The 1,153,433-nt window shown below is 36.7% G+C and overlaps 4 protein-coding genes and 2 pseudogenes across 13 annotated transcripts; 3 read left to right on the forward strand and 3 right to left on the reverse strand.

Annotated features, from left to right (window-relative positions):
• Positions 1-4,365: 4,365 nt before the first annotated feature.
• On the forward strand, positions 4,366-781,006 carry LRBA (LPS responsive beige-like anchor protein). Of its 4 annotated transcripts, none has more exons than XM_061192552.1 (57): positions 4,366-4,429; positions 5,031-5,465; positions 94,426-94,657; positions 94,875-94,975; positions 99,948-100,043; positions 110,413-110,534; positions 110,622-110,748; positions 111,452-111,571; positions 113,382-113,528; positions 133,953-134,150; positions 134,326-134,459; positions 136,431-136,539; positions 136,847-136,999; positions 140,933-141,101; positions 143,524-143,603; positions 144,897-144,959; positions 146,813-146,910; positions 154,734-154,826; positions 156,052-156,160; positions 156,954-157,035; positions 159,610-159,733; positions 160,035-160,227; positions 179,897-180,958; positions 181,929-182,104; positions 182,954-183,107; positions 183,515-183,695; positions 187,155-187,282; positions 187,760-187,867; positions 191,863-192,022; positions 195,113-195,560; positions 210,577-210,707; positions 223,555-223,633; positions 225,599-225,732; positions 232,719-232,780; positions 262,890-262,954; positions 298,686-298,794; positions 370,011-370,177; positions 469,695-469,819; positions 477,722-477,868; positions 480,376-480,512; positions 553,682-553,799; positions 555,934-556,036; positions 569,570-569,685; positions 580,118-580,230; positions 609,031-609,171; positions 610,213-610,332; positions 630,626-630,778; positions 705,719-705,886; positions 731,382-731,471; positions 736,250-736,442; positions 740,911-740,973; positions 745,967-746,122; positions 751,825-751,992; positions 767,151-767,252; positions 770,600-770,796; positions 775,255-775,406; positions 779,770-781,006. In XM_061192552.1, exons 2-57 carry the CDS (start codon positions 5,250-5,252, stop codon positions 779,858-779,860), a joined length of 8,583 nt encoding a protein of 2,860 aa, XP_061048535.1. In that variant the 5' UTR covers positions 4,366-4,429; positions 5,031-5,249; the 3' UTR covers positions 779,861-781,006. The 4 variants fall into 4 exon arrangements, with proteins under 4 accessions (XP_061048535.1, XP_061048534.1, XP_061048536.1 ...); XM_061192551.1 differs by having other exon boundaries at positions 4,372-4,687; XM_061192553.1 differs by having other exon boundaries at positions 4,372-4,687; positions 770,603-770,796.
• LOC133092485 (large ribosomal subunit protein eL31-like) lies at positions 306,915-314,303 on the forward strand (annotated as a pseudogene).
• On the reverse strand, positions 484,536-485,615 carry MAB21L2 (mab-21 like 2). The gene has a single exon (XM_061191605.1). The coding sequence runs from the start codon at positions 485,613-485,615 to the stop codon at positions 484,536-484,538; it is 1,080 nt and encodes a 359-aa protein (XP_061047588.1).
• LOC133092335 (ubiquitin-conjugating enzyme E2 D2) lies at positions 558,399-560,084 on the forward strand. Its single transcript, XM_061191606.1, has one exon. It carries the CDS (start codon positions 558,692-558,694, stop codon positions 559,133-559,135), a length of 444 nt encoding a protein of 147 aa, XP_061047589.1. The 5' UTR covers positions 558,399-558,691; the 3' UTR covers positions 559,136-560,084.
• Positions 781,007-787,264: 6,258 nt separating the features above from the next.
• Positions 787,265-936,939, reverse strand: DCLK2 (doublecortin like kinase 2). Of its 7 annotated transcripts, XR_009701134.1 has the most exons (18): positions 936,117-936,939; positions 918,529-918,863; positions 847,338-847,440; positions 844,037-844,138; positions 843,095-843,145; positions 839,353-839,447; positions 822,250-822,325; positions 821,039-821,147; positions 819,348-819,405; positions 808,841-808,960; positions 808,221-808,367; positions 801,673-801,806; positions 801,184-801,261; positions 795,318-795,414; positions 794,603-794,683; positions 793,349-793,465; positions 790,526-790,607; positions 788,355-788,437 (listed from the first exon to the last, which is right to left on the reverse strand). XR_009701134.1 is itself a non-coding variant. In XM_061192556.1 (17 exons), the coding sequence occupies exons 1-17, from the start codon at positions 936,535-936,537 to the stop codon at positions 788,252-788,254; spliced, it is 2,307 nt and encodes a 768-aa protein (XP_061048539.1). In that variant the 5' UTR covers positions 936,538-936,939; the 3' UTR covers positions 787,265-788,251. The 7 variants fall into 7 exon arrangements, 5 of the variants coding, with proteins under 5 accessions (XP_061048539.1, XP_061048538.1, XP_061048541.1 ...); XM_061192556.1 differs by lacking the exon at positions 790,526-790,607 and having other exon boundaries at positions 787,265-788,437; positions 822,250-822,322; XM_061192555.1 differs by lacking the exon at positions 790,526-790,607 and having other exon boundaries at positions 787,265-788,437.
• A 23,982-nt stretch (positions 936,940-960,921) lies between these two features.
• On the reverse strand, positions 960,922-962,334 carry LOC133092336 (heterogeneous nuclear ribonucleoprotein A3-like; annotated as a pseudogene).
• Between the last annotated feature and the right edge of the window lie 191,099 nt (positions 962,335-1,153,433).

Here is a 1,153,433-nt window from a genome sequence, read left to right on the forward strand (position 1 = left end):
TCAACTACGCTAAATACTTCATTAATATTTTATGTCTTAAAACATATGTCTTGGCTAGCATACCTACTGAAAGTAGAGTTGCCCTTTTCAAAGTCTTTATCCCTTGTGTGACATACACAAGGGAAACAAGAATTTAAAAATGCCCCAAACTGGACTTCCCTGTTGGTCCAGTGAGTAAGACTCCATGCAATGCAGGGGGCCTGGGTTTGATCCCTCGTAGGAAAACTAGATCCCGCATGCATATCACAACTAAGAGTTTGCATGATGCAACTAAAGATCCCGTGTGCCACAACTAAGACCCAGTGAAGCCGAAATAAATAAATAAATAAATAAATATTTAAAAATGCCCCAAACGTAATTAACTTCATGTGGATCATTTTGAACTTCTAGATATTGAACAATCGTGTGAACTTTCAATCTTAAACATTTGAGTTTCCAACTATAAGGGTGGGCAATGTCTTTTCCTCTTAAATTGCAATTGTTCCCAGAGTCTAATGCCCAATAAAAGTGTCATTAATAAAGATTACTAACATTCGAAATTTTACTTAACATTAGTTAAGATTTACTGAATAGTAAAAGCAATGTTTGCCTTTCTTGTGAGGAGGGTGCTGCAAGCCAAGGCCATGAATTTCCAGCCTATGATATAAGCTACGCTGAATAAGAATTTGAAGAATTCTCCAAATTCTCTAGGTGCAGAGCAAATCATGTAGATGGTACCTTTTCCCTAAATTATCATTTAATCTACACCTTAGCAAAATGCCAATAAATTACAATTGGGTGGATTGGGTGTACTTTCTGGTAGAAACAAAGAAAAATTCCATCCTATCTTTGTTATCAAAATTTTCTTTTCTTTGCATATAGGTAAAGGCTTGCAGATCAATAATCGTTTTGATTTCACCATGAAATTACATTCTCTTTGCTTGAGTTCCTTTGAGTTATGCACAAGGCTTCCTGTTCTGAATCCACTCTTTTCTTTTCCTCTCTATTATGATGTCAATGTATGCTGAAGGCAAGTAAAGTTATGAAAACCTTTAGTCCTTACTTCTGTCAAGGTGGTGATGTCAGAGAGAGATATAAATTAGATGGTGATGAAAAATTTTAAGTCTGGATTTATAAAAGGTAATTTTTCCCCCCCATTCCTTCTTTTTCCATTTTAAAACAAAATTTTTTTTGTCTTTATTCTCCAAATTTAGGTGTACTTCCCCCTCAGAATTCCAATACATTTTTTTCTTTCTGTTAATGAAGACTTGTGAGGATCTGTTTTCCCTTTCATCTTAGAACATTTTGCTTTTATGTTTCTTTATGTGATGTATACAATTCATGTAATTGTTTTAGTTGGTGTTTCTGTTGATCTTAGACATGAGGAAGGTCCAAGTGACACAGCTGATGTCAGGGTATCCGGAAAGCTTGAATCCATCCATAAACTCTTCAGCACTCATAGGTCGGTTAGTGCCCTGCTGGTTTTGGAGACCCTGGATGGGGGGGGTGGTGCGTGGACAGCTGCGGCTCACCCTGGGGACACAGACACCGGTGGCAGCCATATTCGGGAACACTCTACTGCCCTTTTCCTTTTTTTCTTCTCTTTTGTGTAGCAGTTGAGTGTATGATACAGGGATACAAGTACGGAAGTCCTATAAAATCATATGCTGATAGTTCATATGAAGTCTTTTGACTAGAAAACTTCCATAATGGTACTAAAATGTAAACAAATTTTAACAAATGGTAAAACTGCTTTCCATATTATTATTACTTTATTTTTTATTTTTGCCCACGCCGCATGGCTTGTGGGACCTTAGTTCCCCAACCAGGAATTGAACCCGGGCCCCCGGCAGTGAAAGCGCTGAGTCCTAACCACTGGACCGTCAGGGAATTCCCAGCTTTCCATATTAAAGTAGCCTTTTATACCAGGATCTTCCTCTCTCTAACTGGCAATAGTTGCATAGACTCAAGCAAGGGTTTTCAGGCCAGAAAAATTAAAGCAAGTAATTTTAGAGTTTTAACTCAATCCAAATAATATGTACTCAGTACCTATAATGTTCAAAGTATTGTGCCGTGAAGGAGCTTAATAGCTGATGAACAGTTTACCTGAAGTACTCCATGGCTGTATTCTTTACACCTAAACAATAATCCACAGCTATTGTATTTTAACTGTGACTTGGCTAGAAGTGAAGTTTCCTTATGCTTCCTTCTGCAGTGAACCTCTGATTTTTGGCAACTATTTTACTGTAACCAGGGGCAAAGTAAAGCAGGAGGTTGGATAATTCTGAAAAATTGTAAAAAACAGTTGGATTATTGTCTTCCATCTCCTTTTGTTCCATCAGTAGAACAGCATTAACGGTGAGATGGCAAATCCATAACAGACATAAACCTTAGCCCTAGGTCATTTAGACTGAATAACTGTGACCACACTGTGTTTAGGGCATTTCACTATCATCATCTGCTTCTTCTCAATGGAGAACATTTATTGATTAACAAATACTCTACTAGCACTTATATGCCAGATATATTAACATACTCAAGGTTAGACTATTTGCCCAAATCTGAAGCAGCAAAATGCTATGAGAAGCCTTTCATTGTTTAATGCCTCCCTTCCTCCCTCCAGATGTGTTCACAGTGAAGTGAAAGTTGTCTCTCTCCTCCTGGCACACCCACTTCTCCTTATTCCCGACTTCTTCGTTTAATGATTTAAAATATAAACCTGACGTGTTTAAATTTTCAGCAATGGCAAGACGTTGATACTGCCTCTTACCCTGGTAATGCACAAGTCACCATTTCAGATCTTGAGAAAAATGTCTGCCTCATCTTTGTAATATTAAACCCACTTACAGAAAACAAATCTTAAACGTTTGCAACCATGAGATGTGGTACAGCTGAATTCATTTAGTATTTTAAAAAGGTGTAAGCTTTTAAAACTTTTCTGAAGAAGACGCTCCTGTGCTTCTTGTCTTTTCTCATGCCACCCCCCCTCCTCCCAAATTTCCATTTGCTAGTTAAAATCCAGTTCATTTTCCAAGCCCATCTCAAATAACCCTTTCTCTAGAAAACTATTTCCTCCCTAAAACCAATATAATTTTTCTTCTGACTCTCCCACAGTACTTCCTAACTTTGACCCCACTTTTGCTTGACTTTTAAGTGCGAGTATTTTAACCATTATATATGTTTTAAGGCCTTACGGTTTCAAATAGTACCATAAGGGTGAAAAGCCACTTTTCTCTATAATATTTGTTTTTCACTAATGCGTCAGGAAGAATACTGTTAACCGGGGGTGGGGGGGGGGCACGGGACACAGATTATGATGATCTGTGCTGGTTTCAATCCTAATATAATTGATCTCTTAAACTAATCTGAGAATGAGGCGAGCCTAACTTTCACACTGGAAAATCCCGAGAGGAAAAACACGCCTCCGAGATCTACAGGCAAAATGCACCCCGCCTCCACGCTGCTTGGAGCAGCTGTCTCAGGAGTCCTCCCTTCCTTAGAACGTGGGAGAGGTTTGGTGGGGCGGCAGCTGCAAGGAATCTTCCCCGTTCCTCGTCCACACGATCTCCCCGCCCCACACCCCGCTCCGAAAGCAAGGTGGCAGCTGTCAGGGAATCCCAGTGGAAATCTCTTTCCGAGTCTTCGCCGAGCGCGGCGGGCGGGCGGCAGCTGAAAGCTGTCAGGGGTGGGGACTCTTTGCTCCCTTAGGTAAGGACAGCAGCCCCGCTGGCACCGGAGCTGCCACCTCTCTAGCTCGTAACGGTCCCTCAGGTGTCCTTCTCCGAGTCCAACAAGACACCTTGGCAACGTGGGGCGAGTTCCTTCCGCGCCAGGAGGCCCTACGGTAACTTAATAACAGAAGGAGCGTCAGAATCACCGCCTCGGCACTTGCCAAAGCACCTTCTCAGGTCGGGGAGTGGGAGGTGGGGGAAGAGTCGGCTTCTGAAAAGAAAGGTCTTTTCTGGCCGGGCCGGGAATACACCTGGTGCTACCTGCGTAGCGCGCCAGCCCTCTTACGCTGTCCTACCAGCAACCCCGCGCCCGGCGCCCCCGCCCTCTCCGGCCCCCGGGGCCGCCCGCGCTTCCCCACGCCGCCGCGCGGTCGCCTCCGCCTTCGCGCCCGCCCGGCCGCTCGCTCCCGCTTGCTCGCGCTCGCGCTCGCGCACGCGCACGCCGCGCCCGGCCGCCCTCGGCGCTGTCATGGCGGCGGGGAGCAGCTTCAGTGGGCACGCGGACAGCCGCGCGAGCCGGGGAGGGGCAAGCTGTGGCAGTAGCATCCTCACCGCCCGCAGCAGCCTCAGCCGCGGCGTCCGCAGCGCCGGCAGCGGCTGATTTTGCAAAGGCTGAGCGCAGGGGTGGGGTGGGGTGGGGCGGGCCAGGAAGCCATGGAGTTCTGTGCAGCCGCGGACTCCCGGGGAGCGGACTAGGGAAACTTGGAGGCTGCGATCAGGTGCACTGACCTCTCTCTCCTCCCTCCTCTCTTCGTCGTAGCCGCCGGGACTCCCCTCCCTTCTGGCCACTACACACACCACCCCTCCTCTGCCCGTCGAACCTCAGGTGCCCGAGAGGTGCTCCACTCCTCCCCCTGGGCCGAGCGTTGAGAATCATCACCGCCCCCTTCCCCCGCCCTTTCCTGCCCTGGATCTCAGCCGCCACCTCCGTCTCGCGGCTGCCTGGCGGGGGGCAAGGACGAGTCCGGAGTGTCTGGGTGAGGAGGAACTTTCTCCCTCTAGGGTAGCTTGGGGACCCCTGCTTTCCTCCGACCCCCCCCACCCCCTTTCCCAGCGACAGCTTCCTTTTCCGTGCACCTGTGAGGAGAGGTTGCCCTGCGCCTGGAACCTGCGAGAGTGTGGGGGAGGAGTGAACCTGTTCTCGGGCCTCTGGAACCCGCCTTCGCTCAGAACCCCGCTTCTCAAGGCGCGGGGAAGCGGGTGGCTGGTAGCGGGGTCCTTTGAGGAACTTATTTGACGGACACTAACTACTCCCTTCTCTCCCCGAAAAACCCTAAACCAAAACCTAGCCTATTTAACATTGATTTAATCTTCCAATAGGGTTTGGCGTTGTTGTCAGCCTCGGGGAGAGACATTGGACAAATATTCTCCAAGAGGAGGAAGGCGACGCCGAGGACTTTCCACATCAACTGCTTTTGGGGTTTCTCCACAACTTGAAGAGTGACCCTTTCCGTTTTGCGTTGCGTCTGTGTGCTTATTACTAGCGCAGCGACTGCTGTCCCAGAGTGACTCCGAGTGGTCCTTTATCGTGAACTCGCAATGGCCAGTGAAGACAGTATTGCCCCTTCCCCGCCAACAGGTGATGACGGAGGAGGTGGAGGGAAAGGAGAAGAACCCCCTGCCGAAGGGGGTGCCTTGTCTCTGAAACCAGGGCTCCCTATCAGGGGCATCAGAATGAAATTTGCCGTGTTGACGGGGCTGGTTGAAGTTGGAGAAGTATCCAATAGGGATATTGTAGAAACTGTCTTTAACCTGGTAAGTAGATCTCTATTTCACGAGCATATCTTCTTCTCAGTGGGTTGGGGAACAAGACGTTAGCGCTGGAACCATGTGCTTCACTCAGGCTGATGATAGAAACAAAATTCTGCTGACCTAAATGAAACAATTTCTTGTAAGGGGAATTAGGTAAACTTAGATGCTCCAGGTTTTGAGAAAGTGAACAGATCACTTTGGTCCTAAGGAAATAATTGTTGCTATGTAAGTATTATGGAGGATTCCAGTGGAGGAGTTTTATTCTATAAATTTTTTTCCCCCTTGGGATGTATATCTAAGTGTGCATTTACGGACATTTTAAGTAAGTTCTTTTGACCTTTTTTTGGACTTGAGAAATAATGTCCTACCTACTCTTTCGAGTCTGCCTAAGTTATGTTTTGCCATAAATTTTGAACAGAAAATTCTTGTTCACAGGGCTGATGAAAGATTAATTTGTTGCAAAGTTAGCATTTATATTTAATTTTGACTAGTTTTATTTTTAGACATAATTAACAAAAGTCAAATTTTGGAGTGAATTTAGGGTTACATCTTGTGAATATTGAAAGGCAATTTAAAAAGAATTGCAGCAGATATAGTATAATCTTTATTTCATTTGTGAATTCACGTCTATCAGCAAAGCATATTTGGTCATTGGAAGTTGCTGGTTATACTACTATGAGCTATGAATGTTATTTTTAAAAGGTGGATATGCGATACATCCCTTTTTCTCTAGTCTTAGAAATGGTTATCATTTCTAATGGAGACTTTTTAGATTTCTTTATTCCGATCTCCGTTGCCCATCAACGTAAAATATAAAAAGTAAATTTGGCCTTTAGATATTTCCCCTTCTTCCACCTATTCACCTGTGTTAGAAGATAACAGATGGGCAATGAATGTGCAATAGTTGAATAACTGTTTATTACCTTTCCCCTTTGCCTCTATTTTTTCAAGGTTAGGCTTGTTTTATTCAGGGCAGTTAATTATTTCCTTAACTAGACCTTTATTAATGGACTGGTCACCTGTGGTACAACTTCTAGAATGAGAAAGTAGCTTGATGAAATTCACTTACCTATGGAATAAGAAAATTTTGAACAATTGGTATTTCTCTACCAGTTTGTTGTGTTGGGAGTTTTTATACAAATACACACACGTATACATTTTTTAAAAATTATGTGTATTTTGGAAATGTTCAGGTATACACAAAAATAGAACAGTTTAATGAACTCTGGTGTCTATCATTCAGTTTCAACAGTTATAAACATTTTGGGGATCTTGCGTGTATGTGGACTTCAAAAGTTTGTGAATCTGAAGGAGGTAAATGGCAAATCTATGTATCCCTTTGTCTCCAAATAGACTTGAAAACTTTCCTTCTCAATTTTTTTCTTTTTCTTTTTTTAAACCTCATGTATCTTGGATGTTAAAGAGAAATCTGTGGTAGGGATATAGTCCATCATTAGTTGTTTGTGTGTGAAACACAACATTCCTCTGACAGAAGGAGGATTCCAACTCCTCTGTTCTTTAGAATGTCTTCTGTGGAGGTGGATGACCGAACATGAGGCACTTGCATTTTATCATTAATGAAAATCCAAATTCTGTAGTAATAGTTCGTTCATATGCTGCCTAGAACTGTACACCTGGTAGAGATTTTAAGGTGACTGGTTAAGTCTTTCATAGCTACATGTTTGCAGGTCAGTAGGTGTCTGGGTAGAAGGAGAGGGAAAATCTGTTCAATTACACTTCCTCTTCACCATCCTTCTCCTCTCATGTAGGGCAGAGAAAGTTGCTGAGAGGATTAGGTTCTTTTCCTTCCCTTCTCCCTTACAAAACTTTTCATGCTCCTACAGATATCAAGGGTCTTGGCCAGTCTTTTGAAAATCTTGGGAACTGAAAATCTTGGGAATCTGGTAAACTAGACCATTTCAGTGTTAGTACTGCTGCACTTAAATATTTTCTAATTGATAGTTATCAGCCTTAGTCTCAATTCTACTCAAAGAAAGAAGTTACATTAACTAATAATAAGTGTGATTTAAAAAAAGTTACAATTTACTATGTGCTAGGCAATGGGCCAGGCGCTTTACATATGTTTTTAAATTTTTCCCTCATTAAGTGTTTAATACATAGAGCTCATTATATAGTTAAGGAAACTGAGAGCCTGAAAGGTGAAGCAGATTGGTGATTCTTAGAATGACAACCCTTCTAGGAATACATCTGTCTCTTGAGTTGATGTAGAGTTGTTTGCTTCCCTAAGCAGATATTTATAGCTTAGGCATAGCTTTCCCCAATGTAAGGGCAGAAAAATCATTGGTCCTGCTAAATATGAATGCTGAAACCTTGTTCAGTTTTCATATCTTCTTATTGACCATTCAAATAGCTTTCAAAAAAAAGACTTTAAAAGTAAAAAAAAATTTTTTTTCAGGTTATTCAGTCAGTTTTTTCACTCAGAATGTAGATGCAGAAAGTTGATTATTAAGTTTTTTTACAGTCAGTATATTGGATTAAAATGTCTAAAATTGTGAAAAATAGGATACAGACAAAAGAATGTGTGACATGTATAAGTAATGAAGTATTATAATATGAGCCCTGTGAAACTTTATTTAACTTAAAGAACCAGCATATTACCAGTATCACTGAATCCTCATGCATGCTCCTCCTTTATCCTTTCTTCATTGGATTTTTCATTAGTAAGTTTATTATATTATATATATTATATATTATGCTATATATGTATTTATTATATATATATGCAGCTATCATAACTTTTTCCTACTTTTCAGGCATTTTATTAAAATAGATTGTATGCTACCGATTCTCTCTTATTGATTATATATTAGTTACTTTAAACCATAAAGTTTGTACTGTTAAAATTAAACAACCTCCCCTCCCTGAGAGCTGTCCAAATAGTAAGAGGTAGTAGAGCCATATAACTTCAGAGTTCTTTCTTTACAAAGTGCTGCCTCCAACTTTGCTAATGTACCTTGACCTTACACTGTTATAAATTTCTTTTTTTTTTTAAGATTTATTATTTTATTTATTATTTTATTTTTGGCTGCGTTAGGGCTTAGTTATGGCACGCGGGATCTTCCCTGAGGCATGTGGGATCTTTTGCTCTGGCATGTGGGCTCTTCATTGTGGTGCGCAGGCTTCTCTCTAGCTGTGTCGTGTGGGTTTTCTGTTCTCTAGTTGTGACGCGCAGAGTCCAGGGTGCATGGGCTCTGCAGTTGTGGCGCACGGGTTCCAGAGCACGTGGGCTCTGTAGCTTGCAGCACATGGGCTCTAGTTAAGGGGCACGAGCTCAGTAGTTGTGGTGGGCAGGCTTAGTTGCCCCGCGGCATGTGGGATCTTAGTTGCCTGACCAGGGATCGAACCCCCGTCCCCTGCATTGTAAGGCGGATTCTTACCATTGGACCACCAGGGAAGTCCCTGTTATAAATTTCTTTGGAATTTACCACCCTTCTTGTAATTTCTTTTGCAAATCTGTTTTATAGGTAAGTTTTGATTAATAGTACACCTGTGTATTCAAGTGTTTCAAACTTCTGGTCAACTTTACGTTTTTCTTGTTGCAATTTAAAACCATTTTTATTTTGTCTCCATCTGTATGCTAAAGTAATTTGTCAACTTTTGGACCCAAATAATTATATTGGCATGTTTTCAGGAACTCACTGCTGAGTTTAAGGCTTCCACCAGGTATTTATAGGTGTTCAATGCTATTTAATTCAAGAATAGTGTTTCCCGTGGGCTGGTGACAGATACATGTTTTCATGAAATTTTTTTCTTCAAAAAGTAACTGTACCATTTTAATTAAACTGTTAAAGCTTAGGGAGTTCCCTGGCAGTCCGGTGGTTAGGACTCAGTGCTTTCACTGCCATGGTCGGGGTTCAAACCCTGGTCAGGGAATTAAGATCCCACAAGCCACACAGTGTGGCCAAAAAAAAAAAGAGTTAAAGATTAGAAGATGGAATATAATTTTTCATTACTCATTATGTGGCATTGATACAGGTTCTGCGAGATATTAATGGTGCAAACTCTTAACACCTATAGAAGCTGAGCAGATCATACAGAGGTTCCGTTTGTATTGACTGTGCAGAGAGTATACTTGTGGGGCATCTACTGTTCCATTTTAGCTGATTGTTGTCCTGCAGTAACATGGGCCCAGTGACGTGTGAACCTTTTGATTTTTTGGGAAGAATTGGAAATCTAGATTTAAAAAAAATAACATTTAAAATGTCAAATTAAAATATTAAAAAATACTGTGTGGGACATAAAATTGCAGGCAGTTTCTTTTCAAGCTTTTATATGAACATTTATTAGAAAGGTAATCATTCATCATGTTTCTATTTTGATGTGTGTATCTAGAATTATTTCCTCCTTAATACCTGACATCATAATTTAAAGGTTGAGTAGTCTATTCTAGAAACATGCTTGTTCATGGGCTTCTCCTCCATATCAGTTTGTATTGATACTTCATGTTATAATAGAAAACTCAAACTGGTTTAAACACAATAAAAAGGATTTATAGGCTCATTTATCAGGAAGTCCAAAGGTAGGGCAAGATTTATAGGAAATAATATTAAAGACCAGTTTCTTTCTGTTGCTGTTTGCCTTTCTGTAATGTCAGCTTTAGTCCATTGCTGTTCCCCTCATGGTAATAGGATGGCTGCCAGTGGTACTTGGGGCCATATGTATTCTTGTTCAGATCTCTTGGGAGAGAGCCTCTCTGTCCTAACATTCTAAACAAGAGTCCTGATTGGACTGCTGAAGCAATGATTGTGGCCATTGAAATGTGCTGATTGGCTTAAGCAAACCAGGGCCAACTGCTGTACCTAAGAATGGGGTCAATTTCCTCTAAAGTACTTGGGCTGTATGGGGAGGGATGGATACACAAAGATCTGGGTAAGAAATTCACAGAGTGAGTGGATGCTGGATAGGCAACCAGTGATGTCCACTACTCTCCTTTTCAAATGCATAATAATATAATAGTAATGTTAAAGATATTTGTGTAAAGAGAAAAAAAAATCACTCTCTTAACCCCCTGTTGCGATCTTGAGCAAGTTTTTTTTTTAATTCTTTTATTTATTTATTTTAAAAAATATTTATTTTATTATTTATTTGGCTGCATTGGGTCTTAGTTGTGGTATGTTCATTGCAGCATGTGGGATCTTTCGTTGTGGTGTGTGGGCTCTTCGTTGCGATGCGCAGGCTTCTTTCTAGTTGTGGCGCGTGGGCAGTAGTTGCGGTGCGCAAGGCTCTCTAGTTGTGGCACGTGGACTCTAGAGCACGCAGGCTTAGTTGCCCTGCGGCATGTGGGATCTTAGTTCCCCAACCAGGGATCAAACCCGCGTCCCCTGTGTTGGAAGGCGGATTCTTAACCACTGGACCACCAGGGAAGTCCTTGAACAAGTTTTTTTAACTTCTTTGTGCCTTGGTTTCCCCAGTTCTACAATGGGGAAACTATATTGTAGAAAGGATTAAATGAGTAAATACTTGTAAAGCACTTAAAATAATGTGTAGCACATTAAGTGCAATTATAACTATTTGCTATTATTGTAGTATTTGCAATTTTAGATAGTTACAATCATCATATTCCAACCTTATAATTTTTTTGTTTCTATATAGTCATTATTAGCCTATTGGCTCTGCAATATACTACTTCATTCTTATTTTGGGGTTTATTTAATAGCCATTGTCACTTTTAGAGGTGACTTGATTTTAAACATCTTTATTGAGGTGTAATTTACATACCATAAAAGTCACTTGTTTTAAGTATGTAATTCAGTGATTTTTAGTAAGTTTCCAGAGTTGTGCAAGCATTACCACAATCTAATTTCAGAACATTTACATCCTGTGTTCAAGACATTTTATAGTTTTAGCTCTTACATTTAGGCCTATGATCTATTTTGAGTTAATTTTTGTATGATGTGAAAGAAGGGTAAGATAAGGGTCTAAATTCATCTTTTTGTCTCACTGCCATTTGTTGAAAGGCTGTTCTTTCCCTTTAAATTGCCTTGGCATCTTTGTCAAAAATCAGTTGACCATAACTGTAAGGATTTATCTGAACTCTTAATTTTGATCCATATGTCAGTTCTTACATTAGTACCAAACTGTCTTGATTACTGTAGCTTTGTAGTAAGTTTTGAAATAGGGATGTATATCCTCTTTGTTTTTCTTTTTCGAGAGTGTTGGCTATTCTAGGTCCTTTGTATTTCCATACGAATTGTAGGATGAACTCGTCAATTTCTGTTAAAAAAAATGGAATGTATTTCCATTTATTTAGATCTTCTTTCCTTTCTTTCATCAGTGTTTTGTACTTTTCAGTGTATGAGAAGATTAATAACTTTTGAGTAAATGGTTTTGTTTTGTTTTGTTTTTGTGCTGCTATTAAAATGCTTCTGTAGGCATCTTTGTGCATTGAAATTTCCAGAAGAGGAATAAATGGTTTAAAGTATATGAACATTTATATAGCTCATGGGTAGATATTGTTAGCTTATTTGTTAATGTTGAAAATTAAAAGATATTTGGGTGAGTTGGTATATTTTAATAACTTATAGTTTCTTAGAAGTGATAGAATTGCTAACTTAGGCCCCTGCAGGTATGCAGTCTTGTTTCTATTTTGAATATGTCCATTTTGAACTGGGAAATCATTTGGGAACTGAAAATTCAGAATTTTTTTTTGTTGTTCCCTTTCATAGAAAGGGAAACTGAGTAAGCTTTTTGTTTCTCATACCTTTTGTTTCTCATACTGACCTAGCTGAACTAATGAAATATATTTAATTTTTATATTATAAATTATCTCTTTTCATATGTAGATTCTTTAAAATATTTGTAATAGTTTTGTATGTTTGCAAGAAAAATGTCCAGAATACATTTGGTTTTATAGTACTTACTTAGATAACAATAAATTGTTTTGTTTACCTTTGTACCTCCAGAACTTTTCAGTGTTTCTTGGTACTTTAAAAGTGTTTGTTAAATTAAATGGAAATGCCTTAATCTCCTCATTAAATAAATTACATTCATTAGGAAGTCTAGTATCTATTATTCTTTTCTGCAAAAGGTATGTTGTTAAAACCTTAATACATATTTCTTTTATTATTTTCTGACTATTTCTTATGAAGATACTTGTCAGGCAGCTTGCATTTTTCATTATATAATTTTGAGTTACTTCAATATCTGTTTTACCCCTAAGAAGAGCAATTTCATTATTTTCAAAATAGTCTCTTATAATGTGCTCTTAAAGTAGTTTTTCTCTTTTACTCTAGTATTTCATATGCTCTCATCTAATGGAGTATATACTCAGAAACCTACCTGTGAGTATATTTCCAGTGAGTCTTTGGCTTAAAAGCCGTTGGGACAACATAAGAAGTAAAAAACAAAATAAAAGGAAATGGTACAAAGGAAAACACTGTTGAGAGTACACAAACTCTTTTTAATTGATTACACTAATTTCATAAAACACTCTGAGTTTTAGATTTTAAAACTTTTTTGATGTGTGTGTATCCGTTTTGATTCCTCAAAGATTTAATTGGATTTGTCCCAGAATAATACATGTGATTGAAATGTGCTTTGTAAAGTAGAGAATTTCTTGTTGCTGGAGATTTTAGAAGTTTGCATATTGGGGATATTACAGAGTGGATTCTTGCTTTGGGTAGGAAATTAGACACCAAATGACTTCTAAAGTTATGTAACTATCTGATGTTCATGCTCAGTGTTTTGCTGTCTGTTACACCTGGGTTTTTGCATTTACTTAGACTTCTCTTGAGCAGACTAATTTAGTAATTTATGTTCTATAAAAATTACAGTTTTAGAGAGAGGTGAGGGGCTGGATTTTCTCTATAGATTCTTACAGAAAGATGAAAAACTGATGAGGTCTCAATTAACTACTTTTTTTAAAAAAAATTTTTATTTATTATTTATTTTCGGCTGTGTTGGGTCTTCGTTTCTGTGCGAGGGCTTTCTCTAGTTGCGGCGAGCGGGGGCCACTCTTCATCGCGATGCGTGGGCCTCTCACTATCGCGGCCTCTCTTGTTGCGGAGCACAGGCTCCAGACGCGCAGGCTCAGTAGTTGTGGCTCACGGGCCCAGTTGCTCCGCGGCATGTGGGATCTTCCCAGACCAGGGCTCAAATCCGTGTCTCCTGCATTGGCAGGCAGATTCTCAGCCACTGCGCCACCAGGGAAGCCCATTAACTACATTTTGTTAGAGGTAAATCTATTGCTTGAGAACTGAAAAAAATTTTCACCTTGCCTAATAGGATCTTTGTTCATGAATAATGACTTAAGTGGTGTGGTATTTTTATTTATAAACTATAGTAAATCTCTTAAAGCTATGGCCTCTGATGAGGTATGTAGATTTTGTTGTTTCTAGTGAAAATACTTTTCTCATAAAGTAATATAAATATATTATCTTAAACTCTATATATAGTACCTAATTGAATCCAGTCTTCATCATCTTTGGACTTCAGTATCTTTTTTTTAATGTAAATTTATTTATTTATTCATTTATTTATTTTTGGCTGTGTTGGGTCTTCGTTGCTGCGCACGGGCTTTCTCTAGTTATGGGGTGAGTGGGGGCTACTCTTTGCTGTGGTGCGAGGGCTTCTCATTGTGGTGGCTTCTCTTGTTGCAGAGCAGGGCTCTAGGCATGCGGGCTTCAGTAGTTGTGGCACGCGGGCTCAGTAGTTGTGGCTCGCGGGCTCTAGAGTGCAGGCTCAGTAGTTGTGGTGCATGGGCTTAGTTGCTCTGCAGCATGTGGGATCCTCCCGGGCCAGGGCTCAAACCCGTGTCCCCTGCATTGGCAGGCGGATTCTTAACCACTGCGCCATCAGGGAAGTCCCTGGGCTTCAATATCTTGAATAAAAATAATCATTATATCTCAGAGCTTATGAACACACACACACATATAAAACTTTTTACACAGAGTATTTTTTTGAAAGTGTGGATTTGATGTTAATACATGAAACTTAAAAAGTCAATCCTGATAGTAATATGGTAATTAATCAGTTTAAATGGGATATCAACAAATCTTTTCTAGAAACAGAGTAAGTACCAATGAGGCTCATTGGTATCTAAAATGGAGAAAATATTACTTATTAAAGAAAATTATATAAAGATATTATAAAATTATTATTAACAGTATCACCAACTTGTTTTCTTAGATAATACTACTGTGAAATTAATAAGTATCAAGCAGACACAAAATCCAAAGCATTTCAGAATAATTTTCCTTACTGTAGGTGACTTTCTTGTCAGTGCATGGGTGAGACAGTGCCTGTGGCCAGAAGTGTGAGTGGGTTATTTTGTTAGTTTACTAAAACATTTGGTGGGCTTATGGTTCTTAATCTGTTTTCAAACTTTTTGGGTGGTAAGTTTTAATTTTCAGTGATGGTGAGATGATCTATGGCTCTTGAGGTTGGGGGAAAATATATTGATAATTGGTGTGCTTTTGAGGTGAAGTTAATTCATTATTTTGGGTTACAGTAGGTAATAGCAATAGCTAAGATTTATTGAATGTGCCAGGTTCCGTTTTAAATGTGTATTAACTGCATTTACTTTTTACAGTTCTCACAATCAGGTGTAGGTCTTTCTGCCAAAATGTCTTGTGTTCTACAACAGTGGACTAAAAATAACAGGGCTTACGGGGGTAAAAATAGGAATGAGGTGCCCCATTCAAAACCTCTGGAATTTTGTAACGAGAATATTAACAAAATCAGTAACCTTAATGAAAATACTAGCAAGGTTAAGTCTCTACTGATATTTTCACCTTAGCATCACAGTCACTTTTGTGGTATTAAACCTGGAACCTGTGCTTCCTTCTTTGAGATGTAGATCCGGTTTTTTTGTTTTTTGTTTTTTTAGCTTCTGATGCTTTCTTCATTAATTCATTGTTTTAAATCAGGGGGAAATGTCTTTGCATTTCTTCATCTTTACTTGTAGATTGTCAGATACTTAATGTTGTGGGAAAAGCGTAATACAGTTGACACTTCAACAACATGCGTTTGAACTGGGTGGATCCACTTATATGTGGATTTTTTTCAATAATAAGTACTACGGTAATCCACGATGCATGTTGGTTGAATCCAAGGATGCAGAGGAATCTCATATATGGAGGGCCGACTATAAGTTATATGTGGATTTTGGATTGCAGGGAGGGTTGGCCCCCCTAATCTCCACATTGTTCAAGGGCCAGCTGTAGTTCTTGCAATCATTAAACCAAGCACTATTTGCATTAAAGGAAAGCAGTTCTGTAAATTTTCATGTTTTCTTCAGATCTTAATGTATTGTGAAGAATTTCCCTTTAATTCTTTTGGAAGAAACTACATATGAACCAACATCACTTCCACACTATACCTGCATTATTCTGCTCTTTAACAATCTTGTAGGAGGTGATTCAAGGCAAAGATATAAGTTATAGCAGATTGGACTGTGCTATTGTAATATTCACTTTATAAATGATGAAACTGAGAGAGAGGCTAAGTAACTTGCTCACGTCACTGAGCAAGTAATGTTGCTGAGATTCAAACTCAGGGAATCTACAACCTGAGCTCTTAAACACTAAGCCATATATAGAACCTTAAACTGGAAATAGTGGCTTAAGGCATCTTTCAATCATGTAATTGATCAGTGTCTGGAAAGATATCTAGATTGTTTAAAACTTGCCTAACATAGTCAAGATTTGGCTTGAGGCAGGTAGGGTTAATTTGTTTGTTTTCCCCTTTAAATAACTTAAAATGTGTAATAGGAAAAGGGAGTTTTTAAGGAATGTGATATTCAAATTGGATGGAATTAATGACATAGTTAATCATTTTGAAAGGTGCTGGAGTTTGCTTTTTTACTCTCACAGTCAAGATTTAGTTGGCTTATTTAGTTTGCAAGATCGAAATGACCTTGTATATTGATCCTATAAAAAAGTGAAATTTTAATCACCTTTTTTTGTCATTTATATATTGACCACATCGAGCACTAAATAGGAAAGGATGATGCTTTTATTAATCAGTTACAGAAGAGAATACCAGGTGTTGTCTTTCATATTTGTCAAGATGTATTAGTGGGCCTCTAGTATTCAAATGACCTTTCCTTGAAGTTGATTTGCTTCCATCATAGATTTACTGAATAAATTTAGGGGGCAAGATTATTCTTTTTTCCTATGGATTAGAGTGTGAATTTAACTAGAGTTTAGCATTTAAATTTTTAAGACGTCAAAGTCAAAGAATCAACTTGAATAAGATTTTAAAGTGGAGCATTTTTACATATTGCTATTTTGACTAGACTTATGACTTAGTAATATGACACTACTTCTCTTTTATGAAACAAGTAAATATTTCCAGTGGGACTGATCCATTCATTCATTCAGCAAATATTTATGGGGCAGAAATAGTTTTTCATTCTCTTCTGGATAAAGGCAGGTTCTTTATTATGATATACAAGTAATTTGGATCTTGGCTTATCTCGTGCCATTCTCTGCCTTAAACTTCATTTGTACAATATTGAACTTGGATTGCCCTTGAAAGGAAAAGAGAACATGATGAACCATGTGTAATGGCTCTCGTAGCTTCCGCTCACAGTGACATGTCACTTCCATTCATGTTTCATTGACTGAGGGAAATCACATGTCCTTGCTTGTGTTTATCATACTATTTGTGAGTTTCACAGGGTAGGTATATATAAGCCTCTTGCATAGAGGGGCACTGAATATTGGAGAACAAGGAAGATTGTATTTCTTCATAGTTCTTAGATTTTCCGGTATGTTTACTAAATGGTTGGCTCAGGTACATCTTGCATTCTCACTCTTTATTTCTTGGTTCTGTTTCTTTCTGAAGTGTATTCTTTAGCAGTTCTTTTTTTTAAAAATTAATTTATTTATTTTATTATTTATTTTTGGCTATGTTGGGTCTTTGTTGCTGTGTGCCGCTTTCTCTAGTTGGCGGCGAGCGGGGGCTACTCTACATTGCAGTGCGTGGGCTTCTCATTGCGGTGGCTTCTCTTGTTGCGGAGCACGGGCTCTAGGCATGTGGGCTTCAGTAGTTGTGACTCGCGGGCTCTAGAGTACAGGCTCAGTAGTTGTGGCGCACGGGCTTAGTTGCTCCGCGGCATGTGGGATCTTCCTGGACCAGGGCTTGAACCCGTGTCCCCAGCATCGGCAGGCGGATTCTTAACCACTGCGCCACCAGGGAAGCCCTTTAGCAGTTCTTTTAATGAGGGACTTTGAGTGGTAAACTCTCTCAGTATTTGTTTAAAAATGTCCTTATATTGCCCTTGCTCTTGAATATAGTTTAGCTGGGTGCAGAATTCTAGTTGACAGTTATTTTCTCTTACTATTTTGAAGATACTATTCTGTTCTCCTCTAGTCTCTTTTGTTGTTTTTAAAATTGTCACGGTTATCATTCTGATTTAACTTTACAGATAATCTGTCTCTGTGGTTGCTTTTAAATTTTTTCTTTGACTTTGGGGTTCTGTAGTTTCACCATAACTTGTCTAGGGGTGGCTGTGCTTCCTGAATCTGAAGATTCATGTTTTTCATTAGTTCTGGAGAATTCTCATGAATAATGCCTTTTCTTTATTTTACCTACTTGCATTTTGGAACTCGTAATACATGACATGTTGGGGTTTTTTTTTTTCTTTCTATCCTTCATGTCTCTTTTTTTTGTAAGATTTTTTGATGGGGACCTTTTTTTTTTTTTTAAGTCTTTATTGAATTTGTTACAATATTGCTTCTGTTTTATGTTTTGGTTTTTTGGCCACAGGGCATGTGGGATCTTAGCTCCCCAATCAGGGATTGAACCCACACCCCCTGCATTGGGACTGCCAGGGAAGTCCCTCCTTCATGTCTCTTAATCTTTAATATTTTCAATCTTTCCTGTGGCTAATATCTTTTCTTCTAGTTTATTGTTCATTTCTTTATCTCCATCTTTCTTTCTTCTTGCCTCCCTCCCTCCCTCCTTCCTTCCTTCCTTCCTTCCTTCCTTCCTTCTTCAGTAGCCCAGCCAAAGACTAGTAATTTGTAATTTCCCTGTGCCAGTGGATGGATTTTTTTGGGGGGGTGGCGGGGCAGGTTGTGGGAAGGATCTGCTTTTTTACCTTTTGAGAGTCCCATGTTTATATGGAGATTTCATTCCTTGAATGGGCACCACACTGTATTTTGTGTTTCTACATAGGCATTAAAATTTAAGTCTCTAGCTTACTAGCTTCCCCTCCTGAACCCCTTCAACAATTGTAATAGCAGTTCAAATACTTATTGTTTTCCTGTTTCTTCTTCATTTTGGTCTCTTGGCGTTGCCTTTTCTTTCTTGCAAGTTCAGCTCTACACTGAAAAGTATTTTTTGTTATATTTATCTAATATTTGTAGGTATTTGTGAAGTGATAGTTTTTAGGTTATCTTAGTCTACTCACTGTCTTGCTGGAACTATAAGGTATAACTATAAGGTATAACAAAGCAATTGGTATATAATAGCCAGTGAATAAATTATAGTACCAATTTAGGCTACATTAGACCATGGTTTTTCCTATCTGGCAATAATTTGGAAGATTATTACCTTAGATAAATCCAGATAATGGAGTTCTATTGTAGATCAACGAAGAAATTGTAGGTAAAGAAGATTTGTCATTTTTCACCTTCTTCAAATTCTTGCCTTTATATATGCAGGCAGTTGAGCAGTTTTTATGTTAGAAAGCAACCCTATGTTTCCAAAACCAAATATAGATTCTTGGGAAATTTTGTATATGGACGTAGTGTTTTAAATTTTGGTATTTATATGAGTTTTCTGAGATTTTAGAATTATAGAATGTTGTGGGATGGTGAAAGGAATTCAGTTTTTTTCTTCCAACCCCTACCCACTTAAAACAAGCAACTTAGAACAATACACTACTATTCTTTGAATCTTTTTTTTTATTATTATTTTTTATTTTATTTATTTTATTTATTTATTTATTTTGGCTGTGTTGGGTCTTCATTTCTGCGTGAGGACTTTCTCTAGTTGTGGCAAGCGGGGGCCACTCTTCATCGCGGTGCGCGGGCCTCTCACTATCGTGGCCTCTCTTGTTGCGGAGCACAGGCTCCAGACGCGCAGGCTCAGTAGTTGTGGCTCACGGGCCTAGTCGCTCCGTGGCATGTGGGATCCTCCCACACCAGGGCTCGAACCCACGTCCCCCGCATTAGCAGGCAGACTCCCAACCACTGCGCCACCAGGGAAGCCCTATTCTTTGAATCTTAATTCTTTGTAAGTTCTTAATCATTTAGCTGGAATGGTAATAACCTGCATAGAAATCTCGTTTGTATTAACAGGGAACTTTATAATTTTACTATTTTTAATATTTTCATCTGCCCAAGGATGAACTTTTGGAATAAAATAGCAGTAAGCAAGGCAAACGATGACCATTTGTTTATTTGTTATTATTTTTTAATGAGGTATAGTTGATTTATAATATGTAAGTTTCAGGTGTACAACATAGTGATTCACAGTTTTTAAAGATCATAATCCGTTTAAAGTTGTAAAATATTGGCTATATTCCCTGTGTTGTGCAGTATATCCTTGTAGCTTATTTTATACCTAATAGTTTGTACCTCTTAATCTTTTACTCCTATATTGCCCCTCCTCCCTTCCCTCTCTCCACTGGTAACCACTAGTTTGTTCTCTGTATCTGTGAGTCTGCTTCTTTTTTTGTTATATTCACTTGTTTTTTTTTTTTTTTTTTTTTTGGCTGCATCGGGTCTTAGTTGCAGCACGTGGGATCTTCATTGAGGCATGCTGGATCTTTTGTTGCAGTGTGCAGGCTTTCGTTGCAGTGTGCAGGCTCTTTGTTGCAGGGCAAGGGCTTCTCTGGTTGCAGTGCAGGCTTCTCTCTCTAGTTGTAGTGCGCGGGCTCAGTAGTGGAGGCGCACGGGCTCTCTAGTTGTGGTGCGTGGGCTCAGTAGTTGTGGCTTGCAGGCTTAGTTGCCCCTTGGCATGTGGGATCTTAGTTCCCCAACCAGGGATTGAACCCGCATCCCCTGCATTGGAAGGTGGATTCTTAACCACTGGACCCCCAGGGAAGTCCCCTGTTGTATTTTTTTTAGATTCCACATATAAGTGATATCATACAGTATTTGTCTTTCTTTAATGTTTTTCACTAAGCGTATTACCCTCTAAGTCCATCCATGTTGTTGCAAATGGCAAAATTTCATTATTTTTTATGGTGGAGTAGTATTCCATTGTGTGTGTGTGTGTATGTATCACATCTTTATCCATTCATCCGTTGTTGGACACTTAGGTTGCTTCCATATCTTGGCTATTGTAAATAATGCTGCCATGAATATTGGGCTTCATGTATCTTTTCAGATTAGTGTTTTTGTTTTCTTTGCATATATACCCAGGAGTAGAATTGCTGGATCATATGGTGGTTCTATTTTTAGTTTTTTGAGAAACCTCCATACTGTTTTCTACAGTGGCTGCACCAATTTGCATTCCCACCAACAGTGTATAGAGTTCCGTTATCTCCACATCCTCACCAGCATTTGTTATTTGTGGAACCATTTGTTAATCTCTTAGGAGCTACACTTAAATTGACAAGATGGCTTTTGACATAAAAATTTTAGGAGCCATTTCTATTTGTCGGGACTATTTTGCTGATTTGTTTAACTTAACTGTTTGAAATAAAGAAAATTCCTTAGTTTAGTCAAGTTAAAAATTCAGCATATCATATAGTTCAAATATTTTTCTAGTTTAGTTTATATAAATAGTTTATATATTATTAGACATTGACTTTTATTCTGTGGTGCTAAATATGCTGTGCATGAACAGTTATATCAAATTATGCAAGTGGTGCTCCAGAAGGAAAGATTGAAATTAATGCTTTGTCCTGTGATCCATATATAATAGGGGTGAAACTGGATCTAAGTCAGGCTGTGTGACTGAGTCTGTTGATTACATGTAGCCAACATAAGTGTTTTTTACAAGTATTATCTCATTTAATCTATACAACTGTTTGAGGTAGTACTTTATTAAACTTGTTTTATAATAAGAAAGTAGGATTGGAGAGGTTAAAGATGCTCAAGTCCCATAGTTAGTAAGATGGGATTTGGGCCCAGGTTGTTTGAGCCTGAATCCTGTACACTATATTATACTGTGTGACTATTAATTTAAGGTGGGTGCTCATATTAGAATTGTAGAAAATGGCCACTTAACTAAATTTCTCAAGAATTGTATTTATTGAAAAACTAGTTCATGATAACTAGAAACATAGTAAAGAATGATAAGCTTTGAGAAAATGAATTATCTTAAAACTTTCTCATTGATTTAACAGTGCATACTTTGATTTTTTTACATCAGTTTCCCTGTGTGTCAAATGGTACATGGTTACTCGTATATGTTTAAGATATCCACCAATCAATTTTCTTCTATTCTGATAATCAGGAAAAAAATGAAATGACCAACTCTTTAATGTTTAGGGACTAATCATACATCTAATTTGTGATTGATAAATATTATTATTAATCTGTATTACTCGTGTTTTGCTCTTGGTTTTGTTATGTAGTACCTTAGCCTGAGGGCAGAAGTATGGAAGAAAAGAAAAATTAAATTAGTAATTTTCTACTTGTCGTTATAGTATCTCTTGAAAAGACTTGGAAAAAGTTTAACATTAAATCAAATAGTTAAAATGAAAAATTTTGGCATGTGTTTGGGAGTTTCATTTATTCTAAATTCTCATTGCTATGGAATGGAATTTTTTTTTTTTTTTTACTGGTACTTTTTTTGTTAATTAATTTTTATTGGAGTACAGTTGCTTTACAATGTTGTGTTAGTTTCCACTGTACAGCAAAGTGAATCAGCTATAGATATACATATATTCCCTCTTTTTTGGATTTCCTTCCCATTTAGGTCACCACAGAGCATTGAGTAGAGTTCCCTGAGCTATACAGAAGTTCTCATTAGTTACCTATTTCATACATGGTATCAGTAGTGTGTATATGTCAATCCCAGTCTCCCAGTTCATCCCACCCAGCCCTCTTCTCCCTCATGGTGTCCATACATTTGTTCTCTATGTCTGTGTCTCTATTTCTGCTTTGCAAATAAGATCATCTATACCATTTTTCTAGATTCCACATGTATGCGTTAATATAAGATATTTGTTTTTCTCTTTCTGACTTATTTCGCTCTGTATGACAGTCTCTAGGTCCATCCGTGTCTCTAAAAATGACCCAATTTTGTTCCTTTTTATGGCTGAGTAATAGTCCATTGTATATATTACCACATCTTATTTATCCATTCGTCTGTCGATGGACATTTAGGTTGCTTCTATGTCCTGGCTATTGTAAATAGTGCTGCAATGAACATTAGGGTGCATGTGTTTTTTGAATTATGGTTTTCTCTGGTTATATGCCCTTTAGTGGGATTGCTGGGTAATATAGTAGTTCTGTTTTTAGTTTTTTAAGGAATGGAATGGAATGTTGACTTCACTTGTGAAATTTTTGAATACTGAGAGGATGTCCTAATTAATAATAATTGATACTTAAGTTTGAAATGACAATTTTAATGGATCCTTTTCTTCTGTTGATCATTGTTGCCTCTGGATATTTATCTTATGAATCACATGGGGATACTTTTCCATTTTCCTTCTTCTCTACCTTGCTCACACAAGACCCAGATTTCCTTTTTGACATTGAGACTACTGCTTAAGACTCTTCCCACTTCATAGAAAACCAGTGTTTTCTTACTCTCTTCTGAACCTAATTGGGGTCTTCTAGAGCTCTGCTCTGGCTGCTATATGTGATGCTGAAATGGGAAAGAAAAAAATGACTACTTCCATTATCTAAATTTTCCCCATAGAATCTATGAGATAATAGCTAGTATTTATTGAGTGTTTTTGTGACCTACTAAGTAGTACTTCTTTGTCCTTATTCTACTCTGGTTTAGTCCATTCTGGATGCAGGGGCCCCTTTACTCTTGTTTTTCCCTCTGCCTAGAATGATCTCCTCTCAGTTATCTAATAATATATATCAATAAACAATATACTATAATATAAATATAAATTATAATTTTTTATATCTTGAACTTCTGTTTGATTTTTTCATATTCATATTTTTATAGTTTCTTTTCCTTAGTCATACTTCTGATATCTCTTTTATTTCCTTAAACATTAACATTTTAATATTGTGTATATGATCATTTTTATTTTTTTCAGTGTTTGGAGTCTGTTTCTATAAAGCTTGTTCTGCTGGTTCTTGGGGGTTTGTTTCTTCATTATTTTGTGATATTAAAAAAAAATGAGCTTTTGTTCTATGGATTATTATTATAATTATTTTTAAATGTGGCTGTATTTGGAGATGAGGCCTTTTAAAAAAATATTTATTTATTTTTTTATTTATTTATGCCGGGTCTTAGTTGCAACAGGCGGGCTCCTTAGTTGTGGCTCCAAGGCTCCTTAGTTGTGGCATGCAAACTCTTAGTTGCAACATGCATGTGGGATCTAGTTCCCTGACCAGGGCTCGAACCCGGGCCTCCTGCATTGCGAGTGCGGAGTCTTATCCACTGCACCACCAGGGAAGTCCCTGTTCTATGGATTATTATTTTTGAGTATAGTTTGAGGTCTCGTTTAAAGTGTACTCCTCCTGGTGGTTTGGTGTTTGCTTCTGTCATGCTCCAGTGTCTTCATATTCTGAACCTCTTGAAACTAAATTTTTAGTTTGAGTTTTGTTAGACCTCACAGGTAGTATGAGTTCTGGTCCCAAATTGGAGTGAGAGGAGGGAGACTTCTTTTTTTCTCTTCTACTCAGGTTGAGACCGGCAAATATGTCCACTTGCTTATGATGAGCGTGTCCTGTCCCTGTTACCACACCTGTTCACCCACCGACAGTGTTGCCCTTCAGATTCCCCACATTCTTTAGGCCCCAAGTTTTTGTCCTTCTCCCCCTTAGCAGTCCCTTTAGACTCAATTTCTAAACCAGAAGAGATTGGTGGATGCTCCCAGGGCAGATACTGGCCTCAGTGCTCTCTGAAACTCGGTTGTTTTTTACCTCCAAAGATTTTCCTTGGTTTCTCTCTAGTTCAGCCATTCATGAAAGTTTTTTTTGTTTGCTTAACAATCAGCATTTTAAGGAATTCTGAACAAGTGTTTTTCTGGACACCTAAGTCTTCTGTATTGCCAGAAATGGATCTGATTTCTTCCTCTAGTTATCTATATGACTCTCTCCTTCATTCCCTTAAGCTCTCTGTTCAGATGTTACCTTATTAGAGAACCTTTACCTACTACCAAACGGGTACCCTCATTGTCACTCTATCTCCTATATCCTGCTTTATTTTTATAGTATTTATCTCCATCAGATATTTTGTTTATTTTGTTTTTCCTTATATTAGAATGTAAGTTCCATTTTTTGGCTTGTTTACCACTTTATTGCCAGTGCTTAGAATAATGCCTGACACATAGTTGGTGCTCAGTAAATATTTGTTGGATGAATGAATGTGCTTAATGCTTTAAATGATTATTTCTTTCAATCCTCGTGGTAACTCTGTGAGGTAGGTGATATTATCATCTCCATTTTAAAGGTGTGAGGAGTCTTAGGCTTGCAGAGTTAATTAAGTTGCCCAAGGTCACACAGTAAATGGCAGAGGAGATAGAAGTTGAACCCCAGGCAGTTCAGCTTCAGAGCAACCTGTTCTAACCACTGTGCTTCGGTGGTGGTAGTGAAGTTGGTTCTTTAGCAGGTTTGTATAACACTGGTATAATTCTAGAATTCAGCTATACTTTGTATTCCATTTTTTCTTTGGGAAAATATTTTCTAGATTTCACATAATTGATTTTCAAATAAAAATTTGGACCCTAATATGTAACTTGGAAAGCTTACGCAGTACAGCGGCCCCCCCCTTATTTTCAGGGTTACGTTCCAAGACCCCAATGGATACCTGAAACTGTGGATAGTACCAAACCCTATTTACTAAACCCTATTTACACTATGTTTTTTCCTATACATACATACCTGTGATATACTTTAATTTATAAATTAGGCACAGTAAGAGATTAACAACAATAACTTATAATAAAATAGAACAATTATAACAATATACTGTAATAAAAATTTTGTGAACGTAGTCTCTCTCACTCTCAAAATATCTTGTACAGGCAGACCTTGTTTTATTACACTTCACAGATACTGCATTTTTTAGAAATTGAAGGTTTGTGGCAACCTTGCACTGAGCAAGTCTATCGGTGCCATTCTTCCAAAAGCATTTGCTCAGTTCATGTTTCTGTGTCACATTTTGGTAATTCGCACAGTATTGCAAACTTTTTCATTATTATATTTATTATGGTGATCTGTGATCAGTGATCTTTGATGTTACTTCTGTAGTTGTTTTGGCATGTTTTAGCAATAAAGTATTTTTAAATTAAAGTATGTACTTTTTTTTAGACATAATGCTATTATTGCACGCTTAAGAAGCTGTAGTATGGTGTAAACATAACTTTTATATGCACTGGAAAAGCAAAAAATTCTTGCGACTCACTTTATTGCAGTATTTACTTTATTGTGGTGGTCTGGAACCGAATCTACACCATCTCCTAGTTACGGCTGTACAAATTTAATGCTTTTTCCATCTTAACTAAGCACTTACCATGTACTGTGGTCATAGCTTTTGCAGTTTGAGGTGTGACTGCAAAACAAGCATGGCTCTTTTTTTCCTTCTTTGCAGTTTTGTGGATAGAAGATTTGTTCTTACCATAGATCTTAGCAACCTTCGGCATATGATTTTTTTTCTTTCCTTATTAAGTCGAGGACTTTCACCTTTTTGCTTAAAGTAAGCATTTTACAGCTTTTCTTTGGAATATGCAAATTGCCAGCAGCACTACTCTTGCACTTTGGGGCCATTATTAAGTACAATAAGGGTTACTTGAACACAAGCACTGATACCTCAACAGTCGATCTGATAACCTAGATGGCTATTAAGTGACTAAAATAGTGGGATATGCTGGACAAAGGAATGATTCGTGTCCTGGGTGGAATGGAGCGGGATGGCTTGAGATTTCATCACTCTACTTAGAATGGCATGTAACTTAAAACTTATGAATTGTTTATTTCTAGAATTTTCCATTTAATATTTTTGGACCATGGTTGACCTAGGGTAACTGAAACTGTGGAAAGTGAAACCATGGATAAAGGGGGAACTATTGTATTTAAATCTGATAAGTTTTTCCTCTTCTAATTTCATTTCTTTCATTCTTTAAATTTTTTTAAAAAATTTTATTTTTAAAATAACTATTAGGCTGCTGTCTCTTAAGACATTGTAAAGATTCTGGTGAGGTTATGCTGTGTTGCCTCTATTTCCCACAGTTATTTTATAAAGTAGTTCAAATATATAATTTATAATAATCAATTTTAGTTACAGGCAAGTAACCTAATTAGTAGATAGGAAAACAGAAGCTGATGATTCCCTCCTAAGATTATCAAACAAACCTGTATTTCCTTTTGAAGTCCTCATTTCAATGCTATTACTTTCCTTTTACCAGAAACTTGACTTAACCTTGACTTGCCTTCCTTCCTCATTCCCACAATCACTGTGACACCAAATAGTCTACCTCTTAATTTCAACCCCAGGTATCTCTTGCTAGTATTATTTTAAGGCCTTTCAAACTGTTCTTTTCCTCTGCCATGCCATTCCACAGCATGGTCTATGAAGCCCCAGCTCCTCCTGCACTTTCTTTCCTCTCATCATGTTCACACTATATACCATATTCAAGCCTTACTGAACTTTTTCTTATTCTTTTAATAGGTCTTGCCTTTACAACCTCTGTGCTTTCTTTCAACTCTTCTCTCTACTTGGATGCTTTTTTTCCTTTTCTGCCTATCATAGTCATGTTCATATTTTAAGACAGCTTAGATATCATCTTCTCTAAGAATCCCAACTCTTTGCCCAACTCTGAGACAGATGTTGTTCTCCTTCCGTTCCACGACAGAACTTTTTTCATAACTTATAGCATTTACTTAGCTCCATTATAATTATATGTTTATATATTTCTCCCACTAGACCATGAGCTTGAAGCCAGAGATTATACCTTTATTATCTTCTTTTTTAAAGTCAGGTTTATTAAGGTATGATATACATAGAATAAATTCATTGCTTTTAGGTGTAGAGTTTGATGTACGTTGTCCTGTAACCATCATCATAGTTGAGATGTAGGATATTTTTATCACCCCAGAAAGGTCTCTTCTGCCCCTGACTACATCAGGTCTCTCTGCCCCATTCCCAAACCCTGACAAACACTCATCTGATTTCTGTCCCTATCATTTTGTCTTTTCCAGAATGTCAAATAAAAATGAAATCATGCAGTGGGTAGCCTTTTGTGACTAGCTTCTCATACCTAGCATATTGCGTTTGAGAGTCTTTCATGTTTTTGCATATATTAATAGTTTGTTTCTTTTTATTGCTGAGCTGTATTCTATTTTATGGATGTGCCACAATTTGTTTATCCAGTGACCGTGTGGTTTCCGCCTGGCTATTATGGCTAAAGCTGCCTCCAAACATTTGTGTACTAGTCTTTGTGGGGACATGTTTCCATTTTTCCTGGATAAATAGCTAAGAGTATGTTTGCTGGCTCATATAGTAAATGCATTTTAAATTTATAAGAAATTGCCAAACTGTTTTCCAAAGTAGCTGTGCTGTTTTGCCTTCCCACCAGTAATGTTGAGTTCTCGTTCTCCATTCTTGACAACACTTGGTATTGTCATTGTTTTTAATTTTAGACATTCTAGTAAATTTGTAGAGGTGTTTTGTTGTGGTTCTTCATTTTTTTTAAACCTGTAATATTTAACATAGTTTCTGGCATATTCAGATGGAATAACAAAATATTTACTTATCTTTGACCAGGCAAGTGTCTTATAGTGTTCTATGCTGCTGTTCATCTTAAGCTGCATCACTTTAAGCGAAATCATTTTTAAGCTACAATGGCTTGAATTAAGACATAAGAATAAGAATCATACTCAGTTCTTTCTGTGGTTGAAGTGATGTTCTCTGCAAGCTCTAACATATGTATTTAAAAAGAATTAAAAGCCACCAAAATTTGTTGGTAACATTGTTTAATCCTCTTGTGGGATGTGAATTTAGTCAGTCAGTTACTTAAAATAGTCTCTAATTTTTCCCTTCTAGGTTCTATCCTTGAGATGATTGTCCTTTGATTTTTCATTTCTGGTTCTTGACAGTTTCTCCCCTTCTTAATTAGCCTTAATGTATTGTTTTGTTTTGAGCTAGAGGCATACTTAGGAGATATTGCACATTCAATTCCAGACTATCACAATAAAGTGAATATCACAATAAAGTGAGTCACACAAATTTTTTGGTTTCCCAGTACATATAAAAGTTATATTTACACTGTAGTCTATTAGGTGTGCAGTACTATTATATCTAAAAATAAAATGTACATACCTTAATTTAAAAATACTTTATTGATAAAACATGCCAAAACAATTACAATAGTAACATCAAAGATCACTGATCAGAGATCACCGTAATAAATGTGATAATAATGAGATTCCTAGAAGAGTTTCTGGCCCTAGAAGAGTTTTCTGAACCTTGACTGGGGTGAATGGCCTGAGGCTTTGCTGCTCTGAGGGTGATCCCTGCCAGGCATCAGTGATGGCAGAAGCCTCAAATGGGACAGCTCCATTTTTGAAAATGACACCCAGGAGCAACGATGGAGGAGCAATGATTTAGAAGGAATCTAAGTCCCTGAGTGACCATGAGGAGCGGAGTTGCACTGCTGACCTCACCTTTTACACTATTAGAGGCACGAGAAATAAACTTTTTTATTCATTAGGCCATTGCAAAAAAAAAAAAAAAAAATATATATGTATATATATATACACACACACACACATATATATATATATAAAATAATAATGAGAAAGTTTGCAGTATTGTGAGAATTACCAAAATGTGACACGGAGACATGAACTGAGCAGATGCTGTTGGAAAAATGGCACTGATAGACTTGCTTGGTGCAGGGCTGCCACAAACCTTCAATTTGTAAAAAATGCAGTATCTGCAAAGCGCAATAAAGTGCATACAATAAAATGAGATATGCCTGTATTTGCATATCTTAGCTTGTTACAGAACCTGTTATAGCCTGTCAGAGCATGGAAGGAACCTTAGAAATAACACTCTAATCTTCTCAATTTTTAGGTGAGGAAATTGAGGATCAGAGACATGTCCAAGGTAGGCCAGCTGGTTAGGGCCAGAACTGGTTCTGGAACTCAAGTTTCCTAAATTCTCATACATTTCTCTTTTTACTTAGATATTAATGGTTTTCAATTTAGTGAATCAAGTGTTATAAATCCTTTTTTCATTTGAGGCAATTTTTTTTTTTTGGCCGCGTGTCATGTGGGATTGTCTTCAACCAGGGATCAAACCCTGCAGTGGAGGCACAGAGTCTTAACCATTGGGCCACCAAGGAAGTCCTGAGGCAAAAGTTTTCAATTTTTCTCTTGCCTTTCTCTTTCTTCAGATTTACTGACACTCAAATAAAAAGCTCAATCTTATTATAGTTGTTTATATGTAGTTTCTAATTGATTATGTTTCTGGAGACCAGTGGTCCATAATAGAATTAGCATTTTTCTACTGTGACCTTAGAGACAAATTGAGGAACTAGGATTTTGTCAATTAAGATGTGAGAAAGGAAATTAGCATTTTTTGAGGTCCATGTACTTTAGAATGGATTTTTATACTTAGAGTTATTACTTTTAGATACTTGCCTTAACCCTGGAGGATTGGAGTAATGTATCTGCACAGTGATCTTAAAATATATTTATGAGTATATACCAAAGTTTTCTGGATTACACAGTACCACTTTAAATATGTTATGACACTTTTTCAGAGTCTTTTCTTAATTTATTCTGACTTGTGGTTAGGTAATTAAACAAGGTTTAGGGTAATTTTGATATATACGTGTGTGTTTTTTTTTATGGTTACTAGCATGGCAGAAATGGAATTTCTTCAGGATCTAGTATATTGGAGCTAGAGTAAAATACACAAATATTTGCATAAACAGCATAATTACAGGTATTTTATTTTTATTTTTTTATTTTAAAAAATTCATTTAATTTTTGTCTGCTTTGAGTCTTTGCTGCACGTGGGCTTTCTTTAGTTGCAATGAGTGGGGGCTACTCTTCGTTGCGGTGCGAGGGCTTCTTATTGCAGTGGCTTCTCTTGTTGCGGAGCATGGGCTCTAGGCACGCGGGCTTCACTAGTTGTGGCGCGCGGGCTCTAGAGCTCAGGCTCAGTAGTTGTGGCGCACGGGCTTAGTTGCTCCGCGGCATGTGGGATCTTCCCAGACTAGGGATCGAACCGTGTCCCCTGCATTGGCTGGTGGATTCTCAACCACTGTACCACCAGGGAAGCCCCAAGGTTTTAAAATTCAGTTGTATTTTTGTCTTTTTTTCCTTGAATACTTGTCATTGAATAATAAAAGAATCTTAACTTGTGGAGTTTTCTCTAAATTCTATTCTCTGATTTTGTCTTTTGTGTATTACTGCAATGGTGTTTTTCTTTTCCCTTTAACCATCCTATTGTCTGCTTTCTTTTTTTCCTCCCCTCTTCTCTCTTTTTCCCTCCCCTTTTTTGGTTGTGAATCTCAGTTAAGCTTATTTATGATCCTGGGCAAGAAAATTTACTCCTCTAATTCTTAATTTTCTCTTATGTAAAATAGGGCTGATTCTGTCTATCTCATAGGGGTTGTTATGTATTAAAATCCCTACTAGGCATTTAATGCTAGTTACCCATTTTTTTCCTACCTACAGTTTAAAAACATTTAACAAAAACTCACTTTTTGGGGTTTAAAATTTGACCTATTGGCAATCAATAAAAATAAAACAAATTTATCATGGAAAATTTCAAACATATATAAAAGCATGAGAGAACTGCTATGCACCCATCAGGCAGCTTCAATTATTAACAGTGTTTCATTTATTCATATGTTATTTTAACTAATGATATATGGCTTCTATATTTTTGTTTTCTTTAGCTCTCTATAATTTGTTCCTTGGCTTTAATTACGATTACTAACCTTTTTAAAAATTTTATCTATCTATCTATCTGTCTGTGGCTGTGTTGGGTCTTTGTAGCTGCACTCGGGCTTTCTCTAGTTGCAGAGAGCAAGGGCTACTCTTTGTTGCGGTGAGCGGGCTTCTCATTGTGGTGGCTTCTCTTGTTGCAGAGCATGGGCTCTAGGTGTGCAGGCTTCAGCAGTTGCAGCATGTGGCTCAGTAGTTGCGACACACGGGCCCTAGAGTGTGCGGGCTTATGTAGTTGTGGCTCACAGGCTTAGTTGCTCCCCGGCATGTGGTATCTTCCCAGACCAGGGATTGAACCCGTGTCCCCTGCATTGGCAGGCGGATTCTTAACCACTGCGCCACCAGGGAAGTCCACGATTTGTAACCTTTGGGGAGCAATTTTCTAGGAACTTAAAGTCTGCTGCCAAAGTTTATAAAAAATTGATGAGATAGTATCCATGGTATGTTGAATGTGGTAGTTCTGTGTTCAATAACAGGATCCAGTGTGTGCTGTACTCTTGTGTTTTGAGAGCAGTGGTATTTTGCTTCTTTGTCTCTTCAAATGATTATATGTTTAAAATTGTCTAGGGTCACCACGTGTCTATACATGGGACTTGACTTTATTTTTTTCTTCTGTATTTGAGATAGAAGTCAATAATCTAATTTAAGATAACAGATACTGCTTTGGGTTTGGTATTATAGGGACAGTTTTCAGTAAGGTGAGTGAACTTGTTGAATTGGCGTTTGTCCTATCTGGTAGAGATTTATATGCATAGTCTCCTAAGTACCTTATCATTAGTAAGCTTGAATGTATTAGCACAGTTTCTCTAATATCTGTATTGGTGTATTTTTGTTTTAGCTCTTGTCATTACTGGAGTGGGGGTAAAATATTCTTATTGCAGATTACTGTCCACTGTAGTCCCAGGAGCCTCTAATCATTGGGACTGTTGTATAATTTAAGTTCTTTCTGTCTGGAAATGCCAATTTGCTGATATGGATGAGGCAAACCCTTCCTGTATAAATCTGAAGACATGAAAACTTGCTGTGGAACAAAATTTTAAGAATATTTTTGCCTAAGGCAAGTCAAATTTTGACTCTTAATAAGAATGTTTTCAGCTAGCTTCTCTGATCTCTGGCCCCACAGGGTATATTGTTAGTTGATTGGTACATCCTATTATTTTTTCTTCCTTTAGAGGAAGGTGGAAATTTCCACAAAGATCCTTTTCTTTTCCTCTACCTATGGCAAGTAGAACCGTCATTCCCCTTTCTCTCCTTGGGCTGCCTCTTCTCCTTGAAACCTGTATTCTGTTCTTTTCAAATTGGAAACTTGTATTCCTTAGAGTTTGAGTCAAACCTAGATGGAGGTGGTATTTCCTAAGTATGAAGTGTTATTTGGTGTTTTTTACCATTAACCTCCTCATACATGATTTTGGAATTTCTTTTAGGGCTCCATCTTGTTTTCTAGTTAGAAAAAAAAAGCCCACAAAAAACAAACCCAAAACACAAAACGAATTGTGTTTCTCCTCATTGCGTTTATAATTACTTTTGAAGTAAATTTGAAATAGTGGAACATTACCTTTGATATCTTTTATCTTATATTAAATTTAACCCAGTTTAGTCCTTTTTAAAATACAACTTTTAGATTCTGGCTACCTGAAAGCACTATTAACAGACTACTCAGTTCTACGTTGCATATAGGTAAATATGCCTGTGTAACTGTAAAGAGTATGCTTTTATACATTTAAAATGTACTCAGTTATAAAATTTATATATTCAGTATACAGTGTACTGGAGAAAATTTGGTGTTGGTTTAGTAATTGGATTAGTGAAGAGTCATTTGGACTTTTAGATGTCATTCTTGAGTATCATTTTCTTCCCCAACAGGAGGATGTAAAAATATGTCCATTAAAATTATGTGAATTCTGGATTTCAACATGTATAGATTAAATTTTTGTCTTGGCTAAAATGCTAAATAAAAACACTTTAAAGTATGATTTACATTGACCCAACTAACATAAAGTAGTTACTTTGATTTTATTAGTTCCATAGTGGAGCTTATCTCACAGGATTTATTTTGGAAGTAAATAAGTTTGTTTAAAAAAATCCTTTAGTTTAAAACTTAAGCTTTTTTAGACTTATTAAACATAAGATTACTCTCTGATGAGTAAGATAGCTAGGTACACAAATGAATGTTAGAGAATTTGATGCTGCTAGCAAGAAAGGTTTTGTAATTTGTACATTGTAGTTATGCTACCACTTTTTTGATTTCATTTACTTCTTCTCTACTTCTTTCTTCCATGTTAAAGTGTGAGTATATTAAAATAAAAGCCAAAGCCTCTCTTTTTGTTTGCCTGTCTCCCTGTTACACACACAGACACACACAATTTGAAATTTCTTTGGGAAATCAAAGCACAATAAAGAAGAAAATGTGTATGTTAGAATATGAAGGAAGGTTAGTGTTTAGGGTGAAGATTTATAGCAGATTATCATTTTAAGTTTTTAGTGGAAGATGGCATGTCAGTTAAGAAATTGTGTATTTATTTTGGAGTATTAGATAAAATAGCAAATCCTAATTATTAAGTCATTTAGAGTGCAAAAAGTTTCTTATATATGGCATGTATTTCTCTCCTACTGAATGTTAACAGGTTGTATGTAATTAGCTAGTTTTATTGGCAGTTTCGTTGTGGTTCACTTTCATCATCTTATGATTCAGGAAAGTTTGAGCTGCCTTTGAGCTATATAAGGGAGCAATATAGGGAGTGAGGCTTATGACTTGCATTAAGATGTCTTCTCCAGAGGCTGGAAAGAGCATGGACTAAATAAATATTTGTTAAATAAATGAATAAATAATGCATACATAAATGAAAACTTTTCAGGAGTAGAGAGATGGACATGGCCATACATCGTTTCTTTTCCTAGTGAATATCTTGAGTATTCAGATGACTAGTCTGTAATTCTTACCCATCAGCCATTTGTAGCCTTTTGAGAATCCTAGCTACAGATTTAAGAATACAGAGAACCATCATCTGGGTGAGGGTCCTGGGGAAAAACTTCCTACATGCCTGCAGTTTGCTTATGGCAGTATTTCAGCACAAAATAATCAGGAACTTTTGCTTTATGGAATATTTATGTATCACCCAGATAAGAGAATTTCAAATACTTGACTTTAATACATTGTATTTATTGTATATATATATATATATATATATATTTTATTATATTTTTAATTGAAGTATAGTTGATATACTAATATACTTTATTTTAAACAAATTTTATGCCATGGAGAGAGAACTGGTTTTAAACCTAATTTTTCCACTTCCAAGCTAGATATGACCTCATCCTAATCACTTAATCACTCTTAACCTCCTCATTTACAAATAATTTAACCTTATTGGAAAGAATTCACTTATTAGCTTGAATAATTGTTATACAGTTTTGATAACATAATGATGCTCTTGAGAGCTGTTGAGTTAAGTAGTATAATTTACCCTTTTGCTGAATATCTGGAGATTATTAGATTTTGAGATCGTTAGTCTGATTTTTATAGGATTTTTTTTTTTACTTATTAATGTTGGGTTATCAACTATTATTTTCTTTTTCTCCCTAATTTTAAAAATTGTGTTGGGACTTCTCTGGGGTTGAAGTGGTTAAGACTCTGTGCTCCCAATGCGGGGGGGCCCGGGTTCGAGCCCTGGTCAGGGAACTAGATCCCACATGCGTGCCGCAATTAAGAGTTCAAATGCCACAGCTAAGGAGCCCATGTGCCACAACTGAGCTGGAGAGCCACAACTAAGGACCCTGTGTGCTGCAACTAAGGAGCCCACCTGCTACAACTAAGACCTGGTGCAACCAACCAAGTAAATAAATAAATAAATAAATATTAAAAAAAAATTTTATCAAAGTTAAATTTGTTGAATAATTGAAGTTGATAATTGTATTTTGGTTATGGCATTAAGGGCTAAACTGCCAATATACTCAACTTACTTTCAAATGTCCAAAAGAAACTGTATACGCATATATAGAGAGAAGCAAGCAATGAGAAAGCAAATGAGATGGATTATTGATAATAAATGAATCTAGAAAAAGAATATGAAGATGTTCTTGCAACTTTTAAGTTTGCAATTATTAACAAATAAAACTTGTTTTAAAAGTCAGTGATAAGAAAGCATTGTTTCATAGTTTAATAAATAACGTTTTTTCTTTCTTGATGATACATGAAATAATGATGTATCTTAAAATTAATAGCATCTTAGAGTCAATAAAAAATAGTAAGTGGATAGGCAAAGAAAAAAACGAAACCTCAGTAAGTTTTCTTTATCCAACTAACAAGCTCTTAGGGAAAAAAGAAGACCCACCACGTACACTAAATTGAGACTACTTGAGGTACTTAGTGTTGTCAATCTGGTCTTCAAGCAATTTCATTATTTCTTAAGTTTCATTCTCAAATATGTGTGCTTACTTACAATCGTAAAAGTACCTACATATATAGTGAGGAAATCAATGTATAGCTGTTTTAAATATGTAATATGTTTTAAATAGGTTCTAAATGATCAAAAATTAAAATGCCCCTTGAAAACTAGGCTTAGAGGTTACCTAAAACTGTGAGATTGGTTAATTAATAGGTGACCACCCAAAATTAAATGTTAATAAAGGACAAACTAAAAACAAGGGAAAAAATATAAGATTACAGTACATCTAGGATTCAAATATAGTAAGTGGTAAAAACATAATTCAACTGTCAGAAAAAAAAAACCCATAATAAAGAGATAAATGCTAGGATTGCCAGAGATTTTTGCTTTCATCTGCATGCTACAGTGTATTTGCCAAAAAGAAAAGCCCACAGAGTTGAAAATACAGGTTACTTTTGTAATTCACATGATTTTTACCACTGCATTTCTACTTCTGGAAGGAGCTAAAGAAAGATCACTAAGATGGGTCAAATAAATGGCTACAGAGGACAGATAGTGAACAAAAGAGCCACAGAATGTAGGGCAATGCTTATCAGTATAACAAGTGAATCAGGAGACTATGAATGTAATGTTAGAAATGTAGGCAATTCACTGAGCTGGGAAAACAATCTGAAAACCCACACTGTGACCTGTGTATTTATACAAATGACAGGTGCAGAACTGAGAAGTGGGAGGAAAAAACTGTGTACTAAATAATTTCCTAGGAATTATCTAGTCTGATGATTTTTCCACTTAAAATTTTTCCATTCCAACTTACAGCTATCAATTGTGAATTCAATAAACATCCTTTTTATTTTTTTAATGCTTTTATGTTGAACTGTCAAATGTAGAAACTGAACTGAAATAACACTGTCACAAATGGTACCTCCAAGTATGTCACAAATCATTCACCATAAGTTGGTCCAGCATTATTACATTTCCTCTAAATTCTTCTCTAAAATGTCAAAAACTGAAATCTGTAGTATCATGAAAATGTATTTCTCCACTTTGTGTTTTCGTTATTATTAAAAAATAATTACTTGATTAAAAGAAAATGATTCATAGAGACAAAGTAGAATGGTGGTTGCCTGGGGCTAGGTGTAAGGGGAAAATGTGGAGTTGTTATTTAATGGGTAAAGAGATTCAGTTTGGGGACTTCCCTGGCGGTCCAGTGTTTAAGACTCTGCGCTTCCACTGCAGGGGGCACAGGATCGATCCCTAGTCAGGGAAGTTCCACATGCCGTGTGATGTGGCCAAAAAAAAAAGAAAAAAAAAGATTCAGTTTTGCAGGACAAAAAGAGTTCTGCAGATGGATGGTGATGATGGTTGTGTACAACAATATGAATGTACTTAATATCCCTGAACTGTATGCTTTAAAAATGGTTAAGATGGTAAACTTTATGTTATATATATTTTAACACAGTCTTTTAAATATGTATTTATTTATTTGGTTGTGCCGGGTCTTAGTTGCGGCTCAAGGGCTCCTTAGTTGCGGCTCACGGGCTCCTTAGTTGCAGCTTGCCAGCTCCTTAGTTATGGCAGGCGGGCTCCTTAGCTGCAGCATGCATGTGGGATCTAGTTCCCTGACCAGGGATCAAACTCTGGCCCCCTGCATTGGGAGCACGGAGTCTTATCCACTGTGCCACCGGGGAAGTCCCTGATAAAATGTTTTTAATACACTATCCATACTTCATTTTTGTCAGTTGACTCGATAATATCTTACACTTTTTTCCTCCCTTTCTATCAGGTTCCAGTCTAGGGTCAGGTATTGAATTTACTTGTTGTGTTTCTTTAGTCTTTTTTAATCTGGAATTTTTCCGTATTCTTCCTTTGTCTTTTATGATGTTGGTAAGTTGAATAACCTTTTTTTTTTAAATTAGAGTGTTCCTCATTTTGAGTTTTTCTGATATTTGCTCATGATTAGATTCAGGTTATGCATTCCTGATAAGAATTCTACATAAGTGATGTTGTTTTTTTCTTAGGGCATCAAATCTGGAGTCCAACAATGTTCATTTCGTCTTCCTTGGTTATAGTAAATTTTATTGCTTGAGATGTTGTGTGATTTCTCCACTGCATAGCTATTATTTTTGCCCTTGCAATTAATAAGCAATCTGTGAGGAGGCAGTTTAAAACTATGCAATTATCTTGCTCCTCATCAGAAATTTTCCTTAGATTTAGCATCCATGGATGATTCTTGCCTCAACAAATCTTTATAATGATAGTTGCAAAATGATAATTTTTCAGCTCTAACATTCCCTTCATGTTTACCAACCTTTGGCATTCTACCTTAAGCAAGAATACTCTGTTCTCCTCCATTTATATATTTATCTATTGATATTATTGATATAAACTTTTGAATTCCTGTTTTTTCCTAGTTGTTTATAATTCATTACTGTCCTTAATTATTTTGATGCTCAGATTTTGATGTACTGCCATACATTCTGACATAATAATATGTTCCAGGCTATTCTTTTTTTAAAAAAAATCTGTGTACTGACTTATTTAAGTGATTTACTTTCCAGTTGTGGTTTTCTCTTTCCTATAGATTCTTGCTTATTTCTTTTAAGATAGGTTTAGTATTGCTGTATTCTTTTAGTTTTTGCTTATTTGAGAAATTCATTCTCTCTCCTTCTATTATAAATGATAATCTTGCTGGGTAGATATCCTAGGTTGCAGGTTTTTCCCTTTCAGGGCTTTGAGTATATCTTGCCACTCCCTTTTGGCCTGCAGTGTTTCTGTGGAGAAATCAGCTGATAGCCTTATGGGGGTTCCCTTATGATTAAGTCTTTGTTTTTCTCTTGCTGCCTTTAGAATCCTCTCTCTTTTTTTTTTTAACATCTTTATTGGAGTATAATTGCTTTACAATGGTGTGTTAGTTTTTGCTGTATAACAAAGTGAATCAGCTATATGTATATGTATATACCATATCCCCTCCCTCTTGCGTCTCCCTCCCACCTTCCCTATCCCACCCCTCTAGGTGTTCACAAAGCACCGAACTGATCTCCCTGTGCGATGTAGCTGCTTCCCAGTAGCTATCTATTTTATATTTGGTAGTGTATATATGTCAATGCTACTCTCTCACTTCGTCCCAGTTTACCCTTCCCCTTCCCCATGTCCTCAAGTCCATTCTCTACGTCTGTATCTTTATTCCTGTCCTGCCCCTAGGTTCGTCAGAACCATTTTTTTTTTTTTAAGATAGAATCCTCTCTTTATCTTTAACTTTTCCCATTTTAATTATATGTCTTGGTGTAGGTCTGTTTGGATTCATCTTGTTTGGGACGCTCTGTCCTTCCTGTGCCTGGATATCTGTTTCCTTTTTTAGGTTTGGGAAGTTTTCATCCATAATTTCTTTTTTTTTTTTGGCCGTGCTATGTGGCTTGTGGGATGTTTGTTCCCCGACCAGGGGCTGAACCTTGGCCGTTGGCAGTGAAAGCGTGGAGAACCAACCACTGGACTGCCAGGGAATTCCCCATAATTTCTTCAAATACATTTCAATCCCCTTTTTCTCTTTCTTGTCCTTCTGGGATCTGTATTATGTGTAGATTGGGATGTTTTATATTATCTCATAGGTCTCGTATTTTGCTTTCATTTTTTTTTTTCATTTGTGTTTCTGTCTGCTGTTCTGATTGGGTGATTTTCATTATTCTATCTTCCAGATGTCTTGTTCGTTCTTCTGCATTATCCAGTTTGCTATTTATTGCCTTTACCTCAGCTTTTGTCTCAGCAAATGAGTTTTCTCATTTTAATTGGCTCCTCTTTATAGTTTCTAGTTCCTTTTTACAGTAATCTGCATTTCTACTGATAGCCTTTCTTAATTCCTTCAGTATTTTTATTACCTCCTGTTTGAACTTGGGTCTGGCAGACTGTAGATGTCTGTTTCATTGTTTGTTCTTTCAGGGGAATTCTCTTGGTCTTTTAACTGGGAGTGGTTCCTCTACTTCTTCATTTTATTGATATTTCTCTGACTCTATGAGTTTAGGAGAAACAGTTATCTACTGTGGTCTCAAAGGGCTATTTTTATGTGGGAGTGTCCTTTGTGTAGCCTGCGTGAGTCTTAATAGCTTTGGTGAGAGGGCTGTTTTTAGTATGGATGCCTACTGCGTCTTTCCTCAGTGTGTGCTGGCCATTATCCCCTTGATAGGGGGTGTACTGGTGTTGTGGTGAATCAGAGCCTACACTGGATGTTGAGCGGGACCTCCTCTTTGCTCTGTGGTTGTCACAGCTCTGTTGGGGGCTCACCAGTTGTTGGAGTAGATACTCCCAGATACGTTTCTGAGCTGCAGTGTGAGGTAGGTAGAACCGGAGCATTCCCGCTGGGAGAGGAGCCACTGAGTTTTCCTCTGCAGGAGCTGTCCACCAGGAAGTGCACTCTGATGTCACCTGTCACCTGTTGTGTGGGCTCACAAAGTACACTGTTTTTGGCACTGCCCTCGGCCCTGTCTCAACCATGGAAATTCAGGGAGTCGGCCCAGGTGTTCTTCAGGCGCTGTGCTTACAAAGCCACCAGTGCAGATCCGTAGGCACAGATCCACTGAAGTCAGGTACCAGGACTGCGGTAGTTGCATACCTGGACCCTCCATGGGAGATACTGAGTCAGCCCAGACCCTGGCCCCACCTCCGAGTGTGCACATCCACAGAAACCTGCAGTCATTGCTCCACCTGCCCCATCCACGGGAGCACCAGTAATCTGCTCGCATGTCCCGTAGGCACTGAGTTTTACAAAACCACCTGCGGCGCTTAAATTCACGGATCGCACAGTTGTTGGGACACTCAGATTTCAGCCCTGTTTCCAAAGTTGCAGCCCCTGGGGATCGGCTTGGATTTCAACCTTGCCTCTGCATGTGGGCAACCTGCTGGCGCTTGTGCACTCCCAGAACTCGTAGAGGCCGCGCGCACTGTGAACACACCAAGAATGAGGCTTCTCTGGTGAACTCTGCCCCTCCCTTTGTGCATGCGTGTTGACAGTGGGGTTTTAATGGCAGACACGGGCTCCTTCCTGCGTACACCCCTGGGCTTGGACCATACCGCTGGTTGTGGCTTGGACCATACTCCACCTTCGGCCTGTCTGCACACAGCCAACCCCAGTCCTCTCCCTGAGTCTGTCCTCTGAAGCCTGAGTTTCAGCACCCAGCATCCCCCGCAACCCCCACTCCCTGCACCAGCAGACATGCATCTTGGGCCGGGAACTGCAGTGAGATGACCAGGACCTTCTATGCAGGTCTCTCTCTGTTCTGTCTGCCACAAGCCAGCTGCTGTGCTCTTCTCCGAACCTCTGAAGCTCCCTTTCTGTCCTGGCTGATCTCTCCACTGGTGAAGGGGCTTGCCAGGGTGAGGGAACCTTTCTTCTTTCACAGCTCCCTCCCAGGGGTGCAGGTCCCATCCCGATTCCTTTTTTCTTTTTCTTTCATCCTACCTGGTTATGTGGTTATCTTTCTTGCAATTTTGGTTTTATGAGATCTTCTGCCAGCGTTCAGCAGGTGTTCTGGGACAGCTGTACCACATGTAGATGTATTTTTGTTGTATTTGTGGGAGGAGGTGAGCTCTGTGTCCTTCTTTCCACCATCTTGATCTGTTCCCATTCCAGGCTAAGATTATACCTATTCTGGAATGAGCCACTTTTCTGAGAAACTTAGGTTCCTTTGTGGAGAATGGTCTTAGAGACCAAGATTTGGTTGTTAGGTATTCTCATTATCCCTGAAACATCTTTGCTTCTGGGTTCTTTCAGTTGACAGAGGAGGAAACATATGCATATATTTATATATGCGAATGTGAGTATATGTACTTGTATGCATACACATTCATATTTAATTTTATATGTGCTTACATGTATGTGTACATAAACATATACATATTGTAGAATTTATGAGTTCACACTGACCTCCCCAAATCAAGTCCATCCCTATTAGATTCTTGCTCATCTCCCCTCAGGCTATATGTATATGTCTCCTTCACAGTGAGAACCCTGGCTTCCAAAAGTATCTACATATCCCATTTGCTTAGAGTAAAATACTTCTTAAATAGTTTTATAATTGCTGTGCCTCTGCCAGTACCACACACCAAAAGCTCACCTACTAAAAAGAATCAGAATTTGTTTGCAGTTCAGCCTCCTACTCCATCTAAGAATGAGGGTTTATATATATATGTATATATATATATATGTCACACACACGCGCACACACACACACACACAGTCAAATAATGTGTTCACAAATTACCTGAGTTAGCTCTTTCTCTCCCTTTTGTATGATTATGGTGTTAATTTGAACTGCAGTTGAATTCTTGGTTTTGATTTTATTTTTACCCCCTTTTTATCTTTCTTGATTTAAATAAAATTTTTGTTGAATATGTGTTGTGAAGATGTTGAAAACATCTTCTTTTCTCTTTCTTGTAGGCAGTCAGCTTCATTGTTTTCTGATTTACCTTTCATTTGCTTATTTTTGTTAAGCAAAGCAGGTATGTGTATGTTTTCTAATTTTCTCTTTCTTACACAAAAGGTAGCATATGCTTTTTTTCCCCTAATTTTTTTTTATTGTGGTAACATGTATGTAACATAAAATTTACTGTCTTAACCATTTTTAAGTGTACAGTTCAGTGGTATTAAATACTTCTATATTGTGCAACTATCACCACCATCCATTTCCAGAACTCTGTTCATCTTGCAAAACTGAAACTCTTTACCCATTCAACAATAATTTCACATCTTCTCCTCCCCCAAGTCCCTGGCAACCTCCATTCTACATTCTGTGTCCATGATTTTGACTACCTCATGTAAGTGGGATCATACAGTATTTGCCTTTTTGTGACTGGCTTATTTCACTTAACAAAATGTCCTCAAGATTCATCCATGTTGTTATATATTGCAGAATTTCCTTTCTTTTTAAAGCTGAATAATATTCATTGTATGTATATACCATATTTTGCTTATCCTTTCATCCACTGATGGATACTTGAGTTGTTTCTACATTTTAGCTCCTGTGAATAATGCTGCTGTGAACATGGGGTACAAATATCTCTTTGAGACCTTTCATGTTTTTTTTTTTTTTTTGGTATATACCTAGAAGTGGAGTTTCTGGATCATGTGGTAATTCTATTTTTAATTTTGCCCATCAGTGTACAAGTGTTTCAGTTTCTCCCCATCCTCACTAACACTTCTTACTTTCTGTTTTTTTTTTTTAAATAGTAGCTATCCTAATGGGTGTTCCATTTATACTTCCCTAATGATTAGTGATGTTGGGCATGTTTTCATGTGCTTATTGGCCATTTGTATTTTCTTTTTCGGAGAAGTGTTTAAGTCCTTTGCCCATTTTTGAATAAGGTTGTTTGTTGTTGAATTTTAGGAGTTCTCTGTAGATTCTAGCTGTTAATCTCTTATCAGATATTATGATTTGTAAATATTTTCTCCCATTCTGTGGGTTGCTGTTTTACTCTGTTAATAGTGTCTTTTGATGCACAAAATTTTAAAAATTTTCATGAAGTCCAGTTTGTCTGTTTTTTTCTTTTGTTGCTTATACCTGTGGTGTCATATTCAGGAAATCATTGCCAGATTCAATGTCGTGAAGCTTCTGCCCTGTGTTTTCTTCTAAGAGTTTTACAGTTTTAAGTCTGACATTTTGATCTTTGATTCATTGTGAATTAATTTTTTGCATATAGTGTAAGGTGTAAGGGTGTAAGTTCATTCTTTTGCATGTGGATATCCAGTTTTCCCAGCACCATTTATTGAAAAAACTGTCCTTTCCCCTTTGAATGCTCTTGACACCCAGCATATACTCTTTTGAACTTTACTATTTTCACCTAACACTTTCTTACGGAAACCACTCCGTATCATTCCTTACAGATCTTCCTCATTATTTTTTACAGCTGCATAGTTTTCTTTTGTGTGTATGTTTCATCATTTATTTAACCAGTCTCCTATACGTGGACATTTAGATAGTTTGCAGTATTTCTAAATAATGCTATAATAAATAACCTCATTCAAATCTGTTTGGTATAGTTGGAGGTGTATCTCCAGGATATATTCCTAGAAGTAGAATAGCTGGGTAGGAGCACAAATGCATTTGTGGTTTTGTTAATTATTAGAAAATATTCACCTTCATGTGGGTTGAACCATTTTGCATTCCCACTAGCAATATATGAAAGTGCCTGTTTACTCACAGTGTGTACTGTCAAGCTTTTGCTGTCTTTTGCTAGTCTGGTGTGTGAGAAATAGTATTTCAGAATAGTTTTAATTTGCATTCCTGGGACTTCCCTGCTGGTCCAGTGGTTAAGGATCCACCTTCCAATGCAGAGGACGTGGGTTCAATCCTGTTGGGGAGCTAAGATCCCACATGCTGCGGGGCACCTAAGCCCATGTGTTGCAACTATTGAGCCTGCAAGCTCTAGAGCCCGTGTGCCACAACTAGAGAGCCTGCACACCGCAACTACTGAGCCCGTGTGCTGTGGAGCCCGTGTGCCACAACAAAGAGGCCAGGTGCCGCAACGAAGATCCTGCATGCCGCAGCTAAGACCTGACGCAGCTAAATAAATAAATAAATAAATAAATATTTAAAAAATTTGCATTCCTTTTATTATGAGTGAATTTTAATGTCTTTTCACATGTTTAAGGACCATTTTAATATCTTTTTGTAAATTGTATGTTCATTTTTCTATAGATTTTTAAAAATCTTTTTTCCCTCATTTAAAAAATGTTTTTGCATGTGAGGGATATTAGCCTTATATCTATATTGTATGTTGCAAATACTTTCTCTCAGTTATTTGTCTGTTAGCTTTGTTTATGGCATTTTTCCATGCAAAATTTTTATTTTAATATAGTCAGATTTAATAATCTTTTCCTTTTTTGCAGCTGGATTTTTAATCATAATTGGAAAGGCTTTTCCTAAATTTAGCTTACATAGAAATTCATCCATGTTTTTTTCTATTACTTGTATAATTTCATTTTTTACATGTAGATCTCTGATCCATTCTATGTGGTATGGGGAATGGATCCAATTTTGTCTTTTTCCAAATGTCTATTCACTTCTCCTAATACTAAAGACCAACCTCACCCCAGTGATTTGGGATACCACCTTTTTCATATACTTGATGTTTTATATCATTGGTCTATTTCTGGACTTTTCTATTCTATTTATCTGTCTATTCATGCTTCCATACCACACTGTTTTAATTTTAGAAGCTTTATAGTACTTTTTATTTTTTATTTTTTTATTTTTTGGCCATGCCACATGGCTTGTTGGATCTTAGTTCCCTGACCAGGGATTGAACCTGGGCCATGGCAGTGAAAGTGCTGAGTCTTAACCCCTGGACCACCAGGGAATTCCTTATAGTACTATTTTTTTTTTTTTAAATGAAGTTTATGTATGCTATTTATTTATTTATTTAGCTGCATCAAGTCTTAGTTGTGGCATGCGGAATCTTTCATTGTGGCATGTGGGCTGTTCATTGCTGCGGGCAGGCTTCTCCAGTTGCGGCACACGGCTTCTCTCTAGTTGTGTCACACGGGCTCCAGAATGCGTGGGCTCAGTAGTTGTTGTGGCTGGGCTTGGTTGCCCCTCGGCATGTGGGATCTTAGTTCCCTGACCAGGGATCGAACCCGCATTCCCTGCATTGCAAGGTGGATTCTTAGCCACTGGACCACCAGGGAAGTCCCTCCTATAGTACTTTTTAATATCTGGTAGGGTTTGTCTTCATAGCTCTTACTTTTTAGTGTTTTCCTAGCTAATTCTTGTAAATTTATTTTTCTATATTAATTTTACTATCCACTTGTCTAATTCCATTATAAAGTTCATTGGTATTTTCATTGGGAACACATTACATTTATTAAATATCTTAGGTAGGGCTGATATCTTAATTACGTTGAGGCATTTTCATCTAGAATGTGGGACTTCTTTCCATTTGTTCAAGTCTACTTTTATTTCTTTCAGGAAAGTTTGTTATTTGCTTTATATAGATTTCTTGTTAAGTTTATTCTTAATTATTTTTCTCTTTTATGTTTCCATTGTAAATGGGGTTTTCTCACCCATTATATCTTCTAACTGGTTATTATTTGTTACCAGTGAGATAGTTTATTTATACTTATTGAAAGTACTCTTTTAGACTTATTTGCATGTGAAAATTTTTACCATGTCACTCCTATGTGTATATATAAAGGAAAATATAAGCAAAATAAATTGTGTAAGGTATATCTAAAACTGTTTGATATTCAGAGTCCAAATCTTCTGAATCACTTTTTGATTAAGAGTTCTTGATATCTGTGTTAACTACCCAATATTATTCTCTTGGCCATTAAAAATATTGATGATGTAGCATTTTTAAGAGTGCTTCATTATCATCTCAGATTTTCTTCCAAGCCACTGTCACCCATTTTGCAAATTAAAAAAAAAAAATTATTTTTGGCTGTGTTGGGTCTTTGTTTCTGCCTGCGGGCTTTCTCTAGTTATGGCAAGTGGGGGCTACTCTTCGTTGCGGTGCATGGGCTTCTCATTGCGGTGGCTTCTCTTGTTGCGGCGCCTGGGCTCTAGGGTGCGTGGGCTTCAGTATTTGTGGCATGTGGGCTCGGTAGTTGTGTCTCGTGGGCTCTAGAGCACAGGCTCAGTAGTTGTGGCGCATGGGCTTAGTTGCTCTATGGCATGTGGGATCTTCCTGGACCAGGGATCGAACCCATGTCCCCTGCATTGACAGGCGGATTCTTAACCACTGTGCCACGAGGGAAGTCCCCATTTTGCAAATTTTGATGCTGGTGTTTTCTTGATTTTATCAGAAGGTGTTATTGGAAGATTTTAAAGACAAACAACTAGAACTCATGTTTTTTTTCTCAAATGATACTTGAGTGGTTTCTTGACATGAATGGTTGCATCATCCAGTCATACCACTAGAAATAATCACCAAATTTCTACAGGACTGATGCCTGACTAAAAAAGATACCACTGAATATAATGAACTTTATTTCAGAGACACTAAAATATGAAAATTAAAAGAGCCTTAGAATTGATGAACTATGGTATCTACTCCTATGTTTCCTTGTCTATTTATATTTTAAGTTAACAGCTCTTTCTTCAAAACCATGGTTTATTTGATTGAAATTTTCCTTACTAAGAATTGAAATTTCATTATTGATAGGTGTGATTGCGAAAGTGGGGTGAAGGAAGGAAATAACAGCTTCTAGATTTTAAAAATCATGTCCTTGGGCTTCCCTGGTGGCGCAGTGGTTGAGAGTCTGCCTGCCAATGCAGGAGACACGGGTTCGAGCCCTGGTCTGGGAAGATCCCACATGCCGCGGAGCGACTAGGCCCGTGAGCCACAACTACTGAGCCTGCGCATCTGGAGCCTGTGCTCCGCAACAAGAGAGGCCGCGACAGTGAGAGGTCCGCGCACCGCGATGAAGAGTGGCCCCCACTTGCCGCAACTAGAGAAAGCCCTCGCACAGAAACGAAGACCCAACACAGTCAAAAATAAAAATAAATAAATAAATAAAAAATTAAAAAAAAATATTGGTATTAGTATTAAAAAAAAAAAATCATGTCCTTTTAAATTTCAGTTTTGGTGCATGTATTTAAATGTATTTACTACATTAGTAAAGTATTATATACTGTATTAGTGATATACCACAGATGTAGAGGTCAGACTTTGGGGAACCTTGACTTACTGAAAAACAACCCTGAGGCAGATGGTGTTTTCCAAAGATGACAGCAACAGTATCTCCCATCTCACATGTTCTTCTCACATGTGAGGTCTCTGTCCCCTCCCTTTGAAACTAGAAGGGTTTTTGTGGTTTTCAACCTATAGAATATGATAGAGGTGACATGATGTGACTTTTGAGGCTAATTGAAATGCTTGTACTTGGGGCCCTGAGCTGCGATGCAGTTTCAACTGTTTGAGACCATCAAGTTGTGAGGAAGCTCAGATTAGCCCATGCAGGGATATCATATGGAGAGGCTCTGAAACTATAGAAGAAAGAGATGTCCAGCCACCATATTCTCCAGCAGTCCCTCTCCCTCAACTGTTCCAGATCTAGCCACTGTGTGACTTCACCTGACCCAAACTGGAAAGTGAGAGCACTTGAATATTTAGCATAGAGTTGTAGTCAAACTGCGTTAAGAAATAAATGGCATTATTGACTCAATATTTTAAATTTTTATTATTTTTATTGAGATGTAGTTCACATATCTTAACCAACCAACCATTTGAAAGCCCACAGTTCACTGACATTTAATGTATTCATAAGGTTTTGAGACCCGTACCATATCTACATAATTCCAGAATGTTTTTGTTACCCCAGAAAGAGATCTTGTAGCCATTAACAGTCATACCCCATTCCTCTTTCCCCCCAGCTCCTGGCAACCACTAATCTACTTTGTCCCAATTATCACTCATATTTAACATTTAATTTTTAAACTTGCTTGTCTAATTTTTTTCCCTTAGCACATTTTAAATAATACACTAGAAGGATCTTGAGAGTGCTTTAGACTGGTTTAATTATAGCAGAAGTGACAGCTGAGAATGTAACAGTATGGAGGAACCAGAATTAAAAAACAAACTACAGTGCTTTATTATTCAAAGAATAGTAATAATATGACTAGTGAATGAATCTGTGTCATTTCAAGAAAAAGTTATATTTAGTTCTCTTTTTAAGAAGCCAGGGAATTCTGCATTTCTTATTAAAAAGTATATGGGGAAAATACCGCAAATTAAAAGGGGAAATAAAATTAGGAAGAGTACTTTATTCCATCTCTAATCTCTAAAATGAAAAAAGTAGATTTTAATCTACTCTCTGTATTTCAGGGCTGTTAACAGTAAAAGAAATCTTGTCAGAAAGAGGTATATGCTATTAGTTATTCTTAAAAGGTTCATATAAATTTTATCCTACTTTCAAATACACATACATATATTTAGCTTTTTTGATTTTTGAGAAAGATATCCAAGCCATCCATATATTTTCCCTTTGGAAGGTTAACACTTGGTAAAACTTGGATTATAACTTCAAACTTAGAAACAATCATTTTCTAATAAAATATGGGAGCAACCATAGTCTCCAAAGTGGGATGCTTAAGATGACTCACAAAAGTCATTAAGAAAGTATTAGAATTTATATTCATTTTCTTAATGAGTAATAAAATGATAAGAAAAAATTTTAGCTTTACAGTGGTTACCCTCATTCTGTCTGATCGTCAAGTGAGATTTATAGCTTGGGTGGCATCCTGAGGAAGCCTGGTGGGGGTGATAATAGAAACGTCACCTAAGTGTTTCCTTTCAGTTTATTGTAATACGTTTACTTGTGCCTGGGTGAGTGAAATTAAAGATAACATTATTTTAATAATAGACTTTTAACAGTATTTTGTGATGAGTGATTATAAAAATCTTTTAATACTCAAAGTTTCACAGTTATAGCATGATAGAGTATCTAAACTTAAAATTTAAAAAGTGAGTTATGCATTTTCCTATTACAGAAAGAAAAGTCTTCTAAATTTATCTTTTCTAACTAATTGTCAGTGTTATTTTTATAAATCTAAACATAATGTGTCCTTCAGCTTTTAGCTGTGAGTGAGAAAGTAACTTCTTTTTGAATGAAATTTGTCCTGTGAAAATGGATATTTGGAAATATTTACATTATTTTCTAACCTTGTTTCTGAAAAGAATGTGTCACTTAAAAAAGTGGTTATATTGGGACATCCCTGGTGGCGCAGTGGTTAAGAATCTGCCTGCCAGTGCAGGGGACACGGGTTCGAGTCCTGGTCCGGGAAGATCCCATATGCCGCAGAGCAACTAAGCCCGTGTGGCACAACTACTGAGCCTGTGCTCTAGAGCCTGTGAGCCACAACTACTGAGCCCGCATGCCACAACTACTGAAGCCCGTGTGCCTGGAGCCTGTGCTCTGCAACAAAGAGTAGCCCCTGCTCGTCGCAACTAGAGAAAGCTCGTGTACAGCAGTGAAGCCCCAACACAGCCAATAAATAAATAAATAAATAAAAGTGTTTTACTTAACTAAAACAGAGGGACAAAATTTTCTAATCCATTATTTTTTTTCGGAGTTGTAATGAATTTTGAATTTATATTTTAAAAACAAAACAACACTTTATTTTTTTAAATCTTTTTTAAAAAATAAATTTATTTATTTTTGGCTGCGTTGGGTGTTTTGTTGCTGCACGCGGGCTTTCTCTAGTTGCGGCAAGCGGGGGCTACTCTTCGCTGCGGTGGACTGTCTTCTTATTGTGGTGGCTTCTCTTGTTGCGGAGCTTGGGCTCTAGGCGTGCGGGCTTCAGTAGTTGTGGCACGTGGGCTCAGTAGTTGTGGCTTGCAGGCTCTAGAGTGCAGGCTCAGTAGTTGTGGTGCATGGGTTTAGTTTGCTCCGCAGCATGTGGGATCTTCCTGGACCAGGGCTCGAACCTGTGGTCCCTGCATTGGCAGGCGGATTCTTAACCACTGCACCACCAGGGAAGCCCCAAAAACAACACTTTATAATTAAGTTTGTAAGAAAAACTGGAAAATTATACCTGAATTTCAGCAAAGCCAATGTATCCCATCTTACAATTGGATTTACATGTATTTGTGTCTTCCTGTTTCTAATTTATTATGACATTAAAACCAAACTTAGACCTTCTGATTGCTATTTCACAAACTATTTAAACCAAGATTTAAAAAAAAAGCATATTCATTCACATTCCTTTCAATTAAAAAAAGCAATAAAGAAGAGAATACAAAAGGTTTTTTGTATCAGTATAAAAATTTTAAAAATTATCTCTTTACCTCAGTTTCTTTTTATTTTTATAACATAGATTACTATTCAGTAGTCCATATATAATTTATGCATTAATATGTCTATGATCTGACTACTTAATTTTTTACTGAGAGGAATGTGTAATCTGAGGTTTGGAGATCGTTAATCCAGATTACTGTCTGCTATTACAGGGGAGAAATTTGAACTCTACATCACTAATGAAGTGCTTTTGCTTGGAGGGCCACTATTCTGTTAGCCTGTGTAAAGTTTGAGCTCACGATGATGCCGTATTCAAAGTAATTTGTGTTTCACCAAGTCTGTCAAGTTTAGTTAAATATTTTTCTGCCTCAGTCTCTTTCTGCTCTCCTGAGTCTCCAATGACATGTACATTAGACTTTTTGATACTGTCCCATGTGTCCTGGAGACTATTCATTTTATTCAGTCTTTATCCTCTCTGTTCTTCAGATTGGATAATTTATTTTGATTTACCTACATATTTACTGAGTATTTCCTCTGTCATCTCCATTATGCAAGTGAGCCTCTGCAAGCTCAATATATTTTTCAATAGATCTTTCACTTCAAATATTTCTCTGCTGAGAACCTCTATCTTTCCATTCATTTCGCATTTCTTTATCTCCTGAAGCTTAGTTATAATAGCTGCTTTAAAATCTTTGTCTGATAATTCCAACATCTTGTGGGTGTCTTTTATTGTCATTTTTATTGAAATTCATCACATTTTCCTGGTTCTTGTTTGTCAGGTAATTTTGAATTGTATCTTAGATTTTGTGAATGTTGTGTTCATAGACCTTGATTTCTGTTATGTTCCTTGGAGAAAGTTGATTTTTTGTTTTAGCAGGTGATCAACTTGATTAGGGTCAGACCATGGGTTTTGTCTTGCTTTTTGTATATGGTGATTTCAATATCAGTTCAGTTTTCAAGACCTTTGCTTCTTTGTGTCTGTGTGTCCTGTGCATGTGCCACTCAAGGATTAGTCTGAGACTTGATCATGCTGGCTTGAATGTGTCATGTGCATAGCTCAGGGATGTGTCTGAGACTTGTGTGGGTTCATAGCAAGCTTTCTTCTCTCTATGCCTCCTGTACCCTCTGAAGCCTATCCCAGTCTGTCTGGGACAGGGTTTCTATCAGCATTTTAGCTACCCCTTCCATTGCTGTGCTGTGCAACTCCCTCAAGGCAGAGTCAAGGCTTGTTTTTTAAATATTGCTATGGTGGATATAGAGTAACCTTTACTCTAAGAATAGTTCAGCCGTACTACTAAGGCTTGATCCTTTTGGAATCTCTCCTCAAAGTCTTGGCTGTTCAAGATCTTTCTGCTTTAATCAGAATTCAGACTTCTCCCAGCCCTGTGCAATCTGTTAGAATTTTTTAAGCTTACAATCCCCAGGAGTTATTCTCTTAGGGTGGTGTTCTGAGTTACACCCTATGCCTGTGCAGCTTAGTATTCATCCAAATATTCAAAGGGACCACTATTTAGATTTCTGGAGCAGTTGCTCAGGTAATCTTTTCCTCTGGTGCCCTACTCCTTAGACTTCTGGCTGCCTTAGTCTACCTGAGTTCTGATCTATGTCTCTTCAACTCTTGAGATTGTCTCCTTAGCTCAGTTAGAAAAAAGTGCCACCTTTTCAACTCTTTGAAACTTCTGTGCTCTGCTTGGGTTCTCCTTCCCTGTTTAGTAGTTTAAAAAGTGCCTCTAGGCACAAGATTGGCAGAAGTCTTACCTTGTTCATTTCCCTTTTTTCAGGGATCACAGACCAGTTCTGCCTATAGTCCAATGTCTGAAAATCGTTGCTTTATATACTTTGTTTAGTTTTCCAGGTGTTTATGGTGAGAGGTTAAATCCAGTATCAGTTAACTCTGTTGTAGCCAGTGGGAGATGTGTTGTCCTGTTGTTTTTGTTTGTTTTGTTTTTTACTATAACAACTTACTAAATAAATTTGTGCTACATAACAAATTAACCCCAAATTTAGAGGCTTAAGACACACACCCAAAATCTCATACCATTACAGTATCTCAACAAATTCCAGAATCTCAGCATCTAGTCCAAGAATGGATAAGACTCCTTAGGTGTAATTTCTTAAGTAAAGCTTTTTTTGGACAGTTCCTCTAGCTCTGTAGATTTGTAAAACTAGAGACAATTTATCTGCCCCCACTCCAACATAAAATGGTGGACTAGTGTTGAATAACGGCTTCACACATTCCTGTTTAAAAAGCAGGGGGGAATACATAAGGGAGCCACTAGTCTATAGTATTGAAATTCAGCCAAATGTTGAAAGTTCCTTGGTTAAGTCTCAAGCTGGAAATAGTTTTCCAGGGCTCTTGGTTTACCCTCTAGGTTCTTTGTTCTGCCATCTGAATCATGTTCCCTTTTTCAGAAAGATAGCATATCTTTACAGCTGAGCAGAAGCCTCAACTTGCTTCCTGCCGGTAAGATTCTGGGAGTCCAAAGGCCTCTCCTCAGTCTGTCCTGTCTCTAGTAGCTTCCTTAGTCCAAGCTGGCAGTGTTTCGGCATATATACCTTTTTTAAGAATTTTGTGGGTCTCCTGTGAGTCTTCTTGGCGTTGACTCCATTGGACAAAGCCTCACCCATAAATATCTTCTAGGTGTGGATTTGTTAAGGAGATTTGACTGTACCTGATTGTAGGAGCCAGTTAAACCCTATAGTCTAAGTAAGGCTCTTGTCTTTGTGTCTGATTCTGGAGTTTGAAGTTCATGAGGCAAGGGGTCAGGAAGAGAAGATGGATGTAAAGTAGAGGAGAGCAAGAGTAAGCTGGAGCCCACAAGTACAAGTTGGAGCCCACAAGGACAGACTAAAACCAGTGTCAGGTCTTGCTTGTTGCCTCTGACCTTGTTGGTGTGAGTGTCTTGCAGAAGTTGTGTTCCTTTGTCATGAAGCTTAACACACACATCTGGTCCAGAAGTATAAGAAGCCAAAAGGAAATGAAGGGGAAGGTGGGGCACTGCTAGGCCCAGCCACTGTGTCACACCATGCAGATGAGCCATCAGATAAGTGAAAGTGTGTGTGAGCTACAAAATGGCTGCTACCTTGACTCCAGCCTCCATATTTCCCACCACAATCTTTCCTGTGGGTTACCCTAACTATATGAACAGGGAGGGAATTCTGGGAAATGTAGTTCAGCCTAGATAAATTGGAACATTATAATGCCACCACTGTTAGATGTCTAAGTTGTTTGTTTGTTATATGCACTGCAACAACTAGTGTGTATAAAGTACTTTAAATATTTTGGTTTATTGGGATAGATTTCTATAAGTCCAATTGCTGGATCAAACGGTATGAATTTTTCCTTAAGGCTTTTGAGGCTTTTATACTATATTTCATTCCATAATGCTTGTATTAATGTATAATCTCATGGTGGTATATCAGGTTTACTGTCCTGTTGTATACATATATGCATTTATACATTTATTCAAATATCCTTTTTGTGTCATCCATTGCATTCAGATAGACGCAAAGAACAGAATTGATTAAGGAATGGTCTGTCAGTTTTTTCAATTTGGTATTTAAGACATTTTTATGCCATTGCTTTACTGTGAGTAATATATGTGTTTGGTTCTATGAGTTTTTTTTTTTTTTTAGTACTTTATATATATCTCATTGTTAATTTTGCCCACTGAACATGAATATTATCCCAAATCAATGTATACATCTTGTACTTGATCTTGTGCATGGTTGCTGCTTGATTAATGCTTGTTGATAGATTCATTTGCAGTGACCCATACTTATGTCTGCTCTTCTAAACTTTTCTTCATTGCTGATACTTCAAAACATTTCTGGTTAATTTTTAATTTATCGCTACTGAAGATTGATTGAAGCTGTCATATTTCAATGTGGGCAGGGTAAATGCAGTTAGTGCTCTCATTTTGGATAATGAAATTTTAAATTCCCATAGCACAGGAAGATCAGCTCGGTGCTTTGTGACCCCCTAGAGGGGTGGGATAGGGAGGATGGGAGGGAGACGCAAGAGGGAGGAGATATGGGGATATATGTATATGTATAGCTGATTCACTTTGTTATACAGCAGAAACTAACATACCATTGTAAAGCAATTATACTCCAATAAAGATGTTAAAAAAAAAATTCTCTTTTGGAGGGTTATAGGAGGTAGATGTAAAGATAACTTTCATTAATGTTAATATTTTCAAACAGTCTTTTTTATTTTATGTTAACTTAAAAATGTTAGAAAATATAAAGGATTTTGTTGGCTTTATTACAAACTTTTAGTACTCAAACATCATAATTAACATAATGTGCAACCACATCTGAGTAATGTGAGAGTTTCCCCTGCTTCCCCTTTAAATTTGTAAATACTTCAGTATCTTTAAAAGATAAAGACTTTTAAAAAGTGAGTCACACCACAGTACCATCATCATTCTTATAAACAATTCATCAAATACTCAGAATTCAAAATTTCCTCATGTTTTATTAGTTTTTTTTTTTTTTTTTAAATATAGTTGGTTTATTTGAATCATGAACCAAATAGTATATACACATTTCATTTGGTGCGTGTCTCTTAAATCTTTTTCAACTTATAGGTTCCCCTTACCTCCCTTTTTTCTTGCCATCTATTTTTTTTTTTTCCATAGAATTGCATCATTTTTTTCTATAGAATTTTCCACAGTCTGGGTTATTTTCTGTAAACTGGTCAAGGCTTGATTGGATTCAGATTCAATTTTTTTGTAATGAGGATTCTTTATAGGCAGCATGTGTACTTACTATTGCATCTTGTCAGGAAGTACATAAAGTCTAGTATGTCTCTTTCTGTGATGTTAAGATCGGTGGGTGTGAGATTACTAATCCAGTGGGTTTAGGTTTTGATAGCTCTATTTTCAAGTTCCTTTGAACCTTTTACTTTTTTTACCTAGTGGCTTTAGCAGTCATTAATAATTATTGCTTAAATCCATTATTTCATCAGGGGTTCCAAATGGTGGTGGTCTAAATTTATCATTTTCCACATTCATTAGCTGGAATTTTCTATAATGAAGAACTTTATGAAATCAACAGGAAAAAAACGGTAAATGCTTGGTTCTTTCCCTTTGTTTTACGTATTTCAGAATAATGAGTTGGTTTCTTTAAAGGGAATTGACTAATAGCTTACTTGGCAAAAATTCACACAAATTTTCATTCAGACATCTTTTTATCTTAAGTCTCATCACATAGTTGTGAGAACAGAATTATTAGATGTTTTTAATCTTATGTTATAAGAAGTATTGATTTATACATTTTGCTTCTTTTGAAATAGTAATGTAGAAAAAGATTAAACTTGATAAGACCAATTATTGATAGCTTTTTAAAAATTACAGTTTTTGTCCTGTAGGTTTGCCAGTCCTTTTAACAATATAAGAAGACACTTGGTCAAGCTATTAACTTACAGAAAGTGAGTCCATGTAATCTGAACTAAGAGAGAATTTGATACTGAAAGGCTTCAGTGAGTGTATATTGCTGTTGGATGAAATTTCAGGTAGGAAATAATTGCATTATTTGGTATCAGGTAGTCAAGTTAGTATATTCCACTTGATTGCTTTTGGAAAATGAACTTTTATTGTACATGAGGGGGTCAGAGAAGCTTTAGCAAAAATTGCTTTAAAGTACTTGTTTCTCTTTGAATGGGAAATTCCTGTATTTTAAATGCACAACGTTAGAAATGTGAAACTTTTTTTTAAAAAAGCATTTCTTCTGACTTTGTTTTTTTATTTTGATAGAAAATCTTTTAGTGGCTACAAGAAAGGATCAGTTTATGTTACTTTACAGAGTTGCTAAAGCCATCTAAAGGTTCACCTTGTTTAATCCTGTTGTATTGTTTTCTTTTGTCTCCCAGTTTGAGATTTTGCTTCTATTTAACTCTTCTACAGTGTTTATTTTATATTTGTCATTGAGAATCATTTTTTAGCCCTTACCCTGATATTTGTTGAAGCTATTTGAATACTGACTTAACTATTTTTCCTGTTTATTTAAACCATTTGCTAACTTTTCGAGATATATGTACAAAATTTGAAATTTTCAAAGAAGATTTTATAATCAAGCCTTTACTAATAGCCTGACTTTTTAAAGCCATTGCAAAGGCCGATTTTATATTACTTCAAATGCCCATGAGATGGTGCTCATTTGTTTCATTTTGATAGTATTGATGTTTTGTAAGATGCTCATAAGAGAATCTATAAATATATTGTGCTGTAAACTTCTACTTTCTTAGTAATTATTATTGTATGGAGGTACATTATGCCAGTATGATATAAATCTGTTACTCATCTTAGTCTAATCATATTTATATATTTCTTCCTTAACCTGTTTGTTGGCTAACATTATACATTGATTTGCTGTAAGTCTTCAAATGAATGATACCTTAGATGCATCTCAGTTTAATAAAAATTATTTTATTTTATATTGGAGCATAGTTGATTAAAAATGTTGTGTTAGTTTCAGGTGTACAACAAAGTGATTTGGTTATACATATACATGTGCCTATTCTTTTTCAAATTCTTTTCCCATTTAGGTTATTACAGAAAATTGAGCAGAGTTCCCTGTGCTGTACAGTAGGTCCTTGTTGGTTATCTATTTGAAGTACAGTGGTGTGTACATGTCAATCCCAAACTCCCAATCTATCCCTCGCTGCCACCCTTCCCCTCGGTAACCGTTCTCTAAGTCTGTGAGTCTGTTTATGTTTTGTAAATAAGTTCATTTGTATCATTTTGCATCTCAATTTTGACCTTCTTTACTGTAAACTTCAGATTGTATCTTTGTATTTTATAATGTGTAAATTCTTTTCCATTTCCTCTTTGGGCTAAACCAGAAACAGTACATGAAATTTAGAGCTCTTATTTTTTTTTCACTTGCTGGGGTTATTTGCTAAATAAACTTCAGTATATCTTATGATTAGGAAGAGAATGGTATTTTGTGATCTAGGCCCTCTAAAATGAAAGCATTCTACTAGTTCTTTGACCTTTATTTTTTGAATATGTATTTTAGTAAGATGTGAGGAACAATGATTGACATCCCTACCAGGACTATATGAAGTCAGGAAAGAGTCCCCCAGAAGAACCAGAGGAAGGGGAATATGAAAGCATGTTTGCCAGAGAAAGGTGTTAGTAACTATAAAACATCACCTTTAAGGGTTGCTACAAAGATGAAATAAGTGGATAAGTGAGTACACTTTGAAAATATGCTATATACTGTAGAGTTTTATAACAGTTTTGAATTTTTTTTTTTTTTTTTAGAGACAGTGTCTTGGACAGAATCAAACAGACTTCAGTGTGATTTCCTAACTCTGTCACTTCTTAGGCTTGTGATCTTGGGCAAGCTATATAATCTTTTTGATCTAGTTTCTGTATCTGTAAAATGGGAATAATAGTACCATCTGTATAGGGTTGTTGTTAGAATCTTTGGGAACAATGCCTGACACGTAGTTCTTTCTACAGTTTTCCTTCTCAGGAGTTTACAGTCTTGATGGAGATAAGACTCATATTAAGATAACTAATAATCCAAAGCAGTAAGCGTGAACTGCACGTGCTTTGCAATAGACAGGCTTTGACAAGTCAGAGTGGGGAATCATTACTTCCTCTTTGGTTTCATCTGGATATATCTTTGTAGAGGTGAGAATTGAGCTTTGAAGGATGAACAAAGGTAAGGAAGTAAAATGTTAAAGCTTGTTTTTGGTATAATAAGTAGTCTGCACTGGCTTGATCCCTAAGATTATATGGGGACAAAATGGGAACTGAGGCTTTTTTAGATTTTGCGGGGTAGACCAAGTGATTGGAAGTTTATTCTGTAGGTAATGAGCCATGATGACTTCTGTGCAGGGGTTATTACATGGTTAAAATGCTTGATATAGTGGTCATGACATGATATTGAATTCTGAATTAAATTGGATTATTTTTCAGTGAGAATTTTTTTCATGTAGTTAATATTTTACTGATTTTAATTCCTATTTATTCAAATTAAATTAGGCTTTCATTAAATATCAGTGTTAGTTGATATTTTAGTTTGCTCAGTGAATAGTAGACCTCAAATAGCTAATAGGAGCTAGACGAAGGCGTATATTTCTGTGTTGTTTAGATTTCAAGGCCACAAGCTTGTCTCTGGCCTCAGCTGGGGATTTCTGATGGCAAGATACTGAGGAAGTCATTTAAATATTAATTCTTGCCAAAGCTGTCTAATTTTAACCCTATTCTTTGTACTTGTTTGTTTATACTGATAGAAAATGTACAGTAACAGATGTTTTGGGAAATAACAGGTTCATTGACTTTAAGGTGCTCTTGTTTGGGAATATCTGTTAGTTCTGTTAAATACTTCAACTTCTAGCACTGTTTACCTTCCTGGTTTTATAATGTGTTAAGCTATCTAGAAGAATCCTGATTTAGCGTTTAGCCAATTTGTACAACTAAGAGTGAAATATCAACATGAGAGCAAGAAAGAAAAGCTTAGCACTTTTGAGAATAAGATTCAGAAATACCACTTGGATATTTTGCTTTTAATGCATTTATTTTGTAAGTAGCTGATTCATTAAATTCTCCTTCCCTACCCATCTTCCCCCACCTCCATTGTGCATTTCCCTTTCTTTGGCAGTAAAATACTCCATGTAATACTGAGATGAAAAAGAAAATGAAGATGGATCATGTATTAAAGGCCATCTTTTTTTTTTTTTTTAAATTAATTAATTAATTTATTTTTGGCTGCATTGGGTCTTCGTTGCTGTGTGCGGGCTTTCTGTAGTTGCAGAGAGCGGGGGCTACTCTTCATTGCAGTTTGCGGGCTTCTCATTGCGGTGGTTCTCTTATTGTGGAGCACGGGCTCGAGGTGCGTGGGCTTCAGTAGTTGTGGTGCATGGGCTCAGTAGTTGTGGCTCGTGGGCTCTAGAGCGCAGGCTCAGTAGTTGTGGTGCACAGGCTTAGTTGCTCTGCGGCATGTGGGATCTTCCCAGACCAGGACTCGAACCCGTGTCCCCTGCATTGGCAGGTGGATTCTTAACCACTGCGCTACTACGGAAGTCCCTAAAGGCCATCTTTATTGATACTAACATGTTAGTTAGCTGTAGAATCTAATCTAGCATTAGTGATCTGTGGGATCTTATTTTTCCAGGATTTTATTGGCTATCAGATACATAACTTTTTTTTTTGTTTGTTTGTTTAATACTTTATGTAGGTAATGTAATAATAGTTCAAAAAAAAAAGGAAAAGAAAATGTGGTAATATATACAATAATATTAGCCACAAAAAAGGAATGAAATTGGGTCATTTGTAGAGACGTGGGTGGGCCTAGAGAGTGTCATACAGAGTGAAGTAAGTTAGAAAGAGAAAAACAAATATCGTATATTAACGCATATATGTGGAATCCAGAAAAATGGTACAGATGACCTTATTTGCAAAGCAGAAATAGAGATACAGGCATAGAGAACAAATGTATGGATACTGGGGGGGGGCGGGAAGGGGTGGAGTGGGAGGAATTGGGAGATTGGGATTGACACATATATACTACTGATAGTATGTATAAAATAGACAACTGAGGGGAACATACTGTATAGCACAGGGAACTCTACTTAATGCACTGTGGTGTCCTAAATGGAAGGGAAATCCAAAAGGGAGGGGATATATGTATATGTGTGGCTGATTCATTTTGCTGTGCAGTAGACGCTAACACAACATTGTAAAGCAACTATACTCCAATAAAAATTAATTTAAAAAAAAGTCAGTAGAATGGCTTATCTCCCTTGCACCTCTGTCCCCCATGTTTTCAATATACCTTATCCCTGCCAAATCCTCTCTCATAACAAATTAAGTCAGTTACTGCTAAGGAAAACCTAAAAGATAACTATTATTATCATATTATATATCCTTCCAAATTTTCTATAGGTTTTTATAAACAAATATAAAATGTATGTTTAACCTCTTTTTTAAAAAAATTAATTAATTAATTTTATTTATTTATTTTTGGCTGCGTTGGGTCTTCCTTGCTGCGTGCATGCTTTCTCCAGTTGCGGTGAGCGGGGGCTACTCTTCGTTGCGGTGCGTGGGCTTCTCATTGCGGTGGCTTCTCTTGTTGCGGAGCACGGGCTTCGGTAGTTGGGGCACGAGGACTCAGTAGTTGTGGCTCGCAGGCTGTAGAGCGCAGGCTCAGTAGTTGTGGCGCACGGGCTTCATTGCTCCGCGTCGTGTGGGAACTTCCCAGACCAGGGCTTGAACCCTTGTCCCCTGCATTGGGAGGTGGATTCTTAACCACTGCGCCACCAGGGAAGCCCTGTTTAACCTCTTTTTAAATGTATATTTCCAAGTTTATATGTGCAGAATTGAAAAAAGTGGTCTGAGTGGAATATTTTAATGTTTAATCCATAAGTAGTTTATTTACCCGTTTTAATTTCTTATTTATTAAAATATTTTTTTCATTGTGGTAAGTACACTTAACAGGAGATCTACCCTTCTAACAAACTTTTAAGTGTCAAATGTAGTATTATTAACTATAGGCACAAAGTTGTACAGCAGATCACTGGAACTTATTTATGTTGCATTGGTTTTTTTTTTGTTTTTTGTTTTTTTAAAACCCGAATGCCCTTTTTGGCCAACCCAATCATTGGTGATGTTGAGCAGCTTTTTTTTTTTTTTTTTTTAATTTATTTATTTATTTTATTTATGGCTGTGTTGGGTCTTCGTTTCTCTGCGAGGGCTTTCTCTAGTTGTGGCAAGCGGGGGCCACTCTTCATCGCGGTGCGCGGGCCTCTCACTATCGCGGCCTCTCTTGTTGCGGACCACAGGCTCCAGACGCGCAGGCTCAGTAATTGTGGCTCACGGGCCTAATTGCTCCGTGGCATGTGGGATCTACCCAGACCAGGGCTCGAACCCCTGTCCCCTGCATTGGCAGGTGGATTCAACCACTGCGCCACCAGGGAAGCCCCTGAGCAGCTTTTAATGTGCTTGCTTACTTACTTACTTACTTACTTACTTACTTACTTACTTATTTATTTATTTATTTATGGCTGCGTTGGGTCTTTGTTGCTGTGCGTGGGCTTTCTCTAGTTGTGGCGAGCGAGGGCTACTCTTCATTGCGGTGCACAGGCTTCTCATTGCGGTGGCTTCTCGTGTTGTGGAGCATGGGCTCTAGGCATGCGGGCTTCAGTAGTTGTGGCACACGGGCTCAGTAGTTGTGGCTCGTGGGCTCTAGAGTGCAGCCTCCGTAGTTGTGGTGCATGGGCTTAGTTGCTCCACAGCATGTGGGATCTTCGTGGACCAGGGCTCGAACCTGGGTCCCCTGCATTGGCAGGTGGATTCTTAGCCACTGCGCCACCAGGGAAGTCCCTCATGTTGCGTTATTGAGACTTTATGTCCGTTCATTAGCAATTGCCCATTTCCCCCTTTCCCTAGCCCCTGGCAACTACCGTTCTACTCTCTGATTCTAGGACTATTTTAGATACTTCATATACGTGAAATCATGCAATATTTGTCCTTCTGTGACTAGCTTATTTCACTTAGCACAGTGCCCTCAAGGTTCATCCATGTTGCAAGATTTCCTTACCATTGTATTTATATACTATATCTTCCTTATCCATTCATCTATCAATGGACATTTAGATGTTTCCACATTGTGGGTATTTGAATAGTGCTTTAATGAACATTGGCGTGCTAATATCTCTTCTATCTCCTGATTTCAATTCTTTTTTTTTTTTTAATTTATTTATTTTATTTATTCTTTTTTTTTTTTTTTTGGCTGCATTGGGTCTTTGTTGCTGTGTGCGGGCTTTCTCTAGTTGAGGCCAGTGGGGGCTACTCTTCCTTGCGGTGCGTGGGCTTCTCATTGCGGTGGCTTCTCCTGTTGCGGAGCATGGGCTCTAGGCTCACGGGCTTCAGTAGTGACTCGTGGGCTCTAGACCGCAGGCTCAGTAGTTGTGGCTCATGGGCTTAGTTACTCCACGGCATGTGGGATCTTCCTGGACCAGGGCTTGAACCCATGTCCCCTGCATTGGCAGGCAGATTCTTAACCACTGCGCCACCAGGGAAGCCCCTGATTTCAATTCTTTTGAATAAATACTTAGAAGTGAGATTGCTAGATCATGATGATAGTTCTATTTTTAATTTTTTGAGGAATTTCCGTACTGTTTTTTATAGTGGCTGCACCATTTTGTATTTCCACCCGCACTGTACAACGGGTTCCAGTTTCTCCACATCCTTGCCTATACTTGTTGTCTTTTGCTTTTTATTTGTTTGTTTGTTTTTTGGATAATAGCTATCCTTTTACATGTGAGGTGATATCTCTTTGTAGTTTTGATTAGAATTTCCCAGATGGTTAGTGATGTTGACCATCTTTTCATATAACTGTTGGTCATTTGTATGTCTTCTTTGCAGAAATGTCTGTTCAAGTCTTTAGCACATTTCTTAATTGTATTATTAGTTTTTGCTATTGAGTTGTAGGTGTTCCTTATATATTTTGGAAATTAACCTCTTATTTGATATATGGTTTGCAAATATTTTCTCCCATTCCATAGGTTGCCCTTTTATTTTGCTGATTGTTACCTTTTCTGTGTGGAAATGTTTTAGTTGATGTAGTCCCGCTTGTTTATTTTTGCTTTTGTTGCCTGTGCTTTTGGTGTCAAATCCAAAATATAACTGCTGAGACCACAGAGCTGAGACCACGGAGATTTTCCCGTAGGTTTTCTTCTAGGAGTTTTATAGTTTCACATCTTAACATTTAAGTCTTAAATCCATTAAATCCATTTTGAGTAGATTTTTGTGTTTGGTGTAAGCTTAGGGTCTGATTTCAGCATATGGATATCCAATTTTCCCAACACTGTTTGTCACAGAGACTGTCCTATATCCATTGTGTATTTTTGGTGTCTTTGTTCAAGATCAGTTGATCATATATGCATGGATTTATTTGTGGGCTAATTCTGTTCCATTGGTTTATGTGTCTTTTTTTGATGCTAGTACCATACAGTTTTGATTACCGTAGCTTTGTGATGTAGTTTGAAGTCAGTAAGTGTGATGCCTCTAACTTTGTTCTTCTTTCTCAAGATTGCTTTGGCTATTTTTGTTGTTGCATTTGCGTTTTAGGATTGCTTATTTCTATGAAAAATGCCATTGATAGGAATTGCATTGAATCTATACTTCACCTTGGGTAGAATGAACATTTTAACAATATTCCAGCCCATGAACATGGCATATCTTTCCATTTATTTGCATCTTCTGCAATTTCTTTCATCAGTATGACATTGGTCTTATGGTTTTCAGTGTACCGATCTTTCATCTTTTGGGTTAAATTTATTCGTAAGTATTTTATTCTTTCTTTTGCTATTGTAAATGGGATTGTTTTCTTAATGTCTTTTTAAGATACTTCCTTGTTAGCATATAAAAATGCAATTGAATTTTTTAATGCTGATTTTTTTATGCTGCAACTGCAATGAGTTCATTTATTAGTTTTAGCAGTTCTTCGGTGGAGTCTTGAATTTTCTATAGGATCATGTTATCTGCAAACAGAGATAATTTTATTTCTTCCTTTCCAATTTGGATGCTTTTATTTCTTTTTCTTGCCTAATTGTCCTAGCTAAGCCTCCAGTAATTGTCTTGAATCATGGTGGTGAGAGTAAACACCCTTGTCTTATTCCTGATCTTAGAGGAAAAGCTTTCAGCTTTTCACCATTGAGTATGATCTTAGCTGTGGCCTTATCATGTTTGGCTTTTATTATGTTGAGGTACATTCCTTCTATACCTAATTTTTGGAGAGTTTTTATCATGAAAGGATGTAGAATTTTGTCAGATACTTTTTCTGCATCTATTGAGATAATCATATGATTTTCCCAGGTATAAATCTGACGTAATCATGATGTATAATCCTGTAAGAGTACTGTTGAATTCAGATTGCTAATCTTTTGTTAGGAATTTTTGTATTTATGTTCATTAGGAATATTGGCCTGAAATTTTCTTTTTTTGTGGTGTCTTTGTCTGGGTTTGGTGTCAGGGTAATGGTGGTCTTGTAAAATGAGTTTGGAAGTGTTCACTCATCTTCAGTTTTTGGGAAGAGTTTGAGAAGTATTGGTATTAATTCTTCTTTAGTATTTGGTTGAATTCATCAGTGAAGCCATCTGGTCCTGGATTTTTGTTGGTAGGGAGATTTTTGATTACTGATTCAATCTTACTCGTTATGGATATGTTCAGATTTTCTGTCTTCATGATTCAATCTTGGTAGGTTGTATGTTTCTAAGAATTTAGCCCTTTCTTCTAGGTTTTCCAATTTGTGTGTTCATAGTAGTTCTCATGATCCTTTGTATGTCTGTGGTATCAGTTGTAATGTCTCTCTTCTTTCAGTTCTGATTTTATTTATTTGAGTTTTAACTCTTTTTTTCTTAGTCAAGCTAAAGGTTTTTCAATTTTATCTTTTCAAAATATCAGCTCTTAGTTTCATTGATCTTTCTATTATCTTTCTAGTGTATGTCTCATTTCTTTTCTGATCTGATCTTTATTCTTTCCTTTCTTCTTCTAACTTTGGGCTTTTTTTTTTTTTCTAGTTCTTTGTGGTATAAAGTTAGGTTTTTTATTTGAAATCTGTTTTCTTAAATAGATGTTTATTGCTATAAATTTACCTCTACGAACTGCTTTTGCTCTATCACATAAGTTTTGGTATGTTATTGTTATGTTTCCATTTTTTGTTTGTCTCAAGATATTTTTTGATTTCTCTTTTTTTTTTTTTTAAAAGGTGGTTTCTCTTTTTTTTTTTAACTTTGGGTTTATTTATTTATTTATTTATATTTTATTTTTAGCTGTGTTGGGTCTTCGTTTCTGTGCGAGGGCTTTCTCTAGTTGTGGCAAGTGGGGCCCACTCTTCATTGTGGTGTGCAGGCCTCTCATCATCGCGGCCTCTCTTGTTGCAGAGCACAGGCTCCAGACGCGCAGGCTCAGCAATTGTGGCTCACGGGCCCAGTTGCTCCGCGGCATGTGGGATCCTCCCAGACCAGGGCTCGAACCCGTGTCCCCTGCATTGGCAGGCAGATTCTCAACCACTGCGCCACCAGGGAAGCCCTGATTTCTCTTTTGATTTCTTCTTTGACCCATTGGTTGTTCTGGAGTGTTTTGCTCAATCTCCACATATTTTTGAATTTTCCAGTTTTCCACCCATTACTGATTTGTAGTTTCATACCATTGTGGTTGGAAAAGATACTTGATATGATTTAAGACTTCTTAAATTTGTTAAGACTTGTTTTGTGACCCAACACATGATCTGTCCTGGAGAATATTCCATGTGCACTTGAGAAGAATGCTTATTCTGCTGCTGTTGGAAGGAATGTTCTATATCTGTTTGTTAGGTCTATTTTGTCTGAAGTTTAATTCAGGTCCACTGTTTCCTTATTGATTTTCTGTTCATACTTTGTTTTATTAGGAACTTTACCAAGAGTTAAAAATCATGTCTAGTTGGAATACAATAGAGTATGAGTATCCAATGCACTTCTTAATCCGTGTGCTTAGCTATTGTCACATACATTCATATAGATTCTTTATTTAGGTGGTCATTAACAAGGATTTGTATATTGAAGAAATATTTTAAATTATTTTTGTTTCTCTTTTATTTTGGTTAGGGTACTGTATAATTTTTTTGTTGTTGTTTCTTGGTCAGTTTTATTGTCTGTTGCATTTTATCAAATCTAAGATGCCATCAGTTGAAACATTTCCCATTATATTATTGAACATTAAGGAAAAAAACTGTTAGTTATAATTTATGATGCCACTGATTGTAAGACACATTCTGATTTTTGAGTTTTTTTTTTTTTTAAGAAATGATGAAATCCTGTATATGAAATTTATTTCAGGTAATATAGGAGTGTTAACAAAGTATTTTTTTTTAAATAAAAATAAGGCATTGGGTCTAATGTAGTTAGACTGTTAGTAGGGAAATATGGATGAAAATGAAATATTTCATTTAAAAAAATGGCTGTATTATATACAATGTATTCGTGTGCTAGTTTATGCTACTAGTTCATATGTAGTTCAGCTAGTTTCTTCTTTTTGAAATTAGTCTGGACTTCTTTTGGTTATAGAGATAGAAACTTGTAACAAACTAGCTTAAGTATAATGGGGGTTGATTGGACTGTAGGACCAGGATAGATCATTGAGTGAGGTTGTGAGAACCAAGGGAGCTCTGGAACCAGGTGCTGGAACTAGGAAGTTGATGCCACTAGAACATTCTTTCTGTGGGTTTCTCCGTACACATGGCAGGGAAGATGTCTGCTAGAAGCCACCAATTTTTTTTTTTTTCACACACACACACTGTATTTTATTTTTACAAGAGATAAATAGACTGACACCAAGCATTGTACATGGATGACCACAACAAAAGCAACAATGATTGCAATTACCAAACATGAAACACACTCATACTATGTCATAATATTGACATTCAGTCCAGTAATCCTCCACTGTAACAGCTCCTTTACTTTGCAGTGAAAATTGATTTGTATATTCTTTGCCTCTGAGTCCTTGTGGGATTTTTTTTTTTTTTAATTTAAACAGTCACAAAAATTATACTCATCCTCATCAGTTCACTCAGTCCCATGTAATTAATTTTTTTTTCATCTTGATCTTTTGTTAGCACTTTTATGAGTTCATCAGTTTTTCATTAGAGTTCTGAAAATGCTTATTCATTCATTTCAGCAGTACAGTCAGTTACCAGAAACGTGTACTTGTGAGAGTCTTTTCCATGAATTTCTTGCAGATGAAATCGTTTTATAGGAACATATTTGCAAAAGCATCAGAGTACACCCAGAACTGTCTGTAAATGACAAAAGACTTAACAATGACCACAGTTAAAGATTTGATGAAAGTTCATAATAATGCAGTTGACAAGAAAATTAGTTATTTCTGAGATATACATTTTAAAGTAATAACTAGGATTATGACTTATAACATTATACCAGAACATATAAGATTTTTAGAAATTTCGTGTAATGTCTGAAACATTTATATTAACATATTTCCATACAAATAACCCAATGAAAGTTTAGTATTAGTTGTTTTGTTTGTTTTTTTATACTGCAGGTTCTTATTAGTCATCAATTTTATACACATCAGTGTATACATGTCAATCCCAATCGCCCAATTCAGCACACCACCATCCCCACCCCACCGCAGTTTTCCCCCCTTGGTGTCCATATGTCTGTTCTCTACATCTGTGTCTCAACTTCTGCCCTGCAAACCGGCTCATCTGTACCATTTTTCTAGGTTCCACATACATGCGTTAATATACGATATTTGTTTTTCTCTTTCTGACTTACTTCACTCTGTATGACAGTCTCTAGATCCATCCACGTCTCAACAAATGACTCAATTTCGTTCCTTTTTATGGCTGAGTAATATTCCATTGTATATATGTACCACAACTTCTTTATTCATTCGTCTGTTGATGGGCATTTAGGTTGCTTCCATGACCTGGCTATTGTAAATAGTGCTGCAATGAACTTTTGGGTGCATGTGTCTTTTTGAATTACGGTTTTCTCTGTGTATATGCCCAGTAGTGGGATTGCTGGATCATATGGTAATTCTATTTTTAGTTTTTTAAGGAACCTCCATATTGTTCTCCATAGTGGCTGTATCAATTTACATTCCCACCAACAGTGCAAGAGGGTTCCCTTTTCTCCACACCCTCTCCAGCATTTGTTGTTTGCAGATTTTCTGATGATGCCCATTCTAACTGGTGTGAGGTGATACCTCATTGTAGTTTTGATTTGCATTTCTCTAATAATTAGTGACGTTGAGCATCTTTTCATGTGCTTCGTGGCCGTCTGTATGTCTTCTTTGGAGAAATGTCTATTTAGGTCTTCTGCCCATTTTTGGATTGGGTTGTTTGTTTCTTTAATATTGAGCTGAATGAGCTGTTTATATATTTTGGAGATTAATCCTTTGTCCGTTGATTCGTTTGCAAATATTTTCTCCCATTCTGAGGGTTGTCTTTTCGTCTTGTTTATGGTTTCCTTTGCTGTGCAAAAGCTTTGAAGTTTCATTAGGTCCCATTTGTTTATTTTTGTTTTTATTTCCATTACTCTAGGAGGTGGATCAAAAAAGATCTTGCTGTGATTTATGTCAAAGAGTGTTCTTCCTATGTTTTCCTCTAAGAGTTTTATAGTGTCCAGTCTTACATTTAGGTCTCTAATCCATTTTGAGTTTATTTTTGTGTATGGTGTTAGGGAGTATTCTAATTTCATTCTTTTACATGTAGCTGTCCAGTTTTCCCAGCACCACTTATTGAAGAGACTGTCTTTTCTCCATCGTATATCTTTGCCTCCTTTGTCATAGATTAGTTGACCATAGGTGCGTGGGTTTATCTCTGGGCTTTCTATCTTGTTCCATTGATCTTTGTTTCTGTTTTTGTGCCAGTACCATATTGTCTTGATTACTGTAGCTTTGTAGTATAGTCTGAAGTCAGGGAGTCTGATTCCTCCAGCTCCGTTTTTTCCCCTCAAGACTGCTTTGGCTATTCGGGGTCTTTTGTGTCTCCATACAAATTTTAAGATGATTTGTTCTAGCTCCGTAAAAAATACCATTGGTAATTTGATAGGGATTGCATTGAATCTGTAGATTGCTTTGGGTAGTATAGTCATTTTCACAATGTTGATTCTTCCAATCCAAGAACATGGTATATCTCTCCATCTGTTGGTATCATCTTTAATGTCTTTCATCAGTGTCTTATAGTTTTCTGCATACAGGTCTTTTGTCTCCCCAGGTAGGTTTATTCCTAGGTATTTTATTCTTTTTGTTGCAGTGGTAAATGGGAGTGTTTCCATAATTTCTCTTTCAGATTTTTCATCATTAGTGTATAGGAATGCAAGAGATTTCTGTGCATTAATTTTGTATCCTGCAACTTTACCATATTCATTAATTAGCTCTAGCAGTTTTCTGGTGGCAGTTTTAGGATTCTCTATGTATAGTATCATGTCATCTGCAAACAGTGACAGTTTTACTTCTTCTTTTCCAATTTGTATTCCTTTTATTTCTTTTTCTTCTCTGATTGCCGTGGCTAGGACTTCCAGAACTATGTTGAATAATAGTGGTGAGAGTGGACATCCTTGTCTCGTTCCTGATCTTAGAGGAAATGCTTTCAGTTTTTCACCATTGAGAATGATGTTTGCTGTGGCTTTGTCATATATGGCCTTTATTATGTTGAGGTAGGTTCCCTCTATGCCCACTTTCTGGAGAGTTTTTATCATAAATGGGTGTTGAATTTTGTCAAAAGCTTTTTCTGCATCTATTGAGATGATCATATGGTTTTTCTTCTTCAATTTGTTAATATGGTGTATCACATTGATTGATTTGCGTATATTGAAGAATCCTTGCATCCCTGGGATAAATCCCACTTGATCGTGGTGTATGATCCTTTTAATGTGTTGTTGGATTCTGTTTGCTAGTATTTCGTTGAGGATTTTTGCATCTATATTCATCAGTGATATTGGTCTGTAATTTTCTTTTTTTGTAGTGTCTTTGTCTGGTTTTGGTATCAGGGTGATGGTGGCCTCATAGAATGAGTTTGGGAGTGTTCCTTTCTCTGCAATTTTTTGGAAGAGTTTGAGAAGGATAGGTGTTAGCTCTTCTCTAAATGTTTGATAGAATTCACCTGTGAAGCCATCTGGTCCTGGACTTTTGTTTTTTGGAAGATTTTTAATCACAGTTTCAATTTCATTACTTGTGATTGGTCTGTTCATATATTCTGTTTCTTCCTGGTTCAGTCTTGGAAGGTTATACCTTTCTAGGAATTTGTCCATTTCTTCCAGGTTGTCCATTTTATTGGCATAAAGTTGCTTGTAGTAGTCTCTTAGGATGCCTTGTATTTCTGCGGTGTCTGTTGTAACTTCTTCTTTTTCATTTCTGATTTTATTGATTTGAGTCCTCTCCCTCTTTTTCTTGATGAGTCTGGCTAATGGCTTATCAATTTTGTTTATCTTCTCAAAGAACGAGCTTTTAGTTTTATTGATCTTTGCTATTGTTTTCTTTGTTTCTATTTCATTTATTTCTGCTCTGATCTTTATGATTTCTTTCCTTCTGCTAACTTTGGGTTTTGTTTGTTCTTCTTTCTCTAGTCTCTTCAGGTGTAAGGTTAGATTGTTTACTTGAGATTTTTCTTGTTTCTTTAGGTAGGCTTGTATAGCTATAAACTTCCCTCTTAGAACTGCTTTTGCTGCATCTCATAGGTTTTGTGTCATCGTGTTTTCATTGTCATTTGTCTCTAGGTATTTTTTGATTTCCTCTTTGATTTCTTCAGTGATCTCTTGGTTATTTAGTAATGTATTGTTTAGCCTCCATGTGTTTGTGTTTTTTACGTTTTTTTCCCTGTAATTCATTTCTAATCTCATAGCGTTGTGGTCAGAAAAGATGCTTGATATGATTTCAATTTTCTTAAATTTACTGAGGCTTGATTTGTGACCCAAGATGTGATCTATCCTGGAGAATGTTTCGTGCACACTTGAGAAGAACGTGTAATCTGCTGTTTTTGGATGGAATGTCCTATAAATATCGTTTAAGTCTATCTGGTCTATTGTGTCATTTAAAGCTTCTGTTTCCTTATTTATTTTCATTTTGGATGATCTGTCCATTGGTGTAAGTGAGGTGTTAAAGTCCCCGACTATTATTGTGTTACTGTCAATTTCCTCTTTTATAGCTGTTAGCAGTTTCCTTATGTATTGAGGTGCTCCTATGTTGGGTGCATATATATTTATAATTGTTATATCTTCTTCTTGGATTGATCCCTTGATCATTATGTAGTGTCCTTCCTTGTCTTTTGTAACATTCTTTATTTTAAAGTCTATTTTATCTGATATGAATATAGCTACTCCAGCTTTCTTTTGATTTCCATTTGCATGGAATATCTTTTTCCATCCCCTCACTTTCAGTCTGTATGTGTCCCTAGGTCTGAAGTGGATCTCTTGTAGACAGCATATATATGGGTCTTGTTTTTGTATCCATTCAGCAAGCCTGTGTCTTTTGCTTGGAGCATTTAATCCATTCTTGTTTAAGGTAATTATCGATATGTATGGTCCTATGACCATTTCCTTAATTGTTTTGGATTTGTTTTTGTAGGTCCTTTTCTTCTTTTGTGTTTCCCACTTAGAGAAGTTCCTTTAGCATTTGTTGTAGAGCTGGTTTGGTGGTGCTGAATTCTCTTAGCTTTTGCTTGTCTGTAAAGCGTTTGATTTCTCCATCAAATCTAAATGAGATCCTTGCCGGGTAGAGTAATCTTGGTTGTAGGTTCTTCCCTTTCATCACTTGAAGTATATCATGCCACTCCCTTCTGGCTTGTAGAGTTTCTGCTGAGAAATCAGCTGTTAACCTTATGGGAGTTCCCTTGTATGTTATTTGTCGTTTTTCCCTTGCTGCTTTCAATAATTTTTCTTTGTCTTTAATTTTTGCCACTTTGATTACTATGTGTCTCGGCGTGTTTCTCCTTGGCTTTATCCTTTATGGGGCTCTCTGCACTTCCTGGACTTGGGTGGCTATTTCCTTTCCCATGTTAGGGAAGTTTTCAACTATAATCTCTTCAAATATTTTCTCTGTTCCTTTCTCTCTCTCTTCTCCTTCTGGGACCCCTATAATGCGAATGTTGTTGCGTTTAATGTTGTCCCAGAGGTCTCTTAGGCTGTCTTCATTTCTTTTCATTCTTTTTTCTTTAGTCTGTTCCGCAGCAGTGAAATCCACCATTCTGTCTTCCAGGTCACTTATCCGTTCTTCTGCCTCAGTTATTCTGCTATTGATTCCTTCTAGTGTAGTTTTCATTTCAGTTATTGTATTGGTCATCTCTGTTTGTTTGTTCTTTAATTCTTCTAGGTCTTTGTTAATCATTTCTTGCATCTTCTCAATCTTTGCCTCCATTCTTATGCCGAGGTCCTGGATCATCTTCACTATCATTATTCTGAATTCTTTTTCTGGAAGGTTGCCTATCTCCACTTCATTTAGTTGTTTTTCTGGGGTTTTATCTTGTTCCTTCATCTGGTATATAGCCCTCTGCCTTTTCATCTTGTCTATCTTTCTGTAAATGTGGTTTTTGTTCCACAGGCTGCAGGATTGTAGTTTTTCTTGCTTCTGCTGTTTGCCCTCTGGTGGTTGAGGCTATCTAAGAGGCTTGATGGGAGGCTCTGGTGGTGGGTAGAGCTGACTGTTGCTGTGGCGGTCAGAGCTCCGTAAAACTTTAATCCACTTGCCTGTTGCTGGGTGGGGCTGGGTTCCCTCCCTGTTGGTTGTTTTGCCTGAGGCAACCCAGCACTGGAGCCTACCTGGGCTCTTTGGTGGGGCTAATGGCAGACTCTGGGAGGGCTCACGCCAAGGAGTACTCCCCAGAACCTCCGCTGCCAGTGTCCTTGTCCCCACGGTGAAACAGAGCCAGCCCCCGCCTCTGCAGGAGACCCTCCAACACTAGCAGGTAGGTCTGATTCAGTGTCCCCCAGGGTCACTGCTCCTTCTCCCGGGTCCCAATGCGCACACTATTCCGTGTGCGCCCTGCAAGAGTGGGGTGTCTGTTTCCCCCAGTCCTGTCGAAGTCCTGCAATCAATTCCCACTAGGCTTCAAAGTCTGATTCTCTATGAATTCCTCCTCCCGTTGCCGGACCCCCAGGTTGGGAAGCCTGACGTGGGGCTCAGAACCTTCACTCCAGTGGGTGGACTTCTGTGGTATAAGTGTTCGCCAGTCTGTGAGTCACCCACCCAGCAGTTATGGGATTTGATTTTACTCTGATTGCGCCCCTCGTACCGTCTCACTGTGACTTCTCCTCTGTCCTTGGACGTGGGGTATCCTCCTTGGTGAAGTCCAGTGTCTTCCTGTCGATGATTGTCCAGCAGCCAGTTGTGATTCTGGTGCTCTCGCAAGAGGGAGTGAGAGCACGTCCTTGTACTCCGCCATCTTGGTTAATCTAGAAGCCACCAATTTACCTATCTTTCCATCTTTTGGCCCCAAAGGCCAAAAAGCCTCTTTTCAACTCCTAATTAAAAAAAAAAAATTCTTGATAATGATTTTGATTGGCCTGACCTACACCACATATTTGCCTGTGGTTTAATCACTGTGACCAGGAGAATGGGGAACTATATGTGCCAGACCTGAGACTGGCTTGTGCCAGTCTCTATGCCCTGGGTGTGAGGTATTGTGACTTTATTGCCTGGAGAATGCTACGAATTGAATGGGGAATTAAAGGAAGAGTGAGTGCAATATAGACAGAAGCAACAGATGTGTATTATAGTGGACATTTAGGTTGTTTCCAGTTTATTCCTCTGCTTCTTTTTTCACATCTGATAAATCTTCCTACTTAAGAACATTGGTGTGAAATTATTAAAAGTTTCTAAAAGTCCATCTTTTGTGGAGAAAAGTTAGTAATGTAGAGCTCTCTTTTATGTATTCTAAATTTTGCTATTCCTCAAAATGGGATTTGTAGAGTCTTCAAATTATAAACTATGGAATTTAACAATGTATTTTAAAATAGCTTGAAGGCACTGAGACAGTGATAACGTAATACAACTAGTCTTGTTAAAGCTATAAGGGATCTTAAAGTGCATGTGATGCTGTAGTTTTAAACAGTTATAAACATAAAATCAAACTCAAATACTGAAGTAATTGATTTGATTATAGACTGCGTGATGTTTTGCTATCTTTTTTATATCCCATGATGTTTTGATTCCAAATAATGTAAGTTCAGTGGACTTGTGACTGGTTGTCACACAGTGACAGATTTCTGAATTTTAAAATATGTCATTGCTGTAAATCACTAGTTTGCTAGATTGAACTAGCAAGCTATTAAAGAACATGGCAGTATTTACTGTAGAGAAATGCAAATTTAAAAAGGTTCTGTGTATGAAGGTTTAAATGATTTATTAGCCTTCAGTGCACATACGAATCTTAAGTTATGTAATAGATTAAGAAAGTTTCATTTCTTGTTTGAAGGTTTGAATCTGCATGTTTATTCTATAATGCAAGTATTTGATCTAAGTAAATAGGATACATAGTTAAACTATGTGATATCAATATATGCTTAATCCTTTTTTTGTGTATTATGTGGCAACTTTTTTTAGGTGTAGGGTAAGTGATTAAGTATTATACCAACATTCTTTTTTTTTTTTTAAACTGGGGTGGGGAAGTAGGGAGAGCTAAAGAAACTGGCACTATATGTCTTTAGGTGGCCTCAGAATTTGTACTCACAGGAGTTTCTTGAATGCCCTTTAATTTGGCTCTCGTTTCCTGCCTATGAGAGATTCCTCTAGGTTAGTACAGTTGTCTTTTCAATGGGAAATAATCAGTGAAACAGCTAATCCTATGACAAAGTTACACTTCAGATACATTTGATTATTTTTTTAAGTTAAACTTTATTTTGAGATAATTGTAGATTCACATGTAGTTGTAAGAAACAATACAGAGATACTCCTTATACCCTTTACTCAGTTTCATCCAGTCGGAAAATCTTACAAAACTATAAGTACAATATTGACATTGATATAATCAAGATACAGAAAATTTTCATCACATAAGGCTCCCTTCTGTTGCTCTTTTATATTCACATTTACATTCATCCTTGCTGCACCCCTCTTTAACCCCTGGCAACCACCAATCTGTTCTTCAGTTCTATAATTTTGTCAGTTCAAGAATTTTATATAAACGGAATCATATACTGTATGACCTTTTGTTGTGTTTTGTATTAGTCAGCACAGTTCTCTGGGGATTCATTGAGATTGTTGCATGTATCAGTAGTTTTTTTGTTTTTTAATTGTTGAGTAGTGTTCCATAGTATGAATATACCAGTTTGTTTAACCATTGTACCTATTGAGGGACATCTAAGTTGTTTCCATTTTTTGGCTATGTTGAATAAAGCTACTGTAAACATTTGTGTACAGCTTTTTAAAAAAAATTAATTAGTTAATTTATTATTATTTTTTGGTTGCATTGGGTCTTTGTTGCTGCACGCAGGCTTTCTCTAGTTGCGGCGAGCAGGGGGCTACTCTTTGTTGCCGTGCGCAGGCTTCTCATTGCGGTGGCTTCTCTTGTTGCGGAGCATGGGCTCTAGGCGTGTGGGCTTCAGTAGTTGTGGTTCACGGGCTCTAGAGCGCAGGCTCAGTAGTTGTGGCACATGGGCTTAGTTGCTCTGCAGCATGTGGGATCTTCCCGGACCAGTGCTTGAGCCCGTGTCCCCTGCATTGGCAGGCGGATTCTTAACCACTGTGCCACCAGGGAGGAAGTCCCTTGTGTACAGCTTTTTGTATGAATATAAGTTTTCATTTCTCTGGGAAATATGCCAGGAGGGCATTAGCCAGATCATGTAGTAGTTGCATATTTAGTTTTTTCTTTTTAAGAACGTGCCAAACTCTTTTACAGTGACTAAGTAATCTTACATATGAATTAGCAACATATGAGTGATTCAGTTTCTCCACATCCCTGTCAGCATTTGATGTTTGTCACTATTTTTTATTTTAGCCATTGTGATAGATGTGTAATGATATCTCATTGTGGTTTTAATTTGCATTTCCCTAATGGCTGATGATGTTGAACATCTTTTCATGTGCTTATTTGTCATCTACATATCTTCTTCTGTGAAATGTGTGTTCTTGTTTTTTGACAATTGGATTTTTGGTTCTAGTATTCTAATTGGATTGTTTGTTTTCTTTGCTGTTGAATTTTGAATGTTTTTTAGATATTATTCCTTCATCAGACGTGGTTTGCAAATATTTTCTTCTAGTCTGTAGCTTATCATTTCATCCTCTTAACTGGATCTTTTGGAGTGCAAAAGTTTTTAATTTAGATAAAGCCCAGTTTATCAGTTTTCTTTTTATGTGTCTTGCTTTTCACGTCAAGTCTAAGAACTCTGCCTAGTCCTAAATCCTGAAGATTTTCTCCTGTATGTTTTCATAAAAGCTTTATGTTTTACATTGAAATCTGTTATCTGTATTGAGTTAGTTTTTGTGTAAGGTATGATACTTAGGTAAAGATTCTTTTTTTTTTTATGGATATCTAATTGCTCCAGCACTATTTGTTGAAATTCCTCCACTGAATTGTTGAAACTCAATTGGGATATTTGTGTGGGTCTAATTCTGGATTCTCTTTTCTGTTCTGTTGATTTACATGCCTGTCACTCTGGCAGTACCTCGTAGTGTAGCAATATAAGTCTTGAAGTTGAGTAGATGAATTCCTCCCACTTTATCTTTCTTTTTCAAGATTTTTTTTTTGCTATTCTAGTTCCTTTGGTTTTCAATATAGATTTTAGAATAATCTTTCTATATCTGCAAAAAATCTTGCTGAGATTTTGATAGGAATTGTATTAAAGCTATATATCAGTGTGGGGAGAATTGATGCCTGTACTGTGAACACAGTATGTTTCTACATTTATTTAGAGCTTTTTTTGTTTCTTTCATCATCATTTTATTGTTTTCAGCATTCAAGTCCTGTACATGTTTGGTTAGCTTTACATCTAAAAGTATTTCAGAGTTTTTTGAATGATTGTAAATAGTATTACATTTTAAATTTCATTGTCTACATGTTTATTGCTAGTATGTAAAAATACAATTTAAGAAATACAATGGTTTGTGTATGTTATTACCTCTGACCTTGCTGAACTCACTTATTAGGTCTAAGTGGTTTTTTTCTTTTTTCTTTTTTTGTGAAATGCCTTTGGATTTTCTCATAGATAATCATGTTGTCTACAAATAGAGACAGTTTTATTTCTTCCTTTCTGATTTGTATGCCTTTTATTTCCTTCCTTTTCCAGTAATTGCCCTGACTGGAACTTCCAGCATTGTATTGAATGAAAGTAGTGAGAGCACAGATCCTTGCCTTGTTCCTGATCCTAGTGTGAAAGCATTCAGTCTTTTACCGTAATTTCATATACATGCTTCTTATCAAGTTGAGGAAGTTCCCCTTTTTTCCTGTTTTTTTCTGAGAGGTTTTTATCATGAGTGGGTGTTGAATTTTTGTTAAATGATTTTTTTTTTGCATTAACTGATATAATCATGTGCTTTTTCTCTTTTTAGCCTATTAAAATGATGAGGTACATTGATTTTTGAATATTGGAACAATGTTGCCTCCCTGGGATAAAATCCATGGTGTATAATTCTTATATATTGCTGAATTCTGCTTGCCAATATTTTGTTAAGAAATTCTGGGTCTATATTCATAAGGGATATTGGTGTATAGTGTTCTTTTTTTAAATGTCTTTCTCTGGTTTTGGTATCAGAGTAATAGTAACTTCATAAAATGAGTTGAGAGTGTAAAATTGTTGTTAATTCTTTTTTAAACACTTGGTAGAATTCTCTAGTGAAACCATGTGAACCTAGAGATTTCTTTGAGAATTTTAAAATTATGAATTTAATTTCCTTAACAGTTATAGGGTTATACAAATTATGTATTTCATATTGGGTAAGTTGTGGTAGCGTGTGCTTTTTGAGGAATTGGTCCATTTAATCTACATTTTGTCATATTATGTATTTAAGTGGTTTGTGGTATTATTCTTTGTGGTCTGCAAAGTCTGTAGTGATATTCCCTGTTTCATTCTTGATTGTGGTAATTTGTGTCTTCTCTCTTGTTTCTCTGTCAATCTTGCTAAAGTTTTCTCAATTTTATTGATTCTTTTCAAAGAACTAGCTCTTTATTTCATTGATTTACTCTGTTGTTTTCCTGCTTTCCATATCATTGACCACTGCTTTTCTCTTTGTTATTTCCTTCCTTCTGCTTGCTTTTGATTTATTTTGCTCTTCTACTAGGTTCTTAAAATTGAAGCTTATATTACTGATTTAAGACTTCTCTTTTTTCCTAATATATGCATTTAGTGCTATAAATTTCCCTCAGAGCACTGCTTTAGCTATGGCCCACAAATTTTGATATGTTGTATTTTAATTTTGATTCAGTTCATGGCATTTTTAAAGTTCCTTTGAGACTTTCTCTTTGACCCATTATTATTTAGACGTTTAATTTTTACTTTTCAAGTGTATGGAGATTTTTCTGGTATCTTTGTTTTTCTGTTATTGAGTTCTAGTTTGATTCCACTGTGGTCAGAGAATCCACTTGGTATGATTTCAATTCCTTTAAATTTGTTGAAGTTTGCATCATGTCCAGGATACAGTCTAATTTGGTATACGTTCCATGGTCACTTGAAAATAATATGTATTCTGCTTTTGTTGGGTTGAGTCTTCTATAAATGTGAATTAATTCCTGTTGGTTGATGGTGTTCTCTGTTTCTTCTTATCCTTGCTGATTTTCTGTATAGTAGTTCTATCAATTATTTAGGGAGGAAGAGTTACTTTTATGACACAATGGTACTTTTTTCCCTAAGAATGAAGGAGAAACCCATGGGAGAGATGGAGTTTTGGGCACTTTAATAGAATATAGATCTGGGTGGGATTTTCCTCTTGGAGGAAAATGATTGAGCATCCAGTGGAGAAGATAAGATTACAAATCTCCATCTGGGGAGAGAAGAGCAGTGGTGCCAAAATGGAGAATAATGCACAAAAAATGATGAGAATATAGCATAGACACACTTTACAACACTATTCTGAAATGTGAAGATGGTAGGACATTTGTATACCTTGGGATGAAGTATATCTAAGGTACTGGGACAGTGATGTGGAGTGTAATGTGGTGGTGATGATAGTAGAGGTAGTGTGTTAGTTAAATTAATAATAGTAAAGGGGTGATGGTATGAGAGAGTTATGATAAAGGCATTGAGGAATGGTATGTGTCTTTTTTGTTTGGTGTTGAAAGGTTTTAAGGAATACAGTCATATGGTTAAAAATGACAGGAATGGGAATTCCCTGGCAGTCCAGTGGTTAGGACTCTGTGCTTTCCCTGCCGAGGGCCCGGGTTCAATCCCTGGTTGGGGAGCTAATATCCCACAAGCCACGCAGCGTGGCCAAGGGTTGGGGGGAAGACAGGAACAAAGAAAACTTAAGTATGGATCATATTGTCATATAATGAAGAAGTGACTTAGAAATCAGAATGATAATAGCACAACAGGAAGGGCTGTCACCTTTAGCTTACCTTGATGTTAAAGTAGTTATGTTAGTGCATTACATTAGGGTGATATTTTGTTTTAAGTGGAATATGCTTTTTCTTTTGATTTGTTTATTTCCAGTTTGTTTTCAGTTCACTCAGAAGAAAGACTGACAGACCATAGCTTTACCATGACTGTCAGAGGAAGTTATTCTTCTTTTTTTTCTTTAAATTAAAAAAATTTTTTATTGGAATATAGTTGATTTACAATGTTGTGTTAGTTTCAGGTGTACAGCAAAGTGAATCAGTTATACATAGACATACATCCACTTTTTTTTAGATTCTTTTCCTATATAGGCCATTACAGAGTATTGAGTCCCTGTGCTATACAGTAGGTTCTTATTAGTTATCTATTTTATATATAGTAGTGTGTATATGTCAATCCCAATCTTCCAGTTTATCCTTCTGTGCCCCCGCCCCAATCCCCTTGGTAAGCATAAGTTTGTTTTCTACATCTGTGACTCTACTTCTGTTTTGTAAATAAGTTCATTTGTACCCTTTTTTTAGATTCCACATATAAGTAATATCATACAATATTTGTCTTTCTGTGTCTGACTTACTTCACTCAGTATGACAATCTCTAGGTCCATCTATGTTGCTGCAAATGGCATTATTTTGTTCTTTTTTATGGCTGAGTAATATTCCATTGTGTATATGTACTACATCTTCTTTATCCATTCCTCTTTTGATGGACATTTAGGTTGCTTCCATGTCCTGGCTATTATAAATAGTGCTGCAGTGAACATTGGGGTACATGTATCTTTTCAAATTATGGTCAGAGTGGCCATCATCAAAAAATCTACATACAATAAATGCTGGAGAGGGTGTGGAGAAAAGGGAACCCTCCTACACTGTTGGTGGGAATGTAAATTAGTACAGCCACTATGGAGAACAGTATGGAGGTTCCTAAAAAAACTAAAAATAGAACTACCATATGATCCAGCAACCCCACTCCTAGGCATATACCCGAAAATATTATTCTTGAAGTGAGAATTTTAATAGCAGGTGGAAGGAAGTGTTAGTTCCAGTATCCTCATCTAAGAGGATATGCATTAACGAAGATATGTATTAGTTCATTTAATCTTCACAACAACTTTAAGAGATGGGTACCATTATTACCCCAGTTTTACAGATGAGGAAGTGAGCCATAGAGAGGTGAACTGTCCTGCCCATGCCCATGCCCTTGGTGTCTGGTAGACCCAGAAGTCAAGTCCAGATAGTCTGGCTCCAGAGCTGATGCTCTTAACTACTGTTTCTCGTTAGACAAACTGTATTTCTGAAAACTCTCAATGTATAATTGTTTATGGTTAAGGATCTTGGGCAAAATATAGTTTGGGAGTGTCCCATTAAAGCACTTTACTAACATTAAAATTAAGACATCACACTGAAAGGTAAATAATGATATTTTACTCATCTTTCATTGGTAATAATTGAGACTGTACTCCTGATTTTCATTTCACATCATTGTTGCCAGGAGCTCTCTTTCCCTCAATTTTGATGGAAATGCATACAATTTGATTTGTTACAGATAGTGTACAAACTAAGAAGCATAATTTTTCCTGTCTAGTTTTACACATAAATGTTCAGTGCATTTTGAAAAGATTAAGATGCTATGTTTTTCCCTTTGGGTTCAAAGAAAATATATACATATTTTGAAAAATTGAAATGTGTCATGAATGTAGGATTTTGAAAGTGAAATCATTTTATAACCCCATTCTCCAAACTATCACTAACAGCCTGGTGCATATTCTTCAGGCTTTTTCTATAAAAATACTATCATACATGCATAAATACAATATGTGTATGTTAGAGATGTACAAAATAGACCTTAGCTGAATGAGAAAATGCATATGAGACTGAAACCAAATATCACCATCTTAGAAGGAGCTTTTGAGATATAAGAATACTTGTAAAATTTTATTAAAAATTTTAATTTATTGAAAATTTATTATTAAACATTTTAGTAAAGTTTTGTACCTTTCATATCCTAATTCAGAGAATACTTTCTTGGTGCCGTGAATTATTACATTGGTCTTGTGGTCACTGAATAACACATTTGTAAGCCTAAATAGCCTCTTTTTCAGCGGATGTTGATTGGGGAATAAGATACTGTTTTGGCTAACTCTCTCAGTAAGGGGTTGATGAAAAGTAAAAGATGATGGTTATGTTCCCACCTACGTGTTGAACTTTCTTTCTCTCCACTAGTAACTGTCTTAAGATAAAGTTTTATTACATTTTGTTCAATGTTAAGAATGATCTTAAACCAAAGGCTTATACACTAATTAAATTATAATGGAATCTAATCTTTTACTATTATTTTAATATTTATTACTTATATACAGTGAGACTCTACCACAATAAAACATGTGGAGTCTAAAAAATTCACTTGTGTAAAATTTGAGGATTGGATTATTTTGAGATTAGTTAAATGTAGTATTTTTTAGTCTATGTTGTCTTAAAAAGCACAAAAGTAAAATAACAGTGAAATTTAGTACTACAGAGATTTGGTATATTGTGCTGAATATTATTCTTTTGCTTATAAAATATGTACTACTAGAATTTTTTTTTTAATTCAGTGAAAGATTAGTGCTTTACAATTTTCAAAGGTTTCTCACATGTGATTTTATATAATCCCATAATAACACCTTCCGCCCCATACCCTCTTACTTACAGAGCTTTCATTGTTTTGTTTGAATAAATTTAATACCCGAAGTGTTTACCTTTTGATTCTAGAATATCCATTGATACCTTTGTATGTGAAAACTTGGTATTATTATATCATTTATCTCATTAAAATTAACTTTCTTGAACTATTTTATTATTTAGACAAATGCAATAAAATAGCTACTATTATTTATCCAGAGATACTATATTTCATAAAACAGGAATTGCTGTTCATCGTTTTTACTTCTGTTGTGTGTAGTCAGTTTAATTGTGTTTGGTTATCACTTTGTGATAGAATTTTTCTAAGATACAAAATGAACTGTAGTCCCTTAAATTAAAACACACGCTTTTGAATCATATTAAAAACAAAGAGTTTTTGTGGTGTAGCTAAACAAGATAGCTTTTTCTGAAAACCCACTCATTCATTTATGCACCATTTGTTGAACCTCTTTATGTTAGTTAGGTTTGTGTTCTGCTGAAAGTAGCAGAATACACATCTAATAGCAATTTCATGAAATATAGGTTTTATTTTTCTCACATAACAAGGAGTTTGGAAGCAGGCAGTTGCTGGCACTAGTGGTTCTACTTAATAATGCTTCAAGAGCTACATACTTTCTGCCTTTCCTTTTACCATTCTTTTTTTTTAACTGCATTGGGTCTTCGTTGCTGCACGTGGGCTTTCTCTAGTTGCGGCAAGCGGGGGCTACTCTTCATTGCAGTGTGCAGGCTTCTCATTGCGGTGGTTTCTCTTGTTGCGGAGCATGGGCTCTAGGTGTGCGGGCCTCAGTAGTTGCAGCATGTGGGATCAGTAGTTTGGTGCGCAGGCTTTAGGGCACGCAGGCTTCAGTAGTTGTGGCACGTGAGCTCAGTAGTTGTGGCACGTGGGCTCAGTAGTTGTGGCTCACGGGCTCTAGAGTGCAGGCTCAGTAGTTGTGGTGCATGGGCTTAGTTGCTCCGTGGCATGTGGGATCTTCCCGGACCAGGGTTCATACCTGTGTCCCCTGCATTGGCAGGTGGATTCTTAACCACTGTGCAGGGAAGTCCCCTTTTTACTATTCTTAATGTATTGGCGTTTTGTCTGTCCTTGTGCTTGTAAGCCACATGATAGCAAGATGGCTACTGTACCTCTGGGAATCATGTCTGTGTTCTAGGGAGGGAAGAAGGTAGAGGGCAAAAAAGCTACTCCAGCTATATCTGTTTTCTTTTTATCAAGTGAAACCCTGGTTCATCCACCTTAGTGCCTTGTGAGTTTGTGTGTTACTTATGTTTTAGTTCCTCATCTATTAAGTGGAGATATTGTGGTGGTGGTATTGTTATTTTTTTTTTTTTTGTGAGAGGTAATTAAAAATTATAATTCATGTAAAGGGCTTGGCACAGTACGTAGTTCACAGTAATCACTCCATGTATGTTATTATTGTTTTATATTATGTTATTAGTAATAGCTTGTATTTTTATTACTTGTATTTTTATGTGATTAGCTCACAGTAGTCACTCAATACATTTATGCTATTATTGTTTTGTATTTTTAATCATTATTATTTATTTTATTTTGTATTAGGATTCAAAAAAAAAGCACAGAAATATATAGGGTAAAAAAGTTTTCCCCAACTACTATTAACTGTTTGATTTGCAATTATATTATTTATTGCTGTGTAACAAATTATCCCCAAACCTTGCAACTTAAAACAGTAACAAACATTTTTTTAAAAAAATTTATTTTATTTTATTTATTTATTTTTGGCTGTGATGGGTCTTTGTTGCTGCGCGTGGGCTTTCTCTAGTTGCAGCGAGTGGGGGCTACTCTTCGTTGTGGTGCACAGGCTTCTTATTGCGGTGGCTTCTCTTGTTGCAGAGCACAGGCTCTAGGTGCCCGGGCTTCAGTAGTTGTGGCACACAGGCTCCGTAGTTGTGGCTCGCGAGCTCTAGAGCATAGGATCAGTAGTTGTGGCGCACGGGCTTAGTTGCTCCGTGGCATGTGGGATCTTCCCAGACCAGGGCTTGAACCCATGTCCTCTGCATTGGCAGGCAGATTCTTAATCACTACACCACCAGGGAAGCCCAGTAATAAACATTTATCAGCTCACAGTTTCTGTGGGTCATGAACTTAGGGGCAGGTTGACTGGATACTTCTAGGTCAGGGTCTCTCAGGAGGTTGCATTTAAGATGTTGGCTGGGGTTACAGTCATCTGAAGGCTTAACTGAGGCTGGAGGACCTGCTTCCAAGGCTTCTTATGTGACTGGCAAGGTGGTGCTGAATATTGGTGGGAGGCCTCTGTTCCTCTCCAAGAGGGTCTGTCACAGAGCTGCTTGAGTATCCTCATGACATGGTGGCTGATTTTCCTCAGAATGAGTGACACAAGGGAAGCCATAAAGTCCTTAATGACCTAGCCTTGGAAATCACACATTACTTCTGCTGAACTCTGTTGGCACACTGAGCAGCTCTAATTTAATGTGGGAGATCGTCTGTCTTGCTTGGCTTTTAGACTGAATTGTTCATGAAGGGATAGGGGTTCATTAAAAAAAGTATATATATATATATATATTTATTTATTTATTTGGCTGCATTGGGTCTTCATTGCAGCATGTGGGATCTTTTGTTGTGGCGTGTGGGCTCTTCGTTGTGGTGCACAGTCTTCTCTAGTTGCGGCGCACGGGCTTCTCTCTAGTTGTGGTGCACAGGCTCCAGAGCACGCGGGGTCAGTAGTTGTGGTGCACGGGCTCTCTAGTTGTGGCGTGTGGGATCCAGAGTGCGCAGGTTCTCTAGTTGTGGTGTGCGGACTCTCTAGTTGTGGCACGTGGGCTCTCTAGTTGTGGTGTGCAGGGTCAGTAGTTGTGGCGCACAGGTTTAGTTGCCCCATGCCATATGGGATCTTAGTTCCCCAACCAGGGATCAAACCCGTGTCCCCAGCATTGGAAGGTGGATTCCTAACCACTGGACCACCAGGGAAGTCTCGATAGGGGTTCATTTTGATGGATTTTGATTGCTCATATTTTCTTTTCCCTTGAAGTAATCTTAATTTAAGATGTCTCTTTCTTTGTCTAATTATTAAATTCTATAAATCGTAAAAAGAAATCTATGAAAAATAAGTAGGTTGTTTAAAACATTTACCTAAAAATGTGAAAGGCCCTCTAAATGTTTGTGTAAACATAGTTAATTCTGTCATACTATTCATAGCAATAAACTTCAAGAACACAATACATTATCCTGTGTTTCTCAGAAAAGCTTTTGTAGAATGCTATTACTGTGAAAAGCTCTTGTCAAAAAAAAAAAAAAAAGTTAAAAGAAAAAAGAGATTTGTTTCATTGTCAGATAAGTTTTGGGAAGTCCATACATTGGTTATACATATTTTTGACATTTATAATGCACAGTGGCATATTAAAGCTCTGAGAATTTTATCGTGTAAACATGTCTTGCCTTGTTTAATCCAGTGTTTCTCAGGCTTATTTAATCATAGAAACTTTTTGCTTAATACTGGTTTTGTATACATGCCATAGTGCAGTGAAAATTTCTAATTCTTATGAAAGGTACAATGAACAATGTGAGAGGAGAGGTTATATGCTACTTTCTGGTACATTTGGGGATTTAAAAAACTATAAAGGGGCTTCCCTGGTGGCGCAGTGGTTGAGAGTCTGCCTGCCAATGCAGGGGACACGGGTTTGAGCCCTGGTCTGGGAGGATCCCACATGCCGCGGAGCAACTAGGCCCGTGCGCCACAACCACTGAGCCTGCGCGTCTGGAGCTTGTGGTCCGCAACAAGAGAGGCCGCGACAGTGAGAGGCCCGCGCACCGTGATGACGAGTGGCCCTCGCTCGCCGCAACTAGAGAAAGCCCTCGCACAGAAACAAAGACCCAACACAGCCAAAAATAAAATAAAATAAAAATAATTAAAAAACTATAAAGATGATAATTTATTATCAGACATGCGTTTTGACTAATTTCCTATAGATAGTGAAGTTCACAAATTTTTCAAATACTGTAGCTCAGTATATAAAGAAACTTTAGAAAACCCAACTTAAGTGTTAGATTATTAATGAAGATGTAAGGAAAGCATAAGGCTAGGAGTCAGATAGTCTGATTAGAAGTTTTGGCTGTGAATTAATACACAGTCTTTTTGTTCCTGTATAAATAGATGTGAAATAATTGATATATATGACTTACCTCGTTCTTGTAAGGATTAGTTACAATAGTAGAAATGGAAATTTTATATCAGTATAAGTGTGTTGGTAATATTACTGAAACTACTGATGCTTTTGGGCATTCTAACAAATTAATGAAAGACCCGAAAGACAGTAAGTGGAAGAAGGAGGACAAAACACTCAAAGGGAGTAATTTTAAATGGCTGACAGGAGGTTATAATTGTTCCTTACGGAGTTTACTTTCTCTTAATTTGCATATTTGGAATTTTATGATTGTAGAAAATCTTGATAATCTTTGTTGATATATTAGTGTAAGGCCTCCAAGCCCAGACCAGTCTCACTGTGAGATTATGGTATAATTCTATTCTTTTTACTCTTCCCGGGGTATTTGTGATTGTAGTATACATTACAGAATGCTAAGGATTAAAAATTTCTGTTCACCTCTTCTAATTTCCTTGTATTCCATGTCTTCTCCATCTGAATTCTACATTGTTGCCTCTAGTCAGTGGATTTTACTTTTCTCTTACATATGATATAAATGACTTGAGCTTGTTTTTTTAGATGTATTTTAAACCGTAGGTTTACTAAGACATACAGTAGAATTCACCCTTTTTAGATGTACGGTTTTATGAAGTTTGACGGATGGATTTGCTTGGGTATCCAGTACTGTAATCAAGATATTGAAAATTTTATCATCCCAAAGAAGTCCCTTCATGTTTTTCTGTCGTTAATTCTGTCCCTCCTTCCTCAGCCCCTGGCAACCACTGATCTAACTTCTTTCCCTATACTTTTTTCTTTTCCAGAGCATCATATAAATGGTATCATACAATATGTAGCTTTTATGTCTAGCATCTTTGACTTAGTATTATGTTTTTGAGATTGATTCATATTGTTAATGGTATTGGTAATTTGTTCCTTATTATTGCTGATTAGTTTTCTATTGTATGGTTGTACCACAATGTGTTTATCCATTTACTAGTTGATGGACATTTGAATTGTTTCCAGGTTTTGGTGATTATGAATAAAACTGCTATAAACATTCATGTACAGATCTTTATGTGGACAAATGCTTTCATGAAATGGGTTGAGCTTTTTCAGGGATCTTAATACTTCATTATTTTATTGTTAAAACTTTAGTGCCTACTTTATCTTTTGGAGAGAGATTAAGATACTAGAAGTAGGACTTCAGGTTTCTTGCTTATTGCACTGGGATATAGTAAGAACTCAAATTTGTTTCTTTAATTTTTAAATTATGAAAATAATGAATAATATTTAAACCTAATGGTATATATACTAAGGATCCATTACATGTCAAACATAGTGCTAAGATTAAAAAGGATAAAAAGTATTTTTTGAAATGGTTCCTATTTTCCGGGATCATCATTTATGCTCTTTGAGTGGAAAAGATTTACGGGAAATAATTGAAGAAGAAGTGGGGGACTTCCCTGGCGGTCCAGTGGTTAAGACTTCACCTTCCAGTGCAGGGGATGCGGGTTCGATCCCTAGTCCGGGAGGTAAGATCCCACATGCCTTGTGGCCAAAAAACTAAAACATAAAAAACAGAAGCAATATTGTAACAAATTCAATAAAGACTTTAAAAATGGTCCACATCAAAAAAATCTTAAAAAAAAGGTGATTAAAATTTGTGATACGAAAAAATAATGTATGATACTATTGAAATATTAGGTTAAATCATATGAAATTGTTATAGTCAGAAACATTTGAATATTGGTAATATAATATGGGTCATCCAGGTTTATTGTAAGCTGAAAAGGTCAGAATGGTTCTCAGAAGAGACAGGTCTTAAGAAAATGTTAAGATACAGTTCTTCAAACGATACAGGAAAGTGAGAAGCCAATCGTAGAGAATAGCAAATTTAACCTAATTTTCTGAAATGAGAAATTTCTTGTATTAGACTAAATATTCTGTAATTCCTAGGACCTGGATATAGTTTTTAAAAATCATAGTTTTAGAAGGGACAAGGGAGAATCAGAGTGAAGTGCTAAAAAGAAAATTTGTTTAATCCAACCCTTACTGTTGAAGGTATTTTATAATTAATATTGGATCCTAAAATAGCAGATTTGATTGCCAGTACCTAAAAATTAGGATATATTTTAGACTCTTATATTTGTGTGAAATTCTTTGGATGGGATATGTCATTTTACTAAGGGTCATAATTACTGTAATTCATAATGAACTTATTGCCTTTTCTTACTTGTATTGCATCTAGTTCATAATTATTTCTACTTATATCTATAGCAGTGAGAGAAACACCTTGCTGTCTTTACTTACATAAATTAAAATTCCAGCAGAGAGAAATATTACTATCCAGGAAATTTCCGATCTGAAAGTAGACCTGACATTACCAAAATAAGTCTGATTATATTACTATAGTATCTGTAGTGTTAAATTTTGTGTAAGAATTGGGGCTTTTTGTGTTCAAGTTCTGAGGATTCACAGTATTGATGACTACTAGAAAGGGCTCAGTTATTATAGATGAATATACCATCTTTCCTTCCTTTACTTTTGGAACTTCCTATTAAACAGATGTTTGTCGTTGTATTATCCTCTATGTCTCTCAACCTCTCTTTCATATTGCCTCTCTCTCTTGCCTTCTGGGACTTTGCTTAGCTCTTTTAGTTCCCAGATTTTTTTTTTTTTTTTTGGCTGCACCGTGTGGCACATGGGATGTCAGTTGCCCAACCAGGGATCGAACCTGTGCCCCCTGCAGTGGAAATGCTGAGTCTTAACCACTGGACCGCCAGGGAAGTCCCTCAACAATATATTTTTTATTTTTGAAAAACTGAGAACAAATTACAGAACTATTTCTGAAAGGAAAGTGAAGTGCTGTCTCTATTAAATGAAGGTGCTGGGAGGAGGTAAGCTGAACAGAGTTTCTAGGTCATGGTCTGGCTTTTTAAAGAGTTATATGAACCCTTACTGGGATATTTAGTAGGCATCATCAAAAATGAACCCTAGGGAATACAGAGGTGTATCAGTTTGCTAGGGCTGCTGTAGCACAGTACCAAAAATTGGATGGCTTAGACAAAATATAGGAAATATCTAGTTAGGGGCATAAGCTGCGATTGTCCTCTGTCCAGTTTCTGCTATACTGTATTCCTGCTACATCTTTGAGGAAAAATTTAGCAAGTTTCCAGGGAAAACATAGCTTTACTTTGAAGTATTAGAATTTTCTATGTATGATAGTCTTTCCAGTTTTATAAATCTTTTGAAGAGAAAATAATTATTTTTGGTCTATATTTGTTTCTTGGTTTTTTGAAAATACAAGTGACTTAGGTTTAATGACTAATTTCAGCTTAAAGCCTTTTATTAATGTAACCGTTGTGAAGAAAATAATCTTTGTGCCCAATTAAAGTCCTAATACAAAACTTGTAAAGGTTTATTTAGATTCTTTGAATAATACACTTTAAAATTTCTATAATCTTGTACATTAAACTATAACCTATAGAAAGCATGTTATGCCACCCTGAAGGTGGCTATATAAATTGTTTATGAGGTTCAGACCAAGACTAAAATATGTTGAAATGGAGAGTTTTGAAAAACGTTCTGTATAGCAAAGGAGACCAAATCATGCTAAAATGCAGAAAAAGACTATACATCAGTTTCCAGGCTACATTATTCAAAAAAATACAACCATAAAAAAGGTAATAAGATTACATTTTCACATTTCATGGCTAGTAAAGTGCATTAGGCTGCTCAGATATTCATAACTTACTGTGACATTTGGGAAGATTACATTTTGTAGTGCACAGCCATTACTACAACTCACGTAATAACTAGCCAGTGCCTAGACTTGGATTATGATCCCTGTCATTGGAAACAAATTTGTGTTTTGAAGGTTGATCAGTTTCAAATAACTATTAGAAAGGGTTAATGTGACATACTGTAGACCCTGTGCATGCTTTTTAGGTATAATAGATATGCATACATATAGTATATCAAATATGCCACATATTTGTATGTACCAATTCCTGTCCTCAATTTTCTCCTTGAAAGGCATATTTTATAATATTTAAAGCAATGGAGAAATATTTAAAACACCTGTCTGGATACTGCTCTCACAGTATAAACTCAATTTAAAATCTGGTGAAATATTTAGAGGTTTTTTGGAAATTACTTTCAAAAATTAATTCTATAGCTTCTTGGAAGTGTGGTTACTGATGGTAATAAACACAGATCAAAATGAAAGATTGATGTAAGTAATATTAAGGGGAAGGTAAGGTAACTTAAGTTAGTTGCAACTAGGCTTTTTAAAAATAATAAATTTATTTATTTATTTATTTAATTAATTTATTTATGGCTGCATTGGGTCTTTGTTGCTGCGCACCGGCTTTCTCTAGTTCTGGTGAGCGGGGGCTACTCTTTGTTGCGGTGCACGGGCTTCTCAATGAGGTGGCCCCCCTTCTTGCGGAGCACGGGCTCAAGGCGCACCGGCTTCAGTAGTTGCAGCACGTGGGCTCAGTAGTTGTGGCTCGCGGGCTCTAGAGCGCAGGCTCAGTAGTTGTGGTGCACGGGCTTAGTTGCTCTGCGGCATGTGGGATCTTCCTGGACCAGGGCTTGAACCCATGTCCCCTGCATTGGCAGGCGGATTCTTAACCACTGCGCCACCAGGGAAGTCCTGCAACTAGGTTTTTGACCTATTCAGATCTGTGTGGAGGATGTCCAAAAGTGTATGTGTACTACAAACTCTCCCCTGGCCCTCATTCCCCAGATGCTCAGTTACCTCTTCAGAGGCAGTCACTATTTAGTTTCTTGTGTATTGTTCTTAGGCATATGTCTGTATGTATATGTTTTACACTCAAATTGTAGCCTACTGTCATGCTTTTTTCCACTTCAATTTTCTCACCTAAACAATGTATTTTAGAGATCTTTTTCTGTCAAATGGAACTCCCTCATTATTTTCAATGGCTGCATCATGTTCCATTATATGGTTAAACACAACTTTACTTTATAATGTGTTTTTTTGGGGGAGGTATTGTTTCTTCTATTTTCTATTAAAATGCTAAAATGAAGTTCTTGTATGGAACATCATTACCTAAGTATATCTGTGGAATAAATTTCTAGTTGTTAAGGTAGCCATTTGTGCTTGCTTCTATTTAGCATAATTCTTTTGAGACTGATTCATATTGTTAAGTGTAATCAGTATTTTCATTACCAAATAATTTTGTCATTTATAGTAATTTTTCAGTTTTCCAGATATATATCATATCATCTGAAAATAATTGGAATTTAAATCCTCTGTTCTGATATTTATACATGTTGCTGCCTTTTGACCAAATGTGACTTCTGTATCTCCAGAATAATATCAAATGATAGTAATGATAGTGCATCCAAGTCTTATTTCTGACTTTCATGAGAATCATTCCAATTTTCCTATATGGACATAATGCTGGCCTTTTGGGTGTATTTTATTATTAAAGGAAGTCTTTTAAAATTAATAAATGTAGAAAGTTTCGTGGAAATATAAAACCACCATTTAGCTATGCCACAGTATTTACAGTTGCAGGTAAGATCCATCGATGGACGCTAAAAAGTATGGTGAGAAACAAGATATTTGTATAGTCTCAAAGTATTCTTTACAAGAATGCTTAATAATTTAAAAATGAAAGATAGTCACTTTAAAATGGAAAAAGTTTGACAGACACCTCTTTAAGCAGGTGATCAAAGCTAACTTCACCAATAGCGAGACATACTGACTTCAGGTACTATCCGAAATGATACACTGAGAAGGACACACATCACTTCTGGGGTGTTTTTACCAAAAATGCATAGGCTGAATTTAAACATGAAGAAATGTTCAGATTGGAAGACAGTCTATAAAATAACTGGCAAATACACTTCAAAAGTGTCAAATTCATGAAAGTCAAAGTTGCCTGTGCAACTGTCTCGGTTTGGAGAAGACTAAGGGGATGCTGATCCTGGATCAGAAAAAGGACATTAGTGTGACAAGTGTCAATATTTGAGTAAGATCTGTAGTATTGTACTTGGTTTTAATGACTGTATTATGATGATGTAATATATTCACATTAGGGGAAGCTGGTTAAAGGGTATACAGGAACTGTATACTATTTCGCAATTTTTGAATGTCTGAATTATTTCAGAATAAAAAGTTAAAGACAAAACAAGCAAAAAATAGTCACAAATAATCACAAAATCAAAAAAAATATCTCTATTAGACTTGTTATGTAGCTTACAGAATTTTGGGGAGCACTTAGGGAACCAAGCACGTATACTTCATAGCCAAGACCGTGTAGCTAGGAGAATTGGCCCAATCACACCAAGGGACTCTTTTAGCAGAAACCCATCTGTCATCTCCTTATGCCGCATGTTACTGATTATGCAAAGAATTGTACACTAAAATCTCTGCCAGAGCTTTCCTAGAAAAACCAAAAGCCTTTATGACTGTGCTTGCTAGGAATTCTTATCTCCCTGCATGCAGATACTGCCTCCTGTTTTTCATTTTTCCATTTTTTCTTTCTCATGCCAGTGTGTATCTTTGACAGAACCTGGGACGCATATCAGTCCCTGGCTGCAAGGAGTTTTAATTGATTTCCTAGTTCTGTACCATCTTTGCTTTTCTGAAGTAAACTCTACTTGGTCATGTCTATTATTCTTTTTTTTTTTTAAATTAATTTATTTGGTTGTGCCTGGTCTTAGTTGTGGCAGACGGGCTCCTTAGTTGCGGCTCATGGGCTCCTTTAGTTGCGGCTGGCAGGCCCCTTAGTTGCGGCTCATGGGCTCCTTAGTTGTGGCTTGCCAGCTCCTTTGTTGTGGCACATGGGCTCGTTAGTTGTGGCAGGCGGCCTCCTTAGTTGTGGCATGTGAACTCTTAGTTGCAGCATGCATGTGGGATCTAGTTCTCTGACCAGGGATCGAACCTGGGTCCCCTGCATTGGGAGCACGGAGTCCTAACTGCTGCGTCACCAGGGTAGTCCCTGTTCCTTTATGAGCTGTTGGATTTTGTTTTGTACAATTCACTTTCTCCTAATTCTTGCCTACCTTTTAGGTTTAGGAAAGCATAATGAAAAATGAAGGTGTATTCAGAAGGACAGGAGTGTAGGTGAATCATGTATGTAACTGTTCTGACAGAGATCTTTAAAAAAATCTAGTTAAAAAAGATAGGCCTGCAAAGGTAATTCTAAAAGTATTTTAATTCCTTTAAACAATTGGGGTTTGTTAAAATTAAAAAACTTTCCCTCTGTGAGGATGCTATTGGTGAGATGGCAGGGTAGGAATAGGTCAGTACATCTTTCTCTGGGTGGATTTTCTGATAGCAAAATCAATGAAATAAATTTTCTTGATTACTGACTTTGAGTGTGTGACTAAGTTTAAGTTATGTTTAAGTTATCCTGATTATTGACAGGGGGTATCAAAGTGGATAGGTGTAATAAACCAAGAATTTGACAAATAAAAATTACATGTTTTATGTCCACTCTAAGCCTTTTTCAGCTTTTCATTTTTGCTATGAGCTCATACATGTATAAGTAGCAAAGGACATTTAGGTTGCTGTGAGTAGCTCACAGATTACCTAATTCATAAATGAAACATTGAATTAGAAGCAATTATAGAGCTAAGTTAGATCTTTATTAGTATCAGGGCAGTGGTAGTGATTTACCCAAACATCCTCCATTTGTTGAAAATACTTCCATTTTTATATTCTAAGTCTCGCTTGACTTTGTGCTATCTTAAATTGAAGATTTCTTTAGAAGCTTTATTTTTTTAGAGCTGTGTATGTTTGTGTGTGTGTCAGTGTGTGTGTGTGTGTGTGTGTGTGTGTGTGTGTGTATTAAAGATCTTTTTATTGTTGTAGGGGGTAGAGAAGAATGTGTATGGGAGCACTGAATCCTAATCACTAGACTACCAGGGAAGAGAAGAATGTATATGTATAGTTACTGTGAATCTAAAGCTTAGGAGTGTACTCTAGTTATATTGAAGAAGTACTAATGCTTTTAATGTTTTTTGTTTCTTTCCCTCCTTCCCCCTGCCCCTGGAAGTTGGTAGGAGGGCAATTTGATTTAGAAATGAATTTCATTATTCAAGAAGGTGAGAGTATCATCTGCATGGTGGACCTATTAGAGAAATGTGATGTTACTTGCCAAGCAGAAGTCTGGAGCATGTTTACAGCCATTCTGAAGAAAAGCATACGAAATCTTCAGGTCTGCACTGAAGTAGGCCTTGTTGAGAAAGTGCTTGGGAAAATTGAAAAAGTTGACAATATGATAGCAGGTATGACTTTCCATAATACAATGGTTGTGAAGAAATGAAGTTTGATTCTTAAGTACTCTATTTTTCTTATTTAATAATATTTATTAAATAAATATTGAGCATCTAACATGTACCTGGAACTTTAGTGTCCAAACTGTTAAGTAAGCACCATATATTTTAATCTTTCAAGAAATATAAGTAGCCTAATTATTTTATTTTTTGCTTTCTTTGTTTCCAGATCTTTTAGTTGACATGTTGGGAGTGCTGGCTAGCTACAATTTGACAGTTCGAGAACTAAAGCTGTTCTTCAGTAAACTTCAAGGAGATAAAGGACAATGGGTAAACTTAAATACTCTTTGATATTTGAAACTGTTCCCCTCCCCAAACATATTAGTAGCTTTTAAGCAATTGATATTGTTGCACAGGGGGTAAATGTCAAATTGAGGGGGAGAGATCAGTTAGAATAGCATTTAGCCCTCTACAGCTACTTTTGCCATCACCTGACACAGGTGTGGACTAAGAGAACTGGGTGTTCCAGGCAGGTTGGTAATTTGGTCCTTCAAATGTTTTAAATAATTTTTATTTTTTTAAAATTTCAACATTTAAAAATTCAACATAAAAATTCAACATTAATTAGAGGAAAAGGGTAAGGACAGAGAAATAAAAATGTTGGGTAGCAGCATCTAGCTTCTCTTTCTATCAGTCTGAGTAGTTCAAACTTGAATAACCCACTCAGTGAACAAAAGCCCTGTGGTTAATTGGATCCACCCTCTTTAGATGCAATTTCATGGTCCTTTGCAATGGGTGGTAGCGGTCAACTGATTTTGAGCTCCAGGTGCCTTATCAAACTGTTTCTTCCTACTCTTTAGTTACTTATACCTTAGAGGAATATTAGTAAATATTTTCTCCATTTTTGTTGCACTTCTAGGCTTGTTTTAGAGCTCTTTAGAAATCATTGCCTGCAGCAACTACTCAGCCGGCTGATCCTTAATCTGCCTCTGTTTAAGTATATCTAAATTTGTGCTCTGCAATTATACACTCTAATTTATTGTATTAAAATGATTGGACTCTTTAGCTTCTTTGTATTGAACTCTAGTTCTCTGCCTGCTTTTAAGATTTTAATCACTGATTTGCAGTGATTTTATTATGTTTCTTGGTGTGGTTTACCTTGTATTTATCCTTATTAGGGGTTCTTGCATCTGTGGGCTTATAATTTTCATCAAATTTGGAAACATTTTGATCATTATTTCTTCAGATATCATTTTCTTGTCCCTCTCCCCCTCTTTCTGGGACTCCAGTTACATGTTTTTTGATCTTCTTGGTAGTGCCCCTTAGGTCACTGAGATCTGTTCACATCTTGTTTTTTTTTTTTAGTCTTTTCTCTTTGTGCTTCATTTTATTTTATTTATTTTTTAAATAAATAAATAAGTAAATTTATTTATTGGCTGCGTTGGGTCTTGGTTGCTGCGCCCGGGCTTTCTCTAGTTGCGGTGACTGGGAGCTACTCTTTGTTGTGGTGCACAGGCTTCTCAATGCAGTGGCTTCTCTTGTTGTGGAGCACGGGCTCTAGGCGTGCGGGCTTCAGTAGTTGTGGCTCATGGGCTTAGTTGCTCCATAGCATGTGGGATCTTCCCAGACCAGGGCTCGAACCCATGTCCCCTGCATTGGCAGGCGGATTCTTAACCACTGTGCCACCAGGGAAGTCCCTGTGCTTCATTTTAGATTGCTTTTATTGCTGTATTTTTAAGGCAGTTGATCTTTTCTTCTGTAATGTGTTAACAGCCATTAAAATTTTCAGATTTCCGATACTTTAAATCTGTCAATTCTATTTGGTTCTTTTTAATATCTTTCATTTGTTCCCTCATTCTTGTTTTCCTTTAAATCATTGAGAATATGTAGCATATTAATAGTTGCTTTAATGTTCTCATCCACTAATTCTGTCATCTCTGTCATTTTCTAGATCAGTTTTTTGCTCACTCATTCTGCTTTTACTTGTAGGTCATATTTTCCTGGTTTATACTAGTGATTTTAGACATAGTGATGTTAGTCATAGTGAGTTATTCCCTGTTGAGTGCTGGATTCTGTCATAGTTCTTTTAAGATTGTTAGACTGCTTTTGCAGGCAGGTAAGTTACTTGTGGATTAACTTTATTCTTTCAGTCTAGTTTAAAAGTTTTTTTGGTCAGCCAATCTAGGCTGTTACTCTAGGGCTTATTATTGTTAGGGCAGCCTTATTCTGGCCTGACTTCTCTAGGGTCTCTGTGAATGACCCTAAGTCTCAGACATGAGGCAAACAAGACTGTGGTCTCTCCATAGTGCCTAGTAGGGTCTCAGCAATTCCTGGCTCTATATTTGCTCTGGGAATTCTTTGACTTATGGCTGTCAAAATCTTGGCCACCCCACCTTGTTGAGTTTTAAGGTAGAAATGAACAGTTTGGTATTATGCCAAAGGGTCAGTGCAGATTTCTGGAGTTTCTTCTCTGCATAGGTCCTTCCTCTGTAGTACTCTGCCCTGAAGGTTCTGTCCACCTCAGACTACCCATCCTCTAATTTCTGCCTCATCAACTCAGTGAGAATTTCAAGTTCTATTTGGTTTCCTTCTCCCTGTGCAATGATATGTGATAAGGAAATTGACTGCAGGTAGAAAGTCTGGGTAATCTCATGACTCATTTTGTTTCCCTTTCTCAAGGATCACAGTCTTGAGCTAGTCTGAAAACAGTTTTAGTTTCATACATTTTGTCCAGTTTTCAAGTTGATTATGGTGAGTTGGAAAGTGTAGGTCCTGTTACTGTGTCATGTCCAGAAGAAGAAGTATACTGGTTTGATTTTGGTTTTTATTTATATTCAAATAATTTATTTATTCTGAATATGTAATTAGAACATTTTTTGTTATATTGGTGAATATAGAAAACTATAAGAAAATAGGAAAGGATATGAACAGATATCTGTTTACAGAGAAACCCCACAATCAAATAAACATTAAATCACTAATAATTACAGATGTTCAAATGAAAGCAGTATTGATATGTCACCTTACATCATTAGTATCAAGAATTATAGAGTTGGATAATAGCAAGTATAATTGGAGGGATAGAGTTATTTTAAAGCTGTGTGCTACTGGTTGGAATGAACACCAATGGAGCCAACCTCAAGAGTAATCTGGTACTAGTTAGTCACTTAAATTATACCCATATCCAATGAATTAGTAGTTTGCTCCTGAGTGCATGTTCCAAGAAATTCTCACATAGTTCTGTAAGGAAATATGTATGAGGATGTTCACTGAAGCATTATTTTTGATGGCAGTGAATTGTCAACATGTGTTTATCGTTAGGAGAATAGGTAGGTAAAATGTATTGGATGCATAGAATAGATTATTATATAGCAGTTAGAATCAATGAACAGAGTAATAAGAATAGATACCAAAAAGCAGGAAGAAAGTAAGAAATAGAATGATATATCTAACCCAACATCATTTAAATTTTAAGTATAGTCACACAGAAACACATTTTTAAAGGAACACATATAAAAAGATTAAGCATGTTAATGTAGCTGCTTATGGGAGGGAAAAAAATAATGAACTATTAATAAAACAAGAGCAGGGCCTTGCTCAGAGCTTATGTAGCTTTTGCTAGTATATCAGTGCAGTGAAAAATCCCTGTATCTATATCTGTGTCTGCTTTTTTGATTATTACTTTAGCACAGATTTTTATATGTGGAAATAGTGTATCAATGGGTGAACATTTTTAAAGACTCTTGAATTATTTTCTGAAAGACTTTCTTAGTATACAATCCCCTAGCAGTATCTGTGGATTAAGTCCTTGTCTTAATGTATTCTTTTTGATTGGTTTATAGAAAAGGAAATTTTGAGGATTGATTTCCCTAGAAATGCTACAAAGTTATATTTCTGTTTTTGACTGCATATTATTTTTGGTGATTTCATTTTAGAATTTATTTTAAAAAATCATTGTGATTGTAGTAACTTGTTATTACACTTTTGTAATTGAACAGTGTGGTTAATTGAAAATTTCTTGATCACTTACGAATGAAGCTTTCCACTTAACATTTAGGTAAAAGATTGCCAAACTCTTTTAGATAGTTATTAATGATAATTTAGAGCAGCTACCAGATAAGATGAAGGCAAGCCAGTGATTTCACTTGTAGTTTGACACTGTTTTGAACTTTTAACTTTTAAGAGGAATGTACTACACTTTATCTTATTTGCTTGTAAACTGATTGAAATGATAAGGTATATCTGATTGTCCTTTGCTTTTCCTAAATGTAAATGTGCCTTTTCGTTTTAGCTGTTGGTTGTTTAATGTATTAGAGGAGACTTGTGGGTCAGAGGCATTAATCAAATAAATGTAATGTTACAACTTCTATACATGCTGTATAGTAGAGATATATTGTAGAATGAAATGTGATAGGGAGATTTGATCCATTCTTAGAGGTCAGGGAAGACTGCCCTGAGAAATGACCATTAAGATGAATTTCAATGGATGGGTAAGATTTATTTAGTTAAGGCGGAGGAGGGTGGGGAGGGGGGAATAGGCCTAGTGAGAACATTTTAAGCAGAAGGAATAGCTTGTGCTCAGGCCCTATTATGGGAAGAAGACAGAGAAGGCATTGTGGATAGAGTGCAGAGAGAGGCAAAAGAGGTTAAGGAGATATGTAAAGTATCTTGTGGGCCATGTTAGGGATTTTGGTCTTTATTTTAAAGACAGTGGGAAGCTATAGGAGAGATAGAATAATGTAACAGTGAAAGTGTAGTAATTAAAAGCATGGACTCTGGAGTCAGACCGAGTTCTGATCCTATCCTTGTCACTTACTACCTGTATGACCTTGGACGTGTTCCTCTGCCTCAGATTCCTCCTTTGTAAAATGGAGTGATAATAACCCCTAGTGTGGTTATGAGGCTAAAATATTTTATTGTTTTTAAAGTGCCTTTAACAGTGGGACTTGGTAAGCATTATTTTTTGGTGAAATTAAAAAGTGCTTTAAAAAGGGATGGGTAGTGGGTTGATGTAGTTTGTAATTTTAAAAGGTCAATTTTGCTGTAGTGTGGAGAAGAGTTATGTGTCAAATGCTGTTGGCTCATATTTATCCAACGCCTCATAAAAAAAAGTGGCATAGAGTGCATTGTTTATTTCTTTAAGGTAGTTGAAAATAACCTTCCTTTGGTTATTTTATATGCTTTTTAGCTTACAGAATTATTTAGTTATTTGGGGGTATATTAAAGTATGTCTGTACTAAAAGTAGGTATTTTTGTTTTATGGTGAATAATGTGGTTAATGAATTGTTGATTATTTTCATAGCCTCCACATGCTGGAAAGTTGCTGTCTGTGTTAAAGCACATGCCACAGAAGTATGGTCCCGATGCCTTTTTCAACTTTCCAGGAAAGAGTGCTGCGGTAAGTAAATCTTAACGAGGAAATCACTTGAAGTTCTTTTTTCTTTCTTTTGCTTCCTGAAAGTATGGCCCTGTAAACACTCCTGACAGGTTCTGTGTTAGGTGGAAACTTCTTTGCACAGCCTAACTTAATCTTTACAGCAATTGTGCATGTTACTTTTTCTTGACTGTTTTGGAGGTGAAGAAGTAGAGGCTCTAAGAAGTTAAGAAAGCTGTCCACTCATCCCTTGGGGCCTCAGTGGAATAAGAACCCAATTCTTTTCAACATAAGCCATTTTGTCTTATGAATTTTATCTCTGCATTCTCAAATAGAAATTTATGGACTTGAGGACATGGGGAGGGGGAAGGGTAAGCTGGGACGAAGTGAGAGAGTGGCATGGACATATATACACTACCAAATGTGAAATAGATAGCTAGTGGGAAGCAGCCACATAGCACAGGGAGATCAGCTTGGTGCTTAGTGACCACCTAGAGGGGTGGGATAGGGAGGGTGGGAGGGAGACACAAGAGGGAGGGGATATGGGGATATATGTATACGTATAGCTGATTCACTTTGTTATACAGCAGAAACTAACACACCATTGTAAAGCGATTATACTCCAATAAAGATTTTAAAAAAAAAAAGAAATTTATGTGTAACACTTTCAGTTTTATCTTTCTGAAAATATTTCTTTAGCCTTACATTTCCTGATTCCTGTTTCTTTTGCACCTGAGAGTTACTCTTGGAAGCTTTCTAGGCAAGTTTTTCTAACCTGTGTGTTTCCATATAATATCAATCTCAGCATTCTTGTAATCTGTTAATCAGTTTATAAATAAGACAGTTATGTATGGCAGTAATATCTGTAATGTTTCAAAATATTATAGTATTATATTATATAATGTATATGTGTTATTTATGGAAGCTTTTTTACCTCCTCATTATTACATTGGTGTGCCTGTTACAAGCATACATTTTTTGAAGATATTTCAGCCTATTCTTCTTCTGAGGTTACCTTTTATTCATTTTTTACTTTTGTTCTCATAATATCCTACTTGCTTGTGGCCCCTATGTAGCCAGGCAATACCTGCAGAAAGAAGAGAGTGTTTTGAAAGGATATTTGTGATATTTGAATGCTTCACACAAAATACACAGTTTTCTTTGGAACGTTTTATTGCTCATATTATTTTTTTCTTTATAATTTTTCCTTAATAACCATTTTAGATTTGAAGCTTTCTAGAATAATTGTACTCTGTTGGCATTGAGCTTATCGTTTGTCTCCAACATAAAAAAGTATTCTTGGGACTTCCCTGGTGGCGCAGTGGTTAAGAATCTGCCTGCCAGGTGACATAGGTTCGAGCCCTGGTGTGGGAAGATCCCACATGCCGCAGAGCATCTAAGCCCGTGCGCCACAACTACTGAGCCTGCGCTCTAGAGCCCTCAAGCCACAGCTACTGAGCCCATGTGCCACAACTACCAAACCCACGTGCCTGTAGCCTGTGCTCTGCAACAATAGAAGACACTGCAATGAGAAGCCCGTGCACCACAACGAAGAGTAGCCCCCGCTCGCTGCAACTAGAGAAAGCCCGTGTGCAGCAACAAAGACGCAGTGCAGTCATAAATAAATAAATAAATAAATAAATAAGAAAAAACCTTATCCAGATCCACCCTTTAAATATATATATTTAAATATATAGTTTTTTTAAACATCTTTATTGGAGTATAATTGCTTTACAATGTTGTGTTGGTTTCTACTTTATAACAAAGAGAATCAGCTATACGTATACATATACCCCCATATCCCTTCCCTCTTATGCCACCCTCCCACCCTCCCTATCCCACCCCTCTAGGTGGTCACAACGTACTGAACTGATCTCCCTGTGCTATGTGGCTGCTTCCACTAGCTGTCTATTTTACATTTGGTAGTGTATATTTGTCAGTGCTACTCTCTCACTTCGTCCCAGCTTACCCTTCCCCCTCCCTGTGTCCTCAAGTCCATTCTCAACGTCTGCGTCTTTATTTCTGTCCTGCCCCTAGGTTCTTCAGAACCATTTTTTTTTTCTTTTTTAGATTCCATATATATGTGTTAGCATACGGTATTTGTTTTTCTCTTTCTGACTTACTTCACTCTGTATGACAGACTCTAGGTCCATCCACCTCACTACAAATAACTCAATTTCATTTCTTTTTATGGCTGAGTAATATTCCATTGTATATATGTGCGACATCTGCTTTATCCATTCATCTTTCAATGGACACTTCGGTTGCTTCCATGTCCTGACTATTGTAAATAGTGCTGCAGTGAACATTGTGGGACATGTCTCTTTTTTAAATATGGTTTTCTCAGGGTATATGCCCAGTAGTGGGATTGCTGGGTCTTATGGTAATTCTATTTTTAGTTTTTTAAGGAACCTCCATACTGTTCTCCATAGTGGCTGTATCCATTTACATTCCCACCAACAGTGCAAGAGGGTTCCCTTTAAAAAATATTCTCATGAGATTAATCTCTTTTTCATGCATGTTATAGCTTTATTATTTATAATTCTTTGAGATTGTAATGTGTCCATTCCATTTACTTATATGTATCTTGAAAGTGGGGCAGTTCAACTACACAGCTTTTGGAGCTTTCAGAGAAAAGGTGTTTTAAATATATTCAGTGACTCATTTTTTCCCTTAAGCATAGCTTTTAAAGGGAAGTTAAAGTATTTATGGGTAAATTATTTTTACAAAGCTTTCACATCCTTTGCTCTCATGTTTCAGTGAGAGAGAACATATGTATACAGTGAATATGTATTCTTCTATTTTTCTTTCTTAGTGCGACATTCATTTTATTTTACTTTATTTTATTTTATTTGTTTATTTGGTTGCACTGGCTCTTAGTTGTGGCAGGTGGGCTTCTTAGTTGCGGCACATGGGGTCCTTAGTTGAGGCAGTCAGGCTCCTTAGTTGCGGTTTGTGGGCTCTTTAGTTGCGGCTCGCTGGTTCTTTAGTTGTGGCATGCGAACTCTTAGTTGCGTCATGCATGTGGGATCTAATTCCCTGGCCAGGGATAGAACCGGGCCCCCTGCATTGGGAACTCGCAGTCTTAACCACTGAGCCACCAGGGAAGTCCCCAACATTCATTTTAAATCAGCCTCTTGAACTCTCAATTGTGTTATTACATAAATTTGGCTCTATGATTTTTTCATTTTTTATGGAATATCTTATACATATAAAAGAATATATGTGTATGTATGATGTCGACATAAATGCCTATGTAAATTATAATAACAAGAAATTGTAAATTATAAGTAACAATAATTATTGTAAATTATAAATAACAAGAAAACAAAAACTTTGTAGTATGATCTTTTTTTAGCAGCTTTATTGAGTTATAATCCACATATCATACAATTCATTCATTTAAAGTGTGCAATGAATGGTTAACTGTGTTCACCAAGCTGTGCAACCATTATCACAATCAATTTTAGAACTTTTCATCACGCCCAGAAGAAACCCTGCACTCCTTAGCAGTCACTGCACATTTCACTGCAAACTCCCAGCCCTAGGCAACTGCTCTTCTACTTTCTGTCTATATGGATTTGTCTGTTCTGGACAATTCATGCAAGTGGGATCATCTGATGTCTGGACTTTTGTGATTGGCTTTTTCTGCTTACCACTACTGTTTTCAAGATCCATTCATGTTGTAGTATGTATCACTGCTTCATTACTTCTAATGGCTGAGTAATATTGAAAGAATATAGCACATTTTGTTTAATTATTCTTTAATTAGTGGATATTTGAGTTGATTCCACTTTTTGGGAATGCTTTATGGGCTTTTATGTGCAAGTTTTTATGTGGACTTATGTTTTCATTTCTCTTGAAAATGAAGGAGTGGAATTGCTGAGTCATATTGTCTATGTTCAACCATTTGAGGGACTCCCAGTTTGTTTTCCAAAGTGGCTATATTTATTTTATAATCCCATCAGCAATTTGGGAGGATTCAAGTTTCTCCACTTGCTTGCCAACACTTGTTAATGTCTGTCTGTTTGATTATAGCCATCCTAGTGGGTGTTAAGTAATATCTCATTGTGGTTTTGATATGCATTTCCTTCATGACTGATGATGCTGAGCATCATTCCATGTCCTTATGGCCATTTGCATATCTTCTTTGGAGACATGTTCATTCAGATCTTTTGCCCATTTAAAAATTGCATTTTTCTATTTATTATTGAATTGTAAGAATTCTTTAAAAAAATTTTTTTTTAATTTAATTTTATTTATGTTTTTATACAGCAGGTTCTTATTAGTCATCAATTTTATACACATCAGTGTATACATGTCAATCCCAATTGCCCAATTCAGCACACCACCATCCCCACCCCTCTGCGGCTTTCCCCCCTTGGTGTCCATACGTTTGTTCTCTACATCTGTGTCTCAGCTTCTGCCCTGCAAACCGGTTCATCTGTACCATTTTTCTAGGTTCCACATACATGCGTTAATATACAATATTTGTTTTTCTCTTTCTGACTTACTTCACTCTGTATGACAGTCTCTACATCCATCCACGTCTCAACAAATGACCCAATTTCGTTCCTTTTTATGGCTGAGTAATATTCCATTGTATATATGTACCACAACTTCTTTTTCCATTCATCTGTCGATGGGCATTTAGGTTGCTTCCATGGCCTGGCTATTGTAAATAGTGCTGCAATGAACATTGGGGTGCATGCGTCTTTATGAATTATGGTTTTCTCTGGGTATATGCCCAGTAGTAGGATTGCTGGATCATATGGTAATTCTATTTTTAGTTTTTTAAGGAACCTCCATACTGTTCTCCATAGTGGCTGTATCAATTTACATTCCCATGAACAGTGCAAGAGGGTTCCCTTTTCTCCACACCCTCTCCAGCTTTTGTTGTTTGCAGATTTTCTGATGATGCCCATTCTAACTGGTGTGAGGTGATACCTCATTGTAGTTTTGATTTGCATTTCTCTAATAATTAGTGATGTTGAGCAGCTTTTCATGTGCTTCTTGGCCATCTGTATGTCTTCTTTGGAGAAATGTCTATTTAGGTCTTCTGCCCATTTTTGGATTGGGTTGTTTGTTTCTTTAATATTGAGCTGCATGAGCTGTTTATATACTTTGGAGATTAATCCTTTATCCGTTGATTTGTTTGCAAATATTTTCTCCCATTCTGAGGGTTATCTTTTCGTCTTGTTTATGGTTTCCTTTGCTGTGCAAAAGCTTTGAAGTTTCATTAGGTCCCATTAGTTTAGTTTTGTTTTTATTTCCATTACTCTAGGAGGTGGATCAAAAAAGATCTTGCTGTGATTTATGTCAACGAGTGTTCTTCCTATGTTTTTCTCTAAGAGTTTTATAGTGTCCAGTCTTACATTTAGGTCTCAAATCCATTTTGAGTTTGTTTTTGTGTATGGTGTTAGGGAGTGTTCTAATTTCATTCTTTTACATGTAGCTGTCCAGTTTTCCCAGCACCACTTATTGAAGAGACTGTCTTTTCTCCATTGTATATCCTTGCCTCCTTTGTCATAGATTAGTTGACCATAGGTGCGTGGGTTTATCTCTGGGCTTTCTATCTTGTTCCATTGATCTATGTTTCTGTTTTTGTGCCAGTACCATATTGTCTTGATTACTGTAGCTTGGTAGTATAGTCTGAAGTCAGGGAGTCTGATTCCTCCTACTCCGTTTTTTTCCCTCAAGACTGCTTTGGCTATTCGGGGTCTTTTGTGTCTCCAAACAAATTTTAAGATTTTTTGTTCTAGTTCCGTAAAAAATACCATTGGTTATTTGATAGGGATTGCATTGAATCTGTAGATTGCTTTGTGTAGTATAGTCATTTTCACAATATTGATTCTTCCAATCCAAGAACATGGTATATCTCTCCATCTGTTGGTATCATCTTTAATGTCTTTCATCAGTGTCTTATAGTTTTCTTCATACAGGTCTTTTGTCTCCCTAGGTAGGTTTATGCCTAGGTATTTTATTCTTTTTGCTGCAGTGGTAAATGGGAGTGTTTCCTTAATTTCTCTTTCACATTTTTCATCATGAGTGTATAGGAATGCAAGAGATTTCTGTGCATTAATTTTGTGTCCTGCAATTTTACCAAATTCATTGATTAGCTCTAGTAGTTTTCTGGTGGCATTTTTAGGATTCTCTGTGTATAGTATCATGTCATCTGCAAACACTGACAGTTTTACCTCTTCTTTTCCAATTTGTATTCCTTTTATTTCTTTTTCTTCTCTGATTGCCATGGCTAGGACTTCCAAAAGTATGTTGAATAATAGTGGTGAGAGTGGACATCCTTGTCTTGTTCCTGATGTTAGAGGAAATGGTTTCAGTTTTTCACCATTGAGAATGATGTTTGCTGTGGGTTTGTCTTATATGGCCTTTATTATGTGGAGGTAGGTTCCCTCTATGCCCACTTTCTGGAGGGTTTTTATCATAAATGGGTGTTGAATTTTGTCAAAAGCTTTTTCTGCATCTATTGAGGTCATCATATGGTTTTTATTCTTCAATTTGTTAATATGGTGTATCACATTGATTCATTTGAATATACTGAAGAATCCTTGCATTCTTGGGATAAACCCAACTTGATCATGGTGTGTGATCCTTTTAATGTGCTGTTGGATTCTGTTTGCTAGTATTTTGTTGAGGATTTTTTTTTTTTTTTAATTTTTTTTTTTTTTTTTTAAATGCTATTCTTGTCTGCTTACATTCTTTTTATGTATGTATGTATGTATGGCTGTGTTGGGTCTTCATTTCTGTGCGAGGGCTTTCTCTAGTTGTGGCAAGCGGGGGCCACTCTTCATCGCGGTGCGCGGGCCTCTCACTGTCGTGGCCTCTCTTATTGCGGAGCACAGGCTCCAGACGTGCAGGCTCAGTAGTTGTGGCTCACGGGCCTATTTGCTCCGTGGCATGTGGGATCCTCCCAGACCAGGGCTGGATCCCGTGTCCCCTGCATTGGCAGGCAGATTCTCAACCACTGCGCCACCAGGGAAGCCCTGTAGGTATTTTTTGACTTCCTCTTTGATTTCTTCAGTGGTCTCTCAGTTATTTAGAAACGTATTGTTTAGCCTCCATGCGTTTGTGTTTTTTACGTTTTTTCCCCTGTAATTCATTTCTAATCTCATAGCGTTGTGGTCAGAAAAGATGCTTGATATGATTTCAGTTTTCTTAAATTTACTGAGCCTTGATTTGAGATCCAAGATGTGTGATCTATCCTGGAGAATGTTCTGTGCACACTTGAGAAGAAAGTGTAATCTGCTGTTTTTGGATGGAATGTCCTATAAATATCATTTAAGTCTATCTGGTCTATTGTGTCATTGAAAGCTTCTGTTTCCTTATTTATTTTCATTTTGGATGATCTGTCTATTGGTGTAAGTGAGGTGTTAAACTCCCCCACTATTATTGTGTTAGTGTCGATTTCTCTTTTATAGCTGTTAGCAGTTGCCTTATGTATTGAGGTGCTCCTATGTTGGGTGCATATATATTTATAATTGTTATATCTTCTTCTTGGATTGATCCCTTGATCATTATGTAGTGGCCTTCCTTGTCTCTTGTAACATTCTTTATTTTAAAGTCTATTTTATCTGATATAAGTGCTGCTACTCCAGCTTTCTTTTGATTTCCATTTGCATGGAATATCTTTTTCCATCCCCTCACTTTCAGTCTGTATGTGTCCCTAGGTCTGAAGTGGGTCTCTTGTAGACAGTATATATATGGGTCTTGTTTTTGTATCCATGCAGCAAGCCTGTGTCTTTTGCTTGGAGCATTTAATCCATTCACGTTTAAGGTAATTATCAATATTTATGTTCCTATGACCATTTTCTTAATTGTTTTGGGTTTGTTTTTGTAGGTCCTTTTCTTCTCTTTTGTTTCCCACTTAGAGAAGTTCCTTTAGCATTTGTTGTAGAGCTGGTTTGGTGGTGCTGAATTCTCTTAGCTTTTGCTTGTCTGTAAAGCTTTTGATTTTCCATTGAATCTGAATGAGATCCTTGCCGGGTAGAGTAATCTTGGTTGTAGGTTCTTCCCTTTCATCACTTGAAGTATATCATGCCACTCCCTTCTGGCTTGTAGAGTTTCTGCTGAGAAATCAGCTGTTAACCTTATGGGAGTTCCCTTGTATGTTATTTGTCGTTTTTCCCTTGCTGCTTTCAATAATTTTTCTTTGTCTTCAATTTTTGCCAGTTTGATTACCGTGTGTCTCGGCGTGTTGCTCCTTGGGTTTATCCTGTATGGGACTCTCTGTGCTTCCTGGACTTGGGTGGCTATTTCGTTTCCCATGTTAGGGAAGTTTTCAACTATAATCTCTTCAAATATTTTCTCTGTTCCTTTCTCTCTCACTTCTCCTTCTGGGACCCCTATAATACGAATGTTGTTGTGTTTAATGTTGTCCCAGAGGTCTCTTAGGCTGTCTTCACTTCTTTTCATTCTTTTTTCTTTAGTCTGTTCCGCAGCAGTGAAATCCACCATTCTGTCTTCCAGGTCACTTATCCGTTCTTCTGCCTCAGTTATTCTGCTGTTGATTCCTTCTAGTGTAGTTTTCATTTCAGTTATCATATTGGTCATCTCTGTTTGTTTGTTCTTTAATTCTTCTAGGTCTTTGTTAAACATTTCTTGCATCTTCTCGATCTTTGCCTCCATTCTTATTCCGAGGTCCTGGATCATCTTCACTATCATTATTCTGATTTCTTTTTCTGGAAAGTTGCCTATCTCCACTTCATTTAGTTGTTTTTCTGGGGTTTTTTCTTGTTCCTTCATCTGGTATATAGCCCTCTGCCTTTTCATCTTGTCTATTTTTCTGTGAATGTGGTTTTTGTTCCGCAGGCTGCAGGATTGTAGTTCTTCTTGCTTCTGCTGTCTGCCCTGTCAAGAATTCTGTATATATTCTTCTGGATATAAGTTTCTTATCAGATAAATAACTTGTAAATATTTTCTCCTATTCTTTTGGCTTGTCTTTTCACTTTCTTGCTGGTATCCTTTAAAGCACAAAAGTGTTTAATTTTAATGAAGTCCAATTCATATATTTTTTCTTTCATTGCCTAATTAAGAAGGATTTATCTAACTCAGTGTCACGAAGATTTAACCCTATTTTTTCTTAAAAGAGTTTTATATTTTTAGCTCTCACATTTAGGTCTATCATCGATTTGGGGTTAATTTTTTGTGTGACACGTAAGGAAGTGGTCAGCTTCATACCTTTGCTTGTAAATATTAGTTTTCTCAGCAAATTTGTTGAAAACACTATTCTTTCCTCATTGAACTGCCTTGACACCTTGTTGAAAATCAAGACCACAAATATAAGGGTTTATTTCTGGGCCCTCAGTTCTATTCCATTGATCTTTATCTCTGTCTTTATGCCTATATGGTAAAATCTTCATTACTGTATCTTTGTGTTGTATGTTTTAAATTTGGTAGTATGGGTTTTCCAACTTTGTTCTTCTTTCTCAAGTTTGTTTTGGAGATTTGGGGGCCCTTACAGTATGTACTATGATGTTTTAAATAAAAATTTAAGCCAAGTGGTAAAATCATTTATATAGTGACTTATGAATATAATTTTAAAATGTTATGAAAAAAGTTATGAACGAATCCTCTTCCGCTTTATATTTGCTGTTAAAAAAATTATATTCCAGGCTTTTTCCTTAACTTTTTCTTTCCTTTCTTGTCCCTCTTTCTCTCTTCTGTTACCTTATGTAACATTTCAGCAACAAATTTCCAATTTGATATCACTGCCTACCTCTTTTTTTAAATTTTATTTTTAAATTTTTAAAATTTATTTTAATTTTGGCTGCATTGGATCTTCATTGCTGCGGGCAGGCTTTCTCTAGTTGTGTGGAGTGGGGGCTACTCTTCTTTGTGGTGTGCGGGCCTCTCATTGCAGTGGCTTCTCTTGTTGTGGAGCACGGGCTCTAGGCATGTGGGCTCAATAGTTGTGGCTCACGGGCTCTAGAGCACAGTCTCAGTATTTGTGGCACATGGGCTTAGCTGCTCCGCGGCATTTGGGATATTCGCAGACCACGGATCAAACCCATGTCCCCTGCATTGGCAGGTGGATTCTTAACCACTGCGCCACCAGAGAAGCCCACTACCTATCTCTCTTAATAGGAATTTCTTTGGACATGTTTATTGTAAGAAATGAAGCACTTATGATTAGTGCATGAAACAGGTTACTTGGAATGTTTCCATTGTTTAATTAAATTAACATCATTACTATATATTTTGGAATATTTAGAAGTTATTAAAGTCTTCTTTCAGATAAAGAGACTACTGCATATTTTAATCATGATGTAGAATAATATCTAGTAGAAATATATATAGCATTGTAAGGTCTCATTTTCATGATTTCAGTAACAAAATTTTTCATTTTGTGTCAGTAACTCAAAGCTTTTTTGTTTAGGCTATTGCATTACCTCCTATAGCCAAATGGCCATACCAGAATGGTTTTACATTTCATACCTGGCTTAGAATGGATCCTGTAAATAACATCAATGTGGATAAAGATAAACCATATTTGTATTGGTATGTATTTCTGTAATTTAGTGTTGTTACTTTACTTTGAAAATGAGAAGAATATTTGGAGATGAAATGAAAACTTATATTTTATAGTTTCAGAACCAGCAAAGGTCTTGGTTATTCTGCACACTTTGTTGGGGGATGTTTAATTATAACATCAGTAAAGTCAAAAGGAAAAGGCTTTCAACACTGTGTGAAATTTGATTTCAAGCCACAAAAGGTATGTGATCTTACTGAGTCATAGTTATGTTACCAAGCTATTCTAACCTTCAGAATGCTTTGCTTTAGTGTTATTGACATAATATGTGGTAAATCATAGCTCTGTGTTTATACTGTTTTAGAAAATGAAGTGTAGATCACTGGACAATTGTTAACCTCTCTGATTTGGATAATAAAAAGAGTGAATATTTAGTTATTTGTAGAGTTTAAAGGAAATAGAAGGGGAAAATATCAGTGGCAGTTATTTTAGTAGTAGTAGTAGTAGTGGTAGTAGTAATATGTATTTTCTTTTGTACCTTAAAATTTAGAGATTAATAAACTGTTTATTAACAAAATGTACATCTATATATATGTAGATAGTTAAATAGACAGATAGAACAGATATGACAAAATGTTGACAGTTGTGGAAGCGAGATGGTGAGAGAGTTTGTACTAAACTTTTTACTTTTGGGGGTATATTTGAAAATTGTCATAATAAAAAGTTTGAAAAATAATTTCATGGGAAGCTGTTATTTGTTGAGGGTTCCCTTGAATCAATATGGTTCCAGAGGTAGAATATTGAATTTAATAAAGGTAGTCTTATTTTATTTTTAGGTTTAATTGTAATTTAGCATTTAATTTTTACTTGTTATTATCAATGTGGTTGAGTTATTGGAAAGATCATTATCTTTATCTTTTTTTTTTTAACTGTTTTGCTTATTCAGTGGTATATGGTAACTATAGTGCACATTTATAACCGGTGGAAGAACAGTGAGCTTCGATGTTATGTGAATGGTGAGCTTGCTTCCTATGGAGAGATAACATGGTTTGTCAACACCAGTGATGTAAGTAGTTTGAGAAAGTTACAGAGAAATAAGAAAAATATATTTTACATTTAATATAAATTTTAGAATACCACAGTGGTGGATTTTTATAATCATAGTTTGGCTAGCATGTTAATATATTAAGAGAGTAGAACTGTGCTAATATGGCACATATTACTCAGTCCTTGTTATAAAATTATTCTGGAAAGGGTAGAGAAGATTCATAGGTAACAGTGGGTATATCTTGAAAGTATTTGTGTCATTGGTCCATTGATCAAATTAAACCTGAGAGCTCTACTACAGGCTTCTGATAATTTTTATGAATGAGTTAGATGATGCATGCTTATAAATTTTCCATAAAATTCGTAGCTGCTATAGATAACTATTATGTTATAATATTTTCAAGATTCAAAAAGAGATCCATAGGTTAGAGTTAAATTCAAATGTTCTCCCCCCACCACCCCAATTACATTTTTAATAGAAATCTTGAAAAATACAGATCAGGAAAATAAATACAAGCTTGTAACACTCATTTACCATTAACTCCTCCTTTCATACTTTATTCTATACATATTTACATATTTTGAAATGCTGACCTTAAGAGCCCAGGTTGTTATAAAAGATAGACTTAGGTTTGAATCCCTTACTGACTGTATGACCTTACTTAGTCTATTAGGCCAAAGTTTGCTCCACCTAAAAATGGGTGTAAAATAGTATGTATCTCAGAAGGTTGATTAAATGAGATACTGTTCACAAATTCATTAGCAGAGTGCCTTGTACAGAATAAGTGCTCAATAAATGTTAACTCTAATTTTTTTAAATATAAAAAAGGGATCAGATATGTATACTGCTTTTCAACCTTTTATTTTCCTTACATTAATCTTTATTGAGTACTTATTGTATTCCAGGCATTGTAATAAATACCTTTATTTTCTGTAAGCCCCAACCTTGCAAGATAAGTACTGTTGTAATCTTCATTTTACCAGTGAAACTGAGCACAGAGAGGTTAAGTAATTTGCCAAAATCAGCAGCGTGGGAAGCAGTGATTTGATCTAGGTGGTTTGTCTTCAGAACCCAAATGTTAAAAATTTTTTTGTATTCCTTAATGTCAACACATACATATTTTTCAACATTCTTCCTAATAGTTTCATGGTATAAAATGATACTTTTAAAGAGATATGGATACTTTTTTTCCTCATTGTATACATGAGTTTTTAAAATGTGGTCTTTGCAACCTGGATGTTATTAAGAGGAATTTTTTGTCTGAAGAAGAAAAACATACACCTGTTTTTCTTGATTTACACATTCCTTTTGAGAGATTGCATCTACTCCATGACTTTACCCATTATTTGTATCTTGATGTCTACAAAAAGTTACAGTCTTAACTTCTCACCATACAGAACCCTGTTGGCAATTGCTTCTTCATCCACATTAGTTACAGAAAAGATGCATTCATTATATGTCCCACATTTAACTCATGATTTTCCTCATTGCTCCAAAGCCTGCTCTTCTGTCTGGTTCTTTGGTTGACCAAGTATGATCCTTCAGAGTCCATAATGATTTCTCTGGCTCTGTTTCCTATATCCACTTTGTCATCAGGTTTTGTTTATTGCGCTTTGGAAAACTTGTCTTACCTCCTTTCTATGATGTCTTTCCTGATCTCTACACCAAATGGGAATGAATGAAGTGAAATGCTAAATGAATTATTTTAATCTATTCAGATTATATTTTTGAGTGGGGAAAATATTTATACCAGTATAGTTTGTTATTATTTCTGGAGGAGATAATTTTTTGTTTTTTCTCTAATAAACTTTTCTGTTTTCTTTCACAGACCTTTGACAAGTGTTTCCTGGGCTCATCAGAAACAGCAGATGCTAATAGGGTATTCTGTGGTCAGATGACTGCAGTTTACCTTTTTAGTGAAGCTCTTAATGCAGCTCAGATTTTTGCTATTTATCAATTGGGCCTGGGATACAAGGTACTTCACTTGCGGTTCCCTGCTTAACAAGTGTTAGTTGAGCTTGATTTATAGGTGGGTGGTGCGTGGGGCAGCTTACGGCTTGGGTTACTAAACTGTATGTGAAAGTAACCAGAGGCACCATAGGGAAGTCACAGGAGTCCCTCCAAAGGGTATTTTAAAGTTTTGTGGGAAGCATAGTATACTTGTCATATGTGGGGCACTGTGCAAAGTACTAGCTCAAGTTTCAACTTTAATTTATTCTGCATTTCTTTTGGTGATATCATATCCTTGCACAGCTAAGTTTTTAATGCTCGCTGTGGTAAAGAGCAAGTACCATGTGAAAATCAGTGTGGAACAGGAAATGAGGATGAGCTATGAAATCTGATTCCAAAATTTGAGAATTTTTGCAGTACCCAAGACGCATATACATCCCATTAATAAATAATTTTACTAATATAATAATGATGGAAACATTTTTTTTCAATTTGTGCATTAAGTTTTTCAAATGGCTAATAAATTGTTAAGTTATAAGGTTAAAATACAAAATATAATTGTTAAAATATAAAATATAATGTAGTTGGGTCAAACTAATAAACAGAAATGTTCAATATTTATTTTGGTCTGGAACACCATAAAAAATTACTGTGAAGCTAAGACTGTCATGAATCAAGGAAGTCTGGGAACGTTTAGGTTAAGCCATTGTTAATCTAGTTTGGTTTCAGGGAGTGATTTAATGTCTGTTATGTTCCTTTGAAAACAAAATCAACTTGCGTTAATTTACATACTGTTGGAGTCAATAAAGTATACATATTTTAATTAGTTTTGACAAAAGCATAATGCAGCAATCAAGACATAGAACATTTCTATCACAGCAAAAGGTACCTCTCTGCTCTTTCCTAGTCAGTTGCTTGTGCTTCTCTAACCCCACCCTGTTTCTGTTGACGGGCAACTACTGATCTGTTTCTGTCACTGTCAAATAGATTTGTTTTTATTAAGGTTTTATGTAAATAGAATCATGCAATGTGTGCTCCTTGGAGTTTGGTTTCTTCTTAGCATGTTTTAAGATTCGTCTATGTTGTTTTGTATTAGTAGTTCCCTCTTATTTATTGCTAAGTAGTGTTCCTTTGTATGAGTATATCACAACTTTTTAACCGATTCATCTCTTGATGAATATTTGAGTTGTTTCCAGATTTTGGCTATTATGAACAAGCTGCTATGAATATTGGTGTACAATTCTTTGTGTATTTCATAAATATGTAAGAGTGGAATTGTTAACTGGTATGGCAGCTGAAACTGCCAAGCTCTTTTCCAAGGTAGTTGCACAATTTTACATTTCTACAAGCAATGTATGAGCTTTCTACTTACTCCACATCCTGTTAACACCTGGTAGTGCTGGTCTTTTTAATATTAGAAATTTGAGTGGGTCCCTAGCAGTTTCTCGTTCTGGTTTTAATTTGCATTTTTGTAATGCCTAGAGATGCTGAGCATCTTTGCATTGCTTATTGGCCACTTGTGTATCTTCTTTTGTTAAGTGTGTATTCAAATCTTTTGCCCATTTTTTGTTTGGTTTGTTTTCTTATTGTTGAGTTTTGAAGTTTCTTTATATATTATGGATATAAGTCCTATATAATAAGTCCTTATAACTTATAAGTCCTTTATAAGTTTCTTTATATATTATGGATATCGGATGTATGAGTTACAAATATTTTCCCCCCAGTCTCTGTCTTGCCTTTTTGTTTTCTTAATCTGGCTTTTGAAGAACATAGGAATTTAATTTTTATGGATTCCAATTTAACAGTTTTTTGTATTATTCTCATGATTTTTGTGTCTTATCTAAGAAATCTTTGCTGATTCCAAGGTTAGAAAGATTTACTCATGTTTTCTTCTAAGTATTATATTTTTAGCATTTATATCTAGGCCTGTGATCCATTTTCAGTTAATTTTTGTGTATGGTATGAGCTAACTATCAAGGTTTATTTTATCTTTTGTTTTTCATAAGGATACCCTGGTGTTCCAGCACTATTTGTTTTTTAAATACTATTCTTTCTCCATTCATTGCCTTACTGTGGCATCTTTGAGGCTCTATTTGATTTCAGTTACTTACCTGTCTTTTTTTAATGCTAATACTTTACTGTCTTGATTATCGTAGCTTTGTAGTAAGTCTTGAAAACCGGAAGTCTAAACCATCAACTATTCTTTTTCAAATCCTTTGCGATTTTCTAAGTCCTTTGCATTTCTAGATGTATTTTAGAACCAGCTTATCGCTTTCTACAAAAAAGTCTACTGGGGTTTTATTTGGTAATGTATTAACATATAGATCAGTTAGAGGATAACTGACATCTCACTAATACTGGATTATCCAATCTGTGACCATGATATCTCTTTATTTACTTAGGTCTTTATTAATTTCTCCCAGCAATGTTTTTTGGTTTTCATTGTACAGGTCATGCATACATTTTGTTAAATGTATTTTTAAGTATTTCATGTTTTTTAGGTAATATCTTAAGTTGCATTTTTTAAAAAGTTAATTTCCAATCATTTGTTCCTAGTGTATAGAAATATAGTTGAGTTTTATTGACTTTTTAATAAGACCTTGCTGAACTTGCTTATTAGTTTTACTAGTTTTTTGTTGTTGCTGTTTTAGTATTTTCTACATACTTGTTTATGTAGACTGTAAGCTTTACTTCTTCATATCCAATCTGTATGCCTTTTCTCTTTTTTCCCTTATTGTACTAAATAGGACCTCCAGGATATATAGTTAAAATAGAAATGACAAGAGTAGACATTTTTGCCTTGTTCCTGATTTTAGAGGGAAAGCATTCATACGTATTTTATAGACGGTTTTTCAAGTTGAGAAATTTCTTTTCTATTTCTTGTTTTCTGAGAGTTTTTATTAGAAGGATACTGAATTTTGTAAAATGAATCTTGCTTTTTTATTGAGTCAGTCAATCTCTGCCTTTCATTGGAATGTTCACATAATTTACATCCAATGTATCAATAAGTATAGATATTGTGTGACTTAAATCTACTGTCTTGCTATTTGTTTTCTATTCCTTTCATCTGTTCTTTGATTCTTTCCTCTTTCTCTGCTTTGATTTAGATTGCCTATTATTTAGTATTTCACTTATTTCTACTATTGGTTTATTAGTTTTTTTTTAAACTTTAACTTATCATAGTCTACCAATAAATGACATTGTACAGTGTAAGACCCTTCCAACATAATCCTGCAATTCCCCGTCCTGTCCTTGGTTTTGTTATTTTCGTAGATTTTACTTCTTCACATATTATGGTCCTTTTGATACATTTTTATTATTTTTGATTCATTCATTTATATTTTTAAAAAAATAAAAATGAAGATCATATACTTTGTATTTATCTCTGTATTTATCTATGTATTCACCATTTCTAGGATACTTCTTTGTGTAGATTCATGTTTCTGTCTCATATCATTTTCCTTCCATTTGAATTGTTTTATTATTTCTTATAATGGAGATTTACTGTCAGTGGCTTTTCTGAGGTTTAATTTGTCTGAAAAAGCCTTTTTTCTTCTTTCAGCTTTGAAAAATAGTTGTACTGATTATAAAATTTTAAGGTGACAGTTTTCTTTTTTGAGCTTTTTAAAGATACTCTTTTGTTTAACTGACTTGCATAGTTTCTAACAAGAAGTGTGTGGTCTTCCTCTATATGTAATATGCCTTTTTTTTCTCTTGCTGGTTTTAAGATTTACTCTTGTCATTGATTTTTAGAAAATGAATATAGTATATGTTGGTATGGGTTTATGTGTGTGTGTGTGTGTGTGTGTGTGTGCGTGTTTAGCCTACTTTAGATTATTTGAACTTCTCAGTTCTGTGGGTTTATGGCTTTGGTGAAATATGAAACTTTTTGCTATTATTTCTTTAATATATTTTCTGATATTTTTCTTCTTCTAGAATTCATATTACATTTATTTCAGACCTTAGATATAAGCAAACAGAGCATTGAGATGCTATTTTTTGCCTGATTTATAAGAAATGTTTTGTTTTGGATTGTTTTCATGGTATTATCTTTATGTTCACTAATCCTTCTTTATCAAATGCCTTATTGCCGTTAATTCTGTCAAGCGAATTATTCATTTCAAATATTTTTTGTCTTGATAAGTTTTGATAATTTTCATTATCTATTTTTCTTCTTTCAGTGTTGTCTTAAAAAAAATACCTGACCATAGTTGTAACTATTCTAATGTCTTTTTCTTCTAATTTCATCATCTGTATTTCTGGGTTTATTTTTATTTACTGATAGTCTGCTGGTTATTTCAGACTTTGTTGTTTGTTTAGTAATTTTGGATTAGATATTGGACATTATGATTTTTACCACGTAAATGTTTGGATTTTGTTGCTTTTCTTTTTTTTTGAAGATCGTTGGGCTTTGTTCTTCTAGTCAGTAGATTACTTTCAGTTAAGTTTATTTATTTGAAGTTTGTTTTATTTTGCCATTTATTTTTTATTTTATTTTTTCTGTATTTTATTTTTACAAGAGATAAATAGACTGACACCAAGCATTGTACATGGATGACCACAACAAAAGCAACAATGATTGCAATTACCAAACATGAAACACACTCATACTATGTCATAATATTGACATTCAGTCCAGTAATCCTCCACTGTAACAGCTCCTTTACTTTGCAGTGAAAATTGATTTGTATATTCTTTGCCTCTAAGTCCTTGTGGGATTTTTTCTTTTCTTAAATTCAAACAGAAAGTCACAAAAATTATACTCATCCTCATCAGTTCACTCAGTCCCATGTAATTAATTTTTTTTTTTCATCTTGGTCTTTTGTTAGCACTTTTATGAGCTCATCAGTTTTTCATTAGAGTTCTGAAAATGCTTATTCATTCATTTCAGCAGTACAGTCAGGTACCAGAAACCTGTACTTGTCAGAGTCTTTTCCATGAATTTCCTGAAGATGAAACCCTTTTATAGGAACATATTTACAAAAGCATCAGATTACACCCAGAACTGTCTGTAAATGACAAAAGACTTAACAATGACCACGGTTAAAGATTTGATGAAAGTTCATAATAATGCAGTTGACAAGAAAATTAGTTATTTCTGAAATATACATTTTAAAGTAATAACTAGGATTATGACTTATAACATTATATCAGAACATATAAGATTTTTAGAAATTTCATGTAATGTCTGAAACATTTATTTTATTTTTTTAAAATATCTTTATTGGAGTATAATTGCTTTACAATGGTGTGTTAGTTTCTGCTGTATAACAAAGTGAATCAGCTATACGTATACATATATCCCCATATCCCCTCCCTCTTGTGTCTCCCTCCCACCCTCCCTATCCCACCCCTATAAGTGGTCACAAAGCACCGAGCTGATCTCCCTGTGCTATGTGGCTGCTTCCCACTAGCTATCTGTTTTACATTTGGTAGTGTATATATGTCTATGCCACTCTCTCACTTCGTCCCAGCTTAACCTTCCCCCTCCCCATGTCCTCAAGCCTATTCTCTACGTCTGCGTCTTTATTCCTGTCCTGCCCTTAGGTTCTTCAGAACCATTTTTTTTTTTTTAGATTCCATATATATGTGTTACCATACGGTATTTGTTTTTCTCTTTCTGACTTACTTCACTCTGTATGACAGACTCTAGGTCCATCCACCTCACTACAAATAACTCAATTTCATTTCTTTTTATGGCTGAGTAATATTCCATTGTATATATGTGTCACAACTTCTTTATCCATTCATCTGTTGATGGAAACTTAGGTTGCTTCCATGTCCTAGCTATTGTCAATAGAGCTGCAATGAACATTGTGGTACATGACTCTTTTTGAATTATGGTTTTCTCAGGGTATATGCCCAGTAGTGGGATTGCTGGGTCGTATGGTAGTTCTATTTTTAGTTTTTTAAGGAACCTCCATACTGTTCTCCATAGTGGCTGTATCAATTTACGTTTCCATCTGCAGTGCAAGAGGGTTCCCTTTTCTCCACACCCTCTCCAGCATTTATTGTTTGTAGATTTTTGGAAGATGGCCATTCTGACTGGTGTGAGGTGATACCTCATTGTAGTTTTGATTTGCATTTCTCTAATGATTAGTGATGTTGAGCATCCTTTCATGTGTTTGTTAGCAATCTGTATATCTTCTTTGGAGAAATGTCTATTTAGGTCTTCTGCCCATTTTTGGATTGGGTTGTTTGTTTTTTTGATATTGAGCTGCATGAGCTGCTTGTATATTTTGGAGATTAATCCTTTGTCATTTGCTTCATTTGTAAATATTTTCTCCCATTCTGAGGGTTGTATTTTTGTCTTGATTATGGTTTCCTTTGCTGTGTAAAAGCTTTTAAGTTTCATTAGGTCCCATTTGTTTATTTTTGTTTTTATTTCCATTTCTCTAGGAAGTGGATCAAAAAGGATCTTGCTGTGATTTATGTCATGGAGTGTTCTGCCTATGTTTTCCTCTAAGAGATTTATAGTCTCTGGCCTTACATTTAGGTCTTTAATCCATTTTGATTTTATTTTTGTGTATGGTGTTAGGGAGTGTTCTACTTTCATTCTTTTACCTATAGCTGTCCAGTTTTCCCAGCACCACTTATTGAAGAGGCTGTCTTTTCTCCACTGTATATTCTTGCCTCCTTTATGAAAAATAAGGTGACCATATGTGCGTGGGTTTATCTCTGGGCTTATTATCCTGTTCTATTGATCTATATTTCTGTTTTTGTGCCAGTACCATACTGTCTTGATTACTGTAGCTTTGTAGTATAGTCTGTAGTCAGGGAGCCTGTTTCCTCCAACTCCGTTTTTCTTTCTCAAGAATGGTTTGGCTATTTGGGGTCTTTTGTGCTTCCATACAAATTATGAAATTTTTTTTTCTAGTTCTGTGAAAAATGCCAGTGGTAGTTTGATAGGGAGTGCATTGAATCTGTAGATTGCTTTGGGTATTTTAGTCATTTTCACAATGTTGATTCTTCCAATCCAAGAACATGGTATATCTCTCCATCTGTTGGTATCATCTTTAATTTCTCTCATCAGTGTCTTATAGTTTTCTGCATACATGTCTTTTGTCTCCTTAGGTAGGTTTATTCCTAGGTAGTTTATTATTTTGGTTGCAGTGGTAAATGGGAGTGTTTCCTTAATTTCTCTTTCAGGTTTTTCATCATTAGTGTATAGGAATGCAAGAGATTTGTGTGCATTAATTTTGTATACTGCTACTTTACTAAATTCATTGATTAGCTCTAATAGTTTCCTGGTAGCATCTTTAGATTTCTCTATGTATAGTATCATGTCATCTGCAAATAGTGACAGCTTTACTTCTTCTTTTCTGATTTGGATTCCTTTTATTTCTTTATCTTCTCTGATTGCTGTGGCTAAAACGTCCAAAACTATGTTGAATAATAGTGGTGAGAGTGGGCAACCTTGTCTTGTTCCTGATCTTAATGGAAATGCTTTCAGTTTTTCACCATTGAGGACGATGTTGGCTGTGGGTTTGTCATATATGGCCTTTATTATGTTGAGGAAAATTCCCTCTATGCCTACTTTCTGCAGGGTTTTTATCATAAATGGGTGTTGAATTTTTTCAAAAGCTTTTTCAGCATCTATTGAGACGATCGTATGGTTTTTCTCCTTCAATTTGTTAATATGGTTTATCACGTTGATTTATTTGCGTATTTTGAAGAATTCTTGCATTCCTGGGATACACCCCACTTGATCATGGTGTATGATCCTTTTAATATGCTGTTGGATTCTGTTTGCTAGTATGTTGTTGAGGATTTTCTCATCTATGTTCATCAGTGATATTGGTCTGTAGTTTTCTTTTATTGTGACATCTTTGCGTGGTTCTGGTATCAGGGTTATGGTGTCCTCGTAGAATGAGTTGGAGAGTGTTCCTCCCTCTGCTATATTTTGGAAGAGTTTGAGAAGGATAGGTGTTAGCTCTTCTCTTAATGTTTGATAGAATTCACCTGTGAAGCCATCTGGTCCTGGGCTTTTGTTTGTTGAAAGATTTTTAATCACAGTCTCAATTTCAGTGCTTGTGATTGGTCTGTGTATATTTTCTATTCCTTCCTGGTTGAGTCTCGGAAGGTTGTGCTTTTCTAAGAATTTGTCCATTTCTTCCAGGTTGTCCATTTTATTGTCATAGAGTTGCTTGTAGTAATCTCTCATGATCCTTTGTATTTCTGCAGTGTCAGTTGTTACTTCTCCTTTTTCATTTCTCATTTTATTGATTTGAGTCTTCCTTTTTTTCTTGATGAGTCTGGCTAATGTTTTATCAATTTTGTTTATCTTCCCAAAGAACCAGCTTTTAGTTTTATTGACCTTTGCAGTTGTTTCCTTCACTTCTTTTTCATTTATTTCTGATCTGCCCTTTATGATTTCTTTCCTTCTGCTAACTTTGGGGGTTTTTTTGTTCTTCTTTCTCTAATTGCTTTAGGTGTAAGGTTAGGTTGTTTATTTGAGATGTTTCTTGTTTCTTGAGGTAGGATTTTATTGCTATAAACTTCCTCTTAGAAATGCTTTTGCCGGATCCCATAGGTTTTTAGTCGTCGTGTTTTCATTGTCCTTTGTTTCTAGGTATTTTTGATTTCCTCTTTGATTTCTGCAGTGATCTCTTGGTTATTTAATAGTGTATTGTTTAGTCTCCATGTGTTTGTATTTTTTACAGATTTTTTCCTGTAAGTGATATCTAGTCTCATAGCGTTGTGGTCGGAAAAGATATTTGATATGATTTAAATTTTCTTAAATTTACGAAGCCTTGATTTGTAACCCAAGATATGGTCTATCCTCGAGAATGTTCCATGAGCACTTGAGAAGAAAGTGTATTCTGTTGTTTTTGGATGGAATGTCCTATAAATATCAATTAAGTCCATCTTGTTTAATGTATCATTTAAAGCTTGTGTTTCCTTATTTATTTTCATTTTGGATGATCTGTCCATTGGTGAAAGTGGGGTGTTTAAGTCCGTTACTATTATTGTGTTACTGTTGATTTCCCCTTTTATGGCTGTTAGTATTTGCCTTATGTATTGAGGTGCTCCTATGTTGGGTGCATAAATATTTACAAGTGTTATATATTCTTCTTGCATTGATCCCTTGATCGTTATGTAGTGTCCTTCTCTGTCTCTTCTAATAGTCTTTATTTAAACATTTATTTTGCCTGATATGAGAATTGCTACTCCAGCTTTCTTTTGTTTTCCATTTGCATAGAATATCTTTTTCCATCCCCTCACTTTCAGTCTGTATTTGTCTGTAGGTCTGAAGTGGGTCTCTTGTAGACAGCATATATATGGGTCTTGTTTTTGTATCTATTCAGCCAGTCTGTGTCTTTTGGTTGGAGCATTTAATCCATTTGCATTTAAGGTAATTATTGATATGTATGTTCCTATTACCATTTTCTTAATTGTTTTGGGTTTGTTATTGTAGGTCTTTTCCTACTCTTGTTTTCCTCCCTAGAGGAGTTCCTTTAGCATTTGTTGTAAAGCTGGTTTGGTGGTGCTAAATTCTCTTAGCTTTTGCTTGTTTGTAAAGGTTTTAATTTCTCCGTCAAATCTGAGTGAGATCCTTGCTAGGTAGAGTAATCTTGGTTGTAGGTTTTTCCCTTTCATCACTTTAAATATGTCCTGCCACACCCTTCTGGCTTGCAGAGTTTCTGCTGAGAAATCAAATGGTAACCTTATGGGGATTCCCTTGTATGTTACTTGTTGCTTTCCCTTGCTGCTTTTAATATTTGTTCTTTGTATTTTGATAGTTTGATTAATAGTTGTATTGGTGTGTTTTTCCTTGGATTTATCCTGTATGTGACTCTCTGTGCTTCCTGGACTCGATTAACTATTTCCTGTCTCATATTAGGGAAGTTTTCAACTATAATGTTTTCAAATATTTTCTCAGTCCCCTTCTTTTTCTCTTCTTCTTCTGGGACCACTATAATTCGACTGTTGGTGCGTTTAATGTTGTCCCAGAGGTCTCTGAGACTGTCCTCAATTCTTTTCGTTCTTTTTTCTTTATTCTGCTGTGTGGTAGTTATTTCCACTATTTTATCTTCCAGGTCACTTATCCGTTCTTCTGCCTCAGTTATTCTGCTATTGCTTCCTTCTAGAGAATTTTTAATTTCATTTATTATGTTGTTCATCATTGTCTGTTTGCTCTTTAGTTCTTCTTGGTCCTTGTTAAACGTTTCTTGTATTTTCTCCATTCTATTTCCAAGATTTTGGATCATCTTTACTATCATTATTCTGAATTCTTTTTCAGGTAGACTGCCTATTTTCTCTTCATTTGCTTGGTCTGGTGGGCTTTTACTTTCCTTCTTCATCTGCTGTGTATTTCTCTGTCTTCTATTTTGCTTAACTTAGTGTGTTTGGGGTCTCCTTTTTGCAGGCTGCATGTTCTTAGTTCCCGTTGTTTTTGGTGTCTGCTGCCAGTGGGTAAGGTTGGTTCAGTGGGTTGTGTAGGCTTCCTGGTGGAGGGGACCGGTGCCTGTGTTTTGGTGGATGAAGCTGGATATTGTCTTTCTGGTGGGCAGGACCGTGTCCGGTGGTGTGTTTTGGGGTGTCTGTGACCTTATTATGATTTTAGGAAGCCTCTCTGCTAATGGTTGTGGTTGTGTTCCTGTCTTGCTAGTTGTTTGGCATGGGGTGTCCAGCCTTGTAGCTTGCTGGTCGTTGAGTGGAGCTGGGTCTTAGTGTTGAGATGGAGATCTCTGGGAGAGCTTTTGCTGTTTGATATTACGTGTAGCCGGGAGGTCTCTTGTGTTCCAACGTCCTGAACTCGGCTCTCCCACCTCAGAGGCTCAGGCCTGACCCCTGGCCAGTGCACCAAGACCCTGTCAGCCACACAGCTCAGAAGAAAATGGTAGAAAAAAAAAGAAAGGAAGAAAGAATAAAGAAGTAAATAAATCAATAAATTAAATAAAGTTATTAAAATAAAAAGTTAAAAAATATTATTAAAAATAAAAAAGTAATAAAAAAAGGAAAGCAGAGAGCAACCAAACCAATAAACCAATCCACCAATGATAACAAGTGCTAAAAACTACACTAAAAAAAAAACCAACAAAACAAACAAACAAAAAATGGAGAGATAGAATCCTAAGACAAATAGTAAAAGCAAAGCTCTACAGACCTAATTAGACAAAGAAGGATACACACACACACTCACAAAAAGAGAAAAAGGAAAAAAATATATATATATTAAAAAAAAAGGAAGAGAGCAACCAAATCAATAAACAAATCTACCAGTGATAATAAGCTCTAAATATTAAACTGAGATAAACATAAAACCAGAAATAAATTAGATGCAGAAAGCAAACCTCAAGTCTACAGCTGCTTCCAAAGTCCACCGCCTCAATTTTGGGATGATTCGTTGTCTATTCAGGTATTCCACAGATGTAGGGTACATCAAGTTGATTGTTCAGATTTAATCCGCTGTTCCTGAGGTTGTATGGAGAGATTTCCCTTTCTCTTCTTTGTTTGCACAGCTCCTGGGGTTCAGCTTTGGATTTGGCCCCGCCTCTGTGCGTAGGTCGCCTGAGGGCATCTGTTCTTCGCTTAGACAGGACAGGGTTAAAGGAACAGCTGATTAGGGGGCTCTGGCCTACTCAGGCCGGGGGGAGGGAGGGGTATGGAATGTGGGACAAGCCTGCGGCGGCAGAGGTCAGTGTGATATTGGGCAGAGGCCAGTGTGATGTTGCAACAGCCTGAGGCCTGCCGTATGTTCTCGCCCGGCAAGTTGTCCCTCGATCACGGGACCCTGGCAGTGGCTGGCTGCACGGGCTCCTGGGATGGGAGATGTGGATAGATGTGGATAGCCTTGCACACAGGCTTCTTTGTGGCTGCAGCAGCAGCCTTAGCGTTTCATGCCTGTCTCTGGTGTCTGCGCTGATAGACGCGGCTCGCGCCTGTCTCTGGAGCTCGTTTAGGTGGTGCTCTGAATCCCCTCTCCTCACGCACCCCGAAACAATGGTCTGTTGCCTCTTAGGCAGGTCCAGAGTTTTCCCGGACTCCCTCCCGGCTAGCTGTGGCGCACTAGTCCCCTTCAGGCTGTGTTCACGCAGCCAACCCTAGTCCTCTCCCTGGGATCTGACCTCCGAAGCCTGAGCCTCAGCTCCTAGCCCCCACCCACCTCGGCGGGTGAGCAGACAAGCCTCTCGGGCTGGTGAGTTTTGGTCGGCACCGATCCTCTGTGCGGGAGTCTTTCTGCTTTGCCCTCTGCACCCCTGTTGCTGCGCTCTCCTCCGTGGCTCCGAAGCTTTCCCCCACCCACACTGTGTCTCTGCCAGTGAAGGGGCTTCCTAGTGTGTGGAAACCTTTCCTCCTTCACAGCTCCCTCCCACTGGTGCAGGGCCCGTCCCTATTCTTTTGTCTCTGTTCTTTCTTTTTTCTTTTGCCCTACCCAGGTACTTGGGGAGGTTCTTGCCTTTTGGGAAGTCTGAGGTCTTCTGCCAGCTTCTGCCATTCATTAGGTGTTTTGTAGGAGTTGTTCCACGTGTACATGTATTTCTGATGTATTTGTGGGGAGGAAGGTGATCTCCACGTCTTACTCCTCTGCCATCTTGAAGGTCTCTGAAGTTTGTTTTACATTTAAGCTGTGTTAATTGGTCCCAGAACAGCCTTTACTCTGAATGAGTTTTTTAAAGTAGAAGTTTTATTGAGATATAATTCACGTATCTTACCATTCGCCCATTTATTATATATAATTCAGTGATTTTTATTGTATCACAAACTTGTGCAAACATTACCACTCTCTAATGTTAAAGTATGTTCATCCCCCAAAGAAATACTATACTTATCAGCATTCCCTCCTGATTTTTCCTGCTTCCCAGTACTCTAATCTAATTCTATTTGTATAGATTTGTCTCTTCTGGACAATTCATGTAAAGGAAAGTATACAGTATGAGATCTTTTGTGGTTGACGTTTTTTCAGTTAGCATAATGTTTTCAGGGTCCACCCATGTTGTAGTATGCATTAATACTTCATTCCTTTTTGTTACTAAATAATATTGTGTGGGTATATCACATTTTATCTATTCGTCAGTTGATGGTCATTGGGCTGTTTTCACCTTTTGGCTGTTATGAACAATGCTGCTATGAACCCTTCTGTACAAGGTTTTATGTGCACACATGTTTTTATTTCTCTTGGGTATGTACCTAGAGTGGAATTGCTGGTAATATGGTAACTCTCCACTTAACTTTTTAAGAAATATCAAGATTGCTTTCCAAAGTGGCCACATCATTTTACATTACCGCAGCTGTATATGAGGATTTCGATGTCTTCATATTCTCTTGAACACCTTTTATTATCTGACTTTTTGATTATAGCCATTTTCGTGGGTGTGAAATGGTATCTCATTGTGGTTTGGTTTTGATTTGCATTTCCCTCATGACTGATGATGTTGAAAATGTTTTTGTGTGCTTATGATAAGGCTATTTGTGTGTCTTTTTTTGAGAAATGTGTATTCAGATCCTTTGCCTGTTTAAAAACTGAGCTCCCTTTTTATTTGCTAAATTTTAAGAGGTTTTCAAAAAAAATACTTAATTGTGGTAACATACACATAAAACTTACCACTTTAACTATTTTTAAGTGTACAGTGCAGTAGTGTTAAGTATTTTTACGTTGTGCAACCTAGCTGCAGAACTCTCTTCATTCTGCAAAACTGAAACTCTGTACTTATTGAACAACAACTCCCCACTCCTCCTCTCCTCAGCCTCAGTTTTAAGAGTTTTAAAAATATATTCTAGAAACAAATCCATTATCAGATATATGATTTGCAAATATTTTCTCCCATTCTGTGGCTTGTCTTCCCACTTGCCTGATGTTTTCCTTTGAAGCACACATTTCAGTTTGATGAAGTCCAATTTGTCTATATTTTCTCTTATTATTTGTGCTTTGGTGTCGTATCTAAAAAATTATTTCCTAATTCAATTTCATGAAGATTTATTTCTGTGTTTTCTTATAACAGTTTTATACTTTTAGCTCTTACATTTAAGTGTTTGATTCATTTTGAGTTAATTTTTGTATTTGGTGCAACTTTATTCCTTTGCATTTGGATTTTTAGTTGTCTCAGCATCATTTGCCGAAAAGAATATTCTCTCCTTATTGTATTTCTTGACAGCTTCACCAAAAATCAGTTGATCATAAATGTAAATATTTGTGGACTCTCGATTGTGTTTCATTGAACTGTATGTCTGTTTTTAGGCTACTAGTACAGTCTTGAATACTGTGGTTTTGTAATGCATTTTTTGAATTAGGAAGTGTGAGTTCTCCAACTTTGTTCTTGTTCAAGATTGTTTTGGCTGTTGTTGGTATCTTGCATTTCTGGATGAATTTAAGATACATTTGTTAAGTTTTACAAAAAAAAGTAGCTAGGATTTTGATAGATACTGCCACAAATCTATAGATCAATTTGGAAAGATTTGTCATCTTATGAATATTAAATCTTCCAATCCATGAATATGGGATATTATGCCATTTATTTAGGTCTTCTTCAATTTCTTTTTGTAGTTTTCAGTGAACAAGTCTTGCATGTATTTTGTTAAATTCATTCCTAAATATTTTCTTCTTTTACGTGCAACATCAAATGGAATTGTTTCTTAATTTCATTTTCGGGTTATTTGTTGCTTATGTATGGTAACTAAATTGATTTTTATATTTTTATCTTCTACAGTACAACCTTGCTGTTCTAGTTTATTAGCTCTGATAGTTTGTTTTTTTGTGTTTGGATTTCTTGGCATTTTCTGTATTTAAGATTCTATATATAAGATGATGTATTTGTAAACTGCCCTCGTTTTAGTTCTTTCTGGACACTTTTTATTTCTTTTCCTTGCTTAGTGGCCCTGGCTAGAACCTCTAGTACAGCATCTTGAGGACATTATGCTATGTGAGATAAACCAGCTACAGAAGGACAAATACTACATGATTCCAATGATATGAGATAAAAGCAAAGTCATAGAAACAAAGAGTAGAATGGTGGTTGCCAAGGGCTGGGGGAAGGGAAAAAAGGAATTACTAGTCACTGGTACTAAATTCTTAGTTATGCAAGATGAATAAGTTCTGGAGGTCTGCTGTACAACATTGTGTTTATAGATAATAATACCTTATTATCTGTTAATAATTATCTTATTATCTGTTAATAATTATCTGTTAATATCACTTAATATCTGTTAATAAGGTCGATCTCCTGTTAAGTGTTCTTACCACAATAAAATTAAAAAAAAAGTGTTGAAAGCAGACATCTTGTCTTTTTCCTGACCTTAGGGGAGAAAGCATTCAGTCTTTTACCATCAGCTTAGGACATTAGCTGTCAATTTTGTTTAGATGGTTTTTGTTTATTGAAGGAAGTTTACTTTTTATTCCTAGCTTGTTGAGTGTTTTATCATGAAGAGTTGTTGGATTTTGTCAAATGCTCTTTGTGCTTCTACTGAGATGATCATGTGATTTTTGTCCTTCATTTTTATTAATGTAGTATATTACATTGATTATTCAAATTTAAACCAACCTTGCATGTCTGGGATAATCCCACTTGGTTATAGTTTATTTTCTCATCCATTTAAAAGACAAAAGCAAGAAAATTTTCTGAATCTTTGTTAATAGATGCACAATATAAAAAAATGTAATTAAAAAAAATTTATTTATTTATTTTTGGCTGTATTGGGTGTTTGTTGCTGCTTGCGGGCTTTCTCTAGTTGTGGCGAGCAGGGGCTACTCTTCATTGCTTTGTGTGGGCTTCTCATTGTGGTGGCTTCTCTTGTAGTGGAGCATGGGCTCTAGGTGCACAGGCTTCGGTAGTTGTGGCTCGCGGGCTCTAGAGCGCAGGCTCAGTAGCTGTGGTGCACGGGCTTAGTTGCTCTGCTGCATGTGGGATCTCCCTGGACCAGGGATTGAACCCGTGTCCCCTGCATTGGCAGGCAGATTCTTAACCACTGCGCCACCAGGGAGGTCCCAAAAAGATGTAATTTTTGACATCAATGATATATAGTGGGGGGAAGTGGAGAGATAAATGAGTAGTTTCTGTTTGTGATTGAAGTTGTTATCAGTTTAGAGTATTGTAACTTTAAGTTATTTTACATAATTTCCATGGTAACCACAAATAAAATACCCATAGAAGTTACACAGAATAAAAGGAGGAAGGGATCAAAGCATATAAATACGAAAAAAGTCAATGAAATACAAAGGAAAACAATTAACAATTAACAAATTACAATGAAGAAAATGGCAATACTAAGTCTTTCCCATTCAGTTATTACATTACATGTGACTAGATTAAGCCTCCAACTGAAAAGAAGTAAATTGGCTGAATGGATTCAAGAAACAAGGTGTCAACTGTGTTTTGTCTAGGAAAGACACACTAAGGAAATACATAGGCTGAATGTGAAAGGATGTATAAAGATAGTACATGCAAATGATAACCAAAAGAGAGCAGAGGTAGCCTTACTTATAATCAGAAAAGATAGACTTTAAGTCAAAAACTGTTACAAGAGGCAAAGAAGGAAATTATATAATGATAAAAGTGTCAGTTCACCAGGAAGATATAACAATTAAAAATATATACACCTAACATCAGAACTCCCAAATATATGAAGCAAACATTGACAGAACTGAAGGAAGAATTATGCAGAAACACAATAATAGTAGGATACTTCAATATAGTGCTTTCAATAATGGACAGAACAACCAGACTGCAGATCAGTAATGAAACAGAGTTCTTGAACAATATTGATCCATTGCACCGAACAGACATATATAGAACATCCTGCCCAACAATAGTAGAGTGAGTACACATTCTTCTCAAGCTCATATGGAACATTCTTTAGGATAGACCACGTATTACCACGTAACAAGTCTTAACAAATTTAATAATATTGAACTCATACTAAGTATCTTTTCTGACCACAATGGAATGAAATCAGTAGTAGAAGGAAACTGGAAAATACACAGATATGTGGAAATTAAGCAACACAGTCTTAAAAAACTAATGGGTCAAAGGAGAAACTACAAGGGTAATTAGAAAATATCTTGATACAAGTGAAATCTAAAATGACATACCAAAACTTATGGGATGCAGAGAAAGCAATACTAAGAGGGAAGTTCATAGTGATAAATGCCTACTTTAAAAAAAAGAACGATCTCAAGTCAATAACCTAATATATGCTTCAAGGAACTAGAAAAAGAAGAGCAAACTAAACCCAAAGTTAGCAGAGGAATGGAAGTGGTAAAGATTAGAGCAGAAATAAATGAAATAGAGACTAAAAAAGAAATAGAAAAACTCAACAAAACTGAGTCAGGTTTTTTTGAAGAAGACAAAAAAAAAACTGAGAAATTCTTAGCTAGAATAATTAAGGAAAAAAGAGAGGACTTTAACTAAAAGCAGCAATGAAAGAGTAGGCATTACAGCTAATGCTATGAATATAAAAAGAATTATGAGACTACTATGAACAATTACATGCCAACAAATTGTATAACCTAGAAGAAATAGATGTTCCTAGAAACATACAACCTACCAAGACTGAAGAAATAAAAACCTGAAGAGACTATCGCTAATAAGGAAATTGAATCAATAATCAAAAACCTCTGAATGAGGAAAAGCCCAGGACTAAATGGCTTCACTGGAGAATTCTATCAAACATTAAAGAAGAATTAACACCAATTCTCCTCAACTCTTCCAAAAAATAAAGAGGAGGGAACACTTCCAAACTCATTTTCTGAGTTTAGCATTGCCCTGAAACCACAGCCAGACAAAGATCATCAAAGGTCATACCCTATGACCAACTGGGATTTATTCCTGAAATGTAAAGCTGGTTCAACATATGAAAAAAAGTCAGTGTAATACGCCACATTAACAGAGTGAAGGACAAAAACTACACTATCATCTCAATAGATGCAAAGAAAGTATTTGACAAAATTCAACACCCTTTAATAATAAAAACACTCAACAAATTACAAATAAAAGGAAACTTCCTCAAAATAATAAGACCATATATGAAAAGCCCACAGCCAACATCATATGCAACAAGAATCGGTTGTATTTCTACATACTATCAGTGAACAATCCGAAAAGGAAAATAAGATAGTAATCCCATTTATAATAGCATAAAAAGCAATACTTAGTAATAAACTTAACCAAGGGAGCAGAAGACTTGTACAGTGAGTAAGAAGTGTAAAACATAGCTGAAAGAATTAAAGAAGACACAAATAAATGGGAAGATATCTTGTGTTCATGGACTGAAGGACTTAAAATTGTTAAAAATGCATGCTACCCAAAGTGATCTACAGATTCAGTGTAATTCCTATCAATGTCCCAATGGCATTTTTTTGCAATAATGAAGAAACCACCCTAAAATTTACATGGAATCTCAAGGGTCCCCGAATAGCCAAAACAATCTGAAAAAGAATAGCAAATTTAGAGGTCTCACACTTCAGGAGTTCAAAACATATTACAAAGCTACAGTAATCAAAACATTATGGTACTTGCATAAAGAGAGATACATAGACTAATGGAACAGAATAGAGTCCAGAAATGAATCCTTGTATTTATGGTGAAGTGATCTTCTATAAGGATACAAAACCATGCAATGGGGAAAGATTAATCTCTTAAGCAGGACTACCCTGGTGGCGCAGTGGTTAAGAATCTGCCTGCGAATTCAGGGCACACAGGTTCGAGCCCTGGTCTGGGAAGATTCCACGTGCCGCGGAGCAACTAAGCCCGCAAGCCACAACTACTGAGCCTGCATGCCACAACTACTGAAGCCCACACGCCTAGAGCCCGTGCTCTGCAACAAGAGAAGCCACTGCAATGAGAAGCCAGTGCACCGCAACAAAGAGTAGCCCCTGCTCGCTGCAACTAGAGAAAGCCCGTGCGCAGCAACGAAGACCCAACACAGTCATAAATAAATAAATAAATAAATAAATAAATAAATAAATAAATAAATAAATAAATTTAATCTCTTAAGCACATGGTGTTCTAAAAAATGGATACCCATGTGGAAAAGAATGAAGGTGGATCCTTACCTTCCATACATTAAAATTAACTCAAAATAGATTAAAGACTTAAACATAAGATCTACACATAAGATTTCTGCATGAAAACACATGAAGAGCTTCATGACATTGAATTTGGCAATGATTTCTTGGATATGACACCAAAAAAAATAGGAAACAAAGACAAAAATAGACAATGAAATGAGACTTCATCAAGCTTAAAATCTTTTGTGCATTGAAATTTTTGTGCATCAAGGAACAGTGTAAAAAGGCAACCCATGAAATGAGAGACAATATTTCAAACCAAATATCTGATAAAGTGTTAATAATATCCAGAGTATATGATGAACTCCTACAACTCAACAACAAGAACAACAAACCCAACTAATTGAAAAAGTGGGCAAAGGACTTGAATAGAATTTTTTCCAAAGATAATATATAAATGTGTAACAGCCATATGAAAAAATGCTCAAAGTCACTAATCATCAGAGAAATGTAAATCAGAACCACAGTAGATAATCACCTTACACCCATTAGTGTGACCATTGTTAAATAAAAATAAGTGTGGTTTAGGGTGTGTGGAGAAATTGGTACCCTTATGCACTGTTGGTGGGAATGTAAAATGGTGCAGCCTCTATGGAAAACAATATGGTGATTCTTCAAGAAATAAAAAATAGAATTACCACATGATTGAGCAGTCTTACTTCTATGTATATATCCAAAAGAACTGAAAGCAGGATATGAAAGAGCTATTTGCACACCCATGTTCATTGCAGCATTATTCACAATAGATAAGAGGTCGAAGCAACCTAATTGTCTATGGATGGATGAATAAAGAGAATGTGGTATGTATTTACAATGGAATATTATTCAGCTTTAAAAAAGAAAAAAAACCCTGACACATCCTACAGCATGGGTGAATCTTAATGATGTTATACCAGTCACAAAATGACAAATACTCTGTGACTCCCCTCGTTTGAGTTATATAAAGTAGTCAAACTCATGGAATCAAAGTAGAATGATGTTTGCCAGGGTACGGGGGGAAGTGGAAATGAGTTGTTATTCAACGGGAATTTCAATTTCACAAGACATAAAAGTTCTAGAGATTTGTTGTACAATAGTGTGCTGTAGTTAACAACACTGCACTGTACACTTAAAAATGTTTAAGATGGTAAATTTTATGTTATGTTCTTTTTACCAAAATTAAAAAAAAGACAATACAATAAAAAAACGAAACATGCAGTGTAGAATATTAATTTTACATTTTTTAAATGTAAGGTTTTAATGTCAAGTTGACTTGATTTCCAGTATATCTTTAAAATGAATTCAGTCTACTTTAGAAGTAACTAAGCATGCAAGGCTTCTCTTAATTGACATTGTTAGGAAAATGATCAGTGTTCTACTTAAATTTTTATATTTCTGGTGATTTGTAGTTAATTTTTCTTTTTGTGGCCTATCTTAACTGTTCTACTTTTTATTAATTCTTAGGGTACATTTAAATTTAAAGCAGAAAGTGACCTGTTCCTTGCTGAACATCACAAACTTTTATTGTATGATGGCAAACTCTCTAGTGCCATTGCATTCACATACAATCCACGTGCCACAGATGCCCAGCTCTGCCTCGAATCATCCCCTAAGGACAACCCTTCAATTTTTGTTCATTCACCGCATGCACTCATGCTCCAGGTACTAGCGGTAATCTTTTAAGAATATTTTTAATGGTAAATTTTGATGTATTATTGAGGTGTATTTGGTAGCTTCTGACATGTAATGTAACATTTTATTGTTCTTGTTATGTTTCATTTTGAATTGTTCTGGAAAAGAATCATTGGAATCCTTACTGTGTCTTCTGTTTTACAAGGATGTGAAGGCGGTTTTAACACATTCCATACAAAGTGCCATGCATTCAATTGGAGGAGTACAAGTGCTGTTTCCACTTTTTGCACAGTTGGATTATAGGCAATATTTATCTGATGAAGTTGACTTGACTATATGGTGAGTGCTTTTCTTTTTTCTTTCATTTGATGTGAGAGTTGTTTTCATCACTGTTGAGCTGCACAATATTTTTTTCAAACTTTAAAATTTGTTGTAGGGTTAAAAGAGAATATAAAGAAATTTTTGAACTATAATTATTATAAATTCAATTCAATAATAATAATATTAATTTAAGTTGTTTATCAGTAGGAAGTATGGAAGTTCTAAAAAACATAATAATGTTTCTTAAAATAATTAATTAATTTATGGCTGCGTTGGGTCTTCGTTGCTGGGCGCGGGCTTTCTCTAGTTGCGGTGAGCGGAGGCTACTCTTCGTCGCGGTGCGCTGGCTTCTAATTGCGGTGGCTTCTCTTTGTTATGGAGCATGGACTCTGAATTCGTCGGCTTCAGTAGTTGTGGCACGTGGGCTTAGTTGCTCCGCAGCATGTGGAATCTTCCCAGACCAGGGCTCGAACCCGTGTCCCCTGCATTGGCAGGCGGATTCTTAACCACTGCGCCACCAGGGAAGTCCCAATAATGTTATTTTCGAATAAAGTTAGACGTAGTGATAATAGATTTATCAGAAATGTATGTATTTTTGTCTAAAATATAGTTTTAAAATATTTTAAATGGTTATGTGGCAGTGATTTCTTATGGTAATTCAGCTTTCCATAGTTAATTATTATTGATTGCTAGTAAGTAATTGAAATCTAAAATTTTTGATTATGTTACATAATAAGTGATATGGTTTTTAAAAATTAGATCATATATTTGGCACCTTTGTCTCCTTTGTTATAGTGTTGAGTGTAGAAAAGGAAGAGACATGAATTCTAGGACAAGTTATTACAATGTTGGAAAGGATGTCTAAGTGAATTTTCCATGGCTGTATAATTTAGTGAATCTATTTATAATAAAGTAATTATGTTTAATTATTTGAGTAATTTTAATGTTTTTCATTCTCCTTTTTTGAAATTCTCTTTCTAATTTCTACTTTTACGTGCAACTTGAGGTTTACTACCAATGTATATATTTAATGATGTAATAATTTTTCCAGATTATTTTTAGGCAATGGAATGACTTTTTTTTAAAGGAATTATGTATCAAAGCTAGTATTGACTACATTTAAAAAAATTAAAATAATATTATCCTTGACATATTGCTACTTCATAAAATTTTTTGCATTCTGGTCTAAAACCTTTATAACAGGGCTTAGTTTTTTTTTTTATTAACTTTTCAACATTATTGGAATTGCTGGCAGTTAAAAGTACTTTTGTGGAGGAGGTTGGCTGTTCTCCCTTTCTTTGTGGGAATCTCTCAAAACTTTTGAGAAGGACGTAACAGCCAACCTTATTCCATTCCATTTTGAGTATCTACAAGTTGTGAGGTTGGGAGCATGGCTGTAGTCTTACTACTTTACAATTTTTCTGTTGGGATAATGAACAAAATTCTTAAATTATTTGTCTACAGCTTTACTTTCTTATTTTCCCCTTTATGAACCCTATGCTCCATTCAAATTAGGCCAGTTTGGAGCCCTAACACATTTGGGGGCTATCTATCCTAGTCTGTTTGCTCCACATCTTTTCCTTCTATTTGGCCTCTAACCCTCCAAAATTGAATATACTTGCTCATCTAAGTTACATCCATTCTTTAGGGCTTTAATATACTTATGTTAGCCATTTTATTACTTGTTTTTGGACATTCCTAATTTTGCTCTATTTCATGCATGTTTTTCATATTATTTCTAAGTGATTCATTTATTAATATATTTGTGATAAAGGATATGAACTAAATATTCGAGTAATAAATCCTAATCTTACATTAAAATTTTAGTCCTGAAATAACGTTGGAGGCAGTTTTAGTAGAGTGTCAATTTCCTTGGAATAGAAACTTTTTATTAAGGTAGATGAAAGACTGCATCTATTTAACCCCCCTCCCCCCTTTTTTAAAAATAGAATATGTTTTTTCGAACCGTTGTCTTTTTTCTTATTCCAGTTCAACTTTGCTGGCTTTTATCATGGAGTTGTTGAAGAACTCAATTGCTATGCAAGAGCAGATGCTAGCCTGCAAGGGCTTTTTGGTAATAGGATATAGTCTTGAAAAGGTAAAGTATCAAATGCTTTACATTTTTGATTCTTAATTTGCAGGCCATGAAACTTAGTCTCCTAAGTGGTTGAGAAATTCTGTCTGCAAGTGTGTCTCCTTGGTTATATAAAATTACCTAAATTAAAATAACCTTTTGTTGTTTTAACTTGCCCCCACTGCTTTATTAGAGGAATGTGGTATTGAGTCTCATGGCATCTTTAACTTTGAGCATAATTTGTGGACCTACTTTTTCTGGTATTGACAGCCTTTAATTTACTTACCTTGCCTTGTGTTGGTAGTGACCTTTGAAATATCTTCCTCTGCAGTCTTCCAAATCCCATGTCAGCAGAGCAGTACTTGAACTTTGCCTTGCATTTTCAAAATATCTGAGTAATCTGCAGAATGGGATGCCCCTACTCAAGCAATTGTGTGATCACATTCTTCTTAACCCAGCTATATGGATTCATACCCCAGCCAAGGTAATACATATATTGACTTTGTGCTAATATGTTCAGTAAGTTTTTGTACTTGAGAAGAGTGAAAATTATGAGGATTTTCTTTTATCCTTTTACATGCTATTATGTAAGATTTCAGTGGAATGCATTTTTTGACTAAATATACTTTTGCAAGTCAGTATTTCTTCCCTCCCTTCCTCCCTACCTATTTCAGGTATTTCTTTTTTAAAAAAGCTATAGTCTTTATTTTCTGTTGTTAAATCAAATAAAATTTTATTTGAGAGAGACTTTGATTTATATTTACTAAACCAAAGTTGGATAGTTCCAGTGTAAGTTTCCTATCAACTGTAGCTCTGTTCTATTGCAAATATACATACATATATATCTATGTATCCATATGTATGTATGCATACATATATATAAATACATACTCACTGTGCTCTCTCTCCGTCTTTTATACACACATATTCCTTCCACCAACGTGATGAGCTCTTGAGTTTAATTTTTACAGGAACAGCTGAAATATCACCCTTTCTTGAAGGCTTCCATGCTATACAGGTCACATTTAATCATTTTAATTTCACATTAATTCAAATTATTAAATGCAGTTATATTTTACACAGTAATTTATTTAGTACTGTAACAGGAAATCACATTAAGTGAACATAAGTGAATTTGTGATAAAATATATAAATAAAACCTTTGATAAATCCTAATGTTCTATTAAGTTATCCTAAAAATTTGATTTCCTCTCTCCCCCTCTCTCTTTTGGTTCACTTGCAAGTGTTTACCATTGTTCAGGTTGGAATAACACATACTTACTCTAGTTGTCAGAAAAAAATGTCTGCAGACTTTTTTACTTTTCTGGAGTCATAGTATCTTACTTTCAGCTGCTCTTTTCAAATGTTAAGGAGAAAAACAGCTGCTGACTCTCATTGCCATTTGGAAATAATCAAAGGAGGCAGCTGGAGGTTGTAGCTTTTTATCTCTGGGTTCAAATTTGACCTCTTTCTCTTCTATGACCCTCAGTCTTATTTCTTTTCAAGGATTGTTTCAAGTTACTTTTTAAACCTTTACTAAACACTTCTTTGTCTTACTAAGCAGCGTATTTGTAAGGCTTTGGGCCTCTTTTGAAGTGGTCAAAAAGCCTCTTCTTATGAGATACTTACTTGTAGGGGAATATTTAAAAATTTTCTATGTATCGTTTCCTTAAGTCCATCATATTATTACACTCTATTTCTTACCTTTTCCTTGTTAATAATTTTCTTTAATTTCCTCTTCAGAATTTGCAGTTGATTTGGTAATATTAAAGTTAACTTTTGTTTCAGCCTTCTGCTTTGTGTATCCATGAGGGGTTATATCTAATTTTATTATAAAGGTAGTTATAACAAAAGGCAGATGCAAAGTTTGTTTTGACCCGAAGGTCATACAATTTGGGGGAGGAAGGAGCTTTTTAAGAAAAAGAGTACAACATACTGCATGCAAAATTAGGTTTAGGGTCTTGGAAGGAGCATGTCTAGATGAGTGGGCATGAAGTTTAAGCTTCATTAGCTTCATGGTAAATTCACCTCTGGTTACCAAAGTTGAGGGTATGGATGTATGAATCAATCTTTGCTTTTGGAAAAGGGTGCTCACAGTCATTTATAATATCCATTTAAGTTTGATCTGCTCAGAGACAGGCTTTGAAATGACCTAACAAGAGAGATGAATTTTCTTGTAGGTAGCAGTCTTTCATTTGCTGAGTGGCTACTTTATGCTGGGCACTGTGGATACAGTGGTGAGCAAGACAGATCTGATTCCTGCCCTCATAGAATTTAGGTGTAATGGGAAAGACAGATGTTAATGTATAATTTGTGTGGTTATTAGATTATATAAAGAGTGAAAGAGGAAAGGTTTATTCATAATTAGAATATGAATAATCTTGAGGTCTCCAATATGTTGCTGTTAAAGCCTGTTCATTTTTCTTTAACTATAATATTATTCTCGGTAGACTGACTTTCTCCACTTTTCCGTATCTTAATTTATCACTCTTCGTCAGAATTCCTTTATGCTTTTAACATATCACTCTCATCAGATCATTTCTTAGCCTCCAAACTTGTCATGGTTTCTCGTTGTTTTCAGAATAAAGCATTAGGTCTTCACACCAATTCTTTCTAGGCTTTCTATGTGAAAAACTCACTTGTCCTCAATGGCTAGGTGGGTACAAAAGGTTATCCTAGAGCAGTGGTTCTTAATCTTGGCTGTCTATAGAATTAGTTGGGAGAGGTTTTTTGTTTTTTGTTTTTTTTCAAACAAAACAAGACAAAAACAGAATCCCACTCCCTCCACCCTAGATTCTAATTTAACTGGTCTGGGACAGGACCCAGACATCGGTATTTTTAAAATGTTTTTCAGGTATTTTAATGCACAGTCAAGAATGAGGATGGTTGTTCTAGATTTGGCGAAACTTTTTGTATCATCTACCATTTTCCCTGTTTGAAATTTCCTCTTTTGTTCTGTCTACCTATTGTTCTACTCATCTTCAAAGGCTACCTTAATACCGCCTCTATTAGTGAAACTTTTCTTGACTATTTTAGCTTACCCTAAAATAATTTCTCTGGCCTCTGAATTAATAGTATTTAATAGCTGTATGGCACTTGTTTATTGCCACATGACCTTTCTTATGTTTCAATAGGTGAGGTGTCTTTATTACCTTTTATTTTTTCACTTAAATTTATGTATTTTTTATCTTCTCCATTAGATTTTCAGCTACTGAGGGACAGTGTCTATGCCACTGTATTTTCAGTAATACAGTGCTGCACATATAGGTGGAGGTAAATATTTTCTGCATGACTGAAATAGCATGGTTAAGAATTTGAACCATGTCGTAGAAAGTGCTATGTATCCTCAGTAACAAGTAAGCTAGGCCTATCTGTTTGAACAGCAGTAGCTACATCAAAGTAATGTTATCTTTCAGCAAGTCTGTAGATTATAGCATATTTATGGTTTTCTAAACTACAGTCATTTTCCAAGCCTCAATTTTAAGTGGTTCAGAATCTGCCACTCTTTACCATGTATGATTACTGATCGACTCCCTAATTCATTTAACCTTGATTGTTTATAGGACATGTGGAAGATACACAACTAATTTTTATCTTTCAGGGTTAAAAATGAAAATGCCCTCAGTGTCTGGGAAGGTAACATAAATGTTCAGTTGTAAATGATCAGGAGTAGTGTGGGTTTGGCCAAATTTAATGCCGTACTTAGTATTGTTTAGTTTATAAAGTATTCTTGATTTCGATATGAAAGTAGACCAAAAGTGGTCCTTACTTTGTGCTGTTATGAGTACTAGAGTATAATTGTTTGTGAATTTTAGAGACTATAATTTTATAATTACAGTCTTTATAGTAATGAGTTGTTATAACAGAATTCTATTTTTCTAATAAATATTTCTTAAGGTAGGCTTTACATGTTTTTATATGATTTTCTTTCTTTTGACTTTTTCTTACTTTTTTTTGTTACTTCTACTTTTTTTTTTCTTTTGAGTTATTCCAGCTGCTAATTTTCTCTAAAACAAAGACAATTTCTAGCTTTTGAAAACAACTATACATAGCATAAGTAGTAGGTTTATTATAAAGAAGTTACATAAGTTCATGAATAATTGCTGATTGCTAAATAGAAACCAAACAGTTTTTTCCATGGAATAGTGCTGCAAAAATTTGATATATTTGGGGGTGTTTACTTTATAGTGCTACTGTAAAAGAAGCATTTGCCTGCTTTTATTTTATAAGGAGTATGTGTGCTTGTATGTGTCAGTGGATATGTGTTATCTGTTAACATGAATGTTATTATCAAGCTAAGCAGCTTGCTTTTTGGAACAAGTATGGTCCAAGTAGAGCAACCTGAGGGTACTCCTGGAAACAGGGGTAAAATGCTGGTCAGCTTCTTTGATTTGAGCTCTTCATTTTGATTCTCTAGGTTCAGTTGACACTCTATACTTATCTGTCCACGGAATTCATTGGTACAGTCAACATATATAATGCCATTCGGAGAGTTGGAACAGTGCTTCTCATCATGCATACACTGAAGTACTACTATTGGGCAGTGAATCCTCAGGATCGGAGTGGTATCACCCCAAAAGGATTAGGTATATCATCTCTGTATATTACATTATATATACATGGCAAATCAGGATTTTCTCTCTCTCTCTCTCTCTCTCTCTCTCTTTCTCTCTCCCTCCCTCCCTCTCTCTCTCTTTCTCTTTCTTTCTCTCTTCCTTTCTTTATTCTTCCTTCCTTCCTTCCTTCCTTCCTCCCTCCCTCCCCCCCTTTCTTTCTTTCTTTCTTTCTCTTTCTTTCCCTCTTTCTCTCTCTCTTTCTTTCATTCTTTCTCTCTCTCTCTTTTTCTCTCTCTCTCTCTTTCTGTCTTTCCCAATACTATTACACTCTTCTGGAAGTTTTCCTAAATCTCATCATGGTAAAATTTTAAATCTCGTTGATAATTTTAATAGTTTGTCCTAAATCGTGGTTGCCAGAGGTTAATAACTCGCTACTTTTATAGAAGAAAGGTACTTTTGCTAGTATGAGTTGTTTGAGGGCAAATATGACTAGGATGATTTTTAAGGCATTGAGAATGAGAAGAAATTCTATATTAGCCACTGGTATTGATGTTGAGTCCAGTTATCCCAATGAGAATCATTGACAACAGTGTTGTTTGGGAGATGGAGATTTTTTCCAGGGGTAAGGAGTATCTGCTTCTAATAAATATAATGAAACTACAGAATTTCAGTAATTATTTTCCTATATAATCAGGACTAAATTATTGGAAGGATAGTGTTCATTGATCATGTCAGTAGTTCTTGGAAGGGGTCAAAATAAAAAGTTTCACAAATGGTGGCTCTTTTGGTTTTAAGTATTGCAAAACCTGCTTCAAATTGGCTTATATCATAAAAGAGGGTTAACCAGCTCATATAAACTGGCAGTTTCAGTAGGACTTGGTGCAGGGGTTCAAAATACAGCCTTTGGACCCAGTTTGTCTCCCTCAATTTCCCAGTTCTTCTGTGTTGGCTGTTTTCATATAATCTCTCTCTTTGCAGAGTGGCAGACAACCACTCTACCTTCACATCCTCACAAATTTAAATCCAGCAAAAGAGCATCTGCCTATATTGAGCATTTCCAGCAAAAGTTCCTTTTAGTCTCTTTGTTGCTCGTTGGCTCGTTTGTCCATCTGTGTGGCAGGTATTCTTCAGATTGCCCAGGCACGGAGGCCCTTCTTACCTCCAAAACACATGATCTGAGCGTGAAGATGGGTTCAGTCCCTTTATAAAAATTGAGAGCTGTTGCTTGAAATCAGGAAATAGATGCTGGAGAGTCTAACAACATACATTCTGATTTTACTCAAAGGGTTTGGTTGTTCAATGATTTACAAAGACGAGGTTTCATATTTGTATAATACTTTTTCTATCCCTTTCAAAATAAACTCGATTTATTCTCAGACAATATGCTAGCTATAATTTAGAAAGCTTTGAGGACATACAGAAGTTACATGATCTGTTTAAGCTGGAGAGGTTGTGGCAGATCTAGAACTAGGCTATAATTTCCTTCTGATTATTTCATGGTGCTGTAGGTGTGTCATGTACTGTCCTAGGTGTTAGTATTATATTCTGGCCTTGATTTTATAACTGATTAGTGACCTTGGGAAAGTCTTATACTTCAAGTGAGAGAGCTGCACAAACTTTGCAATTGTATTGTAACTCTGTAACCTATTCTTTGTCTAAGAATTGTCATGTGGAACAAATTTTAAACAATTTTCTTCCTATTTTAATTGATCTGTTCAAGGCCATGGTGGTCCTATGCTTTGGTGGTCCAGGAACTAGCTGTAAATAGTGATTAGTGGGGGGAAAATTGCAGAAAATATGAGGCAGACAAGTACCTAAATTAGGATCTTAGGACAATGGGTGTTTGGTTTCAAAAGCTTTCTACTTGGGAATTGTATGTTTGAGACATGAAAATTGACTTTAATGTGAGCCATGTGTGACCAAGCACTTTTTCAAGAAGAGGAGGAGATGTCAGAGGAGGTCAACACAATGTTTCCCTTCTTCATGAACGATACTGTGTTGAGGTGTACTTTGAGCTTTTTGTATTAGCTTATACAATGGTAACAATAGAAAAAAGTGTTTTCATACTAAATACACATATAAAGTTTAGATTTTCTTTTGCTTTTTTCTTTGTAAACTTATGTTACCATAGTAACATTCCAAGAGAGTCTTTTAAAACTAAATATAAATTTGTTACCTCATTTTTATGTTTTAAAATTCCTTTGACCTTACCCAAAAACAAACAGTTTCATTGTGGTTTCTACATAACCCATTTTGTACATTTGGAGCATTGTATATACAATTGCATGTGAGATTGAATACTCATCCTTCTAGAGGCATTAAACTCTTCAGGAAACTGACCTTTATGTTTCTTATAAATAGGTGGAAAAACTATTGGGAATGAGAATTTTATACTTAACTTTGAGGTTTTTGAAATACTCAGTGTGTGTGTATGTGTTTGTCTTTTTAAAAGATGGACCACGACCTAATCAAAAAGAAATGCTTTCTCTACGAGCGTTCTTGTTGATGTTCATTAAGCAGTTAGTGATGAAGGTGAGTTCATATTTCTTACCCTATAGCATGTGTGTATTGAACTTAAAATTTCACATAAAATACAATCTTGGTTTGTTTACTCTTTGCTCTATTAATAGGTTTACACAGTGGAAAAAACTTTGAAAGATATTTATTTCCTTGTTTGTTTTTTCTCCTTAGGCATATAATTGATAAACATTAATGCAGAATTAGAAATTGATAATCATAATATGTGTTATATGAATTTCTGTTGGAGTTCAAGTGTATTCATTCTTTCATTCAGCAAATATTTACTGAGTTTCTATTACTTCTACTATTCTTAGAACTGGTGATGCAGTAGTCAACAGAGCTCCTCAAGGAGGTTTCAATTTTAGAGATTCCTTGTACCTGACATTCAGATTTTGAAAAATAATTTTCCTGTATAAATATACCAGATAGAAATGATTACATTTTGTCCCATTTCATTCCACTATTGGTAAAGTAAAATTTAAAATTATTTTTAAGGACGGTGTTTTGGTTTTATAAGATGCCAATATATAAGTATATTTGTTGCCAGTGTTTTTATTCAGTATTTTCCTATGTCATTTTATTTCTTATTCTTTACAGTTTAATGCTTTATTAGCTGTCACATAATATTATGGTAAATGGACCTGTTAGTATATCTTTCAGAATCAGATATCTTATTTCCATTTTTAAAAAATTTAACCTTTAAATTGCCTGTTTTTATTCTTTCCTAGTGTGTTTTGTTTCCTAATTCCTATTGTTATTTTTTGAGATTTCAGCTTTGTTTTATGATTAATAATACAGTAGTTTGAAAATTTTCATAATGCATTCATATTTAAAAGTACAGTGTTTTTCCCAGTGAAATTACTACTCAATTTTTAGTACCTGACATTTTAACTTGGTAATTTTAGAAACTGTTCATTTTACTGTCCAAATTTAATAGAAGAAAATAAACAGAAAAATTGTCTTCTGTATTTAGAGGAGTGATAGGTGTTGAGTAATACCCTTTTACTTGTTCTTAATTATTATTTTTGCTTATGTCAGGATTCTGAAGCTTTACCAGATAGGTTATCATATAAGGTGCCAAAAACAGGATACTGATGTCTGATCTCTTTTGACTTCTACACTGTGTTGCATACTGCATGTCTTTAGTGCTTCCCTGAATTTTTATTTTAAATTTAGATTTTTATATTACATTATCTTTTTATATTTATAGCAACTCACCAAGTTGAGAAATCTGTGTGTATAATTTCCCTTTTCAAAAATGTTTTATATATGTAAGCATAAGATACTTGTCTTATGTTTTTAAAGGATTCTGGAGTAAAGGAAGATGAGCTACAGGCCATTCTTAATTATCTACTCACTATGCATGAGGTAACATTTGAATTTTATATGTTGGGATTTTATTTTTTGAAGTTGCATTATGCGCGTTTTTAAAAGTAAAATAGTTAAAGAAATCTTTCATTAATGATGTAACTATAATGGAGAGTAAATGTATCTAGGAACTAAATGTTAGCAATCTTCATTTAAATATCCTTTATTACCACAAGATGCCTTTGCGAATAATCATGAAAGGCTTTTAAAAAGTGTTAAAATTAGATCTCATTGACCTAGTAATAAACTGTACCAAAGAATACTTTCAGTTTATTTCCAGGAACCAGTGTAAGAAATGGAAAAATAGATAATGAAAATGACTAAAAATCATTGGATTTTTAAATTCATAACAGTCTTCCCACTGATTTTGTATAATCAAATACCGTTAAGTTAAACAACTCATTTATGGTTGATTTAAAATTATATGGTTGAAAATAAATAGGTTGAAATGTCTGGAGTTTTTTCCTTTATTTTTTAGCATTGCAAAAATGTAATATATGCCAGATGTAGTCTAAATAAATAATCTGATTAAACATGTTTTAAATAAGTCGAATCTGAAATTAATATCATATAAAGCACAACATTTATATGATAATTTACATTCCTGTGTTATAATTCATTTTTTCTGAGTTCACATATTTGTTACAGCATGAAATAGTGCCTTTTAAAATCATTAATAAATGAGAGATATGGTTTGGACCTATCTTTGTTAAATGGGGCAGAAAAGAATGGGTTAAATTTCTTGATTGGATCATATTTGACTCAAACATTAATGATTGTGATTTCTTTTTCTTCTTGAGTAGGATATTCTATTTTATTTTTAGATTTTCTTGACCCTTAGGGACCAAAATATTTCATAAGAGAGAAACTGGAAGTCACAGTGATCTTCTGTTTTCTCTGAAACTATTAAATCAGGGATTTTTCAGGTCCTTCAAATAAGTTTTCCAAAGGCTCAGTGCCCTACTTCTAGATCATTTACTTAGCGTATTGAAAATTAAATATTCAAGTAGCTTCCACAGCAAAAGTTCAAAAGCAGTGAATGAAAACCTGGAAGCAGGGCACCATAGAGATGACTAACTGCTGCTTCCCTTTAGTCTTTGGATTTGTAATGCCCAAATAGGCCCTAATGATATGCAACAGAGGTTGTAAAGGATTTTCCTGAAATTTTTAGATTTCAGTACTCATATGTGCTTGCTCCTGTGCTATTATGCAAATGTTATCAAATTATACCATATACAGTAGCATGTTGACACAATAAACATTTATTTATCATCTATATCTTTAATACTGACAACAGATAATATAAGAGAACTATCCAGTTATCATTTCCCAAAAGGTCTTCTTTCAGAACTAGTTTCTTGAGAGGCTTAGTGCACAAAGTGGTCCTAGTTAAATAAGTTTAGAAAGTGATACACAGTATGTTGTCCCCAGCACTACTACCATATCACAACATCTATTAGCATATTAAAGCTTCAATATGTCTTGCTGTAATAAAAAGAACAACCTGTTCTTCCTCCCCCCTGCCCAATTTCTTGCTGTATAATCCTTCCTTAAAAAAAAAAAAAAATCTGTAAATCAGTATCTATTATATCAATGGAATATGTTTTAGGAAATCTTGATATAGTATAAGAGACATTTTATATCTTTGATTAAGAAATTATTTGACTATTTGGTGTTGTGTATTTTGAGTTATGCAGGTGAATATGTGTATATAAAGAATGTTTGCTTAAAAAAAGTGGATTCATATAGATGTCTACTAATTTTTTTTTAAGTTAAAATTCATTGTTTGAGAAATAGTCATTGTTCAAATAAGTTGTTTTTCTTTATTTAAAAAAATTCTAAAATAATTTTAGGATGACAATCTAATGGATGTCCTACAGCTGCTTGTTGCATTAATGTCAGAACATCCTAATTCTATGATACCTGCTTTTGACCAAAGGAATGGGTTACGGTAAGAGTTTAACATTTCAAGAATTTTAATATATTTAATAGAAGAGATCAGTTTGGAAATGACAGATTCTTAGATATGAAAATTATTACTGGATCTTATAAAATGATTTAAGATATAAGAGGTTTTTATTTCATGTCTTATGTTTTTTGAAAAGATCTTTAAATATAGAGGCTGTGTTACTATTTAGTATGTGAGGACAGATCAGGCAAATCATTCCAGTATTTTGTATGGTTAGTGCTATTATACTGCTATTGTAAGGTCGAATTCTTCAGCAGACTTATCTTTAGGTCCTAAAACAAAAATATTCAATTGTGATCCAAGAGAAGATCTCTATCTTCCCTTTAAAACATAACCTCTTCCAACCCCAATCCCAAATCATCATTGTATTAGTCCTCTCGGGCTGCCTTAACAAAATACCCTAGACCAGGTGGCTTAAACACCAGAAATTTGTTTTCCCATAGTCCTGGAGACTGTAAGCCCAAGATCAAGGTGCCAGCAGGGTTGGTGTCTGGTGAGGGCTTTCCCTTTGGGTTGTACACAGCCACCTTCTTGTTGTGTGTTCACATGATTTTTTGTGTGTGTGCACGAACAGAAAGAGAGAGAGAGAGAAGAGAGCAAGCTCTTTAGTCTTTTTTTTTAATAGGGACGCTGATCCTATCGAATCAGGGACCCGCCCTTATGACCTCATTCAATCTTAATTGATTTCTTATAGGCCCCATCTCCAAACATAGCCACTGTGGAGCTTAGGGCTTGAACATGTGAATTGAGGAGCACACATTCAGTCTGCAGCAATCATCGTAACAAAAGAGAATACTTTTGTTTTAAACCTTTCATTTAATGAGAAGGTTTTTGGGCTACAAAAGTTTAACAGCTACTTTGCTGGATGATCAGCTACAGTAACTAATTTACTGATTTAGTTATAATAAATTTCCCATATCAATCCTCTATTACAAAGTTTTTATTTGTTACCTTTCAGTACTCATTCTCTGTAAGATAGAAGATGACTTTATACATTATACTTAAGGAATGTATTTTCAGAGATTCGCAGAGAAACAGAACCAAAAGGGTGTGGGTGTGTGTGCATATGCGTGAGAGAGAGGGAGGGAGACAGAGAGAGAGAGGGAGGGATGGAGGGAGGGATATTGAGATTTATGTTAAGGAATTGGCTCATGTGATTGTGGAAGCCTCCAAAATTTGCAGGCTGGCAGGTGGAGACCCAGATAAGAGTTGATGTTGCAGTTTGAGTCCAAAGGCAGTCTGCTGGCAGTATTCCCTCTTCCTCTAGGGAGGTCCTTTCTTTTTTTCTATTAAAGCCTTCAACTGTTAGGATGAGGCACCCACATTATGAAGGGTAATTTGTTATATTCAAAGTCTGCTAATTTAAATACCAGAGTAAGTGCTGACCTCATAGAATGATTTGGGAAATATTCTCTACTCTTTAATTTTCTTGAAGAGTTTGTATAGAATTATTATTATTTATTCTTGAAGTGTTTGCTAAAATTTACCAGTGAAGTTAGCTAGGAGTGGAATTTTCTTTGTAGGGATGTTTTTAGCTACAAATTCAATTTTCTTAATAGATATAGGGCTGTTTAGGTTATCTGTTTATTCTTTGATAAGTATTGGTAAGTTTCTTACCAAGTATCTATCAAGGAATTATCTGTTTCATTTAAACTGTGAAATTTATTGATGTAAAGTTGTTCCTTTATTTTCATTTAAATATCTGAAAAGCCTGTAGTGATTTCACCTCTCTCATTTCTGACACTAATAATTTTTCTTCTTTCTTTTTTCCAAATCAATCTGGCTAGATGTTAATCAAATTTATTCATTGTCACTGTTTTGAGATCTTTCTTCTTTTTGAATATAGGTATTTAGTGCTTTAAATTTCTTCCTAAGCACTCTCAGTTTAATGTCATTTTTATTCAGTTTGAAATACTTTTTTCATTTCTTGTTTTATCCATGTGTTATTTAGAAGTGTGTTCCAGAGATCTTTTTATGTTTGAATTTGAATTTTTTTTTTTAATCGTTAATCCCTGGGCTTCCTATGCTAACTTGGCCTTGGGATTCTTTTTTTTTTTTTTTTAATATTTATTTATTTATTTGGCTGCATATGGTCTTAGTTGCGGCATGCAAACTCTTAGTTGTGGCATGTGGGATCTAATTGCCTGACAGAGGATCGAACCCTAGCCCTGTGCATTGGGAGCGTGGAGTCTTAGCCACTGGACCACCAAGGAAGTCCCTGTTTGAATTTTAATTTAATTCATTTTGGTCTATGAGGATCTTTGTATGACTTGAATCCTTTAAAATTTATTGAGACTTGCTTTATGGTCCAGCATGTGGTATATCTGGGTAAATGTTCCATGCGCACCAGAAAAATACATGTATTTTGATGTTGTTTTGATGTTTTTGGATGGAGTGTTCTATAAATGTCAAGTAGGCTAAGTTGGTTGATACCGTTTTTCAAATCTTCTGTGCCATTACTGCTTCTTTGTCTACTTGCTCTGTCATTTATTGAGATATGATTATTGAAATCTCTGACTATAAATATGCTTTTTTCTCTTTTCTTTCTTTGTATTTTTATCATTTTTTGCTTCAGGTATTTTAACTCAGATATTAAGTATATCTATATTGAGGATTTTTATGTCTTGTTGGGGAATTAATGCTTTTATAATTATGTTTTTTCCATTTTTTCCACCTGGAAATGTTTCTTGATCTGAAATCTACTTAGTTTGATATTTATATGGCTAATCCAGCTTTCTTTTGCTCTGTGTTTGCATGGTATATCTTTTTTTCCATTTTAATTTATATCTTTATAGTTAATTGAATTTCTTATGTACACAGTATGATGGCTAATTTTGTGTCAACTGGCTTGGCTGTAGTTCCTTGATATTTGGTCAGACATTATCCTGGATATTTTTGTGAAATCATTTTTTGAATGTGGTCAACATTTAAGTTGGCAGACCTTGAGTAAAGCAGGTTACCATCCATAATGTGGGTGGGCCTATCAAATCAGTTGAAGGCATTAATAAAATAAAAAGGAATTCTGCCAGCACAATGCCTTTGGACTTGGGTTGTGTTTTCCTCAATCTCCAGAGTACTTGTCGATCCTGCAGATTTTGGACTTAGCCTCCATAGTTGTGTGAGCCAGTTCTTTAAAATAAATATCTGTCTCTCTCTGTGTATATACATAACCTGTTGGTTCTCCTTCTATAGAAAACAATGACTGATACACACAGTGTAGTTGGATGTTTTATTTTTTAAAATGTACTCTGAGACACTTAGTCTTTTCATTGTGTTTTGACTATTTACTTTTAATGTAATTATTGATATAGCTTTATTTTCATCTAGTGTTTTATTATTTATTTGTCTCAGTATAATTTTTCCTTTGTTTTTCCTTTGCTTTGTATTTGAATTCTTTTAGAATTCTTTGAAAATTAATTTCTATTAGGTTTTGGATCTATCTCTTTGTGTAAATTTTTATTGGCTGCTTTAGAGATTTCACAGTATACCTAGAGTTAATATTCTGCATCTTCAAATAAAATATAGAACCACTGCAAGTATATTGATACCTTTAAGTTCCACCATTGTTCCTTTTTGTATCTAATGCATCATAAGCCTCTCTAGACAATGTTATAATTTTTAATTTCACTTGTAGTATGTAGTTTAAAGAATTTAAGAGGAGAAAAAACTTATGTTTATTCAGATATCTACAATTCTTTTAATTCGTGAAGGAAGCATTTCTTGTTTAGTAGTTTTGCTGGAAACATGATTTCTTAGTTTTTCTTCTGAAAATGCTTTTATTTGGTGTTCGCCCAAGGATATTTTTGCTGCATGTAGAATTCTGTGTTTCTAGTTTTGTTCTTTCAATACTTTAAACTATTTTCCCGCTGTCTGCTGGCCTCCATGATTTCTAAGAAGAAACCTATGATAAATCAAATCTTTCTTTGCTAAATATAATGTATTAGATTTTTATATTTGCTTTCAGGACAGGTTCTTTCATTCTCCCCCAACCATACTCCCTGAAATTTCATTTTCTTTGTTTTTATCACCAAGTCTGAGAAGCTTTATGCTCTTATTTTAAAATATTTTTTTGTTTCAGGTGTATCTTTCTATTTCATTTTGGATTTCTAGTGACTTGAATATTAGAGGTTTTAATGCACATCTCCCTCAGCTTCTTTTTAGTTTATTTCAATCATTTTTGTCTCTGTTCTTCAGATTTGATACTTTCTATTGATAAAGAAATTTGACATGTATGATAAACTTGATCTTCAAGTTTATAAACTTTTTCTTTGTTTTTTCTATTTTGATGTTGAGCCCATCATGAATATTTCAGCTCTTGTACATTTCAGTTGTATAATTTCAATATAGTTAATTTTTATACTTTCTTTCTTTTGATGAGAACTTTATTTTCTGATCCACTTAGACTGTGTTTACCTTTACCTTCTGGAGCATAGTTATAATAGCTTTAAAATGTTTGTGTGATAATCGCAAGAATTGCCTATCCCATCAGCATCTGTTCATTGTGTTTTCCCATGAGAAATTGTCACATTTTCTTTGTTCTTTGTACATTAAGTGTTTTTTAATCTATCATGGATGTTGTGTTATCTTTTTTTTAAATCAACTCTGGGACTTGTTATGATCTGTTAACAAATGTTGATTTTTTTTGTTTTGTTTTATTTTAGCAAGAAGGGTCAGACTGCAAGTTCTACCTGTCCTTTGTGGATGGTGGTTCTGATGGCACTTCATTTTTAAAACCTCTCTTGTCTTGCTTTGGGTTTTTCTTGTACCTGCACTACTCAGGGATTAGGCTGAGAATTGGGTGATAATTCAGGTCTTCTTTCAATTTAGAATATTAAATTATTATTCTGGTCTGAGTCTGCCCCATACATTGCATCTCTTGGGTCAGTTTAGGGCTTTTGCAGGTTTTTACACAGATTTTGATGATCCTTCTCTCCTGTTTGCTCCTATTCATGACTCTCTCTGGCCTATAAGGACCCATTTTCTTAGTTCCTCTAACCAGAAGGACAGTTTTTCTCAGAATATTAGCTACCTGAACTTCTGACAGAAACGAACTCTGAGACAGGGACCCACTTATGGGTGAGATTTACAAAAGAAAATTGAAAATTGAGACTCTTACCTCTGAAATGGGTAATCTGCAAGTATTAACTCCCCTACACCAATGCACATACTTTTGTTTAGTCTTTGGAGTACTTAGGAGGTTGCTTTTCATGTTTTTCTATAGTTGTGGTTCTAATACACAAGATAGAAAGGCTGTATTATCCTTACTCCATCTTGGTTAGTCAAGGTATCTATTAAGTTCTTTGGCCTATTTTTTAAAAAATCCAGTTGTTTGTTTTCTTATTGTTGAGTTTTAGAGTTCTTTGCGTATTTTGGATAACAGTGCTTTATCAGATGTTTCCTTTGCAAGTGTTTTCTCTTAGTCTATGCCTGTCTTCTAATTCTCTTGATACAGTCTTTTGCAGAGCAGTTTTTAATTTTAATGAAATCCAGCTAATCAGTTATTTTTATTGTGGATCATGTCTTTGGTGTTGTAAGTAAAAAGGCATCACCATACCCAAGGTCATCTAGGTTTTCTCCTCTGTTGTGTTCTAGGAGTTTTATGGTTTTGCATTTTACATTGAGGTCCATTTTGAGTTAATTTTTTTTTTAATTTAATTTAATTTATTTTTTAATACAGCAGGTTCTTATTAGTCATCCATTTTATACCCATCAGTGTATACATGTCAATCCCAATCTCCCAATTCAGCACACCACCACCCCCACCCCCTGCAGCTTTCCCCCCTTGGTGTCCATATGTTTGTTCTCTACATCTGTGTCTCAGTTTCTGCCCTGCAAACCGGTTCCTCAGTACCATTTTTCTAGGTTCCACATATATGTGTTAATATACGATATTTGTTTTTCTCTTTCTGACTTACTTCACTCTGTATGACAGTCTCTAGATCCATCCACGTTTGAGTTAATTTTTATGAAGGGTGTAAAGTCTGTGTCTAGATTCATTTGTTGGATGTGGATGTCCTGTTGTTTCAGCATCATTTGTTGAAAAGAATATCTTTGTTCATTGTCTTGCTTGTGTTCCTCTTTTGTCAAAGATTGGTTGACTAGATTTATGTGGGTCTATTTCTAGGCTCTCTGTTGATCTATTTGTGTACTCTTTTACCAGTACCACACTATCTTGATTACTGTAGCTTTACAGTAAGTCTTGAAATCAGGTAGCATCAGTAGCACTAATATTCTGTAGGGATAGCCCTGCTTTCATTTCTGATATTAGTAAATTACATCCTTTCTCTTTTTTCTTAGCTTGGATAGAAGCTTACTGATTTTATTGATCTTTTTGAAGAAGCAGCTTTTGGTTTTGTTGATTTTCTCTATTGATTTTTTATTTTCTATTTTATTGATTTCTACTCTAATACTTATTATTTTTCTCCTGCTTACTTTGAATTGAATTTTCTCTTCCAGGTGTTCTAGAGTGAAAACTTATGTTATTGATTTCAGATCTTTCTTCTTTTCTAATATATGCATTCAGTGCTATAAATTTTCCTGTAAGCACTGCTTTTGCAACATCCCAGAGATTTTTATAAGTAGTACTTTCATTTTCATTTCGTTGAAAATACTTTTAATTTTTTGAGATTTCTTCTTTGACCCACATGCTATTTAGAAGTATGTTGTTTAATCTCCAAGTATTTTGGGGTTTTTCAGTTATCTTTCTGTTACTGATTTCTAATTTAATTCCATTGTGGTCTGAGAGCAAACTTTATGTGATTTCCAATCTTTATATTTGTTGATTATGTGTGTTTTATGGCCCTGGATGTGGTCTACTTGGTGAATGTTGCATGTGAGCTGGAGAAAAATGTGTATCCTACTATTGTAGAATGAAGTAGTCTATAGATGTCAGTTATATCCTGTTGATTGATGGTATTTTTTTTTTTTTATAGCTACTTTATTTATTTATTTAATTTATTTTTGGCTGTGTTGGGTCTTTGTTTCGTGCGAGGGCTTTCTCTAGTTGCGGCAAGCAGGGGCCACTCTTCATCGCGGTGCGCGGGCCTTTCACTATCGCGGCCCCTCCCGTTGTGGGGCACAGGCTCCAGACGCGCAGGCTCAGCAGCTGTGGCTCACGGGCTTAGTTGCTCCGCGGCATGTGGGATCTTCCCAGACCAGGGCTAGAACCCATGTCCCCTGCATTAGCAGGCAGATTCTCAACCACTGTGCCACCAGGGAAGCCCAATTGGTGGTATTTTTGAGGTTAACTATGTCCTTACTGATTTTCTGCCTGCTGGATCTGTCCATTTTTGAGAAAGGAGTTTTGCAATCTCCAACTATGATAATAGATTCATCTGTTTCTCCTTGCAGTTCTGTCAGTTTTTGCCACACAGTTTTAGGCTCTATAGTTAGGTGCATACATGTTAAGGATTGTTATGTCATATTGGAGAATTGACCCCTTTATCATGATGTAATGCCCTTCTTTATCCCTGATAACTTTCCTTACTTTGAAGTCTTCTCTGTCTGAAATTAATGTAGCTGCTCTTGCTTTTTGATTAGTGTTAAATTAACATGGTATATTTTTCTCCATTCATTTACTTTTTATCTATATGTGTCTATATTTAAAGTGGGTTTCTTGAAGACAACATGTAGTTGATAAACAAGTTTTTAAATGTCAGAAATGTATATTAAATTCACCCATATCTTACTTGAAGTTAGGTTTAAAATTATGTGACTATATGAAAAAATATACACGAGTATATCTTAGGTATTTACTTTTGAAATATATACTCATAGTAATTTGGTTTTAATTTTTATTTATTCAGAGTTATGTATAAACTTATGGCATCAACAAGTGAAGGAATCAGAGTACAAGCTCTCAAGGCAATGGGCTATTTTTTAAAACACCTGGCCCCAAAGTGAGTATGCATGAAATCTAAAATGGACTGTTGTATATTACATATTTATTTTATAAATCTTGGGAATAGTATTTACGTTCTGTGGTTCCTCTAGTCTATCTTTTATTTATTTTTATTCATAAAATGCTATATAAATTTAATCCCATTTCTACACGTTAAAAATAAAGTAGGGAACAGGAGTATATTGTTTATGTTTTTATTTAAATTTTCCCTTTTTTTTGTTTATTGTAAGAATACATTTGTATAAGTTGAATTCTAGGTAAATCTAGGTAGGGACTTCATTTCAGGTGGCTTGATAATTATTTGCTTTATACTATAAAGCTAACATAGTAACCTGGTTATTTGTCACATACTGTGTTCTGCTATATGTGTAACTAAAAACTGAAACTCCCATGTTTCCTTTTGTCTTAGCTGAATGCAGATATTCATGTCCTACCTATTGTTCCTTATACCAGAAATGGACACCACCAAATTTGTCCAAAATGAACAATTTTGGTGGTAGAAAAGTATTGGTAAACTTGTAATCTTTATTTTGAATCCAGCTGGCTGACTGTAAATAAAGTTTCATTGGAACACAGCCACAATCATTTATTTGCTTGTTATCTATGGCTGTTTATACATTATAACAGCAGTGTTGATTTGTTGCTACAGAGAACATATGGTCCACAAAACCTAAAATATATAGTATCCAGCCATTTGCAGAAAACATTTGATAAACCCAGGGGTAGAATTAAGTTTGTGATCCTTCAGTTTCTAAAGTTTTGCTTGGAAGTTTAATTTTAGTATTGATATATTTATCTTCACAGTATTCATTTAAAAATTCTTTTGCATGTCTTCTACCTTTTCTTCCACATTGTTTTTCTACTTTACTTTGTCGTCTTTAGATTATTATTTATGGTAGAGCTTAGCTCATGGCTAATGGAGAGAAGCAGCTAGTTAATAAATAATTGTTTTGAAGATTTTGGTGACAGTTTTTGCTGTGCTGTGGCATAGCCAGTCATATTTTTTTAAAACTTTAGTTGTGCCTGTATATTTGTAGTTTGTATTTCTCTATTAAAGATTTTGTGGCCTTATAAGTTCTAGGTCTAAGAAAATTGGGGGCATTACTGAGTTGGAATTTGTTAATAATGTGAAAAACATTTATGTGTCTCCTTCATCAGCATGCATACTAAATAGTGAATAATAAAACTCTGCATTTGATTTTCTTTTTTCTGTGTAATTGCAGAAGAAAAGCTGAAGTCATGCTTGGACATGGATTGTTTTCATTGCTAGCTGAAAGACTCATGCTTCAGACAAATTTAATCACAATGACCACATATAATGTCCTATTTGAGGTAGGAATGTAGTTAGAATTTAACCTTCCTAATTTCTTATGAAAATACCTGTATAATTGAGTTGGTAGTGTCTAGATGAAATAAGATCATTTAGGTTTGATGTACAATTTTGAAAGTAGTTATATAAAGGAAATGTGGCTGCATCTTAATAAATCTATTATTCGGTGAATTTCTAGGCAGTGTGGACATCTCTGTTTAAGTATTTTCTCCATTGTATTGACTGTTTGATGTCTGTCTTTTTAAAAATATTTATTTATTTATTTATTTATTTATTTTTGGCTGCATTGGGTCTTCGTTGCTGCATGCGGGCTGTCTCTAGTTGCAGCAAGCGGGGGCTACTCTTTGTTGCGGTGCACAGCCTTCTCACTGCAGTGGCTTCTCTTGTTGCGGAGCCTGGGGTCTAGGTGTGTGGGCTTCAGTAGTTGTGGAGCGCGGGCTCAGTAGTTGTGGCTCATGGGCTCTAGAGTGCAGGCTCAGTAGTTGTGGTGCACGGGCTTAGTTGCACCTCAGCATGTGGGATCTTCCCGGCCCAGGGCTCGAACCTGTGTCCCCTGCGTTGGCAGGCAGATTTTTAAGCACTGTGCCACGAGGGATGTCCCGATGTCTCATTTTATAATCCAGTAAAAGTAGAGTTATAGTGTTGAAATTATTTATTCCATATAATGCAAGAGATATTTAGCATGACAATACTGGACTGTATACTTAATGTTGCTTAGTGTTGTACTTAAAGTTCATAAATAGTGATGGTAATACAGTGATTATGCTAATACAATCTATTGTTTCACTTCTGTAGATTCTTATAGAACAGATTTGTACTCAGGTGATACATAAACAGCATCCAGATCCTGATTCTTCAGTTAAGATACAAAATCCTCGTATGTATTTAACATACTTTTATTTATTTTTTTGATATTTGCTTTTTGTTTTTCCACCTTTCTTGTAATATAATTGACATAGAACATTGTGTACTTTTAAGGTGTACAGTCTAATAACTTGATATATGTATATGTTGTGAAGTGATTACCACAGTAAGGTTAGTTAACACATCCATCACTTCACACAGTTATAATTTTTTGTGTGTTACGTGTAGTGAAAACTTTTAAGATCGACTCCCTTAGCACCTTTCAGATACATAATACGGTATAGTTAACCGTGGTCTCCAGGTCATACATTACATACACAGAGCTTATTCACCTTATAACTGGAAGTTTGTACTCTTTGAGCACCTTCTCCCATTTCTCCCACTCCCTTCCTTTTTATACTTTTATAAGTAGATTTTGCTACTAAAAAGGAAAGTCACTGAAGAACGTGAAGTTGGTATTGTTGAAAACACATTGTTCAAATAATATTTCATTATAGCCATTAATATAATACTAGTTTTATTTGTGTTTGATGTTGAATATAACGTCACATTGACTTTAGGTTATGTGGAAATGTTTATATAGAGGTTTTGAAGAATTATATGCATAAGATCTTGGTTTTTTAATATATGTTCAGAGTTTTGGTAAAGTTTTGATTGCACTATTTAGTGATGTCAGGCTAAGTTACATGGACCATGAGGTAGCTTTCATTTTAAATTACTGTCAAGTTAAGAATACCAAGTTTGGAATTGAAAAATTTCCGTCGTCTTTATTGTTTATGCACTTAGTCTTGGTTAACAGTCTTTTCTTTTGATATTTAGAGTTCTTAAGCACTTATAAAATGTGTACATTTCTCATCTTGCTTTTTTAAGATTATTGATATTAAAATAACTGATTTGTAGAGTTTCAGAATTTAATTACTTTTTGTGTGGTGAGTTATGGTCATGTTTGTGGTACTCTATTTCAGTACTAATTTTAAAAACACATGTCACATGGTTAATTTTTCTCAGCCTTTAGGGAGATGTGATGTCATTATTTTAGAGAGTAAAAAGGGAAAATACCTTTATTTTATTTTATTATTTAAAAAATATTTATTTATTTATTTGGCGGCAACCGAGTCTTAGTTGCGACACACGGGATCTTCATTGCGGCGTGTGGAATCTTTTAGTTGGCATGTGGCATCTTTAGTTGCGGCATGTGGCATCTTTTAGTTGTGGCATACAGGATCTAGTTCCCTGATCAGGGATCGAACCCAGGCCCCCTGCATTGGCAGTGCAGAATCTTAACTGCTGGACCACCAGGGATGTCCCGAAAATACCTTGATTTTATATATATAATATAAAATATATTTTATGTAGCTATGGAAAAATGACTTATTAAAGTAAGAATTTTAAAATATATCATCTATGTAATATACTGGCAGAAAAGGTAGGCAGTGTAATGTGGTGTTTAAAAACATAGGACGTCTAGCTTCTCAATCTTGTCTACATGTCTTAATAGTTATGTGATTTTTGGGTAAATTAATTAATTTAGGTGTTCCTTAGTTTTCTTGTCTCTAAAATGGGGATAATAATAGTATCAACCTATCATTGTATAAGGATTAAATGTATTAATACCTGTATTTTCTTAAATATTGTGTCTCACAATAGTATATCCTCAAAATTAGTGGCTATTATTATCATCATTATCATTATTATGATTATCATCTTTGTAATCATTGTGCAGGTAGAGAAAATTTGAATTTGTCATTAGAAGAATTCAGAAATTGCTCCTAAAATATCATTAAATTTTTGATAAAGTAACTTCATATCTGATATTTTGAACTTGGTGCTTCAGAATCACCAAAAACCTTGGCAAAATGCTGGTTTAGAATTCCTCAATTTTTAATTGGGTAAAACTTTGACATATTATTTAATTTTAAATTCAGGGTTATAGCTGTTTTTGTTTCTTTAAAGTTCCGTATCTCAGTATTAAAAGAATTTCTTTTCTTAAAGTTAGTACTAGAAATTTATACAGCATTATATTTAAGACCATTACGGTAGCAGTTTTATTTGTTCAGGGTGTTAAAGAGGTTTTAATTTCCTTTTGTTTTTTTTGTATCTAATTTTAGATTTAGAATTATGGAAGCAAATCTTGATAGCTCTTAAAATTCACAGTGATAAAGGAAAGAGTATGTGCATAGTATAGACTTTGTTGAAGAAGCTGAGAATTTTTTCTCTTTTTTCTGAGATTTTGATTATATACATATATTTTTAAGGTCAGTTTTACTAACTGGCAGAGATAAGGGAGAGATGTCTGCAATTTTACCATCATTTAATCATTTATAATTTAATTTGATTTATTATAACCTTTTAAAATTTAGCTTTACACATTCTAATGACGAAATTAAAAAATCCCTTTCTTGTTTATGGATGTTTTCTATGTATTGTCAGTCTTGGCTGCAGATGATTTTTTTTATAACACAGAAGAGGATGTTTTCAGTAGACATTTATGTCAGGGAAATGAAAGAAATTGAAATATACTGATGATATTACATTATGAATTTTTTGTAATGTTTTGTTTTTTACTAGTTTATGAATTGTCTTACAGAGATACTAAAAGTAATTGCAACCCTACTTCGAAATTCTCCCCAGTGCCCAGAGAGCATGGAAGTTCGCAGAGCCTTTCTTTCTGACATGATTAAACTTTTTAATAACAGCAGAGAAAATAGAAGGTAAGCAGGATCAGAAAGCATTTATTTGCAATATTCAAGTCTAGATTTGAATAAGCCCATTTTTTCTAAGAAAAATTGCTTTAAATCCCATGAAATGAATTTTCTATATGCTTTTTTCATTAAGGTATACAAGTAATGTACCATACAGTTAATTGAGCTTTCAATACCACATTGTTTAATTGTTTTCGATGCATAATAAAGCTGGTTGTTTTGTTTATTTTGTTTTAAACTTTTACTTTTTTAGAATTCTTTCAGGTGATTTATTTTTTTAAGTAATTCCAAGTCCTCTTACAATTTTCAGGAGCTTGCTACAGTGTTCTGTGTGGCAAGAGTGGATGCTTTCTCTCTGCTATTTTAATCCTAAGAATTCAGATGAGCAAAAGATAACAGAAATGGTATATGCCATATTCCGAATCCTACTTTACCATGCAATCAAATATGAGTGGGGTGGCTGGCGTGTGTGGGTAGACACCTTATCAATCACACATTCAAAGGTAAGTTTTTTAAAATGAAAGTGTATTTTAGCATTTTAAATGTCTGTAATTTTGAGTTTTATTCTTCAACAAAATTTTATACACTTAAAATCAAGGAAAAAAGGCAGATTATTCTCTGGAAATGAAGTGAACAACTAAAAAAGGGAATAACTAAAAAGAAATATAAAGTATTTCCAACTTCTTCTCTATCAAAATAGTTTTTTTCCAAATGTCATTTTCATGCGTGCTTAAGTTGATAAAGTGAAACCTTATAACACAGCATGAAGGAATTTATATTTTCAAGTAGCCATTTTCAAGATACGGTTCTCTGAAATTTGTAGTATTTTGAAGCTTTTTGAACACAAGGTGGCGCACAATATTCAAAGATGAGAAGTTATTTTAGTAGTATAAGGTGATTGACGAAACAGAAAAAGCTCTGGCTAATTTTGCCTTTGCTCATGTTGCAGTCAGTTAAAGAACTGGTTTGGAAGAATCACTAATCTCTCTCTTTTTTTAAGCTTAAGCCGGTGTTAGTTAGTTATTTATGTATAGCTTTTGTTTAAAAATATTAATGAAATGTCCTAGACATACAAAAAGGTATAAGGAATAATGTACCTACCAGTGTTTATGGAATTGGGTTCCCTATCCCAACTGCTTTGTCTACCATTTTCAACCCCTCTCTCTTCTTCCACTCACCTGAATTTGGTGTTTTCATTATTTCTATGTCTTATTTATGTTTTAACTATACAAACACACAGACACACAGACAACACACTAAAGAATTTTATTTTTCTTGTGTATACTTAATATGAATGGTATTGTATTAAATGCATTTTCCTGCAACTTTCTGTTTTTACTTATCATTGTTTGAGATTCATCCATACTGACCAATGTAGTTGGTCAATTTTCTCAATTGTATGTATTCCATGGTATGACTTTATCTGCTTACCAGTTGATGAGCATTTTTGATGCGTTTTGTATATATTGGGAAGTTTCTCTCTCTATATGTTCCTAGAAGTGGAATTGATGATTTGTAGGGTGCAGATGTTAAACATTACAAGGTAATACAATTCCTTTTCCAAAGTGGTATATCAGTTTACATTCTTGCCAGCAATGTATAAATTCTCATGGCTTCATATCACCTTATCACTTGGCTAGAGTTTAAAAAATTTTGCAAATTTGATGAATTTTAAATGCTGTGTTTCCATAATATTAATTTTCATTTTTTTGTTGTTTTGTGGGAGTTCTTCATGTATTCTTGGTCTTAATCCTTTGCTACCTATATTGTTTATGAATGTCTTCTGTCAATTTGTTGCTTGTCTGTTTATGTTTGGAGTTTTATGTTTGTGTCTTCTGAGGAAATTTTACATTTCAAATAATTAATGTAGTAAAATTTATTAGTTTCTATTATGGTTTATGGTTTTTACATCTTGTTTAAGAACTCTTTCTATATATACACAGAAGGAATATAGTTAACAAATAAATATTAATATTAATTATAAATTGACTAGAAGGATAAAGAACAGAATTGATAAATTTGGTATATCTTTAAATGCTTTATTGACTATCATAGTTATTACTCTGGAATATTTTGCCATTCTATTGGAATACATTGTCATTTCCTCAATATATGTTTTTGGGTGTTTGAATAACTTTTAGCTATTTGTAAGTACTTAAAAGAGTTATTCATTCTTCTTCCTCCTTCAGTGAGAGGAAGGTGTGTTACTATCATAAGGATTTACAAAGATATCTTAGATTGGAAGATATTACTCTACAGATTTATGTTTGAGAATAATCCAGTGCTAAATGAGGCAAAGATGTGATTTTATAAAATGGTTTTGTTTTAGTCACTACATTTTAAAGCTGACCAGTTTATTCTAAGGCAGGGTTCAGCCAAGCATGGCCTGAGGGCCAAATCTGGCCTGGCCTGTTTCTGTAAATAAATTTTTATTGAAATACAGCCACCTGTATTTATTTATGTATTTTCTAAGACTGCTTTCATGTTAAAAGCATTGAGTATTTGTGACAGAGACTCTTTGGCTCCCAAGCCTAAAATATTTACTATTTGGCACTTTACAGAAATACTTTGCCACCTCTTGTCTAACTTATTTTAGTTTGTGCTGATGCCCAGTTATTCTGGTTTTGGTTGTAGTGGGCTATTGCAGTCTGGACTGATTTTCTGCTAGTATTATTTTTCCCTTTACAAGAGATAATGAGAAAAACGGTTGAGTTTTGGTTTCACGTAATTTGGATTGGGCTTCAGGTATATCTGGGAGAATTCTCAGTTAAGGAAGTGCCCATATAAATTAGATTTAAAAAATTTTCTACATATTCTATGTTAATTCAACACTTTTATATGCACTCCAGTTTGTCCCGTCCTTGGGAAGAATGGCTAAAGGAATGTAACCTTTAGATCAGTAATTCTTGAAGTACAGCCTGAAGACCTTGGGAGCCCAGGAGACCATTTCAGGGAGTGGTGAGGTCCTCCTTTTCCAGCTACATATCTAGTTAGAGGATGGATTTTTTTCATGTACTGCAACCAAAACAGTATAATACAACAGATTGAATACAAAAACAGATACTAGAGTGTAGCCATCTTCTATTAAACCAGAATTGAAAGAGATTTGCAAAAATATGAAATAATAGCATTCTTCTCATTATTATTATTATTTTTGTTTTGAAAAAGTCATTTTTCAAAAAATATGTTGTTTATATTAACATATACTGGGTTTATTGCTTTTTTGAAATGAATATTTGTAAAATTTCGTAGTTTTAATTTCTAATATGGTAACTAGTAATAGACATACCCCATATAAATAAAGATTTTTGGGAGGTACCAGTACTTCGGATCCTGAGACTAAAGTGCTTGAGAACTGCTGAAATCATAGGCTATTTAGGTCCAATAGCCTAGTCTCATCCACAAAACAAATGAGTCGGACTTGGAGAAATCTCAGGCACCTTTGAGCTATTGAGCATTTATGGCGAAATATTATATCCAGTCACCAGTCTATTTGTGTAAGTAATGAAGAGAACATGGGCTTTGGAGACAGGATAGTCCTGGGTTTGAATTCTGATTTATAGTAATTTTTAGTTGTGTAAACTCAGAGAAGTTTCTAAACTTTTCTTAACCATCGATGTCTAATCTAAAAATGGTAAATGTGGTAATATATGTGTATATCTGAAGTTAGGAGTTAATGAGTGAAATCACAGAAAATAGAATTAAATGACTATTTTCCTTTGTTACAGTTCTGTCATTCCTCCTGTTAATTCTTTTGTTCTCATTCTTACTGCCAGCCTACTAGTTAAGGCCCTAGTCACTTCATGTTTGTTATAAATGCAGCTTTTAAAATGAAGAATTAATTACATCCAAAATAATTTGCATGGCATATATGCTATGAAGTGTTATAAAGGAAACTATGTGACTACCCAACTTAAAAAAGGTTCTCCCTTTCTAACACCCACCCTCCTCACCCCAAATCTAATCACCATTTTGAATTAGTGTTTATTATTCCCTTCTTGAAAAAGTTAAAAAAATGTATTCCTAAATAATATAATCTCTCATTTTACTTGTTTCTGTATTTTATGAAAGGGACGTCATACTGTGTGAACTCTTGTGTTACTTATTTTTTCTCATCAAACCTTTTGTCTCTAAGATTCTTTTTTATTGTTACATATAGCTTTGCTTCATTCATTTTCACTGCTATGAATAATTCAGGTGCTCAAAGGCAAAGGTTTTAATACCCCCCCTTCTCTCTCCTCTCTCTCCTTCTCCCCTACCCTCTCTCCCTCCACTTCCTCACTCCCTCTCTTCCCCCTACCTTCTCCCTCTTCCCAATCTCCAGCTAATCACCACCCAACCCCCTGCATTGGCATTGACTGTGGGTATCTGGTGCAGTCTGTGCTACCCTCTATCACTGCCTAGCTAGCTTGCTCCCTCTTTGCTTATTTCTCTTTTTCTTCTTTTAGCCACCATCTCCTTCTTTCCCATCCCTCTCCTTCTCTTTCTTTGTTTTTTCCTTCCAGTGTTCCTTCACCCTTTCTGTACCCCCTATCTTCTCTCTCCCCACCCCTCCCCAACCTCTTCTTTTTCTCTGTTTATATTTGTTTTTTCTCTGCTTCCCCCCCCCCCCGCCCCCGCCGTCTGTTGGTCAGACCCTCCATGGGCTCTCTTGCTCATTTTCAGTCACTCTGTGTCTAGGTCTTATTCCAGTTGCCCACCTCTTTTCTTCCCCTTTCTACCCTTATGTTTCCTCTTTTTGTTCTTAACACTCCTCCCTTTTGTTTTTCCTGTCTTCTTCTAGTTGAGTACCTTCAGGTTTACTACGAAAGATAGAAAGATGAATCAGGAACAGATCTTATCCTGAAAGAAGTTACTTTCTAATATGGGAGATAATACATGTACTGAAAGACAGGGCAGGAAGGAATAAGTGTCCTAGAAGAGAGATTCACAGTGAAAGGAGAGGGCCTTTGAGAGGTTTGTAGAATGGATGTCATTTGACTACAAGCTTGAAGGGTAATAAATAAGATTTGGGTATGTAGAGACTGGGGTGATGAGAATCACTGGGGGAGGAATTGGCATAAGCAGAGGTGCGTAGATGATGTCATTGAGGGAAAAGCATGTGGAATTGTTTGGTTTGCTTGGGGGAGTGTAAAGTACATGAAGAAGAGCAGTAATGTGTCATATAGGAAATGTAGACTAGTATTTATTTAAGCAAGTATGATCCTGTAATAGCTCTCATATTATATTGTTGGTCAAAAGTGGCTGTGAATTGTAAGCTCTCAGCAGGGATGAAGGGTTTTATACTTCGTCATATCTCCCGTAGCTGTGCATAGTGCTGAGTGCTTGGCAGTTGCATGTTAAATATTTGTTTCAGGAAGGAGGAGTAAGAACTACACCATCATTGTTTAGGGCTATTTGGTTCCACTGTCATGTGGCGCCATGCCACCCTGTGTGTGCCTTAGCGCCTCAGTCTTCTCTTATCCACGATCCAGGAAATAGCCGTAGCAGCTGTCTTTAAATTACTTATGTCAGAATCTATGTCTATGTCTATCTGAGTCTATGTCAGAATCACACACAGTATGTTTTAGGGATCATCTCATCAGAGGAACTTGGGATGTACATCTTATAGTTTCTTGGACCCCACCTCAGAATCTTAATCTGAATCTCGTGGTATGTTCCTGGAAATCTGCATTTTAAAATAAGTCCTTCTTATGCACTCTAAATTTTGAGGGCCCCTCAGATTGTACAGGGAAAATTATTTTGACTTTTATAAAATTATCCCCTTCCCACTTTCACACTAAGATGCTAATAATAATATACTCTTTAGAAAGCATAATGAAGATAGAAGAATTCTATGTAAATTAAATATGGACCCCAGTTATGACCCCTTAATACATTTTTCATGATAAAGGAAAATGTATTTTTTCTTTCTGGGAGCATATTTTACGGCACAGAAAATGTTAAAGGAAGAAATATAAACTACTTTTCTTATGAAGTATCTGAAATCAGTATTTTTTAGACTCAAATTTATACACAACAAACCCAAAACAGGCTTTAAGTTTTCTGTGTGAATTTATATATATATAAAATTAGTTCATATTTTTCTTTACTCCAGTGACTTAGGGCTTTAAACAGATCTTAAAACCTTTGCAAGGAAAATAGTTACTTTACGGAGAGGCTTCTTTTGCCTACTTTGAGCCAAGAACCAGTCTTTGACTCAAGTTTTAGGATTACAGTTATAAAATGGAGTAAACACTGATTAAGTTCATTGTAGAGTATTTTGTCTGAGTAAAACTGCACCTGTCCCTTTTTGCTGTTAAAGTATACTTTAAAGAATAAGTGCTAAAGCTTTACTTTACTCTATGAGGGGGAAAAGAAAAACTTAAAGTTAAAAGTTGCTTCTTGTGATTTTCACCTTTAATTTTAATGTTTCATAAATGTCTTTCAGTTTTATTTCTCTTGTATGAATTTTCTTCATTGATTAAAAAGCTTTTTTTCTCTTTAATGAAGTTTATATAAAGTAATTTGAATGTAGCTATGTTAATTTTTTTTGAATTTTAATATCTTGATACCTGTTTTTAAAGTAAAATGGAAAACTTACACTCTAAAGCTCTTCAAATCAATATTTAATAAAGTTTAGGATGGAGCCGAAGTGATTCAGTAAGTAAGTGAACAATTTGTAGCATGCTGTTAAAAGTTCTGTTGAAATTATTGGAACCAAATTTTTTTCTCTGAAGATATTAATTCTAAAGGTTTACAAATATTTTAATGCATATAATACTGAAGTAATGTATATTTTTTCCTTTTTGCAGTCATTTAAAATCTTAGTATCACAAATTTATAACATGGTTCTTCATAAAGAACTGGTGTGTAAAAAACTAACATTGCAGAATTGGATAGCTTTTGCAGAGTTACATCAGGATACATGTAGCTGCTATAAAAAGCCAAAGAAACTCAATTGCAATTTTATTGTCCAGTTTGATAGATATCCTGCCACCTTTGTAGCAGGGAAGCTGTTTGTCACTGTATCCCTTTCCTCCAACAGCTGAACTAGGTTTTATAAGCAGTAATGGGCTCTTCTAGTGTAACTGTACTTTGTGTGTTTTCTAGGTTTTTATTATTCCTCTTCTTCTTTACCTTTTTTTAATGCTTCAAATTGAACATTATCTTGAGTAATTAAATAACACTGTTTTCACTTGGTACGCTAAAATGCTTCTACTCTTTAAATGAAATTTAGATTAAGGCATTTAATATATTCTGAATTGTAAGAACTGTCCAAAAACATTTTTTTCTAAACAGATAAAACTAAAACTGTGTTTTGTCTAGGCGGCCTATATTGCCAAGGTAGAATCGATCTATGACTTAAAATAATCAACAAGTGAAAGTTTTTTTCACTTGACTTAAAGATATAATATGACTTAGATTTTTTTCCCCAGATGATAAATTTGGGGTAAAGTATTTAGCTATCTTGGATTATTTAAATTATCTTTAGATATTATTTGCTGTTAACAGTCTGATGAAATGGCTTAAACATAAATGTCAGTCATTTTATATAAGAAGAAAGTACAGTTTAGGTTGGGTAAAAAGCATGTGGAAATCAGTTTTGTTAGAATTCTGTAAGTGGTTTCTTAAAAGTATTTTTAAAAATCACAAGCTATAAACTGGCAAATATGAACATGCATGTGTTTGTATGTGTGAGTTTATGGTGTCTATGTAATAAAATTAAAAGCTACGTATTCTTTTAAGAAATTTCAAGAGTTATAAAATTTTCATATTTCATGGATTGTCAGTATTTTATACTTAATTGCTACAGTATTCGTTGGCTTCAAATTTTTTAAACAAATAGTATTTATTGTTTTTTTATTTTTACAATAATATGTGCTCATTGTAGGAAATGTGGAACCTACTACAAATGTATACACACAAAATCCAGAAATCACCTCTTATCCAGTCACCTGTGCATGACTTAATATTTTGGTGCAAGACTTTCCAGTCTTCTGTTCTGTATATAAATATACACATACATATAATTATTTTCTTATAAAACTATCATACTTATGATATTTTACAGTACTCTTTCAATTAATGATATACTTCTTACATGAATTTAATGGCTGCATATTATTAGGTATATGTATATTGCATAATATTATGGAGAAGTAAAGTTAAGAGCAAAAGCTGCAGCTTTGATGTGACGTCTGAATGCTATCAGACCACATGTAATTCGAGGAAGGAACGATTGAGTAAATGATTCAAGTTTACTTTTCATATTCTGGCGTTCTCCAAAATTTTATTTGGAAAAATTGGTGGAGGTGATATTTTAAAAATCTACTGAGTTGTATTATAGTGTATTGCATATGCACTATAGTTTAATTTTCCCTTGTTTTTGAGCAGTGATGAACCTGCTCCTGTATAACTGTCTCTTATTTTGTAGGATAAATTCCTAAAATTTGAGAAGAAGGAGTCTGCACATGTTTTTAAAAGTTTTAGTAGGTATTGCTAAGTTGCTATCTAAAAACTTGTGTGTGAATTTATATTCTAGCTTTGCAGGAGAGTACCTGTCTGGATTGTTCTTAAGAAAATAAAATTGGTCAAGATTAATCTTTGTAAAAAAGAAAAGATAAGTAAGTTAGTAGCTGTGTGATATTATTTTATGTCACTATGCTTCCTCTCTTCATGCATATAAAATGAGGGTTATACTACCTGTCTTTTTAGGGTTGCTCTGAAGATTGTCTCAATATATGCCAGATGCTTAAAATAGTATACAGTAAGCATTCTGTGTATCTCAGCTGTTGTGCAAGTATTTAAAAACATATCTGGTATTGCCCATCAAAATGAGCTTAACGTAGTATTTATTACATGTATATTTTTAGGCATGTTGTGGAATAGGGAACAATTATTGATTAGATGGACATTTTCATACTTTAAAGAAGTTGGAGGGAAGAATATTTCTTTAAGTAAATTTCTTTTAAATTAATTCTAGAATGTTTCCATGTGTTAGTATTATTTATAGAGATTAAGAGAATACTAAGTTGGTTGGAAGGCTTTTCTTTAAATTGCATCCTCACTTGGTGTTAATAAGGAAGTGTCGTTTAAAAATCATTTTATGAAAGAGTAAAGTTTGTTTTTATATTTACTAGCATTGCTTACTAAAAGGGGTGAGCTTCAGACCAAAAGTTGCAACTTTGATGTAACATCTGAATATCAGACCACTTAAAATTCTGGGAAGAAATAATTGAGTGAATTAATTTGCTTATATTCTGGATTTCTCTAAAACTCGGTTCAGAAAAATTAGTGGAGGTAATTTTTAAAAAAAATATATTGAAATTAATTTAAAATGTAGTTGAAGAGAACCAGAGTCAGACAATAGTTAAAGCAGTAAAATTAGATTTTATTCAGGAACTCTTGTAATAGGGGGAAAAAAGACCTGAGTGTAGAGATTGGCTTAATTCTGAATACAACAAGGAGAAATGGGGATTTTATAGCCACGGAGCAAGGTAGGAATGGGGGGAAGGGCTTCAGTAGATGGAAATTTAATAAGAGGAAACATGTGGGGTGGGGGAGATTCTGGTTAACCGGACTTTAACAGGACTCTTGCTGAAGACAGGCCAGGCTGATTAGATATCACCTGGGAGATGGTGGGCAGTGAGGAACTGATCAGATGTCAGTGTGAACAGATATTGAGGATGGGGGATTCTCTCTAAAGTGACCTAGGATTCTTGCTGAAACTCAGAGCTATAGGTCTGACGAGGACAGAGGGCCCAGGTGAGACGAGGATTCAGAGCAACCTTACTAAAATTTGGTTCCGGAGAGAGTGTTGGTCAATATAAACAAAAATACAATTGTATTACTTTTAAATTTGTTTTTTCCCCTTCCTTGGCAGTTTGTATATAGGTATGTCCCATTTTTTGTTTTTCATTATTTTTTTTTTTGTAGTGGGTTTATTTTAAGCTACATATAAGTGGAATAGTAGGATTTACAAGTCAAATTCATTAGAAAATAATTTTTTAATTTGTGTTAAATCACATAGTTGCCTTTTAAAAAGAATTTTTATTTATTTATTTGGCTGCGTTGGGTCTTCGTTGCGGTGCGCGGGCTTATTGCGGTGGCTTCTCTTGTTACGGAGCACGGGCTCTAGGCGCATGGGTTTCAGTAGTTGTGGCTCGCGGGCTCTAGAGTGCAGGCTCAGTAGTTGTGGCGCACGGGCTTAGTTGCTCCTCGGCATGTGGGATCTTCCCGGACCAGGGATAAAACCCATGTCCCCTACATTGGCAGGTGGATTCTTAACCACTGCGCCACCAGGGAAGTCCCACATAGTTGCCTTTTAAGCAGTGAATAAATAAAGCTTGCCCTTACCTGTATGATAAAATTTTGATCCCTTCTCATGGTTCACAAAGCCTTTAGTAGTCCGTGACCTCCTTGCCGTTGACACTGCTTACACTATTTTTATTGCTCATCACTCCTAGAAATGCTTTAATGTTACTGCTTTACCATATAACTTCAGTGTCTTAAGTGAACCATGTTCTTTCACCCTCCATTCTTACACGTACCTTCTTAAATTCCTTCTGCATGGCATCTCCCCTTGCTCTTAATCCTTTTGTTTCCTCCATGAGTAATCATTAATGAAGACCAAACTTAAATGTCAGCATCTTCTTGGTACTTCCATTTATTTCTAGGTACAATTAAGTAATTTCTGTATACTGCCAGTAGTATCTTGTATATATCTCTAAATTACACTTTGAATTACTTGAAAAAGTCTTTAAAACATTCCCAAAGGGCACACAAAAGGCATGAACAAATGGAAAAACATATTTCCTAGAATAGGAAGACTGAACATCATAAAGTTATAATAACTTAACATTTCTTTAGGTTATTTTATAAAGTTAATGAAATACCAAGAAAATACTAATTAATCATTTTTCTTTTGGTGGAGAAAAAACAGAGTAAGCTAATTATTAAGGAAATGTAAGACAAAATAAACAAGTAAAAATATCCAGGAAGACTCTGTAAAGAACAGTGAGGGGGACTAACTCTACTGAATACTAAAATACATTACCAAATGTCAATAATTAAAAAAATGTAGTATTGACACATGAAGAGATAGGCTGACCAGGGGAGTAGAAGAGAAAGTCCAGAAATATACAAAGTTCCATATAAGACTTTAGTATATTATAAAGGGAAAACTTGAAGTATTCCATAAATATTGTTGGGATAATAGAGGATTCATCTAGGGAGAAAAAAAAGTTGGAGTACGAAGAAATTTAACATATGGATCAATTAAATGGGCTGTGATGGGGGTGGAGGGAGAAACAAAAGTACTTGAAGAAAACACAGATAATTCTTCTGTAACCTTGGAGTGTGTAAGGATTTTCAAAGTATAATTTAGAATCTAGAACCATTAAAGAGAAAAAAAAGACTAATTTTTTTACTACATTAAAACATACAAAATCCTTTGTAACCAAAACCCGAACAATACCATAAGCAAAAGTCAAAAGGCAAATGACAAATTTGGGAAAACTGTTTAGGACCAGAGCAAAGATAACATTCCTAATATATAAAGTGCTCCTAGAAATAGATACGAAAAGACAAACTAATAGAAAAATGAATGAAAGACATGATCAAACAACCCATAGAAAACTAAGTAAAAAGTACTTTAGATTTATGAAAAGACACTTCGTAAGGGACTGTAAATTAAAACTATCCTGAGATAGTTCACCAAGATATATTAAGTGACAAAAGAAAGTGTGGAACAGTGTGTATAGTGGATATTAGTGAGTTAAACAAGTGGGAAAGTGAGAATTTGTATTTGTATGTATATGCACAAAAATACTCTGGAAAGATACATAAGAAATTAATAACTGATTACCTGATTGTTGGGGAATTGTACAGGTGAGGACCAATGGTGAGAGGGAGACTTTTACACTGTATACTGTTTTGTATTTAAATCATGTGAATTGTAGGACTTTCCTGGTGGCGCAGTGGTTAAGAATCCGCCTGTCAATGCAGGAGACACGGGTTTGAGCCCTGGTCTGGGAAGATCCCACATGCTGCGGAGCAACTAAGCCCGTGCGCCACAACTACTGAGCCTGCAGCTCTAGAGCCTGCAAGCCACAACTACTGAGCCTGCGTGCCACAACTAGTGGGCGTGTGCGCCTAGAGCCTGTTCTCTGCAACAGGAGAAGCCACCACAAGGAGAAGTCCGCACACTGCGTTGACGAAGAGTAGTCCCCGCTCACTGCAACTAGAGAAAGCCCACGCACAGCAACGAAGACCCAAGGCAGCCAAAAATAAAAATAAATAAATGAAAAAAAACATCATGTGAATTGTAGAGGAGAAAAACTTTTCCTTGACTGTCTTAAGGTCCCTGGCAGGACATGAAAATTAAACTAACAAAGAGAGATTATTAGGAGAAAAGCATGTGAATTTATTTAATATGTTTTACATGAAATGGGAGTCTTCATAAGGAAGTGAAGACCCAAAGAAACGGTTAAGCCTGAGCGTTCTTATACTAGGTTTGATGAAGGGTGGAAAGTCGTGGCAAAGCGTGGGAGGACAAAGGGTATGAACTAAGAGTAGTAAACTGGGGGAAAATCATCAAGGCCTGTTTATTCGGATTCCTCTCGGTGTACTTCTGTCTTTGAGATAAGGGTGCTCTTTTCCTCTGGGCTATAGGCACCTCTCACTAAGAAACTTCAGGGAGAAGGGGGAGATGAGTCCTTCTAGAACCTGGTGTTTCTATGATTTGCTTCAGGGAGGATGAAAAGGTCAGAGAGTCTTTTCTATACCTAACTGTTTCTCAAATTCCTTCATCTTAAAATAGTGTGCCAATGTGCCATATTTTGGGGTAGTGTGTTCTGAATGCAAAGTATACTACCTATTCAAAAAATGTTTTTGAGCTTATTACATGATGAGTGTATAGTGCTTATTACATATGTGACTTGTTTTCCTCACGGGATTGTTTCTTTTTGTCCTTTGTTATCAAATGTATAATGTTGTTTTCATAACTAATTCTTTTAGGCAGTTTTCTCAGGATAACCTAGGCTATATGCTTGATATCCGTCCAGTCAGGTCATATTAGGGTAGCATTTAAGTGCTTAGGTTTGACCAGAACATTTAGATTTGTAACCAGGGTACTTTGCATAAAATAGATCAGTTAATATGTATAAGCTTATAAATATTTATAATTTGATTTTAACTGTTATATCTTTTATACCATTATTGTTGTAAGCTGTTGCAACAGAGTCTCTATAAAAGATCTCCTGTTGTGTGGTGGTGATCATTTTGAGCTATGCTTATTGATATTCCATATGGGAAGATTCAGCTATTTTTATTTTTATTATTTTTTTAATATTTATTTATTTGGTTGCACTGGGTCTTAGTTGTGGCAGGTGGGCTTCTTAGTTGTGGCATGCGAACTCTTAGTTGCAGCACGCATGCGGGATCTAGTTCTCTGACCAGGGATTGAACCCGGGTCCCCTGCGTTGGGAGCGCCACTGCGCCACCAGGGAAGTCCCTCAGCTATTTTCAAAGAAAAATATATCTTATTTATCAACTGTGGAAAACTTGGTAACCTAAGAATTAGAAGTTAGCATATCATATTCAGCTGGTATTTCCAAAGGAAAATAACATACAATGAAAGAGATGTATTTGCTTCCAAAAAGAAAGCCAGTTCCTAAACATTGCTAACATTTAAAACAGTCTAAATTTTACAGGTTAAATTTTTTAATACATGGATTAATAATGTTAATCTCTTGATATATTGCATTCATCTTTTATCTCCTAATCAGTAAATTTGAATGTCAGTTAAGTTGAAAGTAATGGCTGAAGAAATGTTATAGTTATTAGCTCATGAGTATCTTTAGTAGTTTATAGAAGTACTTTCCAAACATTACAAACAGCTATAGATTAGCTATCTAATGATTGTGATCATTAATAACTAGTCTTTTAGCTGAGTAATTTAGAACAGTATCTGGTAATTAATTAGGAATTATCAGTCACAAATACCTTTAGGAGAACGGTATCAAAAAAAATAACAAGGGTGATAATTACTCAGTTGCCATTTTAGCTTTTCGACTATTGGAATAAGTTAAAAGGAGATTTAAAAATCAACTTCAAAAATGTAAAAGCATTTCTAATATTCATATTTACAAAAGAAAGAGTTGGTCTGCTTAGGAAAGACAAAGCACTATTTTGGAACAGATTTGACTGCAAATCTGTTTATCACAAAAGGAAATATATTCCTTGTGGCACATTAAGAATGTACTTTATGAAACTGTACATTGCTTTGAATTGAAATATGTATTATAGAAACCATCTTCTTGTGCTTGAAAAATTAATGTTAAATACTATCTTTTAACCTACCTATCTTTTCAAATGGCCAGTTGAAAGTTTGTCTGCTGGTTATGAATGTAGTTAGAATTGAGAAAGAAATATATTACACAGACTTATATTTCACCTTTAGAATGAATGGTCTCTTATCAAATGGTTGAAAGACTAGCTATGATGACAGTCATGGAAGTTGTAACTTAAGTGAATACTAGTAAGAGCATCATGGAAACAAATCGTTAAGAGAGAGTTTGTGATAGCAAAAATATGTATCTTCTTTTGGCCCTGCAGGGGACATGAAAATCCAAGAGGAATTCCTCAGACTGTTTATAAACCAGCAGGAAAGATCAGTTCTTTATAATTGACTATATGCTATTGCTACAGTAAGGTATTATGAAACTTTTGTTTCTATGATACCACTACGTTAGCAACCTTAATAAAAGCATTAACATAAAAGTGTGAATGAATTTTTTTAGGACTCTTATCATTTTACACATTTTTTTCTGTTAAGTTTGTATCCTATTACCTAATAATAAAAAAATATATATATAGTAGTATTTAGACATAAGTTTTGGAAATGTCCATTAAATCCCTGTTGTACATCATTTTAGGATGATGATTGACATTCATCATAAAAATACATTGGGCAGGTATAGTCATAGGATTTTGAAATTTTACTGTACTGTTTTAACATCCTGAATGAGTTTTATAGTGGCAGTAGTGTAGGTTCTAACTCTTCAGTTTCAAGTCTGTTTTATTCATTCTTTAAAACAGTGCTTTAGTATTGGAGCATACTTGGTTTTGAAATGGATTGCAATGTTTTTGCTGATAACTTTCTTTTGTGATAGTTATATTAGTTGAACTAGGGAGGTGGCAGTCCCCCTTCACATTAGGAGTATCACTTGGTCTTGTCATAGGATGAAAAGTTATCCTTACTCTACTAATTATCCAATGTCTCAGTTTATTTAGATTTATTTTTAATTTCAATCACTAGAAGTTTTATTTTTTTATTTGCGTTCTGCCGCTTCAAACTGTTGATTTTTACTTATGTGTTTTTCCAGACATTTGCAATGGTTCTGTTTCTATAACTTGGTACTTTGTGATGTTGGCTCAGAATACACTTACATTGTAAAAACATTTGTGATTCTTTACACTTAATGCCGCTGTTTCATCTTTCATTATTATTACTATTATTATTTATAAATTTATTTATTTATTTTATTTTTGGCTGCGTTGGGTCTTCGTTGCTGCGCACGGGCTTTCTCTAGTTGCAGCGAGCGGGGGCTACTCTTTGTTGTGCTGCTTGGGCTTCTCATTGTAGTGGCTTCTCTTGTTGTGGAGCCCAGGCTCTAGGGTGCGTGGGCTTCAGTAGCTGTGGCATGTGGGCTCAGTAGTTGTGGCACGTGGGCTTAGTTGCTCTGCGGCATGTGGGATCTACCCGGACCAGGGCTTGAACCCATGTCCCCTGCATTGGCAGGCGGATTCTTAACCACTGCACCACCAGGGAAGTCCTCATCTTTCATTATTTTTAAAATTTATTTATTTATTTATTTATGGCTATGTTGGGTTTTCGTTTCTGTGCGAGGGCTTTCTCTAGTTGTGGCAAGCGGGGGCCACTCTTCATCGCGGTGCGCGGGCCTCTCACTATCGCGGCCTCTCTTGTTGCGGAGCACAGGCTCCAGACGTGCAGGCTCAGTAATTGTGGCTCACGGGCCCAGTTGCTCCGCGGCACGTGGGATCTTCCCAGACCAGGGCTTGAACCCGTGTTCCCTGCATTGGCAGGCAGATTCTCAACCACTGCGCCACCAGGGAAGCTCTCATTATTTAAATGTAATTGATTCAGTCTTATTTCCACATGTCTGTGATCATCCAGAATTATTCTGAGTAGTTTTTCGGATGTTCAGAGGTTACATCTTGGAGCCAAGCACATAGGCTTAAACTCTCACTGAGACAGGAGACAGGGCACCATCATTCTTGATGTTCATGTTTGAGAGAAATGGCTCCAGTGCCCCCAGGAAAGATATCCTAGGGATGCTAAACTAGAAAGAGGCTTATTATCATTTAAAAAGATTTACATACATCTCCAGTTACCAGAGAAAGTATTTCCAACTTCAGGTTTTCTAAAGGAAATGCTAAAGAAGAGAGAGGGAGTCTTCTTTCCCTTTTTGCACCAGGGATAATTTAAAATATGAAATTTTCTAGGTTTGTATTTACCCTTGTACTATCCATTTTAGAGAGGAAAAATATGAGCAGCAGAGAATTCAAGTGACTAGTGTAGAATCACATAAGAGAAATGAAAAACGTGTTTAAGAGTTAGATGAGGAGCTCTTCCAGATAGTAGAACCAAAACACAAAGGGATGAAAAATAGAGAAATGGTAAGAAAATTAGAGGACCAATCAGTGCAATCTCAAAAAATAGAAATCCCGGAAAGGGAGAACAGGGGAAAAAGAGGGGAAGAAGGTATAAAGTATTCAAGAAAATTTCCCAGAACCAACGGATATTTGTTACTAGACTGGAAGGGCCCAGTGGGTATATTTAGCACAGTGGATCAAAATAGACCGGTGGCAAGAATCATTGTGGAATTTCAAAGCACTAGGAACAAAGAGAAGACTTTATAAAATTTCACGAAAAAGAACAAAATAAGTCATATGAAGGATCAGGAATCAGAAAGATCTCTGACTTCCCAACAGTAAGCAAAGAAATAAGAAGGCAGTGAAGAAATACCTTTCATATTCTGAAGGTAAATGTTTTCTGACCTACAGTTTTATCTGACTTTTAAGTATAAAGGTAGAATAAATTTACTTTTAGGTCTCAAAAGTTTCAAGCAGACACTGGAGGATATATTGCATCAAAAGGAGAGAATAAAACAAAGAGGAAGATATGGGATATAGGAAACAGGAGAGAAATGAAGGGGATCTCCAAGACTGTAGTGAAGGGAGGTCCCAGAATGGCAGCTATGTAGCAGACATATGACAGTCCATCTAAACTGGAATAGTTTGACTTAAGATACAGATACAGGGAGAGCTATTATTATTGAAATGCCAGATGCCTTTGTAACATCTTTTTAAAGCCTGAGGACAAATTACCCACATGAGATGGGCTCATGTTCTCATGACTACTTGTCTTCACCATGTGGTGATCAGTTCCTGTTCTCTCTAGTCCTGCTGCCTGGATCACCTGAAGATTCTCACTTCACCCCTCAAAAATGTGGTTTGCTTTGTTCTGCTTCTGAGAGTAGAATAGTGAGTTTACAATTGGAAAATACAATATAAAATAGTTTTCTTCTTGGACCTTATTTATGCTAAATACACTCTACCTGGCCCCCATTAGGCCTCATAGATTCTCTTATCCTGTATATTTCCCAGTGTTTCCTAATGACCTTGCCTATAGACTTCCCAGAAATAGCCTTATATATCCTCTTAGAGAAGCTGGAGCCGGCTCCAATACACACATTCTGTGTAGCTTGTCTTCTCCTTGGAGCCATTCTTTGTTGTGGCAATATTGGCCTTTCTTTTACAAAACTAGCTAGGTTTATGGTATACTTAGTTTCTTAGTTTTTAGGTAGTAAACTATTAAAAAACAAGTAGGAAACAGTTAATAGAAATGCCAGGATACTGATTTCCTCTTGATAGGGGTGGGGAGATTGGGAGCACAGTTGGGCATGGGCAGATAGGGGAATTGTGAGGTAGTAATAGTGTTCTGTTTCTTGATGTGGGTATAGGTACATGGGATTAAAAAATTACTCTTTAACCTGTACCTATAGATTGTATATATTCATGTTTATTGATACATTTTATAATAAAAATTTAAAAAATCCTTAATTTGAATAAAATCAAACCCAATGATTATTCAAAACTAGACTCATTCTATAAGACTGTTGTATTATACATTATATGTGTATCAGAATAAAATTCAGTCTTTAACATAGTCTATACTGCTCTATAATCATGATCTAGCCAATGGCTGCATCTTTGACTTTATCACCTACAGTTCCCTGTGTGCTGGGTTCTTATTGTTTCTCAAACATACTGAGCTTATTTTGGCTCCAGGGCCTTTGCATTTGTTCTTCCTTCCGCCTGAAATTCTTTTCGTTACATGATATTCATGTAACTTGCTCTCTCACTTTATTCTTGTCTCTGTTCAAACAACATCTCCAGAGACCTTTCCCAGTTACCCTAGTAAAATATACTCTCCCATCTAGACTGTCATCTTCAGTTATTGTCTATCTCCTTTTTGTCTTCAAATCTCTTACTATTACTTGACATTATCTTATATACTTGCATGTTTATTTTTCATCTACTCCATTAGAATATAAGCACCATGAAGGTAGGAACATTTTGTTTTTCATCACACAGTGTCTGGCATACTGTAGATGTTTAGTAAAGTTTTCTTGAATGAATAAATGAGGAATTGGTCAATTAAAATAAAGAACATAGTTCAAAGAAGATATCAGCCTTCTGGGTGTAAAAGAAATTGATATTTTGTTAATGTTATTGTGCCATTTTACTCTTTAGTGTTGAATACATGCATTTCATTTTGAAATATTCAAAAAAGTTCCCCATGTATTTAAAATTAGGAAAATGTTTATTTCCTAAACATTTTTATTTTTAGCTATACCACATTATGGCAAGAATGTACTGTATATGTAATGAGTAAAGGCTAGTTAATAGCTATGGAAGGAACTGTGCATTGTGCATTATTTATAATTTTGTTTGCCTTGTACCCACGTGGATACATATCTGTGATTCAAAAAGGCCTGTGAATCTTTGGGCATGAAAAATCATCTTTTCTTCTTTTGTTATCATCTACTACCATCCTCCTATACTAGGGCTCAATAAAAGTTTGTTGACTAAAAGGTTCAATTTACTATGTATGTTATAATAATATAGGTTACATAAACAAACAATTCTAGCATTGATAAACTGTAATTATGCTTATGCCTTCTTCATGTATTATACTTTTATTTTTTTGAGAGGTGTTCCCATTGAAATTCAGTAGCAGCAGTCACATAATGGTGGCTATAATATAATAATGCTTGATGACATAAGAAATTCATAAACCTTTTGACATTGAAAATCACAGCACTGTCTTTTATACTTTAACCGTAAAAGTTTTCCATTTATTTGGGTAAAAGTCTAATAAGCATGATATGGGGATGTTCACAGTGCTGAATACATAGTGATCTCTTACATACAGCATACAAGTGGAATGAATGGTTGTGTGGATGGATGAACTGGAACTTTCAGACCATTTGTGATCAGTTCAACTTTGAAAATTATGGTTGACCTTTGGGGAAGGGTTCTTTGGCTTAGTAGGAGAAAGTTTTAGTAGCTTAATAAATACATAGGGAGCTGCTATAATATATATAATATCTAAATGTGTGATTTGCATCATATATTAAGTGAACATAATTGATATTTTTGATCTCTGCTGAGGACAAATCATGGGGAAATGGGTTTTCGTTGCATTTGAAACAATGTATTACGTAGTGCCCAAAGCACTTCCCAGTGGTACATACTTAGATCCTGGTACAAGTTATAGAGGTCAGTAGAATAATGTACTCTTTTCCTATATTATATATCTTTAAGAATAGGCTGAATAACTATATTCTTGTTATTGTTTGATGCCATGCTACCTGTTAGCATTAAGATTAGCTATAATTTTTTGACTGTTTAGATTTTTGTGATTGACTTACCTTTTATTTATCATTTTATAAATAATTATAGGAAAACTGTCTTACTGCATTATATAAACCATATATTTGAAAAATTAAATATTTTAATTTTATGTTCTGTATGCTCTGTGCTTTCTTTCTTTCTTTTTTTTTTTTGCATGTTTTGACTGCTTGTATGTTTTTCATGTAGGTCACTTTTGAAATACATAAAGAAAACCTTGCCAGTATATTTAGGGAACACCAGGGAAAAGTTGATGAAGAAATAGGGCAGTGTTCTTCAAGTCCAATTCAAGCAGTCTCTGGCATTAGCAGGGATGTTAATGTTTCAGTAGGATCCCAGCAATCGGATACAAAGAATTCTCCTCCTCCTTCTCATATCACCAGAACTAGTGATGAAAAGTCAAGCATTGGGAAGACAAGGTCAGTAGAATCTGCATCCAATGTTGAACTGCAAACTCACAATACGTCTAATGAAGAAGGGACAACTGTGCAAGAAAATCAGGAGTTACTGGATGAAGTCCCTTTAGAAGAAACACTGATAAATGAAACAATTAATGCAGAGAGTTTAGAAGGATCTTCTGACATAATAGAAGCTGTGACTGTTTCCTCTGATTCTTTTAAAACAACTGGCAAAGATATAATGACTGTCAATGAAGTAACTGCTTCCATAAGTTCTCCTTCAGAAGAGGATGCTTCAGAGGTGCCAGAATTATTGGATAAGTCTGTAGTAGAGGAAGAAGAAGATGATGATTATGTAGAACTGAAGGTAGAAAGTATTCCTACTGAGGAAGCCAGTCTACCTACAGAGCTCCAAGATAACAGTTTGTCTCCAGCTGCTTCTGAAGCCAGTGAAAGAATGGACATGTTTAGTAATGACCACAAGTTAATATTTCAAGAGGAAGAACCTGTAAGTAAGAAACAAACTGACACTGAAACTCGAGATCCTAAAGATTCTGCAGTCTTGACTATGACAGCATCAGGGTCTTCAGCTACCTCACCAAGAACTACTGCTTCCCAAGCAACTGTTCAATCAGATGTTGGTCAGATGCTGGAGGTAGGGGAGAAAACTAACCTCTCTGGAGAAACCAAACTACATAGTGATTCTCATAGTAGTATCTTCGAGTCTCCTACTACTTCTGAGCAGAGGATTGCTAAGTTGGATGTTTCCAGTGTTGCTACAGATACTGAGAGATTGGAATTGAAGGCCACTACAAACATGGAAGCATCTCAGTGTCATCAGCCTGTGCTTGAGGTGATTATATTTATTATCTTCTTGAAGTGTATTTGCATTGAGTTGAAATAGAACAAGTGTATAGACTTAGATTTTATTTTATTTTATTTTGGAATTGGTTTATAACCTATTTGCAATTACATAAATGCAGTGAATGTGAAGATCATTATCTTTAGCACAGGGTATGGCTTTCAGTATGAGTTTGTTAAATGGCAGCTTTTATTATTATTTTCAACACAGTATCATCAAAAGTTACTACTTTCAAGTTTCAGTGTTAGTGTATTTTTAGCTTATAAAGCAAACATTGGAAATACTTTTACCCTTTATTTGATGACCCAGTCATAGTTAGGACATTAGTTTTTCAGCAGAATCTAGGACTACCTTCCTGCAAAACCACCTGCCAGTGTATAATTTTATGTACAAAGTATATGGTTTAACATTGTTCCATGAGGTCTCTTTACTTTTGTAAGAGACAGGAGCCTTTGTGCCATCCAGAGACACAGCTTTCTTCCTTACCAGTGTCTCAGAGAGATTCCTGACACCACTGTGGTTGCATGTTGTCATTTCCCACTTTATTCAACTCTTATTGCTCCTCCTCCTTTTTTTGTTGGTTTGGTCTTCATTCTGTTGTCTTTATTTTTGTTTTTTCTTAATTCTAGCCAATGTATAAACCAGCTATGGCTTTTCTTTTATGTCAGTATTCAAAACCAAAAGCTTCTTGACTCCTTTATAAAATGTTGCATTAGCTGGTGATAATACTAACATGGTTCCTGACCAGTTACTGCTGCGTTGTGCTGATTTCGCATTTTTTATATCTTTGCTTTAAATGTATTAATGTTATTACTCATTGATAATTTTTCTCTGATTTAGTCCCTTAGTATCTTAAAATGTGAGTATTTGTTAGATGAATTACATAGAAGCTATTAAGTTATTAATGTTTACCTTTAGAAGTTGAACTTATTTTATTATGCTTTTTAACTTTCTCTATTAGATGTCAAGGCAACAGGAGCAGCCAGGGCAAGGAACAGCACCAGATGCAGTTAACGGACAAAGGAGGGATTCCAGGTCTATGTTCCGTATTCCAGAGTTCAAATGGTCTCAAGTGCATCAGCGTTTGCTCACTGATCTATTATTTTCAATAGAAACAGACATACAGATGTGGAGAAGGTTTGTCCATATGTTTATTATAGAAGATGTATATAAATTTTAGGGTTTGTTTTCAAAGAAATTTATATAGTTGACATTTTGCAATTAATTTCAGTCATTTGCTTAAAAAGGATATAAATTATTTCTGTGGTAGGGTTTTATTGAATTAATGTTTATTCTCATATAAATGAGGTACCATATTTAGAGTATAAAAACTTGAAAATTTTTCTTTTAAAAAATTTGCTGCATACTTTACAGCATATAATATAGCATATAATTTGCCTGAATGTAGGTCTACCGAGTGGGTTTATTTCTAGAAGTAGTAAAAAAAAGAAAATTGGGGTTTATGTAAAACGTCTAATTTTCCAATGTATTTTTAGTATAAAGAGTCTGTGTATTTCAGATTATCCTCCATTGTATGATTTATGATTTTAAAAGTGCCTAATGTGTGTATTGTTATTTGATACTACTCTTATTCTGTTTAAAAACATTTCATGGCATTGTCTAAGAAAATGTTATTAGAAAATTCATTTTTAATAGCACATTTAGCACCATTTACCTCTTAATTTTTGTCACTTCTTAATTTTGTTCCTAGTTAAGGATAATTTAGTTCAACTTTTATATTAAGTGTTAAGATGAATAGTGTTTATATTTCAGCACTGAAAAAGGGCATGTATAGTAACTACTGATATGGAATGGTCTACATCTTCTAAGGAAGTATACACCCTCCAAAATGCCTGCTGCATCATTATCTTTCCTCAGCTTTCAAGATGAAGCAAAAGCACCTTCTTATCCTCCCTCCCCTCAAGTAGGCAAACTGTGATTTCCTTTCTTTAGCTTTATCAGTAAACATCATTTATCTTTGGACAGCCATTCAACAAAGACAGTTATGGACTTCGTGAATAGCAATGATAATGTCATCTTTGTACACAACACAATTCATCTCATCTCTCAAGTGATGGACAATATGGTCATGGCTTGCGGGGGTATACTGCCATTGCTTTCAGCTGCTACATCGGCTACAGTAAGGACTTAACTACTATATAAAGTTGGTGTGAAAACATGACTTATGCATTCTTATTGATTAAAACTTGAATGTGGTTGTTACTGTACATTATAGGTTCTGTAATTCAAAAGCAACAGAATCCTTTTATAATTACTTGAAACGACCTTAGAATCTGTTCCAGGAATGAAGGGACTAAAAAGAATGTTTAATTATTAGGGACGAATGAGTTAGTGAAGAATATGACTGACAGTGTTTCACCTGTATGTATGCTTTTTTTTTAGATGAAATGATAAGGAAATCCCTCTGTTGAAGTAGATTTGTGAAAGCCTGGCTTTTTGTAAAATTTAGAAATCTGGGGAATGTATCTCATAAAACTGGATTTTTATCAGAATATAAATGTAAATGTCAAACTTTATTCCTTACAGCATGAGCTGGAGAATATTGAACCTACTCAAGGCCTTTCAATAGAAGCCTCTGTGACATTTTTGCAGAGACTAATCAGCCTTGTGGATGTTCTTATATTTGCAAGTTCTCTTGGCTTTACTGAAATTGAAGCTGAAAAAAATATGTCATCTGGAGGAATTCTGCGGCAGTGTCTCCGACTGGGTGAGCTGTTAAAGCCCATTACTTAGGAACTTACTTAAAAAATTTTCAGTGATCCAGACATATTAAATTGAACATTTTCTTTTTCCTGTTGGTGGGAAAAAGTGTGCTAGGCAATTTGTCTTATGCTACTTTTCAACCTCCAAAGAGTGAAGGACTGTGTATGTACTGTCTATAGTAGTACTTGTGAAGGTAATAGATAGAGGAGGAGGACGTGTTTTGAAAATTCTGCATTGATTCTGGTCAGCGTTACTTCTTCTCCACCCACCCCCCCCCCCCAATCTCTTTTTGCTTTAAAGTAGTGCTTCTCAAATTTTAAGATGATTCATACACATGGATCACCAAAGGATCTTGTTGAAATGCTGATTAGATTGTATAGGTCTGGGTTGAGACCTAAAATTGCCTTTCTAGCAAGTCCCAGGTAATGTTGATGCTGCTTCTCTTACAAACACACTTGAGTAGCTAGGTTCTAAACTAGCATCATTCAAGTATAGCCTTTATCCAAATAAGCTGTGATAATTTGTTAAAGCAGTTAGTAAGATTATTAAATCTCTGTTCTTCTCCTGGAAGCAGTTCTTCCTTAGGTGAAAGTTAAAGTAAATCAAACGAAGTTTTAGTGATATCTGAACTTCCTTAGGTGAAGAAGAAAATTTTTTCTCTATGCAGAAGGTGTCCTGTATCTAGTCGTAAATACTGAGACTTTGTTAATGATTTGCTTATTAAATGGAGAGAAGTAGGTGGAGATACGGGGACCAAAAAATGGAAGCAAAATCTTTAGGAACCATGGCCATATGAAGACAAATTAGAAATAAGGCACCTATGAAAATATAATACCAACAGTGGAAAATCTAATTAGTTAATGAAGTATTTCCCCATATTTAGCAAGAATATCCGTTACATAAACAGATGTACTTAGATTTTTTTTGGTACAGTAATTATTTTTACTCAAAATGCTATTCAAAGTACTTTTTTTTTTTTTTAAATAATGTGAGTTTTTTTTTTTTTTTAGATTATTATTTATTTATTTATTTATTTTTGGCTGTGTTGGGTCTTCGTTTCTGTGCGAGGGCTTTCTCCAGTTGTGGCAAGTGGGGGCCACTCTTCATCGCGGTGCGCGGGCCTCTCACTATCGTGGCCTCTCTTGTTGCGGAGCACAGGCTCCAGACGCGCAGGCTCAGTAGTTGTGGCTCACGGGCCTAGTTGCTCCGCGGCATGTGGGATCTTCCCAGACCAGGGCTCGAACCCGTGTCCCCTGCATCGGCAGGCAGATTCTCAACCACTGCGCCACCAGGGAAGCCCTATTCAAAGTACTTTTAAACTTAGGATGCTCTAAAGAACTTGGTATACTATTTTTAGGGAGTTTTAAAAAAATTTTAATTGAGAGAGATTGAAATGGTAAGCACAACAAAACAAAAGCTATCATTTATTGACTACTGTCATATGTCATTGCTGATTTTAACGAGTCACCAATCATTTTCTTCCAGCCATTCATTCATTTGTATTTTCTTCCTTTTATTCATGAGGAAAATTGAGATCAAAGAAATTAGGAAATTTGCCAAAAATTTAAAAGCTATAAATTGGTAGAGCTGGAATTTGAATATAGTTTAACTAATGTTCCTACTCTTTCTGTTATAGGATACACCCTTAAACTTTATATCAGTAATATAATTAAAATATTTAGAACCCATTGCTTTTGTATATGCCATTTTAAAAACCTTTCCACTTTCCTAAAAAGAGTGCACTTTTGGAATTGAAAGTACAAGACTACACTAACAGTGCTTCACTATACTCAAGAAGTATTAGATTCAGAAGCTAGGGGAATACTGTATCTCCCTCATTTTCATAACTGTAGAAGAAAATAAAGAAATAATTCAGTGTACTCCAGCACCACATGTTCTCCTTGTTCAGGATCACTTAATAGAATATGGTAAGCTTGGTAAACAGTCCAAATGTTTTTGTTTTTTAAAAATAATTAATTAATTAATTTTTTTATGGCTGCGTTGGGTGTTTGTTGCTGCGTGTGGGCTTTTCTCTAGTTGTGGCGAGTGGGGGCTACTCTTTGATGCAGTGCGCGGGCTTCTCATGGTGATGGCTTCTCTTGTTGCAGGCTCTAGGCTTCAGTTGTTGTGGCACGCAGGTTCTAGAGCGCAGGCTCAGTAGTTGTGGCGCACGGGCTTAGTTGCTCCGTGGCATGTGACATCTTCCCAGACCAGGGCTTGAACCTGCGTCCCCTGCATTGGCAGGCGGATTCTTAACCACTGCACCACCAGGGAAGTCCCAGTCCAAATGTTTTGATCCCTGGTCTCCTCACTCCTGTTTTCCTGAAGTTGGGGTTGAGAAGGTAGGATGGCAACAGTAAGAATAAACTGTGCTACTGAGATTGGTTGATACTAGGCATTCGAATGTGGTTTTTAACTTTGTAATGCAGACCCAAACTTGATTTTATGCAACCTGTGACAAAAGTAGTGGAAGAGTTATTTTCCTGGGCCTGACTCCAAATTTGACAGAGTTGTGTTCCATATTCTCTCTCCCTCCCTTCTTCACTGTGTTCCTTCCCTTTTCCCAACTGCTGTTGCTCTCTTTCAGCACCTTTCTCGATACTTTCCCTTTTCAATTCTGTGTGTGCTAGCCATATGATAGTCTGGTGGCAGTTAAGGTCGTTATCACTTAAGTTTGCTATTTTGTTCCTAATTTGCTCTCACTCTTGTTGAGACAAATACCTTCAGTGCTACCAAATTGGTTGGGAATTGAGATGATTACATGATATCAATCAATTCATAGTCAATTGTGTATTACCTAATTTGTTAACTTAAAATTCAAAATTAATTTCTAAATAACTTGAGTTAACTGCCTAAGTGAGATGTTTAGAGAGGTAATTTTAGACTGTGTATTAATCACAATCTCTTTTTTGTCCTCCGCCTTTTAAACAGCTTTAATGAAAGCCAGTAAAAGGTAGATCCTATAAATATTCCTTTTAATGCTATACCCTCTCTCAGTCTCTATTAATATCATGCTGTAATGATAAAAATTTTAAGAAAAACATGCAAATTTCTAGTTTAACTATTGTACTTTAATGAAGGTAATAGAAGGTTATTTTACCCTGGACTAGTTGATGGCAATGTGATTTACTTTCTACTTTCTTACACCTTTAAAGAAAATTCTTTTCTTCACTCTTTTCATGCATAGAAGATTATTTCAAGTAGCTTATGTGAGACCTAAGAAACAATACAGTGTTTATTAAGGTTCCTGAACTGATTTTTTTTTAACAGTGGGCCCTAACAGAGTAGCTAACAAAGTCAGAAAACAAACAGTGGGTGATAAAGCCCAGGGACATTTTAGAAATTTGCTGAAGGTAATGTTTCAAATAAAATCTTATGTAACTCGTATAGGTGAGTTTTGTCAGTCTCATAATCTTAAATATAATTTTTTCTTGCCCAATTTTTTCCTTAAAATAAATTATAGTGTGTGCAGTGGCAGTAAGGAATTGCTTAGAGTGTCAACAGCATTCACAGCTGAAAACTAAAGGCAAAGCAGGAAAAGTCCAGAAAACAACACACAGCCTGATTCCCATGGGGAAATCTGCAGCAAAGGTAAGCATACAGAATAATTAATTAAATAAAAAAGCATTCTCTTATTTTACGATTAAGATCTTAAATTTATTTGTTCATTTCAACATAAAGTTAAATAAATCTGACAGAGGTCCTAAAATAGTTATTTTAGTCTGTGGACATAACCTTCAAATATTTGTGTTTAAGTATACAGTAAAGATTTGCTTATACTTAATCTTGTCTGCTTTTCCAAATGTTTACTTTCCTTGTGTCCATGATACCTTTTCCTTAAGTATGTCAATTTGTGTTTCACGTACTTGGTGAGTTAGCATGCAGTTTCTTTTTTCCTTCATGACTCCCTTCTACACCCCCCACCCCCGTCCTGACACCCAAAAAAAGAAGACAGAAAGAAGTAGGAAAATAAACTGGGAAAAACAACATTATAGCCTATGGAATACTGTGTTTATTTTTTAAAATGTCTGTGTAATGTATATATTTATATTTTTTTGTCTTAAATAGAGTCCGGTGGATATTGTAACTGGTGGTATATCTCCAGTAAGAGATTTTGACAGGCTCCTACAAGACATGGATATTAATCGACTTAGGGCAGTTGTCTTCAGAGACATAGTAAGTTACAGTATTTCTTTTACATATTCTCTTAGCTGATACATATTTCCTCTGAGGCCCAAAGTAATGAGAGTGAACACTCTTTGTGACATAAAATAGTCAGGTAGAAATAAGAAGGCCTAGATACCAGTTCTCTTGACAATGATTTTAGAATCTTAGAATATTAAAAATATTGTTTATATAAATGGAGCTAATATATCAGAGTATTGCTACCAAAAAGAATAACACATTATTACATAGTAAGCATTGTAAGTGCTTCATATGTTCTTATTCATTACAACAACTTCTTGAGTTGTGTACTTTGTAATTCCCATTTTATGAATGAGGAATTTGAAGCACAGAGAGCTTGGGTAACTTGTTCAAGCTAATGGAGCTAGTAAATGATAGGATTCTAACTCCAGAATCTGTGCTCTGAAAGTTTTATATGATATAAAAATACACGATGAAATGTTGTGTGTGGTGTTTTAAATTTTTTAAAGATTAAAAATAGTTTTGTTTTAGCTAATTTTGATATATAATATGACAGAATTTCATGTAGGAATTATAAAGTCATACAAAAAAAGTATAAACATGAAAATAAAAATCACCAGGATTTGGAGTATTATCATTAATATTTATTGAACACTTACTGCGTGTTTAGTACTGGCTGCTCTATATTACATATACTTTTTTAAAAAATAAACTTTGTAACTTCAATTTTTAACTTTCCCTTCTCTTTCTCCAGTGTTTTAGTCCTCTTTTGATTCTTCACTAAGCTTTATACAAGTATACAATTTGTTAATAGTAGTTATAGGTAATAATTATTAGCTATAACTAATAATTTATTTCATATTAAGCATATAACTGGATGATTTATATGTATTATCTCATTTAATTCACAGAATAATCCTATGAGAAAGATAACAGTATTAGCTTAAATAGTCTGCTTAAAATCCTACAAGTAGTGAGAGTTTGAAGTGGATTAAGGACCTAGGGAGTCTGATTCTTGAAAGTTTGATCTTAACCATTGTACTATAATGCCTCCCTGGATCTCAATTTTTTGCTTTTTGGTAGCTGTTATTATTCCTTTAATGAAGAAACCATCACTTTTGTTTTTTTAGAACCCACTGACTGTGGTCCACTTTGGAACCAAATATTGCTGCTTCCTTCTCTCCCCATTCTCTTTCCTTGAGCAGTTGTTGAGTCTATTGCCCCATAACTTTGTATTTCCTAGAATGAAGTTTCAAAATCTAGAATAGATGATGTAACTCTTTGGCTTAAAAAATTCTCTAATGGAAATGCAAATCAAAACTACAATGAGGTGGCACCTCACAGAGGTCAGAATGGCCATCATCAAAAAATCTACAAACAATAAATGCTGGAGAGGGTGTAGAGAAAAGGGTGACCTCCTGCACTGTTGGTAGGAATGTAAATTGATACAGCCACTATAGAGAACAGTATGTAGGTTCCTCAAAAAACTAAAAATAGAACTACCATACAACCCAGCAATCCCACTACTGGGCATATACCCTGAGAAAACCATAATTCAAAAAGAGTCATGTACCACAATGTTCATTGCAGCACTATTTACAATAGGAAGGACATGGAAGCAACCTAAGTGTCCATCGACAGATGAATGGATAAAGCAGATGTTGCACATATATACAGTGGAAGATTACTCAGCCATAAAAAGAAATGAAATTGAGTTATTTGTAGTGAGGTGGATGGACCTAGAGCCTGTCATACAGAGTGAAGTAAGTCAGAAAGAGAAAAGCAAACACTGTATGCTAACACATATATTTGGAATCTGAAAAAAAAAAAAGGTTCTAATGAACCTAGGGGTAGGACAGGAATAAAAACGCAGACATAGAGCATGGACTTGAGGACACGGGGAGGGAGAAGGGTAGGCTGGGATGAAGTGAGAGAGTAGCATTGATATATATATACACTACCAAATGTAAAATAGATAGCTAGTGGGAAGCAGCTGCATAGCACAGGGAGATCAGCTCGGTGCTTTGTGACCATTTAGAGGGGTGGGAAAGGGAGGGTAGGAGGGAGGGGATATGGGGAAATATGTATACATATAGCTGTATATGTTATACAGTAGATTCACTTCGTCATACAGTAGAAACTAACACAACATTGTAAAGCAACTATACTCCAATAAAGATGTTTAAAAAAAAAAATTCTCTAATGGCTTCCCATAGCACTTAAAATGAAATCACAACTCCTCACCCTGGCTCTGTATGATTTGGCTCTTTGGCACTTTCTGTTTGGTTATTATATCACGATATTTGGACAGAGAAATAGAGTGTCTCCTGTGTCTACCGTGTTCATTTCTGAAAGTAACAAATAACTTTAATTTTTTTGGTAATTTTAAAAGTTATATAATCACCTTACAAGAATTTTAGAAAAGAGAAAAGACCATGTTTCCCAAACTACGTCCCAGAGCCTCTCTAGCATAAGCAACTTTGAAGAAAAAGGAAATGACCTAAGACTGGGGCTATAAATAAATTATTACCTTGAGGTTAAAAGCTAAGGTTTTTAATCAGTCTAATCTGAGTTCAGATTTGCTTTTTCATTTACTATATGCCCTTAGGTAAATTACTTAACTTCTCTAGGCCTCATCTTATTTAAATGGGTTAATGAATATAGCACAGTTCCTGACTCACAGTAAGTATTCAATAAATGACAGCTACAATTGAAAGTAAATTTGTTTCAGGAGTTAGGACTTAAACATAAGGATCTATGGGATATTTTTTATTTGGGCACAGATCAGGCATACACTGTAAACTTCATACTGTAGTTAGTAAACACTGAACATATTAATGGGCTAAATAAAGATTAGATAGGTGTAAATAACTTATAAAAGATTAAGCAGACCAAGCAAGTTATTTGCCTGCATTTTTAATGTTGATACCATTAACAGCAGTTATTATAATAGATGGTAGGACTGTGTGGCAGAGGAACAGAGGAGTTTCTGGAGAAAAGGGATGGTTAATAAAAAAAGGAAAAATGTACATATATCTTTTCCATCAAGACTGATAAGGTCTTACGCATGAACCTAGAAAGTACCATAGATTCTTGTTAGATTATACATACAATACGTCTAATAATCCTATCAAGTAGATATGTTCAGTAGACTCTGAGATCTCATTTTTTCTCTGAAATTGTGTCCAAAACTTGATATTTGTTAATTGTTAACCTTTAGTTTCATTTGTGCCAGTTGTTTCCATTTATTTATCTGCTAGGCAACCGTGTTCTTTGTTTCACTTATCCTAAATTTAGCTGCTACTTGAGGTACCTTTAGTTTTCAGGATTTGCTGGAAGAATTTGAGTTTTTCCTTTAAATTAATTAAGTTCAAACCTATTTTGAAAAGTTATCAAAATTAGTGATGCGTACAATGTTCCTTTGAAAATGGGGAATTTGACTAGGTGAACTGGTCATTGATGTACAGATATGTAAGTGATCTGTAGTGCTGAGATGAAGCCTGGACCTCTTTAGAGGTCAGTCTAGTTTGTCCTTTTCTTTCTGGCAGACACTATATTTTCAATTGTGGACACTTGAGTCTGTTAAAATACTCTTGAGAATTTCTTTGGCATCCTGATAACGTTACTTTAAAAAATCTTGAATGTCTTTTAGGAAAACTGTTATTCTGATTTTTTAAAACATTTTAATTCTTATGGTTGGAAGTAAAAATAGTTGTTCATATATAGTGATAATTGCTATTTGATTAATCTTACAAAGTATATTAGGACATATCTCTTCAGATTTAGTTAATTTAAAAAAACAAGCCAGCTTCTCTCTTTTCATGTTTCACAAGCATAAAACCTAATATTTACAGGCATTTTTCCAAGAGTATTTGCCTAATCTTTGCTCAGGTGAATTCATTACTGTTTTCTGCGTATATTGAAAGATTTGTGAACATGTTTTCTATTTGAATGTTGTCATGTAAAGTAAGATTCAAACATGTTATTTAATAGTGGCATGATCAACTCCTTTTATTTTTCCCCAGGAGGATAGCAAACAAGCACAGTTTTTAGCCTTGGCAGTTGTATACTTTATCTCTGTTCTTATGGTCTCGAAGTACAGAGACATTTTGGAACCCCCAAATGAAAGGCATAGCCAGTCTTTTAAGGAAACTGGTAGTGAAAGCGGGAATTTATCACTCCCTGGTAAGTTTCTGTATTTTATTATCTGGCATCCAAAGTTCAAGTAAAACATTACCTACTTATGACAGTTAAAATATTGATTCTGGAATTTATGTATAAAGTGAGAGTATGTATTTAATTTTACTAATAACCAAATATTTTAAGTACCGTGTAGTTAATTGCAATTGGGAGATGGTTTCTGTTCTTTAAGTGAGCCATCTATTTGAAAGATGAGAAAATGTTATTCTTTTTTAAAATAAATAAATTTATTTATTTATTTATTTATTTTTGGCTGCGTTGGGTCTTCTTTGCTGCATGCGGGCTTTCTCTAGTTGCAGCGAGTGGGGGCTACTCTTTGTTGCGGTGCGCGGGCTTCTCGTTGCAGTGACTTCTCCTGTTGCGGAGCACGGGCTCTAGGCCTGCGGGCTTCAGTAGTTGTGGCTCATGGGCTCTAGAGCGCAGGCTCAGTAGTTGTGGCGCACAGGCTTAGTTGCTCCGCGGCATGTGGGATCTTCCCTGACCAGGGCTCGAACCCGTGTTCCCTGCATTGGCAGGCGGATTCTTAACCACTGAGCCACCACGGAAGCCTGAGAAAATGTTATTCTTTACAAATAAAATATTAAACATTTTTGTTTAACTCAGCATTTGTTGTGAAGAATAAATAACATATCCTCTTATGAGACAGATTTGTTAACAAATAGCTGTAATAATTGGAGTTATAAAATTAGCTGCCAGTTATAGGGAAAGTTATAACATTAGCTGCCAGTTATAGAGAAGCAGGTATTGTAGTTATAGAAGTAGCTGCTACCCAACAGAGGTGATTTATTTATCCAATCAATATTCATTCAGTACCTCCTAGGTACTTGTTCATTATTAATGAACAAAAGAAAACGAAGTCTCCCCTCCTGGAGCTTGAATTCTAGTGACAAGAAGTAGAAAATAAGTACAAGTAATAAATAAATTGTATAGTATTGATTATTTTAGAAGGTGTTAAGTCCTAAGAAAAGAAAAATTGAATGGGGAAAATTATCAGGAATGACCAGGAGAAAGGGGATGTAGATTTTCACTCTAAGGAGAATGAGAAATTATTGGAGGGTTTTGAGTACAGGAGTTAGAATTGATGTATGTTTTTAAAAGTAACACTTGGGATTCTGTATTAAGAATACCCCCTACAGGGCAAGAAAAACCAATGTTTTAGTTATGTACTGCTGTGTTACACGTTACCTTGAAGCTAAAACTCACAACTGTTTTAGTCTTGTTATCATGATTCCATGAATTTGATTCAGATAAGTCACAGTGGTAATGATTCATCCCTGCTCCAGATGTTGTTTGCTGGGGTTGGAAAGTCCGAAATGGCTTTTCTCCTCATTAATCTAGTGCCTCAGCTAGAATGGCTCCAAGAGCTAGGGCTGAATGACTGAAATGGCTAAGCTGGGGTTGTATGTGTGGGGCCTTGCTACTTGTTCTCAGCTGAATTCCTTGGTTTTACTCCATTAGTTTGGAGGTACTCTATCTCTTTATATGATTTCTCTACATGTTCTCTCCAACCAGGTAGCCAGATTGTTTACAGAGGTGTTCAGAGATTCTAAGAATGCACAAATTGCCAGATCTTAAGCTTGGGCACAGAACTAGCCCACTTCTACCACATTCGGTTGGTTACAGTGAGTCAGGCCCAGCCCAGACTCAATGACTTCTCAAGGGGGAATACCAGGAAGCATGGCCAATAGAACCATTAATGTAACAGTCTTAACATAGCCAGTTAGGAGGATATTGCAATAACCTAGGCAAGAGGTAATTTTGGGGATGCACTAGGGTGGTAGCTGTAGGGCTAGTGAGAAGCAGTCAGATTCTGGATATATTTTGATCGTGAGGAAACAGGATTTTAAAATATTAGCTGTGGATATGCGAAAGATGGAAGGTAGTCAAGAATGATTATAAGGTGCACTTGGATAGACTGAAGGTGAAACATACTAAGGGAAGAAGATAAGAAATAAAGTTTCCGACATGTTGAGTTTGCGATGTCTTTTAGACATATAAAAGACGATGCAGAGTAGGCAGTTATATATAACAGTCTGAATTTTATTTATTTGTGTATTTATTTATTGAAATAGTGGTATTTAAAACTTTGAGAGTTAATGAGACCACTAAGGAAATAAATGTTGATAGAGAAGATAAAAGGATTAAGAACTGAGTACTAAGTCCCTTCAAGTTAAGAAATCCAGGAGAAAAAGAAGTGAAGGAGGTAAGGAAGGAACAACAGTAAGGTAGTAGATGAAAAACCAGAAGAGCATGGTATCCTGTAAGCCAAGTGAAAAAAGTATTGTCACGTTGGAGAGAATAATCAGTTGCTGCTGCTATGTCAAGTGCTGTTAGGACTGAGAACTGACCATTGGATTTAGCAAGATGGAGCATTTTTGTTGGAATGGAGTGAACACCTGATTGGAAGGAATGAAAATCAAGTAGAAAAGGTGATGCTCCCTGTTGAACTAGATTTTAAGGACCATTGAATTATTCAAGCATTTAGGAGTGGTAACAAGTGTTCTAGCAGTAGAAACCATGATTGAGGTAGAGGTAATTATTGGTGTTGTAAAGTATTATGTGTTATGCCATGAGTAGCAGGAGATAAAGTTGGAGATGAATAGTCATCTGAAAAATACTTATTGACTACCTACTACTTGCCAGGCATTGTTGTAGGCCCAGGCATTGTCATAGGTGCTGGAGATGAAGTGTTAAAGAACGTAAATTCCCTGCCCTGATAAAGTTTACAACTTAGCCGACTCATATTATTGAAGAACCTTGTACTTTATCCTAAGGATTTTGGACTTTTTCTTATAGGCCAATGGCTTTCATCCTTATGTTGCTACCCATTGGTATGTCATATTCACTTTGGGATTTTCTAAAATATTTTGTTATTATTTATTATTATTATATTATTATTATTTTATTAAACCATCTAATTATTTACTGAGTACATTTTATAGATTATTTAATTTGTTTTTTACCTTTTAGAACATGCTGTATATTTCATAATTTAAAATAATTAGGACTGAGTGTACCTTTTTAAAATGAGTTGTAAATTTTTTTATTCATAGTTTTCTTCTTTTTCTGGGTAAGATATAGAAAACTCACCAGCAGCATTCAGTCCATTAACTCCAGCATCCATGGAAGAATCTGAAAGTGCATCATCTGCTCGAAGGAGGGACTCAGGCATTGGGGAAGAAATGGCTACTGGTTTAGGAAGCAACGTGGACGTAGCTCCTCCTGTAGCACCTCCAAGTGTCAGTGCAGGCCCAGATGCCATCAGTGAGGTGCTGTGCACTCTTTCTTCAGAAGTCAGTAAATCTCAGGAAACCAAAAGCGATGGAGAAAATGAATTGGATAAAAAGGCTGCACCATCAGTTCCAGTTTCAAAAAATATCAATGTGAAGGACATTCTCCGAAGCTTGGTTAACATACCAGGAGATGGAGTCACAGTGGATCCTGCCCTTCTGCCACCAGCCTGCCTTGGAGCTCTTGGTGATCTATCTGTTGAGCAACCTGTGCAGTTCAGATCTTTTGACAGGTACTGTAAATAGTCTTTAAATATATAAATATAAGGATTTAAATATATGTTATAAGGATTTAAAGGTTATAAATATATAAATTTATAAATATATAAATTTATTGGAGTATAGTTGCTTTACAATGTTGTGTTAGTGTATACTGTACAGCAAAGTGAATCAGCTATAGGTATACGTATATCCCCTCTTTTTTGGATTTCCTTCTCATTTAGGTCACCACAGAGCACTGAGTAGAGTTCCCTGTGCTATACAGTAGGTTCTCATTAGTTTATAAATATATAAATTGTAAGGATTTAAAGATTAAACAAGAATTTAACTTTGTTAAATTTTGTAGCTTCAACATTAAAAAGGGATGTTTTGATATAGTTTTAAAAATTATAAGGATATTTTGTTGTATGGTTTGTATATCATTTCAAATTTTTATTTATCAGCATAATTATTGATTGTTTAAGAATAATTTTAATATTACATTGGCAAGTTGTATATTAAATAATTTTTTTCTTCGTTTGTTACAACTTAGAAATCACCTGTATTTACAAATGGTTACCTTTCATTTCCCTGCTGTCGGTATTGTGCCAGCCTTTGTGAAAAAAAGTGGGAGTCTGTGGATTCCGACAGATTCAGGAATTCAACAAAGTGTTCAGAGTCTTGACAGCTTGAGAAAGCTAACTATAGATTCCTGACTTTGTTGGTTCTGCTGTCCTAAGAAACCTTTGGCCAATTTGCTTGAAAATTTTCTTTATATTAAATTTTCTGAAATTCTGCCTGTAAGACATGTATGTATCAGAGTTGTTAAGCATATTCTTTTTCAAAAATCAATATTTTTATCTGAAAACAATCTCTACCTTATAGAAAAGTTGCCAGTTAAAAGAAATTTTATTTTTCCTGAATCTGTTGAGGGAAAATTGATACAGTACTCCACCCCTTTTGAATATTTTATTGTATATTTTCTACATAACCACAATACATGCATCAAAATAAGGAAATTAGCATTGATATAATATTAATACTACCTTCAAATCTTGAAACACCTTTCAAGTTTTACTAATTTTCTCGGTAATGCTCTTTATAGTAGAAGGATTGAATTCAGACTTATGTGTTGTATTTTGTTGTGTCTCTTTATCCTCCTTCAATTTGGAAGAACAGTTCTTTAGTCTTTCCTTAAATTTAGTGACCTCGACACTTCAGAAGATGAGAGCCCAGCTGTTTTGTATAATGTCCCTCAGCTTAGATTTGTCTAATTAGTGTCCTGGGGATTAGATTCAAGTTAAAGCATCTTTGGAAGTAATATCACAGAAGTGATGCTGTTTCTTCCTGTTGTATTCTAACAAGTGGCACATGGTTTTATCTCATTACTGGTGATACTCATTCTGATCATTTATAGAAATGGTATTTTCTGAGTTTCTCCACTGTTAAGGTACTCCCTGGGAAGAGGGGTTTAGAAACTGTTATCCTCCTCACCAAATGAATTCAGTACATTCATCATATGGCCTTACGGTTTCATACTTTATAGAATGAATTATAATATTATTGTTGTTGTTTATATTGATGCTCAAATTGTCTCTGATTTGGCCAGTGGGATTTCCTTCCAGTTGGCTTCTGTTTTCTTTTGACATATCCTCATCATAATTTCCCTCTGTCGGGTTATTTATTTCTTTGTGTCTCCTGTTCTCTGTATTTCATCTCATCTCCTAGTTTTCCACTTCAGACTTGCTGGCACATTAGATATCCAAGCTGGTTAAAATTATTTATATAATTAAGATGCTGTGAAAGGACACAGGGAATATATAATTTTAATGGAAAATCTTTTTGCCATCATCCTCTATCATCTTACTCCCTCTACCTCTGTTTAAAGATTAGGTCAATGTCCTGGAATGATGAGATTGACAGAGTCTAAATTCCAGGTAAATAGCATATTGGTATATGTCTAATGTGACATTATAGATATAGTGGCTGCTAGATTCAGATGTCTTTTTCTTTTTTCCTTTTTATTAGGCTTTATAATATAGGAGTTAGAATATTGACTCTAGAAATCAGATGAAACTGTGTTTGAGTTCTGGCTCTATTACTTATTAGTGAATTTGGACAAATTACCTCATCCTACTGAGCCTCAATTTCATTATCCTTACACTGTGCAATACTATACAGCTATTAAAGAGAAAAAAAGCAGAACAATAAGTACTGGTGTGAAATGATATTGAAGATATATTAATCTATAACACTTAGCATGAAGAAATCCAGAAATTTAAAAGATGATACCTAGTCTTAATAAGGGTATGAAGAAACACTTTTATATTGTTGAGAGGCCATATTGGTACAATTTATCTGAGGGGAAATTGGCAGTTAATTAAAATTTAAAATATGTAAACCTAATTATGTAAGTTTATACAGAAGATATATGCAAGTATAAAATGTTTTCTTTCTGCAAGAGGAATTTCATAATTAAGCTAATACCTATTGAGCTTTTACCCTGTGAAGGTGTATTAAAGTGCATTTTTTAGATAGATAGGTAGGTAGGTGGATAGATAGATACTGTTTTTATTCTTACTTTACAGATGATGAAACCTGAGGCACAGGGAAAGTAAATAAATGCCTTAAGCTTTTGCGCTAATAAATGGTGGAGCTACAATTTAAACCATGGCCAGTGGACTCTAAATCCTGTCATTTGGCTGTGCTATGCAAACGTAGTTGCCAATTTATTAAGAATTGGTTACATGTGTTGTTTCCTATGAATATAGGAAATACTATGCAGCCACTAATGAGAGAAAAGCACAATTGATGTATTGATGTAAAATGATGTTGAAGATATATTATTAAATGGAAAAAGCAGAGGACAGTTTAGTTTGGAATTTATGATCTTTTGAAAAAATAGATATATATGTTCCCATATGCTTCAAAAAATTTATAACATACTGCAATGGCTATATTTTGAGGGTGAGAAGAGGTGTAAATGATTAGGTTTTTTCTGATATTCACAGTTTTTATAGATTTGTTTAAATTTGTATTAATCTTAGATTGAATAGTGAGAATAACTTAAGGGTAGATTTTTACATTGAATAAATCTTACTAATATACTCAAAGTTGTTTCCTTATAAATTCCCCGAATTTCATGTATTTTGGGATTTATTTCTTTTTAAATAGCATAGAAATTGTCTATGCCTTAGTGATACCTTCAGTGAGTAGGTTACAAACTTATTTAGGAAACTGTGCACAGGGAATACATTTTAAAGGGGTTTATTGAAATAGGAAACAAAGGGGAATTTTGGTGATAGCATTTTTCAGGAGGTTATTTGGAACTTACATGTCTGGTATGCATTTAACATACTATCTGATGGCAAGCAAACTGGTCTGTGTTTCCCCCCTCTTTTTCTTAGCAAGAGACACCTTTTGAAAAACTATTTTCATGCAGCTTTAGACCAGAGGAATATCTTTGAGAATTTCAAAGCATCCTTCTGATCATGTATTTATCTCTGGAATGCTGTGTCAGAAGTCACAACTCTCCTCATATCTTAAGAATTATCAACTTCCAAGCAATAGCTGGAACGTTTAGAGTAACAGCTACATGAGTGGAACCTTGCTGAAAGGCTGCCAGGTTGTGGGCCTTTGTGGATGGCAAGGTGTTTGTGTTCATTCCCATGCCAAAATTCTTGCTCTTATCTAATTTGAAGATCCTCTCTGGTGATTAGCGGATGCCAGGGATTTATCATGATAAAGTTCAAGGGCTTGTCTGGCTTTTCAGCTAGATCCTTAGGGACTAAAGCACTAGGCTTAAAATGCTCTTTTCTCCTTTAGTGAACTATTTGCATGTTAAAGAAAATAGCATTTATGTGAAAGTTTGTGATAATTCAAACTGATATAATTCTGAAATGGAACTTCTGAACCTTAGTGATCTGGGAGACATTGTTGCTTTCTGTCCTTACTCAATAAAAAGAAATCTTTAAAAAAGTATCCCTAGTTCAGGTAAGAAAAAAAAAGTCAAAAGTGTTTACACTTTCTACCTCTGGAGGCTTAGGAAAATTACTTCTTTCTCATCTGTAAAATGGGGATAATAATATGTAGTACTTACCTCATGGGTTGTTATAAATATAAATAATTCCCTCATAGGTTGTTATAAATATAAATAACATAATTCATATATGCCCTTAGCATAGTGCTCACAAATACTAATTATTCATTAAAGTTGGTGAGTATAAAGAAAAAAGCAATAATATGTGAAATTTTATACTTTAATATTTGGTTTTTAATTGAAAGTTTGGAAAAATAGCTTATACAACTAAAAGACTTAACCTGTCTTCCAAATTTTTTATGCCAAAAAAGTTTGAAGTGCTTTTTGTTAAAATTGATGGCTGATATTAAAAATTCAGTAATTTGTTTCTTGAAAATTAACAAGAATTTCAATTTGTCTTTTATTTTTTTATTTTTTTTCCTAGATATCTTATTTTTTATTGATTTCTTCTTTTTTTTTTCACACACACACACTGTATTTTATTTTTACAAGAGATAAATAGACTGACACCAAGCATTGTACATGGATGACCACAACAAAAGCAACAATGATTGCAATTACCAAACATGAAACACACTCATACTATGTCATAATATTGACATTCAGTCCAGTAATCCTCCACTGTAACAGCTCCTTTACTTTGCAGTGAAAATTGATTTGTATATTCTTTGCCTCTGAGTCCTTGTGGGATTTTTTTTTTTTTAATTCAAACAGAAAGTCACAAAAATTATACTCATCCTCATCAGTTCACTCAGTCCCATGTAATTAATTTTTTTTTATCTTGATCTTTTGTTAGCACTTTTATGAGTTCATCAGTTTTCCATTAGAGTTCTGAAAATGCTTATTCATTCAGTTCAGCAGTACAGTCAGTTACCAGAAACCTGTACTTGTCAGAGTCTTTTCCATGAATTTCTTGAAGATGAAACCCTTTTATAGGAACATATTTGCAAAAGCATCAGAGTACACCCAGAACTGTCTGTAAATGACAAAAGACTTAAAAATGACCACGGTTAAAGATTTGATGAAAGTTCATAATAATGCAGTTGACAAGAAAATTAGTTATTTCTGAGATATACATTTTAAAGTAATAACTAGGATTATGACTTATAACATTATACCAGAACATATAAGATTTTTAGAAATTTCATGTAATGTCTGAAACATTTATATTAACATATTTCCATACAAATAACCCAATGAAAGTATAGTATTAGTTGTTTTGTTTGTTTTTTTATACTGCAGGTTCTTATTAGTCATCAATTTTATACACATCAGTGTATACATGTCAATCCCAATCGCCCAATTCAGCACACCACCATCCCCACCCCACTGCAGTTTTCCCTCCTTGGTGTCCATATGTCTGTTCTCTACATCTGTGTCTCAACTTCTGCCCTGCAAACCGGCTCATCTGTACCATTTTTCTAGGTTCCACATACATGCATTAATATATGATATTTGTTTTTCTCTTTCTGACTTACTTCACTCTGTATGACAGTCTCTAGATCCATCCACGTCTCAACAAATGACACAATGTCGTTCCTTTTTATGGCTGAGTAATATTCCATTGTATGTATGTACCACAACTTCTTTATCCATTCGTCTGTTGATGGGCATTTAGGTTGCTTCCATGACCTGGCTATTGTAAATAGTGCTGCAATGAACATTCGGGTGCATGTGTCTTTTTGAATTACGGTTTTCTCTGGGTATATGCCCAGTAGTGGGATTGCTGGGTCATATGGTAATTCTATTTTTAGTTTTTTAAGGAACCTCCATATTGTTCTCCATAGTGGCTGTACCAATTTACATTCCCACCAACAGTGCAAGAGGGTACCCTTTTCTCCACACCCTCTCCAGCATTTGTTGTTTGCAGATTTTCTGATGATGCCCATTCTAACTGGTGTGAGGTGATACCTCATTGTAGTTTTGATTTGCATTTCTCTAATAATTAGTGATGTTGAGCATCTTTTCATGTGCTTCGTGGCCGTCTGTATGTCTTCTTTGGAGTAATGTCTATTTAGGTCTTTTGCCCATTTTTGGATTGGGGTGTTTGTTTCTTTAATATTGAGCTGAATGAGCTGTTCATATATTTTGGAGATTAATCCTTTGTCCGTTGATTCGTTTGCAAATATTTTCTCCCATTCTGAAGGTTGTCTTTTCGTCTTGTTTATGGTTTCCTTTGCTGTGCAAAAGCTTTGAAGTTTCATTAGGTCCCATTTGTTTATTTTTGTTTTTATTTCCATTACTCTAGGAGGTGGATCAAAAAAGATCTTGCTGTGATTTATGTCAAAGAGTGTTCTTCCTATGTTTTCCTCTAAGAGTTTTATAGTGTCCAGTCTTACATTTAGGTCTCTAATCCATTTTGAGTTTATTTTTGTGTATGGTGTTAGGGAGTATTCTAATTTCATTCTTTTACATGTAGCTGTCCAGTTTTCCCAGCACCACTTATTGAAGAGACTGTCTTTTCTCCATTGTATATCCTTGCCTCCTTTGTCATAGATTAGTTGACCATAGGTGTGTGGGTTTATCTCTGGGCTTTCTATCTTGTTCCATTGATCTTTGTTTCTGTTTTTGTGCCAGTACCATATTGTCTTGATTACTGTAGCTTTGTAGTATAGTCTGATGTCAGGGAGTCTGATTCCTCCAGCTCCGTTTTTTTCCCTCAAGACTGCTTTGGCTATTCGGGGTCTTTTGTGTCTCCATACAAATTTTAAGATGATTTGTTCTAGCTCCGTAAAAAATGCCATTGGTAATTTGATAGGGATTGCATTGAATCTGTAGATTGCTTTGGGTAGTATAGTCATTTTCACAATGTTGATTCTTCCAGTCCAAGAACATGGTATATCTCTCCATCTGTTGGTATCATCTTTAATGTCTTTCATCAGTGTCTTATAGTTTTCTGCATACAGGTCTTTTGTCTCCCTAGGTAGGTTTATTCCTAGGTATTTTATTCTTTTTGTTGCAATGGTAAATGGGAGTGTTTCCATAATTTCTCTTTCAGATTTTTCATCATTAGTGTATAGGAATGCAAGAGATTTCTGCGCATTAACTTTGTATCCTGCAACTTTACCATATTCATTAATTAGCTCTAGTAGTTTTCTGGTGGCAGTTTTAGGATTCTCTATGTATAGTATCATGTCATCTGCAAACAGTGACAGTTTTACTTCTTCTTTTCCAATTTGTATTCCTTTTATTTCTTTTTCTTCTCTGATTGCCGTGGCTAGGACTTCCAGAACTATGATGAATAATAGTGGTGAGAGTGGACATCCTTGTCTCGTTCCTGATCTTAGAGGAAATGCTTTCAGTTTTTTACCGTTGAGAATGATGTTTGCTGTGGGTTTGTCACATATGGCCTTTATTATGTTGAGGTAGGTTCCCTCTATGCCCACTTTCTGGAGAGTTTTTATCATAAATGGGTGTTGAATTTTGTCAAAAGCTTTTTCTGCATCTATTGAGATGATCATATGATTTTTATTCTTCAATTTGTTAATATGGTGTATCACATTGATTGATTTGCGTATACTGAAGAATCCTTGCATCCCTGGGATAAATCCCACTTGATCATGGTGTATGATCCTTTTAATGTGTTGTTGGATTCTGTTTGCTAGTATTTTGTTGAGGATTTTTGCATCTATACTCATCAGTGATATTGGTCTGTAATTTTTTTTTTTTGTAGTGTCTTTGTCTGGTTTTGGTATCAAGGTGATGGTGGCCTCATAGAATGAGTTTGGGAGTGTTCCTTCCTCTGCAATTTTTTGGAAGAGTTTGAGAAGGATAGGTGTTAGCTCTTCTCTAAATGTTTGATAGAATTCACCTGTGAAGCCATCTGGTCCTGGACTTTTGTTTGTTGGAAGATTTTTAATCACAGTTTCAATTTCATTACTTGTGATTGGTCTGTTCATATATTCTGTTTCTTCCTGGTTCCGTCTTGGAAGGTTATACCTTTCTAAGAATTTGTCCATTTCTTCCAGGTTGTACATTTTATTGGCATAAAGTTGCTTGTAGTAGTCTCTTAAGATGCTTTGTATTTCTGCAGTGTCTGTTGTAACTTCTCCTTTTTCATTTCTGATTTTATTGTTTTGAGTCCTCTCCCTCTTTTTCTTGATGAGTCTGGCTAATGGCTTATCAATTTTGTTTATCTTCTCAAAGAACCAGCTTTTAGTTTTATTGATCTTTGCTATTGTTTTCTTTGTTTCTATTTCATTTATTTCCACTCTGATCTTTATGATTTCTTTCCTTCTGCTAACTTTGGGTTTTGTTTGTTCTTCTTTCTCTAGTTTCTTTAGGTGTAAGGTTAGATTGTTTACTTGAGATTTTTCTTGTTTCTTTAGGTAGGCTTGTATAGCTATAAACTTCCCTCTTAGAACTGCTTTTGCTGCATCCCATAGGTTTTGGGTTGTCGTGTTTTCATTGTCATTTGTCTTTAGGTATTTTTTGATTTCCTCTTTGATTTCTTCAGTGACCTCTTGGTTATTTAGTAACGTATTGTTTAGCCTCCATGTGTTTGTGTTTTTTACGTTTTTTCCCCTGTAATTCATTTCTAATCTCATAGCATTGTGGTCAGAAAAGATGCTTGATATGATTTCAATTTTCTTAAATTTACTGAGGCTTGATTTGTGACCCAAGACATGATCTATCCTGGAGAATGTTCCGTGCACACTTGAGAAGAACGTGTAATCTGCTGTTTTTGGATGGAATGTCCTATAAATATCGTTTAAGTCTATCTGGTCTATTGTGTCATTTAAAGCTTCTGTTTCCTTATTTATTTTCATTTTGGATGATCTGTCCATTGGTGTAAGTGAGGTGTTAAAGTCCCCCACTATTATTGTGTTACTGTCAATTTCCTCTTTTATAGCTGTTAGCAGTTTCCTTATGTATTGAGGTGCTCCTATGTTGGGTGCATATATATTTATAATTGTTATATCTTCTTCTTGGATTTATCCCTTGATCATTATGTAGTGTCCTTCCTTGTCTCTTGTAACATTCTTTATTTTAAAGTCTATTTTATCTGATATGAATATAGCTACTCCAGCTTTCTTTTGATTTCCATTTGCATGGAATATCTTTTTCCATCCCCTCACTTTCAGTCTGTATGTGTCCCTAGGTCTAAAGTGGGTCTCTTGAAGACAGCATATATATGGGTCTTGTTTTTGTATCCATTCAGCAAGCCTGTGTCTTTTGGTTGGATCATTTAATCCATTCACGTTTAAGGTAATTATCGATATGTATGTTCCTATGACCATTTTCTTAATTGTTTTGGGTTTGTTTTTGTAGGTCCTTTTCTTCTCTTTTGTTTCCCACTTAGAGAAGTTCCTTTAGCATTTGTTGTAGAGCTGGTTTGGTGGTGCTGAATTCTCTTAGCTTTTGCTTGTCTGTAAAGCTTTTGATTTTCCATTGAATCTGAATGAGATCCTTGCCGGGTAGAGTAATCTTGGTTGTAGGTTCTTCCCTTTCATCACTTTAAGTATATCATGCCACTCCCTTCTGGCTTGTAGAGTTTCTGCTGAGAAATCAGCTGTTAACCTTATGGGAGTTCCCTTGTATGTTATTTGTCGTTTTTCCCTTGCTGCTTCAATAATTTTTCTTTGTCTTTAATTTTTGCCACTTTGATTACTATGTGTCTTGGCGTGTTTCTCCTTGGGTTTATCCTGTATGGGACTCTCTGTGCTTCCTGGACTTGGGTGGCTATTTCCTTTCCCATGTTAGGGAAGTTTTCGTCTATAATCTCTTCAAATATTTTCTCTGTTCCTTTCTCTCTCTCTTCTCCCTCTGGGACCCCTATAATGCGAATGTTGTTGCGTTTAATGTTGTCCCAGAGATCTCTTAGGCTGTCTTCATTTCTTTTCATTCTTTTTTCTTTAGTCTGTTCCGCAACAGTGAATTCCACCATTCTGTCTTCCAAGTCACTTATCCGTTCTTCTGCCTCAGTTATTCTGCTATTGATTCCTTCTAGTGTAGTTTTCATTTCAGTTATCATATTGGTCATCTCTGTTTGTTTGTTCTTTAATTCTTCTAGGTCTTTGTTAATCATTTCTTGCATCTTCTCAATCTTTGCCTCCATTCTTATTCCGAGGTCCTGGATCATCTTCACTATCATTATTCTGAATTCTTTTTCTGGAAGGTTGCCTATCTCCACTTCATTTAGTTGTTTTTCTTGGTTTTTTTCTTGTTCCTTCATCTGGTATATAGCCCTCTGCCTTTTCATCTTGTCTATCTTTCTGTAAATGTGGTTTTTGTTCCACAGGCTGCAGGATTGTAGTTTTTCTTGCTTCTGCTGTCTGCCCTCTGGTGGTTGAGGCTATCTAAGAGGCTTGATGGGAGGCTCTGGTGGTGGGTAGAGCTGACTGTTGCTGTGGCGGTCAGAGCTCTGTAAAACTTTAATCCACTTGACTGTTGCTGGGTGGGGCTGGGTTCCCTCCCTGTTGGTTGTTTTGCCTGAGGCAACCCAACACTGGAGCCTACCTGGGCTCTTTGGTGGGGCTAATGGCAGACTCTGGGAGGGCTCACACCAAGGAGTACTTCCCAGAACCTCCGCTGCCAGTGTCCTTGTCCCCACGGTGAAACAGAGCCAGCCCCCGCCTCTGCAGGAGACCCTCCAACACTAGCAGGTAGGTCTGGTTCAGTCTCCCCCAGGGTCACTGCTCCTTCTCCCGGGTCCCGATGCGCACACTATTCCGTGTGCGCCCTGCAAGAGTGGGGTCTCTGTTTCCCCCAGTCCTGTCGAAGTCCTGCAATCAATTCCCACTAGGCTTCAAAGTCTGATTCTCTATGAATTCCTCCTCCCGTTGCCGGACCCCCAGGTTGGGAAGCCTGACGTGGGGCTCAGAACCTTCACTCCAGTGGGTGGACTTCTGTGGTATAAGTGTTCGCCAGTCTGTGAGTCACCCACCCAGCAGTTATGGGATTTGATTTTACTCTGATTGCGCCCCTCCTACCGTCTCACTGTGGCTTCTCCTCTGTCCTTGGACGTGGGGTATCCTCCTTGGTGAAGTCCAGTGTCTTCCTGTCGATGATTGTCCAGCAGCCAGTTGTGATTCTGGTGCTCTTGCAAGAGGGAGTGAGAGCACGTCCTTCTACTCCGCCATCTTGGTTAATCCTCTTGATTTCTGCTTTTTTCTCAATTTGTCTTTTAAATAGAAACTTAAGCTGTAGCCTGAGAACAATGCCATTTTATTAAAACTTTAAGACATGCTTTACTAGTTTAGATTTACGCTTTCATACATGATAAATATGATAGCTTAAAGATCCCCCTGTGTTGAAGATTTTAGTCTTGTACACAGAAATTTTATAATTTAGCAATAGTAAAAACAGTTGGAATGAAAATATCCTGAAATCTGCCTAGTGCTTAATGTCCTTTTAAGTGAATATTTGTTACTGAATTTTCTTTGTTTTTATGTGGCCCAAAGGTAAAGTATTATTATGTTACTTCCTCAGTGATGATTTGAATCAGTCATTGAATTTGGACATTGATTAATTTTATTTTTCTATTATGTACTAAGTACATAACTGGGCTAAAGAATGCAATTTTTCCATTTCTGAGTGGATATATTTTTGTATTTTAGTAGTAGTAGTACATGTATAATTTTGTATCTTGGAAATCTTTATTACCATTGCTTATAGATGATTATAATATAGAATTACCTTTAAATGTTAATATGATTGTGATGATGGTTGCTCAATTCTATGAACATTCTAAACACCATTTAATTGTATACTGTACACGAATAAATTGTATGGAATGTGAATTATATCTCAATAAAACGTAAAGGTCAGTATGAGGAAACAGTTCAAATTAGAGGCTCTTGTTTAGATAAACCCAGAATTGTGACACAGTTCTGCCATTTACCTTGGCAAGTTACTTTACCTTTCTGAGGTTTACTTTTTAAATTTTGTTAAATGGAGGTAATTTGTATGTTAGGATTGTTTTGTGAATTGAGTAATAATTCTTGGCATATTGTCAGTGCTTAATCGTAGCATTCATTAATAATTTATTAAGTTTATATAATAGGATCATGTAGAAGCACAAAGAATAGTGAACTCTGACTTGGCAATCTGGGGAGGCTTACCTTTGAGTAAGGATTTGAAAGGTGAGAAGGAAGTTTGCTGGCAAGCAGGACTAAGAGGAAGGCGTCTTGGTAGAGAAATAGCACATACAGAGGACTGGAGTTGTGAAAGCATGTACATGCTCAGTTCAAGAACCATAACAGCATATTGGAGTAGTGTGTAAGGAGTGCTAGTTAAATGTAAATTCATATAGGAAGCCACACTTCAGATGTGTCAGGAATGAGAATATGTGAAAGATATTGGACAATAAATATTTACTGAACTGAAATAAAGTATAGCTATTATTCATGGTTGAAAACATTATTAATGGCAGTTGTTTAAAGGAATAGAAATGAGGTCAAGTTCTTTTGTTATCTTTTATTAACTGTGCCATCTTGGACAAATAGAGATTGTGCATATTATGGGACTATCTGTGGTAAACATTTTTTTTTTTGTTACCAGCTTTCCAACATTTTATTATGAAAATGTTCAAACATACAGAGAAGTTACAAGAATTGTACACTGAACACCCAGAGACCCACCACTGAGATTCTGCAATTAGCCTTTAACTGTTTGCTTCATCATACAGTTCTCCATATAGCCATCTCTCTATTCATCAGTCATTCTTATTTTTTTGATGCATTTCAGAGTAAGTCGCATACATCAGATCACTTCACTCAAACATTTCAGGCGCAGATCTCTAACCAGACATCAATACTGTTTTTAAGGTAAAATGTACGTACAACAACAGGCACAAATTTTTAAGTGTGCCATTTGATGAGTTTTGACAAATTAAACACCTGTGTAACCTAAATTTCCAATCAAGATATCATCAGTCTTGAAAGTTCCTTCATGCTCCTTCTCAGCCAATGCCTGTCTCCACCCCCCACAGGCAATTATTCTATTTTTTTTTAAACAATAGATTAGTTTTGTCTTTTCTAGAACTTCATGTAAAAGGAAATACAAAATTTATGTTCCTCTGTATACGGCTTCCTTTACTCAACATAATGCTTTTGAGATTCATATGTGTTATGTTAATCAGTAGCTTGTATCTTTTTATTGCTGGGTATTATTCCATTGTAAAAACACACCACCTTTTTTTTATTCATTTTTCTGCTTAAAAGATTCTGGGCTATTTCCAGTTTTTGGCTCCTATCAGTAAAGCTATCTGAATGTTATTGTACCTATTTTTTGTGGACTTCAGTTATCTGGAGGAAATTTCTAAGAGTGGAATTGCTGGTACATAGGGTAGGTTTATGGCTTAAGTTTCAAATATAGAAAAAGCAATTTCACTTTTCTAAATGTTAATTTCTATTGCTCCTATCAGTACTTGCCTGTTGTATGAGTAAACTAAATCGTGCTAGTTCTTTCTTTTGTGAACAAATGTCAAAGTAAATTCTCCATATTCCGCCCCCCACTCCCCCCCCGCCCCCGTCCCCCCAAAATAGGTTGCTAGGAAATAGGTAGCTAGAGATTTTCTTAAACAATAGGCTTGTAAATATTTGCCCCATGGTAGGTAATATACAAATTACATTTTTTATTGTTTTCTGAATGTGCTACCAGCACACGTATACACACACACACACACACACACACACACACACACGCATGCACAGTGGGGGTCATCTACTCCCCCTAAAGTCAATAATCTTCATCCGATATAAGCTACCATGATTTAAGCACACCATTTTGGATTGAGGGCTCAGGTGGCTGTTGCTTCTATTTTTTAGTGTATAGTTAACATTGGCAGTCACCCTTATAATGATGTGACACCAGCTACCCCCAAGTACATTGAATAAGCCATGCCTAGCACAAGAGAACTTGATTTAATTGGCAACAGTGTTTGCTCTCACATGATAGGCACTGAAGTAAAAGGAAACCTATTTCACTTTGTATTATCTCTTTTTGATGTAACAATAAAAACAATGTATTTTTAAAGTACTGGAATTATATAATTTTCACTGTTGAATACATATATCAGGATCAAGTATCTAAGTAACTTTATTTAGGAACTGAATACTTTAAAGCTGTTAAGGGAGTACTTGAAGCTTGCAGTTACAATATTGTCAACAAAAGATGTGATTAAATAAATTGAATGTTGAAGACTTTAGGCTTATGGTTAATACCAGGTAATTAAAAGTAAGCACTGCTGTGGGAGTGCATTATATATCAGCTGTCCTCTTTACCTCATTAACTGGGTTTTTGCATGTTTATGGAGCTAACTTCAATTAAAAATGCCTTTTAAGTTATGCCTATTAAGGTCTTTTAGTTACTATTTTGGTATAAAGTATTACACTTTAATTGAAATTGGTATATCGTAAATACCTATGTTTGAGTAATACCCAAGATGAACAAATCTGATTATTTGATATTTTTACATCTAGGTTTTATGCCTATGCATTGTTTTTTCTATGTAATATTATCATTAGACAGTCTTCGAGAGTTAAAAGGTAAAACTTTGGTTGTATACATGTTAAAAAATTGTTCATACCTGCATTTTCTTACCTTATAAGATTTCTAAGGTTTTATCATTTCAACTTAGTGGTGCTTTAAAATCCTTACAGAAACATGTTGAGTTTTCTGCTTCACTTCTGAGGTTAAGAAAAAGTTAATTAATTTTCCACTTGAATGCCAAATTCCTTTTTTCCTATATACCTTTGGTTATATTTTAAGGTGGATAATTAAAGATGATCCTAAATTTAAAGAATATTGTAAATATAAATTGAAATGTTAAAATTGATTATTATATTTCTGTAGAACATTGTCTTGATTCTAAAAAAATGAAGTATAAATAACTGTGAACACCACTGAAGAGATTTCTTACTGAGAGTATATTCTAAGTTGTACATCAAAATAGAGATAAGAAAAAATTAGGAAAAAGAAGTTGGTTTCCTATTTTCTGTTTTGAAATTCATGTAATTAACTTGAGTGATCTTCTGTATTTTAAAATTTATTTACTTTCTTTATTACAGAAGTGTCATCGTGGCAACAAAAAAATCAGCAGTCTTACCTTCCACACTTACAAGTATACCTACCAATGCTGTCAGTGTGGTTTCTTCAGTAGATTCAGCCCAAGCCTCAGATGTGGGGGGAGAATCACCTGGTGAGTTTGTTATCAGCTATTTCAACAAAAAAGTTCTTAATCCCATTGCAAAGCTTAGGATTTTTGATTAAGTTAAGAAGTTTTGTTAGGCATATTTTAAATGATTATGCTTTTGTATTATGTTAATTATTTGATGATTTTCTGAATAAATTTGAGTAATATGAAATAAATTAAATCAAGGATTTTAATACTTTCTCCACTTAAACATAGTAGTGTATGACAAATTGGATGCTGCTGGTTGGGTGGATGAATGAATGATAGATTTATTAAAATACTTTTTTCCTTTCCTTTCACTTGAGAAGATGTGTATAGATAGTGGTTAATATGAGAAAGTTTTGCTGACATTTGGTCTTTTAATCTGGTTATCAGTTGCCAAATATTTATGTGGTATCCAGTACTTTGCTTTCTCTTGCATAGTTTTTGAATTAGACGCTTGGAATGCTGCCCTCAAGTCTATCATCATTCTAGCATTAGTCATAGTAGTTCAATAACTCTTACTACAATTTGATTTTTGCCCTGTCTCTCTCTCTCTATTCCTGCCAAATGTAAAAGCCTTTTGGTGCACATGTATGGGTGTAAGATCCTAAATCCCTAGATGTTGATTGGAAGCTCAGTGATAATAGCAGGGGAACTTGAAGAGTATGTGATATTAAAAAGACCAAATTAGGACAAAGGGAATATTATTTTATATAAGTAGTATTTTCCTAAGTGTTGTGCTATTTCATTAAAAAAAAAAAAAATTAATCCCCCAAAGGATTCATTCTTTCTTATTACTCTAGGATGAGATTAATGAAAAATAAAAGGAATTTTGAAGGAATGACTAGGTGGATTATGTTAAAATCAGAAATAATGTTTTTCCTTCATCTTTTGAGACATCTCAGGCCTCCTATCCAGTGTTCTACCTTTATTTGGTAAACTAGTATATCTCAGAGAGTTTTGCTGCTAACTTGATGTTTCTACTAGCCAGTTGTCAGGGACATTTAATTTTTCCTTTCTGTGTACTATATATCATGTGTTCCAGAAACAAAGACTAGGATTTTTTTAAAAAAAATTTATTTATTTAAATTTATTTGGTTGTGGGTTTTAGTTGTGGCAAGCAGGCTCCTTAGTTGTGGCATGTGGGCTCCTTAGTTGTGGCATGCGAACTCTTAGTTGCGGCATGCATGTGGGATCTAGTTCCCTGACCAGGGATCGAACTTGGGCCCCCTGCATTGGGAGCGTGGAGTCTTAACCAGTGCGCCACCAGGGAAGTCCCAGGATTGTTTATTTCTTTTGTCTTCCCTGTTTTTCTTTTTCCTTTCATTGTAGTTATTTTACTTGTGCTAACAAAAACTTTTTTTTTCAAAGTTTTAAATGTGATTAATTCTTTACAAATTTCTTAGTGTTAAGTGATAATAGAAAATGCTCACAGTAGGTTAAGTAAAAAAAAATTACATGCAATACTTTACATGCTATGTAATCATAACTATGTGAAGTATGTATATACTTTTCATACATGGAAAAAGCAAGGAAATGTACTCTGAAGTTACTTGATTATCTCCATGAATTAATGGAAATTTTGATTTTCAAAATTTTTAATTTTAGTATATTTTCCAAAAATTTATCAGTAATCCTGTATTATTTTTATAATTAGGAAAAAATAGTTGTTGAAGAAAAATATCCACAAGGAAACCAAAAGCTGCAGTGGTAGTAGACAGTTTTGTGCTGCCTTGTTTTTTATTTTATTAAAACATTAAAAAAAATTAATAGACCTTATATTTTAGGTCAGTTTTAGGTTATAGAAAAATAGAAAGGAAAGTAGAGATTCCCATATATGCTCTCAACCTCACCCTCTCTGCATTTCTCTGTTGTTAACATCTTGCAATAGTGTGGTATATTTGTTACATTTTGTTTTTCATCATTCATTGTCTTAGAAACAATAAAGGAAAGTAAGTGTAGAACTCCAGCAAAATTTCCTCTTCTTTATTTTCTCCTTCTTTATTTCCTTCATTATTATACTCTGATACTTTTTTGTTTTTTTATTTTTTTACTTTGGAGAAGAAGCAATTTGGGGATCTATTTTGGGCTGGTTACGTAAATTTCTGTTCTTCCACCTCCATCCAAAGGCCTTAAAAAAAATCAACTGTGATTTTTCTAGAGGAGCCCCTGTTGGGAAAAAGGCAGATGTTACTAATATCTATGAAACTTTCTGCTGTCTTTTAAATTCAATAATAGTGAATTCCTAATAACTTCCCAGAGCATATGTAGTAAATTCAGAGGTTCACAGTACACTGAGTAAAATATTATCATTTTACTTTGAATATATTACCCTTTAATTTCAGTTTATGGGACAAGGTAAAGAGGATCCTCTGATTGCTTTTAAATATATTTTTCAAAATTCATGCAGTCTTTGTCTGACTTATTTCAATAAAGCCAGAAAAAATGTTAAACAAGTAAATAACATTGGTACAAGGGAAAGAAAAAAAAATCATGCGGTCTTCAGAAGAGATAAGAAACAGAAAGAAAGCTGATATATGAGTAATATTTGATATAAAACAGTATAACAAATTTCTTTCTGAAGCCATTGTATATTTTCCAGTAAATTCATTATAATGTAAAATACCCTGAAGAACCATATGCAGAATTACAAAATAATTTGCTATCTTGAAGACTATCGTATTTATTGGTAAAACCCCACAAAACCCTGTATCCAGCCCATAATGTACCCTTTTCCCCCTCTTATTTAAATTTTGTATAATTTGTGGTGGTAGTGTTTCTCAGATAGTTCCTAGTTTTTTCTATTTTGGAGTAGAATTTGTAGTTCATTTCCTTTATCTAGCTCCCTTTATTTTAAAAAAAATTCGTTCCTTTTTAAAAATGACTTAAGTCATTCTAAGTTGTTCTTGTGATGATGGTCTTTATTTTTGTCACTTGTTTTGATTTCCATACCTGACTTTTCCTTTCCTCTTCCTCTGTCACTAGGCTCTTGTTGTTACTTATATGGTGTCTCGATTTTAGTTTATTACTTCCATTCCATTGATTGCTGCCATGAACATTACTGCCTTGATAAGAAATCTAACCCAGTTGAGTGTTTTCAGTCATCCTATTTCTTACTCTCCTACAGCACCATTTTTCGTGCTTTTGCCTACCATACTTGCCCTTGTAGTCTGTTCTCTTTTCACTTGGAATCCAAACAGTTATCTCTCTGTCATCAATATTTTTAGCTGATAGATTTTTGTTTTCTTTTTGGTAGATCTCTTGATTTAAGTTATTTGCCATTAAAAAAAATAGGCTATACAGTATATCAAAGCTTATTATGCTGCTTCTGGTTCAAGCAGGATTTGGAAAAAATGATTTTTGGATGAATTGATTGTTATTGTGATTACATGCTGAGCTGGGCAGTTTATTCTTGCAGATCTGGGTAAGTTAGGTATTATTCTTGGTTTGATCTTGGATTATTTTTTTTATATGAAAGTACAGTTAATATCTGTCTCTGTGGACCATAAACCTTTGTGTCTTGGGATGACTTCAGTTCTGAATTTTATAGTGAATCAGCAACAAAAAGTGAACTGCTCATATTTAGTAATAGATTATTGGTTAATAAAAAAATATACTTGATAGTACATAGTAATTAGCAAAAATGGGAACTTCCTTGGAAGAAACCATGTGAATAGAAAACATAAAATATGAGTTTTGTAGCAGAAAAGTTTAAACTATTTGGAAATTTTGATACCAAATGGGATTTCTATGTTTTATGTGTGGCACAATTAAAGACAAACTAGGACTGGATCCCAGAAAAAGAATGAGAACTTGTCAACTTATGTGAGGTCAAAGATTTTTCTGTCAAAACATTACCACCCAAATAATTTTATAATTTTGTGAAAAAATTAAGGATTTGTAAATACATTTTGTTTTTATTTATTTATTTATTTTAAAATTTTTATTTTTTATTTTTATTTTTGGCTGCGCCGGGTCTTTGTTGCTGTGCGTGGGCTTTCTCTAGTTGCGGCGAGTGGGGGCTACTCTTTGTTGCGGTGCGCGGGCTTCTCATTGCAGTGGCTTCTCTTGTTGCGGAGCACGGGCTCTAGGTGCGCTGCCTTCAGTAGTTGTGGCATGCGGGCTCAGTAGTTGTGGCACGTGAGCTCTAGAGCGCAGGCTCAGTAGTTGTGGCGCACGGGATTAGTTGCTCCGCGACATGTGAGATCTTCCCGGTCCCGGGCTCAAACTCTTGCCCCCTGCATTGGCAGGCGGATTCTTAACCACTGTGCCACCAGGGAAGCCCTGTAAATACATTTTAAAACAGTGTACATTATTAAAACTATGATTGGTATTCAAGTTTGACTCTCATACAAATTTCAGATTTTAGTTTGAATAATGTTTCTTAGCTTTTGTAGCATTTTATTAGCAAAGAAGTGTAATATAATAATAATGGAAAGCCTTTCGTAAGAAGTGGTAAAAGATTCATCAGAAAAAACAAGGTTTGCCCTTTGTGTACGCATATTTATTTATAAAGAACACTAAAAGAGAAAATAGAGTTTTTAGTAAATATATCAAAATCTGTAAATTTTAGTTACTCATTAGTAAAGGTTTAATTGTCCGGACTACAATATGTGTTAAGATGCAGTTACTCTTTTTTCATATATCCTGTGGTGTTTTCAAATATGTTTGATTTGCAAAGCATAAACGATTAAAACAAAATTGAAGCTAACCCAATGAAGGAACTAAATAGACTGTTCTTAAGTAATTTATGTGCTTGAGTGCTTGCTAATTTGCAAAATTTAACAGTTAACACTACTTACCAGAGTGTTAGGTTCTACTGTGTTTATCAGAGCCATGCATTTTATAAATTAGTATGTTTATTTTTAATGTTGAAGGAAAATTTTGATTCTTTGCTTTATATAATCTTTGACCCAAGAGGCTTATCTTTACTTATCCAATAAAAGTTTCTTTTATTTAATGAAGATTTTAACTGGGCATATAGACTATCCCTCCCTTAATTGGTCTGGAATGGGTGGGGAGGGAGAGAGGGAGAAAAGGAGAGAGAGGGCAATTTAAAAAATACCGTGTTTAGGGATTAAATATTGGCATTTGTATTAATGGTACTTTTTTGCAAAGGGCATCATTTATGTAGACCCTTAGGGACCTTGAATTAACAATCGGCTATTCCCTGGATAGATGCTAGACAGATGATCTATTTACATTTTCCCTTTTGTTCTTTTGAGTGTCTGGAAGACTGTCAGTTTGAAGGAGCCAGTTTATCAGTGCAAGGATAAGGAAAAGATAAGTCAGTACCATTCCATATGTTGGAAGTAGCTTCTGAATTTACATGTTTGATCACTTGTTGAAAATATTTTTATTGTTAAATTAATTAAAAACAAATTTGTCATAAATTTATCATTTTTAATCTGAGTTGAAAAAATGCTGAATGTATCTGGAAGTTACATTTTTCTGTCTGGTAGGAATGAAGGTCAACCTGGTGTGAAATTACTGATATATTTAGTTTATTTTTTATGTGATTTTTTTTTCCCTTAAAACAATTGCTAGTTGATTCACTTATCTTCGTTGGTAATGTATCTTCTTATGATTTGAAAAGATCAGTTTTTAAAAATCCCTTTCTGCTATAGTCTCTTTAAGGTTTGAAAATTGGCATTATTTCTAGGGTAGTGTCAAGAAAGCATTTTTGTTACTGTTTTATTTAGAGCCACCAATGCTCCTTGACTTTTTCAAATTTTGATATATATATTTCAGCTCATTAAAATTAGTCTCAATTTGTGCAGTAAAAGCTAATGTTTTAAACTACTGTCTGAAGCCTCATACAAACATTTTCTTGCAATTTATTACTTCTATCTCTTTTTAAGTAGATGGGGCCTTATGTGTTCCTTTTCGTCAACTTCAGAAAAGCTCAAGAAAAAATACCAATTAGGCCTTTTAGAGAAAATATCTGATATACTGTAAATAAATATGGTCTTTAAAAAACTACCACTAGAAAAATAAAGCTCAGAAATACTTCATTAATTACTGGTAATAAAAGTCAGTAGCCAACCGTGGTTCAATGATCTTATTGCTGTCAAGAATTTAGAAAATTGCAGGTGTCATTAACTGAGTGTAATAACACTATTTGGTCTCTGAAGTACTTCATTGAGTGTAGTGTAGGAATAGGAGGATTGGTCCTGACTGTCAGAAATACCACATACTGAAGAGTGAAAAAAATTTTCAATTTCACCTTGTCTTGCCCTCTAGTTTGAAATTTTATTGTGAGAAATGCACAAATGGAAATCTTTTAATGGTGAAATGGGAATTGATATATGTACTTTAAAAAATTGTCAGTGCGAAAAAATGTGTACATACTTTAACTTCATTTTAAAATTAATCCTATGCATTAGGATAGATTCCATTCAGTTTGTTAGAGTTTTTATGTATAATTAGCTCTTGCTTGAGCAGGATGGTAAGGATGGGTGGAAGGTCAGCAAGAAGCTATAATCCCAGTAAAAAGAAGAGTCAACTCTAATTATCAATGGAAGGGGAAGAAAATGTGTTGAGGAAAAGAGAGATTCACTGTGGATAAGTTCATCTTGTTGTGGGAATATGCTCACTCTAAGAGGTAGGCTCAGTAATTACGCAGAGGTTAATTGTGGAAGATTGCTGCAATGCCCTCTCTCCAAAGGAACCAAGCCTGTGGGGGATAAAATAGTCCAGATTTCCAGATCCTTCTGTTTGGCTGAGAACTGTAATCAGAACTGCTGATTATTGATCAAATTCTGCCTAAAGACCAAGCATGTTTCAGGGAAGGTCAAACTGTCCCAGATCTTTGCTGTTTCTTAATCAGTTAAATCTACAAAACCCCTGATTAGAGCCTGGCTTTGTTTATCTATATCCAGAATTAACTTTGCCTTAGTTAAAAGAGGCAGTTGAATCAAAGTGCCCAGATAAAATTGAAGTGAGCCTTAGAAAATTGTGGGAGTGGTGTGAGGCAGTGACAGGCTGTAGAGGACAGTGGCTAGGTTTAGCAAATGTTTATGGCCGTGGGTTATTTTATACCAATCTGATAAATGAAGCTGTTAGAAATCCACTTTTTATAGAAGTTAAATCCGGGATTGGTTTCTAGACTTCTCAAAAGAATTTACCTTTGGTTTCTTTCTTAAGTTTTTATGGTGAATTTTTTAAAAGGCACTTTATAAGCTTCATCTCATTTAAGTTACCTATGTTTAATGTCATATGAATAATTGTTGAAAATTTGGGTGTCTTTTCAGCCTGAAGTACAGACTAAAGGGAAACATGATAACTTCCTTTCAATATTTTAAAGGCAATCCTAGAGTAGCAGGGTAGGAAGGGAAGCTGTCACTCTCTGTGTGTTTACTGTGGTACAGGCTCTAAGTACGTTAATCCTTGAAATAATTCGGTGAAGTAAGTATCGCTGTTAATTTTACAGATGAAGAAAATAAGGCACAGAGAGCTTAAGTAACTTTGCCCAAGGTCACATAGCTAGTAAATGGCAGAACCCTTACTGTTTCCCGAAACATTTCAACCCTATAACCTCTTAAGGGTAGTTATTATCAAAGAAACTGGTCTGATATTGATAGAGCTAGGATTCAATTTGAAAATGGTTTAGTTGTGAGTGGCTGATGAGGAAGTGTTTTCTGCTAGTGTAGAACACCTTTTCTAAAAAAAATGGTAATGGAAATTATGTGAGAATTTGATGGTTGAGGTAGCTTGAGAGGTTAGCAGGATTTCCTTTAGATGTGGAAGAGAAAGGCTCTGGTCTTGGATGACCTGGCATTTCTGTTTGAAAGCAGGAAGAGAAATAGGTTTCAGGCTGAGACAAGTGGAGGAACTTTTTATACTTATTATGGGAATTTAATAAGTTAGTAATATATAAATAGAAGGCTCTACTAAAAATGGATAGCATGAATCACGGATACATAGTAGGATCACTCAGAAGAGCTCTAGACTTTTTTTTTCTGTAGTACCTTGCAGAAATGTGGGAAAGTAACATTGGAGAATCTTCTTTATCTTAGGTGCTTTACATTTTAAAATTTAAATACCCTAACAACCCTGTTAAAAATTTGGTGATATTCCTATTTTCTGTATCATGCTGGTATAGATGGTTTAAAGGCAAGATTATAGAATTCTCTGTGGCAAAAAATCACTACAAACTTAGGAAGAATTTATAATGAACGATAAAAGCTAACTATCATAATTATATAGAATGAATAATTACAAATCATAAAGAAAAAGATTCTAATGAAAATACTCAAAAGGTCAGAACAGTCATTTATGTTTCCTGTTTTGTTTCCAGTAAATTGGGAAAATATGTTCACTTTTATTAGTAATCAAAGAAGTGTAAATTTGTTTTTTCTTTCTTCAGGGTAATTTAGCAATATGTATCAACATTTATTAAAGTGTGTGTTTATTGACTTCTAGGAAGTTACTTCAAGAATATAAAGGAGTGTATATAGATTTATATAAGTATATACAAAACATTGTTTATTGTAAAAAATTGGGAACAACTCAAATGAGCATCCCTGAATTTGGGTTGGTCTGATGTTTCCTCATGATTAGAAACAGATATTTCTTTGGTAGGAATATTATGGAACAGACAGAGAATCTAATCACATGGCACACAATTTTGATTTGTCAAAATGCTGATGGTGACCATTTTCGTCACTCGATTAAAATATAACTGCCAGGTTTCTATATTGTAAAGTTATTCTTTCCCTTTTGTAATTAATAAGTGTTTTGTGGAGAGGTATTTTGAAATTATCTAAATATCCTGTTCCCCAGACTGTTAATTTATCATATTGGTATGGCCTCATGGCTTCCTATTTTATTAGATGTGTTACAGTCAGTTACTATCATTATTTATTTTGATGCTCAAATTGTCTCTATTTTGGTTGGTGGGAGTCCCTTGAAGTTGGCTTCTGTGCCATCGTGACATATCCTATCATTCCTTGGACATTTCCTTGCTTTCTACAAAAGAAAACTAGATGTTTCAAACTCATTTTGTACTTTTCTTCCATGGTTATTGAATTAGCTATTTCTGATTTATTTATTTAGTGGAGAATAGTATTTAGAAGCCAATATCTGGACATTAGGTGTTAGGGTATTGCTGCTCCCAGGTTTTCTCAGTGGACAGAGCTAGCGACTATATATATAGGTATGTATGTGAATGAGAGTATATATTTTATATACAGGCATACCTTGGAGATAATTGTGAACTTTAGTTCCAGACCACCGCAATAAAGCGACTATCACCAAGTGAGTCACATGAATTTTTTTTGTTTCTCAGTGCATGTATAAGTTGTTTGCACTATGCTGTAGACTATTAAGTGTGTAAAGCATTATGTCTAAAAATACCATGTGCATACCTTAATTTAAAAATACTTTATTACTAAAATTGCTAACCATCATCTGAGCCTTCAGTGAGTCATAATATTTTTGCAGTAGTAACATCAAAGATCACTGATCACAGATGGCCATAATAAATATAATAATAATGAAAAAGTTTGAAATATTGTGAGAATCACCAAAATGTGATGCAGAGACATGAAGTGAGCAAATGCTATTGGAAAAATAGCACTGATAGACTTGCTTGATGCAGGGTTGCCACAAACCTTCAATTTGTAAAAAACACAATTTGTTAAAAAAATGCAGCTATTGTGCTTCACTTAATTGTGCTTTGCAGATATAGTGTGGTGTTTTTTGTTTGTTTTAAGAAATTGAACGTTTGTGGCAACCCTATGTCGTCAGATGATTTTGTATGCACTGGGAAACCAAAAAATTTGTGTGACTTGCTTTATTGTGATATTCACTTTGTTGTGGTCTGGAACCAAACCCAACATATCTCCGAGGTATACCTGTATTCAGACAGTATATTTATATTAATTATTCAACCGTTTTTCCTTTAGTTTATGTAATCTTGAGGTTTTACATTGGCAAAATAATGAATTCAAAGAGTTACACAATTCCTCCTTCTTTAGTCATTTACCAAATTTCAGATTTGATTCTGCTGCTGCGTTCTTGATTTTATCCACTGTGTTTTCTCACAATTAGATTTCAACTTCTGGCTGACTACAGTTGCTAAGATGCCTTTGTAAAATGCATTAATTTGAGAGATGTTACCATGTAGAAAAATGTGCATCTTACCACGATGAAATAGGTTGTCTGGAAAAGAATTCTTACTTAGAGATTTATTAAATCCTGGTTCTTTTAAAATAAGCCCATGATTGCTATCTTTCTCTGCCCAACTTCATCTAAAGTCTGTGTCAATATTCTCCAACCAAAGATCCCAGTAGTAAACCTTTGGTTGAATAAGTCAGTGAGGGAGAGTGCACACAGTGAAACTTGGGGCATCTCAGGAATAGTGTTAGAAAAGATTTATTATAGGATTTGAGCTTGCATGTAAGTGCAAAGAACAGAGTCTGAAAGGATATATTCCAAATTGCTGATGGTGGCTTCCTTTGGGGAGGAACTGGGACTAGGAGGGTTTGTGCAAAACACCGCTGAATTTAAAAATACGGATGTATTTGTGCTCTGGGTAATTAAAAAATAACTAGAAAAAAAATGATGATTTTGGGGAGGGGTTAAGGAAGTGGGGCTGTCTTCTGAATTGGATACTGTCAGAAAGCATGGGTAATTCTATGATTAAGTATCCTAATAAATCTTACCTAGAATCATGGAAGACTTGAATGAGGCTAAAGCTCTAATTTGTAAAGAAACAGCAGTCTTTCATATTAAGATTTGGGATGTTTGACCATCTTTGTTATTTGGCTGGAGTTCATGTTTTTGTCTGTTGGGACATGATTACAGAGTGGTATTGTTTTATGTTGATTCATCATGGTCATGGCATGGCTTTGTCTGATGTTGCTGTTTTATGAAATTGTTTATATTCAGGGAGAGAATAACAAGACCTAGCTGTGGGTTCTAAGCCAGCTCTTTACAACACCAGGGCCTAGTTGACATTACAGGGCCAGCTCCCAGATGTCAAAGAGGCTGCTTTTCTACCTTCTCATCTGTTTCTACCATCTTTCTTTCTACATCCTAGATGAACATTTCTTCTTCTATCTTTCTTTTATCTATCTTTCTGTCCACACCACTTTGTCTGCTTGAGGTGTTTCCAGGCTACCCATGCCTGAAGTTTTAAGAATAGATCAAAAGCATCTGACCTCTGATAGTGCATCCTGATAGGTTCCAGAATCCTTTGAGGCCCTCTTCCCTCCTTGTCTATAAGCTTTGCATCTTTGTTTCATTTGCTTCAATATGTTTGCTGCCTTTCTTGGTCTACCTTTCTATAGAATTGTGATGGGATCTCAGTCTGCTCTAATTCTAACTTGGTGCCCTTTTAGGACACTACTTTTAGAAATAGAAACTTTACTTCTTGGATTGCAGCTGTAAGCAAGTTGTGCACACCTCCTTTGCCTATACTGTCCAGGTTGTTAGGATATCATCCCAGTTGGATTCCAGTGACTCTTATGGTCCCTGTATCAGAGAGGGGCATTTGACACTGTGTGTGTGCCCATTCTTTTCTTCCTTCTCCCTATTATTGTCCTTAGAAAGAAAATGGCTCTTCTGTTTCTTCAGGTCCTACTCCTAGCTTAAATTGAATGCTTTTCTATCCCATATATCCTGATTCTTAAATGGGAACTTTATTTTTCCCCTGCTTTCTTGGGCTTTTTAGAACTCTTCAAGCCTCAGTAAATTATCCTCCAAATTAGTCTTCTAGACTTTTTCAATACTTCTCTTAATGTGTGTTGTTTCTGTACCTATCCATTCTTTGACTCTGTCAGAGTTAATTTCCTGGTAATTATTTTTCTCTTGCCAAGTAAAATTTATAAGCACAGTTATTTGTTGAAAACATAAAGGAGGTAGCTCTTGTATAGGGCAAGGTAGTTTGAACATTTTGTGCTGTAAGACGGTGAGTTCGCATTTAACAATACAGATATACAAGAGTAAGGACATCTGGGAGTGTTCATTGGAGAGTAAAATAAGATCACATGGTGGAAATTAATTTTACAAAGTAGTTTGAACAAAGATAGGGACATAAAATTGTAGGAACTAGAGAGGGAAGTAAATACCAGGTGGGAAGATTGACCTACTAAAATATGGGAGATGGAATGATTAAGGGAATCATTTCTGCAATTAACATAAATTGAGAACCTTGTATTGTGTCAGTTTGTCTAGGTGCTAGAGATTGATGGATGAAAAAGATGAGATCTCTGCTTTCAAAAAGATTAGTATACTAGGAAAAAGGACATTTAAAAAACCAATTGAAATACAATGTGACAAATGCAAACAACAGGTTATTTACTAATTACAGTGAGGACACACATGAGGGAGTGTATGTTCTGCTTGCATCATTTAAGAAAGGTTTCTCAGGTGGTCATTGCATAATGTTTGCTGGACTAGACTCAGAAGCATTCAGGGTATAGCAGAAGTTATTTGGTGGCTGAATAAAGACAGTTTTTATGGTTAATGAGGCATACCTATTTAAGCTAAATTTGGAGTTAGCCGTTTCTGTTTTTTGCTTCAATTAAAAAAGTTTCTAATTGTAAATCTCTGTTGCCACTTGATGTTCAATGGAAGGAATCATGACCCCAATTTAGTGAGTCAGAATTTACTTTTCTATTACGTTTTCAGCTGATGGGTGGAAGGACTGCTTGGTGTGATAATTGAACTGGTAACTGAGATTTATATATTAAATGATTCAAGAAAAACCTTGTTAATTGGTAGATTTTAATGTTATCCAAATTAATAGGCATTTAAAAATGCAGTATAGTATGTTTTTTGGTGACTTGCTATCAAGATATCTTTTTTGTTTGAATTCTTATATCTAAAAACAGAATATCCCCTAAATGGTTATTTTCTTTTATAGGTGGTAGATCATCTAATGCAAAATTACCTGCAGTTCCAACAGTTGGTTCAGTTCCACAAGACCAAGTTTCGAATATGAGGTATTCAAGCTACTAACTTGGATATTTGTGATTTATTCCTTTTGATGACTCTTAAAAATGTCTAGCTACAATTTTTAGAAAAATTTACTTTGTTTCTTTTTTAAAAAACATGCATGATGTTTAGAGGCCTGGGAGTATTTTAGAAGCTCCTTCTTAAAGATTATGAGATGTAAAAGATTCCCGAGAAGTAGCTTTTTGTGATTAATAAATGTGGAATGCATAACAAATATTTAATTTCACAGGTAGTTAGTAGCTTATGGCTTATGTTTCATATGATTGTAGATTGAACATTTGGAATTCATTGTTCATCTTCCCTAGAAATGCTGAAATAAGTTTATATTGATACTGAATTATAGATTTTTACTGTCAGTTATCTTGTTTAATTGGGTATATGAGTTTCAAATTCTAATTTGGAAGGCTGTGAATATATTCCACCACTAGGGCCTTTGTGGCTAGAGTTCTTGATCTGCCTTATTACAATTGGAAAATGCATAACACTTTAAAAATAAACGTACTTGGGTGCTACAAGTGTAGGCTTGTAGTTGTGCTATCATCCAGGGATGAGGATCCATGAGATAAGTAGAGAGAAATAGTTTTATGGATAGCACCTGGGAAGAGATGGTCATTGAGCACAGAGATTTCCAGCAGCTTACCAGTTGATAGTTTCAGTAGCATCTCTTGTTGGTTGTATGAATAGAAAGTACTCTTTGTAGGAGTAGTAAATAAGTAGTGGCTGTTTATATATATGTTTGGTTCATATGTTAGAAACTGAATTTCCTGAAATGCAGAGGGCTTGTTTTTTTTTTTAACTCATTAAATATATATATATGTATACAGCTGGATATGGATCCAACCAACCACAGATTGAAAGTATTAAAACAAAATTTCCAAAAAGTTCCACAAGGCAAAAATTTGTCTCACACTGGCAACTATTTTTTTGATGTTTCTTTTTTTTGTAGTTTTCTTTTTTTTTAATTTTTAAAAAAATTTTATTGAAGTATAGTTGACTTACAATGTTGTGTTAATTTCTGCTGTACAGCAAATTGACCCAGCCATACATATATATATATATTCTTTTCCATTACAGTTTGTAGGACCTTGTCGTCCATCCATTCCACACACGATAGTTTGACATTGGCAACTATTTATATAGCATTTACATTGTATTTACATTGTATTAGATATTATAGGTAATTTAGATATGATTTAAAATATAGGTTATATGCAAATACTATGCCCTTTTACATAAGGGACCTGAGCATCCACAGATTTTGGTATCTGTAGGGAGTCTTGGAACCATTCTACTGTGAAAACCGAGGGACAACTGTGTGTGTATATACGTATGGGTTTATGTGTGTATACATATATATAAGAATATATGTACATATAGTCACAAAGAGATATATTGAATAAATTGAGATCATTATAAATGTGCCATTATACTATTTGCAAGTGAGAAGTTGTTCAGATTGCATTAGAAAGAAACTGTTTATAGAGATAGATGTTAGTGAAAAAGAATGTAGACTGATTCTTTCAGTTTATAAACATTATTGAGTTTGTAATATATGCTGCAGCTGAGAACTTAGAAGTGAAGGCATAGTTCTTGATCTGAAGGTGCTCATGGTTTAATGGTCAATAGAAAATTTGTTAAGAGATTGATAGTTTGTTTAGGTTGTAATGGGGCTAAAATCAAGTGCTCTCTACTGGCCAGTTAAGCCTTCCAGTAAGAGCTGATGTTTGGAGTGGTTGTTAACCAGGTTGTTTGTGAGGGCTAGGGCTGGCAATATACAACAGAATAAAAAAGGATATTCCAGGCAGAAGGAATGGTGTGCATAGCAATAGTGAATCTTTAGGTAATTTTAAAATTTTCACATAACTTTACAGTTCTATGAAAACTCATTTTAAAAACTAGAAAACTGATAAATACTAATGAATAGTACAGGTAACTTAACATCTTTCTATTAGTATTACAGAGAGGCTCGAACATGCTTTGGAAAAGGCAGCTCCTCTTCTGCGAGAGATATTTGTAGATTTTGCACCTTTTCTTTCTCGGACCCTTTTGGGTAGCCATGGACAAGAACTGCTTATAGAAGGAACAAGTAAGTGATTTTTCTTTCTTCATATATATATTTAAATTACAGGGTTGAAAACTGAAATGAATAATAAGAGATGCATGGAGTTTTATTGTTTGTTTTCAACCTTTGACAAGGCTTCTCAAAGAGTCTGTACATATCTTTTAAAGAATATGGCATGGCTGCTATTCTAATCTGTTCAAGGTTTTTTATCAGTGATTTGCATGAGATTTGTGTGCATTAGATTTATTACTGTGTGTTTTGGGGAACAATTAAAAAAAAAGTATTGAATGAAAGAACTAAGAAATGTTTTAATACATTAAAATTAACTATGAGAATTGAGAATTGGAGAGACTGGTGTTATAGTAATAAGTGGGGTATTTACCTGAGATTTTACTTGAATTTAAGATCTATATAAACAATAGTGTATTGCTACATATTAGGAAAATGAGGAATGCATTATTTGTCTCTGTTAGTGGAATTCTCTTTTACAAATAAGTAGAAAAACCAGTAGTATTTTACTCTATCTTGCTTATATCATACATAGATTACTGGATCTTTTCTAGGTAGGGTACTTTGAGATTGTGTCAAACTAGATAACATGCATAATAAGTAAGTTGTTGCATGGATTGGAAACCATGCTATTTATGGAATGCATGGAGGGGTATTGGGACTTTTTTTTTTACATGAAGCACTTGTCAAATAGTAAGTGTCTTCTAATATTAAAGAGGTTAACTCAATCAAGTGAAAGTAGACTTACCCTGAATTTCCTCTGACAGCAGGAATCAGTTGAATAGAGATCAACTTTTCAAACGATTAGTTCTATTTAGAGCTTAACAGACTGACTTCAAAATACAAATCTTCATTCCCATAGCTACAATTTTTTTAAGGAGAAGCTAGAGGATTTTCATCAATGATAATGTCAAATTGATTTTTTTTCATTCAAAAGTGTTTGGACTAGATGTTTGCTAAGTCTGGCTTGTCTGTATCCATATTTGATGGTTTAAGGATAAGACACATATTCTCCTAAAGCTGAAAAATCATGGGAAAGCGTAATTATCTGTATGCAAGTATCTTTAAATATCAACTTACAGCTTTAGTTATCACGACTTTTTGTTGGTTATCAGTCACTAGATGATCGCCTAAGGAATTTCTTAAAACTCATGAAAAAAGCCCCTCTTTTTATAAGAATAAGGATATAATGGTAATCAAAGTTATAAATAGGTTAATGTTCAAGATATCTGTATCTAAGTGTTAACTATGGGATATCAGCACTTTATTTGACTCTTAAAAAATGTATCTGTAAGAGTCATTAGCTAAAATAATAATTTCATTATCATCCCTGCTGTAAATTTATGTGGAGTTGGTGATGATTGATATCATTTCCGTATAGTCAAAGAATAGCATTGAATTTATTTGAAAGAAAGTTCAGGTTTTAGAAATACTGAACTAAGTTTATGGTGGAAATTTATTTCATCTGCTGAAGGATATAATTGTTTAGCCAAGGACTATTTGACCTAATGAAGTAATAAAATTTGAAAGGAAGTGAATTGATACATTGAAGGACTTCACCCTAATTTATGTTTCACGTATCAAACATTTATTCTTTTAAAGTGGTGTGACAACTTATTAACAATATTTCATTTTGTAACAGTAAAGTGAATGTATTAATTATAGCCTTTCAGTGTAGCAAGACATTTTTGCTACGTAGTTGATCTTTGAATTTTATAATAGACCCAGCAAAATAGGATCACCTTAGATACTCAGAAGTATTAAACTTGCCAATTCTAGATCCTGGAACAAAATTTAATTTAGAATCAATTTCTTATTGGTAAATTCTGATAAAATGATAAAAAAGAGGATGATGCACTATTGCTCATCTATAAACTCAAGCAGTGACTCCTCATTGGTCTGTGTTCATAAAAATAGCAAACAAATCTAAGAGTTTTATATAGCTTATGTATTTTAAGTTGTGAGGAATCCTTTGGGTGGTGGTTTTATGCATTGTAAAACAGGAAAGTTTTGAGGGGAGGTGATCGCAGCATAGTTCTGTTCAAAAAGCATTGTACTAAAAGGCAGGATACCTCAGCCCTTGTCAGTCACTAGCTGTGTGACCAGGTACTTGAAAATTTATTACTTTTAAATTTTAAAAGTGATTTTTATTAATAATTTTTAAAGAACATTTAAAATATTTACAAAGTAGGAATTGTAATATCCATGAACTTATTTTTGGCAACTACCCAGACCATCTTTGTTTTGCCATAATTGTTATATCCACCTCCCTTTGTTTTGCTTTAGTGTTTCAATCAATCCCAGACATCACGTTGTTTCACCCCTAAATAATTCATAATTCATATAAAAAAGATGTTTTCTTACATAATCATAATTGCTATTATACCTAATAATATTAATAATAATTCTGTAATACTCAGCCCATATTCATCTTTATTTAAAAGGTTTTCTTATATTGATTTTCTTCCAATTAAGATCCAAAGTCAATTTTATTGCATTTGATATATCTCTTAAGTCCATGTTAATGTCAAATAGTTTCCCCCTATTCTTCCTCTGTTTTCATGTTATTGACTCATTGAAGAAATATGGTTGGTGGTTCTGTAGAATGTTATACATTTTGGCACTCTGTGGCTATTCTTGGTGATGTTATTTAACAGTTTCTCTATTCTGTGTATTTTCTGATGGCTTGAAGTTTAATTTAAAAGTTTAATTAGATGTAATACTTCTTGTTACATCATGCCTAAAGTCACATATTTTCTGATTGGCTCAATTTTAGTGATATTAACCCCCTTTTTCAAGTAGTTATAACCTGTTGTAAGAATTGATGTTTTATCACTTTTATTTTTTAAAAGAAGTCTTCCAAAAACAAAGAGACGATTACTTTTTTAAAAAGTTTGTTTTATCTGACAATTACCTTAAGTGATTTCATTGGACACTTTTTATAAATCTAAGGTTCATTATGAGGTCTTTGTGATCTTAATTTTCCTATATCTTAAAACATTTTGCTAATTATCATTACTCATCAGTTATTTCTAGCTATACTAAGGACTAAAATAATGAGAAAACAAGAATACTGGAATTGCCCCTAGAATCATGGTGCACTAGGAAAACAAATCATCACTCTTGGATCACCCTCAGTTTTCTTACTGTGTTGGCCAAAGTATTGCATTGTATTTTAAGAAGATATAAATTTGTTTTCTCAGGGGGATCAAAAACTGGTATTTGGGGAGGGCAAAAGTATCTTAGACATTACAGTGGTTTTTGACCTTCTGATGGACAACAGTACATCTGTACAGTTTATCTTTAGCATTAAAATTTCATGGGAGCACAGTTAAGAAAAAATGGTCTGAAATGTTCCTTAGGCTCCTCAAAAAAGGTTGAGAAATATTGGTATAAAAGAAGTCTGTGGATACCATCTTTGTGGTCTTATTTTTAGCTTTCACTGAATATAGTTAAGAATTCAGAATTTTTTATTTTCTGCCCATAATGGTGAGGTGAAAAAAATTGACAGGAGAAGACATTTTATAATTACTAGACCAACTGTGGGTGAATTTGAAGAGACAGGGAGTAGTACTCATAATTTTTATCAAATCAGGACTTCATTAATGCACAGCATATTTCTGTGGACAAAAAGGAAATTGGTTTTCTCAGCATCATGTCATTCAATAGGAGGAAGGACTTCATTCTACAAAATTTATACAATGTTTTGTGACAAGAACTTGGAACATCTCATTTTGCTAAGAAGGCGTGTGACAGTGTTCATCCATCGTTCGTGATGACTGTGCACCACAATTTACTTGGTGCAGTTCTAAGTGAATAGATACTAAAGCAGGTATATGCACGAAGACAATTGGAAGGAAAAGTTCATATAGAAATGAAAAAATTCAGTTGATTAATCATTCTAAATGGTGTTTATAATCTAAAGAAGAAAATATTTTGGAATTGGAGAGGAAAGAAAATGGCTGTTCTCTCTGCAACAAAATTTTGAATAATCCAACTTTTCAAAGTGTTGCATTTGATGATGTTAGTTCAAGAAGAAGGACCAGAATTAATGATAAAGTTGCACCTATTAGAATTTTATTTGAAATTTAGAATCAGTATTTTTAAGATGAATATCATGTTTATAGATTCATGAGGAGCAGTTAATTATATCCAAATTATAGACAAATACTTTCAAAACCTGGAAAACAGGGAAAATAATTTTGAGTTTATTATGCTTAAATTCTTACTGAAACTTATAATAATGTTTACACCATCGCTTTATCTTTTTGTAAATTATTTAAGGTGACTTAAGATAAATAAATAAAACAAAAAACAGGGTTCTTATGTTCCAGACAGTAAATGGTCATGACTGTTTTTCATGGTACACTTGAGAGTTTAGGTATCTCAGTGCGTTCAGATGTTGATAGCTTAATATCTGGTAAGCCATTTAATACTTCTGAGTTTAATAGTATGGAAAAACAGTGGTAATAGAGGTGGGATAAATAGTCTCTGGTGGAGAAATTGAAGTGGTCTTTGGTTGTGAAACACCAGAAGAGTATAAACCTCTTGGTTTTGGCATTTTCAGTTTGTCTTTTTTGAGGAGACTAAAATTCCATATTGTTGAAAAATCAATCAAAGGTAAAACCAAGAAAACTGAACCCAAGGGTCAGATTATGAGGCTAGTCAGATCTCTGAGCCTACAGTACCTTGTTCACTTTCTGCTAAGTGGGACAATAATAGGATTTGTGTGTGTAAAATGAAAATTGATGCTTCTGCAACAACTTACAACTTCACTCCAAGTGTTGTTTTAAGGCCTTCCTTTGGGTAATCCTTAGAGTCTGAATGTAGATCTGAAGACAGATTTACTGATTTATAAGTCATTTCTTGCTTTTTCATCCATGCAACCAGTGTCACAAAACAATTTAGGCCATAGAGAGATGTGATTAAGTTGTGTAATCTGATATCAAGTCCCTTATTGGGATTATTTCCTGTTTATTTATTCCCAAGGTTATATATTTTTGTTTGCAGTATTGATGCCCTTTAGGCAGGAAGCTTAGTATTAGAGGTCTAATATAAGCTCTTTTTTTGTCTTCTGAAGCCCTTTCTCATGTAAAATCCACCTTCGCCCCCTACCCATGCTTTACAGATCTATAAAACCTCACTCCAAAAAACACATGAATTGTTCTAATCAAACTATAAAATGTTATTTGACATCTTACTGTCCTTGAACACTAAACCCACTGATCAGTGGTTGTATCAACCTTCCTCTGGTTTTCTAATCTTTATTATTGAGAAATAAGACTGAAATAAGTAATTTTTTGAAAGTACGGGTATTGAACTATCCTACAATATGCTGTAGAGAGACAAAGGAACATCTAGAAATCTTTCTAACTTTGGACGGCCCAAGGCCCTTTTAATCATTATTGTTCATTATCTGAGTGGATATAAAAGGCTGAGCCAGATCGGGGCCCAAATGCTTTGCCAGAAAAGGAAAGGTGGTAGGAATTCTGGTTCCTCTAGAATCAAGCAGTAAGGAATAATGTCCTAGTTGTAGAAAGACCTGAATTTACTTGCTGCAAGTAGTGGCTTTTGAAGTTGAAATATATGGAACTTCCTGTAGTTAGGTAACATTTTATGAAAAGTGACAGGTTTTCAGACCAACAAAGGCTACACCAGCAGTAAGAGATGGAATATTGCTGTGCCCTTCCTTTCAGCCTTGGCATTAGCCTGAGGAGGTATGGTCATCTTAGCTCTATAGAAACAATTTAGTCTAGTTAATGCCCTGTTTGCTTAATGCAGCATGTAGATGTTCTGTAGCTAATTTTCGTGCCAGTGCTGACACTGTTACCATCATTTCTATGTTACACATTTTTTCAGACATGGAGAAGAATGGTTCTGACTTTTCTAAAAAGTGAAGGGGGTGAACAACCTGTTTAACTTGAATACTATTTGTAAGGCTACAGAATGCCAACATGTGCCGTCAGCAGGTATGAGGCATCATGACTAAAAGAGGGAAAGAGAAAGAACTACAGAGCAAGAAGATTAAAGAAAGGGAATAGGATGGGATAGGATGCCCACAAGAACTTTAATGTGGAGAAAGAAATTAGGTAATTCTGTGGGGTGTGTGAGGGCCATGAGGAATTATTTTAGTTGTTATACTTAGTTTACTTTGAACTTAAGCTTACGTTTGCTTAGAAAAATATAGAATAAAAAATTTTAATTTTTCTAATTATTACTAGTATAATTTAGTAATTTAGTGCTTTTAATTATTGGCATTGCTTTTTTAAGATACTGGTTATAAAATGTTCTTTGAATGTTCTTTAAAGTAGTTACTTTATATTTTACTGTTAATCAAAACTAAAGAATTCTTCAGATAGTTATTAACTATATAAAACTTCCTTCCTGAGATATTTTTGGTGAACCCAAATGAAACATAAAAGAGAAAATATAAATGCATTTATTTATAAAAAAACAAGAATATATAACAGACAACGGCTTGCACTTCTGTTAAGGTTTAGAGTGAGGTCACAGGTCAAGGTACTAATAAGAGTGTTTGGGATGTCTGCTGCCATGAAACAAAATGGAAACTTGATTGATAGCTAGAGGGTTGAAGGGAGAGAGTGTGGTGGAGAAAGCAAAGGTCAGGGAGCCATTTCCCTTCTCTGCATGTATAACAATCAACCCTCTCCAAAACAAAATTTAGGTGATATTGGTCAATATGGCATATGTTGTGCACATTTCTATGAGTATTGTGAAATGTCATTATATATGAAGTTGTAATAAATGTTTTAGTAATTTGAAAGCTGAAATGAAATTGGCTACAAAAAATTGTGGTGGTTTTGATGCCAAGTTTAAAGTAATTACAGAATGTTTTGTTTACACATATGATCAAATATGTATAGGTTTGGTTCTTAGCAAGAAGTTAAATTTTATTTTAAAACCAATTTGGACAAAGTTGTATAAGAAATAAATCCCTTGTTTTTTACTTTGTAATTTAAAAAAAATTCTCTTTGATATAGGTCTGGTTTGCATGAAGTCTAGTAGTTCAGTTGTGGAATTGGTTATGCTACTGTGTTCTCAGGTGAGTGACAAGAATAAATGTTGAATTAAAAGTAAATTCTCAAGTGAATTCATTTTGTAAGAAAGTTAAAATTGATTAGAAATTTTTGCTACAATAGTTTTGTGTTTGCAGTTTTAAAATAATTTATTTGTATTGCAAAAGGGTTACTTCTTGTGTTTGTTGCTAACAGTTTATTTCGAAGTGAGTGCTGAGAGAAATAGGATAGATGAATGAGAAATAGAGGTTTTTCGAGCCACATTTAAAAATGTCCAGATCAAATGGTCTTGAGATGGCTAAATTTCTTTGCCTTGCATATTAAGGTTACAGAAACAGATTTATTTCTATACCTCGTGGAGTGCCACTCTGACTCCCATGGGAATAATGGGTTTACTTCCCTTTTGTGCAGAGGTTATAAAATGAGTGATAAATAATTTTGAATTCTTGTCATTGCTAATTATTTTTGACATACCTAGTAGATATGGGAAAACATCAACAAAAATATGGCAGCCATCATAATAAGACGTAGTGAATAAATTCCTAAAAGCGAGATTACTTTCATTGTTCAGAAACCTTATACCCCATGTGGTAAACTTCAATGATTTTTTTTTAAAACTTATGTAAAAATCATGTATCCTGTGATATTTTCTTTTCTCTTTAGCAGTTAAACAGATGAATGTTTTTATTGAGAGTTTTTTTTTGTAGTCTTTTAAAAATGATATCTTGCTGGTAGTAAATTCCCCTACTTAAAACTTTAAAATAGCCTTTTTTAATAGGGAGAGTATTGGTCTAGAGGTCAAGGGTTCTGACCCATTTCAAAACCTTTGACCTTCATTTAAAACTCTCCTGGTTTACTTGCCTGACGAATAAGGATAATGCAAAATTAATGTTTCTTTTCATCGATTTATTCATTTTAGTGCCTATATTGCCAAATTTATTTAGACTGTGCTGATGGACATTTCATGAATACAAATTAAAGAATCATAGAAGGTGTGAAAAATCAATACTATGCATTGTCAATAAAATGCAATAAGAACAATTATTTCTAGAGATTACATCTAATGGATTTTTATAATGAACTTGTGAAGAGTAGTTATGTTTGTAGTGGGCTTATTATTCTTAGATTTAGTGAGAGTCATGTTTTTAAGTTAATTATCTACTTTAGAAAACTCCCATTCCTTTAAAAACTGACTGGATAAAATTTCCCATTTAGTAATCTGATTTGAAATAATTGGTTGTTTATTTCTTGAATGGAAATTGCCATATACCATTCTTATACTGACATGAAATTACCCTTACTTTAAGAAGCATTTGCTTACAGTTTTATATGTATACTCACAGCAGTATGAATTTATTGTTTATAGTGATATAATTGTTTCATAGGTGAAGTTTGATAATGAAGTTTCACTTTCTAGGTTAGAAGAATTTAATGTATTCTTGATACATAAAAGCTGTTTTAAATATAGTATATTACACAGTGGAATGTTAGAAGCTGAAAAGATAAAGAATGACATGTTTTAAGACACCTATTTGTCATGTATGTCACAGTGCTGTTTAATGCTATTCCAATCAAATGGGAATATGAAAATCACTTAGAGTAAGTTGCAAAAGTCAGATCATCTCAAAGTTTTGTTTAAATAAAACACATTATTGGTTTATTTGAAGTTCTTAACCTTTTTTATGGGTTCTCCAAAAGTTCCATGGCATCTCTATAAGATGTAGCACAGTGCAAAAAATGACGTGAAAGATGAAGCCAGAATTAGCTCCAGATGTATACAGATTGTTCTGGGGTGATAATTACATTTTTCACTTTGAATTTTCCTAATTCAAAGAGGTCAGATTGGCAATCACAAAAGTGATTTATTTTGTTAAAAAGTGAACTGTCTTTTTCTACGTGAAAGCTTAAGAGAGATGAAATTGAATTTGAAGTCGACATTTTGCAGATATTGGGTGGCTATGGCTTGAGTTTGACTGATAATTTGTTTTAGTCTGAGATAGGGTGGGAAGTAAAAGGCTAGCATCTTGCTAAAATTTTAATCAATTTTTTAAAGAAGAGATATAGTGGATTGAGTGCCAAAGATCGAAAGATCAGGTCAAAAACTCCTTTTTAATCACATAAATAATGGGATAGGCTTATGAACTTAACATCTGCAAATTTGATTTAAAACTTTACAAATTAGTTGATGTTAATTTCATGACAATCAGCCATGTTCTGATTATTTTTCTTGAATCCATTCAAAACTTATTTTTTTTTGTATTCTTCTTAACAAAGTGTTTAAATCTGCCGTATTTTATTACAGAAGAGAGTTTAGAGCCTGAATTTAAGAAATGAGGAAATGATCACGTTTGGTTTGCTGTCATTAAGACCAAGTAGATCACTATATATTTTGTTAAAGCTTCAGCTAGGATTATATTTTTCAATATCCACTCATTCATTAATAGGTTGATTAGATACCATGTCATATTTTATCCCATTTAAATTTTAACATTTTAAGACAAAATGTTATTATTTAGAGTTGAAAATCTTTCTTAAAATATTTAGCATATTATTTTTGAGTAAAGTTATATATATATATACTTACGGTTTATTAAGTTATGTTTATTCCTATACTGAAAATAATTCAAGAGCTATTTAAGCTCCAAAACCTGATTTAAGTCTTCTTTACTTCTTTGAAATAAGACTGTATACACTCTTCAGGAAACTGTATATTCTCTGATGCACAGAAAATAATCGAACAACTTCTTAATTATATTTCAGATTCAGTTTTTCAGAAGCATGTAACTTATTTTTGCCCAATATTTGTTGTGTATGTATATAAACCTTGTAGAAATCCATATGAATTTAAAGAAAATGTTAAATAAATATTTCAAGTAATATTACTCCAGCATTGTGTAAAGTGTTTGTATCCTGCTTATTTGACATTAATATCATTTTTGAAGGAATTGACATTGTATTCAAGGCCACTTTATAAAAGTGTTGTGTTGCTCATCCTAATTCAGTCTGACATACATTCCAATAACACTACCTCCCTTCTTGGGTTTAAAGCTAAATTTATGATTGTGCATTGTGAAGTGCGTCATTTAAAAATGGTTTCAACCCAAAACATCTAATAAATAAATAATGTGTATGGCTACTCAGTAGTAGACTTTCTAGACTAGAAATCATTCCATCGGATACTCAACAGTCCACTATCGGAGAGGGCTGTCAGATAAATCTTATGGTAGCTGCATTCATATCCTGTAAATCACATATTATTGTCTGAGCCTTCTGCCAGGTCATCTATTCTTTTCCCATTTATCAGAAATGCATAGAGTATATAGAAAAACTAGAAGCACCATGTAGTCTGACCTGGCATCCTGTGTGAGTAATTAATTAGCAGTAAAAGTTAATTTAAAAATAGTGTTAGTCTGATTTTTCTTTAATACATTTTTCATCAAAATATGTAGATTGTTGGTATTTTGGGAAATATTTCCTTTGCATGAAGGTAATAACAAAAGGTTTGGTCATTTCTTTCTATATCTCTGAATTATTAATTTTAAAACTATAATGTTCATAATAAGAACCAGTTACCACCATTCATATGATTCTTTAATGTCTGTTTCGTGTTTGAATTATTGCCGTTTGAATTTTTTCCTGTATCTTCATAGTAAAGTGTTCCTCTTTTCCATCACTCTCCTCTAATTTCTTTTTTCTAATTCCTGTTTTCTTCTCCCTTTTGAGTTTATTCCTTCTAAATATGTGACATTAATGTTATTGCTCTTGGCTTTTTATTTCATGAGCTTTTCCTTTTTATAGTTGTGATGAGTATTTTGGGTAAAGTAGATAATTAAAAAAAAAACAAAAACCCGAGACGGGTGGGGGAAAGCAAACCAGCTCTATACCATGGCACAAAGGCATCTTTCATTATTAGGCCTCTCTTACTGTTTGGACCTCATTTCTTATCACTTTGTTTTTGTAACTGTTCTCAAGCTATGTGAACTATTTAAAGTTACCCAAATGTGCCATCATAATTTTGTGTCTTGGCGTAGGCTTTTTCTTTCCCTATAATTTCCCTCCTTCAAATTTGGTGAGTCTAATTGTTGGCTTCTTCTCATCACTCCGAACTCAGCTTAATTATCCTCTTCTCAGATCATATCTATAGTTGGTATCTTTTTTGCGTGTCTTCATCTTAGCACTCATCATATCACAAATTTTAACTATGCCTGTGCTAGTTTGCTACTTTTGTATTGCCAGTCTCCCTCTCTCTACTCTAGGTCCTATGAAGGTTACAACTATTTCTGTTTCATATACCTAGTATACTAGGTAAACTGTGAAGTGTGCCTAGTACCCAGCACAGTCCCTGGCATCTGATGGCTGCTCAGTGAATATTTATGGAATAAATAAGTAATTCAACTCCCAGCTAAATTGCAGTCTCCTCTGGAAAGCTTTCTTTGACTGCTCTCTTCCCCACAACTCTAAGCCTAGGTGAGGTATACATCCTAAGCACTCACTGACCCACCTTATAGTAATTTCATTCTTCATTTAAATTGTCTATTATTTTTTTTTCTTTCCCGTTAGACTTTAAGTTTCTTAAAGGTAAGCACAGTGTTTTGTTTTCTATTGTATCTCCAACATTCAGCATAATTACTATTCAACCAAATATTTATATAATTGTACAATTAATAAATGAATGGTAACATTGATCATAAACACTGTATTTTGGGCTTTTACCTTTTGGTCCTTTTTATTATGAAACATCCTCATTCTTTTGTGTGTTATTAAGTGTGTATTAATTGTTCATTTTTATTGTCAGCTGTTTTGTCATTGCCAAATATTGTAATCATGTACATTTATAAATAAGAGTCTTAACTTTTTTCATTTTCTTTTGGCTTAATCAGATTTAATTCTTTTTAAAAAATCAAAGTTATTGAAGCATAATTAGCATACAATATATATGTAATATTTTACAATATTATATACAACAGTATATATACAATATCTTTTTTAAAAAAAATTTATTTATTTATTTATTTATGGCTGTGTTGGGTCTTCGTTTCTGTGCGAGGCCTTTCTCTAGTTGCGGCAAGTGGGGGCCACTCTTCATCGCAGTGCACGGGCCTCTCACTATCGCGGCCTCTCTTGTTGCGGAGCACAGGCTCCAGACGCGCAGGCTCAGTAATTGTGGCTCACGGGCCTAGTTGCTCCGCGGCATGTGGGATCTTCCCAGACCAGGGCTCGAACCTGTGTCCCCTGCATCAGCATGCAGATTCTCAACCACTGCGCCACCAGGGAAGCCCTATATACAATATCTTAAGGGTACAGTTCAATGCATTTAGATATATACACAACCATGTAGCACCCATTTCAATCCAGAAAGTTCCCTGTGCTTCTGTAATCAATCCCTACCCGTATCACCTCAAGTTGCTACTGATTTGATTTCTGTTACTGTGCATGCGTTTTACGTATTGTAGAACTTAATATAAATGGAGATTTACTTCATTTAACTGTGGTGCTTAGCTCCTCAGAGTGTGCTGTATATAGGGTACACGTCAACCTTTTAAACTAAAACTCACTCTCTAATATTAAGAAAATTGTGTGGTTTTTAAAAAGAAATAATTGAGTCAGTAAAACATAGGGTTATCTTTTGCTAACCACAAAATAAGAATTTTGAGTTTAAATTGCTCATTGGAAATATAAATGTCTTCTTAACTTCCCTATGCATTTTTTTTTTTACCTATAAGGAAATCTTATGGTATGGACCTTTTATGCAGCAGTATTGTGAGGCCCTGAACTATACTTCTAAAAAAAAACTTCTATGTTTTTGTTTTCACTGTCTGTCAGGCTCAGTTCAAATGCTATCTCTTACACAGAGCTTTGTGTCAGTTTATTTGCCCTGAGTCCTCCTTAGTGTGCCTGTTTGTGGTATTTCTTTATTTATTTAGCAGACATGTACTGAATGATTTTAAGACAAGTCTCTCCTTTTAATCTAGTAAGAGAGACAAATAATTGTAATACAACATAGAATTTTTATGAGGACTTTAAGAGAAATAGAAGCAAATAATAGGGGCAGGGAGTAGAATTAGGAATGGGGCATAAAAATGTATTTATTAATCCCTGTTTAACTCTAATTTTATTTCTGTTCATGAATAGATCATTTCAGGCTCCTTTGCCTTTCAGTCAAAAATTTTTTTCTGGGTTCCATCTATGTTTTTTAATAATTTCATCGAGATCAATAGATATTAAAGTTCTTAAAGCATTTCCTCTACTCTTTGCTGTACCTATAATTTTCCTTGTTTAGATTTGTGGTAGCCGGCTACTTGTTTGATCAGTTCTCACTGTCCAAAATTTCCAGTACAGCAAATCCTAGTGTGTACTGTGTGATGAAAATGGATGTTCTGTGAGAAAAGCACACAGTGGTAAATAAGCTTGGAAAATGTTCATTTAAATTTAATTAGGATCTTTACTGGAGGGCTCCTCAAGGCCTTTAGTCAATACATGTGTGTATGTGTGTGTATGTGTATAAAAAATATATATATATAATAAAGTGTATTGTTGAATCTGTTATGAGAATAATATTAGTATATTTGATCACAAAATGCTTTTTATGGCCACAGTGTGTATGGATAATTTTTGTAAAATATACTTTAGGAAAAGCATCAGTGTTGAGACAGTGAATAATGCAGGAAATGCCTCTTTTTGTATTCTGCTTTTGGTTTTCTCTGCTTCTCCAATCACAGTGATTACAGAAAATCAGTAGATTTGCAAAAGTACAGCTGTTTTTTTCATGAAGCACTGTGATTATTTTTACTTCATTCAAGAACTATCTCAATTACCTGTTCTCTCTCCTTTGTAGGTAATTTGGACTCAATTTACATGTTGTTTCTGAAGGGATAGATGTTCAGAACTGATTATAGTAAGATTTGGTATTCTTTCTAGAACAACTTAAGTTTAACCAGGAGTGTGTGTGTGTGTGTGTGTGTGTGTGTATTTTTACACACACATATATGTATTTTTACAATATTTATGTAGAACTAATCCAAGCTTAAGAATAAATTCAAATATTTTGACATCAATTGATTATATAGCTATTTCCTACATTGATTGAGTGAATCCCATTACATTTTTAGTCAATATTGTGGCAGTTTATGCTCTGTAATCATGTTTAAGTGTCTGGCATAAAGTCTAGAAACCAGGGTCAGAGTATATTTTATATTAATGGGATATTACATACATCGTTAGTGACCCATTTGTAAAATCGAACTTCGTTATGCACTTAAAGAGGTGCAAGAGGTCCAAATAAAATGAAATTAATCTGTATGTGACTGTCATATGATACAGTGTCTGGTGAAAGAAATTTTCAGTATTTGTCAAATAAATGAGTAAAATTTTAGCAATAAAATTTTAACAATTTTTAATAGAATAAAGATTTAGTGAGGGCTTCCCTGGTGGCGCAATGGTTGAGAATCTGCCTGCCAATGCAGGGGACACGGGTTCGAGCCCTGGTCTGGGAAGATCCCACATGCCGCGGAGCATCTGGGCCCGTGAGCCACAACTACTGAGCCTGCGCGTCTGGAGCCTGTGCCCTGCAACAAGAGAGGCCACGACAGTGAAAGGCCTGCGCACCGCGATGAAGAGTGGCCCCCGCTTGCCACAACTAGAGAAAGCCCTCGCACAGAAACGAAGACCCAACACAGCCAAAAATAAATAAAAATAAAATTTATAAAAAAAAAAAAAAGATTTAGTGATAGTTTATAGTTACACAGCTAAATTATACAGTGGCTGTTGCTCTTCTTAGGTCATCCATTTATCCATTCAAACAATTAGGATTTGAGATAGCTTGCAATCAAGACCTAGACATAATAAAAATATGAAGTCATTATTAAAGAGGTTAATTGGGTTAAAGAATTTATAGTCATGAAATGACTCTGATGCCTAAGTCCAGGGGTTTTCACTAAAATCTGTAGTGTTTTTATGTTTTTTTTTTTTTTTTAATATAATTTGTATATAAGGCATTTCCTAAAGTTAGTAGACAACAAAAATCTATGTTGATGATCCTTAACCCTGAGAAGTGAGGGAGAATGGAATGCTGGTAGCAAATTCACCCAGGTATATTTAGGAAGATTCATTAAATTAATAGATGGGAGAGGAATTTACTCCTCTTCTGATATGGTCTGAAGAACTCTATCTTTGACATGTACAGATATTTTTGGCATAAGAACATATAAAAATCTTTCTGTGCATATATTGTGTAATAACAAAACTCATTTAATGTGTGGGTTTTTTGCTTTTACTATAAATTAGAATAAAAATAGTTCTAAATCCTATTAACTCTTATTAATCTTTATTTCTTTGCTTAGATGCCCCCAACATTGGATTATAAGTTGTGAATACACCACTTTAGAGAACTCCATCTTAGAGTTAAATTTACAGAGATAAGTGCTAAAGAAGAGTTAAATTTATACACATAAGAGCTATTTTCATACTTATGCTATATGATAAGTTTTGTTTCTTTTGTTAGACTGAAAACTCCTTGAAGTCAGGAAGCCATTTCTTATTGTCCATTTTGTCTACATTGTTTATTAGTGTCAGATTATAATAAAATAATCATTTAATAGATATTTGTTGAATAAATCAATATATTTACCTTATTTAAGTAAAGTTCCCTTTAAAATTAATTCTTGAGTTTTTGATTCATTAAAAAGTATTTATTTTAGTTAAGGAACAGACACCATTCTATTTAATACTTTTATTTCTTCTATTCAATTTTATCTTAATCTGAAAGGCAATTTAGCCCTTATATAGAGGCTTCAAACCCTAATTCTGAACTCTTACCCTATGCTTACTTAAATGTTTTAAAGTAAGAAAATGATACATTTTAAATCCCTTTCACCTGATCAGCTTTGGGTCTCAAAAAGATCCGTTAAAAGAGTCACAAAAGGACCTGTTAAAACAGTCTCAATTGATGACCTCTTATGAAGAAATCACTTTGTGCATGTAGATTTTCCTCTTTCTGTAGAATTATTTCTATCACGTTTAAGTCACTAGCTTCAAATAACTCATCATTCATTTCAGGCACCACAGCTTCTGCTAACAAAGGGAATATGATAAATGTTGAACCTCTGGCTCTTAAAAATGATGTTTACCCAAATATTTTAGCACCTTGTACGTGGAGGTTTCTTAAAAGAGACAAATCTATATCTGAGTAGAAAGATTGCTAAAAGTGCTTGCATGGCAACAAATTTGCAAAGTGTATTAAATGTTTAAATTTATACTTTGATATGCTGTCAATAAATCATTCAACTTTCTTTGTAACCAGCCTTCCTTTTTCCAATGTAAATGGGACTTTAGGGGCAATTGGATTCTTTAAGACCAGGTTATATGTAGCATGGTCCAACTAGGATCAGTATAATTTAATATTTCAACCTTTTCTCAATGTTACCTCTCCTTTTATTTTATTTTGGATGCCTTTACTCCTCATCCTTAGAATATATTTATAGAAAATTAGTGAATGTAAATTGATTGTCTCTGATTTGTTATTGTCAGTGCTTATGGCCTTTTGATTGCGAATGGATGAGAATCAATATGGTAATGATTAACATTGGGTTCAAAAAAGTAGGCTTGCAGTACAATCACCTATTTTTATCTTAGAGCTGCTGTGAATGCTTTGTCCTTATAATGTACAAAGGCTGTGAGCATAGGTGCTCTGTATTGAAGTGCTCAGAATTAACTTAATTTTGTGTGCAATCAAAATATTTGACCTTATGAGAAGGAACTAGAGACCTTTGAAGAAGCATGATGGGAAGTCTGGGGGAGTTGGAGAGGGTAGTTTAAGATTCAAGCTATATTAACCGATCATGAACATCTTAAATGCACTAACAGTTGTGAAGCATTTGAAACCAGCTTAATAACTGCACTTTATGCTAATATGGAAAAAAAATTTATAGTTTTACTTGATTCAGATTTTTATAACTTGCTTTTATAAGGTGGAATCATTTGTCTTTAAACAGTAGCAAAAACATTAACAAAATAAATCAGACTGAATTATTGCATTTCACTTTTAAAAAATAAAATATTTAACTTGATGGATTAGTGAACATGAATTGATCTTTATTTGAATCTGGATGACTTAATACCTTTCCAGTATTAATTTAAAGTGCTTTGTAACCAAAGAGAAGCATAATTTAACTTTAGCGTAGGATTTATTCTGAAATACAGGCATCCTGTTGATTCACTAGCGCACTAGGATTTAGAAAACACAACCTTTTAAGGTAAATTTTGTGGAACTGGCAGTACACCCTGTGGCTTGGCAGTCTAGTCAGAAGGATGGTACCATGCTGACTATATAACTAGATCTTTGAACGTTATTCTCAAGGGTGGTAGATGCAAAACAAAGTAATATCAACTGGCACTTAATTCTGAAAGTTCCCTGCTGATTGGGGTATTCAGAGAAATGGGACTCTTCCTGACAGGAAGTCAGCCTATGAGTATGGAGACATCTGAAAATAAAGTGTGCTTTAATTTGGCACCCCACCGTTTTACAGCTGGTCTTTTAAATTGGGATTAGGCTGTGAGTTAGAAGAAAAGGGGAATGCGTGAATGGAAATATTATAAGCATAGTGTTTTCCTTTGGTTTTAACATAGTTATGATTACAGCTCGGTTTCTGTGTTTCTCAGCTTTTACTGCTTATTGTTTGGTTTTGCTTAGTCCTTTCTTTTTTTTCTATTACTTCAAATTAATCCACTGAAGTTAAAGTATTACAAAAAAGCTAGATTAAAAGTGTAAAGCTTGAGATTGTCTTTGTTTTTATACCAAACTCTCTGATAACTTTGTTTCATAAATAGTATATAATTTAATAGTTTTTAAGCAGAGTAATCAGAGTTCTTAGGATCTAGTTTTAAGTTTTGCTGTCAATTTTAAAGTGTTTACACTATTTGCCTCAGTTGACTGAGTTTAGTACTTTAGTACAGTTAGAATATAATAGCATTATGTATACATATATATATATAAAACACAGTATAGTTTAGGGAGGGACAATTATTATATATAAGTAGTTGCCCGTATATTCCATATGTTATGCATCTTTTAGTCAGGCAGCTGTTTTTAGTCAAGCTGCCATTTTATAATATGAGCTTCCAGAAGCATGCATGCAATTTTAACAAAACCTGAAGTTTGCACTTTGATTTAGGCCTGAATAAAGCAAGAATGAGAAGCCTGAAGGCTATTTGTTTTTCTAGTAGTTACGTCCTCAGTTGCTGGAGATGGACTTTGTAGAGGTGGCTGTTGTCTCCATCACGGGTAACAAGAGGAGAAAGGGAAAAGTCACTTTGGAAAGGATCTTAGGAAGAGACTGAGGTCAGGAAAATGCTGTGATGATAGATTTTTGAATTTTAATAAATGTTTTTCCCTCTACCACTTGTTAACTCTGTGACCATGGGCAAATCACTTCACTTGCTTGAGACTCAGTTTCTTATTGAGTGAAATGGGTGTAATAAAGATTATATTAGATAATATATGTAAAAGGATGTAGAACAGTCCATAGAGCAAAGTAGGTTGTAAATTAAAGTTATTAGTTTCTGAATCTAAGTGTTTTTAACAGCACACAAAATCCTCTCTTTATTCAGTATTTTTAGTGCCTCTTATTTTCTTTTCATGAAATTAGATTTTTCATATCTTTGCTTTAGTCCACCATTGTTTTCTGCAGTGTCTCTTTCATTATTTTCTCTTCTTTCTGTGATTATATGCCCAGTCTAGTCCGTTTTCATCTCAAACCATACATTATTAGATCTAGGAGATATCCCATAAATTTGCAGTTTTGGGCCATTTTCATGTAGGCAAGGTTAATGGTTAACATTCATATTTTCCATAGGCTTCCAAAGGTGATCCCACTGTTTCCTGTGCTAGCTATAGTGATCACTCCTTTGGAAGTCAATAAAGTATACCTGAAAACAAGTGAGATGGATGTCATTTTAGGGATTAGTACTCCAATGATTTTCTTAAAGATGTCTTCTGTATATTTCAGTGCTTTTTATTTATACTACATTACTTTCAACACACCTCCTGTGTTACCATATTTGAGAAATGCTTTTATAACAGTTAACCTAGGTCACTGATTATCAACCTTTTTTTTTTTTCTGGCCAGATACATCATCATTAACAGTTGCTCATTATGATGAGTCTCACCCTGAGTGCTGTCAGAATCGGGGAGACAGGCAGGGACAAAAGGAGGTATCATTTGAAAAAGGTCCCGTAAAGAATCAGAAATTCTGATCCAGCTTATTCCTGAATTAGGGAAATGGCCTTTTCCTTTGTGTTGATTTTTACCTCTTTCAGTACGTACTAACAAGTTTACTTTCCTACAAGAGTCTCTGTAGTTCCTTTCCAAGAGAAGCTGTAGTTTACTGTCTTATCAAATTCACACCCCACTGCCTTATTTTAAAGCTCTCTAATATCTATTTTATTTTAGTTTAGTTTACATTTATTTCTCTGCTGCTTTGTAAGTAGCATTCAGGTATTTGACATATGTGTTATATGTATCATGTCATTTTCTGGGTATTTTACCAGAAAAATCAAACAGCCTAAACCCGAATCTGTTCTGACATTCTTCTGACATCTTCCTTTCCACAAGGTGCTTTTACATATAGTGAGTATGAAAATGCATGCCAATATCCTAAATACTGGATGCATAGGGCATTCTTTTTGATAATAATTATGTATTTTTGAAAAATTTTTGTTGGAGTCTCAAGTTTTCATTAGACATTCAGTTAAAACAGCGGAATTGTCTTGTTCGGTCTGTTGATTTGTAATGTTATTCTTATTGTTAGATACTACATAATTGAGAGCAAACTTAAGTCTGGTTTCTTATTGTTCTTTTTTTCAGAGGGGAGATAGTCTATTCTTTTACCTAAGAAAGCTTACAGCTTTGCTTAATCTTTCAGAGTTGTGTCCTATTTATATGTATTGAAAAGATTCACTATTGTTTTATAGCACTAATTTGTAGCTTAGTTTGTGAGCATAGGTTTCTATTTTTCTGGTACTGTAAGTTAAGGAAGAAAAAAGGAGTTTGATCATTGGCAGTGAGAAAGTAAAACAATGGGAAAGTTGTTTACAAAGAAGTTTCTAATTCTTGTTAGTATCTTAACCAAGTCTGAATTGCTGCCTTACTTATTTGGACATTTGGCAGTGCTGTCATTGCTTTTCTGCTAATTATTAGGAGTTGTTCTTAATGATATCTGCCTGTTACCTGTATCTTCTATCTCAGCTGCCCAGATTTGAGTTTCTTGTAGCCTGGTAGCTGAATTTCTGGAACTGGAAACAAAACCAATCACAACTCAATCACTGTTAGAACCAACACTTGTAGCACAATTTAACTTGCTTAAAAACTTTTCCAACTCTTGCCACAATATACTAATTTTTAAAAAATGCTTTTATTTCTTTTGAATCTTTTGAATTTTGTTGAACTTTGTAGTAAAGTTCACTTTTGTTCAACTAGCTCTTTCTGTTCTTTTAATTTGGTTTCTCTAGTATGATAGGCTGAAAAATGGCTCCCCAAAAGATATCCATGTCAAATCTCTGGAACCTATGAATGTTACCTTATTTGGAAAGAGGGTCTTTGTGTGATTATGTTAAGGATTTTGACATGAGGGATACTCCTGCATTATTTGGATGGGCCCTACATGCTGTTATATGTATCCTTATGACAGAGTCAGAGGGAGATTAGAGATAGGTACCCAGAGGAGGAGGCAGTATGATGACGGAGCAGAGAGCAGTGTGGTCACAAGCCAAGGACTGCTGACAGCCACTAGAAGCTTGGGAGAGGCAAGGAGCAGATTTTCCCCTAGAGCCTCCAGGAGAAGAGCAGTTTTTGATTTTGGCTCAGTGAAACTCATTTTGGACTCCTGGCCTCCAGAACTGTGAGAGACCAGACTTCTAGTAATTTAAGCCACCAAGTTTGTGACGATTTGTTATAGCGGCCACAACAAGTGAGTAATCTGTCTAGTGAGTGTTCTTAGTGCCATGTTCCTCCCTTCTTCACCTAACAGTGTTAAATTATGGTGTCTTTAACAAACATTTGAATGTTTGTTATAAGGGAAATTGAGTCAGGTACTGTTGAGAACCCCAAGAGACAGGCATCACTACCTTTAAAGAATTTTACTGTAGTTGAGACAAATTCCAATTTGTAAAGTTATTGACCCAGAAAAAAAAAGGGCAAAATAAGCTAATATTGCATATATTTCTAATGGAGATGAAATTGATATGAATAAAATACTGCCAGAGAGATGCACCACTGATTATTTGTGCAGCAAAACCAGGGTATCAAGTATTTCATGTCACTGTTTTAGTTACGTTGTAGTTCAAAATGACCTACATGGTAATGTTTATCCATAACATGTTTTAGGACTCTTGCATTGAACTTAAAGTTTATACCAACTAATATCTCATTAGGTACATTGATAAATATTTGAAAGAATTATGGAATCATTCTGGACTGAAAGGTCTTATTCCTTTTCATTGGGAAAGTCATTAAGCATACTGTGATTGGCTATAGCTTGTGGCTGTTGACAACTATAACATGCTACTGCAGCACGTAATGTATGTGTCTTAGATAGTATACTGTAAAATTAGGACCAAAGCTTTATTGGTAGATGTAGTATGAGGTTTGGAAAAATTTGATTCTGAAGATATAATTTCATAGCATAAACATAAATGATACTTTATTTTCTCCTAATGAATACATTTCACAGTTATTTACTTTTCATTTGATGTAAAATTTTGAATACTGAAATTAAATCTCACTTTGTATTAACATTAAGAATTTATTCAATGAGCACATAGTATCAGTTTACAGTGGTCACTGTTCAGAGTGGGAGACTCCAAATGGTTAAACAGCAGGGGAGTTTTCTGCTTTTAGTTAAAAACTGCTGTTTTCTATATGCCTTATTTACTACATTTTAAATTCTTAATGTTGTGTGCTGTGGGATTGGGCATGCAAAAGTCAGCAGAAAGAGTTCTGGTTTTTTCATCTAGAGCTATTACTTGCTGTACAATAATAAAAGCACTATTTTATTGGGTTACTTGTAATTAACTTCAGCACTAGGCATTCATATAAATCATTCGTAATCTGTTTTCTTTAGATTTTTATTCTTTTAAACTGGTTTAATGTACTTGCTTTCTGTTATCTTTTTACATATGGATGGAGGTTGTAATTGCTTTTTGGAATTAGGCTGTCAGAAACCAACATATATGTGAATTCAAGAAATGACTGAGGCAAGCTAATGAATTTTATATAACATTTTATAGAGATTTGTTACTGAAGTATTCTCTAGTAGCATTTGTTTTGTTGCAAATTTAATAAATAACTATACTCTCAAGTTAAAAAGTGTCTACAGATTTAGAAATTTAAAATGGCAACAATTATTAATTAGAAAATATATTTACTATGTTTTTCAAAATCCTGAGATAGCAAAGACATGAAATTTCTTTGAACACTTGTCTGTCAATTTATTGACATTCTTCTTTTAATTTTAAACATTTGAATCTTCATATATTTTCCATAATATTATCTGGTAAATGCCACTTCATAGATTAACTAGTATGTAATTTATATTATTTTGTGTTTACAACTTTTTTATGATTATTAGTTTAAAATTGAGTGAAAATGAAATGGAGCCTTTTTGAGTAAAAAAAAAAAGAGGCATCTAAAAAGAAACACATATGTATGTCTGGCTGAGTTTAAGTAACAATATGTATTATTCAAAATTAATATTAGAAAACAAAACTTTGTCTCTAAAATTACCTTCATTTTATATATGTTTACAGTGATCTGTAGAAAGAGTTTAGAGGTATAAGGTAGTTTTATTCTCTCCCAGGACACCAAAAGCTTGACTTGATGATCCCTATAAAAGGAATGTTAGGTGTATTGAGGTGAGGGATGGGAGGCATGAAGAATGTACCCATGTCCTGAAAGTAGTGCTTTTAAAAATAATTCAGTTGGTAAATACTTTTTATTGTAGCTGAGTACATGAGATGGTTTAAAAATCTTTTTAAAATAAGTAGCTGTTTTATATAGTTTTAATGGAAGTCTTTCATGTTTCCTCTCCAGCAGTCTCTAATGAACGCTCCTTGTAATTTCAGTGCAGGCTTTGAGATTCCCTAAAGACTTGACTTCAGACCTCAAAGGGCAGCATTTGCCACATGTCTGGAGAACTGGAGTTGCCAAACAGATTGACCATGTACTAATAGGACACATTTATATAGCTCCTGAATGTGAAGCCCTGATATAAGCTTAATGATGATTGTCTGTTGAGAGCTTGTTGCTGGAAAGGGTTAGAGCAACTTTTGTCACCTTTATTGAAATCAAGCTTTCTTTATTGATTAGTGAAAGATCTTGACTATATTGATGCCAGTTTGGAAGTTATTTGAAAGATCATTGTTGACTGGAGAATATGTTTTTTCTGACAAAGTTTAAAAACAGATTTTTAAAGAAACTTGCAAATATATTAATTTTAATGTATGCTTAAACACAACACCAGGGGATTATTGTTTTTTTGATTATTTACAAACAATTTAAAACTATATAGTAATCACATACTTGATTGCATGGTTATCTCAACTTTTTGGATTTTTAAATCCTTGCATTATTTATTTTGTCAATCCTATAAATAGTTATTTTCTCAATATTCAATTCCTTGCACATAGTAAATATCCAAAAGCATTTGTTAAATAAGCAGTTATGAAACTGAACCATTTGCTAATCCAACTTTAATAGAATTTTTCTTTCTTTTCTCTCTTTATTTTGTAGTTATCTGTGTATATATTTTATTTATAAACTGAGCCATAATACTTGTACAAACTAGGTGTACAATTTAGATGTACATGTTCACAAAAATCATCAAAACCAAAACTTGCCAAAAGGTAAAATTTTATTTTGATATTTCATGTAATGATTTGTTTTACCCTCTACAGAGACAATGGAATAAAACCTGTTCTTTACTATTATGCTATAGTCTTTCCTGGTATGTGGTTCCTCAAGTTTCTGTTAGATATGCTGTTGAGAGAGTGCTGACACAAAGTGCAAACACTGTTGAAAAGTTCTTGATAGTTTACTTTGAGCACTTAAGATTACTATATCATGACTATGAACCAGTTTTCTCTGGTTTTGACCTTTAGTCCTGTGCATAATGTGGTTCTCAGTTTTGTGTTAATACATTCCCTTCCTCATTTGAGCTCTCCTTTGTGGCCTACTCCCTTGACTCCTAATAGTGTTTCTGACATGTATTTAGGTACTTGGATCTATATCCAACCAATTTGATTTATTTTACAAAGGCATAGATAACTGTAACATCTCAAAATATTAATATTGATATTTCATTGAAGAGCAGAAGCCTTTAAATTTTTAATTTTTTATAAGAAAAATGAAATAATTTGATATGAGTTTAGGTTTTTGTTAACAAATTATTCTTCATTCCTTTTTTTAAGTTAAATTATGTTTGGATCCTTAGGTCAATACTTAAAAAAAAGGAGAATATTTTATTGCCAATAGCAATGAAGTTAATTTTATTTGGTAGGATGTAAAATACTAACTTTTAAAAAAATAAAAATTCTTAATAGTTTATGATACATTTACATTTTCCTAGGTTTTTCTTTTAACATCTTTATTGGGGTATAATTGCTTTACAATGGTGTGTTAGTTTCTGCTTTATAACAAAGTTAATCAGCTATACATATACATATGTCCCCATATCTCTTCCCTCTTGCGTCTCCCTCCCTCCCACCCTCCTTATCCCACCCCTCTAGGTGGTCACAAAGCACCGAGCTGATCTCCCTGTGCTATGCGGCTGCTTCCCACTAGCTATCTATTTTACGTTTCGTAGTGTATATATGTCCATGCCACTCTCTCACTTTGTCCCCGCTTACCCTTCCCCCTCCCCGTATCCTCAAGTCCATTCTCTAGTAGGTCGGTGTCTTTATTCCTGTCTTGCCGCTAGGTTCTTCAGAACTTTTTTTTTTTTTATATTCCATATATGTGTGTTAGCATACGGTATTTGTTTTTCTCTTTCTGACTTACTTCACTCTGTATGACAGATTCTAGGTCCATCTACCTCACTACAAATAACTCAATTTCGTTTCTTTTTATGGCTGAGTAATATTCCATTGTATATATGTGCCACATCTTCTTTATCCATTCATCTGTTGATGGACACTTAGGTTGCTTCCATGTCCTGGCTATTGTAAATAGAGCTGCAGTGAACATTTTGGTATATGACTCTTTTTGAATTATGGTTTTCTCAGGGTATATGCCCAGTAGTGGGATTGCTGGGTGTATGGTAGTTCTATTTTTAGTTTTTTAAGGAACCTCCATACTGTTCTCCATAGTGGCTGTATCAATTTACATTCCCACCAACAGTGCAAGAGGGTTTCCTTTTCTCCACACCCTCTCCAGCATTTCTTGTTTGTGGATTTTTTGATAATGGCCATTCTGACAGTTGTGAGGTGATACCTCATTGTAGTTTTGATTTGCATTTCTCTAATGATTAGTGATGCTGAGTATCCTTTCATGTGTTTGTTGGCAATCTGTATATCTTCTTTGGAGAAATGTCTATTTAGGTCTTCTGCCCATTTTTGGATTGGGTTTGCTTTTTGATATTGAGCTGCATGAGCTGCTTGTAAATTTTGGAGATTAATCCTTTGTCAATTTCTACATTTGCAACTATTTTCTCCCATTCTGAGGGTTGTCTTTTCATCTTGTTTATAGTTTCCTTTGCTGTGCAAAAGCTTTTAAGTTTCATTAGGTCCCATTTGTTTATTTTTGTTTTTATTTCCATTTCTCTAGGAGGTGGGTCAAAAAGGATCTTGCTGTGATTTATGTCATAGAGTGTTCTGCCTCTGTTTTCCTCTAAGAATTTTATAGTGTCTGGCCTTACATTTAGGTCTTTAATCCATTTTGATTTTATTTTGGTGTATGGTGTTAGGAAGTTTTCTAATTTCATTCTTTCACATGTAGCTGTCCAGTTTTCCCAGCACCACTTATTAAAGAGGCTGTCTTTTTCCATTGTATATTCTTGCCTCCTTTATCAAAGGTAAGGTGACCGTATGTGCGTGGGTTTATCTCTGGGCTTTCTGTCCTGTTCCATTGATCTATATTTCTGTTTTTGTGCCAGTACCATACTGTCTTGATTACTGTAGCTTTGTAGTGTAGTGTGAAGTCTGGGAGCCTGATTCCTCCAGCTCCATTTTTCGTTCTCAAGATTGCTTTGGCTATTCAGGGTCTTTTGTGTTTCCATACAAATTGTGAAATTTTTTGTTCTAGTTCTGTGAAAAATGCCATTGGTAGTTTGATAAGGATTGCATTGAATCTGTAGATTGCTTTGGGTAGTAGAGTCATTTTCACAATGTTGCTTCTTCCAATCCAAGAACATGGTATATCTCTCCATCTGTTTGTATCATCTATAATTTCTTTCATTAGTGTCTTATAGTTTTCTGCATACAGGTCTTTTGTCTCCTTAGGTAGGTTATTCCTAGGCACTTTATTCTTTTTGTTGCAGTGGTAAATGGAAGTGTTTCCTTAATTTCTCTTTCAGATATTTTGTCGTTAATGTATAGAAATGCAAGAGATTTCTGTGCATTAATTTTGTATCCTGTTACTTTACCAAATTCATTGATTAGCTCTAGTAGTTTTCTGGTAGCATCTTTAGGATTCTCTATGTATACTATCATGTCATCTGCAAACAGTGACATGCTTTACTTCTTCTTTTCCTATTTGGATTCCTTTTATTTAATTTTCTTCTCCGATTGCTGTGTGTAAATCTTCCAAAACTATGTTGAAGAATAGTGGTGAGAGTGGGCAACCTTGTCTTGTTCCTGATCTTAGTAGAAATGGTTTCAGTTTTTCACCATTGAGAACGATGTTGGCTGTGGGTTTGTCATATATGGCCTTTATTATATTGAGGTAAGTTCCCTGTATGCCTACTTTCTGGAGGGTTTATATCATAAATGGGTGTTGAATTTTGTTGAAAGCTTTTTCTGCATCTATTGAGATGATCATATGGTTTTTCTCCTTCAATTTGTTAATATGGTTTATCACATCGATTGATTTGCATATATTGAGGAATCCTTGCATTCCTGGTATTAACCCCACTTGATCATGGTGTATGATCCTTTTATTGTGCTGTTGGATTCTGTTTGCTAGTATTTTGTTGAGGATTTTTGCATCTATGTTCATTAGTGATATTGGACTGTAGTTTTCCTTCTTTGTGACGTCTTTGTCTGGTTTTGGTATCAGGGTGATTGTGGCCTCGTAGAATGAGTTTGGGAGTGTTCCTCCCTCTGTTATATTTTGGAAGAGTTTGAGAAGGATAGGTGTTAGCTCTTCTCTAAATGTTTGATAAAATTCACCTGTGAAGCCATCTGGTCCTGGGCTTTTGTTTGTTGGAAGATTTTTAATCACAGTCTCAATTTCAGTGTTTGTGATTGGTCTGTTTATATTTTCGATTTCTTCCTGGTTCAGTCTCGGAAGTTTGTGCTTTTCTAAATATGTGTCCATTTCTTCCAGGTTGTCCATTTTATTGGCATATAGTTGCTTGTAGTAATCTCTCATGATCCTTTATATTTTTGCAATGTCAGTTGTTACTTCTCCTTTTTCATTTCTAATTCTATTGATTTGAGTCTTCTCCCTTCTTTTCTTCATGAGTCTGGCTAATGTTTTTTCAATTTTGTTTATCTTCTCAAAGAACCAGCTTTTAGTTTTATTGATCTTTGCTATTGTTTCCTTCATTTCTTTTTCATTTATTTCTGATCTGATCTATAAGATTTCTTTCCTTCTGCTAACTTTGGGGTTTTTTTGTTCTTCTTTCTCTAATTGCTTTAGATGTAAGGTTATGTTGTTTATTTGAGATGTTTCTTGTCTTTTAAGGTAGGATTGTATTGCTATAAACTTCCCTCTTAGAACTGCCTTTGCTGCATCCCATAGGTTTTGGGTCATCGTCTTTTCATCGTTATTTGTTTATAGGTGTTTGTTGAGTTCCTCTTTGATTTCTTCAGTGATCTCTTGGTTATTTAGTAGTGTATTGTTTAGCCTCTATGTGTTTGTATTTTTTACAGATTTTTTCCTGTAATTGATATCTAGTCTCATAGTGCTGTGGTCGGAAAAGATACTTGAAATGATTTCAGTTTTCTTAAATTTACCAAGGCTTGATTTGTGACCCAAGATATGATCTCTCTGGAAAATGTTCCATGAGCACTTGAGAAGAAAGTGTATTCTGTTGTTTTGGGATGTAATGTCTTATAAATATCAATTAAGTCCATCTTGTTTAATGTATTATTTAAAGCTTGTGTTTCCTTATTTATTTTCATTTTGGATGATCTGTCCATTGGTGAAAGTGGGGTGTTAAAGTCCCCTACTGTGATTTTGTTACTGTCGACTTCCTCTTTTATGGCTGTTAGCATTTGCCTTATGTATTGAGGTGCTCCTATGTTGGGTGCATAAATATTTACAATTGTTGTATTTTCTTCTTGGATTGATCCCTTGATCATTGTGTAGTGCCCTTCTTTGTCTCTTCTGATAGTCTTATTTTAAAGTCTATTTTTCTGATATGAGAATTGCTACTCCAGCTTTCTTTTGATTTCCATTTGCATGGAATATCTTTTTCCATCCCCTCACTTTCAGTCTGTATGTGTCCCTAGGTCTGAAGTGGGTCTCTTGTAGACAGCATATATACGGGTCTTGTTTTTGTATCCATTCAGCCAGTCTGTGTCTTTTGGTTGGAGCATTTAATCCATTTCCATTTAAGGTAGTTATAGATATGTATGTTCTTATTACCATTTTCTTAGTTGTTTTGGGTTTGTTATCATAGGTCTGTTCCTTCTCTTGTGTTTCCTGCATAGAGCAGTTCCTTTAGCATTTGTTGTAAAGCTGGTTTGGTGGTGCTGAATTCTCTTAGCTTTTGCTTGTCTGTAAAGGTTTTGATTTCTCTGTTGAATCTGAATGAGTTTCTTGCTGGGTAGAGTAATCTTGATTGTAGGTTTTTTCCTTTTATCAATTTGAATATGTCCTGCCGCTCCCTTTGGGCTTGCAGAGTTTCTGCTGAAAGGTCAGCTATTAACCTTACATTTTCATAATTTTGATATCAGTATTGTGAAACTTGAATGCTTGTTCTATTGTTTAGAGATATTTTAGAATAATTTTGCATAAATACCTATTTTCCAGTTAGAAAAATATTATGTGCATTTTTATTTCTCTTTTCTATTCATTTACTATTCCTCATTTAGAACATATGATTTTTAATATAAATTTTATTTTTTATCAAAGAAAGCATATATTATTTCACAGATCTAATAATAGTATAAAACTTAAACTGAAAACAGCAGTTCCCTGCTGCAATTCTTCTTCTTTCCCTTGATTCTTCCTTTCTGGAAGGAGCCACATTCAGATCTCTTAGCTGTTGACTCTGCTAGTTACTTTCATATTTCTAAATGATAGCTATTTCTGGATTTTTCTGTTTTAGATATTATCTTATGTCTTCTATGGAAGATGACTATTGAGTACTTACATTGCTGTCGCTTTTCATTTCATGTACTCTCTTGTTTCCAGGACAGTTATATCATAATATTTAGTTAAAACCATACCTAGGTTTTCCATTTTCGTGACAATGTAAATATCCGTGTAGACCTACAAAATGTACCATGCTTACCCAACCACCTTGCCTCTCCTTCCTCCCTCCTTCTTTACTTCCTTCCTTCTTTACTTCCTTCCTTCCTTCCTTCCTCCCTCCCTCACTCCCTCCCTCCCTCCCACTTGTTTGTCTCTCTTTCTTTCATTCTTTCTCATGGAATTAGTAATTTCCTACTTTTTTTGTTAATTTAAATTTCTGTGTACCCACCACAAATTTATTTCTGAATTTTCCACTGAAGTCATATAACTTCTACCAATGTAATGAATACACTTGGTATCTATTGGTTCAATTCTTTTTCTTGGAGATACAGTACCTGGAGTTCTCTGTTTTCGTGTTCTCACCTGGATTGGTTACTCCTTAATTGTGTAGAAAGGTGTCATTTGGAGGCTTCTTTTATCATCAACCTAGATGTTTCCTCTTCTCCCTCTTATGCTATAGTGTCTATTTCCTGTGTCCTATAGTGGCCTTCTTTTATGAAAGATACACTGATTCAACATTTATTGATCACTTATTCTATATGTGCTGGTCACTGACCTAGCACTGGAATATAGGAGAGAATAAAACAAAGAGAAAAGGAAAAAAGAAATCTAATTGGCAATAAGTATGCCATGGAAAAATTAAAGCAGAACTGGGATGGAGGATGATAGTGGGGTCTCTGTATTAATTTTGATGAGGCATGTCCTTTGTAATTTCTTAAAAAAGAATGCATGACGGTAGAATTTTTTAGACCTCGCTTGTATGAAAATGTCTTTTTTTTTTTTTAACCTTTATATGTGATTGGTGGCTTGTTGGGATATTAGTATTACAGGCTGAAAATTGTAATCTTTCCAATTATTTTTTTCTCTGTGAGAGCTTTTAGTATTTTTATTATTTTAAAACGTGTTTGTTGTTACTGGATTGTACCTTGATGTGGGTGGATCTTTTAAAATCCATTGTCTTTGATATTTTATGTAAACTTTTTCAGTCTGAAAAAGTATGTACTTGTATTCAGAGAAGTTTTCTTTAATTATATCTATGGGAATTTCTTTCTCTGTATTCTCATTTCTGTTTCCAGAACTCCTCTTAGTTAGATGTTGAACTGTCTGGATTAATTATCTAATTTTCATATCCATTCTCACCTGTTTTTTCTTCATTTTATCTTTTATTTTACTCTCCTGAGAGCCTTCTTCTACATCTTCCAGTACTTCTTTCAAAATTTTTGTTTGTTATTATACTCTTAATTTCTAATAGCATTTTCTAGTTTTCTGAGGTTTTCAGGGGAGATGGGAGGGGAGAGCTGGATGGTTAATTTTATGTCAAATTGACTAGGTCATGGGGTATCCAGATATTTGTTCAGACATTATTCTGAAAGTTTCTGAATGAGATTAACATTTAAATCGGTAGGCTGTGTAAAGCAGGTTGTCCTTCCTGATGTGGATGGGCCTCATCCAATCAGTTGAAGGCCTGACTAGCACAAAAAGGCTGAGCATACCCTGAGTAGAGAGAATTCTACTTGCTTGACTGCCTTGGAACTGAGACATCACTTTTTCCTGCCTTTGTCCTCAAACTAACATGTTGGCTCTTTTTGGGTTTCGAGCCTAGTGCCTTTCAGTCTGGAACTACACCATTCATTTTCCAGATTTTTAGGCTTTTTGACTTGGAGTAGAATTACAGCATCAGCTCTCCTGGTTCTTCTGCTTGCTAACTCGCCCTGCAGAGACTTGTCAGCCTCCGTAATTATGTGAGCCACTTTCTTAAAATAAATAAAATACGTATCTCTGTCTTGTTGGTTCTGTTTCTCTGGAGGACTCTGTTTTTCATACAACGAATTTCATCTGTTGTGCAAAGAGAGGGTTATCTGGCTCCCCAGATGTTCTGGGCTCCAGTAAGACAGTCCATTTTACAACTCCTGCTCCAGTTCTTCTTAGAGATTAAAGGAGCTCCCAAGGCCTGTGATCATGGGCACTGATGAGGGCCACAAACTCTTGGCTTGGAGAACTCTTAATACAGAGGCAAAGAGGTACCAGTGAATAAAAAAGTATCCCTGCCCTGAATTTTTACATGAAAGTTTTTACCTTTCTGATGGTATTAATTATACTTTTCTTTAGTCTTCCTCTTCCTACCCTATTAACAATATTTTTTAATATTTTAATTTGTTAATATTTTGTCCATTTTTAATAATTATTTTTTTTCCTGCTTGTTTCTTTGGCGTCTGTCATTCATATGAGTCTTTCCTCTAATGACTAGTGACCCTTTGTGCTCATGTTTAAGTGTATTGCACAAAAGTCTATGTGCCTATGTATGAGCTGTCTGCTGGTGATGAATGAGCTTTATTTTAAATGTTATCATGGCTTCTCATTTTTCTCAGAGAACACTTCTCTAATATTGTTTGATGTCTCATGGTTCAGTAAGCATACTTTCAAGTTATTTTGTTTTTTACAGTAAGGCTTTTTAAAGTGTTCAGAGGTTTACTCCTCTGGAAAGTAAACTTCCAGTCTCTTACCATGGTGGGGATGGCCATCGACATGGGGAGAGGAGCTCAGATTCTGTGTTTTTTATACCAGCTTTTATTCATTTAAACTCTTTTCATCCCTGTCCCTCAGCCATCCATATATGTAATCAGTGCCTTCAATTCTTGGCCTTTCTAAGGGTTTTGTAACAAGCATTTATCTGCTTCTTCAAGTTATTTCCCTTCAGGTTGTAGAGAAATTTTTTAACCCTCTCTCATTACTCTTGTCCTCTCTTTATTATTTTTGTTCTTGTTTTTTGCTGTTTAACCAAAGTCACTCATTTTATACCTTTTTTATTTTAAGAGTAGAACATGGTTTAGTGATTTTCTAGCCCACTAGAATAAAAAAAATTGATATACATTTAATGTCAATATCGATGGCTTGGCTAAAAAAGAAAAAAGGTGGCAGCATGGAGTATATGTAGTCTATCTTGTCAATCTGTAGCTTGATTTTATTTGCTTTAGAGCATGGTAATATTTGGGCATTACTTTTAAAATTTAAATAAATTCATGTGCTGTACTCAAGACACTAAAATATGTTGTAGGAGATTATCAAATTTATAGGAAGCTGTCAAGTTCACTTTAGGGAAGTTAAAGTTGTATTAAAATATTATAAATTAATATATAGCACATTTATTGGTGCCCTTTTTCTCTATATTTGTTGATGGTGGGGAGGCATAGAATTAATTTAGTTGATGAAGTCTTTTTTTTCCCCCAACCCAAGTTTGGTGGACTTTTACCACCAAAAGCACATGTTTGAAAATTGGTGTAACTGTTTATTTACTAGATTTCACTAATATATACTATCACTGTTGTTGTTGTTGTATGACTTAAGAGCATTAGTAAGCTAAGAGTATATTTTAGTAAAAATTGACTAGTCAACAGTTATGGCCTTAGGAAGTGATAGTCAATTAAATACAGCTTAGAACAGTATGAAATTATTGACTCAGTTGTGTTTTGAGTCCTTCCTCTCCAAAGTGCTGAAATGTGTTTTAAAATTACTTAGCTGCATTAGTGGTTGGATTTGAGGCTTTTAACATGTTTTTCATCAATACCTCTGGGAAAAGAATAACCAAGACCTTTAAATGTATGGTGCATTTTGCATTGCTATATAATTGTAAATACTATGATGAAATATTGAAATGATCATGAGAGAGGATAACCATTAAGCTTTTCTTTCAACTGTTAAAACTCACTAAAGGTTATTTTGAGCTGTGGTTTGTGAAATTGTTTAGACTAACACCTTCTTTAATAATGGTCTCAGAAGTGCAGAAAATGCTTTAGGATAGCATGAATCTTCTTTGTAGTTTTGGTGACTTCCTTAAGGATTGTAGTCAGTGTTTTAGTATGGAGAAAACTTGTTGGCTTTGACTAACAGCTGGGTTTATTAAAACAAATTAATTTCCTGTTCTCATGGGTTGCAGCTTCTTTTTACCTGGGTTATTAATTCCTATCAGTATATCTTTATGTACCTGGTATGTGATATTTTATTAAATGTTAAATAGTTTATAATTAGGAACGGATTATAGGCAAATTAAAACTCTGATATCTTTAAGAATTGTAAGATTTTTATAACTACCCAAAACGTAGGTAAGATTTGTATTTTCACTTCATTTCTCATTTTGTCTAATTTTTTTAACTGGTGAAAAAGTTTTATTCCAGGTGTTTAGATAGCTGTTACTACAAGTTAAATAATATGAGTTTATAGATGATGTTTGAGAAAACAAGAATCCAAATGTATTAGCAGTCATAAATATGTTTCTGAGCTTTTGTAAGAAAAATTGGAGTCTTCAAGTTCTATGTGTATCTTCATGTCTAATTTGTTTATAGTTTAAAAGAAAAAAATTGTGTGGCATACCAATTTAAGTTGAGGTCATAAAATTTTTAGATGGTAATGTTTTTATAGTTACACTAACTTTAACTAGTTTTCTATCTGACCTAAATCATGCTGTTTAAAATCTTTGTGAAATTTAAAATCTTTGTGAAATTTAAGTTTACATTATCAGTAAAAGTCAGTTTGTATACATAAATGAAAATAAAATCAAAATGATGTTTACGTGTATACTTAAAATTTGAGTGTCTCTACTGTTACCTATGTTTTTCATGTGGGGTTTGAGTTTTATATGACATAAAAATCCCCACCTGTTGCAGTTTTAAATCAGACAAAATGGATTTGAGAAAAATAATACTAGTAGATACTTTTTAAAATAAAATGTCTGATCTAAAGAATTATATATGGGGTAACCTCTTGCCTTTCTTCCTAATTTCTTTTTTTCTAGCGAGAAAAGTAACTTTATTTTCTTTTTACTAAATTTAATTTCCCTTTTGAGATTTTTCCCTCAAGTAAGTGATCTAAAGGAAAACTCAGTTTAAGGTCTTGCCTCCTCACACTCTGGTGCTGTATCAGATTTCCAGGTGGCTTGCTGAGAGTGCTCTGTTGGGCATAAGAGCTGAGGAGTGAGATTTTGCTTCTGTTCCTTGGCTAGGGCATCCCTCTGTTACCATCCTTTCTGATTCCCTGCTGTCTATCAACAAAGGTCACAGCTGTGTTTTCCTCATCCCCTCAAAGCCTCAACTATGTGTACATCTTTCTGTGATAATTTTCTGACTCCTCCAAGGGCATGAGTTACTGTGAGGCTGTTTTAGGTCCATCTACCATTAAATCTGTCTCTATCTACTCTTCCTGTGCATTACTAGGTTTAGGGCAGCTCTTTGAGACTTGGCATCTCCCTGTGCTCTGCCTCGGAAGTGAGGTGTGGAACCTTCTGGACCAGGGTCAAAAAACTTACCTGCGGTTTCTGCTTTTTTCTCTTTTCTTCCTCCTATTTCTGAGAAGAGTGGAGGGTATGACACATCCTCTTCTCTCAGAGATTTACTTCTTCATGGAGTTTGATTGCTTTCCTTTGTATTGTCTGTCTGTTTACTTCATTTTGCTGGAAAGAATAGGATTTTAAATTAGATGGGTATTTCTATTTATCCTTGACTTGGTTTACCTTATTGAAAGAAATATAAGATCTCTATTTTGTTGTTTCAGTTTGCTGGCTGTTGTGAATTTTGAGAGTATATATTTTGGACTTATGAGCCACTAATTTCTAAATGTTTGTAAGTTGTTGAATCATAAAATCACACATCTTTTAAGAATTTTTTTAAGGGGGTATTGAGGACCTAGAGATGTAGAGTGATCTGTTTATGTACATATCCTGTTAGTGTCATAGTCAGTTTGAGAACATAGATCCCATGACTTCTTGTTTTTCAGCAACACATTGCTTTATCTTCTCACCTAGTCCTAACCAATTACTGTAGCCTCAAATGTCTGACTGACTTTATATCTACTTTTCATTCTACTGTATATGTTCTGTTAGTATGTTCTTGCTGACACTATTCATGAAATAGAACTCTATAACAAAATTATGGCAAACAGCCATTTCAGTCCTGAGGGCCACCTTGGGTTTTTCAAAACATGAAAGTAATAAATACTGGGGATAAAAAGGAGAAAGTAGCTGTGAAAGGATGAGGCTTAAAACTAAATCAGAATTTGGCATGACACAGAACAGTCTTCAGGGGTGAAATTACATGGAATTAAAAACTCTTAAAGGTGTTAGATTCAGAATATATGAATACTGCTTATGATAACAGTGGTAAGGTCACTAGTACTGTCTCTTGTTTTGACCATTATAAAAGGACAAAAAAAGATTAGTTGAGGGATATTACGTAGGTGGAATATAAGGGCTCTTTAGTTTTAAGGAACATAAAGATTATGTATATATGTCTAGTTCTTTAAAAAATACACACACGCATGCATTGGCATTTCTCAAATCTAGCTACATTTCAGTTCATGTGGGCCCAGCTTTATTGGATTAATGCGTATTTTATATCTGTTTTGAGATGAGGATTAAAAAAATTCATTTCTGTATATATTACTGGTTAATTTTCTTCTGAGGCTTTTTTAAGAAAATATTTATGTATTTACTTTTTATTTTTGGCTGAGTCAGGTCTTAGTTGGGGCATCGGGGATCTTTCGTTGTGGCACCCGGGCTCTTCATTGAGGCGCCCGGGCTCTTCATTGAGGCACGTGAGCTCTTTGTTGCAGCACGTGGACTTCTCTCTAGTCGTGTTGCGCGGGCTTGTCTGTAGCTGTGGCGCACAGGCTCCAGAGCATACGGGCTCAGTAGTTGCAGCGCGGGGGCGCTCTAGTTGTGGTGCGCAGGCTCCAGAGCATGTGGGGTCTGTAGTTGCCGCACACGGGCTCTCTAATTGTGGGGTGCAGGCTTACTTGCCGTGCGGCATGTGGGACCTTAGTTCCCCGGCTAGGGATTGAACCCAGGTCCCCTGCATCGGAAGATGGATTCTTAACCACTGGACCGCCAGGGGGCGATTTAATGGATAACTTATTCATAAAGAACATATTAATAATTTTATACCTCTTTTGCTAATTCATATGCTAGTAAATTATAGTTTTTCAGCTTACAAGTAGTCTAGCCAAATTCACTGATCTCTCGTCTCTTTCTCAATCATTAATCATCAATTTTTGTAGAATGTGTGCTATTTATTAAGTTTAGGGAGCTACTTAATTCCATCTTCCCCTCATTTGGGGTAATGCATCTCTTAAAGAAACAAAAACAAAACCTCTGTCCTTGGTCTTCTTTGCTGCCTTCCTTTCAAACTGTTTCAGTTAAATTAGTAGGATATAATGGTACAGAACTAAAAGGGCAATATAAATATAGATAGGCTCATTTAGTTTATCTAGAATCAAATTGTTGCTAACTTGTTTACTTTACTTTTTAATGTCAACTATTTATGTGTTCATGGGGCTGCATTGGGTAGACAGCATGTTTAACAAAACTTTTCCATTAAGATCTTTTGGAAATTAATTAATTTCCATTAAATCAATTTCAATTAAGTATGAAATTGATATGGGTGACGTTTTTCATAATTATTGTTTTAAAGAAATAACCTACTGAGTGAAATTTGTTCAGCTATTTTCTGCTATTTTTTAGGAGTGGCAGAATTCTATTCAGAAGAATGCAGGCCTTGCTTTTATTGAACTTGTCAACGAAGGAAGGTAATCTATTTTATATCCATGTATATTTTACTTTAAGATGTTATTGTATTTTTGCCATCGGAACTGATATTTTTGGCACTATATTGTTTTTGCAGTCAGTGATATAGTGAGCTTAGATATTAATTATTATAAATATTTCAATATTTAATCATTTTGTTCTCTTCATGGTTAGGTACTTAATGATAAAGTCAGTTCTTTGTTTTTCAGTAAGTAAACCTTTGGCAAAAGTATACTGATGATTCTGTTAGCAAATATAAGGAAAACTGATACTTATTTGGACTTCCTAGAAAATTCTATTATATTTGTAGAGCCAATAAATAGACTAGTATGGTCTATATTATCTCTCTTATGTCATGGCCTGGGCAAAAGGGAAGAAGAATTCAAGGAAAGAATAGTCAGTAGTAGGAAAGAAAAGTGAAGTACAGAGATAGAAAGATACAAGGGAAAAATAGATTTAAGAAAGTGAGAGAATTAAAGGATAAGAATAAATTGAGGAAATGATGAGTGGACTACTTTGGGTCTGTTTCGTGGCAGTTGATTTTTTCTTTTTTTCAAAAATAAATTTATTTATTTATTTATTTTGGCTGTGTTGGGTCTTCGTTGCTGCCCGCGGACTTTCTCTAGTTGTGGTGAGCGGGGGCTACTCTTTGTTGCAGTGTGCAGGCTTCTCATTGCGGTGGCTTCTCTTGTTGTGGAGCACGGGCTCTAGGCGCGTGGGCTTCAGTAGTTGTGGCTCGCGGGCTCTAGAGCACAGGCTCAGTAGTTGTGGCACAAGGGCTTAGATGCTCCGCGGCATGTGGGATCTTCCCGGCCCAGGGCTCGAACCCGTGTCTTCTGCATTGGCAGGTGGATTCTTAACCACTGCGCTAAGAGGGAAGCCCGTGGCAGTTGATTTTGGATTACTTGGACTGAAGACCCAGGGTATAGATTAAAAGGTGTGATTGGCTGCCATTGGAAATAGCATTCTGAACAAAATTATTGTTTAAGAATGTTTTATATACTGTTCTGTCTAGAGTTGAGAGACTGACACCATCACTATAGGAATAATTTGAACTAGTAACTAGGAATTTAGCCTCTGTCTCGTTAATGTTGTAGAAGAGGGTACTGTTAACTTTATTTTATATTAAATGCTACTAAAATTATTTCACTCAGTAAATAATTATAGGTGCTCACAGACTAGTGTTGAATACAAATAAATAAACCTGCAACTAATGCCATATGCTAAATTCTGTGCTAGAAATATTTACATATAGGTCATTAAGGTAGGAATGTGAAAAAAGAGAAAGACTCCACAATTTAGTTCAGAAGAATTAGGTAGAACCTCCCCAGGGAAACATGATTCCTGAGATGTATTTTCAAGGATGAGTAAGGTTAGTAATGTAGACTTTGGAAAAGTGGGGATTATGGATAAGTTGGAGGACATATGTGTGAAAAGCATTCTGAATAGAGGGAATAGAATATCTGAAGATACTGTGATGTGGGAAGGTGTGTATGTACGTGTGTGAGTGTGTGTGCATGTGTATGTGTGTGAATTATTGGAATAGAATTGGTTATCTGGACCATAAAAGGTCTAATGTGGTGTATTCGGATTTTCATCTAAAGGCAATGGGAAACCTTGAAATGTCTTAAGAAAGTATTATCATTGTGATACTTGGGTTTTGGAAGGATAACTAGCAGTGATGTTTAGGATGGGTTGAAGGAGAGGAGACCTAATTGAAATCAAGAACAATAACAAGGCTATTGCAGTGATCTATATGAGAAACAGAGCTAAATTGTAGTCTGGAGTCTGGAAAGTGTTGGGAAATCAATAAATATTTCTCAATGAGTGAATGACTAATAATTTAGTCTTACTTTTAGCAAAAATTTCAAAGTGCTTGTTCATCAAAAAAATAAATAGCTCTTTGGCTGAATTTCAACACTGAGGTATTAGATGCTTTTAAAGTTTATATTTAGAAAAAGAGTTAAGTCAGTGCTGTTGATCGAATATGTATTTGTTCTACTTAATGCAAAACACTGATTAATACTAGTTCTTTTTTTTAAGAGAAGTGGTTATAAAAGTCTATTTTGCAAATGAAGCAACTGACAAAGGATTAATCTCCAAAATTTACAAGCAGCTCATGCAGCTCAATATCAAAAAGCAAACCCAATCCAAAAATGGGCAGAAGACCTAAATAGACATTTCTCCAAAGATGTACAGATTGCCAACAAACACATGAAAGAATGCTCAACATCATTAATCATTAGAGAAATGCAAATCAAAACTACAATGAGGTATCACCTCACACCAGTCAGAATGGCCATCATCAAAAAATCTACAAACAATAAATGCTGGAGAGTGTGTGGAGAAAAGGGAACCCTCATACACTGTTGGTGGGAATGTAAATTGATACAGCCACTATGAAGAACAGTATGGAGGTTCCTTAAAAAACTAAAAATAGAACTACCATACGACCCAGCAATCCCACTACTGGGCGTATACCCTGAGAAAACCATAATTCAAAAAGAGTCATGTACCACAACGTTCACTGCAGCTCTATTTACAATAGCCAGGACATGGAAGCAACCTAAGTGTCCATCAACAGATGAATGGATAAAGAAGATGTGGCACATATATACAATGGAATATTACTCAGCCATAAAAAGAAACGAAATTGAGTTATTTGTAGTGAGGTGGATGGACCTAGAATCTGTCATACAGAGTGAAGTAAGTCAGAAAGAGAAAAACAAATACCGTATGGTAACACATATATATGGAATCTAAAAAAAAAAAAAAAAAAAAAAGGTCATGAAGAACCTAGGGGCAAGACGGGAATAAAGACGCAGACTTACTAGAGAATGGACTTGAGGACACGGGGAGGGGGAAGGGTAAGCTGGGACAAAGTGAGAGAGTGGTAGTGTAAATATGGACATATATACACTACCAAATGTAAAATAGATAGCTAGTGGGGAGCAGTCACATAGCACAGGGAGATCAGCTCGGTGCTTTGTGACCAGCTAGAAGGGTGGGATACGGAGGGTGGGAGGGAGGGAGACGCAAGAGGGAAGAGATAAGGGGATATATGTATATGTATAGCTGATTCACTTTGTTATAAAGCAGAAACTAACACACCATTGTAAAGCAATTATACTCCAATAAAGATGTTAAAAATAAAATAAAATAAAATAAAATAAAATAAATGAATTTATAAGCTGAAAAAAAAAAGTCTATTTTGTTTAGGTTCTACTAAGTCTAAATGCCCTCAATTATGCAAGTTAGTGTTACATTTAGTAGATAAGGCAACATGCTCTTGTGATATTAGTTTTAGCTTTGAAGTTAGCCTTGGGTTCAAGTTTCAGCTTTGATATATGGGGAGTACTTTTACTTCTGTGAGCATCCGTTTCCTCATCTATTCATTCAGCCAATATTTATTATGCACTGACTGTGTACCTTGACTTGTCCTTGATTCTGGGGATACAGCAATAAACAAAACAGATAAAGATTCTTTTTTTTGTAGATCTTACATTTGAACAGTCATTGGCAGACTATGAACAATAAACAAAATAAGTAATGGATTATATATGAAAGGTGGTAAGTTCTTTGGAAAGAGATAATGTGAAGCAGGTTGAGGGAAATGGTGATTTTTAAAGGAAATATAAAGGTTTGATACGGTTTGTAGTTTAAATAGAGTGGTTATATTACAGATCACTGAGCAAGTGACATGTAAGCAAGCACTTGAATGATGTGAAGGAGTTAAACATAGGGGCATGTAGGGGAAAAGCATTCCAGTCCTAGGGAACAGCCAGTAAACAGATGAAAGCTTCCCTGGCATATCTGAAGAATGAGGCCAGTATATCAAGAACAAGTGATCAAAGTGGAGAGAAGTAAGAAATGAGGTCAGAGACATAGGGCAAGATTTGTGTAGAACCTTTGCAATTCGTTCTGCAGGAGATAACAATCATTGCAGGATTTTGAGTAGAGGAGGGAGACAATCTGCCTTATGTTTTAAAAAAGGCTGATTTATATAGGAATTTAAGGATAGAAGCAAAGAGATCAACTAGGGAACTACTGTAGTAATTCTAGTTAAACATGATGGTGTTGTGGACTAGGACAGCAGCAGTAGAGGAGGTAAGAAGTAGTAGGATTATGAATATATTTTGAAGGTAGAACTGATAGGATTTACTAATGGATTGGATGTGGATTGTGAGACAAAGCTAGGAGTCAAGTATTACTCTTAAGATTTTTGGCCTCTGCAGCTGAAAAGATGGTGTTTCTATCAACCAGATGGAAAAGGCTGTGGATAAAACAGTTATTGGGGAAGATCAGGAGTTCAGTTTTGGAAATACTGATTTTTATATCTCTAGTAGACATCCAGGTAGAGGCAGTTGTTAATTATTTCTCCAGATTAGAGATCTAAACTTGAATGTTATAAGAATATAGATGATATTTAATGCCTTGAGATTAGATGAAATCATTAAGGTGGTAGGGTGATGACTGAGATTTGACCACGGGCTCAGAAGTTGTTTCTGACTTGGTCAGGAGTAGTTTTGGGAGAGTGGTGTGGAAAAAAGCCTATTTGCAGGGAATTTAGAAAAGAAGAAGAGAATAAGAGAATAGGAATTATAGAATATGTATAAACAGTTCTTTAGAGGAATTTTGCTACAAAGGGGAGCAAAAATAAAATGTAGTGGGGGGAACAGAGTCAAGGGAAGTAGGGTTTTTAAAAAATGAGAACAAGAGAACAGTTTCATGGTAAGGAGTGGGGAAATTAATGTAGAAGAGATAGGTGAGAATTTCTGGAGTGATGTTTTTAAGTTGTTTTGCGAGTGGGTGAATTTGTATGCAAATGGGGGTTTGGCTTTAAAGTAGAGCATGGATGGGTCATTTACAGTAACCTGGGAAGGCATTTTATGTAGTTGCAGAGTCTGGGAGGTAAATATGGAAGTAGAGTTAGAGTTGGGTTTCAATGGGTTTAGGTTTTGCCAAGTGAATATGGGGGAGAGAAGGACAAGGGAGTCTCTTTGTGCTAGAGACTGATTGTAATCATTGACCACAGGATTATGATTATTAAGCTAGGTAAAGAGGAGAGTGACTGTAAAGAAAACGATAGGATGGATGGATTGGAGCTCTAAGCACTGTTAGAGTTGTGATAGTAATAGAATGAGTGAGCTATAAACATGAGAGGTAGTAGTTTAGAGAGTGGGGCGAGTAGAACCAAGGCCATTCAGTTATTGGAAATGATGAGGTCTGGCATATGACCATGCAATAAATGGCTGAGGTAGGGTGGAAGACAAGCTTGGAGAAGGAGAGGAGTTCAGGGAACTGTCAGACCAGGATCTCAGTCAGCTTGGAATCTCATGTTTGTAGACTGTATCGCTTACCATCCCTCATCAGTGGTGTCTCTACATACCCCCAAATAATTTCCATTTATTTCTCATTGCTTTTAGTTTTTGGATCACTGTCACTTTCTCCAACACTGTTCTTATAGTAATTCCTGGTGCTTTTACCCATATTTTGGCATGTATCAGTATTTTGTTCCTTTTTACTGATTAATAGTGTTCCATTGTACAGATATACCACATTTTGTTTATCCCTTCAGCAGTCAATGAACGTTTGGATTGCTTTCTGTTTTTGGCTATTATAAACAATGCTTCTATGTGTGTTTGTGTACAAGGCTTTGTGTGGACATATGTTTTCATTTCTCTTGGGTAGATACCTAGGAGTACAATTGCTCGGTGGAATGGGAAGTCTGTGTTTAATTTTTTAAGAAACTGCCAAGCTATTTTCCTAGTTAGCCTAGTAGGTATCTTACTCTGGTTTTTGTTTGCATTTCCCTAATGGCTAATCCTGTTGAGTGTTTTCTCAGGTGCCTTCTTTGGGAAAATGTCTGTGTACATTTTTTGCCCATTTAAAAATTTCATTCACTGTATGAGTTCTGACTTTTAAACAGTAGTTTATATATCAGTATTTCTGGATATAAGTCTTTTGTCATATACATGATTTGCAAACATTTTCTCTCAGTCTGTGACTTGTCCTTTCATTTTCATTGAAGAGCAAAAGTTTTTAATTTTGATAAAGTACAGTTTACCTATTTTTTTCTTTTATGGATTATGACTTGTTGGCAAATTCAAGAAATCTTAGATCAAAACAAGTACTAGGGTTTTCTTTTCTTTTTTTTTTTTTTTCTAGAAGTATTTTTTCATCCCTAGAAATTTTGTAGTTTTAGCCTCTACATTTAGGTCTGTGATTCATTTTGAGTTAATGTTTTTGTATGGAGTGAGATAAAAGTTTAGCTGTTTTGGATCTTCTACATAGATAGTCATGTAATCTCTGAACAGAGATATTCTTAGGTGTTCCTTACCAATCTGTATACCTTTTATTTCCTTTTCTTGTCTTCTTGCTTTAGCTAGGATTTCTGGTACGATGTTGAAAAGGAGTGGTGAGAGGGGCATCCTTGCCTTGTACTGATCTTAATGGGAAAGTTTCCAGTTTCTCACCATTAAGTATGATGTTAGCTTTTGGATTTTTTTGTAGATATTCTTTGTCAACTTGAGGAAGTTTCCTTCTATTCTTAGTTTACTGAGAGATTTTATCATGAATGGGCATTGGATTTTGTCAAGTGCTTTTTTGGTATCTGTTGATATGATCATGTGATTTTTCTTTTTAGCTTGTTTATGTATGATGGAGTACGTTAATTGACTTTGGAATGTTGAACCGACTCTGCATACCTGGGTTAATTCCTGCTTGATCGTGGTATATAGTTCTTTTTATAGTTGTTGGATTTGGTTTTATTTGTTGATTTTTAGAAGTTACTTGCTTGGGCTTAATTTGCAGAATTTGTCTCTCTTGTGGTAAGGTGTTCTTAATATTGTTGCTTAGCTGTTTTAGAATTCTTCTTCTTCATATTTTTTTTTTTTGGTCTGGCTTTTAAGGGGTCACGCCTTTTTCTCCATAGCTTTGAGGTCAGTGAATGATAAGAAGTCTTTCTGAAACCTTTGACCATGTATGGCTGGTAGATCTGCGTTTGGTTTTGATGGACACATTTAAATTTGAAGTAGTTTTCATCTTCTAGCTTTTACTCCTTGTTCATCTTTTTTCGAGTCTGCCCTGTATCTGCTCAGGGACCCAGATAGCCATGTGTGAAATTCTTATTAAGCTAGTTTATTTCCAGGATCTCCCTCTCTAATTTCTGGTTTGTTCTCTGGTCTCCTGCTCACCCTAACTTCAAATATAGTCTCACTCTAGGAGAGCTATAGGTTTTTCCAGTTTTCGGCTTGGCATGCATTTTCTTCATTTTCTGTCCTCTCTTTCAAATCAAGTCAGCCGTCTCTGGCAGTGAAGTTGCTGGTTTCCATAAGCAGCCAGAGACCGATGGAACTACCACACCTATGGTGTCTGGGCGGGGAATTCCCAGAAAAGATTGCCACAGACTTCGTTTGTTCTTACTTAGTGTTTAGCACAGTTTTGTGAATAAAATTATTATGGATTTTGTTGTTTGCTTTTGGTCAGATTTCAGAACACTGAAATGATTGTTGTTCTATACTTGTTTTTCTGGGAAAGGATTTGTTGGACTCTTTATTTCACCATAGCTGGAAGATCTACCCCCAGATCTTTACATGTCTGTTTCATTATGGTTTAAGTCCCAGTTCAGATGTCACCTTGTCAGAGAAGTCTTCCCTGAAACCTGTTGCCCAGGTTATTTTTACCTCATTTCTTAAAATTTTTTCCCCATATCTTTTATTCTTTCCCCATGTTTGTCTTTATTGTCTGTCTCCTCCTGTACAGTATATGTTTAGTGAGGGCAGTCCCTCTGTCTCTCGCTTATTGTTATATCCCTGGCTCCTAGAGAAGTGCCTTGCAAAACCAGTAGATATTTGTGTTTAATTGATATGATACTTTCTCTGTAAGTACATTGTTTTTATAGTTTTTATTTCAATTATTTATATTTTTCATGTAAATAACATTCTTTCTTAAACAGAAATTTGCTTTAACAGATAATCTTGACAATAGTCAAGTGATATTTCTTTGAAGATTATTACCAAGAGAAAAGAAAATACATATACGTATAATAAATATTTTACATTAAAACTTTTCTCTGTCTTGTGAAGAAATAAATTTCATGTTATTCTCAAATATTTTATCCAGAACAGCTGCTTCTTATTATTTCTTATTGGAGAAAGAATTATTTGAATAACTTATTTGTTTTTATATCACATGTAATTGTAGGTTTTATAATAACTTTTTCCTGATTTCTTATCTATGTTTATCTTACTCTGTTTGGATTTGTTTGCCTCCTGTCATTAGAAACTGTCTTCTTTACCTTAGTGCTTAGCCTATAGAAAGTACTTTAGCCTTTGTCTTTTAAGCAAATGTTACAAAGAAACAGTGGTATAAAGAGAACTAACATTCTTTAGTGAAATAGTGGAGGTAATATTTGAAATTTTTATTCTCTCGTTCTTTAGAGAGTAGAATATATTTTAAAGGGACAATTTAGAGATTTATTTTTCTAAAATCAGTAGGTTTGACTTTCCTTTTATAAATATTTAATACATTGAGGTTAAATGAGTTTACATAGCAATGGATGTATTTGTGTAGCAGTGTTCAACTACTGGACTTAATCCCAGGGGCAGGAAGAATAAGTAATAAGGGTTTTCTTTTCACTGCAGAGACCAACCTTTTTTTTTCTTTTTATGTAAGTCTGACCTGCCTTGACCCCATTTATAGAGTAGCCATAAATTTGGTCCTTGATTAATGTTTTATTAGTGTAAATAACATGTAGACCTTTACAGACTGAGAGAGACTACAGCATAGGGTTTATCAGATTTGATGGGTATCATTAGCAAATCAATTAACTTAGGTCAGACATAAGTAATTGTTGTTTGGTAGAAATGTTTCTCTTAACTTACCTGTTTAATTGATTAGATACTTTCTCTGTAAATACATTGTTTTGATAGTTTTGAGATGAATTATTTGTATTTTTCTTGTAAACAACATTCCATTTTAAACAGATTTTTTATAGAAATAGAATAATCAGTAATCACTGACATAATCAAGTTATGTTTCTTTGACAGTTTTTACCAAGACAAAGTAAAATATATAAACGTTAATAAAAGATATAAATTAAAAAAATTAAATATCCACATTTTGTGAGTAGTAACATTGTTATTTCTGGATCATAATTTTTGTTTATGGATATTTTGTGGTATATTGAATCATCATCATCAATTGACTTTTCAAATACGCAAATAATTGATCTAAAAGTGTTTTATTTCTTCTGAAAGACACAGGTTTCTTTAAACAGTTTTAAATTCTTTAAAGAATATTAAAGCATTCTTTTAGAATGTTCTGTGATGCTGTGGCACCACATTAATAGGGAATAGGAGAATCTGTTCTAAATTCAGGCATGGTAGGTAACATTATTATGTATATAGGGCTTCAGTTGACTTATTTGTGTACTCGATTTCATTTTATGTTAGTTGCTTTTTCTTTCACCTTAAGATATACTTAATTGAAAAATGAATTTAATTAAACTAATGCCAGTAGAACTGTTGCTTATATATTTAAATTAAATTCTTTATCAGTGAACCTTAAAAGTCTTTTCTCATTTGGATAAAGGGGTTTAGATTTCATATTTTGCCTTTCTTCTTATTCCTATTATCTCTTAATGATTTTATTGATCTCTCTTCTAAAAATTTTAGTATCTCAATATGGGTGTTAGTTTTGCCAGCAGAAATAGATCCAACTGCTAGGTAGCCTTCTTTCTTCCTGCCAGCCTGCCTGCCATCCATCCAACAAATATTTTTTCGAGTATTTTAAGCCCCTGATGTTGTTCTCGGCAGTTTTGATCAAGGTAGCTGCTCTGTGAGCATTACTAAGTCTTATAACTTCACTTGTTTGACTTGTGTTAGAAGGAACAATGTAATGGATAAATATTGATTATCTTGCACATTCTATATATTTAGGTGGTCCTGTTTTTGTTTTTATACTCTGAGATTCTGAAAAATCAGTGCAGATTCCCTGTAAGTAAAATTTTTTTTTTTTTTTTTAAATCCTGGATTTTATAGTGGAGCATTTTTTTTTAAAATTTATTTATTTATTTTTTAATTTATGGCTGTGTTGGGTCTTCGTTTCTGTGCGAGGGCTTTCTCTAGTTGTGGCAAGCGGGGGCCACTCTTCATCGCGGTGCGCGGGCCTCTCACTATCACGGCCTCTCTTGTTGCGGAGCACAGGCTCCAGACGCGCAGGCTCAGTAATTGTGGCTCACGGGCCCAGTTGCTCTGCGGCATGTGGGATCTTCCCAGACCAGGGCTCGAACCCGTGTCCCCTGCATTGGCAGGCAGATTCTCAACCACTGCGCCACCAGGGAAGCCCAAGTAAAATTTTTATAGCTTAAAATGTCAAGGGATCTTCTCTTTGTTAAGCAAATTTTTAATTTGTCTCCTCATTTATAAAGTTGAAAAGAGACATGATTCCATTGGCTAATCAAAGTTTTAAAATTTTTGATGGTAAAAATCAGGAAAGTAGTAGACTGTGGAACCTAGTTTAAAGGAATAATATCTGTTAAAAATTTTAAGGTATAAATTCGCATTTTGAATTATAATATTTTAAATAGATAAGTGATTATAAAATGACCTATATTTAAAGTATTGGGTTTTGTTTATTAAAAATACATTTTGAGAACTTCTGTAGCCTCCTAGGATCTTATTCTTAAATTTCCTCCTAGGACTCTTTCCTTTTCACTGGACTTGAAAAGCACAGAAAGGGCAGATTATCCCATATACTGTTGGACACATTGCTTAATTATCCCCTGGGGATGGTCAGTATCTGCTTATTACAGCAATAATTCAGACTTGTATCCAAGTATGTTAATAGCCTCATAAAAGACATAATGTTTCTAGTACTAATACACTTGTCTGTCTCTTCAGAATTCAACTGCTTAGATTGCAGTTGTGCTTTCTGAACATTTATTTAGTAGCTCTAGCATTTTCTTTCACTCCAAGAGTCATAGATTCCTAATAAATATGTATTGAATAAGTTAAGAGAAGACTGAATGGAAGGGAAGGTAAAGAGGGAGAAGGGAGGACAGGAGAGAGGGCAAAAACACATTTCATTTTATTCTGACCCACTTGGCTATTATTTGGGTTATATTTTGGTAAAAGACCAAGGTATTTGTTGCACTTACGTAAACAGTGTAGCTAAGATACATTCTTATCTGAGCCAACCAAAGATATAGTTTGAATCAAAGTAATCTCTTGGAAACTCGGGAGTGTTTCTTAAAGAGCCATATGCTTTCCAGTTAAATTTTAAAATTATATGTGTAGTAAGATTCCAATTAAATATTATGAACAGTTGTTTGGATATGATCTTATTTTGGGGGTAGAGTAAAAGGTGATTGTTTCAAAGATTTGTTGAGAGGAGGCTTTCATCTCCATTTACTCTAGATTGAATTGATGTAGAAATTTGTGTGGAGTGTTTAGAAAGAGGTATGTGCTGTTCTTTCCTCTTGAAGATTAGGTTATTTAAATTACTGTTTATTACTTTTGAAAGTTTAATGGCTTATTAAAGAGGACTAGAATTTTCTCCCCTTAATTAGGATACACACATTTTTCTTATTTCATTTCTTCATGTGTTTTGGTTTAAAACAGTCATATGGTCAAATTATTTTTCACTTTTAATTTTCCAGCTTGATCTCAGTTTTCTGTGGTTACTTTTTAGGCTTGTTTTGTTGTGATCAATGTAAAATAATGGTGCTGCATTTAAATTATGTTTTTCACTCCATAAAAATGCTAAATTGCACTAGGTTTAAGGGCTTTATGTGTTTGGCATTGCAGTTGACCATTCTCAGCAAGGATAAGTATATAATTTTCAGAAAATGTGGTGTGGATTCAGAATGCCTGTAGAATATGCTTGTGTTTGTATAGAAGTTTCATAACCTTATGCATTATTAAAAACTACAATGGTTTATATATAAATGGAGTCATTTGCTATATTAAATGAAAATGAGTATAGAAAAAGAGAGGCAAATTAGGGGTGGGAGAAAAAGAAAAGACAGCTAAACTTTGAGAAGAATTAAATGAAAATAAGATGAAGACAGAGTCAGTTCACTTCATTCATTTAGAAAATATTTATGAATGCCTGCTATATGCTGTTCTGGGGGTTCAGCAGTGGATACAGTAGACATTCCCACCCTCTTATAATGTGTTTTAATTGGTATAGATAGACGATAAAGAATTTAAAAACTTCATATTAGGTCAGAAAGTGATAAGTGCAATGAGAAGATTAAAACATTCGAATTAAAGAGAATAGGTACAGTGTGGGGCAAGGGATGTTGCAATTTTTTTTTCTTTCAGTTTTCAAATTTTATTTTTATTTAAAATTTTGGTCATAAAAGGTTCCTATTAAGTTTTTTAAACAATATTTAAATTAGGAAGTGAAAAGTCCTCTGTTTTCCCCATACTATAGTTGGTTATTATATATTCTTGCAGAACTTCTTCCACGTGTTAAGATTTTTCTTTTGTTTTCCTTTGTTGCTTTTTTTTTTAACATCTTTATTGGAGTATAATTGCTTTACAATAGTGTGTTAGTTTCTGCTTTATAACAAAGTGAATTAGCTGTACGTATACATATATCCCCATGTCCCCTCCCTCTTGCGTCTCCCTCCCACCCTCCCTATCCCACCCCTCTAGGTGGACACAAAGCACCGAGCTGATCTCCCTGTGCTACACGGCTCCTTCCCAATAGCTATCTGTTTTACATTTGGTAGTGTATGTATGTCCATGCCACTCTCTCACTTCGTCCCAGCTTACCCTTCCCCCTCCCCGTGGCCTGAAGTCCATTCTCTACGTCTGCATCTCTATTCCTGTCCTGCCCCTAGGTTTTTCAGAACCTTTGTTTTTTTTTTTTAGATTCCATATATATGTGTTAGCATAAAGTATTTGTTTTTGTCTTTTTGACTTACTTCACTCTGTATGACAGACTCTAGGTCCATCCACCTCACTACAAATAACTCAATTTCGTTTCTTTTTGCAGCTGAGTAATATTCCATTGTATATATGTGCCACATCTTCTTTATCCATTCATCTGTTGATGGACACTTAGGTTGCTTCCATGTCCTGGCTATTGTAAAGAGCTGCAATGAACATTGTGGTACATGACTCTTTTTGAATTATGGTTTTCTCAGGGTATATGCCCAGTAGTGGGATTGCTGGGTCATATGGTAGTTCTATATTTAGTTTTTTAAGGAACCTCCATATTGTTCTACATAGTGGCTGTATCAATTTACATTCCCACCAACACTGCAAGAGGGTTCCCTTTTCTCCACACTCTCTGCAGCATTTGTTTGTAGATTTTTTGATGATGGCCATTCTGACTGATGTGAGGTGATACCTCATTGTAGTTTTGATTTGCATTTCTCTAATGATTAGTGATGTTCATCTTTTCATGTATTTGTTGACCACTTGTATATCTTCTTTGGAGAAATGTCTATTTACGTCTTCTGCCCATTTTTGGATTGGGTTGTTTTTGTGGTATTGAGTTGCATGAGCTGCTTGTATATTTTGGATATTAATCCTTTGTCTGTTGCTTCATTTGCAAATATTTTCTCCCATACTGAGGGTTGTCTTTTCATCTCGTTTATGGTTTCCTTTGCTGTGCAAAAGCTTTGAAGTTTCATTAGGTCCCATTAGTTTAGTTTTGTTTTTATTTCCATTTCTCTAGGAGGTGGGTCAAAAAGGATCTTGTTGTGATGTATGTCATAAAGTGTTCTGCCTATGTTTTCCTCTAAGAGTTTTATAGTGTCTGGCCTTACATTTAGGTCTTTAATCCATTTTGAGTTTATTTTTGGGTATGGTGTTAGGGAGTGTTCTAATTTTATTCTTTTACACGTAGCTGTCCAGTTTTCCTAGCAACAATTATTGAAGAGGCTGTCTTTTCTCCACTGTATATGCTTGCCTCCTTTATCAAAGATAAGTGACTATATGTGCATGGGTTTATCTCTGGGCTTTCTATCCTGTTCCATTGATCTATATTTCTGTTTTTGTGCCAGTACCATACTGTCTTGATTACTGTAGTTTGTAGTATAGTTTGAAGTCAGGGAGCTTGATTCCTCCAGCTCCGTTTTTCTTTCTCAAGATTGCTTTGGCTATTTGGGGTCCTTTGTGTTTCCATACAAATTGTGAAATTTTTTGTTCTAGTTCTGTGAAAAATGCCAGTGGTAGTTTGATAGGGATTGCATTGAATCTGTAGATTGCTTTGGGTAGTATAGTTATTTTCACAATGTTGATTCTTCCAATCCAAGAACATGGTATATCTCTCCATCTGTTTGTATCATCTTTAATTTCTTTCATCAGTGTCTTATAGTTTTCTGCATACAGGTCTTTTGTCTCCTTAGGTAGGTTTATTCCTAGGTATTTTATTCTCTTTGTTGCAGTGGTAAATGGGAGTGTTTCCTTAATTTTTCTTTCAGATTTTTCATCATTGGTGTATAGGAATGCAAGAGATTTCTGTGCATTAATTTTGTATCCTGCTACTTTACGAAATTCATTGATTAGCTCTAGTAGCTTTTTGGTAGCACCTTTAGGATTCTCTGTGTATAGTATCATGTTAACTGCAAACAGTAACAGTTTTACTTCTTCTTTTCCAACTTGGATTCTTCTTATGTCTTTTTCTTCTCCGATTGCTGTGGCTAAAACTTCCAAAACTATGTTGAAGAATAGTGGTGAGAGTGGGCAACCTTGTCTTGTTCCTGATCTTAGTGGAAATGGTTTCAGTTTTTCACCATTGAGAGCGATGTTGGCTGTGGGTTTGTCATATATGGCCTTTATTATGTTGAGGTAAGTTCCCTCTATGCAGGTTTTTTTTTAATCATAAATGGGCGTTGAATTTTGTTAAAAGTTTTTTCTGCATCTATTGAGATGATCATATGGTTTTTCTCCTTCAGTTTGTTTATATGGTTTATCACATTGATTTATTTTCGTATATTGAGGAATCCTTGCATTCCTGGGATAAACCCCACTTGATCATGCTGTATGATCCTTTTAATGTTCTGATGGATTCTGTTTGCTAGTATTTTGTTGAGGATTTTTGCATCTATGTTCGTCAGTGATATTGGCCTGTAGTTTTCCTTTTTTGTGACGTCTTTGTCTGGTTTTGGTATCAAGGTCATGGTGGCCTCATAGAATGAGTTTGGGAGTGTTCCTCCCTCTGCTGTATTTTGGAAGAGTTTGAGAAGCATAGGTGTTAGCTCTTCTCTTAATGTTTGATAGAGTTTGCCTGTGAATCCATCTGGTCCTGGGCTTCTGTTTGTTGGAATATTTTTAATCACAGTTTCAATTTCCGTGCTTGTGATTGGTCTGTTTTTATTTTCTATTTCTCCCTGGTTCAGTCTCAGAAGGTTGTGCTTTTCTAAGAGTTTGTCCATTTCTTCCAGATTGTCCATTTTATTGGCATATAGTCGCTTGTAGTAATCTCTCATGATCCTTTGTATTTCTGCAGTGTCAGTTGCTACTTCTCCTTTTTCATTTTTAATTCTATTGATTTGAGTCTTCTCCCTTTGTTTCTTGATAAGTGTCGCTGATGGTTTTCTTTTTTTTAAATATCTTTATTGGAGTATAATTTTTTTACAATGGTTTGTTAGTTTCTGTTTTATAGCAAAGTGAATCAGCTATACATATATGTATATCCCCTTATCTCCTCCCTCTTGCTTCTCCCTCCTACCCTCCCTATCCCACCCCTCTAGGTGGTCACAAAACACCGAGATGACATTCCTGTGCTATGTGGCTGCTTCCCACTAGCTATTTATTTTACCTTTGGTAGTGTATATATGTCCATGCCACTCTCTTAATTCATCCCAGCTTACGCGTACCCCTCCCCGTGTCCTCAAGTCCATTCTCTATGTGTGCATCTTTATTCCTGTCCTGCCCCTAAGTTCTTCAGATCCATTTCTTTTGTTTACATATACATGTGTTAGCATACGGAATTTGTTTTTCTCTTTCTGACTTACTTCACTCTGTGTGACAGACTCTAGGTCCATCCACCTCACTATAAATAACTCAGTATTGTTTCTTTTTATGGCTTAGTAATATCCCATTGTATATATGTGCCACATCTTCTTTATCCATTCATCTGTTGATGGACACTTAGGTCGCTTCCATGTCCTGGCGATTGTAAATAGTGCTGCAGTGATGGCTGATGGTTTGTCAATTTTGTTTATGTTCTCAAAGAAACAGCTTTTAGTTTTATTGATCTTTGCTGTCATTTCCTTCATTTCTTTTTCATTTATTTCTGATCTGATATTTCTGATTTCTTTCCTTCTGCTATCTTTGGATTTTTTTGTTCTTCTTTCTCTAATTGCTTTAGGTGTAAGGTTAGGTTGTTTATTTGAGATGTTTCTTGTTTCTTGAAGTTGGCTTGTATTGCTATAAACTTCCATCTTAGAACTGCTTTTGCTGCATCCCATAGGTTTTGGGTCGTCGTGTTTTCATTGTCATTTGTTTCTAGGTATTTTTTGATTTCCTCTGATTTCTTTAGTGATCTCTTGGTTATTTAGTAGTGTATTGTTTAGCCTCCATGTGTTTGTATTTTTTACAGATGTTTTCCTATAATTGATATCTAGTCTCATAGCGTTGTGGTTGGAAAATATACTTGATACGATATCAATTTTCTTAAATTTACCAAGGCTTGATTTGTGACCCAGGATATGGTCTATCCTGGAGAATGTTCCAAGAGCACTTGAGAAGAAAGTGTATTCTGTTGCTTTTGGATAGAATGTCTTATAAATATCAATTAAGTCCATCTTGTTTAATGTGTCATTTAAAGCTTGTGTTTCCTTATTTATTTTCATTTTGGATGATCAGTCCATTGGTGAAAGTGGGGTGTTAAAGTCTCCTCCTATGATTGTGTTACTGTCGACTTCCCTTTTTATAGCTGTTAGTATTTGCCTTATGTATTGAGGTGCTCCTATGTTGGGTGCAAAATATTTACAATTGTTATATCTTCTTCCTGGATTGGTCCCTTGATCATTATGTAGTGTCCTTCTTTGTCTCTTGTGATAGTCTTTATTTTAAAGTCTATTTTGTCTGATATTTGAATTGCTACTCCAGCTTTCTTTTGATTACCATTTGCATGGAATATCTTTTTCCACCCCCTCACTTTCAGTCTGTATGTGTCCCTGGGTCTGAAGTGGGTCTCTTGTAGACAGCGTATATACAGGTCTTGTTTTTGTATTCATTCAGCCAGTCTATGTCTTTTGGTTGGAGCATTTAAACCATTTACATTTAAAGTAATTATCGATATGTATGTTCCTATTACCATTTTCTTAATTGATTTGGGTTTGTTATTGTAGGTCTTTTCCTTCTCTTGTGTTTCCTGCCTAGAGAAGTTCCTTTAGCATTTGTTGTAAAGCTGGTTTGGTGGTGCTGAATTCTCTTAGCTTTTGCTTATCTTAAAGGTTTTAATTTCTCTGTCGAATCTCTATGAGATCCTTGCTGGGTCGAGTAATCTTGGTTGTAGGTTTTCCCCTCTCATCAGTTTAAATATGTCCTGTCACACCCTTCTGACTTGCAGTGTTTTTGCTGAAAGATCAGCTCTTAACCTTATAGGGATTCCCTTGTATGTTATTTGTTGCTTTTCCCTTGCTGCTTTTCATATTTTTTCTTTTTTTTTTGAATTTTCTTTTATTTATTATTTTATACAGCAGGTTAATAATTTTTCTTTGTATTTAATTTTTGATAGTTTGATTAATATGTGTCTTGATGTGTTTCTCCTTGGATTTATCCTGTGTGGGACTTTCTGCACTTCCTGGACTTGGTTGACTATTTCCTTTCCTATATTAGGGTAGTTTTCAGCTATAATCTCTTCACATATTTTCTCAGTCCCGTTCTTTTTCTCTTCTTCTTCTGGGACCACTGTAATTCGTCTGTTGGTGCATTTAATGTTGTCCCAGAGGTCTCTGAGACTGTCCTCAATTCTTTTCATTCTTTTTTCTTTATTCTGCTGTGTGGTAGTTATTTCCACTATTTTATCTTCCAGGTCACTTATCCACTCTTTTGCCTCAGTTATTCTGCTATTGATTCCTTCTAGAGAATTTTAAATTTCATTTATTGTGTTGTTCATCATTGTTTGTTTGCTATTTAGTTCTTCTAGGTCCTTTTTAAATGTTTCTTGTATTTTCTCCATTCTATTTCCAAGATTTTGGATCATCTTTACTATCATTCCTCTGAATTCTTTTTCAGGTAGACTGCCTATTTCCTCTTCATTTGCTTGTTCTGGTGGGTTTTTACTTTGCTCCTTCATCTGCTGTGTGTTTCTCTGTCTTCTTATTTTGCTTAACTTAGTGTGTTTGGGGTCTCCTTTTCACAGGCTGCAGGTTTGTAGTTCCCGTTGTTTTTGGTGTCTGCCCCTAGTGGGTAAGGTTGGTTCAGTTGGTTGTGTAGGCTTCCTGGTAGAGGGGACTGGTGCCTGTGTTCTGGTGGATGACGCTGGATCTTGTCTTTCTGGTGGGTAGGACCACGTCTGGTGGTGTGTTTTGGGGTGTCTGTGAACTTAGTATGATTTTAGGCAGCCTCTCTGCTAATGGGTGGGGTTGTGTTACTGTCTTGGTAGTTGTTTGGCTTGGGGTGTCCAGCACTGGAGCTTACTGGTTGTTGAGTGGAGCTGTGTCTTAGCGTTGAGACAGAGATCTCTGGGAGAGCTCTCACCAGTTGATATTACGTGGGGCCGGGAGGTCCCTGGTGGTCCAGTGTCCTGAACTCAGCTCTCCCACCTCAGAGGCTCAGGCGTGACACCCAGCCAGAGCACCATGACTTTGTCAGCCACAGGGCTTTGTTTTAACCCTGCAATACCAGTGGTTTAGATCACTGAATTGAGGCTCTTTCAGATGTAAAGGGGATTACCTGGTGCTGCTCCGGCCCTCCGTGGGCCCCGGATTCCGGCCGTGGTGTGTGAGCTTCTTTCCTCCTCCGCTGCTTTCCCGGCTGTGGATGTTGCAGTTTTAAATAAGGTGGTCAAGGTGGCATCTAAAAGAGTGTTTTCCTATGAAATGATATGCAAATGCAACTAGCAGTGGTGACAAAGGCAGTTACAGGAAAATAGAAGATGGTAGATATTTTGTAACAGAGAAATCCTAAAGTGGATTCCAACTGGGGAGTAAGCAGAGTGGTTTCCCTTGTTGTTTTTGCTGTTTTATATAAGACTGTCTTCTCTCCCAGTTTATACACATTGAGAATAAATATTTCATAGTCCTAAGAACTTGTTTCGTCTAGAACATGCCACCTTGCCAACAGCCCATCTGCTTCCTTTCTAGCCTCTCTACTACCATGAATTATTGTTTTGAAATGCTCAACTAGGGATTTCTGTACAAAATACGTTTGGAAAAGTAGATTCGTATCAGGCTATGACATTTATGTTAAATTTGAAACTTATATTAAGTTACTGAGTTCTTACATTTTCAGGAGAAATAATTTGTTCTTTCCATCCCAGTTGTAGTAAAGTGTATTGATATAGTCCTCCTGATAAAGGTTATTAGCCTCCAGAAGTAGGTACCACCTGGACTATTTCTAAACTGAGAAAGGTCTAGATTGGCTTTAAATACGTATGAAGCCTGTTAAAGAATACTGAAAAGTTTATTTAAAAATACTCTTTAGTTAGTGATCAGTCTGCTCTTTCTCAGACTTCAGGCTTGTGTATTCTATGATGTTAGACCCTTTGTGTCTCTTACTCAAAGTTGTTACTGAGGGCTTTACCTCAGAAAGGAGCAGAGAGGTATCAATTTAAGGATTTTTGTGATAATGATTTATTGGCTATCGTGTGTGTGTGTGTGTGTGTGTGTGTGTGTGATGTGAGCAAAGAGGTAGTTACACGGAGAGTTATGTAATACTTCTACAATGTCAGAATAAAGAATATGTTGATAAATGAAATATAGTCTGAGAAGTGAGGTTTTATTAGTTGTGATAATACTGAAGGAAGACTTTGGAAACAACTTTTTCCTCTCAGATTTGGTTTGTGTCAGTTCTCTGTAGTTAATTCGAAAGTAATTACAATGTTAGAGAGATTGCCAATTCAGACACATTGCTTCCATATTCTCAGTTGTTAGGGTGCAGAAAAGTGGTAACTTTCCTTTCCCATCAATGGTAAAGATATTTAGTAGAGAAAATCTGACAGTTGCTGCTAATGGGGGGTCACAGAAAGCCCAGGAAACCCAAGGTCTAGACTAGTATAATCAGATGTGGACAATGGGCTGTAATGTAGTTATGGGAGATGGTTGTCATCATTACTGTTATTTATTGAGCTGCTAGCATGAATCTTTCCTAGTTGGTCACTTGATAGGGCTGTTTGTTTCCTAGGGCTGACACAAGCACTTTTTATTTCTCCTTGTGTTGTAGGTATAAATTATACATAGTTTTTCTTCTTAATAATAAAATATGTGAATCATTTTGTGCTCTGCATTTAGAGATTTAATTTACTAAATAGTAAGCTTACTATTTTGAGACTGCTTATTATAATTAAAAATTTAACTCACCTGTAATTCTTTGTTGGCTAGAATAGTTTTCACAACTGTTAGATAACATTACAGTTGCTAAATACTGTATAATTTGTATATTTGAGAAAATATGCACATAGATGGAAAATATTGGCCCCTTAGAAAAGCAACAATTCTTTATTCATTTAGATATCTTATTACTTATTTTGTGAAGTCATTTCTATATTTTCCATAATAAAATGAAAAGTCATATTTATGTGTCCAATTTCAAATAAATGGGAGGCATGTAGTGAGGGCCTTCTGAAATTTTGGATTTTAAAATCATTTTTTAAATTATGAAGGAAAAATATTTATGCTTCCTTTTTTCTTTGGAAGTAATAGTAATTACTTTATATACATTCTAATCAAATTTTAAAATATTCTTTTAAATAAATAAGGTTAGACAGTAATATTTTGTATTATGTAGTGAAAATTTTTCAAACTTGTATTTCTGACATAGTTGTTTAATGTAAAATCTCTAGAGTTTTACTTTAAATTACCTAGATACATTTAGATAGTTGAGTATCTTTAAAGCATTGTCACCAACTATCCGTTTATCAAATAATGATTGAGTACAGCAGTGGTCCCAAACTGGTCCGCAACCTGTTAAGAACTGGGCCACACAGCAGGAGGTGAGTGGCGGAAGGGCGAGCGAAGCTACATCTGCCGCTGCCCATCGCCCCCCATCGCTCCCCATTGCTCGCATTACCGCCTGAACCATTGGTAGCATTACTGCCTGAACCATCGCTCGCATCCCCTCCATCGCTTGCATTACTGCCTGATCCATCGCTTGTAGTACCGCCTGAACTATCACACCCCCCATCCCCACCCCCCATGGAAAAGTTGTCTTCCGCGAAACCGGTCTCTGGTGCTAAAAAGGTTGCAGACTGCTGGAGTACAGTCTACCTGAACAGTACCTCTTAGGTATTATGGTTGATTAAAAAAGAAGAATAGGTAAAAGATGTGCTTCCTTAATCACTTGTGGTATGATACAGAGGATAGAGTAATATAGGTAGCAATTGAATGGAATTTTTATGATACTGTGTAAACAAGTAAAATATCTGCTATGTATATAATAAGCATTAGGTATAAGTTGGCATAAAATAAAGGCCTGTATAGAATTGTGGAATATTCCTTAGAGGGAAAGAAGATTCAGTTGGATGTTATGGAAATTAAGACTTTGGATGTAAAGAAAGGACAAAAAATAAATTGTGGGTGGTTTTGGCACTCATTTTCCATCATTCATTTAGTACTTATTTATTGATTGTAGTCTATGTGTCAGGCACTGTTCTGGAGACAGAAGATGTAGCTGTGAATAAGACTCTCCTGACATAGAGGAGAGGACAAATAATAAAGAAATGAATGAACAAATAAGATAATTCAGATAGTAATAAATGCTTACAAGAAAACAATACAGGAAAAGGTTATGAGAGTGAAGAGGGGAGAGTTTATAGGGAAGCCAATATAGCATGTCTAGAGGAGATTTGTGAAGAACTGACACTTGATTTGAATGAAGAGAAGTAGCCAAACAGTTTGAGATCTAGGTCACAACTTTTTAAGGTGAGGAAATATCAAGAACAAAGGCCTTGAGGAGGGAATGATGTTTGTGAATTATTGAAACAAATAAAAGGCCTGAGTGGCTGGAGCAAAAAAGGAGAGAGTGAGGTTTGCAAATGTCAAAAGTATCCATGTTTCTGATCACATAGGTCCTTGTAGGCTGTGGTCAGAAATTTGGTTTTAATTTTCTTTGGTAAGAATATGTTGCAGAGTTTTAAACAGAGGAGTGGCATGATGTGACTTAGGGTTTTATGTTTCATTTTTTTGATGGTGACATTTAAGTGTTTATTTTTTAGGTTTTAATTTACTTATTTTTAACTGTGGTAAAATACACATGATATAAAACTTAACCACTTTAACCATTTTAAAGTGTACACTTCCGTGGCATTAAGTACCTTCACTTTTACATGCACAGCCATTGTCAGCATCCATCTCCAGAACTCTTTTCATCTTACTATACTGAAACTCTGTACCCATTCCTTCCTACCACTGGCAACCACTGTCGTACTTTCTGTCTTGATGAATTTGACTACTCTAGGCATCTCATATTAGTAGAATCATACAGTATTTGTCCTTCAGTGTCTGGCTTTTTTTCACTTAGCATAATATCTTTAGGGTTCATGCATGTTGTAGCACATATTAGAATTTCCTTCCTTTTAAAGGCTGAGTAATATTCCATCATATGTATGTACCGCATTTTACTTATCGTTTCACCCATTGATGGACACTGAGTTGCTTCCACCTTTCGGTTTTTGTGAGTAATGCTGCTAGTCCCTGCTTTGGATTCTTTGGCTGTATACCCAGACGTGGAATTGCTGGTCATATAACACATGTATGATTCATATGAGATACGGATCATATTTTAATTTTTTAAATTAAATATGAAGAACTGCCATACTGCTTTCCTTAGTGGCTGCACAATTTTACACTCCCACCCACAGTGCACAAGGGTTTCAATTTCTCCATATCCTTGCCAACATTAATTTTCTGGGTTTTTTTTGATAGTAACCATCCTAGTGAGTGTGAGGTAGTATTTCATTGTGGTTTTCATTTGGCATTTCTGTAATGATTAGTGATGTTTAGCCTCTTTTCTTGTGTTATTAACTATTTTATATCTTCTCTAGAGAAATAACTATTCAGTAGTTTGCCCAGTTTTTTTTTTTTTTTTTTTGTTTAAAGCCTACTTTATTCCAGGAACTGTTCTAGGTACTGAAATTGATTTTGTACCAATTATCTTGAGAAATATATTCCCCCTTGGTCTATGTTTAGTGTCTACACATTTGATAGAAGCGTGATTACAGAGAAATGTTTCCTTTCTATGAATATAATGATAGAAGCCTGATGATAATGGATAATGGATCCTGCAGTGATGTCAGGAATTCCATAGTGGGTGGTAAGGATTTTAGTGCACTGTAGTGTCTAATGACAACAATCAGTTGTTGACACACAGAAAAACATAAGCCAAAGCCTGTCAGATCATCTTGTATTATTTTCATATTTTTTGAGAAGACAGACCTCCAGATTTCTTTTTATGTGAACCCACCAAATTTTCTTTCTTTTTTTTTTTTTTTTAAACATCTTTATTGAAGTATAATTGCTTTACAATGGTGTGGTGTGTGTTGAATTGAGTTATTTATTTTTTATTGTTGTTGAGTTGCAGGAGTTTTTTATATATTTTGGATATTAACCCCTTATCAGGTATATGATTTACAAATATTTTCTCCCATGCTGTGGATTGCCTTTTTACTTTGTTGATTATGTCCTTTGATGCATAGAAGTTTTAAATTGTGATGTAGTTTAATTAATTTTTTTCTTTTGTTGCCTGTGCTCTTGGTGTCATATCCAAGAAATCATTGCCAAATCAGAGGTTATGAAGCTTTTCACCTATGTTTTCTTCTAAGAGTTTTATATTTGTAGGTATTATATTTAGATCTTTAATCCATTTGAGTCAATTTTTATACATGGTCTAAGATAAAGGTCCAACATCATTCTTTTGCATGTGGTTATGCACTTTTCTGTACACCATGAGCTATGTTTTTAAAAGAATGAATGAATTGTGGTGAATTCCCTGGCGGTTCAGTGGTTAGGACTCCACGCTTTCACTGCCGAGGGCCCAAGTTCAATCTCTGGTCGGGGAACTAAAATCCCGCAAGCCACACAGTGTGGCCAAAAAGGGGGAAAAAAAATAAAAAAATAAAAAAAGAATGAATTGTGATAGGGTCAGGGTATGGGGCAAGAATGGAAGCAGATATATCAATGAAGATACTACTGAAATATTTCAGGCAAGAGGTGAAGGTGGCTTAGACTGATGTGATAGCAATGGTGATATGTGATATATTTAAGAGTTAAAGCAGTAGAACTTGCCTTCATGATTTGGATTTGGAGGTGAGGGAAAGATAAATCAAGAATTAATCCTAGGGTTATACTTAAGGGGACTTAGGAGCTATTTATTGAAGTAGGAAAAAATGAAGTAGAGATAGGGGAAGAGTTTTTATTGACAGTGGGTAGGTAAAATCAAGAGTTCTGTTTTGGAAAGTTAAATTTGAAATGCCCATTGGGTATACAAGTGAAGATTTCAGTTCGACAGTTGACTATGTGGGTTGAAAGTACAGGGAACCAAGAGTAGGGTTAGAGATATAGGAATCAGCAGCATGCAGGTGAGATTTGAAGGCTGTAGGATGGATGAAATAATTTAGATAGAGGAAAGGGAACAGAACTGAGCTCTGGGAAACTACAAAATTTAGAGGTAGTATAAGAAGGAGGCAGTAGGAAAGGAGACAGTGAAGAAGCAGCTACTAAGGAGAAGAACCAGGAATGTGCTATATCGCATTGAAGAAGATAAGAGAAGAAAATGTTTTAAGAAACTTAAGGTACTTATAACAGTTACTTTGCTATTTGCATGTAGTCCTAACTTCCTATGTTAGATTGTAAACTCCCTGTGGACAGTTCTATGTATCTTTGTATGCCTCGCATATAGTAGCCTAGAATTGCCTGGCATAAGCAAACGTTCAAAGAGTTTATTTTCAAAGAGCTTATTTTCCACGCAAGCACTGCTAGTCCCTGAGCAGTGATCAGGCACTGTTCTGTATCTGGAGATAATAAGGATAATTTACTCAAGGTTGGTGCAATCTGGAATGGAAAACAGACTTCTAAATATATAATTGAGATGGTGTCAAACAGAATGATACAGTGTAATAAGTACCACAAAAGAGGCATATGTACCTTTTGTTTTTTAGTTCTGTGGAAGGAAAACATATGTAGGATCAGAAAAGGTTTTATGTAGTTAAATCTTGAGTTTAGCTTTGAAGGATTAATAAGATAAGCAAGATGCAATAAGAAGTGATGTGTTTCCTGGCTGAGAGAATAGTAGGGACAGATGTAAAGCGGTATAAAAGTACAGGTATAATGTTTGAGAAAGCAGTCTTACGGTATAAAGGAGTAGCAAAATTTATGGAGATCGTGGGAAGGTAGTTAAAACTTTAAAAAAGTGTACAGTGACGATCAGGTTTTCATTTCAGAAAAATGACCCTGATGAGGCATTGGCTGGAATAATGAGATTAATGGAAGGACATTTGATTGGAGGCTATTGTAAAAATTGAAGCCATGATGTTGAGTGCCTGAAGCACTGGAAAATGTTACAGAGAGAAACAGCTTTTAGAGTTATTGCAGAGGTAGAATGGACAGTACTTGGTCTATTGAAAGTGAAGGATGATGAGGAAGGAAGAGTCATATATGACTGATATTTCTAGCTTCAGTAACTAGGTAAATAGCAATGATGTTAGCAGTCAGGGTAGAGGAGGAAGGAATGCATGATCTCTGAATAAGGGACTAGTTTCATAAATTATGTTACATTCCACCCTCAAAAGTTCTCTGTATGATAATGGTGCACCATTAAGTAAAATAAATAGCTTGGTATAGTATGACTCCTTTACACATGTGTACATAAATATTTATATACACATATACATATTTACTATATATACACATGTATACCACAGATACCATGTATGTTTTTATAAATTTAGAAAAATGTAAGGACAGGAACATAAACTGTTAATGGTTGTGTGGATTATTCTGAAAAATGGATAGGAAAGGGAGTTGGGGCCTTTCCATTATTGCTTCATTATTTAAGTGTTGCATGATTTTTTTTTTTTTTACATTATATGTTACCTTTATGCAAAGCACCAAAACAAAACAAAACAAGACAGTATGATCTGTCTATCTATCTAGATATCTGTACATTGTGTCCATCTTGAAAAAAAATGTCAGGAAGGGGTGTTTTGGTTCTCTTCAAAATATAACACATTTTTTCCCCTCTTCATAACTTTGTTCATGCTGTTGTCCACAATGACATTTCCTCTTCTTTGTGCTTTTGCCCTTGATTTAAGGCTCATCTTTATGCTCTAGCTCTCTGTTGGTGCTTTTTTTTTTTTATCTTGAGGAGCTCATAGGGATCTTGGCTTCTACTGAATTATGATAGCACATGTATTCTTATGTCCTAATTGTATTTGTATTTCTTATATATAGGTACATAACAAATTCTTACAAACGTTGCAGCTTGAAACAACATACATTTTCTATCTTATAATTTCTTTGGGTCAGGCATCTGGGCACAGCTCAGCTGGACCCTCAACTGAGAATTTTACAGGTCTGGAATAACGGTATTAGACAAGCTGTGTTCTTCCCTGGAGGTTGGAGTCCTCTTATAAGCTCACATGGTTGTTGGCAGAATTCAGTTCCTTTCACCTTTAGGACCGACGTCTCCATTTTCTTGCTGGCTGTCACTAGGATCTGATCTCAGCTCCTAGAGGCTATCCTAGCCCCTTGTCACATGGCCCTCTCACGCCATGGCAGCTTACTTTTTCAAGGCTGGTGGGAGAATCTCTTGTCAGCCAAGGCAGAGCCTATATAATGTAACATATCACAGGAGTGTCTATCCCATCATCTCTGCTATAGAAAGTAACCTAATTAAGGAATTTCTATCCCATCATCTTTGCCATATTCTATTTCCTAGAACCAAGTCCAAGATTCTGCCTAGGTTAAACTCAGTGGAATGGGATCATACAAGACCTTGACTCATTGGAGGTCACCTTAGAGTGTGTCCACCATAGCACATCTATTCGTATTTAAAGCTGGAAAGGACCTCAGAGTATTCTCTTCCTCTCCAACTAAAATATAAGGAAAGTTCATCTCCAGTGCTTAACATCTTTATAGCATAGTAGGTATTGAATAGATATTTGACAGTGATTCAAAAGGCAGAGGGAATCGTGCACAAAAATGTTAATAGATCAGAGTAAATACTCAGAAGACTTATTCAGTTATATTGTGTATGAAATGGTTAAGGGTTGATATTTTAGGGCATGGTGAAATTGAGAGCATAAATTAAATCTGGAAATATTACGGAGGAGATATTGGCAGTATTTGCTGATTGATTAGGGACCTGGAGGAAGGTGGTAGCGAAGAGGGAGGGACTAGAATAACTTTGAGGTTGCTTGTTTGGGGACTGAGAGGCTGGTGTGCCAGTGACTAATCAATTCAATTAATATTTGAGTGCTGTGAGGCAGTATATTGATGTTAAATTCACAATGTGGTTTTTGGTCTCTAGAGAGTAACTAAAGCACAAACCAACATCTACACTATGAAAGCAGTTGCTTTCTCTATCTGTAGAGTCATAGGAAGTTATTCATTAGCAGGTTTTAAAATTGCACTAGGGATTGTTTTTATCTATAATGCCTGAATGTGTACTGTTTACCCTAATGATGTTACCCAAAAATCATAGATAGGACATTGCATTAGCTTCTGAAGTGACTGGGAGACAGTTTGGGGTTAATGGAGAGGGTCTGACAGACCTGGAATCAAATTATTAGTAGTGTATATGAACTTAATACAGATATGGAAAAAGTGGTAGGAGAGCAGGAAGCCTTTTTATTTTCCTTAGGGATTTTCTCTTTTCCTTTCTTTTAATTATTGCTTGTTGTAAAACTTAGAAAAATAGGGAAATATGAGGAGGAGGACATATAGCCTAACTTTCTAGAGAAGGGGGTGGAACACTTTTTTTTGTAAAGGGCCAGATAGTAAGTATTTTAGACTTTGCAGGCCATATGGTCTCTGTCACTACTACTCAACTTTATGTAGTATTATAATGTGATAACAGCCATAGATAATAGTTAAACAGATGGGCATGGCATGGCATGGCTTTGTTCCAATAAAACATTATTAACAAAAATAGTTGGCAGGCCAGATTTGGCTCACATGCCATAATTCTAATAATTCTGACCTTATTCTCAATGACTGGAAATTTGGTATATTTCCTTTCATATTTTTCCCAAACTCATATTGTACATAATATTCTTCAAAAATTTTTTCCACTTAATAATATATTGTGGAAAAACTTCTGTTGTTAAGTCAGAAGAATCTATCTCATTATATGATTGTATATTTTGGTTCTTTCAGTTTTTCACTCTTATTAAGTGTTATAGGGAACTTCCTTGTACACACACACATCTTTCTGCACTTGTGAGAACATATTCATATGGCAGGTTACTAGGATTGCTTTGTATCAAAGTCTATGCATACTTAATTTATACATATTTTTAAAATTAATATTTATTGAAGTATACAGTAGTTGATTTACAATGTTGTGTTAGTTTCAAGTGTACAGCAAAGTGAATCAGTTATACATATACATATATCCACTCTTTTTTAGATTCTTTTCCCATATAGGTCATTACAGGGTATTGAGTAGAGTTCCCTGTGCTATACAGTAGGTCCTTATTAGTTATCTATTTTATATATAGTAGTGTGTATATGTCAATCCCAATCTCCCCATTAATCCCTCCCCCCTCCCCTTGGTAACCATAAGTTTGTTTTCTACATCTGTGTTAATTTATATTTTTGAGAAAAATGTTGCTACAGGGACTTCCCTGGTGGCACAGTGGTTAAGAATCCACCTGCCAATGCAGGGGACATGGGTTTGAGCCCTGGTCCGGGAAGATCCCACATGCCGCGCAGCAACTAAGGCCGTACACCACAACTACTGAGCCTGCGCTCTAGAGCCCACGAGCCACAACTGCTGAGCCCACGCACCACAACTACTGAAGCCTGCGCACCTAGACCTGTGCTCCACAACAAGAGAAACCACTGCAATGAGAAGCCCGCACACCGCAACAAAGAGTAGCCCCAGCTCGCTGCAACTAGAGAAAGCCTGTGTGCAGCAACGAAGACCCAGTGCAGCCATAAATGAATAAAGAAATAAATTTATTTATTTATTTATTTTTAAAAAGTTGCTACAAAGAGATGCAAGAACCCCATGGAATGTCTGTAGACATGCCATTGTTGATGACTGTTGGGTCTAACTTTTATAGGTGGGCATTATCTAATTGCAGTTTAGCTGCTCTTGCTATTGACATAAAGAACATAATCGTAGCCCTGCCCATTCTATCTCTCCAGTTCCTTTAAAGAAGGGAGTTTAGAAGACTTTTATATAACATATTCCAGAAGACTGCCATTTCGATAAAATGATCATTCTGTTGGTATTTATGGTAGGTGAATGGTATTATGGAAGCATTTACCAAGAATGGGTCAATCGTTTATATATTCAGGGTATTTTTTTGCAATGTTTAAAAGTGTATGATCATTACTAGCGTTCAGTATGAATCATTATATGGAGAGGTCTGTAGTATCACCAAAGTTAATCATCTGTTAAACTCTTGACTTCTATTACCATAAATTTGTTAAAAAAACATTTTTTTATAGAGAAGATTTTTAAAAATATTTATTTTATTAGCATTTATTTTTGGCTGCATTGGGTCTTCATTGCTGTGTGCAGGCAAGCGGGGACTACTCTTCGTTGGGGTGCGCCAGCTTCTCATTGCAGTGGCTTCTCTTGTTGTGGAGCATGGGCTCTAGGTGTGCGGCCTTCAGTAGTTGTGGCACGCAGGCTCTGTAGTTGTGGTGCATGGGCTTAGCTGCTCCGCGGCATGTGGGATCCCCCTGGACCAGGGCTCAAACCCGTGTCCCCTGCATTGGCAGGCGGATTCCACCACTGCGCCACCAGGGAGGCCCCAAAAAATATTTTTTTATACAAGATGATTCATATGGTATATATTTTTTGGTGTGCCTTTGCTTAACACTGTTAGTGAAATTAACTTTGTTGTGCATAACAGTAGTTGTTTCTTTTTAGTGTTTTATTATATGAATATTCCACCATTTAGAAAATTCATTTTATTCTTAATGGGCATTTGGGTAGTTGCTAGTGTTTGGCTGTTATAAATAAAGTTGCTGTAAACATTCTGTTAAGTATATTTTGTGATTGTGAGAGTCCCTGTAGTTTCATATCCTTGCCAAATTTTGATACTAGAGTCTTTTTTTTTTTTAATATAGTGTTTCTGGTGGGGTGTAGTATATTTTTTATGGTTTTAATTTGTATCTCCCTGATGATTAGTAATCCTGAACACCTCAACACCTTTTCATGAACTTATTTGCCATTTGGAAATCTTTTGTGAAGTGCTTATTTGTGTATTTGGTTGTTTTTATTTACTGTGATTATTTCCTTTTCTTTATTTCTAAGATTTTCTTATGTATTTCAGATATAATTTCCTTGTTGACTATAAGTATTCCAAATCTCCCTTACTAAAGTTTGCCTTTTAATTCTCTTAATGTTGGCTTTCATAAGCATAAATCGTTAATTTAATCAATTTTCTTCTTTATGGTATGTGTACTTTATATTTTGTTAAAGAAATCTTTATTTTAACCTAAGTCATGAAGATACTCTCTTATGTAATCTTCTTCTAGAAGTGTTTAGGTCTTGTCTGTGATCCATTTAGAATTGATCTGTTTGTATGGTTTGAGATAGTAGTCAAGGTTAATTTTGTCCACACGAACATCAGTTGATTGATGCAGGACCAGTTCTTGAAATACTCCATCTTCCTCTTATTGCAGTAAATATGGAATCTGGTGTAAAATATAATATATATATTTGTATATTAAATATTTATATAAAAATATATTTCCATATTAAATATTTATATATAACATTTATATAATTATTTATATATTAAATATATATATATTTGTTTCTGCACATTCTTTTCTGTTTCATTGGTCTGTTCATCTGTCTTTGCCCCAGTACCACATTGTCTTAATTGCTGTATCTTTATAATAAATCCTAATATTTGATAGTGTAAGTCCTCTATTAGGATTATGATTATTATTCCTCCTCTTTTCCCTTCTTCAAGAGTGTCTCAGATATTCTTTGTTCTTTACATTTTCCTATAACTTTTAGAATAAAGTTGCCAAATTACACAGAAAGACCTGCTAAGATTGGGATTGGGATTCATTATGATGCCAAAAACTTGGCCTCTGTGCACTGGAACTGAATCGAATCTCAGAGACAGAGTTTTGGGTGAAGTAGAAAAGAATAGCTTTATTGCTTTGCCAGGCAAAGGGGGACACAGTGGGCTCCTGCCCTCAAAAACTGTGTGTCCCAACCTGGGAGGATTTGGTGAGGAGTTTTTATAGCAGTTGTTCAATGGCAGGGTCACTGATAAGATCAGGGTATGCACAGGCCTCTTTAATCTGGTCTCTGGTAATTTCTTGATGAGCTTCTCTGGTTCCTTTAATCTGTCCACTGGTGCTCTTCTCTGGAATGAAGAATGCCCACATCTTCCATTTGTTGGGGGTTTTAGTTCTATAACGAGCACAAAAGATATTGTTCTGTATATCCCTTGAGGCAGAACCAGGACCCTGCCCCAAAGCTGCACTATTGTTTTTCGGCAGCTCCTCTCTTGTATCTGCATCCTCTCTCTTACCTGATTAGCAACTGCTTCAGTCTCCCCTTTGGAACTCAGGGAAGGCCATGGAGGCTGGAGTCTGTTCCCTACAAACAAGGAACGGGGGACACAGGAAGGCTTCCGTACCCAGGAGCACCACAGGGTCCTGCTTGGTTTCACTATGAAACTTTACTATCTTTGTTGGAAGATTTTTAATCACAGTTTCAATTTCATTACTTGTGATTGGTCTGTTCATATTTTCTATTTCTTCCTGGTTCAGTGTTGGAAGGTTATACCTTTCTAAGAATTTGTCCATTTCTTCCAGGTTGTCCATTTTATTGGTATATAGTTGCTTGTAATAGTCTCTTATGATGCTTTGTATTTCTACGGTGTCTGTTGTAACTTCTCTTTTTTCATTTCTAATTTTGTTGATTTGAGTCCTCCACTCTTTTTCTTGATGAATCTGGCTAAAGGTTTATCAATTTTGTTTATCTTCTCAAAGAACCGGCTTTTAGTTTTATTGATCTTTGCTGGTTTTTTTTGTTTGTTTCTGTTTCATTTATTTCTACTCTGATCTTTATGGTTTCTTTCATTCTGCTAACTTTGGGTTTTGTTTGTTTTTCTTTCTCTAGTTCCTTTAGCTGTAAGGTTAGATTGTTTATCTGAGATTTGTGTTGTTTCTTGAGGTAAGATTGTATTGCTATAAACTTCCCTCTTAGAACTGCTTTTGTTGCATCACATAGGTTTTGGGTCATTGTATTCTCATTGTCATTCGGTTCTAGGTATTTTTTGATTTCCTGTTTGATTTCTTCAGTGATCTCTTGGTTATTTAGTAGCATTTTGTTTAGCCTCCATGTGTTTGTGTTTTTTACGGTTTTTTCCCTGTAATTTATTTCTAGTCTCCTAGCGTTGTGGTCAGAAAAGATGCTTGATACGATTTTAATTTTCTTAAATTTACCAAAGCTTGATTTGTGACCCAAGATGTGATCTATCCTGCAGAATGTTCCGTGTGCACTTGAGAAGAAAATATAATCTGCTGTTTTTGGGTGGAATGTCCTATAAATATCAATTAAAACTATCTGGTCTGTTGTGTCATTTAAAGCTTGTGTTTCCTTATTTTCTGTTTGGATCATCTGTCCATTGGTGTAAGTGAGGTGTTAAAGTCCCCCAGTATTATTATGTTACTGTTGATTTCCTCTTTTATAGCTGTTAGCAGTTGCCTTATGTATTGAGGTGCTCCTCTGTTCGGTGCATATATATTTATAATTGTTATATCTTCTTCTTGGATTGATCCCTTGATCATTATGTAGTGTCCTTCCTTGTCTCTTGTAACATTCTTTATCTTAAAGTCTATTTTATCTGATATGAATATTGCTACTCCAGCTTTCTTTTGATTTCCATTAGCATGGAATATCTTTCTCTATCCCCTCACTTTCAGTCTGTATGTGTCTCTAGGTCTGAAGTGTGTCTCTTGTGGACAGCATACAGGTGGGTCTTGTTTTTGTATCCATTCAGCGAGCCTGTGCCTTTTGGTTGGAGCATTTAATCCATTCACATTTAAGGTAATTATATGTATGTTCCTGTTACCATTTTCTTAATTGTTTTGGGTTTGTTTTTGTAGGTCCTTTTTTTCTCTTGTGTTTCCCACTTAGAGAAGTTCCTTTAACATTTGTTGTAGAGCTGGTTTGGTGGTGCTGAATTCTCTTAGCTTTTGCTTGTCTGTAAAGCTTTTGATTTCTCCATCAAATCTGAATGAGATCCTTGCTGGGTAGAGTATTCTTGGTTGTAGGTTCTTCCCTTTCATCACTTTAAATATATCATGCCACTCCCTTCTGGCTTGCAGAGTTTCTGCTGAGAAATCAGCTGTTAACCTTATGGGAGTTCCCTTGTATGTTATTTGTTGTTTTTCCCTTGTTGCTTTCAATAATTTTTCTTTGTCTTTAATTTTTGCCAGTTTGATTACTGTGTGTCTCGGCATGTTTCTCCTTGGGTTTATCCTGCCTGGGACTCTCTGCGCTTCCTGGACTTGGGTGGCTCTTTCCTTTCCCATGTTAGGGAAGTTTTCGACTATAATCTCTTCATATATTTTCTCGGGTCCTTTCTCTCTCTCTTCTCATTCCGGGGCCCTAAAATGTGAATGTTGGTGCATTTAATGTTGTCCCAGAGGTCTCTTAGGCTGTCTTCATTTCTTTTCATTCTTTTTTCTTTATTCTGTTCCACAGCAGTGATTTCCAGCATTCTGTCTTCCAGGTCACTTATCCATTCTTCTGCCTCAGTGATTCTGCTATTGATTCCTTCTAGTATATTTTTCATTTCGTTTATTGTATTGTTCATCTCTGTTTGTTTGTTCTTTAATTCTTCTAGGTCTTTGTTAAACATTACTTGCATCTTCTCGATCTTTGCCTCCATTCTTTTTCCGAGGTCCTGGATCATCTTCACTATCATTCTGAATTCTTTTTCTGGAAGGTTGCCTATCTCCACTTCATTTAGTTGTTTTTCTGGGGTTTTATCTTGTTCCTTCATCTGGACATGGTTCTCTGCCTTTTCATTTTGTCTGTCTTTCTGTGATTGCGGTTTTCGTTCCGCCGGCTGCAGGATTGTAGTTCTTCTTGCCTCTGCTGTCTGCCCTTTGATGGATGAGGCTATCAAAACTTTACTATATTTATTTTCTGTGCGTTGGCTTCTGTTTGGTTTTCATTCACTTGGTGTTGTCTCTTATTTTACCTGTTCACTGGTGATTTTTAAAAAAATATTTTATTGGAGTATAGTTGATTTACAATGTTGTGTTAGTTCCTGCTGTACAGCAAAGTGAATCAGTTATACATATACATATATCCAATCTTTTTTAGATTCTTTTCCCATATAGGTCATTACAGAGTATTGAGTAGAGTTCCCTGTGCTATACAGTAGGTACTTATTAGTTATTTATTTTATTATATAGTAGCATGTATATGTCACGTTCATTTGTGATTGAATGTTGGACATTGTATTTAATAATGCAGGAAATTGTATTTAACAGTCTCTAGATGGTGTTATCTTCCTGTAGAGAGGATTTCCTTTTGATTTTTGATTAATAGTTAAATTAGGTGCCAATTATGTTAATTTAAGACTGAGCTGATTCAAAGGTGGAATTTTTAAAATCTTTGTGAGAGTTTGCCTTATTTACAGTTTGCCTACTCCTATCTCACAGCCCTTCTAGGTTTTCTTAAAGCCCAGGGTTTTACAATGAGTCTACAGCACTGTTCTTTATGGTTTTTTTTTTTTTCTTCTCACCGTATGAGATTCTGAAAATTTTGTTTAGTTATTTGGCTGCCAGTTAATCTACGTGCAAATCCCATAATGTTGTTTGAGGGTCTGTTTTCATGTTTTTGAGAACTGTTGTTTGTTTCCTGGGGTATACTTGGACTCCTTTTGTAAGCCTCGGTAAACTACTAGGATTCCTCTACCTTGACAGGTTATAAAATTCAATTTTTGTCCCAGCTCTATAAGACTTATAACAGCTCTGTTTAGCTTCTCTGTTCCCGCCTGTGAATAGCAAATGTGTCAATGGGAAAGGTCATGCTGAACATCTTCTCTAGGATCCTGGCTGTTTAAATCTTGGCTACCTTGGAAACTCTCCAATACCTTAAAAAAGATTAAAAGATAAATTTAATCTAGCATTTTCAGTTGCTTTTCTTGGATAGTTAGTTTGATAAAAGCGAATCTGCTGTTGCCAGAAGGATAACTTTTTGCTGTTATGTTCTTCAATTATTTAGTGTAAAATAATGGTCCTTCATTTGGTATGATGTCAGAAAAGGAGAGTAAATGTTCTTCCCTCTCCCAAGTAATAAAATACACCACTTTTGAGCAATGAATAATCATATATGTCGTGTGTATACATATATTTATTTGACGATGTTTATCTCTTTATAGGTTGCTTAGCCAAACCATGAAGGATCACCTAGTAAGAGTAGCAAATGAAGCTGAATTTATCCTGAGCAGGCAGCGAGCAGAGGATATTCACAGACATGCGGAATTTGAGGTAGGTTAAACCTAGGAGTGGTGTGAGGAAGGTACCATTTTAAAATGTTAGTCATGGGAAACTGTGTAGGTAAAATGGCAGCATGGTCTTAGCAAACATGTATTATCAAAAAATTAAAAATAAATTTGTGAGAGAATCATGGGCATTCTAGGCAGATAGTGCAAGACTCTGTAGCCTTGACTTTGATAGTTTTCCGATAAAGTAAAATAGTGAAGGATTTTTGCCCTCTCTAGGCAAGACAGAGCTAGTTAACTGGAAATGAAAACCCCTATGATAGATAAGATCCTTTAGTTTCTAGAGAGAAGCTGAACAAGCGGCATAAAGTTTCTTTAACCTTGAGGTGGTAGCTGAGGAACTGAGGGAGAATACAGCTTTCTTCTTGGATCCTCACGGGGGGACCAAGTGAAAGACCCATCCTGGGCCAGTGCTTGTCTCAGCAGTTGCTTCTGAACATTTGTAACTAACGTGAATTCATAGAGGAAATTAATGGTGTTATAGCTGTATAAATTACAAAAATTCACACTGAAGGTGAACTAGAAGCATTTGACAGGAAAATTTGTTAAAAATTTGGAAAAAAAATTAAAAAGCACCATCTGGGTTCTTTCTAACATATTAACAGTGGATAATTCAAATGTTGCTGATATTTCTCTGGTACATTAAAAATGATGAAAACCTCTCCCAGTTCATTTTATACACCCTTCATAGTATGAAAAAAGGTACTGGAAAAATAAAACTGTAGAAGACAAACTTCAGTTAACAATATAGGCACAAAATTCTAACTAAAACTTTAACCAACATAATCCAACAATGTAATGAAAGAACTATACAATTGACTCTTGAACAACAGAGGTTTAAACTGTGGGGGTCCACTTATCAGCCAATATTTTTGATAGTAAATACTAGAGTACCACAGAGTCTGCGGTTGGTCGAAATTACAGATGTGGAGGAACCTTGGACATGGAAGGCCGACTATAAATTATATGTGTATTAACTTCCATGTTTTTCAAGGGTTAGCTGTATAGTGTGGACTGCTTATAATTTATTTATGGATGCTAAAGATTTGATATTAAGATATCTACCTATAAAATAAATTATATCACCAAATTAAAAATAGGAAAATCATGTGAAGATATCAATAAATGTAGAAAAAAGCATATTACAAATTTTAGTATGCAGCCCTAATGAAACTGAGAAAGAAAATGTATATCAGAAAACAATCTAAATATGATAATGACTATTTACTAAATATTATTTAAAATGTTTAAAGCCGTTTCTATTAAAATCAGGAAAAAAGAGTGATTGATATCTTCTATTAACATTAACAAAATTTTTTAATGTTTTTGCAAGTGCAAAATATTGTTAATATAATTGGTAGATAAAGAAGACGTAATATTACTTTCAGATTGCTCATGCTCTGATCTAGGAAAATCTAAGAGATTCTTGAACATTTTTCTACCAGAATTAATAGGGACTTTAGTAAGATTATTGGATATAAGATAAATATGCAGACAAATTAATAGATTATCTTTTGAGTAGCAAGCAGTAGCCAGCTAAGAATGGAAATCAGAAATGTATACAGTTAGGACAAAAGTACTATTTTGGGTTGAATTCTCTAAGAAATGTACAGACACTATTTGTAACAAAAGTATAAAATCTCATTAATACAATGCAAAATATAACCTGCTGGAGAATCATTCCATGCTGGGTAGTGTATCTTGCTCTGTGTGTGTAAGAGAGAGAGACAGCAACAGAGACATAGAATCCTTCTTTTATTTTGAAATAATTTGAGACTTATAGGAGGGTTATGAGTAGTACAAGAACTACTCTTCAACATTCTCCTAGATTCTGTAATTGTTAAAAGTTTAACACATTTGCTTCTCTCCTCTTTTTCTTTGTTTTTCTGAATTTGAGAGTAAGTTGAAGCCATGATACCCTTTTACCCCTAATTACTTCAGTGAGAATTTCCTGTGCCCATTCTCTGTTTTAACCTTGTACAGTTACCAAATCAGAGAATTAACACTGGTACAATGCTATTATTTAAATATAGACCTTATTCATATTTTTCCAAATGTCTTCATAAAGTTCTTTATAGTCAAAAAGAGAAAATATTACTGCCCCAAAAGATGTCAGTTTTTCTCAAATTAATATGTAAATTCAATACAGTAACATTAGCATATCATTACATTAGAATAACAGTGGAGTATTTGAAATTTAAATATACCTTTAAAAATATCTAAATATCAAAATCTTCCACAAAATATATTTGGATATGCAAATATCCAGTTAATGTGGGAAAGAAATGCATTAGTGTAGCCCTAAGATTTATGAAATAAGAATATTGAGGATGTACTTGATTTCCCAGATAAACAATACTAATTTAAACAATACTATGAAGACAATATATATTAAAAAATCTTCCAGATGGAGTAAAGATATAGGATGAAAGATGACATAGTAAGTATTTTAGAAACAGATTTGGAAAACTATAAAAGCGGCACTGAGGCATATGGGAGAATTTTTAAACTAAGACAGGCCACTTAGAAAGTATAAAAAGTAAACGTCTGTTACTACATATAATATTAAGCTGAGGAAGCATACCATCAACAACATGGAAAGACATAATGGAACATGGAAAGACTGATAAATTAGTATGTTTACTATATTAATAATTCTCATGAAATAAGTGAAAAATTGACCCAACAGGCAAATATTCAGAGGACAGGAATAGGGATTTCACAGAAGAATGTAAGTTACCAGTAACATTTAGAATGCTACTCAAATGATTGAATATTTACACAAATATTTAGGGAAATGTAAATTAGAGAAATCATGATATAACTTCTCTGTTCTCAGGTTGAGAGAAAGAAAGAGTGATAGCTAGTACTGTTGAAGGAGATAGGGGAGATGAGATGGGCAATGGTATTCTCATATTTTTAGTGGAAATGTACATTTTTGTGTTATGGGAAGGCAATATGTTCATATGTATTTTAATAATAATTATATAGGCATGTGCACACACACCCATTTACTCAATAACCCTATTCTGTGAATATATCTTTAAGAAAAAAGTAATAGTATATAAGCATAGATATGTAAACCTGCTTATTGTAGTGTCGTATGTAAATTTAAGAAAATAAAAACAACAATAGAAAAACAAGGAAATGTTTCTTTAACAAAAGAACCATCATTTTCTCAATGAACAGGACGTTAGTAAATTATCAAAAAATGCAGAGGTTGATGGCTTGATTTTTTTTTAATAAGAGCTTTATTCATATCTTTGTTTTTTAAATTGTATACTTTAATCCACAACCTGCTATGAAAGTTGAAGATATTAGTCCTCTCATAATTCTTTTTCTTTTTTTTCTCTTCAACTTCTAATTTTTAAAGTTGTATTTTATTTTTCATATTGTCTAAATATGTAACACTTATTTATTTTAACCACAATTCTGATAGTACTTGAGTGTTTGTAATATATTTAAGTGAATTCATTACCCCACCCCCTCTTTTATTAGTCATAATAATTTCTTAATTTCCCCCAGGTTCTTTCTTTGGGCTCAATTCTTTTTTTTTTCCCCCCAGAAAGAAAAGTAGGAGAAACATTTATTTTACCATTTATTATGCTCTGTTTAAATTTGACTGAAAAAAATACACATATAGAAATGTGCACATATCAGTAGTGTGCAGTTCAATGAATTTTCACAAACTGACCACACCTGGGTAATCAGTCCTCAGATTAAGAAATAAAATATTACCAGCAGTTTAGAGCCCCCTTCTAGTCTATAACCTTTTAAGGACCACTACTATCCTGTCTTCCAACACCATAAATGAATTTGTATTTTATATAAATGTAATAATACAATATATATTCTTTTGTGCCATCATTTTTTCACTCAGCATTGAGTTTTATGTTATTATGTTTTGCTACTAGATTGTTCCCTCTTATTCCTATAGTATTCCACTGTGTGAATATTGACTCAATTCTTAATTGGCTAGGTTTCATCTCCTCCCCTCCCCCCCAACAAAGGGTTCATGTGTGCTGTAAATTTAAAATTCTTTCATGTTTAAGAATATTTGCCAGCTGTCATTATATCTGAATGACATCCTGATGGATTGAATATTCTTGGCTAACCCTTGCATTCCTTTAGAACTTTATAGACATTGCTTCATTGTATTTTGGCTTTGAACGTTGCTTTCAGAGAAGTTTGAGGCCAGCCTGCTATTTTCCCTTAGTTGATGATTTGCTTGTTTTCTGTCTGAGATTTATTTGTCCATGGACTTGATTTCTTAACAGGTATATGACTTAGTATTGAGCATTATTTATCAAAAGTTCCTGGAGCATAGTTTTTTTGTTATAATCTGCAAATTCAGATTTTTCCTTCAGTTCTTAGTAATTTCTATAAATTAAAATGTGAACTATCTTTTGCATTTTATTTTCTTTTTCTTTACTTAGTGATGCATAAATCTATGTTAGATATGTCTGTCTTTCATATCTATTAGTTATTTCTTAATTGCTTTACTTTCTTTGATCTCCAGCCATGAGTAAGTTTTTAATGTTTTATTTTCTCTGTTTGTGGTTTGCCTATAATGATTGTTTTGTTCTTCATTTTGTTTATTTAGATCTTCAGCCTCTCTACCTTTTTCTCTTATTTTGACTTTTATTTTTTTGTTTTTTTTTGAGTTATATTTTTATGTTGTTTTTTAGAAGAAAATAATCATGAGTAATTTCCTTTCATTTTTTGTTATATATTCTTTGTCTTTTGTATAGAATCTTCCAGTTTTATTTAAATATTTTATTTGTTTTTTATTTATTCATTGATTGGCAATTTATGTTTACATAACTACTGTTTGGCTTAGACAGACAGAATATCTTAGTGACTCCTTCCCTTCTCACTGTCTATAAAGCTAATTTTTTCTGTCACTGAGCTACACTTTGATGTTTGAAATTTGATTTTTGCCCAGTTTTGTTTGCCTATCATGAAGAGAGGGAGAGAGATCTTCGACATAGGTGAGGAGGCCTTCATAGCACACCTAAGTCTTGCTTTCTCTTACAAGATTTCGTTAAATATTTTCGACCAAGTTCATTCCATCTTATTAGAAACTATGGACAATTCTCATCAGGGAAAAATGTGCTTAGGCTGTGAATCATTATCCGTCATTTCAGAGAGTACTCTGGAGTCTACTTCTGCCCTGGGAAGTCAACCCTATTTTTCACTTCCTTGTTTCACCAGTTTTTGCACTGTAGGTTTTTCTAGCATCTTCAATAAGAGGAAACAAGAGATAACAATAGCTACTCGGTTTGTGTCTCTCCATATATGAAGGCATTAAGAAAAATTATCAGAATGTTGTTAGTTTACTGACATTGCTTCAGGGACATGGTTAGGAACTGAGCTTACTGCAACCCTAGTTCTGATTCCAGTATGTTTTAATTTCCCCAAGGTAACCAATTTTTTAATGTTTGGTAGTTGATGTTATGTTTCTTTTGGTTATTTTTGTTAGGTTTTTTTTGGTTGTTGTTCAATATTTTTGTTTTTGATAATTTTTTTAGGATTTGAAGGAAGAAAAAACTTTTAAAATTGCCATTTCAGCCTAATATCCTAACCTGGAACCTATTCCTTAGTGTCCTTTCTAATTGATTATGGAGAAGTTCCTTTGTAACTCTGGATTGAGATTGCAGTTCATTCTTTTAAGTTTTAGTGATCATGGTGCTGGTGATATATGTGTTCTTATGTGAATGAATGTGAGAGAATGAGGAAGGAGAAAACATGTGGAATTGAAAAGAGGAAAAATACTTCTAAAACACTGTGCAATACAAGAAATTAAATTGATCTGACCCAAATGGTATATACATTTGCAATTTAGATGAGGGATAATAGTGACAATTGTAGCTTATATTTCATGAGTCCTTATGTTGGGTCAGGAACTGTCATGGGTGCTTTGTAAGTTTTAACTAATTTAATTCTTACAATAAACCTCTGAAGTAGTACTGTTATTATCTCTCATTTTATAAATGAGAAAACAGCATAAAGAGGAAATGACCCAGAATTAGAACTGGAATCCAGATCTAGGCAGTTTATCTCTTAAACACTAATCTGTGTATTTGTTTCACATTTTATTAGATTTCCATAGAATGTGTGAATAGGATTTAATCCTGGCATATACAACAGCTGTATTCTAAGCTAATTTAATTTTACGCTTTCTACTACAGTTTTTCATTTTAATGTTTATAATCTTGCTATGAGATTTATAGTATTTATAGTAATATTCTAAAGCATGATTATAAAATATCTAAATAAAAACAAATATTTACAAACCGATTTTATTGTTACTTGAATTTTTAGTGGAGAAAATGTGTTTGACTGTTTCACATGAGAGTCAATTTTAAGAGAGCAAACATATTTTTAATATTTTCTAGTCTTCTATTTTCATAGAAATAGAATTCCCTTTATTTATACCACAGAGCCCCAATTGATTGAGGCATGTTCATGTTTAATATATTTCTAACTACATTGGTCTTAAATCTTAAATAATACTCTACAAGATGAAACATATTTTTTCCTAGACAGCTTATATTCTAAAGGTTATCTATATTCAGCCTTGAATTCATGTTGTGCATTCTTAAATAATACATTTGAACTTTAGCTACTGCTAGTTACTTCCTCCTGCAAAAAAGAGATGTTGTCATGTATTTAATATACCATTTGTGGTTGTAAAGTAGCTGACTTGTTTCATTTATTATCAAGGGATTGATGACAGTGTAGATCTGAAATGCACATCTCTTTAGTTCATTACATGATTATCACTGGAGTGGGATATCCTTGACATCTTCTGCTTTTGATTTATGTAGATGTTCCTTGAATGTCATGACATCATTGATTGGGTGCACATCTTAACTTTATTATTTAATCTTACAGCTGTAAACAGAATGTTTATTAAAAAACTATGTTGTGCAAAACATTGTACCCTGTCTTGTAAGTGTAGTGTATGTGTGGGTGTACACAATTCATGACAATCTTTTGTTAAAAAGTTGTCTATCAAAGTTTAGTTTATTTAAACTGATGTGTTATATCTGTAAAACATGTGATCAAGATTATCATTTAATAGCTTTATTTTTAGGAATCTGTGTAAGTTAAAGTCCATTTCATTAAGAATGTCTCAATGCCCTTTTGTCTGACGTTGCTTTGAATTTCATCTATTATACAGTAGAACTCAATTCTTATTAGCTTCAATGGAATGGTAAAGTAGGTGGCCAGTCAGCTTAGTTGAAGTAATAAAAACAGTCTTTTTTATGAAATAAAAGGGCATGAAAGCACTTGATTAATTATTAATATAGCAATCTATATATTTTTCTTTTAGTTGAAGGATTTCAAATATTTTTTCATATTAGCAAACGAAATATTTTTCAGTAAAGTAGTGAATTTTTTTTGCCATTTAAGTACTTTTGCATTTTTTTAATATATTTTATTTATTTATTTTTGGCTGCATTGGGTCTTCGTTGCTGCACATGGGCTTTCTCTAGTTGCAGCGAGCGGTGGCTACTCTTTGTTGTGGTGTGTGGGCTTCTCATTGCAGTGGCTTCTCTTGTTGCAGAACATGGGATCTAGGCACGCGGGCTTCAGTAGTTGTGGCTCACGGGCTCTAGAGCGCAGGCTCAGTAGTTGTGGCGCATGGGATTATTTGCTCCACGGCATGTGGGATCTTCCCGGACCAGGGATTGAACCCGTATCCCCTGCATTGGCAGACGGATTCTTAACCACTGTGCACCAGGGAAGTCCCACTTTTGCATTTTTTAATATTAGTGAACACTTCTATGACAGCACTTATTTATGTAGGCTGTTAACAAGCAAAAAAAAATTCTTTATATCAATTCTTTGATGTAAATATTGTTATTATCATTATCTTGGGTTTATAGGTAAGGAAACGTGAAGCACAGAGAGGTTAAAGGATTTGTTCTAGGTCTTATAGCTAATATATGGTGAAGCTAGGATTCAAACCCAAGTCAAGTAGTCTGATACAAAGTTAGAACCAACTAACTTTTTTTTTTTTTTTAACATCTTTATTGGAGTATAATTGCTTTACAATGTTGTGTTAGTTTCTGCTGTACAACAAAGTGAATCAGCTATATGTATACCTATATCCCCATATCCCCTCCCTCTTGAGCCTCCCTCCCACCCTCCCTATCCCACCCCTCTAGGTCATCACAAAGCATCGAGCTGATCTCCCTGTGTTATGCAGCAGCTTCCCACTAGCTATTCATTTTACATTTGGAAGTGTATATATGTCAGTGCTACTTCCTCACTTCGTCCCAGCGTTCCCTCCCTGCTCTGTGTCCTCAAGTACCTTCTCTATGTCTGTGTCTTTATTCCTGCCCTGCCGCTAGGTTCATGAGTACCGTTTTTATAGATTCCCTATATATGCGTTAGCATACGGTATTTGTTTTTCTCTTTCTGACTTACTTCACTCTGTATGACGGAATCTAAGTCCATCCACCTCATTACAAATAACTCAATTTCGTTCCTTTTTATGGCTGAGTAATATTCCATTGTGTATATGTGCCACATCTTCTTTATCCATTCATGTGTCGATGGATGTTTAGGTTGCTTCCATGTCCTGGCTATTATAAATAGTGCTGAAATGAACATTGTGGTACATGTACCTTTTTGAGTTATGGTTTTCTCAGGGTATATGCCCAGTAGTGGGATTGCTGGGTCGTATGGTAGTTCTATTTTTAGTATTTTAAGGAACCTCCATACTGTTCTCCATAGTGGCTGTATCAATTTACATTCCCACCAACAGTACAGGAGTGTTCCCTTTTCTCCACACACTCTCCAGCATTTATTGTTTATAGATTTTTGATGATGGCCATTCAGACCAGTGTCAGGGTATAACCTCATTGTGGTTTTGATTTGCATCTCTCTAATGATTAGTGATGTTGAGCATCTTTTCATGTGTTTGTTAGCAATCTGTACGTCTTCTTTGGAGAAATGTCTATTTAGGTCTTCTGCCCAATTCTGGATTGGGTTGTTTGTTTTTTTGATATTGAGCTGCTTGTATATTTTGGATGTTAATCCTTTGTCAGTTGCTTCATTTGCAAATATTTTCTCCCATTCTGAACGTTGTCTTTTTGTCTTGTTTATGGTTTCCTTTGCTGTGCAAAAGCTTTTAAGTTTCATTCGGTCCCATTTGTTTGTTTTTATTTCCATTTCTCTAGGAGGTGGGTCAAAAAGGATCTTGCTGTGATTTATGTCATAGAGTGTTCTGCCTATGTTTTCCTCTAAGAGTTTGATAGTGTCTGGCCTTATATTTAGGTCTTTAATCCATTTTGAGTTTATTTTTCTGTATGGTGTTAGGAAGTTTTCTAATTTCATTCTTTTACATGTAGCTGTCTAGTTTTCCCAGCACCACTTATTGAAGAGGCTGTCTTTTCTCCATTGTATATTCTTGCCTCCTTTGTCAAAGATAAGGTGACCGTATGTGCGTGGGTTTATCTCTGGGCTTTCTATCCTGTTCCATTGATCTATATTTCTGTTTTTGTGCCAGTACCATACTGTCTTGATTATTGTAGTTTTGTAGTATAGTCTGAAGTCAGGGAGCCTGATTCTTCCAGCTCCGTTTTTCTTTATCAAGATTGCTTTGGATATTCGGGGTCTTTTGTGTTTCCATACAAACTGTAAAATTTCTTGTTCTAGTTCTGTGAAAAATGCCTTTGGTAATTTGATAGGGATTGCATTGAATCTGTAGATTGCTTTGGGTAGTATAGTCATTTTCACAATGTTGATTCTTCCAATCCAAGAACATGGTGTATCTCTCCATCTGTTTGTATCATCTTTGATTTCTTTCATCAGTGTCTTATGGTTTACTGCATGCAGGTCTTTTGCCTCCTTAGGTAGGTTTATTCCTAGGTATTTTGTTCTTTTGGTTGCAGTGGTGAATGGGAGTGTTTCCTTAATTTCTCTTTCTCATCTTTCGTTGTTAGTGTATAGGAATGCAAGAGATTTCTGTGCATTACTTTTGTATCCTGCTACTTTACCAAATTCATCGATTAGCTCTAGTAGTTTTTTGGTAGCATCTTTAGGATTTTCTATGTGTAGTATCATGTCATCTGCAAACAGTGACTGTTTTATTTCTTCTTTTCCAATTTGTATTCCTTTTATTTCTTTTTCTTCTCTGATTGCTGTGGCTGAAACTTCCAAAACTGTGTTGAATATTAGTGGTGAGAGTGGGCACCCTTGTCTTGTTCCTGATCTTAGAGGAAATGGTTTCATTTTTTTCACCATTGAGAATGATGTTGGCTGTGGGTTTGTCATATATGGCTTTTATTATGTTGAGGTAGGTTCCCTGTATGCCCACTTTCTGTTGAGTTTTTATCATAAATGGGTGTTGACTTTTGTCAAAACTTTTTTCTGCATCTATTGAGATGATAACATGGTTTTTATTCTTCAATTTGTTAATATGGTGTATCACATTGATTGATTTGCATATATTGAAGAATCCTTGCAGTCTTGTGATAAACCCCACTTGATCATGTTGTATGATCCTTTTAATGTGCTGTTGGATTCTGTTTGCTAGTATTTTGTTGAGGATTTTTGCATCTATGTTCATCAGTGATATTGGCCTGTAATTTTCCTTTTTTGTGACATCTTTATCTGGTTTTGGTATCAGGGTGATGATGGCGTTGTAGAATGAGTTTGGGAGTGTTCCTCCATCTGTTATATTTTGGAAGAGTTTGAGAAGGATAGGTGTTAGCTCTTCTCTAAATGTTTGAGAGAATTCATCTCTGAAGCCATCTGGTCCTGGGCTTTTGTTTGTTGGAAGATTTTTAATCACAGTTTCAATTTCAGTGCTTGTTTTGGTCTGTTCATAGTTTGTATTTCTTCCTGGTTCAGTCTTGGATGGTTGTACTTTTCTAAGAATTTGTCCTTTCCAGGTTGTCCATTTTATTGGCATATAGTTGCTTGTAGTAGTCTTTCATGATCCTTTGTATTTCTGCGGTGTCAGTTGTTACTTCTCCTTTTTCATTTCTAATTCTGTTGATTTGAATCTTCTCCCTTTTTTTTCTGATGGTCTGGCTTATGGTGTATCAATTTTGTTTGTCTTCTCAAAGAACCAGGTTTTAGTTTTATTGATCTTTGCTATAGTTTCCTTCATTTCTTTTTCATTTATTTTTGATCTGATCTTTATGAGTTGTTTCCTTCTGCTAACTTCGTGTTTTTTTTTTTTCTTCTTTCTCTAATTGCTTTAAGCATAAGGTTAGGTTGTTTATTTGAGATTTTTCTTGTTTCTTGAGGTGGAATTGTATAGCTATAAACTTTCCTCTTAGAACTGCTTTTGCTGCATACCATAGGTTTTGGGTTATCATGTTTTCATTGTCATTTGGTTCTAGGTATTTTTTAATTTCCTCTTTGATTTCTTCCATGATCTCTTGGTTGTTTAGTTGAGTATTGTTTAGCCTCCATGTGTTTGTATTTTTTATAGTTTTTTTCCTGTAATGGATATCTAGCCTCCTAGCTTGTGGTCAGAAAAGATGCTTGAGACGATTTCAACTTTCTTAAATTTACCAAGGCTTGATTTGTGACCCAAATGTGCTCTATCCTGCAGAATGTTCTGTGTGCACTTGAGAAGAAAGTGTATACTGTTGTTTTTGGATGTAATGTCCTATAAATATCAATTAAGTCTATCTGGTCTAATGTGTCAGTTAAATCTTGTGTTTCCTTATTTATTTTCTGTTTGGATGATATGTCCATTGGTGTAAGTGTGGTGTTTAAGTCCCCTCCTACCATTGTATTACTGTCGATTTCCCCTTTTATGGCTGTTAGCATTTGCCTTATGTATTGAGGTGCTCCTGTGCCACCTAAGCTTGTTTTGTTAGGCCATTTGTATACTAAGTGGTGTAACACACATTTTCTCTTTTCAACATCACAACAGATCTGTGAAAGTATGCACGATAGATTGAGAAAATATGATTTAGCCTTGGTCACATAGCTAGAAAATTGATAATTTTAAGCCAGAACTCAGGTCTCCTATCAATAACCCAATGTAGTCTCTGTCTTCATATCCTCTGTTGACCCCAGGGTATTACATGAAGTATTTTGCTGTTGAGAAAATATATTATTCAACATATGTTTGACAGTTCTGAAGGAGTGTGAAGCAGATTAAGAAATGTAATATTAGACACTTGATCAATTTTAGGGTTATGATGAATTATCCAGTTTACCTCTTTAATATGGGCATTTTTTGTGATTGATGGTCATTTGCTTTTCTTTAGTTAAAATAAGTGTTTATTTTCCTAATTATAGAATTATAATTAGGAAATACATATTTAATACATATTTAATACAATTAGGAATATATACATATATGATACGTATTTATTATAGAAAGTTTAGAAAATAAAGAAAAATATAAATAAAAAGCATTCATTGTTTAGCTTTAACAATGGTTTTATCTCTTGTTTTTATTTTAACTTTAACTTGAAATAATTATAGAATATAAGAAGTCACAAAAGTAGTACAAAGGTCCCATGTATCCTACTGTCTTTTAAAAATACACATATACTCATTTACTCGTTTACTGTAAGTACGCACTTACCAAATTAGAATCATAAGGATGCTTTTAAAAAGCAGGGAATACAAATATGTCATGTGTCATTTTTCATAGATGAATGCATAGTATACACATTTTTGCACCTTGTTTTGTGTGTGTGTGTCTGTGTGTTAGTATATACTGAGCTTCCTCATTTTTTTGGTTGCTGTATATAGTATTCCATTGTATTTTTGTATGTTTCTGTATATATAATTATTATTATAGTGCCAGACTTCCATTATTAGACATTTATGTTTTTTCCATTCTTGTCATATTATGAAAAGTGCTGCACTTTATAATTTTGTACTCTGCATTTTTTTGTTATGTATTTCTGTAGGTGGCTACTGAATTTTCTGTTTCACTTTCATCATTGTCTTTAAGATTATTATGTATTTTATTATAAAATCTGTAGAAATTATGCTGTATGTTAATAATTTTTTTTAGATTCTCTAATAGCAATAAATCCTACCAGGTTGAATATTTTAAAAAACGTAACCAATTCTAACTTTTTAAAGGAGTTTTATAATCATTTACAAGTGATGTTGATTTCCTTTTTTTAAAATTACTATTGTCAGAAAGTAAAATATATGTATTAGCTTTTTTAAAAAATCTTTCAGAGAGTCAAATGTTGGACTTATTTATTGATTGGTTGAGTTAATTGTTTTCTAATTCTCTTGCATGTTTTGGCAAATATATTTTTTTACCTCCCCTTGCATTCTTTTTTTTCTTGTTTATTTGGAAGCATACTTTTATTCCTTTCTAAGTAATGAGAACAAAAACAATAATATTAATATTATTCTGAGGACAGCAGTGGTGTCATCCTATTGTTTATTACATGACATACTCATTTTTCTTAGTTTGTAAACTTTTAGTATACTTTTTGATCTGTTAGTTATTTAATAGTCAAGGGATTTGTCCTTTATTGTTTGTTCAAATTTTGTTTTTTTACTGTATTATGAGCAGATAGTATGGTATGTGGAATTACTACCTTTGAAATTTATTGAGGATTTCTAATTGGCCTAATTTGATATTGAGCTTATATTTACAATCTTTTTTCTCTGATAAACAAACAAATAACCTAAAGCACACAACACTCTGATCTATAATCATAAGAAAATTTCCAGTAGGAATTTTTAGACTCAGATAAATGATTATCAGTCCCATTTGAAAAGATAAATATATATACTAGGCTGTTTTGCTTGATGTTCAGTAAGACATGAGTAGCTGTATGAAAATTATATATGGAAATTGTTTTAGGGATCAAGAGCAGAATACAACATAATAAATTTTTGAAATTTCTGAAGAGGATAATTTTCTGGAGTTTCAAAACACCAGGCAATCTCAAAGGAATATATTTATGAATTCTCACTGTAGACATTGTATGACCAAAATAACAAATATTAAAATTGAAAATTGGAAAAAATTTAGAAGAATTATGAGGTATTAGTATTTAAATATATAAAAATATAAATTTTGAAAATATCAAAACTGTAATGGATACGTGGGGGAAGGATGGAGACTGGAAAGAGAGTACCGCTTGTCAGTAATGGAAAAGTGCAAATGCAAATGGCAAAACCATTAAAATTCTTTGTACCTGGTATGCTAGTAATGCTACTCATTACATTATAACTTGAGCACAATTCGTTTGGAAATCATTTTGAGATGAGTCCTATCGTTGACTTAATTTTTATTTAGATTTTTTTAATGTAAATAATTTAGAAGAAAAAAAATCATGTCCTTGAAAATGTCAGTTATTATGATAATTATAGCAGAAGAATATTGGAAAATGTCTTAATGTCATATTAACAATAGTTAACAACAGTTAATTTATTAATAAGAGTTAATGAATAAGTAGTGGCAGGTTTACTTTGTGGAGCCTTGAGAATTAATAAAAATACCTGCATTATTACTTTAATTTTTGAAATATAGGACTTGAAATTAGGCCTTGTGGTTATAGCTAATGCATCAATATTCTCAAAGTTTAGAGTGAAACTGGAGAAATAACACAATTGTTCATTTAGTATTTTTTTCTTTTACTAATTTTTTTTTCTTATAAAGCTATGATTTAAAAAATGATAACTAAAATTTAGGGAGAAAAGAAGGAGAGATTACATACCACAGTTCATTCAGAAAGATAAAAAATTCAAATATTTTGGATATTTCCAACCTGAATTACATCTTACCTGCCCCATGCTCAGCTCTCTTTTCATCATAGGAGCAGTAATTCTTCCAGTCTTCCAGAATTTAAAAGTGATAGTCACAACCAAAAAAAAAAATAGATAAATTGGACTTTATAAAAATTAAGATTATTTGGGGTTCCAAAGGCACTATGATGAAAGAAAAAAGACAATCCACAGAATGGAATAGCAGATTGTAAATCTTATATTTGATAAGGGTATAGTATCTAGAACATACAAAGAACTTTTACCACTCAACATTAAAGAGAGATCCCCTTCCTCTTGCCTTCAGGCAACCCGGAAGTTGTGCTTGCCATGCTGCTGTCCTTTTCTCAGGGTACTTTGTGCTCTTTCTTTTCATCCTGGGCCCAACAGAATGGCTCCTACAAAAAGAGTGGCAAGAAGAAGGGCTATTCTGCCATCAACAAGGTAGTGACCAAAGAATACACCATTCACATTCACAAGTGCATTCATACTGAGGGCTGCAAGAGGCATGGCCGTCCAGCATTCAAAGAGATCCAGAAATCTGCCATGAAGAAGATGGGAACTCCTGATGTGTGCATTGACACTGGGCTCAATAAAGCTGTCTGGGCCAATGGAATTAGGAGTATCCCTTACCTTATCTGGGTGCTGTAGCCCAGAAGATGGAAAGAGGATGAGGAATCATTAAACAAGTGCTATCCATTGGTTACCTAGGTACCTGTCACCACTTTCAAAAATCTACAGACAATGTGGATGAGAACTAACTCTTGATTGTCAAGTAGTCATAAAACTGCAAAAAAAAAACCCCAATAAGGAGACATATAACACAATTTAAAAATAGGCAGGGGCTTCCCTGGTGGCGCAGTGGTTAGGAATCCGCCTGCCAATGCAGGGGACACGGGTTCGTGCCCCGGTCCGGGAAGATCCCACATGCCGCGGAGCGGCTAGGCCCGTGAGCCACAGCTACTGAGCCTGCGCGTCTGGAGCCTGTGCTCCGCAACAGGAGAAGCCGCGACAGTGAGAAGGGCGCGCACCGCGATGAAGAGTGGTCCCCGCTCACCGCAACTGGAGAAAGCCCTCGCACAGAAACGAAGACCCAACACAGCCAAAGAAAACAATAATTAGTTAATTAATTTTAAAAAATAGGCAGAGAATTTGAGTAGATATTTCTTTGAGGATGATATACAAATGACCAATATGCACATGAAAAGATACTTAACATTGTTATCAATAAGGAAATGGCAAATCAAAAACATAAGATACCATTTCATACCTACTAGAATGGTTTTCATAAAAAAAGTCAGCTAATTACAGGAGTTAGTGGGGATATAATAAAATTAGAACACTTGTATGCCAATGGTGGGAATGTGAAATGGTGCAGCCATGTTGGAAAACAGGTTTTCAGTTTCTTAAATGGTTAATTATAGAGTTACCATATGACTCAGTAATTCTACTATTAGATACATACCCAAAAGAATTGAGAACATACGTCCACACAAAACCATATACACGAATGTTCATAGCAGTGTTGTTCATAATAACCAAAAAGTGGAATTAACCCAAATGTCCATCAACTGATGAATGGATAAACAATATCTGGTATATTCATACAGTGCAATATTATTCATCCATATAAATATGTACATGTATAATGTATATGTACATATTTATATGGATGAATATAACATTTCATCCATATAAATGAATATTTATATATTGTATATCTATATATTTACATATATGTATAAATTCCCAGAGTTGAAATCACAAGTTAAAGAATAAATATAGTTGTTACAGAGACAAATAAAATTCTCCAACGAGTATTCTTTTTAATAAGAATTATCTATAGTGTATTCATTTAGCATCAGTTGTGCTTTAATTGGTTTGTCTAATTAATGAAAAATGGTATTGCTTGTTTTATGTTTCATATTCCATATAAAGTAACCTTTATCAAAATAATAGTATATCTTCTGTGTTAAAATTGTTTTTAGTTTTACTACTTTTTTGTTGGGCTGACACTATACTGATGCCAGAAGCTTGGCTTCTGTGCATTGGTGCCAAATTGAAACTCGGAGACAGAGTTTTGGGTGAAGTTGAAAAGAATAGCTTTATTGCTTAGCCAGGCAAAGGGGGACACAGCGGGCTCATGCCCTCAAAAACAGTGTGTCCCAACCCAGGAGGATTTGGTGAGGAGTTTTATAGCAGTTGTTCAAGGGCAGGGTCGCTGATGAGATCAGGGTGTGTGCAGGGCCTGGCAGGGCCTGGCAGGGCCTGCACTCCTTTGATCCGGGCTCAGGTAATCTCTTGATGAGCTTCTCTGGTTCCTTTCATCTGGCTTCAGGTGGTCTTCTTTGGAATGAAGAATGCTGACATCTTCCATTTGTTGGAGGTTTTAGTTCTGTAAAGAGCTCAAAGATAGTGTTATGTGTATCCCTTGAGGGGGAACCAGGACCCTGCCCCAAGGCTGCACTATTGTTTCTTGACTGCTCCTCCCTTGTCTCTGCATCCCCTCCCTTCCCTGATTAGCAACTGTTTGAATCTGCACTTTGAACTCAGGGAAGGTCATGGAGGCTGGAATCTGTTCCTTACAGACAAGGAATCTGGGACAGGTAAAGGCTTCCGTGCCCAGGAGCCCCACAGGTCCTGCTCAGTTTCAATACTGTATTCTCACACCATAGAGTTTTGGGGATCATATACATTATCCATACATTCTTTAAATCTAGGTTCATGATTATCAGTGGATATTGAAAATTTCTTGGTACTTTTACATGACTTCCTGCATTCATTGTAAATCCTGTTTGGCAGCTAGCTTCTCTGCATGATTTCTCTTCAGTAATTAAATTTAACATTTCCAGCTGCTTAAAAATTTGTTGGCCTTTCCTGTTCATTTGTGTTTCTTCATGTAAAACGTGGGACATCCACATAGTTTTACTTCTTTTAAAGTGCCATTTTATAGTCTGGGTTTGGCAGTTATATACTGTGAATGGTTTACTTTCTTATTCTAAATATGAATCTAAAATTTTAATTTTAAATGTTAATCTAAATATCAATGTGATGTATATCAGATATGTGATTGCCCTAAGTGACTTGCTTCTAGTAATTTATACATATTTATATTTTTTTTCTTAGAATGTCAGACTAGGTTATTTGTAATGATGTATAATTTCAGCCACCTGTATTCTTTAAGTACAGGTATAAGCAGTTACACAGAACTATAAGTTGGGCTAATTGCCATAGGATTTAATGAATCTTTTGGTTATAATACAGCAGAATAATTTTAAACATAAGAAATCTTGTGTCTCTTTTTTTAACAGTACTTTACAATTATATTTGTGTGAGGGATATTTTTTGATATAGGTAGTTTGAGAAGGTGTTTCCTGGTACTACTGAGCCACATATCTGTCTTCAGAGTGTATCATGCTTGTAATTCAAGGCCCATTATTCTCCATTACTGGAGAAAGCACTTTTCATAGGTAAAGTAGTTCCTTGTAATAAATTATGAGCATCTACCTACAGCTTACTATTTTTAGATGTCTCAAATGGTCATTCTTTAAAATATTAATGAGTTCATATGTGAACAGCCAATAAAAGTCCTGGTATAATCTTAACTTGTGGACTTACTTAGAATTATAGTATTCAAACTGTTAATATTTCAGGTCCTTTATTGAGAATCTGATTTTACAAATGGATGTATGGTGTATGGTTGATTAGGCAAGTTAAAATATTTACCAGCCTAATTCCCCAAATCTGTTGTGCTATTTTATTCTTCATCTTATATTACATTCTTAAATAAAATTTGCTGACATAATAAATTGATAAGGCATCAGATAGAGGAGTGGCAACAATACAGATGTTTTTGTTTTAACTGGTAATTATCTTTGATTGTTCCTTGTTTTCAGCAGAGTATTAGACCATAGAATATAATTCACTAGATGAAAGTTTTAATTTGAGAATGAAAAATTGCATCTAAAAGTAAATGGTGATTTAAAAAATTATTTTAAAAATTGTTTATTACTGAAATTCATTTGGAATTGCGAGTGGCCCTGAGTAGCCAAAACAGTCTTCAAAGAAAAAAAAGAACAAAATCAGGAGCGCTCAAACTTCCTGATTTTAATATTTACTACAAAGCTATAATAGTCATGGTACTGGCACTATTATAGACACGTATAACAGAAGAATAGAATTTAGAATCCAAAAATAAATTTGTTCATATAAGGCCAGTTGACTTTTGACAAGGGTGACAAGGTAATTCAATGAGAAAAGAATAGTCTCTAAAGCAAATTGTGCAGACATAACTGGATATCCACATGCAAAAGAATAAAGTTGATCCTTACCTCGTACCATATATACAAATTGACTCAAAATGGATCAATGACCTAAACATAAGAGTGAAATCATAAACTCTTAGAAGATAATATAGTGGTAACTCTTCATGACTGTGTATGTAGAAATGGATTCTTAGATACGACACCAAAAGCAAAAGAAGAAAAGAAAAAATGGATAATTGGATGTCATGAAATTTAAAAACTCTGTGTATCAAAGGACATTATCAAGAATGTAAAAAGATAACCTATAGAATGGGAGAAAATACTTGCAAATCTATATCTCATAAAAGGGTCTATTATCCAGATGTTAAGATTTCTCTCAACTCAACAACAAAAAACCAAACAACCTAAATGAAAAATGAGCAAAGAACTTAAATGGACTTTTCTCCAAAGATATACAAATGGCCCACAAACCCATGAAAAGGTGTTCAGCATTAGTCATTAGGGACAAGCTAAAATAAAACAAGTAGGGAATAACAAATGTTGGCAAGGATATGGAGATATTAGAACCTTTATACACTGTTGGTGGAATGTAAAATGGTATAGATGCTGTGGAAACAGTTTCGTAGTTCCTCAGAAATGTAAAAGAATTACCATGCGACCTAGCAATTCCACTCCTAGTGCCATATCCGAAAGAACTGAAAATAGTTACTCACACAAGTACATGTGCATGCATGTGTAGTTTATCATGTGTGTCAGCTTGAGTAGGATGCCCAGATTGCTGTTTTAAATATTATCTCTGGGTGTGTCTGGGAGGGTGTTTCCAGAAGAGATTAGCATTTGAATAAGTAGAGTGAATAAAGAAGATCAGTGCCAATGGGTATCATCCAATCCATTGAGCGCCTGAATAGTGCAGAAAGGTGGAGGACGGGTGAATTCATTCTCTCTACTTTAGCTGAAACATTTATCTTCTCCTGACCTTGGACATTGGTACTCCTGGTTCTCAGGCTTTCGGACTAAGACAAGGACTTGCACCATTAGCCCCCCAGTTCTTGGGCTGAATTACACCACCAGTTTTCCTGGTTCTCCAGCTTTCAAATGGTGGATTGTGGTACTTCTTGATCCCATGAAACAATTGCTTTAATAAATCTCCTCTTATATATATGTCTCTGTATCTTATTGGTTCTGTTCCTCTGGAGAACCCTGACTAACACAATGCATGTTCATAGCAACACTATTCACAATAGCCAAAAGGTGGAAACAGCCAAAATGTCCATCAGTGGATGAGTAGATATACAAATTGTGGTATGTACATAAAATGGAATATTATGCAGTAATAAAAAAGGAGTAAAGAGTTGATACATTCTACATAAACATGATCCTCAAATCTTAATGCTGAATGCAAGAAGCCAAACACAGAAAAATATATTGTATATATCATTTATATGAAATATTCAGAATAGATAACTCCATAAAGACAGAATGCAGATTGGTGGTTGCCATTGGTTGGGGAGTGGAGAATGGGGAGAAACTGCTAAATGGATAAACGGTTGACTTTGGTGTGATGGAAATGTTTTGGAACTAGATATATGTGGTGGTTGTACAACATTGTTAATGTACTTAATGCCACTGAATTGTGCAGTTTAAAGTGGCTAATTTATGTGAATTTCACCCTAATTATTTTTTAAAATATTTTTTTAGTATTTGGACCTATTGAATATTGCAAAAGGCTTAAAAGAGTTTATTTTGCCTGAGTTGCTAGATACTATAATCCTCTTGATTAGGAAATTAGGAGAAAGAACATGTTGGAGGGAAAATTGAGAAGAGTAGTTTAGAACATATTGAGGGTTTGGTTTTTGGAATGCTGCAGATGGACATATCTGATAGCAATTCGGAAATACAGATTTAGTGCCTAGATAAGATATATTTGGATATTTGAGTTATATTTGGATGTTTTTAGCTGATTCATAGTAATTGATGTGTCACTCTTATTGAGCCACCGATATAGTGGATAAGAAGAGTACCAAGGCATCTTAACCATTGAGTGTTATTGCATCTTTTGGCAAGTACTCAGTTGAACTAATTCATTTACCATTACATTCATGCTTTCAAACTTTAGGCATTTAGTAATTTCCAGTCATCCTATTAGGTTTCTCTGGGAGGCTTTAATTCCCATACCCCAAGTAAGTTATTTCATTCATACTTTTCCCCCCTCCTCAAAACCAAGTGCCCCACTCTACCCATATTGTCAGCCAAAGCCCTTAACTCATATTTATTGCAAAAGTAGATTTCATCAGAGTGGCATGAACACTGAATCTGTCCATCACCAAGCTAATCAATATATATATTTGTGTGTTAATTCTCTCGCATCAGAGAGCGGCACCTTTTTCAGTGGCAAATCTGTTCGGCTGTTTTTTGGGGCCCTTCCTCACTCCCACTTCTCAAAACTTTATTTCACTTATCTCTTCTCTTTCCTTAATCAAGCTTCCTTTTCCCCTAGGAAAGAACAGGAACATGTTATAATATATTCCATCTTTAAATAAACTAAAAACAAACTCAGAACCTTCTCTTGACTTTACTTTCCTTCCTCCTGTTTTTCTGTCAGTCTAGTTGTCAAGCTTTACATTGTTTTTCGACATATATTCTCTCTCTTTCCTCTGAGCTTCCTCGTGGCATTTTGGCTTCTTGGCAATCAGGCTTCTACCACCACCACTATTCCCTTGAAACTTCCTGGGATTACCAATGACCTCAGTGTAATCAAAACCAGTATTTACCTCTTTTGTTTTTATTTTAGTAAACCTCATCTCAATATGTAATGCTATTGACTGCTCTCTGCTGTCTTGACTTGTTGTCAATAGTTTTTCTAGCTTCTTTTCTCTGCGTAGCCTTTAAATGGGGAAGTCCCTTGGGCCTTTATCCTAAGCCTTCTCTTACGTGTCTGTGTTCCATTGCTAAGTAATGTAACCTGTTTTCATAGTTCTTAAATACTATCTTTAGTCTGGTAATTTTGGTATTTATGTCTTTGGTCCAAGTTCCTTTTCTGAATGCCAGACTTATTTATTTAACCTTATTTTACATATCCACTTGGATTTTTCACAAACATCACGGTACTCCATAGCCTGAGTTTTACGAGCTTCATCTCTAGATTCAAATAGCCAGGTTTTGATATGGACTCTAATACTCAGTATTTTAACCTTCGTAACTTCTCAGTTCTTGAGTCCCTCATTTGTGAAGTGAGGATTATAACAGAGTTGTGAGAATTAAATGAGATCCATGTAGAACATTAAGAACAATGTCTAGCATATAGTAAACACTCAATTATATGTGAGCTGCTATTATCTTATTACATCATACTTAATATGTTTTAAAAGGGCTCTTGATTTTCCTTTCCTACCAACCTACCAAATCAGAAAGCTGAGAGTCATCCTTGAATTCTTTCCCTCCTCTCTGCTGTACATTCAAACATCCTGAAGTTCAGTCTTTATAATTTGTCTTGAAATTATGTACTTGTATCATTTCTCTCTCCTTAGCTTAGACTACCATCATTCATCTGCAGGACAGCAACAGCCTCCTATTTTTAATCTTACTCCATTCTCATATGTTTTCTACATATCAGTCCAAATGATCCTAAAACATGAATGGGGTCATATCATCTCCTTCCTTACATAACATTTCAGTGGTTTTTTATCACGTTTTTAAAAAAAAAAATCCAAAGCACTTATCATAGCTTTTGAGGCCCTGCGTGATCTGACTTCTACTTTTTTCCCATTTCATCTTCTGCTACTCTCCCCATGTTATTTTGCATTAATCACACTAATCTTTCAACTCTTCTAACATGTTGATCTCTTTCTTCTTTCAGAGTCTCTATACATTCATTTGCTTAAGAGATATTTATTGAGCATTGACTGTGTACAAGACACTGTTCTGGGCCTGAGAATAAAAGAATTTCCAAAACTGACATAAATACCTGATCTCTTAGAACTTACTTTTGAGGGAAAACAGATTATAAACAGTAAAATTAAGGTGTTGATTCTAAAGATAGACTGTAGAAAGTGCTCTGGAGAAGAAAACAAATGCTGTGTGGCCATTTTAAATAGGGTGATAGGAAGGCCCTGAAAAGACAACTTAAAGGAGATAAAGGAGTAAGGGATGCAGATGGCAGGGGCAAGCGTGTTCCAGACAGAGTGAACACATGGTACAAAATCTTTCAGGCAGATTGATGCCTGGAACATTTGAAGGATAATAAGAAAACCAGTATTTTTGGATTGGATGAGTTAATGGACAAATAGAAGGAAATGAGGATAAAGAGTTAATGTTGGGCTAGATCATATAAGACATTATAAGCTATTACAGTGAATTTGATTCTTAACATTTGGGAAACTCTTGGAGGGTAATGAGCAGAGAAGTGACAATCTGAGTAAAATTTTAAGTGCTTCACTCTGGCTGCTGTTTTAGGAAGAGACTGAAGGGAGGCAAGGGCCTAAATAGGAAGATCAGTTACTGCACTAATTGATGTAGGAAATGATTACTTGGACTAGGCTAATGGCAGTGAAGGTAGTAAGAAGTGGTTGGATCTTAATCTATTTTATTTTAGAGCTAACAGGATATGCTGATGGATTTAATGTGTTAATGTTGAGAGAATGAAGGGTATTAAGGCTGACTGGAGGGTTTTGGTTTGAGCAGCTAGAAGAATGGAGTTGCTCAGGTGATAAGACTTTAGAAGGAGCAGGTTAAGGCAGTGAGGGAAGGTCAGGAGCCCAGTTTTGAACATGTTAGGTTTGAAATGCCTATGGGCCATCCGAGTGGAGATGTTCATCAGGCATTTGGGTATACAAACTTGAAATTCCTGGGAGGAATGTAGGCTCAGGATACAAATTTGGGAGTCCCCACTGTAACTGGTAGTATTTAATGCCATAATCAGGATGAGATCACCACGTGAGTCAGTAGCAACAGAAAGTTGTTCTTGCTGTGGGTAGATAGAAGGCCAGAAATCATTGGTTCTGAAAGTATAGTTTTAAAAGTTTTGGAAAGAACAATAAACTGTCAAAGGATGCTGATATGTTAAGAGTAGGACTGCTCATTGACCTTTTGTCTTCGCAAAGTGCTTTTTTTTCTGCTTTTTACTTGTTTAACTTCCAGCCTTTATCTTCCCCTTTCTAAGTCATCTCCTCAGAGGCCTCCAGGGACCATCCTACCGAAGTTGGTAACTCTTCCCTTCTGCAGGTTATATCTTAGGCCACCCCCCTTTTTTTTATTGACTTCATAATGAACAACTTTATAAGGTTACTCCTTTATTTACACATCATTATGTCTCATAATAGTGTAATTTTCAGTTCTTAGTTACAGATACATAATTGATGTCCAGTTAATATTTGTTTAATGGATAAAAGGATAGAACCCTTGGAAAGTCTATTAGATTTAAGAGTGTGAAAATAAATTTTTAACTTGGCATTTGCTTCTTTGCCTTATTGGTGTTCATACATTAATAACTAATATTTGTTGAGTGTTCATTGTATGTCAGTAAGCATTAGAGTATGCTGGTTGATTCTCTATAATACCTTAATTTGACATTTGAGTCTAGTATAAACATGAATATTTCTTTCCCTAGTTAATATTTTGTAGGATTGGAAGTCTCTGTAGATTATAGTTGGGTTATATATGGAGTTGGAAGTTATTTTAATAAGTAGGGAGAATGATTTTCAGAATACAGAAAATGTTTATACCATTCAGAGATTCCTCAACTGTTCATGCCTGCAAGGGTTGTATGCTGGTTTAAATAACAAGTTAAGGTCAGCAGGAAAGAAAGTTCATTCTTGGTTACTACAGGCAATATCACTTAAATAATCACTTCTTTCCTTTAACATGAACCCTTCTTTTTCCCCCCCATTCCAGGCAGTCTTAGTCTCTTTCTGAATTCTCATTGACAGACAGTGCAGGTGTATGCTTTATGTTATAGTTATTTGCTTCATGTTTTAATCTCCTCATGATTTCTAAATGTAGGGCTGGACTTCCATCCCCCTAAAGCTCCCAGCGTAGTGCTTTTCACATAGCCTTTGCTCAGTCAGGTAAGTTGAAAGAGTTGATGTATGTAGCATCTTTGCTTTTAGGAATGTGTACCTCTCTTCACCCTGTCAGACAATTTGTGACCATATCTTGCAGGTGAGATGGGAGAATTTGATCAATGGAGATGCAAATGTTTTGGCTCAGAACTTTATTAAATATCTGAAACTATAGTGTAGAATACTCATCCAGAATTATACTTTGCATGTGCACCTACAAAGGTTTATTTAAGGAGAAGGCAAATATTTGATTCCATTTTCAATATCTCTATTTTTTTGGTTTGTGGAATTTCATTCAGTGGAGGTTGAAGAAAGAAGATGAGGAACCATCCTGTCACTTCTTAGTAAATGCAAGCCACTAAAAATGAGGAAATTTAGATCGCATTTTTTACCTTTTAAATGCTTTTTTTGTTCAGTTACAGCAAGAAAAAAAATTTCTTTGTAAATAATATATGGCATTTATTCATGCATAAGAATACAGCACATGCATATTATTTTATCTCTATATTACTGAGAAGATCTCTTTGAAGAGAGTTATAATGGCATGATGTCTGGGTAATAATTTTTAGATGACTCACTCTGTCAAATCATAGAAAAGCATTTTTCTAATAAGTCAGTATTAAGTGAAGGCACTGTCTTCTATAGAAAAGCAGAATATTTTTCCTTTGTGGGAATTTAACATACACATGTAAAATTTGTAAACATACGAATTTAACATACACATTTTCCTTTTAAAAGAACCCAAGTAAGTTATTATTTTAAAAATTAAATTTTTATATGTGTTGTATCATTTAGACAAGCTTTGTTTTTAGTTTTTTGTTATTTATATACTTTTTTATACAGCAGGTTCTGATTAGTTATCTATTTTATACATATTGGTGTATATATGTCAATCCCAATCTCCCAATTCATCCCACCACCACCACCGCCCCCCCCACCCCGCTTTCCCCCCTTGGTGTCCATACATTTGTTCTCTACATCTGTGTCTCTATTTCTGCCTTGCAAGCCACTTCATCTGTACCATTTTTCTAGATTCCACATATATGTGTTAATATATGATATTTGCTTTTCTCTTTCTGACTTACTTCACTCTGTATGATACTCTCTAGGTCCATCCACGTCTCTACAAATGACCCAATTTCGTTCCTTTTTATGGCTGTGTAATATTCCATTGTATATATGTACCACATCTTCTTTATCCATTCATCTGTCGATGGGCATTTAAGTTGCTTCCATGACCTGGCTATTGTAAACAGTGATGCAATGAACATTGGGGTACATGTGTCTTTTTGAATTATGGTTTTCTCTGGGTATATGCCCAGTAGTGGGATTGCTGGGTCGTCTGGTAGTTCTATTTTTAGGTTTTTAAGGAACCTCCATACTGTTCTCCATAGTGGCTGTATCAATTTACATTCCCACCAACAGTGCAAGAAGGTTTCCTTTTCTCCACACCCTCTCCAGCATTTGTTGTTTGTACATTTTCTGATGATGCCTATTCTAACTGGTATGAGGTGATACCTCATTGTAGTTTTGATTTGCATTTCTCTAATAAATAGTGATGTTGAGCAGCTTTTCATGTGCTACTTGGTCATCTGTATGTCTTCTTTAGAGGAATGTCTATTTAGGTCTTCTGCCCATTTTTTGATTGGGTTGTTTGTTTTTTTAATATTGACCTGCATGAGCTGTTTATATATTTTGGAAATTAATCCTTTGTCTGTTGATTCATTTGCAAATATTTTCTCCCATTCTGAGGGTTGTCTTTTCGTCTTGTTTATAGTTTCCTTTGCTGTGCAAAAGCTTTCAAGTTTCTTTAGGTTGCATTTGTTTATTTTTGTTTTTATTTCCATTACTCTAGGAGGTGGATCAAAAAATATCTTGCTGTGATTTGTGTCAAAGAGTGTTCTTCCTATGTTTTCCTCTAAGAGTTTTATAATGTCTGGTCTTACATTTAGGTCTTTAATCCATTTTGAGTTTATTTTTGTATATGGTGTTAGGGAGTGTTCTAATTTCCTTCTTTTACATGTAGCTCTCCAGTTTTCCCGGCACCACTTATTGAAGAGACTGTCTTTTCTCCATCGTATATCCTTACTTCCTTTGTCATAGATTAGTTGACCATAGGTGTGTGCGTTTATCTCTGGGCTTTCTATCTTGTTCCATTGATCTATGTTTCTGTTTTTGTGCCAGTACCATATTGTCTTGATTACTGTAGCTTTGTAGTATAGTCTGAAGTCAGGGAGTCTGATTCCTCCAGCTCTGTTTTTCTTTCTCAAGATTGCTTTGGCTATTTGGGGTCTTTTGTGTCTCCATACAAATTTTAAGATTTTTTTGTTCTAGTTCTATAAAAAATGCCACTGGTAATTTGATAGGGATGGCATTGAATCTGTTGATTGCTTTGGGTAGTATAGTCATTTTCACAGTGTTGATTCTTCCAATCCAAGAACATGGTATATTTCTCCATCTGTTTGTGTCATCTTTGATCTCTTTCATCAGTGTCTTATAGTTTTCTGTGTATATGTCTTTCACCTCCTTAGGTAGGTTTATTCCTAGGTATTTTATTCTTTTTGTTGCAGTGGTAATGGGATTGTTTACTAATTTCTCCTTCTGATCTTTCATTGTTAGAGTATAGGAATGCAAGAGATTTTTGTGCATTACTTTTGTATCCTGCTACTTTACCAAATTTATTGATTAGCTCTAATAGTTTTCTGGTGGCATCTTTAGGATTCTCTATGTATAGTATCATGTCATCTGCAAACAGTGACAGTTTTACTTCTTCTTTTCCAATTTGCATTCCTTTTATTTCTTTTTCTTCTCTGATTGCCATGGCTAGGACTTCCAAAACTATTGAATAATGGTGGTGAGAATGGACATCCTTGCCTTGCTCCTGATCTTAGAGGAAATGCTTTCAGTTTTTCACCATTTAGAATGATGTTTTCTGTGTGTTTGTCATATATGGCCTTTATTATGTTGAGGTCGGTTCCCCCTATACCCACTTTCTGGAGTTTTTATCATAAATGGTTGTTGAATTTTGTCAAAAGCTTTTTCTGCTTCTATTGAGATGATAATATGGTTTTTATTCTTCAATTTGTTAATAATGGTGTATCACATTGATTTGCCTATATTGAAGAATCCTTGCATCCCTGGGATAAATCCCACTTGATCATGGTGTATGACCCTTTTAATGTGTTGTTGGATTCTGTTTGCTAGTATTTTGTTGAGGATTTTTGCATCCATATTCATCAGTGTTACTGGTCTGTAATTTTCTTTTTTTGTAGTATCTTTGGTTTTGGTATCAGGGTGATGGTGGCCTCATAGAATGGATAAGCTTTTTATGGTACGTTTATATATATCTTGTTTTGAATGTCAGTGAACAACAATGTAACATTTTTAATTTGTTTAAAAACTAGTAAACTTGCCCTAACAGGAGCTGTGAAAAGTATTATAATAGTTTTTTAGCCTATTGTTAGAATGAAGGTAAACATTTTAAATTCAAACAAATACTCTCAGTAGCAAGTAGCTTGTTCTAGATTATTTGCTATGGAAAGAGTTTTTTTCTCCTGATTCCTCTCACTTAACACAGTACTTGGCAGATAATAGATTGGTTGTTTACAGAATTAAAGACGACTGCTTTAAATTGTAATGTGACATGGTTTTTCTTTCGCTTTCTGTAAAAGAGAGAAATTTTTACTTGGAAGTGAGATACAAAAGCAGGGAACCCATGTGTATTTCCTAAATTGCATCATACCATATTAACCAATAATTTACTCCATCTAATTCTATGTTCCATTTCCTTTTTTTATCCTCTTGACCAATGCAACAGGCATGATTCATTTTTCATTGTTTATCCTCCTGTTAGCTGATAAGGTTTATCCTCTTGTTAACTAAAAAAATTAAAATGAGTAGGAGCAATGAAAATAGATAATAAGGAAATCTTGTAGAGAATGTACAAGCTTCTAAATAATTGGTCTTTTATTTTAGCTTGATGTGATTCTTGACTTCTACATTTTAACTATTTTCCAAATCTTATTTTTTAATACAGCATTTTATATAATATTTTCTTATATTTAAACCCATGCTTTTATTATGTATTATGGACTATAAAGTTTAAATTGTATGCAATTATGTTTAATATAGACAGTGATATTCTTATTTCAATAATAGTGCCTAACATTTACTTAGTGCTTAACATGTGCCAGTGTCTCAGAGTGCTTTGCATGGCTTATCTGTTTTATCTTTAGAACCCTAAAGTTGTTTTAAAGAGGAAGGCATTACTATTAGGCCCACTATACAGAATAAGGAAACTGAGGCTAGAGAGGCTTAATAATTTCCTCAGAGTTATACAGTTAACATGGGCGTCAGACTCTGGATTTGAATCCCTTTTTTTTTTTACTTTGTACTTATAATTCAGTTATGTCAATTATTGTCTTATTTTAATTATTATTCATGTTACAGTCAAATTGAAATAAAATATTTGTAAATTAAAAAAAATCATAGAGGTTTGAAGGAATTAACTTCATATACAAATAATGACTGAACTATGAGAAATTCAGGTATTTGACTACATATATTACCCATTGTATCAAGGAATCAGTAAATGCCTGCACTTTTATTTAGGTATAATATTTTTATTAAGACTGAAGATATTTTGTTAAATTCAGCTTAAATACCTTTCTTTCCCCTTTTTACAAACTTACATTCTTTTCCTATATAAAAATCTTTAAGATAATTGAGTCACTGTTATGGTGGAAGAAATGTATTATTTAAGGTAAAGGTTTTCCTCAACGGAAAATAGACATGATAGTCAATTACTTATTGTTTATCTTACTGTAGTATAATAAGTTAACAGAGTGATGGCTTCCTTAGGAAGAGAAAACTGGGACTTGGAGGCACTCCCAAATCACAGGGCAGTAACCATAATAACCCTGAAACCAACGGAGTCAGTTACTTGGCAGTTTTGATGTTATATCAGTTTTGTACATTTGTACTGTCCAACATGGTAGGCACTTGCCCTGTATGGCTATTAATCTCTTGAAATGTGGCTAATCTGTACTGAGATGTGCTGCAAGAGTAAAATACACATCATTTTCAAAGACTTAGTAAAAAAATTTTAAATTCTTATGAATAATTTTTGTATTCATTTTCTCAGACCTGTCTTCCATTTTACAAATTCTTCTGTTTAATTCATTTCTGATTTTTAAATTTCAGTGAACATCCTTTTCATTTGTAGAACTTTTAAAAAATTCTTTTCCATTTTTTCATTTTTATAAATAATACCTTAATCTTTATTATGTATATAATCTTTTACATCTTTAATAATTTGAAGCATACTCATTTTTTTAAAGGCTTTTTAAAAAATTTATTATTTTTAAATTTATTTTTTTATTTGTTTGGCTGTGTCAGGTCTTAGTTGTGGCACGCAGGATCTTTGTTGCGGATATTTCGTTGTGGCGCGTGGGCTCTCTAGTTGTGGCACGCGGGCTCCAGAGCACATGGGCTCAGTAGTTGTGGCCAGTGAGCTATCTAGTTGTGGCCTGCAGGCTCAGTAATTGCCACGCAGGATTAGTTGCCCCAAGGCATGTGGGATCTTAGTTTCCTGACCAGGGATTGAACCTGCATGCCCTGCATTGGAAGGCAGATTCTTAACCACTGGACCACCAGGGAAGTCCTGTAGCATATTGATTTTATAGCTTAATTAATAATATAATATTGGTAGAGGGGCCGTGTAACCTTGCTGTTTGTTATGTCTTCTGAGTATAGTTCATTGCATAATTGCGTAGTGCATTGTGAATTGTGAATGTGGTTCATCTTCAAAATAACCTTATCAGTGAGGATTCATACTTTGTCTGAAGGTGTGTCTCTTCAGAGGTGTGTCTCTTTCATATTTGCTTCTGCCTTATTTCCTGGGCAAATTAACAGCCAGTACTGCTTTAACATTAATTTCTTAAATTGGACCACAAGCCAGTGTATGTGCAGGCCCATGATTATGAACTCTCAGGTTACATGTTTCCTCCACTCAGAACAGGCAGAGAGATACAAGGTTGTTATCTCCCTCAGCTGGTTGACATATTTCCTTTCAGTGAGAGTATACTTTTAAAGGTAATGGGTTTGTGACGATGTCTAAGTTTAAACTCCCTACCTTACACTGGCCTAAGGCGTGTCTTCTATCTCCATGCGGTCATTAAACCAAAGCCCGTTGGTCTTCAATGAGAACCCTCTCACAACATGCATCCACATAGATACACTTGCTCAAACTCTTAGCTAAGGCAGTGATAGTACCTGATTATTCTTACTTCTTTGGTTTTGAAATCTTCATTTGATTTTTGTCACAGAGGGTTTTCTTTACTTTCTTTCAAGTCCAACTCTGCATTTAAGACAATTTTTTTCTGTGTTTTAGTTAGCACTTCTGGATGTTTTATAGTGGTTTATTTTGGACAATATTTGCCAGAAATGTTAGTTATCCAAGTAATTGTCTATAAGTAAAGAATTGATTATGATTCATAATTTAGATGAGGAGAAGGAGCTCTGTCTATTTACAGAACAGCCATATAAACTCAAACCATATAAAACTGCAAAATTAATTTACATTAATTTTTCAAAAGAACTATTTCCTGAGGCGCCCCTAAAATGTACATTCCTTCATGTAAATGAAGGAATTTTTTGAGAGAATACTGGGGCATTTTCATTACTTTAGGCATCTGTATAGTAAAAGCTATATCCTATCATAATTAGGAATAGGAGGGTTGTTAATATGTTTTATCTCTAAGTTACTGGCTTGTTTTGCTTCTTTAACTATGAGTTCATAATTGATAAAAATACAAATTACATGATTAGGAGAAAAAGAGTTTAAAATTATATAGTGACCTAAACTAGTACTTTTCAAAATGTGGTAAAAGACCAGATTTTTTTAAAGCTCAAATTCATCATAGGTATGTAACTTTTCTAAAATAAAATAAAAATATATTACTAGATAAAATAAAAAGAAGAATATAACATAACTGATTTTTTTGCTGTTAAAGTCAAAGGGTATAAGAGGGTTCTATTCAACAAATTGAACAAACATAACATAGGAAAAAAGAAAAGAATTACAGAAGCACTGAAAGAGTGCAGTTGATACAAAGAATTGAAATTCTGCCCATGACTTCTGGTTGTTCCATAATTGTAACTAAACAAAAAGTTGTGAAAGAAATAGCAGTTCTTTGTATTAAATGTCTGACACATGTACACTTTGAACAAACACCATTTATTACAGTATTCAAAGTTTTGAACATTTTGATTTTTTTAAATACTCAAAGTTTTTAATGTGGCAAATGAGTTTGCTTTTTCAAAACTTACTTAAAGTCTGCTTTGGATTGAATATAATATTACCCTCAGGGAATAATGAAATTGTCTCATTTTTTAATTTTAGTAGTATTAATGGTATTAATAATAATACTAATAACTTAGAGTTATGTTAATGAGAATGGAAGAAGAGATTTTTTTAAAGCAGTCTCAACAACTCACGATACTCATTTTCACCTTTTATCCAGAGTGAAGCAAGAGGTGCTCTATTTTCAAAATTCATTTTCATTTCTTTATCATAACCAGTTACACCAGTTTGCTCTATAAATTCATAGTTAAATTTAAATGATCTTTTGATGAAATAAATGGATTTTACAGCCATGAATTTCCTATGTATAGATATTCTTCTGTTGGAAAAAATTTCAAAACATTGTTATGTATTTCAGGTGTTTTATAATAACTTTTCACACATGTGCACTATCAAGATCATCATCTACTTTATTGATCACAGTCATCCTTTGATATCCTTGGGGGATTGGTTTCAGGACCATCCCTTGGATTCCAAAATCTGAGGATGCTCAAGTTTCTTATGTAAAATGGTGTAGTATTTGCATATAACCTAAGCATATCCTCCCATTTCCTTCCTTCCTTCCTTCCTTCCTCCCTCCCTCCCTCCCTCTCCCCCTCCCCCCTCCCCGCCATCCCCCTCCCCCCTCCCCCTTACCCTCCCCTCCATCCTCCCTCCCTCCCTCCCTCCTTTCCTTCCTTCCTTCCTTCCTTCCCCATCCTCCCTCCCTTCTTTCCTTCCTTTTTATTGAGGTGTAGTTGATGTACAATATTATATAAGTTTCCGGTGTACAACATAGTGATTCACAGTTTTAAATTGTGTATTCCATTTATTGTTATTATAAAATATTGGTTATATTCCCTGTGTTCTACTATATATCCTTGTAGCTTATTTATTTTATACATAATAGTTTGTACCTCTTAATCCCCTACCCCTATCACGCCCCTCTCCCCTTGCCTTTCTCCACTGGTAACCACTAGTTTGTTCCCTGTCCTTGAGTCTGTTTCTTTTTTGTTATATTCACTAATTGTATTTTTTAGATTCCACATATAAGTGATATCATACAGTATTTGTCTTTCTCTGTTTGACTTATTTCACTTAGTGTAATACTCTCCAAGTTTATCCATGTTGTTGCAAATGGCAAAATTTCATTCTTTTTTATGGCTAATATTTCCCTGTGTGTGTGTGTGTGTGTGTGTGTGTACATCACATCTCCCACATACATTAAATCATCTCTAGATTACTTATAATACCTAATAAAATGTAAATGCTGTGTAAATAGTTGTATATACAATGTAAATTATATGCAAATAATTGCTGGCACATGGCAAATTCAAGTTGTGCGTTTTGGAACTTTCTGGAATTTTTTTTTTTTAATATTTTTGATCTGCAGTTGGTTGAATCTGTGGATGCAGAACCCATGGATATGGAAGGCCGACTATATTGTTAAATTATGGAATGTGTCATAAAAATCTGTATAAACTCTACTTTTCTAAGCTTATAATTTTTTCTTTCCAGTCTTATCTGACACTTAAAAACATGTAGTACGTAGTATTAATGTAATTAAAAATACTACCGATATCAGTCACGTGGCCAATTGACATTTTTAAAAGTTGTGATTCAGTCATTCTGTCGAGACATGTTTCCCTTCATAAACCGTCATACATATACATGCATGCAATAACAGTTGATATCACCTTCCATGTTACCACATAATAAAGAGAAAAATCTCAAAATTAATGTTAAGCTTAAGGTAATTCTCAGTTTTTATTTCATCACTAAATACACTATAGTTTAGGTGACTTTTTTTTTATGGTAGCAAGAGTTTCTAGATGAAGCAAACTGGCCCAAGATTTTAAATCTTCTTAATTATCCCAGAATGTTTTCTTAAGTGTTGGAGTTAGGCTGTAAGAAAATTTCCTAAACAAAAGGTAAACTCCATAGCATATTTGATGATGATATAATTCTTCAGTTTTATAGTTTTCAGAGCTAGTGGTGTTTGTCATTAGTGAAGCTAAAAAAAAATTTTTTTTTTTTGTTAATCATCATGTTAAAATTTCACTTATTCTAAAAAGATTGTCATGTTAGCAAAATCTATATAATTTCAAGTTGTACTGAAAAATACTTAGCTACTTTTTTTGGTTCTGTTAGTAGATCTTCATTAACTAGTTCTTGAATACATTAAGCTCTGGTCTCTTTGGAAGGTGAACTACCTTCTTAGCTGCAATTTGGCAGTATTTTGTAGCAAATGTCTATGATGTAGTCTTTCACTAATATCTTGGCAATTATGTGTGTATTCATGTACATACAGTTGACCCTTGAGCAACATGGGTTTGCACTGCCTAGGTCCACTTATATGGGGATCCTTTTCAATAAATATGGTATTACATAATCTAAGTTTGCTTGAATCTGTCTATGGAGAACCATGGACAAGGAGGTCTGACTATGGGACTTGAGCATCAATGGATTTTGGTATCTAGGGCAGGTCCTGGAACCAATTCCCTGCAGATGTTGAGGGAGAACTGCACATGTGTTTTTGACTGTGCAGGGGCTGGTGCCCCTAATTCTTGCGTTGTTCAAGGGTCTACAGTATTTACAAATAAAATATATATATTTAAGTTTTGGTAATATGTGCTACTTCATAATAAGTCTGCTAAATAATGTAGTTTTTTTTTAAAATTTTTTGATTTTTTTATTGGAGTATAGTTGCTTTACAATATTGTGTTTGTACTGTATAGCAAAGTGTATCAGCTATACACATACCTATACCCCCTCTTTTTTTTTTAATTTAACATCTTTATTGGAGTATAATTACTCCCCTTTGTTTTGGATTTTCTTCTCATTTTGGTCACCACAGAGCACTGAGTAGAGTTCCCTGTGCTGTGCAGTAGGTTCTTATTAGTTATCTACTTATACATAGTATCATTAGTGTATATATGTCAATCCCAATGTTCCAATTCATCCCACCCCCCGTTTCCCCCTTGGTATTCATATATTTGTTCTCTATGTCCATGTCTATGTTTCTGCTTTGTAAATAAGATCGTCTATACCAATTTTTTCAGATTCCACATATATGCATTAATATACGATATTTGTTTTTAATAATGTAGTTTTTATGTGAAATATTGCACATCTGTTCTGTTGGCTTTTTAATTCAATATTCATTCTTTCTACTATCTCATTTGGCTTTGAATAACAGTCTTTGCATTTTAAACTTAAACTGCTTAATTTTGGTGCTTTTATTATTTTTCAGTTATTACATATTTTTTAATAACCACATTGTGGTTTTAATCCTTCATCATTTGTGGCTACACAACTGCTGCCACCTGCGAACTGTCCAAAACACCATCAGAATCACCTTTGGTGTAGCAAAGCTAGGTTTAATATGTACCACAGTGAATGGGAGTGCCATCTTGACAGAATCTCATAAGTGTCTCGGGAGGAGGAGGTTGGGGTGGGTATTTATAGTTTGAGGTATGAGCTCAGTTGGTTTACAGTGGGTTTTTCCATGTGGGGATCTGATTAGGTGGGGTAAAATTTGTCATATAATGGTTTAGGATTGGCAGAAAGGGAGGCAACAGACTTGAAGCAAGTATATTAGTAAATATTTGGTTGATAAGTGAGCATTTTGCCCAAGTGAGCAACTTGTTCTGAAAAGGGGACATTTTGCCTAGATGAGCCATTTATTGTTCAAATAAATTGGTTTCTGTATCTACTAATGAAAATTGTGAAGTTATTTATTGGTTTGCAGTCTTACCTTCCTGGACTAGAATTTCCTGGGACAAAATAATGTTGAACATATAGTGAAATAGTGTTGACTTGTGTGCCCTCAGTTTTTAGTCGTGGTTATTATGTTACAGCAGTCCCCCCTTATCCGAGGTTTTGCTTTCTGCGGTTTCAGTTACTAGCTGTCAACTGATGTCTGAGAATATTAAATGGAAAATTGCATAATTAATTCATGAATTTTAAATTGCACACTCTTCTGAGTAACATGATGAATCTTGGTCTGGCCTGCTCCATCCTGGACTTGAAGCATCCTTTTGTTCAGTGTATCCCACCTGTTAGTCACTAAGTAGCCCTCTAGGTTATCAGATTCAGATGCAGAGTTATCTCAGTGCTTGTGCTCAAGTAAACTTCATGTTACTTAACAGTGGCCCCAAAGGCCAAGAGTAGTGATCCGGCAATTTGGACATGCTAAAGAAAAGCTGTAAAGTACTTACTTTAAGTGAAAGGTTAAAGTTCTGTACTTAATGAAAGAAGAAAATCGTATGCTGAGGTTGCTAAGATCTATATTAAGAATGAATCTTCTATCTGTGAAATTGTGAAGAAGGAAAAAGAGATTTGTGCTAGTTTTGCTGTTGCACCTCACACTGCAAAAGGTACAGTCACAGTGCATGATAAGTGCTTAGTTAAGATGGAGAAGGCATTACATTTGTACAGTAAGATTTTGAGAGAGCAGGAGAGAGAGAGAGAGCACGCACCTTCACATAAGTTTTATTACAGTACATTGTTATAATTGTTCTATTTTATTATTAGTTATTATTGTTAATCTCTTACTATGCCTAATTTATAAATTAAACTTTATCATAAGTATGTATGTATAGGAAAAACATAGTATATATAAACTTTGGTACTATCCACAGTGTCAGGCATCTGCTGGGGGGAGGGGGTCGGGTCTTGGAATGTAAATAAACCCCACGGCTAAGGGGGACCAACTATATATGGATGCAAATGGTCCTGTTCTCAAAACTGAATTTAATATGTGAAACGTAGAATAATTATTTGGAAATTACTTCAGTTGTCATCATTTAATTTACTGCTATTGCCACTTTATTAAAAGACATGTCTTTTTCTTGAAAAGTCCAGTGAAGTTTGTTACTCTAATTGTAAATTATTATTAAAACTAAATAAGAAAAATTGCTTCGCTTAGGGAGCTAATATTGTTACACCATGCATTTAAAAGAATAGGTTTAAAAAATAAATAAATAAAAGAATAGGTTTTATTGAAAGTTAAAAATAATTGTAAAATAAGTTGTAGAAATAAGTAAGTGCTTACATTTTGGATTACAAATTATAAATTGATCTTAAAATATCATGAACAGTACGTCATCCTTCTGTAAATGAATACTGTGCATATCATGGGAATTTAGTAACACATAAACTGTTCAGATGAGTCTGCTGATCTTGTGTTTGTATGTTTTGACCATGTCTACTTGGTATACAAATTTCTAAATATTTACTCTCAGTATCTATAGTTATCTCATTGTAGACTGTAAACAAACAGTTCTCAAACTAGCATCCAAAACATGGATCAGTCATACTTGAAAGGCACTGATGTGAACTATCATACTGGCTCACAAATAACTTGAACGTCTTTGTCAAGAGCATGCTCATCTCATCTTCATCAGTAGCAACAAATGATCAAAGTTCACTTCACATGTGCCGGTAGACCTTTCTGTTCCTCTTGTATCTTTGGTGTTATAGGGGGAAATGTTTAATAATTGTATTTATTGATTGAATTTTTTCTGTTTCACCTTTAGCATTGTAAACCCCTTTAACTTTTCTAAAATTTCATTAACTGGGAAAAGATATATTCAAAACCTGAGTTTTATAGTGTTAGGAGTTCATCTGTGGTATCTCAGGGATTTCTAGGATCAGGGTAGGCCACGTGAATTTTTCCATAATACATGCTTGGTTTTCCAAGTAACATTTTCATGGTAAAAAGCATACTGTTGAAAAGGACAGCTTGAAAAACAATTTATTGGACTTTTAAACTTGTTATTTGATTTTTGGGGCTGCTTTTCTGAGCTCCTATGTTGCTCTTCATAGGAAAAATTGTGAGTAATGTTCCGTCTTGAAAGTAGGACAGCAAAATGTAACGTGCTAATTTTTTTCTCCATTTATATAGCAAATAGTGCTCTTTACAGACAATGACTGATGAACTGAAAAGTCATTGATTATAGTTCTTTATAGAATTGATTATCATTACATCAATAAAATGTTATTATTTTATTGTATAGAACTGTTATATTGTGTGAGTTGTCTTTGAGGATTTTTTTTTTTTTAATAAATTTATTTATTTATTTTTGGCTGCATTGGGTCTTTGTTGCTGCGTGTGGGCTTTCTCTAGTTGCGGCAAGCAGGGGCTGCTCTTCATTGTGGTGTGTGGGCTTCTCACTGCAGTGGCTTCTCTTGTTGCGGAGCACGGGCTCTAGGCGCATGGGCTTCAGTAGTTGTGGCACGCGGGCTCAGTAGTTGTGGCTCACGGGCTTTAGAACGCAGGCTCAGAAGTTGTGGCGCACGGGCTTAGTTGCTCCACAGCATATGGCATCTTCCCAGACCAGGGCTCGAACCTGTGTCCCCTGCATTGGCAGGCGGATTCTTAACCACTGTGTCACCAGGGAAGTCCCAAGGATTTTTCTAAAATGTAATTTTTTTGCGTGTTTTCCTATGATTGTCTATATGAAGTAGTATTTGGTAAAGAACCAGTCTTACTTCTACTTATTGTTAGGAAAGTTTTTTTCACTTTGCCGTGTTATAGCTTGGTAATATACTTTGAGGCTTTTTATGTATGTTGCTGTTTTCTCTGCTATGTATGTCTTGCTCAGAAGAATTGTCATCATGAGCATATTTTTTGGCAGTAAATATTTTGCTATATGCAAGAACTTTTTTGGTGCCTCATTCTTGCCCATTGATGTGAAATTTAGTTCTCAGATGGCAGTTAAGAAATTTTCTAAAGAAGGAAAATAAAATATATACATTACTTCTTAAGAGAAAATTATAAACTTTTACCTTAAATTAGATTTTGATTAGAAAAATCTTTGGTGGTACTGTAGACTTTTAGGTTTTTTAAACTCTAACAATTGAGATCATATTTTATTTTTTTCCTATAGTGTAATCATCAGCATGTTAGTGTATCTGGACTGTCTTAAGTACTTTGGAATCATAGCCATTTGTTCTTAAAGAATTACATACGGTGTACCCAAGCATTAAGGATGGGGATAATAACAACAACATTAATAATAGCTATGATTTATTGCATGTTTATTATGTATCAGGGACTATTCTAAGCACTTTTTCATACCATAATTCATTTACTTCTCACAACAACCTATGAGCTAGATGGTCATTTTTTATTATCCCCATTTTACACATGAGAAAGACAAAGAGTTAATAAGTTGCACAGTAGATTACAACTCTAACCTCCAAGTTCTGCTCTTCTAACTACTAGTGTATTACCTTTCCTTGAATTGCACAAAATAAGATGAATGAAAAGATTATTTCACTTCCTAAATTATAAGAAATAGATTAGGTAAGGTATCATTGTAGCATGATGTACTTTGTTAACATTTCTAAACCTTGTAAATGTAAATGGGTGAACTTTCACATTAGTTCAGAAGAGACCTGTGGATAACACTGATCCTCTTTTGCTATTATTACATCTTTTCCTATATTTTTATGTTGCACAAATAATTTTTAGTTTGACACATTGATGTCCAAAATACCATTACTCTAGTAGTGTTTAATAGTATAGATTATGTAGAAATGTGTTTAAAAATAATTTTTACAAGTGCTGGATGAAAATGAAGTACATTTTTACTTTTTTTACATATTCTCTTAAAGATAGTCAGTGTTACTAAACATGACATTTTGCTTTTACATACCTGAGAATGCAGTTTTTAGTGCAACTCTTGAAGTTACAATGTGATTGAAAAATTTAACTTCTGGGATTTGACTTTCTATTTTGGTGTGTTTACTATGTTATAAATGAAAGATATGATTTAACCACCAACAGACCTCTTTGTGGATATAAATGTATCATTACTGACTTCTAGTTAGTAAGGTGTTCAGTAAGTCAATTTTCTTCTCATTGGGATTTATACTAAAACACTAAAATTTTTTTCGTATAGCTTTTCTTTTAAGCTAGAACTTATATATGAGAAAGCTACTTGGAATTAGTGGTACAATCCATGTTCATGAAGTCACGTTTTTGGGAGATGTTTCACTCTCAGTCTTAGAGCTAGAACTATAAACTTAGCCTCGGTAATAGTATGTGTTAGCCAACTGAGCTAACACACTGAATTAGGCAGAAACTTAAAAAATTTAGCTCTAAATAAACAAGGGCCTCTTTTTCTCCTAATTAATGAGTCTGCATCTGCCATCACATTATTGGTACATGAAGATAGATTGCCATAGAAAGTAAAACACTCATTCTTCAATGCCTTATTAGGGTGAAAGTAATTCACATGTAAGTGATATATAAAGACTATCTAATTGTCTGAAAAAGAGAAAATTAGGAAATGAGGTAGATCTTTTTTCTTGTGTTTACTGCCTGTTATCAAGAGCTGGGCTAGAATATATGCCTTTCTGTGAATAGGGAATGTTCTTAGTGTATAATTTTATGTTTCATAACTCTAAAACAGTAATTATTTTACTTTTTCTTATCCAATATTTCTGAAGACCTTCTTCCCCCATTTTCTTAGCACATATTTATTATCTCCAGCTTCCTGATTTTTAAACTCTGATTTCTCTTCTGAGCCTTAGACCTATATAGTGTAGAACTATCTACTCTTCACCTCCACTTGAAATTTCTTGTAAGCAGCCCCACTTTTGAGGGAAGAATTTCCAAAACTGAAATTCTCTCCTATACTCTGTTCCTCCATTTTTACCCATCTGAAGAAATATCACCCATTTACTTACTGCTCACACAAGTCAGTCATCACCCATTTTTCCCCCCTTACACCACATTTGGTGTCTGTCATCGAGTTCTGTTTATCTCTTAAATGTATCTGCTATCAATATTGTTAGTTCTTAACCATCACATCTCTATCCAAAAACCTGAAATAATCTCTTATTTGGTCTTTTCCCCCCCACTGATGTCTCCTTCATTTTCCACAGAATAGCCAGAGTAGTCATTCTGAAACAATTGTTTCAAAATGTTTATGCTGGTCATGCATAAAACCATCCAGTGCCTTCCTGTGTTAAGAGTAAACCTACAATCGTCAATACAATCCACAAGACCCATTATAATGTGGCCCCTACTTACCATTCCCACCTCATATCAAGTACTATACTCCTTTTAACTTACGCTCTAGTCACAATACCCTTTCATTTATCTTGACTTCTACACATCTTGCAGATCTACCTTTAGATGTCACTTTTATACAGAAGCCTTCTCTGCTCTTCTCCTCTACCTTCATCAGTCATCCGATGTAAATCTTAAATCACATCTTTCTTAACCTCCCATAGCATTTACTAATGGTTTGTAATTATATATTTACTTGTGTGGTTGTTCCCTGCTCTTCTGTGTGCTTCATGAAGGCAAGAACTCTGTGTCTTATTCATCACATATTCATAATGCCTTACACATAGTGCTCAGTAAATAATTGGTCAATAAATGAATGTTAATTACAGCCTACACATTCAGTTTCTTTTTCTTTTTTTCTGATTAAAGGTAGGAATGTGTTTCTTTATGGAAACAGAAAAGATTCAATTCAGCGAGAAAGACCATGGCAGAACTATATTCTACCTATTATCAGCAAAGGTGATATTTTGTAATAGTGTCTCAAATTACCATGATTGGTGGCTTTCAAATTACAGTTTTGAGTTCCTTCATCCAAAAAGTACTAATTGTGATTGAAATGAAGGAATAGGCAGGTTGAACTATAAAGTACAGGTTAGCACATTTTATATTAACAAATTGCAAGGAGCATTGTTGGCCATATTCTTTGAACTTCTCTCTGGTGTCCAAAAGTAATGTAAATTTGAAACTGTTAACAATGTTGGGGAGTTCCCTGGTGGTCTAGTGGTTAGGATTTGGTGCTTTCACTGTGGTGACCCAGGTTCAGTCCCTGGTTGTGGAACTGAGATCTCACAAGCCACTTGGCACAGCCGAAAAAACAAAAACAAAAACCAGTTTTATAACAGGAACACGGGGTGTTAGAAAACATGTTCTGATTCTCAGCTCTACAGTTTATTAGTTGGAAAGTATTGGGAAGAATTCCCTGAACCTCTCTGAGTCTTAGTTTTCCTCCTATAAAATGGATATAATAAAACCTTAATCAAAGGTGTTATTATGGAGAGTAAATTTTATATTTTGTGTTTTTATATTAAATATTTTTATTTTATATAAAATAATTTTATATAAATTTATAATGGTTAAATAGTTATGTTTATTAACTATTTGAATTTGGATTAGTTTATTTTCTGAATAATCTTTGTTATGTATATTCCAAATTAAATTAAGAAACATAAACTTACAGGATTTCTGAGACATTGCCCTTTATTTTAAGTTAGTTTTTTTTTTCATTTCTGTTATAAAATGCTGGTTTAGAATACAGATAAGAAATACATTACTTTGTGAGTAATATTATTTAAGCTATTTTGTTATTGCTTTTTTTGGAGAATGAATTTTCTGATATTGTCTTTTTAAAAATATGCTTTACTAAAAGCTATTCAAGGATGAAATAGTTGAAACAGTATTTGTGCAATCATAAGTATCCTCTGATTAATAGTATTTTTTACCTGAACTCCAACTATTACATATAACTATAAATACAAATTGAAACTTAAGGTAATATACCAATTCTGTACATCAGTAGTATTTTGTGTGTGTTTTTAAGAGTGATTAATTCTTTTTTTTTAAGTCATGGAAGCCATTTCAGCTGACTTTATAACTGCAGACCATATATTTGTCTCATGATTTCTTCCATCAAAGCATGAAGAAGTGAATTATTGAAAAGATAAAAATAAATTTGTTTGCTTTCTGTCAGAGTTCATATCCACAGCCAACCTTGATAGAAGACCAGAATGATTTAGACAAGTTTGCTTTGGAGATTCATAACATATGCTTGCTGGACAGAATTGAGTTATCTCTGCTCTGGAGAGTAAGTTATTGTAGCAGGAGTTGACAGAGATGAAGATAACTGAGGGAAATTCAATTACCTTTTAGTGTTTTTTTTCTAATAGGATTCTTAATGTGAAAAAGATCCTTAGATGATGTGCCCTTGTTATGTGTGAGATCTTCCTTGATACCTGTTTCCAGAATACTATGAATGTTCAGTTCCAAGTTGTCATTAAGCATGAAATAGGCAGCTTACTGTTAAGAGTAGTTTTGATCGAAAGGTCTAATTTTTACTTGATGTCATTGGTGATCATTACAATCATTGACTGCCCTCTGTGGTTTTCTTTAACAAAATATATATTATTTTGTCTGAGTTTATTATTTAATATGTTAGGAGGGTTTTTTTTCCCCCTTCCTTTCAAATGACCCTTTCTGGAAGTATCCTATAGCTCCTCAGTGTTGATATAATTGATATCTCTCTGTCTAATTATCATATACTGAGGCTTGGCAACCTTGTGTAAATGCTGTTAGAATTCTCAAGCCTCCATTTTCACTTTGCTTTGTCATTCTGCCAGACTTTTTGCTAATGGTGTCTTTACTTTCTTACTCCCTTTTACTGTTCAGTGTCTTGCAGCCTGGCTTCTCTCCTTTCCTTTTCATCTACAATCCTGGAACAAAAATATTACAAATGTTCTCTTGATATGATCCAATTATATTACCTGTTGACTCCTTTTTATTCTTCATGTTCCTTGATCTCCGCATCATTTGACATTGATGATCAACCCTTCCATTTTGAAATTCTTGTTTTGTTTGACTTTCTTACCAGGTGCTTTCCTGGTTAGCTTTTTACTTCTCATAGTTCTCCTTCTAGTTTCATTTCTATCTCCATTTCTTATTTCTTTACCAAAAGTATAAATCTTTCACAAGAATATCTCATTGGTACTTTAAAAAATATATATATATTTATTTATTTATTTGGTTGCGTTGGGTCTTAGTTGTGGCAGGCGGGCTCCTTGGTTGCGGCTTGCCAGCTTCTTAGCTGTGGCACGTGGGCTCCTTAGTTGTGGCAGGCAGGCTCCTTAGTTGAGGCTCGCTGGCTCCTTAGTTGTGGCATGCAAACTCTTAATTGTAGCATGCATGTGGGATCTAGTTCCCAGACCAGGGATTGAACCCAGGCCCCCTGCATTAGGAGCGCAGAGTCTTAACCACTGCGCCACCAGGGAAATCCCTCATTGGTACTTTTAACTTTTGTGTTTTTTAATAATTTCATATAATGTCATCATTATATAAAACCTCTATATAGAAGACATTAAATGTTTTTAAATTAAAAAATTTTATATTTATTGTCTTCTATAGCTAATTTAAATTTTAACAATTATGAGAAGGCACAGGGTGAGACATACCTTTCTAATCTCCTCCTGGATGCCTTCCACCTCCTCACCTTTGTAGGAAGCCATTGTTAGTTTCTTGTGAATCTTTTCAAGGTTTCTTTATGCACATATATACAAATAGGAATATATATTCTCATCCCCCTTTCTTTATACAAATGTTAACATATCTATAAAGTTCCAAACTTTGCTTTTTAAACTTAATATTATTTTTTGGAGATTTTTTTACATTCCCGTCAGCAGCATATGAGTATCTGTTTCCTAATAGAGTGTGTTATCAAACTTTTAGACTTTTGTCATTCTCATAGATTATGCATGATCGTATGTAGTTTTCATTTGTTTTTCTCAGTATAGTTTTAACTTATATTTCTGATTTTTATGCCTTTTGTATTTCCCTTTGTAAAAAATATCCTTTGCTTGTTTTTCTGGATGTTCTTATTTTCTTCCTGATTTGTAGAAGTTCTGCATATATTAAGGAATTAACTCTCTGATATATGTTGTAAGTATTTTTGCAGTTTGTTGACTTACATATGGTGGAATTTTTTGTGTCCTGCAGAAGCTTTTTACAAAATGTTTTTGTTGTTGAATTTATGAATTTTTTTTTTATGACCTGATTTTTTTGGTTGGTAGTTGGAAATGTTTTCTACATGCATAGATTATAAAGGCATTTCTCCATGTTTCTTCTAGTATTTCTGTAGTTTTATTGTCTTATGTTTAAATATTTCATTTATTTGTAATTTATCTTAGTATATGAAGATAACTGGGATATGACTCTAACTTTATTTTATATGACAATCTAATTTTCTCTGTACCATCTGCTACATAGTCCAAATTTTCTCCCTTGATTTGAGATGCCATTGTTATCAAATATTAAATGCCTATGTTTTAGGCATTTTTTTTTTTATAATCTATATTTCCCTATTAGTCTCTGTGATTTCATGTATTGGTGTTAATTTTTATTTAAATTATTGAAGCTTTGTAATGCGTTTTAATACTAGTAGGGCTATGCAGTCCCTTCCCCTCATTGACTTTTAAAAATATAAAATTTTGAGAATTGCTGTGGCTAGTCTTGTTTAGCTAATAACGTTAAATTCAGCTTGTCTGTTTCAAAAAACTATTTTCATTTGATTCTCTTGAGCTTTTCGGGTATATAATCATTTCATGTGCAGATATTGATAGGTTTTACATCTTATTTCTGATTTTTATTCTTCTAATTGCTTTTTCTTATCTAATTGAATTGGCTTATTCAATTATTATTATTGAGTATTAATAATAATTATTGGCTGCCATATTCTGTTAACTAATGTTTTGTTATTTTACCATTCTGCTCTCCATGAGTTCAACTTTTTTTTGTTTTAGATTCCACATAAAAGTGAAAATATTCATTTAGTTCTGTTTCATCGAATTTATTTTTTTAATGAAAAATTTATCCAATTTTGTCATCCTTAAGTGGAGCTGTAGAGTTGATAGTATGCTTTTTAAATGTTAGATATTCATGGATTGACATTAGATATTCATGGATTGACTGATTCCATTTTAACATAATGATAGTCCAAATTAATGCTTATCAGGTCATTATAAGTTATACTCTTTCACTCTAAGCAGTCATAAATAATATAAATTCATTGATTTTTGTGGTGATGCTTGAAATTAATTTGTGATTAATTTGATTATAATTGTATAATAGCTATGAGTGTGTGAAATGCTTCTACGTATCTATAATCCAGATAATCCCAAATCTATTTTTATTGATTTGTTTGGATTATTATGGAAATAAAAACAACAACAAAAAAAGTGTCATTTAAAAGTAGAATTCAGATATATCCTAGAAGACTGACCTGGGAAACCCTGACTTAAGAAAAAATTTTTTTTAGAATTTTGTTTGTAATTTATCTTAGGATAAACTGTGGTATGAATCTAACTTTATTTTATATGACAACCTAATTTTCTCTGTACCATCTGCGACATAGTCCAAATTTTCTCCCCTGATTTGAGATGCCATTGTTATCAAATACTAAATGGTTCTTTTTAAAATTTTTTTATTTAAAAAATTTATTTATTTATTTATTTTTGGCTGTGTTGGGTCTTTGTTGCTGCATGTGGGCTTTCTCTAGTTGTGGTGAGCTGGGGCTACTCTTTGTTGCAGTGCGCGGGCTTCTCATTGCGGTGGCTTCTCTTGTTGCGGAGCTCGGGCTCTAGGCATGCGGGCTTCAGTAGTTGTGGCTCACAGGCTCTAGAGCGCAGGCTCAGTAGTTGTGGCACACGGACTTAGTTGCTCCACGTCATGTCGGATCTTCCCGGACCAGGGCTCGAACCCGTGTCTCCTGCATTGGCAGGCAGATTCTTAACCACTGCACCACCAGGGAAGCCTGGTTCTTTTTTTTAAATGCAAAAAAAAATAGTATTAATCTGAAGAATACATTTGGAAGAAAAAGGGAAAAAATGTAACAATAAAGAATGGTGTAAAGTAAAAAGAGAACATTCTCCAGTATCTTTTCCCTTACCATACTCCCAAGATAATGGTTTGGCACAAAAGTTTTTGGACTTTTTATTATTAATGTATACTTTATGTATAATTGTATGTATATATGTTCCATACATAATACACATTTGACCAAATATGGAATTATATTATGTAGAATGTTATGTATTTTCAGCCAGTAGTTCTTATATGTTTATTTGCCTATGGACTCTTGAGAATCTGACCTTGAGATATTTATAGAAATATAACCATGCAGTTTTACCTGTAATCTTTGGAGGTTTACAGATTCTGACTTGAGAGTATCTTATGTAAGGGTCTGTGTGGTTTGCATATATCACTTCTCTTATAGCAGTCATGTAGGGGAAATAGAGGCTAACTTTTCACTGATATTTCTCTTTGTTATGGATATTATGTTTTCAAATTCTGGATTACGTTATTCTTATTGGAGACTCTGTGAGAGTTACTTGTATCTGTTAAGAATGTTTCAAAATTATTTGTCTACTGAGGGAAACAAACCTTAGGTATTGACCCCTTTATAATAGGATATGTTCATTTTAATTTCAGTTCCTAGTATAGGCTTGGAACATAGGAAGTTCTCAATAAAATATTGTTAAATTAACGAAACTATCAACTAATAACAAGGTAGAATATAGGATTAATGAAGGTTTTCATATCCAGCTAACAAAAATTTGGGGATTCAATCTTTTCATGTGAGATTCTAGATTCTTTTAGCTTAAGAAAATGTTCTGTTCATATCCTGGTAGAAGCATAAAGAAAAATAGTAATCATTATGCTCCCTTGTATTTTTTATTAGATTGCCACTGTTTTTCTTTTTTCCCCCAGCTTTATTGAAGAATGATTGACAAGTAAATATTATATATATTTAAGGTACACAACATGATATTTTCATATATGTGTATATTGTGAAATGGTTACCACAGTTGAGCAAATTAACATATTCCATCACCTCACACCATTGTTTTGTGTGTGTGGTCGACCACTTGAGATCTACTCTCAGCAAATTTCAAGTATACAACATATTCTTATTAACTATTGCCACCATGCTGTACATTAGATATCCAGAATTTACTAATCTCAGAAAAATTCTGTACCCTTTGATCAATATCTTCCCTTTCTCCCCACCCCTTAGCCTCTAGCTATATTACCATTCTACTCTCTTACTATGAATTCGACTTTTTTGTTTTTCGATTCCGCATATAAGGGAAATCATGCAGTATTTGTGTTTTTGTTTATGGCTTATCTCACTTAGCATACTGTCTTCCAGTTTCATCTGTGTCATCACAAATGGCAAGATTTCCCTTTTTCTGAGGTTGAATAATATTCCAGTGTATATATACCACATTTTCTTTATCCATTTATCTGTCAGTGGATACTTAGGTTGTTTCCATATTTTGGCTAGTTTTAATAATGCTGCAAGGAACTTGGGAGTGCAGGTATCTATTCGAGGTAGTGAGTTATTTCCTTTGGATATAAAGAAGTGCATTGCTGGATCACATGGTAGCTCTATTTTTAACTTTTTGAGAAACCTCCATACTGTTTTATATAGTGGCTGCACCAATTTACAATCCCACTAACAGTGCACAGGGGTTTCCTTTCCTCTACATCCTCTCCAACACTTGATATTACTTGTGTTGTATTAGAGTATCACCTGTGTAATAATCTCTAAATTTCCTTTCATTCACTTTTGTAGAAAATTTTTTAAACTAAAACCATAAACATGTTTTTTCTATTTATTTTGCTCTTTCTAGTGACTTTATATATTTGTTCTTATCTGCGTGTAAAATTGGTAGAGTGCAAAATAAGTCTGAGCTATTTAAAGATTAGTTGAAGGACAGACTTTTTTCATCTTTGTCCACTTCATTTTATATTCCCATTACTGAATTGAATTCCCCATTTTCTTTCAGTTAGTGGTTGAAATACCGGGCAAATGAAATATAATGATACTGTGTTTCTTCTTACTAACTTTAAAAGTAAACTTGTAATTATGACACAGTGCAAAGCATTTTCAAGCGAACCTCCCAGTTTTGCTTTCCTATTTGTCTTTCCTTCAGGGAAATGGTAAGTTTGACAATATATAAATTTTTTAACTGTAGCTTTTGTCGTTACTTTCTTTAAGTTAGATAAAAATGATGTTGATAAATAATCATGAGAGTGATGGAATACTATCTTAGTTAAGTAAAGGTGTATTATAAGTCCTTTTAAATGTTAAGATCACTTTACTTTGAGCACCCAGCCAGTGAGACCACATGATTACTATGTTGCAGTTTCACATAGCTCTGACTTTCCAGTCAGATAACCATGTGCATTAATCTTGGCTCTGCCATTTACTAGCTGTGTGAGCTAAGACAGTATTATTACCTCATGTTAAAATCAGGATAATAATGGTGCCTACCTGTAGTAATTTTGTGAAGAGTAAATGGGATTTGATATGTGTAAAGTGCCTGTTACTGTGAGTCCATATTAAGTGTTTAATGATGCAGCTATTATTGTTACTTTAAAAAGGGGAGTATTTTTTTTATTCTAAGTAATCTCAAGGATTATCCAAGGAATGCTTACATGTCCCACACTTCTCTTCTGGAATGCTTACCTCTGCCTTAGGGCCTAGATCCAGTCTACTGCTATGTCAGAAGTCTGGAAGCTACCTCTTACTCTCATGCAAGTGGCTTTCCAGAAAGTAGCTGTTTTTTCTTTATCCTGTTGCTCAAAGCATGGACATAGGCATTTCTTTTTCTCATTTGTAGGCCTAGCAATGGTAGAAGGACATCACAGTGCAGAAAGGGAAAATAAAACTCATTATTGAATATTGCGTCTCCTAATTCATAGGCCATGCTCTTGCATAGGCGGTTTTCTCTTGATTTTTTCTTGACCTCTGTCTCTCTATCCCTTCGCCCGGTTGCAGGGGCTTGTTCAGTTTCCCCACATCTCCTTTGACCACATTTCTCCTCTTTTTTAGTCCAGGCCCATTTGTCTCCAGTCTTAGAATGAAAAGAATGTTGGTTCTTAGTAAGTCCAAGGTTTGCCTTTTTCCTTCCTCTGGTTGATTGACAATGGGACCATCAAATTCCTTAAGGGAAAGTCTCACCCCAGTTTATCATACATGTTCTGGTATATCTTCCACACCTGGACTCTGCAATCATAATATTTCTCAGTATATTTCCAAAGTGTGCTGTATTCATTCTGTAATGCACTATTTTTAGAGATTCTTCTAGGATGTGTTTTAACTTGTCTCACTTTCTATTTTAGCTTCTTGATACTGGCCAGATTAAGAGCTAGGCTCATGACATTTTCTGCTGTCAGTCTTCTGTGGGTAACTTTTGAACAGAAAATATGCATACCTACACAGGGCCCATGTATACATGCACTTATTTTTAAAACTCCTACTTTTTAGAGTTATATGTGAAGCTAAAAAAGCTATCATTGTTGGGGCAAAGAAACCATTCTAAAGTAAGCTGATGTTTCTGCCCTTGTTTGAAAATTATAAGTAGTGCTTCTCTAGCTTCAAAAAACAGAGCTATATTACTGGGCACACTGTTAAAGATAGGAAGCTAGAAAAAAGCAAAGGAACTATAGCACAGTTAAAATTGAATTCATACCTATGAGCAGTGCTGATCAAATTAAATCCAAACTGAAAAATATATTTTTCTTCATTATCTTCTCAGTGTATTCTGATAATGTAAAATATATTCTTGATAGAGAACTAGATCTCTTACTGCTATTGAAAACTCTCTTCTAAGAAAAGGTCTGAATATACTCCTTATAGATAGATCAAGCCTGTATTTAAAGTTTCAATTTATGATATATCCTAGTTATCTTAACAGTTGACCAGATCAACTATTTATATGTTAAATGATTTATAAAAACCTTTGCGGAATGATTTTTTTAATGGAGGAAATGGATAAAAATACATTAGGCACCCAGCGAAGATATAAACAAGCGTGTATTGGTGTACTTAAAGAGAGAGCTCTGGTATTTACATGTCTTATTCTGTTATTCTTATTTATTTAAAACAACAGTCTTTTTAAAATATTTATTTATTTTATTTCTTTTCTTTATTTTTTTGGGTGCGTCAGGTTTTAGTTGCGGCACGCGGGGTCTTCCTTGAGGTGTGTGGGATCTTTTCGTTGTGGCGCGGGCACTTCGTTGTGGCCAGTGGGCTTCTCTCTAGTTGCGGCGTGTGGGTTTTTCTCTGTCTAGTTGAGGTGGGCGAGCTCAGTAGTTGTGGCATGCAGGCTTAGTTGCCCCGCAGCATGTGGGATCTTAGTTCCCTGACCAAGGATTGAACCCGCATCCCCTGCCTTGGAAGGCGGATTCTTTACCACTGAACCAGCAGAGAAGTCCCACTTTACTTTTTTTTTTTTTGGCTGCATTGGGTCTTCGTTGCTGCAAGCGGGCTTTTTCTCTAGTTGTGGCCAGAGGGGGCTACTTTTCGTTGCGGTGCGCATGCTTCTCATTGCGGTAGCTTCTCTTGTTGTGGAGCATGGGCTGTAGGTGTGCGGGCTTCAGGAGTTGTGGCACACGGGCTCAGTAGTGGTGGTTTGCAGGCTCAGTAGTTGTGGCTCGTGGGCTCTAAAGCGCAGGCTCCATAGTTGTGGTGCCCGGGCTTAGTTCCTCCACGGCATGTGGGATCTTCCCGGACCAGGGCTTGAACCTGTGTCCCCTACATTGGAAGGCAATTCTTAACCACTGCGCCACCAGGGAAGTCCCCTCGTATCTTTACTTTTAAGAAAGGTTTTTATTTGAGCTGTTCTCTTATTTTTTTTTTTTGCCTTCTTATTTTGCTATATTTTATTTTTTCTATCTTAAATGAGCCCTTTCTTCTTGGTGAACAGTTACATAGCCTGTAATTCCTTTGTGAAACCCTCCCTGGTTCTGAATAGTTCTTTCTTGTTCTTTCCAAACACACCATGAATATCTTTCTTAGCAGGTATCTTATATTCTAATTATATTTTCTCCTGTATCTTTCAACTACATTGAGATGTTGGAAGAGAGGGACTGTTTGCTGTATAGTTGGTTAACTTCATGACTGAGTCTACAGTAAGTGTTGGGTGTTAGTATATATGCCTGTCAGCCTTCTGATTATTTCATGTCTCTTCTTATTGGATCCTTATGAGAAGCACATCACATTATGTCCTTTTTATATGAGGAAACTGAGGCATAGGGAGATTAAATACCTTGCCTGAGCATGAATGTGTCAGCGCCAAGATTTAAAGTCAGGTTGTATGGTTCTAGAGTCTGCTCTTAACCACACTGTTAACTATGGTTTTTTAAAGAATGAATTAATCACTTTTTGAGTTGTTGGTTTTCATGCTTGTTCTTGAACTACTTTTATTTGAAATTTAAGCATAAGACTTACCTATTTGTAGTCGTAGTAGTGTGTGTGTGTGTGTGTGTGTGTGTGTGTATACATATATCTCCTTTTAGTCTAATACAAGTAAGACACCCTAGTTTTGTATGCTTTTCAAAGAATCTAATGGTTAGCTAGATATGTTGAGTTAAAAGATTATAGGATTTACTTAAGATATCCAGCTCTTGTGCAGATTAGCAAAAAGTAAAGTTTAAAAAATTAAAACTTCTTGATTTCTCTCTCTCCTTCTCTCTCTCTCTGTATATGTGTTTGTGTATAATCATATAATCTTATGCAAAGATATATTTGTCTCATATTATGATTTTTAAAAACAAAATTATTTGAGTTTAACCCTATTTAAATTTCATGTTAATTTTGTTGATCACAGATTGTAACCACATTTTACTTTATTTACCAAGCTGATGTATGATGTATGCAGGCATTGTTAAAGAAATCAGCTTGTCTTTATGGAAGGTGTTTTGTTATCTACTTAAGAATTTTGTGATTTTCATTGTTAATAAGTAACTCTAATGAAGTAATGAAATAATATAAACAATGTTGTGTGTGCAGTTGACATACAAGTGGAAACTGTAGCCCTCTTCTTAGTGTTGACTTTACAAATATGTAAAAGCTTTTAAAACAAATTTTTTATTATCTAAGGTAAAATATTAGAAGTTATATTAATCCTCAAATTATTTAAAAATACTGTGTGAAGTCTGCAGTTGTAGAGATAAGAACCCAACACATTGTATCCAGTCCATTAAAATAATAAGAAATGGAAGCGATACTTTGATAAGTGCTCTGCCTGTTTTAACCTTGAATGCTGTTATCGTGGGGATGATGCTATATCTGTTTCATTGGCGTAGCCTTTTTCACGCTGAGAGAAATCAATACTTTGAGGCGTTGGATGACAGAGGAATCACTTTAGAATTAAAGGTGGCTGTCACACATTGTCATTGGCTGACTTTCATTGGCTATTGAGGTTTTTAAGCTTTCATTTTTCTAAGTCTTTTTCAGGAGTCATTGTAAGATTCCCAAGGACAACTTTTTTTTTTAATGATTAGTCTTTACATCTGAGTTGAGATCAAGTACAAAGACCTCCAAAATTGCAGTATTGAAAAGCTTCTTAATTTGTTGTCCCTTAGGTGATTTCCCTTTTAAATTGTTTACAATGAGACAAGTAATTTATAGTGTAAGTGATTTTGAGATAAATTGGGACATAAGGTAGTACTGTTAAAAGTGTTTACCAGAAGGTATAGTTAAATAAAAATACAGTACTCTGTGTGTAGCCGTGAAAAAGAATGAAGATAGAACTATATGTCCTGACATGGAATGATGTATAGTTTGATTCTATTTATATAGGCACTACATCTTACTGTTAACAGTGACTACCTCTGTAGAAAACAATTAGCCAAACAGGGAGGAGGTGGAAGAGAGAACTTTCTTTTTATTTCATATAAGTCATTACCTTTTTATTTGAGTGTAAGTTTGTTTTAAAAACGGAAACACAAAACTTATAAAACCAACACATTTCAATTGCTTCATTAAAATTAAATGTTACTAAATTAGGCGAAAGGGTTATATAATATTTAAAAGATTTTAGCCTTGAACTGTTTTTTTAAAAAAATTTTATTTATTTTTGGCTGTGTTGGGTCTTCATTGCTGCGCACGGGCTTTTCTCTAGTTGCGGTGAGCGGGGGCTACTCTTCATTGTGATGCACGGGCTTCTAATTGTGGTGGCTTCTCTTGTTGCGGAGCACAGGCTTTAAGCGCGTGGGCTTCAGTAGTTGTGGCATGTGGGCTCAGGAGTTGTGGCTTGCAAGCTGTAGAGCACAGCCTTAGTAATTGTGGTGCATAGGCTTAGTTGCTCTGCAGCATGTGGGAATCTTCCTGGATCAGGGCTCGAACATGTGTCCCCTGCATTGGGAGGCAGATTCTTAATCACTGCGCCACCAGGGAAGTCCCTTTAGCCTTGAGCATTTTAACTGGAATTTATTTTTATTTCACAATATTATGCAAATTTCATGAAAATTTGCTTTATAACCTCTTTCTCATAAAATATACTGCAATTTAACTCTAGAAAAAATGTGCATTTAACATTACCTCCTTTCCCTGTTGCTGAAAGAAAGTGATTGTGAGAAGCCTTGTATGCATGCTCCATTAAGCTAAATAATGTTATTTTATGAAATGACTTATTTGCTTCTGTTTTTTCTTTCAACACTTAAATATTCTTTTTATCATTGTAATTTCTTTTTCAGTTTTTGAACTTTATATTAATGGAATCAAAGTTGGTTTTGTCTGGCATTTTTAGTTCAACATTATGTTTGTGAGATTCATTTGATTTGTTTTCCTATTTCATTTTCAATGCTGTATGGTATTCTGTTATATTAGTAGGGCAGTAGTTTTTCACAATCTCTTCTGCTATTGATTGGCAATTCAGTTGTTTCCAGTTTTTAACTGTTACGAACAATGCTGCTTTGAACATTTTGTAGTCTTTTGGTGTACACGCTCATGTATATCTGTAGGGTGGACTTGACTCTAAAGTATTCATGTTTTTAGTTTTAATAGATACTGCCAAACTCTCTTGCAAAAGTGTGTAACACTCCCAACATCAGTGTATAGCTGTTCTCATTACTCCAAATTTTCATCAACAATTGGTTACCACTTTTAATTTTAGCATTCTGGTAGTTGTGTAATGGTAATTCATTGTGTTTTATTTTGGACTTTATTTACAAATTCAACTGTACATCTTTTCTCCTGCTTGTTATGTATTATCTATTTTTTATTGTACTTTTGTGAAGTACCTGTTTATCTTTTACCCAGTTTATTACTTATCTGTCTTACTGGTTATCTGTCTTATTGATTTATAGGGGGTATTTACCTACTTGGTATATGAGCTAATTTTTCAATAAGAATTTTTTAACTACTTTCTTCTCAGTGCCTTGTCTATTCATTTTTTAAAAACTTCTTAAATATAATTTATTGAATGAAGTATAGTTCATATGTAATAAAATACACCTATTTTAAATATACAGTTTGATGAGTTTTGACAAGTGTATATACCTTTGTAACTGTCCTAATCAAGATATGGAAAATTTCTGTCATCTCAGAGAATTCCCTTGTGATTCACTGTGGTCAGTTCCTCTCCACATATACATACCCAACCCTAGGCAACTGCTCATCTGGTTTCTGTTATTATAGATGCTTTGGCGTGGTATACAATTTCATATAAATGGAATTACATAGTAGCTACTCAAATTTCTGGATTGTTTTTGTCAGCATAAAGTTTTTGATATTAATCCACATTGTTGTGTGTGTGTCACTCCTTTGTTTCATTTTATTGCTGAGCAGTATTACTTTGTTTATCCATTCATCTATAGGTGGATATTGGGTATTTCCAGTGTTTGGCTCTTATGATTAAAAGCACTATGGGTATATTCATACAATACATTTTTGTGGAAATATGTTATCATTCATTTTGAAGAAATACCTAGGATTGGAATTGCTAGGTGCTGTTGCAAGTTTATATTTAGGCTTAGAAGAAACTGCCAAACTGTTTTCTAAAGTAGTTGTAGATTTTATACTTCATCTGGCTAGTTGGTAGTTATGAGAGTTCCATTTCATCCACAACCTTGCCAGTGTTTGATATTGTCAGTCCCTGTAATTTCAGCCCTGCTAGTATGTATATAGTGATACTGTATTGCGGTTTTTATTTAAATTTCCCTACTGACTAAGCATTTTTTCACATACATATTAGTCATTTGTATATCTTTTGTAAAATGTCTGTTCAAATCCTTTGTTTATGATTTTAAATTTGTTTGTCTTATTGCATTGTAGGAGTTCTTATCCTGTAAGGAAATCTTTTGTTAATTATATGTATGGTGAATATTTTTTCTCATTGCCTTTTCTTTTGCATTTTCATTTTCTAAATGGTGCCTTTTAAAGAGCAGATTTTATAAATTTTGGTGAAGTCTAATTTGGCAGTTTTTCTATGGTTATGATTTTCTTTTATGGTTTCCAGTCTAAGAATTTCAGTCTAGATATTCTCTGCCTACACCAAGTTCATCAGATTTTCTGCTACTTTTTTTTCTAGAAGTGCTGTAATGTTAACTTTATATGTAGATCTTTGATTCATTTTGAATTAAACATTTTTTGTATGGTATGAGGTGAAGACAAATTTCTTTTTTTTTTTCCCCTGTGAGTGGCCAGATGTTTTAGCACTAGTTGTTGAAAAGATATTCTTTTTTCATTTAATAACCTATGCTCTATTGATTTCTAATTTTTAGTGTGATTCAAAGAGTATAAAATTCTACCATTTCATTTCTCTTTTGTAAAATTGTTTTACTATTATTGTTTTCTTTTTTGTTCAGGTATATTTTGGACTCACCTTGGCAATTTCCATAAGAAAGCCTGCTAAACTTTTTTTTTTAAAATTAATTAATTTTTGGCTGTGTTGGGTCTTCGTTTCTGTGTGAGGGCTTTCTCTAGTTGCGGCAAGCGGGGGCCACTCTTCATCGCAGTGCGCAGGCCTCTCACTATTGCAGCCTCTCTTGTTGCGGAGCACAGGCTCCAGAGGCGCAGGCTCAGTAGTTGTGGCTCACGGGCCCAGTTGCTCCGCGGCATGTGGGATCTTCCCAGACCAGGGCTCGAACCCGTGTCCCCTGCATTGGCAGGCAGATTCTCAACCACTGCACCACCAGGGAAGCCCAAGCCTGCTAAACTTTTAATTAAGATTGGGTTGAATCTATAAAATCAATTTGAAGAGAGTAGATATTTTTAGAAACTGAGTTTTTATGTATTTATTTATTTATTTATTCACATCTTTATTAGAGTATAAATGCTTTACAATGTTGTGTTAGTTTGTGCTGTAAAACAAAGTGAATCAGCTATATGTATACATATATCCCCATATCTCCTCCCTCTTGAGCCTCCCTCCCACCTTCCCTATCCCGTCCCTCTAGATCATCACAAAGCACTGAGCTGATCTCCCTGTGCAATGCAGCAGCTTCCTACCAGCCATCCATTTTACATTTGGTAGTGTGTATATATGTCAATGCTACTCTCTCGCTTCATCCCAGCTTCCCCTTTCCCTGTGCCCTCAAGTCTGTTCTGTACATCTGCGTCTTTATTCCTGCCCTGCCACTAGGTTCATCAGTACCGCTTTTTAAAATCCCATATATATGCATTAGCATACAGTATTTGTTTTTCTCTTTCTGACTTACTTCCCTCTGTATGACAGACTCTAGGTCCATCCATCTCACTACAAATAACCCAGTTTCGTTCCTTTTTATGGCTGTGTAATATACCATTGTATATATGTGCCACATCTTCTTTATCCATTCATCTGTTGATGGACATTTAGGTTGCTTCCGTGTCCTGGCTATTGTAAATAGTGCTGCAATGAACCCTGTGGTACATGTATCTTTTTAAATTACGGTTTTCTCAGGGTATATGCCCAGTAGTGGGATAGCTGGGTCATATGGTAGTTCTATTTTAGGTTTTTAAGGAACCTCCATATTGTTCTCCCTAGTGGCTGTATCAATTTACATTCCCACCAACAGTGCAGGAGGGTTCCCTTTTCTCTACACTCTCTCCAGCATTTATTGTTGTTTTTTTTTTTTAACATCTTTATTGGAGTATAATTGCTTTACAATGGTGTGTTAGTTTCAGCTTTATAACAAAGTGAATCAGCTATACATATATATATATATATATATATATATATATATACCCCCATATCTCCTCCCTCTTGCATCTCCCTCACACCCTCCCTCTCCCACCACTCAGGGTGGTCACAAGCACCGAGCTGATCTCCCTGTGCTATGTGGCTGCTCCCCACTAGCTATCTGTTTTACATTTGGTAGTGTATATATGTCCATGCCACTCTCTCACTTCGTCCCAGCTTACCCTTCCCCCTCCCTGTGTCCTCAAGTCCATTCTCTATGTCTGCATCTTTATTCCTGTCCTGCCCCTAGGTTTTTCAGAACCATTTTTTTTAAAGATTCCATACATATGTGTTAGCATACAGTATTTGTTTTTCTCTTTCTGACTTATTTCACTCCAGATCTATCCACCTCACTACAGATAACTCAATTTTGTTTCTTTTCATGGCTGAGTAATATTCCATTGTATATATGTGCCACATCTTCTTTATCCATTCATCTGTCAATGGACACTTAGGTTGCTTCCATGTCCTGGCTATTGTAAATAGAGCTGCAGTGAACATTGGGGTACATGTGTCTTTTTGAATTATGGTTTTCTCCGGGTATATGCCCAGTAGTGGTATTGCTGGGTCGTATAGGAGTTTTATTTTTAGTTTTCTAAGGAACCTCCGAAGTGTTCTCCATAGTGGCTGTATCAATTTACATTCCCACCAACAGTGCAAGAGGGTTTCCTTTTCTCTACACCCTCTCCAGCATTTCTTGTTTGTGGATTTTTTGATAATGGCCATTCTGACAGTTGTGAGGTGATACCTCATTGTAGTTTTGATTTGCATTTCTCTAATGATTAGTGATGCTGAGTATCCTTTCATGTATTTGTTGGCCATCTGTATGTCTTCTCTGGAGAAATGTCTATTTAGGTCTTCTGCCCATTTTTGGACTGGGTTGTTTGTTTTTGTGGTATTGAGCTGCATGAGCTGGTTATATATTTTGGAGATTAATCCTTTGTCAGTTGCTTCGTTTGCAAATATTTTCTCCCATTCTGAGGGTTGTCTTTTCATCTTGTTTTTGGTATCCTTTGCTGTGCAAAAGATTTTAAGTTTCATTAGTACCCATTTGTTTATTTTTGTTTTATTTCCCTTACTCTAGGAGGTGGGTCAAAAAGGATCTTGCTGTGATTTATGTCATAGAGTGTTCTGCCTATGTTTTCCTGTAAGAGTTTTATAGTGTCTGGCCTTACATTTAGGTTTTTAATCCATTTTGAGGTTATTTTTGTGTATGGAGTTAGGGTGTGTTCTAATTTCATTCTTTTACATGTAGCTGTCCAGTTTTCCCAGCACCACTTATTGAAGAGGCTATCTTTTCTCCATTGTATATTCTTGCCTCCTTTGTCAAAGATAAGGTGACCATATGTGTGTGGGTTTATCTCTGGGCTTTCTATCCTGTTCCATTGATCTATATTTCTGTTTTTGTGCCAGTACCATACTGTCTTGACTATTGTAGCTCTGTAGTATAGTCTGATGTCAGGGAGCCTGATTCCTCCAGCTCTGTTTTTCTTTCTCAAGATTGCTTTGGCTATTCAAGATCTTTGTGTTTCCATATAATTTGTAAAATTGTTTTTCTAGTTCTGTGAAAAATGCCATTGGCAGTTTGATAGGGATTGCATTGAATCTGTAGATTGCTTTGGGTAGTATAGTCATTTTCACGATAATGATTCTTCCAGTCCAGGAGCATGGCATATCTCTCCATCTATTTATGTTATCTTTGATTTCTTTCATCAGTGTTTTATAGTTTTCTGAGTACAGGTCTTTTGCCTCCTTAGGTAGATTTATTCCTAGGTATTTTAATCTTTTTGTTGCGATGGTATATGGGAGTGTTTCCTTAATTTCTCTTTCCGATCTTTCGTTGTTAGTGTATAGGAATGCAAGAGATTTCTGTGCATTAACTTTGTATCCTGCAACCTTATCAAATTCATTGATTAGTTCTAGTAGTTTTCTGGTGGCATCTTTAGGATTTTCTATGTATAGTATCATGTTATTGGCAAACAGTGACAGTTTTACTTCTTCTTTTCCAATTTGGATTCCTTTTATTTCTTCTTCTCTGATTGCTGCGGCTAGGACTTCCAATACTATGTTAAGTAATAGCGGTGAGAGTGGACATCCTTGTCTCGTTCCTGATCTTAGAGGAAATGCTTTCAGTTTTTCACCATTGAGAATGATGTTTGCTGTGGGTTTGTCGTACATGGCTTTTATTACTTTGAGATAGATTCCCTCTGTGCCCACTTTCTGGAGAGTTTTTATCATAAATGGGTGTTGAATTTTGTCAAAAGCTTTTTCTGCATCTATTGAGATGATCATATGATTTTTATTCTTTAATTTGTTAATATGGTGTATCACATTGTTTTATGGATACTGAAGAAGCCTTGCATCCCTGGGATAAAACCCCACTTGATCATGGTGTATGATCCTTTTAATGTGTTGTTGGATTCTGTTTGCTAGTATTTTGTTGAGGATTTTTGCGTCTATGTTCATCAGTGATATTGGTATATAATTTTCATTTTTTGTGATATCTTGTCTGGTTTTGGTATCAGTGTGATGGTGGCCTCATAGAACACGTTTGGGAGTGTTCCTCTCTCTGCAATTTTTTGGAAGAGTTTGAGAAGGATAGGTGTTAACTCTTCTCTAAATGTTTGATAGAATTCTCCTGTGAAGCCATCTGGTTCTGGACTTTTGTTTGTTGGAAGACTTTTTTTTTTTTTTTTTTTTTTTTTTTAAACATCTTTATTGAAGTATAATTGCTTTACAATGGTGTGCTAGCTTCTGCTTTACAACAAAGTGAATCAGTTACACATATACATATGTTGCCATATCTCTTCCCTCTTGCATCTCCCTCCCTCCCACCCTCCCTATCCCACCCCTCTAGGTGGTCACAAAGCACCGAGCTGATCTCCCTGTGCTATGCGGCTGCTTCCCACTAGTTATCTATTTTACATTTGGTAGTGTATATATGTCCATGACACTCTCTCACCCTGTCACATCTCACCCCTCCCCCTCCCCATATCCTCAAGTCCATTCTCTAGTAGGTCTGTGTCTTTATTCCCATCTTGCCACTAGGTTCTTCATGACCTCTTTTTTTTTTTTTTTTCCCTTAGATTCCATATATATGTGTTAGCATACTGTATTTGTTTTTCTCTTTCTGACTTACTTCACTCTGTATGACAGACTCTAACTCCATCCACCTCATTACAAACACCTCCATTTCATTTCTTTTTATGGCTGAGTAATATTCCATTGTATATATGTGCCTGTTGGAAGACTTTTAATTACAGTTTCAATTTCATTCCCTGTGATTGGTCTGTTTATATTTTCTAATTCTTCCTGGTTCAATCTTGGAAGGTTGTACTTTTCCAAGAATTTGTCCCTTCCTTCCGGGTTGTCCATTTTATTGGCATATAGTGGCTTGTAGTAGTCTCTTATGATCTTTTGTATTTCTGTGGTGTCAGTTGTAATCTCTCCTTTTTCATTTCTAATTTTCTTGATTTGAGTCCTCTCCCTTTTTTTCTTGACGAGTCTCTCTAAAGCTTTATCATTTTGTTTATTTTCTCAAAGAATCAGCCTTTAGTTTTATTGATCTTTGCTATTGTTTTCTTTGCTTCTATTTCATTTATTTCTGATCTGATCTTTATGATTTCTTTCCTTCTACTAACTTTGGGTTTCCTTTGTTCTTCTTTTTCTAGTTGCTTTAGGTGTAAGGTTAGATTGTTTATTTGAGATTTTTTTGTTTCTTGAGGTGAGCTTGAATTGCTGTGAACTTCCTTCTCAGAACTGCGTTATGTTTTGGATCGTCATGTTTTCGTTGTCATTTGTTTCTAGGTATTTTTTGTTTTGCTCATTGATTTCTTCAGTTATTGGCCATTTAGCGGTGCACTGTTTATCCTCCATGTATTTGTGTTTTTTACTGTTTTTTTCCTGTAATTGATTTTTAATCTCATAGCGTTGTGGTCGGAAAGGATGCTTGATACGATTTCAATTTTCTTAAATTTTCCTAAGGCTTGATTTGTGACACATGATGTGATCTATTCTGGAGAACATTCCGTGTGCACTTGAGTAAAGTGTATTCTTCCAGTTTCGGGTGGAATGTCCTAAAAATATCATTTAAGTCTATCTGGTCTATTGTGTCATTTAAAGCTTGTGTTTCCTTATTTATTTTCTGTCTGGATGATCTGTCTGTTGGTGTAAGTGGGGTGTTAAAGTCCCCCACTATTATTGTGTTACTATTTCTCCTTTTATGGCTGTTATCATTTGCCTTATGTATTGAGCTGCTCCTATGTTGGGTGCATAAATATTTATAATTGTTATGTTTTCTTCTTGGATTGATCCCTTGATCATTATGTAGTGTCCTTCCTTATTTCTTGCAACAGTCTTTATTTTAAAATCTATTTTATCTGATATGAGTATTGCTACTCCACCTTTCTTTTGATTTCCATTTGCATGGAATATCTTTTCCCATCCCCTCACTTTCAGTCTGTATGTGTCCCTAGGTCTGATGTGGCTTTCTTGTAGACAGCATATATAAGGGTCTTGTTTTTGTATCCATTCAGCCAGTCTGTGTCTTTTGGTTAGAGCATTTAATCCATTTACATTCAAGGTCGTCATCAATATGTATGTTCCTATGACCATTTTCTTAATTGTTTTGGGTTTGTTTTTGTAGGTCCTTTTCTTCTCTTGTGTTTCCCACTTTGAGGAGTTCCTTTTGCATTTGTTGTAAAGCTGGTTTGGTGGTGCTGCCCTTTCTTAGCTTTTGCTTGTCTGTAAAGCTCTTGATTACTGTGTCGAATATGAATGAGATTCTTGCCGGATAGAGTATCTTGGTTGTAGGTTCTTCCCTTTCATCACTTTAAATATATCCTGCTACTTCTGGCTTGCAGAGTTTCTGCTGAAAGATCAGGGGTTAACCTTACGGGGATTCCCTTGTATGTTATTTGTTGCTTTTCCCTTGCTGATTTTAATGTTTTTTCTTTGTATTTAATTTTTGATAGTTTGATTAATATGTCTCAGTGTGTTTCTCCTTGGGTTCATCCTGTGTCGGACTCTCTTTGCTTCCTGGACTTAATTGACTATTTCCTTTCCCCTCTTAGGGAAGTTTTCGACTATAATATCTTCAAATATTTTCTCAGACCTTTCTTTTTCTCTTCTAATTCTGGGACCCCCCTTAGTTGAATGTTGGTGCATTTAATGTTGTCCCAGAGGTCTCTGAGACTGTCCTCAATTCTTTTCATTCTTTTTTCTTTATTTTGCTTCTTGGCAGTTATTTCAACCATTTTATCTTCGAGCTCACTTATCCGTTCTTTTGCCTCAGTTATTCTGCTATTGATTCCTTCTAGAGTATTTTTAATTTCAGTTATTGTGTTGTCCATTGCTGTTTGTTTGCTCTTTTCTTCTTCTAGATCCTTATTAAATGTTTCTTGTATTTTCTCCATTCTGTTTCCAAGATTTTGGATCATCTTTACTATCATTACTCTGAATTCTTTTTCAGGTAGGTTGCCTCTTTCGCCTTTGTTTATTTGGTCTTGTAGGTTATTACCTTGCTCCTTCATCTGTAACATATTTTGTTGGCTTTTCACTTATTTATTTTTATTTTTTGATGGCTAGGGCTTTATTTTTGTGTTACTGGTTGTTTGGCCTGAGGTGTCCAGCACTGGAATCTGCAGGCAGTTGGATAGAGCCGGGTCTTGCTGCCTAGATGAGGACCTCTGGGAGACCTCACTCCGATTAATAGTCCCTGGCGTCCGAGTTTCCCTGTTAGTCCAGTGGTTTGGACTTGGAGCTCCCACCACAGGAGCTCCGGCCTAACCTCTGGCCTGGGAACCAAGATCCTGCAAGCTAAGTGGTGTGGCAAAAAAAAAAAGAAAAAGAAAAAGAAAAAAAGCAGTACAATAACAAAGAATGGAAAATGAAATAAAATGAGAAAGATAAAAAATATATTAGGAAAAATAATATAATTGGAACAACTGCAACATGGTAAAACAAAACCACTACAGAAAAAAGAAAGAAAAAGCAGAAAAAATAAATAAAGGGGGAACAAGCCAAAAGGGGCAGAACAATAACAAAGTATAAAGGATAAATTAAAATTAGAAAAATGAAACATTTAATTGAAAAAATAAAGATTTAAATGAATCAACAACTGTGAATCAACAAGTTAAACAGAACCCCAATCTAAAAGAAAAAAAAAAAAGAGCCTTTGCTCTGGGGGGTGGAGTTTAGGCAGGGGTGGAACTTAGGCAGGGGTGGGGTTTAGGGTGGGGTGGTACCTAGGCTGGTGGGTGGGTGATGTTTGATCATGGCCGGGGCCTAAGCTCAAGACCCACATAGTTGGAAAAGGCCCTGGGGGCGGGGCCTAGGAAGGGCGACATTCAAGCTTGGAGCGGGGCCTCTGCTTAGGACCTGCGTGGAAAGGGAAAGGCAGCACGTCTAAAGGAGGACCTCTGGAGTGTGCAGTTCTGGGGTTTGGAGGTAGGGCCCTGAGTGAGGGGTTGTGGCTGGGGTTTAGGCCCAGCACGTTGGAGGGGGTTTCAGAGGGGGTCTCCAAGTGTAGAGGTAGGGCCCTGGTGGGGGTATAGGGGCGGGGCTGGGGTTCTGCATGGCAGGAGGGAGGCTCTGAGGGCATAGGATTTGGCCGGGAGCCCAACAGGCTCCCTGGTGCCTAAGTGGACAGGGAAAGCACTGACCGCTTCCTTCCGTTCCTCTGCCGCCCACCCACAGTGTGTCTCCCAGGGTCTCCCCTGTCCCCACTGGACCCCTAACCATGGGTGGGTCTCACTGGGTGTAGTAACTCCTCCCCTCCCCCTGCCACCCCTCAGGGGTGCTGGTCCTGTAGGTCCAGCCTTTACTGTTGCTCCGCCTTCCCTCCCTCTCACTCCCTCAGGATCTGCCTGGCTGAGGGGGCCTCGGTGGGTAGAGGATCAGGCCCGTGATCTCAGCAGGCTCCCGGGGACCCAAGTGGGCAGGGGAAATCTGGAAATGCTCCGTTTTGATCCTCTGCCCTCCCAGTGATCCCCCAGTTTCCCTCTTCGGGTGTGGGATCCCTTCCCCTCCCCCAGCCACCTCTCAGGGGCACCAGTCCCGTCCGCCTCCACTTGTCGTCCCCCTTCACTCCGCCCATGCCCCACATCCTACCAGGTCGCTGGGGATTCCTCCCATCCCCTTAGGTGTCTGTGGCCCCCCACCGGTGCCTGGTAGGTGCACTAGTGCGGAGACGCGAATGCTGCGTCCTCCTGGTCCGCCATCTTGACTCCCCCCGAAAAACTGACTTTTTAAATCTATATACATTGTCTATATCCTAACTTATTTAATTTCACTTAGCAATGTTTTATGGTTTTCATTGTGTAGATTTGAATATGTTTCAATATATTGCTAAATATTTCATGTTTTTAATGCTGTTTTTAATAGTAGTGAAAAAAATTTATTTTCCAGTTGATATTGCCAGCATGGAGAAATATAATTAATTTTTAGTATATTAACCTTGTATCTAAGAGACTTGTCAAAGTTACTTATAAGTTCTGGTAGTTTTTCCCTAGAACCCTCAGGATTATAACATACAGGAACATAACTACAAATGAGGAGTCTGTTACTCTTTCCTTTTCAAACCATCTTTTTATTTATTTATTTATTTATTTATTTATTTATTTATTGTCCTCATTGTACTGGTTAGGATCTCTTTTATAATATTGAATAGAAGTCATGAGAGAGGGCATACCTATTTTATTTACAGTTTTAGTTGAATGAGTTTTATAGATGCCCTTCCTAAGGTTTAGGAAGTCTCTTTGTGTTCCTAGTTTGTAGAGTGTTTTGTTATTTAATTAATTAATTTATTTATTTTCATGAAATGGTTTTGAATGTTAATTACTTTTTAAAAAAAATCGATTAAGGTGATATGTTTTTCTCCTTTTCTGTTTTATAGTGAATTATACTGATTGATATTTAAATATTAAACCAGCTTTGTATTTCATGGATAAACTCTACTTCATCCTGATGTATAATTCATTTTATAGGTAGTATTTTGTTGAAAGTTTTTGTGTTTATTTGGGCAAATTATACTAGTGTTTAGTTTTCTATTCCTTTAATGCAAAATTGGATGCAATGTATTCCTTAGCTTCTGTCATCTGATTTTAATATTTGTATTATTTCTTCCTTCAATATTTAATATTTTCTAATATAAAATTTAAAGCTATAAATTTTATTTTAAATGCTGTTGTGGCCAATTCCCACAAATTTTTCTAATTTTCCTTCTGATTTCATCTTTTTTCCATATTTTGTTGCTTGGAGATGAATTGCTTAATTTCCAATTATTTTGGAATTTTTCATATTTTGTTCCATTTTTATATTCAGCCAAAGAATCAAAAGTATCTATTTCTATATCTCTTTCTCTGCATGAGTTCCTCTTCTCTAGTAGTTTGTCATTCAAATTCCCATCTTACCTTCTCAATAGACATCTTTATACTTGTTTCACCTGTAAAAGGTATAGGAGAAATATACTTTCTGGGTCTTGAAAATGTCTTGAGGATATTTCGGGAATAGTGTATAATCTGAGTGTATCTGGCATATAGGATGGATAGACAGGCATGTAAAAGATTATATGCCATGTTAGTGAATTATAAGAAGGCCACACACACACAGATCTAGCTAGTAAAATTAGGTTCTAATTGTTCGACATTTTAGACAATCATGTATTTTTTTGAGGATGGGGTATATAAATATATCTGTGTTTTACCAAAGTAAATTCTTCTAGGAACAATTCTGGGACTGCTCATAAAATGACAGAAGATTATTTCGAGAGCTGAGTTGTGAGCAAATAAAGATCTACGTTAGGACAGTGATAAGAGTGGTTAAGAGGTTTTGCTAAAATGTAGTGGTGGGATATGAAGTGAGGGAAATTGAGAAGTCACAGATGACAGAAATAGAAAAGCTTTCCCTTTTCAGTTTAATAGCATGTTTCGGATAAAGGTGGTAGGTTCAGTTTTGTACATTTTTAATTTTAGGTACTTATTGAATGATTGGAGACTCCTACAAATAGAAATGTGGGTCTGAACTTCAGCTGGGTTAGATATGAAATATTTGACAGCTAGATCTAAGTTGATAATAATAGATGATATGGGAGTGGATGATATTGCCAAGGGACATATGACAAAGCCTTGAGAAAATGCCAGCATACTGGGAAATGATGCAGAAAACGTCTGACCACCAAGAAAGGTGATCAGAGTGATAGCAGGAGGATAATAGAAAAATCTGCTTAATTTTAAGTTCACTCCTCTCTGAGCTTTCATAAAAAGGACACATAGTAAACTTAGGTAGAGACATAGCATCTGGAAGGAAAGACTGAATGTGGTATTGTCTTCATTTCTTTATTTACATTTAAAGAGCTAGAATAGTTACTTGAATTATAAGTGTTCAGTCTAAATTGTTTCTCTCTTTATTTTCGCCCTGCAAGTAAGTGAATGTTTTTTCAAAACTAGGTGTATTTATCTTATATTTTATTAATTCTATGCTAATAAATCTTAGATTTCTTTAGCAATAATCAAATATATTTGAATTAGTAGTTTCCAAAATGCTTATTTCTTTTGTTTTTAAGATTCAGATTTTTGGGGGTTATTGTTGTGACGTCATATTACTTAGTTTATGTGTTGCTTAAAATAGGAATATAGAAAAGTTGATGTAAAGTAAAATTGAATGCAAGTACTAGACCTGGCCCTTGATTTTATTGATAGATGGTACATTTTGGCAAGGTCTCTTGGGGTACCTCCACTCAAACTTTAAACACAGCACACACACACAAATATATATACTCCTTCAATAAGTAACGTGTGTTTGATCTTGAAGCAGATATTCCTCATCTGTACTTGACTTTGAGTGATATGTCATATGTTGAATTTGTTATTGGTTTTTAATAAGAATATATTCAAATTCCATTTTAAAGTTGTTTTTAAGAATAGATACAAGTTCATTATATCTTTACAAAACATTCTTCTTTGGTTTCCTTTTATCATGTTTTAGGGTTACATGTGACTATAATGTTCCACAATGAGACAGAGATTGATAATCAGGAAAGAATAGCACTTTAATGTGATTTATATCTATAGATTTTATGTCAGATATGAAAAGTTGCTGTTTAAATTGTAAAGGAGGATCCATTAAAGAACACTTTAAACCATTTTACTATTTAACATACCTTGTACTCTTCTTTTTAGAATTATGCCTTTTAAAGCAAACTTTAGTTGCTTACCAAATGTTTGCAAAATATGATTTGATAAAGTTAAATTATTCTAATATTAATAAAATACAGAAATAATAGCCTTTTAAATAGTACATTTAACATGAAGGTATCTGGTGTTTCAGGGGAGTATAGAAGCCAGTTATTTTCTAATTTCCATCAGTAATTTTAATTTCCTCTTGTCAGGTAAGGTTAGACAAGGGTAGACTATGTATATAGTAGGGAATGGTGAAGGTATAAAAATTCTTCAGATGTCTGCCATTTTGTCCTGTTGTCCTATTGGTTTCAGTGTATGGTTGGGTTAGATGTGAAATAACCTGTAGGTTGCTGCCTAGTTCTGGGATGAATCTCTGAAAATATCACATAGCAGTTGACATTTTTGTTTCAATGGAATCATTCCCTAGTTATCTTCACTTAAACTACTCCCCTTCAAGTATTTCTTAATCATATTTTCTTTTATTTGCTCAAATCATATTTTTGACAAACTGAATTGTCCTATGGTTTGGCTCAGTCTTTTAATATACTATCCAGCATTTGCCTTTAATTTCTTATAAATCTAATTTCTAACATGATTTATTTTCTTCATGTCAGTGTTTAGGTAAAAGAAGTACTTTGCCTTTACCAGTGTACAAAAACTAACCTCTTAGAGGTTGGCCAAAATCTTCCAATTGTACAATTCCTAGAGCTAATATAATCCTCTCATTGTGCAGATGAAAGCAGTTAGACCTAGCAAGGTAAAGTGAGTTAGTTGCCCAAGACTGACAAGAGATACTACCACGGGTGATGCTTTAGTCTGGTTTTTGATTTGCTTCCCAATCTTATGTTTATTCATATGCATATGTAATATATATTCATATATATTGAATATAATATATATTATATGATATGTGTGAAAGGGACTTAAGCATCTGCAAATTTTGGTATCCATAGGGGTCCTGGATCCTATTCCCCCCACCCCATAGCAAGGGACTACTGTACTTTTATTCCCACTTCCCTCCTCACAATCTATAAGGAGTGAGGATTCTCCATGGCAAAGGCTATCAAGCTAAGTCAACTTTTTATCCCTATAGCCTAGTGTTTTGCACAGACTAAGAGATATTTGATTCCTTATGCATGTACATAAACACCATATCAGTTGGGTTGCTTATGGTGTTAGGAGCAGAAAACCCACTTCACACTGGCCTTCAATGACTGAACAGGAGCTTACAGGTTCTAGTAAAAAGTCTTAGGAAAAAAAAAAAAAAGGTCTCACAGAAAGTGTAAAGGTAGGCTGGTCTTTGATCCAGAAGTTCATGATTCCATTTGGAATAAACTCTTACTCTTACTCTTTATTTCTGTAATTCTCATAGCTCTGCTCCCTTTGGGTTTTGGCTTCATCCTCAGGCTTGCTTCTCTCCTACAGAAGGAGCTTTCAATACTCCTGGAATTATGTACTTCCTCTTTTACACCCTAAGAGGAAGGAAGGAATTACCCAGCAAAACTTCTGACCTTTCCTCTTAATTGCACCAATTAGATCAAGTGCTGTTCCCTCAGACAGTTTGTCAGTGTGGGTGTGATTATTACCCTCACTGGTTTAGGACAGTTAAGGCCCTCTCTTATTGCTGGGACAGTGCTGGGGATAGTGTATGGCAACAATCTATCTAAACTGGTATACAGTAGGAAAGGGTTCCAACATCAAATTTTTATTACTCATCATAGGTTGTGTATACATGTGGATGTATATGTGAGCTTTCATTTGGAGGTTAAGGGAAAGGAGCCCAATAGACTCTGTGACCAGAATTAAGTATTAAGTTTACATTAATTGTTTTTAAAATTTTAAACAATTAATTAACTAGGTAGTATAGCACCATAAACATGACACCACAAGTGTCTGAATTCCAAAAGAAAAGAAATAAGCAACTTGGAAACTAATGATTGTATTGTATCTGATTATTGCTAAAGAATCCTAAAATTTTTTGGCAAAATTGATATCTAAGAAAGTACTTTTCAAGCTTTAATGTATAAATCACCTGGGGATCTCATTAAAATCCAGATTTTGATTTAGTAGGTGTGGAGTGGGACCTATAATTCTGCATTTTTAATAAGTTCCTAGGTGATTCTAGTGCTGGTGGTCCATTTTACATAGCTAGGGTTTAAAAGACCAAACTGTTTTTGTCATTTTCTAAAGGTGTTGAGAACCGGCTCAGTTTGCTATTGCAGGCCACCAGCGTCTCTTTTCTGGACTTGTGCAGTAGCCTTGTAGTAGCCTCCCTCCTTTACCCCCTTGTCCCACTACAATCCATTCTCTAAATGGAGCTTCTAGTGATCATTTTAATATGTAAATCAATCACATCACTCCCATAATTAACCTTCTAATGGTATTCCATTGCATTAGAACAAAATCTAAACTCTTTACCATAACTACACTGTACTAAATGATGCAGCCCCTGCCTGCCTCTCCAAACTCATTTCATACCACTCTTCCCTTTATTCACTTTGCTTGAGTGCTTTGCAACCGCCCTTCATGCTGCTTGTAATGTGGACCCTGCATCTTCACATGACTGGCTTCTTCTCTTTATTCAGGTCTCTGCTTAAATATTAACCACTTCTGAGTGTATCTTATGAGTGACTTCAGAGAAATAAATTCTTGGGGGATTGTTGTACTGAGAGTAGATCACCAACTCTGTCAATTCAGTTAATGAGTGATGTAAAAGTTACTTTAAATTTTTGGTTGGTTCAGTTCATATTAGAGATTATTTCATAATGCATTTAAAGGGTTTGTTTCCATATTTTTATAGTATTAATAGATATTTCTTTTTCCTATCCAAGTCACTGTGTGCCCAGTATTCAGCAGACAGACGAGAAGATGAGAAGATGTGTGATCATTTGATTAGAGCAGCCAAATATCGAGACCATGTGACAGCAACTCAGCTAATCCAGAAAATTATCAACATTCTCACAGACAAGCATGGAGCCTGGGGAAATTCTGCAGTGAGGTAAAGTTATACCTTTAGGATTTGGCCACTGATTTTCTATAGAAGTCCTTGGTTTAGATAAATGGCTTTGGATATGATCAAGGCCAGATGAAGAACAAAGTAATTTAATTTTGTATTTTATCTTCTACGATGAATTTAAAGCAAAGGGGAAGGAGAAAATCAGTATGGGTATAGTTATGGATCTTTGTGGATATTTCAGTTCCCTTCAACTACTTCTAAAAGAATAGTTGCTCATATATTTATTCATTTTGAAGTGAACTGTTAAGGGAAGTAGTTAGTGTAAACTGCTTTTACTAGTTGCACTTACATCTGAATTTATACAAGTACAATACTTTATTTTAAGAAACTATTCCCTATTTTACACTTTTGAGTTTTTAACACATAAATTTGAAAACATAATAATATGTGTTGTTTTCTTGAATTTTGTTGCAAATTACAGGGCTATGATGAAAAAATACCATCTTTAAAATTTTATTTACTACATCTACCTCCTTTTAAGATTACCAAACTGAAGGTGCAATTTTTTATTCTAATTTTAGAAACAAAATATTTACTTTCTAGGACTAAGGAACTTAGATAAATCTTAAAATTTAATCTTTTTGGAATATTTTATTCTACAAGTCTTAGGAACATGTTTTGACTCATTTAAGTAATGTTAATGAAAAACATTAATGTTAATGTTAATGTTATTTTCCCATTAGAAAGATATTTTTTAATTCCTCATTTCTGCATAACTTTTTCTAGAAGACAACAACCACAAAAGAAAATAGAAAATTACTTGTATATTAGATATAGGCGTAACTGGTTTCTGCTTGTGTTTTAAGCAATTCATGTGTCTAGCAGACATCAAAGTCTAGTTTTAGAGATTTTCCAGTAAACAGAAAAAGATTTTAGTTTTTTTTTAAGCTGAACTTTAAACTAGTTGAGTTGAAACCTATCTGATATGGGATGTTTTTGTTTTGAGTACAAGTATTCACTAATATAGAGTACATATATCTCATCATGCTTATTGTGGAGAATACTTAAAATGAATTATGTTTCTGGGCATATCATTTTTGGTGTTCAGAGGAAGGAATGCAGGTCAAGGTCTTGAAGGCAAAAGGACTGAGTAAAAGCAGAAACCATGTTTGTTTGTTTGTTTTAATTACTATTCCAGCTGATCTCAGCTGCAAGAATGGTCATGGGAATGACATGAATTACTGAGTCAGGACTCTCTAGTGCCTTATATTGCAACATCTAAAAACCCATGGGTGTGTGTTTGGAGGGGACTGGGGAAGGGGAGTTGTACTGAGGATTTTAGAGTTTCCAGATACTTTAATGTAACAGATTTGTTATAGTCATTTTGACACCTGGTACTGAATAAATTAGAAGATTACTTTGATGTACAGTGCTTGGCACATACTGGGGACTAAATATGTGTTTGTTACATTTTTTTTTTTAGGCTTAAAATTTTTTTTTTTTTGACCTAAAAGGAGTTTTACAATTTTAAAATGAAAACCTTTAGGCAACTTATGCCAAAGGGGTCATTTTTATAAGATCAAAATTCTTTCTTGTGATAGCTATACCATTGTATAGCTCAGTATACCTGTGCTGTCAACACGAAAGCGTTTTTCTGAAGTGATTTTGGTGTAATAAAGTATCTTGGAGAACTAAATGGACTGTGAAATGTATTTGTCTAGAAATAATTAGTGTTTCTGTAATAGAGTTGTTCAAGGGTTTGACTCTATTATTCTATAAAGCCAGAAAAAATTGAATTCTGAAATTTTAATATTTCCCCAAATTTACAGAACATTTTTTACTTTTTTGCTCCCAAGTAAAAATAGCTGTCAAACTGTTTGCTTTTAAATGTGTACATTTTTAATTAAGAGCAACAACAAAGGATGCGTCATTGAAAGGAAAATTGATATTAGTGAATTGATATTTTCCTCTTTATAAATCTCATAACTTACTTAGATTTTATTAAAAACAATGCTTAGCAAAGCACATTGCCTCCATGCTGATATTTTTGTCGTTGTATTTAGTTCAGTGTCACATTCAACTGTTACTTATTTGGAATACCTGGTTGCTCCCTAATGCCTTTAATACAATTATCTTAAAGTAGACCTTTTCAGTATTAATTCCAATTAGAGTGGATTTCTAGACCTTGGTGCCCTTTTTTAGGAAGCTATGTAAGAAAATGTAGTTGATAAAACGTATGCTGGCTTACCATTCTTTGAGAGTGGTTAACTATTCTGATTTCCCTTGTATGAGGCTTGCATAATCAGCTTGTAAATCATGGACATGGTTATAATAAATGAGACTAACACAGTGTACTTTGTTCTTCACTTAGCATAATTCTAGAAAACATAAATGGCATTAGAGAGAAATCAGAGTCATACTGTAGCTATAATGCATTTAACTATCCTAAGCCTGTTAAAAGAAATATGCACAATGAGCAAAATTCTAGTAAAGAGGATTAAATTATTTTAAGTATAATTCCTTTGTGTTTTATCTTAAGAATTATAGTAGCATTTTGTCTTATAAATTCAATCATATTAGAATATATAGAAATTTCATTTGTGGCATTTTTTATTTTGACCCTCCTTTGGAATCCACATAATTTCCTTGTAGCCATGGCTATGTAGGCCTAATACTTTCCCATTAATGTCATTTGTTTTGTTTCACTATTGATGGCTTTCCTAATGCCACACGATCAGCGGGCTGCAATCCTGGCAGCTGGCCTGGGATCGGCAGTGGTTTTAATAAATCACAATCAGACCCATGCCATTACATCAATATTTTTAGTCAATTATAGAGAAGGTCAGGTGCTACATTCAGTATAGGAGCCTCAGCATGTGGCATTTGAGAAACATCTGGTCCTGCAACAAAACTGCAAGCCGGGAAAAAAAGAATCCAATTTATCCCATCTAAAGAGACCAAATGAAATCTGCTGCTTTATGGATAACACAATGATGATTATAGCCATTTTGAACATGTTATACTTGCTAGACTTAATACCCTTTATAAAGACATATTCCCAAAAGTTTCCATTCAATAAAAACTGAAAATGAAAATATTATTTTCTCAGAAGCAGGTGGGAATTGTTGTTTCCTCACAGCAGGCATCTAATATCTTTTGACACCTAGTGACCTGCCTGAATGCAATTTGTGTCTTAATATCCCGCTTATACCAGCTTTTGCCACAAGAGAAAGAGAGAGGAGCTCTCTCTCTTTCTCTCTCTCTCTTCTTTCTTTGATGCCTAGACTATTGCATTGGCAGGTAAAGAAAGTATTCCTCCCTTAGAGCTCTTATAACTGTGTGCCCTTTACTGTCATTGCATTTTTTCAAATGCTTAGAGATTTCAGGAAATAATGGGACAGACAAGTACCTGTTCATCCATACATTACTGTCACCTGGAGTGAGGCTCAGGTGAAAACAGAGAGAGCTTGATAAGAATAGTGGAATAAGCAAGAAAGAGGCCACAAATGAACAGAGTGGCAGAAGTAATTTTTTTCCGGTGCATGGAGCAGGCATTGTGTTTATTTGGGTCAGGAGACAAATCATCTTTCATGTAGATGACACCTGGTAAAGTGGCTGAATGTAAGAAGGATGAGGAGAGATGATGGAGAACACAGGATGGAAGTCTCAGAGGACATACTACCCTTTTCTCATATCGTCCTTCATTGCATTCTAATAGGCTGACTAATGTACCATGGAAATTCGCTCTTGGTATTAGTCCGGGAAAGAAGGTGGTTCTCTTCTCCTCTGAAAAATGCATGGATAGAGCTAGAAACATAAATTATCTTAGAAGTAATAAGGTTTAGGAGTTTTTAAGAGAATCTCTTATCAAGATTCTTGAATGCTTTTGATTAGTTTAGGAGACTGTATTTAGGTTTAGATTTCTGCTGCTTTAAGAAACTCCGTTTCAGATTGCTTGAATGTGTTCTAATGGATGCCCTCAAGCTAGAGGTGTCTCTTCCTGAAAGACATTCATCTTTTTTCTGTGTCACAAGCTTGCCGGTAAAATCTTTGTGATGCTCTCTCCAATTTTTCTTCAGTAAATCAAATCTTCCTTCTTTCAGAAAGATGAATGCTGTAAGGTTGGAGTGTTATAAAAAAAAAAATCAATGCAGGCAAAATTGAAACAGTATGCCTCTGTATTGATTGGCCTTGTGAAATCGAAACTAACAGCTTTGTAACTGTTCCAGTGGACAGTTAGCTGACCTGTAATGGGCAAACTATCAATATTAACATTACTGTTTTATCTTGTACTATGTCATTTTAAAATCCAGAGTCCAAGGAAAGGAAATGCCTAAAGAATTTTTAATCTTTGTAGGAAATATCCCATTTTCTTTTTATATGCCATTGTTTGAAGAAAGCAGTAGCTAATGTACATGACCTATAAAAAACTAAGATTAGGGCAGTGTTGGTTTTATATCAGTTACTCTTTTTAAAACACAACAAAAAAAAAACCTTGATTTTTTTGAAAATAATTTCTGATTAAAAAAAAAACTTTCGCTGGTGAAATTTAATATTGAACTCATCTTTTTGGATGTGTTTCCCATTTCAACGGAAGTGCATTATGTCTTTTGAAAACATTCTTCATCTCCAGTTTTTTATTAAGTAGGTAATACCAGTGAATTTCTAGAGAAATTAAAGTGCTAACACACTTTCCTTATCAAGAGTTCATTTTAGGCATTTGATTTCATTGTAGTACGTGGGTAATCAAGCAGATGTCTAGTCATAGGTATAATATACCCAATCTTATTCTTTCAAATGCTTTTGTTTTTATTCCTACCCACCCCTGGGAGCTAGTACTTGACATCAGTACAAGCACCACTCATTGCTCTCTCTGGAGCTTTGATGATGCTAGAAATTCTTTATAACCAATCCCGACAATAACATTGTAAGATGGCTTAATAAACTGAACATTTTTCCCATTTACCCCCTCCTTGTTCCCTTTCTTAGAAAGGAAAGAAAAAAATCAATAGCTTACAAAACAAATGGAAGAATCTATGGAGATGTCAGTTAAAGAAAACAGGTGTATTTGAAAGTGTTTACATGAAAAGAATAGTTTCAAACACTAAGCACATTAAATACCTATGACCAGAACATAATGAGACTTGTTCATGTTCTTAGTTTTGTGATAAGTTGATATTTTTAAAATTTATTTTCTTATTGAAGTATAATTGATTACAATGTTGTGTTAATTTCTGCTGTACAGAAAAGTGACTCAGTTATCCATATATATACATTCTTTTTTATATTCTTTTCCGTTGTGGTTTATTACAGGATATTGAATATAGTTCCTTGTGCTATACAGTAGGACCTTGTTGTTTATCCATCCTATTTATAATAGTTTGCATCTGCTAACCCCAAACTCCCGGTCCATCCCCCCCCCACCCCAACTCCCTTTCCCCCTTGGCAACCACAAGTCTGTTCGCTATGTCTGTGAGTCTGTTTCTGTTTCGTATATAAGTTCATTTGTGCCATATTTTAGATTCCACATATAAGTGATATTATGTGGTATCTGCCTTTCTCTGTCTGACTTACTTCACTTAGTATGATAATCTTTAGTTGCATCCATGTTGCTGCAAAGAAATTTCTGGTATCAACCTATCATGAAGACATGTTGATGTGTCAGTACTGAGGAGCAGTTCTTTTTCCCTCATATTTTATGGCCACGGTGTAGATGTGTTATATAGTTATACATGCTTATGATACAACTTTTATTATTAGTCAAATCTAACAGTACACTGAATGACTTATTAGAAATGTATGACTGTTATGTTTTGTAAATCAGTGATGCTGAGTATATGAGAATTGAATAGCTGTATTTTCTAATAATATAAGGCAAAAACTACATAATTTTATAGGCAATTAACATGTCTTACAATATTCAAAATGAATATGTTCTTATAATAATTTTGGGTAAAATATTTTTGGTACAAAGTAATTTTAAAGAAATAAGCAATAAAATAAGTTGTGGTATTAAGTACCGACAATTCAAAGTTAATAAGTTGCAACCATAAAAAAAAAACACATTGAAAAAGAAATACAAATTATTGCACGTATGTTCACTAAAGACGCCAAGAAGTTTGTGTACATTTTTGCAATCCCCTTTCAGTTTCATTATTCAGTGAAGTCTCTTCCTGTTTTTCTTGATAGTCTTTCCTCCTAAGTTCTCTGACAGTTATGCACAATGTATGCTGCAGAATTTGGTACCTGACAGTATACTGTGTTGTTTGTTTTGTGTGTAGATTATAAGATGTTCACCTTATGTTATTGCCATAGTTCCTAGCTTAGTGATGAGCCTGTAGTATATCCTAAATAATTTTTTTTTTAATCAGGTAGACTACTTGTCTTCTTTCATAACTTATCTTAAACTTATCATTATGCTAGGTATTAAATCAGATAAATTTCTTTCAACCAAAGCAGCAAGAAATTTAAACAGTAAAGTTCAAAAATATTTTTATCACAACTGGTGGTATTTTATGAAGGATGATATTAATTCAGAAATTAAGAAAAATGTAGTAGAAATAGAATATATCTGAAAAGAGATGTACTGTAGATAATAGTTACAGACTTGGGAATTTTGGTTTCTATCTGTAAAGAACACTTTTCTGTAACAATTTACTTTGAATATTTCGATTAGAAAAATTTGAAGCTCAATAGGTAATTTTAAGTTGTAACTTGGGTGGGGAGTCCTTGAACTTTAATAGTCCCTGGTATAATTTTTGGTATAATCAAAAATTTTCAGAAGTATCTTAAAGGGTTGGAAGCAGATGAAATTATTTAAGGAATTTGAGAAAATTTAGTGGTTTCATATAGATCTGGAGAGGGAACCATGCAATCTGTGTTTTTAACAAGTACCCCAGTACAAAAATCACTTGAAAACCACAGCAGTAGTTTAGCCAAACTTGCAATTTGTTGTCAGGGCTGCCTTCCACTTAAGACTACTGTAGGCTATTCTTGTAGCTGATACTTGGCTGTTTCAAGTTTTGTTTCTCCTGCCTATTGGAGCACTTTTTCTATTCGTATTTATTTAACACCAGCTGTGCATCATTTACTGTGCACAGTAAGGCACTCCAAAAACCAATATGAGTAAAACAGATATGTCTCTTGCCCTCATAGAACTTTCTGTCTAAGAGAGGCAATGGGAAAGTGAACAGAAAATTATAAATAGCTTAAAAGCAGTGATGATAATTTCTCACTGTATATAGCCATAAATAAGGAAATAAAAGCCTTTTTTTTTTTTCATCCATCTTTAGTCTTTCTTTGGTAAAAGATCAGTGTGATTTCGTGGAAAGAACTCTAGTGTGACATCTGTATTTCTATTCCTGACTCTTTCACTAACTGGTTATGTGACAATGAACAAGTTAAACTAACAAAATCTTATTTCATATGCATTTTATTTATTTCAGACAGATTACCTGTGAGAAGAAAGCAACAATAGTTGGTTTGCATTAGAGCCTGAGACTTAAAGGAAGAGGGAGATGTTAACACAAATTATTGCAAAGATGGCAAATGTTACTATTAAAATAAGTTGATTAAATATAAAATAGATAGCTAGTGAGAAGCAGCCACATAGCACAGGGAGATCAGCTCTGTGCTTTGTGACCAGCTAGAGGGGTGGGATAGGGAGGGTGGGAGGGAGACGGAAGAGGGAGGGGGTATGGGGATATATGTATACCTATAGCTGACTCACTTTGTTATACAGCAGAAACTAACACACCATTGTAAAGCAATTACACTCCAATAAAAATGTTAAAAAAATTTTCTCTTTCTGATATTTAATTGCTAGTGTATAGAAATGCAACAGATTTCTGGTTATTACTTCTGTATACAGCAACTTTGCCGAATTCATTGATGAGCTCTAGTAGTTTTCTGGTAGCGTCTTTGGGATTTTCTATGTATAGCATCATGTTATCTGCAAACAGTGACACATTTACTTCTTCCTTTCTAATCTGGATTCCTTTTATTTCTTTTTCTTGTCTGATTGCTGTGGCTAGGACATCCTAAACTATGTTGAATAAAAGTGGTGAGAGTGGGCATCCTTGTCTTGTTCTTGATCTTAGAGGGAATGCTTTCAGCTTTTCACCATTGAGTGTGATGTTTGCTGTTGGTTTTGTCATATATAGCCTTTATTATGTTGAGGTGTGTTCCATGTATGACCACTCTCTGAAGAGTTTTTATCATAAATGGATGTTGAATTGTATCAAAAGCTTTTTATGCATCTATTGAGATGACCATATGGTTTTTATTTTTCAGTGTTTTAATATGGTGTATCACACTGATTCATTTGTGGATATTGAAAGATTCTTGCATCCCTGGAATAAATCCCACTTGATCATGGTATATGATCCTTTTAATATATTGTTGGAGTCAGTTTGCTAGTATTTTGTTGAGGATTTTTGCATCATGTTCATCAGTGATACTGGCCTGTAATTTTTGTGTGTGTGTGGTATCTTTGTCTGGTTTTTATATTAAGGTGATGGTGGCCTCATAGAATGAGTTTGGAGGTGTTCCTTCCTCTGCAATTTTTGGGAATAGTTTCAGAAGGATAGGTGTTAACTCTTCTCTAAATGTTTGGTAGAATTCACCTGTGAAGCCATCTGGTCCTGGACTTTTGCTTGGTGGGAGTTTTTAAATTACTGATTCAATTTCAGTACTGGTAATTGGTCTGTTCATATATTCTATTTTTTCCTGGTTCAGTCTTGGGAGATTGTACCTTTCTAAGAATTTGTCCATTTCTTCTAGGTTGTCCATTTTATTGTCATATAGTTTCTCTTAGTAGTCTCTTATGATCCTTTGTGTTTCTGTGGTGTCAATTGTAACTTCTCTGTTTTCATTTCTGATTATTGATTTGGGCCTTCTCTTTTGAGTTAACATTTGAACCCAGGTAGTCTGACTCAGAGTCTGTACTTATAACCATTATGTAACTTCTTAATGTTAGTAATTGGTACTAGGTTTTTGAGTGCTTACAATCTGCCAGTCACTGGCTAATTCCTTTACAAAACTTTCATTGGATCTTCACAATAACCCTGTAAAGTGGATACTATTATTCCTAGTTTGCCTTGGAGTAAATGAAGGCTTAGAGACGTTCATGACTTTTCAAATAATAAAGCTTGTATTTTTACACCTTACAGTTTGCTACTTCAGTCAACATTGAAAGGTTTATCCATGTTTGATGTTTTGTTTCAAGAAGTACAGGTGTGAGTGTCACTCTTATTTTTTGGGAATTTGATTTTTCATTTTCTACACTTTCTACCTACCTTTTACTTACTTATTTTTTTAGTTTTACTTATTTAGCTTGCTTGTGTCCAAACTTTTTTTCATGCAAAAATCAAACCACCATAAGCCTTATAAATATTGTTCTTAATTAGAACCCAATATACAATATAGATAAGAAGGGTCCCATCCTAGTTGACATCAAGAGATCATGGGTTTGTTACTCATTGCTCTACAATCATCTCATGATGTGAAAATCACTCCGCAGCCTGCAAAGGGAATATTGGTCCAATGGAAGCTTGTTAGAATAAAATCAAAGTGGAACCTAACCTCCTAATTTATAATCTAGGACTGTTTCTAGCTTTCTGCCCTGGCCCCCTATATCTCTCATCATCTTATATTGGGTTATTTTTTTTTAAGTGTATTGAATTTTTAGTAAATGATACGTATCAGTGTTCAAATATTACTTACATATGAAAGTGATGTTTGATTGGACCTGGATCAAAACAACACCACATAAGCAGCTATAAATATTATTGGAATAATTTGAATATAGATTCAATATTATATGTAATATTGTATTAATAGTTAATTTCTGAATAATTAATACTATTTCTGAATAATAATTGTATTGTTTTATAAGAAAATATCATTGTTGTTCTTAGGAGATACGTTTGCTTAAGGGTTGAAGCGTCATGCTGTCTATAACTAATTCTCAAGTGGTCCAGCAAAAAATAAATAAATAAATAAACATGGGGGAGAGAGATTGAGTGGAAGCATGATAAAGCAAATATAGCAAGATAAGTAAACAAGGTGGTTTAGGCAAAGGTATGTAATTCTTTTCGATATTCTTCTTGCTGCTATTCCATAGGTTTGTAACTTTTGCTGGGAAGAATATACTTCTGAGGAAGTACTGAGCGATTGTCTCTTGGGTTTCCCTTACATTGTTTCCCTATAGCTGTGGATAATTGAGAATTAAAGCTTGATGTTAAAAATAAAATTTTTTGGTTGCATATTCAGAATTAGAAAATTTTTTACTTTACTTTCAGAGTTCAGTAAATTCTTACCAAATGCTTTCTGTGTCTTAGAAACAACACGTAGGTTAATGTATTATGCACTTTCCTTGAAAACACCTGGTATAGTCATATTTAACACTGTAAGGTATGGTAGGATGCGCCTAATCTATGCCTTACCGCATTTTATAGGTGAGGAAACAGTTGTTGAGAGGTTAAATAATTTGTTGGAGATTGTACAAGTGATCTCTGACAAAACAAGACTCAAAATCTTCACCATTTTGAGCTTGACTGAATGACTTTCATGAAGTCATTTAGTTACTCATTCGTCAGTCATTCCAAGTGTCTTTTTCTTTCTTCCTCCTTATTTCTTCCTTCCATCCTTCCTTTTATTGATGTTTTTCTGATTAAGTTTTCAGAATTGGTTAATTTTGGAACTAATATTTGTTAAACACTTATTATGTGTCAGGCATTGTGTTAATTGCTGAGGCTATAACAATAGAAAAGACAGACATGGGTACTGTCCTCATAGAACAGAATTTAAGAGATTGTTACTTCTTTGTGAGTATGTCCTGGGACTTTCTGGCTCTGCTGGTATCATGCTAAAGCAGTCTTATAGCATTTTCTGTTTAGAATACTTTCACTTTGTGCTTCATGCTCTTCTCAGTGTTTGTCCATCTTGCCTCTAAGCCTCTACGTATATATTCTGTTTCCTTCTCTAGTTTAGGTGTCCTGCCATGTCTCCTATAACAACCTCTACTTCCCATGTTACAGCCCTTGTGTCAATGAAGAGTAATTGCTTTTGAATCGCCCCAGACTCTTAACATATAAATGCCATTAGGGAAATTATTATATTTATTTTTGTTCATTAAAATGTGCTGGGAATATTACCTGGAATATTTTAAGCAGTTAATAAGTGTCTTTTTAGTGATTGAAAAAAGGAAGTATAGATTTCAAAGTTTAAACATATGGTAAAAATAGAAAGGAACTGGAAAATCAAGTTTGTGGTTTGGAATTTGTTTTATCATTCTCTCTTTTTCATGAGACCTAGGCCACATGCCTAATTAAAAACCAAATAAAACAAAAAACAACAGTGGATTGCTCTGTGCACACTGTCTGTAGCTTGTCTGGTCCCAGCCTGTGTTTAGTATGATTTGGTAACACTAAATCATTCCCAAACCCAAGATTCACTTGAGGTCTTTTTTTTTTTTTTTTTTTTTTTAAACATCTTTATTGAAGTATAATTGCTTTACAATGATGTGCTAGCTTCTGCTTTATAACAAAGTGAATCAGTTATACATATACATATGTTCCCATATCTCTTCCCTCTTGCATCTCCCTCCCTCCCACCCTCCCTATCCCCCCCCCAGGTGGTCACAAAGCACCGAGCTGATCTCCCTGTGCTATGTGGCTGCTTTCCACTAGCTATCTATTTTACATTTGGTAATGTATATATGTCCATGACACTCTCTCACCCTGTCACATCTCACCCCTCCCCCTCCCCATATCCTCAAGTCCATTCTCTAGTAGGTCTGTGTCTTTATTCCCATCTTGCCACTAGGTTCTTCATGACCTTTTTTTTTTTTTTTTTTTTTCCCTTAGATTCCATATATATGTGTTAGCATACTGTATTTCTTTTTCTCTTTCTGACTTACTTCACTCTGTATGACAGACTCTAACTCCATCCGCCTCATTACAAATACCTCCATTTCATTTCTTTTTATGGCTGAGTAATATTCCATTGTATATATGTGCCACATCTTCTTTATCCATTCATCCGATGATGGACACCTAGGTTGCTTCCATGTCCTGGCTATTGTAAACAGAGCTGCAATGAATATTTTGGTACATGACTCTTTCTGAATTATGGTTTTCTCAGGGTATATGCCCAGTAGTGGGATTGCTGGGTCGTATGGTAGTTCTATTTTTAGTTTTTTAAGGAACCTCCATACTGTTCTCCATAGTGGCTGTATCAATTTACATTCCCACCAACAGTGCAAGAGTGTTCCCTTTTCTCCACACCCTCTCCAGCATTTATTGTTTCTAGATTTTTTGATGATGGCCATTCTGACCGGTGTGAGATGCTACCTCATTGTAGTTTTTTTTTTTTTTTTTTTGTTTCCAAGTTCTTTAATTACTATCTTTTTTTTTTTTTCACACACACTGTATTTTGTTTTTACAAGAGATAAATAGACTGACACCAAGCATTGTACATGGATGACCACAACAAAAGCAACAATGATTGCAATTACCAAACATGAAACACACTCATACTATGTCATAATATTGACATTCAGTCCAGTAATCCTCCACTGTAACAGCTCCTTTACTTTGCAGTGAAAATTGATTTGTATATTCTTTGCCTCTGAGTTCTTGTGGGATTTTTTCTTTTTTTTTTAAATTCAACCAGAAAGTCACAAAAATTATACTCATCCTCATCAGTTCACTCAGTCCCATGTAATTAATTTTTTTTTCATCTTGATCTTTTGTTAGCACTTTTATGAGCTCATCAGTTTTTCATTAGAGTTCTGAAAATGCTTATTCATTCAGTTCAGCAGTACAGTCAGGTACCAGAAACCTGTACTTGTCAGAGTCTTTTCCATGAATTTCCTGAAGATGAAACCCTTTTATAGGAACATATTTACAAAAGCATCAGAGTACACCCAGAACTGTCTGTAAATGACAAAAGACTTAAAAATGACCACGGTTAAAGATTTGATGAAAGTTCATAATAATGCAGTTGACAAGAAAATTAGTTATTTCTGAGATATACATTTTAAAGTAATAACTAGGATTATGACTTATAACATTATACCAGAACATATAAGATTTTTAGAAATTTCATGTAATGTCTGAAACATTAATATTAACATATTTCCATACAAATAACCCAATGAAAGTTTAGTATTAGTTGTTTTGTTTGTTTGTTTATACTGCAGGTTCTTATTAGTCATCAATTTTATACACATCAGTGTATACATGTCAATCCCAATCGCCCAATTCAGCACACCACTATCCCCACCCCACCGCAGTTTTTCCCCCTTGGTGTCCATATGTCTGTTCTCTACATCTGTGTCTCAACTTCTGCCCTGCAAACCGGCTCATCTGTACCATTTTTCTAGGTTCCACATACATGCGTTAATATACAATATTTGTTTTTCTCTTTCTGACTTACTTGACTCTGTATGACAGTCTCTAGATCCATCCACGTCTCAACAAATGACTCAATGTCGTTCCTTTTTATGGCTGAGTAATATTCCATTGTATATATGTACCACAACTTCTTTATCCATTCGTCTGTTGATGGGCATTTAGGTTGCTTCCATGACCTGGCTATTGTAAATAGTGCTGCAATGAACATTCGGGTGCATGTGTCTTTTTGAATTACGGTTTTCTCTGGGTATATGCCCAGTAGTGGGATTGCTGGGTCATATGGTAATTCTATTTTTAGTTTTTTAAGGAACCTCCATATTGTTCTCCATAGTGGCTGTATCAATTTACATTCCCACCAACAGTGCAAGAGGGTTCCCTTTTCTCCACACCCTCTCCAGCATTTGTTGTTTGTAGATTTTCTGATGATGCCCATTCTAATTGGTGTGAGGTGATACCTCATTGTAGTTTTGATTTGCATTTCTCTAATAATTAATGATGTTGAGCATCTTTTCATGTGCTTTGTGGCCATCTGTATGTCTTCTTTGGAGAAATGTCTATTTAGGTCTTCTGCCCATTTTTGGATTGGGTTGTTTGTTTCTTTAATATTGAGCTGAATGAGCTGTTTATATATTTTGGAGATTAATCCTTTGTCCATTGATTCGTTTGCAAATATTTTCTCCCATTCTGAGGGTTGTCTTTTCGTCTTGTTTATGGTTTCCTTTGCTGTGCAAAAGCTTTGAAGTTTCATTAGGTCCCATTTGTTTATTTTTGTTTTTATTTCCATTACTCTAGGAGGTGGATCAAAAAAGATCTTGCTGTGATTTATGTCAAAGAGTGTTCTTCCTATGTTTTCCTCTAAGAGTTTTATAGTGTCCAGTCTGACATTTAGGTCTCTAATCCATTTTGAGTTTATTTTTGTGTATGGTGTTAGGGAGTATTCTAATTTCATTCTTTTACATGTAGCTGTCCAGTTTTCCCAGCACCACTTATTGAAGAGACTGTCTTTTCTCCATCGTATATCTTTGCCTCCTTTGTCATAGATTAGTTGACCATAGGTGCATGGGTTTATCTCTGGGCTTTCTATCTTGTTCCATTGATCTATGTTTCTGTTTTTGTGCCAGTACCATATTGTCTTGATTACTGTAGCTTTGTAGTATAGTCTGAAGTCAGGGAGTCTGATTCCTCCAGCTCCGTTTTTTTCCCTCAAGACTGCTTTGGCTATTCGGGGTCTTTTGTGTCTCCATACAAATTTTAAGATGATTTGTTCTAGCTCTGTAAAAAATGCCATTGGTAATTTGATAGGGATTGCATTGAATCTGTAGATTGCTTTGGGTAGTATAGTCATTTTCACAATGTTGATTCTTCCAATCCAAGAACATGGTATATCTCTCCATCTGTTGGTATCATCTTTAATTTCTTTCATCAGTGTCTTATAGTTTTCTGCATACAGGTCTTTTGTCTCCCTAGGTAGTTTATTCCTAGGTATTTTATTCTTTTTGTTGCAATGGTAAATGGGAGTGTTTCCATAATTTGTCTTTCAGATTTTTCATCATTAGTGTATAGGAGTGCAAGAGATTTCTGTGCATTAATTTTGTATCCTGCAACTTTACCATATTCATTAATTAGCTCTAGCAGTTTTCTGGTGGCAGTTTTAGGATTCTCTATGTATAGTATCATGTCATCTGCAAACAGTGACAGCTTTACTTCTTCTTTTCCAATTTGTATTCCTTTTATTTCTTTTTCTTCTCTGATTGCCGTGGCTAGGACTTCCAGAACTATGTTGAATAATAGTGGTGAGAGTGGACATGCTTGTCTCGTTCCTGATCTTAGAGGAAATGCTTTCAGTTTTTCACCATTGAGAATGATGTTTGCTGTGGGTTTGTCATATATGGCCTTTATTATGTTGAGATAGGTTCCCTCTATGCCCACTTTCTGGAGAGTTTTTATCATAAATGGGTGTTGAATTTTGTCATAAGCTTTTTCTGCATCTATTGAGATGATCATATGGTTTTTATTCTTCAATTTGTTAATATGGTGTATCACATTGATTGATTTGCGTATATTGAAGAATCCTTGCATCCCTGGGATAAATCCCACTTGATCGTGGTGTATGATCCTTTTAATGTGTTGTTGGATTCTGTTTGCTAGTATTTTGTTGAGGATTTTTGCATCTATATTCATCAGTGATATTGGTCTGTAATTTTCTTTTTTTGTAGTGTCTTTGTCTGGTTTTGGTATCAGGGTGATGGTGGCCTCATAGAATGAGTTTGGGAGTGTTCCTTCCTCTGCAATTTTTTGGAAGAGTTTGAGAAGGATAGGTGTTAGCTCTTCTCTAAATGTTTGATAGAATTCACCTGTGAAGCCATCTGGTCCTGGACTTTTGTTTGTTGGAAGATTTTTAATCACAGTTTCAATTTCATTACTTGTGATTGGTCTGTTCATATTTTCTGCTTCTTCCTGGTTCAGTCTTGGAAGGTTATACCTTTCTAAGAATTTGTCCATTTCTTCCAGGTTGTCCATTTTATTGGCATAAAGTTGCTTGTAGTAGTCTCTTAGGATGCTTTGTATTTCTGCGGTGTCTGTTGTAACTTCTCCTTTTTCATTTCTGATTTTATTGATTTGAGTCCTCTCCCTCTTTTTCTTGATGAGTCTGGCTAATGGCTTATCAATTTTGTTTATCTTCTCAAAGAACCAGCTTTTAGTTTTATTGATCTTTGCTATTGTTTTCTTTGTTTCTATTTCATTTATTTCTGCTCTGATCTTTATGATTTCTTTCCTTCTGCTAACTTTGGGTTTTGTTTGTTCTTCTTTCTCTAGTTTCTTTAGGTGTAAGGTTAGATTGTTTACTTGAGATTTTTCTTGTTTCTTTAGGTAGGCTTGTATAGCTATAAACTTCACTCTTAGAACTGCTTTTGCAGCATCCCATAGGTTTTGGGTTGTCGTGTTTTCATTGTCATTTGTCTTTAGGTATTTTTTGATTTCCTCTTTGATTTCTTCAGTAATCTCTTGGTTATTTAGTAACGTATTGTTTAGCCTCCATGTGTTTGCGTTTTTTACGCTTTTTCCCCTGTAATTCATTTCTAATCTCATAGCGTTGTGGTCAGAAAAGATGCTTGATATGATTTCAATTTTCTTAAATTTACTGAGGCTTGATTTGTGACCCAAGATGTGATCTATCCTGGAGAATGTTCCGTGCGCACTTGAGAAGAACGTGTAATCTGCTGTTTTTGGATGGCATGTCCTATAAATATCAATTAAATCTATCTGGTCTATTGTGTCATTTAAAGCTTCTGTTTCCTTATTTATTTTCATTTTGGATGATCTGTCCATTGGTGTAAGTGAGGTGTTAAAGTCCCCCACTATTATTGTGTTACTATCAATTTCCTCTTTTATAGCTGTTAGCAATTGCCTTATGTAATGAGGTGCTCCTATGTTGGGTGCATATATATTTATAATTGTTATATCTTCTTCTTGGATTGATCCCTTGATCATTATGTAGTGTCCTTCCTTATCTCTTGTAACATTCTTTATTTTAAAGTCTATTTTATCTGATATGAGTATAGCTACTCCAGCTTTCTTTTGATTTCCATTTGCATGGAATATCTTTTTCCATCCCCTCACTTTCAGTCTGTATGTGTCCCTAGGTCTAAAGTGGGTCTCTTGTAGACAGCATATATATGGGTCTTGTTTTTGTATCCATTCAGCAAGCCTGTGTCTTTTGGCTGGAGCATTTAATCCATTCACGTTTAAGGTAATTATCGATATGTATGTTCCTATGACCATTTTCTTAATTGTTTTGGGTTTGTTTTTGTAGGTCCTTTTCTTCTCTTGTGTTTCCCACTTAGAGAAGTTCCTTTAACATTTGTTGTAGAGCTGGTTTGGTGGTGCTGAATTCTCTTAGCTTTTGCTTGTCTGTAAAGCTTTTGATTTCTCCATCAAATCTAAATGAGATCCTTGCTGGGTAGAGTAATCTTGGTTGTAGGTTCTTCCCTTTCATCATTTGAAGTATATCATGCCACTCCCTTCTGGCTTGTAGAGTTTCTGCTGAGAAATCAGCTGTTAACCTTATGGGAGTTCCCTTGTATGTTATTTGTCGTTTTTCCCTTGCTGCTTTCAATAATTTTTCTTTGTCTTTAATTTTTGCCACTTTGATTACTATGTGTCTCGGCGTGCTTCTCCTTGGGTTTATCCTGTATGGGACTCTCTGCGCTTCCTGGACTTGGGTGGCTATTTCCTTTCCCATGTTAGGGAAGTTTTCGACTATAATCTCTTCAAATATTTTCTCTGGTCCTTTCTCTCTCTCTTCTCCTTCTGGGACCCCTATAATGCGAATGTTGTTGCGTTTAATGTTGTCCCAGAGGTCTCTTAGGCTGTCTTCATTTCTTTTCATTCTTTTTTCTTTAGTCTGTTCCGCAGCAGTGAATTCCACCATTCTGTCTTCCAGGTCACTTATCCGTTCTTCTGCCTCAGTTATTCTACTATTGATTCCTTCTAGTGTAGTTTTCATTTCAGTTATTGTATTGGTCATCTCTGTTTGTTTGTTGTTTAATTCTTGTAGGTCTTTGTTAATCATTTCTTGCATCTTCTCAATCTTTGCCTCCATTCTTATTCCAAGGTCCTGGATCATCTTCACTATCATTATTCTGAATTCTTTTTCTGGAAGGTTGCCTATCTCCACTTCATTTAGTTGTTTTTCTGGGGTTTTTTCTTGTTCCTTCATCTGGTATATAGCCCTCTGCCTTTTCATCTTGTCTATCTTTCTGTAAATGTGGTTTCTGTTCCACAGGCTGCAGGACTGTAGTTTTTCTTGCTTCTGCTGTCTGCCCTCTGGTGGTTGAGGCTATCTAAGAGGCTTGATGGGAGGCTCTGGAGGTGGGTAGAGCTGACTGTTGCTGTGGCGGTCAGAGCTCTGTAAAACTTTAATCCACTTGACTGTTGCTGGGTGGGGCTGGGTTCCCTCCCTGTTGGTTGTTTTGCCTGAGGCAACCCAACACTGGAGCCTACCTGGGCTCTTTGGTCGGGCTAATGGCAGACTCTGGGAGGGCTCACGCCAAGGAGTACTTCCCAGAACCTCTGCTGCCAGTGTCCTTGTCCCCATGGTGAAACAGAGCCAGCCCCCGCCTCTGCAGGAGACCCCCCAACACCAGCAGTTATGTCTGGTTCAGTCTCCCCCAGGGTCACTGCTCCTTCCCCTGGGTCCCGATGCACACACTATTTTGTGTACGCCCTCCAAGAGTGGGTTCTCTGTTTCCCCCAGTCCTGTCGAAGTCCTGCAATCAATTCCCACTAGGCTTCAAAGTCTGATTCTCTATGAATTCCTCCTCCCGTTGCCGGACCCCCAGGTTGGGAAGCCTGACGTGGGGCTCAGAACTTTCACTCCAGTGGGTGGACTTCTGTGGTATAAGTGCTCGCCAGTCTGTGAGTCACCCACCCAGCAGTTATGGGATTTGATTTTACTCTGATTGCGCCCCTCCTACCATCTCACTGTGGCTTCTCCTCTGTCCTTGGACGTGGGGTATCCTCCTTGGTGAAGTCCAGTGTCTTCCTGTCGATGATTGTCCAGCAGCCAGTTGTGATTCTGGTGCTCTCGCAAGAGGGAGTGAGAGCACGTCCTTCTACTCCGCCATCTTGGTTAATCCTCTCTCATTGTAGTTTTGATTTGCATTTCTCTAATGATTAATGATGTTGAGCATTCTTTCATGTGTCTGTTGGCAATCTGTATCTCTTCTTTGGAGAAATGTCTATTTAGGTCTTCTGCCCATTTTTGGATTGGGTTGTTCGTTTTTTTGTTATTGAGCTGCATGAGCTGCTTGTAAATCTTGGAGATTAATTCTTTGTCCGTTGCTTCATTTGAAAATATTTTCTCCCATTCTGAGGGTTGTCTTTTGGTCTTGTTTATGGTTTCCTTTGCTGTGCAGAAGCTTTTAAGTTTCATTAGGTCCCATTTGTTTATTTGTGTTTTTATTTCCATTTCTCTAGGAGCTGGGTCAAAAAGTATCTTGCTGTGATTTATGTCATAGAGTGTTCTGCCTATGTTTTCCTCTAAGAGTTTGATAGTGTCTGGCCTTACACTTCGGTCTTTAATCCATTTTGAGTTTATTTTTGTGTATGGTGTTAGGGAGTGTTCTAATTTCATACTTTTACATGTACCTGTCCAGTTTTCCCAGCACCACTTATTGAAGAGGCTGTCTTTTCTCCACTGTATATGCTTGCCTCCTTTATCAAATATAAGGTGACCATATGTGCATGGGTTTATCTCTGGGCTTTCTATCCTGTTCCATTGATCTATGTTTCTGTTTTTGTGCCAGTACCAAACTGTCTTGATTACTGTAGCTTTGTAATATAGTCTGAAGTCAGGGAGCCTGATTCCTCCAGCTCCATTTTTCGTTCTCAAGATTGGTTTGGCTATTCGGGGTCTTTTGTGTTTCCATACAAATTGTGAAATTTTTTGTTCTAGTTCTGTGAAAAATGCCAGTGGTAGTTTGATAGGGATTGCGTTGAATCTGTAGATTGCTTTGGGTAGTAGAGTCATTTTCACAATGTTGATTCTTCCAATCCAAGAACATGGTATATCTCTCCATCTATTTGTATCATCTTTAATTTCTTTCATCAGTGTCCTATAATTTTCTGCATACAGGTCTTTTGTCTCCTTAGGTAGGTTTATTCCTAGATATTTTATTCTTTCTGTTGCAGTGGTAAACGGGAGTGTTTTCTTAATTTCACTTTCAGATTTTTCATCATTAGTATACAGGAATGCAAGAGATTTCTGTGCATTAATTTTGTATCCTGCTACTTTACCAAATTCATTGATTAGCTCTAGTAGTTTTCTGGTAGCATCTTTTGGATTCTCTATGTACAGTATCATGTCATCTGCAAAGAGTGACAGCTTTACTTCTTCTTTTCCGATTTGGATTCCTTTTATTTCTTTTTCTTCTCTGATTGCTGTGGCTAACACTTCCAAAACTATGTTGAATAATAGTGGTGAGAGTGGGCAACCTTGTCTTGTTCCTGATCTTAGTGGAAATGGTTTCAGTTTTTCACCATTGAGGACAATGTTGGCTGTGGGTTTGTCATATACGGCCTTTATTATGTTGAGGAAAGTTCCCTCTATGCCTACTTTCTGCAGGACTTTTATCATAAATGGGTGTTGAATTTTGTCGAAAGCTTTCTCTGCATCTATTGAGATGATCATATGGTTTTTCTCCTTCAATTTGTTAATATGATGTATCACGTTGATTGATTTGCGTATACTGAGGAATCCTTGCATTCCTGGAATAAACCCCACTTGATCATGGTGTATAATCCTTTTAATGTGCTGTTGGATTCTTTTTGCTAGTATTTTGTTGAGGATTTTTGCATCTATGTTCATCAGTGATATTGGCCTGTAGTTTTCTTTCTTTGTGACATCTTTGTCTGGTTTTGGTATCAGGGTGATGGTGGCCTCGTAGAATGAGTTGGGGAGTGTTCCTCCCTCTGCAATATTTTGGAAGAGTTTGAGAAGGATAGGTGTTAGCTCTTCTCTAAACGTTTGATAGAATTCGCCTGTGAAGCCATCTGGTCCTGGGCTTTTGTGTGTTGGAAGATTTTTAATCACAGTTTCAATTTCAGTGCTTGTGATTGGTCTGTTCATATTTTCTATTTCTTCCTGGTTCAGTCTTGGCAGGTTGTGCATTTCTAAGAATCTGTCCATTTCTTCCAGGTTGTCCATTTTATTGGCATAGAGTTGCTTGTAGTAATCTCTCATGATCCTTTGTATTTCTGCAGTGTCAGTTGTTACTTCTCCTTTTTCATTTCTAATTCTATTGATTTGAGTCTTCTCCCTTTTTTTCTTGATGAGTGTGGCTAATGGTTTATCAATTTTGTTTATCTTCTCAAAGAACCAGCTTTTAGTTTTATTGATCTTTTCTATCGTTTCCTTCATTTCTTTTTCATTTATTTCTGATCTGATCTTTATGATTTCTTTCCTTCTGCTAACTTTGGGGTTTTTTTGTTCTTCTTTCTCTAATTGCTTCAGGTGCAAGGTTAGGTTGTTTATTCGAGATGTTTCCTGTTTCTTGAGGTAGGCTTGTATTGCTATAAACTTCCCTCTTAGCACTGCTTTTGCTGCGTCCCATAGGTTTTGGGTCGTCGTGTCTCCATTGTCATTTGTTTCTAGGTATTTTTTGATTTCCCCTTTGATTTCTTCAGTGATCACTTCGTTATTAAGTAGTGTATTGTGTAGCCTCCATGTGTTTGTATTTTTTACAGATCTTTTCCTGTAATTGATATCTAGTCTCATAGCGTTGTGGTCGGAAAAGATACTTGATACGATTTCAATTTTCTTAAATTTACCAAGGCTTGATTTGTGACCCAAGATATGATCTATCCTGGAGAATGTTCCATGAGCACTTGAGAAAAATGTGTATTCTGTTGTTTTTGGGTGGAATGTCCTATAAATATCAATTAAGTCCATCTTGTTTAATGTATCATTTAAAGCTTGTGTTTCCTTATTTATTTTCATTTTGGCTGATCTGTCCATTGGTGAAAGTGGGGTGTTAAAGTCCCCTACTATGATTGTGTTACTGTCGATTGCCCCTTTTATGGCTGTTAGTATTTGCCTTACGTATTGAGGTGCTCCTATGTTGGGTGCATAAATATTTACAATTGTTATACCTTCCTCTTGGATCGATCCCTTGATCATTATATAGTGTCCGTCTTTGTCTCTTGTAATTGTCTTTATTTTAAAGTCTATTTTGTCTGATATGAGAATTGCTACTCCAGCTTTCTTTTGATTTCCATTTGCATGGAATATCTTTTTCCATCCCCTCACTTTCAGTCTGTATGTGTCTCTAGGTCTGAAGTGGGTCTCTTGTAGACAGCATATATATGGGTCTTGTTTTTGTATCCATTCAGCCAGTCTGTGTCTTTTGGTGGGAGCATTTAATCCATTTACATTTAAGGTAATTATCGATACGTATGTTCCTATTCCCATTTTCTTAAATGTTTTGGGTTTGTTATTGTAGGTGTTTTCCTTCTCTTGTGTTTCTTGCCTAGAGAAGTTCCTTTAGCCTTTGTTGTAAAGCTGGTTTGGTGGTGCTGAATTCTCTCAGCTTTTGCTTGTCTGTAAAGGTTTTAATTTCTCCATCAAATCTGAATGAGTTCCTTGCTGGGTAGAGTAATCTTGGTTGTAGGTTTTTCTCCTTCATCACTTTAAGTATATCCTGCCACTCCCTTCTGGCTTGCAGAGTTTCTGCTGAAAGATCAGCTGTTAACCTTATGGGGATGCCCTTGTGTGTTATTTGTTGTTTTTCCCTTGCTGCTTTTAATATGTTTTCTTTATATTTAATTTTTGATAGTTTGATTAATATGTGTCTTGGTGTGTTTCTCCTTGGATTTATCCTGTATGGGACTCTCTGTGCTTCCAGGACTTGATTAACTATTTCCTTTCCCATATTAGGGAAGTTTTCAACTATGATCTCTTCAAATATTTTCTCAGTCCCTTTCTTTTTCTCTTCTTCTTCTGGGACCCCTATAATTCGAATGTTGGTGCGTTTAATGTTGTCCCAGATGTCTCTGAGACTGTCCTCAGTTCTTTTCATTCTTTTTTCTTTATTCTGCTCTGCAGTAGTTATTTCCACCATTTTATCTTCCAGGTCACTTATCTGTTCTTCTGCCTCAGTTATTCTGCTATTGATCCCATCTAGAGTATTTTTAATTTCATTTATTGTGCTTTTCATTGTTGCTTGGTTCCTCTTTAGTTCTTCTACGTCCTTGTTAAATGTTTCTTGCATTTTGTCTATTCTATTTCCAAGATTTTGGATCATCCTTACTATCATTATTCTGAATTCTTTTTCAGGTAGACTACCTATTTCCTCCTCATTTGTTAGGTCTGGTGTGTTTTGACCCTGCTCCTTCATCTGCTGTGTGTTTTTCTGTCTTCTCATTTTGCTTATCTTACTGTGTTTGGGGTCTCCTTTTCACAGGCTGCAGGTTCGTAGTTCCCGTTGTTTTTGGTATCTGTCCCCAGTGGCTAAGGTTGGTTCAGTGGGTTGTGTAGGTTTCCTGGTGGAGGGAACTAGTGCCTGTGTTCTGGTGGATGAGGCTGGATGTTGTCTTTCTGGTGGGCTCGTCCACGTCTGGTGGTGTGTTTTGGGGTGTCTGTGGCCTTATTATGATTTTAGGCAGCCTCTCTGTTAATGGATGGGGCTGTGTTCCTGTCTTGCTAGTTGTTTGGCATGGGGTGTCCAGCACTGTAGCTTGCTGGTCATTGAGTGAAGCTGGGTCTTGATGTTGAGATGGAGATCTCTGAGAGATTTTCGCCATTTGGTATTACGTGGAGCTGGGAGGTCTCTTGTGGACCAGTGTCCTGAAGTTGGCTCTCCCACCTCAGAGGCACAGCCCTGATGCCTGGCTGGGGCACCAAGAGCCTTTCATCCACACGGCTCAGAATAAAAGGGAGAAAAAATGGAAAGAAAGAAAGAAGGAGGATAAAATAAAATAAAATAAAGCAATTATAATAAAAAATAAGGAAAAAAATTATTAAGAATAAATTTATTAAGAAAAAATTTTTTTTAATTTTTAAAAATAGATTTATTAATTTTTATACTAAAAATAAGAAAAATTTATTAGGAAAAAATTTATTAAGAAAAAAATTTTTTTAATTTTTTAAAATAAAAAATATGAAAAAACTTATTAAAAATTTTTTTTTAATTTTTTAAAAATAGAAAATAAGGAAAAAATTATCAAGAAAACATTTATTAGGGGAAAAAAATTTTTTTTAAGTAAAAAAAAAAAAAAAAAAAAAACGGACGGACCTAACCCTAGGACTAACTGTGAGAGCAAAGCTATACAGACAAAATCTCACCCAGAAGCATATACATATACAGTCACAAAAAAAGGAAAAGGGGAAAAGTTAATATATCCTGCTCCCAAAGTCCACCTCCTAAATTTGGGATGATTCGTTGTCTATTCAGGTATTCAACAGATGCAGGCACATCAAGTTGTTTGTGGAGCTTTAATTCGCTGCTTCTGAGGCTGCTGGGAGAGATTTCCCTTTCTCTTCTTTGTTCGTACAGCTCCCGGGGTTCAGCTTTGGATTTGGACCCGCCTCTGCATGTAGGTCCCCTGAGGGCGTCTGTTCCCCGCCCAGACAGAACGGGGTTAAAGGAGCAGCTGATTCGGGGGCTCTGGCTCAGTCAGGCCGGGGGGAGGGAGCGGTATGGAGGAGGCGGTGCGAGCCTGCGGCGGCAGAAGCCAGCGTGACGTTGCAGCAGCCTGAGGCGCGCCGTGTGCTGTTCTGGGGAAGTTGTCCCCGGATTACGGGAGCCTGGCCGTGGCGGGCTGCACAGGCTCCCGGGAGGGGCGGTGTGGAGAATGACCTGTGCTCGCCCACAGGCTTTTTGGTGGCGGCAGCAGCAGCCTTAGCGTCTCATGCCCGTCTCTGGGGTCCGCGCTGATAACCGCGGCTCGCGCCCGTCTCTGGGGTCCGCGCTGATAGCCGCGGCTCGCGCCCGTCTCTGGAGTTCGTTTAAGCGGCGCTCTGAATCCCCTCTCCTTGCACGCCGCGAAACAAAGAGGCAAGAAAAAGTCTCTTGCCTCTTCGGCAGCTGCAGACTTTTTCTCGGGCACCCTCCCGGCTAGTTGTGGTGCGCTAGCCCCCTTCAGGCTGTGTTCACGCAGCCAACCCCAGTCCTCTCCCTGCGATCCGACCGAAGCCCGAGCCTCAGCTCCCAGCCCCCGCCCCCGCCCGCCCCGGCGGGTGAGCAGACAAGCCTCTCGGGCTGGTGAGTGCTGCTTGGCGCCGAGCCTCTGTGCGGGAATCTCTCCGTTTTTCCCTCTGCGTCCTTGGTGCTGTGGGATCCGCGCTGATAGCCGCGGCTCGCTCCCGTCTCTGGAGCTCGTTTAGGCGGCGCTCTGAATCCCCTCTCCTTGCGCGCCGCGAAACAAAGAGGCAAGAAAAAGTCTCTTGCCTCTTCGGCAGCTGCAGTCTTTTTCCCGGACTCCCTCCCGGCTAGCACCGAAGCCCGAGCCTCAGCTCCCAGCCCCCGCCTGCCCCGGCGGCTGAGCAGACAAGCCTCTCGGGCTGGTGAGTGCTGGTCGGCACCGCTCCTCTGTGCGGGAATCTCTCCGCTTTGCCCTCCGCACCAATGTGGCTGCGCTCTCCTCCGTGGCTCTGAAGCTTCCCCCCTCTGCTACCCGCAGTCTCTGCCCACAAAGGGGCTTCCTAGTGTGTGGAAACCTTTCCTCCTTCACAGCTCCCTCCCACTGGTGCAGATCCCGTCCCTATTCTTTTGTCTCTGTTATTTCTTTTTTCTTTTGCCCTACCCAAGTACGTGGGGATTTTCTTGCCTTTTGGGAGGTCTGACGTCTTCTGCCAGCGTTCAGTGGGTGTTCTGTAGGAGCAGTTCCACGTGTAGATGTATTTCTCATGTATCTGTGGGAAGGAAGGTGATCTCCGCGTCTTACTCTTCCACCATCTTGCCCCTCCCCTCGAGGTCTTTTGATACCTCTCTCGCCCTCCAAACCCACCAAAGAATTTATATTGTTTTAAAGTCAGCCTAGGGAATAGCTTATGTGAGTTTTCTTTCAGGGTTTTCAAAGGAGGCTCTAAAGATTGGGCACAGACTGAATTTTGGACTTTATTCCACAGGAATAAATATCCAGTGAGTTGTCTTTCATATGTTCTCCCATTCCCAAAGAATCCATTGTTTCCATCAATATCAGGAACTTTTACTATATGCCTAATTAGACTGAGCACTTATTGTTGGGAACAAAGAACCACATTGACTGTAGAGCCTGTATTAGTCTCTCATTGCTACTGTAAAAATTACCACAAATATAGTGGCTTGAATAACAGTTGTTTTTTAGGTTCAGAAGCCTAAATTTGGTTAGCAGCGCTGTGTTTCTTCTGGAGGCTCTGGAGAATACATTTTCTTGAGTTTTTTGAACTTCTAAAGGATGCCTGCATTCCTAGATTCTTGGCCCCTTCTTCCAGCTTCAAATTCCCCAGCACAGCATCTTCAAATTTTCAACTCTGCTTCTGTTGTCTCCTTCTTTTTCTTTGTTTTTATCATCATTTGCCTTCCCTCACTTTAACCCTCCTGCCTCTCTCTTATAAGGACTTTGTGATTACATTAGCTTACCCAGATAATCCAGGATGATTTCCTCATCTCTACACCTTTAATTTAATCACACCTATAAAATCCCTTTGCCATGTAAGGCCATGTATTCACAATTCTGGGGATTAGTATGTCGACATCTTTGGGGGCCCTTATTTAGCCAATTGCAGCACCTATTCTTTTAATTCTTTCTTTGAGATGATATACTAATATTGTATAGCTAGTGATTTAGTTTGCATCTCTTTTCTCACTAGATATATAATATTGGCAGAGCACTTGGTTATTAGTTATTTTTCTTCTTTTCTTTTTTTGACCACACCACATGGCTTACTGGATCCTAGTTCCCCGACCAGGGATTGAATCCGCGCCCTTGTCAGTGAAGGCGCGGGTGCCTAATCACTGGTCTGCCAGGGAATTCCCTAAAGTGTACAGTTTTTATGTTTATATATATATATATATATACACACACATATATATATATGTGTATATATATATGTATGTATCTCCTTCAAATCATCACCGCAATCAAAAGATTTCCTCCTGCCCTTTTGTGATTCCTTCTCTTCTACCTTCCCTACCCCCAGGCTTCCACTGATCAATATAGACTAGTTTACATTTTCTAGAATAACTTGTCAATAGATTTACCCAGTTTGTGCTCCTTTCTTTTCCTGGTTCCTTTCACTCAGCATAATTATTTTGAGATTGATCCATGCTGTTGAATATATTCATAGGTCATATTTTGCATGTGAATATCCATTTGTTCCAGCACTATTTATTAAAAAGACAGTTCTTTATCCACTGGATAACCTTTGCACCTTTGTCTAAAATCTGTTATCCATCTATATATCAGTTTATTTCTGGACTTTGTCTTCTGTTCTCTTCATCTCTTGACTATCCTTCTGCCAGGACCACATGGTCTTTGATTACTGTAGCTTTACAAGTCTTGGAGTTGGGTTGTATTAGTCTTCCAGCTTTATTCTTTTTCTGAGTTATTTTGGATAGTATAGGTCTTTGGAATTTCCAAATGTAGTTTAGAATCAGCTTGTCAGTTTCTATCCTGCTGGGATTTGATTTGATTTTGTTGATGAATTTTGGGGGAATTTACATCGTAATTATATTGAGTCTACTAACCCACGAAAAAGGAATGTCTCTACATTTATATAGTCTTTAATTTCTTCCAGCAATGTTATGTAGCTATCAGTATATACATATTGCCCATCTTTTCGGATATATACCTATGTATTTCATATTTTCTGTTGGAAACATTTTTACTTCAGTTTCTGAGGGTTCATTGTTGGCAGATAGAAATACAGGATTTTTTGGATATTGATCTTGTATCCTGCAGCCTTATTTAACTCAATTATTCTAGTAGATTTTTGTAGTTTCTGTCTGATTTTATATGTAGGCAATTATATCGTCAGCAAAAAAAGACAGTTTACTTCTTCCTTTTTTTTTTTGCCGCACTGCAGGGCTTGTGGGCTCTTAGTTCCCCTACCAGGGATTGAACCCTTGCCCTCAGCAGTGAAAGCTTGGAGTCCTAACCACTGGACCACCAGGGAATTCCCTACTTATTTCTTTATAGTTTGGATTTTTTTGAGGAGGGTGTTGTTCTTTTCCCTTGCCAGATTATCTAGCATAATGTTGAATAGAAGTGATGAGAGCATAAATCTTTGTCCTTATCCTGATCTGAGGGGTGAGGGAGACATTTAGTCCTTTATCATTAAATATGATGTTCCTGTAGGTTTTACATGGATACCTTTTATCAGATTGAAGAAGCTAGCTTCTGTTCCTAGTTTGCTGAGAGTATTTATCAGGAATGGTTTTCTCTTATTAGTTTAATTTGGTGTTTAATGTTAAAACAATAATTTTTGGATGTTAAACCAATCTTGCATTCTGATGATGTACTCATCTTGGTCATGAAGTATTATCCTTTTCATATATCATTGAATTTGTTTGGTAAAATTTTGTGTAGAATTTTTACATCTACATTCATGACTAACATTGGTCTATGGTTTTCTTTTAACACCTTTGACAAGTTTTGGTATCAGGATAATGCCAGCCTCAAAATGAGTGGGAAGTCATTCCTCCACATCATAATCTGAATAGTTTATGTAAAATGAATATTTATTTCTTAAATGTTTTATAGAATTTGTTAGCCAAGCCAAGTAGGCCTGGAATTTTGTTCGGTGAATTTTTAAGCTACAAAGTCAGTTTTTTTAATACTTCAGAGCTCTTTTCATTTATTATCAAAGTTGTCCAATTTAGTGGCATCAACTCATTCATAATATTCCTTTATTATTCTTTTAATGTTTGCAAAATATGTGGTGATGTTGCCTGTCTTATTTCTGATCTTGGTAATTTGTGTCTTCTCTCTTTTTTTGCTTCACAAATTTTTCTTTCTCTTTTTTCTATTTCTTTGATTTTCATTGTGATTTTTATTATTTCCTTTCTTCTGCTTTGCGTTTTATTTACTATTGCTTTACTTGAGGTCAATGCTTTTTAGACTTTTTCCTAATATAGGCTTTTAGTACAATAAATTTAGCTCTAAGGTACAGCTTTGGCAGCATCTCACATATTTTGATGGGTTGTATGTTCATTTTGTTTCTGTTCAAAATCTAATTTTCTTTTGACTTTTCCTTTGAACCAGGGATATTTAGAAAGATGTTACGTAGTTTGCAAGTAACTGATGTTAATTTTTTGAAATTTGTTTTATGCCCCAGAATATGGTCTGTTGTGGTGAATGTTTCAATTACACTTGAAAAGAATGTGTATTGTGCTGTCATTGGGTATAGTGTTCTGTAAATGTCAATTAGGTCAAGTTGGTTGATAGTGTTGTTCACATCTTATATAACCTTAATGATTTTCTGTCGACTTGTCCTATCAATTATTGAGAGAGGGATACTGAACTCTCCCATTGTCGTTCTTTCTCTGGCCTTGGGTAGTTTCCTTACATGCTTGCAGTGAGTGGTGCTCTACAGAATACTTGAGGGCAACCTCCTTCACATCTCTGGTGTTCTTTCTCTTTTCAGCCCTCTCCTCTTCAGTACTTGGTCCTAAGAACTCTCGCCACCTTCTCTCAGACACTTAGGTCTGTCTCTTCAACTCAGAGAACTGAACTGGACTGGACTTTGCTTAGCTTCCCCCTCCCTCTGTTTTGGGCTACAAATCTTAGAACAGTGAGCCTGGGAAACTGTAGGACTCCTTGTTTTTTCCCAACTCTAAGGGATCTTTCTCTTTAGTTTTCTGAGGTCTAGTGTCTTAAAAACTGTTGTTTCTTTTATTTTATTTGGTGTTTTCCATTGTTTTATTTTGTAGGGTAAATTGTAGTTACTCTGTCTTAGCCAGAGTGGAAGTTCTCCCCTTATTTACTTTATTTTAGCAAAAATTGTTCATTGCTTGGTATGTGGCACCGTCTGACATGATAAAAATTCAGAGCTGAATAAGTCATAATATTATCAAGGAATTCAGAACAAACAAGGAAACAGATACATATAAATAACCATGACATCAGATAGTAAATACTATTCAAACTCTAGTATTATGAACTAAGTGATATGACAACAGTAAGGAGTAATCATTTCTAAATTTATAGGGGAAACAATGACATTTAAACTGAATTTTGTTAGATGAGTGAATTTTGCTATGTGGAAAAGCATTTTGGCATATGCTTTTTGTTATGTGATTACTCACTCAGCCAATCAGATTTCTTCTTTAGTGCCTGCCTGGAGTTATGAGAAAACCACTGAATATCTCTATTTCAAACTATTATGGAACTTTTACACATTGCTGATGGGAATGCAAACTAGAATAGAATGCAAATGGCATTGCCACTTTGGAAAACTATTTAGCAGCTTCTTAAAAGTTATCATGTAACCCTAAAGTCCTACTCTTAGATATTTACTCAAGTGAAATGAAAATATAGTTCACAGAAAAAAAAAACCCCACTATTCTGAATGTTTGTAGCAGATAAAAATATCTGTGCTATATCTGTACAGAGGATATTATTTAGCAATAAAAAAGAACAAATTACGGAGACATGCAGCAGTGTGGATGACTCTTAAGTGCATTGCACTGGAAGAAGCGAGACTCAAAAGGCTCTGTATTATGATTCCATTTGTGTGACATTTTGGAATAGGCAAACTTAGGAGTAAAAGTCAGATCCGTGGGTTTGTAGAGGTTGACTATAAAGGGGTACAGAATATTTTTGTGTGTGATGGAACTGTTGTTGATTGTGTTTGTGGTTACACAACTGTGTAGAAAAGAGTTAATATAGCAGACTCATATCCTTAGAAAGAGCTGATTATAAGACGTATGGGAACTTCAATGGTAAATAGTTCCTTATACAAATAAAAACTTTCTGTAAATGATAAAAGTAGCTCAGTTTGCCTAGACTGTTTGTACAAACAATGTAGTTTATGCTAAACATCAGTTTTTATTCTGGGAGTCTGGAATTATGGTACATGCTAGGTAGAGGATACCTTAACAACCACCACCAAATAAAAACCTTGGGAGCTGAGGCTCTAGTGAGCTTCCCTAAATAAACATTTCACACATGGTCTCACAACTCATTGCTGCAGGAATTAAATACATCCTGTGTGACTCCACAGGGGGAGGACTGTTGTAAACTTGTGTGCCTGGTTTCCTCCAGACTTCACTCCATGTGCCTTTTCCCTTTGCTGATTTTGACTTGCATCCTTTTGCTATGAGAAATTATAGCCGTGAGGATGACTGTATGCTGAGTCCTGTGAGTCCTCCTAGTGAGTCACTGAATCTGAAAGTAGTCTTAGAGATCCTGACACAACTATGCATTTATCAAAACTGATAAAATTGTGTATGAGTTATGCCTTCAAAAAGCCCTTATATCATGTTTTAATTGTGTTTAAAAAGACAAAGGTCCAGAAGTTGTTAGGCTTCTTAAAGTTGTAATCTATTCATGACTACAAGTAATTATCTCATGAAGTAATTTTGGCCTAGAAGAATGAACATGGGGGCTTCCCTGGTGGTGCAGTGATTAAGAATCTGCCTGCGAATGCAGGGGACACGGGTTCAAGCCCTGGTCCGGGAAGATCCCACATACCGCGGAGCAACTAAGCCCATGCGCCACAACTACTGAGCCTGCGTGCCACAACTACTGAAGCCCATGCACATAGAGCCCATGTCCCGCAACAAGAGAAACCACTGCAATGAGAAGCCCGCGCACCGCGATGAAGAGTAGCCCCCACTCGCCGCCACTAGAGAAAGCCCGCACGCAGCAACGAAGACCTGATGCAGCCATAAATAAATAAATAAATAAATAAATAAATAAATAAAAAGAATGATCATGGGATTTGGCCTCATATAGCTCTGGATTTGAAAATCAGCTCTTTTATTTAGAAGATTTTTTTTTTTGCTAAGCCTCAGTTTTCTCAACTCTTACATGGCAGTGTTAATTCCTGTCTTGCATATGAAATGTTATAGAAAAGCTTGATGGGGATAAAGTTTAAGAAGGGGTCTTTTAAATTAGATGTATGCCAAGAGAGCAAATCCTGTGGACCTGTAACATGAACTCTAGATTGCATGTGATTAGATGGTGTTAAAGTGGAAAAAAAGTGAAAAGTTAGTGACAAACTATTATGTTTTAGGCTATACTTGTATTAACTGATGCATTCATTTATATCATAATCCATTTTAGATAAAATGTCAAGTCACAATTAGGCATTTGTTGAAAAGAGAAAACTCCAGGGTCTGTTCTAAAATCAGAACAGCTTTCTGTTGTTCATATCAGCTCTACCTGTATCCCATTTTAATAATTGGTTATGATTATAACCTAGACTTGTTGAAAAAGTCTTGGTTATAAAAGTCTGCAGGTAACCTACCAAGTGATTTCCTTGCCTGCAGTCTCTCTTAATAGTATTGCAGCTTCAACGTATTATTAGTAAACTCATTCTCTGTGGAAAAACTTAAGATATGACATTCAAGGCCCCTTAGTGCCAGTCCTTAAATCCGCCATCTTTTCCATGTGTCTTTAGCCACACCAGGCAACTTGCATTTCAAGCACATTTTTCTTTTTTTTCCTCATGTTCTTTGTGTCTTCAGTGCTCTTCCCATCTTATTTGCTTAGTGAGTTCCTATTTATCTTTCAAAATGCATCTGAAATGTGTCTGCCTCTATGTACTTTACCAGCCTTTGTCTCTTCTTTTTCTCAGAAGCATTACCTGATAGATTATTTCCTTGCTCATGTATGTTATCATAGCACTTGATAAATGTATATTTCAAAGCACTTGTTGGTTTGCAACTTCCAGAATTCCCAGGTGACATTCAAAACTGGCCCTGTACACGGAGGGCAAGGAGAGACCAAGGAAGAGGCAGACCACTCCAGATTGGTAGGTGGCAGTTTAAATAAGCAAGGGAACTTACACATGAGGCTTGGCTTGGGCAGCTGCTAGATGAGTATATCTCTGCACCCACCCCGAGAATCTTAAGAGTTTATGCAGAGGCCTTAATGTTATTTATACAGGCCAGATAGTTGCAATGACATGTTACACTCTCAAGGCTGTGTCCTTGAAGTGGCTCCTGTGTGGGAACAGTGGGCAGAACTTACATTCCAAAGACATGGAGGGAGTAAAGAGCCTCCAATTGCCATGGTCCAGTTTGTGCATCAACCAGCAGTCACATCCTCTTGATGACCTTCTCCAAAAGCACTAGTACACATTTCATATTTATATATTTATATATTATTGTACACATTTTCTGTTTTTCCCACTATACTAAAAGGTATTTAGAGAATGGAAGACCATAATGTCTTCATTTTTGTATTCTCAATCCTTGGACCAGTACTTGGCATATACTAGATATTCAGTATTTGACACTAAATGAAGGAAAGAACATTGACATTAGAATGTATGCATGTTTCTTCTTACATTCTTATTTTTTTAACAGGAGAGCGTTGGTTGGAACTATCCTAAGTTGAATGGGAAACACAGGAATAAACTCCATATTCACGGATGACATTTATTATACTCAAAATAGTTCTTGTACTTTTACATCATATTTGCTATCCTAACAGATTTTTGTAGGTAATAATGGAGATGATACTCATTGGCATACCTTCTCTCATCAATATGACATGCTTTTGCTATCGTATTGTACCCTGGTCTTATCTAGACTCGTTTGCCTTCATAAGTATACAGCGCCTTCAAAGTTTTCTCTAGAAATTCAAAATCTACATCCTAGATCGCTTTATTTTCTAAAATGACCAATTCCCTCTAGATAGTCAAAATTTCCATTATCTGAGTGTGACTTATTAAAGGACATGGCTGTGTCCTTGAAGTGGCATGTACTAAGTATTCAGTATTTGACACTAAATGAAGGAAAGAACAAATACATTATGTCAAGGTACACATAAGAGCAATTCAATGAATTGATTCAAGTTGTATTTGCATTTTTAACAGTATTTGTTCATCTAATTAAATTGCTAATTTATAAAGATTGTTGGGGCTTTCCTCTAATCCATCTCCCTTCATCCTTTGGAGATTTTGGAGTAAATATAATCACCTTTGTTATCAAACAGTATTCCCATTTCCATATCTTGCATTGCTTCTTTTTGTCTGTTTCTTTCAAACTTTTTCACGTTTTCAAACAGATATAGCAATAGTTCTCAACCATGTCTACATTTCAGAATTTGGGAGAGATTTAATTGGTCTGAGGCTTGGCTATTTATATGAAATTTTTAAGCTCCCTAGGTGATTCTTTTATCCTAACAACTTTGTACTTTGGGAGGGATCAGATTGCTACAGCCCTGTAGAACAAAGGTGATATACTGTGTTTTCATGTAGTATTCCTTCTCATACTGACATTTTGTAAAATGGCATTTTGTACTAACTGTCATGTATTCACTCTCTTATCGTCTGCAATAGTGATATTATAGTATCAATACAAAGTCTAAACTTCTATAAAGTTTAATTTTATAATCTTTTACATTATAGTAATTTATGATATTTTATAGATTATATTTGCAATAACATAAGCCTCTGTGAAAAGAAAAATTTATTAGAATTTAGAATAGATTTTGCTTTTCTCTTAATTATCTCTTACAGGCTTTGAAGTATGTTTTATGTTTTAGATACTTGCCTTTTTAGTTACAGATACTTTATATGCAGTGTCCAAAAACACCAGACATTCTGTATTATGTAATTTGAAAATGAAGGGAAATAACTCTACTTTTTGATGCATTTTAATGAATTTTAAAACTTTTTAAGGTAATAGGAGTTATTCTGAGATACAGTCTAAGGATTTAAAATAAAGTATGACACATTACATTAAGATAATTCTAATGTGATTATCCTATAAAATCATTTTGTAAAATATTTTGTGGACTTAAAATTTCCATTTATTTTAAAAGTTTCTTTCTGCTTGCTTATTATATAGTCAAATCACTTGCTATTTATTAAATATCTAGTTCAGTATGTATACTGAAATCTCTTTTGGAAATTTTAATTTTGCGATAGATTTTATTTTTTCTGTCTTTGGGATATGTACCTGTCATGTGTTAAGTATTATGATAACTTGGTAACAGCTAATTGTTTATGTAATAACGAAATAAGGATTTCAGTAGGTTTTTTTCCTCATAGGACTGTCATTATAATAGAAATGTGTTAAATATCCATTTGAAAGAACAATCCAGAGATAGAAAGGATTTATGTGTTTCATATACCTTTTTCAAAAAGTATTGCTCTTCCAGAATAAGGTCAAGATAAGTCTCTGATCCATATCAGAAGAAGGGGGGAATCTATTTTCAAACTTTTTTAGAATTCAATTGTTTTTGAGAGCACACTATCTGTGCAGTATCGATTGTTGGGGTTCCGTAGTTAGTCAAAGGCTATCTCCTTTGACTCACCCCTTCGTGTGGTGTCATCCTCCTTCATGTGATAAATTGTTACAATCTCAGGCAGTGTAATTACACACTAGCCAAGTGGGTCATTTATTTCTTTACCTTCACCATTTACCAAAAATCTCCTTTATCTTTGGGAGCCAGATCTTTCTTTTGCGGTAAAAGCAAAATAATGGCACATAAAACATTACACGTAAGAACTAAGCACCATAAAATTATTAAGAGAATAACTTTAAAAGAGCAAACTGTTACATTTTGTATTATTAATTCTGTGATAAGTGTATGTAAAGCACTTAGAATAGGGTTTGGCACATAGTAAACATACATTGTTTATTATTATGATCATTATTAATAAGTTAAAATCTAAATATTTAGTATTTTTGGATAATAAAACATAGAAATACTTCGTTTTACTCTGTTATACCTAAAAAATGCTTAAAATCATCCTTTAAAATATTAATTTTAGTGTTCTGAGAAAGTATACTATTAATGTATCTTTAAAAAGTTTAAGCCATGTTCCTTGGGAACTTAATTATTTTTTCTATAATATGAGGTATTAATCTTCAGAATAAATATTCTTCTTTAACTTTACATATAAACACAATGTTAAATGCTTCTATATATCAGAAACAAGTCATGTTAATAATAAAATTATAACCCATAGAGATTGTTATTACTAGAAAAATACCTATGTGTGCTCATATGACCTTGAAGCATTTTAGCATAATTATTAAATATAAAGGAGAAATTATGTTTTCTTTTAAAGTACAGTTTAAACTTAAAATGTGATTTGTCTTTAAAAAAGGAGAACAAAACTCATCTCCTTCATAAGTGAAGTCTGTCTTCTCATGGATTGCTTCCCAGCCTTTCCTGATTTTGTGTATTTGCTCACATCATTCCATCTACCTGTACAGCTCTCCTCTGTACTTTTCTGAGTCCTACTTTTTCTTAAAAGCCAGGTGTGAGTGGATTCTTCCACTGGGTCATGGTATTTGAATTCTATGAGCTGTTATAATATTGGTAGTCAGTACCATTCCTTTGGCTTATACGTTACACATTTGAGCTTTTATTATTATTTTTTTTAAAGTTGATTGATTGGTTGATTGATTGCTGCGTTGGATCTTTGTTGCTGCACTCGGGCTTTCTCCAGTTGCGGCGAGCAGGGGTTACTCTTCATTGCAGTACACAGGTTTCTCATTGCGGTGGCTTTTCTTGTTGCAGAGCACGGGCTTTAGGCACGCAGGCTTCAGTAGTTGTGGCATGTGGGCTCAGTAGTTGTGTCACGTGGGATCAGTAGTTGTGGCTCGTGGGCTCTAGAGCGCAGGCTCAGTAGTTGTGACGCACAGGCTTATTTGCTCCGTGGCAAGTGAGATCGTCCCGGACCAGGGCTCGAACCCATGTCCCCTGCATTGACAGGTGGATTCTTAACCACTGCACCACCAGGGAAGTCCCTTGAGCTTTTAATATATATGTAACCTATCCCAACCAGATTAGCAGTTCTTAAGGGCAGAGACTGTTTCTGTTCATAATACTTTTATGGTACCATATATATAACGTCATTTATTTATTTATTCATTCAGTAAATATTTATAGTAATTATTGAGGGCTGCTTGTAATTAAAAGTCTAGACCTTTCACATGGGAAGGTGAGAAGCATGATAGAAGATAAAAGCAGCACCAAAAATTAAAAACAGAAACAAAAACCCACGAGTTGGAGGGGCACTGGATCTTAGCAGCAATGGCAGCTGCAATTAGGATTGGTGGTGTGGATTGCAAAAAGATATCTTGTAGGCAGAGAAGTGAGAAATTTGACAAACATAAACAAAAAATGACAGAATCTTATCCTCACAACCCCCTCTCCCCATTATGAAAAGATCCTACAAGATAGTCTCAGTTTGGGATGAGAAGAGAATACAAAAATAGTTTGAGGAGTGACAGTTGGCATCACTCCCTGAACAACATACCAGTATATATCTTTCAGAGAATAGCTATTTGGAAACCCTTGAGGTTCGATGTCACCAAGATTTTTATTGAATAGAATTTGATATTTTGAAATCATGTGAGAATCTAATTATTAGACAAAAAAATGAATCCTGAAGGATAACTAATTTTTATTAGCATTGCTAGCTATTTTTTACTGAGTGGAATAAATAGGTAAGTGTTGCTTTTGGCAGTGGTGTGAAAAATGGAAACAGCATATTTACTATTTCTAGTATATTTGTGTATCTCAACAGCAAACTTTTAGTTTAACATATGACAGTTTTTGTGGCAATGCTCATGGAGTGTTAAAAAGGCATACATTAGAAAATGCAAAATTATATAATTCCTATGGAGGGCAATTTTGCAGTATCTACCAAATAATATATGCATTTATTCCCTGAATCCAATTTTAGTAATCTATCTTAAATAATCAATGACAAAAATAATTGAAAAGATGTTTTTACCAGGGCTAGTCATCACAGCACTATTTGTAATAGCAAAAGATAATAAATGGTCAAAATGCCCATTCATTATAGGAAACACTGAATAAACCGTTGTGAATCTACACAATGAGGAACATCTGTATAAACTGCTTTAGAAATGGTCATTGGGATAAATGAAGAAAACAAGGTAGAGAAAAATATGTATAGTATGCTACCATCTATCTAAGGAAGTGGGCAGCAAATATATATATAAATATCTATACATATATATAAATATATTTGCTTATATTTTTAAAAATGGAAGGTTTAACAAAAAACTAATAAAAAAAACTTTAAAAGGGGATAGAGGAACAAAGAAGAAAAGCAGAAATTGAAAGTAGACTTCTGAATATAACTTGTATCATATATGGAAATTTTTATCCATAATTATAAAAAAGTTTAAAGAATTAATGGCTAATTTGGAAGCCAAATGAAATAAATCAATTGGGTATTTTATACTACATATATAGAGTGATTATTTCAAGTGACTTTTTAACATAGTAATTTGAAGATTTCTGCTGGGGACTTTTCCTTCTTCCTGTCTCTCTACCCACCTCACGCCCCACCAACATACATATGCTAAGGACAAAGAAAAAGCTATAAAGAAATCTTAAGCTGTTTTTGGTTATCTTATTGATAGTAGTATAATTGAAATTGTTATTCTGAACTTAATTCTTATAATTTTCTCAAAAGTGGTAGCCTTTTTATTAATTCATTCTCTTATTTAATTCTCAAATACTTATTGAGTGATTTTCTAATATATGCTGAAATATAATTATGACCACACAATTCAAAGCCAATAACTAATTATGTTAATGCCATTAGGAACTAAGATTTTTCAGAGCAAGAAGAAACAGAAACATAAAAATTGAGGAAGTTAAGTAAAAATCCTGTTATCCTTAACTTGAATTGAAATATCTATATGAATTCATGTTTTCTTTATTAAAAAGTATCTTTTCCAGTTCTGCCCACTGGAAAAGCCTAGAAACAACAAACAATAAGGTAACAGTAAGCACCCTTTAACCTAGATTGTGGTCTCTAAATACCATTTTCCAATAAAAAGAATCAAGGCTCCTTGGAGAAATGCCTGATTCCAGGACTGGCAAGATCAGTCTGGAGGTTCCTGGTGTCAAGTAAAAAGGTTTCAGGAGCTAAAGTGAAGAGACTTCCATTGGCCAAAGATGGGACTGTCTGAATATCTAAAAGAAAAATAACTATTAGATTGAAGTGCAGCAAATTATGTTTAAATCCATGAGTTTATAATAATAGTCAAAAAAATCTTTATAGCTTACCTTCAGAGGATTCTAGGGAACCAGCCTATAATTCTCAAAACTCATTGTTATAGGGGAAAAAAATCACACATTCATCCCATTTTTAAATATAACTTGTACCTCATGGTAACTACATTGTTGAGGGAAAGTTTATTTTTACTTGAAGAATTGCACATAATAAATGCAGAAGGAATAATAGAGTAGCAAAACTGAGATCTGGGCATGATCATCAATGGCTACTAAAACCACTATGTAAAAAGTTATGTGGAATTTTTTAATGTATGAACATCAGAATTCACAGACCAATGTTAAATCATAAAAAAGAGACAATTAGACATTATATGACAAACCTCCATTTCGTTAAGTCTTGATATCTGTGCAGTGTAGTATGGCAGCCACTTATCACATGTGGCTTTTGAGAATTTGAAATGTGGTTAGTCTGAACTGACATGTGCCAAGTGTAAAATACGTACTGGATTTGGAATGAAATCCAAGTGAGAAAAGGGTGAAAATATGTAAAGTATGTCATTTTTAAAAATATTGGTTACTTGTTGAAATGATAATATTTTGTATATACTGGGTTAAAAATAATTTCACCTGTTTCTTTCCCTTTTCTAATGTAGCTACTAGAAGATTTTAAATTCCATGTGAGGCTTGCATTATATTCCTATGGGACATTGCTGCTGTAGATCTAAAAACCAGTTTATGAGAAACCAAGGGGAATGGGAACATGTTAAGTGATGATACACGACTACAATTAGGAAGATTGAGAATGTGGAAAAATCTGTAGTATAAACAACTCAGTTTCTTCAACAAATAAATGACCAAAACAATACAAATAAAAAGAGAATTAAGAAATATCTCAACAGGCACAATAAATGGAGCTGATTTGGATCCTGATTTTTAAAAACCAACAGTAAATAAATAAAGATAATTAGGGAAATTGAATATTAACTGGATATTTAATACCTGAAGAGATTTTCCTCTAACTTGCATGGATGTGAAAATGATAATGGGGTACCGGGGAGTCCTCAGTTAAAAGAAAAGAGCAATCCATGGGAGCTACTCCATGACTTATATCAATTGTACATGTGGGCTTATTGTTCTTTAGACTGTAGTATTTTGCCTACTGAAGAATATGATGTCCCAGGAAATTTCAGTCTGTAGTAATATCCTTTTTGTTTATGTATTCACTCACTTCCTCACTCCTTTCAGAAATATTTATTGACTTCCTTTTTAAAAAATTGAGGTATAATTGACATAACATTGTATTAGTTCCAGGTGTACAACATAATATTTAGATGTTTGTATATATTGCAAGATGACCACTTCAGTAAGCCCAGTTAACATTTGTCTCCATACATCGTTACATTTATTGACTTTTTGATATGTGCTGGGTACTATGATACAGTTAGAAACAAGACAAACTTGGTTTAGGCTATCATGGAGATATTGTATATAAAATAAACAATTATATAAACAGTTTTAAATATCTGTAATATAGGAAGTGCTTTAAAAACCAATCAGTAAATGAACTGTGTGGTAACATTTGAAGATCCAGAACCAGAAAGTGAATAATATAAATAAATCACAAAAATATTTCCATTTTCTCCCAAATAATTTCTTCAGTAAATACATAAGTATGTACCTATGCCAAATACTGAGATGGTGTTGGGGATTCGGGGTTCGCAGAATTGTCATGCTTCCATCCTTGTGGAACCTACAGTTAGTGGGATATTCTAGTACTGTAGCTCTGTGAATTTGCAGCAGGAGCCCATGCTGGCTTCACACCCCATGGTGTTTTTCGTTTAGTAAAATAATTAGTCACTGTATCACCTAGAATTTGATATTTTATTATTTATTGAGCCCATAGTAAAGTACATACTAAACATGTGCTTTACAGTATAATAATTAGCATATAATTTTCACTGTTTCAATGAACTTTTGCCATAAAATTTAAGAGGATTTTAATTGCAAGTAATAAGGATTGCTTGTTAATAGGCTGTAGATAATTAGGGAGCTATTTGCATTCTCTCCCCACAAATTTTCTTAGTGTTCTGAGCTTCACTTAATTCATAACTTTATCTCATGAGGATTAGTTAATCCCATTTAGTCACAGTAGTAATAGACATGATGTTTTCTCCTCTTTACCTCTCTCCCAGAGTTCTAATGATTCTTTGGAAAGATTATAGCATTGATTAGTTTTATTTATTGTAAGTAGAAGTAGAGTATTTTTCTCAGTCTTTTACTCTAATGAAGTAAAACATCATGGTAAGTGGCACTGACATTCACGGCAGTTAATTTTAGTTTTGCTAATGTAAATTTTACTATGGCATTTTAATATAAATTTCATTTCAAATATTAACAGATTAGTATTTGAACAGAAACCGTTACAGAAAAGTCCTAGCATGAGTGAGTTTGTACAATTGATGCATTTTATTGTATCCTTTTGCTGTATTTTAAAATAAGATATTTACAATACTATTCAACTTCTAGTTTGAGATTCCTTACTGTATTTGGCATTTTGTTACTTAATATATAATTTTTTCAGTTTTTTTCTGGAAACAAATTTCACCTCAGATGACAACTTTTAGGGCCCCAACCCCCAAATCTACTTGAGGATATTAGGAAAAGCAGAATATTTTCTTGTTTATTATATGGCATGTTACATTTGTTAGACTTCCACTTACTTAATAAAACAAAAAAAAGGGAAATGTAAGCCTAAATTTGTTTTTCTTTCAGGCTGAGGCTCCTTGGGCCTTCTCACTAAGTACTATAGAGTAAAGGCTTTTAAGTCAGAAAGTTTGGATTTCTATGTATTTTGGCTTTGGAACTTTGGCCTTGTGACATAACCTCCCTAAGCCTTGGTCAGTGAAAACATCTATTCAGTGAAAGTATATATTCTAAAGGATTTGTTGAGAATGTAAATAACATGTGGAACGTGCTGTGCGCATTGCCTGGCAACTAGAAAAGTGCTCAGAGTAAATTGTAGTGGTTAATATTACATTATATTTGAAACAACCTCTTACCTATGCTATGCTCTTTTCTTACATATTTTTGGAGCTCTTCCTTTGGTTCACTTAAAGTGAAACATATTTATATATTTGTAAACGTTTAGATTGATACTTCATCTTGGAATAATCATTTATTAATTTTAAAATATTTATTGAGTATTTGCTAATCTATGTAGTTTTCTTAATTTTTAAGCCCCTACCTGCTTTTACATGTATTAGATTTAGATAACCAGTAGAGTTGTTGAGAAGATATAATGTAATGTATGTAAGTGTCTAATATTAGTGCTTAGTAAATAGTAGCTGTTAATGAAATTTATAGGGGAGGCAGGACATTTGTATGAAAATATATAATACAGATTTGAAAGTCATGTAAAAAGTATATACTTAAGAACAAAAAAAGGTACAAATAAGGTGCTTTGAAGTTCAGGAAGGATAGGGCTATTGCTTACAGCTGGGAGATAAGGGATGACTTCATATTGGAGTTATAATCCAATTTTTGAGGAAGATCTGGATATATGATCATGCAACAGTAAGGCATTACTTTTAGAAGAAAGGTAAATGAGCAGACAGGGACAGGAGCTAGAAGGGCATGTCGAGAGAATATTCAGCAGTTCTATTTGTTTGTTTACAGTGAGTGATATGTAAAGCAGACCAGTAAGAACTAAGACTAGAAAGATGGGCTAGGACCTGATTGTTAAGGCTCTTAAATATTGGAGACAAGAAATTTGGCCTTACACTGTCAGCTATTTTAAAGTTTTTGAGCCAGGAAATGACTTAAGAACTGTGTTTCAGTAAGGTGATCTTGTTGTCTTTTGTAAAATGGATTAAGTGTTGGAAGAGATTGAATGGAAGGCAGAGACAAGAAGTATTTTAGTATTACAAGAGTGAACAAGTGGGGCTTCCCTGGTGGTGCAGTGGTTAAGAATCCACCTGCCAATGCAGGGGACATGGGTTCAATCCCTGGTCCGGGAAGATCCCACATGCCACAGAGCAGCTAAGCCCATGTGCTACAACTACTGAACCTGCGCTCTCGAGCCCGCAAGGCACAACTACTGAGCTCACGTGCTGCAACTACTGAAGCCTGTGCAGTCTAGGGCCCGTGTGCTGCAACTACAGAGCCCACTTGGCATAACTACTGAAGCCCGCGAGCCTAAAGCCCATGCTCAGCAACAAGAGAAGCCACCGCAATGAGAAGCCTGCACACCGCAATGAAGAGTAGCCCCTGCTCGCCGCAACTAGAGAAAACCTGTGCGCAGCGTCGAAGACCCAATGCAGCCAAACAAACAAAACCAAACCAAACAGTGAACAAGTGCCTGAAGAAGGACAGTGCTAGAAGAATAAGTGGTTTTAAGAAGGAGCATGTTCAATGATAGAGGGTGATAAAAAACCAAAATTATCTAAGAAAAAGACTTTAGACTTGGCAACCAAGAAGGTATTAGTTGTCTTAGAACTATTTTGGTAGTGTAGAGATAGTGGAGGCCAGATTATAAAATTTAGGGAATGAGTGAGTGGTTAGTAAATTAAGGTAATGAGAAAAGGTCTCTCTCATGAAATTTGATGATGTGAAGAAAGCAGAAAGCCTTACTTGAAACTATAATGTGTTAGGTTCTCTTAGCAGATAAACTTATCTCTGAAAAATCAGAGGCCCTCTGGTACAAACTCGTTCACCTATTCCCCCAACATACTGTCTCTCTCACGTATATTTCCAACATTTTCCATAATGCTAAGAAGCTTCTTCTTTTCAACCTATAGTAATGGTCTCATGGGAAAGAGGCTCTTGTTTTAGCATGAGTTGGCATCTGGGGTCATTTAGAAATTGTGGTGGGTGTTTTTGGTTGTCACAATGACTGGAGAGCTTACAGACATTTATTGTTAGAATCCAAGGGTCTGAATATCCTTAGAGCAGTTTTCAGGACAAGGAATTATCCTCCCCACCAAACACCGGTAGTGACAGTTTGAGAAAGATTCTTGGCTAGGAATCCTGGCTAGATTCTTTCTTTCTTTCCTTCATAGTCAGGCTTCTCAAAGAGTTTTGAACTTTCTCATTCTCATCCTATTCATTTCTCAGCGTATGGCAATCTGTTAAAAAACTGCTGTGGCAGAAGTCTTGTGACTTCATTGTCAAAGCATGGGAGTACAGTTTTTGTTTGATTATGACATTTGTTGAGGTAGATCACTCCCTTCTTAAGTTGTGTTCTTCTCTTGGCTTCTGCCACATACTCTTTCCTAGTTTTTCACCTACTTCTATGATGTTTTCTCCTCAATTATCATCACCATTCACTTTCTCCTAGCCTGTAAATATTGATACTCCTCTGGAATCTCCTTTTCTGTTACTCCTGTATGTTTTCCTATGTTCCAGAAGAAACGAAAACAGCTACTATTTTCAGAAGATTGAATTACAATTATTTGTTTGTCTTTCCAATAAGAAGACAGATACCCTGGAGACCAGATACCATGTCTCATACTTGTATTCTAGCATCTAGTACTTTGGCTTTTTTCCCCTTGCTTTGTTTGTTTATTTTCCTTAAAAACTATTCCAGTGCATCTGAGGTTGATTGGCATGGAGCAGAAATGAAGGAGGATATTCAATTTTCATACCTAATTCATGCCTCTTCCTTGGTCATCTGTAATTTATGTCATATAATGTACAAGTATTAGTTTTTAAATTGCACACTTGTATGTATTTTACTCCTCTGGTCTTCTGCCTTCTTTTAGGTCCTCCACTTTTTATTGCTTAAAGACTCTCTTAAGTATTACGCCTAGGTAGCTCTTTCCCTGAATCTTCTATCCTACTTTCTCTCTGTATTCAAGGTACTATTTACACTCTCTATTACTCATTTGGCAATTGAAATCAATAAACATTTATTGAACCTAGTACAGGACCCTGCTCTCAAGAAGGATATTTGCCAATGGAAGAGAAAGACATGTTAATGGTAAGTATAATACAATATGATAAATCACAATAATAGATAAATTGAAATATCCAGAATATAATGATGTCTTTGAAAGTAATGACTAATTAACTTTCTTAATTATGTTGAGAGTGTGATGCCAGGGATATGATTCAGCATCACATCTTTAAGGAACTTTGAGTAGTTCAGTGTAAAGGAAGACAATGTGAATGATAATCTGCAGAAGGGCTTTTATCTTTGGTCATAAAACATGTTCCTATTTTAGATTAATTTTTCAGGATTGAGTTCCAGAAATATAATTACTAAGTCAAAGAACATGAATATTTCTAACAACTGTTGATGCATGCATATAGACACATTCTGCAAGGCATTTGCCAAGGTTTTGAGAATTGTCCTTATGCACGTTATGGAGAAACATGAGCTGGATCACTGCTACTAAAGTCCATTGAGTTTACTGATTAATGTATTAAAGGATAAACATTTCTGGTGCTGTAGGACTCTGTCCTCCATTATGTTTTGTTAATTATTTCTTGCCTGTACCTTGAATAAATGTATAGTTAGTATTTTTTTAATTGGCATACGACACGATTGATCATTTTCTCCTTCTAACACTTTCTTCATCTGACTTCAAGACAGCATAATCTCCTACCTCATTACGCTTTACTCCATAATAGTTACCTTTGCTGGATTATCTTCACTTTTCTAAAGTTATAGGAAACTTGAAACCTGAATGTTATAATGCCCCAGGGCCCAAAATACTTCTTTATTTACCAGTAATTGCTGGTGATCTCATTCAGTTCCAAGTTTTAAAAGCCATCTATTTGCCAATTTTACATCTCCATCTCCTGTGAACTCCACACTTCTATATCCAATTGCCTATTCCAATTGCCTATTCCATTTGTCTGATTGGTAAATATTTCAAACTTAACATGGCAAAACTGAACCTCCCCTAATCTGTTTTATTCATTCTTTCCCCTCATTTAATGTCATTATCTGTTAATCCTTCCATCATCCCAGTTGCTCAGGCTTAAACCCTGAAGTTATCTTTATCTCCGTTCTTTCTCTCACACCACACAGTATCACTCAGGTAATTTTATTGGCTCTTCCATCAAAATATACCCAGAATCTGAACATCTCCCGTCACCTGCTTTGCCTGGTTCAGAACAATATCGTTGTTTTCTTATATTAGGAGTTGGCACACTTTTTCTGTAAAAGACCAGTTATAACCATGCTTACAAGTCAAATGGCAAATTGAGGATTATATATAGTCACATAAGAGAAAAACAAGTTTCTTCATATTTTTAATAATTATTTAGTGTAATTTTCTGTAATATGATTGCCTAATGATAAGAATGACCTTTTGGCGGGGGTGGGGGAGTGGAATATTTCACTTAATTGGGGTTTAAAGTTAGTGTTCCCTACATCAAAATCAATTGCATATTTTCATCTGTTAATGTGATCTATAATGAGATTTTCTGTATTTCATCTTTGAAAGTGTCTTTTCACATAGATAATTATTACCGTATACTAATATCAGTTCACAGACATATGTTGATTGAGCATATTTATCTGTAAGAGGGCATTTATATAAGTCTATTAGATTTTTCTCTTTATTTGCCTTTTAGCATGTCATTACGTTACAGATTAATCACTTCCAATTGAAGGTCAAGTGGAAGTTCCTTAATTGTCTATTTAAATGAATTCTGAATTATGAAATTCACATTGTATTAACGTTGAGGTCTGAAAAGTACTTCTTGGACTGGAATTTGAGCTGGAAAATATATATGCTGCAGATTTGTATGGTAAGGCCAGATGTATGGCCATGTATAAATGGCCTTCCTTGCTTGCTTAACAAACAGGCACTCAGAAACATACTTTGGTTCCAGCCTTATTTTTATTTTTTTTATGAAGAAATTCTTTTGTAATGAGTTAATCTGTTTTAAATTTTCTATTTTTTTCTGACTGTTGCATGCCTGTGCTTTGAGAGTATTATATTCAATTCTTTATCTGGTAATGTTGATGTATATTGTATTCTTTTATCATAGCTATAGTATCATTATGTAATAAACAAAATGCTTTGTCATTTATTTCTAAAACAAATAATCCACACTCCACTGAAGTTTTTTTTTTTTAATTAATTAATTAATTTATTTATTTATGGCTGTGTTGGGTCTTCGTTGCTGTGCGAGGGCTTTCTCTAGTTGCGGCAAGCGGGGGCCACTCTTCATCGCGGTGCGTGGGCCTCTCACTATCGTGGCCTCTCTTGTTGCGGAGCACAGGCTCCAGACGCGCAGGCTCAGCAACTGTGGCTCACGGGCCTAGTCGCTCCGCGGCATGTGGGATCTTCCCAGACCAGGGCTCGAACCCGTGTCCCCTGCATTGGCAGGCAGATTCTCAACCACTGCGCCACCAGGGAAGCCCTCCACTGAAGTTTTAAAAGCATGACATTCAAAGTCCACCTTCCTTTTTTTTCTCTCGTTTTGATGTGATAGATACACATGGTAATAAAAAATAAAAATAAAAGTTAGTATGGCAATATGCGTGACACTCAAAACACTGTCAAGTTAAAACTGTTTCACTGTGACCTGTAGTGTGCTGAGCAGCAGTGTGAAATGATGAGGCCACCACATACTCTGCTGGTGTAGTGCAAAAGCAGACTTAGCACATAAATGCATCAGCATGTCTGTGTTCCAGTAGCTTTATTTATGGAAACTTCGATTTGAATTTCATGTAATTTTTACATGTCCTGAAATAATCATCATCATTATCACCATCATCATCTTCTTCTTCTTTTCAATTACTTAAAAAATTTAAAACCATTCTTATCTCAACAGGCTATACAAAAACAGTTTGCTGATCCCTGTCTTAGTCTCCTAACTAATCTCCCCAATGCTACTTTTATCCCTTTGTCCCTGTTATGTACCTGTAATATTACAGCTAAATGATCTTTATTTGAAATGGACAAAGCTCTGGATGATCTGACCTCAGACTAATACTGGATCACTTTGCTCGGGCCACACCGAGCTGCTTGCTTTTACTTGAGTGTACTTACCATGCTCCAACCTTAGAGCTGTAGCACCTGCTCTTCATGCTGGAACATTCTTACTCATTAATATAGCTTACACTCTCTTCATTCATGGTCTTAATCACATGTCATCTTTGCCCATCCTTCTTTGACTGGCCTTCTTAATCAGCCTTTTCTGATCATCCCATGTACCTTCATCACTATCTCTTTACCTGCATCAATAGGGTAAAGTTATTTTCCTTCATCGTATCTTTTATGGCATTCTATTATAAATTAATTTTTTCTATGATTATTTGCCCCCCTCTTCCATGAGTACAGAAACTTTGTTTTATTTACTTGTGTTTCCCCAGTGCTTGGCACATAGTAGGCACTCAGTACGTATTTGTGGAATGAATAAATGATCTCTAATGGTCTGTGCTTTCCTAAAATGCAGTAGGTATTTAGGACAGGTTAATTTTTTTCTTCATGTAGGTTTCTCAGCCTAGAATGGATTAGTGGTGGATGGAGGTTGTTATTTGAAAACTTTATGTTCGATGAAAGGGATAATGGTTGGATTATATGACCTTCAAATTTCCCTTCAAGTGATTCATGGAAAAAATTATTCTGTGGGCCAAATGATAGGTACAGTCTCTGCCAAATCACCAGTACATTGATTTGAAAAAATACCATGTTATGAATATCTTAGTTTCATTTTGATATAATTACAGTTTTTTGTTCCATTGCTTCAGAATGTGAAAATCCTTTCTTTGTAGGCTACCTCTTCTACTACCCCCTTCTGTGTTATGATTTGTAGTTTTAATACACAATTAACTTTTACTTTGTAAAACACCTTCAATCCAGTGTAACTCTTATGTGAACATTTCTTTGAAGTGATTTGACCACAAAAGATTAATTTTGATGAAACTTTGATATGTCATATCATTGAATTCAACTGAAATACTGTTTCTTTTATGAAGGTTGTTATATATAGAGCAACATGAGGATATAACAGAGAATTGATCTTTGTTGTGATTTTGCCTTGTGTATACTTCCATGTTTCAAATAACCCTTCGTCTACTTACATTCTTTATTTTGGGATTTATTTTGAAACAGTAATATTAGTTTTACCATCAATATGTTTCTGTATACTCCCCAAGTTATTTTGTCTGTTTCATCAGTTTCACATGTTACTGTATAACTTAGAAAATGAAAATATATAAAACTCCAAATATGTTAATTTATGGAGAAGCAGTCTACTATTATCTTTTCTTTGGGAGGGGCAGAAAAAGTTTTCCTCCATCCTTTTAGGGTCCTGGGCTGGGTTTGAAATGTAAACTGCCAAAGACAGATTAACAGGAGAAAAGCATACAGATTTTTTTAATGTAAGTATTATGTGACGTGGGAGCCTTCATAAAGAAATGAAGACCCGAAGAAACAGGCTTGTACACTTTTATGTTAGGTTTGATGAAGAGTGAACAGTGGTGGAGGAATATGATAGGTTAAGGAGTATGAGATAATAGTAATAAACTGGGGGAAACTTAGCAAGGCCTGTTAGGATTCTTTTTGGCTTTCCTTTGTCTTCAGAGGTAAGGATGCTCCTTTGCTCAGGGTATAGGGAGGACATCTCTTGCTGGAAGGTTTTGTAGCCTTTTTCGAGGAAGAAGGGTGGGAGTGGGAGGGGGTGGCAGGGGAAGATCAGAGTGACCTTTCTGCTTCTTCTGTTTACTCAGACTCCTTCAGCTTAAAATAGTCAATATGCCAAGGTGCCATATTTTGGGGATAATATGACCTGAACCCCGTCATGTTCATAAAAGAAAAACAACTACTTAAAAACTTACCTTTTTTTCTTTATTTGATGGTCTAATATTTTATACCTACCTTGCTTTCCCAAACCTTCCCCAATTCTCTAGCTTTTATCTGCAAGAGAAATACTATGCAGAAATAGCAAACAACAAAACCGACTAACAACAAACAACAAAATCAAACTTTAAGTTGCGTGCAGAATTTACATATTAATGTATTCTTTGTGCTTTTGAATTGTTTGTTGGTGACTCTTGGTGCCAAAGTGAGGTTTTATTTCCACAGCATATGAATCAAAATGTCCTGGGCAATTTTAATTTTTTTAATAAAACTTAGAGTAATAAATGTTATTTGCATTAATATAATGTAGTGCTGTGAATTAAATTTGATCCAATATGATTTAAAATATGATAGTGTCAGAAAATTTTTTTATGAATCAAGTTTATATAGCAAATACCACCTAATGTGTAAGTAGATAAACATTGATATTAACCTTTATTCATGAAAAGCAGTAATAGCCTAATGCCTCACTTAACTCAGTACTTTCAAAACATTTGCTTGATATGATAAATTATGCAGTCTTGCATTTTGACCTCATGACCCTTTAGAATTTACTTAAATTGACTCTGTATTCGCCATATTATAGCATTATGACTGTAACTAATTCCAGTACTCCTAAACTTGATTTTTTTCCATTGTGCATATAAAAAAGAGCATATAAAGATATTTATTGATGTTCTGTGATGTTTAGATAGTTCCCATTGAATGTAAACAATCAAGGGCTAGATTTTTTTTTCTAAATCTTTTTGTTGCAAAGGAAAAAAATAGGCAAATGAAGGATTGCTTGTGAATTTATTTTCCTCTTTTAAGTGTATAAAAGGTGCTGAGATGTTATTTAAAAAGTAAATGACTGTCAAGTCTAGCTACATATTTCTGTCATAACATATTTAGAAGAAGAAAGTAATAACTTCTGTGGAACTAATTTGAATTGTGTCATTATGAATATTTAGTTATTTGGCTTATGTCTAGAATTTCAGAAAAGATAGAATTTGAGAAGAATGGAAAATTAGTTAAATATTCATTAAATCAACAAATCTTGATTAAGGACCATTGATAACAATTATTTATTTTGGAACATAGAGACATATTATTGGGTTTGAAAATATTGTGGTTTAATGATAAAGTCATACATATAATTAATTACATTACAATGGAATATGTATGGCAAAAGATCTGAAGGTTTGCTTTCAGACTTCTGTGAAGCACGGTGTGGATTTGGGGAGGGACAGGAGTGTTAGGATTTCACACAGTATATGAAGTCCAGAGAGACAAAAGATGGGGTGGGAGTGATGATGAGAAGTCATGTCAGAATAGGGAAGAGGTTATGCAAGGAGCTGCCGTGAAACATGTTGAAATTTTGAGAAAGTCCAGAGAGAAAGCATGATTTGGAACTCAGGATATGTGGTAGGGAGTGGTTGTAGATAAATCTAAAACCAATGAAAGCAGATCATAAAGAGGTCCTAAATTCTATGGTGGAGAATTTGGACTTTTTCTGAAGGAGATAGGAATCCAGAAAAATATTTTGATACTGTGCACATCTTGGACAGCAGTGTCTTCAAAGGAAAAGCAGTAACATTTCTGGCAATTTGAAAATTGCCAGGGAATTGGAGGGAAGGTTCAAGTGATGGAGACTAGGTAGGAGGCTGTCAAAAGAAATTAGAGGACCAGAGACAGTAGGAGTATTAACTGTGGCAACTGTGGCAGTGCCAGTGGGTATGGTGAGAAATGGACAGATTTAGGAAGTAGTTACCGTTCTTAAATTTAACACTTTCTTTATTTATCAAATATTTTGTAATTTTCCATTATTTATGAATTTTAGTTTCAAACAGTAAATAGACCTTTCCTAGATAAATATTAAACAAATCAACAGAATGCCCAAAATGCCAATTAAACAGAAATAAAGTGAAAATAATTTAAAATAAGTAATATTTCAATGTTCAATAAGTACTCCAGCATGATGATGCTAAAAGACATAATGAAGTACTTGGATGCTTGCATTCATACATAGATTTACTGTGACTGTGACAGCTACAAATCAGACTGTTGGAGGTAGGGCATATAGTCAGTCTATCGTGATACCATGAGCGTATGACTGGCTATGATGTGACTTTCTTAAATGGTGAAAAACTGTTGGTATAGTACTGGACAAGAAAAAGTTCAATTTTTACCTTAATTTACACAGCAATTACTTGAAAAAAAAGAAGCAAAAATATTTGGGGCACGGGTTCAGATAATCATCTAGTTATCTACTTTCATGTCTACTGAGATCCAGTAGAACATTCTAAAGTCATACAGGATCTAAGACCATTATTAACATAATACTGTTCTACTTCTTGTAGGATCTTTTCCTGACCATTCTTCTGCCCAATAAATCATAGTTACATCCTTCGTCATTGTGACAATCAAAACTTTCCTAACAAATTTTCATAGTTCTCTCTAGGAAACAGTACTACGCTTATTGGGAACCAGTGGTGTGGTGCAAACAGCACTATTTTTAGTTTCAGAGATACCTGAGTTCAGATTTCATTCTTCCCATTTTTTGCTTATGTGACCTTAAGTAACATAGTATCTGGACCTCAGTTTTATCATCTTAAAATTAAATTTTATTGTTAAAAGTAAATGAGGTCCCTCATAAACATAGATGCAAATATTTCTAATAAAATATTAGAAAAAATTGAATAACTTATAAAAGTGATAGTATACTGTTACCCAAGTAGAGTTTACCTGAGGAGTGCAAGGTTAGTTTGGCATTCAAAATCAGGTAATATACCGTATTAATCAAAGAATGGGCAAAACTTCATGATCACTTCAACAGATACAAAAAAAGGATTTGTTAAAACCTATTCATAATAAAGAAAAACTATCCAGGAATTAGGAACAGAAGGAACCTTCCTCAAGCTGATAAATGACACCTATAAAAAACTTACAGCTAACAGCATTCTGGTGAAACTGAATGCTTTCCCCCTAAAACTGGGAAAAAGGCAAGGGTATCCTGTCTCATCACTTTTACTCAACATTGTTTTGAAGGTTCTATGCCTTGCAGAAAAACAAGACAAAGAAATAAAAGGCATAGGGATTAGAAAGGAAGGAAAGAAATGTCCTTGTTTGCAGACAATATGATATTGCATGTAGAAAATCCAAGGATTCTACAAAAATATTACTAGAACTAAAAAGCAAATTTAACAAGGCGTGGGAATGCAAGAACGATATACAGAAGTCAGTTGTATTTTCATATACTAGCAATGAGCAATCCAGAATGAAATTATGAATACAATTTCATTTGCTGTAGCAACAAAAAGAATAAAATATTTTGGAATAAAATACTGGGAGGTATAATGCCTATACATTGAAAACTGTAAAACATTAGTGAGAGAAATTGATAGCAATTTAAGAATTTCTAAATAAGTGGAAGATTATTATTGAATATAGTGTTAGTACACTAATACTCCCCAAAATGGTCTATAGATTGAATGTAATCCCATCAAAAGTCTGACAATTTTTTATAAAAATTGATAAGCTAATCTTAAAAGATATATGGAAATACAAAGGGCCTAGAATATTTGTGGTTAGGTATCTATTGCTGAGAAGCAAATTATCCCAAAGTTTAAAACAACACACATTTATTATTTCATAGTTCAGTGTATCAAGAATCTAGGCACTGTTTAGCTGGGTCCTCTGGTTCACCATCTCTTATGAAACCATAGTAAACATGTCACCAAATGGGGATCTCATTTGAAGGCTCAACTTATTATTGGTCCACTTCCAAGCTTATGAAGTTATCAGAATTCAGTCCTTTAAGGGCTCTTGGACTGAAGACCTCAGTTCTTTGAGATGGGAGCTCTCCAACATGGCAGCTTACTAGCTTCATCAAAGCCAACAAGAGAGTTACCTAGCAAGGTGGAAGTCACAGTCTTTTGTATCATCATGAAAGTGGCATCCCCTCAATGTTGCCATATTCCATTTGTTAGAACAAGTTACTCAAGGGGGATTATACAAGGCCATAGATACGCAGAGGTGGGGATCATAGGGGACCATCTTAGAGGGTCCGCCTCAATAACTAATACAGTTTTGAAAAAGAACAACAAAATTGGAGAACTTCCACTACCTAATTTCAAAACTTAATATAAAGATACAGTAATTAAGACAGCATGGTATTGGCATAGGATAGATATATAGACCAGTGGAAAAGAATAGAGAGTAAACCTTCATTTTATGGTGAACTGATTTTCAATAAAGGTACCAGTTTGATACAGTGTGGGAAGAATTTAACTTTATTTCTAATGTCAGAGATCCATATGTTACCTAATACATTTATTAAATATATAAATTATAAAAGTAATACATTTTTACTAAAGAAAATATAAATATGTTTAAGACAGACCAACAAAAAGTTACCTCTAATTAAGCCATTCTCTCTGAGCCACCATTGATATTTTAGTCTAGTTGGTTCCAGACTCATACTGGGCTTTTTTTTTTTTTTTTTCCCCCGGCCGCACTGTGAGGCATGCTGGATTTTAGCTCCCCAACCAGGGATCTAACCCGTGCCCCCTGCAGTGGAAGCGTGGAGCCCTAACCACTGGATCGCCAGGGAATTCCCTGAGCTTCTTTTTTTTTTTTTTTTTATTGTAGTAAAGTAACAAAATTTATCATCTTAATCATTTTTAAATATACAATTCAATAGTGTTATGAAAGCTTAGACTTAATAAAGGGTGCTGCAACAATTATATATTCATATAAAAAAGATTTTAAACATTACCGCATATTATATGAAAAAATTAATTCAAAATTGGTCATAAGCCTAAATGTGAATGCTAAAGTTCTAATACTTCTCAAAGAAAAAAAGACAGGAAAAATATTTGTGACCTTCATTAAGTTACACACAGAAGAAACAGCCACAAATACAGAAGAAAAAAGATAAATTGGATGTCAGTAAAATGAAAAATGTTTACTCTCCATAGAACATCATTAAGAAAATGAAAAATAAAAGGCCAACCACAGACTGGGAAAAAACATTTGCAAATTATATATCTAATAAAGGACCTATTTCTAGACTGTATAAAAACTCTCAAAATTCAGCAATAAGACAACACAATAAAAATGGTAAAAGATATGAAGAAAAAGTTTTTACCAAATATATATATATATATATATATATATATATGGCTAATAAGCTCATGAGAAAATGCTCAGCATCATTAGTGGTCAGGGAAATGCAAGTTAATACCAAGTGAGAACTACTACACACTCAGTAGAATGGGTACAAACCAAAGGTCTGACGTTATCATGTGCCAGCAAAGATGTAGAGAAGCTAGAAACACACACTGCTGGTATGAAAGTGAATTGGTAATCCACTTTGGGAAATATTTTGGCAATTTCTTAAGAAGTTAAACATGCATGTACCAGCAATTCACTGCTAGGTATCTCCCCAAGAGAAATGAAAATATATGTCCACATAAAGTCTCATGTGCATGTATTCATAGCAACATTGTTCATAATCGACACAAACTGGAAACAATTCAAATGTTTAGCAATTAGTGAACGGATAAATAAAGTGTGATATAACTATTAAATGGAATATTACCTAACAATACAAAGGAAAAATGACTGATAGATATCACAACATGGATAAGCCTTAAAAACATGCTGGGTGAAAGAAGCCAGACATAAAAAAACTATATATTGTATGATTCACTTTTTATGAAATTTCTAGGAAATTAAATAAAGATAAAAAGCAGATCATTATTTACTTGAGTTGGTGGGGGGTAGCAGCAGAGACGATCTCACATGGGCACAAGGGATCTTTTTGGGTGTGGAAACATTCCAAAAATGGATGACGGTGATGATTGCACAAGTGTATAAATTTACCTAAAATCATCAAACCGTAAGTTTAAAATAAGTTAAACAAACAAAAAGTATAATATCTTCTTCCTCTTTTTTTTCCATTTCATTTCTTAGCAGTTCAGTCCAGAAAACACTGGGTGGGCTAAAAAAGGTTGGTGTCTACAACAGAAGGTAAGGCCAGCAGGGTGGCAGTACCTGGGCCGGATGAGGAGGCTGTCTGTGCAGAGCAATACCTCAGCATAGAGTGTTGGAGCCCAGGTGGGTTAAGGAGGATGTCCATAGTGGGGGGTGGTCAGGAAGATGAAGGATATCAAAGTCTGAGTAGAATGAGGAGGACGTCTGTGTCTGAGCGATCCAACACAGGATGTTGGAGAGAGGTGGGGTGAGGAGATGTCCACGTAGTGAGGAAGCCAGTGTGTGATGCTGGGACCTGAGAAATGTGTGGAGAGCATCACTGCAGAGTGCCATGCACTTGCCCTGCACTGGACGATGAGCCCAGGTGAGCTGAGTAGAGCATCTGTGTGTGCCAGGAGGCTGCTGTGGTGGTGAGAGGAGTTTGGTCACTTTCACAGGAATTGATCAAATAATATGTTAAGAAAAATAGTAGCCAGGTTTCTCTCTGTTAAATAAGGGAATTGCAAGTAAGGAAAGGGAGAAAACTGGAATGAACCCTGTGGTTCATTCTTGGTTTGGTTTTTCATTATCTATCTATCTATCTGTCTATCTATCTATCTATCTATCTATCATCTATCTCGAATGATAGATAGATAGGTATATGCATATAGTTATACAGATACTGAAATAAATGCAGATAGATAGGCATAGAAATAAATATAGAAGTGTATGTGTGTGTAAACTTAGCTATATTCCCTAACTCCATTGAGAGGGCCTGGGAGCAGTGACATCCCAATAGCAGTGAATATACCTTGAGCCCTGAGCTTGATTTTGAAATAAGATTCCGCATTGAAACCAGGGCTCTGTGGATTAATGGGACTTTCAGGGCCTTGGCAAGGGAAACTCTGAAGATGAGCCTGAAATACCTTGTGGTAGAAAGTGAAGAAGTGCTGAAAGAATGTCGGGACATGTTAGAACGAAAAAGAATTAGCTTGAAAGACTCTCACTGGCTAAATCGCGAGATTTAAACATCAAAATAAATAATGATAGAAACAGATTATAACCCACTGAATAAACTAGGAGACCAAAAATTCATACTAGATGAAACTACAACACAGAGCTTGTAGTTTCAGAAAGGGTAAAACCATATATATATAATTATAAAATAAATGCATAACTGCTATGATACAGGAAGTACGGGTTGCTGAGATCAAAATTACCTATAGGAGCTGACGTCTAAGCTGAGAGTTAGTTGATGGATGATACTTGTTAGCAGGTAGCTAGGGAGCTCCTGAAGAATAAGAGACAGAGAGCATGGAACAGAAAGTACTTCACTGTGGCTGAAGAATGCTGCAGGGAGGTCCCAGGACTAATTGACTGTTCTCATTCTTTATCTTACTTGGCTCAACTTCTCTGCTTCTGGTGCTCTTCCATTTTGATGGCTCTGTCTCATTCTCATATTAATTAGTCATTCAAGAAAATTTTTTTGAAAACCTACTCTGAGCAAGGCTTTTTGCAAGACCACTTTCTTGTCCCTGAATCTTACCTTTTCCTAATTCCACTTCTTAGAGTCATCCCTGGAAAGTTCTGTTGCTGATATATATATATATTTTTAATTAGTTCTTCTGTGATCTTCATCTTTCCTAGCACTTCAACTATCGCTTCTATGCAGATATCTTACACCACTGTCTGTGGTTCTTACCTCTCTTGTAAGCCCCACATCTCCATTTTCAAGGACCTTCTAAATGTTTCCATGTGGGTATACTTCTGGCCCCTCAAACTCAACACCCAAAACTAAATTCACCTTCTCTTGTAAGCTTTCCTGTATTTCATGTTTTTGTTACTGGAATCATTTTTGAAATCTAAGCTTAAAGCTTTGGATTCATATTCAGCATGTCCTCTCTGTCATATTCCTCACCTGTAAGTTTGGCAAAAATTAATAAGGCCGATATTCCTCAGTGCTGATTACTGTCAGGAAACAGACACTCTTACACAATTTTGGTAGAAGAGTAAATTGGTAGTATCTTTTTGGAGGGTGATTAAGTAATATCTATGGAAATTAAAAACAATTTATTCTCATCTTAAAACCTCTGCATATATGCTACTCATCCAGAGGGTCCTGTTGCTTTGCTGCAAAATGAGAAATCCATTTTTTCTTTAAAGCCCACCTTGTTCTCAGATTGGATACTTTCAACCTCAGTTTTCTTAAAAGTTACACCAAAGATTTTACCCTCTCTTCCAAGAAACAAGTCCCTTTTTGTCTACTACTGCTAACAATGTTATGGGTGGTAGTAGTAGCAGCAGCAACTTCTATTACTAGTTAGAGTTTCCTTTACTAAGTTCATAAGCCTTATTAGTTATTTTGTGAGGTAAATAGTATTAGCCCCCGCGTTTACTAGTTTAAAAAAAAAAACCGAAACACAGAGCAGGAATAGTCTAAATACTGTGAATTCTCTAATACTGAAAGATTGTCAGTCTGGGAAATTAAAAGATGAACTAAAGCTGAAGAGAATATTTTAAAGGCAATTTTATTATTTAATTGTACAAAAACTTTTGGTTCTTTTCAAAGATGGATATTACTATTTTAATATTTTTATCAAATGTGTACAAAACTCTTTGAAACCGTAGGTTAGGAAGCTCTGCTGGTTATAAGTTGTTTTAATTAAGGGTAGAAATTTGTGAGTTTTCATAGGTGATACAAATAGATTTTAGCAACAAAAATCACATAATGATGGGAATATTTCTAAATCTGTTTCTATAGTATGTGTTTTTCAAAAGTAGTTACTTTTTTCAGTTAAAATGTCACAGTTATGTCAAAGGGATATGTTAGATGTGTTTATTTTCAAATAGCTGCTATGTAGCTTATTATTGCCACAGAAAAGTTCAGCAGCTTTGCAATGATTGTCTTTTTTCAACAGAAATGAGCGCCATCATCCCATTCAACCATTATCAGTTATATTTTAGTCCTTTTCATTTTATTACAAAGTATTTAAAATATTCTACTGTTTAAGATAGTGAAATCTGTAAACATGTTCAGCCAAGCAGAAATAAACTACAGTATGTCTCAATATGGTAAGATTGCATACCACATAAGACATGATGCCTGATACTCAGATTGAGGAAAAATGGTAGAATTCAACTATATATATTAAACCTTAGTAAAGCTTAATTTCTTGCTTTTTTTTCCCTGCAAGTAAATATAAATAGAGGTTGTACCTTTACCTTTCAGCATACAAATGAATTATCTTATGTATCTCGTGGGTACACATAACCTCACAACTTTGGAGATCACTGTTCTAAGGGATGGGGTGCTATTGAAGTGTTCAGAAAAAGCCGTTGAGGTCAACAGATTTTCTTTTTAACAGATCATTCTGGCAGCTCTTTTTGATTATGGATTTGAAGAAGAAAAATATTGCCAATAATGAAACGATAGAAAAGTATCACAGTAGCAGTAGCCTAGGCAAGAGAGATGTTTTTTCTGTAGTAGTGGGCGTGGATTTGAGATTTTTTAGGAGGAAAAGTGTTTGAGGTTTGATTTGTGTGAAGGTTAAGGAGAGGGAGGGATCAATGTTGAGAGCCAGGCTCCTTCCCTGAGTAACTGCATGGATGATGCTCAACATTAGAGTTAGGAAACAGCTGATTCTGCAGTTTGTATTTCTCTATATACCTTTTTTAAAAAGCCCTATTTTATAATTGGTGAACCATTTTCATTTATGTTCGCACTCTGTTTTAAAGTTGACAGAATATAGTTATAAAGAAACAGTATTGGAATGTTTTCCTTCTTTTCCTTCCCCATGACACTGACATTTTCTTGAAGATTTTGAATGCAATGACTTATATACATGTATTAATACTTGTTATCCATTAAAAATTTAGTGTTAATTATCCAACATGGCTGGAGGTTAAAAAATGACATTAATAGTAGCTTAAAAAAGGAACAGAGAAACCAAGTACATACTTTTGAAAGAGGTTTTATTACCCTATGATATATCCAACAGAAGTAACAGGTTAAAGAAAGAAGGATGCAAAATGATAACAAGTACTTAATGTCTTTCTTTCAAAACTTTAACACTTTACCACGAACATTATAAATGATTGTTTTTCCTTTAGAAACTGACTTGCTTTAAAATGATGTATGAAATAATATGTGTTTTGCATGTCCTGTTGTAATGATAAAGGTCATATAGTATCATTTACATAATCTCTAGCCAGAAATGAACTCAGTAATATCCTTGGTATAACATATACATTATCTGAGGTTTAAAACTCTCATTATTCATGAAAGTTAATTTTACAGTGGGTGTGAATGATCTATCTTATGGCTGGTTTTTTGATCATTCTATAAAATAATATGGAGCAAAGCCTGCTCAAATAACAGGAAAACCAGTAAAGAATGATGCATTTGCCTGACTCTCTGTATACCCGATTGGATCTTGATTGATGGCAATCATTTGTCTTTGTCAAAAAAAGGAGAAAAATTCAGACATTGAAATAGGAGTGCTATCAAACTTTCTACAGTGGCAGAAAGATTCTATTAATGTGGCCTTAGAGTATTAACTGTCTCTGTTGGGTAGTGATAAAGAATGTTAATTTTTTTCCTTGAGCATATTTAAGTATAAAATACATTGTTTTGTCTACTGTTGGAATTAAAAGAATACTTTTGATTTATGGCAGACTAGAATTGATGAAAGCAAAAAAAAAAAGCTTAAAACGATGAAAAAGGAAATAGATCTTAATCCTTTTTATTATTATTATTATTTTTCTCGATGAAATAATAAAAACTCAGCATAGTATCATAAGATCCTTACTGCTGCATTCCAGTTGGTAGTGGACCTTGAAAGGTTGACTTCAAAGATGGTTAGAGTAGAATGGAAAACATATTTTTAACTGACTGCCTTTTCTTTGGAATTCTTCTTTCTTCCCAAATATTAGAGCAAGAAGATATTCCAGATAAAATTATTTATTATTTTTAAATCTAAAAAAATGATCTTGTTATGATCTAGAAATGGAAAGAGAATGTTAGAGCTGTAATATAATAAAAGACACAATTAGGTAAATAACATTTTGCATCAAGACCAATTCTGACTTTTCATAATTTCTTACAGTGATAAATATATCTTATATATTATTACATAAATACTTTATGTTATGAGGGCTGAATATACTTTGTGTTTAATTTTGAATATTTGCTTTCTTTTAACTACAGTATTTTAGATTGTTAATTTGGCCTTAATTTTAAACTTATGTTGAAAATAATTAAAAATGCAAATTATATTCTGAAGAAAATAATTTTAAAATAAAATAGCTTTGTGTTTATATTCATAATTTGAAATTTATATAAAATGAAATAAAGCTTGTTATATGTTATTTATTATAGAATTTTCTTTGTCAAAGTACTTTGGAATATTGCACTGTTTTATTATTTGTATATCTATTGATTAATTTTCAGTGTACAGTCAGGCTCTCATTTTCTGTGGTTCCGTATTGGAACTGGTAATGCTGAACAGCCCCAAATTATTTATATCTAGCTTTAAAGTGTGCTTTAATTTTTTTTTTTTTTTTTTGAGAAAGATTTTTTTTAAAATCTAATGGGAGATGAACATAAGTTTATGTTTTCACAAAACTGTATGGTTGAAACATTTGAAGTTGATAATTTTGTTCTAATAAATGAAAGGTGATTTTATATTTTAAATTAACAATATAGATTTTGCCATCTTTAAAATCAGAAAAATTATTATAGCTATAACATTTTAAAATAGTACTTTCTTTTATTGTCTTTCTGTTCAAATTAAATTTGAGTATGTAAATCTCAAATTATATGCACTTCAATTAAATTTTTTGAAACTCTTCATTTGGGTTTTCATTCCTTTCTAATGTTAATCCCATTCTAAATATTCAAGTGGAAACAATTTAGTGCTTGTGTAATATGGGGCAATGAAATGTTGATTTGTTAAAAATGGCTTTGTTGGTTGTTTCTTGTGAATAGTTTTTGACATGTGCATTTAATTGCTTAAGTCTAATGCCGTTATTATCTGTAAATTAGTTGTTGATTTAGATGAAAACAATTCACGTGAAAACTATAGTCTCTTATTTATGTTTTTTGGTGTCTTTTGCAACAAAGAATAAATGTTAATGATGTGTGATACTGAAAGTGTGCTCCCAGAGTGTAACGATGATTTCAGAATTTTTAGTGAATGATAGGATTTCATAGTAATTTACTTTTTTCTTTTTTTTCCTGTTATTTTTTCCAGTTTTATTGAGAAATAATTGACATACATCACTGTGTAGGTTTAAAGCATACAGCATGATGGTTTGATTTACATCATTGTGAAATGATTCCAGTAGGTTCAGCTTTTCATGTAGATACAATAAAAAGAAAGAAAAGAAAAAACAATTTTTCTTGTGTTGAGAACTCTTAGGATTTACTATCTCAACAACTTTCCTATACATCATACAGCAGTGTTAATTATAGTCATCCTGTTGTACATTATGTCCCTAGTACTTATTTATCTTATAACTGAATACTTGTAACTTTTGACCACCTTCCTCCAGTTCCTCTTCCCCCCACGCTCCTCTTCTGGTAACCACAAGTCTGATTGATCCCTTTTTCAGTGAATTTGGATTTTTTTCTTGATTCCACATATAAGTGAGATCGTACAGTATTTGTTTTTCTCTGACAGACTTATTTCACTTAGCACAATGCCTTCAGGGTTCAACCGTGTTGTTGCAAATGGTAGAATTTCCTCATTTTTTTAATGGCTGAATAAAATTTCATTGTGTGTATATATATATATGTGTATATATATATATACACACACATATACACCACAGCTTCTTTACTCATTCATCCATTGATGAACACTTGGGTTGTTTCCATTCTTGGCTATTGTAAATAATGCTGCTGTGAACATGGAGGTGCAGATATCTTTTTGAGTTAGTGTTTTTGTTTCCTTTGGATATACTCCCAGAAGTGGAATTCCTGGATCATAGGGTAGTTCTATTTTTAATTTTTTGAGGATCCTCCATACTGTTTTCCATAGTGGCTGTATCGGTTTATAACCCCACCGACAGTGCACAAGGGTTCCCTTTTTTCCACATCCACAGTAATCATTTCTTCTCTCTTACCTTTTTGATGATGGCCATTCTAACAGGTGTGAGGTGATATCTCATTGTTTTAATTTATATTTCACTAATGAATAACGATTTTTTTGAGCATACTTTCATGTACATGTTGGCCTTTTGTATATCTTCTTTGGAGAAATGACTGTTCAGGTCATTTGCCCATATTTTAATTGCCTTATTTGTTTTTTTTTGCTGTTGAGTTGTATGAGATCTTTATACATTTTGGATATTAACCCTTTATCAGGTATATGGTGTGCAAATATTTTTACCCACTTTGTAAGTTGTCTTTTCACTTTGTTGATGGTTTCTTTTGCTGTGCAGAAGCTTTTTGGTCTGATGTAGTTTTACTTGTTTATTTTTTATTTTGTTGCTTGTGCTTTAGGTGTCATATCCAAAAAATTATTACCAAGATCCATGTCAAGGAGTTTTTTTCTTATGTTTTCTTCTAGGAGTTTCATGGTTTCAGGTCTTACATTTAAGTCATTAACCTATATTGAGGTAATTTTTGTGAGTGAGGTGAGGTACAGGTTCAGTTTCATTCTTTTACATGTGAATATGCAATTATCCCAGCACCATTTGTTGAAAAGACTGTCTTTTTTTAATTGAGTATTCTTGACTCCCTTGTCAAATATTATTTGTCCATATATGCTTGGATTTATTTCTGGGTTCTAAATTCTGTTCTGTTGGTCTGTTTGTTTTTATGCAAGTACCATACTATTTTGATGACTATAGCTTGAAATCAGGAAGTGTCATACTTCCTGCTTTATTCTTCTTTCCCAAGATTTTCAGCTGTTCAGGGTCTTTGGAGGTTCCATATAAATTTTAGGAGTGATTCTACTTTTGTAAAAAATGCCACTGGAATCTTGATAGGGATTGCATTAAATCTATAGATGGCTTTTGGTACTATTTACTTTTTTAAAAAAACTTAAAAAAAATTTATTTATTATTATTATTGTTGCTGTTATTATTATTTTGGCTGCGTTGGGTCTTTGTTGCTTCAAGCGGGCTTTTCTCTAGTTGCAGCAAGTGGGGGCTACTCTTCGCTGCGTTGCACGGGCTTCTCATTGCAGTGGCTTCTCTTGTTGCAGAGCACAGGCTCTAGGTGCGTGGGCTTCAGTAGTTGTGGCATGCAGGCTCAGCAGTTGTGGCGCACAGGCTTAGTTGCTCCGTGGCATGTGGGATCTTCCCGGACCCGGGATCGAACCCGTGTCCCCCGCATTGGAAGGTGGATTCTTAACTACTGTGCCACCAGGGAAGTCCCGGTATTGACATTTTAACATTATTAATTCTTCCAAACCATGAACACGGGATACCTTTCCATTTATTTGTCTCTTCTTCAATTTCTTTCATCAATGTCTTGTAGTTTTCAGAGTAGAGGTCTTTCACCTCCTTAGTTGAAATTTGTCTTAAATATTTTATTATTTTTGATGCTATTGCAAATGGAATCGATTTATTTATTTTTTAGAAAATTATTTGTGTGTAGAAATGCTACTGACAACTTTACTGAATTTATTGATTAGATCTAATTGTTTTTTGGTTAAGTCTTTAGGGTTTTCTATATATTATATTGTGTCATACATAAATGGAGACAGATGTACTTCTTCCTTTCCAATTCTGATACCTTTTACTTTTTGTTCTTGTCTGATTGCTTTAGCTAAGACTCCTAGTACTGTGTTGAATAGCAGTGGTGAAAGTGGACATCCCTGTCTTCTTCCTGATATTAGAGGAAAAGCTTTCAACATTTGACCACTGAGTGTGATGTTAGCTGTGGGCTTGTTATGTATGGCTTGTTTATTTTGTTGAGATCTGTTCCTTCTGTGCTTAAATTTTTAAGAATTTTTATCATGAATGGATTTTCAATTCTGTCAAATGCTTTTTTTCCCCTATATTGAGATGATAGTTTTTTTCTTTACTTTCAGTCTATTAATATAATGTATCATATGGATTGATTTGCATATATTGATACCATCCTTGCATCCCAGGGATAAGTCCCACTTGATTATTATTATGAATGATTCTTTTAATGTGCTGCTGAATTCAGTTTGCTGGTATTTTATTTAGAATTTTTGCATCTATATTCATCAAGGATATTGGCCTGTAGCTTTCTTTTCTACTAGCATCCTTTTTTGGTATTGGTATCAGGATACCAATGCTGGCCTCATAATGAGTTTACAAGTGTTCCTTCCTCTTTCATGTTTTTGGAAGAGTTTAAGGATCGGTGTTAATTCTTCTTTAAATGTTTTTTTAAAATTCACCAGTGAAGCTATCTGGTCCTGGGCTTTTCACTGTTGGGAGATTTTTGACTACTGATTCAGTTACCGAACTAGTAATTGGTCTATTCATGTTTTCTATTTCTTCCTGATTCAGTCTTGGTAAGTTGTATGTTGCTAAGAATATTTCTTCTAGGTTGTCCATTTTGTTGTTGTATAGTTGTTCATAGTAGCCTCTTATGATTCTTTGAATTTCTGTGGTGTCTGTTATAATGTCTCCTTTTTCCTTTATAATTTTGTTGATTTTTTTTTCTTTTTCCCTTTGTTAGTATTGGTAAAGTTTTGTCAATTTCATTTATCTTTTCAGAAAACCAACTCTTAGTTTGGTTAATTTTGTCTGTTGTTCTTCTGTTCTCCGTTTCATTTATTTTGCTCTAATATTTATTATTTCCATTCTTCTAATAACTGTGGGCTCAGTTCTTCTTTTTCTAATTCCTTAAGGTGTAGAAGTTAGGTTGTTTATTTGGGTTCTTTCTTGCTTCTCAACTTAGGTATTTATTGCTATGAACTTCCCTCTTATTAATAGATATGCTTTTGCTGCATCCTGCAAGTTCCTGGTATGTGGTTTCCATTGTCATTTGTCTCAAGAAACTTTTTTATTTCCCCTTTAATTTCTTCTTTGGTTTTTGGGTTGTTCAGGAGGGTGTGGTTTAATTTCCATGTGTTTGTGAATTTTCCAGTTTTCCTGTTGTTATTGATTTCTAGTTTCATGCCATTTGGTGAAAGAAGATATGTAGTATGACTTCAGTCTTCTTGAATTTGTTATGACTTGTTTTGTGACGTAACGTATGGTCTATCCTAGAAAATGTCCCATGTATTCTTGAGAATTTGTATTCTGCTGTTTTCAGGTAGAATGTTCTAAATATATCTGTTAAGTCCATTTGGTCTTTTCAAATCCACTCTTTTCTTATTGATTATTTTCCTGAATGATCTACCCATTGTTCAGTGGGGTATTAAAGTCCCCAACTGTTGTATTACTGTTTGTCAGTTTTTGCTTTATATGTTTAGGTGCTACAGTGTTGGGCACATAAATATTTATGGTTGTTATATCTTCTTGGTGCATTGCCCCCTTTATCATTATACAGTGACCTTTTTATCTCTTTTACCATTTTTAGTTTAAAGTCTATTCTGTATGATATCAGTATAGCTATCTCTGCTTTATTTTGGTCACCATTTGCTTGAAATGTCTTCTTCCTTTTACTCATCTCAGTCTATGTATTTTAGTCTAATGTGAGTCTACCTCTTATAGGTATCATATTGTTGGATCCTGTTTTTTAATCCATTCAGCCATTCTCTGTCTTTTAATTGGAGAATTTAACCTCTTTATATCTAAAGTAATTATTGATAGGTAAGGGCTCTACATTTCTTGTAAGGCAGGTCTGATGATAATGAACCCACTCAGCTTTTGTTTGTGCAGGAAAGTCATTATCCTTCCTTTCTTTGTGAAGGACAGCTTTGTTGATTATAGAATTCTCGATTGCCAGTTATTTTCCTTCAATATTTTGAATATGTCATTTAATTCTTTACTGCCCTGACAAGTTTCTATTGAGAAATCCACCAGTAGTCTTATGGGGGTTCCCTTGTATGTAGCTTCTCTTTTCTCTTTCTGTTCTTAACATTTTTTCTTCATCTTTGACTTCTGACAATATACTGTGTCCCTGTGTAGCTTTATTTGGGTTCATTCTGTTTTGGGTGCTTTGGACATCATGTTTCTGGATGTTCATTTCTCTCCCCAGATTCTGGAAGTTTTTAACCATTATTGCTTTAAATATACCTTCTGTCACTTTCTCTATCTTTTTTCCTTCTGGAATTCTTATAATTCCAGTATTTTTTTTTTATTCTTCATTGTGTTCCATAACTTCTGTAGGCTTTCTCCACTCTTTTTTTATTCTTTTTTGTTTTTGCTTCTCTGGGTAATTTCCAATGTGGTATCCTCCGTGTTGTTGATTCTTTACTTTGCATGGGTGAGACTAGTTTTGAAACTCTCTGTTGAGTTCTTAAGTGCAGTTATTGTGGTTTTCAACTCTAGGATTTCCATTAAAAAAAAATTTGTTATTTCCTTGTCAAGGTTATTGTTTTGTTTAGTTGTCTGTATTTTCTTGTAGTACACTAAACTTCCTTAAGAGGATTATTCTGAATTTTTGATAGTTCATAGATCTCCATTTATTTAGGGTCAGTTATTGGAGCTCTATTAGTTTTCTTTGGTGGTGTTATATTACCTGATTTTTTTTTGTCATTCTTGATTCCTTATATTGGTAACTGCACATTTGAGTAATTGGGCTCCTTTTCCAGACTTTAAAGGTTTGCTTTCGCAGAGACAGATCTTCACCTGTCAGCTCAGTTTGGGTTTCTGGGCATATCTGCATGTAATATCCATAGTCAAGTGGGGCCTGCTATTATTGTCCTTTTTTGGGTGAGGCAACTGTTTGACCTCTGTGGACATGGATGGAGGTGCATGCCACTGGCTGAGAACAGTTGGATAGGACTGCTTGCTTGGTTCCTTACCCAAGTGAGGCTGAAGAATGGGCTCTGCAGTTACCTGGATTCTCTGGTCAGGCTTCTGGACGGTCAGGACTTGGTACAATATTCAGTAGTAGATAGGGCTGTCAGTTAGCTTCCCTGTCCTGGTAGGGAAGCAGGACAGGCTACACAGCTTCCAGGTGCTCTCACCAGCCCTTCTGATCAGATGTGCCTGGAAGACAGTCTCCCCAGGGGCAGGGCTGTGATTCACCTCCTTGCCTGGGTGTGGGCACACCGGGCATGAGGGCTGGCAAAACTCCTCATTTGAGGATTCAAATCAGGCAGATCTGCACCCTTCTGAGTCCCCTGGTCAGAGTTCGTCCTTGACTTGATTCTGCAAATGAGCAAAGCTACTGTTTGGTGTTGCTGCTTGGGAACTGTAGGAATGAACTCTGTCTGCCATGGCCCTTGTGCTGGTAGTTGCAAGCCCCTCCTTACCTCTCTGTCACAGTCAGATTCATAGTGGTTGAGACTCTCAGATTCCCCTGCAGTCTTCTTGGGGTGAGATCAGAGGAGGGGCTTCTGTAAAGCGACCCGCAGTGCTGAGTGGGGGCTGATTGTCCCCCACCCCTCCCCCGGGTTCTGTTTTCCCCCTGGAGGAACTAGGAGATCTCTCCGAATGGTGCTCAGTGGCCTGGGGGAGGGCCGTGCAGTCAACATGCAGCTGCTTCTCTTACCTTCCAGTGAAACCTGTCTTCTCTGTTGGGCGGGGGTTGCTTCAGCCTCAGCCCTGTGTTTTAGGGTTCTCTCAGTGGTGAAAAAAATATGAAAAATGAAAAAAATACATTTGTATTTTTGTATCAGGCTCCCAACCCAAGAGATACTGATTGGGCATGGATATTTTTAAAAATTTCCCAGATAAATCTAATGTTCAAGCAAGATTGGGAACCACTGAATAATTTGATCTCTTTCTGTGGAGCCCAAAATAGTTTGTGATCATTATGGTGGGTTTTTAAGTTAGATTAAGATTCTGAGCAGAGCTACATACAGTATTTTGCAAGTAATATAATATAAAAACTGGTGATTTTATGTTAGTATCTAAAAGTGGGTTTTTTTTGTTGTTGTTGGTATTTTACATAAAATATAATTCTGGTCACCCCCTTTAAAAACTTTAAAGGCTTGGCTTTTTAAGTTTATTAGTCACTTGTTGAAAGCAATAGTTTACATCTAGTTACTGTCTCCACACTGATCAGTTGTGTGGCTTATATCTATTGGTAACTTTGCTCGTAGGAAATCTCAAAAGGTAAGAGTGGGGAGAACAAGTAGCCCATACAGTTTGAAAAGCTCTTCTGAATATTTTCATCTTTTCCCTGTTTGACATGACACTCTCTACGCACTGTTTCCCACTCCCCATAACTGTTCTAAAGCATTAAATTTATACATGTTTCAGTTTATAACTTCCAAAACTCTATTTTCTGGTTATTTTCCTTGATTGTAAGGAGCTCTTACAAATAAGTAATAAAAAGTCAGTCTAATAAAAAAGTAGTGTTTCTTATTGAAAATCAATTCAGGATCATTTGTTTGAGGTTTTTTATTCTTTCATTATCTAAAAGAATTTAATTTTAAACAATATGTTTGACATGTTTTTAGTTCCTTATCTTTATCTAGTTTTGTTTAATTAACATGTTTTTATGTATGCATTAGTTGTATAAACATGACTCAAAGTCTACTGCTAACAAACATTTAAACAGATTTGTTGGTCAAAATTATATGATAGGATTTTTTTCCTTCTCTTTGTATGTGTGAGTAACTCTAGGTTTGATATGTTGTTCCTGTCCACTTGGCAGCAAGGGAGAGAATAAGATTCTTGTTGGGGAAAGCAAAGATTACTGAGCCCTTTTTAGGAGTAAGAAAAGGATATAGTGTTTGCGGGTCTTAATTTGATAATAAGGAAAACTAGGAGAGTAGGAGTACAAGTCAGTTGTATGGGGGGATTTTCATTGATTGGAGTTGTTTTTACTAATATCTATCTTTTCTTCCCTCCTCTTTATAAAGAAAAAAGAGAAGCAACAGTAATTTTAAATAGTATAAATTACCTAAAGGAATAAATAATTTAATTGCAAGTCAGGAAATCTACAAAATGAACTAAGTGATTTAACCTATTTACATATATAAAGTATAGCATCTCTACCCTACCCTAAGATCTTGTAACTTCATTGTTATTGGTATATCATTTTATTAGAATAGTATTCTCAAGTTTCTAAAAATGTGTTGGAAGTTGAGTATTGAATGATTTTTTTGTATTCACAAATCCTGTAGGATTTAGGTAAGAATTAGTAAAGAACTCTAATGAAAATAAAAACTTAATATACATGATATAGTTAATCATTCACCATCCTTTTGTTTGCATTAGTGATATTGTTCATTGAGGCATGGTAATATCCAAATATATATATAATGATAGCTAATATGTTTTACTTTGTGTCTGTAATCTGCCAAGTACTTAACTACACCATCTAATTTTTATTACAAATCTGTGATGTAAGTGCAACTTTTGTCCCTACTTTAACTTTGAGAAGCCAACAGTTAGAGAAGCTAAGTCTCTTTCTTTTTTTTTTTTTTTTTTTTTTTTTATTTAAACATCTCCATTGAAGTACAATTGCTCCACAATGGTGTGCCAGCTTCTGCTCTACAACAAAGTGAATCAGTTACACATATACATATGTTGCCATATCTCTTCCCTCTTGCATCTCCCTCCCTCCCACCCTCCCTATCCCACCCCTCTAGGTGGTCACAAAGCACCGAGCTGACCTCCCTGTGCTATGCGGCTGCTTCCCACTAGTTATCTATTTTACATTTGGTAGTGCATATATGTCCATGACACTCTCTCACCCTGTCACATCCCACCCCTCCCCCTCCCCATATCCTCAAGTCCATTCTCTAGTAGGTCTGTGTCTTTATTCCCATCTTGCCACTAGGTTCTTCATGACCTCTTTTTTTTTTTTTTCCCTTAGATTCCATATATATGTGTTAGCATACTGTATTTGTTTTTCTCTTTCTGACTTACTTCACTCTGTATGACAGACTCTAACTCCATCCACCTCATTACAAACACCTCCATTTCATTTCTTTTTATGGCTGAGTAATATTCCATTGTATATATGTGCCACATCTTCTTTATCCATTCATCCGATGATGGACACCTAGGTTGCTTCCATGTCCTGGCTATTGTAAACAGAGCTGCAATGAATATTTTGGTACATGACTCTTTCTGAATTATGGTTTTCTCAGGGTATATGCCCAGTAGTGGGATTGCTGGGTCATATGGTAGTTCTATTTTTAGTTTTTTAAGGAACCTCCATACTGTTCTCCATAGTGGCTGTATCAATTTACATTCCCACCAACAGTGCAAGAGTGTTCCCTTTTCTCCACACCCTCTCCAGCATTTATTGTTTCTAGATTTTTTGATGATGGCCATTCTGACCGGTGTGAGATGATACCTCATTGTAGTTTTGATTTGCATTTCTCTAATGATTAATGATGTTGAGCATTCTTTCATGTGTCTGTTGGCAATCTGTATCTCTTCTTTGGAGAAATGTCTATTTAGGTCTTCTGCCCATTTTTGGATTGGGTTGTTTGTTTTTTTGTTATTGAGCTGCATGAGCTGCTTGTAAATCTTGGAGATTAATCCTTTGTCCGTTGCTTCATTTGCAAATATTTTCTCCCATTCTGAGGATTGTCTTTTGGTCTTGTTTATGGTTTCCTTTGCTGTGCAAAAGCTTTTAAGTTTCATTAGGTCCCATTTGTTTATTTGTGTTTTTATTTCCATTTCTCTAGGACCTGGGTCAAAAAGGATCTTGCTGTGACTTATGTCATACAGTGTTCTGCCTATGTTTTCCTCTAAGAGTTTGATAGTGTCTGGCCTTACACTTAGGTCTTTAATCCATTTTGAGTTTATTTTTGTGTATGGTGTTAGGGAGTGTTCTAATTTCATACTTTTACATGTACCTGTCCAATTTTCCCAGCACCACTTATTGAAGAGGCTGTCTTTTCTCCACTGTATATGCTTGCCTCCTTTATCAAAGATAAGGTGACCATATGTGCGTGGGCTTATCTCTGGGCTTTCTATCCTGTTCCATTGATCTATATTTCTGTTTTTGTGCCAGTACCAAACTGTCTTGATTACTGTAGCTTTGTAATATAGTCTGAAGTCAGGGAGCCTGATTCCTCCAGCTCCATTTTTCGTTCTCAAGATTGCTTTGGCTATTCGGGGTCTTTTGTGTTTCCATACAAATTGTGAAATTTTTTGTTCTAGTTCTGTGAAAAATGCCAGTGGTAGTTTGATAGGGATTGCATTGAATCTGTAGATTGCTTTGGGTAGCAGAGTCATTTTCACAATGTTGATTCTTCCAATCCAAGAACATGGTATATCTCTCCATCTATTTGTATCATCTTTAATTTCTTTCATCAGTGTCCTATAATTTTCTGCATACAGGTCTTTTGTCTCCTTAGGTAGGTTTATTCCTAGATATTTTATTCTTTTTGTTGCAATGGTAAACGGGAGTGTTTTCTTAATTTCACTTTCAGATTTTTCATCATTAGTATACAGGAATGCAAGAGATTTCTGTGCATTAATTTTGTATCCTGCTACTTTACCAAATTCATTGATTAGCTCTAGTAGTTTTCTGGTAGCATCTTTTGGATTCTCTATGTATAGTATCATGTCATCTGCAAACAGTGACAGCTTTACTTCTTCTTTTCCGATTTGGATTCCTTTTATTTCTTTTTCTTCTCTGATTGCTGTGGCTAACACTTCCAAAACTATGTTGAATAATAGTGGTGAGAGTGGGCAACCTTGTCTTGTTCCTGATCTTAGTGGAAATGGTTTCAGTTTTTCACCATTGAGGACAATGTTGGCTGTGGGTTTGTCATATACGGCCTTTATTATGTTGAGGAAAGTTCCCTCTATGCCTACTTTCTGCAGGACTTTTATCATAAATGGGTGTTGAATTTTGTCGAAAGCTTTCTCTGCATCTATTGAGATGATCATATGGTTTTTCTCCTTCAATTTGTTAATATGATGTATCACATTGATTGATTTGCGTATATTGAAGAATCCTTGCATTCCTGGAATAAACCCCACTTGATCATGGTGTATAATCCTTTTAATGTGCTGTTGGATTCTGTTTGCTAGTATTTTGTTGAGGATTTTTGCATCTATGTTCATCAGTGATATTGGCCTGTAGTTTTCTTTCTTTGTGACATCTTTGTCTGGTTTTGGTATCAGGGTGATGGTGGCCTCGTAGAATGAGTTGGGGAGTGTTCCTCCCTCTGCAATATTTTGGAAGAGTTTGAGAAGGATAGGTGTTAGTTCTTCTCTAAATGTTTGATAGAATTCGCCTGTGAAGCCATCTGGTCCTGGGCTTTTGTGTGTTGGAAGATTTTTAATCACAGTTTCAATTTCAGTGCTTGTGATTGGTCTGTTCATATTTTCTATTTCTTCCTGGTTCAGTCTTGGCAGGTTGTGCATTTCTAAGAATCTGTCCATTTCTTCCAGGTTGTCCATTTTATTGGCATAGAGTTGCTTGTAGTAATCTCTCATGATCGTTTGTATTTCTGCAGTGTCAGTGGTTACTTCTCCTTTTTCATTTCTAATTCTATTAATTTGAGTCTTCTCCCTTTTTCTCTTGATGAGTCTGGCTAATGGTTTATCAATTTTGTTTATCTTCTCAAAGAACCAGCTTTTAGTTTCATTGATTTTTGCTATTGTTTCCTTCATTTCTTTTTCATTGATTTCTGATCTGATCTTTATGATTTCTTTCCTTCTGCTAGCTTTGGGGTTTTTTTGTTCTTCTTTCTCTAATTGCTTTAGGTGCAAGGTTAGGTTGTTTATTCGAGATGTTTCCTGTTTCTTGATGTAGGCTTGTATTGCTATAAACTTCCCTCTTAGAACTGCTTTTGCTGCATCCCATAGGTTTTGGATCGTCGTGTCTCCATTGTCATTTGTTTCTAGGTATTTTTTGATTTCCCCTTTGATTTCTTCAGTGATCACTTCGTTATTAAGTAGTGTATTGTGTAGCCTCCATGTGTTTGTATTTTTTACAGATCTTTTCCTGTAATTGATATCTAGTCTCATAGCGTTGTGGTCGGAAAAGATACTTGATACGATTTCAGTTTTTTTAAATTTACCAAGGCTTGATTTGTGACCCAAGATATGATCTATCCTGGAGAATGTTCCATGAGCACTTGAGAAAAATGTGTATTCTGTTGTTTCTGGGTGGAATGTCCTATAAATATCAATTAAGTCCATCTTGTTTAATGTATCATTTAAAGCTTGTGTTTCCTTATTTATTTTCATTTTGGATGATCTGTCCATTGGTGAAAGTGGGGTGTTAAAGTCCCCTACTATGATTGTGTTACTGTCGATTTCCCCTTTTATGGCTGTTAGTATTTGCCTTATGTATTGAGGTGCTCCTATGTTGGGTGCATAAATATTTACAATTGTTATACCTTCCTCTTGGATCGATCCCTTGATCATTATATAGTGTCCGTCTTTGTCTCTTGTAATTGTCTTTATTTTAAAGTCTATTTTGTCTGATATGAGAATTGCTACTCCAGCTTTCTTTTGATTTCCATTTGCATGGAATATCTTTTTCCATCCCCTCACTTTCAGTCTGTATGTGTCTCTAGGTCTGAAGTGGGTCTCTTGTAGACAGCATATATATGGGTCTTGTTTTTGTATCCATTCAGCCAGTCTGTGTCTTTTGGTGGGAGCATTTAATCCATTTACATTTAAGGTAATTATCGATATGTATGTTCCTATTCCCATTTTCTTAAATGTTTTGGGTTTGTTATTGTAGGTGTTTTCCTTCTCTTGTGTTTCTTGCCTAGAGAAGTTCCTTTAGCATTTGTTGTAAAGCTGGTTTGGTAGTGCTGAACTCTCTCAGCTTTTGCTTGTCTGTAAAGGTTTTAATTTCTCCATCAAATCTGAATGAGATCCTTGCTGGGTAGAGTAATCTTGGTTGTAGGTTTTTCTCCTTCATCACTTTAAGTATATCCTGCCACTCCCTTCTGGCTTGCAGCGTTTCTGCTGAAAGATCAGCTGTTAACCTTATGGGGATGCCCTTGTGTGTTATCTGTTGTTTTTCCCTTGCTGCTTTTAATATGTTTTCTTTATATTTAATTTTTGATAGTTTGATTAATATGTGTCTTGGTGTGTTTCTCCTTGGATTTATTCTGTATGGGACTCTCTGTGCTTCCAGGACTTGATTAACTATTTCCTTTCCCATATTAGGGAAGTTTTCAACTATAATCTCTTCAAATATTTTCTCAGTCCCTTTCTTTTTCTCTTCTTCTTCTGGGACCCCTATAATTCGAATGTTGGTGCGTTTAATGTTGTCCCAGAGGTCTCTGAGACTGTCCTCAGTTCTTTTCATTATTTTTTCTTTATTCTGGTCTGCAGTAGTTATTTCCACCATTTTATCTTCCAGGTCACTTATCCGTTCTTCTGCCTCAGTTATTCTGCTATTGATCCCATCTAGAGTATTTTTAATTTCATTTACTGTGCTTGTCATCGTTTCTTGGTTCCTCTTTAGTTCTTCTATGTCCTTGTTAAATGTTTCTTGCATTTTGTCTATTCTATTTCCAAGACTTTGGATCATCCTTACTATCATTATTCTGAATTCTTTTTCAGGTAGACTACCTATTTCCTCTTCATTTGTTAGGTCTGGTGTGTTTTGACCCTGCTCCTTCATCTGCTGTGTGTTTTTCTGTCTTCTCATTTTGCTTATCTTACTGTGTTTGGGGTCTCCTTTTCACAGGCTGCAGGTTCGTAGTTCCCGTTGTTTTTGGTATCTGTCCCCAGTGGCTAAGGTTGGTTCAGTGGGTTGTGTAGGTTTCCTGGTGGAGGGAACTAGTGCCTGTGTTCTGGTGGATGAGGCTGGATGTTGTCTTTCTGGTGGGTTCGTCCACGTCTGGTGGTGTGTTTTGGGGTGTCTGTGGCCTTATTATGATTTTAGGCAGCCTCTCTGTTAATGGATGGGGCTGTGTTCCTCTCTTGCTAGTTGTTTGGCATAGGGTGTCCAGCACTGTAGCTTGCTGGTCGTTGAGTGAAGCTGGGTCTTGATGTTGAGATGGAGATCTGTGAGAGATTTTCGCCGTTTGGTATTACGTGGAGCTGGGAGGTCTCTTGTGGACCAGTGTCCTGAAGTTGGCTCTCCCACCTCAGAGGCACAGCCCTGATGCCTGGCTGGAGCACCAAGAGCCTTTCATCCACACGGCTCAGAACAAAAGGGAGAAAAAATGGAAAGAAAGAAAAAAAGAGGATAAAATAAAATAAAATAAAGCAATTATAATAAAAAATAAGAAAAAAAATTATTAAGAGTAAATTTATTAAAAAAAATTTTTTTTTAATTTTTAAAAATAGATTTATTAATTTTTTATACTAAAAATAAGAAAAAAATTATTTAGAAAAAATTTATTAAGAAAAAAAATTTTTTAATTTTTTAAAATAAAAAATATGATAAAACTTATTAAAATTTTTTTAAAAATAGAAAATAAGGAAAAAATTATTAAGAAAACATTTATTAGGGAAAAAAAATTTTTAAGCCAAAAAAACAAAAAACAAAAAAAAAAAAACAAAAAAAAAAAACAAAAAAAAAACAAAAAAAAAACGGACGGACCTAACCCTAGGACTAACGGTGAGAGCAAAGCTATACAGACAAAATCTCACCCAAAAGCATACACATCTACACTCACAAAAAAAAGGAAAAGGGGAAAAGTTAATATATCCTGCTCCCAAAGTCCATCTCCTAAATTTGGGATGATTCGTTGTCTATTCAGGTATTCAACAGATGCAGGCACATCAAGTTGTTTGTGGAGCTTTAATCCGCTGCTTCTGAGGCTGCTGGGAGAGATTTCCCTTTCTCTTCTTTGTTCGTACAGCTCCCGGGGTTCAGCTTTGGATTTGGACCCGCCTCTGCATGTAGGTCCCCTGAGGGCGTCTGTTCCTTTTGGGAGGTCTGACGTCTTCTGCCAGCGTTCAGTGGGTGTTCTGTAGGAGCAGTTCCACGTGTAGATGTATTTCTCATGTATCTGTGGGGAGGAAGGTGATCTCCGCGTCTTACTCTTCCGCCATCTTGCCCCTCCCCCCAGTCTCTTTCTTAAGATTGTTTAACTAGTAAGTTGTTGGGCCTGAATAAGAAAAATGTTAGGATTCTGTGTTATTTACAAAAATTTACTGTAGAATTGCTTATGCAACAAACTTAGAGAACTTTACCAAAACTTGACAGTGTTTAGCAGAATTTTCCTATGAGAAAATCTGTAAGTTTTTTTTCTACTTATTTAAATCCTATTTAGAATTATCATAATGTTTGAATACATAGGTAATTTAAATAATGATTAGTGTTTGTAATAGAAATGTAAAAAGGATTCCCACTGATGATGAACTTACAAAATATCCTTGTCCGTTGTTGATTTTAAAGCACCTTTTTGATAGCTTTCTTGAAAATGGGTGAAAAAGTCTGTCAAGTATGAGGTATGAATGCCTACTAGTGTCAGTGACTTTTTGTGAGTTAAAGACAAAAATATTTTTTAGGATAGTTGTAAATTTTTGTTTCAGATTTTTCTTGCTTGGGAGACAGAATCAGCGTTATGGTACAGGAAAGGCATGTGAATGACTGCGTTTTAATATTCTGAATTCAAACTGCTTGAGCAACCCTGAAGGTTTCCAAACATGTATGTTTCTTGGCTTTTTCATTCTGCAGTAAGAATGCAGAATGAGCACATAGCTGCCATAAAATAAATATTTGCATTAATGACATTTAAACTCAAAGAAGATTCAGAGTTTTAAAACATTTTACTTGAATACGTTCACAAAGTGGAAACAATAATGTTCTCTAATTCCTATAGCTTTTTGGTATATGCGTGCTGTGGAGGGCAGTCCTGTTGTTTATAACATGCTAAATTTAATAGAGTGCTATGGACATTGTTTCAAAAACTATTGATATTATTAAATTTAATAAAATCTTATATAGGTGGGGAAGATTTTTCTCAGGTCAACATTCCAATTGGCAAACTTTATTTTCTTTTAAAATTATATAGCATGTATTGAAGTACATTCTCATAAAATAGTCAATCATTCTGTGTAATTCCCCTTCACTACCTCAGCCTACCCATGAATCCTACTTTCCTCCCAGTGTGGAGGAGGTAAATAGTTTGATCTATATTCTTCTCACTTCTGCATTCATAAACACATGTAATTTTTAAAAATATAATTCTAAATGTTTTATTTAACTACTTACCCTTTTCACTTGTATTCCATGCTGTTTCACATATATCATTCTTTTTAACAGGTAAAAAATATTTCACAGTATGAACATTCTGTAATTTATATCAGCTTTTTCTCCTGGTGAACATTTAGCTTGCTTCTAATATTTACTGATTATGGAAGTGCTACAATCCTGGCAGATTCATCTTTGTGAGTATGTGTGAGCATTTCCATAGGATACATATCTAGAAGTGAAATTTCTATGTCAAAAAGTATTATATGCAATAAAAATTTCATTAAAATTGTCAGAATGCTACCTCCTTATGGTGCTGGGGAAAGGCTGCCAGGCAGGGTTCGTTGGTAATTGACCTGCCAGCAGGAGCTTTCTACTCTTTCTTGTCATCATTGGCTAGCTAGGGCTCTGCCTGTCTTCTAACTCAAGAGTCCATACCTTTTTAACCGAGAGCAGGCAATTGTATTGCCTGCTGCCCCAAAGAAGTAGTGGGAGGAGAGAGGTGAAATCAGCCTAAAGATTGTCTTAGGTGACCATCTCTACCCACTGCTTGTATCTGTTGCCTTAGACTGGAGCTCTCCCTGTTTCTCCTTCAGAGGACTCCTCTTCTGCGTTGTCTGGGTTTGATCCTGTCAGCTTTCTCTGTTTTAGGAATTCCTAATTTCTCCTTTATTGGTTATATACTTATTTTCATGTACTAAGTATACGTCTCAAGTGCCTATCTAACTATTCAATACAATGGACATTGCATTATAAAACAAGGTGAACTTGTTACCTCATCCCTCAACTTCAGTGTCCTTCTAGCCTGTGGCATTCAACAGGGTGAAGAAAAATAAAATGCTACCACTGCCTTCCCAATATACTTACCAAAGTTTAATTTACCCTTACTTCTTCATTTACTGTATGTCCTACAGTCTTGGGTGGCAAGGGGAAAGAAAAAGTTCATCCCAGTGTTCTTGGTTTCCATCTAGGAGTGTTCATCTATGCTAGACCTCCTTTTCATGGATGAAAAAGGTGCAGCATTTCCCTCAGTAAAAGCTAAGACTTACTACAACTGCACAAATAGACATATTTTATTGCTTTCTGCCCTCCCTACTCCCAAGAGAAATATGTGATTATAAGGAAGTAAAATAATTAATTCCAGGAACTTCCTTGCCCTTAAACAATATTCTTTGAGATTTCTGAGGAACTGGAATAATAAGATTTTGAGCATTCACAAAGAGAGGTGTGTGGAGTACTCTAAGAGTAGAATATATTTTTTAAAGTATAATAACAAAATAACAGCATTTTGAGGATGGTAGAGACTTAACAGATTATTAAATTCAACCCTCTTATTTTATAGAAGAGGAGACTGAGGCCCAAATAGATTAAACAGGTTTGCTCAGGATCCAACAGCTACTTAATTATGAAGTTAGAACTAGAACCTAGATATTTTTTCTCTCCATCTGGTACTGTTCTTCACACCATCTTGCTTTTACAGTAGTATTACAGAGTGACATAATTAAACTGTGTTTTTTTAACATATGTATGGAAACAACCTAGAATATGTAAAATTTGCTAAGGAATGAAGAAAAAGGTAGTTAGAAAGCCCACAGTTTTTCACAAGTGAACTTGGAAAAATTTTTAAAAATAACAGTTTTAATAATCGAAGAGGTCAAGTGTAAGAAGAGCATTTGAATCACCATAAAGTAACATCTTTCAAAGCATATATTTGGAGACCACTTATGGCAATAATTTCCATTTTCATGCAATGTTTTTTCAGTCGCTTTTCCTGAGAGTTGTTCTTTAAAATCCTTTGCCTTTTTCTTCCTTTGTTAGATTGTATTTTTATCCAAAGTAGAGAAAGAAGTTGGAGGGGAAGGAGCCAATACATAAGAGGTTGCTTTTGGGTAGCTTTAACAAACAGAGTAAAGTTAAATTCCTTCAAAGAAAAAGCAAAACAAATATGTGTTTTTTTTTAGAAATATACTGTCTCAGTTTCTTTCTTTAAGTCTGATATAATTTTTTTTACATTAATGAAAACTTGACTGTTTTTAATGTAGACATTCAAACATATGTCAGTTATGTCTTAGCAAATCGCCTTTCACTAATAGATATACAGTAATTTTTTTAAAGTTAAATTACGTTAAATTAGGAATTGTATGCATTAGTAGTGGAGCACAAGTTATCCAATTTGTGCTGTATTGTATAAAATTGAGGCTCCTTTAAAAATTGTAGCTCATTTTTACCTTGATTTTGAGAGTAGAATCATTTAACTTTGAATATATAAACTTCATTTTAGGTTTAGGAAAGAATGATTAAGATAAAGAAATTACATATTTATCTTCTTGGTGGACTTTTTAGAGTGTGTACTAGATGCATTGTGGTAGAAGCTGAGTATTCATACATAATGGAAAAAAAAATAGACCCTGCTCCCTTATAGCCTAATGGTATTGCAGATGTACATGTAGTTGATTACAACCTACTGTTACAATCCTAACAAAAATGATACAATTATGTTTGAATATGTATATCAATAAGAAATAGACTCATTGAAAAAGAGTTAAAAAGTATAGAAATTACAGTATAAACACACTCAAATATATAGGTATGACCTATTGTGCTAAGCTTGTAAAAATATCTTACACTTAGGAATAAGTGTTTATTGTAAGCCCTCATTATGAGATGCTGAAGACTCACTAAATTTTTTCTAAGTAATTGGAGTTAAACAGGTGTTAAGCTTTGCTATACTTGATAAAGATCTATTTCATTCCCCTTGAGAATGATTCAAATCTTCCTGGAGAGAAAAAAAAGTCACATCAGCTTCCAATTGTCAAAATTCAGTTTTAAAAAACTCAAGTCTTTTTCCCAATGGGTTTCCAGGTTGAAAAACATATGGACTCTATCTTCTGAGTAAAATACTTTCATTTTCCGTTTGAATTACTTTTAAGGCTTCACCCTGATATGAGAAGTGTAAAATGAAACCATAAGGTATTTAGACATCTACCTCTCTGTGATTTTTTTTTTCTTTTTGAACTTGGATTGATAATAATTTTATAAAATTTAGAAATAATGCTTTCTCTTTTAAAATGAAATGCATTTTTTTACAGGTACCATTGCATTTATTTTTCCAGGAGATGAAAACATATAGGTTATTCTCGGTGTTAGTCTCTAATATGATTATTTTATTGATTTTAGTGGATTTTAGGTAGATACTTAATTGGCTTTTGATTTAGACTGCTGGCTTGGGATATATGTCATGTTTGTTGTGAATTTACTACATGATTGAAATAAACAGTATTTTTAATACTTCTGTGACCAAAGAAAATGCTATAGCTGACTAGGAGGCTTTTCTCCATATTTGCAGTAAAACTAATAAGCTGAATAGGACATAACAAAAGAAATTTAATCAGCATAGCTTATTGCTATTTGAGGAGAGTAGGACTGAAAAAATTGGTTTGTTATTGAGAAGATGCAACTAATTTCTTTTAAATAAATTTATTTTAAACTTAGGGGCTTATAGCTTTTAACTCTTATCTTTTTTTTTTTTAATTAGTCACTTTCCCAAATATTGGAAGTTGAAAGGGAAGAGCCACGACTCAAATAATTTAATTTTCCTATTTCCTAGTGAAAACAAGGTTAATGGAATCTCTTGAACCATTTGGAACATTTCTACCTTTCATTATATTTTTGTTAGCATGCATCCTAATTTACTAAAAAATGTGGCAAGATCTTTTTTGGGATACAGTCATTCAGATTGACAAGTGCATAAATGATATGAGAATAGGGTCTTTGTTTGCTTTTTCTTCTTTTTTTCCCATGCTGTATCTCTAGTCCAGCACGAATAACCAAATGAATGCAGTATAATAAAAAGTAAAGTTTTAACTACAATAATTTGCAAAAGCTGATTATATGGGTTTAAAGGCAAGAATATAAACTCTCAGTGGAGAACCTTCTAACAGTGCCAGTGCATTTTATTCTATTTTGTTTTATTTTATTTATTTATTTAATTATTTTTGGTGTCCAAGCAGTATTTATTCAAAATGTATTAATATGACAACTCATAACATTAATAGTCAAAATCATTTATTTAACAATCTTTTCTTTTCTCACTGATCTGAAATATTTTACTCTAATGATATGCTATACTAAATTATTTTATATCCTTGAGTTTCAGAAATGTCTTTTGTTTCATTGATTTTTCTATTCCTGTGCCAGTGCATTTTAATGTGGTAGTGTTCTAATATGATTAAGAGGTTTAGTCGCTATACTAAAGAACTTTTAGAACAAAATGGATGTGCAGCATCTCTCTCTCTATATATATACCGCCAATTAGAATGTATAAAAGCTCTGACAAAGACATTAAGTTGTCCAGGTTGGTAGTGCTGTTTGTTATTCATTTTAAATGTACAAAATTCTACTTTTCTTCAATTTATAGCCTTTTTTCTCAATCTGTATTAATAATGTAATTATATAGGATTTGATGTCTTATTATTAAAACTTATTTGATTCTTTGTGGGTTTTTTTGAGACAGTCCATATTTTAGTTACTGAAATTAATGGAGATAGTAATGTTGCCTATTGGAGCTATTTCAGCTCTAATTAATGAATTTTTAAGAACCATTTTCTCTTAATCTTTCTCTTCCTATTCAAAGTTGAATATTGTTACTTTCATATCAATATTGTTACTTTCGTATCAAGCCCTAGTTAACAAACTTGCCAACACAGTGCGCTAAAATCCTTGCCTCTGAAGATTAATGAACTGAGCGTGAATGAACCCTTAGATGTCTATGCAGCCTTTGTGATTTTGACCTTTTGTCTCTTCAAATTATACTTATCCATACCTAGGGTATTCTACTGATATGTCCAGGTCTAGTAGAATCTCCTCATGTTGCAAAATTCCATGACATTTGTATAGTGTTATTTGGTAGGACTGTTTGTATTCATGGTGTTTTTCCCACAAATGTACTGTGTACAGTATAATGTACTGTGTACAGTATAGAATGTAAATGGCTTCTTTGCTACAGTTAAAGAACTCTGAAAGATTTGTTTCTACTTGCTGAGTTTCTCTTCTCTCATTTCTCTCTGGAACTCACTTCACTCAGGCTTTTGTCTCCCCATTCTATGGAAGCTGCACTTTTCAAGGTCATCAGTGAGATCCATATTGCTAAATTAAACAGTAAATTCTCAACCTTCATCTTCCTTGACTTATGGATACCCTTTGATATGGCTGGTAACTGCCTCCTCCTTGAAATACTTTTCTATTTGGTGTCTGCAACACCATATTCTTCTGATTTTCCTCCTGCAAATGGCCGCTACTCAAAGTTCCTTGCTTGTTTCTCATCTTTTCAACTTCTTTATTATTGGGGTTACTCAGGCCTTAGTCTTCGGCATACTACTTTTTCCTTCTTTGGTGCTACTCACTTTAAGGTTTCAGTCAGTCCACACCTGTATTATATAAACATGATAAATTAGTGACTCCCACAGTATATATCCTGACAGGTGCTTTCCTTTGAATTCCACACTCATATATTGTCTACTCAACATCTCTGTTTAGATATCTGTATTGCTTGTGCAATACAAGCTGCTTTAAAAAAATAAATCCCAGAATCTCATTCAGTGGCTAACCATAATATAACTTTATTTCTTTTTCATATAAAGTACATACAAATTAGATGTTTCTGTTAGGTGATTTATTCCATCTTATAGCTCTATTATCTTTAGTTCTTGGTTTCTAAGATTGCCGAATTTATCTGCCTCAAACCAGTGGAAGACGCATGGACGATTGTGTATAGAAACGTTTTATAGGCCAGGTTTGGAAGTGGCTCATATCACTTCTCACACTTCACTGTCTAGAGCTCAGTCATATGGCCACACTTAATTGCGAACGAGATTGGGAAAAGTGGTCTAGTTGTGTGCCTAGATAGAAGAGGGGAATGGGTTTGGTGAAGAGTTAATCCTTTTCTGCCACAGATTTCTAGTAGGTACCTCACACATAACATGTTAAATCCAAATTCCTGACCTTCCTTATCAAAACCTATTCTCGGGAATTCCCTGCCAGTCCAGTGGTTAGGACTCCATGTTTCCACTGCAGGGGGCATGGGTTTGATCCCTGGTCAGGGAACTAAGATCCCTCAAGCTGTGCGGCCAAAAAAAAAAAAGAATCACCAAAACCTATTCTCACATTCTCTTCCATTTTTGTTAATTCTATTCCTCCAGTTTCTCAGGTAAAAAACTATGGCCTCCTCTCCTCTCATACCCCATATATGATTTGTTAGCATGTTCTTTTGATGACTAAACCTTCAAAATATGTTCAGAATTCAGTGACTTTTTACCATTTCCATTGCTTCCTCTTGTTCCCAGACATAACCAGCTTCTGGATTGTTACAGAAGTCTACAAACTGGACTTCCTGTTTCTACGATCACCCTCCCATGTATACCAGTGCTCTTGCAGCAGCCAGAGTGATCACCTTAAAACGTTGCAGATCATGTTTCTTCTCTGCCTAAAATATTCTAATGTTCTCCTCATCCTCAAAGTAACTGTTTGATCTCTACTTATACTGAGACTCTTCATCCATTCAAAATGGCCTCCTTGCAATTCATTGTCTTAATTGTGTTTACCTCAGGGCCTTTGGATTTAGTGTTGTCCTTGCCTGAAATTTTCTTCCATATGCATAACTGCACCTCCTTCAGGTCTTTGCTCAAATGTTACTTTCTCTTGAAATCCTTCCCTAATCATCCTATTTAAGATATAAACATGTCCTCTGCTCCCTTCTTGGTATTTTCTATTCCTCTTTCGTGTTTCATTTTTCCTATGGCACTTCTTGTCCTCTGTGGCAGATACGGCTAGCTGATCATCATGGTTTCATGCTGTCTTTCACGTGTAGGTTTTTGCTGGGAGATGGCTACCCGGCCAGTGACCCCATTTCCCATGTGGAATCATATGATTTGGTAAGACCCGTGGAATGTGAGTAGAGGATGTGTATGTCATTTCTGGGCTGAGTTGATGTAGCATCTACTGGACCATTCCTATGCTCTTTACCCATTTCTTCTCTTAGCTTCAGGACTTTGATGTGTACTTTAGTTCTAGGCCTCTATTACTCCATGTAACATTAATTAGCTTTTTACATCATATGTTTTGGAACCCATTTTATTTTGAACAAACTGCCTTGTATCCTTGAAATTTTCTTTTATGTGTTATTCATTTATTGCCTACACTGTATTTCAGAGAACTTTAGGCAAATTTCAATAACACATTAATAGGCTAAATCAGAAAAATAGGAAATTTAAAAATTAATGATGAAGACCCTCATCTTGTTTAAATTATTTCAGTAATATACTTACTTGTGTCCTTATTTCAGATATTTTTTTCCCTCTAATCTAATTTTTGTATATTTCCAGAGTTATTGTTCTGCAGTCACAATAGCCACTTAAAACTCATTCAGTATTTCCCCATTGCTGCAGGATAAAACCCAAACTCCTTAGTATGACATGGCTGGTGTCAGGAGCTAACCTAGCTGGGAGAGATTGTTGAGCTAAAAGGTGTCAGGGTAGCTGATTAAAGTGACAAACCAAAATGAAAGAGTTAAGCCTTTAATTACTTAACTGCAGTGGAATAAGCAAGAGTTTAAAACTGCAGGACTCCCCTTGTTCCATTTTCCTCCTGGAATATTGAACCAGGGGACAGTCAGATGAATCAGCGTGGATTGGTTTAGATTAGTGTAGAAATGGGGGTGATCTCACGGTTGAGGGAGTCCTGAACAAAAGACTCCAGCAGTTTTATGGACTCTTGAGTTTGGAAGGAGGCAAAGGGGAAGGGCTCAAGTGGACTGAGTGAGAGTGGGGAAAAGTGTCTTCACGATTTCCCCTTTCTCCTCTAGTAAGAAGGCCTCACCAAAGGCACCTGAGGAGGACCAGTGCCAAAGCTTCAGATAAAGAAACCTAGGGATGAAGGTGCAGAGTCTAGGAATGCAAGCATGTAAAGAGCATGACTGGCCAGTGGAGTCTGAGTCCCTGTCTGTAACTTTGTTCAGAGACTGCAATGCACTGGCTATATACCAAGTCTGGTCTGAGGGGAAGGGCAGCTTTCCCCAAAGATGCCTGGCAGGTTAAAGTCTTTGTAATTGTCTGTGGTTAGGCCTGAAAAAAAAAAAAAAAATTCACACATAGTCCAGGAGTTGGACTCCTCAGATGATTCTCCATGATCTGGCTTCAGCCTATTTCTGTAGCCTCTTCTTTGGCCACTTCTTGCCTTATACCCTCCAAAAGTTCTGGAAACACTTAACTTTGGCATATATCTAATTATTTCTTACTTATTTGGCTTTGCTAATGCTATTCCTTCAGGAAGAATGCTTTTCCTTTTCTTATTCTCCTGGTTAGCATCTGTTAACTCTTAGACTCAATTTGCATGTTATGGCCTTCCAAGTAGCCTTCTGTTACTTTGGATACCGCCCCTCCATTGTGTTTTCAAGGAATGTTTTGAATATATTAAAAATTTCTCTTCATATATCTGTTTCTTCCTTTGGACAGTGAGGTCCTTGAGGATAATGACTCTATCACCAAATGACTCTTTAAATCTCCAGTAGCTGACACAGATCCTCGTGCATCATTGGTGCTCAGTAACTGTTTGTTGACTAAGTAGGTGAGTGAATGAGTGAAATATAAACTCATTAGTTTTTCATCCCTAGTCCTTTACAGTATGGCCAGGCCCCAACCTTTCTTTTATACCTCATTTCCTACTGGGACCAACCAAATAAGATTGCTTAATTTTCTGACCTCTGTACTTTTGCTTATGCTCTCTTAAAAGCCTACAGTGCCATCTTCTTCCTTGTATATCAATTGAAACTTGACCCCTTCTTAAGGATCTTTCTCAAAAATCTCTTGCTCCTTAAAGCATTTCCTGATCCCTTTAAAACATATGTGATCACTTACTCCTTTTTCTGAATTTCCAAAGCTCTGGATTTTTACTTTTCTTATGGTGTGGATCTTATGCCATATAATTCTTTGTTTGCTTATTTTATCCCATTTATTAGATTGTAAGCCTTGAGATTAGAGACTCTGTTTTCCTCATATGAGTATATCTTCTAGCACCTCAACCAGTGCTTTCCAAATAGTAGTAGACATTCAAAAAAATATTTGTAAATGAATATAATTAAGCCAAAGCAGAACCGGTTATTAAGAGCCAGAAAAAAATGAGTTGCAGTAAAGAAAGAGGGGAAAATAAATCACTTCCGAATGTGAATAATTGCTTCAAAATTGAAAGTACTAGAAAGTTTCTAGGAGATGACAGCAACTATTGAAAGAACTGGCTTCCAACTGTCTTAAAAACCTGGAAGTGTAACATAATAAGCCCATTCTCCCCTGTGGATAAGGAGCACATACTTTTTGCTAATTTATCTAGCTTGCAAAGCACAGTGTATATATTTTTTCTTTTATGCTAGTTAAAATCAGTTGTTTGCTTTTACCAGTATTTCCCTGAGAGTTTTGGATTAAAGGCAGGAAGTGTTGGATTATGCTGGGTTGCTGATGCATTTCAGCCTTTAAATTATTTATTTAAATATATCAATGTCATACAATGGAGGCTGATATTTCTTTGCATTTTCCTTCTCTCCCTGTAACTTGTAAACTATCTTAAGAACAACAACAACAAAAATGTGATATAGGGCCCGAGTTTGAGAGAAATGGATGTCCTCAGTGCCAAAGCAGTGTTCTTTGCTATGAGATTGGGCTCATATACTATATATGGTTATAAACCATGTACTTTTTATACATTTGGGGCAAGGGATAGGAGTTACTAGAAACAGTCAATGAATATTAATAGCTTGCAGACTTTTCAGTTACGAATGCTGACCTGCACTACACAATACTTAGTATTTACTTTAATTTTACTTATCTAATAAAGAGCAAAAGAGCTTTATAACCCCTTCCCCTACTTACCAATCTAGTAGCCTTGCTATTTCAATTTTGGGTGATGCTAATGCTGGAAAAATTACATATTTTTAATTGTTCTTTATTGGAATGTGTGCTAATAGTTTGTCATGTAATTTATAAAAAAATTAGGTCCCATTCTAATCTGTCATTTTATAAAAGGGATGTTAAAACTCATACCAGTACAATAAACTGTCATAATGAATATATTTATGGGACTAATATGAATATCTTACCTAAAATAGCACGGAAGTAGCATTACCAAAACCCTTCGGTAATGGAGAGTCACAGATGTGAAGTCTATCTATGTTTCTTGGTAGCTAAATTACTTGACTTCTGAGTCTCAATTCTGCACCTGTTAATTTGGGATTATATTTCTAATTTATAAGGTTGTTTTGAGAATTAAATGAGATCACATGTAAAATACTTAGTAGAGTGCCTGATACGTTATTGGCAATCAGTAAATTTTAGTTCCCATCCCCTTTCCAGGAGCATAATGTAATATATTTCTCAAGAGAGTGAGGTCCTATCTTCCTGAGGCTTCAGATTGTTCTCTGTGTGCACATTGTCCAGCCCTGTGACTATTTACTACCATGATCCTGAAGCTTGAAGACTGAAGACAGTCTCCAAATACAGCTTAAGCCTCCATTCTTTCATCTGAGGCACGTTTTAATACAAATTGAAAATTCATAACAGCATCAAATAGAAGGACTAGATACACTGATTAAACATAATATTGATTAATTAATTGGGACACCAAATTATCATCAATATCAGTGACTTGGAAAGCAGGTTAAATTTGGTTTCCCAATGAATCAATGTATAATAAAGCTTACATTTAATTTTTTATTTTATTGAGGTCCAGAAAGATCATGCATTTATCATCCTTACCCATCCCAGACATTCTCACCATTTTCTTACTCATTTTCCTTTACCTTCCTTATTTTGGCCTGGCAGCCAAATTAGTCCTAAATCTTGAGTGAATTTAGCCAAGTGCTCTTTTTACTCCTGCTGTTAGGTTGCTGAGTATAGCAGGGGGTGGGGAGGATCACAGTTGTACAGATTAGTGCCACTATAGACGAATGGTTTCCAATCTCTGCTAGACCTTCCTAACTACTTAAGTCATCCTTAACCTTTCCTATAGTCAGCTTTCTTTCATATTCCCCAAGACAACTTTTCTGAATTTTACCCCTCTATTCTATTCTTTAATCGAAACCCTACTATTTAATAACGGAAATAGAAATACTCAGACCAAAATCAGGCCTTCAGTTTTTCTTCTCTTTAACCCTAAACTTATTTATTAAAATGCAGAACCTTACAGCTTTCCATCTTGCCACAGACAAGGAAGTGACTTTGTTTACTTCCAAAGTAATCATGCTCTTTTCACAGGATCGTACCTCTTATCTCTTTCTAAAATTTGTTCCTTCCCTCCTCCCCCCCTTTAGACTTTGTCTTTTCCACCTGCACATATGCTGAAGTCTGTTCTTTACCCTCTTTAAATTACCATCATATCTCCCTCATTCCTTTCATTGCCCAAAATTTTTAAAACAAAGTCAGTATTAACTGTCTCCACCAAAGCATGAATTCATTACTTCCTAGTTTTCTTTCACAATGGTAATCAAATGGCTAATGGCATCACCAGTAATCTTTATATCTGTTAAATGGTTTCAAAGGCAAGAAAACCTGACTCTAACCGAAGTGAACTTCCTCACTTAAACTGTGAAGAAGTGTATTATCATTCAGAATAAGCAGTGTGGGTATGTAAAGGTGTTGGGGCAGGTCCTCAGCTCCATTTTTCTGTAGTTCTTTCAGTTTTGTGTCCCTGGATGTGTAAACTTTTCCCCAGTCTGGCTTCTTTATGGTTGTATTATAGCTGCCAGCAGCTGAGTCTAATATTTCCTCGTTCCAGTCAATCAGGAGAAAGGCAGAATTACTGTCCCAACTACTGAATAGAAGTTTTGCATTTCAGATTGGTGAAAAAATGATTGCCAGGAAATTTAAGCAATATTTGGCTTAAAGCTAGATTCTGGAACCAATCACTGGAAGAATGACGGAATTATCGTAATTGGCTTAGAGTCAGCTTTCTATAAGTCATTGAACCATCCATGTAAGAAGTGATAGATATTACAATATTACAAAATTGTAATTCTTAGGAAAGAGTAATTAGGAAAATTGCAATTCTAAGGAAAAGGGAGAGGATTGACTGTTAGATGAGTAACTGAGTACTTAAATTTTGTAATCATAAAACCCAGAGATCCCCTTAAATGGAAACACTTCAAATGTCCATGAACTGATGAATGGATAAACAAAATTCGACCCTTGAGCTTGAGGGGGTTAGGAGCTCTGACACCACCCTCCCTTAAGTTGAAAACCCATGTACAGTCATCCCTTGCTATTCATAGGGCTTGGTTCCAGGACCTGTGCTGGACACCAGAATCCAAAGATGCTCAAGTCCCATAGTCCACTTCCACATCACTGGGTCAGCATCCACGGATTCAACCAACCGCGAAATTGTTCAGCGATGTATTTATTGAAAAAAGTCAGCATACAAGTGACTCACGTAGTCCCAACCCATGTTGTCAAGGGTCATTTGTATATCAATACAGTGAAATATTTTTCAGCAATAAAAAGGAATGAAGTACTGTTACATGCTACAACATGGATAGACCTCAAAAACATTACGTGAAGTGAAAGAAGCCAGAAAACTCTACATACTGTATGATTCCATTTATGTAAAATATCCAGAATAGGTAAATCTATAGAAGCTAATCATTGCCAGGGGCTGTTAAAGGGCTTTTAATCTTTTTTTTTTTTTTTTTGAATCACGTTTGAAGTCACTGGTGATATCGCTTTAAGCACATGTTTTATCAAAGTAAATGGCATCTAGAAGTATCCAAACACTTAATTTCATTATTAACTGAAAATAATGCCTTATATTTACATAGCATTTTTCTGTTGTTAAAGCAATTCCATAGACTTCATTTCATTTGATTCCTCACAACAGCCCTGTTGTAACTGAACAAATTACAATTATTTTATTAAAGCAATGGAGGCCCAAAGATGATAAATGATTTATGCAGGTCATAGATCTAGTACATGGTACAGCTAAGGTGATTATCTTTACTTTAAAAGAAATGAAGACAAAATATTTTTATATCATATCCAGAAATTTTAAAGACTAGTGGTTTTTAATATAAATTACTTTGAAACTTTAGCTGCTGTATATTTTATACTATGAATTAGTTATAAATTTGATTTTAAAGAATCTCCCTTAAAAGATAAATTAGACTCAGTTCTTTGGTATTGGAGATAGAGATATTGGAAATGTTAAAGAAAAAATGCATTCTCATAGTCCTTAGGCTCTCCAGAAAGTTCCAAGACTAATAAAAAATGCCTTTAATCAGTCACTTACAATTTGACTTGTTTTAAGACTGGTCCAAACTTCAGAAGCTCCAGGCCAAAGCAAACACATTCACCTACCTTCTAACCTGCATACTGTGAAATCCTGTACATATCCATTCCCAAGGAAGGGGGAATATGGGCTGACTGGGAGTGGGTATGGGATTTCTTTGGGGGAAAAAAGCATTTTAAAATTAGATTATGGTGATGGTTGCACAACTCTGTACATATGTTAAAAACCATTGAACTGTACACTTAAACAGGTGAACTTTATGGTATATAAATTATATATCATAAAACTGTTTAAAACACAAAAACAATCAAAAGCTTCTCTCCATTCTTCATCCTTCTGGACATTTTTATGCAGAATTAAATGTTGCTGGCCACTCACTGCTTTGAAGAGTCTTCGCTTCTTTGTCTTTTTTGGCACCATTCTATTTTGGTTCTTCTACTGTCTTATTGATTGTGAGAGGCAATTACTTCCTTCCCTATTTATTTCTTTCCTCTTTTGCAATTTTTTAAATACTGGAATTTCCCAGATTTCATTTTTACTTTTTCCTGTCCTTTCAATATAGTTTTCTCTGGATCTAGCACAATACCTAGCTAATAGTAAACACTCAATAAATTTTTGTTCGACAAATACCTGAATCCATTGACTTCCAAGGCTAATCAATCTCCCAATTTTATATCTCTAGCCCAGGCTGCTTTTCTGAGTTCCCAAGTTATATTGCTTATTTATTAGACATACCTACCTAGACATTATTAGGTATCCATGACATGGTTATTCTCCCCAACCATGTCTACTTAACCTGCATCATTTCCATTAAATAGCATCTTTTTCCCCTCATTGCCCTGTTTTGTCACAAACCTCAATTTTATTCTCATTATCTCCTCTTTTCCTCACCTCCCATGTTGAATGTCTCATCAACTCTTATCTATTCCACTTCAGATATGTCTCTGAAATCTTAGCCTCTACACTCCATCCCCACTGCCTTATTTTATATTGCTGCCATGTAACATACAAGGCTGATCATAAATAATCCGGTGTTAGGAAAGTTTGGTTGTCTCTCTGTTGACTATAAGATCTAAAGGTAACTACTTTAGTTAACTATACAGTGACTTTTGAAATCTTGATTCTAAACCTGTGTTTCCTACCTTAGCTTTTGCCACTCTGAAGCTGCCTTGAAATGATCTTTCTTACCCAAACTCCCTTAGATAGAAGTGCCTTTTTAGGTCTCCATGCCTTTGCTATTTCTTCTGCTTGTAATGCCTTTTCCATTTTGCCCAGCAGACTGCTGTTTATCATTTAAGTTTCTTTTAAAAAGTCATCTTGTTCATTCTTTAATTGATTATTTATTAAGTTCCTGCTTTGTTTCAGTTACTGTGCTTCTTGATCAGTGAATTACACAGACACAAACTGTTGTCCTCATGGAACTTACAAAATAGACCCTCATTGAAAGCTTAATGAAATCTTCAGTCCTCCCAGGCAGGGTTAATTAGGACTTTCATCATAGCTATAAGAGTATCCAAAAGAGTTTCTAGAGGAAATGGCATGTGAAAAGCTCACTGGCTTTGAAGTCCATAGACTCTTATTATTTACTACTGATGGATAAGACTTAGTTTCTTCATCTTTAAAATGAAAATATCAGTATTAAATCATGGCAGGGTTGTTGTGAGGCTTGGTGATAATGTGTATAAAAGAGCATGATGTCTAGCACACAATAGCCTAATGCAGTAAATGCTGTCTACTTTAAAGTTGTATTATTATGGATATTTGATAATTTTCTTATCCTGATTATAATATAAAACAAATTCTAGGCTGAACCTAGCATAGTTTATTTGTATGTACCAAGATCTGGTACATAGTTGGCATTCAACTGGTGTTTGGTGAATTAATTTTTAAATTAGGTTTTTGGGGAAGGTAGAACAGTTTTGTGCAAATGGAGTGGCTACTGAGGTAAGTTTTAGGGCTTCTTGAATCCAACAATACCATTTATTTTAATTTTTTTTTTTCAGTTTTCTATTGTTAGAGTTTTAACTGGTAGTACAGTTAACACTAGATTTTAATTTTCTCGTAACTTACTCCTGGTAAAAATGCTAAGTGAATAAATAAATGGTTAACAGGCTAACAACAGCCAGGAAAACCTTGGGATTATTTCTTGAATAATTGACTTTGTAGCAAAATTATATTTTTAAAAAATATCCAAAGTAATAACTAATTGAATGAAGATGGGTTGCTAGTTATCTCTTCAAGCAAATAGAGAAATACACTGAATAGTACCATTGCAGAAGTTCATAACTACATAAAATGTAATTTTACATAATTAAATAATATATACGATGCTCTTACTGACTCAGTGTAATATAAACTCTCTATGTCAGGCCTCAATAAAGAAAGGATTCTGCTTTGGAAGATGTCCCAATTGCTGGATTCCATACAACTGAAGGATCTTTTTCCTTTTTGTTTCTTTTTTTTCATTAAGACAGCACAGTGCATAGATCACCTGCATTTGATTTATAGTTGGTACTTGGTAAACAGAGGTTTTAGTTAATATTCTTTCTGTCTATCTGCATGAAGGCACAATAGATTTCAGTTTGTGAGATAAAGCATTCTTTTATATTGTACGATATCCAATAGTACCTGCACATTATTTCACCAAGATTTATGCAGAAAGTGAAACCCTTCTAGAACTTAAGCACTTTTATCTTCTAGCTGACAGTGCACTGAAAATGTTTACTGTACTTCTTTTAGAGGTTACCATTTATTTAAGTTGTAGCTAATGTCTAGCATTAATTTTTAATCTAAAACTATAGAAACAGAAGGTAGCCAGATATAGGAGTTAGAAAAACAGGTCGTATACAAATTTAAGAACAAAATATGAATACTAAAATTTTCTAGGATTTAGAACTTTTTTCTGGCCAGAAGAATTTATTACTGACTTCTCTTAAGGTCATCAAGATTTATCAGGTATTGTCACAAGAAAATAGAGGAAAGCTGGAAAATAGGAAATTTTTCTAATATACTTGAATTGTGACTAACAATTCTTTTATTTTAAAAGAATTGCTAGTTTTTAAAACTAACAGTTCTTTTATTGATGTAGATCCAAGTTACATTAAAATAACACTAAATCCAAAGGGATGACAAGCATGCATATATCTGACTAATTTGAATAATGTGTCAATACATTTAGATTATGTAATAATTAGAATATTTATATAGCTACTATTCATTTCAGTAATTAACATTGTTCTACTTTAATAGAATTATAGTAAAACATAATATACCGTGATAAAGTTAATATGAATTTAACGACTTCAGTGAAATAAATGTTAATATTTCTCTTTTGTTCTCTATTATTTTATTCTGCATATTAAATTTTGCTTGTTTTTTGACAACCATACCTATTTGTGGTCTGAACACCTTTTCCTACATCAGGGAAATACGAACTGTGTGACTGCTACTGATAACATCTGGAGAGCCTTGTTCTGTTCCCTATTCTGAAGATTAGATTTAGCTCGAGGAGAGAAAAAGGAGCCTGAGCAAAGAAAGGAGAGGGGAGAAGATAAAGTGTTCTCAGAGCACCGAATCATTCTCATAGGGTGCTTATGCAGCAGTGCAAAATGAGCATTGCACAACTCCAGGAGTGCCATTTACACAAATTTTGATGTAGACAATGCTCCTTCTAGTTGTGCAGTTTAATGGCCATATAGTAGAGCTCCGCTGTATTACATATTTTTTTGAATTCTTATTTATTTTCACATCTGTCTTCTCCCGAGGTCGGAGACAATATCTTAATAATGCCTGTATCCCTAGCTGCTGACTCAAGGTAGAGTCAATCATTATGATTAGAAAGTATTTTAGGAGTCTAATTCAATATCCATCCATTCAACACTGTTAATAGGCTGATTAGATTGCCATACTTTCTCTGAGGAAAACTGAACTTTAAAAAGTCTTATAATTTACATGTGGAAAATAATATATTATTTGAACCGTTCAACTGTTAGAGGAAACTGTGGATCATCCCTTACTTACTGATTCTCTGTTTTAATATTTCTTCCTTTTCCAACTGATTGTCTTTTGGCTCATTCTTATTCATTTGTTTTACTAGATCAAATCACTGACCAGAGTGGGCCCAGGAGGAGAACAAATAGCCTATCTATTGATGCTTGAGTTGTATTTCCTTCTAAGATTTATTTCAACAATCTATCTGATTTTGTTCTTGTGGAAACAGAAAGACATATTCTGTAAATAAAAATGGCATTGTTTTATATTATTTTATGTAGATTATAGCAATGTGTTAAAAGTTTTATGTGTACAAACACATAAATGTGAAGGTTTTTTAAAAAGTGGATAGATAATTAGATGATTTATGCTTAGACTTTGAAATAGACGATTAGACCTATATTGTCATTTTAATCTTAGACTTTGAAATTAGGCCAAAGAAAGGGAGAGAAATAATTAGAAAGAAAAGTTAGAGCATTTAATTTCAGTGTCATCCTCAACTTTTCAAAGACAAATATATTCCTGTTAGTCAAAGGTTTTAGTACTTGGAGCTTGTATACTAACAGGGGACCTAACTACTAGACCTTTTATAGAGAAGGCTTTATTTCCAGATCTAACAGAGCCTAGGCTTACATCCTGAATTTGAAAAGTTTTGGGGATCTTAGTTTTAATTATTAGTAGAAATGGATATAGATGAAGTTTGTGAATGTGGCATCATGTAGTACTAATGTAATTTTTTTGATAGATACAGATATATAGAGGTATAGGTATATAGTGATCTAGATATATATTTCTAAGGTCTCAGAATAAGTGATTTCTCATCTTATCCATGCATGTATTCAGTCAAGAGTCTGTTTCTGAATACATGGAGTCTTTTAAATTTTTCTAGCCATACCATGGTGATAACTCCAAAAATATATAATAACTTATTTAATTAATTCATAAACTTAAGAGTGTTGGATTGATTTCACAAATTTTCCAATTTTGTATCCTTTTTCCCCTAGAAGGGGCTTTTGGAGAGGGGGTGGCAGTATTTCCTAAATAAGAGTGAAATCTTTATATGAATAATCAAAACTTACAGTAAGTTGATGATTGAAACCTACACATTCCCCTTTCCAGTATTGTTCACAAATTGTGACTCATTTTCTTGGTGATAGAGCTTTATACTGAGACTGTATGTTGTTGGAAGGAGCAGAGTTGGGAGAAAACAGTGAATTTTTAGGTCCTAGTCTCTTTCTATGTAAATGACTTTAAACATGATAGTAATTATCTTCATCTGAAAAAAATGAGTATGCCTTTTTTTTTCAAAGAACATGTATTACTCTAACCATAAGAAATTGGATGATAAATGCTATTTTTTTCAAATGAGGTTAATAACTCTTCCATTTTGAGTAAATTCCTTGAAGGTTTGTATTCTACATCACCTGGAGAGACTTTCAAAAGTGTATTGAAATTGTTGTTTTCTCTAGTTGATTTTTGTAATCTGTTCTAGATCTGTGATCTGAAATGAGTGATTTTGCTTTGTCTTGAGACTATTTTAAGTTGTTGTAACAGGAGGTAGACTACTTGTCATGAGAAGATAGTCTGAGATGTAGTTTCAGGGGGGGTATAAAGATTATCATGGTTAGGTATAGATTTCTTTATTTTATTTGGATGGTATCTTTTTAATATTTTGGGTAGAACATTCAAATTTGAAGGCAGAAGTACATAATTAGGGTAAGTAAAACTTACCTCAAAACTTTTTCTACTATGTGAACAATTTCTCAGTTTCTAATGTATCAGTGCTTTTGTTTCAGCCAAATGTCACCATTGTGGCCATTATTTGTTAGTGTCAAAGAGCATAAAAAGAAATATTATAGTTCTGTTTCCTCCTAATTTTGATTATTATTCTCATAGATATTATCTTTGAGTTTCTGGCAAATTTGTGACTGATTTTATAATTCCTCTGGTTTTTCTACTGTATGACAAAAATTATTACACACATTCTTTAATAACCATCAGATTTGACTTCACTCTCGAGCATTATACTAGAATCTATTGTTACCTAATTTAGTAATAATTTTATAATAGCAGCTTAACATCTCTTACAATTTTAGTTGTTATCAAGAAGAATGACATCACTTAATTTGACTCAGAATTCAGAAGGATGGATGAATGAAAAATTAATAATTTACCACCTTTGCATAATACTGAAGCATAGAATATTAGAAGGATTGATGGCAGAAAAGGTTAACAAATTTTAGCAGCTTTCATTAGCTTTACACCGTCATATGTTTGTGGTGCTGACTGAAATAGGCTTTGTAGGAGATCTCAGTCTAGGGAACTAATTACTTGTGCCGATTGCCGCACTGATGAATAGACCCTCATTGTATCAGTCCCCTGAAGACGAGGAGCAGCCTGTGATTCACGACTGCATCCTGGCTGATATTTGATAATAATTTTAACAGATAAATGTAGGTAGGCAGAATGATGAAGTGCCTATCCAAGCTTCATGACTATCAAAGCCATACACATAGCCATCTGTGTACCGCCTTTCCCCCACTCACCTAAGGAGAATTTTATATTATTAATTGAGTTCAAACAACTGTTTTCTTTTGCTTATATGTGTCTTCTGTATGTATTTCTTATTTAATTTAAATGAAATCATAATACTAGTTTTCATTTAAAATGTGGACAGCAAAATAAGAAGAATAAAAGAGCTTTTTAATTTTTCTTTTCGAGGACTGCAATTCTTACACTTTTTTGTATGCCATTTAGATTACTTTATATTTCTTCCTCTTTATGCATGATCAGAATCAACAAAGGAAATCTTTGCTGTTCCCTTGTCTCCCCAGCATTCTCAGAAAAGAGCATAGGATTCCTACTGTTTTTTAAAACTATCTTCTTTAAATAATGCACTATTTGTTATCTGTGCTTTTATTAATCAGATAATTTTTAATCACTGAAGTACTTATTTACACATCTATTTTTGAATTTTTAAAGGTAGCATCTTTAAAACATCAAAATATGGGTAACTTTTATGTAGGTATTTTGGGACTATCAGTTGGTCAAGGCTACTAATTTGTCAAAGCTGACAGGTACAATTTTATTAGCTCATGAAATACAAGTGAGATTTTACTTTGCATTAGTCATTTTTTGCAGAAGTTTTGATTATGAAATTTTTAATTTCATTATTGAAACTTACAGGTTTTCATGTTGTGTACCTTTAGTGAATAAATACTTTCTGCGGAGATTTTTTTTAAACTGTAACTGGAAAAACTTCATATTAGTATTTTCCTTAGAAAATATTTTTCAACATGCTAGATCACGATTAGTTTATAGGAAAGAAAGTTGACATTTATATATTGCCATGTAAAAGATCTACATAATTGGGGAAAATATAGTAGAACTTGAATTGTGTGAACCCTTTAAAAAATACATTTCTAAAAGTATGCTTTTGATACAGCAATTATTGCACATCATATAGCATGTAGTTTTTAATTAAATATAAAAACAGACTACATAAAACAGAAATCCAATCTGATTTGCTTGAATATAGATTGCTGTTTCACTCTATAGGAATGGTTTATTTAAAAACAGTAAATGGAAAAGAAATGCATTTTCTTGTGTTGTTCTAAGCCTCAGGGGCTAAATGTAATGAATATTTTAAGAGATTATTTTAATTAAATTCCTGCACATCTAAACAGAGTAATATTTTATTATCACATGCATAACCATGTAACTGAGATATTCATTAAAGTTAACACTTTCTGGACCAAGAATTCACGGTATGATTTACTGACCTTGTGCAAAAAGGCACAAATTAGGAAGAAAAATGAAGGGGGACAGACTTTGATTAATATAGGTAATGCTATACCATATTTATAATAGCCTTTTCCCTATTCTGGTTTATAAATGCAGCCACAGAGAAAGGTGCCCTGCTGAGGCTGAAATGAGGCTGAAATCAGAGCACATGCCACTAGAGTGTGGGGAAACTGATCACACTGTCAGCAATTCATTTCAAAATGATGTATTTAGTGCTCATTTCACCTTCCAAGAAAAAGGAAAAGGAGTTCCTTAGACTGGAAGGTGATATTGTTATTTTCAAGGACATACCTAAGTTAAAGATTGCAGAAAGGGGAGTGTGAGGTGGAGGGAGAATTAAGAGGAATGGGAGGAAAAAAAAGGCAGAGCAAACAAGGAGAGCTTTATGCAGAAATTCAGTGCTACCACGCTGTTTGATAATTGCTAACATATGTGGCTTCTCTGTTTCATTGTAGTCGTCCTCGTGAGTTCTGGCGCCTCGACTACTGGGAAGATGACTTGCGGCGCCGGCGACGATTTGTGCGTAACCCTCTAGGATCGACACATCCTGAAGCGACACTAAAAACAGCCGTGGAACATGGTCAGTGTATAAACCACTCCTTGCCAATAGCAGCAGGTACAGTACTTGGTAATGAAGAGCATAACTTCATTACTACAAGGTACTGTAAAATGGTCCAGTGCCACATTTCACAGTTATTCACCCCAGAAACAGAAGTTAAATTTTTTATAGTTAGTGTAGGGTCCTATTAAATTATGGTGTCAAGTGTATTTATTTACTATGTTACGCATGCAAAACTTACTTAACATAGACCCTTTGTTTCAGAGTAGGAAGATAAAATATTTCTCCTTTTAAGTGACACATTCAGCTTTGAGTAAATTAATCCAGGATGCCTGTCTTAAATCCATGAATATCAGAAAGACAGCATTTACAAACCAAATACGTTTCTAGGTTCTGTTGTGTGTATATGGTTTTCCCTCAACTATGGTATTTTAGCATGAGATGATGAAGCGGGAGAGCTGGTAATAAATGTCCAAGTGCCTAGATACTTTCTGAGCCTTGATTTGTAGATGGTTGTGATAGACGCCTCCTGGAAAAAGAGAATAGACATTATTTTCATATGTTCCTGTTCTGCATCATTTTGTTATCAGAGCTTAACAAAACATTTTCCGTTTTTTAATATAATGCATAGCACTATGATTCAGTTTAGGTAGAAGCCTGATGAGCAAACTGGAAAAACTGAAAAAGTCCTTTGGATTTGATAATATACTCTCTTTGATCATAGGGTTTCACATAATGTTTTATAATTTTTGAAAGCCAGTTAAGATTTATTGATTATGGGGGAAAATGTACCTCTCCATATTAAATTGTTTTTGATTTTATAAAATAAATATTGGTTAGTTTTAGTAAGATGAGAAATAGTTTTAATTTCCCTTTTTCAGGGTATTAGTTTAACATGCAGCAGCTTATGGTTAAATGATAGTATGTAGTATACAAAGTAGATGTTAAATTACTTTCAAGAAGGATATTAAGAATTTAGATTACAAGTCTGTGATCTTAGGTTTGGCCTCAGTCAGGCAGCTTAACCTCTTGCACTCAGCCTTAAAGAGCCATTTCTGGAAGAAAATGTCCACAATATGTCATCAGATATAACACCAAATGTGACATCAGTCCTTTAAAATAAATGATCATACAGAGAATAGTCAATAACAAAGTGATCTAAAAGCAATAATAGTTGCAGGGCCCTGCATCTTCAACTACAGGAGGTGGAGTAGGAGAAATAAGATGTAGAATTAATTAGGCCACTTTTGCCTTTAAGGTTCAAGTACTTTTTACGTGATGCTATACATTTCAGAGTTATATATCTATTTTTATTTTTCTTTCATTTTGTTTTTGTCTTTTTGGCTTTGGTTAATGACCCTTACATTGAAAAAAATTAGCCTTTTTGTAGTTTTATTCTTTTTCAGTCAAAAAGATGTTACCATATGCACTTAAAATTTAATAAGTATCTTTCTGTCTTATTAACTGTCATTTAACATTGAGTTGTGAGTTCTGAAGTCTATGAATGACAATAAAAATATTTTTATGAAAAATTTTCCTTTTATAGCTGGACAGGGGGACTGGGTTTCTAAAACTGCATATAGGCAAATTGTTAGTCCTTTATCCTGAAAGAAACAGCAGTAACTGAATTTAAAATTTGTTGTATAGATTTAATACAGAGCTTATTAAAATCATTTCAATCAAAAATAGTACATTTAACTTTGGGGAATTATAGGATTTTTCATAATGAATAAATTTTAATTTTGTTGTTGAACTTTACCTTTTAAAATGACATTATATCAACTGTTTTAATGCTAAGAGTCTGATTTTAAAAAAAGATATTTATTAGTAATGCTTACTGTCATTGAATACTTAAAATCCTGTATAGGAGCAGATTTCACTGTAATTACTCTAAATAGTAATTGAAAGTTTAATGTAATATTAATGATATCTATGTTTTATTATGCACTTTTAAATTAAGAGAGAGAAGTAAAGTTTAACATTTTATGTAATTCCATTCTATTTGGTAATATTTTATACTAGTTTCATAATGATTAATATTTAAAGCACTCTGAAAGATTAAGAATATAAATTTAAATCTGAAATATATTTTTAAAAACTAAATGTGTAGTAGATGCCTCCAATTAAGGGGATATGTTATATTTAATATAACATTTTTTTGAAAAACGGTAAAAGCTCTAACTAATCATATTTTATATACTTTTAATTTTAAATAATAAAGAACTATTAGTTTTGGAACTCAACACACAGATTGTAGTGTGGTATTGTTTGATGTCGGCGTAATTTATGCTAATACATTAGGTAGGTGAAGAGCTTAATTTTTTAATGCTTTATTAATTAGAGTATCTTGTAGTTGACATTCAATTTTAATTTTGTGTTAATTGTGAAACTCTTTTTATCCTAACTTAACTACAGTAAGGAAGCTAATAAAAATAAATATATTAAGAATCAAGAAGGCAAAACAAAACAGTTAATGTGATCAAAAAGCAGGTGAAATCATAGAATTTATTGTGGATGAATACTATGCTTCAATGTTGAATTTGAATAATTAAAATAGATATTACTGAGGATAGTATGTTAGTTTCATACTATTTTATGACTTCTCACTTTTATTTGTAGTTGATTTACAAATCAGGACAGGAGACAGGACATTTTGAAAACGCAGAATCTTAAAACATCACGAACTATATTATTATTATCAAAGGAGGACATCTAAATAGAAATACTGTTGGAGATTAGCTATGTATTTTAGTAGTACAAGCCATCTATTTTATAGATTGATTTGATTTGAAGGAAAGCCTCTGGTGTAAGGGTGGCAGAGTAAATACCTGAAGAGTGATGTTCTCTGTTCAGGCGATCAATACCAGCCCCATGACTCTACTTCTGGCTACCTTCTAGTTAAAAACAAATTTTTTAATTCTGACAATTTAATTGCCCTTCCCAAGTTCACATTAACTTGCTTGGGGAAAAGAGCTTCAGGTAATTTTTCAAAGAGAGACCCTCCAAAGTGGTTATTTATAAAAGTCATTTTGTAATGGGAGAATTCTTTAACTTTGTAGAAACTGAGTCATATTTTTAAATTAAAATTAATACTTCCTCTTATGATTAAATATCCTTTATGGAAATTAACAGCAGGAAGCAGAGGTGCATATGTGATTCTTGAGGGCATTTTCTCCAATTTTATAGTTTTAAAATTTATTAGAAATCAGTTTTAATGATTCGTAACATTCTCCTAATGCACAGAGACCAGTTTGTCAGTTATTTATTATCAGAGCATCTTAGATCTGAAAAGAACCTAAGGCTAAAGTCTAGTCTAACTTTATTCTTTACAGATAAGGAAACTGAGGAAACAAAAGTCCAACATAATTCTTGGTAGATATAGAGCTAAATCCCAAGTTAACTGATGACTAGTCAGATTTTCTTATCATTGTGCTATGCTGTCTTCTAAAATTCATTGTTAAATATAATGGGAATTTTATATTCAAATTAAAGCCATGTAAAAAATGTTTTAAATGGTGGAAAGATTGATTTTAATTCAAATGCTAAAGCAGTTTAGCACTAGAATCCTATTGAATTTAAGACATTTTTATTTTGTAGAGAATGTGCATGCTAACAGAAGTATATGAGGAGTATTTAACATAGTTTTAAAAGTATCTTGCAATCACATGGAATGATACAAGTAACTCATTTGATTTTCTAGGAATGACAGACCATGTAAAGATCCTAAATCATGTCCTTCTCTCATGTCTTCAATAATGCTAGATACTACTGCTTCCTTCTTAGGATCAAATACACTAGTTTCTTTATCTAAAACTTTTGAGAAACCCATGATCATTAGGAGATGAACTTGGCTTGTTCTCCTAATTATCCTTTGTAGTTTCACTAATTTTTCTAGAGTAAATTTTCTTGACTTTGGAAATTGCATAAACTATAAAGGGGAATTAGTTGAGGGCAATAGTTGTATATAAGGTATTCTTTATGTGTCGTGTTCAGAATAAACAGTTATGGTATGTATTGCACGTCACACTAAGTGGACACTCATATTTATTTTATGTACAATTGAGGTCACTTTGTTATCCCACTAGTTATCTTTTTTTTTTTCAATTAACAAAGTGGCTAATTCTTAATGTATCAGTTTTTTTTACTATAATACGGGCTATTGATAATTCCAGTTCACTTGCACAGTGGACTTCTAAAAAGGGATTTATATATCATAGGTAGTACAGTTTTCTGTGTTCTTTTTTCTGTTTTAATTTTACCTACCTAGTCTGTGTTGCATAGATAAATCAACTCATGCCCAGAGCTAGCTCTAAAGAACTTGAACTTTACATTTTGAGGACCAGCTTTTCTCTGAGCCCTCTCATTGCTCTTAGCCTCAGTGAATCACAAGTTACATTTCAAAGAAAACATTTTTTACAGATTTCTCCAATTTTATGTAACAATTGCAGTTTAGTTATTAAGTTAGGATAAATATTAAATCCGAATAATATATGAGATTAATGAAGGCAGTTTGTTGATAGTGATATGAAATATTTAAACAGTTACCATGTTTGGCAATAATTTCATTAACCAGAAAAGATCTGAATCAAGCTTTAAAATTGAACCAGAAGTATATTTTGACTTCAATTAACTTTTATACAAGTGTAGGATATATTCATAGAAAATATTAAAATAATTGATTCTTGTTTTAATGGTTGATTGAGTATAAGACAAACAAAATTTAAAAATACGCTTTTCCCAGCACATATAAATATGATAATTATCTTTTATTTTATGCTTGGGACAGTTTTGTTCTAATTTTGCAAAAAAAAAAGTTCTTTAGCAGAAAGCTATTAGACCACTGAGAATTGAACACCAGCGCATGTGGTGTGTATTAGAGTACTGTTGGTAATTTTACTGCTGCTAACTTAAAATCCTCAAGGGGGAGTTAATTACAGGAAAACCATTCTAAATATCAGTAAGCTGCATATTTTCCATGACAAGAGCTTTTTCAGTTGAGGTTGAACAATTCCAGAATCTGAGCTTGTAAAAATAAGTAAATAAATAAATAAAAGTGGTGTTTGTATGCATACAGTAGACCTATAGTACTTAAAATTTTTTTCATAAAATTTTAATTCAAAAGCTATTGTGTTTTAATTTGTTGTCAGCATGATGAGAACATATTTAAAAATTTAAAATTTCAGTTGGAAGGGATAAAAATTTATTTTTACTGGTCATTGAAATGAATGTAATTTATTTACTGAGCTATTTTAAACCATTGTGTATTGCCACTGACTACTCTTACTGTCATTTTTTGTAAATGTTTTCAGATTAAAGAGTTTTTTCCTTCTTTTATCCTTTCAAATAAGCTTGGTGTACTTCAGGACATGTATGGCAATAATCAGAGAAAGTTATGATCGAGCTGTTGAATTTAGTTTTTTCTGATGTGTTTGGCCTGTGCTCATCAAATTTAGGTTTGGAAATGAATATGTTTTTATTCTGTACTTATTTATTATAATCCTGACTTAAGCTTTTAAAATGCATTATGAGAAACATAAGAATTAGTAAACTATCCAGTAAATTACATATATGGATGTCATATTTGTATATTGGTTATTTTCATTTTCTATGGCATAGTGGTTAGAAGCCCAGATGCTGGTGCCACACTGACTGGATTTGAATCCTGACTCTACTTATCACCAGCTGTGTTGCCTTGAGCAAGTTATATAACCTCTCTGAGCCTGTTTGCTCATGTGAAAAGGAGAATTTAGCAGAGGGTATATGAGAATTAAATGAGTTAAATGTGTAAAGTGCTTTGAATACTTTGGCACATGATAAGTGTATTTAATATTAGCATTATTATTATTATTATTTCTGCTTTGATGAAGGAATTATAAACCCAGGAAATGAGAATGTAGCATACTGATTTTGTACTAAAATCTGACTGGCAACTGTTAATTTATTACAATTTACGTTGTAACGAACTATAGAAGATGGTGATTTCTCTTGTGTTTCTCAGTGACCAATTTATTTTTAGTAAAATTGATAGTAAATTGAAAAAGATCTTGTTTGGGCTAAGAGCAATGTTTGTGATTTCAAGGTAAGGAAATATAAATGCTTGAAATATAAACAATGATATAAAAACTCATACTCCTATTTTCCTAAAAATTAGTGTTTTTTGGGTATATTTCTTTATAGCATTTAAGAAAATAGAGCCATTTCAATTAGCTACTTTTAGTTCTTTTCAAATATTTATTGAGACCTTCATATGTGTGCAGCATACTATGCTGTATGTGGGTATGAAGGAAAATAAGATTTTATTCATCCATAGAGGGTATTCAAAGCTAAATATAGAAAGCCCCTTCCTGTGACTTTCTTATTTAATAGAAAGCTTCTGTGTTCTTTTAAGTAGTGCCATAAGTATTACATATAAATGATATACATGGTGAACTTACAATAAATATGATAAAAATAAACTTTTACCTTTAACATTATCAAATAACCATACCTATTAAACTCAGAGAAGCTTTGATTTGTCTAGTTAACTAGGTAAGATACATGTAGTTTAACTATTTAGAATAAATTATATAGATAAATATTAGTCATGTTACTGAAAACTGAGTGCTTTATCCTTTCTGGGTTTGGGGCCTTATGCCTAGGCTGATACTGCAGTGGAGCAAAAAGCCTAGCCATCTTATTTCTATATCAGTAGCTGTTGCCTGGTGGATCAGGTGCTTTACCTCTGGAATTTCCCTAGCTGGAGACTGGGCATGTCAGTCATGTAATGAGGATTCTGAATTTCCCTTATGTGACACTATGCGCTTTAAAAAATCCTAGTCCAGAAGTTAGTATCTGCTTTTATGTATTTCTTAAGGAGAAAGCTGCTCAAAGCAATGGGAGTCACCTTGGAGGGATATGGGGTTTTGAAGTCAGAATTTTGAGTTTCAGTGTTGACTCCTTTCAGCTGCCCCCCTGCTCCTCTTTGTGGTTCCGTTGGTGGCTGTAGGTGCTCCGCAGAGCTGCTTCTTTCCTCTCTATATTTGCTGTACCCTTTTCCTCCTTCCTTCCCTTCGGCTGCCTGGTCACAGTGCCTTTGAGTCTGGCGTTGCTGCTCTCCACAGGCTGCTCCAGTTCAGGCGGTGTGAGGCTCTTTGCCCAGATGCCTCTCATCCCAGGCTTTCTGTTATGTTTGCCCCCGGGGTGTCTTAGCCCTTTAGTTTAAACACATGGAGGAGGTAGTGTTTGAGCCTCCACTTAGTTTCCACACTGCCTTGCTCTTGGAGATTTGTATAAGGGCTGGAGTAGGGGTGTGGGTGGGGTGAAGTGTGGGCAAGGTTAGTGTGAAGGAAAGAGGGAGGATGGAGTAAGAGGAAGAGCATGCCGCTTCTAAGAGCTGCTATAGCTTTATCAGTGTCAGATATGGCTTCAGAATCTCGCCTAAATCCTCATTGGCTGTGGATCTCTCTTAGCTCTGTATTTATGGATTCTCCTTCACAGCCACACCCCAACCATTTCAGAATGTTTGTCGTTATAATATTATTCACAGGAATAAATCAGTATTCCTTGTTTTTCAGTGTTAAGCAGGTATTGTTTCCAAAACTAAGTTCTGATTTTTTTTTTCTACTAACAAATTTCAAAAAAATGTGCTGCTTTTGAATCCTCTTCTGCCCTAAATATAAGTAAATAAAAGGCTTAGTGAGCAGTGCAAGGGTCAGATTTAATGGGATTAGGGTTCTTGTTCAAGGTAACATTAGACTAGGTTCGGGGAATCATGGTTGTCAGAAGGAGCGTGTGGGCCATCCTGATCACTTTCCCCACCCTGGATGACTCTGGGTAAAAACAATTGACCATCTTGGGCCACCTATCCTTACCTCAGTTCCCTGCCCCTCGGCCAGGGTGCTCTTCCCAGACCTGATGGACAGCTTTGTTTCCTTTTCATTTCAGCTGCAGATGAAGATATTCTTGCTAAAGGAAAACAGTCCATCAAGAGTCAGGCTTTAGGAAATCAGAACTCGGAAAACGAGATCCTCCTGGAAGGCGACGACGATACTCTGTCATCCGTGGACGAGAAAGATTTAGAGAATCTCACCGGTAAATTCAGGGGTCGTGCATGTACTTCAGCTAGCTCTGAGCCAACGCGCATCTAATTACTTAGTTTTTCAGCTCTGCCTGAAAAAGCAGGACTACCAGCTTTACACCCACAATTACATTAAATGAAGACTGTTTTTGTTCTTCTAAACATTTCCCCCCAATCTTCAATAGTTTCCCTGTCATTTTTCTATTCTGTTTACCCTACTCATCTTTTTCTTTCATGAATAATCTTTACTGAAAAAGAAAAAAAGTACAAAAACAGCAACAACAAAACAAACTTGCTTCACCCATCTAATGGGAGTTACCTAATCTCTACAAAATGAGAGCTGTAAGTAAAATTATGCCAATTGCTTTGTAAATAAAGCTTGGAGGTAGATGAGCTATTTGCTTTGATATACAGGTCTTAGGGAACATGCTGCACATACATTTAACTCTCTCAAAAAATCCATTCCAAGAATGCTATGGCTTTTCACAGGATTCACATATTTTATCTGATGTAGCAATTTTTGATTTGCGCTCTGCAGATTTTCAGTTTTACTTCCCTTATGGGAAAAATTCTCTTGTTTAACTGGAAATTTTAGTCATTCATTAAATGCCTTTTTTTCTTTAATGCCTGTGGCTCTGTCCCTCAAGGAGGAAAGTCTGAAAGATTCTACAGCTTCTGTAGATGAAAGTTACATAATCTACTATTTTGATAATTTTAATTTAAAAGGCATGAAAAATCTTTTATTTAGTGACATATCCACAACCATGAAATGAATGATAATGAAAAGCAAAAACAGATGATGGCATCTTCTCTGATGGCTGTAAATCTCTCTGTAAAGTAAAATAAAATTAATTGGAGCTTACTGTTAAGGGATTTGGGGCAGGAGTAGAGAGTAAGGTGGACACTGCTATTCTCTGGTCTTTTCCTTCACATCCATTTACTCATTTCCTCCTCCTTTATTTTGCTTCCATTCTTGCTACTAGTAATACATTCATACAGTAATAGAGGTGAAAGGGGCGTTTAATTATATAATCTTGACAATGGAAATAGGATTAAGAAGTAATCCACACTAATAAAGTGGTGTGGGTTAGAAATGAAGTGGAAATTGTCAGGGGTCTTCTGTAGGACCTAGGCTGCCCTAGCTCCTGCAGCTGTCTGCTTACCCTGTAATTGAATGTCTGAGAATGATTGAAAAAATGTTATTTCTTCTCAGGATTACATGCTAATGTACGGAGGGCAAAGGAGACAGCAAAAGAACACATAGCTGCTTATTTCATCCATTTATAGGGATGAGCTTTGGGAAATCATGGCTGTTCTGCAGTTATCTGCTGCCCATCTGCAAACACAATGTATTTGTACATTGGGAATAGAGGGCAAAACCTGCTCTGATCTCTGCAGAGCATCCCTCCTATTGTCCCGCTGGCACACATTAAGATTGATGTGAGATTAAGGACCAACACCCTTCTAACAATCGATGGAAATGTCAATTCATCTGAATTTTGAAACACTTATTCACCCATTGATTACCTGAATAGGTGTACCGTGTTTATAGGCACTATATTAATTCAGAACTATAAATGCCAATCTTGTCTTGCTGTTTTCGTCACCTATCGGATTTTTACAATGAGGAATTTACATGGGATTTCAAAAACTTACTTCATTTCTCTCTACATAAATATGTGTATGTATAATTATTATTTTTAGTCCTTATTTTAGGTTTGGCTCTAATATACTTTATGCTCTTCTATCTATAGTGAATCTATTGTTTTCAGTAGCAGGCTGATTTGTCTTTTTGATAAGCCCTGTGGAGATTTGATTATTCCAATAAAAATTCATTCACTTGGAAACCCACCCTCCAGCTGTTTACTCCCAGAGTCCCTGAACTACACTAATACTAGATTTGGACGCATTGAACAATATTGAACAATGGAAAGGCAGGCTTGGAAAAGAAGTATTTTTACCAATCTTTCATGGGGTAAAGTTGTTATGGAAGAGGTTTTGTGCCAACCTGGCACAAAATCTTTATCAGAGAATATGGTTTAACGTTTCGCACTTCATTAATAAGCTAGTAATCTTTTTGTAATCATGCCTCAGCCAAACTCTAAGCTAACCTCTGGCCTTGGAAGCCTATTGAGTCTTCCTTGCTCCTGGTTGTTTTTCTGTGTTGTTTGATAGCCTGAGGCTTGTTTTCTAAATGGAATGTGGATGGACTTATTTAGGCAGAGCCACCTTCTAACCAGGAGATTAGACCAAAGCTAGGCCGACTACCTATAAAATAATTGAATCCTAGTTTACTGTTATCATTAACCGCCTATTATAGATCTCTTAGTATGAGAACCCTAACTTTGCATTTTCAGAGGGAGATTTGGGGTGGACAGAATTTGTAAGTGTAAAAGGCGTAAGCAGGCAATTTGGTGCTAGAGGTGAGAATTTAAAATTAAATGAAATTTCTGCCTGAATCCACTTGATTTTTTGAAAAATATCATTCCAACTTGTTTGGCTTGTCTTTTCCTTTTGGCAGGTCCTGTTAGCCTGAGCACACCAGCTCAGCTTGTGGCCCCCTCTGTTGTAGTAAAGGGCACTCTTTCTGTCACCTCCAACGTACTCTATTTTGAGGTGGATGAAGAAGACCCTAACTTCAAGAAAATTGACCCCAAGGTGAGGAATGGGTTTCATTTTTATGGATTTTTTTTTTATGGTGGGAAAGTGGGCTGCTGTTGGGTAGGACTGACATTAATAAACTCTGATAGAAATAGTTTGAATTTCTTGATGAATTGCTTCTGCCTATATGCAAGGCAACTATCTCCTTTAGCTTATGAATCCCTTACCAGCTAGTTAGATTATTGAAGTTCATTTAGATTCAAAAACAATTTCCATTTAATTGCATTTATCATTAGCTCATTCAGGGGTGGGGGGAGAACCTCAGGGAATATCGTCTATAAAATATATTTTGCCTCAAAGGGTCCAGGGTGAATTAAGCTACAAAATTCAGTGAGATTGAGAGTGGAATTATTTTGTTTAGCCTTTATATTTTTCTGGATATAATACCAATATATCACTCTCCTTGCTTTGTCCTCCTGACTTACTACTCTGACATGCATGCAAGCATGGCTTGTATGTGTGAGATACCTCTTTTTCCCATTACCTGTAGTCGATTTTACAAGGTACTGCATAAATTCCTATTCTTAAATGAAAATGTAATTTCCCCTTTAAAATGTATTTCTGATTACTTTTCAGACCTTGGCAACTTTATTTTACTAAGAGACATTTGTGGCATAGCCATAAAGCCAAAATTAGGTTTATTTCATGAAAGTGAATGGTAGAATTTGTTCTGAGTCTCTTTTAAAATTAGCAAAATAAGCAACCTGTAGAAAGAGAAGAGGTTTTAAAAAATGGAGTAATTTCTTTTACAGGCTGTTAGCTAGTGTGTGTGTGTGTGTGTGTGTGTGTGTGTGTGTATGTGTATGTCCACACACACACGTAATTTTTTTTCTGAGTTTATTGGTAGGAAATTCTTTGATTTTGGAATCATGTGAATTATTAAATTTTAGTGACTTAGAAGTATTTCAAAGTCATTCTTAATGAAAATGTTATAATTTTATGAAAAACTTTACAAACAAATCATATCTTGTCTTATGCATGTTTTTAGCACTTGGGTTCAGCACTGCTGCTTTTATTAAGACTGGACTTGGTAGACTATATGAAAGGAAGTCTGTGCTGGAACTGATTGTTTTGAGTTTGAGAATGTAGCTAATCCAATGTAGAGAAAACTTTAATTCTGAAATTATATCAGCTAGAAAAATTTTCTACTTTGTTGTATGGCTGAAATGTCTGAAAATGTATTTTAGTTTCTTTAGGAAAGGAAGGTAACCAAAATTACTCAAACTCTCTAATTTATTGTTATTTGTGAGTTAGGCCGAAATTTAATTCAGAATACTATTCTACTATGCTTTTAGACATACATGGCTTAAAATCTAAAATGTGATTTATTTTAAACATATCTAATGAATTGTCCTCGTTATTAAAACCCCTGCCAATCTTTGTGATTAGGATCTTTGAAGTTATTGACTCCTTTGGGGAAAGTTATAACTTCTATTTCTGTCTGATCTTATTCTGTGCAGCATCATTAAATTAATTTTTTTCCCTGCTGCTTGTGCAATACAGGACCTTTGAGCCTAGACACAGAAATGGTCTGTACCGCTGCAACCTGCCTAATGTTACAGAAATCAAAACTTCTGCTAATTTATATTCTCAAAATTTTTTCAGCCCATTATTGGAAGAATTTTTGATTTTGTATAGACGTTGGTGCTTTAAGGTATTTTGTAAATGAGGATACTGGAGTGTTTTTCTTTTTTTGTTGGTGATACCTGCATTAAATTAAATAAGGATGGAAAAAAAGATATTGAATTGGGGAATTTTTATTTCTCCTTGTCAAGACTTAAAACTTTTTCTCTGGGATAGTTGGAGGGAGATACGTGTCTAATGCTTTAAATACTTCTGTGAGTGAAAAAATGGTCATTTAAAAATGTCATTTATATCTTTTAAACTAAACACTGTACCCTTAAGTAATTTCTTTGTAAATGTAAGCACCTACTACTTGCTTTGAAATTGTTCTTAAAAATCAGAACATTTTCTCTAAAGAATAAGTTCATTTGTATTATTCAAAAAATTAGTATATTTGTCTGAACCAGTTAGTATTACAGTGAGTTTATTCTACATCTGCAGGAAGAGAGACCTGAAAAAGATATAGTATAGGTTGAAAGAGTAGAGATGATTTCAGAAGTGACAAGATCACAGTTTATATTTCTAACTCAGAACTATTTTTACTATGGAATTTTTACCTAGGAATCTTAAAACTTAAGCCTGTTTTATCAAGAGAGCTAGGCACCAGAGCTCTGAGCAGCTTCCTTGTTTTTCATCCACCTCTGCTATCCTGCTGCTCATCCCTCCATACGCTGCCTCCCCCACTCAGACTTCTTCCTCTGATCTTTAAAATTGCTTTTTAGCACATTTTTCTTTGTATCTCTCATTCCTGGATTTTCTCAGTAAGTTAAAAAAAATGGGCTAATTCAAAGAATAAATTTTAAATATTAAAGGATAACATCTGACATGTATTCGGTACCTGTGCCTCTCATTAACATATCTAATGGAGTATAGTTACCTCCAGCCTAAAGAAGAGGAACTAGTTCCTTTGGGATGCTGTCAGTTTTACTAATTATTTTATTTTTGTAATCAGATATTTCCTTATATTAAAAAGAAACATTTGTTAAAGTTGAAACATTGAAATGAATACACTGCATTGTGACCTTAGAAAAGCAGAAAGAGGAGGAACATACTTTTCTCATATTTAATTTTTCTTTGGTCGTAAAATAGTATTAAAACCTTTTTTATTTAAATTGACTATAAGCTACTTCTGAATAATTCTGGGACTTTGATTAAAAAATGATCATAGTTACAGCATTTATAACTAGCCATTTAAAAACTTGAAGTAATTTATAAATCTGGATTGTTCATATCACCATTTGCTGGGGAAAAGGAATATCGCTATATCCATTTTATCCTCTTTTAATGTTACTGATTTAATTGTTAAGTTTTCTTATTTAAAACTTGAAGAGGACAAATGATTGAAGGATGAGTATAACTCATTGTGTTAACTATTCAGAAAAGATCCATAAATGTTTCTTTTATAATTCAGACTCAGAGTGCATTTTTTTTAGATTATGGCATGAGAGAGCAAATATCTTAATTTTTAACGTGAAAAAACTTTTCTTTTAAAAATTAGGAGCAAAATCAGTTCTTCCATACAAAATCTGTTCTTTCAAGTGTGAAATAAGATATTACTTTTAGTCTTAAAATCTACAGAACAAACATATTATAGTTGTGTAAAATTAATATTTTCTCTTTTCTAAAGATTTTGGTGGGAACTTGAATCGTTAAATCTACAGAATGTGCTGCATTTGTAAATTTTGCGAACTAGAGTTAAAATGGAAGCTTCTTGCATTCCTCAAGTTCACATCTTTATATTGTAAATAATAAATTGTGATCTCACCTTCCTTCATTTAAGAACAATCCACAAACAGTCATTTACAATGTAAAGTAATATTTTTATTACTGTTTTCAACAAGACTGCTTAGGGTGAGGGAAGAGGTGCGGGAGAGGGAGGGGCACATCTGACATTGGCACTGAGATACATTTAACATCAGCAAAACTTTGTTTAAAAGAGAAATTTTACATATAATTAAATACTTTTTTTCACTTGGTGACAACATTCAGGCAACCCAAAACAAATTGGAGAGAGAGACAGAGACAGAGACAGAGACAGAGAAAGAAGAGGGGGAGAGAAGGAAAAGGGAGAAACTACTATATTTTGATTGAAAATGTACCTTGGGTTTCATTTTGTTGTGGCAAAGCCCGATTGCTTCTGTTGTGTGACCTTTTAAATTCACATTGTTTGGAAGGAAAGGATCACTTTTGTGCAAGAATGTGATTTTGTGTGTTTGGTTGGTTTGCTCTCCTTTTGTTTGCTTGTTAATTAAGGAAGTCTTCTGCCTGGTTCCCGTTTCTCGTAGGTGGCTTACATAAAAGTCTGTGTCTGGAGTTTCCGCGGTTTGTCGCCGAGTTGTGTGTTGTGTGTTTGAGAGCATTCCCGTTTGTGTCGCTTTTCAAGCAGTCCCCAGCACCCTATAGTTTGTCCAGGCTTTTGGGATTGGTGAGAATTTCCCTGGCCAACCTCCAGGTCTGCTTGGCAGCGCTCTCCAGGGCCGAGTGGGGCTTGCCCTGGAAAAGGTCGAGGTTGGGCAGAAAGTAGTGAGGGCAGCGGCGGCACTGCAGGCAGGAGATGAGCTGCAGCAGGATGCCGTTGAGCCGATCTCCGAGGCACGCCTCGTCCCAGTCCGTTTCCCGCGGGTGCTTCTCGCACTCGTACAGCAGCAGCGTCTTCATGTGGTAGTTATTGAGCGGCTGGCCAGGCAGCTCCAGGTGGCGGTCCCGCAGCGTCTTCAGCACCGAGAGACACTTGTTTCGGCAGCCGCCCATCAGCAGGCGGTTCTCAGCCTCTCCGAACTGCAGCACCCAGGCGTCGCTCTCCGCAGAGCTCTGCTTGCCGGTCAGCGAGTAGCACTCCTTAGAGAGCAAGTTGAACCCTTCGGCCTTGACCTCCGCCACCCGATTGGGGCCGGGCCAGGGGATGTGGGGCATAGGCCACTGTGCAGCACTGCGAGGCCAGATACCGGTGCACTTGAACGCCGGAGTGATTTGCACCACGTAGCGCTCCCTGATGCGCAGCTTGACCTCGCTGGTATCCGCGATCATCTTGACCACATCCCGGTAGCTGCACTTGTCCACCGCCTGAGCCACCAGCGTCTGGAAACGTGAGCGGATCTTGCGCGCCGAGAGGTAGCCGGACGCTGTGATGAACTCGACCCAGAGAGACATGCTCCGCTTCCGCCCATCGCTCAGTTTGAGCACCGCGCAGCCGGGCAGCGAGCCGTCGTCCACGAAGTTGAAGACGCCCATCTGGTTTAGGTAGAGCACCACCTCGAATTCTGTGGGCGAGATGACCTCCAGCCCCTCGTAGCGGGCATCGATCTCGCTCAGGGAGCTGATGAAGCGAGGCTCCTGCACCTCCACTTCCTTTAGCACGTCCGAGACCACCTTACAGACCTCTCGGATGGTCTTGGCGATGGCCGCCTTGCGCGCTTGGCAGCGCTCAGTGTAGTATTTATTGAGCTGGTAAACCAGCTTGGCCTGAGCGGCGATCATGTTGGGGCACAGGTCCGGGCTGTACACCGGCGTCTCGCAGTACGTTGAGGGATCCAAGGCTCACGCGCTGGTGGTGGCCCTGCGGCTTGCGAAAGAGGCGCTGCGCTCCCCTAAGCCCCACTTTCACTCTTGTTTCCACCTGGGCTGCCCGGCTGATGCTTCAGCCGTCTAGCTCTTTCCTTCCCCTCTTTTGAAAGCTTTTTTTTCTCCAGAAAATAAGGAGGGGGAAAAAAAAAAAGATGATCTTTGAAAAAGAAAAGTACCTGCTGGGACTTTTTTGCTTTCTCTTGATACGTGAAATAAAGATGTGCCTGCGGGCGAGATGAAGGGAGGGGGGTGGGGAGACAGGGTGAGAGAGAAAAATTCAGGTTACCAAGAGGTTAGGCTTAGACGTCTGCAGCGGAGATGGCCCAGAAATCTGGAAGTGAGGTCTTTTAAATGCCAAAGTAAATTTAAAAATAAAAGCGAAACATTCAGTGTTTCATTCTTAAACTTCTCTCCCACGGTGGTAGCACTTCTTTATTCAGATTGGGTGAGTGGTTTTCTCCTCACCCTCCCCCAAATGGAAGGTGAAGGGTGTAATTAATGTCCAGAGAGCGGCGAAGTGCAACTCAGTCCGCAGCACACTCAGAGGTTCGCAGATGCCCCGCACTCTCAGCGTGTAGGTCTGGTCTCTTCTCAGGGGGTCCTCTTGTAGCGGTTTTCCTCTTTTCCTACTGGAGGCGTTGTTTGGACTGGGTTGGTTGGTTTGCAGTGCGTTCTTCTTGTCTTTCTCTAGGTGCAAACCGCTGGAAGTTGTTTGATACTCATTTCTGCTTCGTAATTTATAATTTTGGCTGTCACAAAATCTATTTTCGTGTGACGAAGTCGTTGCTTGCGTTGCATCTGGGGTTTAGTTATAACGATTCAAGGGTTTTTCTTCTCCTCCCCCTTTAGGTTGCTTGTGCAGATTCCACTTTCTGAGTCGCCTCTCCCTCCTCCCCTCCGATGTCTCTCTCTCTCTTTCCCTCTCCCTCCTAATCTCTCTTCCTCTCTCTCCCCCTCCCTTCCTTTCTCTCCCTCCCTTTCTCTTTCCCTCTCTCCCTCTCTCCCTCTTTCTCTCTCTCTCTCTCTCTCACCCCACCCCCCAGCACCTCTCTCTCTCTCTCTCTCTCTCTCTCTCTCTCTCTCTCGTTGCTGTTTCCTGGAGTTATTTAGTTTATGAATGGTCCTGGGCCATCATGAGGGGGGTGGAGCTTCAGTTCCTACAATCGCTGTCGGAGCTGTCAGTGCTTTAGCCAATCCGAGAGAGAAGACAGGCATGCTTGGCAAACGGTAGCAGCCACCGCTGCACTTGATAAAGAAAGGGGGTAAAGAGAGAAGTAAGAAAATAGGAGACAGTAGAAGTCAAATGCTCACACACATTTTGCAGCCCCCTCTTCTTTATCCTCCTCTCTTATCAATTGCAAGGAAGAAAAAGAGAGTGTATAGAGAAGGGACTTCTTGGAGATGGCTGGAATGACTCAAGGGAGAGTAGCAGTGGTTCAGAAAGGTTCACTTTTTTTTTTTCTATCAAAATTGTGAAGAAGGTGCAAACGCTAACAAAATTACTTTCGCTTGAAGGCAAATGGGAGGAGGAAGGGAAATCTGGGAAAGGACCTGAATTTTTCTAGATTTTTTCCTTAGGCAAAGTCTTCCTCCCTTTTCTTCCCCTCCCCTCCCATTGTTGCCAAGAGCCAGAGCAATTGCTGTATATGTGCGCCAGTTGGGGGGTGGGGGGAGTGGACATGGGGTGAGAGTTTATAATCATAAATCTCTTTTCAGTAATTTCCGTATGCTGTTGAAAAATGAGGCAGGGCAAAAATGGTACAAGCACCTTGTTTGATAATTACTTCATAATTAAGATTCAGATATATTTAATGTTATTACTTTATTGTTACAAGGAGTAACTTGTTATCAGAGAGAAAATATGTTTAAGTTGTGAGAAATGGTGCAGATTTATATATGGTAAAATTTTGTTGGATATACTTTTAAAATAAGCCACTAAAATTATTTTAAACTTAATAAAAATGAAGGGATGTAAATACGAGCCTGATTTAAAGTTTTCTTAAAATGTTAATGTTGTAAGTCTAATTTTGAGTATATTTTCAGGCAGTACAAAATTTCACTTGTAAACTCATTTTATTTTCATAATTGACTCTTGCTTTTAAAAGACTTCACTGCTGCAAAAATCTATAACTATCCTGTTATTGATTACACAGATGGCTTCACTCCTCCCTTGGCATTTCAGTGAAACTCATGCATGTGCTTTTAGTATATGTATTATACTTTCGAGCTGTACCATGGTAGCCTTTAGGTACTTTTGGTTGAAAGAGCTGTAACAGTGTTTCTGATTTGCTTAGAATTTATGTTTGAACCTCAGGTGTGTGGATTCTGAGTCTTTTTAAGACAAATCAAGTAGATGGGAATGTTTTTAGTTAGAGTTTGGACGTTATGTACTCCGATAATGCTGTAACAAAGAAAATCTATGAGCCGGTTGTGCGAAGACTTCATTTTGCAAAACCTGGTATGCGGCTTTTGCAAAACCCCGTGGGAAGGCTTGCCTTGCTGTCTTAAGGCTGAACCAGATGAACCTGAATTCAGTTGCATAGGGAAAGTTTGTTTCATCAGGTACTTGATGTCAGACGCTTGGACCTCCTTAGTTCGTTCTTACACATCTGGTGCAGACCACTGGTATCTTGTCACCCCTTCACTCTCGTAGCTACATGTCTCTTCCTAAAGAACTTTGTCCTTTTTTCCTTCTTTTCATCAAGTCGGATTTGTTGCCAGGGATGTCTTCAGTGGCCAGGAGTTGAGACGAACGGTCGCGTCCGCGGGACTCCGGGACGCAGAGCTGTAGTGACTTATCGGGAGTCGCAGCGGCGCGGGCGGCCTCGAGCTGCGGCGTGCGTGCGGCTTGCTGGCGTCGGACCCCGGGCTGCAGGAGGACGGACGCGAGCCGGCGCCTTCAGGGTCCGCGCGTGTGGGACGCCCAGGCTCTGCCGGCACCCCGGCGATTGGCCACGAGGCCACAGCGGCGCTCTGGGAACTGTTACTGGCAGGAGGGGCACTTTGCGGCGGGGAGTGGTGGGAACGCCAGAAGAGGGTCCCGCGCGGCTTCTCCCGAGGGCAGTTACTGGGCGGAGACTGGTGGCGGGGTGAGAGGGTGAGGAGCTTCCCTTCCCCCTCCCCGACCCTCGATCCTCGCCCCCGGTCGGAGCCGCTGAGGCCTCGCGCGTGGACCGGCCGGGCCCGCGACGCCCCAGGGAGTGTTTGCAGAAGGCCCCGGGGTGACGGCGTCATCCCTCCTCCGCGCTCCCGCGCCCGCGGGCAGGCGCCCAGCGCCCTCCGTCCGCACGCCCTTCTCGGGTGGGGCGGCCCTGGCCACGCGGGTCTTGGCGCCACCACTTGCCCGGCACCCCGCTCCTCCTCTCCTTCCTGCTCTGTCAGCACGACCAAGCTTCGTCCCACCCTTGTCGCCTCGCTTCTCCACTTTTACGTACTGAGGCCGAGGGAATGATAAAATGTTACAAATGTTTTGATTTAAAAACAATTCATTACCAATTTACCCTGTCCAAGGTAGATGCTCTAGTAAATAATAAATCAGTTAAACAAAGGCGACTTTAATTTATTGCCGTGGTACTAATTAGAAACATCATTTGAGCAATAAACTTAAACACTTCCAGCAAATAATGCTCCCTCTTGCTGGTTCCCTTCCTTCCCCTCCCCCACCCCAACTCACTCTGGCTGCCTCTGCTCTAAGAGCTGCTTCAGCTGTGTGTTTGCGGATCCGCTCTTCCTCTGGTTGAATAATTGAAGGGGGAAACGGTATCCGAGGAGGCTGTAATTGAAGAGCCCCTGTCACCTCTGCTTTTATGTATGTTAGTATAGAAGTCCATCAGCAGCTCCTTGATGGTGTATTAAAACGAAGTGGCAGCCCCTTCTGCAGGAGATACCATGTTCTATTAAAGGAGACCAAGTGAGAGAAAGAAACTCTAGAGGCTAAAAGCCACTTCAAGTCTTCAGACCGATTGATCTGTATTCTCTTGTTATAATCCGTCTCATCATACTTGAGTTAATGAGGCAAAAGAGGGGGAGCGAAATCTGATGGTCCTTGACAAATTCATTAGGGAGGCTGCAGGACATTTTATGTGACTGTTAAACATCTTGTTTGTTTGGTTTAGGCAGTGCCAACATCAGCATGCTTCTGCCCAGACCTATCATGTTGGTCTGACTACAGACATTACTAAAAAGAGAAAGAGGACATTCAGGGTGTGATTTGAATATTTTGGTTTGGATTTCATGAAGCCCATAACCTTCAGACTTCTCTAGGATTTACCTTCACGGTCCTTACACTTAGGAACATTTATGAGCATTTAGATGATGATAGTGAGGTGGGCATGTTTTTAGTTACTATAAACTATGTATGTTTAAACTTCAGTCTGAAAAGTTCCCATTTCCTTAAAAAAATTGAGTCAAGTTACAGAAATTACTGTGCTAGTTTTTGAAAAATGTGAATGTTTAAGCTCCAGAAGAGTAGCCAGATCATACATTAGATCCTATCTTTACTTGATCGTTGTTAAATAAACTTTTAATTATTAATTGAATTTCCTTTTTCAGTGAAACACTTATGGGTACAGAAACTTGGAAATCAAAATGTTAACTATACAAGTACGATGTTTTTGAAAGAAAATGTGTGTATTTTAATTTGAACACCTTTTTATATTTAAAATTAGAAGCAGAACCAGGTGCTTTATGAATGGCGCTAAAATAAGGTGATGAGTTGACAAAATACTTAAAAAACTGAAAATATTTCTAATTGAAGAATAATGGGCAGCTAAGTTAGAATGCTAATCTTGTAATATGTTATTCTAGGATAATAACACAGTACTTGATTGTTTTCAGTTTCTCCAATTATGATACTTTCTTGCATAGAGAATTCAGTCATATTTTCTTTCAGCAATTGACTTAAACATCCTCAGCTTAAGTGCTTTGAGAAAGAACCCTGTCTTCCATTTACAGGCAAACAGTATGAGAGAAAAAAGAAAACTCATGCTCTTTGCCTGTCATTTTTATACATTCTTGCACTGCTGATGAAGCTTGAGCTGCTGCAGGGAACGTATGGATTTGAAAAGAAATGATTCAGTAGTTCATGTTGTGTTTCTCAGAAGCAAAACCAAACTAATGGCTGCAGTCAGTGCTTCTGTACGTCTGACAGTTGTAATCCTGTTTACATTTCCAGAGAATACAAAATGCTTAAACTGTTTTATTTTTTGCTGATCTTTACTTAGAAATGTGCTTACTGAGTTAAACTTCAGTGCAGTTTTTACTTTATCATATCACTGGGACTTAAAAGATATCCATTAATTATCTCTAGAAATGGCATACAGTATTTCAGTCATCTTTCCTAAAGAGTATACAGATTTTTAGATTATATGATTTTGTTTTCCAGGAAAACATTTTAGAATTATTCAAAAAATAATCAGGTTATTGACTTAAAAAAAATCAACTCTCTGAAGGATTTATACTTTTTGGAAAACAAAAGACCACGTGTTTACCTGTATGTATTCTTATCCTCTAAAATCTAACTTTAAAATATCTGTACAGTTGCTAAATGTTTGGTTCTTATATGCTTAATCATTCAATATATTTATAAAAATATTTTTTAAGAAAAAAATTCTTTTTTAGGGGGTCAAGATGTAAAGGGCAATAAATAACGATTAAATTCTCTGAATTTAAGAACTATTCCAGTAAAAACAAGAAGAAAAGTAAATAACCCAAATACAATTTGTTAGTGTATTAGTTGATGAAATTTTATTGAAGTAATTATATTAAACTATCTGTAAGAAGCTTTAACAGCACCAACTGTCAGGATTATACTATGCACATTGTATTAAAAGTCAGAGTAAAGCCGCATTCTCTTCCATTCTCTGTCAAATGATCTAATTTTCCAAATCTCCTAAGTATCATAGAAATTGCTTATAAGCTATTGATAATTATTATTCTGGAACCAATCAGGAGAATAATCAGTAATAGAATGTTTTCTTTGAGCAGTTCACCATAGTGCCTGTTAATTTTAAATGGTCAATCATGCTGCTAAAACAAGTTGTTTTTTTAATTTCTTTCACAAAACAGCTTTAAAAAAAAACTGAAAAAAACCCCAAACCTTGTAATCACTTTGATTGGTAACCCAAGGGTATTGTCATTTGAACAGTTTGAACTTAATGTTCTGTAAGGTCAAAGCAATGGCTTTAACTTTGCATTACTGAGCCTCAAACTGTACTGAAAAATAAATGCTTTTATGTACTTTTGAATATTGTTTTGTGGGATTAAGTTTGTTTGGGTTACCTTGGATAATGTATTTGATTAGTGATATTTACACCTATTAAACTTTTACAAGTCTAATTCTTGTATAATTTAGTAGGATGAGAGAATTGAAAGTACAATAGATGTTTGTTTTTTCCCCAAGTTTAGTACCAGCTGTGTATATGAGTACTTTATTAAGCTATACATAAGCTAATATCATCAAAATGGACAGTGATAGAGCAAAGAACTTGTACTCAGGAGAATGGAAGTGAGCAGCTTTTAGCCTGACTGGAATGTAAATATTCTTGTATTATTGAGCTAGGATATACAGTGTTAAGACAATCTGAGTTAATTCAGCAAGTATTTTTCATTGAATTTACTATATTTTCATTTATGTCTTTTGACTTTGCCAAGAAACATTTAGCTTTTTCTCATTTTAGAGAAACACAGTTTTGAGTGGTAGCAGTCACATTCCTTTATTTCTGTACGACAGTTGAACAGTTCTGAAAAGTTAAATAAGATTCTACCTTTCTGTCTTCTTTCCTTCCTTTTTAACAATTTTAACTTATTAACATACTATGAGGTATATATTATATTTTTTCTGTTTAATAACTTTGGCTTTCATGACTCACTATAATTTTCAACAAATGAAAGGGTGCTTTTAGTAGAAGCCAACACTTAACTATTTACAGGATGATTATGTAATTAGTGGATTATTATTTGTGTCTCCTCCACCTTTGAGAAACAAATTTTACTGGTCTTTAATATCACTTCCACAAAATAGACAGAAAATCAGGATTATTGGTATTAAACTTGATGCTAAATAAATCAAGGCTCTTGATTTCAATTTCATTCATTTCCATTCGGAACATTGAATTTTATGCTTTAAAGAAGATGTGGTATCCTTAGTTTAATAAGATAATACTACTGACTCACATGTAGAATATGTTTCTTGGGATTTCAGAGCCATTCCCACTCCCATTTCCACTTTCCTTTGCCATCAGTGCCAGACATTTACAAAACAGATGATTGAGATTAGGGATGTAGAGTATGCCTGTACTGAGCTGTACTTAGTTCAAAATATAAGACTTGGTGTTACATTCCATATTTCTTTCAGGCCATACGAGACATTTTGTGGGCCTATGTTTAAAATTATCAGTTAAGCATATCGTAGGTAAGTTTTTGTTACACTTCAGGAAAACTAGCCCTTTTAAACATCTTAGTTTCTCTTGAAATATACAGGTTCTGCAGCACTCCATCTATAATATTATTAGTAGTAGTAATTTTGCATCAATCTTCTGCTAAGATTACAGGAAATTTTTAATAAGCTTGTGTTATTTTTAATGAAAATGTTAAAAAAAAATCTACCCTGTTCCTTCCTTTAAACATTGTGAATTAGAGTAAAAGTGATGTGCTGAGAGGTTTCTCTGATTCCTGGTAGTGGTTGAATAACAACAACAAAAATCCTTCATTGGCTGTAATCTACGTATAGAAGACATCTGTGTAGTATAAATGAAATAATATTTGATGATCTAAGGAATGGAAACTTTTCCTTTAACCATGTGAAATAAAGCTAGGATATAAAACAGCTGTCTTGGCCTATGTATATCAAGGTTCTGCCAGTCTGTTTCTTTTCTGAGTTTTCCCTTTCTCTCTTCCCTTGTTATCTTTGGATCCTAAAGAGTCACTCTCTTATTTTCTGACTGGTTTTGTCTGTAGACGAAACCTGGGTTAGTAGGTTTAAATCAGCCAAGATAGAGTGAAAAATCTTTGATCTATGGCTATGACTGTTTCCAAATGATTTGCTTGCTGGGACCAGACACTATCCATGCCCTTTCACTTTGCTATCAGATAGGTGCACACAAAGGACCTGAAAGGCTACCAGATGCACAGTTAATCATCATATTAGATAAGTAAAGGGTTCCAACCGTACTTAATTAGATCTTCTATTTCTAATAGTTATTTGTTCTATAGTACCTTGTTGGTTAAATGCTCTACAAATCTAATCTTTTCTTCAAATTAGTTAAAACTTTCTATAAATTGTAGCATCAATTTAAAACAAATGATACAAAGCTATGTATTTATTTTAATATAAGTTTGTTGCTGTCACATAGCTTACCTGCATAGATAAGATAAAGAAAGGGAGACAGTATGATAGCATTAAAGAGCATTAGTCTAGGGGATAAAAAGCCCTGAATTTTTATCCTAGCTTGGCTACAAACCGTGTGAGTGACCTTGATCAAGTCACTATCTCCACTCACTATTTTCTCAATTGTTAAATGGGGGGATAGATGAAGAGTTTTTTCTACCTCTTCTAGATAGACAGAAATCTGTAATTTTCTACACTAACATGTTTAAAGTTGTTGTTTATATCTTTATTCATTGATTTTAAATCAGAAATCTTTCTGCACACATTTAGAATTTCAGTGCTGTTCTAATATATGCATATGAAAGTTTTCAACATGAAAAAATCACAGAAAGAATAAGCTTACAAATCGTTATATTCCATATTTTAGACTTAAGGGGAAAAATGCAAATTATAGATTGGAGACAGTTGTGAGGGACAACCCATTAGCAAGTTGGAATAGATTCTAAGAGTATACTAATTATTCTTTGATAGGAGTTGGATCATAAAAATATGAAAATGAAACAGGCTGTGTATTCTTGTATATTCAGCAAAACCATATGTGTTTAAAGGTGTGCGCAAGGTTGGCAGGTGTGTTGTTGTTTTTTTTTTCTCAAATTGTTGAATTGTCTTTCAGTGTTTCTGATATTTTCACTAAGATTAGCTATTCTGTAAATATTAGTTCGTGGAGCCAAATAAGTTCAAGTTCATAATTAACTTAAAAAAATTTTTAAAAAAAGGAAAGGTCAGTCTCCTCTTTAGAGACATGACACTGCTTTAAGCAACTATAACATTACCGTATTCACGTTGTGTTAAAAGATAGACCCAAGCAGGGAAATGGTTTTCAAAACATGAGTCACTAAAGTAAGTTTTATACTACTTTCTCATGCTTTTAGCTTGTTTTCATCAGAAGACCTGACAAGCATAAAAGTGTTAACATCTTTTATTTTACAGATGTTCTTAGTTTTCCCTCAAACTGTAAAAGATGCTGTATCAGAGTAGCATGGTAGGAAATAATTTCAACACCTCCTTTCACTTGTGCGATAACTTATTATTTGTCTGAGCTTGTGGATATTTTTGGAGGGAGGGAAGTGAGACAGGAAAAGACAACATATTGAGATCTAATTGTTCTCATTTTGAGATATAGATCAATCAGTCTGTCTGCTGTATTATAAATTCTCTCTAAAATACCTTTTCAGTGGGCATAGTTGAGTTATTTTTACTTCTGTATTGTGTTCCTTGGAAGTCTGTCGTTAATGCAATAGGCGTGCCAGGTGACCACCGAGAGAGTTGTTGATGGACACTCTGTGGGTTTGCAGAGTGCAAACCTAAAAGACTAAGAGATGAGAAAGGCATTGCTATTTGTGAATTTATGTTTTATCTCACTTCACTTGAAAATTTATGAGTAGCGTGGCTTAAGGGTGCTGGAGTTGTGTGTTCCAGGGCTTGCCCCTACTGATAACACCCTTGTTGGCGTGAAAGTGCAATGCAAATTATGACAGTTACAACCTTCTGTTTTGTTTAACTTGTCAGTAGATTTCCTGGCTCAGTGCTGAGGGCAATGGTGTGTTCAGCTAGTCCATATTCACCTAAACTTAAAAGGTCAGGTTTCTACAGGCAAGCCTAGTCAAAGCCTAATTGATGAGGAGGGCAGAGAGACAGAATTTACTGTTCTGTTGGCTAGTTTCATATCGTTAGGTTGTCCTGAAAGCATCAGGCAGTCACAGCCCCTTTCATGTAAGTGCTGACCCTAGACAGGAGCTGACAATCAAAGGAGGCAGCCACAGGAACCAGTGCAAGTAGGCTATTGATTTTTCAGTTAGGTCTAAGTAGTTTGTAGTATGGGTAATGGGTGACAGAGGCAGGTATGTCATTATCAATGAGCTCCAGAACAGTAGCGACAACCCTCTCTCATATTTCCTTCAGCACTGACAGTATGCATCCAGGGCCGGTCAATAAATCGCCCAACCCTTAACTGACAAGTGACTTGGAGGTTTAGGTTGAGGGGTGGAAGTTACAGAGCTAAACTTCTCTACTTGAACACATACTGGATCTAGCAATAGAGTCAGTAACTATATTGTTGTAAGTTTTTGAAGTTTTGATTTGGAAAAGTCAGTGCAACTATGAAAATCAGAGTTTACTTTTAAGCTTTTGAGAATTTAAGAAGCGTGTTTACTTAGTTAAGAAATAAAGAAATGAGCTAATCATTTGTAAAGATACTCTGCAAGCATAATTAAGTTAGGTTATTATTGTATGGTTTCGCTTTTAATTTAGACTAGATCCTTATTTAATCACGATATCTTTGAACTTATAAAAGTTTAGCAGTTAGAAATTCTCTTAAAATCCTTTATAATTCCTAATCTCTTCTTAAATGTTTTAACTGCAGACTAATTTTAAGTAGAAAAAAACTTGAACCATTTGTAAATGTTAGGTATTAGCCACTAAGCAGTTACTATTTGACCTTCAAATTCGTTTTATATCACTTTTCACAATAAAATAGTCAGGAATTGAACATTTAATGATTGAAGTTTGATGAATTATGGTTGCTTCTGAATTTTAAAAAGCAATGAGGCTGACTTGTTTTAAAAGCATTTCATATGGATATTTACATTTAAAGGTAGATGTAGTTTGTATTCACATAAACACAAAAGTGTAACAGGTTTTGATTAGAAGTACACATGTTCTAAAAGGGATATAAAATAATTGAGAAATATTTTAAATTTAAACCAATCTCTATTTTGTTACAAAATGTAAGTAATATAAAGAGAAAATAGTATTTATAACTAGAAGTGGGAGTTTGGGTTGTACCAGGATCCTTGCAAACTATCACATGCTTACATTTTTTGAAAACTTTAAACAAATTGAAATAAAACAGAAAAGTAAATGTTTTTTAAAACTTCCTTAAATAACTTATCGCTATGATATCTTGTTTAACACTGTGATATTGTACAGAACCAGAGTTTAAGTCTGTAGTATCATCTAGCCGTGGGGTAGCCTGCCTGACCACATGAATCATTTTCATTTGTCCAATACAACTGAAAATACCCCCCCCCCTTTTTCTTTAACTAACAACAGCAGGTTAATGCACACTGAGGGTATGGACGCTTAAATATTTTCTTAAGTTTGCAGTGACATGTCTGTGTGAATACCCATCTTCCTTCTTAAGAAATGAGAGAATGCACATTTGAAATGTAGTGAAAGATGACTGCTATGGAAATATGATAGTCTTAGTTTTAAAGAAGCTTTGGGCTTATGTAATTAATATTTAGAGATATTTTATTCAAATCTCTTGCTTTAGTCACCTTTTGAGGCTTATAGATTCTTAAAGCAAGATTCCTTTTAGAGTCAGTGTTTTCCCCCTCTTGTTTATTAATCATTCACTTAATCTGTGTTTTTCTGTTGGAATAGATAAAATATTTAGCTGGAAATCTTGTAATCTTTATATTGTTAGCTATATTATTGGTGCAGCTTCTTCTGCTGTATTTGATGTCTTTCCTGAATACAGTGTTTTTTCAGGAATAAAAAAAAAAGCTGAAGAAAGGGGGACAAATTAAATTTTCATGAAAGAAAATCCTAATCAGCAGTGACAGTGTAAGAGAAAGATGATTGCCACTTGGTCATTGTGGAGAGGCACTTAGATTTGGTGTCAGTGCTTCTGTTAATGATGACTAATGTCTTTCTCGGAGCAAGTGCATGCTCCAACATACTGCTACAGCCAGAGAGAGGGCTCAGCAATAGACACCACTCAGCAAAAGCATTAGGTGTCCTAAAACAAAGGCTTTTTAATGCAATCAGTTTGACAGTCTCTATTATTAGAAAAATGCAAACGTAATTCTAAGGCATTTATCAACACACTTTAAGCTGTTTTATGTCCAGTACTAAGAGATATTATTTTAAAATTAAAATCGAACAATATTAATAAGATGTGCTCTCTACTTTGTTACTTACAGGAATGGGCACATATATTGCCATTGCACAAAATCACTTGTGTTTAAGAAAAGTTTTAAAAAGAGACAAACATGCAGCAGATTTTTTTTCATACTACATTGCTGTATCCTGAATAAATGCTTTATAGTTACAAAAAGAGAATGAATGACTCAAAAGATCATTTTAGATCTTTTAATCTTAAATATACTGCTTACAAAAAGATGACATGTGTTATTTCTTCAGTTTTCCCCCAAAGTGTAAGACCTTTCAGAAGGGCATTTGCAATGCTTGTCATATTTTTTCATATGCATCTTATTGGCCTGACGTGTCTTGAGAACCATGAGAACACAGATGTCATTGCATTCAGACAACACTAATTACTCTGGGATTTTTGCAGCCTCAGTGCCTGCATGTAACTGTCGACTATGATTGTTCATGCAGCCTACAGTGGGGACATTTTGCACATGAAAATAGTGAGACACAAAAATTGTACGACAGGTCTTTTAGTCCCCTATTGTTCTCCAGTAGAACTTGGAAGAAAAAAATTCCTGACACATCAATTTCATTCAGTATTTTGCATTTGAACCATGTTTTGGCAACATTTTCCTTTCTAAAGTAAGAGTGTTATGCTTTAGTGTTCAGTGAAATCTATTATCCATCTGTTCCTTAACCTTCTTGTACAGCCTTCTACATTATTTTGTCTTCAAGCTTCATGGGAAATTTCTTTATGCAGCTTATAGTTTGAGAGAAGCACTAATTGTGATATGAGTCTTTCCAAAGTGACAGTGCAAAACAATAAATATGTATGATGTGTTCTTCTGGTGTGCAATTTCATGTTTAATGAGAAGCTGCAGCAAATATGGTTAGTCTCAATGTCGATAAGTCCAATCATCTTATGCTTTTAACACAGGTCAGTTCTTTTCTTTGTTTAATTTTCTCTGTAATGTTCTGGATTTCAGTTGATGATTCATGGTGTTTAGGTGGTTTCAAAGTATCAGAGGTCAAATGGTGGTCAGATCTGGGCCCTCACTACTAAATGTGAAGACCAAGTATATGTTTTGATAAAAAAGCATAATCTGTGATTGAAAATAAAAAACTCCAGTAATGTAACTTCATATGCTGATGAAGCAGAAATTGAAGCAGCTTGATCAAAGATGTATGATGAGATAAAACTGCAGTCTCTGCTGTACAGTTATAGTAATTATGACTAATGAACCGTCCAGTCTGGATGAAATGGCATGCCCACAGGGACTGTGTCCAATCAGTTGTGACTTATGCAAGCTGAACAAACCATTGTGATGGGGTTCCATATTCTATATCATAAGAAGTATACTCTTCATTATTAGTATAACTTTTGTTAGGGTAATATAAAGTGATTGGAAGTTATCTAAATTTTGTTAAATATAGATTATAATTCTTTTTCTCTTTCATATACTTATTTAAAATTAAACACATTTATTGTGACCTCTGGTTTACCTCTCCTTTCCTAAACACACTTAAGTCACTAACACAATTCTGTGACTTCCTACTTGTTTTTCTGTTGTGCTACTCTTGAACACTCCCTCTTTTTTAGAGCTCTTGTTTACTTTTGTCAGGAATTATTGTTCACTAACTGGATATTGGAGAGATACTTTTACAATAATAGTAAGACGTATGAGGCAGTTACTGTGTGTAAGCACTTTTCTAAGTGCTTATGTTATGTTAACATAACAGGTTATGTTAACCTATGTTAACTCAAAAATTCTTTCTTACAACCCTTTGCGGTAGTTGCTATATATATATTATCACCATTTTACAGATGAAGAAACTGAGATGTGGGAAGGTTGAAATTTGCCCAAGGTTACATGCTCTTATTAATGTTGGATTACCTTGAGGAAGTTAGTTATATTCTTCTGACCCTAATGTATTTCGAAATTATTCTCACTTTCCCTTTTTCCACCCTGGATTAATTTTTGGTTGTTACTGGTTTTCTGGCAACTGACAAAACTGCTAGGGTATTTTAAATCCGAGGGCTCATGTGCAGTTCTAGCATAAGTTTTTCAGGTCCCTAAACTCAAGTTATATTCAGGTCCCTAAACTCCCTCACTTGGTATGTTTTAAGTGACTAGCGCTTTCAGGATGGAGTTTAGGAATGGTTGCTTTTGATATGAATGTATATCTAAAATGTAATAAATGTATCAATTGGTACACTCTTGAAATTTTAAAATCTTTAAGTTGTAGTGAGAATACAGTATACTCACTTAAAAGAAAATAAGTAATGCTGGGAAAATAAGTTTGGTTGGTTTTCTTCTGAGATATCTACCCAGAAGTTTTTCTCATCAAACCAGACTTAGTCCTCATCTTAATGATTTCTTATTCCTGGCACCTTACACACTACAGGCTAGCTAATACGTATTCAATAACTATTTGTGGAAAGGAGGGAAAAAAGGAAGGAAGGGGAACTTTACAGTGATTCAGTAATTCAGTGATTCTGTCGAATACCTGCTTTAATTCTAGTTTCCTTGACAGGTTTTTACTTATAGGAATAGAATAAAACAGACTGTCATTATGTCATTATTCTTTAAAATCTTTAAAACGCTACGTAATCAACTTTGTTTCCCACTGACCCTCAGTCTGAAATCTTTGTCTTTTCAGGCTAACTTCCTTGCATTTATCATGTAATGCCCTACAGAGAGCTTTCTTTGAACTGATATTCTAGTTACCATCAATCTCAGTTTAGTATGTTTTCATTTTTGTTGTCTCCTGTATGTCATTATCTATGTGTTCCTCTTCCTTTATTACCTTACCAATGTGAAAAGTTATTGAAAGGCAGGTATCATTTATTTGTTAGCATTACATGACTAGATACATACTACATGCTCAGTAAATACCTGTAGATTGATTGATAATTTTGGTGCCCTCCTCTTTCTAACAGGTTTCTTCCCAACACCAAAGTCAAATTTTCAATGTGAGATTTCTAGAGGTGATGTTTTGAAAGTCTTTAAAAAACTCAATTGAAATGAGATTTAAACAAGAACAATATTGAGCTCCTATTCTGTGCCATGCACTATACTAAGCACGTTAATTATCTTGATCCTCTCAGTAAATCTGTAATGAATTATATCCTATTATTATCCCTATCTGTATAGAAAGCAAGGCACAGAGAGATTAAATAACTGGATTCATTCTAAAGCTAAGAAGTAGCAAAACATGACTTGCAAAGATGGTGACAGTTTATTTTAAAGCAATCAACTTTTTTTTTGTTATCCTGTCAATGCCATGCTCTTTTTGTTTCTTTAATGCCCTTTCTGCAATTGTCTACGATGGTTTCTCAACTTCTGCTTTCCTACAACTTAAATGATATCCATTGCGCACCTACTTATCCTTGCCTTCTCAAGATACGCCAAAGCCCTTTTCTTTCCCAATCAGAAGATGAGAATAACTTGGTATACAGTACTTTAAAATGTTGTGACATAATCAGATAATGCAGAGAGAGGTAGAGAGATCCCAGACTCATGTTTTTTTGTTTGTTTGTTTTGCTTTGCTTTTTAAATTCATGGAGGACCAAATAGCAGTTGTCATTATCATCTTATGCATGTTTTAAGAGATGGTTACAGTGTGAACTGTTAGGTAGTCTGGTTAGGAAATTTCCAAAGTAATATGTACTAAATCATAGGAAAAATACTTGAAATTTACATTTGGTTTTAAAGTGATTGGTAGTTACATCCATGGCTGTTTATAAAAGGGAAATGGAGTTAATAAAATGCATATTTTATACTTAGGAAACATTGTGGCTTATAATGAGTCTTTATATAAAATTGAAACCACTGTGTTATCAAAGAGGAAGCAGTCTACCAAATATAGTAAGCTCTCAGAAGTAAACTGACATCAATTTCAATTTCTTTTTGGATTTCAGCTTTTATGTGGAAGTTGATGGCATTCTATTTCATAAGCATTGCAGTACTCCTTGTGTATTTTTAAAAGTCATGTCCGTATATTTTGCTTGCAGGAATTTAGTTATTCAAGTTCTTGCTCATTCAATAAAGGTCAATTCATATTTAGCTAAAAATTTTGTCATGGTAATTACTATTTGTATTACCTAAAACATTTTAGTCTGAAGTCAATATCAGTTATTGATCTTCCTTTAACTTTTAAGGTTAAAATTACTTTAAAGCTTTTCGTAAATAGTTTAATTGGAAATCTTTAATTAGAAGGAAGTCCAGTAAGATCCTAAGATGATAACTTTTTTTTGAAATGAGTCTGTTTCAGATTATGCTTTATTAAGTCACATTTTATTTATTCATGAATTTTCTTGTAACTTTGACTCTTTCAGATATAATTCAAATATAGTAAATTATATTCAGATCTCATAAAATGCCATATGATTCTTTACAAGTTTTTTACAGGGGAATTGAAATGATAGATTTATATAATTAAAACATTTGTCATATTTAAAGTATTTCAAAAAGTAAATTTTAAATTTAAAAAAACACAGAATCATTTCTGCTGTGATTTTACATATGTTAAGCTTATGTTATATTCATGAAGACTTGAAGAGAATGAGCAAAAAAATGAAGACAGTTAAAGTATAGTAATTTTACTTTTATAATTACTTTTGGGGGGTTTAATTTCCTTCATTGTATTAATATTTTTTCAATAAATTTAAATATTTGTACACATAAATAAATAATTTTCAAAGTCTAATTTGTTTTTAAATAACTCTTAGGTTGTATAGGTTTACCATATTTTATCGTCTTTTATATATTAAATAAATAAGCCAGGATTCCATTATGTGCAGCTTATACTTTGCCATGGAAATTGGCAGCTGGAATTACCTTGAGAGTTGTCATATAAAAAGTATACATAAAACCATAATTCATATGCTACTACTCTACACTGCTGTATGTGATCAATATAAAACATAGCCCTGGTGGTCCAGTGGTTAAGACTCTCTGTGCTTCTACTGCAAAGGGCACTGGGTTCCATCCCTGGTCAGGGAACTAAGATCCCGCATGCTGCACAGTGCAGCCAAAAAAATAAAAAAATAATTAAAAAAATAAACATAGCTTTTAAGAAGAGTATACGGCTAGTATTTCAGCCTTGTGATTATGTGATGCTAATTGGTAAGTTTTATTATTGTTAGATTGCCAAGATCTAGGCTTATATACAAATTCTAGGCTTATATACAAATTTGTCATAAGGTTGAAAAAGATTACTTCCAAACAAACCTAATTCTGGGAAGCAGGGAAACAGAAACAAATAAGACATAATTTTGAATATCTAGTAGCTCTCAGTTAATAATATTTGCACTATTTAAATATTTGGAGGCCTTTCATGTATTGAATGCAGATAAGTTTTAAGAAAATATATTGTAGATTAAATGTGTATTAATTTCTGTTCCGGTACTTTCTGCAACTTGACTTTGTTTTGTTCTCTCTGCTTCCTATAACTTTCACACTGTGAAGTTAAGAGCTTATTTTCTTCCCTGTCTGTTAAACATTTACTGAGAACATACAGGGCAGGGGTGCCTACTTGTAGAGAAAATGAATATGCACTTCCATTGCCATTTATCACAGCTGCCTATAGCAGTGAGAGTATGTGTGTAACTATAGTATCATTAACTTTGCTTCTCTCCCATTCAAGTTTGCAGATAGAGTAAATATACGCAGTCTTCTGTGGAAAAATTCAAGGTTCAGATTGCAAATAGGGGGAGAAATACTCTTGGAAAACAGCCAGTGTATACTCAGCAACAGTGAAAAGAGCTGAGGTGAGCAGACTATTATATGCTGATTGGTAGGTTTGCAGACAAGGCATTGACTAGCTTTGTGCATTTAAGGCCAGTCTTTATGCAAGAGCCAAGATTATTTGGAGAAATATGACCAAAACTAACAGGAAAGAATTAAAAGGGGGACTAAGTGGGAAAGAGAATAGTAGAGACTGAGGCATAGTTAGTGATGTGGAGAGTAATGAGAGCAGTCATTCACAGTAGATGAAGTGCAATCAGCGATAGATAATAATAGAACATCTCTGTTGTCAAAAGATCACATGGAAACTGTTGACAGAAAAAAAAAATGTACAACCTGAGGGAATTATGTTTTATTCAGTGGACTTGCTGAGGAATTAAGGCTGCTGAGGCAGCCTCTCAGAGAGCTCTGAGGGACAGCTCCAAAGAGGTAAGTGAGGAGCCAGGATGTACAGGAGTTTTTGCAACAAAAACCAGGTAGTTGGAACATCAAAAGATTACTGTTAATTAAAGAAAAAACAAATATCTCAAGTTAGTGAATTTAGTGCTTTTCTATACATGGGAAGATGCAGGAGTCTGGGCTTATTCAAATCATTCCTTTGAGATGCACCTTCACTATCCAGGGCCAGTAGCTTCTCTTTCTGCACCCTGAATCTCCTCGGGGTGTGCAGTCAGGGGTGGCTGCAGTGGTCGATGGCTTGATGGCCACAGCATCCTTTGTTTACTGATATGGCAGTAATGATTTTTCCCGACCACAAAACTATATCATATTCTAAGCATGGATGTTGGCATTTTCTATGTGTATCGCTGGAGGTTGGGATAGACAGTTTGTTGGTCAGAACAGTAACTGATTCCCATAATGATTCTCTTTGATTTTAGAGTTTAAATTATATATGTTACACATTCTATAAAAGAAAAAAGTATGTATTGGTTTTGTATTGCTGCTTTAAAAATTACCAAAAACTTAGTGGCTTGAACAATGCATGTCTCCCTGGGCTGAAATCAAGGTGTCGGCAGGACTGCATTACCCCTCCAGAGGCTCTGGGGGAAGATTTGTGTCCTTGCCTTTTCAGCTTCTAGAGGCCTCCCACAATCCCTTGGCTCATAGCCCCCTTCCTCCATCTTCAAAGTCAGAAACCACAGGTTGAGTGCTTCTTACATCACATTACTCTGACCTACTACCCTTCTGCCACCCTCTTCCACTTTAAAGGACCCTTGGAATTGCATTGGGTGCACTGGATAATCCAGGTTAATCTTATTTTAGGGTTAGTTCATTAGTAACCTAATTCCATCTGCAACCTTAATTCTTCTTTGCCATGTAAGGTATCATATTCATGGGTTTCAGGGATTAGAATGTGGACATCTTTAGGAGGGAGAATAATTCTGCCTACCAGAGTACCATTATGATTTAGAAATATTTCCACTTAAATGGATACAGTGTTACGAAATCTTCCATTATTTAGAAAAAGTTCTCATCTAGCATAGTTCTTCACTGGTTTCAGAATAACATAGTTTTATCACATTAAGAGTAGATTAAAAATATGAAACTTGAGACAAAATTTTCAGGAAGAATTTTATTATTGTAATTTTAAGTAGAGGATCACTGTTTATAAATCGTTATTGTAGTTTCAGGTAGCACTTACTAATGGTAATTCTTTTAATTACTAATGATTTGAATTATGAATATAGACTGATATGCTACTCTACTGAGCATCAATTTAGAGTTCTTAATGGTTGAACTAGGGAAACTCCTTAAAGAAGAGGCCAAAGTTGTGTTTGTGTATACTCTATAAATATATATCAGCCAGTGGTACTAATGAAATCATAGTTGGTCAGTTTCCATATTGGCCAGTTAGCTTTACCCTGTTCCCCAGATAGCCTTTATTTCACAGGAGAAAGTAACTATTTCTGGAAAACATTTCAAAGCCCATGCTTCACTAATGTTGGTTCAAGCTTATCAGATATAATCATATATTTATAATATGTGAAATGTAGGACATGTTCTTTTAAAAACTTATTTGAATATACCTACCTTTAACATTTTGCCCCTTTTGTTTTAGCATTTGCTCATTCATATTCTCTCTCTATATATATGTATGTGTGTGCATGTATGTTTATAAATATGTATATGTATGTAAATACACACTTTTTTTCTTGAACCAATTGTATACAACATGCTCCTTTATCCCTAAATATTCAGTGTTTATTTCCTAGGAATAGAAATATTATCTTATTTATATAACCTTAATAATTACCAAATTTATAAAATTTGGCATTGTTATAATACTTTAATATACCATCCATATTTCACTTTCATCAATTTACCAAATAATGTTCTTTATAACATTTTTTTTCCTCCAGTATAGGATCTAGGTCTAGGTAGGATTAGGCATTACATTTAATATTTTTAGTCTCCTTTAATCTGGCACATTTCCTCAGCCTTTCTTTGTCTTTTCTGACATTGACAGTTTTTTTTTTAATAAATTTTTTATTTTATTTTTTTAGTTTTGGCTGCCCTGGGTCATTGTTGCTGCACGCCGGCTTTCTCTAGTTGCGGCGAGCGGGGGCTATTCTTCGTTGCGGTGCGCCGGCTTCTCATCGTGGTGGCTTCTCTTGTTGCGGAGCATGGGCTCTAGGCACGCGGGTTTCAGTAGTAGTGGTGCGCGGGCTTCAGTAGTAGTGGTGCGCGGGCTCTAGAGTGCAGGCTCAGTAGTTGTGGCACACGGGCTTAGTTGCTCTATTGACAAGTCCCACGTTGACAGTTTTGAAGTACATTTCCACCCTTCCTTTTTAAAAAAAGTAATCCTCATTTGAATTTATGTACTTTTTTATGATTAGGTTCAGGTTATGCACCTAGTTGGAATATTACATAAGTGATGTGTCTTTCTCAGAGTTTCACATGTAGAGGCATACAATGCCCATCTGCTCTTCAATGCTTATATTAATTGTAATCAGCCTGTCAGGGTGTTGTCCAGTATCTCCAGTATATTTATTATTTTTTCCTTTGCAATTCACAAACAATCTGTAGTGAGACCATGAAAATATCCTACTTCTTGGGACTTCCCTGGTGGCGCAGTGGTTATGAATCCGCCTGCCAACGCAGGGGACACGGGTTCGAGCCCTGGTCCGTGAAGATCCCACATGCCGTGGAGCAACTAAGCCCGTGCACCACAACTACTGAGCCTGTGCTCTGGACCCCGTGAGCCACAACTGCTGAGCCCGCGTGCCACAACTACTGAAGCCTGCGTGCCTAGAGCCCGTGCTCCACACGAGAAGCCACCGCAATGAGAATCCCGCGCACCATAATGAAGAGTAGCCCTGCTGGCTGCAACTAGAGAAAGCCCGCGTGCAGCAAGGAAGACCCAACGCAGCCATAAAGAAGGAAGGGAGGGAGGGAGGGAGGAAGGAAGGAAGGAAGGAAAGAAAGAAGGAAGGAAGGACGGAAGGAAGGAAGGAATCCTACTTCTCATAAAAATTTCCCCTCTGCAGGCTAGAAGAATCATGTAGTACTAGATGAGAGAGTCTGAGACTTCATTGTGAACTCCATGTTTATCTGCTTATAGACACTAATGGATATATACAGAAATAATTTATAGATATGTATCTATACATGAGTTAGTATATATACACATATGTTTTGGCTTTGTCTGCTGAGAGGGTCTGGAAGCAGTGACATCCCAGTAGCAATGAGCATACCCAATGCCCAGATCTTAGTTTCTAATACCAATCTCCAATGAAAGGAACCAGGGCTCCTTAGAGAAATGGCTCATTCTAGGTCTGGGGCAAAGACTATATATGAGCCTTGAGCATATTGTAGTGCCAGAAAGTAAGGGAGTGCTCACAAAACAGAATGGCGTTGTGTCAGAGGGACACAGAGCCAAATGAAAGAACTCTCCATGGCCAAAGCTGGAACAATTTGAGCAACAAAATAAACAAATTAGTATTGGATTATAATCCAATACATGGATAACAAAAATATCCATGAGTCCATGCTGATATAAATAAATACTTGAATAAATATAGGAAAGAATAGACAAATCTGCCTTTCAGAAGAATTCCAACTAATTTAGTAGGTCCTTGCTTCTAAAGAAGGTAGAGTATAACTCTGCACCCATGAAGTATGGGCTGTATGTAGTGACTTGCTCCAAAGAGTGCAGTATGGAATGGAGAGGAGGAAGTTACTATACAGTGGAGAACTGTCAAACACATACCTTAGCCAGGGAATCAAGGTTAATATCAGTGATAAGCCATGTTGATAGCATGTATCTCATACATGATGAGAATGGCACTCTACCTTTGTGGTTTTCCTCTTCAAAGCTCATAACCCGTGAAAATATCAGACAAGCACAAATTGAACATTCTACAAATGGCCTAATCAGTACTCCTCAAAGCTCTTAAGGTCATCAAAAACGTGAGGGTCTTAGAAACTGTTACAGCCCAGAGCAGCCTAAGGAGACATGAAGACTAAATGTAATGTGGTGTCTTGGATGAGATCTTGGAACAGAAAAATGACATTAGGGGGAAAACTAGTGAAATCTGAATAAACTACAGAGTCTACTTAACATTTCTTGCCTGTATCAGTCTTTATAACAATTGTTATAAAATGATCATTTTCCAACATCAGCTCTTCTTACGTATTGATCAGTTGACATTATAGTTAACATAATATCCTTCTTTCTCACCCAATTTTATTTATCTATATTGCTGTGGACTCATGAATTTTTGCTCTTTTTGGTGGTTAGTAATTCATTAATGTTCATAATCATTCTAGTGGTCAAGTTATTCCATATTTGGCCAGTAGAAGCCCCTTCAAGCTGCTTCTTATGTACTTTTGACATGCCCCTTTATTTTCTTGAGCACTTTCTGACTTTATGGGATAGCAAGAGTTTCTAGGCTCCTCTTGTACCTTGCTTCTTGCAGCCCTGGAATCACCTATTACTCTGAGGAACCTTGACTCCTTTCAGTGAGGATTAATTACTATTAGAAACCAAGATGTGAGCACTGGGTGAAACATAACACATGACACATGTTCTTTCAATTGTCTTTCTTTGATAATGGTGGGACCCCTATTTTTGTGACATCTTCTTAATCAGCTTCATATTTTTTTAAAAGGTTATGTATTACTTTTAGGTCTCATTTTATTTGTGGTTTTTGAATGCCATATTGGTAAAACGTTGACAAAACATTGCAAGACCACTTTGGAAGTAGTATCCAATTTATACACCATAACATTAGTAAATGTGATGACAACTTACATTTGTATGGTGACAAAGATGTCTTTTAAAATGTCCAAACTGCATCATGTGTCTTTCTGCATCTTCACAGTGTTTCCATAATTTATAAGTAATCAAAATTTATTTTATAGGGAAAATTGTGGTGTTAGAAAGTTCAAATTTAATACAGAAGTCAGCAATGAACTTTTAAGTAAATATAGAAGTTAATAAGCTATTCAGATCCTTTATAAGTATATATATATATAATCATTCATTCCACAAGAGTTTTTGAATATCTGCTAATGTACAAGCTATGTCAGATGCTGAGACTGTAAAAGTAAGTAAAAACAGGTATGATTTGCTTCCTTGTGGAGCTTTAGATATTAATCGTATTATAACATTTTTGAATATATTTAAACATCATAGTATAGCCGCTTAAAATACCTTATGATTTATTCTCAAACAAATTTTTTTTTGCTTACCATCATTTAGAGATAATGAGTTTTTAAATTTTGTTTATTGGCCATTTAGAACAAATTTGTAAAAATAACTCTTAACTGTGTTGAACATATTAGAGTACATACTTATTTTTGAGGTCCTATAAAAATTTTATTTATTTTGTATTTATTTTATTTTTCTATAATATTTTTAGATCCCATATTATGATACAATTGTAATTATTCATATTTGATGAGTTAGCTAGGTATTAGTTTAGGTATATGGATTAGCTAAAAGTGTATTATCTTTACAAAACCTGCGTATAGATTTGAATTATTATGTGTTGGTTAGAATATTAGTCTTAAGATCTAAAGTGTTTTAAGTAAGTAGCAGAATCTACAATTTGGGGGTGGATGGTGGCAACGTGGTAATGTGTGTGTGTGTGTGTGTGTGTGTGTGTGTGTGTGATGGTATTTCCTTCTAAAATATAATAAAACAACTCAATAGGTCATCACAAAACCTGGAGTTGATGGAAGGAGTTGGTGTAAGATTTTATAATAGTCAACTGATTTTCAGATTTTTTTCTGCCTTGTTTATTTAAACAGTAACCCCAGACATTTTAAGGTTCTTAGGGTCTTTTTTTTCTATAAATAATAAATATTTACTTCTCAAAATATAGGTTGAATAGGCTATTTAGAGTGACTTTTCTCTAATCTTAAGTAAAATATTTCTTCACCCAACCCTCTACCTCTTTGTTGTTGTTGATTTCTGGATCTCCAGTCTCAAGAATGGTGTCTGGCACATAGTGGGCATTCAAAAAAATTTTTTTAATGAATGAATGTGTAAATATTTCCCTTAAACATTGACTATAATGTAAAGAAAGCTCATTTTGCTTGCTGCCCTAATAGATTTTGTTTTTAAAGTAGCAGTGAACATTATTTAGAAGAGTTGATATTTCCTTATACAAAAGGTTGCATTCTTTAAATACCTCATTGATGGTAGAATTTTTTGAAGAATTTAAGATATTACGGGAAAACTAAGGTTAGCAGGACTGAGGTCAGAAGTGAACCTATAAAAGCCCTTTTGATTATTATTATATTTATAAAATATGTTGATGAGGTTTGTTAAATAAAGGAACTATCACTATCATTTCATACTTCTTTGGTTATGATTGATTCTGTATTGTTAATTTCCATATATCATTCTTCGTTTGCTGAAAGCATTTTAGGATTTCTCATCTCTGTGGTTTCAATTAGATGCTTATAATGCTTCTAATTTTATTTTTTGTTTGTAGAAAATAAGCAAAATGAGAAGTATTCTTTCTGGTCTAATCCTTTAGCAGACTATTAAATTCTGATTTCTGTCCTGGTTTTAGTAACTCTTATTTAGTAACTCTTATTTCCTGGATTTTGCTTCCTTGCTCCAGCTCAGTACCAGAAACGCCAAGTAATTTGACTCTTCGAGATTTTTTTTTTTTTAAAGACGTCCCTTTAATGAAACTACCTGCCCCTATTTTCCTTCCTCCTTTTTGTTCCCCTTCCTTTGCCCTATCAAACCCACAGTTTTAGAGCCTTGGTTCTACCCATAACATCTTCTTACCAAAACGCATCCCTTCCTCATCCTGTCTCCTACACATCTCTCTCCTTAGGCACCAGCTGGGTGTCAATCAGAAGGTCCTGGCTTTCTATTATATATAACCTGTTATTCATTCCACAAATATGCTAAACATATAGCCCCCAACAAGTCAGCTAATGGTGAACTTTTGATAACTTTCTGTAAAATTATATAAATACGAAGTTAATTGTCAAAGAAATAGAAATTTCTTCTTTTAAAATTAAGGAACCTTTCTAGGGGTTTTGGCAAGTGTGTCCGTGTATACGTAATTGTAGGGTACACAGTTATTAGTGTGGAGACTGGAATGATGTTCTTATCTTTCTGACTTCATTTCTTTGGATCTTGGCACAAACTACTTTTGTATTCTGTTTTCTAAGGGGTAAACATGATGTTAAAAAAAAAGTTTAATATAAGCTTTTCTCTGGTACTTAAAATTTTTTTTGTTAGTGATTTAAAATGCCACTTTGATGTATAACATATGAGATTCTTAATCTTGAATCCAGCTTTGCCCTCAAAGTTTTATCAGTTGTTCTGGTTGAATATGTTTATACATATACATACATACATACATATATATATATATATATATATATATATAATATATTTAGATATTTATTTAGATATTTATTTTGTTTTAAATATTTTATAATACAACAGAATATCCAATCTTATACAGAGTTTGGGTAATCTCATTGTGGGAAGCCAAGATAATGATAGAGTCTTTTAGTGAAAGAACTATTTTCCACATAAGGTTAATTGCCTCTTACTGAGCAGCAAATGAAGGCTTGAAGTTCTTATTTGATGCTCTAGAAACAGTAATTTATTGTGAATGAACACCCAAATGGAAGATAACTTTTAACTCATCGTAGTTTTTGGCCAGCCGTTTAAAACTGAACCACTAATGTGTAGAAACTTAGCTGAAGTTGTAAAGAAGCATAAAGGCACATGGAATATGATTAAATAATTACACTTTACTATGATATTTACATATTAACCACTGAGAGTTACATACTAACTTACCTGTTAGTTAAATGGCACAGAGGAAAATCATAGTTGATTTCTTAATTTTAATGGGCTTCCAAAATAGTGAATACGTATTACTTTTAGATTCTAAATATGTTTCAACAAGTAAGTCACTTTATTGGAGACACTTACTGTAACTTAATATTTCTGAATCCTTGTCTTTTTCTTTCCCCATAGTTGCTTTTTTAAAAAAGTAAGTCAACAATCATTCAGAAGAAGATATTTTGGGGTGTCATAAATGGAACAATTCAGCTACCCCTACAATGGAACTTGTGTACTCATGTTATTTTTCTTAAATATAATTTATGTAAAATACTTTTAGCTCTCCAGTTAAAGATTGTTTTTGAAATGCATAGTATGGTAAAGTTTTGCCTTATATGAAATTTTAACATAGTCGTTCAACATATATTTACTAAGCCTCTACTAATAATGCATGACATTTTGGTAGGAACTTAACTCAACTTGCTGAAAACTAAGTCTCTACTGTACTAAATTACCCCAAACTAATTTGTTTATTCTTTGTTCACACACTGTATGTTACATGGGTCGACAGGGCCTGCAAGGACTGTGATGGCCAGGATTCATCTTTATCCTCTGACCTTGCCTTTTATTAGCTACCTCTGACCCCTCATTCTTAATGCTCTCAAGAATCAGAACCTCTCCCTGAAATGTGTGCTTTCTTTTTTATCGTTCCTCCAAAAAAGGCTTCCTTTGGCTTCAACAGTAGAGATCTGGCATAGACAAATGGATGTTCCTTAAAAAGTGGTTATGAAAACTGGTCAATTAAATTTTCACAAAAATTTTAAAGCTATAAAACCAGTTTTCAACTAATTACAATACTTTTTAAATATGTAAAGGTGACAGACTTATACTAAATATGATAAAATGTTGGAAAAATAGACAAGACTGTGAAAATAAGTAGAAATCAGTATAAATTGAAAAATTCACATATGAAACACAGAAATTTAAGTTGTATGTGTAATAGGACAAGACAGCCCTATGATCTTAGTTTTGAAAAACTGAACAGTTCTTGAGATGTTGCGAAGAAGAATATAATTATTAATTATGTCTTAGAATAATATATTCACTAGAAGAATATAGTCATATGTTTAATATATTCAAGAACAATATTCTTTAAATATTTATAATTGGCAAATAGGTAATTTTGATAATTTAAGCAAGTTCAGATTGACTTTTGCAAGACCACATTTTTTTTTTTTTTTCTTTTTGGCCATGTGGCTCACAGGATCTCAGTTCCCCAACCAGGGATTGAACCCGGGCCGTGGCAGTGAAAGCCTGGAGTCCTAACTGCTAGGCCAGCGGGGAACTCAGATTGACTTTTGGAAAATTGGTCTCCTTTACTGTGCAAAACATTTGCAATACAGTAACACAAAAGCTTTCATAGAGCTTACTTTCTTTGGAGCTGTGTAACCCTGGACAATTTAATTGAACTTTTTAAGACTTAGTTTCCTCATATGTGTAAAATAGATAATAACATTTACCTTGTAGAGTTATTGAGCGAACAAAATGAGATAATTCATGTAATAGTGTTAGCACAATGCCAGACACTTAGAAAGTACGCAGTTGTTATTAAGTTGTGATAAGGGTTCCAAAACAGAGGTGATACTTCATGAGGGTTTTCTTGAAATTAACTGAATTTCTTAAAGAAACTGTTTTCAAAAGTACTATTAATTGAATCACCAACACTGATTTACTTTTATTTTTATTTCCTTTTAATGAAGACTAGTACCCTACACAAAATAAGAGTCAAATTTAATTGGAATCTTGATCTCTCCTAACATTTCTCTTTTCACAGTGCCCCATTGTTTTGATAAAGAGTATGTGTATTTTTGAGAGATTAATTTAAAGTTGGTAGGTACATTCTGGATTTCATTTTACTTTAGATGTCAGGTTTGGTACATTCAGTATCTTTGGTTCAGTAGGAGAATAACTAAGTATGAACTGTAGCCCCATTTCTTGTTGAAGACACCCCAGATGGTTGGAAGTACACTGTAGAAGGGACAGAGGGCAGAAGTACTATAGCCTAAACATAGGATATTTGGAGGTGGGGTGTGTATGAAAGAAACCAAGAAGATGGCTGGCTAATGGAAGAAGAGTGACTACTGATTATTTGTATCTGACCCCCTGTAAGAACAAAATGTATTTTTGCTTAGAAACAAACTTGTTTTATAGCAGTGTTTCCTGACCACGTGCAGGAATGAATTAAGTTTAAAAAAATTTTTTCTTTTTTACTTTTCTCCTTAGACATTTAATGGGGAAATATATACATGTAGAGTAGGGAGAATATAAATAAGTATGTTTGAGGCATTCCAGTTGTTCCCTGGCATAGTAGTTGTGAGCTGAAGAAAAAGGAAGTATAAGTCGTTTATAAAGCCAAAAACTATTAGTGTAAATGTATTATTCTCCTTAGAGTAAAATTTTAATTTCAGTTTTGCTATGCCATTTATTTGGAAAGTTACCTGTTTAAGGAAGCAATTCATTTGTGTTCTGGAGTTGATGAATTTAAGAGAGCCACATTTTAATCCTTGATTCCCTGAGGATTTTCTTTCACAATACCTTTCTCCTTTAAGTCCCTAAAACTACAGTCCTTTTGAGTGAATAGGGGCTATTTTATACACCACCCTGCTCCCAATCCAATTAAAGGTCCCATAATAGATGGATTAGGGAAAGTTTACTTCTTAGCAGAAATAAAGCTTTAGAAAAATGGTGCCCAGATAGCAAGAGGGAATGTGAGGGAAAGCGGAGAAAATTAAGGAGATAATGGTCAGTAATCTTAACTTGTCTGATGTTTGCGCTGTTCACAATATAGCGGACTTTTAAAATAAGGGGAACAATGCTTCAGATTCTTTAACCATTTTGTTGCTGAAGTTTGGCTGTCTCTTCAATTTTCTTCACTTTTGCTTTTGTTATCTGCATCTTGGGCAAATATGTCTAATCCTTTACTTCAAGTGTCTGTGTGTTTTGTCGCATTTTTTTTTTTTTTTTCTTTCTAAGTGTGAGTGATAGTGTTGGAAGGAGGCAAGGGGATGGAAAAGTTAATCTGGATAACAATCCACTTGCATAATTATAAAAAAATAATGTAATAGCAATGAGTATACTTCAGATTTCAAAATCTGAATTTAATTTTCAAAAATTAAAGAAATAATTGGTTTTAAAAATTATTTTACAAGTATTTTTTAGTACATTTTGTTTCCATTGGCTCTAATAGACAAATATATTTGAGTATGGTGATTTACTTGGACAAAATCAATAAAATATAAAGTCCAGAATTAATTGTTTTTGTTGTTGTTTAGAAATAAATATTACCTTTCATTGCAGATCAGTTGAGTTTTTACTTCAAATCTCTCAACATAAACTTAGAAGATTTTGTCTTTTAGTTGCTTTGGAAAATCTGGTCTTTTTTATCTATGATCAACACATATTAGCCAAAATAAAGAGTTGACCAGGGAAATATCACCTTTATAACAGTTAAATCAGGTATTTCCAAGTCTATAAAACAACCAATAGTCATTAAAAAAACCCCAAAAAAACAAAAAAAAGAACTATTTCTAAATTGGCTCTAGAACTTTTCTTTTCCAAGGATAGTGGATTGTGGTAAGGCTAAATGTTTAATGAGTCTCTATGTTAAAGGCTGCACTTATCTTCCAATTAACCCCAAGACCACTCTGGCATTTTTGTAAATCCACTGAAGTATTTTGAGTGAGGCCTAAAGGGTAAGCTGCAGGCTGCCTGTGAAAAATGTAAAAAGACTAACCTGCTAACAAACCCTGTGCAATGGGACAAAGAAAGTTTAATCCGTATTATGGTAAATGCAGGCTTAGTGTCCCAAAAGGCCTTTGCAGAGTGGAGCAAAACAAAGAAGGGGCAGCACTAATAAAAATCCAGTGCTTTTATTTTTATACACAAAATTGTTGCAAAAGAAAAACTGATAATAGCATTAAGAAAAGGTTTGAATGGTGGTTTTAAATATGATACTAAACATTGTATTTGTTCACCAATTGAATGCAGTTTGTTGTACATAAAGAAGCTAAAAGTAACATGTGCAGCGTGGTCATGTTAATATTGCTAAAGAAACCTTTAGTTGAATAGTATGATTTTGGAGCTTTAGTTCAAAGTCATAACATCGCAACAGTATTCCTTTTGCAAAATATACAAATACTTCTTGTATATGAAAAATGGGGATTAAAAAGACTTGTTCAAGATTTAACTATAATAATTTGTTATATGCCTTCAGAGCTTTTGGGAAGCATAGGCTGCTTATGATTATATCTGTATTTTATAATGGGTGGGAAGAAAGAAAAAAAATCTTTTTCCTTCTCAAATTAACCATTTCCTCAAAAGGATTATCTCTGAATATTGGAAAGCTTAAATTTTATGCCACTCAAAAATTAAGGATCGGGGTTATTTTTACTCTAGGTAGGTAACAGAATCATGAATAACTGTCCCAAAGTGAGTTTAAAGAATTTGGTTTCATTATTGAATCACATTTTAAATGACTACCTTAGTGAGGTTTTAAAACGAGTTCCAATCTAACTTATTATTTTCTTTAAACCCTTAACCTCAAATTTGAAATAAAATGTTTACTATCTTAGCCATTATTCAGAACCTATATACCTATTAAAAAGCTTAAAATAGTTTTAGAGATTATATAGCAGACAGTTCTTGTTCACCATCTAATACAGTGTTAGATTGCAAATTCTTAAAAAAAAGGTAAAACGTTGAAGTTTTTATTTTAAAAAAGAGATTGTGATTATTGTCTCAGAATAATAACAGCATCCATGTGTAGAATTTTAAAGTGCAATAAGTGAAATAAAATAATTCAAGTGAACTTAATATTATCAGATATTACAAAGGACAAAAAATTTCAGGAGGTATTCTGAGATTATAGCAGAGGGATCTTAGTATATTTGAACTTATTTTATGATTGGTTTGTAACATTCTTTTGACTATAAACTTTTGTGAATATTTTTAAATAGTACATTTCAGTTCATATAGAAGCCAAAAATTTTCTGAAATGATTAGTAAGCATTCTTTTTAGCTATTATCTTAATTGAGGTATTAATAAAGATATTAACAGTTCCTTTTATTATGAAGTGCTTCACAGTTTTTAAGGGCTTTCACAAGCTTAATTTCATTAATACCTCACAGCTCTCTGAGATCTGTGGGACAGGCATTAATATTCCTTATTTTACAGACAAGGAGATTGAGGCTTTGTGACCTTAAGCAACTTTCACGGCATCACATAGATAACAGTTTGTGCAATTAGAACTCAAATCTAGGATAGTGAATTGAAATTCACTACACACCCCCCCCCCCATTGCACCAAATTGAATGCCATGTCCAAGCACGTCACAGTTTCTTCTTCCTCCTCCTTGTCCCTCTCTTCCCTCCTCCTCCTCCTTTCAGTCCTTCTTCCCCTCCTCCTTCTGCCTCTTCTCCTTCTCCTCCCTCTCCCCCCACCCCCAACTCCCTTTCCCTTCCAGTTATCAGAACATTTTATGCTCATAGAAAGGGATTTATAATGATGGGAAGATAGTGTAATATTTTAAATGGATATTATAATCCACACGAGCTCTGCTTTGACTTGACTTGATATATATACATATATATATATATGCCAGTTTTAGAAATCAAATAATTATTGAGGGTCAGGCCCTTATGCGTAGACCTTGGGGATCCAACAGTGAGCAAGACCAACATGGTTCTTCTTAGTGATACTCACAGAGCTTGTATTCCAGCTGAGGGATCAATAAGCAATTCTAGTACATTATAGTAAATGTTATGATAGGGGTGGTATGGAAATGTATATCCCGACATCTGATATATTTTGGGGGAGATAGGAGGAGGGAGCTCATGGAAGGCTTCATTGAGGAAATGACATGTAAACTGTGAACCGGAGGATGACCAGGAATCTACTGATACTAGATCAATAGGGAAAGTGTATTCCAGACTCAGGGAAATAGACCAGTTTGAGAGAGAGCATGGTTGAGATGGAGAAACAGAAAGAATTGTAGTGTGGTTGGAGCTTAGGGTACAGGGAGAAGGTTGTAGGAGAGGAAGCTGGACAGGTAGACAGATGCCAGTTAAAGGCATTATTCTAAGCGCAGTGAGCAACCACTGAAAAGTTTTAGGCTGGTAACTAACCCAATCAGATTTATTTATTTAAAAGCTTAATTGGGAATAATATTTGTATTTTAAGAAGTTTCTTTGCTTTACAGAGTTCCTTTTATATTACCTTTAAAACAATATGTGTACATATTAATATATGAGATATATTTTAGTTGCCCTTTTATAAATGACTGGTATTTATTGAGGTATTCTGGTAATAATAAATCTTCAAAAGAACAGGGCATGTTTGAGCTTTCTGAAGTGATGACTGGTATACTTGCTAAATAAGAAATTGATTATTTCTAGTGTTTCTATTGTTGAAAACCTTTTTTAGAGAAACAGTCATAGATATAGTGACCATATATATCTAATTTTCTAGGATCGATCCAATTTGAAATATTTTTTCTTGTAGTCAGATGATTTGTCAACTGATTTTTCCCCGATTTCTAGTTCAGAAAATATGTTTACCATGCATAAAAGTTTCTGTATTCACCCTGAATCTTTTAAAAGAAAAATGAAGATTATTTTTATAGCTTGTGCTTCAAGAAAATATTTGTTAAAACAAATGAATGGATAAGTGAAACTACCTATTTGTCTGAACGAAATAAAAGGGAGGGAGCATGGCCAATTTCGTTCACATAGCTGGCAGTGGATAGTATCTCCTTTCTAGGTGTGAAATGTTATTCCTAGACATTAAACAAATTCAGGATGTATTCCCTAGTGCAAGCTGCCTGCTGGCAACAAGATATAGGAGTTCAATGTGTATACAGAGATAAGAATGACATATAATTTGTGTTAGAATTTGACTGTTAATTGTGTATAAAGCTGTGGCCTTTTCGAGTCCAAACATTTGGCAGCCTTGTTAATTGGGGAAAAGAGAGGAAGTTTGAATGAAATTACATGTAGAAAAGACAGACATTTACATAATTAGCAAAGTCCTTTGAATTAATAAATGTATGTCCATTTTCTTTTCTCGGAGGGTTGGCAGATTAGTACTTCCGTTTATGTTTTTTGTAATACCAATGGCAATTTATTTTCATTTTTGTGTTTTAGTGGCAAGACTCAATATAAAATTATTTTGGTCTGACTTCTTAATACCACAAGGTATCTTGAATATTCTTAAAGTTTGCTTTAAGAACTTAAAAAAATTTTTTTATATTACTATGGCTATGTCATTATCAAATTTATAGTTAAATGGAAGAGAAAATCTGGAAAGATTGCGTAACTGTTTAAATTATTAATAATAATAATTTAATAATTATTAAATTATTTTTGTTTGATTCTAGATTTGTCTTTTAAGGACATTCTTACCTGGTTGTTATAGGAAACGGGAACTATCTAGAATCTTCAATTCCTTACAGATTTTTTCTTTGCTTTATAAGGGTGGGCTCATGTATGATTTGGTCATAACATGCATTTCTAGTGTTATTACAATGTCTGGTATACAGATAAGTACTTAATGAGTATATCTCAAATGAAGGAAAATGTAATAACAATGACAGGAAAGAATACTTATAACACATGATGTTCTAGGAGTTTTATATGTGTTAACACATTTAATTCTTATAGTTACAATTATTATTACTATTTTACAGTTGAAGAAAGTAAGGTCCAGAGAAATTAAGTAATTTGCCCAAAATTGCTAGAGCCATTTTGAACCCAGGCAGTCTGATTCCAGAATTTATTCCCTTCCCCATTGGTTCAGGGCCTCTGGGGGATGGAGTGGGGCGGTGGGAGAGGAGAAAATGTCTAGAAGTACCCCTTTGGGAGGGAGACAGTAGTACATTTGTTGAGATTTATTTCCAAAGTAAAAAGTTGGTTTAAAAGTACTACAAATTATAGAGTACCATTCTAAAATGCAATGCATGATTCAGACATAAAATAATGTATGCTTTATTGTCAGATTTTTAAAAATGGGAGTAGAAACAACAAAAAATTTAAATGTCTTAAATTGATACCTTTTGCAAAATAATTTATCCTATCTCTTATGTATTTTTTTTTTCTCCTCAGGTGTTTTTCAAAGAGGGGCAAGGTCTATATTATAAAATAAGAAATGGTTTGGATGAAAATAGTTTCAGACATATTTTAAGAAAACATTTAAGAAAAAAGACAAGACTCTGAATTTTGAAAGGCACCAATGTTCCCAGCCTAACACACACACATACACACATACACACACACACACACACACACACGCTTTCGTTGAAGGTAGGACTGGCAATTAGATAAAGTTTTGGCCAATAAGATATAAGTGGAAGTTGCTGGGTTGGAGTTCTGGGAAAGTGTTCTGCAGGTGGAGCTGACTTAGCTCAACTTTGCCTTTTGCTCTTTGTCCTTCTTCCTCTTATCTCTTCCTAAAACTTAAACATAAGAGTTGGAACAAGCCAAGAAAATCAGAGACCTCAAGCTTTGTGTTTTTGAACTACTGATCCAATAACTGGCTACCTTTGGATTACCTTTTTACTTGCTAAGAAAGTAAAAGTCCCTAATTTGCTTAAAACATTTTTAGTTAGGTTTTACCTATAGCCAGATGTAACCATAGTTGGCTGAGCCACCATTTTTTGAAACCATCGTTATGATTTCCTGTGTTCTCTATTAGCAATTGTAAGATTCATATTGAAAATCAGAAAAGTTACTTTATTTAATAGTACATCTGTATGGTTAAAACTTTTAGGGCAACAAAATAGCTTTAAATTTGGGTTCGTGCTGTCTCGTTTCTTCTAAGCAGGATGCTCTGTAAAGTTGATTTTGCCGATATAGAGCCCCTCTTCCTAGGTTGTGTGGCTGTATCTTCTGTTAGATAATTGCACTAATTTATACAGCCCTTATATATCACTGAGTTGGATAATAACAACATTGTAAAAAGAAAAACACTTCTGGGAAAGCATAAGTTGCTATTTTAATAAGGAATGTTATGAACATTCTTGTAATTGCTTATTGTTGCGTTACTTTGCAACTACAAGATTAACCTAGGCTGTTTTGTAAAACATGGCAGCATGCCTTAGAATCTTCAGTTTCGTTGCTTTTCAAAATGTTGTTCAGCATACTATCTAATAACATTGTAGTATCATTTTGAGAATACAAAAATAATTCTGTTTATTAAAATATCTGTTAAACCTAGAATATTTGATATTCATTTTCAAGAGGCAGGAAATATGGAAAATAGTAAGAAGTTAGCAACAATTTAATTTAAAATCTATTTAATGTGCTTCAAATGACATCAACATCTTAATAGTTAAAAAAAAAAACCAAACATTAGAACAATTATTTAAAATATTAAAACAATGTTCCTAAAGTACAGAAGTATTTTTGTTCCCTTATTGATATTGTTTAATAACCTGTTATTCTAAAAGATATTTTAGATATTTCCATTTCTGATAAAATATACATACTTCCAGTAGTGATAAAATAATCTTGAATAGTCTTCTCAGCAGTACCATCTTCATTTCCCCTCTATGAACTCTAAGATATATATGTATCTCAGTTTTTTATTTTCCAGATCACTTAGCATCTTGAATGGTATTCAGGTCAAATTAATGTGCAATATTCTGGTATATGTTACTTTGGGCTAGAATTGTACCACAGAATCACTGCCACTTCCGAGTAATTGTCTAGGGCAGACATATTTCTTAACATGCTCTTAAAACTAAGTTGATGTTGCGAATTTTCTTTCAACTTTTTAAAACTACAGGCATTTAGTTCAATTCAAAACTTACATTGTAGATTTATTTCAGAATGTTTCCAGTTTTCAGAGGTAGGGAATTATAGAACTCTGTTTTGGACTGAATAAGGAAGGTAGTCTAACACAAAAAAATGGCAAATAAAAACCAGAAGTTACCTTATAAATTGGGGTTATTGATGTAAAAGAATAATTTGGGCCAACATTTTGCAGGTGAAGAGGTACAGAGATGGTTAGTAACTTACTCATGGTCAGAGCTAGTACATGGTAGAGCCAAAATTTAAACCTAGTCAGTTGGTCCCAGAGCCCATGCATTTGAAAATTAATTCACTTAATTATTTTTTAATGTTGATGAAGTTTAGATTTTTTGTTGAAGTATAATGTATACAGAAAAGTGCACATAATTGTATAACTTGCTGCCTTTTACACACAGATTCATGAAACCAACAACCAGAACAGGAAACGAACATTACCACCAGCAGAGGCCCTTTTTGTGCCCCCTTTCTGTCACTACCAGAATTGAAATGCTGAAAGATTTTTAAAGTAAATTGGATACCCAACTGTCTATCCCAAATACTTCTTTATATTCACTAAAAGAATGTAGATTCCTATGTAGACCAAAATAACATTATTACCTAACAAAATTAATAATATTCCTTAATATTATCTCATACCTAATGTAAATTTGAATGTATCATTTTGTCCCCAAAGTATTTTTTGTAACTTGTTGGCCCAAACCAGGACTGTAGTTTGTATCTGGTTGGTTTGTCCCTTAAGTCTTTTTTATTCTAGAACAGTTCTTTATTCATGACACTTACTTGTTGAAGAGACTAGGCCATTTGTTCTGTAGAATGTCCCACTTTCTGCATTTATCTATTTGCTTTCTTGTAATAATTATTTAGGATGTTCTTCTCTTCTTTGCAATTCCTGCAAACTGGAAGTTAAGTGTAAAGCCTTGGTTAGATTAAAGTAAATATTTTTAGATAAACTATAGCATAGGTGATGGGACCTCATGTTGGAACACATGAGGAAGCACACAGTATCTCCAGACCCACCATCAGTCATGTAAAGCTTCTGCTCCTAACTGTACCACCTCTGTGAAGCTAAGGAGTAATATTTGTCCTAAGAATGAAAGTATTTTATACTTTAAAGAATGTTAAAAGATATTTTCCATCTTCAATTTAGAATATTCTTCATTTCGTATTTAAAGTAGGTAAAATTATGGACCAAAGCATTACTCAGCTAATAGGAAAGCTTAAATAATGTTTTTTTTTAAACTATTAAATTGGGAATTACTATTTGCAAAAGCAGAAATTAAGATATGTCCTTGTTCAAATGGTGACATTACATGTGTATTTCAATGTAGAAAGAGAACAAACAAGGGAATTCCCTAGTGGTCCAGTCATTAGGACTCTGCACTTTCACTGCCAAGGGTCCAGGTTCATCCCTGGTCAGGGAACTAAGATCCTGCAAGCCACATGGCATGGCCAAAAAAAAAAAAAAAAGAGAGAGAGAACAAACAAGGAGAGAGAAAATTTAGAGAGATGAGTTGAACAGTAAGGATAGATAAGAGAAGGGTCAGGAATATTAAAAAAATGAAACCATTATGTCTAAATATTAAAACACATTAAAATATAAATAAAATTGTTTTAAAATGATTACATTTTGCTATTTGCCATTAATTACATGAAATGTTGATTTTAAAAAGAAACAAGCTTTCGTCAGTTTGTCACAGTTTTATCACACTGGTTTTGTCAGCACTGGAGCAAAACCTCTGCCACATTAGCTGGAGTTCTCATTAAGCAGCTGATTTGCCTGAATTCTCATTAAATTGATGAACTCATTTGCTTATAGGCATTGGCATCTGATACTGTTCAAGGATGTTTAGAGATTGAAATCAAAACTGTTGAATACATAGTCTTATTTATTGATTCTTTCCAATTTTCATATGCTAAATAGTGTTAAAATGTTAATTCCCCCTCTCCTTATAGGGAGAATATATATTCCATATATATATTATGAACTTAGTAATATGTTATCAGTTCTTTGTAGGAAATAAGTATTTAATAATTGTAACCTATTGCTATTGTAATATTCTTTTATTTTATGTAGTTTACAGAAAACATGGATTATTCCTGGAGAATATAATGTAACTATGACATGTGGTTCATGCCTAACATGACTGGTATCTTAAAAATCTTCCACTAAAACAAGCAGTGTGAAATCATGCAAAAAAAAGAATGGATTTATTTATTGGGAACACTGGATTATGTTCTAAAAAGTCTTAAAACAAGTGTAAACAAAAATTGATACCTGTTCTTAATTCTGGAATACCAAAACATTGAGTAAACAATGCTATAAAATTTAATAACTTTGTAATTGTCATATGTCATTTTTGTGTATATTTTACAGTGAAACAATTTAATGGATAAAGAACTTTTTTTTAAAGCAACAGAGTAAGAAAATAGATTTATAAGTATATTACAAGTTTTTCTTTCATAATAAAGATGAGTTTTATTCTTAACAAGTGGTACAGTTTGACGGCTCAAATATTGATATTAAGTCAGTTGGTAAATTTTTTCAGGATGATTGGAAGATAATATTCAATGAGCCTTGATTATCTGGTTAAATTTTCCAGCATTTACTATAAGTCTAGTTTTTAGTCAGTTGGTGAGCATGCACCATTTACAAATAGATAGAAGATTCCCACCCAAATTAGTGGAAAATCTTTTCTCCACAAAAAGATAGCTATTTTCCCCCTAACAGTTTCAGGACTATTAGAACTCATTTCAACAAGGATTTGTTGTAATGTATATAAAAATGTGTAATTTTAACAGTCATTTTTCCTTTTCCTTCTTGAAAAGCACAGTATAATTATATATTGGTTCCATTCAAAAGGGCATAGTTTTAAAATCTTAAATCATTATGTCTTTCAATTTTGTGTATATATCTATTCTTCTCTTTCTGTTTTATATGACAGTTATGGACTTCTTCACTAATAGGGCTTGCATTTCAAGATAAAGCTGCATGTAAACAAATTAACTTTTAAAAATAGAGAGCAATTTCATCTGTAATAATATACCAGTTCATAAATTATCACTGGTATTTTTTTCTTAAAGATAAATGACCCATCATCTAACACATACTATTAGGTAGTATAGATGTCTTTGTGTTCTGGGAGATAAGGCTCTTGTATTATTATACCCTAATAAAATGAGTTAATGTTTTAATATTATCGATAAAAGAGCACTTGGATATATTTAATAACCGAACTGAGAAACACTTAATTTTAGTTGTCTGTAGCAGTATAACACAAATTCTCCTGTAAAACAAATTGCACTTTTGGAATATATTTTAATGTGTATTCGACAAAGGAGAAAATGAGGTGATTGAAGTTCAATTTGTAGCATGTTATTAACCATTTCCGCTTGACTAGATGAGTAAAAGGATAATGGATGAGGGTTTTATTATTACCTTTCTACTAAAATGAAGTGGTATAAAAGATAAGGTGATGAGATTAATGAACATAAGGAAAAGGAGTAATCAATCAAGCTCCAAGAAGGAAGTGAGAATGACAGTACCCTATAAGATCTGTAAGAGCACGCCATATAAAATAGTCTACTTTATCTTTTTTAGTTTTCACCAAACTGTTGAAAACTAACAGTTGTGGCTGGAAAACAGAACTAAAACTAACAAGATAATGTTAAATCAAACATGCATGAAGTTTTGTATTTAGGTTTGAATGGTGTACATGGTAGACATCTAGCATAGCAGCTGAATTCTGAGAACTAGAAAATGTATCTTTTGAGTCCATGTGCTGTTATCTTCCTGTTTTTGTTGTTGTTTTTAATTCTGTATCTTCCTTTAATCAATAGAATGTAAACATAAGCCCTTCTGTTGGACTGTGTCTATAGTTAAGCATGGAGTTCCACTTACCCACCTCTTCCTACAGTTTCATATTTTTTATTGATACTTCTTGGAAAGGATTTCAGAAAGCCAAAGTCATTTTATGGAGGTTGTTGCTTTCATAACAGTATTTATTTAGATTGTGCCCATCCATTCATTCAACAACATTTATTGAATGCCTACAAAGTGCCAGGGACGCTAAATGTTGAGAATACGACAGTAAGGAAGTATGGACAATATACTTCTCTTATTGAGCTTAGAGTCTAGTGGGGATAGACATACAAATAAATATGTATGTCATTTGGTGATAATTACCAATGAGAAAAATAAAGCACTAATGCCTCTCTAATAACATGCTGTTGCAGAAGAGACCTGAATAAAGTGAGGGAACAGGCCACTAGGGCTGTCTAAGGAAAGAACATTCCAGGTAGAGAGAACAGGAAATGCAGAGGCATTAGGAGCAAAAGGATGATTGGAACAGCAAGGAAGCATGGTGTTCCTGGGAAGTTAGCAAACTGGGATTGAGTTGCAGAAAATCTAGAGAAGATAAAGGAGTTATAAAATACAAGCCAAAGTATTTTGTTTGATTATAAAGATAGATTGTTCATTTAACAGATATTGAGTACCTAAATTTACTCCCAGCTCTGAGGATATACTAATGAGGATAAAAGTTCTTGCTCTTATGTAGCTTCCATTCTAAAGGGGGTTAGAGAGAATTAATAAGTAAATAAATAGATGAACAAAGAAAATAGATGAACAAGATAATTTCATACAATACAGTGCTTTGAGGAAATAAAACTGGGTTAAGTTGGCTTGGGGAAAGATGATATGGAGATTCAGGTTTAACTCACTCACATTGCTGGTACTTTTCCTAATCTTATTCCTGCATTCAAATCCCAACAGTGAGGCCATGGACACAACTTTTTGAGTTTCTCTATCTGTATAATGCTTACCTTACATTACTGTTATCAGGATTTAATGAGATATAATGCATGTAAAGCATCTACTATAGGATCTTCTTTTCTTGCTCATCTAAAATCTAAAAGAGCAAGAAAAGTATCTTGTTTACTAATTGTCTTAGTTTAGGTCTCCCCAGATTGAGATGCTGAGACAACGGTTCAAGTACAAGTAGTTTGTTTGGGAAATTCAGGTGACACCAGTAGGGGAGTTGCAAAATGAGAGAGGGAAAAGGGAGACAGTGATGGACACCTATTAAACCTGCTGCTGAAGGGGTTTCTATGGAAATTTTTGGAAAGAGTGCAAAATATGTCACAAAATTGTCCCTTCTGAGAGTTGAGGGAGCTTTGATATTTATACATCAACCTCTGGGAATTATTCTAATTAAAGTTTCCAAGTACAGGCAGACTCCCCTCAGGTACAGAGTCCTCAGGCACAGAGATATAGATACTGGTAGTTGGAAGTCTGCAGGAGGACACTTTAAGTTCCAAGGTTTTATGAACAGGGCCCTGACAATGTCTGTTATAGTCATTAAATCTTTTTCAGGCAACAGGTGTTCCTGGGTAATTTAGTATTTGTCTCTAAATTCATATTTTGCCTATTCCCTTGATGCTTCTTTTCCTAGATCACTTTATTTCTCCCCTTGTTTTCCCTAAACTTTTCTGATTTCTTAACACTTTTGTACCTTCATAGAGAATAGATGTCCTGAAGGGCTAACATCCTTTATGTTTCATGCCTGAGGATGGGCAATTCTCTTAGATCATCTTCTGAATTTATATGAGCCATGAAGGGAATAAATCACATTACCTAAGATGTATTTCTCCTTATGCCAGGACAGTCTACTCAAATATTAAGTATCGAAAGATTCAAATATCTACTCAGATATTAATTACTGCCAAAGTCAGCAAAGATAGTTTGTTCTGCATTTTGGAATGCAAGGTTTGTAAAATGACATGGTGTCTGGCATTAGTTTTTAAAATACTCCAGAAAGAAAAGTATAGAGAAAACAAGAATGCCAAAAATTGATAATTATTGAATCTAGGTGATGGGTACATACAAATTCACTATATTCTTTTCTCGGCTTTAGATGTATGTTTGAAATTGTTCATAATAAAAAGTAGAAAAAAATGTACTGATTGCTAGAGTCCACTTGTCTTAAGCTGAACTCTTGCTTTAAATATGAGCTAATAATTAGTGTTTGTTTTACATGGGGCTCAATGACATCACCACTCCCACCAAGTTAACTAACTAACTTCCTAGACAATACAAACTTGGAAACAGTGGAAATTTAACTTTTAGATCAGTACAAAATAGATTAGAAAAGAAACGTGTGTATCACTGTAAAGGTATAGTGGCTTCCAGAACAGTTGGTCTTAATCTAAACCCCATTTTTACAGACACACAAACCTACCTGTGCAAATAAACCAATCATCTGGGGGAACTGGACAATTCTAGAAGCATAAACAGAGTAATTACAGAAGGAATCATTGGAACTACCTATCATATATTGTAGGCATAATATATGGTATTTAGATATGTGATACATGACAATATGTTCTTTCTATAGGAAAGGCAACCTCCACACTCTTAAGTCTAGGTGATATGTTTGGTCCCACTGTAGACACGGATGTGTCAGGCTGTGATAAGCTAAGGAAATTAAAATGTTAATTATTTTGCTCAACTTCCTTCATTTGATGCATACCAGAAAAACAATCTGATTGTAGTTTGATCTCTCCTGTAAATAGATATAAAAGGAGTAATGTCTTATTCAAAGGACTGAAGATCCCAGTTATTTTACAACTGTATTTTGTGTCTATTTTATAACTTTGCTCTGTTTCTTATTTCCATTGTTTTTCTTTACTAACCTTTTAACAAAAATTCCTTGTTATTTTTAAGAAAATACGATATTACCTACATAAAAAACCTAATGTTGCTTACACGTTCTTTATTACCTAAAAGCAATCCTTTGCCCTGTGCCTTGACCCACTCCTCTAAGTTAACTTTACGGCCTTAAAAAAACAAAAGAATGGACGAATGCTGCTATTTTTAAAAACTCATCAACTTTAAACGTTTATATATAGACTTCCTTTTCGTGGAAATTGAGAATGTGTCCCTCTATCATCATATTCCTCTAGAACGATTTCCTCTATCTCATATCCTCCAAGTATAGGTATATCACAATCTTATTAAGTCAGAAGTTGAGCGTACAGTGCGGTGGCTATGTAAATAATGGTCATTGATGAAAACCGTGTAATAATGGTTATCAAATGGTAAATAACTTCTATATTTTTGCCTAATGGATCCTGATTAGTCAGGGTTAGGTTAGGAAAACAGAAAGTATTTTCCATAATTCAAAATGAATGGAATTTAATAAATGGAATTGGAGGCTAACACAACCAGTGGAAAAACCACTGCTAGTTTTTAAGAATGTGGCAGGGCAGTACAGGAATTGCAGATAAACCACATCTACTAATATCAGTTGTCTTTGGCACCTAAAAGTCACTGCTTCTGCCTTCTGGGGACCCTGGAGAATAATGGTTTCTCATTTTCTTCTGCTGTCTAAATTTTGTACAAATGCTTTCATTGTGGACTCTAAACTAAAATCTGCCGGCAAGCGATGTGGGAAATAAAGTTTATAAATTTTCAGTTCCTGTTGTTGTAGGAAGGGGAACCCCTTCCAGTGCCTGAGAGTGGACTCTTGTCTAACACTTGGAAATGAATTGTCTGAGGAGACACATTTACTGACAGGGCAAAAGACTTCATTGGGAAGGGGCATCCGGGCAGAGAGCAGCGGGGTAAGGGAACCCAAGAGAACTGCTCTGCCATGTAGCTCGCAATCTCAGATTTTATGGTAATGGAGTTAGTTTCTGGGTTATCTTTGGCCAGTCATCTTGCTTGCCCCATAAATGGTCTGACTCAGGTTCCTCCATCATGGCGCTTGCATCTCTCACCCAAGATGGATTCCAGCGTGAGGGTTTCTGGAAGGTTGGCAGGACATATCATCTCCTCCCTCCTCCTTTTGGCCCTTCCTGAATTCTTCCGAGTTAGTTTTAAAAGACATACTATGGGCTGGCATGTCCCTCCTTTCAGTCCCGCCTGAATTCTCCTGGTTACTTTTCAGCTGCAGTACTGTTTCCTTTATCGGGACCTCCTCTTGTGAGACAACTCAGGCAACTGGTTATCATTGTGCCTGGCCAAGGCGAGAGGTTTTAGTCAGCAGTTCCCTAACACTACTATACAGGATAGAGCTTAGAAAAACAGGGATGGTGCTGAGAGTAAACAAGCAATTTCCAGCACATTTTAGTTGTCTTCCACTTTTCTGCTCCAGCCTCCTATGTTGTTTGCCTTTTAGGCCTGGCTTATAGCTCTCATTGTAGGATTTATGCTGCATTGGATTTTGTTTCCTAGATCTCATTCTTCCTTTTCCTTGGCTTTTTACTCTCTTATTTTGCGAATGCTCATCTTCTGGTAACTTCTCAAGAAGTACATAGGATGTGATTTTTTTCTGGAGTTTTTCAATATCTGAGATAATCTTTGGTCTTTGTTCATGCTTGCTTGATAGTTTGATTGGGTATAGAATTGCAGGTTGAATATCACTTTCCTTTAGAATTTGAAATCTGCCTAACTCTTCCACTGCTGCTGTTGAAAGTGTTAGATAATTCTTATTATTGTTCTTTTGAATAACATTTTGTTTTCTTTTTGGAAAATCTTGGGACCTTTATCTCAGTTTTTTAAATTTTTTTCCTTAATGTGGGTCTTATTGCATTCATTGATCTGGGCACTGGGTAGACCCTTTATATCTTGAGACTTGTGACCTTCAGTCCTGAAATTTTTTTCCTTTAATTATTTCCTTCTATTTTCTGAAACGTATATCCTGGATTCACCCTTTAATTTTGTGTATATTCTTTCCTTTTTTCTCTCTTTTTTAAACCCCTTCTGTGACATTTTTCTCAACTTTAAGTCTTTTCACTGAAGGGTTTTGTTTGTTTGTTTTTTCCTTAAAATTTTAATTGTAAAGAATTCTTTTGTTTTCCTTCCTCTTTTAGAGGGAGGGATAGCATCTTACCTTTGTTATATGGTTGTAAGGTCTTCTATTAGCTACTGTTTTTTTAAAGTTTCATTCTGTTCACTGAATTCTCTTTCTTCCTTCTGAGTTTATTTTTTTTTCTATTTGTTTTGATCTTTGTCATGTTGGAGTCTTTCCTCAAATTACAGGGCTGTTGACTGCAGCCCTTTGAAACCTAATTGGACACTCTGTATTTATATGCAGGTATGTTTCTTGGTCTTTTTCTATAGCATTAGCAGTTGTGAGCCATCCTGCCCATTGGCAAACCCAGTCAAATATCAGCATCTGAATGCTTTCGCTTTGGGACCATTCAATGTATCCAAATAAGAATCCTTTTTTTTTAACCTGTCTGAGGGTTTATGTATTGGGGATGGAAGGAGTAGAGGATGCATAATGAGCCTGCTTTCAGTCTGAGAACAAATAAGTGGAAGTATGTTGACTTTCTCTTTTCTGCTTTGTGGCATCATGCACCTTATTCCTAGTTTCCACTGTGGAAATAATTTCCTAATTTCTCAGCAAATGAATCTCAGGTTTCCCATGGGAGAGGAGACAAGAGAGAAAAATAGGAGAAGAAAAATCTTCAGCTTGAGGGAGAGATTTGGGGTCCAGCTAGTCTCTGTAGACTTATAACCTGTCTTCCTCTTTTTGTGAACTTATTTTCTGTGTTCCCTAGTATGTTTAAGGGCTGAGAATTTCGGGAGGTTTGCAGAGTGAATAGGTGACTTCTTATCACAGTCATCTTGGTGACTACTTAGGTTGTGACTCCATTCCTTTCGTTAAATTAATGATCATTGTATGTATCTTTCTGTCTTCTGAAATGTTACTGAAATCTGTGCTACAGTCTTCCTTTTTATACTACTTTTGTTCTTTGGGTCGATGCCTTTTTATTCCTTTCTACATAGTTTTATTGAGGTTTAGGTTGTTTAACAGATATGAAGGCATTTGGCTGCGGGTAACTAAAACCCCAACTAAAAGTATTTTATGTAAATAGGAAGTGTATTTCTCACCTACCAGGCAGTTATTGATATGGTTCATCTGTTCAATCATGTAATTAGTTATCCAGGCTTTTTCTACCCCTCTAGTTATTACACACTGTCATATGTTTTCATGTGTGTCTCCCCATGATTGCAAGATGATATGTGATGTGTAGGAAACAGAGAATAAAAATCAAAACAATGAAAAATAAATGAATTTAACTATCCGTTAACTTTGTGGCAAACTACACAAATAAGAATTATTTCAGTAACACTAAAACAGGGTATTCTGATTATACATTTATAGTTGGATATGTAGTAAGAGTAAAATTTACAAAGAAATTCTTAAACTTACTGTTTCATGTAATATTGATTTGCCTTTTTGAAACTATTATATGTATTTTCCAAGATAAAGCAACTAAGTACTTACGTTAATTATTATTAGGAACCAACCTTTTCAGCATAAGAAAAAAGATTCAGATCTAAAATCCAAGAATTAAAAGCACTGTAATCTTAACTTTGAATTAGAAAGATTGGTACTAACTCATGTTTTTTGTTTTTTCCTAAAAAATACATCAGTTTCCAAAACCTTCTTGATTCATGGTACCCTTAATGTTTCAGTATTTTTTTTTTTTCAGTGGCTCTAGGCCATTGGTTCTCAGCCAGCAGTGATTTTAACCATCTCCCCCACTTTCTCACCCACTCTGACAAAACATTTGGTAATGCCTAGAGCCATTTTTGATTGTCATAGCTGGAGGAGTGCTATTAGTATCTAGCCAGGGATACTGCTAAACATTGTGTAATGCACAAGATACAGTTCCTCACAACAAAGAATTATCTAGTCTAAAATGTCAATAGTGCTGAGACTGGAAACCCTACTCTAGGCTAAAAGAAATGCTTAACAGCTCTGTTTATTAAACAGTTAGATGCAAACGACTTACAAAGTATTTATGCAGTGGTTGTTTGAAAAAATAATGCACATAAATTAAAAGAAAAAAATATATATTTTTATTCTTAAATAACCATAATTACTTATTAATGGGATGTGCTTCTCTTTGGTATTGCACAGCTTCTTCTAATCTTGAAATCGTATCTCCATTCTTATTTCCTGATCCACATTGATTTTAACATGACACTTGCTGCTGCTGCTGCTGCTGAAAACTCAGTTTTGCAAAAATGTGACATGACTGAAAGAAATGTCTTGTGATCTAATATTAAAACTTGATCTCAAGCTAGTAGCTCATATGACATTTGACAGATTTGATTATTGCTGTGTTCCTCAAAAAGTATCCTGCAGTGTCCTTGTGAGTTTGCTGCAGTGACGTGGGGTGCCTCAGAGCACGTGTTTCTTAGTTGTTTCTACTGAAATTGGTCTGGAAGCATTGAATGCCCCCAATGCCTAGGTTATGGTCTCTAAATACCATTTTCTACTAAAAGGAAAATTCTCTATATTGAGAATGCGAAACTTTTCCTACAAATCACTGAGCAGATTCCATGAGATGCTTGCATCTCATTTGGGGGAAATGATTGATTCTAGGAGAAGGGGATAGAGAAACAAATTAAATGATACCATGAAGAAACAATTAGCCAAATACAGCATATGGGAAATTTTATAGGATAAATAACCCAGTTTCTTTTTTAAAATGGTATAAGGAAGGGGAGATTCTCCTTGAATAAAAACATGAAAAGCATATCAAGTAATATGTGGACTTCATTTCGTTACTGTTTGGAACCAGTTAAAAGGAAAAAAGGGTATTTTTGAGACAGGGAATTTTTACATGTGGATAATGTTAAGGAATTGTTTTACATGTAATAATGACATCATGTTTGTGTTAATTAAAAAGGGATCTCTTCATCTGTTAGAGATCCATATGACAGATTTATGGATGAATGTTATGATTATTTACTTTAAAATCACCCTAAAGGAAAAATACTCCCCAAAGAAGATATTCACATAGGAGAGAGAAGATACAAAATTGTCAAACTTCTTGAAATTGTATGATGGGTACATAGACTAAGTCTATTTTTATGTATGTCTGAACATTTTCATAATAAAAAGTTTTAAAAGAAGAGAAAAAAGGGAAGGGAATGAGGATACAACAGCACATCTTTATTGAGAAAATTATACTTTTCCTACAGTTTGTCTCTTTTTGCAAGTTTCTTTATGAGTCTCATTGACTAAGACTAAAAGACAGTCTCTGTCTGTAAGAGAGGGCATTATGGAGGAAGAGAAACCTCTCTTACAGAGGAAGGCAAGGAAGAAGAGTGTTGGAAAAGGAGGTTAAATGACCTAACCTTTAAAGTTAGTCATAGGGCAAGAGAAGAGATTAATTATAGTCACTTTGCTAGGATTAACCAGAGGAGAGCTAGTATATTCCTTATTTTAAATTAGTAAAGTGTCATTCTGAATTTAATCAGCCTTCTTTCTTTTTTTTTCCCCTATAGGTAAAGAATGTAGTCTATGTCTAGTTTTCTCATCACCAATTAAAAAATCATTTTTCTATATTTTGATCTTTGTGTACTTGGTTAATAGGAATCTATTCCTGACAGATGAATCTTGTTTTGTTTCTATTTCTGAACCTTTAAGATTAGTGAGTAAACTCTGGACCAAGGTAATTCCACCCTGTGAGGAGTGTCAGGTAGCCAGCCAGCCTCCTTCTCTAAATAATGTTTACTCTTTCTTCTAATAGCAAGACAGATGGGGAGAGAACAGAAATTTGAGAGGAATACAGAAAAGCTTATTTGAATATGGGAAGAGATATATGCCTATAATGGCTTTTCTTGTCTGCCACCTTAGCATAGTATAGTGTATATACTTTTTATTTTACACTTTTAAATTAGACTGAAATAGCAGAAATTTAGAAGATGCTATAATGTAAAAGAGAAGTCAGATGTAAGTATATATTGAATAATTGGTGGTTTGCAAAACTTATGAAATGTCTTTATCATATTGGTTTTTTTAAGCCTATGCCATCATTTTTTTGATAATATTGTAACTATCTAAAAGGGAAGAATCTACACTAAAACTGAAACATCAGCTAAAGTGAGCTTGTATTTCCTTGTATTTGTCGTAGAGATCTGTGGTTAGTTTGAATGATGACCTAATCTATGTCAGAGGCAGGTAGGCCATTTATCTAGGACACAGCCCATTTTCACAAACACAGTCGCTGAGGCTGAATTATTTGCTATCTCAATGGATAGTATGGATTGAACTTGAGTCTCTGATAAATGGTCATCAGAGTGATGAATCTTTGGGACTATGAAAAAAAGAACATAACTGAAACACTATTAAACCAAAATGTGTTTTCTTAGAAGGAAAAAAGAAAACCACCAGACTATTTCATCTGCTGCCTAGAAACAGTATGCAGTAATATTTTGTTGTTTGCCAAGTATGTAGAATATGAACAGTGCCTTTTGATGCTCACTTTATAGCTGATATCTTACATAAAAATATTAATAGAAAAAAAATGTTTATAAGTCTATTTTTGGTAGTGTATATTTTTAAAGAAATTTAGCCTTAGTAGAATTGGTCCTATGTAGTTGGACAATGTATTAAGGAGATCCTGAACTTTCTGAACAAATATCAAGATATACATAGGCTATTCTTTACTTAGAAAATTTTATTTGTTATTATTCTCTATAAAATTATTGCTTCTGTCAAGTTTTGGGGTTGAGATGGGAAGAAGCTAAGAGGACTTTTGGCCTTGGATGATTAGAATTCAGAGTTTTTATATGGTTCAGTCACTTTTTGGTCAAAATAGCACTTTGTGAGCTAACCTATGAATTGAACTAAAATTTTTAACATTGTTTTGATGGGCTAATTGCTAGTTTATGGCCTGTGTTTTGAAACACACCACATTTATAGGTTGAAGGGACTACTGCCTTTAGCCTAAGTACAAAACTTAATATTTGTTTTACTCAGAATGCTACCTACTATATTTCTTTATCAGTGAAATGTATAAGTACAACTATAGAAGCCCTCGATAAATATAATATCAAGTTTCAGAAGCAAAGCCCATATTATTGATAAATGTACAAAATACCAATTGAGTTGGTTTATTTTCCATTGAGTAAAGCGTAGTGAAATCGGTGTTTATGTGCATTGATCTTGGGTTATCCCTAAGAAACTCCAGGGCTCAAATTAGCCTGAGTGTACCACCCATGTCCACTCCAACCTTCATGTTTATCAAGGTAAAATTGTGTTGAAATAAACATTGGAAGATGCCCATGGATTAATTTCTGTGGAGGGAAATGTGGAGTGTAATCTTCTGCCTTGGTGAAAAGTAATGTCAGCAAAGGAAGATAGTATGGATTGTTAGGTGAAATCAATTTCTGCTACTCCTGTCCTGCTCCAGTTATTCCATTTTATGACTAAGTGTAAAAAGCTTATAGGGGACTGATCTGCCCTGTCCTTGAATAATAAATATAATAAATACTAGTCTGTACTTGTCTTAACAAAGCCTAAAACAAACCTGAAAAGGAACTGTCTGATCCACAAGTAAATTAACTGTCTTCCAGAACAAAATTTCACCCCTCTCTAGAGAAAGACAACAAAATCTAAGCAAAATAATTGTGAGTCCACAATATCCAATATAAAAAAAATTACAAGACATACCAAGAAATGTGATTCTAAGAGAAAAATTCTTTAATAGCAAAGGTCCCAGAAATGATAGAGATTATGGAATTAAGAAATCTAATATATATGTGTGGAAAGATAAATAGATAAATACTCCCCATTAGTTTCACTCTACCCACCTCTTTCCAAGGGTGGGCTAGTCTTAGTAACAGCTTCCAAAGAACAGAGTAAGGGAAGGGAATAATAGTGACTTTACAATGGAAAAACCTGCCAAATGATACTTTAACTAAGTGGTGAAGGTTACTGTTATCAGTGATGTCAGGTGAATGTCATGTAACTCCCTCATATAATGTGACTTAAAGCACCCTTCACCTCTATGATATTAGTAACAAAAACCCATAACCCCATTATAATCATGAGAAAAACAACAGACAAACCCAGATTGTGAACAGTTTACAGAATTTCTGGCCAGTACTCTTCAAGATTGTTAAGGCTATGAAAAACAAGGCAAGACTGAGAAACTGTCACAGACCAGAGGAGACTGAGGGGACATGAAAACTAAATACAGTGTGGTATTTTTTTATTGGATCCTAGAATAGAAGGGGGACATTAATGAAAAAACTGGTGAAATCGTAATAAAATCTAGAATTCAGTTAATGGTAAAAATAAATAAATGAAGAAAATTAAAAAACTTCTGTGTAAAAAAAAGCAGTTACAAATATATTCAAATATTTAATGGAAAACATGAACAAAATAAGGAAGCCCATGGGGAATCTCAGTACAAAAATGAGAACTATAAAACAGAGCCAAATGAAAGTTTTAGAACTGAAAATTGTAATATTTGAACTGAAAACTTAACTAGATGTGCTTAACATTTTATTTGATACTGTAAGAAAAAGATCAGTTAAACTAAAGTTAGGGCAATAGAAACTCTGCCAATGGAAGCACAGAAAGGAAAAAAAAACCATACAAAATGAACAGGACATTAGTAAGCTATGCGACAATGTCAAATATATATGACATGATACAAAAATACATATACTATGCAAACACTAATCATAAGAAACATGAAACCCCAACATTAAAAATGGATGAAATAGATTTCAGGAATATTGGCAGAGATCAAGAATGTTTTGTAATAAGAGGTCCAATTTATCAAGAAGATGTAACAATCCTGAATGTACATATGCTGAATGTATATATGTCTGTGGTAGACAGGCTAAGTGTTCCCTGAAGATGTCCATATCCCAATCCCCAGAATTTGTGAATATGTACCTTACATGAGAAAGGAACTTTGCAGAGCTGATTAAGTTAAGGATCTGGAGGTGGGGAGATTATCCTGGGTTATCTGGGTACCCAGAGTAAATACAGGGTTCTTATAAGAGAGAGTAGAGATAGGAGAGATCAGAGAATGAAACGTGATGTCAGAAACAGAAGTCAGAGTCAGAGAGAGAGATTTAAAGATTCTACACTGCTGCCTTTGAAGATGGAGGAAGAAGGGGCTGCTGGCCAAAGGATGCACGTAGTCTCTAGAAGCTGGCAAAGACAGGAAAGTGGATTTTCCTCACAAGCCTTCAGAAGGAACTCAGATTGGTGTTATTTGTTTTAGCCCTCTAAGATCTATTTCAGAATTGTAACCTACAAGACAGTAAGATAATTTTACATGTTTTAAGGCACTGTTTGTAGTAATTTGTTATAGCAGCAATAGGAAACTGACATAACATCAAATAATAGAGATTGTAAAATAGGAAGCAAAAACTGAAGGAACCAAAGGGAGAAATAAATTCACAATTTATAGCTGGAGATTTTAAAATTTCTCTCTCAGTGATTGATAGAACAATAGGCATAAAGTCAGTAACTATATAGAAGACTGGAAAAACGCTATCAACCAATTTGATTTTAGGATTTTCTATGTATAACATCATGTCATCTACAAATAGTGACAGTTTTACTCTCCTTTTCAGTGTGGATCCCTCTTATTTCTTTTTCTTGTCTGATTGCTATGGCTAGGACTTAAAACTATGATGAATAAAAGTGGCAAGAGTGGACATCCTTGTCTTGTTCCTGATCCTACAGGAAACTCTTTCAGCTTTTCACCATTGAGTATGATGTTAGCTGTGGGTTTGTCATATATGGCCTTTATTATGTTGAGGTATGTTCCCTCTATGCCCACTTTCTGGAGATGGTGATGATAACATAGGTGTATAAATTTATTAAAACTCATGAAGCTGTATACACCTATTATCTGTGTATTTTACTGTATGTGAGTAATACCTTAATAAATTTTTAAGTACAAAAATAGTGATTGATTTCAGCACCTAAGTATTTTCTCTTCTTTTGCTTTTTACATGTGGGGGCTTTGAATGTTGAAGGTGATCTTATACGGAATTAGTTTGCTTTCATTTAAAGGTTGCTATTTTTGATATAAATTATGAATGAAGTAAAATAAACCAAAGAAAAAAACGTCGCCTAGGAAAGGTCTATATTTGTATCAACATAAAAACACATGGACAAATATGAACAAATCTTACTATTAATGCTAGAGGCAGAGGTCAAATAGATAAGTATTTTAGCCTATTGATCCTCAGAAATAAAATATACTCATTGAACCCCAGTAAATTCCTGTTCTGCTCTCATTGTTATAACAGGTATACAGAGGTGAGAAATAGGCGGGTAAGAAAAAAGGTTTGGTGAGCTCTGAGATGATTACTGAGGTCCAGGTTGGTTTTCAGTTACCTTTTCTAAATCAAGTCTTCACTCCATTGACTGTGAAGGACCGTGACCTGAACCTGAGGTAATTGACAGAAATCAGGAGTAAAGCATTTAAAATTGAAAGGAGTTGTATTCTTATCTTTAAAGGCAGTGAGCAGGAAGGCAGGCTGGTCCTAGGTGATGAAGAACTCTAAGAATCTATAGAAAGAATTTTGGAAACTTTAAAGGAGAAAAAAAGTGAATAAGTTGAACTCTGAAAACTACGGAAAGAAAGGAAAGAAAAAGTCATTTTTGTCCTCCATGACAATATACAAAAACTGATAACATAACATAGTCAACAAATTTAGAAAATGGTGACGTACCTTTTCTCATTCAGATTTTAATAAATGTTTTTATGCATACCTACATAGTTTTATTGTATCAATAAATGTAATCAACTCAGTGGTTGTTTTTGTTGCATGTGTGTTTTATTTTCAGGCATGCTTTTCCCCCTCTTTTCTTGGCTCTCCTCAGCCCCATCTCCTTCACCACAGATCATCTCCCTCCATACCTAACATATATTAACAATCTAATATGTATCCTTTCATATTTTTCTCTGTTTTCATATAAATTTTTGTGCTGTTCGTGAATTTTTTTATTGATTTACAGAAATGAAATCCTATTATAAATGCTTTTTGGTATATTGTTTTTCTCGCTCTACTATATTTTGATGCTGGATATTCAAGCCAAGTCAAGCTGATGTGGGTTTTATTCATTCTTTTCAGTAACTGAAGAAGACGATGTATCATAATTTTTCAACCATTTTCCTAATGACATACATTGGATTTCATAGTCTTGTTTACCATTTTTGTTTATGTCACTATGAAAAATGTGGCTATCTTTATTTTTAATAAATAATGTAAGACTACTTTCCAAAGGGGTTTTACATTTCATGTTTTCACCAGCAATATACACTTTTCTTCGCATTCCTGTCAGCCAAATGTGTTATAGCTCCTTATCACATTTAAGCCTGATAGTTGTCTTCCAGAGTGTCGAGACCTATCATGGACCTGAAATTTTACGTTACTTGCAAGGTAACAGTTTATCTTGCCAAAATTTCCTGAATGCTAGCAGAAGACATGAGACACCTGGGTCAGAGGCAAAGACCTTTATTACAACACAATGAAGAGAATAAGCATCATGTTAATGTCTGTTCCCCTTGCCCCCAAGTTTCTCGAGGTGATATGGAGGGGTGCTATGGACTTAATTGTGTCCTTCATTCGTGTATTGAAACCCTAACCACCACCACCACCACCACCCCACCACCACCACCCCCGCCCCTGCATTGTGACTGTATCTGGAGATAGGGTCTTTAGGAGGTAATTAAGTTTTAATGAGGTCATGAGTTTGGTGCCCTAATGTGATAGGACTTAAAAGAAGAAGAAGAGCAATCTCTTTCGCTCTCTATCATGTGAGGATACTGTGAGAAGGTAGTCATCTACAAGCCAGGAAGAGAGCTCTCACCAGGAACTAAATCTTCTGGCACCTTGACCTTGGACTTCCCAGCTTCCAAAAGTGTGAGAAATGTATTTCTTAGGCTTAAGCCACCCAGTCTGTGATATTGTATTATGGCAGTATGAGCAGACTAAGCCAAAAAGCCCAGGCAGATACTGTGCACCCACTGCGTTTACATCCCAGTTGAGCAACCTCAGTCTTTAGGAACCCAAAATGTTTACAATGGGCAGTGAAGTCTGGCCCTTGCCCCAAAGGTCATCATTATCTTTATTATACTGGACAGTAAACAAACTTGCCCTTTGCTCTGAAGCAAGACACTGTCTGTCTCTTCCAAGGCTGTTCTCTATACAAACATCCTTGAAAAGAATGTCTGGAACAAAAGGGCAATTTTGCCTCGCTCTGAACTCCTGCAGAAATATCAACACCCAAAACAAAGTTGTCATGATTATATCTTATGACTTGGTCCTTCAATCTCTTTCTGTCTGTTACACTCTTCTTTATTCTGTCATACATTCAATATACTGTCTTTAACAGGTATCTAACTTTAAATTTATTGTACATGTTTAACACCTTTTGAGACGTCTCTCTCACAAGCTACGTCCTTACTCATTATCTCTACTTAACATAGCCTGTGAATTTTGCCTGTATCTCATACCTTGCTCTCAGTGTTTAATGTTTCTTTTGGTTTTCATCTATCCTGTTTTTTCCCTTATCTTCTATAGCAGAATTGAATATTTTTAGATAATATAGAAAATTCATATTACATATCTGTTCAGAATTTTTGGAGGGGGGGTGAGGTATTAGAAAATTTTTACTTCTGTTAGGTGCTGATAATTCATCATAGGGCAATGATACTTTTATAGGATTTTTTCCCAATTTCTGGAAGAGTGTCCACTTTTTTGTTCTTATAATACATTCCTTTTAAAGTGAACCAAATAATAAATTTTTAATACTTATGAGAGGTCATTTTAACCACCCTCTCCGGGAACAGTAAATTTTGCTAACCTTGATTATGGCCCCACTAACTGCCGTTACTAGGAGCTGAGACACAGAGTTCACTATTTTACAAAGTCTAGAGATCTCTTTTCTATTTAGTTTTGAAACTAATTATGGAAGCAAGGAGTGGGCGATAAGGAATAATTATCAGCAGAAATAGTTAATTTCATCATTTATTCATTGAGTATACATTCATTCAGTTATATAATGTACTAGGTACTCCAGGTTTATAGGAATAAGTAATACGTATGTCTACCTAAGGAAATTTATTGTCTGGTAAGGGATACATTACAAATAAATGGAATTTGTACTAGGCCTGTGATAGCAGAAAACAGAGAATTGTTGCATCTGCTTGGGAAGTCAGAGGTTTTACAAAACCTTGGCTTGGGCTTTAAGGATGAGAGTTTCACCGTGGAGGAAGTACTAGGTAGTGGCTTAGAGCACAGTGTTAGAAGCCTGATAGACTTGGCTATACCACTTACTAGTTATGTGATATTGATTAAGTCATCTAACCTCTCAGAGATCATTTCCTCATTTATAAAATGGTGAAAATATCTATTTCATAATGCCATTTTGATAATTAATTGAAATGAAGCACTTAACATAGATCTTGGCATATAGCGAGCTCTAATTAAATTGTATTTGTTGTTGCTGTTGCTATTACTGTCTATTACTACTCTAATACAAGCACCCTCACCACCTCCTCTACCAAGCTCATTAAGAGTTTGCTTTCCAGATAAGACCACCAACACATGGAAGGCATGTAAGCATGAAACAGCATAGCATGGTTGAATGAGTGTATGTTGTGTGACATGGTTGGAGCATGAAATATGTCTGAAAATATTCAAATATGATGAGGACTTGCTCTAAAGTAGATTTCAGTGTACATTACCAAGAGCAGACGGATGTAAGTGCTGATAGGGAGATAGAATCTATTGAACTTGTTGACTGAGAGATGAGTGAGGTCGAAAGGAATGATATGTAGGCATTAGGATGACTCAGATTTCTGTGTGGTTTTTGTGATTCCCTTTAGCAAAATAGTGTGTAATGGACTAATGGTAGCTCCTGAGGGGCCAATAATGAGTTCATTTTTGGATATGTTGAATTTGACCGTTTAGAGGATATTGTTGTGGAGGTATCTAGTAAGTGGTTGGATATGAGTCCAAAACTGTCCCATGTAGAGGTAATCACCTCTAATGTCTTATCACTAGATTCTAGCACTCCTGTGTGGTTTGGTATTAGAAGCAGTGGTTATGGATGAAATCCCTCACTGTAAAATGAGAGGGCTGAGAATTCAGCCACCCTACTAAAATCCAAAGAATGTCAAATTGGAATACACAAAAAAAGGAAACTTTGTAGACATTCTTGAGAAATGTAGGGGACAGTTGGGTACATTCAGGGATAATTTGTGAAAGTGTAGGAGTGGGAAAACTTCTCTTGGTAGTTTGAGTTTATTTTATAGAGTATCCATAATGTCTTAAGACAAAGAAATAACATACATAAGTGAGACTGCACCTTGGATTTTCTTGTTTTATAAGGCTTTTGTCTAGTTGTAATATATGGGTGAGGCTGGCCTCATAGAATGAGTTGGCAAGTATTCCCTCCTCTTTAATATTCTAGAAGAGTTTGTATAGCATTGGTACTGTTTCTTCTTTAAATATTTGTAGAATTCACCAGTGGAGCCATCTGGCCCTGGAGTTTACTTTATGGGGAGATATAAACTACCAATTTGATCTCTTTAATAAATATAATGCTATTCATGTTATGTTTCTTCTTGAGGGGGCTTTAGTAGTTTGTGTCTTTCAAGAAATCTGTCCATTGATAAAAATTGTCCAATTTAGTGGTATAAAGTTGTATGTAATATTCCCTTATTATTCTTTTAGTCTCTGTGTAATCCATAGTGATGCTTTTTCTCTTCTGATATTGATAATTCCTGATATCATTCTTGATTTTGGTAATTTGTGTCTTCTCTCTTTTTTTGCCTGATCAGTCTGGTTAGAAGCTTATGTATTTTATTGATCTTTTCAAAGAGCCAGTGTTTGGTTTCACTGATTATTTTTTCTCTATTTTTTGATTTTCTGTTTCATTGATTTTCACTTTGAGTTTTATTTCTTTTCTTTTGCTTACTTTGGGTTTAATTTGCTCTTATTTTTTCTAGTTTTTTTAAGGTGGAAGCTGAATCATTGATATGAGACCTTTTTTCTTTCCCACTAATATAGGTGTTTAGTGCTAGAAATTTCCTTCTGAGTACTACATTAACTGCCATTCCACAAATTTTTATATGTCGTGGTTTCATTTGTATTCAATTCAAAATACTTCCTAATTTTTTTTCTCAGACCCATGGGTTTACTTAGAAGTATACTATTTCGTTTTCATATTTCGGGAATTAAAAAAAAAATCTTTCTGTTACTGATTTCTAATTTAATTCCATTGTTGTCAGAAAATATACCTTTATATGATTGGAATTAACTAAATTTATTGCAACTTGGTTTTTGGCTCATAATGTGCTCTATCTTTGTAAATGTATATTCTACTGTTGTTGGATGGAGTGTTCTGTAGATGTCAGTTCATGTTCAGTGTTCTTGTTCAAGTATTCTATATCCTTACTGATGTGCCATCTACTTGCTTTATCAGTTATTGAAAGGGAAATGTTGAAATCTGTTTATAATTGTGGATTTGTGTATTTCTTGTTTCGGTTCTTTCAGTTTCTGCTTCATATATTTTTTAAGCTCTATTATTCAGTTCAGAAACCATTAGGATAATTATGACCTCTTGATGAAATGATCTGTTATTATTATGAAATGACCCTCTTTATTCCTATTAATGTTTTTTTGCTCTAAAATCTACTTTGTCCAATTTGATGTCTTTTACCAATAATTCTATCATTTGTGTCATTTGATTAATTAATTTCTCTCCTCATTATGGGTTATATTTTCCTGATTTTTTTTCAGGCCTGGTAATTTATGAATTGAGTACCAGCTGTGGTGAATTTTACCCTGTTGTGTGGTGGATATTTTTGTATGCTATAAATATTTTAATCCATTTTTCTAAGATACAATTATGTACCTTGGAAATGGTTAGATCTATGTGGATCTTGCTGTTAAGGTTTGTTAGGCAGGACCAGAGCAGCATTTAGCCTAGGGCTAATATTTCCCCCTCTACTGAGGCAAAACCCTTCTGAGTACTCTAACCAGTGCTCGATGAATTATGAGATTGTTTTTTGCTCTGGTTGTGTGGGCTCTGCATATTGTTCCCTGTAATTTGGGGGAATGATTCTTTTACTGGTCTCAGGTTGTTTTCTTAAGCTGATCAGATCTCACCTGAAGACTGCAGATCTCAGGAGCTCTGCTACTTTTCAGCTTTCTCCAATCTGCTACTCTATCTTGCAGTTTTAGCCCCCTTGATCTCATAGTACTTCAAGCTGTTTTCTCTATTCCGAGAGACCACTGTGTTCCTGCCTGCTCTGGGGCTTGCAGAGTCTCCTCTGGCAGAGAGCTGGGGCAGTAGGTGGTGTCACCACTTTTTTTTCCTGTCTCTCAGAGATCACTGTCTTTCACTGCTTGGTGTTTCATCTCTTAAAAACAATTTTTTCCACATGTTCTATCTGTTTTAAATATTTTTTGTGTACAAGGGTAAATCCAGTCCCTGTTACTCCCTCTTGGTCAGAAGTTGAAATATGCTGACCCTTGAATTTAATTTTTTTTTAAAATGCTGTGTTGTAGTTTTCCTTTTCATTTTTCTGTCCCTTTTTGCTTTGTGCTATGTTTGTGTTCATGTGTTCCCAGAATCTTAGACTGTATGTAGTTCGTGAGGTTGGGCTGACTCTCCATCCATCAGTCAGTGTCTTCCATGTTCCTGGCACCATGTTTGGTATGTGAATAGAAAGATGACTAACACCAGTGGCCTAATCTCAAAAAGCTCCAGGAAGTAGGAACTCCAATCTAGTGAGGGTGTGCAGTGTTATTGAGTTATGCAGTGAAATCATGTTAACCCTCAAATCTTATTTAAATAGCACTCATAATGTTTTCTGTAATATAGGTCCTTTAAAAAAATAGCTTTTTGGAAGATTGTATCTGAAGCTGAATATGAGCACAGTATTTAGTTTCATACTCTAACATGGAAGCAAATAAGAACCTATACTAGTCATTTATAATTGACTCCAGCTAAACAAGATGAGTACTTAATAGGAGGAAGAAAGCTAAAAAAAATAAAGTGGAAAAGTATTTCCCTCTAATTAGGAAGAAAGTGTCCTGATTTTAGCATCAAGTTCTAATGTAACTTTTTCCTTTTCCTTTTGCTTTTTATTTCTGTTCTCTGTTGTGTTTGAAGAACAAAAGTAAATTTCTTGAAGATAAAGGTTTTCCCTTTAATTAGTTTAAATAGGTTAGTCACCAGAGAATCTTCCAACGACTAAACCATGTTGTATCTGCTACAAAGAGATAAGTAGTCTAGGTACAGGCTGATATTGCTCTAATTTGAAGATTTTGTTCTTGTATGTAGGGAGGGCGTTTGATACCAATCTGAGATTGAGATTGAGTTCGTAAAGTAAGAATTGGCATTGAGAAGATAGTTTGTGTCCATTGCTTGTTTTAAAAGTATATATTATAGAATATTCCAGCACATTTAAAATTAGGTGGTTTTTTATTAGTGCTGATTTAAATTTAACTCTTTGTTCAGGAATAGAAAGCTCATGACTTTAGAGAGTCAGTGTGCAGAATAATAGCTAAAAACACTTTGTAACTTGAATTCAGTGACAATAGCATGTCATTCTCACAAGTTTTTGAGAAGTAACTAGGAATCTTTCCAATCTAAATGGAAAAATTATAAGGTATTATTTATATTACCATTTCCTCATATCATACATGTGAGGAAAATTAACTATAAATATTTTTAAAGAAAAAATAATACGGATATTGTTAGCATAAAAAATGCAAAAGTGATTTTGGGAATAGAAAGTTAGGCAGACTGGTATTAAACCATTTTGGGGAGAAAATAGCTAAACTAAAGAAATGTCTTTTTTGACCTTTTTCTAATTTTGAATATAGATTAATGCATAAATTAATGCATATTTATGTTTAATTTACCTCATTAATAAAATGAAGGGTATTGGTCTAATGATTGTTTTCTCAAGGCATTTGAATTAGACAAAACTCTTTACTGGATAAAGGTAATAAAAACTTGATAAGGTACCAGACTGTATATTTTTTAGTAACATTTTTACTACTCCAAAATATTTAAAATTTTCTTTGTACAAATTTCAAGGTAATTTCTGTATCTCTATACTAAAATCATATGGAACACTTTCACATCTTGTTCATGATAAAACTGACATTGTGACTTTATTTTTATTATATTTTTATCTTAAAAGGTACCTCCAAATCCAAATGTCTCTATTTTAATTCAGGTACTTATCTAAGTTTATTCTACTCTTTTTCTGAAAATTTAATACTTAGCTCTTTATGTACTGTTATGAAAAATAAAGTAAGATGCATTTATGTTGCTTATTATTCTTCCTTATTAACCTTTGGTGGTGTATCTGGGTTCTTCTTTCAAAAAAAATATCAGATTGGAGATATAGTTTAAATTTTAAAAAATCTAAAAATTAGTTGGCTGATGGATAAATACCTTCTTTGTTCTGCTTATTCATTACTATATTTGGCTTTTGACTCGTTAGGATATATACTAAATGTTAGTTCAATAAGAGGTGGCTTTATGATACATCATTTAGAATGCAAATTATTTTTAAGCTGAAGAATATTGAAAATAAAACAGAACCAACTGAGTCTGAATTATTTACAGGCCAAGGGCTTAAAGGTGCACTACTCCAGCACAAATATTAAATTATGAAATGGGAATTTCAGTTTGCCATAAATCTGTCTGCCATAGCAGCTTAAAATAAAAGAGTTTTACCCATCTAAAGCAACATCAATTTGCCAGTCATTGCTTTATGTATCAAAGAGCGTTCTGTGAAAATATCAATATCATTGGTTAATATAAATGAAATTAATTTTTAAAGCTGGGCTAAAGGTTGACATCTGAAAAATTGCATTACTTTGCAGAAGAGAAATTTCTGTCTTCTAGTGAAATTTCAGGTCATGAGGGCAAGTAATTTTCACAATCTTCAATGGGAGCCAGTGAAATATGAACTTCATTGTCACCTAGCCCCAAAGCGATAAGATAAAATGAGCTGATACATCATTTGCTGTGGTTTTATCATCTCCCTCAGTAATTGGAAGAGAAAACCTAAGAGTGTATGTGTTTGTATGCTCCCCTCTTGCTCCTCCCAGCTGCCCCATCATCCACTCCCAGGCTAAAACCACTTTAGCCCAATCAATACAGAGGTCACATAGCATTTTATTTATATATTTAAAATTTTTCATACTGACTAAGCTGCCAAATAGAACATTAGAGTAATGAATATGTTTAATTGAATTTGTCACCCATGAAAATGCTAAGGAGAACACTGTACTGCATCATAGAACTAGTAAGCAGAAGGAGGAAATTTACTATATAGATGAAAAATATCAAATGACTCATAATTAATTTTAAAGGTAATTTTCTTTGTATTCATAACTTTTATACTTTTGTTGTCACTGTTCTGTTCTTTTCCAAGTTTGGGGACATTCTATGTGTTCATGGATATATATTAAATAACAAAATTACCATCTTAAAATTTCTATCAGAGTCAAGTATATGCCATTTTTCAATTCGAAAAGACCTCTAAGTTTTGTTTTAAGAATATATCTTTAAAAACTTTACTAACATTTATATAGTTGATGATGAAGTACATCCTTAAACCAACTGGAATTCAGTATTAGAATAAACTTAATGCTATGCTTTGGTATCAAGTTTCAGAGAAAATTACATGCAGCAAAATCCAAAAACTATGTTAATAATAGAGTGGTACAAATTTAAAATACTCGATTAAAATTACTTTAAACTATTTTGGTAAAATTGCAATTATCATAAATAAAACATATTTGCACATGTATTTAGCGGTGAGTTGATAGACTATTTTTAGACTAGTGTCTATGTTTTAACATGTGTTTTCATTTTAAATATATTTCAAATATTTACTGTTTTCCCATATTAAGGTATAATCCTTATGACTAATTTATAATTATGTTCCATGAAAATGGGATATGAATATTTTCTACCTGTGGTATCATTATTTAACTGATGGCATGATTAGTTTATATTTTGTATGCTAAGTTTAAAATGTTTTTCTTAATGTTAAATATATATCCATATGCTTTGGAAATGGTTTTGTTATGAAATTTTAAGTACTGTTTGTATATTTTATCTAATTTTACTTTTATTATTGAATTCTTCAGAAATCAGTGTGGAATTCTCTGAAAGAGTAAAACCTTTCCAAAAATTGGTGAATATTTGGGACTAAGATATGCAGTGCTAGCTGTAAACATTAAGAATAGTGTTTTTAAAAACACTTTTCATTGATTCTATATGTGCAGACTCCCATGTAAATATTTCTTATTTTTGAGGTTAAAACATTCGATCACTTTTTAATATCTTTCCCTTTAAAAAGAATTTGAAAACATTTTATATTTATTGAGGGTGGATTTTGAAAACAAAACCTTTTTTTACTTAAGTGGAACAAATATGGCTATATTTTCAGAGACTATTTTAAATCTATTTTTTGAACATACCTGATATTCAGTAAATAAGAGTATCTTGCAGTTGGGCAATAAATGCAGGTTTCTTTTTTATTCTTTCATGAGGATGAGAAAGCAGAAGAAAGTGTTATTTGGATAAATTTGTTAGCTTTTCAAAATGAATGGTTAAAGGTGAAAAATACTTTGCTTTCAAGCCAATTAATGCAACAGGGTGAAGAAATTTTCCCATGTATTCATAGTATACTATTTGAAGTGTAGAATAAAAACTGTGTACTATTCAGGCAAAATAATAAATCCTTTTTCAGAGTCACAATTTTCAGATAAAAATTTTAAAGAAAATATGTTTGATATTTTTAATGTAAAGAAATAGTATATATGCTTTTATATGTGTGTGAGTATATATACATGTATATATTAAATACTGATTTCTTTTTTCCCTCTCTACAACCTTATGTCAACATTTAACCAATAAACTATCTTTGTTCAAACAAATTATTAAAATATGAAAGTTGAATTCACTAATAATAATACTAACGATATGAAAACAAGGTGGTAAACATTCAAAGAGAGTGCTGAGGACTTAAGCTTTCAAGCTATTCAAGACTTGTGGTCATAACTGCAGAGCAATGGTAATGATACGGTTTCCATAGCAACTGATTCATTGGAGGGCTAGACCTCTGTCTAGGGTGCTGTCAGTGTATGTAGAGTTTCAGTGAACAGAAAGTCCCAAAGAAGGGTCTGCTTCTACCTAATCCAGTTTTAATTGAACTCTAGAGACTTTGAAGTGAAGCCTCAGACCAGGAATATACCAGTCCAATAAGAAATAAACCTCTTGCTGAGCTAGGCCTCAGCTGCTTTTCAGTACTGACACCTTTTCCTAATGAATACTTAAAAGAAATGTTATTATATCAATTTCAGCTAGTAATTCTGTTAGTTAAGAGATTCTTTGTTTCTATTTTAAATCCCACTATCTTGACCATAGGTGTAGAATTTCATTTGTTACTTTTTTTTTTAAGTCAGTCTAATTTTTTGTGTGTAAGATTTTAAATTTTGATAGCTTTGGCAATTTTAAATAATTTTCTGTCTCTCCTCCTGTTTCTTTTTCTCTAAGTTTTAAAACACTACTTTACCTGCTTATATTTAACTCTGATTGCACACGGTCATAACATTCAGTATGATACCATTGATATCAGGTTTGAAAACATGTAGAACAATTCTGGATATCATTTGTGGATGTATATGTACTAATAGTATAAAAACTTGCGTGGGAATGATAAACCTCAAAACACGGATAGTGATTGGCTCTGATGAAGGAGGAAAATGGTATCAGGAAGGGTTATATATGGGAATTTCAACATTATCTGTAATGCTTTATAAGTTTTTAAAATATATAGGACAGTGTGGCAAAATGTTAGGATTTTCTAAGGTTCAGTAATGGGTACATGGGGCTTATGTCATTTTCTGTAGTTTTGTGTATGTTTGACATTTGGTAATAAAACAAATTTTAAAGGACCATACCACTTGCTATATTTCAAGTATATTTTTAAAATAACTATACTGCTTAAAGGAATTGGATATAAATTGAACTTTTTGATTGATTGAAAAACTATTACATGAACAATCTTGTAACAGTGTTTTAGTATACTTCTGCTAGTAATTGAAATAGTCTAGAAAATAATTAAATCTTTAGTTGCATGACCACGATCTTGCAATGATTGGCATCACCATTATGAGCAACAATACTTGTTGTATAGCTTTTTAGTATATAAGAGGTAGAGTTTTCAGACCAGTGTGTGATATTTTTAGCACATGACAGAGCTTAAAGCCTAATGCTTTGTTGTTTATTTTTGTTTGATTTTCCTCTTTCACTTTTAACACAAGTACAGGAAAACAAATGTAGTTGATTAAAATTTCTGATGAGTTGAGTTCTAGTTTAACAAACATTTAAACCCTTTTTTAGAAATGTGACAATGTAGTATATAAGTAAGCTCTGGACATTTGGATTAGAAAACCTGGGAGGAGGCCAGACTTTGCCACTAACTTCCCAAGGGACTTTGTATTAAGTATTTATCTTGTTTAAGTCTCATTTTCCTTATTAATAGTTGGATAGATTGGGCTACAAGTGTTACAGAACATGGATTGGATTCTCTACTACTTGATAAGTATGGCAAACTCAAATACCAATGGAAACTAGACAGATAGTAAATGAGTGAATGAGTGGAGACTGTTTCAAAACGGAGACTGCATGCCAGTTGTACTATGTGGCGTATATAGATCTAGGTTTGACAGATGCTCCAGTTTTTCCCGAGAAACCAGAAATCTGAATATTTATGTAAATAACCATTTTCTCAAGTATTTTCAACTACTTGAAATTTTGGGAAAATACCATATGGCCCCCCCAAAAATTAATGTGGGTCCTATATGGAATTCTGGTTGCCATTCATTGATTCATTTAATCATTCCAAAACATCTACTTTGTGTCAGACCTTGTTCTAGAAGATGGAAATAGAGTGCATTCAAAGCCTTTGGTCTAATAGAACTTAGATTCTAGTATTCTAGTGCTGAAGAGAGGCAATAGACAAGCAAGGAAATATTGTAATTTCTGGTGGTAAGTGTTATGAAGGAAATCTGATGAGTTTGGGGTGGGATGAGGCAGTAGTGGCAGAAGTGGGGTTTAGATCCTGTGGCTTCTCTAAGGAGGTGACATTTGGGCAGAAACGTGACTGTGAGGATAAGCCAGCCATATGAAGATCTGGGAGAAGAACATTCCAAGCAGAGGAGAAAGCAAGTATAATGGCCCTGAGGAAGAATAAGTTGGGCTCATCAGACAGTCCCAGATATAAGTCTTTATAAACAGTTATAAAGACTTCAGAGTTTATTATGCATGTAATGCAGAGCCACTGGATGGTATTAAATATACGAGTATATGATCTGATTTATACTTAAAAAGTTTTTTTTTTTTGGCTCCTCTGGTCATAGTAGATTCTCCAGGTAAGATTAGAAGGAGAGAGACCAGTCAAGAGGCCACTGCAGACTCTGGAGCCTTGGAGCTACTGGTTGTGGTCGGAGAAAGGGGTGCACGTGACTTCTGGTTTAAAAAACTATTTGAGAGTAGAACCGATATTTTTTCCTCTCTTTTTCTCCTAATTTCTCTTGATCTTACTTACATAGGTATTGATTGTATGAAAGAGATAGTAGGATTTTCTCTATCACCTGTTTTAAAACTGAAAGTGTGATTAGTTATTTGGGACTTTGAATTGTTGTCTTGTTTTTTCAAAAAACACCGAGCCTAAGAATTGTACCCAGTCTTTCATTTCTAGATTTTGTGGTACCAGAAATAGAATAATTTCTGTAGAAAAATCTAAATACATATTTGGTGAGTTAAATAATGTTGCTCTCTTTTTTTTTTCCAAAAAAACCCCCTGTATTTTGCATTGAGGAATGTAGTTATTTTACAATTAAGATCTAGAAAATGGAAATCAAAAATGAACATTTACGTAGGATACATTCTTACTATTCATTATTTTTCCTCTCTTTGCTTATCCTGTCTTTGTCCTTACAATGCAATATCATAATCAAATGTCATTTTATTTGTATTTTTTAATGGTGGTTACTTTTGAGAAATTTATCTTAGTTGTTTAACTTAATTTGCTGTCACGGATTTTCATCAGTGTTTGATAGCAAATACATCTCATTTTCTTCATTAATATTCTGTGAAGTACTAGTGTGGAGAAATTCCAGTTCTGGTTTTCATTTAACACCTTCATAATTAAGCTTTTGAAATGAACTTTTTAAAAAACAAAACTTGAATAACAAAGCAACAATGTGGCTTAGGACTAAAGACAGGATTACTTTGAGTTGGCAAAGATTCTAAGCCATTGCGTCTGTCACATAGGATGACAAGAATTGTAACAAGTCACTCTGACAACCTCCTACTCCATAGAGAGATTATGCTGAGTTCATTCGCAGGTTTGCGTTTAGCCTAGCTGACAAGATGATACTTAACCTCTCATACAGTCAGTCTTTGTGCTTTCTGAATGAGTGACTGTTGCCTTAACAGTGACCTTATAAGTGTGATTTTTTGAAGTTATGATCTTAAATTTGTAATTTTAAAGTATGTAAAAAGTATTTCTGGATATGTTATAATCATATTATATGAAACTGAATTTTATATGTCATCTGTAAGCATGTAGGACATTCTTTTGAGGTCTTCTTTTTAAGGGTTGTCTAAAATTTTGCTTTCTATAATATGACTCAAAAATCATTCAATCAGTAATGCAATATGTATTTCCTGAAAAGCAGTAGACTACATCATTGCTTTAAAAGGCCCCCAAATATATTTATAAATAGATGTGTTACAATTTTGTTCTGCTTTTTCATTTAAACATCGTTTTTCATGAATTGCAATCTATTTTCTTAGTCACCCTCCAAATTATTTCAATAACTATTCAGTTCTTAGAAATTATTTTTCTTAATAGGGACTTTTCTGTTTTAATTGGGGGGAAGAACAAAAAAATTCTATTGTTACTTACTCTGGATTCTTTTTTTCCTCACTAGATCCTGGCATATACAGAAGGGCTGCATGGAAAATGGCTGTTCACAGAGATACGATCGATCTTTTCTCGTCGTTATCTTTTGCAAAATACAGCCCTGGAGATCTTTATGGCAAACAGAGGTAATATGTTGCAGACGTATATTGTTACAAAGCTAACCTCCATCTCCTTAAGATTTCATTTTGAACATACCATATTGTTTCCATTTAGACAGAATTTTGTAGCCCACTCTCTGTCCTACTGACCTCTTTTTGAACCACGTGCATCTTCATGGTTTTTTCCCCTTTGGTCACTCTTAGAAATATCTGTAGTAATTTATTTTTCTGGCCAAATCACAAATTAGTGCAGTGCTTTATAAATATGGGGGATAACTACCCATTTAATCAGTCGTAGAGTTTTCATATTGCTCTGATGCTTAAACTCCTTCTGGAAGGTGGTTGCATTTCGAGAGGGGAGAGGGTAATCAAATGATTCATACATTTATTTAATTTTTTGTCTAATCTATTGCCATTTATAAAGGGACCATCAGAAAATGGTACTGAACTGTCCTGGTTGCTTTGTATTACATCATTCTTGAAAGAACTAAAATTCAATTTGTGGGTTTAGAATTGAACTTGGTGAAATTCATTAAGACAAAAAAGAGAGACAAGGTGAACTTGAAGGAAAAGCATCGTTGGGTATGAGTGGAGGCGTACAAGGGAGAATATGTAAAACCTTGTGATTTATTGTACATACTCATTTCATTTAAATAGATTTAAGTTTTCTTATTTTCTCTTTCTATAATCTACAAGTTATCATTTAAAAAATCTACACATAATGTATATTCCATACATACTTTCTTTTTTAATGAAATCATGTGTTTTAGGGAACGCAGATTTCTTTAGGAAAAGATGTTTTTCCCTTCCATATTTGGTCTTCTCCCACACACATACCTCTTTTTCTAATGTAAACATTATTCGTCCAGGCAAATAATCAAGTGAATGTTTCACACTTTAGTTCAGTCTGCATTCTTGCTGTCCCAAAGGGATTTCAACCTTACAATATCTATTACTTGCTCATCTTCACTTATTTTCCTTCTTTGAAATTTCTCATGCATCCTTGCTTTGTATCTTTGTGTGTTTTTCTATTTCCTTTCCCTCATGGCCTTGGTCACCTGCCATAACCTGAGTTTTTCCTTTTTTTCCCCCCTGTATTCAATGTAATAGTGGATATGTAAGAAATGCTTATTAAAAAGTTATGTTGGATATGTATATGACAGTTCTAAATATATTTTAGGTGTTTAGTGAATGATCATGTAATTATTTACTTAAAACATGTTATAAAGCCTGTGTTTAAAAATTGCACTAACACTGATAAAATTTTTTGGCTTGTAGTATTTTTTTAGGCTAGGTGGAGAAGAAGGATCATCTTCTAGATGAGTACTTGTAGATTATTTATGGTTCTGATACAGAAGTTAACATAATTAAAATTTCAAGACTAACCAAATTAATATCTTCTAAATTCTCTGTCATGATTTTATGACTTTGTTATTTTCATATTTTTTAAGAAGGATAAATTTATAGATGATAAATTTATAGATGACTGTCATAAATTAACATTTATATGCTGAATATATTTATATATATGATGTACATTTATTGATATTCTCAAAATGTGTAATTATTGAGATAGAAATGATTAAAAAGCATTTAAATTGATTATTGACCAGAGAGGAAAAATTTTTCTTCAGGTCACACATTGTTCTGCATTATAGGTACATACAAAGCATACACATATAAGGATTGTAAAGAGAATACTTTTTTAAGCTGTTGATGATTAGTAGTAAGTACAGCTGACAGTTTATTAGCTGTATATGTAGACTTTTGGGTATTAGATTGTTAAATATATAATCTTAAAAATTTAAAGGTCTTTATAGAAATTCACAGATACATTTTTAACTTGCTAAAATTCAATTTTGCAAATTTGAAGTTGTAACGATAAAATCTCAACTTCATGTCACATTAATGCAACAATAGTTGTTATTAGTTCTGACAGTATTTAGAGAAGGAACTGTTTGTGGTAGTTCATGAGTAAAATGAGTATCATCACCAGCATATTAATGCTAAAACTTGATATATACTATAATAAAAGTAATACGGTAAGAATTCTATTTAAAAGATACCTGAACTAAGAGTAAACATTTTATTGGACCAAGAAGTCAGTTTTCCAGAAAGAAAATCATATTTCATTCTAACTTTTAAAAATTATTTTTCCTAGTTGCTATAATGTTCAACTTCCCAGACCCTGCAACAGTAAAGAAAGTGGTTAACTATCTACCTCGTGTTGGTATTGGAACCAGTTTTGGATTGCTTCAAACCAGGTGCTGTTTTATATGTGAAAAATATGGAAAATAATCTGTATTAATATTTGTTCTAATTTGTTTTGAAATGCATGACCTTCTGTTTTATGCTTCATTGTAAATGATGATTATTAGTGTACTGTTTTGAGTCAACTGAACTTCTGTCTGAAGAAACTAGAAAAAGAGGAACAAATGTAAATTAAACTAATCTGAAAAAATAATAATAAACAAAGGCAGAACATCAATGAAAAGGAAAACAAAAACAATAAAGAAAAATCAATGCAATGAAAAATTGTTTCTCTGAAAAGATTAATAAGTGTAATAAATATCTATGCCAGACTTATGAAAAAAAGAAGACACAAATTGCCAATATCAGAATGAAAGAAGGGGTATCACTACAGATCCTATAGATATTTAAAAAAAAATAAGGAAATATTATGAATAAATTTATGCCACTTAGACAACTTAGATGAAATGGGCAGATTCCATGAAAGAGACAAACTGTCAAATCTCACTAACGAAAATGGATAACTTTAATAACTCTACAGAGGAAATTGAATTCGTAGCTTAAAATCTTCTAGAAGAAAATTCCTAGCTCAAATGGTTTCACTGGCAAATTCTATCAAATGTTTAATGAAGAAGTAATATAATTTCTGGGAAAACTCTTACAGATAATAGAAAAGAAGGGTAAGTTTCCCAAGTAATTCTGTGAGGCCAGCATTACCTGAATTCCAAATCCACAAAAAGGCATTACCAGAAAAGGAAACTAAAGACCATCTTGATTGAAAAGGAAGAAATAAAACTGTCTTTATCAGTATATATACATGACTTAATTTGAAATTACCAGGGAAACTGCAAAATTTTTAAAAAGAAAAAAAGCTATTAGAACTCATAAACAACAAATGTAAAATAGATAGGTAGTGGGAAGCAGCTGCATAGCACAGGGAGATCAGCTCAGTGCTTTGTGACCACTTAGAAGGGTGGGATAGGAAGGGTGGGAGGGAGATGCAAGAGGGAGCGGATATGGGGATATATGTATACATATAGCTGATGCACTTAGTTATACAGCAGAAACTAACACAACATTGTAAAGCAATTATACTCCAATAAAGATGTTAAATATATACATATATAAATAAATAAATAAATAGGGGAAAAAACCGTCATAAAAGAGTTTAGCTATTTCGTTGCATACATAATTTTATTCCTGTATACTAGCAATGAACAATTGGAAATTGGAACTAAAGTACTGCTTGAATAGTATCAAAAATTTAAATAACTGTGGATATATTTGAAAATATATTCTTAAGACTTGTTCACTGAAAACTATAAACACTGTTTAGGAAAATGAAAGAAACCTAAAAATGGAAAGTTGTACTATACCATGTTCATGAACTGGAAGACTCGATATAAGTAAGATGTTAGTTCTCTCCAAACAGATCTATAGGTTCAAAGCAATCCTATCCAAAATCCTAAAAGGCTCTTTTGAAGAAATTGACAAGCTGATTGTAAAATTGAAATGGAAATGCGAATATCTAGAATTGCTAAGACAATTTTGAAAAAGAAAAAGTTGGAGGACTTTATCTGATTTTGACTTAATGTAAAATTACATTAACTAGTGTAGTTTGGTAGTTTTGTAAAATTGACTTATAGAGCAATAGAATATAATTGTGTCCAGAAATAGGCCCATCCATAAATGGTCAATTTGATTTTCAACAAAGGTATCAAGATATGTCCATGGGAAAAGATAGTTTCTTCAACAAATGGTGGTCAACAATTGCATATCCATATGCCAAAAAAACCCCCAAAAACAAAAAAAAACCCAAAACAAAAAAACCCCACCTCATCCTTTATCTCAAAATGTAACATATGAACTCAAAATGTAACATAAATTAACTCAGATTAACTCAAAATGTAATATAACCTAAATGTAAGTGCCAAAGTGAAACTTCCTAAAGAAAACATAGGAGAAAAATCTCTGTGACCTTGAGTTAGGCAAAGATTTCTTAGATAAGATTTTTTAAAGAATCATCAATTGGCCTTTCAAATTAAAAACATTTGCTTTTGAAAGACACTCTTAAGAAAATGAAACGATATGCTCTAGGCTGGGTTAAAATATTAGTTCAAATTATATGTGACAAAGGATTTATATACAGGATATATAAGAAACTCTTACATTTAATTGCAAGACAAGCAATCTGTTTTTAAGAAAATAGGTAGAAGATTTGAACAGATACTTCAGCAAAGAATAGATACAAATATGAAACACATGAAATGATGCCAAACATCAGTAGTAATCAAGGAAATGCCAGTTAAAACCACAGTGTGATCTCATGGCACACCTATTAGAATGACTTCTTAAAAACTGATAACAAGGGCTGAGGAGGCGGCGCTGAGCCTAGAAGGAAGAGGCAGCTACCGCGGTGGCGGCGGCGGCGGCTCGGGCGGCAGCGCATAAAGGGGCCGCCGCCGGGTGATGCGGTGACCCCTGCGGCAGGCTCAGGAGCCGAGTGGGCCACGGCCCCAAGTCCGTCCCGCCGGACCCGCGCTCCGGAACTCCCCATATTCTCCGGCCGACCCGCGATCACCGAGGCGGCCTCGCGCCCCCTCGCCCCTTCCCCGTCCCTCCCCTGCCCCTGTTCCCGCCCCGGGGGCCGCCTCCACCCGCCTCCCACGATGGCTCTGAAGAGAATCCACAAGGAATTGAACGACCTGGCGCGGGACCCCCCAGCACAGTGTTCAGCAGGTCCCGTTGGAGATGATATGTTCCATTGGCAAGCTACAATAATGGGGCCAAATGACAGTCCCTATCAGGGTGGAGTATTTTTCTTGACAATTCATTTCCCAACAGATTACCCCTTCAAACCACCTAAGGTTGCGTTTACAACAAGAATTTATCATCCAAATATTAACAGTAATGGCAGCATTTGTCTTGATATTCTACGGTCACAGTGGTCTCCAGCACTAACTATTTCAAAAGTACTTTTGTCCATCTGTTCTCTGTTGTGTGATCCCAATCCAGATGATCCTTTAGTGCCTGAGATTGCTCGGATCTACAAAACAGATAGAGAAAAGTACAACAGAATAGCTCGGGAATGGACTCAGAAGTATGCGATGTAATTAAAGAAATTATTGGATAACCTCTACAAATAAAGATAGGGGAACTCTGAAAGAGAAAGTCCTTTTGATTTCCATTTGACTGCTTTCTATGAGCCCACGCCTCATCTTCCCCTGTGCACATGTTTACCTGATACAGCAGTGCTGCGTGTTGTACATACTTGGAACAACAAACTAGAAATACTGTACTTCTGTACCAACATTGCCTCCTAGCAGAGAAGTGTGTGTGTGACAAGCCAGTTCTCCAGGCATAACCTAGGTGTGAGACTAAAAGCTTTCCTTATTGACTTAAATTTGGATAACGGCAGAGTGAGGGGTGGTGGGTATGGTGTGTGCTTGGATGGGGAAGAAAAGCTCCACTGACCTGTAGGAGATTGTTTTTTAAGTGAAATCCCATTAAACTCAAAACAGTTATGAAAAGCAAGGCGAAGAACATGAAGCTGTTTCTGTATTCATTTTATTCCGAAGGACTTAACGTCTTAGGTGAAAGTTATGACCAATCAGATTAAACTCTACCTACATCCTGTATTTTAAGGTCTAAGTTTAACTGGTCAACATTTAAATGGATTGGAGCTATTAGTAAAGTGTGATGGGCTTTGTTTCCAACTCTTTTACATCTCCCCACCCTTCAACCTTCGTCCTTCAGCCCCTCCTTCTCTCTTCCATATTCTTTGGTTTGTATGTGGTTTCTCAGTTAATACATAGCTAATAGCTCTTATTTTTCTTATGTTTTTAACTGCTTAGGTCTATCTGGATGTAAGGGTGAAAATTCATTCGATGGAAATACTTGTGTATATTTAAAGACCCAATTGCTCCTCTGGAGCCTGTACGTTCAAGAATGATTAATCTGTGTAATAAACTGATTACTACAGTCATTACATATAATTTTGTGTGAATAGGCTTTCTGATTTTAAGAATTTTGTCTAGCTGAGATTAGTGGTGGATTTTTTCCCACCCCTGAAATGTTTTCATTTATACTGGTTGCATTTCAAAATCATGAAACAATTCAGTTTACATAGTAAAAAGGATATCTTGAAAGTAATTTTACTGAACAAGATAAACGCATAAGCTTAAAAGAATTTTCATGAAACTTATATGTGCAGTATTCCAGGAACATGACTGTTAAACTAAATAAGAAATTTGTTTTATTATTGAAACTAAGCTGCATTTCACCGAAACCTTGTGACATTCCTTTGGTACATAGGACATAAAACAAAGGCATTGCTATTTGGTAAGTTAAGCTTCTGTGATTGTGATTGTAAAAACAACATTGACCAAACCTGGGAAACATGAGCACAATCTTGTATTGGAGAGTCTACATAATTACTTTGCACTAACATTGCAGGATGTTCATCCAATTTTAAATTGTACTGTATGTGGCTTTTTGGTCTTCCCTTGATGCTAGTAAAATGTAGTTTGAAACTTGTAAACAGCTGTGTTTGCCAGAAACATCGTTCCTGTGAACTAGGCAAGTTACTTTTTTTCCCCCTACTTCTCCTAATCTAATTGTAAACCAGGCCAGCCTGAAAGCAATGGCTGATGCTCTCTAGCTGTCAGCTTCTTTCAAATGCATCTTTACACTCTTGCACAAAAATTGAGGAATAAATGTCCACTGCTTTTGGTTTTAAAAAAAAAAAAAAAAAAAAACTGATAACAAGAGCTAGTAAGAATGCAGAGTACCTGGAACTTCACATGTTGTTGATGGGAAAGTCAGCAGTTTTGCAGTTCCATATAAAATTAACCATACACTTACCATACATCCCAGTAGTCTCACTCAAAGGCATTTACCCTAGAGAAATGAAAATATGTATATTCATGTAGTGATCTATTCACAAATGTTTATAGCAGCTATACTCACCGTCACAAAAAAATGGATATAGCCAACATGGTCCTCAACTAGTAAATGGATGAATTATGGTACATTCAACCATACAACAGGATATACTGCTCAACAATAAAAAGGAATAAGCTACTAAAATACAGAACAAGGCAAATGAATTTAAAAAGTATTATGCTCGATGAAAGAAGGCAACACAAAAGATTACATTTTGTGTGATTCCATTTATATGACCTTTTGGAAAAAATAAAACTACTTGGACAGAAATCAGATCAGTGGTTTCAAGAGATTGGAGGTGAAGAGGGAGGATTAGTTACAAAGGAGGGTGTGAGGGAACCTTTTGATAACATGGAAATATTTCCTGTCTTGATTGTTGTGGTGTTACACAACTCTCTTTGTTTGGCAAAACTCATTGCATTGTATACCTAAAAAAGGATGAATTTTATGCTATGTAAAGAAATCAGTAAACCTGATTTTCAAAAACAGAAAAAGATAAAGAATGTGAAATCAATATACAGTATCAGGAACACTAGAACCATGCTAGTAGGAATGCAAATTCATATAGTCACTTTGGAAAATTTGCCAGATTTCTTATTAAGTTAAATATACACTTAATTTATGTCCTGTCAGTTCCACTCCTAGGTGTTTACCAAGAGTAATGAAAATATATGTGCACACATTCACTTGTAAGCAAATGTTATTCATGTAGTCCCAAACTGAAAACATTTCTAGTTCCATCAACTGTAAATGGATCAATACATTGCACTGCATCCATGCAATGAAATACTACTCAGAAATAAAAAGGAATTGAGTACTGATACATGCAACAACATGGATGACTCTCAGAAACATTGTGCTGAGTAAAAGAAGTTAAGTACCGTGGGCTACGTACATCATAGCCATGGGCTATGATTCTACTTACATGAAATGACTGAAAAATTATGTGAAATTATATGATTCTATTTATATGAAATTGTTGAAAAAACAGAAGCATATAGTGACAGAAAGCAGATCATTGGTTGCCAGGAGCCAGACACTGGGACAAAGGAATTAGCTTTTTGGAGTCTTTCTATGATGGTTGGTTACAGAAATAGGTATATTCAAAACTTACTAAACTATACACTTAAGTTTAGTAAATGTTATTATATTAAATTTTATCTCAACAAAGATCATAGAAAAATAGGCTCTCTATATTTAAAATATCTAAGTTACAAAAGTGCTTATTACATACCCATTTTCAAATGTACCATTATTTAACATGTATGATAAATCAGATTAAAATTTTTAATCATTTTGATAAAAATGATTAGACTTTGCTTTATTATGTCATATTTGTTGTAATTTTTTTCTCTGTTGATGTAAATATCGAATCCATATATTAAGGATTTTGAATACAACATAGTTAATTAAAACTTTTATCTTTAACCTCTGGTAAATCAAAGTTCAAATATTAACTTTGTGTATACATATGGACTTAATAACTAGTATTTATATTGTTCAAAGTAACTTAATAACTACTTGAAAGGAATGTTAAAATGCCAAAAAGCATCTCTCACAGTACAGGGAATTGGGAGAGTGTGGGGTTATACCTCTCTTTCCTATGTGCTGACCAGTTGTCTACGTTTAAATAACACCATCATTAACTGTTTTCTTCTTAGTAGGTGTTAATGCTTCATCAATACAATTTAGTTAACTAATTTAAAAACTAGGAAGAGAGTTAACACTGGGATTTTTCTATTGATTGAAATGTATTAGCAGTAGAAACTTAGAGTTTACTTTTAGCATACCTAATTTTGTATTGATGTTGATTAGTGTTTATTTCAATTTTTTTAGTTAGTATCTTATTACAAATGCAATTGAGATAGAATCAAAAATAATAGGATATTAGCAGGAGCTGCAGTTATCCTAGGCTGGAGGACTTTCTAAGAGGATGCACTCCCATGCCCCTTGGCAGTAGGACTCAGTTCTGTACCAAGTCTTCCTCTCCATAGGCTGCTTTTGAGTGACTGTATGACTTTCCCCAGAGCAAGTGATTCTAGAGAGAAGGACAGAAGCCCCAATGTCTTCTTAATGACCTAGCCTTGATAGTCACATGCCATCATTTCTGCTACATCTTATTTGTTACAAGTGAGTTATTAAATATAGCCCAGGCTCCATGGCAGGAGAATCAAATTCCATCTCTTAAAGAGAAAATATCAAAAAATTCATGGACATGTAACAGGTTACAACTTTTACGTAAACAGGATACATAGAGAGGCCCTTCTGGTTTATTAGCCATAGTTGCTTTACAATCCCAGTAAAGCTTTTGATTCGAAAATTTTATAATTTCATGAGGAATTTCAGGGTTCAGGAGGAAGCAGCTCAGAATGGCATAGTAGATTTCCTTATCTTAATAAAAAATTCTACTGATTATCTCTCTTTTGTTTTTAAAGATTTATTTATTTATTGGCTACGTTGGGTCTTTGTTGCTACGCACGGGTTTTCTCTAGTTGTGGTGAGCAGGGACTACTCTTGTTGTGATGTGCGGGCTTCTCGTTATGGTGGCTTCTCTTCTTGCAGAGCACAGGCTCTAGGTGCGTGGACTTCAGTAGTTGCGGCGTGTGGGCTCTAGAGCGCAGGCTCAGTAGCTGTGGCACACAGGCTTAGTTGCGCCGCGGCATGTGGGATCTTCTCGGACCAGGGCTTGAACCTGTGTCCCCTGCATTAGCAGGCGGATTCTTAAGCACTGAGCCACCAGGGAAGTCCTTACTGATGATCTCTTTACTTTAAAAAGAGTTTTATGTGTTGTCATACTTAAGAACTCTTTGTAATGTTTTCCCACAGTTAATGAAAGCTGGAAGTCTTAATTTATTAAGTCAGTCAGTTAAATAGATCTTCAGCACTTACAGTGTATCAATCACCCAGTAATGTACAATATAAATATCATCTTGCCCACAAACATTTAAACAAATATGTAAATGAAAGGAAAAACCGTGTAAGTGAAGGAAGGATGTTTTGGGTATTTTGATAGTGGTTAGTGGAGTGGAGATGGAGTGCTTTGGATAAGATGGTCAGAAATATCTTCCTATGTGACTTTATATTTTGATTTGAAGGACTGGAATCAGCTAACCTTTGTAAGAGTGAATAGCATGTGTAAAGGCCCTGAAACTTCCAGTGTTTTAAGGAATGTTGGAAGGCAAGTATCACCGGCACTTAGTGATTTCAGGAAGACAGTGTCAGTTTGGAGGCGGGAACTTATTGTAGAAATCGAAGTAAAATGTAGTATCATTGATGAGAGACATCTTTTTTTGTTTGTTTTTTTTTGGGAGTATAATTGCTTTACAATGTTGTGTTAGTTTCTGCTTTACAACAAAGTGAGTCAGCTATTTGTAAACATATGTCTCCTCCCTCTTGAGCCTCCCTCCCACCCGCCCTCCCATCCCTCCCCTCTAGGTCATCACAGGAAGAGAGACATCTTGTTTAGAGACTTTAAGGAGATACAATTTGTGTGACTTGGAGATTAGCTAAATTTGGAGGATGATAAAAAGGGGAGGCATCCAGTGTGTCTCCCCAAGTTTCAGCTTGAACTGCTCAGTAGCACAGACTGCGATGGGGAACGCTGTAGAAGGAGTACCTGTATGCATCTACCCTCCCATACCCCCCATGGTTGGGGTTGGGGTTGGGGTTGGGGGTGGGGGGCAGAAGTGAATGAACTGAAAAGGAGAAGGTTAGTTTTAGATCTGTTGAAATTGAAACCCCTGAGAGATGTCTAGACTGAAATGTTGAATAGGAAGTTAGATATAAGAAGGTATGGCTAGAGCGCAAATGAAAAGTGTAGTAATTGGGAGTCATTACCATTTAGATGAAATTTGAAGCCTTGAGAGGAAATGAATTCACCTGGGGAGAGACCTTAGAACAAGCAGGAGAAACGAGGGCTGCATTCTGAGGAAATGCAACATTTAAATGTTAAGTAAATGAAAGAGAAAAAAAGAACAAAACAAAAACAGAAGGGCCTTGAAAAATGGGAAATCCAGGAAAATGTGATGCCAAAGAATGAGAGTATTTCAAGAAGGTAAGATTTGATGAAAAATCAGTAAGACATAGACTGAAAAAAGGCTATTGCATGTAGCAACAGCAGTTTTTGGCTGCCAGTGGTTGATTGTTGTGAGTTTGTCTCTTCAGTATCAACAAGTTGTAGTTGGCAAGCAGGCCCTTGAATTTTGTTGCAGCCTTTGGGCTATCTCTCTTGGTTCTGGTTTAGGTGTGAGACTTCTGACTTCTCAGTCAATAGGACATGAGTAGGTAGAGATATTTGGGTTAAATCCTGACCTACTACTGATGGCAAATGGCAGGAGAATTAATCCTACTATCACTCTTTTACCTGTAGCTCTTGATCTGGAAAATTCTCTCTGACACTTTATGAGTACTTGACAGTATAAGCATATACACATCAATACCAGTTATAAGCCATAACAACGTACTGAACCAACCCAAAGTTTCTACCTACAATATCATTTTAGTTTTCTCTTCACTAGTTTTGCCCAACCCTATCACTTGATTCAGGCATTTTTTTTTTCTGTAAGGGAACACTAATCAAGGAGTTTAACACCTAAATAATCAGAGGTTATAACAGCTACCAGGAGATCATATTATCTTGCAGTTTGAAGCTTGGTGTGAAGTACATGGATGAGGTTAGGATGAGCAGAGGTTAGGCCATAGTGGGTGACTGGAGTGGTAGGAGGGCTTTTTTCTCCTTTTATTTCTTGCTCCATGGTCTGTGCCAGTTTCTCCCCTACATACCTCCCTGCATTTAGAGTGCCTGGGCTTGGGAGCTCCTTTTTTTTTTGTTTCCAGACATGCTGCTGCAGCTCTTCAGAGTAGCCCTTGGTGCTTTTGGTAACTTCTGCACTCAGCAACTCCTCCTACAGTGGTACTGAGAAGGACAGTGATTTGGGTTTCTGTATCCAACAGAGCTATATAACATATCAAAATTTATGGGATGCAGCTAAAGTAGTATTCAGGGGGAAATTTTATAGCTTTAAATACCTATATCTGAAATACGGAAATGCCTAACATCAGTAACCTAAGCTTCCATCTTTAGAAACTAGAAAAAGAAGAACAAGCTAAATGGAAAACAAGTAGGAAAAAGTGACTAAAGAAAATTAGAGCAGAAATCAATGAAAAACAGACAAAAACAATAAAGAAGATCAATTAAGCAAAAGCTGATTCCTTGAAAAGCTCAATAAAATTGACATTCTTTTAACTGCCTAACTATGGACAAAAGAGATGGTATGAATTACCAAAGTCAGAAATGAAAGAAGGGACTGCACTGCTCACGATGTAGAAATTAAAAGGATTAGAAGGAAATATCCTGAACAACTTCAGCCTACAAATTAAGACAATTGAGATGAGATGGGTAAATTCCTAGAAAGACAGAATTGTCAAAACTGACTCAAGAAGAAATTAAAATTCTGAATAGGCCTATAACAGGTCCATTGAATTAGTAATTTAAAAATCTTCCCACAAAGAAAAGTCAAAGCCCAGATGGCTTTACTGGTGAATCTTATCAAATAGATAAATTAGAAAAGATATCAATCTTTCATAAAATCATCTGGAAGACACAGGAAGAAGAAACACTTTCTAGCTCAGTCTGTGAGGCCATCTTTACCCTAATACCAATGCTAGGCAAAGACATCACAAGAAAAAACAAGCTAACAAGAGAAAACTAGACTAATATCCCTAATGAACATGTATTCAAAAATCCTTTACAAAATATTATCAAACCAAATCCAACAATATACAAAAAGGATTATAAAGTAGCCATGTGGGTTTTATCACAAGAATGCAGATTGGTTTAAATGTGAAAATCAATTAATGTTATGCATGAAGTTAATAGAATACAGGACAAAAAAAAAAAAACAAACCCACATGATCATCTCAGTAGACACAGAAAAAGCATTTGACAAAATGAAACACATTCATGACTAGAAAATCTCAAACAGATAAATAGCAACCATCAAAAACCCACATAGCATACACTGTACTTAATGTTGAAAGACTAAATGCTTTTCCCCTAAGGTCAGGAAGGCTAGAATGTCTTCCATTCTCACCACTTCTATCAATATTATATTGATATATAATGTGTGATAAGCCTGTGTGATAAGAAAGGAAGGGAAGGGAAAAATCAAAGGCATCCAGATTGGAAAGGGAAATGTCTTTATTCCTAGATGACAAAAGACGTGTACAATTTTTGCAATGAAAAGTGTAAAACATGGCTGTTAGAAATTAAAGACAGACATCAATAAATGGAGACATTCCATATTCATGGATCAGAAGGTTCAATATGATTAAGATGTCAATTCTTCCTCAATCTATAAGCTTAATACAATCCCTATCAAAATTTAGTACACTTTTTGGGAGAAATAGAGAAGCTGAAATACAATGGATCTAGAATTGCCAAAACAATTTTGAAAAAGAACAACAAAATTACAGAACTTACACTATCTGATTTCAAAACTTACCATAAAACCATAATAATCAAAATGTGTGCTATTTATACAAGGATAGGCACATAAATTAATGAAACTACATTGAGAATACAGAAATAAACCCTTGCATTTATGGTCAGTTGCTTTTTAAGAAACATGCCTACACAATTCTATGAAGAAAGGGTAATCTTTAAACAAATGGTACTGTAATGACTGGATAGTCACATGCAAGAAAATGAACTTCAACACTTACCACACAATGTTCATAAGAATTAAGGTGGGTCATAGACCTATATTTAAGATCTAAAACTAAAAAATTTCTCAAATAAAATATAGGATAAAAACTTTATCATCTTGCATTAGGCAAAGAGTTCACATGTGACACCCAAAAGCATAATTCATAAAAGACAAAAATTGAGAAGATGGATTTAATCAAAATTTAAAATGTTTGTGCTTTAAATATATCACTAAGTATGTGAAAAGATGAGCCACAGACTGAGAAAATATTTGCACATCATGTATTTGATAGACTTGTATCCAAAATGTATGAAGGCCTTTGACAACTCAATAATAGGACAGAAGCAACCCAATTAAGGTAAAAAAGATCTGAATAGCAATTTCCTCAAAGAAAGTAAACAAATGGCTAATTAACACATGAAAAGATGTTCAACAATGTACATTAAAATTATAATAAGATACCATTTTACACTCACTAGAATGGCTATAATAAAAATTTCATACAATAGCAAGTATTGGCAGAGATGTGGAAAATTTGGAACATCATACATTGTTTGTTGGAATGTATAATGGAAGACAATTTGGCAGTTTCTCAAAAAGATAAATATTAAGTCAACAGACAACCTGGCAATTTCACTCCTAGGCATCTACCCAAAAGAAATGCAACCATATGTTCATCAACGATGTGTACGTGAATGTTCTGAGTAGCATTTTTCATAATAGCTAAAAACTGGAATAATTTAAATGTCTATCAACTGGTGAACGGATTTAAAAAATGTGGTATATTCTGTATTCATACAATGGAATACTATTTACAATCAAAAGAAATGAACTGCTTATACATGCTGCCACATTGATGAACCTCAAAACATTATGGTTAGTAGAAGAAGCCTGATGCAGAAGATTACATGATGTATGATTCCATTTATCTGAAATGTTCAGAAACGGCTAGTTATAGAGACAGAAAGCAGATTGATAGTTGCCTAGAGCTGGGCATAGGAATAGGAATTAACTCTAAATAGGCACAAGGGAAGTTTTAGTGTTGATTAAAATGTTCCAAAATACAATGTGGTGATAAGTGCACAACTCTAGAAATTTACTTTAAAAAATCATTGAATAGTACACTTACAAGGGTAAATTTTGTGTTATGTAAATTATACCTTTGGAAATAAAGCTTGAAAAAAATATGTATCTTGTCCTTAGTAGTAGGAAGAACTGTGACAGCATACTTCTCTGAGATTCTGGGCTCTGAATGTAGTAATTAATCCTGCCACCTATTTCCCACTGCTACTTAGTATTGGTCAGTTATATCCTTTGTTATTTACATTACATTAAGAAAACAGAAAACTTGGTCTACTATTAGGCTGTATAAAAGAATAATAGTTTCCCTTACCTTTATCCGAACCCACGAATAGACACCTGAGGAGTTGGGATCCTCTTTCCCCTATTACAATGGGTATACAAACATAATGTTTAAATTTATAATGTACAAATATGCTGTCTTTAAGAGATGACTATTTAAACTGATAAAGATGTGAATACAATTTTATGTGTATTTCTCAGTTACTATAATTACTTTTGTATCAGTAAGGCAGTGAATTATTAATCATACTGTTATTAATCAACATTTATGGAGCCTAGATATTATAATGGCTTTGTAATGACAGCTTACCTTGATGAATAGAATATGGGTAATAGACCTGTGACTCATCCAAATCATTCGTTTAACCATTAATTATAGATTGAAACATCTCTAGCATTCGTTAGTATAACATGAATAGAACGTCTCAGAATAATACAGATGCCATTTTGAATGAGCCCGGAAGTCATGATTTATTATTGATCTAATTAATCTTAAGTTTAATTTGATTCTATATCAAATTCTTTTTCTTGCAGGCGTATCTCATTAGCTAGTCCTCGTCAACTTTTTAAAGCTTCTAATATGACCCAGCGATGGCAACACAGGGAGATTTCAAATTTTGAGTACTTGATGTTTCTCAACACAATAGCAGGTAATTTAAGCTCACATGTTGATGTATTTCAAATGATAAATTATTAATAGTGATATGATTAGATTATTTTTCAGTATTTGTATAAATAGAGTCATTCCATGTAAAGCTAAAGGTGTAAGCAAGCATACAAAGATGGGAAGAAATGAAGTATAGCTAGAGAACAATTAATGGTATAGTATGTGTGTTTGTGTTTGCATGTACATAAAATATATATTCATAAAGGTATAATGAAAAAGAAAACTAGAAAGGAAGTGTGGAGACATTGTGGAAGATTTTTTTGTCAGTTTGAGGAATTGGCAGTCAATTCACAGGGAAACTTTTGAAAGTTTTTGAACAAATGAGTAATATCAGAACTGTATGAAAAGTTGGAAGCAGTATGAAGGATAAATTATGGTGCAGAGAGTCTAGGTAGAGAGCAGAAGTTAGGAAGCAATTACATATAAAAAGTAATGAGGGCCTGCATTAGAGAGGTGACAGTAGGAATTAAAACAAAGGATTAGATAACACAAGAATTGGGCTTCCCTGGTGGCGCAGTGGTTGAGAATCTGCCTGCCAATGCAAGGGACACGGGTTCGATCCCTGGTCTGGGAAGATCCCACATGCCACGGAGCAACTAAGCCCATGTGCCACAACTACTGAGCCTGTGCTCTAGAGCCCATGAGCCACAACTACTGAGGCTGTGTGCCGCAACTACTGAAGCCCACCTGCCTAGAGCCCGTGCTCCACAACAAGAGAAGCCACCACAATGAGAAGCCCACACACCGCAACGAAGAGTAGCCCCCGTTCACCGCAACTAGAGAAAGCCCGCACACAGCAACAAAGACCCAATGCAGCCAAAAATAAATAAATTAAATTAATTAATTAAACAAACAAACAAAGAAAGATAACACAAGAATTTACAAGGTGCAAACCATTTGCTATGCACTTGACTGAATGTTGGGAGTAAATGAGAAAAAAGTGTCAGAAAAGACTTCCAGGCTTCTGCTCTAAATCATGAGGAAAATGGTGGTGCCATTAAAGGAAAAAGAAGTCAAAAAATTGATGTAGAGAAAGATGATTTTACTGTGCTAGCAAGACATCCAAGATAAGATATCAAAAAGAATTGTTGGAGTATAGGTTAAGTGAGGGTATTTGGAGCTTAGAGATAGGACATTGTATTTCATCTGCATAGAGAGGAAATCACCAAGAGAGAGAGTTGAGATTACCAAGCCAGGTGATATAGAAAGCAGTGAGGTAAGATCTGGGGAATGCTCTTGAGCATAGCAAAAAGAAAGAGGGAAAGTTATTAAAGAAGAGAAGAGAATGACTGACCCCAGAGTTTATAGACTTAGTAGGAGAACTAAGGTGAAGCAAATGTCTTGAGATACAAGTGGAAAGGGCGAAAGGCCTTGGCCACTGTATTAGATGTGATGGAGAGGTAAGGGAGAATTAAGAGTGAGTACAGGCCATGCCTTTGGCTTTAACATCTCAGGACTTACGGGTTACTTTACAGGGGTTTGTTTTCTTTCTTTTTTTTTTTTTTAAATATTTATTTTCTTTATTTGGTTGTGCCAGGTCTTAGTTGCAGCAGGCTGGCTCCTTAGTTGTTGCATGAGAACTCTTAGTTGCAGCATGAATATGGGATCTAGTTCCCTGACCAGTGATCGAACCCAGGCCCCCTGCATTGGGAGCGCTGAGTCTTATCCACTACGCCACCAGGGAAGTCCCTAGGGGTTTATTTGCAAAACATGCAAAAAAGTTTGATTATAAGGACTGAATGGTTCGAGATTAAACGAGAACATTAGATGTAGATTACAGTTTTCTTGTGTAATAGTAAAGAGAGGGTGAGTTAAGGCAGCGGAGAGTAACTATGAAAGAGGAAGAGAGAGGAAAAGTAACAATTCACATTATGAGGGAGACCTGTTCAAGAGCTCAGGTGGAAGAATCACACCTATCTCCCAGAGAATAAAGACACTATTGGAGAAGTGGAGAAGAGAGGGTGTAGTACGAAGAATTGGAAGTTCAGGGCTTACCCTGAAAAAGTCTAAATTCATCAGTTAGGAAGATACTCATCTGAGGGTCCATTGAGGGAATGGAATAAAGAAAGTTTGAACAGTTATGTGGAATTTAGTAGGGATTGTATAACTAGAGACTGAAAGGATTTTTAAGTAATAATGAGAGACAGGAAACTTATGTAACAAGTTTAAATGGACATGTTTTGTACATGATAAATCAATTAACACCTAGATTGAATGCAGTGTAATAATTATGGACAGCATTTATGAAATGGTCTACTCTCAACTTCTAGTGTGCCTATAGTGTCTTTTAAATATATCCCCTGGGTATTCTCTTTAAAGAATAGAATCAATAATTTGCTTTGGATGGTTTTTACATACACTAGAGGGTGGGGTGGAGTCTCATGTTATTTAATATTTCTTTTACAGTGTTATCTGTGATACAAATAGGTTCTCATGATATCATGACGCATTTCCCAAAAGACAGTCACTAGGCATTCAGTAACTAAATATTGAATTTAACTTAATTAATAAAAGTCTGTTTACAGTGAGCAGGTGCGTACTCTTTTTTTCGTAGGTACAATAAACTTGATTATTTAAGCAGATAGGCTAAGAAGAGGATTTTACTATTTACTAACATCTCAATCAGGAAAATGTGAGAGAATGGAGACATCAAAATAGACTGCTTTTTGCTGTTAAGTTTGGTTATTTTCTTCTGGGAGAAGTTAAAATTGACAGAAATATGTAATGACATAAATACTTCTGAATTAAAATTGTCCTAGTTATTCATGTTTTCTAAGACTATTTCCAGGTCAATCAAGGAAGAACTCTGTTACTCTAATAGACCTCACGCCCTTGATGAATACAGTGAAATAAAATGTTAAAAACATCAAATCAGGTTGTAGTCCTTGCTCCGCTCCGTCCAATCGGGGGACTATTTACCCTCTGCTCCCGGGTCTCTCAGGCAGCCACTCTCATGGGCACATGCCCAGGAGCTGCTCCTGCCCCACGCTCCCTCCCTCTGCCTTTCACTTCCCAGCTGCCAAGATCTTGGAAGCTTTGAAGCTCAGCAGAGAAGGCAAATTCATTGAGAACAGTCTGTAAAGTGTCAAGCAATATCCAGATATTACCTGCACTCTGCCTGTCCCCTGCCTGAACCTGGGATTCTTCCACAGAGTGAGTGGTTCTGGGTCCCACATTGTCATTGCTCATTTGGTTGATGAAGACATATTGACAAAGTTGTTGTTGGTTATACCCTTTTGCATTCTCACTAGCAATGCAAAAGAGGGACTGTTTCTACACACCCTTGCCAACAGAGTATATTGTCAAGCTTTTGAACGTTTGCTAATCTGGTACCTCAGGACTGCCTGCTTGCTGAGACCCTCTGTAAAAGCTCCATGCACCCTGCTATTGAGCGCTCTGAGGAGGTAACAGTATTCAGAGAGGGTCTTGGTGCTCCGACTGGGTGTCAAGCCTGTGCCTCTGAGGTGGGAGAGCCGAGTTCAGGACATTGGTCCACCAGAGACCTACCGGTTCCATGTGATACCAAACGGCGAAAGCTCTCCCAGAGATCTCCATCTCAAAGCTAAGACCCAGCTGCACCCAACAACCAGCAAGCTACAGTGCTGGACACCCTATGCCAAACAACTAGCAAGACAAGAACACAACCCCATCCATTAGCAGAGAGGCTGTCTAAAATCAGAAGGTCACAGACACCCCAAAACACACCACCGGTCGGGGTTCTGCCCACCAGAAAGACAGGATTCAGCCTCATCCACCAGAACACAGGCACTAGTCCCTTCCACCAGGAAGCCTACACAACCCACTGAACCAACCTTACCAACTGGGGGCAGACACCAAAAACAACGGGAACTATGAACCTGCAGCCTGCAAAAAGGAGACCCCAAGCACAGTAAGTTAAGCAAAATGAGAAGACAGAGAAACACACAGCAGATGAAGGAGCAAGGTAAAAACCCACCAGACCAAACAAATGAAGAGGAAATAGGCGTCTACCTGAAAAAGAATTCAGAGTAATGATAGTAAAGATGACCCAAAATCTTGGAAGTAGAATGGAGAAAATACAAGAAACGTTTAACAAGGACCTAGAAGAACTAAAGAGCAAACAGACAACGATGAACAGCACAATAAATGAGATAAAAAATTCTCTAGAAGGAATCAATAGCAGAATAACTGAGGAAGAAGAACGGATAAGTGATGTAGAAGATAAAATAGTGGAAATAACTACTGCAGAGCAGAATAAAGAAAAAAGAATGAAAAGAATTGAGACAGTCTTAGAGACCTCTGGGACAACATTAAACGTACCAACATTCGAACTATAGGGGTCCTGGAAGAAAAAGAGAAAAAGAAAGGGACTGAGAAAATATTTGAAGAGATATTTGAAGTTGAAAACTTCCTAATATGGGAAAGGAAATAATCAAGTCCAGGAAGCGCAGAGAGTCCCATACAGGATAAATCCAAGGAGAAACACACCAAGACACATATTAATCAAACTATCAAAAATTAAATACAAAGAAAAAATATTATAATTGGCAAGGGACAAACAACAAATAACATACAAGGGAATCCCCATGAGGTTAACAGCTGATCTTTCAGCAGAAACTCTGCAGCCAGAAGGGAGTGGCAAGACATATTTAAAGTGATGAAAGGGAAAAACCTACAACCAAGATTACTCTACCCAGCAAGGATCTCATTCAGATTCGACGGAGATTTTAAAACCTTTACAGACAAGCAAAAGCTAAGAGAATTCAGCACCACCAAGCCAGCTTTACAACAAATGCTAAAGGAACTTCTCTAGGCAGGAAACACAAGAGAAGGAAAAGACCTAAAATAACAAACCCAAAACAATTCAGAAAATGGTAATAGGAACATACATATCGATAATTACCTTAAATGGAAATGGATTAAATGCTCCCACCAAAAGACATAGACTGGCTGAATGGATACAAAAATAAGACCTGTATATATGCTGCCTACAAGAGACCCACTTCAGACCTAGGGACACATAAAGACTGAAAGTGAGGGGGTGGAAAAAGATATTCCATGCAAATGGAAATCAAAAGAAAGCTGGAGTAGCAATTCTCATATCAGACAAAATAGACTTTAAAATAAAGACTATTACAAGAGACAGAGAAGGACACTACATAACGATCAAGGGATCAATCCAAGAAGAAGATAAAACAATTGTAAATATTTATGCACCCAACATAGGAGCACCTCAGTACATAAAGCAAATGCTAACAGCCATAAAAGGGAAATCGACAATAACACAATCATAGTAGGGGACTTGAACACCCCACTTTCACCGATAGACAGATCATCCAAAATGAAAATAAATAAGGAAACACAAGAGTTAAATGATACATGAAACAAGATGGACTTAATTGATATTTATAGGACATTCCATCCAAAAACAACAGAATACACTTTCTTCTCAAATGCTCATAGAAGATTCTCCAGGATAGATCATATCTTGGGTCACAGATCAAGCCTTGGTAAATTTAAGAAAATTGAAATCATATCACTTATCTTTTCCAACCACAATACTATGAGACTAGATATCAATTACAGGAAAAACGTCTGTAAAAATTACAAACACATGGAGGCTAAACAATACAGTACTTAATAACCAAGAGATCACTGAAGAAATCAAAGATGAAATCAAAAAATACCTAGAAACAAATGACAATGAAAACATGACGACCCAAAACCTATGGGATGCAGCAAAAGCAGTTCTAAGAGGGAAGTTTATAGCAATAAAATCCTACCTCAAGAAACAAACATCTTGGGGCTTCCCTGGTGGCACAGTGGTTGAGAATATGCCTGCCGATGCAGGGGACACGGGTTCGAGCCCTGGTCTGGGAGGATCCCACATGCCGCGGAGGAGCAAATGGGCCCGTGAGCCACAACTACTGAGCCTGCGCGTCTCGAGCCTGTGCTCTGCAACAGGAGAGGCCGCAATGGTGGGAGGCCCGTGCACTGCGATGAAGAGTGGCCCCCGCTTGCCGCAACTGGAGAAAGCCCTCGCACAGAAGCGAAGACCCAACACAGCCATAAATAAATAAAATTAAAAAAAATAATACCTAGCATATATATTTTTTAAAAAAAAAGAAACATCTTAAATAAACAACCTAATCTTACACCTAAAGCAATTAGAGAAAGAACAAGAAAACCCCAAGTTAGCAGAAGGAAAGAAATCATAAAGATCAGATCAGAAATAAATGAAAAAGCAACGAAGGAAAGAGTAACAAAGATCAATAAAACTAAAAGCTGGTTCTTTGAGAAGATAAACAAAATTGATAAACCATTAGCCAGACTCATCAAGAAAAAAATGGAGAAGACTCAAATCAGTAGAAATAGAAATGAAAAAGGAGAAGTAACAACTGGTACTGCAGAAATACAAAGGATCATGAGAGATTCCTACAAGCACCTATATGCCAATAAAATGGACAACCTGGAAGAAATGGACAAATTCATAGAAAAGCACAACCTTCCGAGAGTGAATAAGGAAGAAATAGAAAACATAAACAGACCAATCACAAGCAGCGAAATTGAGACTGTGATTAAAAATCTTCCAACAAAGAAAAGCCCAGGACCAGATGGCTTCACAGGCGAATTCTGTCAAACATTTAGAGAAGAGCTAACACCTATCCTTCTCAAACTCTTCCAAAATATAGCAGAGGGAGGAACATTCCCAAATTCATTCTATGAGGCCACCATCACCCTGATACCAAAACCAGACAAAGATGTCACAAAGAAAGAAAACTACAGGCCAGTATCACTGATGATCATAGATGCAAAAATTTCCAACAAAATACTAGCAAACAGAATCCAACAGCACGTTAAAAGGATCATACACCGTGATCAAGTGGGATTTATCCCAGGAATGCAAGGATTCTTCAATATGCGCAAGTCAATCAATGTGATAAACCATAATAATAAATTGAAGAAGAAAAACCATATGATCATCACAATAGATGCAGAAAAAGCTTTTGACAAAATTCAACACCCATTTATGATAAAAACCCTCCAGAAGGTAGGCATGGAGGGAACTTACCTCAACATAATAAAGGCCATATATGACAAACCCACAGCCAATATCGTTCTCAATGGTGAAAAACTGAAAGCATTTCCTCTAAGATCAGGAACAAGACAAGGTTGTCCACTCTCACCACTATTATTCAACATAGTTTTGGAAGTACTAGCCACAGCAATCAGAGAAGAAAAAGAAATAAAAGGAATACAAATCGGAAAAGAAGAAGTAAAGCTGTCACTGTTTCCAAATGACATGATACTACACATAGAGAATCCTAAACATGCTGCCAGAAAACTACTAGAGCTAATCAATGAATTTGGTAAAGTAGCAGGATACAAAATTAATGCACATAAATCTCTTGCATTCCTATACACTAATGATGAAAAATCTGAAAGAGAAATTAAGGAAACACTCCCATTTGCCATTGCAACAAAAAGAATAAAATACCTAGGAAAAAACCTACCTAAGGAGACAAAAGACCTGTATGCAGAAAACTATAAGACACTGATGAAAGGAATTAAAGATGATACAAACAGATGGAGAGATATACTATGTTCTTGGATTGGAAAAGTCAACATTGTGAAAATGACTGTAGTACCCAAAGCAATCTACAAATTCAGTGCAATCCCTATCAAACTACCAATGTCATTTTTCACAGAACTAGAACAAAAAATTTCACAACTTGTGTGGAAACACAAAATACCGCGAATAGCCGAAGCAAATCTTGAGAAAGAAAAACGGAGCTGAAGGAATCAGGCTCCCTGACTTCAGACTATACTACAAAGCTACAGTAATAAAGGCAGTATGGTACTGGCACAAACACAGAAATATAGATCAATGGAACAGGATCGAAATCCCAGAGATAATCCCATGCACATATGGTCACCTTATCTTTGATAAAGGAGGCAAGCATATACAGTGGAGAAAAGACAGCCTCTTCAATAAGTGGTTCTGGGAAAACTGGACAGCTACATGTAAAAGAATGAAATTAGAACACTCCGTAACACCATACACAAAAATAAACTCAAAATGGTTTAAAAACCAAAATGTAAGGCCAGACAGTATAACACTCTTAGAGGAAAACATAGGCTGAACACTCTATGACATAAATCACAGCAAGATCCTTTTAGACCCACCTCCTAGAGAAATGGAAATTAAAAAAAATAAACAAATGGGACCTAATGAAACTTCAAAGCTTTTGCACAGCAAAGGAAACCATAAACAAGATGAAAAGACAACCCTCAGAATGGGAGAAAATATTTGCAAATGAAGCAACTGACAAGGGATTAATCTCCAAAATTTACAAGCAGCTCATGCAGCTCAATATCAAAAAAACAAACAACCCAATCCAAAACCGTGCAGAAAACCTAAATAGACATTTCTCCAAAGAAGATATACCAATTGCCAACAAACACGTGAAAGGATGCTCAACATCACTAATCATTAGAGAAATGCAAATCAAAACTACAGTGAGGTATCACCCCACACCAGTCAGAATGGCCATCATCCAAAAACCTACAAACAATAAATGCTGGAGAGGGTGTGGAGAAAAGGGAACCCTCTTGCACTGTTGGTGGGAATGTAAATTGATACAGCCACTATGGAGAACAGTATGGAAGTTCCTTAAAAAACTACAAATAGAACTACCATATGACGCAGCAATCCCACTACTGGACATATATACCCTGAGAAAACCATAATTCAAAAAGAGTCATGTACCACAATGTTCATTGCAGCTCTATTTACAATAGCCAGGACATGGAAGCAACCTAAGTGTCCATTGAGAGATGAATGGATAAAGGAGTTGTGGCACATACATACAATGGAATATTACTCAGCCATAAAAAGAAACGAAATTGAGTTATTTGTAGTGAGGTGGCTGGACCTAGAGTCTGTCATACAGAGTGAAGTTAAGTCACAAAGAGAAATACAAATACCATATCCTAACACATATATATGGAATCTAAAAAAAAATAAAAGGTTCTGAAGAACCTATGGGCAGGACAGGAATAAAGATGCAGATGAGGGGAATGGACTTGAGGACACGGGGAGAGGGAAGGGTAAGCTGGGACGAAGTGAGAGAGTGGCATGAACATATATACACTACCAAATGTAAAATAGATAGCTAGTGGGAAGCAGCCACATAGCACAGGGAGATCAGCTCGGTGCTTTGTGACCACCTAGAGGGGTGGGATAGGGAGGGTGGGAGGGAGATGCAAGAGGGAGGAGATGTGGAGATATATGTATATGTATAGCTGATTCACTTTGTTATAAAGCAGAAACACACCATTGTAAAGCAATTATACTCCAATAAAGATGTTTAAAAAAAAAACAAAACATCAAATGATAAGGGAGGCTTAGATACCAAGAATTTGTGTGGAGAGCTACTGTAATACTCAGCCCTATATTGATATGATATCCGTATATATTTGAGAACGGGAAAAGAATGGCAATGATAGAATACACTATAAGAAAGGCATTCAACCAATATTAATATCCTTGTTTGCCTTGTATTTTAGCCATAAAAGTCTGTTCACATTAAATCTAAGTAAAAATAGGTTATAGACTAGTTAAATGGTGGAGTCAAACGCCAACATTTTTACTCCAGAAACAATGATGTCATCTACCGTGCTGCCTCCCTAAAGTGGTGATATCCAGAAAACTGCTGTTTCTACATGGATGGGCTACGTCATCCTTTGTTTTATTCATATTTTTAGTAGACCTGAATGTGTCGTTGAATGTCATTAGTTTAGCAGAATCATAGAAGAGTATGTGGCAGCATTTGGGAATGGAGTAAGCAACATCTATGATGCTGTGCATTATGTTCAAAGGAGCATAGAATTTGAAAGCTGTCGCAGAAATTTCAGAGTTATTAAGAACATCCTGGTCATTTTACGGTTGACTGTGAATGCCCATAGGGGTGAAGTCACTTGAACTTGGTTGATCAGTTGATTGGTTGGTTGGTTAATTAATGGCAAAGAAAGGATTCTGGTGTTGAAGAACTCTGTGAGATTGCAAATTGTTTTTTAAATTCCTAATGAAGATTATTTTATTTGGTGCAGGCTTTCAACTAATAAAAAATAGTTGTGTAATTTATAAGATGTGGGTACAGAGTATCTGGATTTGAATGTAGTTTGACCATTACTAGTTGCATGATTTGGGGCAAGTTACATAAACTTTTGTGCCTCGGTTTTTTTATCTGTAAAACGGGGGTGATACCAATTTCATAGGGTTATTGTGAGAATTAAATGAAATCGTGAATGGATTAGCACTGGCAACAATGTCTGGCACTCAGAAATTGTTGTTCTTGTTACTTTTAGTATATTCCTGAATGTTTATCATTTCGTTCTTCTAAATTAAGAATGACTTTTTTTTCCTCTTTCAGGACGGAGTTACAATGACTTAAATCAGTACCCAGTGTTTCCCTGGGTCATTACTAATTATGAATCAGAAGAACTGGATCTTACTTTGCCAAGTAACTTCAGAGATTTGTCCAAGGTAATTTCTTAGTAATCATCTGAAATATCACGATCTTGAATATAAAAATATTCAAGTGATTATCTTTATTTTCACATCACATTTAGAAAATATTTTTAATATTATTATAACTTTAATATATTTGTCTTTTAAATGTATTTTCATTATTCTCAAATTTAAAATAGAAAAATTTAATATGCCTGGTAACCTTGATGACAATTAAAAATATTAACAGTTATATTTTTTTCTCCATATACATTTAAAAAGATATTATTCCCAAATATCAGCTTCTTCTAAGGGTGTCAGTACTTGATAAAAGATACGAAGAACATCATGGAAACTTCTTACCAGCACTCTTGTAAAAAGACAAGTAACCCCACACTGCTCTGTGTCTCCTAAGTGATTTTCCTCTACCTCTTGCCCTTCTCTGAGCCATTCTTCACTACAACAGAGTGGATCCTCTTTAAATGTAATTTTGAATTCCATAAATTCAGCGCTTAAGCCTTTCTTGACTTATCATTGCATGCAGAATGAATCCTTCCCAACTCCACAGTTTGCTTTCTCTGCCTTGAACGTTCATCTCCCTGCTCTGTGAGTGGCTGACTGTCTCAGTCCTTTAGGAACAACACCTCCTCATAGAGACCATTACTGATTCCTTCCTTCCTCTCCTTCAGAGCACCTAAAATATCCTGCATTTTTACATATCTTTCTACCTACTTGTTTTGGTTCTTCTTGTGTGCTCCACTAAAGTTCATAAATATAGAGTTCTCGTTTACCATTATTTCTCCCTTGCCTAGTATAGGACCTGCCATTCAATAAATGTGTTAAATGAATTAAATAATAAAATATACATGACATTTCCCCCAAGTTCTAAAAAATTAATTTTAACTGTGTTAAAATTAATCAGTCTGTTTTTAATTTTAAAATGTGAAACATGTAAATAACAAAAACTACCTCTAATTTACCGCATATCAATAAGGAATAACTACGTTTTATACACACACACACACACACACACACACATACACACACACACACTGGGTTTTCTATAAGTATTTTCTCATATCGTCAGGTATTCTTTAAGAATTTTCCTTTTCTGTCCTGAATTATCAACAAACAGAATATCCTGAATCCTTTTTCACTTTTAAAGGAGAGTTTTCATTTTCAAAAGAAAGCCTTGTTTGCACATTACCTATCGGATATGGGATTAATATGTAGACTATATAGAGAACTCCTAAAACTCAACAACAAAGACCGAACAACCTGATTCAAAAACGGGTGAAGAACGTGAATAGACAATTCTCCAGAGGAGTTATACAAATGGCCAATGAGCAGATGAAAAGGTGTTCAACATTACTAATTGTTAGGAAAATGTATATCAAAACCAAATGAGATACCACTTAACAGCCAGTAGGATGGCTTTAATTAAAAAATAAATAAATAATCATAAAATAACAAGTATTGGTGAAGATGTGGAGAAATTAGAGCCCTTGTGGACTGCTGGTGGGACTGTAAAATGGTGAAGCTGACATGGAAAAAAGTATGGCAGTTCCTTCAAAATAAAAAATAGAATTACCTTAAGATCCAGCTAGTCTACTTTTGAATATATACCCAAGAGAAATAAAAGCAGAGACTCGAAGAGGTATTTGTATACCAATTTTCATATTTATAATAGTATTATTTACAATAACCAAAAGATGGAAGCAATCCAAGTATCCACTGTTGGATAAATGGATAAACAGAATGTGGTACATATATACAGTGGAATATTGTTCAGCCTTAAAGAGGAAGGAACCTCTGACACATGCTGCAATATGGATGAACCTTGAAGACATTATGCTAAGTGAAATAAGCCATTCACAAAAGGACAAACACTGTGTGATTTCACTCATGTGAGGTATTTAGAGTAGTCGAATTCATAGAGACAGAAAGTAGAATGGTGGTTGCCAGGGCCTGGTGGGGGGAGGGAGGAATGGAGACTCACTTAATGGATATAGAGTCTCAGTTTTGCAAGATGAAACAAGTTCTGGAGATGGAAGGTGGTGATGGTTGGCCAACAACCTGAATGTAATGCCACTGAACTTACACTTAAAAGTGGTTAAAATGGTAAGGTTCATGTTATGTATATTTTATAACAATTAAAAAACAAAAACAATAAAAAGGCCAGTAAGGGGAGAAAAAGAGGTAATTAGTAAACTATACACAAAATAGAGGTTTGAAAAAGCGCCTGCATGTTTCTGCTTTTACTTTTCTTTGATCACCTTGAGAACAACATGCCCAGGTTAACTAGCTGGAGGGCCAGGACTGACACCTGGAGGATGGCTGAGCTGTGTGAGCTGAGGCCATCCTACACGAGCCAGCCCTCAGCTGACCACAAACATATGAGCAAGCACAACCAAGAGCAGCCAGCTGTGGCCCAGATCAGCAGAATTTCCTAGGTGACCCATTGACTATGAGTTATAATAAGTGGATAAATGTTTTTTGGGGTTTTTTTTTTTTAAAAAGGAAAGCCTTACTTACATTTAGGTATTGTATTTGTTCTAAGACCCTGTAGTATTTCACTGGAATCTGTAGAACTCTCTTGTCTAATAAATGAGGACTGTATTAGTTTGACTTGTGTAGTGAGCCGTGCAGTAGGTCAATAGTAAAAACTGGACAGCTCTTTAATTCTCAGGCTATTATATCCTACTATCCTTTATTTGAATTTTATGTAAGTGAAAGTAAAGATCTCATTTTTCATTAAATTGTTAAAATGTAAAATTTGCCTCACAAAATAAATATATAACCTTTCTAGACATCTAGAAGAATTGCCTTTTTTTTGTTTAAGCTGAGTCCTTCTGTTTGGACTTCTATTTAAGCACATAACTTATTAAGATGTTTTGTGCTTTAGAGGACTTTTTGTAGGCTCTTTAAGGTGCAGTGAGTAGTTAGATGGATTGTGGACAAGGTGCATGTTTATGTCTTGATGGAACAGTTAGCAGTGGTGCTAAGTGGGAGGCTATTTGGATTTTTCTGCTGAGGCGGTATTTCTCTCTTCTGCCATCACTGTACCTGAACAAGAGCTCCCATAACCCTATCACCTCGTCTTACTACTTCCTTGCCAAAAGCCTCCGTTCTCTGACCCTCATCTTTGTTCTCTATTCCACTAAAAATCTTACATGACCAGAAGAAAGCCTTCAAAACAATTTTTTAAAAGTAGGTTCTATGAATTTTTTCATTATGAGAATCCGATGAAATAGTATCAGCAAAATGCTGTTATTATTTGCCAGGTAAATAGAATCTTTTATTCAAATTGAATCTTATTTGTATGTTGCAGCTGTTTCTAAGGAACTTGCCAAATACTTTTGCTAGGTGTGTAAAACACTGTTTTAACTCATGTCTTTATAACTTATCTTCTGTATGTGATAAATAAGGTTATTTTTATGCCCCACTAGACAAGCAATAGAAATTTTGCTTTTTTTATTTTATTAGATTAAAAGTAAAAAGGGGTTCAGAAGCCAAAGCAAAAGAGTTATTTTCATTATTCTCTATCTATAAATGTCCATATCCACTATACAAAGACATAAAAATATCACTTTTGTGATTTAGTGTGTTTAATTGTAGTAGTATCCATTTTTATATTATAAGAGATTTTGTGAAAGAATTGCATTTTGTGCTGAGGAAGGAAAATTTATAAAGAGTGTTTTCAACACTAGCTGAACAGCACTTAATTGGCTAGCCAACAGTAGTGCGATTAGCAGAGCTGGGAAGAAGTAGGGAGCTCTAATACTCAACCACATAACCTACAGCATCTCCTTTCCTATAAAGCAGCAGTAGTTCAAATGCTACAAAAGTCATTCAAGTTCATGAAAATGGAATTCTGCTACTACTAATTGTTTTCATTAAATATTCATGGAAATAAGTGAGTTTGGAATTAACTGAATTATTTTAAGTGAAATAAGCATATCAGGTATTTGAAAATTGTACTTTCCATGTATAACATTGTTTACTTTATAAAATGTATCTCATTCCTATTGGTATTAAAGTCTGCCTAATGTTTACAGTATGATTCCATTTTGAAATATCTGTTTATATACATACATATTTTCAGGAATGCATCACATACATAAAATGAGCTATATCTGCATGAAAAACGATTATAATAGAATTATATTGAAGTTTTTCCCATAGTATACATTTAGCAAACATTACTATTTGTTTAAATAAACTTGTGAAATCAAAGGAAACAGTGTGTGCAAAGCTTAATTTAAAATATAAACAGATCTTACCCTCCTTCTTAAGTAGATAATATAGCCTGACTAGCTTTAAAATGCATTGAATTATTTATGCGTGTTTATGTCCATTTAATTTCCCCTAAGCTGGTTTTCAGAGGAGTTTTAGTAGCATTGATACAAAGCTACAATTTTATTTGGTAATCTCTTCCATGTTGCACAGGGAATTCTCTTTCTGAAGCTGAATTAATGTAATCAACACCCTTTCTTCTGTATTATGTTTCTGATCATTCTGTTCAAAAAGAAAGTCTAAATGGGGCAGTGCAAAAAAAATGTCTAGTCTGAAAATCACAATGAAAATTTAATATTTCCTTGTATTGAGAAACTCCTCATTTAACATAATGGTTTAATTTATTCTTTTAAAGCTGAAAAAAAGTAGAGATCAGTTTTGAAGTTGATTTTTTTTCTCCACTTTCCCTGTTGTTTCATCACTAGTCTGAAATTCTGACTGATGAGAAGACAGATCTAACCATGCATAAACTTTGAAGTGACATTAATCTATATTTTACAAATACATACTGATTTTTATATTTTGACAGTCTCCTTGGAAGAGATAAGAACATTTTTTTTGGTCTTTTCTTTATAAGAAGTTATAATTAGGACAGGAATATATTTACAAAATGTCATACCATAAAAACAAATTATGATGTCTGATTGTTTCAGTACCAGGGCTTCCTTGGTGGATTAGTAAGATTTTTTTGTGCTATTGTGATTTATTTATTTATTTATTTCCTTAGTAGGAGATTGATTGTGTAAGCTAGTTTTCTAAGTGAGGAAAATCAAGATAATCAGGTACAATCATTTCTGTTCTAATTGATCAACATAGTTATTTTGGAATATTTAATGTATATACCTGGATACCTATTCCAAAAAACAAGTATGTTGTTAGATTGAAATGAACTATCCATTTCCAAGTGAAATCTTGCAAATGAAAACTCAGCTGTAAATTTCAGAAGGTAGGAACCTCTCACTTTATTACTGTTAACTAATGTTTATTAAGGACTTAGTATATGCCAGGCTCTTATTTAAGAATATCACATGTGTTAATTCTTTTAACCCTCACAAAGGCCTTCTAAGATTGGTAACGTTATTATTGTCTTTTACAGGGACAGAAATTGAGGCACCATGAGGTTAAGCAAGTTGTACAAAGTCACACAGCTAGTGGATAGAACCAGAATTTAAACACTGTGCAGTTCACAACTAGCATTTTAATAAAGGAATAGAATAGTATAGCATTACATTAAAAAAAGAAAGTAATGTGCATCATGTATGAATCTTCTGCTTAAGATGTGTGTGTGTGTGTGTGTGTGTGTGTGTGTGTGCTGGGTTATGATTTGAAGTGACAGACTTCTTACTATGAGTTTTGGCCCAGAAACCTTGAGAAACGCTGCAATATGCTATACTGCTTTCTACGTTTGGCATCAATTGCTAAGTCTGTTTTGATGTTATTTTATCAAGTTGCTTTTCACCTCTCATGCTGAAATGCATGGTAAGAGACAACCAGCATTCCATTGCTTGAAAAAGGAAAGCTTTTCCCAATTGCCTACTCCTGGTGTGTTTGTCCCAGGTTATGCCCCAAGCTTTTTTGACTAAGCCTGTTTTATGAAAAAGCTGCATGTTTGCTTAAATCTAGAGAATACCTGATGTTACTACTCGAGCATTCATTTGGGTTTTTCATTTATTGATTGTTCATTGAGTAATAGTGTGTGCGAGGGACTCTTAGTTTCTGGAGATTAGATAAAATAAAATCTTCTAAGTTACTATTTTACTAAAAAATAACTGAAGATTGGGGGGAAAAAGCAGGACTGGCCAAGGTATAAAAAAGTATTTAATATTTATTAGAGCTCACATTCTTAAAGTGAAGGAAAATACTGAAAGAAAGAGTTCAAGGTAGAGGGAAAAGGAAAATCATGCATTTTTCAACTGTAGAGTGCAAGCACAATGTGATCTGTTATTTTGTTTAAGAGTCAAGAAAAGTAAACGTTAGGGGAAAATGACCCTACCTTGCAGTGTAGGAATTTGAGCAAAGTTTACTATCATCAGATCTTCAAACTGTATTTTAAATTTTGGTCCAGGTCCCAGTTAATCATAGGTTTTTGTTTGTTTGTTTGTTTGTTTGTTTTAAACCTATCTTACAATGCTGTACCATCCACACTCTGTTAAACTAGCAGCTTTCATTGCTCTAGTCTGGGTCAAAATGTTTCTAAAGCGTACATTCTGAGATAACTGAAGAGTACTGAATGACAAGGCTGTTCTGAATTTATTTACTGGTTGATGAGTTGCTATTGTTTGTCCTTGCATTTATTGTGTTTTTTCTCTCTCTCTCTCTTTGTTTAGAGCAAAAGTAGATGATTTCCACCACCACCCCTGCCCCGCCTCCTGTCTCCTTTTTATCTCCTACCATTTGGTTGTGTGTTTTTATATGTGAGATATTTCTCCTAACACACACATTTAATATACAGCATTCATCTTGACCTGGAATTGACTACCGACATTTAACTGTTGTTGATCAGACAGCACTTCTTTATCTCTTTAAGTTTTAAGTGCTGTTTCTGACGAATGCCAGTCCTTTTAGTAGGCTCTGTAACAGATATACTGGGAATCAATATACCATCTAGATGTCACAGAGGGAAAAGAACACTCTTTTTTTTGGGGGGGGGGGAGCAATATTGTTTTAAAATGATAGGCGTTATAACTTTTACTTTGTTTTTCTATTTATTGGGCTTCAGTCAAAACCAAAGGAATTCAAACTTAAAAAAACGTTATTGTATTATAACAGTAAATAATGGATCTTAAAGTACTTAAATAAAACATAATTGCAGAGAAAGAAATTTAAAATTACCCCACATTTGGCTATTTTTTATTGGCTGACAAAATATATTAAAAATATTTTAATCTTGGCATCAAATATACTGTTATATGCCACATGGATCTTAGGGATTTTGATATAAATTACATTCCCTGGCCTTGGGGAGTTTATAGTCCAGTCAGCAAAAGAATGATATTGGGAAAGGTTAGAATCTTTTTGTAGAATTGTGAGGGAAGCCCTAGTAGGTGCTTTTAACAAACATTTTGTATAAGTGCCCTTCTTTAATCCCTTCAACAACACTGTAAGGAATGTGTTATTATCTTTATTTTACACATAATGAAACTAAGATGTAGTGAAGTTAAGCAGCTCTCTAAGGTCATACATTTTCCAAGTGTTAAGGCTAGGATTTGATCTCATATCTGTCCCTATCACTGAACTGGTAGACTTCAGATATAACCAGAAAGAATAGTTTACATTGAATACTTGCATTTATACTTCTTTCCAATATGCAACTACTTTTACCTTTATCTTGGCAAAAGACTAGAGGTTTACTTTTTGGAGAAATTGTACTGGAGAAGTTTCTGATTTGAGAACAACAAGAACAGCAGAGGGAGAGTTGAAGGGTAAGGAATGGAAAGCAGGAGGATTAACAGAAAGCTTTAAGAACTGAATGGTGAAGGCCCCCAGACCCCTTTTGCTGTCATGCTATCGGAACTCTGACAGCCAGGCTTGTACCAGCCCCACCCTGTAAGACAGAAAATTGTGTTACTCTTTGGATATACTGACTGGCTCAAGAGAAAAGACCTGAAAAGTACTGACATTTAGGGATCCTGCTTGGAGCCCACCTGATTTCTCTTCAGTGAAGTCGACCCGTTCACATGCTGCTTATGTTCAGTGTACTTCAGTCAGCTCTTTCGTGCCTCGTTCTTAAAAATGAAGGTAGCAGACATTTAAAGACAGCCTTCAGTGTGAAGGACAACAGAGACTAAATGGAACAGAAAAATAAAAGAAACCAGAAGAAACAAAGACAATTCAAGAAGCAGAAGAAGCCTTAAAAACAAAACAAGAATAAATACCCTCACAGAGAAAAACTATTGCATTAATAGAAAAAGAAAATGATTTTATAGAAAGTAGAGTGTAAGTGCAAATGTTTTCTAAAAGGAACATCCAAAATGAAAGGGGAAATAGCCTGGAAAGATAAAATTCAAGAACCAGAGTAGGAAATTTTTGGATTTAGGTAGACTTGTGTCAGCCTGCCTCCATTTATTAGAAGGGACCTTTAGCAAAGTACTTAATTTGGGGGATCCTATATAGCAAACTGCTTTTTATGTAGTATTTGTATAATACTGAAGAAAATTTTTCATGGGTACACTGATCTTTTAAAACTTTAAATTATTACATGTTCAATGTGATATATTTTGTTTAAAATATGGCTGTGCAACTTTTCCCCCACAATTTAAAATTAAGTTTAGCAAAATGTGAACATACACACACACACGGGGCAATATATTGTGGTGTGTTTAGAGGATTTGCTGAAGTTTTGTTTTTAAATTAGGAAAGCAATCTATTGGTTTTGTATGACTATTTTTTAAAATTTGTATTTTTAAAGTATTAGCACTCTGTATAGCAGGTTTGTTTTTTTACTAGAAGTTACCTTCTAGTGGAAGTTTTTATATGACTCTAACAGAGGTTAAGCCTACACTTAGTTTAAGCAGCCTTCAATGACATTGTTTTTTTAACATTAGTCAGAAAATGATAAAGTGAAGTAACTGAGATGGATTGTGGTTAATATTACTGTCAGGGAGATGAATAATCTTGACATGTACCAGCAACACACTGCCAGTCAAGTAATCCTTCTCAAAGTTAAGTATTTATTCTCAAATCATCCTAAGTTACTGTGGTGTGGAGTGATCATTTATTATTATTTATAAATGAATTGTTTTATTTACATAGCATTACCAGTTTTATCCCATAGTACTTCCTGTTTTCTTAGTTTAGTGCTGGGTGTACTAACTTGGGTAGATCCTGAGTAAGGAACATGTACTTAACCATAAATTCACATAAAAATTGTTTTCAAAACACCTAGAAAAAAATTTTTTTAAGTTGAATAAGCTCTGGTATTATACTTCTGATTTCAGGCTGGAGTATTTTTTTCTAAGAGAGTAAATATAGTAGGAAGACATTTAAAAAACCTGTATACATTTGGAGCTTTCTTTATATCTTTGTGTCAACTTCTCATTCTTATAGTTCCCTGTGATAGTCAAAACTTATTTTATGTGAGTATGTGATAGTCTGCTTTTTATAGCGGGTAAGTAGTAACGTATCTTTTAGTCACATGTCCACATTCCTGTCCAAGTCTTTTTTCTCCAAGTCCATTTATTAGAATAAGCATATTTATTCAACATAAACAAAGGTTTACAGTACCCTGTTTATATTGAATAAATGTTTTTATTCAAATAATTGATTACTAAACATTTTCTGGGTACCTTTTGTAGATATTGTTCTGAGAACTGTGAGAAACAAAGGTGAATGAAATAGTCCCTACTTTTAAAGAGTTTTATAACCAAATGAATGTTATGTAGGAACCATTTATACAAGAATAGTTTTATTTCTGTGTGACTGTGACACATTTCTATGTGACTGTGAAACATTTTATTTCTGCGTGACTTAACTTTAGACTGTCCCACTTTCAGAAAAGGAGTTTTTAAAAAACTGTGAATTCATGATTTATAATGTCAACCAGCAAATGATTTGAAAATCTGAGTGGTACCTTTCTGAAATACAGACAAGGTGATTAGAAGACATTCATAGCATTCAGAATTGTTGTATCATTTACAACTCCACTGTTTAATGCCCTTTATAAACTTGAGGTATCATCCTCTTTAGGCCATCTTTCCAGGATTCTGTTCTAGGACCTGATTTGTTTGACAGTTTCACCAATATTACAAATTGATCATACAGCTTGCATTACAGTAATTAAAATACAAAGTTTTAAATCATTTTTCAGAATGAAATACTCATGTAAAATATTTAGTGAAATACAAAGAAAAAATGTGACATCTTACATTTAGGCTTAGAAATATACAGTATTAAAAAAAAAAAACAGGAAGAAGAGAGGATGAAGATAAGTCAGAGTTCGAAATATAAATGGCAGTAGTCTTATTGGTAGGACGGAAGATAAAGATGTAGCAGTTGTTTTCAACCTGTAGCCTTAGGTCACTTGAAGGGGGGACTATGGGTTTACTGCAAGAGGCCTGTGAATTCACCTCTACGTGTATATGTTTGGAGCCTGTCTTACTGGAAAAATTTAAAGCTGCTGATGTAGATTATTTAGTTGACTACATGCTTATTATTACCTAACAGTGATTTGACTTTTCTAAAAACAAATTGTGTCAAACATAATTATTATTACCCTCTTCTACTGTTGCTGCTGATGCTACTTATTTTTATCTATAATCTATCATAGTTGCAAAATAACAGTTGAAGTTCATTTGTTTTACAAATGCAAGTCCAGTTCTTCCAACACCATTTGTTGAAAAGACTTTTTTTCTCATGAATTGTCTGGGAACCTTTGTTGGAATTAAATTGACTATATATTGTGTGGGTCTATTTCTAGACTCTATTCTGTTCAGTCAATTAGCATATCTGTCCTTATATCGATACCACACTGTCTTGTTTACTATAGCTTTATAGTTAGTCATAAAATCAGGTCATGTGAATCCAACTATGTCTTCTTTTTCAAAAAGGTTTTGGCTATGCTAGGTTTTCTGTTTTTCCCAAATAAATATAGGAATCAGCTTGTCAATTCTGCTGAGATTTTGATTGGTATTGTACTTAATCAATAGGCCATCTTTACTAAAAATGATATATTAGCAATATTGAATCTTCCATTCCATAAATATGGTTTATCTTCCATTTGTTTAGGTTTTCTTTAATTTCTCTCTAATGTTTTATGGCTTTTAGTAAACAATTCTTGTACATATTCTGTTAATTTATCCTTAAAATTTTCATGTTTTTTATTGTTACAAAATTTTCAATTCCAGTTGTTCATTGCTAGTATATGGGAACACAATTGAATTTTTTATATTGACCTTATATTTTACAACCTTCCTAGACTCAGTTATTCATGCTAGCAGCCTTTTGTAGACTTTAGGACTTCCTACATCTCCCAGTGAATACTTACTGCATTATATAATGTTAACTAGAAGTGCTGAGAGTGCCTTGTCTCTGATCTTAGGGGAAAAGCCTTTACTTTCATCGTTAAGTACGATAGTAGCTATAGGTTTCATATGTTTCTATTGTTTTTTCTGTTTTCAGTTTCACTGACCTTTGCTTCCCTTATTGTTTTTCTTTCTACTTGATTCAGATTTAATTTCTCCTCTTTTTTAGTGTCTTAAGGTGGAAGCTTTAAACTATTGATTTCAGATCTCTTTTTCTTTCTAATATAAGCACTTAATGATACAAGTTTTTCTCAAAGCACTGATTTTGTAAGGTCTAACAAAGTTTTCTATATTGTGTTTTCATTTTTATTCTTTTCAAAATATTTTCTAATTTTCCCTGTGACTTTCTCATTGACCCATAAATTATTTAGAAGAGTATTGTTTCCTTTCCACAGATTTGAGGATTTGTCAGATGTCTTTCTCTTGTTGATTTCTAGTTTAATTCCATTATGATTGGAGAACATACTTTGTATGACTTCGGTTCTTTTAAATTAGTTGAAATTTGGTTTATGGCTGCAAACATGGTGTACATTGGTTAATGCTCCATGTGTACCTGAAAACAATACATACTCATCTGTTATTACATAAAGTGCTCTGTACATGTCAACTAGGTTAAATTGGTTGAGAGTGTTGTTAATATCTTCTATATCCTTACTAATTTTATATCTACTTGTTCTGTTGATTACTGAGAGAGGAGTGTTGACTTCTCCAACTGTAATTTAGATTTGTGTGTATCTTTTTTCATTTCTCTCAAGTTTTTGTTTTATTTTTTATTTTTAGCGTTTGTTTTTGGGTACCTGTTATGAGTTGAATTATGTCTCCCTAAAAGATATGTTGAAATCCTAACTCCTGGCACCTGTGGACATGACCTTATTTGTAAATAGGGTCTTGGCAAATGTAATGAAGTTAAGATGAGGTCATTAGGATGGGCCTAATTCCAACATGACTGGTGTTTTCATAAGAAGAAGATGAAAACACCATGTTAAAACAGACATCAAAAGAAAGAATACCATGTAGTGATGGAAACAGAAGTTGGAGTTATGTTGCCAGAAGTCAAGGAATACCTGGGGCTACAAGAGCTGGAAGAGGCAAGGAAGGATCCTCCCCTAGAGGCTTGCAAGAGAGCATGGCTCTGCCAACACCTTATTTTGGACTTCTAACTTCCAGAACTGTGAGAAAATAAATTTCTATTGTTTTAGGCCACACAGTTTGTGGTAGTTTGTCATAGGAGCTCTAGGAAACTAATACAGTGCATACACATTTCAGATTGTTATGTTTTCCTTATAAATGAATCCCATTATCTTTATGTAAGGTCTCCTTTCATACCTGGTAATAGTCCATGTTCTGAAGTCTACCTTTTCTGATGTTGATGTAGATATGACAGTGTTATTTTGATTATTACTTGTACTATCTTTTTCTATCATTTTTTTAAACCTGTCTATGGCTTTATTTTTTAAATTTCTTTTCTGTGGACAATATATAATGGAGTCTTGCTTTTATACCCATTCTGATAAGCTCTGCATTTTAATTGGGTTGTTGAGACCTTTTACATTTAATGTAATTTTTGATATAGTCAGTTTAAATGTACTTTCTTGCCATCTGTTTTTTATCCCTTATATCAGTTCTTTGTACCTTGTCTCCCTTTATCTGTTTTCTTTTAGATTATGTATTTTTATTATTCTATTTTATCTTCACTGTGTCTTGTTATTTATACCTCTTTTTTATTAATTAATTTATTTATGTATTTTTGGCTACGTTGGGTCTTCGTGGCTGCGCGTGGGCTTTCTTTTTTTAGTTGTGGTGAGCGGGGGCTACTCTTCATTGCTGTGCGCGGGCCTCTCATTGCGGTGGCCTCTCTCGTCGCAGAGCACCGGCTCTAGAGCGCAGGCTCAGTAGTTGTGGTGCACGGGCCTAGCTGCTCTGCAACATGTGGGATCTTCCTGAACTAGGGCTCGAACCCGTGTCCCCTGCATTGGCAGGCGGATTCCTAACCACTGCGCCACCAGGGAAGCCCTATACCTCTTTTTTAAGTTTAGTGGTTTCTTTATGGTTTGAAATATATGTCTTCAACTTATGACAGCCTTTCTTCAAATAATAATATACCATTTCATGTATAGTCTTCAAACCTTAAAACAGTATACTCCTGTTTTCCCTATTCCATCCTTTTGGAGTGAGAGCCCATTAGGAACTGTGTTTTGTTTTGTTTTGTTCTTTTTCTGCTGTACAGGCATATCTTGTTTTGTTGTGCTTTACTTTATCGTGCTTTGCAGATATTGAGTTTTTTACAAATTGAAGGTTTGTGGCAACCCTGCCTTGAACAAGTCTATAAGTGCCATTTTTTCAACAGCGTTTGCTCATTTTGTGTCTGTGTCATATTTTGGTAATTTTTGCAATATTTCAAACCCTCCACCATTAAAAAGATTATGACTACTGAAGACTCAGAAGATGGTTAGCATTTTTAGCAATAATGTATTTTAAAATTAGGACACGTACATTGTTTTTTTAGACATAATGCTATTGCACACTTAATAGACTACAGTATAGTGTAAACATAACTTTTATATGCACTGGGAAACCAAAAAATTCACGTGACTCTCTGTATTGCTGTATTTACTTTATTGCAGTGGTCTGGAACCAAACCTGCAGTATCTCCGAGGTATGCCTGTATAGTCTTGTGGGTCTTGAGAATGCAAGCCTCATTGGCTTTCACAGCTAGGTGTTTTGGGGGCCTGTCTCACAAGTGGAAGTCTTAAATGTTGAGGTGCTAGGTGTTTGGTCCCAAACTCACTCCTCAGGGAGAATCCGTGGGTTGTGAATTCCCTCCCAGTGGTGCGTCAGCTGGTGTGTCACTGTCAGGGGTGAGGTTTGTGAGATTGTGTCATACCCTTTCTTACCTGTTATGATGTGGGTTTTTCTTACTTGCCCAAGGTGTAAGAGTTGCCCAGCTAGGTTTTAGATTTCTTTCAGAGGGAATTGTTCCATGTGTAGCTGAATTTTCAGTTTCTCTGTGGGAAGAAGTGAGTTCAGGAGCCTCCTTTGTCACTTCTTTGGACCAGAACTCCTGATTTTAATGGTCCTAAGTGTTTCTTTAATTGGACAGGTGAATCGCTCAGCAAATGAATAGGTTTTGTTATAATAGCATTGAGCCTCTTGGGTGTTTGTCATTTTCATAATTACTTAGAACATCTTTTTTTTAGTTGACCTTGGATTGTTAAGATTATTTTTTGGATACTTCCAGGCATTTAGCTCAACAATGACATTGGATTATCAGACTATTTTAATTGATTTATGTGCCTTTCTCAAACAGATAAATACCTAGAATGAAAATCACTTAATATGAACCATAGCTAAATAACATAGAACTGTGAAGGCGTTGCTACTAAATCTACCAATGTGAGCCTCTGAAATGATTTAGATTCTACATAGGTACAATTAGTAAAATGGAATACTATCTTTTTCCCAAGATGTGTTTGTTAAATTGAAATAGTATAGGAGTTATATGTTTACTGCCACTTGGAAGAACGTGTGTTTTCAAGGCATCAAAATCTGCTCTGGTACTTGAAAACAAAAGTGCTTATTTGTTAACTTTAAAAGCCATAGTAGTGTGCCAATGAAAGTATTTTCTCGACAATACTAAATAAAATGTAGAGTGTGTGCAGATAAGTGCCAAAGCATCTCAGCTGCATATAGCACATGATGAAATATCCTAGAAGCCAAGGTTGAGTAAGTGTTGATGAGTCTGTTTGTTTATTTGTCATTTAGATAAAAGAGCTGCTGCAACTGACACAAAATAGTTCCTGCACCCCCTAACAGTGGCAACATTACTTAAATGACGGAGGCTATTCTTTTATTTTCTTCTCTTTGGGGGTGGGGGAGGAAGGCAGGGGTAGAGAGGCACAAAATAAAATTCATTGGCTTCTTTAAAAAGTTTCAACAACACACGGAATTAAAGGCTTTCATTTGGATTCGTAGATGTGGATATACAAATATAAAAGTTAAGAGGCAAGTAAAGCAATAAACTTTGGTGACAGTGTTTATGTTTTGTGTTCACTTTTTTTTTAACATCTTTACTGCAGTATAATTGCTTTACAATGGTGTGTTTGTTTCTGCTGTATAACAAAGTGAATCAGCAATACATATACATACATCCCCATATCTCCTCCCTCTTGAGTCTCCCTCCCACCCTCCCTATCCCACCCCTCTAGGTGGACACAAAGCACCCAGCTGATCTCCCTGTGCTATGTGGCTGCTTCCCACTAGCTGTCTGTTTTACCACTGGTAGTGTATATATGTCAATGCTACTCTCTCACTTCGTCCCAGCTTACCCTTCCCCCTCCCTGTGTCCTCAAGTCCATTCTGTATGTCTGTGTCTTTATTCCTGCCTAACCCTAGGTTCTTCAGAACCTTTTTTTTTTTTTTAAAGATTCCATATATATGTGTTAGCATATGGTATTTGTTTTTCTCTTTCTGACTTACTTCACTCTGTATAAATGTCTCTAGGTCCATCCACCACGCTACAAATAACTCAATTTCATTTCTTTTTATGGTTGAGTAATATCCATTGTATATATGTGCCACATCTTCTTTATCCATTCATCTGTCGATGGACACTTAGGTTGCTTCCATGTCCTGGCTATTGTAAATAGAGCTGCAATGAACATTATGGTACATGACTCTTTTTGAATTATGGTTTTCTCAGGGTATATGCCCAGTAGTAGGATTGCTGGGTCGTATAGTAGTTCTATTTTTAGTTTTTTAAGGAACCTCCATACAGTTCTCCATAGTGGCTGTATCAATTTACATTCCCACCAACAGTGCAAGAAGGTTCCCTTTTCTCCACACCCTGTCCAGCATTTATTGTTTGTAGATTTTTTGATGATGGCCATTCTGACTGGTGTGAGGTGATACCTCATTGTATTTTTGATTTGCATTTCTCTAATGATTAGTGATGTTGAGCATTCTTTCATGTGTTTGTTGGCAATCTGTATATCTTCTTTGGAGAAATGTCTATTTAGGTCTTCTGCCCATTTTTGGATTGGGTTGTTTGTTTTTTTGATATTGAGCTGCATGAGCTGCTTGTATATTTTGGAGATTAATCTTTTGTCAGTTGCTTCATTTACAAATGTTTTCTCCCATTTGAGGGTTGTCTTTTCATCTTGTTTATGGCTTCCTTTGCTGTGCAAAAGCATTTAAGTTTCATTAGGTCCCATTTGTTTATTTTTCTGTTTATTTCCATTTCTCTAGGAGGTGAGTCAAAAAGAATCTTGCTGTGATTTATGTCATGGAGTGTTCTGCCTAGGTTTTCCTCTAAGAGTTTTACAGTGTCTGGCCTTACATTTAGGTCTTTAATCCATTTTGAGTTTATTTTTGTGTATGGTGTTAGGAAGTGTTCTAATTTCATTCTTTTACATGTAGCTGTCCAGTTTTCCCAGCACCACTTATTGAAGAGGCTGTCATTTCTCCATTGTATATTCTTGCCTCCTTTATCAAAAATAAGGTGACCATATGTGTGTGGATTTGTCTCTGGCCTTTCTATCCTGTTCCATTGATCTATATTTCTGTTTCTGTGCCAGTACCATACTGTCTTGATTACTGTAGCTTTGTAGTATAGTCTGAAGTCAGGGAGCCTAATTCCTCCAGCTCCGTTTTTCTTTCTCAAGATTGCTTTGGCTACTCGGGGTCTTTTGTGTTTCCATACAAATTGTGAAATTTTTTGTTCTAGTTCTGTGAAAAATGACATTGGTAGTTTGATAGGGAGTGCATTGAATCTGTAGATTAGGTAATATAATCATTTTCAAAATCTTGATTCTTCCAATCCAAGAATGTGGTATATCTCTCCATCTGTTTGTATCATCTTTAATTTTTTTCATCAGTGTCTTATAGTTTTCTGCATACAGGTCTTTTGTCTCCTTAGGTAGGCTTGTTCCTAGGTATTTTATTCTTTTTGTTGCAATGGTAAATGGGAGTGTTTCCTTAATTTCTCTTTCAGATTTTTCATCATTAGTGTATAGGAATGCAAGAGATTTATGTGCATTAATTTTGTATCCTGCTACTTTACCAAATTCATTGATTAGCTCTAGTGGTTTTCTGGTAGCATCTTTAGGATTCCCCATGTATAGTATCATGTCATCTGCAAACAGTAACAGCTTTACTCCTTCTTTTCCGATTTGGATTCCTTTTATTTCTTTTTCTTCTCTGATTGCTGTGGCTAACACTTCCAAAACTATGTTGAATAATAGTGGTGAGAGTGGGCAACCTTGTCTTGTTCCTGATCTTAGTAGAAATGGTTTCAGTTTTTCACCATTGAGAATGATGTTGGCTGTGGGTTTGTCATATATGGCCTTTATTATGTTGAGGTAAGTTCCCTCTGTGCCTACTTTGTGGAGGGTTTTTGTCATGTGTGGGTGTTGAATGAGTGTTGAATTTTTGTCAAAAGCTTTTTCTGCATCTACTGTGATGATCCTTCAGTATTGGTTTTTCTCCTTCAATTTGTTAATATGGTTTATCACATTGATTGATTTGGGTATATTCAAGAAGCCTTGCATTCCTGGGATAAACCCCACTTGATCATGGTGTATGATCCTTTTATGTGCTGTTGGATTCTGTTTGCTAGTATTTTGTTGAGGATTTTTGCATCTATATTCATCAGTGTTATAGGCCTGTAGTGTTCTTTTTTTGTGGCAGCTTTGTCTGGTTTTGGTATCAGGGTGATGGTGGCCTTGTAGATGAGTTTGGGAGTGTTCCTCCCTCTGCTATATTTTGGAAGAGTTTGAGAAGGATAGGGTTAAGGTCTTCTCTAAATGTTTGATAGAATTCGCCTGTGAAGCCATCTGGTCCTGGGCTTTTGTTTCTTGCAAGGTTTTTAATCAGTTTCAATTTCGGTGCTTGTGACTGGTCTGTTTATATTTTCTATTTCTTCCTGGTTCAGTCTTGGAAGGTTGTGCTTTTCTATGAATTTGTCCATTTTTTTCAGGTTGTCCATTTTATTGGCATAGAGTTGCTTGTAGTAATCTCTCATGATCCTTTGTATTTCTGCAGTGGCAGTTGTTACTTCTCCTTTTTCATTTCTAATTCTGTTGATTTGAATCTTCTCCCTTTTTTTCTTGATGAGTCTGGCTAATGATTTATCAATTTTGTTTATCTCTCAAAGAACCAGCTTTTAGTTTTATTGATCTTTGTTATCGTTTCCTTCATTTCTTTTTCATTTATTTCTGATCTGATCTTTATGATTTCTTTCCTTCTGATAACTTTGGGGTTTTTTTGTTGTTCTTTCTCTAATTGCTTTAGGTGTAAGGTTAGGTTGTTTATTTGAGATGTTTCTTGTTTCTTGAGGTAGGATTGTATTGCTATAAACTTCGCATTTAGAACTGCTTTTGCTGCATCCCATAGGTTTTGGGTCATCATGTTTTCATTGTCATTTGTTTCTAGGTATTTTTTTATTTCATCTTTGATTTATTCAGTGATCTCTTGTTTATTTAGTGGTATATTGTTTAGCCTCCATTTATTTGTATCTTTTACAGATTTTTTCCTATAATTGATATCTAGTCTCATAGTTGGAAAAGGTACTTGATACGATTTCAATTTTCTTAAATTTACCAAGGCTTGATTTGTGACCCAAGATATGATCTATCCTGGAGAATGTTCCATGAGCACTTGAGAAGAAAGTGTATTCTGTTGTTTTTGGATGGAATGTCCTATAATTATCAGTTAAGTCCATCTTGTTTCATGTATCATTTAACGCTTGTGTTTCCTTATTTATTTTCATTTTGGATGATCTGTCCATTGGTGAAAGTGGGGTGTTCAAGTTCCCTACTGTGATTGTGTTACTGTCGATTTCCCCTTTTATGGCTGTTAGCATTTGTCTTATGTATTGAGGTGCTTTATGTTGGGTGCATAAATATTTACAATTGTTATATCTTCTTCTTGGATTGATCCCTTGATCGTTATGTAGTGTCCTTCTCTGTCTCTTGTAATAGTCTTTATTTTAAAGTCTATTTTGTCTGATATGAGAATTGCTACTCCAGCTTTCTTTTGATTTCCATTTGCATGGAATGTCTTTTTCCATCCCCTCACTTTCAGTCTGTATGTTTCCCTAGGTCTGAAGTGGGTCTCTTGTAGACAGCCTATGTATGGGTCTTGTTTTTGTATCCATTCAGCCAGTCTATGTCTTTTGGTGGGAGTATTTAATCCATTTACATTTAAGGTAGTTATCGATATGTATGTTCCTATTACCATTTTCTTAATTGATTTGGGTTTGTTATTGTAGGTCTTTTCCTTCTCTTGTGTTTCCTGCCTAGAGAAGTTCCTTTAGCATTTGTTTTAAAGCTGGTTTGGTGGTGCTGAATTCTCTTAGCTTTTGCTTGTCTGTAAAGGTTTTAAAATCTCCGTCGAATCTGAATGAGATCCTTGCTGGGTAGAGTAATCTTGGTTGTAGGTTTTTCCCTTTCATCACTTTAAATATGTCTTGCCACTCCCTTCTGGCTGCCGAGTTTCTGCTGAAAGATCAACTGTTAACCTTATCGGGATTCCCTTGTATGTTATTTGTTGTCTGTCCCTTGCCAATTATAGTATTTTCTCTTTGTATTTAATTTTTGATAGTTTGATTAATATGTGTCTTGGCGTGTTTCTCCTTGGATTTATCCTGTTTGGAACTCTCTGCACTTCCTGGACTTGATTGACTATTTCCTTTCCCATATTAGGGAAGTTTTCAACTATCATCTCTTCAGGTATTCTCTCAGCCCGTTTTTTTTTTCTCTTCTTCTTCTCTGACCCCTGTAATTTGAATGTTGGTGCGTTTAATATTGTTCCAGAAGTCTCTGGGATTGTCCTCAGTTCTTTTCATTCTTTTTTCTTTATCCTGCTCTGCAGTAGTTATTTCCACTATTTTTTCTTCCAGGTCACTTATCTGTTCTTCTGCCTCAGTTATTCTGCTATTGATTCCTTCTAGAGCATTTTTAATTTCATTTATTGTGTTGTTCATTATTGTTTGTTTGCTGTTTAGTGTTTCTAGGTCCTTGTTAAATGTTTCTTGTTTTTTCTCCATTCTATTTCCAAGATTTTGGATCACCTTTACTATCATTACTCTGAATTCTTTTTCAGGTAGACTGCCTATTTCCTCTTCATTTGCTTGGTCTGGTGGGTTTTACCTTGCTCATTCATCTGCTGTGTGTTTCTCTGTTTTCTAATTTTGCTTAACTTCCTGTGTTTGGAGTCTCCTTATTGCAGCCTGCAGGTTCGTAGTTCCCGTTGTTTTTGGTGTCTACCCCCAGTGGCTAAGATTGGTTCAGTCGGTTGTGTAGGCTTCCTGGTGGAGGGGATTAGTGCCTGTGTTCTGGTGGATGAGGCTGGATCTTGTCTTTGTGTTGGGCAGGCCCACGTCCGGTGGTGTGTTTTGGGGTGTCTGTGACCTTATTATGATTTTAGGCAACCTCTCTGCTAATAGGTGGGGTTGTGTTCCTGTCTTGCTAGTTGTATGGCATGGGGTGTCTAGAACTCTAGCTTGCTGATCGTTGAGTGGAGCTGGGTCTTAGTGTTGAGATGGAGATCTCTGGGAGAGCTTTTGCCGTTTGATATTATGTGGAGCTGGGAGGTCTCTAGTGGACCAATGTCCTGAACTCCGGGTCTCCCAGCTCAGAGGCTCAGGCCTGATACCCAGCCAGAGCACCAAGACCCTGCCAGCCACACGGCTCAGAAGAAAAGGGAGAAACAAAAAGAACGAAAGAAAGAAAATAAATTAATTAATTAAATAAATTATTAGAATAGGAAAAAATTATTTAAAAAAATAAGTAATTAAAAATAAAAGAAAAATAAATAAATAAATAAATAAAAATAAAAGAAAGAGGGAAAGAATGAAGAGACCATCCAAACCAAAAAACAAATCCTCCAATGATAACAAGTGCTAAAAACTATATTAAAAATAACAGGGCTTCCCTGGTGGTGCAGTGGTTGAGAATCTGCCTGCCAATGCAGGGGTCATGGGTTCGAGCCCTGGTCTGGGAAGATCCCACATGCCACGGAGCAGCTGGGCCCGTGAGCCACAACTACTGAGCCTGCACGTCTGGAGCCTGTGCTCCGCAACAAGAGAGGCCGCGACAGTGAGAGGCCCACACACCGCGATGAAGAGTGGCCCCCGCTTGCCGCAACTAGAGAAGGCCCTCGCACAGAAACGAAGACCCGACACACCCAAAAATAAATAAATAAATAAATAAATAAATTTATAAAAAAAAAAAAACAAAAGCGTACAGTCAGAACCCTAGGATATATGGGCAGAAGCAAAGCTATACAGACAAAATCACACAAAGAAGCATACACATAACACTCACAAAAAGAGAAAAAGGAAAAAAAAGAAAAAAATATATATATGAAAAATAAAAAAAGGAAGAGAGCAACCAAATCAATAAACAATCTACCAATGATAATAAGCTCTAAGTACTCAACTAAGATAAACATAAGACCAGAAACAAATTTAATGCAGAAAGCAAACCCCAAGTCTATAGTTGCTCCCAAAGTCCACCACCTCAATTTTGGGATGATTCGTTGTCTACTCAGGTATTCCACAGATGCAGGATACATCAGGTTGATTGTGATTTAATCTGCTGCTCCTGAGGGTGCTGGGAGAAATTTCCCTTTCTCTTCTTTGTTTGCACAGCTCCTGGGGTTCAGCTTTGGATTTGGTCCCGCCTCTGCGTGTAGGTCACCTGAGGACCTCTGTTCCCACCCAGACAGAAGAGGGTTAAAGGAGCGGCTGATTAGGGAGCTCTGGCTCACTCAGGCTCGGGAGAGGGAGGGGTACAGAATGCGGAGTGAGCCTGCAGCAGCAGAGGCCGGCGTGACGTTGCAACAGCCTGAGGCGTGCCGTGTGTTCTCGGGAAGTTGTCCCTGGATCATGGGACCCTGGCAGTGGCGGGCTGCACAGCCTCCTGGGAGGAGAGGTGTGGATAGTGACCTGTGCTTGCACACAGGCTTCTTGGTGGCTGCAGCAGCAGCCTTAGCATTTCATGCCCGTCTCTGGGGTCCGTGCTGATAGCCGTGGCTCGTGCCCATCTCTGTAGCTTATTTAGGTGGTGCTCTGAATCCCCTCTCCTTGCACACCCCGAAACAATGGTCTCTTGCCTCTTAGGCAGGTCCAGACTTTTTCCCAGACTCCCTCCCGGCTAGCTGTGGCACACTAGCCCCTTTCAAGCTGTGTTCACGCAGCCAACCCCAGTCCTCTCCCTGGGATCCGACCTCCGAAGCCCGAGCCTCAGCTCCCAGCCCCCACCTGCCCCAGCCAGTGAGCAGACAAGCCTCTCGGGCTGGTGAGTGCTGGTTGGCACCGATCCTCTGTGCGGGAGTCTCTCCGCTTTCCCCTCTGCACCCCTGTGGCTGCGCTCTCCTCCGTGGCTCCAGAGCTTCCGCCCTGCCCACCCCCCATCTCCACCAGTGAAGGGGCTTCCTAGTGTGTGGAAACTTTTCTTCCTTCACAGCTTCCTCCCCGAGGTGCAGGTCCCATCCCTATTCTTTTGTCTCCGTTTTTCCTTTTTTCTTTTGTCCTACCCAGGTACGTGGGGAGTTTCTTGCCTTTTGGGAGGTCTGAGGTCTTCTGCCAGCGTTCAGTAGGTGTTCTGTAGTTGTTGTTCCACATGTAGATGTACTTTTGATGTGTTTGTGCGGAGGAAGGTGATCTCCACGTCTTACTACTCCGCCATCTTGAAGGCGCCCCTGTGTTCACTTTTTTAAAAGCTGTTTTTGCCAACCATTTTTCGGCATCCCCAAGACAAAATATTCATCTCTCTCCCCCTTTTGTGAAGCCTTCTGCTAAATTGATATCCACACACATTATATAGGTGGGAATAAAAACATAAATAACATTTTTTCAGAAGAGCATTTAATCTAAACCTCCCATGAAAGGATTCCAGTGCCCTTGCAGATTCAGCACCAACACTTTCATCAATCCATACAACTGAAGTTATTCTAGGATTTACTAGTCAATTTAGTTAGATGTGACTCTGAATTTTGGCTCCACTATTGACTGGGGAACCAATCTTTGATAGTTATTTAACTTCTCCCAGACTCAATTCTTTCACCTGTAAATTGGGAAAGCTAATAGTTTTGTATATTAAGGTGTTGTTGTAAATATAGTGAGATAATTTACTTAAGACTCTTAGACCCTTCATGTATAGCCAATAAATAGTTGCATTGTCATCAGATAGAATAGCCTCTTTAATATGTTTATCATAGTTATTTCCTGTAATCTTCCCAAAACAAATCATTATTCTCTAACCAGGAATGACCATCTTTTATGATGTCACATTTCCTGATAGTCCATCCTCTTTCATTGTCTGAATTTGAAGATTTTTGCTTAATTTGTTCCTGAATATCAAGTACCTTACACTTAATTAACATGATTCTTTCCTTTAACGTGACATTTTTATAACATCGGATTCATATAACATTGGGTTCAACCACATTGTTACCTTTTCCTTGTCCTCACTTTGTGATCGCTCTTTTTTGATATCTATAGGACTGCCCTACTTCCAGAATAAAATAATGTATAACCTCTCTTGCCTGTATGCCCTCTTGTATGTTATAGGACAGGGTTTATGTGTAGTCCTGGAATTAAAGGATATTTCCAGTGTTCTAATCATACCAAATGAAGATAACATTGACAGATGGCTTTAGGCCAGTCATTGAGATCCTAAGCACGATCCTAAAAGTAATCATGCTCTTTTGCCTCCCCTTCATGAGCCCATTTTCACTTTTGACAGCTCTTCCCCATTCCGCTCTTTACCCACAACATGTATGTTTATGATACACTATCCTTTAGCGTGTCCAACGGCCCCATTTCTGAATCTGTTGCTCCATAATGACCTTTTTCTTTTCCTCTAATCTTCTCTCCTGCTTCTCCTCTCCAGATGTTAAGGTTTAATGATTACCAAAGAAAGCTTTCACAGAAAGATGGAAAAAATATCTTTTTAGACTTAGATTTTAAAAGAGAAGGTTGTTAACTCAAGCAAATCTATACTTTGTAGAATTTCTGAGATTTATTGCCAATTCCCTACAACTTTCTTACTCTTAGTAATTGTAACCATGGTCCAGCAGTTTGGAACTTCACTTCTGAAAAGTTGATATAAATTGCAACAGTTCACATATAAATCTCAAAAGGAAGAAGGAATTCTGGTGATGGTGATAATAACAATTACAACAACATTAATAGCAGCTATACTTATTATTGAGTACTTTGTGCCAGGAGCTCTTCTAAGCACTTTACATATATTATTAGTCTTTTAAATAAACCTATTAAATAAATATCATATTTGAAAAATGGAAGTGTAAGAAAGTGGGAAATTGTTGAAATCAGGAAAAACATTTTGTAATACAACAGTTTATGGATAAAATGGCCCAAAGACTGGATTTGAGTACTGGATTTTTGTTTCCTAGATTTATGTTGATTTTGAGCTAGGTTATTCAAGATACTTATTTTCTTCATTATTAAAATAGGGTTATCTAGCTCACATTTATTGTGAGAATGCATAATAATGTTTTATAAAATACAAAATGTAAGCTGGAGGTTATTAATTAGATAACTTCAGTTAAGAAAATTTTTAAAAAGAAAGCAAAAACTTTGTATGGACACTACAGTCATTTTACAGCTTAACTTTTACTAGTAATCAGATGAAGGAGTCTGTGTTGGGTGGTTGTAGGGGTCTTTGAATCCAATACCATTTGTTTTTAATTAATGTAGTACTAGATGATTGTAACCTGCTTGACATTTCATATGCTTTTCACAGTAAAATTTGGAGGCCCTTTGGACTTTTGAAAGATAATTTTGTTTTTGATTATGTTTTTGAGATAGGGTAATGCAGTTTTGATGTCTACTGTGTACTGTTAGGCTTCTGACAGATAATGCACAGTACTGCATGTACCATTAGATGATTGTGATGCTTAATTACTTTCTTTCTTAATAGACAACATTAATTTCATCAGGCTTGTTTAATGGCTTTTTTTCTTAAATATTCTTGATCAAATAAGCTGAAAAATAACAATAATTATTATTACTAATAACTTACTGCATTCCAGGCACTGAACTGGGCACTTTACATGCAGTATTTTTATATCTGTAATAATTAGCAAAATTACTTCTCAAAAAAGGTAACAAAAGATTTTTTTATTGTAATATTCTTTAAAACCTGATTTAGAAAGTTTTGCTTTGCATATCTTGTTCTGAAAGGTATCACATGAGAATTTCAAACAGAATACTTACCAATCTACCACAGTTGTCAACTTTGCTATTCATGAGATTAATATATCCTATGTGTAGTGATTTTTTTTTTTTTTTTTTTTTTGCTATTTATACATTTTCAAGAGTTCTGGTGTTCTTTTTTCTTTAATTTGTCTTTTCCTATTTAATCCAAGTTCTTATTTCCATTTCTTTTTTAACGTAAATGCTTGTGGTGGTAGTCCTGATACTCTAATTTTTAAATAATTCCATTTTATTTGAATCACTTTTTCATCTTGTTGTGATTAAGGTTCTTTTATTATTTTGCAGATTTTAAAAACCTTATATAATTCTATTTGTTATCTTTTTGTAGTGTTTAAAATTATTTTTCTATATCCTCAGCCTATTCATATTTACCTGGTTATGAACTTGAATTATACCTCTCTAATCAATACTTATTTTTTATTGATTTTTTTCCAGGAAGTCATGATCATTTTAAATGACCAGTATTTTTGCTCTTCTTCCTTTAATCAATTTGCTGATTTTGAAAAATAATCTGTCAAGCTTTTACAGTTAAATTGTACAAAGAGCTTTCTGTAGGATGATAGTACTAGGCATCTTCCTGAATTGCCCTCCATTTGTTGCTCTTAATATACTGTATAAGTAAGAGGAACCATCAGCATTTACTTTTAGTTCTTTTGCAGAGATGAATAAACATCTTGAAATGCTGATTTAGATAATGTTTCAAAAATGCTATGATGCACTTTGGTGTATGACTGACTCTTGCTTAGTTAAATGTTTTGCAGCATTATAACATAGTTGGATTCAGCTCATCTTTTAAAGCAATTGTCAGAAAAATATGGGCCAGCATGGTAGAATGTATTAGCTCAATACATTGTCTCCATTTTATTATGAAGCTGCTGAGGAAGCTGTGATATACAGCACTGTCATTACAGATCTATTGTTAGGATGGTTCTACAGTCTTCTTTGCACTGCCATTAATTTATAGCAGTAAACAATATGTAGCCTTCCAACTGCAGCAAAGCAGAATCTTTTAATGAGGTGGATGTTATTACCACAATAAATCAGTGCTTTCGCGTAATGTATAATTCAATGTGTGTATTCCCACTGTAACTTCTCTGAGTAAGCTGATAGTGTATCATTGTCATTGCACAGCTCCACTGGTCTTTTTTTTTTTTTTTAACCTTCTTTTATTTGGGGATTTCTTTTTTATATGCTTGCAAATAAATGTCCTATGTCTTGATAGCTGTCCTGTAGCAGGCTTCAGAAATCAACTGTAACAATCACAGCCAGAATCAATACTGTGGGTTCTATGTATATGGATCTCTGCACGATGCCATTTTTTTTCGGATGCTAGTGAAATCAATCCTAATTGGTTTTAGCATTATATTCAAGAAATGTGATTCTATAACTATTGATTTTGGGGGTGTACTCATTTGGAGAGTAATAAAAATAGGAGCACATAAAGTGAATACTTAATATGCTGCAGAACCATACAAAAGGAGCATTGATTTTGTTTTCACGTAATTTGTCTTCCAGTGATTTTATTTCTTCTTTCTTTCCTTTTGCATGGCTCAGTCTTCAGGGACAACAGCTAAAATACATTTAAAGGCATTCCAAATTGGTTCTGTAACAAAGATTTCTTGGAGTCAGTCCCATTCTTAACTGGCATAAGTTTAGTAAATCAGATTTAACTCTTTTGTACAGAAACTAATGCTTTAAAAGATGTCATTTTAAATTGGTATACTGTGATACTGGTTTAAAATAATAATCAACTAAAGGTTTTTAAAAATTTGCTTGTAAAGTTAAAAAAAAAGGGCTTAAAATAAAATGTTGATTAGAACCATCCTATTGAAAGAGAATGAAAGGTACTAGAGATAAATGGCAGTTTTGAAAAAATAATTAACAATTTTAAGAAATATAGCCAAAATGATCATTTAAAATACTGCTTAAAATTACTTTTTAACATGAAAAGCAATTTAAAAACTAGTTTAACTTTGCTTCATTTTCCGTAGAATATTTCTGAATGCATCTATTTTAAAACCAGTATTTTAAATTTCAGTTTAACATTTTTTGCATAAATGATCAGATATTTTCTTTCTCATATAAATGAGTGATTAATTGATAGGTTTTCATTAAAGAAAGTAATCTTAATTTTTTTTCAGTGAATTGGTACTTACATTTTAAATAAAGAGTAGAGATTTTCTAGAGATTAGAATGTTTTATGAGAATGAATTGTTACTTGTTTTTTAAGCCCTTAGACCCCTTTGAGAATCTTAGAATACTCTGTATGTCTTCCTGAAGAAAATGTACATGTGCATAATCACATGAAATTTTGCTTACTGTTTAATGGAGTTCATGAATTCCCTGAATAACAACAGCAGCAGTAACAATAATGGTACCAGCTAACATTTATTATGCTCTTATCTTATACCAACCAATATTCTGGGGGCTTATAGGCTATTGTTTTATTCAAACTTTACCCCATTGCTAAAAGATAACCTTAAAAATAATAGCATTCATTGAATATTGTCAGGTATGGTTTGTCCCTCCATGTACTTACTCATTTTATTTTCCAAAACAACTTTCTGACTGGGTATTGTTACCACTCCAGTAAACCCAGGCTCTTCATCACTTCGCTATACTGCTTTAGGGACCTCTGCTGTAAAGTATTGTTGTACAAGCTCGTAATCTGTCTAATATTCTATTCATGTTACACATTAAAAAAAAATTTCATGCCGGCATGTTTTTGTCTTCTAAATTTTGGTTTTACTCATACTGTTAGAAATTTCTAGATTTACATTTAATCCCTTTTTCACACAATCTCCCCCTTGCACTCCTTCTCCCCCCCCCACCCCCCGCCCAATTTTGTTGCATTGTCTTCTCAGAATCTATGATATGTTAAAACTTTAGCTTCAAGATTCTGTTTCTGGTTGTTGCTTCTAATGAACTAAAGAGGATTTCAGAGATGCTCTCCAAAGTATCGTATAACTAATATTCACTTCATGTAATTATCTTCATGAAAATGCTTGTTATGGGCTGATTAAAGACCTTTATTCAACAGAAACTAGACTTATTGAGAAATGACAGGTTTCTCCATTCACTTATATGTGTATATTTAATGTGCATTGAAAAATACATTTATATTTCCATCCACTCTCTGACTGTAACACTGCTTTAATTTGAATAGTATGTATTTTTAATTCACTTTCACACTTGCTGATTAGATAACATTTGAAGAGAGAAAGAAATTAAGGACGATTGTATTTATGTGTTCTTGTTTTTTCTCCTCCCCGTTGGCAGCCAATAGGAGCTTTGAATCCAAAAAGAGCAGCATTCTTTGCAGAGCGTTATGAATCCTGGGAAGACGATCAAGTTCCAAAGTTCCACTATGGCACTCATTACTCAACTGCAAGTTTTGTTCTTGCATGGCTGCTAAGAATAGTAAGTTCAATTTGAATAATAAACCATAAATAAGTAAATTCAATGTTGTGGAGAATATGCATTGATTAAAAATCATCAGCATCTTTTTTGAACGGTGAAATTTTTTTCAGTGATTGAGGCTCTATATAAGTATCTCTTTATCCCATTTGATCTGTATTTTATAACATGTTACTGTAGAATGGCCATAAAAATGTTTCACCTGGAATTGCGTGAATCTTTTTCCTTAAATTTGCCTCTTCAAATCGTTGATATCTTACCAGACTCTAAATTGTAACATATGTTATTTTCAAATGTAGTCTATTAAAATAAGAACTAAATAAGATTCCCTTAACACAGGCATATATTCATATATTTTGGAAACTTCAGTTGCCCCAAATGGAATAAGGTGTGTTTGTAATTTACACCAAGACTGCTGTGTATTGATAACATATTGGTTAAACAAGAAATGTTTCCGTAAAATTGAAAGGTGATTCATCTACTAGAAAGTAATTTCTTTGGGAAAGCATTAGCAGCACATCGTTAATTAAAGCTTGTTAGAGGGTACAGGCAGATATAAATCCTAGAGGTAATTTATAGTGCTTAGCTAATTTCAAGCAATTATCCACTAATATGTGTTTAAGTGTTCTTTAACTAAAAGGAGGCTTTTAAATCTTCCAAACATTTTTCTTTTCTTAATCATAAATTAAATATTGAGCCATAACAATAGGAAAATTACATATTGGACTGTTTCCCTGGACTGTGAAGCAAATGCAGTCTAATTTATGTCTGAATGTTACTAATAAATTGTTCTTGGAAAGGAAGAGAGTCTGAAAAATATTGAAGAGAGTCTGAAAAATACTAAATTTTGGAAATATTTCTTCTGAAACAAAAATAATGTAAGAATATTAATGTAATAATTTAGGTATAATTCCCAGTCTATGCCTAGTACGTATTACTGGCTAATGTCCATTGGTCACTAAGTATTTAGATATAAAGATTTATAAAAACCACATTTTTATGCATGAGGGAATATATGGCTCTTTTAAATGGCTTATTTTTTAGGAACCCTTCACAACTTCGTTCCTAAATTTACAAGGAGGGAAATTTGATCATGCAGATCGAACTTTTTCATCAATTTCCAGAGCTTGGCGAAACAGTCAGCGTGATACATCTGATATTAAGGTACAGAAATACTTCATTTTACAATTATTATTGCCAATGTGTTTCTTATTGAATGAATGTTGATAATTTCTCTCTTGCAATACAGCCCTATTTACTAAAGGTGAGCCTCAAAGGATGAGGTCTTAATTAAGTGGCCAATAACCATTATATAAGATTTCTCTCTCTTTCTCCCTCTACCTCCTGTGTCTGTCTCTTTCTGTCTGTCTGTCTCATCTCTCTCTTTAATTGTGGAACAGTTGTTTTCCTTCCTCCTTGGAATCCTTTTTAAAGGAAAAATATAGTAGTATGGATGTAAGGCAGCATGCGTAATGGAATTCCAAACTCAATAAAATTAATATAGTCACAAAAATACTGTGAGAAAGATCTCAGATGTTTAGTTTAATTCAACTTATTTCATTTTATTGATACTTTAGCAATCCCCTGTCTCTATTCTTAAGGTAATCATCTTTTACCTACTGCTGGTTCTAAATGCCTACCTGACTCTGCTTGTTATAGAATTGCTTTATTGTTGAGGGGAAATGAGTTATTCTATCTATATGTATGTTCAGTAGCTCAAAAACTTTGCACAGTAGCTGATGTAATACTTTTGCTTCTGTGCTCAAAAGTACTGTATTTTAGTTTTGTGACATAGTGTCTCTTTCTTTACTGTTTAGATGCTGTTGAGTAAAACGAGATATGCCTGTGGTTGTGTCCTTAGGTGTCGTAAAGAGCTATGTCTTATACATAAATAATTATACTATATGGGAGAAAATGATAAGTAACATATGAGAAATATTTGGGCTTGAAAGAGGAAAAGTTACATTACTAATGTTTATGTTACTATAGAGTACTTTAAAAAATTAATTAAAATTATAATTGTATCTTACTTTTAGTCATGATACATTACAGTCTATAAAAAGTGTTCACATACTTTATCTTACTGTAGAGTATAACATTGCTTATAGCCAAGATATTTTATTGAAGATTCCATCATATGCAGAAATAATCTCTTTCTGTAATTTTTTTTTTGGGGGGGGGGCGGGGGCCGCGTCGGGTCTTAGTTGCGGCATGCAGGACCTTTCATTGCAATGTGCAGGTTCTTCATTGCGTTGTATAGGCTTCTCTCTAGTTGTGGCATGCGGGCTCCAGAGCAGGCTCAGGAGCTGCAGCACGCGGGCTTAGTTGCTCCGTGGCATGTGGGATCTTAGTTCCCAACCAGGGATCGAACCGGCATCCCCTGCATTACAAGATGGACTCTCAATCACTGGACCACCAGGGAAGTCCCCAGAAATAATCTTTTATATTGGAACATCTATAGGAATTTTTGATAGCACAAATAATGTACTCTGAAATACTCTTGAAATTATCATATTCCTTAAGAATCATCAGTAGAGGGCTTCCCTGGTGGCGCAGTGGTTGAGAATCTGCCTGCCAATGCAGGGGACACAGGTTCGAGCCCTGGTCTGGGAAAATCCCACATGCCGCGGAGCAACTAGGCCCATGAGCCACAATTACTGAGCCTGCGCATCTGGAGCCTGTGCTCCGCAACAGGAGAGGCCGCGATAGTGAGAGGCCCGCGCACCGCGATGAAGAGTGGCCCCCACTTGCCGCAACTAGAGAAAGCCCTCGCACAGAAACGAAGACCCAACACAGCCATAAGTAAATAAACAATAAATAAAAAATTTAAAAAAAAATCAATTGACCATAATTAAAAAAAAAAAAAAGAATCATCAGTAGATAATTTTGAAATGGATAATTAGATAACAGTAAATCAGAATAGTTAACAGATTTAATAATGGTTTCTACTTCTAATCTCAAAGCTATTTCTTTACTTACTTTAACCTTTTGAGAAGTCATAAGAGATATGGACATATGAAAACATTGATAAGACTGACTTTTTGTTATCAAATTGAAGACATGAAAAAAAATTTTTAATTCCTAAATTCCTTTATTTTTTAAGTATCTCAGGACCAAGTTATAACCTCATACATAAGTTTGATAATAGAAGTGTAAACAAGAACAAAATTATGCATTTGAATTTTTTTCTGCTCTGTAATAGAGAAGTAGTGGATATCTTCAAATTTCTACCTCTCTGTACTAGACATTCCCGCTTAATGCTTTGTTGGACGGGAGGTACATGTGATAGATCCTTGTAGTTTGTTGTCTCTTTTTCCTAAATCTCGGCCTTTTTCTGTCAAGATTCTTTAATTAGCACATGTCTGGTTCCATTTTCCCAAACATTTCCTTTAAAATACCCCACTTGTAAAAAAGATAAAAAATAAACCCACACAAAACAGCTACAGCATTAAAAAATAAAACCCCCAAAACCCATATGAACTTTACCTTTCCCCTTCCTTATTTTTCTCATTACTCTTGTTTCTTCACAAATAATGACTCAAATGCATCTCGCTTCCCTTTGAATGCCTCAACAGGCTTTGATAAAAACAGCCCCAATTACTAAACAAATACTAGAATTTTAGTTCTTGTTATTGTGCTACTTAATTTCTAGCTTCCTAGCCTAGTTATATAGGGCATCTAAATGAAGAAGTAGAGTAAAAAGTTAAGGCAAAAGTTAAAAGAAAAGAATTAAAAATTCCAAGTGTCAAGTTGATTGGAGCCTGCTTAGAGATACAGCTTTATTCTTAAATACCATTTCATTATGTTCAGAGGCACAGAAATTTTCTTCAGGACAAACTTGGATGAAACCCACTTGCTCTTCTAACCAATATGTATATTTTCCTAATTTTCTTTTTTTTTTTTTAAACCATAAAATATCTGTAAGGTGAATATGACATTGATAAATTACTCCATTTTCTATATTAATAACCCAGTAATTTGGACCCTACAACTTAGTGAACACTTTGAAAAGTATATAATACATGGTTACACAGGCTATAGGCTATTTAAAGCGCCTCCTTATAGTTGGTCCTTCTACGACTGAGGAGGGATTTAATCATGCCTTTTTTATTTTTTGTTTTCTGATCTTGCCTCTTCATGTTACATTCTAACACTTTATAAAGCATGTTTAAATTATTATAATAATATAATGTATAAGAATGAATATATTAAGAAAGCACATTTAAATCACTATAATAAACATTGAGATATAACATTATATTTCAGATGGAATCATATTAATTATAGTCTGATCTTTATTTGTGTTGTCTTGTTAGAGTTTCTAGAAATACTAAGGAAAATGTTAAACAGTAGAGAGGGGATAGTGAAGTATGTGAGTGGGTGGTAGGAATCACTTCACTGAGTGGATTCTAAAGTATACCTTGCTTGATTAATATGCATTCTCTAATGTTTTCATGACATTTTACAAAAATGAAATATTGTTAGGTAGATAGAAGATTTATTTAAATTAATTTTTCAGGGGAATTCTCTGGCGGTCCAGTGGTTAAGACTCTGCACTTTCACTGGCAAGGGTACAAGTTCAATCCCTGGTGGGGGAAATAAGATCCCGCAAGTAGCGCAGCGCAGGCAAAAAATAATAATAATAATAATTAATTAATTAACTAATTTTTTGGAAAAAATAAGAATAAGATGATAACATTTCTAGTACTTAACTTTTTTTGCTAAAGGGGAACTGTCACTATAATATCTTAGGATCCCTATTTCTTGCATTCTGCTAATACTCAGAGAATAATTTTACTGAAAAAATATAAGTTATTCCTAAGAAATAAAGGTTAAAATATTAATTATTTTTATTTCAGAGAAGAAAGAGACATTATTAGATTTCACTAAAGCAGTCTTTCATTTTTAGCATGATTTACCATTTTAAAATTGGGGGGTTCATTTGTGTTTCGGTTCATCATTGGTGGTTCCATTTCAGGCCTGACCCTCAGTGATGCTTTTTATTCTGTCTGGATAAAGAGTTCAGAAGTGTTGATCAGTTCTCTAACTAGGCTTACCACACTGTCCAATAGAAATGTAATGTCAACCATAATTACGATCACATATGTAATTTTAGATTTTCTTGTAGTCACATTTTAAAAAGTCAAAAGGACCATGTGAAACTGATTTTAAGAATATATTTAACCTGATATATCCAAAATATTTTTATTTCAGCATGTAATCAATATAAAATTATTAATTGGATATTTTACATTCTTTTTTTTCTTAATATTAAGGCTTTGAGATTTGGTGTGTATTTTATATTTACAACAGGTCTCTTCTCAGACTAGCCACATTTCAATTGTTTAATAGCCACTTGTGGCTAGTGGCTACTCCATTTGGCAGTGCAGACTTAGGGCATTGTTCTGGCATCACACCAAGGGATAGCTTTCTGCTTATGGAAGGAAGAATGCCTTCATCCTCTTTGAGCAACAATGTTCCTGATGTTGTACTCCATCTAAATATGAACTGACAGGTAGTAGCAATAATAGCTAGTCTTGAGGACTGGAATAGAAAGTGCTAAAATTGGGTTGGAGAATCATCACTGTGATAAATAATATTTTAAAATCCCCCAGCAGAAAACTGGGCAGCTACATGTAAAAGAATGAAATTAGAACACTCCCTAACACCGTATACAAAAATAAACTCAAAATGGATTAAAGACCTAAATGTAAGGCCAAACACTATAAAACTCTTAGAGGAAAACATAGGCAGACCACTCTATGACATAAATCACAGCAAGATCCTTATTGACCCACCTCCTAGAGAAATGGAAATAAAAACAAAAATAAACAAATGGGACCTAATGAAACTTAAAAGCTTTTGCACAGGAACTTCCCTGGTGGTGCAGTGATTAAGAATCCACCTGCCAATGCAGGGGGCATGGGTTCGATCCCTGGTCCGGGAAGATCCCACATGCCATGGAGCAGCTAAGCCCGTGCACCACAAGAACTGAGCCTGTGCTCCAGAGCCCGTGAGCCACAACTACTGAGCCCATGTGCCACAACTACTGAAGCCTGCACACCTAGAGCCCTTGCTCCTCAGCAAGAGAAGCCACCGCAATGAGAAGCCCCCGCAATGAGAAGCCCGCGCACCGCAACAAAGAGCAGCCCCTGCTCACCACAACTAGAGAAAGCCCACGTGCAACAATGAAGACCCGACACAGCCATAAATAAATAAATAAATAAATAAATTTATTTATTTTAAAAACTTTTGCACAGCAAAGGAAACCATAAACAAGACAAAAAGACAACCTTCAGAATGGGAGAAAATATTTGCAAACAAAGCAACTGACAAAGGATTAATCTCCAAAACATACAACTGCTCATGCAGCTCAATATCAAAAAAACAAGCAACGCAATCCAAAAATGGGCAGAAGACCTAAACAGACATTTCTCCAAAGATATACCAATTGCCAACAGACACATGAAAGGATGCTCAACATCACTAATCATTAGAGAAATGCAAATCAAAACTACAATGAGGTATCACCTCATACCAGTCAGAATGGCCATCATCCAAAAATCTACAAACAGTAAATGCTGGAGAGGGTGTGGAGAAAAGGGAACCCTCTTGCACTGTTGGTAGGAATGTAAATTGATACAGCCACTATGGAGAACAGTATGGAGGTTCCTTAAAAAACTAAAAATAGAACTACCATATGACCCAACAATCCTACTACTGGTCATATACCCTGAGGAAACCATAATTGAAAAAGAGTCATGTACCACAATGTTCATTACAGCACAATTTACAATAGCCAGGACATGGAAGCAACCTAAGTGTCCATCGACAGATGAATGGATAAAGCAGATGTTGCACATATATACAATGGAAGATTACTCAGCCATAAAAGAAATGAAATTGAGTTATTTGTAGTGAGGTGGATGGACTTAGAGTCTGTCATACAGAGTGAAGTAAGTCAGAAAGAGAAAAACAAATACCATATGCTAACACATATATAAGGAATCTTAAAAAAAAATGGTTCTGACAAACCTAGGGGCAGGGCAGGAATAAAGATGCAGATGAGGAGAATGGACTTGAGGACACGGGGAGGGGGAAGGGTAAGCTGGGATGAAGTGAGAGAGTAGCATTGACATATATACACTACCATATGTAAAATAGATAGCTGGTGGGAAGCAGCTGCATCGCACAGGGAGATCAGCTCGGTGCTTTGTGACCACTTAGAGGGGTGAGATAGGGAGATATATGTATACATATAGCTGATTCACTTTGTTGTACAGCAGAAACTAACACAACATTGTAAACAATTATACTCCAGTAAGGATGTTAAAAGAAAAAAAGAAAAGGGTGGTTATCGTAGGTCATGCTGATGCTGTGCTTCAGAGAAGTCTTGCATCCCTTGATGCAACCCTATCCATTTTAAAAATACAGATACCCAATTCTTTCTCAAAGAAAAATAAATCCCCCAGCAAACTGTTTCAAGTTCTAAAAAAATCATTTAAGTTTAGAAACTGAGGTGCAAAACTGAGGTACTGTCTTCAGCCTGAACCATCATAACCAAATCTTGTGGAACAAATCAGACTCATAAAGCTTGAATGAATTTCATAAGGCAGTCAATGTAAATATTAGGCAAATATCTAAGCTTTTCTAGGCAGTTCATTGTTACTGATTCCCCACCCCCCAGCTCCCCGTTGAGGCAGCAGGCAGCATACACGTTTTCAGGTACCTTTAGTGTCAATAAATTTAATCTAATGATTAAATGGAATCTGATTTGCTGCAGTTTAAACTCTTTTCCTTCTCTCCTATAGAAATGATTAACACATCAGGATCCGAGAGTGGAAAGAGTCATAAATGTCACCTAGGTTCATTATTTTAGAAAGGGGGCAGTAGTAAATGGATCTTTTACATTCTTTACATCTTTTACATGGAGATTGTTGGAGAACTATACTTCTCTAGAAGCTTGGAATTTAATACAAAAATATATTTTAAAATAACCTGGGCTAAAAATAAACTTAGGGTAACAAGTTTGGTGGAATCCTGAGATAGCATTTAATTTTTAAAGTTTTTATTTTAATTGAGTTTATGCACAATCAGGCCCTGGTTGTGATACAGCATCAAATGAGACAGAGCATTGCCTTCAGTGAACATTTGCAGTAAAGGGGGTACTGACGATAAAAGCATTGCAGCAATTCAGTGTAATAAAGGATCTGTGGCTCATAGATACAAGATCTGAAATGAGGAGAAGGGAGAGGAAAGAGGAAATCCAGGGCCTATCATGGGGTGCCTTATAAGCTTTCATAAGGAGGTTGGACTTTATCCTGGGGGCAGTGGGGAGATACTGGAAAGGTCAAAGCAGAGGAGATTTTGTGGTTTTAAGTGACCGCTGTGATCGGTGTTTGAATATGTATTACACTGAGCAGGAGTGGAAACAGTTAAGTAAGCTGTTAAAGTAATGGGGTGAAAGGCAGTGGAGGCTTAAACTCAGTAGTGGCAATGGTACTAGAGAAATATGATGAATTTAAGGCATATTTAAAAGGTAAGAACTGTTAGGATTTGCTGATTGATTTGTCTCCTAAGATGAGAGAGAAATTAAATTTGACCTGGACATGTACTTAGAGAACACAGAAGAAGAACAAGTTTAGTTAGGGCATGGGGATCTAGCTCCCTACCTTCCGGCAGAAAACTTCCTATGACAGGTGAATTCAAGTCCCCCCAAACACATTTAGTTAAGCCAGCATTTATTGATTATTTTATCATATGCAATACATAGTAGGGAGTGTTTGGGGTTAAAAGGGAAAGATAAACACAGTTCTTTACTTCACGTATCTCCAGGTGAGAACAACAGGTATACATAAAACTATTTATTTTTAATACAAGTTAGACAGTGCTAAGTGCTATAATAAGATATAAACAAAATGAAATTAATTCTTCCTGGAGGAAATGGGGTTGTGAATGACTTCACAGAGTAAGTGGTATTTGAGTTGTATATTAAAGGATGCAAGGGAGTCTTCCACCTCCCAGATTTACATCTCTAGCATGTACATTTATCCTGATATCTGACTCGCTCCTTAGCATCTCCATTTCAGCATGTAAAATGTGTCTCAAATTTAACACATTCAGAACCAAATTCCTGATCTTCATTCCTTTAAACCTGCTCTTCTCACAGTCTTCCCTTTCTTAGTTAATGGTTTCCGAGTAAAAGCTGTTGCGAGTAAAAGCTGAAGTCCTTACAATGCAAGACCCTACAGCAACTACCCCTCCCCTCCATGATTCTGTTACGTCTTGAACTCTTTGTACCATTTGCCCTCTTGTCCACTCTGTTCTAGCCGAACAGGACCTCCTTGGTATTCCTCACAAACTCCAGGTATCTTCCCACCTCAGGGCCTTTGCTTTTACTTTTCTTCTCACCTGAAAAATTCCTCCAGATATCCTTATGGATTCATTCCTTCAGCCATTTCAAGTCTTTGCTCAAATGTCACCTTCTTAGGGAACCCTCTTGCACTGTTGGTGGGAATGTAAAGTGATACAGCCACTATGGAGAACAGTATGGAGGTTCCTTAAAAAACTAAAAATAGAATTAACATATGATCCAGCAATCCCACTACTGGGCATATACCCAGAGAAAACCATAATTCAAAAAGACACATGCACCCCAATGTTCATTGCAGCACTATTTACAATAGCCAGGTCATGGAAGCAACCTAAATGCCCATCGACAGACGAATGGATAAAGAAGATGTGGTACATATATACAATGGAATATTACTCAGCCATAAGGAGGAACGAAATAGTGCCATTTGTAGAGTCATGGATAGACCTAGAGACTGTCATACAGAGTGAAGTAAGTCAGAAAGAGAAAAACAAATATCGTATAATATCGCTTATATGTGGAATCTAAAAAAAAATGGTACAGATGAACTTTCTTGCAAAGCAGAAATAGAGACACAGATGTAGAGAACAAACTTATGGATACCAAGGGGGAAAGGGGGTGGGATGAATTGGGAGATTGGGATTGACATGTATACACTGATGTGTATAAAATTGATGACTAATAAGAACCTGCTGTATAAAAAAATAAATAAAATAAAATTCAAAAAAAAAAAGTCACCTTCTTAGTAAGGCCTTCTCTGTCCTCTTTCTTTAAAAGTACATGCCTCATCCCATGCACTTTAACTCACTTCTCAATTTTAGTTTTCTTCATATCACTCACCATCCGACACACATGTCTCTATTTATCATTTATGTCTTATCCCACTGGAACATTAGCTCCATGAGAGCATGAACTTGGACTGTTTTGCTCATTGGTTTATTCCTAGAGCTTAAAACAGTACCTGGAACACAGTAGGCACTAAAACATTTATTAAATTAATGCTTTGATGAAATATAGAAGAGTATTCTGAGCAAAGAAAATGACATGAACAAAATTCAGAGAAAAGGCTTAGCACATTGGGGAATGCTTATTGGTCTGCTAATTGGTCTTATGTGCTTGGTGTGTAGGAAACAGAGAAGGAGAAATAGTGAAAGGCAACTGTGGTCTAATATGAAGACCCTCAGTAATATTCTAAAGATGTTTTTCGATTCGCAGTCCATGCAATCTCTGTCACAGCTACTCAGCTCTACCACTGTAGCCCAAGAGTAGCCATAGACCATATGTAAACAGATAAGTGTGACTGTGTTCTCATAAAATTTCATTTACAAAAACAGGTGGCAGCGTTTTGGCTCCTGGGCTGTATTTTACCATCCCCTGCTATAGGCAATGAGGATCCATTTAAGATTTTGTACTAATTGGCTCTATTATTTAAAAAAAAAGGCTCTTTGGCAGCGGTATGGAAAGTACTGGGAATGGGGAAAAGAGATGAGAGCTGGAGGTAGGGAGAAATTTTAGGAGGCTATGACAGTTAAAAGTAAAGACTGTAGGAGCCTCAACTAGTCAAAGAGCTTAGGGAGTGACTCAAGAGGTGGGTTAAAAGTAATTCTCCAGGATTTGGCACTTGGTTGACTGTAAAGGGACAGGAAGGCATAAAGATGATTCTTTAGATTGGGTGCCTAGATAAATGATGATGCTGTGAATTATAATGAAGCTGGTATGTAGACCAAATGTGTGAATTCAGTTTTTGACACATTGATATATTTTCAGAATAACCAGGATATTATCACCTACTAGTTGAAAATTCAAACCTAAGCTTCAGAATAGTGTCATAGGCATGTAGGGTAAGAAGGAATATTAGGCGATACTTATCTTGAACTCCTCAAAACAATTGTCTAGTCTCTTGATCTCCACTTTTTCAGCTCCCATCATGTCCCGAGCCCACTCGAATCAAGCTTTCTTCTCCACCATGTTATCGAAATCAGTCTTGTCAGAGTCATTGATGAACAACTTCCATGTTGTCAAATGCAAATTTTCAGTTCTCATGGTACTTGATCTGTCAGCATTATTGACACAATTAATTTATCCATTTTCCTTGTAACATTTTCTTCACTTGGTGAAGGAGCCATCTTCTCCTGGCTATCTTCTTACCTTTTTTTCAGTCTCCTTTACCGGATTATCTTGTTTTCATACCCTCAATTACTGGAGTGCCTTTCGGCTTAGTCTTTAGATTTCTTCTAATGACTTCTTCTAGTGTCAACACTTGCTCCCTAGGTGATCACACCTTACCTCGTGGCTCTCCCCTGAATTCTAGAGCTATATATCTAGCTCCCTTTGAGCTAGATGTACGTTTACAGAGATTTTAAACTGAACATGTCCAATATCAAACTCTGTCTTTCCCTCTTACCCTCCTCTCTACCCTAAGGAAAAAGTCCTGCTCAATACCTGCATTTGCCATCTCAGTGAAAGACAGCACTGTTTATCCAGTTTGCTCAGATCTTTAGAAAACTTGGAATCTTTGATTCCTCCCTATCACATACACCTCACTGCCCATCTTATCAACCTTCAGAATATGTCTAGAATCTGACCAGTTATCACCACGTCCATCACGAGGGCCCTGGCCCAAGTAACTGTAAGTTCTCACTTCCCGTGCTCCCCATGTGGTGTTTTCTCCATACGACAGCAAGAATAATCTTTTATATTATAAATCAGATCATATCCGTGTGCTCACATACATCCAGTGCCTACTCATCTACCTTAGAGCAAAATTCAGGTTCTTAACGTAGCCACTGAGGCCCTGTGTTACCCCCGGTTGCCTCTTTGACGACACATCTCTTTTACTCTCCTGCAGCCTCGCTTGCCTTTGCTGTGGTTCCTTTTCAAAAATGCCAAGCCCACTTGGCATTACAATGGCGCTTTCATTGCCATTGGCCCGGGTTCGATCCCTGGTTGGGGAACTAAGATCCTGCAAGTCGGGCGGCATGGCCAAAAAATAAATGCCAAGCCCACTCCTGTTTTGGTGGCTTTGCGTATTACGTTGCCTCTGCCTGAACCACTTTCCCGCAGATAATGCTTCGTTCATTCCATTTTTTTCATTCAGGTCTCTGCTCAAATGTCACCTCCTCAGAGTGGACTTCCCCGGACACCCTCTCTAAAATAACACTGCCCAACCCCCATCATTCTCTATCCCTTTATCTTTTTTTTTTTTAGCATAATATTTGCCACCATTTGACACAGTACATATATTAGTTTGTTTATGTTATGTCTCCATAGCTACAGTTCTGTGAAGGTGGGGGCTTTGTGTGTCGTTCATTTGGTAACCTCAGCATTTAGAACATTTAGTTAGAAATCAATAAATATTGGTTGAAAGAATGAGTAGATATAAAGATATCGAGAAAAGAGGCATCAGTGAAAAAGCCTGGGAAAAACAGAGAGGTAATCTGAGGAGAAAGAGGAGAGTGTAAGGCCATTTCAGCCCGAAGGGCACAGCAAAATCCAATGGGTAGGTGCTCCAATGGGGCTACTAACATCTCGTATTTTAGGAAGGGGGCTTATCTCTCCACAAGAGAACTGGTGGCTGAATGTCATCTGCTGACTAAGAGTTGTTAATGCTCTAATTTTCTACATTTTTACAATTAAGCACATTGAGTTTTTACTGTTATAGCTTTACAAAAGAAGTCCATATGGACATCCTGTCACTGATTGTATCTTGGATATTCAATTTAAAAATCTATTTTATAATTTATTGTGTATCATTAATGATGAATGTAAAATTTTGTTATGAAATCAGTAGGGTCAGTACAGCATATTCCATACTTAAAATTAAGTAAATAGAGTGCAATTAAATCCTAAGAATTTACTAAATAATATTTTTAAAATAAATGACTATCAGTAATATTACAAGAATTAGTTTTAGCTTTAAAAATTAACCCTTAAAGGTATTAAGTGTATACCTGTTTGTTAGAAGTAATAATACAAAATAGAGATGATCAGAGAATAGTTCTATTTGTGTCTTGTGAGATTTGTTAAACATGAGACCTTTGACTTGTCCTCCACTACCTCAGAAATCCCAGGGGCTGTGATCTGAAGATAAGTTAGGTTTCTTTTTTCCTCTTTCAGCATGTCTTCTACCATAATACATTCCACAGATGCTGATAGCATCAGCTTTAGAGCCATTTATAAGAAAATGTTTCTACAGTTAGTAGAACATAATTGCTGGACATTTATTCCTTGATGTATTTGTTAAGAGAAAAAGCTTAAATTAGGATGATTTGATAGTTTTATTTTCTTCATTTATTCTTCCTATTTTCAAACAAACTTTTAAATAATTCAGAATTTTTAAAATGCTAAAAGAAAGTAAAATTAAAATCTTACCCTTTTCTAGCCATCCTTTGCACATTTCTGGCATATGTACTTCCCTCCCTCCCTTCCTTCCTTCCTCTCTACCTCCCTCCCTCCTCTTTATCTCTCTTCATTCTCCCTCTGTCTTTCTCTCTCCCCCTCTTCTTTCTTCCTTCTCTCTCTTCCTCTCCCTCTCTTTCTTTTATTTTTTTGGTCAGTCCCTCTTCCACCCCCCGCCACACACACACTCACAACCACGTTAGAGTCAGCTCAAGCTGTCTTACCGCTCTCTTAACGATGTAGAACACTCATACTCTAACTGAACTATATATGTGTTCATCCTTGTTTTTATACATAACTTACAGATTTGTTAATTTAACCCTTTTTAACACTTTTCTTCTTCATGCATCAATAGGTTAAATGATGTACCCATGTACTATTTTTTTTTTAGCTTTGAACTTTGTGCTCTTTATGTCTACAGTGAACCATTTCTTTTTCGTGTGTTCTTCGAGAAAAATTACTTGAAAAACTGAATATTTTTCTTCTTATGCTACTTACATAGTGGGCAGGAAAAAACATTTTTTTAAAGCACTTAGAAAATGTTCCTATCTTCCCAAATTATAAAAATGTACACAGGTCAGCTGTAATTTGTTTTTTGACCTGGTGATCTTATGATATTTTTGTTCAGTATAAAAATGTAGACTGTTCATTAATATATTTATAAATACTAATATTAACTGTTCTCCTCCATACTCATGTATTATACAAATTGTTCCAGAAAAGATTTAAGGTGGGCATTTTATTTATGTCTTCTCTTCTGGCAGTCACAGCTTACCCATTATTTGTATTATTAATGTCCATTATCTCTCCCCAAATTACAATTTCCTTTAAGATAGGAGTCTGGAACAGCAAAAGGTTCAGCGAAGATGTCCAATCCAAATTTAGAAGTGAAAAATATGTGTTGAAACCAGGAGAGAACTATAAAGTATTGAGAGTATTCATCATAAAGTGAGGCATGTTGAACTGTACTGTCATTGCTAATAAAAAAATAAATAAATTTGTTTTAAATGTGATAGCTATTTAGTAGGAACTATTAAGTCTCAAATATTTTTGTGGTCATATTTACTTTTACAAGTAAATTTTATTAAATTCCCTTAGGATTATGTTAAAAGCTTTTAAGAATGGCCACAATCAGTGAATTACCTGTTGACTTTAAGAATCAGGCAAGTTGAGTCTCTAATTTGGGTTTGTTATCAGGGGCCACATTAATGATAATAATAATAGTAGTAGTAGTAGTGGTAGTAGTAACATCTTTTGTGCATGTAGAATTCTGTATTATCTCATTAGCCACACAACAACCCTGTGTTTTAGAAGAGGCGACTGAGGTAAGCAAGGGCCAGAAAAATTAAATTAAAAGCACGTGACCAGTAAGTTGAATATACAAGACGCAAACCCAGTTATTCTCTTTACTGTATTAGATTGAGATAGATTATCTATTTGTTCATTTGTAATCCATGATTTTTCTTTATTTTGAATTTGAAATGCAAGTTTAATATCTAAAACCATACAGTATTTATTTGATCTGTCTGGAAGCATTATAGATTATTTTTTCTTCTCCAATTTAAAAATTGCTGCTAACATTTCTTTTACTAAAGGAAGAAAATAGCATTTTATCTACTCGATAAGGAGAAACTAAATATCAATTTGAATACGTTCAGATATGCAGTCCATTTAAAATGACTTACAGGTTCAATTCAACTCTAATAACTTTCTAAAAGATTTTCTCATTTGTGGGCTAACAAAATAAATACTTGCAAGTTAATATGTATCAGAACATGTACTTTTAAAAAATATATATTGTTCATCAGCTCTTTTTTTGTTCATTAAGAAAGTTTACTTTGGATTTTTTCCTTCATAAAATATAGTTTTTCCAATGTAAAAAGCTAAAATTTTGCTTTCACATCTTTTTTTACCATCAGTATCCCCAAAGCAGTATACATTAAATTAGTTACCTTGCTATCGTGCTTATGTTTGACTTGTCAGGATTTCATATTTTAGTAAAAATTAAAAAATAAATAAAAATTTAACTTTAGTTCTGAAGTAGCATCTTGGTTTTTATTTCAGGTTTTATTATCTTGTTTCTTTGGATTAATAGACTAGTATTTGGCATGATTACTCAGGTATTGTTGAAGTGATCGTTTTAATTCAATGGATAGAATTGGTGACTATTAGAAGGTGAATCATACAGCCTTGCTGCAGAGGCCATTCATATCAATGGGGATCATACCTTAGAAAAGAAAACTAAAGCATATGTGTGGTCACAACCAATCCTTGTCATTATGCCATGAAAGCCTTGGGATTTGTGATCAAAGCAATGGGCTTATCCTGAACTGTGGTATAACCTCTGGTTGAACCTTTCAAATTTTTATTTTAGGAGATGATACACTACATTTTGACCATGTTACTTACCTCTAAGACCTGATGGCCTAATTAAGTGATAGTGATTAAAATTATTGTCAGCAAGTCAGAAGAAAATGTGAATTGTAAATATCTCTGTCCTCTGTCAGTGTTGTTTACTTACCATTTTCCACTGATGTTTTAAAGAATTGCTGAACATGTGTTTTTTATCCAGAGCTGAATGTTCTGTTCTGATGAATATAAAACATACTTCACTTTGTAAATGTACATTAGAAGTATTAGAATGACATAATCTTTGACTCTATCACTAAATTTCATCTGTCAAAGGAGATAATTCTGAACTATAATATTTGGTGTTATATCAAGGCATAGTTCTTAGAAAGATGCTTTTAGGATTAAGACGGAATTCTACTTATAACTTGAATGTCACTGTCATCCATAGTAAAATTCAGGCAGTATATATACTTATTTATCTTTTTGGTTACATGTTGGTATACCTCAGTTGAGTTCAGTATGTTTATTTTATGTTAAGAGGGTACTCAACTCCCATCAACTGATTTACTTATGCAGATTTCCTTCCGATGAGATTGTAATATGGTTTAAGTATATATACTCCCTCCTTTACTTAATTGTCCTTATTTGATGATGTCCTTTATACTATATTAGATTCTTTGTAATCTTTCTCTTCAGTGTTAATTTATTGGGAACATTTGTCCTATTTTAAATTATCTCCTACTCCATGTATATAGTCCTCTCTAAACCAATTAAATAGTTCTTCATTGATCACTGGAAACACATGATATATGCAAGTTTCCATCTCTGTACCTCTTCTTAAGATATTCCCCTTGTCAGGACTGTTCTTGTCTTTCCCCTCTGCTAATATTTATCTTTGACTTTAAGTACCATTCTTCAATCATTCATTCAACAGATTTTTACTGAATACCTAACATGTGTCACTCACTATGTCTAGGCTTTGGAGGTGTAGCAGTGAACAAGATACTTAAAGTCCTTTATCTCCTGGAGCCGTCAATTTAGAGGGAGCAATACAGTTTGATGAGTGTTATATTAGGGAAGTACAATGTATTATGTTCTTCTCCCTAAAGCTTTCTCTGACCACCTCAACTTTTAGACATCCTTTTCTCTTTTGAATTTCTAGAGTACTATTTGTGCCTACAACCAATTTCCTCCTAAAAAAATGTATCCTTTCACTGTTAGATCTGTGATCTGATCTGTAGAGGGGAAGTGGCACTCACGTCTCCATATCCCAGATCCTAACACAGTTCTTTGCAGAGTAAAAATGAAATAGATGCTTTTTGTGATTATGATGTGTTATATCACTCTTCATACCTACCTAAAGCTTATATCAAATAATCAATTAAATAATGGGAACTTAAAAAAGTTTTGTACTGCTCATACTGAATTCTCTCTACCATTTTGTCTCCTAGAAATAACTGTCAGTGAGTATATTGGTAACTTTTTATCACTGAAATACAGTTGACTCTTGAACAACATGGTTTTGAACTGCACAGGTCCACTTATGTGTGGATTTTTTAAAATAGTAAATACTGTAGTAGTACCCTGTCCAATGTTGGTTGAATCCATGGATTTGGAACCACCCATGTGGGATACAGAGGAACTGCAGATAAGGAGTGCCAACTATAAATAACACTCAGATTTTTGACTGAGTAGAGAGTAGGCACCCTAACCCCAGTGTTGTTCACATGTCAACTGTATGTATAAATTCATAACCACCAACTCAAGTATATAAGAAATGTCCTAATTTGAATTCAAATCTTCTTTATATTATGCTAGTAGGAAGTTCTTTCACAGTCATTAGATGGGTAGGGCAGAGACCTCCTTTTCCCAGGGCTTGAATGAGATCCAGGCTTATGTGGTACCTAGAAAATTGGCTCTCACATCTTCAGTTCATCTTGTTCACTAGTAATATCTTCATTGTCTAGGACACATGGTCTTTTAGAAGCTGGCAGCTCTGCTGATTATCTAAGCTTGAGTTAAGAAATATTTGCTGATGCCAAAAGCCCTGGTGCCAAGGGACTGTCTTCTGTAAGTGCACCATCATGAAGACATTGTGTAGAGGTGGGCAAATTGTTCTCTATGTAAGGGTGCTTGACTGAAGGAAAGGAGAAGCAGAAATCCAACCTGTACTGCACTTACCAAACTGAGTTCTCTTGGGGCTGAATTAGCCCAGAAGGATTGCTTTTTTCTAATTCATACAGAGGCAGTATGTGGACAAGTAGGGACCTTGATGACCACTTACCATCCCCTAGGTTCCAGCCTAACCTCTTCATCCCCTCCCCTTGCCCTCAGGCTAAAGAAAGCTGGCTACAGATTTTGAGAAACTTGGTTCCGTAATCTTGAGGAAAAACTCTTCTTTGGTTTCTGTCTTTTTAAAAATATTAACCTTTGACACTGCTTCTCCTAGACATTTTACATAATCTCCTGTTTGCTTAGGCTTTCACAAAGGACAGAAAAAGAGGATGTCTTCAGGAGGTCTCTGCTCTGGACCTTGCAAATGTTCTGGAAATGCCTGACAACTCTCTTGAAATTGGAGAAGTGTATGGGGTGGGAGGTTGGGAGGTAAAAAATAAAGAAGCAAAACATAAAATTCCTATCTCGATAAATTTCAAGTGAAATATTAAGCTTAATTTTTAATTAATAAAGTTTAAAATCTTAATTTTGAAATATTTTTATAGTGTCCACTCTACAAAATTATAGGGTATCTATCTTTAATAGGAAATTGCAAATAAAATCTATGGTAATTATGGAAATTGATAAATTATTACCTCCCTCCCAGCATTACAGAAATTATGCAACTGAATGTTTAACACGGTCCAGTAAGATTTAAAATTGCTTTCTTCATATCTTTTATTACAAATTTCTTGTTTATTTTATGTGTAATTTTGCTCCATTTAATTTTGAGTTAAATTAACTGAATTTATATTTAGAGTAAGCTGTCAATATTAAAATAAAATAAATTCATAATAAATTTATGTGTTTAAATAAAGTAGGCCACAAACAAAATATATTTCTGTTAATTGAATTTATTTATTTATTAATATATTTATTTATTTATTTATTTATTTATGGCTGTGTTGGGTCTTCGTCTGCTGTCTAGGCATGGTCTCAAGAAAGAGTATATTTTTTGCATATTTTTACTATGCAATATATATCTCTGATTTATAATGCAGATGACTGATCTCCCAAAACTTGGGAGAAACCTAGCATCTAAAATTCAGCCATTATAATTGTTTTGATTCCTAGGAGAATTATATAGAAGCATAATGAGTATAACAGGCAGAAGAAGGACAACATCCTCTAATTGTGAGAGCATTAGGGTGAGGGTACGGGTGGGCAGGTATTATTGAAATTTAAAGAATAAGTAATTAATTAAACCAAAATGCTGCTTTTGATTTTGAATACACAAGGAAGGCATGATCCTCCATTACTATTGTAGAACAAGACTTGGCAATAGTAACATTCCTCTTTACTAGCACAAGTAATATGGAGTGAAAATAAGACATTTTGGGAAATTTTCTCAAAGTTGGAATTTATTGAATGCATACTTCAGCAAATTGATAGTTATAAAGTGAATATTTATATACGGGTAAATAATAATTATAGCATATTTAAAAAATTCTTCCTGTATGTGTAGTATATATACATATATACATATATAAATAAAATATTTTTTTCAGGAGAACCAGTTGTTTTCTTATCATGGAAGAATGAAAAGGTTTTGTTTACTTTTTTAAAAAAATTGCTTAGAATATATGTTAAAAACATATTTTAAATGTTTAGCACTGTATATATTATGTAATAGAACCCATGCTTTTTTGATGATTAAGGACACAGGCTTTAGAGTTAAACAAATCTTGATCTAAGTTCCAAATTTATCATAAATCAGCTGCATAACCTTGGGCATATTACTTAACTTCTTTGAACCTTAGTTAATTTTTTAAATGGAGATGATACCTTACCTTGTAAAGTTGTTGTGAAGATTAAGTGTGATAAGTTGTTGTGAAGATTAAATGTGATGTTTATTAAGAGTTTATTTTAGTGCTTGACTCATCTCATGCAGTAAGTTATTTAACTAAAACAAATTGAATATAGCTTTTTGTTGCATAAAATATGTCTTTTGTCAATTAGACTTATATGCATCATTTTGGAGAAGAGATTCTTAAAATTGTTGTATGAACATTGCATCATTTCATTTATGGTTAAACTTAACAGGATCTTCCTTTTAAAAAAATTAATTTTGTTCAGTTTAAATGTTTTGCAAGTCAGTGATCAGGTGGTTGTCAGGCATTTGGAGGACAAGCTCATTTCTACCCTGCTTAGTTAATTATTGTGATTGTAAACAAAGGATGTACGATTCAAAGTCAAGGAACATTTCACATGGATGATGGAGGTGATAATAGCTTAATTCCTGCTGAATTTTTTTTCTTTGCTCTAGTGAGTTCATACTGACCTTGTCCAAAATCTGATGACCTCCCTATTTCACTCAACCATTTGGAAAGCCGGGCCTGCCATAGCTGGCCCTGAGGGGGTATCTGAAAGACCACTGAGTCACTGACCCATGTCAAGACTGGATTTCAAGTCTGATCTATAGGACCTCTGAAATAGTTATACATGGGGCTTATTGTACACAAAAACCTAACTGGCTGCATTTTTCTGCTTATTAAGCATCCTGTTAAAGCGTATTTTAAATGTCCTTATTAAAGTCATGTTTATATTACTTAGTTTCTCATGCAGGTCATTTTCTAGACTGATTATAAATTTTGATCTTTTATAAGAGTTAGTACCTTAAAACTAAACATGAACATTTTGAAATGTGAGCAAAACATACTGTTACACCATGGCTAAATGCAATGAATATCTTCCTGGTTGGTGATGGACCAAAGCATTTTAATGCTTATAAAGATTTTGGTTTTTTTCTGGCAAAAATTCCATATACCTCAAAAAAATCTAGTTTAAGCTGTTGTTGTTATTACAGCATGTTAAACTCTGTTTATATCTTGTCAAACCTCAAATATTATTCAAATGTTGGTATATAAGAGTCTTGAGTTTGTAAGACTTGTCCTAAAGGAAAGCATGTGACCACCCAGTAAGGTGTTATTTAAATTTGGTTGGATGGGATCTGTCTACCTTAATAGAACTTTGTGATAGGGCTATGATATGAAAAGAGAAAAAAAACTATCCTATGTTTATTTTGTTCTTCTGCACAATAGGAAATGATCAGCCCTTTTATGAATACCTAGTCAGTATTCTACAATTTATAATATGACATTGTCTTTTATTTTTATATAGGAGTTGATCCCTGAATTTTATTATCTCCCTGAGATGTTTGTCAACTTCAATAATTATAATCTTGGAGTGATGGATGATGGGACAGTAGTGTCTGATGTTGAACTTCCTCCTTGGGCCAAAACCTCAGAAGAATTTGTTCGCATAAACAGATTGGTAAGATAGTAATCATCTACTCTGTCTGTCATGAGCCTTTTCTCAAAGTATCTTTCATGTGTTGGTATAATCATTAACCCTTGCTCTTCTGGGCAAAACTGTAGTTGATAGGGATAACTGAAAGTGACATAATAGTTCATGAATCTCCATATATACTTTATAAAATCTTATTGACATGAAAGGTATAATGGTGTCTTTTATTCTTTTATGCAGAATTTAGGTTACTTTTATATGAACATGATGATTCAAGATTATAAGTGAATTTCTTGTAGAATTCTATGCTTTTTCAAATATGAGTTTCTTGTACTAGGAGAAGAACATAATTCTGTGTTCAGGTTGGAAGGCCATTGTACATTTTGATAATAGAAACAAGATTTTCAAATTATGTGCTGTATCTGTCTTTTGAAGGAAATCTTCATCTAATATTTAGAATATGAAAACTTAAAAACTGAAAAGTGCAATAATCATTGTGCTTACAGACAACTCTTCAGAATCCTCTCCCGTGGACTCTTTAATGTCCTCTGTTGTATGGGTTCTGGATTATTTTATGAAAAAATAATATGACTTTTCCTTTTTGCTTTTAACTTTCACAAATGCTTGGAATCAGGGAGCTTTATTCTCAGTTTTTTAAAGTAGTTTCTTTATCATACTTCATACTTCATATTAAAAATGAAACCTAGGGCTTCCCTGGTGGCACAGTGGTTAAGAATCCACCTGCCAATGCAGGGAACGCGGGTTCGATCCCTGGCCTGGGAAGAGCCCACATGCCTCAGAGCAACTAAGCCATGCACCACAACTACTTAGCCTGCGCTCTAGGGTCCACAAGCCACAGCTACTGAGCCCAAGTGCCACAACTACTGAAGCCCGTGCACCTAGAGCCCGTGCTCCGCAACAAGAGAAGCCACGACAATGAGAAACCCTCGCACCACAACGAAGAGTAGCCCCCACTCACCGCAACTAGAGAAAAGCCCACGCACAGCAACAAAGACCCAACAGCCAAAAAATAGAAAAATAAAACAAACAAATAAATTTATTTAATAAATAAATAAATAAATAAAATAAAAATGAAACCTAAATTGCATTGTGTTTTTAATTTGCACTAAAACAAGGAAAATTATTTCATTTTAGTTTTCTTGGTATGCTTACCTTTTCTACCAACAATTATATTTTAATCCTATACAGTATTCTAGATCCTAATTGTAATCCCATTATTACTGAAAATTCATATTTTACATATACTGGAAGCAGTGCAGTGGGAGTGGAAAGAGCATAGGCTTTGAAGTTAGACCAGTTTTCCTAATCGTGGATAACTCACATTGCTGCTTATGGGACCTTAGGCAATTTAACCTTTCTGAGCCTTGATTTCCTCATTGTAATTTGAAAATTATTTGTGTAAAACTGTAATTATGTATGTAAAATACCTAGAATTTTCTCTGGCTTACAGGAGGCCTTCAGGCAATAGCACCTAACATTATTCTATCACAGTCTTAAGGTACATGTTGCATTTTGGTTTACTGCATATATTTTTCAAGATTTTTAAGTTAACTGTAATTAAAATGAGAGCCCAAGACAAAGCTTAGCTCTGAAAGATGTTAAAGGAGATGTCAAACTTTTAAATGGGACAGTTGTCTATGGTCGTGTATTTTTTTTTTTTTCTCTCCAGGGGTATGTAGATGTCAATAGAAGGTCTAGTCATTCTGCAGTTTTTTGGGGTTTTTTTTGTTTTTTGCTTTCAATAATTTTCTGTGCTTTTAAAACACATTTATTGAGGTATAATTTACATACCGTAAAATCCACCTTTTTAAAAGTGCTCAATTCAATGAGTTTTAATAAATGTATACAGTTATGTAACCATCAGCACAGTCAGCTTACCTCACTCCAAAAAGTTTCCTTACCTGTTTGCTCCCAGTCGTGGTCCCAGGCAACCGCTGATTCTGTCTCTTTAGTTGTGCTTTTTCTAGAAATTTTATATAGATGGAATCCTGCCGTATGTAGTCTTTTTGTGCCTGACTCTTTCACTTAGCATGATGTTCTTGAGATTCCTCCATATTGTGCATGTATGAGTAATTTCTTTGTGTTGCTGCATAGTATTCCATTGTATAGATATAACACCTTTTGTTTATTTACCAGTTTATGGACATTTCGCTTTTTTCCAGTTTTAGGCTCTTAAGAATGTTTGCATATGTCTTAGGGTGGATATCTGTTTTCATTTCTCTTGGATAGACTCCTAGGAGTTTAATTGCTGAGTCATACGATAAGAATATATTTACCATTTTGCATTCCCACCAACAGTGTGTGAAGTTTCAATTTGCCATATCCTTGCGAAGACTTGGTATTCTCAATCTTCTTTATTTTAGGTCTTCCAATGATTCATTGTGATTTTAATTTGTATTTCCCTAATGACTAATGATGTTGACCATCTTTTCACAGGCTTATCTCCTACTCTTAATATGTTCTTTGGTGAGCTATCTGTTCAAATCTTTTGCCTGTTTTTTAATTGGGTTGTATGTCTTTATATTATTTAGTTGTAAGACATCTTTATATATCCTCCATAAAAATCCTTTATCCAACATATGTTTTGCAGATATTTTCCTCCTAGTTTGTGGCTTGTCTTTTCCTTTTTAATGGTTCCTTCTGAATCACCATTTTTTTTTTTTTTGAGAATTATGTTTTATTCAGTGGACTTTCTAAGTACTTCAAGCCCAGGTAGTTGGAACATCAAAAGATTACTGTTAATTAAGGAAAACCAGGTATCTGAAATTAATGAATTTAGTGCTTCTCTGTGTATGGGAAGATGCAAGAATCTGGGCTGTTTGAAGTCATTCCTTTGATATACACCTTAGCTGTCTGGGGCCAGTATCCTGTTCTTTCCCTCCTGAGTCCCCGGGGGTGCACCGTTGGGGGTGGCTGCAGTGCCTGAGGGCTTACTGTGGGGCAACAGTGTATGGCAGGCTGAATCACCATTGTGAATAAATGCTTTTGCTATTAGGTAGATGTAAAATAATATTTATATAATATTTGAAAGGTATAAATAATCATCCCCATTCTTGAGGAATATATTTTTTAAAAAATTAAAACCATGTTCTGATCATTTTATTATTGAAGCATTTTTTCTCAATTTATACTTTTAAGTCTCAAGGGAACCAACTCTCTATTAATCATTACCATGTTAAAAATACAAAGAAATTTGTTAATGTGTTTGCTTTAAAAGAGGTCTAAGAGGCAGAAACATTTGAGTAAGTTATATTTAAAGCTCTTCAACAATATTTTGACAATTAAGAAAATGTAACTGTATAAAGTAACATAAGCCACTCTCCTGATAGTACCCCCATCCCTACTCTCAGTACCCTCTCCTCAGAAGAGCCAGGTCTATTTGGAACAAGTCTCACAAGGGCACCAAGGAAAAGAAGGTGGCAACTTACCAAATTGTTTTCCAATAAGATTTTGGTTTTGCCTGCTCATGCTCTAAACTTATGTATGACTATGAAATGTTAAACAGTAGTATTTTATAATACTAACTGCACATTTAATTTAACTTATTATTGAGTTATTAAACATTTGTCCCAGTGATTCCTCTTTCTCTGAGTTTTACAGATGTCTTCATAGTTTAGCTTCTGAATAAGCTTATATTCTTAACAGAACTCATAAAAATTTACTGCAAGTTAAATGCAAACATTTTACAGTCAAATATTTACATCTCTCATAATTTTAACTCATAATTAGGAAAATACTTGATTTTACTTACATGTGCCTTTAGGAAAGAATTTAATAACTCATTCATTCATTGAAAAATATTTATTATACACCTATGATGAACAAAGCTTTCCTATGGTGCAGTTCATATTGATTCGGTTTAAATTTTCCTGTTAACTTTCTGTAAGTGACTAAATTATTAGTATTATAGTGACTAAATTATTAGTATTTCATGTAGGTTAGCCTGTTATCGCATAAGGGTTTTATCGCCCTCCTCTTTTTGGTTTACCTCTTCAAGTCCACAGATTTTATGCAATGATTGTAGCTCATGAAATGCATACTACTTTGATCTGTGACCTTTTTGTGGTGCTAATCGGGTTCCTGATATCATTATACCTTGCTCATTAATCATATTTCCTGCAGCCCGTCAGGCAGCCAGACAGCACAAGTCCCTGTTTTCAGCCCTCTGTTGGCAGGTTTCTGCTTTTCCAGATTATTACAGACGATACTTTGGCTTCTCATAGCCAGAGCCACATCAAGCTGTGTGTTACAATTAAAGTCAGATGGTCCTCAGGTTGAACAGGGATATAGTGTTGCAGCTGTCTTTCTTCCTGGGAACAAACCAGCACCAAGAACAGATGATCTATAGGACAGTGAATAATAACAGATTGTACAGTACTCCATTGGTAGCAGGGGATCATAGATTTAATGAACTGACATACTCATTTTAAGATACCCAGCATGTCTTTTTTAAGTATTTGGTTGCCCAAGTATTATTTCAAGGGAATAGAATATTTTTAGGAGCATGATTTTGATGGTGGGCAGTAACGCTACATTTTCTTTGTGTTAGAGGACTGTAAGTGCTACCTTATCTATAACTATTTTACTCCCTGAGCTTTCTGCAGGTAGTGAAGATGTAAATAAGGATTTGTGAGTTGGCCTTAAGTGTTGAATTTATATACAGAAGATAATATCCTGTGTATTTTAGAAAGAAAAACCTTCATAGGTCTGATTATTCTTTCAGGTATATAAATTAAATTTTCTTTGTTCTGAAGAGTTGGAATCAGGGTAAAACCAAAGCAGTCTTAACTACATCCAAGAGATTGGTCTGTTTTATTTAATACTTCCTAGACCAGAAAAAAAATTATTCCAAATACTGCTTCAGAAATATAAATGAGAAACAGGCTCTCATACTTCCAAATAGTATGAAAATGTGTGAATTCAGCCTGCTCATCATCATCTCATGATATAAGGTCGATGTTATGGACCTATATTATACTGCCTCTTACAACCTTTGAGTTTTAAGTTGAATAAGAGACAAAGGAAATCATACTCTCAGCAGTAATATTATTTGTAAAAGTTTATAAAAGTTGGTGAAGTGGAGCATTTTGTTTTTGCTGCAGGATGTGTAATTTATTCAAGTTATAATAATAATGAAAGTAATTTGTTCATCTAACAGGTACTTACTGAGTTGCCTATCTATGTACCAGCACCATTAGACTCAGTGAACCAGGCAGACAATACCTCTACTCTTTGGAGGTTCCTTCCTTTTTGCTAACTTAGGCTGTTGAAATAGAAAGCTGCTCAGGGCTGAGAGGTGGCATGAATTTAGTAAAGGAAGGCTCCTGTTAATGAATTGTCCTGAGGTTACCAGTTAGAGTCACCTTTGCTTTTGTGTATCTTCTGTAGCTTCTCTCTTTCCTACTGTTTCATAAAGGTGACATGGGTTGTCACTTGCTTGAGAAGATAAAGAAAAATTAAATGAGTGTGTTATCTTCTTTCCAGATAATATATGGACAGATTAAAAGTGATTTTTTTATATTGTGGTCTACGAGAAAAATAAAAATTTCAAATTTTATTTTACCACCAACCTCATCTTTTCCTATCTATTGCTAAAATTTAAATCTCTTCAGCGTAAATCTTCATAGATCTTATATATGTGCATGAACTAGGTCAGTCTTTTCTTTTTCCTTTGAATGGAAAATTTACAATTCTTAAGTGATGAGACTAAGACTCTCTTTTCCCTGATGAAAAAGTGCTATATATGTACATATAGCAAGACCTGCAGCTTGAGATGGCTGAATTTGTAGTGATATAGCAATTAGATTATTGTAATAGCATATTATGTTCTAAATTACAGGGTTTAGAAACACTGTAAGGTTGAAAGGTTTGCTTGAGGTTTGAAAGGGGTTGCACTTTTTTGACCTGTATTCATATCCTTGTTTCCATTTTCTGAAGAAATGGGATTCAAAACCCTGTTTCTTAAGAGAGCTGACTAAGCAACTTTTTTTTTTTTTTTTTGGAATACAAATGCCAGAAGCTAACATGCTTTTTTCATACTGTTCCTTTTCCAATTGCCTTTTCATTTTACACATTGATAATGATATGGCCAAGAATGTAAATAGTCATGGTGGTATAGTTGGTGATAATTATTCTCAACTATGGGCGTATCCTTCCCTCCACCTCCCCACTCCCTGCAGTGGCTGGATCTAAAGCCCTGGGGAATGGGGGCAGATATGTATGAATAATTTTAAAAAGCTAAAATTATTATTGTTTGGTTTGCTTTTAGTTCTGTATATCATTTACTGTGAAAATTCTAGTTCTGAATGGCCACCTAAATAAGTGGGAATAAAAAGATGTACTGTATTGATAGATTATTAATTCTCCCCAAATTTGTTTATAAATGCAATATGAAAACCAATCCAGGTCCCAGTAGGTTTGTTTCATTTTGTTGGAATATAAAAAACTGATTGTAAAGGGTAAAGGACCAATTATAACCACAACCCTTTCTGAGAACAAGAACAGATTTCAGAGGGACTTGCTTTACTATATATCATGAATTATTTTAAAGCTGTAGTAATTAGGGAAATTAGGAGAAAGAGACTAATCAAAGTGAACAGAGAACCCAGAAACAGACCCGGACATATAAAGAAACTTCATCTATCATACAGTTGGTATTACAGATCTGTGGGGAAAGGAAGGACTTCTCAATTTAGATGCCAAGATAAATAGTAATTGTGTTGGTTTCCTAGGGCTGCCATAACAAAGTACCACAAACTGGGTGGCTTAAACAACAGGAATATATTGTCTCACAGTCCTGGAAGGCTAGAAGTCTGGAATCAAAGTTCAGCAGGGTTGGTTTCTTTTGAGGGTTGTGAGGGAAGAATTGGTTCCAGGCCTCTTGCTGGCTTGTATGTAGCGGTGCTCTCCTTACGTCTGTTCACATCATCCTCCCTCTATGTGTGTCTATCTCTGTGTCCAAATTTTCCCTTTTTATAAGGACATCAGTTATATTGGATTAGAGACCCACTCTACTCCAGTATGACCTCATCTTAACATAAGTAATTACATATGTAATGGCCCTATTTCCAAATAAGGTCACATTCTGAGTTACTGGGAAGTTAAGGATTTCAACATATGAATTTGGAGGAATACCATTCAACCCATAACAGATATTAATATGGAAAAAAATTAAGTTGTAACCTTATACCATAAACAAAAATTAAAATATATTAAAGCTTTAAAAATAAAGTAAAAAGTGAATGAATGAATAAAAAAACAAACAAAAGGCAAAATTGTAAACTTTTAGAAGATAATACAGGAGGAATTCTTTGTGATCTTGGAATAGGGAAAAGTTTTCCAAACAAGAAACAAAAAGTGAAATATGATATATTACATTAATTGACTTTTGGATGTTAAACCAACCTTGCATTCCATGAGTGTATCACCCTTGGATGATATAAATTCTTTTGATCTGTACTGTATTTTTTGTTGTTAATATTTTGTTGAGAAATTATTATTTTTTAGGACTTTTTCATCTATATTCATGAGGAATATTGGGTTGTAGTTTTCTCATGATATCTTTGTATGATTTTAATATCAGGATTTATATTGGTCTCATAGAATGAGATAGAGCAAAGTGTTACCTCTTCCTCTATTTTCTGAAAGACCTTGTGAGAGATTGCTATTATTCCTTCTTTAAATGTTTAATTGGATTCACCACTGAAGCTGTCAGGACACTTTATGTGTGTGTGTGGGGGGGGGAAAATATTAAATTACTAAAACAACTTTTTACTTGTTATAGGTTTATTCAGATTCTCGATTTTTTTCTTGAATCAGTTTCAGTAGTTTGTGTCTTTCTAGGCATTTGGCCATTTGATCTAAGTTGTCTAATTTATTTGTATAAAGTTGTTCATTGTATGCTTTATAATCATTTTAATGTCTCTAAGGTGGGTAGTGGTATTACCTCATTCGTCCCTGATTTTTGGTAGTTTGTATCATTTTTTTCCCTTGGTCAGTCTTGCTAACGGTTTGTCAGTTTTGTTGATCTTTTCAAAAAACTGACTTTTCACTTCATTGTTTTTTCTCTGTTGTGTTTCTATTTTTTTCCTTTCATTGGATTTTCACTCTAATATTCATTGTTTCTTTCCTTCTGCTTGCTTTGGATTTGGTTTGCTCTTTTACTGGATCCTTAATTTGGAAAACTAGTTTGTTATTTTTTTTTTTAATTGAAATATGGTTGATTTATAATGTTGTGTTAATTTCTGCTGTACAGCAAAGTGTTTCAGTTATACATATATATGCATTCTTTTTTTAATATTCTTTTCCATTATGGTTCATCATAGGATACTGAATATAGTTCTCTGTGCTATACAGTAAGGAAACAAGTTTTTTTTAACTTGAGTTCTTCCTTATTTTCTTTCTTTCTTTTTTTTTTTAATATTTATTTATTTGACTGCACCAGGTCTTAGTTGCAGCACGCGGGATCTTTTTAGTTGCAGCATGCGGGCCGTTTTAGTTGTGGCATGCGGCATGCAGGCTCTTTTACTTGTAGCATGCGGGATCTAGTTCACTGACCAGAGATTGAACCCTGGCCCCCTGCATTGGGAGTGTGGAGCCTTAACCACTGGACCACCAGGGAAGTCCCTCTTCCTTCTTTTCTAATATTGGCTTTTACACCTATAAATTTCCCTTTATGTACTATTTTTGCTACATCCCATAAGTTTTGATATTTTGTTTGCTTAATTTCATTTCTCACAACATTTTCTAATTTCCCTTGTGATTTTTGACTCATGGGTTTTTCAGAAGTATACTGCTTAGTTTCTAAATATTTGTGAATTTTCCAAATTTCCTTCTGTTTTTTATTTCTAATTTAATCTCACTGTGATTGGAGAATATACTTTGTATGATTTCTGTTGTTTTAAGTGTACTGAGACTTGCTTTATGACCTAGTATGTGGTCTGTGTTAGAGAATTCTTCATTTGCTTTTGAGAAGAATGGGTATTCTTATGTTGTTGAGTGTTCTATAGGTGTCAGTTGATCAAGTTTTTATGTTTAAGTCTTCTATATCTTTGCTGATTTTGCCTATGTCTATAAACTTTTGCTAGTTAGATGTTGAAGTTCCCAAATATTATTTTCTGTTCTGTTTTGGCTTCCTGTGTTTTTGAATCCTGCTGTTAGGTGCATATATTAATATCCAATGGCTGCTATAACGAATTACCAAAAACTTGAAGGCTTAAAACAATCGCAGTTTATTCTCTCATGGTTCTAGAGGCCGGAGGTCCAAAATCAGTGTTATACTCCCTTTAGATGATCTCTGCCTCTGTCCTCACATTGCCTTCTCCTCTTCTGTCTATAGTGAAATCTCTTTCCACCTTCTACTTATAAGGATACATGTGATTACATTCAGGGCCCTCCCTCATAATCCAGGATGATGCTTCCATCTCAAAATCCTGAATTTAATCACATTGCAAAGACCCTTTTTCCATATATAACATTTCCAGATTCTAGAGATAGGAACTGATATCTTTTTTTCAAGGTGGGGGCATTTTTCAGCACTATTTTCCTGAACTTCTTTTTCATCATAAATTGTCCCTCTTTGTTTCTAGTACTTTTTTAGTCTGATTTGCCTAATATTAGTATAGCCAATCCAGCTCTCTTGTGGTTACTATTTGCATGGTACATAGATTTCCATTCTTTTACTTTCAACCTATTTTGTCTTTGAATCTAAAGTCTATCTTTTGTAGATAGCATATAGTTGGATCATGTTATTTATCGAGTCTGATAGTCTCTGCTATTTAATGCTATTGTTGATATGATTGGATTCATGTCTGCCATTTTGCTGATTATGTTCTTTAGTCTTTGGTCTTATTGTTTCTCTTTTCTTACTTTAAAATTTTCTTTTATATTAAATAGATATTTCTAGTCTACTATTTTATTTCATTAATTTTTTTTTTTTTTTACTGTTTATTTCTTTTAGTTATTTTCTTAGTCATTACTCTAAGGACAAAATGCATCTTAATTTATCACAATCTACTTCAGATTATTATTAGATTAATTCCAGTAAAATATAGTGACTGTTCCAACTCAGCTTCATCCCCTTACCCATATTTTGTGCTCCTTTCATGTACAGTACATCTCTATATGTTATAAACCCACTGTACAGTGTTATAACTATTGTTTTATGCAATCTTATGTCTTCTAAAGAAGTTAAGAAAGGAGAAAAATGACTATTAATTTTATTTACTACTCTACCTTGATAGAAACGTTCTGAAATGAATAGAAGGGTGCCTGAGATACTCAGCATCATGCAGGAATGAGATAATTCTCATAAAGAAAAACTTCCATACAATTGAAGTTTTTACTTTCAAATTCCAATGTTTTTCACCATTTTCCTTGAAAATAAATCTTTTTGTGAAATGAATTACACATTTCCCTGCCTCTTAAACAGAGAATAACCTTTTCTGGTATACTCATTGTTAAATATTCAGGTATTTTTCTTGATGTCCTAAAAAGTTGAGATACATAGAACTTTTTGTTCTTTAGCTAAAATGACCCACATTTTTCTGCCTTCTTTTAGCTTTCCTGTTAGCATTTTAGAGTTCTTACCTGTGCCAGCTGTCATTTTTCTCTGTCAGTGTTTCCAATCTTCTTTTGACCTATTATGTTATTTTATGCGTATGTGGCAAGGTAAAAGCTTGAGGGATGCCCTGGTGACCCCCACTATTAAAGTTAAACAAAACTATATTGTAAAGCTCATAACCTTATCCTTACCACTACCACCTCAGAAAACAAAATAAAACAAAACCCTGCAAACAGCTCTTCTCAAAACTCTCATCTTCCTTTAAACTTTTCATAAAAACCCCCTACATACCACCCTATGGCCTTTCTACAACCCATTCTCAATCTGGTTTTGTACACGTGTGACTCACTGGTCATTATTCTCCTTACCCAGTGGACCTTCTATGCCTTCTTTTTTTTTTTTTATTTTATTTATTTATTTTTGTCTGTGTTGGGTCTTCGTTTCTGTGTGAGGGCTTTCTCTAGTTGCGGCAAGCAGGGGCCACTCTTCATCGCAGTGCGCGGGCCTCTCACTGTCGCGTCCTCTCTTGTTGAGGAGCACAGGCTCCAGACGCGCAGGCTCAGTAGTTGTGGCTCACGGGCCTAGTTGCTCCGCGGCATGTGGGATCTTCCCAGACCAGGGCTCGAGCCCATGTCCCCTGCATTGGCAGGCAGATTCTCAACCACTGCACCACCAGGGAAGCCCCTTCTATGCCTTTTTGCATATAGAATCCTGGTTTCAGGTGTAAACTGTATCTTTTACAGAGGTGTATCTTAAAAGTGTGGTGTATGGAGAACATAATCTGCATCAGTATCTCCTGAGGTACAGTTAATAAATAAGACACAATTATTTATTCATTCATCACATGCTTCTTGAGTACCTGCTTTGTACTGATACTATCCTAGTGGCTTAGTGTTGGTTAAGGGAAGAGAAGATGGAAACCCCCATCCTAACCTCAAAACAGTGGGGAAAAGACGGACTTTATAATAAATGGTATGGGTTAGCTGTATGAAGAAAGATAACCTTAGTTTTATTTGTCCTACCAAAAACCAAGGACTAGATATCTAAATGTGAAAAGGTGAAACAAATGCTAGAGGAAAACTTTAGTGAATTTCTGTATAACCTGAGGGTGGGAAAAACTTTCCCAACTTTGACTGAAAACCCAAAGTAACAGAAGAACTGATCACTTTGATTACATAAACACAGATAATTTTCACATAGCAAAATGCATCAGAAGCAAAGTCAAAAGACAAATGACAAACTGAATAAAAATATTTGAGAATTAAAACTTAGACAAATGCTAGGGAACCTCACTTATAGAGAACTCCTAAAAATTATAGAAAAATAAACCCAACAATATAATGGAAAAATGAGCAACAATTCACAGGAAAACAAATGTCAGTGCCCCTTAAACACATGAAAAAAAATATTCAACCTCACTCATAATAGGAGAAATATAAATTGTACTGAAATTCCATCTTCATCTTTCAGATTGGCGGTATTCCAAAAATTCACCAAGGGGCTCTGTTAACGAGGCTGTGGGAAAAGAGGCATTCTCCTACATTGCTGATGGGAATGCAAAATGACACACTCCCAATGAAGGGAAGTTTGCCAATCTCTAGCAAAGTTACCTATTTATCCTTTGACCCAGCTTACAAGTGTCTTTTCCGAAGTTACACTGGCCAAAGTAAGAAATGTCATATTCACAAGTGGAGTCTATTTTCTTTAATAGTTTTGACTTTGAAATTTTTAAATGTTTTATATAACTTAAAAAATAAGATCAAAAAGAGGAAAAATCCAATCTCTAAAAATTGAAAAGACTTTGGAATAAGTGACCCTAATAGGATAAGTATACCCCTACTAGGATATGTATTATGGACAAAAGAACCAGAAAATATCTTAAACCTTTTTTATTAGCCTTATATTTAGGTAATATTGGTGTATTTCTTTTGAAACTATTATGGGTATATTGTAAATCAAGCAAATGAGTAATTGTGTTCATGTCATCAAGATCAAGATTTTTAATTTAAGAGGAAGAGATTCAAATGTAAAATCAGTAAAAATCAGAAAATTTTAGGAGCAGCCTGACAATGGTAGCCAGACTTAATTTTTTTCATGTGCCAACTGTTGATAAATATTTCAGTTACTAACTAGCACTAAACAGATGTGCAAGTGCTAACACATAAAGCAAAATTATTTGTCATGAGGAATTTAACTATCAAAGAAACCAACATATTTCTTTTTTCTGGCCAGCAGTTTCTCTGTCAGCCAAAACTGTATGGGAATCCAAATATAAGCAAAAATCACTGTATGGTAATATTGATTTAGCATAAAAGACAATTGGATGATCATAATTAACTGAACAATACTTGTTCAGTGCTTACATTCTTCTAGGTTCTGGGGATACAGAGGCAACCAAAACAGACAAGGCCCCCTGGCCTCATGGAATGACATGTAAATTCCAAAGGAAATCTCAATGGCCATGTTAGCTTGATACCTCTGTCTCCAACACAAAGATAGAGTGCCTGCCACAAAAATCATAATATTCATATTTATGTGGTTGAACAACCTCTCTTCTAGGTTTATTTAGGACACACTGCCAAATTCTTACTTTCTGTGCTTCCCTTCTATAAACTCTGTTGACCATCCCCCTTCTTTAAACAGAGCACCGCTGATTAAATATGTTAATAATGTCATACTTTTATAACAATTCACCCCAATCACCGTGATTGGAATTTGGATATTCTTCCCAAGTTATTACCTGGGATATTATTTTGCAGATGGCTGATCTGATTTATTTCAGAGCAATTTTTCATAATTTAATTTCTTTAAGTTCTTAAAGTGCCTTGATGCACTGACTTTAGGGGGGGAAAAAAAAAGGAAACCTTATGATAACGTACTGCTTGCCCAGAGCAGTTTATGTTCTCTAGAGGTTAGATGTAACGAGAAGGGGAAGGGTGGAAGGAGAGAGACTTTTTATAATAGAAAATAGAAGGCGGTTTAGAAAGTATGCTATTTACCTTTTCGTTTTTAATGTTTGTGTAAATTATCACAGTAGTGTGCTGTCTGGTACAGCTGGAAGTTATTTCTGCCAGGGACTAATGGTGATGGTTGCAGAAGAAAAGTGAGACTAATGCGCTCACAATATGGGACTGGAAGTGGAATTCACAGAGGAACCGTGTTCTCCTGGTTCCCCTCACGAGCACCGTTGCTGCTGGTGATGTTCCGTGGTGTTGGGAAGAGGTGCCTCCAGTCCCTCACTGCCTTTGTTCCTGGCACTGGACCATGTCACCTGCAGCGGCAGTTGATCTGAAACTCAGCATCTCTGCTAGGATGCGGGTGGGGGTTGTTCTGCCTATGGACACTTTCATGCAACTCTGCACAGTGATACCCGATAAATGACTGCTTACTGTGGTATTTATGTCTGTGTGATTTGCCAATAACTGATGTATGTCCAAAAAATTTTTTTTCCAACTAAAAATTTTGTGTAAACCAGCAACTATCCTTAGTTATGGTAACTAGAAAATGACCTCTCCCCCAAAAGAAAGAAAAAGAAGAGAAGGATTGCTTCATGCTTTCCTAGCATTACTTATTTTTACTCTATTTAAGAATTGTTTAGAAAATAAACTTTAGGATGGATATCAAAGAACTTGCAATGCTAGGAATTAACGAATAGCTGTATGAGTACTGTGTAAATACGAAAAAGAAGGCCATTTTTCTCTCTATTAACAGATATTCCAAATAAGTGTTAGGTTACTTTCTACAAAGTAGATATTCTGATGTTTTTTATTTTTAAGCAAAGGCAAATTTAGTTAGCATTACTGTTATAATATTAAAGAATATATTCAATTAAATGCCATGACTGTGATACTTGATTTTTATTTTACATGGAAATGTATGTCTCAGATTTTCCTGAGGCATTTTAGAATTTCTTTGGCTTAAATCAGTTTTGGATGTTTCTTTTCTTCTCTGATTTATGTCCTACTAAAAATATTTTATTTCCAACCTTGTACATTAAATAAAGTTGTTTTGATAAAATGTAGAGAATAAAGCAATAATGATCAGTACTTAGCTTTATCATATCTTTACAATGGTCACATTTGCTTCAGGTTTTTTTTCTAAGTGAATATTACAAAAAGAATTGAAACCTTGCAAAAACCAGTTCTCTTTCCTCCCATTCTAAAGGTAATGTCTTGAAAGTAATCACCATTCTATGTGGGGCATTTATTTCTCATGCACGTTTTATAATATAATTTCATACTCAGCATTAAAAAAACTTTTTAAAACATTTGGGAATAATTTCAAACTTAGAAAAAGTTGCAAAAATAAAAATAGCTCACAGAATTCACTATTGGTAACATTTTATACACCCCGCCTTTTTTTACATGAGCTTTCTCCCTCCCCTCCTTCCTCTCCCTTCCTTTCCCCACCCCACTCCCCTCCGTGTGTGTGATTACAAATTAATACACATTTATGTATATATATATATATATATATGCATATATATAGAATATACACACATATATGTAATATTTTTACTGTATCATTTGAGGGTAAATTACGTGCTTCATGGCCCTTTACCCCCAAATACTTCAGTATGTATCCCCGTAGAATAGTGATCTTTTCTTATGTAACCATAGTAACAGTTACCATTTCATAAATTTAAATTAATGTAACATGTGTAATCTACTTTCCATGTATCAGTTTTGTTAGCTAACGGGATAATGTTCTTTATAGAATTTTTACCTTACTATACAAGGTCCAGTCTAGGGTAAATTATTGCTTTTAGTTGTCATTTAAGTTCTTAGAAGAAGTCACTTTTCCTATAATCCTGTTTTATTAGTTTCCTGGGGCTGCTGTGACAAAGTACTATAGACTGGGTGCCTTAAGCAATAGAAATTTATTATCTCACAGTTCTGGAAGCTAGAAGTATGAGATCATGGTGTCAGCAGGATCATGCCCCCTCGAAGGCAGTGGGGAAGGATCTGTTCCAGGCCTCTCTCTCAGCTATCAGTGTTTGGTGGTTCCTTGGCTTGTAGCAACAAATGCCAGTCTTCATATGGCTTTCTCCCTGTGTGCATGTCCATTTCTGTGTCCAGATTTTCCTCCTTTTATAAGGACAGTAGACATATTGAATTAGGGCTCACCCTAATGATTTCATTTTAACCTCATTACCTTTGTAAAGGCCTTCTCTCCAAATAAAGTGACATTCTACAGTACTGGGGGTTAGAACTCCTATATGTTTTAGGGGGGAATACAACTTAACCACTATCAACGACTTAACCTGTCTTTTCCAGAACATTCTTTGAAATTGTCTTTTTAATGATATCCTCTCAATTTTATTTTCATTAGTCTATATTACAGTTATTCTATATTACCAGAAAATTGTATATAGTGGATTCTGATTCGTATGCCTCTTAGAAGTAAAATGGCATAAGCTGTGATCCAGATTCCTTGAAGAAATTTAATCTGCATCTCAGAAGCAGATCACTTGTATATATTTCTGGATCATCCTGAGAACATTTCATTCGGCATCATAGGAAATCATATAAAACAACTATTTTTCTTTATGCTATTTCAAGATGCTTCTAAATTGGATATCCCCTAAATTGGAGACTCTTACAAATATTGCTTTTACCTTAGTGGTTACATATAGGCTTTTTGACTCGTAGCATGGCATACGTGGTTCTTTACAATCTATCTGTGTACTTCCCCAAATTCATCTCTTGCAGAAGATAGTTTAGTCATACTGAACAACTTACACTGCTCTAAAAGTGCTGTGTTCTCTCACGTTTTATAAGCTACTTCTTTTGCTTGGAAAAATTCCGCATTGCTCCTCCAACCAATACTTCTCCTTTCCCCCTTCTCTTTTCCCTTCCCCTAACCCCCAACCTTCACTTAGCTGATTTCTGCACATTTTTCAGAATTCCCTTGGGGAAGCTTTAATTATACCTCTATCCACACTCCAACACTCCACCACCACCAAAATACACCAACAGAGTCTGCCTTAGATGCTCCTCCTGTGTGTTCTTTTAGCTACACATGCACACTTCTAGCATTTTGATGGTCTTTCTATTTACCTGTTTCCTCCACAAAATGTTGAGCCACTTGAGGACTGCTCTTATTTTTCTTTGCATCCCCAGGCCTATCACAATATCTGGCCCGTAATGGGTACTAAAGGCATGTTTGCTGTAAGAATGAATAAAAAATGGATGAGTCGTCCAAAGGTATCAGGGAGAACCAAAATGCTTCAGGACAACAGTAGAACTTAGTGTTTTCTTTGAGGGCCAGCTCTGCTCATTTTGCAGTGTCTGCCTGGAACATGCCGTCAATGATTAATAGTTTCTGCCATGATCACAGGGGAGGGGAATTTAGCCTTTAGCTTCTCTATGTCTCAAACCTGAGTCCCAGTCCATTGGTTTGAGAGATCATATCCAATGCTGAGAGTCATGAAATAAGTTGCACAAAAGACTACATGCAGGATAAGCATAGTATTTCAATAAAATACAGGTAGTTTAGTAAAGATAATTTCTGGTTAAGTACATGATTAATGCAGAAAACATATGAATAGCAACTATACAGCATATTGTAAAGAAAAGATAAAGAATTAAAGTTAGGTAGCAAAAATTCTGCAACCATGCTTTCTTTGGGTTTTACATTTTAATTTCTTGCAGTATATTTATATTTCACAGTATAGGTTGCAGTTTTCAAAGTGCTATTGAAAAACTACTCCAAATGAATACATGTAAAATTTCTACCATCACGAATGTCTCTGAATTAATATTTTCCTCTATTACTTACAAAATATAATATTTTTATTCAAAAACACAAAAGAATCTTTCTACAAACCATGTTTTGTATCAATCACAATAGTTATTTTCCAATAAAAGCCAAATTATTTTTTTGTTCAGCATAGTAGAAACATTTTTTTTCTTATAAAGTATTTTTATTTTTATTTAATTTAATTAATTAATTAATTTATTTAGGCTGCATTGGGTCTTTGTTGCTGTGCGCGGGCTTCTCATCGCGGTGGTTTCTCTTGTTGCAGAGCACGGGCTCTAGATGCATGGGCTTCAGTAGTTGAGGCACATGGGCTCGGTAGTTGCAGCACGCGGGCCCTAGAGTGCGCGGGCTTCAGTAGTGGTGCACGGGCTCAGTAGTTGTGGCTTGCAGGCTCTAGAGTGCTGGCTCAGTAGTTGTTCCTTAGTTGCTCTGCGGCATGTGGGATCTTCCCAGACCAGGGATCGAATAGTAAATATGTGATTTTTTTTTCTTTTTCAATGATATCTTTATCCTTTTTACTTTCTTAGTCCCATATTTATCTAGGACTGTACCTTTCACCATCTCACTTATTTCTCTTCAACCAAATGAATGTCTATGGAGAAAAATTCTCTGGTGAACATCTTATGTTCCCTTATTTCCCTCTTTCTACCTTTTTAATCTTTCCTGCAGTAGAGAAGAGGCTAAAATATATTTCAATATCCTTTATAATTTTGTGTTATGCTCGTTATATATTTTCCACAAACAAAATTTATTCATTTTTTGCTTTGTTTAGTAAGTTTCTTTTCATTAAAGTTTAGATTTTTAGAAAGATAATAATAATAACTAATATTCATTGAGCACTTAGTATGCATCAGAGGTTGTTGTAAGCAGTTTTGGATTAACTCATTTAATCATCACAGTAGTCCTATGATGTGAGTGCTATTATTCCTTCACTCTATAGCTTAGAAAATTGAGGAATAGAGAGGTTATGTAACTTGCCAAGGTCACAGAATTGATCAATGTTGAGCTGGAATTCCAAAGCAAGAACTCTGTGTTATTAAGTTATATACTATACTGCCTGCAATGAAATTATACTGCTGCATATCTATTAATTAAATTTTACTTGCACAAATGAGATCATACCTATTTTCAGAATACATTTTTATATCCTATACATTGAGTGAAAATATGCATTTAGTGTTCAATAAAAAAAATACTTTTATCAGTTTTCATCAGAAGAAAATTAAAATCTAAACATTTACTGATTTAAAAATTAGTGAAAAGGAAAATTCAGGTTATAAAAATGCAGGATATAAAATTGCATGTTTATGGAGAGTGACACCAAAAAAAAAAGAAAAATGGTGGAATAGGAGTTTACTACCATTTTGCTCTCAGAGAACACTGATTTTTACAATCGCCAGGGACAGGACTGCCTTTGTGGAAGTCTAGGAGTCCAGCAGAGTTCTAGCACATGGTTGGAGAAAAAAAATCCCAGACTGGACACATTGAAGAGAGTAAGAGGAAGAGTTTCCCTTTACCCATGTCCTCCATCTCCTAAAGCAGCATAGCTCTCAGGAAAAAGTGAGAGCATGTGAGTGAGCACGCAGCTTCCCCACCTGTGTGGGACACTGCCAAAGAGGCCCACTTCTGTCTAATCCCATCCAGAATTCTGAGGTGTGCTGTGCTATGGGAGATGGGGAATGAATGAGAGAATGACTAGCAGCAGGGTTCTCAGAGGGTATCAAAAGGACAAGAATCCTACTAACTGCTTTATGGGCTTCATTAGGAAGCCCTCCTGTGAACTCCTAGAAATGTTTCTCCTGCAGATACTTCCAGCTGGCCCACATATCCTCCCATCCTGTAGCTACCTCCCTGTGTATGCCCCTGAAAGCAGCAAATGCAAACGTTTACAGGTAATGTGTGAGCATGTGCAGAAAGCTGGCTCAACTCTGTGGGATTGGGAGAAAGTGCATAAACTTGAACGTTAAGCATCACTTTAAGGAAAGCAAACAGGAGGCTGTCAGCACATGGCCTGGCTTTGTATGATCAAGAGAAGGCATTCAGTATTAAGAATTATCCCCCAAGAGGGAACAAGAAGTGTGGAGCATGAGTGTCCATAGAAAAGGTATGAGAAAGCCTCAGAATGGCTAGCAGGCCAACTAGAGGCCAACTAGAGGTATTTCTCTCCCAAAGCCAGTCAGTAAAAACTGGAGGAGGTGACTACTTCTTTAAATGTGAAGACAGCAATGCAAGAGTTCAAGGAACATTAATGATCAAGGAAATGTGACACCACCAAAGGAACTCAGTAATATTCCAGTAAGCAATCCCAAAGAAACGGAGAGCTGCAATTTGCCTGATAAAGAATTCAGAATAGTTGCTGCAAGAATCATGCTGAGAAATAAGAAAACAGAGAAAGACAATTCAGTGAAGTCAGGAAAACAACACATGAACAAAATGAGAAGTTTAACAGAGAGGTAGTAATCTTTAAAAAAATAAACAAATTCTGGAGCTGAAGAATACAAAGAATGAAATGAAAACTGCAAGAGGGAGCATCAACAGCCGACTTGATCAAGCAGAAGAAAGAATCTGTGAAGTTGAACATAGGTCGTTTGAAATTATCCAGAGTAGAATAAAGCAAAAGGAATGAAAAAGAGTGAAGAAATAGATAACAATACATTAATAGTGTGGGATTTCATTACTCCACTTTCAACAATGGATGGATCATCCTGGTAGAAAACCTTTAAGAAAACACTGGACTTGAACTAACATTAGAACAAATGGACCTGACAGACATATGCAGAACATTACATCCAACAGCAGCAGAGCACACATTCTTCTCACATGCATTCTGAACATTCTCCAAGATAAATCACAGGTTACAAAACAAGGCTTAAATTTAAGAAGACTGAAACCATACCAAGTGTTTTTTTTTTTTTCCAGATGACAGTGGCATAAAACTAAAAATTATTAATAGGAAACCTGGAAAATTCACAAATATATGGAATTTAAACAACACACTCTTGAACTAATGGGTCAAAGAAGACATCAAAACAGAAATCAAAAACATCTTGAAACAATTGAAAATGAAACACAGTATATCAAAACTATGGGATGCAGCAAAAGCAGTTTTGAGAGGGATGTTTATAGTGATAAATGTCTTATTAAGAAAAAAGAATGACCTCAAGTAAACAACTTAACTTTACACCTCAAAGAACTAGAAAATGAACAAACTAAGCCCCAAGTTAGCAGAAGTAAGGAAATAACAAAGATCAGAGAAGAAATAAATAAATTAGAGATCAGAAAGACAAAAGATCAACAAAATTAGGAGCTGTTTTTTTAAAAATAACAACAAAATTGACAAACCTGTAGCTAGACTTAATAAGAAAAAAAGAAGATACAAATAAGATCAGAAATTAAATTGGAGACCTTACAACCAATACCACTGAAATGGAAAAAATCATAAGAAACTATTGTAAATTATTATACACCAACAAATTTATAGTCTAGAAGAAATAGATAAAATATTTTTACAAATGTACAACTTGTCAACTAAATCATGAATAAATAGAAGATCTTAACAGACCAGTAATGATTAAGGAGTTTAAATCAGTAGTCAGAAACCTTTCAACAAAGAAAATCCCAAGACCTGATGGCTTTACTGGTGAATTCTACTAATACTAATACTTAAAGAAGAATTAAAATTAATTCTTTGCAAATTCTTCCAAAAAATTGAAGAGGAGGGAATACTTCCAAACTCATTTTGCAAGGCCAGCATTATCCTGATACCCAAGCCAGACATGGATACAACAAAAAAAGAAAACTACAGGTCAGTATCCTTATTTGACAAAATCCAACATTCTTTTATGATAAAAACTGTCAACAAATTATGTATAGAAGGAATGTTCCCCACTGTAATAAAGGCCAGATAGGAGAAGCCTACGGCCAACATCATAATCAGTGGTGAAAAACAAAGTGTTTCATCTAAGATCAGGAACAAGACAAGTGTGCTTACTCTCACCACTGCTATTTAACATAGTACTTGAAGGCCTAGCTAGAGCAATTAGGTGAAAAAAAGAAAAGTATCTAAATCAGAAAGGAAGAAGTAAAGTGACATCTCTGTTTGCAGATCTCACTATCACATTTAGAAAACCCTAAAAACCACATACACACACAGTTAGAACTAATAAATTCAGTAGTTGCAGGGTACAAAATCAATATACGGAAATCAGTTGTATTTCTGTACACTAACGATGAAATATCAGAAAGAGAAATTAAGGAAACAGTCCCATTTATAGTAGCATCAAAAAGATAAAATACTTAGGAATAAATTTAACCAAGGTGGTGAAAGAACTGTACACTGAAAACTGTAAGACATTGATGAAAGAAACAGGCAGTCTGAAATAAATGGAGATATATCCTGTGTTCATGGATTAGAAGAATTAATATTGTTAAAATATCCATACTACCCGAAGTGTTCTATAGATTTAGTGCAATCTCTATTAAAATTCTATTGGCGTTTTTCACAGAAATGGGGAAAAAAAACAATCCTAAAGTTCATATGGAACCACAGAAGACTGCAAATAACCAAAGTAATCTTGAGAAGAGCAAAGCTGGCAGCATCACACTTTATGATTTCAAACTCTGTTACAAAGCTGCAGTAATCAAAACAGTATGGTACTGGCATTAAAAAAAAAAAAACCCCACACACACGTTGACCAATGGAGCAGAATAGAGAGCCCAGATATAAACCCACTCGTATACAGTCTATTAATCTTTCGTAAGGGTGCCAAGAATATATCATGGTGAGGGAAGGATAGTCTCTTCAAAGTGGTATTGGGAAAACTGGTTATCCACATGCAAAAGAATGAAACTCCTGTCTTATGCTAGTCACAGAAATTAACTAGAAATGAATTTAAGGCTTAAATGTGAGAAATGAAACTGTAAAACTTCTAGAAGATAACATAGGGGAAAAGCTCCTTGACATTGGTATTGTCAATGATTTTTTGGATGTGACACCAAAAGCAAAAATAAACAAATGGGACTACATAAAACTAAAAAGCTTCTGCACAGCCAAGGAAATAAACAAAATGAAAAGGTAACCTATGGAATGGGAGAAAATATTTTCAAATCATATATTTGAAAATGGATTAATATCCATAATACATAAGGAACTTATACAACTTAATTTTTTTAAAAACCTGATTAAAATGTACGCAAAGAACCTGAATAGACATTTTTCCAAAGAAAACACACAAATGGTCAACAGGTACATGAAAAGTTGTTCAGCATCGCTAATCATCAGGGAAATGCAAATCAAAACCATAATGTGGTAATCACCTTACACCTATCAAGGTGGCTTTTATCAAAAAGACAATATAAAACAAGTGTTGGCCAGAATGTGGAGAAAAGAGAAACCTGTACATTGTTGATGGGAATATAAATTGGTATGGCCATTATGGAATGTAATATGAAGTTTCCTCAAAATATTAAAAATAGAACTACCGTATGATCCAACAATCCCCACTTCTGAGTATATATCCAAATGATACAAAATCAGCATCTCAAAGAGATATGTGCATCCCCATGTTCATTGCAACATTATTCACAATAGCCAAGATATGGAAACAACCTAAGTGTCCAGCAGTGGATGAATGGATGATATGGTATATGTACCGTGGAATAGTATTCAGCCATGAGTGAGAAGGAAATCTTGCCATTTGCAACAATGAACCTAGAGAATATTACACGTCGTTAAATTAGCTAGGCAGAGACTGACAAATGTTTTATGATCTCACTTATATGTGGAATCTAAAAAAAAGTCAAACTCACAGAAACAGTAGAATTGTGGTTACCAGTGTCTGGGGGTTAGAAGAGATGCAGAGATGCTGGTCAAAGGGTAGAAGCCTTTAGTTGTAAGATGAAAAGCTCTGAGGATCTAATGGACACCATAAAATGAAAACCTACAGTTAATACTATAGTTAATAATGCTGTGTTGTATAGTTGAAAATTGCTAGAAGAATAGACCTTAAGCATATACACACACAAAAAAATGGTAGAACTATGTAAGTTGATAGATGTGTTGGTTAACCTCATTGAGGTAATCATTTCACAAAGTATACATATGTGATGTCATCACAGTGTATACTTTAAATATATACAGTTTTATTTATCAGTTGTACTTCAATAATGCTAAAAATTTTTGAAAATAAAATTGTTTATGTGTATGATATCTAAGCATTTAAAAAATTATAAAGGAATATATGAACATCTAAATAGCTGATGTTTGGGTGTTTTCGTCTTACTCTTTCCTTCTCAAATTTCTATAGTGAGTAGTTCTTGTTTTTAATAACAAAAACAAATATATTGTGTTTGGAATATGGTAATGTGTGGTGTATTGTACATTAGATAAAAGTTTAGTAATCTACAGGAAAATGTGTTGAGGGAAAAATTTTTTTCAATCACTCTAAAGAATCACCTACTAATAGAATACAAAGATTATTGGTTTATTTACTAAACAGAGATTGATTTAAAATGTCCCTTGCCCAGGCACTGACATTTGACAAGTGCCATGTGAAATGAATAAACTTATAGTCTGGAAAATGTATGAAATGATTAGGAAATTATGGGATTTTCTATATGGCTGTAGCATAGGTTTCTTGGGAAAGAATAGCCAAGGATGAGGCTTGAGAAGTAGGTTGAGGCCACATTTATGAAGAGTTCTTTATACCTTGCTAAGGAGTTAGTATTTCATCTTATAGACAGTGAGGAACCACTCATGGAAGGGAGATAATTATGTTTAATTTATTCATTAGAAAGATAACCATGTGGATTTCGTACTAGACTTGGGAAAAAGTAGATACCGGAAAATCAGTTAGGAGGCTTAGTTAAAGGGAACTAAGGAAGAGATGATGATGACCTTAGTTAAAACAGTGGCAGAGGGGATAGAGAAGAGATTATCTTAATAATAATAGACATAAGAGGAAGAAGTTGAAGATGATCTTGAGATTTTTAACTAAGGTTATGGGGTAAATTATCTTACTAAAATAGGTATTACAGGAGGAGGAAGAAATAGGCTTTTTGAGAAAGATAAATTCAGTTTGTTTTAAACACATTATAGTTGAGATTATGTTTTTATATATATTTCAAAATATATTAAGGTAAGAAATTTTAATAAATAAGATAAAAGATAGTTTTATTAAGTTACTTTTGAAATCCTGTTTTATCTTAAAAGTACAGTAAAAGATAATATTAACATAATTGATTAATTAGAACATCTTTTTCTGACTCCTCTGGTTCATTTTCACCACACTACCCTTTCTTATCTCTTATTTGGACTATCTAATAGCTTCTTTCTGGTTTCCCTACTCTTTATACATTTAATATGCCCCTGATAAATTTATCTTCCAAATGGACAGTGCAGTCATATTGTTCTCATGCATTTAAATCATGATTCTGAGTGTATAGTAGTGTTTATTCAGGTAACCCCTGGTGTCAGGTGGAATTCCTTCTTAGAGAATAACTCCCCACCAATCTCACTATTAAGACCTCCACTACACATAGAAATTATGGCTGCAATATATTGTCACAGGAATTCTGTGTCTCAGACATTCTTTTTCAGATATCTCTTATACTAAGTGAGATCTGTTCCCTATAATTTCTTCCCATAGATACTCCTTCTATCTCCAAGACCTCCCCCCACCAAAAAAAAGCAAATTTAAACCTCACTTTAGTCCTTCAGATATGTAATAAAATAACCATGACTGCCAGGTCTTTTTTGTTTCTGTGAAATCCAGGTGTAGTTTTTATTTATTTTATGACTCTCTTTACTCTACCATTTATTGAACCTACTGTTATTAACAATATTTTCCCTCCCTCTAATTACTTATAAATGGTGGCTTTAACTGTATATGATTCACAGAATATTCATTGATCGACCTACGATTCTAATTCAAATAAATTTAAGTAACATAATAATCATATGTAATGGATTCCAGATCAACTACCTCAATAATTTTGTAAAATTGTATGATAAATGCATCAACATGCATAATGTATATTTACTCATACTCAGAATATTAGGAGAGTAGTCCCAGGTCTTCAGTGTTAGCTAACTTGTGACCATGGTTAAGTTACTTAATTTCTCTTCGCAGTAAATAAATAGTGGGTATTGAATCAGGGAAGTAGGTTTTAAGCATTATGACAGATTTAGAATACATGTAATACTGAATGATCACATGGCCACTGAAGCAAGGGAATTGTGATGTAAAAGAAGATTAAATCTTCTCTACTGTGGTAACGTAAAATAATGACAGGTAACGCTTTTTTGATGTGGAAATGCACGCAGTAGAGAAAACTAATAGGTGAGCCCTATCGGTGAGTTTCTTACAAGGACATCTGAAGTTATTTATTACTACTGTGAAAATGTGTTTGGCCTACTCTTTACGTAAAAGTGTCTGCAATTCATGAATTAAGTGTTTGTAATCTAGCACTGGTTGATAGAATCTGCATTTCAACTCCAAAGAAATTAGTGGTTATAGACAACTTGAGATCGATGATGCCATAAGAGATATAAACTATGAAATCAGGGTCTGGAGTTGTAGAGGTGAAGGAGAAATATTTTATTATAATGCATGACTTGCATGTAGGGAAAAGCATTTAAAAATATTTTCACACATTTCTTTCATCACTTCTAAAGTCCAGTGTTTCATTCAGCAAATATTTATTGGTCCTTACCAAGTTCCAAACACTATGCTTAATTCTGGGAACATAAAAAGATGAGTATGGTAAAATTCCTACCCTGCAGGAACTCACTATTTAATAATGAAAATAATCATTAGAGAATGTGGTAAATTGGAGCATAGATGACAGAGCAACTAACTTCATTCAGAGGAAGTAGATGTTTTAGAGACATTTGAGCTGGGTATTGAAGAATTCTCTGTATCATTCTAAGAAATACATATTATGTTTGAGTGTAATTGATCTTTCAGGGCTTCCATCTGACCATATTGCCTTTTTAGACTTTGTATACATAGCCTGTTTTTCTAAATATAACTATTTTTTTACTGCTGGTTTTATGATTTACAGCTTTCATACAGACCAAAGAGTAGTTGTTTAAGTGGAAATGGAAAGTTTCTTTCTTGGGTAAAGTCTAAGCTGGTAGGCAATCCAAGGAATTAGGGAAAATCTAATGTATTATGTCACTAGGCTCCTCCTGCCTTGTTCCACTATTGCCTCAGCTTTGTTCTTCTTTTGCAGTCATGTTTTATATTCACATTCTTGCCCTTTGGAAAGAGGCAAGAGTAAGTTGAGGACAAGCAGCTTCTTTTTTAAAGGATGTGACTAGGAAGTTGGGTACATCACTTCTGCTCACGTCATAATTTCTAATGTAGCCACACGGTCACTCTTAGCTGCAAGGGAGTTTGGGAAGTGTAATACTAAGCTGAGTTCCCTAAAACTGCAAGGGAGGATGGGTCTACTGCTAAATGTAATAAGGATAAAATACATAATGGGAGATAATTAGTAGTTAATGCTACAATAACAAATCAGGAAATTGATATTATAGAATATACCAGAAGAAGATTCTGGTTTTGACTTGGGAGGTTCTAATGTAGCAATTTTTTTAGACTTGATACTATCACATTAGTTTATTAAAACTGTCTTTGTCATCCTTCGTGTTCCTTTCCCAATTTCACCCGAGAAGAATGAAGGCATTAATAGGTAAAAGAAATGGGCACCCAGTGGTAGGAAAAAAGAAGAAACTAAGAGAATAAACTGTACTCCTTGAGGAGAGAATTTGTATGTGTCTTCTATCCCATTGCCTGTGGAACAAGAACTATTTGTGGAAGGAAGGGGAGGTCAAGGGTTCTAGAGTAAGACCAGCAAAAAACAGGTCAGAAAGCTTTATTCACAGATAGCAGTAAGGCCACTCCTAAAATGAGTTTGCTTTGGACTTCTGGCAGTCCTCAGAGAGTAACAAAGTTAGATCACAAAGGAGGAGAGTGTGTTGTGTCCACGTGGCAGAGAATATGGTGTGGGGAGTAAGGCAGGTGTTCCCATAAGATTAGTTTACCATTTTCAGTTCTCAGTAAAGATGATCTAATGTGCAAGAAGCCTGTTCAAGAGATTAGTTAACCTTTTTCAGTTCTCAGAAAAGATAGGCAAAATATAAGTCCAGGGAAAGCATGTTCTGTGGTTTAATTTTATGAAGAAAATAGATGGGTTAGGCAAGTTCAGGGAAAGTATATTCTCTGGTTTTGTACTTATAAAAAAAAATAGGCTAACTTTTTAAAATGAGAGTTGCAGAAAAAGCTTAACCCCTTACAGAAGGAACCCTCCTTTATTTGTGTGATAATCAAACTATCAAAGTACAAGATGGAATTACCAGTCAGAATGCCTTGTAATGGCACTGAACTGTGTGCATTTCCAAGTGCTTGGAAGATTAGAAGTTCTCATCTGAATAAATAAACATTAATTGCAGATATTCTATGCATCCTCATCCATTGACAAAAATAAATTATCTAAACAAAAATAGAAATCCAGATCCTTGTATTTTCACAACAGATTCCCTGTCCCACGTTTATTGCCAACAACCCTGACAATATGTGCCATAGGCACTTGTTGGTGAATCCATTCATTATTGATCCTGCTGCTTACAATGGCTCAAGTAAGACTGCTGGTACCTGGGAGTGAGACTACTAGACACATTCATGGCTTGTCTCTAGAGTTTTGATTCCTCTTTTGATTCAGGTCATAAGAAAGCAAAATTCTGAACAGTATTATCTTAATCTCCTGCAGAAATACTTCTTAATTTAAATCTTCCTAGCATTAAACTTACTGCTTCTCTAAAGGTGAATAAGAGACTCTTCTTAGGTTGCAAGTGATTCTTTTGAATCTTTCACAAAAAGTATAAACTAAAGATATCATTCCTTCTTCTGCATGTAACAATAATCTTCTTGAACCATGCACGCTAATAGTTCCTTACATTTCTTTATTCATCCAACAATTACAGTGTCATATACCTTTCTAGGCTCTAGAACAGTGTTGTCTACTAAAATTTTCTATGATGGAAATCTGCACCAACCATTGTGACAGTCACTAGCCACATGTGGTTTTGAGCACTTGAAATGTCATGAATATTTACTGAGGAACTGAATTTTTAAATTTTAACTAACTTAAATTTAAATAGCTACATTTGGCTAGTGGCTACTGTATTGACAGTACAGCTCTTGTGATGTAATGGTTAAAAATAAAGTCCCTACCTTCTTGGAGTTTACACTTCTCTTCTATGATATCCATAAACTAGCTTAAGCAATTTATGGTATATCACCTCACTTAATCCTTCCAACAGCTTTTTAAAAAATGATACCACTTGTTTGGAAACTTTTCTTAGTGGTTTTTTTTTGCAGGGGGTGGGGTGCTGCATCAGGTCTTAGTTGCCCCAGGGCATGTGGGATCTTAGTTCCCCGACCAAGGATCGAACCCACATCCCCTGCATTGGAAGGCAGATTCTTTACCACTAGACCACCAGGGAAGTCCTGTTTGGAAAGCTTTAATGACACTCCCTGCTATGAACCATATTGTTTCCCTCCAAAATTCATATATGGTAGCCCTCCCCCTCCCCCATGTGACTCTATAGGATATAGGACCTTTAAGGACGTGATTAAGGTTAAATGAGGTCGTAAGGGTGGAACCTTGATCTAATAAAGCTAGTGTCCTTATACAAGAAGGAGAGACACCAAGAGATCACCCTCTCTCTGCCAGGGGAGGACATAGTAAGAAGTCTGCAAGTCCTATTAATCAGGAAGAGAGTTCTCACCAGAAACTAAACCCTGTTATCTTAGACTTTCCAGCCTCCAGAACTTTGAGAACATAAATTTCTGTTGTTTGAGCCTCTCAGTCTGATATTTTGTTATGGCAGCCTGAGCACACTAAGACACCCCCAGTCTTCCTTTTCTATTGATACTTTAGTATCATCACTCTAGCTTCAGTATTTTCTATCATCTAGTTGCAAGAGCTGTCAAATCTAATTTTCCCGTGGTAACTCTACAAAATATAGTTGCATGATCACTTCTGCTTCTTATATTTACATTATTTTCATATCTTTGCCTTCCAAATAATTTTTATCCAAATGTTACTTATGGCTTAAGGACTATCTTAAATTTTACTTCCTTGAGGAAATTTTCTCCTACTCCATCCCTTCCCACCCTTTGAATTCCTATAGAATCTAGAACTTACAACTTAATCGATATTTCTTACTTTTCAGTTTGATTTCATTAAATGTGTAAAATTCTTCTAGGGCTAGAATCTTACTTTTTTCATAACATCAGTCTTAAGTTAGCTTAATTCTGATGAAGAAAAGAGAGAATTGACTTACTCTCAGGCCAAGGGAATGTATTGAATCAATTACAAATTGCAGTTTATCCAATATATCAAACCTAGTAATTTGAAAAACTATTGTTTGGTAGTCTTATCTTTGGATATTGTACTGAAATACTGAGCAGATGCTTATTTAAAAGAAAAAGTCTAACATTTTACCTTGCGATCTAAAACTATAGAAAGGTAATATAGATTGCCTTCTGAAAATATTTTGAACTTTTTAATGGCAGAAGATGAATGAAAATAACATGAGAGAATATTATTTCAGAAGTTTCTTTAAAGATTTTCATGTTGCCAGTTTTTCACTTCTCTTTAGTGTCCAATATACCATATTGATTGTCATTAATATCTTATTGATATGTATCCTTTTTAGTCTGTTAAATCATACTCTATGAAATAATGTTTAGAAAACATTAAGGAAATACAGTGTTAGAGAAAGGTATTTTAAGTATTTTTTTCTTCATTTTAAATATTTTTGAGTAGTAGTTAGATAGTTGTGAAGAATGCTGATTTTGATTATTGGAAAGGTAAACACTGAGAGTGTCTTAGTTATATGCCTTTTCAGCAGAGCTACTATTCCAGAGTTAAATCAATATTTAGTATAGTTTGGCAAACTAAATTTCAATCTTTGCATCCTGGTTGAGGATTAGTAACCCACTGGCAGCAGAAAGATGGCCGTGTTATTTCCAGGCAGTTTGTTCTTCTCAATATCAAGACACGGCCTAGGTGGCCCTATGTGTCTAAAGCTGCCAGTTTTCCTGTGGCTTCTTTATTCCTTTATCCAGCTGCTACTCACTGCTATTGCCACATTTGCCCTCTGGCTCATGGGATTGAATGCTCAGCTTCCCCTGAGGCTACTGTTAATGCTTCCTTTTTACTCTGTTGGCTGGGAATGCACTTGGCATCCTCAGTCTCAAACCTCTCCTCCCTCTTTTTCAACAGACACCAAGCACTTAAGTAGCACTTTCAGCCTCCACCAGTTATCAGTAGTAGCTTTCAACCCCTCATTTCTGATCTGGTAACTCAGCACACTGTCCCAAGAGAGCTTAAGTAAGCGAATTTGCCTCCTCTTCCCTCCTTCCTATGTCTGTTGGTCTTCCTTTTCTCTTTTTCCTCTTTATCCATTTCCTTGATTGCGCTTTTGTTTTTCTTTTACTCTCTGTATAATCTTTCTGATGATTTTTTTCTGTTTGCTTTTAGTACTGCAGATGCCACAGAGTTAGGCAAATATTTGAAGTAGAAAATAAAACAGTAAATTTTTTTAAATAAACAAGTTTTGCACAATATTTTAACTGGATCAACTCAGAATTAAGTGTTTAGTTTTTTTTATACCTTAGTCTACTTGCCCATGTATGGCTGTAATACAGATTCTGTATTATAAGTTTATTGGGGTTGTGGGTATTCTTTTTTTGCTTTTATATGCAGAGTTGTAGATTTTATATTTATACAAGTCTACTTGTTCAAGACAAGTATATAATATATAATATAATATGGGAAAAGGTAAGTATTATTTCTACCAAGTGTTTCACAATGAAAAGGAAAGCCATTTAGGTTTTTGGTTTTTTTTACCTAAAATGATTTGAATATGCAATTTGAGTTTTTTTTTAAACTAACTCCCTTCTGAATATTCTGTGAATGTTAGCTTTTCATTTTTTATGTAATGGTTTGTAAACATCTTTTAGAAATTTATAACCTAAGACTTGTGACCCAAAGATTAGAAAATAAAGATAATACCTGTTAATTTGGGAATTAAGAATAATAACAGCACTCTGCAGACCTCATTTATTAACTTCTGCAAAGGCTGTCGGACAGTTCCAAATGTCTGCAAAATAAAAACATGAAGAATTCATATTGATAGTAATAGACCTGGATGAGCTGTTTAAGGCCTTTATCCCCTTCTATCCTTACTTGCTTTTATTTTAATGCTTTCCGGTGGAAAAAAACTTCAGGTGAACTTTATGTTTCATAAATCTAACCAATTGTATATTCTTTTTCTATAACCTTTTTTAACCAAAATAAATATTGTTTTAGTCTTCCTCCACAATTAAGTCTGCATCTTAAAGGTACAAAGTGCTTTTCTCATTATAATCCCCTAAACGTGTTCTTGTTTTTGTTTAGTTTGTAAGGTTTAATGTTGGCTTTATGTTTAAGGGAAGCATCAGCCCATGAGAAGCTAGTTGCCTTTTCTGAACCTTAAGAGTCTTGGCCACTCTCTTTCTATGCAGAGAAAAGGGAGTAGGGAGGGGCAGAAAGGAGAGGAGGATCTGCTTTATCACACTCCTAAGTAAGTATTCCCAGTTTAAAGATCTTTAGAAAAGGTGTTGTATATATCAGTGTTTCATAGCCTTTTATTTATTTATTTATTTATTTTTAACTTTTATTTATTTTCTGAATTTTATTTTATTTATTTTTTTATACTGCAGGTTCTTATTAGTCATCCATTTTATACACATCAGTGTATACATGTCAATCCAAATCTCCCAATTCATCACACCCCCACACCCATCCCCCCGCCGCTTTCCAGCTTGGTGTCCATACGTTTGTTCTCTACATCTGTGTCTCTATTTCTGCCCTGCAAACCGGTTCATGTGTACCATTTTTCTAGGTTCCACATATATGTGTTAATATACAATATTTGTTTTTCGCTTTCTGACTTACTTCACTCTGTATGACAATCTCTAGATCCATCCACGTCTCCACAAATGACCCAATTTCGTTCCTTTTTATGGCTGAGTAATATTCCATTGTATATATGTACCACATCTTCTTTATCCATTCATCTGCTGATGGGCATTTAGGTTGCTTCCATGTCCTGGCTATTGTAAATAGTGCTGCAGTGAACATTGGGGTGCATGTGTCTTTTTGAATTATGGTTTCCTCTGGATATATGCCCAGTAGTGGGAATGCTGGCTCATATGGTAATTCTATTTTCAGTTTTTTAAGGTACCTCCATACTGTTCTCCATAGTGACTGTATCAATTTACATTCCCACCAACAGTGCAAGAGGGTTCCCTTTTCTCCACACCCTCTCCAGCATTTGTTGTTTGTAGATTTTCTGATGATGGCCATTCTAACTGGTGTGAGGTGATACCTCATTGTAGTTTTGATTTGCATTTCTCTAGTAATTAGTGATGTTGAGCAGCTTTTCATGTACTTCTTGGCCGTCTGTATGTCTTCTTTGGAGAAATGTCTATTTAGGTCTTCAGCCCATTTTTGGATTGGGTTGTTTGTTTTTTTAATATTGACCTGCATGAGCTGTTTATATATTTTGGAAATTAATCCTTTGTTGATTCATTTGCAAATATTTTCTCCCATTCTGAGGGTTGTCTTTTCATCTTGTTTGTAGCTTGCTTTGCTGTGCAAAAGCTTGTAAGTTTCATTAGGTCCCATTTGTTTATTTTTGTTTTTATTTCCATTACTCTAGGAGGTAGATCAAAAAAGATCTTGCTGTGATTTATGTCAAAGAGTGTTCTTCCTATGTTTTCCTCTAAGAGTTTTATAGTGTCCAATCTTACATTTAGGTCTTTAATCCATTTTGAGTTTATTTTTGTGTATGGTGTTAAGGAGTGTTCTAATTTCATTCTTTTACATGTAGCTGTCCAGTTTCCCCAGTACCACTTATTGAAGAGACTGTCTTTTCTCCATTTTATATCCCTGCCTCCTTTATCAAAGATAAGGTGACCATATGTGCATGGGTTTATCTCTGGGCTTTCTATCCTGTTCCATTGATCTATATTTCTGATTTTGTGCCAGTACCATATTGCCTTGATTACTGTAGCTTTGTAGTATAGTCTGAAGGCTGGGAGTCTGATTCCTCCAGCTCCATTTTTTTCCTTCAATACGGCTTTGGCTATTCGAGGCCTTTTGTGTCTCCATACAAATTTTAAGATTTTTTGTTCTAGTTCTGTAAAAAATGCCATTGGTAATTTGATAGGGATTGCATTGAATCTGTAGATTGCTTTGGATAGTATAGTCATTTTCACAATATTGATTCTTCCAATCCAAGAACATGGTATATGTCTCCTTCTCTTTGTCTCATCTTTAATTTCTTTCATCAGTGTCTTATAGTTTTCTGCATACAGATTTTTGTCTCCCTAGGTAGGTTTATTCCTAGGTATTTTATTCGTTTTGTTGCAATGGTAAATGGGAGTGTATCCTTAATTTCTCTTTCAGATTTTTCATCATTAGTGTATAGGAATGCAAGAGATTTCGGTGCACTAATTTTGTATCCTGCAACATTACCAAATTCATTGATTAGCTCTAGTAGTTTTCTGGTGGCATCTTTAGGATTCTCTATGTATAGTATCATGTCATCTGCAAACAATGACAGTTTTACTTCTTCTTTTCCGATTTGTATTGCTTTTATTTCTTTTTCTTCTCTGATTGCTATGGCTAGGACTTCCAAAACTATGTTGAATAAGAGTGGTGAGAGTGGACATGCTTGTCTTGATCCTGATCTTAGAGGAAATGCTTTCAGTTTTTCACCATTGAGTATGATGTTTGCTGTGGGTTTGTCATATATGGCCTTTATTGTGTTGAGGTAGGTTCCCTCTATGCCCACTTTCTGGAGAGTTTTTATCATAAATGGGTGTTGAATTTTGTCATAAGCTTTTTCTGCATCTATCGAGATTATCATATGGTTTTTATTCTTCAGTTTGTTAATATGGTGCATCACATTGATTGATTTGCGTATACTGAAGAATCCTTGCATCCCTGGGATAAATCCCACTTGATCATGGTGTATGATCCTTTTAATGTGTTGTTGGATTCTGTTTGCTAGTATTTTGTTGTGGATTTTTGCATCTATATTCATCAGTGATATTGGTCTGTAATTTTCTTTTTTTGTAGTGTCTTTGTCTGGTTTTGGTATCAGGGTGATGGTGGCCTCATAGAATGAGTTTGGGAGTGTTCCTTCCTCTGAAATTTTTTGGAAGAGTTTGAGAAGGATGGGTGTTAGCTCTTCTCTAAATGTTTGATAGAATTCACCTGTGAAGCCATCTGGTCCTGGACTTTTATTTGTTGGAAAGTTTTTAATCACAGTTTCAATTTCATTACTTGTGATTGGTCTATTCATATTTTCTATTTCTTCCTGATTCAGTCTTGGAGGGTTATAACTTTCTAAGAATTTGTCCATTTCTTCCAGGTTGTCCATTTTTTTGGCATAGAGTTGCTTGTAGTAGTCTCTTAGGATACTTTGTATTTCTGCAGTGTCTGTTGTAACTTCTCCTTTTTTTATTTCTAATTTTATTGATTTGAGTCCTCTCCCTCTTTTTCTTGATGAGTCTGGCTAATGGCTTATCAATTTTGTTTATCTTCTCAAAGAACCAGCTTTTAGTTTTATTGATCTTTGCTATTGTTTTCTTTGTTTCTCTTTCATTTATTTCTGCTCTGATCTTTATGATTTCTTTCCTTCTGCTAACTTTGGGTTTTGTTTTTTCTTCTTTCTCTAGTTCCTTTAGGTGCAAGATTAGATTGTTTATTTGAGATTTTTCTTGTTTCTTGAGGTACGCTTGTATTGCCATAAACTTCCCTCTTAGAACTGCTTTTGCTGCATCCCATACGTTTTGGATCCTTGTGTTTTTGTTGTCATTTGTCTCTAGCTATTTTTTGATTTCCTCTTTGATTTCTTCAGTGATCTCTTGGTTATTGTTTAGCCTCCATATGCTTGTGTTTTTTACATTTTTTTCCCGGTAATTGATTTCTAATCTCATAGAGTTGTGGTCAGAAAAAATGCTTGATATGATTTCAATTTTCTTAAATTTACTGAGGCTTGATTCGTGACCCAAGATGTGATCTATCCTGGAGAATGTTCCATGTGCACTTGAGAAGAAAGTGTAATCTGTTTTTGGATGGAATGTCCTATAAGTATCAATTAAATCTATCTGGTCTATTGTGTCATTTAAAGCTTGTGTTTCCTTATTAATTTTCTGTTTGGATGATCTGTTGTACGCTCATTGGTGTAAGTGAGGTGTTAAAGTCCCCCACTATTATTGTGTTACTGTCGATTTCCTCTTTTATAGCTGTTAGCAGTTGCCTTATGTATTGAGGTGCTCCTATGTTGGGTGCCTATATATTTATAATTGTTATATCTTCTTCCTGGATTGATCCCTTGATCATTATGTAGTGTCCTTCCTTGTCTCTTGTAACATTCTTTATTTTAAAGTCTATGTTATCTGATATGAGTATTGCTACTCCAGCTTTCTTTTGATTTCCATTTGCATGGAATATCTTTTTCCATCCCCTCACTTTCAGTCTGTATGTGTCCCTAGGTCTGAAGTGTGTCTTTTGTAGACAGCATATATATGGGTCTTGTTTTTGTATCCATTCAGCCAGTCTATGTCTTTTGGTTGGAGCATTTAATCCATTCACGTTTAAGGTAATTGTCGATATGTATGTTCCTATGACCATTTCCTTAATTGTTTTGTGTTTGTTTTTGTAGGTCCTTTTCTTCTCTTGTGTTTCCCACTTAGAGAAGTTCCTTTAGCATTTGTTGTAGAGCTGGTTTGGTGGTGCTGACTTTTCTTAGCTTTTGCTTGTCTGTAAAACTTTTGATTTCTCCATCGAATCTGAATGAGATCCTTGCTGGGTAGAGTAATCTTGGTTGTAGGTTCTTCCCGTTCATCACTTTAAATATGTCATGCCACTCCCTTCTGGCTTGTATAGTTTCTGCTGAGAAATCAGCTGTTAACTTTATGGGAGTTCCCTTGTATGTTATTTGTCATTTTTCCCTTGCTACTTTCAATAATTTTTCTTTGTCTTTAATTTTTGCCAATTTGATTACTATGTGTCTTGGTGTCTTTCTTTCTCCTTGTGTTTATCCTCCGTGGGACTCTCTGCACTTCCTGGACTTGGATGGCAATTTCCTCTCCCATGTTACAGAAGTTTTCGACTATGATCTCTTCAAATATTTTCTCTGGTCCTTTCTCTCTCTCTTCTCCTTCTGGGACCGCTGTAATGCGAATGTTGTTGCGTTTAATGTTGTCCCAGAGGTCTCTTAGGCTGTCTTCATTTCTTTTCATTCTTTTTTCTTTATTCTGTTCCACAGTAGTGAATTCCACCATTCTGTCTTCCAGGTCACTTATCTGTTCTTCTGCCTCAGTTATTCTGCTATTGATTCCTTCTAGTGTAGTTTTCATTTCAGTTATTGTATTGTTCAACTCTGTATGTTTGTTCTTTAATTCTTCTGTGTCTTTGTTAAATATTTCTTGCATCTTCTCGATCTTTGCCTCCGTTCTTTTTCCGAGGTCCTGGATCATCTTCACTATAATTATTCTGAATTCTTTTTCTGGAAGGTTGCCTATCTCTACTTCATTTAGTTGTTTTTCTGGGGTTTTATCTTGTTCCTTCATCTGGTACATAGCCCTCTGCCTTTTCATCTTGTCTACCTTTCTGTGAATGTGGTTTTTTTCCCACAGGTTGCAGGATTGTAGTTCTTCTTGCTTCTGCTGTCTGCCCTCTGGTGGAAGAGGCTATCTAAGAGGCTTGTGCAAGTTTCCTGATGGGAGGGACTGGTGGTGGGTAGAGCTGGGTGGTGCTCTGGTGGGCAGAGCCCAGTAAAACTTTAATCTGCTTGTCTGCTGACTGGTAGGGCTGGGTTCCCTCCCTGTTGGTTGTTTGGCCTGAGGCGACCCAACACTGGAGCCCAGGCTCTTTAGTGGGGCTAATGGCAGACTTTGGGAGGGCTCATGCCAAGGAGTACTTCCCAGAATGTCTGCTGCCAGTGTCCTTGTCCCTTGGTGAGCCACAGCTGCCCCCCGCCTCTGCAGGAGACCCTCCAACACTAGCAGGTAGGTCTGGTTCAGTCTCCCCTGGGGTCACTGCTCCTTCCCCCGGGTCCCGATGCGCACACTATTCCGTGTGCGCCCTCCAAGAGTGGAGTCTCTGTTTCCCCCAGTCCTGTCGAAGTCCTGCATTCAAATCCCACTAGCATTCAAAGTCTGATTCTCTAGGAATTCCTCCTCCCGTTGCCGGACCCCCAGGTTGGGAAGCCTGACGTGGGGCTCAGAACCTTCACTCCAGTGGGTGGACTTCTGTGGTATAAGTGTTCTGCAGTTTGTGAGTCACCCACGCAGCAGTTATGGGATTTGATTTTGTTTTGATTGCGCCCATCCTACCATCTCACTGTGGCTTCTCCTTTGTCTTTGGTTGTGGGGTATCTTTTTTGGTCAGTTCTGGTGTCTTCCTGTCGATGATTGTTCAGCAGTTAGTTGTGATTCCAGTGCTCTTGCAAGAGGGAGTGAGCACACGTCCTTCTACTCTGCCATCTTGAACCAATCTCCACCAATTTTACTTTAAAAAAAAAAGTCTGGGTGGGCTGGGGAATTGCCACACAGGGTGGAAAGAAGCATAAGAGTGGATCAGGTGGTTTCAACGATCCTCAGAGAAGTTCTCAGAGACTGTAGTCTCTGGCAGAAAAACCACAGTACCCAGATAGAAGGCATGCTACTCTCCACTACTTGTCACAGCTTGTTGATGAAGTGGCAGGAACCATTACCTGGGCATCCCAGCTATCCCAACAGCACTTCTCCAAGAGGAGAATTCCAAACTTTAGGCCTTCAGCCACCAGGCTAGCCCTGAATCTCTGTGAAGGGGCACGGCCCCGGCGGGCTTCCAAAGCTCTCAAGCTTTATTCAAAAATAACACACCGGTGAACATCTTAAACCCCCTCGAGGCACTGCAGGCCCTCCTTCTAGAATCAGGGGTCTGGGAAGAAACCAATGAGTTAGCAGAAGCCAGGGCGACTACCAGACGAGGACCCCCTGCCCTGGGCTGGGTCACTTCCAAGCAGTGGAGTCACAGAGACATCAGAAACTCTAGTCTGTAATGATAGTTCATCCTGCTCAGCCCGAGACTTCAGTCCCCTCAGTGTCCAACACGGCCCTGAGGTACTGAGGTACCTGTACGCCGGCAGCTGTGCAAAGATGGTGCAGGTGGTTGCCTTCCCTTTGTTGGAAGGTTTCACAGTGGCCTCCAGGCGGACCCCAAAGCCACCATCTTCACCATCCACGAGTTCACTGCACAAAGAGCTCACAGCCTTTCAAATAGGTATAAAAACTGCACCACTGTTTTAGTGTTTGCATTAAGGAAACAATAAGCAATGGATATCTTATTATAATAAATTGAATATACTTTTTAAGCTACACATATGATCCCTGCCAGACTGTAATGCCACACACACACCCTTTCCACCACCCATAAAGCAGATGGGTAGCTATTGACAATTTTAGCATTTAGAAATTCTTTTTGATAGTGTTTTTTTTTAATTTTTAAAATTATTTATTTATTTACTTATTTCTGGCTGCATTGGGTCTTCGTTGCTGTGTGCGGGCTTTCTCTAGTTGCGGTGAGCGGGGGCTGCTCTTCGTTGCAGAGCACAGGCTGTATGTGTGTGAGCTTCAGTAGTTGTGGTGCACGGGTTTCTCATTGCGGTGGTTTTTCTTGTTGCAGAGCATGGGCTCTAGGCACACGGGCTTCAGTAGTTGTGGCAGTTGGCTCAGTAGTTGTGGCGCACGGACTTAGTTGCTCCGTGGCATGTGGGATCTTCCCAGACCGGGGCTTGAACCCATGTCCCCTGCATTGGCAGGTGGATTCTTAACCACTGCACCACCAGGGAAGCCCCTTGATAGTGTCTTGCTCTAATTTAAGCGCACTTAAAAAAATTCTGCCATCAGGAAGGTAACAGTTGCTATCTCCATTTTGTGAAGCTTATGTGCTGCAAATACATAGAATACAATAATGATGCTCTTGGTCCTTCATATACATTTTATTCATATACATTGCCCTGAGATACTTCTGTCATACAAGAGTTATATGATACCTGGATGGCAAACTTCTATAAATTATATAAGTGCTTCATGTCCTCAAAGTTTTTAAGTTACCTATAGAAAATTGACCAAGAAATAATTCTTATTTTAAGTAATTTTTCCTTTGGTGGCATCAGTAAGTGAATTTTTAAAGATCAGTGTACTTTTTTAGTACCACTTTGAGCAATACTGTCCGATTTCTGCATGCAGTACTCCTTGCTTATGTTCATATAATCTTCCATAAGACATACTAATTTGAAATGAGTTACTAAGTATTCTTTTTCTGGATACATCTAAAAACAGAAATAGATATCCATAGACCTGGTGAAAGTTGAAGTAGAGTTTGTATAGATATTACAAATACAAATCATCTTGGCATATTTCAGTATTTGTTTGCCATCATTTTGGCTGCCCATAACATTTTTGCTATTCATTTCTATATTTGTTGTTGTCATCAGTAGGTTGGCTTCTCTGAACATTAGAAATTTTTATTGTGTCAGTAGTTTAGGCCATATTTTCCATTTTTATTACCTTCTACTATATTCTTTTTTAAGACCCAGTTTAATGTCTACTCTTGACTTTTGAGGGTCTATGTTAATTTAAATTTAGTTTATCAACTATCTTAGAAACTATTGGATTAATTTGCCTTGAAAAAAATCACAAAACCTTGTTCATATTTACAACTTAACTTTTCAGAGCCACAATCCTTTGGCCTCAGAGAGGGGCTTTCTCCTGTCATTCCAGTCTTCTGTATGTATCCTCTTTCTTAAGCAGTTTTCTAGCAAATCTCTGCTGGCATGAAACAAGACTTCAAGGCTACTTTCTTGCTTTAGCACCCTTAAACTTCGTTAAAATTAGTTGCCTTCAATTCTTTACCTGTAAATTACATATTTGTGTATTATGGTTTTTTTTTATTTTTCTCATTGAGAATTGTTATTTTTGGAACCTCCATAGAGACAGAACATGAAACAACCTGAATTGTCTGCAAAATAGGTCATAGATGTCCAAGTGATGCCATCAAGTCTTTGACTAATTTTAAACGATTAAGCAGAGAAGAGTATGTATATTGATGTCTATCAGAAGTACAAAGAAACTACCACCTCTTCAGTAACATTTTGCAGTTATCAATCTGCCATCATTTGAGAACTTTCCCTTTTTTGCACCCAGTGTATCATCAGTGATGTTCTTAAGTGCTTGAGGAACTATGGATTTTATAGCTGATAGACATGTGGTATCTACATATTTTCTCCCTATCTTTACTCTTTTTTATTTTCTCTGCTTGACCCAGGAATAAATAGGAATAAAAGTGGTAAATCACACCAGTTAGACAATGTTTGTTTGTTTTTTTAAAATGATACCAAAAACATCAAAGAAAAAGTAAATTGGACTTTATAAAAATTTAAAACTTTTGTGGTTCAAGGGACACTATGAGGAAAGTGAAAAGGCAATCCACAGAATGGGAGAAAATATTTACAAATAATATATCTGATAAGAGTCTACTATTCAGATTGTGCAAAGGACTCTTACAGTTCAACAATAAAAAGACAACCCAGTTAAAAACTGAGCAAAGTATCTGAGTAGGTATTCCTCCAAAGAAGATATACAAATGGTCAAAAAGCATATGAAACGATGTTAACATCATTAGTCATAAAGAAATGCAAACAAAACCACTTCATAGCCACTAGCATAGCATCAAAAAGACAGACAGTAAAAAGTGTTGGTTAGCATATGCAAAAATTGGAACCTTCATACACTGCTAGTGGGGTAAAATGATGTACTCTCTTTGGGAAAGTTTGGCAATTCCTCGAAAAGTTAAATACAGAGTTACCATATGACCCAGCAGTTCCTTTCTCTTTTTTTAAAAATTTTCTTAGGGATTCCCTTGGTGGGAGGGATTGCCCCATCACAGCAAGTGAGCAAAGACCCGATGACCATCTGGCAGGGATTGTAGAGAGAAGATTCATACCAGGATGGAACTGCTGACCTCCAAAATCCCTTCTGGCCCTGGAATATGCAGTGACACCAGTTAACAGAGATGCCTGGCTTTACCCAACAGCCAAGGTGGTCAATGTGACGTTTTGGCTCTGGACTACTGGGCTCATAACATCATTCCACAGGCTCCTGCCCTCTGTACCAATGAGCTGGAAACCTTTGGTCCCCTGGGGTGGCCTATGCACTCCCCAAGAGCTTGAGAGCCCTTAGGAGCTCTGTGCTCCTATTTTGCAAATTGGATTAGGCTAAGATTCTGTACTGTGGGAAGGTGCCAAGAAGCCATCAAAGGGGATTGGTTGCAGGACCCCCTGATTACCTTAATCCACTAATGCTCAAGTCCCGTGCAGTTGGCCCTCTGTATAGGCAGGTTCCGCACCTGCAGATTCAACTTGGATCCATGGTTCATTGAATCTGTGGTTGCAGAACCTGCAGATACAGAGGGCCAACTGTATACCCAAGAGATTGAGAACATAGGTCTACACAAAAATACGTACATAATGTTCATAGCAACTTTATTAATAATTGCCAAACAATGAGAATAACCCATATGTCCATCAGTTGATGAATGGATTAACAAAATGTGGTATATCCATACATTTACTATTGTTTAGCCATGTAAAGGAGTGAAGTTCTGGTACATTCTACAGCGTGGGTGAACCATGAAAACTTTATGCTAAGTGAAAGAATCCAGACACTAAAGACCACATATTATATGATCCCATTTATATATGAAATATCCAGAATAGGAAAATCCATAGAAAGACAAAGTAGATTAGTGGTTACCAGGGGGTGGAGGTGGGGAAATGGGGAGTGAGTGCTAATGTATATGGGGTTTCTTCTTGGTGTAATGAAATGAAAATTAGTGATGATGGTTACACATCTTTGTGAATATACTGAATTGTACACTTTATATTTTTTAATTAATTTATTTATTTTGGGCTAAGTTGGGTCTTCGTTGCTTCGTATGGGCTTTCCCTAGTAGCAGTGAGCGGGAGCTATTCTTCGTTGCAGTGTGCAGGCTTCTCATTGCGGTGGCTTCTCTTGTTGCGGAGCACAGGTTCTAGGCACGCGGGCTCAGTAGTTGTGGCTCACGGGCTTAGTTGCTCCGCAGCATGTGGGATCTTCCTGGACCAGGGATCGAACCCCTGTCCCCTGCATTGGCAGGCAGATTCTCAACCACTGCGCCACCAAGGAAGTCCCAGTTGTACACTTTAAAAGAGTGAAGTCTGTGGTGTATGAATTATATTTCAATTTTTAAAAAAAGCACACCAGTTGTCATTTTAATTCATAAATTGTGTGAAGGGGTTTGAAGTGTCTCTGGAAAATTTAAGAGTTTTAGAGCTAGGCATAAATTATATTGGTACCTTTACAAGAGTCTATTAGATTAAGACACTTAAATTTAGCTTTTCAAGCTATTTTCCTAGAGTAATGTTAAAAACCAAAATGTACTTAATTAAGAAAAATGAACAAATAGAAAATAATGAAAAGCTGTCTTTTTTTATATTGCTGATGTGTGCATTTTTATAAAATACAAATTTTCTTTTTATTTAGAAGTTCTCACACTTTTAGTGTTTAAGAGTTTGTTAGAAATGCAGATACCAGGATCCCACACCATACTTGTTAACATTGATTCTGGGTGTCTGGGGATTAGGCCCTAGAATAATTTTCTAACAAACTTCCTAAGTGATCCTGAGGTAGATGGGTTTCATATCTCTTGCCATATTTGGATTATTTTAGTTTTGCATTTATTTTGAAAGGAAAATAATGATTAAGAGGAAAGAAAAACTCTAACTTTGCTGAGGGTTAGTTCACAGGTACTTTGGAAACCTTATTATGAATAGAGTTGGGAGATCCTTGCGGTTCTAACACTGGCTTGACCCTTTGCCAGTGAGGAGTGACATTGTTGTGATCCTGAATTATCTATTTGTTGTTAGTTTTTTTCCTGTGTATGGATTTCATGGTTTATCTTTTATTTGCCTTCATGAATGCTACCTTGGCAACATAATAACCAGTGATATGTGAACAGTGTTAGAAAACAAAGCCAAGAAGTCCAGCATATCTTCCTGGAGTTAATAACAGTGCAGCTGAAGATGTTATTCACAAAGAAAGTGGCACTTCTCATTTATCATCAGAGCATATTCCATGAGTTATGTTTCTAGTAATGGTGATAGTTTTGGAGGATTTTTGTTTTGTCTTTTGTTTGAACCATTTTCAACATAATTCCCTTTACAACTAAAGCATGGGTATGTGACTCTCTTTACTGAGATCAGAGACATGTCTTTGACTATGAAATGTTGTTTTCTAAGTGTGAAACCTTAAGATTGGACCAATAATGTGACACTCCTTACTGCCATCTTCTATCCATTTTAACCAACCAACAACCATTGTTTTTCTAATACAATCTTGATATTTAAATTTTTAGCTTCTGGTGATGTTTCTAATTATGGAATTTTTGTATATAGGCATTTACAATGATTTTTGATCCAATATTTACTTTTTTATGTAGTGATTTGCTATTAGTATATTTTGTTAATTGGTACATTAATATATAAAATTGTTAGTAGTATATAATTAATAAGAATAGCTGAGAAATTATTTTAGTGAATTTTTTATTCTGAATCTAGCATATTATTTTATTCAAGTGATCATTAAGATACTAGTTATATTTTTTAACATTATTGTCATTCTGTTTGAAGACATTTGTGCTCTTGCTTTCATCAGATGGCAGTGTTTTTCCTACATTACACATGTAATGTATATGGCAAGTTTTTCCTACACTACATGTATGTTAAAATTACCTTTAGATTGTGACTGTCAGTTCTCTTCACCAGAGCTCCTGTGACTCTTTCTTCCATGTCTATAAGGCAGCCTAATGGCTTTGCTCAAAACCAGTTTCCCCGTCTCTGATGGTCGCATGCAAGTTGCCTGGTCTGCTCTTGATATTTCCCAGCATTCCACATCTTGAAGTTATTTTTAGTATCTGGACTTCCTTTTTAGAAAATTGATCTGGGGAGTTTACATTCTTTAGACAATTAAGATTTTTGAAATTATAGCACTTTAAAAAATAATAAAAGCCATTAATAAAAGTGTTTTATTTTTGTCTGGAAATGTGATGATTTTGCTCAGGCACAGAAGAAATAGAGGCTGTGAAGGGCTATGACCAATTTATAAATGCAGCAGTTTTTATTGTGTACCTTTTATGGATTGCTGTCCAGTCAAGCAGAGGACAGTTAATGAGAAAAAAAATTCATAATATTCCCTACCTTGATGGGAGGATCAGTGTTCATTGGAGTTCAAAAACCAAACTGGGCAGGTTGCCTATTGTCAATCATTTATACATGAGAAGTGTGGAATTGTGCTAATAATAACATGTTTTGTTACTTCTAATGATTGACATGATTTTTGACTGCTATTCAGAATGATGGCAAGATATGGGAAATTTAGGAAATATGGACTTAAGATTTTTGAACTCGGGTGATTGTCAAGTACCAATACAGAGTCTACCTGGTATACTCAGTTGGGACCAACAGGGATCAGGTACTTATAAATTCATATAGAGCAAAAATTTTAAACAGATACGAGAGACTCCTAGCTCCTGTTAGGAGGGTCGTTGGTTTACAATCATGATTAATTACTTCCATTATTTACAATGTATTATATTATAAAACCTGACATATGATCTCCTAAATGGACATGTGTCATATGGAAAATTGGAGGTCTTACAGAGACTTGAAGTACTGTTTGTTTCTTTAAGGAATATGACTTTCTCCTCTCCCACTTCTAGAATTAAAACAATCGTCTGTTTCTAAAGATTTTAAATCAGGTCCCAGTTTGCATCAGCTGCTACATAGTATAGGGATTCTTAATTTACTTGTTAGACATGTTTACTGCATACTGTATAGTTTATGAGTATTACCCTAAATGGTTAATTATGGACCCGGGAATCCATGTGTAGAACATTTGCATGAACTAATATAGTTGCTCTATTGTTTGCATATTGGTGGACTCTATTAAAATACTTCATACTAAAGTGTTTAAAGCACTTTTACTAAAGGTAAGAATGTTTCTGCTTAAAAGTCTAATGACATTTAACAGCAACTTTAACCAATAAAAAGCTGCAGTTTCTAAACAGATTTTATTCCTACTAAAATATTTATAGTAGTAGTATTTAAGGTATGAAATTTACAAATCATCACCAAAGAATGCATAATAATAATAACCTAAACTTGTGTAATATTTAACATTTTATAAATAGCTTTCACTTATTAGTCATTGGAGCCTCATAATGTGCTTGGGAGGCTGTTAGTGAAGATATTCCAAATTTTCTAGAAATTCAGGAAGGTTGATAGGCATGGTCACACAACTAATAAGAAGAAGTAAAATTGTTCTTCTTGCAGATGATATTATCTTATTTATAGACACCCTAAAGACTCCACACACACAAAAAAAACTGTTAGAACTAATGAATTCAGTAAAGTTGCAGAAAACAAAATTAACATACCAAAATTCATTGCTTTTCTATACACTGACAATGAACTATTTGAAAGGAATAGGAAATTAGGAAAACAATCCCATTTATAATAGTGCTAAAAAGAATAAAATACTTAGGAATAAATTTAATTAAGGAGATGAAAAACACACTGAAAACTACAAAACACTGATGAAAGAAATTAGACACAAAAAAATGGCATGTACGTAGATTGGAAGACTTAATGTTATTAAAATGTCCACACTACCAAAATGATCTACAGATTCATTGCAATCTCTATCAAAAATCCCAACATCATACAGAAATAGAAAAACAATTCTAAATTCATACGAACAACAAAAGACCTTGCATAGCCAAACAATCTTGAGAAAGGACAAAGCTGGAAGCATCACACTTCATGATTTTAAAATATATTATAAAACTACAGTAATTAAAACAGTGTGGTACTGGAATAAAAACAGACATTTAGACCAGTGGAACAGAGTAGAGAGCTCAGAAATAAATCCATGTATATATGGTCAGCTGATCTTCAACAAAGTTACCAAGATTATTCAATAGGGGAAGAGTAGTCTCTTAAATAAATGGTGTTGAAAAAACAATATCCACATGCAAAAGAATGAAATTGAACTCTCATCTTATATCATATACAAAAATCAATTCAAAATGGATTAAGAACTATACTCCAATAAAAAATGGACTAAAGACTTAAATGTAAGACCTGAAGCTGTAAAACTCCTAGATAGTAACATAGAGGAAATCTTCATGACACTGATCTTGGCAGTGGTTTCATGGATATGACACCAAAAACACAGGCAACAAAAATAAATAGACAAGGGAGACTATATCATACTAAAAAACTTCTGCACAGCAAAGGAAATAGTCAACAAAATGAAAAGGTAACCTATGGAATGAGAGAAGATACTTTCCAACTATATGTCAGATAAGGAGTTAATCTAAAATGTGTAAGGAACTCCTACAACTCAATAGCAAAAAAATCTAATAACCTGATTTTAAAATGGGCTAAAGGCTAGAATAGATGTTTCTCCAAGGAATACTTCCCACTAACAAATGGCCAATAGGTGTATGGAAAGATGCTCAAAATCACTACTCATCAGGGAAATGCAAATCAAACTACAGTGAGGTATCATCTCACACTTGTTGGGATGGCTATTATAAAAAAAAAAAAAAGACAGTAAGTGTTGGTGAGGATGTGGAGAAATTGGAACCCTTCTACACTGTTGGTAGGAATGTAAAGTGGCTGCGACAGTAGCAGAGCAGAAAGGGGTTTTGTTGTCTGGTGTGAATAGAATTGAAGAGTGGTTAACATTGGAGATAAACTGTCTCAGGAGATGAGTCCTACCTCGTTTCTGATATTGAATGTACCAGAAACTTTCTAACCTCTAGAATTTTGTATTTGTTCAGCTTATCTAGAATGCTCTTTCCTTAGTACTTCTCTGGCTAACTGATTTTTATCCTTAAGTCTCAAGTCACATGCCACCTTTCCAGAGGAACCTTCCCTGCTCATTCTATTCAGAATTCTCAATTACTTTATATCCATCACTTTGTAGCACTAGTCGGTATCTGACATTATCTTGTTGAATAATTTGTGTGTTAATGTCAGTCTTCCCACAAGAATGAGGATTTTGTCAGTGTTATTCACTGCTGTGTTCCCAGTTTTTAGCACAATCCCTGACATATATGGTAAGTCCTAAATGAATGTATATTGGAAGAATAAATGAATGAACTTGGGGTCAAGGGGTTTTGTGGGTAAGGAGAAGCGGTAACCAGAAGAGGACTGTCATTTGTTGAACACCTACTATGTGCCAGACATTCATTGTTTTAGGCATTCTTTCAGATATTATTCTCCCACTGTAGATATTATCCCTATTTTAAGGAAATTGAGGCTTAGTAAAAATAAGTAAAAAATAACTTACCCATTTTTTACAGTTGACCTGGTAGGAGCCTTTTGAGTCTTAAATAGATCCTGACTCAGGGATTATGGTAGACTGGGTTTTTGGTTCCACTGAGGAAGAATCTGTTCTCTTTCAGATCGAAAGTCTTCTGAGACAGTCTCAGATGTCAGTAAAGTAGGGAGAAGGAAAATACTACCAGAGACTAGATAGAAGCCATGTTTCCAGAATCATTTGGGCCATCTGCTGGGCTTTGGGTTTTTATTAGTTTGGATTTTACACCTAATAATCTTCTTTAATTGGAGAAAGATCAAAATTGAACTAATTTATTTAAAAGTTGTTTTTATGAGTCTAAAACAGAGATCAGCAAACTATGGCCCATGGACCAAACCCAGCTTGCTGCCTGTTTTAGTAAATAAACTTTTTTTTGGAAAACAGCCAGAATGTTTATTTGTTTATATTGTCAATGTGTGCCTTTGGGCTACAATAGCAAGTTGAGTAATTGTGATAGTGATCATATGGCAATGCCTAAAATATTTACTATCTGGTCTTTTATAGAAAAAGTTTGCCAACCCCAATCTAAAGCATAGTTAGCAGTAACATAAACCAAAATAAAACCTATTCTTACAAAAAGTGAACAACCAAGAATCCACAAAAATCACAAGATTACAGTGGTTAAATTTCTAACTGATCTTGAATATCTAGCCGAAGATTGGACAACCCTTAATTTCCTTTCCTGCTCTAAATCCCTGCTTTTTTAATTGTGTAACTGTTCATCCAGATCAGATCATTGTTCTCTTAGGAAGTGAACAAAATGATTCTTTCATTTTAATGTGTCTTTTATACTGTGCTATCAAACAGAGAATTTACCACTGATTTCATTGAATCATATATGCTTTGCATTTCAAAACTCATCTCAAAATTATCTTTTCAAAGTAGACTTTCCTGAGTAATTTAGAACCATCATGTAAGAATAGCATTTCTGGTTTCATATACAAATATATTTAGCTAGAATAAGGACATAATTGATAAATATGCAAGGGAAGTGGAATATTTTGTTTAATTTTATGATCAACTGAAAGTAAATCAGAAATCATATATTTACTTCTTTGGCAAAAACGACATAATGATGTTATCTTTCGTTGGCAGGCTCTTTGATAGCTCAGGGTCACATTATAATATTAATAGGATCCTCAATCTAAGAGAACCTGGAGTATGTTATTTTGCTCTGCTATCCATGAAATGCCATAAGCTCCTCTATATTTCCGTTAGGGATGATTATCTGGCTTCTATGGGACCACTTTAGTTGACAGGTGGAAATGTGTGTGAGTGTGTTGAATAAGGGAAAGCATGAAAGGAGAGGAAGTTGAGGGCATTCCCTCATGAGACTCAGACAAAAAACTGGGTGTGAATAAGTGAATAATTTGTTTCTACTCCATCCCCACCTCCCTGCTTCTGAACACAGGCGTCTAACACAGAAGAGACCTGTGTAGATATGTTTAAATTTTATTTTAATTGAATTCCATTCGAGGAAAGAATATATACGGAAATACAGAAGAGAGTTAACAAGTTATTTTGGTTAACAGTGATCCAGTTTGACTAATGTAAAGAAAAGAGTAGTTGATACTTAAGCCAAAAAGGAAGTTTGAGGTCAGATCTTCAGAGGGACTTGACTGCCATGATAAGGAATTGGCTGTATCCTGTGTGCAAAGAGGAGCATTTAAGAATTTTATGGAGAAGAGTGGTATGACTGAAGTTCCAATTTAGGAAGTTTACTGTAGTATTAATAGCATCATATAGGATTGAATGGAGTAGGGGCAGTTGACACTAGAGAAATCTATTTAGGGGGCTTTTTCAAATGTTTAGATGATGTGAGCCTGAAGTAGAATAGTAACAGTGGGAATGTATAGCACAGAAGACAAATATAGAGGTAGAATTTGTAGGATTTTGTATGAATAGAAGTTCAGTGGTATTCTAAAGTTTTGACTAGAATAACTGGGTGATGGTGCTGAATTTAACAGAAATAGGGAAGTCATGAAGAGGAGACGGTTGTGGAAATATACAATTGCCTTCATCCTTGGACAGGTTGAGTTTCAGATGTTGATGCAACACCCAGGTGGAGGAAGCCAGACAATTTAAGTTCTGGATGTACAGCAAAAGTTGCCAACTGGTAGCCCATGGGCAGTGTAGAGCTACGGAAATGTTTTTTGTTTGACACAATGGGTTTTTTTGTTTGTTTGTTTTAATCTAAGATGATTTTTTTTCATCTTACTCTTTAGCTAATAGGTTGACCATAACTTTCTCTCCTAGCATTTAGAAGATATTATTATTACATTAGCTTTTCACTTTTGTTGTTGCTGCTGAGAAATCTATCACCTGTTCCTTTTTAGGATGCTTTTAACATTTTTCCAACTGTCTAATATTTTGTAGTCTTATTATAATGTGTTTAAGTGTGTATTTGTTTTTATTTATTCTGATTGGGACTTATTTTGCATCTCGAACCTAAGGATTTGTGTCTTAAATACATTCTGGAAAGTTCTCAGGAATTATCACTTTGATATTGTCTCCTCCCCATTCTCTCAATTTATTCTTGGTAGAATTCCTTTCAGATGTAAGATTCTTTCTCATTCCATCCTCCAGGCCTACAAAGCATCTCCTGTATTTTCCATTTTATTATTTCTCTGTGCTCCATTCTTGTAATTTCCTCTTATTTTTTATATCACTAATTGTCCCTTCACCTATTTCAAATCTGCTGTTTAAGCAGTCCACTATAAACTTAGTGGCTGTATTTTTCATTCTAGAATTTGTTTGGTTCTTTTTCAAACCAACTTTAAAAAGCAACAACTGTGTCTCGTTTTCTTATATTCTCATTCTTTGTATGTCTCTAGTAACTTAAAACATTTATTGAACAAGGAGCCTTGTTCAATATTACCAATATCTGTAGTTCCGTTTGTGCTATTGGATGATCTTGCTTACGATAGTCTGTTCCCCCATATATTTGGTAATTGGGATTGTGTGTTCATCTTTAGGCGAGGCTTTACCTGTTAGAATCCTTGATCGATGGTATGCCTCTCCAGAGTGCTTTGCATTTGCTCTTCTAAGTATCTCAGTCAGGGACCAGTTTGTACATAAATTTCAGACCTCTTGGTTATACTTTTAAATCCTGTGTCCATATGAGGGGCAGACCTTTAGATATGAACTCCTAAGGGAGGCTTTCCTACCTAAGCCCAGATCAAGACAGATAAGCTTTTCTCTTTATCCTGCCGTTTGTAAGTAGATGTTTTTTCCTGGCCTTCTTTTCCCTGAGGTCATGGCTCTTCACGGGTTCCAGCATTGTATAGGGAGAAATCTCACTTCCAACTCCCTCCTCCCTCACCAACCTACAAGAGGAGCCAAGGTCTCCTGTACTTTTTCTTCATGGGCATTAAAACCAAACTTCTCAGTGACTGAGACCGAAAACAAACAAACAAACAAAAACCACCCAGGTGTTATCTTTATCTGTTTACAACTCTGTAGTACTGTTTTCTCATTTTATTAGTTATTGTTTGTTTGTGACTCCTGGGGATTTCTTTTGCTGCTTTCTTTATAACACAGTTTTCGTTTAAAAGCTTATTTGTTGTTATTTTTCCCTTTGTAATTGGTACATGCAACAACTAAGTGCAATGTGGGATACTAGATTTGATCCTGGAACAGAAGTAAGGGCATTGGGGGGAAATGGTGAAAGTGACAGTCTCTGCATATACCAGTATAGATTTTCTGGTTTTGATATTTGTGTGATTATATAGGTTAACATTTGGAAAATTGTGTGAAGAGTATATGTAAACTGTACTATTTTTGCAGTTTTTCTTTAAGTCTAAAATTATTAGACTTAAAGAAATTATTTCAAAACAAAGCTTTAAGAAATCATATTTGTTTTATTTTATTCAGCACTTCTGAATGCTTTATAGTGAGAGGATTTTTTAATTTATTTCTGAAATAAACTTGATATATTAAGATTTTTAAAAAATGGAGTTGGTTGCCATTGTTAAAAAAATAAAATAGAGATCCCTCCCTCTCCCAAATTTAGATTTCTGGCCTTTTCTTTAGAAGTTAGATTATCTGATTGTACTGGAACTACATTAGTGCATGGCAAAATCAAGTGGAGCCACGTGATGGCCACACCTTAGGCATAACTCTCTAGTTTTCTGCAGCCTCTATCCTTTTCTGCTGTTTTATATCCAGTTTGCCATATTAAGTTCCTCTTACCTACCTGGATTCCATAGATACTTAAATCTGCAACCTTTGATCCAGCACTTAGGAGAGAGATCAATGTTGGAGGCAGAGATTTGGCGGTCATCTATATTGAATGATAGTTGAAGGTAGAGGGAATTCATGACTTTACCTTAGAATGTAAGGCATAGAGGCAAGAAATCCAGGGGCAGAGCCCTGGGAAACAATTTTCTTCTGAGAACAGGAAGACAAAGAGAAACGAACCCATAAAAAAATCAGTAACAGTTAAAAAAGTAAGAATGTATATGTAATGTTAAAAGTATATACGAGAGGGTATTTCAAGAGCAATTGCATGGTTTAAAATATGCTTCACAGTGGTCTCACCAAATGCTGATGTGATATATTTTTTTGTTTGTTAATAGCTATGCTTGTTATCCTTCCTTCCCCCTCCCCACCCCTTCCAAGTCATTACCTCCACTCCCTTCTCTGCTCTCTTTTATGCCTTGGAAGGCTGATCGCTATGGATTGCAAAAGGCAGGTGGGAGACAGGATAGCAGGCAAAGGAGGTCACTTTGTTTCTTGCCCTCACTCCGTGCCTGCTTCAGGACTTAGACCTTCAACAGCTACAGCTATTGATACATCCAGGCAGTTTCCCTTTCATAACTTAAGCACTTGACAAGCCCTAGTAATATTAATTCCTCCCCTTGCTCTTGCAGGCCTATGGGCTGTAATGCCATCTCACTGTTATGAGTCGGCAGGTTCCTCAGAATGGCTTGTTGGTTTCGTTGACCCTGTATGTGAATAGAACCTTCATCAGAGTCCAGTCTAATTGTGCCTTCTGATTCCTGCTAGGATCCTGACCAGTACATTGGGTGTATTAGTTATGGTACAGGCTAAGTTATTCTCTGTCATGTTTAAGCCACTGTATCTTGGAGTCTTATTATTTCTCTTTCACGTACCCAAGACTTATATACTTTTAATTTGTCACTGGTAATATTATTTAGGGTCTCCTCATTTTTCTCTCATACACAGAGAAGAGGAACCTAAAGCTGGAGAGCGAATCTGCCAGTTGTAGCATGTGACTTCCATCTCTAGGCCCGAGATGGGTCTAGTTTGCTTCATTTCCTAGCCGGTAGGAAGGGGAATTGGAAACATGGCCAATTCTTTTTGAGATGAGCAACCTGGAAGTGGAACATACTTACTTCTGTTCATATCTCATTAACCATAACTTGGTCACATGGCCTCATCGAGTTAGAAGGAAAAGTGGTAAATGTGTCTCTGGCTAATATTTTTATTATTAAAGAAAGTAAGAGTGGATATTGAATGACATACAGTCTTTGCCACAATAGTTCACTCTCACAGAGGGAGAAAAATTTTAGACTTAAAAGGGAGGATATTGTCAACTTTCACTAGAAAATTTCAATAGAGTATGGTGAAATCTAGATTTTAAGGAATTGAGGAGTAATGGCGGGGAGAGATTGTGGAATGAGAGAATGAATATGGCCTCTTTTGAGAAGTACGATATCCAATGAAAGAAGAGATGATTCTGTGATGGTAAGGGAATTAAGGAAAAGATTCTAGGTAGGAGAATCTGAATAGTCTCAGAGAAAGAATAACTTAGAAGGGGAGAAACTGAAAACCAGGCATATAGCATAATTTTAGGAGGTATGAGGACACTTCTTACCCCAAAGTGCAGGATAAAGAGGAGAGGTAGGGTTGAAATATAAACATTTTACAATGGAGAAGAAAGTCAAGAAATAATTTATGATGTCCTCTTTTTGACATCAAAGGCCAGAGAATCTACTGAGAAAGAAAGTGAGGCAGGTATGTAATTTAGGGCAGCCACTGAAGGGAGTATGACATTAAGAAACACAAAAATTACCAGAGTAGAATTTGAGCCCCAGCTGAAGACAGAGAGCTTGGATTTATAGTAAAATCATTGGTATATGTTTTGATTTTCTATAATGAAGCATGGCAGCCCATGTATAGAAGCTAGAAAAATAGATCATGGGATTTACCAAGATTAAGGATTAACAAAATAGGAATAGGAATGGCCAAATTGGTGAGAGTCTAGATTGCTTATAAAAAAATCTAGGTGAAATAACCACCATGGGGTCTGGTGTGGGTTAAAACAGGTCAAGCAGGTCTAAGGAAAGTGTGGACTGGAAGATGTGTTTGTTTTGTATTGCTGTGCTATAAATTACTCCAAAATTTAACAGCTAAAACAGCATTAGGCATTTCTATCTCACATAGCTTTTTTGGGTCAGGAATTTAAGAATGGCTTAGCTAGGTGGTTCTGGCTCTCTAGCTCTCATGAGATTGTAGTCAAGATGTTTTCTGGAGCTACTGTCATCAAAGGTATGACTGGGGCTTCTAAGATCACTCACTCACATTGTTGGTGAGTTGGCAGGAGACCTCAGTACCTCACCACATGGCCCTCTCCATAGAGCTTCTTGAGTTTCCTCACCATATGGCAGCTGACTTTCCCCAGGCCAAGCCATCCAAAATGGAGAAGGGTAGAAGGCACAGTATCTTTTATGACTTAGTCTTGAAAGTCCTACTATGTCATTTCTACAGTGTCCAGTTGGTTACACAGGTCAGCTGTATTTAGCATAAGAGGGAACCAGCAAGAGCTTGAATACCAGGTGGGGGCCATCTTGGAGGCTAACCACCATACAGGGAGAACTGGAAAGGGAATTGACATCTAATAAGAACTTACTCTGTACCAAGCGTATAATTTAATTCTTGCAATAATTTTATGAGGAATGTAGTATTTTTGCATTTTAGAGATGAGTAACTTGAAGCTTTAAGAATTTAACTATTGCCCAAGATTTTATAACCATTTCAGCCAGGCTTGGAATCCAGATCTGTTAGCCTGTTTCCATAATATTTCATCATATAGAGAAAAAATATGGTGTAGTAGTTTGGTACATCTACTTTGGAGACATAAGGTTGTCTGAGAATTAATTGGTATAATTTATGTAAATTATCACAGTAATCAAATAAATAGTAAGCCATTACTTATTGGCTGTTTTTTTTGTCATGTGTCTTTGTAATTTAATAACTGAAAGAAATTACAAGAAGTGAGGATAAAGAGCATGTTTGAAAGAAAAATTAACTAGCAGAAAAGTAGGTTATGGTTATTCAAGGACATTTGGATTTGAATTGCTTGGATTGTTAAGTCGAAGTATATATGCTTAGAGGTGACTAACGTGAGCAGAAAAGGAAGACTTCGAGGGAAGAGCCCTTAGTAAAAATTCTGAAGCCATCAAGAATGATGACAGGGAATAGAACTAAGAAGCAAAAGCTGAAAAAACTGAAGGAAATGGTATATGCTTCATAAAGGCAGTTCACAGTTTGCTCAAGAATAATTTGATGAAATGTTAAAATGTTGAGAATATAGACAGTATTTTAAGTTTTAAGCTTTATGGAATCTTGAGTGTTGATAAATGCAAACTATATTTTTACCCCACAAATATATAAAACAGGATGTTTCTTTAAAATTATTTCTATATTTATATGAAAGGTTATACTACTACTTAAGCTGGTTTTATGTTCTTAGTTCTCTGCCCTCTACACCCTTTTGTACATACTTGTTTTCATACCTGTGTCTTCATTGGACTGGGAGGTCCTCCAGGGCAGGTACAAAATGTCTCATTTATCTTTGTCCCACAGTGCCTAGCACAATATTTGCACAATAATATGTAGTAAGTATTGGATAAATTAGTGGCTTGTCCGCTCATACTTTTCAACTCACTCTGAAAAAGAGACTGATTATATTCCTACTGGGATGTGTTCATATAAATAATATGAAAAGTATGGATTTAATATTTATTAATGCATGCCATTCTGTAGGCCATGGCACATGTGCTAGGAATGAAGGCACTGAGAATCCTTTGATTAGGGCAGCCACACTCCTAGCGGTTCAAAAAGTAGCAGTGGAACCCCCTAACATGTCCTAATAACTGTCTTAGGCATGAGATCCAAAGATAAATGAGCTGTGACTCATGTCTTTAAGTAACTTATAGCTCAGTGGAGGAAAAGGCAGACATATAAACATCATTTTTAAAAATATAATAAACTTTATTTTAGAGCAGTTTCAAGTTTATTTAAAAATTGGGCAGATCATAACGAAAGTTCAGTGTACACCCCTCACTCCTCTTGCCCCCAATTCTTCCTGTTCTTAACATCTTGTAGTAGTGTGGTACATTTATTACAATTAATGAGCCAATACTGATACATTTTTATTAACTAAAGTCCATAGCTTACATTGGGGTTAACTTTCTTTGTTATACATTCTGTGGGCTTTAACAAATGTATTATGACATGTGTTTACCATTACAGTGGCATACAGAAGTTTCAATGCCCTAAAAATCCCCTGAGCACCGCCTGTTCATTCTTCCCCCTTCCCCCCACTCCACATTCAGGCAATCATTTATCTTATTATTGTCTCCGTAGTTTTTCCTTTTCCAGAATATCATACATTTGGAATTATACAGTATGTAGCCTTTTCAGAGTGGCTTCCTTCACTTAGCAATATACATTTAAGGTTCCTCCATGCCTTTTCATGGCTTGATAGCTCATTTCTTTTTATTGAGGAATAATATTCCATTGTATGGATATACCACAGTTTATTTATCTATTCAGTTATTGAAGGACATCTTGGTTGCTTCCAAGTTTTAGCAATTATGAGTAAAACTGCTGTAAACATTCATGTACAGGTCTTCATGTGGACATAAATTTTCAACTCATTTGGGTACATACCAAGGAGTGCAATTTCTGGGTCATACGGTAAGAGGATATTTAGCTCATAAGAAACTGCCAAGCTGTCTTCCACTAAACAGTGTTGCTCCAGCGAACATCTTAAAATGTATTTTGGTAAGTTTTAAGATAGAGTTATCATGGTAGAGCTGTTCAGATAGAGGTATCATGATTAATAGACATATAAACACAGTTAGAAGAGCATCGAGGTAGAGTAGTCATGAGAAGTGCACTGACAGCTCTGAAAAAAAAAAAGCAGGGAGATCAAGAAAATGTCAGCATCAAAATTTGTAAAATGCATGTCTGAGGCTTGGAAGAAAATTCCAAAGGTAATAGTGGAGAATTCTTTTTAAAAGATGCTGCATCACTAATGCTTTTAAAGGCAGTGAGAACAGTATTGTGAAGAAAAACACAGATTTCAACAACTTCAAATCAGGAAGTAATTCAGAAGAGTTGGACTCTGAAACGTTTTATAAATAACCAGTTAATTTCATTTATATTTTCTTTTTTACATATGTACAATACTTAATAAAATCTAAGTCTAAAAAGTCTGATAGCTCTTTTTTTTTTTAACATCTTTAGTGGAGTATAATTGCTTTACAATGGTATGTTAGTTTCTGCTTTATAACAAAGTGAATCAGCTATACATATACATATATCCCCATATCTCTTCCCTCTTGCATCTCCCTCCCACCCTCCCTATCCCACCCTCTAGGTGGACACAGAGCACCGAGCTGATCTCCCTGTGCCATGCGGCTGCTTCCCACTAGCTGATAGCTCTTTCAGTCAGTATAATTTTAAAATCCTGTATCATATAGCATTCTGTTATCATTATTTTGCAGCTCTTTTTATTTCTTAGCAATCCATGAAATAAAGATTCATCTTACAGTCAAATGGAGTCTTAGGTTTATGAAATTAGTATATTTTACTAGGCATGATACGTTTATTAATGTTTAATGGATCTCAACCAAAGGTCATTGTACCCCTAGAGCTGCCACGGCAGTTTCTCAATGCTTTGAACGTAGATCTTTTACCTATAAAAAGGCAACACGGGTTAAATTCTAGTTCCTGTGCTTTGGCTGAATTAGATCAGTGCCACTGGTTATCTCATTCTAATCAGAAGGTCTGGCAGACATATACACATCTTGTCAAATGTATTTGATAACATTTGACTATTTGATAACTCTTTTCAAAACATGTCCATGGAAAAGAGAAACAATGAAATAATAAAGACACTGAGATAATATTTCCTAAGAAGAGGACATCTTCAATATGTAGTATTTAAATAACATCAATTTCTTATTTTATACCAGGTAATACTTCCCTTTGGGTCTAAATTCTGTAAGTCTTCAAACAGCTGCCCATCTGCTAGGAATGCTGAGCCTTATAACTAGCGTTTATAAGATGACTCAAAGTTCATTCATTAAAAAAAAAAAAAAAAGCCAGATTGCAGCTGTCAGCTTCTGAGTCCCCACCTCCTTATCCCCACACTCCATACACTGTCAGATATTTAAAAACTCAAAAAAGTTAAATCTGCTTTCAGGCTGTGTTCCAGTAGATCCAAATAGGGTACACAAAAAGACATCCATCCTGTTCACAAGAGTGAGAGGAAGAGAATTAGATTATGCAGTTATGTTTTTAAATGTGTACATAAGAAGCTCTTTTTAGAATATGTTTTTTTAAATTACTTGACATCAGCATGTATAAGTTAAACAGCGTTTGGTTCATAGTATTTTCTTCCTTCAGAACTGTCTTTCCAACAGGGATGATAAAGTGAAATATAAACATCACAGGAGAAGTGAACTGGTTTCTAAACATTTCACTGATTTTTTTCAAAATAAACAACAGATCATTGTTAACCTTTGTGAGGATAGAATATCCCCTCAGATCATTACATAATGAAAAGTAGATTTTAAATGTTTTTATATATTTGATAGAGTCCAAATGCTTCAGTAGTGGTTCTAACTATAGATATTGTTTAAACTTGAGCTTTTTTGTTAGACTATAAGCCAGTACTCTGAGGGTGCTTTCCAGAATGATACTATGATGCAATATAGTAGATATAAATTGGCCTTGCATTTTAAAATAAAAGATAGTTTAATTGACGATTTTGCTTTATAGGTTTTTCTTTGTTTTGTTTTGTTTTGCTTTTTAGAGAAGTATCTGAGGTTTTTAATCTATGTGTTTGAATAGTACTACTGATAGGAACGTTTTCTGGAGCTCAGATAATGAACAGTGAGTTTTTCTGAAGGCAGGCATTGTGATTCCTCTCTTCCACAAGAAGCGAGAACTGGGATCTCAGAGGAACAAGCAGCAGCACAGGGTACTGTGAAAATCTGGAACCTGGCACCTTTGGAGAATGAAAGTTAACTCCTGAGTCACTGGTGGCTGAGTTTGACGGACCACTCACTTTCCTTGTGTTGCTTTAAATCCTTTTAAATAGCACATAGTGGCCTTTTAAATAATACACTACATATATCTTAGTCTGTGCCTTTTTAGTACTGCTGCTTCTAAAATTATAGAAAATAGCCAAAGATAAAGTTTAGGTTTTATCTTAAATCTGCTTATGTTCCCTTTGTTGATATTAAAATCATTGGCAGTATTTGTAAGTGGAATATTCTTCATAAGAGAAATGTGAAAGAATTAGCTAAAACATTTGGATAGACATTTGCCCCTCTCTTTGTGCTTTTTATTGGAATGCATGGCTAAAAATGGTTTAGGGTATAAGCAAATTTTGATTCTAGATGCTGAGCTCCTAATAGCTTTTAAATTTATACAGTTTTTGTTTAGCTGTCAAAACATTTAATTATATCATACCCAAAGGTGTAAAGCTGTCAAATAAATCCGAGTTTAGGCATAAACATTTGCTAAGTTACATGTGCTACTACACCATAGTTGCTCCTGGGCAGCTTGTGAACCTGTTTAAGGGGGAGGGGTGTGTCTAGGAACATTAACTCAGCAGGTACAGAACAACATTGGCCCAATGAATTGATGATTACTTGTAAAACAGCAGGTAGTAATTCCCCCAGTCTTTGTAATTCCCCTCTTTGCAAAATAAAGCAGACCAGAGAGTGTGGTGGATTCTTTGGCTCAATTTGCACTGTAAGAAAGCTGTCTTTTTGCAAAAATATGTATTCTTTCTTTCCTTGACTTAACATTATTCTTTTTTGTTTTCTCTTCAAAAGCAAATGTACACCATTTGTACTTTATATCCTTCTCCCCTACTCAGGAGTCTCTTGTTATAGGAATAATGATCCCAATGGATTTTATAAAGGAAGTATTGACACTGATCAACGATTATTATAAATTTAAAGTTTTCTGTGTAAAACATTTTTTCCAGCTTTATTGAGTATGATTGACAAATAAAAAATGTATATATTTAAGATGTACATGTGATGGAAAATATTTTTAGAGAAAGAAAAATTTTTAATTTTTTAAAATTATTCTTTCTAGTTATTTCATAAATAACAATTTTTGGTATTTGATGACATTATTTGGAGGTAGATTGTTAGCATTAATACTAATGCAGACTTCACTAATGCCAAATTCACTGAGAGGTAGGGGAGTAAAGTAAATTAGTTCTACTTTGAAGCTTTTATTTTCTTCCCCTTTCAAAATGAATGGGAAGGCCCTTGAATGAAAGCTGCTTTTCATTAGTGCTACCAAATGCCTACTTGAAAGAGTTGAGTTCTAACTGAACACCCACACAAGAGAAAGGGAAAGCTTCCTTTTTCTACTGGAGGACCATCAGCTAAATAGCTCTTGGCTTCTCTTTTCCAATCAGGTGGTTTCACATCAGAGTTAATTACCCCAGTCATTTATTCTAATCACCCTCCTCTTATGGCTAGCTGCATTCTGTCATGGGGTGGCATCGTTTGAAGCCAGTTAAGTTTGAAAACCACTGCAGGGTACTTGAGACTCATTAGTGAGGCCTATCCATGCCTGGCTTTGGATTTGCTCCCTGATTAACTCTGGATCTCTCTGCCTTGCTCCCTCCTCCCGCCATCCACCAGCCCCCACTCGTCAATGCAGTTGCTCTAAAGAGGAATGTTTCAATTAACTCTTGCCTTGCTGTTTGTCTTTTCACCTACATATTTAAGAAAAATTTAAATGCTTACATTGCTAATAATATATTTGATAGATTCTGACCTTATAACTGCATCCTTTGAGTTGAATTTACCTGAAACTGTAGACATTCTATAAAGAAGAGTTATAATTTTGAACAAGGGAGGAAAATGGTGGTCTTTCAGAATGAATGCATCTATGTCTCGATCCAATTCTCCTAACCTAATAAAGGTAGTGGTTCCAACTCTGGTTTTATAGTACTCTAGTGTGTCTTACCAGCTTATAGAAAAGGTCACCTGAAAAGCTTAAAAAAAGTCTCAAAACAGTTTGATGTTTGACATTTTTATTATTATAGTAGTTTAATTTAAAAGTGTTTGCCAAGTGGCACATTTAAGAGATACTAAAATCACATAGACAAATAATATTTATGCTATACTTCTTGAAAAATAAAAGAAAAATGTGTAGTCAGTGCCCTGAGTAGATAGTTTGAGACAGTGTTATTGCATGAAAGTATTTAAAACATTTTCTAAAAATTAACAAAAACATGTATCGAATTTGGTAGTTAATTGAAAGTATTTATTTAAATAGGAAATAGGAGAAATTTTCTCCTTTCTTTTTGCACGGTAGTTTGATTTAAGGAAATCAAATAGTTTATGTGTCAAAACAAAATATGATACACATTAAAATATATGAAATCACATTTTTTAAGTTGCTAATGTTTAGCAGAATGAACTCTTATTGTTAATTCTCAGAGCAAAGTAGTTTAATGGATTGCTTCTTTATTGAGGGTCTTTGGACTTAGCAATTAACAAATATGTTGGTATTCTCTGTCTTGCTCTAAAGGCTGATTTTTTAAATTCGATTTTTAAAATCTCCTAATGAATATACAGTTAAATTAGTGAAAAAGAGGCCTAGAATATAATTTCTTATTTACCTCTATAAATATTTATTGAGTGTTTACTGTGTGCTCAGTTCCAAGAATGAGATATAATCTCTGCCTTCCAGGAATTCAGCTACTAGTGAGCAAGGTAGAAAAATAAACTATAATACAAGGTGAAAGTGTTAGTTTTGAAAGGCAGGTGTAAAAGTGAAAACCAGTTGAAAGAACAATAAAATCTGTAAATAAAGCCTTCGGGTTGACGTGACACATCAGATTTAGTGTATACTCAGCAATACTTAATACTAGTGTCACCAAATGGTATATGTGAAACCCATTAAAAATAATTCTTGGTATGAAATGGTTTCATATTTTTAGAAGTTTCCTAATGCAGCTTTGGCATATACCATTCTATTTCAGAATTTTTCAAAAAGATGTGTACTGACATGGCTTCAGGAGTCAGATTTGGGTTCTGACATTTACTAGCTGTGTGATATTAGTCTATTTACTTAGCATTCTTAGCCTCATTTGTAAAACAATTGTTTTAAATGTAGTGCTTATCTCATAAGATTACTGTGAAGATTAAAGAAAATAATCCATGTAAGACATTTAGCATAAAACCGGGCACATTATACGCAGTCACTAAATGTTAAGTGCCGATGTTATTGTTATTATAGTGTTGTTTAGTTGGTCAGTGAATTTCTTCCAGGTTGACCTTCAGATGCATTTTCCTTGCATAATATGTTGTCTTTCTAGAGGCTTTGTCAAGGTTATGAATGACTTTATTTGCATCCATCTTCCTGACATTGTTCAAGAGAAAATAAAATATGAAAGATGATACTGTAATATCCACTTCACTTTTTCTTCTTTCCATGTAATCAGCCTACCTTAAATTTGATTGTATGGTTAGCAAACTGTAGACAAATCATTTGTAATGGCTTGTAATCACAGAAATTCTGCACATTTTCTAAAACTCTGCCAAATTAGCACAGTATCAACTGGATAAAGTTTCTATGGTCAATTTCATGCTTCTTATACAACGCTTTAAGATCTTAGTCCCTCAGCATAGATGCTGAATTGTGCTAAATCACAAGAATTTCTTAAATGCCATTCATTCATTCAACAGACGTTTATTTAGGGGCCTGCTGGGTAATTGGGTCTGTGATCACAAAATTGGAAGAATATGACACCTGCCCTTTGGGGCTGTCATTACGAAGATCAAACAGACATGGCAGTAACTAATTAGGGAAATAGATTAAGTGATGTGTTTATTTATTCATTCAACAAATATTTTGTGAGTGCCTACTACTTATTAGTCTTTGGGAATATAGCAATGAGAAAGACAGCATAGTGTCTACCCTTTTGCACCATTTTGTTTAGTGAGGGAGATGGATAATAAATAAGAAACTAAACAAATAAATATGTAACTTGTGATAATATATAACAAAAAATATAATACTTGTGGCATGTACCATTAAGGAAAATCTCAGGCTACCATTAAAGCATTCAATATTTTATTCATTTGTGTGTATATACTTTTTTTAATATTAATTTTTATTGAGATATAATTGACATATAACATTATATTACTTTCAGTTGTACAACAAAATGATTCAATATTTGCATATTTGTGAAATGATCACAAGTCTAGTTAACAGCTGTCACCATGCATAGTTATAATTGTTTTTTTTAACTCCGAAACAGAAAGGAAATGCCTTATGTTGCTTCCTTGGGAAGGTTGGGCAAGACTTAACCGAGGAAGCTACACTTGATCTTAGTCTTTAAGAATGAGTAGTAGTTTGCCAGGGAGGGAGCAAGATGACGGAAAGGGCATTACAGAGATACAAAGCAGTGTGAACAAAGATCTTGATGTTATTACAGTACAGTACGCACACTCAACTTAACTCAGGAGGTGGCGTGCAGTATGTGTGTAAAGAGAGCTGTGAGTGACACCTGTGGAGGGAGAAGACTGGAGGCACATTATATGAACATTCCTTAGTGTCTTGTAAGTCAGATGGGCTTTTTCTTTGGGGTCGTGGTGCCCAAAACGTGGTTGCCAGACCAGGAGCTTCAGTCTTACCTGAGGACTTGTTAAAAAGGCAAATCTTGGGCTCAGCTCCAGACCTACAGAAACAAACTCTCTGGGTGGGAGCCCAGCAATCTGTGTTTTAACAAGTCCTCCAGGTGATCTTAGTGGCTGTTCAAGTTGGATATCCATTGCTTTAGAGAAAGGAGAACCACTGAAAAGTTTTAAGGAGAGTCGTGAATTGGTCAGGTTTTAGATAGGAATTGAATGGAGGGAGGGGATTTTAGAGAGAAAGAGAACAGTTTGGATAGTGTTAGAATAAATGAGCCAAGAAATAGAGAAGCATGGAACCAAACATAGTCATAGTGGAAGGAAAAGAAAGAATGAATTTGAAGGATACTTTGGAGGCTTATTTTCTTAGTAGATAATATTTTGGAGGGAGAGGAAAAAGGAGCGCCCAAGATGACTGCCCCATTTCTGAATTGGCTGAGTGGATGAAGGTCTCCTTCCATAATCAGAAAAGCAAGCAAGAAAGCAAGTTTAAGAGGAAAAATTCTTCATTATTTTTTTGATATATTAGGTTTGAGTTACCTGAGGCAGAGCAAAAGAAGTAGTCTAATTTGACATTTTGGACTTGAAACTCTGGAGATGGTCATAATAGTCGGTTGAGGTAGCTGAAGTCTGGCTCATCTGGTCTGAGTTACATTAGAAACAAGGGCCTGGGACTGAGTTGCGAGGAGAACGAACACTGAAGATGTCGACAGAGGAAAAAGACCTTCCATTAGAAAGTGAGAAGGAGAATCAGAAATGCAGAAAGAAAATCTGGAGGGACGTTAGCAAGGAAGCTTAGAGAAGATAGAGTTAGAAACTTAAATGCCGTAATGCAGAGAGGGGTAGTGATAAGCATCCATAGGTTTCAGACAGATGGAGGTGGTAATCTTAGCAAAAACATGTTCGGTGGTGTAACTATAATAGAAAGATGAGAGATTAGTTAAGAAGTGAAAGTGAGGTAAGGAAGCATAAATAACAAATTTACTTGAATCTCTCAAAAGGTTTAGATTGTTTATCTCATATTGCCTGTGTATTCATAACTACATAAAAAGAATTAAACAAGACTGACCCTATTTACTAGTCATTATTACATTGATAATTTCGAAAGAATCAGACCTACAATTTAGAGAATCATAGACTGTTATTATAGATGTTATGGGATTTCTAAGAGTGGGCAAACAGGCTAGTTTCATGTGCTGCTAAAATGAGGTGATTTTTATGAGGTTTATGAATGCATCCGTGTTGTCTACAGGTTTCACGTATCTGACTTTCATCAAACGTTGTGTTTCCTATACTAAATCGTAGTCTGTCGCTATATGTTAGTTCTTAAAGTACATAGCTGATACAGTTGAGTAGATAATATGTAAGAATTCTAACCAAGGACTTTTAAGGATTGAGAGTTTACAGATGATATCATAATTGGTAAAATTAGCCCTTTACCTTTGTTGTTAGAGGAGTCATAGTGCCATATTTTGAATGCTGCCACATTTCTTCAGATATTTGTAAATGGCTGAAGAATATACATTGCAGAATATTGTGTCTGTTTAACAAGTGAAGATGTTATATTTCTGCTCTCATGTCCTAAGATATAGCCGTTCTTCATGGCACTGAGAATTGTAATGACCACTTCAAAATTGCATCAAAGGTCACTTTATAGTCTGCTGCAGGTGTTTCATGCTTTGTAAGATTTATCTTTATTTTCAGCAGGAGAAGCTGTATATTTTAAAGTGTTAAATAGTGCTAATCCCTGAATTCTATCTTTTATAAAAATACTGTAAAAATCTGAATGCAGATTCAGTATTTGGAACTGAATAAAGCTTTACTGCCCAATGTTTTAACCACTAGTCATGTGTGACTATTGATCACTTGAAATGTGGCTAGTCTGAGTTGAGATGTGCTGTATGTTGTAAGTGTAAAATGTATACCAGATTTCTAAGATTTAATACAAAATAACTTAATATTGATTATATGTTTAAATGATATTTTTGATTATACTACATTAAAATTAATTTTTCCTATTTTTAAAAATGTGGCTACTAGAACATTTTAAACTCCATATTTGGCTTGCATTATATTCCTACTGGGCATCACTGGTATAAAGTCTGGTGATTATTTTGTTACCCAGAATTTTTTGGCTTAGAAATCTCAATATTGAACATGAACATATTTTAATATTGAAACAGTATACAAACTTCTGTTATAGTTATCAGACTTAGATCCGAGAAAGGCTTAGGGTTAATTCAAATCTATAAAAGAAAGTTCAAAATATATTTTTTTAAAGATTTAATTTTATTTATTTTTGCCTGCGTTGGGTCTTCGTTGCTGCGCGCGGGCTTTCTCTAGTTGCGGCGAGTGGGGGCTACTCTTTGTTGCAGTGTGCTGGCTTCTGCTCCTTGCGGTGGCTTCTCTTGTTGCAGAGCACGGGCTCTAGGCACACAGGCTCAGTAGTTGTGGCACGCGGGCTCTAGAGCACAGGCTCAGTAGTTGTGACGCACGGGCTTAGTTGCTTCGTGGCATGTGGGGTCTTCCCGGACCAGGAATCGAACCTGTGTCCCCTGCATTGGCAGGCAGATTCTTATCCACTGCGCCACCAGGCAAGTCCCTAAAGTTCAAAATATTAATGCTAAGTTCAAAACTGAATTAATCTTTTACCATGTAAACTCTTCCTTATCCAGTATAATCAAGGTCCAAACTTGAAATCTGGGTGTCATCCTTCACCTCTCACATTGGTAATCAGTTGGTGGTATAAGTAATAACATATCTTAAATCTTTCTGAAATCTGTCCCCTCTTCTTCATTCCCACTGCTTCTTTCTTGATTGGGGTTCTCAGTGCCTCTCACATAAGCTATTGTAATCATCTTAGAGATGACTTTGCCTCCCTACCCTCTCTCCAAAGGGATATCTGATCTCCTTAGCCCTAGAATCTAGCATAGAACAGAACTTATAGTAAGCACTCAATAAAGATTTGTTGATTGAATGGATGACAGAGCTGCTGATATTAATCAAAAGTTGCAGAATGAAAAAAGACTTTTAGCCCTACGTAATATACATGTATACAATTGGGCACACAAAGTAAGTGCAGATGTAATTCTCTGGCTGAACTTGTCAGTGCTTTAAAACTGACATTTGTTGTCATATTGTTCAACAATATGAATGCATATTCAACATTTGCATTCATATTCTTTAGTTCAAGTTTTTCTTTATTGGTTATTCTTGGAAGTGGTGATATAATAAGTGTTCTATTTTGCCAAGGATTTTGATTTGCCAACGTAAATTTGTGGCAGTCAGTCCAGAGAATCATTGGTGCCATGAAGACAGCTCCTTGTTTTTATCTGGAGTCCCTGTGGGATTAAACTACATCTGGCAATAAGTAGGGATTCTGGTCTGGGCATCTTCAAAGGCAAGAGACTGCTAGTATTTATCAGATCTATGTGGATAAGCAAATGGGAAGGGATTAAATTTTTTTGGTTTTGTTTTCCTTCTTTTAATAACTGACTATAAAATTAAAACTTCCAGAAGTTCATACAGCAAATTAATACATTTTTCTACGGTTGTTGAAGAGGAAACCTGTTCTTTTTTTCTATACCTAGGCCGATAACTAAGAATTTTAGATTAGTATTTTATTTACTTAAGCATATATTTTTTATAACTACTTTATCTCAGAGAGCATAACAGCAGTATACAATGCTCAAAATTAATTTTCTAGGGATACTTTACTAATTCTTTTTAAAGGGTTGAGCATTTAGTACCGTGGTTTAAAACATTTTAACATCTGTGTGTATTTGGACATCATGATTGGCATTTAGAGGCTTCTCTTACCATTTATCTATGTGGGAAAGTTTATCCAGAATTTCTTTCTGAGAAAAATCTTGAATCTGTCTTAGGGAAGACCACTCCCCCTTCCAAGTGAAGGTGAGCTTGCCTTCCATAGAGACTTGTTTGTGTCTTTCCTTTCACATTTTTAAGAGATTATTAGTCCTGTGACTCAGTTTAGCTGTTGTTGAAGCATGTGGCTCTACATTTACTGACAAAATAAAATGGCTGCATTCCAGGTACTCGTCATGGAACGTAATCTAGAATTTACCATTCCAAGCCTCACCTAAGAGAAATAATGTTTATGCAGGATTGCCTGAAGAATATGTAGTCTCTTCATTTGTCCATACTCTAAATCTATCCCAGGATTAAGTCAGTCCCTCCGAGAGTCACATACCTGGATTCCATCATATTGCCAAGGGAGGAATTTCTTATCTTAGGAATAGAAATAATGTGTTTTTCTAGGCCATCTGGTTTGTTTTTACATTATAGTCACTTTTGACTCTTGTAAGTGTTCGTGTTTCTTTCTTTATGTTGCCTGCTAGAAAGCTTAATGTCAAATACATGGCACACCTCTAACAAGTCTATAGAATTTCATGGCATAATTTTTATGTACTTCTTACCCATTTTTGCATTGTCTTACTTCTCTTATGTTAAATTTATTTTATCTTGATGCATATGCATCTTATCTATCCTTTAATTTTAGTTGTTCTCTATCGTTCCTTATTAGATTTTTTTTAAAAGCTCCATCTCCCTATGTGTGTTACACTATAACTAGTTTAACATATCTGTATATTGTGAATTCCTAGATTTTAGATTAAGAGTGACCTAAGGTTGAAATGTTAATTAAATGTTTTAATGTTCTGTAGCTCTAAAGAAAATAGTTGGATAAAATGTCAGCATGTAGGACTATTTTAAACATTAGAAAAAAATCATCTCTCTGAAAAGGAGGGTAATTGTGCAAGTTTGCCTAATCCTTTTGATCTTGGCACACAGCAATACAGACTTCAGTTGAGATTAAAACTATGAATTTCAAAGGAAACATGGCCTTCAGTGTGTAAAATATATAACAGCTGGTTGACTACTCCATTTAAAACGACACAATAACAATCGTAGACAGGATGAGTCTCCTGCCAAAGGATGCACAAGTGCTTGATGGTTATTATCAAGATATGATACTAACTCACACTTTTCTTTAGTAATAGTATAAATGTAGAAATGAACAGTGTGCTGCTGGCTCCAAAATCTCTCTTCTGCCCAACAGTTCAAGGGCAGTTTAGAAGTACAGAACTCCTTTAGTGATTTCTCTATCTGCCTTTCAGCCCGGTACTTCAGTGTGTTGTTGACTAAATTTCATTTTTTTAAACTGTCAGATAAAATTTTTATTTTTAGCATCCCACAATTTTTTCCTAAATCCTTGATCCTCCTTTTTTTCCCCTTGACATTCATGAATTATTGTTCTTAATGTCACAGCTTCACACATAGTTAAACTTTTTTTTAAGCCCCCAAAGTTAAACTTTTCTTTGTAAATAATATAAAATTTGTTTAACATTCTTGTTCTATGTTTATATTAAGGTAAATATCTGAATTCAGAAGCATTTTTGTGATGTATTTGTAATCAGTATGGGAGAATGTTAAGCTCATGTTAGTAGATTATAGTTCATGAACTACTTCAGTATTTTCACTGTTGTGTTTCACCTGAACAAGTAATCCTTAAATAGGTTAATTAATGCATTTTTTTTTAAAAAACGGGGATTAATGTGGATTTGTCACATCTGGAAAAATCCCATTTGGAAAGCATATTTACATTTTGAATTTGTATCTGTCCAATATGAAAAAAACGTTGATTTTTCTCTGACCTTTGTTTCTCGAAGAATTTGATATAACAGCAATTTTTCTTTTCTATTTTTTCAATCTGTTTCAAAAAAGGAAATTATAGGTAAATTAAAAATTTGCTGAGGTTACTTGGATTCATCACAAATTCAGAGCCAGCATTTAAGGAGTTAATGTATCTTATTAGGGGGACAGGAAATCTGGCAACTATTGCAGAAACTAGACCTAATGGTGCACACAAACAATTTGTCAGTCTTCTTAAATGTGAATAGCTTTCCGCAAAGTGGCTGCTTTTGCTTTGTTTGAACAGGCTAAACTTTTCCTTTTTGGACTTTAAATCTTAGAAGTGAAATGTGATCCACATATTCAATCAAAATCATTTAATTCAAAGCATATTTTGATTGGAACAAAGTTGACATGGAAAGAAACTCTAGAATAAAAAAGTTGAAAGGACTTTATATCATATATTTAGCAGGAAAATTTGAAACAGTTCTAATTAGGCTGAAAAAAACAGCTTTCTTCAATGTAAATTACAAAGGTCATATATCAATGTTAAGGAAACATTACCACTAGTGTTTGAAATCCAGCACATGCAAACATAACAGACCAGTTCATTTTAAATCTCTGTGTGTGTGTGTGTGTGTGTGTTATAAGAAGGCCTTATTACATGTTTTTAAAATGAAAAATACTTAAAATACCAAGTTTATAATATTATATATAACATTTTTGCCAATACAAACATTAACTCCTTTGAAACTTATTACTATCTACACTCAAATGAATTAAGACTCTTAATTATATGTACAAAAAGTTACAAAACTAATTTTTATACTTTCTTCCATTAAAATATGATTAAATACATCTTATAATTAAATGCATATCAAGTCAAGAGGGTTAGTCAGTGATTTTTCTTATTTGAGGCTTATAGCTATGGCATTTTGTATCTTGGAATTGAACTGGACCTTCTCAAAGCCTGGGAATGGAAGTAGTAGTATGGGGTGCAGAAGCCTATTTCTTTCTGGTTATATAATTATTTCTGTACTTAAAAGTTTGTAAATAATATTTGATTTATTTATTTGATTTTTTATAAAAATTATTTATCCTATAGATTTCAATAGCTTTTATTTAGTTGCTTTTTAAAAATGGCATGGTATGAGAAGATTTAGCAAAAGTGTAACTAAATATTAACATCAATCTGGGAATTACAAGTATGAGAAACACAAATAATACACAATTAAGGTTTCCTGGTCTTGAGGTAAACAATTATCTAATAATTTCTTTTGTTAATTGAAATTAGTTTTCTTGATTTTATGTAATTTTTACATTAGAGGAAATATGATTTTTTGAAGATAAAAGGAAATTGCTAGAGTATTTCTAAAGCATGCATAGATTACTGAACATATGATTAATGCTTTTTATTTTACAATTTTTATTCTCAAATAGCTTAGAATTTCTTGGAAAAAGCAAACGATTTCTACATGTTATCATATTATTTGACTCCACTATAAGAGCCAACAATAATTTTATATAACATTTTTTATTAATAAATAATTCATTTCCTTAATGGGTTAGTTTCAGGAAGATGTAGATTGCGATCTTTCAATGAGATTTATTGTTAGACACATATTCATATATGTTATAATTATTTCTGACACAGGGCTACACAAATGAGTTATTTATGAATAATTTACTATTTTCTTTATAATATTAAACCTTTAATTTGTTGATGTTCTGCATGTGGGCCAAACAAATGAAAGTTACTAATAAGTGTTTGTATTTGACATCTGTATACTGTACTTTTTAGCATATCTCAAGTGTTTTAGTCTCTGCTTAATAGATCTCATTAGAAAAACAGATATCAGCCCCAAGACAGTTTGTCAAGACTAACATGGGTCCCCCTGGATTGGATTGACAATTCGTGTGAGGCTTCATATGATTGTCTTTTCGTAGTCTTATTTGAACCTTAACAAATGAATGTTAGTCACTGATTTATTTTATAATAACTCAGATGAGTTGAATATTATTGTATTGTGTTGGACATTTTAGCGGATTTTCTTTTTTACAAATTTTACTCAGAGCACACATTGGATGTAAATGATGTATCTAGCCTGCTAGGGGAGTACTAACAATTGATTGGTTAGGTTTGATAGCAGCATGGGAAGAATGTTTCTATCCCCTAGCTGCAAACCGTATTTAACTCCAGTCCTAATGAGGACTGTCTGTCCTAAAGGCTTTGAAAAATCTCAGATGCTTAGCATTCCACTGGCATGTTTTTATTTTTTTGTGACTGAAAATGTGCATATAAATAAGTATTTATATAAAGAGTATTTTTAAAAATCTTAACGTATGAAAGGGGAATTAAAGAATTTTTATGTTTTTGAATCTCAAAAACAGAAGTTATAAAATGTATTCCCAGGGTTTTCCATTTTGAATTATTTGTATTTTTTTACCGTCAATAATTTCCTGCAGCTTGTTCTTACTTCTTCCGTCAAGTCTTTAGTAAGTGCATTTGTTTATTATCATATATATACTTTTGGTTAGGCAATTGCCATTCACTGGTATCAAAAGGATGTTAAAGTCCTGAACTGACTTTGTATTAAATGATTTTTAAACTTTTGGCAATTCCTGTATATCCATGGCAGTTGTTCTTGTGGTTCCCTTTTTAAAGCTCTGATATATTGCAAGAAATGATTGAAGACTGCTGAGATTTTTAGTTTAGTTTTTTAAAATGTATTTAAAGTTTATTCCTTAAAGTAACATGTTTGTCAACCTCTGGAAGAGATTTTGCCAATAATTCGGTGAATTACTGGTCAACCCCTTAAGGACTGACCAAGTGTAACAGGGTAAGGGGAGGGATGAACCATGGCACTATGGTGACTTCTGCATGCGTGCTTGTGGCATAATGTGAGCATCGTGTCTGTCATTTCAGCATTTTTGCTTAACATTTTGATGTGGTGTCAAGATGTAAAGGTTTAAGCATCTAAATCTAACCATCTTCACCATTTTGAATGTGCATAAAGAAGTAATCAACATTAGGAAGACTCACAATTCTTTGTTTGATGACACATAAAATAAAATTGCCCTAGTTTTTAGAGCTTTAATATTGAGAAAATTCATTTGTACTTTGTCATTTGCTGAGCCTTCTGGAATTTTATAGTCTCAAATCACAATACCACGGACACTCAGGAGACTCCTGACTGTTTTATCTTATTAAACAATTTTGAAATCATTAATTTTTAATTAGCTTAGATGCAGGGTTTCTTTTTATCATTTCAATAGTGTGTGTGTATATAAACTAAACGTTTTTTATTTAAACTACTGGCGAGAGTATTATTTACATAAATAAGTGTAGGTCCTTTCTTAAGAGTATATACTGTGAGTTTGCTTCATATAGTCACACATTTTTGTAGACTCAGAGATATTACATGCTCATCTATTATAGTAGAGCTTTTCAGCTGTTTATTAACTCAGATTTTGAACAACTAAAAAGAACGTAAGCTCAAAGATATGTATAGGTCCTTCCCTGATTGAAAGTTCTAATTAAGTGAATTGGAGAAAATTAACTGAAATTAGCTGTCAGAAAGTCACATTTAAATGAGTGATGAGCTAGTCTGGCAGTAAACATTTAAATGATATAAATTGCCATTTAAGTGTATGGTTTAATGTTTGTCATGCATTAATGTGACATGAGACTGCAGTGACAATCAAGCAGCTTGCTCTAATTTGAACATATTTAGGGCTTTTGTGTAGAGTGCGCTGCTCACAAATTAAGACAATTGCTGTTTTTATGTGTCTCTTTAAACATGTCCTCCAGCCCCACCCCCTCACCCCCATCACTACCCAAGACCTAAGTTAATGAAACAAACATATCATTTTTTGTGTGCAACTTGCATTAATAGTTCCTGGATTTTCAGATTAATTTTAAATCCATGTGCTTAAAATAGGACTTTCCTGAAAGTTATTACAAGTCCTTCTCTTCTTATTTCAAATAAAATATGAAGCAGTTTTGTGCTCTCTTAGCTGTTTACTAAATTTATAAATATAATGAGTTTTATAAGAGATGTTTTAAACAGTGACTTTTACAATTGAAACTAAATAAATATTTTTAAGGCATATTTCAATTCAGGTATACTTTGGAATATGAGAATTGCCTAGAGTTTTAGTTATAGAATTATTTTTTATACTTTATGATATGTGATATATTATGAAGCCATGTTAAATGTTATTAAAGGAAATATATTATTTGAATTTAGCCATAAACAATTTTCTTATTCATAGGCAGTTGTTTTAATAAAGCACATATCTGCACAAGCGTACACCTGTGAACTAATAGGAACGTCTTTTGTCACGAGATGATTTATATCTCATTGGTTGCTTGCTATAGAAGTTAGTCAATTTTGTTTTAAAACCAACAGATTTCTTTTTATAATATTGAAAACGTAGCAGCAAGCCACACCAAAAATACATCACAGTCATACACTTATGACTCTAAAAATAAGAATTTCAGTGAGATACATTACCTGATACAACTTGGTATGCTTCAAATTAAGCTTCACAGTTTGAGTTTGTGATTTGAATAACATTATTTATTGATAGACTAGTCCATAATGCTAAGCTTTTATGTTGGGATAATTTTTAACAACATTAAATAAGTATGAATACTTTTCTAAAAATAAGAAGTCTCTGCTCATTAAAACTCTTTAGGATTTTTAACGTTATTAAGTTCAGCAAACATTTATTGGCACCTATTGTGTTTTAGGTACAGTGCTTGGAACTGGGAATGTCATGATGAATTGGAAGTGGATCTTGAACCCAGCATTTCTATTGAAAACTTGATTATGTTCATTCATTATTTATTAACACTTATGTTAATAGCATCAAATATTTGGTCTGATTTGATACTAGTACCTAGAATAATAATTCAGTAATTATAAGTATCCCTCCCAAGATCTAATTTGTTGTCATAAAAACTCAGTTGAAATAACTAAATAATTTGGTTACAGTTGTTACAGTAGACAAAATGTTTTAATTCTAGAAAAATTATAAATATTTCAAGTGAATAGTCAATGTTTAATATTTTCACATTTGCTATCCCAAAGTAACCTTTACATTGTATGACCTCCTTTCTTTGAAACGTAAGTTGAGTACCTGTCAGGCCCTGAGTTACGAACGTGACCGAGATAGACCCAGCCCTGGTCCTCCAGTGCTCACAGTACAAGTAGACTAATACTGAAATCTAAGCAGTCGATTGTAATTCAGTGTGACACGTGCTGCAAAGTCTCTGTAAAAATGGAGGACAAATTCTGGTGGAAAATAGGACATCAGAATAAGTCTGTTCACAGTCAATTTAGAGGTAAACTTTACTGCTTGTTCTAAATTCCTCTATATATTTAAAAAATAGAATTCAGCATAATAATAAGATCTACACCTTTTTTTTCAGGCTCTGGAGAGTGAATTTGTTTCCTGCCAGCTTCACCAATGGATTGATCTCATTTTTGGCTATAAACAGCAAGGGCCGGAGGCTGTTCGAGCCCTCAATGTGTTCTATTACCTGACCTATGAAGGAGCTGTCAATCTGAATTCAATAACTGATCCTGTATTGAGAGAGGTAAGTTATCTGACTGGGTCTAACAGGTATCTCTAGACCAGAAGCTATTAGATCTCATCTTCCCCATGCTTTCATTTTACTGATAATGAAACTGAAACCAGATGGGTAAAGTACCCTTAAGCAGAATAACCTTTAAGTTAGTGACCTAGCTGGGACTTGAACCCAGAACTTCCCTCCAACAAAATGTTTGACTCAGTATAAGATGAGAGCTTTTTCAGTTTGAACCCATTAAGGGATCAATAATCATATTTCTAATTTTTATAACTTTGAAGGCTACTCACTAATTTAAAGAACTAGGAAAATAATAATTCATTAAAGAAATAGGATTATAAGCATAAATCTATTTAAATGTGATAAAACACATATTTATATATGATACATAAGTACGTGTAAAACCATATAGAAGTTAATAATACGAATGAAGTCTATAACTTTCCTACATCATCAAACTTGGTGTTGGATGTTACTGAGACTTGTTTTATCTTTGTCATTGATTTTCTTAAGTAAAACACTCAAAACATGGTTTTGATAAATACAATATTCACCAAAAAGTCTGCATATAGCCTTGCTTTTTTTTTTTTTTAAGTATTTTAATTTAATTATACATCCTCCAGCTAACATACATCATATACAAAGATGTATGTATGTTCATGGAATTCAACCGATAACACCTTACACATCTGTACTATTTTAGAAGAGCACTTTATTAAAGAAACCAGGGAGTTTTGATTCATAGGGAAAGTTGTATATCACTGTAAAGGGAACATTGTTTGCAGTAAGTAAGATTTGTCATTTTTCACTGTCACTTGATGTATTTCTTTATAATTCTACTTATGACCTGATCACGTTGACAGTATATGAAAGTACATATTTATGTATATTTGCTAACATATATTATCACCTGGTTTATGTGCTAGATAAAGAAGGTTAATACACAAACAAAAACAGTATGCACTCGATGCACATTTATCTTAAATTGCACAGGTTTTGAATTGCTGTGTTTCAGTTTATTTTAGAACTGGATCAGGTGAACTCTAAAAGACTCTTCCAGTTTTTCAGTTCTTTGAAAATGTTCCTTTCAGGGGGCATTTTATTTTATTAGAGCAACAACTGACTGCATGACACAAAATATGCATAAGTTCTGTGTATGAAATTGAGGTTGGAGCAAACATGCAAATGGTGTTAACATAATTTCATTGTTAGAATAGAATTGAATAGGCCCATATACTTTCTTTTTTATTGTTTTAACAATATTTGAACAGTGGTTCTATTAATGTCCATAATTACTTTTCAAATATACCACCTGGTTCTGTTTTTTTGGGTTCCCTTGTAGTAATTATCCCTATCTCTACTTAGCTTTTATATGCATGGAATCAATATAGATTTGATTTTGTCATGTCCTGTTTTACTTAACATACCAGCATATATTATTTTATGTTGCTATAAAATCTGTGTAGTTTTAATTTTGAAATTCCATAATATTCTGTAGAGTTGCTATGAAAATGTACTTAATACCATTTCTCCCAATGTGGGATCCTATTTTTTTTTAAGACTTGTCTATTAGTGTGTCCAAGTCGATATAGTGATACTTTTCCCATCATTAAAGTTTGTGCAACATGTGGTTGATAAAGGATGGCTCTCTGTATCTGTGTGATGCTGCTAGTTAAAAAGTGAAACATTCCATCAGCTGGTTGTTTCCTCTATAGATCAGTCAGTATAATTGGCTCTTTGTTTTTACTCTGGATTGACCCACCCTGCTTCTCACACACATCAACGATTTACCAAAGGAGTTTACCATATACTGTTTACAGTACAATCTAAAAGAGCACTGTCCAATAGAACTTTCTGTAGTAATGGAAATGTTCATTGTATCTGCACTGCCCAATACAGTAGCCACTAGTCACAGGTGGCCATTGTGCATTTGAAATGTGGCTAGTGTGACTGAGGAACTGAATGTTTAATTTTAGTTAATTTAGACAGCCACATATGGCTAGTGGATACCACATTGGACAGGGGAAACTAGAAGACTGTTGTGTATCTTTGGTTACCAAATTTTCGAAATCCAGATTCTGGGCAGGTGGTCAGACAATGGGACAATAAATGTTTGTTAAATTAGCTTGGTAGAATATTTGAAATTGGGCATAGTCCATTTAGGCATTAGATATGTAGTTGACATACATGTGTAAACCAAATTATATTTTTTCTTTCACTTAAAGTAACATGTTATGACTTCAAATATTGGTTTTTATTGTAGTAAATAAATATACAATTTACGATGTTAACCTCTTTTGAGGTATAATTCAGTGGCATTAAATACATCCACATTGTTATGCAACCATCACTACCATCCATCTCCAGAATTTTCGTCTTTTCCAAACTGAAACTCTGTATGCATTATACAGTAACTCCTCATTCCTCCCTGCCCTCAGGCCTTGACAACCACCATTCTACTGTCTCCAGGAATCTGGCTATTCTAGGTACCTCAGATAAGTGGAATTATACAATATTTGTCCTTTTGTATCTGGCTTATTTTATTAAGGTTCATCCATGTTGTAGCATGGGTCAGAATTTCCTTCCTTTTTAAGGCTGATTAGTATTTCATCGTATGTATATACCACATTTTGTTTATCCATTCATCTGTCAATGGATATTTTGGGTTGTTTCCACTTTTTAGCTATTGTGAACGATACTGCTGTGAACATGGGTATATTAATACCTGTTTAAGGCCCTGCTTTCAAGTCTTTGGGGTATATACTCAGAAGTAGAATTGATGGATTATATGGTAATTCTATGTTTAACTTTTTGAGGAACTGCCATGCCAAATAAGTTTTCAGTATTTATTTTTCATGATCAGCATTTGCTGAAGACTATTTAAAACTTTTGCTGTAAGTTTCTTTTCTTCCCCACATCTCCAAGTGATTAATTATTAGCAAATTAAACTTTAACTGGAGAGCTTTCCAACTCATTGCACCCTATTTTTTTTTTTTTTGACTGCACTGGGTCTTCCTTGCTGCACGTGGGCTTTCTCTAGTTGTGGTGAGCGGGGGCTACTCTTCATTGCGGTTGCACGGGCTTCTCATTGCAGTGGCTTCTCTTGTTGCAGAGCACAGGCTCTAGGCATGCGGGCTTCAGTAGTTGCGGCACGTGGGCTCAGTAGTTGTGGCTCGCAGGCTCTAGAGCACAGGCTCAGTTGTGGCACATGGGCTTAGTTGTCCTGTGGCATGTAGGATCTTCCCGGACCAGGGATCAAACCCGTGTCCCCTGCATTGACAGGTGGATTCTTAACCACTGCGCCACCAGGGAAGTCCCACCCCCTAATTTATTTTTATATTATATGTTATATAAACATGTATTATATATTAGATTCAGCATTCACTCAAAAAACATGGCCTATGATGTATGGTGGGTACTCAATGTTCTTGAAAGACTATATCATTCATTACTTAGCATTATTCATATAAGTATACATATTTGCTTTCTGAATGTTATTGAAACAAATATGATCTTTTATCGTAGCCATTCCTTATCATAGTGCTGAATTTTGTGACACAATGCAGTATGATACAGTAGAATACACAAACAAACAAATGTGGATTTGATTCCTGGCTCCAGTGCCAACTAGTGGTGTGACTTAGCTCTTCCTGAGACTCTGTATATGGAATTGGTATGATAATGCCCACCTCATGGAGAATTAACTGTTGTGTAATACATGAAAAGGCCTGCCATGGTACCTATCCCATCATAAGTACTCAGCAAGTGTTAGTTCCTTCCCTTATGTTGTTCCCTGTTAAACCTGTGGGTTAGAAAACACAACTATGAAAAAGAATATGAATTACCGATTGCATCATAGAAAGAATCATAAAGTGTTAACACTAGAGAAGTTATTAGAGATTGTTTCTTAGAAGATGCATACAGAATTCATTGTAAAGTGAGGCAAGGAGAAAACAGAAAACAAGACTAGGTCATTAATTTTTTTCGACAACCTTTTACTAAACCTAAATTATGTAATAAGGTTAAAGAGTTGAAAGGCAAGTCCCTGCCCTCATCAGCTAGAGTTCATTGTCTAGTGGGGAAATATGGATAAGTAAACAGTTATAATACTGTGATAAATTCAGTGTAGAGATAAGTACACTGCATGCATGCACAAGCGTGGAGAATAGGCACTAAACCTAGACTGCCAGAATCCAGCCATGTTTTTTGGGAAATGAGAGGCCGGAGCTGTAGATTGAAGGGTGAATAAGAACATTGGATAGAGTTGTGAGCAAAGGATAGCGACACAGAAGAAACTGTATGAGCCTCCTGCACAATGTGTGAAAGAGATCATGGCTGGAGATTATGTTTGTGGAATGAGCCAAAAGTGATAAGGCGAAAGAGATAGACAGGAGCCAGAAAAAGTAATTTTAATGCCATGAAAAGTAATTTTAACTGCATTATAAGACAGTGGATTGAAGGTTGGAGGTTGGTGACATAACCACATGTGTGTTTTAGAATCTGTCTGAAAGAAGGCTGAACAAATAAGAACTGAAAAGTTCTCATTGGATTATTCTAAGAGTCATTAGAGAAGGAAGCTTAGATGGTAGAGGACTGCGCTGTGAATGGGAGGTGAACAAGTAAACACAGTGAGGAAAGGAAATAATGGAAGGGAGAACTTGTCACTGCTTTATTAAGATATAGTTCACATATGATACAATCCACCCACTTGAAGTATACAATACAGTAGTTTTGGTTTATTCATGGAGTTCTACAATCATCACCACAATCTAATTTTACAACATTTTGTCACCACAGAAAGAAACCCTGTACCCATTACCAGGCACTCTGAGGGAGATTTTTTTTTTTTAATGGATAGGTAATTGACCATGCTTCTGTGTTAATTGTAAAGATCCAAAAAGAGAGAAGCACATGAAACATAGAAGAAAGAAAGCATGAAATAGACTGCCAAGCTCTATGAGGAAAAGGAAAGGAACAAAATCCAGAACACGGATAGATAAAGCACTGGACAGCGGGAAACAATACTGCCTTGTCTGCGGTTAGAGAGTGGAAGGTTAGCCTGGGGACTGGTGTAAGTAAATGTGCCTGAATGAGGTGGAAAGGCAACAAGATTATGAGGGTTTGTGCCAAAAGTGAGGTAATATTTGTGGAAATACCTGACATAGTGATAGGTGCTTAATTAATGCTCAGTAATATGTAAATTATTATTTCCTTTACATGTTGTTTTTCTCTGTTCTCAATAGTGGGAGAGTAGATGTAGAAAAAAGTTGAATAGAGAAGGGGTGTGCATGTGTGTGTGTGTGTGTGTGTGTGTGTGTGTGTAATTATACATGTGGAGAGAGAGATGGGGTTTGGCCATGAGAGTATGGTGGAATATATAAAAAAGGATTGAGGGACTTCCCTGGTGGTCCAGTGGTTAAGAATCCACCTTTCAATGCAGGGGATGCAGGTTAGATCCCTCGTCAGGGAACTAAGATCCCACATGCCGTGGGGCGACTAAACCCGCGTGCTGCAACTACTGAGCCCACATGCTCTGGAGCCCACGCGTCACAACTAGAGAGAAGGCCGTGTGCTGCAACACAAGAGCCCACATGCCGCAACCAAGACCTGGCACAGCCAAATAAATAAATAAATAAATATTTTTTAAAAAAGACAACTAGGAGCAACTGTAAAGGGATATAAAAGAAGATTTTTCTTTAAAAAAAAGAATTGAGAGTGGAAGGGTGGTTAATGAAATTGTTAAAGGGATATTGTTGAAATGGTGGATCTAGGCTGCTTTGGATAAATAAGACAGGGCCTTATAAATTGGGAAGGTTTATTCTTTCATTAATTATTCATTCACTTATTCAACAAATATTCATTTTGTTCAAGGTGCTAAAAATACAGAGATGAGCGAGAAAGTCAGCCCAAACCCCTTCCCTCATGGAGCTCACATTCCAATGAGGTGCACAGAAAATAAACAATAAAAACTAATTTCAGTTAGTGATAAGTGCTGTAAAGAAAAAAGGCTGGGTTACAGAATACACAGTGACTTGGGAGTAGAACAGTCTTTCAGAGAGGTCGCTCACAGACTGCCTCTGTCTTCATAAAATGTTTCCTTCCACACTTTGAGAACAATGTAAATTCATATAAGGAAACCCCGGGAGGCAGCTCCCATTGCTCTACTCTGGCCAACCACGTGCCCATAACCCCAGGCCAGGACAGCCTCCCAAGTCTTGTCAAGTCTTGCTAGTTGTAAAGCTTCCGCTATCACCATCTTCTAATTTACTTTCCACCCCATCTCCAGGCCGTACCATTTTTCCTTCAGAATCTTGTTCTTCTAAGAGGCTTTAACATCCCTAATACTAGGAAATTTGTGCATACACTTGGCTTATATTGAAACATTATCCCTGTGAAATCACAATAATGGTACCAGGATGGATTTGTGCCTCTCTAGTATTAAAAGCAGACTAGACTAGACTTATTTCTGGTCACTATGATATACTTGGTTCAATCTGGGACACTTAGATGTCCACACAGTCATACACAGAGGCAGGCTCTCCACATACAAGTCGTGTATTCACTTACTACTTGGGAAAAGCTCCATTCCTCTTGAGAAAGTTTTATTCTAGAGTGAATGATTAATACCTATGGTGCAGTAAGTGATCATAAAAATAATCTCTCTATAAAAAAAGCACTAAACAGTAGAAATAATAACCATAAGAGGAGGAAGAGTAATCAGAGAAACAGCCTGCAGCACATTAAACTTTTATGTTGTTTTTAATTTTTAGAAAACAGCTGGGTTATCAGTATACAACCATGTCTGTATTCGCATATGTCACACACCAGAAAGAATTATCTTTCAGGCAAATATGCTTTTCCTCCCCGCTCCCAAATATCTGTGACCTCTGACTAGAAGATATATTCTTACCTTGAGCTCTTTATTCTAACAGACCTCTTGACTCTTCATTATTTCTCTATTTCCTTGGGGTACCTTTTTCCCTTTTTAATCTACTCTATTTTCCTAGCATTACATATATGTTTTTATAGACAAGGTACAAACAAATAAAAATTGGTTATTTTCTGATGATTAATTCTGCTGAATTTGGTTTGACTCATTCACCTTTCTTCCTTCTACCGGCATTTCAAAAAAAAAAAAAAAAGAAAGAAAGAAAAACTAAAAACCATGGAAAGAAGAAATTAAAAAGAGAGAAAACTTAGGTTAATTGAATTCAGAGTCAGATCTGAGTAAGAATAAATATTTTTATTAAGGAAAAAACCTTGTTCCAAAATCCAAATTCACAAAATAAATTAATGATGAGTTGAATATTAACTTTATAAAATAATGTTTCTTTTCCTAAAAAATGTAAAATAAGTATTTTCCTTAAAGACTTTCTTTAATATATTTAGAATATAATTGTATTTATAGGCATGTTTTCTAGAACAATTCTATATCCTTTCTTATATCCAGAGTTCGCCTATCAATTATCATGTAAATGATATTTGCTATATCCAAAAGTTCAGAGCTCAGTTAGCTATTCCTTAGTGTAAAACAGTTCACTGATGGAGTTTTATTAGGTCAGAAATAAGTGTTTAAAAATTGTAAGTACAGTGATGTGCTCTGAGTGAGATGTGTACACTACATATCTGAGCACAAGGGAGAAACAGCCAACCCAGATTTAGGCAGGAATAACCCACCTGAGTATAATCCTTAAAGAATGAGGAGTTAAGTAGGTGAAGCAGTGGAAAGCAGAGAACACAGTGTATGGGAAGGAGCACTGTACAGCCCCATGGCTGGAGAATAACGTGTGGGGAGTGGCGGGGGGGGGGGGGCATAAGAAGTTGGTGATGAAGAGCAGTTAGGTTGACGGTGTCTCCAAAGCACATTTGGAAACCATTTATGTCTGTCATTAGTCTAAGCCACCATCATCATCTCTCCCCTGACTAGCATTAGTAGTCCTGGTCACCCTTTTCTACCCTTAACTACCTACAATCCACTTTCCAGAGAGCTGCCAACGTGACATTTTAAAACTGTAAATCAGATCACATCCCTCCTCTACTTAAGCTTTCCTATTTCACATTAAACAAAGAATAAAATTCTGCTTGGTCCACATGATCTGGCCCCTGCCTGCCTCTCTGATCTCATGCCATGCTGTTCTCATCCTCATTCGTGTGTGCTGTTTCACTGACCTTCTTTCTGTTCCTGAGCCTGTGAAGGTTGTCACTGGATTAGCACCTTTTTATGATAGCCATTTTCTCTGACTATCCCAGATTTTCACATGCTGGCTTCTTGTCATTCGTGCCTCGGCTTGAAGGTCATCTCTTCAGCAAGGGCTTGCCTTCATACATCCAATCTAGTATCTTTTTGTTACTAATTTTAACTTAATTTAAAGCTGAAGACTGATACATATGATACAGATTGAGACTTGAGTCACCTTGGGCATAGTCATTTTTCTTAAATGTTCTATGTGTACTTGAAAAACAATGGGCGCTCTACAGTTTTTAGGAGTAGAGGCAGTTTTACCATATGATATGAGTAATGACAAGTGAGGAGTGTAATTAATGAATGTGATTTTTGTTATTAACATTAGTTATTGTTCTGTGGTATATTTGAACTTAAACTAAAGAATCCTGTACTGCTATTCTTTCTCAGTTGTTATGCTCTCTTTTTGTATTTTTCCTATTTCTACTCTAAAACTATCAGTTCTTACTTCTTGTTACCAGGTCAGTATGTCTGCCTTTTGGGTACCTGTCCTCTTACTCAACAATTAGCTATTTTTTAGATGTGATAGCCTGAGAAACCAAATAACCAGATATGATAGAACTAAATTTAAAGTAAATAAATAGGTTTTGATTACTTCCTCAGCTACAAAAGTATAAATGATAGTAATCAAAACTCTATGCTCTAGTTCTAAGCTTCAATGGAACAGAATAGAGCTTCCAGAAATAGACATATGATATATGAAAATATATGATAAAGGTGGTATTTTAAATCACTGGGAAAAGGCCGTCTTATTCAACATGTGGTGTTAAGACAGCTAGCTAACTGTTATAGCAAAAATTTAGATCCCTATTTCACATCTTAAGGTAAAAGAAATTACAAATGAATTACATGTTTTTGTTTGGAATAAAGATTATATTGTAAATATAAAAAGTGCAACTACAGGACTTAGAAAATACTGTAGGTGAGCATTTTAATAATTTTTGGAATGGAGAAGGCCCATTTTGTAAGTCAATATCAAAACCAAAAGTCATTAAGGAAATTGATATATTTGTCTACATAAAAATTGAAGTTATTGTACATCCAAAAAAAACAACAAATGACAAAGTTCAGGAACAGATAATTCACAGAAGATGAAATACAAGCCACAAATGTATGAAACCTCACTAGAAATCAGTGAAATTCAATTTAAAATCCAACAGCATTTTTTACCTATTAGATCATCTAAAATGAAAAATAATGAAAATTCCTCATGTCAGTTAGAAACACACATTGTCATATATTTGGTGAGGATAAAATAGATTGAATTTTTATAGCAATCTATCAGTTTTTAAAATACTCACCCACTATTTACTTAGAACTTTAACCAAAAGGAATAATTGAACACATATGTAAAAAAAGATGTTCAAGTGTATAGTTATTCATAATAGCAAAAAAACCCCACAAAAACCAAAACCACATAAATGTCTAACAATAGAGAAACTGGTTAAATAAATATTGGTAAATCCATACAGTGGAATGCTATATACATCATTAAAAAATATTGCTATCTAGGTCTATATGTATTGCTATGGAAAAATACGTCGCCATATTACATGGCAAAACAGATCATGTTATGAAACATAGAAAATACAAATTTTATAATGTGTATATATGCATTAGGAAATTTCTGTAATTATAGACCCCAAGATGTTTATATGGTCATCTCACCAAAGATAGTCATTATCTTTGGTTAGTGAGATCATGGAATTCTTTTATTTGCTACTTTCTGTATTCTGAAAGTTGTTTCTCTTTAAAATCAAGAGGAAAAAGCCAACCCACAACTCTTTCTCTCTTTTGAGGGGGAAAAGTCTCTGCTTGAAAATCCAAACAAGTGATGTACGTTAACATGAGGATAAGGATATTGACTTTGCTTTTGGCTGTTTGGAGGTCTCCTGTAATTACTTTGTGGCACTGGCCATGTTTAACATTGCTAGGATAGTGACTTTGTATAATGATCTTCGTGTAACTTTGATAAAGAAGAAGGAATTTACAATTTCTTAACTTTTATCTCTCTCAGAAATTAGAGTACCTCTAATCTCTTAGATTGTTATTTAACTCACTGAACTAGGATTCTTTTTCATACTTTTTAGCAGTTTGAATTTATTTCCTCATTGTTCCCAGCATATTTGAGGAGGACCAAAAAAGATTACTTATACTCTTAGGGAAAATATCTTAGATATATCACTGTTGATTGTAGTCCTTATCATCATTTTCTAAAAGCAGGAAGGCTTTTGACCTAAGATTCATGAATTCTCAATCTCTGGGTTCACTACTAAATTGTGTGTGTGTGTTTGTATATAATTAAGTTGTATATAAAGGGATTTAACAACTTATTTATCCAAAAATTGTGCGTTAACTCTGAAAATTCAAATACTCTGAAAGTATAAAGTAAAAGAGTAGAAGGCCTCCGTCCCTAAGTTTAGACTCTGTTAGCTAATGCCAGAGTCTCATGCTAAAGTCAGCTATAGCAATTTCTATATGATGTGCTTTGATATACACAGAAAAAAAGCCTCTGCCATAGACTTCATTGCCTTTCACTCAGTGCTTGAAACTTTACCATTAGAGATCATTTATTTGGTTACAGATGTTTTTTTTAAACAATTTTTTCCAGTCATTCAGCTCTCTGTGCATAGAACTTGATAGGAGGTTTTGACAAAAGGAAAAGTACAGACACAGCACAGGGTCTGAGCAGCCATTATGAAGGGAGGGCAGGGGCAGATCCTGGGGTGAGCTGGGAAGCAGAGGTGGAGGTTCAAAGAGCAAAAGATACACTGCAGGTAGATGTTGCATAGGATAGCATTAATATGAACAATATCATCCGTGCTTTTCCATCTTGCACCTTATTGTAAGTACTCACTACATTTCCTCTGGAAGCATCATTTTCTCCTTTACTTTTCAAGCAAATACAATGTGATTTTATGTTTATGTGAGTTCGGAAATTAAAGTTATTTATTTCCTTCTGAAAATGGAACTCAGCTCTATTTACATAGATGGGTAGGGAAGAGGAAAAGGAGAACCATGATATTGCTCAATTTAAACAATTATATACAATGGGTCTCATAATATGAAAGTAAAACCTGAAAATTTCTCCCTAAGTTGTGTTTAGTGTCAGTGTTTGATTTTCCCTCTTCCAAATTTATCCTTCCAAATGCTGTTTTAGTAACACATAATCACTCTGAGAAGGTCTGTTTTCCAAAAGAAGCAGCAGCAGTGTTTAAGTTCACATGACCCCAGTTTCATGACAGCGGTAGCAAATCAGATGTCTTATCCAAGGAAAAGCATTTTTGGCTTAGAATTCAATCACTTTCATGGTGGGAGTCAACAGCTTATTTCAGCTCTAACACTACTGCAGAACACTGGCTGCAGTGAATCTTTCAGAAAGCATAAACACAATTGGTATTTATAGCATTGTTAACATTTGTTAAATAGTTCGGGGAATGGTCTGTAAGCCCGTTTTAAGCAGGTGGGGCAGGAATTTTTGTAGTGACTGCAGTGAGATTTAAGAGTAGGACATTAGGACCACATGGTCACGATGGTTGTAGCAAGAGAATAAAGTAGAAGTATTGAATACAATAAGTTAAGGCTTCATGCAGCCACAATTCAGGGTGTTACAAAAATAATCCTGAAGCATCTCTAGCCAGAAGTGTGTTACACAGATGGCATATTTGACACAGTGCAGGGCAGGAACTGTACAATGAAAAGACAAACAGTAAGGATTGGTCAAGTTTTAATTGAAAACCTACATTTAAAAATACCTTGAAATTATGCCAGACTTTCTTGTATATTAAAAGCACAAAGTTTCCCTTAGTCAATTAAACATTAAAGTTGTCAGGAAAGCTAATCTTTGTATTTTGCCAGTGATTATGCCTATTGCAGACTTATTAGTTAAATAGGTGTAGCTGAATTATACATGCAAGGACATAAAGCAAAGTATTAATATTTTTATGATTTTTTTTCTCTATCAGCTACCCAAGGAATCCTGAGCAATTCCATGTGCTGATGACTTCTGTCATAAACCCCTGATCCCTTCAGGCACCATCTTCATTTTAAATTGAAAGTATGAAAAGTACTCTCAAATCAAGTGACTAAATTTTGTTCTCAAAATTGTAAACTAAATTCAAGTTTCTAGAAAGATTAAGATTAAAAAATTACTTACATTTGAAAAATCTATGTAAGATTATTTGCAAGTATAACAGATTGCTAACTGTTAGAATAGCATAGTCAAATTTCTAATTTCAGAATAGCAATGTTGTTTTACTTCTAACAAAGACAAGGAAGTTTACTTAGAATCACTATTTTTAGTTTCCATTATTGGTGCAAAGAAGGAACTGAGATTCTATTAATACAGTATTTAGGAAATGCTTAAGTGCAAATTTTTTAAATGTTAAATATTATTTAACTATGTCATAACAGTAAATGTATTGCCTTCCCTCTCTCTGTCCCTGCCAGTACTGTGTAATTGGGGTGTGTTTGTGTTTGTGTGTGTGTGTGTGTGTGTGTGTGTATTGTCTTTCAGGCTTAAGTGCCTTGAGGTCAAGGATTCCTAACTGCACCTCATTCCAGTGTTTGTACATGGTAGATACAAATATTATTGAAAAAATAGATGAAATGATTCTTACCAAATGACTGTTTCTTTCTGTAACATAGTTTAAACGTATTTGTCTGGTTTTGAGAAATAATTTAACCTCCTGAATGCAACTATCCTGAATTTTTTTTTCTTAAGAACTTTTTACTATGTTTTCACTATGTTTTCCTCTTAGTATTGGCAGCCTTTCTGAAGCAACATTCCACTTATTTTTCTAGGCAGGCTGCTTTATCTACTCGTTTCCAGTAGCTAGAGATGGAGGTGTTTTGAATGAGCACATCAGTGTTCTAGACAGAGATACTGTTTGAAATTATCCATGAACACAGTGCCGCTGAACATTATTGAGTGACGTTTGTTTCTGTTGGTTGTGTCTGCTCTGACTAGCTGGTTTCTTTCAGATTGGCAGCTGGGATTATGCTGCAGTGGATGGACAGCTACAAGAAGTGGAGGTTGCAGTGAGGCTGAGCTGGGCTGGGCTGGGCTGGGCCTCAGGGTAACGTGCCTGGAATATATGGGCTCGGTTAAAAGCACTAATAGGAAATCTATGCATATTTTCACAATTTATAATTATGTTATATTTCACCGTGGTAACTTCCATAATATTATTGACTAAAAATATAAGTAAAACTAGTCCTTTTCCTAATTTCCCCTCTCCCCCGGTTTCTTATCACTGTATTCGTTTTTTTTTTTTAGAGGTTTACTTTATTTAGCTAGCTGCTCTTTCTCTTTGCTCTTTATGTACTGTATGCCATCATGATATGTATATGCTTCCAAATACCTAATGTAAGTAAAACATTGTTTACTTGCAAAGTGTATATACCTTTCTAAATATTTAGTTAGCGATAAATGATGGTAAAATATTGCTAAAACTAATGGCTCCTTGAAATCAGATAGAAATAATTTAGGAAATAAGCTCAAAATAACAAAATTAACTTTGTAACAAGGTCTATTGATTTCATAGTGTTTGACCAGTTTATCAGTTGGAATTGTCCCTAGGTGGTTAAGAAATACTTCTGGTTACTATGTTAATGGAAAAATTAAATTTCATAAAGCTATATTGCATATTGTCAGATTTTTCTTTAGATTTTTATGTTTTTTAGTTTTAGATTTGTTTCAAAATGGAAATTTTTTATTACTCTATTTTAAAAGTAATACATGCTTTGTCTAAGATATCAAATAGTATAAAAGTGAAGAAGGTATTAATTTTTATTCTGCCAGTCTTTTCATCTACCCCCCACCAGAGATAATAGCTGATAAGTTTATGTACCTTTCCAGATTTTACACGTGTGTATTTATGTATGTGTATACATGTACTCACATAACACATGTTAGTGTGTGTTTATATAGTTTAATTTTATTTTATTTTTAATTTTTTTATTTAAATGAGATAATAAACTATATTCTTTGATGATTTGGAATTTTTTTTAATCATTATACTATAGACTAGTTTCCATGTCACATATATTCAGTTCAACTCACTCATTTTAATGACTGCATAGTATCCCATTAGCATAGTTTAATTAGTTTTTTCCCCTAATTTTTACTATTATAAAGTGCTATAATAACCATCTTTGTATCTTAATCTTTTTGCATTCATCTGACTCCACTTTTATGAAAATTTGTAGAAGTGGAATCAATAGCTCAATCTTTATCAGAAAACATAAAAATTTGACTTTTAACTAAATTTTTGTTTTTCTCTATGTCTAATTTCTCAAAATTAAAAAAAAAGTTTAAGTCTTTCAAGTCCAAATTTACATAGAATTACTTCTGTTCAATTAACTTATTTCTTCACTATATACATCTTTTGTGTGGATTACTTTGCATAATTTGTTGGTTAAATATCATCTGGTGTTTATTTTGAATGTAAAATCTGATTGACTTTTAAAAATTCCATATGCTGGTAGTATATCCATGACACTTGTTTCTTGATAGGCTACTTATCTTTTACATTATGCTTTACAAAGCTTGATTCCTATATATTTTTTATTTCCAAGGCACTATGAATATTTATATTTCAATTTTAAAAGATTTCTTTTAGGTTCATTATGCTATTTTTTAAATTTTGTTCATTTATTGTTCTGACTACTAAAAAGTAACTCTGTATTTAATTTCTTATGTTAAGAGGGAGCCTGGTTTCACAACGTTTCTAAATGATGCTTTGCCTTTTTTTTTTTTTAAAGCAGCTAGAGGTATTATGCAAACAAGACCATTTATATTATAAAGATAATTTTCTCTTTTAGATTCTTCATCCATTTTTAATCAAGTGCATCTAGTTGTTATAGGTTTTCTTTTGGCCTTAGTAGTTAATATTATCAGGATTTTTGTCCTTTAGGAATTAAATACTAACATATATAATAATTAGTATGCTTTTTTAATTTGCTAATACCAAATCTGGATTTTAACAGTGGCTTCAGAGAGCACTGAGACTGGTTAACTAGGAAGTTGGTCAGTAAACAGTGGAAACTGGTCAAATATCCAGCAAGTTTTTCTCCAGCTTAATTCAAATGTGTGAAGGGCAAGGGGGAGAAATAGGCACAAGTGATAATATGACACGTAACACAGGAGAAATCACTAAATGGCCTTATTGTGACTCTTTTTAAACATTGAAAAGTGAATTAATTCTGAAATCCAAAATATGAAGTCTTATTTGGATTTGTAAATATCTTTCGGTAAGGAGTTACTCTAGAATCTTAAGATAGCCTTCTAGTACTTAATTTTGGTAATGTCAGAAATTTTTAATATACTAATAAATGGCATGTTATTTCTTAATAAATGATTTTTTCAGTTTCCCTATCCCAATTTTATAGTGCTTTTAGATGTAAATATATAGGGGATAAAATGCAATTTCAGAGTTGTGTGCTTAAAAAAAAGCAGAGTACATATGTGTTTACCTTAATTGCATCCATATGTTTAAGTTATTCCTCCCCCAAACTCATCTTAAAATAAAGTTTTACAGCTTCATTGTTGGTTACTAAGTGTTGTACTGAGTTAACTTGTTTCCTCTGTTAGATTAAAAAGACCACTTCAGAGAGACTAAAATAGTCACTGTTAAGTTGAAGCCCTACATTGTCACTAAGCCAGTTTACTTTCCTTTACTTTTCTCTCTTTTCTTTCATTCTTTTGTTTTATATAGTGTGTGTATCTATATTCTCTCTATATGTAATGTCCCTTTCTCTCTATATAGCCATAAAATCATGCAAGTATGCAATGGTTGGCACAGAAAACAATAGAATGCACAACTTGCTGAAAATCTTTTCATAATATTTCCATTTAGAAATCCATTAATAAATTCTCTAGGTAATATTTGAGATGCTGTTTATAAAACATAAATATGTGGTTTTACTGGAATGTCTTGAAGTATTTGCATAGTCTTTTTTTTATTACTATGTATTTCAACATCTGGAATGCTGCCTGCTGAATTCAGGTTTATTATAGAAAGTAGTAACAGGCTATTTACAGAAATAATTGGGAATTGATGAATAAGAATGAAGTAAGCTTTTCAGTAGAAAATTTTTTAAATTTTTATTGGAATATAGTTGCTTTACAGTGTTGTGTTAGTGTCTTGCTGTACAGCAAAGTAGTAGAAATGTTTAATAGAATGTTTTTTCAGTGCTGGGCTGCTCTATAATAGTGTTAGGAGTGTATCTCTTAGCTGCATACCTGCTGAATTACGCTGATGTGGATAACCATTCATTCATTAAGTAAATATTGATTGAGCACCTACTGTGTGTCAGGCCCCCAGAAGCACAGAAATACTTAGAAGTCTCTGGTCTCAGGAAGACTTATAGTCTAATTGATAAGATAGAAATTAGACCAGTAATTATAATTTTAGTTAAGTAGGTAGTAGGGGTCTGTGCGCATTGCTCCAAAGCAACAGGGCGGGGCAGCAACAGTCTGGCTGAGATCTAGAAAGAGATTTCTCAGAGTACAGAGATGCTGAGCTGAGTCTTAAAGAATGAAGAGGAGGCAACCGCACAGAGAAAGGGAATAGAAAAAATCGGAAAACAAATACGGAAGCAGTTTGACACATTACATCGCACATTATAGAGTGTGAGAGGGACGGTGTCAGGGCATGAGACTGGAAACATAGGCAGGAGCTAGATTACTATTATTAACCTTAATTATAAGTGGTTAGTCACATTTATTAAATGCTTTCTTAACCTCAGCCAGACACCATGTTGTCTTTTATGTGTATGCTGTAATAATAACATCAAACACTGACCTGTCAAGAACTGTCCCAAGTGTTTTATATTATCTCATTTAATCTTCACAGCAACCCAATAAAGACCCACTGTCATTATTACCATTTGTAGACGAGGAAACTAAGGCATAACTTGCCGGAGTCACTCAGCTAATATGTGATAAAGCTAATATTTGAACTGAGGCGGTCTGATTGCAGTGTCTGCATACTTAACCCCATGCTACGGGGCCACGCCGTGATAAGGAATTTGGATGGAAGGATTTTAACTAGAGAAGTCACATAATCACATTTGCAGCTTTAGGGTTGAACATCTCCTTTCAAGTCCAGGTGTGTTTAACCCTTCTGAACAAAGATGAAGGCTGCTGGCTAATGTTTATAATTTGGGGTCATTTTTTGATATTTTTGTTCTCAGTGTAGTTTTGCAGTAGACGTGAAAAAATAAACTGCTTAAAGGTAGGCACACTCTCCTATTTTCCAATAAATCTTTCTAGCACATTGCCTAGGCTGAACCACCACCTTAAAATAACCTACGGCCAAATGTGTTAATAATTATTGAAATTGACTAATGGGTACATAGGGATCCATTATCCTATTCCATAATAAAAATTTAACATAATAAACAAATTCTAAAAATATATCACCTGGGACCAAAACTCTCTTGATGAAGGAGAGTTCATTAAAAACAGTTTAGGCTTTTGGTAAAGTTCATTAAGCTACGCTCTTACCTATTCACCTTCCTGAATGTTATACCTGTATGTTTCCTGTGATTTCAAACCTCCGTTATGCCTCTGAATTTTCTATTGCTGTATACAAAGGGCTGAAGGGAAAAGTGAAGAGAGTAATAAACAAAATTACTTGAGGGGCTTTTTCAAATCACACATATTCCCCCAGGATTTCTCACTTAGCCCTTAAGAATCACTGCTACAGTGAGACACTGGAGTGTTGTCATATCCCTCAGATGTGTAGGGGGCTGAAAGTGAGAATTACTGCCTTTAGTGACATCCTTCAGAACTTTTCTAAGAAAGACTCTTTTGACTGCTTTGTAACAGCAGCTATCAGCCTTCACTTATCACTCCCCCATTCTCCTCCTCACCCCCATTTTGCCTCATCAAAAACTGTGCTTATTTTTTGTCCCAGTATAACCCTAGATGAGGCACAAGGGTCTGGGCGGCCTTGCTGTATAAAAGGTACTCAGTAAACTTTTTTGTTGTGTGAATACTATGTACAAGGTACTGTTCTTCCTGCTGCACACTACTAAAATATGATATTCTGACCCTATAGTATAGTTGCTGAGACAGACCAGTAATCTCATAAAAGCTAAATAACATTACAAGGAAGCCTGAGTCAAGTATGTAATCAGCAGCATGAATAGGCTATAAGATTTGGGAAATGTTACACCAACAAGGTAGAACTCAAGCAGGGTTTTCTAGAGAGGGGTACGACTTAGAAAACTGAAGATGAGGAGGACTAATCTAGGAGAGTCAGCGGCATAAGAGAAAATGTAAGGCAGAAATGGCTGGTTACATTTGTGGAAGAAAATCAGCTTGACAGTACAGGGCATAGGATGAGGGAATAAAAGTTAGAGAGGTAGGAAGACTTACATTGCCTAGCGGTAGGTCTTTATCTTTTTTTTTTTTTTAAATTTTTTATTTTGAATAATTTTAGACACAGACAAGTTGCAAACATAGTAGAAAAATTTCCTGTGTACGTTTCTTCCCAGGCTCCCCTAAGATCAGCACCTTACATAACCTTAGTAAAATGATCAAGACCATAAAAATAACATTGGTTCAATATAATTAACTAAACTACAGACCTTGTGAAATGTCATCACATTCTTTAACGATTCTTTTTCTGTCTAATGATCTTATGCAGAATTCCACGTTGTATTTAGTTGATACTTTCTTGGTTTCCTTCTATATGTAACAGTGACTCAGTCTTTGCTTCTCTTTAATGGTCTTGATATTTGTGAAAAGTGGTCAGATATTTTGTTGAATGTCCCTTAATTTGTCTTTCTGATATTTTCATGTGATTTGAATGAAGTTATTTATTTTTTGTCAAGGATACCATAGAAATTATATTGCATTCTTCTCAGTGCCTCATATCAAGGAGTAGGCCTTTGTCTTTTAAGTACTGGCAGTTAATTGAAGACATTTGATCAGGGCAATATTATATAAAGGAGAGTTTGAGCTCAATTCTGCAGGATACACACATAAACACAGTGAGAGGGCAAGATCAAAAACCATTGACTTGAATTTCTCTTGCATGAATGACACGCAAATCAATACCTCTGATGTTTCATCCCAGAGCGAGTCCCGGGCTTTCTTTTGAGCACTGGACATCTCAACCTGGCTCGACGGCTATCACTAGTTCTCCCTCACAGAAACTTGTATTTCTATTTATTGCCTTACTACTCTAAAATATGCAAGTTCAAAAGAAAAGAATTCGTGTTGTCTTTTCTCTTTTCTTCATTGCTCAAAGTCATCAGTCGCTAAGACCTGTTGATTTTGCCTTAGATCGTAGTTTGCATATTTATCCCTTTCTTGCAAATAGCACAGCTTCCGTAAGGACTGAGGTATACAGTTCCTTATGTTTTAGACTGCTCTCTGAACCTCCAAGGAGATCTCCCTGTCTCTGGGCACTTAGCCCTGCAGTATACTTTGAAATCCTGAGCCAGATTTCAGTTTTTTTCAATAATGTATTCATCATCATCATGCTCATTGTAAACTCCTGAAGCATTTCTTCCTTCTCTATTTTAGCTGTGTTAAACGGGGATCGTGCTGAGCCCCAAACCCAACAATAATACAACATTTTATTTAGTGCCTTTTATGTGCTTGGTATTATGCTAAGCACTTTATATGTATTATTTAATTTTCCAAACAATTCTATGAACTAGGCATTATTATTATTATCTTTATTTTATCAATGGGGAAACAGATTAAGCTACTTGTTCAAAGTCATGCAGCAGATAAATGGTGAAGTCAAGATTAGCACTCTGAACCATCTGACTCCATAGGCCCAGTGTGGAAGCAATCTGTTCCCTGCTCCCCTTCTTTTTATTATTATTTTTTTTAACATCTTTATTGGAGTATAATTGCTTTACAGTGGTGTGTTAGTTTCTGCTTTATAACAAAGTGAATCAGTTATACATATACATATGTTCCCATATCTCTTCCCTCTTGCGTCTCCCTCCCTCCCACCCTCCCTATCCCACCCCTCTAGGTGGTCACAAACCACCGAGCTAATCTCCCTGTGCTATGCGGCTGCTTCCCACTAGCTATCTATTTTACGTTTGGTAGTGTATATATGTCCATGCCACTCTCTCACTTTGTCACAGCTTACCCTTCCCCCTCCCCATATCCTCAAGTCCATTCTCTAGTAGGTCTGTGTCTTTATTCCCGTCTTGCCCCTAGGTTCTTCATGACCTTTTTTTCCCTTAGATTCCATATATATGTATTAGCATACAGTATTTGTTTTTCTCTTTCTGACTTCACTCTGTATGACAGACTAAGTCCATCCACCTCACTACAAATAACTCAATTTCGTTTCTTTTTATGGCTGAGTAATATTCCATTGTATATATGTGCCACATCTTCTTTATCCATTCATCTGTTGATGGACACTTAGGTTGCTTCCATGTCCTGGCTATTGTAAATAGAGCTGCAATGAACATTTTGGTACATGACTCTTTTTGAATTATGGTTTTCTCAGGGTATATGCCCAGTAGTGGGATTGCTGGGTCGTATGGTAGTTCTATTTTTAGTTTTTTAAGGAAACTCCATACTGTTCTCCATAGTGGCTGTATCAGTTTACATTCCCACCAACAGTGCAAGAGGGTTCCCTTTTCTCCACACCCTCTCCAGCATTTATTGTTTCTAGATTTTTTGATGATGGCCATTCTGACCGGTGTGAGATGATATCTCATTGTAGTTTTGATTTGCATTTCTCTAATGATTAATGATGTTGAGCATTCTTTCATGTGTTTGTTGGCAATCTGTATATCTTCTTTGGAGAAATGTCTATTTAGGTCTTCTGCCCGTTTTTGGATTGGGTTGTTTGTTTTTTTGTTATTGAGCTGCATGAACTGTTTGTAAATTTTGGAGATTAATCCTTTGTCAGTTGCTTCATTTGCAAATATTTTCTCCCATTCTGAGGGTTGTCTTTTTGTCTTGTTCATGGTTTCCTTTGCTGTGCAAAAGCTTTTAAGTTTCATTAGGTCCCATTTGTTTATTTTTGTTTTTATTTCCATTTCTCTAGGAGGTGGGTCAAAAAGGATCTTGCTGTGATTTATGTCATAGAGTGTTCTGCCTATGTTTTCCTCTAAGAGTTTGATGGTGTCTGGCCTTACATTTAGGTCTTTAATCCATTTTGAGTTTATTTTTGTGTATGGTGTTAGGGAGTGTTCTAATTTCGTACTTTTACATGTACCTTTCCAGTTTTCCCAGCACCACTTATTGAAAAGAATTATTGAACACTTATTGAAGAGGCTGTCTTTTCTCCACTGTGTATTCTTGCCTCCTTTATCAAAGATTAGGTGACCATATGTGCATGGGTTTATCTCTGGGCTTTCTACTACAGGCCAATATCACTGATGAACATAGATGCAAAAATCCTCAACAAAATACTAGCAAACAGAATCCAACAGCACATTAAAAGGATCATACACCATGATCAAGTGGGGTTTATTCCAGGAATGCAAGGATTCTTCAGTATATGCAAATCAATCAATGTGATACACCATATTAACAAATTAAAGGAGAAAAACCATATGATCATCTCAATAGATGGAGAGAAAGCTTTCGACAAAATTCAACACCCATTTATGATAAAAACCCTGCAGAAAGTAGGCATAAGGGAACTTTCCTCGACATAATAAAGGCCATATATGACAAACCCACAACCAACATCGTCCTCAATGGTGAAAAACTGAAACCATTTCCACTAAGATCAGGAACAAGACAAGGCTGCCCACTCTCACCACTATTATTCAACATAGTTTTGGACGTTTTAGCCACAGCAATCAGAGAAGATAAAGAAATAAAAGGAATCCAAATCGGAAAAGAAGAAGTAAAGCTGTCACTCTTTGCAAATGACATGATACTATACATAGAGAATCCTAAAGATGCTACCAGAAAACTACTAGAGCTAATCAATGAATCTGGTAAAGTAGCAGGATACAAAATTAATGCACAGAAATCTCTGGCATTCCTATACACTAATGATGAAAAATCTGAAAGTGAAATTAAGAAAACACTCCCATTTACCATTGCAACAAAAAGAATAAAATACCTAGGAATAAACCTACCTAAGGAGACAAAAGACCTGTATGCAGAAAATTATAGGACACTGATGAAAGAAATTAAAGATGATACAAATAGATGGAGAGATATACCATGTTCTTGGATTGGAAGAATCAACATTGTGAAAATGACTCTACTACCCAAAGCAATCTACAGATTCAATGCAATCCCTATCAAACTACCACTGGCATTTTTCACAGAACTAGAACAAAAAATTTCACAATTTGTATGGAAACACAAAAGACCCCGAATAGCGAAAGCAATCTTGAGAATGAAAAATGGAGCTGGAGGAATCAGGCTCCCTGACTTCAGACTATACTACAAAGCTACAGTAATCAAGACAGTTTGGTACTGGCACAAAAACAGAAATATAGATCCCCTTCTTTTTAATGAGGGGAAATGCATGTGGGCTATTGGGCAGGGACTACCGAAGGCAGCAGCAGTCAAAGGAAAGGGCACTGGCCTTGCTAACTGTTTTTAAAAGAGACTTAAGGTTCACATTCATAAACCAAGTCATAAATCCATATATCATAAAAGACCAGTGCTCCCACGTCCTTCTTTGTGACTACCTTAAGCTTCAGGTTGCCCTTTTGTGATATTTTTTTCCTCAAGACTGTCCTTGATGTTGATCATAAATTGATTTTACCCCATCAAAAGATGTTTTAGGTGCTGTTCTGAAATGATCCTAGTCTCTACTCCTTACTTCCTATTGGCTCCTTTTCTGGTTTCTGAAGTCTGAGACCAGCCTTATCTCCTACTATATAAAACCAACCCTTGCCTAGCCGTGCTGCTCTAATTGTGTGTGCACATACTTTGTTCACTGTAATGATGATGATGATGTTGATATTAGAGGTCCTTTATTAATTCAGTCATTAACTTGTAAGCTCATGTTTTTTGTGTGCTCAGTCTTATCCCTAAGCCCTGGCACAGTCCCTGGCAACAGATAAGGAGAAAGAGTAGCTTAATGGTTGAGCATATGAGCTCTAGAATCAAGCTGCTGGGGTGCACATTTTGAGTCTGCCATTTAATTACTGTGTGACCTTGGACAAGATACTTAAGTTCTTTGTGCATTATTTTCCTTATCTATAAAATGGATATAGTAAAGTACTCACATCATACAATTTAAAGATTAAGTGATATAAGATAGTAAAATCACTTAGAAAAGTTCCTGGCAATGACAAGTACTAAATAAATATTTGTTATTGGTGTTGTTAGCAGCCCTCAATGAGTATTTTTTTTAATATAAATTTATTTATTTATTTATTTATTTATTTATTTATCTATCTTGCTGCTTTGGGTCTTCATTGCTGCGTGCGGGCTTTCTCTAGTTGCATGGAGCGGGGGCTGCTCTTCATTGTGGAGCACAGGCTCCAGGTGTGCGGCCTTCAGTAGTTGTGGCAGGTGGGCTTCAGTAGTTGTGACGCACGGGCTTAGTTGTTCCGCGGCATGTGGGATCTTCCCGGGCCAGGGCTCAAACCCCTGTCCCCAGCATTGGCAGGTGGATTCTTAACCACTGCACTACCAGGGAAGCCCCTCAATGAGTATTTGTTGGCTGCATTTTGAGGGTCTAATCTCTACGAATAAGCACTTCGCTGTGTTTTTTACATATATATCATTTATTCATTAATAAAACACTATGAGGTTGGTACTATTATCCACATTTTACAGGAAGAAAATTGAAACTTAGGTTGAATGACTTGCCCTAGGTCACATAGCTTTTAAGTGGTGTGCAGTCAGGATTTGCACATGGTCCGTGTGACTTCAAAGCCTGTGCTGCTTCCACCATAACACTCAGCTTTCACAGAGGTGCTTTCCAGTCTTTTCTGCCTAAGGAAGTCATAGTGCATTCCTTGAATTTATTGGACTGACTGCATCAAACTATTATTCAACCATCCAAGTACATGCCCTGCTTTCTATATTAGGAATACTTTCTTCAAGGGCAGAAACATTGACACCTAATACTGCTGTATACATAGTTGACGATTATGATTGAATGCATAAATGAATGAATTGCTATCATTGTTTCTTCAAAGGTCATTGTAAAGGACTACTAATGGTATCCTTATCAAATAAAAAAAGGAAACTAATACTGGATAACGATTATATTTCCCTGTTTATGATTTATTAATTGCCTACAGTCCTGTAGAGCATATAATAATTGAATACTCATTTTCTTAAGGATTAAAAAATAGCATGATGAACATGTATTCCCTTACAAAGAGGTTTTCTTCATCCTTTTAGCCCAGAAGTTAAGAATACTGACTGTGTGGGGTGTTGAGGTCATCTTTATGTATCTTTGCTTCCTTCTGTCCCCTCACACATACTATAGCATTTATTCATTCACCCAGTTTAGGGATCTAAGAGTGAAGAGGAGAGGTAAGGTCCTCGCTCTCATGGATCTTGTATTTTAGTGGGAGGAGACAGGCATAAACAAGTAAACAAATAAAATCATTACAGACAGTGACCGCATCTGGCATTTAACAGTTTTCCTTGATGAGGTTGGGAAGTGAGCATCTCTGCTGGGTGTACAGGAAGAGCCGTGGTCGGAAGCACGCGACAAAGGGCACAGGCACACATCTTTCGAAAAGGGCGCACACACATGTTTCTTGTGTTTGGTCAGCCCCCGGGTTAACCCTCTCATGCTTGGATACAACATATGGCTTTTACTTTGTTGTTTAGCCACTTAGGTTCAAAGAGACTGTCAACAATAATGCTCTTCAAAAGTAATAGCGTCAAGCGATTTTCACAGGTGCTGGGTTTCTTTTTTCTACTTCCCAGGGTGAGATGGGGCCTAGAATCAAAGCAGCAGTAGGTTTTCTCTATACCTGTAAAAGATTAGCTTTAGTCATCAGGGATGATGCAAGCAGGGGAAAAAATGCAAGAAAACAGAGATGAAGCCAAAAAAGACAATTTCTGATTGTAATAGCTGGTTTCTGTTTCCTATCACTGAGCAAGATGAGGAAGTTTTGCAGGGTTTTGTAGGAACAGCTTCCACGGTAGTGAAGAATGACCTCACCCTCAATGCCCTACCAGGTGCTTAGCCCCACTGTGAAAATACAAGGTTGATTTCCAACATGAAACAAGCCAGAAGTATGGAATGACATTTTCAGGTGACAGTGTGGTTCTTTTGCCTGTAATTAGCACCTCTTAACCCTCAAACTTGCCCGTGCCTTTTCCAGGCTGTCGAAGCACAAATCCGAAGTTTTGGGCAGACGCCTTCTCAGCTCCTTATAGAGCCCCATCCTCCCAGAGGTTCTGCCATGCAAGCGGTAAGTGCTGCCTGCACTCTCCTCATTTCTTGCCTCTATTTGAGACCCTGGTTGACATTCATAACTGTTTTTCATTGTGCTTGAGATTCTCCACCACATCTGGGCCTGTTCTTCTTATGCACTGTTTGTGAACTTACTAACAGCCAGCAAATACTGCCTGTTCTCCTGCAGTCTTCAGGAAGCAGACGTTGCTCCAGTGCTCTAGTATTTCATCAGGTTGTGCTCTGTGTTGCAGAATTAAAAGGTCCATAATTGTCTCGTACCCTCACTCTAGGACAGAATCTCCAGACATGGGATGGATGACTTTTCTGGTTTGACCCTATGAGTGTCTAGATTAGTTTTCCTATTGTGTTTATTCTTTACATCCCAATATGTTTTTCAGTTTGGGAATTTCAGTTTGGGAAGTAATCCTAATATGTAGGAAATGTTACTGAGAGTCAGGGACCTTGGAGGAAAAAATGATGATGACGATGATGATATACTATACATCCAAAGCTTAGTGCATAAAGCAGTGATTTATATTTCCTGTGATTCTGAGGGACAGATGGGCATTTCTTGTCTTTCACCTTGGCTCCCTCACGGACTGCTGGGGCAGGTGCTGAGACGCCAGACCGCTCTTTCCACGTGGTCTTTCATCATCAAGGAAGTTCGCCCAGGCCACTCCCATGGTGGGAGCCGTGTTCCAGGAGAACACGTTGGCATGACTTCTTGAAGCTTGCTTTTGAACGTGCATAACACTGTTTATGCCGCATTCTATTGGTCAAAAACAAGTCAGTCAGAGGCCAGCCCAGAATCAGGAGTAGGGATATAGACTAGAGCTGTAAAATATGTGGCTGTTCCTCTTTTATGGTTCCTGAAATTTCAGGGGGAAATACTTTAATGATAAAGAAAATTCAGCATAGGAACAAATACTGAATGGCATGACAAAAATCACATTTTAAAACTACAGGTGATAGGTATTATATTTTTTCTTGAATTGTCCCTCAATAAAACAGGTTGCCCATTACTGTTTTAAATTAAGAGTAGGGGATATAACGTCTGTTTCCATAAATGTAATGAATAATTTTTTTTTAATTTATTTACTTATTTATTTATTTTTGGCTGCATCGGGTCTTTGTTGCTGCGCACAGGCTTTCTCTAGTTGTGGCGAGCGAGGGCTACTGTTCGTTGCAGCGCGTGGGCTTCTCATTGCGGTGGCTTCTCTTGTTGCGGAGCATCAGCTCTAGGCACGCAGGCTTCAGTAGTTGTGGCACATGGGCTCAGTAGTTGTGGCTTGCGGGCTTACTTGCTCCGTGGCATGTGGGATCTTCCCGGACCAGGGCTCAAACCCATGTCGCCTGCATTGACAGGCAGATTCTTAACCACTGCGCCACCAGGGAAGTCCCTGAATAATTTAAAATGGATTCTGATTCCATGTTGTGGCTTCGAATGGTAGAATTTTGTTAGATGCCAAGAGAGCCAGGGATACAGATGTGGTCCTCTCTGCCTCTGACCCTCTTTCTCTTTCTTCCTTTCTCTTTCCATATTTCCTTCTTCTTTGTGTCTTTTCCCCTTTTGCCCTCTTTGTCATTTTCTTTCTTCTTCCAAGTCTTTTTTCCCCCTTCTTTCTCTGTATGAATTGACCATTATTATAAACTACAAGCATTGAAAAAATTGTTTGCATCACCTTTTCCCCTCAGTGTTTTTAAGCAGGTGAAATCATATTTAAAAGAACATAAAGGGTAGCTTTAGTGAAAAGACTACACGAAAAACGAACATTTGGCAAGAACAATGGAAGATAATGCCATAAAGATAGTAAGAATGATTTATGTGTGGGGTTTGGAATTAGTTTTAGTAATAGCTTGTCAATGAGATGCAGGCTGCTGCGGTACTGGCTAATGGAAGCACCTCCACTGCTCCACTGACTTTCTACCTGGGTCACAGCACAGCCTTGGTCACTGGGACCAAGAGGGAGTTCCTACTGCCAAGCCTCTCTCCATGGCAAAAGGATGACTGGTTCACTGAGGCAGATCAGCTTTACTGTCCCGAGGGTGGCAAGGCTGGGAAGGCACATGCTTATTTGAGGATGGGAGGCCATCTCTCCCATTATCCTCATCCTCTGAATCGAATACCTGAACTCCTTTTCAGACCTGTGCAAATTGTGCTTTTCCTCTTATACATATGTGGGTGGGAAAGAAAGGTGTGTTAGAAAGAAACCAGAGTTGTCAACGAGTACATACTTAATCTGGGAAAACCGAATGAAATCTGGCTAGCAATTTCCTACTTCTACCTCATACTGGGCTCACAGAGGCACCCAGGATTGGATGAGGGTTTTTTCTCTTGCCCCTATTTGACCAGTTGTCCCGCTCATCCATAGCTGTTACTGTGGCTCTAGACTAGCCCAGTATGCTGGGCTGGGCTTTTTCTTATTTCTAGTGTTCCTTATTCCATACTCACTAGCCAAGGATGTGATGGTGCCCCCGAGAGTTTCCTGCTACTTGCCTGCACTGGGAGCTCTAGTCAGGATGAAATGCACAGGAACAGCCAGAGAGACAGCTTGTTGGAAGGATGCAGGGGACGGTTCTGGATATGGTGTCTGCGGCTTTCTATGGAAAAGGGCTTGTCCTTGCCATGTGGCTAAGAGATGGCCACTAGAGGCACTATGTAAACAAGACATTCTTCCTATACGTTAGAGATTTTCCTGTGTTTTTTTAAGGGCATAAACATTGGAATTATTCAATTTGAGCCTAATTGTATTTACAACATGAGCTGTTAAGCTTAGAAATATGTATCAACTTCCTTTCAGTGAGACTTCATGATGTATGTTTTAGTCTGACTTTCTCAGAGTTTATAAATTGACTTTAGTAAATATTATTTTTTTAAAAAACCTACGCAGTTGAAAAGTAAGACTTGGTGTTCTGAAATGACATTCGTTTCCTTTTCCCAGAACTTCATCAAAGCTAGCTTATAGGATATTTTGTGGTTGGCTGATTGTTTCTCATTTTTACCCAATTTCACAGAATTCCTTAAAACTGTGTAAGACGTTCTCTGTATAGGAAAGGTTACTTATTGATATCAGAGGTTTGAAAAATCAAAGACCCAAATGTTATTAATTGTTTTTTACTACCATTCAGATGAGTTCCCCCATCAACCATCACTGCAGCACACACACACACGCACACACGAATGTAGCAGAAATTAAAGCCACCTCGTGCCGCGTTAAGTGCATGCGCCATAATATACACCAGGTGTAGTAATTAGCAGGCACACGAAGGCTGCCTATTTGTCTGGTTTTGCTGCTGTTGCTGTATCCCCCTGTGTTTTCACACCATCAGATAGTTGGATTTAATTGAGGCCACATCAGATGAGGCATTACTGACACCTTTAATTGAATGAGCATCCAGGGAGGATTAACTCATAATATTGATTGGCTTTTAGCCACTTGCTTAGAAGGGTGTCTGGATAGCTTATTAGTTGCCTTTATTTACACCTTTATGCAAAGAGTGCAAATAGGAATTCTTAGTGCAATATGTTTTTCTAAGTACTCTTAATAACTTTTTTTAAAAAGCACTGATAATAAAAATGCAAATGTATTTAATTTTTTATTAGCAGTTCTGAATAAATACGTGTTAAATATATGTGCCTACACATTTACATATACCTGGTGTTTTGAAATATGGCAAGAGGAAAGCAGCCAGAAGCACTTCATCAAAGTGTTTCAATTCTGAATGATACTAATCAGCTATTAGAAAATAGACATGGTAGAGGAGATTTGCTGAAAATGCACAGTGCAATTACTGTATGATAGCATACTACCACAAAGTATAAATAAAGCCAATAAATCAGAGTGGTGTTATGTATGTCTCAGATTATGACATATGGTTTGTAGGAATGTTCTAAATCTTAGTAGTCCTCCAGATTTATTTTCTTGCTAGTTATTAGAACAGACAATGTTTTGTTTAACATTTTCAGTTACTTTTTGCTTTTCAAAGGAGAAATCAAAAGTCTTAAGCTTTAGTTTCTTTACCAAGAGGGAGGGGGGCATCTAGCTATTTCTCTTTATCCTTAGCTGCAGCAGAAAGCAGTGGCATTTGCATTATAATAGGGCAGTGTTTATGATTTGGTACACTATATAAATATATTGTTTTTACAAGTACACTTAATTATGCATTGTTTTGAAACACCTTTATAATTAAGTTTGTGTATTACGTTCATAAATTATTTCTCTACTATGATAATACATGCATGCTGTACAGCTATTATTTTTAAATATATTTGTTAATTAATTATCTCAGTATTTAGTTGTCAAAAGCTTCATGCCAACTCAACACAACTTTTGATGATCTTTGGAAATTACCGTGGCTTGCTTTTGTGCCTATTGCCTATTCTCATTCCTTTTTTTTTTTTTTCTCTTTTGTATCAATACTTGACACATAATAGCAATTGGAATGGTTTAACACAATCCCCAATACTTTGCCTATTTAGAATTGAAATCAAATCATTCTTTAGTTCCAATTCATGGGAATTGGGTGGGGAAGGGAGTTAATAAAGTTTATGGATTTTTAAAGTGTTTCTGTTAATGTAGTTTACTTCAATCACCTAGAAATTCAACTAATGACATACATGAAAACCAAACAAATACTAATTGCTGTTTCTATAAGCCTTTCTGCTTCACTGTGCTCTCACTTGCAACTTGTGTTAACATGGTCTTCCCTGTTCTTTTCCTGCACCCTTTCTTTCTTGTCTTTCCTTGTCTTTTCCTTCTTGTATATTTGGATCTTGTCTTGCCCACTCAACAGTATCTCCTCCTGCAGAGTCCATTGATGTTCACAGACCAAGCTCAGCAGGATGTTATCATGGTTCTCAAGTTCCCCTCCAACTCCCCTGTCACTCACGTGGCGGCCAACACCCAGCCTGGGTTGGCCACTCCCGCTGTGATCACAGTCACTGCTAACAGGCTGTTTGCCGTGAACAAGTGGCACAACCTTCCGGGTAAGTAAAGAAGTACCCTTATAAGGCATAGTGTAACTGCTGAACACTGTATAAAGATATTTTTAATATCCACCTGAATATATTATATCTCAACATTTAAGCTTTTTAGTTTTCAAGCATTAGTCTGAATCAAAATTAAACATACTTTGAAAGGTTTAAAGAAGTTCCCTCTGAGGCGTATAATACAAAAGTTAAAACATAAACTCTTCTTTGGCATCTGGTGGTTTGTCTTTATTCCTTGGAGATAAATATTATTTCTCACATAATGATATTCTATATTGTGTCCATAAATAGTATGTATTTATTTATCACATGTTCTTCTTTTTTCCACTTATTCATTTGCTCAATAAACACTTCTGATTGTCTACTATGTGCCTTTTTGTACATGGCATGGAAGTATTTGTTGTGGATGATAGAAAAAAGAACACTTAAATTACCCAGCTAAAATATTACAAACCCATAAGTACATTCTGTTCTTTCATTAAGTGCTGAATAATTAGGGTAACTAATGGCAAGATACTGAAATAACCATCAGAATCACAAACAGTCAAAATTTGAAGAGACATGAGAGTTCGTCCAGTCTAGGACCACATTTTACCAGTGAAGATACTGAGCCCCAGGGAGCTTGCCTTGTTCAGTATCACATATGGCAAGTCAGTGGCAGAGCCAGGTTTGAACCCAAGTTTTCTGACTCAAATTTTATGATCACCCCTCTGTGATTTATTGTCTCTCATTAGAACAGGAATGTTGGGATCTGGATTTAGCACTGTTCCTTTTGGCCACTAGTTAGAAATTCTTTTTTTACAGAAGGAAAATCTTTTAAAGTCCTGGAGATGATAGGCTTTTTTTCCCAAGCCATTGTTTTAGGTAGGAAATTTTAAAAGATAGATTTTAATAGTCTGTTAACTTGTTATAAATCTGTAAAATGTGCATAAAGCACTACCCATTATAATACCTGAAATGGTTGCACAAATATAAATTCTTGAACAAGGGCCTCATGCCAAATTAAATGCAAGAGATTTTAGAATGGAACAGGATTGAATTGACGTTCAAACAAAAAGTAGGTGCACTAACTATGTTCAATAATGTAATAAGGTACGCATCATGACGAATCTGTGGTTCGTATCAGAATTTCTTAAATATAGCCATTTTCCTGGCCATTAGAAATGAAATGAATGGCGATATTTGATTAGAGAATAGATTTCATAACAGTAGAGAAGGTAAAAATCAAGGCAGGTATAGTATCTCTATTATTAGGCCCTTTTAGTCCCTTTTCTTCAAACGAACATATCTTACAGAGGTAAATGTGTATGCAAATGACATACTTATATTTTGGGACCAAAGATTATAATTTGATTAACAACTGTGATTTCTTTTTTGTTTCTTTCTTTCTCTAAATACCACTCGTTAGAAGAAGAACATGCTGACGGTGTGTTCTGTCATGCACACCAGAGGATCTACCTCTGCTGTGTGCAGTTACCCTTAGAGCTTGGCAAAAGCACCAGTGTGTGTGGCCTAAGGGCCCCCGCAAACCATGCTTATCCTGGGTGGCTGGCTGTGGTGGCTCTGAGAACCTCTTCAGTTTAAACAGAGTGACAGTACATGTGAGGAGAGACAAAACTTTTCAACTGCCAGAAAGCCCTGAGCACTCTCCACCCCTATCTTGAGTCTTAGCCTAGCAATGAGCTACCTCGGCAGGAACTGAACTGGCTCAACCAGAGGGCTGCCAGGTCTCCAGCTGATACTTAGTCGTTAGGCTCCCTCCCTCAGCACTGATGACTGAGCTCCTGACACTCCCCTTTGGAGCAAGCCCATTTCCCTGGGCTCCCCTTAGTATCAGTACTTGATTGTCAGCTGTTCTCTTCCCTACTGCCCACTTTTCTATAGATCTGTAAAGTGATTTAGGGGCAGCGTCCCTCTGCTGGAGTACCACATATGGTACGTCCACCTGCTCTGAGCCCAAGCTCACTTTTCTGTAAGATAAGAGCTTGGGAGACTGCATATGTTTTGCCAGTTCTTTGCCTAGAATTCTCCCTAGTGGGCTTCCTTTGGGTCTGTACCTCGTGTCACTGGTGGTTTTTGTCCCCATCCTCTGGCTTTATAGTACGACACAGCAACTCTTCACCAGATAAATTACAAAGAATGACAACATATGGAAATACACAGGTGATTCTCTTTCTACACTGTGATCTCCAATTCTCAGTACACCTACACCTAAAAATATTAAGCATCCATTTTATTAAATCTGTGCCTCATTTCAGGTATGTTTATTTACATAAATCTGATCTTTCATCCTATGTTGTGCTGCCTTTACCTGTCAGTATGCCTTGATTTAAAACAAATGTCAAAACTTCCTAACAGCTTTTTTTTCAATGAATATCAAATTCATGTTGCAGTTTTTTTTAGTTTAGATTCTGGTTCTTTTCTGAGATTCTGTGATTTCCATAGCTTGTTCATTAGACAGCTAGCTCCTGTCAATGTAGTGTCTGAGTCCTGATTTAAGGGAAAAATCATCTTTATCCTTCCATCTCACTCAAAGGACCTTGCAGAGCCTCTGAAACAATAAAATAATGGCACCTAATGTTTATAGAGCATTTTGTAGGTTCTGAATTCTGTTTTAATCACTTCACACGTATTAACTCACTGAATCCCCTCAACAACCTTAGGATGTAGGTTCTGTATTTAGGTTGAAATTGCCATTTCTGTAGGTCAGAAAGCCAGGTATTGGTGATTTCATGTGGTTCAACCTAACCCATCTAACCTATTTTACAGAGCAGGAGTCTGAAACACCGAGACGACATAACTTGCCCAAGGTCACACAGGCAGTTAGTGGCAGAACTGGGATTTGAGGCATGACCAAAGATAGTTAACCTCCTAAATCTCTTTCACTGACAGTTTGGTTTTAATGTTTCTATGATCCCAGATTCTCAAAGTCGTAGAGAAAACTTCTCAAGGTATTAGTGTTGATTGGCACTGGTATTACTGGAAGTAAATGGCCCTGTTGGGTAAATCAGAGGCTGTGGTGCATTTTCCCTGATGATTCCTTATATGTGCCCTGTGATTTCTTTACTGGCAGAGCTAGTAATCAGCAAAGACAATACCTTCAGTAAAAGAGGGAGTCATATGCCTTCCTTTTTTCATCTACTTTAATGTCTTATATATACTCAACTCTAATTTTTAGTGCTAATATTGTACTTACTCAGGTTATTTTATCATTATTAATGATCTTCCAAAAGATCATTGAAAAATGCTTGAAAAGTTGGCATTTACTAACAGGGGAAGTGCTAACATCAGAAATGTAGAATTATTCTAATGAACACATTGGAATGTATCCCATTTTTATTTTCAGCCCCTCAAGGACAGTCAGAAAGACTTCTTAAAATCTGATGATAGTAGTATCATCTTAATCTTAGTATCTGATGATATTAAGCAGAGCTCTAATACCAACCAAGCAGTAGTTTAAATGCTTATGAGTCTATAAAAGGCAGATGCGGACCAGATTGAATGGCTGAGCTATTGGAGGAAAATCATTTGGAAAAGGACCGAGAATTTAACTCTCAGATTTACAAAGCTGAAAAAGATCATCTATTCTAAACCCTTCGTTCTGGGGCTTCTGATTTGCTTAAGGTTGCACAGCTGGCCAGTGGTCACTCCTGCTTCTCACAGCACTTCCTCTCCACCTCAGGTCCTTCTACCTTTCACAGGGAAACAGCCTACAGAATCTCTTCTCAATCACAAAATAAGTACATCTGAATCTTTAGAACTATTTTGAGAATTAAACAAACTGTTCTTAGTATGGATTGATTTTTGTTACTCACTTGCTTCTCAGAGTATTTTTCAATTGAAACTATGGAAATATTAAATATTAATAAAAGTTTTTTTAAAACTGCAATCAGATCTTTAGGAAAACATTTCAGCCAAATGCATTTAACTAAAACATTTATCTGCAGATAGCTTTATTTTTATTCAAACTTTCAATTGATTGATTTTACGTGATGGATGAAACATTAAATGTTCCTTGACTTAGAGCTTTCCCTTTCTCCATCATAAATTGACATTTTTGTGGCTCCTTTGTGCTGCAGCATTCAAAACTGCCTTTTTAAGAAGTAACAAAAAAATAGTATTTGCTACAGTCAGCAGATGGTTGTCACATTTTGTTTTCAGTGCGCCTTACCGCTTAATTTTGTTTTGTTGCAGAATCAGAGGTTGCCAGTCAAGCATCTGCTATAGCTTATGGCCTAGGATTGGAGCCACTGCTGATGGCACATGTTCAGAACAGCACTAATCTAAAATAAATGTTTAATAAGCTAGCCATAGAAGCACCTGGAATTTTTTTTGTTTAAATTTTACAAAACTGTATGAGAGATTTGGAGGTTAGAAACAATTCTACATGAGATTTGACTTACGCATTTTAATGTAGTTTAGTATATGAAAAATAATGCTTTTTTTTATCGTTTGTGAATTCCAGCTCATCAAGGTGCTGTACAAGACCAGCCATGCCAGCTGCCAGTGGAAATCGATCCCCTCATAGGTCTGTCACTTCCTTCTCTCTTTGCGATTCATTAAGCTCTGTATGGTGGCCCTGAAGTGTAGATTACAGTTGTTTTTCACTTGCTGGTTGCTGGGAATGGAATTTTCCTGATAAACCATTTGCATGCAAATTGGAATGCAATGAGCTGTGGCTATGCTGGTATTTCATCAACTCCCCCTCGTTGGTTTGCCTAATTTGAACAGGCCTAGGACGCGTGTCACTGAAAATTAATATGGATGCTGTAATAATGTGTGATTGAGAATGCGCATGAAGTTCTGTCAGGATAATATTGGATCTTTTCATCACTCAGACTTGTTGATGAGCAGGAGCGAGGCACATTATGATGAATTGGTGTACCAGTAATGTGATGGAGCTTCTTTGCTAGGGAAATTTTCATAATAACAGTGGGGTTCTTAGCAGCACTGTGTTGAGAAAAATAAAACTGTAGTGCGAGGGTTTCATCATTAAAGGAGATCAGTCTTTTCTTCCTGGACCCTCCATTCAATCTGAGGGGATTAATGTGCAATTGCAGAGCAGTTTCAAAGTTGAAATATATGGCCCAGCCAATGGCAGTGTTAAGGTATTTGTATTCATTTTCCTAGGGTCCTACAGCCCAATAAATTGCCATTGGAGGTTAAATTTGTTCAGGGTGAAAAAAAAAGAAAAAAGGAGGAGACCAGAAAGAGCCATTGGGATGAAATGACTGTCTGCAGCAGATGACTTAGAATATTTAATTGCTGTTGTGCTTTTTGAGTAGGTTAGTTGAAATCTCCAGCTTAGCATTTTTCAGCCTATAGTGGGGATTTCAAATGTGGCCCCACTAAGAGTGTTAAGCCTTGATATTGAAGATTTTAGTCAATAACTTTTAGAATAAAAAACTTAATTACCTAGCTGCAGGGGTATGCTACTAGCATGGATGTTTGGCCTGCAATTTTGTCAAATTGCTTTGGCACAAGTAAATTTGTTAGTATTTTAAAGTTTTTAGATAAAGCATATGAATAAGCTCATTGATTATTTTAAAATTCAAGGTGTTCCCTATGTGTATGTCACCTTCTTTTGTCTTTAACACCATTGTTTCAGTGGAGAGCTAAATGACCACCATTTGCAGATTAATTATCAAGATGAACTAAAGTAACCTTAAGCTCAAAACTAAGTCTTTCATCATTTTCCCAAATATAAGCAGAAATCTAAGAAGTAACTATCTATATGAAGGATAATTACTACCCTGGTTCCTAAATCTTATTTTGCTTTGAGCAGATATGATTTGCCATATATTTTTTAAAAACTTAAATGCTCACTTGGGTAAAGTTTTAAGAGTCAGGAAAATAATAAAACCCATTTGCTATGCTACTTAAAGCCTGATTTCTGAAGTATAGAATCATTGTTTGTCTTAAACCTTGACAATGAATATCATATAGCATAAAGTCTAAATTAATTCAGAAATTGTGACCCTTTAGACAAGGAATGGTGAACTTTTTTGGTAAAGGGCCAGGTAGTCAATATTTTAGGCTTTGTGGGCCATGAGGTCTCAGACACAACTACTTAAGTCTGCTGTCATAGCACAAAAGCAGCCACAGACAATATATAAACAACTGAGCATTGCTGTGCTCCAATAAAATTTTATATACAAAACCAGGCACAAGCCAGATTCAGCCTGCAGGCCATAGTTTTCTTCCCTGCTCTAGATCCTTGGTCCTCAGACTGTTTGCTCCTGTATCCCCTAAAATAATTGTTTAAAACCACGTACCTTCTCACACATTTTTAAGTTGACATCTGAAAGTTTAAATGTGACATCATCACAAGTTTAAATAGTTACAATGGTTATAGTTTTTGACATAGTGTATAAAATTTTAAATATATCCAGTAGAATCTAAATATCAAAGTCACTTGAGAGTCAGCATTTTCTGTTTTAAAAAATGCATGAAAAAGCTTTTAACATTTGAAAATTTTACGTATTCCTTTCTCATCTTGAATTTATATTTTCATTGTACTTTCCTTGCACAATTTTATTTTAACTTTAGAAAATTGATTACCCTATTATACTGTTTTCAGCAATAAAAATATGTATGTAAATTTAAACATTGAAATTTCCTGTGACCATAAGGCTCAGCTCAAAAAGTTAATCTGCATTGAGTTATTACAAATATTATTAATAAACACTTACTACAATTTTAAATTTTAATAAATATTATTGAACATAAAACACATATTTATTGGAAATAGGAAATACAGCTTTAATGAAATGAATAGGGCTTTTCTGTTCATGTATTCATGGATAAACATTATTTGTTGCTGAATGAGACAGAATTTGTCAACAGTTCTAATCTTTTGGGGTTTTTTTGTAGATGGAAGCTTTGAGGAATGTTACTCACATAAGAAAATAGCTGGGAAAGCAAAGAGTCTTATTTTAACAAGGTCATTCAAATCTTTGAACTCTTTCTGAGTTATGTGACAAAATTCACAGAGTGATGTATGATTAAGAATTACTTTTACAGTCTATCATTAAATAACCATTTTAACAATCTATCACTGAAACTTATTTTTAATGATCTATCAATTGACAGCATGATTAGATCCTCCTTCCATTTTATAGAAAATAATGAATTGGAAACCACCTGCCCTGCAGAATGATTTGATACCTAGGCGTTCACCTTCCAGCATCACATCAGTATTTTGAATTGTCCCTTTTTTTGACTCTCAAGAGATTTTTTTACCCTGGGGTAAAGCACCATAGTAAAATTCTATCTAGTGGAACAAGGGCATGCAAAAAGGGAGGTAAGAAAGGAAAACTCACAGGAGAGTTCTCAGGCAAATCTGTTTCAGGCAAGAGAACATATGAAAGTTGAGGAACTAGAAATTGATTCCCTTAAAACCATCTGTGCCTGTGTGTCCCTTGGGAAATCTTATACCCCAAGGGATATGCATGTCCCAGTTTGAAGACTGCTTATCTAGACAAATATACCTAATTTTCATCAAATAAAAATACTTTCAGTATGGAATCTCAGGAAGTTTACTAGAGAAAATAAAGAGAGATAAAGGAAAGGCAGTTGGGAGATTATATCGATTGGATGGATGGATGGATGGATGGATGGATGGATGGATGGGTTGCAATGTTAAATTATAAGTAAGCACTTATTTGGAAAATAGATCATCTGAATGCTGAAGGGGCATCAGCCTTTACCCATGGGTACTTTGTCATTCAATTCAAAATTATGCACATGCCCAGATCTGTCAAATTAGGTCCTCCCAGGAAATCATGCCAAAAAGACCAGTGAAAGTTTGTATCATAGGAGCGAAAGTCATATAAACATTGGCAGAAATAAACATTGTTATAATTTTCATGTGGAATGAAGAACTGAAGTAACCAGTATAGAAAATACTACATATCTTGTCTTTAAGTGCTAGGTTTCTTGGAATTAAAAAACTAAATTGTATCACACAGCTTCACTGCAGTGAAATGCTAATGTCTCTCCATGATACACTATGATACATAAAAGCTTTTTTCATCTGCCAGCAACTTCCCTTTGTGTGGAAGGAGGTGGGGAATGATTCTCGGCTAGAATTGGCCCTTTTTACTACCGCTATCACTTTCTAGCCCATTAATCTCCCCAAAGTATATGAAGCCTATTATCAAATAGTTATCTAATAATCCTACATGGTTAAGTTGTATAGTCAGACACTAGCAGAATTTTGCAGTATTTCACATGTATATGAATATGTTTGCTGTGTTGCGTATGCCATGAGGGCAAGGGATATTTTATTCCTCTGTATTCCAGCACAGGACTGGAGAGTATTTTGAACACTTTTTTCTTCCATATTACTTTTTGAGCCTTCTATTGAATTGGCCATATTAACTTAGTTACTACATATAATGAATATAACATAGATATATTTCTTTTTTAATTTTTATCAATAGTGCATCTATGGTATTTTTTTCCCCAAAAAACTGCAAACTATGGTACAAAGAACATAATAATCAGAGGCAGAAATTTATTTTGTTTGTTCTCATGTCTGGTATGATCAAGTTTCTTTAGCAGTGTAAGAACCATAATTTGTATTAGAAAGTTGGTGATTAAATAACTCTTAGATCACTAACAACAAAGCTTTCTATCTGGTTGGCTTCATAATGCCAAAAAAGGCATCTCAGTGAGAATTCCTTTGCTGATAATGACACACTTGATAGTGTATTTCTGGAGGATTATTACTCTTCACGTGTGCATGATGTTGCTCTGTGTCTGACCTTGTGCCTTGTGACAAAGCCCATCTCAGGTGCTCTATAGCACTTTGAAGACACACTGCCAGACTGGCTTGTTTTATTGCTTACAGAAGGAGTAAGAAAGTGGCAGTGCGCTATGCTTTGACTTCTTCAATTACAAGTATCTTCAATAAATAGTCATTTTACCCTTTCCTTACATGCAAGTGCAGCTGTAAACAGGGGAAATGGGAGTTCACATGTAGTCAAATTAAAGACCTGTTAAAGCCAAAGTAGTACAAGATGCTACAATATTTCAAATATATGCCATTTATATTCTAGTATCTCTTCCTTGTGACAAAAAGTTAAAGGTAATAGATTGTCACAACATGAATCCATTCTCATGACAGTAGATGTAATGAGATTGTCAGAAACACAAACCTAACTGTGATGCGATCTGGAGATTCTAATCTAGTTTGGTCCTGCCCAAGAGCTAGATAGCATGTTCTGAGAATTGTATACTACGTATTTTAAAATTGTAGTGTATTATTGTTTCTTTCCTCTAGGCAGAATTTCATACTGCGCTGTTGAATTTGGCTACCCGTATTCTTCCAGCAATCAGATTGTGTTTTCCTACTTGGTTTTTCAAATATTACTATATTGAATATTAAAGATCAGATATTCTTATCCTGGAATGTATTGTCTCTCCTCCCTCAGCCCCAACCCCCAGTATGACAAACTATGGGATTTCTTTGCGCGTGTGGGTTTAGGAGGCTTTTTTTTCTTCCTCTGTTCTCATAGCCAGCAATACAGGAATGCACAGGAGGCAAATCACTGACCTTTTAGACCAAAGTATTCAAGTGCATTCCCAGTGCTTTGTCATCACTTCGGACAACCGCTACGTTCTCCTCTGTGGCTTCTGGGATAAGAGTTTTCGAGTCTACTCTGCAGACACAGGTAACTTCATCATTTCTTCATCAGTGAACTAAAGTTTATGACAAGTGATGTTCAGAGGCTTTCGCATCTTCTTCCCTCTAAAAATTACAGAATTCTAAAATTTGTGAAATAAAGACAGTTTTCTCCTTTCAAGTAATAATCTACTCTATAGTCCATTATTAAGTTAACTTCAGAATGCTTTTAAGAGGCAGTTTTTGGTAGGCTTGTCTCCCAAGCTTCATACTTGCAGAATGAACGATTCATTTCGAAAGCATATCCTGGTATGTAAATACTGTATGCACATGTATATGCATAATCTTACAGCAAGTGCACATACTTATAGGTGTATTTCCCCACTTTAGTGTTATATAAAGGTTATTTTTTCCCTACTGGGAATTCTCATTAAGGGTATTTCTTGGGAGCAGATATCTTGCCTCCACCCAATTCCGCACAGAATCTTGCTGAAAACTACACCATCGTGAAGGAAAGTAGCTGACTACTGATTTTATGTGTAACAGGAGGTCTTGTTAAAAATATAAAAGTTTAAGTCTATATATTCATCTGCATGCATCTTCACAAGGGACAAACCAAACTCAAATCAGTATTATTACACGATATCCAGTCCAGTAAATGGTTATATATTTTTGCATATAGGAAATTGAGAACATTGAAAAATTTAATGGAGTCTCTTTAAAGTATTTTAGAAACTGTTAGAGGATGAAGTAAACTTATAGTAAATATGTAGTTGTATATTTAAAATAATTAAAATTAGATATTAAGCATTAGAACTTGATAGATACTGCGGAAGTAGATAGTTCAACTAAAACAAGGATCTACAAATAAATATCTTGATTAAATGTGGGATAAGAAATTTTTAAAAACGGAAATTTCTAGTTAATTAAATGTTTTACAGCAAATCATCTTTCAGTTATGTTAATAATCTCTATAAAATGTATGAGTCCATGCTCCTGCCTTAGTAAGTATAGCATATTAAAAAATTAATTCTTGGTTATCCAAGGAGTTTGTCCTAGGTATATTTTGATGATAGCATTGTAACATAGCAATGAGAGAGTAGGGGAAAATAGTTAAATATGTACTGTGCATAGAATAAACCCTAGAAGTTGTTTTCAGGCATGGTCCTGTTTAATTTTTGTTTTATGGAATTGATGATCTAATTTTCTCGTAATATCCATCTTTATTCTGTAGAATAAAGAAAGAAAGAAAACGTCATCATTCAGGTCTTTCTGATTACTTGGGTTTTTACTAGATGTTTAGGTCTGTGAGGTTGATTACTATTGAATCTAAAACTCCTCTGGAATTCTTTAAAAATGCAATAGGGATTGATAAGCTTTCCTAAAATATATTTATTATTATAATGAATTTTCTCTGATTTAATTATCAAATTTAAATTTTAACCTTTTCTTTCACTATTATGGTAATGACAACCTTGGCATTATTTGACCTCAAACTGTGGTCCCTTCTCACACAAACTTTCAGATTAAAATTGTTACATCCTCTCACAAGTTTTCCTTAAACATTCTTTTAGATTGCATATTGTTTTTTATACATTAAAAATTATTTTTTAACTCACATACAGTAAAATTGATTTATTTGGTTATAGTTCTGTTCGTCTGGGCATTGTATACAGTTATGCAGCTGCCACCACCACCACAGTAAGATGCAGAGTAGCTGAGGTCCCCCAGGACCCCCTGTGCTGCCCCTTTGCGGTCAGCCCCTTCCCTCAGCTCAGCCCCCTCAGAACCGCTGATGTAGCCTTCATCCCTATAATTTTGCCTTTCCCAGAATGTCAGAAAATGGGATCATATATATGTCAACCTTTGGTTTTGACATTTGAGGCTTTTTGAGTTTGTTGACATTTCATATCATTTTAAAAAGACGTTGACTATTAATATTTGTAAAGTAAAGCTAACCTCCCTTTTATATAATACTAATAATTAAAATAATTCTTATAGTCACACAGTTCTCTAGCATTTACAGAATTCCTTCTTTCTCATACATGATATTGTGTCAGCCTCACAATAATCCTATGAGATAGAACAGGTGTCCTTCGCTCCATTTTTCAGGTGATGAAACCGAGGTTTAGAAAGGGTAAGTAACTTGTTGATATCTGCATAGATAATGGTGCTAGAACTGGGCATTGGAGCCAATTCCTTGGACTTCAGGTGTGGCATCTTTGTGACTATGCCATGTTATATCATGTAAGTGTTACCTGTTTAAAAACTAGGTTCCTAGAGCGTCTGCCATGTTACTTTACTTAATAAACTAGATGACGTTCCTTCCCCTCTTTCCAAAAGCCTTCTACTTTATTACTTTTTAAAACATGCATATGCGTGTGTATGTATAAAACATTTTCTAAGAAGTAGCCTCATTTTAAACTTCATTTCAGTGGGACTGACTTACCATGTACACTAAAAATATTTATACTTGCCAGGAAAGTTGTGAAAAAAATCTCAAATGATAGTTCTAATATCTTTCTTAGTATCTTGTATACAAACTCTGATGCTAGTTTTATTTTAAATTATTTAAATTTTAAATGTGTCTGTGTTTTTATGATAATAGGAATATCAAATATTTTCTCCTAAGTTTGGCAGAGACACAGGGAAAAATTGTATGATCAATAATATATAATGGCATAGCTATCACAAGTGTTGAATTCAATTATATTTTGGCACATAAGCCAAAAAAAAAAAATCCTTCTCTTATTAGATTTGGCGGGGCAGGGAAGCGGGGGTAGAGAGAAACACGGTTGTAACAGGAAATTCTTTAAACATAAATCATGTTTTCGGGACACAACCAGAACAGCAGAGGCAACAATAAAACCTTCCCTCGGCAGTGGGAATTATTTTCAGGCCACATTTTAGATTCAATGGTGCAGAGTCCTGAACTTGAATTTTTTTTATTTGTAGCACAGCTGTCAAATAAAACATTAACTAGAAAATTTGTTCTGTCAAAAAGAAGATATTCTAGTGCTTGTGGTAATATTTGATATTTGTGTGTGGAGAGGTGGACCGGTATTAAAGGAAACAAAAAATAAAGGTTGAGGAACACTTGTGAGATTATCAGAAAATAATTTACCAAAAAGAGCAGCAGGTATTTATATGCTGTGATTTATTTAGGAGGAGTGAACCTCAACCTCATAGCAATAACAAATATTGCTAAGGAAGGCTGCCAGAAGAGGAAAAAGCAAACTGAAAAAAATAATGTTTTCCAAAGTTGAGCCCAAAGGATAAATTGTAGAGAATGAAGTTAATTTGTATTAAAATATGAAACTCTTTAGATGTAAATACTTAAATGTCACTCCCTCATCTCCATCTTCCAAGCAAATAGCTGCTCTTTTGCAAGCCTCCTGGTGTACGTGGAGCATTTGGGTTTCCTGTATGCCGTGACCTCAAGTACCTAATTGTAGTTGCTTTACTCATCCTCACTTCTACAACCCACTGAATTGATGGGTATCACATCTTAAATAGGCCTACTCTAAATAACCCATTTAAATCACTCCTGTAGTTGACATGCTCTCAGCATTTAGTATAGGCTGAGGCAGAAGTCACTGTACATACAGAAGTCAAAAACATAATCACATTATGGGGTGTTCAGTTTTTCAGTAGTTAAAACTGACTGATTTAACCTTCAGTTTTCGAATGAGAGTGCATTCAGCTCCCTAACTTTTGTCTCATCCTTAGTAAGGCCTGCCTCTAATGTAACCCCACCCATTTTACCCCTAAACCTCTCTACTTTGTCCTTCATATAAATTGAAAATGATGCAAAAATTATTAGATTTTTAATATTTAATTTGCTTTCTTCTTTTGCATTTTTTTATTCTAGAAAGTCTTGACTTCTTCTTACCATATTCTTTATTGATAAAAGCTAATTTTTAAAACGAATGTTTTGGTGTTAATTTAAAAGGTTGAAGAAATTCAGAAGTGAACATTTTTAACATTTAGCAGTTAAAATACCTGCTTTGACTAAAGTCTTTATCCATAGGAGAAAAAAATGTCCTTTATTAATTTTGCAATTTGAGATTGATAAGAATCTGATCTTAAGTTACTCTTAGTAGACTGTGTACAAGAGAAAACACTGTATTTGACTTTCCATCTGATTTGGATAAAGTACATCTCAGTATTTTACTTATAAATTTGCAGACTTTATAATAAGCTTTGGGTTTATTAAAACCAATAATTTAAAAAATTTAGTGGAAATACTCTTTTAGTTCTATGTATTGTTATCTTGAAAAGTTTATACATGTAGATACGTGTAGATACCAATACTTAATTGAGACCTTAAGCTTTAGAATAGGTTATGATGTGTTCCAAGTTAGACATATAAACTTTTTAGGCATACTGATTTTTTTCCAGCTTAATGGTTTTTATCTTGAACATCTGAATTGTATTTTTTATGACCCCACTGAAACGATTATTTGAAAAAAGAAGAAACACTCATGCTGAATATTAAGGGTAGGCATTCTGTGACATTCATTTGTAGATTCTCTAGACATTTCAAAGAGAAACGTTAGCTAGAAACTATAGGGAGAGAGTGGAAGGGCTGCTATAGATATTTAATTCTTTAGACAAGTTTGTGTGAATTATAAACCCATATCTGATTAAGCAAAAAAAATCTAAAAGGTTTTTTTCTCACACTGTTATGTGAACAGTTCATCCTGTGTTTAACGTCCTAGATACACAGTAAGTTTACTGGATACCCCCGTCCTCACCCTGCCCCTAATCATTACTGTTAAACCGTCATAATCTTAATTTCATCATCCTTCCGCCTCCCCAGGAACTTTCATCCTTCAGGCAATTAAAACAAAGAAAGAATGACCTGGCTCAAATTGTGGTGACAATATGTTAGTTCTTTTATCAAAATTTAGTTCATGTAAGCCTGATTTGAAAAACAGAAGCTGGGGAAGGGTAAGCTGGGACGAAGTGAGAGAGTGGCATGGACATATATACACTACCAAATGTATAAAATAGATAGCTAGTGGGAAGCAGCCGCATAGCACGGGGAGATCAGCTCAGTGATTTGTGACCACCTAGAGGGGTGGGATAGGGAGGGTGGGAGGGAGGCGCAAGAGGGAGGGGTTATGGGGATATATATTATATGTATAGCTGACTCACTTTGTTATACAGCAGAAATTAAGACACCATTGTAAAGCAATTATACTCCAATAAAGATGTTAAAAAAAAAACAGAAGCTGTCCGAAGTGGCTAATACTGTCCTTGTATATAGATCACTTTGAAGAATAGAAGAAGAAATAAATTGTCCTTACTAATTCAGAGATGGGTTTGTATTAGTGAAGTCTGAATGATAGAGTATTTACAGAAAGGCAACTAAGTTTTGCTTTGTTTTGAATCATACAGAGTAACTTAAATTGTTGAAATGGTTCCAAATAAGGGTTCTCCTGGGCCTGCTTTAATCAGCAGACATGACTCATTTGTAATTTATAGGCGCTATGTATAATAACATTATTAGTTGAAATACTTTTAACATATGTCTTAAATGTGACTATCACTCTTCAATTGATTTTGTGGTTGTTGTTAACTATTCGAAGAAAACTTTTAGGTTGGACCAGGTCAAATTTTATTATAAAATCTGAATTATCAGAATCTGATTAATACAACTTCATTATCTTCTTAAGTGAAATGATCACTGGAAATTTTTTCAATTTTTTAAATAGCAGTTTTAAAGAAAATTGTTTTGTATTTCAGGAAAATTGATCCAAGTGGTGTTTGGCCATTGGGACGTCGTCACTTGCCTCACTTGTTCGGAGTCATATATTGGGGGAAATTGCTACATTCTCTCAGGGTCACGTGATGCAACCCTTCTGCTCTGGTACTGGAATGGAAAAAGCAGTGGGATTGGCGATAACCCAGGCAGTAAGTACAATTTATTTTATAAGTAAACTTTTACAAGTGATGTATAATAACATTTTGCAGTGAAGTTACCTATTTCATCATGGTGAAAGTGAAACTGAAGTATCAAGTAGTTTTAATTTCTTAGTTATAATTTAAGAAAGGTCTGGATAGCCTTGTTATTAACATTTTGTGACCATTGATAATTCAAATTCAAGCATGAAATCTCATTTTTCATGTTATCGGTTATTCTTATGATCTGAAAATGCTAGTACTTCATTGATAATGGCTGTCACCAAATAAAATAGAGGTGTTTCATTCACAAACAATAAGATATAACATAAAAGAGCAATCACATATTATCTTGTTTATTGAATTCATGTTTTAAAAGAGCAAAAACATTATAATTTCATGGAAACAAACCAGTCTTTAGAAAAAATATGCTTTCATTTACATATTAAAAGATGAAACAGGTCATAAAAGGCCAATATGGAATATTCAAACTGGCTCTTGGTTTTTCAGATGGGAAATGAAAATGTTCACCAACAGCCTTAAACATCTTTATGAAACTATGCTGAAGGCAGTAAAACAAAAAATGTGTAACCATTTAAAATTGTAATTCACAGAAGGCAAAAAAGGAAGCAGCTACCATTAAAACCAGTCGCACACAGCTGCAGAAAAGAAATGGCTTTAGAAAAACACATTAAGAAGTAGGAAAAAACAATTAAAGGGACCACCTGAAAAATGAGAATTTAATTAAAATGATTATGACAACACTGAAGAGTTCCTGCAAGAATAGCTTTAGATTTTTACTTCATAAGGTAGAGCATTTTAACTGCTCTTAAATATTTACAGTTTCTTAATTTAAAGCAAGTTGCAATGTATTTGGTTAAGGAAGGATCATGTTGTTCCTGATTACTTTACCTGAATACTGTGGTACTTACTTCTGTGCCTCAGTCCCAAATTATAAAACAGTCTGAATATGTTTAAGTCCATCATATTTTGAATTGACTTCTTAAAGTTATGCTTATTAAATGTATATTATTTGTATGAAAGTGAAACCTTCTAAAAATATTTACTCAAGAGCCAGTACAGTTTTAAAAGAAGTGTATGCAAACTATTTTTATCAACGTTGTGTCTGCTTTGTATGTATTTTGTTTGGTGTGGTGGTGAATCAAAGTTTTTATTTTATGAACCTCTAATATGTATTTCTTATTTTAATCAGAACAGTATAGGGGTAATTCCCTATACTAATAGAATATGAAAAGTAACTTTAAGGCTGTGATGCTATGGGTAATACAGTCTTTATAGTCAGATCAAACTTTAGTATGTGTGTCTATATGGGGAAGTAGTGTGTATCTCTCATATTTACACAACATCCCATTTTATATGTAATTACAATAATTTTAAATATGTAAATTTCAGGGATTTTTTTTTTTTTTCCCACATTCTTTTGAGAAATACTTTGTGTTCTTTTCATTATGGAGTCTTACATTCTGCTCCTTTCTGGCCTTTTAGGATGAGTGACTACTTTCAATTTCTTTTTTTTCTGTTTCTATAAATTCAGTTATTGAGATTCACTAAATTATCTCAGACAAACCTAGATTTGACATAGGTAATAAGTATACCATTTTGTTATTTACGTGAAAATATTTAGGAAGAGCTTTCTTTTGCTTTAAAATCGTGTGAGATGTTTCATGCACGTATAGCAATCTAAATGAAAAAAAGATTTTTTTTTGTTTTTTGTTTTTTTTACTTCTTTGACCTAACCATGTTCTATATGTCATTACCAATGGGTATGTTGAGAAGTAGCTAAAGGCTACTTCTGTAAACCTAGCTACACTTGTATGTAATTGTTGTTACATTTCAAAAATTTAAGTATATTTTAAAACTAGAAATATTCAGCTTTTCCAGAAGGGAGAAATATATATATATATATGTTTAAATACCTTGTAAATCACCCTAGAGATGGTTTTTACATGTATGACATATTAAGAAATGAATCAAGTAGGACTGACCAAATCGTGGAGTTTAGAGTAAAACAAAGCTAAGTTCTAAGCTTTGCTGTGCTGTCTTGTCTATGAAATGAAAGCCACAATAGTAACTGACTTAAGGTGTTATCAGAAGCACAGAATGCTTAGAACAAATAAATCACCACACAAACACCATCTTGCTGGCATTAGAGTATATATTATAATGTTCTTTTTTTCATAAAGCACTTCATCTATATCCTCATTGTCTGCAGTATGGTGGATAATAACTCTTAGTAATGCTGGTAATGAAAAGGGAAAAAAAAAAAAAGGAATAACGTAACAGCACATCTAATAAAAATTTTAGAAAATTATAATGCATCTTGACTAAATTAAATTACCTTTCTCAAAGTGAACCTCGGCCTTTTTGGCCCTTTTGTAACGTCTGATGTCCCAATTTAATTTTGCTTTAGCTTTGAAGGATGAATCTGGGAAAAAGACAAATAGGCACTTTTTCATATAATGAGAATTTCCACACATTAGAATAGAAAAATGAACAAGCCAGTCTAAGCTTTTCAAACGAAAATGACAAAAACAAAGACATTTTTACTGCGTGTGAACTGTTTTAAACATTCATGAGAGCTGGTTCGGATTTTATAAGCCTGTGGCTCATTGATGGCTCCATGACACAGCCGCTGAAGTCGCAGCTTTTCAGATGAGGAATTTTAGGTTATGCTTATTTCTGTGTTGTATCTCTTGGATGAAATATAATTGACCTTTAAGAAATAGTCAGGCTTTTATATACATAACGGCGGTGTGGTCTCTAAATGCATACAATGCCTCAACTTAGATTTTTGAATTTAGACTTTTTTCTTGCTTGGAAGGAAAATGGGTAAATTTTTTAAAAATTAGGCTATTGCTTTTCCTTCATTTTATAGGTCTCATTCAAATATTTAGCTTTTTTATTTTAAAAATCATGAGAATAAGCTAGTAATTTTACTTGCTAGTGTCATAAGCCTATGCCATTTTCTCCAAATCTAATATTAATGCTGTATGTAAAGTTGTTAGCTTTAGTACTATTTTTTAAAAAATCATGTTATCCACTGTTAATAAGCACATTGTTCAGGTAAAATCAGGCTAATTCAAACTGGATAAAACCTATATATAGTATAACTTGAGGCTTTTAAAAGGATGTACATGTTTTATGAAATCTGCCTAGATTCTGTAGCAAAAGCCTTATTTTCCTATATGACAGATAGTGTTTCATTTTTGACTCTATTGTCTTGTGATAGTTATCTCCTGTGGGATGCAGTTTTCTTAATGAGGAGAAAAATTAAGATAGGATTCCATTTAGTTGTAGATTTTTTAAATAAAATTAACCAAGAACATTTCAAAGAAAGACGTTTTCTACATGGAAGCATCTCTCTCTTTGCCCTAGTACTCTGTGTGTTTTAGAACTGAATCTTGTCCACCAAAGTGCTTTTCCTGGAATACTCATTTTTCTATCCAGACTGTACATTTCCAAATTTTGAAGAAAATGTTCCGTGATGCATTCAATTGACATTTAAATACTTTAAACTTTAAAATGATCTTATAATCAAGGTGAAAATTTACAAAAGAGTTATTTATCCACTATTTTCATATTGTATTAATAGATCATAAACTTAAAATCAAATATTTATTAAGCATCTAAAAGTAAATGCTTGTTAAGCATTTTTAGGTATCTGAGTAATTTTTTAAAAGCCACAATTGATTAGCTTTAGAAGAAAATGGTCACTGACTATGAGGTGTTGCATAGATGCTGTGTAGTATTTCAGCAAAGTAGTTTTCCATCCTCGCATTCTGTTTTTGATTTGATTGAAAGGTGGCATTTTTTTTTCCTCATTGCAATCAGACATGCTAATCTATGTCAGCTTTCTCCTTTATGGGAATGGCGTCTACTGAAAAAATTTTTTAAAAAGTTTTTTTCATAACCAGATTCTGTTCTTTAAGAATATTTCAGCACCGTCAATTAGAAGGAAGGTTTTATTAACCATAAGGCTAGCACAAACAGACCACAGAGCTGTTTTTTAAAGTACTGTATGCCATAGCTGCCCTGCTTTTTCTCTGTCTAAAACTTCATTTTGTTATACTCTCATCAATCACTTAAGTCATTACCGTAAATCCTACTGTTGTTAATTTTACTAGTATCACCCTAATGAGACATTCCTGCTATAATTAAAAATGAATTCTAACTTTAAGGCATTCTAAATTTTTTTTAATGAATTTAGAATGATCTTGCCATATGATCATAAATACCACTGATATACATAACCTACTCATCAAGTCTATAAGAAAAGTGGTATCACAACATGTCCAGGTGTGACTTATTTACTGGTTGCCTCTGTGCACATGTGCTTATGCATATGTATATTTTTGTGCACATATTTAGGAATTATGTTCTTTTTATGTAAAGCCTAATACGCTTTACTAAGCTACCGATAAATCCTTATTCTTTGTCTTGCCAAAAATATAGGTGGATGTAACACAAGCAGTATGACTCCCCGTAAGTAGGTGTCCTAGAGCACCATCTGCTGGATGCATCTGGGGACTTAATGTTGGTAAAATTGAAAATCAGTACTTGTTAAAACAGGTGTACTTTGTTTTTAATTGCCTGTGATGTATTATTTATGGTTCACAAATGTCAAGATATGTACATCTGTATTGAACCATATGAGTTTGTAAAAGAAATAACTTTCTTCTTTTGCCCTGCACTAATCTGGATTTGGAATGTTATAATATTTTGTTTAAGGAAAAAGTAGACACAATATATACCTGATGAAACAAAGCATCACAGTTTGTCATGAAATAAACGCTTATTAATCGCAGGTCTTCAGTAAGCCACAGTTGGAGAAACTTGTTTAGATGATATTTTAACTTTAGTTTCCTTATGTTCACTAGATTCTGAATATGAAAGCAACGTTTGAAACAAATAGCTTTTTTATATCTGGGATATGACTCCATCTGATTCTTTGTCAAGAACATGAGTTCTTATATGTAACTCATCAAGAACTTTCCTCGTGGCCCTACTTTTGGTTTGCACTATTACACTAACACTAAGATTGCCCTGTATTTTTCTTTTTTCCTTGAAGAATTCATCAAGCAGTGTTTGAAGCAATATGTTGGCAGTGTTCAAGTTCAGGTGACATTAAAACTATGTCTATGAAATTCTCCAGAAGGTCCAGGATGTTTAGTGCTCCATGATGTAATGCAGGCCCTCCCGTTTCAGCAAAACAACTCTGTATTTACTGCTTGTAACTAATAGTAGATGTGGTAAAAGGAATTATATTCATATGGCAAATGAATACAACCTTAATGTGCACCATATGCAGAGTGGTGGGGTGATGTGCCAATATATCACATTTATTTACCTTGTTTAGTTGCAGAAAAAAATGACTATACCATTCAGCCCATAGGCTCTGACCATATAAATATGGGAACAGAAGAACTGATGATTTATGCCCTCAAATTGGAACTGAGTATCTTCATATGTAGGCTTTAATAGTGCAACATCAAAGAAAATTGTCTAATACTTTATGCTCAGATAGGAAATTTAATTTCAAACAACGGCTGGAATTAACCATTAGTTAGAAGGCACAAATTCTCTCTAGTCAACTAAGTATAGTCTCTCGAAGAAAATGGTAAATGTGTCTTCTTTCATTTAATTGAGACTGAATATACTCTGAAATTGCAAGCTGCTTCCTCACCCCCCTTCCTTTTTTAAGCCTAAAATCGGGAGCCTTCTGCTTTTGGAATGTTGCATGTGAGAGAGAAAAAGAGTGAGAGGGAGATTACTGTAGAACTACTAAGGATTCGTTTAATGAAGACCTCCTGGAACAGCATGTTAGACTGACTTTACCATCTTCCAAAGAGTTTGCTTCTTTAGAGAAATTATATGACAACTTTGTGCATGTGTACCTCGTGTTGTACTTTAGATAGTCCTGAGAATTCATGAAAAGAGACCCATTTTTATATGAAACTAAGTATTAAATGCCTCTGATGATTTCTTTTACAGTTGCCCTATTTTTAAAAGTAATTTTTTTCACATTCAAAGAGGTTTGGTCAGACTTCATATTTTGGATTTGAAGTGTTTTTAGGTAGGAAAAAAAATCCTTAGAATTCTTTCTGCCTCTCCTAGCTGAGGTCTTCATGACTGTTGAGCTTTTTAGCTTTTCTTCTCATAGCTTGTAACTTTCTACAACTGAGAGATTGCTTTATTTCCTTAGGGTGAGCAGGGTCAGGATGTTTCTTTTTTTTTTTTTTTAATTGAGATATAATTGACCCATAACATTATATGAGTTTCAGGGGTACAACATCATGATTTGATATTTGTATATATTACAAAACGATCACCACACATAGTTACACACTTTTTTCCAATGCTGAGAACTTTTAGGATCTACTCTCTCAGCAACTTTCAAATATACAATACAGTATTATTAACTATAATCACCATGCTGTACATTACATCCCCAGGACCTATTCACTTTATAAGTGGGAGTTTGTACCTTTTGACCACCTTTGCCCATTTCGCCCACTCCCTACCTCTGGCAAACACCTCTGGCAGTCTGTTCTCTGTATCTATGAGTTTGGTGGGTTTTTTTTTTTTTAATTCTACACGTAAGTGAGATCATAGAGTATTTGTCTTTCTCTGTCTGACTTATTTCACGTAGCATAATGCCCTTAAGGTGTATCCATGTTGTCACAAATGGCAGGATTTCCTTCTTTTTTGTGGATGAATAATATTCCATTGTGTGTGTGTGTGTGTGTGTAGCATTTTGTTTATCCATTCATCTATCAGTGGACACTTAGGTTGTTTCCATGTCCATTGTCCATTGTGAATAATGTTCATTCACAATTGTGAATAATGTTGCAGTGAACATGGGGGTGCAAATATCTTCTTGAATTAGTGTCTTCATTTCCCTCAGATAAATACCTAGAAGTGGAGTTACAGGATCATATGGTAGTTATATTTTTAATTTTTTGAGGAACCTCCATACTGTTTTCCGTAGTGTTTGCACCAATTTACATTCCCACCAACAGTCCACAGGGGTTCCCTTTTCTCCACTTTCTTATCAACACTTGGTATTTCTTGTCCTTTTGATAAAAGCCATTCTAACAGGTATGAGATGTATCTCATTGTGGTAAGCATTTCCCTGGTGATAAGTGATGTTGAGTACCTTTTCCTGTACTTGTTAGCCGTCCATATGTCTTCATTGTAAAAAATGTCTGTTCAGAGCCTCTGCCCATTTTTAAATTAGATTGTTCTTTTGATATTGAATTACATGAATTTTTATGTGTTTTGGATATTAATCCCTTATCAGGGATATGATCTGTAAATATTTTCTCCCATTCCATAGGTTGCCTTTTCATTTAGTTGATGGTTTCCTTTGCTGTGCAGAAGCTTTTTAGCTTGATGTAATCCCACTTGTTTATTTTTTACTTTTGTTGCCTTTGCTTTTGATGTCAAATCCAGGATGTTTCTAATAGCTAAAGATGTGAAAACCCTCTATACTTTTCACTAGTGGCTTACTTATGTATCTTTAACAAAGGAACCTTAAAAATGTTAAGGAGGACAAATTACAAAGAATTTTATGTGACTTGAGTATTTAGGATAGATAGATAAAAATAGTTATGTTTTCATTTTTCATATATTTTCATATTCATAAGAATGGTAATGTTACTTTTCAAAAAATATGTACAAGATTTCCTTTCAACAACTTTTCTAAGTATCTGCATTCTTTTTTGGAGGCAGAGTTTTATAATGTTTATGTTTACTAGACACTCATATGCAGCTACAGGAGCTATCAGTGAATTAGAGCCAAAAATAAGCCCGTCTGTGGGGAATTGGCAAGTGAAAAAGTGTCAAGAAAGTAGGATAAAAGAAGTACATTAGTTAAGTAAAGTTTGGTATGTCCACACAATGAAAGACTGTACAGCCATTAACGTATTATGCATTGTGATATTGACATGGAAGGATATGCTCTCTGTATTGTTAAGTGTAAAAGATCACCAAACTACATGTATAATATGATATATTTTAAGTGTCTGTGTCTGTGTGTGTATACCTTGTATGTATGTATGTATATTTACTATATACATATATTTATTTAATATTACTATGTATATTTACGTATAGAAAAAAATCTGGAACGGTAACCAGTAAATGTTAACAATGGTTGTTTTTAGGTAGTGGAATTTAGAGGCAGTTTTTCATTTTCTTCTTCATAATTTATTAAATTATATGAATGTTTTATAATGAGCATGTATTATTTTGATAATAAGAGACAATAAAGATATTTTATTTGGGAGGAAAATACCTAATTATTGTAATATACCTTCCCTTTCTGCTCTAGGCTTCATGCCCTAGTTGTATCAGAATTAAATGGATTGTCAGGGAAGGTTGGAAAGTCTAAAAAAAGGAGGAATGGGAGAAATCAAAGTATAATTTCTAGAAATGAAGGTGTATTTTCTCCCTGACTGGAAACAATAGTAATGAGAACCATCTCTAATTGGCATTTATGTGGCACAGGATCAGATATTATACTTTTGCTGGAGAGAGGGTCTGCAACAGAGGGTGAAAATACTGCTATTGCTTGTACTACTAGATGATACTTACTGAGCGCTCACTACACACCAGGCACCATCCTAAACACTTCACGTAGTAACTCATTAATCCTCATTGTAGTCCTGGTATTATCCTTGCTTTATAGATGAGGCACAGAGAGAGTATTAGTATGCCTCTACTTTCTGCCCTGGGTTTTGAAGTTCCTAGATCTTACTAGAACTATGAGAACTTGCCCAAGGGAGGTGGCATAGCTAGCAATGCTGTAGCCCGGATTCAAACCCAGGCACTCTAGGCCAGAGACACCATTCTTAACCACTAAACTGTACAGCATTTTTAATTTGATTTCATTGGATCGTCATCTGTAGAGAATTTGATACAACCTTGTCACTAAAGCCATCTTAGGATTTGCAAAGGACAATATAGAGATAATTTTGTTAGTACTGAGTTCTTAAGACAGTATATATCATGATAGGATTTTGCACTTTTTAAATATTATTACACAAGTTAGGGTTATACTTTAAGTATACAATTGTTGGTATATACTCACACAAACCCATTTTCCAATGTAGTCTTAGAAGATGATTCCATTGTCATAAACTTATGTATATATGTTTTTAAGTTTATATATACAAGTTTATATGAGATATATTGATATATATATCATAGAAGAGGAGAAAGGTTATAAATCAAGAACTTAGTATTATTGTTTTTTGTACCAATATTGTATTGTCTTGCATTAATAATTCTAACAGTATTTACAAAAGGAAGCTACCAAATTTTACTGTTGGTTGTCACATCCTAAATGCAGCTATGGCTTGTTTTCTGTAGTGTATATGTTTAACCAGATCAACATTTTTTCACCAGAAAGGCCATAATGAAAGGAGAGGAGAGGGAAGAGTTGGTAGAGATGGAATAAATAGAACAAACTCAAATAATTTCTCTTTGTATAATTAAAATGTAGTGTTATAATTCTCATTGAAAAATTAGGAAGTTAGTGGAAAGATTTAAGAAACATTTAACAACTAACCTCATTTCCGCTTCAGAAAAGCCATTTCCTCTCTCGATTTACCATTATGGTGTGAGCCACGTGAGAAACTTTAGTATTCAATTTTCATATGAATTTTTTTGTTGATGAATGTTTTCAATAATCAAATGTAATTAAAGTGGAACAGAAGGCATGTGCAAAACAAAAGTATCCAGCTTTAGGAAATGGCTGGCATGTATAACACCTAGATTTTCTTAAATCTATATATACTTAATAACTTAATTATGTATTTAGGTCCTTAAACAAACTTAAATTTTCTTTCAAAATGAGTACTCTATTGAAATGATTTTCTTTTCTGTTTTATGTCTCTAAGAGGTCAGATGGTATTAGATTTTACTAACCTGGAAAATTATATTGGCTGTTTTTATTTTAGGACTTCATTAATTGATGGTAAATATTCATTTTATATAAAAATTAAGTTGTAATAAATAGTTTGGACTTCAGTACAGCTTTTTGACCTTTCCAATAATAGGTATTTATAATTAGCAGGCTTATAGTAAGGTCAACAAAACCGGATCCAATGACAATTTAAAATCAAACCATTTACAAATACAAGGTCATATTTTATTCCCCTCCTTGTTTCCACAGTGCATTGCACATAATACATACCCAGTAAATGTTATTAATTGAAGGAGTGAAGGAATGAATGAGTAGACAAATGGGAAATGTTAACTTCTGTCCCAAGAGTCATCTAAACTATTAATTGGAAGAGCTAATTTTATTTCTAGAAAACCAAGACTAGGGAAGTGTTGAACTGCCCTTCATTTCATGATAGATGATATGAAAAAGGTAAAGGAATGAAGGGGATTCTCTCTCTGCTAATAACAACATATTTAAACTGCTAATGAGAACTTTGCAGTGCCTTTTTAAAGTAATTTAATTTTCATTAAGACTGAGGAGACGGTGCCAAAAATACCAAGAACTTTATTCATTTTTAAAAATGTAACTCAGAGTTTGCCAGAAATACGTGTCAGGTCTATTTTTACCTAGCTTTTAATCCCCTTTGCCTTAATGGAGACAGATCTTTTGAAATATTTTTCTCATTGGATATTTATGAACAGATACTAGAGAAATTACTGTTTCCTCCTTCTCTTCTTTCAGGTCCATTTGATGGAGAAATACACTTAGTGTTATGAGGCCACCAAAGAAACACATTTAATAGCAGCATTTGTTTTTCTGCCTAATGGTGTAAAACATTTCACGTAATATTTTAAAACATAAGTCCAATATAAATGCTAAGTGGGTATTACGGAGATCTTGTGCTGCTTAAATGCAAGTTGGGTTGTTATAATGGTGTCTGTAAGTTAGTAACTGATATTTGGTATTACGTACTGAGAAAAGCACATCTGTAAAAACTGGTGTGTCCTGGTATTCGTGGCAGGATTTGGACTGTCTTTAATCTCCTTTGACTTGTTCATCTTCCTTTAAGGCCATCCATAAAGATGCACTGAGTATCCTTTTCAGCCTTTGGTTAGGATTTGCATCAGTAGTCATAAACCTGCTCTCCGGACAAAGACACCCTTTCCTTTGAAGTAATTGCTCAAGCTTTTCAAAGCAGTCCAAGAAGTCTATCCTCTTTCTCTTTTTATTTTTCTTTAAGAAGAGTTTGAAGTGTAGCCCCTTAAACTAGCAGCAAGATAAATTTTTCTCTTCAGCTTTATTGAAAGCCATGACGATTTTTCAAGCAGTAAGACTTTAAAAGGTTCTTAAGAGAATGTGTTCTGCTTTATGATCTAGCTTTTGGTAGATCCTACTATCTCAGAAAGCAAAAGTAAAGACTTTTTGTATCCATTAACTACTGCAAATTTTTATCAAAGAATTAACCTGATATTTTTCAAAAGACTTTTCCCCCTGCTCCTTACTCAGTTTAGAGACTTCAATGAGAGATGGCCATAGCTTTGGGGTCTTTGAAAAAGTAATACATGGCCAGTATTGTCTTATTTGAGCTGATTTCCCCCCTAGGTATTAACTCTGTGGGTTGACAGGTAGTTGGGAGGGGCAGATTTAGATGGGTGCTGCAGTCAGAATGTTATATGGTTCCCAGATTTTGTTTCTAGGCTTTGCAAACAAATATACACAGACACATATGTATATCGTTATTGGTATGTGGGATGTTATTGCTGTGTTGCAGGATGATGTATAAGGGTGTAACTATGGAGAAATAAATAGATTCTGTGAGCCACATATGAAGCCTGTGTTCCGCCTCCCATCAACTCTTCTACCCTTCATAATTTCATTCCAAAGGGTTTCCCAAAATATCTGTTGAACTTATTAGTTTGGACCTGTTGGATTTAAATCCCATATCATAGAATTCTGTTTTCTGTAGTGAACTTTTAATACATAAAACATTTGGTTTATTGAAACTTATAAAAATCCAAGTATTTATTTTGAACAGATTTTTTAATGAGAAAATGTAAAGAACACCCAATCTGCACTGCATATAATAAAGGGAATACAAACTTTAGTCTTTAAACAAGACTGGAAATGGCTTTTCTTAGAGGAAATGATATCTCTCCTCATATTGTTGTATGTGGATTTTTAGAGGCCATTAATGTGCGTTTCCTAAAGGGGAGGAAAGTTCAGTAGCAGGGTCTTTTTTACTAGAAATCTAGTGAGTGAGTGTGAAACCAGTTACCTGAGTAGAACCCAATGATCATAAGTTTACCCTTATGCTTTCAATTTGGTTTTTTCTCTTTCCTTTCCTTTCCTTCCCTTCCCTTTCCTTTCCTTTCTGCTTTCTCCTTTTTCCCCCCCATATTTCCTGAATTGTCTAACCTGCTTCCTGGTTTAGAAAACATTTTGCCAAACTTTGAAGGCAGAGTCCTAGCATTGAACAGGCCTTTATTTAGAGATCAGGCCCTAGGAAAAGGAAAATCTCTTTTCAGTTTTGAAATTACACAGCATGTACATGTGTCTTCTGATTTGTGGAGGGGCAAATGATTGGCACAGTGTAGATTATTGGAAAATATTATTTTGTAAGTAAAGCATACTTATAAAAATCTTAATTATGAGTTTACAAAAAGAATGCTTATATCTTAATTCACTTTATGGGGTAAATTGTGAGGCTTCCTAAACTCTAACTGTATAGTCATAGAAAATTCTCAGTATTTCAACTGTTTCACATTAAAGAAAGAAATCCAGTTGACAGCAATCTTCTCACTTCCTCCCCATGTCCCTGAGAAAATATTCTTAGATCTAGAAAACAAAAAATTAGCATTGGCATGCTTAAGTGACAACGTCCTCTGTGTCCCCACTATCCATCTGTCCTTCGTTTACTTTAGCTTACACTTAGATTGCTTTCAGTTGTCATCAGTTTTCCTTCAGACCCTCATTTTCCACTGAGGAATTCCAAGACAATTCAAGTTAAAACACAAATCTTGTCCCCCATAAAATGGTACCTTATGAAAACAAAAAAGGAACAATCACACTGAAAATATATTCCTTAGATCTTAATGATTTTAATTCTTGATTTTAAAAAAGTTGCCAACAGGTATAACTAGACATTTCAAAAATAACATTGTATGGTATTTTCGTGGAATATAGAGCATCTTGGGATGGGGGATGGGGGGACCATGAATCGGGGCTGAAGTATTGGTAACTTTTAAAAATATTTCTATTTTTTGTGGCAAGACTTATCTCCAGCAGAAAGTTAAGTAGTTCAGATAGGTTTGTAATATTTGCTTCTTTTCTTAACAAATTTACCAAATTTATATGCTTTTTAAGGGAAAAAAATAGCTGCTATTGTAACAAATGCTTTCTGGTTTGGAAAATATCAAGTAAACTTTGTATTTAAGGTGGGTTTCTCTCCCCAAAGAAGTTTTAAAAGTGAATCAAATGAAACCAAGCCCCTTGTTCTACTTACCCCCTGGCCTTTTACTGTGCCATTTGAGGTCTCCCTTGGTCACCAAGCATGCAAGCCAGTTTCCGAGTCTGACTGCACATAGCACGGCCAACGTGGAACAGAGTTTGATATGATGCCTTTTCACCCACGTCTCACTCAGAAGTACCTAGAGTCACCAAGAGTGAGGAAGGACACTGTGGGGACACCGCTGTGCATCACGCACTCCAATAAACACATTGTAATAATTATGTGAGACGACCAGACATGAAGTAACTGCAGGCTCTGGAGGCAGCGGGGCCAGAAGCACAGAAACCAGGCCCTGTCTTCACAGTAGAGGCCCTCTCCTGGTCTCCGCATTCAATAAACCCTACTTTCCTTCTTCCCCTCCCCACCCCCCAGGAAAACATAGGCATGTACAGAAATTTGCATGACATTTCAAAGAACACATTGACCATCATAAAAACCACTAGTTAATTTCTGTGACCAGCAGCATTTGCCTTTCCAAGGACAGTGGGTTTCTGCTGCATTTTCCCTGATCTGCCAGATCTCTCTCCTCAGGGTAGGTGACTGTTCCAAGGATAGCCAAGGGTATGGGGTTAGGGTGACAAGTTCTTCTTTCCCACAGAGTTCCGCAGCTGGTAGTAGTGACCTGTTTTCTGGGCACAGTTGCCCCTGTGGATCACACAGTGTCATTTGTCAATCTTACTATAAAAGCAGTCCTAATCAAGGAAATCTCAGAGTGCTGACAGGGTCCTGCTCACTGGTCCACTTCATGAAGGCGTTTTGTGTCCTTGTCCCCAGAGACTATAAAAGTAGAGGACTAGTTTGTCTGCAAATAGTATTCTGCAGGCTAAATATGGAATTCAGTTTCTCCTGTGGCTTGGCACGAAGCACGGCACAGATGGAGCCCGTGGCGCCGGCCCCTGGTGGGGTGCCTCCACAGCCAACCACAGTTTTCCTTTTAGTTTGGGACTGAGGCACAGGATGACTTCTTCTACCTGTGAAGACGTTTTGAAACATCTTCCATTATTTGCATAGTCCTTTTCTGTCCCACCTTCACCCTCCTCCCCTAATGTTCAGTCACTGTCAGTAGAATTACATTTAATATTAATAGTTTTACTCCCCCTCTGTTCTTTGAATGAACCATGGAGAAATATACTCTGTAAGATTTTATATCAGGATAACACATAAGCTTGGGAAAGACAATAGGTATTTAAGAGAGGGGCTGCCTTGAGTATCATGAATCCTAGTTCAGACCATCTTCATCCTGACAGGGGTCTCACTGGCGCAGAGGAGGGCTGGGTGAGGGGGGAGAGGAGGAGGCCGCCTTTCTTTGAAATGTGAATTAAGCCACAGTCCCTACCTTTATAATCATCCATCCAAAAATCATTTAATCAAAGGACTCATATTTGTATTTGCAAAGTATCTGAGGCAGTTTATAATACAGATTTTGTCTTATTTTTGTTCTGTTTTAAACTATTGTTGCTTGATAATCACGTAAGGCTTAGAAATTCAGCAACATGTGTTCCTCAAACTATAGCAGATAGTTTGCATCTATTCCTAAAATAGGATTTGGGGACAAATTCCCAAACTATAAATTAAAGATTTAAGCATTATGGGAATCAGGAACAAATGATTGATGATTTAATCTGAGTAGAGGGAGGTCATCCCCTGCATGAACTTGAATTGATTTGTTCGTTTAATCTTTCTTTCCTTAAGGTGAGACCACCACTCCTCGGGCCATCTTGACAGGCCATGACTCTGAGATCACCTGTGCTGCCGTCTGCGCTGAGCTCGGCCTCGTGTTAAGTGGTTCTAAAGGTAAATCTGTGGGGCCTTCAAAAAATTGATGCATTTTTTTTGGTGTCTTCTAATAACAAATTACCAAAGGTGAATTTGGTGCCTTTTTCTCTAAAGCTGTGCTGTGACAGTGACTGTTAGCTCCATGGGACTGTTCACATGAACTGAAACGAAATAAAATTTAAAATTCAGTTCCCTGGTGGCACTAGCCACATTGCAGGGGCTCAGTATGCACCTACGACTAGTGGCTACCGTATTGGACAGCCCAGAAAGGGAACATTTCCATCACTGTGGGAAGTCCTGTTTCACAGCATTGCTCTGAAGAGTGAGGCGAGAACAAGGACAGTCTTAGTGTATTTGTTTATCCTTCTGGACTCTGGGCTGGGTTCCACCTCATACCTGAACGGAAACTCCTGACCCCGTCTGCTTTACTTTCCAAATCTCTGAACTAGGCAGGGGCCAGGATGGCACTGAGAACGGGGTGGAAAGATTCTTCAGCTGGTTGGCCTGGAGGTCTGTCCCATAGCATCGTCACATATTTAGGCCAAAGATATTCAGCAAGCTTTCTAAGAGCGCACACAACAAATCAGGATCTGACCAGGAGCCGAGCTGTTTCCAATTCATTGCTTATTCAGCTGTAATAGTCTATTCATCTCTCTGTCTCTCTGCCCTGAACTGAGCTCTGAACACAAAAAAGTACTGTAATCACATATCTCTTAGGCTTATCTGAGGGAGAAGCGTAGAGTTTTTGAGTCACCTTATCTGTGTCTTGAACTATAATACTTTGTCTAGCTAACGAGACTTATTAAAGAGTCAAATGTTGGTGTTTAAAAATTTAGTTGGTCAAAACAATGAAATAGTAACAATGATAGCAAGAATTCTGTAACTACTGGATTTTTTTCCCTTATACCCAATGATTTCATTTATTCTGAGCTAACATGAGTTCCTGGACTGTATGTGATCCAAACTGGACATGTAAAATGAACCTATCATATTACAGGCTGTCCTCACTTTGCATGGTGGTACAGCACCATAAAAATGACCATGCAAGATGAAACCATGCAAAGATATTAAAAATCAATAATTTCAATGGGAAATATTATGAAAAATAATGGGAAAATTTATGATTGTTCCATGGCCTTTAAAAATTTTTATCAAAACATTAAAAATTCTCTTGTTCACTTTTATACACATATGCATACATACACATATGTATGGACATGAAAAAAATAGTAAAACTCACATTTAGTACACTAATTTAAAACATTAGAAACATTAAGAATGAAAGTATTTTAATTCTTTGTGAAAAAATACATCAAGAGTACTTGGAAAGTGCTTGCCCCCTTCTCTCTGTGTAACTTAAGGTAAGGAGTGAGAATCGTCTCTGTGCCTTGACCAGCTGATCCTAAGTTTGGATCAGCTTCCAACATTTTATCTTCTGTGCTTTCAGTGTCATGAAATATCTCCTAGGTTTCCTTTAATGTGGAGATTTTTGCTGACATCACTTCTGGGACATCCTCATGTTTGTTACAGCACTTTCCATAAGTTTTACAGAACTTATGTCAGTAAGATCACCTTCACTCACTTCCTCTGGCTGCATCTATAGCGATGTCAACACTCCCACGGTCAGCTCTACCTTCTATAACTCCGTTTATGTTGGCTTCCAATTTTACTTTCAGCTTTGTCACTTCTCATTTCCTTACTTCAGATCCATCTTTGTTGGCCACTACCCTCTTTTTTTTTTTTTTTTTTTAATTGAATTGTATACTTTATTTTTTAAACTAATTAATTTATTTTTGTTTTTGGCTGTTTTGTGTCTTGTTGCATGCAGGCTTTCTCTAGTTGAGGCGAGCAGGGGTTACTCTTCGTTGTGGTGTGGGGGCTTCTCATTGTGGTTGCTTCTCTTGTTGCGGAGCACGAGCTCTAGGTGCGCAGGATTCAGTAGATGTGGCACGTGGGCTCAGTAATTGTGGCGCATGGGCTTAGTTGCTCCGCAGCACGTGGGATCTTCCCGGACCAGGGCTCGAACCTGTGTCCCCTACATTGGCAGGCGGATTCTTAACCACTGCGCCACCAGGGAAGTCCCCACTTCCCTGTTTTGATTATCCATTTTTGTAAAATGTCATACAGTTCCATCCCTGGGAGACAAGGAGGCAACACAACTACAGAGTTTGCTGTCTGTGCATGAGCTGAGTCACAGACATGCAGTGACCATTCACTAACAGACTTTGAAAGAAGTAATGGGGTTGGTCACCCATCATGATGCACACCTGTTATTTATAGTGATTTGTGGACTGACAAGCTGACCATGAAGTGTGTACCTTATGCAGTTCCTGTGATAACTGAAATCTGAACTGTGGCATTGAGGGACTGGGGTCATTTAGAGTGACAACTGAAATTCATGCATGCTGGAACTGTGCAGAGCAAAGACTGCCTTATGTATTTATGTCGAGAACACTAAAAACCTATCAACTCCCTGAGTGGTCAAGAAGAAGCCAAGAGACACGTTTTAATGGTCATGTGGGGAACACGTGATGATTCCATGTAGCCACGAGAAATTTAGCCCGGAGGGGAGCAGGGCATATAGTCTAATTACCCCTTTTGTCCAACTCACCACACAAGCAGTTTGGGTTACCTGCTCCTCTTTTGCTTTTCATGTAGCAGGCACTCAGTAAAGATGCAGTTTCTCCATCCTCCTCAAGCATCTCAGCCTGGAGGTCAGCCCGGAGAGTGGGGAGTGGTGGATGCAAGCTGCTTGGTTTAGGGGACAGCAGGGGGGCAGACTTGTTTGCCAAGGAGAAGTGGCAGAAGGATCTCTGTATGAATTTCCCCGGGGGCTGGGGGGTGAGGAGGTGGACTACCAGGGACCTTCTTTCATTGCAAAGTAGCAAGCAGTGGGAGGGAAGATGTTTTAGGCCTTCCGAAGTTGCCTTAATGAGTTCTCGCCACACAGGCCCCAATGCTGCTACCTTCGGGACCCTGTGTGCCTTACAGCAGCCGGTGTTTAACTGAGGCCCAGCCTTCCTGGAAGCTCTTCTAGGATTTGTAATTTGTCCTGTTCCTTTCTGAATTCCTCCTGTTTTTATCATCCCTTGGCATAATGAATTTCATAAAGTAACTTCCCGTCTCTTGAGAAGTGAACTTGAACATGTATGACTCGGCTTTCTTCTTTCCCAAGTGGAAGGTGAGATTTAGCCAGCATGCAGATTTTACAAAATAACTGATATCTAAGATATAATTTTTTAAGGCTTTCTACAACTGTGATATGGTACTGGCATCCTGTTTCAACGGTGCTCAAGATTCAGGTCACATTTGTCTGTTCTTATTCAAAAACTTCATTTTGCCTTTTGTTTCTCCTGTTTTCTCAGAAGGACCATGTCTCATACATTCCATGAATGGAGACTTGTTAAGGACTTTGGAGGGTCCTGAAAACTGCCTGAAACCAAAACTCATTCAGGCTTCCAGAGAGGGTCACTGTGTCATATTCTATGAAAATGGCTTCTTCTGTACATTCAGTGTGAATGGAAAACTCCAGGCCACCATGGAAACAGATGATAACATAAGGGTAAGTGTACCTTACAGACTTTTCAACATTCTATGTTTTTACCTCAAAGTGTAAAGGCGAGTGAGGAGGGAGAGGGTTCGCCAAAGAAACCTCTGTGTTTCGTCACCAAGGGCCTCTTTTCCACCCCAAAAGAAAATCATCAGGTAGCACTTGGACAGGGCTTATCTCCTCCCCAGAGCACAGCCCGTCCCAGCCCTGCCAACTGTACCGCTCAGCCCGAGGTCACTAAGTGAAGCCGGGGATGCTCCTTCAGCCATCCTGGGTGGCTTTCAGTGGCACTGCTCGTTTTTTTGTTGTTTTTGGTTTGTTTATCTAAGAAAGTTAACTGCATAGTGTTGTTTTCTGGGTATCTAAGCTAAAATAGTGCAATAGAGTACCCCTAAAACCGGCTCTCTTTACACTCGAACAGGCTGATGGCGGGAGTGGTAGGGATGATGATGATTTAGGATTAGCATCTAATTGCAGATTTTACTTCTTTGTGGATAACAAGACCCAAACTCACCAAGTTAAGGAAGTTGTGCTTCAAATTATGATGTGAATCAGGCAAACGTTTTTCACTTTTGGTATACAAGAGGTGGTAGTGCTGGTGGACCTTCCAGGGTCTTCTTTCATTTTCAGGACAGGGCTCCATAAGTATTAGAGGTTGAAGAAAAGAGTAAGGACTACTCTCGGAGAGGCTATTTTTTTTTTCTTTTCTTTTTTTTAATATTTATTTTATTCACTTATTTTCTTTATTTTGGGGGCTGCATCGGGTCTTAGTTGCAGCACATAGGATCTTCGTTGCGGGATCTTTCATTGCAGCACACGGGCTTTCTTTCTCTAGTTGTGGTGTGAAGGTTTTTTTTCTCTCTTGTTGAGGCGTGCGGGCTTAGTTGCCCCGCGGTATGTGGGATCCTAGTTCCCCGACCAGGGGTTGAACCCGCGTCCCCTGCATTGGAAGATGGATTCTTTACTACTGGACCAGCAGGGAAGTCCCTGAGGCTATTTTTTCAAGGTCCTTCTTTTCTCACCTCCGAACTCCTTGGTGCAGGTTAAGGTAAAATGAAACTGGCGTTCCCATCATTTCCCGCGATGGGGTTGGAGGGGCATGTGAACTGAGTACAGTGAAGGGACCCAGGATGTATTGGGGGTGAAAAGAAGGTTGCAGAGGCCTCAGCCTCTGAGTGTGGTTTAAGCTAGTTCTGGCCACTATGCTTATTGTTACCCCTGACCTGGGGCGACTTAGGTGACATAAATTCTCCCAGTTTCCCGGATCTAGTCTGATCACCCCCTTCTCTCACATAAATATTGGGGTCAAGAAGTATTAAGGAACAGAGGCCCTGAATATAGATTACACTGATCAGACTAAGGGCACTTGCTGCTTCTGGATCCTAGGATGATTTCTTAATTCAGTAAATGGCTTTCTTCTCTCTCCCATTCTCTCTGTGAGTTTTCTCCAGTGCATTTTGACCGCCTCTGCCACGAAGGCTGCATACAGAGATGCTCACACTCTGCTTTTATTTTTCCCTCCCTTCATTTAAACCAAGTACACATTAGAGGATTTTCCTTTCCTCTTTTCTTTACGATAATAATGTTGATAATCTGTCACTTTGAGTTGCGATTATATTGTTAGCTACACTAATAAATCTGTAAAGTAATTTGAAATCCCTTGCTGGCTAAAACAATTTCTGTGGCATTTCAGTTAGTACCAAAGGCTCTGGGAAGTTCCTCAAGGCAGCAGTCGGAGGCTTTCTGCAGACTGTTCGTACACACATGCTTTTCCTCTCTGCCCTATGGCCGTTGTTTTTTTCCCTCTGTAATATTTCCCACTGGATTTTAGGCTTAAACAATCCATCGCCTTTTCCCCAGCACGCCTGCACTTTATCATACTAACTTGTAAGTGGCAACTGTGTGATTAAAGTGAGCTTGCCTAAAATGAGCATGGCCCGTGCCCGGCTCCAGAGACCCACACTTTCACAGCTAACTGCCTGGGGAAGGGTGGAAGGAAATCACAGGCTTGGACTAAGAGACATCACAGAACAAAAATCTCCACCTCCGTCCTGCAGTCTGAGCCTGTATAAGGAAAGGAGACCATGGAAACAAATTAGTCATTAGCTCAGACCAGAAATGAAGTTTCTTTGAAATAGCAAGAACCCTGCAGGCAGGTGGCCTGGGGAACCTCTGCACTAATCAAGGCCTCCCACCTGTTTTTATTTAGATGCCAGATTGTGCAGTGGCATTTGGTTAACATATCAGAGCACATCAACTAGGCAATGTTTAGATGTCTTAATGAATAACTTAAATTTAAGTGGGCAGCCTGTACAGAGCAGCAAAGTTATGTTATCCTAAACAAAGGATCACCCCCATTTCACCGATAGGAACTCATTTATTTTGTTTTCCTGGGGAAGCTGTGTCTTAGGATATGATTGTCGCCAGCAGACTGCTGTGGCCTGCTGGTACCTCCTGGAAACTGGTGCAGCTACGGTGTTGTTCGAGCACTCAGGAGTCCAGGGGCTGAGATTCACACGTCCCCAGGGCCCTCCTAAAATCTCTAGTCTCAACCCAACCTGGATTGAGACTGGAGGAGGCATATGAGAATTGAGAACTACGTGAATGCTGGTTTGGGTGGGAGATAGGGTGCTATTCAGGAAATGCTACCCTGGCTGTTATTCTCAGGGAAACTTGACAAGTCCCTCATGAGAAAGGCCAACAAAATATTTTTTAACCTTGGCAGGTACCTGGTTTAATAAAATGTTTTAGGTGCTGATACATGTATAGTCCTAAAAGTCCAGGTTTTATTTATTTCAACACAGGACTAGGAGTAGGGATTCTTTAGGACAAAGAGTTAAAGATTAATGGTTTTAATTTATGTTTTAATATAGCACTTATCCAGTAAAAAGCCTCAAGTATAAAACTCAAGTGAACCACAACCGTAAGGTTAATGGATTTTCATCAGCTGAATTTTATAAGTGTAGCAAATAATTATTTGTTGTAGTCTTCATTGCATTTCCCAGATAAGCCCCTAGAGATTGACGTTTGTGAAATGAATGGGGGAAAAGGATATTGGTTTTTACTTATATTGAAAAATCTTACTATGGGTATTCGGTTAAAATTTAGAGAATGCTTCTTACATGGAAGTGTCTTCCACCCACAGGTTTTGATTTCTTAGATGTATTTTTGTGTTCTGGAGAATAAGCTGTACTTAAGAGACCTCTGAAAGTTGGCATTTACTTGAATGTGAATTGAATGGCTATGAAACATTTCTATAATTAAAAAAAAAAATTTTGTCAAAGGGTAAAGACTTAAGGCAACTATACTAAAACTCTGAGTACAGAACAGTATAAATATATTTTTCAGAAGGTAGATAGTTTCTTTCTGGCCTACTAGTACAATCTGGATTCCCACATTCACTGTGTCCAGGCGGACATAAGATTACAGGTATTTGCAGTAACTTTTAGAACTCCCAATATCACCCAGCTAAAGAAAGGAAATGTGTATGTTAATAAACCGGGAAAAGAAGGTTTGGAGGGAAGGGGGCAGGAGGAGAGGAAGGGGCAGTAAGATCTGCTCCTCAAGTAGGGAGGGACCTTTTATATCAGGAGCTGGCACACTTTCTCTGTTAAAAAAAAAAAAAAAAAAAAGCCAGAAATGAATGGATGTGCCTTTGTTCCAGTAACGCTTATTTATGGGCACTGAAATTTGGAATTCATATAATTTTCACGTCATGAAATATTCTTTTGATTTTTTTTTCAACCATGAAAAAAATGTAAAAAGTCATACAAAAACAGGCAGTGGCCTGCCTTTGGTAGGTTTGACAGGACTGAAGAGCAAATGACGTGTCTGTACGTTGAGTTCAGCACTGGCAGGAAGCAGTCAGTCCTGGGGCAAGAAGAAAATGCTTAAACTGGGTTTAATCACCCTGGGAGTCACGGTTCCCTACCAAGTTGTCTTCCCACCTGCTGTAAGCTTCCAGCAGGCCTAGTGAAGGTACTCAAGCTGTAGGTGGTCTCCTGTGGGGCTGAGCCCCACAGGCAGCAGTGTTTTATCAGTGATATGAGGTCAGCTAGCAGTGTCTGCCCAGCCTCGGTACAAAACAGGCTTAGCATGACCAGAGTGCAATGGAGAGATGCCAGGAAGCGCTTCATTTTAGAGTGCTGGTCCCCGTCCACAACACGTACCATTTAATTAGTAGTCATAGAATTGGAAGAGTTTGCCACCTCATCCTTAAAAAGCAAAAATTAAAAACAAAAAAACTCAAAAGCTCAAGCATTGCCTAAGTTTGCCCATTTGACTTTTGAAAAATAGCAAAAGTCTTCTATGACTCATGATTTCCTGAAAACTCCTCAGGAACACATACACACTCTGTCCCTTTGTGCGCTCCAGTAGCCGGCTGGCATCATGTTGAATTAATCAGAGATGCGGGGAGGGCCCAAGTTTTCTGAGAGTCGTGTCTCTACTGAATGTTGCTGTGTCTCACAGGCTATCCAGCTGAGCCGGGACGGGCAGTACCTGCTCACCGGAGGAGACAACGGTGTGGTCATGGTCTGGCAGGTGTCTGACCTCAAGCAGCTCTTCGCCTATCCAGGCTGTGACGCCGGGATCCGGGCCATGGCACTGTCTTACGACCAGAGGTAACACTGGAATCGTGGTCTATACTGGTGGCATTAAAAACTGGCAAGGGAATGTATGTAAATGGGCTGATGGATGGGCTGGGTTGTGAGGGTCACCTGTGCAATCAAAAAAGCTGATGAATATTGGGGTTTCCAAGATACTTTTTAAAAAAGCATGATTTTGTTTGATGGCATTGCCAATCTTGGACAAAGGCTGAATTCTCTAGGAATAGACAGGATTTAAGTAAAAAGGCTCCAATTATATTGCTGTAAAGCTTTATATATTAAAGTACCTTTTTTCTTAAACAAAATTTCATGTGAAATGCCTGTATGTCTGTCCATAATGATGCCATTGAGAAATCTGGCTTATTTCCTAAAACCTTCATTTTGGGGAGATAATCTTTATCTGGCATCTTATTTCCTTTTAATATACAGTCTCTCATTTTATTCTTAACTTCTTTTACTGTGATAACATATACATAAAATTTACCATTTAAACCTTTTTGGGGGGTGCATAATTCAGTGGCATTAAGTATATTCACATTGTTATACAACTATCACCGCTATTCATTTCCAGAACTTTTTCATCATTCCATCTCATAGTGTCCTTTGATGCACAGAAGCCTTTAATTTTGATGAAGTCTCATTTATCTATTTTTTTCTGTTGTTGCCTGTGCTTTCAGTGTATATCCAAGAAATCATTGCAAAATTCAGTGTCATGAAGTGCTTCCTCTATATTTTCTCCTAAGAATTTTATAGTTTTAACTCATATTTAGTTTTTTATCCATTTTGAATTAATGTTTGTTTATATATGATGGTCGTAAGGGTCCAACTTCATTCTTTTGCATGTGGGTATCAGTTTTCTCAGCACTATTTGTTGAAAAGACTGTTCCTATATATGAGAGATTATTTCTGGACTGTCTATTTTATTCTATTGGTCTATATGTCTCGCTCTAAGCCAGTACCACACTGTTTTGATTACTGTAGCTTTACAGTAAGTTTAGAAATCAGGAAGTATGAGACATCCAATTTTGTTGTTCTTTTTTGAGATTGTTTTGGCTAGTCAGGCTCCCTTGAGATTCCACGTGAATTTTAAGATGGGTTTTTTTTTCCTATTTTTGCAAAAAACATTGAGATTCTGATAAGAATTAGGTTGAATCTGTAGATGGCTTTGGCTAATATTGTCATCTTAACAATATTAAGTGTTCCAATCCATGAACACAGGATATCTTTCCAATTATTTATGTTGTCTTTAATTTCTTTCAGCAATATTTTCTGGTTTTCAATATACAAGCCTTTTGCCCCCTTGGTTAAATTTATTCCTGAGCATTTTATTATTTTGTTGTCATTGTTGTTGCTATGATGGAATTGTTCACTGCTTGTATGTAGAAACACAACTTATTTTTTGTATTGTTGATTTTGTATCCTGCAACTTTGCTAATAAGTTCATCAGTTCTAACAGTTTTTTTGTGTGTGGAATCTTTAGGATTTGCTACATAAAGATCATGTCACTTGTAATAGAGGTAATTTTACTTCTTCCTTTCCAATTTAGATGCCTTTTATTTCTTTTCCTTGCCTAACTGCTTTGGCTAGGACTTTTCGTACTATATTGACTAGAAGTGGTGAAAGCAGGTATCCTCATCTTGTTCCCAGTAAGAGGGGGAAAGCTTTCAGTATTCACCATTGAATGTGATGTTAGCTGGGAATTTTTCATAAACGCCCTTTATATCGTGTTGAGGTACTTTCTGTCTGTTCATAGTTTCAGTGTTTTTATCATGAAAGGATGATGAATTTAGTCAAATGTCTTCTCTCATGTGGGTTTTTTTTGTTATTGTTAATTCTGTTGATGTGATATATTACAATTGATGTTTGAATGTTAAACCATCCTTATATTCCAAGAATAAATCCCTCTTGGTCATGGTGTATAATCTTCTTAATATGCTACTGAATTTGGTTTGCTAGTATTTGTTAAAGATTTTTGTATCAGTAATCATAAGGGATATGGTCTTTGATTTCTTTTCTTGTAATGTCTGTTTCACTTTGGTGTCAGGGTGTGTTGGCCTCATTGAACGACTTAAGAAATGTTCTCTTTAGTTTTTTAGAAGCATTTGAGTTGGTGTTAATCCTTCTTTAAATGTTTGATAGAATTCACCAGTGAAGCTCTCTGGTCCAGAGCTTTTCTTATTGAGAGGTTTTTGATTACTGATTCAGTCTCATTACTAGTTATAAGTCTATTCAGATTTTCTATTTCTCCATGATGAAATTTTGGAATAATGTGTGTTTCTAAGAATTTTTCCATTTCATCTAGGTTATCCCATTTGTTGGCATACAGATAGATGTTCCTAGTATTCTCTGATAATCCTCTTTTTATTTCTGTAAAATTGGTAGCAATGTCTCCACTTTATGATTTTAGTAATTTGAGTCTTTTTTTCTTAGTCTAACTAAAAGTTTGTCAATTTTGTTGCCCTTTTCAAAGAAGCAACTTTTGACTTTGTTGATTTTTCTGTTTTTCTATCCCCTATTTCCATTCTAATCTTTATTGTTTCATTCCTTCTGTTACCTTTGGGTTTAGTTTGGAGCTTTTTCTTGTTCTTTAATGTGTAGAATTAGGTTACTGATTGAGATTTTAAGTATCTGTGTTTACAGCTCTGAATTTCCCTTTTAGCACTGGTTTTGCTGCATCCTGTAAGTTTTGGCTGTTGTTTTGTTTTCATTTGTCTTGGTATTTTCTAATTTCCCTGAGATTTTTTTCTTTGACCCATTGGTCAGTTTCTACAAACTGATGAATTTTCCAGTTTTCCTTCTGTTATTGATGTCTAGTTTAATTCTGTTGTGATTAGAAAAAATACTTTGTATGATTTCTATCTTTTTAAAGTGTATTAGGACTTGTGGCCTAATGTATGGTTTATCTTGGAGAATGTTCCATGTGCATTTGAGAAAAATGTGCATTCTGCTGTTGTTGGGTGAATGTTTTTATATGTGTTAGGTCCAATTGGTTTTTAGTATTGTTCAGATCCTCCATTTCCGTATCTTCTTTCTGGTTGTTCTACCCATTACTGAAAGTGGGGTATTGAAGTCTCCAACCATTATTGTAGAACTGTTTATTTTTCTCTTCAATTCTGTCAGCGTTGGTTCCATATATCTTGGGGGTGCTGATTGGTTCATATATGTTTGTAACTGCTATATACGCTTGATGAATTGACCCTTTTATCATTGCTATATAGTGTTCTTCTTTGTCTCTTGTAACATTTTGACTTAAAACCTATTTTATCTGATATTAGTATAGCCACCCCAGCTTTCTTTTCATTATTATTTGCATGGAATATCTTTTTCCATCCTTTCACTTTCAACCTGTTTAGATAACAGTGAGTCTCTGGTAGACAGCACATAGTTTGATCATGTTTTTAATTCATTTTGCCAGTCTCTCTGCCTTTTGATTGGAGAGTTTAATCACCTTACACGTAAAGTAATTACGGATTGATAGGGAAAGACTTGCTTTTGCCATTTTACTGTTTGCTTTCTACACGTCTCGGTGCTTTTTTGTCCCTCATATCCTCATTACCGCCTTCTTCTGTGTTTAGCTGATTTTCTTGTTGTGACACATTTTAGTTCCTAATTTTGATATGAGGTACTACTAAGGATACTAAGTATGACATCTAAGGACTCTCCTAACCAAACCATACAGAGAGAGATCTAAGGTAATAAATAGGCTTCTGCCTCCTGGAGAGGCTCCTCTGAACCACCTGTCTTACTGCTTCATCTCTCTCCCTGCACCACCAGCTCAGGGACAGGGGAGGCAAACAGCAACTCCTATCTATAGTGATCATGTCAGTGAGTCGCTGTGTTGGGAGGACAAGGCCCCTCTACCCTCAACACGATGGGACACAGAATATTCTTCTGCAGGGTGGTCAACACTGTGATTTCTTACTCTTCATTCATTCTGTATGTGCCAGATACCTCTGTCAGTCACTTGATTGTGTGCTGCTTCCTCCACCAGCAATTACTTTGAGATTATGATTCTTTATTTTGCTTCCAATACCTAATATAAAAAATTCACCTGCCCAGCCTCTCCGCCCTAGAAATTATCTAGTCTGTTCAGGTTTTTGTGACTCATCTTGCACAAACTAGCTGTACTTTCAGTATAAAGGCAAGCTGTGAATTGGATCCTTGTGGAGTGTCAGAGGTGGAACTCTGAGCTTACTCAGGACTGCATTTTAGTCAGTCATCAAAAAACATACCGTAAACCTCGCAAATTGTAGGTCTGGCTGCCATCTTCTGTATTTACCTTGTGGATTTGGGGAGGGCAGTTCTTTCTTTAGTAACAAAGCCTGAGGAGATGATAAATAGGTTTGTAAACCCCTCCTTCTCTCTCTGCTTCTCCCAGGTGCATCATTTCTGGCATGGCCTCAGGAAGCATTGTTCTGTTCTACAATGACTTTAACCGGTGGCATCATGAATACCAAACCCGCTACTGATGTGACAGCTGGGCTTCAGCCTTGCCCCCCAGCCTGGGCACAGGAAGCGCCCTCAGCATCTTTCTCTTAGAAATAGCAATCAATCAATCACATCTGAATGTAACTTAAATTTGCTCTAAGAAGCAAAATATTTTTTAAAGTTAATTGCTATTTTTGTAGACTTTGCTTGACTTTTTTGGGGGGAATAGCAAAGCAGAAAACTGGCTGCTGGGTTCTGTAGTTTAAAAAAAAATCTATATTTTTAGTCATAATGAGAAGTCTATTTTCACCAATTATGGAAATAAATATACAGTGGAGCAAGTAAACCCGCTTACGCTAGTCATATTATGGAAAAACACTTCCCGTTTATCTGTAATCTTGAGAAATGTATGATTTTAACAATAAGGAATGGGTTATAATACTGGGATGAGGGAATTTTATGCTGTACTTTGGGTCCTGTATTTTTCCAAACAACAACTGTGCTTCTTCAGCACTGAAATTTTTGGGATTTAAATAGCAATGTTTAAATTACGGTAAATGTAATTTAAAACATCTCAATGAATTATTTCTATCAATATTATTCTTCGAGCATGTTTTAGGCCTAGAAAATTATGGTTTGGGGGAGGGTATTTTATTTTATTGTGTGGTTATCATAAAGGATCTAATGTTATCGCAAGTGTGAAATATTTACAATGTTTTCCTGATCTGTCCTCTTCTTAGCACACCAAAATGAAATGATGGAAATGCTCTTGGGCTCACAACCTCTGTTTTTCTTTTAAAGTAAATGCAAGTACCAGAGCTCACTCCCCAAGGGCTGACTGTGCTCACGCACTGAGGCAGAGCCGTGGTCGGGGCTCCCCCCACCTCTGTCCCCACCCCGGGCCAAGGAACAGAGGCTACTGAGTGCTGTGTGAAGCAACCCTCGTTTTACCTTCTGTTTGTTAAACAATCTTCATCTTCCTTTTGATTAGCAATTTGTACTACGAAAATGTCATTTTGGTGTTGTAGAATTCTACTTTTCTAGCAGATTGCTGTGTGGAATTCTGTGAAAAATATTTGAGAAAAGGTCTGTATTGCATAAATAAATTCTTTGTAAGTTGTGAACTCTGCGTTGAAACTGACATTCCATCTCTATTTCTCTTGCAACTTACTTACCTAAAAGGGGTCGCCTCCTTTTTCCTACACATTCAGCTCTTCTCTAAAGGCAAAGATTTTAGGAATGGAACAACAACTCAGTTGTTTGCCAGAAAAATTAAATAAAATGGTATTTGTTTTGTTGGTAATTAATAATCTTTTTCACTTCTACTTTTGAAACAATGATGATAATAGTTATTTGCAAGAAAATGTCAAACCCTGGTTCAGTCATAGTTTTTGAACAATAACCAATAGGTGAGCAATTCTCTCTCTTGAATGAAAACAGGAAAATGGGCATTACGGAAATGAGAACACGAGACCTTTATCTAACAAACGACCAAAGGAACTTTATACACTGTTCCATCTAAAATCCACCGTTGTTTTATAAACCATTAACAAAACAATAGATGGTAAAATGTGGGAGAGGGGAAGTACATCTTCGAGTCAAAGACATACTCAAGTTACTGGTAAATGAATATCCTCACTGGTACTAACCTGTGATATCACACTTTGGGAACTTTGGGGAAAGTGGTAGAAGAAAATTAGGAATATCTAAGTCATATGCCAGGCATATACTTCAACTACCTATTTTAACAGCCCTGAAGCAAAGTTCATGAAGCAGCTTCCTCTTGGAGCCTAAGAAGAAAATCAGTGCCTCTACCGCCTTTATTGTTTAAAACTTACAACTGTGGAAAATCCACTGAAACTTAATACCTTACAACTGGCATCAACACACAACTACAGCCAGCCTCCCATATCTGTGGCTTCCACCAACCACGGACGTAGAACCTGCGGCTGCCGAGGGCTGACTGTATCTACTCATAAAACAAATCCCGCTAGCATCAACACAGGGCTTCTTAGGGGTAGACTCTGTTTAGTACTGTATATGTTAGGGTTTACTCAACATTCACTTATTTTATCCAATTTTCACTCCTTTAAAAAAAATTACTTCGAATAAATATAAACCAATTAGGGAAAAAAGTCAAAACTGAGGTGGCTTGGGGTGAAACGGCATGACCTACAACAGCCAGGAACCACGGCGGCACGTTCAGTAGGTGACGCGGCTGAGAGTGCGGTGTGTTAACATGTGCTGCCTCGGGAAAGGAAGGTTCTCCTCACCGGTAGTGTGGATTCTCACGGAAACATCATCAGTCAAGTCCGTGAGGCTCTAATTTAAGAAATACCACTGGATCTCTAGGAGAAAGCATATGAGGGCTTAGAGCAGAGAGAACACGAAAACCTGACAGGCACACAAATGCGAACTGGTGGACAATCCACTCAGGAGAAGCTTGTTCCCAAAGTGGACCAAACATCCACAAATAAATGTTCCAATAAATTAATCCAATGAAAAGGAACAATTCTGCCTTGAGATAACCCCACACTTCAGTTCTGCTTGTCAGCATGCGGGACGGTCCCCTGCCTGGGACCCACGGAAGCCGGGTGTAGCCCATGAGGTCGGTAGCTTACCACCAGGCTGCTCGTTCCCATTCAGCTCCGAGAGCAGAGCCCAGCCAGGGGCCTGACCGCACATCTGGGGCCGTGTGTCCGCCCACCTCGCTGTCGGAGGGGGCAGAGAGAGATGGCAGAGGTCACGTGGGTCAAGTTGGCAGACAGCCAGGGAATCTGGATGCAGCCAGACCACACGTCCGCGCTGCACCTTTTTCTGCAACTGTAACTGAATTTAAATGGCACATGACAGTTTAGATCCAGCAAGATAGGACTTCCACGGGAGAGATTTTTCACTAGGGAATCTTTGATACGTTTTTACCAGACACGATTTCGAGAGCTCTGGCCTGGTTTGGTTCTCCTTCCTGCAGCAGCCCCACCCCCTCTCCATCACTGCTGAAGAGCCCAGCAGCCCCGGGACAGATTCCTTCCACATCGGGAAGCAGAAATGTCTTTAAACAGTTGAAAGGATCCCACACTGAGCTTGATGGAGCAGCTTTGCCACTTTCCGGTGTGCGTTGGATGACAGAGGAGCAGCCAGCCCCACAGCCTCACGTCATCACGTGACATCACATTAGGCCAGAGCATGTTCACAAACACAGAGAGGAGGAGGACGTGAATCTGAAAATCTGCATAAACCATGCGTATCCGCAAATACGCCCGTGCCTCCACTTGGCTATTTCTGCCCCACCACAGACGGAGGAAAGTGTTTTCTACTTCAACTAGGAGAGCAATCAGCCTTGCTACCTCCCTTTTTTGTAGCATAAAGTGTAATGATGTTAATTCTATAGGCATCGCAAGTTATCACTGCAGGGAAGAGCGAGGAAGCTGGGAAGGCAAAGACCATAAAGTAGCAAATCGAAAAAGTAAAATTAAAAAAAAATTTTTAATTCTACCTCTTCTATTTTCTCTCAGATGAGTGGGAGAAACGTCTTTTGGATCTTTCTTTTCAATAGATCTGAAAAGTAGAGTCCATGATGCATTTCCTGGGTCCCCCAAATCACATGATCACCATATAAAAGCCCAAGGCTACAATGAATGACCCTGACACGTCACTCCCTGCCCTGCCTCTCTGAGCCAGAAATGCAGATTGCTCAGAGGGCCTCACATCCTTCTTTCTAGAGAAGAGGGTGGTCTGACCTGCAGGCAAGGGAAGCAGGTGACCTACAAATGTTCCTCTGAATTCCACGGCAGTCACGTGCCAGAAACATGCAGTGAATTATTTTCCTGTCTCAAGTTCAGGAATATTTTTCCTTGCCAAAACCAAGATTCTGGGGGAGCCTGGCAGAAGCAGCTGGCTGTGCTGCAGCTTCAGACTTGGATCAGCTGAGAGACACTCCCCAGGCTTGACCTTAGTGCCAGCACGGGCAGGTGCCCAGCACCATCAAACTCGGGCTGAAACCCTCCTGACCGCCAAAGGCCACACTGCCAGCTCTGCCCCAAATGAAGGAGGCTTCTGTTTGAGAAGGAGCATGGCACGAGCAGGTCAGTCTCTGTACCAAATACCTTTTTCTTCTGCTCAGCTGCTCGATGATGGTAACACACCCCCACTGAGTTCAAGGCTACAGGTTTTATCATAAAATAGCCCCTTAAAATCCATTGGCCAAGACTAACCAAAGTTGCACACATCCGCCTCCCTCAGAGAGACTACTGTCTTCCTTCATCTAACAGAACTCACACGCCCCTGCCCTGGGAACTTCTTAGCTGCCTCGATTTTCTACCTTGATTTTTGTCAGGTGTCTTCCCCAGCCCATCCCACCTCCACCTTAGGACACAGATGCTACCCCTAAAGCATCCCTGACCACCTGGAGGGGCACAGCAGCTCCCAGGACACCTGCCCCGGGGCCGGGAGAGGCATGTCCAGGCTCCGTCAGCTCGAGACCCATCTGAGTTTCCTCGTTTGTTGAACAGGGATGTTAGCTGTTCTCTCAGGGCTGTGGTGTGGCTCAAACAAGACAGTGTGAGATAACTCTGTAAACTATGAACTTTTGTTATTATTTAGCACCTAGGCATTTCCCAGAACTAGACAATCGCTCCTTTAGAAAGCAGCGAATTCTGTCACCGGCCTGCTCCTGCGACGCTGCGTTCACACCTGACCCTCATGTCTCCTACCCACTGACCTCGGGCCACCACCCAGAGCACCCAAAAGAAGTCTGCACCCCCTGCCACAGAGCAGTTCACTGTGAAGCCACACATCAGGCGGAGGTGCCTCTGGGTTTTCCTAAGCAACACCTGACTGCTTCTCCACCAGTCCTTGGCTCCCAGGGCTTTAAACCCCTCGCCACCCTGGCTGCCTTCTTTCGGGCGATGGTTGCTTCATCTGCACCACACACCCCGAGGCCCCAGCGCAGAGCCGTACCTGGGAGGCTCGACTCACGCTGCCCACGATCTGCACAGTCTTTTCAGGATGCAGCTTAAGGTTATGCTAACGTTTAAGCAGTTCTGTTGGCGCCTAATGACATGGTGCTCGTTGCACTTCTCCCCTCCCAGATCTTTCCCATGAAGCAGTGAACGCCAGGGCCTTGGCTACTGAATCACAGGACTTCACGCTTTGATGTCACATCTCAGGTTTGGATCAGTGCTCTAACCTGCTGAGATCGTCTTAAATCAGTCCATCCCATTTAAAACAGTGGATAAGGATTATTTCGGCATTGTCATACACATCATAGGCAAAACTAAACAAAACAAGGACACTGAGTGCTGTGGCCTTTCTTTAGAGCTGCACTGTCCAGCTTGGCAGGTGGAGCAACACGGGGCTATTAAACGCTTGAAATGTGCCTGGTCCAGCCTGAGATGTGCCATACATGTCAATACACACCAGGTTTCAAAGACTTAGGACAAAGAAATAAGGTCAAGTATCCCAATGATTTTTTTTTTAACATTGATCACATGTTGAAATAATACTTTAAAGGGATATATTTAGATATATTGGGTTAAATAAACTATAATTTCACCTTTTTACAATTTTTTAAATATGGTACCAGAAAATGTTAAATTATGTGGCTTACACTGTATTTCCATGGGATGGCAAACTGCCCTGAAAGTCCTCCTCCAAGACAGCATCACTACCCAGCACTCCTTCTTTCAATATGGTTTATCTGTTCTGAACTGTCCCCCATCTCCTGATTCACGTTTCACAATCTTATTCACGCAGCTATTCTGGGGGAGTTACGCCAAATGCTTCCATCTGTATATTCCATGTACTTTCACGTCACGGCAACGTTTCTGAAGAAAGAGAGACAGACTCCCGCTGACTCCTGGCTGGGCCCAGCAGGCGGCCCACGACGGCTTCGGCAGGTCACTGCTTCCCTTGCTCTATTCAAAGGTCAACTTCTGTAGACATGGCTCCCCTGCTGGAATAAGGGGATGAACATAAACCAAGCGCAGGCCTCTCTCTCAGTGCGGGAGCGGAGGAACCCAGCAGTAAAGGACCTCTACTTAATTTGGATCCTGAGACCAGAATAAGAGCTCAATAACGTTTGCTAAATGTGTGGGTGAATGAACAATTTGCTTGTGGTGTCGGAGCCTTTATTTAGGATCATCATCTAGATGGCCACTCATGTCCAGGCCTCGATTGACCCTGGACAACAGGCTGCCTTCAAAAGAGCACAGGTTTGATGTCTGTGGAATCTGAAACCACATCACGGCTCTGTCTCCTGCCAGTTCTATGACCTGGGTTATGTCACCTAACTTCTGGGCTTGTTCATTTACCACCACTTAACGCTCTAGGTGTTTGTGGGATTAATTACTAAAGGACTGCTTGGCCACTGCCAGGCCACGTTGCCACACCCAGCTCAGGCTACTCCTGTCTCCAGGCCATCCAGGGGTGCCACAGAACGTGGGAGCACGTGCGGGACAGAAGGTGCTCCTCCTCCTGCCCACCAGTGACTGGCACTGCCCTGGCCATTTATTTTCTTAAGTCTTTAGCAAATGTCTTTGAACCTCGCAGTTTGAGAGATGGGGTCGAGTTTCAGGCTCTGATCAGTACACTAAAGGCCTCGCTCCATCATTCTTCCATTTTCATTTTCTTTATCCTCATTTTTCTCCTCTTTCTTTTACATTAGCTCTTTGCTTCCATTAACAAACATTTTTCTACTGGAAGCTACGAAAAAGCTTGCTCTTTAACCAGTGAGAGGAGCGACAGGCAGAATGTTCTGGACCTGCCCATCACTACCCTCTCTTGAAGCCTGCACCCACTGGAGCTGTGCGCCCAGGAAGCCCATCTGCATTCTGTCACCTGCCTCTGGATTGGATCACAGGTCAGCACCAGCCCAGAGAGAAATCGTCACACAGCAGTGTGAACGAAGAGAACCAGAGCTGAAAGATATGGTTTCAAGCCGTGGAGTTGTACAGCCTTGCGAAGCTGGGGACAGAAGCAGTTACAGGCTAAGCCAGAAACCAGGCAAGCAGACGTTATGAGGGAACAGAAACCAAGAGCCGAAACGCAATGAAAGAAGCAGAGACAGGAGACGGCACAACCTCTGAGACAGACACAGACAGACGAGAACAGCTGCCCCAGCTCCCCATTTCCTATAAAGCCTGACCTTCCTGTCTCTGGTTCCATCAGAGTTCTCTGTTGTACACTAATAATCTCTATTCGTTTTTGAGCTTTTGTTGTGTGAGTTTCTGCACCTGTAATCAAACACAGTTCCATCCAGGTGCACCTCCGTGCGTTCTTCCCAAGCACCTCTCTTCCCCGTTGTGACCCCGAGACAAAAACCAACACTGGCACCAGCCAGAACCCGGGCCGGGGAGGTGTTGCTTTGACCACACACTCTTTGCAAAACCACCACGCAGGAACCTCTACCCACCCTGACCGCTATTTCTCAAGAAGGAAAAGTTTATTGGATACACTTGTAGGCGGCAAAAGTCTAACAATGAGAATGAACTACAGGCCCACCCGTTTAGAAGATGAGCAGGTAAAACAAATACACTGATTATATACAATCATTAAAAAGAGCAGGGTGGTGGAAAAAAGGAAAAACTGCCAGCAGCCTTCCAGAAGGTTAGTAACAGAGGATGTCTGCAGGCACCTTCCCGCCCAGTCCCAACTGTGCCCCGCGCTTCCTGGGGGTTGTTGCCGCCGCTGCAGATGAAAAGCAGATGGAGAAGGGAGGCTCCGGCGGCTCCTGGGGCCGCTGGTTGGTCCTGCTCTGCCCGCAGCCGGACCTGGAGAAGGAAGCTCCCCGGCGGCGACGCGGCATGCACCACGCCTCTCGTTAAAAAAGCCCCAAGGACAAGGTCGTAAGCATTTTCTAATACGGTCGTGGGAAGAGTCAGGGAAACACAACTTCGAGGGAAGAAACGGCCTTCCCTGCGGTCTGCGCACAAGTCCAGAGCCAGTGTCGTCTTAGACGAGCCCCCGAGGCTGGGCGGAGTGCCGGGACCAGGGGGTCCGCTCGGGCTCCGAGCCTTGCGCGGGAAGTCAGCCCCCGATCCCCGTCAGCAGAGGAGGGGCGCCCACAAAGGGACAGACGCAGTTCTGAGTTGCTTGTAAGAAAAAGGGAGCCCTCCTGAGTTTACGTAAATAAGAGAGAAATCTTGGTGCATCCAAAGTGTTTCTATAAAAATGCGCTCAATGTCAGATAAAAGTTGCACATTCTCCTGGTGACGCCGTCAAATGTCCACTGAACTGAGAAGACAGAATTTAAACGAAGCCGCTCCGAGGACCTGTCCCCGAAGGCGACGCGCACAGGCCCCTCCAGGACCCGGGCGGAGCGCGCGGAAAGCGGTGGCCCTGGAGGCGCGCGCTCTCCACCCCGGTGATGCGATGCGCGGTGCGGGCAGCGATGCGGGCAGTGGGGGCGGCCGGTCAGTCGCGGTGGCGGCCGGTCAGTCGCGGTGGCGGCGCCAGGTCCCCGCCCGCTCGCACTCCGCGGCAGCGGCGGCGGCAGGAGAGCGCGGGGGCGACTCCGGGGACGCAGGGGGCTCCGGGGCAGCGGGCTCCAGGCCCGGCCGGCTGCCGTCCGCGCCGAGCTTGCTGCTGAAGATCTGGCCCTCCTTATCTAGAGCCGTGTTCTGAGGAGAGAGCAGGAGACAGTTAGCCCGCCGCCTCGGTCCCGGCACCGCGAGCAGGGCGCGCAGAGCATGCACGGCGGGAACAGGAGAGGAGAAGTAACGCCCGGCTGCCCCCGACGGCGGCCCACGGGCCAGCCCGTCCCCGGCGCCGCGGCCTCTGCTCCTACTGCCCTGGACGCGGCCTGGGCAGATCCTCCCCGGCTCCGGCTCCCAGCTGCCTGGGTTCGGGGCGCTTCTCCCCGCGCCCCTGAGCCCAGAAGAGTCCTGGACAAGAAGCAAACCCCACAAGAATGCGAGGTCCCTGACAGCTAACTCTTCTAATGAAGGTTCCCCGTCGGGGATTCGAACAGTACTCACGGGTCGTCTATAGTAAGTACCGCCCACCCCACCATCACACCGGTGCCCCTTAACCTATGAAAGCCCTGGCAATCGATGGTGCTGCATTACCCATCCTTCCATCCTCCACCATCTCCTCTCTGCTCTTCTCTTCTTTGTGCGGGTGTCTTATCCTGTCACACCCCCAAGGGCTTTAACCTGCTCCAGGGGCGCAGAAGTCGTCTTACCTCCTGACCCTAGCCTGGGAAGTTGGCCCTGACCTGCCCTCCTCCTCCTCTGAGTGGACTTGAGGACTTCTGCTCGGCCAGGCAGGCCCGGCCAGCGGCCCTCTCACTGGGTTTTCCAAACGTGGGGAGCTTTCGGTTCTCAGGCACCTTTAGCTACAAGGCACGTGGACCAGAAGTCCTTTTGTGGTCTAACCACCTTCAGGGGGAAATGCACCACTGATTCTTCCAGTACTCTGACTGGAAGGAAAAAAAAAAAAAAAAAGTCTGGAGAAAATATGAACGGGGCTTCCTAGGACAGACTTGGGCGGCTGCCTTCGGGGCACTTGGTGTCAACTGGAAAACAGGTGCTCTCCACAGGCCCTTCCCAGCTCGGGCTGAACGCTCAGGGATTGCCAAGGACAATTTCCGTTACCTGGAGAAGAGGTAACTGTGGACAAGCCAAATCAGAAACTCAGCATCGGTCTTATCAAGCTTCCAAGCTCCCAGTATGAGCAGAGGCCAGGCCACCCCTCAGTGAAAACACTGAAAGCGGGGAGAGGTGGCATTCACTTTTTTCTACCATAAAACTTCCCCTGGGTAGAAGAAAGCAACAGTCCCGCAGTTATTTCTCCTCTTCCCTTCCCGTCAAGAAGACGCATGTGTGCAGCGGAAGGAAGCACTGCCGTGCAGTTAGTACATACCATCGCCTGGGACCTAGTCAGAGGAAAGCAATGCAGGCGGCGTGAGAGGCAAGAGGAGCGAGGAGAGAAGCAGGGACAGAAACTAGACTTACTTTCAACAGAAGCAACACAGTCGCAACAGTTTTGTCTATCTTAAGCCCAAATCCTTCCCAACTTCCCCCTTGAAAGAAGCATAATCCCCGAGTGGGGAAGCACTCTTTTTGAATCCATCCTTTCTCCAGTCAGCTACAAGGCTACAAAATGCAGCAAAGGGGTTTCTTATATTCCCTTTCCCACCACGAGATGGCCTCTTCTGGGCGAGGTGGTGAGCCCTCTCTGCAGGTGCACGGTCCTTTCTTAAGCATCTAAGGATAAGCCAGAGCAAATGCAAGTGCATTCTGAAACCACAGGCCCCGTCTTAAACCAAAATCCTATCCAATCGTGTTCTCCTATCCCAAAGCCTAGCTGACCCTACACTGTCTTACTGATAAAAATGCATCTTTGGAAATGTATTTGGAGAAAGAGAACAAAAGCCTTCACAAAGGTTCCCATCTTATGCTCTCATTCACAAAAAGATGCTTTTTCACCTAAGTGAAAGATAGCCTTTAGTAGGAGAACGACTGGAGTTCTCCTCCCGTGCACTCGCCAGCTTTTGGTCTGGGAAGGAAGGCAATGTGGCAAGGCGAGAAGTTTTAAGTAAGTCTCCAAGGGTGCGTTTGGCTGAAACGGGTGTCAGTAGGTACAGGAGACCTGCACCCATGAGGAGCTGAGAGCTGGATGCTGGTGTCAAAGTCCAAGAGAAGCATGCAGATTTAAGAGGGGTGACAATTAGAGGCGGCTCGGATGAAGCATAGCACGTTGAATACCAGAATTCTGCTCCGGGGTCCCCAGAGTCTCAACGGGGTACAGAGTGAAACTCTGAAGTGTCTCTCAAACTGTCAAATCAAACTGTCAAACAAAATGCAGACAACAGCATCAACTTGACTTTTTTGCACCGTTATTTACCATTCCTACCCTATCATTTTCTCACCGGAGCCTCAGGATCCAATACTTTGGGGGGCGTGGGGGGCCAAGGCAGAGAGAACACTAGGGGTGGCAGCGGAGAGCAAGGTTCTGTCTGGGAGCGACACAGCCGTTCCTGAGGGTTCCGCCTCGGAACATTTATACCGTTTCCACTGCTATTTGTATCTGTAGGAAACCACATGAGCCTCACATACCCCAGTTATGAGAACATATAAATACCAGGGAGAGTCATTTGTGAATAATGATTTTTAAGAAAACATCTGAAACTGTTCCCAAGGGCAGGACACAAAGACGCACAGTACTGGTGAAGAGAGCGAGGCAGACGACACGGAAGCCTTGCAAGCTGCCCGGACACAACCACACCAGGTCCTCAGTCGGGCGAGGATGAGTACGACATCCCTGCGGAGGCCTGCTCACCGCTGCTCTGGGGGACAAGCCAGAACTCACAGGCCAGCTTTGTGGCCATGGAGAACTGGTACCCCCCGAGGCAGGCTCTACTGATGCCCCCGTAGGCAGTGAGCGTGATGACGTCGCCAGCACCTCCCCAGAGCTAATGAGCTGTGGAGTTGTGTACGGAATGCAGGGTTAGATGGAGCCCTGCCAACATGCCCAAGATGACACTGAACATACATGGGAACACACAACTTTCACAATCACCGCTGGAATCACAATAAAGCGTTGTTCATTCATACAAACATCCCGTTAAAGCTCAGGAGTTTGAAATTTAACAGTTGAAATCCATCAGCAAATGGAAAAATGCCATTTGTAAACCGTGAGATGTAGGTTCTAGGGCAGCCTAAACGTCCTTATCCAGAACAGAGCCTATACTGGGCCAAAAGGCAGAAGGGCTGATCATTCCAGAACCTTGGCGGGCCACACGCCTTGGGCCATCCATTCCCATCCGGGCCGTGAGTTGACGGGTGACCCAGGGAATGAGAGGGGAGCTGCCGTAAGCCCTGGGCGCCTCCTATAAAGGTTCTTCCTCTAGGACACTATGAAGCTGAATTAACGTGTGGTTGTTAAATTGTGCTGCTGACTCAAGTTTTTTGTTCCATGTTGCGTGTGCCAGTTTTCAATGTTTTTAAATTTTTGTAAATTTCCCCAGAAGCTGCCTAACAACGCAGCCGGAGGCCGGGCCGTGACCCCTTACCCCAGCCGGCAGCCTTGCTCTCAAGGGTGAACCGTTTGAGAACTTTCTCATGCTGTGGGCTCAGTCAAGATGGTTCTTTGCAAAGGGTTTAAGCTGCCGCGCTGTGACAACTCTGACTTTCTCAGGCTCTCGGCAGAACACTGCTGAGATGCCAGGAAAACCACAGCTCGAGAGGCCTTCCCGCTCTTTCGGCCGGGAGTCCATCATCACCCCCACTCGCGACTCCAGCAGCACATCAGCCTGCAAGCCTGGCCTGGGGGCTGGAGGGGGGAGCGCAGCCGCCCAGCCCGGGGGAGGAGGACGGCGCGGCGGTGCCAGGACGGTGGTGGAGGCTCCAGGAGCAGCCCGCCTCCCGCCCTCACGAGGGGGCGGGCTTCTCTCTGCCTCTGTCTGGACCCGCGTCCTCGCAGGGACGCTTCCGAGGCTACGGTGCGCCCTGAGAATAAGCAACTGTTTTCCTCCCAGTCGGGTAGGACACCGAGCCTTTCCAGAGGGTGAGGGCCTGTCCTGAGGTCAGGGTGACGGAGCTGTCCGGCTCCGCAGATCCCCGCAGTCCTGGGGTGGCCGAGACCCAGCTCAGGCCCCCGCCTCCTGAGAAAGCCTGACTCCCGGCCGCGGCTCCCTGATCCTGTGGGCGGGACGGAGATCACGCCGAGGACCCGTGCTCTACACACGGCACCAGAGCAGGTGCGGACACACCGGGGGCCAGTTTCACGGCCCCACTTGGGCGAGGACTTGGGTCTGGACAGCTGGTGCGAGGGTGCACGCCACACTTCTGGCTCAGTTTTATTTTTTCTGCCTTCTTCTCCCATTTGCTGAACTTACTTTCATGCTACTTCACTTACTTTAATGCCACTTTCCATTTGCCGTGTTTGTGGATTTAGGTAAGCTGCCTTTTTAAAAACATTTTGGAAGAAGGAAGATTTGAAAAAATATGGGGATCACTGTTACTGACTTCTCATAAAATTTTACCAACCCTGAAAAAACTAATATTTTTTTTTCATTCTTCTGAACTTTTAAAAACCACAAAACACTGACTTTTTTAAATGGAATTTGCTTAACTCTGGCTGTTTCTTATCCCAAGTCCCAAAGAATCATTCATAGCTCAAATAATCTATGTCTGAGGCCTTGAGTAGTCAGGGAGTCACTTCCTTTTGCTGTAAGTCCCACCTGGGCTTGGGAACCGCTCTCTAGACGGGAAAGCAGAGATGAGACAGAAGCAGCTGCCTGGAGGCCACCAGGCCCAGGAGAAGAGGCCGGGGCGCCCCGGCCAGGGGCCCATCAGCCTGGCCTTGCTGGGACCTGCGCAACCTCTGATCCCAGGACCCAAGGCCTGGGAGCCGGCCAAAGGGTGCCCTTCACGTGCCAAGCCATTCCTGAAGTGGAGAGGAACGCGACGGCGCCCACGGCCGCGTGAGGGAAGCGCTTGGCGGCTGACTTGATAAGATTTGACGTCGGCTGAGCAGTCAGCCAGACGCTGCAGCTGCCCAAGGGCAGAACCGTGCGTTCTACTTACCATGATAACGGAGACCCCGGTGGTGGTGCTGTTCTGTTTGGGGAGCGCGTTATTAAAGTGCTGTTTGAGTTTACCTGTTACTTCAGCCTGCATATTATTCTCCTGGGAGGCATCGTCCTACAGGAAAGAATCAAATACACTGCCTTTGATTCTCACGTCTATGTTGTCTCTTCCTCAGCAGTCACACACCAGCCGTCACCACCACCATCTCCTCCTAAATGGGCCCATCTGAGCCACAAGGTCGGGGGAACAATCTAAGTGAAGTAATTAGAAATGATTACCATTATTCACCAGTCCCCTGCCCTCGGAAAGACCCTCTGCCATTCACCTCCCTCCTTAGGTCTGAAGGGGGCCGAGAAGAGGGCAGAGGTCCCAGTGGCACAAGGACATTCTACAGGGTTCTGAGACCCTCCCCCCGCAGCACAAATGCCACCTAATTTAGTATCGAACCCTCCCACGGAAACATCAAAACTAATGAACAGTTTATCATTTTAATCCAGAATGCAGGTAGCTGTTGGTCCTGATTGCTCATTAAAAAAATGTGGCATCTCAGCTACTTGGCCCAAGAGCCAAGTCACTTAGCAGGACCCAGAGAGTTTGAACGGAAAGGTCGGGACGTGTGGGACAGTGGGTGGCAGAGGCGCCTGGGGAGCCAAAGTCAGCAAAAGCCCCTGAATTAACGTCACTGTCCCAGAGCCTCCGGGACTGAGGGGGACGCAGCCTCTCCTGCTGTTGCCATTTCGTGGATCGTGTTTACCACGAGCCCAGAGCCACCGCCCAAGCTCAGAGAAATTCCAGGCAACGTCACACATCCTCTGCCTGACTCTGGCAGGACTGTGTCCTGGCCACGCCATCTGCAGCAGGAGTGCTCCTGGGACCACGTGCCATGAAGACAGAGACCAGGGTCTGACATAGGCTCATCTCTGGGCAAATCCTAAAATCTCTCAAACCCCAGGATGACAGAGAAAGCTCCTTAGAGAGCATCCTGGCCAAACCCTTCATCTCACAGACGAGGAAACTGAGGCCCAGGAAGGGGCAGTGGCGTGCCAGGTCACTCACAAAGCGGGATCCTGGTGCCAACCGCTTTCTCCCAGAGAACTGCCTTCATGCTACTTGCTCATTAGAGAAAACAGACATTTAATCCGCCATGGAACTTGGATGCAGAACTTTGCCTGCGCAAAAGCCCTGGCGAGGAAGCACGCTGTTGGCCACAGGACACAGAGATATTGGTTCCCCGGGGACGTGGGTACTTACTGATACCCAGGGGTGACTCAGGATCTGTCCCGCAGTGCACCGCGCTTCAACGTTTACCTGAAGCATTTGACTGATTAATTCCTGGAAAGAAATAAAGAAGGTGATAGAGCAGGCGAAAGGGGGTAATTCCAGCATCAACACAGAAATCTTGAGTTTGCACCACATTACTTCAACGAACAGCCAACACAGCTGCTCAGCCGTTTGAATGCAAAAGCTATTATCACCTCCACTGCCCGTGCCTAGGAGGCAATACGCAGACACAGCTGCCTCGTGTCAGCGGCACTGAGAGAGGAAGAGGTCTCTCCCGAATCTACATGAAACCCAAGATGTTCTCTCCTAAGAGTTCCGGTCATTATCACTCCACAGCACAAAACCGCAGTGCTGCTCCTTCTGGCAATCCAGCAGGTCTCACAAATCCACCCCTATAGTCTGACGGGTGTCCGTAACACATTTCTTGAATAAATGAAAGAACAAACGTTTAGGGCTTAGAGGAGCACAGGAGGACGGTAGCGGCAAACTGGGAAGACAGCCAGTCCAGCTTCCAGAATTCAGTTAAGCATTTCAGAGACCACACTGAGGAAGGAACTTAATGAAGAACCACACATTAAAAGTCAAGACAGACGCGGAGCTCAACACCAAGAGCTGCTACAGCCCCACACAATGAGTGAGGACCCTCAACACGACGCAACCCCTAGAAACGGGCCTGGATGGGTACCTTGGCTGAGTCCGTGATGTTGTCCCAGTAGGGGGCCGGAAACTCTAGCTTCCCAGCCAAGATCTGGTCGAAGAGATCTTCCTGGAGATTGTTCTCACTAAGTCAGTGATGGAGAAACAGAGAAAGAGAGTCACCATACAGTTTTTAACAAAATGCTCATGGGAAGAGGGGGGAGGAGTCCAGTCTCTCTGGCTTGGGCATTTCATAGCTCAGCTGTGGATCTCAACTGCATTTGGGATGACACGCTCCCTTTTAGACAAAGAATCGAAGAACATTTCCATGGGCTTGGGAATCACAGAGAAAGAGGGAGGTGTGTGTGGGGGGGAGAGATGGGGGGCAGAGGGAGGGGGGGAGGGAAAGAGAGGAGGAGAGAGGGAGGGGGAGAGATGGGGAGGGAGAGAGAGGGTGAGGGAGAGGGGGAGAGGGGGGAGGGAGGGAGAGGGGGAGGGAGAGGGGGAGAGGGGGAGAGGGGGAGAGGGGGAGGGAAAGGGGGAAGAGAGGGATGGGGAGAGAGAAGGGGAGAAAGGGGGGAGGGGGGAGAGAGAGGGAGGAATAGGGGCGGGAAGAGAGAAGAGACAAAGACGCAAGAACTTTGTTTAGTGGGTACAGGGTTTCAACGTGGAAAGATGAAGATGTTCCGGAGATGGATGGTAGTGATGGTTGCACAACATTGTAAATGTACTTAATACCACCTAACCCTTAAAACTATACACTTAAAAATGGTTTAAATGATAAATTTTATGTTACATATATTTTTCCACGATAAAAAAGACTCAAGAAAAAAATGGCATCCACAAATGATGTAAATCCTCATTTCAGCAAAATCCAAGCTCAGCACCTGCCCTCAATCCCTCGTGGTAGTAAGAGGGGAAAAGCAGCACATTTGAGTCAGATCTCCTTGTCCTTCCTCTTTCTACTTTTCCAAGAAAACAGCCAAAGATCAGTGAAGCAGCCAACATATGAAAACATCATAAGGAGTTCAGAATCTGGATAAACATTCATGACACAATGTGCTCCCCTTTGGAACTCGCCTTTCATTGAAGCTCAGTCCGAGACAAAGCCCATCCAAGGACATCAACTAGAACTGCACGGTTGAGGCAAACCCACCTCGCCACCCCTGGGTGAACGTACCTCCCCACCCTGTGCCTACCTGCCCCCCCCAAGGCACACCTGCACACATAGCTGTGCCTACAGGATAAATGATGACTTGAGTTTTTATGGATGGCGCCATGGAAACACTGCTGGGAAAATTCAGGAAGCTGGGCGTCCCCTACCTCCCAGAAAACTGCATCGCACAGCCACAGAGCCCCTTCCCTTGGTGGGCACGTCAATGGCCAGAGTGAGAACACAGTCATTGGCTTTCTAGGCCATCACAAAGCCCTAGGAGAAAACTCAGGATGCACTGCTGGAGTCAAGATCAAAATCCAGGAGCGAAGTTCAGTCTCACTTGGCAAGGGTGCAACCTTCCTCCTGGAGCTCCCGACAGGCTCCCTGCAGCCTACTTACTGCTCAGGGTGCTCACGTGGGACCCTGCCCAGCCTTCTGGACAGCAGGCTGCTCATGCTACCAGCCCTCCAGGGTCTGCAAGGGCCAGTGTGGTGTCCCTAGAAATAGATCGTTCCGGGCAGTGTCCAGCGACAAATTTGGGGGCTGTGTGATGAGGTGGCTGCCTCGTTCCTGTTCTAGGAAAAAAGAGTAGAGTTTGTGAGCTGGTGAACATTCATGACCTCTAACCAAGCCCAGCGGCATCGACACCGCTGGTCCATGACGTCTGGGTCACGCAGCACAAGTCACGGAGCAGCACAAGTCAGGCCAGATCACCAGACAAGGCAAAAGATGCCCCCACCCACCTCGCTCTCCTAAAAAGTGATATTCTTTGAGTGAGCACAGACTCTTTCTAGGTGTCTAAATATTTTCTTTCCTTTTCACTGTTACTTCTCTACTGATTTAATTCAGCTCAACTCTCCTTCAAAGTGAGTAAAGGATGCATCTAAGAACACAATGGGATTTTACAGAAACCTTTAGAAAATTGGAGGACCCCAGGAGACAATGTTAGAAGAAGATAGAAAAAAATCACCCATTTCCAGAATTTGTTCTTTTTAGCCATTCCTCTCTATGGCTGCACTCATCTCCTTTTTGGTATTTTTCTGGAATCTCGACTAGCTTATGTTCTGTTAATATCTATGGCTTTTATTTTGTTAACAAACAGCTAAAACATGGGGGGTGTGTCTGCAGGATTTAGGTCCTTGGCAAAACAGCCTAAGTCAACAACAAAACCCCAGGATCCTGGCAATTAGAATGGCACCCTCAAGACCCATGCTGTGAACTGCGAGAGCTTTGGGAGTTTCGGGCTGCCCTCACCAGAGCAGAGCTGAAGAGAATTTATCCTTCTTAGTAGTCACATAATAAAAGCCTCTCTGATTAAATCTTCCCTGGATTTATTAACACATTTATACTCTACAATCTGGCTGAGATGCTTCAGGCACTTCTAAATTCTCAAATAGTACAGTGCTGTAAGTATGAAAATGCCCATTAAGAAAAACTTTGAAAACAGCAAAAGAGTCTGTGTACACTCTTTCCAATGCCAAGTCATTAAAGGTCGGACGAGGTAACCTGAAAAAATTTTGTAAGCTATTTCACAAATGATGTGCAAACATTTCACTTCAAGGGGGGTATGTGTGTGTCTTTAAAAGAAACATCAAATACCTCAGCACAGTCAGGCAAGTATTGTTGTCAGTGGCCCTAAGAACAGACTTGCTTAGGCAATAACTAAACTTCTAGTTGCCTCTGAAAAACCAACATCCTTCTCAGTAACAATGAATCTGGTGTTGAAAAGACTGGAGGGAAAATATATGTCAGCCCAAGACTAAAGCCCGTAAACCCTAAAAAAAGAATGAGAGATGCTACAGTGAAAGAAGCTGAAACTGTCAATTCCAAGGAACAATTTTAATTAAAAAGCTTTGGGTGAAAATCATCTTTTGTAGAAAACAAATATTTTGAGATATCTGTTTGAAGGACTTTATTTTAGGTACAAATTTAAGTAGATAACCTGTCTTATACCATAGTCATTTATCATTCTTTAAAGGACCATTTTCATAATTTGCTATATATATGTATGATATATAAAATATATAAAAATACATTTTATATTATAGAAGGTTATAAAATCTGTCCAGAATGTCTCTGTACGCTGTGAAGATGTTTCTGTAACTAGTATTTAACATAATAGATTCTCTTTCATCACAACATGGTATGAAAGAGGGAAAACATTTTCAAAAGTAAGCTATCTAGAGTTGTAGGACCAGCTTCTGAATACAACATCTAAGGCAGCAGCTTTCAGAATGCAGTTTTACTGCTTTTGATTAGCCAGACTTATCTCAAGATCCCGCAAAGAAGCTGCTGTCCATTGGGTAACAAGTCACAATAGATACACATTGTTCAATCTGAATCTCACTTTTGTTAAAAAGTAAAAAGCAAAGTCAAAGAAAAAACTCCCAGGCTGCGCTGGCAAGTGGCAACACTAGAGGGTGTTGTGAGCACACAGTCCTCTACAACTGATCCCTGATACCCTTTTCCAAGGGCTCTCAACTTGGGTTAACCAAGGAGGGAAACTCTACTGTAAATGGTCCTAGAATTACTTGCTATCAAAACCCACTACCCTCTGCACTTGACTAGTTCCCAAAACAAGTCATCACTGAAACCAGCCAGGGCACAGTGTGACTGTAAAAATAGCCACAAATGATCCCCCTCCCTCTATGTACACACTTAACCTTCTCCCACATTTACCCCAGGCTTAGCTATTTGATTTCGTTTGGTCAACGGGACATCAATCAAGAAATGTGAGGCAAGCAGAGACCTGGAAAGTGCTCTGGCCGCTTTGGGATATCCTGTATCCACCATCATGTGAAGCCCATGCTAGCCCACCGGATGCTGAAAGGCACATGGCCAAGTCATATCTGTTTCCCAGCTGACACTGAGCCAACTACCAGGCATATGAGTGAGGCTACACTGGACCTCATGCCCCCACTGAGCCAGCCCAGAGCAGAACTGCTCAATGGACCCACAGAATGATTTACACCCCTGCCTTTAGGGGAAGTTTGTTATTCAGCAAAAACTGATACGTCCAGTAATCCTACAGTCTGTATAACCCACCTGAGCAATGATCTTGATGGAAAACCATGATGCTGATGGCCAGATGGAAAGAACTTTCCACCTACAGAAACCTAACCCATGCCACAAGGACAAGGTCCCACTCAAATGTCATCTCTTTCACGAAACCTTTTGTGATTTCTACCCCTCAACTAAGCATGCCCCCAACTTAGCATGACCTCATGCTCAGTGATTCTGCTTGATCAATATTCTCGTGATGTATCTACACCAGAAGGCTCTCAAAAATAGAGACGGACATCTCTGTCATTCTTGTGTTTAATGTCAGCAAAAAAAAAAACCTGTTCAACTCAATTAAAAATTGATCATTTAAAAAAGATAAACCTTTCAACTTTTCTGTATGTTTGAAAGCTTTCACAATAAAATGCCGGGGGCAGGGATGGAATAAACTTATTTTTCACTTACTGACCGAATACTACACTGTAAACACTATGGCCTCAGAGAATATGTTTTGTTCACCACTCGATTCCCAGCACTTAGAATAGTACCTGGCCCACAGGAGCTACTCTACAGATAGTTGTAAAATGAAGAAGGGATTAAAAGGAAAAGAGCATTCAAGAAAACTCAGAGGAAAATCAAACATGCACCATTAGATGAACTTCTGCTTCAAAGTGTTCATTTGCTCCAAAGAGGGAGACAGAACTGATCAAAAGAGATGCTGTGTCGAAGCCCCACACGCCCCCTGGTCATGGACTGCTGGCTGCGAGTGCGCTCTGTGGACCCCAGCACACACCCCAACACCATGTGTGGCCACCAGGTGAGGTGCAGGGTCACCAAGGGTCAATCTGCTGTTCCCAGCTCTGTTTATGCCAAAAGTATTTGTAATTCTACTTAATTAAATATTATGTGAACAGACAAAATAAATTTAAAAAGAAAGAATTCCCTGTTTCTACAAGAATTAGGTCAAATGCTTTGCAAAGTGAGTTGTTTAAAAACTGCTGTTGAGGGGGCTTCCCTGGTGGCACAGTGGTTAAGAATCTGCCTGCCAATGCAGGAAACACGGGTTCGAGCCCTGGTCCGGGAAGATCGCACATGCCGCGGAGCAACTAAGTCCATGCGCCACAACTACTGAGCCTGCGCTCTAGAGCCCACGAGCCACAACTACTGAGCCAGTGCTCCTAGAGCCCGTGCTCTGCAACAAGAGAACCACCGCAATGAGAAACCCGCTCACGGCAACAAAGAGTAGCCCCTGCTCTCAACAACTAGAGAAAGCATGTGCGCAGCAACAAAGACCCAAGGCAACCAAAAATAAATAAATAAATAAATTTATTTTTTAAAAAACCAAAAAACTGCTGTCGAATTAAGTAGAAGAGGAAACTCTTAAGAACTAGAAAAATGCTTACCTGGAAGGATCAGATTGCTTCGCAAGGATCTTTAAATCTATTCCTCTTGAAAAAGACTGAGAATGGAAATCATAGACACTGGACTATGGGTGTGCTTTATGGAAGAATGACCGCAGGAAACTCAGGGGACCAAACACAAAGCAAAGGCCTTGGCCTCACATCAAAAGTGTGGCCAAGGAATATACATTAATAGGTTGTAAATTAAGATAAAAAAGTGAAAGGTATGTTTGTATAATTTTTAACTGACATTTTTATTGAGCAGTTTCTGGTCCTGATTGCCAGGAGTAGAATGTCTGCTTCCTGATCAAAGGGAGAGGGTTTACAATTCAAATATTGTCATTCAAAGAGCCACTGACCTTCGGAAGGGTGGGAATCCACAGAGCAGTATGTACGTGATCACGCCAGCCGCCCAAATGTCCACCTTCAGGCCATAGCTGGGGAAACAAAGTGGGTGGGAGGAGAGAAACAGTGATACTACTCCCAGGAACCCTGCACATTACTGGAGTACTTGCCTTTGTTTGTTAGGGAAAAAAGGTCTTTCGGTACCAAACTGCTCATTTCATGTAGAGGAATGAATTACCCTTTGGACAAAAGGTGTCTGCTCTTCTCCCAACCTCACCACCATCTTGGGGACTCCAAGACTGGCCTTGGGACAGAAGTCCAGGCCTAGGGCTCTTGGAACTAGAAGCACAAACTCAAGCTCCTGGGATCAAAATCATGGTGCAGGTAACAGTCTCTCCTGCCCTCCACATTCCCAAGAGGCACGTGAATACACAGCAGCAGTAGCAGCAAAATATACCCTTTCCCAAAGTTAAAGCACTAAGCCAAACCCCCAGGAGGCATACCCGGTTTCAGCAATGATTTCTGGGGCCACGTAAGTCGGGGTGCCACAGACTGTGTATAAAGGGCCTTCTACCACAGTGGCCAGCCCAAAGTCTCCCAGTTTCAAAGACTTGGTCCCATCAGGATATTCACACACCTGGAACAGAAACCAGCCAATAATCAGAAGTTGTTTTTTTTTTTTTTCTCAGTGATTGCAAGGCTGGGGGCCTTTGGAATTAGGCAGAAAGGACACAGATACATTTACTAACAAATCAAAAGAAATCTCTCCTTGTGATATTAACGCCATGGTTTATCTTTGTTGCTTTTTAAAGCTCTAATTTTTCTTTTTAGAGATTTTGCATGTGATTTTGATTGTGCGAAATAGGAAAAAGACAATATTTCTACCTTTGCAAAAGTTCCTTACCTAGGAGTATAATGAACATGTTTGCCTGCTGAGGGGTGTAGGTGGCTGCTACACCTGAGGGGTCTTAGGTGGCTCGAGAGCCCTCTAAGACTTCTGTTGTGTGTTTCCCGAGCGCTGGGGGGGGGATGTGAGAGCCTCAGAAATGTTTATGAAGTGTCCACTGAAGCGCTAGGTGCTCTCCAACTTGCATGTTTAGTTTAGAACATAAAATTAGGACTTGTTCTCTAGACAATGATGAATATAAATATTACATAGGGGAGAACCCTGGAAATTTAGAAAGAAAATGACTTTGGGGATCAGACAGCCTGAGCTTACATAACCAAGCACTCCACCCATTTTCTGGTGATGTGACCTTTGAAGGTCTCTCACTCGCCCTGGGCAGGATCCTTCATCTGTGAAATGGGAGGACACGGGTCCTTGGCTCATGGGGTTGGTGTGAGGATGAAATGAGATGAAGTACAGATCAGGACTTAATGAATGTTCCTTCCTTTCCTAGAAGGACTGGCTGATTAGATCAGGCAAATCATCATCTTGGAAAAGGTTTAACAATGCTGGTGAACATGTAACAACTTTTCTAGAAAGCACTGCAACCATACGTAAATTTCTTAATATCCTTTATAACCTTTGATCCTGTAAATCTACTTCTAAGAACCTGCTCTAAGGCAACAGAGATGGACCGAAAGGTTACGCACAAGAATGCCAATCTCAGAATTCATCTGTTTTTAAAAACTGGAAGCAACATAAATGGCCAACAGGGTAATGACTTAATAAATCATGGTAAATCCCTACAATGAAATATTATACAGTCACTAATAAGCACATTTCAAGTAAATATTAATCATGGGAAATATTTACTATATTACATAAAATTTTAAAAATATTCAAAATTATATATATACTGTAACACCCCAAAATGTTAAGTTTATCTCTAGGTGGTAGCATTACAGGTTACTTTAATTTTCTTCTTTATACTTTTCAGTAGTTTCCAAAATGTTTACAATGAACATGTGCTGGTTCCATAATTCAGAAAAAATTACTTTTATATATAAGCAAACTTTCCTTATGGGATAAAAGTCCAGAAGTTACATTTTAAATGGATAGTTTTAGAAGCAAATGAGTGTGTGTGAGAACATAACTGAGATTTGACTGTGGGATCTTTAACAAGCTGTCCATTTGCCTCTTGGACGTCCATTCTGAAAACACTCAATTTCAGAGGATAACTACAAAAACCTAACCTGTACTCATGTCATATCTTTCCTCTACTTTTACATTTTAAACATATTTTGTTTGTGTTTCCTTGTATTCTACCATGAACTGAATCAGATTTTCACCTAAACCACTACTTACTAAAGGAAGTGAAAAATTTAGCAAATTATGTTTTTTCAAGATAAGCATGTTTACAACATCATCCATTAGTCTGATACTTAATGAGGGGGGTGATTTATAAACTCCTCAATAAAAAGACATCAAGAACCTCCGGCCTTCCTCATGCCAATGACCCCACCATCTTAATAAGCATTTTTTAAGGATGACAATGAAATACCTTCCTCGCCTGTGATGTTCTCAGCAGTTTAAGAGGAGTATTTTTCACCTTAGTATTTTAATAACTGCTTCCACGTTGATGTACTAAATACCCATGCCCAGCATGCATCTTTATGACTTACAAGTTTCACAGCACTAATGGTGAGGATTTGGAGTCCCTCACAGATATTTATCATTCTGAGTCAGCCCACAACTCAGCAGAAACATATTCAAAGCTACTAATGATTCAGCCTAAAGCAACAGAAACCAGGTTCTTAGTCACGCTTAGTCTTAGGATGACTTTCCATCCATTATGTTTAATATAAACATTAACAAGAACAATCTGAATTACAGTTAGAATTTATGATGCATTTACTGAAACCCAGACTTTAGAAATTCCCTGAGTAATTGCAGTGATAAGAACATTATAACCAACATTATAATTCTAAATGTCTCTATCATGAGAGTAAAACAAAAGTTTTGTTAATGTCATTTTGTTTTTACAACTTTAAAATACACTCATTAGGTACATTTTTTTAAAATAGTGTTTACTTTAGACATTCAATTTAGGGATGCCTAGGGGTATTTAAGTGTTGTCAGATACTCAGAAGTCCCAGAAGTCCCGTTTTTCACATCCCCTATAAGGAATTCAGAGTCAGATGCGGGAGTATAAATAGAAAGGGACTGAACAGTCTATAATCGTTGAATTATGTTTGGGCAAGTGGTACTCCTTGGCTAAACATCAAAAGGGAAGTGTCATAAGGGGCAGACAAGCCTGAAATAATAATATTTTATATGATTCATCTCTCCCCAATGCTAGACACAAAGGCAAATATGTGGAAGAGAATGTAAGTAAATTTCAAATCTTAGCTGGAGATTCTCTTCAAAGCAGGAAAAAAAAATATATATATATATATACATCTATAAATCTACACATACACACACACACATTTATGACATTGCTGGGACTTCCCTGGTGATGCAGTGGTTAAGAATCCGCCTGCCAACGGAGGGGACACGGGTTCAATCCCTGGTCCAGGAAGATCCCACATGCTGCAGAGCAACTAAGCCCATGCGCCACAACTAATGAGCCTGTGCTCTAGAGCCCACGAGCACAACTACTGAAGCCCGCGTCCCTGGAGCCCGTGCTCTGCAGCAAGAGAAGCCACTGCAATGAGAAGCCCGCGCACCGCAACGAAGAGTAGCCCCGCTCGCCGCAACTAGAGAAAGCCCACGTGCAGCAACGAAGACCCAATGCAGCCAAAAATTTTTTTTAAAAAATTTATGACATTGCTTTAAGAAACTGACACGGACACACACACATGGCTTTAAGAGACTGGTTTTAAGAAAGAGGTGGCTAAATGCACAGGGACTCCAAAGGCCTTCTGTTCTGGCAGAGAGTTCAGTTCTCCCCAGTAACGCGCATCCTCGCAGGACTTGGGAGATTCCAATATTTTCCTAAATGCTGTCTCACTGCACTTCTGTAGTCACCCCGCTGGACAATTAGGAAGAGAACTTTTGCTCCAATTTACAGATGAGGAAACTGAGGCTCAGAAAACTCAAGTTACAAGCAGGCACCCAAGGGGGGCCTCCAAACAAGACCACTGCCGTCCACCGCACCCTCCTGAGTCTAAAAGCCTGCACGGTCTGCAGACTCTCGGTGAGATCTGAACCACCACCACTGTGAGAACTCCAGCCCTGCGCTGCTCAAAGGGCCCACCACAAGCTGAGAGACGCTGTCAAAAGTTGCTCTCAGAATGCAAAACTGAAATATGTGAGAAATGCAGATCCTACATACAAAGTGAATGCCACAAGCTCTCTAAATAAAATGTCAGCATCATGATTTGGAAGGACTTCAAATATGAGAAACCAACCCTCTTCTCTCCCCTGCCCCCAGAACTCCTGGAAACGCGGAATTTATCACTGGTCTCTCATAGTTAACTCTGACAGGGCACCGCCAGGCTGTAACTCACGGCATTAATGGCCACCCCTGTGCTCCCTGACACGGTGACCCATACATCTCTGCTGGCAGGGGTTTAAATTATGACACTGCTGCCAGAGGAGGGGATGCAAATCAGATGTCTGAATGCTCTGGTGTTTAAAGACCCAATTCTCTTTTAGAGTAGCAAGAGGTTGGCAGTCCCTCTGCGTATTTCCTTTTAGTGCCTCGATGGCACTTTTTCACACCAACCTGCTGACTCTATCTAGGATCAGCTGAGGGGTCCAGTTAGATTTCCAACGGCAGGCACATATTCTACTTAGATATGCGCAGCTCAGGGTCTCCAAAGCCTGACCCCACGGCCCTTTCATGTCACACATCAGCCTCATCCCGACATCAGTTTTATCATCTCCCTTCTCTCCCCTTTGGGCAGCACAGCAGGGTTGGAGCAGGTCTCAGAGCGGGGCGGACACTCATCCAGGTGGGGTAGGTGAGGCAGATGAGGCACTCGATTCCAATCTCCTGCCTACAGTCTGAGACTCATCCTAACGGGGACTGATGTCTCCAGCTGCTATCTTCCCTTGATGCGTAACAGCAGAAGAGTTATGAGGGGTGGGATTCTGAGATTTTGCATACAGTAAGGAACTGTGAGTGGAAAAGAGGGGAAACGGGGTGAGAACGGAATCAGTGAGCTGGGAAACGGGCACCCTCGGGTTTACGGGGAGGCTCACTCACCCCTCCGCCACCCTCCTCGCTGGCTGGGCCTCCGCAGTCAGAGCCAGGCGGCGTGGGCACTGCGGTAACCACTGGTCCTCGGGCCCTGTGGCCCCGTGCTCTCAGAGAACGTTAATCACAGCGGCCACTGCGGTGGCGTGGGCTGTGGCGAGCAGGGGCGTACTCGTGAACACCTCGACACTGTGTCTGGCTCCGCCGGGGGAAGCCTTGTCCCCTCTGCTTGTGGAGCCCCCGGCCAAGCTCCGTCAGTGGGGGCGGGGCGGGGCCAGCCCAGACCGCAGCCTCACGGGGGAAGAGCAGCCCGTCGAGAGGAGGGAACCCCACGCCCTCACGTCCACCCGGGGGCCTGGCTTACCACGGCCTCCATTCCTCCTTAGAGTTCACATAACACATCTTGTTTTACAGAGCAGGGGTGTTTACTTTCCTAATAGGAACAAACAGAAATGAAACATATTTCCTCAAGGCAGGAGACAGTAAGAAGAAAAACCTCACATACTTTTAAGTGGACACTCGGAAATTATCAAATGGTATTAACCAAAAGGGGAAACGGATACCCCGGATTAGCAGAAAGCCCCAGGACGGCCCCAAAGCCTAGCCCATTCAGTTGTTATTTGCGTGTTGGGCATATGAGGCAGGCTGTGGAGACTTGTGTTTGAGTGCCAGCTGCTGGCGACCTAGGTGACCACGGCGGTCAGTCACCAGCCGTCTACCCCACGTCCACCGTGTGCTTCCTCGGCCCTGGGGATATAAAGTAACCGAAACACAGACCTTGCCCCATTAGTGCTTACGACCTAGAGAAGACAATAGACAAGTAAACAATAAAATCACTGCACCACGGCAAGTGCAGCAAAAACCAGAGGTGGCCATGACTGACTCTGCCCAGGGAGCCTGGGGTGGTATCAAGAAGACATGCCTTGCTCAGTATCTTACAAGATGAACGTGTTTGCCACGTTGCTGGGGGAGAGGATGCTGCAAACAGAGACCAGTATGGACACCAACAATGAGGTGTAATGCTGCTGAGGAAGTCAAGTCTTCACCAACTCCTGGACCCGGGGAAGCCTGTGTCTGGATGCACACGATATGGGAGACTCAGATAGGCTCAACTGCCAAGCAGTAACGATGATGATGGTGATGCTCAGCCCTGAAAGGTGGAAACAGAGAAGCCAAGAGTCCTGTGTGGGATTGGGGGATGTGTGTGTGCAGAACTCCCAGATCGCCTTCTCTAAAATTTCTCTACAATGTAGACACGAGGACTGTCCCCATTAGCAATGTTTGGTTTGAAGGCCACCATGGGGTGAGTTAAATATGGCTTGAAGGTGAGTGCCATGCTGGTCAGATGGGTAGGGAAGAGAGTAACAGGAGAAGAGGCTGGAAAGGTAAATTGGAACCAGATTATGAAGCTGAGTGCATATTAGAATAAGACTTTCATCTGTAGAACAATGGGACAAATGAGACTTTTAAACAAGAACAGTTAGCATCTCTGGGTCTCAATTTCCACATCTGTAGAGCTGAAATGAATGGACTAGATTATTTCCAAAGTTCCGTCCTGCACAGAAACGAACCCTCGTGTTCTACTGCTGGTTCCTACAAGCCTCTAATTCTGTTTCTGTCTCCAATTTATTCTTCAGAATTTTTGCCTCATAAAATAATTTTCCTGCTCACCTTTCTTCAGTTAGCACCATCCATCAAATTGTAAATGAAAACATGTTTTCTAATGTCTGGTAAACAGTAAATGCAGAAGTGCAGATCAATTCAAGAAATCCATTAACATTTTATGGTCATTGACTTGAGTCAGGCTGATTTTCTAGATTTAAATTCTCTCAGCCCCGTATCTGCAGGGTTGGTATAGACTTTAAAATGTCATAGTCTGCATATGATTGTTTGCATGCAATTACTCTCACTTCAAAGGGAGAGAGGCCTGAGTTGGAACAGAAGAGGCAGAGATGACGTACCAAGAGGTTCTCTGGCTTGATGTCTCTGTGCACAATGCTGAGGGCGTGGAGGTACCTGAGGGCGTTGGCCAGGTTGTACACCATGGCACTGCCATCTCTCTCAGTGTACTTGGTTGAAGAAGTAATTGCATCAAAGAGATCTCCACCCTAAAGGACACATAAAAGAACATATCAAAACATTGACAGTGGGGACTTCCCTGGTGGCACAGTGGTTAAGACTCTGTGCTCTCAATGCAGGAGGCCCAGGTTCGATCCCTGGTCCGGGAACTAGATCCCACATGCATGCCGCAACTAAGAGTTTGCATGCCACAACTAAGGCGCCTGCGTGTCGCAACTAAGGAGCCCATCTGCCATAACTAAGACCCAATGCAACCAAATACATAAATATTTTTAAAAAACAAAACAAAACATCAACAGTGGCAGTCCTATGAAGGTAACAAAGAAAGCTCATCAGCCTGGAGTAGATGAAAAAAATGACACAAGTGCCACTAAAATTGATGATTATAAATAATTAAAGTTTCAAGGTAGCAAAACACTTTTCCAATTAGGTCCTTCAAGAATATTGTAAGTCTTGGGATTTGTCAACAATGAATTCTCTTGAAATCTCTCCATCCTCTTACTTTGACCAATTCCATCACCAGAAAAAGCTCAGTAGCTGTTTCCATCTCCTCAACCAGCATGATGATATTTGGATGTTTCACTCTGCGCAGTATTGACACTTCGTTCTCAATCAGATGCTCCTGCCAAAAAGGGTTTAGAGAGGTAGATCAGAAATTACAGAACCCTCTGCTCTATCCCTGTGTTCTGGAGGACAACACACGCTGTAGATCTGACACTGAAGGAACAGAGACAAACCACACCCTGGCCCAGCTGGTGTCCCTAGGGACAGGACAAGTCAGCATGACACCTCATTGTAACTAACAGAAAGACATTCTTCAATACATCCCTCGAGGACTTCCCTGGTGGTGCGGTGGTTAGGAATCCGCCTGCCAATGCAGGCGACACGGGTTTGAGCCCTGGTCCGGGAAGATCCCACATGCCGCGGAGCAACTAAGCCCATGCGCCACAACTACTGAGCCCACGTGCCACAACTACTGAGCCTGCGTGCCACAACTACTGAAGCTCGCGCACCTAGAGCCTGTGCTCTGCAACAAGAGAAGCCACCGCAATGAGAAGCCCGCACACCGCAAAGAAGAGTAGCTCCCGCTCACCACAACTAGAGAAAGCCCGCACGCAGCAACAAAGACCCAACACAGCCAAAGATAAAATAAATAAATTTATTAAAAAAAAAAAAAAAATCCCTCAAAAGGCTCGGCATGCTATCTGGCACATAAAACACACTCTTTCCTGTCTCTTCTTTATTTCAAACACCTTAAGAGGTTGTGATGCTACAAAAGCTTGTGTATGCCACACTGTGCTTTGCAGTTCAGCTGGAATCACTTTTCCCTTTCAGTATACACTCAGAAATAAAGACTAGGCATATAAGGAAATTTGGCATGCTTATGGGATACAACTTCTAGCATTACAAACATTTTTAGTTTTTAAACTATTACCAATATGAATTTGAATTTCATGTTGAAATTCATGACAAAGAAACTTTCTTCTTCTATGATTGGGTGTGAAATCATTCACCAGATGGATGTTCCTTATCATCTTGTATTTCAGAAATCAGGAAACATATAGTACCATGGGGACCACTATTCTCATTTTAACTCTAATCACTTCTCTGAAAATACCACCTGATTATCAGTCCTGGTGAGTAATGCAGTTGGGATCAGCACTGTAGCAAAACGTTTGCTCACGGCATTATTATTTTCAATACACCAACCCATGAATCATGAACAACAATTGGTCTATTTTATTATGAGACATTAAAATCTCTCAACAATGTCATATTTGTTAATCCTCATTAACTGTAATAATGAATTGTTTAGAATTTAGGAAATGCTCTGTAAAAATTGCTAATTGCCCTATTACACACTCTAGGTTTTCAAATATAGCTTTTACAAAATTTACCTTATAAGAGCTATCATTTGCTACCTAAATATTCAATACACATATATGCATATATTCATATTATATGTTCGTGTGTGTGTGTGTGTGTGTGTGCGTGCTTCCCTCTTACCGCCCCTTTTGCCTCCTTTGCTCTCACGAATTTCAACTAAATTTAGTGTTCTGCTGCAGTAGTAAGACAGTTATCTTATCTCTAGTTCAGGATACCATTTATGGTTCCTCTCATCTTCATGCATCCATGTATACATGTATTTTTACTCAGAGCCATCTCAAATACTTTTCGACAATAGGTGGAAGCATGAATTATAACAGATGAATAACTAACATTCAGAGAAAATCTGTTGCTGGCTCCTGCTCGTGGTGGGCGGTGTTTCTCGAGCATTGAATGCACTGTGTTTGTCCAAGTAGTCACTCGGTAAATGCTGGAAAATGACAGTGCAAATGCTGAACGGAAGTGGGGGGAAAGAAAAGAGCCAACATGATCTAGGAATGTAGTCACTATCTGTCAGTCGCTGTGCAAGGTACTTGTGTAACGTCTTAACGCTTATCCTTAGAACAGTCCTTGGAGGGGGGATGCACACCTAGGGTCCTGACATCCCAGCCCACATTTTTTGTACTGCACAATATCACCTTTCAAAGGGGGAGGCTTTAGTCAAAGTTGGAATTTTTCAAAATGATAGCTGCAAAGCTGAAACTATTTAATTCCTTGAAAAGATAGGATCTAGAGGTCGCTTCACACCAACTTGGGAGTCAAGGCAGAACCACACCAGGCTTTGTACAGGAAGAGAATCTATGTCCATTAATGAGCAGGGCTGGGAAGACTTAGACTGGCTTTGGAGTCAGCAGACAGGGAAGAACAGTGGTTCTCAGCACCTAGCCAACCACAGCTGGGAGGCCACAGGGCCCCCCACCTGGTTCCCGTCCCACAGGGCAGCAGCACTAGGCAGCAACAGAGCCCTGGTCCCTCCCAAGGGAAGCAGCTGTGCAGCCAACTCCTTGCGGCCACAGAGACAAAGGAAAGATGCAGCAAACCCTCCACATTTGTACACTTGTTTAGAAGCCTTTGGCTCATCTGTGCCAACCATGTCCTTAATCACAGTAACAAGCAGAGGTGGATGTACCTTTGTGAACATGTAAAGGCAACCAAACAAGTGTATTTCACTCTGTGTGAAGCCGAGATGACATGGTAGTAAAATGGGTGTCTGATTTTAAGCTAAGTGGAACTATCATGTCAGTTCTCCTCCCTCCTCCCCATTTCCCCCAGGTTGGGAGAGTCTATAAATTTACCTCTCTTCAGGGGCTCTGTCTGTGATGCTAATTTTGAGTGACATATGTAAAATAATCCCCATCACCAGTACCCCAAGAATTCTCTCAAATTGGAGCTAAAATAAGGAGTCTATCACATACGGAGACTACACCTCCCCAAAGTTATCTTTTTCATTAAAAGGCACAACAGAGAGTCTTCTGAGACGCATTGTGGAACTTCTCCCAGGGCCTCTGGGCAGTGTTACATTTCAAACATTAAGTGAATATTGCAACATTTTCTCCACCATTATTTATTATCTCGACTTACTGTATGCTACTCAACAATGGCTAGTATTCTATGCACATAGTGAAGGTTTTTGTTGGGATGTGGGAGCTATTAGCCTTTGTTTCCCAACCTCTGACGATGCATGTAAATATGTCTTTGAAGGAACAATCCACTTTTTAACGTAAACCATCCTCAGAAGCAAAACAGAACAGTGCACAAAAATCTTTACAAACATTATCTTCCTATTTCTTATGCAACCCGTATGTAATCTTTGTTTCTAATATATAAAAATGCTCTCTAGGTTACATTTTCCAGGGAAATATTTCTAAATACAACGTGAACATCACTTTTGTCTTGAACTGCACTGAACTTGCATTATTCAGTCATCTACCATTATTTATGTTAAGTGATTCATGATTCTAACTCCAAATAATTTACACATGAATCATTTCATGGCGGTGTTCCACGGTTTTGTATGTGAGAGTAAATGACAAAGAAAACTGCTCACTTGGCAAAGGATACCGCCCTATCCTTGGCCAGGGTGGTTTTTAACTGACAAAAGAGAGAGAGAGAGAGAGAGACAGCCAGAGAGAAACAGATTCGCGGAATAAACAGCTCTCTCAAACCAAACGAATCATCTTGTCTCCGGTCCTTCCCTCCTGTGTCCTTTGTCTCACTGAATGAACCTGGCTGCCCAGAGCAGACAGGAATTCCACCAGGACCCTCCTTCCTGCATCCTCCTGCACAGCTAATCAATCATCGATCCCTGCCAGGTCTGCCTTCTCAATAGCCTCGGGATACATCCATTCCCATTTTATCCCTTTTGCCAATCTCTTATCTAGACCTCCAGGCACTTGCACAGGCGGTTTTGTCTGGAGCTCTCTTTCCCCACTTCTTGGTGAACTCCTATTTACCCCTCAGCACCACATGAGACCTCACCTCCTCCAGGTGGCCTCCCCTGCTCAACTGTGACTGGGTTAGGAGCCCCTCGAATTTGTTCTCAGTGCCCCTGTGCTCTGCTCCAACCACAGCCCTCACCCTGCTGTCCCGGAGCTTTCTGTTTACCTCGCCCTCCAGCAACTAGCACAGTTCATTCTGAAGTGCTCAAGAAAGTGGAAGACATAAACACATCATGCGCTGCTCTCGGTCAACAGTGGCTTTACAGCTGGTATCTATATTGTGGGGTGAGTACTGCTGAGGATCATGCAGCGAGAGAGATGAGATGCTCAGATCGCTACATGTAATTTCTGCGGTAGATGAGTGTGGTTGGTTGAATAACGGCCACACAAAGTTACCAAGTCTTAATGCCTGGAACTTGTTAATATTACTGTATTTGAAAAAATGTCTTTGGAGATGTGATTAAAGATACTGCAACGAAGAGATAACAGTGGATTATCTGGCTGCCATCACAAGTGTCTTTATGAGACAGAGGCAGAGGGAGACTTCACAGACAAAAGAGGAAAAACAGACACACAGAAGAGAGGGAGGTGAAGACGGAGGCAGGGTTTGGAGTGATGTGGCCACAAGCCAAGGAATACTGTCAGCCACCAGAAGCTACTTAGAATCAAGGTACAGATTCTCCCCTAAAGCTTCCAGAGGGAGTGTGCATTTCAGACTTTTAGCCGCCAGAACTGTGAGAAAATAAATTTCCGTTGTAAGCCACTAAGTTTGTGGTAATTTATTCCAACAGCCTCAGGAAACTAATACAATATACATTTGGATTTATGTCCTGCCTGGACCCATAGCATGTAGATAATGAATGCAGAACTCTGGGAAGAGAAGGAAGGACCACTTCTAAGCACCACAACAGAAAGCTCAGGGCTTCATACACTATGGGAATTCAATAAATATTTAGAATGAATATTATTTAGAATATCAAACTTGGAAGAATTCTTAAATTTACAAACACCATAGCCTTCTCAAAAGCTTCCTTAAATTTGGCCCCAAGGTAGATCTTGCAAAAATCTCCTACGTGGCATGTAAATCAATAAAGTTACAACACTCCTTCACACCATACACAAAAATAAACTCAAAATGGCTTAAAGACTTTAAGACAGGACACCATAAAACTCCCAGAAGAGAACACAGGCAAAACATTCTCTGACATTAATAATAGCAATGTTTTCTTAGGTCAGTCTCCCAAGGCAATAGAAATAAAAGCAAAAATAAACAAATGGGACCTGATTAAACTTATAAGATTTTGCACAGCAAAGGAAACCATAAACTAAACAAAAAGACAACCTACGGACTGGGAGAAAATATCTGCAAAAATGATGCGACCAATGAGGGTTTAATTTCCAAAATATATAAACAGCTCATACAACTCAAAAACAAAATAACAAACAACCCAATCAAAACATGGGCAGAAGACCTAAACAGACATTTCTCCAAAGAAGACGTACAGATGGCCAATAGGTACGTGAGGAGATGCTCAACATCGCTAATTATCAGAGAAATGCAAATCAAAACTACATTCAGGTATCACTTCACACCAGTCAGAATGGCCATCATTAAAAAGTCTACAAATAATAAATGCTGGAGAGGGTGTCAAGAAAAGGGAACCCTCATACACTGTTGGTGGGAATTTAAATTGGTGCAGCTACTATGGAGAACAGTATGGAGGTTCCTTAAAAAACTAAAAATAGAGTTACCGTATGATCCAGCAATCCTACTCCTGGGCATATATCCAGAGAAAACTCTAATTTGAAAAGATAATGCAGCCCAGTGTTCATAGCAGCACTATATACAATAGCCAAGACATGGAAGCAACCTAAACGTCCATCAAAAAATGAATGGATAAAGAAAATGTGGTACATATATACAATGGAATATTACTCAGCCATAAAAAGAATGAAATAATGCCATTTGCAGCAACATGGATGGACCTAGAGATTATCATACTAAGTGAAGTAAGTCAGACAGAAAAAGACAAATATCATATGATATCACTTATATGTGGAATCTAAAATATGACACAAATGAACTTATCCACAAAACAGAAACAGACTCACAGATATAGAAAACAAACTTATGGTTACCAAAGGGGAAAGGGGCTGTCGGAGGGATAAATTAGGAGTTTGGGATTAACAGATACAAGCTACTACATATAAAATACTGGGTTGGCCAGAAAGTTTGCTTGGTTTAAAGTAAAAATAAAAGACACATTTTTCATTTTCATGAAGAACTTTATTGAACAACATATTCAGTAACCGAATGAACTTTTTGGCCAACCCAGTAGATAAACAACCAGGTCCTACTATATAGCACAGGGAACTACTGTATATTCAATATCTTGTAATAACCTATAATGAAAAAGAATATGAAAAAAAATACATATGTATAACTGAATCTCTTTCCTGTAAACCAGAAACTAACACAACATTATAAATCAATTTAAGAAAATCTCCTATTGAGGGACTTTCCTGGTGCTCCAGTGGCCCGCACTCCCAGTGCAGGGGGCCCGGGTTCGATCCCTGGTCAGGGAACTAGATCCTGCATGCATGCCGCAACTAAGAGTTTGTATGCTGCAACTAAGAGTCCGCACGCTGCAATGAAGATCCCACGTGCCACAACGAAGACCCAGCACAGCCAAAATAAATAAATAATGAATAAATAAATATTTTTAAAAAAGAAAAAGAAAACCTCCTACTTGGAAGAACCCAACATGCTTTCCATCTTCTGGGCCTCTACTCAGGCTGCGCTGGCCGCCTCAAAAGCTTTTCTGTCATTACTGCCTACTCAAGTGGTACCTACTGCTCAAATCCAGCTCGAATGCTTCTTGCTCTAAGGCATCTCCACTGAGCACCTACTTCTCTCTCATGTGCTACCCTGAACTCCCATAACACTTTTACGGAACTGGTATTAATGTTAAATTACCTTATTCCTAGCACAGTATCTTGCACAAACATCAAATGTTAGGTAAACAAGTGAATCAATCTTGTACATTACAGAAAAGCAAACAGAAAACCAGAGGTTAAGAATGTTTCCCAGGTTCTTATTATAGGAACAAATGCATAAATTGAACTTGGAGAGGGATCATGGTAGATTGGCCAGTGTAGACTGTCTGTGCAACCAACTAGCCCAAAGGTCCAATCACTGCTCTGCTTCTGTGTGACTTTTGGGAAGCTATTTAATTTGAATTTCTGTTTCTTTACCTGTAAAACCAGTACATCTGTTTTGCAAGTCATTAAAGATAATGTGCAAAATTCCTATATGTCCAAGCCTGGATAGATAATACATTTTGATAAATGGCAGATATTATTTTCAGCATTATTACTTTTCTGTATACAACCCACAAGGCAGAGGTAACGAACGATGCCCCCGAAGAGTGGCTGAATACCTCCCCTTAGATTTTGTTTTAAAAAAGCAAATTCTCTATACCAATTTTTTTCCTAAATATAAAATTTAGTGGAAAAATCTACCTATTTAGAACAAAACAAGTATGGGATTAACAGATACAAACTACTTTACATAAAATAGATAAGTAACAAGGATTTACTGTATAGCACAGGGAATTATATTCAATATCCTATAATAACCTATAATGAAATATAATCTGAAAAAATTACTGAACCACTTTGCTGTACACCTGAAACTAACACAATATTGTAAGTCAACTATCCTTCAATTTTTTTTTTAAAGTTTTAACCTTATAATTTTATATAGTCAATGTGGAAATAATTGTTCAAATAAGCAAAATATAAGGATGGAAATAAGTATATGATCATGAATTATAAAAATAAAATGACATTCAATAACAAGGAAAAATAAGATCCAAATGTTTGAAGTGACCTCTTCATTTGCCTCAACACTTAGTGTACCAGACTGAATTTTTTTGCATAAAGATTTTTTTTTCAACTACTGAGACAGCTGCTTAAATTTTAATCATGTAAACAATATCCTTACCAGAGCAATTATTTTTAAACTTTTTTGAAAACATACTTTAATACAGTTGTTTAGAACTTGGCTCCCAAAATTATGACACATTCTGCTTAAATCACACAATATCAGATACAAAGAGCAACACCTACTTACATATGGAGACAGGCTTTGCAGCTGAAAATGTAATAAAATTGTTAGCACAATAACTGAAAACACATAGAATTATTTAAAGAAAATTACATTTAGAAAAACCTTATTCAAAGAAATGGGGGGCATTTTGCACAGACTCTGCTTCATTAGCTGTCACAATGTAGTGTTAAAAAAAAAAAAAAAAGTGTATGACAAATTTGTCTATTGGATTTTCCATTCTGGGTCTCTGAGAAGACTCTTCTAACACTGTATCATAATATATATGTATTTTTAAAATTAATTTATTTATTTATTTATTTATTTTTGGCTGTGTTGGGTCTTCGTTTCTGTGCGAGGGCTTTCTCTAGTTGCGGCGAGCGGGGGCCACTCTTCATCGCGGTGCGCGGGCCTCTCACTGTCGCGGCCTCTCTTATTGTGGAGCACAGGCTCCAGACGCGCAGGCTCAGTAGTTGTGGCTCACGGGCCTAGTTGCTCCGTGGCATGTGCGATCTTCCCAGACCAGGGCTCGAACCTGTGTCCCCTGCATTGGCAGGCAGATTCTCAACCACTGCGCCACCAGGGAAGCCCTGTATCATAATATTTTAAGTTTCCTGTTAAAAGTACACAATTTTGTAAATGTCTGATGAAGAATAGTTTTAGGAGTTCCATAAATATAAAACCACTACTATCACATCAAATCCTCCTAGCTATAACTTCTGAATTCCTCTGGCATATTAATAATATTAACAGTTACCATGTGTTAAATTCTTGTTACATACTGATACTTTTCTACATGTTTTCTATGCCTTAATTCAATTAATTCACAATAACCTATGCCTTCGATATTATTAACAACTGCATTTTATAGGAAGAAACAGAGGCACAGAGGGGTTAACTAATTTCTCCAAGGTCATACAGCAAAAAGAGGCAGAGCCAGGATTAAACTTTATACAATCTGGCTCTAGAGTAGTACTGTTCAATAGAAATGTGATCCACATATGTAAATTTAAGTTTTCTAGTAGCCATGTTAAAAAATATAAAAAGCAGGTAAAATGTATAACTTATTTAACCCAATATATCCAAGATATTATCATTTCAACATGTAATCAAATACAAAAGATATTAATGAAGTATCTTACATTCTTCTTTTAGCATTAAGTCTTCAAAATCTGTTGTGTTTTACACTGAGAGTACATTTCAGTTCAGACTGGCCATACTTCAGCTGCTCAGCACCACAAGCGCGAGGGGCTCAGAGTTGGACCATGAGTTCTAGAGCCTTCTCTCTCTTTTTTTCAATGTATTTATTTATTTATTTTTGGCTGTGTTGGGTCTTCGTTGCTGTGCGTGGGCTTTCTTTAGTTGCGGCGAGCAGGGGCTACTCTTCATTGCGGTGCGCGGGCTTCTCATTGCAGTGGCTTCTCTTGTTGCGGAGCATGGGATCTAGGCACGCAGGCTTCAGTAGTTGTGGCTTGCGGGCTCTAGGGTGCCGGCTCAGTAGTTGCGGCGCATGGGCTTAGCTGCTCCACGGCATGTGGGATTTTCCCAGACTAGGGCTCGAACACGTGTCCCCTGCATTGGCAGGTGGATTCTTAACCACTGCGCCACCTTCTAGGGGGAAGGCCCTAGGGCCTGCTCTCTTAACTGCTATGCTACTTACCAGAAAGGAATCTAAAAAGGTCTTTGTCATCACTATTGTAGAATATTTATCCTTTCAAACATAGTTGAAATGGCAGTAATCTAGCAGCATTCCATCATTTGATTTTTTTCCCAGTCCCATTTTCAGAGTAGGACAGAGAAAAAAGTTCATCCATTTGGGGAGACAATCCATGGTGTTTCTTCACATCCCACATCAGCTTTAGTTACAAACTATCTTTCCAAGTATGTCTGTATAGCAAACACCCTTGGAACACAGAGACAGGGTCTCCCCCAGGGGTGGAGGGCCAATTTGTTTCCTGACCATGATAATAAAAATAATGCTCTCCACTGGGGCAGAGGCTGGGTAGGATGCTAGTGGCCCCCTCATAAGATTGGGGGGTTCCTAAGCTTGGGGGTCCTCCACTGTGACACAAACCCACTGTGTGGACAGCATCCAGCTGGGCCCCTCTACATCACTTCTGTGGGCTTTGGGAGTTAAGGGGAACCAGTGCAAGCATGGAGCTCCTGCTTTCTGCTATGGCACCAGTAATAGTTTTTGTCTCTGACCCAGGAATCTTGTGTCTTCTGCCACATCTACAAAGCTGGAAGGCTAATTTCTTAGTTTGAAAAGTCTCAGAACCCTCACAGTTCTTGAGGCACCTTTTGTGTGTTGCTGGGTTTTGATATAGACATCTGCCAGGGAGGAGAACTTGTATTTTTCAATGGTTAGGACAAAGATCAAATCAATTTACTGTTTTAGGATTAAGGTTTCTGAAAAATGGCAGGGGAAAAAAAAAAGCTTGACAAGGTTTCCCCCGCTACTATCAGCAGACTATTCCTATTATGATCTTGTCAAATCACCACTTAAATTCCTTCACCACAGAAAACATCTCTAAGTTTTTTCAGTTTCTTTTACAAAACAGTTATGTATACTGTACCTTTCCACAACATTTGGCTTTGTCTATAATCTTTAGGGCAAACTCCTTTCCTGTGGACCTATGGAATAATCAGAGGAAGGACATTTAAAGACATAAATCAAAGACACCATCCATCCTGATTTCCTCTACAGCACAGACCCAGGGAAGAAAGAGTGGCTTCCTTCTCTATACACCAGAGAGGATGCTGAGTGGGGTCAGGGAGAAAAATACCCACAAAAGATTTTTTTAAAACCCACAAAGCCACACTGTCAATCTCCTTTTATAACTATTAATCATTACAATATTAAGTAACTCACATATTTAAAGTATTTAAATTCTGTTGTTGTATCAGACTTGGATAAGAAGCTGTTCTTCCATACTTAAATCTCAAAAATAGTTCTCTTAGGAGACAGAATAAAATTAAGAAAAATGAATCAAAGTAACAGAAAATTTTCTTGTATCAATGTCTTTACATGAGTCCATTAGTCACTAATTAGCCCATAATTCAAAACTGAAAAGTCCCTAGACTTTCAGTCTCTATTTCTCAGCAAAAACTCCACTTAGGATCTGGTGCCACCTTATCCACACCTTTAAACGTCCATATCTGGTACTAGAGACATCATTCATTTGACACAAGAATCCTGATGTTGTTATTTAACTTCTAATCACCTTTAGTATAATTTAATCTGAACATGTCAAAAATACATCTTTTAGAATAGGAAAGCAGTTCAAGAAGGAACACTGTGGTATTCTTGGAATAGGTTAGTTCTCTCAAGCACAAGCTGCTTTTGCCAGGTGGTCACAGTACACACTGATGAGACCTACCTTGGAAACATAACTTTTATTTAAATTGCTTCTCCATAATAGAAACCAAACACTGCCTCAGATTTCTAATGAGTCTTTAGAAGTCATATTTTAGATGCTTGTTGCTTGAGCAGCAATTTGTGTACCAGAGCTAAGCAGAGGGGCTTAGAAGACAGGGAGCTACTTTGTGTACCATATAAGGAGCAGTAATGCTTCACTGGAGATGTAGCAGAACAGGAAAACTGTAGTCACCAGAACTTTCTGGAAAACTCCCCCTCACCCATCTCCCACCACCACAACAAAAATTACCACTTAGAACAGCTAGAATAACAGGCTATAAACACAAAGACTCTAATCTGAGTCTTTTCCAGTTTTAATATTGTTTACAAAAGGCCTGGAATGTAAAAGAATGGATTTGTTACCATCTGAGAAATTAGGACCTTAAACAAAATAAAGCTGGACAAGCAAAAATATAATTTTAATATGGGCAAAAGTTGGCTGATTCTGATCTTGAATAAAGTCAGAGCTCATGTATCATGAACTACTGATAATATGCAATTAATTATTAGCTGAGAAGGTTAATGACTTAATATAAGTACAGCACTGATAATAGAGCCTGGCACAGATAAGTGCTATAGGAGATTTTTTTTCTTTTTTTTAATGAATCGTACTCTTTCCCATTTTTCTCTGGCTCATGGATGAGACTTGATATATCTCCCAAAGTAAAAAGCAGGTTTATATTCTACATGTGTACATATATTTTCCCCTGTTTTGCCTGTGGGCATGCAAAACACTAGTCCTAAGAGTAAACTCTTTAAGAAGGCCTTTCGTTCATTCAGATAAGAATAAACTCCAAAGGAAAAATGTATGTGTCGGTGAACAAACGATTATTCTCACTATCCACTCACCTGTCCATGCACTCTTTGACTACTGCAAAATTGCCATCACCAATAACCTTCCCAATTTTGTACTTCTCAAGAAGAGTTGACGATTCAGAGCACCTGCTTCCATTCACACCTGCAAAAAAGGATAAACACAAAGTCTAATGAACACATCACATTTCACCTTGATTCCTACAGATTGGTAAAATAATAAATCACAATGGAGTTATTTCTAAATCTGTGGTAAAACTAAAGAAAATCCTCTGAGCATATTCTCTGAATAGAACACCTGAATCACCAATTTCCTTTTGGCCTTGTTGGTTGGAATCAGAAACCAACAAAATCAATAAACCTAACAAATCCCTGAAATATCAGCTGAAAATAAGTGATTAGCTTTGGGTAAAAGGGAAGTCTAACCAAAACTTTGTAAACTTTTTGTCAACTCTGGAGAAATGGGGAGGGGATTGATGATGGGGACTTAATCTTAGAAATTTTCTCTTCAAGATTTTCTGGTAAAGAAAATTCTGGCCACTTAGGATACCTTGTTAAGGCTAATTTCTGGCTCAAAGTGTCCTCAAAAAGGAGAGGGGGGAGGGGCAGAAGAAGGAAGTGGTTAAGATCGACCACTTTTCACAATGTATCCTCAGTGCCCTGTACATAGCTGACATCAAACAAAGAAACCCACTTAATGTTATCTAAGAAAAAGGAAAGTCTACATTTAGGAATTGTGAGCAGATTGCCACTAAGGAAAAATAAAGGAAACTCAAGACTAAAATTTGAAATTGGGTAGCTTAATTAACAACGAGATTCTATACATATTGACGTGACCCCTGCTGTTTAGGGAGATAATTTAGCACAAGTGGGTTTGGGGGGGCGACCGAGTTCACATGGATGGCTTCCCTTATAGAAGTAATCACAGGGGCTTCCCTGGTGGTGCAGTGGTTGAGAATCTGCCTGCCGATGCAGGGGACATGGGTTCGAGCCCTGGTCTGGGACGATCCCACATGCCGCGGAGCAACTAGGCCCGTGAGCCACAACTACTGAGCCTGCGCGTCTGGAGCCTGTGCTCCGTAACAAGAGAGGCCACGATAATGAAAGGCCCGCGCACCGCGATGAAAAGTGGCCCCTGCTTGCCGCAACTAGAGAAAGCCCTCGCACAGAAACGAAGACCCAACACAGCCAAAAATAAATAAATAAATAATTAAAAAAAAAAAAAGTAATCATAGACTGAGAACTACCTTCAGGACTCATGCAACGATCAAGTTCAGGCCTGCCATTTACATTGGAAGAAGATCGGCCATGTGCAGAATTCTGCTGAAAGAAGAGAGTGCCCATTATTTATCAGGGTAAGTTTCCGAATCTTTAGCTAGCTCATCCTTAAGAGAAGAGAAAATGCTTATATGATAGAATGCAAAAAAAATAAAATAAAATGGTACAGAAACAGAGGAAGCATCCCCTTGCTTCTCATCTCACCTTTCTCCCTATATACAATCCCATTAATACAGTTCTTCCTTAGATACAGTATTTTCAATTCATATTAGTATCAGGAAAATTGACGTATGTTACTCTTCTTTGATACTGTGTTACTTTTGATCTCAACGAAGTAAAGTAAGGAGACTTTCACGGCCTCACCCATGAACAAGGTAGTTACTAGCGGCACAAGAAGGCTTAGAACTACAGATAATTACAAGAACGCCAGCACAGAGTCCCCAGATCCCACATTCCCCACCCTTCCCCACACCCTGGCTGACCACCAGAGTCCCTGCTAGGGTCGAGCTCTTCTCAGAAGTCCAGCCCCATGTCTGGGACTGCATCACCTTCTGCACCCTCCTGTAGCTTCAGGATCCAGAGAACAGCCCTGGCTCAATCAACTCCTTTGCCACCCTAAGACAGCAGGAATTCCTCTGAAGCATCATAAGGAGCTTTTTTTACTAGGAACCAGACGGGAATAAAAGATAAAGCTTTTAGGTAGGTTCCAACTTCACAAAAAGCTGAAGTTCCCAGTCTAACACAGAAATATCTCTAGTTCTTAGGTAAACTGAAAAACTCATATTATGACTATTATTCATATATTTATTTATTACTATTTTGTTTTATTATTTATTTTCTTTATTATTCTGTAGGCTTATGGAATTTTTTCTTAATTTCCAAGGGCTATTACACTTTCAAACTCAATCTTTTCTCTTTCATCCTTAATTTTCTTTCTTCTCTTTCAAAAAAAAAAAAAAAGTATTCCTTTCAGGAGTTTAAACATCAAAGGACTTACCAAATACTGAGAAGCATCTTTGGCATTTTTTGTGCTGGTATGTTTACATGCTTGCCTCTATGCCCAAACTATCCTGGCAGCTTCTGCCCCAGAGCAGCTGTGCCTTCTTCATCCCTGCATCCTCCATGTGCAGCACAGGGCCTGGTGCACAAACTACTTAATTCACACTTGCTAAATGAAAGCACAGATAGCACAGGTCTAGGGCAGGGACCTACCCTTCCCACAGTGCCCACAAGCTGGAGACACTGAGTCCACTCTCTTCCTCTGGGTGAAATGGAGAACCTCACAGAAGCTGAGTTTGGTTCAATCCAGGAAAACCCAATACTTACAACATTCCTTCAAACAGGATCATCCAGAAATTCTTTGGGGATAAAATATGAGCCTCAAGGATGAGAGGCACGTAAAAATTAGGCTGTTTTCTCAGGTCCCACGTAACCACACCTGTGTGGACAGTAAAACCAGGAGCGGCGTGTCCTGCTAGGAAACCCAGGGCCAAGGAAAAGCAGTGGTGACAGCCACCAAATGAGCCCCCTCCTGAGGCACAAACACACCTCTCATAAGTGTCTGTGTCCTACACTCTGACAGGGGAGTAGTCATGCAGGAATGTGGGTGTGCGTGTGGGTCGCTTTCTGGCCACCCTTAACCTGATGAAAACGCTGCAGCCGGATGAACACCTGGCTCCTCAAGAGTTCAATCACTGTTTCCTCACAATACAGGTAATTCGGTGGACAAAGTTTTTCAAAATTGAGCTTTTTCGTTTGTTTTTTTTTTCTTTTTTTCTGCTGAAATTGAAGGCAACTCCAAATTCAGCAGGAGTCTATGCTAGAATGTTTAAAAGCTAGACTTTTAAAATCAAGCCCCAGAGAGGGAACATAAAAGGAAGCTGAAAAGAAAACCACAGCATTCTCTGCTCCATTCATGGCCACAGCAACTACCCCAGTCCTGGTCGTGCTCAGCTTCTCCCGGCACCTCTACCAGAGGCCTCCTCAGTTACCATCAGTCTCTCCCACTCCACGATTATAGCCAGAGACGCTTTTCCAAAGGATAGTTCTGACATCGCCCCTAGGATCCCAGAAACTCATTGGGTCTTCGTTACCAACAGACTAACCCACACGTCTTCAGCATGGCATTCAGGCCATGATTTATCCCCTTACCTGTCCAACTTGTTTCCCATCACTTTTTTTCCATGTATTTCATACTTACATTAACTCCAATAATCTTTTTTTTTTTTTAATTTTTTGAGTAGCTTTATTTATTTATTTTTGGCTGTGTTGGGTCTTCATTGCTGCGCGCGGGCTCTCTCTAGTTGTGGTGAGCGGGGGCTACTGTTCGTTGCGGTGCGCAGGCTTCTCACTGCGGTGGCTTCTCTTGTTGTGGAGCACAGGCTCTAGGTGTGTGGGCTTCAGTAGTTGTGACACGCGGGCTCAGCAGTTGTGGTACGTGGGCTCTAGAGCACGGGCTAGTAGTTGTTGTGGCGCACAGGCTCAGTAGTTGTGGCACACAGGCTTAGTTGCTCTGCGGCATGTGAGAACTCTCCGGACCAGGGCTTGAACACGTGTCCCCTGCATTGGCAAGCGGATTCTTAACCACTGCGCCACCAGGGAAGTCTCCAATAATCTTTTTTTTGAAACGCTGCTAAAACTTTCTAAGTCTTAATTTTCTGCTCTGAATATAGGGATAGTAGCAGCAGCTAGCGCAAAGATGTGTTAAAGAATTAAAATTAGCTCATGCATGTAAAATCATTTATCACAGTCACTGACATGTAACAATAACTCAATATTAGTTATTAGTATTTTTCCTCAAAACATCCAGCATAGGGCCTTGAACTGAGTGTCTGAGAAATGCTTTTGAATTATTGAATGCACAATGGCTACAAGAGATCTTTTGCTAAATAATTCATTTGAAGTCTGTTCCACTTCTAATCCAACCCTTACTAGATTGAAAACTGTCAGTCATGGGAATAAGAGATCCAAATTAAACTCATACCAGCCACATTCTCAATGGAATAAAGATAAGAAGAATGTCATTTTTGGGAAAGTTTTAGATCTCAAAAGATAAATGGAAAGATCCCCTTTGATCACGGCTTGCCTTTAAGTTACAGGGATGGGGGAGGTGGACCGTCAATGTCCGGGAGCAGCAGTGGACAGTGGCCGGCTTACCTGAATGTCTATATCTCACAGTCCAGAACGGGGCAGCCTCACGCCCTCGGGACACAGCTGGCTGGGTCCAGCCTGGGCAATGAAGGAACCATCTCCCTTCCCAACACTCAGAGTCGGAGGGAGTGTGCAGCGTGCAGACCCCACGCCCACTGCTGAGGTCCGAAGACCTGCCTTCCCCCAGGCCTGCTTGCTCGGCTCTCCTGGAAGCAGGTAACGTTCTTCTCACAGGTCTCTTTCTTGAGCTAATTTGAGTAAGTTAGTTCATCGCAAGCTGATACGTTCTGACTCAAGGGCTAAGAAGGAAGTCTTGGAAGGGGCTAAAATGCAGGCATTTTTACCTTTTTGTACATTTTCACATGGATGTGTGACTCCCTGGAGTGTTTACTGAGCTCCTGTCAACCTCTGTAACTTTCTCAATGCTTCTTTTGATTAAACCTCCATTCCCACCTATCCTGATTCCCTGTACAGTCCAGCAATTACAAACCTGGTTTGTGTTGGGATTCAGAGGTGGCAAGGAGCCAGAGCAGGTGGTGGAAGCTGGTCCTCCAGCAACTGGGCTGAAGCCCGGCCTCGGAGGTGGCCTCATGGGCAGAGTGAGGGCACAGGCCCACGTGAGAGGCTACTTTCATGTGTACCTGACAAAAGTTTCACTAAATCACCAGGAAATGCAGCTTTCTTAGTAAGGAATGATGGCAAGAAGATTATTTTTCAAAACTCTCAAACATAATGATTTTTTTTCAAAGTGCTAAACCTCAAGCATTTAAAAACTAGAGAGTTAACAGAAGTGACATAACTGATTACCTGTCCCAATATGTTCCTTTACTTGAAAATAAAGCTTTCATGAAGAAAATGAAAACATAAAGAAATGTGAGAATCATCTTATTATAACACAGCTCAACAGACAGGACATGATTAGACCCATGCACAGTTTTCCTTTCCTCCCTCAGCTACAACCTGTGCTGGCTGCAAAGGATGCAAAGATGTAGGGCCAAGATCATTACTGCCGGAAGCTTGCAGTCTCAGGAAGAGGCATGTGTGCACCCTTAAAACCCTTCCCAGAAACCTCACCTAACCATCTGAAGGTTCCTCCTGATGGTTTCAAACGCCCGTGAGGATCCGTGCGAGGGAAGCACTTCGCTACAGCACGAATCTGCACTTGGCGTGCTAGAATCACACCGCTAGCAATTAAGCTCACGTGACCTCCTGGCAACGAAGCCTGGTGCTCTGAGAATCCAAGAAAAGCTGGGTATTCACCAAGATCTCTGGACAGATCCCTGGCAAACGTGAAGTGTCTATTGTTACATATAAAGAAAAGCATTCCCGGTGCCCTGAGAGACATGCAGACAAAAGAGGAAGGAAAAGCGAAAGCTATGACTACAAAATTCCCACCATTTACCAGGCAGAATTTATGGATTTCCCTGTCCCTTGTAAGAGAACTATTCTCTTACTGAAGCAAGGAGAGACTAAAATATGGCATTCCTGATTAAACCGGTCCTATTTCTACTGTCCAACTACACATTTTTTTTTTTAAATCTCTTAAAATGCTAATGAGCTTTCATGCTTCCATCAGCAACCAGGATGCTGAGACAGCACGAAGACTGTGCCTAGATGCTGCATTTGGGTGAGCTGCTCCTTCATAAAGCATAAACAGGTGGCAGCAACTGGGTTCTTTCAAGATATCTTCCATAATTACTAACTGATTCAAAAAGATGTCATGATGTTTAGGGGTGGGGAGCAGAGGGGACATATTTCCTGGTGAGTGAAGAAAGGAAAGTGATTGAAAAGACCGAAGACATTGCCGAGCACATTCTCTGGGACCTGCTCCACTGCGCCACCACCTACCTACTCTCTGGCAGCAGCAGCTCCATTTTTATGAGTATGCAAGGAAGGAAAATGCACAAGAATCCACTTCTGCTCAGAACTTTTTAAAAAAGACTTGAAAACAAGCAGAAAAAGCTATACAGTATTCTCAACTAGCTTCATTTAAAAGGGCATTCAGGGCTGAGTAAGTACATTTGATAATCATTAACATGCCAGCTTTCCACATTTTTAGTAAGGAAGTTAAGTCAAAGTGTCCTACATTAAATTTCTTTGATAAGTGGATTATTACTATTTCTACAAAACTTAGAATTTAAAGAGAATGTTAAGTGCTATACTAAAATTGTGAAGTTTTGTTAAGAAATAGGCAATTCTCAAAAAAAAGTAGCAAAAATAGTTCTATTAATGCTACCTAATAGAACTACTTAATAGTCCCAACTTCATTTTGGTTTTTCATAAAAGGAAGCATTTGAACAGAATCTAGCAGATACACTTGTGTAGTGAGTTGACTTTCTCGAATGCATCTTGGAAAACAGCACTACGATTCAATTTTTAAGTGGCCTACTGCAGGGGTCAGAAACATTTTCTGTAAAGGGCCAGAGAGTAATTTTAGCCTTTGTGGGTCATATGGTCTTTGTCACAACTACTCAACTCTGCTGGTGCAGCGTGAAAACAGCCATAGACCAAATGGAAACAAATGAGCATGGCTGTGTTCCAATAAAACTTTATTGAGAAAAACAGGCGTTGGGCCAAATGTGGCCACAGGCAAATAAATCCCTGGTCTACAAGAACTTTCTTAGTAAAGCTTTTCCTCCAATATAATTCTTACACTTTTAAACGCTTAGAACAGAATAAACCCCAGGGTATGGTTGTTATAAAGCAGCGGTTCTCTGTCCTTGGCTGTACATTAGAATTACCAGGGAAGATCTGAAAAATTCTATTGCCAGGCTGCACCACAGATTAAAGAATTCTTGCATGCAGGGCCCAGGCATCAATATTTTTTTAAGCTCCACAGAAGGTCTAATGTGTAGCTAAGGTTGAGAACCTCCGTGGAGGAAGTTTCTGGCAGTAATCGTAATTAATCGTCCAGCTATCTTAATTTAAGTTCTCTCTGTCACTCATCCAGTAATCTAGCCATTGTGAGTCATCAATAGCCCAAGAACAATGTTCTCTTTGTAAGAAAAGGAAAGAAGCAACTCATTACAGTTTACTGAATGCCTACTTTGTGCCAAGTCCTAAAATGAGTACTTTTATATCTTATGAATTAGGTATTATCATCATCTCTATCGATCTGTGAAGAAACCAAAGCTCAGAGAGGTTATATAACTTGCCCAAACGCCACAGCAAATGTGGATTCAGAATTTAAACCCGGGTCTGACTGCAGAGCCCAGGCTATTTGGCTAGTCTCACACTATGACCTCCTCAAGAAGTCTTGTACCCTATACCAGACTCACTGATCAAAATATTCACTGGGGTATATTTAAAACATGCTTTCAGAGTACATAACTATAATCACATTCTTATAATTTAGTCAAATAATATACAAGTCAATAAATAAATACACAGCCTCTCCTCACATAAAGCAATCTTTTTTTTTTTTAAAGCAATCTTAAGAAAAATTTTTCTTTAAAAAGATGACCTCTGAAATGTATTGAAGATTTTTTTATAAATCAGTATTCTAGATATTACTTGTAAATAGATTTGCCTCATTATCATTTTTGTGGTTTTTTAAAAAAAAATCAGAAATATCAGTTCCATTAATTAGAAGGAAAACCAGTATAAATTAGGCATCCATTTAAAAAGAGAAGCTTTAATGCTTTAATATTGGATTTGTGATAATTTACTTTGAAATACTTCAGTATTAGTAACGAGACATGAGAACAATTAATCCGAATCAGCACCTAAGGGTTAGTAACATACAAAGTATTCTTATCTGTAGCCATACCTTACACTTGGTTTCATTTGGTAAAATCAGTGGTGCTTGAGACTTGTGACTGGTTCATAGTGGTGAAGAGCAGTAAACAGAACCCACTGTCTGTGCATGTACATGGTTTGAGACAGTAGCCAGCTCAAGTCCATGAAAGTTTAATAGGGAAGAACAAACCTGACTCCATAATGGATGTTTCTTTTACTTTAACCTTTATATTCTATTGCTTTTGCTACAAGTTAATAACTAAAAGAATGTTGCTTATAGCCTGAAATATACAGGACAGCCCATTCTCAAGGCTCTGACCTTTAAAGATATAACATTTTCCCATTCATACAGAGATAAAAAGTTGCAGAACAGAGAATAACATTTGTCTTGTTGGAGGCTGAGAGGAACATTGTGACCTGAACTACATGGACAGCTGCAAGAACAAAGGATTCTGGCACCAAGAAGTTTTTACCAACCAACCACAGCTCCTCCCCTAGTAGTATAAAAGAAGCCTGAATTCTAACTCAGGTAAGATGGTTCTTTGGGACACTAGTCCTCCATCTTCTTGGTCTGCTGGCTTTCCGAATAAAGTCTCTATTCCTTGCCTCAACAACTCCTCTCTCAATTCATTAGCCTGTCATGTGGTGAGCAGTACGAGGTTGGACCCAGTAACAAAAGGAGCTGTATGGAACCTGCTGACTTTGGCTTTCTGTTCCTCTGAGTATCCCTGCCACCTCAGTTGACTACACGGCCTGCCAAAACCAGCACAGAGTCTCATCACATCCCTATGAGTGAGACTTTCAAGCATTGGATTTTGCTTATTGGATTACTGGATTTTTCAGCAAAAGGTGGTATGGCCACACCTACCTGCTAAACACATCTACATGCTTTCAGTGTGAGGTACCACCAATTTCTAGGATGCCTGCATGGTGGGAGAGGTGCCTGTCTCTTCAGTGCCAACAATGGAGGCTATCACTGTCTGTCACTGGCACAGGCCAGCTCACTACCACAACCTCTAAGTATTATCGCCATCCAATTTTCTAATGCGTGACCGAGAAGAAGGTCTAATTACCCACTTTCACGAATCAGGGGGCGTTTAAGATAAATACATATACTGCTTATATTCAAATAAAGTTTTTACAATTGATCCAATTTATACACTGATTTGCTTGGCAAACTCTCCCTCCACCCCCATAAAAAAGGGCTTCCACCCAGGTGAGCCATTTACCCACCAAATGCTTTTTTTTTTACTTAACAACTACAATGTACAAATCACTGTCCTCAAACAGAATCTGAGAGTCATTGTGATGATTTATTTTGTTAGGGCACTGAAGTCTTCAAAACTGCTTAGTCCCTCTTTTGCTTTTGTTTCTGTCAACAAAATCAATTATGTTCAGAGATGAAGTCACCACCCAACATTTCTGAGGTAATAGAGGAGGTATATAAGTCCTCAGTCTCTTTGTACTGAAGACCATTAACTAGTTTTAAATACCAAAGAAAAGCCAAAGCTCCAGGGAAAAGGGAAAATGTTGAAGGTCAGAAGCTACTGTGGATTTACATTTCACAGCTTCGAAAAGAAGTTTTGAGTTCAGAAGGTCAAAGAGTTACATTTTAGCTCTGCCAATCAGTATGAGATACTACCAGCCCTTTCATCACACTTCACAAATCTGGAAAATCTTTCACCACAGCAGACCCAGGAGACATTCATCAGACAAAATATCAGCACATCAGACAGTTTATAATCTCAAGATGTTGGATAATGTTCCAAATGTACTTTTTTCTTTCTTCTTTCAACCAACAAGAATGCTCACAGTAGACAGCCCCTGGGCATACACTTCAGCATCAAAACATGAGACATTTCATCCCCCAGTGTCCACAGATGTGCCCCTGACTCTGAAGCCTTGAGTTACTACAGCCTTGAAAGTCTTAAACTGGGACATGGATGATGAATTAAATTTCAGGGAAATGCTTTCTTCATCCATCTGGCAGCTGATGACACATTTAGTACTCTTTATTGCCTATCTGTCCCAAAGAAAATGCTGTGATTTACTCACAGTAAATATTCCTGAAAGGAGGGTTATCAGCTAGATCGAAGGGACTCAGAGGAGCTTGGGCAGAGGAAACAGGAGATCACGGGCTGAGGTCAAGGAGAAAATGGAGGATCAGGAAGATGGGGATTAAGAGAAGAAAACAACAGTGGTGGTAGGATTCTAGGGTTTGCAGGGGAGAGAAAAGAATGCACAGGGAGTGATTGGTCTGGAGAACAAAAGGACTGGAAGGAGAAGAAAAGCAATGAAATTGACGGGGAGAGAGACTTTTGTGGTGCTCAGAAGGGAGAATGGACAGAAAGCTATTGAGGGAGCAGAGGCAGCCTAGGAAAGAAACTCTGGGTGAGATGAAAGCAGAGAGAAGGGGAGTGGGAGCCAGCCTCCAAGATGGTCCCCATGAGCCTCGTCTCCTGATGTTCATGCCCTTGTGTAGTCTCTTCCCATGCTTAACTGGGCTGACATCTGAGACTACTGAGCTATGATGGAAATGATGGTGTCTGACTTGCGAGGCTAGGTCATAGAAAGGTGAACTTCTGCACAGCACTCTCTTTCAGACCACTCACTCTGGGGAAATGCAGTCGCCACATTCTGAGGATCCTGAGAAGCCAATTCATGGAGGGGTCCACATGGTGAGGAACTGAGGCCTCCTGCCAAGAGCCGGCACAACTTGCCACCAAGTGAGTGAGTCACCTTGGAAGGGGATCGTCGGTTCCCAGTCAAGCTTCGGGCGACTGAAGCCCTGGTATACATATTCACTACAACCTCTTCAAAGATCTTAAGCTGCTCCTGAATTCCTGACCCACAAGAACTGTGGGAGAAAATAATTTTTTATGGTTGTTTTAAGCTGCTAAATTTGGGGATAGCTTGTTACTAACAGAATTACCTATAGATTACTAATAGGGTTGGAACATGTAGAGAGGGCAGGAAAACAAAGACGAAGGGTAGAGCTGGGAGGGAAAGTCATAACAGAAAAGCAGAGAAGGTAATAATATCTGGAGTCTGACTTCTCTCACTTTCTCTTTCCTTCTCCTGCACTACTGCATATCATTTTTTTTTCCTAAGTGAAACTTCCCTCATGTGAAAACTGCACCTGGAAACCCCAATGCTTACTGTAATACAAATAGAATATAAAAGACTAACAATAGAATAATAGAGTAACAAAGCTATTCTAAGTCCTTTCTTTATATTTAATCAGTTAATCTCAACCCTGTGCAGTAGGTCCTAGGAATCCCCTTTTTTACAGATAAGGGTGATGTGAGTTGCCCAAGGCCACACAGCTAGTGAGTAGCCAAGCCAAGATGAAACCCACACACTCCGGTTCCCGAGCTCACACCCTGAACCACTGCACCATCTTGTGTCCATCTCAGAGCAGGGGCCTCTGGGCTGCTCCCTTCTCTGAGCCTCTCCTTCTATGTAACTGCACACTAGCGGGTGCCATCTCTGCCTTCGTCCTCTGGCCTAAATGGGTCCCTTATCTTAACTGGGACAGATTGGAACATTCACAGAAAATTTTAATAAGTAAGGAGAATAAAAGTTCTTCCTGACACAGGCCTAGTACAACCTGGCATGAGCTGGCCTTACCTCACGGCCTTTGGCTCCCCGTCTGCCTGGCTTGGTGGGTGGCCTGGTGCCACAGTGGTGGAAACAGCTGCAAAGACACCCCCCTCCCCATGTGACTATCACCACGAGTGGTCCTGTCTTTTAGAAAAGCCGGATTCCCAAAACTTGTACAAAAGCAAAGCCAACTTCTCATACCTAGGCACTAGGTTCTAGGGAAGAAGCCCAGTGGGTAGCCCTAGCAACTCATTTTACTAATTTTTGGTCTGACTACGTAGTTCCAGTCAGCTGTATAACAGACTTGCCCTGCTTTCTCACTGTGTCTTTGGGGGCTAGTAGTGGTTATGAGTGTGCACTCTGCATGCAAATTCCAGTCATGCCACTGTGCTCACGACGTGGCCTCCATCGCAGGCCCACTACGGAGCTTTATCCCAGGTCGAGGTACCCATGCACCTGCTGGGGCAGGACTACACAGTGTGTTTCCAACCTGTGCCAGTCTTGACCACACTCAGCTCCATTGCTGGCTTCCAAAAAACCCCCAAAAAACAAACAAACAAAAAAACCCAATAACCCTAACCCATTGTGAACTTTGTCATTTTACTAAAGCTGACCCCCTAAAGTAAAACTGCTGGTCACACAGTGTAACCATTTCACTTGAAAAGAATCCCCATTAGATATGATGAACAATCTCTTACACCAAGCCTCCCAGGAAGAGCTGTCAACAGGAGTTCTTCTCTGTCTTCCTCGCCCTCCCTCTGGCCTCTCCGCCCTCCCCCACCCTAGGATCACCTCCCCCTTTTCCCAACCCTCCCCTCTCCTTGTTCCTTTCCCCGTCTCACAACCCGTTTTTTTTTTTTTTAAAACATCTTTATTGGAGTATAATTGCTTTACAATGGTTAGTTTCTGCTTTATAACAAAGTGAATCAGTTATACATATACATATGTTCCCATATCTCTCCCCTCTTGCATCTCCCTCCCTCCCACCCTCCCTATCCCACCCCTCTAGGTGGTCACAAAGCACCGAGCTGATCTCCCTGTGCTATGCGGCTGCTTCCCACTAGCATATATACAATGGAATATTACTCAGCCATAAAAAGAAATGAAATGGAAGTATTTGTAGTGAGGTGGATGGAGTTAGAGTCTGTCATACAGAGTGAAGTAAGTCAGAAAGAGAAAAACAAATACAGTATGCTAACACATATATATGGAATCTAAGGGAAAATAAAGGTCATGAAGAACCTAGTGGCAAGACGGGAATAAAGACACAGAGCTACTAGAGAATGGACTTGAGGATATGGGGAGGGGGAGGGGTAAGATGTGACAGGGTGAGAGAGTGGCATAGACATATATACACTACCAAATGTAAAATAGATAGCTAGTGGGAAACAACCCGTTTTTATTCAGAGCATTTGTGCATATCTAAACCCAGGCACTCACTCTCCTAAAAGACCTACACAGCACAGCTTTTCCAAGGGGTGCCTGTGTTGGGGTCACTGAAGCAGGCCCACCAGGGATGGGGAAAGGTCAAAAGTTAGAGACGGAGACCGTGAAAGGGTCAGAGATCCCAACTGGCCACTGGAACCTAGAGCAACTCACTTCACATCTCTGCACCTCAGAATCTTTTTTTCTTTTAGGTCAAGGTGAGTTTATCGTCCAAATAGCATAACCTAATTGCATCCAAAACCATTTCAAATCCATCTTAAGCTAGTCAGAAAAACAGGTTATTATTTTTAAAAATCACTTAACACTGAACAGATAGGACCTCTTAAAAGGCAGCTGACTATACCATGTCACCGTCATGACCAGTACAATGTTTTTTTTCATACTTCCTAAAAAGCTGCTGTGAATACTGATCATGCTACTTTATTTAGCACATACTCAAATGCTGGCCAAATAAACACCCACACCCACCTCTTACAGAGTACATGGTGAGAGAATAACATTGACTTGATATGGCATCACACTCGTTTTAAAGCAAAAAAAAAAAAAATAATAATAATAATAATAAAAGAAAGTCCAAGATGAGAAACTGTAACAGAGAGAGAGATTTGAGTGCAACTCAGATTCTCCAGCTATACAATGAAGACAAACTAAAAGATCTGAGGCCACTTCCAGTTTCCACATTCTATGGTTTTAGGTAACTGTCTAGCAAAACCAAAGAGTTATAATTGAGGGACAACTAACTCTCAGTTGTCCTAACATCTTTTGGTTTTAGGTTTAAAGAACCTTAATTACTTGGTCGCCACACTATTTCTTTTTTTTTTTTTTTTTGAATTTTCTTTTATTTATTTTTTTATACAGCAGGTTCTTATTAGTCATCCATTTTATACCCATCAGTGTATACATGTCAATCCCAATCTCCCAATTCATCACACCACCACCTCCACCCGCCTCTGCTTTCCCCCCTCAGTGTCCATACGTTTGTTCTCTACATCTGTGTCTCTATTTCTGCCCTGCCAAGCTGTTTCTTAACACCCCACCTTGCAAAAAAAATTCCCAATTTGAGGAAAACTTTGCTTCTTCTCCTGCCTTTGGTCCAGCCCCTTAGAGAGCTTGACCTTCTATGAACACGTATGAATGGAGCAGAGTTGCCTTCCTCACAAGAGTACTATCGAGAAAACAATGAGGGCTTTTTGTGGAGGAGGGGGAGCTGCTTCTGAATTCCTGTCTTCTTCAAGGAGCAAACAAAAATGACGCTCTGGGTCAGAGATTAAACATCACAATGTCACTATTTCCATTTTCAGTTCTTTCAGTGTCTCCACCCAAACACAAAATGGTTCCCAGAAACTGGCACAAAGGGGGGAAAAACTGTGACAGGATATCAAATTCTGCTGACCTTTGACTTGATTTTGCTTAATTCCCTAGTAAGTAAAACCCAGAGAGTAGAGAAAAAAAAAGCCATCTGCCAAAAACTGTGTCCTGGTATACAGAGTGATGTGAGTGCCAACTCCTGCATACGCTGTCCTGGCTTGGTTTGCTTGCTTTTGTCAATTCCCTGATTCTCTGGAAAAAGACTATCCCCAAAGCCATGAAAGCATCTAAGTAGGATAAATAGTGGTCAAGAGTTCCTGCCCGTGAAAAACAGCTCTCCATTGTCAGACATCTCCTCTTAATTGATCTTAATAAGCTATTTTAAATGAAGGGGAAAGAAAAAGCACAGCACTAACACATGGTAATTATCTGTAATTCTCCATTTGTAATGTCACTGAATAGAGAAAATAATGCAAACGTGGACAGATGCTGGCTAGAGCTCTATAATGACATCTAGATTACAGTATTTTGTACAGTAAAGAGAACAACTAAGCTGCAGTATTTCAAAGGCAGGTTTCCATTCCAAGGACAATACACACCATGGACTGTGGGGAACTGTGATGAGATGAAATGTCCACAAAGCACGACCCCTGGGAACAGGCAGGGGTTAGAGGTGTTCAGCTTTGCGTCCAAACAGCTGATGGGTGTGGCAGAGACTTGTTTAGCTGCGAATATTTAATGTAATATTCAGTGATTCTGCATCAGCTTTAAAGTGAGAGGAAGAGAAATAGACTCCCCAGCTTCCTAGACAGATTTTTGGGCAACTTAAAAGAACTCTAATCTTAGCACCCTAGAAGTTATCTAAGGTCAAACATCCTTATTTTACAGATGATCAAAAGAAAACTCAAGAGGAGGTCTCACAGCTGTTAGCCAAGCCCCAGGTATGGTAGAGGAGAAAGGAAGGGCTGGGAGGTCATGGAAGAACCACTACTCTTTATCTAACTGGTAATCTCATCTTCACTCTTGACCAGGAATCAGCATTTCCCTAACCTTCATTTATTTCTGCATCAATAAGTGATCCTTGAGCACTTACCATGTGCCATGGAACTGTGTGTGCTAAATGCTGGGGTTACTCTAATAATTAAGATACACCTAGTGTAGTGAGAACAATTTTATCTAATGTCTCTGCAATAATACAACTTATTAGCATGTTTTAAAAATCCCATGCCTCTTCACTCCAGACTTCTGCATCTGTGAGTGATCTCCTGCAAGTCTGTGCGCATACATGAAGGAAAGGGTCTGTACTCAGAGCATTAAGCAGCACCAATTGACCCAGTGGCAACCACAAAAAAGGACAGTCTTGGGCTGAGAGCTGAAGATGGACTGGGAAGAAAGATGGGAGACCAGGTTACCAATGGATAACAAAAAAAAGGGGAAATGACCAAGACCCAGGGTAAGGTACCTTCTGGGATGGCCACACGCAGTCCTAGGTCAAGGATCAGAGCAGCCCTGCCTACGGCAACAGCCTGAGGGAGAAATACAAGTGACCTTTTGCAGGTGGATCACTGCAAAGCTTAGGTTAGGTTTGCCCTAGGTTGACAATTACCAGCACCAGGAACAACTTGCTTTAGTTTTAACAAAGGATGAAACAACTGAAACTGGAAAAGAGGTGAATCAACTTGATCTTTACTCTAGTTCTCTTGAAAGTTACCTGGATTAAAAAGAGAGCATCTCCAATCTATTCTGGAGAAAATAAGTTGGGAAAGAAAAGCTGAAAATAATTACATGAGTGATTTTTAATGGATATAACTTTTCTTTTGGGATTGACATTTAAGAATTCCATTGAGGGACTTCCCTGGTGGTCCAGCGGTAAAGAATCCGCCTTACAATGCAGGGGACATGGGTTCGATCCCTGGTCAGGGAACTAAGATCCCACATGCCATGGAGCAACTAAGCCCGCGTGTCACAACTATACAGCCCATGCGCCCTGGAGCCTGTGCGCCACAACTAGAAAAGAGAAGCCCGTGCACCCCGCGTGCCACAACTAAGACCCAACACAGCCAAAAAAAAAATAAAAATAAGTAAATAATAAATAAATCTTAAAAAAAAAATTCCACTGAAATCATATTATACACTGACCTAAGCCAATTTAGCACTTCAGAAAATGGCCGGTTCTTTTGATAAATATAAGGAACTTCCAGTACGTAGAGGTTACTGAGAGCTATGTGCTCCCAATCCCAAACTGACTACTGGTCTCAGTCCAAATTCTGCCAACATACATAAGCAAGCAGGCACAAAAACAGACAATCTGATCTGTCCTTTTCCAGAAGAAACTCTCTTTTTGAAGTCAGGCACTCAGACAAGGACCATGCACTTCACTCTGAGGTAGATACAACATTCTCAGGACAGGACAAGCACACCTGAGTGTCAGGTGGAGAACAGAGCCCTGCAGGCAGTGAGGACCCGCAGGCCCACCGCCCTGCCGGCCCAGCAGGTTCCCACCCCACATTCACCAGGCGTGCTGGGGCTTTTACCTTTCACTTTATCAGTGAAAAATGTTTTTCAGCATCCTTAAAGTAAAGAAAACCACTCGGACGATATCTGAAGTGTTGGGGCAACCAACTTTCAAGAATGTATTCCTAACGAAGGTGCTTCCGATGTTAAACACTCCAAGAGAATGAAAGTTAATATGCGTGTACATCATGGCACTGTGTACACTTCCATCTTCCTAAAGTACATTACCATACAGACAATTTGATTGTTTCTACAAAAGGACATTTTCAATCTTTAAGAAAAATCATGTACTGCTATTTTACCGGGCAAATTTCCTCGTATAAACTTAAATTATTGAGGGCTACTAAATCAAATTAAACTTGTGGAAATCCTGCAAATTTGGTTTTGCTCATCATTCATTCTTCTTCTCTATTAGATAAAATGCCTATTAAAACAACTGCTTGGGCTTCCCCGGTGGCGCAGTGGTTGAGAATCTGCCTGCTAATGCAGGGGACACCGGTTCGAGCCCTGGTCTGGGAAGATCCCACATGCCGCGGAGCAACTAGGCCCGTGAGCCACAACTACTGAGCCTGCGCGTCTGGAGCCTGTGCTCCACAACAAGAGAGGCCGCGATAGTTAGAGGCCCGCGCACCGCAATGAAGAGTGGCACCCGCTTGCGGCAACTGGAGAAAGCCCTCGCACAGAAACGAAGACCCAACACAGCCAAACATAAATAAATAAATAAATAAATTTTAAAAAAAAGTTTAAAACAACTGCTTAATCATGTTAAGTTACTGTTTATATTTTTAGGACATCACAGTCAAAACCTAAGATTTATTCCTAAGTTCTTCACCAAAATGAACATATTTTTCTTGTGTTACTAACTTGTGGATGTAAGTATTATGCCGGAATTTCACTCTGTTTTAGACTTTCACACAGTCAAATTACGTTAACGATATTAAAATCATGATTTTAAATGACATTTTAAAAAAGAATCATGGTGTTCTCCAAGGCTTTGCCATTGTAAATCATTTTGATAATAATAGGAAAACTGCTATTTATTTATATAAAACCACATTATGTTCAACCCTAACCACAACTTTATATTCCCATTTAAGAGATGGGAACACTTTAGCTCAGAAGAGTTAAGTGAACTGGCCCAAATTACAAGATGAAAAAGGACACAAGATTCAAAGCCAGGTCTTCCTGGCTCCAAATCCTAAACTCTTTCCTTTATGATTTGTTACTGCACCCAAGCCCCTGAACAAGTTAACTAAACTATGCTACTCAAAATAACAAAATCACACAAATAAGCCACATATCCTATTTCATACCTTTAATCCTCTGAAACTTCCTGGGCTAGTTGGAGAGGAACTGGAGGATTTCGTAGATTTAGGAGTGGAAAGCTGGCTGCTGGGAGTTCCATTAACTGATCATGAGACAACAAAGGAGACAAAGATTATTAAAACCCAGAACCACCAGATTGTGTAAAAACACTAAACATATGCCCAGTATAGCTCCAATGGAGCTTCGATTCATTCAAAGCTCAAAGCAGACGGTAAATCAGCAAAAAGCAAAAATAATGTGTCTTACTGCATTACAGACAAAGTATCAGACAAATAAGCAGTGAAACTAGAATTATTTTCAATAATAGTTTTCCAACAGTGACATAAACAAATATATAAAACGTTATGGAGTTAGAGATGTGAGCAACAACTTGTCCATATATCCTGCCTGCCATCATGGGTAGAGAAATGTATGGCTGTTATATTTGTAATGGTCTACTCTGAAAGTTGTCCTATAACTACTCCAATATCCAGCGTCTTAGTACACACCAAGCTGAATAACCAAGACGTTCTTGTGGCTCTCCCAAATCAATTCCACCATGATTATAACACATTTTCTAAGTATATTCTTAATAGAAAAAGAAAATTACTGGTCATTTTCCTTGTAATATCTACTTATTTGTTTGAAAGCCAATTTCTTATTATCTAGACTAGTTATTTCTAATTCCTTCCATTTTCTTGTCTTCTCAACTTAAGTTCCCCATTATTTAGCAAGTCTTCGTGGTTTTTTGTACACCCTCCTCCAAACTTCCATACACTTCTTACGTTGAAAGCTCAATTTAGAGACTCGGTAGGGAAGAGTATGGGCACGGCTGTTTCAAGGGGAGGGTTAGTTTGCAGATTTTATACTATACAATGCTAGTCACACATCTCAGTATAACTCAGGCTTATTCCTAATTATACCAATGGGATCCACTTCGGCTGTAATTTCACAAAACTATTAGTTAACATCTGGTATTGGTATATATATATATATTTTTTTTTTTTTTTCTCTTCTAAGGAGTGCTTTAACCCCTTTTATCATTAATCTTCAATGCTTTTGCCCCAAGCAGATGAAAACTGACACTCATCTCTATGGAAAGAAAAGCAAAGTCCATTTCCTTTTTAAATAATCTTTTTAATACAAGGGAGGAGACAACTGTTATTTTAAACGATGCTAATAAATACAAAAATCAAAATGCAGAGATAAAGGTCCTGAATAGGTGACTCAAAAAAGTAAGCACCAGTCCTTGAACGGAGGCAGAATTCCGGATCTGTAAGTATGTGTGATTAGATGAATCAGTCATGTATGTTTATTGTATTGCTCCTTGTAAAAATTCAGCAATGATGAAAAAATTTTCCAGTTATTTTTAAATTACCAAACTTGAATTTTTCTAGTTTAAAACCACTCATTCATAAATCATTATCAGTTATCTAGATTTTTCTTAACAAATGTATGTGGGTATTTAGAGCACAAGTACAACACAAGTAACTGTACAATTAATTAGAAACTTTTAAGAGTATTCAACAGCCCTGATTATTTTTCAATAAAGTTACACTTCAATTAATGCTCTTTCTTTTAAAAATTCTCTTTAAAGGGAACTGGTGGTAGGAATTCACGTAAAACAGAGATTACTATGAGCAGTGAACTAGTAAGCTTGCTGTGAGCTGATACTGAGTTTGGCTCCTTTTCTCCTTCATTCCACACAGCAAACTGTTCAGGTCACCAGTTCCTACTCACCAAGGGCTGTTACCTTTCACTGATATTCAGAAACCACTTTGATATCAAAGATTTCCTTGGAACAGTGACAGAAAAGGGACTAAAGAAGAAAAATTGGTTCCTGCAAATGGTCAGCCCTGTGGCAGACCAATTTCCCTAAAAACACACCTCTTGCCTAAACATAATTTCTTAACAAAACTCACTGCCAGGGATTGAACTGCTATCAGTAACTACATGTCCATAGTTACCCTCAAATAACTCCCATCCTAAAGAGATACTAAGCCATATATAGCCCTCTAAGTTTCTGATAGCATTTGAAAGGTTCTAAACAAAATGTTGTCTAGCGAGAAGTTCTTAATTCCATTTATCTGCACATTTCTCCAGGCTCTGGGAGGGTAAGTGGGGCCTGGGGCAGAGCTACACTGTGCTGTCTCCCCCGACACTGCTGCTACCAACAGGCAGGTCGACAATGCCCAGCGTCTCTGCGGTGCTCCCCCTCCTTCACTACACCCTGGATTTTCTCTCCCCAAATAAGGCTCTTATCCACCCTTCCCCTCAACGGTAAGGTAAGAAATAAACTCGGGGGCTTTCTTGTTTGCTTGCTCTGAACATTGTTTATCCTGGTGGATGATGACAGATTCACAAGCTAGAAATCCTAAGTGAGAATTTTTAAGATGCAAATGGTGGTAACTATTTACCCACTTGTATCACCCAGATTAATTTCTATGTGTTTATTACATATCATTTAGCTATTTAGACAAATTTAGAGTTTTGTTGAGGAATTTTGTCAGCCAGAAGACTTCATTGATGGGAGCACTTCTGTCCCAAGAGTGAAAAAGTACAATATGACATTTACAAAGTTACTTGCTCTGTTTGAAATTCCAGTGAGTCCCCTGGAATGTTCTAAATGGTAACAGGCATACTACAGCTAAAGCAGTCCGTAAAAGCGAGTTATACTTCTGTGTACTGTGACATTTAATAATACAAAACTCTCTCTCCATTTTCTATAACTGCAGTGTGTGCTGAACATGCTTTTGAGTTAATCTCTTATAAAGAAGCCATGTGCCCTCTGAAATGCGATTTACATCTCACAACTTTTATTTATAAGTTAAGATAAGCTTTATTAACCCAAACCCAAATATGGACTCAGTTGAAAATCTGGAGTACTGGAATCCTAAGATTTTCTCAAATCAATTTCTAAGCATTCCAAATTCTAGTTTAAAAGATTTATACACTTATTAGACTATGTTATGAAGCAGTTGGTCTGCAAGAGAAGTATGGCTATGAAACATGTTTTTAGTTCAATATGTTAATTTCCCTCTTTAGACCTCAGGCAGACAAAATTAGATTAATTTTAATACCTGATCCTTGAACCACTCTCCCCACTTTTATTTATATTACTTACGTGATAAGCATCTGTAAACCTATCACCAAAACAAAAGCTAAGAACCTGACAAAAGTCTAATTTACCACGTGGTAAACTCAGTGAATTTTATTTACGCAAATTTCATGTTATAATAGCTTTCCCTTCATGTGAGATACTTTACAGAAAGCACAATATGATTTGAAATAAGCTTAACATCAGAGAGATGCATTCAGTTAAAAATATTCATATCGCTGATATTTTAGAGAGAGGATGTTGGGCCTATTAACCCCAGGGTGGGGAGGAAGGAGAGGAGAATATAATTGCTTCTATGGCCATTTTCATATTACCAACAACCCTTAGCCTTTTTCAATAACAGGCTATTCTCCCAAATTAACTAGAAGACACACCCCTTGAAGCGCTGTGTCTCCTCCATCACTGTGTACCGTGACTACACACAGACAGGCACCTGGCAACCTTCTGAGGATGACTGGCTCTCTAACAAGTAAGGGAGGCTGAAGCATTGTGAAGCACTTGATAACTGCACAGATGTCCACTGGTAAAAGCCAGATGCATTCATGGAAATGAAGCAAAAGGAAACAGAAATATGGCGAAAGACGAAAACAAAAACCCAGCAGAGCGACAAAGCCATAATAATCATGGCTCACCTGGGGATTTGGCTGTAGAGTAGGCCCTGGAGTAGTGGCCACCCCTCTTTACTGGACACATTCAGTATAAACAAAGGAGACAGTAAGGAGAGTGGTTATTCAGCAGGTCTAAACGTGTACACAAAAAGAAGGGCAAAACAACCCGACCTAGAGAAAGTGGGGTAGGTGCTGAAGAAGCAGTAGAAAGTAGAACACCCCCCAAACTCAGTATTTTATAAAAAGGTTGATGCTTCAGACAGTTTTTATTGATACTACTTTCACATGTTCTAGATTTACCACACGTAAAATCACAGTTTTTTCACAATCTTTTCCTTAATGGGAAATGATATCAGCAAAATTATAACTACTATAAGCGAGCCTTACAGAATCAATATATCAAGATTTGGGGGATATTTTAATTCTTTAAAAATGTCAAAAGCTGTCAAAATTATGACAAATCTATAGGCTTAAGATCTGAAAGAAACTTAGAGGTACGTCTGACTCTGAAATAAGCAGTGCTACTTTCTAACTATAATCGTTGCTCCTATTAAATTGCTGATGGTGGGAAAGCCTGTGGAAACTTATCAAGTAAATACATTGCTGTTAGGCGTGTATGTTTATGTTTTAAACCAATAAGATAAGAAAATATCCACAATCTTATAACACAAAATTAAAAATGCAGCACACAGTGGTCAAAATGAGAAACACTTCTACATAAATACCAGAAGAATCTAGATAAGACTGTTCTTGAGAAGATGTGTCAGAACAAAACCAAGTGTTAGGACACTTATTATAACTTTGAGAAACAGACTTAAACTTCTGGATTTAAAAATCATGTCATGTATATGTCATTCTGGAACCTGGCTGCATACAAGGATGGGAAAGACTACTAATTCATATTAAAGAAAACTGAAGAATGATCTGCTCCTTTTGTGACTATCCATTTCCTTTCCTTTTAACTACCTGAAGCTGGTGATTTGCTGCGTCGAGAAGGCCCAGGGCTCTTGGATCCAGAATACTTAACAGCTGAAGTGCGAGAATAAGATGACTTCAAGACACGGCATTCTAGAAAGGAAGGAAAGTGCTTATGTAGATCTGGTTTTAATTCTAACCAAGGGAAGATCACAGATCACATGTTACAGTAGTTTACTGCCTAGAACCATTACCTGATCATCTTTCCTATTAATGTTAAACAACTTTAATATACAGAGCAACTGTCCCAAAAGCACACCTGAGGTTACCTTAAATTAGGCTTCACACCTTGTGACTCACCTCATTGTTCCAGATGGAGTTCTTCATAAATACAGAAATCCTGATGTCCTAACTTGATTCACACATACCCACAGCCTAATCTACACATGTGCAACTTATTATTATTATTTTGGTCAGTAGCATTGATAGGCAAAGGCTACAACAAAGAGTTCTCTCCAAGTTTCTGATAACCTTAGTTTGAAAGGGTATAGGACTCTAATTTATGAACCCCTTACTGTCTTATTTTCCATCTGCCCAAAGCATCACAAATGAGGAAACTAGCTTTAAACAATAACTTTGGTCTTTCCATAAATTGCCACATAAATTAGCATGTAGAGGACCAGAACTAATTAAACAGCTTAAATAATCACTTCTAATTTGAACAATTAAGAACCTGGTTTTTGGAGTCATGCAGATTTGGGATGAATCATGGATTTGACTTTGCTAACTGATGGACCTTGGTTAGGTCTAAGTCTCAGTTTTTTCTCCTATGAAACTGGGATGAAAATAAATCTGCTTCATAGGCTTCTTATAAGGATTCAATTAGATAACATATTGTCTGTAATTCACATTAAAATACTTCAATTTACACAGAAAGATTAAAATGTGGGTTGGTTTTAATCTATACCCCAGGGGAAATAAATTAACAAGTGAAGTACACTAATCAGGAAAATACACACCAGGGAGGCGAGTTAGCATTTGAAAGACTCTAATCAGAACCTTACTCAGAGGGGGCTGCAGCAATAGTAGCTTAGTTAATTAGCAGTATGGATGTTAGAAAGTACTCCACTGCTGGGAGGGGTGGTGTGTGGGTTAGTTAGAAACTTCCTAAAGGCACTGCCACTGCTTTATGAGCAGGATGGGTAAATCTAGAAAGCCCATAACCAGAACTTCAGAACTACCCCTAGGTTTAGGAATCTGAGCCAGTCCTGTACCCAGCTCATTAACGGAGGGTTTTCTTCCTTGACTAAGACTAGGTTAGCTGAATTCTATGGATTTTGAACGGATTTTTAATGTAAGATGTTGTCAGCAGTGTAAAAGGACAGAGTTGGGACTCATCAAGATTACAACACAAGTCAAATAACTGAGTTTTTAAAAAAATCTTTGCCTCCTGAACCCTACCAGGACCCTGTGGGGCTCCTGGGCACAGAAGCCTTTCTGTGTTCCCCGTTTCTTTCTTTTCTTTCTTTTTTTTCTTTCTTTTCTTTCCCTCCCTCCCTCCCTCCCTCTCTCTCTCTCTCCTTCCTTCCTTCCTTCTTTCCTTCTTTCTTTCTTTCTTTTTAACATCTTTATTGGAGTATAATTGCCCCACAATGGTGTGTTAGCTTCTGCTTTATAACAAAAGCAAATCAACCATACATATACATATATCCAGAGATATGTTTCCCCGTTTCTTGTAGGGAATAGACTCCAGCTTCCATGACTTCCCCTGAGTTCTAACAGGGCAGGTTCAAACAGTTGCTAATCAGGGAAGGGAGGGGATGCAGAGACAAGGGAGGAGCAGCCAAGGAACAATAGTGCAGCCTTGGGGCAGGGTCCTGGTTCCCCCTCAAGGGATACACATAACTATATCCCTTAGGTAAATTTACAACATACATGTAAAGCCCTGAGTACAATGCCTAGTACATATATAGTAAGTGCTCAATAAATGTTTTATTGCTGTTGTTGCCACCCAAATTAACTTTACAACCTGGAGTATAATATTATTGAGTTTCAGTGTCTCAGCTTTCAAAATGACTCATATTGACATTGAAGAAATATTATGAAATGAAATTAAGCTACAGTCAAAAAAGATGTAAAATACAGATGATATGTAAATGCACGTTTTCAGTCAAACCATGAGAATAGGGGAGAGCATTAGCATAGATAGTATTGGCAATTCTTTATGGACTTTCTGGTGGCATTACTAATCTAAAGCAGGGCCAGTGCAACAGAGTATAAGACAGTACAGAAACCCCCAAGAAATTTGGCAGCAGTGGAAAAAAACAATAAGAGTAGATAAATGAGCCCCAAGCACAAAGTAGATAAATCGCCCCAAGATAAGTGACATAGTGTAACAGGGAAGAATTACACAAGGAAGTTTGATACCACAGAATGTATCATCTTGAATTTTAAAAAGTCTATAGGTCGCCATATTTATTTGGTAAAATGTTTCTGTAATTTTGGACTGTCAGAATCACTACAACTGGAAAGGGTTTACCACCAGTTTAATTTTTGAAAAGCCAACTTTCCTCATTCATGAAATTAAAGAGTGGGACTGAATCTCCAACATCCCTCTTCTCTGTGAAATGTTATGTCTTATCTCATGTTATGATTTTATCTCATTTAAAGATGAAGTTGACTTTACTATCAGCTAAGATAATCACTAATACTGCAATAGGTTTAAATTAATTCCAGACAACAGATTAGAACAATATTCCCAGGCAAAATCATCTGAAATCACTGAGGTTATTGCTAAATAGTTGAAAACTCCATTTTTTGGCTAAAATTGAGAGAAAGGGATTTTCTTATCCCATCAATGAAAATAGCTTTATTTTTCCTGCATATATAAACAATGCATGCTTTTTTTTTTTTAAGTTGCGAACAGAGCAATGAGATAAAAAGAAACCTGAGATAATCACTATTAACAACTTACTATCCTTTTATGTATCTCTTTATGGACATGGAAAATGTATAATGAACTGTTTCAGGTTCAACACTATCCATACATTTAAGGTGGCATAGCCAGGAACCATTCTGGAAGAAGGTAGGAAATCCATTTCAGAGGCAAAACAATGCAATAAAAAGAGATGGAACCAACTCGCTAAAAAATGAAAACTATTTCACTTGAATTAGGGTTTTTTGTTTTTTGCAACTAGGTAAATACCTTCATTTTATTTTCTACTTTCATTAATTAAAAAAGAGTACCACCAATGCCATCTTTTTTCAACACACCAGACAACTTAACATGCACCAAGTGAGAATCCCAAGCCTCCATTCCAGGGTTACAAAGATGGTCAATGAATTGCCTTACCACTGTGATCCAGGACAAAGTCATCTTGGGCGTAACGGAATTTTTCAGGTCCACATGCAATAAAAACATCATCATCACCAAAAAAGTCTTGCAGACAAGTAACCTAAAAAAAAAAAATCATGTCCAAGAAATAAATTAGAAACATTAGAAGTGAAATAAAAGTCAGCAAAATTAAATATATTTTCTAGCCTCACCTATAATACTGAGTCAGAATGAAAAACTATTTAATAGCATACATTTCCAAGCATTTCACCCTCCACAGAGCACTTCCACACAATGTCTCCTGACCGACCTCAGAACAACAAAACGAGGGGCTCCTAGCCGGCATCAATGTTCCTGTTTACAGGTGAAGTCAAGGGCATCCACAGGAGGCTCAGTGATGTATTCCAGGTTTCCCATTAACAGGTGGCAAAGCTGGGGCTGATGGAGGTCTCTGCTCCCAGTTTACTGGTCTACCCTTTTTCTCTCCTAGCAACTCCATGTCCCAGCCGTGTCACCTTGGGCATGACCTCTCTGTACCTTTGGTACATTGTGCCTTAGGTTGTCCTGAGGATTAATATATGAAAACCTCTTGGAATGGGTGTCAGGCATATAGGTACTCAATGTGCTAATACTCACCTTCACCACCACCACCATCATTAAGATCAGAGGAAGACTTGCCATGAAGCTAATGATGGCCCTTCCAAGCCCCTGTACCTAAACGTAGTCTTAATTTTATATTCTTTTTTCACCCCGCCCTCCCCAATACTGTATCACTGTCAGATCCCACAGAACCTGGACCCACCCCGGGGAGCACATTCATCCCTTCATCCCAGTGGTGACAAGAAGAACCATCTTCCAGGACTTTGGATATAAACAGGCTCCAATTTTACCTGGTTTTTTAATGGGATGTATGATAAGATTTCTTTTTAAAAAAGTACTCCTCTCCCAATAATAATGCAGTTAAAAAAAAAAAATCAGTGCTCTAGTACTTGAAAGGATTGAGAACCTCAATAATTCCTTAAGTCTTCCTGATCACTATTTAGCTTTTTATTGAAAAAAAAAAATCTCACTCTAGAGTTAGAAAAAAATGCTCTAGAGAGAAGATAGTGAACTGTACACAAAAGTGGAACAGGCATGGAAACTGCTCCAGTCCCTCATCAAGCAAGATGTGGCTTCTGTACTTCACTGAAACTCAGCTCAGGTCACAGTGTTTTTAAGGCGTGTTTTTAGTCAGTTTGGGCTGCTATAACAAATTACCATAGACGGGGTGGCTTAAATGACAGAAACTTATTTCTCACAGTTCTGGAGGCTGGAAGTCTGAGATCAGGGTGCCGGCATGGTTGGGTTCTGATGAGAACCCTCTTCCTGGTTTCGTCACATGGAAGTGGGGGGACAACACAGGAGGAAGCCAGCTCTCTCCTGTCTCTTCTTATAAGGGCACTAATCCCGTCATGGGGGCTCCATCCTCACAACCTCATGCAACCCTACTTACCTCCCAAAGGCCCCACCTCTTAATAGCATCACATTGAAACCAAGCAGGACCCTGTGGGGCTCCTGGGCACAGAAGCCTTTCTGTCCCCCATTTTCTTGTTTGTAGGGAACAGACTCCAGCCTCCATGACCTTCCCTGAGTTCCAAAGGGCAGATCTGAACAGATGCTAATCAAGGGAGGAACAGCCAAAAAACCACCAGAGGCCAGATTAAAGGAACCAGAGAAGCTCATCAAGAAATTACCCGAGATCAGAGTAAAGGAGAGCAGGCCCTGCACACACCCTGATCTTATCAGCAACCCCACCCTTGAACTACTGCTATAAAACTCCGCATCAAATCCTCCCAGGTGGGGACACACAGTTTTTCCGGGCAGGAGCCTACTGTGTCCCCCTTTGCCTGGCAAAGCAATAAAGCTATTCTTTTCTACTTCACCCAAAACTCTGTCTCTGAGATTTGATTCGGTGCCGGTGTACAGAGGCCGAGCTTTCGGCATCAACACTGGGGATTAGGGTTCCAAGATATGAATTTTGGGGAGACACAAACATGCAGTTCATAATAGAAGAATAACATATTTCACCATTCCTGTGAAAACTGTTTCTCTTCATCTCAGGTGGCGATCACACATACCCCTTCATCCTTGCTAGGATCCTGGGAGTCATCCTTTCCTCCCTTCTTCACCAATCCCTCACATCATTTTTCCTTTCTACACGGCTCCCAAATATTTCTATCCCTACTCCTTGGTTCAGCTCTCACTTTCTCTTGCCTGGGCGCCTGCCACTGCCTAATAACAGGCTTTCTAACTCCAGTCTTTACTGCTCCCCTCGTTCCAGTCATCACTGTTCTCACAGGTGTGGAAATAAATGAAGACCATGTGGGCACATGCAGTCTCTTAAGGTGACAGGATGCCCGCACCATTCACAGCGCTCACTGACCTCCTTCCTTGACAAGATAATGCTCCTTCACGGGGCACACAAGACTGACCCTGCCTGAGCCTCCAACCTTGTCTTTGCCATTTCTTCTGCACACCTGCTCCTCAGCCACATCATGACTTCTCTGGGTTCCCTACCTGTATGGTGCTGGTGCTTCTTTTTTGTTAAACAGCGTTATTGAAACATAATTCACAAACCATACAATTCACTCATTTAAGGCACAGAATTCAATGGTTTTTAGTATATTCAGAGTTCTGCAACCATCACTACAATCTATTTGACAACATTTTCATCATCTAAAAAGAAACCCCCGGGCCCATTACCATTCACTCCTCATGCCCCCATCTCCTCATTCTTAAGCACCCATAATCTACTTTCTGATTCTATGGATTTGCCTATTCTGGACATTTTATATAAATCAAATCATACAGTATGTAGCATTCTGCAACTGGCTTCTTTCACTTAGCATGTTTTTAAGGTCCATACGTGTTGTAGCACATATTAGTACTTCATTCCTTTCTGTGGCTGAGTAATATTCGGTTGTATGGATATACCCCATTTTGTTTATTCATTCATCAGTTAATGGACGTTTGAGTAATTTCTACTTCAGTGCTGGTTCTTACTACTATATGTTTCCCCATGCTGTTTCTCAGCCTGAAGTGGTCTTTCTGACCACTCTTTGGTGCCGTGACCTCCAGGTAGGCAATGATATTTCTGATTCATCATTCCCTAGCGTCTAGGAGAATTCTGGCTTTGGTGGATGCTTAATACATATCTGTTGAATGACCTGTGGCTTGGTATGGAGCTGCTCCTATTGGAATTGAGTTCTCAGACACAGAGTAACTTCTCTGGGGTGAGTGGTGTCACAGATGCAATCTCCACTGCCATCTCCACCACCATCACTTACATGTAAGACTTACAGAATTTAGGCATCACTTAACCTCTCAGAATTGTCTCTCTGTGTTGTATATGTGTTACCTCATTAATCCCTACAATATCCCTGAGGTTGATACTATTATCACTCCTCATTTACAAACAAGAAAAGCGGATCTAGAGTGAGCAACCTGCCCCCACACAGGTAATGAACACGAGCACAGGAATTTAGACACAGGTCCTCCACATCTATATCTCTGCTTTAAACTTAACACCATGGTGACATGTACACATTGCTATATTTAAAATGGATAACCAAAAAGGACCTACTGTATAGCACAGGGAACTCTGCTCAATATTATGCAACTAAATGAGAAAATAATTTGAAAAAGAATAGATACATGTATAACAACCACTTAGCTGTACACCTGAAACTATCACAACATTGTTAATCAACTATAGTCCAATATAAGATAAAAAGTTAAAATAAATAAATAAATAAACTTAACACCATGGTGCCTCCCCTTATGTGGAATCCCAGAGTTCATCTTTCTACTTTTATCTTTTTTTTTTTTTTTTTTGCCGAGCTGCACAGCATGCAGGATCTAACCCCAACCAGGGATCGAACCCCATGCCCCCTGCAGTGGGAGTGCAGAGTCTTAACCACTGGACCAGGGAAGTCCCTTTCTACTTTTATAGTTTTTACCACATTCCACCTTGTTTTATAGTCATTTATGTCTCTCATATCTCCCACTATTTTGTTCTTTACACACATACATTTAATAAATGGTTCTTAAATGGAACTGAATCCAGTTTTACTATCTTGGCCAAATAAAACAGACATCTACCAAAGTTTAATCCATTTTTTAAAAAATCAACATTTCATTTGTTTTCGTAATCAATTTAGCATGAAAAAATTACAACTGAATTTTCTAAAATATACCTGTATGAATGTCTGTTTGAAAAGTCAATTAATTTTTAATTGATTTTATTACAAGAAAACATTTCATCTGGTACTAAATTAGTTGGTATTTGAGTAGAATAAATGCCAAAGTAAATAATTAAGTTGCCTATTATGTGGAATAAAGGTATTTATCAAGTCTAAGGAATATAACAGATCAAAAGGTGGTTTATTCCCCCTCCCCCAGCAGTTCTGTTTATTGATAGTTCTTCCTAACCAATTGTTTAATGATTTCACCTGTCAGTATAAGTTTGGCTTTCCAAACATGGTTTGCATAAGATGTCTGCATCCCTTTAATTCAGATTCTAGCCATTAAGTACATATCTGGTTAAACAGTTAACCAAATTATATAATTAGCAATTGGTTCAGATTTACCTCAAATAAGTCATCACTACTCTCAAGAAATGATAGGTGTCATATAAATAAATGATAAACTGAGATAAGCAAACATGTATTTTGGCTAATTTTATTTTATTAACGTGTACTCAGGATACCAACATACCTCTTAAGATATTAAACAACTCCCGTTTTCATTCATTCAACAAATTTGTATTGAGAACTTATGTGCCAGGCACCATGCTAGGTGCTACAGAAACATCAGTAAAACAAAAAACAAACAACAACAACAAAAAACAGAGCGAGAAAGAAATCCTTGCCCTCATGAAGCCAGTGTGAGTTGACACAGGATAAAAATGCATAAGTAAATGTATGCAATGTCAAAAGGTGATAAGTGCTACAGAGAAAGAAAACAAGGATGGGGAATAGTGAATGCAGGGCATGGGTGCTGCAATACTAAACAGCTTCACTGCAAAGATGACATCTGAACAAAATATTAAGAGAGGTAAGGGAGAAGCTGCGTGAATGTCTAGGGATGGAGGTGGGAGGGCAGTGTTCCAGGAAACAGAAGAGAATATTCAAAAGCCTTGGCATGGTCACGGGAAACAGTCCTGGAGCACAGTTAGAGGGGGAACAGTCATTGCAGGAGAGCAGGTCAGCAAGGTGACGGAGGCAAGCAGATGGGGTAGGGCTTTGTCAGCTGCTGGTCAGGACTTTGGCTTTCCTCTGGGTGAGATGGGAAACCACTAGAGGCTTTGGAGCAGAGGACCGCACAACATGACTTACTTTGAACAGGATACACGGCGCTCAGACTAAACTCTAAAAGGGCAAGGACAGATGGCAGCGTAGTTGGAGGCTATTGCTACTCAGGCAATGAGAGTGGCCTGTGCCAGGAGTGGATGGAATGAGAAGGCTATGGGGACCTGAGAGAAGAGAGAAGAATGTGATGGCTCAGGGTTTTTGGCTTGAGCCACTAAAAGGATGGGCTTGCCATTAACTCTCATGGAAGAGTACAAGGTAATGGGCAAGGTTGGTGGTGGAGAGGATGCCCACGAATTTAGATTTGGCATGTGAACTGCGAAATGCCTATTAAACATCCAGGTGGAGGTGTTGGGTGGAAAGTCGGATATAAACAAATCTGAATTTCATGAGAGAGATCTAGCCTGGAGATATAAATTTGGGACTCACCAGCACATCAATGGTATTTAAAATCTTGAGCTCAATTACAGCAATTAAGGCACAAAGGGAAGCGGTCTAAGCCCTGAGCTCCGAAACCCAGCAACTTTACAAGGTCAGGGCGAAGAAGCAAAAACAGCGAACAAGACTGAAAGGGAACAGTCAATGAGGGAGGAAGAAAAGCGAGTGCTTGTAGTTTGCTGGAAACCAAGCTAAGAAAGTGTTTCAAGGAGGAGGAGCAATCAGCTGAGTCAATGTTACTGACAGGCCATGTAAGATGAAGAGTGAGAAGTGACCACTGAATTGAGCAACAAGGAGATCGCTGATCTTGAAGATCAGAAGTAGTTTTGGTGCAGTGGTTGAAAAGAAAGTCTACTTGCAGCACCTTTAACAGAGGACAGGAGAAGAACTGAAGACGGTGAATGCAGACAACTTTTTCAGGGAGTTGCGACTGGAAGAGTGGAGCAGAGGAGTGGGGAGGTGGCAGAAGGAAGCAGGGAGTCCATCCATGGTCAAGAGAGCTTGTTTTCAAGATGAGAGAGATAACACAAGTTACTATGCTGTTGCAATGATCTAGTAGGACAAAAATGGTGAGGCAAGACAGGGAACTGCTAGAGCTGCATCCCTTTGTGAGAGGGCATGGGATCAGTGTGCAGGTGGAAGGGCTCGACTTGCATGAGACTATGGTCAGTCTTTGGCAATAAAGAGGACCAGGTGGAAGCTGCTAGGTGGGGACATGTGGTGGGGGTGGGAGAGCTGGTGGATTGCTTCCTGCTTCACTGAGAAAGCTTGAAGCAAAGTCATCAGCTCAAAGTGAGGCAGGGGCCAGGGGTGGGGGAAGGAGGAAGTACAGCAGACTCGTGGAGAAAAAAAAGGTGTGGAATTGCAACCTGTGATTGTGGGGAGAATGAATGGGGAGGGAAATATGACATGCCTGCAGGCAGCAATAGGGGCGCATTCAGGGTCCCACAACCTGCATAATAGACATTCTTGGTTCTAAAACTAGAAAGCAGCTACCCAGCCGATACAGTGTTTTAGAAAAATCAAACCCTTTTAAGCTGGAATTGTTACCGTTTCATGGGGTTGCACCTGACCGGTCAATAGAAGAAAATCGATAGGAACACAGATGATGCAAAAACCTAGATTCCACTGATAATGAGTAAATAAGGAATGAATGGGAACTTCTCTCCCGCTGCTGCTGCTGATTTAAAATACAAGTCTCTGTTCATATTTTTCACAGTGTAAACATGGACTTTTATGCACTGTCATTACCATGTTTAACTAAACCGTAAACCTAAAACACGCTAGAAACAGAACACCAGCAGGCAGAGGTGCAAGTTGATGAGCATGATTAAAGGTGAGCTAAAAAACTAACAGGCACAGAAGAACGAGCAGATTTCAGTTCTGTTTCTACCTTCATTGTACAGGATAACTCACTTATGGTATTGTTTAAACTACAGATGTCCGTGCAGGAAGCACAGGCTCAGCACAAGCTTTGCTGGGAGCAGAGGACCACCGTGCTGCACCTCCTCCCTTTCATACAGGTGGGACCTTGGGGAGATACTTAACCTCTCGGAGGCTCATTTCTCTGTCCACAAAACGGGCAGCAGACCAGTTTCATTTCGTCTTTAAGGGAAAAATGTGATAGTACGTGAAAGGAGCTGGTACACGTTATTTCTTCATTTTCATTAATTCACGGCCTCAAATGTTTTTTAAAAAATTTAACTTAATGGATAATCTTTTCTTTAAGTATACACAAAAAAATAGTATGTGCTTTCCTACAAGTTCAATAAATTAGATATTTTCCGAGAAAAAAAATCACTTGACAACTTGGAAAGCTGCCACTGATAGTCTTCACTTGTGGAAAAATCACTGCCTCCCAAATTAAGATATCTTAAGCTCCCAGAAATTCTACACAAAAATGTGATTCATGTAATATACGATAAACACATATAGGTATACATTTGACATGTAAAATATATATGTTTATATGCATATATTAAAACATGTTTCTACCAACAGCTCCCTAGAATAATTACAAACGAGAAAAAGAATTAACTTAAATATAATATATCAAAGCAAAGCATTGGCTTATATCTTATGTATGTAAGCTATACCTATAAATGTCAACATTTTTAGATAATATAAAGACAGAACTGTAAGCATATCAATCTAATTTTATGCCAAAATTATATTTGTGTAATACTAGGCCTCCATGTAATGCAGTCATTACTTGCCCATGCTTAAATTTCACAAGCATATGGGATCACATATTTAATTGTTCTTCATAGTTCCCCAAACTCAGTTGATACTTTTCAAAGTAAAACATCTGAGGGACCTCCCTGGTGGTCCAGTGGGTAAGACTCCACGCTCCCATGCCGCAACTAAAGATCCCATAAGCTGCAGCTAAGACCCAGTGCAGCCTAAATAAATAAATAAATAAATTTTTTAAATCTGATAAAATGCTCAGGGTCTGATGTAAGCTAAAGTAACTCTCTCTCACCAATGGAAGCCACATTAGTTTACTACTGTACATTCAATCTAACATGAATCATGTCCCTACTATATGCCAGGCATAAACGAAAGACAAGAAGCACACAGTCTAGTGGTGGAGATGAACAAGAATAGTAGTAAGTACCATCAAAACGTTACAATAAGAGAATGCTATAATAGAAGAACACCCAAAAGAAATAACTTGATGAAAAACAGCATCCCGTAAAATATTTAATACCTTTAGAATATTTCATATGTTTGGACACTTAGATAATTCTACCTTTTATAGTTTTTTTAAACATATTTCTTGTTCTTCAACTCTGGTGGTCTGTTTGCTCCTTTTATCATACATTTTTAAAACTGGCATTTAACATTGAGTTATGGGCCATGTCACTAAACCTGACTCAGAAAAAAAACGTATCAGTACCTTGAATAATGTCTAAAGTCATTCTTAACAGGGTGAGGAAAAGCGTATCAGTTTAGAAGACCTCTTACGGTTTGCTTCTAAATTCTTTTTTCCATGCAAGAAGCTCCTCATGAATAATGGATGTTCTGTGGCTTACGAAAGCAAGCTACACACACGAGGGGAAAGTAATAATTCTGCTAAGGTACAAAAGTAAAGCCATCAGCAGGCTCTAAGGGGGAAACATCAGACTGAGAAATAATGTATCTACAGGAGCATATCTGAGTTTTCCAAATGAATGTGGGCCATTTAAAAACAGTAATTTTTCTATCCTTCAGTCAACAGATTAATTAGATCAGGGTAAAAAGGTGGCAGCCATAATTCCAGTGCTAGTTCTTTAGAGATTGCCCCAACCACTTTTTTTTTTCTTTCTCTGTTTGGTCTCTGCCAAAGGATACAGAAACAAAGGGCTTGAGGTCTGATAAAAATACTATGCATGTATTAGGAGCATAATAAACCTTCTCCTCCAAAGAAAAAAGGTGGAGGACACAGAGATGTCATCCTCCCTGGACACTTGCTTTCTGAACTACAGAAGGTCTCCATTTCCTGACCCCCTAGCACTCTGGAAATCTTGTGTTTCTTACCCTTTCCAGAGTTACAAAGGAGTTAGTTGTTGGTAAAGCAGGATGGATTTTTCTAAGATCACGTCCTACTACAAAGTTGTATAGTCTAAATATTTTAGTTTCTAAGAAAAGCTTATTTATATTTTAGGACAATGCTTTCAGAAAAGTTGAGTGCATTTTTCTGCGAGAGAAAAAAAGGAACACTATTATAAGTGGGTAAACAGCAACGTCCATTTGGGATTTCTTTCTGTTCGTTTCAGCTTCACATTTCCTCAAAGATATCGTCGTCAATGCAATCTTCATGCCCTCCAAATCCAGGTGTTGCCTTAATACTTACTCTGTAATTTGCCCAACATAGATACTATCATTGAGGCAATTGCCTGGTTTTTGTGCCTGGACCTCTTACCAGAGTGCGAGTTCCACACATGTAGGATCGTTGTCTTGGGCATCACTAGAATTCTAGCATAGTATCAATACATAGCACCTAGCATGTAGGAGCTGTTCAGTAAATTTCTGTGGAATTAATGAAATGCCCTGAGTCCCTTTTCTTCCAGGTAGCCCTCCCTAGAAGCTCCATCTCACACTCTTTCTATGAATTCTTATCAACCCGTTATCATACAAGGTAGTCTTTGTTCCCAGATTTATGATGTTAGTTTTCTATGCCAACATAATCTATAAACTCTTTGACCACACCAGTCAAACCCTTAGCTCCTTATAGGAGGTATTCAGCAAATACTTGGTAATCAAATTTTGGCTCCGGATACCTTAAAATACTCATCTTAGATCATGTAAGCCCTTTCAGGAATTAAATCTCATCATGATTTTAGAGTGATTTGAGAAAAACTGCTTGTGAACTCTACTACTACAACCACTTGGTAGAGGAAAGCATTTGCAATTAAACTTGCCATTTGGTGCCATTCAAATACTCGGGGTTCTATCAAATAAGGATCTCTTGAGATACTTTCGAAGCCTATTTTATTGAAAATCTCCAAGACCTGATAAAAATGCAAAACAAACATCATTGGATCTCAGTGAGAAACTAGTTTAAACTAACAAGAACTTACCTAAATAGAGTCAGGGTCAAAATCTTAGCACCTTTGAAATGTCTACCTTTTGGAGCAAGGATCGCACTTTATCAAAGGAATAATGGCATGATGGATATCAGAAGTAAAAAAATACATGTTGGAATTTATGGGTTTTCTTTCATTTTAACTGTGTGTGTATAGGAAAGAAAGAGGGAGAGAGAGAGAGAGAGAGAGAGAACAAACGTCCACAGTTCCTGTTGAAATCAAATGCTTTCACTATCAGAGTTCAGCTTTGAAAGGTGGCCTCTACAGAAGAGTAGTTAGGCAGCAACATTTTTTTCTAGCTTACTTCTAAAGAGGATTTGAAGGAGCTCCAGAAAGAAAGTCCAGTAAGTGGCTTATATTTGAAACTAAAATTATTATATAGGCTTTTAATGGAATTGCATCGATACCCTTGCTTTTGTTTTTTCCTAAGAAATGGTCACAAGTCATAAACTGCCAAAAGAGAACTGCATTTTGAACCCCCCATAGACTATTGTACCACAATTTTTCTATTATATAAACAAACAGAAACATAACTTTTTTTAATATTTAAAAAATCCAAAGAACAATTTTAATATACAATAAAGGATAAGCCTAATATTATAATTGCCTGAGCCATTACCTTCCTGTTTCTATTGTTAGCAGGGGACACTTTTTTTTTTCATACACTGCCCTTATAGATACTTGAAAGCTATAAATTCAGCAGATTGACTTCACCATAACTAGCACTGTACCAGACACACACCACTACCACTGCTACCACCACTATTATTTTTTTATTTATTTTTTTAACCAGTTCTATCTCTGGAATATAAGTTCTGTTTAAAATGAACAGGGAAATCATATCTGAAATAAAGAAATAAAATAAGTCACTTGGTTCTTCCAAAATGCTAGAAACAACAACCAGAAAAATAAATGCACAGGTCAGTCAGCAGGGGCTGGGATTCTCCCCATTTCTTTACCCTCTACCGAGAATACAATCAGCATAAATAGCCTGCTTTGTTCCCACTAAATGCTGGCTAGCCTGCAGTCAGGGAAGGACTCCTTTCTACAACAAAAAAGAAAGCTACTTAGAATAGCAATGTTTTTCAGCTTCCCGTAAAACCATTCAGCCAGGCACCCACCAACCATGTGGCTGCCATGGAAACAGAATTGAAGCTAAAAGATGACGGTACTTACAGTAAAGGGCTTCTCAGCGGCATCTGCAGACAACTCTCTACATTTAGTTTGCTTTCATTTAAAAATACTGGACCTAACCTTCCTTTTCCCACTGTGGCCTCCCCATAATAATGATGATTCTCCAATCAAGACTAATCACAGAATCTTGAGGCCAAAGATTTGTTTCAGGAAGAAACCTTGAAAAGACCTTGAAAAATTCAGAGATAGTTAGCTACCAAACGTTATTCTGGGAGGAGAGACAATGATCACTCTTCCTATAAAGGAAATGATTTCTAAACTGACCCTCTGACTGCCCCCCACTGAGGGCCCCAGTCTTAATTCCTACAGGAAAAAAAAAGTTTCAAATCTACTCCAGAGCTTTCCACCAAGGGAAAGAGGCTGGAGCAAAATTTTAGAAGAATTCAGGTGAAGAAGTCAGAAGAAATTTATTAAACCAACCATCATGAGTTTTCCTCTAATTCTGAAGTGGGAGCCAAATGTTTTCAAGCAGATGTGACTAGAACTTTGAGTCAATGTTCCCTAGGACTCGGGCATCTTCCAACAATAAACAAACAATGAAATCATAAGTGTTACAGAAGAGGCAACTGAAAACCAAAATGAAGGTGGCAATTTTCTAATCCAAATTTTTCTGTTTCCAACAGAAAGTGAAAGGGAACAAGCACGCACGGCACACTTACCTACACACTGTACACCACGAATCTCTCATTTACACATCAATTTCATTGAACCCCCAGAACAACCCTATGAAGTGGGCGCGATTTTTCCAATTTTACAAAAAAAGAAACAAAGGCTCAAAGAGGTTAAGTAACTTGATCGAGGTCACACAGCCAGTGAGGGAGGAGCTGAGATTTGAACTCTGCCTGTCTGACTTGGAATGTATCCTTTGTACTTGACCACACACTGTCTCCCTAAAGAAGAAAACAGTGTGATTTACAATCTATGACAATGGCATAAGAGAGTTTATTGAGATAAGTCAGAGAAGTTTTTATACTTGTCTAAAACCCAAATAACCAGACCATTTTTCTATGTCATACTTTTATGAAGTAAATGAATGGCAAGTATGTAAGTGTATATCTAGGATTTTTTTTTTTTTTTTTAAGGATCAACTTCTAAGTAATGCCATAAGGTCAGTACAAGTTCGGGCCAACCTCCTATACTTTAGGGAATACTGAATATATTCTGAAATTGATACCTTCAAACAAACTGGCTAACTCTTACTAAAAACAAATTACAAGCACAGGTTGGAATCATATGGTTTTTAGAATAGGACTCCATTTGCTGCCAGACTGGAGATTCTTAGAGTATAATATGCAGTAAGAAATATTGTGACCTTTAAGATTTTAACATAAAGGCAAAACCTGCAACACTTTCCAGAAATTCATCCTCTGCATACAGTTTAGCATATGGTAAGCACATTCAGGTAGTAAAGACCCTTGGAATCAAGACTAAGAGAACCATTAGTGAAAGGGGTATGGAAAAACTTGGTCAGTTAATTCCATACTTATTCTGGAAAGCACCAACCAACCACTCAGCACTGTCAGAACACCATTACATGCTCTAATGTAGAAGGGCTATTTAGGTTTGTAGGAAAATCATCCCTATCTTTATTTTTTTAATAGTTTTTTTTTTTTTTTTTTTTTCCTTTTTGGCTGTGCCCTGCGGCTTGTGGGATCTTAGTTCCCCAACAAGGGATAGAATCCAGACCCTCGGCAGTGAAAGCACAGAGTCCTAATCACTGGACCGCCGAGGAATTCCCCTTATCTTTAAAAAAAGAATCATATCTGTTTTTTATGTTTCTTTCATCTTTTTTTTTAAATTAATTTATTTGTTTTTATTTTTGGCTGTGTTGGGTCTTTGTTGCTGCGCATGGGCTTCCTCTAGTTGAGGCAAGTGGGGGCTACTCTTCGTTGCTGAGCGCGAGCTTCTCATTGAGGTGGCTTCTCTTGTTTCAGAGCATGGGCTCGAGGAGTGTAGGCTTCAGTAGTTGTGGCTCATGGGCTCTAGAGCACAGGCTTCAGTAGTCATGAGTCATGGCTCACGGGCTTAGCTGCTCCACGGCATGTGGGATCTTCCCGGACCAGGGATCGAACCTGTGTCCCCTGCATTGGCAGCGATTCTTAACCACTGTGCCACCAGGGAAGTCCTGTTTCTTTCATCTTAATAAAGTTATTTTCCTCCTCCCTTGCCATCATGCTCTGAACCTTCACTTCTTGTATCAAAAGGACCACCCCAACTACTCTTTTAGCAGCCCCTCTGCCCACTTCTAGTTCACTGTATTTAACGTTCGGGAGAGCTATATTAGGTTTTGTGAACCAGTGTAAAGGAAGAGTAAACTGGGCGAGAATTAGAGGCTTTGATTGGAAGGAAAGAAACTTTAGTGCCCAAATTTTACACCATCTAATGACAAAGTTCCCTTTGTATATTTCCTAGTTTTAAGCTATGGTCCAGCCTGGTGAGTAGGCTAGATTTGAGTCCAAAATAAGTGGGCAGTTCTGTGCTGCAGAAACCTTAAGATGTTGCTTTCTATAGCTACATCTATTTTCACCATGACAAGGAATCAAAATTTTCATTTTCAAACCAACATCAATCCTACATGAAAAGCAATGAGAAAATTTTTTCCAACACAGTCTTCTTAGCAGGGGGAAGTCTCACTTTTACAGCCGAGAAATCCTCTGAATAAGTTATATGCCTGGGGCTATTTAGAAATGGAAAGCATGCCATCTATTTGAATCATTTAGGGCAACACTTTTAAAACGAAAAGCGCTATTGGCAGAGGCAAATACCACAATTAGATTTTCCTGTTTAAAAGGCACCTGTTCCTGAAACACAGCCAAGACTTGTTACACTAACGTATACATAACTGATTTGCAAGTTGTTAGAACAAGTCCTTAGTTTAGGAGGACTTATGGCAAGATATGCAGCAGTCAGAGTCATCAGTTTATCAAAGATACAAACACACACAGAAGAGTTGTATCCATTGACTGTGCACCACTACTCCCATTTGTGTGAAACTTTAGAATGAAGGTAGAAAAATCTTTTTGTTGCTTTTTCATTTTAAGGTAATTGAATATATTTAGGACCAAAGAGTAATGTCCAGCCCCCAGAGTTAACAAATGTTATTTGGTCATGTTGGCCTCAGATCCCTTTAATATATAGAAATAAAACATAAGTTAAAATCTCTTTTGTTCCTGGTCCCAAGCCCCATCCCCCTCCCTCTTGCCTGCCTTTCTTCTCCACCACCCCAGGAAAATATTATGACGTATTTAGCCTAGGTCCTTCCAAGCCATGTTTTTAGACTTTGTATTAGAGACAACCAGCAATATTGTTCAGTATGCTGTAAAAACTTTATATAAGCTTTAGCATACTAAATACATCATCCTGCAATTTGCTTTTTTCACTCGGTATTGATTTTAAAATCTAGCCAGGCCTTAGTTTTTCTTACTCTTTTTTTTTTTTTTTTAGCTCATTAATCCTTTCCTAAAGTTTTTGTTTTTTTTTTTATAATTTTTGCAATCTGCTTGCTTGCTTGCTTATTTATTTATTTATTTGTTTGTTTGTTTATTTATGGCTGTGTTGGGTCTTCGTTTCTGTGCGAGGGCCTTCTCTAGTTGCGGCAAGTGGGGACCACTCTTCATCGCGGTGCGCGGGCCTCTCACTGTCGCGGCCTCTCTTGTTGCGGAGCACAGGCTCCAGACGCACAGGCTCAGTAATTGTGGCTCACAGGCCCAGCTGCTCCGCGGCATGTGGGATCTTCCCAGACCAGGGCTCGAACCCGTGTCCCCTGCATTGGCAGGCAGATTCTCAACCACTGCGCCACCAGGGAAGCCCAAGTTTTTGTTTTTAAAAGATTACCACTGTACCATTTAACATTACTATTTTTGATTGCAAAGATAAATTGTACATACCCTCAAAACTTTCAGAATCTTTCAGATAAATGCCTATTTTCTCAGACTATTCATTTCAGTTTATATATTATAAGCATTAGGGTGACCAAGTTCCCAGATAGAATAACAGATGTGTGAGTCAATTCCTTCTTTGCCCACAGACTTCATCTCCAACTATGAGAAAGGAATGTGCAGCAAATGCTTGACATTTAGGTCTAGAGACTTAGGCGTAACTGTTATTCCAAGAACAGGGTTTCTTGACACCAAAGGAGTATAAACTCTGGGAAAAAGAATTTTTAAATTACTAAAACTTAAAATTATTCATGACAGGGCTATATCTAAGCTTTCAGAAAAGAAAAGTCTGCAAGATGACTTAAAACTACTAATTCATAGGAATAGATCCTTCCAAAAGACAAAGCAAAGGAAGAAAAAAATGAAATCATATGTCAGATTTATTGTACACTATAACACAAGACAGGTTTTAAAGGCACAGGAAACTTCTGTTTCACAGGGAATGCATAAAAGGAATCCCTCCCTGAAGAGTTCCATAAGCTGGGAAATACTGATGAACTGTATGCATGTAGAATTTCTTATCTTTTTCTTGCATCCAGAGAGATGATACTCTTTCAAAGAAACATCTTTGTATTTTTTTGCAGATCTCCGGGGGTGTCAATTAAACTGGGACTGGGACCAGCGAGTAAGGGAAGTTGTCTGTAAGCATTTATCATCAAGTTATATGGCTTGCATGGGGAGCCAGCTGTCTTAAATAACCATCCCCTCCCTGGGGCCACAAGTCTGGGCAAGAATGCTACTCATGTCAGAAACTCATGTCATGAGATTAGATTTGAATGGAAAAGCAAAGGGAACGTGGTCTGTTTTCTCCATCTGGGATTGATTATTCCCTTCCCAACAAGGAGGCTGTTCTTTAGCCTGAAAAGAAGAGCCTCCTTCCTTCTGGGCCATTTTCCAATCCATCGTGGCACCTGAATGACTTAAAGAATACCCTGCCTCACCACGGCTTTAAGGCCACTCAGCCTCTCTCCAGGAAGATGTTTTGGTACGTTATTTCTCCATCAATATCAACAGAAGTTACCCTTAAATTCTTGTGGTGTGGCAAGGTACCTTGGAAACCTAAGCAGGTGGCTGAGGCCAGATTGAATATCAAGATGGGGGCTTCGGTAGGTCGGCATGAGCTTGGAGCAGCGAGGAGGAAGGGGAAAACATCTGGCACCTGGAGACTGTGTCTATCTTTCTCCATATCGTAGCCAGAGCACCAGCGTCATGCCTGAGTGTAGACACGCAGGGAATATTTATCCAGTGAATGAGAGGATGAGCAGCACAGAGTCAGGGGCTCCAGGTTCAGCGGCTCATAGCATTAGACTCACAGGGGGCAGCTTTTACTACTACATCATGGTGATGGCCATGGACCACCAGGGGGCTTAGAAAACAGACATGATCAGAAGGCGACAGGGTGGCATGACTGCACAGTAGTAATGATTTGAACACCAGCAGGATCCCAAATGTAAGTAAATGTTATCACCACAATAAACCCCACCCACCTATCCCCTACCACCATAGCTGTTTGGCTCTAGCAACGTAAAAGACTTGAATGGAACATTCCCAGCTTACAGTCAGAACAAAGATAACTGGGACCCCGTGTAGACGCCAGTATCAGGAGCCCTGCAGACAGGAAGCGTATGCTCAGAGAACAGGGAAGGAGGTGAGGAGGGAAGAGGCAGGAATACTTCCACTTACTAAAACACGAAGAAATGTGAGAACGGGTTAATCATTCTACACGTAGGGCAGCAAATGATTTAAATATAGACAAACTATATATTAAATTAATTCGGTGATATTTTTAAAGACTAAATGAAACCTTCACAAAGGTGAGGTCTGGGCCAAATAGTCCACAAAGTCTTTACCAGCACCTCTACTGGCTGGTGACAAGTCCTGGCAGGGGACCGAGGACGATTCCTTCTTCACAGTTTGGTTGGTAAAGGGCAGCCCTGTTCCTCATCTCCATTTCTCATGTGTTCTGCCTTGGTCTGGCTTGAGTCCCAGTTCCTCATCATAGTGATACAGTTGACGTCTGAAGAACAGGGGCATGAATGGCGCAGGTCCACTTATACGCGGATTTTTTTCAATAAATACTACAGAACTACTACATGATCCGTGGTTGGTTGAACCTCGGATGTGGAACTGTGGATGCGCAGGGCTGACTGTGGGACTTGAGCATCGGTGGACTTTGATATCCACAGCGGGTCCTGGAGCCAGTCTCCCCTCGGGTACTGAGGGATGACCTTACTCTTCTCATTCCCCTCCTACTACAGGAGAAGAACCTGCTCACAGACCAAGACATTAGTTCCATCTTTAATATCCGATTTTGAAATGGCAGTTGCTGCTTCTGCACAGTATGTGGTGGTTTTCTTCATTCTTTCCTGAATAAATAGTACTCAGAATGGCAGCCAGCACTCTCTCAGGGAACCATCTTTGGCTGAAATATTCCCAGGTTAAATAATCTCACCAACACAGGAACCTGATGAACAAAGCTTGTATTTTTTTTTTTAGAAGGAATCTCTGGAGGAATCGTTGTCTTAACCCACTAGTTTTTTCTTTTTTAATTTTAATTAATTTTATTTATTTATTTATTTTATTTATGGCTGTGCTGGGTCCTCGTTTCTGTGCGAGGGCTTTCTCTAGTTGCGGCAAGCGGGAGCCACTCTTCATCACGGTGCGCGGGCCTCTCACCATCGCGGCCTCTCCTGTTGCGGAGCACAAGCTCCAGACGCGCAGGCTCAGTAATTGTGGCTCACGGGCCCAGTTGCTCCGCGGCATGTGGGATCCTCCCAGACCAGGGCTCAAACCCGTGTCCCCTGCATTGGCAGGCAGACTCTCAACCACTGCGCCACCAGGGAAGCCCTATTGTATTTTTTTTAAGTGCCATCTTCATTTTAAAAAACTACTTCAAGATCTACTCAGAAAAATGGGGTTCTGAAATGATCACGTTCCTATTTTGATAAAGACTCAGGTCCTCCTTCTAAAATGAAGCACAACCATGTAACAAATAAGAATAAAGTGGCTCACGGATGCATTCACTCCCAGAAGCAGTCCGAGCTTCTGACAAACACAACTGGTCTGGGTGTGGCTCGGCAGGCGCAGTTGTAAAGAGGTGGACAGGACCATGTTCTAAAAAGAGAAGCATTCTTTTTACATATTCTCTGCAGTGGACATGCCTTAGGAGACCACCTTGGGAATATGAACAGAAGAAAGCAACCACACCGTGAAGCGACCTGACAATGGGAACAGATTCCAACACTTCCACCCCAGGACAAACAGGATGCTGGTGGCAACTCAGGAGGGGAAGTGCTATGCTCAGCAAAGAGGGCTGCCGGAAGGACGTCCTGAAACCCGCTCGGTGGACGTGCGTATGTGCCTGTGCCCGCCTGTGGTATGTCCGAACAGGAAGCTCTCTCATCTGCGGGGTGGTGATGGGATTCCCAGGCTCATTTCCTGGGCACTGCTGATGCGCGGTGTTGAAGGACCACTCCTGCTAAACAAGTCATGTTTTGTTGTCCCCGCCTTCTTTGTCTTCAGTACTGTGGGGTTAATAATCATGGGAGATTCATAACCCTTTCCACTTCACAAGAGTTCTGCAATCCTCCCCTCTTAAATCATCAACATCCGCTGTGGGATAAATCATTTGAATTTTACTCTCATCACTGCCATGAGCTGCAGGTGTAATAAACCCCCTTCTGCTCCCTTTGTTTGAATCGGCTTGGCTCTCTCTCCTCTCCCAACCTCATCCAGGAGCAGCACTCCTATTAAAATGCATGATGTTTCCCTCAATGCAAGTGCCTGATTGCAGCTGTCAGTTTCCCAGTTCAAGGATTTTCTTACCGCCTGAGAGGACAATGCGAGGCTTGCACTGCTAAGGAAATAGGTCAAGCTCAATTTCTCTGTTTTAGTTCTGCTGCCAAAAGGGCAGGTTTTTCCTTCTAGAAAACACACATCCTTCTGGGTAGTCTCAGCACTTAAAAAGAGGTGAAGGGGGCATGCTTCTTTCCCTCCGCAAGGGGCCCTGCCGTGGTTTCCTCACACAATGCCTCAGGAACCTTTGTTCCATCACTGGTGACACCCTGGAAGAGCCTTTTTGCTCTCTGTGTTGTTCTGTTTCACAGACATAGATACCAAACAAACTGACCACATGAGAACTAAAGATAGGGCATCCCACACTGAAAAGATTCATAATGTCCTGAACACCACAGTCATTCTGCTGAGTTGGATTTTTCATCCTGAGCCACCTGGAGAATGAAGGGCAGAAGAGCGGGAACCACCAGGCCTGTCTCACACTGAAGCTCAGATGCATCTCCCTGACCCACCTTTCCCTGCCCCCTCACCCCGCACATGCTTACACTTTTCTACTTTTGGCAAATGCTGTGGAAACACTTTATAAGAGGGAAGGAAGAGAAGAACGGAACATTCTTTTTTTTTTTTTTAATTAATTTATTTATTTTTGGCTGTGTTGGGTCTTCGTTGCTGTGCGTGGGCTTTCTCTAGTTGCGGTGAGCGGGGGCTACTCTTCGTTGCGGTGCAAGGGCTTCTCATGGTTTCTCTCGTTGCGGAGTTCGGCCTCTAGGTAGGTGCGCGGGCTTCAGTAGTTGTGGTATGCGGGCTTCAGTAGTTGTGGCTCGCGGGCTCTAGAGCGCAGGCTCAGTAGTTGTGGCGCATGGGCTTAGTTGCTCCGCGGCATGTGGGATCTTCCTGGACCAGGGCTCGAACCCGTGTCCCCTGCATTGGCAGGCGGATTCTTAACCACTGCACCACCAGGGAAGTCCAAGAAGAATGGAACACTCCTTTTTTTTTTTTTAACATCTTTATTGGAGTGAACGGAACATTCTTGAACCCCCCAAAAGACAATAAAATTCAGAACTATTGCTGATTACTGAATGTAACTGGAAGGGACCAAGCGTGTATGTGATGCCAAATCCACGCCCACCCCATTTTACAGATGTGGAAACGGAAGCTTAGAGAAGATAAGTGAATCCCCGAAGGCACAAATGCAGTGGCGGGGTTAGAAAGAAGTCAGGTCCCCTGACTCCTAGGGGCTCTTTCTACTTTACTCCTAATACAGGAAAAGGGGAGAGGCATGCCACAGAGAGACGGACAATTGAATACTTTGAATCCAGCTAATTGTTCTTGTACTGCCAGGCAAAGATAAGAAAAGCAAGGCATCCCTTAAATAAAAAAAAATTTTTTAAAAAGTACTCGCTAGAGTGAGGAGACCTGGATTCTAATGCCCAAAATTTGTTTGGTAACCTTGAGAAAGTTACTAAGTGTTCCAGCTCTCTGTTGTCTCATCCATAAAGCTAGGGGTTTGGGGTATATGATCTGTAGATTCCTTCCTGTCACACACATGCGTATTTCCACACATTCCTTCCACTGAGATTAGCTATGTGGTCCTGGCACTGCATTAGGCACAAAGGGAAGGAAGGTCCCTTTCATCAAAGAGCATTTACACTTCTTTCCTATTACCTGTTAAGTCAAACATGCAGAACAACAAACAACTCGGAACAAATTACGTTACTGAACGCTTACTGCATACAAGGCACAATGCCTGGTGTTGGAGGAGCAGCAACTAAGAGCAAGAAATGAATGACAACCTCTGTAAGCAGGAGATAAGATACGTGCATGTGAGAAGCAAAATAATTTAACAACATTACTGAGCCACATTCTGGACATGTCACAAGAGGGACTCACGTGCTGATTTATCTTCTATCCAGTCAAATGAGGGAGTGGCCTGGAGGACTCTGGAAAAGCCTCCTTAGAGAGGAGGTGGAATGAACAGGCCAGACTGGCCAGAGTGGGTCAGTTATGATTGTAAAGAACTAGGAGAGAGAGAAGGTACAGGACAGTGGAGGTTGTGGCAGTACTATCTGACATGATTTCCAAGCACACATTTTAGGCTATAGCCAACATTTGAATTTCTAGAACATTCCATGATCATTTTTATTTCTGTATCTTGTTCATGCTTTTCCTACCTCTGTGCCCCGCTCCCAACCCTAGTCTGCAAGCTCTTCTGCCCTTTCAAGGTTAAGTTCAACTCCTATTCTTCTGGAAGATCCATTCCAGTTCATACTGCTATTTCTTTCCTTATGCCTAGCAACATTTACTTTCTACATCAAACGTACTGAATTTTAGTTAATTTAATTAACTAAAATGAATTTTTGACCAATTTTATAATGACATCAAACATACTGAATTTTAGTTAATTTAATTAACTAAAATTAATTTTTGACCAATTTTATAATGACCTCTTTTATAAGGGTATGTCTTCTATCAACAAGACTGTAAATTCCTTAAGAGAGATTCAGATGATACAGATTTTTGAGTCACAGAGTTAGAAGTTACCAATGAGATCATTTAACCCAAACTCCCTTAGTTTATAGGTCAGTAAACTGGGATACTCCCTTCAGGAGTCCAAATAAGTCAGGAATATATGTTGAGGACATTGTGAATCTGACCACTGTAGGAGAGACTGCAGTTACTGAAACTGAGGTTTTTTGGTAATTGCTGCTTCAATTTCTGTACTAATCACTTTTACACAAGAAAGCTCTCTTCAGAGGTCTCCACCATCAAAAGTACTTGATTTTATGTGGATTGACTAAACTTAACGGTATGTCAAAGTCTTCAGGTACAGGTTTTCAGAAAGGAAGGTTCAGAGACCTAGGTTCTGTTCTTGGTTCTGCCTCTAAATGACGATGAAAATGTGGTCAGGTAACTTAGCCTCTAAATATTTCACTTCCAATTTCCTTCTAGGGGAAACGAAGAAATCAGACCAAGTAATCTATAAAGAACCTTTCCACTATAATATACTATGGTTCATTTCCCATATTACAGGGGACACCTCCATCTTCTATGATCCATGCTACTCCTATTGTCTATGTATTTTGCATCCACTTCCCTCTTCTCATTGTTTCTAGCCTAATTTTGAAAAATTCTAGTTTCTTGTAAGCTGGACTGAAGTCGACGTTTCTCAAAGTCGCAGTAGTGAGGAAACACTTTTACTGATTTCTCCCCTTCCCCACTCCAAATATCAGCAGGGATATTCCTTTTCCTTTAATTTTCTTTTTCTCTTTCTTTTAACATTACCTGCATGTAAATTCAGGACACCTAGTTAAATTTAAATTTCAGATAAGCAACGAATCCGTTTTTAGTATAAGTACATCCCATACATTTTTTCTCTGAATCTGACAACTCTACCAGTACAGTCCTGTGTAAGGATTGTTAGAAATTAATTTTTATGTTGGAAATATTCTAATAATTTTCCAGAGGAAAGGTCCTACTTGTGTCAGATGAGAAGTTTCTCTAATCAAATAGCACTCCTGGATGTGAATGACACTCTCTTCACTTAGAACAGCTGGGGGAGGGGCCTGGGTAAGAGGGCAGCCTGGGAGGGGCCAGGAGTCTTTGCCTGCCTAAGCCAAGAAGAGCAAAGATCATGTGTGAAATCTGACAAGCACAAACACAGTGACTCTCTGAGGTGGACCCTCTTGCTTCCTATGTGGAGTGATGGCAGAACAGGCTCTTACGGAGCCCTGGAATGCTCATGGGACCTTCCTTCTCACAACATCGATTAAACAACACATCTCCAGATCACACCAGATCATCTATCTTTGACCTTCCAAAGCAACATCACCTTGAGGAAACGGAGATAGCTCAGCTCGGTAAGCAGCTCAATAGTCAGCTCAAGCTAAAATCTAGAGTTGATCAGTGAGAAATGTGGATTAGCCATTTCAAGAGCATTGACTGATTACGTGAAGGGCATATACTATGCTAAGTTTCACTGCCAAGCCATTGCAAAGTTATTCACCTATGAGTATTAATGGAAGGCTGTTACAGTGTTAGGACTGCAATAGCTGCCACACACACAGAAGTAGAGATCTTGGCTCCTGTCCTGGTCGACTAATAATCTAATGGTAGTTCTACACAGAAGTACAGTCCCCTCCATTTTGGGGGAGGGGATGGGAAAACCACAAGATGCAATGTCTTTCTAGCTTTTCCACACAATTATTAGATTTAGGTCTCAATAGTTAAATTCTGTTGGGTCTTAACTGAGGTCTGTAGTATCATTTGGCTGACAAATATCTAGCAGATTGGTGCAAGGTCAGAAGGCAGATACAAACTATTTTCTTCTGTAACTTTATGGGAAACTGTCCATGAATATTCAATGCATGAAAAGAGTCTCTTTCAGAGTCACTTGTGCAGCCACAAAGAGAGTCTGCCCTTCCTAAGCCAAGGATGTAACTGCTGCAAAGGCCCAAAGAGCTGCCGTCTGCAGGCCTGAGGCCAGGCTCCTGAGATGTTCCTTTCCCTTCCCCCCTTCCAGTTGAAATAGGTAATGTTGGGGGCATTTTTCCCTGAAATGAGAAAAGCACATTTTAAATTGCCTTTAACTAACTGATGGTCCTCCGATGAGAGCAATTTATCTCCTGAATATGAAAGAGAATTCCCTGAACCCCACCCTAGTACTGTGTCTCCCAAGAGAATAATGCACCCAGGCAGGCCCGCTGAGCAGCTCTTTAATCAGAGGCTATTTTACTTGATCACAGTCATCATTAGGCAGTGTCACGCCCACCATTTATCCCTGTGAAGAGGGAGAACTCTGAAAAGGAGGCAAGGCTCCCTGCCATTCAGAGGGATCTGAAAAAAGCCAAAAGCGCTGCTTTTAAAGGGTTGTCTCCTAACCAGAAAAGGACCAGCAATCAGCCCGGCGAGAGCCCACCTCTTCCTAACGGTGCACAAAGATTGCATGAGCAGAGAGGACTTTTAATCACTGCTTGGAGCTGTGCTCTAATTACAAACTCAGATAAAATATGCATTAACATTTGCATTTTAGGTAGTCATTTGTCACACAAAGAAAACAGGAAAATGTTTACTCTTCACAGAAGTCAGTGCCCAGAACTTCACCCCTTCGGAGATAAAACACAGGGGAATACCCGCCTCCATTTCACAAGCAACTGAAAATGCTCGTGTAAAACAAAGAATGTTGCCCACCATCCAGTTCTACAAGGATCAAGTTATTAGCCACTGCAGTCGCTGACTGACAGTACACCATGTAAGTAATTGAGGATGAAAAACGAGATAAGGCACTCTGTGCTTTGGAAAAACAGCCCTCTTAGATAGAGATCTCTCAGGAAAACAAAAATTTAGTGAACCCAGATTCTTGCATCTTCCCATACATAGAAAAGCATAATATCATTAACTGAGATATCTGATCCTTGTGAATAGCAGTAACGTTTTCCCGATATATATACCTGACTACATGTATTCCTTAGCCAAAATCATGCATATACTGGCTTCTCCCTCTACCTCTTTGGAGCAGGCCTCTCAGAGCTACTGAGAGATTGTTTCCTGGGCTGTAGTCCTCCAGAAGGTCCTCAGATAAAATCGAAATGCACAGCTCTTACAACGTGCGTTTTTCTTCCAGTCATGTGAAATACAATTCGTACTTCATGGTAAGACAATAAAAATTTAAACGTAAAAAATTCTTTTCTGCCCTTTGGTGTCCCCTCTCCCCCCACTGTGGATTGTATATCTGCATTATGCATCGACCAAACTTGCCTCATCAGTGGAAATACCTGCTCAACTATAAAGAGCAACAAGAGGACGCGCATCGACAAGAGGACTCCTTAAAAGATAACACTCCATCTTGATCTTGTAAGGGTCACATGACCCACCACGATGATGCTTAGGTCTGGATTATGTAAACTGTCGATAATACTACATCATTTAATGTACAGCCCTCTGTCTCAAAAACCTTATATAACTGTGCCTTGACCTCTAATAGGCAGAACACTTCTCAGAGCTTTCTGAGATGCTCTTCCTGGATTATAATCCTCAAAATTTGGCTCGAATAAAATTTTTCCATTTCTTTCCTAGATGGACTGATACATTTTTTTTTTTTTTAATTTTATTTATTTATTTATTTATTTATGGCTGTGTTGGGTCTTCGTTTCTGTGCGAGGGCTTTCTCCAGTTGCGGCAAGTGGGGGCCACTCCTCATCGCGGTGCGCGGGCCTCTCACTATCGCGGCCTCTCTTGTTGCGGAGCACAGGCTCTAGACGCGCAGGCTCAGCAGTTGTGGTTCACGGGCCCAGTTGCTCCGCGGCATGTGGGATCCTCCCAGACCAGGGCTCGAACCCGTGTCCGCTGCATTGGCAGGCAGATTCTCAACCAATGCGCCACCAGGGAAGCCCTGATTCATTTTTCATCAACAGTCAACACTAGGAACAAGTGGAAATTTGGTGAGATTTTTAAACAAATACTATGTTGGCATTAGCACCTAAACTCTCTGCAATGATTAGAATCCAGACTCAGACACTGAGTGACTCAATTAAAATGAATGTAGATAACACTGTAAATATAACTGAAGGATTCAGGGTAGCCCTCTGTTGATTCTAAACAGGAATATAGCATGTCAAGGTTCAAGGTTTCCACTCGTTTTTTTTCCAGGTCAATTTATGTTCTCTCTGAAATAAATTCTCTTCTCCAAGCAACACTCACTATTCCAACCATAAAATGTTTACCATGTGTTCAAGCTAATACACTGCGTGCAGCTGCTTATGGCAACAACTCTGGTAACATGCTCCACATTTAAAAAGCAATTGTTAGCAATTGGAGCAAATTCCCCAACCTAACCAACTTTATGTGGGAAGACAAATTAAAAAAAACAAAAACAAACCTCAACCCTGAGCAATCTAATCAGCGGCACTGTATATAAAATTACCACCTAATTTCAGCAAATATCTGTGGTATTTCTAACAGCTGCTAGACCTACAGAATAGAAATAGTGCTAATGCACCCAAAGGTAGACAAAGATCAGAAGAAACCACAGAATTAAATGCTCACAGTTTGATGACCACTGTCATTTAACTACAAAACCTCAATAGTCCACAGTTGTTAAGGGTCTTTAAACAAGGAAGTTCCTTCCCTAAAGGTATGTTCCACCATTAAAGACAGAAGGAATATTCATGCCCTCAAGGAACCTTCCCTAAAGGTTATGAATAAACTTGTCTTGGATGACTGAACCCATTTCATGTCTACAAAATCAGAAATTACTCCTGTAAACCAGAACAAGTGTTTTCATAGATCAGTGTGATCAAAAGAACAGGAGGGTCTTAAAGAGTGACAAGAACCAAGGGGATTGTCTCCTCTGTATAATGTTATTGCAACTCAAAATTACCCAGAGAGACACATATGATTAATCTACACTTGATACAATCAGATTTCAAATACTTTAAAATAGTATACACACTTATTAATGTGTCTTTAATAGCTGTAAATCTACAGAGTATCTAGAATTACTGCAATTTGCTGACGAATTATAGACTTTTAATTTAGGGGAGGAGTAGGGGGTGGGGAAGGTATGTGCACTAAAGAGAGAACGTATTCCTTAGAGCAGTGGTTTCCACCAGAGCTGCATATTTTTTAAATGTTGATGTCCTGGGCTCCAGCTCCGGACCATTTAATCAGACTCTCTAGGGCAAGGGGTCAGCATTTCATCAGTAGAATTCAAAATCTCCACCAGGTGATCCTAATATGCATCCAGAGTTAAGATCTATTATCTTAGAGGATAGACATTATACCCTAATTTCCAAAGCAAAACTGAGGTTTACCTTTCCATTGCTGGCATAAAAACCGTACAGTAATATCAGGAATAAAACTTGTACGACAAAGGGTTGGAAAGGTGGCTTAATGGTGTGGTACTGTCCTTAACCATGGAAAGTTGAAAAAAATTAAAAATAAAATAACCAACTTCCTAAGATTGATGAGCACTTAATTATGGGCATTCATCTTAATCATGGGCATTTTCTTCATTATTATGAGGTTCGAATGGGAATGCAAGCCAAGGTATTTTAGAAATGGAAAAATCTCATACAAATAAAATAAGTTATTTAAGTGTGTGCCTCACACATATAATCTTCTTGAGCTTGCCTACACCATTTTTTTCCCACATAGTAAGTACTCAGTAATAAGTAACATTTACTGAACTCTTATTATGTACTGAAGCCAGAGAGAACACTTCCTGAATGTTCTCTTATTTAATCCTCACAACCACCTTGCAAGATGGGCACCATATCCTCATTGTATAGGTAAGGAAAGGGGCTCAGAGATTAAGTTACGGAGCAAGGGGGTAGGAGGTGGCCTAGGACCCTGGGCTCTGAACTAGTATATGATCTATCTGTTGTTGAATAAAAGAGGGAATGAATAATGATTTAAATGGCTGGTTTCATCACCTCGATCTGATGAGGTGACTGTCCTGCAGAATGATTAAAAAATGGTTATTTTACCAATTTTGGAAGAAAGGAAGATGTGTCATGCCATAGTTCATTCTCAGTACCACTACCCACTAGACAATTCTGTGGTCATAATAAATATTAAGCTGAATGATGGGACCAGGAGACAGAATAAAGGACTGAAAAGGTTTTTCCAAACCTGAGTCTGAGTTATTGCCTTCTACATTGCAACTACTTCCAGTAGGAATCAAGCAAGGAAAACCTGTGAAATAACAACCTCAGGGGGAAAAAAGCTCAGAAAACACTATTAAAATTATCTGTACATTTGATTTGAAATTATATTCACTAAAATACCTTAAAATATCTAAATATTTATCATGTTAACTGAAAATAACATTCTGATCTTTTATAATATGGGTCTGAGATTTTATGAGGAAGGCCATACAAATGTATACGGAGGATAATGCTATTTAATAGATTCAGGTTAGCTCTAAAACCCACTCTTAAAAAAAATGCAGAGTCTAGATTTGCTCCTCTGTTCCTAATAATTCTACTTTTAATGTATTAAAAATATATCAAAATCCATAAACAGAAGGTGGTGACATGAAGGAAGTCACAGTAGGAAAAATGTTTACGACTCTGCCTGGGAAGAATCACCAACCATCAGCCCCTATAATACACAGGACTCAAAACTTGAGGGATTACGCCACTACAGTGGTAAGGAAGCAGACGTAATATCTTATTATTTTCTTTTTAATTTAAGTCCCCTGGACAATTCAGCCCTAAAATAACAATTTCACAAATTGTGATCACTCATCTCCCATTTTCCCGGCACTTTGTAATTTGCCAATGGAATAAAATACTTACAAATGGCAGCCCCTCTCTGTGGATTCCAGGTGCATCTGTGCATCCTTTTAAATGGATGTGATCTGGATTCCTTCCTTTCCTCACAAACTGTTAATATATTAGAAAACCAAACTGATTCCAGAGATCTTTAGTGAGTTACTGTACTGAATTATGGGGCGTTACGTTGTCTTTTATCAGTTCCACATCTTATAAATTATCTGATGTAATCTAAAGAAGTGGAAAAGATCTTAGACCGTTGGGAACTGAAAAATTTGTATTTTGTTTCTTTGTAATGCACATCCTAGATATATTACCCTGTGAACACACAAACAGACTGATATCTATTTCTTGAGGGAAGACCTATCAAGTGGCTCTCTAGGCTTCAGATTCACCAGTATCCATTAATTTTTCTAATTTATAGAGGTTAGCTGAAACTGCAAATAGAAAGCACATTTATTACTGTTTTACAAGACCCATATGAGTTAAAAGATAGCCTACACCCACGCAATTCTATACTGATTTACATCACAAAAGGAAAGCTTCCCCAACTGCTCTTAAACTAAGTTCTCTACATCCTCAGTGACTGATTTTTACAGCCCCTGTTCACAATCTATATAATTTAAAGCTCCTATAAAGCAATCAGATGTTTTACCTAAATATTGCTTCCCTCTTTTTTTCTCATTTCCTTTTAATGCAAATGGTTTTAACTAGCTCAGTGAGTTTTTGTATGTTTGTTTTTTAAACTTAAAGGAGTGGGTATGATTGAAAAAACAATGGATTTGGAGTCAGGAGTCTTGCCACCAAATAGCTCTGCTATTTCAGTCAAGTCACAGCCTCTCTGGAGCTTAATTATCTCACCAATAAAACAAAGAGCCTGCAGTAGAGGATTTATAGGTTTCCTCCTACCTATAACCAAATAACACAAAAGTTTCCCTTCCATTTCCTACTCTAAGAACAGAGTCCAGGGGGAGCAAACTTTCTGGTTGAATGGGACAGTCTGCCTAATCAGCGCCTTGTCTAACTTTGGAGTCTTTGAACACACTAAGGAACACCAGTCTTGGCTCTATTCCAATCCACTGTGAAACAAAACTAGTCCATTAGCTCTTTAATACTGCCATTTCCTCAGCCTTAACAATACCCCTGTAGAAGCAGGAGTAAGCTATTTAACCTCCTTGAGGTTTGGGTTTTTAAGTGCCCAGGGTCGTCAAGAATCCTAAGATACCTGGATAAAGTTCAGTCATCCTCAGGACCTCCACATCAACAAGGTGCTAGAATACTGAATGTAAATAAAATCTCAAAAGCTGCAAAACAACAAACATATGATTATCAGGGGAAAAAATACTACTCTTAAAGCACCCCTTCCCCTACAATGAAAGTCATCAGGGAGGGTCTGCAAACAAGAAAAAGGAAATCTTTTATATGCTGGACCACTGTGGATTTTACATGCTTCTCTCTTTTCTTAAGTCCCATGCCAGGGATTCCTGAGCTTTCTAGTGAGGAAACAAAGAAAGATGTTCCTATCTCTTAGCCACCTCCCTTCCTTATGTCCCAATCCCTATTTAATCCAAATTTCTTTTTGCCTCCAAGATTATCCTTCTAAAACACCTTCTTAATTATACCACTTTCACTGTCATTACTCAATTTACCTGTGTGCAAATTAGAAAAAGGTTCCCTTTCTTCAATAAATATTTCAAGTTAGTATACTAAAGTGTCAGAGAGGAAAAACTTTTTCCTTTACCCTTCTAGGTTCTTTGGGCTAGTATAAGAATTAAGTTGACATAAGACAGATGAAGAGGAGAAAATCAAACAAATGTTTAGTAACATTTGTATATATGGGAGGGACCCAGAAAAACTGAGCAACTCACCAAAATGGCTGAAGCCTTCACCTTAAACACCATCCTCAGCTAAAGACAAAAAGAGAATGCTGAGGATGGGCAGAGTCAGTTACGGAAGGTTACCAGGGAAAGCACCAGTAAACAAATCTGGTATGCAGATTTAAGTCATCACCTTCTCTGCTTAAAGGAGTTTCTTGAGATTTGGTCATCCTCCTCTTCCTGATACAGTGAAGTGAGGGAGACACCCTTACAAATGGAGATTACTCTTACAAATGCAAATGTTTCTTTAAAAGGGTAACTCCTACTTGGTCCTCAGAGTTTTTCCAAAGTCTGCTATTTCTTAGAAAATAGCCAGTTTAAAACAATCAATTCAGAATGGCCATCATCAAAAAATCTAGAAACAATAAATGCTGGAGAGGGTGTGGAGAAAAGGGAACACTCTTGCACTGTTGGTGGGAATGTAAATTGATACAGCCACTATGGAGAACTGTATGGAGGTTCCTTAAAAAACTAAAAATAGAACTACCATACGACCCAGCAATCCCACTACTGGGCATATACCCTGAGAAAACCATAATTCAAAAAGAGTCATGTACCAAAATGTTCATTGCAGCTCTATTTACAATAGCCAGGACATGGAAGCAACCTAAGTGTCCATCATCGGATGAATGGATAAAGAAGATGTGGCACATATATACAATGGAATATTACTCAGCCATAAAAAGAAACGAAATGGAGGTATTTGTAGTGAGGTGGATGGAGTTAGAGTCTGTCATACAGAGTGAAGTAAGTCAGAAAGAGAAAAACAAATACAGTATGCTAACACATATATATGGAATCTAAGGAAAAAAAAAAAAAGGTCATGAAGAACCTAGTGGCAAGACAGGAATAAAGACACAGACCTACTAGAGAATGGACTTGAGGATATGGGGAGGGAGAGGGGTAAGATGTGACAGGGTGAGAGAGTGGCATGGACATATATACACTACCGAATGTAAAATAGATAGCTAGTGGGAAGCAGCCGCATAGCACAGGGAGATCAGCTCGGTGCTTTGTGACCACCTAGAGGGGTGGGATAGGGAGGGTGGGAGGGAGGCAGACGCAAGAGGGAAGAGATATGGGAACATATGTATATGTATAACTGATTCACTTTGTTATAAAGCAGAAACTAACACACCACTGTAAAGCAATTATACTCCAATAAAGATGTTAAAAAAAAAAAAAACAATCAATAGGCCAAAGAGACGTATTTGGGGATGAAAAATCTTGCTCCCTTAAAACTGCATACCATGAAAGTCCTGTTAAGGGGAGCTATCGGGGTCATGGCTTTGTCTGCACATACAGAAGCCCAACACTCTCATCTGTCCACAACACCCCCTCCCTCAAATGCCAAGCAGAGCACACATGCCAGAAGTGAGCTCACTCCACTGGCCCACGCCTTCCAGGTGACTCTGTGAGGTTCCAAGTTGACGAAAGGTGAGTATTAGGTCCCTAAGAGTGGCAGGTGGGCAAGAGAAGCCACCTTAGGGGACATTCAGAGGCAGACGAAGCACCACTAAATTAACTCAGAGATCGTGCATGTGCATAGACAGGTGAGCTGGTGGGATTTACGCAAGAGGGTCTCTCCTCCACAGCCCCAGAACTCACCTGAGTAGCCTGGAATCTCCACACCAGCCCCTCTCATGTTAGTCCATATCTAGGATGTACTGCTGAACCCAAGTTCACGTGTCCAATGCACAGCGGGGCCAAACTAAAACATCAGAGTTTGGAGCAGAGAAACGTTTATTGCAGGGGCCAAGCAAGGAGAACAGGCAGCTCATGCTCAAAGACCCGAATCCCACAGATGGTTTTCAGGGAAGAGTTTTTAAAGGCAAATTTGGAGGGGAGGGCTGCAGGGTGTATGACTTTCTTCTGATTGGTTAGTGGTGAGATAACAGGGTGGAGTTCCAGGAATTGTGTGCTCCGCCCGAAGTTACCATCCTCCACCTTTGGAACTCAGGGAAGGCCTACAAACCAAAAAAAAACAGGAGACACAGAAATGCTTCTGTACCTGGGAGGGCCCCACAGGGACCTGCTCGGTTTCAGATATGAATGATTTCTCCTTTGGTGTGGTACCTTCTGGAGGGCACAATCTGAGCATGATACATGGCCTCTTTCCTGCTTGCTTTGTTAACTCCTCACTGTTCAAAGAACAAAATTCAAATCCCTTAGCAAAATTCTTGTTCAATAGCCTTCAGAATCTGGCTACCATTTCTTTTCTATCGTATTCCCTAAGGTTTCCATACACCATAATATTCATGAGTCTTTCAATAAGCCATGCACTTTCACTCCTTCATGCCATTGATTCAGCTATTTTTTTGCTTGGGATGCCTTTTTCTATATTCAAAACTCCAATTCATCATTCAAGATATCCCTCCTTATGTCACCTGTCTTATCAAGTTTTTCCTAACCTTCTTCTTTCAGCAGAAGTAGTCACTCTAACACTTCAGTTATTCATTCAACAAATATTCATTCAACACCTAGGACTATATCCCATTATAGTATTTTAGTTTGCGTGTCTGAGAATTCCTAGAGATTGGCACGGTGCCGACATACATTAGGTGCTCAACAAAGGAATGTAGCCTTACGTCCCCATCACTCAGTCCAGTGAGCAAAATCTCAAGTCTCTCCCACCTCAAAAGCAAAAAGTCTCTACAAGCCCCACTTAATCTTCCACATTTTCCCTCCCCTTTCCTGCCAACATTCTTGGAAGACTGTCTTCACATCCTCGCTATCTGAAGGCACTCTAACGTGGCTTCTCCCTTGCGTCTCACAGACGGCTCTAGATCACCAGCAACCTCCACGCAGCCAGATCCAAAGGGCAGGTTTCAGTTCTCACCTCACAAAGACCTCTTGCCGGCATCTGTCCATTCACCTCCCTCCTGAAAGACCCTTTTACACCTTGGCTTTTTACTCCACACTTACCTGTTGTCCTCAACCTCCCAGGCCACTCCTCCATCTACCCTCCTCCCTCTGTCCCTTACAGCTGGAATTCTTCAAGGCTCAGTCCTAGGCCCCCTTCTTCCTTCCTGTTCTATACTCCATGCAAATGACTTTGTTCATGACTTCAATGACCATGTCTAACTTTCCCTCAGCACTGCCTGTTTTCCTGAATGCACCTCTACCTACCCATCTGCACAGTCTTAACTCTGCTCTCTTCCCATTATCCCTAGGGCAAAAACCGATGTTCAATGCCCAGCATAACCTACTCCCATGGATCTCTCAAGATTCTTCCCCTGATGCCTGGAAGCCTTTCTCTGTACCTACTATCAGTAACCATTCAGCCTCTCTACTCCCCCCCCCACCACCACTCCTGACCCTCCAGAGGGACATCCCCATGGCCCACGTCACCATGGTCACCATCGAACGTATTTTCAGACACGCTGTAGTTTATTCATTTCTCAAATGTCAGTACACCCACTGCCTTTCTCTCATAAAGTAGTGCTCTGCTATATACAAAGACTGAGTCTCTTGAAAAATATATTCTAACCCTACAGTTGATATGAATTATATGCTTTAGCTGGTATAGAGAAGGAAAATAAAAGTCTTGATCCATAGGAAAGTTATGCAGCCTATACTTACCTGTATATTCACAGTGCTGGTGGTTCAACCTTCTGAATTAACTTTCTCTTGAGTCATTTTCATGCAATGTAACCAAGCAGGACCTTATGGGGCCTTCCCAGAACAGATACCCCTTCCCCTGCCCCATGTCCTCCACCTGCCTCTTATCTGTAGAAAAACGTCAGCCTCCTAGGCCTTCCCTGAGTTCCAAAGAGTAAATTTAATCAGAGAAGTGAGAAAATGCAGAAAGAAAGGAAAACAGTCAAGCAAGACAAAATAATAATAGTTCAGCCATTAAACAAAGTCAAGGACCTTCAGTTCCTCTTCAAGGGCTGTAGATAATAGTCTGACCCATGTCCTTGGAGCTGTTCCAAGGTACTGAAACCCCCACCAGGTGGGAGCAGTTAACTGTGTGCTGCCTAAAAGCACATGGACCCCAGAACAGCTGGAACCAGAAGGTTGAGGATGCTGACTCCCACTTACCTCCCCACCAACCAATCAGAAGAACGTCCCCAAGCTGATCACCTCCCCCACAACCCCCCTCCCTCACCCTGTCTTTAAAAACCTTTCCCTGCAAACCTTGAGGGAGTTCGGGTCTTTAAGCACTAGCTGCTCTGGACTCCTTGCTTGATACCCTGCAATAAATGCTGTACTTTCCTTCACCACAACCTGGTGTCAGTTGATTGGCTTTACTGCTCACAGGCAAGCGGACACAAGTTTGTTTCACTGACAGAGCTACTGTTACTTAAATGAGAACGTGCATTCACATACATTTTTAATTGCTTATAAAAATAAGCTTTCTAATATGACAAAGACAAAAATCAAAAATAAAAACCCATCACCCACTTCTGTTTCTGCACCCTTCTCTAGCAGAGGCTTTCATAGTCAGTTGATAAGCTTCCGCTATATGTTTACAATGCACTTGGTAATAACATGAAAGCTTGTTTCTAAAAAAGTCAAAGCAAGGAAATAAAGTACACATCATCTTTCCACATAAAAATTTAAGTTGAATCTGAAATTTAAATCTTTTTGCAGAAATGAAGTGTCCTGATGTGAAGCCTGAGTATTTAAATCGCCTTTCTGACCTGAGTCCCTCCTCCACGGTAAGTACCCTAAGAGAAAAATAGGGTCCAAACTTGCTTCTCTTTGCATCCCTAACACATCGCAAGATTCTTGGTACCAAGTGGGTGTTAACACTATTAAATGAATAAATGAATCCTTGAGTTCAAGGAGCTTCTACTCTAGTGGGGAGAAAATGTCATTAAAAGACTCTGATCAGTGTCCCTTAGTGAATGGAGAGAAAGAGTTACAAATGGAGAGAAAGAGTAACAAATGGAGAGAAAGAGTAACAAATGGTGAGAAAGAGTAACAAATGGAGAGAAAGAGTAACAATGGATGACTGAGCACACTGAAGACAAGGAGACCTTTGAACCGAGCTTCTGCAGCAAATTGGGTTTTGTTGCCCAGCACCCATCCCCTCGCTCTGCTTATAACAGAACACACTTTTTCCTTAGGGAACTCTCTCTCTCCACTCAATCCAGGACAGCCTTTGCCAGCACAACCAGAGCACCAGGTCTCCAATTACAGTTCGATTCTGAAATTATGCTGTGGTGTCAGAGTTCCTTCAGAGATGCTTGCTGGAAGGACGGAGGGGAACCTGGACTGTCAGAATAGCCCCAAAGCTGCTAGGGGCCACCTGGAGGAAAGCAGCACACACAGCGATGCTGGGCTCTTCCACAGTTGCCAAGTGGTCCGTGGACTTTAATACCTTGATGCCTTTGCTCAGACCACCTAAAATTCTCCTCTATTCCTTCACCAGCTGAAGTCTTACTCATTCATCAAAGCCCTTTTGAACTATTCCAGCCTTTGAGAGGAGGGAAGATCCTCTCAGTTAGAATGAGTCATTCCTTTGTTCTCACAGTATGTTGTTTAATATCTTACTTAAAGCATTTACCGAGCTTTACAGGGCTCCTCTCACTGCCAAAATGATAATACTGGCCTTGAAGTTGCTCTGTAAGACTGTTCCATTGAAAGCACTGTTTAAAATATACAAACACCAGCAAGACAGGAGTCTTTTTCTTTCTTTTTAAATAAAAGAGTTGGGTTTTTTTTTAAATTAATCTTTAAGCAGTGATGATGCATATTTTTGGTTTTACCTTCATCATTAATTATGGTTGTTTTCGAAAGTTAAATCTAAGTCACCGTGCGGCTACTCTGAAGGCAGTATATGGGGAATTCATTGTTTTGGACCAGTTATTGGGCTTTCACTTTTGCTGATGTGCATATAGAGTAAAATAAAGCAAAACCAAAAATCATTTATGTCATGCAACTGCTTTCAAATTACATATGCATTTCCCACTCGGTTGTTATTTACCAAAGTCTGAGATCCTGAAAGACTCATGGGATCCAAATCTTGTTGCTACGGTGGCTGTTTTCTCAGGTTTTTTCCTCCTATTCTTTTACATATATATATATATGTAAAAGTTTCATAAATATATATGTAATCTATGTATACATTAAATATTTATATATCTTAAAAATGCTTTCTTACACTTCATTGAACAATTTGGTACATGATTCAAATTGACCTAAAATATGTCAGTTGAGTGAGCTGGTATTACAATAACAACATTAATATTATGCATTAGCACCTCATTTGATTATCTAAAATTTTAACCAGAGCCACATTTTAAAAAATCTTATCAATAATTATGGGGAAAACACCACTGGAGCTTCTTAGGTCTTATCTAGAGAAACATTTTCCATTTAGAGCTTGTTGAGGAATAAAACATTCAAAATGCTATTTTCCTAGACTTCCAAAGTAATTAATTCAGTGGTCCTTATCTGCAGAAACATGCCAGGGGCAGAGCGAAGGCAGTGGCCTCAGGCAAGGAGCTAGCCTGTCTTCACTCTAGTTTATTCCTTTCCAGGGCCTGCAGTTACATGCGACTGTCCCAATATCCAACTTGAAGATCTCAAGTCTTCCACGAGGGCTCAGGTATGCTGACCAGGATGCCTCCCCAGACCCCCAAGTAATCTGTTCTCTGCAAATTCTTTACGTTGGGTGCCCTTTCCAGAAATGAAGGTGGCATAAATGTTGTACACAACGTTTTCCCTCCTTCTTACATAGCTGGCTGGGGTGGGATGTGGGAGGGATACGAAAGCATCCCTCAACAACTCCCCTGGGAACAGTTTCTTCATGATAGTTAGCCGCACTAAAACCAGAACAGGAACAAAATAAAAACCACCTGGGGAGCAGCAAGAGTGCTGGAAACCAGCAGGGCAGGGGATGCTGAGACACTGCCTACCTGGAGAGCCTTCCCTGGCAGGGCAGGTGCAGCTACTAAAGCCACCGACTCCCTGCGGAGGACGGAAGAGAGAAAAGGGAGGGGGAAGCCCTGGCCAACCCTTTCAGCTTTGCCCTCCTTTATTTCAGCCACGAAATTGGTTTTTGGAAGGTTTTGGTTTTGGTTTTTCAAAGTTCCCACAGGGGGCTTGCAAGACAGGCTGAGAGAAACTCGCAGCTCATTAATGGTTTAGCTGGCAGCTCACCAGACAACAAAGGCCTAGATGCAGGCAATTGGCTATTAGTCCGTTAGCTAATTTCACCCTATTTGAGGGCAAAAGGCAGGAGATGGGAGGGAACAGGCCTGAACAATGTGTCCAGAAGTGCTCTTACTCAGCAAGAGGGCATTAAGTCTACGTAACAGAAGCATCAAGGGTAAAAGCCTGGAGCAATCGCCTTGGTATTTTTAAAACGATAAATGCCATTTTATCAAGCACTTACTCTGTGCCAAACATACTGCTAAACATTTTTCATATGTTATAGTCTCACTTAATCCTGACAACAGCCCTGTGAGTTGGTACAGTCATTCCTATTTTATGGATGAAAAAGGTCTTATTGCATCATTTTACAGATGAAGAAACTAAGGTTCAGAGTGATTAGATGCCACTCTAGACATGACCCAGGTTAGGGCTTGAAATCTAGGCTTCTGTTTCCAGTTCCATTGTGCTTTCTGTCAAGGCACAGCACACTGTTTTCATTATAAAGATTATGAAAGAGTACCAATCTTTCTGAAATGGGAAAGGGTGAGACTATGCGTGACTTACATGATATACATTGTTACATTGTATATGAAGATATACATTGTTCTCACTTAAAAAAAAAATTTATCCCAAACACTAAATTTAAACTTCCCATTAAACAGTGGAACTGAGGACTTCCCTGGTGGTGCAGTGGTTAAGACTCTGCACTCCCGATGCAGGGGGCCTGGGTTTGATCCCTGGTCAAGGAACTAGATCCTACATGCATGCCACAACTAAGACCCAGTGCAACCAAATAAATAAATTAAATAAATACTTTTTTTTAAATGTATAGGTTAAAAAAAAAACTGGATCTCTCAGAAAACACAAAAACCTCTTTCCGTTTTCGAGAAGTCAGCATATTATGTAAACATTCACGTGTACTTCAACTATGCTCTCTGTCAAAATGCCTTTTGAAAATACAGCAAAAACATTCATTTAAAAACAAGCAATTTAAACATGTAAAGTTTTGCTTGGACTAAGATTGGGTCCTTTTGGTTTTAACAAGAACTGGATGCACAATTCAGTAGCATTTTAAAAGTCACTGGACTACCTCATTTCTATCCCCAACCAACCTGCCAAGATTTCTTCCACTCAAGCCCAGGATCAGTACAGATTTTATGTATTAAACACAATTCCAAAGCCTGGAGTAAGGGACATTCACAGTAGCAAAGAAAAAAGAAAAGTGTTTTCTTGCTTCTTGCCCCATGAGAAAAGAAGCTATTATATTGTGAAACAGCACATGTTTGCCAAATGACCTTAAAATAGTCTTCACAAAATGTTAAGCAAAAAAAAAAAAAAAAAAAAAACCTTCCAAAAACCAAAAAATAAAACACTTCACTTCATGCCAGGCATCTTATAGCCAGTGGTCAAAATGTATACTACAATAAAAATTTGCTCTCTCTCCACCATGTTCTCCATTTCTTCTGTGAAGCATTTTGCTGAATGACACACTGAACCTCAGTACTCACAGGCTACTTCCTGATACCCCAAACACATCAGCTTCCACCAGGTGCATTTTAATATATACTAGGAATCAGTTCTATTTCCTCCCCAACCTGTTTATGCCAGTTGTGCTCGTTAAAACTATAACGTGTATTTCTACAAACAGTAGAAATACAAGTATGAAAACAAAGGTTTTCAATGGAAATTAATTTGAATGATTTGAAAATGCTCCATAAAGATAGGTTACTCAAATAAATTGCTACTGAATTAAATGTTCTCAAGACATCTTAGATTTGTGGGATGAGAGCTGACAAAAATTTAAATGGATTCTGCCCTCAGATTGATTCACAGGTATCTAATGTCTCACTCCATTTTTAAGAACTGAAATTAGCAATTATAGACTCTACAGTGTAGATATGATTTATACAAGAGAGATAAGGTAGACCTTTCTTCAGGTGGTCATACTCCAAGCAAAGGCCTTGACATCAAATGTTTGGTGAATCAGAGTGTACTTATTGTTTTAAGTTAAAATCTACTATAAAAAGTACATGTAATTCTTATGATCCTTTCAGGTAAGACTTTTGATCCACCAAATACTACTAGATCAATTACATTAAAATAAGATTTCTATTGCAGTTTGTATTGTGAACAACTTTTTAACACTCTCACAGTTCACTTTCCAAAGCAACCCTTATTTCAACATCTACTCTATTCATCATAACAAAATATTTCTTCCACACTTTACTAGTAAATATTGCCCAGACTGGTATGTCACTTAATCTATATATTACAACTCACTGCGAAATTAAAAATATCATGGCAGAAAGAAGGATAATGCACTGGCAATGCTCTCCCCAAACTGGACATGCCACTGCATACACAGTGGATTGTGCATCTGACCCTGAGTACTGCCAGCATTGGCTCCAGAGGAAGGCGACTTTCTACGTGAGGTACAGGTGTTTCCTCTGCAGCCAGTTTTTACAACACAACTGTACATAATGGGGTTGAATAACAGGGTATACAATTTGCATTATGACCAGGTGAGGGTCAGGAACCAGTAAACACCAAGGACATGGGACAAAGCTGTTGTACAATTTATTTTTGACGCTTAAGCTTTCTTACCATTTTATTCCAATTTGTTTATCATTGCAGCAATATAAAAGTAATTGCTTTGGGTCTGGTCTCTGACATACCCAGCTCAAGTAGGTAACTTAGCTCAAGTTCTCTATTCAAAAAGGGCCTTTGGAATATCAATTCTTACTTGCTGCCTTACAAGTGCCCATACAATGCACTTTTATTATTTCAATTGACCCTCAGAAAACTCTATCAGGTAGGCAAGCCATTTTACAGATGGGGTAGCTGAGCCTTAAGTAACTTGCCCAAAGCCAAGCAGCTGGTTGGTGGTACAGCCAGACCTAGAACCCAAGCCTTAAAACCCTATTTTCACTGTACAACTAGCCTTCCTTCATCAAATCATGCCATATTCCAACCACCTGAACTTTAATCAACTTATAGAACTCTTGCATATATCTAAGGCTTCTTTAATAGTAAATAACCAGTTCACTGTGTGCAGGCACTATGCTAAGCACTGACCATGCAGGATGGCATCTGAACACATTACAGCCCTCTGCTACGGACCTACCCAAGCTCACACATCGACTCAGTGAGAGAGCTGGGACGTGACCCAGGCAGTCTGACTCCAATAACCCAGCTCTCAACTGAATGAACTAGCTTTCAACTACTACACTATAATGCTGGCTAACTAGTTTGTAAATTCACCCAGGAAATAAACTATGTTTTTGTATTCTTCTCTTCTGAACATTAAAAGTTAGTACAATTGTCCAGGTGATGCGTAGTTTTCTCTCGTATTGCTTTCTAAAACAGTGAGTCTGAAACTTGTGCATACAAATCAGTTGGAGACTGAAAATGCAGAGTCTGATGCAAGAGAGCTGAGGTCGAACCTGAGACTCTGCATTTGTGAAAACTTCCAAGTGATGCTGATGCTAGTCCTTGGACCACACCTGGAGTGATAAGACTCAAAACCACAAGCTACTTCTCTACTGTAAATCTTGTCATAAGCAAATGACTTTATTGGGTTAGGTATTTTACCGTTTTTAATCTTAGAATGGGTCTCAGGTCCTTGATGTCACTGATGGCCACCATTTGAAGAAGAAACGGAGGCTAAGAAGTAGGAATCTGTTTTGCTCAAAATTTTATCTCCAGTTATTATTTGAATAAATTCATTTTGTTTGTGATGTTGTACAAACTCTTTAGGATCAGAGCCTGAGAAAATTTGATACTCTGTGAATATTCAATAGAAAATCCCCTTTTGATAGTACGTTTTGGTACTCCTCATTTTTGAGAGTCCTTTCGTAACTGTCTCTGTGAGGTACTGTAGAAGAAACATGAGCTTTTGGAGTCAAAAAGATCAGGAGTTGGCATTCCAGCTCCAACTTCGTATTAGCTGAGTGACCTTAGGGAAACTGATGTCCAAAGAGGTTGTTACTTTGCTATCAATAAAACTGAGCTAAGGCTACCTACACCTCCTTACATCTTTCATGACAATTAGGTGAAATAATATACCTAAACCAACTAGGACAGTTTCTGCCACATGGTAGGTATTCGATAAGTATTTGTTTTATCAAGAAAATTTATTTCCTACAATGCCAGTCTGTTTCAATTGGCAAAAGTGAATGACAACAAGAAGATATTTTTGCCAATGCTTGGGCTTTTAAAGGGAAAACAGTGTAAAAGTAATAAGAGCTAACATTTATTCAACATCTATTAAGGTACCAGTCACTCTCCAGGGACGTCTGTATTATCATCCCCTTTTACAAGTAAAGACACAGGTTCAGAAACATCAAGTAACCGGCCCAAGATCCCAACCCAGCACTGAGACTCCATGGTTTGCTCCCATAACCTCTAACCACCTGCCTCCCTGGGGGTGGGGGTGGTACTTGGTGGTGCAGAGAAAATCAAAGGCAACCCCAAGGAAAGAAGGAGAATCAGAGCCAGCATCCCTTGAGACATCTTATCTCACTGTCTGGAACATTCCTCCCAAGGCTCTTAAGAGAAACCTTACACAGAATTGAGGGGTTTTGCTTTTCTTATTGAATCTGCTTCTTTTTACTTATTTTGACAATTCATCCATAAGTTCACTAAAGTTATGAGCCATATCTTAGGGACCTTTGTGTCTGTTAAGCATAGATTCTTGAATTCAGGGCGCTCAAATATTTGATTTAATATACGATTTCCCCTGGAGCATGGCTCATTGTTAACTCCAGCACAGATTTCATAAATAAAATGCCTGAAGTCGATTCTGAGGTCAACAAATACCAGAGGAAACTGACTCTAATTTGAAACATAAGTGAGGGAAACAAATGCTGTAAAAGGTTAGCATGCTAAATAATAAAGGAAACAAAAGAAACTAAAAACATCCAGGAAGACACTTTCTTTTCTTTTTTTTCTTTCTTTCTTTCTTTCCTTTCTTCCTTTCCTTTCTTTCCTTCCTTCCTTTCTTTTCTTTCTTTCCTTTCTTCCTTTCCTTTCTCTTTCCTTTCTTCTCTTCCTTTCCTTTATTTTCTTCCATTTCATTCTTTTTCCCTTTCTGTCTTCCTTTCTTTCCTTCCTTCCTTTCCCTCTCTCTCTTCTTTCTTTCTTTTTTTTAACCCTACAGTCTATTAAACTGAAAGGGTGCAATGGCTTAGAAACCATTATCTACTATTACCATTCAGAGAAGGAAGATCTGGGGTCAATGATGACATTTCAAATTACCTAATCGTTACTCCCTGTTGAGTAATTCAGATGACACCACCTAAGACACTGTGCTAATAATATACAAGATGATGACAGATGTGCTACTGAAAACTGCAGATCTAAAGAGGGAGTCAGAAGGGAGTGATGAAAGAAAGATTCATAGAAGAATATTTGGCAATGCAGGGAATTAAGTGGACACTACACTAAATAATTATTTTATTCGTAACAGGTTCATAAACCTTTTTCATGACTAATGGGGGAAAAAAAATTCAGACATTTCATGCTCCTCTGTCTAAAAGAAAGATACTAACATAATTTAACTTAACACAGTATGATTTCATTGTTACAGAAATTTTTCCTAAAAGAGAACTGATGCATTTAACATGTCAAGCATTACACCTCAAACTAGAGTTTGGGCCAATTTAGTGTGTTCTAATTACAGCTGTACGGTTCACCACAATGACCCTACTCCAGAGCATGAAATCATGCTACTCTCATGAGGAAAGAGTCCCTGTCTTGGAAAACAGAGTTAACAAACCACACACACAAAAAATGTTTCAAAGTCATCTTTCAAAACTTTGTAAAGTAGTTCTCATTTGCTCTGAAGTCACATTTTCCTTCACATCTTTCTGCCAAGAAATAGATGTGTACCTCAAGTTTATCACTCTCTAATCCCTAATATCTTTAAAATTCTCTTTTGTGCCATGACTTGTTTGTATATTTCCAATGAGAACTCTGTGATGAAAAGAGACAATGAATATTCCTGGAAGACTAGTCTTGTAAAGACGCTGATAAAATGTAAGAGCCAAATACTGAGAAACTAACAATGCTCTATGCACCAGATGTCCTTGAATGGTTTCCATCTCGTAGGAACCAAAACCTTAAGGGCTTATTCTTCTGTTTCAGCACTCCCTTCTAACCCCCTGTTTAGATCTGCAAAATGAAACACCAACACGAACACCTGAGAAATAAAACCTAACCCTGTCATCACACTCACTGCTGGCAGAGACCAAGTGAGTAATCGGGGAAATAACCAAGTGCCAAACTCTAAATATTTCACCTTAACTTACATAGCTTTTCAAATACAACTTTGAAAATGAGTCATGATCTGGGGAGGGAAGGCTAGCGTGACTCATCCTAGAACTTTTATAAGATTAAATTTCAGAGAATGTAATGAAATCTGGCCTAGTCTTAAGAACTAAGAAATATTATGGAATTAAAACTCACAGGCTAAGGAAATGCCATGAGGACTTCTGCCACCCAAAAAACAGAACATTCAAAGCCACATACAGTTGGTAGTATGGTTTCAAAATCATAAATTAAACACCTGACTAGCTGAATCTGCATGTTTGAAGGAAGAGAATGAGTTAGAATGAAGTGGCATTATTCATTCCCCTGACTAGGTAGACAGTTTTGTTGGTAAACTTTTTTAAAAATCTGAACAATAAAGAAGTTTCCCATCCAACTTCTCTACACATTCTGCAAAAGCTTTGAAAACTATTAGATACACAAATATGATAATGCTAGTTATAATCTAGTACACTTATTTTATTTACTAGTTCCAAACACTTCACTGTTGTTATCAACAAATTATTTTAACCACTTTACAGTACTCGTCGTCTTAAGATCTAAAAGTGTACACGGACTATCACAAAAAACATTTAAAAAAAATAAAAATAAAACAGTAGCACCTTCATGGATTCCTAACACACCAGGAAAGAATAGGAAGAATAAGCAGAATATATTAAATTTCTCATTAGCACACTGACTTATCTGCAACCTTTGAGCATAGGACAGTACTTACTTCATGGATACTGCAAAGCCTTTTGTGAAAAAGTCCGCTTCTCCCAAGAACTGTCTTCATGACTCTGGCACTTTCTCCTGCCTGCCACACAGCACCACCACTGAGGACTTCAACATACAGACCCTTTTGCTGGCACTGTCACAGCTCCCCAGAGTCCTGGAGACCCATGGAGTCTAGGAGGACCTACATTCTTGCTGGGGGAAACCTATTATATATATCTATTTTCTCTACGGCCCCACTCACCTGGAGAGAACAAAGATAGCTAATTTCTTCTACCAGAGCTTAAATTCTAAGAAAGAAAGCACTGCAAAATAACAAATAGAGAAGGTAAACTAACAAATCGTCACCTTTCTATTTCATTTTAGAATTTGTTCTGAGTTACTTTAATGTACTTTATGAAAGAAATCTGTTCTGTTTATGGTTTTTGCAAAGGTAAAATTATATTCTACATTCCCCTCCTTGACTTACTACCAGAGTCTTTGATTCTGTTACATACAATGGTTCATTAAAGCTTTACTTTTATGCCACATTAAGATAAAGACCAACACCCACCTTTACAGACTATATAAGGCTAAGCGGGAACTAAGCATTGGCATTCCAGAGGTACATTTTGCTTGTTACATTTGCCAAAATGTACAACAAACCACATCAGTTGGATAAGAAATAGATCAACAAGATGAATTTCATATAAACTTTGAAATTATACTTTTAAAAAGACAGATTGCAAAGACAATAATGCTCAAATATACCGAACTATACTCTTGGCTCAAAACGGCATTAGCTTTGGCACTGCATAGCCACCGTACCCTGAATAGGCCAGTTTCTGTCTCTCCTGGCAATGGCCAACACTGCTTCGTTGTTAATGATACATAACCCATTGCTCTGTAAGGCAGAGGCACAACATGTGCTGACTTGCTTTTTTCTGTGCTCGGCAGCACCGTAACATCAACTATGAAACTCCCCTTCTCCCTCTGTGGATTCTCATTTCAATTGCAGACACCTGGTAAGACCACAATTTAATTCTACGTCTCTGCATATGTAAGTACATAACCACCCTATGCTGTGGCTAACCACTGAACTGCCATCTGAACCCACGGACCGAATTTCACTGGCACCCTTCCAGCGGCTTGGATACACACTACTTTTACACACCAAGTCTGCACTGTATCACTTTGCACTGGCATCACTTCAGATGTGATAATTGTGCTTTTCCCAATGGCCTGCTAGTTTCTTGAAGGTGGAGACCATATCTGAAGTTTTTTTGCTAGGTATAACATTACTGTACACGTGGCAGGTCCACAGTGTTTCTTTTTGCAAAATAATTCTCACCTTTAAACAACTGAGATCTGAAACATCCAAAAGCAGATACAACCCTTCAAACTATTCCACTCAGATTCCTAAATTCACAAAACTTACCACATATCTTAGACTTGTTCTAGCTATCACTGAGCATAATTCGCCAAATAGCAACTTTGTCTGTATTTCATTTATTGTGGCAAAAAATAAAATAAAATGTAACCCTTATTGATAGTTACAGCAGGCCAGGCACTGTGCCCACCACTGTGCCCACCACAAGATTACACCTCACTGAGTCCTCACAGCACCTCAGAGGGTAGATAGGACTCTTACTCTCTTTTAAACAAGAAGGAACTGAGGCCAGGGAGTTAACCCACCTTGCCCAACATTTCACAGCCAGTGTGGCAAAGCCAGAAATCACACCCAGGCAATTTGGTTGTGGAACCCAAGAGCTTACCCTCTCTGTTCTTGGAGAAACGACTCCCATTTATTACTGGTTTATGATATTCAACTTTGAAGCTACTTTCACATACTTTGTTACATCTAATCTCAATAAGTAACTTGTGAAGGGTAGATATCATTACAAATGAAGAACAGACAGAGACAAAAAATTTCATGCACCTAGCCATAATGAAAGCATCAGACAGAGTACCGATTTCCTCTGTCTTAAAATCCAATGTGTAATGCTTCCCACAAGCTCTCCTCGATATGCAACCTTATAATTAGATGGTAGCTGAAAAGGATGTGGTTTGGGAGTTCAATTACATTTTACAACACATTTTGTTATAGAATGGAAATATGGAAAATACAGGTGGTCACATTTTATGAATAATTTTCCAAAACTCATTTAAATCCTGTATGAATTTTCCTGTGGGGAGGAAAAAGTTACAAAGGGAGATAAATTTCCAAAATCCTGCACACACACACCCCCCCCCCCAAGCCTGTTTAACTCTGAGAGTAACATATGTTACTAATCCTTTATTATGGGCAGTTCCTGGTCACTTTTTCTTGGCATTTTACCATTGAGCCAGACATCGAGTAGATGTTTCATCAATATTTTTTTTCATCTGAAGTCACTTAACTTTCACTAGTAAAGACCTGTGTTTCAGGCTTCTGTGACAGACTGCACTACTGAACCTCATTCCTCACCCCTCCCTGTACACATGTCCTTTGCATATATTTCACCACCCCTTGACACGAGGGCTTGTCGCATGTGATCCACTTTGGCCAACAGAATGAGGAAGAAGTAATGTTTTGAGTCTAGGCTTCAAGAGGCCACACGTATTTTCACTTGCTCCCTTGTGCTTCTGACAGACCCTGGGAAGGCCTGGGCTGATCCACTGGTGCAGGAGCATGGGAGACTTGTGGAGGAAAGCTGCGTCAGTCAGCCCCACCCCACTCTATGCTGCAGCTCAGCTGGCATCAGCAGAGCTGCTGCAGCCAACATTTAAAGGGTGAGAAATAAATGCTTATTTTGCCTAGTTCTGAATGCCACTGTATTTAGGGTGATTTGTTACGCAACAAGAGATAACTGATACAACTTCTTGAATTGCAGTTATGGACTAGGCAATTTTACTTAATCCTGATGACTTTGGGAAGTTTTTACTATTAGTTCTACCTTCTATCAGTTCATATACCTGTTGATACACATTTAAAAATCATTTGTGCAGGCCCTACTCCAGGCCTATAAATGAGAATCTCCTGGGGCATGGGGTCTACCTACCTATTTTTTTTAAGTTCTACAGGTGATTCTGATGTGTAGTCATGATTAAGGACCCTAATTGACAGTCCCAAAAGATGAAGGGCCAGCCTATTCACAGTCCAGATTTGGCCTTTCACTTTTAAGCAGGGCTTCAAAGTCCATGGGAGACTGGGATTTATGTCATGTTCACAGTGAAGCACGTCAAGAGTAAGGATGTCCCTGTTGGGACAATAGATTCCAAAGCCTCCTCCTTGCTACCCCCCACCCCCTGCCATCAACTCCAGGTTTTGCAAGGATGTTTCCCAGGGCCCTCTGGAGATGCTGAGAGCCACTACAATTCATCAGTCAAGTACCATGGGTTAGGCCCTGTGCTAAGCGCTTTAGCATAAATCTTATTTCATTCACATTAAAAAAGAGAGCAATGAGGTTAATAAGTACTTTGATGAAGCTTATACCATTAATAAATGGTGGACCCAGAAATCAATTTCAGGTCTGTGCAAATGAAAAACTCTCAATCTTTTTTTTCTTTTGTTTTTGGCCACTCTGCTCCGCTTGTAGGATCTTAGTTCCCTGACCAGGGATTGAACCTGCACCCTTGGCAGTGAAAGTGCCGAGTCCTAACCACTGGACTGCCAGGGAATTCCCCAAAACTCTCCTTCTTAATCTCTAAAACAAACCATTTTAGCACCAGTAGTTCTCACTAAGGCTCCAAGGAAAATGCATTTGAAGCAATGACCTCTCAAAGGTCTCTAGGGATGAGATGCAGGCTTGATTGGGTTTCCAACAAAAATTTTAGCCACTGTCGGGGTCAAGGCAGGATGGAAGGGAAAGGAGGAACATGGCAGGGGTAAGGGACCTGGGGTGGGGAGAGAAACTCAGTCACAGATGGAGATCTGGGAGCCATCATTTCGTGAATAAGGTAATTTTTCAAGTAGATGTCCACAACTCAAAAACCATCTCATGAAAATCTAGAAGCTTGGTCCATTACGTACACAACTTCACACAGTAAATATAGTACCGACAGCATTCAGCAAAGAAGTATGTGTTTGGCTGCTTATGAATTTATGATTATTTTTCATCTTGTAGCCTCTACATCTCTGCAATAAGGGTGAAGTGCTCTGGACAAAGAGCCAGAAGACATGGTTTGAACTTTACTGTCTGCCAGTTACCACCTACACTGGAAAAGTCACAGCCTCTTCAGAACCCAGCTTGATCGGTGAAACCACATTCCAGGCACCTGGAGGCTGCTCCTTCTCCCACATCCTAGGATAAGAAGAACCCGCTACATGCTCACAGTGACTTTTCTAATCACTTCTCCACGCTTATTTAAAAGAAATTCCCTATTCCTTGGAGTCTCACACCGTCTAATTATACCACTTCGTATTTTCCAGTTCTGACATTCCCCCTGTTTCCTTAAGGCTTTAGAACTTGGTTCATAGCCTCTCCATCCCAAGTATCCCTTCAATTATCCCTTCCATTTTCTTGAGTGATATCACAGCCCATGCTGATGGTCAGGACAACCTCCTCAGCTCCAGTGGGGCCAGTACCACCACAGGTCCTCAGCCATCGTAGCCCATTGCCGCATTCTGGACTTCATCATTCAGAGGGACCCCCCACTTCTAAATCCTTAAAATAAAATTCCTCCGCCTGACCACAAACTTCCTGATCTTCTTGCTCTCTGACCCCTACTACACCTAGACATCAATCTCTGGAATCTTGGCCCCTTCACCACCCTCCTTCTTCCCTCTTCGGTTTCCTTCCCCATCCAGCTCAGCCTCCATGATCTTTGACTACCTGATGGAGTCAAAACTCCATGACCTGATCTTCCTCTCAGCGCCCACGACTGAGGAAACCCAAATTCCTGTCAACCCGACTCTTCACATTCTTTGTACCTCACCTGGGCAATGGATGCAGTTGGAGAAAATCCACAAGGCTCTGTACATTCATGATGCCATTATTAAATCCACGGTTTCTACTTCACCAGAACCCTCTTAGCTACTTCCTCCCTTCGAGCTCTCCTCCATTTATACAGCAGCTGTTTCAAACCTTCCTCATTTTCTTCATAGAACTTTTTGCTATCAAAAATGCTAAATGATTTACTTGCTTATTTTCTGCCTTCCCCAATGGAATTTAACCTTCATGCGGGCAGAGGCTCTGTCTTGTTCACAGTTGTATTCCCCCATTATAGAAGACACTCATTTTTGCAAAATGAAAGAAAGAACACTTACTTTAGGTGGTTTTCCCTGCTGAGTAAGGGTTAGGTTCCCCAGCCTACACATTCTTTCATAGCAGCACCCTGTACTTATTCTACCAGGCACCTATCACAGTGTGTTCAGTTATCCCTCACTGCTCTCCCCTTAGGGGCAGTGAAGACTCCTAGTCACCAATTGCATGCCTTTTCCTTAGTTCAGTGCCTGGCCCGTAGTAAATACTCACTGTATTTGAGTAAGTAATAACATTTAAATGCTTGTTTGTCTTCAGGGCAGCATTTTACAGAACACCAGTCCAAGGGGATATGAAGAGGGTATTCGGCAATGAAAGGGTTCCATGACAGAATAATCTGGGAAATGTTCTAACAGGTTTCTTCACTGCAGGATTTTTCAAAGCTTTTAACATGCTAATATGCACTTTGAGTCTCCAAGAATGAAGCTTTTCTCAAATATAACCTGAAACTCTGATACATGGCTAGATAGATAGATAGGTACAGATATAGATATACAGATATAGTATGTGTGTATGTTTGTGACGGGGGGGGTGAGGTGCAATGGATTTTGATTTTTTTGGAACCACTGCTCCAGAGAATAGGGAAAAATAATAATTTAGAAAATGAGTCTTCTAAAATTTAGTTCATAAATTGTTTAAAAGCATTCTAGGTAACCATTTCATTATAAAATGAAAAGAATTGGGATTTCCTCATAGTCAACAGTCTAACATTATCATCTGGCTCAGGCAAGTCAGTAAACAGTTATTTAGAAGATGAACTCACTTAAAGAGCAAAACGGTATTAAAAGGGACACTGGGGCAGTTGCTAGCCGAGTCTCTTGAGTGAAATGGAAGGCTGCAAGGAGAAAGAACACATGATTTAGGGAACTACTGTGAAGAACAGCCACAAACCCAAACCGTAATCCCACAGCACACCAGGCTTCAAAAAAACAGATGGATTTTGAAAAGACAGAAAAATGAAAATGTTCTGATATTTCAAAACATTTGCAAGAAGAAAGCAATTATTGATGCTACCCAGGCACTTAGGTACTATGCCATCACTGTATAGAATTGTTGTCGAGGTGATAAGACGACTTAAGGAGATCAAAAAACAAAAAACATTGACACATGCCATGAGCCCTTGCTACGTACACATAAACACAAATAGACATAAACTGCATCTTATGAGTGACTGCAATTTAAGACATTTTCAGTTATCTTGTCAACACATGAAGCACTGCCTTATCTAATCTGTTTATTCCACACAATAGTCCCTACCATAGGAATGTCTCAAAATATTTTGCACACGAAAGTGTCATTCAGAAGAGAATGTTTTCAAAATGTGTAATCTCATTTCCTGAATTTTAACATTGTATCACAAACACTCACTGAAGTCTGTTTTCCGAAGGAATTCCTTTAATCGTGAAATAATTAGAGACTGGACAATATTTTGGAGCCTGCCAGTTTCTTTAAGGGGGTAAAGCCCTTAAACTCTTTTCCTATCTGAACTCTTTTCATCTCTTCATTTTGTTACAACCTTTGTTTACACAAGATGACTCCTGAACTGAAACTAATTAACCTACTATTAGTTGGACATTTTATTTCTACACATTGTAATTAGCTGACACTCAATGATTGTTATTAGCACAGTCGTTATCAAACCCACAACACCTTCATATTCTCTTAACAGAGAGAAGTATATGCATTTCAGGTTTAATTTGAAAATGTCTGACACAGAACAACTTTTTCTATCCTCTGAATCAGCTCTCCCAAATTTTAGAAAACACTGCCTCCCTGGTTTACATCCTATTATATCAGCCTTCAAAAAAAATAAACAGTAACCTCCTTTTGCCACGTTGATATATGGTTGTGTATTACAGACCAGCTCACTATGACAGAACAGCTGAAATTCAAAGCGCATTTGATCCTCATTAACTGCAGATTCTACATTTGCAAATTTGCCTACTTTCTAAAATATATTTTTAGTCCCCAAATCAATACTCATGGCACTTTTGCGGTCATTCGCTGACATGAGCACAGTGCCAAAAAATTTGAGTCACCCAACAATTCCCAGCTGAGGTGGAACAAAGTGACACTCTGCTGTCTGGTTCCTGCTCACGTACTTCTCATGGTCTATTTAGTGCCACTGTTTTTGTATTTGGGGGCTTTCTGTTGTTTCTCTCTTAAAATGGTCCCCAAATGTACAGCTGGAGTGCTACCTAGTGTTCCTAGGCTCAAGAAGATTGTGATGTGCCTCACGGAGAAAATACATGTGTTAGATACAGTTCGTGTGGGCATGAGTTACAGCACTGTTGGTCCTGAGTGCAATGTAAATGAATGAATAATATATATTAAATAAAGTGTCTTTCAACAGAAAAACACTTAAAACAAGATTATGTATTGACTGGTTGATACCAAGTTGTGACCATGGGCTCACAGGAACCTAACTTGGTTCCCCAAGAGCAACAGATCAGTATTTGCTAATTCAGTGTCTGCTGCAACTGTACAGAACATAACTACCACAAACAGTGAGACTCTCTTGCATTTTGTAACCTACCATCTAGCACCTGAATGTCTGGAGAAGTCAACCAATACTCTCAAAACAATGCCCCTGTTAACAAAATCGACCTGAGTGTGGAGGGGATGGAGGGAGCTCCTAGCTCTCCCTGACACTGGAGCACGGGCGGGCCGTGTGAGGGGGTGAAGCAGCAGCCAGTCTTGAGTTCTCCCTCTCCCATTTGGTGGAAGGCAAGGCAGTCCTTCTAAGCCTCACAAGACCCTGAGAGAGGGCAAGGATGCCACAGTTTATCCCCACACTCAGGGCTGGCTCTGTGGGCATGTGATCTGCACAGACACACAGGGCCCCTTCTGGGTTTAATATTCTGATGTTGCTGGCTTAAAATTCTTAATAATTTTTGAACAAGGAGTCCTGCATTTTCATCTTGCACTAGGCACCACAAATTATGTAGCTGGTTTTGCCCACAGGATTCCTACACTGCTACTCAGTAGGTTAGTCCCAAAAAAGGGAAGCTCACCTCTGCACAGGAGGGAGGGGCAGCACATGTCACCCAGAGAAGGAACAAAAGGTCCTGTCAAGAAGCAACAAGGATGGGGAGAGGGACCAAGATGGCAGAGTAGAAGGACCCTAAGCTCACCTCCTCTCATGAGCACACCAAAATCACAGCTAACCGCAGAACAACCACTGATGAAAAAGACTGGAGCCTACCAGAAAAGATCTTCTACAAGTAACATAAAGAAGGAAACAAAACAAGATGGGTAGGAGGGGTGGGCTTGCAGTATAATCAAATCCCATAACCCCTGGGTGGGCAACCCATAAACTGGAGAATAATTATATTAGAGGTTCTCCCACAGGAATGCGTTCTGAACACCACATCAGGCCCCCCAGCCCAGTGGTCTGGCACTGGGAAGAGAAGCCCCCAAAGCATTTGGCTTTGAAGGCCAGCAGGGCTTGATTACAGGAGCTCCAAAGGACTGGGCGAAATAGAGACTTCACTCTTAAAGGGTGCACACAAAATCACACACACACCGGGACCAAGGGCAAAAGCAGTAATCTGATAGGAGCTTGGGCCAGACCTACCTGCTAGAATTGGAGGGTCTCCTGGGGAGGCAGGGGATGGGGGGAGTTGGCTGTGGCTCACCTTGGGGACAGGGAGACTGGTGGCGGACACATCAGGAAGCATTCATCTGCATGAGCTCTCCTGGAGGCTGCCATCTTGGTACCAAGACCTGGTCCCACCCAACAGCCTGTAGGCTCCTGTGCAGGGACACCTCAGGCCAAACAACAAACTGAGTGGGGACACAGCCCCACCCAGCAGCAGAGAGGCCATCTAAAGATTTCCTGAGCCCAAACGTGCCTCTAAACAACCCCTAGACATGGTCCTGCCCACCAGGGGGCCAAGACCTAGCTCCACTCACCAGTGGGCAGGCACCAGTCCCTCCAACCAGGAAGCCTTGACTTCAGACTATACTACAAAGCTACAGGAATCAAAACAGTATGATACTGGTACAAAAACAGACACCTAGATCAATTGAACAGCATAGAAAGCCCAGAAATAAACCCATGCACTCATGGTCAATTAATCAACAACAAAGGAGGCAAGAATATACAATTGAGAAAAGACAATCTCTTCAATAAGTGGTGCTGGGAAAACTACACAGCTACATGTATAAAAATGAAATTACCACATTTTCTAATACCATATACAAAAATAAACTAAAAATGGATTAAAGACCTAAATTTAAGACCAAATACTATAAAATTCCTCGAGGAAAACATAGGCAGAACACTCTTTGACTTAAATCGCTGCAATATTTTTTTTGATCCACCTCCTAGAGTAATGGAAATAAAAATAAAAATAAACAAATGAGATCTAATTAAGCTTTTGCACAGCAAAGGAAACCATAAACAAAATTAAAAGACAACCTACAGAATGGGAAAAAATGTTTGCAAACAATGCAAATGACAAAGGCTTAATTTCCAAAATATACAAATAGCTCATACAGCTTAATATGAAAAAAAAAAAACAAAAACGAAGCCAATCAAAAAATGGGCATAAGACCTAAATAGACATTTCTCAAAAGAAGACATGCAGAGAGCCAACAGGCACATGAAAAGATTTTCAATATCACTATTATTAGAGAAATGCAAATCAAAACTAGGATGAGGTAATTCAGAACGGCCGTCATTAAAAAGTCTACAAATAATAAATGCTGGAGAGCGTATGGAGGAAAAGGAACCCTGCTACACTGTTGGTGGGAATGTAAATTGGTGTAGCCACTATGGAAAACAGTATGGAGATTCCTTAAAAAACTAAAAATAGAGTTACCATATGATCTACCAATCCCACTCCTGGGCATAGAGCTGGAAAAGATGAAAACTCTAATTCGAAAAGATATATGCACCCCAACGTTTATTGCAGCACTATTTACAAAAGCCAAGACATAGAAGCAACCTAAATATCCACTGACAGATGAATGGAAAAAGAAGATGTGGTATATATATGCAATGGAATACTACTCAGCCATAAAAAATAATGAAATTTGCAGCAACATGGATGGATCTAGAGATCATATTAAGTCAGTCAGACAGAGAAAAACAAATATCATAAGATATTACTTATATGTGGAATTTAAAAACATGATACAAGTGAACTTATTTACAAAACAGAAATAGATTCACAGACATAGAAAAGAAATTTATGGTTACCAAAGGGGAAAGTGGGGGTAGAGGGAGATAAATTAAGAATTTGGGATTAACAGACATATAATACTACATATAAAATAAACAACAAGGTCCTACTGTGTATATATAGTGCAGGGAACTATATTCAATATTTTGTAATAACCTATAATGGAAAAGAATCTGAAAAAGAATATATATATATATATCTGAATAACTTTGCTGTGCACCTGAAACTAACACTACATGGTAAATGAACTATACTTCAATATTTTTTAAAAGGGTTAAAAAAATAAATTCCAAAAAAATTGTATTTGGGAAAAAAAAAAGATGCAACAAGCTGGTGACCAGTGCCTGGGGATGTCTCCCTAGGATTCTTATAGCATTTCTACTCCTAGTAAAAAGGTTTTTAACAAGGAATAGTGACTACAGGACCCAGCGTCTCTGGTAACCTAAGATGGTCGTAGGCTCAGATAAACATTAAAAGGGGACCTCAGCTGTTTTCTCACAGGCCAATCTCATGGGTTCTTACACATATTCTGCAAAGTTTGCTCCAGTCACAAAGTAGCTCTTTTTCATGTTTTCAGGCTAAGAGCAAAATAAGGATATCTGCTACATAAACTAGGTTTAAATTTTACTTGGGTAAAAACAATAGTTTGTTTTCTTCACACAAAGAACATCTACTTCAAAAAAAAACTCCCATAGAAGCAATTTGTGATATGGAATTCAACAAAAATGTTATTTCCACCTCATCAGGCTAACATAAAATGAAGTGGGTATTTTTAAAAATAAAATAGTTTAATTTATTCCTGGATGAAAATGTACTTGGTTTTTTTCTACCTCAAACATAATAACAAGCTGCCATGCCCCCAAAATAAAATGATCAACTTACTGCAGAAGCCATACTTTGGGTCCGTGATATTTCTGCTTGTTCAACCTTTAGTGGCCCCTTAGGAAACCAGGACTTTGAAGGGTTTTTGTGGTAGAGCCTGTAGCCAGCTCTGCGGCTTGGCAATTGTATAAAGGACACTGGGCCAGCTCTTTGCAAATCCACTCAGTCTGGATTCTCTGCTTCACATCGTTTGCTGCCGTCCCACTTCTGCCATGCTACTTTGGACCAAACCCTGATTGCTGAGAGGGTCTCCTGATGGGCTGTGTGGTCCTCCTCCTTCTATTCCAAAATCAGTCCAGTGGCAGACTGACCTAGAGCAGAGTTTTATTACATCACTGTTTCATCACAAGCTGACAGTCCCTCTCTGCACTCACTGCCCTTTCTTTGAACAAAAGTCCACGCCTCCCTCCAATTTCTCCAAACTCATTTCCTACTATGACCGGACATTATTCTCATTCCCCTCAGTACTGCCATTGTTTTTCACACTTGCTTTTCCCTTACTGCTGCTGCTGTGTGTGTGTGTGTGTGTGTGTATGTATCGGGGGGTGTGGTAGGTGGGAACAGTCTTTCTAAATCACCCTCCCCAACAGTAATCCAATTCACCTTCTGTTTCTCCAGGAGCTCTTCCCAGCTCCTCCAGTTCACATTTCTGTTCTTTAGCTGCACAGCAATATCTATTAGGCCTTTTTTTCTTTTTGTTTTTTGGCCCCACCACGCAGCATGTGGGATCCTAGGTCCCCGACCAGGGATCGAACCCATGCTCCCTGTGGTGGAAGCGCGGAGTCCTAACCACTGGACCGCCAGGGAAGTCCCTAATTATGTCACGTGTTTTATATTTCCTCACCAAATAGTGTAGAAGCACCTCAAGCACACAGACCTCAACTCATCTGAATGAGCTGAGCATTCAGAAGCTCGCCCTGAACACATATTCAGTCCTTCTGAGCCTCAGTATTGCAGATGCATTAAGTCGACTGGTAGACTGGATGTTTGCTAAACGAGGAAACTTTACACAGATTTTAAAATGTATATAAAATTTATAGATATCTATATATCTGTCTATATATTTGTAAAAAAAAAAAAAAACCTTCCAGGCAAAAAGTCCGTTGACTTAATCCTGCTCTCTCATTCCTCCACATCGTTGCCTAAATTGTTCTAAACATCCTTTGAGTAGGCCATTAACCAGGAATCACCGCACAGTATAAACGGTACAAAATTGCATGTCATCAAATTAGCCTAAATAGATCAGCATGAAAACCGAAAGTACAACTGCATGAAAAATCCAAATCATTTAATGGAGATTCGGCTCTTCCTCAAAGCAATTTCTACTTCCATGAGTAAAGAAGAAAATTTTGATTTTAGGAAGAAACACTTGATTTTTAAAATAAAGCAGTGATAGTTCTTCAGTAACTGACTTTTATCAATATACTTCTGAGGACACATCTTATTAGGCAAAGCATAAGAGTGTTTATACTTTTTAAAGCTATAAAAAGTTTTGAAGTATTCCAATAGATATATCATGACCTTGCTCATGAAGAATGAACCATGTACTTTTATGCCATGCTAATAATTTTAAGGAAAAGTACCTTTTCTGTTGCTACCAAGAAGCACTTTTGTATTCAAGTTTCCTAGCTGTCATAGTGACTATCTTTTAAGTCATTCATAAACGTGTTATTGGGGACAGAATATTGCAGTACTTTCCATACTGCAGTAACAGGTTCTCCCAAATATAAATTTGCCTCACAGTCACAGATCACCTGATCTTGTTAGGTACATGATGTGAAAGGAGGAGAGAAAGCATCCACAAGGCCAGCAGCACATAAGGAAAGGCAGTGTTTACCTACACTCCAGCATAACTTCCAAGTAACAATCCCAATATCCATCCTGCCACAAACATCTCAAAGTGACAATATAAAAAGCACAAGGAAGGGCTTCCCTGGTGGCGCAGTGGTTGAGAATCCGTCTGCCAATGCAGGGGACACGGGTTCGAGCCCTGGTCCGGGAAGATCCCACATGCCGTGGAGCAACTAAGCCCGTGTGCCACAGCTACTGAACCTGCGCTCCAGAGCCAATGAGCCACAACTAGTGAGCCCACGTGCCACAACTACTGAAGCCCATGTGCCTAGAGCCCGTGCTCCACAACAAGAGAAGCCACTGCAATGAGAAGCCCACGCACCACAACGAAGAGTAGCCCCCGCTCACCACAACTAGAGAAAGTCCGCGTGCAGCAACAAAGACCCAATGCAGACAAAAATAAATAAATAAATTTATTTTTTTTTTAAAAAAAGCACAAGGAAAATTCATGTTCTTTTTAAAACACTAATATTGAAAATAAAATACTTCTTTCCAGTCACTATGAGGACTTTGTATAATCTCCAACCAAATGACACTTTCTGTCCGTTCACTTAAGAGACTCCATAACTCTGACCCATCCTCTTTCTCATTTCCTGCTAAAATCAAATCTTTATCCTCCGAAACTATGTAAATTTCTTTAGGAATGTCTGCTTCCTATATGGAATAGAGTTTAAGACCCAACTCCCATAAGCATTTAGGAAACTGTAAAACATATCACAACTTTGAAATAATACTATCTGAGACAGCTTCTGGGACATTTAATCCTTTAGGACTGATCATCTTTGTGAACTCATTTTACACTCTCTACAGTAAACATTCTAAAATGCAGGCCTGATCCTCTTACAATTCTTCAATGGCAACCCACAGCCTAATGGATGAGGTTCACATCCCTGGAAATGCAGTGTATCCTGTGCATAACCTTCCCTTGCCTAACTTTTAAAATTAATTAATTAATTAAGTTTTGGCTGCGTTGGGTCTTCGTTGCTGTCCGCGGGCTTTCTCTAGTTGCGGCGAGCGGGGGCTACTCTTTGTTGCAGTGCGCGGGCTTCAGTACTTGCAGCACGTGGGCTCAGTAGCTGTGGCGCACAGGCTTAGTTGCTCCGTGGCATGTGGCATCTTCCCAGACCAGGGATCGAACCCGTGTCCCCTGCATTGGCAGGCGGATCCTTAATCACTGCACCACCAGGGAAGTCCCTTGCCTAACTTTTTAATTTCAAAACCTACACTCAACCGTACATATCTACTTACATCCTTTACACTGGCCATTCCAAAACCACTTGCATTTGCCTCAATACGCCATCTCTTTCCTCTTTACATCCATTAAATTAGGCCATGGTTTCTCTATCTCAGCACTATTGATGTTCTGGACCAGATAATTCTTTGTTGTGAAGGCCTGTCCTGTGTACTGTGAGACATACAGCAGCATCCCTGGCCTGTACCCATTACATGCCAGGAGCATACTCTCCCCCACCCTTCTCCAGTTAAAACATCCAAAAATGTCTGCAGAAATTTCCAAATGTCCCCTCTGGGGCAAAATTACTCCCAGCCAAGAACCACTGAATCAGAAAGTAACTGAATCCCCTAGATGCCCTGAATACTCACAAGTCCCTTAAGAGCCAAGTTCATTGCACATAGGCTGCAGGGTCATACGACTCAAACCATAGCAGTTCTGTTCACAACAAATCGTGAGCACTTCCTTAAAAGCAGCCATCTCTAGGTCAAGGACAGGGAGGCTAATGGTCTACGATGATGTTCTTACACTGGATGATACCAATCAACTCAATCAGACTTACTCTAGGCCCCCAGTTTCTAGGGGTTTAATGGCAAACATACTAAGACAGACAAAGACAGAGTTGCAGAGAAACTAGGAGTCATGTGCAATGAACAGAAATCACATGTCTTAGACACACATGGAGAGAAGACACCCGAGAACAGTGGGTCTAGAGCTGTCTCTGGGATACAGAATTGCTGTTATACTTTTCTTCTCCACAAGGTCTAATTATGAACCTGACAAGGTTCTCTACGGTCCTTACTCTCCATGTATGCTTAAATATCTCAAAAAGGCATAGGATCCAACTTGGAAAAACCTAGGACAACTTGAGCCACAAAATAAATGATAGTAAGGAATTATGATCCATAGAACAAAATTAATAAACTGTTCACCATTTGAGGGTGAATATAAGTTTTGGGAAAAGTCTAGCAAGACATTCTGAGCCAAGTCTAACGACTAAAGAAAATAATCATGTTACATAATAGATTTTGGAAAACAATCAGGAATAATTAGAAAGTAGTGAGATAAATATTCCTTTGGATCTTGAAAACTAGCTCTGAAAGTAAATAAAAGATGTCTGGAGCAAAGGCAACCTTGTAGGGTAAGTGCACTGTCACGTCAACATGTCTAACTGAAACCAAAGGGCCAAAGTTCTGTAAACGTGATCTGTAACATTCCTTGCATAGAGATATCACCATATACCATCTCAGGGTGCTCCCGAGACTTAAACGACAACGCGTGTAAACAGTCTGCCACAAGAGCTGGCATTAAATGTTGGTGTCTTTTCTTTCCCATTACTAAAAATCTTTAATGATATCCCTCATTGCAAAACTATTAGCCTTGCCTTATTCAACATTAAAATGCAATTGTGCGTCATAGGAAATAAATATATTTAAATCAAACTTCAGTTTGTATTTTTTGACTCCAATGCATATAATCAGCTCCTTAGAGCACAAATCACACTGACCTCAACTCCCTTAACTCCTAGAAATTCAAGAAGTGATTAAGACATTGATTGACTAGTGCTGCCTAGGCAGGAATGCTCTGGAAGCAAAAATCACTTTTAAAACTTCTAGAAAAGTTAAACCTTTTATCTACATGTAAAAGTTGGGACTACTGTATTAAGTGAAAAGACATTTAAAATGTGCATTAAGTTACCTAACTGGGCTTTTACAAGTTTCCATTTACACAACTTTTGCATTTTATAAAAAGAAAGACTGTCTTTTTAATTTGCATTTTCACAATGGCACGTGTAGCCATAATATTTTACCACTAAAAACACATAGCATAAATGATACCAAAGACTAGGTGTTTAATAGACTTAATCCTTCAGAAACACAACCATGTTAACTAATGTCAGTTCTAATAAGTACCAATACACAGATATTTAAATATCTTCCACAACTCATACTTAAAATGGCATTTAATGACTTATCATGTGGGCAAACAAACAGCAATATTTAAAAATATAATCAAATGTCTTTACGCTCACATTTAGAGAAGTTTACCATAAACCATTATAAAACAAAAAAAGAAAATTTAAAATAAAACTTTACTGTTTCAAGTCTTAAACGAGCCTGAAATGCATAAGGAAAACCAGACTGCTCCTTCTGGGTAAGTGTTGCTTCATTTCTAACACTCCTCAGGCCCAGAGAATTAAACTTTTGTGGAGGCGAGCCTCTAATGACTACAAGCTTTCCAACACTTTGCTGGGAGTCTGGCAGCTCATCGGAGTACAGTTAAAATGTTCTAAAAATACACACACACAGAATATTCATGAAAGCTAGTCTTACCAGCTTTGAAATGTGGTGCTCTTCCTTACTTAAGAAAAATGCAAGAGGTTAATTTTTAAATCCAGAAAATTGCACAGGGTTACTGAAAACGCAAATACAGACTCTAGCACTATTTTTCTCCATGAAGCAATTTTTAGTTTAGATTCAATTAATTCCTCTTCTCTGAGGCAGCACCCTAAGAACGTGGATGACCACGGTCAAGCTTAACTTTTGCTCTCTAGAAAAATCAATGACTTTAAGGATGAAAATAAAACACTTCCCCCTACTAAAGGGAAGACAGTAAAACAGGCCAAAGAAGAGTTTCTTAAACTGCAAACAAGCTGATCATACACAAAATTTTGAGTCAGGCTTTACTTGGAAGAGAAGATCCACAGATTTCATCAGGTTCTCAAACGCTATTATAAGCCCCGAAAGATTTCTCACCTATAAAATTAGCAAGCTGGACTAAATAATTTCCTATCTCAATTATACATTCTAAAACACCATGCTGACTTTGTACCTGTCCTTGTTTTTACCATAAGGCATGATGAATAAATGACCCTTTCATAAAATCTAGCAAAACTTGTAAAGTAATACTATATATTACACGTATTGGTAGAAATTGTGATCAGCAGATACTCATGATACATACAAAAACAACAAAACAAATCCAAAAGTTAGCTATGACCAAAAGCAATGAAGTTTACAAAGTGACTACCACAGTAATATCCTTGACTTAATTCTGAGTCAAAATACCACAAAGCAAAAAGTTACCTGACTTCACTAAATACCAGAAATATACTCGGGGGATTTTTGGCATCTAGGCAAAGGTTATTAAAAAAAAAACAAAAACAAAAACTGAATTAAATGATGGGTCTTTCAGTTCAAGATTAAGGTGACATAGTACCATAATATGGGCTATTTGCTTAAAAAAAAAAAAAAAAGGTTTCTCCCTACTAAGTTTAACATTTTTAAGACTAGTTGGTCGTCACTTGCCTTGAATATAAAACTGATACACAGGTCAACTGGCTTTTCTCCTTAAACTACTCTCTAGAACAGAAAGTAGCAAAGGTGGTAAGAGGAATGCATGTAGGCTTCAATTTACACAACAGGAATTGCACAGAATGTACATTTTTCCATGCAAAAAATCAAATTATGACCATTTTATACCCGCGTGTCATGTCTAATCCACTCCTAAGCCTCTCTTAGCTTCAGAAATACTGGGGCACATGCCAGGAGCGTTGCCGACTAGGACAACTTTGTGTCTACAGCTTTGATTGTATCTCTGAAACCCCAAAATCCATAAGAGTCTCTTCTAGTAATCTGCCTCTAGGAGTCCATCCTAAAGAAAGGAACTGATCCAATGATGTTAAAGTCTACATGTAGCAAGATGATCAGAGGATAAAAGAATGAAAAGCTGGAAACAAGCCAAATGTCCAGCAATACGTTAGAGAAATTACAGTCTATCTAGCCAATTGACCATTATTCAGTCATTTAAGTATGAAATGTGCAGATTATATAACACGGAAGAGTATGATTAACAAATGAAAAAAGCAGGATACACTATTACACATAAAAACCATATTATGTAAAAACTATGTGTATATATGTATTTAAATTGCATTAACAAAACTTATTAGGTGGTTCCTTTTAAGAAGTAGAGTGAGGTTGGGGAAGCAGGGCAGATGTGAAAAAAACTTTCATTCTTTGCATTTCCCTGAATTTTTTGCATTTTTCCAATAGAAATATACTGATTTTACCTGGGTAGTTTTCTCTTAAAAGGGAGACAAAACATGTGTATATAAAAATATTGATAGGAATACTCAATTACGAAAACAAAGGGCTAAAATGGAAGGATTGTGCATTTAGTTTTTCCTATATTTTCTAAACTTTCTGCAATGTCATATAATTTTTTAAAAAATCTATAAAATAACAGAGTCATCTTTTTGTCAAGCATATAATCACTCCTTAACCTATTATTTCATTTTTCAGATCCTACTCCAAGTATAATTTTACCACACGACCTATTATTACACAGATTTTAGAGAAACCCCAGGTAAAATTGTATCACTCTAAAACTTAAGAAAGACTTTTTTTTGACACAACCTGTTTCTCTTATTAGTTATTTGTCCTGTCCCTCATTATCACTGAAGCCTTTCCCAAAGCATGACCACAGGTGGCTTATACCGTAGCTGTGGAAAGTGCGGGATCTAGGATCACACTCTCTGGATATGAACCCCAGCTCCGCCACCAGCTGCATGATTCTTGATTTCTCTTTACTTCAACTTGCCCACTGCTAAGTGGAAAATGCACTACCTAACTCTCAAGGCTGCTATAAGGATTAGTGAAGAAGACTAATGTAAAGCACAACGTAATGTCTGACACAGTAAGCGATTAGCTATTATCTATTAGCTAATTAAGCTATTATTCTAAGCACTGCACAATACATATGTGACAAAATATATATTTTAATAATTATTATAATCAGTGGAAAATTCATTTATAACAAAATGAAACTAATTCAATACAATCTTTATGTTCTATGCATTACTCCAACTTAGACATCAAAAGAATAAGGAAACAAAAGAGTTCGCGGTAACGTCATTTTTATCTCACCTACACTTTACCTTGCATAATTCACTGAGAGCTAAAATTGTTTTTCTTAAGCATCTCTTCTCCTAATTTTCAACTGCAGTCATTAATAACAGGATTTTAGTGTTTTCCTTCAGTTTCCCATTAAAAAGGAGAAGGTATTATTTAAGGTCGGGGAAACTGCCTACACCATGGATATCAAAATGGCAAAACACAAACTTTACTTGAAGAGGGATATCTAAATGCTTTCTTCTTTCTTCCCGCTTTTCAGATCACTCTTTGAAAAAAAGGGTTCATTAAATAAAAAACAAAGATTAAGCTTCTCCCCCCTTTTTAAAGGCAGAGAAATATCTGCTTAGATGAGGAATCGAAGAACAAATGAAAATACCTTTCTATACCTGGACTCCAGCTGTACTGAAAAGTCCCACTAGTTACTCACAGTCTGTTAATTCCTGATTGGGATAAATCTTCCATTACTTGAGATAGATCAGCTACCCACACTTCAGAGGTGTGAATTTATCTAAGAGGACAAAACACTGTTGTCTGGATTTCTACTTTCTACAAAAGGATATGCATGCATTGGCAGCAGTGTGAGAATTAAAACCGAACCGTTCTCATCTACATCAAGGAAAAATTCAACCATGTGATTTTTCTGCAGCAATTTGAGAAGAGATTGTTTTAAGTAGTACGGTTGGGTCATTACAAAGAAATGAATCTTCACTAGAAAATGTGATGCTGGAAAAATAAAAGATATAAAATATTATTAATAGTATAGTACCCGTGAAATAAACTTTTAAAAAAGTGAGGATGGAAACCTTCATAAACTCTAATACGGCTGATAAGATGAATGCACTCCAAGGGGTTACCATGTTCCCCAAGAAGGACCCACGGCATGTGGGCATCCTGAGGCTGGCAGCGGTCCCAAAGTCTGGAAGTATTTTACCCCCAAAGCATCAACTGCTAGCAATTTTTGAGTCTGTTTTGTCTCTGCCCATGACAAGAATCAACTTGTTCCAAAATTCCACGAAGTATGTTTCTTTTATGTTAAAACTCTGCTGTTTCTGGGAAAGCTAAAAGCTAGAATTTTTTACACATGTGGACTAAAGCTATATTTGGACCTTTCAGTTCCTTAACAGAATAAAGATTTTTTTTTTTTTTAAATAACTACCACCCTGCTGCAGTTCATTCTGAGAAAGTCACTCTGTTTTTCAAAAAATTTAAAAAGTAAACCTTGTTTTTCTATACAATTTAACTTAAAAGTTCAAGAAGATTTTGTTTTTAAGAAGAAAAACAAAAGTCAAGCATTTAATCTAAATTAATTGCAAGCTCAAAGAAAACTACTTAGGGGAATAGTGATGACTTCTATTTACGAATGCTTTTTTCTAGTCATCCCATCTATAAATAACTAGGTTGTATGTTTTTTAAAAATTGATAATCATGCTATCACTTTTAAGTATTAAATACTTAAAACTTCACAAGACTAAATCCTGATTTCTTAGGCTTCTCTTTAAATACAGGTGAAATGATTTGGGACATCTTTATTTAATCCCCTGTGAAGCTATACCACCCAACTGTATGTCAGCCTCACACAACGAAGACAAATAGTTTGAAATCCTGGACAAGAAAGAGTACAAACCATGACATTCTAACACACTTGCCTCAATTACATAAAAAGTGGACAGAAAGGTTATGAGAACGTCTCTAAGGTCTGAGATAAACAGAACTTATATCATGTGGCCTAGCTGATAACAAAGTTACTATTTTAATAAGTATCATTTCCCTTTGAATCATTTCACTTACTTTACACCAAGATTTCTGAATCTCAGCATTACTGACATTTTGGACCCAGAGAATTATGCTGTGGCTGTCCTGTGCACTGCAGGATGGTTAGCAGTTTCCCTGGCCTCTATCCACTAGATGCCAGTAGAATCCCCACCTCCAGTCAAGACAATCAAAGAATGACTCCAGACATTACCAAATGTTCCCTAGGGGTAAAAGTGTGCCCAGCTGAGAACCATGTCTTGACACTAAAGAAAACCCAAGAGTTACAATGGATAAAATCCTAAAATGTGATTTTATTTGAAGTGATTTCATAAAGAGACAGAAAATACATCAATTAGTTGTACTAACTAAGTCAGACCTTGTAAATGGAGACAATACTACTAGGAAGATGTGATCATCCATTGTGAGGGAAGAAAAGATTTCAGGGACATCGTTTTCACAACATGAATGCTAACTGGCACATGACACCCCATTGCTTCTTCAATCAAGAAAGTTTTCAAGCCCATAAAAGATAAGCAGGGCCCCTTGAAACTCTAGCATAAGTATCAGAAAGGGCTCATTGACTGTTCACGATGAATTGCCTATAAATTGTTTAATCGCTATCCTGTGTCAAAGATCAGACTAATTAAAATGAAAACAACAAATCTGAGTAGGAAGTAACCAGGAAAAAGAACATTAAAGTCAAGGCAGACAGTCTAAAATTTTGTACAGGGACAACTCATTAACACATCTTAGTTCCTTTCTCTTCACCTAAGCAAAGCTGTTCTTGAGAATTTTTGGAGAGCAGATAATTTCTTAAAAATCATTTTATGGAAAAAATTCAAAATGAACACTGTCCATTTAAAGGTTTGCATTAATCTTAAGAACAAGAAAAATCTCTTAGGCTATTTCAAAGCAAGATTTCATCTCTCTTTACACTTATAACATAAACCAACCAAAAGACAGACTTGAAGTTTAAATATAAGTCCACTTATAGTACAAATGTTGAATCAGTGCCTAGAAAACTACAGCTTTTAAGGATACCTGGCAATCTGAAAATATAATATCCAAAGCTGTGTCTATCAAAATGAAATCTCTAATTTTTCCAAATAAACATTTTATTTCAAAGTTTAAAAATATCTCTTTTCTTTGCATGTGGGAAATAATATTTTAATTTTTATAAGACATAAAAAGTGACAAAAGTGATACTAACATTTTATAACCACATGCCAAAATTTCAACGATTAACTCAATGTTTTAATTTCTTCAATCTGATTGAAATCAGTCTTGTTTTCTTTCTCAGTGCTTGAGTTTCTGCTTCTAAGCAGACGTGAGAAAGAAGTAGTGGAAATCAGAACAGCAAATACTGGATTTCTGACGGCAACTATAATCTTTTTTCCTTCTGAATTCATTAAAAAAATTATTGCTCACTCTTCTTTCTTAACATAGATTGAAAACATACTACAGAGTTTTTTTCTTGCTTTTTCCACTTAACATTTTCCCGTGTCTTTAAATATTCCCCCAACACAATTTTCAATGCCCACTACATATAAATTCTATGGTCAAATCATTTAACTGTTTTTTACTTTAGAGATTTTAAATTGTTTCCAATCTTTTGCTCTTATTGCGGGGATGAACATTTTTATGCATAATTATGTTTGCATCTTCGATTATTTAGGATAAATTCCTAGAAGTTAATTTACTAGTTCAAATAGTAAAAATATTTTTGAGTTGTACATAATAAATTGCTTTCCATAAAGATTATGAAATTTGCACTTCCATCACTGAGAATGCCAATTCACTGCACATTAAAAAATAACAGACATTTTCTGTTTTAAAAAAACCTGTCAATTTTAAATATGAATATCTTATTGCCTTCATTCACATTTTTATTAGTGAGACTGAACATTTTTTATGCTTACGATTTATAATCCTATCTTCTCAAATTGTCTGTTTGGCCCTTTATCCACTTTTCCATTGTAGTGGGGTTTTTTTCATATTAAACTAGTATGACGCAATATAAACGCATATAACCCTTGCTTGACATCTAGAAATTTTCTTTAAGTCTTTTTAAAAATTTTTTTCTCTTTTTTTATTTTTTGAATTTTATTTTATTTTTATACAGTAGGTTCTTATTAGTTATCTATTTTACACCTATTAGTGTATATATGTCAATCCCAATCTCCCAATTCATCCCACCACCACCCCTGCCCCCGCTTTCCCCCCTTGGTGTCCATACGTTTGTTCTCTACATCTGTGTCTCTATTTCTGCCTTGCAAACCAGCTCATCTGTACTATTTTTCTAGATTCCACATATATGCGTTAATACATGATATTTGTTTCTCTCTTTCTGACTTACTTCACTCTGTATGACAGTCTCTAAGTCCATCCACGTCTCTACAAATGACCCAATTTTGTTCCTTTTTATGGCTGAGTAATATTCCATTGTATATATGTACCACATCTTCTTTATCCATTTGTCTGTTGATGGACATTTAGGTTGCTTCCATGACCTGGCTATTGTAAATAGTGCTGTAATGAACACTGGGGTGCATGGACATTTAGAAATGTTTAATTTTTATGTCCAACCAATCAACTTTTCCCTCTGATTTTTCCACTTCTTTACTACTTAGAAAATCCTTTCCCATTTCAACATAACTATTGACATATTTTCCTTTCGTTCTTGTGTCTCACTTTGACACATATTTTTAAAACACCTGGAATTTCTTTTTGGTATGGTTATGAGGATGCTGATTTAATATTTGGTAGCATGAGAGCCCATTAATCATTATTTCCAAAATTTTCCTGCTTATTTTTCCAGATTAAGTTTTAAAATCACTTTGTCAGGTATCGCTCCCCTCACTCCAAAACAATCTCATTTACATTCTTATGGAAATTGCAATTAAACTATAAATAAAAATCAGGAAGAATGTATAGAAGAATGTTGAGTACTAGGTGCTATCAGCCGTCCTTATCTTGTACCTGACTGTCATAGAAATGCTTCCTGTAACTCATTTGTTTACCAATACATGGACTTTTTGTTTCAGATAGGAATTTTTCTTTTTTTATAGTATTAGAGAATTCACCTCCCATTTTTATTACTAAATCTTTAACTGAATATAGATTTTGTATTTTGTCAAATGCCTTTGCGACATTTTTGGGGGACTGTGTATACTATCATGCTTTTTCCTCTAGATCTCATGTATAAACAGGTTTCTTAATAGTAAGCCATCCTTTAATTTCTGTCATAAGTCTATGCATAACAGTATTATTCTTTAATATGTTGGTGATTTGGGTTGCTTGTGCTTTAGTTAACAATTTTACATATAAATATTTCTAGTCTGGAGCCTTTTCAAAGATAATTTTTTTGAATACCTATTAAAATTTCAGTGATTTCTATTTCAATTAGCTGTTCAACTTCTATATTTTACTTACATTTTCCCTGAACAACATTTATTTGTAGATTTCCAAATCTGTTTCAGTTTTAAAAATCTTTATTGAATTTCCTGTTTATATGCCATTTATGTTTTCTAATTTGCTTCAGCTTTGATTTTCATTTTTCCTTTCATTAGGTATTTTAAATATTTGTCTTCCCCATTTCCTGTCTTCACTGTGTCCACCAAGAATCAGCTATCTGATTTACCAAATCTCCTTTCTGTCTTGTGGTCTAATTTTTTTTTCACTTATTTGCAGGATGAATCTTAAGGTGCTTTGTGTTGTGATGTGCTGTTAACTCAATTTGTAAAGTGTCTATTTCCATTCATACTGTGAACCTATCATGGGGCAGGCCGCTATGAAACGTTATGGCTTCTAACTATTAATTTAATTAATTAGAAAAGTCATTGTAAACTCACTATAATCTACTGGAATTTTCAGAATGTATTTTTTAAAATTTTGTTTATGTTTATGAAAACAAGCCAGTAACTAGATCTGGTCTTAGAAAATTAGAAACTAATTATGTTTTTCCAGAAGACACCACTCCAGTGTTTTATATTGTTCATTCTCAGCACTACACAAGCCAAACACTTCAAAATAAATTATGTTAGAGGGAAGAAACAAAATGGAATGAGGAAACAAATTGAAATTTGGAAACAAATTTGAAACAAATTGAAAGCTGGAAACTATAATGTTTAATACAATGTAAATCTAAACAACTTAACTTTATTGAAATTAGGAAAAAACACATTTTAGAAGCCTCATGTTTCTTTTTAGGAATGATAATCTGATTGTTATGAAACTCAATATTTGTATAACTGCTATTCATGCATTCCTGCAATTTGCTCAATTTTTTTTAGTCTATTAGATTCCCTGGTATATTGTTACCATAATTTGGCTTGCATCTTCCTGTGTAATTTGTGTACATTTTTCAGAAATGCTGCTTAATTACCTCTATTGTTTCCTATGAAACTCAAATGGACATTCCTATAAAATTCCTTTGAAATGCATTTTCTATATTATACGTAAGTAGGGAGGAAAGGCTTTTCTGAAAGCATTAAATATCTTTTATTTTTACTTCTGTGATTTACCGAAACCCATATTGACTCTACTGGTCAACAGATGTTCTTATTCTTAACTAGAGAATATCCCACTTAATGTAGGAAGCCTCTTCAACGTACACTCTTTCCTCAGAAGTTTACATTTCCCTTCTGGTGCAACCACTGTGGAAAACAATATGGAGGTTCCTCAGAAAACTAAAAATAGAATTACCATATGATCCAGCAATCCCACTCCCGGGCATATACCCGGACAAAACTGTAATTCAAAGAGATACATGCACCCCTATGTTCATAGCAGCACTATTCATAATAGCCAAGACATGGAAACAACCTAAATGTCCATTGACAGATGAATGGATAAAGAAGATGTGGTATATATATACAATGGAATACTACTCAGCCATAAAAAAGAACGAAATAATGCCATTTGCAGCAACATGGATGCAACTAGAGATTATCATACTAAGTGAAGTCAGAAAGACAAATACCATATGATATGTGAAACCTAAAATATGACACAATGAACCTATCTCTGAAACAGAAACAGAATCATGGACGTAGAGAACAGACTGTGGCTGCCAAGGGGGAGGAGGTTGGGGGAGGGATGGAGTGTGAGTATGGGGTTAGCAGATGTAAGCTTTTATATATAGAATGGATAAACAACAAGGTCCTACTGTATAGCACAGAGAACTATATTCAATATCCTATGATAAACCATAATGGAAAAGAGTATTTTAAAAAGTATATATATGTATAACTGAATCACTCTGTTGCACAGCAGTAATTAACACAACATTATAAATCAACTATACTTCAATTAAAAAAAAAAAGAAGAAGAAGTTTACATTTCCCTTCCAATAGCCATAAGAAGTATATGATAGATTTCTCTACATTTACTTTTGAGATATTTGGGTAAAGAGACAGGTAAGCCACTTACATTTTTCATGATAAAGGCCAACACATACAGGCCCCTCACAAGTAGGACTGCTAGAATAACTTCTAGGGAACTATGAAATTCATATTAACTATGTAACCACCGTGGTACTGGGAGAGTTTAAAAGTAAGACAGAGAGCGTGGGGCTGGAAACATCCTACCTGCTTCCCGTCCAGCGTGCAGAGCCTCTTCACCACTCCTGAGTCCAGTTTAATGGCTTCAGTGATATCTGTTAAGACCTGTTCGAAGGAATGAGCAGTCTTCTTATTCAGAAGGATCCGCACAGCTTTTCTAGGCTTCACTCCACTTCGAATCACAGTCACTAATTTGGGTTTGATGAAATCTTTACTTTCCTTCATTTCACTCTTCACTGAGGAGGGAGCAGCCAAGGCGCGGGTGGTCCCACCCTTGATGTTCACAGACCAGTTTGGATTAATGTTTTTGGTGTAATCAACTTTACGGAACGGTTCATTCGACGCACACACGTAACTCTCACCTAAAAAGCAAAAATCAGTTTTATCAACGTGGTTATCCCCACCACAGGAGCATTTTGTATGAAGCAAAAACGCTAGAATCCCATATTAAGTGAATCCTCAACTTAACAGGTTTGGCATTCTACCCACACCCCTTTCTTTTCAATAGCATCTAGGTTGGTTTTGAGAGAATAGCATACATTAGAGTGAAATGCACTGGACAAAGAAACTAGAGATCTGGGTTTTATTCTGGTCAAATGTCACCCTGGATAGCGCAGCTTACGGAATCTTAGTTTCCCAACCAGGGATAGAACCCGCGCCCTCAACAGTGAAAGCACAGTGTCCTCACCACTGGACCACCAGGGAAGTCCCTGCACTTTGCTTCCCAACATCAGTATCTGTAAAGGGAAGTTGTTGAACCAGGTGAATTCTAAGGTACTCTCTACTTCCAAAAGTCCATTAACTAATTTAATTTTTTTTTAATTTTTTTAATTTAATTTTTAATGTCTCATTCTGAAAGAAATAACTGTATCACAAAATAATACATTCTCATAAAGAAATAAAACTGTCTTCCTCCTCTTTCCAATTATATATTTCAGCCCTAATCAAAGAAAAGTTACTACAAAATTCACATAGCTGACTAAATTCACATATTTAGTTATATGATCATTTACTCAGTTAATGAAGCACTGCAAAAATGAAGGAAGAGTTTTGACAGCTCAAAGAAACATACCGCAAGCATTTTTTCCTTAATGGAAGAATATGAATTTAAAATAGTTTACATAGACAACCTTTTCATCGTCTACTTAAATGAGGGAGGATATTTAGTAGTTAAAATGATGTGTTCTTTATTCATGTAGACTTCTGCTTAATTTTCACTAAGTAAAACATAAAAACTATAGTATTTGTCAATTGGTCAATTGATTCAATGTTCATTAATTTTAAGTTCCAAAACTTTATGTTGAAAAATCACAAGTTTTCTCTCAGGAAACTCAGAAGTCACCCACTTCTTTTTACTCTCAACTTTCTGGCATGCAAGATAAAAGGATTACACTCTAAGATTTTCTCCAAGGTATCTTCTAACTCACAAAGAATTCATTATTTTTTCACACATGCAGTTTAATGGCCCCATTTTTAATATATAGATTTGCCTACAGGGAGAGAATATGCAGACAAAAGCATTTAAGATTTTGGTTCCTTAGGCAGTTATAGCTCTTGCTGTTAATCAAACAATAAATTCTTATTCTTTGTTAGACACTAGGCACCTACAAGATTGATTAGAAGCAATCAGTCTTCCCCCAACCAGAGTCATGCTACTGTAGGGATTTTTTTTTTTAATTTTATTTATTTATTTATTTATTTATTTATTTATGGCTGTGTTGGGTCTTCGTTTCTGTGCGAGGGCTTTCTGTAGTTGCGGCAAGCGGGGGCCACTCTTCATCGCGGTGTGCGGGCCTCTCACTGTCGCGGCCTCTCTTGTTGCTGAGCACAGGCTCCAGACGCGCAGGCTCAGTAATTGTGGCTCACGGGCCTAGTTGCTCCGCGGCATGTGGGATCTTCCCAGACCAGGGCTCGAACCCGTGTCCCCTGCATTGGCAGGCAGATTCTCAACCACTGCGCCACCAGGGAAGCCCTACTGTTCAACCACTGCGCCACCAGGGAAGCCCTACTGTAGGGATTCTTGTTTAAGATTTGTTACCCCCCCGCCAACCTGTCACTTCTCCATTCCATCCATCCTGTTGAGGAACATCACTTCCTACTCAAACTCCTCAGCTAGAAACCTAGGCATCATCCCTCACCCTTCTGGCTTCCCTACACACTGCATTTTGACATCAAGTTCTGTCCACTCTACCTTCTAAATATTTCTAAAAATGCCCCTCCCCTCTGCCCTCATCACCACCCACTTCTCACCTGGATCCATGCAAGAATCTTCTGTTTTCTACTCATTCCCCAGAGAGAGAACAAGTTTTCCAAATGATAGTGCATTTTATGTTACTGATACAGCTGAAAAAGTATATCCTAAAGTAATGAACCTTGATTCATGGATAAAATACCACATTGTGAGAGAATTTTTTAAACTCTTACCAGTACATATTAAAACTGCACTCACCAAAACAAGGAAAGGATAAACATCTCATTTTAAAATTAGACTTAAAGATATAAATGTGTTATGTCTATATATATATATATATATAAATATCATACATGGATATATGAAAAATAAAGCAGTCCCTGAGGTCCAGAATTGATCTAACATTCACAGCTAGACCTCGATATTACTAAAACCTGATCTGACCTGTGGTCTTCTGTGGGATATCATCTCACAGAATATCTATATCAAATGAAGCCATTCTGGGACTATGATAAAGTGACACAAAAAAAAGGTCACTCGATGAGCGATTGCCACCTCGTTACCAACTATAGCCTTTTCCTCAATCTAGTCTGCTCTCACTATAAATAGGATTTAATGAGATATTCAATCACAGAATTGTCCTTCCTCTGACAACACCCAATACAGAATGAGTCCCTGCTTCCTTGGAACCAAAGCCCAATTTCTATGACAGCTCTCGCAGCTCTTACTGAGCTGCCCTGAGGTATCCTATAATGTCCATTCCTCCTTACTGCAATGAGTAGTAAACTCAACTTGTTCACCTCCAGGTATGTTCTTGGTGGTCTTTAGCTGAAGAGAACTGAGATACATACACACACACTCAGACATATTCATATTCTCCCTCTCTGTTTCTCTAAAAGCAGTTCTTTGACCATAAGACACTGGTGGGAAATCATTTTGTAAATTATGATCACATGAATACTACATAGAAGAGGATTTGTGTTACAGAGAACAAACTAGTGGTTACCAGAGGGGAGAGGAGTCGGGAGAGGGACAAAATAGGTGAAGAGGATTAAGAGTTACAAACTACTAGTTAGAAAATAAATAAGTCACAGGAATGTAAGGTACAACAAAGGGAATATAGCCAATATTTTATAATAACTTTGTATGGTGTGCAATCTATAAAAATATCAAATCACTATGTTATATGCCTGAAACTAATATTGTTAGTCAACTATACTTCAATGAACTTTTTTTTTTTTTTTTTTAAAAGAGGATCTATTTTCTGTATAGAAAGAGGATGGATAGAAGCAGGAAGTGGTTATACACCTTTACTGTTTTCAAGCACAGTGCGGAACAGAAAGTCTTTCCACCTCCTTTGACTCTCTCCAGTGGCATGCCTATGGCTTCCTACCACTGACATCTGTTCAGAGACACTCTGCATTACTTCATATTTAGCAGGTTGACAAACCAATTGTCAACAGTTGTGTAATACAACCTGGGTACCTGTTAACCATTAACTTTCATCCTTACTCAACCAAATGAACTGCCTCCTATTTAAGAGGCAAGAGGCTATTAAAAGCTAGGAACTCCCCAATTTCTTGTTCTCTGAAAACCGTCACCCCTACAGATGTATTTCAGTCTGTGCCAATTTTCCCACCTCTTCTCCCTTTTCAGTGACAAGGGTACCCTCCTCCTGTTCAATGTTAAGTCTCTCGCAACATTTGGGTCCTTCCTGCTCCTCATGCTGAGGTTTCAGGCACATTCTCCTTCTCTCCTCCCTTTAACTACACAGGACTTTACATAGTATCTCCCCCTGTAGCACACACACATCTTACCCCTCTTCATTCCTCGCCCCACTCCACCGAATGCGCTTTGGCTTCCATTCACTGCCCAGCTCCTCATCTGGCTTCTCCCACTTCCTCACCCACAATCTGCTCTTAAGCCACTGCAGCATCACCTTTGCTCCCTGTGCTCCCCGGGCTGAAACACCCTGATCCCAAGCACTTCTCTCCTAACTGCCAAATGCCAAGCACTTCTTGTCATTTCACTTGGCGTCTTCTGAGGGCATTGGACACCAGTCGCGATTCTCGTCCTGCAGATCCTTTTCCTCCCCAGCTTCCAGGATCTAATTTCTTTTGGCTTACCTCTTACTTCTTTGGTAGCCCCTTCTCGGTCTGCTTTTCAGGACCCCCTTCTCCCCTGCATCCACCTCATCCTCCTTAGACTCTCTGTGGGCAGCCGCATCCCACGGCTTCAATCACCACGCGGACCCTGAGACATCTCCAGTCCAGTCCTTTCTTGAGTTCAAACCACTTAAAGAGCATCTCCACGAGATCATCTACAGCTGTCTCGCGTGCCACAAGTCTAAAACTAACTTCACTCCCCATGACTGCCACCCGACCTCAAACACTTCTCTTCTGGAATTCCCCAACTTAATGAAATCACCACCTACACAGTCACCCAGGCAAAACCCAAAACTCCTGTCTCTCTTCTTTTTGCCCCCATATTCAACAGATTTAGCAAAACTGTTGACTTGGTCTAAGCATCTCTGGAACCCATCCCCTTCAACCCTGCTCCCTCTCTTTTCTCCCCAGATTAGAGTAGTTAATGAGGCCCCCGCATCCTCCACAGAGCTGTCACGGCAAGTTTTTAAAAATGTAAATCTGACGTCTTTTGCATCGCTGCCTTTAGAACAAAGACCAAACTCCCTGCGTATCACATACTTCCATCTCGCCTCTTGCCACTTTCCCACAGGCTCCTAAGTTAGTGTCGCACCAGTATACTTGCACTTTCCTTCCAAACTCATCACACCCTCTTATTCTCATTCCTTCTCATATGCTTGAAATAGCCTTCCTCCTCCTCTCTCCTTACCTTTTTTTTTTTTTTTATTTTACTGACCAGTCAAGATTAATCACCCCAGCTAAGGAGGTAAAGCAACAGGAACTTTGATATATTGCTAGAACTTCCATGTACTTTAAATTGGTTCAATCACTTAGGAAAAACAGGTGGGCATTATCTAGTGATAGATAAGCTGACAACATATACATCATATATGTTTCCGCCCTAGGAAAATACCCTGGAGAAACTGCTGTATATGGGCACCAGAGTACACACACACACACACACACACACACACACACACACACACACACACTCATAGCATGGGCTCAGTAGCCAAAGATGATAATCAATCCACATATCCATCAGCAAGAGAACAGACACACAGATTGTGGTATATTCATATAATGTACTACTACTATGCAGTAATGGAAATGAACAAGCCAGCTATACACAACAACTTGGATGAATTTTACAAATAACGGTGATCAAAAGATAACAAAAGAATAGAATGCAGTAGGATTTAATTTCTTTAAGTTCAAAACTGACAAAAGTAAAACTATACTGATTAGGGATGCCTTCATCAGTGGTAAAAATAAAAAGAAAAGAAAGAGTCAGGCTACCATAACTTGGGAAGGGTTGTAACTAGGAAGGGACACAGGGAGAGCGTCTCGGACGCTGGCAATACTCTCTTTTTTTTGGGGGGGGGGTGGGGGGCATGCCATGTGGCTTGTGGGATCTTAGTTCCCTGACCAGGGATTGAGCCCGGGCCCTGGCAGTGAAAGCGCCAAGTCCTAACCACGAGACAGCCAGGGAATTCCCAATACTCTATTTCTTGATAGTAGTCACAAAGGTGTTTACTTCATAATAACTCACTGGGCTGTACATGTATGTTTTATGAATTTTCTATAGATATGTGTTTCATAATTTAAAAAATTATGTCACTCTTGGGTTCACTTATTGTATCCTGAGCCTACAATATGTTAACTTCTCATAATCCTTTATTCTTTCTCTGTCTCTTCCGGTGGTTCTTAGAGAAGAATTTTTTTTTCGTCAGGTGATTTTGTTGTAGAAGCACAGATGCCCAGGCCTCACCACAGTTCAACTGAACCAGAATCACTGGAAGGTGGCACCAGAACCTGGGAGTAAGGCTTCCTAACTTCACAGGTGACTCTGAACACAATCTCTGGTTACAAACTACTGCCTGGACTGCAAGCTCCTTGAAAACACTGACTGTCCCTTCTTCATGTTACCCACACCTAGCCCAGCACCTGGTCTACAGCAGGCACTCAAGATATGTTTGTCAAAGTCATGACAAAAATGCATATTTCCAAAACAAACGTGTACGTCTCACGGTTTGGATTTGCATTACTTCTAGGTAAAACATTTGCACAGTGTAGGTGTTGACACCGAATGACCGTGAGAGGCTCAAGTCAGGCTCCTGAAGGACATCATGTGTGGTCTGAGACACTCTTAGGTCATTCTACCCCATCAAAGGGCAAACTAAGGCACAGAGGAAAACAAGCACGCTGTGAGGGCTGCCTAGGACCAACCAAGTTTTTTTTTTTTTTTCACTTCACACCATCAAAGCACCAAGAATCCATGGCACATTTTAGTCCAATAAATGCATTGTGTCTTTCAATTAATGGAACATGTGTGTGGGTGTGTATGGGTTTGTGTGTGTATTATATACAAAATATATTTTAATAGCTAAATCAAAATAATCCCTTAACATTTAAAATGTCAATTTACTGTTAGAAATTACAAATAGCTAAATGCATATTTACACAGTTGGAAGTTCCACAACAGAGTGTTTTAGCCTACTTTTCTATCAGTTACTATGAAAGTCTCTTATCCACCTCTGTTAAAATACTTACATTAACTGCCTAAAACCACTAATTAGCTTGTAATTACAAACTATTTTTGACATTTACGGCAGAAAATCAGTTATACAAAATTTGGACATTGAGACTATACCTAACTCTTGGAGCAGAAGCAAGCACTGAACTTTATGGTGAAAAAGAAAACTTGTTTACAAGTCTAAAGTGCAAGGACTATTTGTAGAGACATGGATGGACCTAGAGACTGTCATACAGAGTGAAGTAAGTCAGAAAGAGAAAAACAAATATCGTATATTAACACATATATGTGGAATCTGAAAACATTGGTAGACTTTTTCCAAAGCAGAAATAGAGACACAGACATAGAGAACAAACGTATGGATACCAAGGGGGAAAGGGGGGGGGGTGGGATGAATTGGGAGACTGGGATTGACATATATATGACATTGACACTATGTATAAAATAGATAACTAATGAGAACCTACTGTATAGCACAGGGAACTCTACTCAATGCTCTGTGGTGACCTAAATGAGAAGGAAAACCAAAACAGAGGGGATATACGTATACATATAGCTGATTCACTTTGCTGTATAGTATAAACTAACAATATTGTAAAGCAACTATACTCCAATAAAATAATAATAATAAAGTGTAAGGACTCATCAAGCTTAAGGAAAAGCCTCCCTACACACACACTCACACACAGATTTAAATATGGTAACAGAGAGAAGACAAAGAGGAAAGAAAAGAAAGTATGCCTGACACTTAAGGTCTAATATCTGCAAAAATCTTAGAAACCTAAATCCCTTCCCAACTTCCAAAATTGAGAAAGAAATTACTTCCAAAGGAATGTAACCAAGGAAAATAAATTTGGGTATGTTGCATCTACAAGATGGTTTGATGTCCTTAATCAAGTACAGCATCTGTGAGACTGTCCTATCGGGTAAACAATAATGTGCGTATCTCCATCTAAAGCACATCAAGGACACGTTCCCACACCCAGCTGGTTCAGCAGAATACAGGGTAAAGAAAAGACAGACTGATTACTATTCTGTTGTGGCAAACAGCTTATTGGGTTTTCTACCCAAACTGTACAGTGCGCAGAATTTAACCTTATGGGAACCAGCAGAGTAACATAAAGTACACTGCTCTCACCTGGATGCTGTTCCCTTCTGCACTCATTTGGCTTATCTCTGGACCACTGCTGCCACATTCACAAAATGAATATAACAGCCTTTCCTACAGGGCGGGGCTGCGGACACAAGCTGAGATCATTTACTCCTAAAACCAGTGCCCCTTCAACACATCTGAAGGCAAGGGGCTGAAAACGACTCACCTCCTAAAGTCACATCCAGTGGTACAGTCTGTGATACCTTCCACGGAGAAAGGTGTGGAGACGTTACACTGAACATCTGAATATGTAGGAAGAAGTATGTCCACAAATCCACGCTTCGGCATTGAAATTTGGGAGGAGTTAACTTAAGACCAAAGAAATTATGTAAAAGTAAAAACAAAATTGCTACTCACTAACCAAAAAGCCTTAAAGCTTACCCACTGGAAAAAAAAAATTCTATCTAATCTCCTGGTAGGATGGAACCTACAGATCAGATCCGTTATTTGTCTTCTTGCTGCTCAAACCTGAGCCAACTGTATCCCACAATCTACAAGCATTCACCTTGGAAATTTTAATTCTGTACTTTTTTTTTTTTTTTTGGCTGCGCTGCGTGGCTTGCAGGATCTGTTTCCCAGCCAGAGATAGAACCCAGGGCCATGGCAGTGAAAGCCCAGAATCCTAACCACTAGGCCACCAGGTAACTCCCAATTCTGTACTTAATTTGATGATAAGACTTAAAATGTTTATATCATCTTATTCTGGAGCATCTGAATGTCTATTTCTAAATCAAGTGCAGCCAGGACACTCTGTGCCCACAGCCTCAACTCCTTTGGCATCAAGTGGTGTAACTTTGCTGGGAGTTAATGAGGAAGAAGTGGACTTACTATATGTACAAGACATGCACAGAGAGTTAAGGCCAGAGGACATAACTTTACTCTGCGGGAATGAAGGCTTGTTAGCAGTGCAAAAGTGACTCATCACACGGCATTCAACACACCAAACTCAGCGTTCAGTACCATGGTCACACTGGGAACAGTCTAGTTTGAGCAAATAGTATCTGGAGCTTTATGTTGCTATTTTGCATTTTTATTGGTTATACAGTTTTGTTGGTTTTTAGGTTGTCTCGTTTGGGTTGTATTGGTGTGTAAGAGCTATATGCATAAGTACATCTACCTTCATAAATATTTAAGTGGCAATGTATTTAAAGTAATTAAGGCAATGCTGGGCTTCTGCAACTTGGTTGTTAGATTTTTTTACATTGTTTTTCAACTTTAATTATCCCAAACATTGCAAAAGTTTGAGAAACACTGCAATTTTAAGGATATTGAGAAAGAGATCTTCAAACCAAAATGTGCCCATCTTACACTTATTTGTAAGTAAACCGGGGCGTAATGGATATAGGGTCAGTCCTTCAGTTGGCTCATCATCTGAGTAGAGGTAAAAACCTCCCTCAACAGAGTTTCCCCAGCTTCTGGAGATCTTTGCTTAAGACCCTCCTCCCTCACCGCCCCCCATCCCCCCGCAACCCTTTAAATCTCACTTTGAGTCTAAGAGGAAGACTTGGCTCCAGTTTGAAGCAAGTGATGATAGTGAGAATAGCTCAAAAAGATTCAGTGCAAGTGATGAAGGATTCAGAAACCAGATGTTTGTCAAAAAAGAGTAGTGATGTTTAGGAGATGGGCAGAAGGGGGAAATAGTAAAGCATGACCACTGTCATAAAATGTCTGAAGGGCTGCCATGTAGCTCCATCTGGAGTCTTAAATAGCTCCAAACAGTGGCTCTAGAATTACAGGGGGGGAAGTTACAAGGACACACATTTTGGTTTGAGATGCTGAGGACCACTCCCATTTATCGAAGAGACACTGCACGCTAGGACTCTGCTAAGTGTTACAAGGTTCATGTGGAACCTTCCAGCTATTGGCCTTGATCACTAAACTAAGAAGAGATGAGTTTACGTCAGGCTATTTCTCAAGTTCGTTGTTTTGCAGAGGCTTGATGAAGAGTATAACCAGTAGTAAGTTTCCATAACTCCTTTTTCTTTTCCTGCTTCCTTAACAGATGAGATAGAATACTGTTAAAAGACCAAGATAATGGACAAGGATATTGGGGAAGAGAGCATCAATCACTGCCTTTCAGAAATAATGACATTGTTATTACATAAAAATTAACAAAGTAATCTGAAGTTTGTAAAACATACACAGTGAAGGAAGAAATAAATCAATGGCAATTTAAAAACCTCTATTGTGATACATTTTGGTTGCAAGTGATTATAATTTAACCAACATATAAACAAATGGTAACATAGTAGGTCGTAATTGTAGATTATTTTAGTTATGTTGAGACGTTAGTAAATGTTATAGTGTAATCAAAAGTACTAAAGTTGATCTCACAAATCAGTATTTTCCCATTCCTTGTCTTGAAGGTAGTAGCTTCTGACAAATTACAATATGGCTAGTGTACTGCTTCAGGCTGCAGGAGATATGGCAAACAGGGTAAAATAGCCTGGATTAGAGCAAAAATTATAGCATGTCAATGAATGAAAGAGTATCTAAATTCTAGCCTTAAATTATATTTCCAACTCATAGAATTTAAAAAGTATTGTAGAGGGACTTCCCTGGTGGCACAGTGGTTAAGAATCCACCTGCCAATGCAGGGGACACGGGTTCAAGCCCTGGTCCGGGAAGATCCCACGTGCCGTGGAGCAACTAAGCCCGTGCGCCACAACTACTGAGCCTGTGCTCTGGAGCCTGCGAGCCACAACTACTGAGCCCACGTGCCACAACTACTGAAGCCCATGCCCCTAGAGCCTGTGCTCTGCAACAAGAGAAGCCACCACAATGAGAAGCCTGCGCACCGCAACAAAGAGTAGCCCCCGCTCTCCACAACTAGAGAAAGCCCGCGTGCAGCAATGAAGACCCAATGCAGCCAAAAAAAAAAAAAAAGTATTGTACAATGCAGATTGTATTTAAACTATATGTGAAATAAATTTTCTAAAGACAATGCTTAAAATAAGAATGCTAAAAGATGAACGAAACTAAATCTTAGCTACGACAGAGAACAAACTCAAAGCAGGCGCTGAAAATATTAGGGGGCTTAGAATAGTCCTGGGATTTAAACATACATTCAAAATAAAGGTACAAGAATTTGATTATGAAAGATGTCCAAAGAGAAAAATCAAGTCAGGCATCTCAGACACTAGTGAAATTGATAAATTGTTAACATACAAATATACTGCATCCCTTTTTTTCTTGAATAAAAACTTATTTCAAAACTGAAATATGAAGGGGCAAGGAATATTTGCCTTTTGCATGACCTTATTTGACCTCTGCAAATCTAGCCAACTGTCCAGCTGGCTGTCTTAACTAAGAAAGATTTTTTAAAAACCAATATCCACCTATTCCCACCTATCAAAATATCTTATATATGGCACAAAAGTAAAATTAATCATCAAACATCAAGTGCCAGAAGTACTTATTGATAGGATAAATGAATTAACAAAATGACCATGGTCCCAGCCCTCAATGGGCCTGTATATAATTTTCCCTTTCCTGAGAAGATTCTATGGGGAAGAGCCTCCTATAGGTTACTGAGGGTTTAAGAACTCCATCTAAACCCAGGTAACCACATTCAATCACAAAACCTGGCCAATTTTTAAAGAGAGACATGGAGCCAGACAGATCATTTCTCTTTCCCACTTCCAGAAGCATTTCCCAAGATCACTGAACTTTAAAGGGGAAGCAGCCTTAGCAATTACCTAACCTTCCTCATTTTGCAAATAAGGAAACCAAAGTCAAGCAAGACAACTCTGCAGAATTTGAATGCACAGACCCTACTATGCCGGTGTATAGGATAATGTATGGTTCATTTCAGGAACCATAAACAAAACATCCTAAAACTGTCTTTACATCTGCAGTGACTGATGAACTACCACCATCTTCATTTTCCAAATATAAATAACTAACAGGTTTGGCTGCAGCGGTGATGCAGCTCTAGATTGCTGATACATGACCTATGCAAACTTCAGGGGTCAGAATGGACCCCATCTCACAGGTGGTAGAACATAGCAGTTAAGAATACAGAAGTTGAAAGGCCAAGGAGAAAGGACTCAGGTTCCAGCCCCACCTCTTCTTACTGGTACAAGGGGACAATTTCTTTATCCTCTGAGTCTCAGTCTCCCCAGCTGCAAAATGGGGAAGACAATGCAGCCATATTCCATAAGGGACAACAAGGGTGAGATAAAACACAAAGTACCTCACACAATGACTGCATATAAAACATCTAAAAAATGGTAGCAATGTTGAGAAGAATAGGATCCCTAATCCTTAGGGTAATGGTTTACTTTATCAACAGAAGAGACAAAAACAGAAGTGGTAGGAGCATGGGCGGGTGGGGATGAGAAGAGACCTAGCCAGGCAGTACAGACCCGGAGAAACTCCCCTGGCCCTCTTTACAATGAAGAAAGCAGTTTGACAATCACTGGTCAAGGGAATATCTAGTTTCCCTTATTTCATATGACAGGGCCATAAAATGTCCATTTCCATAGTTTAAAACCTCATGAAATAGTGAAATAACTACCAGAAATAACTACCAGTGTATCATTCTGTCTGACCCTCATCTCATAAATGCTCTCCCAAGTATTTCCTTTCTTCCCCCAACCCTTTAGAATTCTTTATTCTGCAAATGAAAATTTCTCTTCCCATTATCTCTGGAAAGAGCTTATTATGCAGCTGCGTTATAGCAGACCTGAGTTCCCCTGTTTTGAGGAAATCAGAAGAAGAAAACAATCAGATTTATAGAAGGAAGTACTGAGGAAGAGTCATTCTCTCCACAGCGATGAGTCAGCAGAGCATTTCTGATTTATCTGGAATATAATCCAATTTTTCAAAATACATATTTTCACAAATACATAGGAACAACCCTATTCAAACTTAATTCATACAAAACTTCCCTTGACAATCAAGAGACTTAGAGGTAAAGTCATTTCCTGGGCTATTTATTTAATGAACTTATTGTGTCCAAGATCCCTAACCTCACGACATGCTTCGTCTAGTGCAAAAAACAGACCCAATATACCTCTAATTGTAAAGGTAAGTGTTACAATAGAGGAAAGGAAAAATGCTGTGAGTAAGCAAATGGCAGAGTTCTAAGCTTGACCTCAGGCCTTGGCTCCAACATCTGTTCCTCTGGGAATCCTTTTCCATTGTCCTGGCCAGTGTGGGCCTCCTGCCCCACCTCATTACCACTTCACTTACAGCCCTGCAGCTGGAACCATCGTGTGTGTGTGTGTGTGTGTGTGTGTGTGTGTGTGTGTGTGTGTGTGTGTGTTTTCACTCTCTCTCTCCCTCTAGAATGTGAGCATTCTAGAACCGTACCCCCAGCACCTGAAACAACAACAACTATGCTCTCAATCAACAACAGTTTGAGACCAATGCCCCTGAGGTCTGGTAAGAGATTTCATAGAAAGATGATATTTGAAGAGGGTCTTGGATCTAGGAGGATCTAGGAGGATCTAGGAGTCTGCCAGGTAGAGAAGGTTTTGCAGACTGATGATTCAATGTTAAACTGCTATGTCCAATCATCATGCTTGCCTTATATAAATGTGTACTGCTTTTGACTACTATGTGCACATACCTTACATCTCATGGGTTTATGTTGCCTTCCTCACTATAACAAGTTCCAAGAGCTCAGTTTCTATTATTACTCTAAAAATCTATCATTCAAGGGGATAAAACCTATAATCTGAGTTCTTATGCATTTTTACTTAAATGTAACTTAAAAATGTAACTTAATTTTTACTTAAATGTAAACTCATTTTTACTTAAATATAACTGTCACCATATTTTGGTTTAACACCTTCAAAGAGACTGAATAACCAAAGAGATTCAATAAACTAGGCTTAGTAGGAGAACCTCAAAAACTTCAAATGCTTGATTTTCTTAGAACTTTATTTTTCTTAAATTCAAGTTAATTCAAGCTAATTTTCAAGTTAACTTAATGGAAGAATGGAAGTATCACCTGTCAAAATAATCAAAATTCTCTCATATGCCAAAAAATCCAATCAGTTTATTTATTGTTGACTGAGGAGTAAAAGGTATAAACAACATAAAATGACATATTACTTTGGAATGAAAGAGGCAGAGATGGGTAGCTCTTAATTTTTTGGCTCCCATCAAACACTTCATCAGAGCCATATACCCACTCCCTGCTGTGTAGGACATTTGCAGCTTTGTCAATTTTCCAGAAGATAGGTTCTGGGTAGGGAAAGGCAGCCCAGGCCATCAGACACTCAATAAATAACCACTTAGGCAGGGGAAGGGTATATACTTTTAGACCAGAAAGGATCTAACTTAGGTGATCTGCCAACCTCTCTTTCAACAGAAAAGGTCACTAAGGCTGAGAACAGAGGTGAATTTTTCTCAAATCCACAGAACCTAGGGACCCCAACTTGGTCACGCATTGTTTCTACTGTCCTTGGGCATCTCTCTTTGGGACATCAAAATAATTATAGCTTAAATGTTCTGAAGAAGAGAACACTCATGGAAAAAAAAAAAAAACTAAGACCAAGCGTTCTGAGAACTTAGGAACGTGCCATCCAGACATCTTCAGTTGTCTATCAGAGATGTGACACGGTTGCCTGGCTCATGGCTTCAGACAGCTCAACCTGATTTTCCCAGTACTGACTGTTATGACTCACAGTCTTCCTTTGAGAGAAGGTCCCCATCCAGTTGTAAAGACTAAACAGGATTACAGGGATGCACAGCACTAACTCATTGAAATTAATGCAGCAAGGGGAGCTAAAACAATAGGCTCCAAATGCCTGCTGGTTTAGTGTGGTGCAGGAGTACCAGCCTACACCTGAACAGTTTTTGGTCTCCAGAGACTCTCAAGGGCAGAAGAAAAAAATCTGGGCCATGCAAATTTCTTTTGTCATCTGAGTTCAGTGGCACTGAGGCTCTGAGTGAGTGTTCATGCCTAGCTATCTTGAGTCATCACTTTCTTTTCTTCACTGAAAACATTTTAGAAAAAAACGTTTTGGGAAAAACAGTATCTCCCAAACTACAAATTTCATGGAATGGAAAAGGCAAATGAGAGATCAGCTGAACATAATGGTGTAAAAAATACTATCAGAGAACCTTTATTAAAAATGATGAACTAAGATGAAATAGTCAATTTTGACAACATGGGAAATATCACAGACCTATTTTTACTGATGCAAATAATAACTTCACAGGTAGCTGGTTAGTTCTTCTGCATGATAAATCTGAACATTCGAGTACACAATTTTAACTAAAAGTTGAAACTATTTAAATTCTTGAATAGTTGATATTAAACATTTATGGTTCTTTTCTTTAAAACTGCCTAGAAACAGGGTATTCCACTCATTTTGTGGGAAATTCAAGACTTAGACAAAGATCTATTGTCAGAGAGAATGCCACTATGACAAAAGAAGTGCTCAAATTTTCTTCTTTTGCAGTAATTGTATTATATTTAATAAAATGTAATTTTATTATATTTGAAACAAGTGGGCAATTGGCTATACTAGGGAAACATTTCCATGGTGCAAATATTTGTGTTCTATCATTATTTTTCATACTGTGGTGTAATTTGGACTCTACATATGCTTATGATTCCCCCTCCTCCACAAATCAGTAAATGAATGATTCAAAGGATATTTATCAACCTTCAATTTATAGTTGAACCTACAGTTTGAGAATTAGACTCAGTGGACCATGCACCACTTGGGCAATAACAAACTCAATGTACAATATGTGCTCTCAATTAATATGCATAATGGACACCTTGACCATCTTCCCTAGGATCATGTTCACCTCTGGAGTACATTCATTTCATGTAGCAAATACACTGTTAAAGTTACTTCTGAGAAGGAAAATTACTTCTGAGAAGGATATTAAAACTACTGTCCCTCCTCAGACCACACCAGGCACAGTATCCCAAGGGTATGTGAGTAGTGAGTGTTTAAGTAAAAAAGGCATTGCCTTGATCCTTCCACAGGGCTACTAATCTAGCTTTGGGTCAATCAGAAAATTCGTTACTCAGTTTTGAAATACCTAGGCAAATGTTGCTTTTAAGTATGTAACAGGATAAAGCAATAAAGCCCTTTTAACAATGTATCTTCATTTTATTTATACTCCTCTGGTTGTCACCACCTCCTCAGGAAGCCTTTAAAACCAAAACACTCAAGTGAGCAGGAGAATTTGTGAAGTCTCTCTCACACTCTCACACACACACACACACACACACACACACACTGAAAAGACAACTTAGTTTTGGCTGGGTCCTCATCTAGCCAGGGCAGGGAAAACTTTCGGTAACAGTGACTAAATAGAATCTCAACCACTTTCAGGACTCCGCAGTGTGGCTACATCAATTTATTAAAAATGAATTGTAGATGAAAGGGCATATACTGCCCTTGTCCTGTATGACAAGGCATGTTGCTTAAGTTTCCTCATGTGTAAAATGGACAATGTCTTCAGAACATAAGAACATGATGCGCTAATATAAGAAAAATAGTTGGCTTCAAGTTCAGTTTCCTTCCCCTGCCAAGCCAACATTGCTATGACTACCATAGCAATATGTGCCATTTGCGTTAAGAAAGATGCATGAGAGCAGACTGTATAAAAACACACAGTCAGCACATACTTGGGTTCTGTCTGATCTTTATGGGTGGTGTTTAGTTCTGGATATAGGTTCTTAACTACTAGTAATGCTTTCTCTCCCTGAAGTGAAAGAAGAGTAAATACTGCAGGAATTCAAGCATGACACAACATACAGCCAAGCAGTCCCTTTGAGTCAAGCATGGTTGACACCCTAGGCCTAATTTATAATGGGCCCCAACTGCTGATTCCAGTGGCCTTTATCACCCTAACTAGCTACTTTCAGTAGGGGAGGATGCAAGAGAGATTGACCTTGATTCACCTCATTACCAACCAAACGCGGAAAACCCTTTAGCACAACGGTTCTCAATCTCTGCAGCACATTCAAATCACCTGAGGAGCTCTGAAAACTCCAGATGCCCAGACCACAGGCCAAACGAATTACATCCAAGTATCCGGGGATGGGACCCAGACACCCATATTTCTTAAAGTCCCCAGTGATCCAAGATGCAACCAGGGTTGAGAACCACTGTCTTGGATGCCCCTCCTGACCTCATGGAACTTCTGCTGCAAGGCAAACCAGGAAAGCCAACCTAGAGTGTTTCACAACTACGGCTTCTGAGTAGAGCAGGTGCAACAGGGTCCTGAACGCTGAAACACAGGTGCCGGCACTGAGCTCCACACAGAGGGCTGAACAGACAGCTTATGAGCTAGAGAGTTACCCAGATCCTTACGTGAGACTTTCCACTTCAAAAAAGCAAAAAACAAAAACAAGTCCGCCAATCTTAAGAGATGTCACCAAATCCCGTTAGGATTTCTTTCTTTCTTTTTTAAGGCAAATCTTCTGGGAGGGACAGTCAGAGTATATGTGGAAGCGCGCCCCACCCATAGAGCCTGCGGAAAAGAAGACAGAACCGCACAATTCCTGCGGCCGCCTAGAAAACCCCCCGCAGGCTCCCCCAGCGCCGGGCGAGCGCGTGCACCTGTCGGCACGCGGGGCCGCACCTGCCGCGCCGGGCCCTTCCCTCCTACCTTCCAGCAGCTCGTCCAGGCTGGTGACCTTCCGGCTGCCGTCGATGGTGTAGATGGTGCGGACACCCTGGGGCAGGTTCACGTTGTCCGACAGGGAGCGGGTGAGCTCCATAAGCAGCGCATCGAAGGACCGGAAGCGGTCGCCGGAGATGGCAAACACCAGGCCCTTGAAGTAGCGGTCCCCATTCCGGTAGAAGCGCGCCTTCTTGGCCTTCTTCTCCGAGCTCAGGGCCTGCAGGGTCCGCGTACGGTAGAAGCTGCAGTGGGCACTGTGCGCCGGGCTGGGGATGAGCCCGTTCCCCTTGGGGCCGGAGCTGCTGCTGCCCCCGGAGGAGCTGGGCGCCCCTCTCCGCGACCCCGGCCGCGGCCTTTTGTCCCGTTCCTCAAAGTGCTCCAGCTCGATACTCCTGGTGCTGGCCATCGCGGCTGCTCCAGGGGCGCCCCACGAAACACGCCCCAGCCAAAGCCTCCAGGTAGCCCAGGGTCAAGGCGAACACCGGCTCAGGGACGTCTAACTGCGAGGAGCCTCAGAGCGCCGGGACACCCAGCTCTGGCATCCCGCCCTCTCCTCTGCAGGTGGAGCCGCGGAGGCGCCGGCCGGCCCGCGCCCCCCTAAAAGTGGCCGCAGCGCCGAGCTGCCCAGCTCATTGTCCGGCGCGCCTCGCTCTGTCCCTCCCGCTCGCCGGGGAGCCCCACGCCCCCCCAGGCGCCTCCTCCACCCGGCCACGCCTCACAACTCCCTCCCGGGAGCCCGCCGGCCGCCGCCAAGTTGGGCCGCCCGAAGCTCGCCCCGGGCCCGCGGGCGCACACAAAGCTCGGGCGCCCGCCGCGGCTCGCGTCCGCCCGCCGCTCCCGGGAGATCCGAGGGGAAGGAAGGAAGGGAGGGGGAGGGGCCGCGAGCGTGGGAGAGGCGCCGCCGGGGCGTCGGCCCGGCTCCGGCCCCGGCCCGCTCACGCGCCCGGCCCGAGGCCCGGAATGCCGCGCCGCCCCCTCGCTCGCCCCCTCGCTCGCCCCCAGGCCCTGCCCGAGGGGCGGCGCGCGCTGGCTGGGGCCGAGAGCACCGTGCAGGCCAGTCCCTCCCGGAGTCTGGCCCTAGCGGGAAATAACGCAGCCCGCCTCCCCCGCAGCCGGCCAGCCCGGCCCACCCGCGAGCATCCGCCCCCGGGCCCGACCGCACCGCCTGCCCGGCCCGCTGTCAGGGCTGGAGGGGGCTTCTTGCTCCCCGAAGGATGCCAAACCCCGGAGGGAGAGAGGTGGGAGAGGAGGCTCTGCAGCGCGAGATGATCGGCCCCTCCAGGGTCCTAGGCGGCCCCGCCCGCCTGACAGCCCCAGCCCCGCTCCGCGCGCTGATGGGCGCAGCCGCGGCGCGCGCTCCTCCGCCTGGGAAACGGAACCGCGCAGGTCAAAAAAACTACAAAGGAAGGAGATTCAAGGGCAGGGATCACATCCCTTACCCAGCCTCCAAATGAGGAGCCGAGGCTAAACTAGGGCAGGAACCTGAAACATGGCATTGAATTGGGGCACACTGTTTATTTTTTAAAAGGAAATCTGGAGCTTTATTTAAAAATCCTTTGATAAAACTATTTCCGTTGCAGATTCGCTAACATGGTACGTTCAGTAACTTTGAATGAGTGAATGGTCAGAAGTTATTGTTTTTTGAGGAATTTACTTAATTAACAAATATTTATTAAAACATGCAATGTGCCAGGCATTGTCTCCGTCGCTGGGGATGCATTCGTAAACAGAAAATCCCTGCACCCCACCCCCCTTACATTCAAGTGATGTTTATTGTTGTCAGTTTGAGCTTCTCATTAAGTAATAGGTCTAACATTTGTAAGCACCCATCATACTCGAAGTCTTGATTTAGTAGTGCCTGGTCAACAGTAAAAGCATATTTCCCAAAGGCTTGTGAGAAATATTAGTTACTTCCGTTTTACCATTAGGGAAAGATGAAACTAAAAGAAGTTTGGTCCTAATCTGACAGGTGGGTAAGTTACCCTGAAACCTTAGGTTATTCACCACCTGTTCTCTGAGTGGCCCTAGACAGCAAATCCAAACCGACCTGTAAGGTAAGAACATGGACGCTTTTCTTGGAATGAACTAAGTCCTGGAAGAGTATGAATAAGAGAAGGCAGAGATATATGCAGTAGTTCTTCAGCAGCTGTGAAGCTGCCCTGGCATGCAGTGCCCCAGAAGATTCCTGCTTAGTGCACCATAGTTCCCCCAGGGCAATCTCAGGGACACCTGGGCATACCTGACTTCTAGAACCAGGACTGGAACATGCTGGGAATTCAGGGCTGATCTGAGGCTTCAACATAGTTTTCCAGGGGAAAAACTGTGAAATATAATTAGGTCCATGGCCATAACAGACCTTAACACAGACCAATTAAATCAGAACTTCTGGGGATGGACTTCTCCAACAGTAGTTTTTGGAAGTGCTTCTAATGCACAGCCAGCGTCTCCAACTATAGGCTGTAACATTAGTATTCAAACAGATCAGTGCTGCTTCTCAAACTCTGATGTATACTTACCTGTAGTGGGGGAAATCTCATAAAATGTAGATTCTGATTCAGTAGGTCTGGGGTGGAATTTGAGATTCTGTATTTCTAATAAGCTCCCAGGTAATGCCAACACAGCTGGTCTTGGTACAACACTTTGAGAAACAAGGAACTAAATGGCAAATTTCTTGAGATAAGGCCTCATTAAGTACTAGTGACTGCAGAGCCTTTCAACTTTGTAAATGGCTTAAAATGGATGTGTTCATTTGTTTTGCTATTACTCTTTCTTGAAAAAAAGCCCACTTTGTAATCTATTGCTGTAGTAACAAATTATCCCACACCTAGTGATTCAGGACAATAAACATGTATTATCTCAGCAGTTTCTGTGGGTCAGGAAGCTAGGAACAGCTTCCCTTGACGTCTCATGAGACTGTAATCAAGACATTGATTGGGGCTGCAGTCATCTGAAGGTTTGACTGGTGCTGGAAGATCTAAGGTGGTTGGTAGGAGGCCTAGGTTCCTGGCCATGAGCACCTCTCTGTAGGGTCGCTTGAGTGTTATCACAACATGTCAGCTGGCTTCCTCCAGAGCAAGCTCCCAGAGAGAACATGGTGGAAACCAAATGTCTTTTATGATGTAGGCTTGGAAGTCATACACTGTCATTCCTGCAATAGCCTGTGTAACCTTACACAGGTTGGCCCTGTTTAATGTGGGAGAAGACTATACAAGGATGACTACCAGGAGCTCATTGAGGTCACCTTGTAGGCTGGTAGCACAGGTTCAATCAAACAAGCTTTAGGACATGAACACATTTTCTCACTCAAAGATTCCTGATAAAAGATTTCACCCTTCTTAAATAGTGAATACAATGATATAATATGCCAGTATTTTAACATGCTTCCCAAACATCATATCCCTAAGTTAACAAAGATTACTGTTTTTCAAGAGGGGCTTGGGGAGAAGAGAAAGTATTTCCAAAGCTGTTACCTAATTTTAAAAACCGTTTTGTTCCTGCTCTTTGCATTAATTTGTTTGAAGAACTTTATGTCTGACCTTCATAGAAGAATTAAGATGCAATCACCTTTCATAAGATAGTTGCTTAGTGAATATGGTATATATCAAGACCCAGCTGGCCAAAATTTGAAGATTATTGGGGCAGAAAAAAATTAGTTTCAGCATTACAATTCTAATACCAACAAAAATTGAGGGTTCTAGGTAGGCAGCTATTAATTTGGGTTGTTACTTCATGATTTAAAGTTTATAGAGCCAAAACAAATTCTCCCCTTTCACGGGGTTGCAGAATGTGCAGAGTAAGATATTTCAACTGGCGTGTCCTTTGCTGAGATGCCCCCTTTCTCTTCTAACCAAGAAACACTACCTGGGACTTCCCTGGTGCTCCAGTGGTTAAGACTCTGTGTTTCCACTGCAAGGGGCACGGGTTCGATCCCTGGCCGGGGAACTAAGATCCCACGTGCCGCACTGCACGGGGCGGCCAAAAAAAGAAAAAAAACACTATCTGATTTGCTAATCATTCATCCTTCCAGAGATGATCTATTTCTCCCTGGTGGTTGCCTACTCTGTCTGCCAGGTCATGATTTTAGGGGCTTTATTAGGAGGGGCTGGCTCTACCTCTTTACCATCTGGAAGCCTGCCTTGACCGTTGCTCCTGTTGGTTGTGAATTCTCTATACCCTTTCCTAACCCCTCTTAGTCTAACAATTATCTGAATAAAACCTGTTGTGCAGAGAACTTTAAAAATGGCTTCATCTCTATGCTACAGAGAATCCAAGAATTTCAATCCAAAATCTCTTCTCCATTTTTTTTTTTTTTTTTGCAGGATTAGAAAGGACTCCTTTCTGCTCTTGATATATAATAATTTTAAATCGCAAAGTATCTAGTGCATGTGAAAACTTTCTTGATGCTATCCAAGAGGGATCTTCTAAAAACCACTTGGGGCAGAAAAATTCAACCAGGCTTGAAGGAAAGGTAATTAATTGTTCTTTGTTCTCTACCTTCTCTTCAGATTTCACAGATTAGCAATACAATTTTAGAATTTTACGGCTGCCTTTAGCCAAGTGGTAACTCCCTCCCCCAGCCCCCTCACTCCCCCATCTCCACCTTGATTAAGAAATACCATAACAATTTTTATTTGGCATAATTTGTTTAAATGAGATTTATTTATTCCATACTTCCTTATGGAGCTTTACCTAAGAAACTTGCATTGAACATCTCCTGGTTTTGCTTCACGCTACTTCACTTCTCAAATGCATTGGCTAGTGTTCACTTTTGGCCAGAACCTTCTGCCTTTAGAGGCAGTTTTCCAGCTACTCCATTACTTATTACATAAAGGGTGCTTACAAACATTTTAGACTGCACCATGCTGAGACTTTCTGCTGTCTCATGTTTTCATTTCTGTTCACTGCGTGCCAAGCATTTCTCCCAGAAGCAAAAGTGATGAAACAACTATTTTCAGTGAAAGGGCCCAGTGACTATGAACTTGAATTTTTGAAACTTAGCATTATTTTTTATTTCATAATCTTTAATGGTTATAAATTCTAGTGTTTTCTGTCACACTTTAACGGGAAAGAGTATAAAGCCAGGAGGTTCAGAAAGAGACTCTCTACCCCTACCTACCCCTAATCTGCACCCAGACTGGAAAAAGATTCAGACGAACTGTTCTCTCATTTTTTGTTTCACCTTGGGAGCTTTGCTGTCCTTTACAGCCATGATTCTTGAAGCACTTTACAAATATAATGACTTTGCAAATGTATATGAGGGAATGATTAAAACTACATTTTCAGGTTCAGAAAATTGATTAAGTCTTTCAAAAATTTCAAGTTTAATTTTTTAATGAAAATATCAGATGAATGGAAGAAAAATTCAGATATTCATGCTTTAAATGTATATAGCACACAAACGCTTTTTTTCTATGAGAAAACTGTGGTTTAATAGTTCTGTTGGTCCATTTCACTTCCACAAAGTGTGTAGTCAAAGATTTCCACTTTTCGGGGCTTCCCTGGTGGCGCAGTGGTTGAGAATCTGCCTGCTAATGCAGGGGACACGGGTTCGAGCCCTGGTCTGGGAAGATCGCACATGCCACGGAGCAACTAGGCCCGTGAGCCACAACTACTGAGCCTGCGCGTCTGGAGCCTGTGCTCTGCAACAAGAGAGGCCGCGATAGTGAGAGGCCCGCGCACCGCGATGAAGAGTGGCTCCCGCTTGCCACAACTAGAGAAAGCCCTCGCACAGAAACGAAGACCCAACACAGCCAAAAATAAAATAAATAAATAAATTAAAAAAAAAAAAAAGATTTCCACTTTTCATGTTAATTCTATGTATTCAAAATGATACTCAGTTATTTTGTCATTTACTAGTTCAGCTGCAATAACTGTTAAAATGAAAATAATAGAAGCATTAAATTTATGAAGTAAATTTCTTTTTAGAAATTTGAACTTTTTTCCCTTTAAATCTCCTTAAGAAGAAAATCTAGGCAGGTAGTAGTATCCCTACTTTCCAGATAAGGGAATGGAGACACAGCCAGTGATTTTCAACAGTTATTTAATTATTTGATATTTAATAATATCAAAAGTGGAAAACCATGGAAAATTACTATAGTACTCTCATTTTGTTTGTGTAAAATCAGATTTCTCAAACCCAATATAAAATTTACTCTTTGAATGTAGACTTTTTTGATTCATTTAAAATTCAAAAAGAATTATTATATTTATCTTAAAATCAATCATGATTTTAGTGGTTTCCTCCTCTCCGTAGCATCTTTCATGTTTATATAAATACTGAATATGGCAAACTGTGTTCCTGTCATTCTATATATTAGCTTAAAATAATGATGGTCATGAGTACTTAAAGGATAATAAAGCTTTTATAATGATTGATAAGTAGTTATGACCTAGTTAAAGAAACAGATTATAGACGAGGAAATAGGAAAGATTAAGCAGCAGAGATAGAAATTGACTCCAGGGTATGCTAACTCTAGAAGATGTTCTTATCAAGCTTTCAAAATTCATTAATCACAGGGAGGTCTCTTTAGGAATTTATAGTTAAAAATTAATGATCTTTATACCTACAGTAGGTTTATAATGCAAATTAGCTGGTTATTTTAGGACAAATGTTTTATACCTTATACACATATTTGAAATATTCAAATGTTGAAACAATTTATTTATCTTATATACAGGAATAATGATACTATGCAGACTTGGTCAGTCCCTTTTAGTAAATCTGTACTCATTTGGCTATGCATTTAGTTAAAAAAAAAATAGCTTTTCCTTGATACTTCCCAGAGTCCTATCTGAAATAACTGCTATTGATCATAATTTACTGTTCATACAAAAGATTTGTTATATATGCATGTGTGTCTGTGTTTGTGCACTTGTTTGTGTATGTATATATGTATGTTTTATATATGCATATATATAATGTACATATAAAACATTTAAGGTGAAGAGGTATATGCATGTGATTACCTGATAGAGTATATCTTAATGTAACTGATATGTTCATTTTTAATAGCTTGGTAACAATATAAAATTACATTTCTTTCAGTATTACAATTAATTACTATTTATTACTATTACTACAATAATACAGGCATACCTCAGAGGTATTTCCAGTTCAATTCCAGACCACTGCAATAAAGCAAATATCACAATAAAGTGAGTCACACAAATTTTTTGGTTTCCCAGTGCATATAAAATTTATGTTTACACTATACTGTAGTCTAAGTGTGCAATAACATTATGTCTAAAAAAATGTACATATATTAATTAAAAAATACTTTTAAAGAAATTTATCCACATTCAATATCAGAAAAATCTGTTATAATAATTGAAGAAAGCCTTAAAGAGTTACTAATAATTATTTGGAGCAAATGAATGATTTTAAAAGGTCTGTATTGGATCACAGAATAAATGGTCTTAGCCAGCTCTGAAATTATTTTTTCCTCTCTTAGTTATAATTCTATCTGATAGACCTAAACAATCTTTACCCCAAGTTTTCTGTTTTTAAAAAAAAATTTTTAACAACCTCAAACTGACAGAAAAAAATGCAAGTTCAGTTCAAGGCAATTTTTTTCTGAATTATTTGAGAACAAGTTGCCAACATGATGTCTCATCATCCCTAGATAATTTACTGTGTATTTTTTACAAATAAAAACATTCTCCTACACAGCACGATGCAGGTATCAAAGTCAGGAAGTTAACACTGGTAAATTGCTACCACCTAATCTTTGGAACCCATTCAAATTTTTCAGATGCCCTAATAATGTCCTTTTAAGCAAAAGGATCCAGTTCAGAACCACACCATGTGCTTCTCTATGTTGTCTCTTTAGTCTCCTTCGCCTAGAACAGTTCCTTAGTCTTTCCTAGGCCTCCATGACCTTGACACTTTTGAAGATTACCAGCCAGTTTTTTTGGCCACACCATGTGGCATGCGGGATCTTAGTTCCCCTACCAGAGATTGAACCCGTGCCCCCTGCATTCGGAGCTCATAGTCTTAAACACTGGACCGCCAGGGAAGTCCCCCAGCCAGTTATTTTGAAGAGTCCTTCAGTTGGGTTTGTCTGATTCTTCCTCAGGATTAGATTTAAGTTATGCATCTTTGGCATGAATATCAGAGAAGTGATGCTGTGCTCTTATTGTATCACATGGGGGGGTCAATTTCAATTTGTCTCATCACTGGTGATGTTCCCTTTGATCACCTGATTTAAGTGGTACCTGCCAGGCTTAAGTTTACTCTTTTTTCCTTTGTAATTAATAAGTGTTTTGTCAAAAGGCACCTTGTAACTTATGTAACTATCTTATTATTCCTCAAACTTTCAATCTATTCATTTATTTTATCATTTTGGACTCACGGTGTCCTATTTTAGTCAATTACTATCATTATTTATTTTAATGCTTAAATTATCCCCAGTTTGGCCAATACATTCAAGCTGACTTCTATGCCCTTTTGCTGTCCCCATAATTTTCTAGCCCTTCCTTACCTTTGGTTATATGTTCTGGACTCATGTGGTGCTTTCTCTGCCCTAGCCCTGGAATCAGTCATTTTCCTTCCTTTTGATAAATAATGATATTTAGGAGCCAAGACTGGGTAATAGGTGTGCTCATTGCCACTGAGTTTCAGCTCCTCCTGGGCTTCTCAGTGGACAGAGCTAGGAAATGTATGTATACACATACGTGTATCTTGAAAACCATCAGTCACACCACAGCCCACTTCCCCACACGGAAGTCCTCCTCACCCCACTGAGACCCCGGTGCCCTGTGCTGGGCCACCTCCTGCATGGGTGCTTTCCTTATCCTACTCGGACTTGGATGCTACACACTGGGTGGTCCTCCTGTGCAGACTCTCCTCACCCTGCTTAGGCTCTGATACTCCCCACAGGCCAGTCCTCCTATGTGTTGACTTTCTCACCCCACCTAGATTCCAACATACGATGCCTGGCTGCCACTGCTCCCTCCTTACCTAAATGCCTTCCTAGCCCTGCTTGGGGTCAAACACCCTGCTCTGGTCCACGATGACTACCCCCTTGGCCCCAACTAATGGCTTTAGGACTGAATTGTTTGGGAAGGGAAAGAGGAAGAGCTAATTTTTTTTTTCTTGAAGTTTATTTTACTCTCAGTGTGTCCTCTAGAATACAATCAACAGACCTCTAATGAGCTATTGTTCTTGGCTCACCCATCGTCTCTTCCCCCTGCCTCCAGTGTCATGCCCTGTTTTTTACTCTGGTGAAATATTCTCTTATACTCTCAGTATATGTGTTTTAGGCAAGACTGACTTCACCCTTGCTCCAGGGATGGGCATGTGATTCAGTCCTGGCCAGTTGACCACATTCTCTTGGCCTTAGTGATTAGCATTACCTTTTACTCTGTTGCTTAGACCAAAAACAAGACAAAAACAAAAAACAAATCATGCACTCATCCATGACTTCTTTCTTTCTCTCATACCCCACATCTAATTCGTAAGCAAATTACTTTCCTTCAAAATATACCCCAGATAGAATCATTTCTCTCTGCCACATACAGAAGTATCCTATTCTAAGCCATCTTCATCTCTCACCTGACCTGTCTGTCCCACTATAGAGTATTCTTCACACAGCAGCCAGAGTGAGTCTTTTAAGACTTTAAGACAGATTATGTCACTCTGTTCAATAGGCATCATAGCTTCCCCTTACACTCAGAACAATATCTAATGTCCTTACATTATGGCCATCAAGGGCCTACATCAGGACCTACATCACCTGAAGAAGTTATAAAACTACAGATGCCTGTGCCCACCCCCAAGTGAAGCTGATTTAATTGACCTGGGGTATACCCTGGACATTGGTTTCTTTTAAAAGGTCCCCAGTGATTCTAAGAGCTGAGAACCATCTGGCCCTGGCTGTCAGTCAGGCTCGTATGTATCCCTCTAACCACCACTTGCTTTAGCCACCTGGGCCCCTCTGCTGTTCCTGGAGCATGGCAAGCATGATCCCCCCTCAGGGTCTTTGCATTGCTGGATACCATGACTTCTGACGCTAACTGCCCAGAATTCAGTCAAACTTCACAGGTTAAGAGCATAGTCCTCCATAAAGCTGCCCTCAATTCCATCAGCAGCAGCAAGCTCAGGGGTTCCCAGGCCACCCACTCTTCTGCTTAACTGGCTACTGGGGACATACTACCTCCTCAGTTTTCATAATTCACTAGAACGAGTCATAGAACTCAGGAAAACACTATACTTATGGTGACAGTTTTATTACAGCAGAAAGGATACAAATTGGGTCCAGCCAAAAGAAGAGAGGGCGAGGTCTGGGAGGGTCTCAAATGCAAATCTTCTGTATCCTCTCCCCGCAGAGTCAGGATGCATCAACGTGTAACAATATGCACAGAATATTGTTAACCAGGGATGCTTACTCAAGCTTCGTTATCTTGCATGTTTACTGAGATTTCACTATGTAGGTATGATTGATTGAATCATTAGCCATATGATTAAACTCAGTCTCCAGTCCCCCTCCCCTCTGTGGAGAGCGGGCTGATATCACATGGCTCAATTCCCCAACCCTTGATTTTTGGTGTGGCCAGGCCCCCTATGAGTCATCTTCTTAGCATAAACTAAGGGGCCCAACATGAGTCACCTCATTAGTGTAAACTATCAGGGTTCACCATGAATGATAAAAATACTCCTATTACTCAGGAAGTTCCAAGGATTTAGAGGTTACTTCCCAGGAGCCAAGGACAAAGGCTCGTCAAATTCTTTATTATAGAACACTGGGTAAAGACATACCTGACCAGATCTACCCTGGACATTTTGGTTACATGATCTAATAAAACTCTTATTTGCTCAAGCCAGGTTGAGTTGCATTTTCTGTCACTATCAAGAGTCCTTTGTGACACACAAATCAATTGGTTTTCCTGACTCCTATGTCTTCCCTTTAGTTCATATTGGGTGTAATTGTTGGTTGGATCAATCTTCTTGAACAACAGTTCTGATCTTGTCACCCCACTGTTGAAACACCTGCAGCAATGAGTTACTTGAGGTGCTTTTTCTTTCTCGACTAGTCCAAAATATTTAGTCTGACATTCAAGACCTACATCATCTGGCTCTGTTTCTTTGATCTCCCACAATTATTCCTTAGACATACAATTTAACCAAAATGGACCACTTGCTTTTTCTTGAATGCTTTTTGCCCTTTCCCACTCTCTGCCTTTGTTAGATCATCCTGTTTGTTTGGAATGGCCAACCCCTCCCTCCTACCTGCCAAATTGTACTCCTTTCCCTCTTGCATGAATTCTTCTCTAATAATCCCAGCTGTAAGCAATTTCTTGCTATAAATTCTTCATCAGTAGCACGTTCTTTGTATTTCTCTAATAATACCTCTCACATCTTTTTCTTTTTAAATAAATTTATTTATTTATTTATTTATTTATTTTTAGTTGCATTGGGTCTTCATTGCTGTGCACGGGCTTTTCTCTAGTTGTGGTGAGTGGGGGCTTCTCTTGTTGCAGAGCACAGGCTCTAAGTGTGCAGGCTTCAGTAGTTGTGGCGCACGGGCTTAGTTGCTCCGTGGCATGTGAGATCTTCCCAGACCAGGGCTCGAACCCATGTCCCCTGCATTGGCAGGCGGATTCTTAACCACTGCACCACCAGGGAAGTCCCTCACATCTTATTTTTAATATTTGTCGTTTATTGATATTTGTACACTTCCATTATACTAATTCAATCTATATTTAATGAATTCTTACAATGCTCTAAGAATATAAATATGAATAATTAGTTTATGCCCCAAAGCAGTCAGTTATCTAGCAAAAGAGGAAAATATATATTTTATCAACTGATTTTTATCAACCAGACATTATCTCTCCAAATATTTTATCTCCCATATCCTGTCTATTCTCTCATTCTAGAATTCCCGTTAGATGTAAGTTGGACCTTCAAATTTTTTCTCCATGCCTTTTCATATTTTCTATTTCTTTAACTGTCCTACAGTGAGGAAAATTTGTTCAAATGTATCTTCAAGTTTACTAATTCCTTCTTCAGCTGGCTCTAATCTGCTTAACCCATTTGTCCAGTGGTAAATTTAAACGACCATTCATTTCTAGATGTGTAACCGAGCAAAGATTCATGTGCCTGCAGCTCAGAAAGCCAGACTCTGACAGTGGGAGTTTGCAACAAAGAAAGGATTTATTGCGGGGCGCCAGGCAAGGGAGTGGGAGACAAGCCTCAGATCCACTCCAACTTGGTCCTTGAGTTAGGGGGTATTTTTAAAGGGGAAGAACAAAGAAGCTGGGGTTAATCATCATTTTGTGACATATCTTAATCATAGTTTTGGGAGTCAGGATGTCTCTGGTTTACGATATTTTTTGGCCAGGTGGTCTATGGCTCGGAGATCTGTTAGCTCATCTTGCCCTGGAGAAACAACCCGAGCTTGTACGGTTAATGGTGACATCAACAATTTTAGTACATTAACAATATTATCGACAACAAGAATCTCAGTCATCTGATTCTGGTGGATTAGTGTTCAGTTAGCACAGGATTGAGGTCAGAGGGGACAAAAAAGGCAATAAAGATTTGGATAGAGAGATAAATCATTAACTCTGTAAGGGAACTCGGTTTTAAAGGGACTTGGCTTCAGATGTTCGAATTTGTTCAAAATTTTTGGCTTTTCTTTTATAGTGAATTGCCATTTGTTTGTTTTTTCGATGCCTTTTAGATTTTCAAAATTTAAAACACATACTTAGGTTACGGTCTCTTTCAGATTGTTTTTCTATATACCAAATTTTGAGATTAAAAAATCTTCTGTTTATATCCGTGATTCTTTCTTTTGCATTCTATGTGAATTTTTATTATGAGCTCCCCTGCAGTGAGGCTCATTTTTGTCTGTGCTCATTCCATGCTGCACGGGTAGCAGAGTTTAATATTAACATCCTCCTGGTGTACTGGAGGCAACACTGGCCGAGGACCATGATAATTTCTAGGCTTGAGGTTTCCTGCAGGATCAGGTAAAGTAAATTCAGATTACACACCAATGAAAGCAATAGGTTTGGAATTTTTATTTTTCACAGAAGTCGTGTTTTTTCCTACACAGAGTTAACTGTCATTTCTTGATATTGTTGGCTGAGATTTATGGTCCTCTTTGGCTGGGATTGTAGCTTTGGAGAGTCCTGGCCTTATGTAGGCATCTCTGTTCCTGCTCCCCTTCAGGTGGGCCGAAGACGGCTTTTGTTCCTGATGGGCATTAAAACCCTGGTCTTACCAAATCAATGCCACTGTTTCCATCAGCTTCCCCAAGTTGCCACAGTCTCAGTTCTTATATTTATCACTCTGGCTTTCAATTCCCTATGTATATACTTGAGGACTCCATTTCTTTCAGATAAAAATTAACTGTAAAAACTTTTTCTTGTTGTTGTTATTTTTTATCCAGTGTTCCTAAGGGTTTATAGCTACTGGGATTCCTTGTTATCTTAGTCTACCACAGTGCTGGAACCACATCAAAAATAGATATGTATCCATCTACAAAATATCTACCCCACCAGACGACAACCTGATACATGCCATAACAGAAAAACAAAATAAATCTTTTGGAAATTCTTAAAAGGTAGTAATCAATTGTGATTGCACGGTTTGAGAAAGTCTTCATTTGGTAACTGTCTTAGTCTGTTTTGGCTGCTTTAACAGAAAACCACAGACTGGGTGGCTTATAAACAACAGAAATGTATTACTTACAGTTCTGGAGACTGGAAGTCTGAGATCAGGGTGCCAGCGTGGTCAGGTGAGGCCTCTCTTCCAGGATGCAGACTTCTCGTTGTATCCTCACATGTCAGAAAGGGCTAGGGAGCTCTGTAGGGTCTCTTTTTAAGGGCATTAATCCTATTCATGAGGGCTCCACCCTCATGACCTAAGCACCTCCTAAAGGTCCCACCTCCTAATACTATCACATTGGGCATTAGGATTTCAACATATGAATTTGGAGGGAACACAAACATTCAGACCATAGCAGTAAATAACAATTCAATTGGGCTTTGAAGAATGCACAGGATTTTGACATGAAGAGAGGGAGAGATTGGGTCTTGTGGGGGAATCCCAGGTAAGGAATGAACAGTCATGAAAATGCATATTCTTTTCATGCACTCAGTCCTATGTGGTTGGATCTGTGTGTGGCTTATTGGATGTAGTCTTGGAATACGTGCCTGGAATCATCCCAGCATCTCCATACAAGTCCTCGCACAGTGTTCTGTGTGCCATATACACTAAATATTTACTGGATGAACAAATATACGTGAGAGAATGTTTCCAAAGTAAGGAGTAGCGGCTGAATATACAGAATAATATTCAACCTCACTGTATGTCAGTTTGCCCACCTACAAACAACAGGGTCACCTACGAACAGGAGAGTAGCACTGTATGACTTAAAATTCCTTTTGGTTCCAACATTCTATGATAATACTTTGTACAACTTAGTGCCAATCCTAATTAGTTCCAATTTAAGCAAGGAAACATCTGGATGACTTTTTGTTAGGGTTAAGTGGATTTGGTTGTCTATATGCTACAGGGAAAGAGAATGAAAAGTAGTCTTGAAAAATGCTGTTTAATGTGGAACAAAGAGGATCAGAGGTTGGCCCACTGCAGGGCTATATTCTTATAATCTACTCGAAGTTGCTGCTATCCTGGTCTAGATAAAGAGCCATTGCCTAGAAGTTCCCTTTTGAGATTACAGTTTTCAAAAGCCTTCTCTGTATGCAACCTTAAGTTTCTAAAAATAAACAAAATAGGAAGACTTGTCCTTGGAGGAAACATTTAGCAATAATAACCACAAAAGTTTGAAAGGGAAATTCATTGTCCAACAAAAGGAAGGAGAAAAAAAATCTAGATTTCTTCTATTTTCTAAAATTTATTTTACTTCCTGAGCTTTCGAAAAGCTGCTTAGATAGACACAAAAGGGAAATGAGACAGTTAAGAATATTTCAGTTTGTATTTGAACAAAACAACCATCACTACATCATTTAGGAATAATTTTTTAAAAAAAGAATAAAAGAAAAAAGCCATTACAGTTTATTTTTGTGACATACACAATGCATTTATTCATTGATTCATTCTTTTATTTATTAAATTTTTCATTGAGCATCTAATATGTATAGGATGTTATACTAGGCACTAGGTTGGAGATGTGACTTAACTGGTAATTCCATAGTGATCATTCAACATGGTAAACTCAGTCTTTCCTTCTGTGTGTTGGCCATTGTGGACTTGCTAATTCAACTTTTATTTGATCATTCTTCTAGTATGTTTTTCTATACTGCAGAGTTTGGAATGCTGAACATTTCATTTCCCGTGGTAGTTTCTTCCAATTTGGTGCACTTGCATGAGATTTGGGAGGCAGAAGTGAAGTAGAGGCCATTTTCTTGACTTTTGCCTTATTCCATTGGCAAACAAGGTCATGAAATGTGAAGTTTTCTGCTAGTGGTGTTACCATGTCCATTATCCAGGTCTCTATGTATTCACAGGTGTTGCTGTGGAGAGGAAGCTGAATGCCACGTTCAGCGTCTTCATTCCCACTTCCTCATTTCTCCACTACAGTTATGACCATATGTTCTTGAGCTCAATTGTTCAAATAGTAGCCTCAGAGGAATAGCTTCCCAGTGAGTTGGTTCTAAGGAGTGGTTCTACATTTCATTTCTAGAGACCAAGCTCTGCCAAGCATTTTATTAGCACCTAATTCCGTGTGTTAAATCCTTTTCTGTTTAAAATATGAAGAGTGGTTTCTGTTTCCTGCGTTGAGTCACGCCCAACACACCCTCCAATGTTATTTAGGGATAATAGTAGGACTCTTGGAGATTCAGCATTTGGGGATGTTTTTGTTATAACGGATCCCTATATATTTAGTTTCTCATTTCTTACCAAATATTGCAGTGAGAATTAGAACATACAGAAGTAAGTCAGACAGAGACAAATATCATATGATATCGCTTACACGTGGGATCTAAAAAAAATGAAACAAATGAACTTATTTTCAAAACAGAAACAGACTCACAGACTTAGAAAACAAACTTATGGTTACCAAAGGGAGAAGGTGGGGGAAGGGATAAATTGGGAGTCTGGGACTGACATATATATATATATATATATATATATATATATATATATATATATATACACATTGCTATATTTAAAATAGGTAATTGGGACTTCCCTGGCGGTCCAGTGGTTAAGACTCCGCACTTCCAGAGCAGGGGATGCAGGTTCGATCCCTGGTTGGGGAACTAAGATCCCCCGTGCCGCATGGTGTGGCCAAAAAAATAAAAATAAAAAATAAAATGAAATAGATAACCAACAAGGACCTACTGTATAGCACAGGGAACTCTGCTCAATATTCTGTAATAACCTAAGTGGGAAGAGAATTTGGAAGAGAATAGGTATATGTGTATGTATAACTGAATCACTTTGCTGTACACCTGAAACTAACACAACATTGTAAATCAACTCGACTCAATATAAAATAAAAATAATTTTAAAAAAAGAACATACATGTATCAGGTGGGTCACTGGAATTGGCAATGTGCTGTTGAGGTTAAAAGCACCGGCTCCAAGTCAGATAACCTGAGGTTCCCCAAAAGAATATGAGCTTCTTGAGAACTGGTTCACCATGGATTCCCCAGGTTCTAAAACAGTGCCTGGCAAAAACCAGACCCTTATAATACATTTCCTTTGCATAGATTAGTTTGCCTCCTCTAACCCATACTAGCCGAATTACACGGCCCCACTGGGAAGGCAGACTACACAGCTGGGGGTACCGTACTTTGCCAGGGGCAGAACTTCTGTGTAGCCAGACAGATTAGGCCTGGGTACCAGGGCTGCCATAGGTCCTGCCATCATGGGTGTAATGGAGATTGTGTCCACACCCGGCCCTCCCTCAAGGGGGTTCTGGAAGAGCTCTGGGAGTTTGGAAATGAGTGACAGTGGCTGGGGCTCTTCATGGAGCAAGCAGGCAGAGCCGAGCAAACCTGGGGGTGTGCATATCCTGGGCCTAACACGCCCATTTGCATTCACATACAGGGCATGAATCATCAGCTATACAGTTCTTCTGCCAGCCTAGCCCAGGAAAAATACAACGTTTTCATTGTTTGGTGAGAGGAGTGTTTCTGTACCTGCTGATGATCACCTGATTGCCCCTGGCCAGACACAAATATTATTCCAAAGACACAAAATATTTTTTCTTCAACTAACATAGCTTCCCAGCATGATGTAGAGTAAGCATTTGGAGTATAACGAGTAAATGGATCCCATCCTAGCCACGTGGCTTGGGCAATATCAGACTTCTCTAAGCTTCAATTCCCTATGTGCCGAATGGGGAAAAGGATGGTCACCAGGTAGTTGTGAAGATCACGTTTCTGTATACAAAACACAGGTCCTCCCCTGACTTCTCCAACTTAAGAATGAACCCAGTAATCTGTGCTCTCCCCGCCCCACCAGACTCTTGAGTCACTCCCTAACCCTCATCTCATTGCTTCGTGCAATGTGTCATTCATGTGAGATATTTGTGCATGATTCACTGAGCACCTACTATGGCAAGATGTTGCAGTGGAAGCTAAGTGGTACCCAAAGGTGGGCGGAGCCAGCGAGGGGCTGACACTTGGAGCCCCAGCCCATGCCCCGATGTCCTTGGAGGAGATAATATTCCACCAGCCTCATCACATCCCACCACCCACAGCAGACCATAGTATTTTGTTTTTTTCTACAGGTTTTTTGGGCAAAAGCTGTATTCCTTGAGAATCCACTTAAAAATCCTTTTTACAAATAAGGCCTCAAGGATAGTGGCATTCTTTCAAAGTAGTAATCAGTGGTGGCTCATTAACTCCTCCAGTTTATCTCATACTCTGTTGCATCTTTTCCTGGTGGCTTCAGGCTGTCTCAGGAAGAGAAAGTCTGCAGAACTGCCCTCCAGGGGCCCACAGAGTGAGATAGAGTTGCCTTTCCTATTTACTCCTAACACTTCTTAATTTTTTAGCGCTATGGGTAAAATCTTCTTATTCTTTCCCCTGAAGAAGAAAAGGGTAATATTTTTCACTTTGTTTTGCAAAAATGTGTTGGTACGACTTAGCTTCTAATTACAGCTTCACCATCATGATATCGTAATGGTTGCTTCAAAGACCATGAAATAATAGATTTTGAGGAGTATAACACATTTGATGTACAGGAGTACATCTGTAATTACTGTATACACTCTAATTACAATGCTTCTTACCTAGGTATTCTTGCTCAAGGGAAAAAAAAAAACTGCTTCTATTTTCAGTTAACCTATTTATACTCTGAGGCCTAAACCTGCCTAGTGAAACATGGACTCTGGCATCGATGTCCTTTCTAGTAGCCCTACAAAGGTGACTTGAGTGTGCAAACTGGCAACACAACGTGATTGCCTTAAATTATATAAAAAATTTTATGCACAATCTCAAATGTTAGAATCTTTTTTTTAAACTGAAGTATATTTAATTTAAAACATTGTGTTAGATTCTAGTGTACAGCAAAGTGATTCAGTTATAAATATATATATTCTTTTTCATTATAGCTTATGCAGGGTATTATGTATAGCTTATACAGGATGTTGAATATAGTTCCCTGTGCTATATAGTAAGTCTTTGTTGTTTATCTGTTTTATATATAGTGGACTGTACCTGCTAATCCCAACCTCCTAATTTATCCCCCCCTTTCCCCTTTGGTAACCACAAGTCTTTCCTCTGTGTCTGTGAGTCTGTTTCTGTTTTGTAAATAAGTTCATTTGTATCCTATTTTAGATTCCACAAATAAGTGATAACATATGATATTTATCTTTCTCTGTCTGACTTACTTCACTTAGTGTGATAATCTCTAAGTCCATCCATGTTGCTGTAAATGGCAGTATTTCATCAAATGTTAGAATCTTAACCCTGTGATTCTCTAGCAAACAAATAACCCACCCATTTAAGGAAGTGGGCTAATTTTTACCTTTCTGCTTAGCTCACTTCTCTAGGGTGTGAGGGTGGAGAAAAAACTCACGGGAGTCAAAATAAGCTCACGATAATCTATTTCCATCTAATTAGAATTAATTCACTGATCTCATTGGGTAATTTTTCAAAAAATACACGGTAAAAATCATGTCATTTTTAAAGTGGCTTCTGAATTTAATGTTTGCCTCATGAAAAGTATAGAATTTACTCAAAAAACTCCAGTCGAAACTGTCAACATCCTCACTCCCTAATGTTTCTGACACGTTGAGTACTATTTGAACATGTGGGGCTGATGAATTATAAGTAGAGATAAAATATTTAGAGTCATTATTTTGTTTCATGTCTTGAAAAAACAGAAATGGTGGGAAGGACACGGAAGAAGGAGTCAGAAGAATAGAAGGATAATCTTGGCTCTGCCATTTCCTAGTCTCTCAAGCAAATCACTTAAGCATTCTGAACTGCAGTGTCTTTATTTAACAAAATACAGATGATGTGTTTTCTCAGTGGTATGGTTTAGCAATTCTGAAAAAAAAATTGTGTATTCTTGGCATGAGCAAGTAGGTCAGTATATTGAGGATAAGGGGAGTCAAGTTTTTCATTGTAAGAAAAGGGGGTTACAAACAGGAAAAGGGAGAAACAAGAAGGAACCCTGAAATGTTGGGTCAGTATTGGAGGTATCAGGATGAATTCATTTTAGGAGAGCAAGAGTGAGAACGAGAGAGCAAAAGAGAGAGAGAGAGGAAAACAATCAGAAAAAGAAAAGGAGGAGGAGGAGGCAGAGGAGGAGAGGAAAGGGGGAGAAGGGAGGGAGGTAGGAGGAACGAAGGAAGGAAGGAAGCTAGGTAAGGCAGATTCTAGGATTGAGTAGGAAAAGAACAAGATTCCAGATGTGTCTGGCATAACTTCATGTGCCCCAGTAACCAGGCAAACTGAAGTCCCTGAGAATCTGCAATAATCTTGGAAAGGGATTGGACCATGTGGGTTGGGTGGCTTGAAATACTTATACCTGAATCTCAAAAGACCAGGTTCCAATCTGAACTAAGTATAGGGAGGCCAACTTAAAGCATTCTAATGATATTATTTCCCTTAGATTTCCCAGATCTGATGGGACCAAGACCTTTGGATCTTCCTCTGTGTTATCCCAATTATCATGAAGTAAGATGTAAAGCAAAAGAAAAAAGAATTTGATTATACCACTTTCTATGTTGCAGATAATTCTCACTTGGAACCCAGTGGAGCTACCTTGATTCTTAATTTTCGTTGCATCTACTCGCCAAACAATTTTAAGATTCAGTGATGGCTTCTCATTACTCTTAGAAGAACAGTCAGAGCCCTTACCATAGTCTGTAAAGCCCTGTACAATGTGGTTCCAGCCTTGGCACTCAGACCCAGCCCTATATGCCTTGGCCACTCCACACTACACTGACGTGTCCTTAGGTTAAGCTTTGTCCTCCCTCAGGGCCTTTGCTTATGCTGTTCCCTCTGCTTGGGATGCTCTTCTCTACCCTCCTTGTTGAGCTAACTCCTATTCTTACTTGTAATATCAGCTTAAAGTTTGTTTCCTAAAAGATGCCCTCCCTATCCTCCTAGTCTAGGTTTCCTAGTCTTCTCCTTTTACATATTTAACAAAATTGACATTTAAATATTTGTTTTTACAATTATTTGTTTTATTTCTGACTCCACACAAGATTTATAAGCTTTATAAGATCAGGGATAAAACAGTGCCTTGCTAATGGTAGGGGCTCAATACTTGTGGAAGGAAAGAAAGTCAAGAGATAAATAATTCATTGTGTTTGTGCCATAATGTTACTTCTTCTGGAAAATGTTAAAATTTCTAGGAAGGTTTGTCTGTTATATTATTTCACTTTTAAAATAATTATTATTCTATATTAAAATTGTTACAAATGGAAATATTTAAAATTAGTATGTGGTACATATATACAATGGAATATCACTTGGCCATAAAAAAGAATGAAATAATGCCATTTGCAGCACTATAAATGGACCTAGAGATTATCATACTAAGTGAAGTAAGTCAGAAAGGGAAAGACAAATATGATATTTGAAAGACAAATATGATCACTCATATGTGGAATTTAATTTTTTAAAATGATATAAATGAACTTATTTACAAAACAGAAACAGACTCACAGATTTCGAATTTAGGATTACCAAAGGGGAAATGTGGTGGGGAGGGATAAATTAAGAGCTTGGTATAAACATACACACACTACTATATATGAAATAGATAACCAACAGGGACGTACTGTGTAGCACAGGGAACTCTACTCAATATTCTGTAATAACTTATATGGGAAAAGAATCTGAAAAAGAATAAATATATGTATATGTATAACTGAATCACTTTGCTGTACACCTGAAACTAACACAACATTGTAAATCAACTATACTCCAATAAAATTTAAAAATAAATAAAATAAAATTAGTGTTTCACCTATAATTTTAGTTTATCTGTTGCTTTCTTTACAATCATGAACTCTAGTTTTACAGGCATACAAAGTATTGTGCTGGTAAATGTTTAGCAACTGGCACTTTAAGTGTGGGTCTAACATGAACATTGATTAATATTTTCATTTACATTAACGCTTAAGACAAAAGACTGATAATGCAAGATCTTCCCTCATTTGTCAGTGAGAAGAGCACATTTTTTGCTAAGTTTTCAAATACTGGCAAAATATTGCCTCAGTTTTTAATTCCACTTACAATGTAAGGACAACAGATTGGACACATTTCAAGTTTAATAGCATTATTAACATATTCTCTACCACTTTCTTAAGTCTAGACAATCAGCATAACAAAAATAATCAACCCTGATTTGTAGCATTTGCCAGTCTCCATGGTGTAAATGCTGCCATCATGGCCAATTTCAAACCATCCATGAGGTACCAAATAAGACATGTGCAGTAGTGGCCAGCACATAGTATTTCCACTATACAGATATCTGTTTAATTTTTCATAATGACCGTGTTTAACAACTGGCTTGCAAAATCCCTGAAAATGTAGCAATTGGTTCTCAAAAACCTACAATACAAGTCAGCTCCAGCACATCACTGTGTATCCATCCACACATGTACATACACAGTGTGTGCATATTATTTTACTGTAGACACAATTTGTGTTCTACTTTTTCCATTTGGTTTTATTTCATTTTTCCATTATTAAATTTAGTAGTCCACCCATTGGTATACCAGAAATATATTTAAACATACCTCTTTTGCTAGGAACTTAGTTGATCTGTGGTTTTAAATTATAATCTATATTAAATGTATGGGTACATTGTAATTTTTTCCTCTGTAGAAATATTTACCTGAAAACACTTTGAGGAATGGGAATATGGATGAAAATATTTTTATGACTTTTGCTCTTGTAATGATCTAGAAAGATCCACATTTTATTTAGTTTGTATTTCCACTTACAGAAATGTTCCCATGGCCCTAGGGTTTAGAGGGAAATTTATAATCCGGTAGCATTGTAGGACCACATTGATCATTGACATCAAACTTAGCCTAAGTAATAATGGTTATACTGGTAGACAAGTGCTAATGTTTTTATTTGTTTTGGGGAAAGAGTGCATTAATATTTTTGGGGGGTGTGGAGAAGGCCTTTCACACACTTGCAGCAATGGGGATCATGACTAGTTTCACTGCAGTCATTGTCACATGACCCACATTGGCTAAATGGCACCACCTATCCAATGTATAAATGTCTTCTCTTCCCTGGGATTGATTCTTCTGGGTTATGACTCTTCTCTAGTTCCTATAAGAAACTAGCCCCAATCCTGCCCCACACTGCAGACTTCACATAATAGGGCAACTTCAATATACTCAGGCTGTTCTTGGCTTGGCTTTGAACCACTTGCCACCACCCTTCCCTCAGAATACACTCTGTCCTCGTCCCCCTGCTTGCCTTCTGGCTGAATCGCACTTTTCCTCACTTTCAGCCTTTCCTGATGCCTGGAAATGTCTTGCTGGTTCAGATCATAGGGCATACCAGACACAGTTTGGTTTCTCTTGTACTTACACCACACTGGAGGAACTTGCATAAAAACCACTTCTGACTGATGGAGTGTTAGGACTCTCCATTGCAGAGTCTCTCTTCCTCCTCCTGCTCTTTCTTACGGTGCAAACATGCATGTGTTCAGCTAACAAATATTTATCTCAGATGCAGCTGGGATAGTGTGAAAATAAGATAGACAAGCTTGATGCTGTAGTGGAGCTAACATTCCAATGTGGAGAAAAACAACTAATAAGCAAATGCATAAATACCCAAAACTTTCGGATAGGGTCATGACTATTAGAAAAAAGAAAAAGCATGTAGAGCAAAAGAGGACCAGGTGGGTGGGTGGAGCACAGTATCAGATGAGTTGGTAAGGGGTCTCTGAGGCGGTGGCACTTGAATGCCTGAATGGCTAAGGGGGCCAACCAGATGATGCTTGGAGGGAATAATACTACAGGTGGAGGGAACAGCAAATGCAAGAGATCTAAAACAAAAATGAGCCTGATGTGTTGAAGGAGGAGAAAGAGGCCCAGTGCGGCTAAAGTGTAGCTAGAGAGGGAGAGGGTAGTATGAACTGGGGTCATAGATGTAGGCAGAGTCCACACCACAAAGAGCCTTATAGGCCATTTGATTTGATTCTTAGTAAAAGTGGAAGCTATTTAAGGGTTTTGGGTTGGCTTATATTTTAAAGTGGGATGAGGGAGTTTGGAAGCAGCTAAGTCAGTTCTGTGGCTAGTTCTGCAGTCCAGGTGAGAAATGATGCTGGTTCTGAACTTTGCACTGTGGGAGCAGCTGTGGAGCTGGAGGGAAGTGGACAGGCTTGGAGTATGTTTAGAAGTGGCACTAACAACCCTCTACTTACGAACTGAATGTGTGGGTGCAAAAGAAGGCACGGAATCAAGGAATAGCAGTATTTGGGTTTGAGCAACTCTGTGTAGATGGTTATTCATTTACACAGTGGGGGAAATCTGAGTAGCAGTCATTGTGTTTGTTGTTTGTTTGTTTGTTGATTTAGAAATCAGAAGTGTCATGCTGGACATGCCGAATATGAGATGCAATGTGTTGATGTGGAGTAGACACAGATCAGCATAAGTATGGAACTCAGAGGAGAGGTCAGGGCTGAGGATATAATTTTAGGAGCCATCAGAATAGAGACAATATTTAAAGCCGGGGATTGTATACACTGCCTTGGAGGGAGTGTGTCATCAAAGAAGAGGGCAGGGGAGAAGGAACCAGCAAAGAAGATTGAGAAGAACTAGCCATTGAGGGAGTGGGGACACCAGGAGGAGTTAGTGGGTGGTGGAGAGCAAGAGGAGAAAGTGGTAAATGGTATCACATGCTGTTTAGAAGTAAAAGAATGTCAAGTTGGGAACGTTTCATGAGCTGTGGCAATTTGGAAGTTGGGGACTTTGACAAGAAGAGTTTCAGGGGGGTGGAGGCGGGAGAATGCTGATGGGAGGACAGTGAGAGGAGCATGAATATAAACTACTTTTATTTGGGGGGACAAATTTTGCTGTGGAGGTGTGGCAGAGACACTATTTGCCTTCTTCACACCTATCTTCCCCTTTTACTTTAGAAGCAAAGCCTCTTTACCTTGTCTTTGCTGCCTGGAACGAAGGCTTCATTTTCCAGCCTCCCTTGTAGTTGAAGACTGAAATGTGGTCCTAGGACTAGGTTCTTGACATAGTATTTCTAGGCAAGCTTCTTTTTTTTTTTTTGAAAAGTTAAAAATTCCTTAATTTTTTATTCCTGGTACCGCTACCACAATTTACAGGGCAATATACCTGATATAATGAAAAGAAAAAGAAAAAGGCAAAGCTACAACAGATAAAAGACCTCAGGAATGTACATCTAATTGACACTACATTGCATTAATCAATAGCTGCACTTTTTGCAAACTGTGGCTATGACAGTCCTGAACAAGAAGGGTTTCCTGTTTAAGCTGCAGTAACTTTTCTGGCTAAGGATCATCGTTCCTTCTGTGGCAGATTTTTGCAGTTCCTCTAATGCATTTGGGACGACTGTCTCAAAGTAACCTGCAGCTTTCCTGACGACTCCTCGCTCTCTCTCCTGCTAAGAACTGTAGCCCTTTTCTTCTGAGTTTTTAGAACCTTCTGCTACCCTATCCACCACTTCCACCACCAGATCCATAGCCACCACCATAGGGACTTCCCGAGCTTCTTCCACCAAAACTGCCCCCCTTCATGGGTCCATAATTTGACTGTTGTTGTCCACTATAATTTCCAAAATCATTATAGCTCCCACCACCACCATAGTTACCTCCAAAATTTCCTCCTTCACTGTAACCATCATATCCCCCCCCCCACCGCCACCATATCCTCCACCTTGGTTTCCATATCCTGGCCCACCACCACCATAGCCTCCTCTACTACTGTAACCAAGGACCACTGCCATAGTTACCACCGTCGCTTCCAAATCCATCATATCCACCATCACCTCCTCCACGACTACCTCTGCTGCCACCACCTCCACCACCATAGCCTCCTCTTCCACCAAAGTTTCCACCACGGCCAGTTACCTCCACCGCCTCCAAAGTTTCCTCCATGACCCACAAAGCTGCCAGATCCACCTCCACGACCTCTTTGTGATCCAGCAGATTGCATTCCTTGTTTAGAAAGGGCCTTTTTCACTTCACAATTATGCCCATTAAGAGTGTGGTATTTCTGAACAATCTTATCAACTGTATCATGATCATCAAAAGTTACAAAAGCAAATCCTCTCTTTTTTCCACTCTGCCTGTATTCCATAACCTCTATGGTTTCAACCTTGCCATACTTTTCAAAGTAGTCTCTCAAATTATGTTCTTCTGTATCTTCTTTAATACCACCAACAAAAATTTTCTTCACTGTTAGATGGGCACCAGGCTTTACAGAATCCTCTCTAGAAACAGCTCTCTTTGGTTCCACTACATACCCATCAACCTTGTGTGGTCGAGCACACATTGCTGCATCCCCCTTTTCAACACAATAGTAAGTCACAAAACCAAAGCCTCTGGAACGTTTTGTTTGGGGGTCTCTCATCACCACACAATCTGTAAGTGTGCCCCATTTCTCAAAATGTTCTCTTAAGCTATCATCTGTAGTTTCAAAGCTCAGACCACCAATAAACAGTTTTCTCAACTGTTCTGGTTCCTCTGGATCATGGCCCTCCTCCCCCCACAGCGGCGGTGGCCAGAGTCGGGCTGGGGGCGACCGGGCGGTGGTTTTACCTCCATTTTGAGACCGGACTCGCCTAGGCAAGCTTCTTAAAAGGAAGCAATCCAGCTGGGAGGAACACCATTTTCACCTTTTTCCTGCTGCCTGGAATGTGGGGTGTGATGACTTTACCTCAAGAGCAGCCATCCTGAGCCATGAGGTAATTTAGAGCACAACTTCCAAATCCAATGCAGTGGAAAAAGTGGTAGAAGGAGTCTGATCTCTGATGACTCAATGGATTGCCTGTTTTTGCACATCTTTAGTGTGAGAGGAGAAACACTTGCATGTCTTCCCCTCTTATGTTAACCAAATCTATTCCTAATTAATACAGAATCAAAGCAAATAAATGGGTTGTGGGTTAGAGATAGGCATGAGGTCAATAGATGTTTTGTTTGCTTGTTTTTAAGTCAAATGATTCACTGAGTAGGAATCAGATACTCTGATCTATTCTTTGGAAAAATTCCACAGTTATTCAAGATACCTGTTATAAAAGTTTTTGTTTCTGGATTTAGATTTAGTGTATTAGTCAGGGTTCTTGTGTCCAAGCTATAGAAACTGACTCTGGCTGGTTTAAGCAGAAAAGGAAATGCCCGAAGGCAATCAGTGCCTAACTGAATTGTGGATGGCTGGGAAGTCAGGCTTGGACAATAGGTAGAAAGAGGCAGGCAGGACACAGGACCACAGATACAGTCATGTCATGGAATCGGTCTGTCAGGGACACCATAGCCATTGCTGATGAACTCCGGATGCCCCTTCTGCCCACACCACTCCTGGAGGCTGAATGCTATTGCCAAATAGATTCTCTGCCACCATCCCCTCCTTCTTTGTGTCATAAGTGCCTTATTCAAAATCTGTGATAGAGTAACTGATTGACCTAACTTATGTACCCTTCTAGCTGCCAGGGAGGCTGGGAAAGAAACATTCTGGCTTTTTTAGACTTCTAGAGTGAGAGGTGCCTCCCACAAAAAATCATATAGGGGTTCAGATGCCAGGTGAACAAAGTAATAATTAAAAATACCAGCAAATATCTACTACATTTAGTTTCTTAAGTATTATAATAAATAATATGTGGTATTCATTTAAAGAGTTGACAGGTAAGCGACACATACCGTGGTAATTTCAATATGGATTTTTAGGTCTATTTGGATTATATAGTGGTGTGGGCAGAAGGGGGTATCCAGAAAGATAAGTATTTAAAACTGCAATAAATTACTAAAATATACAGAAAAAAATCAAAGGTACATTTGAATGGTAAAATCAGCTTCTGTGTCATAGGATTATTGTTAAGATAAGGTAGGAAAATGTAAATGTAAATGTCAAATAAAAATATTTTGTCAAAGTAGAGTATACCTGTGCATGTCTTTTGAGTACAGGGTAATGTCTACAGCATGGTAGGACAATTGGCAAATTCATCCATTATTTTTGTAAATTTTCTAGCATTAGCAATTTACCATTTATTTAGTACTTACTCTGTGTTTGGCATTGTGTGAGGTACACACATTTTCTTATTCTCACGACAACCCTTCAAGTCATCCCCCCTCTATGGCTACAAAAATTTAGGTGCAGAGAAGCCAAGTCACTTGCTAAAGGTCATGCAGCTGGTGAATGACATAAATAGGATTTTAATTCAGGTTTAATGAATGAAACGTGGGTACAATTTAGCAAAGGAGTGCAGTAGAGCACTTAAGGAGCTCCAAAGCCTTATCCAGGTTAATTCACTTCAAGAATCATCCCAGTTTATACATTAATTAGGAGACTCTGGATGCTAGCTAGAGTTCCACATGATTTAGGTAAACGTCCATATGATTTAGTATGTTAGATGGCATATGATGATCAGCAGCAAATATGACTTGACAGTTTGTCCTTATCTATTGAAATATATTCAGCTTTATGTTGGGAGATGTGACAATTTCCATGTACCTCAAGCTGGAGATTTATAAAAAGTGGATTTGGCCCAAATTATTTAGATGCATGTTTATGCTCATTAGATTTACCCACTTACCTTGTTAGTGGGTCAAACAATTAGTAGAATAAATAATCAAGTTTCTAGTTTAATTAGAATACTGTCCAAACATATTGAGGGAGAAATTGACCAGAAATTCATCATATTTAAATGCATATTGAGTGGACATGTTGACCTCTCATTTTGCATATATATCTCTGATTATAAATATTATATAAGATTTATTTTCAGAATTTTATTGTCTTATAGTAGAACCTGATAATATGAATCATCATACTGGATAGCGTTACCTTCATGAATTAAATTAAAAAAAATTCTACTAAAGGAAATAAAGAGGACAGAAATACATTAATTCCTGTTCCATATTGACACAAGAGGGAAGGCTTACTGTTGGATAAATTGAAAAGGAAATGGTCTTTGGAGAGATAAAAATGGAATTTGTAACCTTTTAAGAGGATGTAGTTTTTTTTTTTTTTCCTCTCTGCCTCTGATTTAATGCTCTTATTCAATTGTGACAGTGAAATCTATTGAAAGTGACTTTTCCCTTTCTTGTCAGTGGAGAGGAGGTGCAGGTTACTAAGCCTCTGAGGGTGCTCCCTGCATCTTGAGCTGGAGACAGGGCTTTAGTGGGTTTATGGAGCCGCTGAAATCATATACAAAATGTTGAATTTAGGAATGTGTGAGTGTTTTTGTGGGAAGAGGTTCCTGCCTCTGAGGAACCTCCCTCAATTTCCACCACTGACTCAGAGAGGGGTGTGGCCCCAAAAGGGTAACCAACACTGCTGTTGAGTGGGGATCCTGTTGCCTGAACACCAAAGCAGACACTTTTGCTCTAAGTCAAAAGGGTTGTTTGAGAGTAGGTGCAGAAATGGCATCAGTATGGTATTACTTGTGATCATAAATAATAAACACATTGTTTTCAAGCATTTTAATACAAATAATGCATTTAAAGAGAACTCTACAGTTATTAGGTCACTTTTATCTATATTTACTCAATTAAAAACCACAGTAATCCTGTGCTAAGGCTAGATAATTAAAATTATCTTCATTTCACAGCCGAGCAAATAAAAATACAGAGGGAACAAAACCAATGACTTGTTCTAGAGATTGGAAGACTCACAGAGGTGAGCGCCCTTCCCATAGTGTTTGGATCAGAAGTGGGTATCTGACTCAAACTGGGTCAGTCAGAAGTCCTTCTAAGAGAGGTTGGAAGGGTGACCAAAAATCAAATTGTTTGCCCAGCAGGGCTCTGGGGTGTTGGTCTTCTGCCTATCATAAATAGCTAAGCAGGAGCAGGAGGGCTAGGGGTGAAGGGAGGAGGGGCAAGGGAGGTGGGAGAAATGTTTTAGAGTCCAGATTCAGGCTCTTTATCTGCCCCAGATCCCTGAGACAGACTTGCATCTGTGATAGAGTCTGGAGCAGAAGCTGGATGGACTAGAGACGACATTTGTCATTTTTATTGGAAAATAATGCTTGAAAATGAAGTAAAGAACTCATTGAACATAACTCTGGTAGAAGTCGGGCTTTGCAAGAATCATGTGTTTGCAAGAATCATGATATAGCAAGCAAAAAATAATTTGAAAGGAGTCACAATCTTGGGTATCTTGGGGACAATTTACAACCCATAAGAACATCTTTTAAAAAGCCACTTTTAACCTGATTCCTAGCACCTCAGGCCTATTTTGAAACTACTCACATGACAAATTAAAAACTCCCACTTACACTTCAACATGTGTGGATTTATGTCTCATTGTTTTCACTCCCCCCACCCCCTCTTGTTCTTTCCTCTCCTTATCTTTATTACCCATCACAAAAACTTGGAAACTTGGGAGGTGTAAGGAGGAAACAGAAGTTTTGAGAGAAACTGGTAATATTTACATGTTAAGAGACATCACTCATGCTACATATGTTTATAATAAACTTCTGGTTTTTGCCTAAACTGATATGAGCTGGTTTCTATTATTTCTAACAAAGAGTTCTAAGTAATATATTCATGGAGATAGTGGCAGAATTGAGGCGAGAACTTGGGTCTTTTGATTTAAAATTTCTTGTTCTTTTTGCACACCGTGGTTCTGTCTGCATAGTCTTCTACTGCCAGAGAATTGAGGATTCCTTAACCCTCTGAGTACCTTTAAAACAGTTTTGGATTTCTTATTAGTCTGTGAACTCCATGAGGGTAGGCATTGTGTCTGTCTTGTTCACTTCTGTATTTTCATTGTTGATGTGTGAAAAATTGTTGGTGCTCAAAAAATTATTAAATGAATGAAAGAATGAATGAAGCCTCCATCTTTATTTTTTTTTTTAATTGTAATCTTATTTACATTTGTGGAGTATCTTGACAGAAAAATGTAGTAGATGAATATGAACTGTATAAATACAATTGCTATTAAAGCTGCCTTTCAGGATAAAATATTAAATTTCTGATAATTCTTCATTATTGTTTCTGTTTTTTTCCCCCTTGTGGTTTATATCTCAAGGGAAACTTTTCTAATTAACTGTGATTTCTGTTGAAAGCTCTTTACTCAAAGAGGGCAGTCGGTCTTATCTTCAAGTTAAGACTTCTGGTTACATGTTAACACGAAGGGGAGTGGAAGCTAATTTTGCTAATCAGAAACAGCTATAGTTACATAGGTCAGGCCCAAAATTATGGGATGGACAATAGACAGGGAAAAAGATTGATGAAACAATATTTCAAGCTATGTTTTCTACACATGTTGCAATGAATCTGTATTGGCATTCTGATGAATACAAATCATAATAGACTTGGTTGAAAGCCCAATAAGTGTGTTGTGTCATAGTGACAATTGCACTGGGCTGTGAAAAATCTTCCTTGAGATTTGAAAAATCCTTGACTTCTTGCTCTTATAGCCTAATAACATTTGTAGCAGAAGCAACTTAACCTTAATATCTACTTTATTCTTCTAAGAAATACCTTTCTGACCCATACCCCCAAAGGAACTGAATTTCTTCTCCCAGGAACTCAGGACTTCCTGCCTCTCTCCCTACCATTCTTTAGATCTTGGATTCAGAAGGAGGTAGACATAATATTCCAGGGGCATGAAGGTAAGCATGGTGTCCTTCTTGATCTCTCAGACTGGGTTGAGTTGTCAGTATGGAGCAGAGAGTGGTCTGGACTGAAAGATCAGGTTCAAAACTTACCTCTGGCACTTCCTAGCTTTGTGACCTCCAGTAAGTAAATTACTTTTTCTGATAATAAATTTCCTCAACTGTAAAACAGGAGTAATGATACCTTTACAGGTTTATTACTAAATGAGGTGATATGTTAAATACATGGTACATGTAGACCTCCAAAAAGGAGTGCTTTCTCCTTTTCCTCCCCAATAACTCTCCTTCACTCAATTTTGTGCCTCCGTGAAGAAAAGCCTGTGACTTTCACTAAGCCTTTTGAGGTTTTTCTCTGAAAAGATACCTTCCTTTGACTCTTGGGAAGACTTGCAGAGACTGCAAAGGCTCACGTCTCCCCTGCATCTGTGTCTCTGGGGCACTGGGACTCTACAGCCTGGTGAGCTTGCAGGGAAAACATCGTGTTCAGAACTCTCCAATGAGCTTGCTCACTCAAGCCCTTGAGTACCAAGTTACAGGCAAATGGTCAGCCACGTTGATGCCTATTCTACTTTTCTTGTATAAGGAGCTGATAAAGTAGCATAGGATCATGGATTACAACAGGTGATGATTGAGTGAAAAGGTCATCTTTTAAATATTTAATAATAATTTAGACTTGCATGTTAAGATAATTTTCCCAAACTAGGATAAATTTTTAATAGAAAGTGGGTATTAGAGCAAGGCAAATTTTACATCATGTCAAAAAACTTCATTTAGATCATTTTCACACACAAGTAAATTATATTATTGATGGCTATGGCTTATTATACCTGCTAAGATATAAGCAAAAAGTTTAACCTCTTAATGGAATGGAGTCACTAATTCCCTCAGACGCCATGATTCTTTATAAAAGGGGAGAATTGACCTTTGACTTCTGCAGTATATATTTTCCAAGTTAATCTCCTTTCTACCTTGGGTAGCATGGCCAAACATCTCGGTTTGCCCAGGACAGTCTTGTCTGGAGACTTTTGTTGTGGTTTAATTATTAATATAATAACACACACACCAAAGGTGGTTTGAACAATGCGATTTTATGAGTACGCTAACCTTGGAGAATTACATTTGATATTTTTCCTTTGGAATTTCAGAAGTAAACTTGAAATTTCAGTTTTACCTTTAGAACAGGAGTTCTGTGGATAGAAATCGGAATTTGAGGGGTCTGTGAACTTGGATAGAAAAAAAATATGCTTCTATTACATCTAACTCTAATTGCCCTTCAATTATGAATGCAGGTGACAAACTACAGCAGTGCTAGGTACTCCTGTGACTTTGTTACCAAGAAAAACCACAGCTATTTTCATATCACATTATAGCTATTACAAATTTACAAAATATCACTCATATTCATTGTTACTTCTGAATTAGAAAGATCATATGAGATCATAATCTTCATGTTTACAGATACTGTGCAATGTTGCTGGCCAGCTACTGGTCAACTCTATACTTTCGCCAAACATCAAATCATGTAGTTCTACAGTGATATCCCAGACATTTATGCTGCTTTATAGGATTACTCATCTACGATTGTTTGTTGATCAATACGAGGAATTAGTTCGTAAATTTTTGCAAAACTAGACAGTTTAAATAAGAATTCTTAACTCTCTGCAAGGCAGCAAAGCCTTTTGAATAGAGCACATAAGTTCTATTGTCACCTTAATGGATACTCTTGGAAATCTCCTTGCTAACTGTCAGTCAATGCTGGAGTGGATGCTTTACCCCATGAAGATGAGATACAAAATTCTCTGTCAATTTCTTTGAAAAGAGAGATTTGCAAACATCTGGAAACATTTCAGAAAGTTTTACCAGTTATTTTATCTTGATGGCATCAAAGTTGAACCATGGACTATTATTCTTTTTTCTTTTTGATATAAAGTATATTGAGAGGATGAGCTAGCCAAAGGGGAATTCATTAGTTTTAGGTTAAAAAAACACAAAACAAAACAAAACAAAACAAAACAAACAAAAAAACAAACTCCAGTTCGAGTTTAATTCAAAAAACCTTGGAGAATTCAGGGGTTCCTTGACAGAAACTATTCTTATCTTGTAAAGTAGCTTAAAAAGCTTTAATCCATTTACAAGGATTTACATTTACAAATCAGCATTTTCAACACCTGTAACAAATAATAACCAAAAAAATTGACATCAGTTGTTTATCCAACATGACATGCCTATAGCTTTTTCGAAGAGCTCTCCAGAGTTTAATGTTCTTATTCAATCTAGCAACGGCAGACTTCCCATTGATAAGTCTTTGAAGGTAAATTTATTTTTAATTTGTTTATATTTTAATGTATTTTTAAATTTAATACAATAATAAAAAACACATAGTATTGTATTACACATTTGTCTTTCAAAGCTATTTTGACAGCCATGTTTCAGTGTAATTGGTTTCTCTTGTAATTCTGTGTATTTTATTTTTTGCATTAAAAAACATTTTTCTGAAAGGGATCCCTGGCTTGACCAAATTGTCTCTATATTGCCAACAGGGTCCATGACACACATAAAAGGTTAAGAACTTTGGCTTTGGGGAATTCCCTGGCGGTTCACTGGTTAGGACGTGGCGCTTTCACTGCCGAGGGTACGGGTTCGATCCCTGGTCGGGGAATTAAGATCCAGCAAGCCAAAAAAAAAAAAAACAAAAAACAGCGTCAGTTCCTGTTGTCTATGGCTTGACAATTTCTGAGCGAAAAAATGGGATTCCTTGTCCAGGCCCACAATCACGGACCATCAAGATTCCCTGGCCTCGTTCCTAAGCAGAGTCCACAGGATTCTAATAAATAGGTTAATTTAAAACAAAACAAAACAACAAACACACAGAACACTGGCTCTGGAGCTTCATCTCAAGGTAGAAACTTCCAGGAGGCATAATAGGCGTAGTTTCATTTATTCACTGCACAGAATTGTAAGATCTTGGATATGGCTGGAAAGGACTTTGAATGGAACACTTACTGTACAGACTCATGTATGCATTACTTCAGCAAATGGTTAGAAATGATAAGTACCACAGAGAAATACAGGTAAAGTTCTAAGGATGGTCAGAAGAAAGATCATTATCAGAAATAGCAGGGAACACATGGAAGAAGTGGTATTCCTGCTAGTGGGTGGGATGGGTAAAATCTGAATATTACAAGTGGGAATATTCATGCTAAGTTCATCCATAGGCCATCCAGACCACAGACCTCAGAGCCACCCTTGATTTCTCTTTCTCCTCATCCCTGCATCTGTGATCAAGTCTTGTCACTTAGGTCTCCATCCTATTTCTTACACCCATTCCTCCTATTTATCCCCTGGGTTATTGCCTGGCTTCAGGCTTATTACCAGAACTACTGGAATACCCTACTACCTGGACCTCCATCTCCTTTCTCAAATCCCTTCCACACAGGTTATCCTAACTGCAATGACAATAATAGATTATTGGTTTGCAGCAGATGTTAAAGAAATGTTCAAGTTTTAGTAGTATATATACGACGTAAGCCCCACATTAAAATGGGAATTATTCGTATACAACATGTATGTTAAAACTGAAGAGGATGCACTGGAGCAGTAGTTATCAATCTTGGCAACACATATAATAATCACCTACAGAGCTATTAAAAGGTCCTAATGCAGGAGCCTCCCTCCCACGGTTCTGATGTAACTCCCAAGCAAACAGAGCTCCTGAACTGCCATCCCTGTTTCTGTTTACCTCTCTAGTTTTGACATTTATCTGCTCCACCTTATACCCTATCAAACTGCTGGTGTTCCTCAAACTCCCATGATGTCCTACTTGCGATACACTTTTCCTCCTGGCCTAGACATTTTTTAAAAGTCTCAGCTCACCTTTCCTAGGGAGAATTTTCAGTCTTCTCCAGGTAAAATGGTCCACTCTCTCCTTTTTGCCCCTTCTCTGATCTGTATGTCCTTGTATCATAGCAACGATATAATTTTGCATGTGTTCCTCTCTTCCCCTCACTACTAACGGCATTGGAAAGGAAGCCATCTCCCTCGTGTCATTTTCACAAACATATTTCCAATGATTTTAAAACCTTGCTTGCACAGCTACTACTATATAGAAATATCACACTTAAGCTGGAATAAAATTTAGCTTTTTTCTATATTTGCTTCTATAGCACCTTATTTATCAACCCCCTTTTGTATTAGTGTAAGTAATAAGATCCTGTTTTTCTGTGACAGACATATATGTAATAAAACATGCATGAGAACTCAATTGGGAATTTTGAGAAATGTATCCCTCTCATTATTTTAAAATCCCCCTTGGAATCATTACAAACATGGCATGATAAAGTTTCTATCAAAGTAAAATTAAGCCCAGATGCCTATCTTTTATTTTCCTTGGGAGTTTCGCATCAACATAAATCAGAAAAGCGGCAGCTGCTGCTTTTACAAGTGGTAGAATCCCCTGGCAGATGGGACTGGCCCAGCTTTGGACCCTATGGAGGCTGTGGGAGTAGTACATTCTGAGCTTGCATTTGCAATTCTGGGCAAAATATGCAAAAGGGCTTCTCAGGAAGAAGTCTATATTTGCATACTCAAATTAGATCCATACAAACATGAATGCCTCCAAACCGGTTTCCATGTCAAATCAACACCCTCTGGCAACACTGATCTATCTTGAATAATAACCTCTAACTTGAAAACTGAACCTTAAATTTTATGTTATTTCTCCTATTTCTTCGTGATTTGCAAGTCATTAATCACAGTCTGGAGAAAATCAAGTTCTCACTGCATTCTCTTACATACCCTTAAGGATACAGACCCCTCAAATAATTAAACTTAGGGGAAATATTTTTATTTTTATTGCTTTTATTTTTTTTAACATCTTTATTGGAGTATAATTGCTTTACAATGGTGTGTTAGTTTCTGCTGTATAACAAAGTGAGTCAACTATACGTATACATATATCCCCATATCCCCTCCCTCTTGCGTCTGCCTCCCACCCTCCCTATCCCACCCCTCACAGAGCACCGAGGTGATCTCCCTATGCTATGCGGCTGCTTCCCACTAGCTATCTATTTTACATTTGGTAGTATATATAAGTCCATGCCACTCTCTCACTTCGTCCCAGCTTACCCTTCCCCATCCCCATGTCCTCAAGTCCATTCTCTATGTCTGCGTTTTTATTCCTGTCCTGTCCCTAGGTCCTTCAGAATCCTTTTTTTTTTTTAGATTCCATATATATGTGTTAGCATAGGGTATTTGTTTTTCTCTTTCTGACTTACTTCACTTTGTATAACAGACTCTACGTCCATCCACCTCACTACAAATAACTCAATTTCATTTTTTTATGGCTGAGTAATATTCCATTGTATATATGTGCCACATCTTCTTTATCCATTCATCTGTCGATGGACACTTAGGTTGTTTCCATGTCCTGGCTACTGTAAATAGTGCTGCAATGAACATTGGGGTACATGATTCTTTTTGAATTATGGTTTTCTCAGAGTATATGCCCAGTAGTGGGACTGCTGGGTCATATGGTAGTTCTATTTTTAGTTTTTTAAGGAACCTCCATACTGTTCTCCATAGTGGCTGTATCAATTTACATTCCCACCAACAGTGCAAGAAGGTTCCCTTTTCTCCACACCCTCTCCAGCATTTATTGTTTGTAGAATTTTTGATGATGGCCATTCTGACTGGTGTGAGGTGATACCTCATTGTATTTTTGATTTGCATTTCTCTAATGATTAGTGATGTTGAGCATTCTTTCATGTGTTTGTTGGCAATCTGTATATTTTCTCTGGAGAAATGTCTATTTAGGTCTTCTGCCCATTTTTGGATTGGGTTGTTTGTTTTTTTGATATTGAGCTGCATGAGCTGCTTGTAAATTTTGGAGATTAATCCTCTGTTAGTTGCTTCATTTGCAAATATTTTCTCCCATCCTGAGGGTTGTCTTTTCATCTTGTTTATGGTTTCCTTTGCTGTGCAAAAGCTTTTAAGTTTCATTAGGTCCCATTTGTTTATTTTTTATTTTATTTTTTTAAATATCTTTATTGGAGTATAATTGCTTTACAATGGTGTGTCCATTTTTGTTTTAATTTCCATTTCTCTAGGATGTGGGTCAAAAAAGATCTTGCTGTGATTTATGTCATAGAGTGGTCTGCCTATGTTTTCCTCTAAGAGTTTTATAGTGTCTGGCCTTACATTTAGGTCTTTAATCCATTTTGAGTTTATTTTTGTGTATGGTGTTAGGGAGTGTTCTAATTTCATTCTTTTACATGTAGCTGTCCAGTTTTCCCAGCACCACTTATTGAAGAGGCTGTCTTTTCTCCATTGTATATTCTTGCCTCCTATATCAAAGATAAGGTGACCATATGTGCGTGGGTTTATCTCTGGCTTTCTATCCTGTTCCATTGATCTATATTTGTTTTTGTGCCCGTACCATAATGTCTTGATTACTGTACCTTTGAAGTATAGTCTGAAGTCAGGAAGCCTGATTCCTCCAGCTCCGTTTTTCTTTCTCAAGATTGCTTTGGCTATTCGGGGTCTTTTGTGTTTCCATACAAATCGTGAAATTTTTTGTTCTAGTTCTGTGAAAAATGCCATTGGTAGTTTGATAGGGATTGCATTGAATCTGTAGATTGCTTTGGGTAGTAGAGTCATTTTCACAATGTTGATTCTTCCAATCCAAGAACATGGTATATCTCTCCATCTGTTTGTATCATCTTTAATTTCTTTCATCAGTGTCTTATAGTTTTCTGCATACTGGTCTTTTGTCTCCTTAGGTAGGTTTATTCCTAGGCATTTTATTCTTTTGTTGCAATGATAAATGGGAGTGTTTCCTTAATTTCTCTTTTAGATGTTTCATCATTAGTGTATAGGAATGCAAGAGATTTCTCTGCATTAATTTTGTATCCTGCTACTTTACCAAATTCATTGATTAGCTCTAGTGGTTTTCTGGTAGCATCTTTAGGATTCTCTATGTATAGTATCATGTCATCTGCAAACAGTGACAGCTTTACTTCTTCTTTTCCGATTTGGATTCTTTTTATTTCTTTTTCTTCTCTGATTGCTCTGGCTAAAACTTCCAAAACTATGTTGAAGAATAATGGTGAGAGTGGGCAACCTTGTCTTGTTCCTGATCTTAGTGGAAATGGTTTCAGTTTTTCACCATTGAGGACAATGTTGGCTGTTGGTTTGTCATATATGGCCTTTATTATGGTTTGTCATATATGGCCTTTATTATGTTGAGGAAAGTTCCCTCTATGCCTACTTTCTGCAGGGCTTTTATCATAAATGGGTGTTGAATTTTGTCAAAAGCTTTCTCTGCATCTCTTGAGATGATCATATGGTTTTTCTCCTTCAATTTGTTAATATGATGTATCACGTTGATTGATTTGCGTATATTGAAGAATCATTGCATTCCTGGAATAAACCCCACTTGATCATGGTGTATGATCCTTTTAATGTGCTGTTGAATTCTGTTTGCTAGTATTTTGTTGAGGATTTTTGCATCTATGTTCATCAGTGATATTGGCCTGTAGTTTTCTTTCTTTGTGACATCTTTGTCTGGTTTTGGTATCAGGTTGATGGTGGCCTCCTAGAACGAGTTGGGGAGTGTTCCTCCCTCTGCAATATTTTGGAAGAGTTTGAGAAGGATAGGTGTTAGCTCTTCTCTAAATGTTTGATAGAATTCACCTGTGAAGCTATCTGGTCCTGGGCTTTTGTTTGTTGGAAGATTTTTAATGACAGTTTCAATTTCAGTGCTTGTGATTGGTCTGTTTATATTTTCTATTTCTTCCTGGTTCAGTCTCGGCAGGTTGTGCATTTCTAAGAATCTGTCCATTTCTTCCAGGTTGTCCATTTTATTGGCATATAGTTGCTTGTAGTAATCTCTCATGATCTTTTGTATTTCTGCAGGGTCAGTTGTTACTTCTCCTTTTTCAATTCTAATTCTGTTGATTTGAGTCTTCTCCCTTTTTTTCTGAGTCTGCCTAATGGTTTATCAATTTTGTTTATCTTCTCAAAGAACCAGCTTTTAGTTTTATTGATATTTGCTATCGTTTCCTTCATTTCTTTTTCAATTATTTCTGATCTAATCTTTATGATTCCTTCTGCTAACTTTGGGGTTTTTTTGTTCTTCTTTCTCTAATTGCTTTAGGTGTAAGGTTAGGTTGTTTATTTGAGATGTTTCTTGTTTCTTAAGGTAGGATTGTATTGCTATAAACTTCCCTCTTAGAACTGCTTTTGCTGCATCCCAAAGGTTTTGGGTCATCGTGTTTTCATTGTCATTTGTTTCTAGGTATTTTTTGATTTCCTCTTTGATTTCTTCAGTGATCTCTTGGTTATTAAGTAGTGTATTGTTTAGCCTCCATGTGTTTGTAATTTTTACAGATTTTTTTCCTGTAATTGATATCTAGTCTCATAGCATTGTGGTCAGAATAGATCCTTGATATGATTTCAATTTTCTTAAATTTACCAAGGCTTGATTTGTGACCCAAGATATGATCTATCCTGGAGAATCTTCTATGAGCATTTGAGAAGAAAGTGTATTCTGTTGTTTTTGGATGGAATGTCCTATAAATATCAATTAAGTCCATCTTGTTTAATGTACCATTTAAAGCTTTTGTTTCCTTATTTATTTTCATTTTGATTGATCTGTCCATTGGTGAAAGTGGGGTATTAAAGTCCCCTACTATGATTGTGTTACTGTTGATTTCCCCTTTTATGGCTGTTAGCATTTACCTTATGTATTGAGGTGCTCCTATGTTGGCTGCATAAATATTTACAATTGTTATATCTTCTTCTTGCATAGATCCCTTGATCATTATGTAGTGTCCTTCTTTGTCTCTTGTAAGAGTCTTCATTTTAAAGTCTATTTTGTCTGATGTGAGAATTGCTACTCCAGCTTTCTTTTGATTTCCATTTGCATGGAATGTCTTTTCCATCCCCTCACTTTCAGTCTGTATGTGTCCCTAGGTCTGAAGTGGGTCTCTTGTAGACAGCATATATACGGGTATTGTTTTTGTATCCATTCAGCCAGTCTATGTCTTTTGGTTGGAGCACTTAATCCATTTAGATTTAAGGTAATTATCGATATGTATGTTCCTATTACCATTTTCTTAATTGATTTGGGTTTGTTATTGTAGGTCATTTCCTTCTCTTGTGTTTCCTGCCTAGAGAAGTTCCTTTAGCATTTGTTGTAAAGCTGGTTTGGTGGTGCTGAATTCTCTTAGCTTTTACTTGTCTGTAAAGGTTTTGATTTCTCCATCAAATCTGAATGAGATCCTTGCTGGATAGAGTAATCTTGGTTGTAGGTTTTTCCCTTTCATCACTGTAAATATGTCTGGCCACTCCCTTCTGGCTTGCACTTTAAATATGTCTGGCCACTCCCTTCTGGCTTGCAGATTTTCTGCTGAAAGATCAGCTGTTAACCTTATGGGGATTCCCTTGTATGTTACTTGTTGTTTTTCCTTTGCTGCTTTTAATATTTTTTCCTTGTATTTAATTTTTGATAGTTTGATTAATATGTTTCTTGGCATGTTTCTCCTTGGATTTATCCTGTATGGGACTCTCTGCGTTTCCTGGACTTGATTAACTATTTCCTTTCCCATATTAGGGAAGTTTTCAACTATAATCTCTTCAAATATTTTATCAGTCCCTTGCTTTTTCTCTTCTTCTTCTGGGACCCCTATAATTTGAATGTTGGTGCATTTAATGTTGTCCCCGAGGTCTCTGAGACTGTCCTCAATTCTTTTCATTCTTTCTTCTTTCTTCTGCTCTGCAGTAGTTATTTGCACTATTTGATCTTCTAGGTCACTTATCCATTCTTATGCCTCAGTTATTCTGCTATTGATTCCTTCTAGAGAATTTTTAATTTCATTTATTGTGTTTGTTTGTTCATCATTGTTTGTTTGCTCTTTAGTTCTTCTCGGTCCTTGTTAAATGTTTCCTGTATTTTCTCCATTCTATTTCCAGGATTTTGGATCATCTTTAGTACCATTACTCTGAATTCTTTTACAGGTAGACTGCCTATTTCCTCTTCATTTGTTTGGTCTGGTGGGTTTTTACCTTGCTTCTTCATCTGCTGCATATTTCTCTGTCTTCTCATTTGGCTTAACTTACTGTATTTGTGGTCTCCTTTTCGCAGGCTGCAGGTTCGTAGTTCCCGTTGTATTTGGTGTCTGCTCCCAGTGGCTAAGGTTGGTTCAGTGGGTTGTGTAGGGTTCCTGGTGGAGGGGACATGTGCCTGTGTTCTGGTGGATGAGGCTGGATCTTGTCTTTCTGTTGGGCAGGACTGTGTCCGGTGGTGTGTTTTGGGGTGTCTGTGGACTTAGTATGATTTTAGGCAGCGTGTCTGCTATTGCGTGGGGTTGTGTTCCTGTCTTGCTAGTTGTTTGGCATGGGGTGTCCAGCACTGGAGCTTGCTGGTCATTGAGTGGAGCTGGGTCTTAGCGTCGAGTTGGAGATCTCTTGGAGAGCTTTCGCCGTTTGATATTACGTGGAGCCGGGAGCTCTCTGGTGGACCAATGTCCTGAACTCGGCTCTCCCACCTCAGAGGCTCAGGCCTGACACCCGGCTGGAGCACGAACAGCCTGTCAGCCACACGGCTCAGAACAAAAGGGAGGAAAAAAGACAGAAAGAAAGAAAAATAAAATAAAATAAAGTTTTTAAAATTAATAATTATTAAAAATTTAAAAATTAAAAAGTAATAAAAAAAGAAAGAAAGATAGAAGAGAGCAACCAAACCTAAAACAAATCCACCAATTATAACAAGCGCTTAAAACTATACTAAAAAAAAACCGGACAGACAGAACCATAGGACAAATGGTAAAAGCAAAGCTATACAGACAAAATCACACACAGAAGCATACACATACACATTCACAAAAAGAGAAAAAGGAAAAATATATATATCGTTGCTCCCAAAGTCCACTGCCTCAATTTTTGGATGATTCGTTGTCTATTCAGGTATTCCACAGATGCAGGGTACAGCAAATTGATTGTGGAGATTTCATCCGCTGCTCCTGAGGCAGCTGGGAGAGATTTCCCTTTCTCTTCTTTGTTCGCACAGCTCCCGGGGTTCAGCTTTGGATTTGGCCCTGCCTCTGCATGTACGTCACCCTCTGGCACCTGTTCTTCGCCCAGACAGGAGGGGGTTAAAGGAGCGACTGATTAGGGGGCTCTGGCTCACTCAGGCCGGGGGTGAAGGGAGGGGTACGTTATGTGGGGCGAGCCTGCTGTGGCAGAGGCTGCCGTGATGTTACAACAGCCTGAGGCACACCGTGTGCTCTCCCGGGGAAGTTGTCCCTGGATCACAGGACCCTGGCAGTGGCGGGCTGCACAGGATCCCGGAAGGGGCGGTGTGGATAGTGACCTGTGCTTGCACACAGGCTTCTTGGTGGCTGCAGTAGCAGCCTTAGCGTCTCATGCCCGTCTCTGGGGTCCGCGCTGACAGCCGCGGCTCGCGCCCGTCTCTGGAGCTCATTTGGGCAGTGCTCTGAATCCCCTCTCCTCGTGCACCGTGAAACAATGGTCTGTTGCCTCTTAGGCAGTTCCAGACTTTTCCCCGGACTCCCTCCCGGCTAGCTGTGGCGCACTAGCCCCTTCAGGCTGTGTTCACGTAGCCAACCCCAGTCCTCTCCCTGGGGTCTGACCTCCGAAGCCTGAGCTCAGCTCCCAGCCCCCGTCCGCCCGGGCTGGTGAGTGCTGGTCGGCGCCGATCCTCCGTGCAGGAATCTCTCCGCTTTGCCCTCCGCACCCCTGTTGCTGCGCTCTCCTCCGTGGCTCCGAAGCTCCCCCCCTCTGCCACCCACAGCCTCTGCCCGCGAAGGGGCTTCCTAGTGTGTGGAAACCTTTCCTCCTTTACAGCTCCCTCCTGCTGGTGCAGGTTCTGTCCCTATTCTCTTGTCTCTGTTTTTTTTTTTTTCTTTTGCCCTACCCAGGTACATGGGGAGTTTCTTGCCTTTTGGGAAGTCTGAGGTCTTCTGCCAGCGTTCAGTAGGTGTTCTGTAGGAGTTGTTCCACATGTAGATGTATTTCTGATGTATTTGTGGGGAGGAAGGTGATCTCCACGTCTTACTCCTCTGCCATCTTGAAGGTCTCCTCCGGGGAAATATTTTTAAATGAATTTATTTCCCAAGTAAAAGTTTTGCTCAATTTTTAAAATCTAGTCTTATCACTGTTAAATTATGTAGTAAAGTCATAATGAAAAATCTCAATTATATAAGAATTCGTTCTTTCTATATGCTACTTTAAAAACATGATCAGGAGACCCCTACATCAGAATAAAATGCAGATTCCTGTCCCACTGTTAATGAGGAATTTGCACCCCCGGTGATTTCTATGAACCATAAAGTTTGAGAACTACAGCTCTAAATCATTTTGAAAATTACACACTCCAGATAAAACGGCTCTTTAAATTTCCCTTTTCATACTCTGCTGGGTGCAACTCTAGCTTCTGATGACATTTCTACTTCTCATGCTGAGTTGGCCACATTTGTCCCTCAAGATCTAATATTGACAGTCAGGGATTTAGCTCCATGTGACCAAAGACAGAATCCCATTATTATCAACCTCATAGTTGGTTCTTTTTCTTTTTCTTTCTTTCTTTCTTTTCTTTTCTTTTTTTTTTTTTTGGCATTTGACATCTTTAACTTCAAATCTTAGGTTCTTAAAATATGGTTATTCTTGGACTTCCCTGGTGGTGCAGTGGTTAAGAATCTGCCTGCCAATGCAGGGGACAAGGGTTCAAGCCCTGGTCCAGGAAGATCCCACATGCCGCAGAGCAACTAAGCCCATGCGCCACAACTACTGAGCCTGCACTCTACAGCCTGTGAGCCACAACTACTGAGCCCACATGCCACAGCTACTGAAGCCCGCGTGCCTAGAGTCTGTGCTCCACAACAAAGAGAAGCCACTGCAATAAGCCTGTGCACCACAACAAAGAATAACCCCTGCTCGCCGCAACTAGGGAAAGCCTGTGCGCAGCAACGAATACCCAACGCAGCCAAAAATAAATTAATAAATTAATTAATTTAAAAAAATATGGTTATTCTCTTGTTTAGTCAGTTGAATTCTTTTAGCTACAGCAAGAACTGGTTTTTTAAAAAGTCTATATTCAATATCTTGTTAATAACCTATAATGGAAAAGAATCTGAAAAAGAATATATATACATACATACATACATATATATATATATATATATATATCTGAATCACTTTGCTGTGCACTTGAAACTAACACAACATTGTAAATAAACTATATTTCAAATAAATAAATAAATAAAAGTCTATGTTTCAACGTTACTGTTTTCATATCTGTCAAATCCCCACCTAGATTCCCTTAGAAAACCTTTGGATAATAATGGTAAATGCTTGCAAGAAGTATGATAATTGTTTAGTATAGAAATCCTTTATTATTATCACTTTCATAATTTTAATTGACTTTTCTCTTTAATTCCACATGTATGTCCATTATATATTCACAAAGTTTCATTTTTATCATTATTGTCAAGTAGTTTATAACAATTGTCAAAAGGATGTGAAGTGTTTAGATGATCACAACTTTATAAATATAATGTTTCTTTCTTCTTCTCTTGGGTAACATGCCTGGAATTACATATTCTCAAAAGAAAAGACTCTTCATAGTCATAATTACACACACGCTCTGAGGAGAAACCAGGGTGCACCTACCTGGCAAAACAGCACTCAGTAACAATTTAACTGTTCCTGCCAAATACTCTAGGTTGTGGTAATTTTCAAACGTTGTATAAAATGACACACATTCCATATATGAGGTGTGATTAAAACATAAGACAAGTCACACATGAAAATAGCTCTCACTACTTTATGATCACTCCTCATACATAATCTTAGGCAATCAGTCATGGAATATAATTTTTTAAACCTTTACCCTATTGCCCACATACCTCTAATCGAAATTCCCCTCTGGCCACCCCAGGGTGAGAGAAACGAGATTGCCATCCAAAGACATCTGGTTTGGAATATAGGGGGGCAATCAAACATCCTCAGTGGGATGTCAGCAGGGATCTGCCACAACTCAAAACTCAGCACTTATGTGGTCTTGAAATTATAACTGGCTGCTTCATGTAGGGGCAGATCTAGGCAAAATTGTGTAGTCTGTGAAGTCTGGTTTCAGCACTTCTTCCCCTGTGGCCCCCAGAGCCGCACTGTTGTTACCTGCAGCTGAGAGTCCTCCCCTGTGGCTTGTGCTTCACAGGCAGCTCTGAATCAATCTTTATCATTCCTGCTAATCAACATGTAGCCATCTTATGTCTTGTTCCATTATTTGGTTCATTTCAATTCACAGGAATTTGTGGTGAGCAGCTATTACGTGCCAGGCACAGTGCTTGGTGCTGCAGGTACAAACTTTAAAAACCATGGCTTGGCTTCATGGAATTGGTGATTTAGCTGGACAAGGTAAAGTAACAAATTTAATCACCTGATGTTAAGATGGTTTGTTAAGTTAACTGATGTATTCTCAGGGTTGAGATGGTGCTTGGTGCATAGTAGATGCTCAATACGTATTTTTTAAAACATCTTTATTGGAGTGTTAGTTGCTGCTAGTTGAATTAGTTGCTGCTGTACAACAAAGTGAATCAACTATAAGTATATATATATCCCCATATCCCCTCCCTCTTGCGTCTCCCTCCCACCCTCCCTATCCCACCCCTCTAGGTGGTCACAAAGCACCGAGCTGATCTCCCTGTGCTATGCGGCTGCTTCCCACTAGCTATCTATTTTACATTTGGTAGTGTATATATGTCCATGCCACTCTCTCACTTCATCCCAGCTTACACTTCTCCCTCCCTGTGTCCTCAAGTCCATTCTCAAAGTCTGCGTCTTTATTCCTGTACTGCCCCTAGGTTCTACAGAACCTTTTTTTTTTTTAGATTCCATATATATGTAATAGCATACAGTATTTTTCTCTTTCTGACTTCACTCTGTATGACAGACTCTAGGTCCATCTACCTCACTACAAATAACTCAGTTTCGTTTCTTTTTAAGGCTAATATTCCATTGTATATATGTGCCACATCTTCTTTATCCACTCCTCTGTCGGTGGACACTTAGGTTGCTTCCATGTCTTGGCTATTGTCAATAGAGCTGCAACTAACATTGTGGTACATGACTCTTTTTGAATTACGGTTTTCTCAGGGTATATGCCCAGTAGTGGGATTGCTGGGTCGTATGGTAGTTCTACTTTTAGTTTTTTAAGGAACTTCCATACAGTTCTCCATAGTAGCTGTACCAATTTACATTCCCATCAACAGTGCAAGAGCGTTTCCTTTTCTCCACACCCTCTCCAGCATTTATTGTCTGTAGATTTTTTGATGAAGGCCACTCTGACCAGAGTGAGGTGGTATCTCCTTGTAGTTCTGATTTGCATTTCTCTAATGATTAGTGATGTTGCGCATCCTTTCATGTGTTTGTTGGCCATCTGTATATCTTCTGTGCAGAAATGTCTATTTAGGTCTTCTGCCCATTTTTGGATTGGGTTTTTTGTTTTTTTGATATTGAGCTGCACGAGCTGCTTGTATATTTTGGAGATTAAACCTTTGTCAGTTGCTTCATTTGCAAATATTTTCTCCCATCCTGAGGGTTGTCTTTTCGTCTTGTTTATGGTTTCCTTTGCTGTGCAAAAGCTTTCATTAGGTCCCATTTGTTTATTTTTGTTTTTATTTCCATTTCCTTAGGAGGTGGGTCAAAAAGGATCTTGCAGTGATTTAGGTCAGAGTGTTCTGCCTATGTTTTCCTCTAAGAGTTTCATAGTATCTGGCTTTACATTTAGGTCTTTAATCTATTTTGAGTTTCTTTCTCTGTATGGTGTTAGGGAGTGTTCTAATTTCATTCTTTTACATATAGCTGTCCAGTTTTCACAGCACCACTTATTGAAGAGGCTGTCTTTTCTCCATTGTATATTCTTGCCTCCTTTATCAAAAAAAAGGTGACCATATGTGCGTGGGTTTATCTCTGGGCTTTCTGTCCTGTTCCATTGATCTATATTTCTGTTTTTGTGTCCGTACCATAATGTCTTGATTACTGAACCTTTGAAGTATAGTCTGAAGTCAGGAAGGCTGATTCCTCCAGCTCCGTTTTTCTTTCTCAAGATTGCTTTGGCTATTCGGGGTCTTTTGTGTCTCCAAACAAATTGTGAAATTTTTTGTTCTAGTTCTGTGAAAAATGCCATTGGTAGTTTGATAGGGATTGCATTGAATCTGTAGATTGCTTTGGGTAGTAGAGTCATTTTCACAATGTTGATTCTTCCAATCCAAGAACATGGTATATCTCTCCATCTGTTTGTATCATCTTTAATTTCTTTCATCAGTGTGTTATAGTTTTCTGCATACAGGTCATTTGTCTCCTTAGGTAGGTTTATTCCTAGGCATTTTATTCTTTTTGTTGCAATGATAAATGGGAGTGTTTCCTTAATTTCTCTTTCAGATGTTTCATCATTAGTGTATAGGAATGCAAGAGATTTCTGTGCATTAATTTTGTATCCCGCCACTTTACCAAATTCATTGATTAGCTCTAGTAGTTTCCTGGTAGCATCTTTAGGATTCTCTATGTATAGTATCATGTCATCTGCAAACAGTGACAGTCTTACTTCTTCTTTTCCGATTTAGATTCCTTTTATTTCTATTTCATCTCTGATTGCTCTGGCTAAAACTTCCAAAACTATGTTGAAGAATAATGGTGAGAGTGGGCAACCTTGTCTAGTTCCTGATCTTCGTGGAAATGGTTTCAATTTTTCACCATTGAGAACGATGTTGGCTGTAGGTTTGTCATATATGGCCTTTATTATGTTGAGGAAAGTTCCCTCTATGCCTACTTTCTGGAGGGTTTTTATCATAATCAGGTGCTGAATTTTGTCGAAAGCTTTTTCTGCATCTATTGAGATTATCATATGGTTTTTATCCTTCAATTTGTTAATATGGTGTATCACATTGAATGATTTGTGTATATTGAAGAATCCTTATATTCTTGGGATAAACCCCACTTGATCATGGTGTATGATCCTTTTAATGTGCTGCTGGATTCGGTTAGCTAGTATTCTGTTGAGGAGCTTTGCATCTATGTTCATCAGTGATATTGGCCTGTAGTTTTCTTTTTTTGGAACATCTCTGTCTGGTTTTGGTATCAGGGTGATGGTGGCCTTGTAGAATGAGTTTGTGAATGTTCCTCCCTCTGCTAGATTTTGAAAGAGTTTGAGAAGGATGGGTGTTAGCTCTTCTCTAAATGTTTGACAGAATTCACCTGTGAAGCTATCTGGTCCTGGGCTTTTGTTTGTTGGAAGATTTTTAATCGCAGTTTCAATTTCAGTGCTTGTGATTGGTCTGTTTATATTTTCTATTTCTTCCTGGTTCAGTCTCAGAAGGTTGTGCTTTTCTAAGAATTTGTCCATTTCTTCCAGGTTGTCCATTTTATTGGCATATAGTTGCTTGTAGTAATCTCTCATGATCTTTTGTATTTCTGCAGGGTCAGTTGTTACTTCTCCTTTTTCATTTCTAATTCTGTTGATTTGAGTCTTCTCCCTTTTTTTTCTTGATGAGTCTGAAAAAAAGATTTTGATTTCTTTCCTTCTGCTAACTTTGGGGTTTTTTTGTTCTTCTTTCTCTAATTGCTTTAGTGTAAGGTTAGGTTGTTTATTTGAGATGTTTCTTGTTTCTTGAGGTAGGATTGTATTGCTATAAACTTCCCTCTTAGAACTGCTTTTGCTGCATCCCATAGGTTTTGGGTCATCGTGTTGTCATTGTCATTTGTTTTTAGGTATTTTTTGATTTCCTCTTTGATTTCTTCAGTGATCTCTTGGTTATTAAGGGGGACATGTGCCTGTGTTCTGGTGGATGAGGCTGGATCTTGTCTTTCTGTTGGGCAGGACTGCGTCCGGTGGTGTGTTTTGGGGTGTCTGTGGACTTAGTATGATTTTAGGCAGCGTGTCTGCTATTGTGTGGGGTTGTGTTCCTGTCCTGCTAGTTGTTTGGCACGGGGTGTCCAGCACTGGAGCTTGCTGGTCATTGAGTGAAGCTGGGTCTTAGTGTTGAGACGGAGATCTCTGGGAGAGCTGTTGCCGAGTGATATTACATGGGGCTGGGAGGTCTCTGGTGGTCCAATGTCCTCAACTTGTCTCTCCCACCTCAGAGGCTCAGGCGTGACACCCAGCCAGAACACCAAGACCCTGTCAGCCACATGGTTCAGAAAAAAAGGGAGAAAAAAAAGAAATAAATAAAATAAAGTTATTAAAATAAAAAAATTTTAAATCATATTAAAAAAAGAGAGAGCAACAAAACCAATAAACAAATCCACAAATGATAACAAGTGCTGAAAACTAAACTAAGATAACCATATAAATCAGAAACTAGTCAGTTGCATACAGCAAACCCCAAGTCTACAGTTGCTTCCAAAGTTCACTGCCTCAATTTTGGGATTATTTGTTGTCTATTCAGCTATTCCACAGATGCAGGGTACATCAAGTTGACTGTAGAGATTTAATCCACTGCTTCTAAGGCTGCATTGAGAAATTTCCCTTTCTCTTCTTTGTTCGCACAGCTCCTGGGGTTCAGCTTTGGATTTGGCCCTGCCTCTGCATGTACGTCCCCCTCTGGCACCTGTTCTTCGCCCAGACAGGAGGGGGTTAAAGGAGCGACTGATTAGGGGGCTCTGGCTCACTCAGGCCGGGGCGGGGTGGGGGGGGAGGGAGGGGTACGTTATGTGGGGCGAGCCTGCTGTGGCAGAGGCTGCCCTGACGTTGCACCAGCCTGAGGCGCGCCATGCGTTCTCCCCAGGAAGTTGTCCCTGGATCACGGGACCCTGGGAGTGGGGGGCTGCACAGGCTCCCGGGAGGGGAGGTGTGGAGAGTGACCTGTGCTCGCACACAGGCTTCTTGGTAGCTGCAGCAGCAGCCTTAGCGTTTCATGCCCATCTCTGGTGTCCGCACTGATAGCCGCGGCTCGCGCCCATCTCTGGAGCTCATTTAGGCGGTGCTCTGAATGCCCTCTCCTCGCGCACCAGAAAACAATGGTCTCTTGCCTCTTCGGCAGCTCCAGACTTTTTCCCGGACTCCCTCTCAGCTAGCTGTGGCGCACTAGCCCCCTTCAGGCTGTGTTCACGCAGCCAACCCCAGTCCTCTCCCTGGGATCTGACCTCCGAAGCCCGAGCCTCAGCTCCCAGCCCCCGCCCGCCCCGGCGGGTGAGCAGACAAGCCTCTCGGGCTGGTGAGCGCTGCTCGGCAACGAGCCTCTGTGCGGGAATCTCTCCGCTTTGCCCTCCGCACCCCTGTTCCTGTGCTCTCCTCCGTGGCTCCGAAGCTTCCCCCCCGCCCACCCCCGTCTCCGCCAGTGAAGGGTCTTCCTAGTGTGTGGAAACTTTTCTCCTTCACAGCTGCCTCTCACTGGTGCAGGTTCCATCCCTATTCTTTTGTCTCTCTTTTTTCTTTTGCCCTACCCAGGTACGTGGGGAGTTTCTTGCCTTTTGGGAGATCTGAGGTCTTCTGCCAGCGTTCAGTAGGTGTTCTGTAGGCATTGTTCCACATGTAGATGTATTTCTGATGTATTTATGGGGAGGAAGGTGATCTCCACATCTTGCTTCTCCGCCATCTTGAAGGTCCTCCCGTATTTGTTAACGAGCTTAAATAGCCTAAGTGCTAAGCTAGAGATCTACACCAGGTACTGTGGGAACGTGATGGTTCAAGGAACATATCTTGAACAAACGATGACACCTGAGCTAAGCCTGAAAAGGATGAATAAGTTACTGAGGATAAGATAGGCTGAAAATGCAACTCTGGGCACAGGGAAGAGTATGAACAAGGCATGGGGATTGTAAACAACACAGAATGTGCAAGGACACTTTAACAATTGCGTTTTACAAGACTTTAAGGTACAAAATAGGGGTGAGGTTATATAATATCTTATATGTCACACTACAACAAAGTTTGTATTTTATTTGTAGTCGATAGGAAGTCATTGCCATATTTGTTTTTTAGTATCTCTGTAAATTGAGGAATAGATTGGAGGGAGAAAAGAGTAGAGGCAGAGTGCACATTTGGGAGAACATTGCAATCAATGAAGCTAAAGATTGGTGGTAAAGATGATGGCCCTGAGCTAGCTTCAAGGTGACAGCTAGCAAATCTGATATATTTAAGTTTATTCATGCGTTAACAAGCCTTTATATGTCAAAGACCTTTTCTCTCAGGTAAAATACAGACATTCCCTTGACCTTAGTTTCCAGGAAGCTCAGAACTGAATGCTTGCTTACTATTGTACAAGTGGGTTAGAATAGTAAGTGGTAAAATTATTGCAACTACCCCATATAGTTTCAATATATATTTTTTAATTTTACATTTTTTGTTGAGATAACTTGCATGCAATAAAATGCACAGATACTAAGTGTGCAACTTACATGCAATAAAATGCACAGATACTAAGTGTGCAGTTTGATGAGTTTTGAAAACTTTATACACCCATATAACACTACCCAAATTGAGATCTAAAATATGTTTCTATCACCCCAGATATTATCTCTTGTCCTTTCCAGTCAATCCTTTTTGCTCCAGGCAACCATGGTCTGATTTCTATCACCATAGATGGGGTAGTTACCGTGGATCTTGGACTTCTTGTAACTGAAACATAGAATATATATTCTTTTGTGTCTGGCTTCCTTCACTGAATATTATGTTTGTGAGATGCATCCATATTGATGATTTATCAGTAGTTTGTTCCTTTCTATTGCTGAATAGTGTTCCATTCCCTGTTGATGCACATTTAAATTATTTCAAGTTTTTGATGACTAAGAATAAGGCTTCTATGTACTCTCTAGTAAAAGTTTTTTTTTTTTCTTTTTGTGGACATAGTTATATGTCACGTGTGCTGGAGATGAATTATCTCAGCTTTGTCTGTCCAAAAACATCTTTATCTTTAATGTGAAGGATCTTTTTACTGGGTATAGAATTCAAGGTTGACATATGTTATTTTATTGTCTTGTAGCCTTTACTGTTTCTGATCAGATGTCAGATTCATTTTTAATATTGTTCCCCTGAATGTGTTACATCTCTTTGATCTGTTTGCTTATATGATTCTACATCTTCAGTATTCAGCATTTTGACTCTGATATGTCTAGATTTCATTTTCTTTGTATTCTGCTTGGAGTTTTCTGAACTTCTTGGATCCATGGTTTAATACCTCTCATCAACTTTGGAAAATTAGTAAATATTTTCTCTTCAAGTATTTCCTTTACCCCATCTTCTCATCACCTCTCCTTCTAAAACTCAAATTTCATCTGTGTTAGACCATTTAATGTTGTCCTACAGGGTTTAGATGCTCTGTTCTTTTTTGCTCTTTTTCCCCTCTTTTTGCTTCAGTTTGAATAATTTCTATTGATTTATCTTCAGTTTTTCTTTCTTGTGTACTTTCTGGTCTACTATTAACTCCATGGAATGAGTTCTTCATTTCTGATATTGTAATTTTCATTTCTAGACTTATCATTTTGTTCTCTTTTGTAGTTTTCATTTCTTTACTGAAATTCCACGTTTATCTTATTTTTAACCTTTTCCATATATTCCTTAACATATTTGTCATAGTTATTTTAAAGTATTTTGTGTTAATTCTAAAATCATGTCATCTCTGAGTGACTTCTAGTGTTTGTTTTTTATCTTGAATTTAGGTCACACTTTACTCCTTCACATAGCTTGTAATTTTTTTACTCATGACCAACATATGTAAAAAATAGTAGAGGTGGAAGTAAGTAATATTTTTTCCCTAGCAAAGGGTATGTTCTTTCTTCTCTTGAGCTGCTAGGTTGGGGAAGGGGGTGTGTAGAAATAGAAAGTCAATCTAATCTGTAACTGATACATTTCTAGACTTGTAGGAGCTTTCATTATATTCAATTAGCCTTTGGCTTCAAATGTTTAGAGCAAAGAATCAGTATTTTCTCGTTAGTATGTCTTGGGATATGTGAATCAGTGAGAATCTTGTGATCTTTCTCTGCTATATGGCCCAGCCACAGACAACCATCCCACATTTGTTCAAGGTCAGGCTGTTTTTTCTGCACCCTTGTCAATGGCAGGTTTACTCCTGTCATTTTTCTGCCAGGGATAAAAGCAGGCATGTGTATTTCCTCTCTTAAAAAGAGTTGTTCTGGGGCTTCCCTGGTGGCGCAGTGGTTGAGAGTCTGCCTGCCATTGCAGGGGACACAGGTTCGAGCCCTGGTCTGGGAAGATTCCACATGCCGCGGAGCAACTGTGCCTGTGAGCCACAATTACTGAGCCTGCGCGTCTGGAGCCTGTGCTCCGCAACAAGAGAGGCCGCGACAGTGAGAGGCCCGCGCACCATGATGAAGAGTGGCCCCCGCTTGCCACAACTAGAGAAAGCCCTCGCACAGAAACGAAGACCCAACACAGCCATAAATAAATTAAAAAAAAAAAAAAAGAATCACAAGAAAAATTTAAAAAAAAAAGAAAAAAAAATGAGTTGTTCCTTTTTGGAATTTAATTCATTTAAGTTTCTTTTAGTTCTTTTAGGTTCATTCCTCAGCTTTTTGATGGTTTCAAGTATGATTTGATACTTTGATATAGTATCAAATCATATACTATCTTTTCATAGTTTTTACTATAGTTTACTTTCATTTTTTTAGCTTGCTCTTGTTTGGTGGGGGATAGTGAGTTGAGATTTTCTACATTTTAACTAGAAGCAAAAGTCCCTTAATCCTTAATTTTAGCATTCTTATTTATTGAAAACATATCTTTTATATAAAGGGCAGTGGAAATATTTTCAAAGGCAGTTTAACTCAATTGGTAGGAATGTTAAATGTGTACATGGTTAGACTGGTGGTGTAAGAGCCATCCTTTGGGTGTAGTGAAATGGGAAGAAAGTCCCAGACCCAGGAGTTCACAGGCATATGAGCAATGAAGCAGGGATGTGGGAGAGGGAGAAGAAGAAAAGTTAAAGAGATGGTTCTACTAGCTCATACTGAAGAATACCCATGGTTCATGCACTTGTATAAGAAAAGACTTCTTTCCATATTACAAGTTAATGAGTTGGCACTGTAAGTGAAATTTCTAGGACAGGAGGGACAGCTAGATCATGCTGCCCTAGCTCTCAGACTGTCCTCTTTGAAACACTAGCTGATTACTTTTTCCACCATGGGAGCCTTAGAGCACCGCTCCCTCATTTAATAATCTGGTACAAGTGTGGAAAAATGAATTGTGGTGGATTTGTATTTGTCAGGCTAGCTATACTAGAATTACTTTTCCCAGAAATCCCTTCCTTGCATTTTTTTAAAATTTAATTTTATTTATTTATTTTTGGCTGCGTTGGGTCTTTGTTGCTGTGCGTGGGCTTTCTCGTCACGGCGAGCGGGGGTTACTCTTCGTTGCGGTGTGTGGGCTTCTCATTGCGGTGGCTTCTCTTGTTGTGGAGCACAGGCTCTAGGCATGCGGGCTTCAGTAGTTGTGGCACACAGGCTCAGTAGTTGTGGCGCATGGGCTTAGTTGCTCTGCGGCATGTGGGATCTTCCCAGACCAGAGCTCGAACCCGTGGTCCCCTGCATTGGCAGGCAGATTCTTAACTACTACGCCACCAGAGAAGTCCCTCTTTTTCCTTGCATATTTTTGAGTTAAGAGGCTACAAAATACAATTTGCATGAGATTTGGAAGGTGAAGAAGCAGCCATATTCTCTTTATGTCTGGAAGGTCAATCTAGAGGCACCAGGTGTTGTTGTCACTCGTGCACGTGACCTTTTATCTTCTGGCTCATTTTGTTGGCTGGGTGTGCAGCCTAGCCTGCAGCCTCTTCAGTCCCCTCTGGGTCCTCCTGCAGTTTTTCTGACTCCTGGACCATGTGCATATTTAATGTTATGATTCAGGGCACCAGCTTCTCCTATAGGACACTGCATCATCAACATGGCAGGTTTGGAGGCAGGGAGAAAAATACGAGTTCTGGTTCGTCTCTGTGGATTCCAGTTTGTCTTTGTTCTCTTTGACTTCACATCCATCTTCCCTACCTAACTTCCTTCCCTGCTTACTTTAGGATCCAGCACCAGATGCAAAGCCAACAGCTTCACAGAGACAGTTTAACCAGATCCTGTAATTACCTATGGTCGAATCCCTATAACAAATCCCTTATGATTATATAACTTCTAGTTGTTTTTTTCCTCTGATCAAACCTTAACTGACAAATGAGCCTTCTTTTCACACCCTATAGCCTTCTCTTCATATCCTATAGTAGAGAAGAGGCTAAACAGTTAAACAAAATTTTACCCCAAAGCTGGGGAATAGTACAAAGGAAACTAAAATCAGAATCTGGATAATGTGAGTAAATTATGGATCCTTTCCCCCTAGTTCCAATTCTCCCTGCCCAACCTCCTTCCTAAATCCCACTTCAAAGACTTTCTTTATTCCCTTCTACAGGGAAGACTGTTATTAGCTACATTTACTCATCAAAGTATAGGTCAAGAGAAGGAAGACAAGAGAGCAAGCTTGAATCCTCCTTCCTGCCTCTTAAGGCCTGCTCCCCTGTCCCTAAGTCCTCTTCTGGGTCTACCTTCTACCCTGCAAGACATCAGGAGTTCCAGCACCCTTCAAGAGGGAACTGGTCCACCACCCAGTTGCGACCTAGGTTTAGAGAATACAAGAGGATAACCAAAGCTATACAAAATGACCACAGTCAAATAACAAAATCTACTCCTTTAGTAACAAATTTTCTTTATCACAAACATGCTGTTAGTATTATATGTAGTTCATCACCAGGCAAATCATATGGACCTGCCTTTCTTCCTTCCTCAGGACAGATGACATCCTCACTCTTTTGTGATCTCTTTCTGCCCTTGATATTTGTTTTAACCTAGTTTTACTGTTACATGACTGTTGGATGCTGGGAAGAATGTGCTGTGATTTCCCAGGTTCTGTGCCCCACCGCTGATGGATGCTTTGGTAGGGGAGACATTTGGGGCGGAGACAACTTGTGGTTCTGCCATGGACATGCTATGAAGACGATGGCTGACTCCTTCCACAGCTTTGGTGGCCCTCGCCTGCTATCATGTTTTATCTTCCCTCTCTAGCCCAGCTCTATTTAGTGCTTGCACAAGGTAGAAATTTGACTAATAGCACCCAGAATTCAGGCAGATATAATCACGGAGCTGGATCAGACCATAGTGGAAATATAGATCAATTCAGCCATTTTACAGATGAGAAAAAATGGCTCAAGGAGGTTAAGTCGGGCCATGCAGCTCACTGTGGCACAGAAGCAGTGGAGAGGGCGGACAGTGGCTATTGGTTAGCCCACCTATGGGGTCTTCCTCAAAGACTATGCTCATTTGTACACACTGTTGATTACATCCTCCATGACAACACACCGTAGGTGCTCAAAAGCAGTTACTGAATGAACGAATTAATGAATGAATGAATATGTGAAACGTGCTGACAGGTGATTTACCTAAAGCCGCGGGTCTAGTAAATACCTGAGCCAGGATATACACTGAGGCCTGATGTCTTAACCACTATGCTTGGCAAGGAAACGACTGGTTTGTTTGACTTTGCAGACCTGCTGGAGCTCCCTGTGGAGGCCGAATAACACAGGGGCTGCCAGCAGGAAGCTATGGTAGGAAACAAGAAGAGCTGAACTTTACTGTGGTGGGTCTTCTGTTTCTCCCTTGTGGTGACATGGGTTCCAAGTGTTTGGGGCCATATAATAGTAGGATCTGGCCTCAAACTCTATTAGTCTAGGTTCGTAATTCTAAGTGGTTTTGACAGAAGGACCCCCTTATCTTAAAAACATTTTGGCCTCCTTACACACTGTAAATTGACAGCTGTATTATTAAAGCAAATATTTTCTCAGTGTCATAGATTTTGAGTAAATATTGTCATGGATTCAAATTTATTTCATTTGAACTTAGAAACATCAATTGTTGATTTGTGTTTTTTATACACTTTCAAAACAAACTTTAAAGTCCTGAATCATTTCCAAATAACAATTACAGTGCTTTCAGAATCACTAGCCCAAAGAAAATTATTACCTTGGGAAGCCTCCTGGTTTGAGGGTTTTTTCTCCTTACGTATGTCCTTAATCTAGGGCCAAAAACTTCTACATTTCTTCCTTAACTGACTCTGATTTTCAATCTCTCACTCTCTCTCTTTTTTTCCCAGTGGAGAATCTACATTATTTTATCATGATTTTAAAAAATATACACAAGAAAAGGGAAAAGCAACTTCTGAAAAATTATTCTGTGACTTTGGATGCAGTTAAATAAAAGAAAATTATTTTAAAATCTTCGTTAACATTTGTGCTAGCTTCTGTAGTGGATAAAAAAGAAAAGAAGACTTTGTCCCAGTCCTTTAAGGACTAATTTGGGCCAAGCTGTAGGCATTGGCTTAGTGGACAGCTGCCTAGTTGGTGATTTTGGAAACCCCAGAAGGGAAAATAAGAAGCCAGAGTCTAAATATGGTCTTTTAGAAAAAGCATACATATCAAGATGGAGCTGGTTAAAAATAATAATAACAAAAGTCATGATAGCTAATAATAATTACTATTAAACTTTCTCTTATGTGCTAGGCTCCGTGCTAAGAAGACATTATTACTATGTCCACTTTTCCAGTGAGGAAATTGAGGTCTGATACTGAACAGAAGGCTACCCAACCACTTTCTGTCTAAGAAGAGAATTTACTCTTGGGTGCAGACAGGCAGGCAGATAAATTTATAAACCTGGTGGTAACAGGGAATGGGTCCTGGAACTGAACAAAGGGACCAGGAGTGAGAAGAAACAAGAGTCTTGATTCGCTTGAGTCTTTGTGGTGTCAGCTAATATTAGGATACAATGATGCTGAAATTAATGCACTAAAAACTAACAGAGTACCATCTGGCACAAGCCTTGACAGTACTTACTTGTGAATGTTATTTTCCACTTCAGAATCTCATTTGGATTTAAGTTTCTGCCTACAGGAAGGGCAGAACAATTCATTCTAATTGTGATGAAAAAAATTATTAAGTTCATTTGCTTCTAAAATTAGGTCACCCTGAACACTGGCTTTAAGCAAAAGAAATGCCAAAACCAACATTAAAAAAAAAAAAGTTAAAAATGTAGGCTGTTTCCCCCTCGCCCACACTATATAGGTAGATATTTTGACAGTGTGGTATTACCTCAGGAAATCGGATCTAGCTAGCAAGAACTTTCAGGAAATGGAATAGTATTACCACTAATAATACTGAAGGATAACCTTCATAAACACTTAAAGTATGTTAAGCCCTGTGCTAAGGACTTTACATGGGTTATCTTAGTTACTCTTCATAACAAGATCTCATGAATGTGGAATTAAGACACAAAGGAGTTAAGAAAGTGGTACCAAAGAGTAATAAAACTAGTAACCAGATGGGCTGGAATTAAATTCAAACAGCCTGAGGTAGAAATATCATCAAATTCCTATAATTCAACAAGCATTTAACTAAAGCCTATTGCTCTTAAAGCAGTGAGTTGGGCTTTTCTTCTTTTCACTTTTAGCTTAGTCACTACTCAGGGATATTTAATGATATGATTTTGTCTTATATCGTTTTGGTCACTTACAGTAATTGTTCCATTTTTCAAGCCAAAAGGTGGCGGTTCAGGTCTCTCACGTGGCTCCTCTGAAGATACAAGCCAGCGTGACCTCCGTGAGCTCCTACACTTCATGGAAAAGTGAGATGCCAGAGGTAGCTCAGTCTCTAGGTGCTTTCCTACTTGAAGCCCTGGGCTATCTGAAGTGAGAAAAAATGAATCTACTGGGTACATCATGAGGTACAAAACACTGCATGTTTTGATTAATAAAATTCTAGATGTAGCACTGAGTGTTTTGGTTTTTGTATACATGTTTATTAAATGGGATTACTCTACTTAGTTCGAGGGGTTCTCCCCACTTGAATTTTGCATTGAGCTTCATCTATATGTAAACATAAAAAACTTTTAAGTCAAACTAAGTCTTTCTTAATTGGCTTGAATTGAAATCATGCACAATCCTTTTTTTCCCCAGGGAAATTTAGGTACATTCTTTTCAATGGAAAATTTCTCATATTCACTTTATCTTTGTCCTCCACGGTGACTTGCAGAGTTGGCTCTCAATAAATATTTGTTAAACTGGGCACAATTCTACACATGGAAACAGTCTCCAAAATGGCCTTTCTTGATTTTGGTTTTTAACTTTGAAAAGCTAAACAGCTTTCTGTTTCAGAATCGAGTTGAGCAGTTTATACAACTGAGAGTTTGTTGGGAACTGGAAGTATGTATTAGTGGAAGTAGGGATACTTGAAAACTATTGCTGTTATATTTGTGATTTCTAATAAAAATCCAGGAAGTGTACAGATTTGGGTGGGATATAGATGGATTTGAGGAAATTGTATATTCCATCCTTAAGAAAATTTCAAATGCCAAAACCTGACATTTTGTATTTTACATAATCTCTGTGGTTCTCTGGACCCATCATTCATTAGGTGAGAGAAAACCTGCCTTTTTCCTGTTGGACTCTTCTGTGGAACTCTCAGCATGACAGATTTCCTGCCACATGTGCATAGTTTACCATCTCCTTTTTCTTCTCTGCCAGTTAGTACAGTGGCTTTCCAAACCAAAATTTTGCAAAATATAGATATGCTGATCTATTCTATTCTATTCTATTTAATTTAATTGATGCTGATCAATGTACACTTGTTTGACTAAACTGATTTTATGCCTCACCTATGGGTCCCAAGCCCATTTCAAAAACACTTGATTAGAATCTAACACTGGATTAGAGAAAGTGAACATGAGATGGATGTAGAACAATTTGAAAAATTTGCTCTTATTTTTTATTGTACACTGGGATTAGTTCTTTTCCAATCTAATAATTGGTTTTGCATGAATATGTCTGGTATGATTTTCGTGTTGTCCCCAAATTGTGACAAAGATCAAAAATTGAGGACAAAAGGTATCTAGGATGCCATATTCTACATTCACAAATAGCATTTAATGAATGTTGCTATTATTAGCCTCCTCTCCACAAGTTTTCCGAGATGCTCCAAGACTGGCTTATCTACCACTCTAGCTCCCACACCCTTAATCAATAGAAGAGAGGAAGTAGTTCCTATGAGGCAGAGTGCAATGTGCAATGGATGCCACCCCAACCCTCATGGAGGAGAGGTAGAGATGCTTCCCCTTATCCGAAACCAAGGAAAGTCTCCAGAGAACCACTTGTAAAGATGTGGGGATGTGTGAAAGGAGGGAAGACTAGTACCTTGTCCCACCATTGATCAACTTCTTAGAGGCAGACTTCTTGACCTGTCCCTGTGGTACTGGAACTGGGGAAGAGAGAAACTGGGAGGGAGAGCACTACGGATGGGTCCCCAGGGGACTGCCATCTGTCCTCACACCCCCTGTTATTAGTTGCTGAGAGGTAAGGAGGATGGAACCCCAAAGGTAAGCATGATTGTGGCAACAGTAGCATCGGCAAAGAGGTGTGATACTTAGGGGAACTTGACTTGATGTTCCCAACTGGCAGGTGTCAGCTGGAAGATGTGGCCAATTTTGCAGGAAGTGACCAATGCCAGGGAAGCTGTGTGTGTTTCTCTGGCTCTTGGGGACCCTTTTCTTTGGTCTTCTGGCCAGAAAGTTGAGCATTTCTTGGAGTTTTTGCCATCCTCACCCACTAAGTTGTTTCCCAATTCAGCCTGCCCTCTGGGCAAAGTCAGGAAATAAATGAGAGGATCATGCTTACCTTTGGGAAGTAACAAGGGAAATGGAATCATGGGGAGGCTTCAACTGTACCTATAAGGGTGAACAGAAAAAGAGCTTTGAAGCAAATAGAGCAAAATATTAAGATTTGTGAATCCTGAGTAGTTGGTATAAGGTTGCTCTTTACATTATACTCTAGATCTTTTAAATGCTTGAGGTAATTACTGAAATTAAAAGTTCCTTTCTTTTATTTCCCTACTGCCACCTTCCATGGACTCACAGGACAAACACTGTATTAGCAAATGAGCTTTGTACAAAATAATCTATCCATTGGGGAGATAGAAGATCACCCAGTCTCTTCAGGGAAGAGGGGCTTGGCTGATTCATCAAGGCAGACTCTAGAAGGAGAGATAAGAAGGGTTGGAGGAAGAATGATATCAAAGCCATCTAACTTCTTCCTCTTCCCTTCCCCAGGAGAGTTACTTAACACTTTCGGGGTGCGGGGGGAGGAAGGAAGAGGTAATTAATACTCTCTCCATTTTTAGGGACTCTGAAGAGGTACTTTTAGTGGCCTCATTTTTCCTGTTTAGAAGGTACTTTTATTTTTCTAAAGCCACAGAGGGTCAGGGCAGGCCCCCGAGGAAAGCAAGAGGGGATGGAGCTGGATGGGCCCTGGGCTGCGGGGGTGTGGAGGCAGTGGTGACCTTCTCCTGCTGGGCCCTGCTGCTCTGCCTTACAAGCTGGCAGAGAGCCAGGGCAGAAGCCCCTCAGCAGCAAAGGTAGGAGATGGAGGACAGGGCACTCAGTCTGTAGCTGCAGGAAGGGACGCCAACAACTCGTCTGTGGCGGGGCTGAGATTGAGTTACAGGTGAGTGTGCTTTTGTCTCAGCCTGTTTAGGTTCTTTCTTTTTTGCAACCCAAGAGCAATTCAGATTTTCAACTGGGTCTTAGAATGTTTTGTAACATAGGATCAGGAGAAATGGGTTGGGGGCAGGGAACCGTGCTGAGGTGAGAGGTTAATTCAATCCACATAATGAAGAGACTTACGATAGGAAATAGAAAACAAAAGGGAGGGATAATTGAAACTTGATAATCTGGGAGAAGTTCTCTGGAGGGTGTTTTTGAGTGAGAAGCTTGGGAATAACTGTGGCACGTGAGAAAACTGGGGAGCAGAGAAGATGTGGGAATGTCGGTGTGCATTCTGAGTCCCAACTGCTCCAGATGCTTTTCACGAGCACAAATGAAGAATGGAATCCTCTTTCATTTCTCTTGGCAATTAAACTGTATCTTTGTATGTAACTTCCAGCATATGTCGGGCGCCAGGAATGATTCAGGGTATCACTGTGCCCTTACAGTGTACAACATCAGCTCTAAGTATCCTAATCACAGGCATGAGAATGTCTCTGTGGTGGATAAAATTTCCTATGTTCTAAATACTATGCTCTATATGTGGGAAAATGTTGACATTATAATTGTATCAGCTCCTATGTATTGAAAATATAAGGATAGCAAACATGTTGAAAATCTGGAGTTAGAAAATAGTAAAGAGTCCAAGAGTGTAAGGACCATTTCAGAAAGGCCCTTGAATAGAGTTAAAGGAACTTGTGATATTACAAATTAGGAAGAATGGAAGCCATGTGGCTTAGGATTGGGCCATGTGGTGCAGGAAGTTGGCAAAGAAGTAGCAAGTACCCTGGAGAGGTAAGCAGAAGAGCATGTTCCTGAGAATTAAGGAGGTTAAGAGAATGCTCTGTCTGGCTTTCTGCCCAGGCAACTGTTCACCCTCACACCTGGAGTCATGTAGCTCCTCATGAGGCTTGGCTCAGGTGAGGACCAGGTTTTTGCCAACAAAAAAATGAAGAATTCCTGGGCCAGTACCTCATCATCTGTAATAATTGATTATAACTAGCACATACTGAGGATAGATAGATAGGTATAGATAGATAGATAGATAGGTCTATCTATCAATATGCTGAGTACTTTAGCTGCAATATCTAATTTAATTCTCACAACATCTCTTAGATATTACTACCTCATTTTATATAAGAGACTGAGGCTTAGGAGGTTAAGTTAGAATGTCACATAGCTGGTGTTCAGTAAAGGAAACAAATGACTTTGGTGGTTTCAAATAGAAAGTGATTTGATTTTTCTGCATTTTAACTATGAGATACCTAGGTGAAGATTTTTTATTATTTATCCTGCTCATTTTTAATGAGGTTCCTGGATCTGTGGTGTTGCGTCTGTCATTAATTTTGGAAAAGTCCCAGCCATTAACTTCAACAATTTCTTCTGTTCCTTTCTTTCTTCTCCTTTTGGTATTCCCATTATGTATATCTTTTGTAATTGTTCTACAGTTCTTAGTCTATTTTGTCTTTTTTCACTCTTTCTTCTCTTTTCATTCAGTTTTAGAAGTTTCTATTGACATTTCTTAAAGCTTGCTGATTCTTTCCTGGCTGTGACCAGTCTATTGATGAGCCCATTAAGGCATTCTTCATTTCTGTTATGGTACTTTTTATTTCTAGCATTTCCTCTAGTTTCTTTCCTAGAGTTTCCATCTCTCTGTTTATATTACCCACCTGTTTTTGCATGTTGTCTACTTTTTTCATTAAAATCCTTAGTCTATGGCTATTTAAAATTTCTGGCCTGAAAATTCCAAAATCTCTGCCATATCTGAGTCTGGTTCTAATGTTTGTTTTGTCTCTTTAGGCTGTGTTTTTTGCATTCTGTCACGGCTTGTAATTTTTTTGTGTGTGTGTGAAAGCTGGACATGAGGATGCATTGGGTAAAAGGAACTGAGTTAAATAGGACCTCAAAATATTTTTCAGCTTTATTGAGGTATAATTGACAAGTAAAATTGTAAGACATTTAAAGTGCATATCATGGTGATTTGATATACATACACATAAATAGGCCTTTAGTGTGAATTTTTGTTAATTTGTCTAGAAGTTAAGCTGGGTTTACTGTTTGCTGTAGTTTTATAGTGTCAGAGGCTAAAATTTCCTCTAGTCCTTGCTTTTCTCTGCCCTGCTGTCTTTAGGTTTTCCTACAGACTCCTTAAATAGGGTCTGAGGCTTGCAGTTCTTTCAGCTGTCATTTCCTGTAATTTTCACAGGAGCCCCACTGGTGTTGGTGAGGTGTGGGGGGAGGGAAGCATTCTAGTCCTGTGATTACTTCTGCCTTTGAGTGAGCCTGTGTCCTTGGGCTATGACCTTCACATGTGCTTCTCAGTTCCTCCTCCCCTGCCTTAAGTGAGACAGGAAGGGTAGCAGGGGCTGGAAGTGGGTATCTCCCTTCCCCAGGTTAGGGTTTGGGAAAACCCCAGTTCATTATGCTCTTGTAAAACAGTTTCCTTTTTTTTCTGGCATGTGGCATATGGGGTCTTAGTTCCCCGACCAGGGATCGAACCCATGCCCCGTGCAGTAGAAGTGCAGAGTCTTAACCACTGGACAACCAGGGAAGTCCCTAAAACAGTTTCCTTTGACGGCAGGCTTTGTTAAGGATAACAGAGATCTCTAGGCATATTTCAAAATGGTTACTTTTCCTTCCGTGGGAAGAACTAGCAGATATTTCTCTGAGTTTCACGATGAGAAATCTTGTGGGGCTCCTGGAGGTAAAACTTACGAAAGTGTGGGAGCCACTCCCCCCCAAGACTGGGTTTCCTTCAGCTTTTTAACTCTCAAGCTAGTCTATCTTGAGCCTCCAGCAATTCCTCAATTACAGTTTGAAGCTTTCCTACTAATAATATGAGCTCCAGGTGTGGGCTTCATATTGACCCCTGCTGTGGGTTTCTGGTCCTAATAAGCTCTAATTCTCTGTATTGCCTGTTTCTCTAGTTTTGGGGGCAGCAATTTGCCTTGTAATTTTATTCTCTGATGGATCTAAGAAGAACTGTTGATTTTCAGTTTGTTCAGGCCTTTTTCTTGTGAGGACAGAGTGACAGCTTTCAAGCTCTTTACATGTCAAACTGGAGACCAGAAGTCTCCCAGAAAACGATTTAATACACGGGATTAGATGCACATAGGATCTCAGGAAAGGCTGAGTGAGTGGAAGTTGGGAACTGCCTTTGAGCTTTTGGTTTCAAGTTCTCACCACTGTCACTGTAGCCTAGAGGTCAGGAGGATGCTGCTGCCATGGCCATAACTGCCTCCACCCCAAAGCTGAGCTGTAGCTGCAGTGTGGAATCTGTCAGTCTGACCTGCTTGCCCACCACAGTAGTCTCTAAGCATCAGGGCGATCAAGTCACCAGTCCCAAGTCTAATATCTGTCCTCTGTGTGTTTTGTCTTTGCTCCAATTTGCCAAGTCTTTACCTTGTATTCCAGTTTCAGCTATTGGGTCCCTGTCTTGTTTCCTGATGTCTGACTCTCTATCTTGCAATCCTAGTTCATATCTCTGCTCATCCTGGACAGTGTCCTGCCTTCCTCTGACCATTACTTTTAGTCCTGTGAGAAGATCCCCATAACCTGTGGCTTGTTTGCCAGGATCTCCACCTATTTCTTTCCCTGAAGAGTTTTCTGTTCGTGACACTCACTTTGAATGGGAAAAGATTCATGACATGTTAACTGAAAAGAGTATATTATCAAACAGGATGTCATGTAAAATCCAAATTTTACTTATGTGTGTATATACATGTGTGTGTGTGTACACATGCCTGGGTATGAAGCCTGGAATTAAACATATCAATATATTAACAGTGATTATCTCTGGGTGGTTGAATCAAGATAATTTACTTTCCTTTTGATATAGAAAAAATTTTTTAAATTCCATACTAAATATGCATTACTTTTGTGAAAAATGTGAAGGACTGTCTTGGGAGCATATTGAAGATTTTGATGTTTATTGGCTTATTTTCTGTGTTTGATAGCCTAGAAATTTCCATTTTTTTTTCCAGAAGTAAACCAAATAGAGAACCAAGAACAGAAATATTCTGTGCCCTTGGCAACCTGCCTTTGCAAATTTCAAGGTACACTACAGTCCATCCCCTTTAAGTCCTTGCTTTAAGTGAAGCAAGGTACACTATACTCCTGCTTCACTTAAAATATGTAGAACAGGGACTTCCCTGGTGGCGCAGTGGTTAAGCATCTGCCTGCCAATGCAGGGGGCACGGGTTCGATCCCTGGTCTGGGAAGATCCCACATGCCGCGAAGCAACTAAGCCTGTGTGCCACAACTACATAGCCTGCACTCTAGAGCGTGCGAGCCACAACTACTGAGCCCATGTGCCGCAACTACTGAAGCCCATGCTCCTAGAGCCTGTGCTCCACAACAAGAAAAGCCACCACAAGGAGAAGCCCGCGCACCACAACGAAGAGTAGCCCCCGCTCTCCGCAACTAGAGAAAGCCCGTGCTCAGCAACGAAGACCCAATGCAGCCAAAAATAAATAAAATTAAAAAAAATAATAAAATAAAATATGTAGAACAGAGCTGTAGAAATAGCCTCCTGACAGGGCTTCCCTGGTGGCGCAGTGGTTAAGAATCCGCCTGCCAATGCAGGGGACACGGGTTCAAGCCCTGGTCCGGGAAGATCCCACATGCTGCGGAGCAACTAAGCCCATGCGCCACAACTACTGAGCCTGTGCTCTAGAGCCCGCGAGCCACAACTACTGAAGTCTGCATGCCACAACTACTGAGCCCACGTGCCTAGAGCCCGTGCTCCACAACAAGAGAAGCTACCGCAATGAGAGGCCCTCGCACCGCAACAAAGAGTAGCCCCCTCTCGCCACAACTAGAGAAAGCCTGCGTGCAGCAATGAAGACCCAACGCAGCCAAAAATAATAAATAATAAAATAAATTTAAAAAAAAATAGCTTCCTGAGATAATTGGAGTATGGCTCTTTCAACACCATTAGTCAGTCTTGAAAGATTCAAATTTCACAAATAAAATCATCAAACTGGGGGACCTCCCTGGTGGTCCAGTGGGTAAGACCCCATGCTCCCAATGCAGGGGGCCCGGGTTTGATCCCTGGTCAGGGAGCTAGCTCCCAGATGCCACAACTAAGATCCTGCATGCCACAACTAAGACTTGGCACAGCCTAAATAGATAAATAAATATTAAAAAAAAAAATAGCATCAAATTGGTTAGGGTATCACTGTTTCATTTTGTAAAACTGCATTATCTTCTAATGTATCCTAGTTTTGAGAATTTCTTAAATGACATGAAGATGTCAGCATATTTCACAAGAATGAGGAGCTTAAAAAGGAAGTAGAGCAACCCAGTAAGATCACTGTTGGTGAACTATTCCCTCACTTTACTTGAAGGTCAGAAAAAATTGAATAGTCATCATTAATTGAGCATTTACTGTGCTCCAGGAATTGTTCTAAGCATTTTGCAGGGATGGTAGTGTTATTATTACCTCCACTTTTATGGAGGAAGAAACTGAAGTACAGAAAAGTTCAGTATCATGTGAAGATAAGATCCTCAGCATATGGGCATATGTTTCCCATCCACTTTCACAAGCCTGGGGAGCTATATCAATTATGCTAGTACCAAAGTCACATGCGCTAAGAACTGTGTTTGAATAAGGCACTTAAGAAGTACCCCTACGTAGAGGCTGCTCTCAATAAATTTTGACATTTTTGCCCCCTGTGGTGGAGGCCTTTGCAAAACCTAACCTTTATAGTTTATCAACAAGGCCACCAAAGCTAAACAAATTATTAAACAAGGTGCTTTTGGAGTCAAATACCAGAAATTTCTGTTGTACCTGGGATATTCTGTGTGTGTTTTAAAATCAGATTGTAGATTCCAGAATTCTAATAATTAATTCTATGTTTGTTTGTGATATAAACAAGGATGGGTATCAGCTGAAGAAGAACTGACAGAAAGCTTTCATTTCAGTAAAGTGATGAAAGGAAATACGCTTCTCAGGCAACTGTAAAAATGACTTCTCCCTACACAAGAAAGGACATGTAAAACCCGTAAGACTCTTTCTCAAAAAATAAAAGCTTCCAAATACCTAGGATTATTTAGTTTCTAACATTTTTTCCTTCCCCTCCAAAAGGTGGCATTTTGTCACATACTCTACAAAGACCCTCTGTGGTGTTGGGCTTCTGGTAGAAGGGCTTCATCCATCATCTCAAGTTATTATTGGTTTCTGAGTCAAAGATGGTACATTATGATGAACATAAACCTGTTTTTTATTACTCTGCTCTCATGACGAGTTAGAGCAATGCTAAGACACAAAGTGTGAGAGGACACTGAGTTCTCAATTGCTTACAGATTAAAACCTGGGTCATCTGTAGACCATAAGGCCAACAAAGAAATCACTGCTGTTACCAGCAGGGTCAAGAAGTTCTACAACCACCTCTATAGTCATGCCTTTTAGGTAGTATTGATCAAATGCCTCTATGGTGACCCTTTTACAAGGATAATCCCATACCCTTAATTAGGCCACTGTGTAAGGAGCTCTGGAGTCTTTTGTTGAGTTCATATGTTCTCAGACTTGTCTGTGAGCTGGGGAGACTAACTTTAAATACCAGTGCCCTGATTCTTCTGCCATAGAGGAAGATGGATTGTGCTTTACTATACTGGCTGGAAAGTCTAACATTTTATAACTGCCCTGACTCATCTTTCCCAGATGACTAAATAGATGATTGTGAGTTTTTCACACTGTCTCTGTCTTACACTGGGTGTGCCTGAGGAATTTAAATAACCATGAGCATGAGTTATCTGCTCCTAAAAGATGCCTTGTGTGGGAAAATTACATTGTTTCTCAATGCCTTTGAGGGTTCAGTAATAGACTAAGTGAATTCTAAAAGGGCACTTTCACATTACCTTAGCTGTGTGATAAGATGTATATCAAAGAAATTGTTTTCATGAGAGTATTAGGTAGAACCTACGTCTGGTAGCCTGGAATTGAGTCAGACCGTAAAATGAATGGTAAGCCATGTAGCTCATTTATTCCATATTTATTGGACACCCATTATATGCCAGGCTACTTGGGCCAGTATACCTCATCAATGTATTTATTTTAGGTGGTGAGAGACCTAGGTATCTTGATTATTGCAGGGAAAGGACTTTATTGGGCTTTGGTATATACATGATTAAAAAGACATAAAACACTGCTAGTTCATCTCAAACCTGTGCAATAAAATCACATCTCTGAGCTAGGTATGTCAGATGCTTTTTTCTTCCTCATAGTTCTCTATATTTTATCCTAGTTCAGTCATCTTCACACACAAGACAGCACAGATTCTTAAGGTAGGGTTGAATTGAACTTACTAGGTCTTTTTTTCCAGCACGTTCCCACAAGTTTACTCACAGGATTCTGCACCATTGTCCTGGGCTTGAATTCTAGCTTCGTTTCCTAACCTGGGCTAACCACTTAACTTCCTAAGCCTCAGTTTCCTCATCTGCCAAATGGTTAAACTAATAGCACCACAGGGAATGCCTGTACGTTGGTGGGAATTCTTTACAATAATAGGCAATCTTTTAACTGAGTTGTAAAGGATGAATAAGCTTTCTCTAGGCAAAGAAAAAAGAATATTTCAGGTAGAGGAAATGTCACTTGTTTTTATGCGCATAAGTATAATATTTATTAGTTACAACTACACTTCAAGGGGTCCTCAGTTGATGTAGTTTGGATTATGCACACCCCCAGGGTGTGTACACTGCCATTTAATCATGAGGCTGTACTCTGAGGGGGCTACTGCAAGGGCTTCAGATATTTTTTATCCCTGATCATTACTACAGGAGATATATATATATATATATAGTAAAATTAGTGGCTACTTATTTAGCATAAATGATATTAGAAATTGTCCTTCAGTGGTCAAATTAGTGGTATTCAGTGTATGTGGATTGATGAGTATATTTTGAAGACATTCCTACTTTGCATGAATGATATATAGAAACTTAGCAAGATCTTTTTTACTTTTAAGAATTGCACCCCAGGTTTGATTCCCAATCGGTCCTGGGTCTAATGGCTTATTCCCTGATTCTTGGTGGCCAGAATCTGAGTGGATAGTTAGCTGAATCTGGCTACCAGGGTTATGTCATTTGCCTCTGGGAAACTTTCAAGTGAGATAATGTAGACAAAGATTTCAAACTTCAGTGACGTTCACGTTAAGCATGTGATTTCACGGTTTTATGCCTGATAAGTGTCTGTTATGGAAGAATTTGATCTGAGACTTGCTTTCATTATAACTAAGTAGCCGAGTTGTGGGAGAGTAGTGCACTTACTTCAAATGGTTTCTGGGGCTATCATTGTCTACCAAGAAGCACCTAAGTCTTGAGCACGACCAAACTGGCTTAGGTTAACTTGGAGCTGACATAAGGGAACAGAGGCGTGAGAGCATCAGAGGCTTGGGAACAGCCAGAGGCTTTGTCTGGAGCATGGGGACATTCTGTGAGGGGAGAATGGTAGTAAGAAATGAGTTTAGAAAATAAGTTTGGGGCCACCTGGTGGAAGAGCCTTGTATTTCAGTCCAGCAAGCGCAAAGGCGACAGCGGAGGTTTTGAAGAAGGGGACGTACATATGTTCGAGACTTGTGTTTTGAGTCATCTCTGGCTGCCTTGTGAGGGCAGAGAGGCTATTTAGACTAGGGGTTTGCAAACCAGGACCCACGGGCCAAACCTTGCCTGCCACCTGTTTTGGCACAGCCTGAGAACTAACATTGGCTTATACCTTATTACGTGGGGGAAGAAAAGAAGAGCACTCCGTAATGCATAAAATTATATGGGAAAATATCACCTTCAGCGCAGGCACATGTATCCTACCAAAGGCCAGTAGGAACTGCATATGCACATCAGGGGAAGGCTCTTCTTATGAAAAAAAAAAAAATAAAGCTTTTACTACACATAATAGAAAATTGAAAATAATAGCCCCGGGCCTATTCCCTTTCTATACAGTCTATTTTTCGTCCAGTTTTATTGAGATATAATTGACATACAGCACTGAATAAGGTTAAAATGTACAGCATAATGATTCGACTTAACACACATCACGAAATTATTTTCACAATAAGTTTAGGGAACATCCATCATCTCATATTGATACAGAATTAAAGATATAGAATAAAAACTTTTTTTCTTGTGATGAGAACTCCTAGGATTTTACATATATATATATAAAACGTACAGCAGGGTTAATTATATTTTTCATGTTGTATATTACATCCCTAGTACTTATTTATCTTATAACTGGAAGTTTGTACCTGTTGACTGCCTTCCTCCAAGCCTCCCATCCCCCACCTCTGGTGACCACAAATCTGGTCTCTTTTTCTATGAGTCTGTCTGTTTGTTTGTTTTTGAAGTACAATTGACCTACAACACTATGTTCGTTCCTGTTACACAGCATAGTGATCCGATATTTCCATATATTTCAAAAAGGTCATCATGATAAGTCTAGTTACCATCTGTCACCATACAAAGATATTACATAATTATTGACTGTATTCCCCACACTGTACATTTCATACCTGTGACATTTATTCTGCAACTGGAGTTTGTATCTTTTAATCTCTCTCACCTGTTTCTCTCCTCTCTCCCAGCCCCCTCCCCTCTGGCAACCACCCGTTTGTTCTCTGTATCTTTGACTCTATGTTTATTCATGTGTTTTGTTTTTTAGATTCCACATATAAGTGAAATCATACACCATTTGTCTTTCTCTGTCTGACTTAGCATAATACCCTCTAGGTCCACCCATATTGTTGTAAAGGGTAAGATTTCATTCTTTTTTATGGCTGAGTAATATTCAGTCACACACACACGTCTATGTATGTATGCCACATCCTCTCTATCCATTCATTTGTTGACAGACTTAGGTTGCTTCCATATCTTGGATATTGTAAATAATTCAGCAATGAACATAGAAGTGAAACATATCTTTTCTAATTAGTGTTTGCATTTTCTTTGGACAAATACCCAAGAGTGGAATTGCTGGATTGTGTGGTAGTTCCATTTGTAATTTTTGAGGAATCTTCATACTGTTTTCCATAGTGGCTGCACCAATTTACATTCCCACCAATAGCATATGATGAGATGGTTCCTTTTTCACCATGTCTTCTCCAACACTTATTATTTCTTGTCTTTTTGGTGCTAGCCACTCTGACAGGAATGAGGTGATATCTCTCATTGTGGTTTCTATTTGAATTTCCCTGATGATTAGTGATACACATTCTATCTTTGAAGTAATTTTTTAGGGACAATGACAGGGGCCATTTGTGATATTATTATCAGTCAAAGTGATTCTGAAGACATCTTTTTTCTCAGAAAAAAAAAAGAAATTCAAATTCTAGAGTCCATAACTAAAGTCTTACTGGCTCATGGCCATGTCCATTCATTTACATATTGTCCATTGCTGCTTCTGGACTGTAACAGTGGAGTTGAGTGGTAGTCAGAGGAGCCACATAGCTTGCAAAGCCTAAAACGTTTGCTCTCTGGCCCTTTACAGAAAATGTTTGCTGGCTTCCTTAAAAAACTAAAACAGAGTTACCGTATGAGCCAGTGATCCCACTCTTGGCCATATAACCAGAAAAGATGAAAACTCTAATTTGAAAAGATACATGCACCCCAATGTTCATAGCAACACTATTTACAATAGCCAAGACATGGAAGCAACCTAAGTGTCCACTGACAGATGAATGGATAAAGATGTAGTATATATCTATCTATCTATCTATCTATCTATCTATCTATCTATCTATCTATCTATATACACACACACACACACGTATATATATATATATATACACACACAATGAAATATTATTCAGCCATAAAAAAGAATGAAATAATGTCATTTCCAGTGACATGGATGGACCTAGAGATTATCATACTAAGTGAAGTACGTCAGATAAAGACAAATATATGATATCATTTATATGTAGAATCTAAAAAAAAAAGATACAAATGAACTTATTTACAAAACAGAAATATACTCACAGACAGAGAAAACAAGCTTATGGTTACCAAAGGGGAAAGGTGGGGAGAGGGATAAATTAGGAATTTGGGATTAACAGATACACACTACTATATATGAAATAGATAAATAACAAGGACCCACTGTATAGCACAGGGAACTATATTTAATATCTTGTAATAACCTATAATGGAAAAAATCTGAAAAAGAATATATATATATAACTGAATCACTTTGCTGTACATCTGAAACATTGTAAATCAACCATACTTCAATTAAAAAAAAAAAAAGAAAAAGAAAACATTTGCCGGCCCTCAAGTTCGACCATGGTTGCCATAGTCCATGTAAGAGATAACAGGTGTGGTGGTGCAGGAGTGGGAGAGATGCTCCCTGGGTGGAATTATAAGGACTTAGAAATGGATTGAATTTTGCTGATGACTCCTCATCCTTCTCACTCACCTTTCGATGCTATTAAATGAGGAAGAGTATTCGGGAGAAGAAATGATCTGGTGAGACAGAAAGGTAGACAATAATTTGAGTTAGGCTTATTGAATCTGAGCTACCTGTGGAAAATACAGGTAGAGGAATCTCAGATATATGTCTTGAGAGAAGCTGGGGCTGGAGATACAGATTTGGGATTTATTAATTTAAGATCCTCTTTGAAACACTTGCAAGGGCAGAACTGAAAGATAGTGAGTTGGCATAGACAGAATGCAAGTCAGAAGAGATAAGGGCAGAGGCAATCACTCCGAAAATTTCAAACATTTTAAGGTTAGACAGAGGGAGATGAGCCAGAGAAGGAAAAGAATCAGAGGAGGACAGTGTTCTAAGTAGAAATCAAGGAGGAAGTTCTCTTGCTTCAAGGAAGGAATGACCTACAGCTTCAAATGCTTCAGATAGTTCCAATGAGCTGAATACTGACATGGACTTATTACACTCAGCAATTGGCTTGTTATTGGCAGTTTTACTAAAGTTGAGGATTGCCTACTTATTATCAATATTTCCACTTGGAAGTCTCGTGGGTACCTCAAAGTCAACATATTCTAATTGGAACTCATCTTTTTCCTGAGGAAATCAGTGTTCTCTCTTTCAGTGATGACACCACCATCTCTCCAGCTGTCTAGCCAAAAACCTGGGGGTCAGGCAGGATGTGTCTTGGTTCTCCATCTCAGACAGCCAATCAATTGCCAAGTCCTGTTGAGTCTATCTCCTTAAATTTCTTCAATATTTCTAGGGCTCTATTTCCCACTGTCATCACTATAATGCAGTTATAGTCTCTCTGCTGAACTCCTATAATAGCATTTGAACTGTTCTTTCCTATCTGTCCTCTTTTCTCCAATTCATGCTGCTCCTACAGCCAGACTGATCCTTTGGAAAGCAAATCTGATCAGATCACATCCCTATTTAAAGTTTTCCCACTGTTTCCCTGAAAGTAAAGTTCAAATCCTCAGCATGGCCCAAAGACCCTCATCATTCATCCATTGTGTGTCCCATCAACATAATTTTGTACTATTTCCCCCTGAGACCCCACAGTAAAGTCACACTGGCCCTCTTCTAGCTTCTTGAAAACACCACATTTCTTTCTACCTTACAGTCTTCACACCCACTCATCCCTTAGCCTGGAATCTCCACTCCCCCCACCCCCAAGCCAGCCCCTTCCCCACTTCATGTAGTGAATTCCTCTGAATTCTTTCTTTATTAGGTTATGCTACTTCTTCAGGGAAAACCTCACTTCCTCAGTCTAGACTAGCCTCCTTATCATTCTCTCACAGCTCTGGATCTTCTCTATGGAGAAGAGTAGGTATTATTTGGTGTCTGTTTTCTCTTCTTGAAATCAGGGGCCCCATCTATCTGGCTCACTGCTGCAACCCCAGTGCCAGGGAGAGACAGTGCCTTTTCACTCAGTGATTCCTTGTGAAATGAACACAGGGGGTAGGAATGCAGAGATGGTGGGTTTTATAAGTTTTAGGTTTGATAAGTTTTCCATAAACCTGGATCCCAAAGAGAAGGAGAATAACAGTCATGGTGAAAGCAGATTCAAGATAGCAAATAGATTCAAAATAAAGATTTTTTTTTTAATAGATGGGGAAGGCTTGAATATATTTGCAGAATAAAGCAAAAGAATTCTGGAGGAGGAGAAGTAAATTTCTGAGATAGAGATTGAGAGAGGGGGTTATTGGTGAAGCAGGGGAGGAGGAGGGACCCAGAGATCAGGTGAAAGCTCCAGCTACAGAAAAGAGGAGAGAACTTCTGATACTGCAGAGAAGTACAGAAGGCTTGGAGTCACAATGGATAAGTGTGCATATATTTTAGAAACAATATATCAGCTTTTTTCTGAGAAGCAGGAAGTTGCTCTGGGTTGAATTGTGTCCCCACCAAAAGATTTATTGAAATCTGAACCCTTGATACCTGTTAATGTGACCTAATTTGGAAATAGGGTCTTTATAGATGTATTCAGGTTAAGATGAGGTCAGTAAGGTGGGCCCTAATCCGATATGACTAGTGGCCTTATAAGAAGAGTAAAAGTGCCATGTGACAACAGAGGCAGAGGATGGAGTGATGCAGCTGCCAGCCGTGGGATGGCAAGGATTGCTGGCCACCACCAGAAACTGGGAGAGGGCGGGGAGGGACTCTACCCAAAGTCCCAGAGGGAGGAGCACGGCCCTGCTGGCCCCTTGATCTTGGATGTCTAGGTTCCAGAACTGTGAGAGAATTCATTTCTGTTGTTTTAGGCCACCTGGTTTATGGTACCTTGTTCTGGCCCCAGGAATCCAGTACAGACTTATGATCATTTCTTGAGAATGGTGGTGGAGGTAGTGTTGGCTTCAGGACAGTGAGGCAGGTATAGAAGAGTCACTGTGAGGAAAGACAAAGGGAGCTGATAAAATCTAGCGAAAAGCTAGCTGAATATTTCCTGAGCCTTCAAAGCTATGATAGTGTGATTAAGAATTAGAAAATAAAGATGACCATGTGAAACAATGAAAAACACTTAGGTAAATATCATTTTTAAGCATTAAATTTAGCTGTGCCCTTCCTGTTAGCCACGTCTTTAGACACAGATTGGATACTTTATCTTTTAAGGTGACTTATAATGATTCCCTGAAAGGATGAAGATTTTCTTAGTAGTAGTGGTGCATTATTTGAAGGACCATGAACAACATAATAGCAACACATTTCATACAAGATATAGATTCAATTCATATTTAAGCATCTACTCTTGTGTCAGAGACCTCTATGGTACCTCATTTACTTTAATCATTACTTAATGTAAGTATTTGGTCCCTTATTAACCTGAGAAAACCGAGCTTTTGAGATGTCACCCAGCTAGTATGGGGGCATCAGCAAGCCCCAAAGCAGGGTCCCCTAACTTATAACTTCTAATACCTTCTAATTCTTCTTTTTTCCATTTCAGGTCAGTGAAAATGTTTTTCAGGTAGGTATTTCTTAAGCCAACCTTTAACAAATACCAAGTGCATAACAATATGTTGAAAATTCAGTGAAGATAATTCTTCAAGGGTCTAAGTCTATGAAGTAAATAGGTTTCTAGAGATTATTTGGATAAAGAAGACAGTTTAGAATACCTAAAGAGATGGCTGGGTAAACTATCTTGCTCAAATATTGCTTTTCTCTGTTGCCTTTTGACAGAAGCTGTGGAGCAGCTTGTTCAAGTTAAATTCTGGCAAAAATCCCAGAGTGCAAATATCAGGCATTATTGTTTGAAGGAAGATGCACGTGATTTAGATATCAGAATGCACAAGGCAAGCTTCACAGTCTACTGGAAGTTGAAAAGGCTGACTGTGTTCTTGCCTGGATGGTCATTGCACCTCTATGTCCTAATTAAAAATTCCTGGAGTGAATAAGTGAATTAAAAATTCTATATTAGCAATATTAGCTTAGAAATCATACACTGGATGCTATGTTGTGGCTATTTAGAGAAGCATAAACTTTCCTAGCCTTGCTGCTCTTGAACATTCTAATTTCATTGCCTGATCTGAAGGTCAAGGGTATGAACTTGATGAAAAAAACCCTCCTTTGGGGAATCATTAGAGGAAGCATGCCCCAGTTCACCACCAGTGATCACAGAGGAGGGGGTACAAATGGAGCACAAAGCATACTTGCCCTTCAGTGACCCTCAAAGCACCCTGTGGCTCCATGTGTCTTTGACTACGTTTACAGCCTTCCATTGCCTTTTGCGGTTACTGTGAAGCCCCCAGGGGAGAAAGATGATCTCAGGTAGCCAGGACCCATACTGTGCAGGATTGCTGAGATCACAATCAACAGTGTTGATTATATATATGCGGTACCAACTGCATGATCTTTATCTGTGGGATCAGAAACCACATTGACATATATCATCCGATGCTGTGTTTTGCACCACATCTCCTGGGCATTAAGATGGGAAGTGATAGGAACCCCATAAGGGGCGTGGATTTTACAACAACATAGTATTTCCTTTCCAAATCTGAAAAGCAGTGTTGGATAGCTCAACATTTGATTAACTCAGAATATCTAACGAATTATTAAAATAAAAAACACCACGTGCAGGCTCCCTGAGGCTCTGAAATCTTCTCAGCTGGAATATAAATATCTCCTCAATGCTCACAATGCTTTAATTGCCAAAATCATGCTATCAACTACTCTTTCACTGTCACTCTTTTATAATAGCAATAAATTATACTTGAATTTTAAAAGAGAGAGCTTTGACATTTATTTTACAAGTTCATATAACTTTATTTTGCTCTGGATGGTTTCTTTCTTTTCTCTGTGCTGGGGATAGGGCAGAGCATAGATTAATGGGGAGGAGATAGAAGAGTCTGGGACATTCCACTGAAATCTTATCCTAAAATGCCAAATATATTTATTTACTCTTGCATAAAATTCTCGAGATGAAATAAAGAGTAGGTATGAGAAAGTAAAAAAAGAAGAGTGAGGGAGAATGTGACAAGTTTCTATCTGAATCAAATAAAAGGATATATCCATTTGGGGATGGAAATTATACAAATGAAACAATAGAATGAAAATATCAGCACTGTTCAATTGATATACAGTGTTGCAAATAACCATCAAGAGATGGAATTATTCAAGCAAGACTGTTGTTATTGGAATTACTAGAAATTTTCATAAAGAAAATTAAATAGCAATTTGGTAAAAACTAATTGGCTTTTCTGTTAACACGTGAAAAATTGGTGAAAGAGAATCAATTCAATGGCAATTGAAGGTAAATTCGTTACATTTTTCACAATGAGAAGTAGGAAAATCATTAAAGAAAAATACCAAAGGTAGACAAATTTTTTAGTATACTCTATGGTGAAAAAAAATTTAATTCTGAGTACGTAGCCTTTTGACCTTAATTCCCCTGACTGGGTTAAAAAAATATGAGCAGGCTAGACTGTCCAGCTGATGACTTGGGGAAAGAATGCTGTTATTTTTAACTAGACAAATACTTACAGAGTCATCTGTTTTGAACAAAGAAGACTGATAGTCCTGTTCTGCATTTTCCCTGCGTCTGGAGTCTGAACTTGGCTGACTCCAAATTAGGAAGAAACACCCTTGACTCTAACACAACTTGAGAATCAGCTAAGAGTCCTTGTTAGCTATAATGTTTATGCTTTTGCTCACAATATTAAGGCACTGACACATTTTCTAAGAACAAAGGAGGGAATAAGACCCCAAAGAGTTGTCTGATGAAAGGGTCTCAGACTCTGAATAAGTATTTTCAGTAAGTCATTAAATGATATCACAAATGACAATTCCAGAAATCTCAAATTGAGCAAACACCTAGTTCTGCAGGAAGAACTAACCACCCTGCATAATGTGTGGGCATTGAAAAGAATGCAATAAAATAGAATCAGTTGTTATGAAAGTTTATCACTCATTTCTCATTGCTTATGTTTTATTTTCAGAGATCTATAGCTTGAGGTAGTAGGTTCAGCAAAGAGGAGAAAATGTATTCAACTATTTTTTGTAGATACTTCACACATAGAGTCTAAATTTATATAACTAAAGGCTACGACCTTTAGCTTAACATTGTTAGGAAATCCTGTTTATTTTACTTTACCACATTTAGGTATGTTGAGGCTGGGTTGCATTTTGATAAGTGCTATGAACTGAATTGTCACCACAAAATTCGTATGTTGAAGCCTTAACCCCTAGTGTGACTATATTTGGATAGGGTCTTCAACAGGTAATTAAGGTTAAATAAGGTCTTAAGGGTGGGGCCCTAATCCCATAGGACTGTGGCCTTATAAGAAGAGAAAGAGATCTTTCTCTCTGTCCTTCATGTGAGAACATGTTAGAAGGTGGCTGTCTATAAACAAGGAAGAGAGAGCCCTCACCTAAAAATGGTTCAGCCAGCACCTTTGATCTTGGACTTCCCAGCCTCTTGAACTGTGAGACAAAAATTTCTGTTGTTTAACTCACCCAGTCTATGGTATTTTGTTATGGCGGCCCTAGCTGATTAAGACAGTAAGATTCAGTCTCCCTCTGATTGTCCCTTTTCCTGGGGAATGGCCCTCCAGGGCTTTAATTCAGAGTTGGGCAAGTTTTTGTTTCCTCAGCACCAAGAGAGACAACGGGAAAGTCAGCTCTGCTTATAGCAGATTTTAGATAGAGATTTTTAATTTCTTGCCACTTGTAACTTCAGAATTAGTAAAGTCTTGGATCATTGAACTCTGTGTATTTGAGGCTCCCGAAGTTCCCAAATTTTGTCATTCCAACCCTCAAGCAACCGCCTACGGTTTGCCATTTTCTCCGCCCACGGCATCACCTTCACATGGGCCAAACCCCAAATCTCAGTCTCTAGTCCACCAAGAATTAGTAAATGCCCTCAGGAAGAAAAAAAGGCTCAGACCCTCAGCTCACCTCTGAGAGGCTCTCCCTTCTCCAGAATTTCAGTCCTTGAGGTCCTCTTCCTTCTGAAGCTCTTGGATCCTTTTTTAAAAGATGAGTTGTGTATTTTATCTGACTTTTCTGGTTGTTCTTGGCAGGAGCATTGGCCTGCCTCAAACTGTTCCATTCTGTTCCATCCATGTAGTTCCTTTTGGATCTCATTTCATTAAGGGTTCAAAAAGCCCTGGAGAGCAGCTCCTCCGTAGTCACCAGACATGGACAAGAGCTAGAAGAAGTGAGTCTGGCAGGGAGAGCACGGAGTCTGAAGTCAGGCAGGCTGGAGTCCTTCTGAGGCTTCACCTCGTCTGCTGGGACAGTAGGAAACTCATGCAGTGGTGGGGAGCACTGGCTTGTGAAGCAGACGGCCTGGGCTGTATACTGGTTCCACGGATCGTTGTGTGAAATTGCAACACTTACTTAAACTTCCCTCACCCTCTGTTTCCACTTTCTAGAATATGAACAATAATAATATCTACTATGTAGGATTTTTATAAAGAATGAATGCAAGTTTAAAAATTGAAGTATAGTTAATTTACAATGTTGTATTAGTTTCAGGTGTACAGCAAAGTGATTCATATATATATATATATATATATATATATATACTTTTTCAGATTCTTTTCCATTATAGGTTATTACAAGATATTGAGCATGGTTCCCCGTGTTATAGAGTAGGTCCCTGTTATCTATTTCATATATAGTAGTGTGTATATGTTAATCCCAAACTCCTAATTTATCTCCCCCTGCCCGACCCCTGCTACCACTATCCCCTTTAGTAACCATAGGTTTGTTTTCTATGTCTGTGAGCCTATTTCTGTTTTGCAAATAAGTTCATTTGTATCATTTTAAGACTATATGCGATTTAATGCACAGGACTTGAGTCAATAAAAACCAGCTCTTGTTGTTATCACTAACTTGGAAAAGTTACATATTCTCACTAAGTTGATTTCCTCATGAACAACAACAACAAGGAAGAATGTAATACCTGTCTCAGGCTGGGTCTTAGGGTTAAATGAAAACCTGTGTTAGTGATATGACAATGTAGTTACTGCCAGATAGTACTCTGGTCACAGGTGGCTACTCAATAATTAGTTTACTTTCCATCTTACAAACTTTCTCTGAGGTAAAATAAGATTGCTTACATTTCAGATTCTGCTGGTTTCTTTCATATGGATTCAGATTTTGAAGCACAGACCATTATTTCATTCATTTTTGCATCCCTAGTACTTGGCCCAGTGCCTATCATGCCAATGCATATCTGTTGAAGGAATGAATCAGTGAATACTAACTTCTGATTCTATAGTTCATGATTCACTTCAGCTCCCAGCACATCTCCTTGTTCAAAGTAAGAGCCAAATAAATATTTGTTGAATGAATGAATTATTTAGAGTCATAAAAAGCCTAATAGTTTACTCAGGGATAATATCAATCTCTTTCTCAACCTGATTTGGGAGACAATGATTTTCATTTGGACAATGACCTACTTGGTTCTGACAACTGTGGTCTTGGGTTTACAGAGGAAGTGGGGTCAAGGATATTTCCTCAACAAATACAAGATCTTCACTCCTATTGATCAGTTTTGGTCACCAACTACGTACATTTTCTTATTCTCCCTGATTATAGGATGATGTAGCAGGAATGTAAATGAAGATGATAGGGCAGTGTGTAGCTGGACTCAGAGTGGAAGCCAGATGGCTTTAATCCTGGAGGATTAAAACCTAAAACAATAATTAAACACTTTCTTTTTAAGGTGCACATACCAAACATACTCTTAATCATAATATAGAGTTTAACATTCAGAAGATAGATACAAGTATGCTTCACCCGACTGGGAAAATAATCCCTAAGGCATTATCCGTTGCCACTTCGACTATTAAAATCATAAAATAACATTTAATGAGTTTCTATGATGTGGTTGGTATCGTGCTGCACATTTTCTGAACATTATTTCAGTTAATCCTCACAGAAGCAACAGCAGTACTGTTGGGTGGGTTCTCTTGGTGTCCTGTTACATAGACGGAGACACTGAAATGATAAGCATTTAGAAACTTGCCCAGTGAAGACACACAGACAGTAGAGGGAGGTCTGGCCATCTCCTGGTTTCCTAACTATTAGGTTCGGCTGCAGTGGTTTTCCCCCATCAGAACCAATGCCCTCTTTTAAAAGCAAATATCATGTAAAGTCTTCTTTAAAACACTGAAATGAAATTCACAGATAATATAACCTCCCTATACATACAATAAAAAAATTTTCCTGGCTTTAATATAAAGGAGAAATTCAAGGAAAGTAATTTTTAATGAAATAATATGTATTTCCATATGTAATGGCTAGAAGACATCGTAAAGTGGCCAGATGCTTACAGCCATCTGTTAAATCTTTATGAACATGTCAGCTATAGAAACAGAATACCCCTGGTGTATCATATCGGCAACTCAAATATTAGCTGTGGCACTGCCATTAGTGAAAGGACTTTTCTAAAATGGTTAGGAACTTCTGGTAAAGTTTCAAACTAAACAAGTACAGTCTTCCTTCTATTTACACTCCTGGAACATTTGGTTTACATGAAAACTATGCAGAAGACTTTGTGTTTACATGTAAAACATGAGATAATTATAAGCAGGCTGTTCATGTACATGAATGACCAGGGGGACATTGGAGGGTCATGAAGGATGAGGAGTAAGTTTTCCTTGTGCAGGATGGTTCCATACCTGGCAGGATGACTAGGATTCTTGGCCCTCACTCATTAATACCAGGAGCACCCTCCAAATCATTGTGAAATCCACAAAAACACCTCCACAAGTTTCTAAATTGCCCACGAGGGTGGTCCTGCCCCAGTTGGAAACTGCAACTCTTTTGAATGCTCAGAAGAAACTAGCCTTGCAAAAACCAAGGGAAATTACCTAGTGCTAGATGAGCTAATGGAAAATGGGACAGAATTTTAATAATGTAATTACTTATTGAGTGGTATTTAAGAGTAAAAATAGAAATAGGGTCTAGAAAGAATGACATTTTAGGAATGAAGAATGAGCCCTTTCAGGAAGATGGACTCAGGGAAGACCTCTCACCTAGTCCCCACAACTGGGTCAGGTTCTCTTTTAATATCCTGTCATAGCATCCTGTATATCTGCTTTATAAGACTCATGACAATTGTCATTAAATAGGTAACTGTCGATGGCTTACTTAATGTCTGTCTCTTCCATTGAAAGGTAAGTTTTAATATCTATATACTGAGTATCACATATATATATACATATACATATATATACACACACACATACATACATACAGGGTACCTTGTGCATAGCAGGGACTTAATAAGTATTTGTTTAAAGGTTTTGGAGGAGGATTCTGAGAAGTTTAATTGATATGGCCTTGATTCTGGTAAATATATTTGAAGTCTACAAACTGATTTGTATATATCACGGTTCCCATTCTAGCAAGCGTTTGAAAGCTGGCTAATTAAACACTCTAGACATTTAGCAGTGGTTCTGCAAGCATAACTCTAGTGCCACCTTCTGCCAGGCAGAGAAATATGCTCAGGTTATTTGCATTCTGAGAATCTGGGTTAGATGCTTGACCAGTTCTTTATGCTACAGAATTAATTAGATATTTTTAAAATGTTAAAATAATGGGGTCTTTAAATTCCCGTTTAAAATGGCAAATTTAAGGCAGTCTATAAATAATACTGACTAGAGTGAACAAAATTTCTATATTCAGTTGCTGAGATACAGGGAGTTTTCTTAAAGACGAGAGAAGATTTAGAACTTTTTGTCTTACTCATTCAATGTCACTTTACATAGGTTTAAAAATTAGTTATTACAAAACTGCCCCAATTATTCTGAAAGAATATAAAGAGGTACATGCTCAGGAAGCAGCTTTGTGAGCAAAATTCTCATTGAAGTTACCAAGAATATGGAGAGAACAGTTCGAACTTGAATATCTCTGAAACTATTTGGTCAGAAGTTCTGCAAATCAGTGAAGACTTTATCATAAAAATAAAATCAATGTTTCTTTATACATACATATTCAACTTGAAATGTCCATTTTCTCTGGTAGGACAATATCTTCTTTGTATGTCACCTGTTTTGTAATCTGTTATGCTATTTCACACTGCCTAACAATAACATCCCAATATTAGTATGGGTTAGGTAATCATATGTGACACTGTTATACAGCAGGTATCTTTTGTACTGCACAAATGGAGGAATAATTTTCAACTTTTAATCCAAACAGGAAGGGTCTGTTCCAATGGAAGGAGGATCAAAACCCTCCTCTCATATAGAAGCGTAGAGCAAAGGCCGGCAAATTTTTCTTTCAAATATCAGTTAGTAAATACTTTAGACTTTGCAGGCCATAAGACCTCTATCACAACTACTGAAGTTGTAACTTGAACGTAGTCCTAGACAACGTATAAACAAATGAACATGGCTGTGTTCCAATAAAACTTTTTTACGAAAAGATACAGTGGGCTGGATTTGGCTTGTGGGTTGTAGATGTCAACTCTTGGAATAGACCACTGAGGCTGCAGCTTCAGAATGGACAACTCCTTCTCCTAAGGGAACCAGAGGGCCTGTTCCAGGAAGAGAGGCAGAGCTGCAGAACCTGGCGTGGCAGTCTGCAGGGGAACAGGGCTTTCACGGTGAGTCAGCAGCTGCAGACTGCACTGGTCAGCAAGTAAGCATGCAGTATAGCCATTCTCAACCTTTTTACCCAGAGGGACCCTTGAAATAACTTTCAGGTCTCAGGGAACCTCTGCATAAAAATTACTATAGCTGCAGCTCATGATACATTAACAGGGTCAGTAACTTGTAGATAGGATAATCCGAGAATAGTTGCCAATGATCTTTTGAACAGAGAATGCTATTTTCCTATGGATCTGCTTTTTTTGGCCAGCCTATTAGCCTTTTTTTGTTTGGTTTCCCCTCTCCACCAAGCATATAATCCCCAAAAGTAAATCAGTAACTGTAGGTAGAAGAAATTCGGATTTTATCTCCTATTAAAAAAAAATTACCTGTATGATTGTGTGTGTGTGTGTGTTTTAACCTTATTGAATCAGGCCTAGGTATTAGTTTCCTAACTAATTTACATAACTAGTTTCCTGCTGCTGTAACAAATTACCACAAATTTGGTGGCTTAAAGCAACACAAATTTATTAGCCTACTATTCTGGAGATCAGAAGTTCAAAATGGGTCCACAGGGCTATGTTCCTTCTGGAGGTTCCAGGGGAAAATCTATTTTCTTGTCTTTTCCAGCTTCTAGAGGCTGCCTGCATACCTTCACTGATGGCCGCTTCCTCCTCCTTGAAAGTTAGCATCTTCAAATCTTTCTCTCTGACTCTAACGCCTCCCTCTTATAAAGACCCTTGTGAGTACGTTGGGCCTGCCTGGATAATCTAGGATAGTCTCCCTGTTAAGACCTATTTAAGATCTTAAATTTGATCAGTCTTTGTCATATAAGGTAACACATTAACAGGTTTCAGGGATTAGAAGGTAGACATCTTTAGGGACCTAAAAATCTGAGCAAAGACTTTTGAAAGGCTATGAAAACATTCAATACAATTCACCTCTAAGATGCATAATCCATGCAAGGTTTACAACAACAGCAAAGTGACAGGGGAGAAGCTGAGTCATGATGTATAAAAATTCCTTCTTTAGAATAAAAATTTCCTTCTGATTTTCTACTGTGCTGGTAGAGTTTGTTTTTTGCCTAGGTCACTTTGTACGTGTAAGGGGTGGTTGGGGCTATAATTTGGAAGAGAAAGGCTGACATCGTTAATCTACCGTCCTCCACTCTGTGCAGTTCTGTGCTCAGCAATCATCAATGGCCTCCCGTATTTCACATCAAAAACTGAGAGAGAAGCTAACCAAACGAAATGGTCCTACACTGCGCTGCTATATGGGGCAGAAAGACTTCCAAACAAATTTTAACTGGGCTGCTTTGTCATTGTCCATCACTATGCGTGTTAGAATTGCATAACCTGCAAAATTCAAAAAATCAAGGTTTATATTTTTCATTCATGTTTCTCACAGAAACCCTAGTGACATATCACAGAATCCAAAGATTCTGTTGGAACCCCAGTTAAGAAAACCTGATAAGTGGTGAAAAACATAGCAGGAAAAGGGGAATAGAGAGTCCTGGGTGGGGGGTAGAGGGAATTGCTGCTGACGTCTAGATCAGAAATAAATCATGAAGAAAAGAATGGTAAGCAAAGGCTAGTGAATAATCTTGTTTTTAAAATAAAAATGGCATGAAATTTGGAGACAGAAATACATCTTGCTTTTGCAATTGAGGATTGTATTGAATTTGTGGTTATAATAACACTTTTGAATACAGAGGCTTATCTCCACTCTTTCCTGAAATCCCACTAAAATGGGAGTAAAGGAATAAATAAGGTCAAAAAGGATGGGAGAGGACATGATACCAAATAAGAATTGGCAATGACAATTTGGAAGAGGGAACTCTGAAGCTGATCTAGCAGAACCTAGGAAGATGAAACCTAATGGAATACAGAGGGAGAAGTCAACGAGAAGAAAAATGACTTAACACCATAGATCCCCAAAAACCAGAGGCAACAGATATCTCTGAAGAAGAGTGAGAGTGGGGCTGGAAAAAAAAAGATTGGTTAAAAACCTGTGTAAAGAATTATGCAATATTAAAAACAAACAACCCAATCAAAAAATGGGCTGAAGACCTAAATAGACATCTCTCCAAAGAAGACACACAGATGGCCAAGAGGCACATGAAAAGCTGCTCAACATCACTAATTATTAGAGAAATGCAAATCAAAACTACAATGAGGTATCACCTCACACCAGTTAGAATGGGCATCATCAGAAAATCTACAAACAACATATGCTGGCGAGGGTGTGGAGAAAAGGGAACCCTCTTGCACTGTTGGTGGGAACGTAAATTGATACAGCCACTGTGGAGAACAGTATGGAGGTTCCTTAAAAAACTAAAAATAGAATTACCATATGACCCAGCAATCCCACTACTGGGCATATACCTAGAGAAAACTATAATTCAAAAAGACACATGCACCTCAATGTTCACTGCAGCACTATTTACAATAGCCAGGTCATGGAAGCAACCTAAACGCCCATCGACAGACGAGTGGATAAAGAAGTTGTGGTACATATATAAAATGGAATATTACTCAGCCATAAAAAGGAATGAAATTGGGTCACTTGTAGAGATATGGATGGACCTAGAGACTGTCATACAAAGTGAAGTAAGTCAGAAAGAGAAAAATATCATATATTAATGTGGAATATATGTGGAATCTAGAAAAAATGGTACAGATGAACTGGTTTGCTAGGCAGAAATAGAGACACAGATGTAGAGAACAAATGTATGGACACCAAGGGGGGAAAGCGGGGTGGGGGTGGTGGTGGTGGGATGAATTGGGAGATTGGGATTGACATATATACACTAATATGTATAAAATAGATAACTAATAAGAACTTGCTGTATAAAAATAAATAAATAAAATTAAATTTAAAAAAGAATTATGTATTGTTTGGCAATTACTGTACAACAAACGACTCTATAATGCAGTATCTTAAAACCACAAGCAGTTTTTAATGGGTTTTTAAAAAAGTTTTTACTGAAATTAGTTGATTTACAATGTTGTGTTAGTTTCAGGTGTACAGTAAAGTGATTTAGTTATACATCCACATATATATTCTTTTTTTACATTCCCTTCCATTATAGGTTATTATAAGATATTGAGTATAGTTCCCTGTGTTATACAGTAGTTTCTTGTTGGTTACCTATTTTATATATAGTAGTGTGTTTCTGTTAATCCCAAACCACAAACATTTATTTAGCTTATGGTATTCTGGTCACCAGTGGGCTGGCTGTAGGACAGCCTTGTTTATGCATCTGCAGTCATCTGCCAGTTGGGTAAGGAGCTCCGCTGATTGTGGCTGGGCTCTTTCATGTCTCTGGGACTTTGGCTGGTGCAGTTAGGCTGACTCAGCTCTGGTCTGTGTGGTCTCCCATCCTTCAACAGGCTTATTCATTAGGCAGAGGCAGGGTCTCAAGAGAAGTAAAAGCATGAAGCCTCGTGATGCAAAAGCTCTAACAGGTGCATGAGCATTTCTTTCACATTCTAGTGGCCAGAGCAAGTCAGAGACCAGCTCAGAGTTGGGGAAATAACTCTACATTTTCATGGGAAGGGTTACAACATCATATTGCCAAGGGTATGGGAAGAGATTATTGTGGCCATTTTTGTGATCTATTCTAAAGAAGCACTCAGATTATTTTTCCTACCCTCCCTCTATAACCTGAACTGGATACTACTGACATTTTTAAAGTATTCAAAGAACAAAACCAAAAAAGATTGGAAATTAAATATATGATAGATATTTTAAACTTTCAATGAAAAAGTTGGAAAATAAAGTTGAGGAAATCATCAGTGTATTTGTTTTCAATTGCTGCATAACAAATTACCCCACGTCTAGTGGGCTACACAACACACACTTTCATCATACAGTTTCTCTGTGTTAGGAGTTCTGGCATGGTTTTTAATGTTCTCTACCTTAGGGTCACCCAAAGCTATGACACAAGTTTCACATGGGGCTGTGGTCTCATGAGAAGCTCAAGTGGAGAAAGATTCAATTCCAAGTATAGTTAGGTTGTTGGCAGAATTCATTTTCTTGCTGCGGTATGACTCTGAGCCCCATCCCCCCGCTCCCTCCAGCTATCAGCTACCTTCTGGTCCTAGAGACCGTCTGCAGTCCTTAGAGATTACTTGCTCTTTCTTGTCCCATGGGCTTCTTTAACATGCCTGCTTACTTCATCAAGCCAGCAAGGATAACCTCTCACTCCAGTTCGTTAAGATAATGTAGTCACCGGAGTGACTCCACTTCGCCATGTAATATAACCTAATCAAAGGAGTATATACCATCAAATCAGAGCAAAGAGACTAAGATAAGAACACTAAAGGATTGAATTGGTGGTCTAATATCTGATTAATAGTGATCTCAAAAAAAAGGGAAGCGAAAAATTGGAGCTGATAAAACTTTTAAAAAATAAATAAAAAAATAAAATTTCCAAGAATAGAAAGATGAAGTTCTAGATTGAAAGTATCTACTAAGTACCAAACACATTAATGGGAATGTTTGTACTTAAAACAAAGTACATCATTTTGAAACTTTGGGTGAAAAGAAGATCCTCAAAATGTCTAGAAAGAAAAAACTCAAGTCATATATAAAGGATCAGGATTCAGAATGGCACTGGATTTCTCAACAGCAACCCATAAATCTGGGGAACAATGAGAAGTGGCTTCAACATTCTGAATAAACATTATTTCCATTATTGAATTCAAGAGTCACCAACATTTTTTTTCCAAGGAGGGTTACAATAAAGTTTTTTGTTTTGTTTTGTTTTGTTTTTACAAGCCAGTTAAAAAAAACATTAACCTCCCATGTATCCTTTCTCAGGGAGCTTCTGGAAATGTGTCCCACCAAAAGAAGGAAATAATTCAAGAAAAAAACAGTTGTGAGACCTGGGAAAGAGGAGCAACAACAGAGAACTCTGAAGGCGAAAGGAATTCTTGGGTGATAGTGAATAGATGTCCTAACATGACAGCTGCACAGCAGGCTGAGACTACAAATCCAGATTGGAGTGGGAGGATGGTGGGTTCTAGGACAAGTATCTCCAAGAAAAAAAAAAAGAAACTGACAGATTGCTTAATTGTTTATTACATTGAAAGGAATTTTGCAGCTCTGCTGGAGAATTTTAGTGAGGAATTATATGGAAATGAATTACATAGATAAAAGAATTACATAGAAAAGAACCCCCCCAACCCCCTCCCCCAATCAAAACTCTGAGGTGATGATTCACTCTAAGAAAAAGAAAAGGCTGTACATAAAAGGGAGTATAGTCACTGTATACCATAAGGCTCAACAACATTTACATACTCATGATAAAATATTGATTTAGCAAAAAATGCTATCTATTTTAGGAAGATGGCGGGGGGAGAGGAAGTATGTGTATATGTACATGTATATGTATGGTGTGTGTTTGTGTGTGTGTATGTGTGCATAGCTGTGTAAATATAAAATTTGCTATTTCAACCATTTTTGACTGTATAATTCAGTGGCATTAGGTACATTCACATTGTTGTGCAAACATCACTACTTTCCATCTCCAGAACTTTTTCATCTTCCCAAATTGAAACTGTACACATTAAACAATAACTCTCCATTCCACCCTACCCACTGCCATGACAACCACCATTCTACTTTCCACCTTCATGGATCTGACTACTCTAGATACTTCATGTAGGTGGAATCATACAATATTTGTCCTTTTGTGTTTGGTTTATTTCACATTATTGTCATCAAGTTTCATCCATGTTGTAGCATGTGCCAGAATTTCCTTTATAAGGTTGAATAATATTCCATTGCATGTATATACCACATTTTGTTTATCCATTCATCCATCATTTGGACATTTGAGACATTTGGGTTGCTTCTACCACTTGGTTATTGTGAATAATGCTTCTGTGAACAGATGTGTACAAATATCTCTTTGAGTCCCTACTTTCAATTCCTTTGGATATATACCCAGAAGTGGAATTGCTGGATCATATGGTAATTCTATTTTTAATTTTTTGAGGAATAGTCACACTATTTGCCATGGTGGCTGTATCTTTTATATTCCCACCAACAGTGCACAAGATTTCCAATTGCTCCACATCTTTACAACATTTCTTCTTTTTTTTTTTTTTGTCTGTTTTGTTTTGTTTTTAATAGTAGCCATCCTCACGGGTATGAGGCGATAGCTTGTGGTTTCACTTGCATTTCCCTAATGACTTAGTGATCTTGAATATCTTTTCTTATGTTTGTTGGCAATTTGTAAATCTTCATTGGAGAAATGTCAGGTTATTTTTATCGTTATTGTTGAGATGTAGGAGTTCTCTACATATTCTGGATGTTAACCCCTTAACAGATATATCACTTACAAGTATTTTCTCCCATTTACATAGGTTGCCTTTTCACTTTGTTGATTGTGTTCTTTGATGCACAGAAGCTTTAAATTTTGATGTAGTTCATTTATCTATTTTCCTTTTGGTGTCATATAAAAAAAGCTCATTGCCAGATCCAGTGTCATGAAGATTTCCCCCTGTGTTTTCTTGTAAGAGTTCTATAGTTTTAGTCTTACATATAGGTTTTAGATGCATTTTGAGTTAATTTTTGTATATGGTGCAAGCTAAGAGTCCAACTTCATTCTTTTGCATGTGCCATTTCACTTTTTAAAGTATATGTATGTATTACTTTAATAGAAATTTAAAAAATCATAAATTTTAAAAAGGAAAAAGCAATGTATCACTTTTAGTCAGTATATAGAAATATGTCATGATTTGAAACTCTAGTTTATTTGATATGACATCTTCCTGCTCATGGTCCTTAGATTATTGTGGGATTGGTTGTAGTAAAGCTTTAAGTAAGGTATTCAATTATTGTTTACCTTAAGTATTTTATTTGTCATTAAAAAAATTGAGAATCCAAAACTTTTCTGTTTTGGAAGTGAGGCACTTAGGGAAAAAAGAAAACTGTTCCCTTCATTTCACTCTCAAAAATGTTTCTAGATTTTCCCTAGGCCCTTGACATTATGATTCATCACTGAAAATAAGTACCAAATGAATAAAAATGGACTGTAAAACTCAAATTATATGAAAAAGAGATCAAATACTATTTTGCTAATTAAAAATTTAACAAGTTATTTCACAGATTATTAACGTTGTTTTCCCCCTATATTATTATACTTCTCAAGTAAGAGGATGGAATGATGAATTGGTAAAGAGGAGGAGAAGAAAGTGGGAGGGAATTAGATGCTTTGGGTACAGAAATCACTATTCCCTATCCTTCCAAGAGGGACTGAGTTCATTTTCCAGAAGAAATATACTATATATTATTTAAGATTTGTTTGCAAGAGGAATTCTAATTTTTCTGAATGTAATTGCCTATCAAAAAGCCAATGAAATGTATATTTTAGGCCAAAGAGAAAGAAAATTGGTGTTGTTTCCACTATGTTGGTGGCAGAACCCAGGCAATTTCAAATAAGTTTTATTTTTTTTAATGCAAAATTTTATTGCCAAGCTTTATGCTTAAAATCTGGACAATTACACTCCAGGATTTCAACAAATGAATACCACATGTTAGACTCAATAACTTCAGCTGCAGGGTAGAGAATACTGTGTTAAACTATTCAGATAATAAATAGCTATCTAGGTCCATTTCAGCTGGAGCAAGTCAACTGTATTGAACGTGAGTGAAACCTTAATCCTTTATAAGAACATACCCAATTGGCAGACACTTTGACATGTAATACACGTTAGTTCACCATTCCGCCCCCATGGAATCATTTTATCCTTTGCTTGGGTCTGCATTTACTGCGAGCCCATCTCCAACCTCCTGAATCTGTCTTTGGGGTATCACTTACATGTACTTACAAAACATACATTTTTAAACAGACACATGAATGAGAATGGCTCTAGTTTTTCAAAAGTGTTCGTTTGTCATTATTTCTGTTTGTTTTACAAATATTACATGGCTTTCTTCTTCCCTCTGGGACTGCCTCTGGGTTCCCTTTCCCCATCCTTGGGACTTTGACAACTTTCCCCTCTTTGTTTCTGAAGTCTTATAAAAACAGAGGAAAGAGAATATTACATGTTAGTATTGGACACAAAGGACACCTGGGGCTTGTTCTGGCTCCAGAATTTTTTTAAAAACTCAAGAAATGAAGAGAGATAGGCAGACCTTTCTCTGAGAGGGCTACCCTGCTGTAGGGGTTATTCTCCTGGGACAAAGTCTTGCTTTTGAAAGCTGGCCTTGGGAAGCAGCAACAGGAAATGCAGAAAGGAATAAATCTGTCAGACTCATTTTCCTTTCTGTTTTACAGTGGAGTTGTTTTTGTTTTCTTCCCCCTCCCCTTGGATGAAAGCCAAATTTCCCTGTGGCTGGTATGAATCCCTTAACCAGAAACAGTGAGGAGGCCGGTTGGGGGGCAGCGGTAGAGAACCACAAGGCTCTCCAAGTCCTGGCTGAGACACAATTTTCTCTAACCATAGTGATAAGGGGAATTTCAGGCTTTTAAAACATGGTTACTTCCTTGACCAGCATTTCTATCATACTTTTTACCATGTTATTACAAACTAATATCATTTTGTTCAAATTTTGAAATATATATTATATAAGTTATAAATATTTTAAATATATATTATAATATTATAATATATACTAATATTAGATAATATTTTACGTATATTTCAAAATTTGAACAAAATTAAATTATATACATAATTATATGATACACATGAAGAATATTCTTTTGGGCTATGTATTCATTACCTTATACATCAACACTAGTCAAAAACAATTCTAGAAGATATTTAGATCACCTTTTTAAAACGGAGAAAACTGGATTAATGAGGGAATAAGACTGGATAAAGTCTGTAAAAGTACTGGGGAGGTGGGATTCCACAAAGCCCTTTAAGATGCAAGTGCATTTCTTTTCTCTCCATCAGTGGTTCCTAAATGGGCCTCCAAGGAGCTCTTGGAGCTGCCCTGCTGGGGGAGGTCAAGTGAGGGTTCAGCTCACCCCATCGTGACCCCTCCCCTCCAGAACACCACCAAGGTTTACCTGTTTTATTTGTTTATGCTTCTGTGTGACATTTTGAAGGATAATGGATTCCAAGTCCTCTCTCTTCTCCTGTTTTAAGACCTCTATGCTACCCCATGCTTAGCAATAATTTAGGTAGTTTCAACATGGAGCAGATCTTTGCCTTTTACAGAATGAGTCTTTGACGCTTGTCTCATTTGTTAGTGACCCTGTGGTCATTTGAAATTTTGCTGAATCACAAATCTGAACTTCAGTACTGGGAGGCTGCTTGGGATCTAGTCAATTAGCTTAGTGAGAGAGTCTGCTTTAAAACGTAGACCTGCAGCTCATCTTGGCTTTGCTGTTTATGGTAAGCTGGGCAAATGGTATCATCTTGGTTTTAGGTCAGGGGTTAGCAAATTTTTTCTATAAAGCACCAGATAGTAAATATTTTATGTTCCGCAGGCCACACAGGATCATGGTTGAATCTTCTCCCCACACACCCTTTTTTTTACAACCTCAAAAAATATAAAAATTATTTTTATGTGTAGAGAGTCCTTAAAAAAATAGTCCAAGGGGGCTGTATTTGGCCCATGGGCATGGCTTGTCAACTCCCCTTTTTGGTAATACTATCCTTACTTTTAACACTAAGCATTATAGATCAGAGAGGGGAAGTAATTAACCCAGGTCACACAGCTCATCACTGTACCTTATGTTATAATCTATTTCTTAAAAGATGTCCTTTCACATTCCTCAGAAAAGTAGAAACAACAGTTTTTTTTGTTGTTGTTTGTTTTTGGTTTTGGTTTTCATTATCATTTTCCTTGAACCTCTTATTACAAGAAACACATCCATGAGAATGGCCCCATTTCTTAGAATCGTGATGAAAAACTAATATGAAACAGAACATAGAACCCAGGTTTGGTACCAGAATTTTGGTCTTGCAGGTGTCAGGCAACGACACTGATTCTAACAAACATCTCATACCTGGGAATAAAGTCACTTTTAAGTAAACTGCATTCAATTAACACAAACTTTTGTTCACCAACTCTTAAAAACAAATGTAACAACATCAAAGAAAAATTCCAGGCAAGGAGGTTCAGGGAGGAGCACGACACATGGGCGCCTCCCTGAAACACCAGCCTCTAGCCTAAGCTTCAGAATTTTTGTAGGTCACTTGTTCCCTCCCCTGGAAGCAGGGATGAGATGACAAGGGAATTGAGGCTCCTTCCCGAACCTGGTGGCTGGTTCGGTTCTCTGTAAGTGGGAGACAGTACTGCTCAGGGGTGCAAAGCCTGCCTGGTCTAAGCCTGCTTCCTGGGTCTATATTACTTCACCGTTGTGTCACTGGGCAAGTTACTGAATCTAAATATTCTCGATGTCTTCTCCTATGTACCTGGGACCACAGCAGTATATCCCTCACATACTATGTGGATTCAATGAGCTAATATACGTAAAGCAGTCAGCAGCAAGTGTGCACAAGTGTCAGTGCCTGTCTTTGTTTGCTGTTGCCACCCCTTCTTCCCAACAGGTACACTAGCAGGCCTCCTGGGCTGGCCCGCTTCAGACAGGCTTTTCAGCTGTCCTGTCTGCTTGACTTCCAAATACGGCTTCATCCCTTTATCAGCATTGTTGGCTTATTGTTTTTGGATTTTCCAACCTCCGTATTCTGGGGTCTCAAGACCAGACTGGTGTCCCTTATTCCCAGTCCCAGTTCCTGCACTCCCAGAGGGAGTTAATGAAATTGAATTACGTTAATATTTAGGTTAATTAAACAACCTAAGAACATGTAGTCAGGCTCCGCTAGGACACACATGCGTAGAATATGCATATGCTGCATAGAATGGCATAAGTGATAGAGGACATGGGAAGATTGTTCTAGAAATGAGGTGTGTGGTGGATCGACACTGGGCGAAATTGGAAGACTGACGGTAAGAGGCTGTGTTAGCAATTTAGATTCCAGAGCAGGGTTCCCCAGCCTGCCAAATCCTAAGCATCACCTCGGGTGTTTGGAACCTACAGATCCCCAGGCTGCAGCATAGACCTACTGAACTGGAGTTTGGAAGAGGAGAGCCTGGAATCTTTAGTTTTAAGAAGTCTCTCCAGTGAGTCTTCAGATGAGAAGTTTTGGAAATACTGTGGCAATGCAAGTGCTAATGTATTCAGACAGAGAAGCAGGGATGAGAACTGTTCCCATTAACTTTTAGGAGAAACAGCTGCTACCTCAGAGGCCTTCAGGTGAAGCAGGTGCTTGGAGGCTCCTCTGGATGCCTGGAAGCTGCAGGACCCTGTAAGAGGCAAATTTGCTCTTCTGTTCTCTGGGTGAATATAATCTCTTTCTCTGTATATTTGTAGTACTGTTGTTTCAATCCCTGCTACACATTAGAACCACCTGGGAAACTTAAAACATAGTAATTCCTGGACTCCATTCCAGACCAATTAATCAGAACCTTTTCAATTGGGACCCTGACTTTTTTTTTTTTTTTAAATTCCTTAGTCATTCAGATGTGCCCAGAATAGAGAATTACTGCCTCAAGCACCTTGTGTGTACCTCTTGTATTCTAGGTATTTATTTTTATTTTCAAAATAAACTTTATTAAGACATTTTACATGTACTCTGTTCTAGTTGTTTTTATACCCCAATTATCTTTTAAAGGTTCAAAACATATGCTTTGGTTCATACCAGCTTGGGGGATGGGTATAACCGTGAGAAGAGTAGGTGCTTGGTTTTCCCTCCCTGTATCGTGATTATACAACAAGGCTTCAGATAGTGGCTTGGAACTGTTTTTAAAACAGAAAAGCCCTTTCCTCAGAATAACCGGAAGCTGGACATATAAACCTCACCTGTCTGGATCCTCGCAGTGGCTGCTGAGGAGTTGCAAGAGGGCCCCCGTGGGGCCTTGAAAAGCCCTGTTTGAAGGAACAGTTGGACACAGGAAAGCTCTCAGCCCGACCAAAATCCCCTTCTGTGAAGAGTCACAGGCTGTAGGGAGTAGTATTCCTTATGCATGTTGCCTCCCAGGGGCTCTGGCCATGCTTCTGGGAGAGTCCTGCTCTGATGAATTACTGGCCACTGCTGTTGGTCTCTATCCTGTTTTCCACTTTGTAGCTCCAACAAGTCCTGTGAGGCATTCCGGTTGGTTAAGTGATGACTAAAGATGTCATAACAATTAAACCGTGAGGGCTTTTATGAAATCCACACCTTGAAAAAGTAAGCCCCCCGAATGGTTATGTCCTTTTAAAATGGTAGAACCTTTGAAATATAAAAATGGCTGGAGACTTGACTTTTTCCTTCCTTTCCTATTGATTGTTTACTTTAATCTTATACATTCAGATTGTCTTATTGATTTCTAAAATACTAGGTACTTTGAAGCAAAGAATGTAATTATTCTCAAAGGTTAGGTGGCACCTATAAGCATGTCCTTTGGAAGGATGGAAATATAAACACCAAATCCACGTTAACTGAAGAAACAGGAGCCACTGGGTTAATAAAACCAATGTCAAAGAGGTTAATACCACCTCAGCCAGCAGATTCACACCAGGCCTATCTGCTTAATGGACCAGGGCTGGCAACTGTCACATTGAGACAAAACAGAAACAATATGTACATTTCAAATTGAATGTTTTGACCATAAAACTTACAGCTGAAGCAACTTTCTATTTACTATCACTAATAGTGTAGCTTCCCTTTGTCCTTCCCACCAAAATAGGCTCCACCATGAGGAGTCAATGGTTTTTTGTCAATAATTTTCTTTTACAATGATTGTGTTTCAGCTGCCAGTTGTAGCTACTTTCACATCCTTTATGTCCCATGTTGTTCCTTATTTTCTGAGGTGATGAGGCAATGACTTTGTTTATGCTGATTTGAGAAAAGCTAGGACACGTGTTGGTGTTGTTATTAAGTACAACATTCATTAACTGTGGGATCAAAATCAGCATATGAAAAACAGGAGGTTACATGTTTCAGATGTTGAATCAGGCAATCAACCTTTCACAGATCCAAATGGAAAGTATATTATGATTTCATGCTTCACTTTTTCTCTCACTTCCTATAGTTTTAACATTTTTAAAAATGAAAATTCAAATGCTGTTTTGTGTCCTACTGGTAAGTTTTTGTAATAATGAGTCCCAGCATGACAGTTTACTTTGTTTTCTCTGTTTTCTGGTGTGCAGGCCTGCTTTTACTTTACATCCAGGTGTACCTTGGCTAGGTGGAGAGGGAGCCTGCGTTTGGCTCCTCGGAGACCCCTTACTTCCAACGCGGGGTGGAAGGCGTGTAGATGGCGTGGATGGTCTGAGAGAAAGGCTGGTAACCTTGCCAGAAATGTGGATGCAGTGGGGGAGAGGAGTGGGGGGAGGTGATCTTGAAACTAAAGGCTGCCGAGTGGACCACTTGGCCTGGAAATCAAAGCCCCATCTCAGGAGGGATGTTCAGCTGAGAAAAGGGCTGGGGCTGATGTTGCTAAATCAGCAGGGAGGGCTGCAGAGTCCTGAGGGAACGGAGAGAGTGGATGTCAGCAGGGTGAGTCTGACCTGGTGCATAAGATACACCCTCACCTCTGAGGTCGGTAAGGACCCAGGGATGCCCCAGTGTCTCCAAAAGAACGAAATTTTCTTTACTGCATCCCAAGATGCCACCTTGGGGAAGAGGAGGGAGGGGAGGGAAACATTCTGAAAGACTGAGTTTTATCTGAGGAGAACTATTGCAAACCAAAAGCAGGCTGCTTAATGAGAAGTGACTGGATATTATTTTTCAGCAAGTTTAAAGTTTTCCTTTACCCATAAAGAGGATGGGGGTTGGTAAGCTAGATTAGATAATAGAAAAATATAGAAACTATATTTTCTTTGTATATCTCAGTGTAGTGCGAATAAATTGTGCCCCACTTACAGATACATAATTTGTCAAACAGAAAGAAGTGACCTTATAAATTTGTTTCAAGAACAGATAAAGATTGGTATTACTCAGAGTTGATGACTTGGAAAGTCAGGAAGTTCTTAAGATGCTGTATTTTCGCACCTTTCAATTTATTCATTTTAGAGATTGTAACAGATATTGAGACATGGAATGTATTATCCAGCCCCTTCCTTTTGCTCCTTCTCATGTCTCTCCAAGTGTTCTTCATCTTCGTCCCTTGCTCAGAGAGTGGTATGTCATTAAGCATGGGAAACAGGCCTTCCACTGCAGTGACCACATCGTGGGGCCTCAAAGGAAAAGTTCCTTTTGAACACACTTAATAAATGACTCTCTGAGGCAGGACATCAGGAAAGATCCCACATATGTAACAGCAGATGATAAATTCTGGTAATTTACATCCATAGGTCACTCTAAGGACATTTCTGATTTATGACTTTGAACTGAGAAAAATCTAACTCAATTCAGAATCTTAGGCAAAAGCACAGAAGTAGCGTTCATGTCTGCCATCTGGTGGAAAAAAGAGGTAAGTACAAGCCATACCTTTAGGACTGAAGGCAATTAAGATTGTAAACACTGTCTTCCTGATGCCTCTTGTTAAAATAAAATTCTTAAAGTCAGAGAAAAACAATTCCTTGAATTCTAAGTTTTGAAATGTAAGAATCGCCCTCATAGGGTTTTTTTTTGCAGTTGAGTTTTTTTTTTAAATTAATGCACGTTTGGTACTTGAAAACAGGAGGGGCTGGAGTTTATATCAATAAAATAAGGATAAGAATGATACTCTCATGCTGGTATTTTCTTCTTTATAATTAAATTCCCTTTTGATGAAAATGTGTGGGAGTCAACTGAAAGAAGCAGAAATTTTCCTGAGGTTTAGAGTAAGGTTTGGGTTTACAGAGCAATGAAATTCAGGGTCAGAGAGGGTGGCCATCATCATTTTGGTGTTCCTGGGACTAAGGGGTTTCCCAGAATGCAGGACTTTCCGTGCCACAACGAGGAAAGTCCCAGGCAAACTGGGATAGTCGGTCACCCTGGTACATTTTACCAAAAGAAGCTGTTTGGAAGTGGTGGTTTCAAACTGCATAAGGCAAAGTTGGCAAAGGATATTTACAAATATTTTCTACTCTTTCTTTTCACTTGATCTGTGTTAATTCTCAGCAGATCTGTGCTTTTGTAACAGTACAAGAGAGCCACTTTCTGATACACTGGGAAGATGGAGGCAAACTTTCTATACAGGGGCATCTGGTGCTGACTCGGCATTTCTCTATTTTCTGGAAGAGTTTGTATAGGATTGGTATTATTTCCTCCTTAACTTTTTTTTTTGTTTTTTTGGTTTTTTTTTCCTCCTTAACTTTTTCACACAATTAATCAGTGAAGCAATCTAGGCCACTGAACTTTGATACACCAATGAGCTTTGGTAGTTTGTATCATTCAAAGAATTTGTCCATCTTAATTCTTGAATTTATTGGCATAAGTTGTAAATCAACTATACTTCAATAAAAGAGAATATAATACAATATTATTAACAACAATCACCATGCTGCACATTAGGTCCATAGAACTTATTTATCTTACAACTGGAAGTTTGTACCTTTTGACCACCTTCACCCATTCTCCCAGTCCCCGTCTCCCGCTTAGCCCCAGTCGTCTCTGGCAACTACCAATCTGATCTCTGTTTCTGTGAGTTTGGTTACTTTAGATTCCACATACAAGTGAGATCACACAGTATTTGTCTTTCTCTGTCTGATTTATTTCACTTAGCATAATGCCCTCAAGGTCCATCCAATGTTGTTGCAAATGGCAGGATTTTCTTCTCTTTTATGGTTGAATAATAATATTCCATTGTGTGTGTGTGTGTGTGTGTATACATACCACATTTTCTTTATCCATTCATCCATCAGTGGACACTTAGGGGTGTTTCTGTAGCTTGGCTATTGTAAATAATGCTGCAATGAACATGGGAGTGCAGATACCTTTTCAAGATCCTGTTTCATTTCCTTTGGATATATAGTCAGAAGTGGACTTTCTGGATCATATGGTAGATCTATTTTTAATTTTTTGAGGAAACTTCATACCGTTTTCCATGACTGTACCAATTTACACTTCCACCAATAGTGCACAAGGGTTCCCTTTTCTCCACAACCTTGCCAGCAACTGTTATCTCTTGTCTTTTTGGTAATAGCCATTCTAACAGGTGTGAGGTGATATCTCACTATGGTTTTGATTTGCATTTCCCTGCTGATTAACGATGCTGAGCATCTTTTCATGTATCTGTTGGCCATCTGTATGTCTTCTTGGGAAAAATGTCTTCATGGTCCTTTGTCCATTTGTAAGTTGGATTTTTTTTTTTTTGCTATTGAGTTGTATGAATTCCTTATATATATTTGGATATTAACCTCTTATTAGATATGTGGTTTGCAAATATTTTCTCCTGTTTTGTAGGTTGCCTTTTCATTTTGTTGATCATTTGTTTTGCTGTGCAGAAGCTTTTTAGTTTGATGTAGCCACTTGTTTGTTTTTGCTTTTGTTGCTTGTGCCTTAGGTGTTATATACAAAAAAAAAAGATCATTGCCAAGACCAATATCAAGGAGTTTGTCCCCAAATTTTCTTCTAAGAGTTTTGTGGTTTCAGTTCAATTCTCCACTGAGTATTTTTGGCTCCCTTATCAAGCATCACTAGACTGGTTTCAGGTCTTACGTTTAAGTCTTTAATCCATTTTAAGTTAATTTTTGTGAGGGGTGTAAGATAGGGGTCCAATTTCATTCTTCTGCATGTGGTTATCCAGTTTTCCCAGCACCACTTATTGAAGGTATTATACTGTTCCCACTGAGTATTCTTGGCTCCCTTGTCAAATACTAGTTGACTGTATATGTGGATCTTATTTCTGGGCTCTTTATTCTTTTCAGTTAGTCTATATGTCTTTTTAAATGCCAGTACCATACTGTTTTGATTACTATAGCCTCATAGTATAGTTTGAAATCAGGAAGTCTGATGCCTTTAGCTTTGCTTACTTTCTCAGGATTGCTTTGACTATTCAGGGTCTTTTGTGGTTCCATACGTATTTTAATAATAATAATTCTTCCAATCCATGAACATGGAATATCTTTCCATTTGTTTGTGTCTTCTTCAATTTCTTTCATCCAAGTCTTGTAGTTTTGAGTCTGGAGTTTTTCACCTCCTTGGTTGTTTATTCCTAAATATTTTATTGTTTTTGATGCTATTGTAAATGGGATCATTTCCTTTATTTCTTTTTCAGATAGTTCATTGTTAATGTATAGAAATGCTACTGATTTTTGTATGTTAATTTTACATCCTGCAACTTTACTGAATTTGTTGATTATATCTAACAGTTTTTTGGTGGAGTCTTTAGGATTTTCTGTATATAAAACTGGGTCATCTGCAAATAGAGACAACTTCACTTCTTCCTTTCCAATTCTGATGCATTTCATTTCTTTTTCTTACCTCATTGCTCTGGCTAGGACTTCCAGTTCTATGTTGAATAGAAATGGTGGAAGTGGACACCCTTGTCTTGTTCCTGATCTTAGGGGAAAAGCTTTCAATCTTTCATCATTGAGTATGATGTTAGCTGTAGGCTTGTCATATATGGCCTTTATTATGTTGAGATATGCTTCTTCTCTACTCAATTTGTTGAGCATTTTTTGATCATGAAAGGATGTTGTATTTTGTCAAATGCCTCTTCTGCATTACTGAGATGATCATATAATATTTATCTTTTAGTCTATTAACCGGGTGTATCACATTTATTAATTTGCGTATACTGAACCATCCTTGCATCCCAGGGATAAATCCCACTTGATCATTTAATGTACTACTGAATTTGGCTTGCCAATATTTTGTTGAGAATTTTTGCATCTATATTCATCAAGGATATTGGTCTGTAGTTTTCTTGTAGTCTTCTTTTCCTTATCTGGCTTTGGAATTAAGGTAATGCTGGCCTTGTGAAAGAAGTTTGGGAGTATTCCCTCCTCTTCAGTTTTTGGGAAGAGTTTGAGAATAATTGGCATTAATTCTTTTTTAAATGTTTGGTAGAATTCATCAGTGAAACTAACTGGTCCTTGGCTTTTTTTTCTTGTTGTTGGTAGATTTTTGATTATTGATTTTATTTCCTTACTTGTTAATGTCTCTTCAGATTTTTTGTTTTCTTATGATTTAGTTGGTAGGTTGTATGTTTCTAGGAATTTATTTTTTCCACGTTATCCAATTTGTTGATGTATAACTGTTTATAGTCATTTCTTATAACTACTATGTAATCTTTGTATTTCTGAGGTAACAATTGGAATGTCTCCTCTTTCACTTCTGATTTTTTTAAATTTAATTTTATTCATTTTTTTACACAGCAGGTTGGTTTTTTTGAATTTTATTTATTTTTTTATACATCAGGTTCTTATTAGTTATCCATTGTATACATATTAGTGTATATATATCAATCCCAATCACCCAATTCATCACACCACCCCCACCCCCACCATGTTTCCCTCTTGGTGTCCATACATTTGTTCTCTACATCTGTGTCTCTATTTCTGCCTTGCAAACTGGTTCATCTGTACCATTTTTCTAGATTTCACATATATGCATTAATATACAATATTTGTTTTTCTCTTTCTGACTTACTTCACTCTGTATGACAGTCTCTAGATCCACCCATGTCTCTACAAATGACCAATTTCGTTCCTTTTTATGGCTGAGTAATATTCCATTGTATATATGTACCACATCTTCTTTATCCATTCGTCTGTCGATGGGCATTTAGGTTGCTTCCATGACCTGACTATTGTAAATAGTGCTGCAATGAACATTGGGGTGCATGTGTCATTTTGAATTATGGTTTTCTCTGGGTATATGCGCAGTAGTGGGATTGCTGGGTCATATGGTAATTCTATTTTTAGTTTTTTAAGGAACCTCCATATTGTTCTCCATAGTGGCTGTATCAATTTACATTCCCACCAACAGTGCAAGAGGGTCCCCTTTTCTCCAAATGCTCTCCAGCATTTGTTGTCTGTAGATTTTCTGATGACGCCCATTCTCACTGGTGTGAGGTGATACCTCATTGTAGTTTTGATTTGCATTTCTCTAATAATTAGTGATGTTGAGCAGCTTTTCATGTGCTTCTTGTCCATCTGTATGTCTTCTTTGGAGAGATGTCTATTTAGGTCTTCTGCCCATTTTTTGATTGGGTTGTTTGTTTTTTGGATATTGACCTGCATGAGCTGTTTGTATATTTTGGAGATTAATCCTTTGTATGTTGATTTGTTTGCAAATATTTTCTCCCATTCTGAGGGGTGTCTTTTCATATTGTTTATAGTTTCCTTTGCTGTGCAAAAGCTTTTAAGTTTCATTAGGTCCCATTTGTTTATTTTTTATTTCCATTACTCTAGGAGGTGGGTCAAAAAAGATTTTGCTGTGATTTATGTCAAAGAGCGTTCTTCCTATGTTTTCCTCTAAGAGTTTTATAGTGTCTGGTCTTATATTTAGGTCTCTAATCAATTTTTAGTTTATTTTTGTGTATGGTGTTAGGGAGTGTTCTAATTTCATTCTTTTACATGTAGCTGTCCAGTTTTCCCAGCACCACTTAATGAAGACAGTCTTTTCTCCATTGTATATTCTAGCCTCCTTTAACATAGATCAGTTGACCATAGGTGTGTGGGTATAACTCTGGGCTTTCTATCCTGTTCCATTGATCTATATTTCTGTGTTTGTGTGAGTACCATATTGTCTTGATTACTGTAGTTTTGTAGTATAGTCTGAAGTCAGGGAGTCTGATTCCTCCAGCTCCATTTTTTCCCCTCAAGATTGCTTTGGCTATTCGGGGTCTTTTGTGTCTCGATACAAATTTAAAGATTTTTTGTTGTAGTTCTGTAAAAAATGCCATTGGTAATTTGATAGGGATTGCATTGAATCTGTAGATTGTTTTGGGTAGTATAGTCATTTTCACAATATTGATTCTTCCAATTCAAGAACATGATATATCTCTCCATCTGTTTGGATCATCTTTAATTTCTTTCATCAGTGTCTTATAGTTTTCTGCATATAGGTCTTTTGTCTCCTTAGGTAGGTTTATTCCTAGGTATTTTATTCTTTTTGTTGCAATAGTAAATGGGAGTGTTTCCTTAATTTCACTTTCTGATCTTTTGTCGTTAGTGTATAGGAATGCAAGAGATTTCTGTGCATTAATTTTTTGTCCTGCTACATTACCAAATTCATTGACTAGCTCTAGTAGTTTTCTGGTGGCATCTTTAGGATTTTCTATGTATAGTATCATGTCATATGCAAACAGTGCCAGTTTTACTTCTTTTTTTCTGATTTGGATGCCTTTTATTTCTTTTTCTTCTCGTTACTGTGGCTAGGACTTCCAAAAGTATTTTGAATAATAGTGGCAAGAGTGGACATCCTTGTGTTTTTCCTGATCTTAGAGGACATGCTTTCAGTTTTTCACCATTAAAAATGATGTTTGCTGTGGGTTTGTCATATATGACCTTTATTATCTTGAGGTAGGTTCCCTCTATGCCCAATTTCTGGAGAGTTTTTATCATAAATGGGTGCTGATTTTTGTCAAAAGCTTTTCTGCATCTATTGAGATGGTCATATGGTTTTTCTTCTTCAATTTGTTAATATGGTGTATCACATTGATTGATTTGCGTATATTGAAGAATCCTTGCATCCCTGGGATAAATCTCACTTGATCATGGTGTATGATCCTTTTAATGTGTTGTTGGATTCTGTTTGCTAGTACTTTGTTGAGGATTTTTGCATCTATATTCATCAATGATATTGGTCTGTAATTTTCTTTTTTTGGAGCATGTTTGTCTGCTTTTGGTATCAGGGTGATGGTGGCCTCGTAGAATGAGCTTGGGAGTGTTCCTTCCTCTGCAATTATTTGGAAGAGTTTGAGAAGAATGGGTGTTAGCTCTTCTTTAAATGTTTGGTAGAATTCACCTGTGAAGCCATCTGGTCCTGGACTTTTGTTTGTTGGAAGATTTTTAACCACAGTTTCAATTTCATTACTTGTGATAGGTCTGTTCATATTTTCTGTTTCTTCCTGGTTCAGTCTTGGAAGGTTATACCTTTCTAAGAATTTGTCCATTTATTCCAGGTTGTCCATTTTATTGGCATAGAGTTGCTTCTAGTAGTCTCTTAGGATGCTTTGTATTTCTGCGGTGTCTGTTGTAACTTTTCCTTTTTCATTTTTAATTTTAATGATTTGAGTCCTCTCCCTCTTTTTCTTGATGAGTCTGGCTAAAGGTTTATCAATGTTGTTTATATTCTCAAAGAACCAGGTTTTAATTTTATTGATCTTTGCTATTGTTTCCTTCATTTCGTTTTCATTTATTTCTGATCTGATCTTTACGATTTCTTTCCTTCTACTAACTTTGGGTTTTGTTTGTTCTTCTTTCTCTAGTTCCTTTAGATGTAAGGTTAGAGTGTTTATTTGAGATGTTTGTTGTTTCTTGAGGTAGGATTGTATTGCTATAAATTTCCCTCTTAGAACTGCTTTTGCTGCATCCCATAGGTTTTGGATCATCGTGTTTTCGTTTTCATTTGTCTCTAGGTAATTTTTGATTTCCTCTTTGAATTCTTCAGTGATCTCTTGGTTATTTAGTAACATATTGTTTAGCCTCCATGTGTTTGTGTTTTTTACGTTTTTTTCCCTGTAATTGATTTCTAATGTCATAGTGTTTTGGTCAGCAAAGATGCTTGATATGATTTCAATTTTTAAAAATTTACTGCGGCTCGATTGGTGATCCAAGATGTGATCTATCCTGGAGAATGTCCTGTGTGCACTTGAGAAGAAAGTGTAATCTGCTGTTTTCGGATGGAGTGTCCTATAAATATCAATTAACTCTATCCGGTCTATTGTGTCATTTAAAGCTTTTTTTCCTTATTAATTTTCTATCTGGATGATCTGTTCATTGGTGTAAGTGAGGTGTTAAAGTCCTCCAGTATTATTGTGTTACTGTCGATTTCCTCTTTTATAGCTTTTAGCAGTTGCCTTATGTATTGAGGTGCTCCTCTGTTGGGTACATATATATTTATAATTGTTATATCTTCTTGGATTGATCCCTTGATCATTATGTAGTGTCCTTCCTTGTCTCTTGTAACATTCTTTACTTTAAAGTCTATTTTATCTGATATGAGTATTGCTACTCCAGCTTTCTTCTGATTTCCATTTGCGTGGAATATCTTTTTCCATCCCCTCACTTTCAGTCTGAATGTGTCCCTAGCTCTGAAGTGGGTCTCTTGTAGACAGCATATAGATGGGTCTTGTTTTTGTATCCATTCAGCAAGCCTGTGTCTTTTGGTTGGAGCATTTAATCCATTCACGTTTAGGGTAATTATCAATATGTATGTTCCTATGACCATTTTCTTAATTGTTTTGTGTTTGTTTTTGTAGGTCCTTTTCTTCTCTTGTGTTTCCCACTTAGAGAAGTTCCTTTAGCATTTGTGTAGAGCTGGTTTGGTGGTGCTGAATTCTCTTAGCTTTTGCTTGTCTGAAAAGCTTTTGATTTCTCCATCGAATCTGAATGAGATCCTTGCCATGTAGAGTAATCTTGGTTGTAGGTTCTTCCTTTTCATCACTTTAAGTATATCATGCCACTCCTTTGTGACTTGTAAAGTTTCTGCTGCGAAATCAGCTGTTTAACCTTATGGGAGTTCCCTTGTATGTTATTTGTCGTTTTTCCCTTGCTGCTTTTAATAATTTTTCTTTGTCTTTAACTTTTGCCAATTTGATTACTATGTGTCTCGGCGTGTTTTTCCTTGGGTTTATCCTGTATGGGACTCTCTGCGCTTCCTGGACTTGGGTGGCTATTTCCTTTCCCATGTTAGGGAAGTTTTCGACTATAATCTCTTCAAATATTTTCTTCGGTCCTTTCTCTCTTCTCCTTCTGGGACCCCTATAATGCGAATGTTGTTGAGTTTAATGTTGTCCCAGAGGTCTCTTAGGCTGTCTTCATTTCTTTTCATTCTTTTTTTGTTATTCTGTTCCGCAGCAGTGAATTCCACCATTCTGTCTTCCAGGTCACTTATCCGTTCTTCTGCCTCAGTTATTCTGCTATTGATTCCTTCTAGTGTAGTTTTCATTTCAGTTATTGTATTGTTCATCTCTGTTTGTTTGTTCTTTAATTCTTCGAGGTCTTTGTTAAACATTTCTTGCATCTTCTCGATCTTTGCCTCCATTCTTTTTCTGAGGTCCTGGATTATCTTCACTATCATTATTCTGAATTCTTTTTCTGGAAGGTTGCCTATCTCCACTTCATTTAGTTGTTTTTCTGGGGTTTTATCTTGTTCCTTCATCTGGTACATAGCCCTCTGCCTTTTCATCTTGTCTATCTTTCTGTGAATGTGGTTTTTGTTCCACAGGCTGCAGGATTGTAGTTCTTCTTGCTTCTGCTGTCTGCCCTCTGGTGGATGAGGTTATCTCAGGAGTGTGTTTAACTGCCACATATTTGTGACTTTTTCAGCTGTTCTCTATTGATTTCTAGTTTCATACTGTTGTGATCAGAAAAGATACTTAGTATGATTTCAATCCTCCTAAATTTGCTAAGACCTGTATTGTGACATTTCATATGATCTATTCTAAAGAATGTTCTGTGTGCACTTTGAAGAATGTGTATTTTTTTGCTCTTGGATGGGATGCTCTGTTTAAGTCTTTTAGTTTCATTTGGTCTAAAGTATTGGTTCAAGTCCAACATTTCCTTTTTATTTTCTGTCTGGAAGATCTATTTTTGAAAGTGGGGGTATTGCAGTCCTCTATTATTATTATCATTATTTTTTGGTCTATTTTTCCCTTCAGATCTGTTAGTATTTGCTTAATATATTTAGATGCTTCAATGTTGGGTGTATATATATTTATGATTGTTTTATATTTTGATGAATTGACCCCTTTATCATTATTTATTGACCTTCTTTGTCTTTTTGTTACCATTTTTGGCTTAAAGTCTATTTTGTCTGATATAAGTATAGTTACTTCCACTTTCTTTTGCTTTCCACTTGCATGGAATCTTTTCATTCCTGCATTTTGAGTCTATGTGTGTCGCTAAAGCTAAAGTGAGTCTCTTATAGACAGCATATAGTTGTGTCTTCCTTTGTTTAAATTCTTACAGCCAGTCTATGTCTTTTGATTGGAGAATTAAATCCATTTATATTTAGAGTAATTATCAATAGGTAAAAGTTTAAAATGCCATATTTTGTTTTCTGGCTGTTTTGTAGTTTTGTTTTTCCTCTCTTATTGCCTTCCTTTGTGAATTGATAATTTTCCACAGTGCTTTGATTCCCCCCCACCTTTATAACAGTCTATTTTATGTTGATAACAATTTAACTTCAATTGCATAGAAAAATTACATTTTATGCCTTCCTTTTATGTTTCTGATGTTACAATTTACATCTTTTTGTATTGTGTATCCATTAACAGATTATTGTAGATATAGCTGTTTTAAATACTTTTGTTCTTTAAGCTTTATGCTAGAATTAAGTAGTTCACACACCACCATGTTGCAGTATTAGACTATTCTGAATTTAACTATATACTTTTCTTTACCAGTGTGTAGTATATTTTCACATGTTTTCATGTTGCTAATTAGTACCCTAACATTTCAATTTGAAGAACTCCTATAAGCATTTCCTATGAGGTAAGTCTAGTGGTGAATTCTCTTGGCTTTTATTTGTTAGGAAAACTCTTTATCTTGCCTTCCTTTCTGAAGGACAACCTTGCTGGGTAAAGTATGCCTTTTTGGTAGTTTCTTTTTTTCAGCATGGTGAATATATCATCCCATTCTGTCCTGGTCTGCAAGGTCTCTGCTGAGAAATATACTGATAGCTTTATGGGGATTGTATGAAAGATTTTTTTCTTTTTGATGCTTTTAAAATTCTCTCTTTGTCTTTGATTTTAGAACGTTTTATTATAATATGTCTTGGAGAAGATTGTTTTGGATTAAAGTTTTTGGATGATCTCTCAGCTTCACAAACTTTGATATCCAAATATCTTCCCAGGTTTGGAAGGTTCTCAGGCATTACAGTATTTCTTCAAATAAGCTTTCCACCCCTTTCTCCCTCTCGTCTCCGTCTGGGACTCCAGTGATACATACATTGTTTTTTTTGAATTTTATTTTATTTATTTTTTAATACAGCGGGTTCTTATTAGTTATCCATTTTATACATATTAGTGTATATATGTCAATCCCAATCTCCCAATTCATCACACCACCACTCCCCCACTGCCACTTTCCCCCCTTGGTGTCCATACGTTTGTCTCTGCATCTGTGTCTCAATTTCTACCCTGCAAACCGGTTCATCTGTACCATTTTTCTAGGTTCCACATACATGTGTTCATATACGATATTTGTTTTTCTCTCTCTGACTTACTTCACTCTGTATGAAAGTCTCTAGAGCCATCCACGTCTCTACAAATGACCCAATTTCATTCCTTTTTATGGCTGAGCAATATTCCATTGTATATATGTACCACATCTTCTTTATCCATTCATCTGTCGATGGGCATTTAGGTTGCTTCCATGACCTGGCTATTGTAAATAGTGCTGCAATGAACATTGGGGTGCATGTGTCTTTCTGAATTATGGATTTCTCTGGGTATATGCCCAGTAGTGGGATTGCTGGGTCATATGGTAATTCTATTTTTAGTTTTTTAAGGAACCTACATACTGTTCTCCATAGTGGCTGTATCAATTTACATCCCCACCAACAGTGCAAGAGGGATCCCTTTTCTCCACACCCTCTCCAGAAATTGTTGTTTGTAGATTTTCTAATGATGCCCATTCTAACTGGTGTGAGGTGATATCTCATTGTAGTTTTGATTTGCATTTCTCTAATAATTAGTGATGTTGAGCAGCTTTCCATGTGCTTCTTGGCCATCTGTATGTCTTCTTTGGAGAAATGTCAATTTAGGTCTTCTGCCCGTTTTTGAATTGGGTTGTTTGTTTTTTTAAATATTGAGCTGCATGAGCTGTTTATATATTTTGGAGATTAATCCTTTGTCCGTTGATTCATTTGCAAATATTTTCTCCCATTCAGAGGGGTGTCTTTTTGCCTTGTTTGTAGTTTCCTTTGCTGTGCAAAAACTTTTAAGTTTCATTAGGTCCCATTTGTTTATTTTTATTTTTATTTCCATTACTCTAGGAGGTGGATCAAAAAAGATCTTGCTGTGATTTATGTCAAAGAGTGTTCTTCCTATGTTTTCCTGTAAGAGTTTTATAGTCTCCAGTCTTAAATTTAGGTCTCTAATCCATTTTGAGTTTATTTTTGTGTATGGCGTTAGGGAGTGTTCTAATTTCATTCTTTTACATGTAGCTGTCCAGTTCTCCCAGCACCACTTATTGAAGAGGCTGTCTTTTCTCCATTGTATATCCTTGCCTCCTTTGTCATAGATTAGTTGACCATAGGTGTGTGGGTTTATCTCTGGGCTTTCTATCTTGTTCCCTTGATCTATATTTCTGTTTTTGTGTCAGTACCATATTGTCTTGATTACTGTAGCTTTGTAGTATAGTCTGAAGTCAGGGAGCCTGATTCCTCCAGCTCCGTTTTTTTCCCTCAAGTTTGCTTTGGCTATTTGGGGTCTTTTGTGTCTCCATACATGTTTTAAGATTTTTTTGTTCTAGTTCTGTAAAAAATGCCAGTGGTAATTTGATAGGGATTGCATTGAATCTGTAGATTGCTTTGGGTAGTATAGTCATTTTCACAATATTGATTCTTCCAATCCAAGATTCCAATCCAAGAACATGGTATATCTCTCCATCTGTTTGGATCATCTTTAATTTCTTTCATCAGTGTCTTATAGTTTTCTGCATACAGGTCTTTTGTCTTCCTAGGTAGGTTTATTCCTAGGTATTTTATTCTTTTTATTGCAATGGTAAATGGGAGTGTTTCTTTACTTTCTCTTTCAGATTTTTCATCATTAGTGTATAGGAATGCAAGAGATTTCTGTGCATTAATTTTGTATCCTGCAACTTTACCAAATTCATTGATTAGCTCTAGCAGTTTTCTGGTGGCATCTTTAGGATTCTCTTTATATAGTATCATGTCATCTGCAAACAGTGACAGTTTTACTTCTTCTTTTCCAATTTGTATTCCTTTTTCTTGTCTGATTGCCATGGCTAGGACTTCCAAAACTATGTTGAATAATAGTGGCAAGAGTGGACATCCTTGTGTTTTTCCTGATCTTAGAGGACATGCTTTCAGTTTTTCACCATTGAGAATGATGTTTGCTGTGGGTTTGTCATATATAGCCTTTATTATCTTGAGGTAGGTTCCCTCTATGCTTTCTGGAGAGTTTTTATCATAAATGTGTGTTGAATTGTGTCAAACGCTTTTTCTGCATCTATTGAGATGATCATATGGTTTTTCTTCTTCTTCTTCAGTTTGTTAAAGTGGTGTTTCACATTGCTTGATTTGCGTATATTGAAGAATCCTTGCATCCCTGGGATAAATCCCCCTTGATCATGGTGTATGATCCTTTTAATGTGTTGTTGGATTCTGTTTGCTAACATTTTGTTGAGGCTTTTTGCATCTATATTCATCAGTGATATTGGTCTGTAATTTTCTCTTTTTGCAGTATGTTTGTCTGGTTTTGGTATCAGGGTGATGGTGGCCTCATAGAATGAGTTTGGGAGTGTTCCTTCCTCTGCAATTTTTTGAAGAGTTTGAGAAGGATGGGTGTTAGCTCTTCTCTAAATGTTTGTTAGAATTCACCTGTGAAGCCATCTGGTCCTGGACTTTTGTTTTTTGGAAGATTTTTAATCACAGTTTCAATTTCATTACTTGTGATTGGTCTGTTCATATTTTCTGTTTCTTCCTGGTTCAGTCTTGGGAGGTTATACCTTTCTAAGAATTTGTCCATTTCTTCCAGGTTATCCATTTTATTGGCATAGACTTGCTTGTAGTAGTCTCTTAGGATGCTTGGTATTTCTGCGGTGTCTGTTGTAAGTTCTTTTTCATTTTTAATTTTAATGATTTGAGTCCTCTCCCTCTTTTTCTTAATGAGTCTGGCTAAAGGTTTATCAATGTTGTTTATATTCTCAAAGAACCAGCTTTTAGTTTCATTTATCTTTGCTATTGTTTTCTTTGTTTCTATTTCATTTATTTCTGCTCCGATCTTTATAATTTCTTTCCTTCTACTAACTTTGGGTTTTGTTTGGTCTTCTTTCTGTAGTTCTTTTAGGTGTAAGGTTAGATTGTTTATTTGAGATGTTTGTTGTTTCTTGAGGTAGGATTGTATTGCTATAAAGTTCCCTCTTAGAACTGCTTTTGCTGCATCCCATAGGTTTTGGATCATCGTGTTTTCATTGTCATTTGTCTCTACGTATTTTTTGATTTCCTCTTTGATTTCTTCAGTGATCTCTTGGTTATTTAGTAACGTATTTTTTAGCCTCCATGTGTTTGTGTTTTTTACGTTTTTTTCCCTGTAATTGATTTCTAATCTCATAGCATTGTGGTCAGAAAAGATTCTTGATGTGATTTCAATTTTCTTAAATTTACTGAGGCTTGATTTGTGACCCAGGATGTGATCAATCCTGGAGAATGTTCCATGCACACTTGAGAAGAAAGTGTAATCTGCTGTTTTTGGATGGAATGTCCTGTAAATATCAATTAAATCTATCTGATCTATTGTGTCATTTAAAGCTTGTGTTTCCTTATTAATTTTCTGTTTGAAAGATCTGTCCATTGGTGTAAGTGAGGTGTTAAAGTCCCCCAGTATTACTGTGTTACTGTTGATTTCCTCTTTTATAGCTCTTAACAGTTGCCTTATGTATTGAGGTGCTCCTATGTTGGGTACATATATATTTATAATTGTTATATCTTCTTCTTGGATTGATCCCTTGATCATTATGTAGTGTCCTTCCTTGTCTCTTGTAACATTCTTTATTTTAAAGTCTATTTTATCTGATATGAGTATAGCTACTCCAGCTTTCTTTTGATTTCCATTTGCATGGAATATCTTTCTCCATCCCCTCACTTTCAGTCTGTATGTGTCCCTAGGTCTGCAGTGGGTCTCTTGTAGACAGCATATAGATGGGTCTTGTTTTTGTATCCTTTCAGCAAGCCTGTGTCTTTTGGTTGGAGCATTTAATCCATTCACCTTTAAGGTAATTTTCGATATGTATGTTCCTATGACCATTTTCTTAATTGCTTTGGGTTTGTTTTTGTAGGTCCTTTTCTTCTCTTGTGTTTCCCACTTAGAGAAGTTCCTTTAGCATTTGTTGTAGAGCTGGTTTGGTGGTGCTGAATTCTCTTAGCTTTTGCTTGTCTGTAAAGCTTTTGGTTTCTCCATCAAATCTGAATGAGATCCTTGCCATGTAGAGTAATCTTGGTTGTAGGTTCTTCCCTTTCATCACTTTAAGTATATCTTGCCACTCCCTTCTGGATTGTAGAGTTTCTGCTGAGAAATCAGCTGTTAACCTTATGGGAGTTCCCTTGTATGTTATCTGTCGTTTTTCCCTTGCTGCTTTCAGTAATTTTTCTTTGTCTTTAATTTTTGCCAATTTGATTACTATGTGTCTCGGCGTGTTTCTCCTTGGGTTTATCCTGTATGGGACTCTCTGCGCTTCCTGGACTTGGGTGGCTATTTCCTTTCCCATGTCAGGGAAGTTTTTGACTACAATCTCTTCAAATATTTTCTTCGGTCCTTTCTCTCTCTCTTCTCCTTCTGGGACCCCTATAATGTGAATGTTGTTGCGTTTAGTGTTGTCCCAGAGGTCTCTTAGGCTGTCTTCATTTCTTTTCATTCTTTTTTTGTTATTCTGTTCCACAGCAGTGAATTCCACCATTCTGTCTTCCAGGTCACTTATCCGTTCTTCTGCCTCAGTTATTCTGCTATTGATTCCTTCTAGTGTAGTTTTCATTTCAGTTATTGTATTGTTCATCTCTGTTTGTTTGTTCTTTAATTCTTCGAGGTCTTTGTTAAACATTTCTCGCATCTTCTCGATCTTTGCCTCCATTCTTATTCCGAGGTCCTGGATCATCTTCACTATCATTATTCTGAATTCTTTTTCTGGAAGGTTGCCTATCTCCACTTAATTTAGTTGTTTTTCTGGGGTTTTATCTTGTTCCTTCATCTGGTATATAGCCCTCTGCCTTTTCATCTTGTCTATCTTTCTGTGAATGTGGTTTTTGTTCCACAGGCTGCAGGATTGTAGTTTTTCTTGCTTCTGCTGTCTGCCCTCTGGTGGTTGAGGCTATCTAAGAGGCTTGATGGGAGGCTCTGGTGGTGGGTAGAGCTGACTGTTGCTGTGGTGGCCAGAGCTCAGTAAAACTTTAATCCACTTGACTGTTGATGGGGGGGGCTGGGTTCCCTCCCAGTTGCTTGTTTTGCCTGAGGCAACCCAACACTGGAGCCTACCTGGGCTCTTTGGTTGGGCTAATGACAGACTCTGGGAGGGTTTATGCCAAGGAGTCCTTCCCAAAACTTCTGCTGCCAGTGTCCTTGTCCCCACGGTGAAACAGAGCCACCCCCCGCCTCTGCAGGAGACCTTCCAACACTAGCAGGTAGGTCTGGTTCAGTCTCCCCTGGGGTCACTGCTCCTTCCCCTCGGTCCCGATGAGCACACTATTTTGTGTGCGCTCTCCAAGAGTGGGGTCTCTCTTTCCCCTAGTCCTCTCGGAGTCCTGCAATCAATTCCCACTAGGCTTCAAAGTCTGATTCTCTATGAATTCCTCCTCCCGTTGCCGGACCCACAGGTTTGGAAGCCTGACGTGGGGCTCAGAACCTTCACTCCAGTGGGTAGATTTCTGTGGTATAAGTGTTCACCAGTCTGTGAGTCACCCACCCACCAGTTATGGGATTTGATTTTACTCTGATTTTGCCCCTCCTACCATCTCATTGTGGCTTCTCTTTTGTCTTTGGATGTGGGGTATCTTTTTTGGTGAGTTCCAGTGTCTTCCTGTCGATGATTGTCCAGCAGCTAGTTGTGATTCTGGTGTTCTCGCAAGAGGCAGTGAGAGCACGTCCTTCTACTCCGCCATCTTGGTTAATCTCCCTGTTAAACATTTCTTGTATCTTCTCAATCTTTGCCTCCATTCTTTCTCCAAGGTCCTGGATCATCTTCATTATCATTATTCTGAATTCTTTCTCTGGAAGGTTGCCTATCTCCACTTCATTTCGTTGTTTTTCTGGGGTTTTATCTTGTTCCTTCATCTGGTACATAGCCCTCTGCCTTTTCATCTTGTCTATCTTTCTGTGAATGTGGTTTTTGTTCCACAGGCTGCAGGATTTTAGTTCTTCTTGCTTCTGCTGTCTGCCCTCTGGTGGATTAGGCTATCTAAAGGCTTGTAGAAGTTTCCTGATGGGAAGGACTGGTGGTGGGTAGAGCTGGGTGTTGCTCTAGTGGCGGAGCTCAGTAAAACTTTAATCTGCTTGTCTGCTGATGGGTGGGTCTGGGTTCCCTCCCTGTTGGTTTTTTGGCCTAAGGTGACCCAACACTGGAGCCTACCCGGGCCCTTTGGTGGGGCTAATGGCGGACTCTCAGAGAGCTCATGCCAAGGAGTACTTCCCTGAAGTTCTGCTGCCAGTGTCCTTGTCCTCACAGTGAGACACAGCCATCCCCTGCCTGTGCAGGAAAGCCTCCAACACTAGCAGGTAGGTCTGGTTCAGTCTCCTATGGGGTCACTGCTCCTTCCCCTGGGTCCCGATGTACACACTACTTTGTGTGTGTCCTCCAAGAGTGGAGTCTCTGTTTCCCCCAGTCCTGTCGAGGTCCTGTAATCAAATCCCGCTAGCCTTCAAAGTCTGATTCTCTAGGAATTCCTCCTCCCATTGCCGGACCCCCAGGTTGGGAAGCCTGACGTGGGGCTCAGAACCTTCACTCCAGTGGGTGGACTTTTGTGGTATAAGTGTCCTCCAGTTTGTGAGTCACCCATTCAGCAGTTATGGAATTTGATTTTATTGTGATTGCACCCCTCCTACTGTCTCCTTGTGGCTTCTCCTTTGTCTTTGGGTGTGGGGTATCTTTTTTGGTGAGTTCCAGTGTCTTCCTGTCGACGATTGTTCAGCAGTTAGTTGTGATTCCAGTGCTCTCGCAAGAGGCAGTGAGAGCACCTTTTTTTTTTTTAAATGGTGTCCCATAAGCCCTGTAGGCTTTCTTCATTCCTTTCTATTCTGTTTTCTTTCTGCTCCTCTGATTGGATAATTTCAATTGATTTGTCTTGGAGCTCACTGATTCTTACTTTTGCTTGATCAATTAGTTCTTAAACCTCTCTATTGAATTCTCCAGTTATTGTGTTCTTCAGCTCCAAAATTTCTGTTTGGTTCTTTTTTGTTTTCTATCTCTTTGTTGAACTTCTCATTTTGTTTTTATATTGTTTCCTGATATCATTAAGTTGTTTATCTGTGTTCTCTTAAACCTCTCTGAGCATCTTTAGAACAATTATTTTGAATTCTTTTTTGGGCAATTCCTGGATCTCCATTTCTTTGGGGCCAGTTACTGGGGGTGTCTATTTTCCCTTGGTGGAGTTATATTTCTCTGATTCTTCATGATCCTTGTAGCCTTGCATAGGTGTCTGTGAATGTGAAGAAGCAGTCACCTCTTCTAGACTTTGTTGACTGACTTTGATAAGGGAAGACTCACCTACAGTGGGGGCATAGTGGAGCATGATGTAGTGCTGCAGGGCACCAAGTGCAGGGATGTGTCATGGCACCAGGTCACTGGGGTCCACAACATCGACAATTATGTGGTCCTTGGTGTACACTGGAGGGGCGTCCTCAGTGGCTGCATGGTCTCTTGGGGTCCTTAGTGTCACCCTTAGGTCCAGCACCTAGGGACCAGGCAGCAGTGGTGGCTGGAGTCAGTGGTGTGCACACACTTGGCTACAGGGGCCAACTGCAGGTGCCTGTGTAGATGGTGGGGGCCAGGGCAGATGGCAAGGGCTAAGGCCAACTGCAGGTGCACTGGCAGGTGTGGGGGCCCTGGTTGTCACTAGGTACTGCCATGGCTGCTGGGTCTCATGATGAGCACATGGCAGTGGAGGCTGGTGATGGGGGTCAGGCTGGGGTGTGCAGATCCACAGCTGGAGGGAATAGCTGCAGGTGAGTGCAGTGGTTCAGACCAGTGACAGAAAACAGGGCCTGATTCAGGCCCAAAACACTTTGGAAGCCTTGGATGTCAGCATCCTCTGGATGTGCACAGCAGTGGAGGCCAGTGAGAGATATCAGGCTGGTGGCATGCAAGTGTACAGCTGCATCAGCAGAAACTGCTGGGCTTGTCTGCAGAGCAAATCACTGGGAAACACAATGACTTCTTTTGCATGGCTGCTATTGGTATACCCTGCTTTTCTTACTTTTCCTAACTGTCTGTATATATCTCAGCTTTGCTGGTCTGGGTGGGGTGAAACTGAAACAGGACATTTGTGCAGTGTCCTGAAAGCCTGGGGAAGCTCATCCGTCATCCTGCTTATCTTTGCCAGTGAGGGGAACTCTTTCTCACTGGGGAATTCCCTCTTGGCACTGAGAAGTGCCAGTTTGGGGGACGGGGCAATGCAGGCAAAATAAAGCTGTCTTCTTTCCCTTTATGTGTGGCTATTCTCAGTTTTTTTTTTGTTTTTTTGTTTTTTTGTTCCACTGTGTTGTTGAAGTTTCTTAAGTGGACTCCAGAGCTCTCCCAGTGCTGTTTTTATTCATGGATAGCTGCCTAACTGTTGATCTTTGTTGGGGGATGGAGGCTGGGCTTTCTTTGCTGTCATTTTGGTGACATCATCTCATGCTGGCCATTTTCCCCAGTTTTTTCAGTGCCATCGTTTCCCTGCCAATTTGAAATAGTACCTTTATTGTATAACAAATTCTTAGATGTGTTTGGACTTCTTTCTGACATTTCTTTTCTGTTCAGTTGCTGTGTTTGCTTGGTTATGCTTCAGTATCTCACTTTTAATTATTATTACATTATTACATTTTATATAGTATTTATGTTTTAGTATCTTTATGGCTAGTCTTCCCCTTTTCTTCTTTTTCAGAATTATCCTGTCTGTTTAATATTTCCCATTTGAATTTAGAATCAGCTTGTCTGGTTAAAAGAAATTGCTTTGATACTTTTAATGGGATTACGTTAAATTCACAGGTATATCATCTTCACAATATTGAATCTTACTGTCAAAAAGTATGACTTTCCAGCTATTCAAGTCTTCTTTTAGGCCTTCATAGCATTTAAAACATTTAACCATGTAGATCTTGCACATTGAAAAAAGTGTATTTATATTGTAAAATGGCTTCTATTTCGTTGTTGGTTTTATAAATGAGCTACTAATTTCTGTATATTAATATTGCATTTAGTCACTTTGCTGAATTATCTTGTTCAAAATAGCTTTTTAGTGAATTCTCCTAGGTTCTGCAAGTATATGATCCTACCGTATACAAATGACTTAACCTCTTCCTTTCGATGTTATGTACTTTAGGTAACTTTCTCTTCTCTAATTGCTTTGGCTAATATGTTCAGAAAGATGTTGAATAGTGGTGGGGATGATGGAGATCCTAGTTTTGTTTTTGCTTTTAATGGGTTACTTCTTAGGTTTCCTCATTAAGCATGGCACTAGCTTTGGAATTGGATGTATACATTTTATTATGTTAAGGAAGTGTCTATATACTTCTATTTTGTTAAGAGCTTAATTTTGAAGAGCAGATGTTGAAGCATAAAAACCAGCAGACTTTTTTGGAGAATGATGCTTAAATAATAAAAAAATGGAAAATATTAATATAGTTGATTAGACTAAAATTAAAAACCTCTGTTCTTCAAAAGAAACCATAAGGGGAATTAAAAGACAAACCACAAACCAGGAGAAAACATTTGACATAGAGGAATTGCATGTAGAATATATAAAGTCCTCCTACAAATTAATATTTTTCCCATATGAACTCTATAAATTAATAAAAGTCTTATAACCCAATTGAAAAATAGGCAAAAGACATACACAGATGGATGTTGAATTTTATCAAATGCCTTTGCAGCATAATTGGAAATGATCCCTGATAATTTCTTAATACTAAATATATATATAATATATGACTAAATATATGTATTTTATTCCTAGAATAAATCCCACTCATTCATTTAATATAATTCAAGATTCTGTTTGCTGACATTTTAATTAGGCAATTTGTGTTTTGTATTTTTTTTTAACATCTTTATTGGAGAATAATTGCTTTACAATGGTGTGTTAGTTTCTGCTTTATAACAAAGTGACTCAGCTATACATATACATATATCCCCATATCTCCTCCCTCTTGCGTCTCCGTCCCACCCTCCCTATCCCACCCCTCTAGGTGGTCACAAAGCACTGAGCTGATCTCCCTGTGCTATGCAGCTGCTTCCTGCTAGCTATTTTATGTTTGGTAGTATATATAAGTCTATGCCACTCTCTCACTTTGTCTCAGCTTACCTTTCCCCCTCCCTGTGTCCTCAAGTCCATTCTCTACGTCTGTATCTTTATTCCTGTCCTGCCCCTAGGTTCTTCATAACCTTTTTTTTTTTTTTTTTTTTTAGATTCCATGTATATGTGTTAGCATACTGTATTTGTTTTTCTCTTTCTGACGTACTTCACTCTGTATGACAGACTCTATGTCCATCCACCTCACTACAAATAACTCAATTCCATTTCTTTTTATGGTTGCATAATATTCCATTTTATATATGTGCCACATCTTCTTTATCCATTCATCTGTCAATGCACACTTAGGTTGCTTCCATGTCCTGTCTTTTGTAAATAGAGCTGCAATGAACATTGTGGTACATGACTTTTTTTTTTTAACATCTTTATTGGGGTATAATTGCTTTACAATGGTGTGTTAGTTTCTGCTTTATAACAAAGTGAATCAGTTATACATATACATATGTTCCCATATCTTGTCCCTCTTGCATCTCCCTCCCTCCCACCCTCCCTATCCCACCCCTCTAGATGGTCACAAACCACTGAGCTGATCTCCCTGTGCTATGCAGCTGCTTCCCACTAGCTATCTATTTTACGTTTGGTAGTGTATATATGTCCATGCCACTCTCTCACTTTGTCACAGCTTCCCCTTCCCCTTCCCCATATCCTCAAGTCCATTCTCTAGTAGGTCTGTGTCTTTATTCCTGTCTTACCCCTAGGTTCTTCATGACCGTTTTTTTTTTCTTAGATTCTGTATATATGTGTTAGCATATGGCATTTGTTTTTCTCTTTCTGACTTACTTCACTCTGTATGACAGACTCTAGGTCCATCCACCTCACTACAAATATCTCAATTTCGTTTCTTTTTATGGCTGAGTAATATTCCATTGTATATATGTGCCACATCTTCTTTATCCATTCATCCGATGATGGACACTTAGGTTGCTTCCATGTCCTGGCTATTGTAAATAGAGCTGCAGTGAACATTTTGGTACATGACTCTATTTGAATTATGGTTTTCTCAGGGTATATGCCCAGTGGTGGGACTGCTGGGTCGTATGGTAGTTCTATTTTTAGTTTTTTAAGGAACCTCCATACAGTTCTCCATAGTGGCTGTATCAATTTACATTCCCACCAACAGTGCAAGAGTGTTCCCTTTTCTCCACACCCTCTCCAGCACTTATTGTTTCTAGATTTTTTGATGATGGCCATTCTGACCAGTGTGAGATGATATCTCATTGTAGTTTTGATTTGCATTTCTCTAATGATTAATGATGTTGAGCATTCTTTCATGTGTCTGTTGGCAATCTGTATATCTTCTTTGGAGAGATGTCTATTTAGGTCTTCTGCCCATTTTTGGATTGGGTTGTTTGTTTTTTTGTTATTGAGCTGCATGAGCTGCTTGTAAATCTTGGAGATTAATCCTTTGTCAGTTGCTTCATTTGCAAATATTTTCTCCCATTCTGAGGGTTGTCTTTTGGTCTTGTTTATGGTTTCCTTTGCTGTGCAAAACCTTTTAAGTTTCATTAGGTCCCATTTGTTTATTTTTGTTTTTATTTCCATTTCTCTAGGAGGTGGGTCAAAAAGGATCTTTCTGTGATTTATGTCATAGAGTGTTCTGCCTATGTTTTCCACTACCTAGGAATAAACCTACCTAAGGAGACAAAAGACCTGTATACAGAAAACTATAAGACACTGCTGAAAGAAATTAAAGATGATACAAACAGATGGAGACATACACCATGTTCTTGGATTGGAAGTATCAACGTTGTGAAAATGACTATACTACCCAAAGCAATCTACAGATTCAATGCAATCCCTATCAAACTACCAATGGCAGTTTTCACAGAACTAGAACAAAAATTTCACAATTTGTATGGAAACACAAAAGACCCTAAATAACCAAAGCAATCTTGAGAAAGGAAAATGGAGCTGGAGGAATCAGACTCCTGGACTTCAGACTATACTACAAAGCTACAGTAATCAGGACAGTATGGTACTGGCACAAAAACAGAACTATAGATCAGTGGAACAGGATCGAAAGCCCAGAGATAAACCCATGCACATATGGTCACCTTATCTTTGATAAAGGAGGCAAGAATATACAATGGAGAAAAGACAGCCTCTTCAATAAGTGGTTCTGGGAAAACTGGACAGCTACATGTAAAAGAATGAAATTAGAACATTCCCTAACACCATACACAAAAATAAACTCAAAATGGATTAAAGACCTAAATGTAAGGCCAGACACTGTGTTTTGTATTTTTTTGTGTGCTGTCTTCATCAGGTTTAGGTATTACTGCAATGTTTTATTTATATTGATTTTTGTATGTTCAGTAGTTTAAGTAGCATTGGAATTATTTGCCTTTAAAAATTTGCTTTCCTCTATGAAACAATCTGAATGAGGTACTTTTATAGGTGGTAGTTGTGTGTGTGTGTGTGTGTGTGTGTGTGTGGTGTGTGTCAGTGTGTGTTGTGTGGCATGCGTGTGTGTGTGGGGGGGTGATGAGGGTATGGTAGTGAGTAACTCTGACAACGTTTTCTATTTCTTCTAACTTAATTTGTCTTTAAGTTTTCCATCTATTTTAGTGTCGGTTTTGTAAATTATATTTCTAAAAATTACCTAATATCCACTGCTGCTTCCCTCCTATGTATTCACTCTGCTAATAGCCTTCTTACTTCTCCCTCCCAAGTACAGAGGGGTATGCTGACAGGGAAACACTTTATAAGCTATACATTTTATCAATTATATCCAATTATATCCAATTATATCCAACAAACATTGCACATATGCTTTTAGCAATAGACTTAAAGCCATCAGTGACATACATCATAAGTAATTATACTCTGTGAGAACTTCACTAGACAATTTTTGCCGTCTTGAACATTGGGGTCAAAAATATGGTTAGTAAAACAATAGCTTTCTATTAGAATTCTTTAAGTTTCTTATCAATATTTCCCTCTGAGGTGCCTCAGGGCCCTCTGGAAAACTCAAACTTAGCTAGAGAAAGAAACTTACAATCTGTTATCAAAAGCAGCTCAATACCAGGAAAAAGTTGTTCTCTTAACAGAGAGAGAAAACCAAATTCCAGTCTTATACCAGCTACCATTAATAACAAAATTCATTTATCTAATTAAATTAAATCCAATTTTAATCAATCCTGACAACATACAAAATTCTTTTCTCAAAGTTCCTTTTTCACAAGTCATTTATCACTTTCTGTATCCATATTAATTTCTCCCATTTTTTTCCATCCAGAAACAACCAACTGTAGACCAAAATTATTCTCCTTTTATCCCTCAACAAAAATATTTCCATTCTTTATACCTTCTCTTGCCAATAACACACAGCCTACTTGCTTTACACACTGAAATGCTTCCTTTATCATTTTTAGTAGCTTTAATTACATATTACAATTTTTAACCTTTAAAAGACCTTAACAAAACCAACAAACAAGTAATTGAACTGTTATATCAGCATTTTCTGATTGGCAAACTTAAGAACATATTCCATAACCTCTAAAAACATACATTTTTCTCATAGCACAATTTCTCTTTAATGTGGTACAAGATGTGTGTTTAATAAACCTAAACATCTTTAGTTTTTTTCTTTTTTCATAGGAAGACAAAATCAGGTAAAATTAGACTTGTCTGGCAATCAAACTTCCAATATATTATCTTAAAAATGATTCAGACCTTGCAGAGGTTGAGAATGGATTTGAGGACACTGTGGGGGGAAGGGGAGGCTGGGACATAGTGAGAGAGTAGCATTGACATATATACACTACCAAATGTAAAATAGATGGCTAGTGGGAAGCTGCTGCATAGCACAGGGAGATCAGCTCGGTGCTCTGTGACCACCTAGAGGGGTGGGATAGGGAGGGTGGGAGGGAGGCTCAAGAGGGAGGGGATATGGGGATATAGGTATGTGTATAGCTGATTCACTTTGTTGTACAGCAGAAACTAACACTAAGATGTAAAGCAATCATACTCCAATAACGATGTATAAAAAAATGCTTCAGACCTTTAATAAATCTCATCATTTAACTTAATTTAGCAAAACTCTAAAGTTTCAAATCACCAAAAATCTGTAAAAACTATTTTTAAGTAGACATCCCTGAAACACGATTTTTCCAAAATGTTCACGCAAAAGTTTTATCCCATTTATGACAACATCACACATATGTATATATCCAGACAGATAACTCATAGTCTCATCTTAGAAGCCTTTTCCCTCTTTTTTTTTTTTTTTTTTGGCTTGAAGTTCTACTAATTAACCCAAGGCTGAAAATCTCAGGCAAAGTGGACTGTGTTTGTATTTCAAGGACATTGTAAGAGTTAATTTCAAGTTTTCTCCTAGGCATATTTTTGTTCTCTCAGGGTCAGAATTCTGAAAAAAGTATTTTAATCAAGCCAGCTTTCTCTAACTACATATGCAAAAAGAACCAGTTTTGGAGTTTCAAAAAAGTTCCATCTTAACCAAATTTCTCCAGAGTCTAAAGACTACTGTTGCCATACACTGTTAAAAAATCATCTTTCTTGGGCTTCCCTGGTGGTGCAGTGGTTGAGAATCTGCCTGCCAATGCAGGGGACACGGGTTCGAGCCCTGGTCTGGGAAGATCCCACATGCCGCAGAGCAACTGGGCCCGTGAGCCACAACTACTGAGCCTGCGCGTCTGGAGCCTGTGCTCCACAACAAGAGAGGCTGCGACAGTGAGAGGCCCGCGCACCACGATGAAGAGTGGCCCTCGCTTGCCGCAACTAGAGAAAGCCCTCGCACAGAAACGGAGACCCAAAACAGCCAAAAATAAATAAATAAATATAAAAAAGAAAAGATGACTACTATCTTAAAAAAAAAAATCATCTTTCTTTTCTTAGTCATAGGTTCATAGCTAAAATTTTTCTTAATGAATTGAACCTGAATTTCCCATTTTACAGAAGGCAACAAGAATACCAATCACATAAATGGAATACACACTCACACACCAGAAGACAGAACTGCCACAAATCCGCTGAAAGGATGAGCGATACGGACTCTCAAACACTTCACCACCACAAACGGTCCTTTATGGCAGACAGACATCAGAACCAATCGGCAAAATGCCCAAATGACACTCAGTGCTCACATACGGTCCTCAACATCAGACATACGTCAAAACCAACTGGCAAAATGCCCTAATAGCACTTTGTGCTCAGAAACGGTCCTCAATGTCAGACACACATCAGAACTAATTGGCAAAATGCCCAAATGACACAGAGCTCACAACGGTCCTCAGTGGCAGACAGACATCAGAACCAATTGGCAAAATGCCCAAATAGCATTTCATGCTCAAAAGAGAAGTTTGCCCAGCTGCACACCGGTGGACTTACTTGGTCTTGGAGCTCGTTAGCTTGTCCAGATGCATCTTTCCATTCCACCAAAGAAAAGCGTAAGTTGGCAGCCAGTGCTGAGCAGGGGAGAAACAGGGAGGATCCCTGAAACAAATGGTATCAACGGCTGCTAGGGACGTCCCCCCAAATCCTCCTCTCAGGGCCAGATAGCCAGGAACAGCGGCTCATCGCAACCATCCCAGTGCGTTGTCATGGCTGGCGGGTGGCCCTGCTTGGGAAAACCCCTGGGGAGCCAGATATCGCGAGAGCGCAGCCTCACCTTGGGCGCAAAAAACTGCTTGCCGCTCAAAAGCCAGCAAGCTTGGAGGAAAGGAAAGTTTGCTTTATTTCAGAGTCTGGCAACCTGGGAGAGCTGGTGCGGACTCATGTCCAAAGGCTGACTCCTCCCCTCCCCCCACCACAATCAGGGGGCAAGAGCTTTTATAGATGGAGGGAGGGGGCTACATGCAGAAACAGCACAGTCAGCTCTGACAGTCATCTTGAAATTCGTCATGCAGTGGTCTGATCAGCGTCGTCATCTTGATTGTTTTAAGTACAGTTAGTCTTCAGTTCCAGGGTCGGTTTGTTCGCATTTCTTTGAGGCCAGTTCTTGGAATTGTGGCAGCTTATGTCATGGCTACAGTCTGGTCATCATGTAGTTAACTTTTTCCACCTGGTGAGGGTTTCAGTATCTACAAAACAGCTCAAAGGATATGACTCAGAATATTATCTATAGCCCTTGAGGAGGAACTAAAGGTCCTTGACTTTGCTTAATGACTAAACAATTATTATTTGGTCTCCTTTGGCTGTTTTCCTTTGTTTATGCATTTTCTCACTTCTCTGATTAAACTTATTAATCTGGCTAAAGTTTTTCTACAGACATAAGGCAGGCTGAGGACATGGGGGGCAAGGACCATAGGGTCCTGCTCCATTTCAATACTAAGTGATGTAAGCCAGACAGAGAAAGACAAATATCATATGATATCACTTATATGTGGAATCTAAAAAAAAATGATACAAATGAAATTATATATAAAACAAAAATAGACCCACAGACATAGAAAACAAACTTATGGTTATCAAAGAGGAAAGGGGGGGAGGGATAAATTAGGAGTTTGGGATTAACATATACACACTACTGTATGTAAAAAAGATAACCAACAAGGACCTACTGTGTAGTACAGGGAACTACACTCAATATTTTGTAATAACCTATAAGGGAAAATAATATATATATATATATTTTTTTTCAGATATATATATATATCTGAACCACTTTGCTGTACACCTAAAACTAACACAACATTGTAAATCAACTATACTTCAATAAAAAAAGCTATGTTCTAAGTATAAGGTAGAGATTAAAAACTAAATGCCACATAGTAAACCAAATACTTTACTTCTCAACAATATCAGCCTCTGACAGTATTGCCAGGGAGCTACTAGGGTAGGTAATTGGAGCTGCCTTTCTATTCCTTTTTCTTGGATTCTCCAGGATCCTCTGCTTGCCTGGGCAGTGATGCCAACCTAGTACAGATGTTTCTATAGTATTTGTTTATCCGAAGAATAAAAAGAATAAAGAAACATTGGTTGAGACAACATTCAAAATCAGGTTATATAAAGCTAATGCTTCAGTTATACATATACATATATCTAATCTTTTTGAAATTCTTTTCCCATTTAGGTTATTACAGAATATTAAGCAGTGTTTCCTGTGCTATACAGTAGGTCCTTGTTGGTTATCTATTTTAAATATACATTGTTACTCAACTATGCCCTAATATAAAATAAAAATTAAATTAAATTTAATTTAATTTAAAAGACTAATGCTGATTGGTGCTTTGTTCTAGAGATGAAAAAAAAATACATGAACACAGATTTTCAGTTTTTATTTCTACCAAACTAAACCACTCATCTTGAAAATAGTATTCACATGTTTTTACACTCATTCTGCTTGATAGTTCCCATTACAACCTAGATGAATTAGGTTTGAGGTTTTTACAGTTGATTAAAATCTAAAGTCACTATTCACATGGACACTAGAACTTGGAAAACATAGTTTTCAGGAGCTTATATATTTTTAATTTGTCTAGAATAGGGAAAAAACCTGCTACACACAATCTGATTCCCAACTGAAATTATATTTTGGCTTTTCAGTTGTTATCTGTGTACTTTAGGAAATTGTTCCTGTATGAGTCCCATACCAGGTAACAGAAATAGAATATCCACAGTGATTCGCAGCATCTTTCGGTGTTTTGTTCTCTTTTGTTCCCTTCATGACCATCTCGATTCTTTTATTACAGCTGCATAAATATATTTTACAGAGCTCACTTTCCCCTAAAGTCATATTAGAATCCAAATAAAATCATACCAAGAGAATAGCAATACGATCTTGAAACAGAGTAATACATCAGTAGCAGAGCTAAAAATGTTCCTTTAGACTTTGAATCCTAAGATTCTGTCTACATCACTGTGATAAAGGAAGGAGGGTAAAATAATGGATTTGGACTTTCTTAGAATGATATGGCTGGAATTATAAATTCTCAGCATTATACTTATAAAATGCCTTTCAAGCATTGAAGGAAAAATCTTGCTTTGGTTATTGAGTATTGCAGGAGTCAGTGAATGTAAGAGGGAGAGTCAGAGATGGGCAGATAAGGGGATTGAAGTGGTGGGATTAGAGTCAAAACCCAGGGACTGACTTAGGAGGGCAAGGCAAAGAAACAATGAGAATGGAATTAAAAGTGGGACAAGTGTCCCTGGGATGGAACAAACCTCCCAGGGAAGCTGCCCCAAGTATAAATCGGCTAGTTTCACACTAGACCCTGGATTCAGCTCTTTACCTGACTATTTAGTAGCTTTCACCATGAGAAAGTTACTTCACTTCTGAGTCTTGCTTTCTGTGTCTTAAAATGAGAAAAATAATGCCCCTTTCCTAGAGTTACTGTGAATATTCGAAGAGATAAACAGAGATAACATATGCAAAATTCTCAGTCTAGTGCCTAGTACATAGTAAGCTCTTGACAAGTGTTACTTTCTTATCCTCCCCGATGCCCAGGGGTTAAGGAAGGAAGATCTCCCAATGCACAGTTTGATTGTTTCGCCATTCACCTTTTCAGTATGGCCCCATGATGGCCTTCATTCCAGTAGAAACCAAACTGTATTGATGTGGACCCAAGAAATTATAGGAGTGAATGTTCAGAAGGTTCCCAGTACTGTTCCAGAACTTAGTAGGATTTGGTAAAAGGCACCTATTGTGATTACACAGGTTCTCTGTCTCACTGTCTTGGTGAGATGCACTTGAGTTGGCTGGAAGCTGTGATCTCCATATAGACCACTTTAGGCAGACGGATACTTCTGGTCCTTACCTGAATTTTCTTGCTAGTTCATCTTTAGTTCCACTCCCAGTATAAGACCAAGCTATTTCTTTTAGCTTTTGGCAAACGGAGTTTCCTTGATTTTTAATCGCATTTCCTTCCTCTTCATTAGGCTAAATTTAACTCCTTTAAATCTCAGATTACTGGTCAAGTAATCAGGAAAACTTCCCTGATCCCCTTGGACCAGGCTAGGCCTGCTGTTATATGCTATCTTAGTACTCTGCCCTTCTTTTTGCTAGTATTTATTACAATTATAATTAAAGTAATTATTTGTACATATAGTAAACTCTATGTCTTGTTCTCTGCTCTATTTTTAGTGCCTTGTACAGTTCTTGGATCATAAGAGGAGATCAATAAATACTCAATGATTGAATGCACATGCAAATAAATTGATCAGACTCAGAAATAACAGATTAATGCATCAAGTGGATCTTCACTTAAGTTTAAAAGTTGGCTTTAAAAATAAAACTTGGCTTTCGTTAAAACCCCAAAGTTTTCTGGGCACTTTTCCATGTGTGGTGCTGCTTACAATAAAACTGTCCCCATGGGGGGAAGTTGTGGTACAACTGATTGCTTATTTTAATTAATGGGAAAACAATTAGGGCGAAAGCTTCTTTTGTATTTCTACCTAGCTCAGTTGGAATAATATTTTACACTCATTGAAAACAATATCAAGCTCATTAAAAAATTCTAATTTATAGTTTGTAAAATAGTAAAGTTTTGTGCAACTCAGCTAACTTTATTGAGTTACTCAGCTCTTAGCCAGTGGTTCTCAAACTTTAGTGCACATCTAAATCACCTGGAAGGCTTGTTAAAACCAAGATTGCTCATAATTGGGGACATCAACATCGCACTCTCAACAACTGGTAAGATTACCAAATATGATATTATCAAGGTATAGAACTGAACAACACCATTAAACAATAGGAAGTAATTTACATTTATAGAACACTCCATCCAACAAAAACAGAATATGTATTCTTTTCAAGCACCATGGAATGTTCACCAAGATAGATCATATCCCAGATCATAAAAGAAACATAAAACAATTTAAACAGAAATCACACAGAGTATACTCTCTGACCATAATATATTGTAGCTAGAAATCACTAACAGAAGGACAACAGAAAAATCTCCAAGCACTTAGAAATGAAACAACACACTTCTAAATAATCCGTGTGTCAAAGAGGAAATCTCAAAGGAAATTTTAAAATACACAAGACTGAGTGAAAGTGAAAGCATTGTGTATCAAAATTTGTGGGATACAGCTAAAGAAGGACTGAGAGGACTCAATACTTATATTAGAGAATAGGAAAGATCTCAAATCAATAATCCAAGTTCCTACCTCAAGAAATTAGAATGATGACATAAAAATAAACCCCAAACAAGCAGGGGGATGGATAGCAGATATCAAGGTAGCAGAAAATTAATGAAGTAAAAAGCTGTTTCTTTGGACAAAAATTAATAAAATTGATAAACTTCTAGTAAGACTTAAAAGATAAAAATAGAGAAGAAGAAATCATCAATATCTTTAATGATAAGGAATATAGTTACAGATCCTTCAGCCATTAAAAGGATAGTAAAGGACAACTATGAACAACTTTAAACTCATAAATTAGACAACTTAGAAGAAATGAGCCAATCCCTCAAAAACCACAATCTACTAAAACTCAGCCAAGATAAAATAGATAACCTGAATAGACTTATAATAATGCAAGAAAATGAATTTATTATTTAAAAACTCTTAAAAATTAAATATTCAGGCTCAGATGGCTTTATTGGAGAATTTTACCAAACATTCAAAGAATTAACAAAAATTTTACAGTCTCTTCTAGAAAATAGAAGAGGAGGGAACATGTTTCAACTAATTTTATGAGGGCAGTATTACCCTGATATCAAAAACTAGACAAACGCCCCCAAAAGAAAATGACAGACCAATAACTCTCATGAACTTAGGTGTAAATATCCTCAACAAAATTTTGGCAAATCAAATACAACAATGTATAAAAGGAATAATACACCTCATCCAAGTGGGATTTATTCCAGGTATACAAGATGGTTCAACATTTGAAACTCAATGTAATACACCATATCAACTGGCTAAGGAAGAAAAATCACGTGACTATACCAATTTACAAAAAAAGCATTAGGCAAAATTCAACTCTCATTCATAATAAAACTCTCAGTACACTAGGAATACAGGAGAATTTCCTCAGACTCATAAAAGCATCAACAAAAAACTTAGAGCTAACATCATACATAATGATAAAAAACTAAATGCTTTCCCTCTAAGATCAGGAACCAGCTAAGGATGTCTGCTCTCACTGTTATTATTAACACAGTACCTGAACTCCTAGTCAGTGAAATAAGGCAAGAAAAAGAAAAAAAAAAAAACATGCAGATTGGAAAGGAAGGAATAAAACTGTATTTATTTGCAGATGACATGATTGTCTATGTAGAAAATGCCATAGAATCTAAGACAAACAAAAACCGACCAAAAACTCCTAATACTGATAAGTGAGTTCAGTAAGATCACAGAATACAACATCAGCACACAAAAATCAATAGCTTTTCTATATACTGACAACAAATGAGTGGAAACCAAAATTTAAAAACACAATACCATTTACAGTTACACCAAAGAAAATAAAATATTTAGGATTGATGTGAAGGATATGATAAAATGCTGATGAAAGAAGACCTAAATATTTGGAAAGACATACTGTGATGCACTGGAAGACTCAACAGAGTAAAAATGTCAATGCTTCCTAAATTGATTGTTAGATTTAACCCAATTGCTAGCAGTCCCAACAAGGGTTTTTGGTAGACATAAACAAGCTTATTCTAGAATTCAAATGGGAAGATAAAGGCTCTAGACTGACCAAAATGATGTTGAAAAATAAGAATAAAGTAGGAAGAAACATTCTTCCTGATGTTCAGGTTTATAATATAACTACAGTAATCAAGACAGTGTGGATAGATGCATATAAGTCAATGAAACAGAATAGTGAACCCAGAAATAGATCCACTCAAATACGACCAGTTAATTTTTGACAAAGGAGCAAAAGCAATCCAATGGAAGAGTGATAGTTTTTTCAATAAGTAGTGCTGGAGCAACTGAATATCCATAGGCAAAAAAAATCCCCAAAGTCAATGTAACCTTACAGTTTATACAATAGTGAATTCAAAATGGATTATGAACTTAAATGTAAAGCATGAAATGATAAATCTTCTAGAAAAAACAGGATAAAGTCTTCGGGACCTAGGATTAGGCAAAGAGTTCTTACACTTGACACCAAAAGCATGACCCATAAAAGGAAGAATTGATAAGTTGAACCTCATCAAAATTAAAGCTTTTGTTCTGTTTTAAAGTGTTTTTGTTATGCATACACAGGATAATGGTTGTAAAGAGCTTATTACCATACCTCCATAAATGATAGTTATTATTATTATTATGGACCTAGCACAATTATTCAGTCTGAAGCATAATATAGAGATATTTTGCCTTAGTTGGTATAAAAATATGCATATTTCTTGAAAAGAGACATCAGAGTTCATGCTTTGAAATTTTATATATACTATATTAAACTGGCCTAACTGCTAAAACAACATACTGTATATTCAAATATTTTTATTTTAACAATAGAAAATATGTTTCATTTAATCTAAACATTAAAATTTGTTGTATTACCAGGTAATGATAATGACTTAAACTTACACAGTACTTTTCTCCCATTTCTCCAAAGACATTTCTATTGATATATTTGCTTACTAAATTTTGCCAATTTAATATAACTGATAACATTGTGATAAATGACATCCAAACAGGTAAGACAACTTTCCAGACTCTCTTTTCCCCATTAGCCTTCTTGGTTCTTCATTGTCCTATATCTGCTTGTAAAGCAGTGGTTTTTAACCTCACGTAGGAATCATTTTGGGAGCTTTCAGAAATGCTGATGCCCAGTTTATGCCTGGATTGATCATCAGAATCTCTGAGGGTGAAACCAGGCTCCAGGATCTCAGGTGATTTCAATGCCACCAAGTCTGTAAACCGATGATGTAGAGTTTAGTAGTATGGCTTTCAGATCAACAGTCAGGTGAGAATGTAGAATGGATGGGGTGAAACTAGCAAAGAAGTAAGGGTAAACAGTTGATGATCCATCTCCCAATGACTGGGCATCAATCAGTCATCAATCCATACATATTTATTGAATGCCTATTATCAGCAAGCCACTCTCCTGGAAGAAGTATACACAAAAATTATGAGACAAACACACACCATTAAATTAAGATAGACTAGATGCCACCATATAAAAATAGAAATAAACAATATGTACAAGGGTAAAATGAGAGCAAAGTATAATATCAGGGTGGCCAAAAAGTTTGTTTGGGTTTTTCCATGATATATATATATTTTTGTATCTATTTCTCTCATTTAACATAAAATTTTTATATTCATAAGTTATTGTGTATAATTTATTTTTACTACTGAGTAGTACTCCTTTTTATTTTTTAACATCTTTATTGGACTCTAATTGCTTTACAGTGGTGTGTTAGTTTCTGCTTTATAACAAAGTGACTCAGCTATACATATACATATATCCTCATATCTCCTCCCTCTTGCATCTCCCTCCCACCCTCCCTATCCCACCCCTCTAGGTGGTCACAAAGCACTGAGCTCTCCCTGTGCTATGCGGCTGCTCCCCACTAGCTATCTATTTTACATTTGGTAGTATATATAAGTCCATGCCACTCTCTCACTTCATCCCAGTTTACCCTTCCCCCTCCCCGTGTCCTCAAGTCCATTCTCTACGTCTACGTCTTTATTCCTATCCTGCGCCTAGGTTCTTCAGAAACTTTTTTTTTTTTTTTTTTTAGATTCCATATATATGTGTTAGCATATGGTATTTGTTTTTCTCTTTCTGACTTACTTCACTCTGTATGACGGACAGTATGTCCATCCACCTCACTAGAAATAACTCAGTTTCGTTTCTTCTTATGGCTGAGTAATATTCCATTGTATATATGTGCCACATCTTCTTTATCTATTCATCTGTCGATGGACACTTAGGTTGCGTCCATGTCCTGGCTATTGTAAATAGAGCTGCAATGAACATTTTGGTATATGACTCTTTTTGAATTATGGTTTTCTCAGGGTATATGCCCAGTAGTGGGACTGCTGGGTCGTATGGTAGTTCTATTCTTAGATTTTTAAGGAACCTCCATACAGTTCTCCATAGTGGCTGTATCAATTTACATTCCCACCAACAGTGCAAGAGGGTTCCCTTTTCTCCACAGGCTCTCCAGCATTTATTGTTTGTAGAATTTTTGATGATGGCCATTCTGACTGGTGTGAGGTGATACCTCATTGTAGTTTTGATTTGCATTTCTCTAATGATAAATGATGTTGAGCATTCTTTCATGTGGTTGTTGGCAATCTGTATATCCTCTTTGGAGAAATGTCTATTTAGGTCTTCTGCCCATTTTTGGATTGGGTTGTCTTTTTTTTTGATATTGAGCTGCATGAGCTGCTTGTAAATTTTGGAGATTATTCCTGTGTCAGTTGCTTCATTTGCAAATATTTACTCCCATCCTGAGGGTTGTCTTTTCTTCTTGTTTATGGTTTCCTTTGCTGTGCAAAAGCTTCTAAGTTTCATTATGTCCCATTTGTTTATTTTTGTTTTTATTTCCATTTCTCTAGGAGGTGGGTCTAAAAGGATCTTGCTGTGATTTATGTCATAGAGTGTTTGGCCTATGTTTTCCTCTAAGAGTTTTATAGTGTCTGGCCTTACATTTTGGTTTTTAATCCATTGTGAGTTTCTTTTTGTATATGGTGTTAGGGAGTGTTCTAATTTCATTCTTTTACATGTAGCTGTCCAGTTTTCCCAGCACCACTTATTGAGGAGGCTGTCTTTTCTCCATTGTATATTCTTGCCTCCTTTATCAAAGATAAGGTGACTATATGTGCATGGGTTTATCTCTGGGCTTTTGATCCTGTTCCATTGATCTATATTTCTGTGTTTGTGCCAGTACCATACTGTCTTGATTACTGTAGCTTTGTAGTATAGTCTGAAGTCAGGGAGCCTGATTCCTCCAGCTCCGTTTTTCTTTCTCAAGATTGCTTTGTCTATTTGGGGTCTTTTGTGTTTCCATACAAATTGTGAAATGTTTTGTGCTAGTTCTGTGAAAAATGCCATTGGTAATTTGATAGGGATTGCACTGAATCTGTAGATTGCTTTGGGTAGTATAGTCATTTTCACAATGTTGATTCTTCCAATCCAAGAACATGGTATATCTCTCCAGCTGTATGTATCATCTTTAATTTCTTTTATCAGTGTCTTATAGTATTCTGCATACAGGTCTTTTGTCTCCTTAGGTAGGTTTATTCTTAGGTATTTTATTCTTTTTTGTTGCAATGGTAAATGGGAGTGTTTCCTTAATTTCTCTTTCAGATTTTTTGTCATTAGTGTATAGGAATGCAAGAGATTTCTGTGCATTAATTTTGTATCCTGTTACCTTACCAAATTCATTGATTAGCTCTGGTAGTTTTCTGGTAGTGTCTTTAGGATTCTCTATGTATAGTATCATGTCATCTGCAAACAATGACAGCTTTGCTTCTTCCTTTCCGATTTGGATTCCTTTTATTTCTTTTTCTTTTCTGATTGCTGTGGCTAAAACTTCTAAGACTATGTTGAATAATAGTGGCGAGAGTGGGCAACCTTGTTTTGTTCCTGATCTTAGAGGAAATGGTTTTAGTTTTTCACCATCGAGAACGATGTTGGCTGTGGGTTTGTCATATATGGCCTTTATTATGTTGAGGTAAGTTCCCTCTATGCCTACTTTCTGAAGGGTTTTTATCATAAATGGGTGTTGAATTTTGTCAAATGCTTTTTCTGCATCAATTGAGATGATCACATGGTTTTTATCCTTCCATTGGTTAATATGGTGTATCACATTGATTGATTTGCATATACTGAAGAATCCTTGCATTCCTGGGATAAAGCCCATTTGATCATGGTGTATGATCCTTTTAATGTGCTGTTGGATTCTGTTTGCTAGTATTTTGTGAGGATTTTTGCATCTATGTTCATCAGTGATATTGGCCTGTAGTTTTCTTTCTTTGTGACATCTTTGTCTGGTTTTGGTAGCACGATGATGGTGGCCTTGTAGAATAAGTTTGGGAGTATTCCTCCTTATGCCATTTTTTCGAAGAGTTTGAGTAGGATAGGTGTTAGTTCTTCTCTAAATGTTTGATAGAATTTGCCTGTGAAGCCATCTGGTCCTGGGCTTTTGTTTGTTGGAAGATTTTTAATCACAGTCTCAACTTCAGTGCTTGTAATGGGTCTGTTTATATTTTCTATTTCTTCCTGGTTCAGTCTCAGAAGGTTGTGCTTTTCTAAGAATTTGTCCATTTCTTCCAGATTGTCCATTTTGTTGGCATATAGTTGCTTGTAGTAATCTCTCATGATCCTTTGTATTTCTGCAGTGTCAGTTGTTACTTCTCCTTTTTCATTTCTAATTCTGTTGATTTGAGGCTTCTCCCTTTTTTTCTTCATGAGTCTGGCTAATGATTTATCATTTTTGTTTATCTTCTCAAAGAACCAGCTTTAGTTTCATTGATCTTTGCTATTGTTTCCTTCATTTCCTTTTCATTTATTTCTGATCTGATCTTTATGATTTCTTTCCTTCTGCTAACTTTTGGTTTTTTTTGTTCTTCTTTTCTAATTGCTTTAGGTGTAAGGTTAGGTTGTTTATTTGAGATGTTTCTTGTTTCCTGAGTTAGGATTGTATTGCTATAAATTCCATCTTAGAACTGCTTTTGCTGCATCCCATAGGTTTTGGGTCATCGTGTTTTCATTGTCATTTGTTTCTAGGTATATTTTGATTTCCTCTTTGATTTCTTCAGTGATCTCTTGGTTATTAAGTAGTGTATTGTTTAGCCTCCATGTGTTTGTATTTTTTACAGATTTTTTCCTGTAATTGATATCTAGTCTCATAGCATTGTGGTCAGAAAAGATACCTGATACAATTTCAATTTTCTTAAATTTACTTATTTGTGACCCAAGATATGATCTATCCTGGAGAATGTTCCCTCAGCACTTGAGAAGAATGTGTATTCTGTTGTTTTTGGATAGAATGTCCTATAAATATCAAATAAGTCCATCTTGTTTAATGTGTCATTTAAAGCTTGTGTTTCCTTATGTATTTTCATTTTGTATGATCTGTCCATTGGTGAAAGTGGGGTGTTCAAGTCCTCTACTATGATTGTGTTACTGTCGATTTCCCCTTTTATGGCTGTTAGACTTTGCCTTATGTATTGAGGTGTTTCTATGTTGGGTGGATAAATATTTACAATTTTTATATCTTCTTCTTGGATTGATCCCTTGATCATTATGTAGTGTCCTTCTTTCTCTCTTGTAATAGTCTTTATTTTAAAGTCTAGTTTGTCTGATATGAGAATTGCTACTCCAGCTTTCCTTTGATTTCCATTTGCATGGAATATCTTTTTCCATCCCCTCACTTTCAGTCTGTATGTGTCCCCACGTCTGAAGTGGGTCTCTTGTAGACAGCATATATATGTGTCTTGTTTTTGTATCCATTCACCCAGTCTTTGTCTTTTGGTTGGAGCATTTAATCCATTTACATATAAGGTAATTATTGATATGTATGTTCCTATTACTATTTTCTTAATTGTTTTTTGTTTGTTATTGTAGGTGTTTTCCTTCTCTTGTGTTTCTTGCCTAGAGAAGTTCCTTTAGCATTTGTTGTAAAGCTGGTTTGGTGGTGCTGAGTTGTCTTAGCTTTTGCTTGTCTGTAAAGGTTTTAATTTCTCCGCTGAATCTGAATGAGCTCCTTGCTGGGTAGAGTAATCTTGGTTGTAGGTTTTCCCCTTTCATCAGTTTAAATATGTCCTTCCACTCCCTTCTGACTTGCAGAGTTTCTGCTGAAAGATCAGCTGTTAACCTTATGGGTATTCACTTGTATGTTACTTGTTGTTTTTCCCTTGCTGCTTTTAATATTTTTTCTTTGTATTTAATTTTTGATAGTTTGATTAGTATGTGTTTAATCCTTGGATTTATTTTGGCATGTTTCTCCTTGGATTTATCCTGTATGGGACTCTCTGCACTTCCTAGACTTGATTAACTATTTCTTTTCCCATATTAGGGAAGTTTTCCACTATAATCTCTTCAAATATTTTCTCAGTCCCTTGCTTTTTCTCTTCTTCTTCTGGGACCCCTATAATTCGAATGTTGGTGTGTTTAATGTTGTCCCAGAGGTCTCTAAAACTGTCCTCAATTCTTTTCATTCTTTTTTCTTTATTCTGGTCTGCAGTAGTTATTTCCACTATTTTATCTTCCAAGCACTTATCCGTTCTTATGCCTCAGTTATTCTGCTATTGATTCCTTCCAGAGAATTTTTAATTTCATTTATTGGGTTGTTCATCGTTGTTTATTTGCTCTTTAGTTCTTCTAGGTCCTTGTTAAACATTTCTTGTATTTTCCCCATTCTTTTTCCAGCATTTTGGATCATCTTTAGTACCATTACTCTGAATTCTTTTTCAGGTAGACTGCCTATTTCCTCTTCATTTGTTTGGTCTGGTGGGTTTTTACCTTGCTCCTTCATCTGCTGTGTGTTTCTCTGTCTTCTCATTTTGCTTAACTTGCTGTGTTTGGGGTCTTCTTTTCGTAGGCTGCAGGTTCGTAGTTCCCGTGGTTTTTGGTGTCTGCCCCCAGTGGCTAAAGTTGGTTCAGTGGGTTGTGTAGGGTTCCTCGTGGAGGGGACTGGTGCCTGTGTTCTGGAGGATGAGGCTGCATATTGTCTTTCTGGTGGGCAGGACCACGTCCAGTGGTGTGTTTTGGGGTGTCTGTGACCATATTATGATTTTAGGCAGCCTCTCTGGTAATGGATGGGGTTATGTTCCTGTCTTGTTAGTTGTTTGGCATAGGCTGTCCAGCAATGTAGCTTGCTGGTCGTTGAGTGGAGCTGGGTCTTAGCGTTGAGATGGAGATCTCTGGGAGAGCTTTTGCCATTTAATATTACGTGGAGCCAGGAGGTCTCTGGTGGTCCAATATGCTGAACTCGGCTCTCCCACCTCAGAGGCACAGGCCTGACACTGGCTGGAGCACCAAGACCCTGTCAGCCACATGGCTCAGAAGAAAAGGGAAAGAAAAAGAAAGAAGGAATGAAAAAAATAAAATAAAATTTATTAAAATTAAAATTAAAAAATAATTATTTAAAATTAAAAAATACAAAAGTAAAAAAAAAAGAAAGAAAAAAAAAGAAAGAAAGAAGAGAGCAGCCAAATCAAAAAACAAATCAACCAATGATAACCAGCGCTAAAACCTATACAAAAAAAAAAAAGTGGACAGACAGAACCCTAGGAAAAATGGTAAAAGCAAAGCTATACACAAAAAAATCACACAAAGAAGCATACACATACACACTCACAAAAAGAGAAAAAGGAAACAAAAAAATATATCGTTGCTCCCAAAGTCCACCACCTCAAGTTTGGGATGATTCATTGTCTCTTCAGGTATTCCACAGATGTAGGGTACATCAAGTTGATTGTGGAGATTTAATCCGCTGCTCCTGAAGTTGCTGGGAGAAATTTCCCTTTCTCGTCTTTGTTCGCACAGCTCCTGGGGTTCAGCTTTGGATTGGCTCCGCCTCTGCATGTAGGTCGCATGAGGGTGTCTGTTCTTCACTCAGACAGGAAGGGGTTAAAGTAGCAGCTGATTAGGGGGTTCTGGCTCACTCAGGCCGGGGAGGAGGGAGGGGTATGGAATGCAGGGTGAGCCTGCGGAGGCAGAGGCCGGTGTGACATTGCACCAGCCTGAGGCGCGCTGTGTGTTCTCTCCAGGGAGTTGTCCCTGGATCATGGGACCCTGGCAGTGGCGGGCTGCACAGGCTCCTGGGAGGGGCGGTGTGGATAGTGACCTGTGCTTGCACACAGGATTCTTGGTGGCTGCAGCAGCAACCTTAGCGTCTCATGCCCGTCTCTGGAGTCCGTGCTGATAGCCGCAGCTCACGCCCTTCTCTGGAGCTCGTTCAGGTGGTACTCTGAATCCCCTCTCCTCGCGCACCCCAAAACAATGGTCTCTTGCATCTTGTGCAGCTCCAGACCTTTTCCCGGACTCCCTCCTGGCTAGCTGTGGTGCGCTAACCCCTTCAGACTGTGTTCACGCAGCCAACCCCAGTCCTCTCCCTGGGATCCGACCTCCGAAGCCCGAGCCTCAGCTCCCAGCCCCCGCCCGCCCCGGCGGGTGAGCAGACAAGCCTCTTGGGCTGGTGAGTGCTGGTCGGCACCGATCCTCTGTGTGGGAACCTCTCTGCTTTGCCCTCTGCACCCCTGTTGCTGCGCTCTCCTCCGTGGCTCTGAAGCTCCCCCCCTCCACCCCTCCCTCGTCTCCCACAGTGAAGGGGCTCCTAGTGTGTGGAAACTTTTCCTCCTTCACAGCTCCCTCCCAGAGGTGCGGGTCCTGTCCCTATTCTTTTGTCTCTGTTTTTTCTTTTTTCTTTTGCCCTACCCAGGTAGGTGGGGAATTTCTTGCCTTTTGGGAAGTCTGAGGTCTTCTGCCAGCGTTCAGTAGGTGTTCTGTAGGAGTTGTTCCACACGCAGATGTATTTTTGATATATTTGTGGGGAGGAAGGATAGCTCCACGTCTCCCTCCTCCGCCATCTTGGAGGTCTCCTCCCTCCATAATAGCTTATGGAAAAACCCGAACGAACTTTTTGGCCAACCGTGTATAAGGTATCAAAATGTGAAGATTCCGAGGTGAATTGGTGGAGTGAATTAGTTTCTAGGTACTCTTTTCTTGGACATGTGTCTTCAAATGTTATGAGCATTTAGTTCTTTCTCTACTCCTCTGCTCTACTACCAAGACCCTCACGGTCAACAAGACCCTGACTTTCCCTCTGCATTTGTTATCACACAGATCACCAGTCACCTGTTCTTAAAGACTTTTGTGCAGTTCATGCCTGTCTCTGGTTCTCTATGCACTCTAAGCCTCTGAAACTTCCATAGCCCTTCAGTCTGCTGGGCTCAGGTTATCACAGTGTTGACTTTTCTTTTGAACTGTGTTATACATAGGGTTTAGAGCATCCCAACCTTATCAGACATCTTCTGTCAAAGAAATGTTACCTGGAGAATGCCATTGGCCTTGGGCAGTGTAAGAGACTAAAGAACGTGTAGGTGAAGGACAGTCTCTTCTATAAATGGTGTAAGTGGGAAAACTGGACAACCATATGCAAAAGAATGAAACTGGACCACTATCTTACACCATTCACAAAAATTAACTAAATATGGATTAAAGACTGGAATGTAATACCTGAAACCATAAACCCCCTAGAAGAAAACATAGGCAGTAAACTTCTTGACATTGAGCGGTCCTGGCATTGAAGTTTTGAACCTGACTTCAAAAGCAAAGGCAACAAGAGCAAAAATAAACAAGTGGTGCTACATCAAAGTAAAAAGCTTCTGCACAGCAAAAAGAAAACATCAGGAAAATCAAAAGGCAACATACCGAATAGGAGAAAATATTTGCAAATCATATATCTGTTAAAGGGCTAATATCCAAAATATATAAAGAACTCAAACCAAACAATCTTATCTAAAAGTGGGCAGAAGATTTGAACAGACATTTTTCTGAAGAACACATTCAGACAGACACATGAGAAGATGTTTAACATTACTAATCATCAGGGAAATGCAAATCAAACCCACAATGAGCTATCACCTTACACCTGTTAGAATGGCTATTATTAAAAATAAGAGAAACAACAAGTGTTGGAGAGGATGTGGAGAAAGGGAACCCTTGTACACTGTTGGTGATAATGCTAATTGATGCAGCTACTGTGGAAAACAATATAGAGGTTCCTCAAAAGAATTAAAGATAGAACTACCCTATGTTCCAGCTATTCCACTTCTGGGTATTTATCTGAAGAAAATGAAAACACTAATTGAAAAAAGACATGCATCCTGGTATTCATTGTAGCATTATACACAAAGGCCAATATATGGAAACAAATATATATATAAAATTACTCAACTGTGAAAAAGAAGGAAATCTTGCTGTTTCAACAACTTGAGGATCTTGAGGATATTATGCAAAGTGAAATAAGTCACGCAGAGGAAGACAAATATTGTATGATTTCATTTATATGTGGAATAGAGAAACACAACAAATGAAGAAACAAAACAAAACAAAACATAGACAAAGAGAACAGATTGCTGGTCTTCAGAGGGGAGGGAGGTTGGGGGTTGGGTGAAATGGATAAAGGGGGTAATTGTGGTGGAAGGCAGGAAATGATGACGGGCGGTAACTAGACTTATTGTGGTGATCACTTTGTAGTGTATACAAAGATTGAACTATTATGTTGTACACCTGAAACTAATATAATGTTCTATACCAATTTTACCTCAAAAAAAGAGAATATGTAAAAAAAAACCCTCACTGTGTTAATCACTAGCGCTTATTTTCCCTCCTCAATATGACAGTCTCAAGCCAACTGTAAGTGGAACAAAACCAATGAATTTTGTGTAAATATCACTAAAGTTATGTGAACAGCACATTTCTCCTGAACCCTTGTCTGGTCTTTTAGGGTGGGCCTTTCAGAGTTGACTTTTAGTGGAGATAAGATTGATTCCCTGTCACTGCAAGGATTTGTAGCTTGAGGGCATATTATAGGGGCATGATAGATGCTGGTTGAATTGAACTGAATTCTCTAGTGTTAGAGAAAGCCTGTCATTGCAGAAGAATATAGTTAATTCTCATAAGACAAGAAGTATTGCTTGCAAGTTCTTATTGACATATTTGAGCAGAGTGGATTCAAATATCTACTAGCTGTGATATAGTTAATGATCTACATTATTTTATTTCATTTTCCCATGCAGGTTACCAGGGCTGATTCTAGGCAGAATTCTGAATTCAGAAAACTGTCTTCATTCTCCGCTTTGTGGCTTAATACTTATCCCTTGGTTAGAGGCCACTGGACCTCCCCCTTCACTCACTTCTGTCTAAGTATATAAATGTTCAGGTCTCAAGCCCCATTGTCCCTAGGCAATTCTTACTGCTTCCTCAAAATTGACTAAGAAGATAAATACTACACAAATCATTTGTTTAATAAAACCAAATGCAGGCTAATGTGTTCTTTGGAAAACACATTAAACATATTTAAAACCCCAATCCCCTTTCCTTCCTTAGTAACTTAATTGCATCTAATTATTGCCTTCTCGAGACCACACCTTCGCCTAAATTCATAGGAGTGATTTTTATGAGACTAAGTCAGAAAGAAAGAAAGGTGGTGGTCTCTTTATAGAAAAGGAAACGTGAAGAGAGGGAACTGGTATTTTCTGAGTGCTTACTCTGTGCTAGGCATTGTGCTGCAAGCTTTATACACTATTTCATTAAATCCAAACACCATCCCTGTGAGATAGGTTCTGTTATTATCTGGATTTTATATATGAGGAAACTCATTTAAGTAACCTCCCCAAGGTAAAAGAGCGAATAGTGAAGCTGGATCTACACTCTCTCCACTACATCTTAGTGCATCCCAAAGTTGAAATATTTTCCAGGTTTCAGTGAGGTGCACTGCTGCTGTAAGAAATAGAGGCAGGGCTCAGTGGCTCATCTTCCAATAATTAGGATTTCTTGCTGCATGTGGGGCTCACATCTGCGAGTCTTCACCTACCTTTATGTGGGATGGGGCACAAAGCCAAATCCTCCACTCAACACACAGCTCCGTGCTGCTGTGCAGTATGTCTGCATATGGCGGGGGTGTAGTAGGTAGATCCCACTGAGCATCCTGTATCTGGCAGCTGTGTGGGTATGGAAGGGATGGGGAAGATTCCTGTAATCCTTATTTTGGAAACTTTGAAAGTCAGTTATAAAAAGGGCATGGAGGGGCTTCCCTGGTGGCACGGTGGTTAAGAATCCGCCTGCCAGTGCAGGGGACACAGGTTCAAGCCCTGGTCTGGGAAGATCCCACATGCCACGGGACAACTAAGCCCGTGTGTCACAACTACTGAGCCTGCACTCTAGAGCCCGTTAGCCACAACTACTGAGCCCGTGTGCCACAACTACTGAAGCCCGTGCACCTAGAGCCCGTACTCCGCAACAAGAGAAGCCACGGCAATGAGAAGCCCGTGCACCGCAATGAAGAGTAGCCCATGCTCACCGCAGCTAGAGAAAAGCCCGCGCACAGCAACAAAGACCCAATGCAGCCAAAAATAAATTAAAAATTTAAAAATTTAAAAAAATTAAAAAGGGCATGGACTGGCTTTACTAGGATGTCACCTTAGTTGAGCATGAGGTTATTCTCCATCAAGAAGGAGGTAGGCGTGTATGATAGGGTTCATGAACTCTTGAGCCAAGGACACCATGGAGGTAGAAAGGCACATCTTATAGCCACCATTTAGAACAAAAAGCCAGTCCTTTCTGTCCCAAGTAATGCGTAGGATCTTGAAGAAGTGGATTTCTGCCCCTCCACTGCCAACCCGTCATGCTTTCAATGGGTCATCATAGAGGCACCTGGGGCAGGGATCAGGGAGGAGACAAGAAGGGAGAGAGAACAGATGGCCCCCCTCCTCCAACCCCATCTCCCTCTTCAGCTGCATGGAACAGTGCCCAGGCTCAGAGAAGTATTGAGAACAATGGTACCCTAGTGCACGGAAGCTATGGAAACGGGCAGGGATCCTGTTCCTTCATAACTACGTTTTCTTCTCCCTGTTCTCCCTTCTCTGTCTTCCCCAAACAGGTGTGAGGGAGGCTTGGACCTGGAAAGCAACATTGATAGCACTATTAGAAGCAGCGCTAGAGACAATCATATGAGAAAACGAGAGACTATTTCTACAGTTGAATATTGACAAAAGAATATAATAGCAGCAGTCAAAGTGTCAAGGTTGTAGGTGGATTGATCTAGTTTCTAGGCATTGTTTTGGGTTTGTGCTTCCTCCTTTTCTCTCAGTGTTGTGGGTCATTCTGCTTCCCACCTGGAGTGGTCTCCCTCCTCGGCTCTGCTCACTAAATGGATAGTCAGGGATGGCTGTCCTGCCTGCATCTGCACTGCTCACTTCTCCTCTCCCTTAGCTGATTCCCCAACCTAAGCTCACTGTTGCTCTCAATCTGCCAGGCACTCCTGACCCCTCCTGGTCTGCTTGTCTCATTATTATCTTTACTGAAATTGTTGAACGTGGGTGAATCTGCAAACTCTGATGGCACCCAAATTCAAGTGAAGGTTGCAAACTACACCGCCCAGTCATCTGGGGCTTCCCAAGCTCCTGGAGTTGCTCTTTCTTCACTGTCCATTTGTCCTTCTGTCCTGGGGCACCACTGGGACCTATCCTCCCGACCACTACCAGGTGAGAATCAGGCCTGATCCATTAGCTATTACTGAGGGTGGAGGCCTTTCACTTGTGAAACTGCCATCAACTGCAAAATATTTGTGATCTTTTGGAGTATGCATCATCTAAGCAAGCATGACACAGTCAGTGTGGCAGGAAAATAAAGATTCATGTTTATTTTCTCTGTATTCTCCCATTTCTCTGAATCCTCCCCAAGCAGGTAGCCAGCTTTTATACAAGCAGCAAAAATTGCTTGAAGTTTCTGAAGCTTAGTTTTGCTATTGTTGATGAGACTAAACTCACTGAAGGCATTTTGCTGGGTGTTCTGAGAGGGAGGAGAGGCTTTCAAGGGTCCTAAGAGGGAAGATGGGGAAATGCTCACAGAGAGATTCCTGGGGAATAGTTGGAACTTTGGTGGGGCTTGTGGCTTATTCCAAGGTGTCTTGGGTAGGGACAACATTTCAGAGGCTTAGGTGTTTCCAGCCAGAAGTAGCAGGGCCTCAGGATATGAGGATAATCCTTTAGAGACTGGGCATCTCTGATAACTGGCGTGGACCAGTTACTGGAGGAAAGTTCCAGATACCTTCACATCATGTAAAAATGATAATGATGATGGTGATACATTTTTACTGCATACTTAAGTGCCAGACATTATCCTAAGAAACTTGCATATATATTAACACATCTAACTGTCCAATAACCCTGTGAGGTAATTACTATCATTATCTCCATTAATGGTCAGAGAGGTTAAGTAGGTTACCCAATGTGACATACTAGTCAGTGGCAGAACCAAGATACAAATCTATGTAGTGTGGTTCCAGAGCCATCAAAGAATGTCATTTCTGACCTCTTTAAATGAGACTGGGAGACTTTTGCATGACCTTGAGTTGGAGGTGGCAGTGAGTAGGAGGAAAAGAAACTCCATGATGACTAAAATTGAATTTTCCACCACCTGGTGGGACAGAAATTGAGTTTTATTTAGGTTCATAGGAAGGAAAGAAAGAAATGTGACATTTCTCATATTCCTGGATTGTGGACCAAGATTCAAACATCTTTCATATACAAAATAATTTATTTTCTAAATGTTAGCATTACCTCCACCAATTCAAGGTAGGAGTAGGCTTCAGACCACATGATTAATTTTTTTTTTTCTCTCATCAGGTTTAGAGTGCCTGCTGACTCTCCCTAGCTGTATGGTTCCCTAAAGGGTCCTCACCTCACTGAGACCTGTGTGGGAAACCCAGCGAGATGGTAAGTGAGCTCCGCGCTCTGGGAAGGCGGTCCCATGGTAACCTTATGAACCGGCCAATGATTCTGAGTTAGGTGGGTGGGTCTTTGTGGAGACACATACAAATACACATGCATTGATTAGACAGCTTCCCAGTGCTTTTTTAGTATTTGAAGTATATCATTATATTAAAACAAAAGAAAACAAAAAACAACTTTTGAAGAAAATTTCCTCCCTATTTGTCACGAGCTTGAGGTCATGATTTAGACAGTATTTCTCAAGGAGAAATGAAAGAGGAGGAATAATTTAGATACTCCAGGCAGCTATGATTTCAAGATGCTTGTGAGCTGTGGGATAAACCGTGATGGGGAGGGTAGCTACACAAGAAGCACCAGTTTGCAGCCGTATGGATTTTCTTGCAGTTCTTTGAATAGGTTGCGTTTTTCTCGCCTCTGGATCTTTGCACCGGCTGGGCTCTTCGTCTAGATACCTCATCCTCCATTTTTCTCATGGCTGGTTCCTTCTCATCCTTCATGCCTCAGCTCAATATCATTTCAGGCAGCTTTTCCTGGCCATTCTTTCTAAAATAGGTCCCCTCTCCCTGTTCTACCTCTCAGCATCCTGCTTGTTTCCTCCATTGTACTAGTCTCATGTTAAATATTTTATTTGCTTACCTTTTAATCAAGTTACTAATTTATTTATTTGACCTACCCCCCCATAATGTAAGCTCCAAGAGGTTAGAGACCATGTTTGTTTTGTTCACTCCAGTACTCAGCGTAGTGTTTTGAACAGAGAATATCATCGATTAATATTTGTTGGATCATGTATGAAAGAAGACAGGAGACCGGCTTGGATATATAATGGTAATTCCTTCTTCCTCCACTTGGTGGCGCTGCACTTGAATAAACACCTCTATGCTTATGTTCACTTTGCCTCTTTTTTTACTTTTTTAGTTTTAATTTTTTTTATTGGAGTATAGTTGCTTTACAATGTTGTGTTAGTTTCGGTACAGCAAAATGAATCAGCTATACATATACATATATCCCCTCTCTTTTGGATTTCCTTCCCATTTAGGTCACCACAGAGCATTGAGTAGAGTTCCCTGAGCTATACAGTAGGTTCTCATTAGTTATCTATTTTATACATAGTATCAATAGTGTACATATGTCAATCCCAGTCTCCCAATTCATCCCACCCCTTTTTCCCCCTTGGTATCCATACGTTTGTTCTCTACATCTGTGTCTCTATTTCTGCTTTGTAAATAAAATCGTCTATACCAATTTTTTTCAGATTCCACATATATGCATTAATATACGATATTTGTTATTCTCTTTCTGACTTACTTCACTCTGTATGACAGACTGTAGAGGGCTTTTCATATTGTTATCTTGGTTTGTCTGAGCCCTGGGCTTCAGCTCTGTAGAAGATTATTCTATTTGATCTGTGTCTACTCGATTCTCCACCACAGATTTTGCCTCTGGTTCTCAATACTTAACCTGGTTTCTCCCGACTTCTGCTGCTTTCATTCTTAGCAGTGGCTCCTGCCATTGTCACTGACGTGGCTGAGTCTTCCTTCTTCTCTTCTTTAAATTCCCATGGCAGATGACTTCCAGTTAAAATAAAAATAATTTAATTGAACAAAAATAAGCTATACTCCCACAAAAGAAAAACAAGAAGCAGATCCTAGCATAACTTTATATCCGTAACTCATCTTAATTAAACAGATTTTAAAAAATAGATTAATTGGTTTTTCAATTTCATACTCCAGTTTGAGGTTCAAAAAAACCTACTTTACTATGGGCAACTTTTGAATGTTTTTCTAGAAAAAATATCTACATCATATTCTCCAAGGACCTCAGAGTGCCCATATTTTTTGAGTCACCAAATGTGATGAGAAATATGCCCAAGATGTCCTTTTTTTTTTTTTAACATCTTTATTGGAGTATAATTGCTTTATAATGGTGTGTTAGTTTCTGCTTTATAACAAAGTGAATCAGCTATACATATACATATATCCCCATATCTCCTCCCTCTTGCGTCTCCCTCCCACCCTCCCTATCCCACCCCTCTAGGTGGTTACAAAGCACCGAGCTGATCTCCATGTGCTATGTGGCTTCTTAAGATGTCCTTATTAAAACCTCATCTCTAGTTGGAAACCACGACACTGAAATTAACGAAGAATTCTTAGGAATCTCACTGCTTTCTCAGAAGAGACTGCAGTCTTCATTAATAAATGCCTTCATTCTAAGGAAGGGTTTGGGATTTTGAACTTCAGCCAAAAGGAAAAATCCTCCCCAAAGACCACATCTCCCTCTACTTTCTGATTGATGCCAGAGTGTTTCTATTTTTGTACTTGAACTGAAATCATGTTCTCTGCCTACTACCTAGCTTCTGAGCTCTTTCAACCCCCTCTGCCTCCACTGAGAAGAGAACCAACCTTGGAAATTTACCCTTATCCTCGTTGGTGTCCCTTCTGTGCATCAGATGGAGGATTTACCTTATGTTTGTGGGGAGCAGGTGGGAGGAGCAGCTGGTGTGAGAAGAAGTGAGCAGCCTGATAACAGTAAAATAGAGGAGAGTGTGAGTGTGTGTGTGTGTGAAAAGAGAGCAAGTGCCACAACATGAAAATTGCCCAAGAGGGACTTCCTTGGTGGCTCAGTGGTTAAGAATCTGCCTGCCAATGCAGGGGACATGGGTTTGAACCCTGGTCCGGGAAGATCCCACATGCCACGGAGCAACTAAGCCCGTGCATCACAACTACTGAGCCTGCTCTCTAGAGCCCACGAGCCACGACTACTGAGCCCACGTGCCACAGCTACTGAAGCCCGCTTGCCTAGAGCCCGTGCTCCGCAACAAGAGAAGCCACCGCAATGAGAAGCCCGTGCACGGCAACAAAGAGTAGGCCCCGCTCGTCACAACTAGAGAAAGCCCATGTGCAGCAATGAAGACCCAACACAGCCAAAAATAAATAAATAAATAAATTTATAATTTAAAAAAAAAAGAAAGAAAATTGCCCAAGAAATTGTAAACCTTGCAGTCTGTTCCCCAGAGCTAATGATACAGTAAATGTGCCAGGTGAAAAATCAGTGAGACCCTAGACATCATGAAAATCAGAAGAGGATTAATACCTACTAAGGCAAAGCAATTTACCATGAATTTCAATGATAGATTATAACATCACATTTTTGGTTGTTTCTTTTAGTTATAATTCCATTTAAATCTTTAATTTCTCTGTGAATATTTAGTATACCCTTATTCTGTGTCAGGTCCTGTCACAGGCTCTGCGGATGGCCGGGAACAAGGCAAAGAATCTGCTCTCATGGACTTTACTGATTTTCTTTAAATGAAAGAACACTGAGACTATTTTTTGCTTTCATATAATGAAATAAATATCTTCACTCTATTTCACTTCAATTATTAACAAATTATTTTAACATTTGGTTTGTTGCAACAATGCATTTTATAGAGCTATCTAATTTAAATTATATATAATAATATATATTCTTAATTATATATATAATACATATAATTATACATATATATATTCTTTGCATTTTCAAATGCAAAAGGAATTATAATAAATATATTTTCCCTCACCAAAAATGTATCTCTTTTCATTCCATATCAGTGCATAGAGAGCTCCTTTTAATAGCTGCATAGGATTCCAGTGTGTAAATATTCTGTATTTTATTTAACCAGTTCCTACTGGTGGACATTTAGGTCCTTTACAATCTTCCCAAGTAAGGCAAAGGTGAATATCCTTGGACATGCATCATTTGGCAAATGTTCACGTGCATCGTAAGATACACTTCTGGAAGTGGAATTTTGGGGTCAAAGTTATGTGTACTGACACTTTTGATATATATTGTCAAATTGCTCTCAGTTTAAGTTGTACCAGTTCACACTTAGTAATATGTAACTACCTCTTTCCTCAAAACCTTGACCAAAGCATGTGTTATCAAAGTTTTTGATTTATGTCAATCCGATAGGTAGAAAATGATACCTCTTGGTAGCTTTAATTTGTATTTCTCTTATTATGAGCAAGACTGATCATCTTTTCATATGTTTAGAGTTATTCGTATTTCCTTTTGTATAAACCGACTGTTCATAATCATTGCCAGCTTTTCTACTGGCTTACTGTTTGATGTTATTGACCAATATATATAGTGGAATTTAGCCCTAGTCTAATGCAAAATATGTTGCAAATATTTTACCTAGTTTGCTGTTTGTCTTTTAAGCTTGTTTTGGTATTTTGTTCTGTCTTGTTTTTGCTGTGCCGAGTTTTTATGTAGTTGAACTTTACCACCTTTCATTTTATGTTCTCTAGGTTTTGTGTTATATTTAGAAAGCCCTTCTTACTTCAAAATTATAAAGATAATTCTCTCATGTTTTCTTTTCATGCTCTCATGGCTTTTGTTTTGTTTTTAGCATTTAAATATTTAAGAATTCTGGAATTTATTTTGGTGTAAGGTATGATACAAAGACAAAGGGAATTTTATTGGTTGAATCTAAGTTCAGCTGAGAATAGTAAACATAAAGTAATGGAGTATTAAACAAAATTGAGGTTTATATCTCTCTCCTGTGGAGGTAGTAGAGGTCCAAAGCTTGTATGATATTTCATGATATGAGGGATTCATGCCTTTTTCATCTCATTCCTTCACTATGAGGAAGTTCCTTTTCCAAGGTCACTTTGTAGTCCAAGATGGCTATTGGAGCTCCAACTAAAACATCTGGGTGATTTTCTTTAATGGTATGCTTGTGTTCTTTTCTTTCTAGTTTTTGTTGATCTCTTGTAGGTTTTTGATTTGTGGTTACCATAGGGTTCATATATGTTGACCAATAACCATATCTACTTGTTTTAAACTGGTAATCATTTGAGTTCAAATATATAAAAGATTTACAAATCTTTTACTCCCCTTCCCCATGTTTTGTGTTTTTGATGTCATATTCTACATCTTCATGTTTATCCCTTCACTATTATTGTAATTATAGTTGCTTTTATAATTTTTTGTCTTTTAATCTTCATACTAGCTTATTTAAGTGGTTGATCCACAGTCTTTACTGTATATTTGCCTTTCTAGTGGGATATTTTCCTTTCCTATAGATTCTTACTTATTGTTGTAGCCTTTTCTTTTCCACTTAGAGAAGACCCTTTAACAATTTTTTTAGAGTAGGTTTAGTATTGATGAAGTCATTTAGTTTTTGCTTGTCTGAGAAGTTCTTTATCTCTCCTTTAATTCTAAATGATAATCTTGCTGGGTAGAGTATACTGGGAAAAGCCATTTCAGCACTTTAAATATATCAGGTCACTCCCTTCTGGCCTGAAAATTTCTGCAGAAAAATCAGCTGATAATCTTGTTGGCATTCCCAGTATATGACTCTGTTTTTCTCTTGCTGCCTCTAGAATTCTCTTTGTCTTTAACTTTTGCATTTTAAATTATAATATGTGGTGGTGTGGGTCTGTTTGTGTTCACCTTGTTTGGGACTATCTGTGCTTCTTGTGCCTGGATATACTTCCTTCTTCATTTTTGGGAAATTTTCTGCCATAATTTCATCAAATATATTTTGACCACCTTTTCTCTCTCTTCTCCTTCTGGGACCGCTATAATGCAAATGTTGGTTTGCTTGATGTTGTCTCATAGATATGTTCTCATTTGTTCAGTTTGTTTTTCTTTTTGCTTTTCTTCTGACTGGGTGATTTCTATTTTTCTATCTTCTAGATCACTTTTGCATTTTTCTGTATCACCTAGTCTCCTGTTAATTCCTCCTCGTGCGTTTTTCATTTCAGTTATTGCATTCTTCAGTTCTGACTGGTTCTTTTTTTATATTTTCTAGTTCCTTATTGAAATTCTCACTGTGTTCATCTAGTCTTTTCCCTAATTTAGGTAACATTCTTATTACTAATGCTTCAAACTCTTTATCTGGTAAATTATTTGTTTCATTAGTTGTTTTTTCAAGGTTTTTTCTTGGTCTTCCATTTGAAACAAATTCCTCTGTCTTCTCATTTTGTTTAACTTTCTCTGTCTCTATGAAACTAGGTGAAACAGTTACCCGTTCCAGTCTTGAAGGGATGTCCTTGTGTGGGAGCATCCCTATACAGTCTGTGTGTGCCCAGTGGCTTTGGTGGGAGCCCTGGATCTGATGTGAGCACAAATCTCATCTTCGCCCAGAGTGTGCTGGCAGCTATCACCTTGGTAGTTGGCATGACTGGAGACGGAGGGACTAGAGCCAGAGCCAGGTGTGAGCTGGAGCTTCTCCTCTGTTCAGTGGCCAGCACCACCCTATCGGAGCTGGTGTTGGGTCCCACGTTGCTGGAGCAGAAGCCCTGAGGGGTGGATTCAGGCTGGCTCTACTTCCTTGAAGTGTGTGCTCTCCCTGCTCTGAGCACTGGCACCCTCACCCCAGGGGGGAGCAGTGCTGGGGCAACAGGAGCTGGAGTGGCTGCTCAGCATAGGCTGGAGCATGAGCTGTGACGGTCCTGGCACCAGTCAGAGATCTGGATTGCTCCTGATGTGCTGCCTGCACAAACACCAGTAATGGCTGCCCTTGCCCTGTTCAGACACCATGCCAGGCCCAAGGTGGCTCTGTCTCTTACAACTGCACACTCCCCTTGGCTTCAGTAGCCCTTGCCGCAGTTGGAGTTGTACCGTGGAACAAGTGGGGCTGGAGTGGGCACTCAGCTCAGGCTGGGGCTCGTGCTAGGACCATCATGGGAAACCAACCACAGTCCTGGGCAGTTTCAATCTGCTTCCTCTGCCTTGTTTCAGGTGTAAGCAAGCGTGTATGCTCTCTTCATGAGCAGAGTCTAGGTTTCTTACAGCCCCACTGTCAGTTCCACTGGTTTTCACCAGCTAAGGAGACTCATCCTCTCCATGTTGGACCCCAGGGCTGGGGCACCTAATATGTGGTTGGAAGCACTTACTCCCCAGGGAGGATCACTGAACTTGTATAATCCCCCTCTTCTTCTGTGTCTCCTCCTATAGGGGTGCAGGTCCTGACCTGATCGCTTCTCTTCTCTTACTACCTGATTCTGTGTGGCTCTTTCTTAGAGCCTTGGTTTCATAATAGTTTTTCTGCCAGTCTCTAGTTAGTTTTCAGTGAGAATTGTTCCACATCTAGATGTATTTTTGATGTGTTCATACGGGGAGGTGAGCTCTGTGTCCTCTTACTCTGCTGTCTTGATCTCCCACCTTAATTATCTTGACTGTGGTGATTACTTCACAATGTATATATATATCAAAATATCAAGTTGTACATATTAAATATATACATTTTTTGTCCAATTATACCTTAATAAAACTGAGAATAAAAAGAAAAAATGTTGATGAGTGGCTATTAGGTGTACAGATACTCTATTTTTTATATTCATTGTGGATTGCATCCCTTACTATGATAGAATATTCTCCTTGTTTTATTTTTAGTTAAATATTTTTGGCCTTGAATTCAACTGGGTCTGACTATTAAGATCATGACCCCTTCTTTCCTTAGGTTTACATTTGCCTGTCCTATTTTTGTCCATTATTTCACTTTCAACCTTTTTGTATCATCTTTAAAGTTGTTTCTCTTATACCTCAGCATATTTGAGTCCAATCAGATTTTTCTTCCTCCCTTTTCTTTGAATGAGTTTCCTTAGCTGATGTATTTTATCAGTTCTGTTTTGTTTGTTTGTTTGTTTGTTTGTTTTGGCTGCATTGGGTCTTTGTTACTGTGCGTGGGCTCTCTCTCTAGTTGCGGCAAGTGGGGCTACTCTTCATTGCAGTGCACGGGCTTCTCATTGTGGTGGCTTCTCGTTGAGGAGCAGGACTCTAGGTGAGCGGGCTTCAGTTGTTGTGGCTCGTGGGCTCAGTAGTTGCAGCACACGAGGTCTAGAGCACAGACTCAGTAGTTGTGGTGCACAGGCTTAGTTGCTCTGTGGCATGTGAGATCTTCCCGGACCAGGGATCCAACACGTGTCTCCTGCACTGGCAGGTGGATTCTCAATCACTGCACCACCAGGGATGTCCCCTGTTTTTTTGTTTTATGTTTCACTCTGTTTTGGTAGCTTAAAACACTCACAAATGACCTCCCTTCACTTTCTAAGTGTTTCTTTTGATGATTTGGAAGGTTTGCATTTTGTTCAACTGGTATTTTTTATTATTATTAATTTTTAATTAAAACTTCATTAAATACTCTTAATCATATATTTCTTTAGGAAATATCTCTTGACTCTACTATAAACAGTGACAAAGTTAGTGTATTTCCACTTCTTCTGACTATCTTTACCCAAACTTTTGGTTTTAGTTGTTTATATTCTTTTTCTAAGTCTTTACCTTTAAGTGTATTACATATTTCTTGACTAATTAACTTTAACTGATCTCTTTTGACTTTTGGCTTTCAAATGTAATTATACTTCAATATGTAGTTATACTAGCCCCTCACTTAAAAATTCCTAGACTTATTTTAGTTTTAGTCCTGTGGCTGTTATCTCTGTATTTGAGGCTTGTTTGGTCGGGAATTAAATCTTTGGGTTACCTTTTCTTTCTTAAGGGTTTTTCAGGTATTTCTCAATTATGTATTTGTGTTGAATGTTGCTGAGAAGTCAAAGTTGATCCTGAATTTTCCCCTTATAGCTGGATTTTTCCTTCCTGCCTCAATGGCTAAAGGATTCTTTATTTGAAGTCCTTTCAATTTACATGGATATGTTTGGCTGTTAAGCTTTGCGTGTGTCAATTTTTTTTAGACAGTGTTATCCTTCTGTCTTTAGATTTAAATCTTCTTTGATTTGTTCTTTGCTTTTTGACAAAAGTTTAAAAAATTTTACTTTGTTCTCTTATTTAGAGACACCAAACACCTATGGTAGAATCTCCTTTGTCTTTATGATCAGTCATTTTCTCTCTATTCTTTATTTGCATTTTCCCCCACTTTTCTCATTCCTGTCTTCCATGTTCCTTACTGTGTTTCCGCAGTGTTTTACTGTCTCAAAATGAGTGTCATTTTTGTGGTGATTTTTTTTTTCTTCTTTTACTTCTTTCCTAAGATCTGCTAGGTCACTTTCATCTCTTTCTGGTATCTTGTCAGCTTTTCTAAGCTCTCGTATCTTTGCTTTGAGTTCTTATTTTATAAAAGTCTTCATTAGTTATTTAAGATTTCTTTGATGTCATATAGAGAGTTTTGGTCACAATTTTCATTGGCTTTGGGCTACATTTATCGGTGCTTGAGCTTCATGTATGACTTTTTTCCCTGCCACTTTCTTCCTTTTTTTAAAATGTAGTACCTTAGTACAGATCTTGTGGTGACACATTTTAATTATTGATGATGTTTGAATAAGGAAGGTTCTTCTTGGATCAGCACTTTGTGGGAGATTTGTACTATGGGCTGTGTTCCAGAGTTGCAGGCTTGCAAAGATGATGTATCTGTGAGATTACTCATTCAAAACCACCTCCTCTGTTTATTTTCTATCAGAGAAGTTCCCTAACAAATGATGGTAGGCTTTGTACTTCAAAGTTGCTCCCTTAGTTTGGAGAACTCTGCTACGTTGGTTTTGTCTGAGGTGTTTCCATGCAGGCATTTTCTTCTTCCCATTCCTCTGTTTGACCTTCAGAGAATTTGATGGTTGAAAGAGGCAAAATAGAGTAGTTGTTAGAGGTCAGGCTCTGGAGCCAGGTTGCCAGAATTTGATTCCTGATTCCTTTATTAACTAGCTGTATGAACTTGGGCAAGTTACTTAGCTTTTCCGTGCCTCATTTTCCTCATCTGTGAAAGAAGGCACAATAGTACTGATCTCATGGGGTTTAAGAGAGTATAAGATGCATTAAGGTGCTTAGTAGAAGGCCAGACAAAAAGGGAAAAGCCAACTCTATTATCATTTAAAAACTGGAACTATAGAATAAATGGTTTCCTTTTCTACTTTAGACTTGCTGCTCTCATTCTTTTTCCGTTCTTCATCCTGTACTGCAGTGTTTGGAAAACATTTCCATTTTGACTGAAAAGCAATTTGGACATTTTTCCTTGAACCTGTCTCAGCTGACAACCCCAGCTGTGTTGCTAAGCTGACTACGAATGGTCATGAAGTTATCTACAAAAGAGAGAAGTTCACTCTCAAATGATTTTGCACCTCCTTAGAAGTACAAGTCTCTTTTTTTGCTCATCTGCTCCTTCTCTTGGGCATTCTCTTTACAATAGAGGATACCTTCTCATTAACAGAGACATAAAATGTGGCTAACAGATTTCATTTAACAGTAAAAAACAAAACAAAACACTTTTTTCATCTGAGTGTTCAAAAACAAATTTTGAGAAAAATACTCTCACACAAAACATGGTTATACACTAAAAGGTTAAGGGTAGTAATCTCTTGGTGGTAGGAACATGTGTTTTAATTTTAATTTTACTTGTTTGTAATGTCTAATGTTCCACAGCTCACACATATGGCTTTTGAAAAAAAAATTTACAGTAAAAGAAATCTGCAGATCAGATCAAAATCATGGTTATTACATAGTTGTTCTATTTAAATAAAAAAAATTTATATAATTTGAACTTGATCTTAAGAGAGGGAAACAAAAATTCTTTAGTCTGGAGACAGAATACAATGAAATTAAATTTTACTAGATTCTCATTTTTTTCCTCTTAAATTAGTTAAATATAGATGGTTGGATTGAAAATGACAATAATTTTTGTCATTTTGTAACATTACCAAAATAATTGTTCCCCTATATTGACATCAATAATTCCAATGATCAGATATTAGAGTTTTGTCTTTATGGGGCAGTGCATGATAAATGAGAAATTCCTGATAATTTTATTTAAGGAGGAAGAAAGCTCAAAAATGGGCTTTGTAAATACAGACTCCACAGTGGAGGTGGGAGAGATTATGGCAGGACCTTGAATGCCTGGATTTATGTTTTGGATGGAAATCTTTCTTAAAGGCAACGGTAAATCGTTGGAAATTATTAATTAAGGGAGAGTATATAATCAAAGGAAACGAAGCATACTTTTCTTATGTAATTATTTTGTTTTGACATCCCCAAAGTGAACTACCTTTGTAACAGGGTACATATTCAGAAATGGAATGCATGAGAGCACTTCATTGGGTCCAAATGAATGTAATCCTGAAAAAAGTAACATTGTTTGAGGCCTGTGATATTGCATAGTCAATTTTGCCACTTTTTCAAACTGTGGTAATTGCCGTTCTAATTATGATCCACTGCATTCATCTGAGAGTAGTAGGTTTCTGGGAAAGAGAATAAATTTTGGAGACAGATTACTATTTGAATATTAACCTTTTCATTTTCTTAATTTTATTATTTGGGGCAAGTGACTTAAATCTCTGTGTTTCAGTTTCTTCATCTTTAAAATGTGGAAGTAATGTCCATCTCACAGGGTTGTTGAGAGTTGAGACAATATCTATAAAGCACTTAATATAATACCTGCTAGATATAACATGTTAAAAGGATTAAAAATAATTCCAAACCAAAAAACCCTAAACCAAAGAACCTGAAGAGGAAGTTTTATAAATCAGGGAAAGTTACTTGAAGGAATTTAATTCAGTGCCCTGCTTTTATCTTCCAGGTACAGAGACACTTGCCCTTAACACATTGTACAGAAATAATTTCTGTGCCTATCTCCCCTCTTCAGACTGTAAGATTTTCAAGAGTAGGGAGAATGCACGTATTTTTTATACTGATGCCTAGGACAGTTGCCAGCACACAACACATAATCAATATTTGCTGCATTGAACTGAGTTTGACTGCCATTTACTATTTCTCTCTGTGTGCTACTCTATTGTAAAAAAATGGCTGAACAAATATCTCCCAACTTTGGAGTATGTTTGTGATTTTCTGACTTAAAATAGGGAGTGTGTGTTGTACACAACATTCAGTTACAGGGAGGACTCTGGGGTATACCTCAAAGAGAGAGATGTCATCTGAAACTGAGGGCAGGAGGGCAGTGGGGCTGCTTTAAGGACAGACATGCTGTCTGTTAAGATGTTCTGACCTGTGAGAACAAAAATGGTGTAGAACATGAATCTTAAATGCAAAAATCCCAAGGAGAGGCATTCTGCTTCACCAGTGTATAATCAAGCTGTTTCTTACATAGGCAAGTCCTCCAGGGTAAGGAACAGCAAGGATTTCCTCCCTTCCTACCTTCCTTCCTTCCTTCCTTCCTTCCTTCCTTCCTCCCTCCCTCCCTCCCTCCCTCCCTTCCAGGTGTCCTAGGTGCTAAGGACACAAAGGTGGGTGTCTCAGTCTCTGCCCCTATGAGCTGGTTGAGTGTGACAGTCACAGTGTGAAAATCTCTTACAGTGTTCTATCTAGTTTTTGTCAAAATAACCCTTAAAGATGTGCTTTCTTAAAAAAAAAAATTTAACCCCTTTTCTTGCCCTAAGCATCATTGTACACCTGGCTCAGCCAAAGTTTCCCGTTCTCTCAGTAGTCCTGTCATCATAGTCCTGGTGCAATATCCATATTGCAAAATATACGATCAGTTGTTACAATGCTCATTCCAGAGGATTGTTGGTGGATTTAATTTTTTACTTTGTGCTTTTCTATCATCTCCAAGTTCTATGCAATAAATGGGCATTGCTTTTGCAATTAAAGTTTTTTTTTTTCCTTAAAGATTATCAACTTGCACTGAAAAGTCCTGATTGTCTTCCTTTAAACATTTAAACACATATACTCATGTTAACATATTAACACAGAAGACCTAAGTCCGCCCCCACCCCCGCCTCCTGAGACATTAATGTGTTACAACCCACAGCTTTTGGGAGGTGATATCTTTCCAGCGAGTACAAGATGGGGGAGTTACCCAAGGCCTGGCACGATTTATGCTCAGCGAGATCATTCCTCCATCTGAGGGTTATTCACAGTGCAGAATGTTGAGAGATGCAGGACTTAATCCAAATTGCACTGAATCTGCGGACTGTGACCCAGTAATCACATTTCCTAAGAGGGGCTGCTAGATAGTTTTTGAGAAGCCAGTTGGCATTAATTAATATTACTATTTTCTTGTCAGCTGCTTTTTTTTTTTTGTTTTTTTAAATAATTAATTTATTTATTTATTTTTGGCTGTGTTGGGTCTTCGTTTCTGCGCGAGGGCTTTCTCTAGTTGCGGCAAGCGGGGGCCACTCTTCATCGCGGTGCGCGGGCCTCTCACCATCGCGGCTTCTCCCGTTGCGGAGCACAGGCTCCAGACGCGCAGGCTCAGTAGTTGTGGCTCACGGGCCCAGTTGCTCCGCGGCATGTGGGATCTTCCCAGACCAGGGCTCGAACCCGTGTCCCCTGCATTGGCAAGCAGACTCTCAACCACTGCGCCACCAGGGAAGCCCCTTGTCAGCTGCTTTTGACACTTTATAAAATTATTCATTAGCTAGCTAGCTAGCTTTCCCCAATTCTCTTTACTGTGTTTGCATTAATTTAATTTGGAGTTGTTACAACAATTACCACATTTCTCAGTGTGGCTAAATCTTAATCAGTAAATCCAGGGACCCATAAAGTTCAAGCAGCAGAATATGAGAAGTGTGTTACACTATGTTTAATCAACCTCCTATATGAAGCAGATACTAACTGGTTATTCCCAAACCTAACTTTCTCTTTTAACCCAGCTTCTCTTAAACCTGTAAGCACCCACCTACCTTCAGATGGAATAGTAGAGCCTTAAAATGGGCAGTGATGGGGTGGGATTTTTTTGAGTACAGGCAGGTTGAGATTAAAGTTACTTTCCTTAGCAATTACTATTTTCCCCCTTCTCATGACTACTTAGATAGATACTTACGGTGAAGAATTTGTAGACTTCAGTTTGAATTACATAGGGAATTTGTAGACTCACCTTCTCGTACATGTGGTTCTTAGACTTGAACAGTGTGCAAATAATTGTGGCTCCCCAAGAGCCTAAGATAATTGAGCAGTCTGGCAAACATCTAGACAGTGAACAGATGAGATGTGAACATGTGTATTGACTTCATCTGCTCCTCCTACATAGAGATTGTTATCTACAAAAGCAGTCTTGTAATGGGTTGTTATTTTTCCAAATGGATGTTTGGCATGTAGTAGGCTCAAATTCCTTTAGGTAAATGAATGATGGGTAGAGAGTGGTAAGTAGTGAGAAAACGATGTGAAGTTGCAAAATTGTCTCTGTGTGTGAGGATGGAGCAATGTGGCAGGCTTTTAGAACTCTCTTTGAAGAGCTGGATCAGACACTTCCTTAATGTCCATTTCAATCCCATGGTTCCATGAAAGCCACCATAAGTAATTTGTGTACCTACATATAAGACATCCAAAAGCATATCATGTTGAAATTAATTAAAATTCTGGGGAATGTAAAGTACAACATGGTGACTACAGTTAATAATACTGTATCGTATATTAGAAAGTTGCTAAGAAAGTAGATCTTAAAAGTTCTCATCACAAGAAAAACAATTTGTGACTGTGTGAGGTGATGGATGTTAACTCCACTTATTGTGGTCATTTCGCAATGTATACAAATGTTGAATCATTGTGTTATACGCCTGAAACTAATATAATGTTATATGGCAGTTATATCTCAATTTAAAAAAAGATTTGGAGACACTTGGTGAGACGAAGTAGGGTCATGGGGACGTTGATGAAATTGAAACCGAGCAGGACCCTATGGTCCTTCCCCTCCATGTCTTCTGCCTGCCTTTTGTCTGTAGAAAAACTTTAGCCAAAGAATAAGTTTGATCAGAGAAGTGAGGAAATATAGAAGCAAAGGAAAGCAATCCAACAGGACAAAAGAATAATGTATAGTTTGGTCATTAAACAATGTCAAGGACTTTTAGTTCCTCCTCAAGGGCTGTAGATAATATTCTGAACCATATCCTTAGAGCTGTTTTGTAGATACTGAAATCCCCACCAGGTGGAAAAAGTTAACTACATGATGGCCTGACTGTAGCCATGGCATAAGCTGCCATAATTCCGAGAACTGGCCTCAAAGAAATGGGAACAAACCAACCCTGGACCTGAAGAGTAACTGTACTTAAAACAATCAAGAGGACGCTGATCAGACCACTGTGTGACGAATTTCAGGACGACTGTCAGAGCTGACTGTGCTGTTTCTGCATGTAGCCCCCTCCCTCCGCCTATACACCCCCTGAAACTCCCCTTCAAGAGTTCTTGCCCACTGATTGTCAGGGGGGAGTCGGCCTTTGGACACGAGTCTGCCCTCTCCCCCCGTTGCTGGCTTCTGAAATAAAGCAAACTTTCGTTTGCACCAACCTTGCCTCTAGAGTATTGGCTTTCGAGCAGTGAGCAAACAGACCCCACTTTTGGTAACAAAATGAGGTCTTTGAGAGCAGCCGGCCTTTACCTATATGGAAAATTTCTCCTTCTCACTAGGTAGGCCTACGCCTCAAAGCCACATTGGTGACCGGAAGGCTGCTCTTTGGATCTGGAACAGAGGAGTTACTAGTTACACAGGATGGCTGAATTTGAGTGGTGTGTTGAGAAGGGTACAGGCCACACTCCGAGTTCTCCTCCCTGGCCCCCTCTTCCAGTCTGTGGGGCCTCTGGCCAGCCTCCCACTTTCTGAGCCTCAGTTTCCTTATCTCTCAAAGGAAGGCAGTGGACTGAGCAATCTCTAAAGACCCCTCCTTCTGTAAACATCTCTGGTGCTGAGGGAGCCTCATTCTCAAGAGCAAGAGCTTCGTCAATCCGCCTCAAGTTACACTGGTGGTTAGAAGTTCTTCCGTCTTTTTTTGGTTTTCGAAATATGTAACGCTGTATTGTTTTGGTAATATTTTCTTCCTCTCAGGGCAGATATAGTATACGATGAAAATGAAAAGAAGCCTGTGAATAGAAGTGAGAAGAGTTGGGACAGAGAATCAGGTGGCAGAATATCTGGAAGCTTCTTGCAGTCACAGATGGTCGATGTAAACTGTCGTGGCAGGGAATTTCTCCCAGATGTCCCATGGAGTTTATTACTAAATGTGGGAGTAGTACACTTTTAAAAACATACTGTGCATGTAAAATCACTTAAAATACTGCAAGTGCAAAATCCTTTTGTTTCAGCAATATCTAATTCTTCCCTTCTGCTCTATAAATAATTTAGATTAAAATACGAGCTTTGGTGTTGAGCAGTTTTATTTTCTTTTACAAAATTTTATCTTTTATAAAATTGTTAAGCGACTCATTAGGAAAAATTGAAGTTTTGATTGTGTGGTGGCCCCTGGTTCCATGGTATGTTTCATTTGATGCCACCCTTTTTTTTAAAAAAGACAGAAATACCATAAAGGACAATTAAGAAGTGTAAAATGAATGTGAAACACTGGAATAAAATGAAAGCATATTATGCCACAGTGTGTGGTCTGAGTAAAAGCATGAAAATTGGGCCAGATGCTAAACTCAGCATTAAAGTGTAACAGTTAATCTTGTAATATATGGAATAACCATAATTAGGGAATGGTTATATCTTTAAAATGTAACTCGCTGTAGTAAAACCAGGCAACCTTGCAGGTGGAAGCAGGGATTTTATGGAACATTAAAGATGTTTCAATGCAAGAAATCCCAGCTACAGAAATTTGTAATTGAATATATGCTGTTTTTCTTATGTATGTAATAGCTAATAGCTACAGTTATGAATCTACATTATTATCTAGTTTGATCTCTGCACACTCCCCAAAAGGTATTTGGGAGGTACTATTGCATTAATAGCTTCACTTTCGAGATAAAAAGTTGGACTTCAGACAGGCTAATTACTTGCCTGAGCTAACGTAGCCAGTAAGCGAAGTCGCTGGTACTCAAATCCTGTCTCCATGGGAAGAGTCTCTTTCATCATCATGAGCACGTAGATGCTCCAGAGAAGAGCATATAGGAGTCCTCATTTTGTCCTGAGATGAGTTGTAGACTCTGGTACATTTGGCTTCCCCAAGTTCACTCCTTCTAAGTAAGTAGCCCATGAATTGATATTATTACATCTATTTTCTGGATAAATTTGAGTTTTTTAGAATAAAATAAATCTGGCAAACATCTCGTCCGAGCGGATGTTAGCTTTTAAATTCTTAACATGTGGAAGATGAAGGACATGGGCTGGCTTCCCCTCCTTTATTCAGTTTCTCCCACCTTTATATGTAAATATGTAGAGAAAAAAAATTGAATGGAATATACAATGTTGCAAGATTATTAGGTCATTGAGCCCAACCTCCTCTCCACTGCGGGGTTACGGTCTTTGGCAGATATTTGTCCAGTTCACTATTTTAAGAGGCAGCCCATCTTTTGTGGGACGGCAGTAATTGTTATTGACGTCTTTCTCAAAGTGAACCCAACGTTGCCTCTTGGTAATTTCCTTCCATTGGTACTTATTCCACTCACTAGAGACCCTCGGAGTTAGTCTAAGTTCTTGCTGTCATGAAATTTTTCTCGCTTGGTTCCCTTCCCCGCCCCCGCATTTAGACCCCTGAAGTTATTCTTTATATTGTGGTTTCCAGACCTTTCCACCTTCTGGTCCCCTTCCTTGGAAGTGTTTGTCAATGTTTCCCTTAAATGCAGAATCCAGCGTTGAATAGTGACATCTAGAATGTAATCAGAGCCAGTAGTGGCACTGCTGACAATCTTGTTCTGGACACAATAATTCTATGAATTCTGCTAAAGATTGCATCTGATGTTTTATTGTCTTATCAGAAGGTTACCTTTTAGCAATGTTGCAATTAACAGAAGATTATAGATTTTTGGCCTCACATGTTTGCTCTTTTGCTAGATCTGCTACATTGTGAGCCTCAAACCAATTTTCACTTTGCTCCTTAGTGCAGTATTTTGTGATTCTTATTAAATTTCATTATGCTAGTTTTGATTTATATTTTAGTGTTTCAAAGTATTTTTGATTTATTAAACTTTTTCAAATTTGTATTCTTGGCAAATTTTGTAAGCATACTTTAAATGCCTTCATTCAAGTTGATAAAATGCTTGAGGCAGAGGTGAGTATAATATTCTATAAAATGCAACTAGGGACTTCCCTCAATATTGATAAAAATCTATTCATATTCTTCGAGCATATTGTTCAGCTAAGTACAGTTTAATAGGAATGATCATATTATTCCCTAACCCTTCATGGTCATCTTTGATCCTTGGTTTCTTTTTTTTTTTTTAATTTTTTTAATTTTTAAAAATTATTTATTTATTTATTTATGGCTGTGTTGGGTCTTCGTTTCTGTGCGAGGGCTTTCTCTAGTTGTGGCAAGCGGGGGCCACTCTTCATCGCGGTGCGCGGGCCTCTCACCATCGCGGCCTCTCCCGTTGCGGAACACAGGCTCCAGACGCGCAGGCTCAGCAATTGTGGCTCACGGGCCCAGTTGCTCCGCGGCATGTGGGATCCTCCCAGACCAGGGCCCGAACCCGTGTCCCCTGCATTGGCAGGCAGACTCCCAACCACTGCGCCACCAGGGAAGCCCCTGATCCTTGGTTTCTTGTACAATCCTTCATACAGTACAGGTCCCTGACAAAGTTTTGTTGAATGATTTGAATGTCTCCTTTGTAATAGCTCAGCATTTTGAGTTTTTGGCTCTTTGCGATCAAATGAAATATGTCCTTCTTCAGAGGACAACTCATACCATTCACCCTTCAGAAAGTTTTGCTCTACGAACTTCAAGCTACATTACATTTTTTTAAAGTTCTCTAGCTTAAACTTGTTTGTATCACACGTCTGAGCACTTAATTATGGGCTCCTTTGTGCTATTATCTAAAGGTTTATGGGTGTAGGTGTGTGTGTTTGTAATGTGTATTTGCATAGCGACACCTATTTTTCTCCTTTGTTTTTTCTGTGCAATGTTCTCTACCATTTCTGCCTCTTCTCATTACATATCACTTCAATGAGACCCCACTTTGAACACATTTGATTGGTTCAAGATTGTTTGTCTGACACATGCTGAAACAGTCAGAATCCTTCCCTGGGAATTTTGGAAGTTGACAGAGGGGGCTAGCTCTCTTTAGGAGCCTAGTTTTATAAAATGAGAAGGTTAGGAGTTGTTCATGCCTGCAGACATGTAGGTAGAAGACATGAGTAAAATCAATCACAGAGTGGGAGAGAGACAGAGAGACAGAGACAGAAAGATAGAGAGACAGAGAAGATGAAGCAGTTGCACAGAGAAAAGTAGCCACTACAACCAGAAAGTTCTGGTGGGATTTGAGTCCCTGGGACCAATTTTCCCAAGACCCAGCCACATTCCTTTGCTGGGGACCCAAAACACCGGTAGTATTTTAAATACTTTCTTAAGCTACTTAAAATTGTGTTACATCAATATTTAAAATAGGAAATTCAGAGTTACCCATTGGCAACTCAAATAGCAGAGAAGAACCCTAGAATGTGAGATGAAAGACAGGGTCTTCTTGTGGCTGGATTTGGCGCTGTATGTGAGTTTTGTCTCACAGAGTAATTTTAAAAATTAAAATAGTATCCAGAACTTTTAAAATTAGGAAAATTTTTACACACTGGATTTCTGGCTTCTCTTGAAAAGTCTGAAGATCTAGCAGCACTGGGCTGGGATCCTACCTGCCACCAGAGGCTGGAGTTGCAGAACAGCTGTCTCCTTTGGAAGGAAAAGACACTCCCTAGTCTGTTTGGGGCTCACCATCCCATACTTACTGGAAGATGAGGCCAAAATCAGTTACCATGTCACATCACACACATACACATATATAAATAATTTTTCTTAACAGTAGCTTTAAGAATGAGGAAAAAATGGGAGAAATGAAAGACTGACAAAGCCAAGTGTTTCGAGGGAAATTTCTTTGTGAAAGTAAAAGCGTTTCCTATACTGGCTTTCCTTCCCTCACTTTACCTGCCTTGCACCCTTCTGTACATGACCCTGAAGAGAAAGGGACCTCTGTAGAGTGGAGAAAAGACAGGGCTTACCTAGGGAAATGGCCAGTGAAATGATCTGTGGCAGGGAATGGCCAATGAATTACTGGAGAAATTGGTATTTAACATTCAGGTTAACCTTGTTTACAACTTTAATTACCCTCCATTGTTCTCAGTTTTCAGTAAATACATGTTATACATAATGATCTTAGGTTAAGGGTGTTTGGTGGAATAAAGGCAAAGGGGGTTCTAGTCTGGGATGGTAACAAGTAAGTAGAATTCTTCAGTGAGCTGAGAGAAATGGTTAGAAGCCAGGTGGCAGTGAGGAGGGCTGAATCAGACACAGGCATGAGAAAAACTCAATTTCCCAAAATACAGTAGAAAAAGGTGACAAAATTCTCTATTGTACGAGCTGGGGATGCAACTAAGTAGAACCATTTTATTTGATATTAAACGCAATTACTTGAATTGCTAATGTATAACTTTTACTACCCTATAGTTTAGTTCAATATGGTCTCTTGGGTTTTGCCCTCATGATCAGTTGTCAACACTTTATTTATGTCTTGTATTCAGATTCCTGAGAGAGGTCTGATTGAGTGAATCAGTCTCTATCTAGGACAAAACATCTCCAGTGGCCAGAGGTCTTTCCCCAGATCTTTATATAAGTGGCAGGCGAGTCTGCAGTTGGTGGCTATTGGGTCAGATGTGGCCAAGGAGGTAGGTTTTCATGGGCAATTTTCCAGAGAGTATAGTAAAACTTTAAATAGGCCATAGCATCATCCTCCTATCATTTTACCTGATTTTGTGAAATATGCTATGTAAGGTCTTGTCTAACTCACCATAAATTATTTTCTGAAAGTAAGTAGGAGACTACAATTAATGCATTTTAAAATCTAAGGTAAATATTCTCATGTCTATTCTTGGTTTTCATCAACTCAAGTATGATATTCATAATTCCACGATTGTTATTACTTCCACTTCATTCACTATTTCTTCAACTTTGGTCAGAATAGAGACCAATATATTCATGATAAACTTTATTCAAAGATTGAAAAACTAAGACACTTCATGTGCAAGGATGGATTATGTGCATTTTCATATTTTTATTTGATATACTTACTTTCTTTTTATATAAGCATGCAAAAATGTTATCAGAAAAGACCACTTGAGTATTCCAATATTTAATTTCTGAACTAAGTATCTGGAAAGAAACTTTCAGGAACATTTTGTCTGAATCAGAATTAATCAGCATGTCAGCCATGGTCTAAAGACGCATTTTTGTTTTCCTTTTGTGCAATGCTTTTAGTCCAGTTATAGTATGCTTGAGCTGACCTCATAATTTCTGTTTATTGGAGTACAGCTTAGAGAATATTGATTGTGAAGAAGCAATCATTGAGCCATCTTTTAACATTCTTGCTTTAAATGAACAATGAAATGGGAAGCAATTTTGCATTAACAACTCAGGCACCCTGTTGTTGAAGCACTATTTTGCATGTAGTTGTGGTACGTTTAGTTCCACCTCACCACCTGCCTAGTGTTTATCAATAATAATGCTTAGAAAGACCTGCCCACCAGGTAAAAAATCAAATATTTGGAAGCCAAGTTGAATGATAAACTATATTTTCAAGCTTAATGTGATGTTTTGCAGCTGGTATGTGATATTCTCTACTTGTTCCTTGAAATACCAATTTAGTAATGAACGGTTCTGTTACGTGGCATCTACATGGTGTTGTCATCTTTCCAGTAAGAATGTGGAAACTGAACATGGGTAAGCAGTAATAATGTTAGATTTGTACTTGAGGAAGCAGAGATAAAATTGCTACCAAGGAAACTCCTAGGTTGGAGCCAGAGCAGCATTTAGGATATATGTGCTGCGTAAAATTGTAAAACAAAGTGTCCAACGACGACAATTACTTTGTAATTCATTGGCTGAATTCTAGATAGAAATGCAGACTTCCTGCGAATTTTGAAAATGTAGTGAAACAACAGGGTGGGAAAAGGATGTCTTGGCAATATTGGGCGGTGGTGTCAGGGTGCAGTAGTGAGGGTGAGGAGGTGGATTTCAATGCATGCATTACTTATTGGTTTAGATTTCTCCACAGATCTTGCCACTGTGTTGGTTTACTATACATCAGTTGAGACAATGCTAACAGTTATTACGATCATTACATTAAATTTAGAAGTATAATTTGAGGCAATAATATAAAAAGCATTGTTTACTTCTAAACATTTTAAAGATTTTTAAAAAGTGAATTAGAAACTTCTGATCTTCAAAGAAAGTAGAATCTTTAGGCTTTTGACCGTTTACCGAAAATAGGCAACCACTTGAATGAAGAGAAAAAATTACCAAGATTATACTAAGAAAGTCCATTAAAATGTATGGGTTCAGAATACTCATTTTCAGGAAAAAACCTCAGAAAAAATAAGAATCATGCCTACTCCTCCTCCCCCAGTCCATAAGCTGCCATATATTTTTCTGCCATATGGGATTGGGTCTGCTCAGTCTCCCTACCCCCTCAAACTGTTTATTGTACTAAAGTGCAGTGACAAACATTTTCTAGCTAATGGTTGGTGTTTTTTTATTTGACTTTGACATATGTAAAATAGGTAAACATATTATATTTTATATCTCACTTTAGAGAATAATGAGAAACGGCTTAGAAGGGAAAGAAGTCTAATGCTGTGACACCCTTTTGGTACAAAGGATATGTTTCTTGGAAAATCCATCCGCATCCCTGGGCCAAACCTTGAAGACACTCTGATTATTGAAATATTTGAACAAGTTTTCTAACAGATTTTGTAACCCACTTAAATGCCGACTCTTTAAAAAAAAAAAAGTATTTTTATTGTAGCAAACTTATGTACTACTTATTGTGCTCAATGTCCCCATTTGTGTTTGCCCATTTCTTTTCTCCATGAGCTCTCTGCTTTTGGGTATTGAATGATTATTTGAAATTTCACCTATTACACCAAGATTTAAAGTTTTTATCACAGTACCCCAGACACAAAATCACCCTGGACAAATGTTTGAAGTCATTAATGATGATGATTGTGCAATAAACTCTAAGAAATCAAGCAGTTTTATGTCTCAGCGATTTCTGAATTTTTTTTTTTTAACTTTCTGCTACGAATGTCAAAACCATGGAGTAAAGATTAAGCTCTGTCAATTTTATAAGCTGGTAGACCTCGCTTCTAGTGTTTGCTAGGCCCTCATGTAACTCATTTACACAAGCCATTTTTAAGCTCTTTGGGACTGTCACTTTATTAGTAAAATAAAAGGATCTGGTTTGGTGGATCTCTGTAATCTTACTCTGAAATTATATGACTCTATTTAAGACTAATTTCTCTCTCAATAATCTTAGGACTTTTTTGATACCAAACTTTTTTTTCCTTTGGGGTAGACTCTTTTTTGTGTGTGTGGCTACACAAAGGCTAGGAAAAATGCAGAGTTTGGCTTATTTGGGGGTACGGTAGGCCTAGCTAACGTGTCCAAGTGAAAGGCCCTCAGAAGTCAGGGGACGGCATGTGCTCGCTGGGTATCTGGGGGTGGGGAAAAGAATCAGATGGAAGCCACTGAGGGTAAGCATTACTTGGTTCACAATTTTGCCCCGGGTGCTGTGTGAGTGATTACATGGGAGAGAAATTTGAGGGAGTAGAATAATGGAACCACAGAAATGTTATAATGATTCTACTTTTCTTTTGTCATAATCAAAACCTTTCTAGCCACTGGTACTGTGCTGAACCATATTGGAGCCAGAGGGAAAAGGAAAAATCAGTGATACTAATCCTATCTTTATGTAAAATTTTGATGTATTGTTTATCTTGTATATTTTTGTGTTAATTTCTATTTAAAATGTTGCATTAAAATATTATTTGATTACTGAGATTTTAGAACCCATTAAATTTTCCTCCAGAGGAGAGTACATTACTCAACTCATCCTATCCTGGCCTTGCTGGCCACTCAATAATGATCCTTTGTCTGTGATTCCTCTCTGCCTCCTAACTAGGTTGGCAATGTGAGAAGAGGGTCTCCTTTTGGTTGCATGTTGAGAATGTGCCCTCTAGCGAGGTTCTTGCTCTCTGAGAACTTAATACATCAACCAGTTGAAACCCCTCTGCTTGGGGCACGTAATGGGCCAAAAAGATGAATAGAGTGCAGTTTTCAAAAATGCCATCTGTGGTCCTTGTGGTTGCAATCATGAGCAGTTCATATGCCTAGGAACCATTCAATTGTATACTTAGTGGAGTTATTCCTGAAATTTTTAGACAAAAGATTAATGCAGAAGAAATTCTCTTTATAGGCAAAGCAAAACCACACCACTAAATGAGGCACTCAATCTGCCAGAAGCAGGAAGAGCTGCCTGCAATTGCTCTGGGAAATGACATGGGAAAACTTGTTAAAGGAGGAAAAAGGCTGGAAAGTGTAACCACAATTTGGTGAGGTAGAAGGATCTGGGTATTTAGGGGAACAGAGAACAACTTCCAGCGTACATGTAGGGTAACTAATGATAGGCCTTGGACATGTTGCCTTCGATCCAACCAAAGTAATGCTTTCCCACAGCCCTATCATGGAAAATGGAAATAAAATGGGCTAGTGAACCAAAAGGAGAAATATGTACTAAGTTACACATCTCTGTGTAATAGAAAAAAAAATTAAAATAAAACCAAGTGTTAAAATAAGAACCATTTCATAGTCCATTTATAAAAGTCAGCAGGACGGCATGACAAGATGAAAGATGACAGAGGCTGGCTCCTTGTGATACCGGCCAGTTCCTTATTCCTTCCTTCTCTTTTTGTCTATTCTGAGGCTTACGAAAAAGTTGCTTAAAAAAGGAAAAAAACTGCTAGTAGGAATGTAAAATGGTGCAGCCACTGTGGAAAACAGTTTGGTGGTCCCTTAAAAAGTTAAACAGAATTACCACAAGACCCAGATATTCTACTCCTAGGTATAAGCCCAAAAGAATTGAAAATAGGGACACAAACAGATAGTTTATTACAGCATTATTTATAATATTATTTATAGTATCCAAAAAGGTGGAAACCAACTCAAATGTCCATCATCAGATGAAAGAATAAACAAAATGTGATATATTCATACAATAGAATATTATTTAGCCATAAAAAGGAATAAAGTTCTGATAAATGCTGTAACATGGATGAACCTTAAAAACATTGTCCTAAATGAAATAAGCCAGACACAAAATGACAAATATTGAACCATTATACTTATATGAAATATCTAGAGTATGAAAATTCATTGACAGAAAGCACATTATACGTTACCAGGGGCTAAGGGGAAGGGGAAATGGGGAGTTCTTGTTTAATGGGTACAGAGTTTCTGTTTCAGGCAATGAAAAAGTTTTGAAAGTAAATGCGATGATTGTATAACATTGCATATTATGATTAACGCCACTGAGTTATACACTTTAAAATGATTAAAATGACAAATTTTATGTTATATATATTTTATTACAATAAAAAGAAAAACAAAATGATAAAAGTAAAAAAAAAAAAGGAAAAACAGGAAAACATAGATTTGTGTGAAATATAGTACATGTTATTCAGCAAAGCCAATTCCTACATTTGGAAACCATGTTCTTAGTTAGATTTGTCCAACTCAACCCAGCATTAGGCAGAAGACCAGCCTTCTCCAGAAAAAAATTTTTCGCAGGAGTAAAAGAGGTTCTAGAGAAATAAAATGTTATCTAGAGAGGTAGTTAATGTGAATTAAAGAACACACATTGCCCATTTCGGTTTCACAAAGCTCTCTCCTCAATTAGGGCTAAATTACACCCTGGCTAAAGCAAGCCCTATGCCTCCTGTTCTTCCTACAGCTGATCAATAGCATAATCTCCTAGAAAGGGAGGGGTGACCCCTGACATCCCTCCCACACTGCTCTAATGTTTTTGGACTATTTTTATCCATGGTGGTAGTGGTCGAGGGGCCGGGGCTGGGGAAACATGGTGTTTCATAGTTTCTTCCAAACCAAAACTAGCTGGTATATTTTGGGCACAATTTTGAAAGATTTGTGACTCTAAATATCTGAATACATTAGAATGTGGGATTTAAAGCATGTTTGCTATAGATTTTTTGTGATTAGGCTTAAAAAAAGAACAGTGTGGCAGGTTCTACTTCTTAAAAAATCTAATTTGAACTTGATACACATTTATATGCAGTAGGACTATTTGAGGGCTAGATAAGAAATTCTGCTTATCTTTTCGTTAAATCCAGGTTCCCCATATTAGCCATTTGTTAGCCTTCTTAGATTATTATAAATATTTGAAAGTGTTAAAGTTTTATTAAAAAGATCTCTTTTCCTATTCCAGAGTAGACTTCCTAGCTGGTAGTCTACCCAGGTTTCACCGCATTCTCAGCTGCTATAAGCTGAGGCACAGTTCTTCATATCTGCTTGGCTACTGACCTCAGATTTGGAAACCTAAGGAAGAAAGGTGTCTTTCCTCTGGTGTTGAAAAATTTTATTCTCTTTGAACCATACTTAAAAATTTTTTCTCTTCAAATTTTTCCTTGTTATTTTTAGCCCTTGTTATTTTTAGCTTTTTGCCAAGTCCTTGGGTGCTTTTCTTCCTTTTTTCTCTTTGACTGCTTTATGCTCTTTATGCTCAGAAAGGGTAAAGGGGATTTTATTACTCAGTGAATCATTTATAAATATGCTACATGTATAGAGTTTCCACTTCAGGTGTAAGAACATGCTGGGTGTCATGTAGGTGAACGTGTAAATACCTGTGTATGTGTGTGTGGATATGCATGTCTACTCACTTCCTACGGAGAAACAGGAACCAGAAAAAATAAACGTGGGGTGGTCTGTTTGAGGTAGGTGCCACTTGAAACCGAGTGACTGTGTAGTGCTGATATCTATACTTACATATAAACAATGACCCAATAATGCACCTTTTATAAAGACATTTCATTTTGGGTCCATTTGAAAGTGTCATAGACACACGTATGAATCTCCAGAGTTGTTGTTTTCAAAACTTTCAAGGGTTTTATTGTTTTGAATGCCTCAGAATGCTCCCTTTTGGTGTGATGTTTGATCCGGTCTGCAGTTGATGAAGTATCTTCTAATCGAAAATATTCTTCATGACCATGTTTAACTTCAAGGAATCTTTAGGCATGCTTTTGTGTGCACACTTGCATCAATAGCTCATTCAGCTACTTGAGTTCTGCCTCAAGGACGTGGCTGCTGATGCTGGAGGCCCAAATAATTGCACTTCTAAGTGGCACTTCCTGAAACCAAAGGCAGCTGCTGTTGAATGAATGAACTTGTGAATCAATGAGGAAGTCATATTCGAAATGGTCTGTTTGCTTTGGGGGAAGAGCATGGAGTGAAGAAGTTCCCCTTAATCTATCACTGAAATGAGATTGGGGGCAGGGGGATGAGAGAGCTGAAATATAAACAGCTGAAAGGAGAATGATAGACAAGCAATATTTTTGCACGCTGAAGAATGTTCTAGATTGCTAACGAGTCATCACGAGGGGTCAAGTAAATCTGTTGTCTCTAAACCTGTTGGCCTCTACAGTGAGTTTATGCATGTTCTCCTAACCCTCCTTCTCTTTAGCTACACCCCTGCTCTGGCTTGTTAGTGTCTACACTGCCTTTGATTTTGTCTGCCTGCCATGCACTCCTGCTTCTTCTAAGAGCAGCTTATTTGGGGCGGGGGGGACCAGCCCCTGCCCTGCTGAACTCAGTTTCATGGGACTGTCATTCAAGGCGCCCCTCCTGTCCGCGGGGTAAGCGCAAACTCAAAATCAAGTTCTTTCTCCTTGATTTGAATTTTTTCCTGAGTGACACAAGGACAACCAAGCAGGACTGGAATTCATTCCTCATGATAGAGGGGTGGTGGTCATGGTGGCTGTGAAGGAATTGTCTGTTTGTTCCTAAATTCCTAGAGCTGCCTGGATTCTAGTTTCTTCGCAAGAAAAAAAAAAACTTTTTTCCCCCTGCTTTTTCTTTAATTCTAGGAGTAACCTTACGTTATGATAAAACATTCAGGTTTTTTTCTAGAGTCAGTTTCTGTTTGCAACTGATGAAATCTAAGTGATAACAGACTCTCTTCCCTCAGCCCCACGCCCTGCGCAGGCAGTTCTTCCTCAGCCTGACTCAGCCTTGGGCAGGAGGAAATGGAAAGAAGCCTGTCAGCGCTTCCTTGGTGTTGTCACTGTTTTCTGTTCCACTTAAAGATGAAATTTAGTCTTGTTTACTGACTCTTCGGATTACAAAAGATACATGAAATCTTGTACTCAGAGTGTTTTCCCCACTTTCATTTATTCTTAGTCTACGGCATCAGGATGCTCTATGCTCTATCCCAATCTCAGCTGGAAAAACTCCTCCATTGCAATTTGAGTGTGTATGTGCCACAGTGACCTGCCCTGGTTCCTTTAAGGGAGCAGGTAGGGGTCAGACAGAGAGAGGCACCTTCACACCCTATGCACACTCACCCCTCTCCCCCATTCTTTCCTCTTTGCCACTCCACCCAGAAGAGGAAGAGTTGAGCTCACTCATGAGATAAAGGGCAGACACTGGCAAATAGCAAATAGAAAATAGAGAAGCTCCAGCAATTACAATATTGAGTACACAAATATCACTTATTCTGGGAATGCTCAATCTTTCAGCATGCAAACGCCTCAGCACTACATTTGTGTTTTTTTGTTCAGTGTAATTTCAACGATCGTGTAATCTTATAAACATCAATTGAATATCTGTGCTTTCACGAAAGTAAAGTCCTGCTCTTATGCAAATATTAACAAAGTAGTTAAGAAAACAGAAGGAAGTGACAAAGAAAATAAGACCCGTGGGCAGATGGTTTCTGAAATTATATATTTTTCTGTGAAGCATTAGCTGTTTTAAAAGCATTAAGGCTGATTTTTCTTCTAGGGTGTGGGTGTGTAATTTAAGATAAAACACCTTCATTGCACAATGCAAAGTTTACCTTGCCAAGTATTTAATTTATAATGACTTTTTTTCTATTAAAATATTTCCTCAAATAATTTTTAGTAATTTTGCATGGAGGGGGTTGTTGTAGAAAGATTCTTATTTCAGGACCGGGAGAAAGCTTGAGAGGATTGTCCAGAGCAGAATAGAATATATTTCATTAAAGAATTCCTCCTTAAAAGGAAATTCTATGGCTTCTCTTATGGACTCTTAAAGTTTATCAGCTGCTCTGTCAGAAAGTTATTTTTAATTTTTGATCTAAATATCTCATGTTACCCATCTAAACCCTTATTTTCTTTTTCCTAAAATGAAGAACAGCCTGGAATCACATTCTGGGTAAGGCCTTTCATGGATGTGACATGAGCAGCTAAAATTCTCTCTTAAAATGAGTTGAAACATTTCTTTTCTCATAGGCATGCTTTAATAACAACTTGCAGATTTTTAAGAATCTCCTTGCCCATCTTCCTATTCCCACATTTCTTTTAAGTGGTGGAGTTGGAAGTGGAGGCACTATGGAGCAGAAAATAAAAACTGAGCTCACTCTCAGGGCAGGATTCCTATTCCTGGATCCCATCATTGTGATTGATTTTTAGATCAAAGTGACACGATGTTGAAAAGTCAATTTGCTGTCCAGGCTGACATCTGAATTGATTTCTTCTCTCAGTGGATCCGTCCCCGCACTTGAGGCCATCTGGCTGGTCGCCCACATGATTGGTCACTGAGGGTGGATTTGCCTCATCAGACTGTGGGAGATGCAGCTGTGCAGACGCCCGTCCCTCCCTCGCTATCCTGTGTCTCTCATCAAATTAATCGCTTGATGGAAAATCACCACTTTCTTTGCCAAAGTTGTTTTTCTTGTGAGGGACTGTGAACTGTGCTTCTGAGTTAGAGCTTCAGTTATCCTTCATCTTTTATGTGTAGAATATCAATTTCTCTCCCTCAGATGTACTCATCTTTTGGTATCCTCTCTTGAAATATTAGATTGGTTTTGACCACTTTTTAAATTTAATAAATATGTCTCCATATGACAGAATTCTCACTACCTCTTAGATAGATGTCAACTGCACATTGAAGGCCTATGGTCTTTATTTTACCACTGAGACCAAGAGACATGGGAAGCCAGGATTGCCTCTAGTTTGGCTCTCAAAGGCTGATAATGACCTTTAAGGAAGAAGAGTTATCCATCTTCTTGTGTGCTGTGTAATTTTATCCTATTGACTTGAGTCTAGGTCTAGACTATGCTATCCCCATTTTCTTTTTCAATTTTCTCCATCCACCCTGTTTTTGTTTTTTTTTTTTTTGATGAGACTACCATATAGCACGGGATAAGAATTCTTGCTTAAGTTGGGACATTGCATCTATCTCTTCCTCTGGATCCACCAGATCTCGTATTCTTTCATATTACAAAATTAGGTGAGTCTGATGAGAACTACTCCTTACAGATGATGCATTCCGATGCCTTTTAGGGGTTTGTGAATTTACTGTATAATGCTTTCTTCTAGCAATTTTCTAGCCTGGCTCATAGATTTGAAATTGCCAGAAGTACCTCCTTTTTCAAATATAACTACTCTATTTACTCTGTCTCTGCTTGTTTTAAAAAATGGAAATATTGCAAATATACAGAAAAACATAAAAAACTAATATGACAGAAATATTATTCCAGTTTAACCACATAACAATTTTAAAATCTAGTCTTATTTTGGTAGGCATATAGGTTATTTTCAATACTTTGCTTTTATAAATAGCAGTGTAAAGAACATTGTATACAGGTCTCTATGGCTACCTCCCCCCCCCCCCAATAAGAGCTTCTCTGGAGCATATGCCTGGGAATGAAATTGCTGAGATGAAAAAGTCTGCTTATTTTTAATTTTATTAGATATTGCCAAATTTTTCTCAAAGGGCATACCAATTTTTAACTCCATCAGCTGTTTATGAGAGTTCATTGGTCCATATTCTTGTCAACACCTGGGACTGTCAGACTTTAAATTTATTGCTAACTCGATGAGTGTAAAATGGTCCTGAATTGTGGTTTTCACTTGCATTTTCCAGATTATTGGTTAGGAGGTACATCTTTTCATTTGTTCGTTAGTCATTCATGTTACTTTCTCTTTGACTTGCCTCTTTAGAGCTTTTGGCTATTCTTCTATTGAACTGTTTTTTCTTCTTATTTTTCAGAGTTCTTGGTAAATTCTGGATTCCATCCAGTGGTGGCTTTTTTTGTTGTATTTTCTCCTGGTTTATAGCTTGTCTTTTCATGTTGTCTTTTGTTGTATTTTAGTTTTATTATTTAAATGCAGTCAGTAGTATATGTATTTTCTTTGTTGTTTATACTTTTGATTCCTTGTTTCAGAAATCTTTTTCTACCTTGCAGACATAAAAATTGTTACCCTGTCTTATACATGTTTAAAATTTTTGTTTTTCATTTTTTGGTCTTTTAAACCACAAACTCTTTGTACATGGTGGCCCGATTTATTTATTTATTTTCCATATGTTTAAAAAATTATCTGTCCCACAACCATTTATTGAATAGTCTTTTTTTGTGTTCTTTGTTCTTTACCACTGGGCTAATTTGCCAAGACTGCATTATCTTAATTATTAGAGTTTTGTGATATGTTGCTTTCCTACTACTCTGTCAAGTTACCCCAGCTTCTTCTTTGTTTCCAAAATTGTCTCAGCTTTTATTTTTCTATAAAATTTAGCATTAGTTTTTCAAGTTTCACAGAAATCTCTGTTGGAATTTTGATTGGAATTACATTAATTTATATATGAATTTCAACAAAATAAAAATCGTTATATTTTGACTCTTTCTACCCATGAACATCCTGTATTTTTCTTTTCTTTTTGCCATCCTTTTCTACCTTTCAATAATGTTTTGAAAGTTTTCTCCATATAAGTGCAACCCAATTTAAAAAATGTTTCTATGTATCTTTAAAGTCTGTTACTGTTATAAATGGAGTCTTTTAAAAATTAAATTTTATAATTGTTGCTGGTATGTGGGAATACTATAGATTTTTATATTGCTCTTTTTTCACCTCACAATTCTGCTGAACTTTCTTATTATAATTTGTCTATAGATTCTTTTAGAGTTCTCTAGGCTAAAAATCATGTTATCTACAAAGTAATGACACTTATGCTTACTCCTTTTCAATCCTGAAATATTTTGTTTTATTTTATTTTACTGCATTGGTTAAGACTTCCAGGACATGACTGAATAGAACCAGTGATAGTAATATCCTTATCTTATATTTGACTTAAAGGGAATGCTTCAGACTTCCCATTAGAAAGTATAACATTCACTCTAAATTTTTGGTGTATATTCCTTTTTAGGTTAATAAAGTGTTTTCCTAGTACTCTTTTGCTAAGAGGTTTTTTGTTGTTGTTGTTGTCGTGGGTAGGATGAATGCTATCAAATGCTTTTCCCCTCTACCTTTTGAGATAATCACATAAATTTCCTGTTTTAATCTATTAATGTGATCAATTACCTAATATATTTTTATCACATTTAATCATTCTTAATTACTGTTATAAATAAAACACGGATATGTTTTTTTTAATACACTGCTGGATTTGGATTGTTAATATTATGTTTAGGATTTTGTATCTATATTCATAAGTGAGATTAAGCTACAATTTTCTATTTTAAAATATGTTGGTTTTTGTTTCAAGGTTATTGTTAGCTTCATTAAATGAGTTGGACATGAGCACCACGTCCCTTTTAAATTAGTGAAATAATTTATATAAGACTATCTGTTCTCTGAATGTTTGGTGAAACTTACCTCTCCCTTGTAAGGGAGACTAGGGTTGTATTTTTTGTGATTGAACATCCTTTAATAGCTATTGTTGTATTTATTAAAGTCCTTTAACTTAAATTTATGTTATAGAAAATTATTTGTGCATGTGCATATGAAAAAGTACCAATCTATGACACAAGTCTAACACACAAATATAAAAATATATAATGCCATGAATATTATTTATGACAGTTATCTAATCAGGGGCATAACTTTAAAGTCTAAGCCCCTACATAAATCCCGAACCCCTTAGCTTTTGGAATTTTTTATAATCCAAATATATAAGTTTGAGTGTGTTGGTGGCATGATAACAACAACTAATATTTATTTGGTATGTATTCTGTATCAGGAAGTTTATCTATGTTTTTACATTTATTGCCTATAACAATCCTGGGAGACATGGTTAATCCTATTAAACATGAGTAAGGCCTAGGGGCTAGATAAGTTGTACAAAATCTCATGGGTAGTGAGTGGCAGATTTGAGATTTAAACTAATGTTCTGAAGGAAAGCTGATATCCTTTTCACAGCATCTTACTGGGAAATGGATGACAGAGACTGAGAATCAGTTTTGATAATAAGCAGTAAATTTTATTGTTGTTACTTTTAGAAACTGAGGTACATTATATAGGCCTCTAGAAAAACTGACTGTGTAAAATATAAATACTGCTAAGGTTTTCATGTACTGTCAAATAGCCTATATACTGCACAACTCCAGGGGGCACCATTTATATGGGTCCCAAAGTCAATGACACTTCTCTGGATTTATGCAATATGATGACATTTAATGCTGCAAATAGGTACCTGCATTGCAAGGTTTTGAGGAAAGAAAGAAACCATTCCCAGGAGATACACTTACTTTACAATTAATAAAAGATTAACTGCATTGTTGGGCTGAGTTTTGGGGTTCCTTTTAGTACATAAAATGGTGCTCGTTAAGACTGTATTTTACAAAAAACTTGTGATATTTGTGTTCTCAGTTTATTACTTCATGAAAAAAGGAGAAATGTGTATCAGATGAGGACAGTTAATTAACTTTCAAATTTTTAGTTGGCATTGTCTATAATATTCCAAAAAAAAGTTCAGAAAGGAAACTTGCAAGGCTTGATGATTTGCTCGTGAAAAAATTCTCGCAGTGCCATGGAAAAAGGAAACAAATGTGTTTTCATAAAGAAGTCCAGACTTTGTTCCCATTTAATTATTTTTCCTTAATGAAATGCAACTTGGAGTTTTTAATATTAAGAATAAGTGATTCTTGGGACTTCCCTGGGGGCACAGTGGTTAAGAATCCACCTGCCAATGCAGGGGACAGGGGTTCGAGCCCTGGTCTGGGAAGATCCCACATGCCGTGGAGTAACTAAGCCCATGCACCACAACTACTGAGCCCGTGCTCTAGAGCCCGCGAGCCACAACTACTGAAGCCCATGCGCCTAAAGCCCGTGCTCCGCAACAAGAGAAGCCACTGCAATGAGAAGCCTGCGCACCGCCAAGGAGAGTAGCCCCCACTAGCTGCAACTAGAGGAAGCCTGCGCGCAGCAATGAAGACCCAATGCAGCCAAAAATAAATAAATAAATTTATTTATAAAAAAAAGAATAAGTGATTCTTAATATTAAGAATAAATAAATTTGACAATTTAGTTACGATACTAGATTTGGAAATAATGAGCAGACTAATAAAATTTCATAATATGAACATATTTTATGGCACTGGAAGTAACCTTTTTTTTGAGAGTTTATTTCTGGCCAGTATTATGCCCATTACATTTTTTGTTTTGAATGCAAAACTTTTGTAGTATTTCTGATTTCCCTCGACCCATCAATTCTTCTGTGCTTGTTTCTCCATTTTCCATTCCACTTTTACTTCCTTTACCCAAGATTTATTTTTTCCTTTCTTCACAGCAGTATCCATTCTCCCTGCTGGCTGTCAGTTCTTTTTCTCCTCTCGAAGTCATTTCAGTCATTGTTCTTTATGCCTCTCAGAGGAATAAAAAAGGGCTGGTCTGTGAATTATTATTTCTCTTTCAAGCAAGGAGAATGCAGAGTGTGCTAAAAATCACTTTAATTTAATAGACTCTCAAAATGTGGATTTAGTTTTTTTCTCTCTTGCCATTTAAAAATTTATTTACCCTGTCATTTAAACTTTATAATAGATTCCAAAAACTAAACATTTAAAATGACACGATCACTTGGCACTTTTCTTTTTGGACTCACCTTTAAGCAATGTATAAAACCAGCATTTCTCTAAGTGTGGTAAAATCTTTGACTTCTCAAAACAAATGTGTTAATGTTTCTGAGTGAAGAGAAGCTAAAAACATTAACTCTTTTCCCACTTAAAATTTTTAAAAGCTCTGTATGTATTCCCAGGGAAAATCTTGAAGTCTTTCTTATGTGTTACACAAACATGCACATATGCATGCAGCATCCAACTTGCACCTTCCTAAAGTTAAAACATTGGCTCATTGACTAGGATATGGAATGCATTTCCCTGTAATAACCATAAAGTGAGTGGTGGTTATGTTCTGTTAAAGCCCATTTGGCCCTTACATCAGTACTATATCATTGTGTCTAACATCCATTGATAACGTTTCTTATATGAGCATTACATTCTGAGATCTGGTAGTGATGATGGTTATGGAGGTGGGGTGCGCAAGGCCTGTCAGTGACATCTCCCTGCAGAACGACCTTGGACTCCAGTGTGAAGGGATCGTGGTGAAGACATGCTCAAGCCAGAATCTGAGTTAGTCACAACTAGCTACATAGAACCTTGAGGTGATTTTACTTGCTATTTATGTAGAGTACAAAACATCACATATCTTGGGGAAGTAGGATAATCATCTGAAAAAAACCAAAGCCACATGGAAACCTCTAGCTGTAGTGAAAGTTAAAAGAGAGTATAATATGGGTCAAGGGTTCTCAGACATACCATGAGCAAATGCCTAGGTGCATTAACATAATTTAACAGAAATGTAGTTAGGGTTCCCTGAGTAAAATACTTCTATTTTCAACATTGACCATAAATGTCCCTTTAATTTCTCTTTATAGCCAAAATATAGCATTGGACTAAACTTTCACTGTCTGATTCATAAAGAGGTCTGCATGGGTAAAGGATGAATGGAGTCTTAGTCTTCTCTTTTTTCAGCCTGCCTTTTCTCTTGGTCCACGTACCGTTCCCAGTTTTCCTTGTGGAGTCTAAAGCGTATTTGGTTATAAATTTTGGATCATAATTTTACCCCCTAGAATTTCCTCTCTACATTGCTCTTTCTTTCTCCTCCTCCCCTCTCCTCTCTTGGCATTTCTGCTGTATTTAGTTTATCATATTTATTTCTCAAATTTGGTAATCTAGATATTGTGCCTGTATACAATTTCATTAGATTTACCCACTTTTATTTTATATATTAGAGTTAGGGATTTGTGAAGTTAACATATAACTATGTATAAAACTTGACAGAAATTTAATTAATTTTTTTCTGGAGATCTAAGAACAATAGTACCTGAATTTTTCAAAATAGTTATAACAATAATACCTGGAATTCCTTTCTTTGTAGAGCTGGCTTTGGTCTTCATGGAGAGTTTAGCCTTAACTCTCAATCTTAGTTCTGCATTTCTGGATTCAACCTGCCTTTCACCTGAGAGTTACTCACAGAGAGTCTACATGCTACTTAAAATGAAATCCAAAAGCTAGTAATTAAAATTTATTACTATCACTGTATTAATCTTTTATGAGAGAAAGACCAATGACAAATAAATTACCAGCAGAGGCTTATTCAAGACAATTAAGAATGCCATGGAAGCAGTAGACAGTTTAATCTTTTTATTCTCATATACTGATTTGATTGAAAAGATTTGAAACCCAATTTATATCAAGTCATTTAGGGTGAGGGGAGGACACAAGCAAGATATGAGAATCAAGGGCTTCCCTGGTGGCGCAGTGGTTAGGAATCCGCCTGCCAATGCAGGGGACACGGGTTCGTACCCCAGTCCGGGAAGATCCCACATGCCGCGGAGCGGCTAGGCCCGTGAGCCACAACTACTGAGCCTGCGCGTCTGGAGCCTGTGCTCCGCAACGGGAGAGGCCGCGACAATGAGAGGCCCGCGCACCGCAATGAAGAGTGGCCCCCGCTCGCCGCAACTGGAGAAAGCCCTTGCACAGAAACGAAGACCCAACACAGCCAAAAATAAATAAATAAATAAATAAATTTATTTAAAAAAAAAAAAAAAGATATGAGAATCAAGAGAAAACCAGAACTAGATGTCAGCTCAGAATCCCAGGCAGCTCCAAAGATCTGGATGATAGGAGTCTACTGATTTTGAGTCAAGGGCTCTACTATTAATGTGATTCAGTTGCTTGTCATATGTGTGCTCCATTCTCCTCACTCTATTGACTATATTCTTCACCCTCCATTCTCTATATATCTTTTCTTGACCTTCTGCCTTCTGCTTGCACATAATTTTGGTTTACTCGTAAATTTGGCTGTCCCAATTTCTTTTACCCTATATTTTTTCATGAACCTCACTAGCTTTCTCTGACAGTGGTATATATATATATATATATATATATATATATAAATTTTATATATAATTAATATATATAAATATATATATAATTAAAAAAAATAAGTTTAAATTTCCTAAGATTTTTTTCATGTCAAAGTACATTATAGATTGCTGACTAGACTGTGGATTGGCTTCTTATGGATCAAATGATCACTTTGGTCCAATCAACAGGTGGAGCCCTAACTTTGAAACACAGCTGACTTGAGTTGCCACTATGCAGAAGCTGTGAGCATGGCACGTTTCCACTTGAAGGGGCTTACTGGCATGGCAGGCACCATGATTAACAAGCTGAGTTACTATAGAATCTCTAATTCCTTCTTTATGTATAATCTAATGATCACTGCTTTCATAACAATGACCTAGAAGCACAAGATTCTGAAGCTCTTCAACATTCAGTAAACAATTAAATTATGTTCAGTAGAGTTTTAGTGCTAAGTGTATTTTACTGTATTCTAATAGTTTGAAAGTTGATGAATTTCTCTATGTCATTATACAGTAATTCCTAACTACCACAAACTACTTCTATTAATTAGGACAAACCAATTCCCCAAAAAAGCAATTATTTTTGTACTAAGAAATCTTGGCGTTTTAGAGACAAGTTCCACCCTTCCCCTCCCCCACCCCCGACTTAGCTGTGAAATAATGGATGGCAAAAAGCTGCTGCATATTACCTTATGGATCTTTACTGTGTATTTTTTTTCCTTTAAGTTGCTAGTAAGAGCCAATCACAATTTCTATTGATCTGCAACTAATTGTTGAAATGTGTTCCTCATTATTTATTAGGAGGTAAATATTGCCAGCAAAATGTTTTATCTATTAAGCAATGATGAACTTTATCTTAGAAATAAAGTCATACAACTAAGGGTGATTGCACAGGAAGAATATCTGGAACATTCTTACACCTCAATTCAGTAATAACTCATTAGTGTGCAACAATTTGATTATAATGTGATTAAGGTTCTAGGAGTAAATAGCTTGAAATTCTTACTATCATGAAGCACACTTGCCTTTTTAAACCTTAATTAACTTTTACTGACTACTGCCACCTATGATACCACAGTAAGTTTAAAATGGACAGTAAGCAATCTGATTGGCTGTTGAGAGACCAATGGAGAATATAGGGTTTAGGAGGGTGCATTGTAGAATTCAGCTAATTCTACAGAAGAAAACCGAGGGGCTTCCCTGGTGGTGCAGTGGTTAAGAATCCACCTGCCAGTGCAGGAGACACGGGTTCGAGCCCTGGTCCAGGAAGATCCCACATGCCACGGAGCAACTAAGCCCGTGCGCCACAACTACTGAGCCTGCGCTCTAGAGCCTGCAAGCCACAACTACTGAAGCCTGCGTGCCTAGAGCCCATGCTGTGCAACAAGAGAAGCCGCCGCAGTGAGAAGCCCGCGCACCGCAGCGAAGAGTAGCCCCCGCTCGCCACAACTAGAGAAAGTCCGCGCGCAGCAACGAAGACCCAATGCAGCCAAAAATAAATAAATAAAATAAATAAATTTAAAAAAAACAAAGAAAATTGAGTGCCTTTAGACTTAGGTCACAATGCATTGCCTAAGTCTGTTTGGGAAATATAGCTAATCTTTCTGGTATTTACTTTCATAATCTAGAGGATGAACTGTATGATGGAGAAGTCCTTAAACACCAACAAATTATATTGAGTTGGGGGATTGGTCCGGTGGGCTAGAGGGTAATTAGAAGGGAATCACTATTAATCACCTATTATGTACCATGCAGTGTGCTGTATGTGACTGTGAAACATTTATAATGCTCATTTTACAATGAGAATGTTGGCTTAAATACTGCCTAATGGTCACACAATTCCTAAATGAAAGACCTAGAATTCAAAACCAGGCATGATTCTTCTGTTTACATCCAAAGTTCATAATCTTTTGATGACACGCTGCTGCTTTACTCTGACTTATCTCTAGTATCCTTCCCCTCCTCAACATTTCTCAATAAATGATGATTTCTTCAGATATTTAATGATAGTTTCCGTATTCCAGCAGGTGCAGTCAGTGTGGACTCGTGGGGAAGAATGAGATGGAAAAGTGACTTAGCTGTAGACTTCTGGATTGTAAACGAACTCTAGGAGGGCTTGACATTGAATACAAGGAAAGGAGCATGAGTATTTGCAACTGTTTCTAGGCTGTCTTGCCATGATTGCTTATTAGTAGAATGGGGAGGGTAATTGAGTAAAGCTGTGATAGACAAATGAAAGTATTTTTCCAGTAGGATACTTAGCTCTGTTTCTATACTATCTCAGATCAGCTCAGTAATTTCTAACCCTCACTTACAGTCTAGATTCTACGGAGTGTACTATGCAAGAAAACACAGCACAAATAATTTAAAGATCAATTGGCTTTAGGAAAATGAAGCAAAGTATCATAATAATCCACTGGTTCTGGAGCAAAGGCTCTTAATTTTTTTTCATAGAACTTAGGTTAATTAGATTAAACCCATTAGGCTAAATGTACTGACCACTGTACAGTTCAATTTTATTCTACTTTGTAAATGTATGATTAATTGTTAGTTTTACCTTATTATTTTTTTAACATCTTTATTGGAGTATAAATGCTTTACAATGTTGTGCTAGTTTCTGATGAATAACAAAGTGAATCAGCTATATGTGTACATATATTCCCATATCCCTTTCCTCTTGCTTCTCCCTCCCCCCCTCCCTATCCTACCCCTCTAGGTAGTTACAAAGCACCAAGCTTATCTCCTTGTGCTATGCCCCTGCTTTCCACTTGCTAGCTAATTTATATTTGTTAGTGTATATATGTCAGTGCTACTCTCTCACTTTCTGCCAGCTTCCCCTTCCCCTTCCCCATGTCCTCAAGTCCATTCTCTAAGTCTGCGTCTTTATTCTTGTCCTGCACCTAGGTTCATCAGAAACTTTTTTTTTTTTTTAGATTCCATATATATGTGTTAGCATATGGTATTTTTCTCTTTCTGACTTACTTCACTCTGTATGACAGACTATAGGTCCATCTACCTCACTGCAAATAGTTCAGTTTTGTTTCTTTTTATGGTAATATTCCATGGTACATATGTGCCACTTCTTCTTTATCCATTCCTTTGTCTATGGACACTTAGGTTGCTTCCATGTCCTGACTATTGTAAATAGAGCTGCAATGAACATTGTGGTACATGACTCTATTTGAATTATGGTTTTCTCAGGGTATATGCCCAGTAGTGGGATTGCTGGGTCATATGGTAGTTTTATTTTTAGTGTTTTAAGGAACCTCCATACTGTTCTCCTTAGTGGCTGTATCAATTTACATTCCCACCAACAGTGCAAGAGGGTTCCCTTTTCTCCACACTCTCTCCAGGATATGTTGTTTGTAGATTTTCTGATGATGGCATTTCTGACTGGTGTGAGGTGATACCTCATTATAGTTTTAATTTGCATTTCTCTAATGATTAGTGATGTTGAGCATCTTTCATGTGTTTGTTGACAATCTGTATATCTTCTTTGGAGAAATGTCTATTTAGGTTTTCTGCACATTTTTGGATTGGTTTTTTTTTGATACTGAGCTGCATGAGCTGCTTGTATATTCTGGAGTTTTATCCTTCCATTTGTTAATATGGTGTATCACATTGATTAATTTGTGTATATTAAAGAATCCTTGCATTCCTGGGATAAACCCCACTTGATCATGGTGTATGATCCTTTTAATGTGCTGTTGGATTCTGTTTGCTAGTATTTTGTTGAGGATTTTTGCATCTATGTTCATCAGTGATATTGGCCTGTAGTTTTCTTTTTTTGGGACATCGTTGTCTGGTTTTGGTATCAGGGTGATGGTGGCCTCGTAGAATGAGTTTGGGAGTGTTCCTCCCTCTGCTATATTTTGGTAGAGTTTGAGAAGGATAGGTGTTAGCTCTTCTCTAAATGTCTGATAGAATTCGCCTGTGAAGCCATCTGGTCCTGGGCTTCTGTTTGTTGGATGATTTTTAATGACAGTTTCAATTTCAGTGCTTGTGATTGGTCTGTTTATATTTTCTATTTCTTCCTGGTTCAGTCTCAGAAGGTTGTGGTTTTCTAAGAATTTCTCCATTTCTTCCAGGTTGTCCATTTTATTGGCATATAGTTGATTGTGCTAATCTCTTGCGATCCTTTGTATTTCTGTAGTGTCAGTTGTTAATTCACCTTTTTCATTTCTAATTCTGTTGATTTGAGTCTTCTCCCTTTTTTTCTTGATGAGTCTGGCTAACGGCTTATCATTTTTGTTTATCTTCTCAAAGAATCAGCTTTTAGTTTTATTGATCTTTGCTATTGATTTCTTCATTTCTTTTTCATTTATTTCTGATCTGATCCTTATGATTTCTTTCCTTCTGCTAACTTTGGGGGTTTTTTTGTTCTTCTTTCTCTAATTGTTTTAGGTGTAAGGTTAGGTTGTTTATTTGAGATTTTTCTTGTTTCTTGAGGTAGGATTGTATTACTATAAACTTCCCTCTTAGAACTGCTTTTGCTGCATCCCATAGGTTTTGGGTCATTGTGTTTTCATTGTTGTTTGTTTCTAGGTATTTTTTGATTTCCTCTTTGATTTCTTCAGTGATCTCTTGGTTATTTAGTAGCATATTGTTTAGCCTCCATGTGTTTGTATGTTTTACAGATTTTTTCCTGTAAGAGATATCTAGTCTCAGCGTTGTGGTCAGAAGAGATACTTGATATGATTTCAATTTTCTTAAATTTACCAAGGCTTGTTTTGTGACCCAAGATATGATCTATCCTGGAGAATCTTCCATGAGCGCTTGAGAAGAAAGTGCATTCTGTTGTTTTTGGATGGAATGTCCTATAAATATCAATTAAATCCATCTTGTTTAATGTGTCATTTAAAGCTTGTGTTTCCTTATTTATTTTCATTTTGGATGATCTCTCCATTGGTGAAAGTGGGGTGTTAAAGTCCCCTACTATGATTGTGTTACTGTCAATTTCACCTTTTATGGCTGTTAGCATTTGCTTTATATATTGAGGTGCTCCTATATTAGGTGCATAAATATTTACAGTTGTTGTTTACAGTTGTTGTATCTTCTTGGATTGATCCCCTGATCATTTTGTAGTGTCCTTCTTTGTCTCTTGTAATAGTCTTTATTTTAAAGTCTATTTTGTCTGATATGAGAATTGCTAGTCCAGCTTTCTGTTGATTTCCGTTTACATGGAATATCTTTTTCCATCCCCTCACTTTCAGTCTGTGTGTGTCCCTAGGTCTGAAGTAGGTCTCTTGTAGACAGCATATATACCAGTGTTGTTTGTGTATCCATTCAACCAGTCTATGTCTTTTGGTTGGAGCATTTAATCCATTTAAATTTAAGGTAATTATCGATATGTATGTTGCTCTTACCATTTTCTTAATTGTTTTGGGTTTGTTTTTGTAGGCCTTTTCCTTCTCCTGTGTTTCCTGCCTACAGAAGTTCCTTTAGTATTTGTTGTAAAGCTGGTTTTGTGGTGCTGAATTCTCTTAAGTTTTGCTTGTCTGTAAAGGTTTTAATTTCTCCCTGAAATCTGAATGAGATCCTTGCTTGGTAAAGTAACCTTGGTTGTAGGTTTTTCTCCTTCATCACTTTGAATATGTCCTGCCACTCCCTTCTGGCTTGCAGAGTTTCTGCTGAAAGATCAGCTGTTAACCTTATGGGGATTCCCTTGTATGTTATTTGTTACTTCTCCCTTTCTGCTTTTAATATTTTTTCTTTGTATTTAATTTTTGTTAGTTTGATTAATATGTGTCTTGGCATGTTTCTCCTTGGATTTATCCTGTATGGGACTCTGTGCTTCCTGGACTTGATTAACTATTTCCTTTCCCATGTTAGGGAAGTTTTCAACTATAATCTCTTCAAATATTTACTCAGTCCCTTTCTTTTTCTCTTCTTCTTCTGGGACCCCTATAATTCAAATGTTGGTGCGCTTAATATTGTCCCAGATGTCTCTCAGACTGTCCTCAATTCTTTTCATTCTTTTTTTGTTTATTCTGCTCTGCAGTAGTTATTTCCACTATTTTATCTTCCAGGTCACTTATCCGTTCTTCTGTCTCAGTTATTCTGCTGTTGATTCCTCCTAGAGAATTTTTAATTTCATTTATTTTATTGTTTATCATTGTTTGTTTGCTCCTTAGTTCTTGTAGGTCCTTGTTAAACGTTTCTTGTATTTTCTCCATTCTATTTCCAAGATTTTGGATCATCTTTACTATCATTACGCTGAATTCTTTCAAGTAGACTGCCTATTTCCTCTTCATTTGATAGGTCTGGTGGGTTTTTTCCTTGCTCCTTCATCTAATGCATATTTCTCTGTCTTCTCATTTTGTTTTACTTACTGTGTTTGCGGTCTCCTTTTCGCAGGCTGCAGGTTCATAGTTTCCGGGTTTTTTTTGGTGTCCTCCCCCAGTGGGTGAGTTTGGTTCAGTGGCTTGTGTAGGCTTCCTGGTGGAGGGGACTGGTGCCTGTTTTCTGGTGGGTGGGGCTGGATCTTGTCTTTCTGGTGGACAGGGCCATGTCTGGTGGTGTGTTTTGAGGTGTCCGTGAACTTAGTATGATTTTACGCAGCCTGTCTGCTAATGGGTGGTGGTGTGTTCCTGTCTTGCTAGTTGATTGGGGTTGGGGCGTCCAGCAGTGGAGCTTGCTGGCTGTTGGGTGGAGCTGGGTCTTAGCATTGAGACGGAGAGCTCTGGGAGAGCTCCCGCCTATTCATATTACCTGGGGCCAGGAGGTCTCTGGTGGTCCAATGTCCTGAACTCGTCTCTCCCACCTCAGAGACTCAGGCCTGACACCAGGCCGGAGTTCCAAGACCCTGTCAGCCACATGGCTCAGAAGAAAAGGGAGAAAAAAAGAACAAAAATAAATAATTTTTAAAAATTATTTTTTAAAAAAATAATAATAATAAAAAAGAGAGCAACCAAAGCAATAAACAAATCTACCAATGATTACAAGTGCTAAAAACTATACTAAGATAACCATAAAAATTAGAAACATATCAGTCGCAGACAGCAGACCCCAAGTCTACAGTTGCTCCCAAAGTCCACTGCCTCAATTTTGGGATGATTCGTTGTCTATTCAGGTATTCCACACATGCAGGGTACATCAAGTTGATTGTGGGCATTTAATATGCTGCTCCTGAGGCTGCACGGAGAAATTTCCCTTTCTCTTCTTTGTTCACACAGCTCCTGGGGTTCAGCTTTGTTTTTGCCCCACCTCTGTGTGTAGGTCGCCTGAGGGCCTCTGTTCTTCGGTCAGACAGGATGGGGTTAAAATAGCAGTAGATTAGGGGGCTCTGTCTCACTCAGGTGGGAAGAGGGAGGGGTATGATAGTCATGATTGGAATGCAGTGCTAGCCTGTGGTGGCTGAGGCTGGCGTGACGTTGCTACAGCCTGAAGTGTGCCATGTGTTATCCTGGGGAACTTGTCCCTGGAACACAGGACCCTGGCAGTGGCATGTTGCCCAGGCTCCCGGGAGGGTGTGGATAATGACCTGTGCTTGCTTGGTGGCTGCAGCAGCAGCGTTAGCGTTTTATGCCCGTCTCTGGGGTCCGAGGTGATAGCCGCAGCTCGCACCTCTCTCTGGAGCTCGTTTAGGCGGTGCTCTGCCTTCTGTGGGCAGACAGGGAAGGAATCCTCTCTCCTCGCGCACCCCAAAACAATGGTCTCTTGCCTCTTAGGCAGTTCCAGACTTTTTCCCGGACTCCCTCCTGGCTAGCTGTGGCGCACTAGCCCCCTTCAGGCTGTGTTCACGCAGCCAACCCCAGTCCTCTCCCTGGGATCTGACCTCCGAAGCCCGAGCCTCAGCTCCCAGCCCCCACCTGCCCCGGCAGGTGAGCAGACAAGCCTCTCGGGCTGGTGAGTGCTGGTCAGCACTGATCCTCTGTGCAGGAATCTCTCTCTTTTGCTCTCTGCACCCCTGTTGCTGTGCTCTCCTCTGTGGCTCTGAAGCTTCCCCCCCGCCCACCTCCCCACCCCACCCCACCCCACCCCATCTCCACCAGTAAAGGGTCTTCCTAGTGCGTGGAAACTTTTCCTCCTTCACAGCTCCCTCCCAGAGGTGCAGGTCCCATCCCTATCTTTTGTCTCTTGTTTTTCTTTTTTCTTTTGCCCTACCCAGGTACGTGGGGAGTTTCTTGTCTTTTGGGAAGTCTGAGGTCTTCTACCAGCGTTCAGTAGGTGTTCTGTAGGAGTTGTTCCACATGTAGATGTATTTTTGATGTATCTGTGAAGAGGAAGGTAATCTCCATGTCTTACACCTCTGCCATCTTGAAGGTCCCCCTTACCTTACTTTTTAGTAATGTTGTACTTTAGAACAAATTTCCAATGACCATTCAATAAAGAGTTCTACATTTTCTAGTGCTTAATCATAAAATTTCAGAACAATGAGGGACCATAGGAAATCATGTCGTGTCTAGCTTTCAAACTGATTTATTGCCCTAAACAATGATATTCAGCTCTGATTTTGTTACCTTCTAGGGTGAGTCTAATGATCTAAAAATTATTGAAGCAAAATTTAAAAAGTAAATGTATTCCTTGTATATTGGGTTGGTAGATATAAAAAGTAAACCAACTTGAGCTAAGTGTCATTAATAGAATACACATCTAAACAATAGCAGAATATACATTCTTTTCAAGTGCACACAGGACATTCTCTAAGATAGACCATTTGCTTGACTGACTATAAGACAATTCTCAACTACTTGTAAAAGAAAATATATACTCTAAAAAGACATGGGTCCAAGAAGAAAGAACAAGGGATGTTAGAAAATAGAACTGAATGTTAAAGAACATACAATATATCAAAATTTGTGAAATGCAGCTAAAACAGGGCTTGGAGACACATCTATATTTTTAAATGCTTATATTAGAGAATGAGTGGTTTAAATTCAGTGATCTCTGCTTCCAGCATTAGAAGCTAGAAAAAGAACAACCCAAAGTAAATAGAAGGAAGAAAATAATAAAGAGAAGAAATCAGTGAGATAAAAATCAGACAAATATTAGATAAAAATCAATAAAAATCAAAGACTGGATCACTGAAAAAACTAATACAATTGGTAAACTTCTGACCAGACTAATCATGGAAAAGCAGAATAAATCACCAATATTAAGAATGGAAGAGGGGATATCACTACAGATCCTACAGTTTTTGAGAAGATAACAGAGGATATTTATGAACAACTTTATGCCGGTAAATGTGATGAAATGGACAAATCCTTGAAAGACACCAATTACCAAAATGAAGTAAAAAAGAAATATAAAATCAGAATAGACCTATATCTATATCTATTAACTTGAATTCATAAGTGGAAACCTTGCTTCAAAGGAAACTTTAGGCCCCTTTTAGATAGATAGTAAATCCATCTGAAAGATAGATTTACTGGTGAATTCTGTAAAACATACAAGAAGAAAAATTTCCCAACCTTACAAAATTTATCCAGCAAGTGGAGGAGGAGGAGGAGGCTAAACTCATTTTATGAGGCTAACATTAATATATTGCAAGAAAAAGAAAGTACAGATCAGTATTCTTCAACAACATAGACACAAAAATCCTTAAAATATTAACAAATATGTAATGTGTTAGAATGACTAAGTGGGTTTATACCAGAAATGCTTATCTGTTTTACAACCAACCTAGCTAAATGAGACATTTACATTGGTGTAAAACTTAAAAAAAAACCTGCTAATTGAGAGTTTGTCAAATTGAAATGGCTTACTCTAAAATATATCTACAGGTTTACTAAACTTACAAAGTTTAACGTTTTTTTTCACATCTTTATTGGAGTATAGTTGCTTTACAGTGTTGTGTTAGTTTCTGCTGTACAACAAAGTGAATCAGCTGTACATATACATATATCCCCATATCCCCTCCCTTTTGCATCTCCCTCCCATCCTCCGTATCTCACCCCTCTACGTTGTTACAAAGCACCGAGCTGATCTCCCTGTGCTGTGAGGCTGCTTCCCACTAGCTATCTATTTTACATTTGGTAGAACAACACGATTCTTGATTAATTACTCCTCAATATATATGATCTATTTCTTGTCTCTTGTTTTTCTGAAACCTTCTGATTAGCATTGGTATTGTGCCCCATTTGACAAACATTTTCATAACTGAGGAGAAGAAAATGGAGGTGAGTAAAAGAAAAATTTTTAATTTTCACCTTCTTTTCTGGCCTAAAATAATTTTATCATTTAAGGCTACACACTGAACAAATATAAATCTTTTAAAATTGAAAGTTGGGGACTTCCCTGGTGGTCCAGTGGTTAAGATTTCACCTTCCAATGCAGGGGGTGCGGGTTCAATCCCTGGTTGGGGAACTAGGATCCCACGTGCCTCGTGGCCAAAAAACCAAAACATAAAACAGAAGCAATATTGTAACAAATTCAATAAAGACTTTAAAAATGGTCTACATCAAAAAAATCTTTAAAAAAAATAAAAAAATAAAATTGAAAGTATAATGTTTCTTATGGTACAAAATTTGTTTCCTATGGTACATCAAAAAAATCTTTAAAAAAAATAAAAAAATAAAATTGAAAGTGTAATGTTTCTTATGGTACAGAATTTTTGTGTAACGAAAAAAGCAAATTCCATTCTTGGAGAAAACTATTACTAAACTCTTGATAAAACATTTCCACTCTGTTCAATTTAATAGATATGCCATTGGCAAGAGAATCAGAGAGAATCATTGCCCTGTGAGTTCTAACTGGGGCAAAATGGCTGGATGACATTGAGTAAGGAACATCTTTGGGCCTGTTTCCTCATCTCTAGAGTATTCATGTATTCCTAAAGTGGGAAGAGACCATAAACAATGTCTAACCAGTCACAGAATCACTTTGCTGTACACCTGAAACTAACATAATATTGTAAATCAACTATACTTCAATTAAAAAAAAATAAAACAAACAAAAAAATATACAAATCCAGTTTCCCGACTCTTGAAGGCATAGAAATAAAAGTAAACCCACATTAAACAGAAGGTGGCAGTGTTGTTGAAGAAAAGGCCTGGATTTTAATCCCAGTAAAGGCAGGTGGGTTACTTTGATAAAATTAGTGCTGCAGCAAATTAGTGACAAACCACTAATTTAGCAAGATTAAGATATCCTGTTACAACAGTTACAAGTTTTTTCTGAGGTTGATAACATCATTACACATGACATTGCTTTACTGTGAAATGAGACAGAATCAAATGTGATCACCTAAAGCTCACACAAATATAGGAGTCATGCTAAGCTCAGGGCTTTCAAGGGAATAATAATTATTGTTATATTGGTTTCAGGTATTTTGAAAGTGTTTGCCTGGCTATTATTGACAACTTCCCCATACGTATTTGCAATTTGTCATGGATATTTTTAGTGAGGCAAAGTTTTTCATGTTTTTGTTTTTCCAACTTTTTGAAATGAAGGGGCATTCAAGCATATATATTTTAATTGGCTTTAGCAGCTTATCTTTAACACTTGCTAATGGAATTTAATAATTTGGTGTTTGTTCTCTATCTTAAAGTTATTTAATACGAGTTCAATGCTTATAGTGGGATTAAAATATGACATTTATGATCAATTATTTATCAGAATATACTGGAGGAATACTGTTCTCTTTACAACTTTGTAAAGGCATTTGTCAAATCAAGGTTTTGTTTAGACTGTTTTAATATATCAATATTTTACTTGGGTCAGGTACAGGTCTCCCCCAGGGTCCCTTAGTTTCCTAGATTAGGTATACTGCTTTTTATTGGAATACCCCTTCTCCCCTCAGCCTTTCTGGGAATATCTACTATATGAAATAGACAAAGTTACAACCCAAATTGTCATTCTGTCCCTTTGCAAAAATTGTTGGGAAATATTAAACTATCAGAGCAAACAGCACCAGCCATGCCAGAGATGAAGCATGCAGATTACATGTTAACGCTAACACTCGCAGAACCCTGTTTTGTTTGGGTTTCTGTCATTTCCACAGGGCTCACAGGCAGTAGGGAGAAACCCGTGTGGGAGGGTGGGAAGGCCTCTCCAGGCATGGAAATCAAAGCCTCCAGCCTTTGCAGTGCTGGGCCACCACCTCCTGTGGCTGTTGACTTCGCCCCCGTTGCAGTGAGCCTTCCAGGAGGAAGGCTGGAGTCTCGGTTTGTGTGATGCCCTCTTTCTTCCTTCCCGAGGCCAGCTCCTCTCTTTGGCTATTGTTTTCCGAAAGAGTCACTCCATATCGTTATACCTTGGTTTCTCCACCCCCAATCCCACCAGCCTAAACCACTTATTCCCCTCTCTGTGGTGACTTGCTGCACTGTGCCAGGAGCATCCCTCCCGCTGCCTCAAGTCCCCCTGCAGCAGCAGTCACAGTGACCTCTCTGCCCTTCCTCAGTTACCTGTTCCCATCTCAGGATTTTTTTTTTCTTTTTTAAAATTGAAGTGTAGTTGATTTACAATGTTTCAGGTGTACAGCAAAGTGATTCAGATGTGTGTGTGTGTGTGTGTGTGTGTGTGTGTATATATATATATATGTATTTTTCAGATTCTTTTCCATTATAGGTTATGACAAGATATTGAATATGGTTCCCTGTGCTATACAGTAGGTCCTTGTTGATTATCTATTTTATATATAGTAGTGTGTGTCTGTTAATCCCAAACTCCTAATTTATCCCTCTCTGCGCCCCCCCCTTCCACTTTGGTAACCATAAGTTTGTTTTCCATGTCTGTGAGTCTATTTCTGTTTTGTAAATAAGTTAATTTGTATCTTTTTTAGATTCCACATATAAGCGATATCATATGATATTTGTCTTTCTCTGTCTGACTTACTCCACTTAGAGATTACCATACTAAGTCCATCTATGTTGCTGCAAATGGCATTATTTCATTCTTTTTAATGGCTGAGTAATATTCCATTGTATATATGTACCACATCTTCTTTATCCATTCCTCTGTTGATGGACATTTAGGTTGCTCCCATGTCTTGGCTATTATAAACAGTGCTGCAATGAACACTGGGGTGCATGTATCCTTTCGGACCATGTTTTTCTCTGGATGTATGCCCAGGAGTGGGATTGCAGGATCGTATGGTAGCTCTATTTTTAGTTTTTTAAGGAAACTCCATACTGTTTTCCAAAGTGGCTGCACCAATTTACATTCCCACCAACAGTGTAGGAAGGTTCCCTTCTCTCCACACCCTTTAAATCTTTTTTACTCTTTTTTTAAAAATAAATTTATTTATTTTATTTATTTTTTATTTTTGGCTGCGTTGGGTCTTCGTTGCTGCACGTGGACTTTCTCTAGTTGCGGCAAGCGAGGACTACTCTTTGTTGCAGTGCGTGAACTTCTCATTGCAGTGTCTTCTCTTGTTGCAGAGCACAGGCTCTAGGCGCGCAGGCTTCAGTAGTTGTGGCACATGGGCTCAGTAGTTGTGGCTCATGGGATTAGTTGCTCCACGGCATTTGGGATCTTCCTGGACCAGGGCTTGAACCCGTGTCCCCTGCATTGGCAGGCAGATTCTTAACCACTGCGCCACCAGGGAAGCCCCATAAATCTCTTTTATTCTTACGTTGCTTTCTCTCTGAGGATGTCCCTGATTATCCTATTTGGAATTGGTATTCCCTCCATTCCCACTCTGCTTGTCTCCAGCCCCACTCCCCGTTTCCCATTTTATTTTTCACCATAGCACTTAACCACCTTCTAATAACTACATACCTTATTAATTTTTTTATTGCTTGTCTCCCTACACTAGAATGTGAGCCCCATGAGAGCAAGAATTTTTCGTTTGTTTTGTTCATTGCTGCATTTCGAGTGCCTAGAAAAAGTGTGTGGCAGAAAGGAGGCATGCAATAAATATTTGTTGAATGAAGATATGATCAAATTTCCTCAATGGAATTTTCCATGCGATTAGAAGAGTTTTCTTCTTTTTTCATTTTCTTTGACATAATAGAATGAACACAAATGCAGTGAAGCAGCATACATGATTTTAAAGCATGGTAGATGTTTAAAAATACTTTATAAAAATCTTTGTATTCATAATGTAACCAAAGACAACTTACAGGAAAATATGTAGCAATATAAAAATTAAACTCATATTCTGCTGTATAGGCTTAATAATTGAATCATTTTTAGGTACAGATTAAGACCAGCTTAGATCTTTTTGCATCTTCTCATAGATGAGTTTATTATTCTTTGCTCAGTGTTTCCTCTAGGAGGCTGCAGTGATTCTTTGGCTGCCAGGCCACTAGGTAACATCGCCAGAAGTTGCTGGCCATTTTTATTCCCTTCCTTTCCTTCCCCTGGCCAACCTTGAAAAGCACAAGAAGCATAACATAGTCTACAGATCACTAGTCAAAATATGCTTCCTCTGAGGTGCTTGCCCAAGTTTTGTGCTTAAGAGCTATGCAAGTTAAAAATTTGTACTTAAAGAAAAGATATTCTGATAGCACTTTATCAGACACTCTGAACTCTAACCAAACTGGAAAACCCTCTTTTCTTCATAAATACCATTTATAAGTTAGCCTTATTCCAAGATCCCCCCCGTTCTCATGAACAGAACTTTTCTGGCTTCATATGTTCAAATTTTCCTCATTCTTTAAGGCTCAATTCAAATGTTACCCCTTCTTTATTTTTGTCTCTGACTTTCTCAGATGGAACGTGATCCACACAAAACACTTTGACTAGATCTGCATAAATGTTAATCTTGCATTTCAAGGAGTTTACAGGCCAGCAGAAGAGGGAGACATGCATGCTAATAACTCTGACACAAGGTAGAGGCTGATCAGTATCTTTTCAGGTAATCAGATAAAGTCCTATGAGTATATAGAGAGACAGATCGGTGGCTTCTGACTGGTTCATGGTGGAGGAGTAGTAAGCCCTTAGGAATGGATACACTTTGGGAGGCAGAGAAGAGGAATGAAAGACTTGCCATGGTAAGTGATAGACAGAGGCATGGGAGCAGGAATCATCCAAGAAATAGTAACTGGCTCAATGAATACAGTCCAACAAAGTTTATCAAAGGATGTTTAATGGGAGGTAGGACTGGAAAAGTGGGACTGGGCCACATTATGAAGGGCTTTGAGCACGAGGCCAAGGAATTTAGACTTCTGCTGGGAATGGAGAACCATTGATGTTTTCAACAGAGGAGTGACAGGGACAGAGATGTACTTAAGGAATATTAAATAAACCAATGTGTACATAGGATGGCTTAGAGTGGGAGGAGACTGTAGACAAAGAGGTCATTGCAACAGTCAAGTGGAGAGATGACCAAAGCTTGAGCATAATAGCAGCATCGAGAAAAGAAAGACAGGGCTGGTTCATTGGCATGGCTGAGCTAGGAGTGACAGCACCAGGCAACTGACTGGTTGAGTAAAGGGCAGAGGTGTTGTATTCAGGCTGTAGGGATGAATATGCTCATTAACCAAAATAAGTATGTAGGTGTTCGTGTATGCTGAAGGAGAGGCCGGTTTTCCTAGGGAAAGGAAGACGTGTTGAGTCTGAGGTGCTTCCAGGAGGTCATCAAGGAATGAGGATCTAGTAGCCAGTTTGTCTGACCTCATGAACATTATTATGGAAGCCACTTAATGTGAGGAACAGTGTCTGAAATCTTTCATTTTCACTTTTCATCTCTCCCAAACCCTAGCACAGTATTGAGCACATTGTAGGTGTGCTTTAGGGGTAGCTGGTACTGGCCTAACTCTAAAACTGCTGATGAAAAGCCCCAAGCCTCTAAAATTTCCTTCCTTGAAATTCCCTACCCTGGAATCCCTGGAGCTACTGCATTGTAGCTGGATATTAACATGTAATTAATGTGTGGGTGGTTATAATACACTAAGGCATTAAGCCATTATCAGTTCCTTAGAAGATACTGGAGTCCTCGGGGAATAAGAGAAAGGACAGGTATTTTTTGAGGGGAAGAAATGAGAAGGGAAATTGTGAAGTAAGTGTCAATGGTCAGTCCAGTAAAAATGGTGAATTTGGGGCAGATGTGAAGCAGAGGCTGGAGGGAAGGTGGGGAAGACTAGTATTGGGCAGGCAAACACAACAGACGCTTACCATGCTGAGTGAATGGGATAATTTAATTCACAGTGTCATCTGTCTTCTGTTAAAAAAATTGAAATTGCAGTGTTACAGAGACTACAAGTCTGGGAGTCAGGAGACCTAGCTGCCCTCTCTTAACTGGTTACATCGCCTGGGACAATCTTTTAACCTTTCAGTACCTCTTTGTGGAAAGAGACTCTGGATCCAGAAAAAATATGAATTAAATCTTGGCTTTTTCATTTACTAGCTGTGTGCCATTAGAAAATGTAGTTAACCTTGCTGATCCTTAGTTTTCATATTTGTAAAATGGAGATATCATTACTTCATACTTTTTAAAAGGATAAATGAAATGACAAATATAAAGTAATTGGCAAATACTGGGATGGAAGTAAATATTATCCTGTTACTCCTCCTCTTTTCTTCATTTTCCAAATCTGTGAAATGATAGAACTGGACAAGATATACTGTGCCTCCCCCTCCTCCTGCTTCTTCTTTTTAATGATTCTATGAATTCTTGAAATCCTTCCTCCCACTTTCCTGCCAAAAGTTTCCAAGAATCATAAATTAATCCTGCCAGGAAAATGAGTCAAATAAATGACTTCCTTCTTTTCTCCCCCTCTGGCATGCTGGTGGTCCCCCTGTAACCCTTCTTTTCCTTTTCTTCTCTCTCCAGAAGGCTGCATGTTAGGCCTTCCAAAGGGAGACTGCAACTGGGTCTTTCAAAATGGTACTAAATGGTCATGTGTGAAGACAAGGCTACTATTTTTTGTATTGGTCAACAGGCTAACACAGATGTTGGCAGGAGAAAAGAAAACTAAGGTTGCTTTGGTGATGGTGATTCAGGATTCATGTACTGTTTGCTGGGAAAAAAATACCCTTGACGTATCCTGAGGAGGCAAAGAAATGGGTCCTTATGGTAATCCACACAAATACAGATGGCTGGGAACTGCCATCTTGTGAGGACAGTTGCCAAGCAGAGGTGCTCAGAGATTGCCTAGTGCAGTGAACATAAGACAAGATCTTCACAAGGTTTCTGAGGCCAGACTTGGTTCTTCCAGTATGCCTACCTAAAAAAAAGATGGGGTTTTCTCACTGTCTGATTCTGACTTGAATCCCAGCTGTTGAATCCTGGGTTGGAGTTCCCCAGTTCCCCTCCTGACATTTGTTTTCTATTGATTCTGACAAGTTTGCTTCTGGCTCTGATCTTAAGCTTCCCATGTTTTGTTCCTGAAGTATTCTGTAGTGGGTGCTTGTTCTCTTTATTATTCCTTGTTCTTACTCTTTGGCTTATTCTGTTCTTATCTGAACAGAATCACAAATGTACTAACCCTCTTTGACTTTCGGTTCACCTTGAGGAAGGCTCTGATGTGTTTCCCCTTTCCGGATGGGAAGGGTTCTGCTCTGCCTTTCGCTCCAAGACTTGCCCATTGGCAATGGTCAGGATCCCCACCTGGAGCCCAGCTTGGCCTACTCTGTGTTGGATGAAGATGGTAATGGATCTTTTTTTAAAATTTATTTCTTATTGAAGTATAGTAGAGTTACAATGTTGTGTTAATTTACTGCTGTACAGAAAAGTGACTCAGTTATACATATATATACATTCTTTTTCATATTTTTTTCCATTATGGTTTATCATAAGATATTGAATATAGTTCCCTGTGCCATACAGTAGGACCTTGTTGTTGGTAATGGATCTTAACAAAAGCAAAATACTACTCCACATAAGAGAAAGTAAGCCAGTCCTCCTTCTCTATACGTTAATTTGTTATTTTATTCAAAGAAGAATGCTTTTCAGGTTCATACCACAGAATCAAAAATATGTAACTTTCTGCAGAAACTCATCCAAAAAGGCAGGTAAACTGGATTTAGCTTGATGAGATTTTACATAGGCTGGCTGGAAAGAGAGCCATAAGATCATGCTCCGCCTCTCCTACAATCCTGATTCTGGACTCAAACTTTTCATTGAGCAAGACAAAGCTTTTCCTGGACAAAGAAATCATCTGTGCAAAGATTTCCACCGAAAGCTCTAACTCTTGTGGCAGCATCAGAGAATGCTTTGAGTATCATCCATTTTATTAGTTTCTCATGGAGCAGAATGACATCTATTGCTGTTATAAGCTATTTTCATAAAATTTAATGGACTTATTTCTGAGAGCAGAACTGATAAAGGTGATTACCCCCAGGGAATAGGAGTGAAGAATTCATATATTAGGATTATTGTTTTTTTGTGTGACTGGTTATTTTAACTAGAGCAGTTTCAGTGGAGTGTTGAGGCAACGAATTGAGTAATGTCCTTGTACTGAGAAGAAGTGGATAGTAAGGATAGAGCAAGAAGTAGATAGTAAGGATAGAACTTGCCTTTGAGAAGTTTGGTGATAAAATAGTTGTATGGCAGTAGAAAAAGTGAAATGACTGATGAAAGTCATTGCTGGATTCAAGTACCTAAAAAGCCTTAACTATTTCAAAGGGCTGTGAGAGAGTTTAGTAAAGGTTGTCATAATGAAAATCCACGGGGGACGTGAATTTGATCCTCAGAATGTCTAAATCTATTCATCAGCAAGGTGTATTGTAAAGCAACGCTGCTATATGTTATTTTAAAGAATTAAACATCGTTTTTTTGTTTCCCTTATCCAACTGCAAACATTTCCTTTGTTCAATGCAGAGCTGGTCTGTGATGATGGCTCATGACTACACCAGGCTCAGGCTTTGAGACCCCCACTTCCAACAGGCTGTTTCCTGGCTCCTTGAGACCCTCTGAGGATGGGGTTCTCTGTACATGAGGGGTTGACATCTTTAGTCCCTTTGGTTGCTCATTTCCTTGACACGGATAGACCCACGGCCTTCTGTGGAATCCCTGCCCTGATCTCTTTAATGAGTGACATGTTAGCTATGACTATGTTCAAGTTATTGTTTTAATAGACCTTTACCATCAGGCTCCAATAAATCATGACTACTTCACACTGGTTGGAAGACAGATTTAGACTTAATGGGAGAGCACAACTAAATCACAGTATAACACATGGAAAATTTCCCTCCTTTTAATGTCATATTTCTTTCTAAATGGCTCTGATGAGTGGTTTTTTTTTAGAAGGCTTATGAAAGTAGTAGAGTATTTTTAAAAGTTAAGACTTTATGACAGGCTTCAAAAATATCTGAAAGTCAGTATATATGCTCAAGCTTAATAGTTCCATATCATAATACCCATAATAGATTTTAAAAACCTTTCTTGGCAATTAAAAAATTAACTAATGTTAAAGAGATATTTAATAAAACTCATAAAATCAAATGAAACATGTCAAGATTATTAGGTAGAAGATGAAAATGAATATGTGGGTTGGAGAAGAAGAGTAGACTTTTTATTTAAAGCTATGTAGAGTTTAGGTACTGATTAAACAATAGCTGATGAGCACTCTTAATTTATTTGGTCTTTCCAATATGATGACACAAAATACTTCTAAATACTTTTAAAGCAATATTTCATCAGAATTATTTCCTTTTTGGCTCTAATATTTAGTTCTTAAGGAAAGCCAACAGAGCACATGTGCACAGTTTTCATATGATCACAGGTCAGGGAGCTGGGAGGTACTTTAAAGTCTTCTCTTGATGACCATAGAGAATGTTTATTGAGCAGTTACTACAGACAAGTACTGTTTTAGCTGCTTTCATGTATTAATTCATTTTTTGAGGTATGCATTGTTATCATCCTTCATTTTACAGGTGAGGAAACTAAGGCATAGAGAAGTTAAATACTTTGCTCAAGATTCTAGAAATTAAGTGGATAACTAGGATTTGAACCTATCTAGTTCTTTCTGTTCATCTGACATATGAGAAAACTAAGACCCGTCAAGGGCACATGCTTAATTACAAGGGATCCATTCCTACAATTTTGGCTTCATGTTGTTCATCAGTGCTTTTTGATTTATTCAGTGTATGTGTTACAAATTGGTAGCAAACTGTTGGAAATGGTGCTTTTCCACAACCAGTGTTAGCCTCCTTCAGTGGCTGTTTATAGCAACAAAATAATTTTCTTTTGAAAATTCTCTTCAGTTCAGAATCAGAAAAAAAATCCCAAATAAAACACCTACACACTCTTGCAATGATCATTCTTAATCAGTGAGTCTCTTTGATCATTGTGTGGGTATAGAACAGGCCAGACTATTCTAAGAACACCCATATGAACAGTATAACAAGATGCAGGGGTATGTATGATTGTTACTTGAGATTTGTTCTTAGAATTTCTGAAATTTCACCCTGATACAAAACTATTCCATGTCCACTTTTTCTCTAGTTCTGTTGTAAGAGCTTGAATCCCCAAGTTCCTGGCCTCATTCTGAGAAGCAGTCCACCCATATGGAACTGCATGTGTTAAGTTGCTATCGTTGTGATTTGTAAGGCTCATGAAGAAAGCGATTTCACTGTTTTCTGTGGGGATTACAGAAATAATTGTCACCCTGGTTTTTGTATCTTTAAATTAGCAGTTCTTTGCAGTGGCGGGCCATTCTTTTAGCAGCATGTTTCTGCTTATTGAAAAGCTTTGCTGAACACAATATACCCACTTTAGTATGTAAATAAAGACATTATTGTTGGAATAATGAAGTTCATGGGATGCCTCTTCTGGTAGCCCTATCTGTCAATCTGCGTTTAGTTGACTTTCTCAGCTAGCCCATAGTAATTACTGCTTTTCAATTTCCTAGAATGGGGATCTGGGAAGGGGATTTGCTACAACTGAGTTATTTAAATGGAATTTTCCAAATATACAGTATCTCCTCCTCAGATCACAAATTCACTCCCCCATTTTTTCCCACTTGCTTTAGAAGCTCTTGGCAGGCTATTATTATGAACTGAAGGGCAAATTTCAAGCACCCTCTATTTATGAAATGGTGAGGGCCGGTCGGTAAACTTCATGCTTTGGGGATTATCACTCCTTATTCTAATTTCATTTTCACTTCTGCTGAATTCGAGTGTATGAATTCTTTCAGGAAGTAAATTCGTAAATGCTGAATATCAGATATGCTGTCAGTCATCTGGTTATGTTAGTGATTAAAATTTGTGCTGACATTTGATTTAATATAAATTATTTGGTGGATGCCCTATTCTAAATATTTTGTGTCTTCAGATAACTTTATATAGCATCTATTTTTTTGGGAAAAGATGTTAAAATGTTAAATTGAAAGATGTTAGGATGTTAAAAATGTTAAAATGTTAAATCAAAATGTTAAATTGAAAAATTACCTTGAAAGGTGGCTGACCTGTGACATTATTTGCGTTGTTTAATAAGGTGATAGGTATCTTTGCAATATCCCTGCCCTTGCCCTCTTGGCCAGTGAGTGACTCAGAATCAGATATCCAAAAGGTACAAGTAACTGCAATATGATCCATGTCACATCAGCACAGATTTCTGTACATATCTTCTTGGATATGGGAGCCTACTGTCTCCTACTGTGATTTATTTATAAAGGAAACATTGGAGGCAAATTTTCTGCTTTATAAAATGGATGGTTCTTTTCTATTAGCTCTCTTCTAAAATGCTGCAAACTTGACATAGCTCATAATCCCTTTAAGTAGCCGTCTTATCCTAATATTTTCCTTTCCCAGTCTTCCTCTCTCTGCCATACTTCTTAAAATCTATTACGGCCTGCAGTTTGCATCACCCACTCATATTGTCAGTTCCTTGTAGACTGGCTTCCATCCCTACACCCTTCTCTGAGTCACTGATGGTCTTCTCATTGGCAAATCCAGTGAACATTTCTCTGTAGTCACGTCTTTTAATGTCTACATCATTTCATGTGATTGATCATTCCCCATGGCCTTTGTATTTCTTTGTAGGAAAAATAATATTAAGATGATTAACAAAATTATTATTAATAATAAATATAATTATAAATTATATAGTGTATACTTTATAATATTTATTACTATTTTAATTCTTAGTGCTGCCAAGTTCTGGTCTTCCTAACTTTCAAGTCAATTTCCTGCATCTTTTTATTTTTTATTTTTATTTTTAAAAGATGTACCCAGTTTATTTATTAATTAAATTAAATTAAATTAAATTAATTAATTTATTTTTTGGCCCCACTGCTTGGCATGTGGTATCTTAGTTCCCCGACCAGGGATTGAACCTGTGCCCCCTGCAGTGGAAGCGTGGAGTCTTAACCACTGGATCACCAGGGAAATCCCTCCTGCATCTTTTTAAAGGACTCTACTTTTTTCTATAACCTATTCTCAGTAGGCATTTTCCAATTTAATTAGCCTGGAAATTTTAGAGTTACTTTGACTCCTTACTCTCTCTCTTCCTCTCATGATTAGTCAGTTAACAAATCTTTTGAATCTTCCTGTGTGGTGTCTTTCACACTCACCCTTTCCTTCTTGTTACCACTCTCTAATCTATGTCTTCATCACCTCACTTCCAAAGGATAGAGATCATCTTTTTCTCCCAGTAGTGCAATTAGAACTCTTTATTCAAACAAACTCTTAACTGGTTGCCCATATGTAAGGCAGATAAAAATAGAACTGCTCACATGGAAGACCAGCTGTTTGACCTCCCCCTCATCCCACTCCATCTCTGGCCAGTAGGCAAACCATAATACTGCACTGCACGTGGTAGGGAAGGAGTAAGGGTGGGGGAAAAGGGGGAGGAGATTATTGAGCATCTCTTTTGCGCTAGACACACACAGGTTTAGGCACTTTTCATGAATGATTTATTATTATAATGATCCTGGGGAAGATAGCTGGAATCAGTAATTTCTCTTTTCCAACATGTTAAAAATTATTGCCAGGCAAATTCTTCCAAAAGCATTTAAAAATCCTCCATTCTACTTGGAACTGGCCTATGTGCTTCCAAATCACAAATAAATAAACAAACATAGAGATGTGAAACCTCTCATACAAAACTGGTTGCTAGAAACTTTTTGACCACAGGAATGTAGCATATTGGTGTATGCTTTTCAGAAAATTTCTCCTGAAAATATAGATGTTCCAAGTAACTATTGGTGATAACCCCTATGAAGGATTATTTTGCCAGATTCTTTTAACACAACTGTCAAATTCATTCTATCTCTCTCTTTTTTATTTTTAAGGGCCGAAAATGACATATCGTAAATGGTTCTGAGCTATGTGTTTTGCTTAATTTTCAAAAAAAGTGTTTTTTTTTGCTTGATATCTCTAGAGAATTTTGAAAACTAAACACCACTGAGAAATTTGTTTGGCAACTTTCAATAAGTGAGCTGTTTATCATCCTGATATACATTAAAAATTTAAAAAACTTTTGTGGGGTATACTAATAAAAATCTGTATTATGCTTATAGTAGTACTATAACTTACTTGGCTTTGCATTGCTTTGCTTCATCAGAATGCAGTAGAAAAGCTTTAACATGAAAATTCCTTAAAGAATTAGACTCATTTCATGTGTTAAATTTTTTTAAGAATTTTAATTTTAAATCCTCTCTTTAAATGAATTAATTTGCTTTATAGTTTGTCTCTCCTTCGTGAATGGTTACTTAGTCTTTTATGGATTTCTTTATAAAAATTGTGTTTATAATTTTTATCAGAACAATATATTATGTCTTTGTAAGATTTTATGATGTAAAATAAGTCATAAACAGAGCTTCTTTGTAAATATATTTCATGCTTAGAGACTACAATGCATATAAATTGATGTACAGGTACTTAGTTAAAGATTTAGATTTTAAATTTCTAAATTAACATTTCAAAATGCAGCTTTTAGAATTTTCATATCTGAGGAAATGCCCTTCTTCTGTGCGAGGCAGAAGTGAATTTTTCATATGAAAATTTAATTATTCACATCTTGATGGATGTTTTGGAAATAACATCTTATCCATAGTAAAAAAATACAAATCATAAGCCCACAATGGTACATACAATAACTTTAGGGCTATCTAATCAGAGCAGCCAAGGACCTTAGAATTTTTTTCTTCCCAGTGAGATAGTTAATGGACTGCTTTTGCTGTCTTCATCGCTAGGTTGATTGTGGACTGAATTAGGAAGACTTCTGAGCTTTCACCATTTAATTTAATGAGATAATGATTTTGTAGTCAGGACTTTCCTGGAGATAGCAAATTTATTGACACTGTAAATCAATCTCTGGATGCAATTTCATGATGTTCATTTCATTGTTGGTGGACAGAGAGGTCACACAGAGTATGGAACAAATCTTAATTTTGTCAAATATTAAGTCCTTAGTGGTCTAAACCTATCTTGAAAAAAATGGTGAAAAGTTTGGGATAGGAGGCCAAGTGCATGATGTCGTGCTAAGGATCAAGACTATTCAGACATTTGCTAAACACTGACAAAGAATGCCCTGCATTTCATATATTTAAATATGTTAAGATAGTGGGTAGCCAGAACTTTCTCAGTCCAAACTACAGTTCTAGAAATAAGAATATTTGTACCTGGAAGATAATGAGCTACAGTAATTTTCCCCTTTGGTGTTGGAATTTAGTGTTTCTCACCCATATGGTGACTCTTGAAGTCTAGTCTGGGCTTTGCTCCTTTGTATCTTTGGAAATCTTTTTAGGTATTGACGCCACAAAGCTAAGAGTAGTTCTGCCTTTTCAGTGTTTTCAAACATTTTTTTAACATCAGAACCTTCTTTTCACTTAAAGAATTTCAAAGAATATTAATATATAAAAGTTATTATATTAGAAAACATTTCTTTTTTGAGTTCAAATTTAATGATGTTTACTTATGAAAGAATTCAGTGAGAATGATGAGGCTACATTGACAAATTTTTATTTATTTATTTATTTATTTATTCTTCCAGTTGTATTGAGTTATAATTGACGTATAGCACTGTATACGTTTAAGGTGTACAGCATAATGATTTGACATAGATACACCATGAACTGATTATTAGGGAACATCCATCATCTCATATAGACACAAAATTAAAGAAATAGAATTTTTTTTGTGGTGAGAATTCTTAAGATTTACTCTCTTAACAATTTTCATATATAACATAGGGCAGTGCTAGTTATATTTATCATGTTGTACATGACATCCTTACTACTTATTTTTCTTATAACTGGAAGTTTGTAGCACCTTTTGACTGCTTTCATTCCCCCACCCCCTGTCTCTGGTAACCATAAATCTGATATCTTTTTTTAGGAGGACAAACAGAAAATTTTAAGTTGGACTTTATAGACAAAAGCTACAGTTTATCAGCAACAAATTACTTTCTGTTTTTTGATTGCACAGTACTGAGAAAATAATGGCACACAAATAAGTAGTTACAAATAATAAAATGGTAAGTACCCATTTTACTTTAAGCACTTGTCTTGCAATCTCTGAATATTCTTCATCCAGGAGAACCAGATATTTGAAAGAGAACAATAGAGACTATCATTTGTAGCAGCAAAGGAGTAACTGGACAAAATATATGAAACAATGGTTTTCAGACATTGGACGTGAGGCAGTGTAGGACAGTGATCCCTGAGAGACAGGAAACAACCATGATAAGACTACAATTAACCCAGTTTACTGTCTGGAGAGAATTTCCAAGCTTCCAAGTTCTGGGAAGGGGGAATCCGTAAGGCATCCAGCAGTCTTTGAGTTGACATAGCTGAGAGTCAGAGAAAGCCAACAAGGCTAGAGTTCATAAAACAGAATACAGAGAGCTGCACTGAGAGATAGCTTCAGAGATATTCAGTGGGCCTCCCTGAGCCTTCAGCTGAGTGCTATCAGAATATGCCTGTGAGAAAAACCATGCAAGGCCGGGGAAAGAACAAGCCAAAACGAGCAGAGAAAACAACCTGAACATATTGTACAGCCAGGAATAGTTCATACCAGCCAGGATAGAAGACCTCGCAATTCTTGTAATTCATTAGCATATTGCCTCAAGAATAGGGTAAGATTATCCCTAGACTAGGGACTGGCAAACGTTTTCTACAAAAGCCAGATAGTTAATATTTTAGACTTTGTATATGACATATGGCTTCTGTTGATTCTCCTTCCTCCTGCTCTTCTTCCTCCTCCTCCATATTTTTTTCTTCCTTTCACAACCCTTTAAAAAATTAAAAACTGTTCTTAGCTCATGGGTCATACAAAACATCCTGTGGGCTGAATTTGTCCTAAGGGCCATAATCTGCCAACTCCTGTTCTAGAGTAATGTCTATTATGGTCCTCCTTAATAAAACTTAAAATCAAGCCTTGAAGAATCAGTTCCCCATCAATTCAACTGCATTCTAAACAAAACTCATGTTTATTTAAAGGAATGCAAAAATATACAGCAGCCAAGCGGGTAAAATTCACAATGTCTGTTACCCAGTTAAAAATTTCTAGGTATAAAGAAGCAGGAAAATACAACCCATAATAAGGAGAAAAATCAATTAATCAAAACTGACTCAGAAATGAGACAGATGATAGAATTAGTAGACAAACACATTAAAACAGTTATTATAACTACACTGCATAGATTCAAGGAGCAAATAAAGATTGAGCTTGTTAGGTAGAAATATGAAAGATATAAAAAAAGACTCAAATTGATTTCCCAGACATGAAATATAAAATGTCTGGAAAATAGACTATGTGGAATATACAGCAGATTAGAATCTGCTGAAGAAAAGATTAGTTAACTTGAAGACATAGCAATAGAAACTATCTAAGATGAAACACAGAGAGGAAAAAGACAGTCTTTTCCTCCAAATCCCTGCCCCAAAACTCACCAACAAGAAAGAAAAAAACAGCATTACTGAACTGCAGACAATTTTAAGCAGCTGAATGTAACTGAAATTGGACTATGAATAAGAGGACACAAAAATATTTGAAGAAATAATGGCCACATTTTCCCAATTTTGATAAAAAGTATAAATCCATAGAACCAAGTTCAATGACCCCCAACATCAAGAAAGACAAAGAAAATTATACCAATGCATAGCATCACCACATTGCTTAAAACCTGTGATAAGGAGAAAATCTCAGAAGCTGTCTAAGGAACAAAGAAAAGAATAACTATGCAAGTCAGAAGGCAGTGGAGTAATACCTTCAAAACACTGAAAGGAAAAAATAATTCAGCCTAGAATTAAAGAAATTATAAATGTTAGAGCAGAAATCAATGAAACAGAAAGCAGAAAAGCAATAGAGGAAAATCAGTGATACTAAAAATTAGCTCTTTGAGAAGACCAATAAAATTAATAAGCTAAGATCATCTGGAAGAAAAGAGAGGAGATGCAAATATCAGGAATGAGAGTTGTGATACCACTACCATTCCTATATGTATTAAAAGGATAATAAGAGAATATTATGAAAAACTTTATGAGCATAAATTCAATGATTTAGAAGAAATTGAGAATTTTTTTTTTTGAAACATACAAACTACCAAGTGCACTCAAGAAGAATTATATGTCTTGAATAACCCTATATCTATTAAAAAATTGAACTTGTAGATAAAAACCTTTCCCACAAAGAAAACTACAGACCTTCATAGCTTTGCATGTGAATTCTACCAAACTTTTAAAGAAGAAATGATATTATTTATACATAAACTTTTCTAGATCATTAAAAAAGAGGGAAAAGCTCCCAATTCATTCTAAGCCAGCATTACACTGATGCTAAAATCAGACAAAGACATTCTAAGCAAAGAAAACTGCAGATTAATATGAATTAGTATTAGATTATAAACATAGATGCAAAAATACTTTTTTGCGTCTATGCAAAAGTATTTGGTAGAGTGAATCCAACAACATAAAAGGATAATACAATAAAAAGAATAATACTTCATGACAAGCTAGGTTTACCTCTGGAATGTAAAGTTGGAAAAAAAATCAATCAATGTGATTGACCATATGAAGAGAAACCCCTCTCCACAAAATGATCATCTCAAGAGATGTAGAAAAAGCTTTTGACAAAGTCCAACATATATTCCTGATAAAAACTCTCAGAAAACTTGGTAAATAAAGGAACTTCCTGAACCTGATAAACAGCATCTATGAAAAACCACGGCCAATATCATACTTATTGATAAAAATTGAATGTTTTCCTTCTGATCAGGAACCAAGCAAGGATGTCCATTCTCATCAGTTCTCTGATATTTCAGTACTTTCCAGCGCTACAGAACTATTCAATATTTTCATTCAACATTTTCTACTCAGTGCTAGGAAAGTCATTTAGCAAAGATACAAGATTCAAGAGCAATGAACAAAAATCAATTATATTTCTCTGTACTGGCAAAGAACATTGAGAAATTGAAAGAAAAAACTACCATTTCTAATATCATAAAAAAACATGAAATAATTAGGGATAAATGTGACAAAAATGTGGAAGACCTGTACAATGAATCTGTAAGACATTCCTGAGAGAAATAAAGGGAGAACCAAATAAATGGAGAAATATATTTAATTTATGTATCTCATGACCCCAAATTATTAAGATGCCAATTCTCCCCAAATTTATAGATTCAATGCAGTCCTATTCAAAATTCTAATAGTATTTTTTTGGTACAAATTGGTAAGCAGACTCTAAACTTTATGTGGAAATTTTACCTAGAACAACCAAAACAACTCTGAAAAAGTTCAAAACTGGGGGACAGACCCATCATAAATCTACAGTAATCAAGACCATATGATAATGACATGGAGACTAATAGATCATTAGCATAGATTGGACCATTCAGAAATAGACCCACACATATATGGTCAATTGATTTTCCACAGTTTCCAAGGCAACTTAATGGGGGAAAGGGCAGTCTTTTCAACAAATGGTAGTGGAACAATTGGATAGCCATGTACAAACAAAACATCAAACAAACAAAAACAAAGATCATTTGACCTTTAGCTGCAACATATTAAAACATTAATTGAAGTTAGCGTAAGAAGTGAAACTCTAAAATCTCTGAAAGAAAACATAAGAGAAAATACTAGTGGCTGTGAGTTTTAGGAAGATTTTTTAAAGGGAAAATTCAATACACTGGACATCATCAAAATTAAAAACTTTTACTCCTCAGAAAATATTGATGAAAACGTAAATAAAAGTGACAGACTAGAAGGAAATAGTTGTAAAAATATATCCAACAAAGACTTGATTCTAGAACACAGAAAGAATTCTTACAACTCATCACTAAGAAGACGTCAATGCCATAAAAGTAGGTAAAGATTCTTACCATAGACGATATATGGATGGCATATTAACCCATGAAAATATGATCAAATCATTTTTTTGGGGGGTAGGGAATTCAAACTGAGATCACACTATACACTCACCAGAATGGCCATAATTAATAAAAGCCTTACCATACCAAGTGTTAGTGGGATGTGTAGCCACTGGAGCTTCCATTTACTGTTGGTGGGAATGGAAAATGGTGAAAATCAATTTTATGACTTTCTTAAAATGTTAAAAATAAAAGTCCTGTGTGATGGAGTTATTCCACTCCTAGATATTTACCAAATTAAAACATACATTCACTCAAATATTTGCACACAAACCTTCATAGCAACTTTATTTATGATAGCCCCAAACTGAAAACAACCAAATGTCCATTAACAGGTGAATGGATAAACAAGTTGTGGTATATACATATACAATGAACATATATCAGCAATTAAAAGGAAAATGTGGAGAGTGGGAGAAATGCGTGAAGGGAGTCAAAAGGTACAAACTTTCAGTTTTAAAATAAATAAGTCCTAGGGATATAATGTACAGCATAGTGACTATAGTTAATAATACTATATTGCATATTTGCAAGTTGCTAAAAGAGTAGATCTTAAGAGTTCTCATCACAAGAAAGAAAAGAAATGGAGACATGACGATCCAAAACCTATGGGATGCAGCAAAAGCAGTTCTAAGAGGGAAGTTTATAGCAATACAAGCCTACATCAAGAAACAGGAAACATCTCGAATAAACAACCTAACCTTGCACCTAAAGCAATTAGAGAAAGAAGAACAAAAAAACCCCAAAGCTAGCAGAAGGAAAGAAATCATAAAGATCAGATCAGAAATAAATGAAAAAGAAATGAAGGAAACAATAGCAAAAATCAATGAAACTAAAAGCTGGTTCTTTGAGAAGATAAACAAAATTGATAAACCATTAGCCAGACTCATCAAGAGAAAAAAGGAGAAGACTCAAATTAATAGAATTAGAAATGAAAAAGGAGAAGTAACCACTGACACTGCAGAAATACAAACGATCATAAGAGATTACTACAAGCAACTCTATGCTAATAAAATGGACAACCTGGAAGAAATGGACAGATTCTTAGAAATGCACAACCTGCCGAGACTGAACCAGGAAGAAATAGAAAATATGAACAGACCAATCACAAGCACTGAAATTGAAACTGTGATTAAAAATCTTCCAACACACAAAAGCCCAGGACCAGATGGCTTCACAGGCGAATTCTATCAAACATTTAGAGAAGAGCTAACACCTATCCTTCTCAAACTCTTCCAAAATATTGCAGAGGGAGGAACACTCTCCAACTCATTCTACGAGGCCACCATCACCCTGATACCAAAACCAGGCAAAGATGTCACAAAGAAAGAAAACTACAGGCCAATATCACTGATGAACATAGATGCAAAAATCCTCAACAAAATACTAGCAAACAGAATCCAACAGCACATTAAAAGGATCATACACCATGATCAAGTGGGGTTTATTCCAGGAATGCAAGGATTCTTCAATATACGCAAATCAATCAACGTGATACATCATATTAACAAATTGAAGGAGAAAAACCATATGATCATCTCAATAGATGCAGAGAAAGCTTTCGACAAAATTCAACACCCATTTATGATAAAAGTCCTGCAGAAAGTAGGCATAGAGGGAACTTTCCTCAACATAATAAAGGCCGTATATGACAAACCCACAGCCAACATTGTCCTCAATGGTGAAAAACTGAAACCATTTCCACTAAGATCAGGAACAAGACAAGGTTGCCCACTCTCACCACTATTATTCAACATAGTTTTGGAAGTGTTAGCCACAGCAATCAGAGACGAAAAAGAAATAAAAGGAATCCAAATCGGAAAAGAAGAAGTAAAGCTGTCACTGTTTGCAGATGACATGATACTATACATAGAGAATCCAAAAGATGCTACCAGAAAACTACTAGAGCTAATCAATGAATTTGGTAAAGTAGCAGGATACAAAATTAATGCACAGAAATCTCTTGCATTCCTGTATACTAATGATGAAAAATCTGAAAGTGAAATTAAGAAAACACTCCCGTTTACCATTGCAACAAAAAGAATAAAATACCTAGGAATAAACCTACCTAAGGAGACAAAAGACCTGTATGCAGAAAATTATAGGACACTGATGAAAGAAATTAAAGATGATACAAATAGATGGAGAGATATACCATGTTCTTGGATTGGAAGAATAAACATTGTGAAAATGACTCTGCTACCCAAAGCAATCTACAGATTCAATGCAATCCCTATCAAACTACCACTGGCATTTTTCACAGAAGTAGAACAAAAAATTTCACAATTTGTATGGAAACATAAAAGACCCCGAATAGCCAAAGCAATCTTGAGAACGAAAAATGGAGCTGGAGGAATCAGGCTCCCTGACTTCAGACTATATTACAAAGCTACAGTAATCAAGACAGTTTGGTACTGGCACAAAAACAGAAATATAGATCAATGGAACAGGATAGAAAGCCCAGAGATAAGCCCACGCACATATGGTCACCTTATCTTTGATAAAGGAGGCAAGCATATACAGTGGAGAAAAGACAGCCTCTTCAATAAGTGGTGCTGGGAAAATTGGACAGGTACATGTAAAAGTATGAAATTAGAACACTCCCTAACACCATACACAAAAATAAACTCAAAATGGATTAAAGACCTAAGTGTAAGGCCAGACACTATCAAACTCTTAGAGGAAAACATAGGCAGAACACTGTATGACATAAGTCACAGCAAGATCCTTTTTGACCCAGGTCCTAGAGAAATGGAAATAAAAACACAAATAAACAAATGGGACCTAATGAAACTTAAAAGGTTTTGCACAGCAAAGGAAACCATAAACAAGACCAAAAGACAACTCTCAGAATGGGAGAAAATATTTGCAAATGAAGCAACGGACAAAGGATTAATCTCCAAGATTTACAAGCAGCTCATGCAGCTCAGTAACAAAAAAACAAACAACCCAATCCAAAAATGGGCAGAAGACCTAAATAGACATTTCTCCAAAGAAGAGATACAGATTGCCAACAGACACATGAAAGAATGCTCAACATCATTAATCATTAGAGAAATGCAAATCAAAACTACAATGAGGTATCATCTCACACCGGTCAGAATGGCCATCATCAAAAAATCTAGAAACAATAAATGCTGGAGAGGGTGTGGAGAAAAGGGAACCCTCTTGCACTGTTGGTGGGAATGTAAATTGATACAGCCACTATGGAGAACAGTATGGAGGTTCCTTAAAAAACTAAAAATAGAACTACCATACGACCCAGCAATCCCACTACTGGGCATATACCCTGAGAAAACCATAATTCAGAAAGAGTCATGTACCAAAATATTCATTGCAGCTCTGTTTACAATAGCCAGGACATGGAAGCAACCTAGGTGTCCATCATCGGATGAATGGATAAAGAAGATGTGGCACATATATACAATGGAATATTACGCAGCCATAAAAAGAAATGAAATGGAGGTGTTTGTAATGAGGTGGATGGAGTTAGAGTCTGTCATACAGAGTGAAGTAAGTCAGAAAGAGAAAAACAAATACAGTATGCTAACACATATATATGGAATCTAAGGGAAAAAAAAAAAAAAAAAAAAAAAGAGGTCATGAAGAACCTAGTGGCAAGATGGGAATAAAGACACAGACCTACTAGAGAATGGACTTGAGGATATGGGGAGGGGGAGGGGTGAGATGTGACAGGGTGAGAGAGTGTCATGGACATATATACACTACCAAATGTAAAATAGATAACTAGTGGGAAGCAGCCGCATAGCACAGGGAGATCAGCTCGGTGCTTTGTGACCACCTAGAGGGGTGGGATAGGGAGGGTGGGAGGGAGGGAGATGCAAGAGGGAAGAGATATGGCAACATATGTATATGTGTAACTGATTCACTTTGTTGTAAAGCAGAAGCTAGCACACCATTGTAAAGCAATTATACTTCAATAAAGATGTTTAAAAAAAAAAAAAAAAAAAAAAGACAAAATGACAGGTCATGTTGTGCGATAAAAACCTGAGGACTCCAGCGTAAACTGAAATAAACGTTGATCACATTTCAAAAAAAAAAAAAAAAAAAAAAAAAAAACAAGAAAGAAAAGAAATTTAACTATATAAGGTGATATAAACTTATTGTGGTGATCATTTTACAATGTATGCAAATATTGAATCATTATGTTGCATACCTGAAACTAATACGTTATATATCGATTTTACCTCAATGAGAAATAAATTTAAAAAAATAATAAAAGGAACGAAATATTGATATGTGTAATGACATGGATGAATTTTAAAATAATTATGCTCTGAAAAATTTCAGAGAGAAGAGTATATACGTATGACTTTATTTATATAAAACTGTAGAAAATGCAAGCTATTGTCCAGTGCCCAAAAGCAAATCAGTGGTTGCCTGGGCACTGTGTAGAGGCACCAGAGGAGGATGAAACAGGGACATAATCACAATTTTGGTAGTGATGGATATGTTCATTGTCCTGCTTGTGGTGCTGGATTCATGAGCGTATGCATATGTCAAAACTTATGAAATTTTGTACTTTAAATACATAGAGTTTATTGCAGAGAGATTACACTCAATAAAGCTGTTAAAAAGAAGAAATAATTGTGAATATTTTTGAGGTTGAATCAGTAGCACTATTAACTAAATATCCCCCTTCCTTAACACAAGCACAAGTCAGGTAAGAAGCAGCTGAAATCTATAAAGCTCCATCTTAACGCATTCACTTGTTATTGCAAAATTGCATATTATACACTGATGAGAGCAGATGCACCCGTGTTATTGTGGAGTTCTTGTACAAAAATTGTTACAAGTGTAGATGTGGATAGGACTGTATTTTTAGAAAAAGCATTGTACTTACTCAGGGAAAATCAAAACATATGCCCACTCCAAGACTCATACTCAAATATTCATAGATGCTCTATTTATAATAGCTCCAACTGGTGAATGGATAAGCTACCAGTGATATATCCAGACAATGAAATACTATTCAGCATTAAAATAAATGTGTTGATACACACAACAATAAGCATGAATCTCAAAAACCTTTTGCTAAGTGGAAGAAGTTAGACACAAGATACTACATTCTGTATAATTCCATGTATATGAAATTCCAGAAAAGGCAAACCAGTAGTGATAAAAAGCAAATTAGTGCTTAGTAAGGGCCAGAGGGACAGGAGTAGGGGTTCACTGCAGATGACCACATGGGAACTTTGGAAGGTGGTAGAAACATTCTATATCATGATTGTTGTGGTGG

Source organism: Eubalaena glacialis, chromosome 5 (assembly GCF_028564815.1).
Source record: "Eubalaena glacialis isolate mEubGla1 chromosome 5, mEubGla1.1.hap2.+ XY, whole genome shotgun sequence".
Lineage (NCBI taxonomy): Eukaryota > Metazoa > Chordata > Mammalia > Artiodactyla > Balaenidae > Eubalaena > Eubalaena glacialis.

Coding starts and splice junctions, on each gene's coding strand:
- LRBA (XM_061192552.1), top strand. CDS start 5,250: ATGGCCAGTGAAGACAGTATTGCCCCTTCCCCGCCAACAGGTGATGAC. Junction 223,634..225,598: donor GACCAAGTTTCGAATATGAG/GTATTCAAGCTA, acceptor TCTTTCTATTAG/TATTACAGAGAGGCTCGAAC. Junction 262,955..298,685: donor GAACTTGTCAACGAAGGAAG/GTAATCTATTTT, acceptor ATCTCTTTATAG/GTTGCTTAGCCAAACCATGA.
- MAB21L2 (XM_061191605.1), bottom strand. CDS start 485,615: ATGATCGCCGCTCAGGCCAAGCTGGTTTACCAGCTCAATAAATACTAC.
- LOC133092335 (XM_061191606.1), top strand. CDS start 558,692: ATGGCTCTGAAGAGAATCCACAAGGAATTGAACGACCTGGCGCGGGAC.
- DCLK2 (XM_061192555.1), bottom strand. CDS start 936,537: ATGGCCAGCACCAGGAGTATCGAGCTGGAGCACTTTGAGGAACGGGAC. Junction 808,961..819,347: donor AAGCCAAATGTTGTGGAAAG/GTACAGTATACA, acceptor CCTTTTTGGCAG/GAGCATCTGATTGAGAACGA. Junction 794,684..795,317: donor ACATCACGGACTCAGCCAAG/GTACCCATCCAG, acceptor ATTTCTTTCCAG/GAATTAATCAGTCAAATGCT.